An 838,155-nucleotide genomic window follows, 5' to 3' on the forward strand; every position below is an offset into this window, starting at 1 on the left:
CATCCGGTTTCCACCACCAACCTATTGAAGGTTGCGATATAGGTTAGCAGATCCTGATTACCTTGTCGTAGGGATAAAAGTTCGTTATCCAGGGCCTGTCCCTGCGAATGTCTGGCGAATAGTCTTTCCATGCTCAATTGAAAACCCTGAAAATCCCGAAGAAGAGGGTCATCCTGGTTGATTAGAGGAATTGACCAATCCGCTGCGCTGCTACTAAGCTATGATAGTACAAAGGCTACTTTGGCTGGGTCGTTTAGAAAAGCTCCAGGTCTGCATAAAAAGTGCAAGCAGCATTAGTTCATGAACACGGCCAACCTTTTCGGGTCCCCAGCAAAACGTTTGGATGGAGATAAAGGAATGCTCCCTGGTAGAACCACTTGCACAGGATTGCTTGATGAAACAGGAGTTTGATTCCCCCCGAGTCCAAGTAGTGGTGTGTGCCCAGCTTGGTTTTGCAGCAGTTGTCTAGCAAGATCATCAGTGCGCTCCTTTGACATAATCAGTTCTCTCCTGAGGGCATTAGTTTCTTGGCGCGCGGAGTGCACTTCTGCCCTAAATTCCCCTAACAATTGGGCTAGTTGGTCGGTTTCTGAGGTTTCCATTACGCCCGGGTCGGGATTTGTAGATAGGCTTCGCGTTCTGTTACGCTCACCTGGGTCCCACAGGGGCGCCGATCGGACCCGGACAGCTGCAGGCTCCGCCAACGTGATGCATAGTGCAGAGATGACAGTCTGGCCTGGCCCTCCTAATCTCGTCTGCTTGACCCATAGAGGTATTCTCCTGCAAGTGGAGAAAGGGATTTAGCCACCCGTGGATTTTAGTGATGGCCCCCCCCCACTGTTCTCGTTCTCCCCACTAGTCGCCTCTGATATCCCCTTTTAGTAACCTCACCTTATTTTTTAAAATGATGAGCTCTTCTTCCTGCGTGGCATGCAGGGGCGTGTAGATACCAGTTACTTCACTGGTTTGAAGGTACTGGAGGAGTTCCGGAGGAATATTGACTCTGGGGTTTATAAAGTTCAAAGAGTTCAATATGTCCGATGTTCACTCTTGTTCCATTCCCTTGTTGAATTGCAGCTAAAAATATTGCCTGGAGGCAGCTGATGGCGTTCAGGTAAGAGTCTGTATTACCCAACACTGTCCAGTAAAAGTTGCATGAGTTTAACGTGTTGTTTTCTCTCCCTTTATAGGTGCGGCATAGGAAGATGTGGCGTATTAAAGGGTAATGCCTCCGGTGGTAAATCAGGTACGCCTATGGTGGTAAAAGTGATTGTATTTGTCGGCTCTCTCGGCTCACCTTGTTATTCCTTTTGTTTTCCCCCAGGTGCAGGAGTTCGACGAAGAAAATGATGGAGGCAGCGCCCAGTCGAAAGATGCTGTGGACTGGTGAGTATGACGCGACACTGCTGCTGGCGATGCAACGTGTGCTGAAGTAATGTCCTTTCAGGCTCGGAGACATGCTGGATCCGGAATCAGGTAAGGAATTAAAATAATGTCCGTGATCTAACCTTTACTCCTTCTTTCCCCTTTTTCTAGGAGCTCTGGATTCGAGGCGGGCGTGGCAGGAGACTGGATGCTGACTTGCAGGCACGGTGAGCGTTACGCTGCAGAATGCAGAATAACGCGAAGCGTGTGCTGCTGTTCGGGCGTGGTTTAAATAGCCTCCAAAGTAGTTCCAGGTAAGAAGTTCCCCAGAACCACATCCGAGTAAAAAATAGTCCCTGTAATAAAATAGTCCCATCCAGGCCTCACGCTGGCTTGGATTCATTTGCAGCATGGTCTGCATGAGGTAAGTAATGTCTATGAGCCTGGCGCCTATGGCGCCAGGACTGATTTCTAAGATGAGCCTGGCGCCTAAGGCGCCAGGACTGAACCCAAACACCCCCAGCCGGGGCTGGTGGGGTTTTAATAAGTATCTGGATGCCTGCTCCAGGGGCTGATGGACTCGATCCGGATGCCCGGGGGTAGGCATCATGACACTAACTCTATGTCCTTGGATACTTATAAATCAGCTGTCAAGTCATATACAGTTAGTGGAAGCCAAAACAAAACGACCATAACCTTCAAATCCTCCACTAAACGTCAAGTCAGACACGAAGGACATTTTTAGGATCCTAAAGCAAACAGAGTCCACTCCCCAGCTGCATGGAATGACACCTCCTTCCGATGCCAATTGGTGACAACAAGTACAAAATGGAATGTACAATAAACTCCTAGGTATTAGAGCTGACATCGTCCAAAAACAGTCTACCACCCCAGATGCCTGCAACGATAAACCTTACGTCAGAAATCCATTGGTTAATGAATTTAACTTCCACCCAATTTCGGAGGATGATCTGAGGATCATTGTAGAACAACTTAAGACAATGAAATGCAAGGAGGAACATTGCTCTTCCCTGATTATTAAATCCTGTCCCACACTCCTCATAAAAGCAATCTGCAAATGTGTGAATGGTTCATTATAAGAGGGAAATATTCCTGACAATCTAAAACAAGCCTGCGTCACCCCCATTTTCAAGAAGCCGGGGTTGGCGGCAGATAACCCACTCAACTACAGACAAATAAACAATACTCCCTTTCTTTTAAAGATCCTAGATCGAGTTGCCTACTCGCAAATCGTTTCTCACTTGAACCAGTATCCTATCCTCAATGCCTATCAGACCTCCCTGCTTGACCTGAAGTCAAGACTCTTAGGAAGAATGGATAAAGAGCTATCATCCCTTGTAGTTTCTTTGGATCTGTCCACAGCCTTCGACTTGGTCGACCATTCCATCAAGGTGTCCAGAATGGTGGAGGTTGCTCACTGCTCGCCTTCAGCAACTTCCTGGATTATGTCCTTCTTGGCTAATAGACAGAGTAGAGTCTGCCTTGGGGAAGCCGTAGCATCTCCAATCTCAGTGCTCTTTGGGGTTCCCCAGGGAGCCAGTACATCTCCCTGTCTTTATAACATCTACACAGCCCCTTTCTGTAATATGCTGGAGCATGAAGGAATCACTTTTTTTTAATTATGCTGACGAGACACAGTGTGTCATCCCACTATCGGAAGTGCACTCCCAGGACGAACAAGAGCTCAACAGAATTTTCACATTCATAGGAAACTGGAACATGCGCAACAACTTGGCACTAAACAAAAGTAAAACAGAGCTGATAATAGCTGGGAACTCCAAGTACCTTGCTAAACTGGACCCTGCATACAAATCATTTAGGTTAGGATCAGTCGAAATTCTCATCCAAACAAAACAAAAAATCTTGGTGTGGTATTAGACCAGTCGCTCAACATGGGAGCCCATGTGAGTAACACCATTTCAGCCTCCATCTACTATGTGAAACTGCTAGCCCATTTGAGACCCTATATCTCGCAAGCCAATACTGAATCCATTGCCAGAGCTATTGTTGGGGCAAAAATTGACTACTGCAGTAGTCTTCTGGTTGGTCTCTGCAAAGCTGATTCCAACAGACTCCAGGTAGTCCAGAACGAAGCCGTATGAGTAGTTGCAGATTTAGCCCGCCCAGATCACGTTTCTGAGGCGAGGCGTGCCTTGCATTGGCTCCATGTTGAGGCCCAAGCCAAATTCCGACTTCGAAGGATAGTCTTTAAATGTAAACTTGGTATAATGCCAACATGTCTGCAAGACCTTATCATATAGAAGGCCAGCAGCAGGCCATTAAGATCATGTAACCAGTGCCTCTTGGTGTTTCTGAGATGTGAACTCAAGAAGATTGAGAACAGGACCTTCTTTATTGTCACACCTAAACTCTGGAACTCCCTACCGCAGACACTCAGACAACACGCCTCCCTTACGGTACGTAAGATGTGGCTTTTCTATTGACCGCTGATCTGATACCATCTAAAAGCTCTCTCTAACCGTCTGGTACGTTGTCCTTACTGTTTTCTGTATTGTCTGTCTTGTCTGCGCCCTCACGCCTTAGGGTCCATGGCTGCGTGATACAAATTGACTAAAGTAAAGTAAAAGTAAAAAAGGAGAGGGTTATACCCCCCAATCTCTGCTTGGAGAAGAGACTCACCTGCAGAGACTTAGAGGTAGACAAGCGAAGGGCTCTAGGAGGAAAATACTTAGAAGAGAAAGTTTAAGGTAGCAAGGGCACTGTCCCAAAAAGCCTTGTGGACGATGCAGAGGGTCTTAAACTTGATCCTTGCAGCCATCGGGAGCCAGTGGAGGGATTTCACGGCCAGAGAGATGCGGTCCCTGGGCTTGAGGCCAAGGATAAGTCTTGCAGTTCTGTTCTTTATGAGTTGAATAGGGCAAAGAGTAGAGGTAGGCAGATTTAGGAAGAGGATACTGCGGTAGTTCAGCCGATAGAGAACCAGAGCTCTGGAGACAGTGAGCTTCTGCTGGAAGGTGAGAAAGGAGAGAATACCTTTGAAGATGTACAGCTGGAAGAGGACCTTCTTGGTAAGGTCCCTGAAGTGTGGAGAGAAGGAGAGTGTGGAGTTGAATATTACTCCAAGGTTTTTTGCCTTTCCACAGGGTGAGGGCAGAGGACCCAAAGAGGGCGTCTATAGTGATGTCAGTCTAGAAAAATGTATACCTCAACTTTGTGACCGCAAACTCATTTTGGTGGCCGTGGGCGAACCGTCTCATGCACGATATGACAGAATATAGGTTTTCGAGTTTGCCAATGAACGGCCATTTTGATGTAACAAGAATCGCCATTTTGTTTTCTAATCATTGCTCATTGCTTTCTGTTCCTAATGCTTCGCAGTATATTTTCTGCTTACACTGCTCGACTGTAAAACATTATTGTCTGTAGGTGAAAATGACAAGGCCGCAGGGCCGAGAGGATAACAAGGGTTCGTTGAAACACAAACCTAGGCAGCGCCAGGAAGAATGTCCAGCTCCCTCCCGAATGTAGCCTTGAAGCAGAGCTGCAGGGCATTTAATCATTTCGCAGCTGCCAAACAGTCTCGTTATATGGTAGAATATGTTAGAATAATACCGCTAAAGGCTTGAATTATGCTTTTCTAACGGCCCCCCTTTGCTGAGCCCGCTAGAGCGTGTCGGCTCCCAGGACACGAATAGCACCTAATAGATAGCAAGGTCCGGAATGCAACTCTCCCCCCCCGTATGTAGCTCGCTTCCAAGAACAGAAGCGCTCTGTTCTATTCAACAACTGAAAGATGCCTTCACACTCACAAATTGCAAATTGTTACTAGAATAGATGTTTGAAGATGTCATAGTAGTCGGAGATGTCCATCATCACACCAAGTTCAAAGAAACACAATAAAGGGGGGTGTTAAACATGTCATAGCTGATTGTTTCATATGCATTTTGTATATATGTAACTGATGTACGTAATTCACTCTCTTGCGTCCCTCGAGGTCTAGAGATACACGTCGCGGGGCGTGAGACCGAGTTGGCCAACTGAGACTTTTGCTTTGCAATAAACCCTAGCTTTGGGAATACAACCTTGTGTCTGGCGTATCTATCGTGTGTGGTGACTCGCCTTGTTTCCATAGACGTCAGGGTCCCCTAGGGGCCCCTTTCAAGATGGCGCCCGAATAAGGACCCTCCCCCACTTGTTCCATCGCATAACGTTGTAATTGAGTAATGCGGAGAACGGCGACGACTGGACGATCGAGCCGGGATAAAGAGGTGTTCGGGGCACCCTGTATAAGTGATGAGAGACTCCTTTGCAGATCTGCACACATCTGATCCCTGATCGATGTGCCTGGATAGAGAACAAGGGCGGGAGGGTCCCGAAACGAGGCGGAATCCAAGAAACGCAGACACGACATCCTTTGGTGCGTCAGTATACAGACGACTTGATTTATCAGGTGAGTCATTCCCCGATTCAAAGTAATCCTGATATTGGTTGAGAGTTGACTTTGCAAAATCGGACGCCCTAGGTAAGGTTGATTAACCAGGGGGAAGGTTGAAACATGCCTGGGGTATTGTCCACCTTAGCAGGGTTTTTCCGCTGTGGTAGACAATCTTTGTAAGATGGCCAAATTGTACCACCTGGGGGAACGCCAGCGTATGAGATGTATGTGAAGTATGGAGTGGGTGCAATAATATTCTGTGAGACTTGGCATAGGCAAACAAGAAAGCAACAAGACCATCAGTGGCCGATCAATGGTAGTTTTGAGATAGCGAGGATAGACAACCTGGAAAGGGTGTTGATAAGAAAGAAAGCGCGTCCTGCAGCATTTAAGACTATTAAAGACTGGAGAAAGGAAGCAATGCTCCGATTTAAAAGCAGAGCAATGCATTTGCGCAGGCATAAATCGAAAGGTGAAGTAGCGGAAGAGAAAGAAGAGGAGGAGTGGACTGAGAGTCTAAGAAGGGCAGGTAGGCGTGACCAGTTGAATATAGAAAAGATATACCCACAACGATAATTACACATAGCAGATGAATTGATAGAAAATATATTGACCCATACACAACAAAGCCCAAGATGAGAAGTAAGACCAGACATTTCAGTAGCTATTGCCCAGACCCCGCCCGTAGCTCAAGCTCCCCCTCCAGTAGCTCAAGCCCTCCCACAGCCACAGACCGTGCACGTAACACTTCCTATTAGCCAACCAGGCCCACAACAGACACTCCCTGTTCCCATTGTCCCATCTGCAACTCCCGCCTGAGACACAGACTCAGTACCATCCGTTCCTCCCGGGGTTGAAGTTGAAACCACGGGGGCAAGAGGCAGGACTGACCAACGGGGGTGCACGAGGGTAACTCGCAGCGCAATCAGCAAAGAAAGGAAGGTGGAATTCCAGCAACAGGCAGAGATCTATATAGACGGGAATGATGGGACAACAACATTGGCTTCAATATATGACTTCCGTAGGAGCAACGAAAGACAGGTAGTGTTGGAATGCATGGGTGAATATTTGGTGGAGAAATGGAGACAGTTAATTGGGAAATTACCACCGCAGCGATTGTTAGGTTTGAATGCATTAGCACGCTGAAGGGAGAGGGATGAAGAAGTGAGAGAACATGTATGTAGACTTTTTGAGCTTAGAGATGAATTAGATAATGATTATGTCGAAATGTTTACTACACCTGTCAAAATGTTTACTACACCTGCGTACAGGGAGTAGGGAGACCTGGGAAAGGGGAAAAGTGGTCGCATAATAAACGGCAGCATTTACCATCACCGGGGCAGAAGGAGATGGTGAACGAATTATCGTTGCTGAAACAGGTTGGGGCAGATTTGAAAGAATGTCTAATAAGAACACACGTACTATAACAGCAAGTAACAGGACATAATATAGGGCGAGGGAACGCACAAGGAAGGAGTAATTCGAGTATGCATGGGGGAACAGTGGGACCGAATCAGTGTGCATATTGTAAGGAGGAAGGACATTGGCGAGCGCAATGTCCGCATCTACAGAATATAAATGGGTCTGGTCAGAGGAGACAGCATAGAGGACACCCAGGAGCGAATGGACCAAATAGGAATAGTATGCAGCAGCATCACAATAACGGAGGTAATCAAAACCAAGGCCAAAACCAAAATGCCCCAAACCAGAGTCAGGGACAGCAAAATCAACAATACGGAAACCAGAGTGGGGGAAATAGAGGAAAGAGTGGGAACGTTTTCGATACACAGCCAAACACGTATTACAGTAATAGTAATGATTACACATCAGACGATGTGTTATTTCCCCAATAGGACAGCCCAGGACAGGGGTCGGAACCAGTGTCTATTCCTGTGAATCAGAGAGGACCCTGCGTAGAAATGAGAGTCGGGAATGAGGAGCACCGCTTTCTTGTAGATACAGGAGCACAGAAGTGTTCAATAGACCATCACTTGGTTTCCGGATATACCACTGTCAGGGCAAAAGAATATTTCCGTAGGGTTCGCAGGTACACCAGTCATAAACCCAGTGTCCAAACCAGTCCCAGTTACTATAGGACCATTCACTGAACATTGTCCTTTCCTTTTAACAGAAAATTGTGGGGAGAACTTGTTGGGATTAAACTTGTTGAAAAAACTAGGTTCCGTTATACATTGCACGGCAGACGGAGTGTTTCTAACGATTTGATCACACGATGCCCATGTGTCAGAATTCATGTCCGAAGCATTACCAGGGGAACTAAGTAAAGTACCAACCTGTATATGGGCAATGCATGACAATGATGTAGGATGTTTAAAGATAGAGCCAGTAAAGATTATTTTGAAAGAAGGTGTTACCCTACCCTGAGTACCCCAATACAGAATTTCGGCTGAAGGTGAGAAAGGATTGAAGAGTATTGTTACAGATTTGGTGAAATTATGGGTAATCGAGGAAATTACAGGCAGTACATGCAACAGCCCGATTCTTCCGGTTTATAAAAAAGGAGGCAATGAGGTACCATACCGTTTCATAATTGATTTGCGCGCATTGAATAAGGTAGTAGATCCACAATTTCCTCTAGTACCAGACGTCACTACAATATTGACAATGATACCTGTTTCAGCAGAATATTTTAGTGTAGCAGATTTGAAAAATGCGTTCTTCAGTATTCCAGTGGACAAGGACAGCAGGTATTTGTTCGCGTTCACATTAGGAGGACGATCATTTACATTTATGCGGATTCTGCAAGGTGACACGGAAAGCCCAAGTATTTACAGTAGAGCATTAAAAGAGCAGCTAGACATGCTGGAATTACCCGTGGGTTGTGTACTCTTGCAATACATAGACGATCTATTGCTAGCTGCAGACACAGAGGAGATTTGTAAAGAAAGCACTGTATTACTACTGTCACACCTAGCGGGTCATGGCCATAAGGCTAGTTTGAAGAAATTTCAGTATAATCGAAAGGAGGTGGCCTATTTGGGCTACCTACTTTCGAAAGGAGGGAGAAGACTAACGCCAGAACGCATAGAAAGTGTTTCTTGTATGCCTATTCCAAAGACAAAAAAAGGAGTCAGAGCCATAATAGGCATGGCTTCATATTACCGACAATGGATTGGTAATTTTGCGTTGATTGTGAAGTCGTTGGTGAATTTAACTAGAAAGGATGCGGTTATGCCTTTGCAGTGGGATGAGGAATGTCAGAAAGCCTTTGATTGATTGAAAACTGCATTATGTTCGGCTCCAGTTTTGGGTACGCCGAATTATGAGAACATTTTTAGACTATTTGTGTGTGAAAGTGAAGGATGTGCATTGGCTGTTTTGACACAGGAACAAGGTGGAAGAAATAGGCCGTGCGGCTATTTTTCTTCTGCGCTGGACCCTGTAGCGCGCGCACTACCACAATGTTTGCGATCTGTCGCAGCGGCTGCTGCGTCAGTGAAACAAACGGAAGGGATGGTATTGGGGCACACTTTAATTTTGATGGTGCCACATGCCATAGACGTTCTATTAAATAGGACACAGACGCAACACCTCACCTCTGCTAGATTGACAAGATATGAGATTATCCTGTTCGCGCCCCATATCCAAATTATGAGGTGTAGCGCTTTGAATCCTGCAGAATTAATGCCACCAACCATAAAAGAAATTGGGAAGAATGAATCACCCCCACACCTCCACGATTGCTTAATGGTCACTGAGGAAGAAACCAAGGGGAGAGTTGATTTAAGTGATATCCCACAGAAAGAGCCAGATGCAGAGTTATTTTGTGACGGCTCATGTTTTAAATTACCAGATGGCACGACAACTGCCACATATGCTATCACTACCCTAGAGAGCGTTGTAGAAAGCAAAAGAATTCCCTGTAATTCAGCACAAGCCGCAGAAATAATAGCATTAACCAGAGCCTGCGAGATTTCTGAAAATTTGAATGTGAATATATATACTGATAGTCAGTATGCTTTTGGAGTGGTTCATAATTTTGGTCGACTCTGGGCTGAGAGAGGGCTTTTGACATCACATGGCGCCAGAATTCAACATGGCCCTTTGATTGTACGATTGCTGTCTGCACTCACATTTCCAAAGCGCCTAGCAATAGTTAAATGCGAGGCACATAAAAAAAGTAACATGTAAAGTAGGCGAGGGAAACGCGTTTGCAGACAGAATTGCGAAACAAACTGCCACTGATTTGAATACCAAAATGATGACGGTTCAGACAGAGGAAGTACCCTGTATGATAGAAGATGGAGTTTCCACTGTCAAAGAAATGCAGGCCGAAGCTACGGCCGATGAAATACAGGGGTGGGCAGAGGGATCTGATGAGTTGGATCTGGAGGGTTGTTGGGTGGACAAGGGAACTAGAAACTGGATGTTGCCAAATTCGTACATGATGGTCTCAATGGCCCATAGCCCTATGCACATCTGTGCGAAGAAAATAATACTGCACCTTTCTACAGTTTGGCAGAATGCAAACATAAAAAAGAATGCAGAGAGGTTGGTGCAGAACTGTATCACGTGTTTACAACACAATGTAGGGAAGGGAACAGTGACTCCAACAGGCAGTTTTGTCCCGCCCTCTATGCCATTTGAGGTGATTCATTTTGATTTCATAGAAATGGAGAGGTGCCAAAACTTAAAATACGTTTTGGTGGTGATCTGTGCATTCAGTAAGTGGGTGGAGGCATCTCCCTTGAAGGACTGCACAGCAATGAGCACGGCAAAAGTAATGAAGGAGTACTTTTCCAGATTTGGCTTGCCCCATGTCCTATGGTCTGATAATGGACCACATTTTGTGGGTGCAGTGGTATTACAGATATGTGCTGGTCTTCAGATTGATAAGAGATTCCATAGTTCAAGGCATCCGAGTTCTGCCGGTCTTGTGGAGAGGCACAACGGGATTCTTAAATCAAAGATTAGCAAGATTTTTGCGGGAAGCAAGTTGAGTTGGGTGGATACATTACCAATAGCACTATTATGCATGCATACGTCTGTACAGGCTAAAACTGGGATCTCCCTGTACGAGATCGTGATGGGGAGGCTGGCGAATCTTTGGTGCGCACCTCAGCCAAAACGACTTAGTGCGATAGAACATCCTGTGCTTAGTACTTATTGTGGCCTTTTAATGCAGAAATTGCGTTTGATTCATCAGCAGGTGCAGGAGGCATTACCAGTGAGATACACCGGTCCGGGGCACGCGCTGCAGCCAGGAGACTGGGTGCTGCTAAAGAATTTTGAAAGAAAATCATCATTAGCACCCAGGTGGAGCGGGCCCTATCAAGTACTCTTGGCGACGCAGATGGCAATACCGGTGGATGGAAGGAAGTCGTGGATCCATGCCACCCATGCCAAGAAGATTCCAACTGCACTGAAAGACTTGCCTGACACTGATGACCAGAAAGAGACAGCGGTCCCAGAAACGAAAGAAACTGTTGCCAGTAAGCAGCCATCTAATCTGCCAAAACGAGAAGTGAAACTCGAAACAAAGCCTGAGAGGATTGCCAAAGAGGGGGAAGGGCAAAGAGTGCCCCAACGTTGCCCAGCAGAATCAACATCACTGCTGGCCGACGCGAAATCTGCCTTGCAAATACCAGCAGAAACAAATCGTGTACCCCTTTGGCGCCCACCAACACTTGCCAGCACGCCAAGGAACGGATCTGCATCATTGGCGCGGCGCACACCAGCACCTGCAGTAGCGCTACAGGCTGACTTTGAGCCTGAATCTGGAAGTGCACCGGCACTGTTCACGGATCTTACGATACCAGGAGCCAAGCGATACAACTTGCGGCCTCGGAAGACAAAGTGATCCGCAGTTCTTTTTGGTGTTTATGTCAACCTCTGGTTCAGCTCATGGACGGAGAAGGAACCAGAGGTGTAGAGGAGAGAAGCGTGAGAATTGTGCAAGTCGGACAATTCAAGACTCGCGGCTCCTCTGTCCGATCATAAAAAGTACATGTGTCCTGAACCAGAACGGACAAGCTGGGCGCACATGGTACTATGGCAAGTGAGATAACTGATTAAAAGTACATGTGTCCTGAACCAGAGCGGACAAGCTGGGCGCACATGATACTAAGGCAATAAGATAACTGATCAAAGGTCCTCTGAGTAGTATAAGAAAGGACAAGTGATCTCACCTAAAAACGAATAATCGAATCCAGGCTAAAAAGGACAGGCAGAACTGAACTGTGACAATTCCATTGAACTTATTAACATCAGAGCAAGCGCGATGAAGAGAGATATCCACAACGAACTGTGATAAGAAAGAAGAAGGATGATGAAAAACATGCCGGGACCGGTTCCAGCCTCCTCCTGCACCACCACTGCTGAGAATGAGTCAATCAGAAAGACTGTAAGCTTAAGAAAAACGCATGGTAAAACAAATTTTATGCTAGTACTGTGTCACGCCCCTTCGGAGACGCTGGGCTTTGTGGCATCGATGGACCATAGGACGGCGGGTGTCAGCCATTTCTACTACCAAGATGGCCGCCGTAACTGGAATTGCGGGTCTAGCCTCAGCACATCTTGATTTCCCGGAAGTACTGCCTCCCTACCCGAGTGTGGGTATATCAGTCCCGGAGATCAGCACGGAGTTGCGTTGCTACTCCTCTTTAACAACGCTACGTAAGTTCGTTCCTAGGTCTTCGAATTTTACTTACGAAATACTGTCTTCAGCATTATAAACTTCCTGTTTTTTCAATTCTAGTGCCTCTCCCACTACCTCTTTGTCTTCCGATTTCACGGACTCCCCCTCCTCATCAACCAAGTTTGCCTTCCGGTCTTATTCCGGACCGTGGTAAGCTTCATCCAACTTCCGTATATCCAGTAACCTCCCATCCCATTTTCTATCATTCACAAACTTACTATTATCCTCTCCTTCGTATAGTTACAGGCACATCACACACCGGTATTTCGAACACACTGGCAAGACTCTGCACCATCAAAACAGTTCTTAGCTCCGCCTCTATTGCCTCTCAGAAGTTTTCTGAAGATTCTGACTACCACCTTCTTCCCCCCATTGTTCCTGTGTAAGGGTAATCCACTTTCCTCTTACCTTACATTCTATACCTCAGTTTCACTCTGATACTTACCAGTCTCTTTCTTCTTCTCAAAGACGAACGCCCTCCTGACTCCGCCGGAACCCCCGACTGCAACGGAGGACAACACACCGCTACCTTCGGCACAGGGTTTTCTTCCCCAGAGGGTTTCCCAGGAACTTCTTCTTCTACCTGGTTTATCCGGAAGGGGGAAGAGGTACTTGGGAGGCTTTCATTATCGTCTCTTCGTTTGGAACAAGAAGAGCTTTTCACTACAGAAAGGGGGTCTGTCAGAGGAAGAGGTAACGGTGAGTCCTTGGGATAACCTGCCAAATGTTTGATCGGTTAAAGCATATAATTTGTCTCAATTACTAAGTTATGACAGTTAGCAACGCCTAAAAAGGATAATTAATATCTGTGCAGGTTGTCTCAGGGATTCAGGGTTACTAAGAATTATGGACGTCTCACAACAACAGCAATTAGTCACTGCAGTACAGGCTCTGACAGCTGAAGTACAGTCTTTAAAACAAGAGAATGCTTACCTCCGGCAACAGACAGGTAGAGTCCCTAGCTGGTCCGAAGTGCCTCCTGGCCCTATCCCAGGAGGTTTATACGACGGTAATCCTCATAAACTCAAGGCTTTTATCGAGGCTTGTACCGTTCAGTTCGCTTTCAAGACAGCCTTTTTTCAAAGTGACCGTGATAAGGTAGGACACATGATTGCAAACTTGACAGGTCCCGCTTTAGCATGGGCCACGCCTCTTGTTACTACCAATAATGTCTTATTAGATTCTTATCCTGCCTTTTTGAATAGTCTTCGAGCCATGTTCAGCCGTCAGGAAATCACGATTTCGGCCCAAGAGCAGTTATTAGATTTCAAACAAGGATCTCAAGATCTATTGTCTTATATCTCCAACTTCAAGCAGTTAGCAGCTGGTACGTCATGGGCGGACGATGCTCTAATCACAATATTCCGCAGGGGATTAAACGAAGAGCTAAAAGATGAGATCTCCCGAGTACCCAGACCTCCAAATTTGGCAGAGATGATCACCATAGTTATGCAGATGGATTACCGACTGCAAGAAAGAGTGAAGGAACGTCGTCGTGGCCGCTCCGTGAGACCACCGATGTCATACCCTCCTAGTTTAGGAAGATCACAAACAGAAGAACCTATGCAGATAGGAACTACCAGAGGTCGCCTTACTCCAGAGGAGCGTCATAAACGTCGAGTCAAGGGCCTGTGTATGTACTGTGGTTCCAAAGAACACGCAATTCAAGACTGTCCTCTCATCCCAGCCAAAAGACAGGGAAACGCCATCTCCCAACCGCCAGAGGAACCGCGGCTAGGGAGTCGGTAAACGGTTCCTCATCTTATATGATACCATCCCAAGTTACGGAGATCCCCGATCTTACTATGTTGGCCTTACATGTCCAGATTAAATGGGGAGATACAGACCCCATTCCGGTCACGGCCTTAATAGATTGTGGGGCCGCAGGGAACTTTGTTGATACCCTCTGGAAGACCACTCACAATATACCATGTTCAGTTAAGACCTTGGCAATCCCAGTTGAATCCGTGGATGGTAGTCCGTTAACATCAGGTCCCATAAAGGAACAAACTATACCTTTGCGGATGAATATCTCCTCCCATCAAGAATCCATTGTCTTTGATGTAATCCGAACAGCCCACTATCCAGTTATTCTAGGACTACCCTGGCTTCGTGCTCATAATCCATATATCAATTGGAAGGCGGGCACTGTTTTTCTGGGATCTGAACATTGTTTGACGCACTGTCTTTCGGACGGAGCAGTTGGGTTTCGTCCCGCTATCTCCATGTCGGAAATTCCGGGTTCCATCTCTGTATTGAACCATAACCAGGAATTGCCCTTTGAATACAGACAGTATCAGACAGTGTTCTCCGAATCTCAATATGCTGAACTACCTCCACATCGGAGAGATGACTGTGCCCTGGAACTAGTTCCGGATGCACCGATTCCTTTCGATCGCATGTATGTCCTATCAGGACGGGAACGTGAGGTTCTTAAAGAATATCTTCAAAAGAATCTTTGCAATGGACTTATTCAAGAATCCACCTCACCAGCTGGGGCTTCTTTGTTCTTCATCCCGAAGAAAGACTCTACGGAACTCAGACCGTGTATTGATTACAGAGGCTTGAATAAGATCACCATCCCGGATCGCTATCCTATGCCTCTCATCCCAGACATACTAGAAGCCGTTAAAGGAGCTACCATCTTTACAAAACTGGACCTCCGCGGGGCTTATCATCTCATTCGTATACGAGCTGGCGATGAATGGAAGACAGCTTTCCGTACTCCTTTGGGACACTATGAATATAAAGTAATGCCTTTCGGCCTATCCAACGCCCCCGCAGTCTTCCAACGCTTTATGGACCACCTCTTTTCAGACATTCTTCTTCACACCGTTATTGTCTATTTAGATGATATTCTGGTATTTTCTTCATCACCATCAGAACACTGTCAGCACGTGAAAGAGGTATTACGGAGACTATTAAATAACCACCTTTATTGCAAACTAGAGAAATGTGAGTTTCACAGAAACCAGGTTGCCTACCTAGGGTATATAATTTCTGCTAATGGGGTATCCATGGACCCTAAAAAGGTTTCAGCTATTACAGATTGGCCGATACCATCCTGCATTAAGGACCTGCAGAGATTTCTGGGATTTTCCAATTTCTACAGACGTTTCATCCCACACTATTCGCAAGAGATACTTCCGCTGACGACACTTCTTAAGAAGAATGTAAAATTCCTTTGGTCCGAGGAGGCACAAAATGCCTTTGAGAACCTGAAGAAGCATTTTCTCGCAGGACCCATACTGATTACTCCAGATCAAACCAAGAAGTTCATTGTGGAATCGGATGCGTCTCATCAGGCCCTTGGGGCCGTTCTGCTTCAAGAAAATGATCAAGGACTAGAATGTCCTATAGCCTATCTTTCTAAGACACTGTCTCCCTCTGAAATAAATTATTCAGTACTAGAAAAAGAACTGTTAGCTATAAAGAAGGCATTCGAAGAGTGGAGACATCTTCTCCTGGGGGCAAGACACCCTGTTGAGGTCAGGACTGATCACAGTAATTTACGCGTCCTACAGTATGCTCAGACCCGAAATAGTAGGCAGGCACGTTGGGCACACTTCTTTTCACCGTATGAGATTGTTTTCACCTTCATTCCTGGGAGAGTCAATCTCAAGGCTGATGCATTGTCCAGAAAGGATTATACCTCTTCTACGCCTTTTCGATCGGAACCTCTGTTTCCCAGAGCCACATTCGTGCAAGTAATTACCACGTTTTTACAGAACGTGGCAACTCCACTTTGCAATTTATCCAGTTGAATCCACAGTTTCTGGCGACCTGGAAACTCAAAATGGTCCAAGGATGTGCTTATAAGGACAAGAAGCTCTTCGTCCCTTCGAGTGAACTACAAAAGACAGTTCTAAATCTTTGTCACGACTCATACCTAGCGGGTCACAGAGGTGTGGCTAATACTAAAGAGTTGATCCAACGTAACTTCTGGTGGCCGGAAATGACTCGAGACATTATAGACTACGTGTCCGCTTGTGTCATCTGTTTGCAGTCAAAATGCCCTCGAAACGCCCCTTCAGGACTCCTCTCAGTAATGCCAATCCCTGACCGTCCTTGGCAAATGATTTCCACAGATTTCATAGTCGATTTGCCACCATCAGACGGTTGTACAGTAATCATGGTCACAATCGATTACTTCACAAAATTGGCACATTTCGTTCCACTTCCGCAGGTTCCCACCGCAGCTCAGATGGCAAGAGTTTTTCTTTCACAGATTTTTTCCCTTCACGGATTACCTGAGACCATTGTTTCTGATCGAGGTTCACAATATACATCTCGGTATTGGCAGCAAGTCTGCAAGAGTTTGCATATCTCCCGGGCATTGAGTTCAGGATTCCATCCGCAGACAAATGGTCAGACGGAACGCCTAAATCAGACCCTTGAGGGATACTTGCGTTGTTACATCTCCTCCTCACAGGATAACTGGTGTTCCTTGTTGCCTTTGGCTGAATTCGCTTATAATAACTCTCGACATTCAGCCTTGGGGTTCAGCCCTTTTTTTTGCTCCTACGGATACCATCCTCAGTGTCTTCCCAGCGGTCCGGTCTCCACTTCAAAATTTCCCGATGTAGATCTTCTCATAGATGCCATCCAGATGGGACATCGAACAGCCAAGACCTCTCTTCGGGAAGCCCAGATCCGAGTCAAACGCTCTGCTGACAGGCATCGCACTCCAGCTCCGCTGTTGGTACCAGGAGACTTGGTTTGGTTGGCATCTCGATTTCTACCTCGTCATCTGGTACCGTCCAAATTGTCCCCGAAATATTTCGGCCCTTTTCACGTCTTGAAGCGTATAGGGTCGTCAGCTTTCAAGCTCAAACTCCCTTCATCCTGGTCCAGGATTCATCCTGTTTTTCATGTCTCGCAGTTGAAGAAAGACGTGGCGGATCGTTTCTCCCGTGCACGGAAAGGAGTACCCTCTCCTGTCATCACCCCGACAGGTCCTGAGTATGAAGTGGCGGGAATATGTGATTCACGCCTTTTCCGAGGTCGTCTACAGTTCTTGATTGACTGGAAGGGTTACACTCCGGCAGATCGCTCTTGGGAACCAGCATCGGCTGTTCATGCTCCTGCTTTGGTCCGCCGATTCTTTTTGTCCCATCCGTCCAAACCGGGGGGCCCGGGACCTTTGAGGGGGCATACTGTCACGCCCCTTCGGAGACGCTGGGCTTTGTGGCATCGATGGACCATAGGACGGCGGGTGTCAGCCATTTCTACTACCAAGATGGCCGCTGTAACTGGAATTGCGGGTCTAGCCTCAGCACATCTTGATTTCCCGGAAGTACTGCCTCCCTACCCGAGTGTGGGTATATCAGTCCCGGAGATCAGCACGGAGTTGCGTTGCTACTCCTCTTTAACAACGCTACGTAAGTTCGTTCCTAGGTCTTCGAATTTTACTTACGAAATACTGTCTTCAGCATTCTAAACTTCCTGTTTTTTCAATTCTAGTGCCTCTCCCACTACCTCTTTGTCTTCCGATTTCACGGACTCCCCCTCCTCATCAACCAAGTTTGCCTTCCGGTCTTATTCCGGACCGTGGTAAGCTTCATCCAACTTCCGTATATCCAGTAACCTCCCATCCCGTTTTCTATCATTCACAAACTTACTATTATCCTCTCCTTTGTATAGTTACAGGCACATCACACACCGGTATTTCGAACACACTGGCAAGACTCTGCACCATCAAAACAGTTCTTAGCTCCGCCTCTATTGCCTCTCAGAAGTTTTCTGAAGATTCTGACTACCACCTTCTTCCCCCGATTGTTCCTGTGTAAGGGTAATCCACTTTCCTCTTACCTTACATTCTATACCTCAGTTTCACTCTGATACTTACCAGTCTCTTTCTTCTTCTCAAAGACGAACGCCCTCCTGACTCCGCCGGAACCCCCGACTGCAACGGAGGACAACACACCGCTACCTTCGGCACAGGGTTTTCTTCCCCAGAGGGTTTCCCTGGAACTTCTTCTTCTACCTGGTTTATCCGGAAGGGGGAAGAGGTACTTGGGAGGCTTTCATTATCGTCTCTTCGTTTGGAACAAGAAGAGCTTTTCACTACAGAAAGGGGGTCTGTCAGAGGAAGAGGTAACGGTGAGTCCTTGGGATAACCTGCCAAATGTTTGATCGGTTAAAGCATATAATTTGTCTCAATTACTAAGTTATGACATACTGACAATAATAATGTGCTTTATGAGCGTGGTAGCACCAATATCGACAGCCCTAATAATATGGTGGGTGGAAAGAATACACCCATTAGAAATGTTTTTACCAATAATTAATATATCCACTACTGAAAGCCCGGTTCAGGTGATCACTTATACCCTGCCCCCAATGGAAGAAAGACACAGGGAAGGTTTTGGAAATGACACTCTGCTGTTGATCATGAACATGACACATGCAATTCTGAAGAAAACAAATTGCTGGGTATGTGCCCATTTACCACAGCATGCTGGGAAAGGAATAGGGTGGTATGTGCAGCCACTACCATTAAGTTCTGCATGCAGTGCATCTTTAGGTGCAATGTTCTATGGGAAATGTAATGAGAGTAATACGGGTCAATTAGACAGAACCAACATGAACGAGTTTGAGGAGATAATAATGAAGCCTGTGGGTTGTTCCATTTTCCATAAAGTACAAGTAATAGCCCCAGAGCCCACGAGGAAAAGTACACGAAAGATAACACGACAAAATAGACGAGATAGATTGTCCCCACCAGAAAAAACATCTGTAATGACGTTTCGTGTAAGAACAGAAGGAGACAAAGATGCAATTCCCCCATATTGCACAGTGAATTATAGCCCAAGAACCATCCCTTTTTGTCTAAAAAAGAAAGGCTCTTTTTACGTCGGAACATATACTGGTTGCATGAATACAGTGGTATTAAAATGGGAAATAGAACCAGTATATGTAGGTGATCCAGTTTATTTTATATGTGGAGAGAAAGCATATCCTTGGTTGCCCAGAATCTGGGGAGGTACATGTTACCTAGGGCTACTGTTCCCAGGAGTATTCCTCTTAGAAACAGCAGCCATGGCCAGATTATCCAGAACTAGAGTCAAAAGGACTGACGAGGGTGTTTTAATAGCAACTGTTGTAGCAAAATCATTCATTCCATTTTTAGGGCAGATAGTGAACTCCTATAATATAAGGCAACTGTCCAGAATCCTAAAAAATACAATAAGCACAACAACAGATATACTATTTAACATGACGTTGGAAGAAATAGGAATCAGGTTAATGATGCTGAAAAATAGAATGGCTCTCGATGTGATCCTGGTTGATCGTGGGGTAATTTGCAAAATAGTTGGATCAGCATATTGCGTTTATGCCGATGACTATTCCCCCACGATCTTTGAAGCAATAAAGAAAATGCACGTCCTAAGCTCTGAACTCCCTACTGGAGAAGGGAGCTGGGGAATAGGATCTTGGTTTTGGGGAATACTACGTTCTTGGGGCTGGAAGTTGATCTCAATATTAGTAGTCGTGTTTGGAATATTCCTAACGTGCTGTTGTTGTATACATTGTCTACCCATAGTTTGCGCTGAGGTAACTGAGGGATGTACGGAAGGATGTATGCATATAATGACAAAGAAAAAACAACCTCATGGTCGAATGAGGTGAGAGCAGTAAAAGAGTTGATGGCAATAGATATTGATGAAGACGATGATGTCTACGATAGCATGCAAAATTCAGACATAAGTACTTCAGACTCATCATCACTAGAGGAGGTTTCAATAATTAGATTAGACGTTTGGCATACGGCCAAAGGAGGGTTTGTCAGTCTAGAAAAATGGATACCTCTACTTTGTGACTGCAAACGCATTTCGGTGGCCGTGGGCCAACCGTCTCATGCACGATATGACAGAATATAGGTTTTCGGGTTTGCCAATGAACGGCCATTTTGATGTAACAAGAATCGCCATTTTGTTTTCTAAGCATTGCTCATTGCTTTCTGTTCCTATTGCTTTGCAGTATATTTTCTGCTTACACTGCTCGACTGTAAAACATTGTTGTCTGTATGTGAAAAGGACAAGGCCGCAGGGCCGAGAGGATAACAAGAGTTTGTTGAAACACAACGTAGGCAGCGCCAGGAAGAATGCCCGGCTCCCTCCCGAATGTAGCCTTGAAGCAGAGCTGCAGGGCATTTAATCATTTCGCAGCTGCCAGCCAGTCTCGTTATATGGTAGAATATGTTAGAATAATACCGCTAAAGGCTTGAATTATGTTTTTCTTACGGCCCCCCTTTGCTGAGCCCGCTAGAGCGTGTCGGCTCCCAGGACACGAATAGCACCTAATAGATAGCAAGGTCCGGAATGCAACTCTTCCTCCCTGTATGTAGCTCGCTTCCAAGAACAGAAGCGCTGTGTTCTATTCAACAACTGAAAGATGTCTTCGCACTCACAAATTGCAAATTGTTACTAGAATAGATGTTTGAAGGTGTCATAGTAGTCGGAGATGTCCATCATCACACCAAGTTCAAAGAAATGCAAAAAAGGGGGGTGTTAAACATGTCATAGCTGATTGTTTGATATGCATTTTGTATATATGTAACTGATGTACGTAATTCACTCTCTTGTGTCCCTCGAGGTCTAGAGATAAACGTCGCAGGGCGTGAGACTGAGTTGGCCAACTGAGACTTTTGCTTTGCAATAAACACTAGCTTTGGGAATACAACCTCGTTTCTGGCGTATCTATCGTGTGTGGTGACTCGCCTTGTTTCCATAGACGTCAGGGTCCCCTAGGGGCCCCTTTCAGTGAGAGCGTGAAAGCGGGAGCAGGGGTCCCAATGAGAAGGATCTCAGTCTTCCTGGCATTGAGGCAAAGATCATTAGAGGTGCACCATGATTGAATAGCAGATAGACAGTCAGGGATGAGCGAGGAGGAGGAAGAGACCGAGGGTAGCCTGAAAGAGAGCTGTGTGTCATCTGCATAACACTGAAAGTTAGAGGTGAAGGTAGAGATCAGAAGGGCAAAAGGTGCCAGATAGATGTTGAAACCAGGGGGGGATAGAGCCCTGGGGAACACCACATGTAGAGAGAGGTGGTGGAGAGAAAGGAAAGAATCTGGATCTGGGAGGGTCCGTCCAAGAACAAGGAGGTCAGCCAAGCCAGAGCCTGATCTGATATGCCAAGTGTCTCGCAGATACGAGTAATCAGGATGTTGCGTTTGACTGTGTCAAAAGCGGTGTCCAGTCATTTGGTCGACTGAAAACTGGTCGACTGCAATTTGGTCGACGCAATTTGGTCGAAAACCAAATGGTCTAATTTTTTTTTTATTTATATATTTATTTTTTGGGTTTTCGTTTTGTAAAAAAGGGGGTTTTAGAGAAAAAAAGGGGTTTGGGGGGGACCCCCCCAAAAAAATTTAAAAAAGGGTTAAAATAAAAATAAAAAAAATTCGACCATTTGATTTTCGACCAAATTGGTTCGACCATTTGTCTGGTCGACCAATTTTTTTCGACCAAATGTCTGGTAACCATCAAAAGCAGATGAAAGGTTGAAGAGAATGAGGACAGAGGGATAGCAGATCTTCACTGGTGCTCAGGAGTGCAGTTTCCCTGCCTACGGCTGCTCTGAATCCAAAATGATGTCATGGAGACAACCAAGAGATTCAGGGTAGAGGGTTACCTGGCAGATAGCCAAATTGTTCAGGAGTTTGCCCATGAAAGGAGTGATAGAGATCAGACAATAGTTTGCCGGAATGGAGGGGTTGGCAGAAGGCTTTTTTAGTATGGAGTGCATGTGAGAGTGCTTGAGAAGAGAGGGGAAAGTACTATTGGTGAAGGAGTGATTACAGAAATTGGCGAAGGCTGGAGCAAGAGAACCAATTTTGTCCTTGATGGTTCTGGAGGAGTAGGGGGGTCAACTGTTTACATGAGACTTTTATCGACCGGACGTGTCTGGAAACATCTTTAGGTGTTACAGGAGAGAAGCAGAGGAAGGGTGGGCGACCAAAGCAGGTCTGAGAGGGGTGGGGCAGAGAGAGGAGAAGTTGTGAAGAGTGCAGACAGAATGTCCTGGGTTTTAGTGGTGCAATGAGAAGCCATAGCCATGCAGGGGGACTTGGTGGGTGTTGAGGAGGAGGATACTGCAGTGTAATTGGCCAGCTCCTTGCAGATTTTGAAAAGTTCTGCCATGTTGTTAGAGGCTGCAGAGATGCAGGCTTGAATGTGGACCCTCTTCTTACAGAAAATGGGGAGTCTGTATTGCCTTTGGAGCAGGTGACAGGCCAGTTTGTCAGAAGGTGCACCCAGAGCTCCCAACTTCCGCTCAGCTACTCTGCACTATCATTTCAGAGCAGCCCAATCGGAGTCGTACCAAGAGTTGCACTTTGTGGCAGGTTTCAGACAGATCCTCATAACAAGGGCAAATATATCCAGAGTGTAAGAAATGGAGAGTTGAAGGTTGGAAAGGGCTGTGTCAGGATAGGAGTCATCCGCAGGTGGCACTATGAATGAAATTCTGTCTATATATAGTACAGCTATATCGAGTTCCTTCCATCTGTTATTTTGCAGAACCAAATTTCCCTATGTTTATATTTCAAAGGAACATTTCTATACATATATTGACACATTTCTAGTAGTAAATTACTATTTGGCTCTGGCTGAATACTTAGGCCAACTATTTGGTATTCGGTTCAATAGTAAATATATTATTCAATACACCCCCAGTGCAAACATGTCTCCTATGGGCAATTGTTGCTTATTTACAGTGTGTAGTGCTGAAGGGAGGTGTAACATGGTGGAAGTGTATTTTACACAATGCTGTGGAAAGTGAGTAAATGCTGACTGCCATTTATGCATTGTAGGCAGCATTTACAATTGATTTCTATGGAATATGCCTTCTTCTTGCAGGTGTAAAAAGCAGGCGAATTTCATAGGAACCCATTGGTTTTATGGCAGCATGAAAATTACATTCTGGCATAAAATCAACAGTTTTTTTGGAGTCAGAAGGTGAAAGGGGGCATACACGTAACTCCCATTTGACCCCTGCCTTCAAAAACCACAAAAATGCACAGAACATGAAGAGTGATGTTGAGACAGTCATAACACCTTAAAGCCTGTCTTTAGCATCTTTGTTTACACTCCAGGGACTTGGAAAATTAGCTTTATGTTCAGTATTTTAATGAATGCAACTTTTAATTACAATATGCAGATCAATAAGTGTAAAAGGGTGCCATCTTTAAAAGCAAAAGGAAATATCGAGGCTGAGTACCCCAAAAGGAAATACACCAAACACAGGCTTATAAAGATTCACAGATCTTTATTCTAAGACTGTACAGTTTACAAAGAAACAAAGTATCAGATAGCTATCTGGCCCTCAGTACATCACAGCGAATACCAGCCCTTTCGGTGTGAAAAGTGAGAGGTACTGGACGTTTAAACAGTTGTGCATTTTATACATTTCCAATCATACTGTCCAGCCCCTCTATAGGTTAATGATACTCGGTCTAGGGTTCGTGCCGAGTTCATATCTGGTTTGTCCAACTATATGCATGTGGATCATCTTCAGTTTACATGTCAACAAGTCACAATGGCAACAGTGTATTCTGGGATTTAACAATAAGCCTCAACACATGTCCTATACAATGTAGTTCAGTTAGTGTCCACGTTCAGTATTGGTACTACATTCTGGTTGTTGTATGTCCGCGGATCGGACTTGTTGGCGCAGGTAATCCTCTGTCTACAAGTCAGGCATGGGACAAGGTCTCTTTATTCAACCCAAACATTCATCCAATGGACAGTTTACACATTAATTAACAAACAAAGTGCAGGACGGCTCAGTTACAAGCAGTAAACACTGTCCACCATTTTAAAACACAGAACTACTTTAGAATAGAAATCAAAAATGGCGGACAGATCTAAAATGGCGGCTAAATCGATATAAGATCAGAGCTTTGAAACGCGGTTTTCTTCGCAGAGCGACTGGGCTTAGGCCAATATATACAATAAAGGAGGCACGATATGATATCCCGTTTAACAAACCCTCCTTTTGGCCTAAGCCAAGCGCTAAACTACTTCTAGTCATTTTATGAGTAACTCCATGTCTCAATGTCCATACATCCTGAATCACTATCGGAGATATCAATTGCCATGAGGTCGGATACTGAGATTTCCTTCAGCACAAATTCATTAGATATTTTCTCTGGGGCGTGGTGCCCTAATGTACCTATCGCTTGTGCACAACATCCTCCTAACATCGAACACATACCAGGAAGACATTGTATACAACAACAAAGAAACAACAGAATACGTAAAATAATCAGTAAGACCGAAAGTAGCTTCCATCCGCAAGATCGCAAGAAGTCCCAGAACCAAGCGCTAAGATCCCAGTTTCCCTCGGGAACATGCACTTCTGTACTAAGGACGTGCAGATTTTGTATTGCTCTGAAAATTGTTGGGGAGGAATCTGGCACGAAAAAACAGCAAGCGGACCCCACTAATTTACATATCCCACCACGCTCAGCCAGGATGACATCTAATGCCATCCGGTTCTGAAGTGCCACTAACCTTATTGCTTTTTTTAGTTCTAAAGTTATGTTATAGAGTATGTCAGTGGTCCGGTTGATGGTCCTCTCCAGTACTCTCACTAGTCTTCTGATATCTTCAGAGTTCAGCATTTGCCCCCAAAATGGCACAACGGATTTAGCTACATCACCCAGGACTTGTGCTGAAGTATCGCCATTCTCGTCCTGCCGTGGACGAGCCTTTGAAACTTCTTCAGTACTAGCAATGAATTCCCCGGGTAACAGAATCCCTAAATAACAGGTTCCCTGCCAATCCTGGGGGCAACCATGGAAATGCTACATTACCGCAATTAAAGTAGGCAGGTTTGCCTACATACAAAGGTCTGTCCTCACTGGTCAAATTTGCAACGTTGGCGCAACCCATGAAATCACTCATTGACTGAGTACCATTCCTCTGTATGCAGAAGAAACTGAATCGGGCTGTGGTTAACAGTGTAATAAGGTGGCGTGGCATCCCTATTGCCTATCGGAGCCATCTTGAAAGAGATCAAAGATTGAAAAGGATGGGACAGTCTATCAGAAGGCCTAATAGAAGCGATATTAGGTTTGCTCCTATTCGCAAAGAGTGAGCATCCCAGGGGCGTTAGAACACGTTTCTCAAAATCGTTCAAGTTAGTTCCATCAAAGTTCCCCGAGATGCTATTGTTCCATCGGCCAAAGAATAGTGCCCTTAAAGAAGCATAGCATGCAGTTGTCAAAGGTAGAGGATCAATATACCAACCCAGCCCTTTATCCCCGTGTTGCGGTAAATGCGAACAGACCCAACAATTGGACTTATTAAAAATGGCATGTGTGGCATTCATAATGAGTAATAGAGTGTTGTTATGCTAACTCTGTCTGTGCTGAGAGTCTCTAGGAGATAGAGTGTGCAGATGTACAAAAGGTGCAGAAACAGTGGGTGCATTTTCAGTAGGTAACACATTTTCAAGCGGATGTCCTTCTTCCAGATACCAAAAACCTAAGGCAATGACTATTGTAAAGCCAGTTAACATTATCACAAGACAACAATACGTTTTCGGGGCCCACAAATTCGATTGTTCATTTTCACGGCCGGTCATACAGTCTCTTATCTGTTCTGTATGAGTGGGAGCGGTTGCAGGTATTATTTCTTCAAACGATTGCACCAAAGTTATTTGCTGGCAATCTCCAGATCGAGCATCTTCTTAGTCCTTTCACAAACCCTAGCCAACAGAATCCCCTTATGTACAAAAGATCGGGCCAAAGAGACAAGCCCTTCAATGATTTTCCTTGATGGCACAGCTGAACCGGGCAGTAAGTCTACTTCTTCTGACCCAGATCGTACCTTGTGATCCCTGGTACTGAATGATCTGTGAACAACGTGTCTTTACTTCCGGATGGAAGCTGTGAGCTCAAAGCAGGATCTGACACAAGATTCCAAACAACTCTTGAAAACGGAACTGTTGGAGAGTGTGGAGATGAAGTGGCTGTTTCCCCAGGCCCCACGGGCTCAGGGAGAGTCTGCGATGCACTCTCGATGCTGTTTGATGACAAAAGATCATTGGTTACGGTATTGGTGAGGGGTTCTGTGTCTTCTGTAGCGTGTGGCAAAGGGAAAGGAATCCTCTTGATGTGAGATGCATGGATCCAATGCTTCCTGCCCGCCACTCGCACTGCTGTCTGTGTGACCAGAAGAACTTGATGCGGGCCCCGCCAATGAGGTGCGAGGCAAGAAGATCGTTCAAACGACTTGGTCAGGACCCAGTCTCCCGGCCATATGCTGTGGCCCGGGCCCTCGTATTTTACAGGTAAAGCCTCTCGCACCTGGTGATAAATCAAATACAGATTTTTAGTTAACTGTCCACAGTAGTCAGAAAGAAGTACATTTTCAACTTTGCGTAGAGAACGGGGCTTCAGTAATTTCCAGATGTTAGCTGGCCTACCCATGACCACCTCAAATGGAGAGAGCCCAGTCTTAGTTTGAGGGGTGGTTCTCATAGACAATAACACGATCGGTAAGGCGTCCGGCCATTTCAGTTTGGTGCCGGCACACGTCTTAGCGAGCTTGTTCTTGATGATGCCGTTGTGTCTTTCTACTAATCCAGTACTCTGTGCGTGTCTAGCCGAATGGAACCGTTTATCTATCTGTAATCCTGCGCATATCTGCAGAATTACAGCAGTGATAAAATGTGGACCATTGTCCGACCAGATGACTCTTGGCAAACCAAACCTAGGAAAATATTCCTTCAGCATGGTCTTCGCCGTTGTCACAGCTGTGGCATCTTTGACAGGAAAGGCTTCAACCCATTTACTAAAAGCACAGATAACCACTAGTACGTATTTGTAGTTATTACAACGCTCCATTTCAATGACATTGAAGTGTATTAGCTCAAAGGGGACAGAAGGTGGACCAAAACTACCCCTAGGGGTCGATGTGCCCTTGCCCACATTATACTGCAGACAAATCATACACCCTTGGACAAAGCGCTCGGCTACCTTAGAGATCTTGTAATTTACCCACACATTTTGCAACATTTTGGTGACCTTTTGTGCACAATTATGGGTAGGACCATGAGCCATAACAACCATCATCATAACGTATGCATCAGGCAGTAACCATTTCCCTTCCATGTTGTCCACCCAACACCCATCATCATCCAATTTTGCCAAACCCTCAGCCCATTTCTTAGATTCCTCTAACGTGGCATCATCTTGAATATTTTTCACAGATTCAATACCCTTTTCCAGAGTACAGGCATTTGTGGCTTCCCTTGAAGTATACATTTCTGAAGAGAGATCAGTGGCAGTCTGTTTGGCTATCTGGTCAGCGAAAGCGTTCCCTTTTCCTACATTATCTATAATCTTCTAGTGTGCTGCGCATTTCATAATTGCTAGCTGAATAGGGAGTGCAAGCGCTGTGAGTAACCATACTATCAAGAAGCCATACTGGATTTTAGTGCCATGTGAGGTCAAGAAACCTTGTGCTGCCCAAAGTCTGCCGAAGTTGTGAACCACCCCAAATGCATACTGACTGTCAGTATATATATTTACGGTAAGCCCTTCGGAAAGTTCACAAGTTCGGGTCAATGCTATAATCTCAGCGGCCTGCGCGGAGTTATGTGTGTTTCTTTTGGTCTCCACCATCGTGCTCAATGTGGTGATTGCATAAGCAGCTGTGGATGTACCATCTGGGAGTTTGAAGCAAGAGCCATCGCAAAACAGCTCCCCTTGCGGATTGTTCAAAGGAGTATCTTTTAGATCGATTCTGCCTTTCGTCTCTTGCTCTGTAGTGTAAAGGCAGTCATGTAACTCTTTGTCACTGCAAGCAGTACCTTGCGGGAAAGGTAAAAGTTCAGCCGGATTGAGAATACAACATCTCTGAATTTTAATATGCGGTGCAAACAAGATCAATTTGTATCTCATTAATCGTGCGGAGGTGAGATGTTGCGTTTGTGTTCTGTTTAATAGAACATCTACAGAGTGAGGTACCATCATGGTTAAAGCATGGCCTAGGACCATTCCCTCGCTTTGTTTCACGGACACAGCAGCAGCAGCGGCAGCTCTCAGACATCTTGGCAAAGCGCATGCAACAGGATCAAGGGCGGAAGAAAAGTATCTGCACGGCCTATTCTTCCCTCCATGTTCCTGCGTTAATACAGCCAAAGCATATCCATCACGTACATAAAACACAAAGGCCTTTTCATAGTTTGGTGTGCCCAAAACTGGAACTGGTGCCGAGGACAATGCAGTCTTGAGCAAATCAAATGCTTTCTGGTTTTCCAAGTTCCACGGCAATGGCAAAGAAATGCCCTTCTTCATCAAAGCCAAAACTGGTTTAATCACTAAGGAGGAGTTTGGGATCCACTGCCTACAGTACGAAGCCATTCCTATCAAGGCTCTGACTTCCTTCTGTGTATTTGGAACAGACATGCTAGAAATGATTTTTATCCGTTCAGGCATCAACCTTCTTCCCTCCTTTGACAGGAGATAGCCTAAATAGGCGACCGCCTGTCGACAATATTGAAACTTTTTAAGTGAAGCTTTGTGTCCATGTCATGCTAAGTGGATAAGCAACAACACGGTGCCCTCCTTACAGGTACTCTCTGAGTCAGCAGCTAAGAGTAGATCGTCGACATACTGAAGCAGTATACAAGTAGTGGGCAACTTGAGTGTGTCGACCTGCTCTTTCAAAGCCCTACTGTAAATACTAGGACTCTCCGTGTAACCTTGTGGTGCACGGGTAAAGGTAAATGAGCCTCTCCCTAAGGTGAACGCGAACAAGTATCTACTGTCTTTTTGTATAGGAATACTAAAGAAGGCGTTCTTTAGATCCACAACACTAAAGTGAGTAGCTGAAGCCGGAATCATAGTTAGTATAGTCGTCACATCAGGTACAATGGAAATTGTGTAGCAACGATCTTATTGATGGCACGTAAATAAATAATGAAACGGAAAGGAATTGCATTAACACCTTTTTTGTACATGGGCAAAATCGGACTATTGCACAAACTACCTGCAATTTCCTCAATCACTCCTCTATGCACAAAATCGGAGACTATGCATTTCAAAGCTTGCTCACCATCGACCGAAATCTTATACTGGGGAATATGTGGCAACTTTACTCCATGTTTCAAAATAATCTTAACGGGCTCAATTTGCAAAACACCGACATCATTATCATCAGTTGCCCACAAACACTCCGGAACATCACTGAATTCCAGCGGAAAAGGTCTGTTCAAGAATTGAGAGACAGAAAGTTGCTGTGGTGAAATCGTCAAACGCGCTCCATCAGAAGAACAATGAATTACCGCATTTAATTCCTTCAACAGATTCAACCCCAACAAATTCTCTACACAATTCGTAGTCAAAAGGAATGGACAGTGGTCCGTAAATGGACCCAAAGTAATTGGTACCGGCGAAGAAACCGGACAGACTACTGACATACCAGAAAACCCTACAGAAACATTAGTTTGCCCTGACAGTGGAATATTTGGAACCCGTGAATGGTCAATGGAACACTTCTGTGCCTCTGTATCTATCAAGAATAGAAGTTTCCTATTTCCCACTATCATCTCAACGTATGGACCTTTCTGATTAATGGGAATAGGCGTTGGTTCCAAACCCTGCTTCGGGCAATCCTAGCGAAACAGAATGTTGTCGAAAGGAAGTTCTTCGGAGAGGTAAGCAGCAGAAGGATGATCAAAAATGTTTCTATTATCCACACTTGATGCCTGCTTATTCTGTGAAAAAGATTGCTGTGAATCCTGCGAAAACTGACTTCTACCAGGACCCCGTGCCCCAGGGCAGCCTCTGGATCGTCTACCCATATTACCAAATGCGTTATTCGACCTCTGCTGGAGGATCGGGCATTGTGCGCACCAATGACCCTCTTGTCTACAATAAGCACACTGGTTTATGTTTACAGGACCCAATGGCGCATTTCCCTGTGGAACATACTGACCCCTGAATTGCGAATTATCCCCTCTAGGGCCCCTAACAATTTGCTGCAATAGAACTTTTGTCTTTAAATCTCCTTTTCTCTTTTCAACTCTTTCTTTTTCGTTATTGACATGTTTCTCATAGTACTGAGCCATATGCAATACTTCTGATTGAGACTTCGCTTGCCAAGCGCTCTCGGAGGACATCATTTGCGACTGGATGTCAGGCAGCAATCCACGCACAAATTTGTCCACGAATAGTCGTTTCCCAGACTCTGTGCTCAAATCTTGTCCATTGAAATCTGAAAATACTTGTTCGAACTGATTGAAGAACTCGGTAGCACCCTCAGACTTTCCTTGGACACAGGCAGTAAGCTTGTCCCAAATAATCCTTCTTTCTGGAATTATAGCTTTCAATTTCGTAACTATTCTATCAGGCAAAGCTGGTGAGAGACCACCACATGTGGTGGTCTCTCGCCAGCTGGCCTTTCTCTGTCTAGCCTAACCATGTTGTCCCATGTATCCCCTAACCCTGAACATCATCTACAGTCCTGATCTGTTTCCACAAGTCAATAGGCAGGAGTACGGGAAATAACAAGTCAATATCGCTTAAGGTAAACACTGATGATTGCAAAACAGACTCTTTTTCTTTATAGAACCCTGTCGGATTCTTCCTAATATCGGGAATAGATTGTTTTATGGTGGTCACTTCCTGTCTCGAAAATGGGACGTGAACAAACTGCGACATATAATGTGCAGGAATATCTTGAGCAGCTGCACCTGTTGCAGGATCAGCTGGAATCTCAACTTTTGGGACAAATGTCGGAGGAACCTCTATCATAGGCAACTGAGAAGTAGGCAACTCCGAACGCTTACTAAGCAACAGAGCTTGATCAAGCACTAAAGCAGCTGAATGAGTGTCAAACGAAAAAGCCCTCTTATAAATATTCAATAATTCTGCGGGACAACAAATCTTTTTCTTTATACATTCTCCTGCAGGTACTCTACCATTACCTGTATCACTTTCCTCTGCATTTCTGGCGTATACTGACTATACGTGTCATATACTTCAACAGGAGTTATCGACATGTCTGAAATCCACCTAACCGCATCTTTCGTACAAATTTGTGTTTCTTCATTTATCGATTTACGACAAGGAAAGAACTGTTTCTGTACTAACATAGCGTCCAAACTATCACCATCTACATCTTCATTCCGTAACCTTTCCAAGTCCCTTCTATACTCAAAAACCCTCTCGACGTGCTCATGTACTTTCTCTGCAGTATCTCTAGAAAATGCTAAAGGATTCAGATCCCTTAACCCTTGTGGGAGATCTATATCATTTAGCCTGTTCCACATTATACATAAATAAATTCCCAATCCTTCAATAAAAACGTTTTTCTCAGGAAAATTGTCTAAGTTATAGAGTGTGGCAAAAACATCAGCTTGTTCACCCCTCTCCATGCAATGTCTGGCCCATGCAGTCAATTCATGCTTTCTCTCTGAAGACACAGTATTACGAGTTACAATTCTTGATCCCGCTCCCCGATAAACTACAAGCGGTGCAGAACCACTTGGAAGAGGGAGAGTAGGCAAACCTTGTACATTCAGAAATAGAGGTGCTATCACTGGTGCAGCAGGCAAACCCACCGGACCCGTAACAGCAGGCAAAGGTGGAGGAGCAGGCGGGGGAGCAACAACAAGAGGAGGAACAACAGCCGGAGGAAGCAGAACATTAAGAGGAGCAATAGGAGGAGCAGGAGGAGCTACGGGAGGAGGAATAACAGCAGGAAGAGGAACATATAGATGTGGCGCAGTGGCACCAGGTCTTCGCTCATTTAAAAGTTTGTCAATCAGTTCATCAGATACATGAAAGTCTTTAGAAGGATACATTTTCTGGATACCAAGTGAAAAAGCCTATCCATATTCTTAACTTACTCAGACTGTTTATTCTGGTCATATGACAACTCTTTTTCGACATTCGTCATATGACGGCGCGCATGTTTTTCCCTACTCTTAAATTGCTGCATAGCTTCTTTCTTCCAATTCTGTAATACATCAAATGCTGCAGGTCCAGCCTTTTTCTTTAATAATATGGATCCTAACTATTCAATACGAGGAATTTCAATACCACCACTTATTGGCCACTGAAGTTCGGAAGCATGTCTAGTTTGTCTGTGCCAAATATCATTAAACACTATACTACCAATTCCATGCTTACAGTACATAGTACACGCCGACGACCCCTCCATTGGCACCGGTCGGCCAAATTCCAAAGATTGTTTGTCACTGTGGAATAACGCCCTGAAGCAGGCAGACAATTTTCCAGGCATATCAGTAACTGGTGTTACCTGGTCAATAATTGTACTCGCGAGTGCAATGCGTCAACACTAATTATCAGGATACTTAAGAATCGGGTCACGGCTCACCTGATCAAATCCTAAGGAGGTCCGATCGGATTTCAAAGTACTAACAAAGGTCCCACGTGGTTGGTGATTTCGGCAAATCTGCCCGCCTCGATATATGGACCCTCGTCAAGATCCCGTCTCGGACCGCGGGCTCACTGTCCAGGGATGGGGTCATGCAGCAGTGCTGAGATGTCGCGTCTCATCCAAGAAATGGGACCCCTTTGTCACCATCCAATCCCAGTCCGATAGCCGCGTCAACCTTCAACGAGATGGCATCAATCTTGAGGGTCCCTATTCGGGCGCCATCTGTAAAAGCAAAAGGAAATATCGAGGCTGAGTACCCCAAAAGGAAATACACCAAACACAGGCTTATAAAGATTCACAGATCTTCATTCTAAGACTGTACAGTTTACAAAGAAACAAAGTATCAGATAGCTATCTGGCCCTCAGTACATCACAGCGAATACCAGCCCTTTCGGTGTGAAAAGTGAGAGGTACTGGACGTCTAAACAGTTGTGCATTTTATACGTTTCCAATCATACGGTCCAGCCCCTCTATAGGTTAATGATACTCGGTCTGGGGTTTGTGCCGAGTTCATATCTGGTTTGTCCAACTATATGCATGTGGATCATCTTCAGATTACATGTCAACAAGTCACAATGGCAACAGTGTATTCTCGGATTTAACAATAAGCCTCAACACATGTCCTATACAATGTAGTTCCGCGAGTGTCCACTTTCAGTATTGGCACTACATTCTGGTTGATGTATGTCCTCGGATCGGACTTGTTGGCGCAGGTAATCCTCCGTCTACAAGTCAGGCATGGGACAAGGTCTCTTTACTCAACCCAAACATTCGGCCAATGGACAGTTTACACATTAACTAACAAACAAAGTGTAGGAGGGCTCAGTTACAAGCGGGAAACACTGTCCACCATTTTAGAACACAGAACTACTTTAGAATAGAAATCAAAAATGACGGACGGACCTAAAATGGCGGCTAAGTCGATCTAAGATCGGAGCTTTGATACGTGGATTTCTTCGCAGAGCGACTGGGCTTAGGCCAATGTATACAATAAAGGAGGCCCAATATGATATCCCGTTTAACATAAGATTCACGGTGGCCAAACGACGACAAAAGGGTGATGTTATTAATGTTATGCATATGAATGACGTTCTAAGTCCATGTGGCATGCTGAGTGAGCCCAGGCTTTTGGGCTCCATCACATTGCATTCTGGTATTTGTAGTCTTGTGATTTATGCTGGAAAACTACAAATACTGTACACCAATACAAAATGAAGTGAGCTGAAACATCCAGAGCTTGCCAAACATCTCAACTCGATATCCATGGCAACTAAAGATGAAACAGGAGAATGTCAAGTCTGAAGCAGACAGATTTGCAAACTATGCAGGCATAAAACCTCGGCTCACAGTCAGGCTTCTCCTTTTGACCAGTCTAGGTGAGCCTGGCAATATCATTCTAAGTGGACCCATATTTACTTTGACTACCAAATTTGGGATCGCCATAAGAGATTCTGAGAAGTGTGCCCTACACAAAAGCCTTAAATAAACTGGTACATAGGTAATGGCCATAAAGGTTGTTTATATAGTGTACACGACAGACTGAACTGTCCCTTGGTTTGGATCATTGCTCACAGCACTGTCACTTGTGAGACATAGGAGGAGTCTGCCAGCATGGCCTGCTTTTCCCCTCCTACCACCCTCCTTGAATCTCGAGGCTTTGGCCATGGGTTCTCCACCTGCCACACAATTTGTAAAGGGGGCGGAGCGGCGGGGGGAGTACACACAGTGGCCTTGCCCTGAAACGCGCTACCTTCCACGCATTGATGTTGGTGTTCTGCCCTCCCCCGCGCCTCCTATCGATGATTTATGGGTGCTGCCCGCTCCTGTCACGTGTGCCTTCTGTGGGACTAGGGGAAGCTGCCCTAGGGCTCGTGCCCCCAGGGAGCAGATTGCAGATCTCCCCCTCCCCCAGATAGACGGGCAGGAGTTTATCAGCCTCAGTAGAATTAAAAGCTGCTCATCCAGGATGCAGCTTGCAGAGGTAATGCTGCTGTAGTTAAGTCAACCAACTCCGCTACCTTACAAACTATGCTCATATTATCTATTCTGTAGGTTTACCTTAGGTTTATGAGAAACGGAATTCAGGGGCAGAAAGTGGAGCGAAATCAAAGAGTAGAGAAATGTAGAGCAACAGGGTTTCCTATAGCAAAAACTCTGCAATTTAGGCAGCCTCTTGGCACTACAAAAGTGATGGGTGAAATGTTTTGAATTAATCATAACGACTTTCATTGCTCTCGGAAGCCGTAAAGGCCATCATTTGTTATCCCTCGTCCCCCGTTACAGTGGGGAACAAGCCAATTGCAAACCAGCCTTGCTCATATGCGGTTTGTATGGCTGCACACAGCAATGGCGGCGGCGGCGGTGCTTCATGTAAAAAATATATATCACGATTAAAGTGCTATTAAAAAAAACAGCCTAGCCCGTGCAACGCCTACAGGCGCATGTGATGTCACTTCCTGTGATGCCACCGTAGTCAAAAGTTGAGCCTTGGGTGCAGCCCGTTCTCACCCCAATTTAATATTTACAACCACTTGATAAAGTAAAAAAAGTTTCACTGCTTCCGATTGGTAAAGTCTCACTCCTCGTCGTGCATTCCAATGGCACTTTTAATAACCCCGAGAGTAGGGTGGGTGAATGGCACATAACCGATACCCTAGGTCAGGGGTCAGCAACCTCTAGCTCTGAAGATATGTTGGACTACAAATCCCATCAGTCGTAGTCAATATAGTCGATGGCGAGGGATCACGGGAGCTGTAATCAAAAACATCCCGTGAGCTGCAGGTCGCAAACCCCTTGCCCTATTTACTGCAACTTTCCCCTTCCCCCACGATGTTGTCTGGAAGTTCTCCTGTGGCATGTTCAAAACACAGGCTGGCCACATCCTTCATCAGTTAAATAAACTTTGGCGAGAGCCGCCCGGGGCAGTGTTCGCTCGCCCCTGCAGGTGGGGCGGGTGTTTTGCTTCAGTCGGTTCGCTGCATTTCCCACCAAGGAATGCGGATTCCGGCCGGTGCTCGGAGACCTATAACTGCAGCGGAGGCAGTGCTGCTTTTTTATCGTGGGTGACGTGGGAGGGTGTTTGAGGAGGAGGCTCTCCAACTACACCCGGGAGGGAGCAGCCGAACCCATCCCACAGCACACGCTCGGAGCCCACATTCCTCTCTGACTGCACTGAAGCTGAACTCCAGACATGGCTGGTAAGCGGGTCCCAGCGCGCCTGGTGCGCCTATTCCCATGTAACGCCCGTCCCATTTTTCTGCCGTGGGTTAAATTGCACGTTTCCCCCCTCCCCAGGTTATCCGACGCTGCTGGTGTCCGTCCTGCTGATACTAGAGCTGAGCGGAAGCGGGTACTGTTCCTCCACAGGTACATTTCTACCTTACTAATCTACCTGTATGTAGCGCCAACTGCGACACTTTGCAAGGACTTCAGGGTGCTTTGACGCAGTACGTCCCCCGAGGTGCTGACCTCCCAACTGTTCATAGCACCTGCGCCTCGGCGGGTAAGAGCACGCCTCACGGAGCTACGTGGCCGCTTGGTACCTGCGGCCACACCTCGCTAGTGGATGGCGCGTGTGCTAAACGCCCACCTCGCAGTTCTTGCCCGCGCCTCGCGTTTTTGAATAGGCGTACGCAGCCATCGTTTCGCGCTCGCGGTTATAAACCATGTCCCCGCCTGACAGGACTGCTCTCGGAAGACTGGCGACGGGGCACCAGAACCATCTGTGCCCTGAGAGTGGCTGCCTTTTCACAATGCTGACCAGACCATTTTATGGCATAGTTCTAAGGTCGCCTTTTTTCCTAAACCCACATATTCCCTGCAAACGAAACGTTTAGGACGAGAACGCAAACGTTATTTGGGAGATTACGTTTGTCACACTTAATGCAAACGATTCTTCACATGTTATGATCTCCCACTCCGACCCCCCCCCCCGTGTTTTTCTACATTTTCCCCAGGTATCTGTAACTTCGCGCAGGAATTAAGTTGATTTCAGCATGTCAGTGTCGGGTTACCTGAAAAGATACCCCCCCCCCTCGTAGGGATTCAACAAAGCTCTTGTTTAAGTTTTGGGTTTCTTTTCACGAGCTGCCATGCATCACGCGGACTGCTTGGTGGTTGTGATAGGGGCCCCTTCGACCTTATGGCGATAAGCCATTTTCTCACATGTGGGTGACAATGGTGCATAATGGTTAAGAGCACAGCTTATTTTTTGTGATAAGGTTTTAGTATTAACTAAGAAGCGGATGAGGTCTACTTGCTCAGCCAGAATATTATAGAGGTTTAAATCGAACAGAAGGGCTACAGGGAAGACGATTAGCACACACTGTGGCATGTTGCAGAAAAAGCCGGGCTCTGACGGGCACAGAGCACACCGAAATTACGAAATTCCACTTTGAAATGTGAGTTGCCAACATTTTTATAGCAGATGGCTTAAACTGAGATGTGTCCTGTCGTTGGAATAAAGGCAGTCAAAGCACCGATACCTGCAGCTGGCGCGTTAACCCACTAAGCTATCTATCGTATTGCAAAAGTATATACTCTCCAAATGACAGGCGGTCTCATTACGGCGAATGGAGAGCCAGCTGCGCAGGCCAGCGTGGCCTCAGCGGCGTAACACAAAATGTGGGGGTGCCCTGCCAGCTATCCGATGGCCCTCTCCTAAGCTCCTCAATAAAGCAGGGGGTGTGCCACACTCCTGGCTGGCATGGCCCACCACGCACGTGCAGTGCCCATGATGATCACGCTGCTGCGGGGGCTCACTTGCACTGCTAGGCGCAAGATGTATATTTTTTAATCCAAGCTTAAATCTTTCACCTAGCGTAGACACAAGGGGAGGCTGCATGCCACTGGCACCCAAATGTGCTGGCCACCAAAGCAGGCTGGTACTTTTTTGAAATTATTATTCTTTTTTTTAATTGGGGGGGGATACATATTTGCCACAAGTATGCAAGAGCAACCAAGTGTAGCGAGGGTGCCTGAACCAACGAAAGGCGGTGCAGGGGGTGAGGGGGTAGCATGGGGGAGGGTCTCCCTCTAGAACGTTTTTTTGAATAATGTGTTAAAATGGTAGATTGTATGGCACACTTTATGTGAAAAATTGGGTAAAAGACCAGACAGTTTGCAATAAGTTTCATAGGGTAACTCATGGAAAAATCTAATAGATGAAGTCACAGACAGTGCACAGCAGTATTTCCCCAACACATTTTCATCCGTTTTCATCACACGATATGCCATTATAAAAACATTTGCAAGCTGGCTGTGCACATAACCTACATGTCCATGCTGGCTGCACCAATATATGCCAGTGTTCCCATATAAGAACATAGCAGGTGCATCATTTCTGTAATAATACATGACCAAGCTGGCTCTGCTAATATATACACAGTACCCCCAAGTAAGAACATAGACCTGTTGGCTTTGCCATTAAAATGCCATGCCGCAATAAGGAAAGATGTGGAAACTGGCTCCAATGTAGACCAGTCTCAACACATATGAAAACATATAATGCATGCTTTATCATAGATGTTCAATTAAAAAAATATGCCACAGTAAGAAATACCTATGCTGGATGCATACAAATAAAAGTCTAGTCACATAGTAACACTTATCATACTTGCTTTATCATAGATACACAGTAATAAAATGCCATGCCACGGTAAGACATAACTAAACTGGCTGCAACAAAATGCCAATCTAGCCATGTAATAATGCATGTCATGCTTGCTTTGTCATGGATGCCCATTAAAAAAGCAGTAGTAGCCCTCCACCCAGCAATAATTATTTCCTTTGCAGCATAAAACGGAGGAGCTCAAAGTTGGGATGCCTCAATCTCGCACTGCAAAGGAAATAATTAATGTGCTCCTTTGTGGTACGAAATGGAGGCATTCCGGAACAAGATCATCTCCATCTCTCACAGCAATAGAAATAATGTATTTCTGAAGTCTGAGTACTTCAGAAAGAAATGATTCCTTTGCAGCATGGGATGGAGACACACCACTTCCATCTCAAGCTACAAAAGAAATCATTTTTGTCTAAAGTACTCGGACTTCTGTAGCCTGAGATGGAAGCAGTGTTTCTCCATCTCACGCCGCAAACGGAATAATTTGGTGTGAGGTGGAATCAGTGTGTCTCCATCTGATGCTGCAAAAGGAATAATTACTCAGAATTCAGAAATAAACTATTTCTTTATTACTCTTGTGGAACCTCCCAGAACATGTGGCACTGCCCCTCCCCTCCCCCCCCCTCCCCCCGCCGTCCACTGTTGGGGCTCCTGTGGCCCCCGCTACTCCACTACATGGACTGGTTTTGTGGGTACGTTTGATGATTTGGTGCGCTGTGCAGCTTGAAGTTTTGACCAACGTTACAGAGCCAAAGTGGGTCAAAATGAACGCTTTTCCTCAATGTGCACATTCCTCAAAAATGTGCACAATGTGCACTACTCTAACATTTTGTCTAAAAAAACCAACTGCATTTAGCTTATTTTCCCCACTTTTCTGTGACGTCCCATTTCTTTCTTTCACAGCTTGACCCCACATGGCACTAGTGGTGGTGTTGGACGCAAACGAGCAACGTGCATTTCTTTGCACGCGTGGGGGAGCCAGACTCTGCAGCTTCCTTTACATTGCATGCTTTACATAGCACCAAGTACACGGTTTCACATTGTGCCAGCTTGCTCCGTGGCCTTCCCTTGTGGTGGTGTCACACCTCGGTCAGCATATGCGCGGGTTTCGCGCACCCGCTGTACTTAACCGAGCCACATGTGCATTCTGGCCAGTCCAGAATTCCGGCACTTTGTGGGCTGCATTGTGTAGGTGTGCCTCCTGAACCACATTCCAGGAGCGCTGGGCCAGATTGTAGTGTTAGATTATGGAAGGGAGTGGGGCCGTGCCAGGGGAACACCAATGCCCAATCCCCTCAATGCATTCATTTTACAAAGCGTGCCCGCCGGCCTCCTTTACCATAGTTTCCTGCCAGCCCGTGGCACGCCCGTGGCCCTGTGCTTGCTCTGTATGGAAATCTGAGCGTCAATTATCTCTGACTAAGTCACGAAATGCTGTTATTTTTATGCCAGGTTTGACATTTTTAATTGCGTTTTTTTTTTAAATAACATAGCGATTGCACACTAAATGTAAATATGCCAACGCCCAGGTGCAGCTCTGTGCCAAGCCTCATGGTAAGCTTGTCCTAACTCATACACAACATGCCAATGTAAGTTGCTGCTCTGGCACTCTTGAGGCCGGGTTCACGGAATAGTTGCCCGGTTCAAAGTGAATTTGCACTGCTGAAAGGTGACTTTGCACGAATCGGGCACTTGGTGTTCTCCGCCCCAGAAATGGATGAAACTAATGGGTCACCCTTCCACTCTACTTCTGCAAAGTCAATTCCCCGAATTGACTTTTTGGCTAAGATCGGGTAAGTGCTCCATACAGCCAACAAACATGTTGCTCGTGGCAAGAGACCCAGAGGTGGCTGAAGAAGTGCCCCTCAAGGAGAGGTTGTGACTGCGTCAATTTCAGACAGGTTTCACTTACTTTCATGCACTTTAGGGAGGCTGGGAGGGCATATGAGAGCACTGGGAAGCGAGCCAGTGACAAAGCCTTTTGAAAGTTTCCTGCAGGCTGGACCAGTCTGTATTGGGCTTCGCTTCCATGCCTCCTCTACTTATACTGTCACTGGTTACCAAATAAGAGCGAGTGAACCCCGAGATATCCAGATCGGTTTGGCAACTAATAGCTAACATCATAGGTGCCCAGTATGGGGCAGCCAGGAATCTCACTTCGCCCCATTGAGATGCTTTCAGTTATCACTTTCTCTCTGTGCTTGGACTGTCGAGGTTGCTGGCGATGAACCCCTACTGACTTTTTAGTCGTGTACAAGAACTGCACTGTTGGTAATGTAGTCGTTTTGGTCAGTATCGTCCTATCAGTGAGTCACAGCGAATATGAATTCTTTGAATGTTGAGCGGCAAATGGAAACCAGAAATCTGTCGAGGTCGAGCCGTTGGTTGAGCCAATGAGTAGTTTGTTGAGATGTTATATGTTCTGTGTTGCTTGTGTGATGTCAAATGAACTGTTCGACCTGGGGAGGGCGGGGTTCCCTCGATTCTCTCTGGTCCTTGCTTATTCCGGGAGCAGGAATGTCTGCCCCCAGAGCATGGTCTCCAAGCTTTACCTTGCTTGTTGAGTACTAGTTATTAAAAGCGGCCTACCATGGGAAATGGTCAAAAAAGGGATTGTGGCAGATAAAAACACGCGTGGGACACAAGCAGTTCATACCACTGCTGCTCGACTTCAAACCACCCTTTCTTGCAGGGTTCATCCCCTTGCCTAACTAGCGCCATGTCGTGTGTCTTCTGTCTGTGCCTTATAAAGTGCATTTCATATGTGAATATGGCATACAATTTGAGATCTACAGAAAACTGCACCTGAATGTATGCATCTCTGATACACACGTGTAGATCCCCTTTGTGAATTTTGCGCAATTAACGCGCTTCCACATCCCATCACTTGTGTTTCCAGAAGTCCAGTTCATCGTAGACCGCCTAATCTGCAGGCGGCTGCAGTGGCGGCTCACCACCACCGCTATGGACTGGGGGAACTGCTTCCGCGTCTGGGTGGGAGGCATCCCAGTCCACCCGTGTGCATCCCACCCCAAAACAAAAAAGAAGGGACAGTCATGAGAGGAGGCGGATGTCTGGGCCTTCTGCGCTCAGGAGGAGTCCTCTCCTATCAGCATGGTTCTGTTATGGAGTGGAGGGAAGAGCAGCAAGTCCTCCATGGCGGGCAGCACGCGTTCACGGTGCGAGCAGATAAGGTAAGTCTGTTTTTTATGAAATGTGTGTATATGTATGTATGTAGATGAGGAAAAAGTGGGTTCTAGGATAGAACAGTCCTCTGCTGAGCTCTACTTGTATTCTGGTTATCACTAATTATTCCGTACAAGGTCACAGTTGTGGAAAGGTGAACCCAACACCTTTCTTAATTAGAAAGTAGAAAATCCTGGTTACCTTGCTGCGATTTGATTTCATAGAGTTTTGTGATTACAAGAATGTACATGCTGGATGCAGTGTCTGAGATAGTGTTTTTAATATACAAAGGGCAGACAGATAGTCTAGAAAGTGGTCAGCCGACACGTGTTTCGAAACCCTAAGGTTCCTTCTCAAGGCAAGGAAAGGAGACTGAGTCTTGGAATGTGGAATGAGATGTGGCCGTATGGTTGGAGGTCAGTAAAACTCAATTTCAAGGCTGTTGCCTGTGCGAGCATATCTGGATCAATGGAGCCGAATTGGAGTGCTGTATGTATGTAGGAACGTATTATGTTTGCTTTGCATTAAGGGTAAATCAGACATAAGTGTTACTACGTGTATAGAAAGTCCTGCACTGAATTTAGGCCAGTCTAGACACGTAATGACACGTATCATATTTGTTTTACCCTTGATGGCAAGTAATCAATACCATGCTATATTAAAAAAAGTATATGCAGACTGGGATTACTATCAGTGCCAGACTTAACTGCTGAACCCATATGCATGCATTAGTAATGGCCAAACCCCAAACCCTCACCCATAATGATAGGCTCACAACTTGTATCAAGTGTTGGCAATAAAAGGCCGTAGGATTTTATTGTACAGATATGGGTTATGGCAATAACAATATCACATATCATGATGGTATCATACTTTTGGGCACCGGGTCCTAAGGTTACCCCCTCGGACCCGTGCCGCCTTCTTGTGCCCCACGACTTGTTGTGGGCACCGTACAGTGCCTTGTACTTCTTTTTGTTCTTCTCCCCTTTTTGTAGGGTGGGCGGGTTCTGTGGTAAAGAAGCAAGAAGATTTGGAAGACACTGAGTAAACAGTGAACCTCCTGTTTGCTTGGGTCCCCGTTCAGGGTCCACAAACAGATTGTGTTTACTCTGAGCATGCTGCTCTCATTTATAGGACCCAGGGAGGCCCTGGGTCTTTGTTGTGTATGTGGTGGGGGCTGCTGTTGTCGCAGCCCCCGCCGGATAGCCGACTGTCTGACCCCCTGCTGGGGGCAGATCTTTTGAACCTGGGCCCTGCCTGACGGTTGTTTTCCTTATGGCGCTTAGCACCTTGCTGTTTGGAGGAAGGGTGCGATGACTGTTCGCACCTTACCCTTCCGTGGCTTTTGTGCTGCCGAGACTGTGTGTCTCCGTAGCTGGGGGGGAGGAGAGGAGCAGGCGCGGGGAGGATGGGGCTGCGCCTCTCCCAGCTGCCGATGGTAATAGCAGTTACCCTGCCTCGCTTGTGGGATACCCATGCAGCATTGCCCAGTATATATTGCCTAATATGGCATGGCATTTACTTCTTGCAATGAAAGGTAAAGCAAACGTAAGCGCTTTTAAGTGGCTAGACTGACCTACATTGGTAGTGCCAGTCTGCATTTACTTAATGTGGCATGACATGTTTTCCTTGACATCATGGGTAAAGCAAATCTAAGTGTTAGACTGGCCTACATTAGTGCTGCTAGTCTTGCAGTCTCCATATACATTCTTACGGTTTCGTGGCATTTTTTTTACGTGGAATCAAAGATTAAGCAAGAGTAAGTGATTTTAAGTGGCTAGACTGGACTATGTTGGTGGTGACCGTCTGCATTTAAGTTCTTACTGTGGCATGCCATTTATTTACTGGGCATCAGGGGTAAATGTCTTTATTTAAAGCAAACCCGATGATTGTTATTATGCAGCAGCCTATATTAATTGAACTTGTGTTCATTTTGGAAGTTAATTGAGAATACATTGACTAGTAAAACTGTTGGAATGGAAGGGCATCCGTTAATAAATGGTGTGTGGACTGATGAAAATCATCGTTATAAAGGTACTGGTATTGCTATTGAAGACGTTTCATCTGGACTTTAGTATGAAATCCATGCCCATGTTTTAAAGATACATAAATGTTGTTTGATAAGGTTGTATTGAAGGTTTCTGCAGACACGTGAATATTCACACAGACAAGTCACACACAGGTGGGTACCTGCGCATGGGAAATTGCTCACTTTTGGATGACTCTCTCCAAGCCCCCCCCCCCCCCCCACAGTGTATGCAGCAAGCTCCACTCGCTGGCCCCTCCACTTAGGTAACACCAGACTAATATTAGCAAGAACCTGTTTCCTGCAAAACTATGGCTGGTGAAATCTAGCTAAACGGCGCCACTTTCCATGATCGTCACTTGCACCATCGCCACTTCCTGCAATGTGGTACTGCTTACACCCCCGACCCCTTATTCACGTGTGCCCTAAACATACATGAAGTCTGTCAAGTCCATGCGGTTCGTGAGAAGCACAGCAGCAGAGTAGAGGGCCTTAAGCTGGCCCCACACCAGCAGTGGTCGAACTGTACGAAAAGAAGCAGTGGAGCTATGTTCCCTGCAGGTCTGCCCCGCTCTCCACAAACCCCATTGCTGTGCCCCGTCCACACACAGTCCAAACCCCCAAAAAACACACCTGTTATTTAAGGGAATGTTCAGTACAGTGCACTGAAATGCAAGCTTCAACTTCTTCCTACACTTTTATTTTAAAACTAAACCGTTCCAGAACGGTTTCTTTTTAAAATAAAAGTATAGGAACAGTGAAACTTAAAAATAAAAAGTATAGGAGCACCGCTCCCGCCCACTTCGACCTCTGCACACCAGTCTCTGGACCGTGCATCACCTGCTTTTTGATCGGATATGGGGCCTAAATGTGAGCCAGTCCATTTACTTTTCAGACTTATATGTTTATCCTAACAGAGGGTGTGATTTCTTTTTGTTGCCTTTCAGACATGGATCATGTATTTATCCTGACGCTGTGTGTTTTTTGTGGACCTTTAGTCAAATATATGTGCCCGTTCTTCACCCTCCTTCAGCCCATCTGAGCGATGGACCAACATTAGGTTAAGTTCCCGGCACTAATTTCCCATAGGCTCCCTGGCAAACAAGAAAGTTAAGAAGGAGAGTATCATTTTTATTTTGTGCTGTAAAATATAAAGTGTAGCTGAAACTCAACTTGGTATTTTGCGCTTCAGAATACTCTTTTAAACAAGTTAATTGCAGTTCTGACCCGACCTCTGGCTCTGCTGTGGGAAATAAATGGGACCCAGGAAGGGGAGATGGTGCCAACATGTTCCCGTAGAGGCTCTCCAGTCCTAAACGTGGGCGGTCTCTGCCTGAGCGAGGAAGCGGAGCAACCTGGAGGCAAATCAAGAGCCGAACAAGCTTTCCATTCCAAAATGAAGGAAACCTGCACGATAAATCCAAATGCATTGTATTTTCCTGATCTTGGTGCAAGTAAGTTCGTCATTTGGCATGCTGCTTTCTGATTGCCAGGGAATACCCAACACAGTCGGCCTGCAGTGGAGAACATTTTTCTTTTCTCGCTGGTTTCTGGCGAAGTCTGACAGCAGAGCTTAGGTTGGTCCAAGGCCTGTTTCTTCTCGCTATGCATCACGCTGCCATCCGATGACGCTACGGGAAGAGATCAGTGGTTTCAAAAAGGCCATACACCTGTGCACTTTCATCCCATGAGGTGGCAGGTTGTCCTGCCAGCAGACCATCCTCCCATAACTGGAAATGCTTCTTGCAATGGCCATATTTCTCCCAATCACGATGCTCCTTCGCATCGAGTTTCGGCTCTACCTACTACTCTTGTGGGGGAGGGGTGAGGGGGGGTCTGCGACAGCACTGTGCCTCTCTATCCAAGTTCTGAGAGGTGATTATGTATATACTGCAATCGCTACCCTGGGTTCAACTCAGTCTACCGACCCCTCAGACGTTTGGAGGCCAGCCACTACCTTCAGCCACCAGGGAAGCCAAGGAGCCTGGTCATTGGTCTGTGACTCTTACCTTGCTTGATCTGTGGCTTCTGATCTCACGAACCAGATACAGATCTCCCAACGTATAGACTCTCTAGGGGGTGAGGTCCGAGCTCTACGGCGCTATCTGCTTAAACCCAATTGAGAGGAACCCTTTTTGAGAATATGATGAAAGTTTGCTGGAAGCGTGAAGACGAGGCTGGTAAAAGTCCTATATAGCAGCAATGAGGCATTCTAGAACAGTGCGTGACTGGGGGGGTGGCCCAGGGATGGAGGTGCACTCCAAAGAGCAGTGTATGCTCCATCAGCCCGCACCATTGTCATTCACAGGCCGTGCTAAGCCAAATGGCACCAGGCAGGTGCACAAGGAAGAAGTCACACCGCTTTCCCAAGAATTCCTTCCCTTCCACATTTGCTGCTGCCGGCATGCCGGCATGCCCCCAAGCAATAAAACCACAAACCTTGCTCCTGCACTCATGTTATTTGCAGTGTGAAGGAAGAGCAGCTCTGATTACCTTAAAAATAAATAAAAGTCAGTTCATGGCACGCGCAGCTAGGTGTATATTTATTTATCCAGGGAGGAACGATGCTCTATGGATCACAAAAGCACATACAATAGATCAGAAATCAGATTGGAGGGGAAGCAGTGAGCTTCTTAAAATGGGGTGAGTTTGAGTGACATTCTAACCAGGTTGTGGTGGGGAGTAAATGGGACAGTCACCTGGGACAATACATGGGTGGACATACACAGATTAAGGACAACCAACATTAGACCCATTTAAGTGCAGTTAGGCGGTATGGCCAGCTGGGTTAGGAATGTGACTATGATGGATAAATTGCTAGAGTGGAGGCAGAGAAAGTGAGGCAGAGAGGCAAGGCAGAGGCGGAGGAAAATGCTTGCTAGAAGGCAGAAGAGAACCGTGCTGAGAGGGTAACTTTGAGGCGAGAAGGTAAGGTAGGCTTTTAGTTTAGTTTTGAACAAGTCGTGTGGACTGTTTCTCGGGTGTTTGGCAGAAGATAATTCCACGCAAGTGGAGAAAAATGAGAGAGCGAGAGCGGAAACAAGAGGAAACACAGGGAAGCCAGGGAGTCACAAGGTTAGTTGAGGAGATGGAGCAGAGATTACGAGAAGGATTGTAGAGTTGAATAGATGAGGATAGACCAGTGGTGCCTTTCCGTTGATAGATTTGTTAACCGGTAGCAGAATTTAAATGCGACCCTGTTTTGCATCATCAGCCATCCAGCCTGGTGACGGTACGATGAAGTGACTGTGAAGTGAGGGCGTTCAAAGAGAGTCCTGGTAGAAAAGTTAATGATCTTGTTGAGAGGACAGAAAGCATAGTTGGGGAGACCAAAGAAAATGCTGGCACAATAGTCCAGCTTGGAGAATACAAGAGCGGTTAAAAGATGCTTGGGAGTGCTGAAAGGAAGTGTCTGATTTTCCTCATATTTAGGAGGTTGAGGTGAGTCGCCATTGCAGTTTTGGAGATGAAAGTAGAGAAGGGTACAGCTTACTTGAGGTTTCTATCTGGATAAGAGTAGGGCAGATTGTCAGGTGGCAACTAAATAGTCAAGTGCAAGAGATGAGAGAGAGTATTTGGCAAGGAAGAAGAGCAGTTCTGTTTTGGTTGAGTTTAACTTCAGAGAATGTAAAGCCATCCAATATTTAATGGCAGAGAGAAATTTGGAAATATTGTTCGAGAGATCAGAGGAGAGTTCAGGAAAAGAGAAGATTTGAGTGTCGTTCGCAAAGAATTGTTATGAGAATCCAAAGGAAGAGATTAGTACCCCAAGAGATATGGACAACTATTGGATTCTGTTGAACTCCCCTAACTATCACTTGCCTCAGCAACTGGAATTAACTCTTGGAGGGGTGCTAAGGTACATATTTACACCTGGGCAAATGCCATGTACTTTTCTGTCCCATTAACACATTGGCAAAACAGGGGAGTATCCAGCATTGCAAGAGTGGGGGACAAGCCACAAGTCCTGCTACTTCCTGACAAATGCAGTGCGTGCAATTCCATATGGTCTCATTCGCGCCCCCAAATCGGCCACCCCCGCCCCAATCTACTTTTTTGGTAACATTTGTGGCAGATGGCATTTTAACACACAACAAACAAAAGAAAACAGCAGAATATTTACAGATGCAGGGAACTCATAATTAGAGCTCTGTCCAGGCACTTTGGGGCAAAATGCACGCAAACCTCCAAATGTGCATATGAATTGCACCAACAGAAGTGACTTCATAGAAAAGGACATTTCAAGGAGTATCATCAGTCTTTGATACTTGGAGGCACCATGCAAGCGACTTTAGAATACGTTGCCATAAGTAAGCCAAGCGGAAAATAACTTTGTGGTGCAAAATACCTAAATTGCACTATTGTTATATATGGAGCAACTCTATAGTCGGTCTTTTTTTATTTTTAATAACAATCTAACATAAGCTCTGAAGTGAATCACTTATAGAGCTGCAGATTAGACAGTGTGATTAAATGATCTGCCCAGAATCTCACACTTGGGTTAAAGGGTGAAACCCGGGATGTGGACAATTTAAGCAACTGAGCACATCTTCGCAGGTTCAGTTGATATAGATATTTAAGGTTTCACTTTGCATTTCATGTGCTTCAAATAATACTTTATAGCAAGGCCTTTTAAGCAAAGCACATTACACAATAAACTATCCTTTCATAATTAACTTTGCACTATATACTTTACATGGACGCAGTAACGTCCATGTAGTTATGGTTAAGTTGGTGTTTCCGTAGGAAGAACATTTTTTGGGTGGCTTATAACTTCGCTCCCTCTGGACGAATCCTCACCAAACTTTGCAAAAAAAGTATATGGCCCACTCTGAATTTTTGCAAAGTTTGCAGAGGTTTGGTCCGGGGGGGCAAAGTAATAGGGGGGGGGTCCCAAAACTTTTTTTTATCCCATAGACATAATGGGGGGAAAAAAACTTTGCGCACGCCTACAGCCCAAACCGCTGGACAACACGGCTGTTCTGAAATTTACTATATAAACTAAATGGTGGGGTGTTCTGAGGACGGAGTATGTGTCCGTTTAGTTCGCAAGCAAGCTAAAATTGAGTTAAGAACACTTGCAGTGTCCTTAAATGTTCGTACATAAACAAAATGGGAGTGTCCTGAGGACGCTGTCCGTATTGTACTCTGGCAAGTTGAATGTGTTCTAAAAACACCCGCGGTGTCCTGAAATGTTTGCAATTAAACAAAATGGGGGTGTTCTGAGAACGCTGTCCGTATTGTTCGTTGTCAGGTTGAAAGTGTTCTAAGAACCCTCCTTATGTCCGCTGACATTACAATTTCCTATGGGCCTTACCTGACTTTTTGTCCACTAAACAAACGATAAATCGGGCTGCTGTGCGCCGACATTGTGATAATCCTATCACTTGCCCCATCGACCTGGCTGACCTGTTTTTGCGACACTAAATCATATCTCCCGCCCCTAAGCCTGACATCAAAGCATTCATATTCCCTGTCTCTCTCCGTGACGTTACAGGGTGCGTAGCCAAACGCGCCCAGTCGTCTCCAGTCCTACGCGACTTTACACAGAACCCGGAAAACAACACACATCATCTCACAACACAGCGCGCCACAATTCGGAATATGAAACTGTGATTTAAAAGCAAACGGCACCATTATACATTTCGTAAAGTACATTTATTTGACATTAAATGTTTAGAGAATATTCAGCGATTTGCATTTGTCTTTGCTGTCGATCCGCAAAAGTTCATCTTGAATCACGCGCTGTTCCTTTGCGCTACACAGGTTGTTGGTTTATGATAAAAGAAGGACTTTGGTGGCACTGATAATCAGAAGGCTGTTCCAACAACGAGGCATTAGACCACCATAACGGTTGGTATGTTGCTTCTAGCCACTAGTACCGCGTAAGGGCATATTGGTTCTTGGCGATTGTCCCATAAAATGGTGAGGGTCATGAAGTTGTTTACTAGGAGCTTCACCTGGCAGTTAAAAAATCCGTCGGCCGGGGTGTGAAAATCGTGGCATTGTCAGTAGGGAAGGATGGACCTGTTTTAAAAACATAAATTAGTCTCACCAGCCGATCTTCATTAAAAATATTCATTTTATTTATTATGGCGTGAAACTATTTGCTAGCGAGGATAGTGCAACGGAGTATGTTAACTTATTCCCACTAACCCACCCTCTCTCCTCTGCCTTTTTCAGATCCGTCTGAGCGCCAGGGGATCACTTCGGCAGTGATAGTGCAAAACAATATGCCACATTGAACGAACAAGTACAACTTAACCAGGCTTTAACGCCACGCTATTGTTATTATATTCCGGTATAAAATAATCTAAAGGGTTACTTACATTATATTGGCATTTTCCATTGTCTACATGTAATGCAGTCTCTAAATACGACTCCGCCTGTGCCAACGATCTTTCTCATAGTGCTATAATATGTAAAAGCGGTTTCATTTCAGAAATTTCATCCTTATCGTCTCTTACGTTACTGCACCCCTACTTCTAAAGAAGTCTTTTGGCACGATCCCTGTCTGTCAAGGTCAAAAAACAATAGAACCTTATAGTGCGAGTCGTGGGCCACTCCGGCCCGCGAGCAAAAAATGGAAGCAGCTGACCTTCACTGTGAACGAGCATAAATTCTTACTTTGCAACATTCTGTGTAAAGCCATCCCTGAGAAGTTGCTTTTTACACTCCATCTTTGTATATTGTCTGCGTGCTAATGAAAAAAGCTTGTTAAAGTGAGGTTATGGTTAAGTTGCGCAACTAAAAAACTATGAAATTCAGTAAAAAAACGTTGTTAAAGGGACTTTATGGTTAAGTTGCGTTACTAAAAACCTATGAAATTCAGTGAAAAAACGTTGTTAAAGGGACGTTATGGTTCCAAGTAAAACCGAAAACCCCCCTGAAATTCGTCAGTTATGATGAGCTAAGCAACCATAACTCGCGCCACCACCGTGCACTGCTAAGACTAACACCCAGGACATCAAAGATGACATCACAAATGTCATTGATGACATCACATGAGTATTTATTTTTCATGAAATGGGATTCTTAATATAATGTTGAGAGAAAAAAGTGTCAAGGATCATTGCAATAAATATCATAAGCTAATTAGTGCATTAAATAATGCATTGATATAAGTAGCATTCTATTATGAGGTTCTATCTAGTATGCTAAGCTACTCATGCAGAAACATAGCATTGTGTGCAGCATACATGATGAAGGTATGATATTCATAATGTTGATATGTTGAATAATGAAATGATAAATGTTTTCTTATTAGTTTTGTGTACTGTGAAATATGTAATAAGTAGCTAATAAAACCCATGTATAACATAATTGCATTACTACAGACAAAACACAAAGAGACAAAGTGAATAAGCAAATTAGCAGAAGTAGTAGCAGAAACAATTCATAACCTAACTGATTATTTTCATGAAAATAAATGATTGCTCTGTTTCAAAGCTGCTATTTCCCTATGTATATGTATCACATGATGTGACTGAACCCTAAGGAAAGTAGTGTGAGTACAATGTATACAAATATGAGCATATACAGGGAAAGTACAGCCATAAAAAAAACAACAGAACTATCACAAAGTGCTGCTAAGGTTATTGATTATCTTCATGCACAGAAAGGATTGCTGTCTTTCAAGCTTGTGTCTTCCCCTATGTATATGTTTCATATGATGTGACTGGACTCTAAGGGAATTACTGTAAGAACCTACTTGAAGGATAAGTCTACAAATATAGTATGTTTACAATTTTTAGTTCCTGACTGTTACTGAAGAAAACCATGTGGCCTAGATACGTCAGTAAAGGAAAAAAGAGGGAGCCAGACATGTGATGTCATCAGTGATGTCATCAATGACATTTGTGATGTCATCTTTGATGTCCTGGGTGTTAGTCTTAGCAGTGCACGGTGGTGGCGCGAGTTATGGTTGCTTGGCTTACCATAATTGGTGAATTTCAGGGGTTTTTCGGTTTTACTTGGAACCATAACGTCCCTTTAACAACGTTTTTTCACTGAATTTCATAGGTTTTTAGTAGCGCAACTTAACCATAACGTCCCTTTTAACAACGTTTTTTTACTGAATCATTATATATATATCTATGTTGAGCAATAAGAGGATGGCTTTAGTTTTATTCTCCCCATCGCTTTCTGCATGTAAGGTCACAATAGCATCATGCAGATTAATGTGAGCCTAACAAATCCCCCTTGGGTAAAGCAACAGTCATTATTTCATAAAGCCTGCTGCATTATGCACCCTTTTCACTGCTGATCACTCCATCCCATGCACATTTCTGAGGGACAATGTCCCTCTAATAGTCTGCCCTCTCTCCCATCAGTGCCTAATGGCTCACATTGTAATGCTCTGTTTGCACAGAGCAACAATCTGGGCAATCTCGACATAGCCTACACAAACTATGCTGATGATACACAGGTCCTCCTCCCACTCACTAGTTCATACGAAAAAGATGCAGAAACACTGTGCAAAACCTATGCCACCATCCAAGCATGGATAGCAGTGAATGGTCTGTGCCTCAACGGGGATAAAACCAAACTCCTCCTGGTAGGCCCCAAGGAAACGCTGAATAAGCTCGACAAACAATACAACACCTTTTAACATGTACAACTCCCAAATTCCCCTCTAAAAAGCAGTTAAAACCCTGGGGATTTCCTTTGACTCTACTCTCTCCATGACATGCCAAGTCAGTGCCGTTGCGTCCTCGGCGGCACGACTAAACTCATCAATGCTTAAAACCATACCTATCCTGATGTCTGAATTTACCTCTGCGCTTGCCTTCTGCTGGCCGTTACTTTTACTTATTGTTATTATTCTATTCCTATGTACTGCACTTTCCCCTTTCCCCATCCCATGCACTTGCATAATCTGAATGACACCTGGCCTAGTATGATCGTTGTCTGTCCTCCCCTTGTTCCCTCTCCCTTGCCTCATTGCGCATTGAAAAACTTGTGTATAGGCGTGTTATAAATGCCATATATCATATCCACTCAGAATTGTCTCTCCATAGTCAGAGCTACCATTTGAGCAAAATTAGACTACTTTAACATCCTATTGCCGGCAACTCGGTCAAATACCTGAACGGATACTCTTCGAGACACTAGCCATAACCCACAAATGCCTCTCACTCACAAGCCTCCCACCCCCAACCGCTATCTCGCCAAAAAAGTAGTCGGAGCTACTTCCTCCAGATCCAAGCGATCACATCACACCAATCGGTTTAAAGTCCCCACCTTCAATTGAGTTAAAGCGGGAGGTGCCAGCTTCACATTCTTAGCTCCCAAACACTGGAATGCCCTCCCCACAACCCTAAGGAACGAGCCCTTGCACCTAGCGTTCTGCAAATCACTAAAAACGAAACTCTTCAATTGGCGCTCTCTATCACACGCTACCCACTCAGCCATCCCAGGGAGCCTGTGTGTTATCTCTAACCCATCCGTCTACCTGGGAACTATTGAGCTTGTAACTTTGCCCACACTGTTTTGTATTGTCAATGTAAGCATCATATGTAAGGTATCAGGTTCAATCTAACCAAGAACCATTGTTACCATTCTGTCTGGTCCATGCTCAATGTAACCAAGAACCACAGACCGGCGTTTCTGCTGGTTTCATGTAACTAAGTAAGCATTGCTGTAACAGCGCCACGGTGCCCCAGTGCTATCTTGTGTGCTTTATGAATAATACAAATAAAAATAAAATTAAAAATAAACGTGTGAGAGCCCCTTTGCTGCCCAGATCTCCTTGGGGCATAGTCCTGGCAGAGGGACACCTCTCCCATTTGGAAAGCGTAAGGAGTCCTGCTGCCAGGGCAATTGCACACACATTGTCCTGCCAGCAGGACACCTTTCCCTTTGGGCACCCCCCATTGAGGTGCCGAACGGGAAAGGTGTCCCACTGACAAAAGTCCCGCTCAGGCTCTCAAAAGAGCATGCGCGGGGGCAGCTTGCCCCTCCTGGCACCCACCTCCCCAATTCGGTATTCCACTGGGGCAAATGCTGTTTGCACCTGTTCAAGAGCACGTGCATTGATATTGGCGCTAATGTAATTGCTCACGGTCAAATGTACCAACATGCCACCCATGAATTTCAGTTTTGCATCTTCAGAAAACTGTGGAAAGCTGCGGACTTGGGTCGTATCCTGTAAAAATAAAATCTAATCCATTCTGCACCCGATTTTTGCTTGTATGGGGCAAGACGTTTTGTTTTTTTCTTCCCTCCAGTCGACACCAGAGAAAGGCTTTTGCACTCGCAGGACAAACAATGAACAGACTTTGCACAATGCTGCGGTTTGGATAATGAGCAGTAAAGCAGCTATTTTGTCTCGCACGTTTAACCATGTATCACATTTGAAGGGATGGGCAATAATACTGTCTTTTTGTTTCTTGTGTGAACTGGACCTGAGTCACAGAGCGTTTTCCAATGGGATTGTGCCATTATAAAAGGCTTCTGCTCGATATTCAAATTTCAAAACTGGTAAAAAAAAAAAAATAGTCTCCATGTTTTGCACCAGTGCAAACAGCACATAATCTACCACTTAGCCAGAAACGCAATCAATCTGTGATTTGCAATTCTATGCATCATACATTTGCTGAGTGGCTTTAAATCGCAGGCATGACATTCTCATGGGTAGCTGACCCTGCAGAGGTGATGACACCCAGAGATCTGCCAAACGGGGGCATTTGCTTGCAGTCCACTGCATGTATATGTGCCCCCCAGACTCATTACTTGAAGGGTTTGCAATGCTGGTATCCATGAAGTCGCCCCTTTCCTAAGTGAAATGCACTGTATTTAGCAGGTTGCACTCATGATGCTGGTCCTAGGTTGGCCTGGAGGCGGATCCTTTGGTGATATTAACTCTGAGGCTCAGGAGTCACCCGGAGTGCTTGGCACACTGGACCGGCTAGCCGAGTGATATCCACAATTTGCTGACATTGTGGTATGGCTCTGAATGCAGTCTAACGGCGTCGGTGATCCAAGACAAGGTTTTTTTTTTATTTTTTTTTTGGTATGCCAAATGCACAGCTATACGTGAGTAGTGGCAATTATTCCAAGTGATAATGACGCTCGCAAGGACTTAAAGGCTATTGGCACACTGTCACCACCCCAGGAGTTGTTCAGGTATTTCTATCATTGGCTTCCTGTGAGGAGCCGCGTTAAATTTAAAATCCTCTGCCTTGTTCACATGCCCACCCACAATGCTGGGGCTGAGTTTCTTCAATCCAGACTCGCACCCTAAGAACCGGGCAGACTCCTGCACTCGGCCAATCAATCACTGCTTAGTATCCCCCGTTTCCAATGTACCCGAGCGGGAGGACAGTTCTTCTCTGTGCTTGCCTCCACACTCTCGAATGCCCTCCTTTCTGAGATTCGCAACATTTCTGACTGTCCCGTTTTGTAAACGTCTCAAAACGTTCTTGTTCTAACTCCCTGGGTTGTAGTTCTTTCTTCTCTTCCCTTAGTGCCTTGATGCCTCCTCATCTAGCTTGAGCTCTACAAATCTCGCTACAATACAATACACAGGGTCGAGCAGTTGATAGTCTGTACAATGGTCTGCAACCTTTGGCTCTCCGGATGTTTTCGACTACAACTCCCATAAGCTCTATCCAGCAAAGGCAACTGTGAAGGAACATGGGAGTCTTAGTTCAAAACGCACACAGAGCCAAAGATGGCAGATCCCTGGCCTATGAACACAGTAATTTCTGGTGGCTCCCTCTTTTCATTGTCTCAGCTATAGATGAGGTGAAGTAATGCAAGTGAATGGCAGGACTGGTCCTGGCGAGAACTGCTTGGCCCTGTTTAAGGTAGGGTCTGATGGGCCCTAGGGCCTCCCTTCCCACCCTACTCCCTCCCTATGCAACCTCTTCCTTTTCTTTTACAGTGCACCACAACCTGCATTTCACCCGTTGCCTGTGCACAGATTGTGTCTAGAGATTCCATGGTGTAATGCCTTTGTTTCCCACTGTTGTGTTGCTGGTGTACTCTGCTCTTCAGTTGTATTGTTTTCGTCGACAAAGGCGCTGTGCTTTAAATTGTCTTTTGAAAATTGAACTTTGGTCTCCTACGGTCCTGTACTTCACAGCGTCTTTTAAAAATTGATTTTTTCATCGCCTTAGGCTCTGTGCTTTAAATTACCCTTAGAAATTGCAGTTTGGTCGGTCGAAGACTCTGTGCTTTAAATGTCTTTTTAAAATTGGAATTAGGTTGTCCAAGGCTCTGTGCTTTAAGCTGCCCTTTGAAAATTGCCTTTTGACCACTTAAAACCACGTACTTTAAACATTCTTATATAGTGCCCAGTGTTCCAGTGCATCCTTACACGGCTACAGTGCTTCTTGAAGTCCCCCCCCTACCATCCTTTTCCCACCACTCTTTTCCCTGTCATTCCTCCTCCTTGACGCTCGCACTCCTCTGCCCTACTCCCTGTCATTCCTCCTCCTTGACGCTCGCCCTCCTCTGCCCTACTTCCTGTCATTACTCCTCCTTGACGCTCGCCCTCCTCTGCCCTACTTCCATTCATTCCTCCTCCTTGACGCTCACCCTCCTCTTTCCTACTTCCTGTCATTCCTCCTCCTTGACGCTTGCCTTCTCTGCCCTACTTGCTGTCATTCCTCCTCCTTGACGCTCGCACTCCTCTGCTCTACGTGCTGTCTTTCCTCCTCCTTGACGCTCGCACTCCTCTGCTCTACTTGCTGTCTTCCTCCTCCTTGACGCTCGCACTCCTCTGCTCTACTTGCTGTCTTCCTCCTCCTTGACGTCGCACTCCTCTGCCTTACTTCCTGTCATTCCTCCTCCTTGACGCTCGCACTCCTCTGCCCTACTTCCTGTCCTTCCTCCTCCTTGACGCTCGCACTCCTCTGCCCTACTTCCTGTCCTTCCTCCTCGACGCTCGAACTCCTCTGCCCTACTTCCTGTCATTCCTCCTCCTTGACGCTCGAACTCCTCTGCCCTACTTTACTCTCCTGTAGGTCTTTTTGCATCCTCACTCCCCATACTGTTACTACTCACCCTCTCCTTACCTTTTGCCCCCTCTCTACACTAGCTCTCCCATTTGCATATCCGTCTTATCTCTTCCTCTCCACCCTCCACCTTCCTATGGTGTCTCTGTCATTCACCACATCCACAAAAGGCCTTTAGTGTGACACACATGTTCGTATCTTATCAGTCCTCCTTTCCTCCACTCTTCATTTTTTATTATTTTTGTATATATTTGTAAAGCACCTTAATCCCCAAGATAAACACTTGCTAGTAGCAAACACCAACACAATTAAACATACACAGGAAACCAACACTAATTAAAACCCAATGGGCGAGTAAAACTGGTAAAACAAAAGAAAAAGGGCGCGGGAATTAAATCGCATGAAATGCAAACAAGAGTTGAAATAACAGGTACGGTGAAACAAACGGGTCAAAATAAAAAACAGAATGCAAAGCAGAAGAACAGTGTTCCAATGCTCATTCTTTTCCCTCATCCTCTCCCGTGGCTCTTACACTAAGGCCCTTGGAATGGCCTTTCTATCTGTAATAATACCTACTTCTTTAAAGACCACTTTGATTGTCACAACCACCCTGTGGCATCCATGGGCATCACTGAGCACTGTATCACCCTTCTTGGCTCTCCTACCCCTGCATCCTTCCACACGGACTCTCATACTTTCTTGCACTCCTCCCACTCTCCCAAAAGAGGTGGCAGTGCTAGCCTTATGTCCGACAAGGCCCATCCCAAGGTCCCTTTCCACCCTCCAACTGTGTACCATTCACCTGGCACCCAACCCCCCTCCTCCCCCCACCCTCTTCACTGTCCTTCTTTAGTGGCCCCCAGGCCCTTCTCTGATCCGGGTCACCATTATCAATTAAAACCCCACAGTGCTCGTGTGAGACTTCAACCTCCCCAAAATTTTTCCCACCCACTTGACCTCAACTTTCTCCTCTCTGGTCACACTCCTAACTCACTTCACAATCTACCCACTCACTCCCAAGGACACTTTCTAGTCTTACGTTACACGTCACTTCCTACATCTAACCTCGTTATCAACCCATCCCCTTCTGATCACCCCATCCTCCACGTCTGTATCCCTCTTTCCCCCCTTGCTCTCTCCCATCCTTGCCGTCTCAAAACGTAAATTCAAATCTAATTAATTGGCTCCCTACAGAGCCAAAATCAAGCCCACCCATCTCTCTTGCTCCTTCCAAGGCGCCTCTATTGACCAGCCTTGTCAGACTTTAACCCAGTTTTCTGCTCCCTCTTTGACCACCACTTCCCCCCCGCCCCATACATTTACATCTTCTATCCCTTGCTCCCAGCCCTGCAACACCCCTCAGAACTGCCTCCTGAAAGCAGACATGCAATGCCACTTTCACATGAAGCAAGGACCGGACCCCCCCCCCGCCCCAATCTCCTCTTTGCATCTATGTATGTCCTCTACTTAATTCACCATGACTCTTGACTCTGCCAAAACATCCCACTTTACCAACCTAATTACTACTCTTCAATCTTAATCCTGGCAATAATCCTCCACGCTACAAGCCCTGCTGGCTCCTCCTCTCCCATGTGCTATCACATCTTCTCTATCCGTTCACTTTCCCCCACTACTTCTCATCTAAAATAGAAACACATGGGGGCAGCCTTACCACCCTCATCTACCTCAACTATTTTCTCCCCATCACCTATCTCTATCTCCACTTCCCGATGCGCCTTCCTCCGAACTTCTCCCAAAAAGTTAGCAGCCATCCTAAGGACTCCCGACTCCTACTGTGCCACTCCTGACCCATGTGCAGTCCTGTAGATGGTGAAGGAGCTTGCACCCCTCACCTGCTGCCTTTCCTTCCCCTTTAACTTCCTTCTCTTCCAATCGTTCCAGCCTGCTTCAAGTTAACTATTGCCCTATCCATCCCAATGAAGCCTTTAGCTGACCCTAATAAATCTGGCAACTATCAAACTGTAGCTCTGTTCCTCCACTAGTCTTAAAGCCTTGATCAACCTGTCTTTAATAGTATATGCTCCTGGACACTAACAGACTCTCTCCAGTCTTCAGAGCCATCATTCCACTGGATTGGCCATCATTCCCACGCCGTGACGTTTGACCACTGATTGCCACTGTGAACAATCCTCAATCCTAATTCAGCTGGATTTCTTCGCTATGTTTCATAGAGTGGACGAGGCCTTTTTTTCTTCTTCAGATCCTCGCCAATCTTCTTGGAATCCAGGATGCCGCTCTTCACTGAGTTGCTGCTTCCCTCTCATTGTTCCTCCTTCATCTTCTGAAATACAGCACCTCTTATCCAACCCACCTCCCTGATGGCCTCCCCCAATGCTCGTTCCTTGGCCCCTTCCACTTCTTTCGTCCAACTGATATTTTCCTTCATGTTCTCCTATCCCCTCTAGCAGATGACATGCAATTCTTCTTCTCCTTCTCCACTTTTACTCCTGACCTCTCTGCAATATATCACCGGGTGGCACGCGGTTGCATTGTGCTTCAGTCCTCCAATGCCAAAATCCATCTTTCTGCCTCCAATGCCCCCTCTCCGGCCTTCACCCATCACATTTCGATCCAACTTGCTCTCCCCTCCACGGCACCCTGGGGCCCTTTTCAATACCGCCCTTAACCATCGACACTTACTATTTCTATCTTGACTTCACACATGATTAACCTGCATAACCTCAGGAAAATCCATCTGCTTCACACCTTGCACTCTTCAAAAACCCTTCTATTAACCTTGCTATTCATCAATCTTGATTACTGTCCCAGCGATCTCCTCTTTACCCATCTTATCCATTCTGACCACTTGAACAAGTGCTCAGCTACACCACCTGTACCATCTACAGCACTGCTTTACTTTTATGTTGAACTCCCTCTGCCCCCCAGACCCCCACAACCCTTTGAGTAGAAATGCTGTTGCCGGTGCACCAACAAATGCCAGAAATGCTTATAGTTTGTATTAAACGCGGTTACATCCTCCAGGACCCTCTAAGCTACATTGTGAAGACCACTTTTTTTTAATACCTGCATAAGCTTGCACTCCTGATCAAGCTAACGCCATCTCCTGCTACTCTCCTCCATGCATCCTCTGGTCCAGTACCCCCCCTAATCTCTGCATCCCCCAGCGGCCACCCTCTGTTTCCTCTCGATTATGCTCATTCTCCCTTCTTGTCCCGCACCTACGCAACTCTCTTCCTTCCCATGTTAAACATGCCACTGCTACCCAGTCCTTAAAATCTGCACTTCCTTAATCAAGACGGTGTGTCCTCTACTTACTCCCGCATTGCCCCTTCCTGGCTACCCTCCACCTAACTCCATTGTCGGTTTACATTCAGTCCCTCTGGAATGCCTAGCGTGTGTCTGTCCTGTGCCCAGGCTCTGTACCATGTATTTCCCAGCCTCCTGTGGCCAATTGCTCGCTATGTATGTATTGCTACAGTGAATAGGCACGAGGGTTGTGTGTATTGCCACAGTGCCCTGGCGAGGAGAAAGTGCAAGTAGGACAAGGAGAGGGCACACCCTCAGGAGGATAACTCGTGGGCAATGCGCTCACCTTGGAAGCGAGATGATGTGGAGCAACACAGGTTCGATCCCCGGATCCTCGCTTGGAAACCTCTGGGTATTAAGTGCTTTATAAATAACATATCATATCATCAGGGACGTTATTTAGGGGTAGCCAGGGGTCGCAACTGTGACACCTGAGGTCTCCCTTGCTGCCCCTGTGGGCTCTCTAGCAAACCGTAAAAAATGTTTTTAAAGTTACAGAAACTTTTTTTTTCTTTTAAATGCGAGCTCCTGAGCTAGATTCATTAAAGGCACACTTCATGGGGTGAGTCACTGATTTACTGTTCTTAAACACCTCAACTCAGCCTTTCATTCTTCTGAGGTCGATAAATGAGTACCAACAAAGGTTCGGTGATATTGTACGTATATTTGTTGTATATGAAGCACTCGAGTGTAAGTGCTATATAATAGCACATTATCATTTGGCCCTGGCCGTCTGCTTGCATTCACAGTAATTTGGTAATATGGTCCTATACACACTGATCTTAACAATACTTGTAGCGATCCATTTTTGTATGAAATGTATATCGCATCATAGTGGTATTGTAACCATATTTTTCATACTGTACTTAGGAACAATGCTATGTGATACCACTTCTTTTGTCAAGGGTTGAAAGGTCATGTACCATTGCTTCCCGTGATATCACTTTCGACGTGAGGTGAAATTACACCACTTCCTGTGATTTCGTAAAATGTCACTTCTGCTACCCCTGGCATTTTGGTAAAATGACTTGCCTGCATAGAATCCTGTCTCTTGGCCCGATTGGTCCATCTTCGCTAAGCATTGTTGTGGCGCTGGTCAGCTCTCACATGCTTAAGTGCTGCGCCTTCCCATTAGCACTGACAGCTGTCACTTATGTTGGGAGGTGCCACGCCGAAGCAAAAGATGGAGTTCCGCGAGGGGGAAAAAGAGCAAGCGCGCGCACGCACGCACGCCCACCCACCCACCCTCGGTTTCTGCGTCCTATTTGCTCTTCCCCTCCTTCACGGCTCCACATACACATCAAAGCTTTGTTTCCGCTTAAACCCTGGCATCTGTCAGAGGCAAAGGGGAGCGAGGAGACCGATGCATGAGTTGGAGTAGAGTTGTGTTTTTCAGTTCAGAATGCGGGCATTACCGTGCGGTATTGACTTCTTTCGAAATACGCTGATGATACACAGGTCCTCCTCCCACTCACTAGTTCATACGAAAAAGATGCAGAAACACTGTGCAAAACCTATGCCACCATCCAAGCATGGATAGCAGTGAATGGTCTGTGCCTCAACGGGGATAAAACCAAACTCCTCCTGGTAGGCCCCAAGGAAACGCTGAACAAGCTCGACAAACAATACAACACCTTTTAACATGTACAACTCCCAAATTCCCCTCTAAAAAGCAGTTAAAACCCTGGGGATTTCCTTTGACTCTACTCTCTCCATGACATGCCAAGTCAGTGCCGTTGCGTCCTCGGCGGCACGACTAAACTCATCAATGCTTAAAACCATACCTATCCTGATGTCTGAATTTACCTCTGCGCTTGCCTTCTGCTGGCCGTTACTTTTACTTATTGTTATTATTCTATTCCTATGTACTGCACGTTCCCCTTTCCCCATCCCATGCACTTGCATAATCTGAATGACACCTGGCCTAGTATGATCGTTGTCTGTCCTCCCCTTGTTCCCTCTCCCTTGCCTCATTGCGCATTGAAAAACTTGTGTATAGGCGTGTTATAAATGCCATATATCATATCCACTCAGAATTGTCTCTCCATAGTCAGAGCTACCATTGGAGCAAAATTAGACTACTTTAACATCCTATTGCCGGCAACTCAGTCAAATACCTGAACGGATACTCTTCGAGACACTAGCCATAACCCACAAATGCCTCTCACTCACAAGCCTCCCACCCCCAACCGCTATCTTGCCAAAAAAGTAGTCGGAGCTACTTCCTCCAGATCCAAGCGATCACATCACACCAATCGGTTTAAAGTCCCCACCTTCAATAGGGTTAAAGCGGGAGGTGCCAGCTTCACATTCTTAGCTCCCAAACACTGGAATGCCCTCCCCACAACCCTAAGGAACGAGCCCTTGCACCTAGCGTTCTACAAATCACTAAAAACAAAACTCTTCAATTGGCGCTCTCTATCACACGCTACCCACTCAGCCATCCCAGGGAGCCTGTGCGTTATCTCTAACCCATCCGTCTACCTGGGAACCATTGAGCTTGTAACTTTGCCCACACTGTTTTGTATTGTCAATGTAAGCATCATATGTAAGGTATCAGGTTCAATCTAACCAAGAACCATTGTTACCAGTCTGTCTGGTACCATGCTCAATGTAACCAAGAACCACAGACCGGCGTTTCTGCTGGTTTCGTGTAACTAAGTAAGCATTGCTGTAACAGCGCCACGGTGCCCCAGTGCCATCTTGTGTGCTTTATGAATAATACAAATAAAAATAAAATTAAAAATAAACGTGTGAGAGCCCCTCTGCTGCCCAGATCTCCTTGGGGCATAGTCCTGGCAGAGGGACACCTCTCCCATTTGGAAAGCGTAAGGAGTCCTGCTGCCAGGGCAATTGCACACACATTGTCCTGCCAGCAGGACACCTTTCCCTTTGGGCGCCCTCATTGAGGTGCCGAACGGGAAAGGTGTCCCACTGACAAAAGTCCCGCTCAGGCTCTCAAAAGAGCATGCGCGGGGGCAGCTTGCCCCTCCTGGCACCCACCTCCCCAACTCGGTATTCCACTGGGGCAAATGCTGTTTGCACCTGTTCAAGAGCACATGCATTGATATTGGCGCTAATGTAATTGCTCACGGTCAAATGTACCAACATGCCACCCATGAATTTCAGTTTTGCATCTTCAGAAAACTGAGGAAAGCTGCGGACTTGGGTCGTATCCTGTAAAAATAAAATCTAATCCATTCTGCACCCGATTTTTGCTTGTATGGGGCAAGACGTTTTTTTTTTTTCTTCCCTCCAGTCGACACCAGAGAAAGGCTTTTGCACTCGCAGGACAAACAATGAACAAACTTTGCACAATGCTGAGGTTTGGATAATGAGCAGTAAAGCAGCTATTTTGTCTCGCACGTTTAACCATGTATCACATTTGAAGGGATGGGCAATAATACTGTCTTTTTGTTCCTTGTGTGAACTGGACCTGATTCACAGAGCGTTTTCCAATGGGATTGTGCCATTATAAAAGGCTTCTGCTCGATATTCAAATTTCAAAACTGGTAAAAAAAAAAAAATAGTCTCCATGTTTTGCACCAGTGCAAACAGCACATAATCTACCACTTAGCCAGAAACGCAATCAATCTGTGATTTGCAATTCTATGCATCATACATTTGCTGAGTGGCTTTAAATCGCAGGCATGACATTCTCATGAGTAGCTCACCCTGCAGAGGTGATGACACCCAGAGATCTGCCAAACGGCGGCATTTGCTTGCAGTCCACTGCATGTATATGTGCCCCCCAGACTCATTACTTGAAGGCTTTGCAATGCTGGTATCCATGAAGTCCCCCCTTTCCTAAGTGAAATGCACTGTATTTAGCAGGTTGCACTCATGATGCTGGTCCTAGGTTGGCCTGGAGGCGGATCCTTTGGTGATATTAACTCTGAGGCTCAGGAGTCACCCGGAGTGCTTGGCACACTGGACCGGCTAGCCGAGTGATATCCACAATTTGCTGACATTGTGGTATGGCTCTGAATGCAGTCTAACGGCGTCGGTGATCCAAGACAAGGTTTTTTTTTTTTTGGTATACGTGAGTAGTGGCAATTATTCCAAGTGATAATGACGCTCGCAAGGACTAAAAGGCTATTGGCACACTGTCACCACCCCAGGAGTTGTGCAGGTATTTCTTTCATTGGCTTCCTGTGAGGAGCCGCGTTAAATTTAAAATCCTCTGCCTTGTTCACATGCCCACCCACAATGCTGGGGCTGAGTTTCTTCAATCCAGACTCGCACCCTAAGAACCGGGCAGACTCCTGCACTCGGCCAATCAATCACTGCTTAGTATCCCCCGTTTCCAATGTACCCGAGCGGGAGGACAGTTCTTCTCTGTGCTTGCCTCCACACTCTCGAATGCCCTCCTTTCTGAGATTCGCAACATTTCTGACTTTGTCCCGTTTTGTAAACGTCTCAAAACGTTCTTGTTCTAACTCCCTGGGTTGTAGTTCTTTCTTCTCTTCCCTTGGTGCCTTGATGCCTCCTCATCTAGCTTGAGCTCTACAAATCTCGCTACAATACAATACACAGGGTCGAGCAGTTGATAGTCTGTACAGTGGTCTGCAACCTTTGGCTCTCCGGATGTTTTCGACTACAACTCCCATAAGCTCTATCCAGCAAAGGCAACTGTTAAGGAACATGGGAGTCGTAGTTTAAAACGCACACAGAGCCAAAGATGGCAGATCCCTGGCCTATGAACACAGTAATTTCTGGTGGCTCTCTCTTTTCATTGTCTCAGCCATAGATGAGGTGAAGTAATGCAAGTGAATGGCAGGACTGGTCCTAGCGAGAACTGCTTGGCCCTGTTTAAGGTAGGTTCTGATGGGCCCTAGGGCCTCCCTTCCCACCCTACTCCCTCCCTATGCAACCTCTTCCTTTTCTTTTACAGTGCACCACAACCTGCATTTCACCCGTTGCCTGTGCACAGATTGTGTCTAGAGATTCCATGGTGTAATGCCTTTGTTTCCCACTGTTGTGTTGCTGGTGTACTCTGCTCTTCAGTTGTATTGTTTTCGTCGACAAAGGCGCTGTGCTGTAAATTGTCTTTTGAAAATTGAACTTTGGTCTCCTACGGTCCTGTACTTCACAGCGTCTTTTAAAAATTGATTTTTTCATCGCCTTAGGCTCTGTGCTTTAAATTACCCTTAGAAATTGCAGTTTGGTCGGTCGAAGACACTGTGCTTTAAATGTCTTTTGAACATTGGAATTAGGTTGTCCAAGGCTCTGTGCTTTAAGCTGCCCTTTGAAAATTGCTTTTTGACCACTTAAAACCACGTACTTTAAACATTCTTATATAGTGCCCAGTGTTCGAGTGCATCCTTACACGGCTACAGTGCTTCTTGAAGTCCCCCCCTACCATCCTTTTCCCACCACTCTTTTCCCTGTCATTCCTCCTCCTTGACGCTCGCACTCCTCTGCCCTACTCCCTGTCATTCCTCCTCCTTGACGCTCGCCCTCCTCTGCCCTACTTCCTGTCATTCCTGCTCCTTGACGCTCGCCCTCCTCTGCCCTACTTCCTGTCATTCCTCCTCCTTGACGCTCGCACTCCTCTGCCCTACTTGCTGTCTTCCTCCTCCTTGACGCTCGCACTCCTCTGCCCTACTTCCTTTCCTTCCTCCTCCTTGACGCTCGAACTCCTCTGCCCTACTTCCTGTCATTCCTCCTCCTTGACGCTCGAACTCCTCTGCCCTACTTCCTGTCATTCCCCCTCCTTGACGCTCAAACTCCTCTGCCCTACATCCTGTCATTCCTCCTCCTTGACGCTTGAACTCCTCTGCCCTACTTCCTGTCCTTCCTCCTCCTTGACGTTTGCACTCCTCCTCCTTGACCTCTGCCTTACTCCCTGTCATTCCTCCTCCTTGACGTTCGCACTCCTCCTCCTTGACCTCTGCATTCCTCCTCCTTGACGTTCGCACTCCTCCTCCTTGACCTCTGCCTTACTTCCTGTCATTCGTCCTCCTTGACGCTCACACTCCTCTGCCTTACTTCCTGTCCTCCTTCCTCCTTGACGCTCGCCCTACTCCGTCATTCCTCCTCCTTGACGCTCGCACTCCTCTGCCCTACTTCCCATCATTCCTCCTCCTTGACGCTCGCACTCCTCCTTGACCTCTGCCTTACTTCCTGTCATTCGTCCTCCTTGACGCTTGCACTCCTCTGCCCTACTTTACTCTCTTGTAGGTCTTTTTGCATCCTCACTCCCCATACTGTTACTACTCACCCTCTCCTTACCTTTTGCCCCCTCTCTACACTAGCTCTCCCATTTGCATATCCTTCTTATCTCTTCCTCTCCACCCTCCACCTCTTCCTATGGTGTCTGTCATTCACCACATCCACAAAAGGCCTTTAGTGTAACACACATGCTCTTATCATCAGTCCTCCTTTCCTCCACTCTTCATTTTTTATTATTTTTGTATATATTTGTAAAGCACCTTAATCCCCAAGATAAACGGGTGCTAGTAGCAAACACAAACACAATTAAGCATACACAGGAAACCAACACCAATTAAAACCCAATGGGCGAGTAAAACTGGTAAAACAAAAGTAAAAGGGCGCGGGAATTAAATCGCATGAAATGCAAACAAGAGTTGAAATAACAGGTACGGTGAAACAAACGGGTCAAAATAAAAAACAGAATGCAAAGCAGAAGAACAGTGTTCCAATGCTCATTCTTTTCCCTCATCCTCTCCCGTGGCTCTTACACTAAGGCCCTTGGAATGGCCTTTCTATCTGTAATAATACCTACTTCTTTAAAGACCACTTTGATTGTCACAACCACCCTGTGGCATCCATGGGCATCACTGAGCACTGTATCACCCTTCTTGGCTCTCCTACCCCTGCATCCTTCCACACGGACTCTCATACTTTCTTGCACTCTTCCCACTCTCCCAAAAGAGGTGGCAGTGCTAGCCTTATGTCCGACAAGGCCCATCCCAAGGTCCCCTTCCACCCTCCAACTGTGTACCATTCACCTGGCACCCAGCCCCCCACACCCCCTCTTCACTGTCCTTCTTTACTGGCCCCCGGGCCCTTCTCTGATCCGGGTCACCATTATCAATTAAAACCCCACAGTGCTCGTGTGAGACTTCAACCTTCCCAAAATTTTTCCCACCCACTTGACCTCAACTTTCTCCTCTCTGGTCACACTCCTAACTCACTTCACAATCTACCCACTCACTCCCAAGGACACTTTCTAGTCTTACGTTACACGTCACTTCCTACATCTAACCTCGTTATCAACCCATCCCCTTCTGATCACCCCATCCTCCACGTCTGTATCCCTCTTTCCCCCCTTGCTCTCTCCCATCCTTGCCGTCTCAAAACGTAAATTCAAATCTAATTAATTGACTCCCTACATAGCCAAAATCAAGCCCACCCATCTCTCTTGCTCCTTCCAAGGCGCCTCTATTGACCAGCCTTGTCAGACTTTAACCCAGTTTTCTGCTCCCTCTTTGACCACCACTTCCCCCCCCATACATTTACATCTTCTATCCCTTGCTCCCAGCCCTGCAACACCCCTCAGATCTGCCTCCTGAAAGCAGACATGCAATGCCACTTTCACATGAAGCAAGGACCGGACCCCACCCCCCCCCCCCAATCTCCTCTTTGCATCTATGTATGTCCTCTACTTAATTCACCATGACTCTTGACTCTGCCATAACATCCCACTTTACCAACCTAATTACTACTCTTCAATCTTAATCCTGGCAATAATCCTCCACGCTACAAGCCCTGCTGGCTCCTCCTCTCCCATGTGCTATCACGTCTTCTCTATCCGTTCACTTTCCCCCACTACTTCTCATCTAAAATAGAAACACATGGGGGCAGCCTTACCACCCTCATCTACCTCAACTATTTTCTCCCCATCACCTATCTCTATCACCATTTCCCGATGCGCCTTCCTCCGAACTTCTCCCAAAAAGTTAGCAGACATCCTAAGGACTCCCGACTCCTACTGTGCCACTCCTGACCCATGTGCAGTCCTGTAGATGGTGAAGGAGCTTGCACCCATCACCTGCTGCCTCTCCTTCCCCTTTAACTTCCTTCTCTTCCAATCGTTCCAGCCTGCTTCAAGTTAACTATTGCCCTATCCATCCCAATGAAGCCTTTAGCTGACCCTAATAAATCTGGCAACTATCAAACTGTGGCTCTGTTCCTCCACTAGTCTTAAAGCCTTGATCAACCTGTCTTTAATAGTATATGCTCCTGGACACTAACAGACTTTCTCCAGTCTTCGGAGCCATCATTCCACTGGATTGTCCATCATTCCCACGCCGTGACGTTTGACCACTGATTGCCACTGTGAACAATCCTCAATCCTAATTCAGCTGGACTTCTTCGCTATGTTTCATAGAGTGGACGAGGCCTTTTTTTCTTCTTCAGATCCTCGCCAATCTTCTTCGAATCCAGGATGCCGCTCTTCACTGAGTTGCTGCTTCCCTCTCATTGTTCTCCTTCATCTTCTGAAATACAGCACCTCTTATCCAACCCACCTCCCTGATGGCCTCCCCCAATGCTCGTTCCTTGGCCCCTTCCACTTCTTTCGTCCAACTGATATTTTCCTTCATGTTCTCCTATCCCCTCTAGCAGATGACATGCAATTCTTCTTCTCCTTCTCCACTTTTACTCCTGACCTCTCTGCAATATATCACCGGGTGGCACGCGGTTGCATTGTGCTTCAGTCCTCCAATGCCAAAATCCATCTTTCTGCCTCCAATGCCCCCTCTCCGGCCTTCACCCATCACATTTCGATCCAACTTGCTCTCCCCTCCACGGCACCCTGGGGCCCTTTTCAATACCGCCCTTAACCATCGACACTTACTATTTCTATCTTGACTTCACACATGATTAACCTGCATAACCTCAGGAAAATCCATCTGCTTCACACCTTGCACTCTTCAAAAACCCTTCTATTAACCTTGCTATTCATCAATCTTGATTACTGTCCCAGCGATCTCCTCTTTACCCATCTTATCCATTCTGACCACTTGAACAAGTGCTCAGCTACACCACCTGTACCATCTACAGCACTGCTTTACTTTTATGTTGAACTCCCTCTGCCCCCCAGACCCCCACAACCCTTTGAGTAGAAATGCTGTTGCCGGTGCACCAACAAATGCCAGAAATGCTTATAGTTTGTATTAAACGCGGTTACATCCTCCAGGACCCTCTAAGCTACATTGTGAAGACCACTTTTTTTTAATACCTGCATAAGCTTGCACTCCTGATCAAGCTAATGCCATCTCCTGCTACTCTCCTCCATGCATCCTCTGGTCCAGTACCCCCCTAATCTCTGCATCCCTCAGCGGCCACCCTCTGTTTCCTCTCGATTATGCTCATTCTCCCGCCTTGTCCCGCACCTACGCAACTCTCTTCCTTCCCATGTTAAACATGCCACTGCTACCCAGTCCTTAAAATCTGCACTTCCTTAATCAAGACGGTGTGTCCTCTACTTACTCCCGCATTGCCCCTTCCTGGCTACCCTCCACCTAACTCCATTGTCGGTTTACATTCAGTCCCTCTGGAATGCCTAGCGTGTGTCTGTCCTGTGCCCAGGCTCTGTACCATGTATTTCCCAGCCTCCTGTGGCCAATTGCTCGCTATGTATGTATTGCTACAGTGAATACGCACGAGGGTTGTGTGTATTGCCACAGTGCCCTGGCGAGGAGAAAGTGCAAGTAGGACAAGGAGAGGGCACACCCTCAGGAGGATAACTCGTGGGCAATGCGCTCACCTTGGAAGCGAGATGATGTGGAGCAACACAGGTTCGATCCCCGGATCCTCGCTTGGAAACCTCTGGGTATTAAGTGCTTTATAAATAACATATCATATCATCAGGGACGTTATTTAGGGGTAGCCAGGGGTCGCAACTGTGACACCTGAGGTCTCCCTTGCTGCCCCTGTGGTCTCTCTAGCAAACCCTAAAAAATGTTTTTTAAAAAGTTACAGAAACGTTTTTTTTCTTTTAAATGCAAGCTCCTGAGCTAGATTCATTAAAGGCACACTTCATGGGGTGAGTCACTGATTTAGTCTGTTCTTAAACACCTCAACTCAGCCTTTCATCCTTCTGAGGTCGATAAATGAGTACCAACAAAGGTTGGGTGATATTGTACGTATATTTGTTGTATATGAAGCACTCGAGTGTAAGTGCTATATAATAGCACATTATCATTTGGCCCTGGCCGTCTGTTTGCATTCACAGTAATTTGGTAATATGGTCCTATACACACTGATCTTAACAATACTTGTAGCGATCCATTTTTGTATGAAATGTATATCGCATCATAGTGGTATTATAACCATATTTTTCATACTGTACTTAGGAACAATGCTATGTGATACCACTTCTTTTGTCAAGGGGTGAAAGGTCATGTTCCATTGCTTCCCGTGATATCACTTTAGACGTGAGGTGAAATTACACCACTTCCTGTGATGTCGTAAAATGTCACTTCTGCTACCCCTGGCATTTTGGTAAAATGACTTGCCTGCATAGAATCCTGTCTCTTGGCCCGATCGGTCCATCTTCGCTAAGCATTGTTGTGGCGCTGGTCAGCTCTCATGTGCTTAAGTGCTGCGCCTTCCCATTAGCACTGACAGCTGTCACTTATGTTGGGAGGTGCCACGCCGAAGCAAAAGATGGAGTTCCGCGAGGGGGGAAAAAGAGCAAACGGGCGCACGCACGCACGCACACCCACCCACCCACCCTCGGTCTCTGCGTCCTATTTGCTCTTCCGCTCCTGCACGGCTCCACATACACATCAAAGCTTTGTTTCTTCTTAAACCATGGCATCTGTCAGAGGCAAAGGGGAGCGAGGAGACCGATGCATGAGTTGGAGTACAGTTGTGTTTTTCAGTTCAGAATGCGGGCATTACCGTGCGGTATTGACTTCTTTCGAAATACGTTGCGTTATTGAGCACACTATTCGAATATAGAGTTGCACCACAGCTACTGGCGCGCCCGTTTCCGTGTAGATGCTGCGCTGTTGCCTTTCTCTTTATTGTCCATGATTCTGAGCATTGCAAACTGTAGCTTGCGTCTGTGTTTGCTTCTTTGTGATTAATGAGCGTCTAACTATTCGCATGACATGCGTTGACCACTGTGCCACGCGGACTCGCACAACGTTTACAAGCTGACATTACCATAAAGGCTGTTTATGACGCTGCTTTAGCACAGCTCGCTCGCAGCGGCTATGTTTATTCCCCTCTACCACTTGACTTTTTAATGTTTGAATTCCCAGAACGCTGTTTACGCTGGTGAGAGCGTCTGTCGTAAAGAGGAGGTGGCATTCTGGGTGTTTTTATTGGTTTTGTGGGTGATGCCTGTTCAGCTTGCCTGGGGGCAGCTTATTAACAAACATGTATATTTAATCAAATGTGATCCTCAAAAATACAACTCGAGGGTCTTCTTCATTTAGTCCTTTTTATATGCTGCATAGGGTTACGTGCGCCTTGTTGTTCAGTACCAATAAGGTACGGTTTCCGTTCTTTAGTAGTCCTTTTTTTATTTTAATGAATTTGTATGTATGTGTGTATGTATGTATATATATATATATATATGTATGTATGTATGTGTGTATGTGTATATATATATATATAGTTTTTAACTGAATATGCATGGCAGAAAGTTCAAGTTGCAAGCTACTAGAAAGCCATACAAGTCACCAGTCCTCTGGCATGAATGGCAGTTCTCTACATGCACACACAACACCATGTCTTATGAAAAGATGCAGATAAGGTGGATGGGTGTAGGGAACCTTTATTCATTGACAAAACCCCAGCCCCAGCAGGTCTCTTCCCCCAGCGAAAATAACTACCAGAACATGGAACCTTGGACGAAAGTCAACAGTCCAAGGTTCCATTACAACACTACTTCACCCCATACAGAAACCACAACGGTGAATTAGGCAAGAACATAGTTGCACAGTAAACCCCTTCACACACACATTCAAACACTAAGCACCCCTACCCAAACGCACAAGCACATTCAACAATGCACACCATACACACACACACATACACACGTCCCTACACTACACACATGCCCAATCAGTGCTCAGAACCTTCATCACGTAATCTTCGAACCGAACCGGAGGTACCTTACTTCTCACAGGGTGAACCCCAACTGTCTCTGCTTCTGCCTCTCTTCTACCACCATCTACAACACCAGTGCAAGGAACTTCCTCCACCATGTCAGGCGTGGCCTGAACATTTGGCGCAACCTGGACATAGCCAGTCGCCTTCCCTCTTGGCACCCCTCCACCCCTGTCCATATCACCCACACGGAAACTTGCACCATCACAATAGATCCCCTGCCTATCCACACCAGGAACCTCAAACATCGTCCATACCACCAGGGATCACAGGGCCCTTCTCACACCCTTTTCCGCTACCACCACCGTCCTGTTGCTCCATCTAGATACATCGTCTAACACCACATATCCCCTCCCTACCTTCACTACCAGGCAGGGATCCATTTACACGCTGGTGCCCTTAGGCACAAACCTGGGATTCTTTACCTGCACGCGGTCAACCACCGACACCACAAGGGACTTCCTTCCCAAGTTCACCTACCTTGCGCTCTCCTGTTTAGATAACACCCTTCTCAAAACATCAGCCATGTCAACTTCAGAGAGAGCACCGCCCCAGGGCAACTCCTCATTTCGACCCCGGTTTCCTGCCCCTCATTAGTTCGAAAAGGGAACAACCTGTGATGAGTGAAGGCATGTGCCTATAAGCTGACAAAGATTCTGATAAAACATCAGACCAACACAAACTGTTCGATAACACCAATTGTATCACACTCTTAATGTATCTATTTATTCTTTCCACTAACCTGTTAGTGGAAGGGTTATACAGGGCGGTCCTATGATGACGTATCCCCAACTCTTTCATGAAATCTTGCATGCAACCTCCCACAAATTGTACACCATTTTCAGTCACTAAACTGGCCGGGACACCCCCCCTATCAAATTCCTTGCTAAGGAAAGCTACCACCTTTTCGGCCGTCACTGTCTCCAGCATGGTGGCTTCTACCCAGCGTGAGGTGTAGTCAACCAACACCACAATAAATCTTAGGCCACCACGAAGAACATCCATGGGCCCCATGATATCCACAGCCACCTTGACCTAAACCTCTCCAGGAATCTCTACTGGGTACACCGGCTGCACCCTAGGTGTCTCTCTTGTCACTAACAGTGCATGCAATGCACTCCTTTACCACCCCTTCCACATCTTCATCCATCCCAGGCCAGAAGTATGATTCTCTTAGCCTCCTTTTGGTCAAAGACCTCCCTAAATGGCCCTCATTCGCCAAATTCACTAACCTGCACCTTAAACTGCATGGCGGAACTAACCTCTGACCTCTACCTCTAATGCCCCATGGACTCTCTGATAATTCATGCCACACATGCTCATAACTCTTCCTTAGCACTGTGTTATCAAATTCTGCCACACCACTCCTGAGACCCTCCTTGATGTTAGTCAAAACAGGATCTAATTTGCCCTCTGTCCCACTCCTCTTTGTCTACTGCCGGCAACACACTCGCTACCCGTGTACCCTCTTCCCAAACTTTGCTGCCTTCACTGTCCCCACTACCCGGGGTAGGCAATCGTGACAGGCAATCTGCCACAGAATTTTTGGTACCAGGAATGTACTCTACTCTAAAGTTATATTCTTGTAGATCAACCATCCATTTGTCAATTCTAAGAGAAGCAGAAGACACCCCCTTAGTGGTTAATATATACATGAGGGGCTTTTGGTCGGTACGTATCATATAGGGAACACCCCACAAAAATGTCCTAAAATGTTTGGACGGCCACATGGCAGCCAAGGCTTCCCTCTCAAACACGGCATACTTTCTTTTGGCATCTCTCAAGACTCTAGATGCAAAAGGTATAGGACGATAGCTTCCATACTCCCACTGTTCTAGAACAGCACCCATGCCCACTTCACTAGCATCAACTGTTAATACGGTCTTGTTCCTGGGACAGAATGAACCCAAAGACAGGGCGCGATCCACATCACCCTTTGGATCCTCAAATTCCTTCTGGCAATTTTCTGTCCATTCAAACCAAACATATATATTTATTTACTTTTTTAACAATGCTCTCCTGTTAATGGTTTTCTGGGCATAACTAGGAATACATTTCACGTAATACTCGGTCATTCCTAGGAACAATCTAAGTTGCCCCTTATTAGTAGGCGCAGGCGCCTCCTTCATGACCTTCATCAATTATTCCTTTGGGCGTATACCATTCTCATCCAATGTATGCCCCAAATATGTGACACTCGGCACACCCACATGACATTTGGACCATTTTACCACCAATCGCCTCTCAACACTAACATCACGCTATCGTCATGCTTCTTGCGGTCTCTTCCCCACACCAATATATCATCCCGGAAGTATTCTACTCCAGGCAAACCACCAAAAGGATTCTGCAGAAGTCTTTCAAACACTGTGCATGCTGATGCTAGTCCAAAACGCATGAAGAAAAAACGATATGCTCCAAGTGGCATGACAAACTGTTAGTGCACGTGAATCTTTATGTAAGTCCATTTTGTGGTATGTGGATGACAAATCAAATGTGGAGAAACATGTTGCTCTCCCTACAGACGCCAACAATTCATTTATATTTGGCAAGGGAGGCCGGTCCACCCAAATTTTGCCATTGAACGCTCTCAAATCTACACACATTCTCATACCACCCTTTCCCTTACGCACCAACACCACAGGTGATAACCATTCCGAACTTTCTATCTCTTCCATTATGCCAGCCACCTGGAGTTTGGTGAGCTCACTTTTCAAATCGTCATGGGTCAACACAGGTACCCTCCTCACTTTGTGTACTTTTGGTACAGCACCTCTCTTGAGCACGATTTTATGCGAGAAACCTTTAAGCCTCCCATTTCTTTCTGAAAAGATGGTGGGGAAACGCTTCCTTGAGATACTCGGCTGTGACTACCCCTCCCCCTAAGTACCTGTATCTCTTACCGCTCTCCAACACACAATACGGGCAAAGGCTTCCCCGGGTGTATTTCTATCTTGAGGGCAGCTTGTTCATCCCACCCTAAAACGGTATCTCCCCTATGTGCCACATAGAGCTTGCCCTGGGTGGTACGCCCCTCCAAATTAAATTTTGGCCCACCATAACATAACACTCTGATAGGTACACAACCATAGCGTAGGGATTAATGTCTGATGGCAACAGTGACGATGCGTCTGTGCCATAGCTCTCGACATACAGTTCTGGGGACATCATAGTATATGGGGAACCATAATCCACCAGCATTCGTAGCCGTACCCCATTTACAGACAATGTGGCCCAGAGCCCCTTCCTCTTCTGTGCACTTCCCACCACAATAACACTCCTTCATGGGACTTCTCACTGCCACACACTCCATCGCTGACATACCCAACCACACCATCCGAATTCGCATCCGGCTCCAACATCCTCACAGTATGTCTATTTTCAACAATAGTCTTGCACATGCGGCAATGTGCCCACTTCCCCTACATTTCCTGCATTCTGCGTACAATGCCGGACACTCTCTGGCTCCTGTGGCATGACCCTTCCAGCCACACTCACACGTGCCTCCCTTTTACCGAACGTTCCTTTGTTGTCTCTGGAGTACGTGTTTTCTCCTCTGCCACTTTCTCCCTTGTTGGTTCTTCCCTTGCATTCTCCAGATCCTTTCTTGCTCATTATAGCATGTACTGTCTCATTCCTCTCCGTGACCTCCTGCACACAGTTCTTCGATAGCTCTAGCTATTTCGATTACCTTCTCGAGTGGGGGATCCTTTTCAATCCATAGCCTCTCTCTCACCCTGGTGTTGCTGGTCTTCATCATCACCTGATCACGAATATCCTCGTCCAGAACACCCGTGAATTTGTAGGCGGATATGAGTGTCTGCAATGCAGTCACATAGTCGTCTATTCCTTCCCTCACTCCTTGTGCTCTGGAAAAGAAATTATACCTCTCCAATACTATATTCGGCCTCTTGCCAAAACGCTCCTCCAACTTCCAGAGCGCAGTCCCGTACACACTTACTGCACCTTCACTGCCTTCTCCCCCACCGGAGCCAGGCACTCGTACGCCTTTGCCTGGGAGGTGTCTGAATATATGCAAACCCTCAGTTCCCAAACTGTTCAGGAGTGCCGCTTCCTTATCTTCATCATTGTACCTAGCACCCCCTGCATCCCTTAAGTAGACTTTGAGGTGTCTATCCATAGATCCCAGGGGGCGGGAGGTTCACCATGGTTGCGTAGGAAAGCGGGGGTGGGCGGGCATTGCTTTGCTGCATGCTTGCTGTGCTGTGCACTTTGACTGCTTGGACAGTTAGTGGTTGAGATGACTTCCTTTGCTTAGATCCCTATTGCAAAAATTGCTCTGTAATATCGGTCCTGTAGTGCACCCTTCCTTGAATGTTAGATGGCCAAGTACACTAATTGTGCTCTGTTACACCCGCTTGGCTTTCTACAAGTCGCCATGTATGGGTTGACGGCACTGTGAGTTGAATTGTCCTGTGTACAAACTGTGCTCTGTAATGTACTTTGTGCGTGTTTTATTTTTTATTTTTGTCCATGTCCTGTGTGCACTCGATTTGTCACTCTCCCTTATTTTCAGCATGCGCCTGGGAGAATATGCTTCATTTGTTTCTTACGCGGCGTCCAAACACTGTGTTGCTAAGCAACAAGGGTATGTGCCACGGCTCGAGGTTGAGTGATGTTGCTCGCGGTAGGGCCTTTCCGTTTTGACCTTGCAGGATTCCACTAACCTGCCCCCGTGACTCCTCAACCCGGCTGTGGGCTTATTGTCCTCACCGGTGCTCCTTGCCGTTGGAAAGAGGAAACACAGAAAGAGGGGAAACGCCTACCTTCCGGGCGCTCTCCGCTGGGACCGGGCCTTCCTCCCTACTCCTCACGGTGCCGGGGCCGGCCGCACCTGTGAACGTCTCTGGAGGGCTCATGGAGATGCTGCGCACCCGATGGGCTGGACAACTGGACCTTCGACACTGCTGGGTACGCTGCAGCGCTGCTCCTGAAGACCGGAGCTGCACATGTGGTTCCGCCGGGATTTGTCCAAATCCTCTTCGCCAGTGAAATGATGCAGATAAGGCAGATGGTGGTTTTAGAGAAGCTCTATTCATGGACAAAACCCCAGCCCCAGCAGGTCACTCCCCCAGCAAAAATAACTTCCAGGACTTGGAACCTTGGATGTAAGTCAATAGTCCAAGGTTCCATTACAACATCTTACTTGCCAACAGTGTAAAAATCACTCGCCAAAGGCTATTGCTGAGTGACTTTTCTGGGTCCTCCATTTTGGCCTCCTGTCCCCCTGAATGGCTTCCATTGATAAATCCAGAGGACAAAATGATCTGTGTGATGTCACTTCGCCAGAATCAGTGAATCCTTTTAGGCAAGAAAGGAAGTGGAGAGAAAATCGGTAGAGAAGAAATCATCCTATCAATCTAAGTTGCATAATGATCAGAAATGACCGTCCTACTAATAGCTGTTGTCCAAACACAGCCACGCTGCCAGGGAAGCCTGAAGCTGGGTCCGGGGCAGGGCGCTGTTGGCTCATTGCGGGTAGTTTGAGGATTAGATAAATCCATCTGCCCTTGTCTGAATGTACCTTACTGACACCCAACCACCTTGGACTCCCCAGGATCAATCGCACATACCACGAATGCTTTAAATAATGCCAACTACTGGGAGGGGCGAGAACAATCGTGATCCTTCTAAACATGTGACGACGCTTGCCGCTTTTATTTTTTTAAAGACATTTCTGAAGACCATCCTCCGTCCTCAAAAAGATGATAAAACTGAAGTGGCATCAGCAGCATCATCTGTACCCCCTTCACTTGGCCATCAAGGCTTCTGCAGAGTGCCCAAAGCAAAGGTCCAGCCAAATCCAGTAGCTCTCTGGGATCCTGAGGTGCCGGTGCATCACATGTCCCTGAATGGAGTCTTGCTGTGCCGAGTAACCTAGGAGTGTGAAGGTGGAAGGGTTAACCATGCTCCTGGGCAACTCTCTCGACTCTTCACTGACTTCCGTTTTTGCTGTGCCTAGCAGCTCTTTAGACATTTTGGTCGCAGCATCTCTGCTGACCATGCAGACAGATGACGGGCTTCCTGGGTGGGGATATTGCAAATGGGCTTCCTGGTTCAACAAGTGTCTCAAGGGTGCAGCCCAACTTTCTGAGACTAAAGGAATCCTTTTTGGAGCTCATGCCAATCTCAGGTGTTGTGAAATTTGTCAGGGTTTGCACAGCTCCTGGGTTTGCACATCTCCAGCTTTCATTGCGAGGAAGCCCGGGGTTTCGTGAGGACTCGCACCATTCTCTCATCTGTCAGATCGCCGCGGTTTTGAGGTCATCTTCTATCTTACTGGTCTCCTGAATATTCTCTAGTTATTTAGCTTCTTCCCGCAGGGTCTTGATGCTGATGGCTTGTATTTTGTCCTGTCTTCGCTACTGAAACCTTCTGCAAAAGGGGCGCATGGGTTCGAAAGTGCAGTGCATTCCAAATCCTGCCAGATGCCTACACATGTTCGCAGAAGAGTGAGGCCAGGGCATCGTTTTTTGGGTTCCTTTTTATAAAGAAGATGCATTTGTTCAAATTCTTGTGTGTTCTACATAGGGCAGCCTGTAGAACACATTCTGAGATAAACCTCTCTGCTTGCGTTGGGATTTTATTCTTGAAGACTCCAGCCTCCACACTTTTTTTGAAGCGTAAAATTATAGTACTGGTTTCTCGATTGAGGCTGATAAAACGGTGTGTAGTGTGTCCTTCCAGCTCCTATCGCCATCAAGACACAGGGGGCACATGTATTGTGTGAGTGTAAGAAGCTGCATTGACGGACATTTTGACTTGGCCCTTCCATAGACCTCCCACTCGGATGTGCATTACATTTCGAGATGTTCCTTTTTGGCCCATGAAGTCAGAATTCTCCTTCCTGGTCATCCCTCCCTCCCTCCCTCCATCCTTCACAAGTGTCTTTGATTCGGTAAAGGTAGGACTTTGAGTGTTAAAAAAAAAAAAAAAAAAAAAATAGAATCCCCCTGCTACCATATGAGATTTCCCTTTATCTCTCTCTTGTCCCAGAGGGAAGCTGAATTCCTAGTTGATGGGTGAGTTATTTACCTGCAACTCACTATTGGGTAGGTCCACATGTGTCTATCACAGGGAGAGTTACACTCAGGGATCTGGTAATATAGACAGGTGTACCCGGGAAGATAGCACGGCGGCAACGTGCTCGCCTTGGAAACAAGACGACACGAACCAGCGCAGGTTCCATCTCCATCTCCGGGTCCGTGCTTGGAAACGCCTGGGTATTAAGCGCGCTATAAATACCCTATCATATCATATACTCGGCTCTTCTCAGTAAATCCTCCTCCCAACTCTAGGCACTGCCTCCCTTTTTGGGATATTCCTAGCCACTCTTTCCAGTCAATGCTCACACTATGCACTCAGGCAGTCATTCCACCCGACAGGGAACCTGAGGCTTTCTACCTGCAGTGACATATTGCCCTGCCTTGCATTGTCTTGAGGGCTTGCCTCACCTGCAGAGCCAGCTTAACCCTTTGCGGACAGTGGAAGTCTGCATTTGCAGCCTCCCTTAGGCTCCCGCGTGCACTCAACACAAAAGCGACTATCATGAGAAATGGAAGTACACATTAACTCCGAAACACACTGATGTGACTTCCGTTCCAATTCTTAGTGCCTCTCAGCCACAGCATTGCAATGGGTCCACATATCATGGAAAGTAGGTGCGTCGGCCGAACACTGCCATGCTCCGTCGGTCACTGGTGACTCTGCAGTGATGAACAGCTAGGCGTTCTTGAGGCCTTATTCTTTCAACAAACACGGTCCAGATCCACCTCCTCCAAGAGACAAAGGGCACCCCTTCTCTATTGCTCCACATATCCTTGCGCACCAGTAGTGATCCCTGCACTGAAACAGCAGTGTCTAGGCTGCGTCCCCGCTTCACTATATAGGGCCTCAAACAGGTTGGGCTTTCTTGAGCTCTGGTGACTTGATTTCTTAATTCTTTTAAAATTATGTTACGTTTCATTGTGTGAGTCACTACATCTTGAAGCTTTGTGCTCAGCCTAGTAACGAAAAGCAAGGGTTGCTGCTTGGGTACAGTGCTGGTGTAATGCTCATCTATCCCCTAGTCCACCCTTCCTTTTAGGGACCAAAACATGATCCTAAAGAGGCTATCTGAGAGCGCAGCAGCCTTTCTGAGGTGAAGCCATGCTGTTCATTTATCCACGTTTCCCATCCGTCTTCCAACCCAGCCTGTGATGAAGCTGTCCAGACGGTTCTATGTCATGTCATATCGATATTTTTCGATGGGTGTTTTTACGAAAACATTTTCCCGAAAAAAGACAACGAAGTAAATGTTTTATTTTGGGGGGTGGGTCCCCGAAGCACCCCTCCTCCACCTATTGCTTACTATTCCAGACCCGACCCAACCCTTTATCTGCCCTTTCCCACCCACGCCCCAAAACATTTCGATCGTTTTTTCAGCAAAGTATTTTAGTAAATACACCCGTCGAAAAAACGACTGTCGATGAAACGACGCTGTACCGCCCAGACTGACCTAGAGAAGAACAAGGACTGCACCTGGGTCCTCTGGGGCACGGCTTTTACTTTCCAGACAAGATTCCGATCCGAAGAAAAAAAGGACCCAAACTTTCTGATCAGGAGAGTGGAAGTAGGGTGGAGGGGTGTTACTGTCACTCTCTCCCCGCACCCATCAGTCTTGCAGACTCCTCAACCAGGACACCACCAGCCTGCATTGCTTACTCTCATGATTCCTGTGCTACTCCCCCCGACCCCCCTCTCTTGCCCCTCTCCACTGCAACTTCCTCCCCATGGTATCAAAAACCTCACTTCCAACGAGCCCTGGAAATACACCTGCAACACCACCAAGGAGTACCCATCTTCTCTTGACAACATTACCTGACCTCCTGAAGCCACCCTCCCTATCGCCAGTGCATTTACTGCTGGCGACGTGTATACCCCCCCCACCCCCCAGCCACCCTAATCTCGGTCTTCTTTCTGTTGCCCCTGGTTCCTGTTCTATTGTTGAGCACCTTCACCAATTAGCCATATGCCATATGCCAAATGCTTATTGCTATGAAATCTTGTCTGGGATCACCTGCTTGAGGGCTGACCTGTCTACTTGCATCACTACATACGTGTTTCTGATCAAAAGACCACGATCCATTGGGGCCACTTGGCACATTATTTCCAGGGCCTCTTTTGGTCCCCATTCTACGTGCACAGTGCGCGTGAGGGCCCTCTGGACTGAAGCAATGTGCATGCTACTAAGTGTGGAGTCGTGTTGCTCTGTACTGTGCATACCCGGTGTTGGGGGTCACCGCTATGGGTGGCATAACTGGAAGAGGTGGCACTGCAATATGCATTGAAATATGAGTTGGTTTTAGAAATCCCAGGAGGGGCCTTGACATGTTGGGGGTCATGCTGTGCTGCCACTTGCACCTGTAACTAAGATGACGCTAGTCTTTGAACAATTGGGAAATTCATAGAAACAGACGTGAAGAACCTTGGGGAATAGTGTGAATTAAGTTACTGGAATGTTAATGTTAAAGGATATTTATACCGCACACTATCACCACCGGGGTGGTCCCCTGGCGCTCTGGCGGCTCTGAAAAAGGGAGGGGGGGATGAGTTAGTGGGAATGAGCTGGAAAAGTGCAAGAAAGCAGCAATGTGCTGTTGGCAGCCTCAGCCCGGTGGGTCGATCGGCTGAGCTTTGGGTGTTTTACGGTCTGTAGTCGTCGTGTGCTGTTGTGCAAGTCTATGTGCTGTTGTGCAAGTCCATGTGCTGTTGTGCAAGTCTGTGCGGTTTGTTTTGTTGTTGCAGTGTAGTAAAGCTTGTGCAGTTTGCTGCGTTTAAGGCTTGTGGTTGTGTTTGTTTAGAGTTTGAGAGGTGTATGCAGAGGAGTGAAATTGCTAGTGGGTTGGTTATTGATTCATGATGCACACTTGGCAGGAGAGTCCTGTATCAATCATTGGATTACATTTCTATCTAGATGCAACGCAAGGTGGGTTGAGGATTCCATCTAAGTGCGGCATATGCTAACATCCACAATTCTATCTAGATGCGACGCGGTCTAAGTTGGGTATTCCATCTAACTGCGGCACATGCTAACATTTACAATTCTATCTAGATGCGACTCAGGCTAGGGTGGGGATTCCGTCTGAGTGCAGCATATGCTAATATTAGAATTCTAACTAGATGTGGCACATGCTACGCTTAGGAATTCCCTCAATGTGCGCACATGCTAACATTCACAATTCTGTCTAGATGAAATGCAGGCTAGTTTGGGGATTCCATCTGAGTGCGGCATATGCTAACATTTACAATTCTATCTAGATGTGACGTACGTTGATGATTATTACTCCTGTCTGAGATGACATAAGCTGATCTTGACTATTCTATATGGGGTTAGTTAATATTGGGACTAGTTGACACTGGTTTTGCGGACCAACCAATGATATATAAAATGCTATTAAAAGGCAGGTAGCATAACATAACCGTATGTTGGTGTGCAGTGCAGAGCAATATTATAGTCCAGCCAAGAGTGTATTTCATTTGGTGGCCACAAATCACTTGGTATGCATGTTGTAAATCTATGGTAGTCCATGTCATGGAGAGGCAAGGTAGAGTGGCAAGGGTTTTCTTCATTAAAGTGATTGCTCTACCCCCCACCGATGCCACACTTAGTTTTGTTGGTGTCTGTTGGTTGCTGGCTTCTGCTTCCCCTGCTGACAATTGTAGACACATCTTGGGGCTGCCTCTGTGGGAGCCGTCCTTTGCCTTAGGTCCCTTAGCTGCAGGGGTTGCCCTGGGAAGAACGGTGAAGAAGGCTGGAAGGCCCAATCGAGGGTGGTGGGGGTTGGGGAGGCTGGAGGAAGGCACGGGAGAGCGAGGGAGAGGAGGCAAACGGGCAAAAGAGGCCCTAAAGATGGCTAAAAGGGGGCCCAGGAGGGTCTCCCAAGGCCACGACTCACCTACTAAGCCGCCTGGTAATGGCGAGCACAGTGTTTGGCCCACAGAAGCCCGGCTCCATGGGAAGGTGGAAGGACCAATCGGGGGTGGTGGGCGGGGTATAAGTGTTCTGCTTAGTTAATTAAAAAAAGGGGACGTCTGATGCAAGGCAAACCACACAAGAATTGTCAATGCCAGCAGTTTCGGCTTTTGTGTTGCTATGGGATGCGCATTTTCCAGGCACGGCCACAATGGCAATATAAGATGGCAACATCTGGTAAATGGTATTTGGTCATATCAAGTCAGTACCTGACCACCGCCTAGCTAATGCCCTTTAAAGATCCAAAACCTTTTGCCAGAGCAAGAAATTAGTGCAAGGAGGAGATGCAAGGACACACCTATCGATGAGACATCAAATGGTGGGTGAAGGCACACTTGCTAAGACATTTTTATCTCACCAGTAGCAGGTTAAACACTGCCATTATGCTATTTTGCCTCTCTGGAGACTGCTTAGAAATTACATTGGCATCTCCTTAAAACCACATGGCTATCTCAAAGTATCCCCAGGTGGAGAGGAGGGGGGCTTGGGTGGGGAGGGGCAGGTAGTGGGTGGGAATAACCATAGAGAGGAGCATGGCCCTGGGTAGTCAATGGGTGGGTAAAACGTCAAACACCCACGTCAGTTTGCCCCTCCTCACATTCCGTCTTTGACATATTTTCGGCCGTCGCAGTTCCCAGGTCGACATTTTTGTACGATTCCAATAGTTTAGGCTTACATGCAGCGCTTGTAGTGCCACAGAGTAGCCAAAACTAAAAAGACTAGTGTTTTATCTAACCATAGTGTTTGGCTGTCACAATGTCTCGTTAAACGGAGAACGACTGCAGGAAGACTGGGGGAGCCCGAAATAAAGACGAGGAAATCAACTTCTCCTCCTCGAGGATTATAGCTCTTCTGGTACCCAAATATACCCAGCCAGATAGCGGAAGCGAACCAGCTGTTTCCTTGCAGAATGAGAGCGACCGTCCAGCGGTGTGGCTGCTCCATATTTAGCGGTGGCAGGGCCGCCAAGAAAGGCATGACCGACCATTTGGAGATGCCATTGCTAGTTATTTCATGTTAAAAAGCTGTTGCACTGCCCAACTCCCCTCATAGGGAACATGACACAGGGTATTTCCTTTTTAAATATCTCGGGTTCATCTTCAAGACCAGTGGAAAGGGTGGAGTGCAATGACTGGTGTGTTCGTTTCCCCAGCACATTTTGCCAAAGTGAACTATAAGTTTTAAATGGAGGTGGAGTTCGATAACCGATCTATATGCCAGGACCAGGCTGATGGGAACCCACCACTCCTTGCATGAAGATGGACTTTCTGTGCTGGGAACGATGTGATTGGACAATTTCTACTCCGGAAAATCAATATGGTTCTCACAAATAGACAGGACTGCTGTGTGTCTGGGTTAGGACCCTCTAGTATCTTAGCAGACTTGGGTTTCCTAACAATGCAGAATTAAAGGACTATAGGAGCAGCAGGCCACTAGGCGAAGGTCCGTCTGTGAGACAACGCTTTAGGGGCACCTAAAACCTGGTGCCCTAGCCCAGAAAATTAGTTTTGAGGTAGGTGCTGGGATAAATCCAATGGATCTGGTCACAAGGTGTGATCCACCTTTCCCCGCTTCCAAGCTGCCTTCTCCTGTCTCCCATGTTCCCCTCTGTTTGGCTTTTGGAAAGTGGGTGGTTATTGACTCGAGTGCTTCCTGGGTTGCCTGTGTCACAGGGGAGAGCTTTAAATCTGTGGGTTGTCTTTTGGGATGTTTGGGATATCAGAAGGAATATAAAGGTCATAGGGCTCGATCAGAAATCTGGCAGTATCCCAGGAGTAATCCCGCTGGGATACCGCCAGCACAAATTGCGTTACCACAATTCAGTCTGGCGCTATTAGCGTCGGATCTCCAGTTGCTGAGGGCTCGAAGTCCCCATTCCGATTGGGTCAATTGGACTCAATGGTACATTCTGGGTGCTATTATTGCAGGTGCAATTTACACCACAATAGTGCCACAAATGGGCGGAAAAGGGGTGGTTTGTACCTCCAGAAAATGGCTGGAGGTAAACCTCCCACTTTCTGGCCAAACTCTGGATTGGGTGGAGCGGTAATAGCATTACTGCTGCATTTCTGGACGTGTGCGTAAGTGTTCTCGTATCCCCTGAATATCTGCAGGATCCGGAGTGGACAGGGAGGTTTCATCGCAGGAGATTTGGTTGAAGCCAAATCCATCAAATTTTTGGGCTGTGAATATTTGTAGGGATGGGTGGGTGTTAGGCAGAATCCTGTGCAGTGCCCTTAGGGACAACTACACACAATTAAGACCACAGGTGGCAATACAAGTTTTACCTTTTTACATAGTAGTACAAGCCTGTACTACTATGTAAAAGTGGTAGCAGTAGCGGAGCAGCCAGGCTTATCTCAAGAGTATATGAGCAGTAGCAGAGATTACACAAAGGGATCGCAGTTACTGTGACCCAAGCAAACACTGACTCAAGGTTTCAGGTAAAAAATATAAGTACATTTATTTTCAAACCATTTGTTATAAACACAACACTTCTATTCAAAGTCACACGTAAAATACACTACAACCAACCAATTCACTTTGGTACACTATACCTCAAGGTAAGTAACCTATGTTTTAACGGACCGGGGTTGTGAAACAAAAGACGTTACCGGGAATACACTTGCGATCAATTTTGACAGTAATAACAGTTCGGTCTTACTAAAGAAACGCGTATCTGCGGCAAGAAATATTACTGGGGCAAAAACACACTTAGCACCTGAGTTAACCAGAGAGAGTTTGGGGCAAAAATCATAGGCAGTACATTTGTCAAGGCAGACAGAATCTGAGGACACTCATAGACAGAAATAATTCAAGAGTCAATAAGTCCGAGCCATTGTCACGTGGAACGGGGTTCCTGTTCTCGAGAATCACACAGTCGGACAGTTCAAGATTCAACATTGCCAGGAGTACTTGGGTATTGTCAACAGAGGAAGCAAAAGTTATAAGAAGGAGGGAAGACAAGGGCAAGCTTTGGAGGCGAAGAAAGGGGTTCATCCTAATTCTTCAAGCAGAACACAGTACCTTATTCAATGAAGAAGCTGGTGCCACGGCAGTTGTTCCTGGTAGTTTCCTGCAGACCCACGGTTCCTGGAGCTTCGGTGTGAAGGACGACGTCTGGAGGGGTCTGCACCACACAGGGATGAAGCCGGCAGCAGCAACGGTGAATAAAAGGCACGCTCCTTAAAAACAGGAGAGGCTCTTCAGATGGCTATCCAGACCACTACAGCTGTGTGCAGTGATTTCGACCAAGAAGAGGATCCTCTGGCTGTGGAAGATGAGCTGGTTATCCCCACCAGGCTCAAGGGAAGAAGACTCCGGACTGGATCTTCTCTGTTCGTCGAAGGGTAGATGGCTCATGACTGCAGCAGGGCTTCACCGGCATGGTGTAGTTGCAGCAGCCGTCTTCTTCTCCGCTTCTCTTCGGTTCCTTGTAGTTCCACTGGCGACTCTGACTTCTAGCCCAAAAGACCTGCCTTTTATGCGAAAATCTCCCATTCGCACAGCCTGGTTGTCAATCACGCAGGAGGGGGGTTGTCCAGCCCGGACAACCACCTCAGCCAATCATGGCAAAGTGCGACTTGGGTTTCCTAGGATACCCTCTGCAGGGGGTAACTACACCCCTCCCTCACATTCAGCCCACCTAGACGCCCAGGCACCTAGAGGAGGGCTTCTTGGCAGAAGCCCGCCAAAATACAGTGAACAAAGGAGGCAAACCTGGTTTGCACGCGCAAAGTAAAACACAAGAAGGACTTGAACAAAAAGAAATGGCGAATAAACCCAGCAGAGCCAAAAGAAAAAGTATTTGGTCACGCGGGTTTAAGTTCGAGGCTAATATAATAGCCTAAAACAATACCACATTTATATAGTATAATTGCGGTAGAAAAGTTAGTGTACATACCACTGCCACCAGCCAAGTTTAAATGTTAAGTGTGAAACAATGTTCTAGGAGGTACAGATACAAAGGGCGAAGGATTAACCCTTTCCAGTACTCCATGTAAGATGGGGTGTACTGGATCTGCAGTTAAATGACTAAGTAAAGTTAATGGCAACTTTACCCTTTTCTGGGGGACAGTAGTCAACCACAGAAATGGAGTTGGTGAAAAAAATAATTCCAGAAATCCAGCAAAGCTGCTGGGGGACTCACTAGGTGAGGGGAAATTAGCCATAAAATGAGAATTCTCCCTAACAGTGGGTAAGGGTAATAATTAGGGTGGAGGAAACCCCTCCCACCCCTTGCATATATTTGTGGCCAAATGGCTTAAAAGAAAAAAAATAATTGGATTCGACCAACTCTCCTCGACTTGGGAGCACATCCGATGCTTGGCGTGAGTAGTCCGGGGTAGTATAGAACCCTTGGGAGCACACCCAATGCTTGGTGCGAGTAATCCAGGGTAGTATACAACCCTCAGGAGCACACTCGATGCTTGGCACGAGTAATCCGGGGTAATATAGAACCCTCCGGAGCACACCCGATGCTTGGCACGAGTAATCCGGGGTAGTACAGAACCCTCAGGATCGCACCCGATGCTTGGCGCGAGTAATCCGGGGTAGTATAGAACCCTCAGGATCGCACCCGATGCTTGGCGCGAGTAATCCGGGGTAGTATAGAACCCTCAGGATCGCACCCGATGCTTGGCGCGAGTAATCCGGGGTAGTATAGAACCCTCAGGATCGCACCCGATGCTTGGCGCGAGTAATCCGGGGTAATATAGAACCCTCAGGATCGCACCCGATGCTTGGCGCGAGTAATCCGGGGTAGTATAGAACCCTCAGGATCGCACCCGATGCTTGGCGCGAGTAATCCGGGGTAGTATAGAACCCTCAGGATCGCACCCGATGCTTGGTGCGAGTAATCCGGGGTAGTATAGAACCCTCAGGATCGCACCCGATGCTTGGCGTGAGTAATCCGGGGTAGTATAGAACCCTCAGGATCGCACCCGATGCTTGGCGTGAGTAATCCCGGGCTGAGTATATGCAAGTCTTTGTGGTTCAGAGAGGTCTCTGGTTACAGATGTTGTGCCCCCTGCTTCCTGTGCTGTTCAGGGCTTCATCCAGAAGGCATGGACTCCATAGTCCATGTGCATCATCTTTCAGGTGTGGGGTGACTGACATGGAGGTGGTGGGCCTGCATAATGCATGCTGCAGGTTCCATGAACCTGGCGGGATAAAGTAGAAATCGAGGCGCAGTGCACAGAACTGTCCTTGGCTATGGAATCTTCTCCACCCCATAGTCTCCAGCTTTCTATGTCGATTTGAGGAGGGGCAGCGACCTCTTTTCTTTTCCTTCCAGGATTCCAGAGTGGATGCTGAACTATATGTGGGTCGGGCCCTGTATTCCTTCGTATGCCCATTGGTTGAGCCACAGACCAGTATGTCTGGGCATGGGTGAACATGCACACGCAAAGACTTTAGGTGCAGGTGGAGTACCCATATTTATTAGTTATCCCTCTCCAAGATATAGATAGCTACGTAGTGCCCTACATGCCACCTTGCAGCCACTTCAAATCAATTGTTTGCCATGTGGGTAGATTCGGGGTGGAAGCGTGGGCCGTGGCTGCAATGACCAATGGGTTATTTTATCTGAAGTATTAAGGGGGGCGGCCGCAGTAGCGTTCACTTATTGGTGGGGCCGGGTTCCTCGCCCAGTGCAACATTGTTCCATATTGTAACTATATGACTTGTCAATTAATATGTATCTGTAACTATGTAACCAAGCTAACGCGCCTCGATACCTGAGGTTTAAGTGCGCTATAGAAATAAAAAACTAAACTCAACCTATCTGTTGTCGGGTCAAAGACATTTGTGTTTCCTTGTCTGCTGCAAAAATGAGGAGAGGCTAGAACTAGGACGGATGCCAGTCCGAACAGAAAAACGCAGCGTGTAGCCTCTTCTCTCCACGGGGTGTCGTGCCTCTCACTCCCACTCTGGGTGAAAATGGCGGCGCAGGGACCCGGCAGGGCCTAGGAAGTACTAGTCTGTTACAATGCCAAACGAAGGTGAGTAGGGAGATCACAAGTTATATCTGCCAGGTGTGGTGTGGGTACCGAGGTAACACTTACCAACCTGGCGTTTTTGGGGAGGAATGCTCGCGCAGTTTGCCTTTCACGTGGCGTGAAGTTGTTGTTTTCTCTTTTTCCCATTTGAAAGGCGTGCATTGACCAGGGAGCTGAGCCCCTTGCAAATGTCAACACCCTGCAGTCTGGAAAACCTGAAAGGGCTTTTTGTTTGATAAATGCGACCACTGTGCTGCGGGGGCAGCGGACAGGCGAAGGCTTTCGGAGCCTGGTCTTCTGTTAACTGTCCGTGTGTGTTGTATATACTGAGATGTTTCGTGTTTTATTGTACGCTGAAGGCGAGGCTACTGGGATGCGCACGTGGTATATAAAGAAGAGCCGTCTACTGTGCCCGATTGCAAGTCCTAGAGCTGTCAGAGGGGTCCACAGCAATGATATACTGCATTGTATAGCGCTTAATGCAGGATCCACCCACTTGTAAGCGCTGCAATAGTAGGCATTTCCACTCAAATGATTGGCATTCAGTTTCGGGGGTGAGGAGGGGGGTGTGTGAGATAGTCTGGTGTGGTGCTCTGCCAAGCATGGGAAAGGCGGGTCTTCCAAGAATTTATGATCCTGCTTGAGGTGGAGGGTGGAGGGGGTGGGGGGTCCATTGTGAGGGACCTTGGGAATGTACGAAGCTGCCTGAACGTTATTTACGATTCAGCTGGCAGTCAGCCAGGGGGCTTTGCATAGCTGACCTCGGCCATCAAGGGCCTCATTCTGACCAAAGGTGGCGAGTCGTAAATATCGCCATGGGTAGATGACCTCCAATTCCACAAGGGCCAGATATCACTACCTCGTAAACCAAGTTCTGCTTGCTTGCTGCAGATTTACCACCAGCGGTTCAACGGTACCAGCACCAACCCACATCCCTGAAAATTAAATCCACTCAGGCGTTCTTAAAAATCACTTACCGTTCAGCAGATGCTGCAATGCAAAGCTGCGCCATGTGCTGCCACAGTACATGCAATAAAAAGAGGACGTGTTTTTTGCTGCAGTGGACCTACCCAGTCCTAATGCCCCAGGCCCCGGGCAGCATGAAATGCGGGACGATGGAGGGCCTCGGAGTTTAGGCGCAGGGTCGGGGGGGGGGGGGGGAAACGGCGCGAAAGCAGTAGGGAGTGGCGTCCGAACGGCGTCACAAGAAACAAAAGCCCAGGAAAGGGCAGGAAACGGCACCTGGGGAAGGTGCGAAATATAACAGCAAAGGTCCAGGGGGGAAACCCGGCCCCCAAGAAGGAACAAAAGGCCTGGGGTGTATAAGTAAGCCAGGAAAAGGAGAGGTGGCACAAACCAGGTAAAGAGCTCACCTCTCTCGGGTAGGCTCTTAGTGCCTGGATAAGGGGAAGGAAAAACGTTTGCTCTTGCGGGCTCATGCATTTTCCACATCCTCTTACTTCGGGCTAAACGCAGTGCCTACGAGTTCGCCCAGCCGGGCCGGAACAGGAGCGACTTAGAAGTACCAGCAGCAAGTGAACAGAGCACTTTCGCCGTGGACAGGCGAGACAGGCGAGAAAGATCGGTAGTAGAAGACCAGGAGAAGCAGAGGACGCACGGGGTGCAGGAGCAGGAAAGCGCGACTGACGGAATTCAGACGAGAAGGATGGCGGAAGGAAGAGCAAAAAGGGCTCAAGAATTCTCAGAATGGGCAAGGTAGGCAGAGAAAGAAGATGGGGCACAATGGGTGCTGGAGATAATGCAAAAGGAAGAAAGGGCGGAGGCAATGCCACCCTTGCTGTTCATAGAGCCCAGCAGCAGCGAAGGAGAAGATGAGGTACCGCAAGGACAGAAGAGGAGGAGAGAGGAGCAGAAGAGATTGGAGGAACAGATAGAGGCACCTACCAAGAGGAGGAAAAGAAAAGATAAAAACAAAGGTACTGTGAATAATAATGTGGGGAATAAAATCGTAAAAATGTTAAAAAATTGCATCACGATTTCGGGTAAGTCGCCCAGAACCAATGGCAAGAAGAGCAGACGTGATAAGGGATCCAGGGAGGAGCAGCTGGGGAATTCTTCAACTGAAGAAAGGGATCATTTAAGGGCTTGGGTAAAATGGAGAGGAGTGGTGAGCAGGGAGAAACTGAGAGGGGCGGGGGGGGGGGCAGGGGCAGAACCCAGGGAAATCCCGCTCCCGGCGCCACAAGGGGCACCAATAGTCCCGGCACCACAAGGGGCACCAATAGTCCCGGTGCCGTGCCACAAGGTGCACCATCGGGGCCAAACACAGGGGGAGCACCGCAAGGACCCAACCCACAACCGGTGGTGCCAACGGGGACACCAGTGGCAGGGGACCCACCGGCGGGGCAGTATCACCAGTGGCAGCGGTGGAAGTTGGGGGGCCACTCATGACGAAATATGAAAGACCAACCATGGGTAAAGATGCACAGGGCAGGTCAATGAAGGCAATGGCTTGGTATATAAATGACAAAGTAAAGGAGAAAATATGGAGGAAGGAATTGATTGATATTTTCACATTGTTAGATTGTCAAAAGAGGGGGATGAATGTGGCACTCGATGACATTATGGAGGACGGGAAAAGCTTACTGAAAAAGGGGCCAGTAGTAGGGAATTTTGACAACTGGATGGCGGCCTTCACCATAATGTCTACAATCGTATTACAGAAATTCCCAGAAGACTGGGTAGAATTAGTTGCGTAGTTGCGTATCAGCAGAGGGTGCTGAAGGTACACGCAGCGTTTGGGGGAGACGCATGGCTGGAGTATGATCACGAGTTCAGAAAGGAGATGGACTGCTTTCCGGATATGGGATGGGATGAGGAGAATTTTAATCTCTACATATTGTGCTGAAGGAGAAATGGGATTCCAAGGAGCGAAGCGCAGGAGGGCAGCAGAGAAGGCAATATTGGCAGAATGATTACAAAGCTGATTATAGATACAATAACAGAAGTTATGAATAAAGCTACGACAGAAATAGAGACCAACATTTTCAGAGCAGGAACTATGGGTCACAGAGAGGGTGGCAGAGCAGTCTGCCCCCAACAACGCAGGGGGGAGGCATTTGGATCACGGGGACAAAACGGGCAGAACCAGGACAATGTCGGAATTTTGAGAAGGGAGTACCCTGTAGCTGGGGATGGAAGTGCAAGTTCAGCCACAAGTGCGAGAGATGCAAGGGTGACCACAGCAGCTTCAAGTGCACAAGGGCCGCAGCTTCAAGTGGCAGAAGCGATGAGACGCGAAAATAAGAACTGGGACGGGAAGGGGGCCACGCCAGTAAAAATTGAGAGGATGGAAGTGTGGCTTCAGAAACACCCAGACCAAAAAACAGCAGATGAGATCAGGCAAGGCTTTAGAGAAGGTTTTAACATCCCGTTTACTGGGCAGGGAGCGCAGGACATTCCTAGAAACCTGAAGTCTGCAACTGAGAACAGAGATATAGTGACCAGTAAAATCCAAAAAGAGGTAGAACTGGGTAGGGTGCAGGGCCCCTTTACATCCTTACCATTTGAAGAATTTATATGCTCTCCACTGGGGATGGTGCCGAAAAAGGATGAAAGGGAATACAGGCTGATACACCACCTCTCCTACCCCCCGGGCGCCTTGGTGAACGATGGCATTGCCCAGAGCGATGCAACAGTATCATATTCAGATGTCGAGGAGGCAGTAGAGCTGGTCAGGAAAAGGGGCATGGATGGCGAAAGCAGACATTAAATCTGCATTCCGGCTGTTACCAGTCAACAGATCTAAAAGATGGTTGTGTATGCATTGGGAGGGGGGATACTTCATCGACAAATGTCTCCCTATGGGGTGCGCCATCTCATGTGCATGTTTTGAGAGGGTAAGTTCATTTTTGCAGTGGGCAGTCACAGAAGAGATGAGGGAGGCCATGATGGTACATTACCTGGACGACTTTTTACTCGTAGGGCCCAAAGGTTCAAAGCTATGCAATGCAACCCTGGATAGATTTGTGGAGATAACAAGCTAGTGGGGTTTTCCACTGGCGGGGGAGAAAACGATGGGCCCAACGCAGATTATCCAATTCCTAGGAATAGAAATTGACTCCAGCAGGGGAGTGTTCCGGATCCCGGATGACAGGGTGACGGATATGCTGAAGACAATAAAGGAACTTCAAGGAAGAAACAAAGTGACAGTGAGAGAATTGCAAGCGCTGGCAGGAAAGCTGAACTTCGCAGGAAGAGTCATACCACAGGGGAGGGTGTTCCAGAGAATCATTGAGCTAAAAACAAGAAGGGCTACAATGGGGCACCACGGAGCCAGGCTAGGGGGAGGAAGTGTGGGCAGAAATTCTGAAGTACTTCAATGGGTCGGTGATATGGCGCTCACCTGTAAATGAGGAAGGGAAAAGGGTGTTGTTCACCGATGCAGCAGGTGGCCTTGGGTTTGGCGCAATACTGGGGAGACAGTGGTGTGCAGGCAAGTGGCCAAAAACATGGCAGGTGGCGGAATGGACAAAAAACATAACGCTGCTGGAGCTCTTCCCAATATGGGTCGCGTTATGGGCATGGGGGGGAAGAGCTAGGAAACAAAACAAGGAGTTGGCAGTATGGTCGGATAACATGGCGGTGGTGCACGTGTTAAATAAAGGAAGTGCGTCATGCATAATAGTGTTGGAATTAATGCGGGCAATCACTCTGGAAAGCCTAAAAATGAATACATGCATAAGGGCGAGGCACATCGGTGGGGAAGCAAACGTGGTGGCTGATGCAATCTCTCGCTTTCAGTGGGAGAGATTCAGGGAGCTGAGACCGCCGACAAGGAAAGAACGCCCGTGCCGCGCAAGGCATGGGTCCCGTTGGAGGCACTGGAAAGGAAAGCACGGTCGGCTACAAGGTCGACTCTAAAGAAGTGGGAGAAGCACGGAGAACAGAACGGGTCATTGACAAACTGACCAGGAACGCCCTAACGTACAAAACGGGTAAGCAGTACGAAAAGCATGTAAAAGGTGTGTTGGTGGAAACAGGTGTGCAAGAGATGGAAAAAATGTCAACCGAACAAATGTGTGAATTTCTCGAAGAGGCATTTCCCAAAGGGAAAAAGAAAAGCTGTGCGGCAGCGCACTTAGCGGTGGTGGCATATACCACAAAAGTGGCGGGCATACCGGACCCAACTGACAGCGCTAGAATAAAATATGCTATGAGAGGATGGGCTAAATTAGAGGGGAAGAAACCAGATAACAGAAGGTTGGTGAACTTTTGGAAGTTGATAATCCTGTTAAAAGTGTTACGAGATGCATGCAGCAGCACGTACGAAACCGCCCTGTTCAGGGCAGCATTTGCGCTGGCATATTACGGGGCTTTCAGGGTAGGGGAACTAGTGGCCAGTAATACAGTGGCAGGAGACGGCCTGGCAAGGAGGGATATTAGTATGGGAATAATATATAGTATATATAATATATAGTATATATATTATATAGTATATATAGATATAGTATGTCTATAATGCCCCCCCATTGCCCACAGTTGGTGGAAAACCGAGATTTTCATGTCAGAAATAATACCAAGAAGGGTCTGGTATGGGGCACAGAGGAGGCACGCAATCGAAATAGCCAGAAAGAAACTAAATAAATCAGTAGAAAAGTACTGCAAGAGTACAGGGCTACACTTCATAAAGCATGGACTACACCGGAACCATCCGGACATGTTTCACCAGGATGGGGTACACCTATTGAGGAAGGGGATGGGTTTTTTTTTCTGACAATATTTTTAGGGCACTCCAGGGATGGGGTTGTAGGTAGGGTGCTTTTCGGGGGGACCTGAACGGGCACGAATAACACCCGCTCAGGTGTGGCGGCATGTGCCCAGGAATGAAGGCCCAGGGGTAACAAGTACTCAGGAGGAGCCTTGGGCAACTTCGGGACTGGACACAAGGTGCCCGAAAGCATATGGCAGTATATTGAATTTTGTTGTTTTGTATTTTCTTTAAGAAAATAAAATGCCTGCGGCCTACAACTTTTCACAAACATAATTGGTCTGTGATTTATTATTTAGGTAGGGATCTGGTAAGAAGAGCAAAGCGAGCCCACACTACTCAGCCTATGCCCCAGGCCCCGGGCCGCATGAAATGCGGGACGATGGAGGGCCTGGGAGTTTAGGCGCGGGGTGGGGGAAACGGCGCGAAAGCAGTAGAGAGGGGCGTCCGAACCGCGCCACATGAAACAAAAGCCCAGGAAAGGGCAGGAAACAGCACCTGGGGAAGGTGCGAAATAAAACAGCAAGAGGCCAGGGGAGAAACACGGCCCTCAAGAAGGAACAAAAGGCCTGCGGTGTATAAGTAAGCCAGGAAAAGGAGAGGCGGCACAAACCAGGTAACGAGCTCACCTCTCTTTATTCTTTATTACTACAACAGACAGTTCTAGCACGCCACAAAATACAACCCACACTGTAAAGGAACACAGAGGACAGACAGTTTCATAAAGGAAAGGGATGCACTCTGGATACTGACAGGAGGGTAGTCGGTAAAGTAATTAGTTTTACTATTCAAGGTCATTGGTTTCAGCACCAAGAGGGCAAAGGTTTGTAACTGTCTTTGGGGGCTTTCGGAGAAGGACCACAGGGGCAGAAACGCAATGTACCTGGTGCTGAAGAGTTCTTGGTGCTCTATAGCTTTAAGGCAGTTCCCAGGCTCTCTGCAGCCCTTGAGACAGAGATAGAGGCGGGAGACAGCAGGGGGTACTAGGCGGCAGGCAGTTTGACAGGCGAGGCTGGATGGGCATCTGCAGGATGTCTGGAACGGTGGCTCATGGCCAAGAATCACTGTCTCTGTGCTGGTTGGCGGATCTGGAATGCTGGTCCAGGTGGCTCGGATGGCTCTTGTGATTGTGGCGTGACAACTGTCAGCAGTGCAGCCGGTTGCGGTTCTAGGGCTGGACTGTCTCGAAAATGTCTTTAAAAGATGGACACTGGACGATGCTTGTGTGCCACTCCTCCTAGCTTCTTCGCAGGGCTTGTCCTTTCAAGGCGGACGGCCCAAAGCTCAGGAGAGTGTGTGCAGACAATGGCCTTGTCCTTTGTGCAGAGACTCTCTGACACTTCCCACCTAAGAAGCTTGCTGGGAGAACCTAGCAGGGCACGCTGTGCTGGCTGGGTACCAGTTCTGGAGCTGCTGGACTGGTCCTGTGAGTCTGGTATCTCCCTCTGTTCCCTGGGAGATGCTTAGGGGACGTATCTTGCTTTCCTCTTGGAACACCTGTCCTTCCTTCACTGGTGGAAGATATAAGACATACCTTCAGCTCTGGTCCGAATAAATCCTTCTTACTCCTTTTGAAATCTTCAGATAATCAAGTGAGGGGTTCAGCCCTCTCTTAAAGCCAAATGAGCCCCAGTGATTGGAGCAGGCTAAGCCTACCTTAATGAACCAATCCTGGGTCCCCACCAACAATCTTCTGTTCTGGATGAGGTCAGTACCAGGGTGCTCTGCAACAGGACAGACAAGGGGTGACAACATATACCTAAGCCCCACCCATCTTCCTGTCTGTTGTAGATCAAAGTGTCTCCCTGGTTAACTGAGCCCTCTGTGACTCTTGATTAAAGCGTAGGCTTCTCTTGAAGTATGTGCTGGGAGCAGACTTCTTGTTGCTCGCAAATCACATCCTTCGTCCCTCTGAAAGGGGTCTGCACTGCAGGGACACCTCCAGTAACTGCTGGACCCATACAGTCCATTCACTGCTTTTCAGACAGAGAGGTGGGAACTATCTTCAAGTTGACACATTGCATACCAAAGGGGTGTTATTCCTGTCTTCCTGTTGTCTCTTTCGGCAGCCAATCCTCTCCTCTAGGCTTGCTTCAATTATCCTGTTAGTATGCACTGCCACCAGCCAGAGTAGCCAAAAGTAATGCAGATCCATGGAGCCTTTGATATTTAAATTGAGCTGCTCATGGCTGGAGTAAGGTGTGCCTGCCCCCTTCTGGAGATGCTTTGATTTACCCTGGGCTATCGCATTCCAGCTGAATATGTCGGGGGAAGACAGCGCCTGTAGGCTGTGTACATGTGACTATGCATTTTGTGTGAGAAGCAGGTGGACTGTGTGCAGAATGGCCTCACACAGTCCTCGGAGGTTGATCTCCCATCATTCATTCTCATTATTAAAAAATCAAAAATCCCAGGCGAGCTCACTCTTCCCCGTACGGATGGTCGAATGCCTCACATTAGCCATGTTGGAGAAGGGTTTCCCTTAAAGATTCTGCTCATGGTTTCATACTTTTCTTGGAAGTTCTGATTCTAGGAAACAAGTACACTATGTAATCCAAGCACATTGCCATTGCTTTCTCAGAATATGGCACCTGGATTGCAACTTTAGGATTAATTGCCTGATTGGATGCAGCTCCGGGGTATACCAGCTTTAATGGTCCTTAACCCTTTTTAAAAGCCCTTAATGTTGCCTGGGCAAGTTAACTGATATTTGTTGGGCTTTAACATTGCCTATATATTATATTAAGTTACACTGCAGACCATTGGTGTTTGCATGGTCCCCAGGCGCTCTGGTAGATCCGAAAGAGAAAGCCAGTGGGGTGGGTTTGGTTAGTTGGGGGAGGAGGAGGATAATGCATGGTAGCCCTGCTGTTTATTTGCTGTGCGAGCCATACATGCAAGTGTATTTTATTTATTTGAGGTGTTTTGCGTCCGGATCATTTGAGCATTTGTCCAGAAAGGAAACAACAGTGCTTCTTTTCATTTGCCCACAATGTGGTTGGTATGTAAGTTGGTTGTAGAGGTGCAGTGTTATGATTGTTTTGCATCTGCTGGTGGTGGGGGAAGGGGGGGTATTATGAAACTGCATGTGAGTGGCTTAGTTGGTCTGTGATTAATGTGTCTAAGCGCAGTAGTTGAGTAGTTAGTGGGTAGGGGTAGCGCAGGCTGCAGTGTGATATGAGATTAGATATATTTTCTTTGCCCATGATGTGTAGATGCCAGGACAGTGGGCACAATGTGGTGGTTTTCATAGTGTGGCACCTGGTGCAGGGCCTACTTGTGATGCTACAGGAGTGACAGGATGACACATTCTGTGGTGCAACAGTAAGGCTGGTCTTCTCTGAGTAAAAGTAACATATTTCTGTGGCACTGTACTGCTGTGGAGATTTCTTACCTACTGATTGAACTTCAGTGACCAGAAGGCCGTTTGGCGACGGCAGGGCGGGGGGGAAATCCCTTTAAGCTGCATTGTGCTGTGATGTAAATGCTCCAGGACCCAAAAAGATGCGTGCAGTGCTAAGTGCACTAAGTGCATCATCGTCACGCCGTAAAATGACAGACAGAGGAGTGGCAAAGGATCTAGTAGAGTTAGAGCATGCCAGCAGAGAGAGCCACAGGAACTACAACACAGTGATTCTACTTTGCTGGGGGTGGTGATGCCTAGGGCCGCCGTCAGTACATCTGCCCAACATGGATTGTAACAGGTTTTATGCCACGGCACACTCCGGTCAGAGACTTCTGACACTGAAGGTGGCACACAATAAACATGGCCTTTTATTTTTATTTGAACCCTGGATTCTTGGTTTGAAGAGGCACCCAGCACGTCTCACACCAACCTTAACAAACACCCAGTGTTGCAGTGGACTATGAACCAGGCTGATTTGTAAAAAATAAAAAAATTAAAAAAAACACATTATTTATAAAATTCACAGAAAAATCAGAGCCGGATAAAGTTAGGGCAGCAATCACCAGTGTGGTGACAATACGAATGCAAAATGTTATAATACAATTGATTCAACTTTCTGATATCGTCTGCATAAAGTTTACATAAAAAGGAAAACGAAAACAAAATCACTTTCATGATCATGGATGGCACTTATTTTATGCACTCCCCCCCAAACACCTGCTAACTACATTCTGTGTGTATAGAAAGCAGTGGAAATGAGTCAGTAAGAAGAGGGCAAACATCTGTTAAATTCGACCCACCACCCCAGAATGTGAGGTCAAAGAAGAAAATGAAAACCTTAAAATTGAGCAAAATAGCATACACGGATTGCACTTGTTACTGAGGTCAGACTACATTTTCTGTCAGATAGATCAGACAGAAATGTGTGTGCTGTACTAAAGCGGCAAAGAAGCTTACAAGCTACTGAGCAGGGTGCTAAAGCCACGTGAACACAGGTGAGAGTCAATTTTTGGGAGGAAACAATACAGCAAAAATCATATGCGGCAGAATTGTAATTTCTTATTTTTCACAGACTTTAAACAAGCAAACAGCTAAGGAAATGGGCTTGGCAATCAAAATCAGAAATCGATTTTTGGGATGGGAAACAAAGGACACAGAACAGAGAGGATGCTAATGGGAAGGGATGACTCTTATGGGATGATGTGAGTTTTTATCGGAAAAAGGCAAATCAGTTTTTAGAGAAAAACACAAGACATTGGCAAATTTGGTTTTTGATGCAAACGGGCTAGTTTTACCAAGACTATCTTTTAATGGCTATATTATTAAATATTAAAGAGAGACACTGCATGCAAGCGGGATAATTTGCAATTTTAACCAGCATGCACTGCATACCTCCTTTTTATAGGGGATTTAATTAATTTATTTCAAATAATACTAAGGATTTACACAAATACTTGAAAGAAATGGAGAAGCAAGATGCTAACAAATATGAACTAACACAGATTCTTCTAGAGAAAGGGTAAATGGAGAATACGAACAGTTTGGGAAATTACTAGAATTTTTATGTGGTTTTTATAGGATTTGAACAAAATGCAAGAGAAAAGAGCAGGATATGCAGTTTTAGGGCACAGGCTGATGTTGATACTTACAAAATACACTTGAGTTGAGTAATTTGGACCGCCAGCTGAGTCTCTGTACAGCGGGGCCTAGGATCTGGTCACTGGGCAGTGAGGTCAAGAGATCTGGTCACAGGGACGGCTGGGCTCCTGGAGGGGAATAGCTGGGCAAAGTCTGGTCACTGTCAACAGCGGGATGCATCAGATGGTTAATACAGTCTGGTCACTAAATTCTCCTAAATGGGTCCGCAACCTTTCCTCCTTTCTCCCTGAATTATTGGGATGAATGAGGTTCTGGTAGGTGGTTCTGGGTAGGTAGTTCTGCCTGGATCTGGGTCAGCTACCTCTGTACCTGGTTCTGTAGTCTTGGAATCTTGCAGGGTGAATTCTGGATGTTGAATATCCTGTGCCTCCCTGTCTACCCCCCTAAGTAGGCAGCGTGACATCATAGGATTTTTACAATATGGGCAAAAGTACCTTGGACCTACTCCTAGCATGGGATAGGTCAGTATACTGATGCCCCCACCACCCTCCGAGCTGATTGTTTTAGGGAAAGTGGCCTTAGTTTATGAATGTGTCATGTTATGACTACCATTGTCTCACAAGCCTAATTTTTCACAAAATTAGTTTAGTTTCTTTATACCACGCGCTGAACTCTGAGGTAACTGGGCGCCAGAGACTTAGAAATAACAACAGGTTACATGTAGTTACATATTATGCAGGCATTGATAACAGTGATAATTACAGGTGACCAGTTGTAAATATGGAGTTATGAAACAAAACTCCATATTTACAATAGTCACCATCATAAAATCACATGGGTAGATCACATATTTTACAAGGTATATGCTGGTTCGAACGCCAATTCTGTGCATTGTTGCATCGCCCTTCAGCACAATTTTGCAGTTTTCAGGAGACAAATAACAGTGAACATTCAGCAAATGGCTACATGTATGCATACTAGTATCCGGCATGTTCTCCCCAAATTTTATGTCTGCACCATTTATTCTTAACTCAGAAATGCCTTTTTACTGCCATTCCATTCCACCACATAACAGGAAGACACACATAGTCTTCTTTTTTTTTATTTTTTTTTTTATTTTTATTGGTTTGTTCAACCTTTAAAAAGAAATAACTAAAACAGAACAAGAGGAAGGATACGTCACATGTGAAATCGTGTCGTTTTGTTTACCTCCCTCCATCCCTCCCACCATCAGTGTCGTCTTAACAACTCGATTTGTACTTCCAACGTGTCGTATTAAAGGATGCTGCCATGGTGGCCGATAGAGATTTCAAGTCTTTGATTGGACCACGTTGAGTTTTGGATCGTCCAGCTGTCCTTTTACTACACGTAGAAAGTTTATTAGTGCAAATAGCACTGCTCTGTTCGATCCCTCAAATAAGGCTATCCACCAGTCATCAGCCGTCATACATTGGTGCTCTTTGATCAGCTCTCTGAAGTGAATTTGCCTTTGATGCTGAAAGTATTGGCAGAACATCGTTAGATGTTTTAAGGTTTCCTTATCATTGTTACAGAAGCTACAACTTAGGTTGGTGCCCGCACCCTTCGCCCAAATGTTCATCCGCTCCTTTGTTTTTAGCATATTTAGTCTGAAGTGCATGTATAGAGATCTAGCATGCTGATCTGGAAGAAGAGTTAGATAAGTGTGCCTCTGATGATATGCTTTGGCTTCTCCTGGGACATCTTGCATTAGAGTTGAGTTGGCTCTTGCTTCGCAAGTTTTTATCCAGTCAGCCCTCCATATTTTCATTTTTGCCAGCTCTGGATTTTTAGTTAGCATTGTGGCTGAAATGTCAAACTCCTTTAAAAGTGTTTCGCAAAGGAGGTTCCATTGAAAGAAGATCGTGTGTTCTTTGGCGGTGTCCGGCCTGTGTAGTATTTTAAATTGGATCGCTGGATCTTCTATCAGAGTTTTTCTAAACAGACTCAGTAAGTTCCAAGAGACTCTTGCATTTATCGAGATGAGGCCCAGTTCATATCGAAGACAGACCGTCGAGGTGCCTTTGGGAAGCTGTAGTACTCTGCTCCAGAATATGTTTTCAAGTGAGTTCCACAAGTCACTTGAACAGCCAAAGGCGTTTTCGCCGCTATAGATTAGGGCAGGTACCACTTTTTGTTGAAAAAATTCAATTACTGGTTTTAGGGTGAACTTTCCAAATTTTTTGTTGATTAGAGTCGCCTGACAAGCCATCTGTCGGCATTTGCTCTTTGTCAGTTCTGCCCACGGTGCGTCATTTCTGCTGGCGCTGATCTTCATGCCCAGGTATGTGGAATATTTTACGGTCTGAAGTTGTTCATTACCAAGAGACCATCTGTTCTTTTTCCGTCGAGTGATGCGGCCTTGTAGTTTCTCCAAAATTAGAATTTCGCATTTTTGTTTGTTGATTCGAAGTCCGTTCGCTGTTGTATAGGTGTCAAGGCACTTTAGTTTACGCTGCAGGCCAATAGGAGTCAAATCGATCAGAATAAGATCGTCAGCGTAGACCAGGTAGTTAATGGGCGAGCCATGTAATTTCGGAGGAAATATTGATGCGCCAGTGAATGCCTCATTTATGTCAGATATAAAGAGGTTAAAAATGATGGCTGCTAAGGGGCATCCTTGTTTCACGCCCTTCTGTGTGCTGATAGGGGCAGATAACGTGCCTTTAGTGTCTAAGCGAATCTGAATGGTAGTGTCCGTGTGTAGTTCACGTATCGCTTCCACTAAGCTTGAAGGGCAGTTCCATCTCATGAGTTTCTCCCATAAGCGTTCCCTATCTATGCTATCGAACGCGTGGGACAAGTCTATCAAAGCCAGGTAGATCTTTGTGTTGGTTCTGATTGCTTCCATCTTTAGGAGATTCAATACCAATAGGTTCAAGCCGCATCCAACTCCCTTTACAAACCCCGCTTGTCTGGGGTCTACATGGTTATGGTCTTTGGCCCATTTTTGTAGTTTCTGTTTCAACAGGGTGGCGTAAATCTTCCCCAACACGTCTAGCAGAGCTATGGGCCTGTAGTTTTTTGGATTTAGACGGTCTCCCTTTTTAAAGATTGGGACCACTACAGCGCTTTTCCAAGACTTGGGGGTTGATCGGCTCGTGATGACTCGGTCAAACAGAGTGACACAAAAGTCTGCCCATAAGGCTGGTGTTTTTTTCAGTGTATAGTTTTAGGCCGTCAGGGCCAGGCGCTCTAGAGTCATGCACATTTTTGATTATGTCCAAGATGTCGCTTCTTTTAAACTCCAGGTCCCATTTGTTTGTCGTTATAGGAACCCAAGATGGTACGGGTTTATCATTGCAAAAGAGATCTGTGTAGAAGGTCGCCCACTCAGCTTCAGTTACTGCAATGGCTTGGAGGGCTTGCTGTGGGGCCATAGTGTTATTTATCAGTTTCCAATAGGCTGCCGAGTTTTTGCCAGCCATTCTTTTCAGCATCTCTTCTGAGTCGTTTTGGTGCATAATCACTGCATGTGATTTAAGCCAGTTTCGGTATTTGGCCTTGATCGCCCTTTTGCTCTCTTTCATGTTGTCGGTATACGGGCCTTTAAGTTTTCGTAACTCTTGTCTCATCTCTCTTTTGCGTTGCAGGATGGAAACGTCGAATTTATGTTTTGGGCAAAATTCGACGTGTTTTAGGTTACGTTTGTGTTCCTCAAAGTTGGACAGAAGATTTTGGTATTCTAAGGAATTGACAGTGTGTTGAAAGGCATTAGAAATGGCCATTACTTCTGTATCCAAAAGGTTTAGACGTATTCTGCCTGTCCCAGTGCATACCGCAAATGGCCAACAGCTCTGCTCATCCAGCCAAGGGTGATGAATTGATAGTTTTAGCATATCATGATCACTGTGTTGCATTTTGGTGACTTCCAGTTTAGTTGTTCTCTTGTGGATGTTTTCAGTCACAAATATGTAGTCAATGACCGATTTTTGGTCATCTCTTCTCCAAGTAGGGCAAGCCGGAATATCACCAGCTGTTTGCCCGTTAAGCATGTGCAAGCCTCTCAGATCTAATTCTAAACACCATTGAGTCGCAGCTTGTTCTCGTTTGCAGTTGCCTCTTGAGTTTTCGTCAGTGTGAGCATTATCCGGAATACAGATGATGTTTAGGTCACCACATACAATTAGGTCTAGCGGTTGCTCCTTAGTGAGTAAGTCGTCGATCACGGTTGTTACAAGGTCAATAAAGGTACACTCTTCGTTGCGTTCGTGGTTCCAGTATAAGTTGATAATATGCAAGCGTGATTTCTTGGTTGTTTCTTTTGGATATACATCGACGGTGGATACCTGAATAAAAGGTGAGGGATTGTATGAGTTGAGGATCCGGAATCCAGCGCTTTTCCTCACCGCCAAAAGTAGGCCAGCCATCGGCCTTCCCTTTGTTTGTTTTATGGCGGGATTAATTGCTATTTCGAATCCTTCCATCAACGGGCTTTGAGAGAGCCATGTTTCTTGTAAACACAAAATGTCCAGTTCAGAAGCCCATGTTGTTTCAAAAAGATGCGTGAATCCTCTAGTGTTCCAGGAACCTATGTTACATATGTGAGATCTTCCCGGTTCCTGGCGTTATTTCCTCGGTTCAGTGTTTAAGGTTTTGGCCAACCAGGACCAATCGTCACATTTGTTTGATATGATGGCAGGGTTCCTCTCATTGTCATGTGTAGTGGATGGGCTTGTCATTCCATTAACTGTAATTCTTATCAGGTCACATTCAAGTGGCAAGGCTGCTGAGTCACATGGTCTCAAAGGACTAGTCGCTTGAGTTTCCTTGGATTGATTCTCGATGCTGCTCTCCAAGTCTTCATTGGATCTTTTGTTCCCGTTATTCATTGGTCTACTGCAGGACTTTACTTGGGAGTCAGCGCTCCAAACACCCCTTTCAGCGTTGATTATGTCAAATCCTAGAGACATCAGTGTAGGCCCGGCATCCAGTAGTGCATCTGCTATGATCTTGGAGTGTAGATGTAGAATTACAGCATCAGTTTTCGTTTCGTTCTGGAATTCCACAATTTTGAGATCTTCAGAAGTTATCGCACGTAAGCTGGGAATCAGCTGACACAGTCGCAGCACATTAAATCGATTTAGTATCAGGTCATCAGAAGATACTATACGTTCCAGTATTAGACGATGGGGTGCTTGTCGTGTCGCTGGTTGATGTGATCTCATCTTTGGCATATGTTTTTGAGGTTGTTTAGTTGATCGGTTCACCCACTCTGTTTGGTTTTTCCTTTCATCTGTGATCATAGGCATTTTGGGCCCCGAATTGCGAACTTTGGGGGCCTCGAACCTTGCCGCCTGTGTCACACATGTGGAGTCTTGCAACACATTGGATACGGCAGATGATTCAGTTCCGACCTGCTGGCTTACAAAAGGGCGCTTTGTGCTGCTTTTGGCATCAAGCATCCGTCTTTTGGCATCTAAAGTCACAAAGCGGGGACTCTGCAGAACCTCCTCTATGGTCTGCGACGGTGTTTGTTTGATAAGTTTACAGATTCTGGACACTCTCTTAGAGGCTTTCACAGCAATAGGAATATGTTGACTACAGTTCAGAGATGAGATACGAGGACTCCTGGTCTCTTCCCGGGGTGTAGTATCAGGCACGTCTAAGTCAATGTATACAGGTGCAGCAGAGTCTAATTTGGGTCCACCTTGTGAAAATGCTACTGACTTGTCTCTGACGATAAGTTCTTCGTCGTCATATACAGATATATTGGGTCCACCTTGTGAAAATGCTACTGACTTGTCTCTGACGATAAGTTCTTCGTCGTCATATACAGATATATTCAGTAGGGTATCGGAACCATCACTGTCACAGTTTGACATCTCTTTAGGATCTGATGACATTGATTTATTTGCACATACGGCCATCTTTTTTCCAATAGTGGAGTCCTTAGTGATGACTCCGTTAGCAGTTACATTGACTATTTTAATGTTGCGTAAAAACTTTCGAGAGTCGATTCCTCTACTCGCTTTCCTTGCGGGTTGATTTTTGGTTTTTTTAAGTGTGTTGCCTATGGTTTGTTCGGTAGCTGCTAGAGGCTTGTGTATAACAGTTGGCTTCTTAAAAATGTCGTATATAGCGGGCACGGGGTTTACCCTCGCAGGAGGAGCCATCGGTTGTAGCTGGGAACAGAACAGCTCTTGGTTAAGGGTCGGCTTGGAGGTTGATGCCTCTTGAGGGTTTTGTAGTGCCAAGTTCGTATCCGCCTGGCTCTCTTTTAGAGCAGTTACAAACGGAGTGCTGATCAGACAGTCGTCTACCGCGATGATAGCAGCATGCGGATTTATAGATGTACTACCAAGTTTCTCCGTTGTCTCCGGTATCAGGGTAAGATCTGTCGAGTTTGTGTTGGCGATGTGAGGCACACTAGCCTTTAGGGTTCCCTTATGGCTTATAGTTGGCTCTTTTTGCACATTAGCAAGCTCACATGATGAGTTGGCAGCAGTGATGTTGTTGTTACTGGCAGCGTTCTCTGATTGATTAGTTGGTGTACATCTTTCAGTGTTGGATAGAGAAACTGATGTGACACGTGAGTGTGTCGCCTGAAGGCCAACATGAGGGGAAACTACCCCCTGGTAGCCATGTTCTTTTTTTTTGTTGTTGAAAAATGCTCAATGCTTCTTTGGCTACTTCAGCTAGAAGTTTTTTGTCTAGGTTTGCATTTTTGGCGTGGTCTGATAGTGTTTCAAGCGCCCAGTCTGTTTTTTTTTGTAGTTCATGTAGAACATCCTTGCAGTGGAGGTTTTTATTTTCCATGCCTTCTATTTTGTGATTCATGGCAGTGACTACCGTAGAAAGCTCTTTTATGTTATCATTGAGATTTTCGTACATTTTGATAAAGGGTGCAATGGAGATGGCCATAGAGGAGATTATGATTGTTTGTAGATCTTTAGTGTGCTGCGCAGTTCTTGGGTCTTCTGGATTTGTAGAGTCAAGTGGAGGCATACGCCTACCACGGTGAATCGGTCGTCGGATCTTGGGGTAAGGCCGTTCCATTATGGATGAGTCCGTTGAAGTTTGATCTGCTGAGGAGTCCGTTGTGCAGTAAGTGTCGTCAGTTACTCGCCTTGGCGCAGGGACTATGGCTGGTGAACCCATTGCGTTGCTATGCTCTATCGAGCTTCTTTTGAGTTTCTTATTTTGAGAGCAACTCAAACTGGGGGATATACTCACCCCAATCCTTCTTCGTTTATGTAGTGAGCTTGATCTCAAGGTGAGCAATATGGGTTGCGTGGTAGAGGAACACGCCCCTGAGCCAGAAGTTTTTTCTACGGGAACATTTGAACCCAAGTCGTCATTTATAGTATTTTTAACGGCTCTTTCTTTGTTTAGACGAGTGAGGTCAAGTAACAGTTTGTTTGCCACCTCAAGTGAGTTTCTTCTTTCTAATCCTATTATAGGTTTAGCAGTGGTAGAGGTTGATGTGAGGCGAGGCAAGGCACCACCCAGGACGTTACTCGAACATCGATCAGTGTCCCTCTCTTCAGCTTGTCGTGTTTCAGGATACACAAGAGCCTTGGTCCCGCACATCGCCTCACTGTGAAAAACGTCAGGGGCCTCAAATAAGAAGGCCTCCTTGCTGGTGTGTGCTGAGAAAATGTCAGGGTTTCTAGGTGAGGCCAAGGCACTGTAGAACCCGGATCGAGGTGACTCGTGAGTTATGTTAGTCAATCCATAAGCAGTTGGACTAGTAGCTCCTATGGGCTTTAAGGGTTTCTCAGGATGCAGCTGCGAGTCACTCGGGACAACCACAGTATCCAAGGAGCTGATCCCGCTAGAGCTTTGCCGCACGACGTCCCTCTCTGTGACAGGCAGAGTCTCCCCCTCCGCCCTACCATCACAGCCATCATCACACGGAGCAGCTCCAGGTGGATCCAGGCACCCGGCGAGGTCGTGTGCCGGTGCCTCCAAAACTGCAATGGCGGCTTCGCCACCACTGCCAACCGCGACAGCACACACAGCAGGCCCGCTAGAGCGGCCAGTCTCCCAGACCCTCTGCAAGGCGTCGGGCATCGGTGGATATGTACAGGTGACGGGAGTTTGAAAAGGCTCGTCGCAAGTGTCTATGCGGTTACAGGTACAGTTACAGTTACACTTTCTATGTGTAACACAGTGTTTGTGCTGGGCAACACTCACCTCTGTCATTGATGCTGCTCGTGCCGATGAGCAGAGGCTTGATGGTAGAGGTGGCGAGGGTGATGCCTCACAAGCTGCACCTTGATCGTCATGAGACGGTGGGTACACGATAGGGTCCCAGGGGCTATCGGCAGCGACAGTTTTTGCAGTTTTTGCAGGCTTTGCAATAGGTTTTGGTGAGATCAGTTTTCGTTGGGCGCGGGTTTCGCGCATTCTCGCGTTGTGTCTGTGTCCGCAGGGAGGGGTCCGGGTGGGAGTTGGACCAGGAGGGCTGCACACCTCCACCCCTCCGATCCTCTGACTCCTCAGACTCTGCCCTGACTCCGCGCCCGCTCCGCGGGGGAAATGGGTCTTTGTAGGCAGACACACCCACAACAGTAAACAGAGTGGACAGACTCTCCGCTCCACTCTCCGCAGCTCCTCAGACTCTGCCCTGACTCCGCTTTCTCTTTTCTTGCTGTCTTGGTTCACACGCCACACAGATACCCATACACAGCAAGAACTAGTGCTCCTTTCTCCGTGATTCTCCTCCTAAGCACATACAAGTTGTACTTCTTTTACTTGTCCAAAAACCTCATAAAATACTGACATAACATCGAATTGTTGCTTATTTAGGGTGCTGAAACAAAAGTCATAATGTACAGTAGCTTTCAAATCAATGGGGTGAATTGTTTTCCAGATGTGGGCGGCCCTCAACCCCCCACAGCCAAATGTCCCTGCCAGGCTTGGCTTGCTCAAGGGTTTCCATGACTACCATTTGAAGTCCTCCTGTGGATACTGGGCATGAATGGAGAAACAATCACACTTATGATGCAAAACCCAGGGCTTCACTCCCACCCTTTGTCCTTGGGGCAATTTTGCCAGGCAGTCTGGGGAACCTGTAATTATCACACTATCAGTTCCCAGAGCACATGTCCTTTGCAGTATCTGCTCATGTGTAGGTGTGGCATTGGCCCCTCTGCCAAACTAGTTTGACAAACACCTGGGCCTAGCTGGGATGATTTGTCTTTTGGGGAAAAACAGGACAATATACATATTTCTTTAGCCCCTCTCCCCACATGTAAAATTGTGTTTCTGTGCGAGCCATGGTCTTATTTCACATTTAATATTACAAATATCATTTTGATGCTTTGAAAAAGCAGGTTTACACGTGTTTTTTTCTATCCTGTTACTTTCACAAAATGCGGTTTCTTTTGCATTAAAGGGATGGTCTAGTAAAAATTTTTATTTAAAAAATAGATAGGCCACATAAAAAAAATATACTAGCATCCTCCGTTTTAAAACTTCCTATGTAAAATTTTGAGCTATTCAAGCTCAAAATTCGAAAAAGCAAGCACAGGGGCGCAGCCATTTTGTGAAATGGAGGCCCTCCTGTGCTGGCTTTTGCTTTTGCGGCACTAATGAAGGAAAAGCCAGCCAGCTGTAGTAAACAAAGTCTACCGCTGGGTGGCTTTCCCTTCATTAGTGACGGGACTCGGAGGACGCGGACTGGAGACCAGAGCAGGAAAGCTGCAGCTGAATCTCGGTAAGTGCTATTTTTTTTTTTTTACAAAAAATAAGCACTAGCTGCGTTTTTTTTTCTAAGTTTTCCGGGCTGGAGGAGCCCGGAAAACTTAGAAATAAAACTGCAGCTTTAAAAGCGTTGTATTTATGTTTGCGGTCGCTTTTGAAAATGCTGGGAAATGCTAAATGCTGCGTTGTCTGCCTAAATCTGCTTTCCCATTTGGGGCTCTCGGGCTCCACGTGGGGAGCCCGATAGCCCCAAATGGTAAAGCAGATTCAGGCAGACACAACGCGGTTGTTTTCCAACACAACCGCGTTGTGTCTGCCAGAATTTGCTTTTCCATTTGGGGCTATCAGGCTCCCCGTGGGGAGCCCGAGAGCCCCAAATGGTAAAGCAGATTCAGGCTCAAAGCTTTACATAGGAAGTTTTAAAACGGAGGATGCTAGTATTTTTTTTTTATGTGGCCTATCTATTTTTTAAATAAAATGTTTTACTAGACCATCCCTTTAACCTTTTGAAAGGCTCTTCCCAGATGTGGTCAGTTTCTGCACACATAGATGTGCTGAAAATAGTTTCTTGGTAACTGACACGATGCAAGAGAGATCATCTTTCCTTTGAAATACTTTGAGTGCGTTGATTTATTTCAAAAAGTCAATCCAAGGTGTGCGGACTTAAAGCAGAATTCTTTTGCTTTTCATGGACTTTACTTGATGAAAACAATGTCTTTCAGTGAGGGATGGCCTTATTTGGTAGTATTCACATGCAAGACAAAAGTGTGTGATGTTGTAAATGAAAGAAGGCACCAGTGCGATGCAGTCTGGAATGCAAGACATTTTCTTGTGCAGCCTTGAGTTTTTGAAATGACCAAACAGCAGTGCAGAGCCATTCTGTGTTTATTTCCTCTGGATTCACATGACGGAAAGCAAATGCTTCACTTCTTGGGGTGGCTGTGTTCAAATTTCTCCCCCCATGTGCTTATATTGCCAAAAGCACAACCTTTTTTGGGTGATGCAGTTTTTGTTGTGGGGGTATCTGCCTTAGGTCTTAAATGTACCCAACAGGATAAACTAAAGTCCTACTTGCGTTCCCAGAAAATTTCAAATGATTTTTAGAATAACATAACATACCATTTGTTCGTAAGTGTGTTGAACAATTGAATGCTTTGTTGGCTTGTTTAACACCCACATTAATTGAGTTCTTCATTTCGACATTAATTGCTGAGCTTGGATATCCAGCTAATATTGTGGAATTATCCCCGGTACCAAGTCTATACTCTACTCCAGGAACTGTGCTAGGCCATAAAGAACGCATTTGGTAACTAAGGCACAATAACCATATACCAAAGTGACACGTCGGACACGATGTTCATTTTCCAAACAAGTCTGGTTTATTTCAAAGTATTCTGTCGGCCGACTGGGTCTCACCGCCTCACGACGTGTGTTCCCAAACACTGTGAGATGCGAGAGAGCGCGATCACCGCTCAAGCAGCAATATATATATTAGACATGGGGCCTCATTACACGGTAGGCGGTAAGGGTTTACCGGTATTTTACCGGTAAACCCTTACCGCCTTACTACGAGGTCCCTTTGCGGGTTGGGGAATTTAACGCCTGTTTTTTGCAGGCGTTAAAACCCAACCCGCAAAGGGACCAGGGAGCTAATTACGGTACCGCAATTTGCGGTGCCGTAATTAGCACCTTCCCCATTCCCATTATGCCCTACGGGGCAAAAATGGGAATGGGGAAGGGCAATGGGGGAAGGGGGAATTACCGCCCCACCAACCTTGGAATAGGGCGGTAATTCCCCTTTCCACCAAGGCGGTGCCAGTATTTTACCGGCATGGACCAAGGTGCTAATAGCACCTTGGTCCACCGCCATCCGTGTAATGAGGCCCACAATCCTTGTGAAGACAATTCGATACCCCACATAGATGTCATACAGGCCAGGGTTCAGTGATTGACAATTATGACAAGTCTTCATTAATCCTAAACACAGTTATTCTAGCAAAGGCAGCAGAGACAGCTTTCTGTTATGGGGAACATGGAGCTCTGGCTCAGCAAGGTTATCGTGTTCTTAGCAGGGAAACATTCCTTACTACATTATCTGTGTGACTCGGCTCATGAGCTAAAGGTCAGATAGTTCTGAAGCAGAAAATACCATTCTCCGTGAAGCAGCACTGCTAGAACAATCTAATTCATGTTTTAACTGCCTTTTACTATAGCGTTTGCAAGACAACCTGGCACCTGGTATGCTGATTAGATGCAGCTTCTGCTCGACTTCAAGGACTTAGTGAGAGAGAAAAACAATGTATTTCTGCATAGTTTGACATTCCTGTCTGTGTTAGTATTTCAGCATTCTGGCCGTGGCCTCACACTGTGTGCGAGTTCGAAGCATAGAATACATTTTGCAAAGTGTTTTGACAGAAAAGAAAAAAAGCAAATGGCTGATACTTCACAAAATGCACACCCTTTGGTTACATTGACGATTCTTTGATTGCAATGTTTGCCACATCATACGATTGGTTTCAGGCCAACATACTATACTTATCGTTCGACTATAAGGTTACTTTTCTGGTCTAACAACTGGGCCGGTCATGTCTCTGACACTACGGGAGCTGCAATGGGTACTGGAGGGCACACAGCGATGATGCTAAGCGAGGAGACTGAGGCAATTTTAACATCTCCTGCAAGTTCCCTAATGAACTTCACCTTAATAAAAGATCGAAATGAGGATGCTAATACTAATGTTGCGATGCAGAAGGAAAATGCATCACTCGCTGGTTGCAGGGAAATCACTGTGGGGGATAATGAATAATACTCTGCATATTCTGGCCTGACTAACGTGCGCAACATGGACAGTATGCAGGGGTGTCATTTGGGGGTCGCCAGGGGTTGCAGTTGTGACCCCTGTGGACTCTCTTGCTACTCCTGTGGTCTCCCTTGCTACCCCTACCACTTGTTTTCTTTTTTTTTTAAATGGAAGCACCTGGTCTGTGACCAGCGCCATGTGGCTTTGTTTCTAGAGGCTTTATTGTTCAGGCCTCCTAAAAAAAAAACAGGGGGTTCCATAAGTGTAACACTTTGAGCAGTGACCCATATAACAAATATTTAGTCTTTCTGGAATTCTATCGAATAATTGGTAATTAAAATGGTTATTTCAGGCACACTTCAAGGGGTGAGTCGCTGATTTAGGGTGGAGCCATAAAAATGCAGCAGTAACGCTATTACCGCCGCATTACCCCTCCGCCCAATACTGAGTTTGGATGAAAAGTAGCAGATTTATCTCCAGCTTTGTGCTGGAGGTAAATCTTGCCACTTTCTGCCTATTTGTGGCGCTATTAGAGCCGGCTTTAATAGCGCTGATACTTCCCCATAGAGTCCTATGGACTCTTAACAAAATGGGGAGTAACTGAACTCTGGATCCAGCACTAATGGCGCCAGACTGAGTTGCAGCAACGCTATTTGCGTTGGCGGTATGCCAGTGGATTAACCGCCGGGATACTGCCAATCTTCTGATGAGGCCCTTAGTCTGTTCTTAAACACCTCAAATTCACAATGCAGACAAAAACTGCCAAACAGCATTTGCAGTAGAATGGGCATCCATTTGGGACTATGCTTTCTCAGGTTGCAGTTAAAGCATGTTTTTTCTGCTGTCGTCTGTTATGATCATCACAAGGCATTCCATCTCAAGTGTCCTCGGTCACTTGACAAAATGCTTTTGCCTAAAAGCTTGTATACAGTGTAGAAAGGTTTCATCACGGCACTTAAATAGAACATAAAGTGGCCCTTGATTTCATTGTACCACAATTAATGCTTTGTTGTAATGTGTCTATCTTTCCTATCTCCATGCCATGCTGTTCAGGATGCTTGTTTGCATTTGTGAGGTAATGATTGCCCAAAGTACGGGATGCCGTGTGAGTTTGCTGCTTTCTCTGCTTTAAATTCTTTAATACACAGTTATGAACCATGTCAATGATATGTATTTTCCCAACCTCTGAAGCATGAAAAGAAGATCCACCCAGGCTTGACATGTGGCCAACTTTGTACCAGACTTGCAGATGAACTGGCTTTCTGGTAAATCTCAGTTACCAGTTTAATTGTATCCACTACAGAGCGTAATTTGCTTTCTGACTTTAGAACATTCAGACATGTAATTGCTCATTTTACTATAGCCTGTAAAATAGCCCAGTGGGTGATCTGCAGGTTCGAATCCTGGCAAAGCCAACTCAGCCTTTCATCCTTCTGAGGTCGATAAATGAGTACCAGCACAGGTTGGGTGATATTGAAAGTATGTTTGTTCTATATAAAACGCTTAAGTATAAGTGCTATATAATAATCCAGCATCATTTGTCCTTGGATATCTGCTTACACTCAAAGTAATTTGGTAATATGGGCCTATACACACTTATATTAACAATATATATATATATATATATATATATATATATATATATATATATATGGTGATACATTTTTGTATGAAATGCATATCCCATTACAGTAGTCTCGTAACCATATTTTTTTGTCGTGTACTTAGGAACAATGCCATGTGATGCCACTTCCTGTTTTGTCAAGGGGTGAAAGGTTGTGTTTCTTCGCTTCCCGTGATGTCACTTTGGGGTCGGGTCAAATGGCATCACTTCCTGTGATGTCATCAGAGGGTAAGGGTTGTGCGATTTCACTTCCGCTACCCCTTGCATTTTGGTGAAATGACGTCCCTGACCGTTTGGTACATGAAACTCGAACATCAGATGATTGCCTTTGGCTGATGGCTCCCGTTCTTCAACAATTAAACCCCAGGCTCTTAACCTTTTGCTTGCATCTCTTGTAAAACAAAATAAGGCATTTAATATTCTTATGGAGCATTCAGTTGTAAACATCTAGGCGATTAGATTACCCAATTAATGTAGCATGTAATATCTCAGTTAATTAGGCTTGAAATGGAAATACGAGAGCCTAGAGATGAATCAAGCCCGACCAGGGCCGGGGCGCTTGCCTATAACGTGAGAATGTTGCAGCGCAAATGCCACCAATAAGCACTTGTACATTTTTTGTGTGCAGTATTTATTCTGTGTCTCCAGTCATCTTGACCACACGGCACTCACTCAGCATTACACGCAGCAGGCACTGTGAGGTTCGGATCGGGTGTGAGCATGGGGGCCCAGTGCCATGCGGAGGGCCTCATGCCACACCTGCGCACTGCACTTGGCCTTGTGGGAATTTTCTTTTTCTTCTCTGGACCGTCTGTGACCCGCCATGCACCGGCTGCAGCTGCTGTGGGCGGCGCCATGCCTAAGACAAATTCTGTCAAACACACGCACAGGCAGGTGAGGTGCCCCTATCGTTTTGTATTTGTTCTGCCTCTTGGGTTGGGGGTGGCAATAGCCGAACTGGGATAAATGGAGTAAGAGCAAATTGGAGCTGGTGGAAGTTCGAGGATTGCAGGCTGACAGTGCTGCAGGGCTGGAGGAGCTGCGGGAGTGCGGGTGGCACGTGGGGTCGTGCCACTCTCCTGGTGTTAAATATACGTCCCTCTAAGATGACCTTTTCAGTCTTGATCGACACTTCTCGGCTCGTTGGAGTGGGGCCGGGGGCATATAATGGGCAGGCCAAACAAACGAGACACATGGGGCTTCTAGGGCCGCTCGGGCGGGTTCTTCATGGGCAAGGCAAGGAGCGCTCCTTCTGGAAACTAATGGTTGGTAAAACTGCACCTGCATCAACCCTGTTTTCATAGTTACTTGTTGCTTCTGTTTAGAAGTCCTGCAAATGTCCTATGAATCGCAGCTTTCTTCAATGCTGGGACTACCTGGCTTTATACAGAGTATACAGCCCATCGGCCGCGTGCATAGCTCAACATCGCCTGCAATATTAATAGACGTAACATGACATATGAGGAGAAATGTGACATGTCTGGAAGGGTGGCACGTCGTCTGTGAGGAATCACCAGGGTGCCGCGCTCCTTCACTGGGCTTCAGGGCCCCCTTCTCTCCTGCGGGGACACTTGGCCTGCACTCTCTGAGGGTTTAATGCATGTCTTTGTGTGTATGACATTGCTCATGTCAGTTCAGGTAATAATGCACCCCGGCTGCACTTTTGAACCCCACTTAAGGCGTGTCCGTGTCTCCTGGGATTGGCTGCCATGGATGTGTGGTCTTTATGACACATTTACTCTTTCATGTTCTCTTTGTTTCGCAGTTTGATGCTTAATGCAGGAAAAGGCGCTGCCCTTTTCAGTGGGTTTTAGATGGCAGTGTGTTATAATGTGCCTTCCCTCCTGTGTCTTTCCTGCATTCCATTACCTCCGTGGAGTGGTGATGTCAGTGGAGTGAGGTGATGTCACTGTGCTTAGAGTGTTGACATATGAATACGTGTTCCATGCGGAGCAGTTGGAGATAGAGAGCTGGCTGGCAAGGATGTGCCGGTGTTCCTGCTGTGTACTTAACTAATAAACCCATATAACTTACCTGCTGGCTCAGGTGTGTTGATGACAATACGACATTGTTACACAGTGGCCACATTAAAAGGTCTGGCTATGATATCAAAAAGGGGCAATCGCGTGACCTAAAGCCTGCATATGAACCAGGTGCCAGTGTTATTCAATGCCACCCACTGCCCCTCAATGAGCAGGCCTATGTCCTAAGGTGTGTGCCTAGCGTATGCTAGGTGCAGGAATGCTCAGACGTGCGCTCAGGCTGCACCTAAGATTCCTGTCGTGTTGGTTGCAGAGGAGAAACCGTTTCAATGCACACAGAGCGGCCTGATTTACAAAAGCGTCTTTGAGAGGGAAAGTCGCATTCAAAAGAGTCTTAGAATGTCACTCCCACGGTATGCGCGCAGTGCTGTATTACACCACTGGCGCCAGGAAACGCCGAGAACATTCTCATAACCTAAACACTAAAGTCACAAGTTTGGGCACTCTCTGGCGTTGTCATGCCAGTGTGTGCATTTGGTTCGGGTGGGCGGGGCGGGGCGAATGAACACCATGAAGGAGAGAGGGGCCTTTACCTGCTGCAGTCCAGAGAAAGGACCTATTTAGCGCCTTGTTCACAGGCGCGTTTTATAATGGCAAAACCCCATTCGAAAAACGCTCTGAAAATCAGGGCCTATGTGTCAATTTGCACTAAGTTACGCACGACACGACTTTAAGTTTCAAGGAACCCTGACAGGTAAATTACTTGAACAGGTGATCTGGGAAATTCCAAAACCCTTGAGTGAGCGACGTGCTCCCCTGCACTCGCTCCGCTCGCCTGCACTAACTGTTCTCTCCTGCACTCGCCGTTCCCACCATGGCAACCAGGACTCAGTCCCCATGCTCTCGACGCCGACACATTGGGCCTGATTCATAGTGTTTTTCAATGAAAAAATTCCATTGAAAAACCCTTTTTGTGAACCCGTGCACTGAGTTACAGCTAGTTGCTAATGTTGGCGATTGCTACCGTTATTGCCACAGCGCATTGAAATGAGAGGAAGGCATGATGTGCTGTACAAACACGCGACGCTATTAAAGGCAGTGAAGACAGGGGAAGAAAGAGATGAAGAAACCGTGAACTAGCGCAATAAGAAGGAGGACGTGCTTTCAATCAATACAATAAAAACGCCAAGTCTACTCTACCTCTGCGCTGACAGGTGCAGCTGCTTTGGCACAGGAGCAATTCTCCATAAGCCACCTGAAAGGTTGCTCACACATACCACTATTTATTGGTTGTGCAATTTGTGACAGAACATGTCGGGACATTGAGGAGAGACTACCTGGCGGCGCTCTATGCGAGAGGACCTTGGTTGGCAACCTGAAGGTTTACGGCCATACACCTTCAGGCACCCCCAAATGCACCCTACAACGAGAACTCAACAGCCCCGGGGAGGAATATGTTGAATACAACCACTACATTTCAATACATACAGACATACTGAATAGTCGCACGAGTCCTGACACCAAAATACTGTTTCATCTCAGCTGGACCCAGCTATGCCCCATCATGAGAAACTATGCCTGGCACACCTAGAGAAGCCATGCATCGGGAACAGCGTGCTGCTCTCGCCAATGCATAGCTTGTAAAAAAAATAAGTGCAGGGGTTCAAATGTTTTCTAGCACCCCCATGACAAGTCAGGATGGGGAACACCCATCCACTGTTGCCACCACCCACGGCTGCTCCCCATGCTGGCAACATATCTGGGGGTAAAGCTGCAACTCCCACCAGCTTATTGTGGTAGATGGATGTACTCACTACTGCAGATGTGTGATTTACAAATGCTAATCAACATACCCCTAAAATAACACGCTCGTTGCGTCTTGACCTGAGACACATGTTTACATGTGTCTTTGAACGCAATAATGTTCATTTTGCTCTGATTCTATGGGTGTTTATTATGTGACTGGCAGTTAAGTAATAAAGTTGCCAAAACAATGCATCATAATCAAACTGTGTCTGAGACAGTAAGTGCCGGGGTTCAGGAATAAGTGCCAGTGCTGAGCCCTGACAAACACCCCCACAATAAAGCACTGCCCTCCACTCTGCCCAACTGCACTCTCCACAAAATTAGCATATACCGAGGCAGTTGGTGGATACGGCATAATATTTAGATGATTGCACGCAGGCAGCACAGTGCAGGGCCTGCGCGGCACATGCAATAGCAGGGCAGAAGTCCTGACAATGCGGAAGCAGATGCAACATCTGTTACTGCTCCACACCATGTAAAGCAGCCAGGCAACATATCCCAGCAGTGGCAGACGATATTTTGCCTGAGACACCCATATCTCTCACTGTCCTGCCAAGTGTAGAATACCCCTTCCTACAATGTAGCAGGAGCTCCCTATGCACAGATTTCTTAAGTTGCATGTGGGCCAGAGGACCACCCAACAGCAAAGATTGAAGTCCCCAGAGATGCCCAGAGTTGACTACTGAGCACAATACGTGGGTCTGCTAGGGGTGCCCACCAATCTCTTCTGAACCCAAACTTAGCTTCTACTGAACTTCTGAAACTCGTCAGCCCATTCAGTTAAGGCAACAGATCAGCAGAACACGCATCAGTGGTCTGGGGGCAGTGGTGAGTGCCATAGAGCGGTGAGCTGATCATGACACACACCACCTGTTTGCCAGTCAGTGAACCAGCCGGCAGTGCTAGAGCTTGGCATTGATCACCTCAGTGCTCTGAGATTTTCCTCAATAATGCCTATTTGGAACCCTGAGACTAAACTAAAGTATAATTCAGAAGCAACCCCTTGGGCTGAGCCTGCCCTGCCAGTCTGCTCAAGTAATGGGATTTAGTGGTCTGGGTGGGGTGGGCCCAGCGCCAGGCACTCCATTTGTCCCTATAGGGACAGGACTCAATGGACAGCAGTCTTGCAGAGTCATCCCTTCACTGACGGGTCTACTGGCAGAGGATTAGAAGCCAGCATAAGGACTACTAAGGAAGGCAAAGAAGGGGTGGGGAGATCGGAATGTTAATAATGTGTTTTTTTTTTTCTTTCTTTTTTTTTTTTTATTTGGTTGGCTGATAAAATCGACCTTTTTAAATATGCATACAAAATTATAAACAATATTTAGCAAATTAAAAGTATACAATTTACAATTAAATCAATAGATAATTTCATTTCTTATATAAAATCATATAAAAATGACATGCACTTATATAGAAATTATTTCAGCACTAATACAATCACTAAAGGACTTGGTTATGCTGCTTTTGTAGTTTGGGAAATAAGGAGTCTAAGTATTGAACTATCGCAATGTGGACATGTAATTTCGTACTTGTAAAAAGACAATACCATATTTCATCTGGCTCCATATAGCGGTGTTTAACAATACGTTTCTTAAACATGTCTCGCTTATCCTTCACTCGGGACAAACTACGATACAGTGTTGAAGTGTTTCTCTCTCTGTTAGATTTTTACAGAATCGACAATAATTTTCTTCAGATATTTGTTTTCTTCTTGCCATCACATCTTGCGTTGGCCAAAGATGTAACCTAAATCGTAGATACTGTGTGCGTATGTATGGAGACGGACACTTAAGCAAGTAGTCGCCATTACTCAATATTTTTATGGCCGAACAGTAGGGTGTTCAAATCCTTATGTCAAGCAGCAGCTTCGATTCATGATCCAATTATGCTGATAGATTTTTATCTTAGCATGATCAGGATTTTGTATTAGCAGATCTAAATCAACCGCTTTGTCGGCCAATGCATTTGTAGTATACTTAAGCCATGTTTTAGGAAAAGTATGATGTGCGGTTAGTAAATATTGTGCTGCTCCTCCCACAATATTCAGAGCATTTAGCCCCAGGAGGGACTTTCTTAGAAAAGCACACATTTTCCACACCAAATGGGCATGGAGGGATATCAACCCTACTTCAAACTGTGTCAGTGGGAGAGGCGTACAGTTGGGAAGGCATAGAATTTGTTTCCAAAACGAGATTCAAGTTTATCCCACCACTGTTGACCTTTGGGGATATTAGCTTCTGCCCCATAGGTCAGAGTCAGGATCACTTTTTTTTTTTTTTTAACTGTTTATTGAGTTTGAACAACACAACATAGAAAAACAAACATGGATCATCGGCATACGTAGGATAAAGGCAGCATAGCATTGATAATAGTTAGAAGAGGCCCATAAGGCCGAGGACCGTAAGACAATAACAAAACAAGGCAGGTAACCAATACTAACAGTGATATTGATCTATCCCCACCAGCGGATCTCGGTGAGCATCTAGCCATTTATCCCATATTTTTTCAAATTTACGGGGGCAGCCCCGTGCATGATAAATCCGGCGCTCAGAAGCTGCGCACCTGTCCAGCTTGTTACTCCAACGGTTCAGGCACAGTGGGTCGGCAGATCCCCAATTAGCTGCAATAAGTCTTTTGCCTGCCCCGAATGCAATTGCCAGAAACATTTTCTCATATTTTGACAGGTCTACTTCACCCCAGCTGCCCAAGAGAACCTTTTTGGGATCCCTGGCGATTGGTGTCGCCAGGGCGGCAGAGATTGTACTAATACAGTCCTCTCAGAAGGCCTGTAATACCCGACAGTCCCATATCATGTGGTAGAAGGTGGCAGGTTCATTTTTGCATCGAACGCATGTCCCGTCTTCTAGTCCACCCCATCTGGCCATTACAGCACGTGAGTGGTATGAGCGATGGAGGATTCTCAACTGTATTAGCCTAAGCTTGGATTCCATACCAATTTCTCTACGAGACATTAATGCATCAACCCAATCCTCAGATTCAAGGTGACCTACGTCCCTTTCCTACTTTGCTTTGAGCCGTCTAGCTGTGTAGCCCCGAAGGAGTTGAGGGCCTGGTAAAGAGTGGAGGTGACCTTAGAGGAGATGCGTTGCGGGAGGATATTGGTCTCGATGGGGGGGGGCAGGGGGGTATGATGGTCGTATCAGGGAATTGGGTGCGGATAGCGTGGGCTAGTTGCGCGTGCCGGAACTGGTCAATGGGTGCCAGGTCAAATTGTTCTCAGATGGTCTCAAAGCCCAGGAGGCGACCCCCTTGTATCACCTGTGCTATTGTGTGTATTCCTTTTGCATGCCAGTGACCAAAGGAGCCCATTCTCACTATTTCCGGGAGGAGCAAATTGTGCCATATGGGTTGTGATAGCATTGTCTGTCCTTTCCAGCCGATTAGTTTGTGCGTGTCTCGCCAGGCGCGACGTATATGGTGGGTCATTTTGGGCAGCGCCGGAAGTTGGGCATGGGTGGCGTACAGGATTTGCAGCGGTGTTAACGGGGCCATGATCTCCAGTTCGACACGGATGTGTGGCAATGTGGGGTCTGCGTGCATCCAGTCGTTTACCACTCCTATCTGTGTTGCAAGGTAATGGGTGTGTATGCAGGGTAAACCAATGCCTCCCTCCCATACTGATCTCTGGAGTGTGTCGAGGGCGATCCGGGATTGTTTCCCGCCCCATAGCAGTGTGCCAAGGTACTTGTCAATGAATGCAAAGGTTTCTCGAGGGATGAGGAATGGGGCGTTCTGAAGGACATACAACAGCCTGGGGAGGGTCATCATTTTGAATAGCGCGGCTCTACCCATTAGCGATAGGGGAAGTGATTGCCAATGGGGGGTGTCTCTGGTGAACCGCTCAATTACTGGTTGTAAATTAAGTCGGGAATACTCCTCGAGTGTCGGGTCAAGCCTTACACCCAGGTATTTAAATTCCTTAATAGGACCTGGTATGGGCAGGTCTCCGGGATCGCAGACTCGCCCCCCTGAATCGGGAAGAAGATGGTTTTGGCTTCATTAACCTTTAGGCCCACAAAATTCTGATATTCCCTGAGAATGAGGGAGACAGCCGGGCATGAGATGCACGGGTTACTGAGGTATATGAGAAGGTCATCCACATAGAGCGAAAGGCGGTCCTCTCCCCCTTCGGCCAAATGAAACCGGTCCAGTTGGTATTGGCTCTAAGCTCAATTGCTAGTGGTTCAATGGCCAGGAGGAAGAGGAGTGGGGATAGCGGGCACCCCTGCCTCGTGCCCCTACCCAAGGGAAATGATTTGGAAGACCTGCCATTCACCCTCACTGTGGCTTCCGGGGATGTATAAAGAAGTTTTACCCATGATATAAATGTCTGCCCCAGGTTCATCCTAGCCATGATCGCCCACAGAGCTTCCCACCCCACAGAGTCAAACGCCTTCTCAAAGTCCACCGCCAGGAGGGCAAGTGGGGCTGGTATTTCTTTCGCTCTGCTCAGCGCCAGTTGGACTCTACGTAAGTTTATTCGAGTTGATTTATTGGGCATGAATCCACATTGGTTCGGGTGGACGAGGGTCTCGATCACCTGCAGTAGTCTATTGGCAAGTGTTCTGGCGAGGACCTTGGCCTCGCCGTTGATCAGGGATATCGGGTGGTAGGAAGCACATTCCTCTGGGGGTTTTCCAGGCTTGTGTATGACTACAATGCATGCCTTCCTGAGGTCTGGGGGGAGTGCTCCAAGCTCTCTGCTGCGTAGGAACATGCGGTGCATGTGGGTAAATAGTGTGCCACCGAGGCATTTCCAAGTTTCCGTTGGGAACCTGTTGCGGCCTGGAGTTTTCCCGGACTGGAGCTGTGCCAGCGCCTCTTTCACCTTGGTGTCGGTAATGTCGGCATTCAGGAGATCTGATTGGTGCTGTGGGAGTATCGGAAGCTCGATTCGGTCGAGGTAGCGTGAGGGTTCAACTGGCGGGTTCTCAGTGGGTGGGGTGTAGAGATTTTTGTAGTAGTCGGCGAATGCCTCGACAATGTCAGAGTCGTCTGTCAGCAGTGTTCCATCTGGAGATCTAATGGCCCGTACATGTCCCCTGCTTTGTTCGCTTCTCTCTAACCAGGCCTGATTCTTGTTAGCTTTGTCGTCCCGTTCATATATTTGGCTTCGAACTAATTGGTGGGCCGTTCGTGCATTATCTAGAGATAGGTTGCTAAGGGCGTCTTGCGCCGTGAGCATCGCCTCTTTTGCTTCTTGGGTGCTGTGTACTAGGACTTGCCGTTCAGGATCACTTTTTGTTGATAGAATAGAGTGGTATGTCTAAGTGAAAATGTTGCAAATTTCCCTGTTCTTATTTTGGCTTGTGAAATTAAGGTCTGCAGTTTACATTTCAATTCTCTCATTTGTATCGAGATTCATAGTCAGTTATAGTGATACCTAAGGACTTATATTGGGTGACCATGGCAAGTTCCTCATTTTGCAGTTTCCACTTATAGAGCCTCTGCTTAGCTCTGGAGTTGGTCTGCAGACCATGACTTGCTTCTTGTCTGTATTTATCACAAGGTTACTTTTAACATTTTGTAAGCCAACTGGTGTTTGAGATAATAGCACGAGATCATCAGCATATAATAGATAACAGATATTCTGTTCACCCAATCTTGGTGGATCACTGACCACTTATAGAAAAGATTCACTCATGTCTAATATAAACATGTTAAATGTAGTGGATGCCACAGTGAAACTCTGCTTGAGGCCACAAGGCCACGATATGTTGAGAATGTCAGAGAGGTGTCGTCTGTGGTCATCCAGAAGTGCTATGTGGTCTGTAGCTCGTTGGGAGCTGCTGGTCTCTCTTTTTTATAAAAGGGGACAATAATGGAATGTCTCCAAGATGGCGGTAGTGATTGTTTTTTATTTATTGCAGTGAAGATGTTAAACAATATGTTACCCCAGATTTACGATGCTTTTTCAAAGTTTGATTTGAGAGGCCAATAGAACCACAAGCTCTGGAGCTACTTGCCTTCTTAATATAAAGTCGCACACCATCCAGATCAAATTTTACGAAAAATTCTCTGGGTGCCACGAGAGATTCAAGGCCCAAGCAACCATCTGGAATAGAGCAGAGCCCAGAGAAATGCTGAATCCAGTTCTGCTCCATAACACCATTAGCTTGCATGACAATTTATGGACCGTGTACAGCCTGATTTAGTAAGGACCATGTCTTGGCAATGTTTATGGTCTGGAGCACTCTTAACAATTTTGCACCATCTTCCTGATGTATCATAATGATGTGAATTATGAAACTTCCAAAGATGTGCCAACTCAGCATTATGCCAATTGAAAATGATCTGCTAACTTTGAGCCGCAGGTGCTGGCAATGCTAGCGCTGTGGGCATGCTGGTTAGCGATTTGCTCTGCCCCGAGAGGCAGAAATATCAGTTCTTGATCGGATCAGTAGAGAACCACGGTAGATCTGAAGTTCCCTTTAAGAGAAGAAAAGTGTCAAAGGCACAAACTCAGCCGCAACCTGCTGCTGTGCATGGAGGCTGTGAATTGCAATGTGCGCCCCTTTTGTGAGGCAAGAAGCCAGAGGCGGGATTCTCACATTACAGCAGAGCAATGCCGCTGGCTACTGCCGCAATGGCAAGGTGGGCTGCATTGTTACATGTTAAATGCATCTCTTAAAGACTATTGCAGGACAGGTGTCAGCATTCCCTCCCAAAGTAGAAGGGGCATCTCTTGGCAGCACGCCTAGGCTCCTAGTTCCGGAATGCCAAATGGAAGCCACTATTTACCCCTACAATGCCCATGGGGCAAGGGCAGGCCCCACTCACCACGACTTGGAATGCTTAGGGGAGCGGTGGGGGTGGCGAAAATGTGCGTGTCAAATCTGCAAGTGGTTTGCCAGTGACGACTGGATGCCTCTTTCATATTGTCAGTCAAAATAAGGGGAATTTCATGGAAGCTCAAAGTAAAATTTCGAGATCTGTGTAACCTCGTGTAAATGTCCTTTCAGTTTTACATTTTTGTTCAACTACTGGGTCATCGCTCACTTCACTGCTCTCACCTTAAGCAAGCCGAGCAACTTCGTGACTGTCTCTGCCCTTCAGGTCAGGAGTGACTCCTCCAACACAGAGGGGACCGAAAAACAGGTTCACTTTAATGCCGGCCTCTGCTGCTGGCTACTCCTGTCCTGCCTGCCCGTGCGCACCAGCCAGGATGTGCCTTAGTCACTGAGTCTGCGCTTGAACCCTAGTGGGCACGCATGAACAAGCACTTAAAAAAAAAAAAAACTTAAATGCATGTCGGCCGGGCAGCAGGCACAGTGACCCGGGTCAGTCTGGCAGTCGCTGCCTGGGTCATGTACGCACGCTGCAAGAAAGAAAAAAAGAAATAAGCAAAGAAACGTGCGGCGCCACAGGCACGGGCAGCATAAACCGTGCTGTCCGACTCCCGGCTCCTGCTGCAATTACATCTGCAATGTGAACTGCACCGTCGTCGTGCTGGTGGCTGGTGTCCCTGCCACTTCACATTGTGCATTTAATTGCAGAAACGGCATTGGCTCGGCCCACGCCCTGGCTACAAGTTTCAGGATTTTTCATTGCCTGCGGGCCTGTGCGTTGCGTGCTTTAAATGGTTCTGGAGCCTGCGGGGAGGATGGAGGAACTTGGGTGAGCACACCACACAGACGTGCTGCAGCGGCCAGGCCCGGCTTGATTTGAATAAATAAATAAAAATGCTAACTATGCTAAGGCCTCTGCCTTGCTGCTGCTGGCTCAGCTGAGAAGTGCCAGTGCCTAAAAGAGTCCCGATGTTCAGCCATGGCAAACACTGGCATCAATGAAGCACTTGCTCTTGCAATAAATTCCAGCCATACTATGAACACACACTCACCACAGCATGTTATGTTATGTTACTTCGCATTTATATAGCGCCTTATGTATCATTGGTATGACCTCAAAGTGCTGGTAGGTTGAACGCCCTCAGGAACCGTGGTTCAAGTCAGTAGAGGGAGGGAGAGAGGGAGGGAGAGAGAGTGTTGTATGGTGCGTGGGTGCACCGGATATGTGTGCAGCTGTTGTGGTTGTTGCATGATGGCTGCTTCTTAGTATTAGGTGTGGTGCTGAGATCATCAGTTGGATGTGTTCAGTCTGGAGGGTGGACGCCCAGACTGAGTTCTGGCTGCATTAGGCCTGAGGCGACGCCTAAGCTGTACACCACCGTGCATCCACAGTCACCGGTAGAAAACCCAGAATATGATGCAATGTGCAGATCACATCGGGTCCAACGATGCAGCAATAGTAGTATCCCACTTAAAGGCCTGCTGGAAGGACTAGTGTGCTTTATTTCTGCTGCTTGAGGCAATGTTCCACTATTTGTGCACATTATAAATTCTTGCCAACCGCGAAAGCACAACACACAAGGAAACCCATGTGATTTCTTGTGTGATGACGGCTATGAGGAAACATGCGTGAAAGCCATTCCATAAAGGATCCAACTGAGAAACAAAACGGTGTCCCCTGCTAGATATAGCCCGTCCATGTTTATAATAATAATAATAATAATAGAAGTGCAGGGTCGGTGTCGGGGCCTTTCAACATTTTCAAAAGAAAGGGCCCTCGAGCCTCAAGGGAGCTCCCATGTTGCCAGTCAGCAGTCTTGTAACGCAGCAGAAGATTCCCGTTTCTGTTTTCGTTCTGGGGCTTGACACATGCTCGCATTACAAGCTGTGTTTTCTCATCCCAGTGGATATACACACTATTAATCACCTCAGTGCCATCTAACTCTGGTTCCTCCACATCAGGCCTTTGCTGTCAAAGAATGGTTTGACGCATTTAAGTGGGCATTTAGTGTTTAAGCTCCCTGCTGGCTGGCCGTCTCGTTATGATTGGCAGCTATTAAGTTTATCTTTTGTTTTATCATTGTAATGTATGCACACCACGGGTGCCTCCGACTATGTTGGCTCTCAGCAGGGGACCCCTCCAACCATCATGTTGAAATAGGCCCTCACACACCTTCAATCGGGCCTGAGTGGGGGAATTATAAAAGAAGCAAATATCTACTGTGCAGAATGGGACAGATCATACTAGGCCAGATATAAACGATGGATGGATGGGTGGAGGGAGGGAGGGTAGAGGCAGGGATAGGTATTCGTGAACCATTAAACAGTATTAGTAGAATACTAATATTGTGCTAAGAAAATAATAGTTTCAGAAAGGGCGACTGCCTCGCTGGGGTTTTTGTGCACCGTGCCCCCTGCATGGGAAGCGCTCCATGGGGAGGCAGTTCAGTTACCATGCTCCACAGACACCTAGTGTGCACTGCACATCCTCCTCTGCAAAGCCCTCCAAAGGCAGAACTGACATCACGCTGGCACGCACGCCAGGCCTTAGCATGCAAACATGCCGCTCTGATGTAGTTTACACCCAAGCTCCGTCAAGAAAGGGGCCCTGTAAGATTTTGGAACGTTGGCGCAGCAGACAGAAGCTTGAACTAGCTCTTGCCCCCCCTTGGCCTCTGCTATTTTAAAGGATATTGAACTCCCATGAACACCAAGAGAAGGATTGATACCCCAGAGAACCCTGGTCCCAAGGAATCTAAAGCGGATATGGAAATGGATGAGGCCCCTAGTCCTAGGGAAATTTACTCTCTGCTATTGAAGGTGGCCCAGGACGTGGGGGATGTGAAGTCTGGAAGCTATTCAATGCTGAAGAGAATACCCTATGGAACTGTGTCCTGTTAGAAGCCACTAAGATGGTACAACTATAAGAAAAGCTGCGCTTGCTGAGATTATGACAGAGTATTCCATCTGGAACAATAGCTGATCTACCGGAGTTAATGCTCAAGAGAATTTTGAAGAATGCAACATAATTAACTTGGCAATTAAAAGTACCTGTAATAATTACTTATTGGAAGATTTTCCTTTGGAGGTACCCACAGCTTATTTCACAGCATTTATAAATTCATTGTTATCTCTTGATAATATGAAGGCTACATTTAATATAGTTCCCACTCTTGAAGTTAGGGTTGCCAGAGAGGGAATACCTCGTAGTGAACGGCTTTGTAGATTGTGCAATGAGTTAGTTATTGAATATGTGAAGCATTGTACTAAAGTGTAGGAGGAGAATTCTTTTGTCAGCTGGAATGATCATAAATTAGCAATTGGAGCATGACATTTGGATATATTACATCGGAGTAGATCATGTTCTGTTGGTTTACCACCGTGCATGTTTGTGGATATTGGTTAGAGTTCAATTGGAAGCCGTAAATAAGGGGGACTTACTTTTTTTTTTATAGAATTGGATGTTAAGGCTGGAACGTGTTAAATTGTATTTTTAAGAATATTTTATGGTTGGAGGTTGTTGCTTTTACCTTGACTTTTGCTCTTTATTTTATATGTAGAATGCATTGTGGAAATTGTTATGAAAAGCCTAATTTGGCTGATATATATATATATATATTGAATTGAATTGTGCAATTAATTATCGTTTGGTAGTGAAGAGCCAGACATCTCATTCCCTTGTGGATTTGCTGAGGCTCAAAGGGCGAGAATATCCAGGACTCTCAAGTCTCCTAATTCCATGCATGAGAAATCCATCCAGTCCTGTTTTTGTGAACTCTGGGACTTTTAGTTCTGTCTTTTCCATTTTAAATTTAGATCCGGTAATTTCACAGTTCCAAAAAATGGACAGTACGGGATGGCTTTCTCACGTATATACCATGGTCTCTGGTCACAATGGCTGTTTAGAGTGACCTGCCTAAGGGGCTGTGGTCACTGGGTGGCACCCGAGTAGGTTAAGTATTGCAGAAACCTGTCTTTAGGATCACCTTTGCTTCAGAAATATGCTAGAGTGTGCAGATTCACTTCGGAATAGTTTTTCAGAGCTTGTCTACAATGTTAGAGAAATACCATCTTCTGTGTCAACTATTGGTGTAGCGAGATCTCCAGCAGTACATTATTGCTGTCTCGGTTTTCCAGTCACCTTATTAATGATCAATGGTTTATGGTGTCAAATTGCAATTGAGACATCTAGGAGCATGAGGGCCGAGGTGATTTTAGCATCCGCAATGATTTTAAGGCCAACCCAAATGGTTACAAGAGGAGACTCTGTTCCCAAAATTAGTTTGAATCCTAATTCTGTGTGAACCAGCATGTTGTTTGTGGGATGTATTGACCCACTTTTGCTCTGCCATGCTGCTTCACCTTGTCATGGTGGTGCCAGAAACAGCAAAATGGCCGCAAAACCCATGTGCACGACAAAACCCCTGAAAATCGTGCTTTTCAACGCACAAAAAGATGGCTGCCCAATCTGCCACGCATGTTGTCGGTGGTGGAACAGAGCTCTCACTACTGAATTGTGTCACTGGGCTCCACAACAATCGAAAGTGGAGTGCAGAAGGAAAAAAGCAGTGCTATGCTAAATGAAACTCCAAATATTGCTTTAAATCACCTTTTCTTTGCCGGTGAAACTTCAGAATGCCGGTACAGAACACCTTCCAAATATTAAAAATTCTCGCTGGGTGCTACAATTCACTTAGTTTAAGGAATCTCTGTGAACTTACAAGGTCCCGAAAAGCTAAGAGCATAAAGTGATCTCCACAGCAAAAATGGCCTGCCTGTGGATCTGTAAAAAAAAATCTCTGTGCAGCAGAGGGCACCTGTGATGACAGCTATCGGGGGCCTTCCTGATTAAACTTTAACATGTTATAAACTAAAAGTCAAATGTTTGCAATAAAAGAGGCCTGTTACTGATAGTAACCCATATTGTAGTTGATTTTGATCGCATAGGTTAAAATCTTGAATCAGAATTCTATCTGTTATTTGATACAACAAGTTTGTTTTGTTCTAAGGAAAAGCCAAAAGAATTTAACAATTAAATTACACCAGGCTGAGCTGCAAGAACTGGAAAGGCAGGTTTTTTTTTCCCAGAGGGAGGGCCTTCCTCTCAGCTAAAACTCACTGGGAGGTGCTAATTGCTGATTAGCCAAGGACTAAACAATGGGCATCCTCCAGCCCAGGAAATTGGAAGTGTGAAAAGGGGTCGTAAATGTCCTCTGGAAGGAGCAAGCAAGGAAGGGGATGCCTTGGGCTCCCAGGAGAGACAAAGGGGTGGAGCCAAGCGACCATCTGTTGCTGAACCTGAACAAAGAACACATTTCAAAAGACTTATAACTTGCTATCCAAAACGGTGAAAAATATAAAAATGACAGAGCTGTTAATTTAATTTTTGGCTGCACGTGTGAAGAGGCGGCAGAACTTTGTGACATGTTCTGGACAGGAATGACAAGATATGTGATTTTACACAAAATGTATGACTGTTAGAATTGTGAAAATGTACACGCATGTCCCCATGTTCAACTCGCATATTTGTGGAAATTTGCAGAAAAATCGGAAAGTGTGTTCATAGCGAAAAGGGCAAAAATCTGTAGAAAGGGGAGACAAGATCCCACCACTGTGGGGTTTTGAGGAATAGCTGCTATGTAAAATATAGTATCTTTGTGTGATTTGTATAAAGGTGACCAATGTAGAATTGTACATTTAATATAAAATCAGACTTTGAGACCAATGGCTAAAGGGAGGTCTCTGAATCATAAAACCTGACATCACCCAGCCTTGACCCACATCACTCAAATTGCAAGGCGGAGATGAAGTATTGACCCTATCTCAGCTCAAAGGGGCAAGCTTAGCCGGTTCACACACCCCCTGTATGATGTAATTTTATAGCATAAATAGAGACAGCTGACCACACATAGAGACAGAGAGATCCACTCACTCTCCTGATGCTGGCAGAGCACCTTGCTGCTGAAATATACATCTTCTTTGTTCCAGACTGCAGAAACTAGACCAAGCAAAGGCCTATTGCATAGCTGAACCATCCTCAGCTAGGCCTCAAATTCTAGAACAGAACCCCAAAAGCCTAGGGGAAGCATCATAATACAGCTGGGCTGTGCAGTTACTGCTTGCCTGCTGAATTGAAAGATCCTTAGAACCAAGAAGGGCAGATCCCGTCCAGTCCTGTGCTGTGACAGCAGCGCCTTGCTGACCCTGTCCAGTCCGATGTGCCCAGCTGTCAATCCCTGATGGGTCCTGAATCCTGACTGTCCAAAATCTTAAATCCATTTTGTTTTGTAAGTATTAACAGAAAGCTAGAAATGGTTGATTATCTTGTCCCCTCCTAACCCCGGAACTATCCTAACTTCCACAATCAGTAACATTGTCTAAATCCGTAGTGAAATCTTATACTGTCTATCTGTAAAAGCATCTTTTCCTAGTCTTTTGTCAACTTGATCTATTAATTGAATCTGAGTGACCAGCCTAGTGCTCCAAGGTGGTCCGCGAGGAACCAGGACTGAGTCGCGAATCACTTCTGACTCTTACCTGTGCAGTCCTGGTGGCTTAGCTTGGATGCTCTAGTCCATAGCCAATATTTTCTGATTTTAAAACTAAAGCCACTTTCCATTCTCGTGCCTATCTCACAAAAACAACCTTTACTAAAATCTCTATAACTCGCTCAGTTTTTGTGATAGAAACATAATTTCAACTCCTACTTATAGCTAACATCCATATCTATCCATAGAGCCCAAAACAGTGTGGTTCTCCCGTTATCGCAAATATCACGCACGGAAAAGTTTGCAGAGAATTCTCATTGTGAGAAATATTTACACGTGTAAAATAGATTCAAACTGCTTCCGACTTGGATTTTAAGATTTCAAATGTTTTCTGCTGATTAAATCATTGCTTATGCTTGTGTGCAACTGTTCAAAGTGGCTCCCATAGGAATTTACAACAATTTAAGCATTTTCCCACACATTTAGAGTTCTTGCTCAGCCACTTTAAAAGTTATTCTGACAGTTGAAAAGCCCACTTCGTTTTTTTTTCTCTTTTTGTGTAAGGGGGGAAGGGGGAAGTGAGACACTGTTTGATCTGTACTATTCCTGAATACCTGCTCTCTCCTTCCATCTCTTTGCATATCCTATTGGGGGGTTGAGAAGTGTTGCAGGGGGAATTTCTAAGCATTGTGCTATCTGATCTGAAACCAACTGTTAAGCGACTTCAATTCAGCAATCCCACTAAGTCAGTGCTTCGTCTGGGACGCCCAAGGGAAGCCCTTATTTATATATTTTTATGACAAGTTATACTCTGGATGATAAACCCTTATATAACGCCCCTCTCTTAGAATCCCCCTGACCCCACTGAGCCAAGAAGTAGGTTTGTTTTGCAAATTAAAAAGGTTTATTTGAAAAATTAAACAATAGATATATATCACACTTTTATAATAAATTAACATTTGATATCACACTTAGACATATGACAGTGAGTGATCAACAATGGATGATGTTATACTAGCACACTGGTTTAATTACTTAGGAGTAGTATAGAGGATAAGGTAGCTGAGAATGCTTTATATGGTACAAGGAAATGCAAGGTGGAAAAGAAGCAACACAGGAATAAACTTGATATGATTTCAGCAAAACATAATATAATCACTTTTCCCCTTTTGGCAATTCACCCCCCCCCCCCCTCTATGCAATGTAAGGAGGTGGAAGTAACACACAGTCTTCAGGAATACAATCACAGTACAGTACAATACGAATTCAGTTCCCCCCCCCTAGCAAGCTTGGAGAAACAGGGATGATTTTAAACAGAGGCGAAGTACCTTAAAGGTGGTATGCAAAGAAGGGAAAAATATGCTAAAAATGATTTTAATTCCCTCTAGAGGTTCAGGGTGAGAGAGAGATACTTTAAATCAGTTCAGGCCAGCCCTATCAATGATTCAGGGCTGGTTACCAGGTTGAAAACGGAATTCCGTAATGGAAGCAAAAGACAAATATTTTACATGTGGCTGAAATGAAACAAAATGTCAAATCGCGGCAATTTAGTCGCACGCGTCGAGTGCAATTATGAAGGAACTATAAATACAAGTCGTTTTAGAGCTTGTTGGAAAGCTTAGAATCTCAGCTTTAAATTAAAAGTTAGATCTCGCTTCTAGCGCAAACGGTTCAGGAGATACGGACAATTCTGTGAAGGTAGATTCTCAAAATAAAAGTAAAGCTCAGAATGACAGATGAGTTTTGCAGCTTTGAATCAACAGGAAGGACACGATTTCTATGATGCAGTTCTCAATAGGTTAAAATAGTTTGAATTAGATTATTTTAAATTAAGAGATTGCACAGTTCTGGCTGGGTACTCACACTATATTTTGGACAGGAATGCGACTTCGTCACGGATCGGGTCAGGATTGGCTGCGGTTCTCTCGCCACTGGGTACTGGTTCTGTGCACAGCGATCTGGGTCCGCTCTCAGCACTGCACAGCGATCTGGTCTGGGTCTGGTATCTCTGGTCTCTCTGGATACAGCACTGCTTTCTGGGTCTGCTACCGGTTCTGGCAAAGGTTCTTGGCAAAGAATTCAAACAGCTCGCCCGGCTGTTGAATAGTTTGCAAATGATTTTGAGGCCTGCTGAAAAATGATTCAGCTTGTGGATTCAGGCCTCTCTGCTACAAGTTCTGGAGTCTGGGTTCAAAGTTCTGGTCTCTGGAGATTGATGGATTTGAAGTCTGGAGTCTCCGTCAGCATGCTGCGCAGGAATTCAGTTGAAGGTTGGAAAATGAATGTCCCTGCCTGGGTTCCAGTGGCTCTTTTTATGTCTTTTGAAAATGGGTGTGGATGCTAACTTTCTTTGCCCAACCCACTCATGATTTGATAGGTCAAGGATTTCTCTTTGACCTGATTTGAGAAGGGAACAGTGAGTCAGAGTGATGAGGTAGGTTTATGGTCAGAGGAACCTACCCTTGTCAAATTGCACACAAATCTATTTCTGATCCAAATACCCATTTATCTATGTACCATTTTTCTAATATTTTCTGTAGCACCAAACCATCCGATCCCTGTCTTTGTAAGATGTTGTGTCCATTTTTGACAGAATTCTGCCCTTTTCATCCAGATAACAACCTCTAAACTTTTCCAGATTTTACACAAATGTGCACAAGGGATATGGGTTTCAGATGATAAAGTGTCAGATTTTTAACATGCATACATTTGGAGTAACAACCTTATTTTCCGCTACTACTCCCCACAACATACCACAGAGTCCTGACACCTCTTAAAATGTGCACAGAAAAATCACAAGAATGACGATATTATTTATATAATGTTTACAAGTCCGCACTATGAATTATCCATCGTTTTAAAATTATGCTCTGGCCCAAAGGGGTGTGGTTTTCCAAAGCACATGGTGGAATTTCTGGTTTGTCCACTTCCCCAAGCTCAGCTTGCTCAGAGGCACTTCTCCTCCCACTTCTCCCAAGAGGAAGCTATTTTACGACCCCCCCAATATAACATTTGCCTGAGCCCAAGACAGTGCTTTGTTCAGTTTCCTGCAGTCCCCACGTGCCACTCCCCTAATTCAATCAGAGAGGTGTCATCTCCTTTTGGCAGGGGCAGCAGAATGCAACCAGGCCTGGGAACAGAGCTGCTGATCAAGTTTCAACTCCTGTCGGGGGTAGTTGTCAGGCAGAATTCAATCTCTTTAAGCCAGGCTTCAGCTAAATGTCACTTTGGTTCCCAGTTTTCTACATTCAAACCAAACTTGCAATTTTTACACATGCAGCTAGAACACTGATTCTAAGTTTAAAACTACGACATTTAAACAATTGCAACCTATGTGACACTCAAAAGTAGGTCACTCATTTGTTCTAAACATTTCAATTTTAGTGGCTTTAAACCCAAATTCATTTAAGCTGCTGAAATCCCCAGCTATTTTCAGTACATACATTAGACAATTACTTCCTTCAAGTCATTTCAGAATATAGTTTTACATTGTATCCACCTCTTAGTTAGTCTTTCTTTGGCCTGGTTTGGTTCATTTGTTCAGTTTTATACAAGTGTCTGGTGGTTTTAAAACGCCGGCTTTCTGGTAGTGGTGAGCACCAGTATTGCACCCATTTTTGACATTAATAACAGATTTTGAACAGCACCATATTCCTTAGCACTGATTTCGCTCATGGCGCTTCTGGCCCCTCACGCTCACACTGGTGGGTGGCAGGTCAGGCGACCATTTTGTTGTACGCAAAGACTGCGCTGTTCTCCAGGATTCTGGCGCAAATGTGGGCTTTTCCACCCTCTTGGATTTCCTAAGCCCACAGCACCAAGTGTTGCAGCATAATAGTCCAAACATGGGTCAGGACACCCAACACAACACAAAAGTATTAGTTTCTGTGCTGCATTTGTTTGCTTATAACTTAGTCCCAGTGTATCAAAGACATCCTTCTATGTTCTGTCACCCCATTGGTGATTGTTGTTTACCTATTAATATATATTGTGTTTTTGATCTTAACTAAGTAAATAAATAATACCTTTTACAAACCAGCCTGATTTCTGGTCCAGCGTGACCCGGGGCATTCTTAAATAAGGGGTGTAATACGAGTGGTACATCTTTCAAATAATTGAATCTATGTCTTAAATATGTTTTTCCATTGTGCTGTACACTAGGCGGGAGCAGAGTGTATCGCCTGATTGAAATCCTTAACAAATCGGACTCCACATGTTGCATGATTTGTCTATATATGTAACTTGACAAGGTTTGAGTTGGGTGTGGTGCATTGGAGATTGGTCGGTAGTTAGTGGAGTCATCCAGATTTCCCATGGTGTTTTTGAGGAGTGCTTTATCAGAGGCCATCTTGAAAGATATTGGTGCAATGGCTGTTCCAGAGAAGAGTTCACCAATGTGTGAAAGTTGAGCACTGGGGCTTCTTTGGTGAAGAGGTCTTTGTAAATGTGTGGTTGCAGGGGGTCTGATGGGAAGCCTGCCTTTTACACTTTAGTGAAGTCCACTCCTGTGATGATATTGAATCAGTTGAGCAGTGGGGTTGTGATTGGGCTTTCATTTAGCAGAGTAGTATTCCTGTTGATTTCTGCTGTTTCTGTGGCTTTCTAGATGTGTTTAACCTTATTTTGGAAGTGGTTGCTGATAATGACACAGTTTCTGGGAGGGAAGGGGTACCTTGTTGCAAGAGGTAGGGGGTTCCTTTTTCCAAATTGATTTTCAACGTTTCTTTTTCTATGTGAATTTATACTCTGTTGTGTGTGGCCTAGTGTAGTTTCCTAGCCGTTTAAACTTGCTGCTTTGCAGGGTTTGATTTCCAGCCAGCATGCTCCTTTTGTCTTGTGGGGTATAATGCTTGTTCTCGCTTTTGTTTTTATATTTTTTCTTCTCAGTTTCCAGGTTTGTGGGAGAACGCCTTCCAGCTGTTTTTTTCGGAACCTGGTGAATTGGCTTAAAGGTTTAAGGCTGTACACTGCTTCTGACAGCCAATTGTGGAGCATCGCTTTTTTTTTTCCTCTGGGAGCAAAAGGTCTGATTATGGAAGGTTTGGCTTGGTGTCCCCCATTAGTGTTCCAACTTTTTTCTAGGATAAAGGTTTCCAGCTTCTCCTTGTGATGGTGGCTTGTCCTTTGTGAGGCGCGAGTGTGCACTTTAGTGTTTTGATCACTAAAGTGATCATGAAGTAGAGACTCCATAGAGGGTGAATGGGAGGAGCTGTAGTTGTCGGGCCTTCACAAAAAAAATGAGATCCAGTGTATGCCGGCAGAATGTGGTGCTCCTTTGACCATTTGTTTAGGATGGAAGCTGGCCATGTAGGAACTCAAAAATGTGGCCAAAGTTTCATTTTCTTCTTCAAACCAGATAATGAAATCAGGGGGAAACATTTGAAGTTCCAAGCTACTAGCTAGCCATAAAAAGTTAGTTGCCACCTCAATTATACATATACATGAAGCATATAAATTCGTACTCGTCAAGAGTCAATTGCCACTTGGCAATGGCTAGTGGGAGTGCACATTTTTGTGCCTTGTTGAAATCTTCCAGATTGATTGAATGGATGGCAAATGGTGTTACAAGGGAGTGCAAAGGTATATGGTTTTAAATCTTTAATTGGGCAGGTAATCAGGAATGTGTCTTTTTGTAAAATGTATAAAAGCAACAAAAAAAACACTGGATCATGTGACAAACATGTAAGTAATTTAGGGATTATGGTCTGCTCTATCCTTTTAACATCGCATGGATTGCACTATCAGAAAATGCTGTTTCATTAAGATTTTTAAGTGAAAGTAACATTGCCAAGAAAAGCTCTGGCGAGTATGACTGTGGTTGATGTTCTTGTGTCCCCTCACCAAGCTGCAGCCAAAAGAGTGATGGAAAAAGGAGCCAGTGCAGCAGTACCCCCTTCCCACCATAAAGTATCTTGAAAAGCGGTAGCTTCTCTTTCAGCGACTCTGCTCCATTAGCCGTGTGCTGCCTCTTTAGCTATCCACAGATACTCGGTTAAGGCCCATCAATTAGCTTTTCTGTTTCTGGTAAAGGGTTGGATCTGCGATTCGTCCTGGGACACATTGCTTCCCAATGTTGTTGCATGACATTGGGAAAGGGGGCTTTTATTTACAGTTGAAGCATTGCATCTAATCCACCATTATTCACCTTCTTCTAATGTTGCTCATTATCCCTGTATGATGTGATGTGGGGTTGCAGGCATGCAGTGTGTTCTCCTGGCCTTTGTAATTATTTTGCTGACAGATAATTCCCAGCAATTATGCATGGAAATCTTCTCACCCGATTTTTTTTAACAATTTCATGTATCAATTATGACAATAACTAGTACCTCATTAGATGAATTCTTTAATTTCCCAACATAAACGAATCCAGTGCCTGCCATTGTTGTTATTGCTTGCGCCCTGCGAAGGCTCGGCTTGAAACCATTATCGGTCTTGTGCAGCCGAAACTTCAGTTGGCAGTTTTCTTGTAATGTGTTTAGGCTACACACTCTTGTCAACATGAATTTTTAGGCAATAACAGTATTATGCTTTGAGCCACACACAAGTGTGGCTCCAGGTATATTTTCTGTGAGGTTATTTTATTTAACCCATCTTTATGTTCACGTGAAGATTTTTCTGTCTTCCCCTTGCACATGCTCACATGGTGGTGGGTACTTTAGTCTAGCCCTCTTGGCAGTTTAGGCAGGGCACCCTTATGTGTTGCTTCTGCGAATTCTAAATGCTTTTTTTGCACTTTCTTCAGAGTCTTGTTCCTTATTGTGTTCCATGAATTCATTTGTAACATATATATATATATATATATATATCATTAAATGCCTTAATATGTTGTTATATTTGTTATCCATTTAATACTGTTTTAGTTCATTCAAATAGGCACATGCTTTGGGACCTGTTCTGTTTTTCTTGTTTTGCTTTTTGATGCCACTGTATTACAGGTCCCTGTTTCAAATTGCCTCTGTGGCTTAGCCTAATTGTTCTTGAGTCCATTATCCCTGGAACTACAGAACAAAACTAGTCCTTGCCGGTATTTTAGGAAAATGTTCACACTTAAGCTCTCAATAGTCTCCTGACCTCAGTGAATATATTTTCAGGAGATTTCAGGCCATGTAGTACAGATTGCATGAACTGTCAGCTTTATTTGAATCGACGGATATGTTCTCCAACGCATAATACGGGCGTTATCTCAGATTGTTTGCAATCTTGTGGCACTGTGTTGGCACTTGATGGGGCCAACCATGTGGTCATGCCCTTCAAAATATCTGATGTTTAAGTCTGCAAATGGGCCACGCTATCAACAATTGAGGTGTCATTTTTCTCAGATGTTTGTTCATTTGCTCCAAGAGAAGCTCTTATTTTAGTGCCTTTAGGGACGGATGCTGATCAACGTGTTAAGGTCACAGGTAGTATTTACCAATGCGATTGAATGTACACAAAATGGAAAGATCAGCTCCTGGTAGTTTTAGTTCGTAGCCATATTGAACATCAAATCTGGAAATTAGATAAAAGCTGGAAAAGAAAAGAACTGAGGAATCTCTCCGTTCCTCGAGCAAAGGCCACCAACACTGTATTGTGTTTAAAGCTCGGATGTTTACGGTTTGGCCGTGGCACAATTGTTTGCGGCCGAATTGACCGTGGTCTATTCAGCCGCGAAGCCAATTTTGCCACTGGTAAATACGCCCAACTAAAACCCCACACACTCCATACACTCTCCCACCCACCCCCTACTTTCGCCGTCTGCTCATCTTCTAACCTATCCGTCGTCCTTACGTGGGCCGGATCTGATGCCGCTGGGTCCACTTTTCTTTCTTTTTTTGTTTTGTTTTTGCTTTCTTTTTCTTTCCGTCCCCTGTCTCAAAACAACCGGAAGCAGGGGACAACTCCCGCTACCCCCAAAAGCCATCACTATCAAACATGGGAAGCGGGGGCAACCCCTGCTCCCCATGTTTGGTAGTGATTACCCAAATTGATGGTTTACAAACGATCCAATGGTACTGGCTGAATTCGGCCAGATTTACCATACGATCGTTTTTTAAACGATCAATTTGGGTAATACTCCATGTTAAGGCTGCATCCTTATTCCTCAATTGTTCCTAGTTATTATTAGGGAGATTACCCAAATGGTATTGATTTTGAATTTATTTAAAAATCAGCTTTTTGTGTCTAATTCTTCTTTTAACCTGTTAATGATGTTGCTGATTGTTTCCTGAAGGGAATACTTCTTTTTGCAATATATGATATTGCATTTATAACGCGTCTGTACACCTGTACACAAGTGTTACCCCCTTTACATCAGGTTTCTATGCCTCCTTGTCGCAAAGGGGTTTCCCTAAAGTGGTGAAGGTCGGCTTGACTCTCCCTTTATGAAATTCAACATCTGTCTTTAAATGCTTTGGTTCTGGTACCTGTAGATCCATCACAAGTCGACTCTTCAGGGGAAAAGCTCTGCTTTTGCAGTTTCAGATGCATGTTCCATTGAGATTATATTATGGAACATTTCTAAAGTACCCTGTCGCCAGTAATGTTCTCCCTGATTGGCTGATAATGGTTACAGATGTGTCTGTATCATAGATTCTGCTGTAAATAGCTAAGCATTTAACCTCTTATTAAGAATAAGGAGCCTGGCGATTTCTTCAAAATCCCAGAGTAATGCATTACACTCGGTTACTGCCTCAACTGCAAAGTACATGTCACCCCATCAGATTCTACAAAATAGTGCATTGCTGGACACAAGAGTTAAATGGCTATATGCTGATTTTGCCAAGCTTGTGAGCAACATTGTAATATATAATATGTATTACTTTTCTTCAAGTAGCAGACAGTGGATCTCAAATGCTTAGTGATGTATCGTCACATCTCCTGCCCGTCCACACCTGGGGCTCATTTGCTGTACTTCTTTATGGGTCCTTCGGCATAAAGTTGCCACGGTTGAAAACCACAGGATACCGGTTCATTGGTTTCTGTAAATTCTCCAACATAAAAAGGAGAATATGTCAGCTGGGTGGGTCACCTTTTGAGTTTTTCTGAACGTTCAAGCTCATGCTTGAAAAGGGAAACCTCTGACATTGAAATAGTCTTGAGAAATGAGAGAGCTTGCTGCTCACAGTGAGCCCCATCTCCTGCAAACACAAGCTTCACACAATAACTAACATATTGCATCCCAAGTTTACATCATGTCATGCTGGTCAACTGTACAGCAAACATAAAGGGGATATAGCGTGTCTGATGGCAGTTTCACACAATAAGACATCACGTCCCTCAAAGCTTGCCATTGTGTCATGTTAACGCTGTACAACAAACGTAATGGAGACATGGTGTCTCATTATGAGTTTGGAGGCAGCCATGCCGTTTTTAGCAGCATGGCTACCCCCAAACTCAGGTCCGGGTCCCGCAAAAGGGAACTTACCGGGCCATTCCGACCTTGGAGGGCCTGGTAATTCCCTTTCACGGGACCCAGACCCGGTACATCCCCATTCCCATTTGAGCCCCCAGAGGGCTCAAAGGGAATGGGGAGGATGCTAATAACGGACCCGTTAATTAACATCCTGGTCTGCTCCCGGGTGCCGGTATGCACGCCTGGCCAGACCAAACGATATGAACGGTGCCGGTCCCTTAACATCAACGTTCATACCTTGGCCGCCACACTCCTAATGAGGCCCATAGTGTGCCAGTGTGCAGGGATACCTTTTGGCACAGATCTCCTCGTTGGTACAGGGAGAAACACTAGGCTGAGTCTTAGTTATTGTGATTGCCTGGGTACCTTTCTTGGTCATTACAATTTCAGTATTCTCCCCCACGACCCTCTGGAGCCAGTATACTGCTAGAATCCCATAGGAAACTAAAGCAGGTGCACACTCCCAAAGCACGGCTATATGCAACATCTCTCACTTCTAGACTGCTGACCAGTAACTGAAAAGGAAGGTCAGTAGTGCTGTTTGCTCCTAGATAAACCCTGTGTGAAAGAACGGTGTATAATTAATGCCTCAGCCCATTGCATTCAGTAGGTAGGGGGACTGTGCCGAGGGTATCGAACAGGTGGATGGCAACCCTCTCCCATATGCTGCAAGAAACTGGGAGGGGCCGCCAACCCTGGGTCTGATATGCAAAGAGCGTATGGGATTGAAGCCCCCATGCACAAAGGTGGTGGCTGGTATTGTGTCTTTGTTCAACTGTCAGGAAGAACCGCAGGTGTGTTGCTGGATGCAGGCAAGAGCCATAATGCAAAAACCCCTGCCTGTAGTTGTCTAATTTTGAGGGCCCACAAGGCCTACTCTTAAACCCCACCCCCCAGCCCCCGCCTCAGGCAAAAACAAATGTGAAAACCTGAAAACCTCTGTGTTCAAGAGACAGGGCACAACAGTGGTCAAACTGGGGTCGCAGAGCCTCTGGATGGCACTGGCTCCAGGATTCCAAGAAGGACTGTGGCAGAGTCACACAGACATGATGGGTATATACCCCTTTAAGATTCTGTCCTAAGAGACAGGGAAAGTTCTGCCCAAACCCAGGCAGAGGGGTCACCAGGTCGCAACCTAAAATGCAGTAAAGCTCAATGGGACTAGTATCCTTGATATCAGGGTCAGCTGCTGCTCCTTTCTCCCGGCAAAAACAAGTTGGACCGTACACTTGACCAATTGCTAGTACACTGCTCTCACAAGAGGTCTGACCTAGGGTGACCAGACGTCCCGATTGTTTTTCCATTGGAAAATGCAGTGGTCAGGGTTTCTGTTAGTAGGTCTTCATAGCAGGCAGGTAGCAATGCACACTCTCGCACACAAAAAAGTGGTAGTTTGCAATAAATTATAATGTGTTTATTCCACTTCCACCAGTAACACTTAAACCTCCTTCTCTTCCAACCGCTACTGAAGTATAGTGGCGTGACAACCACTTTCAAGAGTTAGTCCTACCTTTATGTCAGTTGCCCTGTCCCGGTTTTTTGGTCGCCCTATCTGACCAAGAGATCGGACTATACTGTAAAGTAGTTGCTATATAAACTGTTCTCCCAAAAGAGATCCCGATATGTCTAGCCTTATTGCTAGATGACATGATACTGGCAAAGCCTTATGGAACCCGGGCCATAGCAATTTCCAGGACAGAGAACGTGTAAATCATCACATGCATAAAGACACTGTCGTCAGCTGCACTGTGTCTAGCTGGCAGTGTTTTGGTGTTCGTACTGGACCCGGCAGAGCATATTGTTTGAGGAGTAGTGCAACTTCCTTGGGATTCTCTGCAGGTCTCTTGTCCACACAAATGGGAAGATAAAGGTACTGTGAGCGGTAATACTATAACATAGTCCTGGGTGTTGATATGTGGCGTGGTGGGAACTGAAAGCTCCTCAGGAGGTCTTTGACCTGTACCTCTCTCCTGTTCCCTTCGACATGCAGTGCCCACTGCATCTATCAACAGGGTTAAGCAGGGGCCTGAGTCTGTCGGTTGTGTTCCCTTGGCTTAAGATTCGCCTGCATGTTTGTGGCTGTATTGTAAGCAGGGACTGCAAGGAGACAGGCGCGGCGAGAGTCTCCATCTGGATAAGTGCTTTCACATACTTCCTAGGTTACTAAGTAAGAGGCTGGGATGCTGGCCAAGCTTCCGAGTCCTGTAACATCTGCTTCCTTCCAGCCGGGACTGCTCGCAGCATGCATTAGCTTCCTGCATTTCAGATTCCTGTTGGTTTAGGCTGTTCTCCAGGGTGTCCCAATCCTAGGGGCTTCTGGCCTAGAACACCTGGAGAGTGAAGACTGGCGGAACTCTTCTGGGCATGCGCATATTTTCCTTTTGACATGCAGTGGCGGTACAGTACTAAAGTAAATGATGGGCCTTCCTTCCAACAAGGGAAAGGATGGATGCTGGAAGCTACTGTATACATAACCCCGCCATTTTCCAAGTATTACACGAATGCTCGCAGAGCTATCAGGTACTATGGTCTGTGAGTCCACGGTCTGCTTAAGAAGTCCAAGGTTTGGCTTTAGATTGATGCTCGTGCAGCCACTCCTTGAGTCCTTATCGTGGATCAGTGTATCAGTCCGCCACGGATAAATATACACGAGGTGCTGCACCACTTACCACGTGATGCAGTGCAGTAAACCGGCTGGGCTTCTCGGTACTCCCTAATCTATGTGTTAGCACAGTGGTCTTCAAACCTTTTTTGGCCGTGGCCCCCCCGAGCAAAATTTGGGCAGGTCGGGACCCCCCAGAAATGCCAAATGTACGTATGTATTGCGTGCCGTCACCTGCTCCCATCACAGTCGCTGGGCTCCCTCATCCCACTCCTACCCAATCCCTGGTCTCTCCCCACCCCATCACACACTCTGGGCTCTCCCCACTCTGCTCCCACCACTATCCGATGGTTCCACCCATTGTGCTCCCACCATAGTCCCTGGGTTCCCCCCATCCCTTTCTCAACATAGCCTGAGGGCCAGCGGCGGCTGCTCATTTTTTTTTTTAAGTGGAGGGGTATACCTATTTTCCCCAAAAAATGCCATAGTGACCGAGCAAAGTGAGGGATCCCGAACCTATAACGGGGAGATCGGGCGGGTGGGGGGGGGGTTCCCCCTGTGAATTTTTTTTAAATAATGTGTTAAAATGTTGCATTGTAGAGCATACTTTTAACCAAAAAATGGGTAGATAGCCAAACAGTTTGCAATTGGTGCTGGGGGCACAGGGGGCATGCATGACATCTTTTACTGGACATCTATTTTAGATGTCCAGTAAAAAGATACCATCCCTGTCCACTGGGCCTAACACAATCAACATGATTATGTGTGTATGCAAGGCGCTGCACATTCATACAGCAATCAGTCTATCATTCACACGAGCATCCATCACCATACACTCACTCATAACATAAGCATACACGCATCCAGACACATGTTTAAATAAAAACAATGAACATGAACGTACCTTCTGCATTGGCCTGCGTGTGGGTGCTGAAACACCCTGCTCCAGGCTGCTCTGTCCGTATGTGCGAGGAGGGGCAGGAGCTCCCCCTCGGACATACAGACATGCAGTGCCCCAGCCAGCATTTCCAATGAGCTATGCAATGCTGGCAAAGCAAAATGCCCCAGTACTTGCATGGCTCAGTGAGCATATGCGGCTGGGGAACTAAACTGAAATGTCAAAGGGAAACAGTGTTTCTCTTTGACAGTTCAGCCAGCACAGGAGCACTCCATTAGCTGGAAAAAGCAGCTGAGGGAGTGTTCACTTGTTCACTGGGATGGCTCCTTAGCTCCTCCATAATAGGTGAGGGGCCACTGGGTGGGCGCCCCTCGCCATTATGGATGAGCCGCCAGGCTCGGACTGGCCTATAGGGCAATGCCTGTAACAAGAATGTAAAATGCTAGTGTGGGCCAGTCAAAATGGGCCACCATTTTGGCCAATGTGGACCAGTTTGATGAGTTACTTAGCTATGCAGTTAGTAATTTTGACCATTGCTGAATATATCACAATTTACTTACATTTTAACACAAAGCACCCCCTTTCGGTACTATCGAAACAGTCGGCCTCATTACAACCCTGGCGGTAGCTGTGCCGGTAAAGCCGTCACGGCTGCCGCCGGAGTTGCATCCGGGTCCGGCACTCGCAAATGGGCAATTACCGGGTCATGCCGAGTTAGGTGGACCTGACAATTGAATACTTCCCATCCCATTCTAGCTACTAGGCAACATACATAATAGAGTGCAGTACCAGCATATGTACATTGCGTGTGAAGTGAACACTCCACCTTCTCATGTTCATGCATCGGTACACATGGATGCTAACCACATTACATGCAAACGTACTTCCAGTGGATAGTTGACCCACAAATATTAAATAACGCCATTCTCCAAAATAATGTACCCAGGATAGATTAAACTCCCACCAACAATGCCCTTCATCCTCGTCTGGTCTCTAGAATGAGAAGCTTGACCTGATCTGCAGTGGATCTGGGTTTCCATAGATGGGAACACCCCACCTTGTTACAGAGGTATCTCTTAAAGATCTGCGTTTCCTGATGCATGCATAGGACCTGCAACCACTATGGCTAAGCAAGGGAGGATGCAGTCCAGGGCACCCATAAAATGAAACCAGCATGGAGACTGCTAATCCATCTTCACAGCCATGCATAACAGAGCTCATGTCAATCAATCAGTATGGCGTGAAATTTCTTTATTTCTATTCATCAAATTGAAAAAAAGACTGATTTACAAAGACCATCATGTGACCGCACAGAGCGGTCTTTCTAATTCAAACGGTCATGCCCCTTCTGCAAACCAGTGTGTTCAGGAGCTGACAGGCGCGGGCAGAAGAAGGCAGATTTGGGAGCACTTTTGGTGTGTTTGTGTGTATGTTTGTATGTATGTATGCATGCGTGTTTATGCCGGAGAGGAGGGGGCAAAAGGGTTCATGTGTGTTTGAGAGGATATGTTGAAGTGGGGGAGGAATCTGTTGGGCTGGGAAGGGGAGTGGGGGTGATGAAAAGGGAATTTGGGGGTTAAAACACCCAGATTTTCAATAAATCCAACGGGAGACTGTGGGCGTGGGCCGGGATTGCCTTCCTGAGAGGTGGGGTGTTCTCAATCTCATATTTCCGCATTTTAAAGGCCACACAAACTCGGCCGAAAAAAGAAAAAAAAACGGTGGAAATATCACATTGAACCAATTAATCACGTGATTCTAATTAAATCTTGTTTATTCTTTGAGTTCTGGGACTTGTAGTTCTGCTTTTCCGCTTGCAACTTCAGGACTACATGTCCCAAAGTGAAAAAAATGGGAATCTCCAACTTGCATGGGGGTATGTTGGTATCTGTTTTTGAGGTGAGGAACTTGTGGCACAAGGGTAGACTCCAGGCTCTTGGTGAAAAGGACTTCCAGTCATTTAAAAGACTTCCTTTAAAAAGACGTCATTTTTAGACTGATTCAACTGTACATATCTTCAGTCTTCATTTTGGTCATGCACTTTTGATCGAATTCACCAATTTCATATACAGTAGACACCCACCATAATAAAAAAAGAAAACTGGTTGAGTTGTGGTCAACCAAAAGTGCAAGACCCAAATGAAGACAAAATATCTCAACACACATTCAAAAGGTGAAAAGGATCTATCGCTGTGCCAGCCTAGAAATGGGTGAAGGAGGCAGGCTGGGCCTGCAGATATGTGAGTTGTATAGTTGAATCAGTTCCTTCAAGGGATATATGGTGCATATTTGTAGTTTGGTTTCGAAGGACCTGTAGGTTACATTTTTAGTGGCCTGGTATTTCGTTGCACAAGAAAATGTTACCATATCCTAGATATGCTAATTGTATTTGTTTATTTATTTTGGGTATTTATTCAGCATGGACCTAGCTTTGAGAAACGGCAGATGCTGTGCAATGTTGGGTGAGTAGGAATGCAGGTAAACTGGCACAAGTCACAGCAGGGTGAGATACATGCAACAAGCAACAGGAGCAGAAATTGGGGGTCAGGTGGGGTGGGCTCACAGGTTGGATCTGTGGTGTCTACAGTGCATAAAAAAGGTGCTGCTTGAAGAGGATGGTATTGGGCTCCTTTCTGACTTGCCTGAAGGTGGGTGTGAGCCTAATGCTGATGTGGTATGAGCGTCCACAACCTGGGGCCATAGATGTTTTTGTTTTTTTGTATTTGTGAAGCTCTAACCTGGTAAGGTGCTGGCTTCTTTGGAGCTCTGGGTGCCAGCGAGGCTAGGTAAAATGGAGCATGCACAGTGACGGCTTTGTAAATTATGCAGCTGGTCTTGAAGGTAGCAACTAGTGAAGTTTGAAGAGTGTGGACGTAAAGTGCTAAAATTTGTGGAAACCTTTGATGTGGCAGGCCGCTGCAAGGAGAGCCCTTCTCATTGGTGCCATGGAGAGTAGGTCGGTGAGTAGGGTGTGTCTACAGTCCAGGTGAGAGAGGATGAGGGCGGTACCGTGGATAGGAAGTTATTGATTGGAAGGAAGAACTTGAATGTTCACCAAAGAGACATTTGGTACCACACTTTGTGGTTTGTCTTTGCTTTGTGCCTTTTGAAGGAGAGCTTGCTGTCAATGTGGAATCTCAGGGACTCAGTGCATGGTGTCAGTAGTGGGATGATACACTCTAGGTTCATAATGAAGAGCTATGTCTGCATGTGTGTTCAGTGTTATTGTGTTACTGTAGAATCTTAACCTCAGTACGTTTTGCTTCATACAACACGGTACGTAATCCACATGACTGACAGACTGTTTCTTGTACAGCATATTAGCTCACCAATGCCATAACTTATGGGTCCTCTGCTAGTAAGCTCCAAAGGATCCCTGTCCCCTAGTTTGGGTTGGGGTCAACTCTGCAACGCACAGATGTTATGGCACACATTATCCGAACATCGTCCCAGCCTTCAAGTGTATAAGTCTCCTCCAATATTTCCGACCAATCAGTTTTCAATCTAGCCCTTCCACAAAGCCAGCAGATGGACCAAGCCAGGCAGGGCCGGTCTTTGTATCAGGCAATGCAAGCGGCTGCCTGATGTGCTAGCCAGCAGATGGACCACCCCAGGCAGGGCCAGTCGTCGTATCAGGCAATGCAAGTGGCTGCCTGATGTGCTAGCCTCTAAGGGGCGCCACCATCAGAAGTCTAAGCATCCAGGATTCAATACTTCTGTCACCCGTCATGATGATGACGCTGCATTATTTAATCTCATAAAGTTATACTGTGTAATGTGTATAGTATCATTAATTTCACAGTGTCAAAATCAGACTTGGTCTGACTGAGCAGTGAGTCCTGTCTGCATTGTGCTCCTGCTGCTGTCCAGCAAAGCCAGACACCACGTTGATTCTATGATGCAAGCAGCATCAACTAGCAACATTTGTTGCTTTCACTTCCTGGGCGACGAGGCCTGACCACACATGCTCTCGCTCAGGGCATGCACTGCAGTGAGAGGGCGGTGATTGATAACATTGGACTGGCAGTGGATGGGCTTTGTGACCTGACCTGGATCAGTGTGTTCAGTTGGCTGACAGGCTTTAATTGCACATCACAGCTAATCTGGCATGGAAAATCAACGCGCAGCTACCCAGGAAGGACTCCAGGAGGAGGCCAAGCCACAAAGGAGAAGCAGACGCCAAGATTGACATAATGGTGTTAACCGTGTATTGGTAAGTAATTCATCTGAATTGCTCCTTTTGAAGTAACTGTTATAAATTGTAATTCTGATGCTTATAAGTTGAAAGTATCAGAATTACAGCAACTTGATGTTACTTCTCTATCTACACCATCACAGAGGCTGCAGGGTTGAAAAGGACCTAAAAATGTGACAATTGATAATTCTGATGGGAAATCAAAGTGTGGAAACCGTACATTTTGCTATGGGTAGAATAATCTGGTCTGCGTTCTCTACATTCATTCCTCTCTCTCATTTATATGGGATACCCACTATGCTCAAGCAAAAAAACATAATTCGCAAATAATGTTGGACTTGCAGTGCAATGTGCGCAGAGAAGAATAAGCCGAACGCATCCAGCAGGACCCAAACACGTTCCTGGATTCTTAGTGGAAACGAGTGCAATGGCAGCCAGACCAAGCTGTGAAAGGAAGTGCTACAAAGTCTGCCCTCCATGCTTGTGCAAGTTTCAGCACCCACCTGGGCATGTCAACGGAAATGTCCATTTTACATTTCCACCTCAGTTCAGTAGTGGAATGGGTAAGCACAACCGACACATCCATGGAATAACTACCCTTTGTGATTGGTCATTGGTGTTAAGTACGGTGTAAAGTACACGTGCAAATTGAGCATGCCATGACACTTCATGAATTCCCCTAGAGCAAAATTGCCGCCTTCTTGCGTGCAGAAGCCGATGGCGCATGAACATTGCAAACACGTTTGTGACTTGCCCCCTTACTGTGCAGAGCGAGCCTCTTGGAGCTAGGCTGTAGCAGCACAACGTTCCCGGGGGGCCAGCTGAGAAAAGGAGTGACCCCAGAGTAGAGTGAGAAGTGAGTAACGTTTCTGTACTTGGCACAGCAAAATAAGTTGTCTGTCGGTGCTTGGGAGAATTTAGGGTGTGCATGAATGGTTTCAGGTTGGGGACTGAATGAAGTCTTCCTTTGCAGTCACGCTGCTTACCATTGCACATCACACGCAAACACCAAGGCTTCCTAAACACTTCTGATGAAAGAAGCCCCTAAATATGTCCCCAATGCTGAGAGTGCTTGTCCTTGGGCCAGATTTTCAAAGGGACTGTCGCTGAATGTAGAAGTGGAATGCGGCTCGGTGGGGTCGGAGAGGGTCTAGGAGCAAGGCTTTGATGATCCAGAACCCAGGTTTGAAGGGGGATGTGTTTTACAGGATTTAAGGGGACATGGGCTCTGAGGAGGGGGATCTGAACATCTACCTATGAGTCCCCTTCTAAAGGCTGCATTACCTACCTGCTGGCACCGCTCTCTTCTCCATCTTAAAAACCTCATTGGACTCTCCGGTCTGCTGTCTTTATCGAAGTATCATTGAGCTGTATGATAAAGCCAGTATTGCAGCGCTTAGAAGCCGGGGTGCCTTATATCAAAACTAGAAAGTGATGAATAGACTGTTTTACATAATCATAACCACTAGCATTGCTCTGTGCAGCTTTACATTCCACGCGTTGGTTGCAGGACTAAGGCTGACTTATAACTGGCTGATCCCCTTCTGAAGGGGCAGACAGAGTAGAAAAGAATGGCATAGAAGCAGCATTGATAGTGGCCATGATTCATTGGAAACATTGCACCCATTAGTTTTGTAGTGCAAAGAGGCTGTCCAAATGGAAGAAGTTGTACGGTACAAAACCCAGTCACATTCTATTGTATTGCTTTTTAATTTGACTCTGCTTTGCCACTCCAGAATTACATTTGTCCTATATCAATGGTTAATTTCCACCTACCCTCAAGAAAGAAAACCCACTGAATGTCATTTGAATTTAGTGTGTGAGTTAGCTCCTTTACTTTATGCACCTGCTGCAGTGATCTCTGGGCAAGATGCAGGTCCCAAGTTTGTATCCTGGAAGTATTGGCAAACCACTTGATCCTTGCAGGCTGATAGATTGAGTAACTTTGAGTTGGTATATGCATCGGAAGTGTCCGGCAAGCAGTGATGCTCATGCACTACAGAGATTTTCCACAGTCCACCAGCAGGAAAAAGTGGGAGTAGCAGGCAGCAGCCACATGTTCTGGATGGTAGGAGAGAGGGGGAAGAAAATGTGTGGAAGGTAGCATACCGATACTTTAATGATATATTTATGTATAATTATAATTAATATCACAAGACAAAAGGGACTATTTGGTATTTCGGTTCTTTCTAACACACCAGTCTTGCAATATAGTAATGTCTCTATTTTAATTCTAGGGCTTTAAATGTGCGCTTTGCAGCGCTTGCATTACAAGCTGTGTTCTCTATTCCCACGGGATATACAGAAGGGTTATCCCCTTCTTGCCTTCTAACACTGTTTCCTCCACATCAACCAGTTACTAACAAAGAAGGGTTTAGAGCTCCTCAGTATGCATTTTGTGTCCCTGGTGTCTGGCTCTCTCGTGATAATCGGTGGTTATTAACCTGATCTTTGTCACCATTGTAATGTATGCATAATGCACCCCACGGGTGCTTCAGACTGTTTTATGCTCCAAAGAGGGAGCCCCTAACCAGCATGTTGAAATGGGCCCACACACATTTTCAGCCCGGCCTGCTTTAGTAGAGTGATCACCACCAATCTGCAGTGTAAGTGCCTCTATTCTATAGACTAGTGAATCAGCCTTGTACGAGAGCAGGGTGTTCAGTGGGGAAGTTTCCCAAATACAGTAATGATTTGTTATTTATATTGAGCTTTCACCAAAACACTTTACATATAACATATTTAAATACAGTATCACTCAATCTAAGTTGGTACTTTAAAAAGCTGACAAATACATGAAACCAAATACCATGAAGGAGCCTATTTTAAAAAAAATATAGTACATCATGCAGGCCAACATATCTATTCTATTCAAGAGATGAAAGGCCAGTCCTGGTTTTAACTTTGCATTCTGGGACTTGTCGTCTTGGATTTCCCCATTATAAATGCAGGACTACAGGTCCCAGAATGCATAGTTAAAATAAGGACTGGGCTAGCATCTCCCTAATAGAATGGATAATGTTGGCATGTATGTTACAGTATGAACTGAATAACTTCTAGGCTCTTAACATTTTGGCACAAACCACAGTGAGATAAAATCATGTGTCCAGGATCACACACTTTGTGGTGAAGTTGGGCATATATTGTCTCATGTCTAATTGTAAGAAATGTGGGCTTGGGATTGGCTTTTAAGAATACACTTTTTTTTTTTAAATCTTTTTTACAGAAAGTACTTAAAGTGCAACATGACAAATCCATGCATTACATATTGAAATATGTTGAGCAAAAAGCGTGTGATTATGTTCTTCCTCTTGCATAGAAACCTATTATTGGCTCACTTGGAAATGATGGGACCCCAGGATAGAAAAGCGAGTTTGTTCATGTCAAAGTATTCCTTTCAGTCGGTCCCAATGGACTTTTGGTGAGTGGGTAGGGGATGTTCACTTTCCTCCTCCTACTGAATTTCAGGGACAGTCTGTGTGACCCATTCTCTGTGGTGATGGGGACATGTTTATGAAATGTTTAGGAAACATGGGGTAAAGACTGGCCCGGCCTGTGTTCACTTGAGTTGCTTCTGCCATTTAATTGGCACATCACATACTAAGCCATTAGCCAAACAATCTGAATCTCCATTTCACCAATGATGGAATTCCACAATGTTTGCTGGGTGGGGAACTTTTCATGGTGCCCACCTGAGTACTGTTTTGTTTCTGAATCCATATTTATCAATGAACTGACTGCACTTCTGACATTAGTCACATAGCAAAGATGTCTCTGACTGTGAGATTTGTTGATGACAGTGATGGACAAATGAATGTAAATGAACACTTTGTCTGCTTTAAGCTTGTGGGTGAATACTAGAAAAGGCCTAACTGAACTGTTTATTAATGTCCTGAATGAATATAAAATAATCCTTGAACACTGCTGTTGTCAAGGATATGACAGTGGCGCAAACATGAAAGGAAAAAAACGGTGACATTCAGGGTAGGATTCTTGCTCTTAATCCAAGAGCATTTTTCTGTGCCTTGCGTTTGCCATTGCCTCAATATGGTTGTTTCAGATGCAGCATTGTCATCTTTGGATTCAGTAACTCTCTTTGGATTATGACAAAGAATATACACTCTGTTTTCAGTATCTACTATTGAGTGGGAAGTCCTCAGAGAGAATGCTAGAAATCTCACTGTAAAGCTGCTAAGCGACACCTTTTGAGAGTCGCATTGACCGCGTCGAAGCAGTAGGGTTCCAGGTAACTGACATCTATGGCGTACTTATGGAATTAGCACAGTTAAGCAGAGCTGATGCTGGAGTGAGACTTCACATTTTTGGTTTCACTTATAGTTTGGCACGGTATCTTGTTTCAGATTAACATCGGGGGCACGACATTACAAAATAAGTCAATGGAGTAGGGACAATCACATCAGACCTTGGCTGCCTTACAGTTGCCACTTCTGTACACTCCTGCTGCATAGGAAGGTACACATGATGACTGCCTTATTTGGATCTATGTAACAGACAGTACGTTCTGTGATAGAAAGAAGAAGAAGAATAATTAACGTAACACATGTATAGATTATGTACCAGTATGTCCAATTTATACAACAATATCCTCTTGCACGTCGTGGTGCTCTCTCATTGTTTGCCACATTGTTATCAATGTTGCCCATTTTCTACTTTTACTTTTAAGGAGGGAAAAAGCAAACTTTAATCGGGCAATCTCATAAAATATTCTGGCAATTGTTGTATCTGCTCCATGTGCTCCACCAGCAAGTGGCTGATAGCAGGATGGTTGATAGGGTTCCTGATGAATACAAGAGAGTCGTCTTCTTGACAAATCAAATGATGCGCTTCCAGTAAATAATAAGTCATCACTTGACAAACCCATCCATGCGTTGAAGGAGATGTGTCAGGCAATAGACAAATCAGCCTGCAAATTAACTGTATCAGCCAATTTATCACAGGTCGATTTCTAGGATCCCTCGGAAGTACATGTGTCTTGGTTTGTCGTCCAACAAGATAAGGATGCTCTTCAATCAGTAAATAATAAACCATTCCAAGCAGTTTGAGTATCTCCGTCAGTCAAGACCATCTGTACTTGCTGCACAGAACTTGGGTAGATGGAGGATTTGCTCTATGATGGCTGCGAGCAATCTCCTCACGATTGGACCATTTTTAGGATCTTGCAAAAACATGTGAATGCCAGTAGTTCTCCAAACAATGTAGGATGTGCACAAAGAATGGACAGGAAAACAGTAAGAATGATCCGATGAACGTTGCCATTGGGCACCACAATGGGCACCTCCAAAGAGAAACTCTGTGAGAAAGGAATCTGGCAACTGCTCCCTCTTTCAATCATCAAAGATAAACTCTAAGTCTGGCATTTAATTTCCTTTCAAGACTTCAATATGTCTCAGTCCAATATCAGTAGACTCCTGTGGCTCAAGAACAATAGCTTTTTCACTCCTTGCTTAGCAGCTGCAAAGCGTGTCCCGAATGAACCACAGTCCAATGAACTCTTTATTTGTCTACGGGACAGTCTCTGCATCCTTATTCCTCGTCATCGATCTAGTCTGCACATGCTGAACTTCTTCTACTTTGTTTGCTTCCGAATGGGGTGGGGGTGAAGTTGCCTCGCCGGTATAGATTTTCACGTCTCCCAGCAATATCCAAGCGCGTCTTCCTAGCACCTTGAATGTTGATGGTGTAACGTCCTCCACATTGAAAGGACCATTACACTTGGGTTGTTGCCATTTGATCTCTGGGAAATAACTTGGGCTTAATAATTCACTTGATCCAGTTGCTGTATTGTCTTCATCTGTGTTCTGAGACCAACAACCCTTGCGATTGACTTGGTCTGAAATTACAGAGATACTTGTAGTAATACATGTCAAATACGCACGTAGCTCATCTCCTAACAATTCTGCTGTTGTCTGGGCATCACTTCTAGTCCTCGATGGAGGAGTGAGAGGCGTTCTCATGCGCCTTACCCGTTACTAGTCCATGGGGCATAAGATGGTCAGAGCCGGGTTGATTCCTCAATGCATATATCCATCCTTTTTTCAACATTATCTTAAGCTTGGCTATCCTTTCCTTGAGCAGACCGTTTGAGTCTTCCACCTATTCCATTTGCTTGTGGGTGATAAGCCGAAGAAAACCTGTGCTTTTATACTAAGCAAGAAGCTTATTTGCTCAAACACTTCATTCACAAAATGATCTCAATACCTCCCATTCCCCCATCTAGGAAATACTTCTCGGACTAAGATCTTTGCAGTGCAAGTGGCATCTTGGTGTGTGCATGGACAAGCCTCGATTCACCTAGAAAAGGGGCACACCACCACTATCCTATATCTATAGCCATTACAGACTTGCAGCATGCCAACATAGTCAATATGTAAATGCTGAAAGGACCATTTGGTCGAGGTATAACTCCTCTGACTGTTCGCAGTGTGCGCCCAGCAGTAAACATTTGACATATGATGCAAGTTACTACATAAAAAGCAATGTGTTCTAACAAATTTGATACAACCCAATCCTCCGCAATAGTTGCTGTGAGGCTTTCCCTAGTGACATGCGCAGGGTAGTGTAGCTGTTCCAAAGCTACCCAATCAGGCTACAGGCATCACCAGTTTACCAGTGCTTTCCTGTTGCCACAATGCCTCGGAAGGGGATAAAGAACACCCCCTCCATGTCCACAGATCTTTCTCATCCTTTGGTGCTCCACCTTGAACTTTCATCAATTGTGTCTTTGAAAAGTTATTAAAACTTTCATTTATAATCATCACCACCATTCTTGCATTCTTTGATTCACATCAGGCATATCAAAGCTCATAATATCTGAATAAGCAACTCTTTTTGCTGCTTCGTCCGCAGCTTGGTTTCCACAGGAAATAGTCTGCTCTCTTAGTGAGCACTGCACACTTAATGATTGCAATGTCTACTGGGAGCTGTAGTGCTTTAATAAGTCTGTCCAATAAGGTGGTGTGTTGCACTGGATTTCCATCCGCTCTGAGGTAGCCCCTCCTTTTCCAACGTGCTAGCCCTGCGTGTACTGTCGACATCACATAGGCAGAGTCACTGTACACGGTTACTTCCTGGTCTGCATTTTTCTCGAGCATGACAATCAGCACCACTAATTCTGCAGCCTGTGCTGAAAAGTGGGATGGTAGTCATGCACTTATCATTACTTTGAACTCCCCATTAGCCATGTACCTTACCACAGCAGTGTCTGAATATCTTTTCCCATCAGTTAGCTTCGAAGACCCATCAACAAAGAGAACCTCCCCAGCTGCCAGAGCATTTTCTTTCACTCTCTCTGGATGGCATCACAGAATTCCTCATAGTTAGAGCAATCGTGCATGCTTGTCTTCTGCCAGTGGTTCAGCTAAAAATGTGATGGGGTTCACTGTCTTACAGCTTCCTATTTTAATCTCTGTATTCGATAAGACCATCTCATAAGCAGAAGCTCTTAGAGACATCAGTGTACCTTTTTGGGTCTTTCCAAAACAGCAAATAATGCATGCTCAACAAACAGTCTTGTAACACCCCATTACTATGCTGGCAGACCTCTCAATAGTGAACATGGCGGCTGCCAAAGATTGTTCACATGGGAAGTGACCCCTCATTACTGGTTCCAAAATCCCACTATAATATGCTAAAGGCTAGTACCCCAACGTAGTTCTCTGCATGAGTACTACCATCATTACTGTTCCATTTGTGTGTGAGAACAAAAAGAATTCCTCAGAATAATTAGGATTCCCTAAAACTGGAGCTGTACAAATTGCCTTTATCAACTCGCAAAACCCTTCCTCCATCTCCTCCGTCCATACAATCTTTTCCTGATTTGCTTGAGCCTTTTTCAGGGCCTGTAACAATGGCCTTGTGTATGAACTATAATCAAATACCCATGCTCTCACATAATTACACAGTCCCAAAAATTGCTGCATGTGCTTTACCGTGCAGGGTTTAGCTGTTTTCAAAATTGCCTCGACCCTTTCAGGTTTTTTTTCATTTATTTGCATTTTTAAAGCGCTCACACAGCCCGTTGGCATCGAGGCGCTGTTACAGGAATTGGTTTGTTTTTTTAGTTGCATAATTGTAATTTTTGTCTTAGTTGCATATTTACAGCGCGCTTAAATGCCCAGAGGTTTCTAAGCACAGACCCGGGGATCGAACCTGTTGCTTTGTGTCGTCTTGCTTCCAAGGCGAACACGTTGCCGCTGAGCTATCCTCCCAGGAATCTCATGCAAAATTAACTGACCTATGTATACACCTCTTCTCTGCAATACTGCAATTTTTCTTTATCCACTTTGTATCCTTTCTTTGCTAGAATAATCATTCACTGAACTGAGTCACATCTGCACTCTTATTCTGATGTGCTGCAGATCAAAATATCTACATAATGCTATTGCTTAAGTCCATCTGTAGGACTCTATTGAAAATCGATGGAGACTGACCGTAGCCCTGGGTAATCTTGTGCTCTTTAACATAGTCTGTCTGAACGTAAATGGAGTCAGATCTTGAGAATCTTTATGCAATGGGATTGAGAAAAATGCATTTTTCAAGTCGATCACCGTGAAATATCGCACCTCAACTGGGATACTACATAAGATCGTCGCTGGATTAGGAACTAGAGGAAACTCGGCCTCTACAATCTGATTAATTGGGTGCATGTCTTGAATTAAACGCCACAACCCCCACTTCAATTTTCTTTATTATTTTATTTTATTTTTTTGACAGGGTACACTGCAGTATTGCACAGTGACTCCGACGCCACTAAAATGCCTTGATCCATCATGGCGGTCTTAAACATACCCTTGTCTGCCTCTCGAGACTTGGGATACGGTCATGCTCGAGGTAAAATTGCTCCTGGTTTCAGTTTAATCTTAACTTCTCCAACCCCCTTCAGTAGGCCTACTGTCTTCATCAAAAAATGCAGGACGTTGTCGCACTATCCTCATTCTCTGTGGTACCTCGCTTCTTTCTGCCCTAACCCAATATGTATGCTCATATCGAACACCACTATATCATCAGATGGGTCATCTTTAAATATGTCCATCGGTGACGTCAGTTAATCTGTAACCCTCTCCAATAGCAATTACTGTACTCCATGATCTGCTTTTATGATCAAATCCTATAAACCTAGCCAAGACCCCTCTCACCACAGCTGCCTGTAACTCTGAGGGAACAATCCTGCCCCCCCCTTTGTCCATGGGAATCTCTGGTCTAAAGAGAAACTCGACATGTCTGCCTGGTTTAGTAGGAAAGACCTTGAGAAGACCTGATGACAGAATACGTACCCCATAATGAAATACTTCTGGTTCTAACGTTACCCCTCGTATGTCTATTTGCCCCGTAAATGCCATAATGAATTCACTCACATTTAAATAATGTATTCCTGGCTTTGAACACACTATGCCTTCATCAGTAAAAGAAATCATCATATTCAGCTTCGTTATTAAATCTCGACCCTGTATATTAACTGGTGTCTGCTTTGAATACAACAATGGAACAGACATATTGCATTCTCCTAATGGGACTGGTAATTCTTCAGTAAAAGGAACTCTACTTGTAGCTCCTGTGAAACCTTAAGCATTCATGGCATTACAAGATAGTAAACATTTTGCCTCCCGTATAAATGAGCGTGTTGCACCAGTGTCTACCAAAAAAGAAAAAGGTCTGCCTCCTATCGTGTCTTCAACCCTCGGTTCCTCTTGAGGAGTTGGCGTTACTGATAGTACTGAACACATCAAGTCACCCAGTGAGCTGTTTTATTGTGGGTACATACTTATCCCTGTGCCAGTGAAAGGATCCCCACCCTCAATAGTGACACCCCCTATACTAGGAGTCAGTAACTGTCCTGTGTTTGCACTCTGTTGTATTTGCATGGGTGCGTGCTGTGACTGCCCTTGTAGCGGATTCAATGGTGCTTGCTGGGGTTGCAAAGCCTGTTGTATTCTCAGCACTTGTGCTTGATACACTGTCTGATCTTGGGCAAATCATCTCTACCTTGTGAGTTATATGCAGGTGGAAAGGCGCTCCCCCTGTTGAGAACTGCCCATTCTGTACACACCCATGGCTCCCACATGTTCATGCTATATGCCCTGTTATACCACATGTCCAACATACAGGAGGGATCCTTCTAATTTGCCCTCCCTGCATACCCTGATTATCGTTCTGCATAGGCTGAAACCCACCTTAGTTACTCTGGAAGTTCCCTTGATTGTTCTGAAAACCTCCTCTTTCGCTGAAGTTTCCTCTGCCTCGTGGAATAAAGCCATTCCCTCCTTGATCAAACTGCCATTGGTTATTCACCTGTGGCATACCTACTGATTGTTGTGATCCTGACCCTTCTCCACTAGTTAACATTGCCCCTTCTATAGCATACTTTGATAGCTTTTTCTGTACCAGCTTAGCCTCCTCAAGCTTCCTACCTTCTTCTTTCTTTTGACTTTTCTCCTGCAACAATCGGCAATGATGCGCAAATGTCAGCTGTATTTCTGGCCCCGGTTTTGCCTCCATACCAGCCAGCTTCTTGAGCTGTCTCTGCACCTTGTCTGACAGCCCTTGACATGATATATGATGGAATACAGGTATAGATTACCCCCACGGTTCGTGTGTTTCCAAGCTCCACTGCTCTTGGAAGTTCTGAATGTAAATAAGCGGATACTCCCTTTCCCGCATCTTACGTGCCATTATAGCACCCACATCCGATGTATCTGGAAACTGTACTCAAAGCGCTTTCCAGACTGCTGCTCTACAAATATTAAATGGTGCTCCATCATGAGCAATGTTCTGGGCAGTGACACCTGCGTATCCTGCTCTCGACCAAACGTCATCACCTCTCTCTCCAAGTATAGCTGCTTGAAGACTCTTGGTATCCCCTATAGCTAAAGTAGTTCCACCTGTCATTTTCTCTAATTCATAGATCCATTTTCCAGGACCAGAAGTTAAACTTGGGGGTTCACACCTTAAATTATCCTTATCCATTTGGGGCCATGGTATATACTGCGGTCTGATCCTCCTTTTTCTAACAACGTGAACTGGAAGATCCCAAAATCTCATTCATCCCCTATCGTTGCCTGCCCATAACAAGGACCATGGTTCCACACCGTCTTCTTACAGGTAGTGATCTCAGTCTGCTCACATAGGGTCGCGAGTCCCCTCTCACACGATGGGATCACCCTTTATGTTGATCTAGCTCCGCCAGGGGCTTTGGCATCCTCGATTTTTAGGTGGGTCCAGATCTGACCATCTAACTTCCCTGTCTGTCGGAGAACACCCCTCAGAATCGCATGCATTAGCTCCCTCCTCCCCACAGAAGATTTCTCCCTCTTTGTCTAACATATCCTGTTCCCAACTTGTGTGATTTTCCTCTTTCTCATCTCTATTCAGAGTCAGCCTGTACAAAGTTAAGACTCTATGCTCAAGAATGAATAAACCTCACTCTTTGCCTTGTGACTGCGCACCTTGAAATCGATCGTTCTTTCCCTTATTTTTTGGTTCACTTTTGGTCCTCATTTCATGATATACTGTATCGATTTTCTCTCCAATGCTTATTATATCAAAATCATCCACTATATTTCCTCTAAACGGACCTGGCATTGATTCATGTGTTGGGAAGAACTCTTCTATGTCCTCCCATGCTACTACTGGATTAGGTCCCATTAACTCTTTCTGTGTGATCAATGTCGCATGCCCTTTGCCTTCTCTTGAGTTCTATTTCCTTGTCAAAAACTCGGTTTCCTTGCTTCCTCCCTTACCCTTTCCTCTTTCTGTCTTCACCTCTCTTCTCTCATTTGCTCTACACACTTCTTCATCCCTACATCTTTGTATTCTTCTAGCTCTTAACCCCTGTCCTTCGTCTTCCTCTTTTCTTTTCTTTTCTAGTGTATCTCGTTCTTCGATTGCTCTTTGTATGTTATCATACTTCCTTTGCTCCTCCGCTCTTTCCTGTTTTTTTAACTCCTCATCTTGATGCAGCTGTTCTCACCTCTGTCTACTTTCTTATGGCCTCGTCTTTCTTTCTTTCTTTCTTTCTTTCTTTCTTTCTTTCTTTCTTTCTTTCTTTCTTTCTTTCTTTCTTTCTTTCTTTCTTTCTTTCTTTCTTTCTTTCTTTCTTTCTTTCTTTCTTTCTTTCTTTCCTTCCCTGATCTTCCTTTTGTCTTACTTCCTCAATGCTCTTTCGATCCTTCTGTACGAGCGCTACCTTGCCAGCTTTGTCTTTCTCTCCTTTCCATCTTTTTATTTCTCTCTCTATATCTAGAGACATACCTGGTCGGTCACTTCTCTCATTGTCCCATGGGACTTTAGGAATCGCATCCCTTTCTGGAGTCTTTTCGGGACTCTTGTTGCTGCTACATGCAGGCGACTTATTCATCGGGTTGCTATACCCCATCGCTGCCTTATGCTCTCTTAAAGGATATAATCCTTCATCTTTCGTACTATCGCCATTTACTTCAGATGTGGTAGGGGGAGCAGAAGGCTCTTCATCCCCTTCTTTAGACTGGTTAAGCATCCAGTCCTCAAGAGGCGGGTCTTTCCGTTCCTCCGGGTACATCTCCCAGAGCTCTAAGCTAGCTAACCTATTCTCTAGCTTCTTGCTGCAAAAGTGCTTCAGACAGTGATTCCCCCTTGTGGCCATGGCATGAACATTTTATCTGCCGTACCCTTAACCCATTCTGCACTGTACTGCTTAAGCTTGGGTGCATGTTTCGGCAACTGTCTACACAAGTGTATGAGCGGAGTAATATCGTTCATCATGACGAGGTCACAATCGACTGTCACAATTTACCGTCTTATACCCAAAAAATAAAATACCGTTACTCTATCCCCATTATCACTCTTCCCCACTCAGTGCTCATTCAGTTTGCCACCTCACTCCGCCTACTCACCATTTACGTTTTTGACTTCCGACTCTCGGGATCATCTCCTGCTCCACCAGCCACTTCATCCTTCAGTCCGCTCGGCTTCATGTAGAAGTCGCGAGGGGATCACGCTTGAAAACGAGGGCCCCGTTAAACCTCTACATGGAAGGTTTTTTAAACTAACGGCTGCTATCTACAGGGAGCATCACGTTCCTCCAGCTAAATGGCGGAGGACGTCTGATATTTTCGGGTCCCCAAAGCTTACTAGGCCGATGGATTTTTAACCATCATCTCGGCTACCACGTGAACTGGGGTGTCCGACCCAGCCCTTTAAGATGAGGTAGCAATACTTTGAGATGCAGAATAAACTTGCACATCAATAATGAAACTGACTCAGGAAATTGGCAAAGTGTGTCTGTTTTAATATCAATTATCTAAAACGGGGAGTTACAACGAACATCAACGAAGTAACTCGATCTTCTCCCTCAATGTACATCATAAAAAGAGCAGGTTATATTCTAAAAACTCGTCACCATCAATGTCTACCTTTTGGGAAAGCGATTGGCTTACAGGGAACATCTAGGTATACGTTCCATACTTATCAGGGAAGGTGATTAGGTTTCTAACATAAGGTGGGGCAACTAAACCCTCCTCTAGTGTAGGTCACTACGAACGTCATCAAATGCACAACGTCCCATTGGTTATACAAACTATAGGGCTCTCTATTACTTGGCCTTCTATAATTGGTTGGCACCCTCGTACCCCTCTGTAATATTCCACACACGTAAGCAGCACGCAGGCTGGCATCCAGGTGCTGGAGAGCTGGTCACAACCATAGCTTCCCACTAATTAGCCTGTTATCCTTCATCACTCTTTCAGCCTGCTAGTCAATTAAGGCTTTGAACTTGGCCTTGGAAATGTTCTCTGTACTGGAGAATATGAGGGAGTATAGGCGTACTCTCTCTCTTCTTGGTTTCGATTCAGCTTGTCCCACTGTCTATTTCCATCCGACCACGTGACTGCAGACCATGTTTTTTGAGTCTTGCTGCATTTAAAATACTATCAAATGATGAACCTCCGACGTGTTCAATGTTCTCGCTTCTCACCTAAAACAGGAGTTTGTTCTTTTCACACGTTCTGTAACCATTGCTAGAACATTCAGGCCTTGACTTCCTGGTCTTGGGCCAACCAAGCCTTTCTTTTATTCACCTCCATGGTTAAGTTTTCAATTTCTAACTGCGACACACTGAAAAAGTATTTCTGCTCACGGGATCCAACAGACTTCGCCCCCTCTTTATCAGCATCCCTCTTTCAGGTTCACTCTTGCGAATCTTGTCAAATGTGTATTTTCTCATTCAACTCTTATGATGCTGGATTCACTTCCCTTAGCTTCACAATCATCTGTCGGTCAAAGACTTTCAGTTTTACAGAGGATTTTATAACTATGACCACTTTGACCCCCTTCTTGCTTTTCCCAATGCCTTCTGTTAATGGTAGTTTCAACAATCGGGTAATCACCAAGTGTTTCCTGAGTGAGCACCCACATTGTGGTGGACTCCTCTATTGCTGGTTTTCCCGCTTTTTGATATCAACAGTCCTTTGTATTTTCACAGTTCAATTAGCTGTTTTCTATTTTTCGTGCAACACAGGTCGGTTACTTATCGGCTCTCCCATCGACTCACCGGCTATGATGAACAGCTTGGATTTTCTTCTCTCTGGAGTCAAGGATGGTACCACAGAGACAAGCGTCTCTCCCCAGCTTGGTTATCAGCAGAAGAGGGTCTTGTGTACCGTTGACATCTGCTGCAACACACGCTGGCTATTGTTTTCGGTTTTAGGATTCCTTCTGCAGAGGTTTGACAGTCCAGGATCGGAAAAGGCAAGGTCGCTTCTCTCCTTGTCACCCTCTCAGTTTGCACCGTCTTTCTCCTCCTCTTGAACTTCCGTGCTGAGTTAGCTCTCTCATTGTGCAGTCTGCCTTGCTTGTATTGTGCTTTTGTGCTCCACCTTTGATCTCTGTGGGGAAGACAAAGGGCCATCCGGTGTGTGTGATTCTGGTCAATTGCCTGACTTTAACTGAGTCTTGTTTTGAGACAAGTAAGGTAGACCGCTCTGGTGTTTGTCCATTATCTTTTGTGGCGTGAGAAAGTGTTTGTGTCGGAAAAGCGGGGTAGAGTGTTTCAGTATCCTACATAGTAGGCAGGGAAACGGTGTTATAACAAGGGGGATATTGTACCTCACCCGTCGGTGTCCCACTTCGACTCCCCAAGAACACCCCACCCAGGCGATCTTCCCTCAGTGGTCCACCCCCAGGAACTGGATCCAATAGCGATGGCCGTGTCGTGGTCACCTGGATGACAGGTCCCCGTGGGACTAGTCAGTGAGACACCCTCAGGTTTCTCACACACTTCATCACTTTAGTGCACCTCAAAAGCCCTCTTTCCTGCTCGAGTGACGAATGGGTGATCAGTGCCCCAACTGTCCACTATACCAAAATATAAACAAGAGGTAGTACAACAGTACTAGTTATCCTCTGATGCTCATCCTGATGTTTCACAGATCACTTCTTGTTTTTTGTTTTGACTTTTTCTTAAACATATCCTTGGTTATAGAATAAGATAAAACAATAGATTTGTATTTTGTTTTTGAATGTATTTGAAGAATAGGGCTGTTAATTTAGATGACTTAAAACAAAATGTTTCCAGGTGACTGAGGCATTCCTCGGAGTGCCTGCAAAACAACACAAAGATTAGAAAGTGGTTGGCCAGTTTTTGAGGGTGTGAAGAAAGTGGGATATAGACGAGGGACAAAACCCAAATAATACAAATATAGACAGCAGGTGTTGTACAAAACTAGCATTGTTTGTTTGTGCATTTATATAGCGCTACAAACCCTTAGGTATCTGAGCGCTGCTTATTTCCCACGGTGTGTTGTGCTCATTTATCGACCTCAGAAGGATGAAAGGCTGAGTTTGGCCCTGCCGAGATTCGAACCTGTGTCAGCAGGTTCTGCACGGATGTCAAAGCAAGCGCTCTACTTGCTGTGCTATCTGACCGGCATTAAACTAGTATGGCAATTGCTTTAAACTAAAGAGGAGTATTATACATATACATATACATATACATACAATTACAATATTATGTGGAAGAAATGGTTTGGTCCGATAGGGAGGATGGGATAGAGGGCAGGGTGAGCACCCTCATTAGCAAGTAGGTATTTAAGCAGAGCTTTGAAGAGATTCAAAGTCTGGTTTGCTTTGATTGTGGTGTGCAGTGGGTTCCAATAAAATGGGGCAACTAGGCAAAAATAGAATAAACAAGAGGGGGAACATGGAACATTGAGATTGATTGGAGAGGAGGGAATGAGGTGGTAAGTAGACATGATACATTCAGAATGGTACTGAGGAGCAAGGCCACTGATGGGTGTGTAGGCTAGGAGAAGGACCTTGAGAAGGGAGAGGTTATGCATGGAACCAACCAGCATGGTGTTAGACAATAGAAGTGGGGGAATATTTGTGTCTGTTGTTGAGAGTGAGGGCAGCAAAGTTGAGGACGTTGTCTCGAGGGAGGAAGAACTAGTGAGGAAGGCCAAGGAGTAGGCATACATTTGCTGAGGATGACAGTGGAGATTATAGTTTTTGTAGGGTGTTTAGTAGGAAAAAGACAGATTTTATGGATGTTGAAAAGGTTAATACGAGAAGCAGAGGAGGCAGCGTTATTGTTTCTGTCAGAGGGTACTATAAGAGAGGACCCCAAGATTGCAAGCTTTGGGTTAGGGAGCAAGAAGGTCAAACAAAAAGGAGATGGCAAGACGTGAGGGTAAGGAAGATGTTGGAAGCTGGGAGAAAGATGACTTGGGTTTTTGAGAAGTTCAGCATGAGGCAGAGGGGAACCATACAGTGACGGATTGTGGTAATCAGTTCTTTGATTGCTGGGGTAAAGTGGGGAAAGGAGAACGTATCTGAATGTCATCGATAAAGAGATGATGGTGAAATCCAAAGGACAAAATAAGTCTTCCGAGAACAGAGATAGAGGGTGAAGAGCAAAGGTCCAAGGACTGGTCCTTGGGGGAGCCAACAGGTAGAGGGGTGGGGGTCAAAGGTTTTCAAGTTCTAGTGGACGTTAAAGGATCACCGTTCTAGGTAGGACATGATCCAGTCGACAGCAGATGTGTAAAGCCCAAGGTCCTGGAGAGTGGTCAACAGTGTCAAACTCCAGAAGGTCGTAAGGATTTGCTATAGAAGAGAGTTTGCAGTGGTGACCATCAGAGAGAAAGTTGGAGGCATGCATGAATGCAGTCTTGATGAAAGGTTTACTACGGAAGTCAGATTGAGATTGATCTTCAATGCCATTATCCTGAAGGTAGTTAGTGATCTGGTTGCAAACCACTTTCTCAAGGAGCCTTGAATAATGGGAAGGAAGGAATTTGGAAGATAATTCCCCGGGACATTTGTATCAGCCAAGGGTTACTTCAAAAGGGGTAGGACAGTTGCAGATTGAAGGAGGCAGGGAAGAGTTGAGAGGGGTTAAAGAGCTGAGGGCAATAAGGTTGCGGTGATTGAGACTAAGTCTTTGATTGTTTAATGAGCAAACAGAACAATAGCAGCGCAAGATTGGATGGGGCTATGAAGGATGGATGCTAAGAAGTAAAGAAGGGGTAGGAGGAAAGATGGTGTACAGATGGACTATAATAGTGTGACACCTTTTAGAGGAACATGAGTCATGGAGAAGCAGGAGGCGGTGAATATTGGCTTGGTATGTGTGGGGATAAGCTGGAAGGGTTGATGAAAGTTTGCCAGAGTCCAGTGGAGATGTGAGAGCAGCGGAACCTTTTTAGGCTAGGAGTAGGGTGGGGTCAGTGATTTGTGCCAGTGTCATAAGTCATGGCTCAGGGCTGAGGGTGTCACGACTTCAGCCTCCGGAGTGGCACAAACCAACCAACCCCTCCACGGTCTGGGCGCATGCAAAAGCCTCCAAGACCCTGGTCGGGGAAACAGGGTTAGGATCACGATGGTTGGATGGGTTCTGGTAGCAAGGGTAACCGGTGAGAGGATTAGGAGAGGGGAGGTGGACAGGGAAGGGAACATAGGATAACACAACAAGTATACATTAAATCTTAGCATGCACAATTTCCCCCCACACCATAGAAGGCTTAAAAGCCTGAAAGAGACTTCTCTTGGGTGAGTGCTGGCCTCCTGCCTGCGCGCTCTCAGATCTGGGTCTGGAGCAGTATTAGTGCTGCAAAGAGAGTAGGAGTTACTATCTGCGTGTTTCTTCACACACACATGTACAGGTTCATGCAAAATGGTTAGTTACACCCCTTTGAGAGCTCTTATAGGCCCTCCATCCGTCTTAGTGTTAATGCGCATGCAACTGTACTGCGCTGGACCCAACACGTGCAGATCTATGGCCGCGTGTGGCTCAGCGTATTATTGCTTGCTGGTGGTGGTCACAGAATATGAGGCCTGCATGTGGCAGTTGTGTGCTGTCAGTCGCACGTGATGGGTTGCAATTACTGTAGGAATCGCATGAAATTAGGTGCGATCCCTTCCTGAATCGTAGCACATGGCTAATTAGTATGTTAAATACATGCACTGCTCTCGCGCTGGCGCCCAACTACGTTCTGTTTGTGGTTCAAGAGCTGTCTTCCGATAACACTACGGTGCTATTACTGCGGGCACAATGGACTTATCTTTTCGGGAGCAGGGGGACATGAAGACTAGGGGCTGTGCCCCCTGCGTATGCCCCTCACTGCTCCCAGAGAACTCGCGTGGTTCCTTTCGCCGCGTGCAGCGTTGCTTGCCTTTCCCCCCGTGCTGTCTAGGTTCCCAGCAGCGTGCGCCACTTATCTTGAGCAGGCGAGGGCCCTGGATGAAGGATCTTTGGGGCGTGGCCCCTCGTGTGCTTCCCCTTACTCGGAGCTCCGGTGGACACGTCTTCCCTGGTCGAGCACCTGAGCACAAGCCCTGTGCCTTGGTTGTTCTTGCACGCACGTGCGCATCTGCCCCGCCCGACGTGGGCTGGATTAAGTAGTTCTTGGCCCGGGTACACCTGGGAAATGTAGTCTGTAGGCCAGTTCTTCTATAGAAAGGATACAAAAGCCTTTTGTAAGGCAGGATTCTTTTTCTACCTGCATGTTTTTGTTCTACTGGCTGTCATTAATCTATGGCCTCCAATAGGACTGGGGACAGTGTTTCCAGTACTGTTCCATGACGGAGGGCAGGGATGTGAATGTATGAGCAGAATAGTGTTTGTTAAAAAGTCATTAGTGAAAGTCAGGAAAAACATCACCAAAGTAAGAGTCCTGAATAGGGGAGAGAGGTCTCCACATCTTTAAGATAAGGGGCAAGAGAATTCTGCCTGAATTTTCACTTGGTCATTGAACAGAGGAGAGGGGGAGTAAAGGGTGGGGGATCCATATGTTAAGGTGAACAATGGAATGATCAGAGTAGAAGTCAATGGAGAGAAAAGAGGAGAGAACAGTACAGAGTAAGACCAGGCTAAGATAGCTCTTAACAGAGTTGGTAGTCTGGTCATGGGGAGTGTAAAAGCTAGAAGGAGTCGTTAGATAGTAGGGAGTTAAGTTCATGACACATGGCTGTGTAGTGGTTGGGAAGGTTAAAGACCCTCAGCATGTCAATGCGGATGCTGGTGGGAAGTGACTTATGAAGAAGGTTCAGATCATGGAAGGAGGAGTTCAGAGAACCAGAGGATCAATAGGGAGACAGAACATTGAGAGGAGTAGGAGGGAGGAGTGAAATAGTGGCATATTTAAAAGAGGAAGAGGTTATGTCAGAGGTGGTCAGGACAGCAGTCGTGAGAGCTTTATTAATCAGGAACCCCACTCCACCACCTCTCACATTAGGTCATGGAGAGTGGTAGAAGGTAGCAGAGTCAGTGTGGAGATATTTTTCTGTGTTTGGTAGAAGTAAAAGTTAAGGGTGATAAGAGTGAAGGTGGTTGGTGATAAAGGAAGACTTGTTGCAGAGGCATTGTGCATCCAGATGCTAAGTGAAGGAGTTATAGTAGGTGGGGAAGAGGAGTACGTGCTGTGCAGTAGGCCAGTGGGATAGAAGGGGACGGTGACCCTGGTAGAACCAGAGCATCAAGTTTGATGGGTGCAGAAGCAGAGGAGAGAGATGGATAGGGGAGAGGGTGAGGTAGAAGTTAGACTGCTTTGTGGCTGAAGACTACGAATGAAGGAAGAATAAGAGTTACTACAAGGAGGAATGGATCAAAGTCATTGGTCCTCATTACAAGGAGTGTGGCTGCGGTAAGAACGATGCCGGTAAGGGACTGGCACCGTTCTTACCGGGAGCGCACCATTACGAGGTCTGCAGCGGGTCCCACTCGGGAACGCCTGGTCAGACCAGGTGTCCTTAGCGGGACCCGCTAGCAGACCAGGGTGCTAACAATGGGCCCGTCATTAACGGGCTCATTGTTGGCACCCTCCCCACTCCCATTGAGCCCTATGGGGGCTCAAATGGGAACGGGGATGTACCGGTTCCCAGGAAAGGGAATTACCGGGCCCTCCAAGGTCGGAATGGCCCGGTAATTCCTCATTCCTGGAACCCGGACCCGGTACCCGGTACGGGCCCATACTCGTAATGAGGCCCCTTGTGCATGATGGAGCAAAAAAGAAATAACAAGTGAAGCCATTGAAGGAATGGTGCAGCAGAAGAGAGTGTGTTAGGTCAGTGTGTGGAAAGGGACGGGGCAAAGGTTTGCTGGGCAGGAGCATGTTCCGGTGTGGGTAGAATGAAACTATAGGTAAGCAGGCCCAAAACAGAGATGTTCGTTGGACCTTGGAGGCAACGGCTCCACAGTGAATAGGGAGTCAGTGGGTCAAAGGATTCCTAAATGTAGAAGCAGGAGTCCGGCAAAGGGCAAGCTCAGCAAAGTCCTGGCATGAGCTGGAGCTCTGGTTCTGTGACGGCCTGAAAGGGCCTACAGCCAAACAGGGAGTTGCACTTTGCTGCTTTTAGGCCTTAGCTTCAGAGGTCAGGGTTGGATGCCCAGAGTCGCTTGACTCTGTGTGCCAATCTGAGGGAATCGCCCTGTTAAAACATTGCCCCATGTACCATAAATGACATATAATTGGACATACAATTATGAGAACTATGGGTTTATCATATGATTTATTCACATGCAAGAACAACTTGCAGACTGGTAATAAAGCGCAAAATAAAACTATGTATCACATGGTTTGTCTCTCGGCAACATAGGCGGAATATGGTTTTCATAGTGTAAGCAAATAGGCGCCTTGTTATGGCAATAAATCCAGGCCCATGTATTTGCCCTTTTGTGTAGATCTATTTTATTCACTGAGCAGACGGTAATATAACAAAGTTAGCTGTTTCTGCACTTGCCAGCCTCTGCCACATGCCTTGTCCACATGTTTTCATGCAAGAGGCTGCCACCCAAGCTGAGATTTCCAGGGTTGTTTAAAAACGTATCTTTGTTAAACGGGTTCCAACAAAAGACATTTGGAGCACCTTTAAATATGAGATGGATGACAGCAGCACATTGTGAAAGGAGAGAGATCAGGCAACTGTGTATGCACAGAAGTTATAAACAGTGGTTGAAGTGTACGAACAGAAGAAGTGAAACTGTTCCCTACTGGCCTATCCCCTCTCCCCATAAACTGTCATCACCTCACTCCCACCCACCACACTAACCCCTAAACAAATCTGCCTGCTGTTTAAGGCACTGAATTGCAAGCTTCAACGTCTTCCTACGCCTTTATTTTAAAATAAAACCATTCCGGAATGGTTTCTTTTTAAAATAAATGTATAGGAACAGTAAAACTTAAAAAGCAAAAAAAAAGTAGAGGAGCGGTCCACTTTGACCGCTGGTTATAAAGCCATGGAGTCTGGAGCACTAAGTGACCTGAACTGTTCCCTCTAAGCTGTGCGCATGTGCGCTTTCCCAGGTTCCTTCTGGGTGCCGCTCAGAAGCGATGTAGCAGCGCACACACACCATTCCAAACCTCTCAATAATGAATGAGGCACAAGCCACAGAAGTTACCTGCCATTTTCTATCTCTCTTAATAGAGCTAATTTGTACTAGCTAGTCATTATATTCTGGTGTAGCCTATTTAGATTACTGCACTGTGCCTAGCGTGACCTTTAAAAATCAGAATACACACTCAAGAAGTTAATAAAAAATATGAAAAATTGGCTCTAAGAACAGAAGATCTAAGATCAGTTTGCAAACCACTAAATAACCTTCCCGCCCCACCCATGACTCCTATAACTCTACCACACTTATACCTTATGACTAACATCTATCCCGGGCTACATCTAGATATTACCAGACAACCTTGACTCTGCCTGCCTTGGCTCTGCGAAGTCTACCAGACATGTACCTATATCCACTTGTTTTATATTTGTTATAATATGAAGAACATTCAATCACGAGAATTTCTGTAATGGGCAACCACACAATGTAACGCAATTGTCAGCTGAAATATCGGATATGGACTGTAAGTGAGCAGGTTAATTGAATGTGTAAACTCATGCCATGCTTCCTATTCTTTGTACACATGTCACAGAAGCACTTCTGATTTTTAGTAGGCATATGTCACACTCCCTTTACGATTGGGTGGTGTGGGTTAAATGCGGTGGTAATAACATATAATGCCGTTTTACTGCACTGCCCAACTATGAGTTGGGTGGAAAGCTGGAGGATTCACCTCCCAGCTATGTGCTGGAGGTAAATCGGCCAACTTTCTGCTCATTTTTGGCAGAATTACCACTTGAGGAATTACTGCAGCAGTAACTCTGCTGAAAAATCCCCATGTAGTCCAATGGTCTCTGAGAAAATGGGGGAATTACTATGCCACCACCACTTGTAATCCGGCAAGTAATATTCCAACAGATTTACAGCCAGAATACCGCCCAACTCGTTATGACCACCACTGTCTTCTACGTTAGCATTACTTACATTAGACTAGAAGTGGAGAGCAACATTGAAATGCCATTTACTTGACCTGCAAGGAATAATGGGTATGGGCTATGCCTGGTATTACTCATACATAGTATTAGCACAACAGATATCTAATCAGTGAGCATGCAGTTTACACAATCTGCAGCCTTTCCACGTTTTCAGAGTTCCAGTGGGCATAGACTTTAACAAATGTTATGACCACTCTCTGCTATACAAAGATGGTTTCACTGAGCACTTGTTTAAACCTACCTATAATATTAAGATGAGGTATGCTGCAAACAGTCTTCTATGCATTGTAAAATAATTGTGTACATGCAGATTCATAACCTGGCCATAATATCATGGTGATGCTTTAAATATGATTTGCTTGCAAAGTATGCAAATATCCCAGTGAGTGTTTTACTGATGCAATCCCTCACTTTTTCGCCCAGGAGCGCACTCCTTGGGGGTGAAGAACAAATCGGCACCTTTCAAAAGCCAAGTCAGATGTTTCACCTGTATAGTACAGTGAAGGAAATGTGTTGTTTTTGCTAAAGATGGGAAACTCTAGTAACAGTCTAAGAAACAGCACCTTCTGTTTCCTTCTATGGTCAGCTGCAGATATATATATAAAAACGTACATGCCTCATACCCCATGGCAGTACATTTTAGAGACCAACATCAGAGCAACTTGGACAGTTTTAAATTCTTTGGTGTGTATCACATTAAACTTAATCCACGTGGTGGTAACCGGGAGCTTGTACTCAGACAGATGGAAACACGCTGCATTTTAGACTTTCAAACTAAAAAACCAGGAGGACACAACCTGGATGAAGAACTTTATACATTCCTTGGTACATAACTCACCTCTCCCATTTGGACTCTGACAAGTTTTCTCTAGTCTACCAAAAAAGGTAATGCCTTGCCTAATTTGTTGATATCTGAGCTTATTTTAATAATTTTCAAATTTTTTGCAAATTTCATGAACCTTTTATGTGTATTGACCCCTTTTTTTAAGTGAAAATTGCACAGCTCATTTTAGTCCCATTTTCTCTGTACTCTTTCCCCTTGTACTTTACTTTCTCTTTTGTTCAAACTTTGGCCTGCGGTTTTCCAAATTCTAGTTTTAGTATAATCCATATTGCACACTGATTGTCAGTGACAATGTATGTTTACAGCACTATGCACTTTATGAATCTACTTTCCGCTTGTACAATCAATGAGGTAGCTCACAACCAATTTATTGCCCGTATATGAGGAATAATGATGAGCACTTTGCACTTTAGAGAAGCCCAATGTTTACTGCACTGTGCACTTTAAAAGCATCATGTTTCCTCTTTCTCTTTTCTCTTATACCCATGGGACAAATTTCTTAAAGATTCCTCATTGAATTTGTTATAGCAGATGATGAATTTTTTAAATGGGGAAAATTCAGGCCGACCGTAGGCGAGTCAGTTAACCAGGTATATTGATGCCGGTTATGTTGCATTGTATGTTTAGACCACTAGCGTCACAACACTTTTTTTTTAAAAAAACTGCCGGTTTACCAAAAACCTGTTATTGCTCATATCATTGATTACAATGAGAACGATTTAACCCACACTCTAAAATGGCCGCCTGCAGTTACACAAGGGAGAACTCATATTAATTGGGGAAAACAGTTGAAAGCGAAAAGAGACTAATTGTATTGGCATGCCTTTAATAAAACTGGATATGGCATAAAGAAATCCTTTGGCGAATGGTGGATTTATTTTGGAGACAACCGTTGACGTCCTGACAGCTTTGAGTGCCGTCCTCGTTTGGCAAAGTGAAATTACTTTTCCTTTTGGTTTGAATATATATATATATGTATATATATCTATATATATATATATGTTCTTTTTATTGTGGCTCTTGCTTGCTTGCCCATACATCTAGTTTAACTGATAAAAGGGAACTGCAGAAGTGGGTTCCTAGTTACAGAAGAAGACTGTATCCCTGACTATTGCAGCTAAAAGACATATATGTGCGACTCACTTCGAGGCTCCATAAGAAACCTCTGCAAGGCTCTTGTTGAATTTTGTCTAGGCTGTGGTAGGTAAGGGAGGGAAAAACCAAAAGCTGTATTATGCGCCCTCTCATTTCACTTCATATGTCAGAGTTGCAAGCAGGGCTCTGGAAAGATTTTACTCCCTGCCTGGAATCAAGTGATTTTTCAGGGAGTAAAAAAGTAATTGGCTTTGCCAATAGGGATACTTTTTGATGTTCTTTCGCCTCAAAATCCTTCTTGAGTTTGAGCAGTAATATTAATGTGCTCTCCTTCCTATGCCACTGCTCTGCTGGTCACCAATTTGAAAATATCAGAAGCAGAGGGTAGATTGCTATAGGTTCATTGTTTCCCATTAATGTTGGGCACGTGAGCCTGTTTTTAGGGAGTAAAAATGGCCTGTACGTATGTATGCCTCTTAGCTGAGGCTGTTTTTGTGAGTGTTGTCACAGCTCGGTTCACTGGACAATGTAATGTGGCAGAGTAAGCAGAGGAATTCTGATCATCATACTGTGGTGCAGGTATTCTGATGAAGTTATAATCCTTACACAAATTATGAGATGTATGTTCTCCTGGCCCTTGAATCACTTCATTGAAGTGGCCGTAAACTCCTATCGGTATGCTTTAAGACACATTACTTTTAGTTGCCATTATTCCATCTGCACATTTAGCATTCTGTCTGTTTTTCTTTTTTTATTGATTTTTTTTTAATTATTATTTTACATGTTTTGCCAGCCACATCAGTTAAAACAACTGATATTCGTTTTTGTAATACAGGAGTTTTTTTCCAATGCCATGAAACACTTTCTACATTCTCTGAGCAGTGTCAGCAAATGAACAGCTGCAGCTATACCTATTGTTTATAATGAGCATTCAATACTTCTTTTGTGCATACATATATTTCTCTCTTCACAGGAGTACTTTTGCTAGGTACTGTGGCTGACTTGAAGTCTTGGGTTGTTAATGAGCTCTTTATAATCGCATCAAAAATATGTATGTCTTTGGAAAGTGTGCTGTGAGGTTCACTTTATTACACTGATTTGTAAAGAATTGCAGTCAGTGGAGTAACTTTGCTTAAAATGTTGGGGGGCACATGACATCTGAAGAAAAGGTGCCCCAGCCAAATGAATGGGGACAAAATAGTGTGCCATGAAAGTTGGGGGGGGGGACAAACACCCCTGTCCCCGCCCTAAAATTACGCCCATGATTGCAGTGGTTGAGAAGGGGACATTTATCTTCCAAACTATCTTCGGAGATAACTCATTAACTACTCATGTTCACAAAGTAGCTGCTCACAAAGTAGCTCATCTCTTGAGTCAGTTTCGCAACATAGAAAATAATGTGTGCACGAAAACCATTCATTCCGGCACTGCGAGAAAAATAATTAGAGGGAACATTCATCCTGGCCCTCAGGTAATCGGTCCTATAAATGTCAGTACTGACTACCACTTTTGTTGCTTTTGGAGGTGGTTTGTGATTGGGGTGCCCCAATATTTGTGTTCTGTGTGTTATACCTGTAGCACATGCATGTCCACCAGGTGATGAAAGGACTATGCCTCGTCGATTTCTTGTTGTGAAGTGCCAGTCACAAGACTGTGATGAAGATTTTAATTATAGAGGATTGAAATGGATCCAGGAAGAATTGGCAAGGTCATTAGTTGTGGCTTTGGTGCAGACCGAACCCTGGAGCCAGATTTCGCTAAAGGTTTGCTTCTGCGCACAGTACGATGCCTGTCGTTTGCACTGATCGGCACTGTGTGCCATTTTCTGAAAGAATTTAAAGTGAAGAAAGTGCATCAATTGGCCCTGTGCCAAAGGAACCCACTTGCCTCCCTGGCAGATGAGTGTGTGTCGGCTTTGTTGAAGTGGATGTGCACCAGTGTGCTGATATACACAACACGCACCACAAATGATGACATTGGAGCTCATTAGCTAGAGTGGCATATGATAGCCCTGGACTTAGTTGCGGCCTTACCCTGCATTTCTAACGGAGAGGCATTCTGTGTGTCTGTAAATGCAAAACAATATGGGCTGAGCTTAGAGGAATGCAATTCCTATTTCACCTGCATATTACTAAACCCAACTCTGACAGACACCCTTTGCAGATACCAATCTCAACATAAAAGAATGACCGTGGATCATGTAACCAGCAGGCACTAATGAACTCCTGTTAGCTTGTCAATGACAGGAATTCTTCAAACACTGTGTCCAGTCCAGATTAGGGTTTCTCAAAGTTATGGGTCAGGGCCCAATTAAGCAATAATCGCCTGTTCCAGGGGCTGGAACGGGTGGTAACGGCCCGGTGATTGAGTCGACAGGCCTGAGCATAGCCAGGGCCTTTAACTAGTGCCCCCAGTGCTGTTACCACACATTGCATTCTGTGGAATGTGTGAGTATTGCTTTAAGCACCCCAAGTTGCCTATCCAGTAAGCGGGGTGCCGATAGCTATGTCTTTTGTATGAATGAACGTGATGCCTCGCAGCGTCCCGTTGATTCATATAAAACATTGATGCAAGATGGCTGCCACAGAGCTGGAAGATGGGGGGGCTCCAAGCGGAGTCCCTCTTCCATTTCTATGGTGACCAGCAGGAAGATGAAGCAGGAGCAGTAGTGGTGGGGGCTCCGATATTGCTGCTGAAATTAGCCCTATATTGAGGCCAGATCCATCAATTTATTAGCCCGAAATTGTGTTCTGGCTAAATGGCCCATTGAATAGCCCAATGGGCAAAATCGACCTAGCAGGGGCCAAAACTTGCTCTATTTTCAGGTCTGCCATTTGCACGTGCAAATAGCCAGTGTGTAATTAGACCATACTAGAATTCTGAGATAAAACTTGTGTAGACAAGTGATTTAGGAAAATACCATATTAGCCCATAGCACTTTAACCACCTGTGCACGGCCGGTGAGGAGCACTACTGACCTCCAGCATCATGAACAATGCTGACACAGCAGCTTTTCCATTGCTGACACAGCATAGTTTGTTTCGTGTTGGTAGAATTTTCAAAGACCTCATGGTAGTCCTGCACGATACCTAGAGATGCAGGTTTGGCGGGTTAGTAGAAGTGTTTGATTTGCACAGATTACACTGCATCTTTGATAGCTCGTGGTTAGCATCAACTCTGAGCTTGCTAAATGATGAGCTTTTGTTCCCTAAAGTCAGTGAACATGTCATACAACTTAATAAGTCTTATTGATGATCATGATACAGCATTTATAACCCGCATATACACAAGTGTTTCAAGGCGTGTCGAGGCAAGGGAGGGAGAACAGTGGGAAGACGGACACTGACCTTACTAGGCCAGGTGACATTGAGATCGCGCAAAAGTGCAGGGGTGGGGGGCGGGAAGTGGAAAGGGGGAGGGGGCAGTGCAGTACATATGATAGCTGTAAAACTTAAATAAAACAAATAAGACAATAAATAAAAAGTGCAGCCAGCAGGAGGCAAGTGCAAGGGTAAAGGCAGACATCGGGTGTCAAGTGCTGGTAGGAGGCTGTAGGGATACAGAAACAGTCCCCGAGTGCAGGGTTGCCAGTGGGGCAGTGCAGGTGTGCAACTGGCGTGGAGGGAACCTGGGCACGACATCACAGGGTAGCCAGGTAAACCAGTGCAGTGTCAGCCAGGAGATCAGCAAGGGATCAGAGGAGAGAAAGAAGAAGCAAAGAGGAAGGACTTGAGGTGCTTTCGGAACCAGAGATGGTTTTCCTCAAGTTTCAGAGAGGCAGGGAGGCTGTTCCAGAGGAAGGCCCCAGCAGAGGAAAGAGATCTACCACCAACTCGTTGATTGGAGAAGCGGCTGACCCTGAGGGAGTTGGAGGCAAAGAGCTCGAGAAGGGAGATATTTAGGAAGGGAAAGTTAAAGGTATTGAGGCCCCACTCCCCAGAAGGCCTAGTGGACAATGCAGAGGGTTTTGAACTTAATCCTCGCAGTCACTGGGAGCCAGTGCAGAGATTTCAGTACTGGAGAGAGATGATCCCTGGGTTTGAGGCTAAGGACAAGTCTCGCAGTCCTGTTCTGGATGAGTTGCAGAGTAGAAGCAGGCAGATTTAGAAAGAGGCTGTTGCAGTAGTCCAGCCTGGAGAGAACAAGAGCTCTGGAGACAGTGAGCTTCTGGGGGAAGGAGAGGAAAGGATGAATACCTCTGAGGAGGTGCAGCTGGAAGTGAGACTTCTTAGAGATGTCAGAAATGTGTTGAGATCGTCCACATAGCACTGAAAGTTGGGGCAGAGAGCAGCAATACGGTGGGCAAGAAGTGCCAGGTATTGGTTGAAAAGCCAGGGAGAGAGGTTAGACCCCTGGGGAACACCACAGGTAGAGATGGAGAGCTTGTGGTTGGGTGATATCCCTAATAGATGATATTGCTAAGCTATGTTGTGAGATATTTCTGCAATAATTGGAGTCTTTGGTCTTCCTAAAAGGATTCTCTGAAGAGGCTTTAGCTGGTTGTCCCGACGGTATAAGCACTGTGGATCAGTTGTCTTTTCTAGGGTATAAGCACTCTGGATCAGGTGTCTCGTCTAGGGTATAAGCACACTGGATCGTGCATCTCGCCTAGGGTATAAGCATTATGGATCAGGTGTCTTGTCTGGGTTATAAGCACAGTGGACCATTAGTCTCATCTAGGGTATACATACTGTGGCTCAGGTTTCTCGTCTAGGGTATACGCACTGTGGATCCGGTATCTTGTCTAGGGTATAAGCACTGTAGATCAGGTGCCTTGTTTGTACTTCTCTACCAACAGTATGTAGCTTTGAACAAACAGCCTATCAGTCTGTTAATTGTAGCTAGTCGATGTGGTTCCCCCACAACAGTTTGATTACTTTTGGAAGGACTTGGAGTGCCCCAGAATAAACTGCCCACAGTTTACAATTTTACATGTTTACTTACAATATGGCACTGCTACAATCCCAGTTTCAAGAGTGTTAGAAAGGGGTGCTTTCCTGCCCTCCTGCTGTTCTCATTATTTATAAATGGACCAGTAGAATGTTAATAGTCCTAAGCTAAGAATACAGATGCCCCAAAACTCGGCGGAGAGTGGGTAAGTGTTCTTTACCAGCGATGCTCTGTTAGAGCCAGGGGGCCGCAGCAGGGGCCGGATGCGTTGGCCAATCAATGCATTGAATTGGGGTGGAGATAAATATTGATAAAATGAATGTTTGTCATGTTATGTGAAAAAGAAGAAGCGAATAATGTTGAAGCTTAAAGGATTGTGTGTTGAAAAAGTAGATCCCTTTGATGTTCGCGGGGTGCACATTTATGAGGATGGCCTTTGGAAAGCACAGGATTGTGCTGGTCCTTCTGCAGCAAGGAGGAGGTAGTCAAATTGTCTTGCAGTGTTCGGCGGAAGCTACTCAGAGGAAACAATGGCGGTCTACTGTGCGGTGGCCTTAGTGGCTGCAACCTCCCGAGTGGAAAGAAGGAAGAATGCTGTTTTATCATGGCTGCTGTTACTTCCTCTAAGTACATTGAAAATTCCACTAAGGTTTGACTTCAGGGTAAGGGGCATTGCCTGCCATATTATATTAAAACCATCATTTGTTTGTATGAAGCCATTGAACGGTCTCTTACTATCAATCTATGGCAGAGTAATTTAATGTTATTTAAATTGGCATTTGCAAAGTACAGATTGTAATTGGTATGGCCTCAAAGCGCTGTAGGCAAATGCCCTTGAAATCAGAGGTATGGGATATTAATCCGAGGAATTCAGAATGGGTGTGCATTTAACTTGTACGAAGGTAGGTAGGGGTGGTTAAGTCCTTACTAGTGACCCAAGTAGAGCTGGCTTGTTGTTGGGTGCGGTGGTGGCAGTTGGGAGATTATGCGAGTCAAGGAGACTGATTATGTGTCCAGCTAGACCAAATTTGTATCGTGGGACTTGGCTGCATTTTAGTGGCAGAGGTGATGTGCGATATGAGATTGTGTAGCGAGTGAATGCAGATGTTTGCGGGTAGGTGGCCGTGCCTTTGGGAGGGACACGGCCATCTTCCATTGAGACGGAGTGCGCTATGTACTGTTTCGTTGATGGATTGCCGGTCCTGTCCTGCAGGTTTATGGGAATCTTCTGTGCATGCTCGGCACTTTCTTCATGTCTCCTGGCGTGACTCATCGATGCCCCTGCCTATCTGTCTTGGCAAACGCATCAGTGGTTGAAGATGTGCTTCCTCTGTCTGGAGCAGGCTGCCTGCCTCGGATTAAGTATATTTAGCAGTTGGCCATTAATTTGAATCTTAAAGATCTTTGAGCAAATCTGACGTCTATGAGCCTAACCTCCAAGGAGGTCTTGATAACTCAAAGTAATGACTCTGCGTCTTGTCTGCGTGTCACAATGGTGTCTGATGAGTCAGAATCTGGAGATAAATGTAAAATCAGGTTTTTGAGTATTATTTGAGTTATGTTGGACATTTTCCATCTAAATTGTTTTTGAAACTTTTTTTGGAACACTTCCCTTACCTTTCCTATGAAATGGTCCAAAAATAACAGAGCACTGAACGTTTTGATTTGGTGTAAAATTAGACCCAACCATGTTTAGATAATTTTCCCTGTTTTGTGTGCCCTGAGGTGGCTTCCACCATTGTTCAGCGATTATGGATTATGATACACTGTACACTTTCACCATCAGAGCCACAACCTTACAGTTACGGTGGGATGGCCACCTATTTCTTTAAAGCACTCTTAATTCAATCTAGGAGTCCATCTACAAATGTACAGCTAGATGTATGGCTATTGCAGTAAATTGCCAGAGCAGCAATCTACTGCATTGATGCAGTTCCAGAATTACTGGAATAAGTGGAATTGTGATGCACACTGTTCTAAATCATTGACCAAGCCCTTACTGAAGCAGCCCTGCTGCAGTTTATTTGGAGGAACTGCACTCTGGACTTTTTGATGCCGGTCGATTCCTCATCCACGTTGTTGTTCCCTCTCTTCTCTCTGGGCTTTCTGGTTTTTGCCTGCATCATTTTATGGGCCTTTTCTGATTCCACCTCAGCCCTCTTATGTGTCAAGTAAAGTGCAGGTTCTCTAGCGATTGGATAGATTTGGACCCTATGTGCACAATTTGAATTCATCCTGTTGCATCAGTTAATACCAGGGCTTAACCAAATCTTACGGTGGTAACCTGGGTAGTTGTGGCATAAACAGATGATTCACAGAGCAGCCTACTGAACATGTCTACATTTGTAATATCGGACTCAGCACGATGTACACAATGGGCCTCATTACAAGTTCGCTGGTCTGGTAACACCGGTGCCGGTAAGCCTACTGGCACTGTTGTTACCGGACCGGCACACTACAAGTCTGCGGGTGGGTGCCGTCCCACCCACCAGGGTCAGACCTGGCGGGCGGAATGGCACCTGTCCACAGGGTGTATCTGAAGCTCCGGCACCGCTTCCGTGGTCCCCATTCCCATTGAGTCCTATGGGTCATAATCCCCTGGTGATTCCGGCAAGCCAGACGCCGGTAAATATTGCAAGTCCAGCAGCAACCCTCCGGCAGCACCAGCAGGGTTACCACCGGACTTGTAATGAGGCCCATTGTTGTAATCCGATATCTGCATTACGGCGAGCCATCTCCCATGCGTATATTCCTTTTATCCTGATTGCTAATGCACCTGCAAGAAAGCAAACGGCACCGCTCCACATTCTGCACGGTGTGATGTTAGATGCAAACTGCACTGGAATGGTCCTGGGTTAGTGCTAACTGCTGTGTAGCATTACCTACTGGCCTGCAGAGTAGGCACTGAATGCCACCCCCAAGAGGGCAGAAGGTGTCACTGTCCTTTTTAGAAGTCTTCAAGAAGCATGTAGGAGTTTCACAGCCAGAGCATTCGTGATATCAAGGAATCGACAGAAGCCCTCAAAAAGATGTTCCTGAGAGCTGGGTTCATACCTCTTCATCTGTGCTCTGCTTTTAATTTCTCATATGTCATGACCTGAAATGAACTATGGTGACAATTGGTGAATTTTAGAAACAAATGGGTCTGACATAGGAAAGATGGGAGCTGTCTTTAAAGCTGAGTTTGTACCTCGCTGCTCATGCTCTGCCTTTTGGATTGTACACTTATTGTTGTTGTATGTTTGGGTAGCGTAAACATAGACTACTGTGAATGTGCTTTAAAATCGAATAGTGATCCAGGGGTAAAAGTGATTCTACGGGTGGTTCCACACCCTGAACGTTCTTTTTAATGCCAGTTCCCAAGTCATGCGAGTTATTGTTTCAGGAGCGGATGGCTTTGCAGTGATGTCTTTCTTGAATTCTACTGTTACTCTGACTGGGGTGCTCAGCTGCTATGGAATCATATGTTGCACTTCTGCAAAGTGCATGGAACTGCACCGAAGTTTGGTGGCCTTTGCCCCCTTGCCAGGGCAAGGTGTGGGAGCATCCATTTCAGATGGGCAGTTCCTTTGTACTAAGGTTGCCCTTAATATTTAGGCTCCAGGTGTTTATTGCTTTGCTCAACCTTTCTGCTTAATGGAGTGTTTCACCTCCCTACTTTGAAGCGCTTTGTGAGCCCCATCAGGCCTTACAAAGAACTTTATTGAGAAACACTTTATTTTTTGTGCATTGCAACTCATCAGCTACCCTGATTACTCTACAATTCTTGGGTATTGCGCAATGAGTTAAGCGGTCGGGCCAGAGATGAGCATCAGGGTGATTTCTTTGGCACTGCGTGTACTATTTAAGAAATACAGGAATACATCTGAATGCTCAGAGAATGTAGCTCATTCAGTCTTTTATAGATCACCACAATTTAAAAAGGGCCATCACAAAAGAGCATAATTCAACATCAAGACGAGCAAGTGCTTTAGGGTGTGTGTGTTGGTTTTATTTGTATGGCACACCGAACCCAAGGGTATCTGGGCACAAAAAGGTCACAAGTATACTGTAAGCTTAAGTTGCAATCATTACAGGATAGGATATACACAATAATCAATCGTATGAAAAGCATTGCATAGGCAAGCTAGAAAGAGACACTACATGTGTGTTTCATAGATAGTGAGGGATGTGTGCTCCTGTGCTGTACTTTAGCAAGTAAACAAGTGTCTAGCATGGACAGGTCTTTTCCAGGTAGGCATTTATAATTCCAACGCTGGCTATTAACAAACTTAAGCTGTCTCTGTGCATGTGTCATCCTGTGTACAGCTTCTTGGCCTCCATTTGTTGATTAGTGCCATCACCATATTGGCTCTTGGCAAATACTCTGTTCAGATTTGAACCCACTTCAATAATGCCACTTTACACCCTCTCGCTCTTGTTTTAAGCACCACAAGGACCTTCCTTTGTCACTTTAGCAGACAATCTATCAGACAAATTGTTTTTTTTTGCAGGGCCGGCATGCAGTGCATAAACAACTTCAGTGTTAATACAGACCATTCCAACGTGACATTCTCCCACTTTGCTCTGTTTTCTTCAGTGATGGGGTTTTATGTTTTCCCCTTGCCCTGACCAAAGCAAAACGAAAGAGGCGATGGCTGGAAGGTTTAGAATTAATCTTAAGAATGAATTCATCAGCATCACCGCTTTTGTTTTGTCTAGCCACCCTTTTCCATGACAACCACAATATTATCAACATACACAATATCCTATTCCATAGACTCAGCTCATGAACCTGTAAAGCAATATGGTATGTGATTAAAAACAGATCTAAAAGGCAGCAAAGCTGGAGATACGTACTTGTTATCCTCAAATTCAACTAAATCTATATTGAATGTATTGATAGTCCTTGATAAAGGAACTTGATGAAAAATAGTCTGACCCTCTGGTCGTTTCAGTGGAAAATAGTTTTATCTCAAACAGAGATTCACTATAAATACACAATGATTGTAAAACTATTTTGATATCGGAAATCGATAATTGATTTCCTGAAGTAGAATCCACTGTGGGATGTACAGTAGTATCCGGCTGTTGCCACAGGTAAAATAAATAAAGGTTCTAAACCCTCCACTAGAGAAACATTCAGATCTGGTGCACATCTGAGTGCATATTGGTGAGGGATACTAGAGCCCAAGCCGGATGCAGGCATTGGCCGATGAGAGGAATGGTCTGTAGAAACGTCTTCATCTTTTACACCAGTGCCTTTGTTGTACATTTTCGTAAATCATTAGTGCCAAATATAATCATCTCCACCTGAAAATCCTTAATCATGAGGTAAAATAAACCTTAACCGTAGGCCTTTTTTTTCTCAATGGTAAAGTATCCACCATTACAACTGAAGTCAATTGATCTGTGGTCTTAGCAGATGCCATGTTTTCATCATCCACAAAAAGTTCTTTATTCAAATGGCCTGATTGGCAATGCTTCATTTTCCTGGATATAGTTTAGAATATTTTTTAATCGCCCTAACATCCAAATAGATTTCAATTCCACCATCTAAACGTTTTAAATGGTCCTAATATCAAGGCCAGCAGCAGTAGTATAATTCACCTGAATGTCACTATCAGATGACATGGACTGTACAAACCTACACTGCATGGTTGTCTGCTACTGGGCAAGGTGTATGTTTTGTTAAATTAACAGCAAGATTTTGTGTCCAGGCATAATGCAGACAGTTCTCCAATCTGATTAGAATTATTCTGGACTTCAGTTAGCAATACCTCTTGTAATTCTATAAGGGAATGAAGAACGATGAGTAGCAATCCCAGGGAGGGAGCGACAGATGTACAAAAGGTGGAAGGGGAACACCCTTTCTCCACCAGAGAGAAATGTAAATTTGTAGTGGATGGCTGTGAGATATTAAAATCTTTACCAATATTCAATGTAAGATTATCCAAACAAGGTTTTAAGGTTTCAGTGTTGATGAAGTCAACCCACCCCGCTTCTTCCAGGCTTAAATTGGGACCGCGATAAAAAGGAATTAGATGTGCTTATTTGCTGAGGCAGAGAATGAATTTGAGGAGACGGCAGGAGGGAACACAACCCCAAAGAGATGGGCTCAGAAGCATTCTCTGTTACATTAGAAGAACCGATTTTCTTTAGAAGCAAATGAGGCCACCTCCCCCGACCCCCTGAGTTTCGGTGGATGAGATGCCATCTATGCCTTCAAGAGGAGATTGTGTGCCAGCATTGCCAATTGAATCTCTCCAATCAAATTCTTTGCATAGTTTTCATCCATCTGCTGAATAATCTTACTAAGTAAATTTTATCTGCCAACATACATCAACTATATACAAAAAACAGAAGCTGGAATCTCCTACAGCCGACCTCCAGCCACCTGACTGCAGGTCCACTCAGACCGCCACTTTGAGTGGCAGTTTGCACAGCAAAGTTACTCTTGTAGACTCCACACAGGACGTTCCAGCATCTGGCGGCAACCGAAAGAAAAGACTTCTGCACCTACGAGGGGACAGCCAGGCTGAAGCTCCTCTTAGACCGCCTCTTCACGCAGTGTGAAAAGGCAAGGAAAGACTGTTTTAGCCTTCATCGTTCCAAGGTAGGTAAAACGAGTGAGATTAAATTGGGTAACTATACCTGTTATTGGAGCGCTCAGAAGCAGGAGGAATCTGGCACAAAGCACTGTATAAAAATGTCTGCCATTGATATTATCTAATGAAATAACATGCTTAATTTGCTTAAATATGAGCCTATCCATGTTTGCAATTCGTGCCCAGTTTGGATTGGTCCATTTTGGGTTCCAATCCTCTATAGAATCTGGCATGAAAAAGGTCTGGCTCCATTATCACCTACATCACAAGGATGATAATCGGGAAGAAATGGACTTCTGCTCTCAGATTTGAAGGCATCATGTGGCTTTAAATCCATGCCTGTGAGAGTCCCTTCAGAACTGGACTGTGAAACTAGACCTGATTTTTGAGCGGTGAAGCTGTGCTTGATGATGGGCAGGGGAGAATGGTGTATACTTTGGGTGGATTCAAATGCCTCGTGCTTATCCGCTCCTCTTTTTAGGCAGAGTTCGGGCTAATTACTAGCATGCACCTTCTTCCACAGAACATCTGATCTCTTGCATTGTGCACCCCACAGATATAGCAACTGAGATAAAGCCCCTATAAACCCCAAGCCTCATCAGCTCACTGCAGAGAGGATCATTTGTCTTACCTACCCGCCTGCTTGTCCTCTACCTCTCCCTCCTCTCTAATCCTAAAGTGCCATCTCCTCTTACCTTTTAGTGCTTCGAAGTGGCTTCATGGCGCTACCAGTTTCTGTCCAGCCATCCGGGACGGCGTCTGGGCCTTTCACCGTTTCAAATTATAGGAGCCTTGAGCCTCAGGCGGACTCCCAGCAACTGCCACCATGTCTATATATTGGCAGTCAGCAGTCTAATAGCACGTCAATATTTTTCTTTCATTCTGCGGCTTAGAGTGTGCGCTTTGCAGCACTTGCCTTACAAGCTAGGTTTGCTGGAGCCCGTCCCGCCGTCACCTCCATTTTGGAAAACAGAAGTGTTATCACCTCGTTTTCTTTCAACACTGGTTGCTCTAGGTCAGCCACTTGATTGCACAGAAGAATTCATATCTATTCAGCTTGTATTCAGTGTTTCAGCTCCCTGTTGTCTCTCTGTCTTGTGATAATTGTGATATTAACCATATCTTTATCTCCATTATAATGTATGCCCCCCACGGGTGACTCGGGCTTCTTTCTGCTCTAAAGAAGGAGAATTGGCAACCATCACTTTGAAATGGGCCCCCACACATCTTCAGCCGCGCCTGCCAGGCATTCTACTGTAGCTTGATGTGGCAATCTTTTTCTCGTCACCTTTCCTCTCTTCCCCACCTATTTTCGTTTTTCGTTTATAGTGCTTTGAGATCACCCCTTTGGCCACGATAGGTGCGCTATATTGTCAACCTTACATACACCCGCAACATACATTCGGCTCTGGTGCTCTTGCCATTTTGTACATACCGTTTTACATTTCACAATAGAGACCCTTGAATACAAAATAGTAAAGCCAATATGCGTTACACCTTGGGAGGATAGCTCGGGGGTAACACGCTCGCCCTGGAAGCAAGACGAAGCTGTGCAACACATGTTCTGTGCGCGCTGAAACCTCTGGGAATTAAGCGTGTTACAAATAACCCATGACCTAATGTAACAGACATCAGTGTGAACAAATGGTCTGTGCTATACCCATAAAGGTGTTCCTATGTGTCTCTGATGTGATGTATGGCTCGGCCAAGATTCAACTACAAGAAACATTTGCAGACTGGCAACAATGACCTAGAAAGAAAAATCCTTTGCAAACGTTGTCTGTCTGCAGTAACCCGGGAATCCACTGCATACACGAATGCTAGGGTTAATAAAGCGAGGGCAAATATGCACCTCGTGATAGCAATACACCCACCCTCGTTTTATTGTCATTTTTAATATATTGCATAGAACAGAGAGTAAACTTAACAAATCAGCTGCTTTCTGCACATCCCAGACAGCCAGCGTCATATGCCTAAATGAAATAACAGTCCTTTCCCGGAAGTGTCTTAACCTGTTGCACTTTTAAAAGTAAGAGGTTGCAACCAGAAGTAACATCATCCTGTGTGAGTTAAAAAAAACATGAAATAAGGTTTGCTTGAAATAATGTCAGTTTCCAAGCTTATTTATTAATTTATTTATTGCATTCAAATTGTAAAACAATGTTTAAGCAATGACATTCACATTTTAAATTATGACCAAAAGAAAAAAAAAGGAAAAATAGAATAAATGGAGAAATTGAATAGAATAAAAAAAGGAAAATCACAGCTTCACAAGGAACCATAAGAAAACTGTTTAAACCAATCAGCTAATTACACCAGAATCAAAAGATAGGCGCTCGAAAAATTGAACCAGGGCTAGAATGTACTTGATTTTCACACCACCAATTAGGGGTAACCACCAAACTTGAGGGTCAGAAGCAATAAAATCAGAAAATAAATGAAATAAAATGTGCAAAGCTCTTTCAGCCTGGTACATTTTGTGCCAGTGGTTCGACCTCGTCCGTTTGACTGCAAAAGCGGCACTGGTTATCTTTTAATAATCCTCGAATAGCCTGGATCTCGTTTGTCGAGTACAGGTTCAACTGGGCTCGCAGAAATGTTTTTTCCGGGAAGTGTTTCAAGTATATGCACACATTGTTCAACTTCCAGTTGTCTGACGGCAAGTGCGTCACCAGTTGGCATTTAGAACCCACTTGCAGCGTTTGAATCCAGTCAAACCTTTTCAGTTTTTCTTTCACCCGGTTTGGGTTAGTCAGGAGTTGGTCAGGACAGCTGCCAATGATGTCTAAGCAGATGATCATATCCTGAAACCAATCCTGCAAAAATGGGTTGTGTAGTTGTTTTGTCTCGTTGTAAATCAAGTCCAAAATTGGAAGTCTGGAAGAGACGACGATTTTGCGAAACAAGGGAAATCTGGACCAGTTGACTGAGCACCTCAATGACGAGAGACCCAGTTCTCAACGAAGAATGGCGATCGGGGTAGATTGTGGGACGCTGAGAACATGCTTCCAGAAGAGACCCTTAAGGCGGGACTACAAGGGATCTAAGATGGAATACATGGCGTCTGCCCATAAACTCCTGTTGGAATAACTTTTGCTTTGTAGAATCGGATAACTGGTAGAATGGAAAAGCATCCAAATTTTCTGTTTAAAGCACACGCCTGGGAGGTCAGGTTTTTCATTTTTCCTACCAAGTATGACAACATCGGGGCTTCCGGCTTGGAGTTACTTAGCCAAACCCTGAGTTATTTGAAGGAGTCCACATTCTCAATTTCTTCACCTCCGATTTGCCAAGAGGGCCGGTTTCTACCTCTGGTAGATATGCCGAAGCTCATAGTTTTGGTCTTACCTTTGTTGATTTCAAGACCATTCTGTCTGATGTTGTTAAGGGTGTTAAGTTGCCGCTGTAAAACCACCAGCGTTTGGTCGATGAGAACTACATCGTCGGCGTAGAGCAGGCGGGAAAGGTGGACCCCACCCACTTTTGGGGGAAATGATCTTGTCAAGTGAAAGGCCTCCGGCATATCTTCCAAGAAAAAGTTGAAAAGGCTAAGCGCCATCGTGCACCCCTGTTTTATCCATCACAAGGTCTTGATTTCTTTAGATAAGAGACCAGACTTATTTAGTCTGATTCTTAAGGTGGTGCAGGAGTGCATAGCCTTGATTGGTTACAGTATACTTGGCGGGCAGGACTTTTTCTCTATTTTGGACCAAACCAGATGTCTATCTACTTGGTCGAACGCCTACACAAGGTCCATGAATACCTTTATAGATCTTCATTTTCTGACGCTAAGCCCTTCCTTTCAGGATTTGCAGCAGGAGGATGTTTACAGCCGTTCACAAATCTGCACTGGAATTGATCGTATCTCGCAGTAGCCCAACACCAAGCATTGAGGTTGTCCAGCAGGATCATACCGAACAATTTGCCAATAACGTCCGGGAGGACGATTGGAACCACTATGGCCCCCCTCCTCCATGTGCTGGGAACTTGATGAGTAGTGATACTCTGACTGAATAAGGACACAATGAACTTGGCCCAGTCCTCCGGGTGCTCACGAAGCATGACATTTGTGAGACCATCGGGATCCGGGGCACGCGAGATCTTAAGCTTCATTATGCGATGATTATAACATGAATGTCAAGAATGAGAGCCCAAGGGCCCTTAGTCGTAACAGACAGGACCTCCTCCACTGTAACCATAGTTGGTGAATAAAGCTTTGAAAAATGGCTGATCCATGATTCCTCGTTGATGGGGTTAGATTGATCTGCCCTTGTGGAGATGTCATTTGGTTTAATGAGTGACCAGAAGGCATGGATGTCTCTGCTCGCCAGTGTTCTTAGCATGGTTTTAGCATCATTCTGGTATCTTAGATGTTAGGTGAGCAGAGCCAGTTTTTGTATTCACACTGGGATTCTTAAGCGTTGCTGAGTGCTTCAATTGAGTTGGATTTTGTTGCCAACCACCTCAGTTTTCGGACCCATCTTCTTTTCGCCACCAAAATAGGGTCAAATGCCTGGCGAACAGGTTTAGTAGTGTAGCCGTCCGGTAAAGGGCTAGAGCAAAATACTTCTAGCAATGGAGAATAATCAAACTTGGGAGACATTTTAGCAAACGAGGAAGAAAAGGCCCAAACTCCGGTAGCCGACATCCTCAGAAAAAGACCCTTATTGTAAGAGTCAACCACAATCGGAGTGTAGTCACGAACGAATGGACCAGAAGTTCGCCATTCGAGGAGAAGGAGATTGTGGTCACTCTGGGTGTGGTAATTATCTGAAGGCTGAGTACCAAGGGCAAAAAGTTGGAAGACATGTAGATGTAGTCTAAGGTGGAGGAAAAGCCCCTGCTTTGCCAAGTGGATTGGAAAGGCACGTCCCCTGCGGTGTTACTATTGAGGAGGTGCATAGCTCTAGAGTTCATCAATGTGTTCCACTTGTCGTGTCTGGCAGTATTTGGGTTGTCACGATTCCATAGTTGGGCCTGCTTAGACTGCACAAGATCAGGGATATTTAGGTCACCACAGATAATAAGGTACGTAAGCTCCTGGTTTGTGTAAAAATATCCAGTCTTGAAGTAATACAAGCAATAAATGAGTCATCGGAGATCGTTGCAGGGTTCCAGTAGACGTTAATGACCTGGATCGTAGATCTGACACAGCTGTTAGATGAGGCCGGACCAGAATACCATACAATCGTTTTTTCTTGTACATGAGAGTTGTGAGATACTGATGTAAGAAGTTTCAGGGGACTACCTGATTTTACTGCAGTAAGTAGGCCCGTGGATGGCCGACCAAGATCACCCTTCAGAGCCGGAACAATAGACAGAACAAAGCTTATTTTGTGTCTTGGCTTATTGGGACGCATAGGTGAGGTGTGCCCGTTTGGTGGATATTGGTGGCGTGGAGGTGGGAGCGATCTGCACGAGCGATTGGCGTCAGTGTGGGATGGGCCTTTGTATGCCTTGTTCTACATTATTGTACTTTTTTTTTCCTATTGCAATTGGCTTTGCCATTTTCATGCTTGGTCATGTGTTGACCTCTGGACTGTTCATGCCCTTACTAATCCCTGCAACCTTGTTCTTTCCACCTTATACCGGACTCATCCACAGAGCACTAGTTCATAAAGACTAACAGCAGCAAGCACACCCCGCTTCTGTACACTCTAACACCATCTTCATTCTGCACCTCTTCCCCCAGCTGGTCACACACATCCCTTTAGTTGTCCACCCATCCTACATCTAGGGCAGCAATCTGCAACCTTGGTTCTCTAGATGTTTTGGACGACATCCATTGCCAGCAGAGTCGGTGGTGAGGGAAGAGGTGTTCCTAAGGGGAGGGGGCGGGGCTGAGGTGGCTATAGTCTCCGGTCTTTTGGTTGTAGCCCTGGATAGAAGCTCAGGGACTGCAACCAAAAGGCTAGCTAGTACCAAGTCCTGACAGTCCCGACATTAGTGTGGCCCCGGATCTTTAACAGACCTAGCAACACCCCTGGGTGAGGGATCAGTGAACATGTAGTCTGGAACATCAGATGAGTTGCAGGTTGCAGACCCCTGCTCTCGGGGCACTTGAAGCTCTCTGCATTAGTAGACATAGCCTGAGTGCCCTTACCACAATTGAGCAAGAAGCATACTAAAACAGAGTCTGGTTCCTCCTGATAGACACACAACAGCAAAGCAAACTTGGCTTTTTGCTCTGCACCCAACAACCAAACGCAAACCATCCTGTGTGAAGATACCATGAAAAAGGCAGAACGCTCTCGTAGAAACCCAAAAGCATAACATAACCAATCATGACAATAGATTTTTGTGATTTGCGCAATACCTCAACGTTTCTATAAAACAACATTTAAGGTACACTAATGTGAGAACCAATGAGAAAAAGGGAAAGATAAAATCATGCTAATTCACGTGACAAGTTAAAACCAGCATTGGCAATGCCAACAGTTTGGGCTTTTGTATAGACATGGGAATGGCACTTGCCAGGCACAGCCGTAGTGGTACTGACTGGCCATTGATGCGAGCAGGTACCTGGGCATCTAATAGCAGTGCCTGGCAAATACCTAATACACACAAGCCAATGCTTCATTTTAATAGGACTTCAGTAAGGACACGCATAGTGCTTATAAATCGAGGGGCTGAAGCCAGACCTGGTTAAGGCATTTTTATTACACCAGTAGCGGGTATACTGCTGCAATTGAGTCACTAACTCTCAGAAGACTGCTTTGAGAAACCACTAAGTGCAAAATTTGATGAACCTTGATTAAAGTGAGTTTAAAGAGTTCCAACAAGCAGGTGTTTGGGGCGTGGGAACGGCCTTAGGGATTAGCATGGCTATGGGCAGCCAATGGGTGGACAAATACCCAAACACCTACAAGCTGTGTGTCCCTCCTCATTTGCCATTTCTCCATGGATGTACTCTAATGCAATAGTTTTGGCTTAAAAGTGGCGAAAGCACCTCTTAATAGACCAAACAAAACATCATAATCATCTAGAACTATGAAGGCGAGTGAAGGTAATGCATCATTATCACCGAAGCTAAAGCTTCAGCAGGTGTAGCTGGAGATAGGGATGTGAAGACTCCAGAGCGTTAAGGCTACCTGAAAACAACATCACACAATAGAACGGTCAGACTTTTACTCTTGTTGTCTGTTTAGGTGGTTGGTGGGAGAGGCCAGTATTTGGGTTCTCTTTGCCACATCGGTATCATATGTATGTTCAGTAGCTAGTAAAACAAAACACAAACAGCCCAATTGCCCCCGCTGCCCAGCCTTGATAGCTGGGCTGTGGGGTGTGAGAATGTGTTAACTATTTCCTGAACACAGAATTACATATGAAACACATGTCACATCTTTGAACACAATTAAAACAAAATGTATTCATCTAATATTTTAAAAAACAATGATGTTGGTTCTAAGTGCTTTCCACAAGGCACATCGTACACCAAAATCAACAGAAAAAATAAATTTTCATAAACCTCAAAGATATAGGTGAATGGAGTTAGTATGTGACGCAGGTATGTTGTCAACAGATTCTCATTACTATAAGTTCTTCAACGTTGCATTGTAGGGGGAAACGGGGAGTGTAAAGGACCGTTGTTGTGGTCTTTGTTCAACTTAGACAAAATCTCTTTCTGTGTATACAGGATGTCTACATATGTTTCGGCTAGAGTTCCACATTGACACCATCCCTGGTGTCATACTCTTCTAATTATAGCCCTCTTCAGGACAGGTGATTTCTTTAAGTGAATGGCGTGATGTTCATATGTTCCCCAATATTTCAGAGCTTGCAGTTTACTGTAAACACAAAATGACAAAGTACAGAAGGTGTACATTAGCGGTTTAAAAAGATTTTTTTTTATTAAATGGCATGGGTCATACGTTGTACGGCTTCTGTCCCCATATATACATCCCACTGACCTTGCCCGTATCCCGTGGTTAGACTGGAACTTTGTCTTTAATAGGAGAGGAGGAGATGTCTTCCTTCTTGTTAGGCTGTGTTATGCTAATGCCTCTATGTTTTGCCTACCACTGTTACGGAGTTAGGATATTGCAAGTAAGGGGTGTCTTCCTTCTTCGCAGGCTGCGTGGTGCTGTTGCCTCTATTTCAGGTGTCAGTCATATCTATAATTGACCGCGAAAATGTTACTTTCACTGATGTTTGTTTGTTTGTGTATTTTTTACTTTTTCGTTATTAGTTGTGGTCATGTACTAACATGGTTAGTCAAAATATCTCAAATTCCGCTGTTGCGCTAGTAACAGGATCGTTCTGGAATGTAGATGCCGGTGGTCTGAGACGGACGTCCTCGTATCTTTTAGAATTTTTTATGTTGTTCGTAAAGACTGTTGAGAAAGGGCGCGATATGTTAATGGCGCTGTTTTACTGGGAGGGATGTATGTACTCTGAATATTACTGGAGTCTAGACCCACTAAACATGTGCTTGTCTCTTGCTCCTGTGCATGTCAACAGCGTGAGATTTCATCATTCTGGAGCAGTACTCATACATAGCGTCAATACTTACATGGCCCTGCATAGGTGTACTGTGACCATGCTCCCGGGATAATGGGCCTCGCCCTGCTGCATAGGTGTACTGTGACCATGCTCCCGGGATAATGGGCCTCGCCCTGCTGCATAGGTGTACTGTGACCATGCTCCCGGGATAATGGCCTCGCCCTGCCCTGCATAGGTGTACTGTGATCGTGCTCCCGGGATAATGGGCCTCGCCCTGCTGCATAGGTGTGGTGTTCCACGTGATGTCTCGGCGGTCTGTAAGCCCCTCAGGGCAAGAATGGCATTTGTCAGTCATACATCTGATGATCATGGCCTAGCCTCTAGCTATTTGCTCCAGAAATCTGCCCCGTTCTAACAATAGAGAGCAATATCATACTTTCGATGTATGCCTGGGAGACCTCCAAAGGAACAGAGTTTGTAAGATTTGGGCCTTTTGCTTGGAGTTGCACGGAGTGGGGGTGCTTAGCTGAGTGCATATAATGCCCCCCTTTGCCAAAACGAAATCGATCCCCCAACAGCACATCACGCCTGCAAGCACAAGCACAAACGGCCACAAGCCAGAGGACTCTTTCCCCCCCTTCTCATGGTGCCCCATTTCACCTGATGTTGATAGGTCTACTTAGTGGTCTACTCGAATCTGCTGCATTTCAGTTTTCTTAATGGGGGCAGCAGTAATGATGGTCTCGGAGTATTGTAGGCCTACAGTAGGTAAGGGGTATACAGAGGCTTCAAGTTGCCCCATGTCAGGCAGAGGTAGTTAATTCAGTGCTGAGATCTGCATTCATAAAGTGATATTCAAGTTTCAGCCTGCAATAAACTAATACATGGACTGTATCCCATTCCCAGGCCTACCATGGGACTAGTAAAGGTCTTTGCTTGATTAGGAAGTCTCACTGCTGCAATAGACACCCAACAGCAGTGGGCAGGGGCAGCAAAGACTGCTCTGACAAGTGGCCATGCTTACTGCAAAGGATGCCAGTTGCTATGCAGCGGGCACATGCCAATAAAAGCTACTGCCTCTCCTGCCACCAACGAGACTTCCTGTGGTCGCAGAATTACATAGTGTAGGACATGAAGAAGAGGTTGCAGGCGCATAGTGCCCATACATATCATTAGTTTCTAGGGGGGAAGGGGCGGGCAGAGAAAACTGGTCATTGTTAGTGCACTGCCACTACAGGTGTGAAACCACCATGGGAAGAAAGAGAGGACTAGTCAGTGCTTCTGCCTCAAATATTCACATTCGGCAGCCATGTTGGGAGGGCAAATCACTGTCTTCAATACCACACTTGTATGAAACCATCTCCTTGTCCTCCTATGTGGCCACATTGTCAGCACCTCCAGATTTCCTAAATATATTTTATTGAATATGATGAGCATATGTATGTGCAATACTTGTGAATCGATTGTTTTGATCCATATATGTATAGAATATCTGCCTAATTGCTCCACCCTGAAATGACCACACAGCCGCATGGGGTTTCCGATGAAGCCGCGAGGTAGCTCACGGGAGGTTGCACCAGTTTTTTCATCACTTTGATGCTGGGAATGATGCCTGAGGTGCGGGATGCCTTAAATTCAGATGAAAAGAAAGTTTTCCTCCCCTTCCGATGTGGTTAGGGTGTGGGGATGAGGTAGCAGCGTATGCGTGGGCACATAGCCAAACCACGCACGCAGGCTTCCTGCCCCGCCTCATTTCTGATCTTCCTTTTACACAAGCCCATCTCAATAATGTTTGTTTCCGTAGATTTATCTAAAGAGCTACCTTTGTGCTAAAACTAAAAAGAACTCTTGCTGTACACGTTTTATCGAATGCTTGTAAGCGTTCCCGAATATGTTGCCAGCAGCTGGGTAGAGATCGGCCTAAGTTATGAGACAAAGCCTTCCAGGTTGTGGAAGGCAGTGCCAGCACGTGTAAGAAACTGAAAGGCCATATCTCTGGATATTCCCTGGGGTTAGAAGGATTTATGCATCAGGTGAGAATGGAGGTGAAGCGTTACTAAATGCTAGTCAGACATGCTACAGTTGAATTGTTGACCGCTTCATACCAATATCATGATTTTTTCAAATTGCGGGCGCAATAATCTTTTTTTGACACTCTTATTTATTCAGTTTCAGCATACAGAATAATATATAATTTGACAATTGTTCTATCCACATTCAGTAGTTCAGCATCGTGGTGCCAAATAAAATTTTGGACATGCCCTTCTTCGACAATGGGCCTCATTCTTTGTGTGCTGGTCGGGAAACACCGGTACCGGTAAGCTTACTGGCAACGTTGTTTCCGGACCGGCACACTACAACTCTGCAGGCGGGTGCTGTCCTGCCTGGCAGGTCAGACCGGCCAGGTGGGACAGGACCCGCCTGTAGAATTTTCACAAAAGCACCGGTACCGGCGCTGGTGCTTCCGTGTTCCCCACTCCCATAGAGTCCTATGAGATTCTATGGGAATGGGGACTTACAATTTACCAGGGCCTGACTTTCCGGACCGCCAGGGTTCTAATCCCCCGGTGTTACTGGGAAGTCAGGCGCCGGTGAACCATTACGGGTCCAGAGGCAACCCGCTGGTATCACCGACCCTTTTACCGCTGGACCCTTAATGAGGCCCAATGACTGCATAAACCCTTCCATCCAGACAAGGCCCAACCCCTTCAACTTTGCTGCTTGTCCGAGCCCCCCCACACAACAATTATCACTGTCAGGTGCAACGTAGTGAGTCTCCACTCAACAAAAACGCACTCCTCATCTACCCACTCCAGTACCCCCGAGCCCGTAGATAATCAGAACTGTATACCTTAATTGTGACTCCTCCCAACTATGCTATGCATGCAATTCAGTCCCGCCCAAACGTTCTCCAGCCGACCAGTGTACCAGTCAAAAGTCCAGCCCGCACTCGCACTACAGCAGCCACCCAACAGATAGTGCATGGCAGTCTCGGGGCCGAGTGGGCCTCAAGCAAGTCCCATACCTCATGACAGACACTGTACTGATGAGCACTGTCTTCAAAAGGACCCATAGATGAGGTCACATCCCTCTCTGCTGTTATCCATTTTCGCATCGCCCTTCACCTATCCTAAGTCCAGTCTGCGCCTTCCACGCTATTGCGTTTTATTTATTGGTTATTTGTAATGATATGGCATTTGTAATGCGCATATACACAAGTGTCTAAAGGCGCAACGAGGAAAGGAAGGGGGAACAGAGGGTGGACAGAGGCAATGATCTTACTAGGCCAAGTGACATTGAGATTGCGCAAGGGCAGGGGGAAAATGCCTGGGGAAAGGGGAGGGGGATGAAAACAATAACGAAGTGCGGCAAGCAGCTTGCACGTGCAAGGATAAGTGCAGACAGCAGGTGTCCAAAAGTGCAGGTAGGGGGACTGTAGGGTTACAGATACCCAAGTGCAAGCATTGCCGGGAGGCAGTGCGGGTGTGCAACTGGGCGGGCAGGGACCTGGGCTCATCAGACAGGAAATCAGCAGGGGAAAGGAAGAGAGAAGGCAGAAGCAACGAGGAAGGTCTGGTGGCGCTTCCGGAACCGCAGATGGTTCTCCTCAAGTTTCAGAGGGGCAGGGAGGCTGTTCCAAAGGGAGGCCCCAGCTAAAGAGGGATCTACCACCAACTTGTTGCTTGGAGAAGTGACTGATCCTGAGGGAGTTGGAGGAGCGAAGAGCTCGAGTCGGAAGGTATTTACAAAGAGAGAGTTCGAGGTATTGTGGACCCAGGCCCCCGAAGGCCATGTGGGCAATGCAGAGGGTCTTCAACTTAATCCTTGCAGCCACTGGGAGCCAATGCAGAGATTTCAGTGCTGGAGAGATACAATCCCTAGGCTTGAGGCTAAGGACATGTCTCACAGTCCTGTTCTGGATGAGTTGCAGAGGGCGGAGAGTAGAAGCAGGCAGATTTAGAAAGAGGCTGTTGCAGTCGTCCAGCCTAGAGAGAACCACAGCTCTAGAGATGGTGAGCTTCTGGGGGAAGGAGAGGAAAGGACAAATACCTCTGAGGAGGTGGAGTTGCAGTTGGCAGTTTGACTTCTTAGAGACGTCAGAGATGTGAGTAGAAAAGGAGAGTGTGGAGTTGAAGATGACCCAGAGGTTCTTAGCCTCACCGGTGGGAGCAGGAAGAGGGCCAAGGGAGGCCGGGCAGAGAGTGACAGGAAAGGAGGGTGCACGTGTGCCGATGAGGAGAATCTGTCTTACTGGCATTAAAGCAGAGATCGTTGGTGGCACACCACTCCTGGAAGCAGACAGTCAGATGAGAGAAGAAGAGGTGGCAGAGGGGAGCCTGAAAACAAGCTGACTGTCATCCACATAGCACTGAAAGTTGGAGCAGAGAGCAGCAATGCGGTGGGCGAGAGGTGCCAGGTATTGTTTGAACAGCCAGGTTCAGAGGTTAGACCCCTGGGGAACACCACAGGTAGAGAGTGAGATAGAGGAAAGGAAGGACCCAAGTTGGATCTGGGAGGGTCGATCAGAGAGGAATGAGGTCGGCCAGGCCAGGGCCTGATCGGTTATACCCAGGTTATCACAGAGACAATTGAGCAGAATGGCATGGTTAACCATGTCAAAGGCAGAAGAGCGATCGAGTAAGATGAGGAGAGAGAGGAGATTATAATCAAGGTTAGAGAGTAGGTCTTTGCGGATATTCAGGAGAACGGTCCCCATGCTTCTGACTGCTCTGAAGCCAGACTGATGGTCGTGGAGACAACCAACCGATTCAGTGTGAAGATTAAACTTGGAGATGGTAAGCTTTTCTAGGAGTTTGCCAAGGAAAGGAATGATGGAGATTGGGTAATAGTTAGTTGGGCAGGAGGGGTCGGCTGAGGGTTTCTTGAGAAGAGGGTGCCCAAGGGAGTGGTTCAGGGTGAAGAGAAGGCTCCAGGGGTGAAGGAGTGGTTGCAGAAGTCAGTCAGGGCAGGAGCAAGGGCAAGGGCGTCAATGCGGTCCTTGATGGTTTTGGAAGAACAGGGAAGAATCTGTTTTGACGAGACTTTCATAGATCGGACCTTGTCAGGGGAGAACAGAGGAAAGGAATAGAAAGAGGGGTGAGAGATTGTCGCAACGGGGCGGGGGGACAGAGGTAGAGGGTGGAGTAGAGGGAGGAGGAGAAGGAGAGGACGAGAGGGTGGACAGGATGTACTGGGATTTAGAGATGAAATGAGAAGTCTATACAGCTAAATTGTGTTTCAAAGCACATCAAGACAAGGGGGGCATGAGACCAGGGGAGAGGGAGAGGAGGGGAAGTGCAGGAAGGAAGTTGAAGGTAGGGAAACCAACAAAACGCTCTGACTAGGTTGTGAGGCGATTTAGAATGTGCAAGTTGCTGAAACATGAAATAGTGGAGAGGAGGAGAAAGGGAAGTGCATGGGGAGAAGGTGAGAGGTACAATAAATGCAAACAAGTAAAAACGTGCAGGAACAAGTAGGTACTCTGGTAAGAGTGACTGGAAAGGCCTCGCATCATAGAATGAGGGGCTACATCTGCCCTGTGCTAACACACGCTTGGCCGATATGACACCTAGCATTGACACTCTATTTAACACCTTACTGCGATCCCTTTTCTACTAGGCCAGAGCCCCAGAAGGCACTGTTTCACCATCGGCTGAATGCTTACCTTTGTCAACGGAAACATTTCCTCCCGTACTGTGCTCCAGAATATGTCCCACCCCCACCACATGTGCAAATAAGAACCTAGTGACCTCTTACACCTCCAACACTTCGGATCAGCTCCTGGGGTCATTTTGGCAACTATCACCAGGGATATGTATGCGCGTCTCACAATTTTACTACTCCCCCTGCCTTATGCTTGAATGCGTAACCCAACCTGCCGCAAGTGAGAAACATCTCTGCCATAAAGGGCATCCTATGCCCTGGATGTTTAGTAGCCTGCCACCAGATTCGAATAATTGTGCTTCCTGGGGTCATATGCAGCGTAAGCTCCCTGTCCTGCAGTCCAAGCAACTCCAGCAGTTCTCTTGGAGCGGATTCCACTTTAATCCAGTCAGTAATCGGTCCAAATGTGAAAGAATGAACCAGGCCACCATATGCTGAATCATGGAGGCCCAATAATAGGACCTAAAATCAGGTGCCTCAACGACCCCTTAGCTGTCAGGAATTGCAAAGTAGCCAATGCTATCCTTGGCAAACCCTCTTAGCAGAGTAGTCTGGACAATGTGCTGTGAAGCACCCGAAAGCAAGAGGCTGGTGTAGGCATCATCTGAAACCTTTACAGCAGCCTCGGCAACCGAATCATATTTACCAGTGCCACCCGAACCATTAACGAGATAGGGAACCTCTCCCAGAATTCTGCCAGTTTAGAGTAACCCCTCGACGCTCACACCAGAATAAATGCAACCCACTAGGGAAAAAGGCCCAGAACACCTCTTGCAAGGAGAACAAGTTTTATTTCCACAAAAAATAGACACGCCAGCAAAGAACTCTGCTGCCAGGGAGCGCTCAGGCAAAATCAGGATGAGCAACGCGTTAAAAGGGCACACAGTCCTCAGTGACGTAAGTTGCATAGATTACAAATTCGAATGGCTGGTTGGCGCGACCCTATAGATAAGCTACCTGCTCCATAAGGTATGCCAGGCCATTGGTCCCAGCCCCTTCTGTCTTCTTCCACTTGGGCTCCTACTGGTACATCATTGGGCGCAAAGCTAATTTTAATGGTCAATTTATAAGCAGAAAAACAATGCATTCTCGGTCGATCTGTACTATGAGTACCTGGTACTGCAGACATGGGCTTGGAGGATACTTTCAAGGTCACTATGATTTGCAACCCCAGCTCGATCCAAGACACGCCAGTGCCCTTCCAAAGCTCGCCACCCTGGTTTTTAGGTTTGTTACTTTGCCCCTCTCGGCACCTCGCAGCACAAATCAAATGACCTTGTGGTGGGGGCAGCCGTCCCTGCTTCCTGATCTTGTCTGATCGATTGGTGATCTAACAGTTTTATGGTCGGTGGTCTGGAAATGGCTGATGACTTGGAATGCTGGGGTCTTGTGGCAGGGGCATCTGAGCACTATTTTAATGCTGGCACTAGGAACGGTTAGAGGCTCGTGCCCTACTTCTCGTGGGATAACCTTTGGCAGAGCGCCCATGTTACAAATGATTGCTGCATGCACACGCTTATTTCCATGTTTGCGGCCAGAGCATACTGCCCTTGCTGCAGTGCAACATTAGGCCTCGATTTTCAATATGGCTTCTATTTCTAAGATGGTGTTTCACTCTGAATACATCTTATACCCACACATACACTAACTTGCCCATAGTGCGGCTTCTAACAACACCCACGACCCCCATGGCCTCCCCAAACATCTAAACCACACTTAAAGGCCTCTTCCTCACCCTGAGCCTCTTCGGAGCCTAGGAAAACCGCCCTTGCTTCCCAACACCAGAGCAGCTTGTCAAAAACCACCACTGCCTGTTCCACCTTCCTCTGATATCCCCATTCCCAATTGTCACTCACCATAATACCCAGGTTCCCCCTTCTGGAACATCAATCTTAAGGGGTGCGAGATCACTGACTTGGAAATATTTATCACTAGTCCATAGAGTCTCAAACATTCCTCCACTGTAACCATAGCCCGCTCCAAGTTTGCAGCCATATCTCGGACATACAAAAGCACATGGTCTGCATATAAGGAAATGCAGTGTGCAGTGCCTCACCCCCCCACCCTCTTCTCTGAAACCCCACTGCTTCATACCCATTACGATAGACCTGCACCAGTGGTTCAATAACCAATGCAGAAATCAGCTGGGACAATGGGCACCTCTGTCGTGTTCCCTGATGCACTCGCCAAGGACTTGAGATGGCTCCATTAACCCGCACCCTGGGCGTGGAGCCCTCCTACAAAAGCATAACCCAATCTAGAAACTGGTTCCACATGCCCATCTTTTTCCAGTACCGTCCATTGGAATTCCCGGTTAACTGAGTCGAAGGCCTTATAATAATCCAGGCTGACCACTGCCAATTTCTCAGTATAGTTTTATCCAGGATCAGGATTGGTCTTCTCAATTTATGCGTCATATTCAGTCTGGTCCATAACCGGGTTCAGTCAACCAGCCAAGATCTTGCACAGAATTTTAACATCCTCCTTTATCATGGACCGGGGTTTGTAGACACAATCCCTACTATCCTTGGACTCGTTGAGCATGCCATGCACCTTAGCCTCTAGGAAGACCTCCAATAGTTTAGGTAAACCTCTTCCGTGCATCCATTCACCCCAGGTGTATTCCCTGAGTGCAAGCTCTCTACAGCTTGTTCCATATCATGCACATCTCTGTTCTCCCCTAGTCGCTCCCTCTTTTCCTCTGTCAAACTATGAGGCTGCCAGCTCCACATCATACCCATCCAGCATACAGGCTGGCATAAAATTCTCAAAACACGACTGATACCTTCCCTATCCGTGACCAGATCGCCATTCCCATACATAACACCTTTGTACATGCATTACCTGCACTCCCTCCTAAACAACCAGGCCAAGAGCCTACCCGCCGTCTTGAGTGCTGTCTTGTAACATAGCGGGCATGATCATGGTAGTACAGTCCCTCCCTTGCCCCTTACAAATCACTTGCGACATCTGCCAATACATCCTGTGCAGCCTCCCCTCTGGCCAGTTCTTGTACTAGAGAAGCCACCTTACATCATCTTGTCAAATGTCCACTTGGGAATAGGTGGCCTGGAACCCCTTTGTGCAAGGCCCAGGAGTAGAGGTGCACGGTCCGAGAGTCCTATCCAGAAACTCGAGCTCCCCCACAAAGGCATAGTCTGCCATGCACCGGCAAGTAATAGGAGTAACTGCGCTCCTCGCCATGCTGCGTACGCCATACATTAGACATGGATTTTTTACATGCTCTTAGATGTTGTTTCCTTGGGTTGCACCTTCATGCTCTTAGTGTCCAGCACAGTGTCGAGCATACAGCTGAAAGCCCCAAGCCATAAAACCCAGTCCACTCAGTGCCTGATTATTAAGTCCTGCATTCTCTGAAAGAACGCAGCCGGTTCCACATTTGGAGCATATACACCCAGCAGAAGTAAAGAGCACCCCAGCAGATCTCCCGCTATGGCCACATACTTCCCCTCCGTCAACCAAAGAGTGCTTAATTCTCGGCCCTGAGGCCTCCCTAACTCATTTAAGGACCTCCCTGGTATAGGAAGAAAAGGTGGTCGCAATCACTCAGCCCCTCCATCTCAACCCCAACTTCCCCAGCCCATGAGCATCCAGGTGAGTCTCTTTGAACATAGCCAAATCCACTTTGTGTCTGACTAAATACAAATGAACCTTGCTCCGTTATACCACATTGTTAATTCCCCGCCCATTCCAACTAAGTACATTCAAAGCAGCCATGAGAAATCCACCATACACTAAGACTCACTTTCCCATACAAGCAAACACTGTTTAACTCGCCATATTCACAGAAGGAAAAAAAAAATCGACACAAACCCAATGAACACTCTTCCTCTCCATCCCCTATCCCGGTCCTCCAACTTTGGATGCAATCCAACCCCGATCCCAGAGGCATCAGCATGCCCATCCTGAGACCAACCACGAACAGAGAGAGATTCAACCCTGAGTACCCAAGCCTGGCCTCACCAAGGCCAACGGAACGGGCAAGAGGCAGAACGCAAGGGTAAGTCGCTCCCTGCTGCAATTCGAAAACCCTGGATACCACCCTCTCCTCCCTTCCCATGCAGAACAAAACACTGTAACCACCTCCCCATCCTGTGCTTGCTCAGGCCAGGTCCATTCTGTGGGAGGCCCAGGCAGTCCTGAGCCCGTACCCAGCAGCACCACCGACACTGGCAGCCAGGCACCCGCACATCACCGTAAGTAGCACAGGGGCACCTCCTTAGCCCTCCTAAGCGCTCCAGGCTCTCGTGGTCACTCCGCCACTCCTTCTGCGTCGCTCACGCGGCTCCTTTCCCGTAGGCTCTCACTGCCGTCCATGCATCCAGTCTACCACAGGTCGCCTCTTTTAGCACCCGGGTCCTGCGGTGGGCCCTCCATGCCTGTCACTCTGCCATGGAAAAGTGAGGACATTACAGGATGTCTGGGGTTATTTCGGATGGCAGCGCAGAGTTCAATGATGCACAGCCATTTTAATCGGGCTCTCGAGCGTCCCCCCTTCGGCGCAATAACTTTAAAGATTATTTTTACAAAGGTGTAGATGAAGGAAACAGGGTAGCCTGATTATTTGCCTTTGGAGAATCCCAATCCTTGCCAAGGAACTCTATTATTCATGATTTATCTGGTAAGACCTGTTTATTGAAATTGGGATGCTCGTGGATGTCGAGATTGTAGATTTTTCACATGCCCTTCAATTCTCATGGGACAAGCCATGGCTCCCCCATATACGATGTCCTTTCTGGTTTATCTTTTTGTGCTTCCTCCTTGAAGGGTGGGACTCCTTTTAGCCCCTTTTTCTCCACCCCTCTCCATCCTTGGCACTAGACAGTTGCAATGTCACATTGGCCGCAAAACAAATGCCTTTTAAAATGGAATCCGTGTAAATTGACCCACCCCCAGCTTTCCAACAACTCAAAAATAGGGCGTGCTCTTAATAAGATGGTACAGAAGTCCACCCCACTTTCTTCGCATTTGTAAAATGCTACAGAACTGGGCATGCAATTGCTGAACCAGCAGAGGAGGGAAGGAAGGGATATTTTAGAACAAGAAGCTTGATTTATGGAAAAACACAATCGCCTATGTATCACTGCATTCTGTTAGGTTTTCGCTCTCTGTAACCCTGAGCAAAGCCTCCTACCTGTACCCAAGACACTTTCTTGCAACAGCGCCTCGATGCCCCTGGGCTGCAGTGTGCTTTACAAATTCAAATAAATAAATAAAGGTCTTGATCTGTTTCCTGAAGGAGCAAAGGATGTGATCCTTCCTGAGGTCTAGAGGACGGATACTTCAGCGCTTGGTGGTCTGGGATTAGGTGCACCTACTCGATCACTTGAGCTAAGCCGGCTGTCTGCTGGTCTGGCACCGATGTGTCTTGTCCAGACAAGAATCAACCATACAATGACCCGAGTCAAAATAAGCAATCAAGTGATGCATGGCTTGATGGGTAACTAATGACTTTGTGGAAGTATGGGGGCCTATGTATCATGATAGGTATTTTCCTAACAGTTCTGCTGGCTTCGAACCTTAGCACTTACAGGTGATGCAAGCGACCGCGACTTAATCAACTTTCAGGATGGTGTGTGGTTCTTCAGATTTCTAGTTGGCTCCACAGAAATTCAGAATGTTCCAATACCGAGGGCTGGCAGCCAAGAGGGTAGTGATAACGCAGTTCAAAATGTCAAAGGTCATGAGCATAGGATTTCACTTTAGAAGCACAGTACAATGAGCTGCACATTTGGAAAATGTTTGGGCTGTGAAAGAAGTCCATTTTAGTGGAAGCAAGACACCGCGTTTGTGCAGGAGCACTGATACGTCCAGCTATTGCATAGCAGCTGACCACGGGTTCTAGTCTATGCAACGACCTTTCCCTTCTGGCAGATCCTATCACTTTCTCCATAGACTCCTTTGGTCCTACATTGACATTCCATGCATTAAGGAACGTTCTAGGGAGTATCGCATCGCCCACCAGCTCGGCAAATCGCTTAGAAAAGAACACTAGCAAAGATTATATAAACTGTCATGGCTGCATGGTCCCACTCTGGCACACCTAGTGATGGAACACCTGCATCGTTTAACACGAGACTAGGGCCTTCGGTTGCACCGCGAGAGTCCTTGCGTCGGACTGGCAGCTCTCAAATGCCTCCACCTCAGGATAATCGCAAACTAGCTCAGAACTCCGGCATAATGCCTCCACCCATGGCCAAGGTTCCCTGAGCAGGCATCACAAATCACAACCTCCACACGAGAATCGTGATTCAAGCCATGTTAGGATAACACAATATATCTGTACTAATTCTCCCTCTTTCCAAATATCTGTGTTTTGGGTTCGGGAAAGCATTAGTTTAGCATATTTCTCCATGCAAGCCAAGTAAGCACGCTGCCTTTATTGACCATTCCTGGTTCCTTCTCGCTTGATTTCCCATCGGTGTCTTCACTTCCGTTTACAGCTCACCCGACTTTTCCTAGATTTCATATATTTTTAGCTCATTTGAAAATATGCAGATTTTATGACAAGATGCTGGGCAGTACCCACTCAATACTTTGGACACATGCTGAGTCTCCTGGTTGACCACTAAATGGGTCCCTGACGGAGACCTAGATAATGAAGCAAATCGCAAATTGTGGCATGCTGCATAACTGGTATAATGAGGTTCTACCCTAACTTCATATAATGTACAGATTAACCAGTTATACTTATTACTAGCACTTGCCCTTGAGTTTTCAATTCCACAAATATCTGTGCAAGTATCTGTCCAAAGATTTGGATTTATTGTAGTCCAATACCATTTTTGCTAGCCGCTGAATAGTGAGCATGTCTCCTCCCCCCTCCCATACTTTTTCTCCTCCCGCCCCCCCTTCAAGCACTATCTGAAATGTCGTCGGGCCTAGTACGATAGTCGCTTGTTTTGTTCCTCTCCCTCCTTCTCATCCCTTCTCCCTATCCTCTTGTAAAATTCTGGCTCAACCAGAAATGTCGTCAGGCATACAGTACGGTAGTCACCTGTCTGTTACCCATTCCTTCCTATCTGTGTCTTTGCACTTGTTTTATCTGAAATGTTGCCCGGCCAATTACGATAGTTAATTTCACATTCTTGTTGTTCATGGCCTGTAAGAATGTAATTGTATTTTTCCCTTGTTTCCTCCCTTGCCTTGAAGCACTTTGAAACACAATGTGTACAGGCGCTATATAAATAAACTATCATATCATTCACTATGATACCATTATTTGTAGACATGGTATGCTGCTATTCACTTATTTGGGCATCCTGATTCTTGCAGGATTAGGTACAATAACCGAGCCAACCCATAGAAATCTTGCCACCAGATTTGAAACACTAACGTCTTATAGGTGAGTGCGGGGGCTTTATGGTTCGTAGCAAATTAGAGGGCACACGTAAATAACAAGCCTAATAGGAGGTACAATGGCATTTTGCAGCCAATTACAGTTTGTGAGATTAGAGTCAAATTTTAAATTAACTATACTAAATTTGATCCTAATCTCACAAACTGTAATTGCGCAGTGTGGTTGTGAAACTTCTCGAATTTCAAATAATTACCGAAGTAATCGGCATCATCGTGTCTCAGTGAGGTTCAGCGGGTTCACAGAAGCTATGCATGACTAGGACCATGCGTGTAGTTTCTTGGTGTTAGAATCCCCTGATCCCAGAGATTTGCTTTTGGCAAAGTAGCTTTGCCCCCCTTACAGCATAGTCCGTTCTCCATTGTCTGAGTTAAGCTGCGGTACTCAAGCATGTCATCTCTGTGGTGCTACATGTCTCTGCTTCTCCAATGTGCCACCATGTAATGGTGTTTCAGGGTATGTGTGTGAGACCCTGTTCCTTGGGGAACCTCTTTGAGGGCCACCCTCATTTTATACAATGGGTTAAACCCCTGTATCTCGTGGTTCCCGATCATTTCTGGAGATTGCATTGTTCAGTAGAATTTTGTATCACTTACAAGCAGTGGATTGTCATTGCAGGGCAGAATACTAGAGCTGAGTAAGGAGGAAGAAAAACCATAACTCTGTAACACATCGATTCTACATTCACAATTCCTGCAAATGTCAAGACATGTTATTCAAACACGTTAGTTCACCCCTGACTCACAGGCTGAGGCTTGAACCCATTAGAAGGTACTGTAAACTCTACTTTCCTTTCTCATTAACTGTGAGGGACAGCAACCAATAACAATGACACTTTCCCAAATAAACTGCTATTCAGAGGCACATCTGCTGTCACCCCAGGGCAAGATGTGAGTCTGATAGCACTTGTGAATACATATTTCCCTTCACTAATGCACCAACGTCATCACTAACGAGCCGCAATTACTCTCCAATGGCTGTTAACTAGTAGCCCAAAGCCATTAGGGCTATATATATATATATTTCATGAACGTGGGAGGAGGAACATATACAAGGACAAGCGACAAGCGGCGCTACTACAGGTTAGGGCAGCACACTCTGGACCTGATTTACAAAAACGTTCTTTAATGGTAAAACCCAATTGAAACATGCTTTGTATATCAGGCTCTCTGTCTACCTAGGGTAAACGCCATGTGAACTACTTCTCTCCACACATTTACATTCCAAACATGTTTATATAAAAATAGAAAAACAGAAATACTACTTGCCATATTCTGCATTCATTTTTTCTGTAATACCATCTGCCTGGCATGAAACTACTGCCTAAACAATACAGACCATTGAGAATGCCACACGCTCCTTACAACATGTGGTACTCCTGCTGGAAATACCGCCATACCCCAATTAAGTGCTTAATGACATTTTTGGCAGCCAAGTGGAGGGGTGAGCAAGGCCATTCCATCACTAATCTCTTAAAAGGTTCAGCTGGATGCACAAAGGACTTCTGAGGACATGCACATTCGGGCGTCGCTCCCCCTTGTGTGCAATTGCGCAAACCAGGAGTGGCAAGGGGCATTTCCATGCATTTCAAATGGGCCTACTATATCGCAGACCACATGGGATATGGAGTCTATAAAATAGGAAAATATCCCAGTGCTAGGATTTAAACGGGCACAGGGGATGTGTAAAGCATAAAAGGGCTGTTTGTGACTTTTCTCAGCATTGCTTTTTCAACAAACCATTAGCAGTATGAACAGCTGCTATTTTGGTTCTATGTCTATCTCAGAGATAAAAATGCATGATACATTCTGTTTGTCAGGCCAGCATGGTGCAGTGTTTCTCTAAACCCCACACCCGTATTAATTTCATTGACTCCTCACTCTCCTTCTCTCCTCACACAAGATCTGGCCAAGATGGCCCACTTTCAGCTGCATCTCCTCAGAGGCATTCTCCCTTTCCCCACCTTCCCCCAGAAACTCAATGTCTCCAGAGTTCTGGTTCTCTCCAGGATGGGCTACTGCAATAGCCTCTTCCTCAATCTGCCAAACTCTTCCCTTTGCCCCTTTAATCCAGAGCAGGACTGCAAGACTTATCCTTGGCACCAAGCCCAGGGACTGCATCTCTCCAGCCCTCAAATCTCTTCACTGGCACCTGGTTGCTGCCCAGATAAAGTTCAAGACCCTCTGCATCACCCACAAGGCTTTCTGGGGCCTGGGATCCCGCTACATGCAACTCTCTCTCCCTAAATACCTGCCTGTTATAGCTCTTCGGTCTTCTAGCTCGTACTCTCTGCAGATCAGATGTTTTTCCAAGCAGAGAGGTGGGGTTACATCTCTCTCCTCTGCAGGCACCTCCCTCCGGAATGCCCCTCTCAAAATTGAACCGGATCTCCAGTTCTGGAAGTTCAAGACCTTTCTCTTCTTCCTTCCCCCTCCTCTTCTGATGCTAATGACCCTGGCTTTCCTAGACTGGCTGCCTAGTTCCCTCAGAGTCTTGCAGGGTACCCGGCCCCCCAGCCCAGTCTACCCCTGCACTTGGTCGGAGTTGACCCTCCCACCCCCTTCCAACCTGCACTTGCACTCACTGGCCCCTTCCCTGCACTAGCCTGGTTGGGCCTATTCCCTTGAAACCCATCCAGCCCCTTAGTGGGCCCCCCTCCCCCTGCACTCTCTGCTTTCCCCCGGCTCTGTCCATCTGGCCTCCTTTGGTCCCTCTGGCCTCCTCTGGCACTCACCATCTCAAGGGACCTTCCACCTGACCTGCACCCCCCCCCTCCCGTACACGTCTCGTTACTGCACTTGCACGATCTGAATGTCACAAGGCCTAGTAAGATTACTTATTTACCGCCTTGTTCCGCCGCCCCCCCTTGTCTTGTTGCACCTCGAAACACTTGTGTATAGGTGCATTATAAACCAATAAATACATTATTTATTCCAGGTGGGTTGCCAACGCAATATTTGTGCTGCCGCATGGCCCCATGAAATGTGCAGATCACATTTGTGAATGAGGTGACTGGTGCATTTCAGAGAATCCGATGTCTAAAAAAACCTGCATTCTCTCTGCTCTTTCTGGGTCCCCAGTTCTTTATGAATCAGCGCCTTGTGTATTTGGCATTGCTAGGTTCCGTTTCCAATCCTGTGAACTTCTCCTCATTTGCCACCTATCTTCTGTGACTTAATAATGCTTGTAAGGTGTCCCTTACAACAATCAATGACATTGGCACGGGGGCAGGGGGCAGAGTCTTTCGTTTGCCCTAGTAAATTCCTCCCCTGCTTTCACACCCCTGTATGTATACAACATGTCCAGGGAACGTGTGGCAACTCAAATGGTGCCTGTATACTTTTATGGAAGACTTTCTGAGGGAAGGGTTGGCAAAGTAATTAACTTTCTAGTCCTTGAACAGCCACTTTTGTTTTTTAAACGCTAGGTCAGCGGTCGTCTGGGGTGGACTGGGAACCGAAAGAGGCACTGGAAATAATGTTCAAAGAGGCCCTAAATAACACATTTTCAGCAAGCCAAACCTTTTTCCTATGAGAAAAATCTGGAACTCAAATAGGTTACTTCACAAGAGGATAAAAGATGAATTACGGGTACGATCCTTGGATTAGAAGGCGCTATGTAGTAATATGAAATAATCTGCTATGGGGGGCAGCGATTACCAAATGACCCACAAGGCCACCCGTATGGCCTCAGAGGTAATTCAAGAAATAACAACACATTAGGTCTAATGGTGTCAGCGCTCTCCTTATCCAATAGCTGTGCTGATTCAAATTGTTTACAGCATAGAATCAATATTCCATTGTGTAAAGAGTCCTTTGATGTTTTGATTAGTACAACGTGTTTCAACCTCCACTTGGTCGTCTTCAAGGCTGTTATTGGGCAAGCATTTAAACAGAAAGTTAGATAGAACATTCGAATCATTGCCAAGGTATAATTAACATAAATTTAAACATTAATAACACAAATTAAAGTTACATACCCATTGAAGTCAAATGGAGGAGGGATGTAGGGAAGCAGGAAAAAGAAACAAAGCAAAGGCATTGTTCACTGTGATGTGGATAGTTGCAACTCCATGCATTAATGTTTGTAAAGTAGAATGCCAATGGGACTTTGTTTTTGGCAACCAGATTTAGCTTAGCAATTAGCTTACATGCATGCATGGCTAAAAATTAAACACATTTTTGGAATATTGATTCTATACTATAAACAATTTTTAAATCTGCAGAGCTATTGGATGGGGAGAGCGGTGACACCATAAGACCTAATGTGTTGATGTTCTTGATTTACTTCACAAGAGGCGCAGGGGGGCAGAGGCCTACCAGAAAATCTCCAGAATTCCCTATAAACTAGTTTACCCCTGGTGGTCACTGAACTGGCTAGAAGCAGCTCGACTCCAGTGGAGTAACTTTGTTGAAAATGTTGGCGGCAACATCTAAAGGAAAGGGGCCCCTGTCACATGTGGGGGACAAAATGGTGTGCCACACAAGTGGGGGGTGACAAACACCCATGTCCACCCCCTAAAATGATGCTGCCGCTCGACTCCCCCAGCTACAAGGCACTTTGCTGCGCTTGGGCCTTTTTTTTCAAGAGCTGCAACATCATTTCCAGCCGGTATGGTCCACTCTCCCACGCTAGCACTAATATCAATATCATGGTGGCACAGGCAGAGTGGGAAAGGTGGAAAGCCAGACTGCAAAGAAAAAGCCTGAAGATTAGCTTCTTTTTCTTATTAAGGCGAGGGGGCACCACACACGGATATCTGGAGAGGGAAGACCAGCTCAGAAGGTGCAACAAGGGGCAGAGGGGAAGCAGCAAGCAGCCACATACCTTGCATGCTGATAGGCCAGTAAGGCCCTACCCTGTAGTGATCTGTTCATTTTATTTCTTTTTGAGGTACTTCAATGGGGCCAGTAGGTTGGTAGTAGGCGATAGGGTGTACTTTGAGCAGTTATATGGAGGATTGACGATTACATTTTTTCGAATATCAACTTCACTGATTTTATTTTTGCCAATTATGCCTTTTTATATACTGCAAACAGTGTGGGGGCACCCCTCGTACCGCCTTTGACACCCCCTAGACTCTCCCATTGAAAACCTTACCCCAACTTACTATATGCCTGTTTGCGGCAAAGAAATCGGCAAAACCGAATTTGGCAAAGTTGCCATTCGGCAAATGTGAGCTAGACCCTTTGAACGCACCTCACCTTGAGCATCCATCATACATAGGGATGAAGTCTACTTCACCACAGGACCAGTGGTCTTAGCTTTTAGATTGCCTGTCTTGTGGTTAGATGAGATTAGATGCATCTGGGAGTTGATTGATTCATTGAATTTCACTGCACAGCGATCCAGGGAGGTCAGACAACTGGGCATTGTGAGTTAAGACACACAGTAAAAAAGAATGAGAAAATGTAGAAAACACAAAATCCCAGACTTAAAAATTCAGAATAAACAAAATAGTAGAGTTTTCAAATATCCTTCCAGAGGCTGGATGAAGCAGGAACACTCATAAATCGGACAATATTATGTGGTTGTGGTAAGGTGAGTGTAAAGAAGGTACCAGGGTTTACCGCCATTTTGCGAATAAATTGGCTGAAAAACGTCCAGCTAGGGTAGTGGTTAGCTGGACCATCATATATTGAAAAGACCAATTACTTAACTATTAATTTTTTTAAACCATTGCTGTTAAAATGTTGGATTTTATTTGACATGATCTCTAGCAATGACATCTTGGCAGTGAACGGAGAATAGCAAACGGGCATTTGGCTGGTCTTGGAAGTAACACCGCACAGAGCAACAGAGGTTTGAATCCCGGACTTGTGCTTCGAAACAATTACCTACATTTTAATCATTTGCCAGCAACCTTTCATTCACGATGGGTGCATTCTTGCTTTTCATCTTCAAGATGTCCACCTCGGACTACTTGTTCAAGAGCTACTAATAAAATGGAGATTGTGGGAAGCCATCATTTGGCTGATTTCCACCTTCTGTGACTAAAAGGGCTGCATAACCCTTTCTAATGTTCCAATTATTCTTTGCTAAGCAGAACTACGCTCTGATCCCCCATCACAGCCGCCTCCTGGTTAACTGTCCACATTTTTATTGTTCGGTGCTATTTTAATTCTCCTTGAAGTTTTGGAATGCGGGCCCTTTGTCTTGATCTCGGACCAACTATTTGACATAAATGTTGAAAGATTATTAAACTGACACCATGATCTCGTTCATCGTAGAGTCTGCATCGCCATTCTGGGAGCCAGTGAGCTTGTCTAGCTAGCAGCTATTTCCAAGTATAGCGGCCACACACCAGCTGTGCACATAACGTATTGGTTGGCGTGTGAAGTGCACATATGGCCTTTTCATTCATGGTGTCTAATAGCTCCACTAGGCGATACTTTGTTTGAGGAAGCCCATTGATGTTCTTTATTAAAGTTCATTCCCACCATGTGGGAAGCATCGCAGTCTTATTTTCATCCAACTCTTCATCACATCCAACTCTTATCCAATGAGGTTGAAGATGCCCGTTGCGCTCCCACTTGTAGTTGGCACCACCTCGGTAGAGGCATTTATCATTCATGCTTTGTTGTAATTGAGGAAGCTGCCTTTGTCTAGATATCTATCAAAATGTCATGGTCACCACTGTACATAACACTTGCTTCTAGGATATCCGATACATATTTAAGATTAAACTTTTCTTATTTATTCGAAAATCAGTAAATAATAGGTCTTAACAAAATCTAAAGTAATCATTTTACCAAGCTCTGAGAAAGGCTGAGATAGCTGCACTAGCATTTGGGTCTCAGCAGTGAGTCATGAAATTACTGATGTATCATATAGGTACAATTGTAGATATATTTCAAATTCGCTTTTGCACTAGTACCAGTGTTTTCCTGGAAATCCAAATGTGTGGTGCCTGAAATATATGTGCCATCCTGATGTCTAGGGTTGTTGTCACACTCCTAAAGCTTGTCAGAGATGCTAGTTGCAGTTTGTCTCTTCTCCACATCATTATACAGTTACACATTTTGTGATATTTACATGCCATCCGCTGGCCATTTAAAAGCTTGTCTATATTTCAGCCTCTTAATTAGGCCCGGGATCCTTTGCAGCAAGAGAGCGAGCAGTTTGGATTGACTTATCTAAATGCCACACACCCTAAAACTTTGTCCTTTTGCCTTGGTTTACCAATGTCAAAAGTACATCATCAACCAAAAGATACATCTCATACGCTTCCCCTTCTGCCGCAAAGCTTCTGTTTCCCATCATCTATTATCTGAGCGAAAATGCTCCCTCCAACGAGCAGCGATGATGGTCATCGAAAGCCCTGTCTAATGAACCCAAAATTTTAGATCCCTTTTAAATAATCCACTGATCAGTTTAATCTTGGATTGTGGTGATCAATAGGCTGTCTTCAGTAGCTCAACATATCTAGGGCTAAACCAGAATGTTCCCGATACAATGTAACTCCTGACGGATTTGTGGCATCCATTTTCTACTTCCTTGGCAAGATAGACTCCTGTTTCTCCCTCTATCCTGCATTGACTATATGCATGTTTGTGTTAATATCATCAAAGGTTTCTACTGAAAATAAACTTAGATGATCATGATGTAGTAATGTCAGAGTAGGCAATCTAATCAATTCGCAGGTGCTAGCGTCAACAGCTGTTAGTCTGCATATAGCCAAGGGACCATTAAGTATGAGGGGATGTTGCAAAAGCAGCGTTTGTCTTGGCCACCCATTGCTGGTTGGAGCATCTGCCACATTCACTGAGTGTGAGGGAAACGCTGGGGCTACGGGCAGTGCTTGTGATGTCTCTAGCTCCGATTTTCGCCTGCAGGACTGGACAAAAGTGTTCAACGTCACATCACTCTCTTTATGCGCTTTCAGACACGTATCCTATCTATCTGCAACTCCTGCTGCCATTTGTTGAATGCTTTGGGGCAGGTGTTCACAAATGAGCGCAAATGGAAAAAGCAGATACTACCATTGGGAATTGGACCTACATTTTTACTCCTTAAAAAAAAAAAAAAAAAAAAAAATGTATTCCTAAATTTAAAAAAATGGGGCATAAAATGTGCCCACTTCAAAACCTTATCTGAAGCACTGGACCCCAGTAAGAAACGGCGCAGTCTTGTCAGAGGCCTGGTTCTAGGCATTGGTTACAGTGGGGATTTTGAGAGCTCTTTAGTCTCTATGCTCTGTAATTCGTTGGCAATGAAAGCTATTCTGCCAGCGTGTATTATAGCTTTCCCTATTTGTATTGTTTAGTTTACCTTGGGTTGAGTCCTAGGGTGACCAGACGTCCCGGTTTTGACTGACCATTCCAGAATTTGACCCTCTTCGCCCCGTCATGAGTTTTTTAAAAAAAAATTTAAAACCCTGCCCTGGTTTTTGGTAAAGGGAGGGTGAGCACCATTACAAACCCAGATAACTGCATGGCATTATTTTATGTTCACAAATGCAACGAAATAAATGTCATATTAGGATCGGAATTTTGCAATATAACGTAAGAGATGTCTATGGACTCGAACCTGCAACCTTGGAGATACCAGCCTCATGCATAAACTGATCACGCCACAGAGATATCTTTGCACATTAGCACATGGAAAGGCCTCTAATACCAATCGGAGCAAAGTCTCCTTCAGAATTAACATGATCTATTTAGATTAAAAATTGCACCATTTTTATACAGGAGAAGTGCTGAAAATACTGTGGGATCCCGATTTCGGGGACGACAGGGTTTATTGGTGGGTGCTGTTTTTAGTCCTTCTATGCTGTGGACGGTCTTGGTTTCTATTTCGAAAATCTGGTTACCCTATTGAGTCGTCTTCCTTCTAATCAACTATGCAAGCCTAAATGCCTTGGGACTATCATACATTAATGCTCTAGTGTTTCCTCTGTAGCTAAATAGCTTTGACATTTGGGGCCTGATTCACACCGCGTTTTTCAATGGGATTGCACCATTACAAAACACGTCTGTGAATCGGGCCCTTTGGGTCTGCACGAAAAATCTTCTTCCAAATTCCCACCACAGCCTTCTGACTAGTCGCCTGGGATCTTTTTTTGTTCCGGACATGAAGCTGTTTTCCACATTTGGTTTTAGATGGTATGATCATTTGACTGTACAGTAAGCCTCTAAAGAATAGCTTCCTTTTGCTGTCATGCAGTCGGGTGTTTTGGCCCGATTGCTTCCTCGTCCTTCTCAGCACCGTACCCTATGATCTTGGCTGCTAGACTTTGCCTGCGTACTGTGGCTACTACTCTGTTGCCTTCTGACTTACACAGCCATCTAATCCGCGAGCCTCACAACACTGGTTCCATCTTCCCATGCCATCATGTCTTCCCCTCCTTCCCTGTCATTCTGTAGGCCTTTTAGCATAGCTCCCTTTATCTCCCCACTCAGACCCTTTTGGTCTACTTCAAAATCGTCCAACAATATCCCCGACTCTCCTTCTTTTGACCCTCCTGATGACTAGAATGCCTCACTCCACCTTCTCATCCGCTCACAAGTGTTTCCAGCCACGCTCCAGATTGGTCTGGATGTCAGTGCTATTTAAGTGCGGAAAACTCCAATAGGTCTATGTTTTTAATGTTGAAGCATGTTAATTGGTGGCTTTTTTTCTGTGTGGCAGGGTTATCATTTGAATGGGCAGATGCATGGATGGATATATTTGTGGGTGGGTTTTGAATGGGCAGATGCATGGATGGATATATTTGTGGGTGGATTTTGAATGGGCAGATGCATGGATGGATGGATATATTTGTGGGTGGGTTTTGAATGGGCAGATGCATGGATGGATATATTTGTGGGTGGATTTTGAATGGGCAGATGCATGGATGGATATATTTGTGGGTGGGTTTTGAATGGGCAGATGCATGGATGGATATATTTGTGGGTGGGTTTTGAATGGGCAGATGCATGGATGGATATATTTGTGGGGGGGTTTTGAATGGGCAGATGCATGGATGGATATATTTGTGGGTGGATTTTGAATGGGCAGATGCATGGATGGATGGATATATTTGTGGGTGGGTTTTGAATGGGCAGATGCATGGATGGATATATTTGTGGGTGGGTTTTGAATGGGCAGATGCATGGATGGATATATTTGTGGGTGGGTTTTGAATGGGCAGATGCATGGATGGATATATTTGTGGGTGGATTTTGAATGGGCAGATGCATGGATGGATATATTTGTGGGTGGATTTTGAATGGGCAGATGCATGGATGGATGGATATATTTGTGGGTGGGTTTTGAATGGGCAGATGCGTGGATGGATATATTTGTGGGTGGGTTTTGAATGGGCAGATGCATGGATGGATATATTTGTGGGTGGATTTTGAATGGGCAGATGCATGGATGGATATATTTGTGGGTGGATTTTGAATGCGCAGATGCATGGATGGATATATTTGTGGGTGGGTTTTGAATGGGCAGATGCATGGATGGATAAATTTGTGGGTGGGTTTTGAATGGGCAGATGCATGGATGGATATATTTGTGGGTGGGTTTTGAATGGGCAGTTGCATGGATGGATAGATTTGGGGGTGGATGAATGTATGTACTTGTTCTTCACATTGCTTTCTTTTATTTCTATGTGTAGTACACTTCAGCGAATGCGCACGTGATAATCCAGCGATGCTCTTTTATGTTATTTTAATACCAAGCAATCAAACTATTGTATGCAATTATTCCACCAGTAAAGTATGGTATAACATTCAATAGACCTGCGACTATTCACGTCTTCACCAAACATGAATAAGAAATCCTGCAGCAATGCTTTTCAAAGCTTAAGTAAACACTCCATTTACTAAAAAAAAGTAATTATAATGTCTTCAAGTTTCTAATGCGCTCAACCTCCTATTATCGTGGTGGCGTGGATGTTATAAATGGTCTGTAATACAGAACAAACTGTCAAAGAATGTGCGTGTGTTAATAAAATTTATTGATTCACGTGTGAATCTTATGAGCCTAAAATACACTGAGCCAAAGTACAATGAGTCTAAGCCAAGGTATAATGAACTGACATGTGTTTCGAGAACTGCTTCTCCTCATCAGGGCTCTGGGTATGCATATGATATAGATCAACATAAACAATCATAACAATATTTCTTGGGAGTGATTTTATTACTGTGAGCAATTTCTACACCATAAATATCTGCCAGTCAGTTTACAAAATATGTAGGGAGATGCCATGTTAAGGCATCAAGAGTCGGAGTTTCTTCAGATTAGTGGGTAGCTTCTGAAGATTAGTATGATGTGTATTTGCTAAAGTGGTGAGCGCTAATTTTCATTCACGTGTTTCTTGTTCAAAAACGGATCCATAAGGCGCTTATCATTCGTGTTTCACTTGTTATCGAAGTAGATCCATGAAACGCAGTTCAGTGCGTGAAAGTATATGTCCACAGTACAGGGTCCGTGGCCCGAAGGCCTGATGACGTTTAGCTATCCGATGGGCATTCCGGTTTCCCTCAGTCAATTCCCCTTTATGCCCCATTTACTGTTCCTAGGGATGCATTAGATATGCTGGAGAGCCAAAGGCCTCCTCGCCAGACCTAGACATGTGTTCTGGGTTTAAGGTGTCACTCAGTGTCCCAATCAGAGGTCGGTACCAAATGAAGACGGTGCATTGATGTGAATGGGAGTGGAAAGGACGCCTTGCTTCAGTGCCAGAGTCCAGGCAGAATGCATACTCTTTGGACCCCAGCATCCTTTCTCAGTCAAACTGGGCGATTAGCTATGAGACTGGCATGCAATCGTTCTGGGGGGTCGTAACGTCCGCAAGCGAGCAGCTCTGCATTTCTGCAGAGAGAGCAGCTTTGAGATTGCAGAGGCAATGTCAACAATGACCATCACGGGATCAAGGGTGGCATTTCTAGCCTGCTGATGCCAAGATTTTCATGAAAATATGAGATAATGCCATGCCATCTTTCATGAGCCTAAAGCAAGAAGGATTATTAAATAATGCTCTGTCCAGGGCTGCAGCCTATCCTTTCCAAAGATGGATTTCCTCGGCCGACAGTCCCTCTTAAAAGGGGACTTGCTGCTATATGTATTCATTAGGAATCATTCAAGCTAAAAGCGATGAAATTGTACAGTACTAAGGCACAGGTATGTTTTTTTTTTCATCTGCAGAAAGATTCCGTTTTCAAATTTGCCATTTTTTCAATAAAATAATCGAATGAAAAAGAGAATATGAGAAAAATAAGCTAAAGGAAAGTGGAGTATAAGTTTCTCTATGGATAAAAAATAAATACTGCCGGCTTACTTGGTGCTGAACTATGAATATTGTCCTGGAAAAGCGTGCATACCCCAGGGGCAATGCGCAAAGGCAGCTTGTCTACTGGTGTCCCGCACGTGGGTGCAAATCCTGCTACGTGATTTGCAGGATTTGCACTGACATTGTTTTATTCAAATCAAAGGTGACTAAAAACCTTTTCTTGCTGTTTGGGGTCATAGTACACATTCTTGCGCTGATGTATCGCTATTTTGTAAAGGCATTTGCAACAGGGCAAAAGTTTACTTGACAAAAATGGCTTTTGCAGCAGTTGGGTGGTGCAAATGTCAGCGCCAAAATGCTTGCACGTGTGAAAAATTGCCCTGAAATGGAGAAATTAAGTCAACTGCCCCCCACTACAGTCTGAGGCTCATGTATTCAAATCCTCTCTGAATAGTTCCTATGCTATTCAGAAAGAGGCACCATGTCCTACAAGTGGGCTGCTGCTGCTCTCTCTCTATCTTTTTCCTTTTATTTTCTACTTTTCTGCTTTCTGGTTCCAAGAATTCCTTTGTGTCTGGCAGACTTTTTTTTCTCTCTTTTTCTCTTTCTCTCTCTCTCTCTCTTTCTCTCTCTTTCTCTCTCTTTCTCTCTCTTTCTCTCTATCGCTCTCTCTCTCAACTCTCTCCCCCTCAACTCTGTATTTCTCTAGCCACTATCTCTAGCAACTCTCCCTCTGTGTGTGTGTGTCTCTCTCTCTCTCCCTCCCTCTCTCTTTCTCTCTCTAGCAACTCTCTCACTCGCAAATGTCTAACTCAAGTGCTTAGTTGACTAGTCCCATCTTCCTTTGTCAGTTCATGTTAGGGGAGTTTTCCTAAAGTCCTACTGGTAGTAAGACTTTAGTAAGCTGTCCCAGTGGTTTGCAGATCTCCAACTCTTAGTATCAGTCTGTACTAAATCAGGACCTTGGTAGAGTGGCAGAGCAGTCAGGCTTATCTCAAGAGGAAGATGTGAGCTGTAAGTAAGTACACTGAACCTTAGTTAGATTTGCACACTAAAGAAACTCTTACATGTATAATGTATATAAAATTATATAAACACCAGAATCACTTTAAATACTTTAGATGTTTACACTAGAACACTTTGGAATACTTGTGAATACTAAAGGCAGTTGGTAGAGGGTTTAAAGTCTTGACAAGCAGCAGAATACAAAGGGTTCCAGAGGATTTCTTCCAGTCTCTAGTGTTATAGAAGCAGCAAGTTAACTAACAAGGGAGACCTATAAAAGGACTCGATGAAGGGACACAAGCAGCAGCTTGAGTCGGAGGTAAGAGGGGGTGACCCTGGACACCACTAGGTGCACTCCAACGCTCGGGAGTGACTTCTTGGAATCAGGTAAGCAATACCTTTTTTCCTCACCGCACCTTAGGTTAGAAGAAAATGTTTGTGCTAGATGCTCTGCATTGTTGCAGCTTTGGACCAACCTCTGGATTCCTTGGTCTGATGATTGAAGGTACGACAATGGCCAGGTTCTCTCAGCAGCAGTCTCCAGGGAGGACCTCAGGCACGACTTTCAGCAACTTCTTGGTTCACTCTGCGGTTTTGCCACCCTTTTTGCAGCTCTAACAACGGACACAGATCGTCCAGTCAATCCTTTTTACTTCCTGCGGTCCCACACGCTGATGAGGGGATCTGGCAAGTTGGATCCGATTTCTCTAGTGTCCTTATGGGTTCAGCAAAGATTTGGATGGATTCGGCCTAGATGATGCACTCGAAATGGGCAGCAGGTCTCCTGGACCTCGGAAGATACCTCAATTCATATTTAGTCTTGTGACTGGTTGTTCCCACCAGCCAAAGGGAAGGAGTCGCCCTCTTCGGAGCTCCTATGCCGCAAACGAACACAGTCAGGACAGCAGTGATCACTTCATGGTGTTGAAAAGGATCTGAAGGCATCTTTGGTTGTCTTCTTCAGTTCCTTCAGCTTCCAGTGGTCGACTTGCCTTTCACTCCAGAAGCCTCACTTTTTATACAGTTCCAGCACACGCTCCGCTGCAGTTTCTTTCAGCATTTTACAGAAAGGGACATTTGGCCCGCCAAAGACAAAATACACACACTGACCTCCCCCTTCGTCTCCAGAATGGTGCTACTTATGCGCCCCTATTGTGTACTACCAGGATTATGGATATAGCCTCTGGTATAAAAATGGCACATAGTTGGTAGAACACATTCACTGCAACCAGCCATAACTAGGAGATTGTCTATGTGACTAAAAAGTGACAGGAGTAGAGGGAAGGGGGGGATACTAGGTATCCCTTTGGCACTCCATTGAAGGTGGCATGTGTCAATCTCTCAGACTATTGCGTTTCGGGAGAGATGCAAAGTATCTCTCTATCCTTAAGAATAGTAGTTACTTGAGGATATATACAAATAATCTCAAAACAGGACCCTAAGAGTCTCCAGCAACACTGCCTACAGGGAGCTGTGTGCTGCAGTAGTCCCAACACAGATGTCTTTAAGAGCTATGGACGAGACAGACTCCATAGTACAGGTAGAATACAGAGAGTAGAGTTCCAAAAGACAGAGCCCCCAAGAATGAATGAGTGGAAAAAGGCTCCACTCATTCAGGGTTGAAAGAAAAAAGGTCCAGAAGTCCAGAAAAAAGTGCCGGGGGTCTCACTATCACTAGGAGAGTTTCCCAGGCTCTTTATCAGCTTTCTCTGCATGGGGTTCTTTTGGTCTCTCCTCAGCCCCTTATTGTGCAGGCACTTTGGCGGTCTTGAGTCATCAGGGTAATCTGGTCTTTCACTGGTCTTAGTGCAGGGAGATCTCTGGCCCGTACCCAACTGTGCTTCATCCAATTTATCAAGCTTCTTATGGTTCCCAACTCATCAGGTATGTTAGGTGTATTCTCAGGGATGTCATGCTTTTTGTCATCCACAATTTATCAGGGTTATCAGGCTTCTTGTTCCTGGACTATGTCACACTTTGCTCACACCCTCATGAACTGGATCATCGCTTGTTTTCTCTCTGCGAATGACATCCCTGTTCTTCAAATGGATGTAAATACAAATTCATTTTAGCCTCAACTCCTCAGATATATTAGGCTTCTTCTTAGGGATCTCAGGCTTTGTGTCAGCCACACACTGAGTAGTGTCAGGCTCCTTCTCAGCCACAAATCATCAGCTATCTCCAGCTTCTTCTCAGGGATGTCAGTCCTCCTATCACCATCACCTCAGTAGTGGTGTCTGGCTTTTTCCCATTATCTGGCCTCTTGTCAGCTGTGACTTACCAGAGATGTCATCCTTCTCCCCAACTTCGGTTTTTCAGATATATAAGGCTTCTTATCCTTGTATAGATGCCAGATGGTCAGCTGTTGTCTGGCAACTTGTTATCCACACTTTTCATCAATGTCGGGCTTCAAACCTTTGGGATATTAGCTGTCTGTTTAGCCTCAGCTCATTATGGATGTTAGGCATATTATCAGCCTTAGCTCATTAGGAATGTAGGTTTCTTCTCTGGCATATCAGGCTTTTTGTCAGCCACAACTCATCAGGGTTCTTAGCCTGAGCTCATCCAACTTCTCTTCAGGGCTCTCGTGCTACTTGTCAGCTCCACTTATCGAGGATGTCTGCTGTCTTCTCATAGTCAAGCTGTTGGGATGTTAGGCTTCTCCTCAGATGGCAAGCTTCCTGTCAGCCTCAACTCATCAGGTATGCCAAGCTTCTCAGTCTCAACATTGCAGAGTAGCAGGTTTCTCAATGTCAAATCGCCTGCTGCCTTGTCAGAGAGATCCAACTTCTTTCATCAGGGACAAAATTCTTTTTTTCTCAAGGATATCGCACTTCTTATCAGCCTCCAGCCGCAGAGGCTGTATGGCTTGGCAAAAGCTTTTCTTCACTCATGTGGTTCTAGGCTCCGAGTCAGATTTGGGTTTTAAGACAACTCTGACCTTGATCTCCACTCTATCTGGATCCCCACAGCAATGTATGCAATCTGTTTCTTCAGGATTCTTAAAGCCCATAGTGCTCCTCCCTAAAATCTTGTCATGGTAATTCATTCCCACTTTAAAATAGTAGGTATTTCTGAGGGGAGTGGGGGATTCTCTCCTGGTCCATTGCTGCCCCCCCCCCGCCTCATCTAGGAAGTAAAAAAAGATGGGGTGTGCCATCTTGAGTTCTTTCCTGGCAGCCACCTAGCTCCTCTTCACCTTAGATCCTGCGCTGACTTCCTCAGTGCCTTTGTGCCAAATAAGCAGCTCTTTGCTTTCTTCGTGACAGGAAGGTCACCACCGCTGACTCATGTCCCTCTCATATGAGTGTGAGCAATGGTGAGCATTCGATCGTCTCACAGCTGGGCAGGTCTTTCAGCACAGAATATCACTCTGTAGTATTCCTTCAGACCACCAATAGGCATTGAGCCGCTGCATGAGATGCCTCGGGCAAGGCCGTCTTCATCCCAGAATGGAACTGAACTTCAGTGCCTTCTATTTGGCGACATAGTTTGCAGAACAAGAGCTAAGAGTGTAACTTGCCAGATTAACTTTACATGTATGGTGATGTTATATAAATGGAAAATAATATCCTTCCTATTTGGGCGTTACAACATCACGTTTATTTAAGGGACTCTGGAGCAATCGCAGAACTCAATTGAACTTCACACTTTTTACAAAAGACCTACGTGGTCTGCATCCAATTTGGACCTCAGCAAATTACAAAAAAGAAAATAATGTCCAACATTGTCTTCGCATATCTGGAAAACAGGTTGTCTAGGTAGTAAGTAGGATGATCAGAGAGTTTGCATGAAGAAGACCTACATACATAAAGACCTGGCAAGAAAGGCAGTGCGGCTTCTCATACATTAGAAACTGAACGTTTTCTACGACCAGAGCTTAGTGTACTGCTCTGCCAGGGACTTGTGCACTTGCTGAATGCATTGTCTGAGGTTGCCAGGAGATGGAGAGGACAAAGAAATAGCCTATACCCTGCACACTCTGGAGTGACTGCATTATACTGAATGCCCAAAAGGCATTGAACGGAAACTCTCCTGCAAAGTGAAGTCACCAGTTCTACTAACTGTTTAGAGAACCTTGACCACCTCCATTACCTAATGTTTGCTGCCGTCAGACACTATAAAATGGAACAAATGTTTCGGTTGGGGTTTCGCCGTTATCTTCGGACGCCGTCGCCTTCCAGTAATCATGTCTCGGTACCTGAGGCCACCCAACACTTCGCTCTTCGTCAGGAACGTGGGGGACGACACCAGAATCTAAAGCTGTACTGTAAAGGCGAATCCTAAAGAAAGCATGATAGCACCTTAGAGTAGAGTTCAACAATTAACACAAGTAGACAAGCTAAAGGCTTCTTAATCTGGCTTGAAGGGAAAGATTGGGAAAAGACAATGTAAAGAAAAGCTGGAAGGTCAAGCTGTAATAGGCGACAAAGCTTCGGTTAACCTACAAAAGGCGGAAAAGCTTTTTGTCAAAGTAAAGATTAAAACCATTGGGCAAGCACATCATGACCAGTCCTTCTGACATGCGCTTTGAGTTAAAGGTCAAGATGAAGTTAATTGGTGACCAAGACAGAGTCTTCATGCCTGATATGTCCGTGATGCCGAGGATGCTCTCCATAATTTGGACAAGAAGTGGGTTTGCGGTCGTCAAATCGAAATCCAGTCTGCTCAGGGTGATCGAAAAACACCCACTCAAATGAAAACAAAAGAGGGAAGAATTGAATATGAATCTTCTGTTTATGATGACGATTATGATCGCTACAGTAGAAAATCTAGGAGCCGAAGTTATGAAAGGAGGAGATCGCGAAGTCGTTCATTTGAACAAAACTATTGGCGGTCTTACAGTCCTAAATATCGGCAAACAGGCCTTCAAGACGTAGCAGAACACATTCAGACCATGGCCGGTTCAATCGTCGGAATAGATCTTTTTCTAGGTCTAATTCGAGGTCTCGATCAAGGTCCCCATCAAAGAAGGAAATAACGTTCCCGGTCTCATTCAAAATCAAGGGGTACTTCTAAAAATGGGTTCTAAAAGCCACAAGTCTAGTTCCAGATACGAGAGGGAATCAAGAAAAAAGGCACCACATAGATCGCATTCCCGGTCACATTCAAGATCGAGGTCTTAGACAATCCTCAAATATTGTTGCCATTGAGTGTTTCCATGTAAGGCATGTATAATTCATTGTCATCCAGGTCTCTTCCGTTTATGGATTAATTATGTTGCAGCAATGCAACCACTTTATCTTGTTAAGAATATGGAAGGCTGCAGTTTAGCGATTAAGTTCATTAAATGGTATGGGCATCCATTGAGGTGTCCACTTGTACAGTCAGTTTTCATTAATTACTTAGTTGTATGCAGGGCTTTGTGAGCTTGTTCGTAAGTGTTGAAGTTCTCAACTCCATAGGTATCTTCTCAAACCATAGGTATTTTTTATGAATCACATAGCCCTGTTGCCACAGCCATTCTTCAATGAAGAATGGTTACTGAAAGTGTTAATTGATTGAATGCTGTCTACGTGAATGGTGCCATCATTGGGTATATTTCGCATAATTGGAAATTAAACCAACCACCAGTGTTAAAATGGGGGGCAGTTGCCGGGCCAGTTGAGAAGTTTCAGAACAGTACATAAGACTGTTTCAGCATTAGTCCATTTTATGCAAAGTCCCTTCCCCGCCCTCTTGGTGTGTTTTTTGTATGATTTACATATGGCGATTGTTTGAAGTAGGTTGTATCTAGAAAATGTCACATTGGATGCATAGTTGCCTGCAATGGTGTAGTTTCAGTCAATGAAAAATATGACCCTGCAATAGACCGCTGAAAAATATTTCATACTTTTTAAAACACTAACCATGGTTGGTTAAGTTCAATGTGCATGTACACACTCAAAGAAAATGGTTAATTTCTTTGCCCTGCAATTTTTGTGTGAAACTATGGAAATGCAAAGCCACACCATTCTATGCTTGCTCCAGTTCAAGGTTTTTATAGTTTTAAGTTCAACAGTTATGTGGCATTGTAAGCATTTCCTTAACGTGTACACGTTTAATTTTAGACTTGGTTTTTTGTTGCTCCATCTGATTTGTTCTCTTAACTAGTAGTTGTCTGAAATCTAAGTACACTGATCCTGAATTGTTACATTTCATTTCAAGTTTGCATTTAAAAACAATTGTGGCTAAAAGGTAAGTTAAAGTTGGTTTTGTACATTTAAAGATTATTTTCTTTTGTGCTCACTGTTGCTCTTTGCAATTCAGGCCAGCATATTTTATCATTTGGTTGAATGTACCTTATTTAAAACTAGCAGCTTGCAGCTCTAGCAGAAAGTTGTGGGATGGAAATTCCTTTCTTATAGAAGCTTGTATAAAGGAATTTTTATATGTTCTAAAACGGACGTGTGTATTTAACCTACCTTAAGAACCCATTTTTATCAAAAAGAACTACCCCCACTATCTTCTGCTTGCTGTACATCTAGCAAATCTGCTGTGATAAAATTTGTTTTCTCAAAAAAATTAAAAATAAAAAATAAAATGGAACAAATACCCAAGTCATTGGGCTCTTAATTTCATTAATAGCTCACAGAGAAAAAAAAAACGTGAATTCACATCATACATAATTTCTCCATGGGATGCCCCACTGGACAGAGCGGCAAGGAAGAGCTCGATATACCTCATGGCCTCCGGGATTCAAAGTCCACCTCCAAAAAGGTGCTTAGTGTAGCCCCTGCTGTCATTGCTATGACTTGGAATCGATGCATTCTGAGCTAGCACAGCTAGCGTTCATTTTTTTCAGGGGATCTGTTTCTTTGCTTTCATACAAATAAAGGATTACATTCGCAAATTCATGTCTCTGCCAAAGGAGAATGTTTCGTCCAAACTTTGCATTGCTGCCGCCTCTCTCAACCCATTAACCATATTGTTTGGAATAAAGTGCGTTCTTGCATTGAGTCTGCTGTGCACAGACCAAAATCCTAGAAATTACCCAAGTTATTTGTGAGGATTCCCAGAGTGCCCCAAAGGTTAAGTTTAACTGATCATCGGCGATATATTTTTCACCCTATTTGGCGCAATGCCATATAGAAGCGTTGATTGAAAAAAGTGGGCTTGTACTGGTGCAAAAGTGAATTTGATCATGTAAGTATCTGTGAAGGGGGTTTATAAAGCCAGGAACTAGCTCGGAACCCACAAAGCACTGTACCAAAGGACGGACCAAGGGGTTACTGGTAGGGTGCAGAGGTGCTGGGGTGGGTTATGGGAGCAAGGAAAGGAGGTTGTTAATGAGGGGGAGTGAAAGGTATGGTTGAGTGTCATGATCAGCGATTGGCAAAATATTCTTTGAAGTCTAGGGTCTTCAGGTCCTTCCTGGGAACGGAGTGTACAACAGAGAGTGCCAATCTGATCTGGTTTGGTAACCTAGACCAGACGGGTATACCGCAGGAAAATGCAGAATTCCTAGTTTTTGCCTTCTTGCTGTTCTTTCTATCCATTCTTGAGATGTTGTCTCATTGGCCTGCAGAGGTGATGAGTATCTCTGCCAGATAGAGTGGGGTTTTGGTAGTGACTAGAGGTGTCTCAAACTTCTGCTTCGAATAAGTATTCAGCTGAATTTCTGCTGAAAATCAACTTTTCGAATACTTACTGGAATACTTACTCAAAGCCGAAGTTTGCAGTCTGTGTGTCCCTTGGAGTGGTGCCTGAGCACGAGTTATTTGGTTCTGGTATCTCTGCTCCTTTGTGCTCTGACACTTTTCCTGTTGTGCCTCCTGCTCTAAGTGCCTGGGTACAAGTTGCGGCAGGATCTGTGCCCTTTAGTGGTGACCCAGAATGCGGAAATCCATCCACTGTGTTGCTCTTGCTGAGATTCCATTTACAATAGGACCCGTGTCCTTCACACCTATCATTGTGGTCAGGAGCCTCTGAAACTTGACCCCGGTGCTCTGACTTTGACTTTTAGTGCAGGCAAGTGGAGCGCCTTATCCTGCCTGATCCTATTGCAAAAGGGGAGCATATCTGTTTAATTTAAGGGCGCATTAACATGCTTAGCAGGTTGCACTTGAGGCCCCAGCAGGGCTGAATTCATCTGGGGCCTGTGCGTTGCACACCTCGAGCTGAGTCGGCATGTGAAGAAAGGGCACAGCTGGACTCCGCCAGATGATGAGTGCTCACGAATCGGGCTGGCAGGCTGCGTGTGAGGCAGAAGTAGGTGTCCGCCACGAGTTTTGGGTCTCCACACTTCAGTTGACAGGCTGCATGTGAGGCAGGGGCAGGTCTAAGGATGAGGTCTTGGGCTTTATATCCCTGGGTGACGGGCTGCATGTTAGGCACGGCCGCAGCATTAATCGGACAGACCGCCCCCCCAACCCCGCAGCCCACATGCCATGCCTGACATACTGTATTTTGAGGCCAGGGCAGGGCTGGACTCCCGACTGCACTCAGCCACACTCTGTGCTTACACACGCTGGTTGTCAGGCTGCTTGTGAGGGTGGATGGAATATGGCTGGATTCAGTCAGTGAATTTGCCGTCAACATCTATAAATGTTTGCACTGGTGCTCACTGCTCAGCACTGGCCCATCAATGCTCACTCATAAGGTGTGAAAAGCTGTGATGGTATCATGGTATCAAAAAAACCCATTCCAAAGACATTTCAGAAAATGAGGCCCCTGCTCCTGAGCCTGGGGGGGAGGGGAGGGGCGTTAATGTCCGCTTATGGCAGTTGAGCACCATTTGAGGGCCATGCTCAGCTGCAAAGTGCACTGCTGCTTATGGATAAGTTAGACACCCGGACATGACGAATGCCAGACAGACGGACACATTAACGCCACTTTAAATGACAAAAGTGAACAGTTTACCCCACTTTCAGTCTCCTGTCTATTTAACCTTTTGAGTGCACATTTCGCTATTTCATCATGGATCCAGTGGACTGGAGTGGACCAGTGCGGTAGGATCACCTGAGTGAGGGGTCTTGTGGGAATGGGACACCTTATGGCGAGACATGGTACCCCCCCTCCCTGTAACACCTTCATCCCATCCTACCTGGTGGAATCCTACCTATATGTGGGAACTTTACCCCCTCCCACCTTTCCCTTCACAAACATTTTCACACCGACATCCTGCCATGGGAGAAAACAGACTCACACCCGAGCATTGTACCTTACATGTCCCACTACTATGGTCAGTCAAGGACAGGCAATTACTGGTAACCACTTACACCTGACTTCCATTAAGCTTCCCCACACTCATAAAAGGTGGAGCACGAGAGCACACTCTGTGTGAGGCAAAGCAAATGAGTAACAGCAGTTTCCATACGGCAACTGAACGAGGGAAGAAAGACGGCAAACCAAGAAGGGGGCGCAAGGATGGAGATACCCTTGACCTTTCTGATGAGAAACCGTTACTTTTCAGAATCCTTCAGATTAAAAACCATAAGGACAGGAAACCAGACTGAAGAATCCTGCATTGTGTGTCAGAGATACCTAGGTCCTCCTGCATTGGCTGACCGAGCCTGGGAGGAGCAGCAGCCACCGTGGTACTGTCCTTGGCTCCTAAATCAAAGCAGTGCTAGCGAGATCAACCCAGCCGGTGAGTTGGGGAGACCGATGCAAGACCGGTCTGTGTTGAAGTCAAGGTTGCAAGCGGCAACATTGTATAAAGAGTGCAAGAATGAAGATTGGCAATGGTGTGATAAAAGACATGAGGAAAGCTTAATTGCTGTTGGATGTTTGAACTTTAACAGCAAAAGATACAATACCAGTGACGGAGTGGTCCGGCACCGCAATAGTGCTCAGTCGTCGGTCTCTGTGACGTATCCAGCCAAGAAGTGGCAGAAGTGAAAGTAAAAGATGAGAATGAGAAATGAAGTGAATTGAAGTGGTCCTGCGACGGTTTAAGCAAAATCCATCACACAATCTAAAGTCTTCTGATTTTTGATACAAAGAAGAAAGTTTCGAAAGTGAATTGACATGGTCCGAGCACGAACGAGGGAGACCAATTGTGCTAATGGGGTCCAAGCCCAATGAGGGAGATCCTCGGTCCAACTTCGATTGAAGGAGACCAATTGTGAATATTGTGTTAAAAGGGGGTCCGAGCCTGAAGGCGGGAGAGTCATGGCGAACAGTGGATTCGAGAACCTGTGAATGTGAAAATCCTGATAAGAAAGGAACTTTGGTGCTTGTTTGTTATGTCAGGCCCTCTGCAATAAGAGACTGTTATTGTGAAAGAGACTTTTGGCAGAAGGGACTGATACCTATGCTTTGAACTGTGTCCTCATGGTCAGAGTGTGTGCGAAGCTAGAGTGTGCCGGCTTGTCCCGTGCTGAAAACATGGGTAAGGGAAGCCAACTGCTCAACTATCCTGACATATATTGTTTCTTGAACACTTTTCTTTCTGCATGCATTGTTGTCCCACACCATTTGTATTTAGAAGTAAGGATTGGTAATAGGTTTATTAGTATAGGCCCTTTTTTTTTTTAACTCCACTAGGACTGCGTTATTATTTGATGGCTGTAGCTTGCTCCCATCCTTAAAATGTAGGATTAGATAGGCACTCAACCTACCCATTGAAGTTCAATAAACACCCTTGAACTGTGATCACTTGCGTCTGTCTTCACTGTTTGAAACTATGCCTTCCTTACAGTGCTAATACTGATGAGTCTGCTTGTATAGACGGAGAGAAGGAAGCTTCAAAAGGGAGCTGGGGTGAGACCAGGGGGCCCTGGAATGTGGAGGGGTGCATATGCAAAGCACCCACGGGTGATGGAGGAAAAAAGGGGCTGTTGAACGGGAGGGGGTGGGGGGAGTAATGTTGGATTTTAACCCTGAATGCTTTCTTATGCAGAGCAACACAGTCTAATAGTCTGTAAGGCTGCCACTTCTGGCAATGCTTTTGTAGGCCAGGTCAGGGCTGCCCCATTGTAACCTAGACCAACCGAACACCCAGGGCCTTAGCTGCCTCAGCCGAGGCAAAGAGTAAGGAAGAGAGGCTGGGAGGGAGGGATGGAGGGAGGAGAGGGAGGAATGGAGGAAGGGTAGGTAGGGAGGGACGGATGGAGGGAGGGAGCGGGGTAATGAGTGCCTCCTGATTCTTTTTTTTTTCTCCAGATAAGGTTTGAGCAAACATAACATTAAAGCTTTAGGAGTTTAAGTAACGTAATTCAAAAGGATACTGCTTTTTAAAAATACGCTGGATGCCCAGTGTGATTGTGAACAATGAGTGCCGTTACTTTGCTGCCTACCTCCATTCATATATTAATCATTAATCGTGTATTTAGTGCATTTACATAGCGCCCATGATCTATTTACAAGCACAATGCATGCCCTTCACTGAAGTCCTGTTAAAACGAGCATTGGCAAAGCCAACAGTTTGGGCTTGTTATGCACTGCCTTTATATGCCTAGGTACTCGAACCATTTTGCACCCGCAACCATCAATAGCCAGTTAATACCACTACAGCAGTGTCTGGCAAGTAACTTTCCCATGCCTACACAAAAACTGCTGGGATTGCCTATGCTTGTTTGTATTTGCTTCTAGGGGCAGTGTGCATCTTACTATGCATTTGTGTAATGCCGTTTGTATATGTTTAAAATTACTGTTGCACAGCTCATTTATGGGTGGCCCACTGAAGGAAATTATTTTTATATGTAGAACAGCTATATAGAGTTCCTTCCATCTGTTTTATTTTTCAGGACCAATTAATGCAATGTTCCTTTTTGTTTATATTTCAAAAGGAACATTTCTATACATATATTGATACATTTCTGATAGTATTCTATTGTTCAACTCACTAGTCGGCTGCAGCCGAATACTTAGGCCTCCTATTCGGGATTAAGCCGAACAGTAAATTTACTATTTGGCACACCCCTAGTTGTGCCTGGTTTGTAAGTTATGAGGCATACTGTAGTGTGCTTGGAGGCTTTCAGAGGGAGCAGGGTGGGATCTGGGGCTTCTGCTAGTGGGTCATTAGCCCCATCTCATTGGATGATGACCATGGCTTGAACCACTGTTGTGAAAACTGGGGCGAGGATGAGGGGTGGAGGAGATAAAGTTGTTTTGTATTCTTGGTGATGTGTGTTTTGGATCAGAATAATCAGTCAATAGTAAAGCCAAGAGATTTGGGGTTGGGTAAAAGTTGAATCCTGACTTTGTCGAACTTCATTTTCTTCATCCGATCCATTTCTGGTCTTCAACATGCTTGGTTGAGTTTCCTTGGAGAGTGAATGTAGTCTTTGCCACACTTGAGCTGCATGTCGGCAATTGATATCCAGGCATGGATAAGGGATAGACTGTGCTTGAGTTGATGGGTGTCGTTAAAGTAGTGATTGAGAGATTTTCATAATGAATGAGTATAAATATTGAAAGAATGTCATTGTGAATGAAAGACCATATTGGGGGCACACGTTTGTGTTCCTTTTATTGGTAAATTGTCCTATGAAGGTCATAAAAACCGTTCATGCAAAAGCTAAACACCAATGCTTGAAGATGCTGTCGAAGTACTAAGGAATATAATGATCAGTCAGTTTATTATAATGAGCTACAGTTGCTAATCAAAGGCCATCCAAATCTGAGGACCATGGCCATGAAAGGTATCCATTAATTGACTGCATACAAATCGTTTGCAAACAGAGCAAGCATTCTATTGAGGATACTGTTCGTAGAGGTCCTGCACACCCATCCTGTAATGTGCATAATAGTTGAGGATGTTCCAAAATGTACATAAATATAATATTCACAAAAAAATCCTTAGTCAAGGTGCAGTTAAGTTGTGCAGATTTAACGCAATTAAACTCTTGAAATTCAGCAGATGTGTGAAGTCATGGCCAGCTTGGCTCTGCACGCTCCTGTTGATGTCCCTCATAATGCCATGTCCCCCATAATATAATTGTATATGTCATTGTGAATCCCTTCTCTTATAATATGTATGTGCTCATGGGCTTTTTAACTGAAACGCTTAAGCTGGTCATGACTTCCCATATGCGCTGAATTTCAAGGGCTTTGTTGCCTTAAATCTGCACAACTTAATTGCACATTAACTTTTCATCATAAGTGCAACTTTTTTTTGCACCCGAAGAAGGTCTCTCAATCAGTTGACTGGCAACACGGGCGAGATCTGCCTGTGTCCCGCCCGCATTGCACAAGCCACCCTTCACACTGTCTATTGGTAATTAAGGTTATGCCTTAGAAGTTTCAAAGGCTTTTTATGCTGGCAGCAGGCATGTGGGTCTGATATGTGTGTGTGAACCCTGGAGAAGGACAGAGCCCATTTCATCACAGAGCAGATAATATGGATGCTCGGTGCATGGACCAGAAAATTGTGCCCCGTGACCATGGAGCGGATCACATGTATGCTCATGCACATGACAGCGGCGGGACTAATAATGATTTATTGCCACAGGAGAGACACTGAGCATCAACTAACTGTACTGAGCATTACAGACGTGTCTGAAGAAAAATAACGGGTCATCACACCCCGCCCTCCAATGTGATTCAACAGGGATAGATGGGCACTCTTTTCCCAAGTCAGTTTGCCACTGGGGGGCATTCCTAAATGGACAGAGATGACGTTTGATTTCTCCTCTCCAGCTCCTGGAGCTCTGACTTTACACCAGCACAGAGTGGCAAACATCTGCTTGTGCTGCGTCTGTGTCATTGAGAGCTTTAGCTAGCATGCTGTCCCAGCGGGTAGCATGAATCCGGTGATGTTGGTTACTATCTTTCTGGCAGCACTGTAAAAATTCTGGTCACTTGGGTCTCTCGGAGCTACCACAAGGTCTTCCTTGCTAGGGAACAACGTGCCACATCCATAGACAGCATGGAGGCAACGCGCAGTAGTAATGCCAATGAAAGTACGTCTGAGAATTTGTTTGGGAGCTGTACCCTTCTCTGCAGTAACATCAATTCTTCTGTTTGTTTTGAGTGTTGATTTCTGTAGGAAATCCAAGCAGTAGTGGGCAATCGCCTCAAATGAGAGCCGTGAATTCCCTATCCTAAGGGAGAGCTTAGACTTCCCACTGAGTTACTTTGCATAGCTTTCAAAACAAACTCTATCTATGGAGCTGTTTGCATGCAGACCAGATTCTAGTTTCTCCTTATAAAGATCTCATCCTGAGGCGGGGGCGTTGCTAGGGGGTGGCTAAGAGGGCTATAGCCCCTGATCTTTTGGTTGTAGCCCCAGATAGACTCTCAGGAGCTACAGCCAAAAGGCTAGCTAGCCCCCATTCCCAACAGTTCCAACATCAGCGTAGCCCCAGGTCTTTTCCAGACCTAGCAACTCCCCTGTCCTGAGGAGCTGCAGCTGAGTCCCATAGAAGGCCTTTGCCCATGTGTTGATATAGCAGTCGAGCTGCAACTCAGCCTGGAAGGTTACAGTAGGACACAATGCACCAGAAATGATGGACCCGCAGGAAAATCACCATGGTTCCCAGGATCCCAGATCTGGCCCCTGGGGGACAGTGAGTCATGCAATAGTACAAGCCAGGCATGTGCAGCTGTTTCCAGCTGTGGCAGTGATGACTCTAAGATGAATAGCGGCAGTGGGAACAATGCTCCAACTCTTTTCATGAATAAGGGCTGACATTGGTAAGAAGAGCACCAGCAAACCTGCGCATGGGGCTCTTGACAATCATATGGGGGTGCGGGGAAGATATGCCAGGCGCCACCTCAGTGGTATTTGTCAAAGATACTTTTAAATGTTGACAATCTTTGTCTATTAAAATTAAGACAATGTGTGATATTGTGCTGTGCTGTTGAATATGGGCTTTGACAATAGTATAGACCAGGTTATGAGGTTGTTAGAATTTAATTGCTCTAAAATTGAGAAGTGGCTGTAAGATGAAATGCAGGTTCATTACACAGATTTTAAACTAATTACATTACAATGCAGCATTTTGATTATTTTTTATTTATTTAGTGTTTTCTGGTTAATAAACCTTATACACTTATACATAAACTTAATAAATTACATTTCATAACCTATCATTAAGACATTTTTAACAAAATTCATACAAATCCTTAATTCACAATTCATCATTAATTATTTTGCAACATATTTCAAATTATTTCATCCAAGCATGTAAAACACATTAAAACACATTACAATATAAAAATATTGAGATATTATTAAAACATTAGATATTAAAGCCCGATCTCTTGCAATACCATCTGACCATCATCACATATGAGAAAGAAGTTCCTAGCACTTAAAATGTGTGCAACCAATATTCTTTCCAGTAGAAGAAGTTATGACATTAGTCTTAATAATTCATAATCATACTTCCTAGGGAATTTACAGTACCAGAGGCCTCAAGACAACTGAAGGATACCCTCCTAACCTACTCAACCATATTGTTCTAAAATGCCATTTGTATTGTTTGGCATTATCTCTATCATCTTTGTTATTTCTAGCCATATATGGTAAGCTGCACTGATATAAATCAGCGGCTCTGCTGAGTATATACTAGACCAAAATTGGTCAGTTGCTACCGACCTAAAATCATAAAATAAGTCCTTATATTCTTTTATAATACATCTTTGTCAGTTTACCACATTTCGTCAAGAGACGTCATGTAGTTTCAGCCTCCTCTTTGCAAATTCTACATACCCTTCTTTCTCTCGGTATGCCTGTCCATCCGCCAACATATTCATAACCTGGAACAATGTTAAATCTTAATAACATAATGAATCTATTAAGATCCCTGTTTGCTACCTTCAACAGATAGCTACGTGGCGTAGAGACTTTTAAGCCGTGCAAGCTCTATATTTTATATCTGCTCTTTTTTACCAAATTAGTCCCGATTATTACAGAGGTCCCATTGAATACGTTTTTTCTTCAATTTCTTAACAAATCCCTCCATCACCATCTGCACTTTGGGTAACTTCATGTTAATTACATTTAGAAAATCTAAAGTGGTAGTTGACCAATCTTTTAAAGCCAAATTCATATTCCTATTTTTAGCAGTCATACCTCTACCCAAAACATTCAACATACTTTCATCTCCATCATTTTGCAACATGATTTTCGTATATAACTTGCAGCACTTTATTTTCCATAAGGTGGAAAGGGAAGGAAGTTCTAATTCACACCTAATAGCCTCCATAGGCACAGAATTGGCTAATCCTAAAGCAGGTCTCCATAATTTCCCTTGCAGTTTCTCGAAATCTAGCTGCCAGGGTTTCCACCGCATATCAGGCTGCAGAAATAATACAGCTTCTATATATCTCCAACAACCGTTCCAACGAGTGTCCACCTTTTGAAGCAATATAGGAGCGTATTACATTCCATTTTCTTTCTATCATTTCATAGAAAATATTGTGGGGATAATTATTCCCAACTAGCGTGCCTATGTAAGGATACGTTTCAACCACCTCGATATTCTGTTTCTCTTTTGATTAATGCAGAAAATTGATGTTACATCGGGAAAAAGTAATGCTTACAAGTATTCAAAGGTTGCCTCTCAGTCCATAATATCTGAATTCTGGGTTGCAACTGTGTGGACTGAGTGGCTCATTTCAGTAAAAAGACACCTTAATTAATGCTTTTGCTACAAATTCCCCAGTTATGGTAATATAATTATTAATGATGTACTTAAACGCAAAAGCATGCACGTTTTCTCAAACGAATTATCTGTTTCTTCAGATGGCCTGCCATCTGTGAGGAACCTTGTGCTTCTTCCCAATGACCTGCCATCAGCAAGTAACAATGCCATGTTGCTGTGATGTGAGTTGTGCTTCTTCAGATGATCTGACGCGTGCAGTTAATAATTCCATCTTCCTCTGAGTCACCTTGTACTTCTTCAGGTGACCTGCTGCCTTCTGTAAGCAACACTGCCACCTTCCTGTGAGGTGTTTTATGCTTCATTAGATTATCTGCCATCTGCAAGTAACACTGCCATCTTCCTGTGAGGAAGCGTGTGCTGCTTCATATGGCCTGCCATCCGTAAATCACAATTTCATCTGCCTGCTTCCTGTGAGGCTTGCTGTGCCTGCCATTTGTGTCCGTAGCAATGCCATCTTACTGTGCTGTAGCGTGTCCTTCACATTACTTGCCAACTGTGCAAGTAAGAATGCCATCTTCCTGTGTGGTGTTGTGCTTCTTCAGTTGGCATGCCATCTGTGTAAGTAACAATGCCATCTTTCTGCGAGGCAGGCGTGCTTCTTCAGCGGACCTGCCATTTGTGCGTTGGGCAATGCCATCTTACTGTGCTGTGTTGCCGCTTGTCCTTCCACACAGGATTTGCCATCTGTGTAGGTAAGAATGACTTCTTCCTGTGAGGCAACATGTGCCCCTTCATATTATCCAACCTACCATCTGAAGAAGTAAGAATGCCATCTTACTGTGAGGTTAAATGAATATGAAGAACGTCCTATATACAAACCTACTGAATTCAGACTATTTCCTCAATAGGTTTTTACCAAGTTTTAAATAAATGGCTACATCTCAAAGAAGTGATGGTTGAAATAATTTTTGATTTTAAATTGATCTGCCTTATTTTTTGCTCTTCCCCCTTTAAAAGAGCTCGGGCATTGTTGGTTTTTCCACAGCAGTTTCAGTAAACTGGCTCCTCCTTCCTACACTTCAGGGAGCACATGAAGACCCTACTGTTTAAAGAATGCCTTGCCAACCACTTACCACTTCACTCCACCCTAATTCTCACGTCGCCTGCTCCCCTTCCTCTTCTTCCCTGCCTGGGAGAGGACGGAGTCCCCCCTACTAGCTTTAGAGCGCCGCCTCTATCTTCCTTAGGGTAGCAAAGTGGAAATGGGATGGTAACGCATCGAAGCGCGAGCCTCTGGAGCTGAGCACCTCAGGCACCATGTCGTGCTGGCTGACTGACTGGCTGGCAGCTGTTAACTCTCGCGGGGTTTGCTTGAAGCAGCTTTTGTTATCTGCACATCTGCATCTCCAAACCAACAAGGCCCCCAGCTGGCTGCTCCATCTGAGCCCGCTAGCTGCCTAGCCCCTTTCTATGATGACTGCTGGTCTGATACATTCGACCACGTGTTTGTACTTGGAGCAACTTTATCACATGCTCTTTAAAAGTGTTTCATTCAAGCATTTAAGGCACCCTCGTAGGAGAGCTTTGCAGGCATCTCAAGCTGTCCCTTGTCAGGTGTTACCTGTTTAGCGAGTCCTGCTTCTAAGCTTAAAGCGCTTTGCATTCAGCTACGTGTAGCCCCTCTTTTATAAGGGGTAAATAAAACAGTACGTTCAGAACGGCGTGAGCTAAAATCCAGGGCTAGCAGAACATGGCAGGGGTGATGTACATATAAAGGTGTAAAGGATCAAGGAGAGCTGCTAAGTTTCTACGGTGGGCAGCAGTGTCTACAGTGGGCAGCAGTGTTTACAGTGGCCAACAGTGTTTACATTAGTCGGGTTATAGGAATTGAGCATTTCTATTAAGTGTATGTTTCCAGGGACGGGGCAGGCACCCCCACCCCACCCGCCACCCTCCATTTACTAAAAGGGGCAGCCAGACATTGCTTTGCCGTGACTTCCTGTCACAGATGTTCCTTCCTGTTGTCCTGCATATTCCTTTCCAATTAGTCCCCACACTTATTTTTTTAATATGTGCCCTGGAGTGTATAGGGTTGGCAAGGAAAATCCGTTTTCCTTCAGCACAAAGCAGGAAAAAAAGATACAGCAATGCTATAGGAAATAGGTACTAAGTGTGGGCTTGAGTCTTTCATCTCAAATCTGATTGGTTTGTGTGCTGTTTAGAGTGTATGTTCAAAATACCGTTACGGCACGGAGAGTGCAGTACATCAGAGATGGACCCCCGGGGTCTGCGCCTCGGCCTCCCTGGAATACTGCAGACCTGTTCCCTAATGCCCCATTATGGTGTTGGAGTGAACATTGTCCGAGGGCTCCCTGCCAGCTGAGACGTGGTCATGAATGGGAAGATATGCTGATCGCGCTCTAGGCTACTCCTACACCTAGGTGCTCCGATACCTCTAGTTAGGGGAACTCTCGCCCTTCCCAGGCAAAACTCAAAATAAGGTAGTGGCAACCGTTGCTACCACGTTTTGAAGCTGGAGAAATCTGCCATAAAGAACTATATTCCAACACAATATTATTAATCGCACCCGGGGTGGTGGAGACAACCAATCGGGTTGCTCGGATCGTGGGCTGAATCCCACGATCCAAGCCTGTGTTCCAAGCAACCTTATGGCTACTTCACCCTCCCCTGCCATCGTCCTCCCACCCTTAATCCCTTCCCCTCGAGTTTAAGGTCCCCTTGAAACCCTCTCTGCACCCTCACCTTATCTGATTTCTTTCGCAGTGGCTGCCCAATCGCTGCCGCCACTCCACCCTCCTGGGCCTCCATGGAAATGGAAGAGGGGCTCTGCATGGAGCCGCGCCGACCCGATCCATCATGGACATCTTCGTTATTTTGTTTCAATGAACAGGACGTTGCAAGGCATCCCCTCCCGTTCATTGAAACAAAATACCCTGCTCTTACTACTCCGTATATCCGAATTTAAAACCTGTGGTGCTAATAGCAATAACACCCAATCCGCCTTGCACTCTGTCCTATACCTAGGGCCGCGGGCTGTTACCACCCGATCCAATGCGACTGATCGGGTGTTATTGTTTTATCATTAATAATAATATTAGGGAAGTCTCTCCCTGCTGCAAACTTATTTATGAAAGGTACGGTGGCTGGTTTGACCACTGGATCCCTTCCTACTCCTGTCGAGAATTCTGGCGTGTTCTTGTGTCCAGATAAAGTCATGGACCGAAAATGATCAAGAATACTGTCAAAGATGTTTTTCACAACTGTTCTGTATAGTACCTTTGTCCAAATGTTACTGTGTTCTTTAAGCATGTGACCGGGACAAAAGTGGTGTCATTGTTTGTTATTAACTACTCCTTCCTGTTTTATGGTGGGAGTTACTCTGCATTCACTTGCCACTGGCCTCCCACTTCCTACAATCTTCTGAGACCTCCTTGATTGTGGTTATTTCCGTTTTTGAAATTGAAATGCATATTTAAGGGAGTTTGACTACGTTTTGGGAGTTTCTTTCTGAATTTAAAACAAAAATGCAGTTTCTTGGTAGCTTCTACTTTTCAGATCGATTCTGACCCACTAGAGCTATTGAAGTCTATTAAGGGCGGAAACATGAGTTTCCTGGGCGCAAATCGCGCAAACAGAGGTTGGGGAAAGGATATCACATATTGTGCACTACATTTCACCATGCAACTCTGGTCATTGGTTTTCACAGGTCATCCTATGGGCTATAGAGGTTGGCTATGTGCCAGTGCACCATATACACATGTAACTGGAATGTATGAGGTTGATCTGTCTGTATGGTAATGAGCGTTCCTGCAAAGCGTGTCTTATTCATCATTTTATTGTTTTGTATAAAAATGTAATGAGTCATTGGATTGGAGTCCAAGATAAAAGGCATGATTTCATAGCTGATCGTCATAACATGCATCTCACAAAGAAAACTATGCAAAATAATCGGAGCCAGCCCAGCTGATGAGGTAGTTATAATATACTTCAACTGAAATATGTAAGCTAATTCAAAGAACTTAATTTTATGAGCTAGTTAAAACATGTCATAGAAAAATATGTGAGTTGAAGTCCAAGTACTGTAATGAGACAGATAAAACACTGTAGCACGCAATACATAGTTTCATAAATGGCCTGGCTCCAGCAGGGGGGCCAGGTGGGCCAGGTCCCCCCACCCCCTCCCCCAAGGCCATCCACTGGCCCCCGTAGAACGGGGCCCTTGCCATTGGTGTCAAACCCCACTGTAACAGGGTTTGGGGGGAAAGGAAAGGGGGTTTTACCCTAAACATGCTGCAGCAACGTTTGTCCAGGGTTTGTTTGCTTGACCTGGGCAGTGAGTTATGCCCCACAGCCATGAAAACCGAAATGACCAGGGAGATGGAGGACCATCTACACCTCTAAGTGAGGTAGCATACTTGCTCAAGCAGGCTGCCTACAACTATAGCAATATCCTGTGTTGCTTTTATTTTTAACTGTTCTGTTCCTCTTCCCTACATTCACAACATCTCAGTATGTCTTTGCCATTACTAAAGGGGACAAGCCATTAACAAATTAGCCTTGGTTCCGCCACCAAAGGTGCAGTTCAGCCTTAACTGCCAGGCCATGGCCCCTCTGAACTGGAACACCAGCCACGGCTGCCATTTTTAGCCTTTGTGGTCTAGCAGTTTGGGCAGAGCTGTTCCCATTAGCGGCAGGGCGCAGTCTGATTTGCAAACAATGGCCTGGAAGGCTGACCAAAGCAATGCCGGTGGTCATGATTGATTCAGAGACTTACATCCATACTTTTTTTAGTTTTGGCTGTTAGGTGCAAGCCAGAGCGCTTGCACTGGAACACAGATAGTATGGAGATGGGATATGAGGTGGGACAAGCATCCTATGGATGTGTTTGGTCATTTACAAACTAATTGAATAACCATTGCATGTTAATCCCTATGGCATTCCCACCAACGACCTGCCCCTCCCTGATGAAACCTACCCTACTGGGAACTCTTTGAGTAAGATCTACCACAAAGTAACACCAATGTTTCTGCTGTATAGCACATTACTGTCTAATGACTCCAATCACTTAAATGCCACTATAATTGTCCTTGTGGTGTATTACAAATGTCCTACAAATATGTTTCTGTAGTCTGTTAATGTGTATCCAATATCTGTGTCGTGCATCTGTTCCTTGCACTGGAGTCCTGTCTAAAATAAGTAATTGCAAAGCCAAACGTTTTTTGTCTTGTATATAGGTAATAGAAAGCCAGTTTTCAGGCAAATAAATCATATGCCCAGGTATTTACACCATTTTCTAGCTGTTTCAATTTCATGGCCAGGTGGTACCTTTTTATGGAAGTGCCTAGCAAATGCCTATCCCATGCCGTCTCAAAAGCCCAATCTGGTGGCTTTGCCAATGTGTGTTGGTTTCAGGAAGTGAACGTGTATATGCCCAGATGTGGGTGCCTTGCTTGCTACTTCACTCATCACTGTGCTAAACCAACAAGGTTCTTCAAGAATATGTCAAGGCTAGGGTTACAAGTAAGGCCCAGTTTCAGATCGTCTTCTCATGAATACTTACAAGTGGTGGTTTGACCATAATAGAATGTATCTTTGTCTGCGTGAATGCAAACCGAACACATAATTTATTGTCAGACGTGTTTAGAAGGTGTTATGTGCTGGTAGCTGGGTGTTTAAGCAGTGTCGTAAATGGAAGTTATTTACTGTGGGATTCCACCAATAATAGGAGGGCAGGGAGCGAGATGGGAGGATTGTTCCCACCCCAAATAAACATTTGTCTTTCAGAAGATTAAACATGAATACCTGTATAATAAAACAGAGGAGCGTTTGCTATAATGTTGCTGGTAAAGTATAAAATGGGCATATCTTTTAAACCTAAAAAACAGAATTTAAATATTGCAATCAGAGATAGATTTAACAGTCGGACTTGGGACAAATTCCCAAGGTGGCCCCCCTGCTCTGCCTCTCTCCCCTCAATGACAAACAGCCAGAGCTGCCCAGGCCCTCCCAGTGAGGTCTTATCGTTTTAATGCACCTTAGCATCAATTTACAACAGGAAGTGATTCGAGATGGGAAAAGGTAATTTACCTTACCAGTTACCATTGCTGTGGCAATTGTTTCTTAACATTATATCGGATTTTAATAAGCTATTTAAGTGTGATTGTTTACTAATTAGAATTTATGGGTTACAGAACAAGTTGTGTGAAACCATGACTTTGACATGCATTTCATTTCACTTTGTGTCTGTATGAGATTTTTTTGCAAGTTCTCATTAACTTGCATACTGGAACTTGTAGGCTTCCATTCAGGATGGGTAAAATAAAGCTACAATCGTAGGGGGTGATTTTCCAAGTCAAGCGGAGTGGAAAAAGTGACACTAAAAGCATTTACCAATACTTTTCGTGTGGAAGAGGACTTGACATGTTTGCGTTCTCTTACAGGTCCTACTGCCAAATGTGATTGACTTTCCACCAGCATGTATTTTTATGCTGGCTGAAAAATCAATGGATTCCCATGAAAACTGCCAGATTTTTACACCTGACAAAGCAGGCAGTTTCCAAAGGAATCCATTGTATATGGCTCTCACAATCATTAATTGTGGGAGGGATTTTCACTTCCAGACTTACAATGGAAAAATGAAGTGCAACGTCGATTTTGCCTGTTTTACTATTTACTTTTCTATTACTTGGTGGAAACAATTAGAATTGCCTGGAGGGGCCATTTTGCAAACATGTGCTAACAGGAGTGGTCCCTCCACTCTGCGCAATTCGGGATTAAGAACAAAATGACCCCCTTACTCTTTCATCAACACGCTTCTACAGTGATGTATACATTCTGAGGTTGATTTGTCATGTCACTTGTGCATTTCTAAAGTAATATGTATACAACAGAGTATTATTTTATGTATTCAAAACCATACTTCAACACATATGTGTAGCAACTTGAGTTGGGAGGATGCGTGGTCAAGCAAATAAATGAAAGGTTAGGCAAGCACATCAAACAAGGAGTCGTCATGGACAATTACATATTATAAACAGTATGTGCCAGACAATGACATATAGTCCCCTTCCTCCCTGCCATGCCACACCAGGAGCTATACCAGGAAGCCAAATACCCCTTAACCTCCACCCTCTTCCTTCTAAACCAGCACCCCCTGCCATGGCTCTCTCTCGTGAATGCTAGCACTTTCTCACACCCCAACTCAATTAACATGTGTTGCAAAAATGCAACAAAAAATACAATGTTGTGCTGCAAAATGTCATTTTGTAAGAAATCAAATGTCCTAGTCCTTGCTTCAGTATTCTGGAGGGAGTTCTGTGTTTCAAAAAAGATGGCAGGGCCACAAGCGCCTCCTCCGTGGCCTACTGCCACAGTGTTCAGGGAGGCATTGTTGAGCGAGCACCATCTAAGATTAAATAAGTACTGGAGGCTTTGTTGCTAGGTCATCTCACAGAGGAGGAGTTCTCTGAGCCAGGCCAAGAAGGCAGTGGTGGTAGTTTGGAATGGTGGGCAAGGGGAGCTCATGGAAGGTGACGAAGGGTGAAGGAGGAGTGGATATAATGGAAAGGGAAGAGCAGATGGGAAAGGAAGGGAAGATGGGTAAATTGATGTTGTCACACTATTTTGCTTGCTTCTCCTGCTCGCTGTACTGTTTTTATAACTCATTTATAGCATTTTGTTTAAAAAGATACAAAACATTTGTTCATAGGGCACGATTAATTGTGATTCACCTCTTAGGCTGCTGCTCAGGGGTCTACAGTATATAGCTGTTTATTTGTGATGCTTTGACAATAGCGTTCCTTATGGAGAAGGGGGAATGGAGGTTAGCTGAAGTGAGTAGCACATGGAACATCAAAGTAGTGGGAGTTTATGGAAGGGAACAAAGGAGTGAATGGAAGAGGAGACCAGAACACTTTGTAGAGGGTACTGGAGAGCATTTGATGTTTTTGTATTTTGTATTTATTTAGTTTATATAGCGCTGCACGGATGGAGGTGGAGAGATTTCCCATTTGAATAAATTGAGTGATCCTGGAGAAATTGCTTTGTCAGCAAACCCACTTAAAAGCATGGAACATTTGTCACACATTTACTACTCCCACCCTAAACTCTACCCCGTACCCAGCCTACCGCTGCCCTCTGTCAGTCTTGCCCATGAATCCCTTTGCCTTAATTCTGCCACTGAGTGCAATCCTAACAAGCATCCTGATCAAACATTCAAGTAGTCTTAGGGGTAGGTGTCTCTCCCCTAGCCCTAAAAACCTGGGTTTGAATACAGGCTGCTTAAAGCAGTCCAACAGATTAAACCAATTGAAGGGTGCAAATGGCTTGTTCCGGATCCAGGAAGACATTTCTTGCTGGTCATGGATCTGGGAAGTCTGGCTCAATGTGTTTAAGGTGCTCATGCACCCACACCCAATGGAAATTGGGCCCCCTAACCACAAACAGGGCCCACCCAGATGGAAATTCCTGGAGCCAGGCTTTCTTGCACATTGCTAAACAGACATCCACACCAGCCTCTTAAACAATTTCCTTTTCGTAGTTGGAAAGCTTCTGGGAGAATGTAGAATAACCTAAATGATATCCATGTTGCACAAAGTGAAACAGGGGTATCCGTTAGGTGAGTCAAAGGTCCGCTTTTGGAATGTTGATAAAATGGGTATATGGGAGGTGAAGGTATAACATCAGTGGCACCAGCGTTGCTCTTTCCATTTTCCACTTGAGCTCTAGTGCCCATTGTTAGGAAAGATTTCGTAATTGTAGGGAATTTTCCTTCCATGTGGCAACCCCTAAACTTTTTGCTATTGTTTTTAACCTTGTTCTTGACTTTGCCAGAGAAGTGCAGCCTTCTGCCGCACTCCTCTGGGCTTTCTCTCCTTTCTTACGGGGAAACCGACATGCCCTTAAGACAGTCAGTACCGGGGAACGCTGTTTCCCGTAGTTTCTTCTATCGTGTTGCGGCTTTAGTGCAACATGACACAAGAGGGCACTGTAAGTTAAGTTACAGCTCTCTTGGGTCTCTAGCCTTCTACAGACCCTAGATACTCTTTTAGGATGGTATTTGATCGGTGCAAGTCATTCAGGGACTCGAATGGTGGCAGCAATCGTTTTGTTTATTTTGAGCTCCTTTTGGCGTTCTGAGCACGTTTTTGCACTGAACCCAAAATGGTGGCCTGGCTCTCCAAAATGGCCAGACCACGAGGCTCCTTTGTCTTGTCCACTGACCGTCTTGCTCCCTTCACCTTCCCCAGGTCGGGCGACCCGGGGCCTTCCTTATTTGGGCATGTACTTTCCCGCGAAACGTGGTTGCTTTCGCGGGCTTCTACATGTCGTTTGTGTGCCTCCAGGGTGTGGGCTGGGATGTCTGGTCCCAATACACATCCTGGGTGCCAGAGAGTCTGGGGTGGTGTGAATGCCTGGGACCACCGTGGTCCGTGATTGGTCCACGTATGGTATGTGTGTTGATGAGCGGATCTCCCATTGGCTCCCCTCCGTTTTGGCGCGAAGGGAACCGTGGATAAGAGGGGGCTGGAAACACCACTACCAGGTCGATCTCCTGAGTTCTCACGAACGAAGGAATACAGGAGCCAAGTATCCTGCAACCAAGAGGCTGGACCGAGGAATCGCTGGTGACCCGCTGAAGGAATCCTCCTTTGCACTGCTGTCGTCCTGTGAAACCCTTTCCTCCTTGGATCGAACCAGAAGGCCTGTACTGGTGCTTCGACCTTTGGAATAGCAGGAACAGCTATTCCCGGCGACTTCATCATCTCCTGCCAAGTAAGCCTTCGGAAGTGTCTCTGGGCCATCCAGTTGACTGACCAGCTTACAAGGGAGTCCTGCTCTGCAACTGCCACCAGGTTGTGTTGTATTTCGAGTCCTTGTCACTCTCCCACGCTTCGTACGCTTGGCGTCCCCAGGTCTGAAGGGAGGAGTGTACATTTGGCTTGAATACACACAGCCGCTCCGTTGTCCTGCTGCGGCAACAAAACTGTGCTGGTTTCGTCGATTGGGACGTCTTTTTGCTCTACACGACTACGAGGCGTTCCCTGCTCTTCTGAACCTGCCAGCTGCTGAAACTAACATGGAGAAGCCTGGGTCTGCTTGCTTCGGGGACCGGTGAGTAGTTTAGCTAGGATCTGGTCGCCCTCCTGCAGTATCCCATTGCTTTTCCCTGCTGTGTAAAAACAGCACCCTTTTGGCCGTACTCGCGCTCTGCTTCTGCCCGCTGTGGAGGCTGCGCTTGAGTTGCGGAACCTGTTCTCCTTCTGCTGTGCGCTAACCCGAACTGCCTGACTTCCTCTGAAGAGCTTCCCCTTTTGCCCGTTGGCACCGGCGTGGCAGGTACTTTGAGCACAAGGCTCCACTCTTCGCAGGGCTCGGACTTCCATCTAGTTAGGTGCCTCTGAAGGCGAACTGAGTCTAAAGCGTTATCGCACTGCCTGTTTTCCTTTCCTTTCAGGTGGACTACATATTTCGTGCTTTAAACGCTTGCGACTGTGTATTTGTATATATATTGTGTTGATATGGTATGTGTTGGTTTAATATTGTGATATTGTGATTTTCTCGCTACGGTCATTATTTTAAAGGCCTTAAAATAAATGTGTATCTATTTTTGATATAACAACTGTTTGGAGTAGTTTGTAAGCGCTCTTGCTTTGTGTGCTCATTGCGGGCTTTCAGTCACCCTCACCCCTCTTGAGACCTAGTCTTGACCGCCGCGATCGCTACCTTGATTGGTCTGGCTTGTCCAGAGGTTACCCTGTTCCAAGTAATTAGGTTGGCCTTCTGAACTTCTGCGCCACCAGGACAGAGTTCAGAAATCCGTCTTAACAAATTTGTGTACAGCGGTGGGATACGACTGAAGGTATCCAGTGTTGCGCTCGAACTAGGGCATTTCAGGTTATTCCAACCAGTACACGTAGTGAATTGTTGTAATATAACTTTAAAAAGGCCATAGTCCTATCAAACAGTATGGAAGCAAATACCTTGTTAACTTTAAATGCTTCCAAATCAGAAACGCTGAAAAAGATGTGTGCGGAGAGAGGTGTTTCCTCTCAAGGCACAAAATTGGAAATGATCCAGAGAATCGTGGCGTGGCAAGAAGCGCAGCTTGACGCTATTACTTCCGAGGACAGTGCAGAAGGTGGTGGGGCTGCTCTCACTGGTACAACCGACGGTTCTGCCGCTGCACTGATCCATCGCGACCACGAGGACAGGGAGGATGTGATGTCTAATGTTTCCTCTGCCAGTGTTGATGGGGAGGCTATGCTTGAATTCAAGAAGCAAGAGCTGCGGTTTAGGCAGCAGGAGCTTGAATTCAGCATAGCCAAACTAAAAATCGAACAGGCAGAAAAACAGAAAGACAGGGATCACCAGTTGGAACTGGCCAAGCTTCAGGTTGCAAATGGATCCAAGGGTCCTAGACATGGGTCTGGGGCTTCCTCTCATCCACGGTTTCCGAAAGATCTGCTCAGTGTGTATGAAGAAAGGAATGACATTATGGACTGGCTGAATGCGTTTGAGTATGCATGCGAGGTTCAAGAAGTTGACAATGCTGATAAGATTGCGTGGTTGCTCAGTAGACTGCCCCATTCTGGCTGCAGTGCCATTATGGAAATGTCGAAGGCTGAGCGGGCTGATTTCGCAATGTTAAAGCAAACTCTCATTTTAAAGTTTGGGAAGACTCCGGCCCAATATTTAAAGCGTTTTCGAGAGTATAAGAAAAAGGAAGGTGGTACTTGGGTATCTTATGTCGCTGAATCTTTGAAAAACTTAACTGGCTGGGTCGAAGGTTATAAGGTTTCTACCTTCGAAGGCATGATCAATCTGGTCATGCTGGAAAAAATTTTTGCTTCTTCTTCCCCGGAGCTTAAGCAGCATTTGGCCGATTCGAAGGAGATAGATCCTAAGAAGCTGGCCATTGCAGCAGACTTATGGGTGTCACATCGAGTGTCCCATAAGGACAAAACTCATCCTGGTAAGCAGGAGGAAGGGAAAAAGTCCAAAGATATGGAGGGTGGGGAATCTGCTAAATCTTCTTCCCATAAGGGCCACAAAAAGAAAAACAAGGGTAAGACACAAGAGAACTCACAGGGTAGTGGAGGTCAGCCTCCAAAACAGAACTCTGGTTACAATAAGCCTCCCTACGTAAACAGACCCACTGGGGCTTGTTTTTCTTGTGGAGCAACTGACCATGTGAAGGGGGATCCCCGTTGTAAGGTTAGACCTTTGGGGGTCCACTCCGCTTATCTGGCCTTCTCCTCCTACGAGGAAGAAGAGATTACAGGAGCATCCTTCTCCTCAGACTCATTTCCCAGCGGAATAGAGGCTGAGGTAGTTTTAGTGTCCCTGGGTTCCTGGGAGCCTAAAGTCGCAGAGGCTTATGCTAGGATTCCGGATAATACCAAGCACTACTTTAAAGACAGTGTGCTGATCAATGGAGTGGATACTCCAGCTCTTAGGGATAGTGGGTGCAGTCGCACTGTAGTGGATTCTACCTTGGTAGACTCAGAGGAAGTTGCCAGAGCTACTCTGATGCCCACTAAGTTGGCTGACGGCCCCCTCCGTATGTTTCCCGTGATCCCTGTAAATCTTACTTTAAATGGTACAGCAGTCAGGATTCCAGTGAGCATTCAGAGAAACGTCCCGGGAAAGGTCTTGTTGGGTAATGATCTCAGAGCTTTAGGGCTCGTAGGAGACACTGCCGAAAGACCCTACACACGGTCTCAAGCACGGGCAGCATTGGCCAAGTCCAATACGCCGCCCCAGCCGAAGGGGAAACCCAAGGCGAAAGGAGTCTACAAGTCAAAACGAGGGAAAGAGAATATTCCCCCGAGCTCGCCTACCACTGCGGTGGAGGAAGTTGGTCAATCGCCCGGGCCTGACGAGGAGGTGGCGATGCCTGAAGTATTCGACCCCAACGATCATCCTGAACTAAAAGACTTGTTAGTTGAAGGAGGTCCTGATAGGGACGAATTCAGTAAAGGCCAACGTGAGTGCCCATCTCTGGAAGGCCTAAGGAGACAGGCCTGCTCCCAGCTTGAGGGTGAACCTCCTGGGAAGCATAGGATTTATTGGGAAGGTGGACTCCTGTATAGTGAGCCCACAGAGTCTACAGAAGGAGACCATAGGAGGTTGGTGGTTCCCCTTGCTGTTAGGCCCTTCCTCCTGCAGTTGGCGCATGAAGTTCCCCTTGCTGGCCACCTTGGTATTAAGAGGACCAAGCAAAGGTTATCCATGCACTTCTACTGGCCCAAGATGGGGGTGCAAGTAGAAAGTCACTGTAGGAGTTGTGCCTCCTGCCAGTTGTCTGGTAAGGTTGGCGCGACAATCCAAGCTCCGTTGGTACCGCTCCCAGTTGTGGGGGTACCATTTGAAAGGGTAGGGATCGACATCGTTGGTCCCCTTGACCCGCAAACATCCTCGGGCAATAGGTTTATCCTGGTGCTGGTCGACCATGCAACCAGGTATCCTGAGGCCATCCCATTGAAGACTGTAACTGCCAAGTCAGTTGCAAAAGCTTTACTCGGCATATTTACTAGGGTTGGCTTCCCTAAAGAAGTTGTGTCAGATCGTGGCAGCAACTTTATGTCGAATTATATGCAGGCTATGTGGAAAGAATGTGGGGTCACCTACAAGTTCTCTTCTGCATATCACCCCCAGACCAATGGTCTGGTGGAACGTTTCAACAGAACGTTAAAGAGCATGATTGGGGCTCTGGAGGAGCCCCAGAGAAGAAAATGGGATCTTCTTTTACCATGCTTACTGTTTGCCTACCGAGAGGTACCACAGGAGGGTGTTGGCTTCAGCCCCTTCGAACTTCTGTTCGGTCATCCCGTACGGGGACCCTTAGCCATCGTCAAAGAGGGATGGGAGATGCCCACTCCCCCTGTTACTACCAATGTAGTTGATTATGTGCTAGGGCTCAGAAAAGGATGGTACTTCTGATGGGCTTGGCTAGTGATAAATTGAAGGCAGGGCAAGCGCTGGTGAAACATTGGTACGACCAGAAAGCTTCCCTCATCAACTTTACACCTGGTCAGCAAGTCCTGATCATGAATCCAATAAGGCCTCGAGCTTTACAGGACAAATGGTCAGGCCCTTACACAGTGGTGGAGCCCCTGGGTGAGGTGAACTATTTAGTGGACCTTGGAAGGCCTGGACAGGCTCCAAAAGTGTTTCACGTGAATAGGCTGAAGGCTTTCATCCCAAGAGTCGAAATCGCAGCACTGCTACTGGCGTCAGACGTTGAGGAAGAGGAGTCTGAACCTCTTCCCGACCTGTTCCAAAGCGGTCCTTCAGATAGCTCCGTTGAGGGTGTCCGAGTGGCCCCTCACCTGACTTCTGATCAGCAGGCTGAGGTGAAAAGTTTGCTTAGGCAGTTTTCCCCCCTGTTTTCACAGTCCCCTGGTTTGACACCTTGGTGCAAACATAACATTGACACAGGAGACAGTGTACCTACCAAAAGTAGGGGATACAGGATGTCAGATAAAGTACGGTCTTATATTAAGACCGAGGTCAACAAGATGTTAGACCTTGGGGTGATTGAACCCTCTAGTAGTCCTTGGTCCAGTCCTGTGGTGTTGGTTCCAAAGGCAGGCACTTCTGAATTGAGGTTCTGCGTGGATTACAGGGCTCTGAATGCTGTCACCAATACAGATGCACACCCCTTGCCTCGAACAGATGAGCTGGTGGATACTTTGGGTGCCTCCAAGTACCTCAGCACGTTTGACCTCACTGCTGGCTATTGGCAAATAGCTTTAGCAGAACATGCCAAGGAGAAGACGGCATTTTCTACTCCAGACGGCCTTTACCAATTCCGGGTAATGCCGTTCGGGTTGAAGAATGCACCTGCCACTTTCCAGAGGCTTGTGAATCATGTGTTGAATGGGTTGGACGAATTCTGTCTTGCATATCTGGACGATATAGCAGTTTTCAGTGCCACCTGGGAAGACCATGTGAAACACCTCAGGATTGTGCTCCAGGCTCTTCAGAAAGCCCACTTGACCATAAAGGCTAGTAAATGCCAGATTGGACAAGGCTCAGTGGTTTACCTTGGACATGAAGTAGGTGGAGGGAGGATACAGCCTCTACCCAGTAAAGTACAAGCAGTACAAGACTGGCCTACCCCCACTACGCAAACCCAAGTGAGAGCCTTCTTAGGACTCACGGGTTATTATCGCAATTTTGTGGCAGACTATGGCACCATAGCTGCTCCTCTGACTGCCCTCACAACTCCGAAGAAACCCAAGAAGGTAACTTGGACTGACAAGTGTGAGAAGGCCTTCAATGGCTTAAGACTCCTTGTGCCAGGCGCCTGTGCTCAGGGCCCCTGATTATCAAAGACCTTTTATCGTGCAGACGGATGCCTCTGACACTGGGATAGGAGCTGTACTATCACAAGTAGATGAGAAGGGTAAGGAACACCCTATCGGTTTTATTAGTCGCCAGCTTAAGGACAGAGAGCTCAGATGGTCCACGGTAGAGAAAGAATGTTTCTCTGTTGTGTGGGCCCTAAGGAAGCTGAGGCCCTACCTCTATGGGACCCACTTCACTGTGCAGACTGACCATAAGCCGTTAAAGTGGCTAATGAACATGAAGGGGGAGAATCCAAAGTTGCTTAGGTGGTCCATAAGTCTACAAGGCTTCGACTTCACTATTGAGCATAGGCCAGGTGTCCAACATAGCAATGCTGATGGGTTGTCCAGAATGTTTTACCGACCTGAACAAGAGACTCATCCAGGGGTGGATTAGTTCCCCCTGTCCATAGTCTGGGAGGGGCGAGTGTTAGGAAAGATTTCGTAATTGTAGGGAATTTTCCTTCCATGTGGCAACCCCTAAACTTTTTGCTATCGTTTTTAACCTTGTTCTTGACTTTGCCAGAGAAGTGCAGCCTTCTGCCGCACTCCTCTGGGCTTTCGCTCCTTTCTTACGGGGAAACTGACATGCCCTTAAGACAGTCAGTACCGGGGAACGCTGTTTCCCGTAGTTTCTTCTATCGTGTTGCGGCTTTAGTGCAACATGACACAAGAGGGCACTGTAAGTTAAGTTACAGCTCTCTTGGGTCTCTAGCCTTCTACAGACCCTAGATACTCTTTTAGGATGGTATTTGATCGGTGCAAGTCATTCAGGGACTCGAATGGTGGCAGCGATCGTTTTGTTTATTTTGAGCTCCTTTTGGCGTTCTGAGCACGTTTTTGCACTGAACCCAAAATGGTGGCCTGGCTCTCCAAAATGGCCAGACCACGAGGCTCCTTTGTCTTGTCCACTGACCGTCTTGCTCCCTTCACCTTCCCCAGGTCGGGCGACCCGGGGCCTTCCTTATTTGGGCATGTACTTTCCCGCGAAACGTGGTTGCTTTCGCGGGCTTCTACATGTCGTTTGTGTGCCTCCAGGGTGTGGGCTGGGATGTCTGGTCCCAATACACATCCTGGGTGCCAGAGAGTCTGGGGTGGTGTGAATGCCTGGGACCACCGTGGTCCGTGATTGGTCCACGTATGGTATGTGTGTTGATGAGCGGATCTCCCATTGGCTCCCCTCCGTTTTGGCGCGAAGGGAACCGTGGATAAGAGGGGGCTGGAAACACCACTACCAGGTCGATCTCCTGAGTTCTCACGAACGAAGGAATACAGGAGCCAAGTATCCTGCAACCAAGAGGCTGGACCGAGGAATCGCTGGTGACCCGCTGAAGGAATCCTCCTTTGCACTGCTGTCGTCCTGTGAAACCCTTTCCTCCTTGGATCGAACCAGAAGGCCTGTACTGGTGCTTCGACCTTTGGAATAGCAGGAACAGCTATTCCCGGCGACTTCATCATCTCCTGCCAAGTAAGCCTTCGGAAGTGTCTCTGGGCCATCCAGTTGACTGACCAGCTTACAAGGGAGTCCTGCTCTGCAACTGCCGCCAGGTTGTGTTGTATTTCGAGTCCTTGTCACTCTCCCATGCTTCGTACACTTGGCGTCCCCAGGTCTGAAGGGAGGAGTGTACATTTGGCTTGAATACACACAGCCGCTCCGTTGTCCTGCTGCGGCAACAAAACTGTGCTGGTTTCGTCGATTGGGACGTCTTTTTGCTCTACACGACTACGAGGCGTTCCCTGCTCTTCTGAACCTGCCAGCTGCTGAAACTAACGTGGAGAAGCCTGGGTCTGCTTGCTTCGGGGACCGTTGAGTAGTTTAGCTAGGATCTGGTCGCCCTCCTGCAGTATCCCATTGCTTTTCCCTGCTGTGTAAAAACAGCACCCTTTTGGCCGTACTCGCGCTCTGCTTCTGCCCGCTGTGGAGGCTGCGCTTGAGTTGCGGAACCTGTTCTCCTTCTGCTGTGCACTAACCCGAACTGCCTGACTTCCTCTGAAGAGCTTCCCCTTTTGCCCGTTGGCACCGGCGTGGCAGGTACTTTGAGCACAAGGCTCCACTCTTCGCAGGGCTCGGACTTCCATCTAGTTAGGTGCCTCTGAAGGCGAACTGAGTCTAAAGCGTTATCGCACTGCCTGTTTTCCTTTCCTTTCAGGTGGACTACATATTTCGTGCTTTAAACGCTTGCGACTGTGTATTTGTATATATATTGTGTTGATATGGTATGTGTTGGTTTAATATTGTGATATTGTGATTTTCTCGCTACGGTCATTATTTTAAAGGCCTTAAAATAAATGTGTATCTATTTTTGATATAACAACTGTTTGGAGTAGTTTGTAAGCGCTCTTGCTTTGTGTGCTCATTGCGGGCTTTCAGTCACCCTCACCCCTCTTGAGACCTAGTCTTGACCGCCGCGATCGCTACCTTGATTGGTCTGGCTTGTCCAGAGGTTACCCTGTTCCAAGTAATTAGGTTGGCCTTCTGAACTTCTGCGCCACCAGGACAGAGTTCAGAAATCCGTCTTAACACCCATATTTCCGACCATGGTTGATGATATGTTCAAGTCAGCCAGGATTTGCATGAATACTTCCCAAGCAATATGCCGTCTTTTTCTATTTGAGGCATGCACTGTGTTGTGCTTCAAAGTCAAACATATTTGCATGGCTTTACCTCTGTAAACTAGTTCTCACAAGAAAATACTTTCTTATTTTGAAAAATGTTACTTAGTAGAAATTCGGCGTTCTTTTTGTAAGGGGGGGTTAAAAATGCATATCATTTCAACAGCTAGTGAAATGGGTGACAAAGGTTCCTTGTGCGCTTCCGGAATGAATAACGTTGGGATATCTTTCTCCATTTTCCCCTTGTATGCAAAGGTCAAGTGTTTTTTGGAGAATACCAGAGTGAAACATATACTTCTCCGGGTTATCTGAATCCTTCCTATGGAGAACTTATCTCATCTCAGTATCCTGTAGATCTGTAGCATGTTTTCTGATGTCTGGTTCATCGCCAAAGAGACCCCATAATTGGTTGAGTTTGTGTTTAAGAACAAGGTGCATCTTGACTGCATTGTCAATCGCCTTGATTTGAGGCAGAGTGGCCTTCATCTTCCCTGAATGTGTCCCTGCTACTATCATTCACACTCAGACCTATACTTTCTTTGAATACCTCTTCTGGAGGCTTGGTGTCTCTCCAAGCATTTTGTTGACTCTCGCCACCATCTACAGGATCCCCGGTACGGTCTCCCTCTTCCTCTGAGTGGTCTGACCTCTCCTCTTCTCTTCTTGCCTCCACCTCCAAACTTCTCCTCGGAGACTTCGATATTCACCTTGACTCGCCCGATTCAGCCACTGGACTCCTACGCATCCTCTGTGACTTTCTTTCCCTCACCATTCATCCCTCCGGTCCGACACACTCAGCCGGACATACCTTGGATGCTCTCATCTCAGCAGACATCCCCATCTCCAACACCATCACTAAACCTCTCTCCTGGTCTGACTATGCTCTCCTGTCTTCTCACCTGTATCTCTCGGGTCCTTCGGCTAAGCCTCTGCCTGCACTTCCAGTCTCCTTCTCCTTCATTCCACCAGTGAAGCGTGTATAAACTGCTGCTTTTGCTGCCACTTTCATTCCCCTCCCACACTGACTCTGCCTGTGTTAATGTTCATCTCTCCATCACCAACACCCTGGACATCCTTGCTCCTGTCATGAGGATCCACATGAACCCTGCCTCCAAACGCAACACCATGTATGACTCTGACCTAGCCTCTCTGAAACACAAGTGCAGAGTTGCTGAGCAGAAGTGGATGGCATCAGGCACATCCTCTGACAGACTGGCCTGTCGCCTGTTTTAAAGGCAATAGAGATTCCATCTGCTTGAAGAGAGCCGATATCCAAGCCGCATCTCTGGGGCCACCAACAACACAGGCAAATTGTTTAAAATCTGCAAGGAACTCCCCAATTCAACTGCAGTCTCCACTTCTCCCCTGCCATCCCTGGCCCTCTGTACTTCATTGGCCTCCCGCTTCTTAACCAAAACTCAGGACATCCTGTCCTCACCCTACTCCACTCCATCCTCCCTACCCTGCTCTCACTCCTCCAGTGGCCGCCTTATCCCCTTCCCTCCTCCTCTCCTCTTTCGCGCCCATAGCACTGGATTAGGTTTCTAGACAAGTCCTCTCTATGAAAGTTTCCTCCAAACAGGTGCTCCCCTGCTCCTCTAGTCCCATCAGGGATAACATTGCCTCCCTTGCGCCAGCCTTGGCTGATTTCTGTAATCACTCCTTTGCCACTGACTCCTTACCACTACCCCTCAAGCAGTTCCATGTGCATGCTGTCCTTGAAAGACCTATGCCAACCCCTCATGCCCAGCTAACTACCACCCTATCTCCATTACCCCCTTCCTGGAAAAACTCCTGGAGAAGCTGGTCATCTCCCAACTGATCCAACACACTGAATCTGTTGGTTGTCTCCACGACCATCAGTCTGGTTTCAGAGCAGACAGAGGCACGGAAACTGCTCTAGTGAACACATGTGAAGACTTGCTCTCAAATCTCGATTCCAGCGCTCCACCCGTTCTTATCCTTCTAGATCTTTCCTTTGCCTTGGACATGGTCAATCAGGCCAACCTGACAAATCAGCTGTGTGACACCCTTGCCATCACAGGCCTGGTATTTGATGGGTTTACCTCATTCCTCTCTGACTGTCCTTCCCAGGTTCAACGGGGCCCATTTCTCTCCCATATCACACTCTCCACCTGCGGCATCCATCAAGGCTCTATTCTCTCGCTGTGGCTCTTCAACATCTACCTCGCTGACCTGGCCCATCTGATCTCATCCTTCTCTCCTCACTTCCAGTGTTATGCAGACAACATGCAGCTCTCCTTCAAGCTTCCCTCTACTGCCTCCTCTTCCTCCTCTTTTATTCCTAACTGTCTGACTACTGTTCAGGCTTAGTGTGCTGCCAATGATCTCTGCCTTACTGCCAGTGTAGAGGAGGTCCCAGACATGGCCTGCACCCCTTCCCCTCATTTCGAGCTATCAGGAGCGTACTCGCCAAGGTATGTGACGTATGAAGAGCAAATGAACCTACAAAGAGCTGTACTGGGACTCTGCCCAGTATATATCAGAAGCTCCTTACCTGTTGAAGCACCCACAACCAGACAACCCTGGGCAGCACGGTACCCTATCAGACAGCCGTACCAGCCGCTGATACGGAACGAAGAGTACCTACATATGGTCCACGAAGAGACCCCAAAAGCCTTAATGGAAGGCCAGTGGAAATGACTTAAGGGCCTGAACATACTCGTGAATGAACAAAAGCAGCTATCGAAGACGAGCCCGCCAGTGCGAGTAACTACGAAAATAAATGTAATGGACACAGAGAAGAGACAATGTTAAAACGTGAGGAAACAGTGCTACGTGACAAGATGGAAGCAACCGACCTGTTCAACATGTGTAAATGGGCTTGAAACGCAAGATGCTAAGAAATCGATACTGCTTGCAATGCTTAGTAGAAGATAGAGAGGCAAGCGCCAACCATATATCTACCTCAATAAAGCACATTATGCAAGTGCGACTCCATTTTGTAAAAGAAGAAATGTACCCAGGCGGCCAGAGGCCTGACAGGCCAAGTTTCAAAATCCAGCCAAAGGCAAGAGAAGGGGCGGAATCGAAACTCAACAAAGAGCGGCTCATGCCTAGGAAATCGAGGTCAACCAGAGAAGGGGAGGAGAGCGTCGGCTAACAAGACTCAAACTTCAGAGCATACCAGCCTGCCTCATGAAGGTCAAGATAAGGGGGGCCCATGCAGGTGGTGAGGGTGACACAGAATTAAATGCACTAAAAGCTGGAAACTGAAGCAGATTCATGGTGAACTAACACATGACCAGCCAGGCGCGAAGAAGTACCATCGCCTGATCTCATCCAGGACCCGAGGATGCCATAACTTTCCCGATAAGAGACTACAGTTTCGAGGCCATCCTTAGCCAACTAATTGACACATCGCCCTAAACTGCTGATTAACGGAAGGGAGGCAGGGTGAAACTTGGGACACCAGGCACAGGGGTGTCCATTCTGCATGCTGCTAATTAAAAGTGGAAATTTATGTCTAGGGGTGTAACCTGCCCAATCACAATGGGCCAAGTTATCTGGAGTCCTATAACCAATAGGATGTCGTAGTTGTAGTGACGTCTATCACGCGTGATGTAGACGGATGGGTGTAGACGCCCACCTGATAAGAGGTATCCAATCCGCATGCCCTATTATCATATACAGATATAACATCTATACTTAAGTTACCTTTCCTAAGCAATTATATTGCATGATGATTTTTTATAGAATTAGACGTCAGTGATGATGATGAGTTTTGCCTATAAGTATTGCTGTTTGACTGAGGTTCGAGGAAGTCGGAGCGAGACAGGTGATCGCAATGCTGCTGATTTCCATTTGTTTCTCTGTTTGATGTACTTGTCATTAAACAGGCTTCCCTTTGCCTACTTACTGAGTCCTCATTATTGGGTCGCGTTGGAGTAAGTGAATCCTGCACCCCCTGTCCTTGCATGGTGCAGCTATCTTGTCTTACAAGTTCTAGAGGGTGAACGCTGAGCTATGGGCCTGTTGGCGATTTCCTCTCCCCCAGAACACCACTAAGACTGAGATCCTTCTCATTGGGACCCCTGCTCCCTCCTTCCATCCTACCCTCTGGCTGCCTTCTTTGGGTCCCCTCCCCTGACCCTCTTGTGAGGCAAAAAACCTTGGTGTCATCTTTGACTCCTCTCTCTGCTTCTCCCCTCACATCATGGACCTTGCCAAGAAGGCCGACTATCAGCTGCCCCTCCTCAGAAGCATTCCTCCTTTCCTCACCTTCCCCCAGAAACTCAATGTCTCCAGAGCTCTGGTCCTCTCTAGGCTTTACTACTAAAACAGCCTCTTCCTTGATCTTCCTTTATCCTCCCTTTGCACCCTTCAACTAGTGCAGAATAGGACTGTATGACTTATCCTCAGTCTCAAGCCCAGGGACCACATATCTCCAGCCCTAAAATCTCTCCACTGGCTCCCGGTTGCTGCTAGGATCAAATTCAAGACCCCCTGCATCATCCACAAGGCTTTATGGGGCCTGGGACCTTGCTACTTCCAACGCTCTCTCTAAATACCTCCCTGCTAGAGGCCTTCGGTCTTCTAGCTCCAACTCTCTACAGATCAGACTCTTCACTAAGCAGGGGGGCCGTTCTCTCTCTCCTCCGCATGAGCCTCCCTCTTGAATGGTCTCCCTGCCCTTCTCAGGCTTGAATCGGATCTCCTTGTGTCCGGAAGCTCCTCAAAACCCATCTTTTCTCTTCTTCCTTCCCTCTCCTCCACCCATGCTAAAACCCCTGTCTGCTGCAGTGACTGCCTGCCTGGTTCCCCCTGAGTTCTACAGGGCACCAGGCCACCCCCTTCCAGTCTACCCCCCCCTCGCACTTAGCATGTGGACCTTCACCCCTTGCATCCTGTGCATTTCCCTGGTACTTGCCTTCCTGTCCTCCCCTTAACACTCGCCTAGCCCCTGTTGCACTCTGCCCCCCCTTCTCAACTTCCTTTTACTTGCACTCTCTCTTCTTTACCCTGAACCTCCCTTCTTAACCCAGCACTTTGCATTCCCGTAGATTGGAACTTCCGGCACCCCCTCTCCCTCGAGTGTTACTGCACTTGTTACTGCACTTGCATGATCTGAATGTCACATGGCCTAGTAGGACGGTTATCTTTCTCCTTGCCCCCCCCCCCACGTCCCCTGTTTTTGTCTTGTGGCGCCTTGATTCACAATTTTTTGTATAGACGCCTCACAAATAGTCACTAAATCAATAAATCGCTGATTACTGAGAAGGGGGTGCCGAAGCTCAGTAAGGAGTCTATAAACCACACACACTGCTCGACTAGGTTCTTTCCTTTAATAGGTATTATTTTATTGTTCAGATTCTAAATAAGCATACTTTTCTTTTTCTAAGCTGTACTCAATGGAACATTACGCCTCAAGGTGTACAGGGCAATCTCAGAGATGGCATCAGAAGCAGAGTGGAGCTTTCCTTTGCTGAGGAGGTGAAGACACCAATAGCCTTACACTAATCACATTTTACTGCCTGATCCTCCGAAGTATTAGTTCTAAAAATGGATTAGAAATGACCTCAGCATTTCTTCATATGTGGTAGACGGGTTTGTTTTGCAGTATATGCTATAGGCAAATCAGGAGGGCAAAGTCTGGACCTTGAGTCTATAATCCTCAGGGCTCGGGGCATTCAAATCTCCAAAAAAGTTAACCATATGATTTACTGGTGGAGTCTTTGAAAGCTTCTAAGAAGAGATCAGTCCTCCTGGGGTACAATTGTTTAGCTAACTTCGTCATTTGGCGTTATCGCAGGGAGTTTTAAAGAACACCCTATATTTGGTGATAATAGTAATCGTGTGGGAGCTCTTTCTGTCGGGAGACATTCTGAAGACTATAAAGAACTCGCATATTTCTGTCATGTACATATTGAATACACTCTTATTCAATTTCGTCGCTGTCAAAAGCAGAATCAATTAAATCATTAAAATTAACATATTAACCTGGAAAGAAAAGCTAATTTTAAAGGAGTTGGATGTGCTTCTTCACATTTAAGGTACAAAACGTTTTGTGAGAGGTCTTGATATGGCTTTTGCCAAATGGAATAAGCCCATACAACATTGGACGGGTGCTTTGACAGCAGTAGATGAAAGTAGTTTCTACCCGAATTTGAGGGGCCAGCCAGTATATATGACATGGATGTTTTAAGCAGATGTGCATTTCTAATCTCTGATGATTGTGATACAAATATTATCCACCTAACAAGCTGCTAATTGTGGCTTTTTAAAATTCATAGGGCAATTGCAATTAGATGAGTCACAGCTGTGCTTTCATTATCGGGTATTTGTTCATGTCCAACTCTGCGAGAGACATAATCCCTGGCCAATTTAGCTTTTTCAAAGCAAATGCTTATGCTAAAGTGATGACCTCCAGCATATGTTATCCCCTAACAGACAGTAAGCACAGATGTTTGGACCAGCTGATATGAACTCCATAACGTCATCATCCATCGCAATGTCAATGGTGAGCTCAGCCAGATAATCCCCCCCCCCCCTCTCATGGGAGGGTTGACGTATCCCTCTTTTCTTAAAAATAAGAGTCACTGTCATGGTACGGGCACCATTCTTGAAGTTGTTTCAGGTGTTTATGAAGCTCTAGTGGTTCTTTATTTTATTTTCGCTTTTTGTAGGTCGCTCAACGTTTTTGGGCCAATTTTAGGTGGCCTACAGAAAGCGAAAAGACTACGTTGCTTCAGCCCACCCAAGCAACCGCCACCCCACCACCACACCGTTGCTTGCCAGATTTGTGTGAAATCGAGGGGTTTCACCTCTGAATCCCCTCCCTCAGCTCCCCCTTTCCCTCCCCACCCAAGACTCCCCCCAAAACAAAACACATACTCGCAACACACACAGGCACACATACACTTATCCGTTCTCGCCCGACGGTGCTTCTGGGTCCTTATCAGCCCGTGCGTGCACTCGTGCGCGGCAGGGTCGAGACAGTTTGATTTACAAATGTTCTAAATCGGTCTTTGATATAATCGTTTTGTTAAATGGTTAGATCAATTAGGACCGTTCAAGTCCTGCATTTGAAGTGGTAAATCTCACAATAAAAATGTGACCAGAAGACATGTATTTTCTTTGGCAAACATCCTGCATGTGGAGGCAGTATCACCATCTTTAAATACATGCTAACTGAGCTTATCAGGTTCAGTCACCAAAACATTTTCAGTGTGCGACTCCTTCTGACCAAGTTTTTTCTCATAAAGACGTAAGACATTATTTGGCAACTTGCCTAGTAGAGGAACACCTGCCAAACTCAATTAACAGAGTTGCATGGTGGAAAGTTGTGTACAACATATACTACTCACATGGACTACTGCGAAGTAGAGATAAATTATCAAGTCAAGTTTGTGAGGCTTACTGTCGGTCATGTAAATGTTAATGTAAAAAGGTTTTGAGGGCGCAGTCCAAGCTGCTCAACCCTTACCCTGAACAAATGAAGATCCGTCAGACATTATGAGACTGATTACCTTTTTGTGTTATTCATGAAGTGCATGTCTGTAAAGGATTCCTTGAAAATAGTTTCATTGAGTTTAATCCATATCCGGTTCCAAAACAGATTTGCTTGATTGCTAGTTTTATACGTGGCCATAGTGCTTTAATTACAGGTGTGAAGGCTGCAGTCTGCCCAGAAGCTTAAAGTGGGTCGTCAGTCATCTGAGTCTTGTGCCTTCTTTCTATTATTAGTGGTTAGAATGATTATGTTCAAAGGGGCAGCTATGTTCTGACAATACTAGCATACAACCCTATGCTAGATTAAGCTACTATAATGCATACAAGGTCCAGTGCACGCGCTCCTTAATAAAGTTGTCTCGACCTATATTAGATGCAAGTATTTTTATTGATGATGCCCTATAACTTCACAAGATATATCTCTGAATACAAGTTTTTCTGGTTGGTGTGTGTCTTGCATATTTTTGTACCCTGTTACTTCACAAGGTATCTCATAAATACTGATAGTTACAATAAGTGTACCTTTTACTTTTTTGTCAAAGTTGGAATAATTATTCCAAAAAGTCCAAAACAAGAGACCATATACATTCGTAACAAAAGTTTGTTGCACTATTATAACCGGGTCAAAACAAGAGCTGCACAATTATTTTAAACTGAAAACCAAAGGCCAACTGCATGGCCATGAGTTTTGCCCACCGAGCTTTGGCAAGGCCAAATCACATCACAAAAGCATATGTTTTAGGTTGATGTTCCTAAAATCATTCAAATGCAAAAGAACGGCTTCTGCAAAGAACCAATTGCATTTCTGTCAGAAAAACAAGTTTATTGCATACTAACAATCGGGAGGGGCTAGTAATTTCCTTCTGAACTGAAAACTAACCAGATTCTCCCTGAATGAGAACAAAGTTCCAGTTTATATATACCCAGTTAGACAATTTGCATAACCAAAATATTTTGTACGTCATCCCCAACCCTCCATTGGCTAACTCTAATTAATTTAATCCCCCTTACTCAGTGGTCTTCAAACTTTTTAGGCCTGTGCCACCCCGAGCAAAATTGGGAGCAGGTTGTGGCCCCTCCAAAAATGCCAAATGGATAGTAAGTCCAAATGGCTATGAACTATCGCGCACCGTCACCGCACCCTACTCCAAGTATAGTCCATGGCCTTCCGCACTTGCTCCCATCAGTGTCTCTGGACTCGCTCATCCCACTCCTAGCCCAGTCCCTGTGCTCTCCCTACCCCACCACAGACCCTGGGCTCTCCAAACCCTACTCCCACCACTATCTCATGGCTGCCCCCCATCCTGCTCCCACCACAGTCCTTGGGCTCCCCCACCCGGCACCCAGCACAGTCCCCGGGCCAGTGGTGGATGGTGAATTTTTTAAGTGGAGGGACATAAATATTGCCACCAGATATGGCATAGCAACCGAGTGCAGTGAGGGATCCCGAACCAATCACGGGAGATTCAGGGGATTTCCCCCATTGACTTTTCTTTAAATAATGGGTTAAAATGTTGCTTTTTAGAGAATACTTTAAAAGAAATGGGTAAAAAGCCAAACAGTTTGCAATTGGTGCTGGGGGCCCAGAGGGCAGGCATGATATTTTTTACTGGACATCTGATATATGTCCAGTAAAAAGATACCATCCCTGTACCCTGTGCCCCATTGTGTTTTACACAATCAGCATGGTTGTGTGTGTGTGTGCAAGGGACTGGGGGCCAAGGGGGGAAAGCAAGGTATTTTTGACTGGACATCTATCACTGTCCCCTGCGCTCCATAGCACCTTAGAAGTAGAGTTGATTTTGGCAGGTGGGTAGGGGGATTGTGCAACAAAGGCATTTTTAAAATGCCTTTGTTGTATAACCCTCGCCCCTATCCTCCCTCTACCCCCCCACTCACCCAAATCAGCTCAACGGATCAAAACAGACATTCACACAGTAATCACTCTATCATTCACACGAGCACCCATCACCATAAACTCACTCATAACACAAGCATACACGCATCCATACACATATTTAAAAAAAATGCACATAAATGCACATTCTGCAGGGGCCTGCACCTGGGTACTGAAACGCCCCGCTCCAGGCTGCCCTGTCCGTATGTGCGAGGAGGCGCATGAGCGCCCCATCGCACATAGACATGCAGTGTCCCAGCCAGCATTTCCAATGAGCTAGGCAAGGCTTGCGTAGCAAAATGCCCCAGCCTTGCATGGCTCAGTGAGCATGTGCAGCTGGGAACTGAACTGTCAAGGGGCAACAGTGTTTCCCTTTGACAGTTCAGCCAGTCCAGGAGCACTCCCTCAGCTGGGAAAAGCAGGTGAGGGAGTGCTCAGTGTTTCACTGGGCTGGCTCCTTGGCTCCTCCATAATGGGGCAGAGGGCCACTGGGTGGACGCCCCCTCACCCATTATGGATGAGCCGCCAGGCACAGACTGGCCTATATATAGTGCAATAGGACAATGCCTGTACCAAAAATGCTGTTGTGGGCCAGTCAAAATGGGCCACTTTTTGGCCAATGTGGGCCAGTTTGATGAGTTACTTCACTATGCAGCTAGTAGTTTTGACCATTGTTGCTGAAACAATATTAAAATATCACAATTTGCTTACATTCTAAAAAAAACCCACCCCCTTGAGTACTATACAAACAGTCTGTGACTAAAGGAATGAATATCCATTTGCAACTGCAGGGCAATTTTCATTGGTGCCTGAGACAGTTTTATGCTCCAGTCAGTCCATGTGAGCTCCCCTAAAGATTTCCTCCAAACAAAAAAAAAAGAAAGAATAAAATATATTTTTCTTTACATTTCATTCTGGGCTCTCGTGCCCCCTGGGGAGCAGGGGCGCGCACCCCACAGTTTGAAGACCTCTGCCCTAGCTCTCAGAACCCATTGACTACATTCACAAAGTACAATCCTTTCAACACGTGATCTTCGTCCCTCATCAGTCATGACATACTCCACATAATACCTTTTATCGTTTGACTAACTCAGTTTATTATTCAGACTATGTGACGGAAACCCTTTTAATCCAAATGATATTTGTGCAAGGCTTTCCATAAGGCATGGGGACGGAGAGGAAATGAATAAGCATTAATTTGAGGGAGCAGTAAAAATCCTCATTCTCCCAGACTATCCTGGCATCCAATACCATTTTTCCTGCATTCTTGCACGTAATCCTATTGGCCACTACGATCTCAAAAATGTGCCTTCGGCATACATTCTACTTATTTCCTTGCAAACCCATAAACTATCTTATCTGCTCTCAATTTAACTCTCCATGTAACCGGACCTTTCTGATCACCAAAAAACCAAGCCTTCGTGCTCCCAGGGAAATTACACTTTACATCTAAGAACCCAATCTGGTCATAAAAATCTAACAAATTACTTTCCATTCAGTTCTTGCCTTCAGCACTTTGCGATATTATCTCAACTGCCCATATGCCGATCACTTTCTACCCCCTTACATGAGCTAGGTCATCCACCTCTCTAAACCAGGCAAATAGCTAATTCCTGCAAATTTCCTACAATGAACTCCTCTCTTGCATGCTCCCCACTACGTACTTGCTCCAAATTGTACATTGCACAATACATTGTATCCATGCGACTGCTACTCATGTTGCTGCCTACTGTGACTCTAAACATGTATCCAACTAAAATACAAAGTAACACTAAATTCAATTCTTCTAACTTCAATAAACACATACTTAGTTGCAAGATCGCATGTAACGCAGACACACACGCTCTGAAACACTTGTGCGAGCGCAATATAAATAAAATATTTCATTTCATACAATGGCCTACTGTAATTTACATAGTGTGAACCTCTTTTCCGTTTTGGGACCTAAAACGTCTACCCCAACAGGATTGTTAATTGAGACCAAATGCTCTACAAAACTAAGGGCCTTTGACAATCATTTACACCAATCACTGATTGAAGCTCTGTGATTCCCTCCATCCCTTCATTGAACAAGTGACTCACCTCGTGACTGATACTGTGGCAATAAGACCCGAGGCGACGGGCCAATCCCGCCCCAGGTAATGCCCGGGGCCGTAGTTATAGGCCCGAGCGTAGCAAGGGCCTTAACGAAGCCCCGGGCATTACCGTGGGCGGTATTGGCCCGCTGCCGAGGGTCTTATTACCATTAGTACCCCGGCCTGTTAGACCGGGGTACTAATTGCTTTTTTTTTTCTGTTTCGGAACAGAAAAAAAAAGACCAAGAAAATGGCCGCTGCCATGGAAAGGGAAAACTGATTCCGTTTTCCCTTTTCATGGCGTCCGCTCCCGAAAAAGGAATTTAAAAAAAACGTAAGTGGGGTTGGGAGGGTGGGAGAAGAAAAAAAAAGTACCTGTGTCCCCGGCGCGGGACGAGGGAAGGTGCCAGCCGTGTGGAGGCGCAGAGCGGGGATGGCCCCGCTCCAAGTCTCCACACGGTTGGAGGCTTCCCTCATCCCCCGTTGGGGACGCAGGAACAAGAAGGTAAGTTGGGGGGCGGTGGGAGGGAAGGCATTAAAAAACTAAAACTTACCCGAGTCCCCGGTGGGGGGCGAAGGCAGCCTCTCAGCCACGGGGAGGCTCGGAGCGGGGATGGCCCCATTTCGAGCCTCCTCATTGGCTGAGGGGCTGCCACGCCCCTCGCCGGGAACAGATTAGCCGGCACACACGGCGTAACTGGGAATACCGTGTGGTATGGCTCGCAAATGAGCCAATCACCACACAGTATTCCCTTTGCGCTGCACGTGTCGGGTACTAATTATTTGTAACTGAACCGTGGCTACAGTGACCCCAGCACCTTAAAGGAGTGGGGTGATGTTGACCGTGGACTCGGAGCAAGTTGATTGCGGGGCAGGAAGGGAGGGGTGGAGTCGCCAGGTAACTAGTGGTTCTAAGTCATCCCACTTAAAGCTGCTCTCAGTAGGGCACTGCAAATAGGACGGAATGTTGGTGAATATATATCATTGAAAAATTGACATTAACCTAAAGTCGCATGCTGTCGAGCATTTCCAATCTGCATAATATAGTAGGCTGTCCCTCAGTTTCCATGTAGGTTTGCCGACAAGTATGATTTCAAAGGGATTTCCAATGCCGAAATTATTTTGAAAAAAACTCATCACACTCTATTTTATTTGGGGTTTCCCCCGGCAGACCCCCTTTCCCTCTGCTATTTCTCCTACCCCAACCCGCTCCCTACCTCTTTTATCCCCTTACCTCAACTATATATTTCAGTCTGGTTTTTTCGAAGTCATTTTGGTGTTGGATATTACTTCGAAAAAATGTTTGTCTGCAAATCAACTTGATACCGTCCCTCACTGGCACTTGTCAGAATAGTCATGGTGGGATTGTAATGGGGTTTCGCAGTTGGCGTGTCTAGTCACGTTGCATCATTGCCCCTTCCTTATAAGGCTGAGTGGCTTTGAAGTTGCAGTATCTGTGAGCTGACGGTGGGAAGGACTCTGGCTAATAGACTGCGGGTTGCTGGAATGGAGTTTCGTGCCCTGGTATGTCATAGCGCAAATAATAACAAGAAGGTATAACATAGCACAGCAGGACTTAAACTTCAGGTCTCTGCAAACAGTGGGCATGTTCCTTTTCAAAACTAAGTACTTTCAAGTCTGTCACACAAAGGCTTCTTGGCACCTGTCCTTCGACAGGCGCGAGGTGTCTTCTTTTGAATGACCACCAGCAAGGGGGTTCTGGCATTTGAATCCGTTTCTTCCACAGACTGTACGTTTGCTTTCCTTCGGGCATACTGGATCGTCTCTATGTTGGCGGTTTCCGAGAGTTCTTGTTGCTGGCTCAAGCCTGTTGCAATACAATTCATTGCTTGGGGGGGGGGGGGGGGGTCCTGGTTTTGCCTGACGAGAACTTGACAGTCAACACCAGCTTTTATATGACTTCTCTCAGATAACATGAACATGCTACTCGGGCATCAAATTACCAAGGCAGAGCCTCTTAATCCATATCTTTCTGTTTGGCTTTGGCTGACTGACATTTGTGATTGGTTATTTATGACACGCTCAGTACCCAGAGGTTTCTAAGCGTGGACCCAGGGATCGAACCTGTTTCTCTGTGTCGTCTTGCTTCCAAGGCTAGTGCGCTGTCCCTCAGCTATCCTCCCGAAACACCTGCATTCATATTAGTCCTGCAGTATTAGCTGGTGGTATTCAGGTAAGAATACGGAACTTCGGCTTGGAGTTCCCTACCTGGTGTGCATGCATCCAATCCTTGTGCATGCATCGTATCCTGCAGTTCTCTTCCTGTTCATGTATCCAATCCGTGTGCATGCATTGCATCCTGCAGTTTCCTTGCTGTTGGGCATGCATCCAATCCTTGTGCATGCATTGTATCCTGCAGTTTCCTTCCTTGTGTGCATGCATCATAGCCTGCAGTTTCCTTCCTGGTGTGCATGCATCCAATCTTTGTGCATGCATCGTATCCTGCAGTTTCCTTCCAGTTGGGCATGTATCCAATCCTTGTGCATGCATCGTATCCTGCAGTTTCCTTCCAGGTGTGCATGCATCGTATCCTGCAGTTTCCTTCCTGGTGTGCATGTCTCCATTCTTTTTCGAAGACCTTTTTATCTGTATGCTTAATGATAAAACATGTGTTTACAATACCTCTTGTTTTTAAAATATTACCTACTTATGAACTTGGGTAGCATGGGATATATGCCGCACTATGAATGCAGCAATGCTGCAGTTACTAGGGGTAACTCAGCATATTAAGTACTTTAGGGACTAAATAGGCCAGACAATCCCAACCCATTGCCAGAGAGTATTAAAATAGTTGTTCAAAAGACATTATTACTATTACCAACATTACCAAAAACCAACAGCAAGTGCTTTTGTATCCAAACTTTATGTATGCATGCATCCCGCCCTGGGGGGGTTCTTTGTTGCGTACATACATCCGGTCGTGTTTTGTGTCATTCGATACTTTTTTTTTTCCTTACTTTACTGCATTCATCCAACCACTTTGGATATTGTAGCGTTGGCCTTACCTCTTCTTGGCTACAACATCCAAAGAAAGAGCAGCTGGCGGAGGCTCATGGGGGGGAGGGGAGCACTGTTTGGGTGCTGAGCCCCTCTCTAAATGTTTACTCTAGTTTTGTTCAAAATGCTCAGTGTTTTGATGAGTGTTCTAGCCCGTTACGCAATAGTGATTTGTACTGTGCATAATCTACAGCGTAGCAAATGCGTGAAGGCCTGTGTGTAGGCTGGGCCCTTTTGCCAGGCCATTCTCGCCTCAGGAACATCAGGCTGGGGGCAGCAATTCAGTGGTGTGAAGCTGCAGGTGCCAGCAGCTGTCTGCAGCCGTATATTCTGTGGCCAAGCTTTTGCCCCATGAGTGGTTGCCTTTGGTTTTCAAATGTAGTGGTTCATGATCTCTGGAGCGGTGTGTGCAGAAGTAGATGATGTTCCATCTAATGCGTCTCATATCTTAATCCAGTTCGTTCCTTCGTTGCATTTGACATTTTACTTTGTAGAATGTCACAGATGGATTTTTAACTTTTGAATCCCCCCTTGTTTTTACTGGGTTTCCTCTGACAGATATGTATTCTCTGTTGTGCTAGTTTCTCCTCCACTCTAAAAGTGAACCCTCCTTGTTTCGCCCAAGATGTTTCTATAACCTTTCATAAATAGCCAGGTTCCACCATGAGTCCAGGCTTTTCACAGAAAATGAAAACGGATGGTATGTCACAAGATTTGATGGGTGGAGAGATTCCGTAGAGGATGGAACTCTTAAATGCATGTCACCCTGTCCCAAGGCTAAAAAAGAATAGGTATGCCAATCATTTCTACTCGGTGCACAATAGGCAATTGGGGAGGCGGCTTGGTGGGTTTTCTTGAAATTACCGTTCATGTTTGTTCCAAATTGTACAGGCGCCGGTTTGTAATATGGACACAGTAGCACTGGATTCCCAACGTTACCATCACTTTGGTGCTCTTGAGCAAATTACTCTCACTCTGTGTTCCTCAGAACACTTAAGTGTGGAAAACACCTGAAACAGTAACAGCTTTAAGAGGTGCTATATAACAACTAAACCAGCATTGGCAAAGGCACTGGCTTTGGTATGGGCCGTGCCAAGAGGGTCCATGATGATGATGATGAGGCAGGCAATGAGGGGTGGTGAAGGGTGAGGGCAAGATGGGCCGAGGGAAAGGAAGAGTTAGGAAAAGAGGGTCCGCGATTAGCAAGGGCAAGAGTGAAGCTTTCATCGCGCTGTTTTGCAGGTGTATGGTCAAGGAGAGGTAGGTGGTGCAGGCCACAGCGATTGGCAAAAGCCACCACTAAGACGTTCTTCAAAGCAGTTCAGCAATTCAGAAGATGTACAAAAAAGCATGTCAGCAACTGGATCCAGTAAAAACGATTTGAAAATAGTCAAGTGGATTTGGTTTCCACATGAGATATATGCCTCCTGTTAGGAAACCATTAGGAGGTGCAGATGAGAATAGGAAACCATTGGGTGAAGGAGTATATGTTCTGTTACTTATGTTATTTGGCATTTATATAACGCTCTGAGATCATACCAATGATATATAAAGCGTTGGTAGGTTGAATGCCCTCAGGGAGCCGCAGTTCATGTCACTAGAGAGAGATGGTGTCTTGGAGTGCATGGGTGCACCAGTTGTGTGTGCAGCTGATGTAATAGCTGTATGGTAGCTTCATCCTAGCGTTAAGTGTGGTGTTGAAGATATTATTTGGAATGTGTGCAGTCTGGTGGGTGGACATCCAGACCAGGATTGGCCGCGTTAGGCCTGAAGGACGCTTATGTGAGCAGCTAGGCCGAAATGTCAACGGATAGCTGCGTTTTATTATGGTGTTGAGGTGTTCGTGGGGTAGTGTCCTATGTGAACAGCTAGGCTGAATTTGTCAGGGGTATAGCTGTGTTCTAGTTGAGTGATAGTGCATAGTAAAGAGTAGGCGTAATGATATAATATGGAGGTTCAACACGGACGCACAGTGACAGTGGGCTGGGCTTACGGTGACAGGAGCGGGCATACGGATATATAGTAACAGCATAGCGATAAGAAAACAGAGTGCGCAGTGATACGGGCACAGTGGGCACACATGATGACGAGAGGGACGGGGAGCTCTGCGATGCACGGTCACACAGTGACGAGGGGCGGGCTTACAGCGATAGGGGTGGGACATAGGGAAATACGATAACCGCAAGAAAGCAGTATACACAGAGACATGTCTACGATGTATGCTGAGATATCACAGTTCTTACCAAGTGTGGCATTGCTAAAAATCACAATCCTGTCTAGATGCGATGTATGCTAAGGTTCAGTTGCAACCAAGTGTGGCATTGCAATCCAGTCTGGTGCAGGCTAGAGTTCACAAATTCTAACTAAGTGTGGCATTGCTAACAATCATGTCAAGATGCAATGTATGCTAAGGTTCACATTTTTTACCAAGTGCGGCATTGCTAAGAATCCGATTTCTGTCTGGGTCTGGCTCAGGTTAAGGATTCATAACTCTCACTAAATGTTGGACTACATAAATAATCACCATCCTTACTTAGGACACCACTATTCTATCTAGATGTGATGCAGTCTATTGTTTTGCAATTATAAATAGGTGTGGCATTGCTTACATTCACAGTTATGATGTAGGTATGACGTAGGTAAAGTTGAGTGGCAGGTGTTTCCGGCGTAGAGTAATTGCTCTACTCCTCACCCATACCACACTTAATATTGTGGTTGCTGCTGAGTGACGGCTGGTCAGCTTCACTGCCTTCCCCTGTGGACACGTGCGGACACTTTCTGGAGCTGCCTCTGTTGGAGCTGCCTTTTGCCTTGGGGCCCTTAGCCACAGGAGCTGCCGGGCAGAGGGCTGCCCTGGAGTGGGTGGTTAAGGTACAAGAGCGGCCAATCAGGGTTGGTGGGCGGGTTGGAAGGCGGGAGCGACATGGGATGGGGAAATGGAGCCTGGGAGAGGGGGCTGGTGGAGCGCGGTGCACGCAGAGCCTGGGGGCACCAACATATTAAAATATGGGCTCACGAGGTTGTGGGGCAGTGCGGCTCACTTGGATGCAGGAGCTGAATTATGGCAAGCACTTCCGTGTGCTCGTTGGTTGCAGATTGTTGTGGGGGTAGGGAAGGCCAATCGGGGGTGGTGGGTGGGTTGGAACGCAGAGGGACGCGTTGGGAGGAAACAGAGCCTGGGAGAGGGGGCTGGAGGAGCGCTGTGCACGCGGTGCCTGGGGGCACCAACATTTGAAAATATGGGCTCACGAGGTCGCGGGGCAGTGCGGCTCACCTGGTTGCAGGAGCTGAATTATGGCAAGCACTTCCGTGTGCTCGTTGGTTGCAGATTGTTGTGGGGATAGGGAAGGCCAATCAGGGGTGGTGGGTGGGTTGGAAGGGTGCATGGACGCGAGGAGAGGAAATGGAGCCTGGGACAGGGATCTGGGGGAGCGCAGTGCACGCGGTGCCTGGGGGCACCAACATTTGAAAATATGGGCTCGCAGCTCACTTGGCTGCATGAGCTGAATTATGGCAAGCTATATCGGAAATTAACACTTAAGTAGCAAAGGAGGGCCTGTCCTTTCTAAAGAAGGCTGCTTTGTATGCTTGGAAAGGGTGTATTTGCAGCTTGGGGATATTGAGGGTGCCAGTAACATACATGACACCTGACCGAGACATGCTCATAGCTCTTGGATGGGAAATTGGTTGAAATGAAACAATGGAACGTTCGAAACGTGGTCTTTTATATTGTTTCCAGCTACATCCATGTTTGCCAAAAAGTATATTGCACCCCAGAGCTCGAGTAAAAAAGTGGGGTTACAGTGACACACGCACTGGGAAGTGACGTCACACAGTGAACATAGGCGACATTGAATGGTGTTTAAATACATATTTTGTGGCTAAGAGTGTTGCCTTTCAACTGCATGACCTGGGTTCGAGTTCTGGCCCACATAGTTGCACACTTCAAGTGTGTAAAGAAGGGAAATAAAAAGAAAAAACGTGTAAAGAACATTTTATATATTATTTTAATTCCTTATAAACGCAGGTGGAAGGCGTCCATCGTCTCAGAAATGGGGGCGTACACCATCTATCTGCATGGTCCCTCGACTTGAGCCCCGGCATCCACGCCTGGATAGCCAGACATTCGTCAGTGGAGATGAAAAGGAAAATAGGAAGTTGGGAGAAACATAGGGGTGGGTACAGCAGGTGTAGAAATCCTAGAAAGGAGGACATGTGGATATCCTGTGTGGATTCTCGCTGGTGGTGGAGCCAGCGAGAGGTTTTGTGTTGTTCAGGTTATACATAGACCTCTGCATCATGTGTATTCATTCACTGAGCCACCTCAGCAGCTACAGTCCTGTGTTTTATTGGTGAGAATAACAGTTTCCCAAAAAACAAGCTACCTATTGGTGTCACACACTTAGACTGTAGGTCTAGACAAGGATTTGGCACATCTTAGAAAAAATCTTGTGTTGAAGCAAATATCACACGATATAACACATAGGCTAGTATTTTGCCATAAATATATTAAATTTTATTCATCTTCATAAAATATTGAGCCCAGTGGGTCCAATTATTAAAAGAAAACACAGAACAATGGAGATCAATCACAATTCTGTTAGACAGCACAAAATATTCCTATAGAGATGATTATGTGAGTAAACTTGCTTCATCCTGTTACTATATCAAGAACACTATTATTTTTTATCAAGGTGGTGTTAGTAATTATATAGGTGACTTTATCCACATGAATATTTTCATAGTGAAGATATTACTGAAGTCCCCAGTTGGTACAGTGTGTGGGCATAAGCCCATCTATACAAAGTGTCGACAGGATGGCTCTGTTTCCAGCCTTATAAGCACAAAAAACAACAACGTTTTTTTTAGCATTTGCTCATTAAATATCCCCTGTGTTTTATTGGTAAAGTTGACTCTTAAGTTACTCATGCTGCACGGCAAATCGATGGCTCTGTCCACTCTGATATGGCTGCAGGATCTTAGGCTGCTGAGTAAATGATTGGAAATGAATGGTGCACTTTCTGCCATTCACAGACGGCTCGAGCCTTTGCATATGGGCTGCTTTTCTGTGTCCTGCTTTTGTCTATGCACTATTGCATAGGGCATTTCCCACTGATGAAGTTGAAGTGCCTATATGTAAAGCGGCAAACACCTAGCATTGTGCTGAGTTGTGTAGATCTCCTTATAAAATGTTGTGGCACATTTAAAAATATAGTATTTTTTTTCCGGGCTAGCCGAATCACTATATGGTAGAGCTGATTTAGTTGTTCCCAGTCAAAAGACAAAGACCTTTTTATAAAGATCTTCTCACCGAAAGGTCGATTTAGAAAGACTGCTCCGTGACCGCACGGAGCGGTCGTTCTAAATCGAACTGTCACGCCCCTGCCGCACACGAGTGTGCGCTGGGGCTGACCGGCTCTGCGGGACCAGGGAGCAGAGGGTGAGGACAACAGATAAGTGTGTGTGTGGTGTGTGGTGTGTGTGGTTTGATGTGTGTTGCATGTATGTTTTGTTTAGGGTGCAGAGGACTAGGGCGGTGGGTGAAATCCCAAGAATGGGGGTGGGGGCTGAAATCCGTGGAGAGGGTGGGGGATGGGTGGGTGAGCTCTAGGGGGTGGGGAAGAAAAATGGGGGATCCTGTGGGTGAAACCCCCGCCCCCAAAATATATTTGATTTCCCAGCCCGCACTAAAGAAAACCTCACATGTATTAGCAGACAAATTGATTCTTGGATGAAAGGTTTTGTGAAGAACAGTGTCAACATTTATTAAACTTGGTAATAGTTTGAGACAGTGTAATAACCACCATTGGGCACTTTGTTCCACACTGACTCAAAAGTAATACTCGGCTGCTCTTGAATTGACCAAGAATACCAAAATAAAAAAAAACGGAAAAGGAATATATACGAGCAATATTCCCATGCAATTGTTTCTTCACATATTAAGAAGTGCCCAACTCTCTTTTCATGTAGATGCATTATACAAAAACAGTCGTGAAAAATGCCAATATTCCTATACATTTGCCAACTTGCCAACACGTGTTTTGACCTACTATCGTGTCCTCGTCAGGGCATGCGCTAATTGATGATTGTTTGAATACTAAAAGTGAAAAAATCCACAAATGCTATTTGCATTGTTCAAAAATGGTTGGCTCGGCTGCATCATTCTAATGAAAAATCAAAGCACTGAGAGAAGAACGAGGAGAGGGAAAAAACAAAAAAGAGATGCATGTTAATCTATTGGTCTACAATCCCATAAACGTAAGACATTTGCACTGTAAACTTACAAAGCACTCTGTCAGTACTTGCTAAACTATTTGGTCCCTATGACACTTATCGTCGTATGGTAATTAGTTCATGAAACACAAAATATGCTAAGCAAAAAAATTGGAGGGTGCAAGAATTAAGCTGCCCCAGGGAACCATTTGTCATATCACAATTCATTTGTGAAGGTTCTTATTTGATGAAATTCAATGTTCCCTAGATAAACATAACTGCTTACCATGAGCTCTGATACCAATGTGTTTAAAATGTGCATGTCGCTGTCCCCAAGATAATGCTGGACATATTTGTAGGCTGTGGGTTAGTCACTGTTCTCACACAATGATAGACTAGAATAAGTTATAATGAAGCATCCAGATGTAACATTCATGCTGGTCAAGAGCCGGTTTTGAACTGAATATAGGAAACAGGAAGAAGAAATATATCCATCGTTTAATTAAGAGCCTGGGAGTTCATACTACAAACGATTCAATCATGTGGCGGTGAAACAGGGCTTCTTGCCAATTAGTCTTGAAAAACAATCTTGTGCTAAACGCGTGCTGCAAAAGTTGCTTTCTGCTATTCCATTTTTCCAACGTGACAGTGCAACAGGAAAGCGCTGAAAATAATTCATTTCAGCATTAATTAATGTCACTAAGCAAAGGAAACGAGATCCTGCTTAGCGCCCAGGGGCACTCAGCATATGCCTCTAATTTGTACTAAGGGCATGGGGTCCAAAACCATGTCACTCACCTCAAAACCCTTTGTGTGATGCTAAGTACAGCTCCCAGTGGCGCAAATTCCAGAATAAAAAATATATATACCACATTTTAAAGGTCTCAAGAGAAAAAGACCTTTACAATGCAGGTTTTTCCAATCGGAAGAAAATCGGCCAAAGTAAATTGTTTTTTTCTCTCTTGAGACCTTTAAAAAAAGGTAATTTCACTTAGAACCGATTTAGTATATGCTTGGTGGACCTCCTACACTCCGCTGTAGCCTGACTGGCTTCTACTCCCATTCAGGGAGTGCAACACCCTGTGGCTGCTTAAGACACCCTCTCATTGCTGTTGGCCAAATCCCCATTGACGTTGGACAGGCAGGGAATGGGAATGTAAGTGTCATTGACTTATCGCTTCTCCTCATTGAAGGATTTGGATCACCCACGTAATTTCAAGGCATGCCATTCGCTGTGGTTCTCTTCCTCCCAGATAAAGAGAATTGGTGAGCCATGATGAGCGAGGCTTACAGCTAGTACTCTCACCCCATTAGATGAATGAGCATCACCTACATAGACCATGTCCTTTCACCCCTCAACCCAGGTAGTGCCCACCCAGCAGTCCCCAGGGAATTTCCTTCTGGAGTCTTCTGTAGGCACAGTAAACATGGGATAGCCTTAGAAGGCTTTTACATTCAGATCATTATCAGAATTGGCACCCAGATGGGGGCCCAGGAGGCCTCCCAGCCAATTGGGATGCTCGGAATAGTGGCTCTACCTCATGCTGAAGCCCTGATTCCAAGACTACAGAAGCGGGAGGCTGCAATCTTTCCTGCCGGTCAATAGGTAAGTTAGCCTGAATCCCGTTGCCCCAACCCTCCTCCAAAATCCCACCTCGAAGTTGCAGGGGTATATCCAGGCTCAAAATGTTGGTGTGGCTGTAGGACAGTTTTAAAGCTTGGCTGCAATTGGGGCCATAACTGATCCCCTCCCCCCCAATACTCCTCAAAGGACCCACAAACTCGCCATCATTTGTTCCTTTGTTTTGTGCACTCAAACCTCAGAATCCCTTATACAGAAGGGGACTCCCTGCTCCAAACTGTCCTGAAGAAATTGATGAAAATGAGTGAAACATATCCATCAGTATTGTGAACTTACTTGTGCTAGAAACAAACAGGGCACCTTTTCCGGAGGTGATGTGAAGTAACCATGGGTGCAAACTTGTATCAGTATCGCACCATGAACTCTGTATTGTCTGCAGATTACACCTAGATGGCTGCAGTAGGTGCATTAACCCATTGCGCTGTGGAATCCCATCTTCCTAGGAGATACGGAGGTTGAAAATCTAATACGCCTTCCTTTGGCCAATTTGATCCATCTTTCACCCCAATACTGAGGATATTTGCTATTGCAAAGAGATGCTAATCGTTGGTAGGTGTGAGCCAAACCAAAAGCCGAAGACGTTTTTGGCTTGTTCATGGGGGGGTATATTGATATGAGGAGGACAGGCTTCTATCCTCTGTCATTGTACGCTTGATGTTGCTGCCTGCTGAGGATTGCTTAAACTTAAACACTGTGCTCTCTCAGGTGAAAGATTCGGCTTTTGCTTTCCCGCCAATTTCCCACAGTGGCGCCGGAGCTGAGAGTCACGGCAGAGTGCTGTCTTCTCCCTTCAACTTTCTCAATTTGGGTGGGATTAAGCCCTCCCAAACCAGTTGCAGGCTGCACCACTGGCCAGTTGACAAAAGGAAAGTTTGCTTCCAAAAACACAAACTGTAAGCGAGTAATTTACATCAGTAAAACCCATCGACGTGACGAAAGGCGATACAAGAAGACATTCCTGAAACCCCATGTGTAGGGCAGATTGACCGACATTCGGGAACATTTGAGTATTTTGCCCATCTATTTCTCTTGAATATATTTTGTTACCTTTGTAAATTAGACATCTTTAGTTGGTGCACCTGCGTGGCCTTCTTCTCGTAAATCAGCACAATTGTGTGTTGCTGTGTGAGGTCTGGAAAAGGGGAGACGCCAGAATAAAGCTGCCTTTTTTTTTTTATATCGTTGTATGTTCACACCCTTTCGTTTTCATTATTCGCACGTATTTCCACTTGATAACTTGCAGCTTTATCCTAGTTTTGGAAAACAGTCTTATCCTGTCCAGGCGCCACACTGTGTGTGTCCTTCTCATAACACACAAAGGCAGAATGTTGACATGTGTAACCTGTCATGTTGCCAGCAGCGAGAAGTCGGAAAACTAAAGGAGCATTGACACTGGTTGGTTTTAAAGAACAGGCAAATTAGAAAAGTCAAAATAACACCATCCGATCTGGCCGTCGTTGCTGTTGCTTTTCTTTCTGTTGCCAGCTACTGTGTTTATTGGCTGGGCTGGAGTTGACATCCGGCACGGTCAGGAAATCGAGGCCAAGTGAAGCTATGAAAGCCGTGCCTTCTCCACCAGCACCCAAACCCCTCTTTGCAAAGAGTTTTGGTGAGTTCTGTGACCAAGGCGTGGACTCTGTTTGATCCTGGAGCCGGGGTAGCCCGGCCAGAGGCCATGCACCATTCCTTTGTTGAGCAGCATTTTAATGCCCGACCACCATGAGGGAATAGGCCCTGGTTGGAAGACACACTTGGTTGTTGTGGTAGGGGAAAAAACCAAGCCAAACCGAGGGAACACGTACACCGCAACAATCACAATCTCTTTTCGATTAAGATTGCAAAAAACGCCCATCTTTTTGTGAATAGCCAGGTAATACCACTACGACAGTGCCTGGCAAGTGCCTTTCCCATGCCTAGCCAAAAGCCCACACTGTTGGCATTGCCAATGCTTGTTTATTTATTCGAGCCGTACATGCAATGATTTTTGTCTGGCTGCATACAGTCTCCCCCATTCTGATGTTGGATTGATGGATTTAGCTCTCATGGAGGGAGGGGATCCCATTTTGTGAATTGGTGCACAACATACATGTGTACATAGATGCATAGTGTTTTGCACATCTGTTTGTCACCTTCTGAGAGCGTGCAATACCCTGTGCACATCACACTTTGCATCGCAGAATTAATCATTTGAAATCCATCAGTTTTAATAAAATACAAGTAAACATACGACTTTGCGCAGTGGATAGCAGAAGAGTTTTCTGTTTTAATGCTGGTTTTGGGCAGACTCCCAAGGAGGCATCCTCTAAATGGAATCCCAGGCATTCACGCTCAGACTATTTGGCAATAAATTGATCATGATAATATTACGTATTGCGTCCAGGATGAAAACATTTTGCCAAACTAATTCGGCTAGTCCTTGGTTAGGACACATTTTTATTTCCCAAATCTATGAAACGAATTTTTTTTTTTTAAAGTATGCCTTATGGGATATTTTGCAGTCCTCTAATGAGACGAATCTTGGCGTGCTCTGCCACGGTCATAGTGCGAGATACTAGGTATAATTACAGGGTTTTTGACATTTATACAGATAGCGTGCTGTAATTGTGATACACCAACTGCTGTAAGGTGTTGAAGATATGGACAACCGGCTGGGCAATTTCCCATAAAGAGGTTGGGGGGGGGGGAGGAAAGGGGTGGGGGGCTGTTCACTGGCCTATTTGCTATTCATTATGTAAGCATTGATCTCATTCCCCCAGTTTTTTTTAGCCGTTCTACGTTAATTCGCGCTGCACTCTGATGAAGGAGTGACTTCAAAACATACCCTCTGAAACAAATAGTTCAGATAAAGAACTCCAAACCCTCCACATTACCCCCAGGTCTCTCTTCCTCATCCGAGTACTAAATAGTGCGCTGTCTCACCTCCCAATGGAACCCCTTTCTTTTTTTCCTTTTCATGCTTTTAAGGCCCTGAGGTTGAAATCAGGCCCGGTTATTGTTTCCTGAAAACCTTACTAAAAATAAAATACATTGTTCTGCTTCTGGCAGAGGCCTGTGTCGGGGATTACTAAGCAACCAGCTGTTCCCTGCACGCTTCAGCTGCTTGGCCCTCTCTTCCTATTGTGCAGAGCTTTCAGGCAGTGTTCCTGCGGCTCCAGCCCTCTGGGTCTATCTGGTGCTGTATGTGACTGCCATGGGGAAGCATACTGCCAAGAAGAGGTATCTGGAGCCTAGGTATCCCTCACGCTCCTCCCCCCACCACCCCCCCCTCATCCATCCAAGAGGCCCTCCCACCTGGCTCAACTGACTATGCGCTCACGTGCCAGGCCCGGTGCACGGGGACGGACTGTGACTGGGAGAAAGTGGTGCCTCAGCCATTTGTTGCCGCCCCGCCAGCAGATGTCCTGACGCCAGGTATGTTGGGGGTTACCTGAATCTCTTTTGGACCCTATGGACCCTGCTTAGATGCCTGGGTCAACAGACTGGTGCATTTGGGCTACAGGATAGAATGTACATCCCTGCCACTTCCTTCAGGTGCAGTACGGATGCCCCTCCTCTGGTTCTCCTCCAAGAAGTTGGCCATGCAGCAGGCCCACCAGGATGTGCAGGCCAAGAGGGTCATCAGGAGGGTGCCAAGGCAGGAGCACGGCCTGGGGGGTCTTTTCCATGTTTCTGGTGCCCAAGCCGTCAGGCACTTACCGGCTCATTATAGACTTCAAAGCCCTCTATGTTACGACTGGGCACTTCCAAATGGAATGTCTCCAGTGGATCATGCCGCTGGTCCGGGACTTTGATTTCTTGGCCTCCCTAGATCTGCAGGATGCATATTTCCATGTCTCCATCTGGTCATCACATCAGCAGTTCCTGCCGTTTGCAGTGAGAATGGACCACTTCTAGTTCCAGGCACTGCCCTTCGGCCTGCAGTCAGCACCTCGTTTCTTTGCCCATGTGATAAGGCTGATTGTGGCCAATCATCACCTACAGGGGATCCAGGTACTCAAATATTTGGATGATTGGCTCCTCAAGCCCTAGTCAAAGTATCTGCTGCTTCAGCATGTGGAGTCCACGTTCGCCCTTCTGCAAACTATGGGCATCCTCATTAACTGGTCGAAGTCACATCTGCGGCCATTGTAGGACCTTAAGTTTATCTCAGCCAGGTTCTGGATGGCAAGGGGTCGGGTCTTGCTCCTGCTCATCAGAGCCCACTGATTACGGGACTATCTGGAAATTCTGCTGTTCCAAGAGGTGGCTCCGTGCAGGGACTTCCCAGAGGTGCTGGGGAACATGGGGTCCTGTGTCTTCCTTGTCCCCTGGGCCAGACTTCATCCGCGGCCCCTCATACACAGGTTCTGGAGGTAAGCTTCCCTGGACTTTGAGTCCCCTATCCGGTAAATCCGTCCCTTCTGGAGAAACTTTGATGGTGACTTCACCTGCCCAACCTCCTGAAGCGGGTATCCCTCCAGCAGCCTTCTCCGATCATTGTTACCACCAGCTTGCTTGGGTGATGGCCGGTGCTCTTGGGTCACACCCATCAGGAGCTGTGGTCTAGTCAGGAAGCAGCCAGGTCTTCTAACTGGAGGGAACAGGCAGCAGCTTTTTAGGCCCTTCTGGACTTTGCACCGGTGCTCAGGGGGAAGTCAGTCTTGCTGCAGTAAGTAAACACTGCCACAGTGGTCTATGTCAACAAGCAGGGGAGCTCCCGCTTCTCCTCTCTCGAGCCCCTTTTGCTCCAGTTGGGTGCCTGGGCGAACGCTCACATTTTGGCCTTGTCAGTATGTCATAAGGGATCAGGACAACACTGTGGTAAACCAACTCATCAGGGTGTTATCAGCAGACTGGAAGCTGCGGGAGGTGGCCTTTTCGGAGGGTCTGCAGGATGCTGGGGTCTCCGGTTCTTGACCTGTTGGCCTCTTCCCTGAATGTGAAGGTCCCACATTAATTTTCCAGGTTCCTCTCCCTGAGGGCTTTGGGCTAGATGCCATGCCCACGCCCTGGCCAAACGGGTTTCTGTATGCTTTCCCTCCCCTTCTCATTCAGAGAGTCTTGCTCAGTATCCGGCACTCTTAATTGGAGGTTATTCTGGTCGTTCCTCTCTGGCCCCTCAGGTGCGGGTTCCCTCTCCTGATGGCCCTAGTGGTTTCTCCCATGCTACTCCTTTCTGATGGCCTGGACCCGGTATGCTCTCTTAAGGGGTTATTGGTGGGCCGAAATAACTTGGTTTGTGGCACCTGGAATCTGAAAGGGCTTGCGTGAGGTCTGAGGGGCTCTCGGATTAAGTGGTTTCTTCCATTCAGTGGGATAGACGTCCTTCCACCCTGAGGGCCTATGAACGACCTGAGGAACTTCATGGCTTGGTGTCTGGTACAGGAGTGGCCTTCTCCCTTTAGGTTCAGAGGCACCAGTCCTGCAGTTTCTCCAGGAAGGGTTTAACATGGGGCTCTTCGTCTCCACCCTCTGGGCTCAGCGAGGCAGCTCCTGAAAAGTTTTCTCATTGGCTAGGCCTATTTCTGCCCCTGAATTGTCCTCCAGTGATCTCCCCCTGGTACTGCAGGCTCTGCAGTCCCCCCTTTTTGCCCTTTGAGCCTCAGTGTGAGAGCCATGTCAAGTTCTTAACTCTTAAAACGGTCTACTTGGTTGCCATCACTTTGCCCAAGCGGCTGGGTTAGATGCTCTCCTGTGAGGCCCCTTCCCTTGTGGTCTCTCCTGATATACTGTTCGTCAAGTTCCCTTCCTCCTTCCTCCCTAAGGTGGTGTCCAAATTTCACGTCTCTCAGGAGATCGTCCTTTCTTCTTTCTTTCATTCCACCTCTACCGCTGAGATGGTACGCTAGGCTTCCTTGGATGTAAGGAGTGTTGTCCTGGTGTATCTGAAGTGGAGCAGGGTTCCTCCTAGAGCCTGTTTATCACCTTTGGGGGGGCCCTCTCCAGCTAGGAAGGCATCTGTGCCCACAATCAGTCATTGACTGTAGGATGCTATCTGCCAGGCCTGTTCGTCAGTGGGTTCCCCCTTCCAGTTGGTGTACAGAGCAGGTCCACACGGGGCATGGCTTCATCCTGCGCGGAGGCACGCAGTGTTGCTATCCTGGACATTTGCAGGGCTGCCACCTGGGCTGAGCCCAACATGTTTGTTCGGCACCATCGGCTTAATATCCACCGTCGGGAGGCTCAGGCTTTTGGGACAGGGGCTCTGAGTGTTGCTCCTCTGTGATCAGGTAGTTCATATCACATTCTTGGGCTGTGTGCTTCAATAAAATGGGTTTGGTCGGTTTGTATCTCCGTCTGGTCTGTGGGTTTTGTTCAAGACCCATTCTCTCTGGAGACGGCATAGCTCACCATTTAGTAGTGGGACAAGGAAGAGGGACGTGGAAGTAATGCCTGTATTGCTTACTGGTAATCTTCATTACTGCTAGTTCTACTCTTCCTCATCCATGTACGGCTTTCCCGCCTCCCCCACTGTTGAAGGGGCCTTTCGGGCTGTTGGTAGTAATTGTGTGGCCGGAGGAGGCAAGCTCTTATTCCGGGGGGGGGGGGCGGTGGGGCCGAAAAAGCATGAAAAGAGAGAAGGGGTTCCTATGGGAGGTGAGATACCTCACTATTTATTTAGTATTGGGACGGGGAAGACTAGGACTAGGAGTGATGTAGATTACCATTAAATAAACCAGGCATATTCCACACATTGTTCAATGAAATTTGGAATTTGTTTAGCTCCTGGTTATTTTGTGTTATGTTGATTATGCCTGTTGCTAGGATATGAGCACAGGCATTTTCGCTGTTAATCTTGCTGGGAGTGTGTCCATGCTTTGGTGTTTGGGAAATCTGCTTTTTGATAATTACGTACAGTAATTCCCTGGTGGTTTGTAGTGGTGTTTGTGGGAAGAATTCTTTCCTATTTCTATGTGCTACTGGTGCTTAGGAGTTTCTCTTTTGCGCTGAACTTGGTAGGGGACTGCGAAGGAGACTCAGTTATTGTCCCCTTTTTTGTTTTCCAGGAGTTTATTTCTTAATATTCTGGTTGTTTTGTTGTTCTCATAGTTTCTGAGCCTCCAGTAGAAACACCTAGTTAAGAATTTCATCCTGGGGTTGTCTCTCTTGGTCCAAGCTGCATACTTGCCAACATTCTGTGACCAAAAAGATGTAGGATTTTGAAGCTTCAAAAAATATATTTCGCATAACAATGACATCACAGGAAAATACAAAACATACATTGTTGGCACCACTGTAACATTCTAAAATACACAACCCATCAAACAGCACAACATGGAAAGATGTTCAAATGTTTAAAATGTATAATTTTGAATGGTAAGTTAACACCGAAATTCAATAACCTAACTTCACAGAAGGTAATCACACAGAGTTGGTAGGCAACGTGTGCCACTGCTCTGTAGCAGCAGCCTGGGCAATACATATTTATTCCTGCAGTGCAGGATGAATAACTGAAGAACATGGAGACAGATACCCTCCTCAGTCTGATGGGCAGATGCTGTGTGATGGTGGTATGCTCTGCCACTTGCCTTCACTGGTGATTCACCTAAGGCCTGTCCCAGCAAGAGTGCAGGGCAGAGTCATGTAGCCGTCAGGTCAGTGGAATGGTCCGAGTCCATCACTCAGAGTAATCGCTTAGCCGCCCACCACACCGATAGACTACCTAATGTGTTACATGCTTTGTCCTGGGCCGGTCTCAAGCCGCTGGTCTTAGAGTCGCATAAATTACCTTACACTGTAAAAAGCAGTATGATCTGTCACCCAAATCTGTAGCCGGTAGGAATGCTTAAAAAGCAGTGGCCTACTCCCCAAATCAGTAGGGCTGGCAAGTATGCTAGCTGTTGTACAGAATATTAGCCAGACTGGCGTTTCAATATCGTCTGTTTCATATTTGAATCCCTTTAACAAACAGTGTTCAATAATACCGAGGAACCTCTTAAAGTTTAGGGCTTCTAGAAGGGGTGATAGAATTATAAACGAGTCCACCATTATTGCTTGGATGTGCGTAGTTTACATCCTTTAAAAGGAAACCATTTTTTTTCTCCGAGTGTAAAAAAAGCAGCCCCAGACAGGATGAATGGGCCTGAAGCTGAAACAATGAGGCACACGGTGTTTATCTAAGAGAGCCACACTTTCCTTTGTGGGAAGCTGTGGTTTTATTTAAGTGAACAGGCAGCTTGCTCTTAGCATTTCGAATATTTCAATGAGCGCACGACCAATGAAGGCAGACAACACAAATAGCATCAGTTATTATCTTCATTTGTGACTTTTGCAGTAGTGGATGGTGGAAAGGAAGCACTAGTTGGCTTACAGTATGCACTTTTCCAATTACATTTTATTTCGTTTGGGGGTTTGTTTAATATTTTTCAAATGCATCTGGCAGAGTTGAGAATTTGTGGTTTTTTTCAGTATTAAAGGGGCAGTCTCTGTAGTAACTGTTTTTTTTTTTGTTTTAATCCCTGAAGCATGCCCAATTTGCCATAGGCCAATGGAACATTCTCCTAGAGGTGGCGGGTAGCTGCTTAAGGTCAATGCCATCAAGGTTTCTCTACAACCCATACTTAGTTTTTGGAACTCTAGAATAAGCATCCCCCATTGCACGATTGATCTGACCCTCCAACGCTTTAGATTGACAGTTTATGCGAGGGGTTGAGGCAACAGACTGTGTGAGTGGCAGATCATTGACAAATCACCAGAGGCGTTGCTAGGGGGTGACTAAAGGGGCTATAGAACTGGATCTTTTGGTTGTAGCCCTGGATAGAAGCTCAGGGGTTGCAACCAAAAAGCTAGCCCCGAGTCCTGACAGTCCCGACATTAGCATCGTTCCCAGACCTAGCAACACCCCTGCAAATCACTGATCCTGCCTCCTCACACCGGGGCGGGAAGCTAGATGACGTTGTAATGCTTAAAGAGCATTCTTCTACAGGTGCAAGGGGGAAAAGGAAGCTGCAGGAGAAAAACGATGACAGCGACCAAGCATTGATCACTGCCAGCCTCTGAGGTAGGTGTCCCCTTCCTTGGGATAAAACATAAGCAGAACGGCACCTGACGGGTTAGGTGGCAACGTTGAAGGAAATGAGAATACTAACTAGAGGGTGCCCTTTTAGCAGCAAGCCAAAAAGTCAGTTTGTTGATAATCAAAAATCTTCTTAACACACCCTGTGAGGACCTAAGAGGGGTATCAGCTTACCCGGGAAGATTCTTTCAGCAAGCATCCGCTGAGGGCTCTAATCAATTTATAATCCCTAGCTAATGTTGGGAAGCCGAGAGGGTCTTCCCACCGCCCTAGGTGATTCCGAATGAGAAACAAACGCTAGGCCGCACTTCGAGAGAGCAGTGGGGAGGGGTGTGTGCATGCAGGATAGTGCACAATCATGTAATGCATGCATTAGGAGCTAAACAGTAGAGCAGTGGTCTTAAAACATTTGTGGCCTGGGCCTCCTGAGTAAAATGTGGGCAGGCTGGGCCCCCCAAAAATGCCAAATGGACAGTAAGTCCAAATGGCTATGAACTATAGTGCACTGCCGTAGCACCCTGAACTCCATATAGTCCCAAGGCTCCCCCACCTGCTTCGACCAGTCTCTGGACTCTCTCATCCCACTACTAGCGCAGTCCCGGGGCTCCCTTCACCCCACCACAGCCCCTGGGTTTTCTCCACCTTGCTCCCACCACTATCCCATGGCTCCCACCCATCCTGCTCTCTTTTTCCGCTACACTACCATCCAATGTCTATAAACCATGTTACACCTTCCCAGTGGGCGTTGTGATGGGAAGCCTGGAAGTGCTAGAGGACCTATGATGGGGCTGATGGTAGTGGACTCCTCAGTGGTGGCGACTGGGATGATGGGAGTAAAGCATCCCTATGCATTAAGTTGTCTAGGGAGCGCTGCCTCCTCCCCAGAATGTTTGAGGGAAGAGTGACACAGTTGGTCATGGCCTCGGGGGTCTCCCTTATTTTCTGCAAACATGGGCGCAGGGCCCAGAGGTGATGGGGTGGCCTATCTCCCATATCCTTGAGTGGGTGGCTACATTAAAAGATATCCCTCACAATCCTGAGCTAAGGATAAGCAAACTGACACACATCACAGGGAATGCCTGTTTCAAGTACAGTCTCAGAGGTACAGGTTAGCAGTCAGCGTTATGAGCGTCTCTAGCCTTTGAAAGTTAGGCTATCCATCTGCTGCCTGACATTTGGCATTCGCGTATCAATGAGAGGTGCACAGACAGCCGCATATTTGGAGTAACAGAAACTTTGCTGGGTTAGCTGCACACCATTTAATTTAAATTGCGATATTGAGAAATAAGATGCACATTTCTCACCCATCAACAAATGCTGTGCATGCCCGAGTATAGTGTTAGTTTTCCTAGGGTGATGTCTGGGGTGGAGGTGCTATTGTGCAGTGTTAAGTAAAAAAAAAAAAAAACTTGTTAAGAATCGCTCTGTCTTTATTATTTCATTAGGTTTTCTGGAGTGCTGTTTATTTTACACATACAAAATAGATTTAAGCAGGAACGTCATTTGGGGGTCGCCAGGGGTCGCAACTGCGACCCCTGAGGTCTCCCTTGCTACTCCTAAAATGTTAGCTCCTGGGCTGTGGCAAGAGCCATTGCTCTTGGTTTCTGGAGTGGATGTCTCATGTGCGGGCCTCAGGGTTCCACAAGTGTAACACTTTGAGCAGTAACCCTAAATAAGAAAGAATAGAATAGGAATAACGAATAATTTGTCTTTCTGGAATTCTATACAGTAATTGCTAGACTCATTAAAGCTTTATTCTAGGCACACTTCAGGGGGTTAGTCATTGATTTAGTCTGTTCTTAAACACCTCAACTCAGCCTTTCATCCTTCTGAGGTCGATAAATGAGTACCAACACAGGTTGGGTGATATTGTATGTATATTTGTTCTATATAAAGCACTGAAGCCTAAGTTATATATCATAACGCATCATTATCATTTGGCCTTGGACGCCTACTTGCATTTGCAGTCATTTGGTAGTATGGGCCTGTGCACACTGATATTAACGATACATATGGTGATCGATTCTTGTATGAAATGTGAATCACATTCTAGTGATATTGTAACCATATTTTTCGTAGTGTACTTGGGAACCCTATGTGATGCTACTTCCTGTTTTGTCAAGTGGTGAAAGTTAGTGTTCCATAACTTCCCGTGATGTCACTTCAGGATAGGGTCAAATGACATCACTTCCTGTGATGTCATCAGAGGTCAAGGGTTGTGTGATAGGATCTACATTATCCGACCGCGGCTGATTTTACCACGGCCGAAAAGTTTGCATGTCAAAAGGTTTGTACATTTCCCATGCAAACACATGTACAAAACCCCTACATACCCACACACACACACACCCTCAACACACACCCCCACCCACACCCTCAACATAAACAAACCCTACTTACCTTCTCTTCACGCTGTGTCCCGGCAGTGCCAGTTCCCTTTCACTTCCGTGATCGGGAACCGGCGCAGCAGGGTCCTTTTTATTTATTTTTTTGTTTTATTTCTATTTTTCAATTATAGTATGGGGGCTGCAGGCCTTTTCCCCCACTCGTACCGTAAAGTATAGTGAGCGGTGTGTTGCGGGGGACACCCCCGCAGTCTTTTTTTTTTTATACTTGCCTACAATGCTACCGCCAAAGGTTCGAACTTTTGGTGTTTGAACCTTTTGGTGGTAGTATTGTTCGGGTTTTTTGTACATGCAAGCTTTTAAATACAGTAAAATCGTATAATACCACGTGATATCACTTCCACTATCCCTGGCATTTTGGTAAAATGATTGTCACTGGATATACATTTTTTTATTCATCCAACTATAGAAAAAGTGCTGCAGTCTGTGTGTTTCTTTTCAATTGAATCCACACCACAGAATATTTCATGCTCACTGAATAAAATGTTCTGTTTTTTTCATATTTAATGAACAAACGTTTGTTGCATTCACGTTAAGGTGAAAGAATCTGATGCAACAAAACCCTGAAAGTTTGTTGTAGAAACTTTAGTTCAAGTGACAATAAGGTGCTGATTTAATGCCACAAAACCCCTGAAATTTGGCAGGTGCTGGAAGCTATACCACCTTAACTATGATGCACCTATTGCGCGGCCCTAAGCATATTGATGACATGATTGAGGATATCACATGGGACATTGTTTATGGCATAATGGGTGACATCACTGGTACAGCAGATCATGTGTGCAAGAAAGAGAGATGCAACATTTAAAACACGTTTTTCTCCATATGAGGGTGGATTCAGCTTGGTTGGCGTTTGCATTAAAAAATACTGTTCCTGTGACATGGTGAAGTATCTGGGTAAGCTGCCTGCACATTTGCATTTCCCAGTATGTTGCACATGTCCATCGACATTGCACTTTGTCTGTCACCATGTGCCTTTCACTGGCAGGCCACATGTTCATGCACACTCACCTTGACATCTACATGTATGTTGACCAGCCAAGCATTAAATGCAGGCCTGGGTGTCCACACTCGACAATACCTGCAACATTTACAGCCTTCCACTTAACTGTACTCCCTAGCCACCTAAAACGTGTCAGATGCAATCAGTGATGACATCATATGAGACACCAGGCAGGAAATCACCTGCAACTTCTTCATTGACCTTACTGATAAGTACCAGCCATGGAGAAACATGTGTGATTATATTTGAACATATGGCCCATGTGCCATATCGCCAGTCTTTTATGAAGGTGTGAAAGCACTTTATCAGGAATTTGTAAATGATGATTGGGGAACTAAAGAAAGCTGCTCTTGCACATAGCAATTGGCAATTTAAATGCAATGTAGTAGTCTGCATGGTTTGGATCTCCAGAGAGTTTACATTACAATTTCCACTAGCCCTACCCAGCATAGGCAACGGTGAGGATATATGGGAGTCATAGTCCAAAACATGTAGTGGAATGCCAGCTTCAAGCCTCGGCATTAAAATTATTGCATCTTGTGTCCATCCAGTACATCAGACACTCTTGTCCTAATTACTGTGTCCTCAAAACATGAAGGTGTATTTTTAACATAGTCCAACTTTGGTGATTGTGATGCTGGAAACAAATTGGAGGGACAGGGCCTCCATGTTCTTGTCCTCATGTGTGTTCTATGTTGCTTTCTGCACAGGAGGCCATGTGGGACTCCTGGCAGTGCAGCTCTTCTTCTTTTTGGTTGTGGTGAACATAGACCCGTGGGATACAACCCTGTACCCCTAGTTTATGTTTTAGGGCACCTGTGTGTGTGGCTCACAGAGCAGGGTATGGGCTGGTGGCAGCTCCATGCTGAATTTGACAGGTGCTCGGAGTATCCTCCATTTTGGGATACCCAGGTCCTGTCATAGGAATCAGTGGATTTCCGATAGAAGGCAAGATGGCCCCTGTGGCCTCTTGGTTTCTATTGCATAGTACCTTGTTTTCCCAAAGTCCTAGAAAGCCCTGACCTTGTTCCTTCCTCTGACAGGCTGTATGGTGGAATAACCATATATGGTATTATGGGGAAGTCTAGGCCAGAAAGACTGGAGTCTTCCCAGTGACTGTATTTTATGGGTACACCCTTTGGGTGGGACCTGGGTGAATGGAGTGGGCGACCAATATGCATTCCATGTTATGGGTGTCTGGCACCGCAAAGGCTGAAGCTGCAGTCTTGACGCAAGTGTTTACATTTCTTCGAGGAATCTCAATGCCCTGTGGCTCCTGCTTTAATGGGAGTCCACTCTCGAGGGATCCATCGAAGAACCGTTGAAGAAACTCTTGTAACTCAGGTACATTGGCGTAGATTAACATTTTTACCAGGAAACAAGACTATTTAAACATGAATAGACTGGGCTTGTTAATACTATTTATCACAGGTTGCCCACGTGGGGGGGATCCTCATTTAGAGTTGTGCCTTGCTAGACGTGGAAAACATTCTGCCATTGTTTAACTTAACTTGCCTTCCTTCCTATGATCTATGCTGATCCACATTGTTGTATGTTTTGTATGCCATTATAACTGTCAGCAGTTGATGCATTTTAAAGGAGTCAATAGCTAAGTGTGGCACCACATAGATATTGTATACATTTGCCATATTAGAATTGCCAGAATACAAAATGTGTTATTAATTGATATATATATCTTGAACCTTATTTATATATAAAGAACTGTGTTAGCACATAAGATAGTGTGTGGACATTCCTTTGTGAGGTGCTTGGGGACTACACTGTATTTAAGAACCAGCCCGCATCACCTCCTGAGACCTTAAGCCTTGTTTGATCGCCCATTGCTTGTCATGATGCCTGCCCCCGGAAGACCAGACCAGGCCCAGCAGCCCCGGAAGCAGGCATCATGCCACTTGGAGCATGCCCAAAAGCCCCAGTTAGGGGCTGTTTGGGTGCAGTCCTGGCGCCTAAGGCGCCAGGCTCATAAAGATAGTCAGTCCTGGCGCCATGGGCGCCAGGCTCATTATTGATAACTTACCTGAAGCAGACCATGCTGCATACTCACCTGAGGCAGACCATGCTGCATGAAGACTCAAGCCAAATGAGACTTAGGAGGGACTATTTTACTGAAGGGACTATTTGTTACTTGGGTGGGGCTGTGGAAGAATACTTACCTGGATCTTCTTCCAAGGCTATTTAAACCACGCCCGGACAGCCACACGTGCTTCGCGTTATTCTGCTTGCTGCAGCGTAACGCTCACTGTGTTTTCAGCAGCTCCAGTCTTCAGTCACGCCCGCTTCAGTCCTGGGACTCCTGAAACAAGAAGAAAAGAAGGATAAAGGTTAGAACAGGAGTTTTAACTTTAATCCTTACCTCAATCCTGATCCATTTCGCCACGGAACTGAAAGACAGAAGTCTTTGAGGCATCGCTTTGCATTCCTACGGCGCCGCGCTGAACTCACCTGCTTGGCGGTACTTCAGCATTCCATCACGCTCTCTCCATCTCGCGCCCGCCCTCCGACACCTAAGGAGACAAAGACAGCAAGGTGAGCAAGGGGACTCTCTAAGGCTATACAAGCTACCCCCAAGGACTTACCTGATTTACCACGGGGGTCTCACCTCACCTCGGGTCGGCACAGTCAACTCTGCTTCATCGCCGTACCCCGACCCCTAAGGGGAAAACCACAATAGACTTACCTGAATCTTACCAAGTGCCATTTGGAAATCTTCGAGTGGATTAATCGGCAACCTGCAAGGAATCGGACAGAGTGAAGATCAGACATTTGAACTCTTATGAACAATTGGACTTTAGAGTCAATACTGGAACTCACCAATTCCTTTACGCCAGTGAAGTAACTGGTCATCAACGCGCCCCTGCGATCAACGCAGGATGGAGAGCTCATCCTTCCAAAGCATCGGGTGAGACTAAGGAGGGGACATCAAGAGTGATCTGTGGGAAGACAACGGGAGTGGGGAAGGTGGGTTGACACTCAATTCCACGGGGGGGTTAATTCCTCTTCTCCTTTGCAGAAGAATATTCTTGCAAGCCAGACAAACTAGGCTGAGCGGGCCAGTCCAGTCAGTCATCTCGGCGCTACACGTCACGCTGGTGGAAACAGCGGCCCAGTTCCGGTCGACGCCCCCGTGGGAACCAGGTGAGCGTAACATTGCTACCGCATAGAGAACCTTGGCTGGGGTTCTCTGTGCTTCTACTCTGCCACATAGAGGGCAGGAGTACAGCTAACTCCCCCTCTCGTCTTTACAGGGATTTCCTGAACAGAAACAGACCTTTTTGTGCATGCATGTATATGACCAGCATTTTGATGGTACCTTGCCACCTAACGTGTTGTAATTCAATGATTCAGCATGTGTCACACAAATGGGTTTTGAATGCTTTTTCATCTGAGGGTTCCCCTATTTCCTGCAGTACCGCGTTGGCTGCTCACTATCTCGGGATGACTGCTACAGTTATCTTATTTTAAATAGGATTCTGTTTTCCAAAATGGCTGCTTAACTGCCTCCTGTTTCCCATACAAGCAGTAAAAATATTTCTATATGCGATAACGGTCTTGCAGATTTTTTAACTCAAACCTCGCCACCCTCCTGATGAGAGCCTTGGAGACCATGAACATGGTCAATGTTTTGGGTCCATGTGCAGTCAGGGTACAGGTGTCGGGTATGTGAGCTCCTAGTGAGTCGTACAAATCACTTGCCAACATGTGGGAATGAACTTCATTAAGCAGACGGAATACAAATACCAATTCCTTCAAAGAATTTAGAAAATGATTTCAAGTGTCTGCAAAACCAATGACAAACATCCACTTACACTCATTTCCCAGATTCTCCCCTAGAAATGAGCACCAACAATCATGTTCTTGCCTTTTTCATGAAAGAGATTAGGTTTTCTTATTCATTGGACTCTTTTGCCTCAGTAAATATTGTTTAACCACTGAGTGCTTGCTGCACGGAAAAGTGTTTTTTTTTTTTTTGCCGCAGTATATATCATCGAGGTAGAAATAATAGAATTGTTAACGCACTTTGCAGAAAATATATGTGGCCAGTGGGTTTAGGTATATAATTAATATTGGGGAGGGGGGAGGTTTGAGAGGGATCTCCCCCTGCATACATTTGCAGCAAAATCTTCAAGTGAAAAAATTAATTTTAATTTGATGAATTCTGCTTTGATGAAAAAGAATTCGAAGCAATCACACAGAGCCTGCTGCAAATGACCATGAGTAGTAGTGTGATTTAGTAACACAAAGACTGTGCGCCATATGCCAGCCTTCAGTCTTTCATATTATTTTGCACCTTCTCCCCGCCTTACTTGTTGTTTTAATTATAATGCAAGTTTATGCTGCGTTCCTTCCGTTTGCATTTGAGTTTGATTCATAAAGCGCTCATTTCTGATTAAAGTAATTAAGCGCTATTCACTTTAAAAGGTCAAGCAGACCTTAGTTGAACCAAAGCAGAGGGTTAGGGGGGCCTTCTTACAAAATATAAAGGTACTTTTTTGATAGCCATGATCAGAACTCAAACTCGCCTTGAAACACTAGTGTAGAGGCGTGTTATAAATGCCATATATCATAACTATGCTTTTTCTGCAGGATTTTTTTTTATTTTGCTCTGTATTCACATGACGTTCCTGAAATAGCTCAATGACTTACTATTAAAATGACCACGTTGCAGCTATGTTAAACCGAGAGAGAGTTTTGATTGACACACAGATGCAAAGTATTTTCTGTGATGGAGGTTTTTTTAACTTAGTTTAAAAAAAAAGTGCTCAGAATAGGTCTACATGTGACCTGTATACAAGCAGCTGTACAAAAGACACCACCAGTATCGCCTGCTTACATTTCCAGAAAGCATAGTGCTGCATTATTTATGTCCAAAATGTCATTTCTTTGATGTTGTTTCTAGTAAAAAATCTTCTCCACCTGCAAAGGCTTGAGGTCCTGTTTCACATTCATGATGTTGTCTGTCAACATATCTCTTAAAGAAATGAAAGTGTGATTGAAAATCCTCTAAACAGAATCCTCTACAAATGCACACTTAATCTAATCATAACCACTCACACAAAAGTATACTGTACTCTGATTCCAACACATCGCGAAACAGTTTCCTTTCTCTGCATATCAACATCCAGAAGGGTACTGACATAATTATCTGAATAAAGTAAACCTGTTAGACGGCCAACCTTCTGTGAAACCCAGTCAGAGCCTGCTATGCCAAAACATTCAGTCGCAGAACACTATGATGGCTGCAGAGCCCACGAAGACTGAGCACATGTTTATCTGTCCCCTCCCCTCCACTACTCCACTCATAGCAAGCCCTCGAAAGAACCAAATCTAATAGCAAGCCCTCAAAAGAACCAAATCTGTTCAATGAACCCCCTTCTGATTGTCAACAAGAGTCACAAATGCTAGCTCAACAAACAAGAACCCTGTCAGCATGTTATGTTATTTTATATTATCGTAATTTATACCATTTACCGCTGCCAGTTTCCGTTCTAAATATGATCACGGAAAACAAACCTGATATTCTAGCAATCACAGGGATCTGGTTTATTAGCCGCTTTATCCTTCTCCTCGACAGCCTACTCCCTACAGGAACAAACATCCTGACCGAACTTAGTGCCCAATCTGGGGGAGGATTTACCTTCATATTCTCTGACCTCGTTAATTGTTTGATCCTACCTATGCCTCACAGTACTTCCTTTGAACTTGTCAATATAACTTGCTCCCTGGATGCTGTCCCTGGCAGTGCAAGTGGGGAGCACAAAGAGACTAACACAAGGATGTTGTACAAAACGAAGTGGGATTCTTCAATGGTAAATCATGATGCGCAAAGAAACGTTATTTTACAAAGCCCTTGATTTTGGGCTAATCCTGGCCCTATTTCACTATCCAAGGTTTTTGACATGAGGTGGTTTTCAGGGATCCTGAACCCTTGGAATCCTAGGTAGTGATCCTGTAAGGCTGATAGACCACTTGCCTGGCAAAGTCTTGCATTATCCTTGAGTCACTGACGTAGGTGGATCTTTTCCCAACAAAGGTCTGCTGTCCCAGGATCTTGGGCACTTGCTTGGGGAAATCTCCATCAGCTCATCACCGCCCTGTTCAAGAGTCCTGTTGCACAGGGCATTCCCCTCGAGGCTAGCTCTGGCATAACCTCACAGTCTCTCTGTGAGAGTGTACCAAGTCACTCCTCCACTTCCCTCAGTCTAAAATCTGCCATGGACTGAACTGGTCGCCAATACCTCCCCGGTCTCATTAGCTAGTAGGGGTGACTGTGCTCTTTATCTCCCCTTCTAGCTTTCCTCCACCTCCTCTAATCCTTCTCTCCAGGTGATAACCTTATCCCGCCAAACTCCTCAATCAAGCTCTCTCCAGTTGGGAACTCTCTTCCACCATCCTCTTGAATATAGCTCTCTACAGATGGTAATTATCTCGCTTCCAAGTCAGAAAACCCTTTGGTCAGTGAGGGAAATAGTTTGCTCAGAGTAGAACTCTTTAGTCGCGGGAGTGGGAGAACAGCATTTGCTTATTTGCTCTGCCACATGGGTAATGTCCATGTGTTTCCTTTCGTTTGGTACATGTGTCAAGCATAACTTTAAATCTGCAGGGCTCCCATGTCTGTCTCTCAACCGTTTGAGGATTGCATCACAGAAACGTGATTATCGGTTGGGCCATACTATGCGGAGATTGGCAAAAGTGGATACATGGAGGATATTTCTGCAGATCATGTTGGCTGCTTTCTTGGAAAGGCCTGGCGCGAACACAATTGGCTCCAAATCGAATCAGGCCACCTGACATGATGCTTTGAAAAGGGGCACGCACGAAACAAACTGATTTTGAACGTTTTTGGTTTTGTTTGTGAGACAAAGGAAAGGAGCTAACTCATTATTCTCAGGTTTTCAATTGGACAAATGATGATTTTTGTGGAATTAACCAACACCAACTTCAGGTGCACTGCGCCCCTGTTCAAAACTTTAGGGTTTGTAGTGTCGCGTGTGTGTGAAAGGAAACAGAGAAAATGTTCCCCTACTCCGTTGATGTAAAGAAAAGAAAGACTTTTACACAGTAACTGTGCCACAAAAAGTGCAAAACCTTGTCTAGTTTTATTCTGTAAAACTACCATAGGTGTGCCCTATGTGAGACGTGTTTCGGCACAACCGCTACCTTTTCCAAATCAGGGCAAGTCAAGTGTTATTATTTCATACAGTACATTGCTTATTAATAAACAAAGGTGAGAAAAATATATATAACAATATTGTCATAGGTTCACATGTCAAAGCCACAGAGGTGGAGTGGCGGCGGGCAGGGTAGTTAGGGGAAAGAAGAAGAAAAACAGAAGAAAAAACAGACCACAGGAAAGCAGACAAAACAGTAGGTCAGCACCATTGACCATTAAAACACACGTATTGTAGACATGGGCTCATCGTTACACAAGATCTTCGATACCATTCTCCATAATGTTACTAGATTAACGTTTTAATAACTGATCCTGTGTTAAAAATGTTTTATTTCTTTTAATCTCCTCATGTTGTTTGCCCTGTGATTTCATAATTTTTCCGGTTCACTATGTAATTTCGTTATTTTTCAACGTTACTAGTCCCATTAATATAATTTTACTTGAGTCATTCAGACAGCATGTATTAACATGTTCCCCACTATAAACTCACTTGGATCTCCCATGTTGTAGCGTACATTTGAGTCAGTTGTAATTGAATGCTATTACACAGTCAGGTAAATACAAAAATGAAAATCTTACCCTTGCTTCTTCTATTCGTGTTTGCTTAAATCATATGTTCTTTTGCCTTTAAATCGATCAACAATCCTGGGTTAATCCCACCTGTAATTTGTCACATCATTATTGCCCAATTGTTTTGTTCTTTTTTTTTTTTGTCATAATGCACACCAATTTCTTAATCTGGCCTTAGATTCTTATTGTATTCAGAAAGATAGAAACCCGCCTGATACTTATAGATAGTATTCTTGTTATATAAATCTTGTTAAAGATGACATCGGGGCTCGCGTTCATTAATATAACTAGTTGTTCCCTGTACAATCATGTACTCTTAAGTAAGGCATTGGTAAGGCCGACTCCTTAGTACAAACCCTTGATATTTCGGGTCCTATTTGTGCGTACTTGCATGCCACTCCGCATTCTTAATGTCCGAAAACTTGTTAGTTAAATATGTTACAAATCTCCTCAGTGGATTAGCAGAGTGTCCCCACGACATAGTTAATCGGAACTCAAAATCGAGTCTTCTGTTGTACTGCCAGCTCCTTAATTTTTGCGCGCTTACTTGTCAATCCGCATTCGTGATATATGAAATCTTATTAGTTACATTTATCACAATACCCCTCAGCAAATCCCTGTAAAATAATTAATATGTTGTCAGAATCAAAGGCATCTATTGTAATGCCGTGTCGCTACTTAGGGCTTACCTGCAAATTCTCGTATCTCTTCCGTTCGGATTGCCGTTCCCATTCTATTGGGAAAGCCGGCTGGAACTGCACTTGTATATAGTGGTTGTCGTGGTAACCACCTGTCCTACTTCTGTCTCAATTTTTGGGCCTTGGAGGCCGCCATCTTTTGCAAACGGAACTTGCATATTGACTATACGTGTCTGACGTGTTGCTGTCTAAACCTCTTTTACAAAATTGGGACACACAGTTTTCTCAGTTACCTATCTGTAATGTGTGTTTCCTACTGCATTACAGCAAACATAATCTGATAACCATTTTCTCCAAGCTTTCCTGGGTGCGCAAGCTGAATGTAGCATGGCCTGTCGGACCATCTTGTTTACTTTATACCTTATTACGGAAGCAGAAAGTAAATGCAAAACGGATTTGATCCTTTTTTTGCACGAGTGCATATCCAACGTAAAATGGACTAATAACCTTTATTTTACGACTTGCAATCAAAAATGTTTATTGAATTTTTGTAACACACCTTTTCTGTCAGTCAAAGTTTATTCGCAGTATAGAATTCCATCAAACTTACAACACATAAAATGATTTTATATTCTATGTAAATGCTCACAATGTCATGGTTTAAAAAAAAACAAGCATGTATACATGTAATGCAGATTGAAATCACCTGTGGTACCCAAACATAAAAACATTCCTTAAAACGAATCATCATACAGGATTTCTTATTAGCTAGGAATTTCTTGCTCATCCTTAAAAATATCAATCAAGCACCAAGAAAAACCTTTATTTATTTTAACACATTAGCTCTCGTTTTCAGTGATGACATAAGATACATTAAACATATCCAAGATGTTAATGATGTATTTGCTTTTAAAAGATATAATGGAGCTGGTCTGCATTGTTTGAATGGTCTAAATCCTCAACATCTGCCCTACAGAGTTGGCATATTGAATCATTTAAAGTATTTCTCGTCCAGTTTGTAGTGATCCCATTTAAGCAAATAAGGTTGAGCCTAGCACAGGTGAATAGGACTCTTATCATATATATATATATATATATATATATATATATATATATATATATATATATATATATTATTTTTTTTTTTTTTTTTTTTTTTTAAGCCCAAGCCAAACAGGGTGACCAGGGAGCTGACTCCAGGCAAAGAGTATATAGCTTCTTATAGATTTCTTTTCCAGCTCCTTGTGTTCTCTATCCAGCTTGCAACTTTATTGGAATGCAGCAATACGTGAATTGGCCATCACTGTAGTAATGGGTGTGTTGGCAAAGAAAGCATTACATTTCATATCATATCATATATAATCTTATCATATCCTCCAAATGCTAGCCACAATATCTTTGTCGGTTGTTTTGCTACCCAAAACGTGATGAAATGAAATCTCTAGTTGGTACTGCTTTCTCGTTGAACCAAATTCTTACCCAAAGGTTGACTCGTTCTATTTTCATCGCATCTTCTATTGGGAAAGGTTGTGATGCAGATAATTCCAAAGAAGGAATTTTCCACCACAGATAATAGGGTGTGTGCTCCAAACTCCCATACACTAACCGCGTAAAGGGCTATAGCTTTGAGTTTTGCCTTGTACATTTTTACTATGATGGGGATTGGTTGAGCCTTAACTGCTAGAGCATCTTTTTATGGCCCTATGGATGCCTGTTTGCATTTATGTTCCTTCCCCTTAAGGTTACTCGAAAAAGTAATCCCTAAATAATCAAAGGGTTCGGTTGAGGGAAGATGATTACCATTAACACAGAAATGTGGAACTCTCAGCTTGGATGTTAGAACCGTAGATTTCGAAAACGTTAGTTTGTAGATCGAGACCATTAATAAATTTAACATCAGCATCAAAAAGTTGTTGCACTGCCCACAGTGTGATGGCCAATGAAATCATGTCATCTGCATATGCTAACACAGGGATGTGACTTCCTCTGAAATGCGGCCATGAGCATTGGTTTTAAATAGGGCATTTCTAAGTCAATTTCTCTCTCATTAAAACAATAAAGAACTAGAACACATCCCTGGCCTACTCTCGAGTCCACAGGGAACCAGGCCATACAATGCCCATTGATGCCTGAGCAAACGCAGGCCATATTGGATGTGTGTAAGTCTGTCTGGTGGGGCAATTCATGGATCTGAGGCACTACCATCATTTCCTCCTATTGACCTTATTAAAAGCACTAATTAATGCCCTATATAGTGGCTCTCTTTTAATGCATGTGGAATTCAATGCAATTAAATAAAGATTCAAAGCTTGCTCATTTGTCCCGAGGGCCTCTCGGAAGCCCAACTCGTTATCTACAAGAACGTTGTCCTCTTCCACCCACTTCAGTGGGCGAGACAGCACCACTCTACCGAATTTAGTTTGCTAGCAGTCCAGCATGAAGATTTCGATGCACTGTTGCATCGTCTATACGGCCCTTCTTGTAAATGGGTACTGTTATAGTCTGGTTCCATGAGACCGGGTATGCCTGTTGTTCAAATAGGATGTTAAAAATAATAATCGGAAGTACTGAAGCCCAAAATGTATCATAGGAACAATGTAGGTCGGAGGGGCTAAAGTCTGGCATGAGACTCTTCCCCATGCCTGTGCTCGTATGGCTTGTAAGACTTCCTTATATTTGAACCATACAATACTACGCGCTTCTATTTTCTGATCTCCACTTGCCCTCGCTATGTTTTCCCTGTTTAGGTGGTCCGTTTGTGTCGCAAATAAAGCAGTGAAATGCTTTACCCAATCACGAGCATTGGCCATTAATGTATTCTGTGACCAATGATTCGGGCCGTAATTCGCGTGTTCTCAAAGCTTTCCGAATTAAGGAGACAAGTAGCTGATAATTTGTCCTTTATTTCCAAAGGGTACCATATTGGTAATTGGGGCCACCATTTCCGCCGTAGGGGTCATGAATCCCCCCCAATATTAAAGATACTGCACATTGGTCGGTAACTAAATCAGTTCTGCCATTTAGCTCTTTAATAAATTCCCAGAACCACAGTGGTATGCATATATAACCTATTGTTGATTCCCTGCCTTGCTCATAAATGTATATTGAAGAAGCACGCAGTAGCTGTTCGGCTGGCAGGACTCTGGGAGGACTGTGCTTCAGTCATCTTGGTTTTGGCCACGCCCCCTTTTTCTATGCACAAAAGTTGAGCACCGCGCGCACTCCTGAAGTATCATGAAGTAGCTGGGAGCACTCTGCTTCATTCCTCTTGGTACAAACTAAATCCAGCCTTATCCAGCCTCATCCACGGAGCTGCTTGGATTTTTTGGACTGCTGGACCTCTCTGTGTCTGCTAATGTAATTATTAGGCACTACAGTATATTATATTCACTAAATATACTGTGTTTTTTTTTTTTTGGTTTTGGCCACGCCCCCTTTTTCTATGCACAAAAGTTGAGCTCCCCGCGCTCCGTAGCTGTGCGGCTGTTCACTGCTCGCAGCGCAGCAACGTGTCAGCCCAGCACACTTTCTCTGCCCCTCCCCCTGGCAGCTTTCAGTAAGTGTTTGAGCGTTCTGCATGTAATGGAGTCTTAATTGTATTTTTGCCAAAAGTTTATTGGCTACTATTTACATTTAATATTTTAATATTAATGCCTTGCTGTATACCGTTAGTGCAGTCATAATAACGGTCTTAAAATTTACAGCGTTTGCAGATAAATGTGTTACTCTAATTGAGTCAGTCTTAACTTTGGCTGAATGTGTATACTCCTCTTATTGTTTTTAACTGAAAGTATTGTTGTGTCTTACGTGGTTGCCGCCGTTACCGCGCCATTTATATTACGACGTTAAGATACCTCGCTCATATCCTTAATGTGCTGAAGTAAAGGTCTAAAGGCTAAAAGGTGAAAAGTTTTATATGGGTGCAGAACTGGTCCTTTAGTAACACATTAGTACATATCAACATACTCCGCTCAGCAGCGGCTTTTGTGTTGGCTTTGATCTCATTGTGTCGTGCTGTTGCTATCGTTATTGTGTTCTATTTGGCTGTTTCGCTACGTGTAGTAAACGTTTGATTTTTTTCATTTTACTTAGCGCCTAATAGCTGACATCAAGAAAGAGATAGACATGCACACAAAAATGTAAGGAATCGACGGATATGTGTACTCAAAATTATATCTCATCCTAAAAAGCTTCCTACTTTGTTCAACCCTATCACAGAGTATTTTTCAAAAACAGCTAAATTAAACACACCAACTAATGTGCGTGTCACGAATCAGGAAAATCTGTCCAATCAGTTAATTGCTTCAACTGATGACTTGATTACTGAACTCTCATGCGAGCTATGTTGTGTGAGCTCCAAACTTTAAAATGATGTATTAGGTGGCACTAACTACTGCTGCAGTGACGACCCCATAGTCCGTGCTCATGTGCCCACGAATGAAATTTTACAAGTTGCTATAGTTGATGTCTCAGACTGTAATTCTCCAGATGATACGTTGCCCAAAGCAGCTTTAATCAATAGTACTATGCCAGCAATTGATCTTTCTGCCTCAAAACTTGAAGAAATGGAAACTGAATACTTGGGTCATGATCAAGATTGCTCAATGGAAATACCTGTAACCACCCAAACACATGTTATGCCCCCCACCAATACTGTTAAACTGAGTCAACCTAATGTATCATCCCCTCGGAAAGTTGAGCTCATAGTTGATGACAGGATAAGTTTACCTATCCACCCTACTAATATGTCCTTGGTGCTTAATTTTAAGTTTCTACATACTATGAGTAACATGAAAAACACGCTATCTACCTCAAAGGCTAATAACAATAATCCTAGCGAAGCCAATGATATTAATAACACTGACTTGAGCATGAACTCTGATGATATGTTCGAAGCCTTAGAAAATCTACCCGCAGAACTAATAAAAAAATGTACACTTTTGGAGACAAAACTTGACATACAATCTCTATTAATTCATTCCTGCTTAAGGCGGAAATGTCACAATAGTTGTCCTGAAACGAATGTGAATATTCCTGTAGACTTGACACTACCAAATAAAAAAAACTTACTTGTCCCTAGCGATCATGATGCACAACTATGTATATCAAATAAAGGAAAAAAGAAAAAGCTCAAACAGCAAAGTGTTCATCAGGCATTTATGTATAATTAATAGATATGTGAAAATGAACAAATCCAATTTGCGACTTACCCCAAACCAATACCGTAAAAAGCAAAGTGTCAAGAAGACTGTTAATATGGCAATCGAGCCAATTGTCACCATAGTGAATACAACTAACACTGTATTGATTCCAAAAGGTGTAAGTAATGATGTTGCAATAGATACAGGTACTGGCAAGAACCAAATAGTCTCACATAATAACCTTTTAAATGTGGAAGATTCAAAAAAAATAAAAACCAGCAAGAAAACACATAAAATGAGTAATAAAAACACAAAGTGCAGTTGACTATTCCAAATGCATGGTATACAAAAAAGGGTCTAGTAGGTGTCAGTCAGTTCCAAACACCGAACTTCATAGATCCACCAACAAAAACTACGATGGATGCATTGCAACTGACACTAATTCACCAAGCTCGACCACAGGCGCCGTTGAATCGATCTGCTATACTGGAACTATTCAAAGCTATTATACCGTTGAGGGTGATTACCTTTAATGATATATGCCTAGTCGATGAAATCGAGTTAAGCAATCATTTCACATCAAATGTCTGTTTTAAAACTGAGGCCATACTAAACTATACGTTAAAATTTTAAGACCATCTTTTACAACTGGGATTCATAGCACAACGAGTTCAAATACCCGTTGTGAAAAGGAATGGCTCAGAACACTCTAAATACATCAAGACTACCGTGAATCTTGATGAACCAATTGTTCATGGTGCTCAAGTTGTCAGGCCTCCTTGTGCTGACTGCTTGCACCATGTCCAAAGTAGAAAACCTCACGGTGCCACTCTTCCTGAAGGCCATTGGCAATAGATCCCCTCCACGTTTAAGGAACATCTTGTGAACAAATGTCAATGACCGGCGAACACAGACTTTTTAGTTTCATGGAATACACGTGGTCATGCTCATGTTTCATGAGGAAGGGATCCTAGTGAATATGGAATTATTTCAAATTGTAGCTCTGCAGGAAACATGGCTCACGGCAGAGCTACACATTGATGATCGTGGTACAGTTCATCAGGTGGCAACGCAAGGCCACTTTGGACGTCCCAAAGGTGGACTGTTGATCTCTGTTCAAGCAACTTGGATCATTAAGAAATTGCCTCAATCAACTTCGAATGTATTGATAGCTAGGATTTCGTGGTTATCATTTGACATTATTGTTATCAATGTCTATGATCCCCCTAATATGGTTCAAATAAAAGAAAACATGTCGACAGTTGATTTGATACTCAAACTTTATAGTCCTCGATTACACGTATAGCTATTAGATTTTAATGCAAATATCCGTGATCTCAAGCCATTCAATCAATGGACTCTATATTCAAAGGATTCTGATGCAATCAAGCACCCCTCTAATCGCCAAGGTAATAAATGGCGTAAAATTCTTTCATACTATAACTTGATCAGATTGAACGGTAATACTCCTGGTGACCATAAAATGGCACATACCAGAATCGATGGTCGATCTGCAGCCACAATTGATTATATTTTTTCAAACATAATGGGCATGGGTGTCACGGTATTAGTTTTATGACGGTACAATAACCTTCTTGCCAAATGACGGTATATCATGGTTATCGTGGTATAGCAAGTGTAGTTAACTAATCTTAACAAATATTTTCTAAAAGGTCATAAATTGTCAGATTTATCATCACAAACAAAACCAGACACCCAGGGCCAGAATTGGGCTTTTCAACATACGTTCCACTGAAACGCCACCCCTTGCTTCCACCAAACACAAACACACGTGTGGAGAGGAGGAGGAGGAGGGGGTGGGGGGAGGAAAGCCCTGCTGCGACTGGCAAAGCGAACTGAAGATCTTTTCTTAGGTTATCATTTAGGCTTTTAGCTCCCCCACTGGCTACTGGTGAAGATGAGCATGTTGCCATCTTGATAACATAATCACGGAAATGTTACCCTTTGGTATGGCAGCAGGGAATACCCACAGAGATGAGTAAATTTCGTAGTGTGACTTATTATATGTAAATTCAATGATAGAACCAGGGAAATCCCCCATTGTCATATGTTTAGGAAACATTATCCATTATAAATATATAAACCCCAAAGCCGCCAACCCAAAGTCCCGGGAGGATAGCTCATCAGCAACGTGCGCGCATTGGAAGCAAGACGACACAAAGCAACACAGGTTCGATCCCTGGGTCCGCGCTTAGAAACCTCTGGGTGTTTAAGCGCGTTATAAATACGCAACTAAGACACAAAAGCAATATCTTTAACAGCGCCTCGATGCCCGCGCTTTAAAAGAAAAATGTAAATTAAAAAAAAAAAGTAAACCCTTTTCCTTCTTGGCAATGTATTTATTCTTCCTTTTGCTAACATACTGATTTTGTGTCAGGCACGTGTGGTTTATGGAATGGCATTAAAAAAAACTTCTCAAACTGAAACTATTTGGCAGACGGCACATCCAACAGTGCCTTACCAAGACTGCTCAGCACTTGCTTACTGCAGCCTTTCCAAATCAGATTGAAAAGCACACTTAACGGTATGAACGGTATACCGGTATAAACAATGTGACGGTTATTATTGTTCAATTAAGTGGTTCACGGTATCTTTAACAGTATACCGTAATACCGTTACATCCCTAATGGGCATGCAGTAAATAAAGGACATTGGTATAACTGAGCGTGAAGAAAGAGATCTCTTGCCACTATGTCTTTGGTTTGAAACACCAAACTTAAATCAGCCAGATCCTGACTATGCCACGAATGGGCAGATCCATTTGAGTGGTGCTCAAAATCGAATATTGAGACATAAGCATAATATTCAAGAAGCACATTGCGCTGCTGTTGCACTACTTTCTGAATTCATTCAATCTGGTATCGATGGCCCCAATTCAGATGAATTAATGTTTAGCAACTTTTCTACCATTATGTCAAATATTCAAAGTAAGGATGTTTCCCATAGGTTGTATAAATCTGTAGGTGAAAGAGTCAATTGTCAATTACCCACACGGTCTCAGAATGATAAATTGATACCATATGCAAAGCGTAAGCTCCGTAAAGAGATCCGAAGAATAATTTGTCATAATAATAACATGATACCAGTTCTATCTGTTGCTATGCAGATTAAGATTATAAAAAATAAACGTAAACAATGGCTAAAGATGCATAAAAAAGCAAATGAACTGCAGCTATGGCAGCAAATAGCCAGAACGGCTCTCACCAGAGATGGTAATAGCATCTGGGACATTATCAGTACAAACAAAAAACGCGACCTGTCCATTAACTGTATTAATGAAGTGGCCTGGGAGAATCAAATTAATTTAACACTTGGTAGCACCGATTCTATTGCATCGTTTTTTCCAACTCCGAAAGTTATATGGGAATGTCATTCCTCTGTACTCGATATAATAACTATCATTGAAAATTTAAAGTCATTGCGTGCCGCTGGACCAGACGGGATTTGCAACTTAGTGATCATAAGACCCCCAACTATGGGTTGCTGCACTCCATTTACTGTTTACCCAAATCGGTAATCTAGGAGTTATCCTGCCATCATGGAAGTCCAGTAATATACTAACTGTATATAAGAAAGGGCGATGGGATAATCCAAACAATTATCATGTTGGCCATGCTTCTTCTAAAATATTCACAAAAGTATTACTTCACGAGCTAAATAATTGGGTTGCTCAAAATCAGATCCTTCCTCAGAATCAAATTGGGTTCAGAGAAAAATCGAGCACATCCCACAACTTGCTTATGCTTACTTCTACAGTTGAACGTTCATGGAAGCGATGGAATATTGATGTTTATGGAGCATTCATCGATTTGTTTTTTTTATTTTTATTTTTTTTAATTTTTTTTTCAGCCGCTTTTGACACTGTTCAGAGAAATCGTTTTTGGCAGAAATTAGATGCATGGGGCACCCCACAGGGTCTTCTAAAAATGTTGATGATCCTCCATACAGATACCGTGGTTCGTATAAGATTAAATGCCAAGGGTAAACTCTCCAAACCCATGGCTACATACCGTGGTGTAAAACCGGGATGCATGATCGCAGCTATACTATTTAACTTATATCTGGCAGACATGCAAGCTGTGTTTAGTATTCCATTAGCCAACCCGATAAAAATAAATAGCATCACTTTGGGATGGCAGGCTTATGCGGACGATCTTTTACTTGTTGAGTATACACCTGCGGGCCTTCAATTAATGTTGAATTCTTTAGTTATATATGCGAAAGCCAATGGGTTGACGATTAACTCTTCTAAGAGTAAAATTATGGTATTCACAAGTAAATATCGTCTAAAGAAATATAGATGGAATTTAGTTGATGAAAATTTAGAGCAGGTCACTTCATATAAGTACTTAGGGCCTCATTGTTGATGAGAAGTTGAAGTGAGAATTGCATTGGTCTGCATTGGTCTGATTTGAAAGTTAGGTGCAACAGAGCTGTGAATGTACTGAGTATTTTCATAGGCGAAAACGATGGCTACTCGCCTCTTGTGTCATGACAATCTACAATGCGAAGATTAAGGCTATGCTTTCATATGCGAAATATGCAAAGCGCCTTGCAGCATTTGAAGCAAAACTGTTGAGATTGTTTCGTCACCCACAATGTGTGAGCATTGAATTTATATATCTAGAGTTTAATATTAAAGGCATTATGAGCACCTACACCTCTCAGTGTGTATTGTTAGTAGAGAAATTGCTAAAATTACAAACGGACACTATTATTGTCCCCTACATGCAAACTCTTCTTTCTATAGTTGAGCAAATGTCCGATAACATATTTGGTATTTTATTGTGCACTCACAAAAAAATGGACACGTGAATGTAATAAGAACCATTCGTTTAACGCAATGAAACAGTGGTTAAAGAAACACCTGAGAATTGTTGAATATGAGAAGAATTTGGTACATATAGGAGCTAAATCCACCAGCAGTAGCTATTGCCATGAAATCATGTCCAGAGTTTCTCCTCCTACATATCACTGCCTATCCTAGTCTTCGCACTTTTCGAACATATCTCCTAATTAAATTCAATGCTTCGGAAGTATTGTCATCGAAAGCGAGAAAGTTTCCCACATTGTACAATCATAGTTTTTGTCGTCTATGTGGTAATTTGGTTACTGAAACTGTGCAACATGTGATTATGGAATGTGAAAGTCTAATAGATTTACGCACAAAATATTTTAAATCTTACAATAATGCTGTCAAAATGAATGCAAGTTCTGAGTTATGGATGAATTTTATGAAGGGAAGCAATATTAATTTAATGTATTTTATTCTGTTTTATTTTCATATTGTCGATATTTTAAAATGTTTGGAATAAGCAATGTTGCTTTTTTAGCTGATTTTTAAGCCTTCAAATAAGTTTCTTTTCATGATGTATGTAATGTGTTAGTCAAAGCCTTTGTTGCTATATGTCTATCTAATAAACTTAGAACTTTGAACTTTGATAAATGTATATTTCCCAGTGATATCGTTCTAAAGACGACCATTCATTGTCCTCATACTCCACTCATTTAACCAACTGCAAAGTTTAAGACCTCTGGAACAAATGCGAGAATCTAACCTACGCGGGAGGGAATTCCAAACATTGCATCCTCTGTCACCCAGAAGATGCTCAGTGGGTCTGTTGCCTATTTTTGAATTAAAGTACTTCCAAAAATAGGAGGAGGACAGTTTTTAATTTCTGACTGTGTCAGAAGGTGCCCTAAAGTAAATTTTTATTTCATTAACGAGGATTCCCCTCATCCTTGTCCACCTGGTTGTAGAAGTTTGTAATGTAATATGGAGATTCCTCTGGCAATGTTCTGATTGAGATACGTTGGAGAGTTGATGAGGGATTTTCTATCAATTCTGTGGCTACCCAGGAGACTTTCACTAAAATTTCTAGAGCTCCTATTATCAATTATACAATTTCTTGTATGTGTACCTGTAAAAAGAAAATAAATAAATAACTCCTCTATAAGGTATTTCATGCAACAGGATTAGACTATCAATCCAAATGCCTGTTTCCTGTAGTCCTTTGTCTATTTCTAGGTTTCATGGAATCATTGCTGCAATATGCACTGTAATATCTCAGTTCTGCACACTGCTAATGAACAACGCAGATGCCTATGTACATCGATCGCGCTGCATTATCCCTCGTGCCTCACTCATTTGCTTCCCTTTCATGGTGCCCTTTCTGTTATCATCCCTCCATCCTTGCTGCACCTGCCTCTAATCATATGGATATCCCAATGATTTACTGATGCTTAAATGCTCTCATTTTAAGTGTGGCAGACTTTGTTGTGCTTGTTCTGCCAAACTTGGATATTGATACTGCCACAAGATTTGGCGGTAAATCTGTAAAAGGCCTGGCTGGAGTAGCTGTTCCTCCTCACTATGGAGTTCCATTGGGCTCCATTTGGTTAGAGGAATTACTGCTGGTGGTAAATCGATCAGACATAATTCCTCCATTATTCTGGAGGAAATATTGACTACTATGAGCCAGGGATTTTTTTCTCCATTTTACCACCCAGGTCGGAATATGGTAGCATGGTAAAAAAGTGGCAGTAAACCCATTACTGCAACTTTTTATGAAATCTGCCACAGTATTAACGAGGCCCAACCTCTTCGGACACATGCACTTACTAGTAAACAATGCATCTGGATTTCCATCACCCACTTGTCCTTCAACACTAATCCCGAGCACCTGAAACTTTCTTTTATAGTTCATGTTGTACAATATCTCGGAACCCCAAAAAATATTTCATATGTTGGGGGCCCATCTTTAAAGGTATCTAATTTATTCATTTTTATATTTCAAACGGATGAGATTTTAAGTGCTTTGTCACTGAGCTTTAGGAACCACTGTGTGAATTGTAAGACATAATAGGATATTTTTTGTATTATGCTTACACTCTACTAAGGTGCACTTGTGCTGATATCTGGCTGTGAAGACTACCTACGCTACACATTTTCTGACCTCAAAAGGTTTGAAGGTGGGGTCAGCTAGCTACAATTCGAACAGTCTCTAACTTAGGGGAATGGCTGGACAATGTGAAATTCTTTCCGAGTAAATTTGGAACCTCCCGATTATCTTGGCTTTCTTATGCAGATAATAATATTGTGTTAGATGCTACACTGATTGACTTTCAACAGAAATTCAATGTTTTCCAATATTATGCCAAGGCCAATAATTTGAAAATGTAGAAAAATTAAAGATGTGTAATATTCTCAAACAAACGAAACGGGTGTAAAAATCGTTGGTACTGGAGGAGAATATCTGGAACAAGTAAAAGCTTTGTAATTTACAGGCTTTGACATCAGGGGCAAGCCCAGTACCAAGTATGTCTGGGAGACCATGAGAAGTCAAATGAAACCATTCAGGGCTCAGATGAATAGCATATCTAAAACAAGCGTGCTTTCTCCGTTCCATGTAATAATGTCCCTGCAAAAAATGTCCTCAGACAAAGTGCAGTTTTTTGCGGCAACATTATTACATTGAAGATACGTGAGAACGAGGGGGAGGGAGCAGGGGTTGGGGGGAAGATGGCAGGCGGGGGAGCCAGCCATCAGTTGCTTGGAACGCAGGCTTACACTAGTAGTGTCGGCCTGTGTCTCGAGTTCCAAGATAGGCTGGCACCCCTGCCCGGGGTGCTAATGCTAGTTAGCACTCAGTGGGGACCCAGCCAATCAGGTGGCTAGGAATGCAGGCTTGAACTGCCGGTACAAGCCGGCGTTCCAAGCTGCCTGACGGCCAGCTTGCCCCACCACCATCTTCCCCCCACCCTCTGCCCTGTTTTATTTTTCTTTACGTCCCCCCCCACAACACTTACCTTATTTCGGCTAGCAGCACTTCCCTCTCAGCTTCCCATGACTGCCATGGAAAGGGAAGAGGGGCTGTTTTTTTTTAAAAAAAATTTTTATGCACCCCGGGTTACCGCTTTGGTAACCAGGTGCTAATGGCCTTCATCCCCTGTTACAGCCCTTGGAACGAGGGATAATTGCCCCGAGACTTTGTTATCCACCCTCGCTTTGTTTGGCCCAATAACTTGGGCTCCTGGGCCGTTATCATCCGTTTCAGGCCCTGGAACAGGGGATGAACCTCACAGTAATCGGTTATTATGCTTCGGTTGTGATGTCACAATGCCTAGTGCTTGAGCTGGAACAGAGCATAATTCCAGTGCCACTGCAGCACTGAATTACATTGGTGACAAGCTTTGCAAATTCTTTTTTTCTAAAACCGCTTTCTGTGACACTTGGCAGGCATTAACTGATTAGGAACGGTTTAAGGTAATATGTTTATTTTGCGCACTGTTGGAGTTAAACGCAAGAAGAGCAAGGCTCTACATGTTATGGCTCATTTTAAATCACAACAGGAAAACCTATTCCAGATGCATTTTATTAAACTGTTCCCAACAATTTTTCTGCAACACATTAGAAGCTGAACATTATTCGTTTTTTAAAATCCAAAATCCAAACAGATTCTACACTGATTATATGTATCAGCAACCAGAAGATCACTCACAATACATTAAGCAAGCAAGCAAGAGGCCATGCATTAAATGGGCGACAGCGTATTGGCATGTATCCTAAGGAATACAATCTCCCCTAACACACATGAAAAAGATGTTGCAAGTCACCTTGGAGTTCCATGGCTTTATAAAGGAACTCTGCTTTTGGCCTTGTTCCTCTATTTTGTATTTGTATGTCACAGAAATCTCTTTATGATGTAAGGTAGGGGGTACATTATGCCATGTAATGCACCATGCATTGTAATCCTACAATGTTCTAACGATGACATCATAACAGATCAAATGTATTGTAATCGGCGAGTGGTGACGTCATTAACATCAAACCAAAGTGCTTACTTTTAGAACACTGCAGCATCTTCCAAACTAAAAATGTATGTAATGACCTCTTCAAAGGAAAAATACCCATTAGGATTTTGTTATTTTATATATTAATGTACCACCATCATTATACGTTCACGCTATTATATGACAGGTTATATACTTGTATTAAGGGCCTAGCCTGTGTCTCATGCCCTTTTCTGGCACACAACCTCCTGTATACCTATAATGTCCTTTTAATGTTCAGTTGGGAGCACATTCCTTTGTACATTGGCCCCTAACTCCTCTCCAACTCGCAAGGCTAGAAGGGTGAGTAAGCCACATCGGAATTCATACATAAGAACTGCCAGATTAGATCCTTAACTCTGCAACAGGTGCTCAAGTCACTAAGCTACCTCACCCTCAATTTTGCTGTGTTGTCTGCTTCTTCTTAATTGCAGGATTTAATATAAACAAAGCGCAATGTAAAGGTGTATTCGGTCTTCGTTGCAAGAAATAAAATGTGTTTGTATGGACTATGGAACGAAACACAGGCTGTTTTCCACTTCGGATAATGAAAGGGACACATAATATGTGGGCACACATGGCACATGGAATTCTTTTCTTTTGAGTTGTTGGCATGGGTGGCTACAGCCAGCATGAGCCCTTTAGACGCATCATTCTTCGCCTCGCTTGGATGTGTGGCCAGCTGCTGCATAGCACAGGGCATGAAGTAACCTTTTCCTTGTCCTTGCATGCAGTCTACAAAGAATGCAGGGGCTTGTGGGCTTAGAGCAGTAAAGGGACACCCACAGCACAGTAATCCTTGCCTGGCCCATGTGCAGTATGCATAGTTTGGTTTATTGCTGCCTAATTCTGTAGCTGGAATCAAATGGCAGTTTAACTCTGAAAATAACTGGGTCTGTGCCCTTTTTGATTTTTGTGATGAGAAGTGATTGATTATTGACACCTTAAACATGAAATGAGTTCAAACTAAAGATCAGAAAAGCTGAATATAATGTAATCGTCATTTATGCTGCAATGATTCCTGTAGTGGTCTCCAGGCATCAATGCTTCTGCGGAGTATTGTGCCCAGGAGACCTCGGTCTGTTAAGGCAAAAGGGATATGTGGATGCGGGATAAGAAGGGCAGGGTTAGAATGGGTTGAATCGTTCCTATGGAAATTACAGGGCAGCTCAGTTATTACAGAGTAAATACTACACCAACATGGCCGCCAAAGCTCTGTACAATTTAAATGTAAACACAATGGTACAACAATTCCAGTGCTATTCACACACTATTTCAGTCCAAGGTTAAAAGAATCAAGAGAGAAGATGGTCTTAATGGGAGTGCGGAAGAGACGCAGAGAAGGAGCCTAGCAGATGGACAGAGGGAGAGAGTTCCAGATTTGATGGGAGAGAAGTGAAAAGGATTGGAAGTGAGAGGAGCCGCAAAGAGCAGGGCAGGGCAATAAACAAGAATTGGGATTGTGAGAGAAGTACATGGGGAGGTGTGCATAATGAGATAAGAGATGAGCGGTAGAGAGGAGTGAGGCAAAGGATACATTTAAAAACAATGACAAGAAAGTGAAAAGATGGAGAGAAGAGATGGGATAATAGAACAAGGCAGGGAGAGAGAAAAAAAAGAGGATGGATAGCAGCATTATAAGTGGAGTGCAGAGAAGTGAGATATGACCAATCAGCAAGGCAGACCAATAGTCCATGCGAGAAACAATGAGGAGTTTAATTGCAGAGAAAGATGGAAAGGGGGGAGCACAGTGAATATTGTAGAGATGAAAATGAGACTATATCAGATAACACCTGTATTTCCTGTGGAGGGAGAGAAGGCATGGGATTAACAGAGGATAGAGGGAGCGGGGGAGTTTGAGTATTTTTGGGATACATTATTGATCCTCAGAGGTATTCTTCCCTTCCTCTCCTTCCCCCAAACGCTCACTGTCTCCAGCGCTGTGGTTCTCTCTAGGCTGGACTACTGCAACAGCCTCTTTCTAAAACTGCCAGCTTCTACTCTCCACCCTCTGCAACTCATCCAGAACAGACTGCAAGACTTGTCCTTGGCCTCAAGCCCAGGGATCGTAACTCTCCAGCACTGAAATCTCTGCACTGTCTCCCTGTGGCTGCAAGGATCAAGTTAAAGACCCTCTGTATTGTCCACAAGGCCTTCTGGGGCCTGGGGCTTCAAAACGTCTAACTCGCTCTTCATAAATATATTCCTACTCAAGCTCTTCGCTCCTCCACCTCCAACTCTCTTGGGGTCATTCGCTTCTCCGAGCAACAAGTTGGTGGTAGATCTTTCTTCGGCTGGGGCCTCCCTCTGGGACAACCTCCCTGCCTCTCTGAAACTTGAGGAGTACCATCTCTGGTTCCGGAAGCAACTCAAGACTTTCCTCTTTGTTTTCTGCCTTCTCTCTTCCTCTCCCCTGCTGAATTCCTGGCTGAAACTGAAACTGCACTGGTCACCTGGCTACCTTCTGATCTCGAGCCCAGGTCCCCACCTGCCAGTTGCACACCTGCACTGCCCCCATGGCAACCCTTGCACTTGGATCTGTATCTGCAACCCTACAGTACCCCCACCACACTGTAGACAACTGCTGTCTGCACTTGCCACCAGCTGTCTGCACTTTTTATTGTTTGATACCATGTACTGCACTGCCCCCTGCCCTTTCCCCCTCATACTTTTTCCCACCCCTCCCCCCTGCACTTGCGCGATCTCTGTCACCTGGCCTAGTAAGGTTGGTGCCTGTCTTCCCTTTCTTCCCCCTCCCTTGCCTCGATGCACCTGGAAAAACTTGTGGATAGGCACGTTTATAAATATCATATCATTAGCAGGAAAGAAAATAAGCTCAGTTTTAGCAGAATTGAGATGGAGAAAGTGGGAGGCCACCCACGATTGTATGGCACAGAGGCAATTAGAAGGATTAATATGGAGGGGGTCAGAAAAGGGAGAGGAAGAGAGAGAAGATGGCTTGAATGTCATCAGCACAGGGCCATCATGAGCCGCGAAGGGGGCAAACTGCCCCGTGCTCAAGAGGGGACCTGCTGCTCTGCCGCCACACCTCAGTGGCAAGCAGCACAGTCCAACTGTGTCCTTTATTTGCATGGGGATTGGGCTGCCAGCCTCTGAGAAGGGGTGCATCCCCACTACGTATTTTTGTTTGTATGCCATTTGGGCTCCGCAACAAGCATGGTGGGGGGATAATGGGAGGTGGCAGGGCTCGGAATTCTGGACATGACACCTCCCATTGTTGTGTTAATAGTTTAGATATGCTGACTGCTGGAAGAGTCCTTTCCTGTCAGGGTTCCATGTGTTAATATCCCCGCAAAAATATCGCGATGCAAAAATCTTTTTGCAGCGATATTGAGCCATCGACCCTGCGGGGGACACCGCTGCAACCCCTGCATTATTTTTAAATGTGCGGAGGACACCCCTGCATCCCCCGCTCCCACAAATTATCCCCCCAAAAAATATCGCCTATGGCAAGACAAACAACCATATGTACGGTGGTATTTCCGGTGGGGACAATATGTAGGGATACACGTGTCAGTTACCATGTTCACATTGTGTAGAGGAGAGTCATTCCATTCTCCATGGCAGCATGGTGCAGTATGTGTGGAGGATGCAAGTAGGTAGGGTCTCTCATTAATGAAATCTGTATGTATATATGAATGCTTGTGAGTTGGTGTGTTTGTTTTTATGTATGCATGCATGCATGCATGCAAGGAGTTGTTTGAATGCGTGGGCATTAGCCTGGATGAACAGTGGTGGTCAGCATTAGTGCATTTGGAAATTGCATCAACACATGTGAAGGCAATCCAGATCTTATACGCTAAGAGCTGCACCTATTGTAGATGGGTCTCGAGGGGAGAAGGCAGCTTGCTTCCCAGTGGAGAAGAGAGGACGCCAAGGGTGCGCACTCACTCCAGCATTTTCTGTTTATACATCAATGATCTGGCCACCAAAATTGTTTTCTTACCATCTAATGCTCCTGTTTTGAATGGTTCCTCAATTGGCATCCTCCTAGTTGCAGGTGATGTTTAAATATCTAAAATTCATCAGGGCTATTAATCTGTTTGCATCCATTTGTTAGACCAAGGAATACATCTCGCTAAAACCGAGGTGATGCCTTGCAATGGTCTTAGGAAGAAATGTCCAGCATTTGGCCGTAACATCAATGGCACCCAATTGCAAAAGGTGTCTTGCTTCGTTTGTTTTCAGATTTTTGGAATCAAGGTCCCTGGGGGCCAACAAATAGTTATGAGTCCTTCAAAATTAAAGGGTTTTTAGAGAGGAGTAATGAGGGTGACCTGATTCTATGGCAATAGGGCTGTTTCACCATCTTTAAAAATATGAGGACAACAAATACAAGTTAATCCCAAAGTATACATACAACACAAACACCAATCCATCCCCTGAACAATATATATATACACAGGAAAGACAAGACCACATTTGTATTACACAATGTGCTAAATGACATCATAGTTAAAGTCCCTTCCGTGTTCACAGGTTTCCTTTTCCTTCTTATTCTCACACTGCATCGGCCTATAATGAGCAGTTTAAGTGCACCAGGATTAGGAGGCCTTCATCAGTGCAGTAAAGATATTTTGATAGTTAATTAGTGAATTCCTATGTTCCTAAATCGCTGTTGTCGAAGAGCTTATCCTTTGCGCCTGTAGCATTGTTCTGCAATAGACAACTAAAATGTATTTTTGGGAGATCCACGTCCCAAAACAGCAAGAGGGAATCTCTCAGGCAGTGGAATCTGTCCCCAAAATGCAAAATAGCACGGGGCTAAAGACAAAATCACGATTCATTCTGCCAAATCGTGTTTTCCCTGTAGAGTTTGTTGCCTTCGAGGACATAGTCATTAATGCCACTTTGTAGGCGACCAAGAAGAAAAATGATCACACAGACTACATGAATAAGAGAACGGGTTGATCTAAAAAATGTATGCAACGATAGTCACATTAAAATAAAATCAGCAGACAAAGGTGGGGTGATTGTCCTCATGGATTCTGTGAGCTATGAGAGGGGATGTGAGCGCCTCCTCTCTGATCCACAGCATATAGAAAACTAGCAGGTGATCCCAGGAGTAGATTATGTGATGAAATCTCTAGCATTACCAAACAGGCAGAAAGGGAGGGCTAGATTTGCAGAGAAGAGCTGCGTTTCTTGAATAAAGCACACCCAAGGATGGCAGCTTTTTACACACTTCCAAAGTACACCAAAGTATAACTCCCCCAAGCCCCCATGCAGACCCATGGTGTCTGCTATTAACTTCCTTCTAGAACCACGCTTGCTGTATGTGGAACATTTCCTAAAACCTTTTGTAGTGGAGATGCCTTCATATGTGAAAGATTCAACCCAGCTGATTAGAATCACTCTGGCTATAAATATGAACCCAGGAGATATCTTGGTAACCATAGATGTGGATTCTTGATATACCTCTCTACCACAACAAGAGAGTTTTAAGATAATTGGATCTATCCTAGACAGTCGTGCACATTCTCACCACCATCCAAGTACATTCATTCTTGAGTGTGTAAGATTAGCCATGACCGATGTCTTCATATTCAAACAATAGATCTATAAAACAGAAGGGCGTGAGCATGGGGGCTACTTTTGCATCAGATGTAGCCAAGCAATATATGGTCCACTACGAGTGTCTCTATATTTTCTCTGGGAATAATCTGTTCGCTGCCTATGTATCAGCTTGAATATTGATGAAATACAATTAGCCAGGTTCTATCAGTGGTTTAACAATTGTGACAATAATATCAAGTTCACTATGATCTGGGATAAAAAGTCAATTCACTTTTTAGACCTTATAATATATAAAGGAGAGGAAAGTTTGTTTATCTCCCCGTATAGAAATCCAACCAATCAAAATGATTGGTTACACTTTTAGAGTTTCCACCGAGCCGGCTTGAGATCCAATCTAACATACAGGCGTTCCTCAGGATACAGAGGAACTGCTCTGGGAGCAATGAGTTTCAATCTCGTGCTGACTATTTGAAGAAAAGGTTTTTAGAAAGGGGATATCCCAAGAGTTGAGAAATGCCCCAAAAGAGCAATCAATACCGAAAGAGAGATTTGCCTGACGTCAAAAGAAAAACCTGTAATAGATAGACTAGGGTGTGCTACCACATATAGTGGGATTACTATCAGATGAAAAGGATCACTTTAAAAAATTGCCATTTAGTCAAACAAGAAGGTACACTTAAGAAAAAAAAAAGAAATTGGTACATAATTATACATTTTCATCAGAAGAACAGACAGTACACAGAATATGGGGATTTCCCCCTTTCACTGGGCCCTATATATGTGGACAGTGTGAGGCGTGTAATTATACTGAGAAAAAACACGTTTTTGAATATGGTAAGATCAAATGGGAACTAAGAACACACACTAATTGTAACAGTAAAATGTTATATATGTGATTGAATGTCCCTGTAATTTATTATACATGGGTAAAACCATCCACCCCGAGAAACAATGCATATCTGAACACAGATCATGTATTCATAATAATGTGTTGCATAAACCTTTGGTGGAACATTACAGAATGAAGGGCCACAGTGATGGAGACTTCAAATGGTTTATTTTACAAACTCGGAGATGTCACCGACGTGGTGGAGATATTGTCAAGCAACTATATAAGTTGGAAAAACACTGGATTTACTGACTAAATACGGTTAATCAAGGACTCGATCTGTCTGTGGAATGAAACAATATAATAATTGCCTCAGGGTAAATGTATTATCTCCATTTAAAATGTATTTTCTTTCAATGTCGAAATCAGTTTGTGCTGCCCAGTGTGATGCTCCATTAATTAGTCCATTGATATGTGGGGACATTCTCATAGAACAGCTATCCCAATGTTGCAATTACTCGGGATAGCTGAAACATGGCCACGATGTAACAGCGTCCATGCTTGTAATGTTGTTTCTTTGGAGATCCTATGGTTATGGAGCACATAAACAGCAGATGGGTCCTGATCCTAGTCCGTTTTGGGTCCTGATCCATGTCCGTTTTTACTTTTTCCTCCTGACGAGTCAGATCTAAAAGCACCATATAAAAAAATATTGCTGAACTGTTTCTAAACACAGAGGAGAATGAATAAGTAAACAGCCACTGATCAGCTGGCAGCGCGATACCTATTACGTAGTAGAGCTACTCTTTATTCTCTAATATGAACTCACTGGGTTTCATCGGGTATGAATGTAACAGACCATGTTATGAGCTTGAGCGAACACTTACGCTTGCATGCTGACACATATATTCAATTTGCTGTAAGTGCTAGAAATATTACTGGAAATCCTATGGGCGCTCCAACCGCCAATTTAAAAAAAAAATATGTTTTGTCCACTTGGAACTGGATTTTGCTGCATTTCACCAATACATGATTGATATTGCTAAATCTGCACATCAGTGTGCCAATACTTACTATGTATAATCTTTACGAGGTCTAATACTGGTGATAGGTTTTGATTCTCAATATTCTTTGAGATAGAAATGCCATCTAAGATTACATTTTTCCCCACAGAAATAAATTGCAAATTGCTTAGGATGAGATGCAAGAAATATGTAATCTAATGGCTGATTTACCAAAAACAAGGAAAAGGTCAGCTTGTTTCACTTAACAATAACAATGATGCCAATGATTGCAATTAGACACACACATTAGAGCATCATGTGGTTCTCTCTATGGGGTTAACCAGAAATCCGTGAATTCATAACCTGGAAAACCATACTGTGTTAAACTAAAAGGGGCTGGGATGCTCTAGAACAGCCCTTCTAAGGTAGGAGGTGTTGATTTTACCACAGATGTTTGCTTTTCTTTTAATTAAAATCTGATTAATTCAGTTGCATAATACATTCAGATAGACCCCTTTCCTCATGTGGGTGTGTTTCGTTTTATCAGATGGACTTAGTAACAAAGGAATTCACTAATTCAACTCCTCTATCAAAATATCTTTACTGTTCTGATGAAGGCCGTCGATACTTTGTGCACATGAACTTCGCATTATAGGCCGAAACAGTGTGCCGCTGGTATTTCAAGGAAATATTTGCATGTAAAATGGGTGTGGGAAGAAGCAACAAATGGAAACCAGTGAACACAAAAGTGTCTTCTACTATAATGTAATTTAGCACATTGCGTAATGCAAATGTGGCCTTGCCTTTCCTGTGCATATATATATTGACCAATAAATAGATTGACGGTTGTGTTGTATATTTACTATTGGATTAACTTCTATTGTTTGTCCTGTTTGATGAGCTTTGAGACTATATCGATTTAATCAAATGAACATTCATTTTATGGTATTCAGTGGTATGGTTCTGATAATTTAAGTATAGTATGATTTGATACCTGGAAAATCAGGGTCTCTACCAGGTACCCTAAATTTGTTTAGAATATAGAAGAGGAAAGCCTGTTTGGGCTGCATGTACGGGACAGGTCTGGGGTTGTCACAATTGTAATATTTTGTCGAGGGGTGAAATCTCCTTTTGAAAACAACGTCTGGGCATTCCCCTTTCATCTTCAAATTTGATGGTTAGCAAATTGGCTGGACCCCAATTTTCGTCTTTGTTCAAAGTGTGCTCCTTGTTATATTGGATACCACTCAAGATTAACCATCATCTAGAAGTCTAAAGAAAGGTGCTTAAATACATGCTAAGCCAGGAGGGAAGTTTGGGCCTACTCTGATTTAGACATCTCAACTTTGCTTTAAAAAATGTCATCCTGTCGCTTTATTGGCATGCACAAGTATGATCAACAGATGTGCTATTCTGTATGCTAAAAAAAACCTCCTTGATTTATATTTTTAATAATCTATGAAATATGATAATAAGAGCCAAACACTTAAAGCTTATTTAGATTTCAAAGCGGTTTGATGAGCATCTGGGTGTGGAGGAGTTTTTCTTCCATCTCATACAAAATATGTATGCAAACTGTATGACGAAGTTGCCTTCCCTTTTTTGTTTCTTTGCCTTGGATATAATGACATGTGTAAATTTAGTTTGCATCTGTGCTTGATTAAATATTATATAAGAGCCAGAAACTCAGCATTTTGAAAAACGCCATTCAACAATGATATGTCTTGTGATCATTAACTTTTTGACAACAGCATGGACAGGTAGGACTTGCATTGTTGAGGTATGACCTTCTGATTATCAAGTTCTTATGTTACCTCCGATACCTTAAGATCTTCCACTGTTTTTCTGTTATCAGGGGGCCTACAATTCATCGGGGAACAACACTAAGTATATAATTCACAGTAGCAGTGCTACCCATCCCTCTGCTTTCTTACATTTCACAATCTGAGGAAACTACTTAAGAGCAAAGGAATCATTGCATATTGTCTTCACCAACTAGTAACAGTTTAAAATCACTATTATATACATATATATTTTTTAAACCAATCAATATTAATGACACTTCATCATGACAAAGTGCAGATAGTGTGAATAAAGTGCTATGGGTTAGTATTCAAGTGCAAATAATGCAATAAAGTGCATGGCAAAACTGACATTCCATTTTCTTAACTACATTTTGAGGGAACATGTCATTGCTCCATAAAAGAGACAACTTGGTTGTCCACAAACCCCATTGTGATTGTTTGAGAAACCACAGCTATTCCATGTATTTCTCAGTGGACCTATGACAAAACATCACAAGTACAACAGAGTGATAAACAGGTTCTCCTCCCTGGTTGCACAAATATCCCGCAATATTGGGATGTCGGTCTCAAAACGACAGTGTGTTTCGGCATTTTATCTGAGATACGCCCATCCTCTAGGGTTCTCCTTGATTGTATGTCAAGGCCTTCATCATGACAAATATCTTGATTTCACAGTCAAAATGGACTCTCCCAACTATCCCTAAATCTTACTGCGACTCTCTATTCAGAATTGCCAAATGGGGAGCATGATTCCTTTTTCAATTGTGTTTCTTTACTTTCAAGGTCCAAATCAAGAATTGTATCAGGAAAGGGATCATCTTAGCTCTTCACTTCATTGCTGGCTACTGCCAAGCAAAGGCTTCGGAAGATGGTGAGGACTGCGCAGCCGTCACCTCAACACTTTCTGGCCCTCCCGGAGGAATGCTGCTTGCGCAGAGGATACAACGCTTGCTGATAGACCGAAAGACTATGGTGCCTAGGTACTTAATGGACGTCTTTCCGTCTATCAGTGAGAGTTTTCACTCTCCAAGCAGGTAGGTTGCTTGGAGAGTGAACTGTCTACCGATGCAAGCCCACATTCGAGCCACCTGTTGGCTGCTTCTCCTGCCTGCCATTCCCCCCCCACCTTCCCCTTCCTTTCTTTTAAATCTCCCCTCAACCCCACTTACCTGCCTAGTGCAGCAGCCGCATATGCGGCTGCTACTGTTCCTTCATCCCGGTGTCCTTGTGGCTGCACACCTTTGTTATTTAAATAAAGAAGTGTTTATACCATACCGCACCTTTTGTCTGACTCCTTCCTACAGAATGCCACAGAGTGTGTTTACGTTTGAGAAATATTTAATGTCCTGTGTTAGTAACCTTACTGTTGGCATTCCGAATTTTTGTAGACTGTACTTCTTTGTTGTGTTAGCGGGTTAGTTTGAACCTTAACGTTCACATTGCCAACATATGTATGCTTCATCATTTATACTGTAGGTAGCAACTTTAACTCTTTCTGCAAAAAAATGTACACAATTGAGCTTTAAACTATCAGGTTACCTGTCTACTGTCACAGCCTCTATAATTTTCAGGGGTGTCTAAGCTTGCAATCACTGTTTATAACTCTAGCCTGTTTCCATGGCTACCAAATACTTAGTTGTTGAGACTTTTTAGACATTGCTAAATACAGCTTTAGTCTTCTGTTGTAGGTAATGTGTGTACATAGACCATACCAGCTGTCAGCTATGTTGTGCTGATCTGGTGGTGTTGCCCAGCTCAGTCCAAACCATTTCCCCAAAATATAGGGTTGTCTTTAGGGATGGTGTGGTGTATGAGGGTGAATATGCACTTTGTGTGCCACGCCAAGTGCATATTCACCCACATACAGGAGAATACATGACACTATAAGAGGAACTTCTTTATTCCCTACAGGCACAAACTGCTGCGTCTTTGCAACCTCTCTTCACGCGTGTGCGCATGCGCATCTCCCTCTGTGTGCCTAGTGCAGACGTGCTATGTCTGTGGTGGTGACCTGTCCTTAACCCTGTGCCGGGCTCTGCGAATATGACATCTCCCCTTGGGTGAAGCAAAGTACCTGTGCACCTTTTCCTCCTTGGGACACTTGGATCTCTTTGAGACGTGCAGGCTCCTTGATGCATTTGACAGTTTGAGATGAACATTCCCCTGCTCACTGTCAGCTGGTCCAGCACTTGCTGTGGAGTCTTCCAAAGGTTGTTCTTCCCTGCTGTCATCACTTTCCTCCATGTTGTATGTCTAGAAGTGTGACACGCTGCATGTTACCACCCGATCCAGAGTTACTGCTGTCACCATGGATCTTTTTTTTTTAAAAAATAGTTTTATTGGCATTTTTAAGTTATTACATCGTGTCTGCCGTTTCAACCATGCGCATTTCCGAAAAACAGTTTGACAATAACCCTTATCACCCTGAACCCCCACGCCCCTAGCCGATGATAGAGTATTGATTTCTAGTTTGTCCAACAGGCCCAGGCCCACAGAGATCGTTCACAGACTCAGACTGTCAGATGATCTTGTGCACATATGTCCTGGGCTCGGTTTGTTGGTACCCCGTTGGAGGGATCACTTGTAGATTGGTTTGTGTCTATGGGGCATCATTCTCATTGTACCCTGGTGACTGAGCATGTCTCCAGGTTTAGATTCCTCCCTTGAGGTCGGGTGTTCGTATTTTTCAAAAAAGGGGAGCCAAAGTTCTTCAATATTGGTCCTAGACTCATCAAGTACGTGCGTTAGGAACTCCATGTCATATATGGCCCGAACCTTAGAGACCCATTCCTTCTCTTCAGGCACATGTGGGTTCTTCCATCTTTGAGCCAAGCGACACCTGGCCGCCACCAGCATGACCTGTAGCATGTGGCCCAGAGTGTCATCGTGATCGTCCCCTACCTCAATCCCAAAAAGAAGCAACCACGGGCACAGGGGTCTGCTGATTCTGTCGACCCGACCCCCCCCCCCCGATCCAAGAAAGGACCAATATGACTGTACCCTGGGGCATGTCCACCACATGTGAAAGTAGTCACCTTTCATTTTACGACATTTCCAGCAGTGGGGGGGGTCATAGCCCAGGCTCATTCTGGAGATCCTCTGTGGGGGATAATGCCACCTGTGTAGCACTTTTAAGGCTTGATGTCGATACTGAGGAGAGGTTGTTGAGCGGTGAGCTCGGATGCACATCTTTGTTCACCTTTTGTCATCTATCACCTCCCCCAGATCTTTTTCCCATTGCGTCCGTGCTGGTGGGGGGTCCCTTGGGATCAAGAACAGGAGGAGTTTGTACAGGCGTGATATGACCCTCTTAGAGCCCCGGGTGGCGATAATTTTCTCAAAGTCCGTTAGGTCCCTCCTGAGGGTATCGCCCCATGAGGGCTCAGTGAGAAGTCCCTTAAGTTGGAGGTAGCGGAATGGTGACAGTTTTCCCAACCCCAAGACCTCCTCAAGGTCCAGTAAAGGCATAAATGACCCCCCCCCCACCCACAGGTGGCCCGCCCTGGTGATGCCCGCCTCGGACCACTGCTGATATGTGGCTGGTTCAGCCACTTTGTCTATGAACGGAGGGGCCCAAATGCAGCTCAGCGGGGAAGGCCAGGTTGTGAGCCATCTGTAGTAACCTCCCTCCTTCCAGATAGCCCACATACTGGGTGGTCTATAACCCGTCTGAGGACCCGTGATCTTGGAACACATAACGACTCATCAAGCGTGACCGGGGCGAGTAGCCTGTTGTCCAAGGCCACCCACTGCTTTTCTGGCCCAGGGTTGAAATGGTCTACGAGGATCCTCAACTGGGCCGCCCTGTAGTATGTGTCAAAATCTGGGATCCCCACCATCCTCCTTGGGCCTCGTTAGTACATCGTATGAGATCCTATGTTTCTTGCCCGCCCAGAGAAACCTGAACAGAGTGAGTTTTATTGAATTTAGGAAGGTCTTGGGCACCTGGATAGGGAGCATCTGGAAGAGAAACAGGAATTTGGGTAGCACCACCATTTTGATCAAATTGAGGAGTGCCATCCAAGAAAACCCTGAGCCCGCCCACCTCTCTGTCTCTCTTGACATCTGTCCACAGTGGGGAGAAGTTATTAGGGAAGAGATCAGTCAAGATGGCCGTGATCTGGATCCCTAGGTGTCGGAAGCCATCTCTCTGAAGCCGGAAGGGGAGCTCCTCCACATATTTTATCTTGGTTTCCGATAGGTGACCCCCTATGAATGACATGGATTTGCCCAGGTTAACCTTGAACCCTGAAAGATCCCCATAGTGCACCAGGCCCCGCAACACGTGTGGGACCATTTGTGAGGGTTTGGTGACATAGAGGAGAGCGTCATCGGCGAATAGGCTGATTTTGCAGTGTGAGTCACCTATCCGCACTCCGTTAATCGCTTCATTGTTTCTCACAGAAACGGCGCAGGGCTCCATGACCAGGGCGTATATCAAGGGGGGCAGTGGGCAGCCCTGTCTTGTACCTCTCCCCAGAGGGAAGGCCTCCGACTCCATCCCGTTGGCGACTACCTTGGCCGTGGGGGCTGAGTACAGTGCTGACATCCATCCCAACCATCTCCGGCCCATCCCTACCGCCATAAGGACCTCCCCCATGAATGCCCAGCTAACCCTATAGAAGGCCTTTTCTGTGTCTAAAGCCAGCATTAGGACTCCCTCGTCCCGGGTCATCCTCGAGTTTAACACGTGGAGAGTTTTGCGCATGCTGTCAGAGGCTTGCCTGTTAAGTATGAAGCCCGCCTGATCGGGGTGGACCAGACCGGGTAGGCATTTCTCTAGGCGGGTTGCCAGAACCCTGGCGAAAATCTTGGCATCATGGTTCAGGAGTGAAATGGGTCTGTATGAGCCGCACTCTGCCAGGTCTCTACCCGGCTTAGGGATTACTGTGATGAGGGCTTGCAGGAAAGTGGGCGGAATCGTGTCCCGATTTCTAATTTGGATGAACAGTTTAGCTAGGGGCTCCATTAGTGTGGGCTGAAACTGTTTGTAGAAGTCAGCCGTGTACCCATCGCCCCCTGGGGCCTTTCCCACTTTTAATCTCTTGATGGCTGCTTCGACCTCCTCCACTGCTATGTCCCCCTCCAGTTCCTGTAGTTCCACCTCGGACAACCAGGGTAGTGGGTGCTCCCTCAAGTATGCCCGCATCTTCTCCACTGATTCCCCCACCTGATTTGTATAGAGCTCCCTATAGAAGTTGGCAAAGGAGTCGACTATTTCTTCTTTTTTGTTGCGCCTTTTGCCTCCCCTATCCCTGATGGGCCCGACCCTCCTCTCCAGTCTGCATCCCCTAGCTCTACACGCCAGCAGCGTCCCCACCCTGTCTCCCCTTTCATAGTACCTCTACCGCGTGCATCTAATTTTCTTAACCACCTCCCCTATGAGGACTGTGTGCAGTGCTCGTCTATTCTCTCTCATTTCGACCAGAAGGGATTCCCTGTTTTCCCAATCCTGGTTGAGCCTAGCCCGTTGGGCCTTTAACTCTGCTCGTATCCTGTGTTCAATGAGTCCTCTCTCCTGTTTACATCTAGCGCCCTCAGTCATGAGGAGACCACAGAAGGTGGCCTTTGCTGCCTCCCACACTGTCACCATATCCGTTTCTCTGTTATCGTTTGTTTCGAAGTATGCCTCCATTTAATTTCTTTAGAAATCCTTGAACACTGAGTCCATCAGGAGTATATCATTACAACGCCAGCGTGATGAACTGGGGGACAGGGGCAGTAACCAGCTTGCCACTAGTAACTTGTGGTCGGACCATGTTATTGCTTCAACCCTTGGGGCCGTGGCCGCCCCACCCCCCTCCTCTGAGGTCAAGAGCAAGTCAATTCTTGTGTAAGTGTAGTGGGGGGGAGAAAAAGGTGGATCCCCCTGGGCTCGGGTGCGCCGAACGCCAGACGTCTATCCAGTAGTGTTCTCTTAGGAGGTTCTGCAGTCCTAGGTTGTCTTTAGTGATCCCCTGCTGCTCCACCCCTCTCGCTGTCCCTCAGTCTAATTTGGGGTCTTTAATGAGATTAAAGTCGCCCCCCAATATCATGGCTCCCTCTGCCCACTCATCCATTACCCCTACGATCGGAGTTGGGTGCATGTAGGGTGGCCAAAGTGACATGTTCGCCTTTGCAGGTGCCCTTGATCCCCAGGAACCTCCCCCCGAAGCCTCTCTTGGTTTCTATGTTTGAGAGATGGAATGATTTATTCAGGAGAATCCCCAACCCTTCCTTTTTTGAGCTTCTATGGGAGGCCCAGAAGTTGGACCCAATTTCCTTTCCTCTGATGGGTGATTCTTTCCCTTGTTTATAATGGGTTTCCTGTAGGAAGAGCACCATTAGCTGTTTGCGGAACATGTTGCTAGTCAGTGATCTGTTATTTTGGGAGTTTAGGCCCTTGACATTTAGTGTGCCTATCTTGCCTTCAACCATGGTCATCTTTAGAGTCTTCTTCTTTTTGCTCCTTGGTGTAGTTCAGATGTGGGGCCCATTTGCAAAGCGCGAGACTCTGGATCGATCAGGCTAGTCCCCCGCCCCTTTGACCCCTCTTGGTGTCTCCATCATACCCTTTTCATTGGTCCTTCCCCGCCCTCCCCCCCTGACCCGGTTCCTCAACCCCCATGCCCTCCTCCACCCATTCACCTGCATATCAAGGCATTCGTCCACGTGCCCCAACGGATGTCGGGATTGGTCAATGAACCACCAAGGACTCTAACCCCAGCCCCGGGTATTTCAATCATTTGGGAATTCCATTTCCTTCATTTTATGTGGGATGACCACACGCAAACCTTGGCTCTGCCTGTGACCTCGAACTTGGACCCCATGTGCGGATCCACTTAACAATCGTATTAAAATTTAGTAAACATCAACCAGCCCTGTAACCTTGCGGGCCAAACACTGCGCCAACGTGGCACATAACCGTAATGCCTCCGGCCTCCGGCCCTCAGCTCCAGCAAGTCGTGGATGGGTGTCTGGTTTTTTTAAACTTGCGGGCCCCCTTAACTTTAGCTTTGCTGCTGAGCTTCTCCAGTCTGTCAGGGCCCGTGGGGGGTCCCGGGCTTCTCCTTCTCGGCCACCGGAGTAGCCGACGTGGTCGCCCACTAGGTCGTCCGTGACCCGTTGGATGTCCTCCTCCGACACCAAGTGGTGTCTCTCCCCCAACCATTCAAATGTCAGGTAGAAGGGGTGGCCCCAGCGGTATCTGACCCTCTTTCCCTGGAGCCATCTAGTAAGGTTGCCACATTTCTTTCTCATTAACAGGGTGAGGGCTGAAAGGTCCTGAAAAATGCCACCTTGGATTCTCCATATTGAATGTTGCCGAGGTTCCTCGCTTTCTCTAGGATCTTGTCTTTGTAGTAGTGTAGCCGAGCCAACACAGAGCGTGGGCCTCTGCCCCCTCCACCCGCGTGGTGAACCCTGTCGAATTTGATCTCGCCGTCAGCCTCCGCCCCCATGACAATCCTTATGATGTTGTGTACCTTGCCCTCTAGGCCTTGTGTGCTTTCACCCTTGGCTTCTGCTAGTCCAAAAATATGCAGGTGGTTTCTCCTCTCCCTGTTTTCCATGTGATCCACCTTGAGCCGAAGTTGTTCTTCACGCCGTTGCATTTCTTAGAATCTGGCTTCCATTTGAGTCTCCAGGAGTGCTGTGGAAAGCTGGTTGTTTTCGACTCCCTCCATTCGGTCCTCTAAGGTGGTGACTTTGGTTGGAGTGGATAGGCCCACAGACGCCATGTTGCTCTCGCTGGCCACAAATTGAAATTTAGTAAGGGTCTCTTTCCAGCTCATGGGGTGCCTGTTCCAGTAGGCTGTTATTGGTGTTCGTTGTATAGCCTGCGGCCGTGTTGGGACCCACCAGGGTGGGAGGAGGGTGGAAGTGCGTAGTTCGTAGTTATTGGCACCGGGGGTGAATCAGATTTGCCTGGAGCGGACAGGTGCCCCTGTGGTGGTGATCTCTGGGTTCCTCGTGAGGGGGCTCTGGGTTTGAGATGGTGGCAGCGGCGTGGCTCAATGCCCCTGGGGGTGGGGCGCGCCCTGGGTGGTTGACCGAGGGTCAAACGTGACTAGTGTCCTCTATGGTACACCTCACAGCCCAGCCTCTCTGAGTAGCACTCCCCCAGGGGTCCAAGTCCTGAGGGGTGAATATGGGGGTATTGGCCCAGGGGGCCCCTCACCTGTAGCGTGTAGCCTTCTGTGTCCCCCAGTCTATTGGATCGAGGGCGCGCTCCCGCGTCGGCCCAGACTGGGGGTCGGGGGGGGTGAGGCCTCCTTGGCTTCCTGTACTGCGGTGTCACTACAGCCTTGGGGGTCTGGGATGGCCCCGCCTGCGAGTGGGTTGTGTGGCGAGGTGCCTCTGGCCTTCCTGAGTTGCTGCGAGGTCCGCGTTTGGTGCTCCAGATGCCCCCTTTCAGTGTTCACAGCAGAGGGGAGGTGGGGGCGAGCTCCCGCATCGGCCCCCCGGCACTCCTGGCTGCAAGGACCGGGTGCGCACTGCTCAATGATAGCCCCCGCATGCGCGGTTTGTGGGCCCGTAAGACGGGCAGAGGCGTTGGGCTCTCACCTCACGGTCTCAGGGGGCCCACCCAAGGTGGTGGGGGGGTCTGTGTTTGGTGCACCAGATGCCCTCTTTTCATGTGCACCTCAGGAGGGAGGTGGGGGTGCGTGCTCCTGCCTCGGCTCCCAGTGTTCCTGTCGGCCTGATGGCAAGGATCGGGCGGGCACCACTCAGTATTGGCCTCAGCGTCGCGGTTATTGAGCCCGCGAGACGGGCGGAGGCGCTGGGCTCATGTCCCACGGGGCCAGGCAGCCGTGGTCTCACGGGGCCCGTCCAGGAGTCCTGGGCAAGGGGCTTCGGTGTCCTCAAAGCCACCCGCTTTCCCTCCGTGTTTCTCTGCCATGGCCTCCTCCCTTAGAGCAGGTTCCCACGTCGATGTGTCGGTGTGTTCCCTGGTACCCGCGTATAGCGCGGCTTCCTGAGGCGCGTCACTCGAGGTTGTGGGGGAGGGGCCGTGAAAACTTTCGGGCGGCTCAACTCGGCACAGGAGTGTCGGTGAAGCTCCGGAGTTGGACCCTGTGGGGGGCCACAGGTTCCCACGGCATTAACTGGGGTCTCGTGCCTGGTGGGGCCCTTGCTCTATCTCGTCTCTGCAGATTACCCGGGGCTGGGTACAGAGCTCGTAGCTCAGGCAGCCATCTTGCCTGCGCCCCCTCGTGGCCACACCATGGATCTTTTAACATGGGACATTGACGGAGGTACATGGTCAAACACTGAGCCTGATTTCTTCTCTTGTTTGCAGCAAACAAGCACAAGATCCCCAGGGGTATTAGGATGCCAGGCTTTGTCTCCTGCGATCAGCCTGCTCTTCCATGTCTGCCTTCCAATCAGTGATTGATACTTCTCAATGCACCTGCTCTTCTTGAGTTGAGAGGGACGGCAGCCTTGTCTTCACCTTCCTTCCAAACATCAGGTCTGCTGGACACTTGCCTGTTGTGCCGTGAGGCAAGTTCCTATAGTCTCTCAACATAATGCACAATGCTTGAATGAGCGACATCAAGCTTAGTTCATTTTGTTGGATCACTTTTGCAAGACTTCCCATGAACCTCTCAACCATGCTCTTGGCACTTGGCCATAGGGGAGTTATCTTTCTGTGATGAACTCCCATGTATCACATGAACTGGTCAAATTACACACCTCTGAATGGGTGTCCATTGTCTGAATTAAGCACCTCCAGAAGTTCCCATACTGCAAAGATGTTATCCAGCTTAGGTATGACCACACTTGCTGCTGTGGACGACACCATCTGCACAATGGGGAATCTGGAATATTCATCCATGATTACTAGTAGACACTTGTCCTCTCGGAGGGGGCCAAAAAATCCACTGACACATTACGTGAAGGCATTATGAAGCAAGACAGACAACAGATTCAAAGTTGAATCAAAATATTTTTCTTCACTCAAATGTCAGGCTGGTGTAAGGCTTAACCTGCCCTATGTTAAGGTGTGATTTCCCTACTTAAATCAAACTAAGGATAGTCCGAGTAGTGTCTGTGTCCAAAACCTATATGTGCCCTCACAACTAAAGCTAAACAATGTGCAGGGATGTCTGCAACCAAAGAAACGGTGCTTAAACAAAATTTCTGAGCTTCTTCCCACTCCTGGTTTGCTCTCGTCTCCTTTTCCCAAGTTCAACAGAGTTCCGCAAAATAGTCTCTGGGTTACCTTCCCCAAGTAGGCGGCTCTCCTGGCTATATTCATAGTCAAATCTACTTGTTCTTGACTTTCCTTGGTTCACTCAAAGTAAGGGTTCCTCAGTCTAGGCACAGTTGTCAGACCACACCGTCCACCCATCACAGGTTAGGCAACCGATAACCCTTGGCACATTACACATTTAATTACTTCTTATTGGACTTCCTTGACAACACAGGTTTCCTTTCTGTATTTGCGTCATAAGTCCACGAATGCTTCAGATTCTGTTTTACTGATTATTGCCTATATCACCATGTGATTTTCACACATTCGCTCTCGAGTAGATCCAGTGAGCTTCCTCCAGGCTTTCCTGCTTCGGTCAGCAGTGCAGGGGAAGTCTGTGTTCCCTACTTCCAATGGGGAACACACAGCATAAGGCTCTGCACAGCTCTAGATCCTCTTGCTGCCCGCTCTAGCCTCAACATCTTTCTGGCTTATCTGCAGTAGTTGGCGTCCTTTTCACCAGGCCACATTCTGACTGCTCGACCTCGTATTGCTGCGGTCTCCTGCCCAGCTGGATCTCCTTGTGTTTCTCACTGACCTGCCTTTATATGCACCTGTGAGCCACTAATTGGCAGCAGGTGCAAGTCTGTTGTCTGACCATGATTACTTCTATTATTGGGACATGCCTGACCATCATAGTAATGTTCTAAGGTCCTCTTACTGGTCCCAGTACCTGTGCAGTGGGTATTGTGCATCACTCTTGAATGCTTCTTCATCCCAGTCTCAAAGTAGTGTGAATGTGGGACAGTGGATGTATGTAACTGAGGGGAAGACTGCTAACCTACAAAGGATGCAGGAGGGTAGGGTGTATTCTGACTAGGGGAAAGGGGGATACCATGCCTCACCAAAAGGAACCCTTCCTCCACTGCCCAAAGACCATCCACCCAGGTGCTCCTCCCTCGCAACTCCACCCCTCGGGTCGGGATCCAAAAGTGATGGCCCTTCCCTGGCCACCTGAGAGTAAGACCCAAGGGGAGCAGAGGGGAGGATGCCCTCTGGTTCCTCACAGCTATTCCATATGGTGTCAGAAACACTCCAAATCTCTGAGCTGCCTGGCTATTCTGGTCTTCCAGTGCTTTGAAACAGGTAACAGTATTGTATAGTGTGCTCCATATGGGTGTTGAGCCCAGGAAACCATGTGGTCTCCCTGATCTGGCTTAATGTTGCAATGACATCTGTGTCATTCGTGCACTAGATCAACAATGTGTTGTTGAAGTTTGGGTGCTATTATTATGCAAGTACCTCATTACAAGCCCTTCCTCCAACACAGAAAGCTCATCCTTCACCTGTGTGAATGCCCACAGGTCAGATGCTGAGCAGTTGCTTCCCCGCTGACCATCCGAGATGACCTCTCCACTGAGTGACCCCATCTCCTGGACACAAGGAGCTGTTGCACCTTATGTAATGTGCCATCACTGTGATTATGTTCAACAATAGGAGGTATTGATGCTGGTCCAACCAACAAGATCTGGATGAGAACATTGATGCACTTAACCACGTTGGATGAATCCTGAGCAGCATCGGGGAGAGGATGTCGGGACATGAAGTCCGCTGGGTTGCACTCCTTACTGGGCTTGTGAATAATGGTGAAATGGTAATCTTGCAGGCGAAGGTCCCATCACTCTAGGTCAGTGGTGGAAGTGGGCGGGAGCAGATGGGAGCACTGCTCCTCTACTTTTTTTTTAAGCTTTACTTTTCCTATACTTTTAATTAAAAAAGAAACCGTTTCCAGTTTAGTTTTGTTTTGAAATAAAAGTGTAGGAAGAAGTAAAAATGTGCACTTTAAGTGCACTGAAGGTCCCCTTAAACAGCAGGCGCATGTGTTTTGGGGTTTGTATTGTGCGTGTAAGGGTGCATGACGATGGGGATTGTGGAGAGAGGGGGCAGGCCAGTATGGAACATAGTTCCACTACTTCTTTACACACACTTCGACCACTGATCTAGGTGGCATTTTGCATCATGGTTTCCTGCATATGATAGATGGGGCCTGGTGGTCAACCACCTTTGTGAACACGTGCCAAGTAGGAACACGTAAAAGTGTTCACACGCCCACACTACAATCAGTCCTTTTTCCAGCTGTGAGTAGCTCTTCACTGCAGCAGATAAGCGTTTGCTGGCATCAGTGATAACATTTCATGGTGATTCTCTGCCCATGCTATGTTGTGTAAGAATGGCTCCTAGGCCAACGCGGCTGACCTCTGCTATTACCTCGGTGCAGCAAATCGGGTTGAAGTATACCATGTGATCAGGTGACATAATGTCCCATTTGATTTTTTGAAACTCCTCCGCACGCAGCGAGGGCCAATTAAAAGTCGCGCCTAGTTTGTTAAGTTCCCTTAGCGGTGTGCTTGTGGTGGCAACAACTTTGATGTACCTGCTGCAGTACTTAGCCATTCCTAGAAATTATTACCGCACTGCCACCAGGTCATAATTCCCCCACAGAGCTTCCTTTCACCACCTCACTACCCTAGAAGAAAAGACAGATACCTGGTGCTCTCCCCATTTCCCCCATAGAGTAAGTCCACTATAGAGCTCCCTGCTTCCCCACCCCACTATCCCTGCAGGACAATAGCTCTAACTGCTGTCTAGATAAAGAAAAATAAAAAGAAATACAAATCTTTCCTGGCTGTGTGAGTGTCTGCATCGTTGCCTCTTCTTTGTTGCATGTTTGCACATGTTTTGGTTCTTTTTACCACTGAATTTGGGCCTGCTTTCTCAAAACTGTGGGGTGAAATCTAACCCCTGGATGACATAAATAAAGAGGCCAGAGTCACTGGTGAATGCTCACAGAAATATAAGGCTTGTACAGAAATGTCAGACATAAAGGCTTATTGAATCTAAATCTAAAGGAAAGAAAGTGGGCCTAAACTTAAAGTGCGAAGATATGCGCAATGCCTTTCGGGAAGGAAAAGAAAGACATGTTGCTGACAAATCCATGGAGAGCTGCACTTACACAAAAGAAACAGCAGCCCAGATAGTATTTTCAATGGAATACCAGAATTGTGCTCTAAGCAGCTAAAGTGAAACGGAGCATTGCATGTGAAATAAATAAAATGTCATTTTTAGTTTGTCCCTCATCCAAAGTGACAATATGCTAAGCGAAATGCTCACTAGACTTTCAAAATGTGAATATGACATCTTCATCTAACCGTCACATAAAGATGGAAAACAGGCCTGGTTCTCATCATCAATCAGAAACTTGCTTAAAAATTCAAGAAAGAATATACTTGGATCAAAAACGCAGTGACGACCAGATAAACTCCTCTGTTCTTGCAGCAGGAATTACCTGGTCACAAAGCCCATAAAGTGCATGTTAGGAGCTGTTATCAGGACATCACATTCCTTGAAGGGTTAAGCTTACCTATGCACAGACCAGGCTCTGCTAGTCACATGCCTAAAAAGGGAAAGTAAACATTTAAAAAAGGTGGGGTCTGGGGTGGAAGAGACTTGTGAAACTACAGTTTGATTAAAATGGGAGAAATAAATGTTATTGCATAACATGGACAGCATACATGTCACAATGGTCCTTCCAGATTTGTATTAAAGGTGACAGGCACCCCCTTTTAACCATGCTAAAACAATTTTTGTGTGATAAACATAACTAGAGGTATTAATGAAAATGTGATGTGGGCCTTCCCTTGATTCTAAGAGATGTGAAAGTTGGTATGATCGTGCTGCTCATAATTAATATGAAGACTGTACAGTGGCATATATTTCGCTGAGATGGCTCCTGAGTAAATGAAGAAAAACTGTATCTCTGCATGGGAACAGCATGCAGAATTCAGACTAGTCTTATCTGACTTGCATTAAAATGTAGTTCTCACAAATGTATGCATACATGTAAAGATTCCAAAATGTAGGGTACTTGCCATGTTCAGATATTTTGTGAGCTCTAAGCATGCCAAGGCCACCTGTCAATGTGGGATGAAGCTTTCTCCACCCACAGTTGTCCCAAATCACTTCCCCCATCCCCTTGTACTATCAGCACACAGGTGGGGGGCGGGGGGTAGTGATATAATCGACTAATACCTTTTGAGAATCATGACAAGTTGTGGTGTCATTTGCCCTATAAATAAGTCAGTTTGCATCAGAACTGGAGCTCTTGCACTTTTCCACATATTCCTGCTGCTAAAATATGGCAAACATCCCAGCAGAGAGGCCTAAAGCTTGCATTGGATACAGAAACCAGGAGACATAGAAGCTGGTTGGGACTCCATGGAGGACTCTGAGGAGATCCTTGACTGACCCCTTGCAGTCCCAGCGGTGCCCTGATGTTCCCTGATGCCTATTTCCAGACCTCTCCTGTAAGTAAGACCACCCCAAAGTCATAGATTGTGTAGGCCCTATATTTTTACAGCATTGTTTTAGTTATTTAGAAAATATCCTGTTTGTGTATATCCTTAGAATATTTAATTAAAGTAAATCAATTAATTTCCCCATAGATATCATGGGTGGTATTTGTTGGCAATTAAAACTAGCAAACTTTTCCCAGTGTGTTGTGAGCCGGTATAGACATAAATATTTGCCCAAAGAATTAGTCCCAAAGCCCTGTTTTCACATGTGTGCGCGTAGGGTGTAAAAAAGGAATTTCCCATTGATCCCGCTTAATTTTAAATCAGAAGTGGGAAGTCTGGTAGTGCCTTTGCATATGCGAGGTGCAAAAGGTAATTGCCCCTTTGTATCCATGTGCCCTGACCCAAACTCCAAAGCCCTGCCTTTTCGTGTAGCAAAACAAATTTCCCCTTGCTTTTCATTCTTTCACATTGCAGCTGTGCTTATATCCCAAAACCGATTTTCCCATTGTGCTCTGACCAAAACCCCAAAGCTCTGTCTGTTCTTTTTAGGTGTTACAAGATGAAATGCCCCATGCTTTTCTTTCACACATTGCATCAGTGATGCTAATCCAAAATCCGAGTTTCCCATTGTGGTCCCCCTTCTGTATCACTCGCTTTCCATTCAGAGGAGTGGAGTCCAGTTTAATTGATGTTTGGGGGATGAGGGCTGCTGGGAAAAAGTATAACTACATCTACAATCACTGTATGTGATAATGGTGATTTAAAACTAAATCATTTTAACTGCAGAGCCTAGTGTTATCTCTGTGTTGGTGCCTTAATGGAAGTTATTTTTGTTCTTGTGTTGCCACAGCATTGGTGGCTGATAATCTATTTTTGTTATTTGGTTGAAATAAATTAATAAATGTATAGTTTAAATGCACACCAGCCTGGTGCCTAGTCCATTGTGGCACCAGGTATTCATTGGGGTTGTGTGCGAGACGGGTTGGAGGCCTTACCATAGTGAACACAACAAAGTGATTTGTTGTGCGCCACATACATTGGGGGTGGGAGGGAAGGAACTCCCGGAGTTGAGTGTGACCGCGTAATAAACCGCGACATAACAAGCCTGAATTCCCTTATATGGAGAACAAAAACATGTGTGAAAACAGAAAACGTTTGGGAGAGATCTAGCGGGTAAAGGGCAGAGAGAGTCATGGGATCCTCATAGGCACACACGGGGCATTATGTGCAAGCATGGTAAAGGCCTGTGTCATAAAAGCAGCACTGGAAAAAACGTGAACGATATGGCAAGTTTGCTCTTAAAACTGTATGTATAGCTAGGTTGGGATATTCTGTGTTTTGTGTACATTTTCAGTCATTTATATGAAGCAGAGTGTTATTTTACACCTGTTCTTTACAGGCCCATCACTTTCCTCCTATGACACCTCTACTTTCATTAACCCTATTATGCTGGTTTACTGCACCCCCACCCCTACAAGGGTATACCCAGAGAAAAGTTTTTGCCATTTCCAGCACTGCCAGGGGGTGGATACATGAACATAGCAACAATAGGGAAGCTGAAAAGGAATAGACCAGAGAAGTAAGACAGGAGTATTACTTGAGTAGTTGCTTCGCCCCCATAAAAGCTTGTACAACATGGAACCACAAGCATAAATACCAAGAATACAAGATCCGAAAGGGATGCAAGAACAGCAGATTGGAGTTCAAAGGCACGGGAAATAGTCACAAGAGTCTTTCATACTGTTACACATATAACAATGTACGCATTTTTCATTTTAGTTGGCAATGTCTAAAAAACTTTTAAATATTGTATCTAAACGTATCTGACAATTCATTATTAAATAGTAATAAGGTACCCTAATAAATTATATTGTCCTAATTTACCTTGGCAACATTTTCATTTTCAAGGCAAGCGAAAGAAAACATCATTATTTAAGAGCCGAAATACACTTTAGCTCTCAAATATGTTTGCAACATAGCGCTGATACACAGATAGTAACATATCCTTTTGTTGAAAATAGCAATGATCACTCGTTTCTAAATATTTTGTCTGTAAGCAGCCACACATGTCCATATAAATGATCTTCCCCGAGCACCTACAAGTGCCCAAACAGAAAGCTGAATAAACGAATATTTCATTAAATAGAATGCTACATTTTTTTTATGGCAATTCACTTGAGCATCTTTGTGAACCATACATGTTATCTGCAGCTGGATTATGCTGTGAAAAGATGTGCATCAACCTTACAAACGTCATCTTTCATGGTCGGTTTGTCTGGAGCTTTCATCCAATTTCATTGGTGTATATTAACATGTAACATGTTATAGGTGCTCCAAGGCCCTCTGGGTAGGGCCAACACCAAAAGAAAATTCATATAAAATAAAATATGTTGACGGGTCCCTTAAAGTATTCTTCTCTCCAAAGGACCAGAGGATTGTCTAACAAGTGGGGCCTTAAGCTAATGTAGTTGGGCCCACCGTAGTGGCATTAACATCTGTAAATGCCAACACAGCGCTGCTGAGTGTGCATTTACAGATTTTGTGTGGGCCTTGCCCGCTCAGGCCCTACCCTCTCTACACCTCTGCAAAGGACTAACGCAGAAAATGCAGAACTCTCTCAATTAGTTCTCTGTTGTGAGGCTTTGAGACAGCCTTCTTGTATACAGTCTCACCTACCATTGGGAAATATCAGAGGATGTTGAACACGACGTTAGAGAAATAAGGAATAATGTCAGGCATTGCATGACTACTGCACTGTAATCTGCTGGTATCCCCCCCCTTACCTTGCTGACAAAACTTCTCCTGCACTTACTGAGTCCACCTTCACTTCGCCAGACATTTACTTTGTCATATATTTAATTCTTCATGCCTTTACTTTGTCTGCATTTTCGCATTGCATGTGGTGAAGCATAACTAAAGGTTAGGGTTGAAGTTGAGTGGTTTCAGGGGGTTAGAATATAGGGTGAACAAGAAGGGGGAAAGTAGGACTCGCCCTAAAGTGACAAAGTGAAGGCAGGAGAAGCAAAGGTATGGAGAAGTAGATGTGAGTTAGTGACTATGTGGCAAAGTGAATGCAGGGGAAGTGACGAATCCCCGCTCTCTGTGAACTGCACACCCAGAACTGGAAAATGCCCTTAAGGTTCACTGGAGAACCAACATAGGCATAAAGCCATGGAGTCAAAGTATAAGCGACAGGCCCCATCCATGAAGTGTGTAGTGGACAGGTCCAGCATCTTCTGAAAAAGACAATGGGCATATGTTAGGAGGTCATGACCTCAAACCCGATAACCAGGTCTGGCCTTTCTTCTTTGTCAATGACCATGCGATCCTGACAAGATGTCTCTCAGTTCACCTCCAAGTATCCAAAAATGTGCCATGGACATCATGATCTCAAAAGTAGTTCCAGAGCCCGAGGGGTACTCAGTGTGTGTATACGATATAAGTAAATTTTTTAAGTTGGATCATTTCTTTTCTAACCAGACAATTGCTTTACAGGTAGAGTTGTTGGTCTGTTATAGAAATGTTTTGGGTGCTGAAGAACGTTTGCCTAAACAGTATTTGTACTCTCTTCACTGTATAGAATACAGATTTCGTTTAACTCGCAAGTTCTCTGCAAGCCATGTTCTTAACTGTTCTTCATTGGCCCCAATTCAACCAAGAAAAAGCAGATGGATCTCCCAGAGCCATGATCTAATAGAAGATCAGATGTACACATAAAACACAGTGTAGAGAAGATGCCAAGCTCGATTCACACTCCAACCACCCATTTTGAAGTACCAGGAACGTTCACGCTGAAATATGTGACGTATGATGAGCAAATAAACCAGCAGAGAGCCGCAGTTGGGCTCTGTCCAGTATCTATCAGAAGAACAGCACCTGTTAATGTACCGACACCTAAGAAAACCTGGACAGTAAGGTACCCATTGAGAAAACCATATCGACACATGAGACAGAATGGCGATTGTCAGAATACAATACCTGAAGAAGCTAAAAAGATACTGAAGGAAGACGAATGGTGACGGCACAAGAACCCGGATTGACTCACATATAGAAGATATGACGACCTGTGAATGATGAAGAGACGAAACGCCATGGACTAGTGACATCCTGAGCCTAGAGTGAAATAATTGATGTCAAGATGTCAAATTATGCCACATGCACAATTAAGATATTCAGCTAGTTTAAACGTGTACATATGCAAGGAACAACAAGGAACACAGAAATTGTGAGGGTTGCATATGCTTAGTAGTCAGATTGCGGCAAGCGCCACCTATACATATCTACCTCAAAAGGAGCACTGTAAGTATACCTCCACTATGCACAAGAGCAGAATCGACCAAAGGTCACTAAAGGTCTCAAGAGGAGAGCTTTGCAGCAAACAAATCGAGAATTAGAGACCGAGAGAAACTCAGACGAAGATAATCATGCCAAGAAGACAAGGTCATATCAGCTGAAATAGGACAACAGTGGATACAATTAATGAGGAGAAGAACAGAGTATTCTGTTCAGAAAGGTCAAGATAAGCCACAGATGGCAGACTGTCAGAATTAAATCAAATACACAAAAGTGCATGAAGAATAAGACGATTTCACAGTGTCGAAATCACGTGACCAGACAAGCAAGAGGGGATGAAACTTTCACACCTATGCATGGACCTTTGCCATGCACAGATTCCTGAACTTTCCCAGACCAAGAAGCAGACTTGAGGCCAACCACAAAGAAATAATTGACACATGACCACTGAAGTGATGATTGATTGTAACAATAATTGGAAGGAAGCTTGGGGTGCAGACTAACTCCCTGCACCTGGCCGACTATTCTGCACGATGCTGAGCAAGTTTAAAGGTATGAGTGGGGTTGATGTCAACCCAATCATAGTGAACCCCGTAATCCAGGGTCCTATATTTATAGAACCAATGAGACGACGTACTTTTAGTGACGTCTACAGTAGCCATTTTGAAGGAATGGCTTAGATGCCCCACCTGACATTGTTTATCCAATCCCTCTCCCAATTACCATATACAGATGTAGTACCTATATTAAAGTTACCTTCCTAGAACCAATCAAGTTGCATGCTAAATTTTGTGTGTTACATGAAAGTAATGATGAGTTGTTGGTATAAATGATGTGTTTTTTCTTAAAGTAATTGGAGTTGAAGCGAGAAGGAAAATCGAGCGATTGCTGATATTCACGAACTCCCTGTTTTTTCTTCTCGTCATTAAGCGGACTCCCTTTGCCAAATTATCGAGTTGTCATTATTGATTTGATGTGTGAGTATTAATCTGAATCCCCATCCATCTCAAGGGTGCTGCTGCTCATCTTAAAGTGCTGCTGGGAACCCCCAGTCCTATGGGCTGGCTGGGGTCCTACTGCACAACAGCATGGTTTCATTTATCCTCCTTAGCTCCCATCTAGTACAGGAGCGGTTGGTGTGAGACTAATCCACCTTCCTTTTCCTTAAATGTGAACTTTTGTTAGGTCCTGGTTATGCAGCTGCCCTTAAAGCAGGTCGTCCCAAACTCTAATAGGGAGATACAGCAGAGCTTGGAACTGATGACGTGTTAACCTGCATAGTAGATGGTAGTTCCTTTTGCAAGGCTCCCATGGGACACGTGAGAATCTAGGAAGAGTATCTTTAATCCAAGATCTGCTGTGGGCAGATTTTGAGCATTTCCCTTTTGGTTTCCAGGTTGGTGCTGTTACTAAGGCATCAATAGTAACAGGGGTAGACAGCTATGTCTTTTTTAATGTTGATGTTGTTTTGGGGGACGCTACAGCACAGAACTAACTACTAAACTGAAATCCTCTGAACTCGGACTTAGACATGTCTATGACATGTTTAGTATTTGTCTCTTTGTTAGTTTTCTCAGTGCAACAGTACATTGCTTCTAAGCAGGATGTGCCAACCACATGTAGCCATGGGACATTGCTACCCTTAACAAACACATATGGAATGGTGTAAGAATAAGAAAGAGCACCAGTCATAGGAGGCAGGCCTTGAGAAAGCAGTTGTCCAGATACGAATTGGAGCTCAGGCAGCGTGAAACGTGTCGGCCCGGAAAAATAAGTTTACGATTTACTTTAGGTTTTCTTTGTATAACCGTGGCACCTAATAGAACCCAAAGAAGAGAGAAGCTAAATGATAGTTTGACATTGATTAACATTATATTATACATTAATTCAAGATGTAAATGAAAAATACCTGTAGAAGTATGTAAAGAATCCCATTGAAAACCTTTGTGAATCAGGCCCACATTAGCCCCAGGGACTAGTAACGATGCTGACCCCTGTAGGTATGTGTGCCATTCCCTCCACCCAGATAGGCTAAATACAGGAAGGAAAATGATTTGCCATTCAAAGGGAGTAATTCATTATTTTGCCTGCAACATTAACCAGGACGTTGCAAAAAAGTCTTTCTTGTGTGGGTTACAATAGCTGTTCACAATCACTAGCCCTGAGGATGGAACGTTTGACTGTTATTGAATTGTGCACTTTGGCTACTACAGGAGGAAGTCCTTCTGTGAATTGAACATGTTCATCAACAGACACAATACCTGCTCAAACTGTGTTCATCTGTCTTTGTTGTGATGGATCTTAGTTTAGTTTTCACTCATGTGACCTGTTTACACTTTAAATAGGTTGAAGTTTACTTTCCTGTTTATTTTACCTATTTCACAGATGGCACGCAATACAAGGGCTTTCTATTAATATATTTGTGGGTCCAATGGCTGACCCTCTTTCCCACCTTCCCACAAACCTCCCCCCTAACCCAGGCATCCAGAGCCCCTATTTAATGCTAGTGAGAGATTGTTGACTCCCACTGGCTATTGTCTGCCTTGATCTACTAGGTCTCCCTGAAAGCAGTCTCTCTCTATCTGCCTCCCCCAGGGTCTTCCTTTCCCTACTCTCACCAGATTTAGTGTTCTAATGGGAATGTTGGGGGTTGTGCCGTACAGATACTCGGTAAAATTCACCTGGTTCCACTCACATTCACTGTTAGCATTTTCCTTCTACTATGCCTACTATGCTAGTCCTTTCTCCTCCACACCAGCTTCCTGCCCCTCTGTTTCCCTTCTCCCCACTCCTGCGTCCACCCTTTGATATTAACTATTCCTCCCTGCTATTACTTAACTACCGTCCTCTTAAACCTTCTTCCGCCACCCAGTACTACCACCAGTCTTACTTACTATTGATCCTTCCTAGTACTACTGCTCCTCCTACTAGTACCACCCCTCCCTTCTCCTCCCTATCCTCCTCCTACGACTACCACTCCCTCCTCCACTATTCAGTCCCCCTGCTTTTAATCGTTCAGTCTTCTCACATAGACACATTGCGTTGTCTTTCTACCCACACGTCTCACACACACTTGCACTCACACCGCAGTATCACACTGCAGAACCACCAACACACCCAAGCCAATGCCTCACCTGCTCCAAAACTCTTCTTCACAATCCACTGCTCCCTCATTCTTCCCTTGCTCACAATCGACCTCCTCCTCTGACCTCACCCGATTCACTCACACTTCCTGTTTCCTGTTCCCAACTTAAATATCTCTCCGTTTCTGAGGGTTGGCTAGTTGTTCTTATCTTACAGCTATTAAGAGTTACCGGGTTCCTCTCGTTCACTGTTGCCTGTTGCTTCTACTTTACCTGCTCCTGCCCTGACTCCTCCCCACGAGCTTCCTATCTGTTTCATTCCTCCTCTCTCCTGCCTCTATTTCATGTTAATTGGTCCTCCCACATATCACTCCACTACCCTCCTATAACACCTTCTTCCCACTACTACTACCACTCTCTCACTACCACCGCCTCCTACTAGAACTACCACTTCTACCACCACCAATCCCCCTCCCCCGACTCCACTATTCAGTCAACATCCTTTCACTCTTTTCCTTCTCACATTCACGCCTTGCAGTGCCTTTTCTACCCACACGCCTCTCCACGATCCACCGCTTCCTCCTTCCGCCTGATGGTCTCTTGGTCAGCCTCCTCCTCTGACCTCGCAGATTCACCCACACTTCCTGTTTCCCGTTCCCATCTTATATATCCCTCGTTATGAGGTTTGGTTTGCTGTCACTACCCTGCACCAAAACACTGCGATTTTCTTCCCCTCCCCGGGGTGTGTATGTGTGGGAAAAGGCTTAAAAGCAAGTCTTGGCGCCACCGACATTCTTAGCGTACGCCCAGGAAATCTGCAGGTGTTGGACAATAGAGTTCAACGTTTGGTTTTTGTCCCATAAAATACTGCCTCCGACTGGTATATCTGGGGATGTCCTCCCTTTCGAGTCCAGGGTGGCCAATGGATTGGGGCCTACCGGCAAGCTTGTCCTATCCTGTTTTGGGGTTTGTTTTGTTGCCCTATCCCTTAATGCCAGGTTTGGAATCTCCCACCTCTGCTGCCCTCCACTGATGGGACTGAGGTACTTAATCCCTGGGGACAAGGTTCAAGATTTGCCTGACCTTGTCATCTCCTTGCACTCACTGACACAAATGGGGAAGATAGGTTGCTGTTGGTGACTCAAAGGGCTTTGTTTGTCCGGCTCTGTTTGGGCTATACCTGTAGTGGACACAGACACGTTCTGACACGCTGTCCTCGATGGGAAAGATCAGAGCCCTCCAATATTGTACTGTTGGGAGCATTATTGTTTTGATGGCCTTCTCCCACATGGCACTTGCTTTTTCCTACATTCTACAAGGTTTAGTAGGGACACGGTTACATATGTCTAAAAAAATCATCGAATCTCTTTTAGACATTTAGAATATTCATACATTTTCTTTTATGTTTAGCATACGTTTGACAGATCTGTTTCTTTAATTATGGTTTAGTCTGCGTATAAAAGTGGCAAAGAAAATGAGTACTTTATTGTTGCTTTTATTAGTGGCATTCTTTTTTTTAGTATTCGTGAATACACCTTTTTTATTCAATTGCCCATGGCTCTACGTGTGTGTGTATTTAGACCAGCTGATATTTGGTGTTGCCAAATGCATTGACTTGAATAGTGTTGCTTTTCTCCATTGTTCGTTCGCCTTTGTTATTGCACCGCACAAGTGGGCGTTTAATGGAGCAATAAGGCATTGCTCATTCATTAATCTGTAATTAAAATCCTTTTACCGCCATGTATTTTGCAAATGTCAAAGCGATAACACATGATCCTGGTCACCTTTCATGTCTTGTCAGCTGCAAACTTCCCCGTTGTACTCTTTGTGTTCCCAATAGTTTGTGGCTGGTAAGAAAAGGTAATGCACGTCGCCAACACTTCTAAAGTGTAAATGTTGCCTTTTGTTCCGGTTGTTGGCACGCATCTGATGTAATGGACCCAGGCATGCCCTTAATAATGTTCCGATTGTGTTGCTTTAGGCACTTTTCTCTCCCCCTAAGTGATTTCACGTGTCACCTAAACTCAGTTTTATGCATGTCCTCTTCGAGAGTGCCTGTTAATGGGCTTTGCAAAGTCAAAACATGTAATACCAGAATCCCTTAACCACCTCAACACAATGGCTCCATTTTGGAGTTCTCCCACGGGAAAAAAAAAGACTTTGCAGTGGTTACCAAATGTGCGCAAGCAATTCTCTTGAAATCGGGTCAAGTAGGGTTATCCTGGCCTGTACTGACCCTTTAGTAAATGCATGCCGCACGCACATCTTGTTAGAGAAGATCAATACATTCGGAAAACGTGAACAGGTGAAATGATCATTGCACTTTGCAGACTCTGTCGCTATCATCTGGAACCGCCAATCATGAAAGTAAGAGCAAAAATGAAGACGATTAATTTTCAATCAATTTTGCCAAAGAAAAAATCAATGTCCGTGAGACAAAAAAAAAATCTATTTTGTATATTAATCTTGTTTTTTCTGATTTAAACCTTTGGTTGTGTTAGTACCTTTCATTTTCTTGCAGCATATTGTGCTTCAGTGACATTTGGATATATTTCTTTTTTTATCACCATGATGCATAACAATACTATTTGGCCCCAAATTATCCTTGATCGAGTAGAGGCAAGCCAATACCACTCCTCACACCCTACTATTCAGTCACCCACCTTTCACTCTGTATCAGTCTTCTCACATTCAATTCTTGTAGTCTTTTCTACCCTCACATCTCAGTCTATTGTTTCGCCAATATCCTTATCATTCAACAAGACCAGCCTATGTATGTTCTGTCTGCAATGGGGGCAGGTGTCTTGTGATGAAATAAGGTTTATATGTGCTCAGAAAAACAACATTGCCAGTATTAGCCAAGTGGAGTCTGCATCCCTCACCTAGGAAGAGAACAGCTGCACAAGCTGCTGGTTCGATCCTCATGAATAATCGTACATTAGTAAATGTTCAGCCACCAACATTATTCATGGTTGTTCTTTGTGATATATAAACAGATGCTTGCTTTCTCAGTATGCCCAAATATTTTTACAGGAGATGATTGACCACAAAAACCTGAACGCACCTATTCCATCACTGCAAAAAAGAACATAGTTTGTATGATATGCATTTTTCTTCTAGTTCCGTTGCTAACTACATTCACAATAAGGTTTCCAGACCAGTTCATTCTCATGTTCTAAATACTATATAGTATTTACTTAAAAAAACACTGTGCAGATTCAGGGTGGGCGTCAGTAGTCAAGGCAAATGGTGGGGGCCTAAACGTGTATTTTCTTTCAGTGCCAATCTTGAAGTCTCCAAGGCGATCAGTGCTCTCAGGACAACTTCCAACTTCAGGCAAATTGCACCTCCACTGGTCAAAATGGATGCCACCTTTCGAAGATCCACCCACGGAGATGGCAAATTCCCTTTCCTCTTGATTTTGTGCAACTCTGCCTCCCCAGTCGCTTTTCATAATAATAGTTCTTTGTATATGGGGCTGGGACGAATCAACTTCCGGAGCACCAGTGGTCCAGGGATGAATATCGGTTTCTAAACCATCAATCAACCCCACACCTCTAGTACACCAGAAGGGATCCAAACAGATTGCAATACAAGTGAATTATAAGATCTCCTTGTCCAATTTTGCTAACGTGGACGGAACACAGGCTTCTCTCTGCAAGGTTGTGGATCGTTGGTTAGTTGCGACACAGTGAATATACAATTATTACCCAATGATAAAAGGAACTGTCTAGTCAAGGTTGTATACAAATATCTACTTTATTATTACGACAAGAAACAGTTCTAGCACACTATAAATACGACCCACCCTGTAGGACATACCGTTTCACGAAGGAAAGGATTGCACTCTGGATACTGCTCATTTAACCCTCCCCAATAACAGCCATCAAGGGTGCTTGAGTTGTATCCAAAACTAGACAGGATTGGCTTCCCTGCAGAGTGTTTCAAACAAGCGATGAGTTTGTTTAATTGGAAGTGGCAGTCTACCTCAGGTTGTGTCTTTCTTCTTCTTTGTTTGTTTTCAAATGCCCCTTTTGTTATAGCATTTTTTATATTGTGAGGGACGAGCAGCAAAGGAGGATCTTTGCCACATCATCAAATTGTTGTCATCAATGTTCAACAATGACCTCGCGCAATCACAATCAATTGGCAAGTGATCTCTCTGCTTTCAAGAAACAAAGATGGAGAGGAGAGGTTCAAATGCAGCTCTCATGGCTGCTCCCTTTTGACATTCTTCTGTAATGGATCCATTATTTGAAATATTTTGTAATTACCCAATTTGTTAAAGCATTTCACACATTTTATTCACTGTGTTCGAAGTGTAGGACATTTTAGATTACAACAGTTTTCAATAAACACATAATAAACTAGTGGGAAAGTACATATACAATAAAAAAGTTTTCAAGCTGAATGTTTGATCAGCTACTAAAACTCTGGCTAGGAAGCGCGTACAAGCTTCTGTAAGCTTAAACGCAGCAGCTCCACATGACAGTTTCAAGTGAGTAAGACACATGAAGATCTCGCTTCATTGATAAGAACATTGAGCTACGCTTTGCTCACTCTAATATAAAGCACTAACAGTGTACTAAAAATGAAGCCCTTTAAATAAACATAAAGACATGGAACAGCAATGTATTCATAGGTAAGCATGAATTAAAGAATCAACCCACTCACCTTTCAGAGAGGTAACTCTATGGGCTAAATCTGTTCCTTTTAGGAACCTTGTACCATAACTTAGATTCTTAACATTCTTGCATTATAGCTAGATATTACACATCTGACTACCAGATAACTGTGGGATAAGGGCCACAATATTAGAAGTGTGGCATCATTTGCATTTTTGGAATGCACCTTTATTGATTAGCTGTCAATACATCATTTGAGATGTTGGCTAGTATCACCATTTGTGATCCAGTCTTGCAGACAATTTGTATATATATTTCTTAGATCTGGCATTTCACACACCAAGTATAGGGCAATGAAAAAGGACTACAGTGCACAATTAACATGTTTGGTGTGAAACCTTTCCAGTAGGTGAGATATATATTCTCAACCAACTAAGTCTTAGTAGGTATGACTATGTATGACCTGACAAGACAATTGATGTAATCTGATACTATGATGCCACTAATAGAAATATCTAAAACAAATGGAGATTCTACTCACTTGAATTCTGAACAACAGTCCCACAAGATTAAACACATCTTATTAATGTGATGATCTGGCTACTAAGATTGTCTTCTTATTTTTCTTTTCCTTTTTTCATCCTTCCCTCTCTTCCTTCCGTAACAACTTTGTTAGAACACAAAATGCGTATCCAATCAATTATGTTTGGACACAGTTCTTGTAACCTTACTTAAGTAGCAACACAATGTATTAGTCTTGAGAAAGCCATTCTGAAGATGAAACGCAGGCATGCGCACACATGTTGACATTTCTATGTTGATTTACACCAAATAGTGTTTGCTTTATGACACTGTGATCAGAATTGTGTTAAATGAAACAATAGAGATGTATACAAATACTCTGATTTGAATTACAGTTCTGTGCAATTGGGCCCTTTTGAGCCTTCTCAGATTTCATTTATTAGGTTACCAGGTGAAGGCAGCCTTCTCAATAAGCACACGCAGAAGACCTATCTAACAAATAATGTTGTGATAATGTTTTCATTAAATATTTTATATTTGTTAATCCAACAGAAGGCGCAGGGAGGTTTCACAGGCATTATCAATTTATTAACACAGCCCACACGCACATGTCTTCACACAGTGGCAAAACTGGCCTTATGGGACACAACCAGGATGATGTCTCCTTACACTGGTTAAATATGGGCATATAATGTGGACAACGGCGGCATGAAAATCCTTTGGAAAATGCTCCTGTGTACGGTTGATGACCTGGTAGCTTGTGATATCCTACAAAACCGATTGTAATTTGCATGGCTTTGTATCTAAAGTTTTACAAAAAGTGTACTGTAAAGTATATCCTTTTAATCAAGTATTAAACCTTCTACTTGGTTGCTCTTGCACATTTGTAGGGAATAAATAAGTCCCTCTAAAATCCCTCTTGATTGGTTCAGATTCCCTCCATTTGGTGTAAATATGTCCCTCTAATATAAAAAATGGACAGGCACATCTAGTTTTAACAGTCATCTTAACCCACTGCTGCAGGCTTTGTAATTTCGTTGTTTTGTTGTTGCTTCTTTCGCGTGTTCTTGTACTGCTCAAGTAGGCATTTATTGGAGCTCAAACATTGCTCGTTCCGAAATATATAATTATAATGCTTTGATTAGATGTATTTTGCAAATGTTCAAGTGATAGCAGATGAGACCTTTTCAGACCAGTTCAAATCTGGGTTCATTTGGTGGTCCACTTTCATGGCAGATCCGGAACAAGCGTTCCCTTTGTATTCAGTGTTTGCAATAGTGTGCGGCTGGTAAGGAAATGTAGTGCATGCCATGTAGACTTCAGAGGTTTAAATGTTGCCTTTTGTTCAGGTTGTTTGTGCACTGTGGGTGTAATTATTCCAGCCCCCCCCCATCTGTAATGAGATTGCCCATTTATTTGCTTGATCCTTTGATTACAGTGCTCTAGCCACACTTCAATAACTCAAAGTAATTTCACATGGCACCTAAAGTACATTTTCTTTCAGTTCACTCTTAAACTCTCTTTTAATAAGCGTTATTAAGCCAAAAATGTTGGAGGCAAGCATCCCTTAAAACTTCAAACACAATCGTTCGGTTTTGGATCCCTCCCAGTGAAGAAAGGCTCTAAAGTGTTTAAGAAATGTGCACAATAAACGCTCTTGAAATCTGGCCAAGTAGGAGTATCGAGGAGATGTACTTGCCGTTATGTGCCTGCCCTGGTTGCTCCTTTCTAGATGAAAATAATGGTACAAAAGCGTGAACATATGAAACTACCAATGTACTATCCATAGACGCACAGCTTGCTTAGTAGTTAGACGCATCATCAGATCTGCCAATGCTGAAGAAACCTTAAAAATGCATAACAAGTAAAGACACATTTTAGTGCATTGCGCCACAAAAAGAACAAACCCCAAGCTCAAAATCCATCTTAAATCTATCAAGTGTTTATGATCAAATAGAAGTATGAACAAGCCCACTAAATAAAGCAATAGTTTGTCCTACATGGTTTGTTTAATTTTATTTGCCCAAAGAAGAAAGTTTGATTCGTCCCACAGTTGGATTTTTGAATAAATAAAATGACTTGCAATTAACCAATGTCAATCCATTCATTCTGTGAAGATAAATCACTGTGCAACAAACCAATGGATTTGGCAAGTTTTCAAAATGACTGGTAATAAATTCAAAGATAGAACATTGAGTTTGTCTAACCCTAATTAGGATGGGAAATGTATACCTTGACAATCTCGGAAATGTGTCGCACCTCAAAAAGATAGAGGGGTCCCAACTCTATAGCAACACTGTACACTTTTTAACTTTATTGTCTCTACAACAACAGATAATTATTTATTGGGCTTAAAAGGGAACAGGCCACCTTTTTCATAGCTCACCCACTAAGAACCTTGTGTTTGACTGAAGGTAATTTATAATATTTATTTCCTATATACACACCACGGTCACATATAAATGTATTCACAATTGGTGTGTTTTGTTACTATAACTAATTTCCTGTAGATATACTTTGTTTGAAAAGTAATGTAGCACATTTTGATCTTCCAAAACGTAAATGAATAGTCCTCTGGCCCCCACATGCTTCTTTATTTTGTTGACTTTCCAAATATACTTATCAACTCCACCAATTGACTTGCTCTGATATGTTTCACACTAACCAATAATTGAAATAATGTTCTTCACCCCTTTGCTTTCATTTAAGATGTTCCTCAGGATCAACAAATGTCAGTTAACCGAGTTTAACACTTTCCACTATAATCACTAATCGAACTTCTCAAACCAAACATCTTAATAAAAATGTACCCTTAATACAGGAGTTGTAACTTAAGGTGGTCTTGTAGAGTGAACGTGTCACGTTTCGGAGGCCTTGATGTGCATAGCCCTTCAAGAAAAAGGGGGAGTATTGGTTCTTGGTGAGAAAGAGGGGCAGGCAGATGTGATGCGTCCATGCCTGAAGTACCCGAGTCCTGGGTGCTGGTATCATTTTATGTGATGTGTGGCAGTGACACTTGAATGCATTATTTGTCTGGAGGAAGAGATCACAAGATCAATGAAACGGACGTCCGCTCTCTGAGACGGGATACGCTGCTGACATAGAGGTGGTGGTAAAAGAATTGGAGATGAGAGCAGTGGCATCCATCAGGGTCATATTTTGTAGGCAGTTCGCTTCCATGTGCAATAGACTGTGTCAGTAGTGTAAGGTGGTAGGAGGAGATGTATGAGTCAGTTTGTCGTGTTTGACAGGGTAATGGATTCCAGGGGACTCCCATTCTAGGAGTTTCCAGGCTAGAATTAACTTTCTTAGTTCCAGTGTCTCCATAAAGTAGAAGGGATCATACCTTTCTGGTGACATTTAATGGAAGGGTGGAGAGGTACAGAGAAACCAGTCTGCCCGAGTATGATCTCCCGAGTTCCTTGGCTGAGGCATAGTGGCCAGGCGCCTCACATGTTGGTGAGAGTAGGCAGAGAATATCCAGTCTCCGATTTGCTCTGGTTTGAGATTTTGTTCGTCTGGTTGTTCTTCACATTAGTCTAACTTTAGATCCTTCTATGTGGTATTTATTCATGATGTAGGCAGTTCAGAGGTATGTGCCACTAGTGGTTGCATGTCCATGTGCCTCATTGTTTACTGCTGGTCAATGTGTCAGACATTTAGGTGTCTGCTGATTCGAGGATGGTCTGGAGTGCTTCTGTATGGTCTTGTCTTTATGGATGCCTTTTGAATGGCCCATCTTTTGTACGTTTCTGAGGGCTAAGTGGTTTTTCCCTCTGCCCCTCGGATGTCTGGGACAAGAGTTCCAGAACTTGGCTGAGAAAAAGGGGAAGGACAATCCTCAGTGGTGTTTCTGAAATTTGGCAATGTTACTGGGGCCTTGTTTCCGGACCCTAGCACTTTGGTTAGCTTGTAATGGATACATTTCCTTGTGGTGGAATCCCGGCCCCTGCCATATAAGGTGTGTTGGACAATACATGGGGTTTACATTGTATCAAAACCAAACATATAAATCTGTGTGTAAAGAGCTAAAGGCTTGGCAGGCATCTAAGTACTAATACTCAGAGGACAGAACCCGTTAAAGAGGGTGCCAGTTGAAAAGAGAGGTTTTGTGTCTAAACTCTGAATGTTTTCTGATGATTTTCAGGTCAATTGGAAGGGAAATCCAGAATGTACTGGCCTGTACCTGAAACGAGCACCCCATAGCTCTAGATTGTTTGATCTTTATGTTTTCCAAGGAAAATGATCTACATTTGATCAGGAGCCAGTAGAGCGTGATGGGTTTGTGTCTCCGCAGGAGTCTGGGTGAAGCATTTTAGACTCATTGAAGTCTGTTCAATAAGTGATAGAAAAACAAATCTTACATAACCTACAAAAAACACCACCTGGACACCTCCCCAATATCCATAGGCACGTCATCACCTAGACACCTCTCCTAAATCCACAGCCGCACCACCACCTAGACACCTCACTTATATCCATATCCACACCACCACCTAGACACCGCCCCTATATCCATATCCACACTACCACCTAGACACCTCCCCTATATCCATAGCCGCACCACCCAGACACCTTCCCTACATTCATAGCCACACCACCACCTAGACACCTCCCCTATATACATATCACACTACCACCTAGACACTTGCCCTAGAGCCATAGCACCACCTAGACACCTTCCCTATATCCATAGCCACACCACCACCTCGACACATCCCCTACATTCATACCACACCCCCACCTCGACACATCCCCTATATCCATAGCCACACCACCACCCAGACACCGTCCCTACATTCATAGCCACACCACCACCACCACTAAGACACCTTCCCTACACTCATAGCCACACCACCACCCAGACACCTCCCCTATATCCATAGCCACACCACCACCCAGACACCTTCCCTACATTCATAGCCACACCACCACCACTAAGACACCTTCCCTACATTCATAGCCACACCACCACCACCAAGACGCCTTCCCTATATCCATAGCCACACCACCACCATCGTATATCCATATACACACTACCTAGATGCCTCACCTATAGCCATAGCCACATCACCACCTAGACACCTCCCCTATAACCATATCCACACCACCTCCTAGACACCTCCCCTATATCCATAGCCACACCACCTCCGCTATATCCATAGCCACACCACCACCCAGACACCTCCACTATATCCATAATCACACCACCAGATATGTTTAGCAAATGGAAACTGGAAATCTGGTATTTTCCATTCCCACAGGATCGCGTAGGATTCGGATCTTCGCATGGAATTCTTTCAAGCCCGGACTACTCTCCTGCCGACAAACATTTCTCAACGAGGCTTAGATATGGCCATCACGTTAAACATATTTTATAATGTAGCTTTTAGCCATCGGAAATATACTTTGTTGGTAATTAGTTTGCAAAAACTAAGTTAAGCTTCCACATACTTCGAAAGATATCAGTCAGTCACTGGTTTGAGGAGACCCAGCATTTTGCAAAGAGAAATGCGCTAAAGCAGGAATCTGCAACCTGCAGCTTTCCAGATGTTTTGTACTTCAAAGCCCATTAGCCTGCATCATGTGTTGTGCTGGTTGAGGCTGATGGGAGCTGTAGTCGAAGACATCTGGAGAGCCCAAGGTTGCAGACCCTTAAAGTTGATGTGCGCGTTTGGATCCAGATGATGTGAAGCATCTTCAGTATATAGTTGTCATTTTTATGTATACTGCCTTATTTGTTAAATACTGACAGGACAGGTGGATGTGTGCGTGTGTTGCAGAGTTCCTTCTTGAGCGTGTCACCTAGCGTGGCCATGGTTTACACTCTGGGCTTTTAGGTGAAGGGGTGTGGTCACCCTTTTCCTAGGAGACCACTTGCCAAGGTCTACACTAAGAGCATGTATGTTGTGCTAGGCAGGAAGATGCCCATTGATGAACATTTCCTGTGCATGTTTATCTACTTGCCTGCAGCCTCTCCATGTGGCCAGAGCATGGCCCAGAGCATAATAAGGTCAAGTGTCAAACGCCTCGGCATATAGCCTGAAATATCAAGGCTGATAGGGGGTCGGTGTATCTGTTCTACGAGTATGGGGAAAAATGTATTGGGGGAACCCTCTCCTCCTTGGAGGGGCGGGGGAGGTGTGGGCGAGGAGTGTAGTCCCAGACCAGGTCACCCACAACAACAGCTCTAGAACCCAATCCTGGCGATTTGCATGAAAGCAAAGAGCATTATGGTAACATAACTATGTCCAGAATTTTAAATTGGAAAGATGTCTTTTTGTGATTCAGCAAGAAACCCTTTTGAGAGAATAATGGAAGTTGGGGTCTACAGTTTTAATCGGTCACATTACTCACCCTAAAAAAAGTCTCTACATTGCAGGACATATATACCAGTCTGGACAGGTATAACAAGCATGTGAGGCTTTGGCTGTTTCTGTATTCATAATGAAAGTGTTTGTTGAAACGTGGGTTTCTCACACATGTGATAACTTGGCTTCAAGACAGATCTTGCTGGGAGTATCCTGCTCTGAAGCAACGTTGTCACTCACTCGCACAAGGAACCCACGCTTCATTGAGCATGATTCTTACACTAGCCTGAAGTGTGAGCGTTGTGTGCAGTCCCTTGAGTCTGTTTTGCCAGAGCGCTGCTTGGGTTCTGGCCAATTCCCTGCACTGTCCTCTACACAAACTAACCGCCTCTCCGTACCCTGGGGCTTCCAATATAAAGATGAAATTCTGCAAAAGCACACAAGGACATGTCAGTAGTAACAGCCAATATACGAGTAAGACTGTGAAGAGCAGTGGAATCATTGAGTTTCTACTTTGACTCGAAAAGGACCATTTCGATTAATGTGTATCTTTTTTTTCAATTTCAGTGAATCCATGCTGCTATTTTCCATGTGAGAATAAAGGCGTGTGTGTGAGATTTGAAAATGACCGATATGAATGTGATTGCACCCGCACCGGCTACTATGGAACTAATTGCACTATACGTGAGTAATAGCCAAGTATCGCATTTCATAGTTCACATTGTCATCACTTTGTTAACACTGCAGCAGGGCTCAAGTCGAGGGTACACGCAGGTGGACGGAGTCCCCCCCACTTTTTTCAGAGGGCACCTTGATATGCAAATTTCTGGTGGCACCACATTCAATTGGCATGTTAAAGAGCCCCCTCACTTTTCATTTTAGGACTTGACCCCCGCACTGCAGTATTCTCCCGCTGTCGCTATAAAGAATGTCCTTGTTTTTGTCTCTTCAGCTGAATTCTTTACTAGAATCTATGCAACAGTGAAACCACGGCCGGCGTTCACGCACTACTTTCTGACCCACTTCAAGTGGCTCTGGGATATCATCAACAGCACTTTCCTGGGGAACACGATCATGAGGCTGGTGTTGACAGGTAAGACTTAAGGTGCATAACTCTTGTCATTGCAGCAGAGGGTTGATAAGCGGGAGCTTAAAGACATTCTTGCACACAATGCATCACCCAGCGAGCAAGAGCTACTCCTGGATCTTATGCATAGGGCATCACCCCCTGAGCATGAGCTACTCCTGGATCTTATGCATAGGGCATCACCCACTGAGCATGAGCTACTCCTGGATCTTATGCATAGGGCATCACCCACTGAGCATGAGCTACTCCTAGATCTTATGCATAGGGCATCACCCAGCGAGCAAGAGCTACTCCTGGATCTTATGCATAGGGCATCACCCACTGAGCATGAGCTACTCCTGGATCTTATGCATAGGGCATCACCCACTGAGCATGAGCTACTCCTGGATCTTATGCATAGGGCATCACCCAGCGAGAAAGAGCTACTCCTAGATCTTATGCATAGGGCATCACCCACTGAGCATGAGCTACTCCTGGATCTTATGCATAGGGCATCACCCACTGAGCATGAGCTACTCCTGGATCTTATGCATAGGGCATCACCCACTGAGCATGAGCTACTCCTGGATCTTGCACATGGTTGCCTCCTTTGAGGAAGACATATTGACTCTCCTCACTAACAACTCTAAACCGGGTTCACAAATCCTGCTCCTAGGAGAGCTTAATTTAGGACTATATGACTCTAAAGATATCCATGCATTAGCTATCGGCAATAGTATCGCCGACTTAGGCTTGACCCAACAGGTCTCAAAACCCACTCACAGCAAAGGAAGACAGTTAGACTGGATTGCAGATTCTAACTGCAACATTAATGTCATATCTAACCAGCCTTGTGCCTGGACAGATAATCATGCCATCCTCTTCATCTTACAAAAGAGCAACCTTAACCCTGACAAACTACTGGCTCCTCCCAGACTAGCCAAAAATATGCGGAATATAACTGCTCATAAGTTACTCCCTCTTCTTCAACCTCTCAACTCCTCTACTACCAATGAGTACAAAGACGACCCTACTCATTTTGTTGACCTTTATAATGCAACTATACTTGACGCTATCAACAAGATTGCACCACAAAAATTGCATAAAGCTAAACCCAGCGCCCACTTCAACACATGGTTCACCCCTCACCTAAGAACCTTGTGAAAATCCAAAAGAACTGCTGAAACTACATGGAAAAATCTCACCTCAACCTCCAACAAAGAAAATTTCGCAACAGCCTCTGGCACTTAAAAGTCTGATCTTCCTAGCAAAATTTGACTCCTACAATGACCGGATCCAAAAGCCTAAATACAACACTAAAGAATAATTTAACATACTTGAAGAGCTAAAATAATCCACGGCTGCACCTACCTCATGCTCTCAGGATACCTCCTGGTGTCATAACATTCAAAAATCGCGCTCTGATAGGATTGAGCTCCTACAAAAAGTCTAGCCTAGTCAACAACCCGCCCCAACCTACAACCCAAACATCTCTACTAGATCAAACTGACCTGTTTAAATTCTCCTCCCTTGGCATTAAGGAAGTTGAGAAGATAATCGTAAGCCTAAAACCTTCCAGATGCATGGGTGATGTCTGCCCAGCATCAATCATAAAAGAAAGCGCGAAGGAGCTTGCACCCTTCATTGCATCACTAATAAATGCCCCATTCACAACTAATACAGTACCAACTAACCTTAAAGATGCCTGGGTCATGCCCCTCCTCAAGAAACTGTCGCTCGACCCAAATTCCCTGACCAACTATAGACCGATCACCACAGTGCCTTTCTATTTTAAGATTATCGACAGAGCAGCCTATCTGCAGATCCAGCATCATTTGGAAAGTAAAAACATACTGGGGTTATGTCAATCTGGTTTCCGTCCTAGGCATGGCACTGAAACAGCTCTGATAGATCTAGTAACCCAAATTGAAACTATAAAAGATGAAGGCAACCTTGCCCTCCTTCTTATACTAGCTCTATAAGCGGCCTTTGCCCTTGTGGACCAAAAAACTCTCTGTAGCCATCTCTCCTCGGCAGCCCACTTCTCCAATGAAGCCACCTCCTGGATCCAATAATTCCCCAATAACAGAACCACTAGAGTGTTTGCCCCAATGGCATCTGACTTACCTGCCGAGGTCACCTCTGGGGTCCCACAAGGCTCTTGAGCCTCCCCTATGCTTTATAATATATTTACAAAGCCTCTATTCGACAGCTTAGACCATTTGGGTATCTCTTATACGAACTGCGCCCATGATACCCAAATTCTTATCCCCCTCACAGGCAATTACATTACAGACTCCAAACGACTCAATGACGTATACCTCATCATCCAAGCCTGGATGGCGCAACATGGACTCTGCGTAAATAACGACAAGACTTAGTTACTCCTTGTAGGAATGCTAGCCAGACTTAACAGACTTGACAACCAGTTTAACACCTTCAGCAATGATGGCAACAATATTAAGGTCTCGAAGGAAGTCAAAACTTTAGGCATGTACATCGACTCAACCTTCTCTTTAGGAAGACAAATCAAGGCTACTGTGTCCACTACTGAATACACTTGCAAGCTCATAAACGCCTGTAGACCATTTTTGACACCTGACAACTATTACCCTAGCCAGGGCCCTTGTACCAACCAAACTAGACTACTGCAATGCCTTATATTTAGGCACTAACCAACACAATCTATGAAAACTGCAAATATATCAAAACAATGCGCTCAGAGCAGCAACCAACTTCCTGAGATAATTTCACATCTCAGAGCTGAGACATAGTGTTTGATGGCTCTCAATCAACCAAAGAATCAAATTTAAGACCCTTTCACTTACATATAAATGTTTGCACAATCAAGCACCTATGAACCTATGCAACAAATCCGAACATTATACAACAGACCGACTTACTAGACCATCTCACTCTAACTGCCTTGTCATACCCAGATTTAAGCTCCTAAAGGCAGAGGTGGTACAAGCTTCCCGGTATTAGCAGCCAAAACTTGGAATGCCTTTCTCCCTAATATCGGACTGGAACATTCCTACAACAAATTCTGAAAGTCTGTCAAATCCTGGCTCATCATGAATGAAAACTTACTTCCCCTACTGAATCAGTTTCACCCTTTTGTATATATGCTTTTATTATGTTTTACCCTGCAAATACAGACCTTTGCCATTATCAATTTGATCATGCAAATGTCAAAATAGGTACAAATATTCTCTATGTACCTTTCTAAATATGTAACCACAAGAAATGTGCCCAGATTGCTGAGGGCTAGGCATGCTATATAAATAAAATACATGGTGCATCCCCAAGTGAGCATGAGCTACTCCTAGATCTGTCACGGCATCAGATGAGACATGGTATCCCCTTTTTCTTCTGAGTATAAACCTCCCCTCATGAATGCCATAATGGCATATTGTCAATTCTCCCCTCTTCCACCTATAACGTGTTGATAACCTTTTGTCAAGACCTATAGGTTTGCTTCATTATTGCCACAAGGGCAGAGATTAACAAAAGCATAGGAGGCTCGTCCATTTCAGAAAATGGATGCCTCCTAGTCCTTAACTTTTTGGGTTTGAGCATTATTTGCTCACAATTTTACATAGGAACTTTCTTTAAAAAGATGTTTAATATATCTTTTTGATTATTGCCCATCATTTAAAACAATAACATTTCTGAGCGCACTATTCCTTTAAACATTTTCTGCTTACAAACTCTGACACATGGTGGTGTAATGTCCATCTCTCCTCCCATAAAAGTTATATGTACAAATTATTAGAGTAGGAATATCTTCAGAAGTAATGGATGGTTACAGACATTATCAGCAATCGATGCTAGACAACAATTAGCAAAACCCCTTGGACATAACACACAAAAACAAATTGGGCTCTCTCTCTCGCGCTCGCTCACTCACTCTCTTACTCTCTCACTCTCTCACTCTCTCACTCTCTCACTCTCACAAAATATGCACTTGGCAGCTTAGTAGCTGCAGTTTAGCTTTTATTATTTTTAAAATGAGTTCTTCACAGAATCAAAACCCAAGCTGTTCAAAGGTTCGGATTTACATATAGTATTTATTCATCTTGTTAAATTGTTTATCAATTGGAAATTGGTCCATTTTAATTTTTAGGTGCCACATTCACAAACAAACTGTTTTACACAGATGAGCTTTTGTTTTTTTATATATTGTAAAATGGTTTATATTTTATCGAGCAGTGAACCTAAAATTTTAAAAGCATGATTTCACAATTCTAAAGATAAAGTTTAAACTTCAATTTCATTTTCAGTCATTTTGAAAAACATCAACTGTATGAAGAGAAACAAAACAGACTGCAAACAATGTTAATCTTATGTCGCACACAGCTAGTTGGCTAAGGTTATTGTGGGGTATCTCATGAGAGGGAACTCTAAACTAGGGCTATCTTCATGCTTGATATTTTCACTGTTAAATGTTTTTAATCAGTGGAAAGGCTATGAGAAATTGATCTACCAGCAGTTTTCAGTTTCTGATGGTGGGTGGCCTAAATTTTGTTGTGGGCCGGCTCAGATTTGGAGGCGACCAGATTACAGATTAGGAGATAGAGATGACTGTACAATTTTGAAATCAATAGAAAGTCATTAGAAAAGAAACATGTTGGCTCTTTTATAAGATTACAATTTCAGACTGCCCACCAGCTCAGCATTCGCTACAAGGAAGTAGGTGGGGTTAGGATAAGAATCTTCATAAAGGTTGGTTTCATATAATCTTTCATCATTTAAGTGGTACTGTATATTTGGATCCTGAGTGTTGGACCCCCTGGTATGTGAGATTGGAATTTAACATTCCAAGTAATTACCCCTTTACTTTTTCAAAAGGGTTTTTGACTATCTTTATTTGATAGATTAATTTGTAAATGCAAATGTAATTCTTTGTATAGGGCCAAATCGTAGGTTACTGATGAAATGGGTTCCACCAAACTGAGAATATAAATGAATGAAAACGCACAAAACCACCTCAAGATGGTCCAAGTGGACCTAAGAGGCAAGTGAATAGGATTTTGTCACCTAAAAAGAATTCACTTGGGGTTTAGATAAGTCTGCCTTCAGCACACAAAATAAGGTTTCAAAGACAAGCGGGAACAGAGCTTCCTGACTTCCTAGTCAGCAGACCCTATGTTGGAGGCAGAGCTGACCAGAGTTGGATAGAATTCCTGACTAGCTTTGGTCAGAAGAGGCAGCTGGTGATATATTTACCAAAGCAGAATAAATATGATTTCAAGGCATACAAATTGAACTTTGCCAAATTTTTCACATTTCTTTCTGCCTTCTATATATTGTGCGATAATATATGGTAAACATATGCAGGAAGTTATTAATGACAAATATTGGTAACCGTTTACATAACAATAATGCAAATTTGTTCCTCGATTCTTTTGGGGTGGGTCCTGGACAATATCGCAGACTAATAGTGAACATGGCAGGTGCTTAGGGGATGTGATTTTTGTCTGGGTTGCTTTCAATACCTAACTGATCCCACAACAGAGAGCCTCCAGACTGTGCAAATGGCAGTGGGAGATGGTACAAATCCCAATAACATGACAAATTCCTACTACCGGTGTCCTCATCTATCCGTGGTCTCCTATGTTTCTGGGAGGATGCCGCTATACAACAACACTCCTTCACTGTAACACTTTGATCAAACTGTACCACTTGTCGTGAGTCCCCTTCTTGCTTCTCCCTTCTTACCTGTCCCAGGGGAACTCCCTACCACCAGCTATAAAAATACTTCCAATGTCCAACCCTTCAAACAGCCATTAAAGTCCATCTTCTATTCATAGAAAAAGGCTCCCTCTCTTCTTTCCTGAAGGCTTTTAAGTTGTCTTGGTTATTTTCTTTCCCCAAGAATCGGCCCGTACCTTCCCAAACCTCACTGAAGATGTATGGCTCGTAAGGGAGATTCAGGCAGATTTGGGCTTGAAGAAAATGCAGCAGGAACATGCAACCCTACCAGAGTTTCACAAGGAGAATGGCAGAAGCGCAAGGATAACTTTTGAGAACGTTCGGCCAGACTTGATCACCACCACTTGTCTGCTCACCTGCCCTGTTTTTTTGGCAATCCGTTGTTGGCCACTGGGCCTTATTATAAGTTTGCTGGTCCGGTAGTAACGGCGCCTGTAAGCGCAACATCCGATAAAGCAGCAAGTCCTGTAGTTCTTAGAGGTCAGCATAGCCAAATAATTCCACCCTGACCCTGAAGATATTTGCTGTTCCATACTCAAGCTTCTCAAGTGGTAAAACTTCACACAAGACACTGGTGTATCAACTCTTTGGAGTAGTCTGTGGAATTTAAATCATGCCCTCCTTCATAAGGAGACACCTCTGAAGGATGCAGCATAGGCCTGTGCAAGCAAACACACCCATACACTTTTTATAACCTACATTAGCATTCCTGTAGCACATTGCAAAAATGTAATGTTCCCACTGGTAAGATGTTGTAGGCCCCAGCCTCAAGGTTGCTTGAATCTGTTGATGGTGATCTTGCCGAAGTCAAATGCTAGCCTGAACCATAATCAAAAAATGAAACGGATGAAGTCAAAGTAAGGTTGATAAGTTGCTGTGATCTGCAACCACACGCCCATATAGGTACAGTAATGCTGAGAGATAATCTATGGATCAGATGTGCATGCTTAAGTCACTAATGTGAAATAAAAGAAGCATATAACTTAAATGTATGAGGCAGGAAAGAAAAGTCTCTTTATGGGTATCCTTGGAGTGGTAAATCCTACAAATGTATGGATTGTGCTGTCTCTACTGCGCTTTTGTGAAAGTTAGGTGGGAGTAACCATTTAGGAAGCATGGCTCCAGGCACTACTGCAGCGTCTGAAGAACAACAAGCAACTTTGTGATATTGTGGAACTAGTGGTACCACCCGGTGTTGCCCGGGTCTGCAGCAGACATTTACGTGGGGGTCTGCTATAGCCTTCTGTATGGTGTGTGTCATAACTTCCTATCGGGCAAGCTCCCGAAATCGCCTATACTGATAGCAAAGGGCCGGAGCCCGCTCCACCCCTGTGCAGCGCGAATGGGTGGGGTTGGTGAAATTTCACTATCGCCAGTACACCTCAGACTGGTATGCCGACTGTGGGCTAAAATTTCAGCCCACCGACTGTTATGGGGCTGGAGTCAACACCGAACATCCAACCACACTTTCACAAATGTGTACATATACGATAATTGAGCAGAATTCTGATTATGCAACTATGTAAAAGGAGAGGCACAAATGACAGTGGGGGTAATGGGCAAAAGGCTGATTTTCTTTGTGTTAAATGTTCATGTTTTATTATTTTATTTAAAGTTTTATTCATCACTTGACCAGAACCAGCCAGAGGGTCTTGTAGTGCCTTATAAAATTCAAAAAGGCGGAGGTGAAAAAGAAGTTAGAATGATTTCAGAACCTGACAAGTAGGTTAGGATACGCAATGCAGATCATATGTTAATAAAATCCTTTTTGCTTAGACCCAATGTACATTTTTAGTTTTGACTATTAGGTGGTGCTGAAAGCGCTGCCTTTAAGCCAAAATCACTGTCATTAAAATAAAAGCTTTAACATAATAGCTTCAAAATGGGCTTTGAATGAGGGTCTGTAATGCTTTTCAACGGATATGACATTTGAGGCGGGATACCTGGAGTGATCACTTTCTCCTATCCTCCCACCGCACCCTCCCTACCCCTCAAGCCAAGCCACCTCCGTCTCCGTCACCCACCTTCTCGGTCATCCGACCCATGAAGAGTATGTCAGTTGAGGCTTTCGCCGCCACCTTCTCACCCCCTCCTCCCCCCTTTGGCTGACTCTCACCCTTACACAGCCCTCTCCATGCTCCACTCTTCTATATCTGATACTCTTGATATCCTTGCCCCTGTCATGAGAATCCGCCTGAAGCCCAAAGCCAAGTGTAACTCCTGCAAAGGCAATACTGGCTTTCTGTCCTCACCAAGAAGAAAGCTCATATCCAAACCTGAATCTCTGCAGCATCTAACAACTCGGCTGAACTCTTTAAAATCTGCAAGGAATTGGCCAATCCTGCTGCAGTCCCTACCTCTCCTGTCCCCTCCCAGGCCCTCTGCGCGGCACTGGCCTCTCACTTCCTTTAAAAAACTCAGGACATCCTGTCCTCACTCTGCTCCTATTGCCTCCCCCCCTCTATTCCCTGCTCTTCCTCTGGTCCTTCTGCAGCCACCCCCCCTCCATCCTTCTCTGCCTTTCCCCTTTTCTCTGCAGATGAGGTTTCTAGACAAGTCCGATCTAAGAAAGTCTTGTCGAAACAGGTTCTCCCCTGTTCCTCCAAAATTATCGAGGACCACATCGACTCCCTGGCTCCTGCACTGGTGGATTTCTGCAATCACTCCTTCGCCACTGGAGTCTTCCCATCCCCCCCTGAAGCACTCCCTTGTGCACCCTCTTCTCAAGAAACCCTCTGCCGACCCCTGCTGGCCGGCTAACTATCGCCCAATCTCCATCACCCCCTTCCTGGGCAAGCTCCTGGAGAAATTGGTCATCTCCCAGCTTAATCTCCACACTGAATCTGTTGGTTGTCTTCATGACCATCGGTCTGTCTTCAGAGCTGCCAGAAGCATGGAAACTGCTCTCCTGAACATCCATGAAGACCTGCTCTCCAACCTTGACTCTAACACCCAGTGTGCCCTCATCCTGCTTGATCTCTCTTCTGTCTTTGACACTGTCAACCATGCCATCCTGCTCAACCCTCTCTGTGATAACCTGGGTATCACTGGTCAGGCTCTGGGGTGGCTGACTTCTTTCCTCTCCGACCGACCCTCCCAGGTCCAACTTGGGTGCTTCCTCTCCGATATCTTTTTCTCTACCTGTGGTTTCCCCCAGGGGTCTAACCTCTCTCCCTGGCTTTTCAACCTATAACTAGCATGTCTTGCTCACCTCATTGCTGCCCTCAGCGCTCAACTTTCAATGCTATGCGGTTGACACTCAGCTCATTTTCAGGCTACCTTCGGCCACCTCTTCTCCGTGTCTCCTCTCGGACTACTTGTCTGCTATCCATGAGTGGTGCCCCGCCAATGACCTCTACCTCAATGCCAGTAAGACTGAGATTCTCTTCATCGGCACACCCACTCCCTCCTTTCCTGTCCTCTGGCTGGCCCAGGCCCCGCCAGCTGCACACCTGCACTGCCTCCCTGGCAACCTCAGCACCTGGGGACTGTTTTCTGTATCCATGCAGTCCCCCTACCAGCACTTATGTTTGCACTTACCTTGCACTTGCCACCAGCTGGGCACTTTTATTTATCTTACTTATTCTACTATCCCATTACTGCACTTTCCCCTCTCCCTTCCCCCACGCACTCCCCCCCCCCCTTCCCATGCACTTGCGCGATCTGAATGACACCTGGCCTAGTAAGATCGTTGTCTGTCCTCCCTTTGTTCCCCCTCCCTTGCCTCGTTGCGCCTCGAAACACTTGTGTATAGGCACGTTATGAAAGCCATATCATATGATATATCATACAGTGTATTTGGTGGTGTTTGGTTATGGATGCCTCCCATTCTCTACCCCTAGCCATGCTAATCCCTATGGCTGATCCCACCCCTGCCCGCCATTCCCCGCCACGACACTGCCTCCACAGAACAGGAACTCTTTTAGCTCTGAGTTTTTCCGTGGTGGCAGCCATGTTGGATAACTGTCTCCAAGACCAATTTTGAATGGTCAATATACCATGCATCTTCCAAATAAAATTATACATTTTCATGCGATTACCACATATTTTCCATTCTCTGTTTTTTTAAATTTAAGTTGCCTGTGTCTGTGTGGGGCCTTTTTCCATGTGACGAAAGAGCCAACAAACTGTTCAAAATTACTCGTTTGTTCATGTTGAAATAATTTAATATATTTGCAATTGTTGTGTTCAGTTGCATTGCAGATTTACACTATTATATGAGGGCAAGTAGAGCTGAGGCCATCCTATAGATTGTCTGGAGTCTGCCTTATACCGTACCATCATCTGATGGAAGGAGAGATTGCCTAGAGGCTCGCATTTCTTGCCAGGATTGTTTGTTTCTTTATTTATACCGCTCTTGCCGGGATTGTTTGTATCTTTATACCGCGCGCCAAACCCTGAGGTAACTGGGCGTCGGAAACTTAGAGAAAGTTACAACATATCATAAGACATACAAAAAGATAAGAATAAGTGCACATGACCGCGTTACATAGTGGTCAAGGGGCGAGCATCGGCAGGAATACAGTGGTTCGACAAAAGGTTAGTAAGTCAGACAACAGTTGAGTTCTTATTGGCACATTTTTTGAACTGAAGGTCCAAAAAGAAAGTTCTGCTCTAAGGGTCACAGGTATAGCATTCCATTGTTTGGCAGCTAGTACCGGTAAGCTGGAACCTCCTGCTTTTTTTAAGGAAGAATTTAGGTATGGATAGACAGTGAGAATACAGCGTTCTGGTTGGTCTGGCTGAAATGTGTGTGTTGAACTTGTCTGCCAGGTACTTGGGGGCGTCGTTAGAGCGGCATTTGTGGACGAAGACTAGTGATCTAAGGGAGATTCCATCTCGTACCGGGAGCCAATGAACATCTTGTCTAAAGCTGGAAGTATGAGAGTGCCGCGGGATACTCAGGGCAGCTCTGAGGGCATTATTCTGTAACACTTGCAATTTGTTCATATTGCGTTCTGAAGTGCCAAGAAAGAGCGTGTTGCAGTAATCGATTTTTGATAGCACTAGCGCTCTGACTAGGGTAATGCAACTGGATGGTTAGAGGAAAACTTTGCAGGCGTTGATGAGCTTATTTGTGTAAGCCGTGGAGGAGGCGGTGGCGTTTACCTGTTTTTTGAGCGAGAGTGTGGAATCCAAGTAAACGCCTAGGGTTTTGATTTCTTTGGCTACTGTGATTACGTTACCATCTATGTTGATGGAAGTGTAGCCTGAGTCCAGTTTGTTTAGCCGTGGTTGGGAGCCGATGAGAAGGAGCTCAGTTTTCTCATCGTTGAGGCATAAGCCATGTTCTGCCATTCAAGCTTGGATCTCCAGGTAGAGGTTGATCTGTGTGGAGTCCTCTTCATAGCAGCCTGATAGGGTGATGAGAACCTGGGTATTGTCAGCATAGTTTGTGAATGTGACACCCATGTTATCTAGGTGGTCGAACAATAGCTTGAAGCACCTGATGAGAAGACTCGGATGGTTCGGTTGGTGAGGAAGGATTGGACCCAGGTGGTCGCTTGACTGGAGAATGCAGTTGACGCCGTCAGATGTTCTGTGAGGATCTGGTGGTCAAGAAGGTCAAAGGCTGCCAAGAGGTCAAGCAGCAGGAGGATGGCTAGCTTGCCTTTGTCCTTTGCCTCGTTCATCTGGATTTTTAAGTCCAGATGTGTGTGTCAGTTCCATGCCTTGGCCTGAAGCCCGATTTTCTGAGGCCCAGAAGGTTAATCTCTTCCACATGCTTTTGGATTTGCAGGTAGACCACCCTGTCTAAGATCTTAAGAATGTAAGGGACCGTTGTGATTGGCCTATAATTGGTCGTGTTGTTGGGGTCTAGGGTTGTTTTATTTAGGAGGGGCATGACCCATGCCTCCTTGAGGCTGCTGGAAACTGAACTAGTTTTGAAGGAGGAGTTAATTAGGGTTGTTATGAAGGGGGCAAGATTGTTGGCGCCTTCCTGAATGATGGAGGCTGGGCAGGAGTCCCCTTGGCATCTGGATGGCTTGAGGACTTTGATGATGCTTTCCACTTCTTTCGTTGTGACAAGGGTGAAAGAGAAGGTAGGGCAAGTTGGAGTTGTAGGTGTGGATGATGGTAGGGAATTTCTTTTTTGGCTAGGTTGGTCTTTTTCAGTTAAATTTTGGACTGTAGCATGGTAATTTTGTCTGCCAGAGCTTTTTGAATTCTCTCACAACAGTCTGCATATTTCACGCAGGTTTCTGAAGGTGTAGAGGGGGATTTGAGTTCCCGGAGGATAATGAAGAGTTCTTTTGTTCTTGATTTGGCATTGTCAATTCTGATGTCATAGGTCTCTTTTTGGCCCTGAGGATAGAGGTTTTGTAGGTGGTGGCCGCTGCCATGAGTAATGCTTTGTTGGCCAGATTAGGTGCTTTTCTCCTGGAGGCTTCCGCCGCTCGTTTGGCGTTCCTAAGGATTTGAAGCTCAGGAGTGAACCATTTGTGCAGGTGGCTTTAGTGAGTTTTGTAAGTGATTTCAACCCAGCACTTCACCTAAGTCAATGCCTAGAGTGGGATACACAATTGAAACCCTTAATTATATATTCTTGTCTATAAGTTCTTTTATTTCTGAATGATGTACCCTTCTATCACGCCCCTCTCTTTGAATCCCCCCGGTCTCACTGAACGAGGAAGCAGGCTGTTTTGCAAAGTTAAAAGATTTATTTTGTGGATTTGCACAATATATATATCACACTATTTAATTATACAAGGATCACCAATGGGGTGATGTTACAATCAACAATCTCTTTAATCAGAAGGATTATGGATAGGAAAAATAATGCAGCATAGAATAATACTTGTGTGGGTTCAGACACCTGGGCTACCCGGAGCTCGACCCTCTGAATGTACCCACCTTCAGGCTGGAGGTGGGATTCCCGTTGGAGCGTAAAGATGGAGGTTAGCGAGTGTGATCAAACCCAGAGAAGTGGGAGCTGCATGAGTCAGAAGAGTTAATACTGACTGAGAAGCCTCATATTTTCGAGAGAGCATAACTGTAGTGGGGGTACCGACATGGAGACTCAGAAATGAGGCGTTACAAGACGTGGGGTTTCGAGAGGACCTGAGGTAGGCCATCGAGGAATATTTTGAAACTAACACGGGCAGTGTACGCTCGATGGGTACAGTATGAGAGGCGTTTAAGGTGGTAGTGCGGGGGGTCGCTATATCGAAATCTAAAGGGCTCCAAGGGGGCATTGAACAGGAACTTCAGGAATCAGAAAGAGAGCTGTAGTGTCTAATGCAAAATGAAGAGACAGCCCAGGAGAACAGTGCTAAGATAAAAGACTTAGTTAACCTGCAGTGGACTCTGGGATAGATTATGCAAATTAAATTACAAGAAATACACGGAGAGACTACATGCAGGGGGGATAAGCCGGGTAGATTGCTGGCCTGGCTGTATAAGAGCGAGACCCCCTGCTCAGTGATTAGAGAGATCAGGGATGCAGAAGGCCGAACCCGTAACACCCAGGAGGGGGTAAATGAGTTCCTCAAGTATTATAGACAACTATATGAGGACACAGGGGAGGATATGAACCAAGACATACTGGGAACAATAGAGGATATAGGGCTGCCCACCCTGGATGACCTAGAACGTGCGGACCTGGATGCCCCTGTTACCTCGGACGAGCTGGAAGTGGTGATCCAACATCTGCCCACATGTAAGGTGCCTGGGTCCGATGGGTTGGCTAGCGAGTTTTATAAGACATACAAGCAGAAGCTACTCCAGCCGTTGCTTGACATGTTTAATGAAGCCTAGGAGCAGGGGGAATTGCCACCGTCTCTCCGCGAGGCAGTGATCATCCCACTTCTGAAACCAGGCAAGCCAGCCATGGAGTGCGGGTCCTATAGACCCTTGTCCATGCTCAATCAGGACAGTAAAATACTCACGGCAGTATTAGCCAATAGGCTAAAGAGGGTGATTGGTAAGTTGATGCACCCAGATCAGACGGGCTATGTCCCTGGTAGGAATATCACAGATAACCACAGGAGGCTGCACCATATCATTGATTACACCGGGGAAGACACGGGTGAGTTGGCTATCGTGTCCTGGACGCGGCCAAAGCCTTTGACTCGGTGCGGTGGCCATGGTTGAAAGCGACCCTGAAAGGTTACGGAATGGGCCCTGGATACATCAGGTGGGTCCAGATGTTATATAGCACCCCGGTAGTGAGAGTTAAAATGGGATCCACAATTTCAGACAAATGGCAACTCAGCACAGGGACCAGAGAAGGATGCCCCTGGTCACCCATGTTATATATACTGGCGCTAGAGCCGCTGGCAATATGCTTGCAACAATAATACGGGGAGGTGGGGATTCGTACGATAAGTGGCATGCACCTGATATCGCTGTATACAGATGACATGCTCCTCTATTTGCGCTACCCGGAGGAAAACCTGCAATATGTACTGGAGGTGATGGATCGTTATGCCACCCTCTCGGGCATATCAGTGAACCCCGGGAAGTCTAGTTTGTTCCCCTTGGGAAGGTATAAGAGTGTCCCGTTGGAGAGGCTGCCTATCCTGCAAATACCCTGGCAACCGGAGACATTTAGGTATCTGGGAGTGAACATTTACCACAGGACGGGAACGGAGCACGAACATAATACAGAGAAAGCGATCGAGGGAGTTAAATAGTATGGTGTTCTGGTCTAGATTACCCCTATCTATGAAGGGGAGAGCAGCTCTGCTCAAAATGGTGGTTTTGCCCAGACTCTTACATTTTTTTGTAAATGTCCCGTATCCGATTCCCAGAGGTTTTTTCAAGAGACTTCATGGTATGTGCAGGAGATTCATATGGGGCAACTCTAGGAACAGAGTAGCCCTGTGGAAACTACAGAACTCGTGTGATGGGGGGGCATAAACTTGCCGAACTTTGAGCTTTATTATCTGGCGGGGCAGCTGTTGTTTGTGGCCAGGTAGTTGTCGTCAGAGGACTCGGCAGAAGCTAGACTTTTGGAGGGCGACTTGGCTCCATACTTTCTGAGAGGGAGATGGTGTGGCTACAAAAGAGTAAACTGGTGGGAAGAGGGAGACTATTGGAGCTGGGTTGGGAGGTCTGGCGCAGGACGTGGAGAACGGTGGGTGATCCGGATCCGCTCTCCCAGCAGGTTCTGCTGGTGGCGCTGTGTGGAAACGACTCCCAATTGCTTGAAGTAGTCCGCAGATACTGGGAACCGATGGGCTTGGCCACCCTCGGGGATATATGGCAGGAGGGGTCGGCTTGGGCATGCATGCTCGGGATTTTTCCCAGGCCACGCAATCTAAAGCACATAAGCAAGATGAAGGATCTGGCTTACGTCCTGGCCAAGCGCAGGATCGCAATGGGCTGGAAGGCGGTCCATAGACCCAGGGTGGAGACATGGTGGGCGGACCTCCTGAGATGGGCGGAAGCAGAATCAGTAGTATGGTTTGAAGCCGTTACCAGGGGAAGTGAGGAGGAAGTGGGCCCCCTGAAGCCTGGTGACAATGAGTGGCCTCTATGGTAAACCCCCACTAGGTTAACCATGAAATAGAAGACTCCGACGAGTCTACAAGCATTGTGATTCCCGAAAATGCTCCCGTAGATGACACGGATGAGCCGGCTCAAGTTTATGGGGTGGGTGGGGAGAGGACGGAGAATAACACTGTATAATGTGACGGTTTGATATTGATTATGTACGTCCCGGAGAGCTGTATTGTTGGTTTTGTTTGTTTAAAATAATAAAAAACAAATTAAAAGAAAAAACACTGTAGTGGGGGTAATCACTGTATTTAGTGGTGGGGCTCTTCGACAATATCAGGTCCAATAATGCCTGGGGACTACTGGGGTGGGGGGGGCTGAATTCATTGTCGTACTATAACATAGTGTGTGAATGAACTGCAATTCAGTTGGGGCAATATATGGCATTGTAGCAGTTGCCCTGGTAGTCCGTGCTCGTCACACAGAGTAATTGCCTGTAGGTGGTTGGCACAGAGATGGTGCTGCGCATCCTGCTGGAGCAGAGAGTTGGGCAACAGCTGGTCATCAGGGAGAAAATGCACGACTGAAGAGTAACTAGCCACAAGGAGCAAGGCTGCATGATCATGGAGAATACCATACAGCATTAAAATGACACTGAACAAGTACAAAGAAGTGACGAAGGACATAAGGGAAGAAGTCGTATTCATCCCACTGGATTAGCTACACTTAGAAGCATTGTTGGAATAAATCAGGGACTGTGCTTTTCAATCTTTTCTGTTGGAGGGCGAGCAGCTGGCTCCATATTAGCACTATCAATGCATCGCAACATATTTCTTAAATACGTGCCATTAAAAATGGGCTTTGCCGTGGGCACGTTACGGGCAGCTGTCACGCTACCCGACTTTATAAATTACTTTACAGAGTGCATATAACAGGTTGCCTTTGATGCTGCTCAGCATGGTAATCCATTGAAGTGTGTTATTGGCCAATCTCTTACAGCAAAATACACTAATACAGTAAAACATTGTATTAAAGAAATACCTTGAATTAAAACCTGATCAGGGCCGGCCATATGATTTTGGGGTCCCTGGGCAGTAAAAGGTGTCTGGGGGATCTCCCTTATTTCCATAAATAGTGACAGTGATATTACAGAAAATTAGACTGTGGAATATGTCAATAATACGCTGAGGTATTGCTAGAATTTAAATTAAAAACATGTTGCCATCATTAATTCAGGAGACAAACTGTGACACCTAGTATATGAATTGACAGTGTTAATATTTACCAATTTGGGAATATCACGAGGGAGGCTTTTCTTTTAGTAGTAGCCAGTGGCTGCTGAATACCCTTTATACACTTTTAATTTTGGCTGATAAGGCATAGTGTGATAAAAGGATTTGGCCCGGAGCACACACTTTAGTTAAGTGGAGAAGCTGGGATTTTAGACCAGTCTGCATTCCAGGCATTTATACACATCTCTTCCCAGATGTAATTGGTCGAAATATTGTTTGTAAAATGTATTTTGAAACCTTTTGTTCAAAAACGCCATCTGACTGTGGAAGGCATTGCAAAAATATGGGGATTGTGTTTTATGTCACTCAAGTTAACTGCTGTTTTTGCAGATTTCCCAATTTCTTTTTTATTGTGTATATATTTGTCCATATTATCCAAACTAGTAATAGTCTTTTATTTCATAAGCTATAGATGAGGATCTTTTTGTCTGTCAAAAGAAATCAACTTCAAGCGGGTTCCAAGGTTATCATGTCAGGGTAGGGATTTGCCATGGTGCAGACAGGGCAGGTTGTGTGTACTTCAGGATCGATTTGTAGTGCGAGGAGAGCATCGTTACCTGGGAGGTTTTGAGGCATGGAAGTAAGCAATTTTGCAGATCTTCACAATGTTAACACAATTAACAGAGCTCAAGTCCTAACAAAAACAAGGTGTGGGGGTCTAAATGATATATGCATAGGCACTTAGTACGTGGAAACAGAGTGTGCAGTTGCACCCATAACTCCCTGCTCATGAGTGGGTTTCTGTGTCTCTCCTGCTTGGTTCAGGCATGGACTTGTTAGCATACATCTTGCAAAATTAGGAAGCGCTGCTCAATTCAAAATTGGATGGGAGCCTCATTAATGGACTACCTGACTGTTGATTGGAGGGGTTGGGCAGGGCATCCTCTAGCATAGTGCTGCAAAGACAACTCAGCATGTTAGGTGTCTCTTGCTGAGATGTTCTATGTTTAGACCTTCCTGTAAGTCATGTGGCTTTTTTTTCTCTCCCTTTTCCTTTTGTATAATATGCTGTTGCGACCTGGGGATGGGTACATCTCCCTCACGTCACTTTGGGAATTTCTGCCCCCGTAGTGAAAATCAAAAGCTGCCACACATTAACAGTAAATGAACATGTCTTAAAGTGAAATGTACAAATGTAGTTCATTTGTCCTTTTTCCTTAGAAGAATGTTCACAAGACAAATGGCCAATTAATCAACCCGGAAAAATAATCATAGAGGAGAATTTCTAATTAATCTGCTGGCAAAGTATAAAAGGTGCTCACCTTTTAAACCCAACAATATGTAATGAAATATTCCATCGAAAGCAAAATCCAAATATGAGATGTGTGCTCTAATGACACTTTTTTATGTGGTCTTGTGGCTAAGCATCTGCACCAGAAACATGACAACCAGGGGTGAAATCTGTGTAGCGAACACTTGAGCAAGCAAACGTTTTAATTTTGGTTTTGGTGCTTTTTTCACCAAAACAGTTGCTGCAAGAAGAAAAGAGTTCCAAGAAGCCGTTTCTGGGGTTGGCATGACAACCAGAAATGCTTTGCCGTACAATTCCTTATGCACAAAGTGGTCATTTTTGTTGTGCACTTAGTTGAAGTAGGGGGAACTAAATGGTACTCTGGGCAGCAGAGTCCGTTTCTCTGGCTAGATATAGAGCTGCTCGCTCACATACCTGCTAGATCTGGAGCTTTGACTTCCCACTCAAGTAACAGATTTGTTTAATTTATTGAGGTTTTCTTTTCATTCAACTCAGTTTTATAGGTTGTTGAAGGGCGGTCTTTTCATTGTAACTATGGTGATTGACGGTTGAGAATGTCCATTGTCAAATGGCCATAAATGAACCTGACGGAGGACACGGATGATGGGAGTATGCTCCAGCCATTGTTATAGAAAGTGGAGCTGTCGATATGATCTGAAATAATGTTGCCGTTTTGGGTTATTTTTACGTTCCATAATAGCAAGGATGACCCCATGGCTCATAATGTAACCTCTGTGTTTGGAATTGCATGCTGATCAATACCCTGACAAGCAAAATGGCTTTGCCTAAGGCTCTCCATCTGAGGAAACAAAATCCCCCCGGGACATACTTCTACCACTCTGTTCCTGCTGCAACCCAGAGATCAGATGTATACTGTAGAGCGAATTACTCTGTCCTTCAAGTACTGTCCATCACTGTACACTGATTCTATGTGATCACTGCGCCGCTCGTAATTCCGCCGACGAAAATGATGACTCCAATTACGGCGCAGTGCAGTGATCAGATAGATTGTTTTTGCCTGCATGCCTCGGCCCGCATTGCCCTACCCACTCCCGCTCTCACTTACCTTTATGGCGGCACACTTCTGTGTGCGCTGCCGACACCCCTCTATCTCTGCGGCATCAGTTCCTCCCACTTACTTGGGTCTGAGCTGACGCTGCGGGGTCTTTATCTTTTTAAAAACATTTTTTTAACTTTCTTGTCCCCCTGCTTACCACAGCAGTATGCAGGGGACAACCCTGAAACCCTGTCTCCCATTACAGTGACCAAGGAGAGCGGGGAACACCAGCTCAACCCCTGCTCCGCTTGGTCACTGTAATGGGAGTCAGAACTTTTTATAATGCTGACTGCCCAGTAAACGTGAAATCGGCATCATAAAGGCCCAGTATTTGTACGTTTCCCTGTACACCTTGTCTCATTTAAGAAGTGTAAAGTCAATAGAATAGAAATGATTGTGCTTCCCTGACTCCCCCTTTCCTTTCCTCTTTCTCTCTCTTCCTTTACTTTCTTCGTTCTCTTGCACACCCCCACCCCTTATCGCATCCTCCTTCATTACTTTACAGCTTCCTCCTTGCACCCTTGTACTTATAAATACAAATAACTTCGGGAAACGCCAAAACTATTGGCATTGTCAATGCTTGTTTTATATGCCTCCCGCGTTCCAACTGCAGGCTGCTCCATTACTTGTAATATGTCAGAAAAGCAGGGGCTAACAGCACAAGCCAGTACATCATGTGGAGTGAACTCCCCATCAGTTCATCAGTGCCAGCCCCAGCTCTGCCAGCGCCCATCCTCTCCAACATTCACCAACTTTCTGACAGCACTGGTCAGGGGCGGCCTGAATTGAGGTGCTGCCGGATGCGTTAGAAATGTTTACTTTTGGCGAGGGTCCATCGCTAATCGTGCCAACCCCCCCAAAATGCAGAACAGCGGGCGGGCTCTGTTCTGCTGTTCAGCTGATAGTATCAAGAACAAGTATTAGGCAAACTACAGAACGGAGCCCCCTGCTGTTCTAATAAAGTGTGTTTAAGAGCCGGCCCGTGCAGCAGCATTCTTTAATGGACGCTGGGCCAGACCAACAGTTAGGTTTACATGACACTGAGCCGGAGGCAAGGCACCCTTTATTTGCTGTGCCCAGGGGGGGGCATCCTTGTGCTGCCGCAGCGCTGAGCGCACCCTAAACTGGCGCTGCTGACCATCACAGAGCTAAATAGTAGATAAACATAGAAAGCGTGATTAGAGTTGGATGGCCTACACGCAAACTCACCCTCGTAAACAGAGATCAAGAAATGGACCCCCTCCACGGGAGCAACATATATGGACTTTGCCGCACACACATGAAAATCTTTGCCCTGCACAGCCATCACTCCTATATCAAGCCAATACCAGGATTGACAGTTTAACGTATTTAATTTGGGACTTTTGCATTGAACACCACCAAAGTAATTCACTGTCACCAGGGCACACCAAATACACCAGTACATGCCCAGTTGCCATCGTATCTTGGTAGATCACAGCTGGGGTGCACAGCGACTTGTGGTGGGTTGTGAAGTCAAGAACAGATGACCTGCACGGAACCAAAAACACACTGCACGCTCTTATAAGGTAGGTGAACAGGCAGCTCTACCACGTTCAAGCATAATTTCTCAGGTTGGCAAGTGCTTAGAGCTGACCCCACAGAAAATGGGCCATATATGGTGCAGGGGGCATGGGCTCCATTTCCTCTTTGTAGTGCATGCTTACATCGCATGTTTCTGAGAGATTGAAAGAGAAGATAGTGTTTAGGTCCTGTCTATGGAAGAGAAAAGAAAGTGCCAAAAAATTCAGAGCGGGATGAGAGCCCCGTGGATTGTGCATGTATCCATCTTTCTTCAAATGGGAGCCCAAAAGAGCAGGGGTAAGCAAGAGGCAGGCAACTGAGATTAACCTAAGAAAAATACAAAAGAATCTGAGCAAGATACTTACAAACTGTCCCCACACAGTGCGGCCTGGGTATGCAGTGCGACCACACACGCTTCTTGTCAGATTTAATTCCGAGGAATTTAGCTATTTTCTGCCTTCTGTCCTAAGAATAGGTTGACCAGATTTTGAAAATGAAAAACTTTTACAGGCCACTGACAGAAGTAAGACTACAGCTTCAGCGGTGAAACTGTAGTCCTACTTCTATGTGGGTGGCCTGCCCGGTGTCTTGTTGCAGTGCTAAGGCTATTTCAAGTTTAAACACCCCGTACGGGATTTGGGGATCGGGTGGATACCATCCCGGTTTTTGGTAAACCGATAGATAAATCATGATATCTGGCTAAAATCCCAGGATGGTATTCAACCGATCCCCAAATCCCAGGACAGGGTTTTTAAAGTTAAAAAAGTCTCGGGGACCCTTGATGCAAGTGCAAATACCCGGACAGTCCCGGTAAAACCGTGACGTCTAGTTACCCTACGTAAGACCCAAGGGAAGTCTGATGCTATCAGCCTCCGTCGCAGCACAGGTTTGGCACTTATTCAAGTGCAAAGTGGGAAACCGGGGCAAACAAGTCTCGTTATAAGAATGACTAGGAATACATCAAGAAGCAAGGATTTAAAGGAGACGGGTTTGTCTAAGAGGCTGTAATCGGTCCTGTAGTTATAAGCTACACAGACCAGAATATAAAGGAGACCGCAGGACTGAAGAGGTTACTGACGCATGGAAATAGGGCCTGGATCCAGTAATGTTTATATGGGTTTTCCTTGGGAGTGGGTGTAGGAATATATCCTAAACACAGTGCTGTCATTGGATCAGTTTTTCTTAGATCCGTGATCTGGCAAACAATTTCTCCCCGGATCCAGAAAAATCCATTTGCCCTCTTAAATTGGTTCAGTGTGTTGAACTGCTTTAAAAGTTGCAGAAGCCCGAATTCAAACCCACGTCTTTAGGGCCAGGGGGTGAGACACACACCAGCAAGACCACATCTGATCAGGATGCTTGTGAAATTGCTTGTTAGGATGACCATCTGCAGGAAATGTTAAAATACCGCTTTTAGTTTTGAAAGGTTTGCACCTTTTCTGCTTTGCCAGCAATATTATGGGAAACAGTCTTCTCTTGGGATACTTTCACCGGGTGTTTACGATTCTTCTTCTGAGATTCCACTGTTTGTGAGGGGGCAGTGGCAACTGGTGTTTTTTTTTTTTTAAGTGGAGGGTTGTAAATATTTGCCACATATGTGCCCTAGTGATCAAGCTTTGCAACTGGGGCCGGAAGGATCTCCCCCTAATTTTGTATTTATTTATTTAAATAATGGTCTCAAGTGGTGCATTTTACAGTATACTTAAAAAAATAAAATTGGGTAAAAAGCCAAACAGTTTTCAATTTGTTTTGTAGCATAACTGATTAAAAAAATCAATAGATGCAAGTCAGCAACAGTGCATTTCACCAACACATATTCATTACAAGAACATTTTCACTCTCGTTCTTCCCATGCATTTCATGCTGGTACCACCATATATGCCAGTATTCCCATATAAGAACATAATGATGTTTGCTTTGCACATAATGGCAGTAATGATACTATAAGAAAAGATGTCCACTCTTGTTCGACCAATACATGGCTGCATACGGTCATACTCCAGTTGCTTTCCCATTAAAAATGCATGCTACATTATGAGCACATGTCCACACTGGATGCACCAAAATCCCAGTCCAGCTACATAATAACACTTATCATGCTTGCTTTATCACAGTTGTCCAACTCAAAATGTCATACGACAATACGAAATAACTAGACTGGCTGCATTAAAATGGCAGTCAAGCTACATATTAACACTTATGTTAATTAATGATGTCCAATACAAAATGCCATGCCACAGTATTAAATGCCAGTCTAGCCACGCAATAACACACAATAACACTTATCATGCTTGCTTTATCAAAGATGCCCAATCCAAAATGTCATGCAGCACTATGAGATGGTTAGACTGGCTGCACCAAAATGTCAGCCTACCCACGTAATAGCACTTACCATGCTTTATTTTTTAACACTACTGTATATATCAAATCTAGGTGCTTTTTCCCACTACTGTGAGTTTTGAATTTAGGTGCTTTTTCCCACTTCTGTCCATTCAAAAAGCACTCAGAATTTTTGATTAGATGGATTGTTGGGGGTAGGGAAATTGGTGCAACTAGTTGGATTTCTGGGGTAGGAAATGTACCATATTCAAATGGATTTTGGGGGTTGGAATGTGTTTACACTCCAATGTACTGCGATGCAGGAAATGCATTCCACTTAGATGGATTGTCAGAGGAATGTGTCATACCTAGATTGTTTGTGAGGGATTGGAACTGTGATAGTTGCTGAGGTAGAAAATGTGTTATACTTATCTATGAAAGACAAGCAATGAGTTACACTAAGATGGATTGTTAGAAGGAATGGTACTCTTGAAGAATTGTGAAGTTTAGCACATGCTTGCTTTAGAAGAAACTGTGTAGTTTTAGTGGGCTCATTTCTCTTGAAGAACTTAGACTGGCCCCTGTATGTCCAGTGTGAGCATTTAGTTGTTCTGGGAATGGGCATTTATTCTGCGCCCATGTGGTTAGCTGCCTTTACACTGCAGATCTACACTGGTAATCCATACATTACACTTAAAGATCGTAACTCAGCCTTGGTATCCTGATAACGCAGTTAGTAGATGACTGTTAGGAGCATACATAGAGCCAGGAAGATATCTAGTAAGACTGTAAAGGTAGCCGGTCCATGGCACCTACAGAAACCTACTATGCTAAATCCTATGGTTGATGCCTGGTAGATATACTAGGTCACCCAGTCTATTACACTAAGAAGAATTGAGGATTCCCCCCCCCCCATGATGACTAGAAGAGGCTACGAGGGTAGCTTGTCTTTTTTTCCACAGACTTTCGTACGACACAGCAATATCAAAGATGAGCGCCATCGGTGCTCTTGGTACAACCAAATGCTTCACTTGAGTTGATATTCTGCCACAGGCTCAGCTATCCATCCACTCACAGTAGAATGCAGCTGCGAACAACAACTTAATTTGGGCTAGGTGGACACTTAAAGGACCTTATCACGAGTAGGGTGGTATCCCACATGTAATACTGCTCAACTGTAAATGCGGTAGCGCCAACCGGTCTAGCGCTATTGGCGCCGGATCACTGGTTCGACATTAACGGTAAATCCCCATCCCCTATTGGACCCAATGGTGCATTTTCAGCGCAAATATTGCACACTAATACAGCTGGCAGTAATTGCGCCAAAAACAGAGTGCTAAATAGGATTTTCACCTCCAGAAAAAAGCTGGAGGTAAAACAGCAAATTTAGCGCCCAACTCGTGATAGGGCCAGCCCTTAAATGCAGTGGTAATAGTTTCACCGCTGGATTTAAGGGCTACCACCCAATTCGTGATGAGGCTCAAAGTCTTTAAGTCTACTTACACCACACTGCCTCAATGCTCTGACGTCAGTATGCAGTGAAGACCTATGACAAATTCAGGCCCAATGGACACGTAGTGAGTCTTTAGCACTCACGCCATCTCCTGACCTCTCTCAGCACCCATTCACCTGCCTGATCTTCGTGGGTTTTTTCACCGAAGCCTGACCAGCCCGCTGAACATTATCATGGCCAAATGCACACACAAACACACATTCTACTCTGTGAGCTCTAACACTGTGGACTTGGATCCACTGAGGGCATTCCCACTACCAGCACTTTGAGACTATAATAATGGTAAAAGACGCTATATAAATGACAATTACAATACAAAGATACCCAATAATAAATGTCATGCCACAGTAAGAAATGACTAGATTGGCTTCACCAAAATTCCAGTCCAGCCAAGGAATAACAATTATGATGCTTGTTTTAGCAAAGATGACCAATACAAAATGTCATGCCACAGTAAGAACTCACTAGACTAGCTGCACCAAAATGCCAGCCTAGCCACACAATAATTATCATGCTTGCTTTATCAAAGATGACTAATACAAAATGTCATGAAACAGCTAGACTGGCTGCATTAAAATGCCCATCCAGCTACATAGTAAACACTTGTCATTCTTGCTTTATCAAAGATGCATAATACCAAATGTGATGCCACGGTATAAAATGGCTAGACTGGTTGCACCAAAATGCCAGTCCAGCCATGTAATGACACTTATCATGCTTGCTTTATCTTAGATGCCTAGTTGAAAGTGCCATGCCTACCCCCCGGTGTTCCAGTGCCTCACACTCGCACATAATCACATTAATTATGAATGTGATTGTGTGTGTGTCTGAGGCTCTGGGGGGCATAGAGCGCAGATTATGCGTGTGAGGTGCTGGAGTCCCATGGGACAGCCTTTGCATTCTTGACATCGACATAGATGCCCAGTAGAAAATGCCTTGCCTGCCCCCTGGTGTCTCCAACATCTCCCAGACACACATTATCACTTGTGTGCATGCAGGTTCTGGGGGGTCCAGGTATGGCATTTTTTACTTGCCATCTATCATAGATGCCCAGTAAAAAATACTATGCCTGCCCCCTGCACTGCCCAATGCCTCGCATACACAACTAATCACGTGTGTACAGAGGCCAGGAGATAGGCATGGTATTTTTTACTAGACATCTTTCATGGATGCACAGTAAGAAAATACCATCCCAGTTCCCTGAACCCCCCCCCCCCCAGCGCCTAGGAATGGGAGCTGATTTTGCCAGTGCGGAGGGGTGTTGTGCAACAAAAGCATTTTTAAAATCCCCCCACACCCACTTGCCAAAATCAGCTCCCTGACCCAGCACAAACGCACACACTTCCATTTGCATAACATTCACAGGCAGCACACAGTCACTCATTCACATGTGTACCCATCATCACACAAGCATATATGGATTCCAACACATATTTTTATTAACATAAATTAGCATAAACATACCTTATGTCCTGGTCCTGAAGTTTCCTCCCAGCGCTCCAGCTCCTGTGAGCCAGAACAGGATCCAGGAAACATGCGCTCCCTGGCTGCTGCTCATGAGCTCAAGAGCCAGAGCATTCGTAAGAAACTGCCCTGCTCTGTCTGTATGAGCGGGGAGGTGCAGAAGCACCCCCTCGCACGTACAGACATGCAGTGCCTCAGTCAGCATTCCTAATGGGCTACGCAAGGCTGAGGAGGCAACATGCCCCAGCTTTGCATGGCTCATTGTGCATGTGTGATTGGGGAGTAGAACTGCCAAAGGGAAACGGCGCTGGACTGTCCCTTTTGTGGTGGGACCAAGTCTGATTTGCACATATTCTATCCCGTTTCTGTGATGTCTTTGCAGGCAAAGAAGGATGATCTGTAGGATTGCCCAGGTGATGCCAAAGTTTAAGATTAATCCTAAACCTTACAGCCATCACCTCTTTTGTTTTGCTTTGCTGTACAAGTTTAAACATTACCTTATATTCCAGTGTAAACACCTCTTGGTGCAATACTGTGGGCAAGGGCTAAGAACGGACGGTTGGACAAAGGCTTCAACCCCAATTAAGCTTATCCCAACAGGGAGAGGCCCCTCTGCTGGTGGGTGGGTTCCAGGATGCGTTTACGGTAGTTTTATAAGGCACAGCAGCATGTGATCTTGTTTAAGAATATGTTAACAGTTAGGGACATGTGAATGTACCGACATACCGATGCACAGACCTCACACTACTGCACTACTGTTAAAGGATGCAAGCCCAAATTCCGATACCCACACTCTGTACAGTGCTCTGCTGCTCTCTAGCTAAATCCTCACTTTCTTTTAAGTTGGCCAGCGAGCAAGTAAGTGAATGCTTTCATCCATCAAGATGATTATTCCGTCACCTAGTAGAGTGTTGATGAAGCAGAAGACATGGTGAGGTACTGCAGGGTGGTGATCGGGGTAGCAAAATGTGGCATAGAGTTGGCATTTCTGCTTCTGCCTGTTCACCCTAATTCATTCTCATCTGCTTGGGATACCCACCTGGGAAGAAAATGGCAAGGTGATTCCAATGGGAAATTAGTGGTCCTGGATGAAAGTGACAGATTCTGGGAGGTGGCTGAGGACCTGTGGATTCCTCTAGCACCAAAGAAAAATGAGGGGCCATCGGAGGTCTTGACATTCCGGGGGATTGAGCTGGACTCTGTGGCCATAAAGTCTAGATCAGGGTGAAGCTGGCCGGGCCGGGGGACCTCTTGAGTGATCTGGTGAGGTAAGAAGTAGGAGATGGGGACAGCTAACAAGCTCCTTAGGCACATTAACCTATAAGGTGGTCTCATGTACCAAGGCGTACTGCAGGAATTTGACTCTTGTGCTGTCATCACCGGGTCCGGTTGACAAGAAGGATCAGGAATGGTTTGGTATTGAGGCAGGAATGTTCGTCTGAATGCAATTGGGAGTCCATGCAGATCTCTTATGAGGTAGTACCTTGGAAAGAGAAAGGTGGAAATTCCCCCAGTGCTGCTATTTTGGCCGGGGCATTGGGATGGCAGGTGATGTGTGGAGTGTTTTTATTTTCTCATGTTGAATGAAATGTAACAAAATTGTGTTTGGGGATTTCCCCTCCATCCTTTGTACTGCTATGCCGGTGGGACGGGGGAGTTGCAGAACAAAAATGTGACATTTGTCTTGGACAATTTAGGTGTAATTATGGTGAACAGACAGGTGGCTAGAAACCATTGGGGTTCAGAGACGGTACAAGGAGATCATAGCGAGCCACGTTCCAGTTGTGGAGAACAGCATAGTCTTGTTTGCAGTGGTGGAAGCTCTGTGGGATGGTTCCGGAAGTGGAAGATGCCTGACCCATGTGCCTTCAGATCTGGGAAGCGTAGGAGAAGGACAACCCTGGACCTGTTAGATAGATCTGCAGGCAGGGCAGTCTTTACATGAACAGAGATGCTTGAAATTAATTTCAGGAAGTGATGCTCTACTCCATTTGTAAAAATGGAGCATTAAAAAAGGAAATGCAAGGATCAGGTGAATTGTAGTATACATTTGATTGACGGGGATCTGGTCCCAGTGAACGTGCTGGCAAAATGAGTGATCATTGGACCGGGACAAGAAGATTGGTGAGACAGGAGAAAGCCAGTTTCACTGAAATCTCTTAGAGGTACCATGAGGGAGTTGACTGTGGACTGTTGATATATTAGGGAGAGTTGTAACTCCAGGGTAATGACTGCTGGTATGTTTTTGGGGTGTTCAGAATATTGGACATTTTTGCACAAAAGCGGCCTACCTACCCTGTGTGGCGTGTGGAGGGTGTATTTATTTATTTTTGACTTTATAGGGTGTACATTGTGGGATTAGCTGCTTTGTAAATCCTTTCGAAGCATTCAGATCAGAAAGTGTGTGACACATCAACTTCCGGGGCACCAGGGTTGAATATCGGTTTCTAAACCATCAATCAGCCCCACATGTCTAGTACACCAGAATGGATCTGAACATATTAGAAACATAAGCAAATTATTAACCTCCTTCTGAAATGTTGCTAACTTGGACGGAACGGCGGGCTGATCTCCGAAAGGTTGTGGATCTTTGGTTAGTTTCAACACAACAAAAATACAATTATTACCCAATGATAAAAGGGACTGTCCAGTCAAGGTTGTATAAACATATCTACTTTATTATTATCCCAACAGACCGTTCTAGCAACGAAATGCAACTCGCCCTTAAAGGAATGTAGCGGACAGACAGTTTCAAAGAAGGAAAAGGGATGCACTCTGGATACTGACAGGAGGGTGGTTGCTATAGTAGATAATCGCAACAGCTAAAGGATACTTTGCCTCACCACAAACGGAGCAATGGGTCTTAAAATGTCTCTAGGGGCCTTCGGAGAAGGACCAGGGGGACAGAACCATAATGTACCTTGTGCTTGTAGGTGTTCTTGGTGCTTGACAGGGTCGAGTTGGTTTCAGGGCACTTTGCAGCTTCTATGACCGAGTTCAAAATGGGAGACAGCTGTGGGTATGCGGCGGCAAACAGTTGCATGAGCGAAGCTAGATGGATGGATGGCTGCTGGCTGGCCTACACAACTGCTCAGGGTCCGAAATTGTTCTCAGTGTTGGTTGGCGGTTTTGAAGCACTGGTCGAGACATCTCGGATGGCTTTAAGCGACTGTGGTATAACAGTCATCATTGCAGTCGATTGCAGCTCGAGGGACTCGACTGGCTTAAAACATGTCTTTAAGGTGCATGTCGGTAGATGCTTGTTGATGCACTTCTCCTAGCTTCTTCACTGTGCTTTTTTCATCCTTTAAGGTGAACAGCCCAAAGCTACGGAGTGTGTTGCAGGTAGCTGCCTTAACCTTAGTTTCGGGTTCCCAAACTCTGTGGCACTTCCCACCTAGGAAGCCTGCTGCAGAGCCTAGCAGGCCCCTCTTTGTGCCGGCTGGGCACTGGTTCTGGAGCTGCTGGAGGGTCCTCTGGATTTAGTGTCTCCCTCTGTTCCCTGGGAGATGTTTAGGGGAGGAATCTTGTTTCCCCTCTTGGAGGTCCTGGCCTTCCTTCACTGGCGGAAGATGCAAGGCTGACTGTACCTTCAGCCATGGTCCAATGATGAGTTCTTCCTTCTGCTTCTGGTAAAGCTTTCAGATTTGCCAAAGGAGGGGCTCTTTTAAAGCCAAATGGACCAGAGGGATTTGTGTAGGCTAAGCCTACATTAATTAAATAATCTGGGGTCCGCAACAACAATCTCCTGTATGTGTGAGGTCCTAACCAGAGTGTTTTGCAACAGAAAAGCTAAAAAAAGGGGTGAAAACATGTAATACTAAGTCTCACCCATCTTCCTGTCTGTTGTGGATCAAAGGGTCTTTCTGTGGTTCCTGATTGAAGCAGCAGGTCTCCCTTGAAACTGCGGTGAGACCAGACTCTCTTTAAAGACCTAGATTTGAGGAGTCTGGGTGGGCAGTACTTCTTAATCCCTGCCTTGAGATAGGCATGACCAGTATATCAATCGACTATGTGAGTGATGCAGAGTGCTTTAATGCAGATATGCACAGGAACGGGGAGCCAGTGACGAGAGATCAAGACTGGAGTAATGTTGTCCTGTTGTTTCAAGACCAGTGTCAACCTGGCCATCTTATTCTGGAGCTTGTGAATGAAGCATATGGGAAAGGTTTATTACAATATTGCAACACCATGGCTGTTGTAAACTGCACTCTTTGTTAGAGATTCAATTATGTCAAGGCCCGCTTCAAAACATTCCACTGGAAATGGTACTTCCTGGTGATGTTTTGGACTTGCAGCGAGAAAGACAACACGCTATCAAAAATCAGACCTAGCTTTTTAGCGGCTTGGGACAGAGCAGCTGGAGTTCCCCTGGAGGGAGGCTAGGAGGGAGTAAGCACTGGGGCAATGGTGGAGCCAAAGTAAAGAATCCTGTTTTTTGGGCCGATTTGACAGCAGCACTTTTCTATCGTCCGGTTGTGTATCTGATGAACGCAAGGGGGTATGTAGAGTTAATCGGTGGAGTCATCGCTCACACTCAAGGTAATCTATGAATAGCTTTTAAATATAGCAGAACCAGGGACGTCATTTGACCAAAATGCCAGGGATAACAGAAGTGACATCACACAACCCTTGACCCCTGATGACATCACAGGAACTGATGGCAAACGACCTTCAGAGTTTTCAGATGCATCTAACACCCGTGTTTCCAGGCGTTCTCTTTTTAGCCAAATATAAGAACCGAGGCACAAAAGGAGGCGTGATATGTCCACGATCACACATTTGTGGAATGTAATTTTCCAGATTCAATGTGCGGTCTATATGTAAAACATCCATAATGCAGCACTTGTAACAGGGTAACCAAAATCTGTAACGCAAGCTACAGCTAGTGTATGAAACATCTGTAGATCAATGGATACAGAAGTACTCGTTATCTGTGGCATTTCTGTGTTAAGCAAGCCAAAAAAGCACTGACCTGGGGAGGCATGCGCTGCTCTTTATTCAGGAGCAAAATGCTGCACAAGCAAGGCCTGAAAATTAAATAATTGACCAGCATTTAGTATTAACAAAATTCCCTGGTTATAAATGCATCTATGAGTCGGCTATTGGTACGATAGAAGAAACCTATTAGACTGGTCTGCGTGCACATGGGGGAGAGCCCCTTACAATGTTATCTTTGCTGGAGTATAATACCTGGGAAAGGTTCTTTCAATATACCCAAGGCCCCCCATAGTTTTTATTACGCATAATACTGGGTTCCAGAGGACTTAAAATTCCCCCACCATGTAAAGTAATATCATTGCTGCACACATAAATCCGTGGCACCACAGTTATTTTAAATTGAAAACACCCACCAGCTGCGAGAGCATCCTGGTTCCTGTATGTCAGCATTGAGGAAGCCATGGGAGAAAGGGTTTGAGCTAAAAGTGGCATGTGACATGTTCCACATGTCACAGTCGGCGCCAAGCCAACCCCCTATTGAGTGCCTCCCTGGCCCAGCCTCCACCCTGATGGGTGAGCACTGGGCCGAGGACACCCCAGAGTGGTCTGGCAAGGTTTCATTGTTTTAAATAATTGGGGTCACAAGAGAGTCCCCTGGGGTTGCAGCTGCGACCGCGCGGGTTGCAGCTGCTACTCCTGGCGAACCCGCAAATGATGTCCATGAGCAGAACAGAGAGGTGAGTTCAGCCAATGGTTTGAGTTCTGTGCTGCATAACCAAGGAAAGAGAATGGAATCGTGCAGGAGTCCACAGTTTGGAACAGAGGGAGAGACAAGGAAAGGGCCTGACCTGACTTGAACTTCTTTGTCAGACAGGAAGGTTGATATTCATTTAAGTGCAGTACCCTGGAAGCCGAAGGACATTTGAAGACCGTGTATGAGGTAGGTGTGGGTGTCCTAACCTGGCAAAATGCACACACGCATCTTAAAAATTAACTCTAAGAATCTCCCACAAATGGACTTCGGTCTGAGGGCATTCCAACCACAAAGCGCATTGAGGCCATACAAGTGGGGAAAGGGCACTAAATAAATGACCAATACAATACAATGCATAGCAGGGTTGATTCTGTGCCCCTGGATTATCCAAATCTTGTGGTTGTGGGCTTTGCTGTAGCCCTACTTCTGCTTGGTGGCAATCTTGCCCATGATCTTACCAACGAAGGGGGTAGTGGAAATGGCCGATAGTTTGAAAGAACACTTAAAACTTAATTGTCTTTATTAAGGTGTGTAGCAATGAGCATTTCAGGAAGGTGGAAAGAAGTCTGACTCCAGTGAGCAGTTGGTGAGGTCAGATGGCAAAGGTGCCAAAGAGTCTATATTGCTTTAATTGAGCATGGTTATGGCACCACCTAGTTACGGCTTATAGTTGGGAAATACTTACTCCTGGTGCTACTGTATGCAACTACCATCAGCGTCACTTCTCAGCGTTCACTCGCGCGGTAGTTAATAATATGTGTATGAACTTCAACCAGTTATACCTAACATCAATATTTTTGAAAAAATCAAATCTGTAAATATTTATGAATGTATTTTAAAGACAAGTATCTAAAGACCTACCGAAGAGCACACCAGTCCATCATGAAATGAATGTGAAGACACAGATTGGTGTGCAGATAAAGTAGTTTGTCAACGTGTGTATAATATTAGCTCGTCGGAGCCTTGAGATCAATCAGGAACTCCATGCTGGCCATGCCATTTACATGGTATTGTAGCTTCCCTGGTCTCAGCAGATTGCCCAAGGTATTAGCAAGGACATTAATGCATCGAGAAATGCTCGCCAACGGGAGGGGTAGGTGATCGGAGGACTCTTATCTGGTTGATTGGTCATCGTGTGTAGGGAGAAAGGTGGCGGTTCCTGGGTGAACGGTATCCGATATCGGCAGAGAATTCTCTTTTTGATGACTTGTATGTATCTGTGCAAACAAAAACGATGAGATTAAATATGAATGCATATTTTTAAATCATCAGAAATCTGTCCATGACATTATGTGAATGCACAGCAGCAGTGTGCATCAAGCCACATTGTGCATGTCCACATGCTCAGAATTGCGCATACACAGTGTGACACACATGCACATAACCCACACTTTTAAGACATTTTTGCAATCCCAAGTCTCTTTCAATAATACAATTCAGAAAGAGAGGAAGCACAGATTCCCGTTTACTACTGCAGAAGTGTGGGTTCCCGTGGCAGATGGGGGTGTCCATGAAAAGGATCTGTTTTTCCTCTGCTTTTGTGGCAGAAATCAGGAAGGCCGTTGTTAGCCTAAGCTTCAGCAACAAATAATAGTGAGTACTGGTACCCTCTGCGGCCCAGATGCTGAAGGCTGCGAGGATCCGCAATGGAAGTATGTGATTCGGGAGGTCTTAGTCTACCGCTGGTAGCTTGGTTTAGACCGGTTATCTTAGCCCAGGTAATTTATCTGGAGCTAGCTTTGACTCCATGATAACTGGTGCCATACAACCCTACCGAAGTGACTTCAAACCTGCTTTTGCAGGAATTTCCATAGCTATACAACATTTCGAATCAGCAATTCCTTTTAGCGTTGTCAAATTATGCACCCTTTGTTGAAGATTTGGTCTAGACTGTCCATTTTATTAAATGATGCAGTTGCAATGGAATGGATCATGGAAAAACGAAATCATTTCTAATAATAATAGAAACGGTTACAATTCTTTTGTTGCCCAACATGCATAAAGATCCAGTTAAAACACCATGAAGACTCAGTTAGATTTTCAAAACCTTTTTTGTGCGCAAATGAGGAGATGCCCTAATACATCTCCTCAATTGTGCCAAAGAAATTAGCAGCCCAATTCACAAAGGCCATCTGAATGAGCACATCTTTGAAGCACTCTTTCAGATGCCCTTTTTGGTCCTTTGCACATTTGCGCAAATAAGGGAGCGTTTTGAGGAATTTAAAAGTGCATTCTCAAGTCACAAAACTGGATGCACTTTTTGAAATGCCTTTAAATGAGGGCCATCTCCCTGCGTTTTTGAAATGGGTGCTGTTGGAGCTGCAAATCATGGCAGGGCCATTTCTGTCCCTGTCATGATTATTTGACAGCCCCGGGTTAAACCGCAGCTGTCACAATTTACATCTTCATAAAAATACAGAGCTGGAAATCCTTCTTTTTCTCAAGCATTTCACCGAGACGGGCTCTTTAATGGCCTGTCTCTGTGAAATTCTCTCCCAGCAACTATATCGTTGTTGGGAGCCTGTGATACATTTGTGCCGGGGGCATGCAAGAGGGCTGGACAGTGCATTGCCTCAGCTTGCATCCTCCTACTACAGTTAGGAGCTTACTTTACAGTCAATACCTAAGAATGAAGCGTCCTGTATCTAATTAAATTGATTTCTTTAAACAATTAAAGATATCGGACATATTTTTGCAGCAACTTTTTATGAGTGATGAGTTACAAGCAGCAGAACCAAATCACAACCTGCCCTTGTATACATTTCAAAAGACTGTATACACAATAAGGATAGGAACATTGTATGTATACATTATCCAACTTTGTCTCAAGACAATACGTTGAATAGTATATTTGAGGCTTTTCCTGTATTTGCACATTCTAGGAGCAAGAATCAGAAAGATCATTTGGCTAAAACTGATGCCATAAATTCAACTGTTTCCAAAAGATCACAGATTGTCTGTGGTAGAATCGTGTTAACTATGGTTTTATGACCACGGAGAATGTTGTATTCCATACTCTGGCAGCGGAAACGATCCAACTTCATGATTTTGCCACATGTGACACTTTAAACATTATTATATGGTGCCCTCGTGGGATGTATTATTTTGAACAATCGAGCATGACAGATAGTATTAGCTGGAATGAACATGGTTCAAATTTGAGAACCAAGAAAACAAAGACTTCAGTTGTCAGACACCTCTTAGAACGCAGATATCAAATTTGGCCAATGAGATTTCAGATCTTGAAAGTACTATAGACTGATGCATGCAGTATCAATGTACAAAGTTTGTTATCACAAAGGGAAGCATTCCATATTGACAGATTGGATTTTGTATTTCAGCATGGCATGCATAAGGAATGTAATTTGATGTTTTGTATGGTGTTGCCTCTTTGATACAGCAGCCTAAACGTGTTCAAAGCAAGCAATGCAAGAGCAAACTTTGTTTTTTACGTATTTTTATTTTTTCAAAATGAATGTCTATTGATCAAGGCAATGGATACATTGATCTTAGGAGAACTCTCCATTATTTGGAGTAAGATATTGACAGGAAGAGTTTCTTCACACAATGTTTCATTTAATAACTTTACCCATAGGCCTCCATGGGGAATTGCCAGTACTATCGGCAATGGTAATGCCAGTGCCAGTAGTACCGTCTGTTTTTTGTAGGGGCGGCCTGACTTACCTCCAGCTATTGGCTGGAGGAAAACCAGGCACCCCACCTGCAGACTTGTAGTTTGGCGGTGCAGGAAAAGTGGCGGTAACAGAATTACTGCCACGTTTTTCCTGCACCGCCAACATTGTAGAGAGGCTTAATGTTTTTTATTTTCTTTAACTCTTCATGGAATCCACAATTTTAGATGCGACAAGCAAAATAGCATGGTTTTGTTATAAATTCTCGGAAAAGGAACTTGAATATGGATTTTCTAATATTATTTTTACTTTTTGCACTATATATTTTAGAGTACATCTTCAATCATGTTTGGTTCAATGTAATTGTTTTTTTTTTCGTTTCTTTCTCCTACTTTTATTTTAACATTCTATTATCATGCAGTTGTATTTCAATAGCATTTTGCGATTATTTTCAGGTGTTTTTCCCCTGATATATTATTTATAACACGCTTACTATCCAGATGTTTATGTGCAGAACCAGGGATCGAACCTGTGTTGCTCTGTGTCGTCTTGTTTCCAAAGCAAGCACGTTGCACCTGAGCTATCCTCCCAAGACTATAGCAGTTTTCCAAATGCATTGGAAAGTCATTACTTGACCTTTATGCAGGAGAGAGTATTAAACTCACATTTTGATTTAATGAATTTCTTTTCAAATTTCTGGTACAATGCAAATTGTGTTTTTTTAAATTTGTGTATACTTGAAGCGAGCGTACAGCTAATTTCAGTGCACACAGTATCTGGTAAGGGATGACCAGATTTGTCTGTGCAGTTTCATAGGTCATCTGGTGTGGTCCAAACATTTCTGGTTAGAGTTTCCAGTTAGAGAATTAATTATTTTATTAATTGGTGGTACCCGGTCCCAGGGCCGGTGCAAGGAACTATTCCACCCCGGGCATAACCTCAGATTGGTGCCCCTCACTCCGGGTCCTAGTCGTGAGCCTCACTGCTCTTGTTCTTACTTGGATTATTTTTTCTTTTCTTTTTTTATTTGCAATGTTTTACCTTAATTCAGAAAGAAAACCTATCCTTGAGTCACATAAGCAAGGCAATTAGACGCAAGGATTCAGGAAAAGGCTAGAAGGAGAAAAGAATGGAAAAGGAGAAGGGGAAAAAAAAAAACCAACCCAAATCCCCCCCAATTAAATCATAGAAATAACTTCTATTCCAGGTTCCACCAATGTTCCGCCAACAGCAAATCACTCCAAGTTCAGTTCCAGGAACAGACCCCAAATATAATCAAAACATTTGCCTTTATTTTGCAGTCGAAATGCAAACCTTTCAATGTTGCAGATGGAGGACATCTCCTGCAACCACAAATCCATCATCGACATAATTGCAGATTTCCAGTTTCGCAAGATGAGTCTATTGGCAACCATTGCAGCCCTCAGGAGCCAAATCACCTGTTGGTAAAACAGATCCTCCAGACTCATGCCCTCTCCCAGAATGAATGTCACAAAGTCATACGCTCTAGCCACACCAAGGACAGTGTTCATCACACTAGTCGCATTGCTCCAAAATGTCTTGACTCTATGCTAATCCCATAACAAATGTTCGAGGGTTCCCACTGACCAGCCACATCCCCAACAGGTATGTGACAGGCTTGGACCTTGCTTACACATCCGTTCAGGAGTCCAGGAGTCCAAACACCCTGTTCAACTTCACTCTCATTGATGTTGAGTGACACTGTGGGAATGTTCCTACAAAGCACCTCCCACCTCGATACAGACATCTCATTCGTGAGATGTGACGACTGGGATTACAGGAGTTTAATATTACCCTCTGAATAACCACACAGGAGTTTGTATACTGCTTAAGCCATGTGATCCTGCTCAGCAAAGAGGACAATGGACTCCGACATACCAGACTTTGGAAGATTCTTCAGTGACACAACAGACTTTAGAGATCTATATTCTCCATAGACGCAACCAGCAAGGTCGTACTTAACCACCACCTCCCTGAAGGAGAACCAAGAACCCCCCTCGGAGGTCTCCATCTCTCTGCACTCCTCCCAAGTACCAATCAGGCAAAAATAAGACTTCATTGTCATGTTTTATCGAAGGATTCAGCAATGCAGAATTAGTCAAAAAGGGATCCACTTTCAAAGGTTTCACTAAAACCTTCCAATACGTCCTTAAAAACTGTCAAAACTTTCCAAAGTTTAAGCCTCAGTGGATTGTGCTCCCACAGAAACCTCTGAATCATACTGTCCAATTTTCTCTTCCGACGATTTACAAGGTGGAAGGGGGATCATGCTTATGATATAGTTCATCCGAGGCGCAGCCGTCATTTTCATCAATCACCTTTCCCCCCAATGAGAAATTGAGGGAATCCCATCACTGCAGATGCGCTGACAGTGCCTCCATCGCAATCCACACATTAGCGTCCATCATGAGTTTCATGTCACTAGTCAGCAAGATTCCAGATCTGCAAGCATTCAAAATTGTGTACATGGCAGTCTCTCTGATAATTGAGCCAGTTGATTCTGTAGTTCTAAACCTCACCAAACCTCTCATTCTGGTCCATCAGCAATGGTATTGAAACTGGCAAGTCCTGCAGCGCCAGTAGGAGGTCATCTGCATATAACCACAACTTCAGCATAACTCCAAAGAAGTTGACCCCAATTATCCTTTCCTCTGATCTAATAGCTGCAGCCAGAGTCTCAAATGATTGGACAAAGAGCAACAGTGAAAGAAGACAGCCCTGGCAGCAGTGGAGTAACTTTGCTGAAAATGTTGGGTCTTTATCAAGGCTCTTGCAAAGGGTGAATGCCCCCTGTAGGGTCCTGGGTTGATTGGATGTCAGTCTCAAGATGACTGCTGGGCTCCTGGTGGGCCCTAATTCGGCAATGGCGGCGTCAGTGCGTCCTGGGTGAATAACCACAGGGGGCATTGACCCTTTGCAAGAGCCTTGATTAAGACCCACGTGTCAAAACACGTGTTGGCTGACCACTACTGGGACCACAAGCCCACGCTTCAAACAAATTGATTAATAAAAACCATCTTTGCACTTCGCACCTAACAATTTATGGTGTGGAAAATCCATTTGTATAAACTGAACCAAAAGTGAGGTATCCAGGATACTCCTCAACTATACCACAAAGGAGGTGTGGGCTCACAAAAACACATCCTGTGACCTTGCACCAAGGAAAAGGATAACACTACAAGTAACAGAGCTTAGCAGGGAAGGTTCCATACCTAAAGCCCTAATATCGAATCTACTTCATTATGATGCCACTGTAGAATTGCAGCAATACAGGTGACCAGTTGTGTTAGATGTGTGTCTTAGGAATCTAGGAGGCGTACTGCATACCGCTGAGAAAACACAGACCATGTAATAAATAACTGTTATTTAGGCATACTACACCCGTATGCGCTGTGTTTCAGGCACACAGGTGTTTCAATAACTGCATTAACTCTGAGTTTCGCACGATGGATGGATCGAGGTCTCAGTAGTTAAAACCCATACCGTCACAGAGCGCATGCACGTTTGAGGAGAAAATAGTAATTAAGCAAAACTTCATAACAAGTAACAGAAATAAAGAAAAACGGGTACACACTTTGCAATCATGCTGTGTTAACATGTATCGAAGGGTCATTTTTTAATTACATGGGTGAATATGCATGATGCGATCTTGAACACCGGCACATACTACCTGCACCCCTAAGTCACAGAATAAGTTTGACATCATTGACAAACCGGGCTGATTTAGATTCTATGCACACAAACGGGAAAATGAAGAGACAAGATCACAATGAATATTTGACAACTCGGGCCACTTCAAAATGGCGGTGCATGCGACAGACACACTGCATGGGCCACAATGACCAGTCACTGCCACAATTAAAGATGGATACTATGCATACCTGCTTACATTCCAAAATGAAAAACCCGGAGATCTACGTCACCAGAATGCCCCGCCCATACGTTTGCATGGTGACGCCCACACGTTGCAATATATTTAAGTTGGTTCCATATGTTTAATAAACTAACAGGATTGTAATAAGCACCAAACATACAAAATATATTATAGGATCATCTCATATATATATATATATATATATATATGTATATTCAGTGAAAAAAACTTTGTTAAAGGGACGTTATGGTTCCAAGTAAAACCGAAAAACCCTTGAAATTCGCCAGTTATGGTAAGCTAAGCAACCATAACTCGCGCCACCACCGTGCACTGCTAAGACTAACACCCAGGACATCAAAGATGACATCACAAATGTCATTGATGACATCACTGATGAAACACAACTTTCATCCTATCTCATACACTCCCACCCTCCCCAAACACTCCTACACACCAACACACACTACTAAATAAACATTTTGAACAAAGTTTCACCGCGCTGTCCGCGAATCCAAGATGGCGGGCGCTACCGAAAAATCTGACGCGCTTCACGCTCCACGCCGTCCAATCAGCGAACACGTTGCATGTCTGCGAACATCACGCAAGACGATTGGCCAATCAGGACACTGTCCGCGGAGCGAACAGGGAAGTGTGTCCCCGAACCGAACACAGATAACACTAATTTTTTTTTACCTACTTTTTGGTCATTTTAAAAAAAAAACTACTGGACGGATTTTCACCAATGGAAATCCGTCCAGCGGTTTGGGCTGTAGGCGCAAGCAAACTTTTTTTCCCATTCAGTCTATGGGAAAAAAAAAAGTTTTGGGAACCCCCCTATAACTTTGCCCCCCCTGGACGAATCCTCACCAAACTTTGCAAAAAAATTCAGAGTGACCCAAATACTTTTTTTTGCAAAGTTTGAGGATCCGTCCAGTGAGAGCGAAGTTATAAGCCACCCAAAAAGTGCTCTTCCTATGGAAACAGCAACTTAACCATAACTACATGGCCACTACCGTGGCCATGATATATATCAACGTGGTATTGAAATTTCTCAAACCCTCACATTAGCTTTTTTTTTTTATCCACATGTGGCATAGCACAAGTTTGCCATAGCGGAGGCCGTAATGTCTGCCCTTAATTACAGTTAACTCTCTTTGAAGGCAAACATGAGCGCCTTAGGAGGCGAGGGGGGCAGTAAGGAAACATTCAGTCACTCACATCAGCTGTGCTGTTAGGAAGCACTGATGAACACAGCGTTAATTGACGGTATTGCATGCATGTCAGGAAAGGGATCAAAGCACACAAATCTAGTCGAGATGCAGGGATGGCTGGAAAACTCGAAGAATCGCGCTCTTCCCTGGATTCTTGGAGAAATGCGTAAAAACCCAGAGGTTAGGCAGGTATGATACTATGTATAAACTCCAGTCACTGGACGATTTGCTGTGTGTGCCTTCCGAACCACTTCATATAGGTAAGCTAAACCGCTCACGAAAAAAAGTAATCCTATAAACAGCCAGCCAGCCAGATGTACTTTCAGCCACATTATTCTGTGTTGTATTTTAGAAATAAATGAGAACTGATTCACAAGAGAGCAGTGCACACAGACACACACCCTTAACGACCAGTAGAAACAGGAACTGACTAAAGAACCGATGAGTACAGGTATACGCCCCCTATCAAACCAATGTTTTGTTGGTGTCCACCAATTATTTTAGAAATAAGAGAATGTTTTGTGCATACGATGGCAAGACTAAGACTGCCACTATTATCCTTAGGAGAATCAGATAGCAGCTGCTGTTGATTCACACCCGAGTAACTCCCAAGAAGTGGTCGCAAGAGACGTGGGGGGCTACTACAACAAAAATAGTTCATCTATTGGGTAGTGACAACACTTCCCCTTTTCCTCCTATTTCACTGGATATGTCTGAAAAAAGGAAAAAGTGCACAGGCCTGTTCTCATGAAATCTGCCAGTGACACTCGTGGCACAAGAATTTAAATGTGTTTGGGTCCTGAAGAAAGTGAGAAAGACAGGATTGAAACCATTTGACCATACATTCCAAGAATGTCTTTATACTAACCAGACATCCTGGTGAAATTAGTTTTTTCTGTTTTTAAAATCCAAATGTGAGCAGATAAGTAGGGAGGAGTACATTGGATTTGACTCCCTCCTATGCTACTTGTTCTGGCACATCTGGATTTTAGTATAACATGAGATCTCTTACCTACATATTTTGCTGCACTCTTTTGAGACTCTGGTCCACTAGTTTAGGGCCGGTTTCTCTCGTCTGTCCCCTAACCATTGGTTAGGTGGCACACCAGCTCCTACTAGGGCCAATCACCCCATGAGGAACATTTAGTGATGGTTGGAGGGTAAGTTGAGCGAATTTGGAGAGCTTAAAAAGAATGCTAAGCAAAGTGGATTTCATTGGAGACTCTTATGTTTACACTTAAAATCCTCCCACACAATACCCTCATCCACCTCTCCATTCATATTCTTTTTTTTTTTTAATTTTATTTTTTATTTATTGAATTTTACTCGGGTGAACCTGAGTTTTATCAAGATTTCAAACCAACTTTGTATCTTCACTTATGTCCTCATCCGTCTGCTATCAAATCCTTTTTTTGGCGTACGTAGACCCGGGATTGTGCCTTCACCATAATCACTTGGATGGCTCATAGTTCGACTGGGAGATAGTTGAAGTCGATGCCTGGTTAATCTGCTGGAAAGCCAGTTCTATTAATTTGACCATGGCCACCGTCCAGCTGGTAGTTTCACCTGAGATTAATCTGTTCCACAGATCGTCTACTTGTAGCATCCACTGATTTGTTATCAGTGGTAGGGGATATGTGCTTCTGTTTTGTTTGGTTTTAGTGCAGTCTATCACCAGATGTTTCAGAGTTTCTACCACTGCTGCCTTTTTACATAGGCGACATCCGTGGTCGCTCGACGATCCCCGAATAGATATCATTTTGTGTTAGCAACAGATCTAATCTAGCTTTCATGAACAAGTTTCTCAATCTTTTTTCCGGGAATTTGACACAATAGTTTTGCGGTCTTTTCAGCTTGTTACAGGTCGGAGGGAGATGAGAAAAAGTTTGTTCCCTACTACTTTCTCAATTGTGTGGATCCAGTCCATCTCCTCCATTTTTCATTTAATACGATCAGGGTTTTCCTTTAGCCCTTTTTCTGTACAGGCTATTTCAGTTAGCTTCTCTTTTCTGCTTTCTACCCATTTTTTTTTTAGGGCTTCACATTTTCCTATTTCAATTTCTTCCATGATGATGTTAAATGTGTGTAATGTGTCGGCCATGATGATTTTCCTGTAAAGTCTCATGGCACTCATATTCAACTCAAGCAACCCCTCTGCCTCATGCACCAACTCATCACTCCATGACTCATCATCAAACACTGGTGTGTTTAACCTCTTCATGCAGAACCTCCTGGACATATAATCTAAGGACAACTGCATATTTATTGAGGCATGATCAGAGATTCAAATTTTCTCAATCTGAATTTTCCAAAAGTTCTGTGTCACCAAACCAGATGTCAAAATATTATCTATCCTCGAATAGACATCATGTGCCCTTGAATGAAAGGTGTAGTCTCTACCTGACGGGTGTTCCAACCTCCATATCGCTAACAAGTTGAGTTCACTCATGAGACGGCCGAATGCCTCTGTCTTTCTTCTTCCCATCATAGAACCTAACACCACTACTGTCAAGAAACGGATCCAGGAGCACATTAAAATCCCCTCGCACAAAGATATTCAGTTCTCATGTATTTAGCATGTGGTGCCCCACATCACCAAAAAAGGCTCCACTTTTCATGAACAGGGCACGAATACTGCACAACAGCACACTCAGATCCTGAATCCTTGTGGTCAACAAGACAAGCCGGCCATCATTGTCACAATGGGATAAGATCACCCTTGGAAGGTTTTTCTGAATTAGAATCAACACACCCCTAGAACTTAATGAGTGTGATGAATGAAACACCTGCCCTGCTGAGCCCAGCCCCTAGACATCTTCTCCGCCTCAGCCCCAACCAGGTGCGTCACCTTCAAAAGAGCAATGTTAGGCTTCAAATGGCGTAAATGTGACAAAACCTGTGTCCTTTCAATCGGGCCATTAATATTATAAATGTTCCAAGACACAATGCGCAAACTATCCTGGACCACTGATGAAGGGATCCTCATGCCTCCCAATCTCACCCTACTGAAGGGTGACCATATGCACCCTTCAGGACCATTAGAAGATGACCTTCCCAAAAAATTCAAAAGAAGCCAAAAGACAATCCAGAACAAACAACAACCAAAACACTAAACTCCATCACAGAGTTGAAACCGAGCGACTAAGCAACCACCCAATGGTAAATGAAGAACCACTCCAAGAGCCGTCCCCCCATCATTCAGGCGAGCTCCCCAAGCACAAAGAAAAATAAACAAGAGCCACCCCCAAACTCTATCAGACACCTAGTCTCCCCACCTCAAATGCTCCTTTTCCAAATATACTACCCGATGCTGCACACATTCCCCAGCATCCAAAAGACACACAAATCAAGCGCCTAGTCGCCCCCACCACCAGGTATTTCTTTCCATCATATACCAAAAAGATGGAAGCCGACCATGACCCGACCATCATTTCATGTTCCCTTCATGCCCACATTGTGGACCAAACATTTGGCACCGGTCTGCCAGACCATGCCTCCCACTCCACAACTACAGAAACTGGCATATTATTAGTATGCATACTTTGCGTGTATTAAGAACACATAGTCAAAGCATGCTTTCCAAAGATCATGACCACAAGATCCACAATATAATCCAACCAATCAGTCCTACACCATTAACCAATAAGAAACCTCCGCCCAGCACACAAGCGATTTTCCCCATAGGAGAAAACATACATAGAGGCATATATTTAGAACACGTAGCCAAAACATGCTATCAAAAGATCTTGCCCCATGTCCATATCGTAATTCAACTAATGAGCCCCATCAAGCAGAAGCTGGGAGGCGTACATAAATGACATTCCCGCTGTAGAAAACCGATCCATAGCAACATAGAAACTCCATGGTAACACTGTTCCGACTGTGTGCTGGAACACACGCAGAAACACTGAAACAGGGAAAGTGTGCCAGCCAGCGCGAACATGAATCATCAAGCGTACATACCATATTCACACCGTTCTGCCCCAAACGAGCCCAGTCTCCTTAAAATCTCTCTGAATCCACCACCACCCCATTGCTAAAGGCACATCATTTTCCCTTTTGATGTACAGCTGGATCTGTAAGCCTTGCATTGCATGCCACTGGCTGGAGGATCACTTAAGACCGGCACGTCAATCGCAGCCTAGTCAATGACCCATGTAATAAACTTAGCCATGGCGGACATCAATAAAGGAACGAGTGGCCCACATAAGGCTAAGAGCGTTGGTCTTGAGCCCACCGGCCTACGGGAGGTTGTGGCCAGATGCAAAGGTGTTGCAGAGGGGTCAGGGGAGGTGGGGGGGGGCTATAGCCCCGTGTCTTTTGGTTGTAGCCCCGGATAGAAGCTCAGGTGCTGCAACCTATATGCTAGCTAGCCCCTAGTCCTGCCAGTCCCGACATTAGCTTATCCCCTGATCTTTTCCAGACCTGGCAACACCCCTGGCCAGATGATTCCAAATGGAGTGCCATCCTCCAAACCCAGAAGCGGCTGAGATCCAGTGTGCAAGTACGTGTCTTCAGAGAAGAGCACCCTGGTGCGCTTCAGACGTGCCGCATGGCACATAATGAAGCATGCGTAGAGCAGTACAGAGGAGCAAGCGTGAACAGTGAGGATGATTTAAAAATATATAGATACTGCTCTGAAAAACGTTAAACTGCCAATGCGGTCGGTACCATCTTAAAAACTATTTATGGAGCCCTAAACTACCTATAAAACACGGTACTTCATCAGAAAACCAACTTTGCTATGCCCATCACATCAGTGCAAACCCCACACTAGTCAACACAGAACGTACATACATTCATTTAAACCGCAAACCGCAGAAATACACACAGCTCCTGTAAAATCAACTTAATGCTACCACAAAATCACCAAGTGAGGGCCCCAGCTGGAGTCGGCGTCTGTGTATGTTGTGTGGGCAGACACAGAGGATAGGGAGCCGAGTTTTATCTCAGTAAAGCCCCTAGTGCCTAAGCCACTGTACAGTCTCCTCTGGATCCTCTGTAGACTTGACTCCACCTGGCAAAAAGAGTTTCAAAACAGCTGGTTTGACAAGGGCAATCTTCACATTTGTATGCCTCGCCATTCTCTGACACAGCAAAGGCTTTCCTCCTTACCACCAAATCCTTAGGAAAATCCAGGAAGTCCACTGTGTGCATGGCACATTGACCATAGATCTCAACCAGAACTTGAGAAATGACCTCCAATGATTTCCCTTCAGAAGCGCTATCAGGAAGAACCACCATCCTGGCCTTCAAATCCAACTCCAAGTTTCTAGATTTAGCTTCAGCCAACCCCTTCCTCAAGTCATTGTAGGCCCCTTAACTGCCAGTTATCTCCTTTGTCAATCCTACAGACCGATTTTCAACTTGGCAAATTCTGCCCTCCAGGTTGGACCCCTTAAGATTAAGATCAGCCATGGAGGACTTCACATCCCCCACGCCCTGGGCCACCTTCAACAGCAGAGAGTAAATGTCCCTAGGACTAGGGGCCTCGGCAATTTCCATAACCGCTTTAGGTTTCTTGGGAACAGGGTTCTCCAGGGTATCGATCCTTTTCTTGATGTTTCTTGGAGTTCAATATCCTTTAAAATATCAGAGGCCAAGGGCGGGGCAGGAGCTCCAAGTTCAAGCTTCTGCCTGCTCCGCCAACATTCCAAAATCATACAGGGCTTCTTTCTTGACGGAGCGTGTGTAATCAACATCAGAGAGGCTTGTTCACATGCTGAAGCCTGGCGTGTGTGGCAGCGAGACGTCACTTCTGCCTTCGGAGGGCTTTGCAGAGGATGTGCAGTGCACACTACGGGTCTGTGGGGCATGGTAACTGAACTGCATCCCCAGGTAGCACTTCCCATGTAGGGGGCATGGTGCACTGTACACACAGCACCGGCTGATTTCCACACAAACCCTGGTGAGACGGTCACCCTTTCTGAAACTATTACTTTTTTACCACAATTTCAGTATTTTACTAATACCATTTAATGGTTCAGTAACATATATATCCCAGATTTTTGGATTCTGGCTCATCTACCCTTTCTTGAGGGACTGGTGTGGAGGAGGATTCTTCGGGTTCCGAACAGTGTGCCCATTGTGGCTATTAGGTAAGAGCTTGGATTTTCCTTCTTGAGAGCTAGGGCATGTTGGAGGTATCTCTGTCCCCACAGAAGAATCATTTTTCCCAACTCGTCGTTCCTTGATCTGAAAATTATCTTGGAGACTATGGGGGGGAGATATATCATCATTTTCTCATCTTTTTGTCTTTCACAACTTTTGATGGTGGGCTCATCAGTGGCGGATCTGATTGGTTATCCATGTGGTGTTAAGAAGTTACTATATCTTCTTGATTGGTCTGAGACGGTGAACACCATACATTTGTACCGATCACTGAGTCAATTGTCATGGGATCACAAAAAATTGGGAATTCTAGCCCTGTAGCTTTCAATCTATCCAGCTAGGGAAGTAAAAAGGTTTCTTGCTTTTCTGCTGGAATTTGATTCCTACTAAGGAAATAAAAGATTTGATACAGGCTATTGTCATGAGACCAAGATCACAGCTGTTTGCGTAGGGGAGATCAGCACAAGGAGACATTAAGACACCTTTTAACCGCATGTGTTGCGATTCAGGGGGAAAAAGTGGAACTGCTTTAGAAAGTAGGCCGAGTTATTCTCTGCAGATTATGGATAAATTACCTCTCAGAAAGAACTACGGGAATAGTACTGACAGCGATTGGTTTCTAGGATTCTCTGAAATTGGAATAGCCCTAGTACCGTTATGTTGTATTTTAGCCATTTTAACTTTGGTTGGTTACTTTTAAACTAGTGAAAGAGATCTAATTGCATTGTATTGTACTTTAGTCATGTTGCACTTTATCTCTTGCTCTTTGAGAGGGTGATTTCTATGTCATCACAAAGGAGATCTAATTGTTGGAAGAGATTTAGTTATACTGTATCGCACCTTGGTCACGTTGCACTTTGACCTTGGCTCTTTGAGAGGGTGATTATCAAGACCTCTGTATCCAACTTAGTAGTGGTGGAAATGGTTTGTTTTTAGTTGCATGTTAAGTAGTGATGAGACCTACCCTGATATTAAATTTGAATGGTCCATTTAACTTTTTTGATTAAATTGCTGTTGTAATATTGTTATGTTTTTAATTAACTGAGAATTTGGTATTCTGCAACCTGAAATGGGGACGAAATATATGCCCTTTTGCTTTGGGAAAGGCTCGGTATAAAGCGGAAAAACGTGTCAACAGTATCTAAGGGCGATAACATGAATTTATACAATTTGCAAATATAAGATTGTGTAAACCGAATTAAGCTGTGGCACAATTCTTTTGTGTGAGGAAAAAGTGTTTGATCTGAACCACAGAGGTGGGGATCTTTGGCTCCTCCGATCACATCACGCAGTTTTGTACGACTAGCTGATAACATAATGAGAAAGGTCGCTGACATAAGTTGCACCACAATTAACAATAAGTATCCCAGAAACATTTGTCTATTGCAATTCTAGCTTGGAAAGTGGACATTGTGGCCATTGCCTTTTCAATTATCTGTGGAATGTCTAATTTGTCCCTGGTTAGTGTGCAGTAAGATGAAACAAACAAGAGAGCTTACTTTCGTAAAAATAAGCAGATATCTTACCGCTGAAGACTATAGCAGGAGGAACTCCAGGCACATCACTTGAAAGCCTGCACAACATATTCTTTAGATGATGAAGATTTGTGAGAAAGCCATTCGCCACAGTAGATATTTGCTTATTTTCTAATTCCCCCACTCAGGCCTGATTGAAGATGTGTGAGGGCCCATTTCAACATGATGGTTGGGGCCCCTCGCTGAGAGAAAATTAGTCTGAGGCACCCATGGTATGCATACATTACAAAGATAAACTTAATAGCTGCTGATCATCATGAGACAGCCAGCCAGCACGGAGCTTAAGCACCCCAATTCTTTGTCACCAAGGGGCTGATGTGGCGGAACCAGTGTTAGAAGGCAATGATGTGATAAAACTTCTGTATATCCCGTGGGAAGAGAAAACGCAGCTTGTAATGTGAGCACAGCAAAGCGCACATTTTACGCCCCAGAACAAAAACAGAAACATGACTATTTTGCTGTGTTACAAGACTGCTGACTGGCAACATGGGTCTCCCCCCTGAGGCTCGAGGTCCCTTTCATTTGAAAAAGCTAAAAGGCCCCCGACACCGTCCCTGCACTGCACTTGCATGGACGGGCTGTATCAGCTGTGTAAAACATCTTTCAACATGCACCACAGATGGGTCGGGCAGTTTTTCTGTTGTATCCTTTATGGAATGGCTTTCCCACAGGTTTCCTCATAGCTGTCAACGCACAAGAAATCGCATTGGTTTACTTGTGTGTTGTGCTTTTGCGGTTGGCAAGAATTAATAATGTGCACGAAGAGTGGAACAATGCCTCGAGCAGTGGAAATATTGCACACTAGTCCTTCCTGCCGGCTTTGATGTGGGATACTACTAATGCTGCATCATTGGACCCCAGGTGATCTTTACAATGCATCATATTCTGGGTTTTCTACCCGTGCCCCTGGATGCAAGATGCTGCACGTGCTGTGGTGGGTCTGTGTTCATTGTATGGCTGGAATTTACTGTGAGAGCCAGTGCTTATTTTTTACCTGTTTGCCAGGGCTGAACATCGCAACACTTTTTTTTTAGGTGCCAGCACTTCTCAGCTGTGCAGACGAGCTGTCGCCCAGCAGCAGCAAGGCATAGGCCTTTGTGTGGCCTCCATAGCATTCTTTTTGACTTCAGCAGCAAGGCAGAGACCTTTGTGTGGCCTCCATAGCATTCTTTTTGTCTTCAGCAGCAAGGCAGAGGCCTTTGTGTGGCCTCCATAGCATTCTTTTTGTCTTCAGCAGCAAGGCATAGGCCTTTGTGTGGCCTCCATAGCATTCTTTTTGTCTTCAGCAGCAAGGCAGAGGCCTTTGTGTGGCCTCCATAGCATTCTTTTTGTCTTCAGCAGCAAGGCATAGGCCTTTGTGTGGCCTCCATAGCATTCTTTTTGTCTTCAGCAGCAAGGCAGAGGCCTTAGCAATGTTCTCATTTCTATTTATTTATTCATATTGTGCCCCGAGACCCCCAACTGGCCCATAGTCAGGGTTTGCTCAGAAGCACTTTAAGACAAGATAGCAGCACCCGTGAGAAGGATGGGGGTGCAGATTTATACTTCAACACTAATCAATAAGGACAACTCAACTGTTTGGCAAACAGTCTGTTTAATGACGAGTACAAAAAATGGGGAGTCTCATGAATATCGGCGGATGCGTGATCTTCCTTCTCGCCTTCACAACTCCAATGAACTTCATAAAAATCATAACATTTATACTGAAAACTCATCATCATTGACGTGTAACACTCAGAAGTTGACATGTAATTCTATTGGTTCGGGAAAGGTAACTTTAATATAGGTACTATATCTGTATATGGTAACTGAGTGAGGGGACTGGGTAAACACTGTCAGGTGGGCTTCTAAGCTCTTCCTTCAAAAATGACTACTGCAGACGTCACTAAAAGTATGACGTCCCGTTGGTTGAAGTAACTATAGGACCCTAGATTATTTGGTCCATTGTATACTTTTCCACTTTGCTTAGCAGCACACAGAATGGTCGGCCAGGTGCGGGGTGCCCCTTAGTTACCCGGTCCTCCTCCAATTATTGTTACAATCAATCATCACCTTAGTAGCCATATGTCAATTATTTCACTGTGGTTGTCCTCGAGACTGCATCTTCTGTCTGGAAAAGTTCTGATATCTTCTCCTGGCCAGGTGCTATGCGTAGGTGTGAGCTCTCGCTTCTTCTTGTTTGGCTGGTCACGTGATTCAGACTGCGTGAATTTGCCTCTTTTCCACATAATTTGTGCATTTGATTTTGGTTTCACCCACCACCTGTCTTCGTCTTCTTATCTCAACCTTTCAGAAGCAGGATATTCTGTTCTTAGTTTCAATTAAATGTAGCTACTGTTCGTCTCTTCCACTGATATGACCTTGGCTTTCCTGACACAAGTTGCCTCTGCTGAGTTTCGTTTCAGCCGTCTCTTCTTGATTTTGCTAAATATGAAGCTTTTTCTTGTGTGGCCTTTAGTAACCTGGGTTGATTCTGCTTCTTGTGCAAAGTGGAAATACACTTATATAATATGCTTCGTTTGAGGTAGATTATGTATAGTGGCGCTTGCTGCACTATCTTTCTACTAAGCATAGCAAGCCATACGGTTTTCTTAGCCTTCTTGTGGTTCCAAGCATATGTACATGCATAAACTGGTTGACTATCCTCATCATGCTCGTGGCTTAAGCTTCTGCATTTGACATCATCCTTTCACTTTAGGCTCACAATATCCTTGTTCGTGGCGTTTTTGTCTCTCTACATCATTCTCTGGTTGTCATTTCTTCTATATGTGAGTCAGTCTGGGTTCTCGTGACATCACCATTCGTCTTCCATTAAGACCTTTTTGGTCTCTTCGGGGACTGTACTTAAACGATCTTCATTTTGTTTCATTTGTTGATATGGTTTCCTCAATGGATACCTTACTGTCCATGGTTTCCTTGGTACTGGTACTTCAATAGGTGCTGTTATTCTGATACGTACTGGACAGAGCCCCACTGCGGCTCTCTGCTGGTTTATTTGCTCATCATACGTCACATATTTTGGTGTGAACGTGCCTGGTACTTGGTACTTTGAAATGGGTGGTTGGAGTGCAGGCTTTATTTGGGACCTCCTCTACTATATATTAAGCCGGGCTCAGCCCCTGCGTAAAGTCTGTGTAGCTTACCCTCCTGCGCACCTCCTCGCAAGCTCCAGAACCATTTAAAGCATGCAACGCGCAGGCCCACAACAATGACAAATCCTGAACCTTGTAGCCGGGCCCCGGGCCGAGCCAATGCTATTTCTGCAATTAAATACAGAATGTGAAGTGACAGTGATGCCAGCCACCAGCGTGGTGATGGTGCAGTTCATATTACGGATTTAATTGCAGCAGGAGCCGGGAGTCAGACAGCACGGTTTATGCTGCCCATGCTTGTGGTGCTGCACGTTTCTTTGCTTATTTCTGTTTTTCTTTCTTGCAACATACGTGTATGACCCGGGCAGCGACTGCCAGCCTGACCCGGCCACTCTGTCTGCTGCCTTACCGACATGTATTTAAGTATTTTTATTTTTTTTATTTTTTTAAAGTGCATGTTCATGCGTGCCCACCAGGGTTCAAGCGCAGAGTCAGTGATTCTAAGACCCACCTTGGCCGGTGCTCACGAGCAGGCAGGACAGGAACCGGAATAGTCAGCAGAAGAGGCCTGGCATCAAAGGGAACCTTTTTTTCGGTCCTCTGTGTGCTGGAGGAGTCACTCCTGACCTGAGGAGTAGTGACAGTCACGCAGTTGCTCGACTTGCTTAAGGTGAGAGTAGCGAAGTGAACGATGACCCAGTATTTGCACAAACATTTTAAGCTGAAAGGACCTTTACACGCGGTTACACATCTGTCGAAATTGTACTTTTGGGCTTCAATGAAATCCCCCTTATTTTGAATGACAATATGAAAGAAGCATTCAGTGGTCACTAGCATACGGCTTGCAGTTTTGACGCACATTTTTGCCAGCCCCAGCATTCCAAGTTGTGGTGAGTGGGGCCAGCCCTTGCCCCGTGGGCATTGTAGGGGTAAATAGTGGCTACCATTTGGCATTCCTGAACTAGGAGCCTAGGCGTACTGCAAAGAGATGCCCCTTCTACTTTGGGAGGGAATGCTGACACCTGTCCTGCGATAGTCTTTAAGAGATGCATTTAACATGTAACAATCCAGCCCACCTTGCCATTGCGGCAGTAGCCAGCGGCATTGCTCTGCTGTAATGTGAGAATCCCGCCTCTGGCTTCTTGCCTCACAGAAGGGGCGCACATTGCAATTCACAGCCTCCATGCACAGCGGCAGGTTGCGGCTGAGTTTGTGCCTTTGACACTTTTCTTCTCTTAAAGGGAACTTCAGATCTACCATGGTTCTCTACTGATCCGATCAAGAACTGATATTTCTGCCTCTCGGGGCAGAGCAAATCGCTAACCAGCATCCCCACAGCCCTAGCATTGCCAGGACCTGCGGCTCAAAGTTAGCAGATCATTTTCAATTGGCATAATGCTGAGTTGGCACATCTTTGGAAGTTTCATCATTCACATTATTAACATTCCAAGCTCTCCACCCCTTCTTTGCCTTCCTTGGTAGTCCTTACGATGGCTTCTAATCCTCTGCCAGTAGACCGGTGAGTGAGTGAGGGGAGCGGAGGGGGTGACTCTGCAAGACCGCTGTCCATTGAGCCCTGCCCCTACAGGGACACATGGAGTTCATGGCACTGAGCCCACCCCAGCCAGACCACTGGGTCCCATTAATTGAGCAACCTGGGTGCTCTGGTGGTCGTTGCCTTAAATGAATGGGGCAGACGAGTTTCAGAAGTTCAGTAGAGGCTAAGGTTAGGTTCAGAGGAGGTGGGTGGCCATCCCTAGTAGATGTCACCCACTTGTTCCGCTCAGTGGTTAACTTGGGGCATCTCTGGGGCCTTCAATCTTTGCTGTTGGGTGGTCCTCCGGCCCACATGCAACCTAAGAATGTTCCAGGCAAATCATCACCCGTGTCACTGCTGGGATATGTTGCCAGGCTGCTTCACATGGTGTGGAGCTTGCAACCTAAGAATGTTCCAGGCAAATCATCACCCGTGTCACTGCTGGGATATGTTGCCTGGCTGCTTCACATGGTGTGGAGCAGAAACGGATGTTACATCTGCTTCCGCATTGCCAGGACTTCTGCCCTGCTATTGCATGTGCCGCACAGGCTATGCACTGTGCTGCCTGCGTGCATTGGTCTAAATATTGTGCAGTATCCACTAACTGCCTCGGTGCATGCTCATTTTGTGGAGGGTGCTGTCGGGTAGAGGGGTGGCGCGGCACGCTGTTCCCGATGCATGGCTTCTCTAGGTGTGCCAGGCATAGTTTCTCATGATGGGGCATAGCTGGGTCCAGCTGAGATGAAACAGTATTTTGGTGTCAGGACTCGTGCGACTATTCAGTATGTCTGGATGTATTGAAATGTAGTGGTTGTATTCAACATATTCCTCCCCGGGGCTGTTGAGTTCTCGTTGTAGGGTGCATTTGGGGGTGCCTGAAGGTGTATGGCCGTAAACCTTCAGGTTGCCAACCAAGGTCCTCTCGCATAGAGCGCCGCCAGGTAGTCTCTCCTCAATGTCCCGACATGTTCTGTCACAAATTGCACAACCAATAAATAGTGGTATGTGTGAGCAACCTTTCAGGTGGCTTATGGAGAATTGTTCCTGTGCCAAAGCAGCTGCACCTGTCAGCGCAGAGGTAGAGTAGACTTGGCGTTTTTATTGTATTGATTGAAAGCACGCCTCCCTCCTATTGCGCTAGTTCACGGTTTCTTCATCTCTTTCTTCCCCTGTCTTCACTACCTTTAACAGCGTCGCGTGTTTGTACAGCACATCATGCCTTCCTCTCATTTCAATGCGCTGTGGCAATAACAGTAGCAATCGCCAACATAAGTAACTAGCTGGAACTCAATGCACGGGTTCACAAAAAGGGGTTTTCAATGGAATTTTTTCATTGAAAAACACTTTATGGATCAGGCCCAATGTGTCGGCCTCGAGAGCATGGGGACTGAGTCCTGGTTGCCATGGTGGGAACGGCGAGTGCAGGCGAGCGGGCCGAGTACAGGGAGAATTTCCCAGAGCACCTGTTCGAGTAATTTACCTGTCGGGGTTCCTTGCGACTTAACGTTGACTAAAGTCGTGTCGTGCGTAAATTGACACAGAGGTCCTGATTCTCAGCGTTTTCAAATGGGGTTTTACCATTCTAAAACGCGCCTGTGAATAAGGCGCTAAATAGGTCCTTTCTCTGGACTGCATTGGATAAAGGCCCCTCTCTCCTTCATGGTGTTCATTCGCCCCGCCCCGCCCACCCGAACCAAATGCACACACTGGCATGACAACGCCAGAGAGCGCCCAAACTTGCGACTATAGTGTTTAGGGCATGAGAATGCCAGGTCCGACGACACAGAGCCAGGCGAATTGGAGGAGGCACCCCCGATAACCCGGGCGGCATCCTTTTCGGTTCCCAGCCACCTCTCCCCCTCGTAAGGGGGAGGGGGGGGTGCTGGGTCAGGGCGGCAAAGTGGAGAGCCCGCGAAAGAAGAGGCGCGGCAAAAGCAGGAATTGCCCGCGAAAAGGTAGCGCGGCAAAAAGCAGGGAAAGCCCGCGAAGGGCAACAAAGGGTGGGGGCGTGGTTCCCTCTTCATAAGGAGCGGGGCTTTCAACGGCAGCACACAAACAACTGCAGCCGAGGGACACCCGTGCTCGGCGCACAGGTCTGCAGTGGAGGGTTTTTCGTTTTCAAGAAGGAGCCGGGCCAATACCGCTTGATTCATCATTTTATCCTTCCCAGAAGGGGAGTCAGTGAATGATGGGATCCAGGAGGACAAATGCAGGGTTCAGTATGTCTCCTTTGACGATGCAGTTGACATGGTAAGGGCGGCAGGTAAAAAGGCCCTCCTAGGAAAAGCAGACATTGAATCAGCGTTCAGGCTGCTGCCCATTCATCAAGAAAGTCAGCATCTGTTGGGTTTCAAGGTCCAAGGAGGATACTATTTTGACAAATGCTTACCAATGGGGTGTGCCATTTCCTGTTCTTATTTTGAAGCCTGTAGCTCATTTTTAGAGTTTGCGGTCAGAAAGGAATGTCACAAAGGGGCACTGTTGCATTATTTGGATGATTTTCTTTTCATGGGGAGAGATGGAACATATGAATGTCAAGAAATCATGCGGGTCTTTCAGGAATTGATGGGTTTGATGGGGGTACCATTGGCTAAAGACAAGACGGTGGGTCCTGTGACTTGCCTAACGTTCTTGGGGATCGAGATTGATTCAGTTCAAGGGCTGTGCAGGCTTCCTCAGGACAAGGTGCACAAGATGAAAACAGCTATTACGAGCTTGAGGTCCAAGAAGAAGGCAACGTTGAGGGAGCTCCAGGTCATGGCAGGCAATCTGAATTTTGCGGGCAAGGTCATTCCAGTGGGGAGGACATTTGCTAGGGGCATTGAGTTGAAAATGATTGGTTTGAAACATGCTGGTCAACATGTCAGGTTGGGGTCTGATATACAGGAGGATTTGGCTATGTGGGATGAGTTCTTGGATAGCTTTAACGGGGTCTGCTTGTGGAGATCTGCCTACAACAGCAAAGCAAAGCGTAAATTGTTCACAGATGCAGCAGGGGGTTTCGGGTTTGGTGCGATTCTTGGTACACAATGGTGTGGAGCGGCATGGCCGGCCGAATGGCATGACCAAGGGGTCACCAAAGACATCACCCTGTTGGAACTCTTCCCAATTGTGGTAGCATTCAAGTTATGGGGGGAGCAGCTGGGAAACAGCAAAGTCACGTTGTGGTCAGACAACCTAGCGGTGGTGCAGATAATTAATCACGGTGGGGCTAGGGGCCCCAGGGTGTTGTGACTATTAAGGGAGCTCAACAGGTGCTTGCTAAAGTGGAATATTGAAGTGCGCGCTAGACACATCCCAGTGGAACATAACACAGCTGCTGATGCTCTCTCTCGTTTACAGTGGGGGAAATTCCGAGAGTGTTGCCCGGGAGCAGAAAGAGGGATGACGCCGTTCGATGCAAAGTGGTGGGACATGATTTGGGGGATCTAAGTGCCCTGATTCAGATGGCTTTAGCTCTAGGCACGAACACAAAGTATCAGGCATGCTGGAAACGGTATCTAAGCTTCAAGCAAGAGGAGCTGGGGAATACCATGTCGGAAAAGCCTGTAAGGGCATTTGTGGGTTGGGGATGGCAAGCAGGCAAGTCCAGGTCATGGATGGCACATCACCTGGCAGCCATCGCCCATTTTTCAAAATTGCAAGGGGAGCCCGACCCTACTAAAGAGCATTATATTTGTATGGCCATGAAAGGATGGGCCAGACAGGTAATACCAAGAGGAGATGAGAGGCGCCCCATAGATTATGTCAAGTTACAAAGGGTGGTGGCCAGTCTAAGGTTGACCTGTCACGGGGATTTCGAGGTAAAATTGTTCAAAGCTGCTTTCTCGTTGGCCTTCTTTGGGGCCTTTAGGGTAAGCGAGTTAATCCCAGAGAACAAAGGCGCAAAGGGTTCGAGATATTTGCAGATGCAGGATGTTCAGGTCTCTGAGGGTGGACTAGCGTTATGGCTGAAAAAATCTAAAACAGATCAGGAAGGTAAGGGGTGTACGGTGGCGCTACAACCCATTGCAGGGTGCACGGTGTGCCCAGTCCGGGCCGTGGTTGCATTTCTCGGAGTAAGGCCTCCTTCGAGAAAGGAGCACCGTTTCTGATACACGAGGATGGCTCCGCGCTAAGTCGATTTCAGTTTAAGAGGGTGATGGAGATGGCATTGGCGAAAATTGGGGAGAAAGAGGGAGTGTTTGGTACACATTCATTCAGGATAGGGGCTGCAACATCAGCATCGGCAATGGGGATGAGTGAGGTTGCAATCAAGCAGATAGGTAGATGGAAGTCAGGGTGCTTTAAGAAGTACATTAGGCCCGAAAAATTGTAAGGGTGACACGCCTTCTTCTTTCTCTCCCCCCCCTCTTTTAGCATCCGCCCGGAAGAAGAAGACATCCGTATGGGTAGTAGGACACTCTTTTGTGTCCAGGGCGGGGGCCAGCTGGTCAGAGGAGCAGGAAGCGCTGACAGCGGGGGAGTTCAGGATTGGGTGGCACGGGGTGCCTGGCATGAAGTGGGCACAATTGCAAGGTCATCTAAGCAAGCTCTTAATCAGCAGAAGAAAACCTGACATCTTGATCGTTCACTTGGGGGGGGGGGGACGATTTAACAAGTCTAGGGAGAGGGGCTCTAATGAGGGAGATGATGTATTCATTGCAGGAAATTGCAGGACAGCTAGGGGAAACAGAAATATTATGGTCAGAAATCATCCCAAGAAAGGAATGGAGGGGTGCGGATAACCATGCCGCAGTAGAAAAATCTAGGCGGAAGCTGAATTGTGCGATGGCTAAATTCTGCAAGGGTAGGGGTTTTGGGCAGATTAGGCACGGACTCATTAACTTCAAATCTCCAGAGTATTTTTTAAACGACAGGGTGCACCTATCTCCATTGGGGATGGAATTATTTTTCTGGAACATATGCACAAAGGTCCTAGAGATATGAAAGAGGAGGAAAGGGGGGAGCCACGTCGGGCAGAAACCCAGACGTGGCGTGGCGGTGTTCGGCCAGACAAACACAGGAGACAGACTCCGGAAGAGCCAGGAGAATGCGGGAAGGGTCTTCGCTCTTCCCAGACCCAACGCCCCTTGGGAGCCTAAGCGGCAGGGGCGGCGGGGAAGGACTATTACGGCTCAGCTTCCCCCAAGGAAACGGCACTCTCCCCGCTCCGGAGCACCTGCAGGGGCAGGACAGGCTCGAATACTACGAAAGCAGGGAGAGTTGGGCCTACTGATGGACTCTTGGGAAAGGAAAAGGGGGAAGCAGGTCCTTGGGACACGGAGTAGTTGCCGCACCTGGCAGACAAAGTTTTTCCACAAGTTATGTACAGTTTGGGTTTTGTATTGTGGAATAAATTCTGCGGCCTTCTTATGCCAACAAACAAGTCTCTTTCTGCACTTTCTGGGGGGGGAAAGGGCAAAGAGTGATGGTGTTATGCTATATGTTGGTCATAGGTGGACAGATGCCGGAGTTATGTTCTCGGCGTTTCCTGGCGCCAGTGGTGTAATTCAGCACTGCGCGCATACCGTGGGAGTGACATTCTAAGACTCTTTTGAATCTGACTTTCTCTCTCAAAAATGCTTTTGTAAATCAGGCCGCTCTGTGTGCATTGAAACGGCTTCTCCTCTGCAACCAACACGACACGTATCTTACGTGCAGCCTGAGCGCACGTCGCTGAGCATTCCTGCTCCTGCAAGCCCTTGGCCTGCTCATTGAGGGGCAGTGGGTGGCATTGAATAACACTGGCACCTGGTTCATATGCGGGCTTTATGTCACGTGATTGCCCCTTCTTGATATCATAGCCAGACCTTTTAATGGGGCCACGGTCATCTAAAACCCACTGAAAAGGGCAGAGCCTTTTCCTGCATTAAGCATCAAACTGCGAAACAAAGAGAACATGAAAGAGTAAATGCGTCATAAAAGACCACACATCCATGGCCGCCAATCCCAGGAGACACGGACACGCCTTAAGTGGGGTTTCAAAAGTGCAGCCGGTGTTGGGGGTCGCCTGCCATGGTCATCCGGCAGGCGCCCCTGGGCGCTATCTCTGCTAGCGCTGTGCAGGCCCACGATGTGTGGGGTGGGGGCCTGCCCTGGACATCCGGCATGGCCCCGGGTGCCATGGGCCTCGGCATCCTGGCTTGGGGTCACAGCCTGCCAGGCCTCTGACTGAGGGGACCTCGGCTGCCATCCTGGCATGCAGGTCCCTCAGTGTCTGGGCGTGCAGGCCTGTGCCTCCACGTGTAGGCCTGGGGCCTACATTGATAATGAGACACGGACTCAGTCGTTCCTCTTTGGGAGTCTGCAGCCGCTCTGTCTCACATGCCTGCAGGAGCTCCTTTTATTAGCTTGGGCCATGACAGTCATGGCCCTCTTAAAGGGGCAACACACGTGGGAGGAACACATCCCCTTAAAGGGGCAATGCACATTGGGAGGGTCACCCGTAACACTCCTCCTTTTCCATAACAAACAAACGTGGCTGAACATACTTGCGTCCCACTGGTTACAGAGCGACGAACTACTTCTTGCTTCAGACCCTGCTGAAACAACCAAATGCTAAGCTATGACCCGGCCACATGCATAAATAACTCAAAATGATAACAAAACATCACACCAAACACTTCTAAACCTGCTCCGTGGGGAAACCGTCGCGGGGTGAGCTGCCGGTGGAATGTAGGCATTTCCCCACAGTTTACAAAACCCTTTATTAACCTGGGGTTAGAACCAGCAACCATTAACAAAACACCATGTTCTGCGGCTGGCGCTATGTACGCCTCGTATATGGGGGGCCACCGCTTCACCTTATGGCTCACTACGGAGACCACTCTAAGCATGTTACTAATATACAGGTCCACAGCGGCAATGCACCGGATTACAGAGTCCTCTTTACGCAATCGTAGGACCGGAGGATATCATCTCGCCTACTACTGGCGTCAGCTCAGGATTCATTTCCCGGGTCCAGGTCCAGTGATAGTACAGTCCATGGCCGGCAAAGCCACACCTGGGGGTGCCAGGGGCCACATCGGCCTCGTTCCCTGATGTTCAGAGCCGATCAGCGGGACACCGGTCACCAGTCATCGCGCTTCTCCTCGGGCTGTTGGCGGGGCACGGTGCTGTTGATCGGGCACAGGGTGATCGGTCATCACCTGCCCCTTCTCCGGCGATGTTCCCCGGTCCGAAGTGTCTCCTTCCACCAGGACCGCATACGGGCGCACAAACCCTCATGCTGAGCTGCGACTCACTTCTATCCTGATGTACTGACCCCTAGGGTTGGGGTCCAGGGCTTTCTGGTTTGCTGGTAAGTCACACGGACCTTCGATGTCGTAGCATGCAGGGTGTCCTTGGCAACCCGCTGTCTGGGCCCACCAGTCTGGCAGGCAGGGTGGCTCTTGTTCCGCGGTGTTCTGCTGGCACTGTGCCGGGAGATGACCACCTCACTGTGGGTCGACCTCCCCTTGTCCTTGTTACAGTGCCCCTTCCTTGTCTGGCTGGCATCGCTGCAGGATTTCGCGTCACCGGTGCATAGTGGGACCCGCCATCTCGGATCACCTGACAGCACCCAGCTCCCCTTCCCCGGAGTTGGGGCCCCCATACGTTGTCCAGCCCTGCAGCACCCAGAACACTGGACGTCCCGGTACTCACAACTGTGACCCGTGAGTGGCGTGAGGGTGAAACGTCCCACATAGGCCATGGTGAGACCATGGTTGGCGCTGGGTCAATACCAGACTTCAATGGTACAGGGCAGTCATTGGTGCACAGTCCTTCGTCCGTTCCGCATAGTGCAACTTACTCAGGTGCCTGTGCTCGGAGTGACGCTGTGGTGCTGGCGGATTGCTACTGCCCCGCCGCTAGTGCTGTGCCGACATGGCATACGTGATCGCTCACATTCCGCTGGACTGAATGGCCTCACCCCGACCTGCCCAGTGCACCACTTCTTCATGGGAGTGTCACGGTCAACCTCCACTCCTTGGTCCTCAGGTGGTCCAGTGGGGACTTCCGTGGCAAGATATCGAGGCCCCTTGCAGGGCGGGCACAGAGTCCTCCTTGTTGGTTTGTCCTCGCACTCGATGATGCTGACATCCCGGTGTACAATGCCCAGGGAGTAGGACAATGAAACGATCCGGAGTACACTGCACAGGGCGTGGGATGCTGATCTGTTCCCGCTCGGGTTCTGATGAACATGAGGGTGGAAGTCCCCGGTTGATCACAACATGGCTATCCAGTGGCCACCTATGGTGTACTGGGGTCATTTCTTCCTCAGGCCGGAGCACGCACCTGTGGCAGTGCACCACTCCTGACTGGATGAGGCTGGTACCGCGGCGCCGGACGTGGTGTGGGCAGCCACCTGTTCTTGTTGGCCCTGATAGGTTGGGCTCTTCTTTCACGGCTCCAGGCCGGAGCAAGTCCTTGTGGCACTGGGTGATGCTAGCAGGCCGGCAGGGCCACCAGCTCCTTGATCCTCCGATGGTCCAGTAGGGGATCTTGGTGGGAGGGTGTCGAGGCCGTCTGCAGGGCCGGGAAGACGTCTTCGTTGTCAGGGTGATCTATCTTTCTATGGCCCTGTCACTAAAGTGTCCAGAGTGCCGGGCGTCGGATGCTGAAATGTCCTGGCTTGGGGTTCTGAGGAGTGTCGATCAGCAAATTGCCACCGTTTGTGCGCCGAGGCCATTTGTTCTTCAGACAGTACGGCGCACCCATGGCCGTGCGACACCCGTGACAGTTTGATGCCGACAGCGGGGTTCTGTGAATGGTGTCGGCAGTCACCCGAGTCTTACTCAGTCCCCAGGGCAGGCGTCTGCGCTTTTGATGCCTTTAGATTATCCATGCACTGCCACATGACCACCATCGCTTACCTTCTTGTTTTCTTGGTGGCAATCTGCATGGAGGTGACCACCGGTGCAGGGCACAGCACTTCCCATCATTACTCGTGTCCCCGAAGTTCCCTTGGACAATCCTGCCCTCAACCACTTGCCAGAGGGGCCGGGGATTACTGAAGAGCCCTCACTTCACGCCCTTCTGCGCCGATGACTGGCGCCGCAGTTACTTTTAGTAATTTGTCTTCCCTTGAGGCCTTCCCCTCCATGAGCCCTCTCCTTCCTGGGGGAGATGGAGCCTCACCTTCTCTGGGCGGGGTTTGTTTTGCGGGCAGGCTCCCTCCCTCAGGGATCTTCTTCCACACTGCGGCAGGGCCAGCAGCAGCACACGCGGCCGACGCCGCTTTCCTTTGACGCAGTTTTCATTTTTTTTTAAATTTATTTATTTATTTTTTTTAGGGACCGGGTGAATGTTGGGGCCGCCTCTGGGGGGGGGGGACGCGGCAGCTGTTTGGCGACTCCCCCTTTCTTTTTCCTTTTTTTTTTTTTTTGTAGTGTCCACGCGGGTGGGGGAGGGGCACTCAGCTCACCTCTTTGTTACGGCTCCCGAGGGGGGAGGCGGGGAAAGACATCGTCACTACAGGGCAGCCGGCAACCATTGTTCTCCCGCGGGGGAGGGGTGGACAGCCGCCTTCACTTCGTCCGTCTTCTCTTTTTTCTTCCTGCTCCGGTTCCCGGAGCACCGTCCAGCCCTCGTGGGCCCTGATGGTGGGGGCCTTAAGGCGGGGCGAGGCTCTGTCTCCCCACGTCTGCGGCCACCTCCACCGCCAGACTTGTCCTCACGAGGAGAGTGCATCAGCTGGCACCGCCCCCTTCACGCGGCACGGTGCTGCCAGCATATGCATTTTCACGCGGCCGACGCCGTGGATCAGACCACCTCCACATGGTTGGGGAAGGCGGCTCCATCCATTGTCTCCTTTGTGGCGGAGCGCCGCCGGGTGTGTATCTCACCGCGGGGCAGCCCAGGCCTCCATCGCCCATGTCACGGCGGTGAGGCGCAGGCCACGCGAAACCGCGGTGGGGCCGGACGCTCCTCTTTGAGTGCACCTCACCGCAGGGCAGCCGGGGCCTACACCGACCATGTCGCGGCGGTGAGGCGCAGGCCACGCGACACCACGGTGGGGCTTGATACTCCTCTTCCTCCCCCTTTCCACTTACTGGCAGAAAGGTTCAACGCGGGCTTGTGGTCCTCGTCACCATTGTTGGGGGTCGCCTGCCATGGTCATCTGGCAGGCGCCCCTGGGCGCTATCTCTGCCAGCGCCGTGCAGGCCAACGATGTGTGGGGTGGGGGCCTGCCCTGGACATCCGGCATGGCCCCGGGTGCCATGGGCCTCGGCATCCTGGCGTGGGGTCACAGCCTGCCAGGCCTCTGACTGAGGGGACCTCGGCTGCCATCCTGGCATGCGGGTCCCTCAGTGTCTGGGCATGCAGGCCTGTGCCTCCAGGTGTAGGCCTGGGGCCTACATTGATAATGAGACACGGACTCAGTCGTTCCTCTTTGGGAGTCTGCAGCCGCTCGGTCTCAAGTGCCTGCAGGAACTCCTTTTATTAGCTTGGGCCATGACACAGTCATGGCCCCTCTTAAAGGGACAACACACGTGGGAGGAACACATCCCCTTAAAGGGGCAATGCACATTGGGAGGGTCACTCGTAACACTCGGGGTGCATTATTACCTGAAATGACAGGAGCAATGTCATACACACATCGACACGCACTAAACGCTCAGAGTGCAGGACAAGTGTCCCCGCAGAAGAGAAGGGGGCCCTGAAGCCCAGTGAAGGAGCGCAGCACCCTGGTGATTGCTCACAGGCGACGTGCCACCCTTCCAGACAGGTCGCATTTCTCCTCATACGTCATGTTACGTCTATTAATATTGCAGGCGATGTTGAGCTACGCCCGCGGCAGATGGGCTGTATACTCTTTATAAAGCCAGGCAGTCCCAGCATTGAAGAAAGCTGTGATTCATAGGACATTTGCAGGACTTCTAAATAGAAGCAACAAGTAACTATGAAAACAGGGTTGATGCAGGTGCAGGTTTACCAACCGTTGAGTTTCCAGAAGGAGCGCTCCTTACTTGTCCCCTGAAGAACCCGCCTGAGCGGCCCGAGAGGCCCCATGTGTCTTGTTTGTTTGGCCTGCCCATTATTTGCCCCCGGCCGCCCCTCCAATGACCTGAGAAGTGTCAATTAAGACTGAGAAGGTAATTTTAGAGGGACGTATATTTAACCCCAGGAGAGTGGCACGACCCCACGCGCCACCCGCATCCCTCAGCTCCTCCAGCCGTGGAGCACTGTCAGCCTGTAAACCTCGAACTTCCACCAGCTCCAATTTGCTCTTACCCTATTGATCCCAGTTCGGCTATTGCCGTCCCCAACCCCAGAGGCAGAACAAATGCAAAACAACAGGGGCACCTCACCTGCCTGTGCGTGTGTTTGATAGTCTCTCTCAGGCAGATCGCCCCACCACGGCGACTGCAGGGTGGGTCACAGACGGTCCAGAGAAGATAAAAGAACATTCCCACGAGGGCTAGTGCGGTGCACAGGTGCGGCATGAGGCCATACGCACAGCACTGTGTCACCATGCTCACACCCGACCCAAACCTCACAGTGCCTGGTGTGGGAAGTGCTGAGAGAGTGCTGTGTAGTCGAGATGACTGGAGAGATAGAATAAATACTGGCGGCATTTGGCCTCCAATATTCTCACATTATAGGCAGGGGCTTACCCTTGCCTACTGCTAGCACTGGCCCTGAATCTAAGATGAACAGGTAGAGGGTAGAAAGAGACCTGTTCCTGGGCATTTCGTGTATCTGGAATCTGTCCCTGGGATCATCTGCCTCTTCAGTGGATCCATTCTCCGAATACTCTTGGCTCGCGGAGTGGAAGTCTATGGTCCTTTAATGCATCCACGGCCCAGGGGTGGGAGAAATGACCACTGGCGGAAAGAAATTGGTGAAATTCACCTCCTAATTCCATGTCTTCAGAGATTTGGTTTCTGTTCTGCTGTTTAAGTGAATTTATTTTTTTCCTGAAATGTAATTTTTGGAAAAAAAGGAAATTTCAGGTGGGCAAACATTGAAATTGATTATTAGGTACACAAATGTTCCTTTACTACCCAAAACATGTTGTGCCCCTTTAAGCAAGGATTTTTGTGGAAAAAAAGTCAGGTTGAAAAACATTGAAATTTCTTTTTTTTTCACGTATTTTGTTGCTTTTTCTTTACAGCATGAAATGTTAAGAGAAACCGAAATTTGATGAAGGAAAAAGCCTGAAATGGCTACTTTTGCTCTACGGCCAAAATTGGAGAAACGGTTGCATTTTGCGCAGAATCCACCATTTTTTTAGGTGAAGCAAAATTCATCCATTTTGGCCACCCACAGGCCTGCCGCCATTATCTCTAGCCCGGTTACAGCTGCAGTGGGTCTTCTGCCCATTCTATAATGGGCAGCGGATACCCCGATGAGGACAAATCCTGGTGATACCGTTCCACTCAAGTACACATGGCAGTGGGGCTGGCACACCCACAAAGGAGTGGATTTACATCATTGCAGCCCACAGAAACTGGTCCCATGATCACCATCGTGGCCACTTTGGCTGCCATCACCAGATTACAGAACCAGCAAAGGTGGTGGAGTATTGAGAGCTCTGTGTAACCCACTTACCTCTCTCTCTCGACTATGGGCCTGATTACAAAGCATTTTCTAATGGGATTGTGCCATTGTAAAACACTTGTGTAAATCAGGCCCTATATACCTACATTCTGCACAGGTGCCATAGTCTCACAGGCAGGTAGTGGTATGGGGCTCTCAGATTTTAAATTACTGAGTTACTTTTAAGAAGACATGACTAATGTACATCTGTATTTGTGAAACAAAAGGTCATTCAGAAATGTTAGTTATAACACAAAGAAGGCACCGGCACTCCGAGTTTTACGAAGTGGAGAAAATATAGAATCTTCCAGTTAATTAAAAATACAACATAAAGCCTGATAAATCATTAGTTTAGCCATAAGCATATTAAATAGACTACACATGCAGCCTGCAGTCTTAAGAAACGACAATCAAACTTCAGTACGGGATTGGCCAACCAGGAAACGCTTTCATCCAGAAATATTATCAGGAGTACCAGTAGCGTCTTGAAAACTCGAGAGGGCCAGACGGAATCCACAGCAGTGGCTGTGAGGATTGTAAAAACCGTAGAGTCTAGAAGACTAGTTTTATTTATTCATTTGTATTCAGTAATTAAACTTTTACAAATTGCTTTTTTTTAAACACAACTTTTAAAAATTACTTCCTTAACCCACATGTTACAAAATTAAAAAAGTTCCACATTATCACAATTATATTCACAACGGTGTTAGTACCCCATTCCCTAAAAATCATTAAACACCTTTCATTCAACTTTTACATAATTAGAATACAGTGGATTATTATTGCTAACATTATAATTTTAAATACAGTTAAAATATTCTATTTAAGCATTACAACTTTAAAACTTTCCAAATGCTAAGGAATACTAAAAATGTATAATTCATAGTAAATATTAGACTTGGTAACTATATTATTTCCTTTGGAAGGAGTTTCTCAATCGTTTTCCATAATTTAAATAGTGCTAAATGCTGACTTTTATTTTCGGAGTTGAGACTCAAAAAATGAGTCTGATTTAATTGACTCAATTTCTTTTACAAAATTACCAAGATCTTTGGTGATACTATTCTTAATCCCAATACACTCTGTAAACAAATGTCTGGCAGTTTACAACATATTATCTCCCTTACATATCCAACACAATCTCTCCTTATGGGGGATATTGTATCTTGCCCCCAGATTAATTAATATTGGTAGCTGGTTTATCCTAAGCCTTAGCAAAATCATTCTAAGAGCTGGACTTGGGCCACAGATGATGCATCTTTGCGCCTTAAGGTACTTATGCACTACCCTTTCTACTCCAACATGGGACCGGAGTTTGTACAAATGTTTGTAATTTACATTCCAGTCCCACAGTTTTACTTTCTTTTTGTACAACCGTTTGAGCATGTTAAAACTAGTGCCCCGCCCAAAATCAGGGGTCCAAGCAATACTCTCAAAACATTTTGTTATCCAACCATCAAAATCACGGTTTACATCTTTCAGGACATCCCTCCCTTTGATGAATTGCCAACAAAGAGAGCAAGTCACACTGTGGGCGGGCATTTGCTTTCAGATTGAGGACACCCCGCTTCATAATAGCTTATCCTCTTGGGGACAGCAATCCGAGCTCTAACCCGAGATATTGAACAGGCACTGATATTGGCAATCCGAGCACAGTATGGAAGACTATGGGCCTCATTACACGGAAGGCGGTGATCCAGGGTGCTATTAGCACCCTGGACCATGCCGGTAAATTACCGGCGCCGCCTTGGCGGTAAGGGGATTTACCGCCCCATTCCAAGGTCGGTGGGGCGGTAAATCCCCCTTCCGCCATTGCCCTTCCCCATTCCCATTTCTGCCCCATAGGGCTCTATGGGAATGGGGAAGGCGCTAATTACGGCACCGCAATTTTGCGGTGCCGTAATTAGCTCCGAGGTCCCTTAGCGGGTTGGTTTTTAACGCCTGCAAAAAGCAGGCGTTAAAGCACCAACCTGCTAAGGGACCGCGTAGTACGGCGGTAAGGGTTAACGGTCACCGTTGCCATTAACGGTGACCGTTAACCCTTACCGCCGTCCGTGTAATGAGGCCATATGCCTCCAGGAGCTCCAGCAGCAGGTGGATCTCCTGCAACCAGGCGCCGATAGAGGACTGCAGCAGCCCAGTGGTAAACCCCCAGATGCCATCACCCGTCAGCATTGCGGGTGGACATGCTCTCCCTATCAAAATGATGCCCCATCCTTCTCAGGAGGGGAACAGATCCGTCACTCCCAATCAGATGGCCAATTGTGCCGGCTCTCAGTCGGAAATCTTCAAATCGCCCACATTTTGTATTTGTTTCTATCTAGTCAACTGGAATAATCTAGTGCTTTTAAAGTGAAGCGCCACACATGGGCACCCACAGAGGGCAGGGCATTCCCATTTCAAGGCGCTTTCCCATCACATGGCGTTAAGTTTGAGCGGCAAACTGGGTGATGTGGACGGGAAATTGTAGACTGGCAGCACAATGATTTAATGCTTGATGGCCATTTGCAGTTATGTGCAGGGGGCAGACGGGTACAAGGTTCCAGTAGCAGCACTTATAGTAGGGAGGCGGGCAGATAATGGAGCTGAAGTTCAAAGCGGCACCGGCCAGGTGGCGAACAGACGGGTTGAATAGGGTTGGGAAGGACAGAGGTTGTGGAGGAGAGTGGCGTGAGGGGTAGCTGGGGGGGGACAGGAAAGGGGGCCGTCTGTGTATTAATCTGCGAACTCAAGTCCTCATTGCAAGACTGACCAAGGTTTTGTGGAAAGGCCAACCCTCATAGGAGCGATGCGCACATGTGGGTGAGGCAGGTGGGGGATGAACAGAGTGTGGATGGCACAGGCCTTTTAAAAGAGGAGAAGGAAAGCAAGGGAAGTCCCATGAGGTGGCCTTCCTTGTTGTGCAAATCTGCCCCGGCTCGTCCGGTCTTCTATCGGAACAAGCAGACCTCCTCGCCAACTTGCCCAAATGGGACTGTGAACGGTGGATCAGGGCAAGATGGGCCCTTTTTAGTTTCCTTCATAGGATCTGCAAATAATTTAGTGAGATCGGTTGAGAAAGCCCTCAATTCTTTCAACAATTGTCTCGTCACCAAGAACACCAACACCCAACTACCTCTTGCTCTTCTTGCGCAGCATCATACAATTCTCACCGGCCTCCTGCTCCCTTTGGAGCCCTCACTCGGCCAACACTAGCCACTGATTTAGCCTCAGACAGGACACCACAAACACGCACATGTACCTTCTTCCTGTAGTCTGTTGCAACAATTACAGGCTAGCTTTACGACTTTAAAGGTTGTGATTGCTCTGTAATTATGAATGCATTGTATCCTATGGTCAGGGTTTCCTGTTTTCGGTATTTAAGTTTTGTGAATTTCAAAGGTGGTCCAGTGTTATTTTTAAATAGTTATTTGCTTTGTCACAAGAAAATTGCTGGCATTATTTGTCCACTGTTTACAAAAAATAGAACTTTTATTGCAGTACATCCAAGATGAACATTACTTACAAAGAATTAAAATGATAGGGTATGTGCAGGACGGGGGAATGCTTGCAAGGGGCACACTACTGGGGGCAATAGGGATAGTTGGAGACGGAAAGGAGAGAGAGCGAGGGTGAGGGAGAAAGAGGGGGCAGAAGTGGGGGAAGGGAGCGAGAGAGCAGGCAATGCATGAATAGTGGGAGAGGGGGGAGAGAGTGGGCAGGCAATGTGTGTGTGTGTGTGTATATATATATATATATATATATATATATATATATATATATATATATATATATATATATATATATATATATATACTTCGTCCCCAGACAGCGTGTAATCAGAGACACCATGATTCTGTCTTGACTTTTTCTTTTGCATATGACTCTTACAAAGGGCCAGTCCCTTAGCTTCAATGTGAGTACAGCAGGGCTACCTCCCACCCATCTTCCTCCCGAGGGGAACTGGACATTATGAACACATCTCGTTATGCATTGCTGCACAGTACTTGAATTATCTCACACTTGACACCTGGAGACCTTTGTAAAATGTTCTCATTATTTGACCACTGTAATTGCACAATATAAACACACCCCAGAGGTAAGTGACAGATCCCTCTCTTATAGCCATTGCAGACTGTACATGGGGTTGCGCATAGCAATCCCAGAGGGAGAGCCGGTCGGGGTCAGGGGGTCTCTTTTTTTTCCCCTTGTACTAGGTATTTTCTGGCTGCATATTTCTCATTGATATTCACCAGCTACACTCTGCCCCATTCTGTCTGGTGGTTTGATGGCTCCGCCCCTTCTGGCAGGCTGTGCTCCACGGGTAATGTGTTTATCTAAGATATGTGTCCTGAGGTTTTACTCTACATTTTCTTCCCGGGAATGGCTCTGTACCGCCAGTTTTTCCCTTTTTAAAAGCCCTACTTGTTCTGTAGGTTTACCAATGTCTTTACCCTCCCACACGTTGCAATTCTTCCCCTTGGTTTTGCTGTTTCGGCATTACCTCTTTTTTTCCCTCTGAGCTTCATTTGCCAGTATTTCCATTTTGGTAATTAACAGTACTTCATCAGGGACGTTATTTCACCAAAATGCCTGGGGTAGCAGAAGTGACATAACCCGACACTTGACCTCTGATGACATCACAAGAAGTGATGTCATTTGACCCCAAACCTAAATGACACCACGAGAAGCAATGGAGCACAGTCTTTCACCCCATGACATAACAGGGAGTGGTGTACACTACAAAACATGGTTGCAATATTACTGTAATGATCTTCATTTGATACAAGAATGGCTCACCATACGTCCCGGGAGGATAGCTCAGCGGCAGCGTGCACATCTTGGAAGCAAGACGACACGAAGCAACACGGTTCGATCCCCGGGTCCGCGCTTAGAAACCTCTTGGTGTTTAAGCGCGTTATAAATACGTAACCAAGACAAAAAAATAAAACATAATTAGCAACTAAGAAAAACAAACAAGTCTTGTAACAGCGCCTCGATGCCTGCGGGCTGTGTGAGCGCTTTATAAATGTAAAAATAAAATAATAAATAAAAAATTAATATCAGTGTGTATAGGCCCATATTACCAAATTACTGTGAATGCAAGCAGACATCCAAGGCCAAATGATGATGTGTTATTATAAAGCACTTGGCGCTTTTATGACCCTGGAAACAGAACGTTGTAAAAACATCCACGGAGCCTTTCTTTTTCACGGACTTGCATTTACTGGAGTCTCAGTGCTGGCAGTCTAACAACCACTGGAGGACGTCTTAAAGAGCAACACCAGCTTGCCTGGACCTGGGAAAACCAACGAAGGTCTTTCTTGCACTTTGGCTCCACCTCCCAACAAGCACGTCTTGTTGTAAATCTTTAAGACCCCACGTCACTGCGCACCCGGCAAGTACCACAAGTACTGTTTGCTGTGCCGGTAGTCTGCGCTTTTATGACCCTGGAAACAGAACGTTGTAAAAACATCCACGGAGCCTTTCTTTTTCACGGACTTGCATTTACTGGAGTCTCAGTGCTGGCAGTCTAACAACCACTGGAGGACGTCTTAAAGAGCAACACCAGCTTGCCTGGACCTGGGAAAACCAACGAAGGTGACTGCTTTTGTGCACGTTGTGTCCAGTGACTTACATGCACGTTGTGTCTAGAGACTAGTAAACGCAGTGCTTAAATGAACGACAGTCCCTCCCTGTTATATTTCAGTAATTATTATTTGTTTCTTTTCTCTTCCTTCTTCTCTATTTAAGGTCTTTCTTGCACTTTGGCTCCACCTCCCAACAAGCACGTCTTGTTGTAAATCTTTAAGACCCCACGTCACTGCGCACCCGCACGCACACCCGGCAAGTACCACAAGTACTGTTTGCTGTTCGCGGGTCGCCGGGTCGTCGTGGTCTTAGGTACTATTTAAAAAAAAAAAAAAAAAAAAAAAAAAATCATCTATTTATTTTATTTTTCAAATTTATATTCTAGCTTTGAACTTAAATTGAAATCTTATTTTCTATTTTTAATTGTGAAACTTGACGTATTTTGCTAGTTTTTAATGTCTGTATACACTCTAACTACTAGCATGCCGCCCACCATGGCGATTAGAGAAAAACTGGGTGAATCGACTCGGGACACCACCATGAGGAAAGCTTTGCATCAACCCCGACTTACGTGTCTGTTACCAAAAGTGGGGCGCATGACTACTCAGCGCTCACACTCAGTTTCAGATAATGCTCGATTGTGCCCAAGGGAAGTGATAACAACTGGGGATGAGGCAAAAATTACTAATCCATTCACCACGGCCCAATCGGTTCCGACAGGCTCATGCACGGCAGCTCAGCCATCTGATCCCATAATCACGGATCTCATACACACGGTACCTATTGATATCTCATGCACGGCAGCTCAACCATCTGATCCCATAATCACGGCTCCCATACACACTGCACCTATTGATATCTCATCTCGAGAAACCAGTTTGCACGGTGCCCCCACTGATAGCACTCTAATAGCGGCTTGCTCGGCCGGAGACCTACGACCTGTTGTAGCCCTTTTTCCTGGGGACACTATGCCACAACCTGTTTCATGCTCCGTTCTGGCCCAACAAAATCTAAGACAAGCGTACACCCACTTGACCATGATTGGCGAAATAGAGGAAGATGATATTGAATTCATGAACCTTTCCAACCGTACTGATAAGTGCTCTGAAGAAGTCCTATACATTTGTTCAAACACTGGTGACCCAATTCAATTAGAACAAGACACTCATAGCCATTCTAGTACAAATGACGAAATCTTGTCACCTGTTCCATCCCACAATGACGCCCCGGCGATAGAACCAATGGTCTCCCCTATAATGGCAGTGACTCCCTCATCCGAATCGGTCGAAGAAGTAGTCTCCTTTATAGCTCCCACTCCGAGACAGCCACGCTTCGAACAGGGGGCTCGTGTCTCTGACTTTTTCCTGAACCCTGCACACAGGGAGAGATATTCATTCCCGGAGGCCCCTGCCCTGAATAACACACTAACAGCCATGAACACTGCTTTATTAACCATGGCAAAATTATATGAAGGGCTGGACTTAAAAATCTCTAATCAGACAGTCTGCTTAGAACACTTGTTGCGACAACATTCCAAATGCATAACTCAAAATAATACATCTTCTCAAACTCAGGACTCATGGATTTCTAAACAATCATATACAGTCCACACGCAAACGCGTGACAATGATCACTCTGTATCTGCCGGCATAGTGCTAAAACCGGCATCAGAAAAACCGGCATCAGAGCAATCGGATATCTCAGAAGCTAAATCTATTCACATTGACATTACCCCTAAGAACTCTGAGGTCCCAGTAACCGTCACCGTGCGAGACCCAGCCACTTTTATGGCTGTGTCTGTGCCAGCGGCTGTCTCCAACACAAAGGAAACACAGATCTATGACATTCCAGCCTCAAAAAATATGTTTGAGGTTTTCAGCACAACCTCTGTTAAAACCAGCAATTCACGACCAAACAAAAAGAGGAAAGTGCACCTCGCCAAAACCAAGCCATTGGCCCCAAAACCAATAGTGGGGCAAAAAAGGAAAAATTGTGTAGACTCGTTATCGGATTCGGTACTTATATCTACACCAGAATCTGATTCTCAGATGCTGGAAGCAGTTCCAACGACTGTAGCGACAGTGGCACATAAACCACTAGATGATTTAGTGCAAATGGTCGAATCCAGCAATGAACAGCGAGTTCCTCAACTAAAAAGCCCAGAACCACCCTCCTCAATGTCCCCAATGGTCACAGTAGCCGCTCTGGTGGAGTCGTTGAATCAAACTTTCATTGTTCAAACTGCTCCCATTTTAGTAGCTATCCAGACCCAGATACAGAAATCTATTGACTCATACATGAAATTATTACCGAATAATTTCTCTCAGATAGGTAGACAGGCACAGCCGGAATCCTCACAAATAACGACAATAGCCAATCAAGCCAAAATCCAAGATGTACAATTGGCTATTTCACAAGTACCACAACTACATGATCTCACAACACAGAACACGGTGGTCACTGCTCCTCCCGTAAAAGATGATTGTTTGACAAAGAATTTACAAGGTGAAATTAAAGCTTCAGTCGAGGCCTATATGATGCGAAACTCCAATACTAATATACAGTTGAAGTGTGCACATCCATCTCAAGTCCCTACCCCTACCCTTCCCTCTAATCAAGCCCTATTATCACGACACGAGATACGAGAAGAGATTAAAGCTTCAATTGAAGCCCTTATGCACCACCCAAAAGAACCTAACTCACATAAAGCATCGGATCAAGGGTTCCCCTTATCTATGCCTTCTATCACTCATTAAGATAGAAGGGCACGATCTCCGGCAAGGTTGCCAATACAGGCAAAAGAAAGACCTGCGCAGACCAAGACAAAACAAATTATACTGCCCCATCGCTTCATAATTAAATGTCGCGAGGCTCCATATAAGTCCTATGATTTAAATCGGTCCAGTATTTTGAACATATGCACAGAGATACCAGCTTTATCAGCTATTTCATCACTGGATATCGAACAAATAGAATTTATAAACCATATGGATCTGTCTATTGCACGCCTGTACATTCGATCATCATTAGTAGCTGAGACTTTGTGGCAAGCCAGAATTATGTTATTCGACATGGGGTTTAATCTTACCCAAGAATTAGCACATGGTTCGGCTACACCGCAGGGACATAGCTCACGCATCTTCACCTCAGCTTATAACATTACTTCTCATCAAAGCCCACCGGACCAGACAAAGTCCACATAACTAGGTGTAAGTGCCAAAGTCCTCAATTTGATCTCCTGGAATACAAGAGGGCACAATCACCTCAATTTTACAACAGTTGGAGGTTTGATTGATATGGATGTAGTTGCCCTACAGGAAACCTGGTTAGTTCTACCACCAATTTGGGACTCACATAATATTCTTTTTACACCAGCAGAAAAAGGTGTCCTTGGCAGACCCAAAGGTGGACTTATCATAGCAGTTAAAAAAAGTTGTGGCCTGAAATCAATCATTCGTAAATCTCCTTCTCTATCATTTCAAGTGGCGATACTATCCAATTTCTACAAAAAAATAGCCATTGTTAATATCTATTGGTGCAGTAATACTCTGAATGCAGATGATTTTTTTAAGCAATTTGTGGATATATTGGATGCGCTGGCCCTAGAGAGTGATCTATCGTGTATTTTGATACTGGGCGACCTCAACTTGCATCTCATCCCAGAAGGGAATATTGCACCAACAAGAGATGAACTGAAATGGTCTTTGATTATGAGTGAGCGCAATTTTCAGATGTTAAATGGTAATGTGACAGGTGACTGTCCCGCCCAGACCACCTGGCAAAGAGGAGATCAACATGCAATATTCGACTACATCTATATTAATGCGAAAGCGTTTAATTCTGTAGAAAAATTGGAGGTTATTCACACAAGTGAAAGTGATCACCACAAATTAAAATTGTCACTGCAAATTGATTATATTCAACCGACACAATGGCGAAACTCAAATGTAACTGATGTAGTCGTAAATAATGGGCGAAATAGATTGTCTTGGAATACAGAGAAGTTGAGAAAATTAGATTCGAATCTAGAGACTATGTACCAGAGAGAAGATCTACTGGTTTGTGACTATACAAATGCCATGCAGATGTTCACTCGAGTAGTCACTGGTAGTGGGATAACTGACCACCAGCATACCCATGCCCATGACTCGGAAATAGCCCATCGTAAATCTGAGCTAAGACAAGAAATTCGGCAATTGCGGAAATCAGAGAAAACTGATTTGGCCGGAAAAATAAGATCAGTCAAGCAAAACTATAAAAAATGGCTCAGACTAAGGAGATTAGCAAAACAAAAGAGTTGATGGCTAAGGAGAGCCAAGGTCTACGGATTAAATGGAAAAGCTATGCTTAAACAACTTATCCTGAAATCTACAGCTGGCATATGGGCCCTTCTCAATAAAACATCTGAGACTCCCAAATTTACAGCCCAGGTAAACTCGATTTCCACTGAAGCATGGCAGCTGTATTTTCACAAACTCTATCTATCACCCTTTCCTGACATATACTTAAATTTTCATTCGCTTACTGCCTCTGGAACATTTACATTTGACATTGATGACATAAAACTTTGTATCAAGAAACTGAGCTCATCTCGGGCAACAGGTCCAGATGGGTTGCACAATATGATGTTAAAAAGCCATGTAGATGAATGGGCGAGGATTCTCTACCGAATCTTTAATCAGGTGCTGAAGGGTGGCGTTATCCCTGAAACGTGGAGGAAATCCATTATTCTCCCGATATATAAAAAGGGTAATCGTGAGAACCCCATATCCTACAGGCCTATAGCGCTCCTGGACTGTCCGGGTAAATTATTTGCCCGGCTGATCTTAAAACAATTTAACATCTGGTTACAAGATAATAAATTGAGAGATCCTTTCCAAACAGGCTTTTTACAGGGGGTAGGCACTGGCATAAATATGATCACCTTATCAAGCCTTATTCAGAAAGCATACCAACAGAAACAGCCCTTGTATCTTGCTTTCATTGATTTCCAAATGGCATTTGATGCCGTTCCAAGAGAACGGCTCTATAAGAAATTGGTTGATGCTAACTGTCCATGGCAAATCTTAAAATGGATAATTCAATTACATACTAATACCTCAATTCAGATTAGACTCACTAATGATGGTCTATTAACCCCCCCAATACCAACCGCCAGAGGTCTAAAACAAGGCTGTTTATTAGCTTCAGCCTTGTTCAACTTTTTTCTTTCTGATATCTATCGCAGCTTTACAACATTGATCTCCGACTCTCCAAAGATTATGGGTATACAGATACAATGGCTACTATATGCCGATGACATGGTACTATTGTCACATACCCCAAAAGGGTTGCGACATCTCCTAGGTGCGCTGGACGAGTACACAAAAGTAAATGACATAACAATCAATGTTGAAAAGACAAAGGTCATTCAATTTGGCACCAAGAAACAAAGTAGTGCCCATTTATACTGGCCTCTCCAAAATTGTAAGATTACCAGCACTAATTTCTATGTGTATTTGGGTACAACTGTGTCCAACCTGTGTGCCGCTGATCACTATAATCAACAAGGACTCCAGAAACTACAAACGTGCATCTCACAAGCCCGGATTATCAAGGCAAGATACTGTAAATTTTCCTTACTTCCAATTCTTACATATTTCAAATTGAAAGTGGTGCCGGTCATCCTCTATGGTGCAGAAACCCGGTTTATCATGTCATACTCTTACTGGGCCATGAGGGAGGGGCGGTTTTGGAGGCAAGTTATGAACTTGCCAACCTCACAACCACTACCAACTTTGAGATATGAGCTGGGCCTAATTTCTCTGTACGCAGCCTATAAATGGCGCCTGTGTGCCTTGTATCGCAAATGTCTCATGAACAAAGCTACAACAGGCATAATCAATACCATTTCCAAATATTTATTGAACTCTATGGACGTCTTTCCAAAAACATGGCGCCAAAAAATTCATTTAATTTTAGCAAAAGCGCAGATTAATCCAACATTGCTCATGGAAAATCCAAATAAAGCCAGAACAAAAATCTGGGAAGGTGACTGGATCCACACACGCTCTGCATGTTGCAATTATAAACATTTTGAGACTTCTCCATTTGAATTAAAGCGTTATAACACAGTGGCTGATTACATGGTGAGGTCCCCCAGCTCCAACCATAGAAATGGCTTTATGAGATTCAGACTAAATCTGTGGCTGACCAATGAAGTGATGAACAAACGGAATAATGCTGCTATTCCTCAGCCCTGCCGGTTTTGTAAAAATCAACCAGAAACTCTTATGCACTTGTTTTCAGAATGTGATCATTTAGCATCAGTAAGGAGTGTCCATTTCAACCCTCTATTTAAGGATCAACACATCTTGACTCCAAAAGAGCTTTGGGTCCTAATTTTTCATACTAATAGAAAGGCTGTACGATATGCAGTTGTCAATTATTTGCAGCAGTTGAAAATCTCAATGTATGCAGTGCCAAGAAAATAATGATCTTGTTACATGCGCATTAACCTGTGTTGTAAACCACTTTGTTTATTGTTCAATAATTCATACAATGTTTTATGTGATTTTAGGTGATTTGTAAATGTGATTTTATGTAATTTCTTTTTTCTTACAAGTTGAAAGGTTGTGAATTATGCTCACGACCAAAACAACTATAAATAAAAATAAAAAAAAAAAAATAAAGCACTTGCGCTGAAGCACTTTACATAGAACAAATATACATACAATATCACCCAACCTGCGTTGGTACTCATTTATCAACCTCGGAAGGATGAAAGACTGAGTTGGCTTTGCCGGGATTAGAACTTGCAACCTGCAGGTCACACACACATTGCAGCAGCAAGCACTCAACCCCTGAGCTATCTTACTGGCTATAGTAACATGAGCAAATACGTGTCTGAATGTTCTCAAAGTCAGAAAGCAAGTTACACTCCGTATTGGATACCATTAAACTGGTAACTGAGATATAACAGCAGGCCAGGTCATCTGCAGGTCTGGTGCAAAGTTGGCCAAATGTCATGCGTCGATCTACTTTTCAGGCTTCAGAGGTTGGCAAAATACATACCATTGGGAGGGTTCGTAACTGTGTATTAAAGAATTTAGAGTAGCGCAGGGAAAGCAGCGCACTCACATGGCATCCTGTACTCTGGGTACTCATTACCTCATACATGCAAACAAACATCCTGAAAAGCATGCCAGGAAGATAGGAAAGATAGACCCATACAACAAAGCATTCATTGTGGTACAATGAAATCGAGGGCCACTTTATGTTCTATGGTCCAACATTTGTAACCTGTACACAAGCTTTTAGACACAAGGATTTTGTCATGTGACCGAGGACACGGAGATGGAATGTCTTGTGATTATTGTAACAGAGACAACAGCAGAAAAAAACATGCTATAACTGCAACTGGCGAAAAGCAAAATACATAGTCCGAAATGGATGCTTATTCAACTCTAAATGCTTTTTGGAGGTTTTTGTCTGCATTATGAAGTTGGGGTGTTTACGAACAGACTAAATCAGTGACTCACCCCCTGAAGTTTGCCTAAAATAAGCATTTAATGAGTCTAGCAATTATTGTATAGAATTCCAGAAATAGAAATAATTTGTTCGTATTCTTTCTTATTTAGGGTAACTGCTCAAAGTGTTGCACTTGTGGAACCCCCTGTTTTTAAAGAAACCTCAACAAAAATTACAGCCCCTCCAGAAACAAAGAGCTTCATGGCACTGGCCACAGCCCAGGAACTTCAACTTGTAAAAAATGAAAATAAAACTTTTTTTTAGGGTTAGCTGAGGAGACCACAGAGGTAGCAAGGGAGAACTCGGGAGTCGCAAGAGCGACCGCTGGCGACCCCCAAATGACGTCCCTGTACAGCATGTGATGATCTTAAACACCAGATTATAAGAATATCTATTTAAGTCAATGTGCATGCATTACTTTCATTTCTTTTAACCATTTTCATCCTCATTAAGGATGACCTAGATTCTGCACAATATTTTATAATGCATACAAGGGCCCTTAATAACCCTCCTGTGCATTGCATTGAAAAGAGGCGAGACTATCCCCGTACAGATTGTTTCCTGCCCTGATGGGATGTGCTTGTGCTACCTTTCTATAGAGGAAGAAAATGTACTGGGTAGAGGCAAAAACTGGAGGGTGTTCATGCACTATTTCCCTCCCCCCCTCATGGCCAGTTGGTATTTACTGCATGCTTTCCCCCCCATGGAATGCCACATAAGTGGAATAGCTCCAGCTGCATGACCTGGCAGCAGCTACCATTACTGGCAGACTCGTAATGAGGGCCTATGACCTCTGGTTCTGCCGTCAAGCGACGAGGTGTCCCAACGTTGTCTCCTCACTTGTGACCAGTTTTCAACGGGCCTCTGAATGAGCTGCCCTCTTCTCCCACTTGCGCAAGGAAGACGGCGTTTCCAGGCATTTAAAAGTGCATCCCAAATTCACAAACGGGATGCGCTTTTAAATGCCAAGAAAGGAGGGTCCTTCCCCTGCGCCTTTTTGAAGCAGGTGCAGGGGCTGCGCGCAATTAACAGCAGGGTCATTTCTGACTCTACCATGATTTGTCTATGAAGTGTGACAGCTGCGGTTTGAACCGCGGCTCTCACACCAGCATTTCCGCCCCAAAACGTGGTTGGAAAGGAGATTTTTCCCCAGCCGTTTCACTGAGACGGGCACTTTAAAGGCCCACATCTGTGAAATGCGCTCCAAGCAACCAGCCTGTTGTACATTACAATAATGTAGGGGGCTAGACAGCGCATTTTTGAGCTACTGTCCAGCCCCTCCTGAAATGCTCAGGTCACCTTTGCAAATAAGTTAATCCGAGTCTTTCAGGAATGAGCGCAAATTAAACAAGTGCATTCGCCCCGCTCCTTTCCTTTGCACTCATTTATGAAAATCTGGGCCTGTGTGCTCTTTGCAACTTCATACCTGATCATTTTTATATCCACTTGGAGGGCTGTTGTCTTCATATTCCAGCCTTCTGAGTTTTCCTTTTGTGTGTTGCAGTGACACATTCATTCTTAGCTCACACTTGGGGCCCTATTCACAGAGCGTTTTCCTATGCGATTGCGCCTTTATCAAACGCTTCGGTGAATCAGGCCCGCGGTCTTCTCTGAACTGTTCTTCTGTGTTCACTCTGGAAGCTGAGAAGTCATCCACTAGTGTCTGAGGGATGTGTCCGTGGTGTGGGCGGTGCTCCTTATCAGCCTGGGTCACTCCCCGCCAATCCTGCTTGCTGTACTTTTCCTTCAGCATCATCTTTGATGCATCTTCTCCCCTAAGCTCTTGCTCAGAGATGCTCATCGGATTGGATGCCTGGAAACATGTGGATGGAACGGATGAAACATGTGGATAGAACGGGTGAAACATGTGGATAGAACGGGTGAACACATGTGGATAGAACGGGTGAAATATGTGGATGGAACAGTCTGAGTCCATGGAACAGATGGAGTACATGGAGCTATTGGAATGGGCGCTATCTCAACCACCTAAAATAAACCACCATATCACACCCCATATCACACACACAGCGATACTATGACACCATTCGGTATAACTGTTCTCATACCATCACTTGTCCCATGCCGCCCAACACCTTAACTAAACACTGCTGGTTATACACCCTCCAGCCTAGGCGTTCTCCTCAGGCCTAACGCAGCCAGAATCAGTCTGGATAACAACCAGCCAGAACAAACGCATACGTTGATCTCTCAACCTCCACACCTACCGCTATGAAGCAGCTATCACTTGATTGCCACACCAGCTGCACACATATACGGTTCTCACACGCACCTTTTGACTCTCTATTCTCTCTACTGACTTGAGCTTCGGTTCCCGAGGGCGTTCAACCTACCAGCGCCTTGAGAATATACCAATGGTTCATAAGGCGCTATATAAATGCAAAGTAACATAACATAAGCGAACAATGAATGCACGGCTCCCTGCCCGGTCTCTTACTTCTGGGGAATGTTTGGGGTAAATCTACGGCCTGGGGGGAGGCCACGAGAAGTGTTGCTGAGCTATTTTAGCAGCTGTTTCTCCATGAGATGTTCTTTCTTTTATATTTTCTATGTCTATTGTGTAGTGGAACTCCCTGTGCGTGGTTACCTCTTGGGGCAGGTTTGGGACATTTGTATAAACAGTCACCTTGAATGTATTTCCCTTGAATGGAGTTTTTACCGCTCTTCCGGTCCTTCTTGCTAGGCTGCTAATTTTCTTCATCTGTTTTCCCAAATTACCGTATTTCGCTGCTTTTGAGTTTTCGCAGCAGTGACTCTCCCTTTAGGATGGTTATCCTGTGTCTGCTTCAATTTCAGACCCCGCTATGATTTTACTACGGCTACTCCAGTTTTGCTTAGAGAAACTATACCTACTTCTTAGTTTGGACTATTGGGTGTCACTTCCACACTTATAAGCCGCGACCCTTGCATTAGAGTACAGACAGGGAGGAATGGCATATTAGAAGGGACACAAAGTCCCTGATTCACGTTTTCCAATGGGGCTTTGCCATTATAAAACACTTCTGTTAATTAGGCCCAAAGCCTGTAGGTGTTTGGTGATGATAATCCCTATGACCATTCCGACCCAGCTCCTGCCCCTCCCCGCCCTAAACACCTCCTCATGGGAACTCTTTGAGCTTGCTTTAATGAAGCCTTATCCTCAAACTTTGCACTCAAACTACCTGCCAGTGTTTGTTCAAAGCAGTCTTCTGAGAGTTAATGACTTAATTGGAGTTGTAAACTCGCTACTGGTGTCATGAAAATGGCTTACCACGTCTGCCTTCAGCCAATCCATTTACAAGCCCTCTGCATGTCCGTCACAGAAATCCTGTTAAAAACAAGCATTGACAAAGCCAACAACAGTTTTGGCTTGTGTAGAAGTATTAGGCACTGCTATTCGATGCCCAGGTACTTGCACCATTTTGCCAGTGGCTAGTTAATACCACTACAGCTGTGCCTGGCAAGTGCCTTTCCCATGCCTACACAAAAGCCCAAACTGTTGGCATTGTCAATGCTTTTTCCATCTCCAGTCTGATTGGCTCATGGGACACACTGAGGGGTTGTGTGTTTTTTCTTTTTTTGTCACACTCTTTTGCGCAGTTAGTAATATACCTGAGGGCGTTGATGTGGAGGACCTTCCTGCGTTCACAATACATTGAGCCTCAGCAGTGTGGCGGGTCTGCCCGCCGTGGTAAAGTAATTAAAGAGCTGCATGTTTTTTTGGTTCTTATTTATTCATATTTTGTCCCCTGCTGGCAAAGTGTTTGTACAATATGAGTGAGCACTTGGCCTGTTTCTGGGGTAACCACTGAATGCGTCGTGTTTTGGCGTGGGAGTCTTCCCTGTTTCTTCTAGCTTTGTCACCACATCAATCAACTCCTTCCCGCAGAAGCAGACTGCACACAAGGCCCCAAGGATGAAGGCTTGTCTAGACTTCTGACGGGTTTCTCATCTACTTCGATCTGGCAGCGAAGTACACAGGTTGCTCAGGGCCTTGATTGGTGAATGTGCCTCATGTCGGCTGCAGCAGGCTCTTGGAGCACATTGTGATTGGAAGCGCGGGCCTCAACTCCACCTACTTCTGTCTATCATCAAAGCACAAACACAGCTCTGGACTTTGTTAAATGAATATTGGTGAGGACAGAAGCAGCAGACGGCCATCAGGGGGCCTGTGGTGACTTAAGAACAAGGCCTACAGCTCACCTTTAAAAACTGTTCTTAAGGGACCCCTGTAAAGCGCATGTCATCCATGTATTGCAAGATTTTCACCTGGTTAGTCATTGCAGAGCAATATTACTGCCCGTCGGCAATTGGATGCCTGGGGTGGTCCATCTGCTGACTGCATGGAAGGGCTAGATTGCAAGCTGATTGGTCCGAAATCTTGGAGGAGACTGGTACACTTGAAGGCTGGGACGATGTGGAATAATGTGTGCCATAGCATCTGTGCATTGCAGAGTTGACCCCAACCCAAACTGGGGGACAAGGAGCATTTGGAGCTTGGTAGCTGAGGACTGTAAGGAACTCATGGTGGCAACAGTAGAGACAGACACAAGTGATCACAGTTCAAGGATGTTTATTAAACTGTAAATGAAGTGTAGAAAAACGCCTAACCTAAATCTAAGATGGGAGCAAGCTTAGACCATCAAATGAAAAATAAGGCAGTCCTTGTGGTGTCTTGTCAAAGTAAAAGGCCTATACTAAAAAAAACTATCGCCACATCCTTACAAATAATTACATAAAGAGAGTGGGATAGGGTTTTCAAAAAAGAGGGAATTGTTCACAAATAATAAATCAGGATCTGACTGCCAGGGGTCTTCCTTCCCTACATTTTCAGCACAGGACAAGGTGGATATCATGAGCACAGCACACACTCGAGCTTTCCCTGCACGAGCTGACAGATCCGTACAAGCTATCAGGCTCTTCAATGGTTAAGTCTCTTTTCAATAAAAAAGTCTCTTACCTTCGAGGGCCTGATGTATTCAAAAAAACAAAAAGTTCCCTTCCAAATGGGCTCTTTGCCAACTTTTGCAAAACAGTTCATGGTGGAAATCCCTCGGTCGGGTCAACTCCTGTCAACACACTGTACTTCGAGACTTTTATCGGCATCTCTTGTTCAGGTTCATTCTTGCCAATCGTATCTTTCTCATTCAACTCTTACGATGCAGGATTCACTTCCTCAAATCTTACGATACAGGATTCTCTTCTCTTAACTTCACAATCCTTTGTCGGCCAAAGACTTTTGACGGTACAGAGGATTTTATGAGACCCCTGTATGACCACGTTGACCCCCTTTTTGACTTTTTTCCAAGGGCTTCTGGTTATGGTAGTTTTCAACAATCGGGTAATCGCCCAGAGTTTCCCGAGTGAGCACCCATGTGGTGTCGGACTCCTCTGTTGCTGGTTTTCCCCCTTCTTGCATCAATAGCTCTATTAGCCATTCAAAGTTCAATTTAGCCGTTCGCTACTTTTCGTTCAACACAGTTCAGTTTCTTATCAACTTTCCCCCTCGACTCACCGGATGTGATGATCCACTTGGCTTTCTTTCTCTTCGGAGTCAAGGTTGGTACCACAGAGTCAAGCGTCTCTCCCCGGCTTGGTTATCAACGGAGGAGGGCATCGGGTACCGTTGACATCTGCTGCAACACATGCTGACTATTGTTTGTGGTTTTACGATTTCCTTCTGCAGAGGATTCACAGGCCTTGGTCGGAAAGGGCAAGGCCGCTTCTCTCCTTGTCACCCTCGGTATGCAGTGTCTTTCTCCTCTTGAACTGCCGTGCTGAGTTAGCTCTCACATCGTGCTGTCTGCCTTGCTCGTCCTGGCTCTTGGGCTCTACCTTTTATCCCTGTGGGGAAGTGAAAGGGCAGTCAGGTGTGTGTGTGATTCTGGTTAATTGCTTGACTTTGCCTGACCCTTGTATTGGGACATGTCAGATAAACGGCTCTGGTGTTAGTCCGTTGTCTTTTGTGTTCTGCGAAAGTTTTCATGTTGTAAAAGGGGGACGGGGCAGTGTTTTGGAATATTCTATGTGTTAGGATGGGGAAAAAGTGTTGGAAGAAGGGGGATACCGCGTCTCACCCATCAGTATCCCACTCCCCAAGGACCCACAATCCAGGTGATCCTCCCTCACTGGTCCACCCCCCGGAACTGGATCCAATAGCGATGGCATTGTCCTGGCCACCTGGATGACAGATCCCGGGGACGTGCCAGGGAGACACCTTCAGGTTTCTCACAGGACCCCTAAGTTACACCTTTGGTGAGCTAATATGCTGTACAGATGGGGAGCAGGTGCAAGTGGATCTTGCTCACCTGGCCTAAGCCCCGCCCACCTTGTACCTTCCTGTTTGCTGCTCTCTTTCCCCACTTAGCAAGCCCTGCCTTCCTGGTTGCCGCCCCTTTTCCCTACTTAAGGAGCCCACCAGCCTCTTTTTCTTTGCAGATGCGGAGCAGGTGCAACTGAATCTTGGTCACCTGGCCTAAGCACCATCCACCTTCTTAGCCCTGCCTCTTCCTTCCTGCTCTTAACTTTTAGATCAAGGGCATCTCTCGCCTGGGTGTCGGGCCCAAAGCGAAAGGCAGATGAAGAAAAGGGCAATTCCTGCTTGGACCTGGAGGATGGAGGGCCCAAAACCCTGCTCAGACAGCAGGTAAGCATGCACCAACATGTGTTTACAGCCTCTATCCCCACAGGCCATCCTCACCCCTCTGGTCAGCCTGTGATGTGCCTGTGTGCCCCCCCCGCTTCTCGAACAGAGGTGTTGCCTGTTTTGCTTGATTCTTGTACCCTGCTCCCCGTTGCCCCCTCCAGCCTACTTCTGCAGGAGTCTGTCCTGATACATTCTGGTTTCACCATCACCGTCTTGTGGCCAATGCTGGATTTGACCTTTATGGACTTCATTGATTCACAGTGCATCACCTTTTCTCATGGTGGCCCTGAATCATGCTGTTCCCCTCTTCATCTTGTATCCAGGCTTGCAGGATTATATGTTACTACTGACTTCTGCAATTGTATTCGCTCTCCCCTCTTGCTTCTCCACTCTTTTTGACTGCGTACTATGTTCTCTCCTCCTCTCCCTTTCTCCCCTTTCCCATCTCCTTCCCTCCTCCCCTCTATGCACTTACTCTATCAGAATTGTCCTTGAACCTAGTATGATAGCAACCTTGTCTGTCTCCTCCCTCGTCCCCTTACTTGTCCCTCCACCACTATCTGAAATGTCAGGCCTAGTACAGTAGTCGCTTGTTTTGTTCCTCCCCTCCCTTTCTGCACCCCTCTCCCTCACCTTTTGTTTTCTCCGGCTCTACCAGAAATGTTGTCAGGCCTCTTTTCTCTTCTCTAGTAGAGAAGCCTGTCTGTTTCCATTTCCTTCCCACTCTCCCCCTCCCTTCCTTATCTATGTCTTAGCTCTTGCACTATCTGAAATGTCGTCAGGCCGACTATGATAGTTAATTTCACATCCTTACTGTTCATGACCTGTAAGAATGTCATTGTATTTTGCCTTGTTCCCTCCCTTGCCTTGAAGCACTTTGAAACACATTGTGTATAGGCGCTATATAAATAAACTCATATCATATCAACCCCATCCCTAGTTTCAGCAGCTTAAAGATCTCTAAAGGAAAAATGTCACAATCAGGACTGGTTCAGTGTTAATAATTATACCTTGGTTACTCTCGGCATATACGCCTCAGAGGAAACTCGGAGCTCAGCGTCCCTCCACCTCCTAAGCAATGTAATGGTTGTAAGTCACCATACGTTGGAAAAGTCAAAGTGGTTCTCTGCCAGAATCCAAACGAAATGCATGTTCAGTCTGTTTGAACACCGGCCACCATGGCTGAGGTCTCTCACAATAAGAAAACATAGCCAGACTGGCTGCACAAATGTAGCCCAGTATGGCCGCGTAAGAACACATCATGCAGGCTTTACTCTTAATGCTCATTAAAAAAATAAAATCATACCACAATATTGATATATGTACAGACTGGCTGAACCAATGCATCCAGTAAGAACACTAAGCATGCTGACCTGAACCTTGATGCCAGTAACAAAATGCCTTGCCACTGTAAGAACATACATCCAAAATATATGCACCTATGTAGGCAAGCCTAATCATGTGTTAACACTTATCATGTTTGCTTTACCCTTAATGCCCAGTAGAAAATACCATACCACATTAACAAAACATGTAAGAGCAGCTTGTGCTTCTGTGTGTGCCTGTCGACTAGTTTTATGATTTGTAGGCCCTACCCTTACTTGGTCACCTGGATTCCTGCACGGCACTCTTTTCCATCAGAATTTGTTTTGGTTGGGGCGGTGGCTGGACGTATGTCTTGTACCAATTCATCATGTTGCCTGACTTCCAACTTGCCTGTTTTTCAGGATTATAATTGCATTTCTTCTTTGTGGTTCCTCCTTCTTTTTTCTTTACTTTTTATATTGTTGTATGCCATCATTGCTATTTTAATACAATTGGTTATGTTTTGTAAAGTGCCTTGACAGTAGGTGCTATAGAAGCAAACGAAATACAAATACATCTCCAGACTGGCTGCACCAATGTTGGCAAGTATTGCCGCATAAGAACACTCATCATGCTAGTTTTACAATTGATGTTCAGTAAAAAAAAATTGCCATGCCACAGTAAGAAAATATGACCCGATGGCTGCACCAATGTGGACCAGTACAGCCATGTAGGAACAAAAGTCACGTTGGCTTTACTCTTGATGCCCAGTAAAACATGTCATGCCACAATACGAAAACATGTCCATATTAGATGCTTCGATGTCGGTCATATCCATACATAGAAATACCCCTATGCAGCACCCATTCAGTCACACGCGCATGCACATAGATAGCACTACATTCATAGTTCACTCACTAACAAACTCATGCAGCCATATTCAAGCCAAAAAAATATATATACATTCACAGAGACATGCATGGTTTGGAAGAGCACCACTCTTCAGATGCTTTAAGTATGCAGCAGGTCAAGACCCTCCATTTTCACCCCTCAAACGTCCTACCTAAACTGGGGCAGGGAGTGTATGGGGTGACGAGACATTCCTTTTACTCAGCAGTCCGTATTTTCAAGCGCCCACTGGGGAAAATCAATGAGGTGACGTAAGATCATTCTCCCTAATTCCTTTGGCAGACTGTGCTTGAATCAGGGCACGGTGGTTTCATGTCACCAGCCCTGGTTGTGAAGGGCATTAGAGACAGCACACCACACCAGCCTTTGCATTTGCAGAGAATCTAAATATGTTTTAGATAGATTCTTTGTAAATACAAATAATACATTTGCATTATGGAGTGAGTTAAAGGCATGGAATTGTACGATCGGACCGAAAAAAAAGTCAGAAAAATGCTACCACCAAAGTTTTGAACACCAAAAGTTCGAACCTTTGGTGGTAGCATTGCAAGTAAGTATAAAAGACTTCAGCGGGGGTGTCCACCGCAACACCTCACTCACTATACTGTGTGTGGTATAGTGAGCGGGGGTTGCGGGGGACACCCCTGAAGCTCCCGAAAGGAAGGGGGAAAAGAAGAAAAGGACGGAAGTGAAAGGGAAAAGGCGCCGCAGCGACTAAGCGTGTAAAGCAAGTAAGTAGGGTTTGTTTATGTTGGGGTGGGGTGTGTTGAGGTTGTGGGTGGGGGAGTGTTGTGGGTATGTTGGGGTGTGGGCAGGGGTGTGGGGCGGGGGTGTGGGTATGTAGGGGTTTTGAATGCATTTTGTGGTTCACACATTTCTTATGCGAACTTTTCCGTCGCTGACTTTTCCGTGACGGAAAAATCACGCAGTGCAAAGGCATTCACTCCATAATGCAAATGGGTGTTCTGTCAACAAGATCATTTTTGGGATCCAGAGGGTCCTGGAAACTGTAGGGGCATTGTCTTGGTGCCACCTGATTATGCATTTCCATTATAAAGACATCATGCTCGCTGTAACACAGAGCTATTTTGATTGAAGAACCAGGATGTCCAAACCCTTAGATTAGGGAGTACCGAGAAGCCCAGCCTGTTTACTGCACTGCGTCACGTGGTAAGTGGTGCAGCACCTTGTGTATAATTATAATCGGGGGACGGATTCTCAGAAAGGACGTAAGGAGTGGCTGCACGAGCATCAATCTAAAGCCATACCTTAGCCTCCTTAAGCAGATCATGGACTCTCAGACCACAGTACCTCATAGCTCTGCGAGCGTTCGTGTAATACTTGGAAAAGGGCGGGGTTATGTATACAGTAGCTTCCAGCATCCATCCTTTCCCTTGTTGGAAGGAAGGCCCATCATTTACTTTAGTACTGTACCGCCACTGCATGTCAAAAGGAAAATATGCGCATGCCCAGAAGAGTTCCGCCAGTCTTCACTCTCCAGGTGTTCTAGGCCAGAAGCCCCTAGGATTGGGACACCCTGGAGAACAGCCTAAACCAACAGGAATCTGAAATGCAGGAAGCTAATGCATGCTGCGAGCAGTCCCGGCTGGAAGGAAGCAGATGTTACAGGACTCGGAAGCTTGGCCAGCATCCCAGCCTCTTAATAAGTAACCTAGGAAGTATGTGAAAGCACTTATCCAGATGGAGACTCTCGCCGCGCCCGTCTCCTTGCAGTCCCTGCTTACAATACAGCCACAAACATGCAGGCGAATCTTAAGCCAAGGGAAAACAACCGACACTCAGGCCCCTGCTTAACCCTGTTGATAGACGCAGTGGGCACTGCATGTTGAAGGGAACAGGAGAGAGGTACAGGTCAAATACCTCCTGAGGAGCTTTGAGTTCCCACCACGCCACAACACCGAGGAGTATGTTATAGTATTACCGCTTACAGTACCTTGATCTGCCCATTTGGGTGAACAACAGTCATGCAGAGAATCCCAAGGGATTTCCACAACTGCTCCAACAATATGCTGTTCCGGGTCCCGTATGAACACCAAAATGCTGCCAGCCAGACACAGTGCAGCTGACGACAGTGTCTTTATGCATGTGATGATTTACACGTTCTCTGTGCTGGACATTGCTATGGCCCGGGGCACCACAGGGCTTCCCGCATTGCCAGTATCGTGTCATCTAGCAGTAAGGCTAGACATATTGGGCTCTCTTTTGGGAGAACAGTTTATATAGCAACTATTGGACAAGAAAGGTTCCCAGGCAATCACAATAACTAGGAATCAGCATAGGGTTTCTCCCTGTGCCAATGAGGAGATCTGTGCCAAAAGCTATCCCTGCAAACTGGCACACTGTCTACATTACGTTTGTTGTACGGTGTTAACAGCATGACACGATGGCAAGCTTTGAGGGATGTGATGTGTTATTGTGTGAATCCTGAATAGAAAAGATTACATCGATGAATGTATGAGACAACTGGAAGATGGCCAGATTTATCAGAGATTAGATGAGAATCCCACACAAAAATTGGAAACAATGATCCATCTGACAGTGACAAAAGCAGAGGAAAGGAGATGGATCACAAAGAAAGAAGCAGAATTTCTACAAGCAGACAAACCAAGGACACCACAATTTTATATTCTCCCGAAAATTCATAAAAGTCGAACTAGGCCTCCAGGGAGACCAATTGTGTCAGGCTGTGACTCAGTATTAGAACCTCTATCAAGATTTGCGGACCATTTTATGCAACCAATGGTCAGAGAGATGTCTTCCTTTATAAAAGATACCACACAAATTATAAAGGAAGTAGAAGGGAGACCATTTAACCAAGTTGAAGAAATTCTGATATGCCTTGATGTAGTATCTTTGTATACGAATATCCCACAAAGGGCCTCACTTGAGGTTTTGGAAGAAAGACTCCTGATGTAAAATAATAACACTGAAACCCCAGCTTCTTTCATACTTTGTTGTGCTGAAGTAGCACTAACGGAAAACTATTTCCATTTTAATGGATGCTACTATAAACAAATACAGGGAATGGCTATGGGGGCTACACTAGCCCCGAGCATCGCAAACCTCTACATGGAGGCTTTCGAAAAAAGAGTGATCTATGGTGACAACAACCCTTTCAGAAATAATATCCAGGTCTGAAAGAGGTACATAGATGATGTGCTTTTAATTTGGAAGGGCGATGAGAGTGAAGCAATTTCTTTCTTCAAATGGTTGAATGAACAAAATCAACACTTAAAGTTCACTGAGAACTACAGCAGAGAGGAAGTGAATTTCCTAGACGTAACAATAAAGGTTGATACCAACAAAGGAGAACTCTTTGTTAAACCGTACAGAAAGCCAACTGATCGGAATGCATTATTACATTATACTAGTTTTCACCCGAACCACACACGGGATAACCTGCCCTTCGGGCAGTTTTTGCGGTTGAAAAAGAACAGCACGAACAGAGAAGACTATAGAGAAGGGGCCAATAAATTGAGAATGAATTTATATGAAAGAGGCTACCCTAAAAAACTGGTAAACCGGGCGATGAAGAGGGCTGACAATAATCACTGGGAAGCCTTACTTGAGCAACAACCGGTATTGAAAAGAAAAGATAATGACAAATTGGTGTTTGTGAACACGTATAGTAATCTGTCAAATCGGATCAGGAAAATCATATACCGAAACTGGACATTTATGGAGAAAGGAAAAAGCCCACTGGAAAAACCGCTAATAGCTTTCCGAAGAAGTAAGACTGTGAAGGACCAAATAATGCGCAATGACATAACAAAACAACATAAATTTCAACCAACACTGACAGAGAGTTGGGGAATGAGAATACTAGAGGGACATGTACCGTGCGGCAGTTGTATGTGCTGCTCCCAAACTAAGAAATCAACTCAAATAGATCTTGGACTGAGAAATGAGTGGAGACAGAAAAACCTAACTAACTGCAATTCCAAATTTGTGGTATATGTGATATGGTGTCCCTGTAAAAAAATCTATATAGGGAAGACTGAAATAAAAATAAAAACCAGGATAACGGAACATAAGAGCTGCATAAGGAACAGAATTCATTCTGCACCTATGGTAGGACATTTCGTTGAAATGATCCATAAGGCAGAAGAATTAAAGTGGTCGGTGGTTTACAAGGTGAAAGAGAGTAATGATATGAACATCGACAGGAAGAAATTATTAACAAAAGAAAAAACTAATTTTTTTAACAAAATGCTGTGAGACGGTCTCAATGAAAAAATCGAGTGATACAAAATGAAGTTATGCTACCACTTGAACTGGATATAAATTTGCATCAAAATCGTATAGTGTTGTCCAAAAAGCGATTGATGAGGAAATACGATTGAAATTAACGTGTTCAGCTCTGTAGCTGAATACAACATTTACATGTTGAAAAAAGCATAGAGAAACATATGTGAAGAACAACTTTGATGGGTCAGGAAATTAGATCCTTATCTATGGTCCAGGAAAGGCAGTACCAAAGAAGAAAGAAATAAATACAGAGTAACGAAGGCAAGAAAAAAGGACCTGTAATTCCGGAACGATGACGTGACGGAATATCATTGGATAGATTGAACCGCGCCTATCTACAACAATGTAGAAAAGAACATGGAAATGGACACAAGCCGGAAGGAGGAACCGACTGTGACGCGGGCAAAAACATCCGGGTATGCGAACAGAGACGACGGAAGTCAGAAGAAGCGAGAGAACGCCGACAGCAACCCACAAGGCAGATGGTTCAAGCCCTTTAGCTAGAAGGTAAGCGAAACATCCGAGACAGCGAATGTAAGACTGTAGGAGGGAGATATAATAGAGCGGAATGTCCCTATTTCTAAAGACATGTCCCGTGAGTTAGCTATAAGAGATATTGGTGCTTAGTACACCAAGAAGCCGTTTAAAGATCACGCAGGCGGAATTTTTCAATTTTTAAAGATACACCTTTTGTTTTTGCTTCTATAGATATCGGCACTTAGAACACTAAGAAGCCGTGTATAGATCACGTGGGAACCCGGGACGACCGAGGTCGTAACCATTGAAGCAAAAAGAGGCATTCATCTCGTACAAAGATCACTGAAGGGTCGGGATAAGCTGGAAACAGCAAACATGGCGGACTCTAACATGGGAAGTCCTAATTAAGGTACATACCCTAGAACTTAGTATAACACCAGATTATGCTTATTATACATAGGATATTGTGACAAACTAGACTTCAGGAAACAGGCGGATGCTGAAATAATATTTATTTCTAACGGGTTAAGGGTCCTTAGCAAAACAAAGAATATAGTCCTCTGGTTTCCTTCACCAGTCTTTGACCCTTCCAGAATAGATTGAGGCAATCCCCAACTTTGTTCTATCTCGTGGTGTCCGGATAGGCCCACCACTCCAGTCTTCGTTCCTCTTCCTCTTCCCTTTCCTGAAAAATGAGAGAACCTCGTTAGTTTCATTTGGCGCGCTTTTATAGGCGTCTTCATTTTCAAGTCCCCACCAATCGGCATCAGCCTGGCCTAGCTGAAATCTTATTGGCTGCCGAGGATTTGTCCCGCCTCCCACAAAGGCTGCCATGCCAGCGTGCACTATTCCCTGCTTCCGGTTTCCAGAGAATCGTCCGAGGCGATCATGTGATCGCGCCGGATATGGGCGGGTTCTGGGTCCCTTCCAGCCGCGACCTGCTCTGGGGCCGCCGCGGGACACACCACACTGGCGGACCGGTCGCCCACCTCCCACGGCGCCATCGAGAGTCCTCCCCGTCGTCCCACCCCCCTCGGGGTCGGGTTTCCCTTCAGGTGAGTGCAGCCGTGGTTCGCCGCATCTCTGAGCGGCGACTCGCGTTCCCTCACTCTCGGCGCCTATGACAGCCGAGAGCGAAGGAACCGACCCGCCGCCTCGGTTCTCAGGGCCCCCGATCAACGGTGCGCCCAACACCCCCCGTGGGCGCCGTGGCGCATCGCCACACATCCCCACCCCAGTCCCAGGCCGTTCGGGCCGGGAAGCACACCTAGACAGGTAGTCGGCCACCAGCTGAAACCTGGCCGGTTGTGTAACGTGAGGAAGTCATAAGGCTGGAGGGAGAGGAACCAGCGGAGTACTCTCTGGTTGGTGTCTTTATGTCGCGCAAGCCATTGCAAGGGGGCATGGTCTGTGTACAAGGTGAACCGGCGGCCCAACAGGTAGTATTTGAGGGAATCGACGGCCCATCGGATGGCCAGACATTCTTTCTCTATGGTGGAATAGGCAGCCTCATGAGGTAGTAGCTTCCGGCTGACAAAGCATACAGGACGTAGGTCGCCCCCCCGGTCTTGCGAGAGTACAGCCCCCAAACCCTGGTTTGAGGCGTCCGTTTGTAGATAGAAATGGTCTTGGAAGTTCGGGCAACAAAGTACAGGATTCGATGAAATCCTATGTTTCAGGAGTTCTATGGCGTTCAGGGCGCTCTGGTTGTTGGTCAGGTTTGGAACACCTTTGAGCCTCAAAGCATCGGTCAAGGGGGCGGCCACCGAAGAGAAGTCTGGTATGAACCTCCTGTAATACCCAACGAGCCCCAGGAACGCTCGGATCTGTTTTCTGTTGGTGGGAGTCGGGATATCGTGTATAGCCTGAGTTTTGGTTAGTTGTGGTTTCAGGACCCCCCCCCCCACTATGTGCCCCAGATATTTGGTTTCATGGGTTCCGATCGTGCTCTTTTTCGGGTTTATATGTAAACCAGCCCTGTGCAGATCGGCCACCACCAGTTCCAAATGGTTTAGATGGGCTTCCCAGGACTCGCTATACACCACAATATCATCCAGATAAGCGGCCGCATATCCGTCATGTGGTCGTAAGACGATATCCATTAGTCTTTGGAACGTGGCAGGAGCGCCGTGTAGTCCAAAGGGTAGAACCTTGTATTGATAGAGTCCCCTTGGTGTGGAAAAGGCGGTTTTCTCTTTGTCCCGGGAACGCAAGGGTATTTGCCAATAACCCTTGGTTAAATCTAGGGTGCTTAAAAAGAGGGCTGCTCCGAGGCTTTCCAAGAGTTTGTCCATCCGCGGCATAGGATATGCTTCGTATTGGGAAATCGTGTTTAGTTGTCTGTAGTCCATACAGAAGCGGACGGACCCGTCCGGCTTGGGAACCAGCACTATGGGCGACGACCATACACTGTTGGATGGCTCAATGATATCCCTCCGCAGCATTTCATCGACTTCCGAATTGATAACTCTTCGCCTGGCTTCGGGGATTCGATATGGTCTGAGCCTTATGGTTTTTCCTGGCTCTGTGTTGATCTCGTGTTCCAGTACACTGGTCCGACCGGGTAACGTAGAAAAGGCATCGGCGTAGGGGAATAACTTGTTCACGACGTCTGATTTCATTTTCGGGGATAGGTCATCACCCCAATTGATGGCTTCGAGGGTATCGGGAACAGTGTTCACGGTTTCCTCTGATTCTGGTTCCACGGGTTCGGCGAAGGCGCCCAGACTCGGCCCATTCCACTCCTTCAGAAGGTTGATGTGATATATTTTGTTGGTCGTGGTCCTATCAGGTTGATGCACCCGATAGGTCACTGGGCTGAGCACGTCCGTTATTTTGTACGGCCCCCTCCATCTGGCCAATAGTTTGTTTGCAGATGTAGGTAGGAGTACTAGTACTTGGTCTCCAGGCTTGAAGGTCCTCATTCGGCTACCCTTATTATAGTTCTTCTCTTGGGTCGTTTGAGCCTGGCTGAGGTTGGCTTCGGCCAAGGTACGCAGAGCCGTCAGATGGGTCTTTAGCTCCTCTGTATATTCAGTGAGTGATACTTCCTCGCTGGCTTCCCATTCTTCCTTCACCAGATCCAATATCGTTCGGGGTTGTCTTCCGAATAGAAGTTCGAAGGGGGAGAAACCAGTGGATGATTGGGGTGTATCCCTTAACACCATCAACACCAGAGGCAGCACCCGATCCCAGTTCTTAGCGTCCGGCCCGGTCACCCTCCTCAGCATTTTCTTGATGGTCTGGTTGTATCGTTCGACCAGTCCATCTGTCTGGGGATGGTATACAGAGGTTCTCATTTGTTTAATTTGGAGACGTTCACATACTTGCCGTAGGAGGGCGGACATGAAATTCGTACCCTGGTCTGTAATTATCTCCGAAGGCAACCCCACTCGTGCAAAAAACGGGATAAGCTGATCACACAGGACTCTGGCTGATGTTCCCTTTAGGGGAAAAGCTTCCGGGTATCGGGTGGCATAATCGACGATCACTAACAGATATCTATACCCCCTGCTAGCAGGTTCCAAAGGACCAACGATATCCATGCCGATTCTCTGGAAGGGAACCGCTATGAGAGGCATTTTCTGTAGGGGCGCTTTTGCTGGTAGGACACCGCTGGTCAATTGGCATGTAGGGCAGTTTTTACAGAACTGCGCTACTTCCCCGTAGATACCCAGCCAGTAAAATCGCTTCAATAGGTTTTGCTGAGTCTTGAGGGAAGCCATATGACCGCCACAAGGATGGTTGTGTGCCAGTTGTACAACTATGGCACGATGTTTCCTTGGTAGCACCAACTGCTCTTTGGCGACCTCATCCTCGCCCTTGTATCTTCGATATAGCAGACCCCGGCGTAGTAGGAACCCTGGTCCCTTACTTAGATCGGGTTCCCCTTCTTGTGTTGCCCTTTCTCGTGCTACCCGTAGAGTCGGGTCAGTTAGGGTCTCCCCCCCTAATGGTGTCTTCATTTTCCTCCAGACTCCAGTCGATGGGTCTGGTCATGTAACTAGCCTGACACCATTCCATCCGGGTTCGTCTTTTCCTTCCTGGCAAAGGGGACAGGGAAGCGGAGTCCGCCGATGGTGTGTCGGAACCGTGCAGAATCTTTTTCTTTTCCTCCAGGGCATTCATGGCCTGCCCAAATCCTGGCAGATCGGTCCCTATAACTACCGGGGCAGGCAGACACGGCAGGACGGCAGCCCTTAAGGGAGTGGTTGTGTCATTTAGTTCTACCACCACATCCTTCATGGGATAACACTTCACATCCCCATGTATACATCTAATTGGTACTGTTTTATTAGATAAATGGGGAGTGTTACTCACGGTTGGTGAAATGGCGGTCTGTCGGCTGCCGCTGTCAAGTAGAGCGCGCGAGGGTCTGCCGTCCACCCGGATGTCCACCACATAGGGACCCGGGATTTTTTCCTCCGACCCAGGGCTCAGGTACCCGATGTCCATCGGTTCGGCTGGTCTCCTTCTGGGGCAGAACCTGGCTATATGGCCCCATTCGTTGCACTCGTAGCACTGCGGTTGCTTATATCCTGGTGCTGCCAACGGGTGTTTTTCCTCACCTCCCGGTTTCTTGTCTTCCGGTTTCCGGGAGATGTCGTCGACGTGTCTCCATCTCGGGGTTAGGGTTCTGACGCCCCTGAAGGCAAGGGGGTCAGATATCGGGATAGCAATTCGGGCTGTTATTCCAGTTGGCTGCATTTTGTGGTGACCCGCCTTCTGGTATGCTGAGGCGATATCTACTGCCTCGGTCAAGGTGGGCCGGTGGTGCTGTCTAACCCACCTCTGCATTTGCCCCGGTAGGGCTTCGATAAATTGCTCCAAAATGATCTTGTCGAGGATGGGTTGATTCGCTGGGGTGGGAGGTAGCAGCCATTTCTCGACCAAATCTTTTATACGATAGTACAATTGGCGCGGGCTTTCTCCCGTACTGAGTCGGGCCTCTCTTAGCTGTATCCGGTAAGCCTCTTCGTCTAGGCCTAGCCGGTCCAGGACTGCGGCCTTGATTTCTCCGTAAGGGGTGCTACCGTTGGGGTTTACCGCCTGATAGGCACCCTGCATCACCCCGGATAGCAGGGGGGCGACATATTGTCCCCAGCGGTCCGGAGGCCATTGCGCATTCCTGGCGATCCTCTCGAAACTAGTGAAAAAGAAGGCAGGGTCTTCCCCCTCCTTATATTTCTGGAGTAGAGCTGATGGCACCAATGGTTGATTCCTGGTGTTGGCCACCACATCCGTGAGACGGGCTATGGTCTCATGTTGTTTATCCTGGGCCGTGGTTTGTATAGTACCCTGCAGTTGGATGGCCTGCTGGAAAGCTTGTCTATCGGCAGCCGCCTGTTGGGTTTGCAGCTGTATTAATTGTTGTAGCTGCTGCTGCCCCTCTGACAGAGTTTTGATCAGTGCCTCCATGTCGTTGTCGCAATCCCACCTTCGTCGCCAGTGTGACAAACTAGACTTCAGGAAACAGGCGGATGCTGAAATAATATTTATTTCTAACGGGTTAAGGGTCCTTAGCAAAACAAAGAATATAGTCCTCTGGTTTCCTTCACCAGTCTTTGACCCTTCCAGAATAGATTGAGGCAATCCCCAACTTTGTTCTATCTCGTGGTGTCCGGATAGGCCCACCACTCCAGTCTTCGTTCCTCTTCCTCTTCCCTTTCCTGAAAAATGAGAGAACCTCGTTAGTTTCATTTGGCGCGCTTTTATAGGCGTCTTCATTTTCAAGTCCCCACCAATCGGCATCAGCCTGGCCTAGCTGAAATCTTATTGGCTGCCGAGGATTTGTCCCGCCTCCCACAAAGGCTGCCATGCCAGCGTGCACTATTCCTTGCTTCCGGTTTCCAGAGAATCGTCCGAGGCGATCATGTGATCGCGCCGGATATGGGCGGGTTCTGGGTCCCTTCCAGCCGCGACCTGCTCTGGGGCCGCCGCGGGACACACCACACTGGCGGACCGGTCGCCCACCTCCCACGGCGCCATCGAGAGTCCTCCCCGTCGTCCCACCCCCCTCGGGGTCGGGTTTCCCTTCAGGTGAGTGCAGCCGTGGTTCGCCGCATCTCTGAGCGGCGACTCGCGTTCCCTCACTCTCAGCGCCTATGACAGCCGAGAGTGAAGGAACCGACCCGCCGCCTCGGTTCTCAGGGCCCCCGATCACCGGTGCGCCCAACACCCCCCCGTGGGCGCCGTGGCGCATCGCCACAGATATGTAGTGCCAGTTTAACCAGGAGTAACTGCAAGTGACTTTTTCTGTATTGATAGATGTTGCAAAAGGTGAACCCAAAAAGGCAGTACACAAGTGTTGAGAATTAAGAAGCACCTGGAGATAGATACCTGGATGTATGAAATAAACAACCTGCAGGTAAAAGCCAGACGGTAAATAGTGTACCATAACAGTAGGGTGAGAGCGTTGGGAAACTAAATTATCAAATGCCCCTTTTTTAAGAACAGGGGAATTACGGTAAAAAATAGAGAGGGTAGGTCACTAGAAAAACGGTAAACCACCTTATGAAAAGACGTCGTGTCATGATAATGTCCTTTACCAAGTAGTGCATGTCTAGTACTGAAGAATTGGAAGAATATATTCTCTCATGGTAAATTGTATACCCCGAATGTAGGAATAAGACTTCATAGAAGTTGGGTTAATAATTAAATCCATTCTTCATACACTTGCTTCTCACAGATACCTTCTTGTGGAATTCTGGCCCAGAAATGAAACAGATGCGAACCGAACACATGAGCCTTGACCAAGAAGTATAAAGAATACAAGAAGACCGAATGGTCACTACATAACAGACTGTTGCTATACAAAAATTAACCCCTGAAGAATTTCCTGAAAATATGAGAACTGATAAAGGAAAGAAACATGTTGGGTAGTGTGGATTGTAGAATGAAAGGATTTATGAATGACATAAGTGTGAATGAGCAGAGCACGATTTTTATGGGGAAGTTAGAGTACCCAGTGAAGAAAGGAGAAGATATAAAAAGTAAATGAAAAACTGAAAAATGTGTCTTCTACTGATGAACTATCTAATAACAGAGATATGTATTAGAAAATAGAATGTTATGTAGAAGTTGTCTGTGGTCAATGATACCAAAAATAGTGGCAAATGTGTAATAATTTAACTTAGACAAAAGTGCAAGATGCTGTCTTTGTTGAGATAATTGTGAATGTATTTTTAGTGGTGTTTTTACTGAGAGTAAATAAATTGATATTTTTGATTAAAAAAAAACTATTTGGAATAAGTATGTTGTAATTTAATGAGTTAAACAACATGCAGGACTGAGTTAGAAGAAGGTACTGGAGAAGCAAGGGACCCTTTAGGCATTAGTGTGGTATGTTTATTGTGTGAAACTGCCATCAGACACGCTATGCCCCCTTTATCTTTGCTGTACAGTTGGCCAGCATGACATGATGCAAACTTCGAGGGATGCGATGTGTTATTGTGTGAAGCTTGTGTTTGCAGGAGATGGGGCTCACTGTGAGCATCAAGCTTATTCCTTTCTCAGGAATATTTCAATGGCATAGGTTTTCATTTTCAAGCATGAGCTTGAACTTTCACAAGACCTCAAACGGTGTCCCACCCAGCTGACATGTTCTCCTTTTTACGTTGGTGTATTTCAAGAACCCAGTGAACCTATATCCCGTGGTTTTTAACCGTGTCAGTTTTAAGGCAAAGGAAGTACGGCAAATGAGCCTCAAGTGTGGGCGGGTAGGAGATGTGACGATACATCACTTAGCATTTGAGATCCACTGTCTGCCACTCGAAGAAAAGTAATACACATGTATATATATAGCAATGTTCCTCATAAGCTTGGTTAATTGGCACAATAGCCATTCAACCCTTGTGTCCAGCAATGCATTTTTCTGTAGAATCTGATGGGGTGACATGTACGATGCAGTTGAGGCAGCAGCCAAGTGCAATTCATTACTGTGGGATTTTCTAGAAATCGCCAGGCTCCTTTATTCTTAATAAGAGGTTAAATGCTTAGCTATTTACAGCAGAATCTATGATACAGACACATCTGTAACCATTATCAGCCAATCGGGGAGACCCTTACTGGCGATAGGGTACTTTAGAAATGTTCCATAGTATATCATCAATGGCACATGCATCTGAAACTGCAAAAGCAGAGCTTTTCCCCTGAAGAGTCGACTTGTGATGGATCTACACGTACCAAGAACCAAAGCATTTAAAGGGAGAGTCAAGCCCACCTTCAACGCTTAGGGAAACCCCTTTGCTACAAGGAGGCATAAACGCATGATGTAAAGGGGGTAACACTTGTATACAGGCGCATTATAAATGCCATATCATATTGGAAAAATAAGCATTCCCTTCAGGAAACAATCAGCAACATCGGTTCAAAGTGTAAAAGAAGAAATAACCACAACATTCCTTTTTTTAAAAAATAAATTCAAATGAATGCTATTAGGTGATCTCCATAACACTTGAGGACTAAGGATGCTACCTTATTGGGCACAGTACGATGTTGGTGGCATTTGCTCGAGGAACTGAGCGATTCCTCAGTTCGATTTCTTTTCCTGTTTTTATCTAATTTCCAGATTTGATGTTCAATATGGCTAAGAACTAAAACTACCAGGAACTGATCTTTCTATTTTGTGTGCATTCAATCGCTTTGGTAAAGACTACCTGGGACCTTAACGCTTTGATCAACTTCTGTCCCTAAAGGGACTAGGATGAAAGTTTTTTGGAGCAAAGAAATAAGCATCTGCGAAAAATGACACTCCTCAATTTGTGATCGCGTGGCGCATTTGCAGACTTAAGCATCAGATATTTTGAAGGGAATGACCACATTAAATGCCAACACAGTGTCCCAACATTGCAAACACAATCTTGAGATAACACCTCTATTATGCGTTGGAGAACATACCCGTCGATTAATATGAAATAAAGCTGACAGTTCATGCAGTCTATAATACATGGCCTGGAATCTCCTGAAAATATATTCACTGAGGTCAGGAGACTATTGGGCGCTTAAGTGTGAACATTTTCCTAAAATACCGGCAAGGACTAGTTTCGCTCTGTAGTTCCAGGGATAATGAACTCAAGGAGGATTAGGCTAAGCCACAGAGGCAATTTGAAACAAGGACCTATAATACAGGGGAATCAAAAAGGCAAAACAAGAAAAACAGAACAGGTCCCAAAGCATGTGCCTATTTGAATGAACTAAAACAACATTAAATGGATAACAAATATGACAAAATATTAAGGCATTTAATGATAGATGTGTTACAAATAAATTCATGGAGCACAATAAGGAAAAACAATACTTTAAAGAATCTGCAAAAAAACACAGAGAATTCACAGAAGCAACACATAAGGGTGCCCTGCCTAAACTGCCAAGGGGGCTAGAGTAAAGTACCCACCAACATGTGAGCATGTGGAAGGGAAAAAACATCACGTGAACATAAATATGGGTTAAATCAAATAACCTCAAAGAAAATACACCTGGAGCCACACTTGTGTGTTGGCTCAAAGCATAATACTGTTATTGCCTAAAGAATCATGTTGACAAGAGTGTGTAGCCTAAACAATTACAGTGAACTGCCAACTCGAGTTTCGGCTTCACAAGGCCAAAATGGTTTCAAGCCAAGCCTTCGTCAGGACGGAAGTAATAATGACAATGGTGCAGGCAGGCACTGGATTCGTTTCAGTTGGAAAAATAAAGAATTCATCTAATGAAATTGTTAAAAATAGGGTGAGAAGGTTTCCATACCTGATTGCTGGGAATCATCTGTCATCAAGATAATTACAAAGGCCAGGAGAACACACTGCATGCCTGCAACCCCACATCACATCATACAGGGATAATGAGCAACATTAGAAGAAGGTGCGAATAATGGTGGATTAGATGCAATGCTTCAACTGTAAATAAAAGCCCCCTTTCCCAATGACATGTAACAACGTTGGGAAGCAATGTGTCCCAGGACGAATCACAAATCCAAACCTCTACCAGAAACAGAAAATCTAATTGATGGGCTTTAACTGAATATCTGTGGATAGCTAAAGAGGCAGCACACGGCTAACGGAGCAGAGTCACTGAAAGAGAAGCTACTGGCTTTGAAGATTCTTTGTGTGGTTACTGCTACACTGGCTCTTCTTTTCTATCACTCTCCTGGCTGCACCTTGGTGAGGGGACAAACGAGAACATAAACCTCAGTCATACTCGGGCAGAGCCTCTCTTGGCAGTATTACATTCACTTAAAAAGGATAGAGCAGACCATAATCCCTAAATTACTTGCATGTTAGTGACATAATAGTGTTTTTCTGCTTTTATAATTTCACCAAAAAGACATTCCTGATTATCCACCCAATTAAAGATTGTAAACCATATACCTTTACACTCTGATGTAACAACCCCATTTACCATCCTTTAATCACTGTGGAAGATTTCAAAAATGTGCAAACATGTTCACTCCCCACTAGCCATTGCCAAGTGGTAATTGACTCTTGACGAGTACGAATTTATATGCTGCATGTATATGTATAATTGAGGTGGCGACTAACTTTTTATGGCTAGCTAGTAGCTTAAAACTTGAAATGTTTCCCCTTGATTTCATTATCTGGTTTGAAGAAGAAAATGAAACCTCTGGCAAATATTTGAGCTCCTACATGTCCAGCTTTCACCCTAAACAAATGGTCAATTCTGCCAGCATACACTGGATCTAATTCTTTATGTGAAGAAGGCCTGACAACTACAGCTCCTCCCATTCACGCTCTATGAAGCGACTACTTCATGATGACTTTGATGATCGAAACACCAAGGTTCACACTCTGGCCTCACAAAGGACAAGCCACCATCACCAGGAGAAGCTGCAAACCCTTATCCTAGAAGAAATTGGAACACTAATGGGGGACACCAAGCCAAACCTTCCATAATCAGACCTTTTGCTCCCAGAGGAAAAAATAGCGATGCTCCGCAATTGGATGCCAGAAATACTGTACAGCCTTAAACTTTTGAACCAATACAACACGTTCCAAAAACACCTGGAAGGTGTTCTCCCACAAACCTGAAAACCGAGATAAAAATATAAAACAGAAGCTAGAACAAGCTCAGAGGAAACATTAGACAAAGCAGCATGCCACCAGCAAATCAAACCCTACAAAGCAGCAAAGGCTAGGAAACTACATTATGCCAAACACAACAGAATAGAAATTCACCTAGAAAAAGAAATGTTGAAAATCGGTGAGGAAAAAGTAAACCCTACCTCTTGCAACAAGGCACCCCCTCTCTCCCAGAAACTGTTTCAATATCAGCAACCACTTCCAAAATAAGGTGACAAATATCTAGCAAGCCACAGAAACAGCACAAATCAACACACTACTCTTCTCAACGAAAGCCCAATCACAACCCCACCGCTCAACCAATTCACGAATATCACAGACTTCACTAAAGTGTAGAAGGCAGGCTTCCCATCAGACCCCTGCCACCACACATTTACGAAGACCTCTTCACCAAATAAGCCCCAGTGCTCAACTTTCACAAATTGGTGAATTCTTCTCTGGAACAGCCCTTGCTTCAATATCTTTCAAAATGGCCTCTGATTAACCACTCCTCAAAAACACCATGGGAAATCTGGATGACCCCACTAACTAGCAACCAATCTCCAATGCACCACACCCAGCTCAAACCTTGTAATGTCACACATATAGTCAAATCACACAACATGTAGAGTCTAACAACATGGCAACAGAGTCTCCTCTTGTATCCATTTGAGTCAACCTTAAAATCCTTGCAGAGGCTAAAATCACCTCGGCCCTCATGTTCCTAGATGTCTCGGTTGTAATTTGATGCCATAAACCAATGATTATTATTAAGGTGAATGGAAAACTGAGACACAGCAATAATGTACTGCTGCAGATCTCGCTACACCAATAACTGACGCAGAAGATGGTTTTTCTTCAACATTGCAGACCAACTCTACAACACTATTCCGAAGGGAATCTGCACAATCCAGGATCAACTTTGCTTCAGAAAAATGCTAAAGACAGGTCTGCAATACTTAACCTAGTCAGGCATCACCCAGCACAGCCCCTTCTGCATGTCACTCTAAACAGCAATTTTGACCAGAGACTATGGTATATGATATGATATGGCATTTATAACACACCAATACAGAAGTGTTTCAAAGCGTGACAAGGCAAGGGAGAGGGAACACAGACAACGATCATACTAGGCCAGGTGACATTGAGGTTGCGCAAGTGCAGGGAAAGTGTGGGGAGGGGGAGGGGGCAGTGCAATAAATAGTATCAACAGTAAAAAATAACTAGAATAAATGAAACAGTAGGTAAAGGTGCGGCAAGCTAGTGGCATGTGCAGGGGTAAGTACAGACATCAAGTGTCAGGAGCTGGTGGGACTGTAGGGATACAGAAACAGCCCCAAGTGCAGGGGTTGCCCGGGGGCAGTGCAGGTGTACAGCTGGTGGGGGAGGGGACCTGGGCCCGAGATCGGAGGGTAGCCAGTTGACCAGTGCAGTTTCAGTCAGGAGTTCAGCATGGGAGAGGAGGAACAAAAACGAGCAAAGAGGAAGGTCTTGAGGTGCTTCTGGAACCGGAGATGGTTCTCCTCAGGTTTCAGGGAGGCAGGGAAGCTGTTCCAGAGGGAGGCCCCAGCTGAAGAAAGAGATCTACCATATAGTATGTTAAAGACTCCAATCAAGCAGTCCCACTAAGTCAGTGCCTTGTCTGGGATTGCTCAAGGGAAGCCCTTATTTATATATTTTTATGTCCAGTTTGTGTACTCTGGATGACCACCCTTATATAACACCCCTCTCTTAGAATCCCCCTGACCCCACTGAGCCAAGAAGTAAGTTTGTTTTGCAAATTTAAAAGGTTTGTGAGAATTAAATATATACATATATCACACTTTTATAATAAATTAATAATTGATATCACACTTGTGAATATGAGCAGTAATCAGCAATGGATGAGGTGATACTAGCACGCTGGTTTAATTACTTAGGAGTAGTATATAGGACAAGGTAGCTGAGAATGCTTTATATGTACAAGGAAATGCAAGGTGGAAAAGAAGCAACACAGGAATAAACTTGATACGATTTCAGCAAAACATAATATCACTTTTCCCCTTTTGGCAATTCACCCCCCTCTATGCAATGTAAGGAGGTGGAAGTGACACACACAGTCTTCAGGAATACAATCACAGTACAATCCCAATTCAGTTCCCCCCTAGCAAGCTTAGATCAACAGGGATGATTTTAAACACAGGCAAAGTACTTTAAAGGTGGTATTCAAAGAAGTGAGAAATATGCTAAAATTATTTTAATTCCCTCTAGAGGTTCAGGGTGGGTGACAGCTACTTTGTATTAGTTCAGGATCACTTTAGCAATGCTCTATGAATGATTGTCAGATGGCAAACGAATTTCAGCAAAGGAAAGCAAGGAGCTGCTATTTTGACATGTGAAGAAATTTAGCCAAATCGCGGCAATTTTTCCGAGTGCGTCGAGCGCGATTACGGAAAAAGTATAATGAATAGAAAGTCGGTTCCGGGTTCGTTGGAAAGCCCAGAATCTTCACTGTAAGATGAATTTCATTCCTAGGACAAATGGTTCCGGAGTTGCGGACGATTTCGTGAAGGTAGATTCTCAAAAGAAAAGTCAAGCTCAGAATGACAGATGACAGTTTTGCAGCTTTAAAGTCACAGAAGGACAAGTGCTTTGGTGTAGCTCTAGATAGGTTAAAATAGTTTGAATTTGAATTAGATTATTTTAAACTAAGAGAATGCGGTTCCCTCGCCATGGACGGTCTCTGCCTAGTTATGCTCATATCGATCTGGGTCAGCTCTGCTAGCGGCACTGCACAGCGGTCTGGATCTCTGGTTCTGGCAAAAGTTCTTGGTACTGCACGGCGGTCTGGTCTCTGGTTCCGGGTACAGCTCTGCTTTCTGGGTGTTTCTGGCACAGGGTTTTAGGCCAGAATCAAACAGCTCAGCCCGGCTGTTTTACTCTAATATGCCCCTTGGAAGTCTGGAGTGAATCAGTTTGCAAAAGATTTTGAGGCCTGCTGAATTCTGAAGTCTGAATTCAAAGTTCTGGTCTCTGTCTGGATGTCGAGTTGTCTGTCAAAATGCTACGCAGAAAGTGAAAAAGAAAAGTCCTATCTGGCTTCCAGTGGCTCTTTTTATGTGTTTAGAAAGTGGGTGGGTCGGCTAATTCTGCATGCCCAACCCTCTCAAGATTTGATAGGCCAAAGGATTCTTTGGTCCCAGATTACGATCTATTGAAGAAAAGCCCCTTTGCTTTTACCTTAGAAATCATTTTTCATAACTACACATTTCCCAGATACACAGTTGTTTGACATTACATGTACATATTAGAGATTACTTAAGGTACATTCTGGCCCAACTCTGATCTTCCTGGGGGCTTGCATTCAAAAATGACAACTTATTTTCATTTTTAGTTGATTTACCAATATCGGACGTTTACCAAAAATGGCACACATGTACACCGCCTTTCTACCCATATTCCATTAATTTACTAGGTCTCTAGCATAAACCCAGTGTCTGTAATATCAATAAATAGTGGGGTTTTTCCTCAGAACATGGTACAAAGTTGAAACAAGTCTTGAATTGTGGGTACATTTCTTAGATTAAGGTTCTCCAAATTGCACACTTTTGTAAGCTTAATACAATATTTTAGAAGCATTTAACTTAAACATAAATTTGCTGCAATATGATTACACAAAAGTGTCTGAGCCCACCCCCAGAAACTTGGGAGTACCACATGTCTCTCCTCTCCCAGGCAGGGCTCTGTTTACAGTCCACACTGAAAATCAACATACCCCATTCAAGGGAAAGAGTCTATTGTGTTGTGTCCGGCAGGCTGAGGTCAACAGACCAGGGGGCCACTCTGCATTTGATTAACAGAAACCTTTGATTTCATGGGCTGTTGTGTGGGTCTCTGAGGTGAGGTGGTTTCCCAGCCTCTTGCAATGTTAATTGAATCAGCCTGTCTTCAGGGAACAGCAGGTGTTTAAACATGTTTTAATTAACCAAAAAGGCTTTGAAGTTTCCAGCTTTCTCAGGAGGCTGATTAGCTTCTGAAGTAGCAGTTCTCCTGTCAGAGTTTAGACCGCTAGCGCCGGTTTGTGGACAAAGCTGGTACTGCACCCCCATGATTTTAGCAACTTTTTGACATCAAGAAAATGAATTGCCAACAGCTCTGGGTTGCTTTTGGCAATCGGCCTTGCCATTCCCAATTGTTTCAGGCTACTGTGTGTGTAGCCCAATGGTGGTTTTAGGCAGTGCCCTCCTGTGCTCACAACATAGGCAAAAATGGGTGGCAGCCTATTCATGTTTTCCCTGTGCATTTTCTGGGGAGTTCTGGCCATTATGATGTTTTCAATGCCAGTAATGCCCAGTTTTTGTGGTAGGGCTCGGTAGCATGGGTAAAACATCCCACAAGCCCCCCCTCTTGCGATGGCCATTCTGATTTTTCACTGATGGAACTCGCAAGTTTTGGGATGTTCGCCTCATTTTCTTCCAATTCCGCAGATGGCACAGTTCAGCATCTTTTCCTCCATCCAGTTGGATCGATCGGTTCTTCTCGCCGCACCTGATGGGAATATTGGGCGGTACCCCGGGCCCCTCGGATCTCTGCTCCCGGTCCCCTGATCGTTCTCCTTGGTCAGTCTCCATGGTTTCATCTCTCCTAGGATGATAAAGCAAAAGCGCCAATACCTATTCGTAGACATTTCTCCCCCATATATAGTGGGGCGGCATGTACATTTTATAAATCAAGAGACATAGCATTCTTATTTTGAAAAACAAGATATAATTCAAAGACAGTTGCATACAAGAATCATAATATTTTAGAGACTAGATGTGGGATATTTTGGGGTTGGAACTGAATTACTCTGGAACGGCCCCCCCCCTGGGATTCCAGAGGATTCCTCTAGTTGTTGCAGATTGTGCCTGGGATGGCAACACTTTAGCTGATTAATATGGACCCACTTGTCTTCCCCTTCCGCCGAACTACCTTTGGAGATGCAGATCTTGTAGGCTACAGGGGGAGATTTTGTCTATAATTTCAAACGGTCCCTTCCATGTAGGCAAACATTTTCGCTGTTTGGCCTGGTTCCTTTGGAAATTGTATAGATAGACCCGGTCCCCCACAGTATATTCCTTCCTGGTGGTCTTCAGGTCGTAGTGGGTTTTCATGCTATCAGCTGATCTTTCTAGATTCCGCTGAGCATAGGCAAAAGCATGCTGAAGGTGTTTCCTTAAATTCTCCACATACTCATGAGTTGGGGAGGCATTTATCAGTGTCTGCTCTTGGGTCCTGTAGAGCAAATGCTGGGGAAGCACCATCTTGCGTCCGGTCATCAACTCAAATGGTGACATTTTAGTTGCAGATGAATGGGTAGATCTGATGGCCATTAGGACCAGAGGTAATCGGGTATCCCAACTTGGCCCAGAATCTGCCACAAACATTTTTAAGATGCTCACAATGGTTTGGTTGTATCTCTCTACTGCTCCAAAAGAAGCTGGCCGGTAAGCAATATGTAGCTTCCTTTTGACCCCCAGTATCTCCCACATCTTTGTCATTACCTCGCTGGTGAAATGGCTACCTCTGTCTGACTCAATCCTTTGAGGTAGACCAAAACGGGAAAAGATGTGGTTAATCATCAGGGCAGCTGCTGTTTATGCCTTGCAGTTTGGGGCCGGGAGACATTCCACCCACTTGGTAAACAAGCATGTAACCGTCAACATGTACTTGTTTCCTCTAGATGAGCGAATCACAGGGCCTACAAAGTCGATTTGCAAATCTGACCATGGCAGTGTCATCCCCATCTTTTGGAGAGGCGCACGGTGTGTGAGGGAGGATGGCTGAAATTGTGCACACACAAGACACCCCTTCAAGTATTTGTCGAGGTCCTGCCCCATGTGTGGCTAGTAAGCAACCTCTCTTAAGATCTCAAGTGTTGTATGAAACCCCCTATGACCGGCGGTGGCCGCATCATGGGCGTGACTTAACATCAGGCTTCGGAATGAGGTAGGGACCACCCACAGATCATGGCCAGCTTGGGATTTCCTTACCAACAAACTATCTTGGATTCGGAACATCTTTGGACATTTCATCAACACACTAAGGTCCTCCTTCCCAATGTAATCGGTATCCGTCAGGGGAAAGTTCTCAGGGTCCTCAATGTGTTGGTAAAACTTACCAATTATTGATCCCCCTTCTGAGCTGTAATCAAATCGGCATCAGGGGTCTCCTTACTCCATTGTGCAGTTGAAAGATCATTGTGAGCATTTGTCTGGGACCTAGTGATAGCAGTGACCTGGATTTCCCCCAACAGGGACTCAATCTCTATTAGATCCCCTTGGATGGCCCCGGTTTTGGCCAGCTGATCAGCTAAGTCATTTCCAGTTTTGTCTGGTCCATCTACTTTAGAATGACCTTTGATCTTCTTCCAGTCGATGGTCATCCCATTTGAGGTGACCAGATCATCAATGTTTAGAATTTACTTCCCATGTTTCAAAGGTTTGTTATTAGCACATAGCATGCCTCTAGTTTTCCAGTTAACCAGGTGCTCCATGAACCCGTTCCGTGCATAATCCGAATCTGTGATTATGACCAGTTCGTGGAGTTGATGTTGGACAGCAGTGAGGATGGCTTGATGCACAGCCATCAATTCTGCCACCTGATTACTTCGGGGACCAATTTTGTATCCAGCAGGGGGTTCTGGGGACTCATTCACCCATGCGTTCCCTACGCCGGCCACAAGTTTTTTCCCCATTGTTGTCAACATGGTAAGAGCATCCATCCACATAGACGTGGGCATTTCCTCACACTTGTCTTCTTCAAAGACTTTGTGTGGGGAATTAAGGTATGCCTCCATGTTGTCCTTGATTTTTAGACTTTCGTCCTTAAGACAGTTTTCTCTGGCACAATCATGCAAGTCAGCCAGACCTTGCGCGAGAGGACTCTTCTTGTTGTGGCCACATCTGACCTCCATAGGAAAGCCTTGCATTGACAGAATCCAGGAAGTAATTCGGGAATTACTCAAATTTCCGGCCCGGATTCTGTCACTTTGGAGATATTATTGCAGAGGCTGGTGTGGAGTCTCCACTATGATGTGTTCCCCCTGGATAAACGGGCGGTAATTCTTCAATGCCTACACCGTTGCCAGGAGTGCCTTCTCACAATCGTTGAATTTTTCCTCCAAAGAGGATAAAGTTTTGCTCGCATAGGAGATTACTTTATTGACCTTGTCATGCTTTTGGTATAATACTGCCGTCAAGCACATATTAGAGAACCCTGTCTCCAGGAAGAACTCCTTGTTTCTGGCAGGGTAAGCTAGGCAAGGCGCTTGTGAGAGGCTTCTTTTGAGTTGTCTTACTGCCTCGGATTGTTCTGGACCCCATTCCCACTTGACACCCCCCTTCAAAAGATGAATCAGGGGTCTGGTAATCTCTGCGTAGCCCTCAATGAACTTTCTGCTGTAATTAGTCAGTCCAAGGAGGCTCCTTAGTTCCCGCAGAGTTGTGGGATCCTTCAGTTTCGGGAGTGCTTCCACTTTCTTTTCTTGGGGACAGAGACCCTGAGGAGTAATCTCATGCCCCAAGAAATTAACACGGGTTCTACACCACTGTGCTTTCTGAAAGGAAAGTTTTGCTCCGGCGGCCCTCAACTGTGTCAGAACATAACGGATCCCCGCTATGTGTTCTTCCACCGATGAACTTTTGATGAGGACATCATCTACATAAGCCAGGTCGGGCATGGCCTTCTGTAGGAAAATGTTGAATTCATTGCCGGAGTTGAGGTATCCGAAGGGAGTCCGGGTCCATGTGTACTGCTGGCCCCCAAAGGTAAACGCCAGTTTGTATTGGTCCTCCCTACTGACAGGCACGGTCCAGTATCCATTGGTCAGGTCTATTGCAATGAATACGTGTGACCCCTGAATCTGGGACAGCCCTTGGTCAATGTACGGCAGAGGCCATCGGGAAGTATGGACCCGTTTGTTGAGCTCCCTAAGGTCAGCACAGAGTCTCCACTGGCCGTTTGGCTTCAATATTCCCAGCACCAGATTATTGAAAGTGCTGTGGACTGGACGGATTATTCCTCGGGACTCAAGGTTCTTAATTATTTCAGTAAGGGACTCCATGGATGCTAGAGGCAAGCGATATTGCTTCACAAACACTGGAGTCATGCCATGGTCCGTGGGAATAATTGTTGTGTGGATGTCGGTGCGACCACAGGCATATGAGTCTACCGCAAAGAGATCTTGGAAATCCAAGAAAACTTGTTTCAACTTTTGCTTCTGTTCCAGAGTCACACAGGCATCAGCTAGGTTGACTCTCTCTTCCACCATCTGCCTGAAGCCTGGAAAGAATTCTGGTTTGGCTATCTCAGCGGCCTCCTCCAGCTGGGTGGAGAAGTCCCTGGTCAGAGTGCTGATTTGGACTGGAGGCTTCAGGTGGGAAAGGCAACCCTCATGGACCTGGAAAATCACCTCATCCCTCCTGAAGTCACAAGTCACATCTTCCTTACCATAAGGGCAAGAAGTGTACACCAGGAAGTTTCCCCCCCCATGCTGGGTGAAAATCCTGTCTGGTGTTGTATTGTCCTCACTGTCACTGTCAAAACAGTCCTTGGGGATTGGTCCTAACAGTTCCTTTCCTAAATCAATGGAGAAATGTCGGTCATCAACGGCCATTCCAATAATGGTGCCTGCGGCTAGTGTAATACTCTTTAAGTCGCTGTTATCCACCTCTATTGGAATGGTGTCATGTTCTATGTTGACTAATGGTGTTGGGTTTACCCCCAACCCTTGCTGTTGGATAGAAGCATTTAGATGAATATACGCATCAGGGTTTTTCAGTTTTTGTCCTCTTTTAACCTTCACTTCCAGGGAGAATTGTCGAGTCCTTTCTGGGATGGTGACTTCCCCTTTAAGCTGAATTTCAACTGCATGAGGTAGCAATTGAGCTGACCTAAATGCTTTTTCTGGATCATCAAAGCCCATGGGATTATCCGCTAATCGGGACCAAGCTTTAAAGTTTATTAGGTCCAAACTAATGGCAAAGCGATTGAGAATGTCACTGCCTAAGTAAAAGGCGGCAGTGACGTCTCGCACAACCCAACAATTATGGACTATGCTCTTGTTGCCAATGGAGATTTTGAGCATACACCTGTTTGGCAGGAGATGTTTGGAATTAGGTGCTTCCAGATCCATTTCCCATTTGTCAGTTTGAATGTGGGAATGGCTGGATCTTTTGGGAGTTGGCGGAACATGGCTTTGCTGATTGAAGCTCTTACCGTTGTTCACACACACTTGAGCGAGAACAGAGTCCTTCCCATCATTTAACTGAACGGGGATGAACAACTGCTCTCCAATTTGCTGAATGTCAGCCATGCTCTGAGGTGATTTCACATCTTTCTTGACTATAGGAGTGGGAGTGTCTGATTGTGGATTGGTAAAGAATTTCAGAGTATTTCCTTCCAGTGTGGAATACCACCTTAAAATGGATGGAAGGTTGATTTTCAGAACTAGAGAGGACCCCCCATCACCAGTCTGTTGTCCTACTGCTATTACTGTCATATCTGGAATTTGGTTGTTCTGGAAGTGAAATTCTACTTGGTCAGATTTGTGTTCAACCATGTGGCAGGTGCCGTTTAAACTAACATGGTTGACAATCTGTTTTAATTTTATTGGTCGGCTAGTCTGGGTCTAGAGGACCTTGTTTACACAATCTATTAGGGGTGACAACCTTCTCAGGAGGTCATTCCCTAGTAAACAAGGGGTACCCTCGGGAGTCACTACTATGACCGGGTGTTTCACCTTGTGTTGCCCAATTTTAATGTCCAAGTCTGCAGTCCCCTCGACAGGAATTTCCTTCCCGTCAAAGTTCTGCAGTTGTCCAGGAAGAGAGGTGAGAGGAATGCAGTAATTCTCCCCCCTTCCTGCATTTAGTTCATCAAAGGCCCTTTTGGACAGAAGGGTAGCTTGGGATCCAGTGTCCACCAGTGCCAAAATTGTACCCTGCCCCTGTACTTGTATCGGGGCATAGTATCTTCCCTCCTTCTCCTCAAGGGGGCACAGATAATGCACATTTCTGGACAACTGGTGGGCTAACTTTCTGGTTTTGGACATGGCGAGAGAAGAGATTTGGGCAGAATTCTGTGGAGAGTCATGGGAATCTGAAAGAAAAAGTTTGCAACTGGATATTGATGCGGTTTTTGTTTCCCCTGGTTCCAGTTCTGGGCCGCCCCCCCCCCTTTTTGGAGGCAGTCACCTGGATGGGTTTGAACCAGGTGTTTTCAGTCTTGTTGGTTCTGGGATAGAATGATGGGCGGCGACAGCTCAATCCCCACATCTACCCAGTCTGGGTTGGAATCCCTTGGGACCCATTTTTCCTTGGGAGGAGTTCCCCCATCTCTGAAGGAGAAAATACTTTTCCCAGGATCCTCTGAGGATCCCTCTCCCTCAAATTGGAAGACCTGTACCTCCTCCACAAAATGGGTCTGTTTGGGTACTTTGTTTCTCCTACCTCCCCTCTGTTCCTTGGGTGGCAGACTTTCAGGGGTAGGAGATTTTGTTTCCGGTTCCTGGTTTTCCAGGGGCTGTTTACAAGTTGGGAAGGAAGCTTCCTCCAAGGTTTTACACCCCCCTTCCCCTCGTGCCTCCTCCCTGGGAACCGGTGGGTTATCGGGGTGCTGCCCCCGTCATTGTTCTGGAGCACCAGGCCCAGAGTTTGGGGCATTCTGCACCGGCATGCTCATCTGAGGGTTCTGTTGCGCCCTCAGCATGTGACCCAGATCCTGTGCCATGTTTTGGACCTGGCGCTCAAGTTGTGAAACCCGCTCAGGCTGATACGGGGCTCTATTTTCTCCCCTGGGCTGATCCCGGGAAGGGTAGCCATCCCTTCTCTGGTAACACCCCGGGTTGGGAAGATTTGGGTACCCCTCCACCCTTAGCCTCCCCTCTCCCGGATTAGGTTGTCTGGGCTCAAGGAATTGGGGAAAGAAGGATAGATGGTTTTGGGGTTGGAAATTGGGTGGATACCTGGGGAAAAAGTTCTGCCCAGGATTTGGGGAATTTCCGCCCTCCTGTGGGAAGTTAGGAGGGAAGTTCCCTGGGTCAGGTGCTTGGCTGGATCCCCCCCCCTTGGGCTGGAGGAGTCCACACATAACCCAAGATTGGTCTGTTTCCCTTGTAGCGGGGACTTACATAGTCAGGGGAGCGACGGACCCCATTTGTGGGACTACCTCCTCGACTCCCTGTCTGTGACGGGCCTGAGGGTCTTCTGGGCTGTGAATTGTTCGGTGCAGGCAGGTTTTTAGGCCCCCCCCATCTCCAAATCTAAAACGGGGCAACCTTTACCTCTGCCATCTTGGCAGCAGCAGGGGTGCTGTTGGTTTGGGGGTTTTTGGGCTGATTCTTATTTTCCACCGGTTTCTGCACCTCATGGATGTGGGTGGCTTGCTCAATGACCCAGTCTAAAGATCTTTTCTCGTGAAAATCTCTCACAAGCTGGGTCATTATGTATTTGGGGAGAGCATGGAAAAATGTGTTGATGAATTCTCTGCTGTCCGTGCGCACCCTTCTGGTGGTCTGCGCAAAGGCACGCTTCAATTCTTGCACAAATTCTTGTGAGGCCTGATCCTCCCCACATTGCAAATTGTAGGCTGCCTTGCTAGCCTCTTGGGGATTCCGGTGAACAGAAAAATGTTTCAAGATGGCCGCCCTATATGTGGACCATCTTGAATGGTTTTGGTCCTCCAGCCCCGCAAAGAAACTGGAGTATTCAGGGGAGAATGTCCATTTGACGTACTGGATGCAGCTACTGCTGTACTTCAAATGGAAAGTCTCCATCATTTGCTCATAGAGCTCCAAGTGTTCCCAAACAGAATACTTGGCGTTCTTATGATAAGGCGTGATGACACTCCTGATTGCCTTAATCTGTTTTAAGGGGTCCTTAAGCAAGGTCCTTTTCACCTTATTGGCCTTTTTGGTTTGGGTAACCCTGGTCCATTCATCCTCTGATTCAGAAGCACTGCTCCCAGAGGTGCCCGTCTGATCTTCCAGGTTTTCTCGGATTCTGCGAGCCTGGGAATAGCTGGCAGAATGTGGGGACCTGGTCTCCTGTGTCCTGTGACGTTCAGAGGAGTCTTCAGATCCCTCCTTGCTACCAGGATTTGATGGGTACCCCCCCCCCACTGACCTAACTGGGCAGAGGTTTTCAGGATGCCCTTAGTCGGCCTACTCTCCTGGGGTTCCCCACTAAATTGCACTGTACTTGGGTGCCCATACCCGGATGCCCGCCCATCCATTCCTGGGTGGTACTGGCCTATGAGCCCCATCCTTTTGGCTGGATAGTAATCTGCCATCCCAGTGGCCCTGTGCTTATGTGCGCCAGGGGACATGGGGGTTGCAGGGTCCAGGGACTGGGAGAGATGAAGGCCTCTGGTACTAGGGCTCTGTGCTTTCAGTTCCTCAGTTAAGGCCTTACTAGACTCTATCAGTCTCTCCTGCATGGCTACCTGTTGCTGGAGCCTATCATTGTGCTGACAGAGAGCCTCATTCTCTCTCTGTGCCTCCTGATTGGTCCTGGAAAACTGGGCCAGTCTTTGCTGCAGGAGGGTTACCTCCTGAGTCCCATCCCTACTGGCCTGCTCCTTTCTTGCCAGAGCATCTTCCACCCTCCTGGTGTGCTCGAGCAAGTCCTGATGCTCTTTTTGGAGGTCACCCAACCCCTGGAGGGCCAGGTGATTTTCTTCAATTTTTCTTTTAACTGGCAGACTTCCTGGCCCAAGGTGTCCCTTTCCTGACTAAGATCCTGCATCTGTGCCGCCAGGTCGTCCCTCTGCCTTTGAAAAGCACCAGCTTTCTGGCGCTCTTCCTGAAATTCTGTCTGGGTGTCCAGGTCTTTCAGAATCAGTTTATTGCTCTCCTCTTTTTCTCTGTCCAATTGGCTTTGCAGGGTGGCTACCTGCTTTGTGCATGCCCTGTTGAAATCTATCTGTTGCTCCAGCGTTTTCTGGCTCTGCAGTTAGGAGTCCAAACTGTCTTGGTGCTCCTTCTGCAAAGCCAGAATTCTGGTATCCTGGTCAGCCTTTTCCTGTTGCAGGATATCCATATCCTCCTTCATTTTAATGATGTATTGTCTACTCTCGTTTTCTGACTCCTGGCTTCTGTGCAGCCTCTGCTCAGAAGAGACCAGATCAGATTGGGCCTTTTCTAATGCCATCTGTTGCCTATTTGCCAGATCTTGGCCTTCAGCACATTTGTCCTGCATGGCTCCCATATATAGATACAAATATGCCGCTATCCTAACCATCTTGTCGTGTTCATCTTTAGCTTTAGGAGCCATGTATAGTTCCCTCGGGGCCACATGTAAGGGACCCTGATATCCCCAGATATCTAACCCAGTTGCAGTGACCTGTTGTGTGATTGCCTGCAACCACACATCCTGGCCCTGCTCAGTCCATTCACCTCTCACAAATAGCTTCTGTAAGAAGTGCTCTCTGGCTATTTTGATGTCTACCAGTGTCGTCATTCTGGAATTTGAGTTCCTTCCTGACTTACAGAAATTTGTTTTTTATTTTGCAAAACAGACCGTTTCCTTAGAGCGTTCCTTTGAGGAGTGCTTTACAGCGTAACACAGCGTGGTGATGTAACCGGATATGTATCCTGTCAGCTGGCACACTGTATTAATCTACACAAGTGATAGATCTAATCCAGAATCCCCGGCTACGAGCCCCCACTTTGTTAAAGACTCCAATCAAGCAGTCCCAAGGGAAGCCCCTATTTATATATTTTTATGTCCAGTTTGTGTACTCTGGATGACCACCCTTATATAACACCCCTCTCTTAGAATCCCCCTGACCCCACTGAGCCAAGAAGTAAGTTTGTTTTGCAAATTTAAAAGGTTTGTGAGAATTAAACAATATATATATATCACACTTTTATAATAAATTAATAATTGATATCACACTTGTGAATATGAGCAGTAATCAGCAATGGATGAGGTGATACTAGCACACTGGTTTAATTACTTGGGAGTAGTATATAGGAAAAGGTAGCTGAGAATGCTTTACATGGTACAAGGAAATGCAAGGTGGAAAAGAAGCAACACAGGGATAAACTTGATATGATTTCAGCAAAACATAATATAATTACTTTTGGCAATTCACCCCCCCTCTATGCAATGTAAGGAGGTGGAAGTGACACACATAGTCTTCAGGAATACAATCACAGTACAATACCAATTCAGTCCCCCCCCCCAGCAAGCTTAGATCAACAGGTATGATTTTAAACACAGGCAAAGTACTTTAAAAGTGGTATGCAAAGAAGTGAAAAATATGCTAAAATGATTTTAATTCCCTCTAGAGGTTCAGGGTGGGTGACAGCTACTTTTTTTCAGGATCACTTTAGCAATGCTCTATGGATGATTGTCAGATGGCAAATGAATTTCAGCAAAGGAAAGCAAGGAGCTGAAGAAATTTAGCCAAATCGCGGCAATTTTTCCGAGTGCGTCGAGCGCGATTATGGAAAAAGTATAATGAATAGAAAGTCTGTTCTGGGTTTGTTGGAAAGCCCAGAATCTGAATTTCGTTCCTAGGACAAACGGTTCCGGAGATACGGACGATTTCGTGAAGGTAGATTCTCAAAAGAAAAGTCAAGCTCAGAATGACAGATGACAGTTTTGCAGCTTTAAAGTCGCAGAAGGACACACAATGCTATGGTGTAGTTCTAGATAGGTTAAAATTGTTTGAATTCGATTATTTTAAACTAAGAGATTGGGTTTTGCACAGTTCTGGTGGTACTCGCACTATATTTTGGACAGGAATGTGACTTCGCCACGGATCGGGTCAGGATTGGACTGCGGTTCCCTTGCCACGGACGGTCTCTGCCTGGTTCTGCTCACAGCGATCTGGGTCAGCTCTGCTAGCGGCACTGCACAGCGGTCTGGATCTCTGGTGCTGGCAAAAGTTCTTGGTACTGCACATCGGTCTGGTCTCTGGTTCCGGGTACAGCTCTGCTTTCTGGGTGTTTCTGGCACAGGGTTTTAGGCCAGAATCAAACAATTCAGCCCGGCTGTTTTACTCTGATATGCCCATTGGAAGTCTGGGGTGAATCAGTTTGCAAAAGATTTTGAGGCCTGCTGACAAATTCTGAAGTCTGAATTCAAAGTTCTGGTCTCTGTCTGGATGTGGAGTTGTCTGTCAAAATGCTCTGCAGAAAGTGAAAAAGAAAAGTCCTATCTGGCTTCCAGTGGCTCTTTTTATGTGTTTAGAAAGTGGGTGGGTCGGCTAATTCTGCATGCCCAACCCTCTCAAGATTTGATAGGCCAAAGGATTCTTTGGTCCCTGATTTGAGAAAGGATAGTGTGTCAGAGTGATGTCAGCCATTTATGATCTATTGAAGAAACGCCCCTTTGCTTTTACCTTAGAAATCATTTTTCATAACTACACATTTCCCAGATACACAGTTGTTTGACATTACATGTACATATTACAGATTACTTAAGGTACATTCTGGCCCAACTCTGATCTTCCTGGGGGCTTGCATTCAAAAATGACAACTTCTTTTCGTTTTTAGTTGATTTACCAATATCGGACGTTTACCAAAAATGGCACACATGTACACCGGCTTTCTACCCATATTCCATTCATTTACTAGGTCTCTAGCATAAACCCAGTGTCTGTTATATCAATAAATAGCGGGGTTTTGCCTCAGAACATGGTACAAAGTTGAATCAAGTCTTGAATTGTGGGTACATTTCTTAGATTAAGGTTCTCCAAATTGCACATTTTTGTAAGCTTAATACAATATTTTAGAAGCATCTAACTTAAACATATATCTGCTGCAATATGATTACACAAAAGTGTCTGAGCCCACCCCCAGAAACTTGGGAGTACCACATGTCTCTCCTTTCCCAGGCAGGGCTCTCTTTACAGTCCACACTGAAAATCAACATACCCCATTCAAGGGAAAGAGTCTATTGTGTTGTGTCCGGCAGGCTGAGGTCAACAGACCAGGGGGCCACTCTGCATTTGATTAACAGAAACCTGTGATTTCCTGGGCTGTTGTGTGGCTCTCTGAGGTGAGAAGATTTCCCAGCCTCTTGCAATGTTAATTGAATCAGCCTGTCTTCAGGGAACAGCAGGTGTTTAAAATTGTTTTAATTAACCAAAAAGGCTTTGAAGTTTCCAGCTGTCTCAGGAGGCTGATTAGCTTCTGAAGTAGCAGTTCTCCTGTGCCGGTTTGTGGACAAAGCTGGTACTGCACCCCCATGATTTTAGCAACTTTTTGACATCAAGAAAATGAATTCCTAACAGCTCTGGGTTGCTTTTGGCAATCATTCTTGCCATTCCCAATGGTTTCAGGCTGTGTGTGTAGCCCAATGGTGGTTTTAGGCAGTGCCCTCCTGTGCTCACAACATAGGCAAAAATGGGTGGCAGCCTATTCTTCATGTTTTCCCTGTGCATTTTCTGGGGAGTTCTGACCATCATGATGTTTTCAATGCCAGTAATGCACAGTTTTTGTGGTAGGGATCGGTTGCATGGGTAAAACATGCCACAAGCATATGCCAGAGATCTCAAGTCTCCTAATTCCATAAGTGAGAAATCCATCCAGTACCATTTTTTGGGAATTTTGATATTTGTACTTCGAAATTTAAAATGGAAAAGACATTACTACAAGTTCCGGACTTCCCAAAAGACAGGACCGGATGGATTTCTCACACATGGAATTGGGAAACTTGAGAGCCCTGTATGAGTGCCTCATTCATTGATTTCCGGCTATTCTCTACCACAAGATAATTAGCTGCACAATTAGATTTTTATATTGTTACATACATCAGCCAAACTAGGCTTATCATAACAATTTCCACAATATATCATACATATCAAATCAAGAGCAAAGTCAAGATAAAAGCAACAATCTCCACCTAAAAAATATTCTTTAAAATACAATTTAGCACATCTCAGACTTAAGATCCAATTCTAAAAAAAGTCCCCATATTTATGCGTTCCAATTTAACATTATCTCCTCTGATGTAATATATCCAAATGTTGTCATGCTCGAATTGCTCGTTTATGATCTTTCCATGTGACAAAAGGATTGCCCTCCTACACTCTTCAAAGTTTGTACAATGCTTCACAGATCAATAACTAACTCATTGCTAACTCAATAACTACCTCTACACAGCTGTTATGAGGAATTCTGTCCCTGGCAACCCTAACTTCAAGAGTTGGAACTAGATAAAATGTATCTTAATATAGTACTGCAGGATCGCGCACTGGCCAATAATGATTTACAATTAACACAATCCTGAAAATAGATCCAGTTGTGCGCTGGTTTACTATGATGATCAACCTTAGCTGATCATAAGCCAGCGCACAATTGACTCTATTTTCATGATTGTGTTCATTGTAAGTCATTATTGGGCAGTGCGAGATTCTGCAGTACTTACCCAGAGTATTAAATGATGTGACTTTGGGATAGTTGGGGCACTACCACATAGTACTGCTACGCAGCCATCTCTAGAAAGGGATTAAAGGGTGACAGCACTCCCGCCAATACGGGTATACCCCACATAGCTTAGACCTCTATATTAAATGTAGCCTTCATATAATCAAGACGTAACCATGAATTTGCAGGGGTTCCTCCAAAGGAAAATCTTCCAATAAATAATTATTACAGCTACGTTTAGTTGTCAAATTAATTATCTATGCATCCTATCTAGATGGTTCAACTTCTTCTTCTTAAATTCTCTTCAGCTTTAACTCAGATAGGTCAGCCATGTTCAAACTCAGCCTATTGTTCCAGATGGAATACTCTCAGAATCTCAGTAAGCACAGCTTTTCTTATAGTTGTACCATTTTAGTGGCTTCTGACAGGACACAGTTTAATAGGGTATTCTCTTCAGTACTGAATAGCTTCCAGACATATCTCATTCTTTTATACGAGATTATGGTTTCCATAGAACTGTGAAACATTCATGTCTCAGGCATTCTATAGGGGGCCTTTTAGGGGAGTTTAATAACAGTCTCAGGCAGCTACCCTCAAGTTTTTCCAATTCGTGCAACTTTCCTTTTGACCAGATTTCAGTCCCATAAGAAAGTTTAGCCACCACCTTGCCCTTGTATACACCAACAGCTGCTTCCACAGAGTAACCGGCATGCTGTTTAGCAAACATTTTGATGCCCCCTACTTGTTGGTGTACTGCCACCCCCCGAGCTTCCAGATGAGGTTTGCAGGTGAGATGGTGATCCATTATCTCCCTCAAATATTTATATTCCTTGACTTAGTCTAAGTTCTCACCATTTAAGAGGCAGTTATACTGCTAAATCGGTTTCATAGAAGGTTTCCTAAAGACCATAGTTTTAGATATCTTTACATTGATTTTAGGATTATGTTTACAGGCAAGCAAGTTAAGCCCATCAATAAGCTTCTAAACACCTTTAGGGGTTTTATCCAAAAGCAAGCAGTTGTTCCGCATATTCCAGCAGGTGGTCTGCACGCCCGCCCCTTCATTTTGGGGGATATGCATCTAAGCTTGGAATGTACTCTGACAGATCAGCCAAATACAAATTAAAAAGCAAATGGGCCAAAATGCACCCTTGCTTCAACCCAACATACATGTGGGAATGGCTTCGGTCAGGGCACCTGTCTGGTTAAGTCTGGCCTCACTTTGGAATTCGAGTATAAAAGTACCATCATATTTAACAGGCCATCCGGGATTCCCCACTTATATAGTTTAGACCATAAGAGTGTCCTGTTTACTGTATCGAAAGATGCGCTGAAGTCAATGTAGGTAACATAAATATCCTGCCCACATGTCTGGGGCAACATGCTCGCCTTGGAAGCAAGACGAACCCCGGGTCCGCGCTTAGAAACCTCTTGGTATTAAGTGCGTTATAAATGACCTATCACATCACAAAGACTCCAGCTGCCCTCAACCATGGATATCCGTGCAATAACATTGTCCATAGTCGAAAAGGACTTAGGTTATCCAGTCTGGTTGGCTGGTAATATTTGATGTCATTTCATCCAATCGTTTAGATGTTTAAGTACTAGCCTGGCCAAAAGCTTTGAGGATACCCCACTTACCTCATTCCTGATATTTAGTGGGACCAGTACGTTGGGCTTTTCCCCTTCATTGTGATCCTTCTGCACTCATGGCAGGAAAGGATCATTACGGATCGTATGTGTATACAGTGAAGGCCTGTAAACCTAGGTTCCTCCTTATTGTCTTGGTCCTTCGCCATATGCATGCAGTGAATCTGTGGTGATCCTGCTGTGCACACATGGTGATGATCAGCAATGATGGTGCTGGGTGGTATATGGGACAATACCTTAACCGTAGCTGCTGATATTTCTTCATTGATTTTCAGGAATCGCACCTGGTTTTTAAAGGCACAGGAATTTCAGACACAAACTGTTAAAATCATCGGATTCTGCGGGAATCCGAATGCCCATGCCTTTGAGCATAGAGGGATACTGCACGAGTGTGGACATTCTGAATAAGATCCCCCAAAAGCCCCCCTGTCTGGGAGGAAAATCTGCAGAATCATATTTTGCTCTCTGTTATCACAGTTATGTTTAGCGGTATCACGCTGGTAAATTTGACAGGAAACCACCACACGGAATTACTGTTATCAGCACTTGGTCTGCCAGCAGATTACAAATGCCGGTAAGGGTAGTTACGCCCCATTCTATGGAGTCCCATAGTATTCCTTTGGGGTGAGTTGCCGGTAATACTGGTGCCGGTAATACCGGCAGTTTTTAATGGTGGGCTGCTGGAGTTACCTTCAGCTGTAAAATTCAGGTAATTCTGGCCACCCACCACCAAACTCTGAGTTGGCTGGTACGGTAACATGACGGTAAACGGAATTACCGGCACGTTAACACTGCACCGGCCAACTCATAATGAAGCCCAATTGTCTTGTGGTTGTTAGTGTCAGGAATCCCACAAAGGTAAAACCACGCCTCCTGTGGAATATTTTGTGAAGGAACAAATCACCTGAAGGCTCCAGCAAGATAACATGAACACAATCTAATATTTATACTAAGGGCACAAAACCATTTGCACCAAGACCTTTTTTTTTTTTTTTTTTTTTTTTTAAAAGGCATAACATTTGGTAGCAGCAAGAGACGAGGGTTCCCTCAGGAGATGTCAATCTGGAAAGAATACTTCTGCAATGATGGATAGATACACTAAAAACTGTCTTGCATGCAGGCTCTAACGAATACTTGGATTTAAAATGTTTAATTTAAAACAAGCATGTATACGCTGGTGGGACGTGCGGAATTCGAACAGCTTTCCTAGGTACTCACTGGCCAAAAGTCTAACATGTCCTCTTTGAGTAAAATACCCTTCGCAAAAACCTTACAATGAACTGGTCACCTCGTCTGGAAGGGGTAGATTCTGTATGTGTTAATTTGTCCATGGACTCTCAAACATTGTCACGTACCCCTATTCAAAGTGCAAACATGACCACATTGTACAAGAAGAACAGTCGTCTGGGAGAGTAGCGGAAAGCTGTGGTCTACTCCACTTTCCTCATTTGCTGATGCAGGCTGTTGACACCTCCTTCACAGATGGATGAGGCTAAGACATTGTTTTTTATTTTAAGTTGATCATTTATTACGTTTATAGCTCAATGAGCTTTATTATAATAAACATACAGAATTTGATACATCAAGATAAAAATGTTCATTAGAACACAATTCCCTAGATATATACACACCACAATTCATTTAATTATGTATAAAATGTTTCCAAATGTCCATTAAAACACAATCACATGGATAACATACACAGATCACAATTCATGTTGTCCTATATTACACAAATTATTAAAAATGAGACCACCTTAATTATTCAGTTTAGATATATTTCCCAACCTTTCCTTGCTTGAGTAATTAATTCCATATATCAAACAGAGCAATATTCATAGATTTATGGCCAGAATGTACACAATACCGCCAGAATGACTTGCACCTAATACTGTTAAGATCAGAGACATAGGGGCCAATCATATTCGTGAACAGAGGGCCATGTTCCCTGCACTCCGGCAAAACATGCTGGGCAGTCTCAAATGTACCTGATAGACAGAGGCATAGCCAGGATTGTCTAACAGGTGGGGCCTGAAGCTAATTTAGTTGGGCCCACTGCAGTGACATAAACATCTGTAAATGACCACTCGGCGCTGCTGAGTGGGCATTTACAGATTTGGGGTGGGCCTTGCCTGCTCAGGCCCTACCCTGTCTACATCTCTGCTGATAGACCACAGGAGCGGCATACCCTCGCCTCTTTTGGAATTCTCTGCTTTGGACCTAAAGAAGCTAGCACTGGCAGTCTACCGATTCTGAATAAAAGCACAAACTTGTGCAGTTCGGGAGAGGAGCAGAGTTGTATGTAACTTTGTAGTGTTTTATATTTGTGGTCAAGTTGGTCTATAATGGTGCGAAAACTAATAAGAGTAGCAAGATGTTCATAATTTGCATACCAATCCCATTGCTCAAGTTTACGGGTACCTTTCTTAGTCAGTTCCTGGAGGCTGTCCTCCCAAACAGCTTTCCATCCCATGATTCCAAAACGCGCCTGTGTACGTGATACCAGCAGCGTATTATTTACACAATTAATGTTGATAATGCTTACGGTAAATCAATTGAATTTTTCGTTTGACCGAAGAAAAGTAGCGTCAAGAATGTGTTAGTTACTTATACAGCGATTTCGCCAAAGCGTGCAACCTTAGTTGGTACTCCATTTAAAATCCTCAAAGGGATAACAATCAATGTGCATTTTTAAAGAAAAGGAATCTTTACTGAATTATTACTAGGATGGTAGCAGGCCCCGTGGAACTATCGTACTAAAGTACTCTGGAATGCAGAGGTTTCTTTGAGAACCTCTGTGGTTGAATTAGCATTTGGCTAAAAAGGGTCACATTTAAAAAGCCCCTGAAAAGGTGACTTTTCCTCAGATTTATGACTGTGATATGTGATATAGGTCTATTCACACCTCTGTGTGAGGTAGCACGAGGGCTGGACTGGCCTACAGAGAATTTTGGATATTTCTCGGTACGCCTCTGCACCCTGTGAGAAACCAGGTGTCTCACCCACTAGTTCCCAGGGGTCTGTCATCCAGGTGGCCTGTACAGGGCCATCGCTTTTGGATCCAGTTCCCGGGGGTGGACCAGTGCTGGAGGATCACCTGGGTGAGGGGTCTTCAGGGAGTGTGAGTGGGACACCAGATGGTGAGACATGATTTCCCCTTCCCTGTAACACCTTTACCCCATCCTACCAGGTAGGATACGTAGGAACTCATCTTGGGAGGATAGCTCAGTGGCAAGACGGCGCAGAGCAACAACACAGGTTCGATCCCCGGGTCGGCACTTTGAAACCTCTGGGTATTAAGGACGTTATAAATACCCAAATATATATATATATATATATATCTCAAACAAAAGGTGAAGGTGCTGAAGAGAAAGGGAGTTCCACCACAAACACCTACCAAAAAAATGCCCAAGCACACAAGACTTCAAAGTGTGTTCTAAAATGTCATTTATTTATCCAAAAAGAGTGAAAATAACATAAAAAGCATACATAGCAATGCCTGGGCAGACCAGGTGTCTAGCAGCACTCGCCCACAGAGGGCGGAAAATGCCACGCGTTCCGCTCGTCTCGCGAGCTTCCTCAGGCTTGTTGTAAATCTCTCTCTCTCTCTATATATATATATATATATATATATATATATATATATATATATATATATATATAATAAAACTCAGCCCTCTATGAGAGAAAATGGACTAACACCCAAGCCGTATGCATGACGTGTCCTAATTCAATGGTCAGCCAGGGTCAGGCAATTACTGAACATCGCACACACCTGACTTCCATTACACTTCCCCACACGGATAAAAGGCGGAGAACGAGAGCACACTCTGAGCGAGGCAAAGCAAACGAGGAAACAGCAGTTCCAAGATGGCAGTTTAACATGAGGAGGAAGACGACGAAACTGAAGGGGATCACAAGGAGGGAAGTTTTCTTGACCTTTTTGACAAGGAACCGTTACTTTCAAGAAACCTCGAATAGAAAGCATAAACCAAGAAACCAGGCTGAGGAATTCTGCATTGTGTGTCTGAGGTACCGGTGCCAGCCCGCGTTGCTCAGGGCGGGGAGAATTGCCAGCTGCCGTGGTACTGTCTTTGGCTCCAACAAGAAAGCAGCGTCAGTGAAATCAACACAGCCGGTGAGTTGGGGAGACTGATACAAGACCGGTCTGTGTTGAAAGCAAGGTTGCAAGCAGCAACATTGTATGGCAAGTGCTGGATCTGAGAACATTGTATGAAACGCTCGTCATAACCAACAGAGTGGTCCAGCACCGCTTGCATGCTCAATCGAAGATCTCTGTAAGGTGTCCAGCTGAGAGTTGACAAAAGTGAAAGAGTGGCAAAGGATTGTGAATCGAACTAGTCTTGCAATGGGTCAAGCAAAATCCTGTGCACAATCGAAAGTCTTCGATATTGATACAGTAAAGAAAGTTGATGGCAAAGTGGTTAAAGTTGGTCCAAGCACAACAGAGAGACATCAATTGAAAACTTTGTGTTAAAGCAAATGTGTGTTCTAATAGATCACTTGGTCTGAGCATGGCAGAGGGAGACTGATTGAAGATTTTGTATTAGAACGGATCTGAGCCCGGCAGATGGGGGATACTGGGTTATCCGTGACTCACCCGAGAAATTGGATATGTGGAAATCCTAAGAAAATTGTGTATATGTGAAAAATGAATGTTGTGTTCCAGTGGATCGGAACCTGGCGGATGGGCATCAAAGGTGAACAGTAAATCGGTTGCTAGACATTTGGTCGAAAAAAATTGGTCGACCAGACAAATGGTCGAACCAATTTGGTCAAAAACCAAATGGTCGAATTTTTTTATTTTTTATTTTAACCCTTTTTTTTATTTTTTTGGGGGGGTCCCCCCAACCCCCTTTTTTTTCTCTAAAAACCCCTTTTTTAACTAAACGAAAACCCGAAAAATAAATATATAAATTAAAAAAAAAATTCGACCATTTGGTTTTCGACCAAATTGCGTCGACCAAATTGCAGTCGACCAGTTTTTTTTCGACAAATTGACTGGACACCCAGTAAATCACTTGAGACAAGTGTGCGTAGGAGAATCCTGGAAGGAAAGGAACTTTATTTGTTTGTTGCATCAGGCCTTCTCAAAGAAGAGACTTTGAACGGCAAATAGACTTTGGTACAGAAGGCTGTGATATTGAGTTTTGAACTGCACCGCATTGTTAGAGAAGCTAGAGACTGTGCTAAGCTCGAGTGTGCGCCTTATCCCGTGCTGAAAACGTGTGGATTGGAAGCCAACAGCTTGAATATCCTGCCATAACATTTCCTGAACACTTTTCTTTTGCATAACATTGTTTCCCACACTATTTGTATTTGGAGCGAAGGATTGGAAAAGGGTTTATTAGTATAGGCTAAGACACCACTAGGAATGTGTTATTATTTGATGTTCATAGCTTGCTCCTATCTTTAGATTTAGGATTAGATGGGCATTTTTTTAAAACCCAACTAAGGTTCACTAAACACCCTTGAACTGTGTCTGTCCTACTGTTGATACCATGCCTTCCTTACAATCCTGGGCCTCTTTTGTGTGGTAACCTATTTTATTTCCAAATCTTCTCATAGGAAAAGAGTTGGGCTTGCTGAAAATGGGTAATATGTGGCCACTTGGAACATTATTTCCAGGGACTCTTTTGGTTCCCATTCCACCCCAGGGTAGCACACTTATTCAAGCCAGCTGCCAGCACCTATTTTATCAAACATATAACCACAATTTTGGTTTCTGTAATTTAAAGAATGTTTATTTGTTGTGGGTATATAGCAGGTTTTCACATCATGCTTAATACACTGGTTAACTATGTAAAACAATAAATGACAGGTGGTGTTGCTTGAGAACAGATTCCTGCAGTATGTGTATCATCTGACTGGGGGCCCTAACAAATTACTTTCAAAGTAAGTGAAAAGGTAACATTGGTAGTAACAGCAATATAATTCTGGAGGGGATAGTGTAGTAAAATCAAAAAGTGATACATGCAAGGCTTTAAATTAAACATTACCACTATCTTTGCTATGCACACAATTGCATGCCATAATTCTGTAGTATGCCTGTGCCATTACAAAAGGGGACAATCCATTGGCAAATGACTCTCAGTGCTGCAGCCAAACAGTGCACTTCAATCTCAATTGCTAGGCCATGTCCCCTCTGCACTGGAACACAAGCAACCACGTGCATTTTTAACCACATGCATTTTTAGGACTTGTGGTCTAGCAGTTTGGGAAGGACTTCTCACATCAGTGACAGCGATTTGCAAACCATGGTTTGGAAGGCTGGCCAAAGTAATGCTGGTGGTTATAATTGATTCAGAGATGTTTGCCTATCAGGTGCAAGCCAGAACTCGTGTAGTGGTACAGATAGGATGGAGATAAAATGTGAGGAGGAACGCACATCCTATGGGTGTGTTTGGTCATTTACCCACCCAATGACTAGCCATGGATACATTAATTTCATGCCTACAGCATGACCATTAACTACCTGCCCCTTGCCACCAAAAAATTTACTTTTCTAGAACTCTTTGAGCAAGCTCTATTACAAAGTAACACCAGACGTGTTGCTGTATAGGGTCTGCCAGTGTTATATCTAAGCTTTCTTTTGAGTGTTTAATCACTTAATTGCCTCTGTAAATGAGATCCTAGTGTAATAGAAATCTCTTAATTTGTGTCTTCAGTGAGTTGATTTTTATAAGTAATATCTTTGTCAATGCCTCTGTTCCTTGCACTGAAGTCATGTCTTAAACAAGGAATCACAAAGCCAACACGTTTGGCTTGCACATAGGTATTAGACAGACTTTTTCCAGACAATGCCATCACATGCCCAGGTACTCGCACTGTTTTCCGGCTGTTTACATCTTATGGCCAGTTGGTACCCTTATGGCAGTGCCTGACACATGCCTATCCATGCCTAATCCAAAGCCCAAGCTGTTGGCTTTGACAATGCATGTTGGCTTCAATTCATCTTCCTAACTGAACGTGTCTATGCCCAGATGTTGGTGCCTTGCTTGCTATGCCTAGGACTTCAAGCTGCACCTCAGTGAGTTGGTCCAACAAGGCCCTATGTGAACATGTCAAGGCTAGGATAGTATGGACCAGTTTCACATCTTCTCATGCATACTTACCAGTGGGGCTCTCCCCTAAATAGAGTGCATATTTGTCTGTGTGGATGCCCAGTCTACTCTGCTGAATGTTTCATGATTCAAACTGAAAAGCACTGACTTTATAACCTCATATTGTTTGAGTAACTTAAAAGAGTTTGCATTCCAACAGAACACATCATGTGTATTGTGGGTCTTGTTTGGAAAATATGATGCAAATCCTGAGTGCTGGGTGTTTAGGCAGGGCCGGAGATGAAACATAAAAACTCCTAAAATAACATGAGAGGAGAGCATTTTATAATGTTGTAGACAAACTACAAAAGGTGTACATCATTTAAAAGCAGTATTTAAATATTTCCTAACGACTGCAATCAGAGGTGGATTTAACATTTGGACAAGAGACAAATGCACATGCTCCCTTGCTCTACCTCTCTCCCCTCAAATAAAAAAAGCCAGGGCTCCAAAGGCCTGGCCTCCCCTGAGGTTTTACCTTGTTAACATGTCTCAGAGGCAGAACATTTACAACAGGAAGTGATTAGAGATGAGAAAAGGTAACAGGCCGTGACCATTGCTGTGGCACTTTTGTCTTTAAATGATGTAGGGTTTTACCAAGCTATTTAAGTGCGATTGTGGGGTGAGTAGACATTCAGGGGATACAGAACAAGCTGTGTGAAACAATGACCTTGTCATGCATTTCATTTCACTTTGTTCGCATTAATTTCTGTGCTGGAGCTTGTCGGCTTCCATTCAGGATTGGGAAAATAAAGCTAGAATCATAGGGCATTTTCCAAATCAAGCGGAGTAGAAGAAGTTGCGCTAAATATATTTGTGAGTATAAGAAAAGACTAGAAACTATCAATATGAATCAATGTATATTTGTATAATTACAAGCAACTTAATGTGTTAAATTACACACAGGGTTCCATCCAACTCCCTAGGCTTTCGAACCTAGGATCCATTCTCCCGCTAAATATATTTATGCCACTTTTTATGAGCTGCAGGTTTTTGTATTATTTGGCAGTTGAAGTTGAGGAGCAGAGGTCCCCTGGCAAATCAGATTGGTTTTCCACCAGCATGTATTTTCATGTTGGCAGAAAACCAATGGATTCCTATGGGATCCGCCTGACATTTACACCTGGTAACAGCAGGCAGATTCCAAAGAAATCCATTCTAGATGCCTCCCACAATCATTAATGGCAGAAGTGATGTACACTTTTCCAGCCATGTAGTGAAAAAGTGAAGAGCAAAGGCAATATTTGCCTGTATTTTACACTTTACTTTTCCAGTACTGGCTGGAAACAAATAAAATCTTTGAATGGCCCCTTTTGCAAAAAAGTGCAAACAAGAGTGGTTCCCTTTGTGCAATTTAGGATTCAAAACAAAATGCCCCCTTACTTGTCATCAACAAGTTTCTACAATAATGACTACATTGTCAGGTTGGTTTGCCGTGTGATTTGTGCATGTTTAAAGTTATCTGTATAAAATTGAGTATTCTTTTAGATATTCAAAACCAATATTCAACACATATTTGTAGCAACTTAAGCTTGGAAGATGTGTGGTCAAGTTTCTAAATGTCAGGCTAGGCTCACATTCTGGCTTGACCACTTAACCAAAGTGTGTGATCCTGGGCAAAACATTTAATTGGACTATGCCTTACATGCTAAAATTAGGTGCTCTTAGAAGTGATTCAGTTCGGATTATAAACTATTTCAAAAAGCCTTACTCATGGTTTAATGGAGGGGCAGCACAGGCATTAGGACACACCAAGAACACACACAAACATCTTTCTTTGAAAATATCAAGCCACATTTATTGAACAAAATTGTATCATTCAATAGCAAATCAAAGTAAACACATCAGAGTCATCATGGACAATTGCATATTATAACCCGTATCTAAACATTATGCACCAGACAATGATGTACAGGGCCGTGGCAGGGGAGCAAGGCCCTTTCCTCCCTGCCATGCCCCACAAGGAGCGATACCAAGAGGATGGAAACCCTTTACCCTGCACCCTATGCCTCCTGATGCAGCTCTCCCAGCCCTAGCACACTCTCCTAAATGCTAGCACTCCCTCACACAATCAGCTTAATTATAATATGCTGCAAAAATGCAACTAAAAATAAAATGTGTTTAAAATGTTGGGAGTAGCTACAATGTTCAGGAATGCATTGTTGGGCGAACACCATCTGAGATGGTACAAAGACTGGGGGCCTCTCTGCTCAGCCCTCTCGGAGGAGGAGGAGGCGGCATCTCTCTCGATTCTACCCAGCCTGGCCAAGAAAGTCATGCTGGGGGCGGATGGGAGTAGATGGGAGTGGAGGTAAATGGGAATGGTGGCCAAGGGGGAGCTGAAGGACGGTGAAAGGTGAAGGAGGATCGGACATAACAGAAAGGTGGACAGCAGATGGGAAGGGAGGATGGGTAGATTGATGCTGCAACACTATTTTCCTTGCTTCTCTTTTGCTCTGTGCTGTTTTTTATGGAGGGGTGCAAACGCATTTTTCCAGATCCGGAAAGACCTTTTTTGCTGGATCACGGATCTGAGAAATCTGGATCAATGCCAGCACTTTGTTCAGGGTACTCTGAGACCCACACCCAATGGAATTTGGGCCCCTCTGATCACAAACCTGGGACACCTAGATGAAAGTTCCTGGAGCCTGGCCTTGTAAAACTGTGTACATATTCATATTTTATACAAAGAAAACTCTTAGAATGCTCCAACAGTGCCTCCCATATTGCTATTGGATGTGCAGCTGTTGAATTTCCTAACCAAACATTTGGGGGAATCTCGATCATACAGCTTGTTCATGAGAGCAGTGGCATGTGCCTTTAAATGTCACTTTTTGCTGCTGTTCTGATGCAGTCTTAAAATGTGTCCATAAAGTAAATTGTCCTTACGACAACATGGACGAAATCTGCGTTAGTTTAAAAAAGGGTTTGGGCTTTTTTGTAGTCCTATAATAGGCATGTGCCAGGCATTGATATGATGGCCATAAATTGGCAACAGATTAAACATCGTGCGATTACCTGGGCTTGCGAAAGCAGTGCCTGGAAAATGCATGGGTCAGTGCTTGGTTGGAACCTTTTTATTGCACCATTACCACATTTGCACCTGCAATTAAGCAATTAACTCTTGCTTAGAAATGACACTTGAAGGCCAACAGATTAATGTTACTGCGTGATGGTGCTAGCTCAGAGATCCCATGTAGCATGTGATTTGGGTGGGACTGGCCATAAAGAATATTATGACAATGGGCAGTCAATGGGTGTGTAAATAAGGAAACGCCCACTAACCGTGTGTCCCTCCTCGCATGTCTTCTCCGTCCTAGCTGTACTCAATTGTGAACATTTTGGGTTAGAGCCCAACCTAAAAATGAGCATGTGGGTTTGTATAGCTCCATTGCAGGTGTATTCTTGGTCTTTCAAAATTCTTAACATAAATTGGTTGACTTGCGTAATGTTACCGGCAGACATCCGCAAATTAACCACACTTTCTGTACAAATCCTACAAACCTTGAAGGCACTTTAAGTATATTCGTTGCACTTTTTCACATTTTAGGGATTTTACAAAGACTGCTTTTAAATTCCAGGCTCCTGAATTGCCCATCAGTAAATCGTTAACTAGGAGTGACTGGAAGAATGTTTCGGATCCCAGACGCGATACCTTTATATAAAATACACCAGAGATGGAATGCAATCCTGTGCTTTTCTGCATATGCCATTATGGGCCTGCAGGTTCCTGTGTACACCAGTGATTGAATGCAATCCTGTGGTTTTCTGCATATGCCATTATGGGCCTGCAGGTTCCTGTGTACACCAGTGATTGAATGCAATCCTGTGGTTTTCTGCATATGCTATTAAAGGCCCGCAGGTTCTTGTGTACACCTGAGATTAAATGTAATCCTGTGCTTTTCTTAATGTCACTGGGCCTAGTAAAATCGTTTGTTTTTGTTTCTCCCTTGTCCCCCCCCCCCCTTTGCTTGGTCGTGCTCTGAAAAACTTGTGTATGAGCGGGATATAAATAACATATCACATCCTAACAATCACAATCAAACTCTTTGCTATTGGGCCTTAAAACGCAATTGTCATTGTTTTAAATACTATTATACAGGTGAGCAAACTTTACTAATCAGTGTTTTTTATTTTCAGTCCGGTCCAACCTGATCCCCAGCCCGCCAACTTATAACTCAGCCTATGGCTACATTAGCTGGGAAGCCTATGCGAACGTCAGCTATTACACCAGGATTCTTCCACCTGTGGAAGCGGACTGCCCAACACCGACGGGGACCAAAGGTAAGGAGGCCCTGATCATGTGTCTTGGTCTTGCGGTTATTACAGAGGTCAATAACCGTGGCCACGCCCCTTGCAGATATAAGGAAGTCGACCAGCTGAAATAAAGGAAAGGGCGTGATGGCTGCGTGGACGCAACACCATGCACCTGTGCCCTCATTATAGCCCTCCCAAGGTTATTTTGCTAATGGCGGGGTGTTAACATTTTAAATCCTGGCTGTGATGTGAAAGTGCTATGGCAGCTTCGGGGAATTGGATTTGGGTGTAAGGAGGTCGTATAGCAAACTGCCAGTGGACTATGTATTGAATATGACAGTTGGTGTTTAATCAGGAGAGCGTCTGAGTTAACTGGCTGCATGGCGAGTCCCCCTCCACATGCCACCGCTGTTCTGTCGCAATGAGGTCTGCAGCAGCATTCGCGGCCTTCGTACCTAAAAGTGTGTGTATAGTGGCTTCTGAGCTACATTTTAGTGAGAAGACTGATGGCACGATACCCGTACTTCTGCAGAAACAAAAGCAAATTATGACGCACAAGGGCGCTGGTTATGTTCATTTAGGTTCCATCTACTTTTTTATTTTTATTGTATCTGTTAATATTTTGGTCTTTTTTAGTTTGTTTTGAATACTCTTGGCTTTCTATTACTTTATAACTTGGGTTATTTTTGTTTTTTGTAATGTTTTTTCTTATATATTGGTGGAAAATACCCGTGAATCTTGCCCTGCTCTCCAGCTTGTCTGCACTTCTTGCAATTCCATTAGTCCTCTCTCCACCCTTCCTACAAACATCACCTGGTCAGCATCAGCTACGCCCTTGTGTCTTAAATTTCATTACACCCCTGCACCTTTTTTATTTCACCATCTCCAAGCATCGTTACTCATCCCCTTCTCTACCTATTCTTGCTTTCATCTGGCTCATTTTGTTATGAGTGGTAATTGCATGGAGAGGCCCATCAAAGTTAACACTTGCATGCGGTTTAGTGGCGAGTCCCCTGTATTGCATTGTCCACATTTGAAAAACATGCCTAAACAGATTGTGGAAACAAGTGAAATGGCCTTGTTGCCTTGTGTTTAGAAGCCATTTTGTAAAAAGGTGTTCATGCTGCTTGCAAATAACGTGTGACATTTATAATGGACTCCGCCTGCTGGTGCTAAAAACAGACAGATTCCATAGGAAACCATTGGTTTTATGCCAGAATGAAAATGTCATGCTGGCATAAAACCAGGAGGCATTTAAAAATAGAGGCGTGCATAGCGGAACTCTTCTGTTTCTTTCCCTTACTTCGCCCCCAAATGCCAAGGTATAGACAATTTTGTATGCCTTAAATGTTGCACGACTGTACTTAGAACCTGACCCCCCATCGTCCATGTAGGCTCTTAGCTACATTTTCTCCGCGACGCCATTGGACTCAAAGTGCACCCGTAGTAGACAAACATAAGTAGGTGGAAAGAAATTCACTGCATTGATAGAAAGAGGACAGGGTGCCTTAGTGGCGGACTATGTACCTTTTCTTTTTAAATTGGCAAAACTCATCTTTTACAATGCCTGCCGGTTTGAGAAATGATTTCCAGGTCAAAAGTATCAATTTTCAGACATTTCCCCGGGATATTCTATACTGTTATGATTCAGGCAAAATATTCACATGATTATTTGGGAAACAAGCACTTGGACTACTGTAAGGATATTGAATGTATAGCCGCATGGACATTTTTGTTTAAACATTTTGATATGATGGAACTCGGGTTGTTGGGGGGGGGGGTGTCGGATCTCTGGACAGAGTTAGATACGTCTTGGTACACAATGTTGACCAGTCTAATCAAACTTTCCATTTGCACTGAAGCAAAAAAAAAAAAAACATGCAAATTGATGGTGCTTTTGATATCTCACCCGGGCGCGTCTGCCTGCATAAGGTCTTTCCAATCTTTTTCCCCTTTTGCTCTAGATGCCACTTGCCCGGTTATCCATTTACATGTCGCGCTCTGAAACACTTGTGTACGAGCACGATAGAAATAAAATATATCAATCAATCAATCAATCATGTGTGTTGGTCTTGTTGAATGGTAACCATTCTGGCATGAAGGTCTCACTTCTATTAAGCAAATCACCCAGTTGGAGTTAGCTTAGGATCAGCGGTATTTCTTTTAGGGGATGTTGATGACCACCGCTTTTACAAATTGTCTGTCCCACAAGTTAGACGTGCCACATGAATGTTACTAGCTGCCCAGTTGATGATCGCCTAACACTGCAAAACCCCTAAACCCCCACCTATGGAAATATAGTGGACTAATCTACAGAACACACTGTCTATGGATACACGTATTGCTTCTCTACTCTTACTTGGGCCAGTATGTGGTCATTTTATTATGGAAACAGAGTCACAACCCTAGCCCCTTTTTGCCAAGATTTCTCGGTCCCTCTCCTGGGTTGAGGTTATAAATCACCTGAGCTCCTTCCCACAATGCTCTTTGCACTAATGACTCACTACCGCCACAGTTAAAGGCATGACACACATCTTAGATGGAGGGATGAGGACTGGGACAAGGAAGAGTAGGGCTTGTTATATTGAAGATTACCAGTAAGTAATCAGTGGGCCTCATTTTCTTTCCTGTGCCATTTCCATCCAAAGCAACAGGTAAGCATTCATTGCTGGTGCTCTCTGCCCCTTAATCCACCTGCACAGCAAGTGGATCCCGTGCGGTCTCCCCAGCTCCCTCGGCTGCTTCCCATCTCATTCCAGGTTTTGCCAACTTGGAATGCAGGTGAGTGTGTCTGAGGTCCCCCTGCACCCCATACTCCATATGGTGCTGCCTGCAGCATGGGGACCCTTGCGGACTCCGTGGCTGCTCCGTTGCTTCCTTGTCCTGCCTCCCACACCCTCCCCCTGGCCCTTATTGGACAATTTCCCCTTTATCCTGGACCAGTCCTGGGCAGCCCTCTGCCCGACTGCCCCTGCGGCTAAGGGCCCCGAGGCAAAGGGCGGCTCCTGCATTGGCGGTTCCAAGATGTGTCTGCAGGTGTCCGCAGGGGAAGCTAATGAAGCCAGCAGTCAACAACAAAACTGTAAGTGTGGAATGGGTGGGGTGTACAGCAATTACTCTACTCCAGAAAGCCCCAGCCACTCTACCTTACCTTTTCCGCAATGTAGACTACCATAGACTTACACCATGCATACTTGGACAGATTTGTGACCACCAGCCTAATCTATTCTTGGCTGGACTGTCAATGTTCCTTTCTATTACATACTAACATACTTGCCAATGTGAACTAATGCCACACCTAGAGAGAACTGTGAAGATTAGCATGCATCGCATCTAGATAGAAATGTGAATGTTAGCATGCGCCACACTTAGATGGATTTCTGAACTTTCGCCCGCATCGCATCTAGATAGAAATGTGAATGTTAGCATGCGCCGCACTTAGATGGCATTCTTAACTATAGCCTGCATCAAATCTAGATAGGATTATGAATGGTAGCATCTGCCACACTTAGTTGGATTGCTGAACTTTTGCCCGCGTCGCATCTAGATAGAAATGTGAATGTTAGCATGCGCCACACTTGGATGGAATCGTTATCACTAGCCTGCCTCACATCTAGATAGGACATTGAAGATTAGCAAGTGCCACACTAAGATTGAATAGTGAATGATAGCAAGCATCACACCTAGACATAATTGCAAGGACAGCAATGCCAATTAACCAATCCACTAAAAATGTCACCCCTCTGCATACACCTCTCAAACTCTAACCAACCACAAGCCTACAACACAACAATCCGCACAAACGTCACTACACTGCAACAGCAAAACAAACCACAAATAGACTTGCACAACAGCACACGACGACTACCAACCGTAAAACACCACAAGCCCAGCCAACGGACCCACCGGGCTGAGGCTGCCAACAGCACATCACTGCTCCCTTGCACTTTTCCAGCTTATTCCCACTAACTCACCCCCCTTTCCTTTTTTTTCAGAGCAACCAGAGCGCCACAGGACCACTCCAGTGGTGATAGAGCTCGGTACAAATATCTTATAACATTAACATTAGAAGTCCGGCAGTAGCCGTGCTGGCATGGGTGTAATTGTAGGGGGGGACAGGGGTGTTTGTCCCCCCCAACTTTCATGGAACACCATTTTGCCCCCTTTCTTTTGGCTGGGCCACCTTTTCTTCAGGTGTCATGTCCCCCCCAACATTTTCAGCAAAGTTACTCCACTGCGTGCCGGTAAAATCGTCAGGCTGCCGCCAGACTTGCAAGCTTTTCCGGCACCTGGCTTGACGGATTTACTGGGGCATTACAGCCCCGGCGGTCCAGGAAGTCAGGTGGCAGAAAAGGTAAATCCCCATTACCATTTGAGTGCCATAGGTCTCAAATGGGAATGGGGAGCATGGAAGCACCGGCACCGTGTGCAACAGTGCCAGTGCTTCGATGTAAGTCTGCGGGCAGGACCCATCCTGCCCGCCAGGTCAGATCTGGCGTGCAGGACGACAGCCGCTTGCAGACTCGGAGTGTGCTGGTCCGGTAACAGTGGTGCCAGCAGGCATACCGGCACCATTTTTACCGGAACCGCCACACTCATAATGAGGCCCAGTGTGTTACAACTTTCTTCTTCCCAGTCCTAACAGTATGACCAAGTATATATGCAAGAACACATTGCAGCGTCAATTAATGCCTCATTCACTACTGCATTATCCCAAGTAACTTAAAGGAGTCCTGGGTTCTTCCGCTCCTTAAGAAACAATCATTAGATCGTCTGTACCCACCAACTACAGGCCCATAACAACTGTGCCATTCCTTCTGAAAATTTTAGATAGGGTGGCTTACCCCCAAATACAGGACTACCTTGAGCAGAACCAGCTTCTAGGAGTTCCGCAATCAGGATTCAGGCCCCATCATGGCACGGAGACAGCACTAATAGACCTTAAGGCCCAAATTGACGAGCTGAGAGACAAAGGAAAATTGCCATATTACTACTCCTTGATCTCTCAGCAGTGTTCGACTTTGTGGATCACATGGTCCTATGTAACCACCTCGATTCAGCAGCACACTTCTCTCAGAAGGCAATAGTCTGGATCCAATCCTTTCTAAGCAACAGGGCTATGAGAGTCTTCTCACCCACAGCAGCAGCAGACCCGATCCCCATCACATGTGGAGTATCTCAGGGGTCTTGCGTCTCCCCCACTATGTATAATATATTCACCAAGCCCCTTTCTGATCTGGATTATTTCGGTATCACCTACACTATGCAGATGATAACCAGATGCTCATACCACGTACTGGGGATAACGATAAGGATTTGGCCTTGGTAAATAGAATATACCTCATCATCCAGGCATGGATGGCGCCCCATGGTGTATGCCTGAATGATGACAAAACTGAACTCCTAATTCTTGGAACTACACCTAATCTCAATAAACTTCGTCACAAATGCACCTCCTTTGATATTGATGGTAACACTATCAAGGTCACCAAAGAGCTTAAAACCTTAGGCTTCTACCTGGACTCTAGCCTTACCATGGCCAAACGGGTGAATGTGATGGCCTCCTCCACGGCCTACACATTTAAAGTGATCAGAGCGGCCAAACCATTTTTATCTAAAAGCAATTGCAATGCCCTATATCTTGGAGCCAATAAACACATTGTCAGAAAAATTCACACTATACAGAATAACGCGCTGAAAGCAGCACTAGGCATAGCTAAGAAAGAGAACATCTCGGAGGTAAGGAGGCAGAATAACTGGCTCTCCACCAGTGAGAAAATCCTGCTAAAAACTGCCTCACTAACTCACAAGTACCTAATTAATATCTCGTAGACAGAATTAACAGTAAACCGTCCAACCGACCTAACAGAGTTGCCAACACAAACTGTCTGACAGGCCCAAGACAAAAACTGGGGGAAGCAGCTTCCCTGTCAAAGCAGCACAGTTCTGGAACTCCCTTCCCCACTCTCTTAGGGCAGACCAAACCTATTCCAACTTCAGACTTAACATCACTAACTGGTTCAAAGAAAGTGACCACTAACCTACACCAGTGTCCAATCGACTACCAACATGCTCATATCATGCTGAACACCTCCTTCCCTGTCTTCGAACTCTATGTACATCTTGTTGTATATATTTATCTTGCTATTGTAGTCCTACTATTTTTTGTGTAAATATGTAACTTTGTAACCACAAGCTGAAAATATCCATGTACCTGCGCTCTGATACCCTCGGGTCTGGCGCGCATTATAAATGAACAAACAAACACTGCAATAAGCATCCGAGTGGTGCAGACCAGAATCTGGAACCTCTATCATTCCACGGATCTTTATTGGCATGTGGCTAATGTAATGTCCAATCCAGCACAGCAATCAGACATGTTAATCACCTGCCTCTGGATTCCTGAATGTGAAACAAGGCACCCTCTCATGTGCCCGCTGGCTCGCAACGTCCAGTTAACCAAGACCTAGCCAACAAAGAGGCAGGCCCTAGACCTGCAAAGTAAAAGTCACTGTTTTTGTATGTGTCTACATTCAGGGTATTTACCAAGGGGCATCTTGTCCATGAGCACTTTTATATCGTAAGACCCCTGCGGGCTGTAAATAAAATCCACCAGTCACAGAATCATTTAGTACTTTCAAGCAAAACCGTGGCTTCGAAAACCAACAACGGCATATTTCAAACACTGGAAATAGAAAACAGTTGATAATTGATCATGTTCTTTCCGAAAAGTATGAATGAAGAAATTGGGACTGAAATCCAAATTATGAACTGCAAAATTGTCACAACATGCTTAACTGTATTTATGAGGAAACAGGTAATGTTGAATTCGCATTATGAAAAAAATGTGCAAATAGGACGAAGCACTACTACATGAAATTACTCCAGGGGAAACCTCCAAACCAAGGCACAACCAACCATTCATGTGAAAATAATCCATCTGTGCAAGTTAAGAGCAGGAACCCTAAATAAGGCCCACTACTCCCCCAAAGGCCTGTAAAGGAAACTTGTCTCTTCAAAAAGAACAGCCACAACATTTAAACATATTTCAAGGTGGGCTAACAATGTGACAAGCCCTCTACTAAAATGTACCCACTCATGGCATTTTCAGGGGCAGACACTTGCAATGCCTGCTACGGATACCCAATGAGCCCTGCCTCTCCCAGGCGGTGGGGCATATTCACGCCGGCAATCCTGAAAGGGAATTTCCTGCAAAGTGTAGGCCACATAGAGCTTCAAACCTCAGGGTGCAATGGCTCGGAAGAACAAGAAACCCAGCTATCATAGACAGACATCCAGCAGTCTTCTGTAAAGAAAAGGAAACCCGCAGACCAAAAAACCAAACCGTATCACTGAAATGCGCGTGAAGAAACCACTTATTCCTATGAACACAGAATCATGTGTATTACTGCTTTGGCCACAGTCCAGGATGGCAATATGTCTCCCTCAGTTTGCCATTTAACAAAATGCGGGTTACTTACTACACACACTCGTCACATCAGGTGTCAAAATAATCCAATAAGGCGCAAAGTGGCATGGATGGATACACACTTTTTGGTGTTTTTCTAACTCAAATCTGGATAAAAATACCTATTGCTGAATGACACAGATAATAATAGCATAAAATGATGATCTGCTTTACTTCCAAGCACACATTTCTCTGACAAAGTCCTTACACGCTTTAAGTGAGAAAAACATACACAAGATTGTTGGCTTTCTAGGGGTGGTGACTGAATGCACTTCAGTAGAATTTGCAGTCTCAGCTTATTTACTAGTGCTGGAGAAACATGTTTCTGACAAGACCCTGTTGTTCACACAAACTCACCCTGCAGGCAGATAAAGCAAATGACGGGTTCCAGTTTCTCATTGTACTGGTGGGGTGCAGACACTGACATGAAATCACCAAAATGGGTGCGATATCGGATGTCCCCAAGACTTCATAAGAATTGACAACACTGAATAGATTACAATACGTTATGAAAAGATCAGCCCTAGTAAGCCTATTAGAATTTCCTTGAGGAAATGTGCATGCAAATATATTTTCACTGAAATAAACTGTTAAAGGGACGTTATGGTTAAGTTGCACTAATAAAAACCAATGAAATTCAATGAGAAAATGTTAAACAGTCATGGTTACAAGTAAAAGTGAAAAACGCTTTAAATTTGCCAGTTCTGGTAAGCTAAGCAACCATACTCAAGCCACCACGTGCATTGCTATGACTAGTACCAAGGACATCAAAGATGATATCACAAATGTCATTGATGACATCACTGATGACATATCTGGGCCACATGTTTTTGTTCAGACTTATCTAGGTCAGGAGGTTTTGTTCACTGACGATCACAATATTACAACTTAAAAGGTGCTATATGTCTGGACGTTAACTTTGTATTTTCTTAAAGTACTTCCCTTAGGGTCTGGTCTCAGCTCAAGGTGCACATACATGGGGGTAATCAGCAGGCATGAAACACACAATTTATTTGTATACATGAAGATAAACTTTGTTATTAACATTTTCTGGCGATACTGTTTCTTTCTTCCTTACTTTACTTTCCCATTATGTGTCTCTAATTTGTATGAATTGTGCTTCTTCATATGTACTGTTTGAACTACCACAAGTGTGTAGTAAGTCTTGCATTGTTATCTAGTTATTACATGTTTAACATTACTCAAAACTCTGATAAGGTAGCATTCATTATTTTACTATCCAAAATTATAAGATTATAAATATTGTACTTATATGGCGCATGCTGCAGCCATTGCCTATGTATATGTATGATTGGTTCCTGTATTAGCAACAACACTCAAATATAATGTTTTCTTTAGATGAGTACATTCTATAACAGATTAAGTAGTTCATGATAGGTCTCCCGATCACCCCCGACATCTTGTTACCACCATTATAAACACAACCCTGTGCAGGGACTTCATCAAAATGTATTTCATATGTGATGTCATCTGTGATGTCCCTAATGACATTTGTTATATCATCTTTGATGTCCTGGGTGTTAGTCTTAGCAGTGCACGGTGGTAGTACGAGTTATAGTTGCTTAGCTTACCATAACTGGTAAATTTCAAGGGTTTTTCAGTTTTACTTGTAACCATAACGTCCCTTTAACAAAGTTTGTTCAGTGAATTTCATAGGTTTTTATTAGTGCAATTTAACCATAACGTCCCATTAACAGTGTTTTCAGTAAATTTCATGGATTTTTACCAGTGCATGCTAATTTCCTACAACTTACTAATATCATAATTACCCCAATATATCAAAATATTTTGCAATTTACAAAGTTTCACCTTAAAACCCTGCAATTTCCCACCTTCTGGCATCATTTTTAACACTTATATACACTTTTTGCAACTTTTTCCACTGTTTTTGTGTTTGTCGATGTCCACGAATGTCTGACATCATTGCAGACTTTTCGGACAGTGTCAAGTGACCACGCACTTGTGCGTGGAATGATGACGTGTCCGCGAAGGCGTCCGCACTTCACAATCGTGTCTGAGCTTCATGGACAGTTTGGAACTGAATTTTCTACTGATCATTATCTATTAACAATCTACTACAGACCGCATACTTCGAAGAATATCAGCGAAATGGCTATTCATCTTAAAAATGGCATCAGCTATTGCCATTAGGATAGCTCAGGCTCTTGGAGCATAGCTCAGGGGCAACATGCTCGCCTTGGAAGAAAGACAACACGTTGCAACAAAGGTTCGATCCCTGTGTCCAAGCTTAGAAACCTCCGGATATTAAGCGCGTTCTAAATAACCAATTAAAATTACAATCCCTCCTCATCAAGAGCCACCATCACCAGCTGCAGGACCTACACAACAAAAAAGCACAGTACTTCCAAAGACAATGAAGAGGACCAAGAAGATGAGTTAGAGGAAGTGCCTACCTCTAACACCAAGAGAATCATGGGTGTGCCAGTTCTTTATCACTGTTGACAATGTACCAAAGGCTAAAGCGTGCAATGTTGATTTAATTTTTGGACTACCTGGACAGTACTTCTACGTCGCCTCCTCCATGCGCCGCCACACCCAATCCAACCACTGCAATGCTCTTAGAAAGGATGTTCTTTTCTTAGCAAGTAGTAGACTCTCTTCCTCCACCTCATCTTCCTCAACTAGTACTGTAACCACACAGCTTCTCTTCTGTGGCACACAATATCCCACTTGCTACATTGCGAGAAATAAGAGACTGTTGATCTATATTATTTGAAGACAACAGTCCTCTGTATATACTCCAACACATCACTCTGCAGGGGGGAGCAGTTTTGAAGTGCTTTTGAAGCTGTAATCAAGGAGCCTGAGAAACACTGCCCACTACCTTAGATGTTACACACGTGGTGCAACATCTTCCCCTGTCCACCTGCCGCTCCACATTTGTGGTCGGTGCTTCTTCTCTCATTTTCCTCCCAACCTTACTTTCTAACCTCTCTTGCAAAAAAAAAAAAAAATCAAAAAACAACAAAAAAGGGTTCCTATAGGAACCACCTTTCACAGTTAAGAAATAGCACTAAAAATACTTTTATAGACTCAATCTACATGTCTCAATAAACTAGATAGACTCAATGGGCTTCCTTCTGAGTCTGGCAGTTACCCTGCCGATGCTACCAGCGGGTTATCACTGGACTCTGAATAATTTACTGGCGCCTGACCTCCCAGTGCCACCTGCTCATTATGAATCTGGCAGACGGGACGTCCAGCGCCGGTATATTTGTTAATCTCCATTCCCATAGTCTGCCTGCCTACCATGGTCGCGCCCGGCAGGGTCAGACCTGTCGGTCACAGTGGCTCCGGCAAGCAGACTCATAGACTCGTAGTTTGCCGGTGCAGAAACAAGGGTGCTGATGAGCTAACCGGCACCCTTGTTTCCGGACCGGCAAACTTATAATGAGGCAGAATAAGATTTGTTCACTCTAACTTCAAAAGCCCTCCCGGCACCGATTATGTTAGCCCACCCAGAAAGCTGACATCACTAAACATTCAAAATGTGCTCCACCTATTAATGATCTTAGTGGGCTGCGTAGCCAATCGTACTCTGTCGTCACCAACGTGATAAGCTTATGTAATGCAAAATGAGGAATTTAAGCACACACATCTACAACACATGCAAAACTTAACAATAGTCAGGACCACAACAAGTACTTTTAATTTTGACACAACGAAAAAACAAGTGAAACTGTCAACAGTGATCTTTTAATGCCAAATCCGATCATCGATCCATTAATGCAAGTGTTTGCATTCTTCAACAAAAATGATCTTCCGTAACCAATGAGTAATGTACACACATGGTGCTCCATTACAGAGGAGAAATTAGTGCTTTAAAATAAAATTAAAAGCATCCCTTTCCCATCCGCACGTTTCTAGAACCTATACGCTCTCATGTTGCTCCTTGTTACTGCAACCGCAAATTAACAGATTGTTTTCTGGTGGTCATCCAGATGATTATTACATATCAATTGTAGATAATTATTGTCCAAATACTGTTGAAAAAACTGTTGGCTGGTAGGCTGTACCCATGTCATGCTCACATCGGTGATTATATAACTATATAAAATCAAGAAGGCAAAAACATATTTCAGTAACCACTTTACAGTTAAACATCCTCAGTACATTCCTGTTTTGGCTATATATTTACGTTACAATTCACACGTACAATTTCTATTCTTTGCGTCAAATTGAACATTCATCCATCAGGACGTTCATCATACGTCACACAGTACACTTTCAATCCACTCTTCAAGAAATATAATTTAAAATTTTGCTTATATTGCATTTTGCAAGTCCAATCTTCCAATGCAGAGGTGGACCAACTGCTTCAAAGCACAGTTTTCCGAAATTGAAACTTTCGGACATCAGCTTTCAATGTAGTGCATCCTATAATTTCTTTGACGATTTTTGACACATTTACTCTTCTTAGTGTGGTGCATTCAAGGACACATGACAATGAGACCCGTCTTGTGCCATTCATAGCGTGCCCAAGTCAGTTTTGTTTTTAGAAATGCATGCCACACAAACGAACAATATTAATGGCAATCGGTGCACTGGAAAACAACAAAATATTTTAAGTAAACCACACAGCACAATATTTACTTCCGTTTTACCGCTATCAACGCACCTGTTCCCAAAACATTTACATTTTCTTTAAAAAGTAATCTCAGGCGTGGTCCACGCAGGCATGGATTTCCCTACACGTCAATAATAATCTGCCACCTGCTTTCTGCTATGAGAAGCATTTCCCCAGCAGAGACTTGCAGCGACAAGATCTAGGGTATTGTGAAGAAAATTAGTTTGTCAAAAAGATCTGCAGATAGTCTGTTCCCAAGCCTCAGACAGCCTTGTGGATAATGCAGGGGTCTTGACTTTCATCCTTAAACCAACGACAAAAGTTTCACACCTTGTCCGCCATAACTGATGGAACGTGAACCAGTAATAGTAAGGTAATACAAGTACACTGATTACGTAAAAGTGAAGACACACAAGAATTGGAGTACTGGCTTACTAGCTTCTGTGTATATCTACTCCCACAATCATATCCATTTCTGCATTCGTGCACGCACCCCTCGTTGCCCTCTACAGTAAGATGTAAATGTGCAAAAGCTACAGGCACATGTTCATATTGCACATTGGCAATACAAATTCCTTTGCCTGTTATTTCAATGTTGACTAGCACTGTGGTACATGAACTTTTGGTGTATTGCAACCTGCATCCACTTATCATTGTAACTACTTTCCTGCATGTCCAATTACATTGTTCCTTCATATTACAAACACGTACTCCTACTACATTACCTATAATTACTATACATATATTACTACTGTGGTGATTGTGCCCAGTGCACATATTTTGGGTGGCCATGCCCCCTAGAATCTGGCCACTGATCACAACACAATTAACCGTATAACACGTATGTATCATACGTAATCAACTAATGAAGCTCACCCCCTGCAATCAAAATGATGTCCACGGACACTGATATTGACAGCAGACTTGGCAGCATTTCCAAACACTTTTTTCACCTATAAAATAACTCTACATTAACTTCATTCCACTTCCTTACCATTTCTATGCCGTTTTCCAGCCATCGAATAACCCTAAATGTCTTTTCCAAGCTGTCTGTTCACTGCACTGTCCACAAACTGCTGCAGTGCCCACGGAATGCTACGACACCTGCGCAGCCTTTTTCAACCTTCAAAAACAGCTCAATATCATCTTTTTTTTCCACTCCACCTTTCGCAGCCCCTCTTTCCACCACCAAATGACTCAAAATGTGTTTTCCTGACATTTTCCCCACTGCCCCGTCCGCGGTCCGCTGCGGCTGATGGTGGATCCAACATGGCCGGCTTTTCCAAAAATCACGTTGCCATCTAGACCAATCTGATGCCCCTGCATGGACTGAACAGGGAAGTGAGTCCCCGGACCGAACCCAGATATCACAAAATTTCTTTACCTCTTTTTTAGTCATTTTAATAAAAAAAATACTGGATGGATTTGCACCAAATTTACAAAATGAAGACGCCACTACTGCCGCAAATTTGGTGAAAATCAGTCCAGAGGTTTGGGTTGTAGGCGTGAGCATGTTTTTTTCCATTGTGTTTATGGGGAACAACCACACATTTTGGGACTCCCCCATGTAACTTCACCCCCCCCCCCTGAAGAAACCTCACCAAACGTATCTGATGGGCTATATAGCTTCTTTGCAAAGTTTTTTGAGGATTCGTCCGGGGCAGGCGAAGTTAAAAGCCACCCAAAAAGTCTCTTCCTATGGGTTGAGCAACTTAACCATGACTGCAGGGCCGCTACTGCAGGCCCTGTAATATCTATTATTTTCTTCTTTTACCACTGCTGTCATTATAGTAGCATTGCACTATCAATAATAGTAATAATAATAATAAGGTATAAAAGGAGCAGTTTGTAGTATATTAAACCAAGTGTGATTGAGTCGTTTTGTGCAACGCACAAATAAAATAAAATCTCTTCTGGCGCTTTGTAGTTCTGGCACTAAGGAAAATAAGGCACAGTGATACATTTTCAAAGGATGACCTTTTGGTGAAGTCAGGTTGTTTCCTCGTTTTAGAGTGTGAAATTCAGCCAGCAGAATCCAGCTACACGCATACCACCTTAAGTCAATACTTTAAGCATAGTTGTCTTCAAAAGCGAAACTAGTGCTCTTTGTAATGAAACTGACTTGTATAGCATGAAAACTAAGTGGGAAATCAACCTTTTAAAAGTAAAATCTTTACCAAAACAGTGGCAGGAAAAATAAGCTGTTTTCATTCTAAAAGGGCAAAAGAGCCCACCGGACAATGCCCGTCTGGAATGCGAGTACCAGGCAATCCAGAAAAGCAGCTAGAATAACTGTCTTGATCGTTTCCAATGGTACATTTTCTAATGCAAGGAGAGGAAACAGTTGAGATGTTGACATCCTTCCACACATCCTTTAACAATTGATTAGTGCGTTCAGATACTTATAACTGTATGTAGTATGCAAGCCAGTGATAGTAACATAGCTTAGTAGGTTTAGGGCCTGCTGCAGGGAAGTGAGTGAAATCTAGGACATAAGCTTAAATGTTGGTAGGTCTAACATGGTGATTCCACTGTAGACCTGTCAGGCAATCAGAATGTTATAATCCACTATGTCTGTTCCAGACCTCATTGCAAACATTTGCTCTTGAGCAGATGCTTACAATCATTCACTTTGCTTTTTATTTGCACTGTATATGCTAATTGTTTGTGGGCCTTAAGAAGGGGGTCATAATTATGGGGCAATTACCTTTTATAGCCCTTGGCTTCACCTGGGGCAATAACTTGGAAGCAGGTAATGAAATGAACATGACCCCACCATTGGGCTAATAGGCTTAATTAATGACCAGTAAAGACAAATAAGACATGGGTATTGTTTATGAAGAGAGAAAATGCTGGCAGTGTCCTCCTGCAAAAGTGTACTTTTCACTTCTTCCAGATGCAATCCCCTATCCCCTGGGTAAAACAAAAGCAAATGCCAGTCTGTGTGATACTGCCCGTGGAATATCTTAGCCAGAACCCTGGGGGTATAATCATGATGATTTTTGTCATCTAGCAATGTGGATTAGAGGTAAACCTTGGATTGTTCAGTAATTAAATAATAGTCTGCAGGCAAAAGAACATTTTGAAGGCCAATAAAACTATTAAAGTCTACAGCCACAAATACCTAAGTTCCCTTCTACATTGACACTACCGAACTATGCAGAAGAAGAGTTCCTGTGTTTTCTCATATAGATTTCAGATGTTCTGCTGGTCGTGGTTTTTGGATTAAATTGCTTTTATGCAATATCGAAGTTTCATTTTCCCCATATGAAATCAGCACTAAAAGTAGTAGCTGTTGAGGGCTTGGTTGGCCCAGAAGCCATTGATGGTGCAACACTAAGCAAAACTGAAGGGCGATGGCTGAAGGTTCTGAATTTATCATAACTATGTGCATTGTTCTGGGCAACTTTCCATAGCATTGCTTTTCATCTGGCCAAGTCATTTCAGAGCGGAAAGACAATTTTCAAACCATGAGTGGTCTCACCACAACAGGAGCAGTCCAGCCCTAACTGGTAGGTCTAATCCCATCTGCACAAGAGCACAAGTCATCCTAGACATGTTTTGACCTCATGGTGCCTCATAACTGAGGTGTAGCTTGAGTCTCTAGACCAAGCAGACTCGGGACCACATCTGGGCAGAACCGTTCCACTTGGGGTAACATAAGAAAAACTAAGGGGTGATGGCTGAAAGATGTGGAATTCATCAGAACCATTGGTATTACTCTGGGCAACCATCCTGCCCATGTTTATCTAGCCTGCCAAGCCGTTATAGAAGGTAAAAGACCATATGCAAATCAGGCATGGTTCCACCCGAAAAGGGACAGTACAGCCTGAACTGCTAGGTTAGATCCCGTTTGCACGAGCCAGCATCACTTGCTCGCTGCACCCTAGGAAACCAAGCTTCACCTTACTGATGGCGACGTGGCCTAGCAGGTTGTGCTAGACTTCCCTCATTGGTGGCAGTTCCGATACTGATTTACATATGGCTGGTCCCCTTCTGCAATGGCACAAACTAGCTAAAATATACAAAAAAAATAAACGTGGTGCGGGAGGTTGTCCAGAGCAATGCCGGTGGTTAAGAGTAATTCAAAACCTTCCACCCATCACACGTTTTGGATATATTTAGCGCATGACATTAAACAGAAAGAAGGCTCTAGAGGGAGAATTTAATTCTAACAATACTTTAAGTTTCGCCAAGTGGTCCCATGACATGTCTATTTATTTGTAGTTGACTTCAAAGGCATAAGTGGGTGAACACAGTCACTTCATAGCACTGTGTAATTAATGTATCCTGCCCTGGTATTTGTCAACTGCGGTTTGCATTTAGAGACTTCTAGTTCTGCTTTCTCCTTAAGTATGGGCCTGCAAATCATTTAGTGCAAAGTGCTATTGACTCAAAAGAATGGGCCCCTATTCGCTTTTCTTACCACTACCTTCTTACTACATAAGGTGATTGGGAAGGAGAGATCTATCCCCCCCCCCCACATCATTTTAGACATGAGGGGTTCATCCTGATTTAGTTCTATCCATTCGTGCACTCCACTTCATTCTTATTCCACTAGAAGCGTGGAACTAAAGGTACCAGGATGCCTGGAAGATTGAATGTGGACTGGATGGACTGTTTGTGACATCCAGCAGCTTGTGTGTCATTTAGAATGTGTTTTCATGGTGGTGCAGAGCAGGTGCACTGCAGTTTGATAACCTCCCTATGTGCAGTGTCAGACGGGAGAGGTGCAACCGATGCAGCGTGAATCACTGTGAGTTTGTGCTTGTAGTTATGTGTTTCCTTAAACATGCGGATCTACAATTGGCAGAGACAGAAAATGAGGCAAATCGGGGTGCTCTGTGGACACTGACATGGGACATTGAGAGGGCACTGTGGAAGAGGTGCAAGAACATGAAACGGTGTGAAGATATGCGCTCATGCTTCCTCTCAATGAGACTGTCCTATCCACGATATTGGACAGGGTAGTGGGTGGGATCTGCATCGTAGCTTAAAAGGTGTTGGCTTTGGAAGTCCGGTCTATCTAGGCGACGTGTACAAATTGAACTAAAGAGATTATTGAGCTTTGGACATAATAGACTGCATGTTGCGTCTTTCTGAGTTGTGGTTAGAAAAGCCAATTAAACCATTAATAAAGTTCATTATTTCAAAAAGTGCTCAGATAGAAGACTGCGCCAAGTCTAGGTTTCAAACACAAGTGATTGCTTTATTTCGATAAAGTTGCCCTTGGTGATGACGCGTGTTTCGGCTCTACTAAAAGCCTTTTTCAAATCAGGGCCTTGTTATTATATATTAATGCAATCTTGAATTGCATGTCCCCGTACAATTGTTTAGGTGCTGCTTCGCCAATAATTCAGTTCAATCGCTTCCAAAATCAATGCTAGCGTTCCTTTGCGCGCGTCGGCTGCTGACGTATGGGGACATGCAATTCAGGACCTGCATCATATGCTGCATGGACGCTGACGGCGATGTGTTTACCATACTATTTCAATTCCTGTGAATGTAATATGTAAACAAAAAATAAATAAAGAAAAGACACTGACATGGGCCAACTCGAGATGTCTATATGCGCTCCTGTGAGTTGTATGATTAAGCCACCTGCAAGGCATGCACATTGCATGTATGCACTTTGTGAATAAGTGTTTGGTTTGCACTAAAAATAATGACTTTTTCTCATACAAAGCGCTTTGCGCATTTGTCTTTCAATTCTATTTAAGCAGTCGGCTGTGGTGAGGATTATGCTTTAAAATGCATATGTGTGAACAACCGAACGTTAGCACATATTTACACATAGTCAGTGATGAACTTGCTCTTCGACCCTTTGCCTTCATTTCTGCCTTTCTATTAACACAAGGACTGTAAACGACAGCTTGGTGAAAAACAGACTGGCTCAAATTGTTTGATTAAACACTCCCTTGAAGCTGCCCCTTGCTCAGTGTCTATGTATTGGTGGGGATTGCGTCCCATGGGCACCCATAGCCTGGCACCTATGGGAATTATTATTAATACTGATTGAGGCAAGTGTCGCTGTACCATAGAAATCAGTCTCAAGAATACCCAGAATGCATAGCAGTCTGTGATCAAGAACTTACTGCCACAGGGTGTCGCGTATCTTGAGCCCAGTTATGCTCTGATCACTAACATGCAACCTTCGTCACAATGGGCACCAATACATATCTTAAAATACTTAACCAGAACGAATTCTATTTGCATCCACTTTCTCTGTAATAGTTTTGAACCCTCATAACAGGCCACAGAATTAAAACAATGGAAAACCTAGCACAGGGATATGGGCCCAGGCCAGTCCTAATCACCGTCTGTCACTATTCACAGAAGGGGACTCTCCTCACCGATGGGAACTGGCGAATATCTAACCAAGAAGGGATCGGTCCCGGCAGGTATTATTTATATCCAATTTGGCTTATTCCCTAGCCCGGGCGAATGCCTCAGATTTGACAGTACTGCCTGCAAGCGGTAATGAATACATCTTTCATATAGAAAAAGAGCAATTCAAAGAAATCAATGTCGAATTTATTTATACACATATTCAAAAATATAATTTAAATATGTACTGGCAGCCAAATAAATTGATGCAGTTCATGTACATAAACATAATTAGAAAACACAGAATTACCATTTGACGTACAATATATGCAACAGCCCAAATGGACAACAAACTGAAAGATACCACAAACACAATTCATACAGCCTGTGAAAGATGTAGTGGAGCCACAACAGGCTTTAATTGTTCCCCCTTTGTCACCCAATTAAACCCTTTAACTCGAAGAGAAAAGGCCAATGAACGCCCCATGATGCAACTATTCTAGGGGAGGGAGAGGCGCCTACCAAGGGTCTGTTGAACATATATTGAGCATTGTGCCCATGCTTAACAAATTCAACTACTGTAATACATGTGTGCCATTTTACAGACACCATGAATACAATATCAGTAGTGTAATTTTACAGTAGTGATGCATGGAGCACATTCAGAATGTTTCGGCGTTCTTAGTGACTTTCTGCCTTCATCAGGACCTAAGAAACCACAGCCCTGTGGGTTAAAAAGAGCAAAATAAGAAGAGGCCAAGCCACTAAGCTGAAGGTTGAATGGAACTGGCAAGTACTGTCCCCAAACAGGTTCACCTCAATGTGTATACACCGAGTTAGAAAATGTGCACTGTATCCATCCCGCCACAGTTCTCCAATCCACCAGGACAGTGGTAATCACCTCAGGAAGTTTCTGCTAAAACCAGCCCTTGAAGATGCACCCAAAGAAAAGAGATCCCATCATCATAGAAATTAAAAAAGATAAAACACTAAAACAGGAATAGCACAGCGAATGGTCCTGGATTTATATTGAAGTCACAAGCCTGGCAGAAGAGATGTGCCAAGAAGGCACATTTGCCCAATGAGGGAAAACAATTTGTAACCTGCTGAAGCGAAGGGAGAGTGAGTTAATCACTGCCAGGGGGCTCCCATAGCTGGCTATGCACACTATCTGTGCATACCACGTGGTTGGATTCGAGGCACTATAAGCATCAATGGAGGTGCTGTGCGCTGCTGACACCGTAAGGCAGTGGTATTCAAACTGTGGGTCGCGACCCCCTAGGGGTCCGCGGGTGCATCCCAGGGGGGCCCTGAGAGCTCAGCATGAAAAAAGATTTTTTTTTTTTTTTTTTTAGATTGGAAGAAATGGGCAGGGGTGGCCCACATGGGCGGGCTGAAGCATGAAACTGTCTCAGGCAACAATGAAAAAGTGGCCCACAGTTGTAAATGGATATTCATTCCTTTAGTCACAGACTGGGCCTCATTACTACTATGGCGGACCAGTAACAACGGTGCTGGTAAGCTACCGGCACCGTTGCTACCGTTCCGCCATAGTAAGAGTTGTGCTCGTGGGTGCTTGACAGCCCCCGCCAGGTCTGACCTCAGCTCGTCGGATGCACCGGCACCGTTATTAACGGTGCCGGTGCATCCGAGCTCCCCCTTCCCATTTGAGCCATATGGGGCTCAAATGGGAATGGGGATCTACCGGCACCTTCGAAAGGGCAATTATCATGTCCGCCTAACTCGGCATGACCTAGTAATTGCCCATTCGCGGGTGCCAGACCCGGATGCAACTCCAGTGGCAGCCGTGCCGGTTTTACCGGCACAGCTACCGCCAGAGTAGTTATGAAGCCCACTGTTTCAATAGTACCCAAAGGGGTGCTTTGTGTTAAAATGTAAGTAAATTGTGATATATTCAGCAACAATGGTCAACATTACTAACTGCATAGTGGCCCCTCACCCATTATGGAGGAGCTAAGGAGCCAGCCCAGTGAAACAGTGAGCACTCCCTCAGCTGCTTTATCCAGCTAATGGAGTGCTCCTGGGCTGGCTGAACTGTCAAAGGGAAACACTGTTTCCCTTTGACAGTTCAGTTTAGTTCCCCAGCCGGACATGCTCACTGAGCCATGCAAGTGCTGGGGCGTTTTGCTTCGCCAGCATTGCATAGCTCATTGGAAATGCTGGCTGGGGCACTGCATGTCTGTATGTCCGAGGGGGAGCTCCTGCGCCTCCTCGCACATACGGACAGAGCAGCTGGAGCAGCACCCACACACAGGCCAATGCAGAAGGTACGTTTATGTTCATTGTTTTTATTTAAACATGTGTATGGATGCGTTATGAGTGAGTGTATGGTGATGGATGCTCATGTGAATGATAGAGTGATTGCTGTATGAATGTGCAGCGCCTTGCATATACACATAATCATGTTCGTTGTGTTAGGACCAGTGGGGCCCAGGGGACAGGGATGGTATCTTTTTACCGGACATCTATCATTCAAAACCCTCTGCCTTGTCCACAAGGCTTTCTGGGGCCTCGGTCCAAAATACCTTCAGCTATTCCTCCGCAAATACCTCCCCTCTCGAGCTCTTCACTCCTCTACCTCCAACTCCCTCAGGGTCAGTCGTTTATCAAAGAAACGAGCTGGCGGTAGATCTCCGTCTTCGGCTGGGGCCTCCCTCTGGAACAGCGCCCTGCCACTCTAAAACTTGAGGAGAACCATCTTTCTTCCTGCACTTATCAGACCTACCCTGTCTGCTGCCTTAAACGTAGCACTTGCAAATTGCTGGCTGCACTACCACTGTTTGTTGCCTTTATTATTTATTTATTGTTATTTATCTGTTTCTCCTCTGCTTCGCACTTTCCACTTCTCCCCCCTTCCATGCACTTTTCCCCTCACACTTGCGCGTTCTCAATGTCACTGGGCCTAGTAAGATCGCTGTTTTATTCTCCTCTGTTCCCCTCCCCTCCCTTGCCTTGTCACGCTCTGAAACACTTGTGTACGAGCGCGATAGAAATAAAATATCAATGCCTGCCCCCTGGACTCCCAGCAACAATTGCAAACTGTTTGGCTATTTACCCATTTTTTGTTAAAAGTATGCTCTACAATGCAACATTTTTAACCTATTATTTAAAAAAAAAATTCACAGGGGGAAATCCCCCCGAACCTCCCCTTAATGCCCCTCCACTTAAAAAAGATTCACCAGCCGCCACTGGCCCTCAGACTGTGTTGGGAACGGGATGGGGGAACCGAGGGACTATGGTGGGAGCACAATGGGCGGGAACCATGGGATAGTGATGGGAGCAGAGTGGGGAGAGCCCTGGGTGTGTGATGGGGTGGGGAGAGACCAGCGACTGGGTAGGAGTGGGATGAGGGAGCCCAGCGACTTTGATGGGAGCAGGTGACGGCGCGCAATATATACTGTCCATTTGGCATTTCTGGGGGGTCCCGACCTGCCCAAATTTTGCTCAGGGGGGCCCTGGCCAAAAAAGTTTGAAGACCACTGCCGTAAGGGGAAATACTGGTCCATTATAACAGACGCTATACAAGAGGAGCCACAAATCAGTGCTGCCTTCTCGGTCTTCATAATAAATAAAACCACTGGCTGCAAAATGACACACACCCTGAGGGCAAGGACTCGTATGGGAGAATGCATACCTGCCATCGTGGGGCACTGATTGGCTTTTCTGTGAGGAGTCTGCTCCTAAAAGCTCGTCACACTTCAACCGGCCACAATATCCCCAAAGACCGGCCCACCGCATAAAGGAGGGTGACCCGGGGAAACGAAACAAAGTTTATTCCATCTGACCAATGGGTGCCTAACCCGAGGACACATACTGAGAGGCCTATAGCTCCAAGGGAGCTTGTACATATGTTAGTGCCCCAAGCACCGTGTATAAAGAATGCATAGCTCCCGTACAAAGGAGAGGGTGGGGTTCACAAATCCAAAAGTCTTGTGCGGATTCACTGTCTGTGCCACGTGACACAGTCCGGCGTCAGAATCCCAAATCCGCCCCATATGTCCTGCTCTGGCATTTTTACACAATCTTCACTCAAGATGAATAAGGAGAGCTACACCTTTGAAACTATGCACCAACCCCACCCAAAGGCTGAAGGTTTGAAAATACCACCCCCTTTCAATTACACTGGGGGGAGGGGGCGACCAATGTCTATATCTCCAATGCAAATCCACCCCAAGTCTATTACTTTTCCTCAAGGGTTCTACACAAACGCTCCAAATAAGGGACATTTGCTCCACATACAAAAAGGGATAAGGCAGAATTGCATGTCTTGCGATTTGAAGGGCTGTGCAAGAGGAACGCGGGATCCCTTCTGAGCCCCCAATCAATAAACGGAGACTCAGTTTAAGTGGGGGAGATCTACTTACATAGTTTGGTATTTTTCTCTTCCAAACAATGCCTGCAAAACCCTGCAAGCACATCTGCCAGCAAGCACATCTGCCAGCAAAAACATGCAAGCACATCTGCCAGCAAAACCCTGCAAGCACATCTGCCAGCAAAACCCTGCAAGCACATCTGCCAGCAAAACCCTGCAAGCACATCTGCCAGCAAAACCCTGCAAGCACACCTGCCAGCAAAAACCTGCAAGCACATCTGCCAGCAAAACCCTGCAAGCACATCTGCCAGCAAAACCCTGCAAGCACATCTGCCAGCAAAACCCTGCAAGCACATCTGCCAACAAAAACGTTCCTGTTCAAGCTGTACCACTTCCACAATCTGTGTAGGATTCTGGAGTGCCTCGCTTTGGCACCACACACACACACCAGAAGTATGTGTTAAGGCTGTGTCGGTGTTGGTATGTGGTACCCCTCTATCCTGGCCCACTGGGGTGCCCCCGCTGCATCAGAGCCTCTTACTCTAGTCAACCCCCTACCCCCCGGCTCCCCGATCACTTCAGCAGGTACACATTGCAAGGAGTGGCCTGTGTCAGTTTCTTTGAAAATGGTGCACCTGTTTCCCCCACCCCCATACCAGGTACACGGGGCCAGGGGTAGGCCATGTTTCAGTGTCTGAAAACATGGTTCACCTCATATGCACCTTAATAAATGTAGGTTTGGGGGACAGCATAGCTGAACATACCCTGCTCACAGTTGTTGGACGCAGAGCAGGGCTCTAACATTTTAGCCTTCCTTGGCAAAGCCAACTAACAAGTAATTCACAATTAAGAAATAATGGACACTTGACTACAGTAGGAGTATTCAGCATCCAGGGTGCTGTCTCCTTTCTAGGAAACACAGAAACTTGATATCATGGGTAGGAAATTGAGTGACTTTTTCCCCTCAGCCCAGTTGAGGGCCTGAGAAATGTTGGTAACATGTAGAAGTGTGTCTGTTTCTATGACAGACCAATGTCGTCCTGCTAGATCTACGAGCGGGTAGTCGAACAAGGGCTTACTAAATAATGCTGAGGATATCCATGATCAGTCTCCACTGCACTGCCTCCCGGCCTCACTGCACTGCCTCCTGGCAGACCGCGCACTTAGGAGCTGTAACTGTAACCTCTACTGTCCCCTGCCTCCTTGCACTTACCCAGAGCCCCGCTGCCCGGGCTGCACTCAGAGCATTGCTGCACGGATTGCACTTCCCACTTCCCTCTACCTGCCCCCCTGCACTTTGCGCTGTTACACTTGCCCGATCTGAATGACACAAGGTCTAGTAAGTTCATTTGTCTTGTCCTCCCTCTGCCTTCCCTACCTTGTCTTGTCGTGCCTTGAAACACTTGTGTTTAGGCGCGTCATAAATGACATATATCTCGTCATACTGATTTGCACATTTTCTGTTTTAGGGGATATGCAAAACGGGAATTCTGCTAGAATGAGTGGAGAGCAACAGCATACACCTCCGATGTCCTTATGCATCCTCTTCGTTTTCATAAGCACGTTTAAACCAGATTCTTGGGTTTTAATAAATGCCTCAACCTGTGGCTCTGAGCTACTACTAAGCCTATGCCCACTGGGCACTGTGCTGCTATGACGGAGGGTCTGCTCAGGTGAAGAGACACTTCTTCCTTGATTGAGGACCACTTATCTTGTTGCCATAGGCGGGAGGAGGCAAGCAATGTAATTTAGGAGCACCCATATTTCACAATATATTTCCTCTGGCTTTGGGGGAATTGAAACCTAATTGCAATATTATTCTTGTATCTTGAACTTTGCAAACTTCAGCATATGACCTGTCGAGCAATACCTTTCCTCTTTCTCTCTTTAGATGTATGGGATGTTTGCCTGGGATTTATAAAGTGCATACCTAGCTCAGAAGCAACGATGGGGACGCATCCAGGGGGTATAAGTAGGATCAATTTCTTTACATGTGCATTATCCTGTGGTTGACTGATGCCCATCTCCCTTTCCTGCTGAAGAAAAATCTCTATTTTCCCAGTGGAAGAACCAACCCTGACTGTTACCCGAGGGTCAACGGACGCTGATGTTTCTCTAACGGGTAAACTTGCTTAGCCAAGACATTCATGGCAGACCGGCTCTTTCTTCTTCAAGGACACACTAAACCCCCGTGCATATCTCAAGACCTGATGATGATATTTGATTGATATTGATACTTCAGCTTGATGGCTACCTATGGGAGGGGATATGGTTTCCGTATCTCTGCAGTGTGCAGACCAGGACAATTCAGCCTGCGATTAATATGGACACAGCGGTAACTCAAGAATACCCTGGCTGCCTGCTCTTTGAGTTCCTGCACCCCTCTTTCTCTGACCCTAATGTTTTCCACCGGCTGATGGAAAACCTACAGCTATCAAGAATTCGGTTTGGCTAGACAATGGCAAGCATACCCAAAAATATGTAGTTTGAGAATGGAAAACAATCTAATGTTCCTGCGTAAATAGACCACCTTTGCTTCCTTTGAGTGTATGACTTCAGTCTATGGTTCTACCCAAAATTCTGCTGCAGTCTTATATGGATTATGGCAATAGGTGTCACCATGCCTGATTTTCAACAGCAACCCCACTCCATGTTTACAGGATATCCATACAAATACATTTCAGAGCAATTCATCTAGATGGAATTTATTTGCATGTTTCTCATTGGTTACCTTGAAAACCTTCTTGTGGTTGGAGCTCTCGGGGACCAGTCTTTGGGGCCCCTGATCTAAACAGAGTGAACATTCTGCTTCTCCCGGCCAACCACATCTTCCCCTCCCATCCCTCTCAGGGAGAAAGACACAACGATCTGATGAACAGAGTTGGAGGAACATGAGCTGTGGGAGATTTCTGACCAGAGATATTGCTTCTGAAAGAAAATAATCCAGGTTCCAATGGCACAGTATTTGTAAAGATCAGTTTGCCTGAAGTTGATCAACAACCCGCCTCACGCTCTGTTCTGTACCAAAAAGGAGTCTCTTTGATGAATCCCAGCCTGTTAGTATGACATTGATGGCGTTAACAGAATCTGGATGAGCTGGTTTGTTTATAGATGCAATAAAGAAATGCTTTTAGAAGGTGACGAGACATTTATTATGGAATAATGAGCCAACGGCTCCATTAACTTCTTGTGTATACGGAGAGTATGTGAGTTGGCACTGGTACCATAACTGAGGCTTGGATTTACAATATATTATTGGAGTTTTTCAGTTTTTTGTCACTTCAATGTACTTTGGCTGTTTTGTAAGATGCCAGGCTCTGCTGTATTATTTATTCTATGTTAATGTTGTACTGAACTTATTGTAGTGATGAGAATGATTGTAAATATCATGGGTTAATATAAACCTTAAGGCACCTACTGCTGCTTTTGACTCCATATTTACACCGCTCGCCGATCAGTCAATGGGAATTGTGCCAACTTAAAAATGTTGATCTTAGCCCAAGTACTGGTTCATTTTGCTGGGGCAATAGAGATTGCGGAACAGTCTGTTGTTGTAGCCTTCTTCGGGGTGAATATAATAATTGGTTTTGTCTATTTCTTTCACCTCTACTGCATTTTTCAGACACTGGTATACCAAACAGCAAAATGGTGTCTGCAGAACTTTGGTTTAAGGGAATTTTCTGCTAGGGTTGTGGGCCACAGGGGTTCTGGGGGATTGCTTAGTGAGCATTTTCAACATCTGCATTTGCCTAGCTCATTGTTGCAGAGGATGAACTTATAAACTGAGCCTTCTGGGGGTCGCTCGATTGCCCCAGGCATGCGCAGCTGCAAAAGGTGCTCTGTTGCTGCTTGCCCTAGTGAATGCCAAGAGGGATTTCAACAAGTGCCCACAACCTTTCTTCCATAATCAAGACCCAGTTGTCAAACTCCAGATGTATGTAAATATTGTGGGCTCTCTGAAATTGCTTGTCACAATTCCCCTTATTCAAAAATCTAATTATGATGACATAAATCATTTATAACGTGCCTGTACGCAAGTGTTTCTAGGCGCGCCAAGACAAGGAGGGGGAAACAGGAGGACAAACAGTGATCTTGCTAGGCCTTGTGTCATTCAGATCACGCAAGCACAGGGAAGAGAGGAGGGGAAAAGTGCCAAGGGGGTGAGGAGAAGGGCAGGTCACTCAATAAGTGCTGCCAGGCGGTGGCTCTTAATTGCAAAGAGAAGGGACTGTAGTGTTACAGATACAGACCCTTAAGTGCTGAGGGAGTCCGGAGGCAGGGCCAGGGCAACTGAACATGCAAGAGCCTGGGCCCGAGCTCAAGGGTGGCCTGGTAACCAGTGTTCGGAGCTATCATAGACATTAGCAGGGCAGAGGAAGAAAGAAAGCAGAAGTGAAAAGGAAGGTCTTGAGTTGCTTTCAGAACCGTAGGTGGTTCTGCTCAAGTTTGAGAGAGGCAGGGAGGCTGTTCCAGAGGGAGGCCCCAGCCGAAGAAAAATATCTGCCCCCCATGCTCTGCTTGGAAAAGCATCTGACCCTCAGAGAATTGGAGGTGGATGAGCGGAGAGCTAGAGAAGGAAGATGGTTAGGAAGAGAACATTCAGGTAGTGCGGTCCCCGGCCCCAGAAAGTCTTGTGGACGATGCAAAGGCTCTTGAATTTGATCATTGCACTAACAGGCAGCCAGTGCAGAGATTTCAGAGCTGGAGAGATATGATCCCTGGGCTTGAGACCAAGGACAAGTCTCACAATCCTGTGCTGTATGAATTGTAAAGGTCGAAGAATACAGACAGGCATATTTAGAAAGAGGCTGTTGCAATAGTCCAGCCTGGAGAGGACCAGGGCTCTAGAGACAGTAAGCTTCTGAGGGAAAGTGAAAAAAGGCAGAATACCTCCGAGGAGGTTGTCTTGATATGGGCCAAATCGTCCTCGGGACCAGCCCTCGGGAGCAAAAATTACCCAATTCAGCCTAAAATACAGGTTCTATTGTGCTGAGCAGTGATCTCATGCTAGTGACAAATGACACCTTCAATAAGTTTTAGTATTTATTCTAAACAGTGAATTTCATATACATTTGGTATTCAAGTTAGAGAAGATTACAAAGCACAAAACTTAGAGAAATGCAAAATATAGAGAAACATAGAACTTAGATAAACATAGAGAAACATAGAGAAACACAGTCTTACGCCCCTTCAATCAGCACTGGGAGACCCTGGCCCTCATAAGCTAGCTGTAACAAGCCCCGCTCAGAGGACAGCGCTGAAGGATGCCGTCAGAGCTCCAATTCCGGGCACTTGATCTGGCTCGAACCAAGTCCACAGGACGATCTCCCACCCGAGTCATGTGAGCATGCATATTTTATAATCTCGTGCTGCCCGTCCATGACGCACAGTTCCAGAACTTTCCCTGTGCAAAATATAGGCTGGCTCATGGATAAAACCCAACTCTGTTAATTTCCACTGCTCCTTCTTCTGAGCCCCTCCCTGGCTCCCATCTGCGCGAAAGCTCAGGAATGTCTCATCAGTGCCTTCCCAGAGAAAAGGAGATTAGCTTGGGGCCATGCAGGGCTACCGTTAGTGAGGCAGAATATTCTAAGGGAAGCAGGGATGTATTAACCCCATCTGCAAGCTCTAAAAGGCATGTACTCATAGCTTAGTGTTCATAGCGCTTAAGACTGGCTATCTAAGCGCTATATAGGTGCCATAATGTTCCAAACACTCCAAAAATGTCCATTAGCTACAGAGCTAGGGCCCTCTCCCTGCCTGTCTATCAACAATGCATAATGTGACCTATCACTCGTACTAGGCCTGCATATTCCTTGTAGCTCACTACTGCATAATGGAAGTGCTACAACAGACTACTGTCAGCATTTTGGCACATACTTTGAATACACTATTGGCTTTCAGCGGCTAATGCTGTCATCTAAAGCCCTGATTGGCAAGGTTGCAATTTTGTGTATCACTACATTCCACCCCTATTCAACGTGTGTGCGACAAATGCTGACTAATACACATCAATATAGTATTTAGTGCAGTGATAAAGACCTTGGGGCTTTGCAAGAGGTTTAAGCAAACTACCTTAGTTAGCGTGGCATGCAAGGTTAGTAAAAAACACTACCTAAACAAAAATGTACACAAAGTGAACAGTGACATATACCCTTGCCAAAACCTGGCCTACACAAAAATACCTACACAAAGTGAACATGGACATTTACTCTAGCCAAAACCTGGCCTACACAACAATACCTAAATAATTATTGTATAACTGATTGTCAGTTAAAAAGCAGCATGCAGTTAGAATGTCAAGGCAATCCAGTGTAGTCTAATCTACAATGCACTATTGCATTTATGTATGGTTACCAATTCTAAAACCTGGCAGCCTTTAACTCTAAGGGCCTACCCTCCCCCCTGATCCCAGGGCATTCAAACGTGACTATGGGCTGTGTGACTAGACACTTCCCCCATGTATGTGGAACCCAACCAGAAACCATCTAATTTCGTGAACAAGGTGAACCCATGGGCACCAGGTTATCTAAATAAAAACAATTCTATTAATTTACATCAAGCATGGCATGTGTTATTCATGCAATCAAAAGCAAGCAATTTGATCCATATGTATGCTGGTAACTGTAGCTCTGTGTGCCAGTGTGTGGAGGATGGTCGCCCCCACTCAGTAAAAAGCCAACACCTGCTGATTAAACAATGTTTGCCATACAATGCATCGTGTGTATTTAGCAGTCTTGTTGACCTGCCCTATGGCAGAAAAAATGTCTTCATACCTAAAATTCTGCCATCTTCAGTGGTTGCCAATACTTGTAGCAGTGTTGGGCGTATCAATGAACCCCACTAGGCTAGAAGTTCTATAGCAGAGCTGGCATCAGAACCCATAGTGGCTAGCTTATTGTGCACAGTTTCTATGTCACAAGCATATAAAGCTCCTGCAATTAATGAATCTAGCTCCCTAGCTACGCGCACTCTAGTGATCGGCCATAGAAATGGACTCCATTTGCAGCAGCCTGGTAGTACTAAGGAAACATTGCCTCATGATAAATCTATGTCTAAGTGTATCACTCTAATAATAGAGGTGTGCATTACCAGTCTACAATTTAAATGTTGCCTTACTACTGGAAAATCTAACATGTTCACAGTGTCTACCTATTGTGACTTGGAGAATACCGTTCTTCAAGTGGGATATCTACCATATACAATATTAGTTTTAGCCACAAACACCATACTACCATCCGGCAGTGGCTGTTTCATCACACACTTGTGTAAAATGCATTTAGTCAAGTTATAGTCCATAAAATCTTGGCGAGAACACTCGCTGCAGTTCTTGGTCAGAAAAACAACATTAAACAAATTAAACAAATCGTTGTATCCATTCACTGAAACATTTGGGCCTATGACTTCATAGACACCAGTCATATGAGTCAGTGACAAAAGATGTCTGACAATGTGCCAGGCCAGTACGCTAGCAATTCCATGTGGATACTCATTTGTAGCGCTTTTCCAAAGAATTATTCCAAATGTCTACAATCAAAAGGTGACTCTTTGCATTAGTGTGCTGGAGACAGCTGTCCCCACTAAAACATGAAACTGGTTGGTTTAACAAAAACCGTGTCTCACACTGTCATAAAATCAAACATCAAGTCAGTCATGGTTTCATTTACCTGCCTTAAGCTGGCTGTAAAAGTATCCAGTGTTTCAAAGGTTACCATCTCAAATTAGAGCTCACACACTTGGCAGCATTACTTCAATTAAGGATCTTAACCTACGCACAGGTGACTTTGATGTGCGCACTCATTTTATCTCAAAATAAATTACGCTCCTGCTTGCATAATTCTGCTGCCCCAACAATTCATAAATCATTTTCCTGCCTACGTGCAACGTAGAAGTTTTTATTTTTTTTTTTATTTTTTTTTTTTTTCAAAAAGCAAAACATCTCTGGTTAAAGCAATTCAGTTGGAAGAGCAAAACCATTTCGTTTTTTCAGATTCATCTCAAAAAGTGCATTTAAAAAACATTTTTTCAATGTGTTAGCATTCAAGTGCTGTGTCACACAGCTGTTTGTGGTGCATGATCTTACAGTCCACAACTCATTGTCCACAGTCCTTTAAACAAGAAAGGCAAGACATGTCAGTTAAGTTATTTCCAGCAACTGAATCATTTGAATGTGTAGCATCAAATATTTGATAACTATCCAGGTCTGCACCGTGCCAGTTCAGCAAAAGTTATTACTCTGTTGGACACCTTTCGCAGGTTGCAGAACAAATGTCCTCATACGTCATGCATGTTAGCAGCATTGAGTGCGGTGCAGGACACGTTTAAAGTTGACTCGCTTTCTCTGAGCACAGTTTGCTTGACTGATCAGTGTCACCCACAAATTGCACACATCTACTTCTGTAAATGGTGAAATGCATTTTGCTTTTTTGCCTAGGCAAAATACAAACAGAAATGTTAGGATGCCATCAAAAGTACAATGTCGTTATTCTTCACATTAGGATGTCATCAAAACTTCAATATCAGCGTTATCCACCCCTTCCCTGAACACCACCCCCATCTTCAGAAGTCTCACCAGGTAACTACACACTTTATCATTGCTACCACAATTATTTGTCACTCTTCTGCATGTTATTGGGGGCTTATTTACACTCAACCATACGGGGTGTAACTGCCTAATCATAAACTCATTTGTGCAATGCAATCATAGTTGGTCAATGGTACCTCAGACTGATCTGTGCTTTTACAAAAGCCATATATTAAGTACCCAGGTCGCACAATGCTTTTCTTTTTCACCAAAGCGATCACGAATGCCAGGCGCCAACTTGCTTCCAGTGTCTCATGATCTTGATTTAGTTTGCCCTGCTGGCATCACCCCATTTTTCAAAGGTAAAGTCTTTCAGTCCAATATCGCCTGCAGTTGCACAAGCAGCTTTGTTTATTTTTCTCCATACAGCTAGTGTCTTTCAAGCCTCTGGTTTTTTTTTTCACTTATCATTTTCTCAAAGGGTGTTTGCTGATTTCTTGGCCCACCCCTTTGAGCGCGATAGTCTAAGTCAGTTTCTTTTGTTGCTTCAACAAATCATTCATTCTTGCACTAAGCTGTGAGGCTTCTGGATCATGGCTAATGTGCAGTGTTCATGTTGTACTCCAAAGCCCTGCTCTGCATGTTGTCTCTTGCAAAACGGCTAAGCGCTTTTGTCAGTTTTGCTTCCATCTGGAATGCCATAATGTCTTTGTCAGTTACTCCAGCCCTGGCAATGTAGCTTGCATTTTGCCAGCTGTGTATTCTCTTCTCAAAGCGCCTAGAGGTTTCTTCTCCAGTGCACAGCGCTTTACTTCAGTTCACATCACATGGAGCACTGGAATGCAGCTTGCACAGCAATGTCGCTTCACTTCACATCACATCACATGGTGCATGGGAATGCAGTTTGCACGGAGTCTCTTGAAATGGGCAGCTGTCTTTTCTTAGCCCATTCACAGATGCACTGGTTCCCCAAATGTTCAGATGTGATGTGCCCATCTGCCATCCTGCATGCAGCCTTTGTTTTCCTTCCAGTGTTACTGGGCAAATTCTTTACTTCTGATCAGCATTTCTGTCTTTGCACCCCCTCTCCTCAGTTTTTTGCTCACACTGGGTGTCTCCCACAGGGGATGGAATGCAGGAATGTCATTGTTTATCTTTCGCGCAGCAAGCTTATCTCTTTGCCTATAACTCTTACACTGTGGCGGCTTCAATGGAAAGGCACTCGTTTCAGACAGTTCATCCAGATTAACTCTTTCTTGCACTGTTCCAGCAACTCAGAAAAGCTCTCATATCTGAAGCACCATTTCATTAAACAGGAGTGCAGTATTCTGCTTTTGTTTGCCTTCCTCCAACAGTTTTTTTTTTTTTTTTCGCGCACCTCGCCCAAGTCAGCTTCAAGGCACAAGCTCTGCACACACAGCAAGACTCTTATTTTCAAAAGAGGCACTTTCCTTGTCATCAGATTCTACTCCATGTAATTTAGCAAAATGTCAAAGCGTCTTTTTAGCCTGTTTTAAACTGATTAATGTCCCATTTAAAAGCATACGTTTTTTTTTCTCTCTTCTTCCTCGTAACCTTGTAGTTTGGCTTCACGAGCTCACTCCAATGCAATGTGCGATCTTTCAAAAGAACCCGCAACCCACTAAATCTTTGTGCTATCTTATCACACACAGATTTTTCATTCTGTTGTACCATTGCCAGAATATAACCACTTATTTCAGTGCATTTAAAAAATGCCATGTTTAGTGCAGCTCCCTGCACGGTTTTCCTGCAAGAACAACCCACACTCTATATTGCTTGTGGGATGTTAAATGTGTCAACAACATTTTTTTCACCATGTATCACAGTCAACAGGTCACTATTTCCAAACATGCATCACTTATAAGGCAACAGTACAAATCCATGGCATAGCGTGGGAACAGTCAAAAATACTCCAGGGGCAATTCAGAGGCAATTTAGAAAAATATAAATTGTCTTTTCCCCCCAAACCATTGCAAACTGATTCTGCAATTTCAAATCAATATTCGAAAATCCAAATAACATCACTCACTTTCTTTTTTAAGTGAGTCTCTCACCCATTATAAGCATGGCACAGCTTAAAATGCAATATAACCATTTTAGTGTGTTTCCTTTAAACAGAATTCGCCACCAGCACATGGAATTTACAGTTGCCAAAAGAAAAACAAACCCTTTAGGCTCTCAGCACAGATGTTACTCTTTCTCCTAAGCACGGCTCATTCCCCACGTTATCTTCAGGAATGTCAACACTTCAAAAGCATACATTAAAAAAGCGAACCTTCGCCTCCGTACATTACAGCCCCCCACTTGCTAGCACACTGGGGCTGAGTCAATGGTTAGATTACTATTCACAATTTGCATGTCAAATCCTCGCAACTATTTTTCCCTGCCCTCATGACAGAATAGAGTTGAGAACTCCGTCTCACTTTGCATTTCAAATTACAACTTTAAACTGGGGAAACCGCATGATAAAATTCTTTCCTAATTGAACATACATCTTTCTTGACCATTCATCGGAGCGCTTTAAACAAAGCCATTTCCCGCTTGTTTATCGCCTTGTACTCCCTGGCTCCATTCCCAAGCAATAAGTCAGTCACGACTGATTTACTGAAGGGAGTCTAAACCACACAAGCTATCGGCCACGGCAAGCCGACACAACGCTGCTGTCTTTTGAAGTCTCAGAGCTGCAGTGAGACCACCAAGGAAATGCAACAGCCTGCTCCTCACTCTGCACTGTGTTCTCTCACACAATTTGTCATTTCACAGCAAGGCACTGCTCTGCACAAATCCCACCGCTGCCACCAAATGTCTTGATATGGGCCAAATCGTCCTCGGGACCAGCCCTCGGGAGCAAAAATTACCCAATTCAGCCTAAAATACAGGTTCTATTGTGCTGAGCAGTGATCTCATGCTAGTGACAAATGACACCTTCAATAAGTTTTAGTATTTATTCTAAACAGTGAATTTCATATACATTTGGTATTCAAGTTAGAGAAGATTACAAAGCACAAAACTTGGAGAAATGCAAAATATAGAGAAACATAGAACTTAGATAAACATAGAGAAACATAGAGAAACACAGTCTTACGCCCCTTCAATCAGCACTGGGAGACCCTGGCCCTCATAAGCTAGCTGTAACAAGCACCGCTCAGAGGACAGCGCTGAAGGATGCCGTCAGAGCTCCAATTCCGGGCACTTGATCTGGCTCGAACCAAGTCCACAGGACGATCTCCCACCCGAGTCATGTGAGCATGCATATTTTATAATCTCGTGCTGCCCGTCCATGACGCACAGTTCCAGAACTTTCCCTGTGCAAAATATAGGCTGGCTCATGGAAAAAACCCAACTCTGTTAATTTCCACTGCTCCTTCTTCTGAGCCCCTCCCTGGCTCCCATCTGCGCGAAAGCTCAGGAATGTCTTATCAGTGCCTTCCCAGAGAAAAGGAGATTAGCTTGGGGCCATGCAGGGCTACCGTTAGTGAGGCAGAATATTCTAAGGGAAGCAGGGATGTATTAACCCCATCTGCAAGCTCTAAAAGGCATGTACTCATAGCTTAGTGTTCATAGCGCTTAAGACTGGCTATCTAAGCGCTATATAGGTGCCATAATGTTCCAAACACTCCAAAAATGTCCATTAGCTACAGAGCTAGGGCCCTCTCCCTGCCTGTCTATCAACAATGCATAATGTGACCTATCACTCGTACTAGGCCTGCATATTCCTTGTAGCTCACTACTGCATTATGAAAGTGCTACAACAGACTACTGTCAGCATTTTGGCACATACTTTGAATACACTATTGGCTTTCAGCGGCTAATGCTGTCATCTAAAGCCCTGATTGGCAAGGTTGCAATTTTGTGTATCACTACAGAGGTGCAGTTGAAAGTGTGACTTCTTAGAGACGTTGGAGATGTGAGGAGAGAAGGAGGGCTGGAGTCGAAGATGACACCAAGGTTCTTAGCCTCACAGGAAGGAGCAAGAAGAGGGCCCAGGGTGGGCGCCAGAGATAGAGAGGCAAGGAGGGAGCAGGTGTCCGGATGAGGAAGATCTCAGTCTTAACTGGCATTAAGGCAGAGATCATTGACAGCACACCACTCCTGAATTGCAGCCAGACAGTCTGATATGAGAGACGGAGCAGAGGTAGCTGAGGGGACCCTGAAGGAGGTGCCAGGTAGTTAGATAATTCATTCTTGGGAGTTAATGCCCATCTATTGACATTGGACATAAATTGACCCCTTAACCCAATAATGCAACTGAGGAGTGCTAAGAGTGCCCACAATAAGATAATGTTGGCAAAGATAAGTCACAAACAACATTTGTGGTTGCAACTTTATGGAAGGGATTTTAAACAGTTTTATGACTTAGTCATCAGCGGTTCTTTAAAGAGAAGGGTGTTGAGGCTCAACAATATGGGAAGAAGATGCATGAGTTGAAAGAGGTTTAGTCTGTTTTTAGGTCAGGAAATTGTAATGGTTAATGCAAGGAGTAAGGTTGTCTTAGGTTTCCAGAATCAATAATTTAACTTCCACATCTTTCGAAATGCCAAACAAGGCCATCAACAATGCTGTTTTAGCAGAGTTGAGGAAATAAAGTCAAAACATGTCACCACAAATTGCTTCATAATTGTGTACAAATCGGACTAATCTCATGTTTAATGTAGACAATCCATTGCATAATATAACACATGCTGAGCAGTTTCAAGTACATTAGGCATTTTACATATTCAGCATATTCAATGTTCCCGGGTGACATGCAATTGGGGACCCTTTGTGGTCAACATAGGAAGTTGCTCAATCCTCAACATTAAATAAAATCTTCTTGCAAATCTAAATGGACATTTAATCAAATCGCGATTCTATATGGTTAAAGTTTAGGCCCCAATCCCACAGTTCCATTTTACTCTCAAATTCAGTTTTTAGGAGCGAAGTGTCTGGATCAATCCGGCATCCACTTTATCTTCTTGAACAGGTCACACGCTGCTTTACTTCAGTGCCCAGAAGATTTAATAATGGACACTTAATGGCCTTTATGTTTAGAGTCCCTTCTTGAGCACCAAACAAGCAAGCCATCTCAAGCCGAATTCCAAATGCATTAGTTCTATCTGGACAGATTGTGGCAAATTTAATATGGTCCTCCAGAATTTGCCTTTTAAAACTTTCAGCCAATGATAATCTGTCATACGCAGAACTTCCAGACCATAAGCAATAGCAGGGCAAAGGCTTTGCTTATAGAGTACAACTATCCCCAGGTTGCTGCAACCCACAGTATTACAACAAATGATTGATCCGGGCCATCTGTAAGGCAGCTTTACGGCCCTTTTCAGCAATTAGCTCTCTGTACTTTCCATGACCAAACTCTAGCTCAAGATATTTATACTCGTATACAAGCTCCACAGTGCCCTCCGTTAGATACAGAGGAGATTTCCTGCTACCTTTACTGCCATAGAACATGTACTTGATCTTTGCACATTTAAGGCCAAGTCTTGTCACAGACATACCTGCAAAGTTCAATGGCTGTCCTGTGTAGACCCTCGTACGTGTAGTCCAGTAAAACAATATCGTCCTCATAGGACAGCCATTCCACATGAATGCTGCCCAGTTTGGGAGAGCAGTTGTTGACCATTCTTAGGCATCTGGCAAGTCGGCCAAATATAAATTAGAGTAGGGAAGCCAGCACACAACCCTGTTTAACCCCTCAGTTAGTGGCCAGTGCCGGCCCCACCATCCTAGAACAGTACCTGAACCGATATAAGTTGGTGTACTTGCTTAACAACCTCTGATAACCAAGAAGGGATGCAGTAGTTCGTCAGTTACTGCCAAAGCTTAATGTGGTTGACAGTGTCAAACTTCACTTTCAGATTGACATATAGTACACAAAGGGCAGGTGCCCCCTTTTGATTGTTCAGTGCCAATTAGAGTGTCTAACAATAGCATATTATGCACTGTGGCAGAGCCACTCCTTAAGCCTGTTTGAAAGGATCCTTTTAGAGAGAATGAATCAGCCCACCTTTGGAGCTCTATAAGCACAAGTGTTGCAAATATTTTACTAGTCATGTCCAAAATAGACAATAAATCGTAGTTGCACAGTATAGTTCTGCTACCATTTTTGTGGACTGGAATTGATATGGAGCATCTCTGACATAGGAATACAGTCTTCTTCACATGCCTTGCTAAATAATATAGTTCATATATTAGACAATTTCTCAGGGTTCTCTTTTAATACCACGTTAGCAAGGCCATCGGGCGCTAAGGCTCGAGATCTTCGTAATTGACTCAATATGATCTTTATGAAATTGGAGGTCAAAAGGGCCATTCAAGGTAGCCACACTATTTGTTGACAATTTGTTTTTTATTAAAGAAAGTGGGAGTTGTGTGATCTCTAAAAGCTTTCCGAAATGGGATTAATAGTGTGATGAATAGTTACCTCTGTAGGACCCTAACATTTCCCATATATGTTTAATATTGCCACCAGCAAGAACCTGAATCATCTTTTGCCATTGAATATTATTTACAGGATATTTGTGTCGTTTTAACCAATTGGAGTACCTATTTGTTTTTATTCTTTTTTATGAACAACCATAATTTCATGTCTTAACCTACGTTTGGCCATTTGAATTTCTTTATCAAAGTGTTTCTCCCCATTAAGACCAACTTTAATGATGCCAGTAGAACTCATAGTGGCAACATTTCTAGACAACTCAAATATCCACTCCTCAATGTCATCGGTGGTCATGTCCATAAAATATGGGAGTTCTGTTTTTCATTTTCCTGCTATGAACTTACCGATTCTATCAAGATTTTGGGCAGTCTACCAAATCCTATTACCACTAGAGTTGGCTGCAACCACACATGGGTGACCGCTTCTAGGCTTCCCAGATCATTGGAAATCTGTCATACAAAGGCGTGGTGGTCACTGCGTCCATTATGGACCATTTCTAGCTTTGTGACAGTTGATAAAATCGCTGGAACAATAAAATGAGTCAAGAGAAGCTTTTTTTCTTCCACAATGCTAAGTGTATCCCTCAGGGTGATCCCCAATAGTACAGCCATTTAGCATAGTCCTTTCCCAATCATGCATGATATAATAGGTTATTTATAACGCACTTGATACCCAGAGGTTTCTAAGCGCGGACCCTGGGATTGAACCTGTGTTGCTCCGTGTCGTCTTGCTCCAAGGCGAGCACGTTGTCCCTTAGCTATCCTCCCGAGACAGTTGGACCATAATGTACCCTGGCTACTTAATCTATTTGTGAAAGTATACTTTTAGCAAATGGAAAGTTGATCGAAAAAAATGGTCGGATAGGACCATTTGGCCGAATTCGGCCTGTACCAAACATCCGAAGCCCAAAAATTAAGAGTGGGGCTTGCAGGGATGTCCCCTGGTCCCCATGTTCAGTATTTGTTGGCTTGAGTGGTGCAGGGGTGTCCACCACTTCCTTGACAATGGAAAAGGGGGATGCACAAAAAAAAGAGGAAAAAAAAGGGGGAACCATGTGGCGTCAGATACGACCCGCATTAGAGGACCGGAACTGATGCTGCATGGGGTACAAAAATAGCGGTGGCCAGCTAAAAGGTAAGTAAGGGGGGGTTGTCTACAGACAAATTTGGGCTGTTTTGGCAAAGTCAAAACCAATTCGCACTGAAATCTACTACGGTCAATTCCACCGCATATCTTTCTAGTTCAGCAAGACAACCCAAATCCTTAGCAAACATCCACTCATTAGCCTCTGATGCAACCGATTCCTTGCAATAAGCATTACGGTCCCCTGCCAACAAGATACAATCCACATTAGAGGCATACCAATTGGTCAGAATGTCAACAATATTCCTGAAAATCCCTTCAGTAAAATTCCCACCCGGAGAGTCCTATGCATTCAGTAATAGCCTTCAAGGTTTACACAAGTTTACATCACATTCCTACCTACATTACACATATACACTCCCAGGAATAAAAAGGTGACAATACGTAATCCCACTACAACCAGGAGCACCATAATTCACACCCCAGACCGGTTGACTACCTGCCCTAGCTCTAAGGACAGAAATCTTAGGCCGCACTAGGCTACCCTTACACTATCAGCCTGCTACCAACAGAAACCTCATCAAACCTGGCCCTAAAAACACAACAAACCGCCCCAAGGGATTCCCTGCCAATAATCTCACCACCTCAGCCAAAATGAGAACCAGAAACAATTCAAAGTAGACAATACCGTGCCAGACAACCCACACAGCCCTTCGAAGGAGCCTTAATTAAAGCAAGGTCTCTAGTTTCTCACGCTTCCGACGTAGCTGATATCATATCATCCAACAACCTGGATTTCCTAGCAGTAACAGATTCCTAGCTGCACACTGCAGTGTGCCCCTCACTTCTACTAGCAATCCCAGATAACTACTCTATCATTAGAGTTGACAGACCAATATTTAGAGGAGGAGGCATTGCCCTCATAGTCAGAAACTCACTTGACATGAGATTAGTTTGCTCTCCACCACTCTCCTCATCCGAAATCCTCTCCACTAAACTCCAAACCTCGCTCAAAAGTACCACTTCAAACCATTTAATTTATACACCTTCTGGGCTCATTTGAAGAGGACATAATGACTCTACTTTCCAACAACATCAAAACTACCTCACAAACCATAATCCTAGGAGATTTCAATTTAGGCTATAAAGACCTCCCAGCAACCTCTCTAGCTAATAACCTCGTTGAACTTGGATTCATTCAAAAATCACCCAACCCACTCATGAGAAAGGAATGACCCTTGACTGGGTAGCAGATCTAAATTGCAACATTTCAGTAAATGAAATCCTACCGCAAACATGGACTGACCACTACCTTATCTCCTTTGAGTTTAACATCGACAAAACACCTAACAAAACCGATATCAGGTAATAGTATCCCCATATATATGGTTGCCGTATATAATATTGCCGGGAAAAGGTTGTGGCGATATCATATGGGTGACCATATATATAGGGACAGGGGCGGTTTGGGGTTTGCGGGGGTGTCCCCCGCATGTTCCATGCAATAATGTCTCCCACAAAAAAACGGCCATTTTTCGGCGATATTTTTGCATGGCGATATTTTTGAGGGGACATTATTACAAGGAACGACAAAACCTGCCCTATAGCACCTCTGTGCCTTACTAGAAACAAACACAACATTACTGCTGAGGCAATTATGCCTCTTGTAATCCCCACCCTAAGTGCTCTACTAAACACAGATGACCCCAACGTTCTTGTAGACGCTTATAACTCCTCCATGTTGAAAGCAATAGAGACAGTCGCACCCCTTAAATTGCGCAAAGGGAAACCAAGAGCCCATGTAAATTCAGAATTTACCCCCGAGCTGAAGGCGCTTCGGTCTGAAAAAAGAAAACTTGAAACTCTCTGGAAACAAACCCCCTCATCAGAGAACAAAACTAACCTAGCTATCATCTCTACTAAATACAAGGAAGAGATTATCCGCACTAAGCGAGACACCTATAACAACAGAATAAATCAAGCAAGTTCCAGTACCAAAGAACTCTTCATCATTTTGAGAAATGGAGACGCCTAACCCACCCACTGACTCATGCCTAAAAGACAAACTTTGGTGCACGAACATTCAAAATGCTCTCGCCAACAAAATTGCCAGTCTGCAGACCAAAATAGCAGGCAAACGATGACTACTTACTAACTATGCCTCTACCAAGCCCTCCCCAGAACCACCCAGCCCACAGCCCCTTCGCTTTAAATTTACAAATGTATCAACACCTGAAGTACAAAAAATCATAGCCTCTCTGAAACCCTCTAATTGCCAGGGCGAAAGCTGTCCAGCAGAGATCATCAAAGATGCGGCTAGAGACCTACGCTCCTTTCATCACCAAATTAATTAATACATAATTTTCAAGTAGCATAGTAACTTGAAGGAATCATGGGTACTGCCACTACTCAAAAACAAACGTTAGACCCCACTATCCCTATGAACTATAGACCTGTCACTATGTTCCCTTTTTTATTAAAAATGTTAGACAGGGTTGCATGTTTGCAAATCCCAGACTACCTAGAGGCCAACAAACTCCTAGCAACTCAGAAATCTGGCTTTAGACCGCAACATGGGACAGAAACAGCCCTTATTGACCTAAAAAGCCAGATTGATGATCTCAGACAAAGGTAGACTTGCCATCCTGCTCCTCTTGCATCTGTCGGCGACATTTGACCTGGATGATCATAAGGTACTATGTGATCACCTCGCGTCAGCAACCCACTTCTCTAAGTCAGCCATCACATAGATACAATCTTTCCTAAATAATAGCACCATGTAAGTCTTCTTGCCATCTGCAGCAGCTCACCTCCTACCTATCACTTGCGGTGTGCCCCAAGGCTCATGTGTCTCGGCAACTTTGCATAACATCTTTACAAAGCCACTATTCGATGAGCTGGACCTTCTGGGTGACACCTACACTAATTATGCAGATGACACCCAGATACTCCTACCCATTACAGGCATTTATGACACAGATGTATAACGTGTGAACGAAATTTACACTATTATTCAGGCATGGATGGCCGTCCATGGCCTGTGCCTGAATGATGACAAAACGGAACTCCTCGTAGTAGGCTCGCCAGCAAACATAAACAAATTAAGCCCAAACTACAATTTGTTCAATATAGATGAGAACAACATCGCAATTGTCAAAGTAGTGAAAACACTTGGATTCTATTTTGATGCTACCGCCAACCTAAACAAACAAGTGAATGTGACCGCCTCAGCCACTGCCTATACGGGCAAACTGATAAGAGCCTGCAGACCAATGTTGTCTACAGAAAGCTGTCTCATATTAGCCAGGGCTATGTGTCCAAACTGGACTACTGTAATGGTCACTAATTAGGCACTAATAAGACTGTACTTAAACTTCAGATAATGCAGAACAATGCTCTCATATCTGCACTAAAATATACAGAGAAGTGAGCATATCTCAGCAACGAGAAAGCAATGTAAATGGCTTTCTATAAAAGAAAAGATTGAACTTAAAACCATATGTCTCACCTTTAAAGCACTGAACTACACAGCCCCCCCCATACCTCGCTGAAAAATGCATCCTGAGATCATCCACACAAATTACCACATCATCTGACACATCCTGCCTGGTGGTCCTAAGATGCAATTGAAAAAGATCTGGAGGATCCAGTTTTGCGGTCATGGCCTCCCAACTCTGGAACACCCTCCCATCTGACATCAAATCCATCCAAGTATTCTCCAACTTCAGGAAAAGCATCATCTCCTGGTTACTCAGCAAGAACTAATTAACCTCACCTCATAAATGAATTAATTTTTCATTTGACTATCCTATACCTGCCTCATCTATATGCACCACCTATGCTTGTAAAATGTCTACCTGTAACTGCTTATAATGTTTATGCATGTACAAACTGTATTCCTAACTATACTGCCCATTTTCTGTAACATTCTACATGCCTTAAGAGCGCCCAGATACCCCTGGGCCAGGGGCGTTATATAAATAAAATAAACAAACATTATGGACCATTTCTAGCTTTGTGACAGTCGGCAAATTCGCTGGAACAATAAAATTAGTCAAGAGAAGCTTTTTTCTTCCACAATGCCAAGTGTATCCCTCGGGGTTATCCCCAATTGTTCAGCCATTTAGCATAGTCCTTTCCCAATCCTGCATGATATGATGTGATAGGTTATTTATAACACACTTAATACGCAGAGGTTTCTAAGCGCGGACCATGGGATCGAACCTGTGTTGCTCTGTGTCGTCTTGCTTCCAAGGCGAGCACGTTGCCCCTGAGCTATCCTCTCGCGACAGTTGGACCATAATTTACCCTGGCTACTTAATCTATTCTGGGAAAGTACACTTTTAGCAAATGGAAAGTTGATTGAAGAAAATCGTTGCATAGGCCAATTTGGCCGAATTCGGCCTGTACCAAAATTCTAAAGCCCAAAAATACCAAACATGAAGAGTGGGGCTTGCGGGGGTGTCCCCTGGTCCCCATGTTCACTATTTGTTGGCTTGAGTGGTGTAGGCGTGTCCCCCGCTTCCTTGACAATGGAAGTGGGGGACCCAAAAAATAAAAAGAGAAAAAAGGGGGCCCATGTGACATCAGATCCGACCCACATTAGAGGACCGGAACTGACGCCTCAGCGGTACAAGAGTTGCAGCGGCCAGCTAAAAGGTAAGTAAGGGGGGGTTGTCTACGGACACATTTGGGTTGTTTTGCCAAAGTAAAAACCAATTTGCAGTGAAATCTACTACAATTAATTCCTCCGCAAATCTTTCTAGTTCGGCAAAACAACCCAAATCCTTAGCAAACACCCAACAGATTCCTTGCAATTAGCATTACGGTCCCTTGCCAACAAGATAAAATCCACATTGGAGTCATACCAATTGGTCAGAATGTCAACAATATTCCTGAAAATCCCTTCAGTAAAATTCCCACCCGGAGAGTCATATGCATTCAGTAATAACCTTCAAGGTTTACACAGATTTGCAAAACAAACTTCCGTAGCTAAAATATTTCTCTCATACAAAGGGATGTTAACACTCTTCAAACAATGATGGACCCCATTTATTAATCCACCATATGTGCATCCAACCTGACCCTTAGTTCCAAAATTTTGAAATCTAGCATATACATCCATTATCAATTCCGAGACCAACCAACATTCTTGTAGCATAAAGATGCTATTCATCCTTAACAAATTGTATGAGTTGGCTGGATCCAACAGTTGGCAGTGACCGTGAGTATTGCATGTCAGTAGGCTAATTCACTGGTGCCCCTTTGGAATGGTAGGTCATATTTTTGCAAGGTAGTTCCACCCCTGTATGTCATTGATTTTATTAGGAGACGCATTAATTGCAGCCGTTAATGTGGGTATAATAGGCTTTGCATTTCTGGACTTTACAACATCATTACTAGGCTTCCGCCGGACAATAGCTGGGACACTGTTAGCCAAGTCAAAAGCTAATTTGAGAAAACAATGGAGCTGTTCATTAATTGGTCCTGTCTGTTAAAGGACAGGCTGGTTACAACCAGAGTTTTAAAATGAGAAGAATTGGCAGGATTACTGAGCTATGTATCTACAGCAGCATTCGAAGCAGAAGCCTTTTTGATCACTAAGTTCAGCCATGGTTTGATCCGGTGTGGAACATCTGTCTGCAATTATTCCACAACTGAAATCGGGGTCAGATCCCATTTCAATAACACATCTGAGCTAAGTACCAGCATGCCATTCCTTAATGCAGTGAAAAATGCAGTTGTGGTAGTGAAAAGTGTTTCTCCTTTATTGCAAGAAGTTTGACTAATACTCTTCATATCAAAGTTAAAATGCAACTTATTTAGCTGATTTACAGTAATTGTGGAAAATATTACATTAGGAGCACAGTTAGAAAAAGGTGCAGGAATGAACATTTCATGTGGATACATAATGATCCGAAACCACCATTAAATGCACACTGGCAGGTGGAGGATTGGGGTCAAAACCTACAGCATTACATTTGCAGCAATTGATTGTGATAAATCACATGACAGATAACAGAAAGGTGATGGGGAATTAAAACTGAGACAGGGGAAAGACACCTGGATCTATCCTATGGGAAGTGCAGAAAGGGGTTTGAACAAAGATCATAAACGATTTGCTTTCCTTTGAGAAAGAATGTTAGATTGTGCACCGTGTAGGGCAGCAAATCGACTAGTGCTTGTTTGCGCAGTCTAACTGTGCAGATTGCTATTTAGTACAAGTGATAGACCCAAACATTGTTTCAGTGCTTTGTAAAGTTACATACACATTGTTGCCTTAATAAGGACAGTAGAACTAAGGTATGGCATGAACATTTTAAGGAAGTTGCTACAATGATTATGAAAGCAGGCTTTGTATATTTGTTTTTTATCACAACATAGCCACTCATTTGGGCTTATAATATTTCATTTTCATCCCACATACCTGCAAATAGAAAGTGTGCACCGTGGGGTGCATTTAAAGGCCCGAAATAGAAGTGCCTTTAACATGAATAGCAAGATTGTAAACACTGAAAGAAAAAGGGCCTGGTTTTTGTTTTTCAAGTAAAGTTAAAGAGCCATGTGGAAAGGGATCTACCTGTCATTACCAATGGAAAAGCAGTATTTTAATTTACAAAAGGAGGAATCCAAGATCTTTGTCACATGGAAACAGGATTTTTAAACATTGAAAACAAAAACGGCCTGCACATATGTATGCAAATAAAAACTGCTTTAAAAAAAAGCAAAAGCGAAACAAAATATAACTGCTCACAAAACAAGGCCAGGAAAACAAAACATGATGTGTGGGTTGATAAAAGCAATGTATATTATGTTTTACCTACAAAATTACAGTGACATTCGAAGAGCCACGTTGTCTTCATGGAAAATGTCAGTCCAAGGCAGACCCTGTTTCTGGCTGTGGGCAAAACTTCACAAAGGAAAACTCTCACTTACAGCCTGGATGTCACATCTCCCATCTAATGACCACCTGCAATAGAAATGTCCTGCTGAAGAGGTTGAAAGCCCAGTATTCTCAAGACCTGCTGGCTCTGAAAGCAGGCACTTCAAGGAAAGTCATCCTTGGCTGGAGCATGACTAATGTGTGAAAATGGGGCCACCCACTTCAAAGAGCAAACTACCAACTTCAGAGAGACTCATAAATAAAACCTCTGGTCAAAGACTGACCCAGTGAAAACAAATGGCCAGAAGGCAGAAGCTGCCATTTGTCCCACTTGAACATTCACAATAAATTTAAAAGGACTATTATCATTTAGGCCTTTTTCTCAGCAAGCATAATGTGGATTGATTTCAGTTTTGTACCATTTCTTATGTCATTTCCAGGCAATTTTGGGGATATAAAATACCTCTACCTGTGACTCTGGGAACTGTAATGGCCAGTTAGACTAGGTTTCTGGCTGATCTGAACATGTTCCAAATGTGAGAGTTGGTAAACGGGTCGAAAATGAAATTAGGATATGCTTAATAACTTACATCTGCAGAACTGTTGTGCCTTTTATGGAAATGGCAGAAATGTGCCACATGGCCATGCTACATCGTACGAATTTGGCGGTCGGCTTATCTAATTCTCCATGATTAGCCAGAACAGAAAATATGTTTAGTCTGGCAGTTGCTAGTAAAATTATGAAGTTGTGATACATAACTAGTTTTTCCCCAAAACTTGAAAAGAGAACAAGGATGATGACAAATGGGAATATACATATGTTGCTCCAGACCCCTCAACCAATCCTGACTTGGAGGCTGGGTTGGGGCGGAGAGAGTGGGTAAGCGTCCAATCCTAGTGACAGGGATTATTGCAGGGTACTTCCCCCAAGATTGTAAAATTGGCAGTGTCATTGCTGCTATATAAGGGGGACTGCACTAGGACTGGACACACACAATAAACAGACGGAAAAGGAGAAAGACAGGAGGACCGAGAGAAGAGACAGACCATCAGGAAGGCTTCTGAAACTTACCATCTGACAGCTGTAGGGAGACACCAGAGGAGATTGCTGAGAGTGCATCTGGGTGGAGCTGTCTATTTCTAGGAAGGCCTCAAAGCTGACTGGGTCCGGTGGTGGAGAGCAGGAAACCATCTTTGAAGGTGGAATGGTCAGACCCCTTCCCTATCTTTCCAGAGTGTCCTGAGGTGCAGCTGGCTTTCCTGAACCTTAAACTGAGGCTTGTTATGTAAGTAGAAGACAGCCCTGAAAAACCAAAAAGTGGGGGGAGTCTACTTGCCTAGAATCCTCTCCCTTTATAGTGGGCAGAAGGGGGGGGGGGCTACTGTGCAAATCCTTAGCCTATGTAACCAAAAATATCAATTTAATTAATTCCCCATTTGGCAGAACACTAAGGGGTGAATTTTGTTAAAATCAAAATGAACAAAGCTCACTTCCCAGTGTGCGCTGAAAACGATAGCCTATAATTTAATTGGGTTATCCTTGTTGTCCAGCTGACCCCGACTTATTTAAGGAAGAGGGAAGTCTGTCTTCTTAAATTAGTCCAATCTTTTTATCCAGCTTCCCCATGACAGGCTTTTCAGTATGGGGGAGTCTGAAATCAGTTGTTTTATACTATCCATTAGATCTCAGTGATGAATTCTTTAAATAATATTTTTATTTCTTATTCTTTTTTTCGTTTCTAGCCTCCAGAAAGAACCCTCAGAGCTTGAAACATGTATGTGCTGGCTTTTTCAGAATTGTACTCCCTTTTCTTTTATTAACGTCATTATAATGAAAGTCTATTTCAGAATTGAATTTGTGTTAAGTGGTTAACTATATTTCCAGTGATATTTACAATTAGTAATAGTTTTCATGACTAGATGTTGCTATTTCAAGGGACAATAGTTGCTGTTTTAGTAAATGCTGTAGGTACTTCTTTGACACGCATTTTGATACTTCAATATTATTCTTTCTATTTTGTGGGTAATTGGTTATTTATAATGCGCTTAATACCCAGAGGTTTCTAAGCGCAGTCCCGGGGTTCAAACATCTTGCTTCCAAAGCGAGCACGTTGCCCCTGAGCAATCCTCCTGAGACTCATATGCATGTGCATATCTGTACTTAGCTGATGGTTTTTCACTTTCCGTTCCTCTCTTCTCAAATCACGTGCAGAATTTCACATGCTCAGAACTGCTCAGCCCTCTTCTTCAACTTCTAATTATGTCCACTGGCCAGCATCCTCTGCATCCGCTTCATCTATTACTTGCACACATAAGACACCAGCATACTGCCCCAGCTGGACAGTTTACACACCCAGCTCCATCCCTGGCTGCTTGCCTTCATCCATACATACATGGATTATCACCACCTGGTTGAGGTTAAAGCTGAAAAACAGAGGTCCTGCCCAGTGTCCTGCTTTCTCCAACTGGAACTACTCTGACAAATCTTCCCCTTCATTTCCTTCACAGACAGCAATGGCTTAAACACCCTCGTCTGCTCCCGCCTTGACTAGAGCAGCCCTCGCTCCCTGGGTCTCCAGTCAAATACAGGGATTGCACAATGCTCAGAACGTAGCAAGACTACCCAAGATCTAAGAATTTGCCAAAAGATTGTAACTTACTCAGAACACAACAGTAAGACTACTGTCGCACATCGACCGAAGGGAACACATCACCCCAGGATGTATAATGGCGGCCTGTTGCCAAAGGATTGCAGCTCAAGTCCGCCTTCGTTGTCCAAAAGCCTTGCAAGGACTAGTTGCTGATTTCTTGATCTCTAACTTCACCGTACACATGTCTTCCAGGAATCGTTGCTCAACCAGCACAAGTTTCGTCTGCGTCCCAAAAATAAAAGAAATACCAGAGGAAAAGCCCTGTCCTATCTTTGTGCCAAAAAGTGCAACCCCCACCAAGCGCCCCCCCACCCCCATCACCCCGCTCTTACTTGGCTTTTCCAAAATAAAGTATACTTACCTCTAAACTGTTTATTTTCCTGACATCGTGCTTCATGATCTGAGCTTCTTACAAATTCAAATGTACATAAATACATCATTACCGTTTTACATTATGGTTAGCTGGCATATTGATGGCTTAGCAAACCCGTGCCAGTTTATATTATGCCTCGTTGCCACACAATAGCGCATTTTCAGTAATTCCACATAGGACATCATTGGTAGTTTATTAAATGGATTTAATGAGCAGAGAACCTACAGCCAGCAGTGGGCATTGCATGGCTCTGCCCCCCAGGTAGGCAAGTATTGATGGCACCACTGAAAGGGGAAGGGGTGGTTGACTTTCGCCCAAATTTCACATTTAGACGTTTTAATTTTTAGTATTTGTTAACGAAATTGCAATACATTAACGAGATCAAAATTGCAAAAACAAGAGGGAATAGGGTTAAGTGCAATTCTTTTCAGAATTGTATGCACTTCTGTAGGTTTTAAGAAGTTTGGATGCGGGTACTGATGTATGTGGAATGGTGGAGTGTGATATTTGAATGTGGTTTGTTGGTGGCTTGTCCATTATCGTTGCTTGTTCAATTTGTGGTGTTTCCGATGAATTGCTTTGGAATTAATGTATTGATTAAATGTTTTTGCATTTGGAATTAAATTGTTGCTTGAGTTTGCTGTTCCAGATTAACTTTTCTGTTTTTCTATTATGCTTAGTGCCTTCAGACCAGATATGATTCTGCCCCAGGGTTTCATAGCAGGTACTATCCTATCTAACAAACCGTAGGGCTCGCGTGACCTATATTGTCTGTGGTATTCGTAGATAATATAAAATGTTCTTAATCACGTGCACCTCGTAGCGAGATTTAGTGACTTTGTGTTCTTTGCTTTTGGTGCCCGAGTGGGTGGGGTTGCCCACTATGTTGGCCAAGTAATGGGAGGGAACCTAGATCAGGTAACCTAAAAGATACTTTCCATGTTCCTAGCATAAAGAGAAGAGCCTCATTACGGGTTTGCCGGTAACTCGCTGGATATTCCGGCGGGTTACCAGCAAACCTGCCTTTCCATCTCTGCCACCCAATATCTCAGTATTGCCGGGTTATGACAGGTGGTGGAGTGACAGTAAATTCCCATTCCCATGGAGTCCTGGACTCCATGGCATGGGATTGCCGGAATCATCGGCTCTGGTAGTACCAGTGCTGGTGATTCTGGCATTTTTCTGCTGGTACGAGCCTGAACTTCTGGCAGGTCAGGTCTGCCGGTGGATCAGTGCCCATACTGGCAGACTTGTATGCTTTGCCGGTCCAGAATAAATACTGGTGATGGATTTACTGGCAATTTTTTCGGCATTGTTTCTGGATCAGCAAAGTTGTAATGAGCCTGAATGCATTATCTACAGCCCAGTCTACAATTTGACAGAAGATGGGGCATTATCCCACCACTCCTTGGTTGAAATCTGGGAATCATCTGAGTACATTTTTTTACATTTGAAAGGTGGTGGAGAGCATCTTGATAAGGTTGGTTAATGATTTGATGTAAGCATTAAACAATAATGCAGAGATTGTGGGTCCCTGGGGCTCTCTGTAGGTTAAGGGGCTTGATGCAGATGTGAAAACCCTGATCTTCACCTGGATGAACTGTTCACAGTGGTAATTGTGTCTAGTTGAGTGTAGTGCCCTGAATCCCCATGATAACAATGTTAACATGAAGTCTCTCTATTAGCGGGATGTGATTGGCAGTATCATAGGCTGCAGTGAAATCCAGAAGGATATGCACCATTTTTCTCCCATGACCAGTAATCATCAATGCTTATGTAAGGACAAGCATCCGCTTGGCTTGTGTGGACAATTTTTTTAAAAATAAACCTGTCGAGTTAATTTGTCGTGATTATTTTCAATGATTTTGCCCAGGAGTGAGATGTTTTACTGAGGGCAATAATGATCAGATATAGTGAGGTAGCTATTTGTTTTTTTCAACCATACAGAGATCATTGTTGATTAAAGGTGGCAGGGTGTATGCCTGTACCCAGGGCAGGGGTCTGCAACCTTTGGGTCTTTAGATGTTTTGGGCTACAATGTTCATCGGCCCTAATCGGCATAATCAACGCTGTGAGTACTTGGGAGTCGTGGTACAAAACATAGAGATCCATAGGCTGAAGATTCCTGACCAAGGGCATGGTACATATATCAGTAATGGTTTGGGCAATGTGTGCCTGTCAACTTCAGTGGACTAGCAAGCTAGCCTACGGGTCACATTCTTCACAGAATGTTGAACGTTTCTTAGTCACAGAGATGGCCTCTTCTGGGGAAATTGCACACAAATAATAGAACTAAGGAGTGAAATTCTTAATAGGATGCTGTGATTGAGAGCTTGCTACATTTTTGGTCAATCTCAGAATGCTCAAGCCATCTTGCTTGCCAATTTAGCTGATTGATGGGGGTCGGCATTAGGCTATTGCGCGTTGCTCAGATCTGAATACATTCTAAAATCTTCCAGTTTTATTGTTGGGTGTCACAATATGGTTTCAGAAAAACATTTATTTTTCAGTTTGATTAACTAATTACTGGCCCTATTCCTGATTTTGATGTTCATTGCATGTACCTCATTCAAGGATCTGTATCATTTTCTTTGGAGAGTTCTGATCTCTTTTCATCATGGCCATCCTCTAAACAAACCATCTCTTCCTTTTTTTAAATTATGGATTTAAAAGTTTTGAAAGAATCAGTTCACGTTTTTATTATGGATTTGAAGGTTTTGGAGGCAGGTGGTACCTAACATTCTGACCAATTCCACCTTCCTTTTTCAAACAGGGCCTCAGGGCAGCAAGACATGCGATTTTTATCAGGGAATATTCTGAAGTGGTCATCAACAAGTTTTCTAAGTTATCTGCGTCGTTTTACATAGCTTTGATGTTGTTGTTCCCACAAAGTTTATTCCCTGGAAACATTTGGGAATTACTTGTATTGGTCAGTAGCTGTTGATCACTTACGGGAGGAGAGTATGTCTAGTGATATGCATTGGGGAACCTGAACGCACAGGAGATATCCGGAGCATGTCCAAAACCTTGTGTGGCATAAGTAACACATGGAACAAAGCACCGAGCATCTATGGCCTATAATAAAGGCTTCAGCAGATTTACTTATCATTTGAGCCCCCTTTGACAGGAAACTGGTGCTATGTCATGGCAGTCTGTTGGCGATTACTTTGAGGTTCCCCTTCCGGAATCGACAAGCCGAACATCAGCTGATGTATTATCCCGCTGCTATTCATCTCTAAATGCCTATCTGCTCCCTTACGCAGAGCTCGGACAAAACAGAAATCCTATACTAACCTCCAACCATGCAGCCCAAGAAAATGTACATTCCTGACCACATCTTTTTCTTGCCCTTGGTCAGGAAGCATGGGGTCCCATTCAATAGTCACATTTGATATCTGACCTTCAGCGCTCCCCCCAACCCTCACCAGCAACTTCTGTCAGATACCACCCCGGACACATTCATAAGAGGCACTTCACATTCCACTTGTCAAATATCATAATTTAGGCATTCAGGCTCCCGGATTTATGGTATTTATTTATACACAATTTACGTCTGTGTATATACATATATATGTCATTTTATCTGTAGGTATCCATAGTTCTTTTTTGCCATCCAAAAACTAAGTTGCATCTAGTATTTTCCACATTTATTTAAATGAGGAAAAGCACATCAGCACTGGTTTGCCTGTCATGGGGAACTGCTAGAGCTGAGCTCTTGAGCACACATGAAGCCCCTTAACTTAAAAAGGAATTCAGTTCCTTTTTGAGGTCTTCTGTTACATTACTTTGCACAGCCATTGACCTTCAATGAATGTTTAACAAATTAAATACCCAACCAAGAGATATGCTTTTCCGTCTTCATCCATTTTTTGCAAATAAATACTGAAAGGAAAAAGAGTGATTGCTATCTGTATTTATGTGTAACATTCAGTATTTTACTCCAAGTATTTTATTGGTCTCCCGTACTGCTTCTTCTTACGACAGAAAAAAAGACAGAACATTCCCTACCTGGGTATCACTTCTCTGCATCCTTCCCTTCCTCCTTCCAACAAGCTGGCTGTGCCTCCAACCCCTTTCTCACCTTTCAAACAGGGGCGTGTGCAGGGAGTGGCCTGGGGTGGCACGTGCTACCCTTGGAATCTGATTGGCCACCGCAGGTGCTGCCCCATTATCCTGAATTGTGATACTTATCAGTGTGTGCTCTCATACTTCATACTATCTCTGTATAAATCAGTCCCGCACTTGGGCCACCCCTGTCAAGAGTCTGGACGTGCCACTGCTTTCAAATAGTGTACATGCCTTGCTCGCCCTAAGCAGAGTTGCTCCTGGTCAGAGGTTAAGCAAGAGTGAACTAAAAGCCCTGTTAGTGTCCATGTGCTGAGAATAAACTGGGAATATTTTTCGACTCCCACCTTTTTCTTTTCAGTTCGGAAATATCCTTCCACTACACCAATCAAATTGCTGAGCATATCTGGGTAGTCCCCCCAATTGACTGGACTGCTGCAGCACCCTCTTTGCAGGCATCTCCAAAAAAGCAGATCTTTAAACTCCATGGAAAACAGAAAAATGGTGCCTCAGTCTTGGAAAACGAGGAAACACAACTAGCGTCCCGGGGACCCGCTCCCGTCACCAAGCAGGAGGAAGACCTAACTTTCTAAACCCCGGCTTCGGGAGCAATGCCGTTGGGATTAAAAGCTCCAGTTACATGCCATAAACTGGCAGCCCACTACAACCCAGCAAAGATCCTTAAATCAAGCCATTCCACACTGATTCTGAAACAGAAAAAAACCCAGAACGCACGGCAGCAAAAGAGTTCTCAAGTGCCCCAGGCCATGTGCATAATTCATCCAGTCCTGTACCTGTCTGCTTTCACAGAGGAACAAACGAATGTTACATACCCGTATGCAAACGATAAAACCAGGACTGGCGGTCCTCATCCTAATAGTGCATAGCACGTGACAACTTGAGAGCTCTGCCAATGCACATGGTTTCTGACCAAAAATGTAATCACTACCATACAGATGTCTTCCACTGTTACAATGCATTCTGCACTTAACACACTGAAAGACGTCCAAAACATTCAAGTATTCCATAGTGACTTGCTTGGGGTAAGTCTTGTGCCCATTTCTGAATGGCAACGCCTTTAGGTGAGGGAAGCCAATCAACGATGGGCATTACCGCTCTCCTTGCTCACCTCACTAAAGTTAGCTGTTTATTGCACGAGCATAGATCTGGTTCGCACATGCAAAGTATATTCATAGTTAACTATGTTTTTGCATTATTGTTAAAGGCTAGGGTGACCAGATGTCCCGGTTTGAAATCAGCCTCTGTCCCAGGGAAGTGGGAGTTTTTTAATTTTTTAACCCCTGTCCTGGGATTGGAAGGGTGGGTGGCTATGGTCCTGGTTTTTGCCGAGACCCAATTTCAAAATCCCGAAATCGGGCCCGGAGCAACTCTTACTGCGCGTGAATGCTTTTCATGCCCCCATTACCTACCCATCCGCTCTCCTCCAATGAGAGGAGAGTGCCTGTGAGTACACACCCACAAGCCCCTACAACAGGCCAATGACACAGAAGTAGGATTACAGTTTGTATGTTTACTTTAGTCCTACTTCTGTCTGTGGCCTGTCCTTTTTTTTTTTTTTAATATGGTCACCCTATTAAAGGCACCCTTTCTGCTGTTCTCTATAAAATGGCAGGACATGCAATGACGTGTCCAGGAGTGGACTCGGCTGGCACTTGCTACCGCTGGAATCTGATTGGCCACCCCCATTGCCACCCCATTATCCTAAACTATGATCATTATGTATGTGCGCTCCTACTTCACGGCACCACTTGGCCCACTCCAGTCAAGTGTCTGGGCACGCCACTGTTCAAGAAGTTGTGCATGGTACTGCGTGGGTGTTCAGGGCTCAAAGAATCAAATGCAGGCAAAGCAGGAGGATATTCCCAGCGCTGGAGTGCAAACGCAGTGTTAGCATAATTTTCAGAAATGATAAATGCTGAAGAAAGGCGACGAGGCTTATCTAAGCAGTTATGTATTTCTCAAGCCTGGGCAGGATGCTGGAAGGTGTGGTTTCCTTCCGGAGGAGAGCAGCGTGCGAAGTCCCACTGGCCTCTGTTGGAAAATGTTCTTTTAATGGGCACTGGTGCTCGGGTTTTAGCAACATGATTTTAAAGCGGCCCTGAGGCGATGGTGATTTATGGGAAAGACGGAAACTGCAGTAATGGGCTCAGCAGGCAAAGCGCGGCAGGCATACCTTTCCAGAACGAATTTCTCGCGTGGTCTCAGGCCACGTGGTCTCAGGCCGCGCGTCAGGGGCTCGTCCAGTGCTGCTGTGCATTCTGCAGCTTGTAGTCCTGTATGAGCTGCACAGACCACCATGCAAAGGAGACGCAGGACTGAAGGGGTTACTGAAACATGGAATGCAGACCCGGCTCCAGTCAGGTGTATATGGTTTCCCCTCGGAGTGGGTGTAGGAATATATCCGAAATGCAGTGTTGTCATTGGACCGGATTTTCTTAGACCAGTGTTCTGTCAAACAATTTCTCCTGAATCCAGAAACCTCGTGTACCCCCTTAAATTGGTTCAGTGTGTTGGAGTGCTTTAAAAGGTGCAGTAGCCCGAATTCAAACTCACGTCTTTAGGGCCAGGGGTAAGACGCACACCAGCAAGACTACATGAACATCTGACCAGGATGCTTGTGAAATTGCTTGTTAGGATGACTGCTGGAAATGTTTAGCTTTTAATTTTAATTTTGAAAGGTTTGCACCTTTTGTACTTTGCCAGCAATATTATAGGAAACGCTCTTCTTGGGCTATTTTCACCAGGTGTTTGATTCTTCTTCTGAGATTGCACTGTTTTTTGGGCGTGGGGGGACAAGCACTCACTCACCCCAGGCCCCATCCACCTCTGGTCACTGTTGAGATTCCACCATAACTAATTTCTATTACACACCCACGAGTTACATAGGTTTCCAAACAAGAGCCGCAATACACATAATCTATTCTGTTTACATACAGACTTGATTAATAGTATCTCAAACAGTATGAGGTTATCAAGTCTGTACTTATCAGTTTGAATCATGAACGGTTCTTGCAGGACAGGATAGGTTTCCACACACACAAAGATACATTCTATTTAGGTTGGAACTCCGCTGGTAATTTACACATGAGAAGGAGAGCTGGAAGCGGTCCATGCTCGCCATCCTAGCCTTGACATTTTCAGGCAGGGACCTTGTTGGACCAGCTCAGTGCAGTCCAGCTTGATTCATTAGGCGTATCACAGGAACCCACATCCAGGCATGTACACTTTCGCGAAGGAGACAAAATGAAACCAACCTGCATTGGCAAAGCCAACAGTTTGGGCCTTTGAGTAGGCCTGGCACAGGCATATGGCAGCCACTGCTATTACCACCTGCCCATAAGATGGAAACAGCTGGAAAATGGTGCAGGTACCTGAACATATGATTTTATTGCCTGGCAAATGCCTGTCCAATACCTGTACACAAACCAAACTGCTTTGCGGTTGCTTGTTTTAGAGATGACTTCAGTGCAAGGAAGAGATGCGAGGACACATACTGCTTATAGCCACTCATTGCATTCTCTACAAAGGCACACACCCACACACCCAACACACTGAAAAACACACATCACATCCCTTCTCATTCACCCACCATTCACATACATACATCTGACACGCACGTCACACATGCAAAACACACATCATATTATAAAAAAAAGCCTTCTTACCTTTTTCTTGCAGCTTCCAGGCCCCCTCGACTCCTCCGTTCTGCTCACAAACAGGAACCAGGAAGCTGCAAGAGCTTCCTGGTTCCTGTATGTGAGCTGCAAGGAAGCAGAGGGAGAAGGGGTTGGAGCTGAACGTTAGCATCTGAAATGTGCCACATGTCAACGTCAGCTCCAACCTCTACTGAGTGCATCCCCAGCCCAGCCTTCACCCTGATGTGCCCTCTATACCAGGAGCACCCGTTTATTTTTAGGTTGGGGTCGCAAGGGAGTCTCCAGGGGTTGCAACTGTGGCACCAAGGGGTCGCAGTTGTGACCCCTGGCGAGGCCAACATTACATCCCTGATCACCAGTCGCCATGGTACCGTCCTTGGCTCTAAGAACAAAGCTGCTTACAGAGTCAAAGAGGATAAGCTGTGTACATAGGACATATTCCTCTTAAATAAAAGAGTGAACAACTGCGAGTGCCAAGTATTTTACAATTAAAGACTCAGAAAGCACATGTAGGATGGAGTAACCAAGTCTCCAGAAGCCAAAGAGAGTAATAGCACCCAGTATAATTGAATCAAATATTACTAAATAGAAGGGCAGAATGGACACAATCATGGTCTCCTCACTCATGGTTCAGGACCAGAAGACAAGGCATATTCATAAAGATCCAGACGAAGATAGCAATGTACCTTCACTCCCTTTATATTTCTGAGGAAGAGAACATTCAGCAAGGTCACTACAAAGAAGAGGTCTTGGTTTAGAACCTAACGGATGAGAGATGGTAGGTTAATTAGCCAATAAAGGCAGTTGGCTGATGTTCCCTGCACCTAGGTTTCATTGTTTACATGCTGCTAACGAGCCAAATGTCCAAGGTTGGTAAGAGTGCCAACCAATCATGAAGTCCTATGTGATGGCGGATCATACATTACTGGAAGGGCCTATCTGCTGCTGTTAGGCTGTTATCTGTATTTTACATAATTAGAGATGGTCCAAGGGGTGCCTACTAGATAAGGGGCATCCAATGATACTAACATTTATAAAAAACGATATGTATGCATTTCCCCTAACCAATCCCTTCACCCAGTAGGTTTTTAATATTCGTAACATAGGATGATGTCATAGCTGACGTATGTTGAGGTATAAAACCTTTTGTGTAACTGAAAGGCATCGAGTGTGTGTGAGCTGAAATTTGTTTTGCTCCCCAGGTTTCCCTACTTTATTGAAATGATAATAAAGTACAATGTTGCCATCTTCCTTGAATCTGTCTGGTTATTTGGGCCTGAGATAATTTATTTTGGTAGTCCCATTCGGCACTTGGAACGCTCCAGGTGCTCTTGCACATTTTCATCTAAACCCCTCTAAGAATGAGGGTCCTGCTTTCACCAACCCTCCTTTGTTACCCCTTTCATTTCCGCATACCCCTCTTAATATCTCTTAATCTGCTAGAAACATTGGGATCATTTTTGACCCACCCTCACTTTCTCCTCATACATTTCTGCCCTTGCTCGTTCCTCTCAGTTTCAGCTATTTAATGTTTGTAGGGCAAGACCCTACCTTTCATTTAATTCCACCAAAAACCTTGTCTCCTCTCTCATATTCCATCATCTATTTTACAGTTCTTCCCTTCTTCTTGGCCTGCCTGCAACTCATCTGGCTCCACTCTGGTCTATCTATAATTCCTATATCTGTGTCCTCTTTTCTCTATCTTCTTGTGAATCTATTTCCCCTGCTCTTTCTTCACTTTAGTGGCTCTCTCCTCCTCTTTAACTTTTTCTGCCTCTTCAAGTGCCTTTGCGGTCTGGCTCCCCCTTATCTCTCCTCTCTGATTTCTTCTTACTCACCTTCTCTCTCCCTTCGATCCCAATCTCTTGTTGTTCTAGCTGTCCCTCGCCCTCCATGTGCTAAATCTTATTTTCATTCCTTTTCTCTAATGGCTCCAAAACATTGGGACACTCTCCCTCGCCCCCTTTGCTCTCTTTCTTCCTTTTCTCTTTTCTGCTCTCATCTTAAATCCCATCTGCTTACCTAACGATTTGAGCTTATGGCCCTTGTTTAGGTAGCGTGTCATGTAGGTGGATAGGAAACAGAATAACTCCGTACTCCTATGATCAGACCAACTCAGGAAGAAGGCAGAGTCTTTTTACTGTTTTATAATCAATTATCTAAAACAAGTAGCTACAACAGACATCAACAGATGTCACACAGTGTTCTCTCAAAGCATTTCATACGTAACGTCATACTACGTGGCAAATGAGAAAAACCCTACAAGATATTTAGGTTGCCTCAAGGGGAACATCTAACTATACTTTCTATAGGGACTGGGATTGTGATTTGCATCTCTGCAGTCAGGTGGATAACTCATGCCCACCCCTAGTGCAAGTCATCTTCATTAGTTATTAGAAACACGGTACTCCATTGGCTCTCAAACTATAAGGCCCTTCGTTATATGGCCCTCTACAATTGGTTGGCATGCTTGTGCCCTTCTGTAACATTAGGTTCACTTAGCATCATGTGAGCTCAGACCCAGGTGTCGGGAGGTGTACTTGACTTTACCTCCCCACTCAATTAGCCCATCATCTTTCATCACCCATGCCTTCTGCCATGCACACTGTTTTTGAACTTGGCCTTGAAATGTATTCTCATCTCTGGGAATATAAGGGAGTATGAGCACATGCTTATCAAAGTTCTGGACTGTGTGCCCAACTCTATTCCCATCCTTGGCTCACATGACAGCAGCCTGTAATTCAGCCCATTTTATAGCATTTAATTGCCTTGAATGAATAAACTTGGCACTCATGGTGTTCTTTCTTTGCACCTTAGCAAGGGATGAATGAACTTCTCACGTTCTCTGCCTTCAAGAATAGATAACCGGTCTTGGCTACCTCCAGTCTTGACACCAGGCCAGACAGCCCTTCTAATTTGTTCCATGCTCCCAGCTAATTCTTTGCTGCGACAGTCTTCAGCCCTTCTCTTCATGGTCTGAACTTACAAAAATTGTGACACTGATGTCCAGCTTCTATATAATGGTGGCGTCGCCTGCAGTCTGTTCGCTACTTATTGCCAGCTTCTATGATTTCTTGATCTACTTGTGTTGCTACATCTGTACAATTATAGAACGATTTGCATTTTCTACAGTGTTCTTCACATCTGCAATCTTTGTTTCACACATGAAAGTTTACTCGATTCTTTACTTTGTCACCATCTTTTATACGGTTCATACTTTCTCCTCTTCAGCCAGTGTTCTCTGTGCGTCATGCTCATTTCTTGTGATGTCACCAACTTCTCTTTATCTCTTTTTCATATTCCTTCGGCATCTCCTCCAAGAGATTGTCATCTCTTCGGGAATACATCTAATAGAGTTTCTTAGTGGATACCTTTTTTTCGAAGACTCGACACGGAATAGTCACAACTGTTGCTGTCATGAATTGCACAATTTCAGGCTTCCAGCATACAGGTAGTAGGGGGCGAACTTCCTGCAGAGGCATTCGACTGCTCCTCTACAGATTTGTCCATTTCATTTATTTTGCGTGAATTGTACCGGTCATCTTTTTTGTAAAAGCAATTTGGCGTATAGCGCTATACAAATAAAATGAAATCATGGCCTAGCAGCTGAGATTGAACTACACCTTTCAGTGGAAGAACCAAATCTCATTTGACAATGGGTTGTCGCGTTCTATAATGGCACAGGGAAATTATAGAATTATGGCATGGGAGGCTGCTCAGAGCAATGATAGTTGTAATGTTTAATGCAAAGTCTTGCACTATCACCTTTTTCATTTTACTACACTCTCCCCTCTAGAATTATTATTTTTCTTCCTGCCAACGTTATTTTCTCAATTAGATGCAAGTCATTAAAGTGGCAGAATATATACTCTGAAAGTAATTTGCAAGATGACGCACCTGATCAGATAACTGTGCGTTAACTACAATTCACTAGTTTGTACTTTGAAAGAGTCGGCACACGGGGTCATTACAACTCTGCCGGTGGGGTAATAATGTGCCAGTAATTCAGTTTACTGGCATGTTACTGCACAAGCAAAGTACAAGTTTGCCCGTTGGGCACCTGATTTACTTCTAGCTAATAGCTGGCGGTAAGTCAAGTGCCTTACCGTCAAAAACAGCTGGTATTACAGCGCCGGTAATACTGGCAAATCCCCCATGGAGTCCTATGTGGAATGGGGATGAACAACCCTTACCGACACTCGTAATCCAGCAGTAATTCCACCAGACCGAGTGCCGGTAATGGTAATACATGTTGCCGGTAGAGCCAGGATACCGGAAATTTATTCTGACCACCCCCACCTGCCATTTGCTATAATCGCTGGGGGAACAGTTATACATTGGTGTTAACATCATATGCTGTCATTTATGTTTTGATACAGCTAACCATCTTATTAAGAATGATGTTAAACACAGTTATATTCCTACAAAAAGAAACACAAATTAAATTAGAGAAATCAACTTTACATTTTAGGTTTGAGAATATTGCTTTACCTTGTAACTGAGAGATTGGAAATGTGAGATGAACAGTAGCAAGACAGGATCTTGTGTCGCAGGTGTAGGGCGCCTGCTTGAGCAACAGTGTTGTACCACACATAGAAGTGTAAATAGACCTCCATCTCCATCTGTGTGTTTTTATGGCTGTGGGGCATAAATTACTGCCCAGGCCCAGCAAACAAACCCTAAGCAGACCTCCTGCAGTGCAGCACCTCACAGTGCTAATCGCTCGGATGTTGCTGCTGCTGTTATGAAAGACCTCCTTCGTATGCGCAGCCAGGGAGTGACTTGGACGGGCCTCCCGCACCGCGCCCCTCGCTTTCGCCCTAAAACCTGGAAGAGCTGTAGTGTGGCTCAGTGGATCATCAAAGCGATATTGATTGGGAAAATCCTAATATTCAGCAAATGAAAGATGGATTTTAAGCCCAGAGTGGAGGACTTGACTTCAGATGTTACTTAACTACAGAGCAAACTAAGGTCTCAAGTGGTCTGATGATATGCATTTTTTTCTTTGCTGCCTGGGACTTGTAGTTTAACATCTATAATAGGAAATACAGAACTATAGGTATTGCAAGTCAAACAATAAATATAGAGGTGACTTTATTGGGGGTAAGTAAAGGCAGTCAATGTTTAAAATACACCCTTTTTTGGACATATCGCCATACTTATAGTGATGTTCTCGGTAAATTGTAAATATTCAGAAACCCCTACATGTTTTAAATGAAAAAAGCAATTGGGGCACTAGAATGTGGGGGTCACTGTGCTTGATCAGGCGAAATTGGTGGTACCCTGCTGCGTGTGTGTGGGTTCTGTTGAGACTGTGCCCTTCTGTCCCTGGTAAGGTTTCGACAAGGCATAGTCTGTTTGAATTTGAGCAGCTTATGTTTATTCTCATAGCTGACACTTGTTTCGATCATCCTGGGTCATTTTCAAGGTAATTTCATATGTGGAGTGTAGGACTTTATGCATGGAGTTACAGGGCTGGTAGGATAATCACTCAGGAATTTGTTAAGGTGCCAGTGGACGTTGCTTCGATTGAGTCCTTCCGAGTAGACAATCCATCTTGCTGATGGCCCCGTTCGATCGAGTTGAGGTTGGTGTGGAGTCTGGTGAGGCCTTGTCGGGCTCCTTTGCCGATGTCGGGGGGCTTGCACTGTCATTAAGATGTCACTGCAGCAACGCCCACTGGCAATCTTGACAAACTATGCCTTGTCAGTATAACGGACATCCTACCACTGACTAAAACAATCACCCAGCGCATGTGATAAGGGTTCCCACTTGTCAAATTGTTAAAACCCTACCTGTTTTAGTCACAGAATGTTGGCAATTATGCAGATAACCCACAAAGCCAAATTAGCAAACACTTGCTGTTTTCAATTGTGTGGGTGCGATTTCTCGCCGTCACCATAACCAGTACAATGAGGGACCCTGCAATAACTCAGACAGAAAAGAGCCAAGTAAACATTACTTTATTAATGCACAAGCATTCGCGAATGGGCTGCAAGTTCAAACGTCTCGCAAAGCAAGTCGTCGAAGTGCCGCGCCTTCCTCTACACATCATGCTCTTTTATACTTTCCTGTTTACATTGCCTTGCACATAGAACACGTCCACCCCAGGGCGGATCTCCAGTTGGAGCTTATCTGAAGTATCCAGTTGGAGTTTAACGAACAACCATTGCACATTTGCTATCGTGGTTTCCTGTTATCCCGGTCTTCACATTCTTTCGTGCCCCTTTGTGCCCGTATCTCTGTGCTCAAGGCTATGCTTACTCATTCCTTCCCCCACCCGTAATCTGCAGATAGTTTTAGCAGGCTCAGCATGCTTCGACATACAGTGACCAAACACAATTCTTCTATTAAAAACAAGTTCTTGCCAGGTCAGCAGGTCTTAAACGCCGCTGTATAAAGGGAATGCCTCTTCTTTTAACAAAAGGGTGCATTCTTTTAACGCATATGGTGATTAGTACAAACTCCAAGTGTGAGCACAACATTACATATGCATGCGTACCTTCAATCCACCCTTTGCTCACACTTGAGCATCAATCTAAACAGTCCTAGTATAAGCCGATGGCACGAAAGCAACATCATTACATACTGTCTGTACCATAATCTTCTCCAGGCCTCCCATGTCAAAAAATTCCTGTTGTACATGGCTTTTATCCATTGGATTTAGGCGCGTTATGCTGGAAGAACACATGGAAACACAGCACGACACACATACCGGGAAGCATTGGATGCAGAGACAAATTCCTACAACTATTGCCGCTAGAACCAGTATGGGCGTAAGGAGCTGCCACCCGATTTCTTTTAGGAGTTTCATCCACCAGCTATCTCCTGACCCTTCCTCCTGGTGGATACTATCCGCTATTTTATGTAGTTTGTTTATTCCATCTAAGATTCATACATTTATCTGCTCAGGGATTAAACCAGCATATACGGGTGCAGACATAATTCAGTATGTGGCTCAATTATAGGTACGTATGCGTATCAGATGCAACCTAGCGATATAGCTGTATCCCCTATTTAAAGCACCAGTGTCCTTATTACTCTAATAGTGGTAGGTCTCACTGAAAACCTTCATCCGATCTGTCCTACGTCTCGTAGTGCCTGTCCCATGAGGGGAACACCGGAGGCCCTTCAGGCTACAAGCCCGTTGTCTTCAGTAAGGCACAATCCTGCTAAAACCAACAAGAGAGTCCAAATGTTCATCTCCCTAATGATCAAAGTTCAAAACAGTGTCCTTACACGTTGCTTGGCACATACACGTCACGGGATCGGAGACGATGGGCACACCTACTAATGGCGTCTGGCAGTACTGTTGCAACCTGGGGTTGGTTGGTTCCCTTTTCTGGAGGAATCAGTAATGGAAGCGTCTTCTTGACGTGATTCACGTGGTACCAGTGCGATTTGCCATCAACTTTTACCGCAGTTTGTGTTGCGAGGAGCACCTGAAACGGGCCCCTCCATCTGGGTTGCAGTCCGCTGGTGCGATCGAAGGCTTTTATAACAACCCAGTCACCGGGCTGCACGTCGTGACCTTCTCCTATCAGAGGAGATGGAGCTACTGCGTTCACCTGTGCATTAATAGAAATCCGTCTATTAGTTAACCCAATACAGTACTGTTGTAATGCAGGCCATGCTTGCTCAGACAATCTCTTAGGTGATATGGGGGTCCCAATACTTGGTGGACGCCCCATAACAATTTCGAAAGGAGATAAACCATGTGTACGCTTAGGCATAGTACGCATACTCAATAATGCAATAGGCAATGCATCCGGCCATTTCAGTCCCGTTTCAGCACAAGCCTTTGCCAGTTTGTTCTTCAGTACCTTATTTGTGCCCTCTATAATCCCAGCTGATTGAGGATGAAAAACTGCGTGGAAGCGTTGATCAATACCAAGGGCCTTGCAAACTTTGCGTACTACTTCACCAGTAAAATGAGTCCCATTGTCAGACCATAGATATCTGGGGACCGTATACAAGGGCACCCAGTGTTTCAATATGCATTGTGCTGTGGAGGTGGCACTATTGTCCCGCAGGGGATATGCTTCCACCCATCCTGAGAACCCACATCTCATCACCAAACAGTAGGAATGTTTATTTACAGGCTCCAGCTGTATAAAGTCCATATACACCACCTCAAAAGGGCAGGTGGGTAACTTACTGTGGCCCGCCGGGGCTGGTACACCTTTCCCCACATTGTATAGAACACATATTTCACATTGTTTTGCCCATTGACGACAATACATTCCCAATCTTTTGTTGTACCACACAGCACTCAAAACTACTTCCATAGTCCTTGCGTTAACGTGAGTTGGACCATGAGCCACACTCACTATCACAGGTAAGTATGCATCAGGTAGTACCCAAGTATTCGTATTGGTATGTGCCCATAGCCCATCTACCGTCTCCTCGTATTGATCATCCTTGTGCCAAGATAGTCTTTCTTCAATGGTTGCATCTGCTTGGATTTCCTTTATGCGCTCCTTCGTCCCTTCCATAGTCACATCCCTCCCCACTATGAGTTGTCGGGCCTCCCACCGTGTATCCCTTGTGGCAGCTAGTTTAGCCATCTGGTCGGCTAAGGAGTTTCCTTGCGTGACATAATCTAGAGTCCTTTTATGCGCTGGGCATTTCACTATGGCCACCATCTTGGGCAACGTAAGGGCTTGTAATAATTCAGCAATCAATTGGGCATGTTTAATAGTATCACCTTGGGAGGTTAAAAACCCACGCTCTCCCCAGAGTTTACCAAAACTGGAAACCACCCCATGAGCGTAGGCTGAATCAGTATAAATTGTCACTTTCATACCGCTGCTTAACACTAATGCTCTCGTTAGTGCAATCAATTCGGCTGCCTGGGCCGATTTTTCACACACTTTCCCACTCTCAATCAACCGCTCCCCTGTGGTTACAGCATACCCTGCTGTTGTCTCCCCATTTGGCAGTTTGAAACAGGAACCATCACAGAATAATATACCCTCATTATCAACCAGCGGGGTGTCTTGCAGGTCTGCTCTACCCTTAGTGTGTTCTTCCATTTGGATCACACAATCATGCCTAATGTCATTAGGTGAGACGGGCAAAGGAAGCAGTGTCGCTGGATTCAAAGTGTTACATCGTTCGATTTTTACATTACTGGCAAACAGAATCATCTCATACTGTGTGAGTCTAGCTGTGGTCAAATGCTGTGTATGCACTCTATTCAGGAGAACGTCCACCGCATGTGGGACTTTTACTGTCACTTCGCTCCCTAGGATGATACCTGCACTTTGTTTTAGGGCTGTCGCTGCTGCGGCCACTGCTCTCATGCATGGGGGTAGGCCTCGAGCTACTGAGTCCAGAGCACTGGAGAAATATGCACATGGTCTCTGTTTACCCCCTTGTTCCTGCGTTAAGATTGACACAGCGCAACCTTCCTGTTCATCAACGAAAAGGCAAAATCTCTTGGTATAATCAGGTGTGCCTAAGGCCGGTGCGTGGCATAAAACATCTTTCATAGCTGTCAGGGCTTTTTCCATCTCAGGTGTCCATTCTAATGGTCCGTTTTCTTGTACTTCTTTTAAGGCTTTTAGCATGGGCTGGATCAATACAGAGAATTCAGGAATCCAGTGCCTACAATAGGATAAAACACCAATTATCCTTCGGAGAGCTTTTGCCGTGTCGGGGCCTTTTATGGACTGTATCAAAACAATGCGATCAGTAGACAGAGTTCGCCCCTCTTCGGACAACTCAAAGCCTAAATAATGGACCTTTTGTTTTACATACTGCATTTTGGCTAGGGCTACCTTGTGCTTATTCTCTGCTAAGTGCATTAGCACCAATCTGGTCACATAATGGCATTCCTCTTCGGTGGCTGCACATAATAGCAAATCATCAACATATTGTATCAGAGCAGTGTTAGCGGGTAGGGCTAGGTTATCCATCTGTGTTTTTAGTGCTTGGCTGAATATAGCGGGACTTTCTGTATATCCCTGCGGGGCTCTAGTAAATTGGTACTGTCTATCTCGAAGAGTGAAACTAAACAGGTACCTGCTTTCTTCGGCAATAGGAATGCTGAAGAAGGCATTTTTCAAATCAATTACCGTAAACCATTTCGCTGTTTTGGGAATTAAAGTGAGTACACTTGTAATATTAGGGACAACTGGATATCTGGGTTCTACTATTTTGTTTATCTCCCTCAAATCAATAATGAAACGATAAGGTACCGCTTCATCACCTTTCTTGTGTACTGGAAGGATCGGAGAGTTACAAGGGCTATCATTTGTTGGCTCTACCACCCCTAACCGTATCATATCCTGTACTATTTGATATAGTGCCTGCTCTCCCTCGTGTGATATGCGATATTGTTTTATCCTGGGCAACCTGGCATCAGGCTTTAGTTTGATTACTACTGGGGAAACATCCAACACCCCTACATCATTCCCATGAGTGGCCCATAGTTCATTCGGGATGTCTTGGAGTTCCGGGGGCAGGGTTTGCGTTACTCCTATCATACCCATAGGTTTGCTTATAGTCATTCTCACCCCCTGAGGGGAGCAATATATTGTGGCCCCTAGTGTCTTTAATGCATCAATACCTAACAAGTTTTCTGGGCAGTGATTGGTCAATAGCCACCCATTCTCCCATTTTACCCCATGAAGTTCCGCTTCTACTATTTCACTTACAGGAGTCTTTATTGGATTTCCCCCAAATCCAACTGATACCTTGCTTTTATCCGATAATGGGACAGCGGGGACGGCTCTGATATTCACGGAACTGTTTCCAGCTCCCGTGTCTACCAGACATCTCAAGTTTCGGTGGGGGCCGATCCTAATGGAGGCATAAGGCCCCCTCTGATCTATAGGTACTTGTACCACTCCCGCTGTCTCATTTCGGCCTCCTCAGGACATATCACTTGTGTTATCCTGGAAGTCGTCATTATAGTATACCCCTTCCCCACATCCTTCGCCCTGGCATACACCTTGTATTTGTGTTGTTTGTTGTGGCTGATACAGTAGATTGGGGGGAGGCGGGGCCGGCCAGGGAACATCCCCTCTTGCTTGTCCGTCAAAGGCATTGGGTTGAGGGGGTTTAAACATTCTATTGTCTTGATTGCCGTACCCACCAGTCCTATTTCCTGGGGCAAATGTTGTCTGTAAAGGGGGCTGTACGCCCCTTCCTCTCCCACCACTGTGGGGACACTGGGATTTCCAGTGTCCGGGTCTCTTGCAGAAGGCACATACATCTTGGGGTAGCCCATCCCTCCTCCCATATAGCGCACCTCCTTGCACTGTACCTCTACCTGTCCCTTGGCCCCCTATCATGTTGCTACTATAGCCCTGTGACGGGCCATTATTATTGTAGTTATACCTGCCTTGGGGCCCTTGATGCAACTGTTGCATCAACACTTTGGTTTTTAGATCCTTCTCTTGTCGTGCCTTTTGTTGTCCCTTTACTCTTTCTCCTCTTTCATAATACCTGGCCATTTCGAGGAGATCCCGGGGGTTTCTAGTCATCCACGTACTTTCTGCCTTCCTAATGTTCTCCTGGATTGGCCCGTGGAGCCCTTCTATAAAGTTTGTGGCAAAGTTCCGTTGGCCCGTCTCAGACCCTATCTCTAGCCCACTGTGTGCTTTAAATGCTGCTTCGTAACGCAGGAAGTACTGTGCTACTTCCTCACTTGCGCCCTGTATCACAGCAGACAGTTTCTCCACATTCACATCAAATGGGGGTAATACCTTTTCTAGAGCCCTCAGGACTGCCATGCCATGCCCCCTTAGGGGTTCGGGATATTCCTCATGCAGTTTCCTATTTTTACTCGCCTCCATTACATCTTTCCATTTTATTGTATCATTGTCTTTGGCACGAAAGGGGGTCCATATCTCCTCTGGGACAATAGCTAACAATATGTTATCTACATCCTCTACAGTAAATAACCCGGGTCTGAATAGCTTTCCCACTTCTTTGTAGAATCCTGCCGGGTCTATACGGGGGTCGGGGATGGACTTGGTGATATGCATCAATTCTATTCGAGATAAGGGGACATACACATAGGTGCGCATCATGTTACCAGTAACTGCATCTATGGTGGGTTGACACTCTCTCATTGGCATTGATAGTAACTTTTCCATGTTTGTTTGTTCACTTACAAGGGCCTGCACTGGTGATGAAGCAGAGGACTGGTGACTAAGGTTTTTCTCTTTTATTTTTTTATAATCTTTTAACAGTTTCTCCACCTTAGCCATTCTCCATTCTTCCGCCCCAGAATCATCCACTCTTATATTAGATAGCAGTTTCTTATCCAATTCTGTCTTAATCCTATTCCACTGGGACACATATCTAGGCTCCTTTTCCTCTTCTATATCCTCCACCCTAATAAGAAGATATTTAATTACGTTTACTTGTATAGGCCAGCCAAGGCCCTCCATCAGACTCACCAGGGTGGACATGGACTGCGAGTGTATGGATGCTATCATACGATTAGCTACGTTTTGGCCCGCCTGGTCTGCATCTTTGAGTTTAGCCTCTCTTTCCTTCACCTCTCTTTCCCATGCCCTCTTTTCCTTCTCCCATTCAACACCGCCCCTTATGACTTCTGCTATTATGTCGGACATACATCCCCATAACTGAACACTGGACGCAGTCACTGGTAGTAACGCGACAGCGTCCTGATATGCTGAGGGCAGATCCGCAGTACTCTGTCCTCTCAATTTACAGTTACCCTCATAAAAGGTATATAGTTTAGTGGCCACTGTCCTAAATTCCAAAGGTGTCAAACGCCCCAATTGGTCCCGTAGGCTGTCATTGAGGGGTGTGCCATACAGCCCGGTCATAAGGATTTGCAAGTCTCCATCTCTATCCTTTTCTACAGTAGTCGTTCTCCTATGGTCTATCAACCTATCTGGGTCTCCATACTTCATTGGGAATTCCGCCCTCTCACCCTCACCTTCTCTCGAAGGAGCCGTAGCCCCTGGAAATAACAATTCAGTCGTTGTTTGTTCTGCTTCTAGTCCTATCACATCTTCATACCGAGGCGCCGGCAAGGCAGGATACATACCCCCGCTATTCTTAATCATCATACGTCTATCCAACTGGTCTAGTTTCTCATCCTTCTCTTTTATCTCTAGGTCACGTAATTTTTGATTTACTGTTCTCTTCTGCCCCTTTGCCTTTTGTTTGTTCTGAGCATTGCGCCTGCGCATTGCTTCTACCCTCCATAGTCGTATAGCCTCAAACTGTGCGGGTCTGACCCGTCTTTTTACTAATTCTATTTCTACTTTGGATATGCGGTCCACATCAAAGGACCCAGTGTCTGGCCATTTATGCTCAATCGAATCTTTTGTATATTCAGACCATTCTCTTAAGAACAATGTTGAATTCAATCCATGTTTAATCAACATATCAAATGCAGGGGTTCCTTCAAGAGGGGCATAGTGTCTCTTGCCTATACCACTCTTGCTGGAAGCCGCTTGACCCATTTTGTTGGTATACCACAATTGCCTAAAAACACTCACCTTTCCCAAATGTGCATTAATAGGCTAACATTAACAGTACATCCTCCTGACATATATCGCCATACCAATATCAATACATCACCGTTTCATCATTATTATTCCATAGACGGACATACCACTGTCCTCTTCATAAACCCTAAATCGTTATTTCCTTATTCCATCATGCATCCATCCATACCACTTACCTTAAGGGTCCCGCCAGAGTGTTCCGGACCCGAAGGGCGACAGCCTGCTGTTCCACTACCGACGGAGCCGGAAAAACAAGGATGACACGTTGGTTGCAATCAAAGGTGCGGATTCAGTTGTTGGGGCCCGGTGATCAATTCCTTCTCCGGTTCCGCCGCGGCGTTCCTCACCCAGTGACGGACTGTCGCTCCTTCGCCTCCCACTTCTGACACCAAAATTGTGGGTGCGATTTCTCGCCGTCACCATAACCAGTACAATGAGGGACCCTGCAATAACTCAGACAGAAAAGAGCCAAGTAAACATTACTTTATTAATGCACAAGCATTCGCGAATGGGCTGCAAGTTCAAACGTCTCGCAAAGCAAGTCGTCGAAGTGCCGCGCCTTCCTCTACACATCATGCTCTTTTATACTTTCCTGTTTACATTGCCTTGCACATAGAACACGTCCACCCCAGGGCGGATCTCCAGTTGGAGCTTATCTGAAGTATCCAGTTGGAGTTTAACGAACAACCATTGCACATTTGCTATCGTGGTCTATCGTGGTTTCCTGTTATCCCGGTCTTCACATTCTTTCGTGCCCCTTTGTGCCCGTATCTCTGTGCTCAAGGCTATGCTTACTCATTCCTTCCCCCACCCGTAATCTGCAGATAGTTTTAGCAGGCTCAGCATGCTTCGACATACAGTGACCAAACACAATTCTTCTGTTAAAAACAAGTTCTTGCCAGGTCAGCAGGTCTTAAACGCCGCTGTATAAAGAGAATGCCTCTTCTTTTAACAAAAGGGTACATTCTTTTAACGCATATGGTGATTAGTACAAACTCCAAGTGTGAGCACAACATTACATATGCATGCGTACCTTCAATTGGCTCTGTTAAGGCAGATCAAACCATCGAGCCCCACTCTGTGGTTTGGTTGGCAGGAATACTACCCATTCTTTAGTGCGTGTCCCGCCTCCGCTCTGGCCAGCTGAAGACTATCCTTCAGCTCCAAGAAATAGACCATACCAGACTTGTTCTCTTTGTCTTTCCTGGCTTCTCCTGCCGTTTTGGCCCACATTTTAACTGACCAGCACTACCTTGGAGGCTCTGACGTGGGACCAGGCAATCTACCTTGTAGATAACGATCGGCTTCCAGGAGGTACATAATGTATCCACACCTCTGAATCCTGTAGGTGGTACATTCCGAGATTTAAATGTGCACCTTTTTCAAAACTAGCCTTTTATTTGGATACCCCCCCCCCCACTACAGAACCTCCTCCTCCTTCCCCCGCCATCTGGTGGTACCCTGATCTTCTGTTAATCGGTATTCTCATGCAAACTCTGTTTTTTTCCCGGGCCGTTCCAGCCGTACCGGCACCTACCTGCACTCTCTTCCCCTCATTGTTTCCTCTTCTCCTTATGAAGTTTTTTCATATTTAGCTTAACTTTCTAGTACGAATGCATTACGTTTTCCATATTTCTTATTATGTTTGTTCTGTTACAGGCTATGCCCTTTCTGTTATGCTATGCCCCTTCATTGCTCTTTGGGTCTATGCTCCACTCCAGAAGTGCTATAGATAGATAAATAAATAATGGATGCTAGATTAGGAGCAGTTTTCTACTGAGAGAAAGCTTCAATATGTTCTAATGTTACTAGCTACAGACTGGAATAAAGTTAATGCTGGGATCCCTTTTCTCTGTCGACTGTTTCCTGGTCAGTTGGCACTTACCAAGATCTCATTAATGGGAAATATGTTATAGTTAATTACATGTACGGTTTGCCTGTGGTATAGAAACAGAGAGTGGAAATACTGGATGTATAACCATGGGTCCAATGCTGATGTAATGTCTTTATCTTCACAGGGTACGCCAAGTTGCCGGATTCCACGCACATCGCAGAGCGTTTTTTCTTAAGAAAAAAGTTTGTGCCGGATCCGCAGGGGTCTAATCTCATGTTTGCGTTCTTTGCTCAACATTTCACGCACCAATTTTTCAAGACCTTTGGGAGAATGGGACGTGGATTTACAAAAGGACTAGGTCATGGGGTAAGATTTCATCTAAAAATTCAGTTGGCATATTCATCAAATGCATTGTGAATATTTATTTGAAGGCATGTCACCGGTCAGGTGTGAAGATGAACGAGGCGCTGTTAGGCTCTCTGTCCTGTGTGCAAAGTGCTCCTGGTAAGAAGTTTAATGTATTCAAAATGTGCTAACATTATTGCTATTATTAATATTAGGGTATGTATTGAGTGCGGACATAGCTCTGGGAAGCAAGTGAGCCCTTGGTACGTCAAGGGCTTGGTGGTGGAGCCTTTTTCATCACATTCAATTTGTCAACAAAGTTATTATTTTGGCGGTTGAAGAGAATGCCTTGTATCAGGGGCCTGCAACGTGCAGCCAGCCAGATGTTTTGAACTATGGCACCCATGATCCCTCACCATTGCATATGCTGGCTAGGTCTGATTGGAGTTGTAGTCCAACATACCCGGAAAGTCAATGGTTACAGAGCCTTGCCTTGAATGTTTTTTTTTGTGTGATCGGAGACCCTTATTCCCCAAACTATCAAAATCCAGATTAATATTGTTTGGCTGATCCTACTCATCAAGACGGAGGCATGATGTTTTGTAGCACTGTCGCTGTTACTATCACCAAAGTATGTTTACACGCAGGTTTATCAACCTAAGACCTAGGAAAGACAGAGTTGGCCTTGGAATGCCACAGGGGTTGTGCTATGGTGAATGCACAAACTGTGTAACCAACAGTTAACCCAGAAAGCATTACAAGATTAATTGATCAGAGCAGAATTTATTTTACTTCTTTGAATCAGGCAGCCATGTGGGGGCTCGGGGCGCGGGTCACGCGCCTCCTTTGCCCTCCCATGGAGACTTCTCTGCATTTAACATACTATAGGGCCTGATTCATGGACGTGTTTTATGATGGCGCAATGCCATAGGAAATCGTTCTGTGAATCAGGCCCACTATGTGTGCCTCATTTCTATCATGACTCTTTTCTTGCCAATTTGTTGTTTCCATCTGTCTTATTTGATCCCCGATTTCCCTCTCTGGAACTGTTTCCTTTTCTCTTCCACCCCCTCCCCCCACCATTCTGCCCACTTCATATCTTACAGATACGGAGACCGGTGTTATTTTCGTGCCTGAAGGGCTGTTTAGCCAAAAACATTAAGATAAACCTCAAACTACTAATAATACATGCGCTCATGTCATTCACATCCCAATATATGAAAGAGGCTTATATCACTACCCGGCAGAAAGGCAAGTTACTACGGGTCTTCCAATAACCGATTGATTTGCAAAGGAGCATGGGGGTCACGCTGCTGATGGGAGACAATATAAGGTAGCCTGTACTGCACGTGCAGGGCGGGGGCAGGTGCAGGGTGGGCTCATCAGGCACAGTAATATGAAAGCAGATCAACATGGACCAGTCTGAACATGATCAACAATAGATACATGCCAAGCACAAGGGATATGCATTGCCCACTACACTAGCGCCATCTTAAGCCTGGCTGTGCGATGGCCACTACACTAGCGCCATCTTAAGCCTGGCTGTGCAATGGCCACTACATTAGCGCCATCTTAAGCCTGGCTGTGCGATGGCCACTACACTAGCGCCATCTTAAGCCTGGCTGTGCGATGGCCACTACACTAGCGCCATCTTAAGCCTGGCTGTGCGATGGCCACTACACTAGCGCCATGTTAAGCCTGGCAGGCCAAGGGCAAACCCCACTGGCACTTGATTTCATGGCAGAGTGTAGCAAGGGAGCATTAGGCTTCGCCTGTATTAAGCAGATGGAAGATGCTATTTAAATGGGGCATCTTGAAAGGTTCTGAAAACAGTTATTTAGCCATCTTGTGAAAATCCTGGAAGCAGGCCTAAAATTACTTGATCCCACAGAATATGTTCTGAATTGTTTTCTGTTCATACAGTGATTTGGTTCAGTATAATATGATACTAGCATAGCATAACACAGCATACACGAAAAGGGCAACTCTCATTCCTTGAACATGTGATGTGTGATAAACTATGCCTCCTTCCCAAATCAGGAACACCAGAAGGTAAGTAGTTTACATGTAGGTTTATTCCTCTGGCTCACAAGTAGAGAAAGCACTGGGACATCCATCCAGCCCAGCACATTAGGTCCAACTGACACCAGTAGAACCCAGCACTCCAAACATCCATCAACACTCCACCTAGAGTCCCAGTGACATCACCACACCAACACTCCACGTAGAATGTCAGTGACATCACCAGTCCATCATAACACTCATAGCCATAATCGGGCCCAGCACAGATTATGACATATCTCCCTCTCTTCCACTAACACAACACTACACCCATGGTAGAAACCCATCACAATTGCAATATTAACAGAAAAGTTACAACTACAGAATGCATATTAGCTCAGAAACCATTCTCAACTCCCACTGAGCCAAACCGCTACACCACAACATCTAACCAAGATCTAAAATGGGAAACACAAAAACTAAGCTCGAACCACAGGCCCTCCCCCAAAGCCTGAACCCCACTCAGCTACCAAACCTGCTGAAGGACACAACAATGGAAGAACAAACAACAATCCTTCCCTGCAGGAGACCTCATGCACCACAACCAAAACTAACCCAGTCACCTTCTAGTCCCCACACAGACATGCCGCCACCTTGTCTATGTCCAACACCAAAAAACACCAACCAAAGCTCTGATCCTACCTCCTACCACCAGACCTCACATAACATACTATCCCCATATTTTACTTAGACGGCACCTAACTGCCCACCAGACAGCACCTCACAGCCCCTTAAAATACCAGACAGCACCTCACTACCCCGTCCAAATCACTGACGTCCTCCTGACTGACACCATACACTTATAACCAGGGGACATGCCCCTACTAACAACGACAAACAGAAACACAATGGTACAACATATAAACCCCATAAAAACCATACTAAATAAAGTCCATGGCGCCAAAGTCCCTGCGCCAATCCCAGCATGTCCATAAAGTGCAGGAAAATAAATGCAAAAATGACATGGCGCTAAAGTCCCTGCGCCATCCCCACACCCACATGTCCAAGTCACCATCCTGCAAAGAAAACATTGTGTAAAAACAAAGATTACAACTTTGCCCATGAACCCCAACCCATGTGCCATACTGCAAACCCAGGGAAAGTCCTAAACATTAGACCACCACATAAACACAACAGCAGTACATATATTGACAGGCCTTAAACTGCTAACATTAACCCAAAGCCCAGACCCATATATTTACTAACCCGGGAGGCCACAACATAAATACAACAGCAGAAATAGTGACAACGGCCTCCCCCAACACCTACCTTATTCTAGTCCTCAGGGCTAGCAAACTCCACTGTCCTGACGTATAAACCCCATGGATCAAGGTCCAGCTCTCTCAGGCCTTCTGCAATGCGCCGCCTGTTGCAGGAAACCTGTTGCCGCTGCCCCTCCTTGACACACACAATGAAACTTTCCTGACCGGCACCAACGACAGGCTGACCTCCCATTCTCCAGGCGTGAACACTCCTGGGACATCTCTGCGGCAAGGAAAAATCCTGTCATTGCTTCCCCAGCTGGCCTGCATGCGCTCACTGCGCCGCCCATGCGCATTCCAAATGGACACATCTGTGGCAATCAACGTTGCGTTCCAGCTTACGTTGCTGGAATGGCAGTCCTCCTCCAACCGACGTCCGCCCTCCTCCAGCCGACGTCATCATAGCTGCTCCCAACACCATGAGAGCAACACCGCTGCTTGGCCCCGCTGCGCCAGCAACCCTTGCGTCTATGGCACCCGCCGTGCACCAGCTGAACGCCTTCCTCCAATGTAACTTGGAGCTCCAGTTTTCCATGCTGGACCACTGCACACGCAGTAGCAGCCGCCGACGTCATCCGCCCCTCCGTCAGCTCCTCAGAGAACACACAGCCTACCGCTCCTGGCCCGTCTGTAATAAACATGCGCCAGCCAGCCTGGCTACACAATGCATGTCTTGCAATGGCCATCCCAGGTTTCCAACGTATCTTCCGCCAAACACAGCAGCTCCAGCCCCAACACAGTCTGCTCCAACTGTATACAAACAGAGTGCTAGTAATGTAGTGCCGACCTGCTCCTGATCACGTGACGCTTCACAGGAGGAGCCTCTGCTCCAAGCAGCGCCAATGGACACTAAATAAAAACTACACTGCACAGCTTCTGTGCCCTAGAGGACACCTTCAGGCCACCTCAGCCCCATGCCAGACTGCATGCCAGCAGTGCCAAGACCAACTTGCTGAGCCTTGTAAATGGGATCTCAGACCACCTCAGCCCAGCGCCTCCTGGCAGTCCCACCAGTGGACAGACTACGTGCTCCGCCAAATTAGGTCCCCACACTTGGACCTTCACTGCACCGTCCAGCCTGCAGCTTCCTGTTGCTGGATGGATGTCAAACTGGAAGGCAGCACTCTTCAGCCACTACCCCTTTACGGCAGAATCATCCTCGTCGCCATTGTGGTAAACTATGCCTCCTTCCCAAATCAGGAACACCAGAAGGTAAGTAGTTTGCATGTAGGTTTTTCTCTTGTTCACAAGTACAGAAAGCACTGGGACATCCAGCCAGCCCAGCACATTAGGTCCAACTGACACCAGTAGAACCCAGCACTCCAAAAATCCATCAACACTCCACCTAGAGTCCCAGTGACATCACCACACCAACACTTCACCTAGAATGTCAGTGACATCACCAGACCATCATAACACTCATAGCCATAATCAGGCCCAGCACAGATTATGACATAATGCCAGGTGGATATGTAGCTTGATGGTCCTCGAAAGTGTACTCTCTCTGTGGTGGAACAGGTGTGATGGGAACCTGTCATAGACAGGAGCTGAAATGCCATAGAAGGGCAGACCATTGGATGGCAACTTGGGAGGTGTAAGGATGCAGGGGGATGGGTTGCACCACTCATAGAGCATCCCTGAGTTCATATATAGAGGTCACCCAAGGGGGCAAGATGGGTGATTGCCCCAGGGGTCAAATAAGGGTCCGGTGTATAGTAAAGTGCTGCACTGCACTGCCGGTACGTGGAGTGGATGGTTGGCGCCAACTCCACTCTCCTCCTTTTGACTGCAACGCAAATTTGGAAGTAAGTAAAACACAACATTTAAAATGTATAAATAGTGGTCCACAAACGAAAGAACCTTCAACTCAATGGCATAGATTTAAAACCCAAGTTAGGGTACACTTGTATTATGGGAATCACCTCAAATTCACACAGCAGGTGGCGCATGAATTCTCAGAGGCCGGCAGGGCTGGGGCAGAGTCCTTTCGAGCTCTTGCATGCCATGTAGGTGGAGCCTGAAGAGGATTCTGCATGTTTTTCTTTTTCCTTATCTCTGAGAGTCTAGGAGCTCCATGCATCTACAATACAATTAAAGATGCATAAAAGCGGAAGTGCCCCAGTGTTGTAGCCAGGCCCACTCGTCAACCTTGCAGAGCGGTTTGAGTCCCACAGTGCTGTGCAACGTTCATGATTCGGCTTTGGGCCGCTCAGACTGAGTGGCAGTCAGATTAATTATTTATTTTTGTTTTTTTGCTGCCAGGCAGCGCTGCAAAACAAAATATTCCCTCCACCCCCAAAATAGAACTTCAGAGTCTGCACTCTGCAGCAAACTATGGGGGCCCTGGGTGAGGGGGCGTCACACCCCACCCTTTGTAAGCGGCCGCCACTGAGAATTGCGTAAACGACAGTGGTGTTTGATGGAGGACCTAGAGGAACACCATGTGTGACCAATGGGGTTTCTACTGACTCGAAATGAGATGTTTACGTTATTGGGGAGAATGCATAGACCGCAGTATGTAGGACTGTCTATGCAGTCATCGGGGTTACGCACGATGTCCAGGCTGCTTTATGGTATGAGTGGTGATCCCCGATATGGCAGATGCACAAGAGTGTTAGGTTGGAGGCCTCTAATGCAGATGCAACCGGTACCATCCTGGCATGTCTGACACGGACGGTGATTTTGTGCTGTGGCATGGGGAACGCCTCCAGGCAGCTGATGTTATTACTGGCAGGAGAAATGGAAGAAAAGCCAAGGGGCGGATCCCAAGAGGAAGGAGCGCCCGTCTGTTACTAGCCTCTAAGAAGTAGTTGGCCCACGATAAATGTGCAGTAAATACAGTTCGATAAACGGGTCAAACAAAGGGCAGCAGAAGCTGAGCGCTCACTGCACCTGCAAGCTGTCGCACCCCAGATAAAAGTGAACAATGCTGTGCAGGCCCTCTGAAATGTTCTGATATCCTGCAATCTTTAGTACCTAGAGCCAGTGGTGGCACTGATAGCGACCAATGCTGCTATTGCCATTGTTACGTTGTATGTGTATAGGGGCCAACACCCAGGCAGCAGATTAGACACTCGTATTCTGAATTGTGGAAACGACTTGGGCACGTCTGAGCTTTCTCATGCATAGGAGTTCTTCCCTGGGTGCACAGCAATGACGACTGTATAGCATTCTGTCTAGCAAAGTGTGTACTACAAGAGACCAGAGTTAAAGCAAATGCATATGGTGAGAATCCCATAACGATAATGGGAGAATTAGATGCCATGATGTCCTTTAAGGGCAAGACCACAGCCAGCAGAATCTATGTGACTAATGTAGGTGGGAATTTGTTGTCGTGGAGCTGCCAGACAGCTCTCAAAATGAAGCTGGACCCCAACGGTTAAGAACACGTATAGAATGGATGCAACACAGTAACAGTTTCCTCACAACAAAATGAGACAAGAGTGGGCAGAATTGAACGTAAGGGAAGTAGCCAAGTGGTCACCCAATTTGTTCAAAGCCGAGATTGAGTGCTTAAAAGGGTTAATTCACAGAAACAGGATAAAACAAATGCAGTACCATTTGTTGTCAAGCTTAGGCCGGTGCCCATAGCATGTAAAAGAGCTGGAAATTGAAAGGATGCTCAAGGGGGCAGTCAAAAGGAATATTGTTACTGAAAGTTTTCCCTAACCGAAGATTGAGGGAATTATAACTGACTTAAGTGGTGCAATTTTTTCCCTATTAGATATAAAGTCTGACTACAAGGCATACATTTGTTTTAAAAAATTGTTTAGCAGAGTTTGCCATTTGTTTTTTGATTAGCAAACAGACCCATTTGATTAGCAATTCTGTACTAATATTGTTAATGTCACAAGACGTTGTTTGTACCCATGACATGAAATGAGCAACAATACAGCAGTTCTGCGTACCGCTGAAATAAGACATTAGTGAGAGGAGTCCGGCCTTGCCAATTCTTTAAATTTCAGCGAGACCTGTAGGGTTGGTAACTTAGTTTACCTATTCAGCCTAAGAGAAATGCACTCGAACCATAGGAACGGAGGACAACAAATTTAAAATGTGATTTGTGTCAAATGGTACATCTTAGTACAAACCCACTTTCTTTGGCACACTGCTTCCCCCTAGAGGCGGCAGCCATGCACAGTGCAACTTGTATTTGATATTTACTGCAAACAAAGTAAATGTTAAATAAAAGTTTCAAACTTCTTTTGTAAATGCTACTCGCCCTTCATAAAATCTACTCGACTATGCGAGTGGGCGAAAAGACTTTGCAAGCCATAGTGGAGTCTGTAAAATGTAAAAGGTTAGCTGTACGAATAGACATAAATAGATATGATAAAAAGAGGCTCTGAAAACAGTTTGGCCAGTTGTCTCCCACAAGTGGTGATATATAATACAATCATAAAGCAAAGCGAGCTCTGGAGGCCAACTGCAGTGTTTGGTATTGCAGTAGATCAGTAGATGTACAGACTGGATGGAACTACTGATCACTACTTTCCATAAGCATCTAGTTTGCTTTGTGTTTCATTATGACAGAACTGTGAAAGTTAACTTGTTCACAATGTCATATAACCCACTAACAAAAAAAAACTTAAACTTTCAGCATACCCAACTCGCCCAAAAACGCACACAACCACTTCTCGCACAACAAACCACACGCACCTCACCACACTGCAACACCACATAAACCACATCAAGGGCACACGAGGACTGACACCAATCCGATACTTGCACCTAAGCTCAGCACCCGGTGTACAACGAGTTGAAGCTGCCAACAGAACACCACCCCTCTCACGATCCTGCTCCCTCTTCACCTTACTAACCCATTCCACTTTCTCGTTCATAGATCCGCCAGAGCACCTAGGGACCAATTGCGTTGGTGACGGTGCGCTATATAAGTACCTTTAACATAACAAACATAAAAGCCCTTATGGTAAACTGGGCATTCTTCGTCTGCTCTATTACAGCTGGAAAGGGCAGGTCCGGCATGTCTTCACACCCTGATTTCAGGACTAGAACTCTTTTTGGGGGTTAGCTCTCTTCCAGTATGGCTTTACATGAGTCTTTTCATTTACCGAAGGGATGGCAGCGGGGCATGCAAGTGTAACAAGTGGTCCTTAAAGCTAGAGAACATGTTACTTTCCATTGCTCTAGGTACCTAGCAATTCAGACACATTGCTTTAGCCCTTTTTTTAGTTTTGACTGGTTTGTGTTAGTCATCTGTTGGCGACCTCTGTCACGTACTTTGTACAGTGCTGACTAATTTGACTGGACGAAGTACTTCAAAACCCGTAGGACTTCATGGGGATTTTGGCAGAAATCCCGCCACGGTAATCATGCTGATTTTTGGCTGAAGGGTGGAAGTTTTACCTACAACTTCTAGTTGGAGGTAATCCTACTTCCCTACTGCCAAACTCCTAGTTCAGAAGTGTTAATTCAGTGATAATGCAGCAGTAACAGAATTACCACCATATTACCATGGTTTTTACCACACCGCTATACTCCTGGTGAGCCCTATTGTGTTAAAACCATGGATAAAACATTTTATGCAAGGTTTCTTTTAACGCACTGGAGGCACTCCACCCACCTCTAAGAACCAAAGTATTTTGAAGTTATTTTATTTTCAATGATTGACTGTTCATCATAGATTGCCACAAAAAACTAGGCCACGGCCCATTAAGCTTTTACCAAACAAAGAGAAGGCTCCCACCATAACCACCACAGTGGTTGATTCATACCTCCCAAAAGCAGTTGCTTCCTGTGAATCTGAAATGACTGAATTGCTCACCAGGGCGGACATGCAAGCACGGCGTCAAAAATGGAAGCATAACTGCTTAAACTATGACACTTTTGTGGCTTTTAGTTAATGCAGCAATAGCTTGAGGATATAGATGGTTAGGGAGGGAATGCATGGGTGTTAGCTCTCACGATACTAACCTTTCACTTACTTACCCTGGACCACCAGTATATCCAGGGAAATTAGGGTGTCTGGATAGGTGGGAGGATAGGGGCCCCCCCGGAGAGAGACCAACACCCACCAGAGCCTGCAAAAAAGAAACAACCAAAGTCAGAACACAATCAAAAGGACTGTCCTTCCATCTCACTGAAAAACTATCCAGAAGACTAGACCTGTGCAGGGTCCACAGGTCTCATCGATGAACGGTGAGGTGTTGTCCACACAGCAGTGTACAGTATTCCAGGCAGGTGATACACGCCGGCACGATAACACTACCAAAAGGCACGAAGATGGATCTACCAGAAAAAGTTCATGCCAACAGGTTCACAAGGGATCTAGAAAGCGAGAGAGGCCCCAAGCTCCAAAAGAAGGCCTGTCCGTGATCCACATAGTGCAGGGAAGGCACGGAGAAAGAAAGATCCAGTAAAATGGGGAAATGAGAAAAGGTGGACCACAGGAGCAGTGGTTGAAGTGGGCGGGAGCATTTAGGAGTGGTGCTGCTCTACTTTAAAAAAAAAAAAAAAAGTGTTACTGTTTCTATACTTTTATTTAAAAAGAAAACATTCCAGAATGGTTTACTTTTAAAATAAGCGTGGGAAGAAGTTTGAACTTGCACTTCAGTGCTCCGCACGGAACATTCCCTTAAACAGCAGGTGTGTTTGTTTGGGGGTTTGGATTGCATGTGGGAGGGGGTGTGTCGATGGGGTTTGTGGGGAGAGGGGACAGGCCAGCAGGGAACATAGTTCCACTTCTTCTTTTCGTACACTTCGACCACGTGCCAGGAGACAGAATATGCATGGAGTCCAGGCTTCGTAAGTGAAGCAGAGACTGACAGGTAAACAGGTCTGACTCCGTCCTTCTGCGTTATGTTGAGGAGCGCGGAAGGGCAGAGGAAAGGATCGAAAATAGAGTGCACACAATAAGCACACACTAAGGAACTCGGGAAATGTAGGTGGTGCGCAACGGATGTATTTGCCACTCCTTTGTTCTCTACACAGTGGGGAGAAGCTCTCTGTGGTTCCCTCAGCCAGACAACACCACAATGGGTCGCCACTTAACATAGATGACTTGCACAACGAGGTTGTTCATTGTAATCTTGGTAGCAGGGATTCTCTTGCTTTACGGCTGATTGCCCTGCAGACAAATCTAAAGTCTGCTGATAATTTACAAAGCCGGAAAAATTACGCATTCATCGTACACACTTGAGCGGAATTAACTCTGATCAACCCTCGGAGTGTTTTTAGGATGTAAATATTTACAATCCTCAAAAGGTTGGTGTCATTTAGCAACGGTGTAGTTATACAGGCTAGTTTTCTTAGAGGATCAGTAAGTACTGCACCACCATCTCAAGTCCTGGGGCCACTTGGTCAAAACCTCCATTTTTGTCGTGGCATTCTGCTCCTGGAATGTGTGGCAAAGGGCACACAAAAGGCACATTTTAATAGCGAAACTAGTGAAAGGCAGTATGAGGAATTCGACCATCCACACGGGGAGAGTGTGCTTTTTTTTTTTTAATAATGAAAATGAATGATGGGTGACCAACCTCCGAGAAATGTGCGAGGCCATTACGCGCACATTTCATCTGCTTCCCACACAGAATGCTTAGTCACATGTACTCTGGGAAGACACAGCCTACAGGCTCCATCTTTCACTGTGATATTCAGCTGGAATGTGACAGCCCCTGGTACATCAAACCACCTCAAGAAGGGGGAAGGCATAAAAGCTGCATCAATCTCCATTCTATTTGTCCTCTGACTGGTGGCAGTGCAAACTAATAAGAGATAATTGCGGCAAGCCTGCTGAGTGGGCTTGGTTGCCGAAGAGACAACATGAAGGCGGGACTGACACCCCTTTGGTATACAATGTGACAACCTGAAGCTAGTTCCCACCTCTCTGTATGAAAGGCAGTGAATGGCCCGTCTGGGGCCAGCAGTTACCGCAGGTGTCCCTGCAGAGCAGACCCCTTTCAGAGGAGAGAAGTATATGGTTTGGGGGAGACAGGAAGTCTGCTCCCAGCACAAACCTCAAGGGAACCATGTGCTTTAATCAAGGGTCAGAGGGCTCAGTTAACCAGAGAGACACTTTGATCTACAACAGACAGGGAGATGGATGGGACTTCGGTATATCTTACCACCCCCTGGTCTGTCCTGTTGCAGATCACTCTGGTCCTGACCTCATGCATAACAGAAGATTGTTGGTGGGGACCCAGAATTGGTTCATTAAGGTGGGCCTAGCCTGCACCAGTCACTGGGGGCCGTTTGGCTTTAAAAGAGGGCTGAGACCCTCACTTAGAAGATTATCTGAAGACTTTGAAAGGAGTAAGAAGGAATCCTCTGGACCTGAGCTGAAGGTACAGTCTACCTTGCATCTTCTGCCAGTGAAGAAAGGCCAGGATTTCCAAGAGAGAAGCAGATCCCTCCCCCAACCATCTCCCAGGCAACAGAGAGAGATACCGGACTCTGAGGACCCGTCCAGCAGCTCCAGAACAGGTACCATGCCAGCACACAATCTGCCCTGCTAGGTTCTGCCAGCAAGCGTCTCAGGTGGGAAGTGCCGGAGAGTATCTGAACTAAGCACAAGGCCATAGCCTGCAAACACTCTCCTGAGCTTTGAGCCATCTGCCTTGAAAGGACACAAACCCTGCAAAGAAGCTAGGAGGAGTGCCGCACAAGCATTATCCAGCATCCATCTATTAAGGACATTTTCAAGATAGTCGAGTCCTCGAACCGCATGCGGCTGCACCACTGACTGTCACGCCGCAGTCACCAGAGCCATCTCAGACGCCTCGACCAGCATTCCAGATCCGCCAACCAGCACAGAGACAATGATTCTTGGCCCAGAGCCGCTGTGCTGGACAGCCTGCAGATGTCCGTCCAGCCTCGCTTGCCGAAATGCCTGCCACCTTATACCCGCAGCTGCCTCCCACCACTAACTGTCTCAAGGGCTGCGAAGGACCCTGGAACTGCCTCGTTGCTGTTGAACACCAAGAACAACTTCAGCAACAGGTACATTGTGGTTCTGCCCCCCCCCCTGGTCCTTCTACAAAGGCCCCTAGAGACAGTTACGATGCTTGGCCCCTTGGTGCTGAATCAAAATAACCATAATGAACAGTAAGACTGATAACCTTACCAACTACCCTCCTGTCAGTATCCAGAGTGCATCCCTTTCCTTTGAGAAACTGTCTTTCCTTTGTGTTCCTTTAAGGGGGGGGTTGTATTTTGTAGTGTGCTAGAACTGTCTGTTGTAGTAATAATAAAGTAGATATTTGTATACAACCTTGACTGGACAGTCTCTTTTATCATTGGGTAATAATTGTATTTTCGCTGTGTTGCAACTAACAATCCACGACCTTGCGGAGATAAGCCTGCCGTTCCGTTCACGTTACCACAATTGGACAAGGAGATCTTATCATTCCCTTGTAATTGCAGAAGCTAGAGAAGGTACCCTTAACCTTATGTGGCAAAGGGGTTGTTTCTAAAACACACACTCTGGAAACCATTGAATTGAGATCCGAGATTAACAAGGGTCCGAAACAATGTTCTATCATTAGCCACAGAGATATCCCAGTCTTCCAGGATACAGATCAAATGTTCTCATACTCCAAATGACCATGAAGACAGCAAAAAGGTTCTTGATAAGGGCACAACAAAATTAATTAATCAATCTTCTATTCACCCTTCCTTAAAGAAACAATTAATAATTGGGCTATCGCCCACCATAAAATATCATGGAAAATCAACAGCGTCGTCATTTTCTCTCGCAAGGCATGCAATTAGTGGCAAGTATGGTAGGTGTCTGCCTACTGGATGAGGACTAGAATGATATCACAACTGCTTTAATAAATAAATCACTGTTCTGTTTAAAATCCCACAAGAAGGGATTTATTTTTTCCCCACTCCAATGGCCAATAAAACACAGTATTATGGCGCCGATGGCAGTGTCACATTTCTGCGCCAGGCAAATTACATTGTCATCTATAGCTACTGATCACTTCCCTAGTTGGTCTCTTGTTTTAGGAGCACACTAACGTCTCAAATCGATTCATTTTGAGAACAGAGTTCATGTTCTCGCTAGATTGGAGGACAATAATTGACAGGAGGGTTTAATATCTGGATGGGAATCTTCTCCAGGGCTGCAAGAGAATAGCTGCTTTCATATTTGGTTCCTATTCCGAAAAATTGCTGGCATTGCCACCAATTAAAACATGGAGAATTAATAACACTGTTACTCATGTTTGATGTCTCTATTTTTCAAGAAACCCTGTCACCAGATGATATCTACTTGGAAGATCACACCTGCTGTAAGTGATTTCAACCCGGCACTCCACCTAAGTCAAGGCCTAGCGTGTGATGCACAGCTGGAACCCTTAATTATTTATTTATGTCTAGAAGTTCTTTTATTTCTGAATGATATACCCTTATATCACGCCCCTCTTTGAATTCCCCCCCCCCCCGGTCACACTGAACCAGGAAGCAGGCTGTTTTGCAAAGTTAAAAAGATTCCTTTTAGGTATTTTCACTATATATATATATATATATCACACTATTTAATGGTTTATACAATGATCACCAATGGGGTGATGTCGCAATAAATCTCTTTAATCACACAGAGTATTAGTAGAAAAAATAATGCAGCATAGAAATCATACTTTTGTGTGGGTTCAATCAAAATGCAATGTTACTACTCTGCACACTACTCAATCCCCCAATATGCAGTACAAAGAGATGTAAGGAGAGAAAACAGGTTTCAGGAATACACACTCAACAAATACATTATCAATCCCAATTTCCCCCAGAAAACGCAGAGAAAAACGGGAATGATTGCAACTTGTCAAAAAATTGCCAGCGCCTTGGTGTAAAGCGCTCTATAAATAAATAAATCAAAAATGGTTTTGAATGTGGCTTTAAATGATTGGTGAAAACACTGAAATTGGATTTAATTCCCTAAAATGGATTTAATACTAGTGGGAGCCGCTTTGTATAGTTTCAGATACACTAGTAATGATTATTGTGTAACTAGCAGATTGAAAACTTAATCCTGAGGTCGGATGCAATGTATAGCTGTTTCACGCGTGATAGATTTGAGGCAAACAAAAAATTTGTGGCAAACTTTTTTGCACGCGGTAAGCGCGATTGCAGAAAAACTACAAGGAATGCGGTTTTGGGTTTGTTGGAAAGCTGCAGATGTTAGCTTCAATTTGACACTTAAATTTGCGCTTTTTTTTAAATTAAAAACAAGTTTCTTATACTAGGGGAACTATGAAGCCACAAACTACACAACAGCAGAGCCACCAGTCCAGCGAAGCCACTGGCTGGTTTTTGCCCGCCGAGACGCTTGTCTGTCTTCAGCAAATATATTAGCGCAAAGGTGGTTTTAACACTACTGTTACCAAAGGACTATAGGGATGATAAAGATTTTCTACAATGCAGTTCTGGATATAAGAGTGCGTTTGGATAGGGATGACTTATGGATAATACATATGCTAGAGACAATCCTATGCTATGGATACTCACTACCACTGTTTGGAATGGACCCGTCGGGGATCTGGTCAAATATTTCTGGACTGGAATTCTGCTAGCACACCGGACTGGACTCGAGGCACTCTGGTTCTGCACTCAGCACGGCACTCTGGACACTGCACAGTGAAATTGGACTGGATCTGACGGGTTGGTTCTGGTCGCTGCGATCTGGTCACAGCTCAGCTCTACTGGGTTGGATCTCCGAATTCTAGCAAGCATTCTTAGCAAGAAAGCAGCACAGCTCAGCCAGGCTGTTCTTTTCTTTTTGTTGTTCCCCTTCGAGGTCTGGGGTAAAATCTGGTTTCAGGATTTATTAAAGGCCAAGCTGAGAAGGGTTCAGCTTTGGAAATGGGCCTTTCTGCTGTCAAAGTTCTGGAGTCTAGAATATGGATTTCTCTTGCAAAGTGCTTTGCCAGCAATCAAATGGTAGGTGAATGTGTGTCTTTCCTTAGGTCCTAAGCTGTCTCTAATTATGTATTTTCTAAATGGGTGGGTATGCTGAGTTCTACTAGGCACACCCCTAGGGATTCTATTGGTTAGGGTCTTTCCTCTCCCCTGATTTGAGAAGAGAACCTGGTGTCATGATGACGCTGTCTTTATGGTCCAGGGAAAAACCTCCCCTTTGTTTCTGCACATAAAATCTATTTTTCATACAAGATGTATTTACAATTTTGCAACCTTAATGCCAATAGCATATTTATATCAGATATTTGTTGGAGCAAGTATTAATCCGAGCGCCGTCTCAGTGAGAGCTTGGGTTCAGATTTGGCAATTTTTCACACTTTTGGTCTGGTACCCAACGTCAGATTTGTCCACATTTTTACACATATGTGTGCATGACATCTGGGCATAATCATGTGAAGTTTCATGTTTCTGGCATCACCACAATTGCCACAAAACCACAACATCTGTAGTCAGGTCCCTGAACATAGCACAGAGTTATGAGTAGTTTTAAAACTTGACCAGAATTTTCATACTAACAATACTGTTTTTACACCTTTTTACAATTTTGCACAGTCCTCTGTCAGTCCTTTTCAAAGATATACGTTCTTGTGCTTTAAGAATACATATAACTGTCTGTCCTGCCTCCAAAGTTTTGGTGAGTCGAGAGCAATCTCTGCCTCTTTTCCCACCTCCCCCAGCAGGAGTGTCTGTTGACAGTTGCATCTGCATATCTTTTCAATCAAGGGAGTCTTTTGTCTCTCCCAAAAGCAGCAGAGCAAAATCTCCTCCCCCTTCAATCAACACCTGACTGGAAGTTCCTGGCCTTTGATGAGAAGCTGGAGAGATGCCTTTTGTTGGAGCAAACTGTAGAATTTGCTTTGAAGCTCTTTGGCTGGCATCAGAGGTTACTTTAAAATAAATTGTTACATTGTTCTTTGTTGAAATTAAAGTTATAATTTTTAAAACGGGCAAACCTATCTCCAATTCCAGTCTTCTTAAACATAGAAATTAAATAGTGGCAACCTATATTGCTTTTGATAGCAAGTCACATCATTTCAACCATTTGATTTTACTGTACAAGTTTAAGCTTCTAGTGTAATTAAATGACAGCTTTCATACAGGCGGCCGATGGTACTGCGCCCATATTTTATAGATTTTCACAGCCAAGCACCTTTTTTAATGTGGATATTCTTGTGATGAAATCTGCTTCTCCTGACATTGTGTGCTTATGTGGACTCTTTAAATAAAGTGACGGGTAACACCCAGCAAGGATGTTGGATTTTTTCTGATGTTTGGGAACCATTATTTTGTAATTTCAGCAACCAAGGAAAAACAGATTTCAGAGCAATTCTGGGTTTCCTTACAATGAAGCACTGCCTTTCATGTAGTTTCCATTTTCACTCTGTGGGCAGCCCAATGACAGATTTCAGCAGTGTGGTCTCCTGTTCCACCACTGACACAGGCAAAGTAAATTGGCAGCCAACTTTATGGTTTCACTTCGCAATTTTCAGAGGTTTAGCGCGCATAGGGCTTTTTGCGGCCATTTTGTTGGTTCTGGTGCCACCAGCACACAGTGATGTCGCAGGGCAGAGCCTAGTGGGTCAATGCATCCCACACTGCTATAGTAATTATATATATTTAAAACGACGTTGTAAGGAGACATGATCATTTGGATAAACGTATTTCTGAATATAAAGTCGATTGGAGTTTGTATGTGCGCTGAAACATTGCAGGCATTGAGGATTGTTTTCCCGGAAGAGGAGCCTCTGGCTCTGGCCAACCTTTTGTTTCCTTCTATGGCTGAAGAACCTGGCGCTTAAGTCATTTCAAATGATGCACAGATAATCCTCTAATGACTAGGGTTTCCTTTGCACAAAATTGAAGTACTTTGTTTGTTTCACACTGAAAGTTGGTGGCTGTCCGGAAAAGAGCTTACTGCACTATCAAAAAGATCTACCTTATGTTATCACCCACTCCCCCAAAATGCTGGATACTCCCACTGATTCAGCTGACATGGCGCTTTCACTTTTTCTTCATGAGATGGCTTTTTGACGCACGTATGAGAGAACTATGACTGACAGCCAGAGCCATATGACCCATAAATCTACCAATATTATTGATAACGTTTTGATACAAGCAGTCGATTGGCAAAGATTAACAGATATACAATTGAATGCATGTCCCAAAGCAGTGTTGGGTAGCACCCGAACGATGGTCGATTGAAATATGAAGGCGGTGAAGACACTACTATTAGAATAGCCTTCCTTTAATGCAAAGGTATATATATATTTTTTAAATAGTTTTTATTGAAATCGTAGCTGACAATATTTAATATACAGCACGGACTTGTAGAAAAACAATGCAACAAAGATCATCAAACAACATTTTCAAAATCGTCCCCCTCCAAACTCAAAAGAACAAGCAAAGACAGAAGAAGAAGAACAGGAAACATAGCAAAAAAATCCCCCCCCCGCCAGAATGGTTGCTCCCACCCCTGCCACGGGATCTGGTGTCAAGGGATATCGTAGGAGCGACCAATGCTGCCTTGCAACGATTATGGCTTTAAAAGGGAGCCTGACTACTGACAACAGGGTGCACCATACGCCCCCCTGTCGGGGCTCAGGGAAATGGGCTGGCATTTCTAAAGAACTCTAAAAAGGGCAACCACTGCATGTCTAGGTGTGAGTGGGATTCCATAACTAACGCAGTTAGGCTCTCCATGTCATACAGCTCCTTGGCCTTGCGTAGCCAGTCGGATTGAGTGGGGGGCGGCTAGCTTTCCACTTAATAGTGACACACACCCGTGCAAAGGTATTTTTTTAACTAAATTGCAGGACGGTACTAGGTAAGAGGTGATGTATGTGGAACAGTGGGTGCAGCCCCAGTTCTAAAGTTGAAATCATCTAGCTGTGCAGAAATGTCCTATCCTCACAAAATGAAGGGCTATCGACTGACCGGAAACTGCTCTACATAGTTTCATAAATGCTACAGGAAGACACAAACGCTCTCCTGTAAGTAACAGGATGTCCACAGGAAACGTGTTAATTGTTGTAGTGAGAAGGTGATGAGCAGAGTGAAACGGAGGCTTGGGTGGAAATTTGGGATGGGCCCAACAGGGTATTGAGTGTGCATGATAGCTGTATTTGCTGGTTTATTGATCCCAGAAGCTCTAGAGCAAGAGCAGCCAATGTGCCACCCTCCAGATGTTTGGGCCTGCTAATATTATCCTCCGCCATCGTCATAGTCGGTGGTGAGGGATCATGGCAGTTGCAGGCTACATCTGGAGGGTGATGGGTTGGCTAAAATGGGATAGATGGATAATCCTGTTAGCAAATTCATATGTCGAGAGTAGCACCTGGATAATCCATTTGTTTTCCAAACTTAAGGGCGCTAATTTGGATGAAGACCGTTCAATTGTAGCATATAAAAATGATAGACAAGAAGCAGAGCAATTTGCTTTTTCTGTCTTAAGGGGGTGATGAGGGTTATTAGGGGCCAGATCAATATGGATAGCCACTTGACATTTCCAGTGCACTTTATTCATTGACTTTTGAGTCCCTTTACTCATGAATAACGTCAATATTATATTATCATGGTGTGGAAGATACCCAGGTGCTGGAAGGAAGCCATGTTGGTCTCATTATTCAAAAAGGGAGATTGGAGTTATTCGCTCCATCACCTCGTTTCACTCCTTGGTTCAGCCTAAATGGTGTTTGGGTATCTCATTCATTTAAGAGTCTTGATTGGGTTACTTCATCCCTGTGTGTCTCTGCAGCTTGGTGTGGTTCCTGGAAAGACCTTTAATGTACATTTGCTCATTAGTACACCGGTTGATGGCATGGGGACATAGTTTATCTCGCATCACAGATCCCTCCAGTGCCTTTGATTACGATAATTGAATAACTCTTTGGTCGTGGCTCAGAAAGGTATGCTTGGGTCTGACTGAAAAAGCTATTCGAACGAAATAAGGACCTTGAAAATGCTTTGAAAATCCCCTTCCCCTTCCCCTTCCGCCAAAGGGGTAAAACAAAGTTCAAAACTCATACCTCTTCTTTTTACACTACACATCAGCTGCCTAGATGTGGCGGCTGATGTATCCCGAGTCACGGGGTGCAATGTGCCTGGCCTGTGCTGGTAAATGCCATCAGTATAATAATCCTATATCTATAATTTCTATAAGGGTGCCTTTCTATTGGGGCCTGGACATACAGAGTTTTGGTGTGGACTGTAAGGCTCCCAAATCTAGCAAGAATGTACACAAAGCAGGGAAGAAACACTACCACCATCAATGAAAGCAGCAGAGTTCTGAAGTTGCTTTTGAGATTCATCAAATATAAAGATCTGTGGTCATTCCTATTCTCCCTAAATGCTGTTTAATTTTCATGCAACGCAAAGAATTCTCATTGAGGTGATCGAGGTATTTTGGAAGATTAGAATGGGAGTGAATCAGACTCTTCATCCTGGAATGAAAATACTTGATAGTGTTCGGTTCTAATAATGTGCTTTGCTCAGCACGACAATTGTACCATTCTTATTACTAAATCATATAGTGGAAGTGATCATTAGAAATGAACACTGTAAAGTTTTTTAAAAAAGAGCCCGTTTATAATGTTAGCACAGTTAAATAATCTCCTTATTAGTTTGGGCTACTAGGTGTCACTTGTGACACCTATAAAGCCCAAACTATTGTATGCAAGTGCAGCTTCATGTATAACTAGGGAGGACTCTTATCTAATGAAGGGCACAGCTGATTGACATTTGAGGAGGGATACAATGGTGTTTGTTTGCCTGTGACCCCTCCCATTCTCTGCCCCTAGCTTCGCTATTCTCTATCGCTAATCCCACACGTTCCTGCATATCTTCACCCAGAAGTTGTCTGCAGGGGAACTCTTTGAGTGCTGGCGGCGATGTTTAATGAAGTTCACACATGCACACATCATGCTTACTACCGTGCATCCAGTTACATATGTATTTCCAACATTGGATATCATAAGGAAGATTGTCTCACAAAAGAAGAATTCTGCTATGTTAAAGTGTGCCGAACTGCAGCAGGAAATAGTATTATTTTTAACTTGCTTTCTGCTGGATGTATTTACCTATTCATAAAATGTTTTGCACCAAAGGAAACCATTATTTTCAAAAAGGCACATGTGAAGTTTAAATCTTCCTGAAGCCCTGTTTTGTGGTAGCTCATATACCATTCCTAATGGATGCAATCTTGTAAGTATACTATGGCCATATTACGCAGCAGCCGTATGAGCATACCAGAGTGTCGGCCCGAAGCTGTTTATGCGCCATGTGTGCAAGTTGTTTTACTGGGGAATGTTCTATACATTTTAATGTTTTCTCACTAACTTGTTGGTACCCTGGTGCCTATTTAGCTTGGTGTGTGCTGCCACCGGCAGGCAAAGCAACATGCTTAATGAGCTTAGTTTTGTTTATCTGTCCTTTTCTCGACCACCGATTTCTTGGGACAATGGTCTGTGGAGGCTTTTGGGGATTTCAAAAGTAAATTTACTTTCCCTGTTCTTTCAATGCTGCCGGACATATATTCTTTCATGGTACGGTGGTGGGATGCATGTGCACAACCTTGGTATGTCGAAATATGGTCGCAGTGTTGGGTGTGTTTATTACTGTAGCTTGACATGGGCCGTGTTGCATCATCGTCTGTGCGAGGCTTTGGGGGGTGGGGGGGTCATTGTTGGCTTTGACGTTAGCTTCGTTGGCCCACAGTAATCTAGACATATCTTCTGTTGGTGACCACTAGATATTTTTAGATTATGTCATGTTACCCACGTGTCTGTGCACTGAGTGGCAACATTTCTTGGGAACTAAGTGGGAGGCGGGGACAGGGTTACGGGTCCAGTTCCCCTCAGTTTTGCAGTGATCGAGACTTGCAGCACTAACTACAAATTATTCTACGTTAAATCTGTTGGCCTGGTACAGCATGCACGCGGCCCATATTCGAGCCGGATATCTGCCTCCTTGACACATGTCTGCAGCAGCTACCCAACCAGCTGAGCTGTCTTCAAGTGGCGGCTCATGTAAGCTAACACACATTAATCTGAATTTGACCAAAAGTGCGGTACATGACTATGCAGGGATATTGAGCAATATACTTGTATTTGATTTAGCACGTTTTGCGTTTTATGTTCTGTGAGCGTTAAGCCGCATCCCACTTCTTACTGTAACCAATGATGGTGAGGGAATCCAATCGAAAGGCATATTTTACTTTGATTTGGTTTGGCTAAATGTGGTTTGACTGTTACGGTGCAGGGGGGAGCATGCCATTTACTGTTTTTTCTAAAGTATGCTTTACAGTGAACTTTGACCTCAGACATGCTCCCATTTTGTTCTGTTTTACCATCGGGCGTCATTTATCAGTTTGCTTCGTCTGAACTTTTGTGTACTTGCTAATGCTCGCTTGTGATTGGACGTGTGGCAGCAGTGGTAGAGTTGTTAACGCTGCGCTCACGAGTCCGCTCATCCGAGCTCGCACCCCCCCCCCCCCCGCCCCACTGACGGCAAGCACCTTTTTATTGCTTTGCTTGAGTGGCTTTGAGCTCATGTACAATGTTTTTGTGGACCGCTTTGTTCATGCCACTATCGTCTTTCATAGTTTTCCCTTCACTGTTTTAAAATGGCTCTGGCTCACCTCCCTTGCCTGCACCCCTGCCTCCATCCTCTCACACGTGTTGGCGCTTCCCTTGGCCATGCCAGGAACATTGATTCATGCAAGTGTTTTATAATGGCGCAATCCCATAGGAAAACGCTCCATGAATCGGGCCCTAAATAGCAGTCATCATGGTATTCAGTGTATATATTTGGGGAGACGACGAGAAATAAGGGGTCAGTGTGGTAGTTGGTTCTCCCTTTTACTGAATAACCTTCGCGCGTTCATCTGGTAATGGTGCCTACATGCATGTAATGCTACCAAGGTTCCGCTTAGCAGGACAGAATGTTTGGAGTAATTTATTATATTTTAACTACCCGATTACCAAATTCATCAGATCTGGTGACTAACCTTGTAGTTAAGGCTACTGCATTATTTTTTATTTTTTTATTTTATTATTTATTTGCAGGTTTAGTTTAAACATAAACTTTTAGCAAAACATCGAGCTTTCCAGACCCAAGAGTCAATGCCAAGAAGACTTTAAGCCCTAATGTCGGGCTCGCGATGCAGGGTCAAACATCCTGGCTCTGGGATAATTGTTGTCATCTAGTGTCTAAACAATTCTTACATGTTTTAACTGTTGCTATTATCAAGGCAGCTTGGGCCTCAGTCAGCAGTGACGCCACCACTCTTCTGGAGACATAGCTCTGTATTTTCCCAGATAATTCTCAGTGTAGTGTCCTTTACTGAGTTAGAGCTGTGCAGGTGGTGCATAAATGTAATGGTTTCCAACGCGTCTTCATTCCCACAGAATCTACAGGTTTTTCTCTACTTTTCCATTTTAGTCGTCTTTCTTCCGAATGTCACTCCTCTAGTTCTGAAGAGATTCAATCGAATCGGCATAAATTCAGACCTCAGGGCACGTTTGGAGGTAGGGTCATATCTCTCCTCGTTTTCTTGTTTCTTGTGCCACGGCTTTGTGCAGCGTATATTTGCTGACATCTTCCATGGTGTTGATCCAGTCCAGTCCCCACAGCTTTTTCTTTACCTTGATAGGATTAATCAGGAGTTCCTCTACTGTGCTCCCTGCCAATAGTAATAGGCTTCTATAGTCTTCTTCCCATTTAGTCAATGCACCGTTCTTATTCCTCTCAACTTCGTTTTTTTTATCCAGGTCATCATCGGGGGGGGGTGTCTTTGCACATGCATTTCCCAAACAGGCTTAATGTTTTCCATTGAGCAGCTGTCTTAATCGATATCGGGCATATTAAGAGCTTTCTTCCAAAAGACTCCTTCCCGAATCGCCCAGTGCTTTTGTGGACTGGCGAGTAGGGCATCTGCACCGTAGGTTAGGGTTGGAACTACTTTGACTTTGTGGATCTCAATGAGTATTTACAGAAATTTGCTGCTCAGGAGCTTGCCTTGATTGGCTGAGGCCATAGCTTTTCCTCTTAGGAAGTTAATTGAATACACTTCTGATGCACTATTCAAGATCTGTATCCCTAGGCATTTGAATGATTCCACTGATTCAATTTCTGTATTACACATGTAATGTAAACTTTGTGACAAGATGGTCAAACAAGCATTGGCGGTGCCAACAGTTTTAGCTTTTGTGTAGCCTTGGTAGAGGCATTGGCCAGCCAGGGCCATCATGGTACTAGCTTGTCATTAATGTAGCAGCTGCAAAATGATAAAAGTACCTGGGCATATATAGCAGTGCCTGGCGAACGTCAATCTAATACCTATACACAAGCCACAACTGTTGGCTTTGCCAGTACTTGTTTTTAACAGGACTTCAGTGAAGGACAAGCATACTGCATTTAAATCAAGTGGCTGAAGACAGAGTTTTAAAGACATTTTTCTGACACTGGTAGCATGTTTATTACAGCCCCAATTAAGCCATTAACTTTCAGAATACTGCTTTTAAATAATAGTGGAAGGCACTTCGAGCACAGAGTTGATGTTACGGCTTGTTAAAACTAGCTCAATGAAATCCCAGGAGGAGTATGTTTTGGGGCGGGGAGGGAGAGAGGTAGTAGGTGGAAATTGCCATCTAAACTCGAATTGTAGTTTTCAATTCAAAAGTTATTTTTAAAGGTTAGCTCATCAGTTTAAAAGGTTATGCAAAAACAAATACATGGAACGCCTCAGACCCTAGCCTAGTGAAAGGAATGCGGGTAGCGTGCGAGGCCACCGATGGTGGACATCAACAGTTCAGTGAATGGAAACTGCCTGGCCGGTGATAGTAGCCCACCTGGATCTTTTCAATGAGAGGGGGATTTTGGCAAGGCCAGCAGCCCTCCTGCCAAACAGGCTTAGTGAGGGACGGTGTGAGATGTCTGGCAGGTTTATGCAGATGCTTGCAGGTGTGCAATAGGGAAGGAGGTCCGGAGCAGTGGGAAGGAGGTCCAGAGCAGTGGCAAGGAGAGGAGAGTGAGCCAAACAGGGGCAGACAGCACAACAGGACTTCACATCCTAGCTGGTCTACAACATTCAAAATGGCCCTAACCCAGGTCAGATTGGTCACCCAGTTATGACATCCAGATGAAACCATATGGGGGTACCTTTTGCAGAGTTCATACTGGGTTACTGGAAAACACTGCACTGAAGTGGGCAGCAAATCGACTCGCACAGCATAGCAGCCACACCCACAGTGCCTGTCACCACTTTGGTGCCATCACTGGCCAAGATGGACCATTCCAATCTGGGAGGTGCCAGGAGACACCAACCAGACCAGCCCATTGTCTCAGTGCTCAGCTTCGGCATCCTCTGCCTTGGCATCATGCCTGTGTACCACACCACCATTGCTGTGCTGGCTCCACAGCCCCTCTACGTCTTCAGAGGAGAGGATGCACCGTTCCTTCCCATGGATAAGAGAATGGCAAATGTGGCTCTATGGGCTCTTCACATGTATTAGAACGGGGTGATCTGTAGTGCTGTTGGGTCAATTCCTATGAAGCACATTGATGCTTTTTGCTCATATTACAAATTGTTTTCTATAAGTTTGTGAGAAACGTATTAACGCTTCTACGGATTACTTGGCACTTTATCATAGAAAAAGAGGTACGGGCGCCCCTCTGCGAGAACAAACACATCCTAATGACCTGTTCTATTGGAAGGTGCCCACTCGAGAATCTGCAGCCACATTTTAGCTCTGTACCTTTCACAAAAAAGGAATATCAATTTGCATATCGGTCTTTGTCCCGCCCACTTGAGCAGCAGTCCAGCAACCAAATGCTAGGAAATCCTCCCTTGAACAAGAGTACCAACAGCAACCCCAGACACGTGTTTCGGCCTAGTCAGGCCTCATCAGCACTGGTTGTAATGCATTTGACAAATGAAATATTGAACATCAATTATTGTATATAATCTTTTCATTTGAGATTTTATAGTGCCAAGAAACCATGCAGGTGGCAACAGTGCGTGGTATAAGAACCTTTAACATAACATTCTATTTATAGACAGGCAGAAATATAATAAAATACATAACGGGCAACAAGCCGCGTTAGAATACGGAGATGAGACACAATCTATGCCTGCCCTTACCAATAAAGGGAACAGAATTGGGTACAATTGAATGTAGGCATTAGGCCAGTGCTGTATTTGAAGCGGCTTTCGAAAGGGCATCAGTTCTTCAACACGTATGTATTTCCGGAATACAAATGTAGATTTCCTGTGTGGTGCTTAATGCTTCCTTCGGTCTGCCTCAAAGCACTGTAGGGTAAAAAGGGGACAGAGGAGAGCGGAATGGACGGGAACACAAGGATGTGAAGTTGAAAGCAAAATCTAGACTGACCTAGAAAAGAAACTGGGTCTCTCAGTGGGTTCCAAAATTGGTAGGGAGCACAGTGAGAAGAGAACCAAGATGGGTGGGCCTAGCTATGCAGTTTTCTCCCTGCAACCCAACAGTGTCAGCAGGTGGGATCTGTGTTCCCAGGCGCTCTCCCAGATTAATGCATTCACCCCGAGTCCAGCATTACAGAGGGAGAGAGGGGAAGAGCTTGGTGCACTTCAAGTGCCTACACCCACATTTCCTTAGGCAGAATATCCAGGTTATAGCCATTTTGTACTCGAAACAAAAAACAATCCCAAAAATTGTAATTTTTAAATATACCGCAAAATATTTTAAATGCCTCTAAAAGTGCACCAACAATATTGTTTTACCCATCTGCCACTCAAATCCTTGTCAATTTGTGCCATCCAGTACCAACAGAACCAGTGCTCGACACACACATCATTAATTCAAAGGATCTCCCATTGCAAGCAATTGTTTCCAATCTGGACTCGCAATAAGGGCACTGGAAATGGAATTCTGTAAGTTTAGTTACTTATAGGTATTTTATGCAAGAATGTGGGTAGATAGCGTTGATATGGAATTATCAATCCATTCTACTCTCTCTGGGAGTGGCCTTAGATGTAGATACTAACATGCTGGACCATGAAGTACCCCCAGAATGTGGAGAAAACAAGGGGACATGGAAGGGAGTTGTGGCAAGTAACCTGATGCAGGGAAAACCACCTGAAAGATTAGAGGATGTGCAACGAATGTTAAAATGCGTGGCTGATTCGCTTGTGCAGGGAACATGAACTCTAAAATGACCTACCTCACCGATTTCCTGGAGCACACGGGGTGTTAGCCACCTATTTGGAGCGAAGGACTCTTTGAGCCTCCTGACAGAGAGTCTTATATTCTTATTGAAAGTAATATGGTTGGACTCCAACATGCTATGGGGAGAGGAGGCAGTATTGAGGCTTAATTGCAGGTGTTGCCTACCAGCTACAATCTAAGAGTTGATTGTGGTGTTAGGAGTGAATATATGTTGGCAGTGGAAGTTATGGGAATTGATGGTGATGAAGCGTCTCGTGCCCTGTGTGTGTGAACATCTATAACCCCCTGGGACGAAAACATGCGTGATGACATATTGGACGAACTTGGCGAATTGTTGGCAAAATGGGTCAATGGAGACAATGGAGAATCTATTTTCATAGCTGGTGACTTAAATTGTCACTGCGTCTGCCTTGAGGAGTGTATGGAATATGAAAATGTGGGAAAGAAAAGTGTTATGCTTAAAGTTAATCCCAATCACGAGGGAGTAAAGTGGATGAATTGTATGACCAAATCGGAGCTAATAATGCTGAATGGCAGAGTAAAAGGTGATTCCCCTGGTAAATTAATATGGAGGCGTGGGAAAAAGAAAGCTACACTGAATAATGATAATGCTGAATGGCAGTGTAAAAGGGGATTCCCCGGGTAAATTCACATGGAGGCGGGGGAAAAAGAAAGCTACACTGGATTATAATAATGCTGAATGGCAGAGTAAAACGGTTATTCTTGTAAATATACATGGAGGCGGGGGAAAAAGAAAGCTACACTGGATTATATCTTTACAAAGCTCAAGCCATTACCGATAGTACAGAGCCTGAATATTAGGACCACCCACTTTAGCGATCATGCAATAGTGAATCTCACTTTAATTTACGGAAAGGATAGAAATGGAATTCACAAAATGGCTGTGGTGGACGTCAACCACGCAGGGAGTTCTATAAAATGGCCATTGAAAAACGTAGAGAAAGCTAGGATTTATCTGGGTAAGATGTCCTTCTGTCTGTCTGAATTTGAATGTTTAAATGCTGAGGAAATGGAGGACTGGTTCCTAAGCTTCTCCCAACAGTGTGCGCTCCACACGCATAATGTCGCAATAGCCAATGGGAAAAAAGAGTTCGAATATGATACAGCAAGAAGGGACTGCATAACTATGCAGCAACAGATCCGTATGGAAAAACCACACAAAGAAAGCCACTGTAAATACTGGAGTAAAACAAAAGCTATCAAAAATAAATAGCACAACTCGGTTCGCTGGTGGAAGCCTGTGGGCAAACGAGCAGGATTGTATTTTATTTATTTTTGTATTTATAGCATCGCGCCAAACCTTCAGGGGACCAGTTACAGTAAGTGTGAGGTGACAGTTTTCATCCAGTTACATAAGAGAGAAAGTTGGCGTAATGCATATTAGTACCCGGCGAGAGTCGAGCAGAATGCAACACGCATTCTGATTGGCTCTCGCCGGGTCCTTACCCGGCCGAGAATCCTTCGATTCTCGGCCGGGACTCCAGCTGCCTTGTCCTCGGCGGGTGGGAGTGGCAGCCCCTCAGCCAGTGAGGAGCCTCGAAGCGGGGCCAACCCCGCTCCGAGCCTCCCCACGGCTGAGAGGCTGCCTCCGCCCCCCGCTGGGGACTCGGGTACGTTTTTTTTTTTTTTTCCCTTCCCTCCCTCCTCCCTACCCCACCCCACCCCACTTACCTTCTTGCTTCTGCGTCCCTGGTGGGGGAGGATGGCAGAGGTGAGTTTATTTATTTATTTATTTTTCTCCCCCCCTTCCGCTCCCTCCCGCCCTCCCAACCCCACTTACCTTCTGCTTCTTTTTTTTGCAGGAGTGTCCGCTCCCGAAGGCCGCCATGGAAAGAGAAAACAGACTTCCGTTTTCCCTTTCCCGGCGGCCATTTTCTTGGTCGTTTTTTTTTTCTTTCTGTCCCGAAACGCCGCCGCTTTTCGGGACAGAAAAAAATGCTTTTAGTGCCCCGGTCACGCATATAATGCGGGCCGGGGTACTAATAGCAATATGACCCTTGCGGCGGGGGCATTACAGACTCTGGTAATGCCCCGGGGCCTTCGTTAAGGCCCTTGCTTCGCTCGGGCCTATAACTATGGGCCCCCGGGGCATTCCCTGAGTCGGTAATGCCCCCACCGCTCGGGTCATATTGCTTAAGTATAAAACAACCGGGCCTGATGGTATGGGGGTCTACATTAGGCATACAACACATGAAAGTCAAATGAGGGTAATGCATAGACCAACACAGCCACGCCTCATGGTACGATGGCTGCATCAGATATGCAAGTACTGTTAGGTAACATTGGTAGAGGTGCGTGGTTTGGTAGGCTGCACATAAAGGTGAAGGGGGATGCATCCGGTAGGTGTGCAGCCAAGATGTGTAGCAAATCCCGCAAGCGTCTGCGAGGTCGAGACTGGAGTGAAGAATAGTCTGTCGTGGTCTGCTGGTGGCAGTGCTAAGGAGGGTCAGAGGTAGGAGGGAATGCACGAGTAAAGGTTAAAGACAAACGATCATGAGGTCCTAGACATTGTGAACGTGCAAGAGCTGAGCAGAAGGAAGGTGAGTGAGCGGAGGGAGGTAAACTGAAACGACACGTACAGAGGGTCGATAGCTATGAGGAGGAGCAAACAAGCACAAATGTCAATCGGGTGAAGGCCTGCAGCCTGGGAAATCATCTTCTCAGGAACTGAAGGGCTACGTCAGGCAGAGTAGTCATAGTCGTTATTATGTTCTGCAGGTGTAGAAGGTGTGTAGGAGGAGGCATAGGAGAAGAGAGTAATCCGCATGATGCAAAATGTAAGTGAGCAACAGTCCGAGCAGAAGGGCAGAGGAGGGCCGCCTACCTTGTATGATACTCGTTGAGAGCTGACTCGGGGGCCAAGAACTAGGCACCTGGTGCCGACCACAGCCGGACAAGGCTAGACAAGAAAACGGCCTTAAAACTTAGATGGTGGGCCAGCGCAGCCTGCCGGCAAGGGGACATACCCATAACTGCATGATTCCGACCAATCGGATCACGTAGGGTTGCGGGCTCCAGGTAGCCTGCCTCAATGGTCGGGGGTAAAGATTCTGCCATCTTGGAAGGTCCGGGGCTCTGGTGGTGTAGGTGGAATTAAGGCAGCTGTCTCTTCCTTCACTGTTGCAGGGTGTTGATAGCAGAGAATGGTGAGGGCACTTTGTTCCAGTGACTCAAGATCTGTTTGGCAAATCCTGAGTGATGCGAAAGGGAAAAAGAAGTGCGCACTCATAAATCCATTAGATGAGGCACAGTAGTGTGGGCATATCGCTTCACATTTTACAGGGAAACAACAAAGGAAGAAAACACTGAGTACATATATGTAGCAGATCCATCATTCATTATAGATCAGGAGGAAATATTAAATCGAATAAGGTGGTTAAAATCCTCCAGAGCACCAGCCCGAAATGGGCTCCCAAATGTAGTCCTCAAACAAGAACCAGCCTTTTGGGCAAGTATTATGAAGTTGCTATTTGATAAGGTTGTTGATGCTGGAGTGGTACCCATTTCTTCGAGAACCTCGATTACAGTACCAGTATATCAAAAAGGTGACTCTATGGACCCACAAAAGTATCGAATGTTGTCCATGTTGGACACCTCTGGTAAGATCTTTGCGGCCTGTCTACTAACCAGATTACAGAGATGGGTGCAAGATAAAGGCTTACTGGATAGGTTCCAATCTGGCTTCACACCGGGCTGTGACACAGTACAAAACCTGAGAGTGATGGACCATCTAGTGGGAAAAATATCTAGTTCTGAGGGCCCAGGCTTTTACGTGGTCTCTATTGATTTTTATGCACCGTTTGATTCAATCAGCCAACAGAAATGATGGCAAAAAAATTTGAGAAGCGTAACTGTCCAGCATATCTGCTTCATTTTGTAAAGATGTTACATGCAGACACTTCTGTATGAATGCGTTTGAATGGAAGTGGTGCCATTACCAACCCTATAGAAGTCAACAACGGGGTGAAGCAGGGCTGTGTTCTGGCGCCACTCCTATTCAATTTGTATTTAGCTGACTTGCCTAAGGTCTTGTGGAAAGCTAACGGTTGCCCTCCCAGAGTAGGTAAACACAAGTGTTCTGTTCTGGTGATACTGGATCATACTTGTTCTGGTATCTCCAAAGTAGTAAAGAAGTTATGGGAGTATGCCAGAGAGACACACCTGCACATAAATAAGAGTAACACCAATGTAATGTTTTTCTGTAAAAGACTAAGAAGCAGGTTATGATTATGTGTTGAGGAAGAGATTGCTCTCTATGTTGAAAAATATAAATACCTGGGAATAAAATTTGAAAGAAGCAGGGGTTATGATGACTCTATACAACAGCGCATATTAAGAGCAGCGCAACTGATGGGTCTAATATGGCAAATTGTAAGAAATTCAGGTGGCTTTGCTCTGGAGGGTGCTAGGCGTTTATATTGCCAATGTTTCGGGCCAGCCTTATTATACGGATTAGATATATATATATTTATTAATTTTTAGCTCACGATCAGAAATTATGCTGGGTTGCATGTAATGGGGGGAACATTCTGGCAGAAAATGATGGGCTTGCCGGTTTGTTTCCCAATGGCCACCATTCTATGGGAATTGGGCCTTTATATCATTGGCAACAATGATAAAGAGGAAATTAGCATCAATGTACATTAAGACCATGAATGACCAAAATAGCCAATTGCTTCAAAGTTGTATGGTCAAAGGGGCAAATATGAGGAAAAGGTGCTTACATTGTTCATGAAAGTAGAGTGGACCGCAGACTGGCGAATAACAGATTATCAGAATAAAAGATCTCTTAATGAAAAGATGGAGTTGTGGGACTGGTGAACCTTGCACACATTGAGCTACCTTAAAGAGTTCGACATGTGTAGGAAATATGGGCTATACGTTCAAGTGTGCACAAGCATCCTTATCATTATGCCCCTCTATTCATCTGCATAGATTAATTCTATTACTGCGTATGAAGCGATTGCCGTAATTGTCAGTATTGGAGCCTGCCTTGAAAATTCCCCAGTCTGAACAGTGTTGTAGAATTTGAGTCGCCCACGACACTGGAGTCGGAAAGGCTTTCATCCTTCATCTTAGTGACCAGGTAATGAACTAGGTGCGATCAAAAGTTCTACATTTTGGCAACGATGCATGAATACGGACAGTTTAGCACAGTTTAGCTTTCACCGGTCAATATGTAGGATTTGGTTGGTGGCACTGAAACACCTGAAGTCATGAGGCTCAAGGTATACCAACTGATTGATTTAGACATGCACCGGAAAGAAACCTATGGTCTTACTTGATTATCTTTGTACTTAAGATTTATGTTTTGGTAATTTTTATTGAAATGTAATGATATGTAATGAAATGTATTATCTGTCAGTATGTTTGTTATTTCTAATGTATGTGTAATGTGTATACTAAAACTCAATAAATTAAATGAGTATTTCAATTAAGCATGAATGCTACAAAAATGTACTTATTTGTGCCACAATGTATTCGTTTTCTTGCCGCGAAATCTGAAAATCAATGCCAAATTATCCTGTGGGGCATGCTTACGTTGGGAGGGTTCCTAGGAGGGCTTCGCGTTCGAGGGAGTTTGCCCATCCTGGGTTGTTAAGGCTCAGGCTCCTAGAGGTCATTATCCCAGGGTGACCAGCCCTACGCATCAGCTCGTGAGGCTTGCCCCATGTTGCTTGGATGACTGCTTCGGAGAGCCTACACTAGAGAGAGGATTGTGCCTCACGATGGCTGTGGTTGCGTTCGGTAGTTCTAGGGGTGCATGGAGGATGCAGGATGCAGAACCCTGATGTTTTCCTTTAGGTCTGAATCTTGCTGTGCCAGTGGAGGGTGGCAAATAGTTTCCAAGGCTGCCAGTTGCAGGGGGAGGATTAGGACCAAATTGTTTGCGGTGGGAGATAAGAGGGATCCCATGATTTTAAGAGACAATCAAGAAACTCAAAAGCAGACAGATACATTGCTCTTTGTTTGCAGGGAAACAGGGAATATTGCCAAAGTTGAACAAAAAGAAATAACAAATAGTACTTTGGCTGTACAGCCAGGCTTACAAAGGACCTAATTGTCCTTTTATTGGCTGTCTTCAATCGTAAAATCAGATTTAGTAGGACAGTTATTTCTTAGAGATGTTTAACAATTTCAGATGTGTTTCCTCCTGGTGAGGCTTTAAAACAAAGGAGTTTTTCTCAAGCGATATTGCCGCCAGACAAATCTCACCACTCTTCTTCGAAAGAAATGGGAGTGATAGGAGACAAGATGCGTAACCAACCTGGAAGCATCACTGTATGGCAAGTCATGAAATCCGAGAACAAAGCATATATAAGACACGTTTCCTCATAACTTCTCACAGCTAATTGGTACACCCTAAGGCAATTGTAAACAAGGGGCCAGTCAACGTGGGAGCCAGACAAACAAAAGGGACCAACATATACTTCTTCAGTTGACCCTGACAACATTGCTGGTAGAAGGCTAATTCAGAGCGATGCTCATAGGCTTGCCAGGCAATTCAATATCTGTGGTGGCGGAATGCATCTATGCCGACGTATTTATTATAAGCATGTTAAGAGGCATTAAAGGAAGGGATAGAGGGTGAAGAAATCACCAAGAGGGACATGGGAGGCCTGTAAGAAAGAGTCGGTAGAAACCAGATTTTCAAAGTATAATTGAAGAGGTTTCCAGATCCCCTTGGATCCCTCACAGGTGCTTTTTTTCCTGGACAAGACTGCCAATCCACATCTCATTAAGGTGATCCATGGCAACATTTGCCGGATTGAGCCGACATTTGTCATGCACTTTTTCAAGTGGATATGACAATTGTTAAGGTGCTTTATCGGAGAACGTCAGCACGTTTCTTCAGACTGGGGACGAGTATCATCCAAATCTTTATCTGAAAAAGGGAGTATTTAGGTGCAGTAAAAGCACATATGTGCCCCACAATTAAAATTGGGTTGTTGCTTGACTCTCTGCAGCCTACAGGGTGTCCAGCGAGTCTGATGCATGACTTAGATATTTGCCTAGGACACTGATGCAGGCAGCTCCCACAACAAGCAGTTCTGCCACATAAGACAATGTTGCCTACTCTAGTTCTAGACCTAGGCCAGTCATGCAATTCGATTGGACCTTCGTGAAATAGCCTTTGCACTTGTTTCTCGTAGATTCAGGAAGCCAACATGACTGCAGTGCAGTGCTTGGACGATGACATTCTCCGGGATTGCACCTACCGGCTCCGCTGCTTTATGTGCACAATCTCTAAGCTGCATAAATGTCAAAAACTCAATACGGTGAAGGACAAATTCACGTATAGGTTCCTGGGTTGTAAGGCATAAGACCTCATTTTGAGTGTGTGGTAATGGTAAAAAGGGCGGCATTTCGGAACACCACAAGATTTACAGTTTCACCATCTTATGGGTGTTAGAAAACCATCTGTCGAAAGTAAACTGCTTGACATGGACGTAAATCCTCCAGAAACATCATCATTAAAGTTGGATGCTGCATTACTGCATGCAGACATTCCACCTAGCCCCTATGGAGTACAATAATGGAGAATAACACAAACTTGCAATTATGTAGATCTAATACATGTACTGCCAGCGGTAATGGTAATCAAGTTTGATGTTATTAACACTGCTAACACCACCAATCATTTCCATTTGCATTTTGTGCTATACTAATGTAAATAATGTGGCACTCATACCCCGTTCCAGGGACTGGAACTGAGGATAGCAGCCCGGCAGCCCAAGTTATCATCCCAAGCGAAGCAAGAGTGGATAACGGGGGCTCTGGACAGTTATCCCCTGTTCCATCCCCTGCAATGGAGGATGAAGGCCATTAGCACCATTCCCAAAGCGGGAACCCAGGATCCTAAAAAAAAGATTTTTCTTCCTACACGGATTCCTGCGCTATCCAGCTCTAGGAAGGAAACTCCTTTTCCAAGATGGCCACCATGGAAAGGGAAGGCGGGTCTCCATAGAGAGCCCATTTTCCCTTTCCATGGCAGCCTGCAGCATGCAAAGAGAGAACTCTATAACCGTATTACCACAAGAACATTTTTTTCCCTTTCAAACCTATCCCACTTTTGAATAACTTTACCACATAGCCGGTCCCAGGAGGACATAGCTGCTTCAACCCCATTTGTCGTCCCTCGTGGTCAGGGCCAGCAACCAGATTGTCCGGATCATGACCTTATGCCATGACCCGGACAATCTGGTTACTGGCTATACCTCAGTCACCAAAGGTATATCACTATTTTTTGCACCTACTTTATGACATTGTTGAAAAATAAAACACAGGCACATTTGCAAAATCATGCTTTAAGGTCCTTGCCTATGCTCCTTACACGGGTTTGCTGGATATCCGCCCATGTTTTATTTTTATTAAAGTGTCAAAATGTATGAACATACAATAGTCATATAACTTAGCCACCACTTGACAAAATCCATTCAGACTTTACACAAGCATTCAAGGTTGGGTCTATAATCTTTTTGAAAACGTTTGTCCACATTCATCAAAGGGCAACAAAGTTATAGGCCATCTAATGATGTTGAGACCCCCTTTAATTTAGCCCCCTCTTGACAAAATCCCACCAAACTTTACAAAAACATGTGTATATATAGATTTAAGATCTTTTTGCAAACTTGTGTGTAGATTTGTCAAATGGCACCACATTTATAAGCCTTTAAAATATTTTGGGACCCCCCATCTAATTTTGTTCTCTCTTGACAAAACAGCTCCCCACTTTCCAAAACAATTTAGAATCAGGTGTAGAATAACATTCCAAAGTTTCATGCAGTTTCATTGAGTGGCGCCAAAGCTATAAGCCACCCAAAAACTGCTTTTCACCAACCCTGTAATGCAGAAATGGGCATAGATGTCCCCGAACATCTGAAGTGTTCGTGAACATCAAAGGACTGTACCTGAACATCCGGACTGTTTGCGGACTTCGGGGATGAAAAACACAATTTTTTTGCCTTCTTACGTCCATATCCCATCCTCATCACCCCTTACCTCCCCATAGATTGTTTGGTAAATTTGACAAGTACAATGTTGTGTTTTTTTAATATGTTTTTACCACGATGTTGGCGGACACCGGCAGCTGGCCGTGAATCCAACATGGTGGGCGTTTCCAAAAATCAAACGCACTTCACACTTGTCACCATCCAATCAGTGGAAGCGTCCGATGTGCGTGGACATCACGTCACCCTCTAGACCAATTGGACGCCCGTCCGAGGACCGAAAAGGGAAGAGAGTCCACGGACCAAATCCAGATACCACATTTTTTTAACCTACTTTTTCCCTGTTTTAAAGAAAACTACTGGACAGATTAACACCAAATGTACAAAAGCATGCTTTCGGAACCAAGCCGCCACTCCTGCCGCATATTTAGTGAAAATCCATCCAGCGGCCTGGGCTGTGGACGTGAACAAAATATTTCTTCCATTGCTTCTATGGAAAAAAATGAAATTTTGGGACACCCTCTACAACTTTGCCCCCCACCCCACCCTTGATGAAACCTCACCAAACTTGCCAGACTGGGTCGTATACTTTTTTGCAAAGTTTGGTAAGGATTCTTACAGGGGGAGCATAGTTGTAAGCTGCCCAAAAAGTGCTCTCCCTATGAGTTGAGCAACTTAACCATAACTACAGGTTCGCTACCGCAGGTTCTGAAATATATGGTCTGCATTGGGACTGGGCATGAACACAGCCCCTGCTTCTCCTCTCAACCCCTTCTGTCCTAACCTAAGTGTCGGGCGAGGAACCGTCATCTTGGGAGCAAGCAGGATGGCCCTTGGATCAAATCCCAGTGATGTCTGAATGAGTATATATGGTTTAAGCTTACCAATGCTTTAAAGTGGGAGCGTTTCTAAAATTGAAATGAGCAGCAAGCCTACTTTGCACTATGTAGTGTTTTATGCATATTGTTACTTTTTCACAGACATTTTTTCCAAATATCATTTGTTGTCTTCGATGTTATGCAAAGCATCCTCATTTGCAATATTTGCCCTCTTTCCCTTTCTTAAAGGGGTATTTCAAAAAAGATTAATGAACATGGTTATTCTAGATTTTCAATAGTATGCGTTCCTCAAGACAAGTGCAACATTCTCATTATGACATCACAATATACGGAAAAGTTATAATTAGAAATGAATATTATAACATTTGAAATGTCCGAGTTTGCAAAGTTAGCACAATATAATTTCCTTTTTAATAGCTTCTTCAGCCAAAATACAAACCATTTTGCCTCTCAAAATGTCCTTCGCTCTTGGAGAAGGTTGCGCCCAGACTAAAAACAAATATCTGTTTCTTCTATGAGCCCTAAGGCAATGTTGTTTAATAGATACACATAGTGAGAGAGAGTAGGAGAGATGGAGAGAGAGGGATGGACAAAGAAAGACAGACGCACACACACATAGGGAAAGAGAGATACAGAGAGAAAGGGAGAGAGGGGGGCACTGATGGAAGAAGGGAAGGAAGGAGGGAGGGAGGGAGGGAGGGAAGAAAGGAGGGAGGAAAGTAAAGAAGGGAGGGGAGAGGAAGGGAGGGAGCGTGAGAGCAATGGAGGGAGATTGGTAGAGAGACAACCAGACAAGTGTGTGTGTGTGTGTGTGTGTGTATATATAGTAGGCTGCACTGATACAGAGTGAACAGCAAGATTCCACTAACAGAAGAAGAGGTAGAGACATAGACTGCATGGACGCAGAGACTGCACCGACAGAGGTAGCTGGTGAGAACATAACCGAATGCACTGAGAGTGAGTGAAAACAAAGTGACCCAGACAATGTGACTCTCTCGCCAACAGAGACAGAACCACATAGGGAGAGACACAGAGCGACAGATAAAGAAAAAGGGCAGAGGGAGAACTAGATTGGCATATAATACACTGGGTACTTCTAGTATTGCCAGAAAAAAATGTGGATTCTCCGTGGAACACCACAAAAGAAAAAGCTTGTTTTGAGCCATGCATACATGTAAAGGTTGCGTTGTCAGTAAAACATCAATAAACAGCCAGTCATGGGCAAATACCTGAAGCAACCATTTATTGCAGTAGTAAAAGGTGCTGCACATCGTATTTACAAAATAATGTATGACCTTGTATTCACGCCACACTCTATAAAAAATCGATATGGACATGCATGATGGAAGACCCGAATTTCAATTCACTCTTCGAGATTGATATCCGTCTTCTGTTTGCAGGTGGACCTGAGTCACGTTTATGGAGACACGCTGGATCGTCAGCATGTTCTGAGACTTTTTAAAGATGGAAAGATGAAGTATCAGGTAAAAGACTGTTTTCATTCTTTATATACTTTGAGCGCACGCTGACGTAGCACTAATGCAATGTTATATTTCAAAAGTTTTCAAAAGTTTCTCCTCTGGTATCATCAGTGGTGTTTTGTGTCATTTGTTGGCTAGTTAACTGTACTGCATTGACTGCTTTCTGGTAAATATTTAACCGTGAGACTTCCTCTGCCACCCTAAACCAGTGGAGTATTCAGAGTTCCATCGTTGAACCTCTCCTCTTCTCTCTTTACACCTCCTTTATCTCCTCTGCTACCATTTATCTACTGAGGACCCTCACATGGCCTTCTGCTGCCCTTCCTTCACTACTGAGTTGTCTTTCTGCCATCTGCCCCTGTCTGGTAAACTCCCACAAGGCTATCTGCTAACCAGCTGAATACACTGTTAAAGTCAACCCTTCACTGCCTCTGTCCCCAGATCCACTTCCTGAATATCCACAAGATTCCGCCTCGCCTTACCTTGTGTTCCTCTGAAGCATTGATGTTTCCTCTTGCCCTCAGCAGGCTGGACTCCTGTGGCAGGCTTCCTATGGAACTCGCCCTCTTTCCCATGTTGCTCCTAAATAAAGTTCACAGAAAAGATTAGGCAATACACAACTGCGTAAAAGCTACTAGCAGCTAACAAAGAACCCAAGACTAGGTCCAGTTCGTAGAACCAAGCCCAAAACGTTTTTTTACTGTGGGTTGGACTCGAGTCTATTCATATGAATAAACTGTAACGCTCACCTGATTCCCACGGAGGCGCTGATCCCGGCTGGGCTGCTATCGTTTCTTCAATTGAGAAGCGTAGAGCTCGGACGACTCTCAGGACTGGGCTTCCTCTTATCGAATGTCTGACTTGCAGGGTAAGTTTTCTGCAGGTGGAAGAAAAAGGGTTAATCACCGTTTGATGGGATTCCTTCTCCCACCAATCGCCAGTTTCTCCCACAGCCTAGCTTTCTGCTTGTCTCAGCGAGCTCTCACCTTAGGCGTATAAATGCTGAGCTCTCCATCCTGCGTCTGGTGCAGGGGTGCGTGGATTCCAGTTACGTCACTGGATGAGTTCAGTGTTGAGGCTCAAGTCTTTTGCGGCCTTGGTTGCGGCACTGGTGCTGGGATGCCGAAGAGCGATGTCGCCGTTACTGCACGAGCGGATGCCTGTAAGTATACTGTAGTCTTTAGGCTTTAAAAGATGGACACCTCAATAATGTCCCTTTTCCTTTGTTTCAGGCCTCGGGATGCTGTGGCGTAGTTTTCCGTTGCCGCTGCACGCAAGTATAATGTTCGTTGGCCACTTTTAATGGCACCTCTAATAATGTCCTTTTTCTAGTTTTCAGGTGCCGGGATGCTGCGGGCTTTATATCCGTTGCCACTGCACGTGCCGGTGCACTTAAGTATAATGATCGTTGGCCGCTTTTACGCGTGCAAAAACTGGTAAGTTAAGATGAATGCGACTGCCTTCACCCGAACCCCGAACCCCTTTTTAATGATGTCCTTTGCCTTTCAGGTGCAGAGAAGCTGCCGAAGAGAAGGCCGCGGTTAGCTCAGTTGCAATCACGGATGGATCAGGTAAGCGGGCGCGGCTGCGAGCGAGTTGCACTTTTCTAACCTTATGTTTATTCTTTGCAGGTTTTGCCGGTGACTGGATTCCGGGATCTGGTAAGTATTGTTCTGTGTCTTTCTTCATCCACAGGTTGCTGCGCGGAAGCTGAAGATGACTCTGGACCTGGAATGCAGGAGCCGACTCGGTGAGCGTCCTGCTGCTGCTGCAGAATAACGCAAAGCACGTGTTTTCCATCGGGCGTGGTTTAAATAGCAGAGAAGTGCTTCCAGTGTGTGTTCTTCCACCGGTTCCACCCAGGTAAGAAAAGAGTTCCTGAATGGAGGGAATAGTTCCTCCCAGCCCTGATGACTGGGGACTTCAACCAGACTGGATTGTTCTGGGTAAATATGCAGCATGGTCTGCCTCAGGTAAGTCCACCCAAGCATTATTACACTGTTTATCAATATGAGCCCGGCGCCTATGGCGCCGGGACTGAAACCCTTCATGAGCCTGGCGCCAAAGGCGCCAGGACACGGTCCAAAGGGCCCCTGTAGGGGTCTGCTGGGTCTGGAGTAGTGGAAGACGGGTCTGCTTCCGAGGGCGCTGGACCAGTCCTGGCCGCTCGGGAGTAGCGCCCATGACCTAAACCCACAGTTGTTAGCTGCTAATAGCTTTTACACAGTTGTGTGTTGCCTAATCTTTTGTGTGAACATTAATTACTAAGGGCAATACCCTGTCAATTTGTAGAAATTGCCCTATTGTTTGTTTATAACCCTCCTAAATAAAGGACAGGACTTTGCAATCTACACACTCTGCAGCCTCCTGCACTGATCGCTTCCATTGGGGAATCCTTGCCATGCATCATCATTACTACTTCTAATTGCTTCTTTTCATTATCAAAGCCATTCATGGGACACCCCACCCTCCTCCCCCAATCCTCTTATCTAGCTAATACTATCCTGCACTACTGTCCACACTACACTCTGCAATCCCAAACCCGCCTCAATCCCCATCAGCCCTTCCCACACCCTGCGCTCTTGGCTTCTGCTCCTTTACCCTTCTTGCACCCTAGCATGGAACTTCCTCCCCGCTGAGATCAAGAGGATAACTACAGCTCAGGCCTTGTTCATTTTAAATCTCTGCACCCTGGTGGGAGCACCTTCGTCCTAGCCAATTGCACATATTGCATTATCACTGAAACATATACATCTGTGCTTTCCCCTGTTCTATGCTCCCGCCACCACCATTTGGTTTGTGTCCACTTATTACTCTGTTATCATTGTTAAAAGGACCCAGTGCTGTGAGTGTTCAGTTTACTGCTTTTGCACGAATGTACAGTGCATCTGAGAGGCTCCTACGTTGTTACAAAGAAGTAATTACTAATTTACTTTGTTGCAATTACTTCCAATTACTGTGTCCAGAAGTAATTGTGTACATGTATTTAAGGGTTAAGGGGTACAATGAGAGTTGTGTGGGTTGGGATAGTTGTGGTAATGAAGGGGGAAGAAGGGCATGGCGGGGGAACTCCCCCAAAGAATCTCATTTTTTAAAGTAATTGCATCGAAGTAAATTACCACAAAGTAATATAATTTGTTGTAACAGCAAAGAAGAACCTTGTCCTGGTTCTTTCAAATAAATGCAAATTAATAAAGGGACACATTTTGAATCCTTGTTTGTTGGTTACCCTTTCTTAGGGATAGTGGCGAATGGGTTACAAAGTTAAAGAGGAAATCATTTCAGGATTACAAGTAACATAATAGAGAGAAACGCACACTGGGGTATGCAGTAAACCCCTAACAACATTTCTGTGGTCACCTGCACTCACCAGTGACCTTCAAACATTGGCGCAAGCAGAAATTGTGCAAAGGCAAAAACAAATTGTGCAAAAGCAAAAACGTTTCAGAAACTTGCTATACGTGTCTGATGTGGGTAAACCGCATTGAAGCAATATCGAAGGTGCACCATCTTTTTAGTTTGTGACATTAGATGGTTTTCCTGTGACTGCTGAAAATCGAAGCAAATACGTCTAAAGTTGTCTTGAAATATATAGCCAATTGCTCTGCAATCAATTTTTGAGGATTTAACCCCATCAGACGCAACACCTTGGATTCGTGAAGAGCATCTTCTGATCTGGACTTTTGGAACCTCTCACACTGGCTCTGTTCAGTAGAGCTTCTTTGAGCTTGTGGCTGGATCTATTTGAGCTTCGAGGGGTTTACACATTATCACTGAACTGCTGGCAAACGCTTTAAGCTGCTACATCGTGTGTGTTCCCTAGTTGCGTATCAGGACTGGTAAGACTTACCCTGACATCATCATAATTAATTAAACGTTTATAACGTACTTCAAACTGGAGACCAAAATCTAGACTGCACTTCAAACTGGAGACCAGTCTCTAAACACTGGACCAGGATTCAAACCTGTGTTGTTCTGCGTTGTCTTGCTTCCAAGACAAACGCGTTGACCCTGAGCTATCCTCCCGGCCCTATTTTTGATCAGCCTTTTTCGTTAATATGAGCATCCATGCAGTAAGTGCAGAGGGTGTCAGCAGTTCTGTTGGTTTTGCTGATGGGGGGGATAATGTTATGCCATCCCAGTAGGCTGGCATTGAAGGTCCCAAAGGGCCAATGTTCTACCAAAAACGTTGAAGTATATGGCATCTTCTGAACCTCCTTTCAGGCAGGCTAATGCAGACAGAGTCTTGACTGTGCTACTGACAACTGTTGCAGCCATTGGAGGGAGACTAGCAGCATGTAATACACAATTGGATAGTCCATGCATGGACCTGGGCCAGATCATTCAGAGGTTGGAGAAGGCGCAGCCAAACGTGCAGGAAATGAGCATTGAAAGGGAAATCATGTTGGAGGACGAGGGCCTATGGGCCTATTTAAAGTAGATGCAGCCCATCAACTGGCCCAGAAAGATGCCCATCTGTCTCCAAGAAAGCCTTCTGGCCTAAAACTGCCCTTGGCAGGACAGTTACCCATTGGCCAACACACATCTCGGTGCATTCAGCCTAACCTCTGCAGACAGAAGGTGAACAGCCTGTAAGAATGAGACTGGAGATCCGAGAATTTCCTATGAATGCTTGCCTTGGAACGCCATGGATAAGCCTGGATTTCTATGGAGTTGCACATAATCAGAGTTCTGGGAAAAGCTTAGAAAGCCACTATGGTATTGGGATTCATATTTTCCCCGAAAAGCTTGTTGATGGAATATTCCTAGGAAAATCAAGGATGATTTCTGACATGCCTAATTGCCTTGAACATGGAAAACCCAGGAAGTCTCACATGAATCACATGTTGGGAAAAGCTTGGAAAATTAAGGACCAGAATGCTCTGAAAAACCTGCTCTTGAAAATGCTCTTAACCTTCCTAGGAAATCTAAGGATTTCCCATGAAATGTTTGAGTCGAGTAGGCCATTTTAGTTAAGAATGCACACATGTCACAGTCTACCTAGGAGCCGTATCTGGGAGCTCACCCCCATTTCAGAGGAAGGTTCTAACTAACTCAGAAGCTTGTACTTTTCAAGTCAAGGGCCTCATTACAGTTTTGGCAGTGCAGGAAAAGTGCCAGTAATTCCATGACCAGCACTTTTCCTGCACTGGCAAAACACAAGTTTGCCACTATAGGTCATTGATTTAACTCCAGCAAATAGCTGCAGGGAAATCAGCCCCCCATCGGCAAATAAATGCCAGTATTACCTGCAACAGAATTACCCATAATTACCGATACTACTGGCAATCCTCAACATGGAATCCTATGGGACTCCACGGAATGGAGATTTACCACCCTTTTCGCCACCTGTAATATGCTGGTAATACTGGGATATATAAGGCGGTGGGAATGGCAGGGCATGTTCCCGGTATCCCACACGAATGACCAGTGTGATACCGGGAAACTTGTAATGAGGACTTTTGTCCTAGTGGGCCTAACTATTTAATATGTAGTGTTATCATTGCAAGCACAACAGCTCCCACAAGATCCTTGTGATTGGAACAAACAAAAACACATCTATCTAAAGTTATGTCTATTGATCCCCCCCCATCCCAGAGACGACATGCAAACTGATCAGCATTAACTGATCCCTAATTTATAATGTCTAGAATTAGCACGCATTAAGAGTATTGTTTTCACGTGGTGGTGGACATGTGCAATATGTCGAAATACAAAAAACATTGTGAAGAGATGCTGGTGATAATAAATGCCTGTTTGCCCTTTACTTTTGAAACAATAAGAATACTGAGTGTCTCTTGTGTGAGAGCCTTATTCCCGTGGAGGTTTTCCTCTGCCTCCTCCTTACAGACCTTCCACACCCCCTGTCCTCCCCATACTCCACTAAAGAGAGTCTGTGGTATAAACAACCCAAAACGGTTACCCCGATCCTGTCCTCTCCCGCTCCTGGCTGTGACCGCACTGCACGCCCTAGCCCCTATCCTGCCACACAGCCCCCTCAACCACCTCTACACCTGTACCTTACAGCTTCCTTCCTCCAATCGTATGGACGAGGATGCTGGCCTGCGTGCACTCATGGGCACCACCTGGGACCCCTGCAGGCTTGTGCCCAGTGTCCTCCTTCTGGCTTGCTCAATTAGCAGTTGCTCGGTGTTCAGGGGCTCCCAAACCCCCATTCAGTTCTGCTCTCTCCTCTGCACCAAAAAAGGGTTCCAAACCCCGACCATCCTCTCCCAAGAGTCGAGCGAGCTGTCACGCTGACTGGTCTTACTTGTCAAGCAGTGTGACTGGACCAGCCATTTCTGCTGAGCAGTTGAGGATGACTAGATGGGTGAGTAATCAGTAGACCCAATACCTCCATCTGTAATGTGAGAGTGGAACAGGTCATTTCAGGTAACAATGCACCACATGGTATCCATCCTTGAAGTTCAGCCCCGGCTCCGAGCCACAGAGCAAGGCACTATGGGTTTGACAAGCTTCCGCATGTCTCCTAAATGATATAATTGTCATTACACTGAAAATGCTGGGTAAACTAGGTCTCAGCATTTAATGAATCGGGTTTTGGAAAAAGCTTGGAAAAGACCTGGTCATACTGTTCTCTAAGTATAGGGACACCCTCGTGTTGAAGTGTACCATGACTACAAGTCCCATCATGCCTTAGTTGGCTAAATGAAAGCCTAGGGTGAGATGAGTGGTGTGCAGTAACACGGGCATCCTATATCCGCCTCTTTTCTGTCCTTGATTTTTAAAATGTTGAATTTCTATTGTTTTATGTTGGTGGAAAGTGAATTGTGGAACTTTTTCTGTTTCTTTTCTAATATATTTCTTATATTAAATGCCTGTTTAATCGAGAAATAAAAATATAAAACTGCCAACAGCATTTGACTTGAGCGCAAAGAAATAAGGCGATGTTCTTTCCTCGTATTCTTAGACCCATTTAAGTTTTCAGTGAAGTTTATGAAAAATAAATGGTGCCACTGAAGAACTTTCTTTATTTTGAAAATTCGATTCCCATTAAAGACAATAATGATACAACACAATAATATGGTATGCAAACATGACTATATCAGTTGTAAATGCTAAATGAGAGAAACAAGGACCAATACAAAGTTAAAATGATACAAGTTTAAAACTGAGCTGCATCAAATATGCCCCTAATTGCAAAGCCTTGATAGATCAATGCATTGTTAGAACATTCATTGTCTGCTAGATAGTTGCCAAATAGTTGTGCACAGTGATTCTGGATACAGGCATTTTAACTCTCAAATGTTTAAAGATAAAGTCCAAACTGTTCTTCACGAATCCAGTTTTAGATTTTTAGTGCAATCTTCTCTTCGCAAGACCTACGTGCTCTCTAGTCCTTTTCAATGCAAGATTCTCTGCACAATTCCAAACTGTACTTATGCAAAAATAAAGATAGAGTAAACGTCTGAGTTTCTCAGGCATTTTCTCACCACAATTAGCACCCAACTCAAGGGTTAAAAAGTTGCAGGTTACTAGCCATGTATAAACAGTCACTTCCCACCTTAAATAATCATACCCCAACCCGCACAAACACCCCCCCTAAAAAAAATGTTTTAATAAAAATGTTGGCGATGAAAGGGTCAGCGATCAAAAGTACCACGACCAAAAATAGGTCGGCGAAATGGTTGTATACCGATAGGTTATTTATAACGCGCTTAATAACCAGAAGTTTCTAAGCGCCGACCCGGGGATCGAACCTGTGTTGCTCCGTGTCGTCTTCCTTCCAAGGCGAGCATGTTGCCCCTGAGCTATCCTCCTGAGACATGATTCACTGGTGCATTTATTCCCTGCCCTCCACCCTTGCTCCTTGTAATGCACACATAGGTGCCAGCAAAGTTTGCTAATTATGATTATTTAAGTAAGGAGGGTGAGGGGGTCCTCACACCAAGAGATTCCCTACCCTCATCCCTTGCCCCCCTGTATTGCACACATAGGTGCCAGCTATGTTTCCTTGAGGTAGGGTGGGGGGCTGATTTGAGATTTTGGCATGTTTGGGATTAGGGATGTGGATTTATTTTGTCGTGGTCAGGGCAGGTTTCTTAACCATGACATAGAATCAAGTTGCGTTTGTCTATTTGATATACTAGTGCAGTAACAAAAACTCATGACAAACATATTTACCCAAAAATGCACATATCAGATTGTCCCTCATTGTTCTATCTGGGTTAGATCACCTTCTGTCTGCCATATTGGATATGCAAGTGTTCCTCTCATCTCTCCTTCTCTGATGGCATGGGCACACAGTGCTATATAGCCATGTCGCGCACCATGCTGCACAGCGCAAGGAAACAGCACTTCTTTGTATACTGCAATGGATCCACTGACTTGTGGAGGCTGCACAACCTTTCTTAAGGCCTGCTCTGCTAACTTGTTGGTTTTATTTGGCTTGGTTACATAGCTTCCCATGGGCCATTGCAGGTTTCCCATTTGCCTGCCACATTTGGATCAGAAAACGTGCAACAGTTGTATCTGGGGTTCACTGTGGAAGGTAGAGGGAATGCATAATTCTTGGCAACGTTGCTGAATATACTTACATGCATGTTTAATTTGATTGGCTGTCCATGCTCACATGTGCTCTTCACTGTTCCATCACATGCTCAACTACCTGGCATGCATCCTCGTTGTTCACTGTATACTACCATTTGGTGTTGCAGGGCAGAGTGATGTGGAATAATCCGCCTTTTTTTATCTGCAGGTGATAAAAAGCAAATGTAACTTGGAGTCTTTGTTGTGTTCCCGTTTGCATGTGTTTCTCAAGTCCATGCAGGGTTGTTTGGGTGGCTTAGGTCCCCATGGATGTGTGGTCTCCTGCATTTGAACATTGTTCAGTAGGGATAGGAACCAAAATCTGGGATGTGCTATGGTATTAGGATTTCCCTCTGGAACTGGCGCCACTCTTCACTAGTCTGCATCAGAGCACCAGAGCGTGTGTGAGGAGCGGTGATCAGGGACACTGCACTCCGTAATTACCAGTCAATTCAGGGGGCCAACATGGATGAGTACTGGCCCCTCTCCTCTTCCCTCTTTATGTAAAGGTGCTATATGAAAGTTTAGTCAACATCAAAGCAGATGTTCTAGAAATCTGGAATTAGCCGATGACTGTGGAAACACCAGAGCACTACAACATCTAATTTTGGCCTGTACAGTTTTTATGAACAACCTAGAACTGCAAGTCAAATTAGGTAAGTCTGTAGTAATGGTTTGTATGCCATATAGGCGACATGTTAGGATGTCAAAAATGTATTGCAAGAACATTGAAATTCCTTGCGTCAGTGAATTTGTTTAGTTTGGAATACACTTTTCAACAAACCTCCAGGGTGATTGCCATGTATTCAAGCAAGCAACCACATTCAAAGAGGCATTGTGAGGGGTCACACACTTCGTGAAATTGTATAAGAACCAACCATTAGACAGTCATGTAATTGTATAACAGTAAAGCTCTCATGACTGCTGGTTATGGAGACTCATTTTGGGGGCTTTATTGAGGCGGTAAACCTGCAATTGGCACAAAACGACTTCCTAAAAAACTCTCGCCTTGCCGCGATTGGCTTGGAATGTAGCTTCTCACCTGGAATTAGGTCTCTGCGTTTTAATCCCTGGCCTTACTATTCAGCATATTCTACACTGGTTACATTTATGGACGAACCCCAAGGCAGAGTTAAGCCAATCCATTATTGTAGCAATGTTGGAAAAAAGGGATGCTGATCGCTTTCCATGCCTAATTCACAAGTTTCTTATTAGCACCATAACCCTTTGACCAATCCATGGCTAAGCATTGCGAGGGGTCAGAAATGAGAGGCGGACACACAGTTGTAACGTTCTCAACAGTCATCTTTATTAAAAGAAAAAAGTGGTTTGGATCATGGCCTAACTGTCCCTACCCTAAAAGTGTCCCTGCCTAAGAAACTAAAACAAGCTGACATTGTGTCCAAACTATATCCGACCCACACACTAACATACACAATAAAAAGAGGCAAGGTAAATGTCTCTGTTTCCAACTCAATACAAGTGTACAAAAGTTCAAATGTGTAATATCAACAAAAGAATCCTTGTGTCCAGGGTGTGTGTCCCTTCCCCTGAACTCTTTCAGTTCAATGAGTATGGTAAAGTTAACACCAATTTCTCTTTCACCTAATACTTTCTTTAGGTTGGCAAAGCAAATGTCCTTTTCCACAACACTGGTTGGAATATAGCAAAAGGCTACTTAACAGCATGGCTAAAATGTTTAATTTCAACAACTGTTTGAGAGAATAAAGTTTCTCTTTCACACAACTGTTCCTTTCCTGGATTACTTTCCTGCCAAGGATTTCTCCACTGAATCTTTTGATAACCTGCTTTACTCTCCTGCCAGGAATATCCCCCTTTTGCCTCTCGCTGATCCCCTAGTGTACTCTCCTGCCAGGTATCTCTTTCCAAAAAGGACTCCCTGCCCGATGTGGATCTTTCACCAAGTCTTTAGGCAATGTTCACTTTCCTTTTAAAGTACAACACAGTTGCTCTTCTTTACTGCCATACATTGTTGACACCAGGTATCACTTGCTCCAATTCCCCCCTTATTGATATCCCATATAAGGGGGTCTGTTTAAGGTCTGTCTATCAACTTCTTTCTTAGTGACTCTTGGCTTATGGCAATGCAGGTTCCAATTTTCCCCAAATTGACATCTCATATAAGGAGATTTGTACCACTTTTTCTCTTGTCTTTTAATTCTACTTGGCCAGTGTTCAAAACAATACCTTAAGTGTTCATTACCTTGTTGGCACATCCCGGGGCCCCCAACTCCTTTGGGATGACTCACCGGTGGTACGTGCAGCTGCGGCAAAATGTTTTCATTGGACAGGCTTCTCCTGTTATGCAGAGTCTCTTTCAGTTCCTGTGTCAGCTTTTTACTCTTTCACCGATGGAACTATTGCTACTCCAGAGGACTGTCATCGCCGGTCCCACAGCAAATGTCTCACTTCTAGCGGTCACTCCAGGGCACCCGCTAAAATTTCACTAGCATACCTCTCCTCTGCTATTAATAATGCCCGTGAGCATGTCCTCCTTCCTGCACGGCTCTTCTCTGTGAGTCTGCCTCTGGGTGTGCTTCCTGATCTGTGCTCTCTGCAGCTCTCCTCTCTCCTTCTTGCTTGCATGTGATTTCCAAGTTTGAATTTCCCTTGCAGCTGATTGTGAACCGGACAACTAGACTACACATTGGATTAAGTATTGCGTTAATTCCATATTAACTCCTTGCTCCTCTTCTCCGCCTCACTACTTGAGGCATCTGGGACTTGGAGTCCCATGGAGTTTTAGACTGTTTTAAGTTACATTTTGAACTCTCTTGTTTAAATAACAACCATCATAAATAGTAGATGTTAAATGTGTTTTAGAGGTGCTGTGTACATATGAAGAGTGAATATAATGATGTTTGGAATGTTTGACAGAAGTAGGTTTTAGGTTTTTACCCTCAAAGGATTTTGAACAGTGACAACATGTCATCAAACTCTGGAATTAGGGGGTCTTTTTCACAGGAAAAGGAAAAACAACTTGTCTCTTCTGTTGGAGTCACCACTTACTGCCGACTGCCATCTCCTCCCACGTGATCCACCGTTGGAATGCCATCCCCACAGTCAGGATCAGGTGGCGGATGCCTTCCTCTGCCACATGGAAGGAATTTTAGGATGCGGATCAGCGATGGCTCCACAGGATTCATCACATCATGTAATGACTAAGATGTTTACTCTTTTGTGTGAATGGAGGGAAACTAAAGAACTGGTTTCTTCCTTGAACAGTCGCCATGCGAAAATGCCCTCTTGAAAGACATTCACAAACAAGAGATAGATTCAATTGCCTGCCGCTAAGACCACTGACGACGAAATGGTAGCGCAACCCAGCTGTAAAGCATTGCCCACTGTGTCTGGCCCCAGAAGAGGACCTGTTCCATTTTATGTTTTTTTGCATGGCATATGACATAAAAGACCCTGAAGAGTCTAGTTTTACCCAGTGTCGCTCTGCATTATTGTTTTTGTTATGGGCAGTCTCTCCAAGGATTGCACTATGTGAGGCAGGCATTAAACAGAAGAAATCGCCCCAAAAAATATAATAATCAAATAATTGTGGTTAATCTTATTTGTTCTAGGTGACATTTAAGACTATAACAACCACTAAACAAGACACACAAAGATGCAGGATTTCTGCTGTCTGTCAGCGGCGGTTTTAAATTTGATAAGTTTCCAATGTTTGTTGGACCTTTGGTGACCGTTAGAACATACTTAACTGCTACTCACTTTAAGAACACAGCCAGGGAGAAATCTGAAAGGCACTTTGAAGCTTGAAATGTATTAGCTGTGACCCACTAAGAATCACTTTGTATTAGGAGGATCTTAATGTTCAGCCTATATTTATTATTAGTCTGTATGAATTGTGATTAATGTTTGCATTGCTTCTGCTGCTGCTTTTGTGGCTGAACGCTGAATAAAGTTTCTATATGATATGATCATTCTTTCCTGTCATCCTGGATGTCATGCATGATGGCGTTCATGGTATTCACATTGGCCTGGATTTTTTGCTCTGATTTGTTGCCATACTGCAATGATGGACCAGCCTCACTGCTTCCTGATTCCCTGTCCGCTGGAGCACTGCAGAAAAAGCTATAGGGATCTGCCTGACAGTAATCCATTGTGCTCCAGCAACCTCCCAATGGCTCAGGTTTATGCTATCTGCACAGGTGATTCCAAAAGCTTATAGGAGTTACCAAAATACTTGGGTGTTTGCCCACATTTTTTTTTTATTCCTGCTCTTCGCAGTATGATTTTGCAGATTTACAGTCGGTGTGCAGTATGACCACATGCGTCCAGTGGTACTGCACATATGTCATATTGCACATGCATGAGTAATATTGATATACCTTCGGTACACAGTAACACCCGGTAAAAGGTCTATTGCACAATACCTCCCATGCCCTCTACCTCCTCCCCCACATCCCAACTGGTTGAATTGTTGTAGCTTATATCCGTTTACCATTATCATGTAGATGGTGGTTTGGGATAGGGCAATATTAGTCGGTTGAGATCGGGGTAGCGAGGCGCAGTGAGTGTCTCCCCCACATTCTGTGGTAAATGAATTGGTAAAACAAACCCAGCAAAATAAATTTGATCAGTTAAATTCGATTTTTAGACATACACCCCTCCACATTTCCACTATAAATTTAGATATCCTAATTTGCTAAATTTCTAGAATGTGTAGTTTTTTCCCATCCAAAGGCATTTTGCCCATAAATTCTTTACATCTCCAACTCTGAGTGAGATTGTTATTGAGTAACATAGAAGACAATGGGCCTCATTACGACCAGGCGGTAGGGGGTTAACAGCGCCGGTAGAGCTGCCGGCGCCGTTATCCCCCTACTGCCTCATTATGAGGTCTTCTTGCGGGTCCCACTAAAGACTCCTGGTAAAACCAGGCATCCTTAGCTGATCCCGCGAGCAGACCAGGCTGCTCACACCCGGCCTGTCATTAACGGGCCCGTTGTTAGCATTCTCCCCAATTCCATTGAGCCCTGTGGGGGCTCAAATGGGAATGGGGATGTACCGGGTTCCTTGAATGGGGAAATACCGGGCCATCCAAGGTTGGAATGGCCTGGTATTTCCCCATTCAAGGAACCCGGACCCGGTAGCTGGTATGGGGGTAGAGCCATGCTGCTAAAAGTAGCATGGCTACCTCCATACTCGTAATGAGGCCCAATGACTTATTCGTAGTTTAACACATTCATCTGTTTAAGAAATGTGTTGAGATGTAATAAGAACGTTTCTCAGAGCGCTGCATGGCTTCACGGACATTACCAAAGGATTGCATCTGCCTTGGGAGTTGTGGTTGAGACGTGGGCTAAAGTGTCCAGGCGTAAAAGGGATATGGTAGACACGCATGAAATTGTGTTTAATTTGGTAGCCTGTGTGCAGACAGTAAATTATGAGTTGTGAGAAACATTCCATAATTTTTCAACTCATGGCCAAAGGATTCTGGCTGGCCGAAGCCCAAGGGTTCAGGGACGGGTGCAATCGATCCAGAGCACGCCAGGGTGACGGGGTGGGTCGCAGTGCATTTTCAGAAATGCAGGCGGCAGTACAGGAGAGCCGAGCAGAAGAAATATGGGTAAGAAGAGGGACGAAGGCCACCTTCTTTCATGCTCTTTAAGACATTTGGTGGGAGTAGGAACAGTCAGGACCTAAACGGGGAGGTCCCTTAGTAAGCAGAGGAGAAAACCTAATGACCCTAATTGCTGGTTAATTCTCTTCAGAATACTTCTTGAACGGTGCATACCCTCCCATTATTATTGCTGAATCACATGCTGTACTGCTCTTCTCTGTTAAATCCAACCATGTCCCTGTCCACTAAGCGTAATGCACCAACAGCGCCGTGCAGTGTGCCTCTTACCACGCTGTACCTTGTTCTATACCCAACCTGCAGCGTGTCTATAGCCGTTCGCAGCGTGCCTCTTTCCACACTGTAACTTGGTCTGTAGATGACCTGCACTGTGCGTCATTCCACACTATAACATGGTCTGTAGATGCCCTGCTCTGCGCCCCTTTCCACACTATAACATGGTCTGTAGCTGTCCTGAACTGTGCCTCCTTCCACACTATAACATGGTCTGTAGTTGTCCTGCACTGTGCCTCCTTCCAAACTATAACATGGTCTGTAGTTGTCCTGCACTGTGCCTCCTTCCACACTATAACATGGTCTGTAGCTGCCCTGCACTGTGCCTCCTTCCACAATATGACATGGTATGTAGCTGCCCTGCACTGTGCCTCCTTCCACACTATAACATGGTCTGTAGCTGCCCTGCACTGTGCCTCCTTCCACACTACGACATGGTCTGTAGCTGCCCTGCACTGTGCCTTCTTCCACACTATAACATGGTCTGTAGTTGTCCTGCTCTGCGCCCCTTTCCACACTACAACATGGTCTGTAGCTGCCCTGCTCTGTGCCTCCTTCCACACTATAACATGGTCTGTAGCTGTCCTGCACTGTGCCTCCTTCCACACTACAACATGGTCTGTAGCTGTCCTGCACTGTGCCTCCTTCCACACTACAACATGGTCTGTAGTTGTCCTGCACTGTGCCTCCTTCCACACTACAACATGGTCTGTAGTTGTCCTGCACTGTGCCTCCTTCCACACTATAACATGGTCTGTAGCTGTCCTGCTCTGTGCCTCCTTCCACACTACAACATGGTCTGTAGCTGTCCTGCTCTGTGCCTCTTTCCACACTACAACATGGTCTGTATCTGCCCTGCACTGTTCCTCTTTGCACTGTAACTTGTTCTATAGCCGGATTGCTATACCCCAAGTGGGTTGTTTTCAGCCACAAAGTTCACGAGTTGTGTCTAAGCACATCCTTCAAGAGCCTTTACTAGGAACCAGATTGCTGTCATGTTTAAAATGGCTGTATTTAGCAGGATGCAGATAGCGCTTTCTGAGTGGGGGGGCATGGGGGTGCAGTACTTGTACTGTTGCTCACTGATTAGGATGAATCTGAAGGGACCAATGCTGCAGACGATAGTTTAGCTCAAGGAGCTGCGGAAGCAGCTGCAAAACTAACAAGCATTGGCAAAGCCAACAGCGTGGGGTTTAGTGTGTAGGCATGGGATATGCATTTGCAAGGCACTACCATAATCCTAATACCAGGCAATAAAATGGCAATGGCTGGAAAATGGTGTGATTACCTGGGCGCATAGGAGTGCAGTTCTATACAAAAGCCGAAACGGTTGGTTTGGTTAATGCCTGTTTTGACCAGAACTTAAGTGCAAGCAACAGATATAAATTAAGTGGCGGAAAGTACACGTGGTTAGGACATGTTTTACACCAGTAGCACGTTTAGGACTTGGCTTACACCAGTACCACATTTACAACTAAAATTAAGCCATTAACTCTCAGCAGACTGCTTAGAAATGCACAGGAAGGGCAACTTTTGTTATTACTTCTTGATAAAGCTAACTCTGAGGTGTCAGGAGGATATGTTTTTGGGTAGGGAGGGGGAGGTAGTGATTGGGAATGGTCATAGGGATTAGCACGTTTATAGGCAGTCAATGGTCTGGTAAATGAAATATCCACAAGCTGTGGGTTTCCTTTGTGATGAATCCTGTGGAGTCATCACTAAACCCCAGCCTAAAGTCTCCTCCCATGTGGCCAGGGGATGGCAGTCGCTACCTGATCAGGACCCTGTGGGTGGTATCGGGAGGGAGGATCACAACATGGGAGGAGATAACTGTCGGGTGGCAGCGGTGACTCCTTAGGGAGAGATGTGGGATTCATCCTACGTGAATGAGATCCTCAAATATTGAATGGCATGCTGTCATTGTCAAATCCCTCCAATGAAAATACCCAGAGAATATGTTGTGAAAAGTCATCTAATCAGAATAAGTTGTATACTTAGGGGGTTCAAGAACTGAATGCAACATTCTCTAATTGTCACAATCATGTCTTGAATAGAGGTTCAAACATCAGTGCTAGAACACAAGCCGTTGGCACACATTTCCCTGACTCTTACAATGCTAAATTCACAAAGCAATCCAAAATAATTGATCATCAAAATCCCCAAAACTTTATGGACTTCAGGATCCATAGCCTTGGTACTGGGATGAAGAAGATGAGCCCAGAGTTTGTAAGGATCAACAATGTCACTAACCAGATTGTACGGTCTAGTTGTTGTAGTCCACTACTCCTGTGCGGGACATTTAAACTCAGGAATGCGTTGCAGCTGGAGTAAGGAGTAGAGGAAGACGCTGAAGCAGTGGCAGACCTGAATGCTGGCTGGGTCTTGGAAGCAGACAATAGAATGCCAACTGATGCTGATGCGGGATGTGAAGGTGGATGGCGTGGCAGAGTAAGTGCAGCGGGAAGCAGCATTGGGAAAAAGAGCCCAGCGGAGAGGGAGACATGCTCCGGACCCAACGAGCAGTGCTTCAGTGTACAGGACCACTGCGGGAGCTGTCGGAGCTCTGGGAAGAAGCTGTGCAGAATGCGAGAGTTACGCGGGAGCCAACAGGAAAGCAAAAAAGATTGAGGTCCATTGCAGCACTGGCAAGTGAAAGGGAGATGCTAAAGAAGACTGGTGAGTTGGCCTAAAACTAAAAGGTAACCCTGGGGCAGTCGGTATTGAACATTTAGCAGAAACCACTACTTTTGAATACTGAACCAATAAAGCAATACAAGGGCATACCTTCCCTTATCTGGGACACCAACTGGGGGAGACCTGTAACCTGCATTGACAACAGCCAAGAGGCTGTAAAAGAGCAGAAGAAAGTCAACACGGTGCAACTTCCCTTATCTGGGTCACCAACTGGGAGAGACCTGAAATCCGCATTACCAAGAATAAAGAGATACTGGTGTGGAGGATCTTTGAACAAATATTCCCACAAAGCATAATTGTTGTTGTAGGAGTTTATCTTGGCAGGCGAGTACACGAGAAAATGGACCAATAGTAATTAGTCCTGGCAGGTGAGTGGACCATGAAAGATGTTGTTTTGTGGCACAGTGTTGCAAAGAAAAAAGTGTGTTAACAGAGCTTGATTTGAAGAACAAGTGTGGCATTACTAGAAGTAGTTTGTGTGCTATCCTGCCAAAAGTATTTTCATTTTTGACTAAGAGGTGTGGCATTAAGAGAGTCACTTGTGTTATCCTAACAAAAGTCTTCTAGTTGAAGTGGAAAGGTGATATTCTGATAATTGCTTTGGTTTATGTTTTTGAAAGAAAGATATTTTTGCTCAACCAGGAAGAATATTGGGAAAGACACCCATTGTTGTGATTTGTGGAACAAGTGTTATGAAAGAGACATTCAGCCTCATAAGTTTGGCGCTAGTCTTGCCAGTAAAACTGGCAGGCTGCCGCCAAACTTCCGAAAATTTCCGGCACCCGCGAATGGGCAATTACTGGGGCATTCTGGCCCCACCGGACCCAGTATTTGCCCATTTGCAGGCGCTGGAAAAAAGATGCTCCTCATTCCCATTTGGCCTCATAGGGCTGAATGGTAATGAGGAGATCGGATGCACCAGCACAGTTTATAACGGGGCCAGTGCATCCGACATGCTGTGCTTGCGGTTGCCTTTCTGCTCACCAGGTCCAACCTGGCGGGCAGAAAGGCACCCGTGAGCAAAACTTGTAGTTTGCCGGTCTGGGAACTATGGTACTGGCAAGCTTCCGTTACCGTAGTTCCCGGACCCGCAAACTTATAATGAGGCCCATTTACTTTAATAAGTGGAAAGTCACATTTGAAGAAACACATCTTGTGTTGACCTGAACAGAACTTTGCTTAAACAGAACTTCTTTAGAGGTACTTCTTTAGAGGTATTCCTGCATTTATTCAGGGGAAGAGAGTCCAACCCTGGTTACAAGGAGGGGCTACTTTTTACCCATTTGCGAAATTGCTCATTAACAGCCCTATCCCTGATGTGCTGTGGACAAGGATAGGACTTGGTGGCGATGAACTAAGGCTGGATACAAAGGGATGGGCCTGGTAGCGCTTTTAATTTCCAATGGAAGGTGCTTAAGAAAAGAGACCAGTCTGTCCTCTTGCAGGAAATGCATTGGTTATGGAGTTTTGCTATTTCAGCTTAAATGGAAAGCACAGATACAGGATGGATGGCCTGAATGTGATGATATGTAGCAGCCATTCTCTGTGGCACAAGCCGTAAATTCATGTGTATGGTACTTCGCAGGTTGGAGGTTCAAGCCTCTCCTCAGATCGCAAAGCTGCGAACATATTATGATGTCTATTTAGTTTATAATTGTTAACAATACAGTTACCTTAAAACAGGGACTTTCACCCTCCCTTTCCCCAAAACCCGGACGTGGTGTTTGAATTAAAATAAATCTGAGCACAGGGGGACAGAAGGCCCAATTCCGGGACAGGCCTGGCAAAACCTGGATGCCTAGTCACCCTACGTGGGGTGCCAAGTGCTGTGTGTTTCTTGCTTGTGGTTCTATACGCCTGTGACCAGATCTGTATTTCTGAGCCATCTGATCCATCTCTTTATGGATGAGTTTAGAGTGCCATTTAAAGGGTCATGGATGCCCAATACAGATCCTCCCTAATGCATTAATGGAGCAACTCACACTACCCCACAGCCTTCTACCAGTGCATCCGTCCGTCGCAGCTCCATTACCTTTCAGCCTGAAATGCACATTGCCTCATCACTCCCATAATCCCAAAAAATGATATGATGACACTCATGTAAATAGATGGATAAGAATTGAGCTTTTCACAATTGATAGCTGGAGAATTGACCTTTTCACAATTGATCGTGAAATGAAGGTCAATTAGGACATATATGCAGGGGAAACCCCCCCGCAACCCCTTACCCAATCCCATTATATTATTTATTACCCCAAACCCACCCCACATACATTTGTATAAACGTAAAATAAAGGTAAAGGCCAATTGTGCAGAAGGTCAATTAGGACCACTATTATTATGTCAATTAGGACAAAAGGTCAATTTGGGTAATACCATGTAAATAACCTAATTTGTTCATATAACAAGATGTTATAGCACCACCTGGCAATCTTTGGCACTTTTGTGGCACTCTCATTTTAAAGTTTAGTATCACTCAGATTTGTGGCGGTCTGCCTTTGCTTCATGAAGTCCCCCGAAAATGAGCCTGTTTTCGATCCCAAAGGTTCCCTGATCATCAACATGACCGTTGCCCCCAGTGTCATTCACCTGTGCTGGCGTCTCAGCGCAATTCACTGCGCCAGCGCCCCAAAGCAGTTTGCAGGACACGAATTACAAAAACCCCCAAATAAATAAACCCAACAGTAGACCAGGGAGTTGATTGGTTTGGCCAAAATTACACTGGTGGTCGTTTTCCAAGTCCCGCAGATTGGTAAAAAGTTGCAGTAGAAGTTCCAGTACCGTATTAATACCATTTTAGCGATCTACAGGATTTTCAGCACTTTGTAAGGTGGAGTTTGTGAACAGGGTGGACTTTACATGTCTGCCTGCTTTTCTGTCTCCGCCTGACACATCTGTCAGCTTTTCGACTAGCATATATTTGTTCATTCTGGCAGAAAACCACTGTATACCTAAGGAACCTGCCTGAAATTACCAGCTTGTAAAAAAAAGCAGGTGCGTTCCGTTCCATAAAGCTCCATAGTAGATGCCTCCCTCAATCGTTAATTACAGGCAGCTTTCACACCTTTCCGCCAATGCAGTCGAAAATTGGGGCGTAAAGTTGATTTTACCTGTGTGTTACCATTTACTTTTCCACTATGTGGTGCAAAAGAGTAAAATTGCACGGAGACGACCCTTTGCACTTTTGAATATGGAGGCGGTCCCCTCAATTCAATTTACTCCTCAGTTTAAATTAAATCATATTGCCTCAAGTTGCCGAGCCAGGATTTGCATTAATTTACAGCACTTAGTTTTAATGGCACATTTTCTTTTTTAAGATGTGTTGAACAGCCATCTATGCCATCCCTGGTTTGCATGTGTGCTGGTTTGCTGCACAATTGATTCTTAATTAATCCCTCTTTGTGACTGGTATGTTTGTGTTCTTTTGCAGCTTATAAAAGGAGAGATGTACCCACCGAGCATAGTCGATGCCCCGGTTCATATGCAGTACCCTGCCAATATCCCCACCGCGAATCGCCTGGCCATTGGTGAGGAACATTTTGGCCTTCTCCCTGGCTTGATGATGTACGCCACGCTTTGGCTTCGTGAGCACAACCGAGTCTGTGATGTGCTTAAAAAAGAGCATTCGAGCTGGAGTGATGAGCAACTTTTTCAAACAGCAAGGCTTATACTCATCGGTACGTATTAGTCTACTCCAGTCCATATCCTTGCTTGTGTTAGAGCCCGTTCGGTGTCAGGGTGCTTAACTTGGGTAACATGGCTTCAAGGAGCAGCGTGCTGAGGCGGATCACTAATGTATTGATCTCAGCGGGCATAAGAGCAAGTGGTTAAATAAAACTGAGGGTAAAGCTATATTTGATATTGATATTTTATTTCTATCTCGCTCATACACAAGTATTTCAGAGCGCGACAAGGCAAGGGAAGGGGAACAGAGGAGAAACAAAAACGACCGTGTGGCCCAGTGACATTGAGAACGCGCAAGTGCATGGTAGAGGGGGAGAGGGAGAAGTGCATGGAAGGGGGAACAAAAGGAGAGTGCAGAGCAGGGAAGAAAAAAAAACATAAATAATAATAAATTAATTAATTAATAAAAAAGGCAACAGAGGGAATGCAGCCAGCAAGTGGCAGTGCTGGGTTTAAGGCAGCAGGCTGGGTAGGTCTGATATGTGCAGGAAGAACAAAACAAAGGGGTGGGGGCTGTATGGGTACAGATGGGCCGGAGGCAGCGCGTGCGGGTGGCAAGAGGAGCAGGTACCTGGGCCCGGAGGAAAGAGGGTGGCCAGGTGCAAGGTGCCGAGGGAGAGTAGAATCAGCAGGCGAGAGGGGGGGGCAGAAGCAAAGAGGAAGGTCTTGATGTGCTTCGGGAACCGGAGATGGTTCTCAAGTTTTAGAGTGGCAGGGAGGCTGTTCCAGCGGAAGGCCCCAGCCGAACACAGAGATCTACCCCCAGCTCGTTTCTTTGAGAAACGACTGACCCTGAGGGAGTTAGAGGGAGAGGAGCGGAGTGCTCAAGATGGGAGGTATTTGCAGAGGGATAGTTGAAGGTATGTTGGACCCAGGCCCCATGAAGCCTTGTGGACAATGCAGATGGTTTTAAATGTAATCCTTGCATCCACTGGGAGCCAATGGAGAGATTTCAGAGCTGGAGAGATACGCTCCTATAAGCTCCCTTTCTTCATCTCTATTAATTACGGGTGATTTTGAATGTTCAACCAAAAAGTACTACTCCCTTAGGCTTTGGGGCAGCTTTCATTGAGAGATGGAGAGTGATGGGCGTGCCCACCACATTCAAAGTGTTGGGACACATCCTCTTGCTTTTTTCCTGCAACTCTATTTCTGCCGGAGGATGCCTATGCTTTCATTACTCATGTGGTCCTCACTGATAGGTAGTGATGTGCTGTGATAGGGCATTTCATTTAGGGACCTTCCACTTTTTTATGTTCCCCTTTCTTCCTCTATCATGTTGTAATTCCTGGAGCATTGCTGTTTCCCCATTCATCAACAGGCAAGTCAGCCCATAGGAATAGAAGGATTTCTCTTGTTTGAGGGTTTGCTCATATAATAGTTATGGTGTCTGTAAAGATGTCAAGTGCGGTTCACCGAGGTGCCAAAAAACACTTATACGTCATCTACTTTTATGTCAATATTCCTGGTTACCAACATCCCTAAGAAGATGAGTGGGAATTCCAGTTTGGGACCCATGTTCAACAGTACATCCAGATCTGCAGCTGAGCTGGGTTCAATCTGAAAGTCCGAGCCAGGGGCCGCAACGTCAGACCAATTGAGGAGGCTGCCAAAGCTTCCTAATTCCTGGCCCCGTCCCTTCAGCAGAGTGTCCGAGCCCCATGGGCGGAGTTCAGGTCCAGATACTAGCTCCGTAGCAGGGAGTGTAATCCTTGACACTACAAACCAATGGACATTTGAGAGACTAAACAATATAAAATGCAATCTCAGCACCCAAAGCTGATAAAATAGGAAATTATTTAATTGTACTTGCATTGTAGACTTGCTCTTTTTCAATATTTTGCAATGATAATTTTGAATGATCAGTAGTATACAGGATTCGAATGTGAGGGCCAAATGGCTGTGGTGTCGGTCATTTCATTGAGGTCCAGGGACCTTGCAGGCAGGTGGGGGTCTCACATTAAGTATGGCTGTGTAGTCGCTGTCCCTTAGATCATGATATGTATATATAGGCTAACCAAGCTATTCTTTCTATAACGCTACTGACAAGAATTTATGTGGCACTCCAAGCTTGTGGGAGTTTTGGAATTAAAGACAGCCTCATCAATGGATAACAAAATAACAAAACACCTTTTCTTTAACAATTAAGTTTAGCAGAGGCAGCCTGCAAGGCCAATATTTCAATGGCCATTTTTACAAAAAAAGGTTAAAGTGCATTTATACATTCTTGCCATGTGTCCAATTCTTCTCCAACAATTTCAATTGTTTGTCCTCTACCCCAACAAGCCCCTGCTGTGTTGAAGCAGTTACAGCTCTGCTAGTAGCCAACAGGGCAATGGGCCCTTTGAAGGTTTCCAATGTGTTTCTCAAATGATCCCTGCTAACCAATTGAAATGTTGTTTTCAGATCCATAACAAAAAGCTCTTGTCAAAAGCATCAATGCCTTCAAGGAAGACTGCCTTCATTGCTGGAAAAGCAAGCTAACTATGGCCGGATTATCTGTGCTATGAATTTAGGGTATCCTGAATACATATAAATAATGCGAAGGAATCATGAAGTAGACACAGACAAGTGAGGAAAGTTTGGGATACAATCACAGAAGGGTTGGAGTAAGTCCTATACTGCTCTATCTAACTGAAACTAAGGATACCAAGGAAAGCAAGTCTTTCTGGGGCCAGGGACCCCACTGCATCCAACTCTCTCTCTCCCTAGATACCTCTCAGCTAGAGCCCTTCAGTCTGCTAACTCCAACTATCTGCAACTCAGACGCGTTTCTAAGCAAAGAGTGGGGGATAGATGTCTCCCCTCCGCAGCAGCCCCCCCTCTGGAATGGTCCCCCACCCCATCTTGGGCTTGCGCTGGATCTCCTTAAGTTCCAGAAGTTCCTCAAGACCCTCCTTTTCTCCTCCTCCTTTACTCCCCCTAACCCCTGCTAACACCTTTCTCTTGCCCCATTGACTGGCTGCCTGGTTTAGTCTGAGTACTACAGGACTCCAGGCCCCCGCCCAGTCCCCCCTTTCCTCAACTTACCTGCATTTCCTGGCACTTGACCTCTGGCCTCACACCTCACCTCTTCATGCTTTTGCCTTCCCACCTTAGCACTTGTTTTTTTCCCCAGATCGACTCCATCGCCCCCTAGCACTTCTTGTTTTTGCACTTGCACTATTTCAATGTCACAGGCTTAGTAGGACCGTTATTGAATCTTTCTCCTTTGTCCTCCCCCTTTTTTTGTCTTGTGGCGCATTGATACACCATTTGTTGTATAGGCACCTTACAAATATCCAATAAATAATGGATAGTCTGTGTCAGGAAGTACAAAGTAAATGTCTGTGTCCAAAACCTATACTTGCCCTCACAGCTTTTGGTTCAAACTGTGTGGGGTTGTCAGCATCAAATGAAAGTGTCCAAACAAAAGTTCAGAGCTTCTTCCAGCCCTTGGGTGGAAAGGCATTCTCCCTTCCCCGGGATTCCAAATAGTTCACTTTTAATACTAGGGGGTCCCCTTCGCCATACTTTCAAGTCTCAATGGTTTCACAACAACACAATTCCTCTGGGTTCTTCCAGCTTTCAGGCTTTTGGCTCTTTCGTAAATATCATAAAGTTCAACTCTGTAAATTCACAATGCACATGCTTCTCTGGATATTCAACCATAAAAGTATAAATGAGTTAAGTGGTTTCTCTTTGGTGGGGTGTATTCTGTCTAGGCACAGTTGTTTGATCACCTGGTCCACTCATTACAGGTCACGCAACCCACGCACCCGATTGGCTTCTTTTCCACAGTCACTCCACCACTGCTTCAGCTCAACAGTGGTATTGAACTTCTATTCTTTCAGTTCTTTTCAACACAGGTTTTACCACCATTTACTTGTTTGATTGTCACACTTTCTCATAGTGTTGCCACAGTTTCAACTTCCAACTTGTACAGTTCCTCTTTTCCTTCTGGCTCTCGTCAATGCTTGCTTTCTCTCAATTTGTACATTTCATAGTGCTTTATATTCATTTCCAAATACTTGCTTTCTTTATTTTCCATGATTCATAGTTCCTTTGTATCAGGGAGCGTTGTTTCTGCTTTTCACTTGTGTGGCATTCATTCGACATTTCTTTCTTTTGGTTCGGTATTCAAAATTGTAGTTAATTCATATCCAAAAAAAAAAACATAATTATGAATTCCCAGTTCATTCTCCTGCTGGGAATGTGCACCCTGCTCACAGGATCTCATTCACTTTTAAGTTTCCTGCTTTCTTGACCCTTCCATAGTCTTTCCAATTTTACTACTGTTCGGTATTCACAAACCTCATCAAACATCTGTGTTTCCCTTTCTGAACCAGCAATCACATTGCCTCTGCTTTTGCTTGCTCACTTGTGAGCTCTCCGACCTTCTTTCACCATGTGGCCTGCACAACAGCGTCCCAGAGTCACTCAGCCTCACTTGACTCACCGGATACAATGTGTTTCTGTGCCCTTCTCCGCTCTGGTCGGTTCATTTTGGCTCAGCTGCTCCGGGCTCGGCAAGGCCCTCTTCAGAGATCTATGACAAATCAGACTTCCAGAAAGGGAGTCCTCTTGACTCCTGGAGGTCGGCATCCTAACCCTGCCACCGGAGAATTTCTGACAATGCCAGCCACTGTCTGCTTCCGCTGCAACGACTCTGCAGTACCTCAGCGATTCGGTCTCCCTGCCTTCACCTTCGGCCTCCCCATCAGAACGCATTCCACATAGGATCTCGATCTCCTCTGCAAGCTCTCCCTTGGCCTCACCTGAGCAGGCCATGTATACTGCCCCTCTGGCTTCAGGTGCAGGCCATTCACAGTTTCACAGTAGTCTCGGTACTTTGCGTCCCTCTTCCTCGTCCCAGTACCAGAGTGGTGTTTTTGCATGTCTGAGTTAATTAACTCTGAATGTGAGTGCCTACGTGGTCTCTTCCTTGTCTCAGTATCATAGTGGTATACATTTGGAGGTGGTTTTCTAACACCATTGGGAAGGATTTGGAAATATCCCATTAATGCATGGGCGACATTTTATTCCTGATGAAAGGGAAATGGATGTTACCGCGTCTCGTCCGAGGGTGCTTCACCCCCACTCCCCAAGTCTCCTCCTCTCATGTGATCCTCCCTTCCATATCCACCCCAGGGTCAGGATCCGAAAGCAGCAGCCCTTCCCTGGCTACCTAGGGGAAGGATATTTTGGGGAAAGACGTGAGGACGCCCTCAGAGGCCTCACGATATCCAGAAAATATAACAAGAACCCCAAAACAAACATAACATTAATGATACACAAGGGGCACACATTATTTGTAGGAGAGCTGAGGCAGACAAAGTGCAGATATCCTCCTTTCCCCACGGAAAGTACCATTGCAAAGGGAAACATCAATATGGACCCCATTGGATCAGGGTGCTTGTCGCATTAGCAGTCACCCTCGTAATACTGAATAATCCTACTGCTTAGGTGTATTCCTTTCAAAGAAGAAAACATTGCCAATCTTGCTGTCATAAGAGACGTTCCATTGCCTCAGTTAGTCATCCGGAAACGGAGGGTTTACAAGTGTCTTCCAAAGTTCAATTTTGAACATCATGGAAGAGGATTTTGTTGTCTGTGTTCATCCCAGCTAATTCAATTCATGTCATTGATGAGAATGGTACAAACTATTGATAAGTGAAAAAATAACCCATGAGCTAGACAATTGCTCATTTCCTTGTGCTTTTATAGACTATATTTGGCATTTAATAACAATCACAGGTCAAAGAAGACTGAGTTCCTTAAAAATGGTTGACAGTGCAGTCATGACACAGGATTATTTTGAGGGTATAGGGCCATGCTTCACATTAGGTTCAGCAAATTAGAAGGAGATGATGGAAGGGGTAAAGTAGTCCCTACCATATGATACAAGGATATTGCAAGTCACGAAGGAGTTCTGTGACCAAATAGAGGAAAGAAACCGATGGCCGAGTTCATTTATAAGGTCACAGGACTCCAAGGGATTTTCAACATCATTTTTATGTACATTAGGGGAAATTATTTTCCTTATAACGCATGGCCACACTTTGGCTTCCCCTTCAACACCTGGCCTCTTACTTGATCTAATATAAGAGAGCTTCCATGTGCTGATCCATATAAACAATGTAGAATCTGTTTGAATTTTAAAAAAAGCAAATACACATCGTCTAATGAGTAGAAGAAAAATAGTTTAGGCAGTTTAATGAAATACATTGGAAAAAAAGTTTTCATTTTGTGCTATAAGTGATAGAATTCAGATTCTTGCTGACATGTGTTAACTCCAGCAGTGTACAGATTAAACATTCTACCATAAACAGTTCCCTGACCACCAATGGCTGTAAAGTATGATAGAGCGCTATTTTACAAGCAAGGAATGGGAAAATCTTCTCACGGCTTTAATTAATTGCTGCAGTGGCAGCTGAATTCTACTCTGCTGGCTCGGGCAGCAGGCATTGTGACATCACAACTGAAACGTAACAAGTGATTGCAGAGCAGTTGTGAATTCATTTTCTTATTACAGGTCAGTTGTGTGCCACCACTAGCCTGCAATAAGAACATTGTTTCCAGGCTTTTGTACGGGTATTACAGGCTGATATGAAGTCATTATATCATATGCAAAACTGATGAGAATGAGCGCATAGTTATTACATGCGTGTATGTGTTTCAAAGAAAGGTTCCTTAGGGTGAAGTAAGTGTGAGTGGAGGGACAGTAGGCCTGGGTTACTGGGAAACAGGTGAACTTTGAGAAGCAAAGAATGGGAAATTAAGCTTTTTAATCTTGGTATGTCTGCCCCTGCTCTAGAGAATTCTTAAGTCAAGGCTGCCTAACTGTTGTAGAAAAAGATGAGAATGAATCTGTGGTTAATAGGCATTACAGTTTCTGCTTTCTGGTTCAAGAATGGCGCTTAAGCACCACTTAATAGGCAAAACTTTAAAACGTTTCTTTTGGGGATATATCACCTATTCATTCAATGATGAGCATGAATCAGTAATTCAGTAACGAGTAGCCTTTGAAATGTAGCCGCTCATCACGCGCATGCCCTTTCCCCCTTATTTCCAAGTTAATTGCACATGTCCCCCTTGTCTCGCTCAATGGAGATTTCTACAGTCTTGTTATCCCAGTAGAGAAGACATTACGAAGTGTTGAATTTTGACAAATGCGTCTCGTAATTTTCAACTTTTCATATGATAATTTGCACGTCTTCTCCTGTTGAGGAGCATGGCGCACCGGGATCGAAGCGGTGTAAGGAATGGCCAAGGCGCAAACTGAGTGTATTTGCCTTCTCCCCTTCTCTCCCCACAGTCGGACTGCGCAAGGCGTTTTAGTTGAACTCTGCCTCCACTTATTTACTAGTGGGTTCAGATAGAAATCTGATGAACTCTAAATGAGTAATACTTTTCACATTTAAAAAGACCTTAACGCAATCTCGAGGATGAGCGTTAGTGGGTGGTATTTATTTCAGTAGGATGGTAGTCACATCTTAGTTAACCCAATAAGTAGTTATTGCATCATTTGATCATTTGACTATGTGCCTAATGCCGTAGGCTAGATCATTAGGAATGCAAGCTGTTCAATGGGGTACTGTCTCGGCAAGGCAAGAAAAGGTCCAAGACCTCGTCTTAAACTAAGTATTAACCCAGCTTTGTGAAAAGGTGTATCCTCGGAGATGAGCGTGGTACTTTGTGTATCGGAAGCCAGACCTGAATCATCATCAAACTACATGCGTATCCATAGCACAACATCTTGGAATGGAGGACATTCGGATCCCTGCTGGGAGATCCAGGGTAGGACAATGTATGTCGGGAGTCACATGACTTGCTTGGGGAACTCGGAAGGAACAGTATCATCCCGAATGCAGGATCTTTAGCAAGAGTAAAATCACGTTTGGGCTCTTACACTAGAGGAGGAATGTGTCAATTAAAAGAACTAGGAATGCAGTCAGTCCATCCTCGCGTCAGCACTTGTCCTCAGTGCATTCAGGAATCCTGATTCGGGTCAGAGGATGTGAGCTCCATATCAGAACACAGGTAGTCATCAACATGGCCATGCAGAGATGCATGTCGAATGCTTTATTAGGTGGTCCTATCCTTGCTATCCTTCTGCTAAGTGATGGCCCCAGCAGGCCCACCTCCCCTCCAGTATGGATATGTAATGTGCCACTCTCCTACCAGAAGTCTGCTTGCATCCCCTGCGGGACGCCAGAAGCAGCAGTAAACTAACTGGCAACTCAAGCTGCACAATCAGAAAGCTGAAGTAGATAAAGCCTGCCTCCTGGAGTCCTCTATATAAACGTTTCTTTTCTTGTGCAGCCCCCTTGGCAGTGGACCCATTCAGCTTTCAGCAAGGTCTGAGGCTTGGCCTGCTACCTAGTGCAGTAGCACACTCTCACTGCTCTTTTATTATTTAGCCCACGGCTGTTGTAATGAGCAATGCTTGTCACTGCGATTCAGCAAAAAGAGGAAAACCGCACATGCATTTCTTTGGCCATTCTGACTCATTTCAATGTTGGCTGTCTCTAAACTGCAAGTACATGAAACCCATAAAAGTAGCCAGAAACGTCATGCTATACCGGTTAGAATTGCTGCTTGCTAGGCAGAAATACTGTCGACAAACTATATTGTGAAGAATTCAACCAGCATTAACGATTTAATTTCTAAACATCAGGGCTCAACCGGATAATAAACTGGATATCCTTTGAAGATAACGTGAAAAGCCAAATACTATTTAACCACTTTGCTATCACTTATCGAACTTTAAACACACGTACCACATGTTCCCATTCACAATGCTAACATTTGTACACATTTATGAGTATTTATGTGCAACTGTAGTGCGCCAGCAATTAACAAGTTGCGTTAATAAACATATGTAAACTTTAAAGAAGAAATGATTGCCTGTTTACATCCTTCTCCTAAGGTCTTGTACTTTAATTGTGTGTTCCAGCACGAGACACAGAGCACATTAATGTTTAAAAAAAACACACTGCGTATGGACCAGTGACGCATGAAAGCACGCCCACCTTCCACTCCAAATTCTACCAATCAAATTGTGAGCCACGCATAGAGACACCGACATTATCAGTAGATTACTCACGAAGCACGTGGGCAGTAACTTATGCCAAACTCTTCTCAAGCCTTTCCCTATGGAAAACACTTATAGGGGGGATTTCAGGTAAATTCTAGGCATGGCCCATGTTAAAGTTGCATCAAGTTTGGAAGAGCGGGCATGCAGAATGCTGGTGAGTGTTGCATGGAGCCTGTATAGAAAGGGTTCATGGTGGACAGTTGGATAGGAACAGCAGATGTGGAGGAGCGCCACTTATTTTATTATCTGCCCTCAACTAAGAATAAAGAGGCTTTCCTTTTATAGCCTCGATTAGTTCCTGGAAAGAATCACTCCCTGAATATAAGATTTGACAACAAACTTCAAAGATTCGATCAAGTGGCAAGGGAGACAAACGACCCGACCCCCAATGTCTTCTAACAGCCAATCGCACATTCTGTCTCGTGTATTTCTGAGCCTGCTGTGGGTAGCCTTTCAAGTGTCTTCATGAGGTCAGCCCGTTGCAAGGTGGTTGGCAGAGAACGTAGGGCCCTGCCCAACCATTTCTAAGGGTGCCCTGTGCGGACAGATTGCCTCTGTGCAACAGAAGTGGAGGCCATTGTAAAAGTGGAGACACTACGGACTGTTTGCAGAGTGCAGGCCTGGAAGCACAGAGGCCAGGCACAAGCTGGAGCAATTTCCCTCTGCCAACAGCAGGCGCAGCTTGAGCCATAATGTTTCCAACTGCAGTTGACCACAGTCTTTGTTTTTGTTTGGCTTAGCATTACGAATTCTAGCTGGCACACGCCTGGTACCAAACAGCCATTTTGGCATGCAGTGCAAGTGGCTGTTAAATGCTTGCTGGCTGCTGACAGCAATGACGGACTGTAAGGAAAGACTGGGGCGCATCTTGCTATCCTGAAATGCAAAGCAGGGGTTCAGGATTGTGTGGGTCATTGACCATGAAGTCAGTCGCATGTCTGCCCTTGCATCATCGTGCTGGACTCTCCTAGGCAACTCGGACCTTCGTCACTCTGTAAGAGAATCCCCAAAGAACTGTCCAGTCGCAACATCTCAGAAAGGTTACAGCAGGCCCACATCACAGAAACTGTGCACTGGTGCAAAAATGAAGTGAAATGAAGCCAACGGGCTGGGCCCCACTCCTTATTACCTACTGATCTTTGCACTGGGGAAGAAAAGAAGCGGCCTGTTTGTTGTACCAGGTTTGCTGCATGACAAAAAGAAGCAGGCCTTGTCTCAAAGAAAGCCCCATCTTTCACATTAAAATAGTGGAGTAACGTTTATTCTTGATCCATATTGACACTAAATCGGTGCAAGTGCTCAGTTTTTGCGCCTTCTGTCAAAAATGTTCGTAATTGTGTCCTAATATGAAGCAAGCCGTCGAATATTTGCTTTAATCCCTGTTCTGCTGGCAGGAGCAAACGGGGGAAAACATTTTAATCCATGGCAGAAACCCTACTGTGACATGGATTGACTGACAATAATTTGAGTCCATTGCATATTGTACGTGCAATAAAAGTGGATTTGCCCAATAATTTGCCCCAGTGCAAACGCTAGAAAATCTGGCCCCAGTGCTCTTCAACCACATACAACCCCTTCTAAAATCCCACTTTGCAGTTCACCTGCTATGTCCCTGATTCCTTCAAAAGAGGGGTCACTGAACTTTAGCAACCGAGGCTCCCCTCAAATGCTGGAAGTCGAAGTCCAATGAAGCTTAAGACAAAACCGGGTTCAAGGGTGAGCTGAGCTTGTCCGCACCTTGGTGTCATGGTACAGCCCTTGAAAAAACCTGGAGAAAAACCCAGCCTCCTTTTGGATGACAATGGAAGCTACTAGAAGCCGGTGCACTGCTCTAAATCAGCCTCTGTTCAAGGCAGCATTAACAAAGCAGCCACAACTCTGAAGAAAAGTTTCTGAAATGTTAGGGGTTTAGCTCTGACACCTGAAACTGCCAACTTCCCCGTGCCTTAACAGCTCTGTGATGACTGGATGAAGTTCTTCAATTAAAAGATTGAAGACTAGAGATCCAGCGCCAATGCTGTGGTCCGTCTGAACATTAATCGGATTCCACAGCGTCTTGAACCCCGCCACCTAAGCCCTCGGAATTCACTTCAGTTATTGATTCGGTCATTGTAAAAAAACACAAACCCTTCAAAATGCTCTTGCTGAGCTATGAAATCTGTAGTCCCAAAGTGCACAAGTTGGGACTTCTGATTATTTCACCCACTTTCATACTCCACATGAGAACCCCCTTACATCTTCTCAAGAAACAAAAAGCTGCAGGTGCAGGGGTCTTGTCAAACATCCGACCAGTCTCTGGGCTCTGCCTGTTGTCAAAGCCCTTAAAACCGTTATAGCTGCGCAACTGTCTGAAAGCATTGAGCAAAGCCATATACTAAGTGACTTTCAATCGGGCTGACACCCCCGTAAACTGCCCTAAGGAACGTGAGAGAGGAGGGGCTTCAGTCAGAGCTCAGGGTTTTGTCTGCACTTTGTTCCCGCCTGATTTTTGATAGAGCCAATGGCATAGCAGAGGGCCCCACAGCCATATGTCATGTAGGCAGTGGCTGTGATCCCTCCCTCAGACTTCAAAAAGAAAGTTTCCTTTTTAAGTCCTGCTGACTTCGTATTTCCAATACGGTCCTGTAACGGAAATAATTTCTGTATGAAGGCAGAAGGACTTAAAAAAAGAGACAATTTGTTTTTGTAGTCATAGCCATTCGCAACCCCCCACCCCACAATGACATAGAGGTTTCCATGTTGGAGGCCTCCATGTCACAGGGTGGGGAGTCAGTCTCCCTTCATAAATACATTATTTCCGTTATGGTAATTGGTCCCGTAATGGAAATAATTTCTTTATGAAGGCAGAGTGACACCAAAAATAAGCTATTTCTTTATGATAGGGGTCCCTCCCACACCGTGACATGGAGGCCTCCAACTCCATGGGAGGAACAAGCATTCCTGCTGCGCTGGAGGCATTGTTTCCTGTCCTGGATCAAAGGATACAAAGGTAAGAACATTTATTTTGTGTAAATCTGTGTGTGTGTGCATGTGTGTATATGTGAGTGAGTGCACGGTGTATGGTTGGCTGCCTGGGGGGGGGTGTGGGGAAGAGTATATGGTGAATGGTCTGATTACTTACTGGTGATCTTCATTACTCCTAGTCCTACTCTTCCACGTCACAGTACTTGTGTATGTGGCATGTCGCTTCATACACACATACTGGTATAAATTAGAGGGATGTGGATGTATTGCCTGGCTTAGTTACCTGTAATCTGCATTACTCCTAATCCCATTCTTCCCCATCATAGTACCTACCTATGAAGCAAGGTGCCTCATAGGTAAGTAGTTGGACGAGGGACTTGGAGGTAATTCTGGGCAGAGGAGCTGATTTTGGTGGTTAGGATGGAAGTCTAGGCCAGCCAAGAGTATGAGCAATCTATGATTTGTTGCTGAGCATGGGGGTGCTACTCCTCTGGATATAGCATTTGACTTCTCCATATTCTGCCAATTATTGTTCATGATAGTTGTTTCAGACCCTCCTCTCAAATAGTTTTCCCCAGTTTTGGCTGACCATACTGGTATAATTGGGCCATTCAGGTGCCTCAAAGCTCATTGTCTACGATCCTGTTCAATATATACATGACAGCCTGTCCTGGTGCAGTTTCTTAGCAGTTGTGAGATAGGCTTTAAAAATGTATGCTGATAATACCCAGCTGCATCTCAAAATCTAACAAAACTCGAGGGATTGACCAATATTGTCAGATTGTGTCCTGCATATGACGATGGATGGCCCCCAATCGTTTCTCTGCTTGAACACCTCCAGAACTGAGCTTTTGCTACTGGGCACTGTGCAACCCTGAACCCTGCCCACTAGCATTTTCATAGCTTCCCTGCTTAGGTCGCCCACTATGATCCAAGCCTTATAGCCTCCAAGTGGTAATTACCTTTGCCACTGACTTGTCCTTCATACCGCAGGTAAATGCAGCCAATCTGTTGTCCTTTGACCATCTGAATCGCCTGTGTCAAATAATCTCCTTTCCTCAGGTGTCTCAAATGATACATTTAATCTTGGGTCAATTATGGGCCAGCTATATAGAATCGAAGCTGGTCTACCAGCTAATACAGTACATAGTCTGAGAGGGCTCGGTACTAAGCTGCCAGCCTCTACTTTGACTTAGAGGAGGATAGCCTAGGGGCAACGTGCTCGCCTCGGAAACAAGACGACACAGAGCAACACATGTTCGATATCCGGGTCCGCGCTTAAAAACCTCTGGGTATTAAGCGAGTCATAAACAACCTATCATATCATGGAGAACGTTAACCATGACGTGAACTTTCTACACTGGTGACTGATGAATTAAAGCATACATATATTTGGAATAAACAGACACGTGAGCTCCTCTCTGAGTTCGCGAGGAGGCGGCTTCGTTGGCTTCTTCTAGGAGCCAGAATTTGTTTCACCCAAGAAAGTCTTATTTCCAAAGTTTGCCTGGGCCCGCTACAGATAATCTGAATGAAAACATCAATCAAAGTGTGCCCTGTCTTCCCATCCATTCGGAAGTGTGGCCCTTCGTCTCCTTCCACGTTTTGTCAAGTTTAAGGCCCCTGTATATCAAACATTTTCCCGGTAGCCCTTAGGGAAGAAGCCACATATGTCTTTCCTTAACAAGCTGGAGGAGCTCTTGTTTGGCAAAATGGGTCACAGCCTCACCAGTACCATTTATCTTTGGAGTAAAACCAGCTACAAAAGGTAGTTCATTCCCTCTGAGGTACTCAAGAAATGTCTTTAGTTATTTACTCATTCGTCCGTTCATTTATTCAATTGAAAGGTCTTGTGCCTTGCCCAGAAAACTATCCCTGGTCAAACAACCCTTTAAGTCACAAAAGTGATCCTTGAAAATGTAATGCTTAAGGCCATCTTCCCAAAACCTAATGTCTTCCTGTCAACTGGCAAAAGGGCGATAATAGGGTGTTACGTTGCAAGTACGAAATGCGCATGCGCGAGCCTCATTATGGCCACGCATGCGCGAGCCTTGTTATGGCCACGCCAGTTGCCGCTAGGACCTCATCAGCACCACACGCATCTCCGTGTCTCTGTGTACGAGTGAGTGGGCAAGCGTGAAGGAGGCGGCCCGAGGCACGGGTTTAGCCTGCAACATTGGCGACGAGGAACGGCTGCCACAAAAAGGAGTATTGGTGCGCGCAAGTGCATCAATCCCACACCCTTTCTCCGACGCAGTCCGGACTGGACATGATAGCGGGCGGCCATTTTGTTTTCAGCGCGTGGCGTAGTTGCGGCCCATGAGGGAGCTTGTGCGCTACCCACGTGCTGTGGAGAAACTTCTAGCCAATTTTTGGAATCCCCGTGGCTCTCCCATCCCAGAGGGCTGCAAATTTGGTCCGTGAGGTCCCCATTTCTCTACATGGTGGAGAGGATGCCTGCCAAGCCTGGGATCACAGTTTCTAGAGCTCACTGAAGGTGAGGACACACCACAATCCACTGCCTACACGTCCAGTTCTGAGGTAGACCTGAGAAGAACAGGTTTGCGGCCTCTTTCTTGAAGTGAGATGCCTGTGTGACCTGTGAGGATGTGCGGCAGTGACAGTGAGACGACAGCACCGGTAAGAATGGCCCGGCGACAGCAGGGTTCATTAGCGCCCGTGCAGGAGTTTGATACCTCAGGCCCACCCTCTAAACTGGGACCCAAGTGGCTCATCTGGATAAAGAAATTGTACATGTTTTTCAGGGCGACAGGGAGGACTATGATGATGCGAAGGTCGCCACATTATTATATTCGGCAGGCACTGAGGTGCTGTGCATATACGAATCCTTTAATCGCCAAGTGGTGACATATGCTGCTTTCAAAACTGCGCTCCAGAACCACTTCGTCCCACTGTCCAACATTGTTTTTGACAGGTTTGTGATGTGTGGTGAGAGACAACACGATGATGAATCGTTGGACCAGTTCTGCGCACGCCTGTATCAACTGTCGAGCACGTGCAGGTGGGACAATGAGGAGGTAATGATAAGGAACCAGGTGATACAGGGATGCAGCTTCAGCAAGCTAAGAAGGCAGATCCTGAGAGAGCCAGGCATGACATTAACGCAAATCCTTGACAACGGCAGGGTGTATGAGCTCGCAGAGAGCAGAGGCGCAAAGATGGACGCCACAGTACGCTGTGCAAAGGAGAAGAAGCGTTCGCCATAGGGATGTCCACCCCAACAAAAACACGCTGGAGCCAGAAGCGCCAAGAAGCATCCTCCACTCAAGGCTCCCCGGTAGTGTGCCAGTACTGCGGGTATGACTTGCCGCACACAGAAGAATGCCCAGCAAAATCAAGGGTGTGTGGGAGGTGCAATACACTTGGCCACTATGCAAGGATGTGCCGAGTGGCAGCTCCGGTAACGACGCACAGAGGACCCGCAAGAGCAAGTGGGGGCGGTTTTAGGAGGCCACGAAGCGTCGTCACACTGGAACAGGAAGCTCAGACTCCACATTGTGGAAGAAGAGGAGGATGACGAAGACATTTTCTTCATTTTAAGTCTTTCCACAGGTACCAAGCGAAGGAGACAACCCACTTGTGTCGTAGACATCCAAGGTGCCCCCAAACTGGTACTGATCGACACAGGGGCCTCTGTGTGTGTGTTGGCCAAGGAACACTACAAGGCAATCCCTGGTCCACCGCTGCTAGACAAATCAAAAGCGAGGATCTACACATTTGGAGGCGACACGCCTTTGCCGATACTAGGTGTTTTCGTTGCACCTGTGACACATGGTCAGGAGGCCATCAAGGCGCGATTCTACGTCACCGACGTCAGTCCACACTCACTTCTGAGCTGCGCCGCATCGTAGGCACTCAATATTGTACATTTTACACTTGAATTATATCATGCCGATATTGAACAACTTTTGGGCAAGTTTTCAAGCATCTTCCAAGGGGTGGGCAAACTAAAGGAGGCCCCAGTACGCCTCCACATTGAGGAAACTATCAGACCCACAGCCCTCAAACACCGGAGAATCCCCTTCCACCTCAGATCGCAAGTAGAGAAGGAACTGCAATCGCTTGTCGAGATGGACATTTTGAAAGAGTGGAGGGACCAATGCCTTGGGTCGCACCAATTGTGGTAGCGCCAAAGCCAAAACAACCTGGTGCGGTCCGCATTTGTGTAGGCATGCGACTCCCTAATGCCGCTATCAAACGCGAGCGCCATATCACACCAACACTGGATGATATTGTGAGCAAACTGCAAGGGGCCAAGGTCTTTTCAAAGCTAGACCTGCGGTCCGGGTATCATCAGCTAGAGCTCCACCCGGACTCGCAATACATAACATTTACCACCCATGAAGGCCTCTATCAATTTAAGCGCCTCAGCTTTGGGGTGTCCTCTGCCGCCAAAGTGTTCCAAAACACAATAAGAGGAGCGTTGGCGGGTCTAAAGGGAGTGCTCAACATGAGCGATGACATTCTGGTGTTTGCATCATCTCAAATAGAACACATGAAGCAGTTAGAACTAACCCTAAAGAGGCTGAGTGAGCTGGGCCTGATGCTGCATCGGGGAAAATGCGAGTTCTTCCAGGATCGCATTGGATTCTTTGGCTTCATCTTTCACGCAAATGGGATATCACCTGACCCGGAAAAGGTCCACGACATCCGGGATGCCGATGCACCTCAATCTCACACCGAGGTGCGCAGCTTTCTCGGTATGGTGAACTATTGTGGACGCTTTATAAAAGGACTCGCATTACTTTTGGAGCCGCTTTGCGCACTGACCAAGACCGATCTACCATGGACATGGGACAAAAGGGAGCAGCAAGCGTTCCAGGACTTAAAAAAGGCACCTTCAGATCAGGACACAATGGCATATTTTGATCCAAAGGCTGATTCAGAAATGGTGGTGGATGCCAGCCCGGTGGGGTTGGAGGCTGTACTCATGCAAGCGGATGCCAGAGGAAACATGCGCCTGATCGCCTATGCCAGCAAGGCCCTAACAGAGACCGAAAGATGATATTCACAAATCAAAAGGGAGGCGCTAGCTATCCTGTGCGGCTGTCAGCACTTTCGCCTTTCTATCTTGGGGAAACCAGTAGTGGTGGTGATGGACCACAAACCGCTGATACCAATCTAGATGGGTGTTGTGCAAGCCCCCGCCGCGCATTGAACAGTGGATGCTGGCTCTCATAGAGTATGGAGTGAAATTGGTGTACAGGCCAAGAATAAACAATCCTGCTGACTACCTGTCCCGCCACCCAAACAGCAAAAATGAGGAAGGTCAGGGGGAGTTGGTAGAGTGTCAGGAACTTGTCCACAATGTCGTTGAGGCACTATCAAGGGAGGTGGTGGCCCGAGAGTCCAGCGACGATGAAATCTTCAAGATCATACGGCCAGCCATACAGAGCGGAGAGTGGAAGGAGGTCCTCAACAACAACACGATGTGTGAGGAGAGGGCACAGAAAGATCTACATGCACTGTGGAAAGTACGAGATGAGCTTTCTGTCTCAGAAGATGGACTCCTACTACGTGGACGACAGATCGTTGTCCCGCAGACACTGGTGTCCCGAGTCCTGGATCTGGCACACACCGGTCACCAAGGTGTTGCAAAGACAAAAGCACGTCTAAGGCCGAAGTGTGGTTCCCCGACCTAGAGAGCCAGGTGGAAGGACATGTGAGGAGGTGTATACCGTGTCAAGCAGCAAGTCCAGAAGAAAGGGTGCCTCCCATAAAGACAGGACAGGAGCGAACTCCCGTGGGGTACGGTTCACGCAGACTTCGGCTCGGCTGGGAGTGGAATGTATTTTTTGGCTGTTGTCGACCAGTGGTTGAGATACCCTGAGGTTTAGCTCATGGACCCTACTGCAAGTGATCACACAATCTTGGCTCTCGAAAAAATCTTCGCAACTCATGGCTTCCCGATCATTCTCTGCTCCAACAATGGTCCACCATTCACTGGAAACCAGTTTGCACAGTACATGAAGGAGAAAGGAATACAGCACAGGAAGGTCACGCCACTCTGGCCATGGGCAAATGGGGATGCGGAAAGGCTAATGAGGACATTGAATAAGGTATTCTGCATCTCAGCAAACGGCGGAGGAGAGCTGAAGAAAAACATGTTTGAATTCCTACGGGAATATAGAACGACCCCCCACCAATCGACCGGGGTGGCGCCAGCGGAAGCACTATTCGGACGCTGCCCGAGAGGACTAATCCTGGAAATAGAAGGGCGCGAGCCGGGTGTGATCGACAACGACCAAGTTCAAGAAGAGAGAGCAGCCAAGAATGCCAAGGAGAGCGAGAGGAGAGGCCTGCTAGAGAAGGAAGTAGCGGTAGGAGACTCTGTCCTGGTCAAGAACCGCAGTCCAGAGGGGAAGCTATCACTCACATACGAGCCACAGCCGTGGACGGTCATGCACGTGAAAGGAGAGATGGTAACGGCGGCCAGCGAAAGGGGAACGATGACTCGCAACAAGTCGTTCTTTAAAAAGATCGAAGTGCGTGACCGCGGAGTAGAGCAGGAGAACACAGCGACACGAGAAGAGAGTTGCCCTGATGCGGACAGGCTGGAGGATGCGCCACCAATCAACATCATGCCACTGCCGACCCCACAGAGTAGCAGCAGGTATCCGGAGAGAGGGGCGCCGACCACCGATACGTTTCAAGGACTATATCATGGACTCAGGAGACTGAGCCGGTATAGGGCTATGACATTTGACTCACGTTGAGTCTGGTTAACATCAATTGCTTTACTGTTGTTTAATGTTTGTTTTTGTTTAAAGAAAAGAAGGGATGTTACGTTGCAAGTACGAAGTGCGCATGCGTGAGCCTCGTTATGGCCACGCATGCGCAGATGCAATAAAGACGTTCCGTACGGCAGTTGCCGCCGGGACCTCATCAGCACCACACACATCTGTGTCTCTGTGTACGAGTGAGTGTGCAAGCGTGAATGAGGCGGCCCGATGCACGGTTTAGCCTGTAAAGTGGGGTACATCTCTCCACAAAAATAAGATCCTCCCCTTAGAGCTCATTGCATTTTTGACTAGAACATGGCAATTCGAAACATACAAATATACTGACAACCCACTTTGGGGCTCATTCTGATTTTGGTGGTAATTCAGTCGTAAATTGCTTGAATTACCACCAAAATCAATTACCATTACCTCTACGCAGTCCCGTGGACATAACATGGGATCATGAGTGGGGACAGGTGAGTGTAAATACCCATTCAAGGATTCCATGGGCATTCGCATAGAGTTATCCAGAGCAGTCATTCTGCCGCCGTGATTCAGCTGATTTTTGGCATTAAAGTGGAGGATTTACCAAGCTCCTTTAAATCCAAGCTCATAATTTGGCGATACAGTGAAGTGTCATTCATTCTACTATAAAAAAGTGGCAGTAACAGAATGACACTCACTTTTGTACAGCAAGGCCAAACTTGCAATGAGGCCCATTGTCGTTGCAGTACATGGGTCCAGAGTTTTTATAGGCTCTTTGCCCTTTCCCACAAGCACATTATTGCTTTGAAATAGACGGTGGGGGTATAATCACTATCTGAAAATAAATGTAAATACAATTAAAAACTTTGGGCACACAGCCTTTATGAAGTGGTTACTGGAGACCATTCAAAATATGCATGGTGGGCTGGTTCCATCAGAAGTGCTCATCCTGAATGTTGTTTTCCTAGTTATTTTTATAGGATGCCTAGCAGCTTACACAGACATTCTTTTCTCAAGATCCTTAAAATATCTTTTTTTGTTTTTATTGTGTTCATGGTTTTTACACAAAAACCTTACACAGATAATAATAGAAAGAAAAAATAAAGGAAAAAGGGAACAAATAGCAGATACATGATACTATACAATACATTACTAAACATGAGAACTTGTTCTAAAAGATCAAAGGATAAACGTACAATCCTTTTATCTTATAGATGGACGTTCATTATGTTGTTTTTTTCCCCTAGTGCTTCTTATTTCGTTGTGAAAGAGTCCTAGAAGCTTCCTATTGTGCTCCTATATTTATTCTTCTAAAAAACCAACAGGTCTGCTTTAGAAGTTCCATTAACCCTTTACAGTATCCAGCTGCACCGATTGCACGGCGAGGTGAGAGATCGTCTGAGGACTGTCTAGAACATACAGGTCCCAGGTTGGAATCCTGACTGTTTTGCCTCATCCTTGTGTCTTTCTGAAGTCAATAATGTGAGTGCTGTTGGACTGGGTGATAGTAGCAGCTGCTCTTCACAGTCCTAGAAAACGACAGGTTCCACCATAGGAAGTACTGCTATTATGGTATGGTTACTGCCCAGCAGGAAAATAGCACATACGGGGTGTTTACCAGTAGGATTGTGGGTGCTCAGTGCACTGGTATAGTTTTAACAGTCTGCTCCGAGTGTAAGTATGAGAGGAAAATGTCAGCAGCAACTAAACTGGGATGAAATCATGCAAATGGAATAATTGTACTCATCAGATTGCTTTTTTATGTACATTTCTCAGCTCTCTTAAGTTTCCCCTGGCCATAAGTGAGAATGCCATCCAGTCCTGTTTTCCCCCTTTGTATTCTGGGACTTGCAGTTTTTTCTTTTTCATTTGAAATATAGGAAAACTATATGTCCCAGAATTCAAAGCAAAAACCAGGACTGGATGCCCTGCTCACGGATGGCATCGGAAAACTTGAGAGCTCTGATTTCTAGTGTGTCTAGACCATTTTACTGGTGACCAAATTAAATGGAATGACCCCATGCTGAGTAAATGATGCTTACAAATATGTTTCCTTGTTCACAGGAGAGACGATCAAGATAGTGATCGAAGACTATGTGCAGCATCTCAGTGGATATTATTTGAAACTACAGTTTAACCCAGAGCTGCTCTTTGGCGTGCAGTTTCAGTATCGCAATCGAATTGCAGTGGAATTCAACCAGTTGTACCACTGGCACCCTCTCATGCCGGACTCCTTCAATGTCAAGGGACAAGAATACGCCTACGAAAAATTCCTCTTCAACTCCTCCATTCTCCTGGATTACGGCGTGGAAGCTCTCGTGGAGTCTTTCACAAATCAGCATGCAGGCCAGGTAGCCGATCACACCGCTTCTTTTCTCAAGGTTTTAATCGATGCTTTTACTGTGGGAAGAGTGGACACCATTTTGAAGTTTTTTTATCTGTTAGATACAATGGGCATTTTATGGCTAACGCTCCAAATATTGCATTAAAATGGATGCTTATAAATACATAGTCCAGATACACATATTATTCTGATCAATATGTGTTTGAATACAAAATCAGGAACAATTTGAAAATCAATGTTTAACTCTAATGATGGTAGATATAGATTACTGACACAATTACTGTCTGGTTGAGTAAACCTATGGGCGCAATTACTTCTCTTTTAACCCAAGCTGTAATTAACAGTTGTCTAGTCTTCAGTAGACTTGGTATGACCCCAATTGAAACCAAATAGCAATGCAGCATTAACCAATAATAATACAATACCAGATCTTTCTGTAGAGAATCATGCCAGATTCCTCCTGCTTCTAAGAGCTGTACTTGTTACCCATGTTAATGGTTGGGTGACAGTAGGGGAGAATATCAACACTCCATGCCACAGTTTAGTTGATTCTTCCATGTCTGATAGGCGGGTGTCGGAGAGTTCACCTATGTTTCCATTTCTTTCAAATTCTCATTCGAATCTCGTATCAAACTTCAGGATTGAAAATTATTTCTACACAGATGACATCGAGGGGTTTGCTACCAGCGATCGCCTCGACCAGCAAAATGTCCCCTAGAGCAAGGCTTACCTTTAACTAATGACACCCGTTTATAGGTTGGCCACGAATATAGAGAGTAAATAAGGATAGGTGTGGTAGTATTCTACAATAAAGACTCATGTGGAATCTATCGCACCAATAATTAAGCAATATGCCCCGAGCGGTGGGGCGGGCATTACCGACTCAGGTAATGCCCCGGGGCCCATAGTTACAGCGATATATAGTCAACAAATGCCCCGGGGCATTACCTGAGTTGGTAATGCCCCTGCTGTGAGGGGCATATGGCTATTAGTACCCCGGCCCACAATATCTGCGTGACTGGGGCACTAAAAGCAATTTTTTCTGTCCTGAAACACCGTGGCCCTGCTCCACTCCGAGTCTCCACACGGCTGGAGGCTGCCATCGTCCCCCACTGGGGACAAAGGAACAAGAAGTTAAGTGGGGTGGGCAGGGAGGAAAGAAAAAAAAAGCCATACCCAAATCCCCGGCGGGGGGCGAAGGCATCCTCTCAGCCGTGGGGAGGCTCGGAGCGGGGATGGCCCCGCTTTGAGCCTCCTCATTGGCTGAAGGGCTGTCACGCCCCCTGCCGAGGACAAGGCAGCTGGAATCCTGGCCGAGAATCGAAGGATTCTCAGCCGGGTAACGACCCGGCGAGTGCCAATCAGAATGCGTGTTGCATTCTGCTTGACTCTTGCCAGGTACTAATATATATTATTACCTGGTGAAGGGGAGTGTGGCAGCCTCCCAGTCAATGTGGAGGCTCACATGTCTATTGCACCGGTAAAGACCCTGCTCCGATTCTCCTCAGAGCGGAAGGCCACTATCATCCCTCTCCGGGGTGAAGGTAAGTGGGCTCTCCCCCTTGTCCCCCGACTGTTACCCCCAGATCCCTTTTCCACATTTCCAACCCCTCCACCCCCACCCCACTTACCTTGTGCTTCTGTGTCCTTGATAGGCGCATTCCCGATCCGGCAATGTGTGCCATGGACGGGGAGAAGGTTTACCTTCTCCCCGATCCATGGAGGCCATCTTGATTTGTAGTTTTTATCTTGAGCTGAGAAACGGCAAACATGTTGTTTGTCAACTCAAGATAAAAACACTATTAGTACCTCCAGTTAAATGTGGCTAATAGCAGTAACCCCCTCGCAGGGGCAGCATTACCGGTCTGGTAATACCGCAGGGCTAGCGTTAAGGCCCTAGCATCACTGGCCCTGTAACTGATGCCCCAGGGCATTAAAAAAACTGGAATGCCCTCCCAATTTATGGCCTAAATAACATTCTATTGACCTTCAAAACGGCCCACAAAGCGCTCCATCCATATTAGAAAGATGCACCAGTGGTCTGCAGAGAGGTCCTCTCTCTCCCATAGCAACAAATCCCCACGGTGCACATTGAAATAACTCATTAAAAACAAGATCTGTATCTGTATATATGCACATTATATTTGTTACGGGTCTGTGATGTCCCCATTTTTATTTTATTTTGTTTTATTACACACCATTTACACACCAGTAACTCGACAAGCATTGGGGCATGGGAGAAGGCATAAACACTGAGGACTTCCACGTAAAAGACAAGACAACTATGTCGGAGATAATGGGGTCATCTTTAATAAGACTTATTTAAATAAGTGAGTTTTTTACTTTTTTCAGAAGGATAATATCTAGTTTTATATAGCACTACAAGCCCACAGGCATCTGAGCATGGAGATAGCAGTTGATATTATTATCCCACAGCGTGGTACTAAATTTATCGATGAAAGGTTGAGTTGGCCCTGCCGGGATTCGAACCTGCCACGGCAGGCTGCACACGCATGTCAGAAACGAGCGCTCAGCTCGCTGTGCTATCTGACCTGATAAAAAGGTTGCTTTTTGGGGGTAAAGAATTCCAGGCTAAAGAGGCTGTGTAAGAGAAACATGTACCATTTGCTTTCATTTTCTGAGGACAGGGCATTTTAATAGCATGGTATTGCCGGATCTCAATTGTTTTTTCAGCTGGTAGAGGGTAACTCTCTTTTTCAAGTAATCTAAGCCTATCGCATAAGCAATTTTATGTACAACCATCTTAAAATGTATTCTAGCTCTGATAGCTAGCCAGTGAAGGGATTTTCGATGTCGTGTAATGTGTTCTCCTCGTGGCACTTGTTTAATGATACGAATAGCGTCATTTTGTATCACTTGGAGGGCATGCAGGTCTTTTTTGGAAGCACCTCCCAGCAGTGCGTTACAATAGTCTACTCTACATAAAATGGTGGCTCTAGCCAGGCTTTCGCAGTTTGTCTGAAATCATTGGTCTTATCTTCCTCAAAATCTTCATATAGTACCGGGTATTATGTAGCACTCCATTCACCTGAGTCTCAGAGCTGGCCGAGCAATCTAAATGGGTGCCAAGTGTTTTGACTTTTGATTGTGTTTTTATGGTACAGCCATCAAGCAGAAAATGATCATACCTTGGGTCTAATTTCTTTCTTGCAGACGTAGAACCAAAAATTAATTAACCCCTTTTTAGAGTAATTTAAGCAAATCCAGTGCTTCAGCGTCCATTGCTTTACTTTCTTAAAGAGAACATCTAAATTGTGAGTCCTGATCATGGTCCCCTGTCGGCTCCAAGAAAAGCTGCGTGTCATCAGCATAATTTGTGAAGCGGACTTGTTTTCTTCTAACATTTCACACAGTGATTCCATATAGAGGTTGAAAAGATTCAGAGATATGCAAGCTCCTTGCGGCCCTCCAATGGTAACAGGAGCATAAGTAGAGGCTGCATCGCCCCAATGAATGAAAGAAAGAGTGGATCTACTTCATAGCATTAGATGAGCACTTTACCATATCAGTGTTCCCACTGCAATCTTCACCCTCCTCCACCAGAACATCAACCTACTGTTGGGGAGATGTTGGAACCCCACCCGGGCTTCTGGGGGTCTGAGCTATGGGAGACCCAAACACCTCCCACTTTGCCCAAAGATATGCAGTCGAGTCCCAAGCAGGCAGCGACATGTTCCAAACTGTGTTTATTTCTGGGCAGCAAAAAAACACATGGAGAGCTTCGTGCACAGCGAAAATCCAGGCACCGTATCCCCCGGGGCTGGCTTGCAAGCCAGCTTTGTAACACACTGCAGGCTGACCTCACAGAATTGGACCAGCTCCCAGAAACCTATCTCATCCTGCTATTGGCTGCTAAGTGATAGGTTACCTATGTAGCCCTTATAGAAAGCCTGACCATTGGACATTAGGACTTTTGCGTCAGTGGGTTGGTTTATCTGTGCCACCCCAATTACCTAATTCTAAAATTGTTGCAGTATTAATTTGTTCCCATCAGTTTTAGCTGAAACAGGCTTTTCGCCCCTGGGCTCTGTGTTCAATGGACAGAGCTGAGCCATTCTTGTTACAATTATGTTTCAAATGACGTGTTAGTCTTGCGAAAATGTCTTTAGAAAGGAATCTTATCTTACTGTAAGACCTTGGCTGCTGCTGGATTTGCGAGGAGCATTGCTGAAGTGAGCACGAATCTCCACTGCGGCTGGCGTTCAGTGAGACAAATGCACTTGGCTGCAATTTTCCTGAAACATGGTTTTACACTGTGCAATTAGATCAGGTTAGTTCATATAGGTATCTACAAGCCTTTAAACGGGGATTCTTGTGTTTTGTAGATTCTGGTATTGCTGCATTGATAGCATGTAGGTTGCAATGTTGGTGAAGTGGGTGTCTTTCAGAATATTTGTCACCCATGGGTGCGCTGGGGCCTGGTTCAAATGATAAGTGCGCTCCTTATTCTTCCTGCTGTTCTGTCTGTCGATGTGCCTGGGGTGAGGGGGCTGGGGTATGATCTCGATTTTTCCATCTTCAGTCTCCCCTCTGGTCGACATTGTAGACCACAACACCAAGCAACATTCATCTCCTTCCGCTCTTCATATCTTTGTCAATTCTTTGAAGTGTCCATAATTGTTCACATTATTGTCAATGAACAGTACATGTAGGAGTGTTCTCCTTCTGCGTTCCACCACACTCACTTCTCTTCGTACTTCCTTGGATCACAGGGAGTGTCCACCTTTATTACTGCTGGAACCATGTCGCACACCGCTATCTTCTCCCTTAGTCCGGCTCTTCCTTTCACCATGTTTTTTATTTGCATTCCTATTTCTTGTTCTGTTGATCTCTCGCATCTTGCAATGTATCTTGATCTTGCACGATGATGCTGAGCTCGGTACTAGTGCTTCCGTTATCACCTTCAATCGACTAGCCAGTCATGAGGGCACCCATTGCTATGGAAACGCTACCCAGTTCTTGTCCTTCTCTGTTCACATGTGTATTCTGCTGAACAGTCTTTTGTGTGCTGGTACTTCTGTCTCGCTCTAAGTAATTCCCCCCCTCTCTTCACTCCTCTGTCTGTTTCTCTTCTTCCGTTGTTTGTGCTTTTTGTTCTTTGTGCAGTCACCTCCTCTTCCTTCTGTTGTTTTCCATCTTGGGGAATGTGTCATGCTTCACATCTTCCTTGGGCATCACCAACAAGGGCATGCTGATGCGCACCAACGAACAGTCTCCTCCCCAATTCAGTGGTAGTTTCTCTTGAACTTTAGATGCATATGCTCAATAGTAGTCCATAAGCACTGATGTTCCTGCTCTCATCTCCCTACTTTCCTCAACCTTCTTGCATCCAGCATTTTCGTCCACTTCTTTTCACTGTTGTGCTGGTAATTTAAGGCTAGTGCCTTCTATAGGTCCTTCTTCATTCTCCACCCAAGTCACCATCTTCTCTCTCTTGTCCCACTCTGTTAGGCACTTATCATATTTTTCTCTTTATTTTTTTTTCTTCTTTGTTTTTTCTTTTCTTTTTCAGCTTGCTCACTGGTGCATTTGCTAGTGGTTTCTTCTCTCTCTGGCCACTTGCTACATACTGTTGTTCTTCAATGAGCTGCCAGTAGTTCATCGTTGGTAGTGTCTTTATGTAATCTTCTTTCATAGGGGATTGCCTCTTTTTTTTACATTTTTTTTTTATATCAATCTCAATGTTGCTGTCTTCCCTTGCAATCTTCTTAACACGTTGAGATACATGGGTGTTGTGCTCTGCTGTAGTAATTTCTGTTGTAATCAATTCTTTGAAGGCATATGTTATTAAAGAGCAGTCAGGACAGCGCTCCCCAGTGGTGTCCCTACCAATTTGTACATGTGTGCATGTTGTTTGTTGCTTCTGCTATGTGTGTTATGTGTATGTTTTACTCCCTGTGTGTCTGCCCTTACCTCTCCTTACTTTGGCAGCAGCTTTTTCCTCACCCACTGACACCGTAAGTCTTCCTGCTTGGGTTAGGGAATGTTAGTAGGGATACAGCAGTAGTGCTCACTAGTACATATAATTTTTAAATGACCACCCCCCATTATTTCGTTCATCATTAAGAGTCCCATCATGATAATAAAAGTCCTTATTTACTTGCCCATACCCACTTACGCTGCTGGGTCCTTGCAGCTGATGAGATGATAAAGTTGCCCGCCTGAAAATCGCAAGTAAGACGTTAATACGTTAGTACTTGTTCGTAACCTCAAGCTCCGCAAACTAAATCACGAAGGGCAAAAATGAAACCTCCCCCCGGACACTTCTTGTTGAGGGTTTCTCATTGTGGGTCGGGCAGTGTATGCACTGTATTCAAGTTGTGGACAAGTTTGGGCTTTGTATTCAATGTAAGCGAGGAAATATACTTCAGGGAAAAGTGCTCTAGGGGTCTGACATATTGGGAAAATTGAGCGGGAAACGCTTCAGAATGGTTCAATGAGTAGGCCTCAGGGTGACTAATGGGAGATAACGTTAAGGAAATTTCCTACACAGTTCTAACAGCATACTGTTGGGTGTCCTGACCCACGTTTAAGCTACCCTGCTACAACATTTGGTGCTGTGGGCTTAGAAAATTCAAGATGGCGGAAAACCCACATGTGCGCCGAAATCCAGGAAAGCTGCGCAGTTTGTGCGCCCACCAAAATGGTTGCCTCACTTGCCACCCACCAGTGCGAGAATGAAAGGCCGGGTTGCCATGAGGGAAATGGGCTGCCAAAGGAAAAACAGTAGCGCCGGTTAGCTTCAAAGCGCTTTAAAACCACCATTGGACTACCCGCACAGTAGTCTGAAACCATTGGGAATGGCAATGCTGATTGCCAAATGCAACCTAGAATTGTGGGGAATTCATTTCTTAAATCCCAAAAATGGGTGCAGTACCAGTACTCACCACTATCCAAAAGCCGGCGTTTTAAAACCACTCTGTGTGTTTTTCTGAAGGCAAGCAAAATGCCTATTTCAAACCTTGCAACATGTGCAAAATATTCACTGAACACCAGCAGACATTTGGCAGAATGGAGTTTTGTGTGCCTACAAAATCTGGGAAATGAAGAGCCCAAAAACAATGCTTATAACAAAAATGCTATGGAGTCAGCAGCTTAAGCCTAACTACAACTGGATTTAAAACCACCAAAATCGAAAATGTTAAATTAAATGAGTGACCTATGTTTGGTGTCACATGCCTTTGTAACTGTTGAAATGTCATAGTTTTGCGCTTAGAATCAGCATTCTAGCTGCATGTGTAAAATTACAAGTTATTTTAAAAGCAACAAAAAGTTAGCTGAAGGTCTGGCTTAAGGAACTTGATTTTGCCTAGCAACTACCCATCAGCAGTGAAACTTGAGTCACCACTGTGTTCCCAGGCCAACCTTCCTTTTGCTGCCCAGGCTAAGGATATGCCATCTATCTGATAATTGAATTTCCTGTGCTCTGCCAGAGAGTGAACAAAGCCCTCTCCACTCAGGCAAAGGTTTTTTATTACAGACGTCGTAAAAAGTGGCTTCCTCCTGGAGAAGCTGGGAGGAGCACTGCCTGTGAGAAGCAAGCTGGCTTGGCAGAAACTGGAAAGACTGGTTTCTGTACCATGTGACCTGAAAAGACACACCCCTGCAGCAAGGATATGGTTTTATAAAAAGGGGGATAATTCATAGAGCGGACATGTGAAAATTTTATAAATGATACCATAATTCTTGTGATTTTTCTGCCCACAGTTTAAGACGTGGTAGGAACCGGTGGTATGTTCAGGGGGGTTTTAGCGGAAAAGTGGATATTACTCTAAATGTGTGCATGTTAAAAATCTGAAACTTCATCAGTTAATGTCCCTACCCCCTGCACACATGTATGTAAAGTTGGGTCCATGTCGGAAATTGGAAAAGCAGTTAAAAAGTCAATTATGTACCCTCTTTGAATGCAAGCTCCGAGAATGAGCAGATTTGGACATAGACATGGCTAAATTCAGCCACACCATGTATATGTAATTTTAAACAAATGTGTACCTGTGCAAATATGTTTTTAGGTCAGATATAGATTGTGTGTAAAGTTGACAGGGGTGGGTTCTCTGTATCATAAACAGACCTCATCCTGATGACACTTCATTTCATTCCCCCAATCAAGTAAGAAATGGAAGTTTGACCAATTAGAAGCTGAGAGAGAGGTAGGGTCAGTGATGCTAGAACACACCCACATTCTAAACACATAAAAGCAGACAGACAGGACAGATAGGGACCTTCAAAATCCATCTGCCGCTGAAAGCTCTGCCGGAAAAATCCATACTTACCTCCATCAAACTCCAGAAAGCCAAACTAGAGACTTCAATCTATCCAGAGCAGAGAGACCCAAAGAACCGGTGCCTAGCAGAGACCAGACCCCTGTGAGCAGTTCCAGAGGCCAGGCGCTGTGAGCAGAACCCGGAAAGACCTGACCAGACTGAAGTCCGTGACCAAGTCGCTTTCCTGTTCAAAATCTCTTGTGAGTACTTAGCAAAACTCAGAACACATCTCTTAGTTTAAATTCATCTAATTCAATCTATTTAACCTAAGTAGAACTGCCTCCTAGCTGTCACCTGTCATTCTAGCTGCAAAAATTTGTCACTTGTCATTTTGAAAAAGTGTGCGTTTAAAATTTACAAAACCAAAAACGACCTTTACTAAATTACTCATATCTCCGCAACCGTTTGGGCTAGAGACTTGCAATAACTTTCATTTGGAAGCTGAGATCCCAGGCTTTTCTAGGACCCCAAAACGGTAGAGATAGTCCTTGCGGTTCCTTTGTAATAGCGCTCGGCGCATCCGCGAATTTTGCCGCGATTTGCAAATTTCTTCACGTGTAAAAAGACAGCAGTTTTGCTTTCCATTTGCCAGAAATTCGTTTAACCTGCTAATCATTCCTGCATCATTGCTAGTGTGAGCCTGGACTAATATTAACTAGATACCACTCACCCTGAACCTCTATCAGGGAATTAAAAGCAAATTTAGCATATTTCTCATTCATTGCCAGCACATATCCAAGCATTGCCTGTGTTTTCAAAACTCCTATCTGTTTTCTGTAAGCTTGCTGGGATTGAACTGAATTACAGTTGATTGCATTTCTGAGGACTGTGTGTTTTCCTTCCATTTCCTTGCCTTGCATCAAGGGGGGGAGGGGAGTAGCCAGAGAAAAGTGATTACATTGTTTGGTTGAAATCATATTGCGTATTTTCTGTACTGCATTCATTGAATCTTGCATCCACCTGAGCTTACATAAAGCATACTCTACCACATTATACTTTTGTTCCTATTTACCAGTGTGTTACCTTATCCATTCATGTCAACTCATTAGTGATTATAAGAAGAGTGCTAGTGCCAGATTCTCCGTTGGTAATATTTACCATATCAGATTAAGTGTGATATTCAATTATTAATTTATTATAAAGTGGGATATATATACCTATTGTTTAAATTACCAAATAAACCTTTTAACTTGCAAAACAGAACTACTTCTTGGCTCAGTGGGGTCAGGGGGATTCCAAGAGAGGGGTGTTATATAAGGGTAGTCATCCAGAACGCATGAACTGGACCTAAAGATATATCAATAAGGGTTTTCATTCAGTCTTCTAGACTAGGCGTTAACTTAGCTGTAGTGCTGAATTGAATCCTCTTACAATACATACGCAACAACCTGCATATGCGAGGAAAAGAGAAAGAACAAAACAGTGTTACAGCTGTAGGGCCACAAATTATAATATGAAACTCAATTAAACTTTGGACATGGGTGTGTCGGTCCCTATTCTAGTTGCTAGTGGGCGTTGGACCATAGGATGGCCATGTTTCCCTAACTCGTGAGTTTTCGTGCTGTTTTGCAGTTCATGAAAACCTGTTGCGTTGGTCCTGTTGATTGTTGCTCCCTCGTTGCCAGGGTGGCCACCGCTTTGTAGGGCTTGACGCCTTACACATCTAACAAAGTCTGTCGGGAGGGCACAATGTCCCACTCTAGTCCCTAGCCATTGGGTTTTAGTTGTCCGTTGTCTTCAGGCCTGCCCTGGGTCCTTTGTATCTGGCGAGAAATGAAAAAGAAGCGTTTGAGACCTGAGCATTTACATATTCTTCAATTCCTGGACCTAACCTATATGCACTACTCTTACACTATTCAGTGTCCTAGTGGGAGGAGCCAAGGAGTACATTTATGCACCATCCTGTCACCATCTGGTGGGTGTTCAGTGGCGATCTGACCATAAATTGTTAAATAATTCAAAATTTACCTGGAAAATGGGTAGACAACCACTATCCTTAACACATCTGGATCATCTGCACTTTATTTAGGTTAATATACTCATGACACACTTGGATCATAGATACGCAATTTAGGTGCTAGTGTACAAATGCTCCTTTGAATCTTTATATTTACTCTACTTTTGTTTTAAGCTATTTATAGTGCGCGCTTTTGTCCAGTGGGCATTAGGCACTGACAAGCTAAACAGGGAAACATCAGGGTGGTAAGTTTGTCGTATAGGGTGGCTGTGTGTCTAAATTAAGAGGATCATGTTCCTTAGTTAAGATAATCGCAGTGTTTTTTAAATCTTTTTTTCTATGGCTCCTCTCACAACTTCTCAGGGAGTGCCCCGCAGTGAACTGCAGGCACTTTAAGCTGGTACTAATGAAATGTGCTACCAGGTATTCGCTACCCCACCTTTTTTATTTATTTATTTCCTCTCTTTCTTTCATTCGCAACCGTCACAATTTACTCCCATGTCCTGTATCCCACTACATTTCCACTTGTTCAACCCTAGTCTATTAACTACTGTATTTAAGCCTAGCATTGTATTACTCCACTATTTCTATTACTGTTAAATTTAAACAATATATTTCTCCCCCATTATCTACTCCCACATTTTAATACAACCATTATTCTCCAATTCGTGCAGCAATTACCTCTTTCCCTACGTGTGTTGGCTAATGCATTTGTGCCAGTGCTGTGTTCAAAAGCGCTAGGGCATTACTACTTGGACTATGTTATTTTGTCTCCAAATGGTGTCTGTTGGGAACATGGATCATCCACCCTTTACCCCTATTTCTCTCCTCCCGTGGTGAACCGTCAATGAAATGTACGCCTCCCCACTCAAGTGCACCTTTCTCTACCTTGTGTGTCTCATTCAATTGCTATGTGTTATTTGTATATGCATTTGCCCAGTCTCCTTGCTGAAAGATGTGCGCTCAGAATGTAGCTGAATGTACTCTTGTGATGTGCTGTCTTTATACACCCCCCCCTCTGTACCGTGCCCCTCCACTATACCTAAACAATCTTCCTTTCTTTCAACATGTGTATGCCTTGTGTTGAACAAGTTGTGGCTTGTCTGTTAATAAAATTGTCATAGCCAGTCTGCTCATATCACAAATGTCCCTTCCCTAATGCATTGCTTAGTCACCCCACTGTCACCCAGAAAAGAACGTTTTTTTGTTACCTATCAACACCCCTATGCAATTGTCCTCTGCAGGTTTGAGTGTGCGTGAGTGTGTGTGTCGAAGTGCATCTCGCCTGCTCTGTTGGGGAGGTGGAGCATGAGCGTGTGTGGCAGAGTGAGACAAATCAAGTTTGTCTTGGGCTGTCCTATTAAGGGTATAATGTCAATCTATGTCCTTTGAAAGGGTTGTTCCCCACCAAGATGACCCCTCCCAGTCATGTAACTGGTACTTTTGCTATTGTGTCAGTGTTCTGTATGGGTGCAGACTGCTGTGCAGTGCCCCTGGGGTGTGATGCTTGTAAGTCCTGGGGTGGTGGTGCTGTCATTTGTTGTGTCTGTCTGTACATGTAGTGGTGACAGTGCTTGTGTTGGTGCTTGTGCCATCTGTTGAAATGGTCCCTGTATCTGCCCTTGCTGCTGCTTTCATTTCTCTCATGGAATGCATTCCTTTCTTACCATCTGTGTCAGCAAATATAACACTCCCTGATGTGCAAAAGGGTGAGACCCCTTTTCGCTCTGCTCGAGCAAGTTCAGCATCTACTGACTCCTTACCACTTTCCTTTCCATCGTGTGCCATAGTTCAACTGTAGCCAGGTGTTTTCTTCCTCTTCCCTTGTAGGTGCTGTGTATGTGTGTCGGTAGCAATTGCTGCACGCCTCTGGAGAAGCCGCCTATGGGCAGCCATGGTCTTATTTATTTGCCTTCAGTACTTTTAAATCTTTGCACACTATGTTTTTTTACTAATTTATCTTGGCATGGGGCTGTGTCCTACATAACAGTTGAAGGGGAGTCATTTCTCTATTGTGTGATACCTTTTACCTGACCTCAAATTGAAAATTTCGATAGTCCGCTGTTCAGGGAGCAAAAGTTAGAAAATAGTGTAACATTTCTCTTCTCTTTTTTTTTTTTTTTCTTAAATTTCTATCAGCCTTCTTGACTCTGCACCTTAGCCAGTGCACTCCACGTGCAGCCCATCTTCACCAAACCATTGCCTTCTCCGGCACTTCCCCACAATCTTGCACATGTGTCTTCCACACACCGCCTCTGGGTCACCTCTCCTTCCTCTCCAAAACCTGACGTCACCAAACTAAAAACACAGTACAAATGAACAGACAAATGTGCATACACAGAACAGTAACCCATTTCTTCCAACCCCACAAATATCCCAAAATAAAACCCCACAATCCCCACAGCTTTCTTCCCGCTACAACTGGAGCAAAGTAATCCACAATAAACTCTTATAATCGGACTGCGCACGCTGCGTCGCCTCGCGTGTGATACGCCCCTCACCTGGGGAGCTTAACTAGCCAATTATCTTCCGCACTCGGCAACAATCTAGCTACCTCCTGCGGGGAAAAATCCACGCACTGAACTACAACGCTCAATCAGCAGGGAACCTCATCTACTCATTGATCTACAACATCAATTCATAGGAAAGCCCCAGACCAACCAGTGCGGCACTCCGATACGTGGGGAGTCACTACCCCACCCAATAACCTCATAAAGAAGGGACCACTGTCACTGCTCCAGTCCCAACTAACAATTCACGTGCCGATCACCACCAATATGCCGAATTTTGCGACAATATACAATTACCCACCACCCTATTTACAATACCTACAACCACAGCTGTCTTCCCACACCCCAGGGTGGGGCATTCTCTTTATTCCCTTGTGTTTGTTTTAAACTGCACCCGTGGCGTCGCCTCACTGATAAAACGCCTCTCTCCAGGAAACTTGACCAGTCAAACACCTTCCGCAATCTAGGATAGCTCCAGCTAACCAACCACTACGGGAATACATCATCCATGATCCAGACTACAACGCTCGACTCACAGGTAAACCTCTATTTACATACTTCTGTCCAAGCCTGTCAAGTCTATAGTCCTGGTTATTCACCAGAACCATTTACTTCGAAGACCGAGCATTCCCTACACACAAAAGATCCAGTCCTTATTCAGACAATACAATGTAACATTTCTACCACATACTGTTCAACAATACTTCCTAATACTTAAAACATTTGCCCATTGTTACCCCACACAATCACACCCTCCCCTCAAAGCCCATGTTGCTGATTGCTTGAACTTGCACTTACATTTCCTATGCTGCACTGGCACTTGCTCTGCTACTGGACTCCCCATCAAGGTGCTTCACCGGACCCCTTCTTCTGCAGGGCTCTCACCTGCCCTTAAGCGGGGTATTTTCAAGTGGCCCCCGAGGCCTTTACCCGGTTAATGCATCTTCCGGTGATCTTCAGGTGCAGGCAAGAGTCCCACAGCTTCCTTGAGTCGGCGGCAGGGAGTGCAGTTCAATGCAGGGCTTGTGCAGGCAGTGCCCATTCACCCATGTCTTGCAATGAGCCTCACAGAGGGCACCAACTTGTTGGGGAGAAGTTGGACCCCCACCCGGGCTTCTGGAGGTCCGAGCTATGGGAGACCCCAACACCTCCCATTTTGCCCAAAGAAGTTAATTAACCCCTTTTTAGAGTAATTTAAGCAAATCCAGTGCTTCAGCGTCCATTGCTTTACTTTCTTAAAGAGAACATCTAAATTGTGAGTCCTGATCATGGTCCCCTGTCGGCTCCAAGAAAAGCTGCGTGTCATCAGCATAATTTGTGAAGCGGAGTTGTTTTCTTCTAACATTTCACACAGTGATTCCATATAGAGGTTGAAAAGATTCAGAGATATGCAAGCTCCTTGCGGCCCTCCAATGGTAACAGGAGCATAAGTAGAGGCTGCATCGCCCCAATGAATGAAAGAAAGAGTGGATCTACTTCATAGCATTAGATGAGCACTTTACCATATCAGTGTTCCCACTGCAATCTTCACCCTCCTCCACCAGAACATCAACCTACTGTTGGGGAGATGTTGGAACCCCACCCGGGCTTCTGGGGGTCTGAGCTATGGGAGACCCAAACACCTCCCATTTTGCCCAAAGAAATGCAGTTGAGTCCCAAGCAGGCAGCGACATGTTCCAAACTGCGTTTATTTCTGGGCAGCAAAAAAAACAGAGAGCTTTATGCACAGCGTAAATCCAGGCACCGTCTCCCTTGGGGCTGGCTTGCAAGCCAGCTCTGTAACACACTGCAGGCTGACCTCACAGAATTGGACCAGCTCCCAGAAGCATATCTCATCCTGCTATTGGCTGCTAAGTGATAGGTTACCTATGTAGCCCTTATAGGAAGCCTGACCATTGGACATTAGGACTTTTGCGTCAGTGAGTTGGTTTAGCTGTGCCACCCCATCACCTAATTCTAAAATTGTTGCAGTATGAATTTGTTCCCATCAGTTTTAGCTGAAACAGGCTTTTCGCCCCTGGGCTCTCAGTGTTCATTGGCCAGAGCTGAGCCATTCTTGTTACAATTATGTTTCAAATGATGTGCGAGTCTTGCGAAAATGTCTTTAGAAAGGAATCTTATATTACTGTAAGACCTTGGCTGCAGCTGGATTTGCGAGGAGCATTGCTGAAGTCAGCCCGAATCCCCACTGCGGCTGGTGTTCAGTGAGACAAATGCATTTGGCTGTAATTTTCCTGAAACATGGCTTTACACTGTGCAATTAGCTCAGGTTAGTTCATGTAGGCACCTGCAAGCCTTTAAACAGGGATTCTTGTGTTTTGTAGATTCTGGTATTGCTGTATTGATAGCATGTAGGTTGCAATGTTGGTGAAGTGGGTGTCTTTCAGCATATTTGTTACCCATGGGTCCGCTGGGGCCTGGTTCAAGTGATAAGTGCGCTCCTTATTCTTCCTGCTGTCCTGTCTGTCGATGTACCTGGGGTGAGGGAGCAAGGGTTTGATCTCGATTTTCCCTCTTCACTACTAATCGTAATCGTTCAATTGAACCTATTGTAAAGCACTTTAACAGGATTTCTCAGCTCACTGTTGTCCTTTTGCACATGGCTTCTTATCAAAACAATTGTCTTCTTGTTCAGCAAGAATAAATACATATACGCTACCACTGCTGATAAAATAATATATTTGTATTTATTTTTCGAAGGGAATATAGTGCTTTGAACAGAAATACCATACACAGCCGAGAGTAGAGAAATCCTGACAGCAGGTGTCGCACAATCATGGGTTGTTGCAATCTGATTGACAAGGAAGTGGGAACCTGCAAATTGTATGAAATGCTATTGAAGCATCTATAAATATCAACAAGCTGTTTTAAAACAAATGTTATTAAGCGTTGGCACTACAACTTGCTGTACCTCACTTATTATACCCTGACTAATGCTATCTTTCTCGCTTGCGCTCTTTCCTCGTGCAATCTCTCTCTGCTGATTTCCACCATTCACGCATCATGAACATCACTAGGAGTTGCTGCATACTCCAGAGAATGACGCTGCTGCCCAGGATCTGGCTGGGTACCCCTGCCTTTCTCTGATGCATGTGGCAAATGGTGTGGCTCCCACTGGAAGAACCTGACCCGCCCTAGCAGTTGGACTCCTTCCAGTCTGAGTTACCATAACATTCAGTTTATACAGCCAGTGAAGTTATTGTACCAACCTGCTTGAAACTGTACCCATTCAATTGCATTACATGGGTAACACCTTTTCTGTTAAAGGTGGTGTACGATCTGTTGGTGGAAGATAACTGTGTAGCATGCCAATATGTTCCTGGGCATTCATCGCTCATTAGGTTTGTCCCACAGAAGGGCATCGCGGCAGGCACTCTCTTCTCTGTTGCACCAGTTCTCGCCTCACCACTGGAGGGAACCTGACTCACAAGATAGTGACTGCTGTGGAGATTGGCCTCATGTCATGCCATTTCCTGCCCGTCCACTGGTCTTATTAATTCCTACAAATAGTTATAGAATTCTAAGAAGCGTTGGTAGGTGGTCACTGGTCTGGAGAGTGGCAGAAGGTCTGGCACTCGTCATCTTGCTGTCCCTGACTGGGGCTCAACATTACCAACTGGTTTTATTCCAGCTTCTCTCAAGCATGCTTTGGTGAAGCCCCATATTGAAAAAAACCTGCACTTGATTCTTCGGTGCTTGCTAACTTTCAGCCTATCCATTTACTTCTGTTTTTGATGAAGTTGCTTGAATCAATGGTCTGTCATCTTCTTACTGCTTTTTTGGAGAAATCTTCTGTTTTTCACCCATCTCAGTCTGGGGTCCGGCCAGGTCATGGCATAGAAGGGTTCTGGTCTCAGTGGTGGATGATATCGCTCGACGGCATGATCAAACCAGCACAGGGCTGATCGGCCTCACTGGGGCTGGCCTCTCTGGTGTAGTGCTGTCCTGGTTCACGTCTTTTTTTCTATTTGACCATTTCCTGTCTCTTTCTCTCCCACCTTTTCGGTCTGCCCCTACCGCACTTTCTTGTGGTGTCCCCAGTTCTGTTCAATGTCTGTTTAGCCACTTACTAAGCTCATTGCATCCCATGGCTTCACTTGCTAGGCCTATGCTTATGATGCACAGATCCTGGTTCGTCTGGACTTGGCAGTACCAGAGACGGCTGTCGGGCTTAGGACTTGCTTGGAGGTTGTGGGAGAGTGGATGTTTACCAACTGGCAGAAACTGAACGGGGGAAAGATGGAGGTATTGGTGGTGGGATCTTCTGAAGCTGCTGCTCTTTGGTCACCTCTCTGTTGGCCCTCTTTGCTTGGTCCTTGCCCTATCCCAGTGCCAATGGTGAAAGATTCAGGGGTAAACATTACCTCATTCTTATCGATGGCAGCACAGGTCGGCGCAATTTGCCAGGTAGGGCATCTTAAATGAAAGCTGCTGCGCAAGGTTCTATCATGTCTGCCTTCCCATCTTTGGGGACCGGAGGATTCCTCCCAGGTGCTATCTTCTTTGGATGATTGTAACTCGTTGCTCCTTGCACAGCCAACCTATCTTATTCGACGCCTGCATATTCTGCATAATTCCGTGGCCCACGTGGCTACATCTACTTTTAGCAGCGCCCATATCTCCCTGGTTTTACGTAGCCTTCATTGTTTACCAGAGGTGAGACGGGTTCAATTTAAGGCACTTCATCTGGTCTTTCATGCCGTTCATGGGACAGGGTGGTCTATCTGCAGGCAAAGTTCAGGTTCTACGTGCCTCGCCAGTCCTTGCACTCTGCAGATGTCTTTCTGGCAGAGGTCGCTCTCTTCAGGCTAACTCGGGTTAGTGGTCGGTCTTTTTCGATCGCTAGGGCCGTATTGTGGAATTCTCTCCCTCTAGCCCTTCAGAAGATGAACGGCTACGTGTTCAGGAGATCCCTGAAGACTTATCTTTTTTAACTTTCTTTTCTTCTACTTGTTTAAGTTAGCACCAAGATACCTTCGGGCAAACGTTGTATTTTATAAGTTAAGATAAGATAAGATTACCGAAGTACTATTGCATTCTGCAAGGTCTGGGCTGACGGCATGAAACTGGTGTGAGGTTTTTGCCCTTCTCTAGGAATATCTGGGATCACAAAGATTTGGTGCACCAAAATCCAGCTCCAAAAATCTATTTCAAACGCAGCATGGAAACTCCTTCACATCACTACAGCAACTTCACTCACTTGTCATTGCGCGGTCCAGTAGAAGGCATTGTGTGGGAAAAGAAAATGTCATGAAGTTATTGCACTTCAACTATGTTAGGAAATAATCGAATTTTTAAATGGAAACATTCAAATGCAAAATATGCAAGATGGGTCAAATGGCAAAGCTTGGCGGGAACAAAGAATAATTTGCAATAGAAATCAGTTCTTCTAGCAGAATAAAAAATGGCTGCTATCTTTAAGACTTTTAATTCAGATTAAACTGACGGAGGAGCAGGTTTAGTGCTGGAATCCTTCACTTCTCAACTCGCCACCCGGCTGTCGCTAACAGGTGAATACAAGAAGCTGCCCAAGTCGCCATGCCCAGAGGATCAGCAGGTTGTGTTATGTTTACCATAAAACATGTCCTACTATTTGTCCCTATTGCTTGAAAGCCAGCTCGCCAAAAAACACTTTCATTAAGGTGGTATGTATTCTTGCACCATCAGGCACACTTCAGCAGGAGAATTCATGGCACTGCAATGGCTTTTCGAGCCCTAAAGGAATGCACTACTTCTGTGTTCGTGCCATGAGTACAACAGTAGCCTTAGTGCCGACTAGCAGAGATATTTTCGGTGATCCGTCAAAGGCCGATTTCCAATTGCGCCTGGCACGGTCATGCTGAACTGAAGACCAGCTTTGCATACAAAGTGAAGTAGGCCACCAGCTAATAGTTAATGCCTGGCCAATCTGTAGGAGTCAACAAGATGGATCAGTGGGCTCCTACATAGATTATAGAGAATGTGGAATAATGGGGAACCCTATGGCCCTGACCCCCTGCCCCCAACGCTCCTCCCCACCCCCGAGGTGGCAATCCTGGGAGGCACCTTAAATGAGCCCCGTGAAATGGATATGGACCCATCTGATAAGAAGGAGAAAAACCAATGAAGTCTGTAGGGCCCTTCTCTGGCCACACCTGACAGCCGGGGGATAAAAGGATGGAAAAAATCAACACTGGCGAAGGCCACTGAGAACTTCATCAACGGGCTCATCCTTGTTTTGTCTGCAGTTCCATACCTCAAGAAGAGCTGATTCTGTGCCATAACGTGGTCTGAATCTGCACTGGATCCAATTAAATAATGGATGAGCGTCAAGAAATGGTTGCAGTTGAGAGACCACAATACTTTCCAAAACCTTTAAAACAGCTGGCAAAACTGCTATTGGATAAAAGGTGGGCTCATCCTCGGGATCCAAATTAGCTTTTTTCTCGAGAGAACAAATGAACTCTGTCTTAAAGGAAGGTGTAAAACTACAACTTCAACCAGAGAGTCCTTCAGGATATCCCTAAAAAAAGGGGAAAGCTATGTGCCATATCTAACAATAGCAAAGAAACATTGGGGTCTACTAGGGAGTCTGTCGGTTTATGTTTGTTAAGCAAGGGAGCAATAACGTCATTGAAAACAAATGAACATTTGAAACAAGGGCTCTGTATATGTATGACTAAACGCTTATGTCTGTGGCCACTAGTCCAGTCAGTAAGATTGATGGATTATTTGGACTGGCATCCTGTTTTCCGATTTGCTTCTGCCTTTTAGCTTTACCCACAAGCAAATTTGAAAGGACCAACCATGGATAATTAGAGGGGGCTAGAAGAGTCTCACGGAAAGGTGGGGAAATCAATTCCTGTACCAATTAAAACAACTTTACTTGAATGACCTTTGTTGTAATTGAAGCGGACAAATGTTGTTTGGCTTTCCATATAGCCTTAAGATAGGAAGAGCTAAATGTTCTATCATGTATGTTGTGCTCTATGGAAGGAAGTTGTTGTCGCTTCCATTCAGCTTGTTGACATCCACGTTAAATGCTTAACATGCATCCTGGTGCAATTGATTCTTTACCCCAAATCAAAGCACTGGTTGATGGGTGGAGGTAGCACGGAAGAGTGAAAACACCACCAATGGCCACAGCCAGAGACTGATCAGTGCATTTCCGATGAGTGCCTTTGCTCAGCGAGAAATGTCATGGAAATGAGTTCCCGTATCTTTTCAGTCTGAGAGGGGCAGGGATAGGGGAACAGGGGCTGGAGATGGAAGAGGATCTACAAAGTCATAACAAAAATATAATTTTTAGTGAACAAAAGAACTAAAGCATGTTTCTGTGAGTTAGTAGGTCTATGAATAATTTAAACTCAGTCCATAACTTCAAAGTCCGACCTTATTTGCTTGAACTGTGGGGTTCCACAGGGATCCTCCCTGTCCCCACTGTTGTCAATTTGTATATTCGGCCATTACTTGAAATTCTGAGACGCTATGGGCTGAATTTTCATTCATATGCTGATGACACCCAGATCTTCATATGAATCTGCAAATTTCAGGAGGCGTTTAACAAACTAGGGCTTTGCTTGGAAGAAATAGGCAGCTGGATGTCCAAGAATTATTTGCAACTTAATGCTGCTAAAACTTAATTAATTCTATTTGGACCTAAAAACCGGTTGTCAGCAGCCAAGAAGCTGCCTATTCCATTACTCTTGGGCAAGAGTCTTAAATTTGTATCCAAAGTAAAAAATCTGGGTTGTATATGGCAAGAAGACCTGGGCTCTGAAGCTCAGGTGGGAGCCAAGACTAAAGCAGTACATTTTGTCCTCCGAATGCTACGTCAAGCACTCCCCTATATACCAACCAAAGATCATGCATCTGTGGTAGGAGCTTTATTATGCAATAGTCAATTGTTGGGTATTCCTACCAAACAGCTTCAGCGGCTTTAGAGGGCACAAAATGCGGTCATCAGACAAATATTAAGGTTGCGGAAAACTGATCCTGTTTCACCTTTTCGCTGGAAGCTGCATTGGCTATCAGTCGATGATCGTATCAAATTCAAGACAGCTTGTATTGTCTATAAATGTGTTAATGGCATTGCTCCACTGTATTTACAAGAGCTAATACAGCCATATCAACCTATGAGACAACTGCGATCTTGTGACGGACATCTTCTTACTATCCCTCACTCGGTTTTTATAACCAGAGGTGACAGAAGATTCTCCGTCTTTGGTCCCAGGTTTTGGAATTCTCTGCCACTATCATGAAGAACTATGAGCTCACTTCTTCAATTTCGCCAGGCACTGAAGACTTTCCTTTTTAGGTAGATGGTCGTATTTCATCTGGGATCTTTCTCTATTTTTTTTTATCTACCTTTAGTTGTGTCATCTGCGCCGATATACGGTTCATTTCGTTTGGTGCACTTTATAAATATAAAAAATAAAAAAATCAAATCAAAACTACTTAACTCTTTTTGGAAATTATCATTTTGGGCATCATCACCGAGATTAAGCAAGAGTTAGCAATACAAACATTTTATCCCAGTCAGTTTCTCGAAATGAAATGACACCAGGAAAGTATGGAATTCTTTGTAACTATTTTAAATATTTTAAGTTGTACAATTAAAAAAGGTTCTTAGCCTTTCAGTTCTTGCGGATTAGTCTAACTTTTTTTTTTTCTAAAGAAGGGATCAGGAGATTAAGTCATATTGAAATATGATTCTGATAGCAGCTAATGACCTCCTTGGAGGCGGTACTCTGGACAGCAGTCTTCATGGAAAGCTACAGGGAGATTTGTCCCCAGGCTTTCACAATCTCTCATTCTTAATCAAAACCTGTATATACATTCTTACTGTGATGGTTGGGTTTAAACACATGAAATTTGAACATTTTGTGACTTATCCCTCCTATGCCTGTCATCAGTTCATTGATATATAAACCAGCATCGCTTGTGAACTTTACTTGCAGCAGCGTCCATATCCATGAACACAGCCAAATCGATAACCGACAATCTCTTAGCAATGTATATGTGTTTGATTAATACCAATTAATACAGACAAATTTTATTGTAAGGGTAAATGAGTACACACCAGGAAACTTTCCTGATGGTGGTAAGCAGACTTTAATTTTGTATTATTTTCTCTCAATTTAACAGCATCTAGTTTTAACAAAGATCAGATTCAAATCATTGGCTATTTCATGCAAATGATTACAATATTTGATTAAATAGGAACATAATAACAGATATACACTTTTAAGAGCATGAATGGTAACATAGACATTCTATTGAATAGCTTATGTGTTAGAAAATAGCTTTTTAGATGCACAACGAGAATCGTACCAGGTATTACGGGCCTGCGAAATCAAAGTAATGGAGTGAGCACAGTGGGGGCCTTAAAAGAGTTTGAGGGACCATAACGTCACCAGGTATTACCATCCTTGTGAGGTTTATAACGCTATTAAGAGTTTTACCAGCCATTAGCCCCCTGGAAGGGGGCACTGGCTTATCAGCATGCTTGGAACGTGGGCTGTATTGTCTAGTACAAGCCTGCAATATGAGCAGCCTGGGTGCAGTGTCACCCAACGCCATAGTCTCCGAAGTCCATTTCCTTGTTGAATGTCACCTCGGGAACTAAGGTACGTTTTCTTTCTAAGAAAATAACCATTAGCACCTTCATAGGGAACTACAAGGTTGCTAATGGTGATATACACCATCGCTCGGGCCCGTAACCTGGCAGTAAAACATTACCGACCGAGTTGGTGAGCCGCCTCGATGTATCGCCACATTACTGTCATCTGTCACTGCATTTTCTGTAATGGAATTTCCACAATTCTCCTGTTACCAGCTGAGACTATTGTGTGGTAGGGGACCGCCAACCAAGTTAGCTCTCCCAATTAGAAGCTGAAAGTCTTTAACAAGGGCGAAGGTCACATAGAACACAATAGAGCCAGTGGTAATAGTCTAATGGGAAGGGCTCTAATGCTACTAGATCTTCTTATACAGGAATGAATAAAGGGCAATCTCACCTGGGGCATCCTGGGAAACAGCTTATCCTTGTCTCCTTCACCTGTGCCATTGTATAAACATTCAAAGGGGAAGCTGGGAAAGCAGCCTTTACAGGCAATTTGAGCTTTCATTTCAAGCTTGCTGATCAGCTAAAGAGACAGAAGCTGCAAGAAGAGCAAAGAAGAAGCATGGAATGCAGGCTTCTACTGTGGTTAGATCTTAGATCTCGGTTCTGCGGTTTCAGATTGTCTAAAGAGATAACGTGTTCTAATATGGTTAAAAGGATGCTGTTGTTTAAACTTGCAGATCCAATCATTAATGGCTTTATTAAGATTAAAATCCATCTATATATTTTTTATTAAAACAAATGTTTTGAGTACACAGAGTACTTTTACATTGACTCATAGCATTATATCAAATCACAACATAAGACTTTACTTATCATTTATCATAGAGAAAAGTAAAGTCAAAACATCATTATATTCCTATGCTTTTCTACCTTTCTCATAATTCTTAAAACATTAAATCGCGCAGTAAAGGTTCAAGAAATTGCCATGTCCCAGCAATTTCAGAAAATTAGGAGTTAAGTGCACAGAATAAATTAATAAAGGAGAGAAGAATTGATCTATAAGATGGCATAGTGCTCCAATGGAGTTATCAAAATCATAGGGTTGTTGGGTATAGTTTTGTACCTCTAGCTGAGCTTCAGACATTACCTCTTCAATCTTCGCAAAAGTTATCAGGAATTTAACCAGAGCCAACATAAGTGAAAAGAGGTTGGTTGACATTAGCCTGTACCACAACAAATCCATGTACTAGCTTTTCAGGGTTTTAGCACAATATTCTATTGCGTACATAGGTCTTGGCTTGCATTTTCATATCTGTTTTACCATGAAATAACATACCTGCCTGAAATGTAGAAAGTGTATATACCAGATACACAATCGTTAATCATGTATGTTTTTGCCTGTTTTAGATCGGTGGAGGACATAACATTAATAAGCATATTTTAAGAGTGGCAGTTGGGGTCATTGAAGAATCCCGGGAGCTTCGGCTGCAGTCCTTCAATCAATACAGAAAGAGATTCAACTTAAAGCCTTACACTTCATTCCAGGAATTGACTGGTGAGATACACGAGCGCACAACAAATACCATTGAATCCTTGTTATTGTCCCCTATGGCACTCTTTGCTTTTTTGGATTGCTATTATTCCATATTGTGTTATTTGCAGACCTTGGAAACACCAATTAGTTGTAGTTTAAATATACACGTTGTACATGTTAAAACAACATCCTTAAGAATTATCCTTTCACTGTTAACTACATGACATAAGGTTGGATTTATAGTGGTATTGAGTGAGTGTTTATACTTCCTAGTTTTACGGTTCAATTTGTAGTTCTCTCAAGTGTGTGTTTATACCACAACTTTGTTATTCCCGTGCTTTGTAGACTTTTGTTTTTTGTGAGATTTACCTTAACCATTATTTTCAAATGTTTTCAAAAAGATAAAAATAAAATGAGTCTTTATGTGGGGGGAGTCATGGTGTATAGCGTATGAGTGTGTGTTGTATAAGTGAATGTAGTATGAGTGTATCAGAGTTTGAGCACACACGCCGTAAGGTTTACATTTCACAAATTTCCAACATTTACATTTTGTGTATGTATTTTATACATATGAAAATGAGCAGTAAAGAGAGTCCTAATTTTTCATGTACGTTTTTATACGTATAGTGGTGTATATGTATAGTAGTTTAGGAGTACGTAAAGTACATAAAAGTACATGTCTATTAATTTAGTGTGAGTCTTCTAGACTTTCAATATGTAAGCAACTGGGTGGCAGTGTGTCATAAGTGCATATGCAATAAGCGTGTGTGTTGTAAGAGCATGTGGTATGAGTGTATGTGTTGAAAGTGTCTGCATATGTGTGGTAAGTGGGTGCATTGTATTAGCGTGTGTCATAAGTGTGTCTCGTAAGTGTGTGTGATAACTGCATGCGTCATAAAAGCATGTATTGTAAGTGTGTGTCATAAGTGAGTGTCTCATATGTATGTGTGTTATATATGTTGTAGGAGTGTCTGTTGTAAGAGTGTGTGTTCATAAGTGCATGTGTAGTAAGTGTGTGTGGTGTAAGGTGCATGAGTGTTTCGTGTGTAAGTGTCTGACATGTGAGTGTATCGCATATAAGTAAAGTGCACATGTCCTACACGTTACATATGAAAACTCACATTGAAGCCTGATTTGAGTTTGGTGTGAGTTTATGTACGTATCAAAGGCCCTTAAGAATTGTATAGTCTATACATGTACCCAATTTACATCTCCTGAAAACTGACATCAAAGTCAGTCCTGATTATCATGTTAATTTTCTGATGTATATTACTGTTCATGCATTAAATGTATGTCTCCCACACATGTGTACTATTCGTGTATATATATAAAAGATACATTCTTTCTGCTTTTGTTGTATACTTTTCCTAGACGAATAAAATCTCACATTAAAGTGAGCTCAGACTTTGATGTGAGTTCATGTGTATCAGAGGCATATAAGAGTTTTACATTTCGGACAAATTCGTATTTTAAATCTCCTATACATCTGGTATAGATATGAAAACTCAAATCAAAGTCAGTCCTAACTTTGATGTGAGTTTTCATAGGTATAATAGCCTGAATGTAAAAAAAAAAATGTTTTACAGGTTCACTTGTATAAAAGATGCACATGCGTCATGCATAGATGAATCTTAAATCGGAAACTGAAATTGCCCAGATTGAGTTTTCAATTTTGTCAATGCACCAATTCATGATAATAGCTAGGGAATAACAAAACATATTGAAAATCGAAGTAGCCAATTTTAAGATGTCTGTTCCCCCTTGTCAAAAGCTGTTAAAAACAAAAATAAATGAAAATGTGAAGTCATCCATGAAATATTCAGAAATTGGCAATGCCGGGGCAGCTGACTTGATATTTTACTGTGAAATTTGTTCCAGGTTTTTCATGGAAGGATTAAAAAGTTGTCTTAACGTTCACTATGCTGTGTGCTTGCATGATATATATATATGCTTTTAAAGGGTCCTGTTTTACGTAGGAGCATGTATATGTCCCTCATTAGAGGTATCTGCTTTCTACTAAATTCAGTACCTTGCCTACCCTTAAATACATCCTAATTCAATTCATTAGCTACCCTTGAGATACATCTTAATTCATTACTTTTGCTACCCCTGAACTACATCCAATTTCAATGCATAGGGCTACCCTCAAACTCGTCCATATTCAATACATTGGGCACCCTCAAATGCATCCAAATTCAATGCATTGGCCACCCTCAAATGCATCCAAATTCAATGCATTGGCCACCCTCAAATGCATCCAAATTCAATGCATTGGCCACCCTCAAATGCATCCAAATTCAATGCATTGGCCACCCTCAAATGCATCCAAATTCAATGCATTGGCCATGCTCAAACACACTCAAGTTCAATGCACTGCCTACCCACAAAAATGTGCGGGCGCGCTAGGCACAGCCCAATGGCAGTTTCAGAGCACAGCGGAAAAATATGTGAGTAATGTAGACGTGGCATGGGCCTCCGGAGCATAGCAATGGATGTGCTCAGAACTTCCACCTTACCTGTTAGTAGTTAGGCATTTGTTTTGTGGGCGCGTGTATGCAGGAGTTTGCTGTGTCTTTAGGGTGTTGTGGAGAGATGGCAGAGTGACTGTAGTTTTTTTTTTTTGTCTGGTTTCATGTTTTGTTTCACGTTAGTTATGTAATGGGTGGGAGGGGGTGTCCTGTGTTTTGGAGAGTTGGGGAGTTATTAGTAGGGTAGGCACTTTGAATGCTGTTCTAAATATTCTCTCACATTTACATTTCACCTACGGTCCCAAAAAGGCCTACCCTCATTTTGTCAACTTCGAGACCAAATGATCACTCCCTCCCTTTGACCAATCACTCATTTTTAAGGCATATTTTCGTTCTGTGGTTATCTGCATTAGCACCCCTTCCTACCTACCCATTAACAGCCCATCGGGCGCAACTAGACTCCATAGGTGTTGCTTTATCTGTTGATTTAATACTGAGCCACCCATACCTGTGATTATGAGATATTGGGCTGATCTCAGGACTGGCACGCTGTAGTCGCATACAGAGTTCAAGCAACAGCATACGTTCTGGGGTGTGCGGCTGCCCCAAGCAGCGGGTTTATAGCACACAGGAAATACAATGCACCAGTTGCATTGGGGCAGTGGCATCCTTATGGCTGATCTCAGTGGTAGTGGCCAAGCAGAAAGGATATTAAAGGGTGGCTTCCTGAATCCTCAGGCAGGTGTGCATTACTTTTAAGAGAAATGTAATGGGCAAACAGTGAACACAGATTAATTGCGCATACAGTTTGCACATAGGAAATGTACTGTGTACAGTTAGCAGCTTCTCCGAAGCAGGGTCATTATTTTAGAATGGAAACGTTATGATATGGAGATCGTCCGATGCCGTATTTATGGTGCAAAATTGCAAAGGTTGCATTCGGTGTGATGGGTATATAGTGTAGTGTAGGGGTAAACACTGTTGTGGTCTTGTAAGGTCTAAACATTAACAGATGTAAAGTAGATCGCAGAAGTTCTAGAAATGGGGTGCGGGAGTTTCCAGGGTTTCGACAAACATTTTTAGGAAGTTGCTGACACTTCATGGAGTTATTGGGATTGTTTGCTGATGGCATTGCTCAATACGTTATAGATCCAATAGCCCCCATGAAAGGGGGAGGGCCTGTTGCCTTCCCCCAATAATCGCTTTAAAGCATTACTGTGAATTGCACATGTCTAGTACACATCACCCAACACGTTGCTACCAACTGGAAAGTCTTTAATCTCAGCTTCAATCAGCTCTGCTGGTTCGCACCAAGGGTGCCCACTCTCCAGAATTTCTCAGGACTTGGCTCATGCATGGAAAAGGCCAAACACCAGAATTGTCTCCAGATTTAAATAAATCCCATATTAAGTATTTCAGTGGAATGCTTGGAATAATTTCTTTAAATCACTGGGGTGTGGGGAGGCAACCTGTCACAGGGAGATAGGCAGGTGCGCTGCGGGAACCATACTCCTGGGTGAGGTTTTGTGGAGGGTACATCAGCATAGCTAGAAGGTGGAATTGTTGGGGGCCGCTGGATTACCACAGCGTGGGTGTGCAATTTTACCCTGGCAAAAGCACCAGTGCAGCAGAGAGACCAGTAGATGAAGGGGTGTCATTTAGGAAGGAGCACAGAAGTGGCAGAGTGATGCAGTATGGCACTGGAGAGATATTCCTAGGAAACATGCATAATAAGGACCGATGGAGCAGGCTATGGTGCATTAAACACAGGAGGGCTCAAACAGAGGAACGAGGGTGAGGGTACCTCAGGGCAGACATGAGAGAGATTCAAGGAGATGCCATGCCCTCAGATACCAAATTACATTGTCCAGTAGCAATGGTAATGGCTAGGTGGCACAGAGGTTTGTCGTGGATGCCTTGGTGCACAGTGGGGGTTAGGTGGCACAGACGAGGAGGGGTAGCAGGACGTTTTTAAGTGGCTGGCACTTATTTCTGTCTCTTCTTAAGAGACATGCCCCTTTTTCATGCACCCTGCCTACTTGCTCAGCAGCAATGTGTCATCCCTTCTTTCCTCCTCTCCCTTGCTTTCTCTGACTTCTTCTCCATCTGCTGTCCTGCTCTGCCCTCTTTGTATCCTGATCTCTCTTCATCTCGCTCTGGCTGACTCTCTTCCTCTCACTCTTTCTCTCTCTCATTCTCTTTCTCTTTCTCCGTGTCTCATAGACTGTCACACTTCCTCTCTCACTGTCTCTCCTTTCCTCTCTCCATTCTCTCTTCCTCTTCGTCTATCTTTTTCTCTCTCTGCCATTCTCTCTCCGTCTTTTATTCTCTGTCTCTCCCTCTCTTTCTCTCTCTTTCTGTCACTCTGTTTCTCCTTGTCTCTCTCTGTATTTCTCTCTCTAGCTCTCTGTCCACTTGGCGTGTTTCGACCGAGTACTCAGTAAATATGGGAACTTAATTTGGAATGAAGGGCTGACGCTTGTCCTCATTTCTAAAAGGTATCATTCAAAAGAGGCGCAGCTGTGTACGGGGTTACACACCAACCATGCATGCTCACGTTTGCTACAGAGCAAGAAGCAGAACAATGCAATGTGAAGTTGACTCGTGGACCTGCTTTCACTGAAATATACCAGAAGGCAATGTTTCAGTGTTTTCAGGCATTTACGAAATATATATATATATATATATACATTTTTTGGATTAATAATCATCAGAAAACGTGCATATCTAGAAAAGCAGTAATTTTAGTGGAAAATGTTTGTGTATGTGTAGAAGTGTAAAAACGTACGAATTAAGTGTGAACTTGTATAAATGTATGAATTGTGTGCAGCTGAGCCCTACAGAGAAATGTTTGCTAGTGGGCCTTGGGGCCCGATTCTGTGAATCAGGCCCTTTGTGTGACTAAAGGCACATGTCTCCTTAAAGGCTTTGTGTATGTTTTCATCGCATTAATGTTTGTTGGGCTCATTGACACCTATGTATCTGCTAGGTATAGGATATGGGTATAGTGGCCTCGAGACTGCATCCATCATAGAATGTGTTTGAGTCAAGCCTCCTAGAGTTGTGAGGACAGAGTTCCTAGTTATTATGTAACATGACAATTTGATGTCCCCTTCCCAAAAAAGGGTCAGAGTGTTAAACAAAAGAAATCCACATGCACTAATCAACAACTCCGTTTGTCTTACACAGGAGAGGAAACGATGGCGCAAGAGCTGGAGGAGTTATATGGAGATATCGATGCCCTGGAATTTTATCCCGGATTGATCGTAGAAAAGCCGCAGCCAAATTCGATTTTTGGCGAGAGCATGGTGGAGATGGGAGCCCCGTTTTCTCTTAAAGGACTCATGGGAAACCCCATCTGCTCACCGGAGTACTGGAAACCCAGCACGTTTGGGGGGAAGACTGGCTTTGACATAGTCAACAGTGCTTCACTGCAGAAACTTGTGTGCCTCAATGTAAAACACTGCCCCCCGAATGTCGCCTTTCATGTTCCAAGTGGTGTCGCCCAAAAGCAAGAACAAGAGGCCTTAGGAGCAAAACCGTCCACAGAGCTCTAGCGTCCCTGCCCAGATCTGGAATAAACGTTTAAAACAAATGTTCTTGGCGGTGTTTATGTAAATGTGGTTAATATATTTTTGAACCGTATATTTGAAATGTTACTATTCCTGGTTGAAGTCACTGCCCACTCAACAAATGTTTGCAAGAAGCATTTAAAGCAAATTGCTCAAATGGTATTGATTTCAATGGAGAAATACAGATTTTTAATTTAAAGTTTTCACGGTATGTTTGGCATATCTGTCTAATATCTGCCACCTGATCCATGTGTTTGTACCATGACTTTTTAGAAGCCGCACATTACAGGTCCATGACCAAGCCCTAAAAGCAGCAGAGGGAGAAGGATTAGGGGGTTAATGTGATTTCACCAAGCTCTGACCACACTCCCAAATCATCAGCTGTCACCTGAGGAGGAACATCAACCCCTCATGGGGACACCTGCCTCGCTTTCTTGTAGCTTTGGTCGCCTTCAAAGCTTAATCCCACCAGAGCTGATGGACTCTCCAATTATCAACAAAGACTGCGCAAACCAGTTAAGATCTTTAGATCTGCACAAATGTTAATATCAAAAGAGTACACTATATTAACTAAATGCCAAAGCGGTTTCAGAGATTGGTTAAAGGGGTAAGCAGATTTCAAACTACACAAATATGTTAAATGTGTTTGAACAATGGGGGCTCATTAATACGTGTTTGTTATAGGAGAGGTTTCAGGGCTCTACCTAGGAACAAGAAGGATTTCAAGACTGGATGCCACTTTCCACTATCTTTTGTTAAGGGCTTGTTACAGTATCGTCTCGAAAAAACGAATGACAAAACAACTAGGCTGAAAATGGCGATGTTTTTCTATCGAAAGTTTCAATATTTTTGCACTTTATTTTGCAATAAATGGATGGGGGGGGGTAGGTAAGGAAATACAATCCGGCTGGGGGATTGCGGGGGTCTTCCCCCTCATTAAAATCGGAAGAAAGTGCAACCAAATATATGTTCGAAATTTGATTAAAACAAATTCTGTATTTTCAGCCTCGTCTTAAATTCGTTATTTTAACGTAGATCCCTTGTTACAAGACTGGGCAACTAAAAGTAGTAGTGGGTTCTTCCCCAAACAAAATGAATGTCAGGGAGGCTTTCTCCCTAAAAAGGTTGGGCTCCCTCCTGGTGGAAATCTCTGGGCCCAAAGTCTATTTCGTGGGAGGCAGATAACTACTTCCCCTGGGAACCCAGAGGCAAGTGTCCTAGTTCAATATATTCCCAAGGAGTGTCCACACCCTTCCTGGCACTGCAAGCTTTAGGGTGCCACAAACCATTCTCCTTCTGGTCTGATCTATAGACAGGCTTTCTGTGCTCCTGTACTCCAGGATTCCTCTATTCTAGATTCGAGTGACCAGGTGGCATAGAGAGCTAGAGAGGGGTCCCTGCAGGCTGCCTGGATTTACTTCTGGTCTCTCTTTCCACACCTTTCAAAAGTCACGATAGCCTCCCTGTCCATAGCTCATACATCCTACAAGTCTCTTGTACTGCCTAGGGCCAACCGGGCCCACTGGAACCTGTCTTCTCTTAATAGCTAGGATATGTGTTTCTCCCTTCTCCTGATTCCTTTCCTCGCTGCCTGAAGTTCATCTCTCAGCCCTTGCTCCTCCTGATATCACCCCTCCAGACCCCTCTGTACCACCTTTAAAACCACTGACCCTTCCTCCGTGTGATGGTCTATATTTCCCCTGTTCATTGTCTGTCTCTCCCCCTAATTTTACTTCCTCCATGTCACTCCCACTCTCTGGTGTCACCACCATCTCCTTCTCTTTGGGTCTTGCCCCCTCATCTTGCATCCATATTCCTACCACCGCCTTGTGAGTTCTCCTTCCATGGTCATCCTCTCTTCCTGTCCCTATCCTTCTATTGATGTTGCTACCTCCTATTCACACCCCTCCCCCCCCCTTGGTCCTGTTATTAACTCCTTTCAGGTGGCCACCTTCTGCTGTCCATTCTCAACCCTTTCCATTTGCAAGTCTGATTACCTCCTTCTGTTCACTCTTTCCCCCTGAATTCACCTCTGTTTCCTTGATCTTCTTAACTCGCCCCACCTCCTCCTGATCTTCACTGCAGCCACCTCTCCACTCCCCCCAATCTCTTCTGCCTCTGCTTCTTTGATCATTCTTAAATCACCAGCTTGCGCGAAACACCAGCCTACAACACTCATTGCCTGAAGGGAGTATAGTTTGCTCCCTCCTCAACCTGACATGTCTTGTAATGACGGTGGTGTCTCTGATTGGCTGGCCTCCTTGTGTGCACCAGAGACTGTTTTGGGTTTAGCTAAGTCTCGGATTGACCTTCCCACCATTTCGGGTTTTTACTGTTTATTCCCAGACACTCCTGGTTGCTGCATGTGCTACACTGAGCTCTTCAGTGTTTCCCGTCTGTTTTAAAAACAGACTACAGCGAGTAACATTGTGAAGTACTCGGTTTCACTGAGCCTGTGAGGAATTGACATTATATCCCCGGCAGGATTATCTTTTGCTCAGGAACAATATCACTGAAACTCCCATTGTTTATGAATTCGTGAACTCTCAGCATTGTATTCGTGGATCTGCATAGTACACAGCAGGACCCACACACCCCTGGAGTGGGTGTTCACCTCTGAATCACCTCGATGTGTGCTTGTGGTGAAGACCTATGAAATGTTTATAATGCTGCAGTTGGGAGCAGGCACTGCTGGGCACTGAAGTTCGATGCAAAGTTGTGGCCTAAGCCAGTTAATACTGTATAGATGCTATAAGACACAAAGCATGGCAGATGTAGATGGTATCAGAAGAAGGTGGTGCTAAACCAGTTGCTCGCTGTCATATGAAGTTGGTGTCAACTTCTAGCTCCTTAAGTGTTCCCAGCACAGAGAACAGCGCTCTTTAGATCGTTTTCACTGATGCCCTCTCAGGGTTGAGATATCAACAAAAAGGGCCAGGTGAAGCATAGATACCAAGCACTGCTGTGCAGGACCCACAAGTACTCAATTTTCAGTAGCATTTCAGCCCCCAACTCCATTGATGGACTGTTTATCAACATGTATATAGGGCTCCCATTCCCGGAGGTCTCTGTGTGCTGAACAGCCTAACTGCTAATGAAAAAGAAATTATTTTATAAGGGGTATGATCTAAAAGACGCCATGGACTTGACGCAGTGCAAATGTGAGGGCAGCTCATTTCAGGTTTCTGCAGTCTGCAGTTGAAACAGACAACCCCCCTTAGAAGAAAACCTATAATAGGGAACATCTAATAGCTAATGGCTAGAGTTTCCTAAAAGCTGAGCTGTCATGTAACCAACAAGCCATGAGATAAGAGATTACAGCGCTAAGTTATCAACACTTTATAATGCTGAGCATGCCAATTTAAATCGTATTCTATCCTGTACATTCAACCATTGAGACTGTCTGGATTGGGATATAGGATCTTTTTTGTGGCAGCCACATATAAGGTGCACATTTGCATTTGGGTCCCAGTACCCTCTGCATTTGGGCCAAGGCTGTAGAAATAAGGGCAACATATAGGGCATTGCTGTAGGCTAAACAAGAATTCACTGATGCTCCTACGATGATAGCTCGATGGTGAAGGTCCAACATGGACATTAATTTTTTAAGTAGTCAAAGCTGGTAAAGACAGCCACTTGCTACTGCACTGATCTGAGGTATCAAATTCACCACAAGATTTAGTTTTGTCCTCTGAGGTAACTTAACCACGAACAAAGGGGCAATTTCAATATTCTGAAGGTTGTTAGTTAATCGCTTCATCTCAGCAACACCAGGAACAAACAGAGACCAACCACTGATGGACTAGGTGATCAGGTGACAAGAGCATGTGACATCACTTCTGCATTCCCTAGGGGCAATCAGCCAGGGGCAGTACAATGAAGGGTGAAGACAAGCCATTGACCAGCCTCTTTCCCGCTTCGCCTATGAACCTTTGCTTTGACTTCATACCTTCTGCTCCTGTGAGTACCCCAACTTTCTAATTACTGTGCTGTCACTCCACACTGCAGTACTCGCCTATAATGGATTCACAACAAAGGGGGGTCTGGGAATCTCTCTATCAGCACGAACACAGCCCAATGACCTGTTCTTGGGTGAATAACCCCTGGGAGATACTCTACCAAGTGTTTAGCTCACTGTCCCTTTCACAGAGAAGAAATGTCCCCGCATATCAGCCTTGGTCCTGCCCAGGGACAGTCCAGTGCCGAAATGCTAGGCAATTCTCCTCTGAACAAGAGTACCAACAGTAACCCCATACACGTGTTTCAGCCTTGTTGGGCAACATCAGTGAGGTGAAACTATGCCTCTCTAAGAACAGTGAGCAAGGGGTCCATGTCTGGATCACCCTGGTAATTTAGGGTGAGACCCAATGTTAATTTATGCAAAACAAAGGGGGGGTCTGGGAATCTCTCTGCCAGCATGAACACAGCCCAATGACCTGTTCTTGGGTGAATAACCCCTGGGAGAGACTCTACCAAGTCTTTAGCTCACTGTCCCTGAAGAAATTTCCCCGCATATCAGCCTTTGTCCTGCCCAGAACAGTAAGCTAAATACTTGGTTGAGACTCTCCCAGGGGCCATCCACCCAAGAACAAGTCAATGGGCTGTGTTTGTGCTGGTAGAGAGTTTCCCAGACCCCCCCCCCTGTTTTTATAAAATGGATTCACTCCTGCTTCTCCTACCTCTCCCTAGGCTTTCTCCAATCATACTATAACTTCCTCCTTTCCTAGCCATATTATAAAACTCACATCTCAAAAAACCTCCCTCATTCACCTACTTCCAAAAACCAAAGCAGGCAATCTAACCATACCTCCCCTACCACATATCCACCTTGCCTCTCTTCCTCTGAAACTCAACTTTTCTAAACTTCCATACTGCATCCACTTAACATTGCGCTCTGGAATGCTCAGCCTGTAGGCGACACAACTTCCCTGCTTTCACACACGCTCTCCTTCCCTAGACCTTCTTTCTATCACTGAAACCTGTATTTCCCCATCTGCCACTGCCACTCTGGTGGCTCTACATGTCTCCAACCTATCCTTCATTCCCTCTACTCATCTGACTGATGGAGGTGGAGGCATCAGACACCTACTCTCACACCTCACACCTCACAAATATCCAATGCCACATCCTCTTCTAACTCTTTTGGGTTCGGCATCTCTTTTATTGCTCCGTCTAACTCTGTTCCCATCATCTCCATCTATCGCCCTCCTGGTCCCACTAGACCATTCTTTGAGAAACCTGGGCAACTCATTGATTCTCTTTCCACTAAACATCACCTCATTCTCTTATGTGACTTTAACCGTCCCCCTCCAACTACTTCTCAGAAATCTGAACTTCAGTCTTTTCTTAGTGACCATGCTCTCCACTCTATTGATAACCTAACTCCTTCACACCATCCCTATCTTATCACTCCATCATTTCGACCACCATCACCTTTCCACCCTCTGACCTTTCCTCACCTATTATTAAAAGGAATTGTAAGCCTTCTGCCATTCCGCCATTCCTCCCTTTCGCTCTGACCTACAGTGCTCACTTCCCTCCTTCACACCCCGATGCCCCTTCCACTAACTCTGCCTTCCCCAGCTTCCAATCCCTATTTTATGACTCATTCTCTTCTCACTGCTCTTTTTCACCCCTTAGTCTCATCATCCTCAACCCTTGGTCAGCCCATTCATACGCTCTCTCGACACAGACGTGCGTCGGCTGCTGCGCAAATGGATGAGTATCCACTCGCATGAGGACCTGCAACACTGCTGCTCTGTCCCTGAACTCTCGCCAGACCTTCCTCAAACTCCCCCTCCTACATTCCTATCTTCTATACTGCATCAACTCATCTTCTGTCTCTATCACCCACTTTAGTCACTCTATCACTGAAGAAATCCTATCTCTACTGATGAAGGGTAACCCCTCTTGTGCCACTTCTTATCCTCTTGCTCCTCGGCTAGCATAGCCTATTGCCCCTTTAGGGGCCTCATACCTTGCTGAACTCTTCAACCTGTCCTTAAACTGTGCTTGCTTCCCTCTATTTTCAAAATGGCCATGGTCATCCCTCTACTAAAAAAGCCAGGGGCTGACCTGAACTTACTGGCTAACATTCACCCCGTGTGTCTCCTTTCACAACACTGTAAAGTGCTTGAAAGGGTTGTGTTCCACCATCTTACCAATTTTTTAGAGATGCACAACTGTTGAGACCCTCTACAAGCAGGTTGGCTCCTGTCACTCCACGGAAACTGCTCTTATGAATGTGTACAGCTTGATCACCTCTTCCAAGCATGCCCACCTATCCTCTATCCCAATTCTCTGCTGCCTTTCACACTGCCAGTCACACTGATCTCCTTAATGCACTGTATCTTTTGGGATTCATGATCGAGCCCTTGTCAGGATTGAGTCTTACCTGGCACCTCATCAATTATGTTCCCTGAAGCAGCAACACCTCTCAACTCACTGCTTTAAGTGTCAGTGTTCCACAAGGCTCTGTCTTGGGTCTTCTCCTCTTTACTTTCTACACCTCTGCTCTTGGGGCACTAATTTCCTCCTTTGGATTCTCGTGCCAACTCTTAACGGATGACACCCAAATCATCTTCTTTTTCCTGAACTCTTCTCTGATCTCTCTATCAAATATTCCTGCTGTCTCTCCATTATAAAATATTGGATGGCTTCAAATCCTCTTAGGTGCTCTTCTTCCCTGCCCTCTCTCTCGCCCCTTCCACTGCCTATCCAGTTCCCGCCTAACACTCTCCCTTACTCTTCTTCAGCTACTTTCACATACAAAACTGCAACATCAGCTCGCCTCAACCTCCTAAATATTAGGAAAATCAGGCACCTACTTCTTTTCAGTAGTGCCAAGCATCACTTAACCACTCTTTTCTTCCCTTTACTGGACTACTGTGCCAGCATCCTCTTTGGTCTCCCCAACTATGCTTTCTGTCCTCTCGAGAAGATCATTAATTCTGCTACCAGGACTCTCTTTGCACTCCCTCACTCCACACCTACTTCCTTGTACCATCACCAGGCTGGATGGCAGATGATGCAAAACAGGGTCAGATTTAAGTTTCTTCTCCTGGTTCACAAATCAATACATGGTAAGTTGCCACCATATCCTCCTCTATCCAACGCTACAAGCCTTCTTCACTCTGCCTCCTCAACGAGCCTTGTGACACCTCACCCTCCCTGTGCTTCCTCTCACTTCCGCTCTTCCTCTCTTCTTGCTCCACTTGCATGGAATTCTCTTCCCCAGGACATCCGAGAAACAGTTCACACGGATTTGTTCAAAACCCAACTAACGGCCTACCTCCTTCCCTCAGCGTTACCCTCTTAAGTTACCTCTCATCTGCCTTCTAGCTAACACTTTTCCCTCATCTCTACCCTGCATCTGTCCGCCTTTCTCTGCCTCCATTCTAGCACTTCACCCATCCTAGTCACATCCCTAACACAGCAGGCTGTACCACATCCCTGGACTTAAAAATGTCTAATGTTGGTTATCCTTTATCTATGTAGGTCCACCCATGTATTGTCGCAGCTGACTGTTGCTGAATGTCCGTCAAACTCACCCCATTGGAAGAATCTCACTGCTTCCCATCAAATCTGATTTCCTATCTATTGTAATCAAAAGAGCAATGGTACACCCTGTATATAAAACAAATGCATTTTGAAGCGAGAAGGATATATGTTGAAAGTAACGGGGAAAGGCAGAGCCCTGAGAAACCCAGCACAGCACCGCCAAGGGTCCCTCTGGATTCTACCTGAAAGAATGCATTGAAACCGGTCAAAGGAGTTAGTGGTGGGATGAACAGGCCCAAAGATGGGGACCAGGTAAGTGTGTCTCAATGTATCACCAGCAGCAAAGAGATCTAACATCACCATCATTGATGTCAACAAAGGTTCTGCTGGTTCTATAAATGGGGCCGGGAAGCAACCGATCCTCTTCGAAAGATACATGTATGTCCTGTTGGTTCTGATGGAAGTTAATAGTTCTTATTTGGCAAGTGTGTGCTGCCTAATACTTACAAGAGTTGAGACACACATAAGATGATGGGTCATTTGAAAAATGGGGCAGGAACTTCCAACAGAGATTTAACACTGACTTGGAATACCCATTGTTGGGGGTCAGTTACCCAGGGATAGCGCATACCTATTGGGTCATAGGGGACTGACCTTCCGTGGTTCATGGAGGAGCCATAGGAATTAAACGCATTTCAGTGAAAAAGCTGATCATTTCTCCAGCTGAAGGAGTGCTCCTGGGTCAGCTAAATACATGTCGCTCCATTTGGACCAGGCCAGGGGTGGGAGACAAAACATTATCTGGTCTTGATGGCCCATTGGGCATGCACTGCTAGTTACTGCAGACCATTTAGCAAAATTGGAGTTTCTGTGTTGAACCCCAGCACTTATGACTTGTAAAGGGTGTTAATATCCTGGTGCTCATGTTGCAACAATCAGAACTTCAGTAGAGGTTCTCAGGCCTGATTTGGTTGTTGGAGCAAAGCAGGTAATTGAAAAAAAAGAACAGTGCATGCAAGCATGGAGCTGTGTGTGTGTGTGTGTGTGTTTGCATGCATAGTGTGGATGCCATCTGTGTGTGGGCAGGTGGTGATGAAATGATTACAGGGGTGTCCTGGGTGATCAGGTAGGTGCTGGATAAAGGGCAAAGTGTTACATGGCAATCTGGCTTATTACTGTCATATTTTGGTACAGCCAGCATGACGATGTCTTCTAGTAGTGGAATCTTTGGGTCCCGGCAGCACACTTGTTCGTTCAGTGGCAAGCACTGGGCTAGCTGGTCAAAGCGGCGCAAGTGTTCTTACAGTAGCAATAGTGACCTTACGGGGTAGTGCCAAAATGAACATCCTTACAATGGCAAATGCTGGCATTATTGTGCACGGGCATCACTAGAGTTCATTCAGCGGCAAATCATAAGGTCCCCTGCAATTGTGGATACTATATAAGGTTCTATAATTTGTCGCTAAGGAGTTTAGGTCACAGTAGGTGAGTTATTTGGTCCAAGGCAAGTTTTGATGGGCACTGGGTTTGGGAGGGGATACATTTTTAGCAAGACTTGAGTTCCCTGCTGGTTTACACTTTCCCTAATAAAATACTGTTGAAGGCCTCCCCATTCAAAGACGGAGAAGGCAGAACTACAGATGACGTCATGAAGAGGTTAACTAGATGTTCAGAATCTTCCAAACATTCTCACGTGACTTTCATCGGAGATTCGGAAGCTACTCTTCAAGTTCTATTCTGTAAAGTTACCTAAGATCCTTTGAGATAGAATTACCAATATAGTTATTTCTGCATGGGACAAGTTCCTGGCTTATTGGTGGGGTGCATGTTTCATTTCTGTGCAGAGAATGTTGGTTAGTGTGCATAAGGAAGCAGAGATCAGACTTGTGCACCCCCTATGTTGATGAGAGACCACTATGTCCCTTCAGTTTGCTCCATTCGCAAGTAAATACAATTGAATCCACACAGTTTCCTTTTCAGCGTCAGCATGCTTTGGGGAAAAATAAAACTATTTTAAAAAACGGTGATGCCACTTGATAGAGCTGTGTCTGAACCCAGATTGTGCAGTTCAGAGACAAGAAACTAAGCCGTGAGACCACAAGAAACTCTAAGCAGGTGCTTGTGTAGAACTCCTATTGACTCTTTGCTGTACAGGATACTTCGTTTTTACACATTTTAAGACAAAAGGTACACACCTTTTATATTTAGCAAGCAATATTTTAAGAACACCTGTTAGCTTGGCAAATGGCTATTTGTCCTGTGCACTTCTTTCAGTTGGGAAAGGCACCCTAAAACTAAATATGCAAATGTCTTCCAATTTACGTTCACTGGCTCTGACGTCAGGTCCCGCTGCATACGTCAGAGACCCCCCACTTTTCTTTCTAGAAATTGAACCCTGTTTTGCCAAGTGAGCCATACAGCATGGTGACAGTAGGTAGAAGTGGGGGAGGATATGGTTGGTTGAAAAGGGTGCAAATCACAAAGTTGAGGACTTTTCTGAGGGGGGAAAAAGAGTACAGGAATAGACTAAAAAAACTCTTGTGGAGTAGTCTAGTTTGCAAATGCAAGAGTAGTGATAAGGGTTTAAATTGGGGGGTGCGTGATCTGTGAGTGTATTTTTCTAATGTTTAGGAGGGTAATCCTGGCTGTGTTGGCAGTGTCGGAAACAGCCAAAAAGACTGTATCCATTTGTACGAATGGAACAAATGACCAAAAAAGGCCTCTACGATTCGAACGAATGGGAAAATTCTGAACATGAGGAGCAGGAGTTGTGGGGGTATTCCCCGCTCCCTATATTTGGCCTTTTCAGATTTGGGGGTAGTGGGGTTTTCCCCCGCATAGGAAACGCCACCTATGTAAAAAAAGGAAAGAACCCAGGGGGGGACTCATGTATTTATTTTGGGTTGTTTTACCTTGACAGAAGAAAGATATTTGCGGTCAAAACAGCTACAGTCTTTTCGGCAATGTGATTTTCCATCACAGTAAAACAACCCAAATCCAGCAGTGTCAATGATGAACTGTTTGAGTTAAGTCACTATCAAGTAGAGCCCCTAGATTGCCAGTCATGGGTCAGGGGTCCTGGGAGCAACGAGAGGTTAGAAGAAGGGTGTGGTTGGCGGTGGAGGCAGGCAGAAACATGATGTCTGTCTTTGAAGAGTTTAGCATGACACAGGATAGAGCCATGTAGTGGCGGATGGCAAAGAGACAGTTGGTTATGCATTCAGAAATTACAGGTGTGAAAGAAGGGAAGCAGAAGAATTTCTGAGTACTGTCAGCAAAGAGGTGCTAGTTAAAGCCAATGGATGAAATACATTTGCTTTGGGAGGAGGGTAGGAGAAGTGGACGTAGGAATACTCCATGAGGAACACCTACGGAAAGGGAAGATGGGGAGGATTCTTATGAGTAGAGGAGGAGCGGCCAGAGGGATAGGAGAATAACTAATTGAGTAGAGTGCCCTGGAAGCAAAAGGCAAAGCTGCTGGAAGAACTATAGAATTGAGAATGGAAGAGAGCTGAGAGTGGCGGGCAGTGGTATGAAAATTGGCAGTGTGGATGTGCGCATTCTCAGTGGAGTGTTTGTGAATCCAGATTGGAAGGAGACAGTGAGTGTACATTCAGATAGTTAACTGTGCGATTGAGGATAACCCTCTCTGGGATTTTCGAATGGTAGCGAAGGAGAGGGACAGGTCGGTAGAATGAGTCTGTTGGGGTCAGCAGTTGTTTTCTTTAAGAGTGGTATAGTGGTGGCTATTTTGTAACAAGCCAGAAAGATACCAGTTGAGAGAGATAGGTTGGATCCTGAAGTGGTGATGGGTACAAGTTCCTGAACAATGTTTGGTGTAGAGAGGTCAACTGGAGAGCAGGATGCGTTGGCAGAGTGAAAGATGGAAAGAAGTTCACTAAGGGAGGTGAGGGAGAAGTGAGATAGAGAGGAGAGTGTGAGAAAGATGTGAAAAGCAGAGAATGAGGGAGCAGGTCAGAGGAAATGGAGCTGCCCTCAGGGGGAATTATAGCCTTGAGGGACTTGGATAGTTTGTGACGGTGCAGGCAGAGGGAGAACATGTGATTAGTGTTATAGGAAGATTTGGCTGTGTCAAGATCTTTGATCAAGGGCAGTAGTTAATCTTTGCAGACAGTGAGAAGAGTAGGGGCTCAGTTGCTACTCTAGCAGAATATGCTGCAATGCATTGTTGTCCTCATAAACTGGATGTGTGGCGGAAGAGATTCATGGTTAAGGACGTTGAGGGCGGGGTGAAGGAGCGAGCAAGCACTGTAGTGATATCTGAAGGTAGTAAACTGTGCAGAATTTAATTGTGTAAAGAAATGTTCATTGCAGTTAGAACATGGAGGATAGAAAGCTTTGAGCTAAATGTTGACTTGGTTAACTAAGGGGACCACAGGGTCAGGCTGAAATTTAGATTTGGTGATAGATGAGGGTGAGGACGGGAAAGTTGGGGAGGAATGGAGAGGGTGGTGTGCATAAGAGGGTGGTGGTGAGTTCAATTATGGGAACATGGTTTGGAGTTAGGAATTTGAGGTTGAGAGGGCTGCCTTGGGTGTGGGTTGGAAAGGTATATAGGTTTACTAGTTGGTGTCAGAGAGAGTGAAATAGAGTTGGAGCTGTTGGACCTAAGTCATATTGGCAAGGTTGAAGTCAACCATTATGATGACGTTGATCTGCTGGGCTTGTTTTAATTAAAAGGCCAAAGTCAGAGAAAAAGAGGGTTAGATACCTGGATTGTGGTAGATGATGATAATGAGACCGAGAAGTTGAAACGAGATATTCTCAAGGAAAGAGGAGCGTGAAATCAGAAAAGGGAAAGATTGATGATGCAATGTCCTTGCTGATCATGAAACCAAGATAGCCATCTTTTTTGGTGAGATGAGAGAAGTGAGAGAAAGAGGCAATGTTTTGTGTGAAGCACTGCCAGGGGTGGTGGTCTTATGTGAAGGATTCGAGGTTTTGGTCCTAGGCATCAGAGAGAGTTTGAGGTGATGGGAAAGGATTCATGAAAATGGAGGGCTTTGGATTTCCAAAACACAGGCTGAAGTCATCAATGGGGCATGGGTAAAGGAGGTAGTTGATGGAGTAGATGAAGGGAAGGGAGTAGGATAGATGACATTGGAGTGGGTGGGATGGGGAAAGAGAAGAGTAGACTGAGAGGTGGTTGGGAGGTGAATGAATAATGGGGATAGGGAGACCAGGGAAGAGGACCTCAGTGAGTGGAGGGAAGAGGAAGCTGATGAGAGAAACGGAGGGAAAGAACAATCAGAAAGAGGAGCAAGAATGTCAGGAGCATGGTAAGCAAGGGTTAATGGAGAGAGTGTAAGGGTGCACAGGGTCCAAAGCGGCCAAGAAAGGACTTTTAGGAAATCACAGGGTCCTAAGTGACCTAGAAATGTCATTTTCAAGTTGCATTTGATACATGCATTATTGGAAGTTCATAACAGATTTGGAAAATCGGGCTCACGTGGTAGTTCTGAATTGATTTGAAAATGGATGGAGGAAGTGATGGGGAAAAATGGGTGGCCGTAGACCCTACCAGGCCCGAACAGGACTAAAATACACCTGCCCTCGACTGTGTTTCTACTTGCTGTGGATTCCAGATGGTGGGACGTCATTGGACAGAGATTTACTGGACGACACATGGGCTCCAAGAGTCAATACTGGATCTGCCTGCTTACAAATGGCTCTTCAGCTGAGTTTCAACTCCATCCAATCAGAGAGTAAGAAGGTATTGCAGGTAATAACTACAGCCTTCTGGCTTCTCTGATGCACTGAGATGCTTTCTGCTTCACAGACAAATGCTGATGAAAACCAGACCCGCAGTCTTGCAATCAAATTGGCTGGAAAGGCCTATCAGGGGGGCTGCAAAAAGAGGAGGGGTACCTGTTTTAACATCCCTAGTTCTACAGGTCAATCTATCAGAAATAACAAAAAGCTCGAACTAGTAGACAAAGATAAGGATGACGGAATACACAAACAATTTTTAACTTGGTTTCAATTCCCAAGACTTTTTATTTTATTCAAACAAATGCGCTACATCTAAAAACATATTAAACATATCCTACAACACTATGGCCCATTCTATTTTTCATTCATACTTCCATCGTCAGTCTCTCTTCAAAAATTCATTCTTTGAAAAATGGTCTATATATAAAAGAACAGTCATACATCTGTTATATTTTTGTGTGATTACAATTCATTATGGGACATCCCATCAATTTGGGGCATCACAAAAGTCTGTGTTCTATTGTTCCCACAGCTCTCACGTCGACACGTGTTTCAGTTGCTCTCTGCGAGCATCAACATTAATACTCTCTCTGTACGGCAACCTTCTTCAGGACAAAACAACCCATTTTTCAGGCACATATATTGACTTGGGCCACATCATCTATAAAAATACATAAACCACTGCATCAGTATTGTGTGTTCCCGTCACTCCTTTTAGAGTTATTCAATTGCATATTAATATACTATGCTCTATAATTTATAAAGCAGCATCCAACTCACCTCCTATCCAATGGAATCAGGAGAAGCAGGATATAGTGTTCTAATTCAGCACATCTTAATTGGAATCTGGAGGATGATTGTCCTCTGATCTAAGTGTTCAAGGCATGTATCTATTACCATCTATTATACCCATTTCACTTGATCACAAAAGAAAGCATTATTTTTATAACTTAACTTATAAAAATAATGCTTTCTTTTGCGATCAAGTGAAATCTTTGTCTACTAGTTCGAGCTTTTTGTTATTACTATCAGGGGGGCTGCCTGCTTCCAACATGGCTGTTCAAAATGCAAAGGGCAGGTAAAATGGTTGTCCAAATATAGGGATATTTTTGTTAACCAATGATCCAACTCCACTGGGGATTGGGTGGTTGTAGTTGGTGCTGACAACAGGCTTTGGCTTCTATGACCTTGCCATTGGTGGGGCTGGGGTCTCCACAGGCTGAATTTAAAATAAAGGGGGACATCTGGAAAGTGAACAACAGTGTCCAGATATCTAATGCCAAGAGTCTGCCGGAGGGCTGTTGCTGCAAACAGAATTGTCTCGAACCAACCACTGAGTTGCGAACTCTATAACATGTGCGCCTGTCTGCTGCTCCTTAGGGGTCCTCCTGTGCTGCTGAAGTTGAAATAAAGCCACCTTCGCCTTTTGCTTGGGTCTCCCCATGAGCCGAACCAACAGTGAGCCATGTTGTCCCCAGTGATTCACTATCACTTGGGGTCTTTATTCACTTTCTTCAGGATCTGTGGGCGTGTATCACTTTTACTGCAATATTTGCATTGGAATACATCGGGTGTAAAGCATTAACACTAAAAGTGCTCAATATAAGTAAATGAATGAGGAGAGTTAGAGAGAAAAAGAGGGCTATAGCTTTGTGGGTTAGGTATGAACAGTGCATTTTAAGAGTACCTGCAAGATGGTGTGGGAGGAGTAGCTAGAAGAGAGGGGACATTATAGTTGGTGTAATGGATTCTCATAATTGCATCACATCACCGTAGATGCATTTTAATATGCAGACACATGCACCCATTCTCCAAACATGCTCAAGCTGCTGCTCTCAGACCCAGTTACAGATATTGCCAGGGATGCATAAACTTGCTATGCCAAAGGTGAAAGGCATGCAGGTGACTTCCATTGCAGTTACTGTTGGCAGAGAATAAAAGGAAAGTGTTCTCTGTTCCACAAGCATCAGTGCAGGCACGGGGCCACGGAACTCTTGCTGAAACCGAGACGCACACTGTCATTCACATCCACTTCTGCGCACCACACAAGGGCAGAACATGTACTTTGGTTCCTGGCAGTGGGTTGCCGTTTTGTTTTTCTTCGGTGCCACTTGTCGACAAAACAAGTGTTTCCCGTTTCCAAAAGCGCAGAATTCCCAGAGGGTGTTTGCACGCAGCCACACCCCCCATAAATGAGTCTCTCAGAGTAAAAAGCCGGGATCCAGGGGGCTCTAATACTGCAACATTATCCTCACGTCATGTATGGCCTTTAGGGGAATGTAGTTCATTGGTTGCTGTGCTCATTATTAGCCAGTCAGCACTTTTTAATGATGATGATGGAGAGTGAACATGTTGGCGCCTTGATAGGAACTTTGATATTCGCTGGACTGGAAATATCCTGCAAACTGACTACAATGTACGCACTTGAAAATCACCTTCTCTTTTGAATAATTTATGTGAATAAGAGTTACATTTGCATCCCTCTAACACATGTATCTTACATGTCACGTGTCCTGTGTTTCCTACTGATAGGATCCTTCATGTATCACTGCTATGGAGCTTTTTTGCTTGTTCAGACTCCGCCACCACTCTGCTGGGCGTCTCCTCATGTGCCATTAGAGTTATAGGCAAAGCCTCTACCTTTGGTACACTCCTTGAGTATAGTTGAGATAATGCATCTGTTTTTCCAGTGTTGGAAAGAATACCAATTCTTTCTATGTTCTTGTTTGGTAGGGTTAGGTTGTATACCCCTGCCTTAAGTCACCTGCAGGTTACAAGCCCCCTAAAATGGATCGGGGAGCAGTCCTTTTTTAAAACCATGTCTGGACTGATACTGACTTCTTTATTGCTCACTCCACTCACCCCTTATGAACTCACCCAACAAATCACCTATCGCACACACATAGCTGGCGACTTCCTTGATCGTCTCATTTCAAGTAAACATCACATTGCTGTGCAAAATATTATCTGGGTATCAGTCTATACAATCAGCGATACCCGTCACACTCACACTGCCACACAAAATTCCCCCGTCTGCTACACATACCTCTTCCCACTACCAGAAAATCAAACACGTAAAACAGTCAAAGCAACACCCGTGTTGCCCCCGTTCCCCCTCACATACTCCCCTACTTATTCCTCAACAAAAGAGCGCCCCCTCTAAACACAAAAACCTCACAACCACTACCAAAAACCCTGGTTCAAGAATTCCCTCCTCTCCATCAAAGAGGAATCTAGGCACTTTTGAAAGGGCCGAGCAAAAGAACCCATGCCTATCCACCAGGACACCCATCAAACACTGCTGCTGCGAATGCAAGAGCCATACGCAACGCCAAAGCCACCAATGGCCTCCAAGAACGCCAATCAACCACCAATCGCACACAAAGACTTTTCAACACTGTCAAATCACTCTTCAAACCACCATCCACCCATATAATGCCCCCCTCCACCTCAGTATGCAAGACCTCATAGACTACTTCAACTCTAAAATACACATCAGACATAATCAGACATAAGTCACTTAAAAGAAACTCCATCTTTTCCCACACAAAGGTAAAGTTTATCCAACCTGACCTGCAAATTCATATTCTCAAACCCACAGTCGGTCATCTTTTACTTGCTGCATTTGATCTTCTAAGTTCAAATAAATGCTTCAAAATACATCCAGATTCGAACTGAATATATGAATCATAATGCATAGAAATGTGTCTTTTACACTTATGATTGCGAATAGTTCCAACAGGTACTGGTTGACACTTATCTCAATTTGGGTGACAACATTTGTCTCAATAACACAGATGTTTATTTTTGTACTGCAAGCTGTCAGGGTAAGAAGGATACTTTGAAATTCCCCGTTGGCACCTATGTGCAGACAGATGTGGAATTTAACATGCTATTCAATATATATGACTTTATAAAAAATGGCCAATCAATTTTTCGTTTTTATTGAAACTATTTATGCTTTTGTGCCTACACTTATGCATGTGCCTGTGTTTTGCATATTCTTCAGCTTTGTCTAGGCTAGTACAATTTAAGAGACATTTTACAATGAAGACGTCATAAATGTGTGCTTTTTGTATAACCAAATTCAAGATTCAAGATCAATTTACAATCTCTTGATTTACATAGAATAACCGTCTACCAGAAGTGTTTCGGTGTGTGGTTTCCCTCATTGCTGTTACGGAAGCTGGGATCTACATCTCTCTCACTGCGGTCCTGAGAAGAAGCTGCCCCTTTAAGCAGGGAAACAGATAAAGAGCACTTCCTACACAGAACGTAGCAGAAGTGTTACGGTGTTCTGGTGTTCCGGTTGGGTCGCAGGGGCGGCATTAAACTCATTGGGGTGTGCTTTAAGATGATTTCCTTGCAACTCCGCATTGTATTACTGGTCGGGCGTCCATACTGTTGGATACTCACTTGGTGGGGGCTGTTGAACGTATTGGAACTTTTTTTGAATTGCCTGCCTGGATTAAGGATTGGCTATTATGAGAAAATTGAAACACCCTAAATTGGTTTAAGCCAGCCATGAGTATTATAGACTCTAGAGCATCCAGAGCATCAAAAGGGGGCCATAGTCCTACGCAAGTGGCTCTCTCTAGACTGTTAACCCATCCCTCTCAGAAACCCAGGCAGGTATCGAGTATCTATTTTGCCCCGGTCCAAACGAAATTAACACAATATGTTGCAAAAAAAATCTAAAAGCACAAGCGTGCAGCAAGTACAAGATGGGTCTGCTAACATGGGAAACAGTGACATGCAGCCAGTGACATGCAGCCAGTTACACCTTTACAAAGTTCTTTCCTCATTGACAACAATGAGTCTTTACTGAACCACTTCCTAAACTTAAAGAGAAACTCTCTTGCACCCAAAAACTCCAGTCCTACAAATTCAGGGTGGACCAACTTATCCACGACCCCCAAACTAGAAAAATATGCAACCCCAGACTTTTCTTATTATTCGGTCAGTAAAGAGGGTGAATCGGAATTTGCCCAGGAGGGTAACTCCAAGAGTCCTATGGGACGCATCTATGTTTCTTTAGAAGCTTCTTTGGAAGTGGTGGTGGCAAAATACAGTGAACTTGTCATCTAGAAAACAAATATGACATCAGGAGCCTTTGGAGCCTAGTTCCCTGTCCAAATGTATTAAGTTGGTAGAACGTGAAACCACACAATACAGTCCCTTATTAAACCGTACTTGGTTATTTCACCTATTACATCTAATTCCTGAATTGCATGGACTTGGCTTTGAGGACATTTCGAGTTTGGAACTCCCAACTTATGACAGTTTTTTGAATAGGGAAAGTTTGACCACAGTCTCCCCCTTGATTACTGAACTGATTTTTTTGAACGCCAAAGCTTTGTATGATTTAAGCTTTGATGTATATGTACTCTATCCTTCAGCTAGAGTCCCCTCTTTGGCTAATAGAGAGCAGAACATGCACGAGGGTGTAAGGGACTTTACATCAATTAAGAGGGCAAATGAGGTTGGGAAACGGAGACTCACCGCATTTTGGTCACAAGTACCCTGGCCTGAAACTCTGGGAGATCGCCGCAAAAGTTCTCTTTTGTTATCTTGGGACACCCGTAATTTCTTGCTAACCAATTAGACCTACACGAAATATTATCCTCCTAGGTTTTCTGTCTTCAGGAAACCTGGCTTACTTCTGCCTTTTTTCTTAATGGATATGGGCTGTTTCATCACCTGGCCTCCCCTCCCTTATCAGGACGCCCAAAAGGAGGAATCTGCATAGCAGCCAAGTGGGAGCTTTCCCCCTTATGCTTTGAAGGGTGTTAGGAAGGATGAACATTTTTTGGTAGTAGTATTGCCTATGTTTCTGCCTGGTTGTGGTGGTACTTTGATTGCAACTTTGTATGACCCTCTTTCTGGTAAGGAAACAAAAAATCTCATGAAAACTGTACATGATACTTTACAAGCATGGTGTGTAAAAATGAAAGGGGGGTAAGTTTTGTCTGCGGATTTTACTGTGGATTGTATGCTGGAGCATTCGATTGACATGAGTACACATGTGGAACCCGCTTCGCATAAACGTGCGAGAGAATGGAGGGAGCCTTTGGATGCTTTCGACTTAAGAGAACCTTTGACTAGAGTTGATGACATTCACTATTCATGGAAAAATTGTACTTATAGTAGCGGAATTGATTTATTTATACATAAATGCCATGATTAGGAAACTTGTGCCCTCAATGAGCACAAAATATGTGACTATGAGTGATCATGTAACGTTGAGATCCATTTGCAATCAAGAACAAATAAATATGGTGCCCTATTGAAGGGAGTGCCCCCAGGTGAGCCTGCAGGAAAATAGACTAATCTGGAATAACGCCAGTATGGCCGGTTTTAATGGGGCGGTGAATAGTGGGGACCGCTCGAGTGCCACTATGCTAGATATGTGCCAAGGGTATATCGGTAGGTTGATGTAGGTTTTTTCCCGCCAGGGGGTGGAGCTGCTTGGTTAAGGGTATTAAGTTTCAAAAACTAGATGCACCCTATGATGTAGCCATTGCCGCGAAGAAAATAGAAGTAGGGGCAATGATTTGATCCATTAAACAAAATCCATTGTATGCACCCTCCACTGCGTCGGAAAGGATACAAACAATTCAAAACCATTACCATGCATAGTTTAGGGCCCGTAAGGCAAATCATTCCTCCTTCCAATGGCGATTTAAATAATTTGTGGATTAGAACCAATGATTCCCAAAAATGTTGGCATATATTGTGACAGATACGAGCAAGCTCTGCAGGGCCTGAGGTAGCAACTGTTACAAAATCTGCATGGGGCCTATATATTAAAAAACATTACTGGTCAAATAATTAGACCAGAGTTGCGGGACCACTTTGCTCAATGTTGAATACTTTGGTCCAATTCCATATTGAGGGGGCTGATTTGGTAAGTATGATAAGACAAAGCAAAATTTCTAGGGCTACTGGACCTGATGGCCTATGCAATGCTATCCTGAAAATGGACCCCATGTTCTGGGCAGCTTTGCTTAAAAGCCAATTTTTCATCTTTGTAGAACTGGCTTGGTGCCTAGGTCCTGGAAAGAGTCAGTCCTGTTACCCGTGTTTAAACATGGACTCAGGACTAACCCCGTATGCTATAGACTATTGCCAATGCTGGATTGCAGCTTTAAATTGTTCACAGCACTTCTTTTGTAACTTTTGTCTAATTGGGCAAATGAAAATGATCTGCTATGCCCCCATCAATCAGGATTTCATAAGGGTTTTAAAACTTTTCAACCCATATGGATACTTCAGACCCTAATCTCGAATGCTTACCTATATGCAGCGGCACTTTTGTACCTCTGCTTTGTAGCCTATAGCACAGCGTTGGATAGCAATATTAATTTGCGCGTATGGGAGAAAGTGACATCAAGGGGAATCGATGACTCTCTACTATATTATTTGAAATTACTTTATGGTGACACAAGAGTTAGGGTCTGATTATCCCAGAAGGGGGCTTTATCAGGACACTATGAGACAAATGTGGGCCTGAAACAGGGGTGTACATTAGCGCAGCTGCTTTATAATCTCTATGTTTCGGACTTAGCCCTGGCACTAACCTCAGTTGCAAATTTTCCCCCTAAGTTTGGAAAAGTAGAGACTGTATGCTTAATGTATGCTGATGACACTGTGATTATGGATAGAACTGAAATTGTTTTACAACGTTCTCTGAATGATTAAAGGCACAACCCCCTTTATCTGGACCCTTTACAACACTCATGTAGAGGCGGTGTTGTCATATAAATATCTGGTGTTCAACTTTGGGCTTCCGTGTTGTTGTCACACATTGAGGTACCAGCGGTAACAAAAGCCTGGAGCGACTGGCTTATCATTAGGAGGGTGATTCACCAAAATGGGGATCGATCAATTGAAGCTCTAGTAATTGCCTATAAGAGGTTAATAGTCACTACAATCATGTACGCATTAGAAGTTTATCCCTTAAGAGCAGTTCTTTGATTGCCAAAGCTCGAGGCCAAAATTCTTCGCCCTCTTTGAACATGCTGAGTTCCGTTTCGGTAGAGTCATTAGGACTTTAACTAAGCTTCCAGTCTTTAGCTTTGTGGAAAATTGCTGCCTGCAAATTTTGGACAGAAATTAAATTTAACTGGCGGGGTGTTGAATCATTGGTTCAAAATGCTTTAGCCCATAATGACCTGCTATCCAGGAGTACATGATTTGGGGATCTTGACCACATGGTGAATGTACATTGTCAAGAGATTTTTTTTTTCTTGTACGTAAATTCCTGCTAGCCCTCTGTTCTTAAGTAGGATAAACCCTAAAACTCATAAATTTGATTGTTGTGTATTTATAGATAATTTGGTGAAAAAACATAAATATGTTGTATATACACGCCAGAGACATTTTAAGGAATCCCAGAGGAAGTATTTAATTACTCAACATTTACCAGCACAACTTCGCTTCACGCTTTGTTTACGCTTTGATATTTTCCCAGTTTTCGCCAATAATGGGGTCTGGAGGGGAATAAAAAGCGAGGAACGCATTTGTCAAATTCTTTCCCCAAAAGTGGAAACTTCCTGCCATATGCTGAATGATTGTCCAAACCGTTGTGAGATATATATATATTAGGGAATACTCCAAATTTGGCAATTATGGCTCAGATCCGTTTTTGAGGGCGCTATATGCAGCAGAATCATTTGTAATTACTGCTGCTTCTTACCACGTTTGGCTCAAAGAATTATCATTGTTTACATTTTTTATGCATGAATAGTTTTTAAAGTATTTTAATAATCTTAAATTTGAAACATTATATCAGGTATATCTTTTTAAATGAATGAAATTTAATGTATACATGTGATCATGTATATGCCTGGTTTACTTTCAGTGTCTCATGTGTGCATTGTTTTGTAGTATGTATTTTATAAGATGTGTGCGAAAGGACGCTAAATGCCTCCTAAAAGCACTTTTGATTCAATAAAAAAAATAGAATAAAATATTATTAGTATGTGTAAAGCTATTAGAAATAAGAACGAAAATGATAGGTAGGTACGGGGAGACATGAAGAAAAAGCATAAACATATGTTAATCAATCTAGCTGCCCCTGAATACTGCCACTGCCTTAATCTAGCCGCATTGTGTATGTAGCCACTGCTTTAATCCAGCTGCGCTTTGAATCTTAAGACCATCCATCATGCCAAGCAGCTCATAGGTTATAGAGACCATATGGCGCACCAAAAACCCAGCCAACCCATCTCCCTGCCCACTCTCCCTCCTTCCTTCGCCACCTCCACATGTCCAACCCTTAGGGGAAATACTCCCCTCCTCTCCTAGCCCCCCCAGAAACCTCCCTCTGCCCCCCCTCAAAAACCTGATGTCATCTCTGACCTTACATCCTCCCTTCCTGCCCACTTACGTTCATCTACAACCCCTCTTGGTGACCCCAGTCGCCACCCTGTAGGATAACCCGGCCCATGCCCTCACAACTACCTCTCCTTACTGGCCCTCCGCCGCTCCCCTCTCCGGGGGCCCACAACCTCCATCCATCTAATAAAATTTCATTCATCCTAATTAACGCCAGATATGTTGCCAAAAACGGGCACAACATATATGACTTAATTTTCTCTGAAAACCGAGACAACCTTTTCATCACAGAAACCTGATTCTCTAATGACTTCCGATCCATTGCACATGAGGCATTTCCCCCAAGCTATACACTAATCATGCACAACAGAGCCAGCAGACCAGACTGGATCGCCATCCTCCACAAATTACACCTCACCATCCCACACTCCGAGAAACAAACCTGCAACACAGATTGCAAATCACTCCTATGATATTTCTCATCAATCCCTCCCTTACCTTCAGCTTCTTACTCATACAGAACGCCGGCTACAACAGAAACTTTGCTGCTGCTCTAAGTGACTCCCTACTGGCCATCGTGGTCACCCACCCCCCTCGCTGATGCTCAAAGCGACTCCCTAATGGCCAACATGGTCGTCCACCACCCCTCATCATGCTAGGAGATCCCAACGTATGGTTTGCTGCCACGCTTAACTCAATGACACGGCCACTCCTGGATGACCTGGAAGTCCTTAACATGACTCAACTGATATCAGGGGTCACACACACTGCAGGATATTCAGCTCCTCTAAACTGATCTCCACACTCCCCCAGACCACTAATCTGGGTGGACCATGCATCCATTTTCTTCTTGCTGTTGACTGCAATCCCTCAAGACAACGCACATCAAACCCCTGCTCAAAAGATCTTCCCTTACGTCCCTCCTTCCAGCCAGTTACAGACCTATCTCCAACAACCACTTCATATTCAAACTTATCGACCGAACGGCCTACTCCCAGCTTTGCCTCATCACCACATCTAACCTCCTCCTTGAATATGCCCACTCCAGCTTCAGAACCCTTTGAGGAACTGAATTGTCCCTAATCCTCATCTGTGATTTCCTCAAAAGAACTGCAGACTTGGAAGACTGTGCCGAACTATCCTCATCGACCTCTTGGCGGCCTTTGACACAATTGACCACTGCATCCTCACAGACTCTACTCGCTTGGCATTGGGTGCACAGCATTAGGGTTGTTTTCCTCCTTCCTCGTTAGCCGATCACAAATCACTCTTGTTCCTCCTTATTCCTTGTTGCCCCCCACCCTGTTACCAACAGGGCACCACAGAGCACTTCCCTACCCCCCTGCTCTTCAACCTCTACCTGAGACCCTTCAATGCCCTTATTCGCTCACATGACCTAACCTGCTACAACTATGCAGATGACACCCAGATCATCTTCTAGATACATAAGACCTCTTCAATCCTCCATCTCAACCTCGCCTCATCCCTCACAGAAATCGAACACTGGATAATGGCTAATCCCCTCTTCCTCAATCCCGGAAAAACCAAAATCATGATCTGCGGGAAGATGGCACTCTTGCCCCAACCTGCTGATTGGCCGTCCTCCCTAGGCCCTCCTCCTCCCGCCGCATCCAACTCAAAAAAAGAACGTGGGATGTACCATGGACACAGATCTGACACTTTAACACCACATCAACTCTGTGTCTAAATCTTGCTATCTACACCTCTGCATTCTCAGACGCATCATCCCTTGCCTCTCCTAGCCTCACAGAGTCACAGCAATCATGGCCATCGTCCTCTCCCGCCTAGACTACGCTAACTCCCTTTCCCTGGGCACCCCTGCATATGAATTCAGAAGCTCGAATAGGTCCACAGCACTGCAGCTAGGCTCCTCTTAACCCTTGGCCCCAGCGAGCACATCACACCCACCCTCAGTGTCCTCCACTGGCTCCCTGGTGGGCGATGATCAACCTTCAAAGCCATGTACATCACCCACTGTGCCCTGCACAAGACAGGCCCAGAATACCTTCAACACAAGCTCCCCCCTTACCAACCTCATAGAAACCAGCGAACAGACACTACACTCCTCCTTGTCACTCCTCCTTTCAAATTGACAAGAATAGGGGGATTCTCCTTCTCCGTCCAAGCTCCCACAACGTGGAAAGCAATTCCCCTCAGCATCCACCATTGAGAGGATCAACTTGCCTTCCAGAAGGCCATCAAGACCTGCCAACCCCCCCCCCCCCCCCCCACTGCCCGCATCCTGACTAACTCCCTGTCAGATAGAGTGGGGCAGTAATGAATCCTTCATAGAATGTACTGAGCAACAGAGAGAATAAACTCCAGCAGACCGCAGGACAGAATCAGCGACTCATCTACAAAACCAAGAAACCAGCCAGGACACACGGGTACATATCGCACTCCATGTCGATGGAAGATAGTTGCAGGCAAGGTCACCCAGACGCACACATCTGCTGTGCTACACTACTTTAAGACACATCACACATTCCCTTTGCCGTTAGAATGCAGCTATGTCCCATGACAGAAATGTGGTCTAGCTGTACACATATCAGTCTCCTGCACTCATATACTCTCCTGACAACCTCATAGAACCCATCCACAATCCAGCTCGACATCGGTCGGTAGCAGGGACTTGGTCACACCTACCTACCTTTGTATTGGCCAAAATGCACAAATACATTTTAAACACCTCTGACGAATCTCTGATAGCTTGGACTTCGGTCACCCAAGGGCGTTCACCTACAGCTCTTTGAGGCCATACCAATGGGAAAAGGCACTATACAAATGACAAATTACATTACATTCTTATATAAACTGATAGGTCACAGTGTAGCACAACGGATAATAATTTTACCAGACGTATTTAGTAATATGCTTATTTAATCCTAGTCTTGTGTAGATCATTACTATCTTTCCATTTGATTCAGTAAAAATGTACTTCTATTTATTAGTACATGGCGAGCGGTGTGGGGAGGCTCAGAACGTGGACGTTACCAGATGGTAATCCCGCCTCCCTGAGCCTCCTCAGGGCTGGTGGCCGCCATCTCCCCTCACTGGGGAATGAGGTAAATCTTTCCCCCCACAGAATTCCCTCTCTGCCATCCACCCCACTTACCTTCTTTTCTGTCCATTTTGGGAACGGACACACTGGGAACACTTGTGTCCCCAGCGCCTCCGCTCCCGATCTGCAACAGGCTGTCATGGAATGAAAGAAGGGACTACACGTAGTCACCTTTCTCCTTTCATAGGTGGCAATTTGTTTGTTTACTTTTTTTTAATGGCCGCCACGGAAAGATTGAAGAGACTACGTGTATGAACGCCATGGAAAGGGAACACAGACTTCGTTTTCCCCTCTCCAGCGGCTATTTTCTAAACATTTTTTTTCTGTTCCGAAACGCTAGAGCATTTCAGAACAGAAAAAATGAATGCTTTTAGTACCCCAGTCTTACGGCCCGGGGTACTAATAGCAATGGGCCCCTCGCAGGGGGGCATTACCACTTCAGGTAACTATGGCCACCGGGGAATTAACTGAAGTGGTAATGCCCCCCCACACGCTCGGGGCCTATTGCTTATTTCAGGGTCCTGCAACCTTTGGCTTTCCTGATGTTTTGGACTACTACTCCCATGATTCACCAGCATTTGTGATTCTATCTAGACCTGCTGGGAGTTGCAGTCCAAATCATCTGGAGAGCCAAAGGTTGCAGACCCCTGGCTTATTTGCTATCTCATGAATCATAGAAACATTGGGGATTCCCGCAAAATGACAGAGCATTTGATCATTTGCTGAGATCTTCCCTGACACAACACTGGCACCACCACCCAGGCTAGTCCCTTCTCATCTCAACGTCTCCAACCGCCATTGGTGGAACCCTGAGACTTGGGGCCTCATTATGACCCTGGCGGTACGGGGTTAACAGCGCTGTAAAAGGTGCCGGCGCCGTTAACCCTGTACCGCCTCATTACGAGGTCCCCTCGCGGGACACGGTAAGCACGTGGGAAAACCAGGCGTGCTTACCGGGTCCCGCGAGGGGAAGAGGGAGCAAACAACGGGCCAACTCGTAATGGCCCGTTGTTTGCTCCCTCTCCCATTCCCATTCAGCCCTATGGGGGCTGAAATGGGAATGGGGAAGGACCGGGTCCGGGTCCTTGGAGGGAAGAATTACCAGGCCTTCCGAACTCGGAATGGCCCGGTAATTCCTCATTCTGTGGACCCGGATCCGGACGCAATTTCGGCGGCAGCCATTGGCGGCATGGCTACCGCCGAGGTCGTAATGAGGGCCTGGAGTCTTCTACATTCCAAACCTGACATGTACGTGACATCATAACCTGGCCACTCACCACTACACATCTTTCCCCATGACACTATTACAGAAGGTAAGACAACCAGTAAAAGTGATGCTAGATGTTAAACAGTTCTACACAGCATGGTGCAACAAAATGCAATAATCTTACATAGAATGATACACCCACATCACATGTACAGTGTTTCAATGTTCCAGGTCCCTTCACCCACTCAAGATAATTGTGCTCACAAATAAGCAATCCTAATACCCCCTTTTTTACATAAATGGGGAAAGAAGAGAAACTGCACACACCACACTTGAAACACAGGACCTTCCCGTAGAATACACCAGTACGCTGCATTTGATGACACGCACCATACCCGACAGCACTCATATTACCTCTCCTCCTCCCTGACTGCATCAGAAAACACACAAGAAAAGGTAAGAACACAAGCAAACTAAAGGAGAAAACAAATGTGCCACACAAAGGTATAGAGATACCACACAACTTACTTGAAAAATAACACTTAACCGATTAGAAAGATACCACATAACTGAGGAACAAAAGTTATGAAAGCACCAACTACACACAATATACCCGAGATGACCTAAACTAAACTTCCTACGCATCCCAACTGAATTTGCTAACTAATAGATGGTACCCCACTATAGAACACATAAAGTCCTTGACCTCCAGTACCTGAACCGAAGCACATGGAGTCTGTTAGAACAGTTTTTGTAAAGTCCATCTATGTATGACTTTATAAGACTATCCCTTGGGCAATACAGAACTCCAACACTTAGTACAGGCCTGTACCACTCAAAGTTATGGTAGCAATAGCAGAGCAGCCAGGCTTATCTTCGGAGGGATAGAAGCCTGTAGGACAACGTGTAGCATACATATGGTCCAAAGAAACACTTATACACTTATTTATATGTCAAAATAATGGTTTATTTATATATACACAGGCAAAGAAAATTCTTTAGAAAGTATAAAAACCCATACACGACTTCAGGTAAGTAAACCACAGTATAAATGACTTTTAGAATAGCAGTATGCATTTCAAGGTATGTAAAGACCACTTTGTAGTAAACTATGTCACTTATTCTGTTTTGTTTCAGGAAAAATAGTTATACTACTAACATTGCAAGTAAGTACATTACAACTCTCGTAACTTATTTTGTTTCAGGAGTAATACAGTTACCCTACCATCAGTAGCAAGTACGCACTTTGCAGCATAGGTCAGTTATTCTGTTTCAGAAATATTACAGTTACAATCCCAGCAATAGCAAGTAACATTTGTAAGAGTTCCTCCACAGAGGCCTTATTCTTTAGCTGTCCTTCTTTAATCTAGACATGAATGCTCTAACAGGCAGAAGGGGACACTGGTGGTCCAGTGACCAGCAGTAGGCAGAACAAGATTGGGCACACAACTGTAGGAAATTCAGAGTTCTAGAGGATATCTTGTGTAATGCGTACGTTCAGTACTTTTATAGCTGGTAGGCTCCCTGAATGCGTTCCAAAATTAGGCCTCGGCGAACAACCAAACATGCGAATCATCACCCTAGCCACACAGGAGCGACACAATGATTTCAGTAAATATTACCTCAAGTCCCACAGTACCTCAGCAGTGAAGAAGATGATGCAGGTGGACGCCCTCACGATGCAGCAGCTACAGGACCCAGTCACTGGATTCTTGGTCTTCAGATGATAGAAAGGACACTGGAAGGGATTTTGCAGTGGCAGTCGTGTGGAAAGGCTCCCTGCAAAGGATTCTTCAATGCTTCTCACTGCTATATGGTTTTGAAACCTTTTTCAGAACACCAGATGAAGAACAGTTGTCAACCTGAACAGTTGCTTTTCTATCTCGGTCCAGCACTCTGGTGTGGGGACCTCAAGGAGTGGAATCTTGCCTCTGGAGGTCTGGAAGGAGTCCACCAAAGTTTCAGAGAGATTTGTTCTTCGGAAGATGATGCACAGCACTCACCCTTGAGGTCCCAGGGCATTGGCAGTTTACAGCCCAGGAAGGTCACGGCTCATCGTGGGACTTCTCAACACGTAGGTCTTCTTAAGACTGGCTGTTGCCACCAGTCCAAGGTAAGGAGTCATCTTCTTCTGGACTCTGTTGCAAGGAAGAAATGGTCAGCACAGCAGCGGTTACGCAGCAGGCATCTCTGTTCCTTGAAAGGCATCTTCTCTTCTTAGTCCTTGTTGGATTCAGCTGCAGTGGTTGACTTTTCTTCAGCCTCAGGATCCAAGCCATTTATCCAGGAACCTAGCCAATCAGCACTGATGCTTCATTCAGACTTTGGGGGGTGGCTGTCCTGTGAGGACAGTCAGCCTCCCAGTTGGAACTGGTTCCAGACAGGCATGCCAGAAGACAAAGAACAAAGACATTTTGGGCTCCCTCATTTCCTGTCTACACAGACACTCTGGAGCCTCAGTGGGCTTCACAAAGGATTCCTGCCGAAGTCAAAAGTCAAACCAGGACTTGCCCCACCCAGCACAGTAGAAGAAGGACAAAGAAAGTACAAGCACACACAAAATAGTGAAAAAAGAATCCAGCCACCAAAAAGTGACCCTTAATTTGTAATTATGTGAGTCTCCACCGAAATATATTGAGGGCAATAGATTATTCAGAGGTACAAAAAGTAAACATATAGGAGCCAATTTTGAATGAAAACGTAATTTGACAGTGGGGACCTGGTACGTTTGCACAGAGGCTTAGCCAGGTCACTGCGGGGTGCAAAGGTGAAGGGCAAAAAGAGGCTTTTGCCCTTCTCATTTGCACTCTGCAGTGCAAAGTGAGTAAATGCTGCCCGGCATGCTGGCGTGCCGGGCAGCATTTACTTTTCATTGTGAGCAGCGCTTTTAAGCAGTGCTCACAATTTTAATGAAACCCTCCCATCATCCCTGATATTTGAATTGTAGACACTCCCTGCCATGTGCGCATGTTATAGACATTATCAATGGATCCTAATGGGGTACGCCTGATTTATGCTACTGCATCCCATAGGGATCTCCAGCATTTGCACTGGCATGAACATCTTTGCCAGTGCAGAAGCTGGGGCATTTGTATGGCAGAGACAGAAAGCTAGTGGTGGAAATGCAAGTTGTGTTCTACCCCTCCTCTCCGCCATACAAACGAATGAAAATGAGCCATGACCTCCGTGGAAGTCTTATAAAGTGTTACGCAAGGCTTTAACGCCTTCCATTGACGTTAGGACTCAATTGAACATGAGCCCCAGATTAGCACTAATTAACTAACCAATTCCTGAATTCTCTTAAAGGATAACAGTGATAGGGGCCAGACCATCTTCCGGTAGCCCTTAGGCCATTTGACGCTGTGGATGTTTAAAACCTTGACTCATGGAGATCAGCTGCGGAATGCGTATGTGTTACAGTGAATCTAAATCCATGACCTTTGCACTTGAGTATTTCTCCCTGCTCTTTCATCTGCCCCAGAACTCCCATCCTGGAATTCTCCCACTGTGAGATGAACTTATATCTCCATCCCTCCCACCACTCCCGGCTCTTCAACGTCCCTTGCATTCCTCCACGCCGCCCCTTCAGGCTCTCCCATCACTCACACCTGAAAACTCCCCCCTTAGCTTTCACCACACGTGTTCTCGTCATGAACATATTGAGAAGAGTAAAAGTGTAGTATGTCAAATACCTTCTATTTTAAAATACCAAGTATTAATACACTGGCAGCTGATTGGGATATTTACTGCAGGGGGTACACGGAAAGTACTGCATGGGATAAATGTGGCCAAATTACCCCATGCAGTACTTTCTATATACCCCACACTTTAAACATCCCATTTGATCCCAACTTCTAATTAGGTGGTATTTTAAAAATGTGGCCATTTAAAATGCTGCATGTTTCTACTGTTACTATCAGACTTATAATGAGGCCTCTGATGTGGTCTAGTTTGTAAGAAATTGTAGGTTTTGGTACCGGGAGACCTTACCCTGGCTACATCATTCGACTTCAATTGTGTGATCCTGGGGCAGTAATGGTATCTCGCTGACTGCACTTGGAATTCCTACCAAGTCGGATTTGAATCAGTGGCTGCCTAGCTGTTACCCAGGACAGTTCTGAAAAGTGTCTCCTAGCCCTGAGCTAACCCCTGTGAAAACTGCCACAGACCAGAATGTCTATCAAGCTATGACAGGCTCTATGGCGCAGTCGTCGAAGTGAGCGGGAGCGGTTGGGAGCTTTTTAACTTGTTTAAATTAAGTTTAACCATTCCTATACTTTTATTTGAGAAATAAACTTTTCCGGAATGGTTTCATTTAAAAATAAAAGTGTAGGAAGAAGTTGAAACTTGCACTTCAGTGCATTGCACTGAACGTTCCCTTATACAGCTGGTGCATGTCTTTGGGGGTTTGTATTGTGCGTGGCCGGGGGTGTAGTGATGGTGGTTGTGGGGTGCGAGGGAAGGCCAGTAGGGAGCATAGTTCCACTACCTCTTTTCATACACTTCGACCACTGCTATGGCACCACTTAGGGAATGAATCTGCATTAACCCTACTCCCTGACATGTTCACCTCACATCTGCTTTCTGACCTGAGATTGGTGGCCCATCCCCAACACATGACATGTCACTCACTATCTTTGTCGTATTCCCAATGCTCAATACAAAAGTGACTATCCAGCTATAGCTTAACTGCTCATAGCTTGAAGCATAGCTAGTAACTGTGGCGTCCCACTCGCGGGGCACCGGAGCGGGACACACGGGACACCGGGATCACCCGGTTTACAGTTTGGGCTGCGAGCACGCAGCTGGGGCGGACCGCACGGGGCACCCTGCAGAGTACAAATCAACGGACAACACCTCCTGTCGTGGGGGCACCCAGCAGACACCAGCCTCGGCTCTGGGGGCACCCAGGCCGAGCTGTAACACAGGCCGTGATCACACGACAGTCCAGACACAATAAGACCATGGACACTGAGTTGCCACTTCCTGAGTCTCTGCTTCAGTGCTTCGCACGTGCCTGCAGAGCACCTTTTATTGGCACGAGTCATGACAAAGGCATGACTCGTCTTCTTAAAGGGGCAACAAGCCCACAGTTAAATGGGCAACACACAACACTCCTACTTTATTATAACAACACCAAAACAAACACAATAACAGTGGCTCTTCAACCGAGCCCACAACTTTGGTGCATTCCAGTGCGCACACCACTACTATCACCTACGGAATCACAGTAAACTTTGGTGCATTTCCAGTCTGAGCCCCCCCATCCCTTGAGGCCCAGTGGCCCTTTTATGGATCAAAATATTCCTGGATCAAACTGTCCTCCATGGGGAGTTATGCTCCCGTCTCCCTGCCTTCGCTGAGCACCCCTGGCCACTTGTATCGCTGTAGGACAGAAAGAACATATTCTCGTATTCATCATCCTCTGCATAGTCATATTGCCTCCTCTGGTCCTCTGCCACTTGGACCGCAGCTGTTCTGGGCGGCTTCCTCCCTGCAGCATCCCTTGACACACCCCCTGCTGCTGGCCCTACCATGCAGGCAGGTGACAGGGCTGGGCATACCCATTCAAAATGATCTTCTTTTCCGCACCTCCCGCACATATGACCTTTGGCTGGGCACTCATGCGTGTGCAGGAGGCCCCATCCACACTGAGGGCATAACGTGGCACCTGTCTCTCTCCGTGGCCACTCCTTTTTTCTTGCTGGCCTACTCCCTTGCCATTTGCCCACGACCGACACCTCCTCCAGTTTCACCTGTTGCATGGGTACTTCTAACTTGGGCTGCTGCCTGGAGATGTCCATGGCGGAGGCACACACCTCTGCTAGCTCGTGGGCGGGGCCCAGTTCTAGGATATAGTCGAGACCCAGCCCAGGCTCCCTGAGGACCTGCTTCCGCAGTTTGGCAGAGCTACAACCGTAGATTATCTGAGCCCTGATCTCGTCATCCTCAAAGTGGCCCAGAGTGCAGGACAACGCTATGCCCCGAAGCTTGCCATGAAATGCATCTAGGCTCTCCCCTTCCTCTTGTCTCGCGCATCACATCCTGAACCGCTCATAATCGCGGTTGATCATGGACATAAAGTACTTGTTCAGTGTGGCAACGGCTGAGTCATATGGGTCTCTGGGCCGCAAGATCTTGAACAGTCTCTGGCAGCTGGACCGGCTGAATACAGGACGGTTGGCTGTTTTGGTCTATCTTTTATCTCCACTCCCTCAAAGTACAGCTCAAGGTTCTTCCCCCACGCCATTCAACGAGGTCCCAAACAAGCAGGTGCCCCCACCATATCGAAGACATGCAGTGGCGCCACCTCTCCATTCTGCCTCTACACCCCTAGGGCATCATTTTCCTCATCGCCCATGATGGGCACTTGACTTAGAACAGTCCATTCTCACCACGGGCAACCACCTGGCATTGCTCAGCTAGTTGTCCAAAAGGGCGCACAAGCACTCCCTGTGGAGCCGCTACGCTTCAGGGTTCCTTGGTTTCCCCTTCCTCTTTGCTGGTAGCTCCTCTTGGGAGGGTCGGGAGGAGTAGCTGAAAAGCTGTGCAGGGTTGTTGTTCCCCTTTCCCCACCAACTGATGACTGCAGGGCTTCATGCGCTGCCTGCACGCTTGCAAACAAAGGCCATGCACTAGGCGCACCAACCGTTTTGTTTTCCACTTTTGTCCTTCCAGGGACTGCTGGACAACCCTGCTCCAGCCCTAGTATGCACGTTCACTTTGAGGGGACAGCCCATTGTCAGGATGTTATGGGAGCACTGGGCAGTGCAGCTCCTCCCCACTCCTTCGCGCGTCCCCCAGTGAGATGGGGCACGCAGACAGTCGAGTCTCTGTTCCTCACTCCTGGCTGCTGATTTGCACACACGCATCCACACAGCCATGGCTCACCTTGCTGATGGCGCAGGTGTGAAGACATGCAGCCCTTTCTCTCACCCCGGTGAGCCCCGGTGAGCCAGTCAGGCCACAGCGCTCTGTGCTTTCACTGCCGCTGGCCCGATCGTTCCTGGGCCATGCCGACTAGTCAGGCCGCTGCTCTCCCCGCTTTCAGTGCTGCAGACCTGATTGTTCCTGGGCCACACCCACTTGTATCGTGGCCGACGGCACCTCACCACCTGGCACCAAGCAGACTGCGGCAGCCTGCACCCACACAGGCACAGGGGCTGGTCCACCTCGTCGCCAATGTGGTGTCCTGGAGCGGGATGCACTGGACACAGTGGACACCGGGATCATCCAGTTTACAATTTGAGCTGCGAGCACGCAGCTGGGGTCACCCTGCAGAGTTCAGATCAATGGACAACACCTCCTGTGCTGGGGGCACCCAGCTGACACCAGCCTTGGTTCTGGGAGCACACAGGCCGGGCTGTAACACAGGCTGTGATCACACAGGAGGCCAGATACAATAAGACCACGGACATAGAGTTGTCACTTCCTCGGTCTATGCTGCAGGGCCTCGCACGTGCTTGCAGAGGCCTTTTTATTGGCACGAGTCATGAAAAAGTCATGACTCGTCTTCTTAAAGGGGCAACACGCCGACAGTTAAATGGGCAACACACAACAGTAACTGGGGTGGCAGCTTGAACTTTCAATTGGCTGAACACTCTCAGTCTTCTTTCATAATTATCTCTATGAATTTAGTCATGACTGAAATCTACACCTAGTTGAAACGTAATCTTAAAAGGACGCCCCCGCGCTCAAAGAATTAACCTGGCTATTGTGGAAATGGATTTTAGTTTTGGCAGGCCGCCTTCTCAGGATTAATGTGTGTAGCCTGTAGCAAGATGGCATCCATCCCTATCTTCCGGAGCCTGTTCAAGATGGACTCTTCGGACCTATTTAATCCCTCATTGTTTAGGGTGCCCAAACTCCACTCGATCATTGACCCTACCATTTGCGCTGCCCCCCACTGTTGCACGGAGGTTATTGTAGCCACTGGGTGCATTTGTCTGTCCATGTATGCGTGTACCACCTACCGGTTGCCTGAACAACTATGTCATCACGTGTGGACAACAATACCTGCTCTACTGACCCCCCCCCCACCCTGCATTTTTCAAAGTGTTCCCAACTTTCCCTGTATCCCTGATAAACAATACTGTGGCGCCCTTCCTGCGCCTCCCAACTTCCTGAGCTCTTTTGGCCTTTCTAGTTCCCTCTCATAATTCTGAGCTTTTTCCCAGAATACTCGAAGCCGGAACTATGATCTTTATCAGTGAATATCTACTTCCCACACACTTTCTTTTTCCTGGGCTTTATCTTTGCACTAAAAACATTCATAGGACACTGTCGCAGGGTCATGTTTTATGTGGAATACCTCTCTGCAAAATAATTATACTGACTAAAGTACTGATGTCTTGAAGATATAAATTGTTTCTGATAAAAAAAAAGCCATCAGGTGGTAAGCAGGAGGTCCACTTAACGATGCACGTACACAGGATTCTGCGATGAAGTGCTTGTTTAGAGTGGAGACAATTAGCGGAGGCAGATGCTCAGAAGAGACATTCACGATCGAAACAACAGTGTGGGGTGGTAGTTTAAGCCTCAGTGCACTGTGTACACTTCTGTGTCCCGCCGCACTCCAGTCAATGGAAACATTGCAAGATGTCCTGCTGACCAGCTGTAGTTATGCGATCTTGGAAAGTGTGATGAATTTGGCCTCTTTACAAAGCACAGTAAATCAGTCCAAAGAGTCAATATCATGCAAATGGCCGATGCGAGTCAATATCATGCAAATGGCCGATGACATTTCTGCTACGCGTTTTCACAAATGTAAGTGGTGTCTATAAGCATTATTACAATTACACAGTAGTTCCTATGTATCCCATGCTGTATAGCACGAGTTTTCTGTTACAGCCAGGAGATAATTTTTTAAAAAAATCGCTAATTGCTTGCTGGGCCGGCCTTCGGGCAGGGCCACCCAGTCGATCCCCCAGCGTGCCCTGGCATTAGACCACCACCACGCCAGCTCGAGGGGAGTCATTCAAGGTCTCCCCCGAGCTGATGTGGTGGGAGAAGGCGCGGCAGGCGCTCTATTGAAATTAAATGTGCTTCATTCATGGGGGTGGGGCGCATTTAATAACAATAGGGTGCTGGTGTGCCCATCCCGCTTGACCAGGAGCACGCATGGGGAGGAAGGGGAGTTCCACATTTTCATTTTGCTGCCGGGAAGCTGCTGCCACTAAGGCCGGCCCTGATTGTATGCAGGCGACGGTCTGTTAGCAGCGGATGCCGCTACAAATAAAAATGCAGGAGCCAGCGGGTTTGGATAACGTCTTCTTTATTCAAACTCTGCAACTCTCCCGTTCCTCCCCTCCACCGTTCAGTCTCACTAGGGCTGCCTTAAAGGGGCAGCCCGCGGCAACAACACCCCCGGACAAATGTCCTTGCAACAATTTTAACTTAACTGTTTAACAAACGATTATCACTCCTCTACTAATCTCGGAGGCTTCTTGATCGTCCTTTGGGGCTGTCCTTGCGACCCTTTACTGTGGTTGCCGTCAACCTCTCTTGGAGGGTTTAGCTGACGTTGAACCTGCGGTTCGAGGGGAACCCATTCCTCATCATGAATGTCAACATAGTCCGGGTCCAGGTCAATGGGTGTTGACCTTTCCGCAGATCCTCTCGTTACATGCTTGAACAGTGAGCTGTTCCGTGTCACTTCTTTTCCATCGTTTGCGGCCGTTACCATTGTCCCTTTTACAGCAACGACTTGAAGCGGCTCTGGTGAGAATTGGGGGTCGGTCTTTTTGTGCAGGGCTTGTTGTACCCACACCTCATCTCCTATTTGAAAGTCTTTTGTTTGCGCTCTCCTCTTTTTGTCAATTTGTTCTCGTGCCTTCCCTTTCCTTTCTCCGTCTCTTCGGATGACTTCTTGATCTGGTTCAGGCTTTGATGCAGGGTTGTTGACGAGTCTTGTTCTGACTTGATATTTCACCATGAGCTCAGCTGGGGTTTTATTGGTTGCTTCATGGGGTGTGTTTCGATAGGCTCTCAACATTCTGCATAGGGCTTGATGCGGATCGGTCCCTTCTACACGCGCCCATTGCATGGTCTTTTTGATGGATGCCATGAACCTTTCTGCCATGCCACTGGCCTGGGGCCATCTTGGGGTGACTTTTTGGTGTCGGAACCCCATGTGTTTTGCAAACACTCCAAACTCGTGTCCACTGAACAGCGGACGGTTGTCTAACTTCCGGGATCCCCCACTCACTGATGACCTCGTCTAACGTGGCTGCAACATGAGCAAACGCGGTGGACTTCACTTGTTTCACGATAGGGAACCTGGAGTGTTCATCAATAAGCAGTAGTAGGTAATCTCCCGACTATAGTGGTCCATAAAAGTCTGTTGCGACCCGTTCCCACGGGCGATCTGGGATTGTGGTCACTCTGAGTGGCACTGGGGGTTCTGGTTTCGCTGTGCATTGACAGGCTGTGCAGTTCCTTACTCATCGGCCGACCATATCGTCCATGAAGGGGAACCAGACGTGGCACCGTAACCGTCTTTTGGTGTTTTCCGCGCCTCTGTGGCCTTCGTGAGCGGTTTTAATGACATCTGCTCTTAGTGTGGTGGGAATGACTAGTTTGCACCCCCTAAGCAGAATGGAGTTGTCCTGGACCGCTAATTCGGTGTGCACTCTGGCGAGCCTTTCGAGTTCATCCCGACTTGCTCCTGGATGTCTTTGGACCGCCCTCCGAAAGTCTTTCCATTTATTGTTTCTGTCAGACTGATAGCTAGGGCCATTAATGGGTCCACCGCTGAGGCAGCAGCAATGGTTTCGATGGAGATGGCAGGGGGTAAAGGGTTGGCAGTGACGTAACTGATGTATTCAGAGTCACCGGGCCTTGGAGTGGGGACGCTGAACGGGTGGCGTGATAGGTAATCTGCCGGGTTGTTCTCACCCCTCGGTCTGTGGATGATCTCAAAGTTGTATTCTTGCAAACTGATTCCCCACCGTTCAATTCTAGGGGGCATCTTCGTTCATGGGTTTCCGAAGAGGGATAAAAGGGCTTACTGAATGGTTATTACAGTGAACTTCTTCCCAATGATGAAATTATGAAAGTGTTTGCAGGCCCAGGCGGCCGCTAGGCTTTCTTTCTCTGCCTGAGAGTAAGCTGATTCCGGGGGAGCCAGGGCTCTACTGGCGTAGGCAACCACGTGGCTTGGATGCGTGTCTTGTCCACTGGTTTGGGCGAGGATAGCTCCCAGTCCCACAGGGCTGGCATCAATGACGATTTCGGTGTGCCATTCAGTGTCAAAATATGCACGTTTTCTGGCTTCCACAAGGGAGTGTTTGATGTTGTCAAAAGCTACTTGGCACTCGTCAGTCCACTGGAATGGGACTTCCTTTTGCAATAGGCATCTTAGGGGTTAAGTAATGGTCACAAATTGCAGTATGTATCAGGCACAGTATCCCACCATGCCCAGGAAAGATCTAATATCTGCCACTTCAATGGGTTTCTCAAGATGGAGGATGGTAGAGACTTTGTCGGGGTCAGGAGTCATCCCTTCGGCTGAAAAAATGTGTCCAAAGAACTTGAGTTTAGCTTTACTGAACCGACATTTCTCTATCTTGAGGGTTAGTCCAGCCTCCTGTGCCACGGTGCAGGTGGCTCGAAGGGCGTCATCATGTTTGCAACAAGTCTTCCCAAACACAAGAATGTCATCACTATAATTTAGCATGCCTTTTATTGGCTGTATAATTTGCCGTATTGTTTCGTGAAATATTTCAGCAGCTGAGGAGATCCCAAAATTCAGTCTTTTGTAGCGGAACAGCCCTTCATGGGAGGCAAACGTGGTGATTGGCCGGGAATCTGGGTGAAATACGAGCTGGTGGTAACCTTGATTGAGGTCTAGTTTCGAGAAAAGTATTGCTTTGTTTAGTTGGACAATCATGTCTTCAAATTTCGGACCTGGGTGCCGTTCTCGTTGTATGGCAGTGTTGGCTACTCTCATGTCTACGCACAGCCTGAGATGCCCACCTTCCTTCGGGACAATTACAAGCGGGGACACCCATGGTGTTGGCCAGTGGCCGGTTCAATAATGTCATTGCGTAGGAGTTGGTTGAGTTCCTTTGAGACCGCTTCTTGTAAGTGAAACCTGACTCTACGCGGGTGTTGCAGGACCAGGCGGACTTCTGAGTCTATGTGCAGCTTGACTGGTGGGCCTTTCAGTCTGCCTAGGCCGTGACAAATATCCGGGAATTCTTTCAGTATTTCGTCTTTTGTGATGATGGCAGTGTCAGGGGATCTTTGGTCCATGTTGTATATTTGAGCATGCTTCAGGGTTTGGGGTTTGGCTGAGCTGATGAGGTCGCCGTCTTGCACAAGTATGTTGATCAGGCCTAAATGTGAAGCGGTTTTGTAGCTCAGTAGACAGCACCCTTTGGTGGGGCTTCTGATAACGTGGATGACCGTGGTGGTGTATTTGTCACCGAACGTGAGGCATCTTTTGAATGATCCTACGCTACACAGTGGTGCGTCAGCACCCCATTGATATATTTTGGAAGCCGTTGGAGTTAGTGTAGGTTTGCTTTGGAGTAGTTTGAATTCCTTCTCACACATGATGTTTACTGTCACCCCAGAGTCAATTAGGAAGCAGAATCGTTGGTTGCAGATATCTACTTGTATTCTGGGTGCTTCACGTGCCACTTCTTCATCCATAATGAGATTTACAAACTCATCTTGAGTGTGTGTGTCATATTGGTCTCCTTCATAGTCTGGGTAGCCTTGCGACGCTGCGTATAAAGCTTGTCTTTGTGGCAGTGGACCATCATGCTCATTGCATAGCTGAGTGTTGGGTTCCGGAGTATCATAGTGTTGATAGTCATCTTCTGGATATACTTCTTCCACCACCCTCACGTACCTCTGTGGTCCTTGTTGGTATGGGCGAGTTTGGTATGGCTGATTAGGTCCAGGCCGCTGGAATGACCTGTATGATGGAGCTGTGGTCATGCAAGGTGTGGTAAAAGGTCTTCCTTCCCTGCATACAACCTGGAAATGTCCTTCCCTGCCACAATTTCCACACTTTTGAGTGAGGGCAGGACATGAGCCAGAGTGGGGGAACATCATACCGCACCTGTAGCATTGTCTCTGCATCCGTGGGGTGGATGCAGCGCTTGAACCACTGGTTCTTTCACTGCTCCTGACGTTGCATGCCTGGACTGCTTCTATGACGTCACTTCTGTCTTGCTTGGTGGCCGCAGTGTTTGACATTTGCATAGCTTGCTTGTCAACTCTCTCGAGTATCTGGGCCATCTCACTCACTTCCTCAATGTTGATGGGTTTCTTGAGTAGCTGTTTTTTTAATGCCGTGAGACACATCCTTCAATTACTCTCAACCGGATGGCCTCATCCAGTGAAAACGCATCAAATTGGCAGTGTGCGCCTTTTATCCAGAGTCTTGTGATGAACTCATCAACTGTTTCATCAGTGCGTTGCATGCACTGATTAAATATGTACCTTTTGTATTCCCTGTTGGGGGCGATGACAAGCCGATTGTTTAAGGCTGTTATTAAGCTTGCAAAGTCAGTGAGTTCTGATGGGGGAATGGTTTTGATTAGCATTTTTATTTCTGTTCCTGCCGTGTTAATGAACATGCTGCGCAGGCATGGGGAGGTTTCTTTGCCTACTGCATCTATAAAATTGTTGAAATCCTCAAGCCATTCCACCCATCTTGCCCCTTTATCAGCCTGGGGAGTCATGGAGAAAGGCGGCGGGGGGGGCATGCGCCATGCTGTCGCCGTTAACTTCGTGGCTGGTGCAACTGGTGGTGTGCTTTGGCCTGGTTGGTCGGCTGATGTGCTCATGATGGTCTTGGGTGGGGACCTGGCGTTCTTGGGTGAGTATACTGCTTAGGTTTCTTGTGCAGGTGAGGCTCTATGCAGTTGCTAGTCTCTACCCTAGGTGCGTGGGCGGGCTTAGTGGCGTTGTATGGCAGGAGTGACCCACCTGTAGAGCGTTGGTTCTTGGTTCTGGAGCCTGTGATGTGTTGAGCACCGTGCTGATGCAGGTGCCTGCCCTGGTGGTTGTCCGGGCGTATGGTTGCCTTAGGGCGGCGGGTTTACTCTATGTGTCCTGGAGTTGGGTATTTGGCGGGACCGTGCCTCCTGTGCGTCCTTGGCGCACTTTTTTGTTTTTGTTTTTGGGCGGCAGGATCACCCGGCAGTTAGTGGGCAGTCGCAGGTAGAGCCGCGGGCAGTTACTGGAGGCTGGAATGAGGAGGCTCTGGAGAGAGATTCGCTGGGCAGCGGGATCGCTGCATACTGGAAGCAGCTGCGTGGTGGGGTCACCAACGCGCAAAGAGGACTGCAGGACAGTGGGATCACTGTATTCCGTGCGGCGGCCACGTGGTGGGATCACTGACGCGCTGTAAGGAGGACCGCCCGCATGTATGACCCTCGTCGCCAATTGTTAGCAGCGGATGCCGCTACAAATAAATACGCAGGAGCCAGTGGGTTCGGATAATATCTTCTTTATTCAAACTCTGCAACTCAACTAAACTCCTCCCGTTCCTGCCCTCCATTGAAACGTCACTTCCCGTGTGACGTTCATTCTCACTAGGGCTGCCTTAAAGGGACAGCCCGCAGCAACACGGTCGATGCTTGCACTTAAGCGCTGTTGTGGCCACTGCGTGCCATTTCCGTCACTCCCATAGAGAGCGGAAAACTGAAGAGTAAAACGAGGTGAACTTGCCATTACTCTTCAGTTTTACTCGTACACATTGAGAAAAATAAAATTCCGTCTGCAAATTACACTTTACAGGCGTTGTTCAATAATAATAGATTCCAATGGAACATGCCTGCTACTGAGCAGGTGCAGTTATGAGGTGAATCCCATTGGAATGCATCGGTTTCACGCCTGTGTGAAAATCTCATGAACAGATGCATACTCCACTTTGCTGCCCTCCTACACCTTGAGCGAGCTGCAGATTTGCAAAGGGAATAAAATGTAGGTGTAAACGCCACCCATAGCTATAATGAGGCTCTCCATTACAGACAGCCTCATTTTTAATACAGTGGAGTGGTAGATCAGAACATAAAAGCAAAGCATAATGTTTTTACACCTTGATTTAACTCACTGCCCCAGTGTGATGCAGTGGCATGGCAGAGGATGGGCACTGAGCAGAGCTAAGATCTCCCCTTTGTATTGCTCCCCCGTCTTGTCAATGCATTTGATTTCATGCCTGCACGACAGTTTTATGCAGGCATGAAACAAATGGATACCTATGAAATCTACTTTTGCCACACGGATGCCGCACTATCCCAACAGGGAGTTGGACCTCACACACCTAAATAGATGAATTCTGAGCTGTAAAAGGTGCAACTTGGAATCATTATCCAACATTATGACAAGAGAGATAAAGTTTGAGAATGCATGAATTGCATGAATTGGCATTTGAGCAGTGTATACAGTGGTCGAAGTGTAGGAAAAGAAGTAGTGGAACTATGTTCCCTACTGGCCTGTCCCCGCTCCCCACAGACCCCATCGCCAAGCCCCCTCCCATGCACAATAAACCCCCCAAACACATGTGCCTGCTGTTTAAGTGAACTGCCTGTGCAGTGCACTGAAAGTACAAGTTTCAACTTCACTACACTTTTATTTTAAAACGAAACCATTCCGGAACGGTTTCTTTTTAAAATAAAAGTATAAGAACGGTAAAACTAAATTAAAAGAAGTAGAGGAGCACCGCTCCCGACTGCTCCTGTCCCCTTCGACCACTGAGTGTATAAAGATACAGGAACTGATGTATTCAAAGGAAAGAATTGGAAGGCTCTGGAACTATTGAAAGACGCACAGAAATAGGAGTTTGCCTGAAGAAGACCTTAAATGGGTCGAAACATGTGTTGACTGTTCGTTAAACACCAATTGTTTATTTAGAAGTAGTGGTTTTATGATTATCTGATCAATCAGATTTGCATGAGTTTGTGACAAGGAGTAGTGGGTTGGGCAAAAGTGGCCAGTTTTTTCAGTTTATACCTATGAAATATACCTTGGTTTTGCACCTGGTCAAAACCAGGCAGATTCCATAGGAATCCATCAGTAAAGGATGCCTGCAAAGTGCATTTGCAAGAGGCATTTACTTTTTTGACAGATGGAGATGGAAACGAAAAAGTAAAAGTGAGTGTGATTGAGGTGTGTTTTTGTTATATATGTTTTTTGTCCTTGTCTAGCTATATCAGCGCCCCAATGCCCTGGCCTTCTTTATATTGGTACTATTGAAGTGTTACATAATAAATAAATAAAAAAAAATGTTCTTCGCCCCTCCACCTTGAAAATGTTTGAAATTGCATGCTGGTGGTCCAACAGCACTTACGTACAAATGTTGGTGGCCCCCTGCATGCAAATACCACTAACCAATACAAGCTCAAACTCTGCATACCTATCTCACTCAAACCTCACACAACCATCTCTCGCACAACAAGCCGCACGCACTTCACAACACTGCAACAACACATAAGCTGGAGCAACAGCACACGTGGACTGACCTCGATCCAATACCTGCACCAAAGCTCAGCACCCGATGTACACTGAGTCGAAGCTGCCAACAGAACACCAGTCCTCTCACTATCCTACTCCCTCTTCACCTTACTAACCCATCCCACCTTATCATTTGCAGATCCGCCAGAGCGCTTGGGGACCAATTCCGTTGGTGACGGTGCGCGATACAAATACCTTTAACATTAACATTAACATTACATTTAAAAAGACCCCATCTTTGTAAAGGCGATTTTCCCTTTTTAACTCTTTATTTTTGCAAACCGTTTAATTAATGTAGAATATTGCATGCATGAAGTGGACCCAGCAGCATGTAAGTGCTAACCTTGGCGGTCCCCTGCATGCTTTTACCTCTTAACAAAATTAGCCCTAGTTCAAATATACAAAGATTACAACTGTAAACAATACAACTTTTAAAAAAAAGAAAATTACTGCTAGGTTTAGCGGTTCTAATCCTGCAGGAAGACTGGGAAAACCGCTTTGAGCGAGTGATATTATTTTTTGCAAAGATGTTATGGACAATACCATATTCTTAAACTGAATTAGCATCAGGTGATCCTTTTCAGCAAGACGCGTGGAGGAGAGATATAAGAAAGCAAAGATAAGTGCACATTTTAGGATGAGAGGAGGTGGGGAGGGTGGGATTAGAGAGAAGGGGTCTACTGGGGTTTTACGATGGGATAGAGGGCAAGTCAGGGAAACATGTAAGGTTGAGGGGAATTTCGTTAATATCATGTGTAAAGGAGGGCAGGATGTCATGGGTTAGCCAGGAGAGCTGGGTAAGTGTTTTCGGGTGAAATGGAAGAAATCGAGATGAGAGGGCACATTCTCCAACATCTTCTACGTGTAAGGTGGCGTAGTAGTCCTTTAAAGTTAAAGGTCGAATTAGGCACAGGGCTTGAACTCTCGTCTCATTTTTCATGACCAGTATATTGTTTGTCATTCTCTTCCAAACATGTTTTTATTAGTTTTAAACAAGCAAGTTATACATTATGGCATGTGAATTGAGGGTGTTTCAATCGGTAAAGTCTCGCTTAATACAAATCAAAGAAACAACAGAAAACATAAACAATAACAGTAGGTCAGCGAAGAAGGTGTAACTGCATGGGGAGGCCAGAGCTCGGTGGGGGTGAGCCTCTCGAGGCCTCTCGTCGGATTCAGAGCTCCTGGAGGTAGATCATGCTTCAGGGTCCTGCTTCTCGAACAAAAATGGAATTTTGTAAACATTATTGTTTAAAATGTTGGATTTCTTCGTTTTGGAATTTCAGAATAAATAGGGACACCTGTTTATTCAAATACGTGTTCACACGCTATAGGTGAGCTAGCCAGGTGTGGCCTTGGACCGCCTCTGTCAGGTTGCTGTTTCAAGGCACAGTCCATCAAAAAAATGACACCACCCCAGCTGCTCGCCCCGGAAAAAACATTAATGTCCTGACCTCCAGCACAGAACATCAACTGTCCCAGCCCCCGCTTGCCTCCACAGACATCAGAGTCATGAAAAGAAGAGCCTGGCATTGGGTCTTGCAAATCATTTTTAGTGCATCCCTATTAACACCACCCCATTTAAGTAAGACGGTCTTATTATTCCATCAGTAGATGCAGCAGAGAGTAGAGAAGAGGCAATTGTCTGTGACAAGCTCTTCTAGAAGTGTGAACCTCAGCTATTAACACTCAATGAACAGCAATAACAAGGTTAATAAGCCTAAAATAATGTTTCACAATTAAGGTACATTAATAAAATAAATACATATTACAGCCCATTTATCAAACAGTGTGCGTTACATGTTTGTCAACAGTTTTCTTACCTTAGCTGCACTTGCACTTTCTGAATGCTCACAAGTCCTAGTAGGACAGCCTCTTTCTTTCTTCATTGTTATCATAATTGACTTCCATGCCCATGTTCCTTTCCTGTTGCCCTCTGGGGCTTTGAAGCAATTTACTTGATGAATAAGCACCGTACAAATGCACAATACATACATACATACATAAATAAATAAATAAATAAATAAATAAATTAGCCGTATCTCTGCAGGAGTCGGTCGGCACCATTCAAAAGAAATGAACACCCACACACACCCCCAGGTTTCATTTGATTTATTCATGGTTGTGATGTGTTCTGTTCAAACTAAAATGCTGCTATATGTCATGCCAAGTTTGATCTAAAAATCGTTGCCCAGGCGGATGGACCGTGAAACCTCCGGAAGTAGGGGCAGAATATTGACTGAGGGAAGCAGGAGGAGTGCACACGGCCTGGAGCACCGGAAGAAGGAGGACCATTAGGAGAGGAAAGAGATAGCAGTGAAATTCGTCTCGGAGGGGCTGTCGTCTGCGGCACCTCCCCGAGGAAAACCCCTCGGGACCTGTTTCAATCCCGTCCCAACTTCTGTTATGGCGGAGGTGACATGGTATCCGACTGGCGTGGCGCTGGAGGAAGCCTGGCTGAAGCCCCAGGATCAGGTTCTCCCTCCATGGATGGTGGCGCGTGCAGGGGCGTGGGTGTCTTGGGGCCCCACTGGTGGCACCTAAACGGCTTTGTGGTATGCATCCTTGTCTATGAACAAGTGGAAAGGGTGCTGTTTTAAGGTGCAAAACACGGAGGTGTGCCTCTTTGAAATCCTATTATAGGGTTGTTGTTTTTGTATACTGCAGGCTGACACCTATCAAGGGCTTTGACATAATGTGATGGTAAAGTCATAGCTTATTGTTTGTTACTGGGCTGTAGCAGACATATGAAATGGAGAGTACTAATGTCCCCCTTCTCTGTGAAGTCACAGCTCACTCCGGAAGGGGCCATTAGCATTCCAAACGCCCCCAACCTGTGCATACTCCACAATAAATCCCTCCACCACGTAATCCTGTTTTTTAATATCCAATCATTACTAGTCTATGGTGTGTCGAATTTGTGTGCATGAAACTGTGTGTTAATACTGCATTGCGTGTTTGCACATTTTATTTCAAGATGGTTGTGTCAAACAGTGACTTCTGTGTTGTAAAGGCAATAGGGCGGTATGCAGTGATGTCAGGTTGTCTCTTTGAAGGCAGGACCATTTCAAACACAAGAGTAGTGTCATTGTTTTACTCAGGGGTGGAGTGGCCTATGGGGAACTCTAGAGATTTCCCGGTGGGCCTCTGCACCCTATGCCTCTTTGGTATGGTAACCTATTTTATTTCCACATTTTCTCATAGGAAAAGGGTTGGGCTTGCTGAAGATGTGTTATATGAGGCCACTTTTGAAAATTATTTCCAGGACCTGTTTTGGTTCCTGGTCCACCCCTGGTTTTACCGATTCACGTATTTCAGGAATAAGGGGTGGAACAAATGAATGTTCAAAATAAGGAAAGGGTGTGTTTAAATAAATGCAGACCAGCATGGGTACAACTTCAGACTGAGTGTGCCACCACAGGGCTTGGGGCACATCACGGAGAGAAGAGGTGCTGCAACCGGGGGCCCCCGACCTGCTGTCCGTGAGCCTGGCCCATAAGGATGGGACAGGTGTGGATGCGCTGTCTGAAGAATAAAGAGGCAGTGGGCAGGGTTGGAGGGGGTCCACATGAAGCCAGGTGGACTTGTGCCAGCGGGGTGTGTCATGTGGTACTACAGGACTCCCCAGGGTGTGTTCTGTGGTACTGCAGGCATCCCTGCACATCCGGTTGCTGCGTGTGATGCCTCCGCCGCTTTCAATAGCAGGATGCTGGTTGGCGAAGCGAAGAGAAATGCGCGCCAGAATATAAAGACCCACTAAGCCATCTGTGGCAGAGCGAGGCTAACAGAGGGGAAAATCGGTTATGACATTTGTGATGTTTAGCAGATAGGTTAACATCAATAAGTTGCACAAATTGTCGTAGTATGTAAACAGAAACACAAATATTTTATGGAGGGACCTCTGTATGAGAACCGGGTTTTGATCCCCAGTAACTATTAGCTTTGGCAAGTGAGTTAATGCAATATGGAACGCTACATAACAGACTGCAGCTGCAAATAGTTCAGTTTGTTGCCGTTTGGTGAGTGAGTTGAAATGTGCCATGCTAAGGAGCTTGCAACAGGCCTTGTAATATGCTAGCAGCATGGGATGGGATCAGCCACCCCTATATATGAAAGGTGGCCACTGTCTCTACGTGTGACACTGTACTTGACCAGGCTGGTGTTGCCTGTAAGGTGCCACAAATGAACTCTTAACTGGTGGAGGCTGCATCTGCCAGTTGTAATCTAATGTCCTTTCATATGGTGTTCAACAAGGTTCAGCCTTGTCCCCGATATTGTTTACATCCAACCACTAGTCAGCCTCCTCCACTTCCATAGGTTCCGTTGCTACTCCTATGCTGATGATACCCAGATGATTGTACAACTTAATCCGGAGGAATCTGAGCACTCGTCTCAGTTTAGGGGTGCCTGGAGTCCGTTGGGCAGTGGATGGCTGACAACTGGTTGAAATTGGATAGGAGCAAGCCAGAATTCCTGGTGGCTGGTCCCTCTTCTGCCACCTCCCTGTGGACATTTGCTTTCTGGCCTTCCTCTCTTGTTTCTCCACCCATGCCAGTGCCTGTGGTTAAGGATGTGTGTCTGAAGATCAGCTGTTCCCTCCCCATGGAAGCTCAAAGTAGCACTATGTGTCAATCTAGGCATTTTCACATAAAAATCTTCTTGAAAAGCACTACCTTCCTTCCCACAACATTGCATGCCAGTTTGGCGGCGCTGGTGTTGAGCCAGATAGATTTTTGTAATTCAGTTTACCTGGCTCAACCCCAATATCTTATTGATCGCCTTCAACTTTTACAGAATCGTGGGGCTGTGGTGGCTATTGGTTCCCCTTATTGATCTTGCATCTCTTCCGTGTTACATAGGCTACATTGGCTCCCAATGGACGCACAGATTGCTTTCAAGTCACTTTGTATTGTGCACTAAGCATTTTATGGCCACGGTGCTGAATATTTACAAGCTAAGTTCCAGCATTACATTCCGGGTCGGCGTCTTCGTTCTCAGGATAAATGTCTAGTTCAGATTCCCCGCTACAGACTGTCTAGAACCGGTGGCCAAACTTTCTCAGTATTTGTGAAATTCTACCCCACAATCACTTAGGGTCACCGTGAATCACCTTCCATTTAGACATGCTTTGAAAACCTTTCTGTTTTAGTTCCTAGTCTTTTGCCTTCGCCTGTTGGATATTCAGCACCAGGATACCTTTGGTGGAAGTGTACTTTACAAATTAGTACCAATAGTATTCAGATTTCACTCTTTGGGTGTGATGTAGGATCAAATGTCTGTATCCATGTTGCAATCAAAATAGAAATTCCCCTAATGGACATACACAATCTACAAAGGTGTCATAAATGTTATTTCAGGATGATAGTGCATGGTTTGCTTCCCCAGGTCATAATGGTTGTTTGGTCCAAGGAGCTCAGAAATGTAAGTACGCTCCTTTTATAAAGTTAGCAATAAGAGACAGTGGCCCTTATTCACAAAGCGTTCCCCAATGGGGTTTTGCCATTATAAAACACTTCTGTGAATTAGGCCAGGTGAGTGTCTAAGATTATTGAATCATGAAGATCATTACCATGCTCTTAGAAGTGATCCGAGTAAAATGATCACTCAAGAGCTGTTATTATTGACTCGGGCGCCTTTGAATTTGTGTTTCTTAGCAGCCAGGAATTTGTATTTCTGAACCCTACTTCGACACGTACACCCCTCTTTTATATTTGACCTAAAATCCACAAGGATTCACTTAAACCTCCCGGGAGACCACTTGTGTTCTTATGTGGGTCGATTTTAGAACACAGCAGTGAATCCATTGATTCTTTTCTGAGCCCTTTGGCGTCCACCTCTACTACTTTTCTGGCAGATTTCACTGCAGTGATTAGAATCATCGAAGGAATGGAGTTTGAGACAGACTAGTAACACTGGATATTGAAGCGTTGTATTCAAACATCCCTCAGGCGGAAGCTTTACCCATTATCAAAATGTATTTGGATGAACGTCTCATACCACATAACATACTCAATGAATTCTTGGTGGATCTATTACAACAAGTTCTGACAAAAAAATCCTCCGGTTTAAAGACACGTTTTATATTCAAACCAAGGGAACTGCAATGGGCCCAATTTGGCCACTTTGTACATGGCTAAATCTGAAGAGTGGTTTATTTTGACTGGTCAAAATCCATTCCGTCCAGACATAAGATTGTTTAAATGTTATATAGATGGCATCCTGATGGTATAGGACACCAGATTTGGTTATTTGCCTTCTTGCTATGGATAAATGGCTGCAAAGAACATCTTCGGTTTAACTTGAATAATCGTGCGCATTGAAAGTTCCTTTTTGGATTTAAAAATCAAAGCATGTGGCAGTGTTCTTGTCACGCAAGGAAACAGATAGGAACAATGTCCTTCATTACACTTCATTCCATCCACAGGCCTTTAGGAATAACGGCCTCTATGGACAATACCTCAGAGTAAGGCGTAATTGTTCTATTACTGAGGATTTACATAGTCAATTCAGAATTTTGACCAAAAGATTGAGCGATAGGGGTTATCCAAAAAGGGTACTGGGACATTCCGCAAAAAGAGCTCGAGTACAAAGTAGAGATAATTTACTTATTGCAAAAGATAAAAATTCGGACAGGTTGGTATGTGCAAGGACATTTTGCACCATCATACTGAAGAATTGGAGCTTATTACAGCTTGAAGACTTAAGTCTAGAACCTACTCTGTTTGCTTTAAAAAAAGGTAAAAACCATAAACAAATGCTAACCTCAGTTTATCGCAAGAGACAGAAGCCACCGGATACCTTAAATCAACAATGGGGGAATGGCCAGTGCAAGCGCATTTTCCATACAGAGGATGCAATGTATGCAGGTATACTAAACCGATTAAAACTTTTGAGGCTCGGTCGCGGACATGGACTCTCAAGACCCAAACCACGTGTAATATCGTGAATGTGGTCTATTTGATACAATGCCCATGTAATAAAATGTATGTGGGCATGACGAACAGACCAGTAAAAACTTGCATTATGGAGCATCGTTCTAGGATAAGGACGAGAACCCTTACAGTACCTTTCATTGATCATTTTGTTATGGCTGGACACAGCCCAGCCAATATATTCTGGTGGGCCGTTGGCATCGCACCTGTTAAGACGTGAGTAATTTTGGATATACCATTTGCAGAGCCACATTAGTGGGCTTAATTGACAGGATGAATGGTAAAAATGAGGTATAGGATCCGTCTTTGGTTCTATGGTAAGGATGTGTGAGCTGAGCTTGCCCCTCCTGCAGCCGAGAGAGTTGTCTGTTCTGGTGTCCTTTGTGATCTAGGAACGAGTGGACGTTGTCTTCAGGGCTGAATACGGGATAGTTTAAATTAATCTTTTTCTGATATGCTTTAACATCACAATTTACTGTCTATTGACTTTGTGTAGCTTTGTTGAGACGAGAGAGAAGAGAGAGAAGAGACAGCGAGAGAGAGAGAAGTGAGAGAGAGAGAGAGAGAGAGAGAGAGAGAGAGAGAGAGAGAGAGAGTGAGTGTGTGTGTGTTTTTGTATTTTTTTCCTTAGGTGTGGGATGGGCACTATATTATTCCTAAGTGCATTTGTATTTCACCATTTTCTTGCTCTGCATTTTCCGCTCGAGCCATTTGCCTCTGATGTGGTGGGAAGGCTTTTGGGAGTTGCACAAGGTTTGGAGGGTGGATTTCTTGAACTAATTTGATGAATAATTGTATGTGTTGCATTGCCTTTAAATGTATAGGTTCCCATGCTCGACGTCAGTACGTATGACGACTTGAACGTTTTCTATAGTAATGGGCACGTTGCGTTGCTGCAAGCGTTACCATCCTGAAATGTTTACATCGGCTGCTGCAGCGTGTTCTACACCTGGTGAGTGTTGGCAGTGTCCAAGCACTGCCGTCCGTGAGCCCCCCACCCCCTGTGATACAGAGACACGGAGACGGAAGTGTTTCTCGTGTGGGCTCCCCGGTCGTTGTGACGCCACCGGACACGCCCCGTTTATTTAACAGGGCACGCGACGGAGTGAACATCACCCCGTCGCGTGCGCGCCCTTAAAGGGCCAGCGCCACACTCCTCCTTTTCCATAGCAACAAATTGGATAAAAGAGGATCTAACTATCAAACTTCTACACATCACACCAAATACACACACAGTGAACCCCCGTTTATTAGCAGCCACCCTGGAACCCCCGAGGGTACCTGCCACGGCCTGACCATGTCCCCAGGTCAGCCTCCCAGTTCAGTCTGTCACATAGTCCGTGAGACGGGCAGGTCTCCCACGCCCTGTTCTCACGGTGTACCTCCTGCCAACGTCTCTGGCCGGTGTATTTTGCCCTGGCCCGCCCCGAACAGGAGAGTCCACAGCGGGGCCTTCACCTCCGCCTTCATCCAGCGCCTCTTCCCCTCCTCAGTTGTCCGGGCTATCCACTCTCGGCTCGCCGATTATCTTGAAGAAGCAGGCATTTCGCGTCACAGATGACGTTCCATCAGAAGCAGTCACCATAGAGCCCTTCACCGCCACGACGTCCAGAGGGGCCGGTTCATAGGTGAGGGACAGCTTGCCTTGTGGGTGGCGATTCTTCACCAGCACCTCATCCCCCAGAGCAATGTGTGGGGGTCTTAGCCCTCTCCTGATGTTTTCCATCTGCGTCCGCGTTCGTCTGTCCTCCTCAACCTTTTCATTGTCAATCACGGCGGGCTCCCTGTCGCTCAACTCCGGTATCACATCCCTCGGGCATCGTTGGAAGAGAGCCTCTGCCGGTGCCACCCCCGTTGACGAGTGGGGTGTGTTTCGATATCCCCGCAGGAACACATATAATGCCCTCTGTAAGCACTCGCCCTTCCCTTGGGCGATCCTGAAGACTTTGTTAAGTGTGCGCATCATGCGCTCTGCTTCACCATTGGCCCGGGGCCAGAGTGGGGTAACTCTTCGGTGTTGGATGCCATAGTCATTCATGAGCTCAGCGAAACTCTCACCCTGGAATGGTGCCCCATTGTCGGAGCACAGCACGGAGAGCAGGCCATGGGTGGCGAAGATATTCTCCAGCGCCACCACCACGTTCTCAAATGCAACGGACTCTATGAACTCGACCTCCGGATACCGAGACCACTCGCCCACCACAACCAGGAAGTGAGTGCCTCTCGACGTGGACCCAGAGTCCGCATGCATGACTTCCCATGGCCTAGTCCCTCTTGGCATCGTTTCAATGGACGGTTCTCGCTGGGCCGGTGCCGCGGCCTGGCACCATACGCATGATGCCACAAACGCCTCCACCTTCCGCTCTGGCTCCGGGAACCACACCTTCTGGCGGAGGTGAGCCTTAGTCTTGGGGGCCCCTTGGTGGCCCTGGTGCGCCAGGGCGATGACCTGCGCGACTTTGGCCTGGGGCACCACAATCCTCTCACCCCTTAGTAACAGCCCCGACTCCGAGAACGTCAGTTCTTCTCTCACTCGCCATAGCTGCTCCAAGGCCACCCTGGCTTCACATGTTCGGCGTTCCACCGCCTCTAACACCGTCTTCCAGGCACCTCGCTGCATGGCCTCCCTCAGGATGGAAAAACACTCGTTGCTTTTTGACGCCAGCTCGAGCTCTTCCACCTGCATGGAGTTTGGGGTGGCCATTTCCACGACCAGGCGAACATATTCGTCGGCCTCATCTGCCGACGTGGCCTCCTGTGAGCCGCCCCTTGGGTGTCAGGAGAGGAAGTCCGCCGCATTGTTAGCCCCAGGGCGATATATCAGCGACACACCATACTCGAGCAGAGCGAGCATCCAGTGCTCTATCCTCACTGGTGGTCTGGATGATGAGCCAGCCATGATCGGTAGCAGCGGTTTGTGGTCCGTGACGACGGTCACGGGGCGCACCAGGATGTAGAGGCGAAAATGTCTGCAGCCCCACAACACCGCCAAGGCTTCCCTCTCAATCTGAGAGTATCTTTGCTCGGTGTCAGAGAGCGCCTTGCTGGCGTATGCTATGGGCCGGATCTCCTGGTCTCTCCCCACCTGAGTCAGCACTGCCCCCAGGCCATAGGGGCTGGCATCGACTACGATCTCCGTCTGCAGGCTCGGATCGAAAAACGCCATGGTGTCGTCCGCCGCCAAGGCACTCTTGATATCGTCGAATGCCGCCTGCTCAAGGGGGCCCCACAGCCAGACGGTGTCTTTTTTTGTCAGAGATCTCAGAGGCTCTGAGCGGGACGCCAGGTTCCGGATGAAGCAGCCACAATAAGTGACCATGCCCAAAAAGCTCCTCACCTCCGCTACATTTTCTGGCGGACGCGCCTCTTTGATGTCTCTCACTTTGCGGGGCTCAGGCGACACTCCATCCACCTTAAATACGAACCCGAAGAATTCAATGGTGGTCTTCAGGAACTCACACTTGTCTTCGTGTAGGGTAAGTCCCAGCGAGCGGAGGGGCTCAAAGGTCTTGGCCAGCCGTGCCAGGTGCTCTGTTTCTGACTTGGCATACACCAGGATGTCATCGCTGATGTTAAGAACTCCATCCAGATCAGCCAGTGCTCCTCTTATGATGTTCTGGAACACCTCCGCCGCGGAAGATACCCCAAAACTCAACCTTTTGTATCGGTACAGACCTCGATGAGTGGTGAACGTTGTGATGTAGCGGGACTCGGGATGCAGGACCACCTGATGATAGCCTGCTCTGAGATCCAGTTTGGAAAAGAATCTCGTCCCTTGCAGCTCTGCTCTAATGTCATCGATGGTAGGGGTCAAGTGTCGTTCTCTCTTTATAGACTTGTTGGGGAGTCGCATGTCCACGCAGATCCTCACTGCATCAGGCTGTTTGGGCTTGCGTGCGATGACGATGGGAGACACCCAAGGGTGGGGCCTTCAACCTTTTCAATGATGTCCAACCCCACTAGATTGTCCAGCTCATGATCCACCAGATCCCTGAGATGAAAAGGTACTCGACGGTGCTTCAGCGCCACCAGTTGGATGGACTCATCAATGTGTAGCCGAACCGGCTCGCCCACCAACTGTCCAATGCCTTCGAACAGGGAGCTGTGTTTGGCGAGAAGCACCTGGATGTCATCCAGATATACTGAGTACGCGAATGTCACAATCCCCAGAGCTTCAGCCGCAGCACAGCACAGCAGTGTGTTATTACTCACCGGCGTGACATAGAATCTGGCCCGTATGCGTGAGTCGCCGTACTGAACATCAGCCATGAACACGCCATCCAGAGGAATGGGCTGGTCGCCTCCAAACGCGAAGATGCGTGCCCTTGGCGTCGCTAGCGAGGGCGGGGTCTGCATTGTGTCATAGTGTTGTCTAGCCATCACATTCATGGATGCACCGCTGTTCACTAGCATTGGAATAGAGTCCCCATTGACCAGCACGTCGCATCTGGGCTGTCTCTTGGAGCAAGTTCTCAGCATGCTCACACTGGACACAAAGAAAATGTTCTCATCATCCTCCTCCTCTTCTTCCGCCTCCTGAGGGACCCCTTCGTCACCCTGGTCAACCTGGGCAACGTTTGACGCCCTCTGGGGGCGGAATGCACCGGCTCGAACAGGCCCCCTGGGCACTATCTTCGGAGCTGCAGTCCTGCACATCCTGTCGAAGTGATCTGCGCCACCACACCTGCCACACTTCACCCCCGTCGCAGGGCATTCAGCGGGGTGCGGGAGGTCGTACCCACATTTCGGGCACGATGGTGACGTTTCTGGCGGGCGCAGGCCCTGGGTGTTCATGGGGCGCCTCGTTCCTCGGCCTATGCCGACCGCGCAGACTTCCTCCACCTTGCCTGGGCGCACACTCGCTTCCATTCTTGTCGCCCGCAACTCAGACACCTCGTGGCATCTTCCCAGTTCGAGGATGCGAGGAAGGGTGATGCCCGGCTCGCGCAGTATCTGGCGCCGCAGTTTCCCAGAAGCGCACCCCTGAATGAGCTGATTGCGGATCATGACTTCCGGGTCGTTCCATGCACATGGCGCCGCCAGTCTGCGCAGCCGCCCGTAGAAGACATCAAGAGTCTCGTCATCCTTCTGTCGAGCAGTCCCCATGAGAAAATGTTCATAATCAGCATTGGCCATCGGCAGAAAGTGATTATGGAGTGCATCTTTTGCCGCTGCAAACGACCAATCCGCTGGTTGTAGGGACAGAAAAATCTCATGCACAGCCGGGCCAGCCGAATACAAGAGAGTAGCCAGCTTACTGTCATCACTCGTCTCCATCGTGGCCCTGAAGTATATCTCGAGCCTGTCTATCCACATCTTCCACCTCTGTCCCAGGCTTGATGGTGTGCCCGAGATATCAAACTCAGGCATTGGCTGTAGGGACCCAGGAGGCTTAAGCAGAGGTCTTGGCAAAAGGGCGGGCGGAGGCTGAACCGCAGGAGCAGCGGCAGCAGCGGCAGTCGCGGCGGCACCTTGGCTCATGGTGGACAGCACACAGGCACCCCAGAGTATTTGAGTACTGGGGTCGCAACTTACCACCAGATGCCACCAGCACCTTCTCCAGCAGGGAGTCTCCTGGCGCAGTCTCAACTGCCACCAATCTTCAGATGTGCCCCTCATAGATGCACCGCTCCGGCCAGCAGGCAGGAAAATGAAGAGTCCAAAAATTGAGCAGGGCAGGCCTCCACTCGGATTTGGTAGGCTTCCTATGGAGCCTCACCCATTCACTCGGTGACAAACAGTGAAAATGCCAATGGATCCTTTGAGAATTGACACGTGCTGTTTCCAGTGGCTATCCGCCACAGGATGTTCCAAAAATTGTGGCCAGATGGCTCACAGGGGCTTTGTTACAAAGCAGTGAGCATCCGAGGCCTATTCATCAAAATGGCCGCCGGCCGCGTGTGCCTCTCCCCTCTCCGCGGTCAGATTTCGCTGCAGCGCTCACTTGAGATCATCTGCGCTGCACGGATAATCTCCGCCTGTCCCAGGGAGTGGACCGGTCCTCGTCGCCACTGTTGCCAGTGTCCAAGCACTGCCGTCCGTGAGCCCCCCACCCCCTGTGATACAGAGGCACGGAGACAGAGGTGTTTCTCGTGTGGGCTCCCCGGTGGTTGTGATGCCACCGGACACGCCCCGTTTATTTAACAGGGCACGCGACGGAGTAAACGTCACCCCGTCGCGTGCGCACCCTCAAAGAGCCAGCGCCACAGTGAGCCTAGTGCATTTGATGATTTTCTCTTGGCTTTTCGCTCTGCAGTTGTATGCATATGCAAGCTTTGTGCTCAGGCACAGTAGGGCTTTAGTTATACTTGAGTGCGAGATGTTATCAGGGCTTTATGTGGGCCAGCCCGAGCCCGGTAGTCTCCAGAAAGGGCTCCCGAGCTGGGGCCCTACTGGGGCCCACCCCCCAACTAGCCGCAGCAAGCTATGTACTCGAAACAGGAGGAGGGCTTGATGCCCAGCTCTCCTTTTGTTTCCGAGTAAATAGTCATCACTCAGCGCTTCTTGCTGGGTGATGACTGGTTACACAGAAACAAATGGAGAGACGGGCCCTCCAAGCCTCCTCCTGTTTCAAGTACAGAGACACCAGCAGCAGGCACACCTTTCATTCAAGCAGCCTGTCGTTAAAGCGGGCTCCTTGAATGAAAGGGCTGTCTGCTGTGTGCGAGCTGGGGCACATTGATGTCACACCTTTTGGATCACCCAGCCCCCTCTTTTGTTTAAAAGGAGGGGCTAGGCGCATCAAAGGTAATAATGCCAGTGTGCCCCAGCTACACCACTTTTACCAGCCCCCCCCGCCCTTAATAGAGGAGGGGCTCTTCTTAGAGGGCGTGTCTTTAGGACACTGCCCCTAGAGCCTCACACCCCCCTCGATTTCCAATCCCACTTAAAGATCGGGCGGCGCGTAATATCTTTATTGACGTTTTGTCAGTCAGTGCGTCTGTTATGACATTGCTAAATTGCACATTAAGGATGGCTGTGAGACAGGAGCAAGTTTGGTCTCTACGTTTTATTAATTAGACAATTCCGAAATTGTCAGCCTGGGGTGAATGATTTATTTACTTTCCCTCGCCTGGCGGCTGCATTGGATAGAAATGCAGCGATGTCAATGTTCCATGTCTGCCTTCCGAAGACATTTATTTTCTCTTTTATATCCCCGGACAGGGCTCTTACACCATACAGGCCATGCACATAGTTGAATTGTGTACTTCGTGGTTTAATATTAATTTGTTGTGAGTTCGCATCATCTCCCTTTTATTCTGACTTTGTGAGTTCTCAGACAGATTTATTGGTCGACCTTTGCTGCATTGACTGCAACTATACTGTCCAAGATGATGTCTGTGCTTTGACCACTTGCATTTCACGGACTGTGGAGTTTCATTGAAGACATGAGGCTGTCCAATTTTTTGGGAGCCCGGCCCTCTAGTTATATGGACCTAAGGATTTTGGGGCATGTCTGGTGCTGGCTTGTTGTCCCACACTAATGTTGGTTTGAGCATGCTCATAGACAATGGGCCTCATTACACGGTAGGCGGTAGGGACATACCGTTACCGGTAAGGGATTACCGATATCGGTAAATCCCCTCCCCAATCACGACCCGGACATACCGCTATTAGCGGCACCGCAAAGTACGGTGGCACTATTAGCGGCAAGTCCGTGAGCGCGCGGCCCCTCAGACCGGAAATAGCGGCATAGCGCTAATATCACGGCATCACGAGCCATGCGTACATGGCAATACCGGCATGTACTAGACCCAAAGAACCCTTACCGGCAAGGCGCTAATACCGGCATCGCGAACCACACGTTAAAAGAGCACAGCAGAGTTCCAACCTGCCACAGGTGGACAAAATCAGCACAGGTGGAGGCAATGGAGACTGGCAGCACAAAAGAGCACACCACACCCCTCCCCACACCCATTCCCACACCAAGATGGATGCAATACTAGCAGCATTACATGGGCTAGAGGACATGATTGCTGTGCAGCAGCTACAACAACAGGCAGCACAGAGGAGACGCAGGAGGAGGAGGAGGAGGGCAAGACAGGCGCAGCAAGCACCACCAGTGCACCTAGTGATACCACAGAGGCAGCCACCAATTCCCAGGATCAGAGCCAGTCCAGTCAACCTAACCCCTGAGCAGATACACACCCTGTACCGTCTGGACTGGGATACCATCACCACCATAGTAGACATGATATACAACGACATTGTGAGTCTCATTGACATCCGTACTGCCATCCCCCCTCTACTGAAGGTAGTAACAGTGCTCCACTTCTTGGCCACAGGCACCTACCAGCATACGGTAGGTCAGATGCATGGCATATCACAACCAGTATTCTCACGCACACTGAACCAGGTGCTCGATGCCCTCCTGCAGCACACAAGTCAACACATATACATGCCACGGACTGCCCAGGAGATCTCCAACACCAAAGTAGGCTTCCATACACTGGCAGGCATCCCAAGTTGCATTGGGGCCATCGACTGTACCCATGTAGAACTGGTGGTCCCACATGCCAATGAGGTAGTGTACCGTAACAGAAAGCAATACCACTCCATCAACGTCCAAATGGTATGTGACTCCAATAAGATCATCACACATTGCTGTGCCCGATATCCCGGTTCAACCCATGATGCAATGGTCCTGCGGAACTCGACAATACCACGATACATGGAGCGACATGCTGGACAACGTTCGTGGCTACTTGGTGAGTAGCAGGCCGACCACATGTCAGTGTGATGTGGATTGTGAGTGGGGGGGGAGATGCATACTCCAACTGGCCGTGAATGGGGGGGGAGATGCATACTCCAACTGGGCGTGAATGGGGGGGGGGAGATGCATACTCCAACTGGGCGTGAATGGGGGGGGGGAGATGCATACTCCAACTGGGCGTGAATGGGGGGGGGAGATGCATACTCCAACTGGGCGTGAATGGGGGGGGGGGAGATGCATACTCCAACTGGGCGTGAACTTGTGTCATGAGAAGAATGGACATACATATTTGCATCACTGTACAGTGAGGCAGCCCACAATGGACCAGAGACAAAACCACATGCCGGAAGTGAGTGCCACGGCAAACATATCAATCCATTACGCCAAACAGGCCATTCCAAACAACATGCACACCGCACAACACACCATTCCCCTATTACACAAATCAGCAACATGCATATCAAAATCACAACTGAAATGTACGCTGAACTACATCAGAAATGGTCCGCGCACATGAGTGCATACAAATGGATCCCCTGTAGCCATTGTGGTGAGGCACACCCGTACCCCAACACAGAATTGCCATCAAACAGCATGGGGACATCAACTAAGGAATGGCAGTGTACTAGCAGTGTGGCACTAACGTTGCCAGGGCCAGGAAACACAAATCACTTAAACTCTGGCGGGACATGGCAATCCCTGCTGTATGCATGCATGGTGCATGTCCACTTGCAAGGACCACCTCACCTTCCCACATTGCAGTTACCCTGATTGCCATGCGTGCTTGGATCAGTGGATGTCGTTGAATATGCAATGTTTGTTTGTGTGACATGTGCACGCTCCACATTATGTAGACACTTACACATACCCATTGTTGCACCCATGCAGGTGATGCAGGTTATCCCCTGAAGAGGTGGCTCCTTACCCCTGTGCGGAACCCACAGAACAGGCACGAAGAGGACTACAATCATGCACACACCCGTACCCGCGTGGTGATCGAGCAGACATTCGGCCTATTGAAGGAACGCTTCCGGTGCCTCAGCAGGTCGGGCGGGGCACTCCTGTACGGGCATGAGAAGGTGGCCAAGATCACCATGGCATGTGTCATGCTTCACAATATGTGTATCAGACGGAATGTGCCAATGCCCCCTGACATAGAACTGCGACCACCGTCTGAGGATGATGACGGGGATGAGGATGGAGGAGAGGGGGCTGCAGGTCATGCAGGTGGCGATGCCCATGAGGGACGTGCTGTGCGGCAGCACCTGATAGACCATTGTTTCTGATGCACATGGATTAGGAGGGTGCAATTGGTGTTCAGCTCAGGGCACGGGGTGTATAGAGGACATAATCACAGTGCACCCTTCAACAATAAAACACACATACACAATTATCAATGTCCAGTCATGTGATTATCCATGCCATTACGTCTGTATTGAGCATTATGACATTCAAACGTGCATGTACCCTCCACCCAAAACACCCTCACCCCCCTCCCCCCACAACTCCCCCAAACACCCTCACCCCCCTCCCCCCACAACTCCCCCAAACACCCTCACCCCCCTTCCCCCACAACTCCACCGAACATGGTGTGCACATCAGTGCTGCATTAGTTCCCAAGTGTCAACAGGGACAGGCTGGCCCTACTTCCCTCCTCCACTACCACCATTGGGGGGTTGTGAGTCTGACCGCCGCAAGGACCGGCTGGACCTGCGCAGGATGGTTGTCTGGTCGGAGCTAGTAGACGAGGGCGTGGCTGGTTGATCTGCTCCCTGTGAGTGACGCATGCTCTCCATCGCCTCAGCAATGCGCGTTAGGACCTGCCTCACAGCGGCCATCTCCTCACATAGGCGCGTCGTGTTGCTGTCCATGGCAGCTTTCATGTCCCTTGACAACACCCGGATCTCCTCCCTGGTCGAGGCAGCCTCGCTCACTTGCCGGGCAACCAGGGCATTGAGCTCCTCCTGGCGCTGGCGTATCAGGCTCATGGTGTCGTCTGCGGCCCTGCCCCTGTTACTCCTCGGCGCAGCTTGCTGCATGTGGCCGACATCAGGTGAGCTCGCCACGGGACTGAATGACCCATCCATTGCATCTCCGGCATGCACCTCATGGATGTTGCCATTGGATGTGTTGCATGGGCTGTGGAGTGGGGACAGCTGGGGGCTGGGTGTACGCTGCCCTTCCGGTGTCGGACATGGGTCGTCCACATCACTCATAGGTGCCGTGGCTGCTGCTTCCCCAACGGAGCTATTGGCTGCGGACGGCGTGCCTTCTGGCACTGGCTCCTGAGTGGTGGGGGTGGGTGGTGGGGGTGCTGCCACAGTGTCGGATGGCATTTCGACCCTTGGTGTGGTCGTTGCGTGGGTGGCTTTTGTACGCTGGGCCACTCCAGATATCCCAGTGCCCCTCGATGTACTGGGCCTGGTGCCTGCATCCTTTCCCTTGGCCTGCTTTTTGGGTGGTGGGGCCTGCGTTGCAGCGTCCAGCTCCTCACTGTCAGATTGTGACCCTGTGGGGGAGCAAGACAGGGATAACATCAGTGATGGGTCAACGTGCATCATGCATATGTTGTTGTTGCTGCAGTTCTTTGGATTTGGACATCTACTTTGGGCCTGCAGGTTGTTGGCCAGATGGGTGGGTCATCCGGACATGTGTCAGGGTGACACGTGTGTGAGGTGCTGCATGCATGTGGTTGTGTGGGGATGTGCAGGGCATATATGCAGGGTTGTGTACATGTGTGTGTGATGACCCCATCCATTAGCTGATTCCCAATTCACATTTAGGGGAGGGACTCATGCTTGGCATTGCTGTGTCTTGCGTGGTCACTCACCTCCGTCTGACGTTGTTGCCACACCACACTCCATTCGGCCCACTCCCTCGATGGATTCTATGCCAATGGTGCTGGCACATGTCTCCTCCCACTCCTGCATCTTCATCGGGGATCCACCTCCGCCTCCTGTGCCCATGGCCAGATTCCTGTTGGCCGATAAAATGCTGCGTACACGGAGGCGCAGATCATCCCACCGCTTGCGCACGTCCTTTACGGTGCGGGGGGTGGAGCCCACCGCACTGACTTTCTGCGCCACCTCAGCCCAGATTTCCTTTTTTCTCAGGAGTGCCGGGCGCCGCATGTCGCTAGCGAACACTACCTCTGCATTTGCAGCCAGGGTGTCTGCCAGCATTTTCAATTCCTCGTTTGAGAAGCGTTCTTTGCGCTGGCGCGCATCGGCTTTCTTTAGGGCCTTGGGCATTGTTTGTTCTTCTGGGATGTGGTTTTGCCAGTCGTGGTGTTGCTGCAGGTCCTGAGTGCAGGGGATGGCAATGGATTGTGTTTTTAAAGATGGCCGCCGGGCTCTTTCCCGTTCCGGTGCGATGAAGCTATTTCCGGTTCTGGTGTTTTACGGTGACCGCTAATAGCAGTGACCGCTAATAGCAGTGACCGCTAACAGCGGTGGCCGCTAATAGCGTGCAGCATGAGGGCGGAGGTGCTATCAGCACTTTGGTTGGAGCCGGTAAGGTGCTTTTCCGCCATGGCGGTGGGGTCATTTACCGTCATGGCCCTATGCGCGTGTCCGCTAACTCGTAATGTGACGCTATTAGCGGTCTCCTACGATGGCGGACACGCTAATGGCGCCATGACGGTAAATCACATTTTTTAGCGCCTACCGTGTAATGAGGCCCAATGTTACATTGAGACTATTCACATCTATTATGTCTTCCAGGCTGTATTTTTGGCGCTGGTGGTTTGGTTTACTTGATTGAAGCAATCAAATTTAGATCACGGCCTGTATGATTTATTCTGAGGTACGTGACATATATTACACTTGTGCTTGAGTCCACCGTGAGTTTACACTCTTTTGAGGGCGGAATCCATATATAGTTTCAGTGGCACATATGTGTTTTTTCTGTTGATGTATACAGGTGGATGTCATCATATTGTCCGGTCCTGATCAGACTTTGGGATATTAGGATTCAATCACTGGAAAGTCGAAACTAGCATGGGGAGGCATTTGTAATTTGGCTTTCTGACTTTGAGAGCTTATTCTCCTTATTGAGTCAGAATCGAAGTCCTCTGCTGGTCAACCATATTCCCTGTTTCTTGACATGAGGGACGAATTCATGGACTGCGTGTTTGGATCCCAACATGTGGATTTAAATGCTTTTCCACATAATGCAACAATTCATGTGAGTTATATTTGAATATTGCTGTATTCACACATTTTTGTAGTTTGTTGTTACTGCGTTTTAGCCTCTGGTAGGAATTTTGATGTAGCGATGTGGAGTATGTTTGATTTTATGTGAATGTGTGTGGCTTGATAAGAAACAAGTGTGTAAGATTGTTTTTGTGATCAATATAGGCACTTTAGCACCTGCACACTTTCTACTTGCTTGATTTTTTTAGGAAATTGTGTTTATATGAATTTGTGATTAGTAAACACACAATATATATGTATTTTTGGAAATTGTCGAGACTTCATAATCTTTGAGTGTGTACGTCGGTGGTTGTTGTGCCTTTTTTCGGTGGTCCACCCATAAATAATGTGCGCAAATTAGGTGACGCCCACCTGCCCTCACGTGATACCAATCTCTTGTCCCATAGTTCCTGTTATCAAGTTATGCCGTTTGCCCAACATGTTCTTTCCAATCCAGCTGGTCTCTGAAGCATGGTATATAGTGTTCCCCTCTTTGGTGTGGGGACAATGGCCTGTCACCATGCCAGAGCAAAGATATGCTGGGCTGCAGCCGCGTGAGATGGAATGTTATGCTGAGAAAAGAAAACACCCTAAACTCATATTATACATTTGTATCGGAAAGACCCACCCACTACTCCATTTAACTATCCAATGTCTGCCTCCTTCCAAATCAGTTGAGTCACAAAATTAATCCCCTTTATAAAGCCTACCAGTTTCCTTCTCTAATGACTACAAGCCTCATTCACTCAAACAAGAATTTGCTTTACACATAATGGCAACCTACATGCCTGTCTCAAGAAATGATTACAAGCAGGAGACAATGTCACACCATTTTGTATATTGTTCTTTGTATTTACATCTTGAAAGTACAGTTGCAATGTTTAAGAGCAGATTTCTTTAGACTGATTAGCACTCCTAGTCCTCCATTCAGGATGGGGAGAACACAGTTGGAGTTCATTGCGATTTGTAATTAATAATCGTTTGTTTACGTGCTAAATACCAGCAGGATTTGGAACCTGTGTTGCTCAGTGTTGTCTTGCTTCCAATATAAATGCGTTGCCCATGAGCTATCCTGCCAGCTCTGACTTTACTTGATTTTAGTATTTATAATATGATAAAATACCAAAGACCAAGCAAACTTGATTGCCTTTAGGCACAAATTATCCTAGGGTTAGATAAAGAGATGGGTCTCGAGTTCCATTCAAAAGACAGAGAGGCAAGGCAATAAATAGAGGCAAGTTGGACGAGCATTCAACATACGAGCGCCCTGCACCAGAAAATACCCTGCCAATCCTGGTTTTACTTTTATAATGATGAAACCAGCAGGAAAAGCTGTGCAATCAAACACAAGGTTTCGGCCATGGTACAAGGACAAACTGTCTTAACTAAATAAACCAGAACTTGTCCATGGAGGCACTTAATGCTCAGACAGCAGATCTTGAACACAATGCACCTATCAACAGGAGACCAGTGCAATTCCTGTAATTACATAGAAATTGAGTCAAATGCCCCGAGAAGATCAATAAACCAGACAAAGTTGCAATCATACTCCTTTTGCTTAGCTCAAGGATTTGTATATTTGTCATACTGGTTTACAACGTGATTTGATGTCTGTTGTCATTGCTATCAAACAGAGTAATAATTTAGCTCTTTAAATCCAAGCATTATCGTGTATTTGTATTAATACACAATAATGGAGTATACATGATATACACAGTATTGGATCTCAAATGATACATGGCCAAGGATCTAAGTGCAGACTGTGCTCAAATCCTGGCTTCATCTCTCAACTATGCTGACAAAATATTTTATCACACTGTGCCAATATTGAGATTCCTGATATGGATTTTCCCTTGTGGGGCTAGGGAGGCAGGATGCCAGGTACAGGCTTTGTTATGGGAGGTACAGAATGGTGATTGTTGTGTTGTGATATGGTAGTGGGAAGGAAAGGTACTAAGTGAGGGTCTTGTGTTGTGTGGATGCACGATGCCTGGCATGGACCTTGTGTTGTGGGGTCTTGATTCATCAGGGTGAGCCACAGCAGAATGTTTTGCCAAACCTTTGCCTCTAGTTGGATTCAATAGCTGAGATTCTAGAGGAAATGGAGGTATCTTCAGCGCAAGATGTTTCCACCCTAGCACAACATGGTGTCATCTGACGGTCAGTGGCCTCATGCCTCTTAAGCAGATGGGCCCGCTTCTCGTAGGTGTGAGATGCCATGTCCCCTGTGTTCATCACCTCCGAGTCACGGTCGAGTGTCCCGACCTGCTGAAAGCCCTTGCATCTTCGTTGTGTTTGAATGCACAATTCATTGAGTTCATCTTTACATTGCTCTGTTAGCGCTTCAGTGATCCTTTCTACAGCGATTACTATGTAACATGCAGCAGCCTCATGCCGCTGAGCCATCTCCTGAGAGAACAGTTGACCCTTCAATAACCCTCCTAATTTTGCTCCCATGGCAGAAGGGGCAACATCGGTAGGGTACTACTTTTTGTTGATGAAAGACGCTTGTGGTGCAACACTAACAACCACATCAGCATCTCCCCCATGTCAGGAATGCAAGGCTCGGGAGGATAGCTCAGGGGCATCGTGCTCGCCTTGGAAGCAAGACGACACAGAGCAGGTTCGATCCCCGGGTCTGCACTTAGAAACCTCTGGGTATTAAGCGCGTTATAAATAACCAATCATATCATATCACAACTGCGCCCCTGGCACTGTGTGTCTCTCAGCAGGCTCCAGGATTTGGGAATTTGATGCCAGGGGAAACGTGTTTGGGCGTAGGAGATATCTGCATATTTGAGACGGGCCTGGATGTATCCACCTGTTGTTATGGTATGTAGCCCTTGGATGTGGGACGGTGAGATGTGGTGACTCTGGTGAACACATATTAGCCTTCAGAGCCATGCCCATGTGGTTAGTGACACCATGTCCTGCTGGTGGGGCTCCTTGTTGCTAATTATGATCCTCTCTCTCGCCTTCTTTTTTCCTACTTTTATTTCTCCTCATCCTCCTCTGGGTCCGTACCGGCCTCCTTCTGCTGTTCTCCACCTGCAATGTGTATAAGTGTGTCAGCATTGCTGTACAAAAAGCGCCCATGTGTACCCCGTGCACCTGTTAATTATGTATATAGGAAGTTGTAGTGTGGGGCTTGCATTGCTACGTGCAATGCAAGCCATGGAATGTTAGCGGGTTCCCTCGGGGTTCCACGGATGATAGTTAGATTATCCAGGATGGGAGATATGACTGGAAGGATGCCATCACCTGTGCTCTCCCCGACCCTCTAACCTGCCTAGCCTGAAACTGGGTTAATGCTCACCTTCTTTCTTACCTGCTGGCTCTTGCGTGGTCTCTGCATCTTGTGCCATTCCTGAGTCAGGACACTACAAATTGATTAAAAGGAATAAAAGCCCCACGGATGCCAAGTAGAGCTAAAATGCCAAAGGGCTGCTGAAGAAGAGAGCTGGAGGTGAGCCAGAATAATGAGTTTTGAATAGACTCCTGTTTGGGGTCTGGCAATATGGAGACAGGATGTGTAGCGCCTCTAATCCCGGTCCGGGAGGGTCAAATCTGATGGTTTGCTGAGGTCCTTAATGCTAATAGACTGTGTGGGGCACCATAATGATGGCAAAAGTGGCACTGGATGGGACGTCATCCTTACTGTGGGGTGCACCACGCCGTTTGCAGGTCTGCGATGGAATGGTAGGCAGCCTGAGGGAGCCGGTGGGCATTGGTTAAATGTTAAATGTTAAAGGTATTTGTACCACGCACCGTCACCAACGGAGTTGGTCCCCAGGCGCTCTGGCGGATCTGCAAACAAGAAGGTGGGATGGGTTAGTAAGGTGAAGAGGGAGTAGGATAGTGAGAGAAGTGGTGTTCTGTTGGCAGCTTCAACTCGGTATACACCGGGTGCTGAGCTTTGGTGCGTGTATCGGATCGATGTCAGTCCGCGTGTGCTGTTGGTGCGGCTTATGTGTTGTTGCAGTGTTGTGAAGTGCATGCGGGTTGTTGTGCGAGAGATGGTCGTGTGAGTTTTTTGAGTGAGATAAGTATGTAGAGGTGTTAAGTATTTTTGGTTAGTGGGTTATATGATATTTAACATGCTAATATTCACAATTCTGTCTAAGTGTGGCATATGCTAACATTCACAATCCTGTCTAGATGTGGCGCAGGCTAGCGTTCACAATTCTAGGTGTGGCACTTGCTAACCTTCACAATTCCATCTAAGTGTGGCAGATGCTAACATTCACAATCCTGTCTAGATATGACGCAGGCTACTGTTCACCATTCCATCTAAGTGTTGGACATGCTAACATTCAAATTTTATCTAAGTGTGGCCGATGCTAATGTTCACAGTCCTATCAAGATGCAATGTAGGCTAATGTTTACAATTCTGAGTGTGAGACATGCTAACATTCAAGATCCATCTAAGTGTGGCACATGCTGACTTTCACAATACTATCTATGTGTGGCATGTGCTAACATTCACGATCCTGTCTAGATGCGACGCATGCTAATGTTCACCATTCCATCTGAGTGTTGGACATGCTAACATTCGAATTCCATCTAATTGTGGCACATGCTAACGTTCACAGACCTATCTAGATGCAACACAGGCTAATGTTCACAATTCTAAGTGTGGCATTTGCTAAGCTTCACAATTCCATCTAAGTGTGGCATATGCTAACATTATCAATACTGTTTAGATGCGCCGCAGGCTAACATTCACAATCCTGTCTTGATGTGACGCAGGCTAATGTTCATAATTCTAGGTGTGGCATTTGCTAACCTTCACAGTTCCATCTAAGTGTGGCAGATGCTAACATTCACACTCCTGTCGGGATGCGACGCATGCTAATGTTCACCATTCGATCTGAGTGTTGGACATGCTAACATTCGAATTCCATCTAAGTGTGGCACATGCTAACGTTCACAGACCTATCTATATGCGACACAGGCTAATGTTCCCAATTCTAAGTGTGGCATTTGCTAAGCTTCACAATTCCATCTAAGTGTGGCAGATGCTAACATTCACAGTCCTGTCCAGATGCGGCATGGGCTAATGTTCACAATTCTAGGTGTGGAATTTGCTAACCTTCACAGTTCCATCTAAGTGTGGCAGATGCTAACATTATCAATCCTGTTTAGATGCGGCGCAGGCTAACATTCACAATCCTGTCTAGATGTGACGCAGGCTAATGTTCATAATTCTAGGTGTGGCATTTGCTAACCTTCACAGTTCCATCTAAGTGTGGCAGATGCTAACATTATCAATCCTGTCTAGATGCGGCGCAGGCTGATGTTCACAATTCTAGGCGTGGCACTTGCTAACCTTCACAATTCCATCTAAGTGTGGCAGATGCTAACACACAGTCCTGTCTAGATGCAACGCAGGCTAATTTTCACAATTCTAGGTGTGGCATTTTCTAACCTTCACAGTTCCATCTAAGTGTGGCAATGCTAACATTTGCAGTCCTGTCTAGATGCGACGCAGGCTAATGTTCACAATTCTAGGTGTGGCACTTGCTAACCTTCACAATTCCGTCTAAGTCTGGCAGATACTAACATTCCAGTCCTGTCTAGATGCGACGCAGGCTACTGTTACAATTCTAAGTGTGGCACTTGCTAAGCTTCACAATTCCATCTAAGTGTGGCAGATGCTAACGTTCACAGTACTGTCTAGATGCGGCATGGGCTAATTTTTACAATTCTAGGTGTGGCATTTGCTAACCTTCACAATTCCATCTAAGTGTGGCAGATGCTAATGTTCACAGTCCTATCAAAATGTGATGCAGGCTAATGTTTGCAGTTCGAGAGTGAGACGTCCTAACGTTCAAGATCCATCTAAGTGTGGCACATGCTGACTTTCACAATACTATCTATGTGTGGCATGTGCTAATATTCACAGTCCTGTCTAGATGCGACGCAGGCTAATGTTCACAATTCTAGGTGTGGCATTTGCTAACCTTCACAGTCCCATCTAAGTGTTGCAATGCTAACATTCACAGTCCTGTCTAAATGCGACGCAGGCTAATGTTCACAATTCTAGGTGTGGCACTTGCTAACCTTCACAATTCCGTGTAAGTGTGGCAGATACTAACATTCACAGTCCTGTCTAGATGCGACGCAGGCTACTTTTCACAATTCTAAGTGTGGCACTTGCTAAGCTTCACAATTCCATCCAAGTTTGGCAGATGCTAACGTTCACAGTCCTGTCTCGATGCGGCATGGGCTAATTTTCACATTTCTAGGTGTGGCATTTGCTAACCTTCACAATTCCATTTAAGTGTGGCAGATGCTAATGTTCACAGTCCTATCAAGATGCGATGCAGGCTAATATTTGCAGTTCTGAGTGTGAGATGTCCTAACATTCAAGATCCATCTAAGTGTGGCACATGCTGACTTTCACAATACAATCTATGTGTGGCATGTGCTAATATTCACAGTGCTGTCTAGGTGCGGCGCAGGTTCATCTTCACAGTTCTCTCTACGGTGTGGTACATATTAACATTGGCAAGTGTGTTAGTATGTAATGCAAGACAATATTTACAGTCCAGCCATGAATAGATTTAGGCTGGAGAGCACACATCTCTCTAACTATGTATGGTGTAAGTATATGGCAGTCTATGTTATGGAAAGGTAGGTAGAGTGGCAGGGGCTTTCTGGAGTAGAGTAATTGCTCTACACCCCACCCAGGCCACACTTACAGTTTTTGTTGGTGTCTGTTGTCTGCTGGCTTCATTGGCTTCTCCCTGCGGACACCTGCAGACACATCTTGGAGCCGCCAATATCGGAGCCGCCCTTTGCCTCGGGTCCTTCGCCGCAGGGGCTGCCCTGGGAAGGTCAGTTAAGACCAAGTGTCCCACCAATCATGTCCTTGGGGTAGGGTTGGTGGTAGTGCAGGAGGCTGCTGTATGGTAATGATCTTTCTCCAATCAGGCTGGGGGGAGGGAGAGGGAAGTGGAAGGGTGCTGGGCTGCAAGGTGCAGGCGCCGCATCAGGGTACAAACAATGCCCTAGCCATGAAAAAAGCAGGCCCAAGAGGGTCACTGCACTAGATGGCTCACCTGCACTCGCTCCAGGTGGAAATGGGTGAGCAGGGAGGCCCTGGTGGGTAGACCAGCCATAGGTACAAACTTTCTTCCATCAGGATGGGGGGGTCGGGCTGGGAGGTGGGAGGGGAGTGGGGGGAGGGAGAGGGAAGTGGAAGGATGCCGGGGCTGCAAGGGGCAGGGGCCGCATCAGAGTACAAACAATGCCTTAACCATGAAAAAAGCAGGCCCAGGAGGGTCGCTGCACTAGATGGTTCACCTGCACTCGCTCCAGATGGAAATGGGCGAGCAGGGAGGAGCTGGTGGGTACACAAGCCATGGCTACAAACTTTCTCCAATCAGGTTGGGGGGGCCGTCTGGGAGGGAGGAAGGGGGAGGAATTGGGAAGTGGAAGGGTGCCGGGGCTGCAAGGGGCAGGGGCCGCATCAGGGAACAAACAATGCCCTAACCATGAAAAAAGCAGGTCCAGGAGGGTCGCTGCACTAGATGGCTCACCTGCACTCACTCCAGATGGAAATGGGCGAGCAGGGAGGTGCTGGTGGGTACACCAGCCATGGCTACGAACTGGTGTCAACCAGTCCTGGGAGCTCTGATGAGCTAGAAGTTACGGCTCTCACTGTTGACGTCATCTGATGGCAAGAGAGGATGGCGAAAGGTCAGAATGCCCAGTGCATTGGTGCTCCACAGATCTGCACTGTCTGCGTGAATAAAGCACCCAGCCACATTGGTGAGGTGTGGTAACGTCATACACCATGTCTGCGGTTGAACGAGTAAGAGGGACAGTAACCCTACATCGCAGTGACGCAGTACGTGCAGGGAATATGGAAGCTTGCGCTGCTGCTGGACTTGAAGTTCACTGGCCTGTGTGGACGAAGTTTTATTTTGAGTTGTCACTGGTTCTTGTTGGTTGTGGCGGCTGATGGAAACGAGACCGAGGTACTGTTTTATTTCTCCCAGCGTTGTCATAAAGGAGCCACAGATTTATAATGCAGCGTAGTGGCAACATCTGTTTTTGCGCCGGAGGGAGAATACTATTTTAATGTAATGCATGAAGGTGGGTTGTCTGTGAGACTATGCTGGCAGGTTGGTGATTTACTGCCTGCAAAATTACGATCACTTGCTGTTGGTTCTATGGGACATTCAATGCTGTTTCTCTTGTGTCTGGCTGGGGAGGCACAATGTCAGGGAACAGTACAGAGCGACAGTACATTAATGAACGGAGAGGTAAAGAAGAAAGAGAATCCTGCAGGTGCAATGTGCATTTTTTAGAGTAAGTTAGATGGAAATAAAATGTAAATTTATAAATGAATTAGCACTCAATATCAAATGTGCTGAGGGTTAATATGTGGTGATTTTTCTGTTCAGATTGCGCATGACAAATTCTGTGTTATTTATACACGTTGACAGGTTTCTTTACAGAATATTTCTTATGTGACATTTCTTTGAGCAAAAGGTTATAGGTGAACGGTATACTGTTATATACTTGTTGTGTATAAAATATTTTCTTTTAATAGGTGGGACATTGAGAAAAATATATTGTACAGAAATGAAGCACAACGTGCTTGTATCCTGTTTGGTTGCATTGTGATGGTGTAATAAGATGGCAATTTGAAATGTAAGTAAAGTGGGGCACATCATTGTGGTGTGGTGCTTGGCAATTGTGTTAGGAGGACTGGACATCAATCTTAAAGTATGCCTAATTGAACTATAGCATGTCTTTTCAGTGGGTGGTGCCTGATCACCACCACTTGGAGAGAAGTTGTATTAACCTGCCGCGTCTCACCACACATGTATATTTGAATGTGCCCAGTTAAAATGTTAATGTGAATATTTATCCGGTGATATATTTGCTGCAGTTCTATGTGTGTGTACACACATGATTCTGTATATGAGTGAATGGATTGACCTTAAATTATTATTGTACTACTGCTGTTGTCAGTAGGTGTTGGGGTTGTGACCCAACTCAATGTTATTATCAATATCCTTGAGCCATTGTGTTGAGTAGTAGGGCATTTTTTAAGCCTGTGGTGTAGGTGATGAGTCTTGTGAGAAGTTATGTTTTTAAACGCCATTGAATGAATGAATGGTTACTTGAAACGCTGTTTCTATGCCCAGGAAAAAGAGTATACTTGTTATATGCATGCATGCAATAATATTCTATCTTATTTACATTCCACAGAAGTAATTAACCTGTGCCTGTGTCCCTTCATGATGCTCTGTTTCTCCAACAGTGACATCTGTTTCTATGTGCTCTTTGTTTTGTTTGTCGCTTTGCTGTCCTTTCCTATCTTTTCTGTGTGCTCTTTGGGGAAGTAGTGTGGTGGTGTTGCATCTTGTGTGGTTGGCTGATCTGGTTTTGATCGGGTTGGTGACAGGATCCCGGTGTGGGTTTTCAGGTTGGTGGTATGACTGGTGTGTTTGGGTTTGTTAGTAGAAGGTTGCGAATGTCTCGGTTCTCGAGTAATAGTATGTGATTGTGTGGGTTACACGCATGTCTGTCATGATTCCTACCCCTCATGTCCCCAGCCCTCCAAGATGTCAGGCTGAAGCCAGGCCACGATCACCTACATGGCCCTCAAGGGCCTCTCCTTCCCTCCAAAGACCCACTTGGAGTCAGACTTGGCGCTTGTGGCACCAGACTCACTCACTCCCATAGGATAACATTGGGGATTGGACTTGTAGTGCTTTGATGGGGACAAGATGGATGATGGATGTCCCCACATATTTCGGTTCCCAGAACTACATGTGCAGTCTAGTCTTTTGGGTGTGGTTCAGCCCAGAGACACCTGGGATACCCAGAGACTATTTAAGCCACACCCGGCTGAGAAACGTGCTTTGTGTTTTCTGCACCTGCAGTGTGACACTCACTGTGTTCTGATCGGTCTCCAGCAGGCCTGCATCTTTCTTCTGCGCTCAGCTCCTGCAAGAACAAGAACACCGTTAGGAACAGCCTTACCTTGCGGTGCTTCTGCCCATCATTCATCGCTTCTTCTGTTCTGCGGGCATCTTCGGCGGTGTCATTCCCATCCCAGCATGCCGCTTCCTAAGGAAAAGGGGAAAAGAACAGAAAAAAGGCATTAGTAAGCATTTTTAAAGACTGTACGAGCTTCAAACGCTTACCTGAATCCTAGCCGCTCTGGAGGAACTCTGTCTCCAGAACTTCTCATCCATCTGCAAGAGGGAAAAGACACTCCAGGTTAGCGTGGAAACATCTAGAGGCGCTGCATACCGTGCTTACTCACCGCATTTCTTCTTCATAACCGGCATCCACGCTGAAAACGTTGCGGCACCTAAAAGACACAGAAAAAGTACTCAGTTCAATACAAATATGAAAGGGTAGCATCGCGCATCACGCTCTCACTTACCTTCAGCGCTACCCATCTCAGTAGCACGTCGCCATCCCCGGATGCCGGTCATCATCTAAGGAAGGAAAGGAATGAAGTTAGAGAACTGTTCAAAGGACTCATTATCCTTACCTGTCGGACTCTTGCCAGTGAAGTAACTAGGTAGCAACGAGCCCGCATCAATCAACGCGACCCTGCGCTGAAAGCAGGACGGAGAGCACACTTTCCAAGAAAACAAGGTGAGCTGTGGATCAAAGGGAAGGGTTGGACCCCGGGGAAGAAGGGGTTCAAGCACACAGAGACAATAGGGAGTTAAACTCTACCAATCCTGTGTTTCAGGCCCAGTCTCCAGTCGAGTAGACTCCAGGGAAGGGTTCGAGGTTGTAAGAGGTCAGAACAGGCTGAGTGACGTCCCCGTGGATACCAGGTGAGCGTTACAATGTCTTGTGAATGTGCTCGGGTGTGGCAGGCCTGAGACCCATGTGGCATCAGGGGTAAGAGGTGAATACGCTGTGTTGGTTCTGAATGTTGTACATGTGGTTTGTGCTCGAAGGTGGCAGCTTCGTGATCCGGGGTGGCAGTCCCGGATAAATGGGGGGGGGAGTATGTGATGGTATGGTATGTTAGTTTTGTGAATCGCGATTATAGTTACTGAGAAGTCGTCATGTGCTGTCATGCGTGGGATCCTGGCTGGTATAGTGTTAGTCTCTGTGTTGACCCCTTCCTACTGTCTAATAAGGAAGGGGGTGTGTAGTGTGGGGCTTGCATTGCTATATGCAATCCAAGGTATGAAATGTTAGCTAGTGGTGGAACCCCAGGTTCCTTCAGGGTTGCACAGATGACAGATTTTTCAGGATGGGTGATATGATTGGAAGGATGCCATCACCTGTGCTCTCTCCAACCCTCTAACCTGCTTACCCTGAAACTGGAATAAAGCTCACCTTCTTTCTTACCTGCTGGCTCCTGCGTGGTCTCTGCATCCTGTCTGCCATTCCTGAGTCAGGACACTACAGAAGTGAAGCAAATTCAGTGACTGCTATTGTAGCACTTCCCCAATATTTTATAAGAAGGCTACATAATGTTGTGCGAAAGATTGAACAGCAAATGTCGTCCTTTGCTGAACTGTAGGGACTTTGCAGTCACCAATATGCTGAGATGCAAGGCTGGTCCCTCTCTTTTACATATTAAGCTAATAATCCCTGCTGAAACAGTGTGGTTTGGATGCACGATAGACAACAGAGATCTCAGCAATTGTTTGCCAATTAATCAGATGTTTTTATAGGGAGATAAACACTGACCAGCTGCCACTTGAGGGATGGATCGGTGCCTCCACAGCTGGTTCTATTTAATTGACAAGCATTTTAATTCATGGGAGTTGTTCCTCTTCTGGTACCATGCACGAGTAAATGTTTGCAAATTCCATTACTTCAAAAACATCAGTTTTTGAAGCAATGGAATTTGCTGGAAGAACACCTCCAGTTCAGAGCCCTCTCAGCAAGGCGTCGTGGGTGTGAAAATTTGCTCAAATCCAAGCCATTTGCTCCAGAAACAGGTCAATGCTCCTTTATACATAGCTGAAGTAACCAAAGACAGGCATTTCTCAAGACTGCAGACCACCACATACCTGGTTTCACCCTTATTAGGGATCATTGTAATTGTCATTTATATAGTGCCTTTTACCATTATTATAGTCTCGACGTGCTTGTGGTGGGAACGCCCTTGGTGTCGCAAGTCCAGATATGGGAAACATTCTCAAAGGCTTAGAATGCGTGTGTGCATTTGCCAAGATTAGGGATTAGATGGGCTGGCTTGGGTCCATTACACTTGCCCACACGGATAAAAGACGGAACACGAAAGCACACTCTGAGCAAGGCAAAGCACACGAGAAAGCAGCAGTTCCAAGATGGTAGTTTAATACAAGGAGAAAGGCGGCGAGACTGGAGAGGGTGGCAAGGAGGGAAGTGCCTTTGACCTCTAGAAACTGTTACTTTCACGAAACTTGGAAAGTGTGAGGCCTAAGAACACGGGCCATGGCACGACGGATGCAATTATGAAAGAGGTGCAACGTACTGCTTTTTTAACTGCTTGATTTAGCGCCTCTTTGATATTGTTACAGGCAGGTGGCCTCCCTTGAAGCACAGTAACAGCTCAGTGCAAGGAGGGCTGCCTTTATAGTAAGTGACGGCCACGCGAGATGGGGTGGAATGGGAAAAGGGGGGAACGTGAGGGTCCTGAGAAAAGGTGAGTGACACTTCTCACTGAGCATAAGATGAATTTTAGACTTCGATAACTGGAAACAAAGCTTGCATTCCTCGACATTTCAGCCACACTTTAGCTGCAAAGTGCACCAAACAATGGTCCTTTCTTATAGTATGGAAATTAACAACCGCTTTGTTTCATAGTGTGAGCTATAACTTCATAATCAATTTTTAACTTGTAACAGGATACGTTTTTGCACAGTTCACTGCTATAGACGTTTTAACCAATAGTACTGTGCTTTATGGGATAACGTAGTTTGGTATTGACATTAGCAGTAACTGATGTCAAGTCCAGGAATTCAGGGAGCCATGATATAAATATTTATAACTTGCAAAGACTGACACCCACAAGCCCTGTTTGCCATGTTAGGAAGCTGTTTTGTCTGGAATATGTACAGTTCTTCTCCCCGCCTCCTGCAGCCAGACACACAGACTACAAGCACCAGTGGACACACTGTGCAGGCTCAGGGGGACTGCAATGTTGTGAACACAGCTGCGAACTGGGCATAGGGCCTAGAAGATGGCTCAGTAAATTGCGATCTATTGGGCACTTGCAGACGGAGCATAGAGAAAGTCACAGTAGGTGAGGGGGCTATTTTGGCTTGGTTAAGTGCAGTAAACACATTGCAAGGCACTGAGAGGGAACCATAAAAGGATTGCTGGCTCTTTGACAGTCTCTTGTCTGAAGTAAATTACAGACTTTTTACTAAGCGCCACCTCAACTGTGGCGGAATGTGACAAATTACCAACAGCTATGATAATGGAGAAATGAGCATGCACACCTTTGTTAATTTCGCCCCTGGTAACCATTGTTGAAAGAACACCTCCAGTTCAGAGCCCTCTCATCAAGGCATTGTGGGTGTGAAAATTTGCTCAAATCCAAGCCATTTGCTCCAGAAAACTGCACTTGCATTACAGGTCAGTGCTCCTTTATACATAGCTGAAGTAACCAAAGACAGGCCTTTCTCAAGACTGCAGACCACCACTTACCTGGTTTCACCCTTATTAGGGATCGTTGTAATTGTCATTTATATAGTGCCTTTTATCATTGTTATAGTCTCTACGCGCTTGTGGTGGGAACGCCCTTGGTGTTGCAAGTCCAGATATGGGAAACATTCTCAAAGGCTTAGAATCTGTGTGTACATTTGCCAAGATAAGGGATTATTTGGGCTGGCTTGGGTCCATTACACTTGCCAAACGGATAAAAGATGGAACACAAAAGCACACTCTGAGCAAGGCAAAGAACACGAGGAAGCAGCAGTTCCAAGATGGCAGTTTAATACAAGGAGAAATGTGGCGAGAACGGAGAGGGTTGCAAGGAGGGAAGTGCCTTTGACCTCTAGAAACTGTTACTTTCACGAACCTTGGAAAGTGTGAGGCCTAAGACCGGGAACTGAAGCTAAAAAAACCTACACTGTGCATCGAAGGTATCCAGGTGCTCCTGTGTTGATAATCAGGCAGGGAGGAGGATTGCTGCTGTGGTACTATCCTTGGCTCTTACAACAAAGCTGCACCAGTAAAAGAAGCAAAGCCGGTGTGTCGGAAAGGCTGATACGAAACTAACTTATGCTTCAACCAAGGTTGCAAGCGGCAAGATTGTATGAAAAAATCCACAAAGAACAGTGCTGAAGTGTATGTGATGAAAGGCACGAACAAGAGGAAACCAAAGGAGTGAATGTACTTTGAAAGCCATAAATATGATACTGTGTACCGAGTGGTCCGGCGCCACGTGGACGCTCATTCAAAGGTCTCCGTTAGGTATCCAAATGAATGGCAACTATATTGAAAAAAAGGAACTTTAGATCAAAATGCACATTCAAAAGACTTTGATAACAGTAAAGTGAACTGCAATTGGTCCGAGCCTGACTGAGGGAGACTAATTGAATGCAAACTAGGGGATCGGAGCCCGGTAGAGGGGGATTCAATATTTAACTTTTGTTTTTGAAAGGGATCTGAGCCTGGCTGAGGGGGATCCAGGGTGAGACATCCAAATCAGAAAACTGTAAGACGAAAATAACTTTCTATTTTGTTTTGTACATCAGGCCCTCTGAATCAAGAGACTATGATGGGAAAAGAGACTAGGGCACAGAAGGTCCTAATGCTGGAAATAGAACGGTATCCTCATGTCGGAGAAGCCAGTGTGTGTGTGCTTGGCTCGAGGGAACTGCCTTGCCCTGGGCTGAAAACATGGGCAAGGGAGGCCAACGGCCTGAACATACTGACTTATCATTTTGTGAACACTTCTTTCTTTTTCATGGACATCATCCCACACTATTTGTAAATTAGCAGTAAGTATTGGCAATAGATGTTTAAGAATAGGCCCTTTTATTTTGACAAGACTCCACTAGGACTGCATTATTATTATTATTATTTGATAGTCGTAACTTGCTCCCATCTGTATATTTAGGTTTAGATAGGCGTTTTTAAACCCCTTGTGAAAGTTCAATAAACACTCTTGAACTGTGGTCACTTGTGTCTGTCTTACTTCAATACCATGCCTTCCTTACAATACATGTCAGTATCATTGGGTCTTCTGGTGCAGTGAGGCCCTCAGTGAAATTACTAGCACGTTACCAAGTGCCCCATTGCCCCATTGTGATATCTCTTTAAGTACCCGGGAGTATCTCACTCTGGGTTTCTCATCCTAAGTCACTACATACACCATGGCAGCAGCTTCTGCCCAGGAACACGTGAAACCTGCGGAGGCACCCACATCTGCCCCTGTATTTGGAACAGGTATTGGACTGGATTTTGGGCTTGTAATTGGACCCAAGCAGAAAATATGGACCTTTAAGAGGATAAAGAAAATCTCAAATCCAAATACTTCCCAAATACCAGCCATATGCAAATCAGTCAGGTACTGCCACCATTGGTAGCAGACCAACCCAAACTTGGCTAGGTCCCCTCGGCACAGAGAAACACAAGCAACCCCAGACATGTTTCGGCCTTGTTGGGCCTCCTAAGGGAGGTGCAGTTTGGTTCCCTATGGCACAGCGAGCAATGGCTGGACTATATGGCTGGACTCCATTTGCAATGGCGCAGACGGGCTAAAAAACTGTGGTGTGGAAGGTTGCCCAGAACATTGCCAGTGGTTCAGATTCATGCAAAACCTTCCACCAATCACTTTTTTGTGTTTGTCTCCCTATGTGAGAGAGAATATCCCCAGATGTGGGTCACTTGCTCTCTGCGCCATAGGGAACCAAGCTGCACCTCACTGAGGAGGCCCAACAAGGCTCAAACATGTCTGGGGTTGCTTGTGTTCCATGCAGAGGGGACCTGGCCTAGCAGTTCGAGCCGGGCTGCTACCATTGGTGGCAGCACCTGACTGATTTGCATATGGCTGGACTCCTTTTGCAATGGCGCAGATGGGCTAAAAAACTGTTGTGTGGAAGGTTGCCCAATGCACTGCCAGTGGTTCAGATTTATTCAAAACCATCACTTTTTTGGTTGTTTAGGCAAAAATAAACTTCCACCTGAAATGTGAAAGTGCAATATTCCACTTGAGAAGTCACACATGCCGGAACGCCACCTAGTACCCATCGCTAGAAGTACACCTCTGTATATAAATACCACTTTCTCTCAACACACATTTTACTGCATAATTCAAGCCCTACCTTTATTATATGAAATGTCATTATCAATGTGCAACAGTCTAAAACTTCATTTAATGTTTTGATATCCGCAGAGGATGCACTGTGATCGCCTGAACGGTGGAGCGGTGAAGGAGTACCTTTGAGGCAGCATCAAATGTACACTCAAAGAACTACCCCTTGCATCATTCTTTTAACTCCCCCATTTACAGCCCCTCCGCCTGTTGCCATTTTTCTATGTGGCTTGTGGTGGTCCCAGACCAAAACAATATACAAATAAAACACAGAAAAAATGCATTTTTAAAGTTGTTTTTCAGAGCCAACATTTCTGGTAATAAAAAGTAGAATATAATCCCACCTCTCCATCCAACCACAATGAAAGGTACTTGATTTCATACTGAACCTCACTTTTTCAATGTGGGGACACATTTCTTTTGATCTTTTCGACATTTGCCTTTGGGCAATTCTGGAAAAGATTACTGTGGTTGTATAAAGGGACATCACGGCTACAAACCTTGAAAGATTCAGACTTGTTGTTTCATTTTAAGTCCAAGGAAGGTCATTCTGAGACTTTGTGGAACTGCTTTACACTTGGGGATGGGAGCTGAAAGAAAGCTGTGAGCTGGAAGAAGCTCAGACCGTTGTGTTATACATTGCTTGCTTTTTGGTTGCCAACATCCTTACACATTGTACAGATTTAGTTGTGAGGGCGAGTATAGGTTTTTGAACACACTGATTCTTCAGTTGCACTCTTTGACTCAGACTTTCCTTAGTTTTCTTTAGGTAGGGAAATCCCACTTTAGCATAGGGCAGGTTAACCATTTGTCCATCCTGACAATATTTTGAACTTTTAATCTGTTGTCTGTGCCTTGCTTCATGGTGCCTTCACAATTCTTAGTGTATTTCAAAGTGAACATCATAGCAGGCACATTGAAATGTCCTTTCTCACCCCTTTCCAAATTTGTGCAAATGAATCAGCATTTCTATACATTCTAAAACCCATCCCATGTTGACAAAAGGGCAGGCTTTAAAACGAAGAAATCCCTCCACCTGTTTGGAAATGGTGCAAAGGTATATACAAATGATTACAAAATTAATTCTGACCCTTTTAATACCATTCTTGTAAATGATCTGCAACAGTACACACCCTTCCTATCCCACTTGCACTCCTATCCCGCAAGTAAGCATAGAAATGCTTGTTGTGCATGGCTTCCATTGCTAACAATTAGCAACTATTTCCAAGTTCAGTATCTTTCTTCTGTGTCTTCATAGTAGAGGATTGTCAAAATTATAGACAACTGCTCTGACATCACAGCAGGGGGATGCAGCATATTTATGTTTCTTTTTCGCATGCTGCGGGATGGTGAAAGAGGGGACTTAAATGCCCATTACAAGTTTGTCAGTATTTGCCCAATGAATACTGCAAAATACATTTATCTATGCCACCATTCACAATCACAATAAATGAACTTTTGTTTTGGATGGCAGAATGGCCGCATGTAACCACATGGCTCGAGCCAATTCTGCTTCATTGGGGATTTGAAGAATTCACACTGGCAGTAATTCCACCTTGTTTAAATCCTCCTCCTTTTAGTGTTTAAGTAGGGGAAAATACCCCCCTTAAGGGCTTGATGTACTTCCTCCACTTGATCCCCCAATTAGAAATTAGGCAGTGCGGGATATTAGTGGTAAAGTGGCAATAATCAAATTGATGCGACTGACATGTTTTCCCACACCATCAAACTTGTAATGAGGCCCTCTGTTTTTTTATGTTGCAAATCATCCCAGCATAACTCTTTCTAATTCTCTAAATGTGGATGCTACAATATGAAATGGACTACTTATTAATTACATTTCAACAACAACATTTAGATACACTAGCCCAAGTCCACACTTTAACATGCTTTTCTTTTTCCAAACAGCTACAAAACATGCCAATCAAGGCACAACTACAAGATAAAAAAGAAAACATAAACGTGCAGGTAGTAACAAAGGAGAATCATATACTCAAACTTTTCGAAAAATCTTTAGGTAAAAGCAAGAGACGAGATTCATTTCACCTTGGAAAATACAAATACACCAACCACCAACTAGTAGTATTTATTTCGCCACCGGCATCAAAAAAGAAATTCAATGTATTGGTCTTCAAAATATTTTCATTGGAGCATCAACATCTAACCCACACCACACACACAAGGCATTGGCCCTCATTCCGAGTTTGGAAGTAGCCATGCCGCTATTAGCGCCATGGTTGCCTCCAAAATCGGTCTGACTCCGGTCTGGTGAAGGGATAATTACCGGTCCAGTCCGAGGTCGGCGGGACCGGTAATTCCCCATTCACCAGAGCCATTCCCCATACCCATTTGAGCTCCAATACGGCTCAATGGGAAGGCGTCAATAACGTAAAACCAGGCGTTAAGGGAAGGACCTGCAAACGGACCTCGGCATAGGGCGCAAAGGGATTACCAGCACCAGTGTCATTACCGGTGCCCGGTATCCCTTTGCGCCCAGGTCGTAATGATCCCCTATGGGTGCACCATTTTCCCATCATATTTCTGTGATGCAACTTTAGAGGAAGGGCCCCGTCGGTGTAGGTCGGCGTGATGAGTGCAAGATTAATTCCAACAAACGGAACAATGATTTGTTCCCTTGCCATGTTGGTCACCGAGTAAAGAAGTGTATGTATTGCACTGATGGGAAAAATAAATATTAAAAATGAAGGAGCGCGATGCCGAACAGGATTGTGATAGCCGCTGTGACTTTGCCATCAATGGATATTGAGTTACTTTCACTTTAAGCCATGTGACAGCACTGGGTGGGCAGGAGAAGAGTTTGACAGTTTTCCTTGCCGGTATCCATCTAGGACACTGGAGAGAAGTCCATGAGAAGTTTCTGCCTGTATAGATTTATGTTAAGAGTTAAGCAGGATGTTTTCCTGTCTGTGTTGAAAGCGTTTTCCATACGATGTCATGAGAACTGCTACTGCACCTGAAAGGAAATTGTACGTTGCAGAAGGAGTTGTACCATTATTGCCTTGTGCATTATACTGAAGTTTGGCTGAATTGTTTCATTTTTTTGTGCTGCGCTTTAGCAAACTGCAGGTTAAGAAACTGCAATCTAAAGAAGTGAAAATGTAATGCTTTAGAGGAATTAATTGTGCATTTAATGGAATTCCAACGATTATGGTGCCATAATGATTTTATGAAGAGCTGTCAGTGAGAAGTGTAGTAGTAAAGATGAATGCATTCAGTGCTAACCAGTAGCAGGTGAGATTTTTAATCAGAATGAAACAATGATGTTGCTATTTTACTGTTGGTCTTGACATGCATAGTATTTAGGAAATGTAATGTTTAATGGCTCAGAATCAAGTAACAATGAATTATTAAAGTTTCAGATGTTTTTAAAAATTGTATTTTGGTATTCACTGGCAAAGCGGGGCCTGATCAACACTGCTCTGCTAATTATCATCCCTAAAATCATCTTATTTTAAAAGTGGTGTGTGTGTGGAGTTTAAGAGAAAGTGATTACATGTTTTTTTATTTTTATTTTATAGGTGAAATGCAGTTTAAGTTTGTGAGTGAGTATGCATGTTTGAGGTGTGGCATGCATGAGGTTGTGAGTAGATGTGTGTGTATGTTTAAGGTGTAAATTGCATGAAGTTTAGAGGTTGCGGTCCATATGCTTGCCAGGTGTGGTGCCCACAGTGCAATCATTTGTTGTATCACTAGTAAAGAGTTATCAGAAATTGAGCACATGATTGTGAGAGCGTCCAATTTGAGTTGATTCCTAGAGTGGATATTTACAGAGTATTTACGAGATATTGTTCCATGGTTTGTATCCATTAGTGTAATTTATTGAGTTGTTTGAACTTTAGGGACATGCCATACTCAAAAAGGTAGTATGTGTCTTGTGATATATACTTGGAGAGAGTGATCATATGTGATATGCACATTTTGCGTGGGGAGTTGCCCACACAATGTTAATATGAGGCCAGTGCTATAATGTAATCGTCCACATCTGTTCTTCATGATTTAGCTAGACGGTCCCATGAGGAAATATTGTAGTTGCTGTCTGACATCAGAGTTTAGTGATGCTAAAGTTAAGTTATTGGACTAGATATAAGATGGGAGTTCCTATTTTGTTACACAGTGTTACCAGTGTTTACGTTCTTTTTTTTTTTTAGGTGAGGCTTTGATGTTGCAGTCTCAATATATCAGAACAGGTTTAAAACACTGGTGGAGTTATCACAGAGATGATCTCTTGTGAAATCTTTTCCAAAATCTTATTGCTGTTTTGAGATTTTACTGCATTGCACAATTGTTTTCATCATACTGTGCTTGCAGAGAGGTTTTGCGCAGTGCACATAATCTGTGCACTCTTACGCACCATGCCTGTGTGGTTGCATCATCGTTTTGTGTGTTCTTAGTGATGTTAGTTGCTTTTCTATCAAACTTTTATTTCTGTTATGTGTTTTTCTTGTGGGACAAGGGATGTGGTGTGGTTCATTTTGGATGTGTGATTTTTGTTGAGTAAGTTGGATGCCTTCGGATGCAGTTTGTTAGTGAGTTTTTCCCAGCTAGTGTGCTCACAAGTGTACACAGGTGTGGCAGACCTGTTGCCAGGGAGTGGCAGTTCATGACAGAAGGAAGTCCAGTTTCCTTGAGGTTTGCAAATGTAGGTAGGTTTATTTTGTCACTGTGTGGCAAAGTTGTGCTTGCGAGCAGCAGTTGTGTGACCCTGGCCTGGCAGGCCAGGGTGGAAGACGTTTTTGCAGAAGGGGATCTGTTGCATCTGTGAGTATTTGTATGTGTGAATGCAGAGGTAGGGCTTATGGAATGAGATAAGTTATGCTGCAATGAGGGGAACTGTGTGGTTCCAGGAATGACAGTTAAAGGACTTGGAGTAGAGACAGGAACCATGATCAGTGTTTGTGCCCCACTCTCCCACTGCTAACCGCTTTCACTGAAACTCACAAGAAGTAAAGCATCCTGTTCTTTTACACTTACCTGGGTCAGTATGGTTCCTGCTCCTTATTCATTTCCCTGACCTAGACACATCATTCTGTCCCACTTACCTCACTAATTTGATTTTTAAAAACTGACAAGTTGCATCACTCATGTGTCAATTATCAATGAAAACCAGTGTTAGAAGCAATAATTGACAGCTAATTCAAACTAAAAAGAAACCTGTTTATTGTAATCGTGGACAGAATGAAACCTTTAATACAATTAGTTGAAAAGAATAGAACATTAACTTAGATACATGCCCAATGTCAATGTGGATAACCTCTGTGGTAGATGTGTTGCACTCTACCAACATATAATATTGTTACCATCAGGAAGCCTACTAACAGGAACAAAAATAATCCAATTGTGATAGATGTCCGTTGCAGAGACTATGGTCAAAGAAAACATTATAAAAAAAATAAACATTACTCTAAACACCTTCTCTAACAAATATTTACCCCAATACTCCTCGTCGCCACACATCACATCCAGCATGCAATTAGACATGCAGCTCAAACTGCTGTTTTCCACCACAGTCATTTTAGTCCTTATAACTATTTCTGAAACAATACATAAGGGGAAAAGACAAAAGTAGAATCAAAACTCTTCAGTACAGAGACTCCCATCCTCATCTCATTCACACTGGAATACATGGTCATTCTTTGGGCTGCATTTCAGAAGCATCTTGCAAGAAGACCTATAATCATACCTATAGAAATACCTACCTACCTACCTATAGAAATGCTGTCTACTCTCTATAATACTAAAATAAAACCATACTTTCCCAACAGGCACCACACAAGCAGCCCATAGACAAATATTATGCAAAATAAACACGCTGGTACTGAAATAGAGAAGCAAAACAGTACTAGACCCAAAACTACAAGACAGGAGTTTGTAAGCAATATGTTCCTTCCGTCCACATATCAAAAATATAGTAAAGTTTGAAAACTCTTCTGCTGAAATTCCAAACAGAGCATGCTGTTGCCAAACCTTTGCAAAGTACACAAACGGTAGACAACTGTCAGAAAATCGAGGACAGCGAGCAATCTGAATAGTTTAAAGTGGGCGCCTAGCTCACAGCAGAAGATACATTGGATGTAACTGATCCATTATTATTTGGAACATATTGTAATCAGATGCTTGATGACAATCAGTTGCTTTCCTGAACCATCAATAACTACGTATTCTCATTTCCTGAAGATCTGCAATAATTCAGCCTATACGAGAGCGCTTACAATTCAAACAGTTCACCCATTCTAACCCATCATACAATTACAACCCAAAACTGCCAACATGCGCCCATCAGTTACTGAGACGAATTCTGGCAAGGTTATATATTTACTGTTAAACCTCAAAGAACATTTTGAAACTCTAGGAGCTGGATGTCAACTATATCAATCTTCATTTCTGGTGGTAAATGGCATACCAACAAGAGACAATAAAACATTGGCAAGAATTGTTTGACTTAAGCAAAGTAAAAGAGGTCCTATTATAACACAAAGCGCACAACAAAATACTGATAAAAACATCAACAATTAAATGAAACGACCTAAATATATGAAAACAAACCACAAACTCATCAATTTAAATATATTGATGCCAACACAATGTATAACATCTATGACTACTACACAATCCTACCTCTACACCCGACAGATGTAATGGGAGATACTTTAGAAACCTACCAAATGCATCACGCAAAAGAATGCCTCATGAGTGTACACGTTTGGAAGCCCTTGGTTTTCCACTACTCTTCCCTAAAGGAAGAGGATGAAGACATGCTGACAGACCTTTGAAAATCATTGCATAAGAGTATCATTCTCTTGGAATGCACACAGAAGATCCAAGGTTATATAATAGCATTGGGTTCATGGTTTCCTCTTTTGTTTGATAGTGGGCTGGCAACCTTATGCTGTACTGTTGCTCATACATGAGAAACTGCCACCCATGTTGCCAACATGTTAGCTAGTAAACTACTCCAAAAGATAAAAGACAAAGATGTATTACAAATATCTTGGTAAATATGGGCGTCACAAAAGAATACTGGTTCAGACATCACTACAGGTCCTCTGTATGCTAAGGAACTGAGGTCCCCCCAACTACTTTTTTCCCTCCAACTTAGTTGTGCAGTATATGCATGGGATGATTTGTCTTCCTATTTACTGAAAATCATAATAAAGAAGAAAATAAAATGGAAAGTACAGGAGAGCTCTGCTCGCTTGATCTATTGAAGGTGTACCACTAATTTCACCACTTTTCCCTGCTATGTTACATTTTGTTTGCAACAAAGATTGTACTCCACTTGAAGAGCTAAAACTTTTCTTTTAGAAAAATGAATACCAGTTGCGAGGGGCTCCACATATTTTTGTGGATAAATGATGCTCCTAAATTTGGCCATGACAGCAATGAGACAGTCTTAAAATGTAATGACAAATACATTATGCAAACAAGGGGGGTCTGGGAATCTCTCTACCAGCACAGACACAGCCCAATGACCTGTTCTTGGGTGAATAACCCCTGGGAGAGACTCTACCAAGTCTTTAGCTCACTGTCCTTTTCACAGAGAAGAAATTTCCCCGCATATCAGCCTTTGTCCTGCCCAGGGGCAGTCCAGCGCCGAAATGCTAGGCAATTCTCCTCTGAACGAAAGTACCATCAGTAACCCCATACACGTGTTTCAGCCTTGTTGGGCATCATCAGTGAGGTGAAACTGTTGCCTCTCTAAGAACAGTGAGCAAGGGGTCCACGTCTGGATTGCCCTGTTAACTTAGGGTGAAACCCAAAGTTAATGTATGCAAACAAAGGGGGGTCTGGGAATCTCTCTACCAGCAAGGACACAGCCCAATGACCTGTTCTTGGGTGAATAACCCCTGGGAGAGACTCTACCAAGTCTTTAGCTCACTGTCCTTTTCACAGAGAAGAAATGTCCCCGCATATCAGCCTTTGTCCTGCCCAGGGGCAGTCCAGCGCCGAAATGCTAGGCAATTCTCCTCTGAACAAGAGTACCATCAGTAACCCCATACACGTGTTTCAGCCTTGTTGGGCATCATCAGTGAGGTGAAACTGTTGCCTCTCTAAGAACAGTGAGCAAGGGGTCCACGTCTGGATTGCCCTGTTAACTTAGGGTGAAACCCAAAGTTAATGTATGCAAACAAAGGGGGGTCTGGGAATCTCTCTACCAGCACGGACACAGCCCAATGACCTGTTCTTGGGTGAATAACCCCTGGGAGAGACTCTACCAAGTCTTTAGCTCACTGTCCTTTTCACAGAGAAGAAATGTCCCCGCATATCAGCCTTTGTCCTGCCCAGGGGCAGTGCAGCGCCGAAATGCTAGGCAATTCTCCTCTGAACAAGAGTACCATCAGTAACACCATACACGTGTTTCAGCTTTGTTGGGCATCATCAGTGAGGTGAAACTGTTGCCTCTCTAAGAACAGTGAGCAAGGGGTCCACGTCTGGATTGCCCTGTTAACTTAGGGTGAAACCCAAAGTTAATGTATGCAAACAAAGGGGGTCTGGGAATCTCTCTACCATCACGGACACAGCCCAATGACCTGTTCTTGGGTGAATAACCCCTGGGAGAGACTCTACCAAGTCTTTAGCTCACTGTCCTTTTCACAGAGAAGAAATTTCCCCGCATATCAGCCTTTGTCCTGCCCAGGGGCAGTCCAGCGCCGAAATGCTAGGCAATTCTCCTCTGAACAAGAGTACCATCAGTAACCCCATACACGTGTTTCAGCCTTGTTGGGCATCATCAGTGAGGTGAAACTGTTGCCTCTCTAAGAACAGTGAGCAAGGGGTCCACGTCTGGATTGCCCTGTTAACTTAGGGTGAAACCCAAAGTTAATGTATGCAAACAAAGGGGGGACTGGGAATCTCTCTACCAGCACGGACACAGCCCAATGACTTGGTTCTTGGGTGAATAACCCCTGGGAGAGACTCTACCAAGTCTTTAGCTCACTGTCCTTTTCACAGAGAAGAAATTTCCCCGCATATCAGCCTTTGTCCTGCCCAGGGGCAGTCCAGCGCCGAAATGCTAGGCAATTCTCCTCTGAACAAGAGTACCATCAGTAACACCATACACGTGTTTCAGCCTTGTTGGGCATCATCAGTGAGGTGAAACTGTTGCCTCTCTAAGAACAGTGAGCAAGGGGTCCACGTCTGGATTGCCCTGTTAACTTAGGGTGAAACCCAAAGTTAATGTATGCAAACAAAGGGGGGTCTGGGAATCTCTCTACCAGCACGGACACAGCCCGATGACCTGTTCTTGGGTGAATAACCCCTGGGAGAGACTCTACCAAGTCTTTAGCTCACTGTCCTTTTCACAGAGAAGAAATTTCCCCGCATATCAGCCTTTGTCCTGCCCAGGGGCAGTCCAGCGCCGAAATGCTAGGCAATTTTCCTCTGAACAAGAGTACCATCAGTAACCCCATACACGTGTTTCAGCCTTGTTGGGCATCATCAGTGAGGTGAAACTGTTGCCTCTCTAAGAACAGTGAGCAAGGGGTCCACGTCTGGATTGCTCTGTTAACTTAGGGTGAAACCCAAAGTTAATGTATGCAAACAAAGGGGGGACTGGGAATCTCTCTACCAGCACGGACACAGCCCAATGACATGGTTCTTGGGTGAATAACCCCTGGGAGAGACTCTACCAAGTCTTTAGCTCACTGTCCTTTTCACAGAGAAGAAATTTCCCCGCATATCAGCCTTTGTCCTGCCCAGGGGCAGTCCAGCGCCGAAATGCTAGGCAATTCTCCTCTGAACAAGAGTACCATCAGTAACCCCATACACGTGTTTCAGCCTTGTTGGGCATCATCAGTGAGGTGAAACTGTTGCCTCTCTAAGAACAGTGAGCAAGGGGTCCACGTCTGGATTGCCCTGTTAACTTAGGGTGAAACCCAAAGTTAATGTATGCAAACAAAGGGGGGTCTGGGAATCTCTCTACCAGCACGGACACAGCCCAATGACCTGTTCTTGGGTGAATAACCCCTGGGAGAGACTCTACCAAGTCTTTAGCTCACTGTCCTTTTCACAGGGAAGAAATTTCCTCGCATATCAGCCTTTGTCCTGCCCAGGGGCAGTCCAGCGCCGAAATGCTAGGCAATTCTCCTCTGAACAAGAGTACCATCAGTAACCCCATACACGTGTTTCAGCCTTGTTGGGCATCATCAGTGAGGTGAAACTGTTGCCTCTCTAAGAACAGTGAGCAAGGGGTCCACGTCTGGATTGCCCTGTTAACTTAGGGTGAAACCCAAAGTTAATGTATGCAAACAAAGGGGGGACTGGGAATCTCTCTACCAGCACGGACACAGCCCAATGACATGGTTCTTGGGTGAATAACCCCTGGGAGAGACTCTACCAAGTCTTTAGCTCACTGTCCTTTTCACAGAGAAGAAATTTCCCCGCATATCAGCCTTTGTCCTGCCCAGGGGCAGTCCAGCGCCGAAATGCTAGGCAATTCTCCTCTGAACAAGAGTACCATCAGTAACCCCATACACGTGTTTCAGCCTTGTTGGGCATCATCAGTGAGGTGAAACTGTTGCCTCTCTAAGAACAGTGAGCAAGGGGTCCACGTCTGGATTGCCCTGTTAACTTAGGGTGAAACCCAAAGTTAATGTATGCAAACAAAGGGGGGTCTGGGAATCTCTCTACCAGCACGGACACAGCCCAATGACCTGTTCTTGGGTGAATAACCCCTGGGAGAGACTCTACCAAGTCTTTAGCTCACTGTCCTTTTCACAGGGAAGAAATTTCCTCGCATATCAGCCTTTGTCCTGCCCAGGGGCAGTCCAGCGCCGAAATGCTAGGCAATTCTCCTCTGAACAAGAGTACCATCAGTAACCCCATACACGTGTTTCAGCCTTGTTGGGCATCATCAGTGAGGTGAAACTGTTGCCTCTCTAAGAACAGTGAGAAAGGGGTCCACGTCTGTATTGCCCTGTTAACTTAGGGTGAAACCCAAAGTTAATGTATGCAAACAAAGGGGGGTCTGGGAATCTCTCTACCAGCACGGACACAGCCCAATGACCTGTTCTTGGGTGAATAACCCCTGGGAGAGACTCTACCAAGTCTTTAGCTCACTGTCCTTTTCACAGAGAAGAAATGTCCCCGCATATCAGCCTTTGTCCTGCCCAGGGGCAGTCCAGCGCCGAAATGCTAGGCAATTCTCCTCTGAACAAGAGTACCATCAGTAACCCCATACACGTGTTTCAGCCTTGTTGGGCATCATCAGTGAGGTGAAACTGTTGCCTCTCTAAGAACAGTGAGCAAGGGGTCCACGTCTGGATTGCCCTGTTAACTTAGGGTGAAACCCAAAGTTAATGTATGCAAACAAAGGGGGGTCTGGGAATCTCTCTACCAGCACGGACACAGCCCAATGACCTGTTCTTGGGTGAATAACCCCTGGGAGAGACTCTACCAAGTCTTTAGCTCACTGTCCTTTTCACAGAGAAGAAATTTCCTCGCATATCAGCCTTTGTCCTGCCCAGGGGCAGTCCAGCGCCGAAATGCTAGGCAATTCTCCTCTGAACAAGAGTACCATCAGTAACCCCATACACGTGTTTCAGCCTTGTTGGGCATCATCAGTGAGGTGAAACTGTTGCCTCTCTAAGAACAGTGAGCAAGGGGTCCACGTCTGGATTGCCCTGTTAATTTAGGGTGAAACCCAAAGTTAATGTATGCAAACAAAGGGGGGTCTGGGAATCTCTCTACCAGTACGGACACAGCCCAATGACCTATTCTTGGGTGAATAACCCCTGGGAGAGACTCTACCAAGTCTTTAGCTCACTGTCCTTTTCACAGAGAAGAAATGTCCCCGCATATCAGCCTTTGTCCTGCCCAGGGGCAGTCCAGCGCCGAAATGCTAGGCAATTCTCCTCTGAACAAGAGTACCATCAGTAACCACATACACGTGTTTCAGCCTTGTTGGGCATCATCAGTGAGGTGAAACTGTTGCCTCTCTAAGAACAGTGAGCAAGGGGTCCACGTCTGGATTGCCCTGTTAACTTAGGGTGAAACAAATACATTACATGTGTTATCCCAATGGAAGACATAAATAATCACCCAAGAGCCAAACATTCATGCTTCCAATAGCATAAGTGTGGAAAACACTGCCAACTCTGATACAGAAACTAAGGCAAATTCTAAAACAAATGTCATTTTGGATTCCCCAGACTCCTCTGTGCCAAAGGTTGGGTAAATAGTTTAATGTCTGCTGTTCGACACAACATCAAAGGCAAGTCTGCCAAATAATAATAATAATGATAATTAATTTCTCAATTTATGGTATTATTAAAATCCCATCATTGCATCCATGTTCAAACTGTGGTCACAAGCTGTTTCACAGCCTATTTCACCAAACCAGAGAAGACTGAGTTAAAATGTCTGTCAGGTTACATTTAATCTGCAAAATTAATTTTCAAATACATTACAGCATCAGCATAAAAATGCTCTCCCATAGAGAATGCAGTATGAAGCATTGGACGATTTAACAGACACAGCTTTGCACACAAAGCCCCATAGCATTCTATGACTAAACCTTGGCCTGAACTTATTGAAAGAAAATAAATGTTTAGCTGAAAAAAGTACAACAGTCAAGACATCCTAAAAACTAATCTCATCAGTCCAAACAGAAGTCCTTCTTTGGAAAGCATGTGTTTGTATGAAGTAGCACAATACTACACATACAAAGCAATTACTCTGAAAATGAACCAGCTGGTGGATATAGAGTTTTAAATTATGAAGTCTGTTTAGTGAGACATTCAACCCCCAGTTTAATTAACCATGTGAAACCTTCTTTCCAATCTGCAGACTTGTAAGAATTCTCTAACATGACTGTGTTATAGATATTCAAATCTTTGTGAACACAAGAAGAATTAATAGAGACGCATTATACATTTCGAACTGGTTTTAAGGCACTGAAAGCAGTCGTACACAAATCAAATTTAAACCATATAAACATGTCACAAGATGAGCTTTGCTCTGAAGGGCAAAAAGATACTGATATTGGCAAGGAAACTCTTCAGGGTAGCCGGGCATGTCTTGTAGGTAGCCAGGAAGCACCACTTATTCAAACTGAACCAGAAATAACAGTGAGGTGAAACCGCCATGGTACCAACCAATCTGAAAAAGGGTTTATAGTCATAATGTAGAAAAAAAATGTCGATTTACAAAAATGTAGAAAAAAAATATAGAAAACAATAATGTCGAAAACCTATACATATATGAAAAGTCAATTTTTAGAAAAAAAAAATTAAAAAAAAAATGTCACTTAGCACTATCAATAAATAAACAAGAAGAGTATCATTTACTAGGGGGGGCCCAACACCCCTCACCCAACTCCCCCCAGACACCCCCCACCCCCCTACCACCCTCTCACCCCTCATACTCAACACATTTTAATTATATATATATATATATTTTTTTTTTTCAAAAAATTCTAAAAAATGTAGAAAAAATTCGACATTATTGTTTTTCGACATTATTGTTTTCTAAAAAAAAATTGACATTTTGACTTTCTACATTATTGCATTCTACATTATGACTGACCACCCTGAAAAAGATGTTGTAAGGTCTTGTGTAACAGTTAAATTATGAACACTTCAACTTTTACTTGTCAGCCACTGAGCAAATAGAACCTGGATTACACAATGATAACAAAATATGCAATTGTAATATTTCCCAACCCGTCCTTAAATATTAGATGTGAACCTGGTTCTGGCAAAACCCTTCCTTGGTGAACTCCTACACTTAACACCAGTGAAACGCCAACCTGTATTCAAAAGCTTAGGTTGTAAAGAATGTCATACTACACTCAGGAGCAAAGGGAATGTGCACCTCTGGCGTATCTTTTGCTAGAGAGCTAATACAAAATATGCGTCAGCCAACAGTCCCTACCTATGCTTAAATACTAAAGAACATCAGAATTGGTGTACTTTTTGAGCAGGCTAAAACAACCTTAAAAAGTATGCTTTTAAATAAAATGTATGGAAGAGAAACATAAGGTCCTCAACTGTTGGATTAGTAAACACACACAAATCAACAATGTATGCTAAATTACTACTTTTGGAGGCTGTGCCCAATTTAAACTAAAATGCTTCAAAACGAGAAGGCGCCCATAGTCCACATCAATTGTACGAGACAATAGACGTGCATGGCATGCCACTCCCTATTTGACAACAAGCCACAAGTTGTAGGCCACTAGCCACACAAAAACGTCACTCGCCCCCCCCCCCCATTTGTGAAAAAAGTATGGTGGATGACGCGTCGCAAGCCAAAACTTGCCAAAACCTGGGCAATAGTGTGCCGCGTTAGCAACAGCCATTGGAAATACATATTGCATTATGGTGCTTACAGGATAAATTCCATGGTTGATGGACAATAATAACAGTGTCTGTCACTATTCACGAGGAGCTGGCTAAGAACGTTCTCTGCACATGGCTCCTAGTCCGTGTACACTCCTAGACACAAACGTGGCTAACCGTTTGTATGGCAGAACTGTCGTCTTGTCCAGATGGCCTATTGAATTTCTTTTCATTGGCACTTTCCAAATTTGCAGGGGGGGAACAACATTGGAATTTTCATGGATTCCCTCTTTTCTCGCCATAAAATGTCTAATATCTTGCAAAGTATTCCATGGCTCTGCAGACTTGCTAGACTCCAGACTAAAGTTTTCTACCTTCACCAACACATTAGACACTATTTGGCACTCTGTCCGCTCCCCTTGCATGCAGATGGTGGCACACACATTATGGAGGCAGCTAATAACCAACTACTCAAGCAGGAATTGAGACAAGGCTAAATAGAAAACTGGGGCGGGGGGTTGGGTGGACGCCTGAACGATCCAGAGGGTAAGAGTGCAGAAGCTGCTGAACATATTCACACAGCTGCTATATTCTTTTTCAGCAATTGCTACCAGCATTGCTCAAAATTAATTGTTTATGACCACAAACGGACATAAAAGCGTTTGTGCGTTCCTCTAGTACTGAAGACGGCTCACTGTTTGCATTACTGTGGCATTATTCCCCCCACCTTCAATGAAAGACTACAAATACCATAATGCAATTCAGCAGAAGGCAAAAGATGGCCTGTGGATTGTGAAAATGTACATTCAAGACGTAAAGCCTCACAACAAAAGATAATGTGTGAAAAGTTAACCTATTTGTGTTTCAATGTTTGTTGACAAAGGCATAATATTAGGGTCGGACTGGGCCATAGAAATGTCTCGGGCACCAATGAAAAAGTGTCCCACTGTTGCAAATGGCTATTCATTCCCTTTGTGACACTGTTTGAATAGTACGTTTTCATTAAGTGTTTTCATTAAGTGTGATGCAAATTTTGCATTTTAAAGAATATTTTTCAGCAAGACTGGTCAAAACTACTATCCGCAGAGTGTTATGTTATGTTATGTTACTTTGAAGTTATATAGCGCCTTATATACCATTGATATGGTCTCAAGGCGCCGATAGGTTGAACGCCCTCGGGAACCGAAGTTCAGGTCAGTAGAGAGAATAGAGAGAGTCAAAGGTGCGTGTGAGCACCGGATATGTTTGCAGCTGCTGTGGCATTCGTGTGATAGCTGCTTCTTAGCGGTAGGTGTGGATGTTGAGAGATCAAGGGTATGTGTTCGTTCTGGTAGGTTGTTATCCAGACCGATTATGGCTGCCTTAGGCCTGAGGAGAAACGCCTAGGCTGGAGGGTGTGTAACCAGCAGTGCTTAGTTAGAGTGATGGGGAGTATGTGGCAAATGATGATATGAGAACAGCTATACCGAATGGTGTCATAGTATTGCTGTGTTCTATTTGAGTGGTGGTGTAAAGAAGAGAGTAAGTGTGGAGATGTAAATATGGTGGTTTACATTAGGTGGTCCATTCCAATAGTTCCATGTACTCCATCCATTCCAAGTGCTCCAACTGTACCAAGTACTCTGACCGTTTCAAGCACTCCAACCATTCCTTTGAAAGCTCTTTCAAACGTTCCATGCTCTCCAAACCATTCCATGTAAGTCACGCCATTCTTTGCACTCCAGTCCGTTTCAAGCATTACAATCCGTTTCATTCACTCACATCCGTTCCGTGCACTCACATCTGTTTCATGCACTCGCATCCGTTCCGTGCACTCGCATCCGATCCATGCATTCCACTTTGTTTCAAGCTTTCAAATCCATTCCATGCACTTCGACTGTTTCATGCATTCGAACCAATTTATGCACTGGTCCTTTCATTCGTTCTAGCCACGTTATCCTTTCTTCATGCAACATTCATCCACATACGTCATCTTCACACATTCCAACCACTTAACTGGTTCTGCCCATTTCACACGTTCTATCTCCTTCGCCTATTTTACCCACTGCACTGGTTCCACCCACTTCGCCGGTTCCGAACACATCACCCGTTCATCCATCTACTTCATACGTTCTACCATTTCCCGGTTCCACCCACTTCAACCATTTTACATCGGTTCACCCGTTCCATCCACATACTTCACCCATTCCACCCACATAATTCACGCGTTCCTTCCACATAATTCACGCGTTCCTTCCACATATTTCACCCATTCCATCCACATACCTCACCCGTTCTATCCACGTACTTCAGCTGTTCTATCCACGTACTTCACCTGTTCTATCCACATACTTCACCCGTTCCATCCACATACTTCACCCGTTCCATCTACATACTTCACCTGTTCCATCCACATACTTCAACCGTTCCATACTCATGCATCACCCATTCCATCTACATGATTCATCCTTTCCAACTACGTACGTCACCCTTTCATTCACATGTTTCACCTGTTCTACGCTGTTCACTCGTTCTACCCTGTTTATCCGTTCCACCCTGTTCATCCGTTCCACTCTGTTCATCCGTTCCACCCTGTTTGTCCGTTCCACCCTGTTTGTCCGTTCCACCCTGTTTGTCCGTTCCACCCTGTTCGTCCGTTCCACCCTGTTCGTGCGTTCCACCCTGTTCGTGCGTTCCACCCTGTTCATCCGTTCCACCCTGTTCATCCGTTCCATCCTGTTCATCCATTCCACCCTGTTCATCCGCTCCACCCTGTTTCTCCGTTCCACCTAGTTCATCCATTTAGCTCGCATACTTCGCCTGTTCCAACCTCATACTTCCTCCGTTCCAACCACATTATTCATTTGGTCTATCCACTTCACCCATTTCGTCCACATACTACAATCGCTCTATTCAATATATTTGACCCATTTCGTCCACATACTTCATCCGTTCCTCCCTCATACTTTACCCGTCTCATCCATATACATCACCCGTTCTTCCTGATCCAGCCTCCGTTCTTACCACCCACTTCACCCGTTTCTTGGCCTTACTACACGCGTTCCTTCCAACCACTTCACCCGTACTCTTCATCTACTTCACCCGTTCCATCCTCATACATCACCCGTTTGCTCTGCACTCGACACACGCTAGGCACTCGACACCCGCTCCGCTCTCTACACCCGCTCCGCTCTCGGCATTCTACACACACTCCTCGCTCTGCATTCTATACCTGCTCCTCACTCCACACCCACTCCGCACCCGCACCATATCGTACATCCGCTCGACACACTACGTCGGCCCAACACTGCCGTACCATACATCTGCTCAACGCCCTAAATTTACCTAACATTCTACAACTGCTCAACACTGTCACGCCCTACATCTGCTCAACACTCTACATCCGATCTATTCTATAATCCAGTCACATCCTCCATCCGCACCAACCTAAATCCACACCACGCTCTTATCTGCTCCATGACCTCATTCGGTCCACGGCCTTATCCGCGCCACGCACTCGACCGCGTCATGCACTCATCAGTGCCACGCACTCGCCCGCGCCACGCACTCGTCCGCTCTACGCACTCATCCACACCATACACTCGTCCGCTCTATACACTCATCCGCTCTGTGCACTCATCCGCTCTGCGCACTCATCCGCTCTGTGCACTCATCCACTCTACGCGCTTCATCCACTCACCGACTTCATCCGCTCTACTCACTTCGTTCGTTCATTCTGCATTATCGGTTCAGCCTGTCACTTGTCGCACGCACTCAATCTGTTCCGTGCTCTCCATCTATCCCATGCACTACCCTTGTCTCATGTATTTGAATCATCTATTCTGTACTTTCCATTTATAGCATGCACTCATACATTCCATGCCATCTGTCTGTGCACTCATCCGTCTCATGTAATCATCTTTCTATCTTCTTCACTTAATTCCTTTCTTCCGTTTTTGTTCCTTTTGTCCATTACAATCGATTTTATTTCAACCGTTTTACTGCTTTCGTACAACTTATTCTTTTATCCACTTCACTGCTTTGATCAACTTTATTCATTCTATTCTGTTTGTTGTTTTTAGTTTACATTGGAGGTTATTACTTTTTGATTTTTCGGTTGGGTCTTGCTGTAGAATTGTTATTTGTTTTTATAGTTGAAATGTCATCGACTTTATTCCTCATGTCCACATTGATCATCTTGTCCTTAACATTAATTACGTCCATTTCATTAATTTTAATTATTTTCATCCACTTTAGTGCTCTCGTAGAACTTATTCTTTTTATCTATTTTGCTCGGATCATGATGCTGCATAGCAATTTATGATCAAGCTTTTGGCAGAGTCATTGTGATGTTGTTATCCAGTTTGAGTTAGTTTGAGTCTGGGGTCGATTTTAGGGGAAGAGCCAAGTTTTCAGTAATTTCCGGAAAGACATGAGGTCTTCAGTGAGTCGGATGTGGGGGTGGGAGTGCGTTCCACAGAGTGGGGGCCAAGGCCGAGAATGATGATCTGCCAAACTTGACTGAGTTTGTTTTTGGTATGAGTAGGAGGCCGACTGAGCTTGATCTTAGAGTATGTGCAGGGTGATTGGATTTTAGTATGTCTTGAAGATATTGAGGTCCGGTTTTATGCAGTGCTCGGTGAGAAATACATAAGGTTTTGAAAGTCACCCTATGGGCAACCGGAAGCCAGTGCAGGTTTTGAGGGCTGGGGAGATGTGGTCTCTCAGGCCAAGCGCTAGTAGCAATTTGGCTGCAGCGTTTTGTGCTCTTTGTAGTTTAGTCAGTTGGTATGCGTGGACTCCGAGGTAGAGGGGGTTAGGGTAGTCCGGTCTTGATATAACAATTGATTGGACCACAGAGAGTCTGTTGGGAAAGGAGAGGTATGGGAAAATGCATCTAAGAGATTTTAGGTGGTAGTGGCAGGACTTTGAGACGTTATTGACTTGGCGTGAGAGTGTTAGGTCAGAGTTTAAGGTGCAACCAAGGTTTTTTACTGAATTAGAGGGGGTCGGTGAGTTGCCCATGGCAGATGGCCAGGGTAGTGGGTGTGGAAGAAGTTTGGTGTTGCCACATACTATGATTTCCGTTTTGGAGGGGTTTAGCAAGAGGTGTTTTGTGGTCATCCAGCGCTCTGTCGATGAGGCAGGAAGCAAGGTCAGGTCGGCAGTTGGGATTTGAGTTCAGGAGTTTTAGAATTAGTTGAGTGTCATCAGCGTAATTGTAGCACAGGATGTTGTGTGACCGAATTATTCGTGGGAGGGTGGCCATGTAGAGATTGAATAGGAGGGCTGATAGGCATGCTCCTTGTGGAACTCCTGTGTCGACCGGTTGGGCTTGGGATGAATAGGTGGAGAGTAGGGTTATTTGGTTCCTATTTTTGAGGAAAGATGCTATCCATTTGAGAGCGGTTCCACAAATTCCTAGGGAGTGGAGGCGGTCAAGGAGGATTGAGTGGTTAATTGTGTCGAAGGCGGCAGATAGGCCAAGAAGGATTAATGCGGCTCATCCCACAGAGTTTGCAGTGTTTTTAAGGTCATCCCAGATTGAGGTTAGTTTCAGTTCCGTGTCGAGCTCTGAAACCTGATTGAGCCGGGTCTAGGAGATTGTTGGCTTCGACAAAGGCATTCAGTTGGGAGTAGGCGATTCGGTCGATGAGTTTTGCGAGGAACCTTGTGTTTGAGATGGGGCGGTAGTTCTTGGGCTCCAGTGGGTCGAGGGATGGTTTCTTTATTAGATGTTTGACGTAAACCATTTTCAATCTGTTGGGAAAGACTCCCGAGGCAAGGGAGTCATTTATGATTGTTCTTGCGTGTTCTTCTGCGCAGGTAGATGCGAACATTTCTTTGAGGGTTGTGGCCAGGCAAGGGTCCAGCGGGGAGCCAATGGTTTGCGGGCGGAGAGAAGTTTGAGAAATTGGTCAGCTGTTATTGGACTAAAGGAGTCGAACGTTGGTTGGGTAGAGGTCGCAGGCGGTAGGATGGCTCGTATGGAGGGTGGGTTGCCTGGTGGGTGTAAGAGAGCTAGTTTATTGGTTAGAGTGTTTGTTCTTTTGAGAGCTGTGGTGTAAAAGTGGAGAGAGAGTGAGTCGCACAGCGATTGTGAGGGGGTCGGGGCTATGGTGGTGCATGATGGTTTGGTGAATTCGGTGATGATTTTGTGAAGTTCTTTGCTGGGGTTTTTACAGTTTAGGATTCGGGAATTATAAGGGGCTTTTTTTGCTTTCCGGATTTCCGCCTTGTACTTGTGAAGGTGCCGGCCAAGGTGGATCTGCTCAGGGGAGTTTTGTCTTTCCGCCATTTGCGTTCTAGGTATTTAAATAGTTGTTTACTGGTCTTCAATTCAGGTGGGAACAATCTAGGAAAGAGGCCACAACGGGCTGATGGTTTGCAAGAGGGTGTGAGTCGCATTAGAGAGGTGTTGAGCCATGAGTCAAAGGTGTCCGGGGTTAGTTGATTATTGAGTGGGCAGGTAGGGTGAGACTGGAGGAGTGCGTCGGCTAGGTCAGGGAGGATTATTAGTTGCTTCCAGCATTTGCGTAGAGTTGGAGGTTCTGGATCGGGTACGGGAAGCGGGTTGGGAGAGCGAATGGTGAAAGAGACAATGAAGTGATTGACCAGATCATAGGGGTGGGGGGGGTTAGATGTATCCGGTTGTGGTAGCTGAAGATGGCATCAACAGTGTGTCCTTTATAGTGAGTCGGGCCGTTTATGTGGGGTTGGAAGATAATTGCGTCTAGGCCGTCAGCCACGGAGTGGGTCATAGGGTTGGTGGGAATGTCGAGCCATATGTTGAAATCTCCTTGAAGCCAGGGGTCTGTAGGTTATTAGGAAGCTGTGGGAGAATATAGGGGAAAGTGATAGTTTAAAGAGGAGTGATTCGTAGGAAGGAATGGAAGGTTGGTTGTCGATGATTGAGGCGTGGAATGAGATTTGAAGGCGAATGCTATTCCTCCTCCTCGTGAGGGACAGTTCCGTGAGATGAGGGAGTATTCGAGGGGGAAGGCTTCATTGGCGATAGGGGCGAAGTCGTCAGAGAGCCAGGTTTCGGTGATGAAGACCAGGTCTAGTTTGTTAGAGGCGAGGAGGTCAAAGATGCTGTGTCTGTTTTTTGCTACGGATTGGGCATTAAATAGGATGCAATTCACTTCGGTAGAAGAGGGTGATGTCGGAGTTGCAGAGATGGGTGGAGGGGGGAGAGGGTGGAAACAGGAGAGCGGGAGGGGTGGGGTGACTGATGGTCGATGGGAAGAGTGGGCGAGCAGAGAAATTGGTAGGTTTCGGGTGGGAGTGAAAGGACGCGTGTGTTGGGATGTTTGGGTTTGGCCTGGGGGATTTCAGGGTGGGGTGTGTTGGGTTAGGAGTTTCAGCTGTGGTTGATGAGAAATCGAGGGAGAGGGGTTTCAGGCAGGGTGAGGCGTGGGGTGAGGGTGGCGAAGGGGGGGATGAGGTGGTGGGTCGAGACAGGCGAGGTTATGAGTGCTGAGAGATTAAGGGGGACCAGGTTTGTTTCCTCTTTAGTGTCTTTGTTGCGATTGGTGTGTGCGAGAGGGTAGGAGGGTCAGAGGGGGAGAGGGACGAGGCTTCCATTCTTGCTAGGGCTAGGCATGCAGTTCTTAGGGGGGGGAAAGAGTGTGGTCGCGGGGAATGAATGTGGGGGTTGATAGGAAAAGCGCAGGGTGCATGATTGCTGGACAGGGTGTGCTTGGGAGGCTGGTGAGGGGAGAGGTTATGATCATAGTAGGCTGATCGGTGGAGGGGTTCGGAGGAGTAGTGGTCTTAGGGTGGCTGGCTCGCCATCGTGCCTCTCTGGCTTGGTGTTTGGAAAGGGGATGGGTAGGAGATGTGGTGGAGGGTGGGATGATTTGGGGAGGGTGGACAGGAGGAGGGGCTGGCAGGAAGGGGTGGGTGGTGCACGGCGGTCGTTTCCTGTAGACCTTTATGGAATGGGTGCACCCATGGTTAGTTAATGTGGTACCACTGGGTGAGATTATTCAAGGTTTCTGGGTTCAACTAAACTTTGGTACAGTGATGCTATTAGGGACACTGTCTAATTCCACTGTGCCAAAGTGGTGTTGTTATATATACTTCTAAATTCGACTTTGCACGAGATGATATTGGGCACACTTCTAAGTTCAAGTAAGGCACGTTATTAGGGATATTAGACACGTTATTAGGGATATTAGGGACACAGAGAAGGGATTAGGCAATCAATTCAAGTTTGCACAGAGAGGATATAAGTTCAAGCAAGGGACTCTTTTAAGGATATTAGGGACACAGGGAGGGTATTAGGCAACCAAATTCAACTCTGCACAGAGAGGATATTAGGCACACTTCTAAAGTCAGCCAGGGCACGCTACTAGGCACCTTGTACATTCAACTTTGCACAGAGAGGATATTAGGCATACGTCTAGGTTCAACTTTGCACAGAGAGGATATTAGGCATACTTTAAAGTTCAATTTTGCACAGAGAGGATATTAGGCAACCAGATTCAATTTTGCACAGAGAGGAGATTAGGCACACTTTAAAGTTTAGCTTTGCACAGAGAGGGTATTAGGCATACTTCTAATGTCAGCCAGGGCACGCTACTAGTCACCTTCTAAATTCAACTTTGCACAGAGAGGATATCAGGCATACTTCTAGGTTCAACTTTGCACAGAGAGGATATTAGGTACACTTCTAAAGTCAACTATGGGACTCTACTAGGCACACTTCTAAATTCAACTTTGCACAGAGAGGAATATTAGGCACACTTCTAAAGTCCACCAGGGGAAGCTACTAGTCACATTTCTAAATTCAACTTTGCACAGGGAGGATTTTATGCACACTTCTAGATTCAACTTTGCACAGGGAGGATATTAGGCACACTTCTAAATTTAACTTTGCAGAGAGGAAATTGGACACACTTCTAAATTCAACCAGGGGAGGATAGTAGGCACACTTCTAAATTCAAACTTTGCACAGGGAGGATATTAGGCACACTTCTAAATTCAACTGAGTATTCACGCTTTATAAATGCAACTATACCACAGACATGCTGTAAATGCGAATTTCTAAATGCAAAGCTATCACAGTATGAAGATTTTGACAATGGTTTAGGTTCTAAGGTTAAGTGTTGGTAGGGTAGTATGGCGTTAAGTAATTGCTTCTGTCCCTGCCCTTGCCACACTAACTTATTGATGGCTTCCTTGCTTCACCTGCGAGTGCATGAACTCATCAAACGTGCCCAAATTGGTTAAAAAAAAAGTGACCCACTTGAACCCCAAAAACTGGCCCACACCGTTATTTTGTGTTTTTGGTTCAGCCATGTGCCTATTGCCCTACAGGCCAGTCTGAGCCTGCATGATATATACATTCGACGTACAATAAATGCTTTTTGGTGTGTTCAATGTCAACATGTCAAAATAAGGCAGATCGTTTAAAATGGTTTTGGGTGATATGTTTAATTGTCCTGGAGGAGGGCACAGATTGTATGCAGTTAACTGGTGCTTTACAAATAAAAATGTCCCTTTACAGTTCTAACATGGAAACGCTAAAGTCTGGTCAAACACAATGGTCTCTTCAATGGGACAAAACTTGTAAAACACTGCCACTTTCAACGCTCTGCTTGTAGAAAGAGTTCAGCAGTAGTTAGTCTTGCAGTTTCTGGTGGGCCGCTGGGGGGAAACGGGGCATTTGTCTGGAGAGCGTCGCAGCAGGAGGTTAAAAGGACACAGTTGCCTCACTAAGACAAACAAAAGGGAGCCTTGCACACGAGACAGCAGCACGTGGTGGAGGCAGAGCATTTACCAGACTGCACATTCACATGCACTTTATTTTTTCTACTCGCTGCAGTCCAATTTTCCCTCGCCATTTGCGAGTGGCGAGTGGACATTTGGAGCCCTGCCTAAACCATCCAGAAACATCTGTATACAGCATAGCCAGATTACAATAAGTAACGACCCTCTGCCTCAGCTGCAGAGTGATTCTTAGAGATACCCTGGATGTGGGCCAGGGATTGGTGAATGGAGCCACTTTGCTAGTTTACAACTGCATTGAAACCACAATGGTATCCAGTGTGTCCATGTCAAATTCGACAAACAATAACAAACTCATCAGCATGTTTCGTCTTTAAAAAAATAAGTATATAACAAGAGAATTATTCTCTTTCTCTTGCATACCCTGTAACAACTCACAAGATGCAAGGTCTAACACTCAACCATGCACTTTTACACATTGGCAATAAAATCTTCATAACAAGTATGAGTTACCTCCTGCTCTCACATGTTCATGCACACAAAGTTCTTTTTTCCTAAGCTTTGCTGCAAGCAAAATAGAGGTAGACATCCCTTGCATTCGAGAGTACAACAGAGTTCATCATTTTTACACTCCACACTTGGAGACGTCCCCAGTATCTGAAAAATCAAAACCTTCCAAAAGACTTCTTACAGAGCATGGAACCACATCAGAGGTCAGTGCAATATCCATTAAAAAATGAAATAACTGCACATGCATCATGCCCATCCCACGCCACATCTGCTAGTCCCTTTAAATTTGAGATCAGCACTGGAGTCAATTGTTACACAGCTATTGTTTAAAATGTGCTGTTTCAGTTGTCACTGCTTGTAAATAATATTTACTTGCATGACTGACGAGAGCTATGCAGTGCACTCACTCACCTGCACACAAATGCAACAAAGGGTACTGACACAAATCAGAGTGCATCCAGGATAAGTGATTTATCGAATACACACTTAGGAATAAAGAAATTCACCCTAAACACACAAGAAGATGCCCACGATTTCCTCATGTGCTCACTAGAAGTTTTAGCTAGAAAGAGAACACATTCATGTAAATAAAATTCTGGATATTGCATACACTTGGAAACATATATGCAGTCTATGCAGTCTTGTTTCACACCCCACGGTTCCAAATTCACCTGGAATGTGAATGTAAGATAGCCCATTTCAGCCAAGTCACACCTTCCACCATGCCACCTAATAGCCATTGCTGGAAGTTCACCTCCAGTTCTGACCCACATTAGCAAGGCATTGTGGGTATGAACATGAGCTCCACTGTGAGCCTTTTTCTTCAGGAAATTATCTCTTAGAGGGCACTGTTACTTTATATATAGCTCAATCAACCCAAAACAGGCGTTTTGCAAGTGAGTTGTCGTTAAAGTTATAGTTGGAATACACCAACAGGTATCTAACTACTTTACAATGTTAACTACGTTACTACATTTCACAATACTTCCCATATTGTCTATTTAAAAAAAATCTAATATGACAAGTAAACTATTTTGTTGAAAAAAAAGAACTTCAAAGAATACCAAAACTGCTAATGAATCGTTATATAGAATAAACTACCTGCATTGATCACTACCAAAATAAACTTGTACTGCAGTCTTTTTTTTTTTTTTTAAATTGTAGTTATAATACACCATTGGGTGTCAGACTACTTTAAAACGTTAACTAGAATACAAGGTTTGCATATAACCGAAAGAAACTATTCCCTCATGAACTAAAGTACGTTTTGTAACCCCTGATGGATATTTTCCTATGACACAATGATTAGAAACATGTTTAGAAACCCCAATGTGTTATACATAAATAGTGTATAAAAATAGTAAATATGATATACTATCTATGGGGGTAAAAAAACAGAATATTTGTAATGTTGGCACTAAACACAAGGCCCCATGCCCACTTATCCCTGGCACTGATGAATACAAGACCCAAACACCTTTTACAAAACTAGCAACCAACCTGCTGTACAGCCACCATTGCACAGGCACCTTTCCAGTCCTACAACCAGTACACCACCAGTGCCAAGAAGAATTGAGCTTTAGGGCCTGTGCTGCAACCAGGAGCTTCAGATCAGTGAGGAGGCCCCGCTGGGCCGAACGATGTCTGGTATTGCTGATGGTACTCTTGTTCAGAGGAGAATTGCTTAGCATTTCGGTGCTGGACTGCCCTTGTAGGTAGCACCAGACTCGTATGCACATGGATAGTTTTCCTCTGTGAAGGGTGCAGTGAGCTAAAACATGGTTGGAGACACTCCTGAGTGGACGCAATTCCCTATAACAAGTTATTTGAAACCTGTCCATCCACAGTAGAGGGGCTCCCACACTTTATCTACTTTACAATGGGACTGAACGATCAGAGAACACTACCGCATTACAACAATACAATGAGTGCATTGTCAGTGCCAAGGAAAAGAGGGCATGGGGCCTGGTCGGTACCAGGACCCGTGCCTAATTTTTCTGGCATGGATGATTACAAAACTGTTCACCAACCTACTACGCATCCAACATTGTGTAGACACTTATACAACACTACTAAGGGTGGAGCATCAGTGTCGGGGAAAAAATGGACATGGATGCTGTCCTACAACCAAGACTCATGCCCAATTTACAACTGAACACTCATGCAACTGAACACTCAAAGCATCGCCACTTTGCAGCACGACTATGAGTGCACAGTCAGCGCCAGGGAAAAGTGGCCAGGGGACAAGTGCCACTACCAAGCTCCAAACCAACTTTACAGTTGGACTGATGATAACAATCTTAGACACTCTAACTAAAAATTTAAAACACTACAACCAGTGTCCAAATTTACCAGGTAAATGTGGTCACAAAGCTTGGGATTTTATAAAAATGCCCCTATTTTCACCCCTAAAATGTCCATGAACGGCAATAACGATCATGAACATGTTGAGAAAAAAAGGCTTCCAGTTTGCCTACATCTAATAAACCATCATGACCAACCCCACACTCCTTGACAGTATTGCAAGAGTAAAACTATTATAATGCTCTCTTTTCCCTAATATGACCAGTGCATTGTTTGTGATCTTAAAGGGATATTCACGGACCTTCCAGTGCAGGGTGTCTAAAGGGCATTTCATAGTTCCCAAATGGCACGTGTAAGGTCCACAAATACCAGTGGCTACTCGTGGTCATTGTAAGAGGGAAATGCAGAGATGTCCTTATTCTCTAACTCAGATACACCCAAACTACTATAATGGGGTGAATTAATCAAACCAACCAAATGAACAAACGCTTGATCAAACCTTCTCACCTCAGCTCTACCATTGAGATGGAACTTCACCTCTACAAGAGTACTTCTGCTCCAAACCATAGTTTGTGAAATTACACTCAGCGATTCTGGCTGTAGGCACAACAGAATTATTTTTCAATGTATGTCAAACAGGATTTGAAAACGTTTGGGACGACCCGCGTCAACTTTGCCCCCACCTTGAGCAAACCATATAAAATCTTCCAAATCAATTCAGATGGAGGTCTATATTTTTGGGAAAGTTTAACGCGGACTCACTGAATGGCACCAAAGTAACAAGCTATCCAAAACAGCACCCTTGCTTTGGGGAACGCAACGTTATCTCAACTGCAGGGCTGCTATCACCTCCCCTGAGACCCTCTGTCAGTGCAGTCAGTTTCTCTTTCTCGGTCTGTGCCATTGTTGTTTGTCTGTCTCTCGCTCTCACTTGGTCTCTCTCTGTTAGTGTGGTCTTGTAGGTTTGGTTCTCTATCTCTGTGTCACTGTATGTGCAATCTGGTACACATGTTCTCCATCTGTCAGTATGGTTGGGTTTTCTCCCTCCCTACACCACTCCCTCTCTTAGTGTCTGTCTCCGATTTCTTCCATCCCTGGCTTACCTTTCCTCCCTCCCTTTGTGTCTCTCTCTGTCGCCGCCTCTGCTTGTGCATCTCCGTCTCTGTCTCTCTCTCTTACTATGTTTGTCTCTCAATTAAACCTGGTCTTCAAGCTTACAGAAGAAACATGGGTTTTAATTGGACCCCTACCCTTTCTGAGAAAAAAGGACAATTTGGGACATGGTGTGGATTATTGGCAGAAGAAGCCATTCAAAAAATAAATATCTTATTGTGTAAACAGTTTTTACATTTTGAAATAACATTCATTTCTAATGATCACTTCCAGTGTATACTGTAGTCATGGTAACGTATGTAACATAAACACGCTTCTCTTAGTGAGCAAATCACATTATCAAAACGAAAATAACCATATATATGATGTCCTATTATACAATTTCAAATTACGAGAAAGGTGAAGGGGACAAACAGCACCAATGAGGGATCCGGCTTCTTTGCATAAAATCAAAGAGCATTTTGCAACAGAATAACTGCAACTCTTTATTTGACACATTTGTTTGTGATTGTACATTAGGCACGCAGGGTGTGTGTTGAAAAAAATTAAATGAGCGCAACACCCACACATTAAAGCATTTGCACCATCTTCTTTGTGCATTTACACAAATATTGGGTGTCACACAGTGGGCTTTGATTGACAATCAGTTCAGACCAAGGAATCGGTTTAATACAGGTTTTATGTAGGTACTGATTTAAATTGAAACATGTCAGGATGGCTCTTCCCCTCAGTATGTTAGTGCTCTTGTGAACACGCAACCAAAGAACGTGTCTCTCATGAGAGTAAACTATTTCCCAAAAAAAGGTTCGGCCAGTAATTCCACACATTATTATCTCAGAGGCCAGGAACTTAAGCAGTTCCTGCACTCTATTTCTCACAGTTCTCTGTGTCCGTTCTTGTGGGTTGCAGTCCTGGGTCTAGGGGTTGCAGCAGCTTGGTTCCCACAGTTCTCTAGATAGTTTCTCCTCATTTCTCAGTCCCAGGTGTTAACTCTGTGATTGGACCCTGTGTGTGGATACCGTAAGTGTGGCCCTGAGTGGCTGTTTTCTCGAGGTTGAATTGGAACCAGAGGATGACTGGAGGCTGCCCTAAAGTTGGAATATGGTTGGATGACTGGAGGCTTCCCTAAAGTTGGAATATGGTTCTCGCTAGATACCTCACTTAAGCCCTCTGCCAGGGTTCTGCTCCTCCAGCCACCTGCACCAATCTCTTCTCCCCATTGTCTCACCTCAAGCCTTGGCCCACACTACTTGTACTACATTATCTGTCCTTTTGGGCATACTCTCTTTTGTCTCAGTGTCCACTACATTGGTTCCAACAATTATTCACTCCCTCCTTTTCTCTAATACCTCCTCCCCTAGACTTCTAACTGCCATTTTTTTCTCCTCTTCAATTCCTCTTACTACCTCCTCCTTCACCTCCAAAAAGTTACAGAGTGTTCCCCCTTCACTTGTTTTCTGTCTTCTTCTCTTTCACCTTCCCAGTGGTTCTCCACTCCTCCACCCCACCCACTCTGCTTCACTTTGCTTTTCAGTTCTTCTTTCCTTATCCATCTCTCATCACTGTCAATGGTTTCTCGCAACACCTATCTATTCTCCTCACCCCACCTTCTTAACCCCTTTCTATTCCTTCTTCACCTTTTTAGGTCCCTCTCTCACAGCACTTAAAACGCCCAAACACTCTTCCAACTCTCTCACCTTTTTCACTCCTTTGGGCACTGCCCTCACAACCACTATGGTTCTCCACTTCTGCCCTGTCTCTGCCACCTTCTAGGCCTTCCTTTCCTGAACCACCTCGGCCCTTACCTCAGCCCACTGGCCCTCTTAACTCCTCACCCTCACAGTCTGCCTTTGCCCAGCCTCCTGGGTGCTTCGTGCAACCTTTTGTCTCCTCCTACCCCAGCCCTCTGGTTCTCTCCTCAAACCCCCTATCTCTTGCACTCCTCGGGCACCTGGAGCTCTGCCCCATTTTCCGGACTCCAGCTCCTCCATCAGCGTCTTCTCCAGCTTCTCTTCCCCCCCCCCACCGACCCGCCTGCGAGCACTGGATTAGCTCTCCCTTCTACCGCCACCACCTTCTGGCTGAGTCCTTGGATTTGTACATGTACTTGGCCCCTCTTACAAACAACCTTTGATATTATGGGACTTAGGTGTGGTTAATGGGATGGGGATTGGCTGCCATGCCCTGCCTCTGGACTACAGCCCTGGTGCTGCATTTGAGATTGGTTTGTCCCTCCCCTCGGTGGACGTCCTTCTGCATGGCAAACCCTGTCTATGCCTTTCATCTTGGGATGTGTAGTTTTCTGGTCTTGGGTGGGTCTCCTGGACTTCAGCTTCAGGAATCACAGCCACCATATTGGACTTTGCAACTCACTCTTGTTCTTTAGGTTGCTGACATTGGGATTGTCTGTCTGCCCTTGTGATTCCCTGGGCAAGCTGAGGTCTTCTTTCTTTGGGTGGATTCTGCAGCAGTTTTGGCATCTGCACAAAGGAGCCAAGCGTATGGACATCAATGGCTCTTTTGGAATGCTGCTACTCGATTCCCTCAATGGGGCCGGAGTAGCCATGGTTACACTGTGATGAGCCCCTGCCTTCCGCCCGTGGCATGGTGGCATCCGCCCGGGGACCCTTCCTATGCTGACACATGGTACATCTTCAAGTCTAGTTGAGTGGCATCTAGCTTCCTTGGTGACCACACCATCCAGCAACGCAATCAGGCAGGGGACTTCCCCACCGGGGCATTTCTGTGCATTTCAATGCACATCCTAAATTGCAAAAATGCGATGCACATTTACATGCATCGAAAACAAACACATGTGCCTCCCCCTGTTAGGAAAACGCATAGGGGATGTGCAGTGCCTGGAAACTAATATCTTTTTACCATGTCTATACTCGAAATAATAGTGTGCAGACCCTAGCATGCGCTTGGTTTTATATGAGCCTTATGCAAGTTCAAATTACAGCATGTTCTGAGATGTTGATCTTAAAGGCACTGCAATTTCCCAAAGAGTACTAAAGGACAGTGAGCTATTCGGTCATCTTAGACCTGATGTGCGCTCTCTTTAGATGTTCAAAAACCTGTCAACTCACAATTTTGTATCTGCTGGAAAAGAGAAGTGCACCACTGTGTTGTGTTTTTATAGATTTGCTTAAATATGCGGCTCGTTACTGCTTCTGAGTACAAATTCTTCCCAAAAAAGATTGCCTTTTTATGCCAAAGAGCCTTTAAATGTGACATGAAGCAGATCATGGTTGTACCTTTACGAGACAGGTCTTTCCATCACATTTAAGAGCTCTCCAGACATTCACTGAAAAGACACAGGACTTTATTAACATCTTGTAAGACGCAAATAACTCGGCTTGAGGTTACACTGTCTGTTTTATTCCCTGAAGTAGTCTGCTGACTATCTAATATCCCTTCTGCCACACCAATATTGCTGGCCTCTACATAGTCATGCCCCCGCACTATGCAAGTATGAATGACAAAAGGCAAGTAGAGAATTTGACATATTGTGGTGCTAGGCTTGATTGGTATCAGGTAACATTATCCCCATGTATATGGTCGCCGTAAATAATATCACCGGGAAAAGGTTGTGGCGATATTATATGGGGACAGGGGCGATATTTTTGCATGGTGAGATTTTTGTGGCGACATTATTACATGGAACCGCTTGATTGTGTTAACAAATGTCAATGACGTTTCAACAACTCGAATTTAAGCTCAGAACTACTTTAGTCCCCGCTCCCTAAATTCGAGCATACAAAATTGTCTTCAGATTTGGGCTCATTACAAGTTTGGTTGTATCTTGAGGGTAAATCTGCTGAGATACCATCAAACTGTAATATTGTTACTGCCACTCGGTCTGTTGGTATTACTGCCAGATTACAAGTGGTGGTGTTAGTCTCCATTTAATTGGAGTCCATAGGACTCCCTGGGGGATGTTGGCAGAATTACTGCAGCGGTAATTACGCCAGCGGTAATTCTGCCAAAAGTGGGTGGAAAGGTGGAAGATTTATCTCCAGCTCACAGCTGGAGGTGAATCCTCCAACTAACTGCCAAACTCATATTTGGGCTGTGCGGTGATAAAGCGGTATATGGTATTACCACCACTTTTTACCCGCAACACCCAACTTATAATGAGCCCCCCCCCCCCCAAGTTAGTTTTAGATAGTCACATCATACACCTTCCAAAATCAATTGCATTTTCCATCATATCTGGGTGAAAATTGAATATTTTGCAGAATGTATTGGGCCAGATTCTCAAAATCTTTTTCTTGATAAAGTGATGAGATGCACTAGCAAGAACAGTTCATTCAGATGCACCCATTTAGATGCCCCTTTTCGCCCTTTGCACATTTTAGCAAATCAGGGGCCATTTCTGTGCAGATCCCAAATTCACAAATGGGATGCACTTTTGAATGTGCAGAAATGAGGAACATTCCCCTGCACGTTTGGAAACAAACGTAAGTGGATGAGCACACCGTGACCAAGGCATTTCTGACCTTATCATGCATTTTTCCCAAAAGTGAAAAATAAGAGGTTTTAAAAAAGATGGAAATGCTTTTATTTTGTTGACATTTCATAGTGATGGGCCCTTCAAGGGCCCGTAACTATAAAATGCACTCCCAGCACTCATTGGATGATGGTGGCATGTCGCGCATTCGTTTTGGGAGCATGTACTGACACGTGGTCAAGAGGGCTGACCAGCACATCCTTTGCGCAGTGTCCAGTGATAACGTCATCAGGGAAAATGTTGCCAGGAGGCAATATGCACCCAGAATTGCACCCTGAATAAAATCAAGCACTTTCTCCAAATATCCTAGGAATGGAGTTTAGAATAGTAAATATATAGTCGTAGAATACGTTGGGCAAGGATTTTTAGGGTGCAGGAAAAATAATCACCACACTGGGGATATTTTCCCCAATTACTTCTCACATAGAACCGTTTAGGCCCCCTACCAGACTTCAGGAAATGCACAAGTCACCTTTAGGAATAAGGGAATCTGTTCATTTTTTAGAAGTAGTTATAAGAAATGAGCACATTCTGTGTGCTCCTTTTATTCGCAATACATTTTGAGAATCTGTCTCATAGTATTTTACTATTATGCAAACAAATTGCACAATTTACAGATAGTAATTACACAGACGTCACATTATGAAGTTAGGATGAAAATAACAAAATAATTATCTCTCTGCCAAGTATTATACCATGTGCTAATGGACAGGCCTCATTGTGTTTGTTGCCAACCTTTGACATTGTCAGCATCACCCAAAGAGACATTCCTGAAGTTAAATACAGCCTCATATTCCCATTTACAGTCAACTAATGCAAGGTACAGCCTAGTATGCCTATGTATCACCATTATATACAGCCTCACATGTGCAAGCCCTGCAATCACATGCCCAAGTCATGCCAATATATATCAAGTTCAACATCATATGCCCAGATATGTAGGCAAGGGCACCAATATTATAAATGATGTACAGTCTCATGTGTTCAGTTGCTGTCCCTTTACGCCATATTCTAGAAACCGTATTACATGACCAATTTCTACAATACTTGATATGGACATTTGCACATATTTCTTTTCATTATCAGGTAGATCGAACACGACCTCCAAACATATAGGCACTATTTTGGCCACAATGTATCATCAATACCCATCGGACACAGCCTTTCAAGACACTGTTTATCATGTGACCACTAAATGGCACCTTGCCATTCACTTTAGTTGGAACACTCATGTCTTTATGTGCTAGTCCTGGCCATGTACATGCTGCTATTGGGAGCCAAGTGTGAGATTGGTGTACTTTCAAGCACACAAGCATTCAAGTGCCCATTGCTCTCTGTAGCTGCGATGGCTGTAGGGTTGATTGTCTACCTGACTGGGGATCAGGATCTGAACTTGGTATGAGCCTCATCAAATGTGCGAATGCCTCATCAGCTGGGAATCTCCCCTCTAGCCCTACCCAAAGCCTCATCTACCAGGTCCCAGGATTGGATTCACCTCATTGTTATTACTTGTAATGGATTCAGTTAATTGTTCAATGTACACCTTTGTTAGCGATTCATAATTGATTCATACATTTGTGTTCATTTTAGCGGGTGCTTTTTACTTGTTTAATACTACTCTTTCTACTATTGGTATACAAACCATACACTCACTAAGACACTCATTAAAACAGCAAGTCTTGTTTCAGGGAAAATCCTGCATTGTGTGTCAGCCAATATTTTAAATATTGATGACCAATACAGTATACATTACTATCTGTAATTTGGTTAATCAAATCAACATCATTTCTCCAATGCTCCATGTTACAACCCATTCCTGCACCCCCTGCTGGCAATATATTCAGCACCATTCTGGTGCTTTATTACTGAATAATATAATGGCTTATGGGGCAGCACAAAACATTGTTTTCCTCATGTTATCTCATGTCATGTCATCCGCACACATCCAAAACCAAAATGTTCATTCTGTCACCTCAATGCCTCGGAATGCCATTCAAGCAAAGTGGCACATTCACGTCTGACTTTTATCCACCACCTGACAACTTTAGTAACATCCCTTTAACCGGCACTAAGATAGCAGATGAGTGTGAGCCGGGCACCATAGACCTGCACCCAAAGTCATAGCAGTTGTAGCTGTTGCCAATGGTTACCAATTATTTCTAAGGAACTCCCTAATGGTAATTGGTCAGTTTGCTCGCTGACAGCATCTGTATTTCTAGAACTTTGGGAGGTTACATTTGGGGGTCCTGGGCAATGAAAGCACTTGTCTGCCTTAGTAAAGTAGGCAGCAATAAAGCACGGTTCATAACATTTAGACTACAGTGTTTTTCTGATCATACTTTGTGTTCATGCACGTACAATACATCATTAAAAGTTTTCAATTACATAGTGCCATGTTTTTCTGAGAGGGTACCACTATGATACTTTCTTTAGGGCACATGGCAGCTGTGGCTTTGTATAACTAGATCATGATCATTCCGCTTTACAGATGTATGGGGGTGCTTCTCTATGTTATCAAGTGTAAGGAACTCATGGTGGCAACAGTGAGACAACATACACAAGTGATCACAGTTCAAGGGTGTTTATCAAACTGTATGCAGGTTGGAAAAATGCTAATCTAAAGCTAAATTTAAGATGGAAGCATCAACTGAAAATAAGGCAGTCCTAGTGGCATTGTGTCATATAAAAAAGTCCTATACTAAGAAACCTATTGCCAAACCTTAGAACTAATACAAAAAGGGTATGGGATAGTTCCCAAGAAAAGAAAGAAGTGTTCACCATATGTCAGGATGCGGTAGCTTGGATCTCCCTTCCCCATGTTTTAAGCATGGGGTAAAGTGGCATCTGGGAGCGCAGTACAGTCTCAAACTTCCCCAGCACAAGATGACAGTTCCACTTGCAGCTATCAGGCCAAGTCTCGTTTCTCCTGAAAGTCTCTTACCTTCAAGGGCCTGACATGTTCAAATAACAAAACAAAAGTTCCATCAATAAAATGAAAGTTTGTTTCCTGGTTTTACGTAGGATGAGGATTCTTCACCCCTGGATCCCCCTCTTCCGGGCCTTGAACCCTGTTTCTCATGGAGTTGGGTCATAGCTTTTCACCCCCTGGATCTCCCTCTTCCGGACTTGGATCGTAAAGCAGTTCTTATCGATATCAAGCCTTCAGTGGTTGTGGTTTCCTGGTCCCGTGTGCCTGATAGATTTTACCAAGAATAAAACAACAAACAAATCCAAAGTTCTGTTTTATGTATTTCTTGTGTGATGAATTCACCCCTGGGTCTCCCTCTTCTGGCACCGACCCGCCTTTTACTTTCAGCCTCCCTCCACTGGGTTTACTTGGGCTTTTCTTGGGTGATAGATTCACCCCTGGGTCACCTTCCTCTGTCCGCCGATCGGTCTTTTATTTTCAGCCTCCCTCTACCTGGTTCACTATGGCTTTTCCTTCATTCACAAATCTTAATGTCTTTTTTAACAGTGCCAGTGAACATCCCTCGGCCGGGTTCACCCTTGTCCACACACTGTTTTGTGGGACTTTAGACTTTGCCCCCTCCTTGTCAGCATCCCTCTTCCAGGTACACTCTTGCCAACATCACATCTACTTTTAATGTTTACAGGTTTCACTTCCCTTGCTTTCTCATGTGGTGGGATTCACTTCCCTTGCATTCTTTATAGTTCTTAGGCCAAAGGCTTTAGACTGTATGGGGATTTTGCTTGACCTCTTGTATGACCACTTTTACTTATCCTGGCGGCTCTCCTACGGCCGTCTGGTATGTGTAGTTTCTAGGAAAAACAATGGGGGATCAGCCAGAGTCTTTCATACGAGCACCCACGTGGCGCCGGAGCATTCTGCAGCTAGTCTTGAATGTTTTGCTTGCGTCTTGTAGTTTCACTACTGGGCCTCCCTCTATCGGTCTCTGAACCTTCTTGTAGTTCTTCAAGGTTCTTCCTCTGCCATTCTCACACCCCTTTTCAAAAAGTCTCAATTTTCAACACAATTAAGGTTTTGGGACTCCTAGTCCCAGAATGCAGTTGAGTCGATTTTGCTCCCACTTCGTTGCTCCCCGAAATAGCACTTATTGTCTTTGGGATTGCAGGAGCCAAAAGGGGATATCTGTAGGAGGTCAGGGTCTCTCCCTCTGCCCCTCAGAGACCTGGGCTCACCTGCCTGGCCCAGGTGAGGAGTTTAACTGTCAGTTCCACCAGGCAACCCCAACAGCCCCTGGACTTGCCTTCTAGAGTGACAGTGCCCTCCTCCACACTGTAATCTGCTCTCTGGAAGCAGGGCCAGTGTTTGGGTGGTTTTCATCTCCTCCTCCAGGTCTCCCAGGGTCTCTCCAGCGCACTTGGGATTTCTCCTGCTCTCCGGTACCTTCCAGCATACCCAACTCGCTCACAATGCTATTCCTGGCTGCTGCTTTTATACTCCCAGCTAGAGATAATTGAAGTTAGGTGTGAAAAGTTGTGTCTCCCTGCCTGACTCTGCCTGCCCTCGTTATGGGACAACATGGAGACTGCCCATAGGGATCCATTGCCCATTGATTCTTATGGGCAATCCTCAGTCTCCCATCTGCCTCTTTCTCGTCCCAGTCCTTGTGGATTTCAATGGGGGAATGAGATTATGTGAGTTGTAGTGATGTGGAGAGGTAAAATTCGCTTTGAGTATTAGATGTAATTTAGAGTTACCCTGTTTGCTCTGTCTTTTCCGTAAGGGAAAGTACTGGGGGAATGGGATTTTGGTGGCAACATCCCATAAAGACTGCTGGTATATCTGGTAGGGGTGAATTGGAAAAAATGGGATACACCGTCTCGCCCCATGGCGCTCCACTCACAGTTTTCAGGGACCCTTTGCCCAGGTGATCGTCCGCCCCCAGGGTTGGGATCCAAGAATGATGGCCCTCTCCTGGCCACCTGAACAAAGGATCGCCGGTAATAACCTGGGAGAAAGGCTTCAGTGTTTCTCACACAAGCCACAGCACTCACAGACTGGGATCACATACTGGAAGCTATGAATATATAGCCTACCATTAGGGGTTTTATGAGATGGAATATTATTATCTTGGGGATATGGCCGCCAAGATGTTTTGAGCTACATATGCCATCACCCTTGGCCTCCATAGTCAAGGATCATCGTAGCTATAGTACAAAACATCAGGCGAGTCATGGTTTGCGAACCCCTGCACTACTGTAACAGACTATGCTTTATTCCTATTGTATGTGCATCAGGGCCAGAGCATGCATCCCATTTCTCTGGGTGAGGGCTTCAAATTAGGGATTCCTCAGCTATTCGCTGAACACTATCAGCAAAATAGGAAGCACAGTACACAGCACAGTACAAAGCAGTTGTACTCTGATCATAGACAATTATAGAAAATGGTCCTAGCAACACATCTGGTCTTCTGAATGAATGTCCAAAATATACACATAACTAATACCATGTGACCTGCATCCATTTCCATGCCACAACAGCCAATGAAAGACTCCAAAAGTAAATGCTTTCTGCAAGTAACATGCAGAATATTGAACAAATTACAGTCTTATGTATTTAACAGAGATCTGCTGAAGGTCAAATGGCAGAAACTCCCTACACCATGCCAGCTGCAAGTGTGTATAGCCAAAAATACAGTATGTATATCCTATGCCACACATTTCCTTCATCAGATGAGAAGGCCCCAGTGCAATTCCTCGACTTCCTCGCAACGTACCGAAACAGACCGCCACTGTCAGCACATGCCCCTTCTGCTCAGAGCCTAAACACTGAATATCACAGAACCAATATTAGCCCTCTATGGGAAATTCTCCTTTGAACAAGAGTAACATCAACAACCCCAGACATGTGTTTCGGCCTTGTTGGGCTTCCTCGGTGAGATGAAGATGAGTCTCTCTAAAGCACAGTGAGCAAGGTGTCCCTCATGTTTAATTTGTAAAACTTGGGGTTCCCAGGCGTGAACCCCTTGCTCACTGTGCTTTAGAGAGGCTACGCTTCACCACACTAAGGAACCCCAACAAGGCCGAACTACGTGTCTGGGGTTGCTGATGGTACTCTTGTTCAGAGAATTGCCGAGCATTTCAATGCTGGACTGCCCTTGTGTGCGGAACCCGACTGATATGCAAATGGCTATTATTTCTCTGTGAAGGGTGCAGAGAGCTCAAATGTGGCCGTAGATCCTCTTGAGTAGAGGGAATTCCATAGAACAGGGTATTTTACCCATGTTCATTCTCAGTAGAGGGGCACCCACACTCTGTTAAATAAAGTAAATACACATACAAGCTTAGTTTGCACTAATAAGTAATCTGACAGCGGGTAACTGGTATCTTTGCACTCATGCGTAGCCAGGCCCCGCCACCAAAATGTCCATCATTTGAACAGAAAAGTGCAACTGTGCAGGGTAAAAGGTGGCCTTCACACGTGTAAAATTCCACTGTGCAAAGTGAGTAAAAGCATTTACTTACAATTGCACAAAATGCCCGCTATGCTCAAATGACAGGCAGCTGCTTGCATGTTGTGTAGCATTTAATTTGACTGGTGAATGCTGCTTGCCATGCATGTATGGTAAGCAGTGTTCACAGTTAAAATTAAAAGATTAGTAAAATAAAATTATTGAACACGCAGGCCTTCGACTGGTGCCCACCCTCATCTTCGCATGCCTGACTTTGCCTCAAAGATAGAAGAAAAGCACCATTAGAATACACATTTGTCTGTTGCCAGGACAATGGCCTGTATGGTGCTTAAAGGTTCAGTCAATATTAAGCAAAACCACAGTTGCAGATATGTATTATTCCACAATGAAGGAAGCAAGACATTTCTGCAAGACCTGTTCCTTGCCATTGTAACTCATCTCTGCTCATCCAAAGCTTGAAAAGCCACTTCTGCCCCAAAGCAGAAATGAAGCCTAAAACCTAATCCCCTCAAAGAATTGCTCATGAAGCTGCTAGAAGTAGCATGGAATAACAGGGTGGTGACATTAAACTTGGTAAGTACAACACTTGCCAGATAATATGTTTTGCATACATTCTCTGTCCATTATATTATGTTATGTTACTGGGATTTATATTGTAGCGTGAACTGCATCCTCTCTCTCTTGTTTGGCATCCAGCTGATCTGACAACTTCCCTGCCTGCTTTCTCTCTCTCCCTCTCTCTCCAAATCTCTCTCTCTCCCATTCTCTGCCCTATTGCCCTCTACCTATTACTATCACTCTGGCATGCTTTGGTCATTGGAGGAATCGTTCCACATCTTGTTTTTCACTGTCTTTCTTTATCTTTCCTGCCACTCTCCCCACTTCCTCTGGTGCAAAGTACTTTGGATGTGTCATCAACAGGGCAAAGTCCAGTCCAGTCAGGAGTAGGTATTGGTCCCCTAAAGCAGGCTAGCTTAAGAGCAATCACCTGGGGACTTGTGCCATTAAAAGGAGTTTCACACTCCTTCAGCAGAATTCACTCAGTTCCTCAAGGATCCTTTAAGGCTGAAGAGACGTTCTCAACATTCTCTACTGGACTTCCTTTAGGATAGTTGCACTGTCCAAAGCCCCCAGCCTGAGTTGAAGAAGGAGTTGTCCAAGACAGAAGGACGATCTGTCCCCTAATCGCTCCCAGGGAACATCGGAGTGGCCAGTGTTGTGGACCAGGACCAACCACTCTACAACGGATCTCCTGTGCCAAAAGAGCAGACCCTGATCTAGAGCATCCTATCCCTGATTCCTTTGCAAAGGCCTCACAGCAGCCGGAGGGCTAGACCGGCCAAAGCTCCCTGTTCTACCACACTGATCCGGTCGCTCCTTGTTCCCACCATCTTGAGCAACAGGGAAGGCGCTGTTGCAGATGTCTGCATTCCTCCAATAAGCTGAACTATTGCACCACTACTAAGCCAGCATGACACTGTATCGTGCCCTAGTGAAGCATGCCACCTGCTAGGCCTGAAGCATCTACTCAATGCTGGAACTGGGACCGAATTTCTGAAGGTTCATTCGCTGACTCTAACTGGGGGTTATAACCACGGCTTGACCCAGCTAGCCTGGAGAACTGCTGCCTTATTTACTGCATTTTGATGTACCTAAGGTCACCACTTCGACTATTGCCCACAGACTCAAACCTCTGGAGTGTCACTCGCCGACCTCTCCCAGCTGCTAGAGCCTAACTCGGCCCGGCCTACTGCAAAGAATTCTTGGGATTGCCCCGACCTCCCTCACTTGAACTACCGCTGTTCAGTCACACAGAGCACTGACATTCCAGCCTACTCCATGATCCTAGTTGCCCGAACTAAGCCTGATCAGCTCATATCATCGTTCGACACCGTGTATGATGGATCAGCCCACCAAGAGCTGAATCCAAGTACTGTGACCCTGAACTACCCCATGGTCCACTCAGACCCTAGTGACTGTTTAGGTCATGAACGCTCCAGTTTTCAACTAAACCCTGTTCTTTCAAAGGGCTACTTTCTCCCATCTGTTGCATCTTCTCTATTCTTTCTCTGTTCTTTCATACAGTTAATGTTAGTTTTTACTGCCAAAGTACTTTTACAACCATGGAACTCGACATGCGCACAGTGCAGACCTTGACCACAAGTGTATTGGGCAACCTCTGTCATGAGAGTAGTCTCCCCCATGGTGGGAAGGTTAAGAAGGCTGAGCTACTGAAAAGCCTCCAAGCTTTTGAAGAAGCTAGGGGGATGGAGGGCTGTCCACAGACCAGCTGCGATTGTGATCCCCTAGCCCTATTGTCCACACACCTGGGGGGGTTGGAAACCACTGAGGAGAGCGGCAACACTTCTCAGCATTCCTCCCACCGGGCAGGCACAGTGGTCTCCCAAACATCACAAGCCTCTCATAAATTGCACTCATCCATGGGTTCCTGTGCTTTGACCAGGCCTACCGACCAGGCATCTTGCTGTGCTCGACCCCAATAGGCCATACCTCCTGGAGGAAAGGAGGATAGCGCTGGAGGGACAGAAACAGCAGGCTGCTGAGGCCCTCGCAGAGAAAAAAGCAAAGGGCTTGATGCCCGGAAAGAGGCCACCAAAACTTCCAGTGGAGAAGGCAGTATCTCCAGCAGTGTCTCCCAAAGAAGTCTGGGTGTCACCTCCACAAGGACTTAGTCCAACTGTAGGAATAGGGGTACATTTTGTTGACTGGTTCAAAAAGCTGTAGTTAACTTTCCGCCTTCAGAAGGTGGAAGAGGAGTTGTGGGGTGCAGCCCTTATGAGCTGCCAACCGACGGTTGGAAATTATGTGATTATTCAGTTGACTCCGGAGGAGAGGCCTATCTATTCTAATATGAAGGCTGCCGTTCTCCCGAAATACTGCAAGACCCCAGAACAGTGCCTCAGGAGCTTTAGAGAGCTCAACAAGAAGGGGAGTCAAACCTTTGAAGCATTTAGTCATCACCCTGACATATCTGAGTGGTTGGGTCTCAGGTAACAAAGTTGACACATTTATGGGCACGTTCAATCTTATAGCATGTAAGATTATGCTTATACAAATGCAAGATGGAGTTCCACAAGCTTTTAGTGGACAATACTATCACAGACCTTCGGGAGCTTGCAACTGCCTTTTTCTGGATATGAGTAGCTAGAAACCGATCGGTTTCTAGCTACTTATATCCAGAAAAAGCAGTTAGTGCATACAAACCAGATGGCAAGAGGACTGAGAAACATAAGAGTATAAGGAGAAAGGTCTGCACCCTCTTGCCCCGGAATGGCCACAAAAGTGAAGAACACTGTCATCTACATTGTCCACTCTGGCTGAAAGAAGAAGTGAAGACACTGCTAGCACGGGAACATCCACACTCCCAGCTCCCCAAGGCTGTGTTATCTGCAGAGACCAGAAGCTTAGGAAGGGAGATATCGCCTGCCAGGGTAGAATCAAGCCGGCTGTAGTTAACTCTTCATTCATGGCGGAAGAAGGAGAATAGTCAACATGGGCATCTTAGATGATGAATTCTCACTTGGCCTGGGGTTGGCCGAATGCATGCGGGTATCCCTGAGTGGGAGAGGTACTGAACTAATAAAGATTTCTTTTTGGACCATGTGTTGATTAACAGAAGATAAGCCCCAACACTTTGTGATACTGCTGCGAGTATCCCAACTCCTTGCAGACTAGTCAGGGGATTCGATGGTCTCACCTGACACCCACAGGCTATCGTGGAGTTCAGTTGGAGCGGGGAAGCCTCCAAACTTTGCATCGCTGTCAAAGATACCATTTGGTTAGACTGTCTGTCAGGAAACAATAGCCTTGATGCTGAAATCATTGCCACGGTGCCATGATTGAGGGCCAAGGATAGGTCCAGGGCACTTCCAGCTGATGATAGCATGAAATCAGCTCTGCCAAGTACTACCCAGTACAGAGTCCACAGAGGCGACTGCACTTGCCAGATAGGGTCTAGTGGCCACTAATATGGCTGCTGCGGTGGTACCTGACTCAGTGACCTCAGGGTTGCCTACAGAGGTAGACCCCGAACCTGGGTTGGAGGACACAGTAGCTTCAGACCTCACATGTCTCCCCAAGCTGTGTGACTTGTCCTTAGTTGGGGGACCAAGCCAGGCAGAATTCTGCCAGGTGTAGCGTGACTGTCAACTTTGGTGGATTTGAGTGAGCAGGCAGAGAAGCAAGCCCAGGAGGAAGCCTCTCAGATGTTCAAGGTGTACTGGGAGAATGGTCTGCTGCAGAGTGAGCCCAAGACTTCTCAGGCAGGGGCCAGCCAGTGTTTGGTGGTTCCCCATTGCCACAGAAAGTTCCTTGTGGACTTGCCTTATGACATTCCGTTGTCAGGTCATTTTGGGATGATGAAAACAGCTGACCAGCTGTCGGCCCATTTCTACTTTCCCTAGAAGGGGTCAAAGATAAAACCATTTGTCTGGTGCTGCCACAATTGCCAAGCATCTGGCAAGGAGGGCAGGGACACCAAGGCCACCCTAATTCCACTACCCATGGCATCTCTTGAGAGAATAGCCATGTGCATTGCGGTTTGGGCATTGTGGTTCCTTTGGATCCTCAAACCTCCTCAGGAAACCAATATATCTTGGTTGTGGTTGATCATGGCATCTGGCCGTCCCCCTGTGGAGAATCAAGGACCCCGTGGTCACGAAGGCTCTTTTTTGGGATATTCTCTTGTTTTGGATTCCCTAAAGAAATTATTTCTGACAGGGGATCCAACTTCATATGAAGGCAATGTGGCATGAGTGTGTAGTTACCTATAAGTTCTCCACAGCCTTTCACTCACAAACCAAAGGGCTTGTTAAGCAGTTCAATAAGACCCTCATGAGCATGATAGGTGGCTTGGAGGAACCACTCAGGAGAAAATTGGATATTCCCCTGCAATGCTTCCTGCTCTGCTAACGGGAGGTGCCACAAAGTGGTGTTGGGTTCAGTCCCTTAGAGTTCCTGTTTGGCCATCCCATTAGGGTTTGCCAGGTCTGGTAAAGGAAGGAAGAGAAGGCAATCCCTGAACTCCTTCCCACGACATAGTGGACTATGTGCTCGGCCTCCGATTACAGATGGCCAAGTACAGGGAACAGAGCACTCAGAACCTGAAGAGCAGCCAGAAGCTCATGAAGCACTGGCATGGCTAGAAGGCAACCATGACAGAGTACACGCCAGGCCAGTTGGTCTGGATCATAGAACCCGTCAAGCTCAGTGCCTTGCACGACAAGTGGACTGGTCTCTACGTGGTGCTGGAAAGGATGAATGAGGTTAACTACATCATTGATATTAAGACCCCGTGATAGACCCTTCAGGTGTTTCACATCAACCGGCTAAAACCCCATTACAGCCACAATGACTCGATGAATGCTCTGGTCACAGATGATGAGACAGAGGAGGAGATGGATCTCCTCCCTCACTTGTTGCATGCCAAGCCCACGGGTGGGTCTGTCGAGGGATTTCAACTCTCCCCAGACCTCACTGATCAGTAGAGGCGAGACTGCCAGCAGTTGCTGGACCAGTACACAGGGACATTCTCCCTGATTCCCAGGATGATCGATCGGTGCATCCATGGCATAAACACTTGAGCCAGTAAGCCGGTGAAGAGTAGGATTCATCGGATGTCGGACAAGGTAAAGGATAATATCAAAGCAGAGGTCTCCAAGCCTTGGCTAACCAGGTGGTACAGGTCCCTAAAAAGTCCAGTAGGGGGAGAGTGAGGTTCTCTTTTGCATGGACTATCCGAGGCTCAGCTCTGTCGCAAAGACAGATGCACACCCAATCCCTCGGGCAGACAAGGTAGTCAACAGGTTAGGTGCTGCCCAGTTCATGAGTACCTTCGACCTCATGGCCGGGTACCTGTAAGTCAGTCATACCTACCTTGCAAAAGAATTTGAATTTGAATTCATTTATATCACATGCCGAACTAAAGCAATTGTATCTGGGCGCAGCTGGAAATAACAGTCGGCAAAATCAGCCACCTACACAAACCTTGTCAACTCCACAAGCATCAATGTCCAAGCAACCGTCTTCTTCACCAAATTCACTAATTTAACAGAAAAGATAAGTCTTGAGGCCCTTCTGAAAAGGCAGCAAGTGCTTTTTGTGCTCGGATTCCAATTGAAGACTATTCCAGTGCTTTGGGCACATATACTCCAAACCTTTGATTCCCCCCTGGATACATATCTGCAGGGTGGGACATGCAGCAACAACTTGTCACAAGAGCGTAACTGGTGGACTGGAGTATAGATCTTCATTTTGTCCACCAGATAACTGGGCGCCAACTGTTTTACACATTTAAATATCTTGTCATTTAAATTGATAAAATTCACGTCATTTCACTTGCACAATGAACACTAAATTGCAACTAAATGGTTCAGTCATCTCAAAACATCAATGTGTTTAGCTGACCACAACGAAAGGTCTGAATTTTCCACCCCGGACGGGCATTATCAGTTCACTGTTATGCCGTTAAGGCTAAAGAAATCCCATGCCATCTGGTACACCAGCTTCTAATGTCTCGATGACGTTGATGTATTCAGCAACACACAGGTGTTCAAGCCATGCAAAAGGCTGGCTTAATTATCAAGGTGTCCAAATGCCAGATAGCGCAGGGTACTGTAGCTTACCTCAGACACCAGGTCAGTGGTGGTAAGAAACAGCCTCTACAGCCAAGTCCAGATTGTGATGGACTAGAATGTCCCCATAACCCTGACCCAAGTGAGGCCCTTGCTTTTCGTTAATGGGTATGTGGCGTTTTGCCTTCTTCTGAATGATGTAACTTCCAAGAAGCTATCAAAAAGATCACTTGGTCTCCTGTCTGTCAGTCAGCCTTCCAGAGCTTGAAGGATGACTTGTGCCAGACCCCCTTTCTGAAGATCACAGATTTTGAAAAAGAGTTTATCATACAGACACATGCAAATTTGGCATTGGTGCAATGTTGGCACAACTAAACTCTGAAGGGATAGAACAATTTTGTGCATACCTGAATAGGCGCTTGAACGAGTGAGAGAGCAAATGGGCCACCTCTGAAAAAGAGACACTTTCGGTAGTTTGGGTGGTAAGCAAGCCGAAACCCTACATTTTTGGGTCTCGCTTCATGGTCCAAACCAACCAGACCTCTGAGGTGGCTTATGCAGGGAGAGAACCGCAATTTACTACATTGGGCCATATCATTACAGGAACTGGACATGGACACCAGACATAAACCGGGGGTGCAGCACTCCAATGCAGATGGCCTCAGTAGGGCATTTCACCAGGATGATGACCCAGACCCCTTAGAAGGGTGGCTCTCACATTTTTTGGCTGGGGGATTTGTGGAGAATTGCCATCTGGCATGGGTGCAAAGCCCTGGCCTTTTTTGATTTTTATCAATACATGAAATGATGCTGGTGATTCCTTCTCCAAAAGGGTAATCTGCTAACCAGATCCCCTTTGTTGCAACTCCATGCCAAAAGCATAGAATAGTTTTGCGCTGCTACATCAGTAGATGGATCCATAGCACCTGCTCCGCATGTGGCGCAGGGCAGGTTCAAGGTCACAAGATGCCACTTGACTGCTGCAGCAACAGCAAAGTCACTAAAGCATAGGGGCTACATTTGAGATCTGTTCCCTGTACCCAAACTACGATGATCAGCAGTACCTCATGCTGGTCGCCGGGTAATGTCCAAGAATAAGCTATGCCTGAGTTCCGGGATAGTGCATGGTGTTACTTATGATCAAGGCCGCCACATCCCAATTGATATTACATATGTGTCAGCTCCTGTGAGACAGCTCTGCTGTGGAAGGAACTGTGTATTAGGGTCAGACGGGCCAATACTGCCACATGGCAGGACAGAAACCTAGAGGACCCAGCCTCTCCTTGATTCACTTTATGAGGGCCCGCAACCTCCCTCCCCCAGAGGCAACCGCACAGCAGGCAGCTGTCCTGGGCCCAGGTATCAATGGGGCACATGCATTCAGGAAGGGTAGCCTCACACCAGGGTGCAGCATGTCTAAAGGTCTTTGTTGTCAGTAGAAAGGAAGGGGGCAGGAGTAGGATAGGCTCTGGACACAGGAAGAAGCCTTCCACCATCTTGTTTCTTGCAGTCCCTTACCCTTTCCTGTCCCCTCTACTTTTTCAGGAGCAAAACACTTTGGGTGTGAAATCAACAGGGCAAAGTTCAATCCAGTCAGGAGCATGGATGTGTACCCTAAAACAGGCTAGTTTTAGAACAATCACCTGGGCACTTGTACCTTTAAAAGAAGGGTTTGAGGCCAAAGAGACATTCTGAACATTCTATACTGGACTTCCTCTTGGATAGCTGCATTATCCAAAGCCCTCAGCCTGAGGTGAAGGAGTTGTCCAAGACACAACGAAGATCTGTCCCCTAACCACTCCCAGGGAACATTGTGAGTGACCAGTGCTGTGGACAAGGACCAACCACTCTGGAACAGATCTCCTGTGCCAAAAGAGCAGATTATGAACTGGAGCATCCTATCCTCAAGTCCTTTGTGAAGGCCACAGCAGCTGAGGGCCAAACCAACCAAAGTGGCTTGTTGTGTTAAAACTGACATAATATTGTTTCATCCTCATTGTATATGTTGGCCTATGCCCAGTCGCTTTGCGAGGAAATCCGTATTGCAAGGTCGCGACCTTAAGTGAATTAAGCCTCGATTTTAGGTTAAAGCCGCCATTTTAGTTTATCGTGCAAAGTCATCCTGTGGCCTAAAATGGCCGACCTGTATTCTCTTGTTCTTGCTTTAACCTCTGCAACCTCTGCAGGAGAGTTAATGTCCAACCTGCCTGCAGGCTACATGTTAGGGTCATGTAGACCTTGTCCTTTGTTGACCTCGGGATCAGGGGATTACTTGAATCGGTGATGTTAACCTACAAGTATACAAGAACAATAACGCTATCTAAACACGACATGCGAAACATCTGTTTGACCTATATAAAAGCAATGTGTAAAGAGTGTAAAGTTAAACCCAGAGAATAATAGTGTTTGTTAGCAAATGTATTAAAAAGTAAACCGGAGGCCACCAGGGGGCGCAGGCGTGATGGCTGCCTGATCATTCGGCTCCCCTGAAGCCCCGAGAGATTTGTGGAGTAAACTGCGATAAAAGGAACGTTATCCTCCTACAAAGGCTGAATCCAGGTGGTGGAACTCCTGGGGATTCCGGCGATACCTTCCGAGCTCTGGGGGTGCCCGGGTCCCCGAGATATTTGGCTTGGAGCTTCCGCGCTCCCCCTCCCCCCTCCAGGCCCGTGCCGTGCACAAGGTGAAGCTTCGTGGCCGGGCCCCTCTTCCACTGCAGATGGGCGCTGCGTCGGGATCAATCTGAGGAATCAAGACTCCACGCCTCTGCCAGCATCGCTGAAAGCTCGTGGGAGCCCCTCGGAGACCGGAGCCCTCGTCCGACGAGCCCACCCTTGGCTCCCGCTGCAGCAGTTTTGGACGACAGTACGCCCCGGGTCTCTGCGGCCGGACCGGTCCGCGTCTGTGTATCTGTGTATCTCGACCCGTCGCAGGAGCTCGCCAGGACCCCTTCCTCTTCTCGCCCCCGGTGGTGTGGGACATCTTTGAAACAACTACCATAGGGACTCCCCCCGGCTGCTGCTGCAACACAACCCTCAGAGGCCTACACCTAAGGCCCGGGCCGACGCGGGAGCGCGCCTGGGCCCCTCTGCGGAGTGCAGGGCCCATCGTGGGGTTCATCACCCTATTTAGGGGCCTACTACTTGCCATCCACAGCGACTACCACCCCGGCGACCTTTTAACGCACCCACCGGCCCCACATCGGAGTAACCGTGAGTACTGGCTGTCGGGGGGGGGGGGTTGGGGCCCGACCCGCCCGTCCTAACCACCACACCTCATCGGAGTTGGTACGGAACCGGGGGGAGACCTCGAGGAACATTGGGAAACCACGAAGATCTAGAGGTGGAGACACCCCCATGAGTTGGAAAGAAACCCTGGCAGGATACCAATTCACTCCCCGAAAACAAGAGATGGAGATCAGCTCCCCACCTACGCCATCCCCCGACATGAACACCATGCAGAACAATATCCAGACAATCCTAGACGAAATCAGGGGGATGAGAACGGACATGGGAGCCAAGCTAGCTGACCTCACCACCAAGGTCTCCACGTTGGAGGACAGAATGGAGGGGGTAGAGAATAACCAGGCGTCCACCGTCTTCTTGGAGGCCCAGATGGAGGCAAGGTTTGAAGAGATGCAGCGACGCGAGGGGGAACTCTGCCTCAAAGTGGATGACATGGAAAATCGTGAACGGAGATGTAACCTGCGATTCTTCGGCCTGACGGAGGTGGAGGGGGAGACCCAGACCGGCCTAGAGGGCAAAGTGCAGGAGATCATTAGAATTGTCTTGGGAATTGACTCCGGGGAAACCATCCTGATTGATAGGGTTCATCGAGCTTGCGCAGGCGGTAGGGGCCCACGCTCCGTGCTTGCGAAGTTCCACTATTACAGAGACAAAGCAAAAATACTTGAAAGAGCTAGAACTCTAAGAGAGATACAATACGACAACTCCAGGGTGGCAATCTACCAGGACCTATCCGCCTTCACGCTACAAATGAGGAAAAAATGCGGTCCAATCACCAGGTGGCTGCAGGAGAAGGGGGTACGGTACCACTGGGGACACCCATTCTACCTATCCTTTGAATGGCAAGGGGAAAACTTTCAGCTCGTCACAGAAGTGGACATCCAGAGAGGCATCGACGAACTGATCGGGGCCCCCCCTCCTCGGGGGAGAATGGCGGACCTCAAAGTGAAAAGGCAGCAAGTGCTTTTTGTGCTCGGATTCCAATTGAAGACTATTCCAGTGCTTTGGGCACATATACTCCAAACCTTTGATTCCCCCCTGGATACATATCTGCAGGGTGGGACATGCAGCAACAACTTGTCACAAGAGCGTAACTGGTGGACTGGAGTATAGATCTTCATTTTGTCCACCAGATAACTGGGCGCCAACTGTTTTACACATTTAAATATCTTGTCATTTAAATTGATAAAATTCACGTCATTTCACTTGCACAATGAACACTAAATTGCAACTAAATGGTTCAGTCATCTCAAAACATCAATGTGTTTAGCTGACCACAACGAAAGGTCTGAATTTTCCACCCCGGACGGGCATTATCAGTTCACTGTTATGCCGTTAAGGCTAAAGAAATCCCATGCCATCTGGTACACCAGCTTCTAATGTCTCAATGACGTTGATGTATTCAGCAACACACAGGTGTTCAAGCCATGCAAAAGGCTGGCTTAATTATCAAGGTGTCCAAATGCCAGATAGCGCAGGGTACTGTAGCTTACCTCAGACACCAGGTCAGTGGTGGTAAGAAACAGCCTCTACAGCCAAGTCCAGATTGTGATGGACTAGAATGTCCCCATAACCCTGACCCAAGTGAGGCCCTTGCTTTTCGTTAATGGGTATGTGGCGTTTTGCCTTCTTCTGAATGATGTAACTTCCAAGAAGCTATCAAAAAGATCACTTGGTCTCCTGTCTGTCAGTCAGCCTTCCAGAGCTTGAAGGATGACTTGTGCCAGACCCCCTTTCTGAAGATCACAGATTTTGAAAAAGAGTTTATCATACAGACACATGCAAATTTGGCATTGGTGCAATGTTGGCACAACTAAACTCTGAAGGGATAGAACAATTTTGTGCATACCTGAATAGGCGCTTGAACGAGTGAGAGAGCAAATGGGCCACCTCTGAAAAAGAGACACTTTCGGTAGTTTGGGTGGTAAGCAAGCCGAAACCCTACATTTTTGGGTCTCGCTTCATGGTCCAAACCAACCAGACCTCTGAGGTGGCTTATGCAGGGAGAGAACCGCAATTTACTACATTGGGCCATATCATTACAGGAACTGGACATGGACACCAGACATAAACCGGGGGTGCAGCACTCCAATGCAGATGGCCTCAGTAGGGCATTTCACCAGGATGATGACCCAGACCCCTTAGAAGGGTGGCTCTCACATTTTTTGGCTGGGGGATTTGTGGAGAATTGCCATCTGGCATGGGTGCAAAGCCCTGGCCTTTTTTGATTTTTATCAATACATGAAATGATGCTGGTGATTCCTTCTCCAAAAGGGTAATCTGCTAACCAGATCCCCTTTGTTGCAACTCCATGCCAAAAGCATAGAATAGTTTTGCGCTGCTACATCAGTAGATGGATCCATAGCACCTGCTCCGCATGTGGCGCAGGGCAGGTTCAAGGTCACAAGATGCCACTTGACTGCTGCAGCAACAGCAAAGTCACTAAAGCATAGGGGCTACATTTGAGATCTGTTCCCTGTACCCAAACTACGATGATCAGCAGTACCTCATGCTGGTCGCCGGGTAATGTCCAAGAATAAGCTATGCCTGAGTTCCGGGATAGTGCATGGTGTTACTTATGATCAAGGCCGCCACATCCCAATTGATATTACATATGTGTCAGCTCCTGTGAGACAGCTCTGCTGTGGAAGGAACTGTGTATTAGGGTCAGACGGGCCAATACTGCCACATGGCAGGACAGAAACCTAGAGGACCCAGCCTCTCCTTGATTCACTTTATGAGGGCCCGCAACCTCCCTCCCCCAGAGGCAACCGCACAGCAGGCAGCTGTCCTGGGCCCAGGTATCAATGGGGCACATGCATTCAGGAAGGGTAGCCTCACACCAGGGTGCAGCATGTCTAAAGGTCTTTGTTGTCAGTAGAAAGGAAGGGGGCAGGAGTAGGATAGGCTCTGGACACAGGAAGAAGCCTTCCACCATCTTGTTTCTTGCAGTCCCTTACCCTTTCCTGTCCCCTCTACTTTTTCAGGAGCAAAACACTTTGGGTGTGAAATCAACAGGGCAAAGTTCAATCCAGTCAGGAGCATGGATGTGTACCCTAAAACAGGCTAGTTTTAGAACAATCACCTGGGCACTTGTACCTTTAAAAGAAGGGTTTGAGGCCAAAGAGACATTCTGAACATTCTATACTGGACTTCCTCTTGGATAGCTGCATTATCCAAAGCCCTCAGCCTGAGGTGAAGGAGTTGTCCAAGACACAACGAAGATCTGTCCCCTAACCACTCCCAGGGAACATTGTGAGTGACCAGTGCTGTGGACAAGGACCAACCACTCTGGAACAGATCTCCTGTGCCAAAAGAGCAGATTATGAACTGGAGCATCCTATCCTCAAGTCCTTTGTGAAGGCCACAGCAGCTGAGGGCCAAACCAACCAAAGTGGCTTGTTGTGTTAAAACTGACATAATATTGTTTCATCCTCATTGTATATGTTGGCCTATGCCCAGTCGCTTTGCGAGGAAATCCGTATTGCAAGGTCGCGACCTTAAGTGAATTAAGCCTCGATTTTAGGTTAAAGCCGCCATTTTAGTTTATCGTGCAAAGTCATCCTGTGGCCTAAAATGGCCGACCTGTATTCTCTTGTTCTTGCTTTAACCTCTGCAACCTCTGCAGGAGAGTTAATGTCCAACCTGCCTGCAGGCTACATGTTAGGGTCATGTAGACCTTGTCCTTTGTTGACCTCGGGATCAGGGGATTACTTGAATCGGTGATGTTAACCTACAAGTATACAAGAACAATAACGCTATCTAAACACGACATGCGAAACATCTGTTTGACCTATATAAAAGCAATGTGTAAAGAGTGTAAAGTTAAACCCAGAGAATAATAGTGTTTGTTAGCAAATGTATTAAAAAGTAAACCGGAGGCCACCAGGGGGCGCAGGCGTGATGGCTGCCTGATCATTCGGCTCCCCTGAAGCCCCGAGAGATTTGTGGAGTAAACTGCGATAAAAGGAACGTTATCCTCCTACAAAGGCTGAATCCAGGTGGTGGAACTCCTGGGGATTCCGGCGATACCTTCCGAGCTCTGGGGGTGCCCGGGTCCCCGAGATATTTGGCTTGGAGCTTCCGCGCTCCCCCTCCCCCCTCCAGGCCCGTGCCGTGCACAAGGTGAAGCTTCGTGGCCGGGCCCCTCTTCCACTGCAGATGGGCGCTGCGTCGGGATCAATCTGAGGAATCAAGACTCCACGCCTCTGCCAGCATCGCTGAAAGCTCGTGGGAGCCCCTCGGAGACCGGAGCCCTCGTCCGACGAGCCCACCCTTGGCTCCCGCTGCAGCAGTTTTGGACGACAGTACGCCCCGGGTCTCTGCGGCCGGACCGGTCCGCGTCTGTGTATCTGTGTATCTCGACCCGTCGCAGGAGCTCGCCAGGACCCCTTCCTCTTCTCGCCCCCGGTGGTGTGGGACATCTTTGAAACAACTACCATAGGGACTCCCCCCGGCTGCTGCTGCAACACAACCCTCAGAGGCCTACACCTAAGGCCCGGGCCGACGCGGGAGCGCGCCTGGGCCCCTCTGCGGAGTGCAGGGCCCATCGTGGGGTTCATCACCCTATTTAGGGGCCTACTACTTGCCATCCACAGCGACTACCACCCCGGCGACCTTTTAACGCACCCACCGGCCCCACATCGGAGTAACCGTGAGTACTGGCTGTCGGGGGGGGGGGTTGGGGCCCGACCCGCCCGTCCTAACCACCACACCTCATCGGAGTTGGTACGGAACCGGGGGGAGACCTCGAGGAACATTGGGAAACCACGAAGATCTAGAGGTGGAGACACCCCCATGAGTTGGAAAGAAACCCTGGCAGGATACCAATTCACTCCCCGAAAACAAGAGATGGAGATCAGCTCCCCACCTACGCCATCCCCCGACATGAACACCATGCAGAACAATATCCAGACAATCCTAGACGAAATCAGGGGGATGAGAACGGACATGGGAGCCAAGCTAGCTGACCTCACCACCAAGGTCTCCACGTTGGAGGACAGAATGGAGGGGGTAGAGAATAACCAGGCGTCCACCGTCTTCTTGGAGGCCCAGATGGAGGCAAGGTTTGAAGAGATGCAGCGACGCGAGGGGGAACTCTGCCTCAAAGTGGATGACATGGAAAATCGTGAACGGAGATGTAACCTGCGATTCTTCGGCCTGACGGAGGTGGAGGGGGAGACCCAGACCGGCCTAGAGGGCAAAGTGCAGGAGATCATTAGAATTGTCTTGGGAATTGACTCCGGGGAAACCATCCTGATTGATAGGGTTCATCGAGCTTGCGCAGGCGGTAGGGGCCCACGCTCCGTGCTTGCGAAGTTCCACTATTACAGAGACAAAGCAAAAATACTTGAAAGAGCTAGAACTCTAAGAGAGATACAATACGACAACTCCAGGGTGGCAATCTACCAGGACCTATCCGCCTTCACGCTACAAATGAGGAAAAAATGCGGTCCAATCACCAGGTGGCTGCAGGAGAAGGGGGTACGGTACCACTGGGGACACCCATTCTACCTATCCTTTGAATGGCAAGGGGAAAACTTTCAGCTCGTCACAGAAGTGGACATCCAGAGAGGCATCGACGAACTGATCGGGGCCCCCTCTCCTCGGGGGAGAATGGCGGACCTCAAAGTGAAGGGCACCTGGAAATTCAGAAAAACCAGGTAGCCCTCTGAGGGACGTGGAGGACCCGCATGATTATCGGATAGAGGAGAAGTTAAAAGGAATGCAGTGCCGATCGGTTGTGGTTCACTCGCTCACTCGCCCTCTGTGGCCGTTGGCGAACTGGGGAGAAACATTCGTTCCACTTTTGTTGACGCCAAGGCCCGTGCGATGGACCCGAATGATTAAGAGGGAAGGGGAGAAAGTTAAGAAATGTGATTTTATTGTATTGTATTGCATTTGCCCGCGGGAGCCTCATGGGCCTCTCCATGTTTGGGGGTGTGTTATGTTGTATTGTGATGTTGCCACGGTTGGCGAGGCTTATACCGAAATCGATGGTTGAAGGTTTTGGGTCCCACCTGTCTGAAACACAGAGTGGTGGTGTTTTCGGTCGTCAGAAGGTGGCCAGGTGCGTCCCCCGAGATCTTCGAAAACCTCCCCGATTCACACTGGAAGCTAGTTCACGGTGGGACCCTGCCCCTATGAGACACAGGACACGCAGCGGGAGTATAGGGGGCTGGGGCGGGGGAGGTCTTGTAGAAAGATTGGACTCCGACTAAACTTGTAAAATTTTCCTATAGGTATAACGTGGAGGGTACGATCCACACTATTTCTCACTCAGGGCCCAGGCAGCGGCCCTGGTGGTTCGTTGACTAAACCCGATGTATGTCGGGCGATGGAGACGGATGCCTACCAAAATGGGTAAGGGAAATGGGGAACCGGCGAGGGGGGAGTGGAGGGGAGAGGGGAAGAAATAGGGAACGCCATGCCATGGTTCTGGGGTTCAAGTCTACGGATGATAACGGAGGCACTCACTGAAGCTTTACCGGGCAAGGATAGCGACGACCATGGTTGAAGGTCGGATCGGTACGCTTAGCGTAAAAGGTCTTAACTCACAAAACAAGCGGTCTCTCACAAGTAACTTATTCCGCAAACAAAAATTACTGGCCCTCTTCCTACAAGAAACCCACTATAGAAGGGGGGCCGAGTCAACGATCAAAGGAAAGGAGATAGGTAGAAACTTCTGGGCCTCGCACAAATCCTCAAAGAAGGAGGGAGTGGGTATCCTCTTGGGTAAATCACTGCATCTCACTGATGTAGGGACGAAAAGGGGCTTTGGAGGTAGATTTCTTGCGATCAAGGGGTCAGCCCAGGGCACACGAGTCACACTAGCCACCCTGTACGTGCCCAACGCCGGCCAAGTCAAGTTTATCCACAAGGTTCTCGGGGTCATGGACAGGTGGGCCGAGGGAGCCACAATCCTGGGCGGAGACTTCAATCTCATTACAGACCCCCATCTTGACTGGTGGTCGGCCAAAGGGACGGGACCAAAAGCCCCCACAAAAGATAATATCGCCCTGAGGGACCTCCTACAAGGGTACTACTGGGTTGATGTATGGCGCAAATGCTGGCAAACCCCTGGGGGTTACACGTTCTTCTCCCCTCCCCGCCAAACATATACCAGAATTGATTTGCTGCTGGTGTCGGAGGAGGGAGGGGGAGAGGATGGAAACCCCACGGTTGAATCTGTGACCTGGTCGGATCATGAACTCCTCGTTATGGAATGGCGGCTGCAAGCCACCGTGAAATCACGTAGGTGGCGCTGTAACGACACCCTCATGAGGGACCAGGTGTTTAGGGAATTCCTTAAGAACGTAATAGAAGCCTTCTTCTTATCAAACGACACAGGGGAAGTCCCAATGGTTACAGTTTGGGAGGCAGCGAAGGCCACCTTCAGGGGCCTCCTTATCACAGAGGCTTCGAGCAAGAAGCGAGAGAGGGCCCTGATAGAATCCAGAATCCGGGAAGACCTGCGGGCCATGAGGGCACCACTCACCAAGGGAAACATAGACCGCGTAAACCTCCTGAATGAAATGAGAGAGAAGAGACAAGCTCTGCATACAATCCTGATTGGAGAGGTAGTTAAAAAAATGAGATACACGAAGCAGAGATACTATGAGTGGGGCGACAGGGTTGGAACTCTTCTGGCACATAGGCTGAGGGGAAACAGGACGGGCAGACACATAGAAAAGGTCAAGGACAGGGCGGGTAACGCCCAGACAAAAACTGAACACATAGCCGAATCATTTGCGGCCTTCTATAAGGCCCTTTACACTAAACAAGAGGGTGAATCACTGGATGAAATTCGAAAATATCTTGAAGACTACCCCCTACCCAAGCTCACGGACCTAGAGAGGGAGACACTAGACAAGGAGATAACAGAGGAGGAGGTGGAAGAGGCCATCAAAAAGCTTAAAATAGGCAAGACCCTGGGAGAAGATGGATACACAGCGAATTTCTATAAACAATTTCTGTCCGAACTAACCCAACCGCTGACCAAATTATTTAACCAAATCAAAACCTTAGAAACCATTCCAACGACATTCCTGCAGGCCATAATCACAGTTATCCCTAAGCCGGGCAGAGACCCAGCGGAGTGTGGCTCATACAGGCCCATATCGCTTCTGAACACAGATGCCAAGAGCTTCACCAGGATCCTGGCGACACGTCTAGAAAGGTGTCTCCCCCGACTGATCCATCCCGATCAGGTAGGCTTTGTATTAAATAGACAAGGAGCAGACAGCATGCACAAAACCCTGCACATACTGAGCTCGAATGGAGTGAAATCCGACGGTGCTCTACTCTTGTCTCTCGACGCAGAGAAGGCGTTTGACAGGGTGAGCTGGGCCTTCATGGAGGGGGTTCTGTCGTTCTTGGGGATGGGTCCCAGGTGGCGGGGATGGATGATGGCCCTTTACTCCTGCCCTTCTTCCAAAGTGGTGATCAATGGAGGAGAGTTGGAGTCCTTTCCTTTAGAGAGAGGCACAAGACAGGGATGCCCACTGTCTCCCCTCATATACGCCCTGGTGATTGAACCCTGGGCCATAGCAATCAGGACTAATGATCAGATCCAGGGTGTCAAAATAGGGGGAACTGACTACAAAATAACCCTGTTTGCCGACGATGTCCTCCTGTACTTCTCTAAACCATCCCAATCAGACCCAGAGGTGTTGAATAGTCTGCAATGTGGTTCCCTGGCAGGCTATAAGGTCAACGTTGATAAATCAGTGGCTTTCCCGGCAGGTCAGCTCAATGAGACCGAGGGACAATACATCGATAACCTCCCGTTTTGTAAACAAACAGAGGGACTCTCTCACCTGGGGATCCGAATTCCATCACACCTAGAAGATTTCTTTAAGGTAAACTACCCGCCCCTATGGAGGTCAATCAAACACGACATGGGACGCTGGTCAAAATCCGGCCTCTCATGGATGGCTCGCCTCAACTCCATCAAAATGGTAATCCTCCCTAAATTCTTATATATGTTTCAAATGCTGCCAACCCAGATACTAAACTCATTTCTCCTAGAGATCAAGCGGGCCCTTCTCCGCTATCTATGGGCTGGAAAATCCCACAGGATTGCTTATGACACTCTCACTAGACCCAAGGATGAGGGTGGAGTTAATTTCCCAGATCTAAACACTTATTATAAGGCGCCACAATTGCGCATCCTTGTTGATCATCTGACGACTGGCCCAAAGAAGCAATGGGTAACACTGGATAACACGCTCTTCTCGCCCGGTCACACTGGACGAGTGGCTATGGGTCCCCAAGACATCTATTCCGAGAAGGGTTCTAAAACATCCAGTGCTGGGAGTGCTGTGGTCTATTTGGAAGGAAGGAGGTTGCCTAAGATGGCTCACAACGTGGCCCTCACCTTTGAGCTGCATCTGGGCTCTGCCACTTTGGGAAGGGATCAACAAACCACTAGCCTTCCAGCAATGGTACGAGGTGGGTCTTAGTAGGGCCGGACAGCTTTGGGTGGATGGGGTGTTTATATCTCTAGGCGACCTGAAGGATGCCCTGGGCCACCCTAACTCTCCCCCTTTCGATACCTTCAGCTTAAGGGTGCCCTTACCGAGAGCAGATGGGGTGACACACTCAGGCGGGACCTAACCGATTTTGAGAAATTCCTCATAACACACAAAGATACCAAGGGGGTGATATTGCGGCTTTATAGCTTTTTGTTGTTCTCTACCCCACGGGACCCCCCATCTTCCCAAGTACAATGGGGGAATGACTTAGGCACCCCCATAACGGAAAAAAGATGGAACAAGATTTGTAGGCAGGCACACCGTTCCACAATTGTACCCCAAAACCGCCACCAGGCCCTGAAGTTGATACACAGATGGCACTACCCCCCACAGAGGATAGCCAGAATGAGAAAAGGTTATGACCCCCACTGCTGGAAATGCCACGTTGAAAAGGGGGATTATGTCCACATGTGGTGGAAGTGCCAGGTGGCACAGACCTACTGGAGTGAGGTCCTGTCATGGATAAGAGGAGTGGACGGAATGGTGAGCACTCTGTCCCCCTGGCTGGTGTTGTTCGACATTGAGGTTGAGGGGGGGCCCAAGGTGAAACACGACCATATGTTGCAGGTCAGGCTAGTCGTGGCTAGATGCTGCTGGGCCCAAAAATGGAAATCACCCCGACCTCCTGGGGAGGGGGAGTGGGTAGCGAAAACACGGGCAATCTATGATATGGAGTATCTTACCCACCTGATCGATGAATCCAAATCTAACATTGAGGCCCTATGGCTGCCATTTTTTGATAAATATGGGAAAATAGCCTGAGGCATAAGTAATCAGCTCAGACGGTCCTCTCGATGGGAACAATACTATCGGGGCGACCCCCTTGGAGTGGGAAGAGATCGACTGTTACAGGAAATGTGACTTGTATATGTTGGACCTTGTTTTTTGAGCACCGTCTTTCTTCCGGAAGCAACCCTATACTCGCATTGCATCTTCAGATGATGTGCCGGACCCTGTTGTTGTTATCGACCATTAAACCATGGTATGGGATAGGGGAGGGGGTGGGTGTGGGAGGTGGGGTTGTGGGGGTAAAAGTTGTGACCTCACTTATATATACCAATGTTTGCATTATTTTTTGAATTATGTCATAATTGTAAAACTCCAATAAAACCAATTTTTTTTTTTAAAAAACGTAAACCGCATGCACAAGATATGTAAATTAGGAATTAACCTGGCGCAACCCTAGCCCAGTACATGATTAACTTGTAAGAGCCTGGACATCGTTATAACGAAACTGTATAAATACGCTGATGTCCAGCTAGCAATTCCTGTTCACTGCTCACATTGAACCCTGCTGGTGGTCTCTGTGATGTATTGACGGCCAAATAGCTATGTGTGTACTTTGTTTTGTAAACTGTACAGAATTGCAATAAAGATTCTGGGAATCTTTACAAGCCTGTGTCGGTGTATTTCTCTTTGCATGGTGTAAAAGCCTTAATATTGTATTTTCTGATTCCACAGTTCTACCACACCAAACCGGTCGCTCTGTTTTCCCCACATCCTGAACAAGAGAGAAGGTGCTGGTGCAGGTGGCTGCATCCCTCCAAATAAGCAACTATTGCACTGCATCTAAACCAGCTCAAACTATATTGTGCCCTAGCGAAGAACGTCACCTGCTAGGCCTGAAGCATCTGCTTAACGCTAGAACCCGAACCAAATCAATGGACGTTCAGTCTTCAACTGTAACTGGGCCCAGCTAGCCTGAGAATTGCCGTCTCATTGATTCTATATCAACGCACCCCTGATCACCACTTCAATGCCCGTCGCTCGCCGACTCGAACCGCCGGAAAATCACTTGCCACCTTTCCCAGCAGTGAAAACCTGGCTCTGCCTGGCTTATTGCAAAGTGTTCTTGAGACCTCTCACCTGCATCACTTGAACCTCTGCCGTTCAACCACACAGACCACCTGCATTCAACCCTACTTGACGGCCGCTTGCTGCCAGGGCCTCCATGATCCTACATTTGACATAGGATCTGATGCGGCAGTCCACCAAGAGCTGAATCCAGGTATCATGATTCTGAACTGCCCCCCGCAGTCTACTGAGACCCTAGTGACTGGTTAGGTCATGATCGCTCCTGTTTTAAACCCAATATCCTTTCTTATGATACCTACTACCCCCAGAACTACACGCAGAGTGGTATTTTCTCCCATCAGTCACATCTTCTGTTCTTTCCTTGGGGGGAGAGGGGATTTGAATAGTAATCTCTTTTCATTGTATGTCCAGAAGATGTATTTTATTAAAGTGTTTATATTTGTATAGAACCTTGATTGGACATTCCCTTTATTTTGGACAGTGATACTGTGTGTGTTTTTATGACTACTGGTTCACATTCTCATCCCTATAAGAGGATAGCCTTCCCTTTGCCTGCATTACCACAAAAGGCAAGGGTATATCTCTTGATTGTCCCTGTTTTCCTTTTTGGTTGCATTGGGTTTTGGTTTGTACAAGTGTGAGAGCTGAGTGGGTCATTTTACCCCTACTCATCCTTGTACTCCTGCAAGGCATAATCCAATTCGTCACACCACCCCCCCCACACACTCCCCACCACCTCAACCCCTGCCTCACTTACCTGCAGTTGCCTCATCCATCACCAGCACCTGGAACTGCCAGTGTTCCGGCATTTTGCAGCCATGGCAATTGCCGCCATGAAAAGGGACAATGGACAATGTGTAGTTTCCTTCTCCTTTCATCATAGCATGCATGTTGTTTTGTAGATTTTAAAGTTCAGAAACGGCATCCATGCCATGTCTCAACTTAAACAAAAATCTATTAGCACCCTGATAAGCATTCCGGAATGCTAATAGCAGTAAATCCCTCCAGGCAAGGTCATTACCAAGTCCGGGGTTCAGGTTAAGGTACTGACTTTGCACTGGACTGTAACTCACCCCTGGGGTATTACCTGACCTGGTAATACACCCCCACCCCCGTCAGAGTTTATTGTCCTGCTTACCATGCAAACAAAATGCATGGGGTGAGGGTAGCCCAAGAAGACAGAATAAGGCGCTTCTATAATAATATAAATGAACACTGTCTTGGCAAATACCCAAACACAACTGATCTTTCATTCATCCATTTCCAGGCGAAAGCCCAATGCGAGGGCAGTAAGTTACATATTTGCTGAACTTCAACATGTAATGCCGCTATAGAATCACTTTTAGCTGCCACACTGTCCTCTCGTGGTTTTTTGCAGCAGCTCATCTATTAACTTGCACAGACACCTACATTGAAATACAAGAAAAAAGAAATGTTACTGTATCAACACATCTTTGAAAAATATATGTAAGCTAGCAATGTGTTGTTCTAGTCTTCCCTCATAAGTAAGGATGGTTGGGATATACTGTATGGGTACCGCCACCTACTACTGCATCCAGTACTATAAATCCAGTGCTTCCATCCAGCCCTCTTTGCTTTTTTTTTTTTTGTAAGTCCTGAAAAAGGGCCAAATCTTCCTCAAAGTACACCCCACAGAACCCCCACCTGATACAGTATCCAAAACTGCACATAAAGTATCCAATCTGATGCTTAATTATCCTCTTCTGTGTGTGCGCATTTGCCCACTGCTACAGGACCTGATGGAAACCCCAAGAGTAATGATCCATTGCTGGATTTCTGTATTGGAATAACCAGCATCAACAGCTCCCTCAGCTGTACTGTCGTCTCTGGGCTGATGCCTTTGGGCATTGCAGGTATAGTGGGTACTGTATAGCAGGTGCAGCAAGGGAAGTAGTTTGCGAATTGCAATGCACAATGAATAACTAACTGTATGCTCATTTTCTGAACATGATCCTTTAAATGGGGTGAATGGCAGGAGAGATAGAAGACACATGTAAAAGTAGGCAGTTTGAATTGATTAATGGACTACCGTCTTAATTACAGACATCAAGGCAATCAGGACCTGTTGGCATTTTACATCCTGGACAGACTGAACTTGCACATGTGAAAAGGTGCACAAACCTTGCAAGAAGCTAAAAGAGGCACAGGGCACTCTGCAGGGGGTTAACTACTTCATATCAGTGGGGCACTCTCACCGCACAGCAAAGCAATAATTAAAATGGAGAGATGAGAGATACCATAGTGGGGAAAACAAACAAGATTCAGTGAAAAATACAGAGGTCTTCCCACAAACCTAGCCTTAGCACACTGACACATATATTGCTGCTCTGAGCCTGTCTGTTTCTGTGTAGAGATTAAGCTTTGAACCCATATCTTTTCTAACAAAGCAACAAATAAAACTAAATAAAATAAAATAAAAGGCACACAGAAAAATAGCCATATGAAAAAGGTACACATTCCTCAGCATCGATAAAGTGTGACTAGGAAGTAAAATGTGGCATTGTATGTCAAGGGGTTTTGAACATGTACCTATCCAGAATTGTCACACTGGGGACATCAGCCTTGTCCTTACTCCAACAGAAGGGTATTCTTCATCTCCAGCATGGATGAGAATTACCAAATCCTCATACGTCGCATGTTACAAGAGCCTGACCATGCCAGACAAACCTCTTGAACTGGTTGAGGGGTTTCCTGCCCCAAGCATGCACATTGCCTACAATATGATTTTGGTTCATTTGTCAGAGGGTGTACAATGGCAACTAAATTAATTACTATAAAATCAAAAGCACACGTTCAGATCTGATAGGCTATATTTGAAACAGCATGTGCAAATGTGGTGGGAATTGTAGCTTTAGCATTCCCTCCTAACCCTATAATTGTGGCCTTATCCTCCTACTCATCGGTATCACTGGTCTCTAAAATCACCTACTGTGACCTGGACTCATACTGGTTGCCACCTGTGATGCTGTCATCATCATCCTGCTCCTCAGACCTATCATCAGTGGATGTGGGTAATGGTGGTGGAGACCCGTAACAACCCGTATCCTGCACCTCTGTGCTTGTTTCCCTCAGCTTCTCAGTACACACAATCTTTAAGTCCTTCATCCATTTTGCCTCAGTGAAAGTGAGCCAGCAGTACTCTGCCTGCCTTCCACACACCCCTGGCACTTTAGGTGCTCTGAACATGTTGGCATAAAATGGTCACTTCTATGTAGACACGAAAAATGGTGCACTGCATGCTCAGTGACAGCCACTGACTGCAATCTTTCATAAAATGAATTTTAAAATGAATTTTAGGATTTGTTGTTTTCAACTTGTAACAAGTATCTTGTCTGGCCACAAAAAGATAGCCCACTCACCAAGGTCCATTGAATGCACTCTATCAACTAAATAGAAATCTACGAGGTGTTATTTGCAAGTTTGTACACAAGTATTTGGTTTGGCCACTAAAAAATGGCACACTGATTTCCAGCCATGAATGTAATCTCCTGCCTGCCTGCAACCACCTCTGCCATGTGTGTTTGTCATTCAAATCACTGGGATTTTCCCTTTTCTAGTACTAAAACGGCACAGTCACTTCGAACCACTACCTATAATCTTCTTCTGCCTCTAATGATTAAGAAACATTTTCTCTCTCGCTAATATTTTCTCTGGTCACAAAAAGGTGACACACTTATTTACAGCCACTAAATAAAACCTACTCCTTCAGAATTCAAAACCGTTGGGCCTCATTTCCAGCATAGCGGTTTTAGGGCCATTTTTCTTTTTGCAGCTTTGCCTATTCAGATTTCATTGGGAACTTCGGCATATTTGACTTTTGCACAGAATCCTGGATGACTTATGCTGTAATTAAAGCATTTGTAGCTTGACTTACCTGCTCAAATAATTTATTTTGGGGGTGATTGTCAGAACCTGGGGCTGCAAGTGTGGGATGCTATTTTTCCCATTCATGTTCTCGTCTGTCTTTATTGTGTAACGCACACCACATTAAGTGCAGTGTTGCATGGGGCTTTGTGTCCCTTTTTCCTTCAGTCTGGTCAACATTTGTATGCCTTTCTGATGTCTAAAACAGGCAGGTGCCAGTGAAAAGTGTTTTACAATTGTTTCCATTGCATTACTATACACTATCTTATTTATCGCATTGATGCCATTTTGGTGCACTCTTCTTCTGGACTGGTGGGATCAGATAATGTCAGTGTCCTAATCGTTGTGCTGCCCTCAGGAAGAGTACCTGAACACTTCTGTGGTCTGATCATCCACCGACCAGATGTCTCTGCTGTGATGGACATCATCCTAACTTGTCACATGGAACTCAGCAGTTCTTCAGCTTGTAGCTCAGGAACATCGTTGCCTGTACCAGCTGTTCACCATCCTGCAGAAGATCCTAACGGCAGCCTGTTTTCTCCGATCAACTCTAGCGCTGCCGGCAGACCCCTGTCTAGGGCTTCCTCAGCACTTCTCTTTTCCTGCTCTGTCCTGGGAGATCTACCCTCATCATGGGAGTTGCCATGGATGCTGGCCCAGGTCATCTGGCCCGTACTGCTGCATCTGGTTCCATCAGGATTGCAGCTGTACCTAAACCTGAACCCTACTTAATCCACCCCAACATGGGCTCTGGGGCTCCAACACCAGGGCCAATTACAAAAGTGACCCACGTTATTCTGAGTAAACTAGGGGTGGTCACTTGGAAAATCAGAGTTTGGGGTTCACGTGTAAATACCCCTTTTGCTATACTGCCCCCCACCCCATCCCCATAGGCACTTTGTAGGTGTAAATTCCACCCCCTAACCTGTTTGTGGTCTGTGGTGTAAAAGTCTAGGATGTTCCCCTCTGTATTCCCTAGTGTGGTGGAACTGGGAATGCACTTCAGACTTAATGCTAAAACCTTTTTCCTAAAATTGTGGTTTTAAACTACATTTTACCTACTTGTTGGATTAGGCCAGAACTTGTGCAGGGAAAGTTTGAGACTACATGCACCTCCTTTCTGGTAGTTACCTGTGATTTGAACTCCTTGAGACATTGGGCCTCATCACGAGTATGGAGGTGGCCATGCCGCTTTTAGTGGACCATTCCGATTTTTGGAGGGCACTGTAATTCCCTTTCCCGAGACCCAGACCCGGTATATCCCCATTCCCAATTGAGCCCCTATAGGGCTCAATGGGAATCGGGAGTATGCTAACAACGGGCCTGTTAATGACGGGCCCGTGGTTAGCATCCTGGTCTGCTAGCGGGTGCCGCTAAGGATGTCTGGCCTGACCAGACGTCCTTAGCGGCACCCGCGAGCAGACCTCGTAATGAGGCAATATAGGGTTAACAGCAACGGCAGCTCTACCGGCGCCGTTAACCCTCTACCGCCTGGGTCGTAATGAGGTCCATTGGCTTTTTACTTACCTTTTATGAAAGGACGCTTTCCCTTCCCCCTTTGCCTGCACAGTACTGCTTTGTCAGTGTGAATTGTGGATTACTGTTTTTTATTCATACGATTGTACAATCTAATTTTGAGGTTGCCTTGTAGATAAGTATGTCTATTGTTGTGTTGTTTAGTATATAGTATCCCTAAGCTTTACTTGCATGTATGTGTTGGTTCTAATAAGTAGTATATTTGTATACTGTATTACTTGACTGTCTCTATGTGTTGTTAACAGTACTTGTATACCAAACCCCTTATCTCCTACTGCTCAGCCTATGCTACCTTTAGAGAGTTTGCTAAGACCAAGTGTTAAAAGCCTTCTTTTAAAAAACACTTTTTATTTTTTTATTGTATAGTTAAATTAATAACGTTTTAATACAAAGAACACATACATCACATCATAAGAGAAAAGTATATCATATCATTGACATCAATATATCAATCTTAAGTCTGATAATGCATGCTTCGATGACAGCTATGAGGATCCACACTAAATTTCCCAAGCCATAAATCAGACAATTGTTTGAGGGCTCTCAGTGTGGAAAATTTCTTAGGAACAAGTTTGGTATAAAACACTTCATGCAGAAAGACCATGAAAGTATTACTCGTAGCATGGACTTGCTTCCAGGGCAAAATTAAGCAAGACAGCATGAAACGTTTTCTTATGGGCATCAGACCAAACTCTAAAAAAAGCATTTAGGGTGACACATAATGTGGTAGTCTTAGAATCTGCTCGAGGGTCATCAATTCTGTTTGAGAGATGGCCTCCAACGATCCAAACGCCCATGCCTCTGCAGCATCACAGATGATGGGGGCAATCTTCATGGAGTAAAATTTAACCATAGATCCCACAGAGTATCCCACTCCCTTATAAACGAAGGAACAAATGGCTCCTGAGATTTGAGCACTGCAGACTTTCAGTTTATTCAAATGTGCTAAACTCACAATGTTTGCATCAAACACAATCCCTAAATAGGTGTATTCATTTACTACTTCAATAGGGTCCCCTTTAAAGTTCCAGGCAGCTCAAGCCATTTTTTGAGTTTGCTTCACAAAAGGAGAGGAGGTATTGTAGGGCAAATCCGAAGCAAACTACCTATGCTTCAGGAAGAAACTTAAGACCCTTCTTTTTAAATAAAGTCACCTTTTCAATTCTTAGAACCTGACACTTAATCTCCCTTATCTATGTTGTCCCGTCACTATGTCCTTGTCTACATAGACTGCGCTCTGATGGCTGGGGCTGCAGCGCTATACAAATATATAAATAAAGAAAATAAAATAAATTGTAGACCACTGGTTGTGAGATCTAATATAACAATGTCATCTGCATAGCCAAACCACTGTAAAACCGGGTTACACAGTTTGGGAGGAGTACATCTGGGATCAATCAGTTCCCTTCCCAAGTCAGATAGATACAGATTAAACAGCAGAGCTGCCAATGTACAGCCCTGTTTGAGTCCCAATTTCGTGTAATCCAAAGTGAGGTTCCACCGTTGCCCTCCAACCTCACTTTTACCTGTGTCTCCTTGTGCAGCTTCATTATAATTTTCAGCAGGCCAGATGGGATCCCTCAACTAGAGATCTTTGCCCATAGCCTTCCACGGTCTACTGTGCCAAATGCAGCACTATAATCCACAAATGCCACATAGATGGGGCATCTGCGAATCTGCCATGACTGTTGGATTATAGTTGTAAGGGCTAACACATTAATAGATGTAGAACATCCCTTTCGGAACCCAGTTTGGTTCCATGGAATAATAGTGACTGTGTCGGATCAACTTGTCAGTTCCTCGAGTAAGATTTTAGCAAATATTTTCAAGTGAACATTGCAAGAAGACGATAATTTGGAGGGTCTGTGTGGGAACCTTTCTTAAGAACCGGGACCAGGATGCTATAATGCCCTGATTGCGGAAGCAATTGGTTAGCAGCAATACTATAAAAGAGGTAATATAAGATATTGGTGCACAACTCAATATCCGATTTCATCAGAAGGTTGCACAACCCATCAGGGCCAGGAGCCTGTGAGGACTTGCTGTTACTAACGAGTCTAGAAGCTTCATGTTTGCTTTTCTGAAAGTGCCACACTCCGGACTGGGTTGGAATTACAGGTTGTTCAAGATTAGTACCCCCAAGTGTGTCATTGATGTAGATGACCCAGACAGGCTTCCTCATTACCTTGTTTAGCCTCTCAGAACCTGCCCACTGGGCTCGTTCTGAAAATCCCTCCTAACATCAGTACAGTTAAAAAGTAGTGGTAACAAAATGACCACCATTTTTTGTACTGCTCCAACAAATACTGAGGTTGAAGGAAAACAGTTTACAATACCTCCAGTATGTAGTTAGAAGTATTTCCACCCAAGTCTCCATAATGGGGGAATAATACTATCTCAGAATTTGAAATATGTATCTTCATTTTCGATGGATGTAACCATGAAGTAACTCATTATGAAGCTGTTTTCCTATGCAACTAGTATTTAGTTTGGCTACTAAAAGATGAGTTTCTCAGTCACTGAGCTGTCTTGCCTAAAAGGAATTCTAAGATGTATTATTCGCAACTTCACAAGCAACACGTATTTGCCTGGCCACTAAAAAATCACCCACTGATTCAGTTACTGAATGCAATATCCTGCCTGCCTCCAAACAATTTGCTAATATTTAGGAGATTGAACCGAGCTGCTGTTCAAGTTTTGGAGATGAAAGTAGAGTGGGTGCGAGAAGGTTCATAGATGACGCTGAGGATTCTAGGTAAAGAAGAGTAGGGAGGGTGTTAGGTTGGAACTGGATAGGAAGAGGAAGAGATGAGAGAGAGCTTTGACAGGAAAGAGCACATCTGTTTTGGTACGGTTTAACATCAGAGAGTGCACAGCCATGCAATATTTAATGGCAGAGACACAGTTAGATATTTTGATAGAGATCATAGAAAAGTTCAGGAAAAGAGTAGACGATTTGGGTGTTGTCCTCAAAGAGTTGGTACGGGTACCCAAAGGATGAGATTAGTGCCCCAAGAGCAGAGGTGTGGAGTGTAAAGGGGTGTGGACCCAAGACAGAACCTTGTGGAACACCAACACTTAGAGGAGTGAGTTGAAAGGTGTTGTTGCTCCAGGAGACAGAGAATTGGCAAATTGCAAGGGAGGATTCAATCCAGGCAAGGGCTCAATCATGAATCCCAAGAAGAAAGAGTATTAAGGAGATCAGAGTGATCAACAGTGTCAAAGGCAGCAGACAAATCAAGGAGAATTAGGATAGAGGATAGGTTGGAGTGCTTAGCGAAGGCGATGTAGTTGGACACATTCATAAGAGCTGTTTCTGTGGAGTGACAGGAGGAAAACCTGCTTGTAGGTGGTCTCGAAGGTTGTGGACGTATAAGAAATTGATAAGACGGTTGAACACAACCCTTTTGATCACTTTAGAGTAGTGCAGAAGGACAGACATAGGGTGAAAGTTAGCCGGTAGGTTCAGGTCAGCTCCTTGCTTTTTTAGGAGAGGGAAAGCAAGCAGAGTTGAAGGACAGGTTGAAGAGTTCAGCCAGGTGAGAGGCCACTAAAGGGGCAATCAGCTTGACTAGCTGAGGAGCAAGAGGGTTGGATGGGGAACAAGAGAGGTTAGCCTTCATAATAAAAGATAGCACTTCACCAGTATTAGTGTGACTAAAGTGGGAGATGGAGGCAGAGGATGATGGTAGAGTAGGAGGAGTGTAAAATGTAGGAGGAGGGAGTGTGAGGAAGGTCAGGAGAGAGTCTCTAATTTTTGGAAATGTTTGCAGCAAAATATTCAGCTAAGTCATTAGCTGTGAGAGTGGAGTTGATAGTCATAGACTTAGGAGGAGTGAGGAGTAAGTTTAGGGTGCCCTGTAGCCAAGGAGGACGGTTGGAGGGAGAGTTAATGAGGGTTAAATAGAATTCCCTTTTCGCTCTATAAACAGTGGACTTGAGAGAGTTCGTGGCAGAGATGTAGAGTTGCAGGTCCTCATGTGAGTGGGTATGTCTCCATTTGCGCAGCAGCCGACGCATGTGAGAGAGCGTATGAATAGGATGACCCATGGTTTGTTTGTTTGTTTGTTTGTTTATTTAATATAGCGCAAAACCAAACCCGCAGGTAGCCGGGCGCAAACATTACAAGAATACTTGAGAACTTGGTTACAGTGACAAACACAGAAGTAAGTGGTAGGAGCAGATTCAGAAACATTATAGATTGCATGTGTTGGACAGTTAATGCCAGATGTTGGAAACAGAGAGAGAGTGGAAGGTGGTACAGTACAGTGAGGTGTGCAGTAAGAGAGAACTAGTGCGGTTGATTGTCAAGTGTCGGAAGCAAGAAGGAGCTGAGTGGTGGTCAGCCGCAGTTTGTAGCTGGGTACTGGCAGTGGGGGTAGGGGTACCTAGGGACAAGTTAGCAGGGCATAGTCAAGAGGGTGTCTCTCAGGTGAATGGAAATGTTGCGGAGGGGGATCACCTTAGATGTCGTTAGATCGTAGCCATAAGAGTGCCTTGCGTCTGAGACTTGGGTAAGGTTGGTCCTTTCTGAGTTCTAGGGGGAGTTTGTTCCAAGTTTGGGCCGCTGTGACTGGAAAGCTGGCGCCGCCAGCTGTGCTTTTTTTATATCTGGGCACCAGCAGGGTGAAGGCGTTAGATATTCTTGTGGGGCGATTAGAGGTTCTTTTGTTGATTCTGTTAACTAGGTAGGGGGGAGCTATATTGTTGAGGCATTTGGATGTGAGTGAGATAGTTTTGAGGGTGATCCTGTCATTAATTTTGAGCCAGTGGATGTTCCTTCTGGCGGTGGCTCTGTTGGGTAAGTTTAATGCTACTCTAAGAGCGTTATTTTGGAGAGTTTGGAGTTTGTTGAGGATATACTTGTTAGATCCAGCATATAGGGCATTGCAATAGTCCAATCTAGATATGATAAGTGCATTAGCTAGGGTAATACAGCTGGCCTCCGTTAGGAATGGTCTACATGCTCGGATCAGTTTACAAGTATAGGCAGTGGAGGAGGCTAGGGAATTAGTTTGTTGCTTGAATGTGAGTGCTGAGTCCAGATAGACCCCAAGGGTTTTGACTGCGGGCATCACTTTGATGACATTGTTGTCAATGTTAAATGAGGCGTAGTTGGGGTCTAGTTTTTTAATTGCTGTCTCTGTGCCGAGGATCAGAATCTCTGTTTTGTCGTCATTCAGACAGAGGCCGTGGGATGCCATCCATGCCTGAATGAGGAGGTATATCTTATTTACCAAAGCTGAGTCTTCCAAGAAGTTGCCCGAAAGGGGGATGAGGATCTGAGTGTCATCTGCATAGTTAGTGTAGATGACACCCAGTCTATCCAACTTGTCAAACAAGGGTTTGGTAAAGATGTTATACATAGTAGGAGACACACATGATCCCTGGGGGACACCGCAGGAGACTTGTATGGGATCAGCAGCTGCAAGGGGGGAGAAGACTCTCATAGTCCGGTTAGCAAGGAAGGATTGAACCCAGGTTATGGCATCGCTTGAGAAATGGGCAGCAGAGCCGAGGTGATTGCATAAAACTGCATGATCTACCAGGTCGAAGGCTGCCGATAGGTCAAGGAGGAGTAGCATAGCTGATTTTCCATTATCCTTCAACTCGTCAATTTGAGTCTTGAGGTCAATCAGGGCTGTTTCAGTGCCGTGGAGGGGTCGGAAGCCAGATTGTCGTGAGCCACGTAAGTTATTGGATTCAAGGTAGTCCTGGATTTGCAGGTAGGCTGCCCTGTCGATGATTTTAAGTAGAAATGGGACGGTGGTGATGGGTCTATAGTTTGTCGGGATGGAAGGGTCGAGAGTTTGTTTTTTTAGCAGGGGTAGGACCCAGGACTGTTTAAGGTTATTGGGCACTAGGTTAGTCTTGAAGGAGGCGTTGATCAGTTTTGAGATGAAGGGAGCTAGGTCTCTCGCTGCATCTTTTATAATTTGAGGAGGGCAGCTATCGCCTTTACAATTGGATGGTTTTAGGGAGAGTATGATTTTTTCTGTCTCTAGTATGGTTATTTGTTTGAAGCTGAAGGGGTGTGGAGTGTTAGTGGCCTGGTTAGGGGCGGGCTGTGCCTTGGGGGTGGGCTCAGGTGGCACTAGCAAGGCGGCTTTTTCAATTGCAATTTTAGTTTGGAGAGAGCTGATTTTTCCTGCTAGGGCGTTTTGTATGTTAGTGCACCAGAGTTTATTTTTGGGGATATTGTCTGTTTGTGGTATGGGCGATTCCATTTCCCGCAGGATGGAGAATAATTCCTTAGTATTTGATTTGGCTTTGGTTATCCTGTCGTTGTAAGTGGTTTTTTTTGTACTAATGATTTCCTTTTTATATTGTTTGGCAAGGGTGGCTAATTTGATTTTGTTCTCCTCAGAGGGCGAATGTCGCCATATAGATTGCAGTTTTCTTTTTTGAGTTCTGAGGTCTTTCAGTTGGGGTGTGAACCAGTTATTCAGGTGGGAGAGTTGTTTGCCTTTACGGATTTTGGTGGGGGCAATCAGATCTAATGCCATGGTCATGGTATTATTATAGGTTTCCACAAGTAAGGTCGGGTCTGTAATGTTGTCTATGTTATTGAGGGTGGGGAGGAGATGTGGAAGGAGTTGTTCTGCTGAAATTTCTTTTTTACTTCTAGTGGGGTGTGGCGGGGCCATTACTATAGGTTTAGGGTGGTTAAGGTCAAGTGCGGCGGAGAATGAAATTAGATGGTGGTCTGTCCATATTTGCGGGGTTATATTAGTAATGCTAGTGTTGCAGTTCAGGTCCGCAACCCAGTCAAGAGTTCTGCCTTTGGAGTGGGTGGGGGTGGTGACTTTTTGCGTTAGTCCGTAGTCATGCAGTAGTGCAGCGACAGATGTGGCATGTTTGTCGTTGCAGTCGTTAAAACCAAGGTTGAAATCTCCTAATAGTAGGATTTGCGTATGGTCTTTTGTATTATTCGTTAGGATGCTGGTTAGTTCGTCCTCGAAGGTGCCTAATGGTCCAGGTGGTCTGTAGATCACATGGATGGTAAGAGTGCGGTTGCATGAAAGTTGGAGTTTGGCAGTGAGGAGTTCACAAGACTGGAGTGGCGTGGTAGTGGCTAGACGGATAGGCAGGTTGGCTTTGTGGATAATGGCAAGGCCACCTCCTTTAGTGTTGGGTCTGTCAGCTCTTAGCAGTTGCTAGCCATCTGGTATTGCTAGCATAATGGCGGGGCCAGCAGCCTCATGGAGCCAGGTTTCAGTAATGCATAGTACATCTAGGTTCTCGTTTGTTAGAGTGTCTGAGATCTCGGTAGCGTGGGCAACCATTGATCTGGCATTAATGAGGGCGGCAGTTAGTGGCAGGGTGCTAGTTGGTAAGGTGGTAGCGGGTTGTATTTTTTTGGTTGAGGTTGTGGCTTGTGACAGTGGCTGCTTGGTGGGTAAGGCGCCTGGTGTCAGTGGAGCGGGCTTGGGGTGTTGAGATCGTTTGTTGGTTAGGTTGGTTTGGTTGGTATAGCCCCTAAAAGTGTGATAGGATGAAGGTTCATGTAGCTGGGATAGTCTAGCCCTTAGTCTCATGTTTCTGTCTTTGGGTGGGCACGTGGCAGAGGGTGCAGGAGTCATGATAGTAAGGAGGCTCAGTACTAATGTGGTAGTGGCAGGCTTTGAAGATGCTAGAAGCATGATTTTAAACTGCGGTACGCTACTGGCACAGTCAGGTTAGGTGGGGTGGTCCAGGAGGGCAGGAACGGTTAGGTTCTGGGAAAGCTAGGGAGCAACCTAGGGTACCAGGGAATGTCAATGTGGCTGGCGAGCAGCGGGAGGCAAGAGCTCAGATGAGCGACCAGGAGGTGCAACACATTACAGTGAGGTCTGGGAGCGACCTTAGGGCACAACACAATCAGAGTGGTCTGTAGCGACCATAAGGCACAACACAGTCAGTGGTTATTAGGGCCCTGAGAGCATATGCAGACAGGGCATACCTCGATTCGAAGTTCAAAAATATGGTTAGAATACAGGCGAATGCTAATATCACAGATGGGGAGTTAGAGGGACCAGGATAGAACAGCGTAGTCTGCAACTAGGTCAGCTATGCAACAACACACTAAGCAAATTACCTAGGGTCAAAGCACAGTTAGGTATCTGCGTGTTAGTGCACTGAGAGCAGCGGGTCATTGAAAGTGCAGAGTTAACGTTGGACCGTAGTTAGTGGAGGCTGAACCAATGGAAGAAGCATACAGTTACTAGGTATGCATGCAGGTTAAAATACCAGTATATGCGGAACAGTGGATAATAACACAGTTAGCGGGAATATGCTATGTGTTAAGAGCTGTTACAGGTGAAGCACATGGCGCGGCTGGGGTGTAAGTCTGGTAAGCGGGTGCACCTTAGAGTACCTTTAATTATCCTTTGTGCTGCCTCGGCGATCAGGGGTCCAGTCAAGTGGCAAGTGAGCAGATGCCGGTTTGCGTCTGCCGGACGATGTTTGGCTGAAGTGTGGTGGGTGGCTGATTTTCGTGGAGCCTCTGGTGTGGATAGATCCGACTCCGATGGGGGCGAGGTGTGTTGCGAGAAGTTGGATAGCGGAGCAGAGTCACGCGCCGTGCTGCCGGCGCGGACAGGTGCAGACAGGAAGTGTGCCTTGGGCTCGGAGGGCCTTAGGCGAGGTGGGCCGGCTTCCGCCTCCGGCTCACGTAGCTGCCTATGAGCAGGGAGCACGGAAGGTTGCTAGGCAACCAAAATAAACAAAAGAAGGCTCCGTACTGTGGCGGCCATCTTAGGGTTCTGGGACCACGGCGACGGCTCCTGGTGTCGAATGCTGGGGTGGATGGGTCGTGGTATGTGGCCTAGATGGGAGCCACAGGGGATTGCAGGTCCCGCGTCGAGGGAACTGCATCAGCAACAGCTGATCGGCTGTGCGCGGCTCGAGTGAGGAGGCGGCGTCTAGCTGCCCCTGCAGCGCGCTGTCCTCGCTGCTCGGCAGCGCTGGTGTAGATGGTGTTGCAGGGCTCCAGCCCTGTGGAATATGGAGGTCTGCTGAAGGTGCAGACAGGAAGTGTGCCTTGGGCTCGGAGGGCCTTAGGCGAGGTGGGCCGGCTTCCGCCTCCGGCTCACGTAGCTGCCTATGAGCAGGGAGCACGGAAGGTTGCTAGGCAACCAAAATAAACAAAAGAAGGCTCCATACTGCGGCGGCCATCTTAGGGTTCTGGGACCACGGCGACGGCTCCTGGTGTCGAATGCTGGGGTGGATGGGTCGTGGTATGTGGCCTAGATGGGAGCCACAGGGGATTGCAGGTCCCGCGTCGAGGGAACTGCATCAGCAACAGCTGATCGGCTGTGCGCGGCTCGAGTGAGGATGGTTGAGGATACTGAGACTTTGGGGTGAAAGTAATCAATGGGAAGTGAGAGGAGAATGAGTCATATAGTAGAGATTGAAAGCTGGAGCTGGAAGTGTTGATGGAAGAGGCATGGGTGTGAAGGAGAAGAGAGATCAGTAGATCAGAGAAAAAGGGGGAATGGCAGAAAGTTTGCATTTCCTTTTTGTAATAGGTGAAGCAAGTGATGAGGAAAGGTCAGAGGGTGGAAAGGAGATGGTGGTGGTAACAATTACATGATCAGACATGGATTGTGTGACAGTAGTATTAGTGGCTGAGAGACAGGTGGAGATCAACAGGAGATCCAAAGAGCTGCCCCCTGTGTGGGTAGATAGGTTTTGGATAGAGTGGAGAGCGTGGCCACTAAGGAAAGACTGAAGTTCAGATTAATGAGAAGTGGTTGGAGAGGGAAGGTTAAAGTCACCTAAGAGAATGAGGTTATTTGTAGTGGAAAGAGAATCAAATATTTGCCCAAGATCATCAAAGAATTGTCCAGTGGGACCAGCAGGGTGATAGATGGAGATCGCGAGTGATGAACAGTTTGTGGAGCCAAATTCCTGTTTGGATCTCTGAGACTCGGATTAACCGCCATTCCAACATGATCTGTTGCACCAAGGAAAATCTTATTCAAATCTATTATTAGAGTGGTCATGCTCTACAATTAGTATATTCTAAGCTGAAATGCCTGGTGATAAATGCGTGTTCTTCAATAGCTTACGCTGAAGCAATTGCAGACCAAATTCTTGTTTCCCAAGCTGATAAGATTGCCAGTACTGAGACTAGGTTTAATGCTTTCTCCAAACATATTTTGGATGTTTTAGTTCCAGATGGTTACTCAATTTATCACGAAGACAGAGTGAACAAAGTTGGTGGTGGTATTGCTGTTATTCTTAGGAGCCATTTGAAATGTTCACAAATTGTTCTAGATAAAAATCTTGCTTTTGAGTGTGTGGGGTTTAGAATCTATACTAAAAACTCCACTTACTTTCAACTATTCATTTTTATGGAGAGATATTAACTTCCCCCATTCTTTAGATATTGATCTAGTTACTTCTATTATCGAGGAAGTTATAAAAAATGTCCATGATATAACCCTTAGTACTATGGCTAGAATCGCACCAGCCAAGTTCGCAGCAAACCATTAGCACCATGGAGTTAAACTCCCAGAAATAGTCTTTGAGGCTTTTGGAGTGGAAATGGCTGGGAAACCCAACAACTGAGAATTTAGTATCTTTAACAATTTCTGGGAAATCATATGCAGGAATTATTTAAGAAGCAAAATGGTTTCATTATTCAGCTGTTATTGTTTGGGCTATAAAGAAGCCAAACAACATATTCTCTTTAGTGAAAGAGATAGCTATCCCAAGACAGTATCTGGTAGGAACTTCCCAGAGTTTGAAGTGTCAAGATTTTGCACGATTTTTCCATGATAACATATCTAATATCAGGGATTAGATGTCCTGTCCTTCCACAGCACAGGTGGATCTCACCTGCAAAACAGCACAGGTATGGGACTCTTTCTCTGCTATAACTGAGATGGGGGCTCTAATTAAGCAATAAGCCCCGTGCCGCGGGGGCATTACCGAGTCAGGTCATGCCCCAGAGCATGACCTGACTCGGTAATGCCCCCGTGGCCAGGGGCTTAATGCTATTAGTACCCCGGCCTGCAAGACCAGGGTACTATTAGCATTGTTTTTCTGTTCCAAAATGCTGCAGCGTTTTCGGAACAGAAAAAATGAAATGCCCACCAGAGTCTGTTTTCCCTTTCCATGGCCGCCATCTGGAGCGGACACCCTGGGGACAGAAATGTTCCCAGTGCATTTGCTCCAGACAAAGGACCACAAAGAAGGTAAGTGGGGTTGGGAGGGCACAGAGGGGATTTTTTGGATGGGGGGGGGGTAGAGAGGAAGGAGGGAGAGACAAAACACTTACCAGAATCCCCGGCGGGGGACGATGGCAGCCTCCAGCCGTGTGGTGGCTCGGGCGGGGATTGCTCCCTTCCAAGCCTCCTCCTTGGCTGAGGGGCTGTCACACCCACTGTGTTCTCACAGGAGAGAAATAGGAGATCTTCAAAGAGGAGGAGGACGTTTCTATAGGGGTATAGTGGGAGGTATGGGAAACATGAGGCCCAACTGGGACAGCAATGTTGGTCCTCTGGGAAGATGGGTCATTTTGCATGGGAATACAGGAGCAGGCCAACCATGTCATTAACTAAAATGTCCCAGCCTACCACCTCACCTTTAACCCTCTTCCAATTCTCCCCATATTCCCCAGGCACAGTACAACAACAACCCATGCGACCTCAGGCAAACAATTGTACCCAGCCACCTGCTCAGCCGTGGGATAAGAATTCCCTGCCACAGGGCGCCATCACTCACTACACGGAAACATGTGTTAGGGGGCAATCCTTTCCCACTTCCAGGATTGAACGTCACCCTTAATAGGACAGCCCACAGAGAGCATTGTAGTGCCCAGTACTATCAGCAACTACTGAACCAGAACAGGAACCCCGAGTGAGAGTGAGGATAGAGGATTGAACATTTTCTTTTTTGGTCGACACAGTGGCTACCCAATCCTGCATTAAGGAGGGGACGTTCCCATTTTCGGATTAATTAATGGATACATGATTGTTTTCTGGGGCTTATAAATCAGTTCCTTACACTGAAAACTTACCTGTCACCATAGGCATGCACAAATTGTCAGTCCCTTTATTGTATTCATGGGACACCCCAGTTAATCACCTGGGTAGGAACATCATGAGCAAGTTGAATATGATAATTTCATTCTCAGAGGAGGGGACAGTGTGCTCCACATCTGACACATATCACACTAGGGCTGCCAAAGTAATACGACAATTCTGTGGCCACAGCGCCCTGAGAAGTGCACAACTCCATCCAGATATATTCCTTTATGGGGTTACTGTCCTGTTAGGTCTGTTGCCAGGGATTAGAGAACAAATTCTCTGCATATCTGCTGATTTCTTGTTTAGACCGACAGTCCAGCAGGAAGAGCATCAGGTGCCACAATCACGTTACATTTGGAATCAGTAATCGCCAAGGAAGACATTGTAATCCTGTCCTTTTTGGAAGAGGATGATCTTGAATGGCGCACAATTTTAAGCATTGACCCAACAGAGCGATTGAGTGATGTGTCTGAAGAATGGGTGTTCGAGGACACCGAAGACAAGGGGGACATAGGGCCTCATTACAGGTTCGGCGGTAAACCTGCTGGTGCTAACAGCGGGTTGCTGCTGGACTTCCAAGATATACCGGCGCCTCGCTTGCCAGTAACACTGGGGGATTAAACCCTGGCATTCTGGAAAGTCAGGTGCCGGTAAATGATAAATCCCCATTCCCATTGAGTCCAGTGGGACTCAATGGGAATGGGGACCACAGAAGAATCGGCACTGGTGCCAGTGCTTCCGTGAAACTCTGCGTCCAGGGTGCCGTTCTGCCCGCCAGGTCTGACACTGGTGGGCGGGATGGCACCCACCCGCAGAGCCATACTGTGCCAGTCTGGTAACAACAGTGCTGGTAGGACCTCAACAGGACACAAGCTTCTGATGTTTTTCAGTGGTCTTTTGGACCCTATGATGAAGGGACACTTCCCCTGCGAGCAGGCTTTGGGAGTAACTGCATTTGCAATACAGAAATCATCTGCTATTACCATGCGGTGCCTTTTCATCTTTCAATATTAGAAAAGTCAGGCAAATGACACAGTACATGATTGCACTAGATATGAGGACACCACTGTCAAAAGTGACTGCACTAGGGAGGATGCCCTCGAAAAGGGGAAGGTACTCTTTATTGACGGCTCATCAGTGATCGTTCACAGCACAGTGGTCACCCAAACAACACAGACCCATTTGCTTATGGCAGCCACGAAGGAAACTTTCCAGCCAAGGAAGCAGCATATTTAGAAAACCAAATTGACTTGGTTGTCGTCTGCACTACCCTTACAGCAGGTAGAAATTACAGTCCGTACACTACCCTTCCCCTGACCTAGCTTATTGAGCTGCAAGCACAAGCTCCCCAGACAGAGAAAGAGTTATCGATGAAGAGGGGATTCTCCTCTCGCCTCTAGACCTCATATGGAGACATGATATTTCAAGGAAACCAGTCATGCCCCGAGAATTGCTTACCAGCGCTCTCAAGCAGTTGCACTTTCCAACACACATGTCCAAACAATACATTGCTGCTGATTTGCAAGAGGAATGGTTCATTCCAAATTTCCAAGTGTGTGTTGCTGATTGTATATCAAATTGTATTACTTGCCAAAGGTTCACCAAAGGTTGCACTCTCAGCACACTTAAGGCATCATTGCCCTGCCCTTCGGACTCCTTTCAAAACCTATGCATCGACTATGTGGACATAGTGAACAGATGCAGTAACTTTCCTTATCTAATTGTCGTGGTTTGCCCATTCTTACAATGGATCAAAGCAGGGTCCCGTGTTCACCCTTATGCTAAATATGAAGCAACATTTTTGATGCGTGAAGTGTTTCCCCAGTGGGAGATTTGTGATGTTATCAGGTCTTACAACAGCACTCATTTATTAAGGAACAATGTTAATTGTTGGGTATAAAGCACAAACTATGCTCTGTTTATGGCCCACAGGCCAATGAAATCATTGAGCACATGAACGTCTGTTGAAACCGAGACTAGCTAGATTATTTGACAAACTGCATAGAAGTTGGCTGCACCGTTTGCCTCTTGCTCTTTTTGCACTGCAAAATCATCCAGGGTCTGACCATCACCTTACCCCCCATGAAAAAATGACAGGCAGAAGAATGCATACTCCTCTCCCACCTGCATGCTCAAACTGAGATGTGCACAATTCTGCCCAAATTTAAGGGATGAGTTCCAGGGGTACCTTAGAAAGCAAAGAAAATCTGTCAGGTTGGGCCCCATCGCAATGATCCACCTATAGACAAGTCATTGCTGGCGCAACAAGAGCCATCACTGTGTCTGCAACCACAGCTCTTCCCAGACGATCGTGTTTTTGTCAGGAGCTTCATGCAGAAGTGGAAGGACCCTAAATTTGAAGGACCATTCAAAGTGATCTACGCTGCTCCCATAGCCATCAAAGTCTCTGGTCGGAAGCAATGGATCCACCTCAGTTCCTTCGCTCCCCTTCAGCAGCAAGAGGAAGACAAGGGTAGAGTACCTGGGTGGGTAGTGCTTTAATTACTCTTTTTCATCCAATACCATTAATTACTTCCTTACCTCCCTTTGGGCGACAGGACATTATTGCCTTGCCACGGTATCAGAAGAATACTTATAGATTCAAACAATACATGTCTTATCTTGTTCTTCCCTTTTACATTTTGTGTTTTTTCATGTTACATTTTATGTCTTTGTCTCTCAGGGAAGTGGGGCCTATAACACTACTAACACTGAAAACACCAGCAAATGCTAACGTTTCCATGTCTAGAATTAAAAAGGATATTAATGACCCAAATATTATCCCAGATAGGTCTGACAATGTGCATCACCACGCAGAAGACAACATGTGGTATCAACACAAGCAGGCAGAGGGGAAAGGGAAATCGAGCGACCCCTTTTGTTTGTTCATTCATCCCCTATGCAGTAGCCACACCTAGGTTCTTTTTACTCCAAGAAATGCAACCAGACGTAGCACGATGTTTAGATCATTTGGATCGATGCAGAGTGCAAGGCACTGTTCAGGCCAACAAGGCTCAGATATAGTGGGGGGGGGGGTAGTAAATACAACAGTATATGATAACAATTATGTAGAAGAGAAAATGGTAACAGGTGAAAATGGGTTGCGAGCACTCATACAAACGTATCGAAATAGGGGGCATGTGATCTCTGAGAGATTGGAAAAGCAGGCAAGAAGAATGGGGTCTTTTTAATAACATCCCTCGAAGCCTACTCTTTTAATGCCACATGGTTGAACAATCTCACTGTGGAAGTAGGCAAAGGCAAATGGGTCCCAGGACTGATTGGATGCAAGCAGGGGGATGTTTGGGCTACATCAAGATGTGCTTACACATATAAATGCAACTTGTTTTGCAACATCGTGCAAATATGTCAAAAGTCTAATGTGAATAAATGAAAATGTACCCCATACTAAAGTTATGAAGTTCACACAGTTCTCCTTATGTTTCTAAAGCAACAGAAGCTTGTTTGTGGGGGCGAACTGAAACGGCAATGTAACTGTCAATCTCCCTTATATTGAAGGGGTTATCACTGCTCTCATGGACTTATACTGGGTGTGAAGTGGACAGGCATATACACAACTGCTGCCGTCCTAGGGAGGTGTTTGTTCCATGGTAACCTTGCAAGCCCCCATCCTGGTAATACCCGATATTAACATTACAGCAATCTGCAAGTATCCAATCACCAAGCCTATCTACTTATCGCTGATCTCTAAGCCACCACCACCAAGGTAACTATATAGCACAGGAGTGACCAGCTGAATGAGATACCACAGGAATACAGATTGTTCATGAGTGCAAACATGTTTGTTTGTTCATTCCTCACTCCTGGGGTGCAAGTTGGAGCAAACGCCAGGTGGCTGCAAATAACAAAGCAGGGGTTCATTCAAATGGCGAATTACAAAGAGAATGGGTTAAATGCTACTAGGGAAGAACTTCGGGCCATTAGACTATCATTACATACTCGACATGTTGACTGCCATGGAGGGGGGGGGAATTTACGCAAAACTGTCAACTTTTTGTTGCAAGTTCACACCCTCAAATGAGGCAGGCAATGAAAGCCTTGCACAGGCAATACAAGCTTTGCACACTTTGCGCACCACCTTGGAGAAAGAAGGTGGGGTGTAAAATGATGACTGGTTCACATCGATTCTTTTCATGGATGCTGATACCAATTATTGTTTTTCTTCTTGTTCTTTATTGCACTTGCCAACTGATCCTGGAGTGCTGCAAGAGACTGATGATTAAAGTAGTCCCTATGATATCACTCACTATACGAGCCACTGATATTACCCCACTTGTGAAACATGCCCACATCCAGACTGAACAACTCTACAAGCCTCGCATAATTCGAAATCTCAGACCCAATTGGCCCAGGGGGAACACTGTTCAAATGCCCCAATGATCCTGAACATTATTTTGAGATATATGTTCACCGTACCGGTGATGGTTGTTTTTTGCAATGTAGCACAGAAGAGTATACAGGGGATTTGAGAAACATCAAGAAAGTGTGGGTACCGCAAACTCCTTTTGACAAGATGAAGGAGATGGGTGGAGATAATAAATCAACTAGAGAAGGGGAATGTAAATATGCATGTCCAACGTCCTAAACGTAAGAAAAAATATAGGCTTAGAGAATATTACTCAGATGTGTATTTCTGCCATTTTATAGAATTCGTTTTAGTTTCTGCCACATCCTAGAGAATCTTAGGAATGCTAAGTATACGGTGGGGTGGCCGGGCAACACAAATATGTATGAACTATTTTCCAAAGAATTAGGCCTCGATTATGTTTTCTCATGAAATCTTCCCCAGAGAGTTACACACACAATGAAATAACTGTGTCCTTGGCATATGCAGACAGGTACACAATAGTAACAAGGACATGTTTAAACGTGGGAGAGCATCAGGTTTTGGGAATAGCTTGGGATGCCAAAATGTCTGCTCACACAGGAGGGAATATCACTGTATCCAGTTGTTGCTATGGAGGCAGGTCTCACTCTCCATTTTGACTGCAGTTTAGGTCATCTGCCGTGGGATGCACATAGAATGTTACATATTGTTGCAGTAGCCAATTAGGAAAGGCAATTTTTATTGTAATTGGTCTCTATAGGGAGGAGCCAATAGGTGGTTAGAATGTGCTTATACCTAATGTCTAGAATGTGTACACATGTATTCTCATGTGATTTTCGCCGTTAAATACTGCCGCCCAATGTGAGCGTGTCGAGTTTTCAGTCTTCCAGGCTCATGAGACTGGCTGACCTCCCGGCTATTACTTTGCATTTGCATTAAAACTGTGTTTTCTTATAATTTGTGCACCTATTTATTGTTTCCTAGATTCACTAAGAGTCTACAGGCACGAACACTCTTGCTCCAATATTTAAATCTCATGGAAGACGTGACATATAGTTTACCTTTAGAGTGCATCCACAACCTCCCCTCCCCCAAACCTGCTTCTCCAAGGAAAACAGAACCCAACAACATGGGCACTCATGGGACAATTTTTGCTCGTTGTTTCGGAACACACCAGCTTCCAACGTTGTGGCACGCCATCATTTGCACTCCCTCATTTGCACTCCCAGTGTCTAATAGGATGGAAGTCGGCCAATGGTCCCATGACCTCGCTGTGGGCACGCCTCCACCATAGAGCCACTACCTTGCAAGCCTGTTTCAGGCCCCACAAAGCTCTGCTGTCACTTGCAACAAAGCACTGCTACCTCATCGAAACCTGCACCTTTCAAATTCCTCCATCCTGCACAGCTTCATTCTATTGCTCACTAAACAGCAGCATGCCAGTAGTGCCTTAAATGGGCCAGCGCCCCTTAAGCTAATATTGCATCTCCTTAGAGGCAGAACACTTGGAAATAGAGTCGCACAGCACCGAGTACAACACAGTAATCCGGCCTAACAGCCACAGACAACTTTAACTTGTTAACAGTAACTCAGGCACAACTGCGTGGCATGGCTCTCTCACAGGTCCTGCCATAGAGACTGTCACTTCTTAGGAGACTGGCCATCACACATTTCTGACTGGAGAGAGGGTACTTATCTTCAGGGTATTGGGGGGTGGTCGATATCCCCTTCCTCAGGCTGTCCCCCAGCACAGCTAATTTCCTTTCTTGGCACCATGCAGGTCCAGCTAGTCACAGATGTTAAAAAGTTGTTTCCTTCACAGATCACTGAGTTTCAGGTACACACAGAAACTTCTTTACTTAGTTACAGTGCAGATAAGAACAGGCCCAAGTTACAAGACACAGGTAACATAGGGACACATCCACCGAACACCCTCTCTCTAAGCCCGCCTCTCATCAACTGTCATTCAGAGAACAACCAGCAGAGAACACTCACACAACATTCCGCATCCAGGCACTCATGACATCACATGCATACTGATCAGAGTAGATAGGGAAAAGGTAAGATACATCAATACACATCTTTCTTTTAATATTCATATTAATGCTGTGGTAAAATCTGCCAATGTTCAGCTATGTTCTTTAAGAGCAGCAACGCCTTTTATCCCGGAGTCTGATTTTTACACTTTAGCCCTGTCGTTGGCCATTTCCTGAATTGACACTGGCAATTCATTGTTCATTGGACTCCCAAAAATACTGGCTGTGGGGCTTGCAAATGTGACCATATCTCCCCTATTTTTGTCAAATTGTACTGGCTTCCCATTGATTTTAGGATGCATTTTAAACTGTTCAGCATTGTGCACAAAGTGCTTTCTGCCCAATCCCCTCAATATTTAGCTCAAAAATAAAAATCTGAGGGGTGCTGTTGATCAGCCGCAAGATGGCTGCTACTCTGTGAACTCTCGTACGTGGGGCCTATCAAAACTAAAATAGAGCCTGTTTAAAGTACACTGCTACAGATATAACTACCAGGGGCACACTCAAGAAGATCCCCGGCACAACTTGTGAAAGTTGTATCAAGCTACGCCCAGTAAGTCCTCTTGTTTGTGCCATCAGCCCATATCGAGAGACCGTCATAAAACTACCCAAATGGCCATGGGATAAAGACAATGCCCCGACCGCAGACACGCTGTGAAGCCTTACTGCTGAATATCAGAGCACCAAGCAAACTACTGGCTGTTGGAGGTAGGGGAGAGTGGTGCGGTGCTGGGGCTGCCACCCGGACAGCTGCGACGACCGTCCAGCAACAAGACAAGCCTGACACCCTGCAGTGAATACGATCTTGCACAGAGAACTCCTTGCTGCGGAATGTGATGGCTGGTGGCTGGCGGGCTGCTCTGGCCCTGTTAGCTTCTTTCCCCTATGCCCGCTTCTATCAGACACATTTGAGGGACGCACTCGAGGGCTGCTTGAGAGACGCGGGCACAGGTCCTTGCAGAGTGTGCCTAGTGTGAACACTCATCACACAACCAAGTAAGTTTTCCGGAAAGTTAGGAGTCCCACAATTGTAGCGAGAGGAAACGGGGTACTCCATAATATATAAATAACTCACTGTGAAAACCCAGCGGCCTACACTGAAACTATCCCCCCCACCTTTATTATCCTTATAAACGTTTGCAGCATGTTGGTGAGTCCAGTCCTGCTGGGAGATCAGCTGTAAAACCTCAACATCAACCATAGGCAATAGACCTGTGGTTACTATACAGGAGACTGTGAAGGTGCCATAAACTCCTCAGATTACAAATGAAAACTGGTCAAAACAAGATCAGGTCCCTGAGGCAATATTATAAGATTGGTAAAATGTGGGAAGATCGGAAGACCCAGATTATAGCAGAGCAACACATGCAATATAAACAAACTGGTGTATGTTCAGTAACTGGATGTACCTACCTCGTATTCCTCCTCTATGATTCCCAGCATCCAAGTGCTGTAACAACATAGCTGAGACCACAGTAGATCTACCGGCACATTCTTAAATTCACTGTAGATATTACTCCTGACTCTATCCAACGTCTGTTGTACGCTTTAGCAAAGACGGTCGCCCAGGGCCCACTGCTTCATACAAGTCATCACTGGAAGCGCACACTGTACCACTTATTGAAATAGAGGAGGGGTGTGACAATTTGGGAGCAACTATGCCTTTATGAGGAGGGAGTCAGAAGAAAGAAAACACGCTCGATGTGTACACGAGTCAGCTGAGTCAGTCTAAAACAGCATCAGAGACCACCAGCCTCAAACAAATCATGGACAACATGCAGGCAGGGTTTGCTTCCCTAACAGGAAAACGTAATGACATAACAAATGACATAGCTACTCTCAATGGCAAGATAGAACGCGTCAGTACGCGACTCACGGAAGTGGACTCATGCATCAGCACAGTAGAAGATGATGCACACGCTCTTAAAGTTCAGATGATACCCATCACTACAGACCTGAGAAGAGCCCTAGCCAAATGTGATGATCTGAAGTTCAGATCTAGGAAAAGCAACATACGCCTACTGGGCCTTCTTGAGCACTTTGGGCATGGCCCTATGGAAATGGCTGTAGAAGACCTGTTGAAGGAACTGCAGAAACGTGCAGGGGGCAGATCTCTGTCCTCGGCCGGAGCCTTCCTTTGGAATTACCTTCCTGCCACCCTGAAACTGGAGGAAAACCATCTACGATTCCGGAAGCTCCTTAAGACCTTCCTCTTCGCATCTGCCTTTGCCACTCTCGTCCTCTGTTGGTCTGCCTTCTCTTCTCAGCACTGCCTCACCTGCCAACCGTGCCCCTTTGGCTCAGTTACCTGCCCTCCCGGACATCCTCCGGCACTGCCTCCCGGCCACCCCTGCACCGGGGCCTGTTATCTGTACCCTTACAGGTCCCCCCACTCCTCTCCTGCACTTATCAGATGTTACCCTAGCTGACTTGCCCTGCACTGCACCCTTCACTGGCTGCACTAATCACTGCTCTTATCACCTTATTTATTCACTTATTTATCCACTAACTTATTATTTATCCTATGACTTGCACTTCTTTCCCTCTCTTCCTTTTTCCGCTGCACTTGCCCCCTTTCCCTTTCCCATGCACTTGCGCGTTCTCAATGTCACTGGGCCTAGTAAGATCGTTTGTTTTTGTTTTCTCCCCTGCTCCCCCTGCCTTTGCTTGGTCGCGCTCTGAAACACCTGGTTATGGGCGCGATATAAATAAAATATCATATCATATCATAACTGCTGGGAGCCCAGCAGTTTTCATCTATGTTAGTGGTAGAGTGGGCCCATAGAACTCCTACTGTGAGGCCCAAACCTGGAGCACCTCCCAGAGCAGTCATAGCAAAACTTCTAAACTATCGCGACAGAGATGCCATCACCCGACTGGCTAGAAAGAAGGGCCCACTAAAATACGATAATACTTCCCTACATATATATCCAGACTTTTTGGCAGCAGTGCAGCAGGAGCAGAAAACATTCATGGAAGTCAAGCGCATGCTGCGAGAAAGATCTATACCGTATGCCATGCTTTTCCCAGCAAGGCTCTGCATACAACACTGCAAGAAGACTTCATTCTTCACAATACCAGAGGAGGTAGCCTCTTACATGGAAGCTCAAATACCCATCCAACCACAGTCAGCAGAGACCGAAGGAATAGGAGAACCCTCTATTTCTGCCTAAATGCTACAATCGACACAGGGATGCTGATTCCAACTATTTATGTAATAATGTTGGTATCATATATCCTCATTAGTATCAAGAAGCAGAAAAAGACTTTATAAACTTCATAGGATGCAGGCTCACAAATCCTCAATTTAATGATGGAAGGTGCGCCGCTTTCGGGAGGTCCAATACGCAGAGGCAGCTTAGAGCTGGGGGTAAATGCAGCCAGACTTGAGATTGGGTGGACCCTTAAATGTGGCGGTAACACTGTTACCACCGCATTTAAGGGCTACCGCCCAACTCATGATGAGGCAGAAAATCCTTTTGCAATGCACGGTTTGAAAAATAAAATAATTAATATATCCCAAAATAAATCTGCAACAATATGTGTGTTAAGTATAATTACAAGCAACATGAATTGCTTCTTTTGCAACTTTGATAGTTTATGTAGATATTTTTATCATTGATTTCTATTAGAATTTTATGGTATAGGATATTTCTTAAAATATGTGAACTGTGCTTATTGTTTTGTTGTATTTTGTTAATTCCTTGCACAGTATATGTGTTTTGTAAAGCACTCTGATGCTCAAGTTAGCAATGTTTGCGCTATGGAAAAATGTTCAAATAAAATGAAATGGTCAATCGTCAGCTACTGAGATTCTCTCCTCAAAGCAGTAATTTGCTGCCACTGATTACAATTGTATTTGTATTTATTTTTATTGTATTCATTTATAAAGCGTGCAGCAACTCATGGGCATTGAAGCGATGTTATAAGGTAAGTACATGTTTTGCATTGTTGCATGGGCATATATATACAAAAACTGTGAACTGCCAGTAATGCCATTCGTGGGTGCATAGCTTAGTCAAACAGTCAGGTTCTGAGGGCTTTGAGGAAGGAAAAGTGGGAAGGTTCTGCTCTAAGAGTGGGTGGCAGAGAGTTCCATTGCCTGGCTGCAATCAAGGGGAAGCTGGCAGCACCTGCTTTAGGGCGTTTAACTCGGTGGGAGTACAGTGTTCTGGATGAGCCTGTTCTGAATACTTTCTGAGAGACATAGGGGGGGCTGCGTCAGAGATGCACTTGTGAGTGATGGTCAGTGTTTTGAATAGGACGCATTCTTTGATGGGAAGCCAATGGGCTTCCTGCCTTGCTGCAGAGATATCTTCTCTATTGGGGATGCTGAGGGCTGCTCGGAGTGCATTATTTTGGATGATTTGTAGTTTCATTTGGTTTTCTGATGAAGTGCCAGCAAAGAGGATGCTGCAGTAGTCAAGTCTTGAGCCTATTATCGCTCCGGCAATGGTGAGGGAGTTCTCGTTGACAGGAATTGTTTGACTTCATTAAGTAGTTTGGTAGAGTAGGCTGCTGAGGGTGCGATAGCGCTGACTAGCCGTGACAGAACCCTAGTGTCTTGACTAAGGATGATACAGGAATCATGTTGTCAATTTTGAACGCAGTGTATTGACTATTGAGTTTTGTTTATAGAGTTTCCTGGGGCCCTACCAGAAGGATTTCCATTTTGTCTCCATTGAGGCAAAGCCATTTGGCTGCCATCCAGGCCTGAATGGTGGAGTAGCTGTATTCAGGGCCTTGTCATCTACTTCATAGTTACCGGTAAGGGGGAGGAGGACATGGGTATCATCGGCATAGTTGGTGTAGGCTATGCCTCCTCCTGCCATTGCCTGCCAAGAATTTTAAGACTGTTTATCGAGAGCAAGTATTTTCTGTGACAAAATCGCATAGAGCCATTGAATATTCTTTGCTCCTGCCTCTAAACAATGATATGGTTTATTCTCTTCAATAATATTTGTTCTGGTCACACAATGATGATGACCTCACACCCACAGAATAAGACATTTTTCCTGCAGTTAGTATCAGGTCTGGCTACAAGAAGACACACACTCAGTTAAAGCCACTGCATGAATTCCCTCACTTGAAAATACTCTATGATTTGTTATTTTCAACCTGGCAAATAGCAAAGAGTGTTTTGTTTTACCACTAAAAGATGGCACACTGATTTTACAGTCACTGAATGCAGTCCTTTTCTTCCAAACAAGGATGTGAGTTTATTTTCCCATCACTGACAAGAATTGTCATCTGCATTTAGGTCATGTCAAATGGCAGCCACTGGGATTCTCTCTTCCTTCGTGCGAAAAAAGGCCAGTCCCTTACTGCGACCAAATATGATCTGCTCATGCCTTCAAAGAATGTTAAGACCTTTTCTCTACAGATAGTATTTTGTCTGCTATAAAAAGTGAGGCATTCAGATGCAGCCCCATAAATACACTCTCTTGCCTAAAATGATGTCTAAAAGTTTTTATTTACAACTTCCCAAGCATCAATGAATTTGTCCGGTCACTAAAGAATGGCATGGTATACTGATTTACAGCAAGTGGATGTAATCGGCCTTCCCGACTCCAAACAATTCAGCGATACTCTTTTCCTCACACTAACAAGAGATGTCACATGTGTTTATGGCACAACTGTGAAAATACCCTTTTGTTGTATGTTTCGAATTTCCTGTTGTGTACACTGAAAAACCACACCTGGGTTGAAAAACAACCACGGGCAGCACTGATCTGAGTTACCTATATCACCTACGTTGTATACTCACATGTGCTTGTAACTAGGGTACTCATCTTTCACATCCCGATGAGGGTGCACAACTGCATTTCCCTTTGTTTTTATTAAAATCTGTCCGTTTTTGCTCTCGTGCTTCGCGAGAGTTTGTATAAAAAATTGAAGACACCGGTTTTTAAGATGGAAATAAATATGTCTAAAAACCGTGGATTTTTGTGAGGATCTCGCATCCTGATTATTTGTGTTATCAATATATGT

At 45.3% G+C, this 838,155-nt stretch overlaps 1 protein-coding gene and 1 pseudogene across 1 annotated transcript; both read left to right on the forward strand.

The window, feature by feature from the left end:
- The first annotated feature begins 35,617 nt into the window (after nt 1-35,617).
- On the forward strand, nt 35,618-668,900 carry LOC138471995 (prostaglandin G/H synthase 1-like). Its single transcript, XM_069609901.1, has 11 exons — nt 35,618-36,062; nt 36,160-36,231; nt 353,704-353,820; nt 354,089-354,229; nt 487,080-487,223; nt 559,161-559,342; nt 596,994-597,077; nt 617,636-617,882; nt 638,725-639,011; nt 662,711-662,858; nt 668,495-668,900. Exons 1-11 carry the CDS (start codon nt 36,056-36,058, stop codon nt 668,860-668,862), a joined length of 1,797 nt encoding a protein of 598 aa, XP_069466002.1. The 5' UTR covers nt 35,618-36,055; the 3' UTR covers nt 668,863-668,900.
- On the forward strand, nt 223,162-225,108 carry LOC138473500 (serine/arginine-rich splicing factor 10-like; annotated as a pseudogene).
- Nucleotides 668,901-838,155: the final 169,255 nt, after the last annotated feature.

The sequence above is a fragment of the Ambystoma mexicanum genome, chromosome 8 (genome assembly GCF_040938575.1).
Source record: "Ambystoma mexicanum isolate Mex_15411 chromosome 8, UKY_AmexF1_1, whole genome shotgun sequence".
NCBI lineage: Eukaryota > Metazoa > Chordata > Amphibia > Caudata > Ambystomatidae > Ambystoma > Ambystoma mexicanum.

What these genes read in the sequence shown, in the direction of transcription:
- LOC138471995 (XM_069609901.1), top strand. An exon ending in AACACCGACGGGGACCAAAG is followed by an intron (nt 487,224 to 559,160) that starts GTAAGGAGGCCC and finishes TTATCTTCACAG; the next exon opens with GGTACGCCAAGTTGCCGGAT. An exon ending in CAAAAGGACTAGGTCATGGG is followed by an intron (nt 559,343 to 596,993) that starts GTAAGATTTCAT and finishes TTCTGTTTGCAG; the next exon opens with GTGGACCTGAGTCACGTTTA.